Source organism: Camelus bactrianus, chromosome 3 (genome assembly GCF_048773025.1).
Source record: "Camelus bactrianus isolate YW-2024 breed Bactrian camel chromosome 3, ASM4877302v1, whole genome shotgun sequence".
NCBI lineage: Eukaryota > Metazoa > Chordata > Mammalia > Artiodactyla > Camelidae > Camelus > Camelus bactrianus.
Window position 1 is genome coordinate 104,468,811 of NC_133541.1, and position 1,072,148 is coordinate 105,540,958.

The 1,072,148-nt window shown below is 41.4% G+C and overlaps 6 protein-coding genes, 5 long non-coding RNA genes and 1 other non-coding gene across 23 annotated transcripts; 8 read left to right on the forward strand and 4 right to left on the reverse strand.

Annotated features, from left to right (window-relative positions):
- Positions 1-33,853: 33,853 nt before the first annotated feature.
- POU4F3 (POU class 4 homeobox 3) lies at positions 33,854-36,315 on the forward strand. The gene is made up of 2 exons (XM_010959608.3): positions 33,854-33,980; positions 34,300-36,315. Exons 1-2 carry the CDS (start codon positions 33,861-33,863, stop codon positions 35,194-35,196), a joined length of 1,017 nt encoding a protein of 338 aa, XP_010957910.1. The 5' UTR covers positions 33,854-33,860; the 3' UTR covers positions 35,197-36,315.
- Positions 36,316-52,286: 15,971 nt separating this feature from the next.
- On the forward strand, positions 52,287-57,046 carry LOC123618222 (uncharacterized). The gene is made up of 3 exons (XR_006726627.2): positions 52,287-52,397; positions 53,357-53,648; positions 54,150-57,046. It is a non-coding gene; the product is annotated as an uncharacterized LOC123618222 (long non-coding RNA).
- Positions 57,047-85,034: 27,988 nt separating this feature from the next.
- On the forward strand, positions 85,035-91,610 carry LOC123618223 (uncharacterized). The gene is made up of 3 exons (XR_006726629.2): positions 85,035-85,217; positions 86,478-86,587; positions 88,747-91,610. It is a non-coding gene; the product is annotated as an uncharacterized LOC123618223 (long non-coding RNA).
- Positions 91,611-95,182: 3,572 nt separating this feature from the next.
- Positions 95,183-95,290, forward strand: LOC123618228 (U6 spliceosomal RNA). The gene has a single exon (XR_006726635.1). It is a non-coding gene; the product is annotated as a U6 spliceosomal RNA (small nuclear RNA).
- Positions 95,291-105,051: 9,761 nt separating this feature from the next.
- On the forward strand, positions 105,052-162,828 carry TCERG1 (transcription elongation regulator 1). Of its 9 annotated transcripts, XR_012505678.1 has the most exons (25): positions 105,052-105,209; positions 110,916-111,141; positions 113,382-113,534; positions 114,578-114,971; positions 115,268-115,387; positions 119,282-119,524; positions 123,755-123,817; positions 124,979-125,179; positions 125,891-126,003; positions 126,703-126,791; positions 136,735-136,895; positions 137,913-137,969; positions 138,117-138,183; positions 139,273-139,323; positions 140,692-140,827; positions 141,647-141,736; positions 147,091-147,209; positions 151,213-151,363; positions 155,543-155,707; positions 155,970-156,152; positions 158,091-158,270; positions 158,960-159,043; positions 160,479-160,579; positions 161,401-161,494; positions 161,762-161,897. XR_012505678.1 is itself a non-coding variant. In XM_074360878.1 (24 exons), the coding sequence occupies exons 1-24, from the start codon at positions 105,151-105,153 to the stop codon at positions 161,961-161,963; spliced, it is 3,408 nt and encodes a 1,135-aa protein (XP_074216979.1). In that variant the 5' UTR covers positions 105,052-105,150; the 3' UTR covers positions 161,964-162,828. The 9 variants fall into 9 exon arrangements, 8 of the variants coding, with proteins under 8 accessions (XP_074216979.1, XP_074216980.1, XP_074216981.1 ...); XM_074360878.1 differs by lacking the exon at positions 161,401-161,494 and having other exon boundaries at positions 161,762-162,828; XM_074360879.1 differs by lacking the exons at positions 139,273-139,323; positions 161,401-161,494 and having other exon boundaries at positions 161,762-162,828.
- Positions 162,829-165,896: 3,068 nt separating this feature from the next.
- Positions 165,897-167,239, reverse strand: GPR151 (G protein-coupled receptor 151). The gene has a single exon (XM_010959610.2). It carries the CDS (start codon positions 167,157-167,159, stop codon positions 165,897-165,899), a length of 1,263 nt encoding a protein of 420 aa, XP_010957912.2. The 5' UTR covers positions 167,160-167,239.
- A 4,048-nt stretch (positions 167,240-171,287) lies between these two features.
- LOC105072611 (uncharacterized) lies at positions 171,288-256,226 on the forward strand. The gene is made up of 5 exons (XR_835631.3): positions 171,288-171,636; positions 171,725-171,847; positions 239,993-240,114; positions 251,960-252,029; positions 253,105-256,226. It is a non-coding gene; the product is annotated as an uncharacterized LOC105072611 (long non-coding RNA).
- Positions 232,821-634,357, reverse strand: PPP2R2B (protein phosphatase 2 regulatory subunit Bbeta). 3 transcript variants are annotated; one of them, XM_045520069.2, is made up of 10 exons: positions 633,929-634,357; positions 493,171-493,364; positions 330,674-330,771; positions 327,639-327,804; positions 321,768-321,880; positions 283,776-283,953; positions 270,834-270,998; positions 242,634-242,803; positions 235,638-235,729; positions 232,821-233,540 (listed from the first exon to the last, which is right to left on the reverse strand). In XM_045520069.2, exons 1-10 carry the CDS (start codon positions 634,000-634,002, stop codon positions 233,261-233,263), a joined length of 1,530 nt encoding a protein of 509 aa, XP_045376025.1. In that variant the 5' UTR covers positions 634,003-634,357; the 3' UTR covers positions 232,821-233,260. The 3 variants fall into 3 exon arrangements, with proteins under 3 accessions (XP_045376025.1, XP_074216987.1, XP_010957916.1); XM_074360886.1 differs by lacking the exon at positions 633,929-634,357 and adding an exon at positions 493,868-494,099; XM_010959614.3 differs by lacking the exon at positions 633,929-634,357 and adding an exon at positions 471,483-471,567 and having other exon boundaries at positions 493,171-493,298.
- Positions 634,358-761,467: 127,110 nt separating this feature from the next.
- STK32A (serine/threonine kinase 32A) lies at positions 761,468-873,837 on the forward strand. Its single transcript, XM_074360888.1, has 13 exons — positions 761,468-761,843; positions 765,526-765,676; positions 794,005-794,060; positions 795,126-795,277; positions 819,802-819,975; positions 839,991-840,028; positions 848,879-848,968; positions 857,367-857,464; positions 863,425-863,541; positions 865,855-865,980; positions 867,318-867,446; positions 873,162-873,226; positions 873,599-873,837. Exons 2-13 carry the CDS (start codon positions 765,625-765,627, stop codon positions 873,690-873,692), a joined length of 1,191 nt encoding a protein of 396 aa, XP_074216989.1. The 5' UTR covers positions 761,468-761,843; positions 765,526-765,624; the 3' UTR covers positions 873,693-873,837.
- Positions 818,202-848,864, reverse strand: LOC123618224 (uncharacterized). Its single transcript, XR_006726631.1, has 3 exons — positions 848,668-848,864; positions 841,511-841,580; positions 818,202-818,376 (listed from the first exon to the last, which is right to left on the reverse strand). It is a non-coding gene; the product is annotated as an uncharacterized LOC123618224 (long non-coding RNA).
- A 5,875-nt stretch (positions 873,838-879,712) lies between the features above and the next one.
- Positions 879,713-986,962, reverse strand: DPYSL3 (dihydropyrimidinase like 3). Of its 2 annotated transcripts, none has more exons than XM_010959616.2 (14): positions 986,292-986,962; positions 913,750-913,838; positions 908,828-909,012; positions 906,230-906,394; positions 904,031-904,092; positions 903,042-903,122; positions 899,237-899,305; positions 895,669-895,789; positions 891,649-891,805; positions 890,821-890,962; positions 889,437-889,607; positions 888,021-888,200; positions 884,514-884,676; positions 879,713-883,001 (listed from the first exon to the last, which is right to left on the reverse strand). In XM_010959616.2, the coding sequence occupies exons 1-14, from the start codon at positions 986,670-986,672 to the stop codon at positions 882,913-882,915; spliced, it is 2,055 nt and encodes a 684-aa protein (XP_010957918.2). In that variant the 5' UTR covers positions 986,673-986,962; the 3' UTR covers positions 879,713-882,912. The 2 variants fall into 2 exon arrangements, with proteins under 2 accessions (XP_010957918.2, XP_074216988.1); XM_074360887.1 differs by lacking the exon at positions 986,292-986,962 and adding an exon at positions 940,330-940,564.
- Positions 986,963-1,057,027: 70,065 nt separating this feature from the next.
- On the forward strand, positions 1,057,028-1,063,697 carry LOC141577105 (uncharacterized). Its single transcript, XR_012505679.1, has 2 exons — positions 1,057,028-1,057,320; positions 1,060,370-1,063,697. It is a non-coding gene; the product is annotated as an uncharacterized LOC141577105 (long non-coding RNA).
- The last annotated feature ends 8,451 nt before the right edge of the window (positions 1,063,698-1,072,148 follow it).

Sequence of the window (1,072,148 nt, forward strand, 5' to 3'; positions counted from 1 at the left end):
GGGGATGGTAGGTGTGAAATTTTTGCCAAAGACTTTATCTGGACTAGATCTGGAACACTGGGTGAAGAGGCCTTTTTCACTTGGTAAGGAATATCACCTGTGAATTCCATTCTACCCACACACTGTAACCCCCAAGAGTACGCACCTGCAGAAGAAACGTGAGCATCTCTTATAAGCAGCACAGTGCTCTTTTAGGCTACAAACCTAAGAATTATGAAATCATTCAAACCTTTACAACATTATAGTACTTGTCATCCTGGAATAACAGATTACCTGAGCATTTGAGGCTTTCATGGAGGAAAAGATCATTGGCCATCGACACTCTAGGCGTTGGTAGTAATGCTGAAAAGCAACTTACAGAATTTTTGAAGGACTTACCATCTACTGCACTGCGCCTAGAACAAATGAGTGTCATCTGCCCATTTGTTTAAGGAGTATATTAACTTATATGATAAACACAGAGGGAACATTGTTTTCCCATACGAGCTGATTTTGCATAACCTTATTAGCTCAGATTTTCATAAGAATTACCTCCTCCTTTCAAGCAGTAAGAGGCTGGCAACACTGGGAGGGAGAGAAATTCTGGACTAGCTCATTAGTTTTCTTCTTACCTCTCACCAGCTGGTGTAATAGTTATTGCAATACAATCTGCAGATATTTTAGTAACGGGAACAATTCTGGACATTGCTTTTTGAATGTGATAGTATTTGTCCTAAAGTAAAAATACCTGAGCAGAAGTTTGTGCAGATGAGTTAAATGGAAGTGTGGTCTGAAAACTGTCTTTTGGAATACCTTCATAGGCAAATCAGAAAGCATGAGTATGCCCGGTTTTGGTAATCAGCAAAATATTTCATCTCTTCACTCCTACCCCCCCACCCCCCTTTTTTCCCCCTGGTTTATAAAGTGTTTGTGATTCTCCTTCAGGTTAATTCCATTTCCCTCTGTGAGAGTGTATGTGTTTTTACAGAACACATGGCGAGTAAGCATGTCCCTTGGGTGAGAAATGTGTGGAGAGGGAAATGGAATCGTGACCAGTGTGGGTAGAAAGACCTAAATATACTGTTGCCATACACCTGAGCAGCTTTTTCTTTCAATTGAAGTATAGTCAGTTTACAATGTTGTGTTAATTTCTGGTGTACAACATAGTGATTCAGTTTTATATATATATAAAACACACACACACACACATATATTCCTTTTCATATTCTTTTTCATTGTAGGTCATTACAAGGTATTGAATATAGTTCCCTGTGCTATACAGTAGGGCCTTGCTGTTTATTTTGTATATAGTAGTTAGTATCTGCAAACCCTGGACTCCCAGTTTATCACTCCACCCCCTCTTTTCCCCACTGGTAAACACAAGTTTGTTTTCTATGAGTGGCTCTTTGAATTCAGTTGGTCTGTGTACAGAAAGCAGTGCCAGTTACATGGCCTGACAGGTTGTGTTGTTTAGTAAAACACAGAAGTGACACAGAAAGCTTTGGCTGCATGTGGGTTTGATCTCGTTAGTACAGCTAATGGCAAGCACGCTTTGCCAAGCTCCTGCATAGTTTCCCCATATTTGGACAAAGGAGCCAAAGTGCTGCTTCCAGAGAGTTTGGTTTAAGGTCATAGGCTCTCTTCTCTTTGTGGTATTTATTTCTCTTTTTATTCCACAACATAATGACTGGTCCATTGATGCTAAAAGAGTACATGCAAGGGGTGTTGGAAAGCGGTGGGGGATGGATACCAAAACTGTTCTTGTGTTGTTCTTGTTGTTGTTCTTGTTGTGTTTCACATCTGTCTCCTTTACAGTCTCGTGTGGTCCTCAGCTGAAGCCATCTCAGCTGAGTAGGCGCAGAGGAGAAAACCAGCAGAGGCATTAGAGAGAGGTGGATTGTGTAGTGAGGGCGGACGCACGCCAGTGAGAAGTTCTTCCGTGAAAGGTGAGACAGTCATCCTGGCCCATCGGAGAGCACGCTCTTGGGCCACTGTAGACCAGGGCAGCGTCTGCCCAGACCCACTAGGTGGGCAACGCATCATCGCCTGAGCAACACGCTCTTGTGAGTGCACTGTGAGAGCTACTGAGAATCCCCACCACCCCCACGTCGGATTTCTTTCTGGTAAGTTAAGTGATATTTCAACCGCATTCACTAACGGCCCATCGGTAGCACTCACTCTCCAGACTCCCGCAGAATGCGGGCTTATGCACCCGCCATGTAGCTCCGTCCTCTCTCTGTGCAAGAAAGCATTAGAGATAGTGAGTAGGGGGAGAGTGGCTTCGTTAGAGGGGATGACCTCAAAGCCACCCTAACTGATGACAGTGGATCTTTCATAAACACTGACCCTCTTTAAATCACAGCAAAGGATGCGAGGCACACAAATGTGCTGTGACACAGGGTGTTGAGAATCCCCGCCTTTGAGTAGTAACTCCAAAACCTGACTGCCTACCAGAAGGTCCCGGGGGAACTTTAAAAATTACAGGTTACTGGGCCCCAGCTGTGAGGATTCTGATCCTGGCATGCAGCATGAGAAATCCTCCTTAGGACCCCTCCAGATTCTGATGGCACCTAACTCAGCAGGCAGGACGTGGGGTGACCTTCCTAAAGAGGGGTCAGCCCTGTGACTCTTGGGATACAAGGTCTGAGCACCACAAGTGCCTGTGAAAGGATCTAATCCTCGGGCTCCCATGTGGGTCGGGAGAGGAGCACTGGAAAAGGGACAGGGTCAGCAGTCTCCTACCGGCTCCCATTTTGGTCACCGTGTGGATACAACCAGGGGCAAACCTTCCGTAGAACGTGAAGGGAACTGTGTTCTACTCAAAGGGTCATGAGGAACATGATCATGACTGAAACTCTGAGTGAGGCAGTGAGGTAGACCCCATTGCTGTCAATCCGTCACAAAAGCTGTGGCGGGACAGGATGTGAATTCTATGTAATCCACCCAGTCCTGTCATACCATGAGTTGGGTTGTCCTGAGAGCTCATGTCGTAACCTTTTGAGGTGGGTCTTCTTATTGTCTCATTTTGCCAGTGAGGCAGTTGAGGTACTGAGAAGTTAACTGGCCCAAGTTACAGAGCTGTTAGGTGGAAGGGCCAGGGTTTAACTCCAGAGGACCCAGCTCTCGGAAGTGGCCCCACTTTAACTGCTGCTTCGGGCGCTGCAACTCGTACACCTGCAGGGGCTGTTTGAACACCACCTTTGGGAACTCAGAAAAGGACCCAGTAGGTTTCGCGCGAAGGCAAAAATGAAGGTTTGAATCATCTCAGAATTAGGCAAGATGATTTCAGAATGTACAAACCTTCCAACTAACTTCAAATCCATGAAAGAAGCTGCTTTGAGAACGTTTGTGGAAATTGGGCAGCTTTTTAAATGCTATTTTCAAGAGCAACAGTTTCATTCTTTTCATTTTCCAGTATTAGTTTTAGCCCCCTACATTCAACTCCTATTATTACCGCTTAAGATACTAAAGTGTTGGAAAATGTGAACAGAACTTGCTCTGATAATTTTATAGTGCCTCGCAGTTCAAACAAGTATTAGCTTCGGGGCAGTGATGCGGCCACTATTCCTGCTTCCTGTCATCGCTGTACATGTACGTGTTTCCCCTGGTTATGCCTCTTCTATACTCACTCTATTCAGGATTGTCTTTATGAAGATACATCTGTTTGGCTTTGGTGATTAGCAGAAACATTAGCAGACCTACTGTTTCAGGACATAAATAATTAATGGCTGTTCCTCATTAATTTCTTCTGAAACCGATGCTTGTTAGACTACATACAGTTAGATATATTTCTTGAATTAAGAGCAGATCTAAGGAACGGGGGCTTTCTGCCTATTCTGAAAACAGGCCATTTACTTTAGAGGGAAAATTATGACATGCGAGTCCATTGATGGAAGTAAAAAAAAAAAACAAAACCTCTTTTAATGAGACGCGACACATGTCTTTTGTTTGCTAAGGGCCTTCCGTCATAAGGGGTCTGTTCTGTGACCTGTTTCCCTCATTTTCCATAAAACCTGCCTTTTTTTTTTTCAGTTGGTTGCAAATAGTAACTATTTATCACATTGACACATTTACAAACTCTTACAACAGACCTGCCTTTTCATCCAACTCCAAAGCCCAAAGTCCCCTCTGTCTCTGCGTTGATCCTCTTCCTCCATTTGCTATAAAACAGCTCGGCGACGTTACCTGCCGGGGGCTTCCTCTAGGATGATCAACGGGCGGAGCCCTTGCCCCAGTTTAGTCTCTGGTTCCCTCCCTTGCTATTTATTAATGCACATCCCCTTTAAATAATCTGTTCAAACTAATGGGCAGACAATAAAAATACAGGTTCTGAGGGAAATAGCTCAGTGAATACTTCCCTAAGTGCTTTAGCCTAATTAATAGTTAGATTTCCTTTTATGAAAAAAAAAAATCAAATGCACATCAGTGTTTGCCTGGTTCTGATGTCCAGAATAGGCGAAGCTTCTCTCCACCAAATATCAACAAAGCACCCTCTTGGGCTTCCCAAGGTTCTCAAGAAATTATTCAGACTAGCTCTAAACTGAGCTACCCTTCACCTAACCAGAGGTAAGTTGTGGTTGAGTTACACGCAAAATAACAAAACTGGTAGGATAAGTTTATAATACAGAAGTAAGTGCCTCTCTAAAGTAGCGATCAGGTATATCCCCTGTACGGTTGTGCTAAAGTTCTAAGGAATGGCAGCTATTACAGGAAAGAAAAGCTGTACTTCTTGGATGTTTTCTTAGCTGTGATGGCCCTTGAAGATTTATCCCAAGGCAACAGGGACAGGTATTAATGAGAAATGTTGGTGTCAAGCTGAAATATGAGCATTATTAGTAAACTGATTAAATAAATTATAGTTTGGCAACACAGCTGAACAGACCCCACTCATGATAAATAATGTTGTAATAGAAATAACTAATTTTGAGCACATTAGGTATATTGCTGAGTGTTAAGTAATAATTTTAAAGGATGTAAAAAAAGTCTTATTTAATTTTACAATAATCCTTAAGGTGCATTCTATTATCCCCACCTGATGGATGAAGAACTAAAGCACAGAGAGATTAAGTAATTTGCCCAGGGTCACACAGTGAAGAGACGGCAGGACCGGGCTATGAATCCAGGTAAGATGAAATATAAAAATTGTCCAAATGGATTGTTAAAAGAGTAAAAGACATTATGAAACTGATTATCTAATGAGCTTCCATTATAATTAAGAAAAGGAAATTTTCATTTTCTTCTTTTACTAGGGATCATATATTACTTTTGCATTTTTGTAATTGGAAAAAATTACTTTAACATTGAGATAAAAATATGTTGGGTTATATTTGATATAAAAGGTATTGGCTCTTGTTTTTAATGAAGTACAGTCAGTTTACAATGTTGTGTCAATTTCTGGTGTACAGCATCATATTTCAGTCATACCTATACATACATACATTCCATGTCAGCTCTTTATAGGACTCCACTACCCTGTCTATTTAGTGCCTACTTAATGACATGAGGACAGCACTCCTTTTTTCGCACTTGCTGTCTACATTCAGAAAACAGCAGGCAACTCGTTAAAAAAAGCTCTGGAGACAAGTATAAAGCCCTAGTTTGCTGTGAAATTTGTTTCCGCCGTAATTTAGAATTGGTTCATAAAGGAAACACTAGGCAATAACTCTCGCTTGTCTGAGCAACTGCCGTGTAGCCAGCAGGCTGTGGCTGAGCGCCGGCGTGGCGAGATGAGGGGAAGGCGCACGGCAGGAGGAGCGCACACCAGCCCACCAACAACTCCATCGCAATATTGGTTTCTTTAATAAATGGCGCCATAAAGTTGTATTGAAGTGAATATACATTATTAGCATCGCTTAGCATGTTTATGATCCACTCCACATCAAAGTGACAATAAAAAGCAGAGTTAGGACCAATTAATATCCAATTGCTCATCAAACTTTAATTTGTATTTGCTTTCCCCTGATTGATACATCTTTTATAACTGAAGGGCTCCATCTTCTTATAACATATGCTATCATTCAAGGCCACTTGTTTTAATCACTCTGCAAACCAGCATGAAATTGTCTAATAATTCACCTAGGTTTTGTCACAAGGGCCCGAAGTTACAGCTGTCTTTTAGAAGAAGTAGCGGCCCTCAGAACATTTGAAATTATTAAAACAGCGGGTCAGATCCTTGTCTGGGAAGCAACTTTGTCCAACTGACTGATGAACGAAATGCTGATTTCTTCCCAAGGCATAAATGTTTATTTCCTGTTTTCATCCAGTAGTTTGGAGTTTGGTAACTCAGCGACAGAATAGAGTGAATAGCTGCGGGGCTGTTGGAATAAGTTTGCTGGGAAGGTTATGGTTGAGAGGTGTCACCTGTCAGCTAGGTCCTGCAACAGCTATTTTCTATAGCTGCTCATCCACAGCCAGTGCTAATTTGGACTGAACATAAAATAAGAACAAAAAAGAAACAAACAAAATCGGATGTCTTTTATATTACCTTTTATCAGGCCTTCTACAGAAAGTGACTACAGAACCATGCAACAGACTTCTTTTTGTCTGGCCGTTGCAACAACTTGAGAGTTTTCTAGGGCACCAGAGGGAACTCCCTGCACACTGGGGAGGGACCTACAAGACCCTGGCCCTTCTCCTTCCCCCAGAGCCCAAGTCAGGCTTCTTAGTGCCCAGGCCACTGCCATATTTTAAAGGCTCCTGCTGTAATAAAAAGTAAAAGAAATACCAACAGGAGAATATGAAATCAGCATATTTTAAGTCCTTGCATTAAATAATACAAACGCTTTAGCATGTAAAGAAGGAAGGAGAGGAAGAGGGAAAAGAAAAATGTCAATGACTCTCGGTATAACCTTACTTGAGAAAAATCTTTTTTTTTTAACATTTTTTTAAATTGAATTATAGTCAGTTTACAATGTTGTGTCAATTTCCAGTGTAGAGCACAAATTTTCAGTTATATATGAACATACATATATTCATTGTCACATTCTTTTTTGCTGTGAGCAACCACAAGATCTTGTATATATTTCCCAGTGCTATACAGTATAATCTTGTTTATGTATTCTACATATACCTGTCGGTATCTACAAATTTCGAACTCCCAGTCTATCCCTTCCCACCTCCCTCCCCCTTGGCAACCACAAGTTTGTATTCTATTATTCTATATCTATGAGTCAGCTTCTGTTTTATATTTAAGTTCTTTTTTTTTTTTTTTAAGATTCCACATATGAGCGATCTCATATGATATTTTTCTTTCTCTTTCTGGCTTACTTCACTTAGAATGACATTCTCCAGGGACAACCAAGTTGCTGCAAATGGAGTTATGTTGTTGTTTTTTTATGGCTGAATAGTATTCCATTGTATAAATATACCACATCTTCTTTATCCAGTCATCTGTCGATGGACATTTAGGTTGTTTCCATGTCTTGGCTATTGTAAATAGTGCTGCTATGAACATTGGGGTGCATGTATCATTTTGAAGTAGGGTTCCTTCTGGCTATATGCCCAGGAGCGGGATTCCTGGGTCATATGGTAAGTCTATTCCTAGTCTTTTGAGGAATCTCCATACTGTTTTCCACAGTGGCTGCACCAAACTGCATTCCCACCAGCAATGTAGGAGGGTTCCCTTTCTTGAAGAAAAATCTTGAAGGTCTCAAGGGCCCCCCAAAAGGGTCTCTTGGCTGACCACAGGGTAGATCCCAAGCCATAGTGTGGGAGGACAGACACTGGGCAAAGGGCTGTGTTCAGTGGCGGGGAGGTGGGTATGGGGTAGTGTCTAGTACTTTGAACCTTTTCCTAATGTTGCTCAAACCAGCTTAGAGTAAGAGTGGAGAAGGGGCTGAGCAGAGTTAAAATCCTGAGGCTGCTTTCCTTCCATCCTCCCACTGGGTGAGAGTGTCTTGAGGAGGGAACAAACGGAGAGTGTCCAGTCAAGCCTATGGAATCCTCTCTTCTCCCAACTATGGAAAAATAGAGGACGCTGGCGAGAGCATGAGCCCTGAGGTCAGACAGGCTTGCTTTCGAATCCTGGCTCCACACCTTCCTGCCGTGAGATGTCAGCCCTGTTACCAAACTTCTGAACCTTGGTTTTCTCAGCCATAAAGACAGGATAATAGTGATGCCCCCCAATCCCGGTAGTGTTGTTATGAGGACTGGATGAGCTCAGCCTCTCAAAGCACTTGGCACAGTGCCTGGAGCAGCATACCTATTCAGGAAACATGACTAGGTGTCAGAATAAAACTCTGAGTTTTATGGCCCCTACAGGACCAAGGGTGTGGGTGAGCGGGAAGCTGCCCCCTGCTCCCTACTGGTTCAGCCTTACCCGGAAGCCTTACCCGGAAGCCTTACCCATCCAGGAGAACCCAAAAGACAGCACTCACTTTATTTTTTTAAATCATGAAGTATTTCCGACCTCCTATAAAGTTGAGAAAAGACTACGGCAAACACCGGAGGTACCCATCACTCAGCTTAAGGAATAAAACATGATGAACAATAAAATGCTCTCCAGCTATTAAAATGAACGAACTCAAGCCGTGGGGATCAATCTCAGAAACATTACACTGATTCAGAAGAGCAACTGGCGTTAGGATGCCTATAACGTGATGCCATTTATAGCACATTTATAAACTGGCCCAATGATGTTGCGGGTAGCTGCTCAGCGCAGCAGACAGAGGCAGTAAAAGCGTCAAGAGATGCAGGGGAATGAGGAGCAGTGCCGGCTTAGGAAAGCTTTGAAGGATGGGAGCCCTTTCATTTTCAGGTGTCCTGGCTTTGTTCTCAGCAGGGCCTAGGCCAGGAGCTCCCCTCCCTGCTGTCTTACACAGATGTTAGCCCCCGTGGAGGCAGAACTCTAGGCAAACAATGTTAAATACACTGAAAGCAAAATTATCCCTTTGAATGTACTCGGCTCCCATTAAAGTCCAGGGGCGCTCTCTCTGCAGGCCTCCTGCGAGCCGTGGCATGACATATTCAACCTGAATTCTGAAGGTTGGATGTAACATAAAAGCAGCCAACCAACAGCATAAATGTATATGAAATGAAATCAATAAAAAGTGTATTTTTTTCCGCTATTGAAGAGAGCCGTGGGAGGGTACATCACAGGAGCCGGGACAATGCTGGGAGGAAGGATGAAGTGGGGAGGGTGTGGGTGCAGCGGCGGGGGGAGACGAGGGGAAGGAGTTGCTTAGTGTTAATATTCACTGTCTGAACCAAGGTTTAGAGAGAAATGTGCTTCCTTTTCCTGGATCACCTTAAAAAAAAATCAATTATCAGTGGTTATATGATGAAATTGGGATTTCTGTCTTGTTCATTCCACTTTATCCAAAGAGGTCAACATAATAAAGAATTATTTCTGAGATCAGTTATACAGCAAAAGGTTGATAATCAGACTATGAGTGGCTGGTGGATTAAAAACTGAAATCAGGCAGAGAGAGAAAAATGCTTTTTATTCATACTTTTTTTCTTCTATAATAACAGTAGAATTTTTATATATCGTAAAAATAAATTGCCAGGCTTTGCATTGGTTATTTCATGTGTCCCTTATAATAAGTATGCAAGGCAGCATCAGAGAGCTTCTGTGAAACTGGAGGTACACTGGAGAGCCAGGATTGAAACAGGGCATCCGACTCCAAAATCTACGCTGTATCACCACACGATACACGCCTACCCCCATGGAAACACAGGCTGCGGATAAACATTCGACGTTCACTAATGAAGTAATCCTCAAACTGTACTTAAACTTTGCCACGGTGCTCTGTAGCTGGCAGGGCTTTGGAAAGTATCTAACGTGACCCTCTCTGTCAGAAAGCTCGTATCCTAAGTGATAATACAGTCTGGTAGTTGAAACCTTAGTCTGGGAACTGGGGACCTGGTTCTCACCCCTTCTTGTTCTAAAATTACCCTGCTGCACCAGACACCCCTTTCCCAGCTCTCGTCCCTGCCTTTTGTAACTGTTCTCTCCTCCCACAGGCCTGGGCTTCTTCGTCCTTTTTCATACGACTTGAACTTGTCCTTATGTGACCACAGGTGATTGAACCATTGGTGGACACCTGGCCTGGGGGAAAGCAGTCATTGGTGGGCAGAATCTGTCTTCTGGGAATTCAGACAAAGACACAGATGGTTGAGGAATTATGCTGTCTCCTTTCTAGACCTTAGGGATGTCACGTAGAAGTGCCTGGGGTCATCAGCTTCATAATTCCATCCTAGGTACCAGCTCCTTGGAGTCTCAGCCTAGAGTGGTTTGTATGTTATGTCATCCCATCTTTGCTTCTTTTACTCCCCTTTCTCTTTTCAGAGCTCTTTACTTGGTGGGAGGTCACAAAACTTTTGCTGTTTCATCATCATTGCTTTGGGTTCTGTTTTCCAGGATCTCAGTTTATTCTGCATTAGTTGTATATCAGAATGTTTTCCTTCTTATAGCAGATGGTGGTGGTGGATTCAGTCTCAAAAGGGTGCTATTTTGGGGGCACTATAATAGAATAACATACATTATATTAATAGATAATATATATTAATTATCCAGTATCATCTTGTGACTTGGCGAAGACTCAGAGGACTGGGTGTGAAAGTGGTCCATGAAAAGGGAACTTTGTGTCTCTTTGAGTTCCTTGGTCTTGAGCAACAGAAACTAAATCTGGCTAAGTGAAACAAGAAAGGAATCTCCTGGAAATACAGGGTAGCATACAGAGGTGAAGAAAAGACTGGAAATCTCGAGGAATGGCAGAAACCAGGCAGTTCTGAGGCAATAGGAACGAAGGGACCCTACTTTTGGGTGTTGCAATGGTCATGAGCAAGATCCCTTATCAGTCCACTCAGGACAGTGTCCGTGGAGAGAACATGTGCCTGGTCTACCTTGAGACCTGTACCAAACCATCAGCCAGAAGAGGGCAGGACTCTTGACTGAAAGTTCCACCAAGACTGTGTCCACTCAGGAAGGGCTAGTTCCCCAAAGCAAAGTTCAAGTGTGTAACAGCAGAAGGGGGAATAGATGATGGTCAGGTTACAAATAGTTGTTCATTCTATTCTTTCAACGTTTCATTGGGTCCCTTTACAGTCTACAAGAAGAGCTGCCATATATAGGCTTGTTTTCATCATAGCCATGGATCAACCCCGCTTAGCTCTGTTACTTGGTGCCACAGGCTTGTACTTGGTGTACATGATGTGTGTGATGGGCCATGAGAGGCCTCAGACTTACATGAGACTGAGTGGTGCTAGGTGTTGGGTTGACAACTGCTGGTATAATATGAAGAGGCGATCGGCTCTGTGACTGAAACTAAATTCTACTTCATCTGCAGAGGAGAATCCAATCCATAAAGCTATCTAGAGACAGAGTTTTCTGAGTGGTGATACAAAACTCTGTAACTATTCCTAATCAGGTCCTTGAATATGTCTCCTTCAAGTCAGGAAATGCCTTCTCCCCTTGATTTACTTACTTCTTTCCAATGAAAACAAATATTTCATATTACTCAGTTTTGGATTGTATCCATCTACATAATATGAAGACTTCCCGGTTTATTCTCTATTTAGGTTCACAAAGATCATTGTCCTCTAAAATATTCATCACTTACTTTAAAGTAATTTTTAGCACTCAAGTAATTCATGTTCATTGTAGAAAAATCAGAAAGTAGAGATTGGTCAAGAGGAGGAAAATGAAAATCTACAGACAACCACTTGATAATTGTGTGTGTGTGTGTGTGTGTGCCTCTAGAGTTTTTGCTCTGTGTTTAATGTATTTACATACGTATGTGCTCAAAATTTTAAAAAATGTAATCATGCTGATCATGTTGCTTTCATGATCTTTTTCATTCAACAGTAAGTTGCTATCTTTCCCTAACTATAAGAAGTATTTCTTCTACATTGTTTTCATACACCTAACGAGCTTCATATTTTAATAGCACTTTGCTTACTGGTTTATTGTGAAACAAAGAAAAGACAATTTTCCAGGTATCTTATTTCTCATCAGTGCCTTCATTTTGATTTGCCCTCTTTAAGTGACCATGAAACCCAGATGTTTGTAAAATGACACAACAAAATCTCTGATGCAATGGTGGTCTTTAAAAATAATGAATTGCCCTGGGCAACAAGGTTTCCCTTCTGGATGCCCAGGTGTGTTAAAAGTCTGTAAGCATTTGGATGTATTCTTTCTGTGGAAGCGGCTAGCATTGCTGCCTCTCTTTCACCACTAAGAAAAGGGAGACAGACAGTATCGAGGCCATGGGAGAAGCCACTGGCAGAGCCCAAAAGAGGACCTGAAGTCCTAATGGCCCAGGCCTCTAATCAAACCACAAAGCCACACTGCTTCCCCTTCCGCCGCCTCAGGGCTGGGAGGGAAAAGTAAGTGCCGCCTCCTGCCCTGGGCTGAATGGTGATTTACCATTCACCATCCAGGTCGCTCTGTCAAGAGAAGCACAGACTCCCCAGCTCTCAATTGCGGGTGGAAGCTTGTTATCATATGCTGGACCCATTGATCTGTTTCGACAATGACTCCTGAATTATATGGCCCCTGAATGTTTGCTGCCAGAGAGATCTATACTGTGGATGCAGTGATGGGTACTTACTGGAAACTGTTGTCTGATAGATGAGTTTTGCTGCTTTGTCTCAATGAAGTATCCCTGTGCACTTGGAGGTCTCTCTCCTCCAAACTCTTTGCCTCGACTCTAGCATAACATGTTGTGCTACAAAATAGTGAAATACAATAACATCCAAAAGTCTTAATGTTTAGGGGGGTCGGTCAGTATAGCTCAGTGGTAGAGTGCAAGCTTAGCATATATGAGGTCCTGAGTTCAATCCCCAGTACCTCCATCAAAAAAAAAAAATGTTACCTAACCCTACAGTGGTAATCATATTGCAGTATATAAACATATCAAATCAATACATGGTATACCTTAAACTTACAGAATGTTGTATGTCAATTATATCTCAATTTTTTAAAAATGTCTCAATCAAGTATTTGACCTGAACAAATGGAAGAAGAACCACGGTGTTTACTAATATTTAAATAAAATAATGCATGAAAAGCAAAAACAATTTAAAAATAAATAAATAAACTAAAAAATAAAAGATTCTTAACATTTAAAGTAAAGCCATATTTGTTGTGTGAGTTCAGAGTGACAGAAGATTTTCAGAAGATGACTTGTCAATTCACTTAAAGAAAAAAAAGGTTAAAAGATGTGTACATGCATTTAGCTAGCGATTGTACTGTGAGTGATTTATCCAAAGTGAATAATGGTGGAAGAGTGCAAAGACTAAATTACAAGGGTCTTTTCTGTAGTGTCATTTATGGTCATGAAAAAATTGAAGTTCCAAAGCTGAACAGTAGGAGATGGGTTAAATGAATTATGATTTGATTATATAATGGTATTCTTTGCTGTCATTAAAAATAAGTTGTGTCAGTGTTGGTAATGACAAGGAAAGTTGTTTATGATATAATGGTAAGTTTAAAAAAACAAGCTGTGAAACAATTTGAGTTTGATAACTCACTGTAAAAATAATACATGCATACTCCACCCCCCAATACACACACACACACACACACACACACACAAATACACATGGCACAGAGCCCTGGTCCTGCCTGCCTCTCTTGCTGTATCTCCTACCATTCTCCTGGCACCCCAGACCCAAAGCCCAAGAACTCTTTCTTCTCCTTTTAGCTACACATCCTTCAGATCTCGGCTCAAGTATCATTGCCCACAAATAGGAGTCAGATCCCTATTCTGTGTCCTCAGAGTCACCATAGATGAAAAGGGCATTTTCTGCATAGCATAGTGAGGGTCATTAGTGCTACTGACAAAATGCAGGGTATCCAGGTGTCTGGAAACCAGAAAATATAATTCTATCACTAACTAGTATAGTATCAACAAACTGTTCATTATGATTCTTCTATGTTTTGAGACTTTGCCGACACCCTGTACTTCCGATTCCCCTCAGTCTAGGGACAAGATTAAATCGTGCACCCCTTGCCTCCATGGAGTTAACTGTGGCCATGTGACTTGCTTTGGCCCATGAAGTGAGAGCAGAAACGTGTATCAATTCCCTGTAAAAGACTTTAAGAAACAGTCCAATTTGCTCTTATCTCTCTTCCCTGCCATGGACTTGGAACTGTCCAGTGATCGGGACTCAGTCAGCCTTTATTGCTGTGTGAGTGTGACCTGGGCAGAGACCATCTTCCATCCCCACTGGAGTATGATGGTCATATATTGTGAGAGAAAAACAAACAATTCTTTGTTATTTGAGATAAACTGAGATATGGGGGTTCTTTGTTATTGCAGTGTAACCTGGCTTATCCTGACTAGTACATGCACTTATCACAGGTGCAGCTTTACGTTTGCTAGTGTGATTTTCAGTCTCGGCCAACGCGCATATCTCTTCTGCAATGGACACTGTACTAGAACATGGAGCCTCAGCAGTGAACGAGGTAAACTAAACAAAGTTCCCTGCTCTGCTGGAGTTTCATTCTGATGGGAGAGACAGACCATGAGAAAGCAGAGATCTGCATGAAAACAAGTCATGTGCACAGTTTGCAAGCAGAGTTCCAGACAGAGGGGGGGTCCCGCTATTCCTGCGGCTGGGGTGCAGAAAGCAGGGTGGAGAGTGGGAAACAATGGCGGAAAAGGTTGTAGGGGCAGTGGGGGCGAGGAGTAGATCACAGGGGATTTTCTAGTCCCTGGGTTAGTCCTGGGATCTTATTCTGAGTGTGACGGGAAGCTATTGGGAGGTTCTCAGCAGGGGTGAGATATGACGAAACTCTTTCAAAAAGGATCAGTCTAGTTGTTGTTTAGAGAATCCTCTAGAGAGACAGAGAACTAAGGACAGAAGCAAGGAGGTCAGTTTGAAAGCAAGAGCAGGTAGTGGTCTAGATGTGGGTGATGACCTTGGAATTAGATTTATTTGGCAGGTGGGAGAGAGAGAGATGAGATTGGTCAATGAATTGGATGTGGGGCGTTCAAAAGAGGAATCAAACATCATTGCTAGGTATTGTCCTGAGCAACTAGGCAAATGGTAGTACTATTTTTGGGGACAGGCAACATGGAGGGAGGAGAGAGCTTAAGGGAAAGGTGGTAGAAATCAATGGTTGCATGAATGAATATGGGTGTCCAGAAGATAGAAAAGAGTAAGGTGATACATACTAAAATGTTGAGAGTATTTGTGGATTGTGAATTGCCTTTATTGCCTTTGCGCTTTTCTCTACGGCTAATGTTTCTATAATGAGCACGCTGCAAGAAAAAATATATTTTAGATAAGCTGTGTTTTTCCAGTTATAACTTGGGCATTGTGGGAGTCCAGCAAAGTTCTCTGAGAGCCCTCCCGAATCCTATAACCTTTTAAAATTTGTACTTTTCTTTCTCCTTCAACAGTCCCCACTCTCTCTGAAATACCCCCAGGTGAGTGATCAGTATGGCCTGAAAGGGAGGAATTGAAGGGAGAAAGTATTATTTAGCAAAATAATATTTTTTCAGGGTAAAAATGAATTTTTAATTACAGAACTGCATAAGCATAGCACATGCTTGAGCCCATCAGTTAGGTACAAAGTTATTTCAGCCTAGTCTAGTGGTTTCTGCACTGCTGGAGGCGGCATCTTCAGGAGGGCAGCCCCTGAAGTTACTCAGCCCTGGGTTCAAATCCAAGTTCTGACATTTGTCTCTATTACCATGATTATTTGACAGTCCGTGCCTCTGTTTTCACACTGATAAATGGGGAGGCAAATACCAGCTTCCTGGGCTTGCTGGCCCCTAAGCTTGAGCTGAATTTGGGGCTGAACAGCTGAGCTCCATCTGGCCACACTGTCCACCTGTAAGTCCCTGTAATCACTTTGTGGGCAAACTAGACACAAGTTAAGATGTGACATTTCAACAAGATATTTTGAACTCACTGAATATAAGGGGGCTGTCGATTCAACAAACTTTTACCCAATGTTCTATGGCAGAGTAGTTCCTCTTGGTGGTCTAGACAGCCCAGGCATTTGCACTATATATAGATTTTAGCTAGTTCGTAAGAAGCATATGATGGGAACTTCTTAAAATTAATGTTATTTACCTGCTAGGATGTAAATGCTAAAAGGATGTGGTCTACATTATGGACAAGGCCTCTGTAAAACGTGATATTAGAAAATGGAAATTTTACGAGTTCTGGGAACAGAAACAGGTGATGTGAGTGAAATAGGGGAAAATTCTCATTTTTTGCTGCAATGCTAGAACTGAACCCAAAGTACTTTATTTTTTAAAAAAATCATGAATAATAGAAGTACAAGATTCCTGGGTTAATTGTGCTTGCTTCGGCTCCCTCAAGTTGCCTGTTCCAGAAAGATAATAAAAATAACCCTTAAGACAATGGTCCTTTCCACTGGTGTTCATGGAGTTAGAATCACAGAACTCCTAGCTACTGGGGCAGTCGGGGCTGTCAACTCAACTCCTGGCCTAGGGCTTGAATTACTCTTTGTTGGGTGGTTATATCATCTGGCGTGGAGACTCCCAGTAGAGTGCAGTGGGCAAGACCTCGACAGATTTTGCTTTCAGATGGTCCTCCCTAGCTCTGTGAACTTGGAAGACCTCTGAAGACTTTGTTCAACTCATCTCTAAAATGAGAATACCTCATGGGATGGCTGGAAGGATTAAATGAAGTCGTCTCAGTAAATCTGTGGTCAAGCACCTGACAGGGCATCAATAGCTCTTTATCCGCATCACCACTGTCGTCACCAGCACCACGTGGGGGAGTAACCGTGAGAGGTGTCATGCTGTGGGGACTCCAACTCCCACTGCTGAGAGAGGGATAAGGCCCTCGGGTGACATTTGATGATAAACCACCCCCTTGAACTGGCGACCAGTCTCCACGAGCCTGGTCCTTGTGAGAGCTCTGTCCCCTCATTTTAGGGGAATTCTTAATGATACTCTTCCCGTGCTATGAACGTTACTTGACATCAAAAGGACCCTACCTTGTGCAAGTGCTTTCTGTAGTGTGAAGAACAGAAAACCAAAATTAAATCTATAAAAAAGGGAAACAAGCTGATCAGTCCTCCCCACGGCCCTCTCCTCCCCATTAAAGTCTAATTCTTTCAGAATAATATTAACCCACAATATAATCATAAGTATCTGGTGATAAATACTTTCTCATATTTCATTTGATTCTCACTAGCAAACTTGGGAGGAAGACAGAGCAGAGAGTACATTATCATTCTTGTCCTATAGATTCAGGAAACTGAGAAAGAGAAAGCAACTAACTTGCCTAGGATACACAGTTACTGATAGAAGTAAAAGCAGAGTCTCTGCGTCTAGGCTTCTAGCCCAGTGTCTTTTCATTGCACCGGAGAACGTGAATACGTTCCACCTCTCTCTCACTCTTCACTTGTACCAGACATCACTAATCAACCAACAGATTCTCTCCCACCACCTGAACTGTCACTCAAACTCATTCTTATCACAATGCTCCAGACAGCCGTCACCAGTTGAGTATAAGTGACACAGGAATACAATAAATCTATTGGCTGTTCCTGGGCAAGACTCTCTAGCCTTTATCACTGATCTCATCAGCTCATTTACTTGGCATATCAAAGCTGAAGGGACGATCTTTCCTTAGAAATCTTGTGCCAAGTCCTGTTTCCAGTGGGTATGTGGTCAACATTGATTGTGTGCTCCTCCAGGCCAGAATCCTGGGCATTTTCATATCCCATAACCTGGAATGGAACCTGACACAGATAGACACTGAAACATGTTTTGATGGATGGATGGATGGATAGATGGATGGACAGATGGATTTAGCAATTGACTAGGCCCATGGACACCGGTCTGGGGTGGGAAAGAGTTTTATAGACTTTCACTTCGGATGATGGCTTGACGCCTCTAGGTCTCCTAGGATTGGGCTGTCAATCTAGAAAGCATTGTCCATCTTCCAAACGGTATTTATCTCCATTTATCAGAGGATATTATTAGACCTTGTGCTGCTGAGGTAGCAAATTAGGTAGGGCTTTTAGTTCTGGGTCTGTGATAAGGTTTTGGGGAAATGTGTTCTGCTAGGGGCAGGCAGGTTCATGGTCTCTCTATTACTCTGGGCTGACGACAGCTGCTAGCACTCTGCTGAAGGATCAATAACTGGCCGCCAGTCCAGTTACTCCTCACTGGCTATTTTAAGGACTGCCCCCCAGAGACCCGCCATGGCTGCATGAGAAAATATTCTGCAACAAGGAAGCCCACTGTTGCTCCTCTGGACCAGTTTTGACCTCAGTCACAGAGCCCAGGGATGCATGCAAGTCCAGGAGTCCCTTCTGAGGGGTACCACTCAAAGCCATTTATGCTGGGGCAGAGGATCAGCAATTCCAATGCACTTAGCCATCCATCAGGGCACTGTCCCCCTGGTGCCTAGACTTCGAATTGTTGGTGAGAATTTGAGTTTCTAGTTATTTCTGCCTTCCCTGGATTGCTTTTCATTTTAGTTGCTTCTTTCCCAAATAAAGAGAATTTACAAACAGTCCAGCCAGTCACCAAAGAGTCCTCATTTACAAGAAGAGTTGCTTTTTAGATTTTTAGAAAAGAGCATTTCTTTCTATTACTTACTTCGTATTTTATACACAGAATCTCGGAGAAGAACTTACAGGACTGGGGAAAGTTTTTGACCTAATAAACATTTTTATGGGCTTGGACTTTACTTACCCTGCAATATGTGATAGAATTGGTACCACCTACATATTTCCATTTCCTTTTTTAAAAATATATATATTTTCATTGAAGTACAGTCAGTTTACAATGTTGTGTCAATTTCTGGTGTACAGCACAGTGCTTCAGTCATACATGAACATACATATATTCATTTTCATATTCTTTTTCACCGTAAGTTACTACAAGATATTGAATATAGTTCCCTGTGCTATACAGTATGAATTTATTGCTTATTGGATTTTGTGAGAATCCTCCTATATTTCGAAGTGAGAGACACTGCCAGAGTTCAGTAGGTGTTCTGTGCGATTCAGTGGGCTCGTAGATGTAATTCTTGGTGTATTTGTGGGAGAGGGCGAGCTGGGGGTCACTCTACTCTGCCATCTTGGCTCTCTTCTTGTATTTCCGTTCCCTGTACTCTCTTGGAGAACAGATGTTACAATTTCTTTTGCGGTAATGATGACTAACAAAAAATACTTAGTATAGAATTCAGTTCTCTTTATTTTTTTAATGAAATAGTTCAAAAATATGAAAAGGTATAGAGAATAAAATTGACCTGTGTATCTATCCCCAGCCTAGAAATAAAACGTTACAAATACAATTCAACGCAGCCTCCCCAGTGAGAGTCCTACCCCAACTTCACCCCTACCTCCAAGGGAGCCGCCATATGGATGCTGGTGTCTTTCATTCCCATACATGCCTTTACACTATATGTTGGTATAAATAGACACTAAGAATATTTTGCATGCTTTAAAATATTATATAAATGGCATCAAGCCAAATGTTTCTTTCTAGGGATGAATTTACTGAACTCATCAGCATATATGTGAGACTTTCCCCCCCCCCAGTGGTACATACAGTTAAAGGTAATTTTAGACATCAGGCAATGGATTTTTCCAGGACTTATTTAAGAGTCAAAGTGGGGAAGATTCTTTAATCCCTAGACCAGGTTAGCTTTCCCTGTTATGGGCTCACATCACACCCTGCTCTTCTCCATGATGCTTAATTACAATGTTTTAAATTATTTTTGTTTAATGATTAAATATAAATCATTATGGATTGATGTCACATCTGTCTCTGCTGCCAGAAGGTAAGTTCCCTGAGGTCAGGGACTGCATACCTCTCGCTCACTGTCTTGTCCGTCACACTTAGTTAGTGCCTGGCACAGAGCAGGCAGCTGAGTGCAGGGGGCTTTACTGCCTCCACTACAAACCTCGGCTCCATATGGCATCTTTAGTGATCTGGTTCCCACTTCAATTTCTGGGCCTGATTCCTGCCCTCCTGTGACCTGGCCCCCATTTGTCCGGCTAAAACGTTTGGAGTTCCTGAACTCTCTGGGGCCTCTTGCTTTTGCAGACGCTTTCCCCTCAGACTGGAACAGCTACCCACCTTTGTCTGCCTGTCAAACTCCCTCTCATCCTTCAAGGCTCATCTGAAATGGCACCTCCTCTGGGAAGCCCTCAGCGACAATTTCAGGCAGAAGGCAGTGCTCCTCCTCTGTGCTCCCCCAGCACCATCAAGTTCCTCCAGTACTTTATTCATTCATTTATGCAAAGATACTGACTGCGCTCCCACTGTGAGCCAGCCCTCTCTCTGTGTTCGAGAGATACGGAGATGAAGAAGGTAGGGCCCCTGCTGTTTGTAAGAAAGTCAGCAAGCTCTATGAAGGCCTTCAATGGGCTGATGGGACAGAGTCCTTGGCAGCCTTGTTTAGGGAGGGGAAAGGAGGAAGGCCTGTCTGAGGACCTGGCATTTGAGCTGAGACCTAAACTGATGCCCACAAGTCAGCCCTGTGAAAGGCTGTGGCTGTGTTTTCTAGAACGCATGTCCTCATGCCCACTCCCCCACTCTGAGAACAGGAACTGCTTATAATTTATCTGCCGCTCCAGCGCCAACAAATAACCATTAAAGTATCATGCATGAATGAATGAATGAAAGGGCCAAATTAGGTTGGCTCGGAATGAACCTCAGTTATCAAAATTGCAAAAGCTTCACCTCACATGAGGTGTTCACATCAAGCCAAAATATGGCTCTTGGCAGGTGCTGATAGCTGTGGTAAGACATGAATTCCACTGAAGCCTGCGATCAGGTGGCGCCCAAGTGCAGAGAGAACGGGGTTTGCCTAGCTGTGGAGTTTGGATGCTTGAGTAGAGCTACCCCGAACAGACACTTTGCACCAGGCCTGGGGGAGCCTGCTCCACTGTCACTAGCTTGTCGTTAACACTTCCACAGCACTAAAGACAATTACCCTGACGGAGTGGTTGGCACGTGCCAGGCCTAGTCTCACTTAAGCCTCGTTTTGCTTCCATTACCGTCTCTGAGAAAATGGAGACTCATCGAGGCCTCACAGCTCGTAAAGGTGAAGCCTGGGATCCCATCACAGTCTGTCTCACTGGGAAGCCTGCAGCCCGGGGGCCACTTCAAGGGCATGTAACCTGCACAGGTGTACAAGGCCCCGTGCTGGGAGGGCCCCGCCCAGGCCTGGATTAATGCTCTGCTATAGCCATCTTGAAATTCTTAATAATTTTGGAGCAAGGCAGTGCATACTTTTATTTTGCACTGGGTCCTGCGAATTATGGAACTGGTCCTGCTTCTACCACAGGGGGTCCCCTAACAGTACGTTTCGGGTGGGGAGCATCCTAACTCTTGTTTTTAATTGAACTATATTGATTTATAATATTGTGTTGGTCTCTGATGTACAACATAGAATTCAGTCATACATGTATTTATTCTTTTCCATTATAAGTTATTGCAAGCTAATGAATGTAGTTCCCTGTGCTCTACAGTAGGACCTTGTTGTATATAAGTAGTTTGTATCTGCTAATCCCAAACTCCTAATTTATCCCACTCCCCCCTCTCCCTTTTGGTAACCATAAGTTTGTTTTCTATGTCTGTGAGTCTGCTTCTGTTTTGTAAACAAGTTTATTTTTGTCATCTTTTTTAGATTCCACATGTAAGTGGTATCATATGATATTTGCCTTTCTCTGTCTGACTTACTTCATTTAGTATGAAATCTTTTCTTTTCATTTTAAGGAGCTTTACTGAAGTATGATTGATAGACCATAAATTACATACAATTTAATGTCTACAATCTGATGAGTTTGGAAGTAAAATAACCCTTTGATAATACTGCATCAACCCCTGTGTGAGCAGAAGCCCAAATCACAAACTCCTTTCCTCATGATCTGTATGTTCAAATCAGGAAATATGTAGATCTTTTTATTCTGATTATAAAAGTAATACAGACAAGCACTGAAAGTAGGAGTCAAGGGGACCATATTTTTATCTATGGTGGAACATGTTCTTATAAGGAGAAAGTTATGTTGGGTATATAAAGCTCTGTGTCCTCTCTATAAAGTTATGTATCCTGTTTATAAATTTCTGTCTTCTTACAAGGATTTTTAGACTCGGTCTCAGATGGATTCCTGAATAGAAAATCCAAGAATTTGTAGCACCCAGGGGATTTCTTTTGTTATACTTGTAGTCTACTTTTGCTAAATTATATACTTGGTAGGCATCTTTGACTTTTCACAAAATACGAATATGTGTTGTGCAATATTCTTATTCCTCCCACGAAATATGGCTCTCGTTTGGAAAAGGTGATTTCACTAAAGTCTCAAACATTCCTTCTGACGTCTCTAAATCCAGCCCATCTGCCCTCGACCCCCTTCCCTTTGCCGAAGCGGAAACTGGCCCCCGTGGGCTCTACCACTTGATCTCTCGTGCTGGTGATCCCTGGACCCTCTCTTGCCATGAAAAGACTCATATTGTCGGAGGTTGCAGTGTTGTGGGCTCGTCAGGTAACCTCTGTTACTTAGCAACTTTCTCCTGCTTTGTTAAATTGGGTGGTTCAATCTCCTTAATGAATAAGAGCATCAAGCCAGGTAATTGATGCCTGGACGTTTAGCTCATGAATAATTGACTGTCTGGGTAATCCTAGATACATTTCCTCGATCAGATTGTACAATGGAACAGTCATGTCATAGCCAGTGTTGAATCTTTTTGTTTTTTTGTCCTAATCGGTTTTATGATGTCAGAAATCTGCTTTCTTGACCCAAAGGCTCCGGTGAACAAAGGAAGCAGTGGCCCTCCCAAGGCTGGGACAGGCTTCCTCTTCCCTGTGCTAGAGCTCAGCATTTCCTCTCGAGTTTGCACTTAGAAAAGTTTCAGCTCCTCTTGTCTATCTTTTTGGGTATCTTTTCCCACATACATCGGGAAGGCGATGTGGTCTAAAGGGGAGGAGGGAACTGGGAATTGGATTTCCCGGGCAATGCCAATCACTTACTCTGCATCTCTAGGCCAGGCTTAGCTTGTCTGACTTATTTATTCATGTATGTGTTCATTCAGCACACATTTGGAGCATTTCCTGTGTGCCAGGCGCTGGAGAGTCTGTGAAAAACAAGGTTGACCTTGTCTGCCTTCATGGAGTTTATATTCTTGGGAAAGCACTTGAGTGGTAAACAAGCAAACAAATAAAAGAAAACTCATTTTCAGATAGTGGGAGAGCAAGGCTGAAAAACAAAAAAGGAATTATGGAATAGACAGAGACCAATGGGCAGATGGGGTGGATGGAAATCATTTTGATTGGTGGTCAGGGAAGGTCAGGGAAGTCCCCTCTGAGGAGGTGACATCTGAGCTAAGAACTGAACAACAAGGAGGAGCTAGTCAAGTAAAGACATGGGGGAAGAGACTTCTAGACAGAGGAACATGAAGCTAAAGAGATGGGAATGGGTTTCACATGATGACACAAAGAGAGCCACGGGGCTAGAGCAGAATGATGGGGAGCACAGTGTGAGGTCAGGGTGATGCCCACACTGGCCCTGCCCCTTTCATATGTTTCTAGCTCGCAAAAAGCCATGTGCCCTCCCCTTAGGCAAGAGGGCCTGAATGAGGGATACGGATGGAGCTAACATTTTCAAAATACATACCTCACCAATGGTACAGGCAGTGTCATTCTTCATCTACAAAAATCAGGTGCTGTCAAAACTCAGCTCATGTTAATTCATTGATTCTACACATATTTACTGAGCTTGAGGCAGTGTTTGTGACATTTGGTATATACAAGTGACTAAAGCTATCTTGACTGTGGTGATGGTTTCATGAGTGTGTACATCTATCAGAATTCATCACACTGTACATCTGAAATATGTGTAGTTTACAGCACAGGAATCATACCACAATAAAAGTGTTTTTAAAAAAAGGAAGTGACTAAAGCCACGTTCCTGCCTTCACCACTTACATTCTCTTTGAAAATAGGCAATAAATTAATTAAAAATTAAAATACAAATCTCTTATATAAACTATGTAAGATCATGAGTTCTATGTAGACAAAGCAGAGAGGGGCATAGGGAGTGGGGGAGGGGTGAGATGGTTGAAATTTTAAGCGGAGTGCTCAGGGAAGGCTTCACTGAGACGATGACAGGTGAGCTGGCACCTGAAGGACATGTGAAAGTGAGCCGTGCGACTGTCCAGGGAGGAGTGCCCCAGGCAGAGGGAGCAGCAGAGGTTTTCCCTTTTCTCTGGAAAACCTCCCTGCTACCAGCTGCCTCTAGCCAGGGTGTGTCCCCTTTTACAAGATTTTTATCAAAATACTTATCACTCTCCTGCTTCAAACTTTCTGCTGCACTTGGCATAAACCATAGGTTTCTAACCATGGCTTATAAGGTCCTATATAATCCCCTCACCTCGCCAAACTCATCTACCCTCCCTCTCCCTCATCTCATTGGCTCCAGCCGCAGTAGCCGCCTTCCTGGTCTTTGAACACACAGACTCATTCCCAGCTTACTTACTATTCCCTCTGCCTAGAAACTCTCCCCCAGAGATTGTCTGATGGCTGGCTCTTCTTCTCATTAGGGTCTTAGCAACTCAGAAAAGGCTTCCCTGGCTCCCGTAGTCCTCTGCTCGTTCCCTACCCCATTGCCACCTCCCACTCAGAGCAGTTATCAGAGGCCTGACCATCAGGAAGACTTACCACTTATTCACAAAGGATGTAGTCATTTCCTATAGCCCTGAGTCTGGCCATTATATGTAATCAGCTCTTTGGAGAGTAAGTAGGTTATAAATGTGAGATGAAATGTAACAAGGTACCCACCTACAATTTCGTGAGGCTTACAGCCCTTTAGAATCTGACGTTCACTTCCAGATCCTTCCATTTACCACCAGACCTGATTTTGAATTTTAAAAGACTCTGTTGCGAGTGCATGCAGAAGTCTCTACACTGCTCAGGAAGTAGGACTCAAGAGCAGAAGAAATGGATGAACTGACATTTTCACAGAAAAAAAAAATGTCTGGAAAAAGCAGTCAGGAAGAGCGTCTAGGCGCTCTGTATTTCTAATCTACTAGAACTTAGATGCTGACCCCACTGATAAGGTGAGACCTTCATTGTCCTATTTGTTATACTAAAAAAAAATTGTTTGAAAAATAGAATAACTTATGGATAAATATGCATGGGAAGAAATGGAATGGTGTAGTGTTTATTTACTGCATTTTGTTTTACTTGCAAAGTGATAAATTTTAGTAAAGAGAAAACAGCTATCTGTAAAACCCTTCTGGACTAATGTATTAACATATGTCAACGGCAAGGTCAAACTATGTCAAAAGCTGAAATAATCTCTTACTCCAGTGCCCCCCAATGGGTTAGACCAGACAGAAGACGAGGGTCTTGGAAGATGAGGTCTCCGCCACTGCCACCAGCACCACCACCATCACTCCCCGTCTAAGTCATGTAAATTCCACTGGGTGAAAATGCCACAGTGCCCCAGGGTGGCGGCTCTTTCAGTGGTGCTGTGTTTAGGGCCACAGGACAAGCCAAAAAAAAAAAAAAAAAGAAAAGAAAAGAAAAGAAAAAGAAAAAGAAAAAAAAAACATAGATGCACATTTATCCTCCAGCTCAAATTGAATGGTGGAGTAACTAGGTGACTGTATAAGTTTGTTTTAAACCCACTTGGGGGTGGTGCATTATCAGACCATGAGAAATTAAAGAGCTTTCAAAAGTGAGCTGGACGGTTTCTCCTCAGTAAAGAATGCCTGCCCTTGATCCCCCAAGGAAAAGAAAGGAGTGTGTATAGATGGGGAAGGGTCTACATGCCCTACCTCCAGGCAGAAAGCTGCTCATCATGGCTCTATTGGAAGGAACCCAAGTGAAAGAAGAGGGCCAAGGTGGTTACTCCTTGTCCCCCAGCCTCTCCACCCTCAGCTCACCAGGTAAGCACATCCTCTCCCCACTTCCGAAGATTCAGCCCTGAATGAGTCATCACTGTTGTTTCCAGTTTGGTAGGTTTCTTCCTTTCCCAATTCAGAAGACCCATCAATTATTTAGCGCTCCGTGATGATCTCAGGCTGTGACACCTCTGGAGGTTTGTATGGCGTTTCTGAAGGGAAACCATCTGGCCTCCCTTAACTTGTTCATCCTTGGGCTTCTCTCCCGGCTGGTAAGGTGTGGCGGCCACAGAGCGAGCCAAAACCATCAATATTTCACAGCCTTAATTAAAGTAAACCGAGAGAGGTGGCCTCTCACAACTGGCTTCCTTTTCCAAAACAAGTACCTGGCATCTTGAGTGAGGGGCACATGGAGAGCAATGGGGGTCCATCTAAAGTTGGAGTGGAGGAGTGAGGGAGCCTAGGGTTTAATTCACCAGGACCTCTCAGAGTTATAGACCCACCAGAGTGGAGCTGGCACTGGCTGCAGGGCAGAAAAGAGAGAAGGGGGCTGCCTTTGAGCTGTTTTTGGACAACTGTTGAAGGGACCAGAAGTTGGACAGCTGGGAACTGCAGCCTGACTTGGGGCTGCACCCACTAGTTCAGTGTGAATCAGCTCCAGGGGGCCCAGCAGAGGCTTCACGGGGCGGTGCAGGGTTGGAGGGTGGTGGCTTTGGTGCAGGTGTCTTTGCCCCTGCCGCCCCTTCCCGCGCTGTCCCCGAGTACCAAGGCCCGCGCCGCCATCCAGCCCTGCGGGCAGGAGAGCCAGGAGCCCTGCGATTTATACGTCTATTAATTACCTCCAGCATGGAAGAACTGCCTATAAATACAGTGGCACTTTAGATAAAACTTTCATGCAGCTATTTAGATCCTTTAAAATATAAATGATTTCCTCTAAATTTTTTATCATAAATCAGGGCATGGAGCTAGGCGACAAGACGCCGATTTCCCCCCTGATGGGAGCAAAGCCTTCACTTGCTTTCCTTTTTTCTGTTTCTTTTCTTCCTTTCTTTTTCTCCTTCTTCTTTTTTTAAATTTACAGTGGCTGGTTAATGGTTCTGCTCTTTGCTGCATCCAGGGCTTAAGTGGAAGCGAACAAGCGGCAGGAAGTTTCACCCCCTTTTCCTGGAGGCTGCCTCATGTGTGCGGGAAAGTTGGTCTCTGGGCAGCAGAGCTGAATTCAAATCCTATTCTTGCCACTGATTCCTGTGTGACCTCAAGAAACACACTTAGCTTCTCTGACTGAGCCTCAGGGCTCCCCTCTGTGAAATAGAGGTGATAAGAGTACTGACTTCAGAGACAGGGTGGCTGGGAGGATTAACATAATGCGCAGAGCCAGGCAGGGGGATGGGAGAGCTCAAGAAACAGTGAGCTGTGTGCTGAGAGGCAAGTGACTTCACCTCTCTGAACCTGTTTCCTTAGCTATAAAGAAAAGGAGGAGGGATAACGCTCACTTCCAGGGAGTATGGTGAAAACTGAGTTAAACAGAGGCAAACTCTAAGCTTCTTGAAGCAGGGACATGTGGCCCTTGCTTATCACTGGATCTCCAGACCTAGCATGTGCCCAGCATAAAGGAGGTGCTCAGCAAGCATTTGATGGATACACGAAGCAACAGAGGCCCTTGCTTTGTTTGCAGAGCACATGGCAAAACCACCAGAACGTGGTTTCCATTTATGACGATGGATTTGGTCTCTGCTCTTTTCCCAGGATCTACACTTAGAATCTTGACATATCCACACTGAAAGGGCCTGTGGAGCCTGTCTCCCTGGCCCTCTTGTGATGGAAACTGAGGCCCAGAGCCCACAAGTGACTTGTCCAGCGTCCAGAGCAGGTTATTTACATATCCATGTTTGAAGCCACACCTCCCATGCTCCGTCCACCACCACCCCTTGCTGCCTCCTCACATTGGCCATGGAACAGATGACAACCCACGAGGCCACAGAGGGACTGACTTTATGACTGAACTCTGAGACACATCTGAACTGGAGAAGAGGAAGGCAAAACCAGCCCTCAGGTGCCAGGAATAGTACCATGTGTTTATTGGTTCTTGAGGACAAGCTGGCCATGCTGCTGACAGCAATACATCTTCTAATGTCCAGAGCTCAGAGGTGAAGAACCTACACTGGGCGTGGAGAGGGGAGTATGAATAAGCCAAGCACTGATGGCAGGAAGTTATTAGAAAGAGTCTTCTGGACAGTGGCACCTTGAATTCAAACCATTGACCCAAATTCTCCACAGAGCCATGGACTAAATCCAGATAACTTGGGCTATCTCTTCACTCTGGACCATGGAACACAATTCCTGCACAACCACCAGAAGTAGACCTCACATCCTGGTCCTGCTTAAATGCTCCGGTGGTCACCCCGCCCTCCTTGGAGCAAAATTTAACCCCTTTGCAAAATCCAGCACCTTCCTTTTGACCACCATTTTTCATATTCACACCTTTTCCACCACACACCCTACTCTAGCCTTCCTGCTCTTCCCTGACCTCCCTGATCTTGCTCCCACCTCAGGACCTTTGCACTTGCCACCCCCCTTTATCTTCAATTTTCTCCTTCAAGCCTTGGCTCAAAGGTCGCTCCTCCCATTTCTGTCCCTGCATTCTCGGTTCCATCACTCTGGTTTATTTTCTCTGTAGCAGCTATCATTACTGGAGGCTGTCTTTTCATTGCTCCCCTTCTGCTGAAGCATCAGGTGAGGGGGAGGGGTGGTAAGTGGGAGTGAGGGGCTGACGTCTGTGTTTACAGTTGGATTCCTATCTCCTGATGTAGTGGCTACCACAGAGTAGGCACTTAGTAAATGTTTTCAATGAAGGAATGCATGCTGGAGAAGAGCTTTTGGGAATCTCTTGGCTTGGCCCTCTCATTTTTCATTCAAGGAAACTGAGGCCGTGAGGAGGCAGGGACGTGCGTGGAGCCCAAACGCCTGAGGGCCAGCGCTTGGTCCGCGGGGCGAGGGACCCCAGGGAAATGGGAGTGCTCCTGGCGCATGCCGGTCCCTCACGGATGCTCGGCCTCAGGCTCCGGAGTCCCTCTGGGCATCTCGGATCGTCGGAGCCCGCGCAGACAATGCGAGGCGAGCGGCCGACAGGCGAGTCCGCAGCAGCTGCGCAGGCGGCGGGTACATGTGAGAAGTTTGTGAAAGGAGACGAGAGAAAGGGAGAGAGAGGAAGGCGAGGCAGGCGGCTTCGAACACCTGGCCACGCAGCCCCGCCAGCTGCCTCCCCGCGATGGCATCTTGAGTTCGGGCGGTCTATCGGGGCCATCTCCCATTCCACCCCTCGCCTCTCTCCCCTGCTCTGGGAGGTGGAGCTTGGCCAGGGATGGAGGTGGGAGGGGTCGCTGCTGGCTTCCCCTGTGGCCTCAGCCGGAAGCAGGCTTGGAGCGGGGCCAGACTCCAAGCCTCTGGAAGCAAGGCCTTCTGAGAAAGAAGTGAAAGCCGGCTCACCCCACTCCATCAGCCCCTGGGCCTGGGTGATGGGGAAGCCGGTGCCAGCCTAGAATGTTCATTAACTTTATCATGGCCTTGCGAGTCAGACACCTGCGTTCCAATCGTCACTCTACTACACTTAACTGCGTGGCCTTGGGCAACTCAGTCTGTGCCTCAGTTTTCTCATCTATCAAATGGAGCTAATAATATCAACTTCACAGTCTTGATGTGGGGATTCAGTGTACAATACTTCTAAAGCACATAGCCCAGAGCCTGCCTGGCACACAGGAACCACGCCACCAATGGCTCCTCTTGGTGTCACCATCATCACAGGCCAGAGTCCTGGGGAGGATATTATTCATGCACTCATTCATTCTACATAAATTACTATGTTAAGCTCCTACATGTTGCCTATACCTGTAGACACAGGTACTGGAGACACAGGGACAGGTAAGACTTATCGTCAAAGAAATCCCAGGGTCCTTCAAGAATCAGAGACCATAAAACATCATTTTCTTACCAAGACATGATAGAGAAAGATGGAAAAGACTCAAAGGAGGAAAAGTCTCTCTTTGTGTCTTGGTGAAACTTACACAATTAGGTCAGGATTTTAAAATCATCACTACCACCACCACCATCAGCATCCACAGACAACAAGTACTCAGAGCAAGCTTTTCAATTTGAGGGTCCCAGATCACCTGAATGCAAATCAAGTCTGTCTATTAAAAACGACCTTCATCCTTGTGGCCAAATCTCTGTATGTGGTCCTAGGATGCTGTATTTTAAGAGGTTGCAGATGATTCCTACTCATAGTAAAGCTGGAAACCGCTGGCCCACAGCGAAAAGGCCTCTGCCTCCCCACCCCAGCATTTGTTTAGGGCTAGCTCTTCTGGAAAACATCGTGCTTGGTGTCCTGACTTAAGGTTGTATGTAGTGGTTCTATGTCCCCACTAGACTCTCAGCTCCTGAAGCAATGTGCTCTCTCCTTGCAGAACCCATCACAAGGCCCAGCTGTCAGTAGGTATCCTGAAATGAATGTACAATGAAGAAAATAGCCTCTTTCGTGTCACTGGCATGAGTGCCCACGTGTCCTTCCTTGGACCCTCAGACATATTTTGTTTGGCTCATACGTGATGTGTGTGTGTGTGTGTGTGTGTGTGTGTGTGTGTTAGCTGTAACTTAATATCTTGGGGATGAGGGAGGGGACATGAGCTCTCTAGTTTACAATAGTCACAACAGTACTCTCTTTTATACACCCAGCTCATTAATTTTACCAGACTTGCCCCTGACAGAATTTAAGTTTGTGAATCCTGGAAAGCGTAGAGGATGCTGTCAACTGTGTTCTGGGGCTCCCCTTCCACTTGCTTTCCGAGTGGTCTTTGCCTTCATTCTTTTCCAGTCTGTCCTCTCCAGGGCTTTCTCAGAAAGACTGGTTCCTAAGGATGGGTGTCATCTTACTGCTGGATTCCCAGAGCTGCTAGTAAATCCTCTTGAAGGAAAGGGTGGGAGAACCCCAGGGAACACAGGTTGCCTGATGCAAGCATGGTTTTTGATTTGTGATCCTAATGCCTCAGGACGCTGGAGTGGGGGCTGGTGAGCTAAAGGTCGCACTAGAGGCCTAAGGGGCTACTTGGTTTGGCTCTGTCTCTGACCCCTGTCTGACCTCACCCCTGCCTAGTATCTCCCAGGCTCTTGAGGGGACAAAGCAGGGAAGAATGGATGTGGGTGGATCTTCCCCTCCATTTCTGGAGGTTCAGCTTCACAGACAACAAGGGTGTTATGGAGTGAGTGTGGGTCTCAGGGCACCGGGAAGGCAGGCAAGTTACAGATTCTTCTCCTTGGAGGACCCAGGCTCCCTAGCTTTCCCCACCCTTTCCCCTTTGGCTTCTAGCACTGGGCGGGAAACAAGAATGAGTGCTCCTAAATACTGGTGAGTGATAAAATAATGCTGCATTTAGCTTCTGGGGAGTTGAGGGCTCCTGGGGAGAAGTGCCTGACTTGCGCAAAATGTGCTTCATTTACATGAACCAGAATGCTAGTCTTTTGCTAGACCTGGAAGCATTTAGCAATTGTCTAGTCCAACACTCTCTTTTGGGTAAATTGAGGCCCAGCCAAGGTCACATAGACCCAGTGTTTCCATACTGTCCCGAACTCAGCCCTCCTGAGGCTCACGGTTCTGATGCGAACTCCATGTTTCAAGAATCACACCAGCCTTGCTCGGTGTCTTTGTGTATGGATCTGCTCCCCCTCACTGCCGTGTAAGTTTACAGCCAATCTCCTGCAGTAGATTTTTAGACTGGTGATTCTGTGAGGGCAGGGATGCAGTCTGATTCACATCTGCATGGTGATTCACATCACCATGGAGTCTGGCGCAAAGCAGGTGTTCACGAATGAAGGAGAGCAAAGAACAAGTTTGCACCTGCAGACAAACCACTGCTCTCCAGGGGGAGGACCCAGGCCACTCCTGCTTCCAACAGCTTTCTCTTTAAGTCAAGGGAGGAAGAAGAGAGGAAGACACATTTATTCCATGATTTCAAGGTGCCAGGCACTGTGCCAAACGCTTCTCAGTGCATTCCTCACAACAATCAGTGGAGGAGAAACTGTGATGTCTGTTTAACAGATGAGGAAACTGCAGGACACAGACGCTGAGGTGGCTGCTGGCCTCTCCACCAGCAAGAGGCAGAGATGAGTTTTGAATCTGAGGGCAGGGCCTGCACCCCCAAGCGTCAGGTTGTGAGGAGGTTGACTCAATGCTTTCCGTTCTACTCCAGCTGGAAACATCTTCCCCAGAACCCGAGAAGGCAAACAGCAATGCCGTTCCCACTTTCGAGCTCAGGAGACAGCCCCAGAAAGGGTTAGTGAAAGGGCCGCCCTTGTCTTCCCGCACCTGGGTGATCCTCTCCCCGGGTTGGAGGACAGGTCCCGGGCAAGAGGGCTGGCTCTGAAGCGGAGAAGTAGGACTGGCAGGACCTGGCACTGCTTTCTCTTAGGCCGGGGGGGGGGGGGGGGGGGGGGCGGGGGGGCCTTCCTCCCCTCCTCCACCCCTTTAACATTCTGATTAATCCTGACTCACACCCCCTGGCGCGGGGGCCATCTCTCCGACTACACGGATCCCTGAAACCCGAAGGCAGCTCGGCGAGTGGTGGCGGCGTCCGGGGCGAGGTGGGCTCAGCTGGGCGCGCGGCTTCACTCCCAACCCGGAGGGCGGCGCGGCCGCGGTCCCAGGATTCCCCATGCATTATTCACGATGTTTACTAGCTCGGAGAAAGGAGAGGAGAGAAGAGGGGAGGAGAGGGGAGCAGAGGGGAGGCGGGGGCGGGGCACTACTAAACCCGGGGCACGCAGGTCCCGAAACTTCAAGAAGGAAGACAAAGTAGCCAAGTGGTTAAGAGCCTGGGAAGTCAGACGCGGTGCCTGGCACACAGTAGGCCAGCAGTAAATATTTGTGTGATGGATAATAGAACGAGTGAGTGAATGGCTCTGACCCCAACTAGTTGTGTTGTCTTGAGCTGAACCCCTGACCCTCGTTTTCTTCGTCGGTGAAACAGCATAACAGTACCTATTCCGTAGGGTGTGAGGATACCATGAGCTAACTCTTTATCTGGCCTAGCACATATTAGGAGCTCAAAAATAGTGGCTATCGTTATGGGGAATGGGGCCTGTAGGTGTCTGCGGCCCAGCAGAAGTGAACTGACTCCTAAGGCCGGTGTGCAGTCCTGAACATGTATTATTCTAAAATATATTCAGGAATCTTCCTTAGACTGGCGGGTAGGGCGGAGGGCGGGGGGCAAGTTGTCTTTCTCAAGCGAAGGCAAGAAGGACCACCGCGGGGAGGAAACCCCAGGCCTCCTGGACTGGGCAGGCAGTTACTTCCCCCATCTCCACCCCAGCCGCCAGTTGGGAGGTGGGGGTCACCTGGGGCCCATTCTGGCATTTTCTCACCCTCCCTGGAGCCCGTCTGGGCTCTTGGAGGCGCCTCTTCGCTGCGCCGCGCGGCCGGACTCTGGTGGACCGTTCGGGCGTGGGGCCAGGAGTGCCCTGGAAATGGGCAATTTGGCGGCAGCCAGGCCGACAGAGTGTGTGTGTGTGTGTGTGTGTGTGTGTGTGTGTGTGTGTGTGTGAGTGTTGGGTTGGAGTAAGGTCAGCTTCCTGGCCCAGAGCTGCCCTTCTATCTGGGCAGTACGAGCTGGGACAGGATGGAGAGATTTGGGACTTTGGGGGAAAAAAGTCCTCGAAGAAGAAAGAATCCGGAAGGTCTGCGGGCTGGAGCCGGGCGGGGCGGGGCGGACGAGGAGAGGCCAGGCCCGGCCGGGGTATAAATGATGCGGAGGGGGCGGCAGGGGCCGGTGCAGAGAGACAAGCGGAGAGCTGCTGCCTGGCCTCGCCTCCCGGGCCGCCCCAGCGAGTCTTGGGCGCGTGAACACGCCTGCGCGCGCCCGGGCCCTTCCTGGCAGGCTGCTTGTAAGATGAGTGAAGAAGCAGGTGGGGGAGAGGGGAGGCAGCTAGCGAGAAAGCGAGGGGAGCGCGGGCGCTGAGCGGCGCTCACTTGGAGAGCGGCGAGCGAGCGAGACGAGCCTGATCCATGTCCCTCGCTGCCTCCCTGCCAGGCGCGCGAAGATGATGGCCATGAACGCCAAGCAGCCTTTCGGCATGCACCCGGTGCTTCAAGAACCCAAATTCTCCAGCCTGCACTCCGGCTCCGAGGCCATGCGCCGAGTATGTCTCCCAGCCCCGCAGGTACGTAGTGGAGCATAATTACCGCTCTAAGGCACATTTTTTGACAGGCACTTGCTTCATGTTTTTTTTATGTCGCCCAGAACAATCGCCGCTGTCTGAACCCCTCTCCTTGTCTCCCCCGCGCTCTCTCCCGGCGCGCGCTCTCTCTCTCTCATTCATGTCTCTGATCCACACGTCTGTTCCAGCAGAGCCTCTGTCTCCGTATTAATTTTTATGACCTGGGCTTTGAGGAGAGGCATCTCGGTTGCTTGAAAATGTGTTTTAATCCTGAGTTGACAGTATTCCCCACTGACCGTGCTGTGCGCCTTCTCGCTTGCAGCTGCAGGGTAATATATTTGGAAGCTTTGATGAGAGCCTGCTGGCACGCGCCGAAGCTCTGGCGGCGGTGGATATCGTCTCCCACGGCAAGAACCATCCGTTCAAGCCCGACGCCACCTACCATACCATGAGCAGCGTGCCCTGCACGTCCACTTCGTCCACCGTGCCCATCTCCCACCCGGCCGCGCTCACCTCGCACCCGCACCACGCCGTGCACCAGGGCCTCGAGGGCGACCTGCTAGAGCACATCTCGCCCACGCTGAGCGTGAGCGGCTTGGGTGCCCCCGAGCACTCGGTGATGCCGGCGCAGATCCACCCGCACCACCTGGGCGCCATGGGCCATCTGCACCAGGCCATGGGCATGAGCCACCCACATGCCGTGGCTCCTCACAGCGCCATGCCTGCATGCCTCAGCGACGTGGAGTCGGACCCGCGAGAGCTTGAGGCCTTTGCCGAGCGCTTCAAGCAGCGGCGCATCAAGTTGGGGGTGACCCAGGCGGACGTGGGCGCGGCTCTAGCCAACCTCAAGATCCCCGGCGTCGGCTCGCTCAGCCAGAGCACCATCTGCAGGTTCGAGTCTCTCACTCTATCTCACAACAACATGATTGCACTCAAGCCAGTGCTCCAAGCTTGGCTGGAAGAAGCCGAGGCCGCCTACCGAGAGAAAAACAGCAAGCCGGAGCTCTTCAACGGCAGTGAACGGAAACGCAAACGCACGTCCATCGCGGCACCAGAGAAGCGCTCGCTAGAGGCCTACTTCGCTATCCAGCCGCGGCCCTCATCTGAGAAGATCGCAGCCATTGCTGAGAAACTGGACCTTAAAAAGAACGTGGTGAGGGTCTGGTTCTGCAACCAGAGACAGAAACAGAAACGAATGAAATACTCGGCTGTCCACTGACTGCTGCGGGGCACAGTATTCGGGGCCGGGAGAGCTGAGTGTACGTCCCTCCAGAGTGGGGGGAACAGTTCTGGGGGCTCCAAGACATTTCCTAGCAGGTCAGGTTCTCTCCCCTGAAGCCACAAACTTTCCCCTTTTATCCCACCTGGTTGCCTCCCGGCCTTCTCTTTCCCTTCTTTCCGTTGTATTTTTTCCACCAGAAAAGTTTGGGCGCTAAGAAAAAAATTCATAAAGGGCAGGCCTGGAGGGATTCGTGCTGTCCGTGGTGCTGAAAATTGCCCTCGCGCGCTGGACTGCGCGACCTCAGGGCGGGAGCCCAAACACACGGGATAGTCAACTGGCCTGACCGCCAGACTCTGGGGTAAAGGCGTCACTTTGCTAAGCACGATCAGATGAGGCAGTGAAGGGATGGGAAGGAAGAGATAAGTAGTAATACAAAGTCTAACTGGGGCACAAACATGCACTGGAGATTTATTTAGAGTATATAAAATACATACAAAGTGTATGTTTCCAAAGGATAGCCTTATTCTCCCCCACCTAAATTTTACCCATCTCATCCTTTGGTTTTCTGTAAGTTTTCTAAGGTAGCATGGATTAGGTTCAGGGAAAATATGCAGGGAGTTTCGGGCTCCAAACTGTTCTCCGCCGTAAGCTGGGCTCCAGAAAAGATGTGCCCAATTCAGTGACTGAAAATGCTGGGATCGCGTAGCTGTTTGCAAGCAGCAGCCGGTCCCTCCTCTGGCCCATCCGCCACGTTCTGTTGGCGTTTGAGAGGTAATGACCGCCTGAAGGAGAGCGGGGGACTGGTAGTGTTCCGGCCGGACTGAGGACTCTCTCACCCCAGCTCGCTCTTCCAACCAGACTTCAGAGCAGCTCAGAGGCGGCTGCTCGAAAGTAATTGTAACTTCTGCGAATCATATGCAAGTCCTTCCAACACGTCTCACCTCGTAGCGCTCTTATTATTATTGTTCTTAGCATCGTTATTTACTATTATTTATTTAACTCCTTTCCATCCCACTTATTTGGGTGCCTCTCGGTGGAGGTTCGCTCAGTTTTGGGTGGAAAGAAGGGCCAAATCGCTGACTTGGTTCCTTCTTACCCTAATCTCTCTGGCCCCATCACATTTTATCTTTCGTTGCTTCATGTAATTTGTGTGTTGCTGTGTGATCTTTGGTTTCGTTCTCCAAATAGATGCAAATAAAATATTGTTTCCTTCTCTCTTTACCCCTTGAATTAACTTCTAAAATAAATGCTTTATTTTTCAACCCGAACCGCAATACTTTTCTTTCTTGGAGGCTAAGGAATACTAGCCTTGTAAAGGATTTAAAAGTGAGAACCCAGAAGGGCTGGGCTGTCACTTCTGGCAGGTCAGTCTCCAGGCCATCTTCTCTCTTTGCTTGTCTTCCCCGACTGCCTCACCTTCTTACCCAGCTCTCCCTGGACCTCAGGGTTTCCAGGCACTTCCTCCACGCTTCCCCGCATTCAAATCTATCAGCGTCTGTTTGCTTAACTTGACTCACATCACAAATTTTGAAGCCTGACTGATGGAATAGCCCCCAATACCTCCACCCATTGGCTGAAAGATCCTGATGCCAGTTTCTTAACTTCTTTGAATCTCCGTTGCTTGTCTGCAGGATGAAGATGCTAATGCTTACAACAAGGGTATTGTCAGGACTACGTAAGATTGTTTATTTAAAGCAACTGGTAGTACTTGTCTCTTAGTAAGAAACATTCTTATTTTAAAAGATTCAAACGGCTAGATAGGAGGTGAGAAGAGAGATACAAAGAGAGAAGAAAGTGTTCTTTACTGGGATAGAGTCCGTTGGGGCTTCTTCAGAGTTACTTCAGAAATTCATTTGGAACTATCACCCAAGAGGTTTCTCACTCCACGGTGTATCTCGGCTTCTGTGTGTGTGTGTGTGTGTGTGTGTGTGTGTGCACTCGCGCGCCCGCGCGTGTGTTGGGGTGGGGATGGGGAGTTGCTAATAAGATACCTGCCGCAAAGATCCTAGCCTAATGCCTGTACACAGTAGGTGCTCAACAGATGCCGGTTTCTTTCTGTCTCTTTCACACAGTCTAAAAGGGGTGGAAAATCTTATTTGTGAGCCACAGAAACACCTTCACGATTTAAAAATTAATGTTCCAAGTCCAGGAGTCGTCTGTACATTTCCCCACTGCGTCTTCAAAGAACTCTGGGTCATCACCTCCGGCCTAAAATTCGGAGCAGAGTGGGTCTCCCCTTCGCGCGATGCGCCCCCCTACTGCAAAAGCAAACCTGAGGATCGCCCCCAGCCCTTGAGTCTCAGCCCCTCGCCCCCGCCTTGCGCAACAGCCCCAGCGATTCCTCTACCTCCCTCTCCATTGGGTGTCCTTTAATAATAAATGCCCTTATGCCATTACATTATATTGTGGGTTTTGAAAATTTAAAATACGGCTGATGCAATATTAATTGCCTATAGTGGTATAAAACACAGGGCCGGAGCCCAGCCGAGCTGCAGAGGAGGCGGCCGTGAGCGCCCCGCGCCGAAACGAAGCGCTCCAGACAGACGTGCCTTTGCGGCCTGAGAGGCTTCCTGCAGGTAAGAGCCTTTGGCTTTTCTGGCCCGGGAAAGAACCTGATATCCGCCTCTATCTCCTTTTCGAAAAGTTCCCTGCTGTTATATATTTGTTTATTTATTTGTTTGTCTTATTAATAACCTCAAAAGTTTGGGAGACTTTTTTTTTTTTTTTTTGGAGAGGTTAAGATGAGTCGCCTGAATGCAAGGTCTGCGTCAGAACCGGTCCCTCCGGGTTGTAAGTGGGCCCCGCGCCTCTGCGCCTCATCCGCTTCAGGCGCCCAGAACCTTCAGGGCTCACGAGTATTTTGACCAGTTTCTACCTGCGGGCGGGAGCTGCGCCCAGTCCATGACGCGCCCCACCCTCTCCCACCCCCTGAGTGCGCCGGGCCGGCGCCGCTGCCTCTCTCCTTGTGCTACCTCAGGAAGCAACGGGAGCTGTGGTTTCTCCGGAATTGTGCAGTCGTCTCGGCTACTAGTCGGTAGAGGCACAGACCTCTGGAGGTTGAGGAACGGGGCGGGGGCTGGGTACTGGCCGGTTTGGGGTTCACACAGGCCTGGTTTGCATCCTCGTGGGTCATTTCCCAACCACATGACCTTGGGCACGTCACATCATTGCTCTAAGCATCCTCTGTTGGCTGTAAAACCTCACAAAAATTATTTTGAAGAGTAATTGACAAGCACTCTGGAGCAACTTTTCTTTTCCCAAGTCCCACCTACTTAAAACATTTACTGTCTGAGGCCCAGCTGGGAGTTTCTTTGAACTGTGCTAAGAGACTGCTAGGCCAATGTTTAGGGCTGTTTGTGTGGAAAGCTGATTGGGCCTCTCATGGTGGGACTTTGAGAGTCATCTGTGGACCAGGGGTAAGACTTCTAGGCACTTGTTTGGCTGCAGCCATGGGCCTGACAGGGAATGAGCCAGGCATTCACAAGCCAACATGACTGAAGCCCTGGCAGGCTGAACTTAGAGGCAGGAATCCTGGGCTTCTGGGCCCAGGCTGTGTGATCTCTGGCCCAGAGCTTCCTCTATCTGTGCCTAAGGTAGTGTGAGTTTTGTCTGTTTCATGCCCAATGCCAGCTCAGGGTCTGGCCCAAAATGACAGACAATAGATATCTGTTCAATGAATGAATGAATGAATGAGGTTTTGTTTTGTAAGATGAAAGAACCCCTTCTAACCCAATCCTCTCTGGATTCTGGGGACTGTAGGGAAAAACAGAGACCATCAAGAATAGAAAAGTCTCCCTGGGAATAGGGTCAGGGCCAAGGTTGTCTGCATTTCAAGCTTCCATTCAAAGGCAGCCAGTTTCCTTAGTGTTTAAGTTAGAAGAGGCCTTGCCTCACTTTGTGGTGATTGTGGGTACAGAGGGAGGACTCTGTGACATGGGCCCTTGGAGCTTGAAGAGGAATCCAAGGATTGGGGGTGACCTCTGGCCTGCTGAATGTACCTGACCCTCTCTTGGCCCGAATTTGATCCTGGATTATTTTATTTTCCTGCTGAGATGGAAACAACTCCAGCTCTGGAGTGAACAAACCTGGGGGTGGAATGCCTACTCTACCTCTTACTTGAGTAAATTTACCAAACTGAGCCTCCATGCCTTCATCTGTAAAACTGGGGGAAAAAGACTCTCTTTCAGGATTGCTTTCATAAATAAGTGAAATCACATAAACGTAGGGCCTGACACATAGTAGGCATTCATGGATACTTACTCTCTTTAAAACAGTATTTATACTCAGAAAAGTGAGAGAATATGTTGCAAGGGCAAATTTCAGAGTTTGGAGTCAGGCAGGATCAACATTTTCCCTCTGTAAGCTTCAGTCTATTCATGTATAAAATGAGAGTAGTGAGAGATGTGGTTGTCAGAGGCAAGCTAGAAAGCTTAAAAGAAACCCTTCTGCACACTGTGAACTCCAGCTATGGAGTTCTTTCCGGGAGTCCATGGTGCAAATAAATAGTTTCCTCTAAGAGGCTTGACCCTCATGGGCAGTTTCTTGGACTTAAGCCTTCCTCCTCTGTAGAATCCTGGCAAGCATCAACTGTCAGTGAGGATTCAAGACTCAGCGCAACGCTCCCTCCGGACGGGCAGGGCTCCAGTGGGCAGAGGAGGAGCAGGGGATAGGGTCACTGGCCCTATCTCCCCAGCCCTGCTCCCACCTTTGGGCCCTGGCGCTTGGATGCGTAAGCCTGGACACAGAGCTTCTGTTTTCACTGAAGGAGAGACTGAGGCCCAGAGAAGGGCGGAGGGACTTAGCTGACTCCTACCTTAAATTGTTTTTTCCCCAGTCACGCTATCAAACTACTCTGTTAAATTTCTTTCTTCGTCCCGTATTACTGCTTGATAGCACCCTGTTTATTTATTCAGCAGTGAAATCACTTGGGGCGAGCAAGCACCACGTCTGCCCAGTTCCCACTGCCTCCCTGGATCGAGCTCAGGGCGGCGCACAGACTGAGCGCTCCACAAATGTTTGTCGGATAAATGAGTAATTATATCTGATACGTACTCAAGGCTTCCTGTATGTCAGGTACTCTTCCAAGCACTTTATGGGCAATAATTCATTAATCCTTAAACAACATCATGAATAGGTTCCATTTTTAACCCCATTTTACGGATGAGAACTTGGAGGCAAAACGTGTTTACGTAACTTGCCCAGAGCAAGTCGTCAACATAGCAGTTTGGTAGAGACAGCTGGCAAACCTCCCCCCCACCCCGGCTTCTTCGCCTCACTCATGCCCAAGTGAGACCTGACTTTGGCAGGTGGCAGCGAAGGGGGCCGCCAGGGATGGAGGTGGAGCAGACGCGTCAGATTTGGCTGGAGACGGAGGCGGGCAGAGAAGGTGGTGAAAGCTGAGCAGGCGCGCTGGCCTCGCGGAGATGCTGGGCGCTCCGCCTCTGCCGGTCTTCCCCTCGCCTTTCCACGCTGCCTCTCAATTCCCTGTCCCTTTCAGTGTTCGTCCGTTTACTTGTTTCCCAAACAACCCACTCTCAGCTTCCCTCCAGCCTTCAGGTGCGAAAGTCTGACCCCAAAGTGCAGGAAAGGGGGTGAGCCGAGTACCCGGGGCGCGCAGAGAGCCCTCTTCCCCTCTTTCCTCTCTTCCGTCCAGCGGCGGGAGCCCCCGGCGGTAACCCCGCCTGGCCGGCAGACGGAGCCGGTGAAGACCCCGGCGGAAGAATTAGTCTCCCCTTCGATCGCTCTTTTCCGATCAGGTCAGGTTTCCCTCCGCCCCGCGACGGCGCTTCCGCCCCCGCCCGGCTCCTTGGGCTCCCCCATCGGGTCAGGGTTCGCTCGGCTCCGCCTGTCGCCTCCGGAGGGGGCTTCCCCTCTGCTGTGTTCCGGCCCGGGAGCCGCCTGGACTTCGGGAGGAGCCTCTGGGAGAGAGGGATGGGCGGCTGGTCCCAGGCTCCTCCTGCGGAGTGCCCCCCCTTCTCCGTTGCCTCCGATCTTCAGCGCTTGGAGTACCTGTCCCCATAAAAGAGCAGTTCACTGCTCCGTCCTTCGACCCAGTCCTGCCCAGTCCGTCACTGGAGGAAAACAGGTACCGAAATAGCACTGTCTCTTTTGAGTTTTAGAATTTCACGCACACACAAATCCTACTGTTCATCCTGGGACAATCAGAATTTCACTGGACTTCTTAATACATATTTAGGATTTAGTATTGATTTTATTTTGAATTACATAGAGAGGGGTAACCACCATAATCTCAAGAGCACTCTGCCCAAATCCCACTCCCAACGCTAGTATCTCTTTCCTCTATTCACAAACCCCCTTCGTCGTCCGTCCGTGACCCCTCCCCCCATCAGCCCAGCTCCCAGACCCAACATCCCTGCCCGCAGCAGAGCCCCCTACCCCCACCCCCGTGCCTGGGGCTTTGCCAGGCGGCTCACCTCTTGGCAGATACGGTTCATGTCCAGCCCTCATAAATCAAGACCATAAAAAGCTTACTTTCATATGCACTCAATTTCTACCAAACCTAAACTAATTGCATAAATTCCTTTAGGCCACTCAGAGCTGCTCTCTGGGTTGGGATCTGATCAATTAGTCATTAGGCACTCCATTAGCTGGGGTTTAAGCTGCCTCGTATAAATGTCTCCTGTCAATTTGCTTGTAATTGAATGAATAAAAAAGGGTACGATTATCAGCACAGAGGATCAGAATGAGGAGAGGTCAATTTTATTCAAATATTCTAAAAATGTCTTAATCTAATAACAATAATAATAAAACAATGATTGGAAGGCATTTAGACACCAGCTACTCCAAGAGTCTCTGTCCATGTTGAGGAAAGCTCTAGCCTGAGACACAGCATCCTGGGTGGGTATCCCTGCCCTGCCACCTTCGGAAATTAGTCTCTCCCACCCCCATGGCTTCAATTTCTTTACATGTAAAAGGAATTGGTTAGACGTGATTTTCTTTTTTAAAAAATTAGTTTTATATTTTGTCAAAGCAATTTAGGCACATAGTTACAAAATTGACTACAGAAGGGCAATATGACCAACCCCTTCCGCCAGCCATTTTGAGCTCTTTCTTCTAGCAGTTAATTATGTCTAAATAATATGTTTTGGGTACTATTTCTCTCTATTTAAAATTCAAGGTTTAAAATTCAAGGTTTATTTGAATATTAAGGTTATTAGAAATATTAAGATTTTGATTAAATAATACATGATTCAAATTCAAAAGAATTAGAAGATTTGCAGTGAAAAGGCTTTCTCCCACCCTTGACTCAAGGTACCTGGTTCCATTTGTTGAAGGCAAATAACCTCAATTTCTTATGTATGTTCTGGAGATGTTATATTGGGTGCCATTTCATGATTTGTCATTATTAGTCATTGTGCATTAATTTCTTGCTGTGATGTCAGAGAACTAGAGGTAAAATAATCTTGAATAATCTCCCACACTGAATGTGCCAGGAAGTTTTATATAAAATCAATAATTTAAAAATGTGAACTGATGGCAGTTGAAAATTCTGATTCTTTTTTTTTTAACCAAAAATTATTTTGGAGGTATTAATACCATAAATGTATAAAAACTGCCTACTCACAAAGATAAGGAGTGTTTATAGGTTGATATGAGTTCTATCCTGCATCCTTCCAAACAGCATTTCAAGCAGCCTATCTGGGAAAGATGTTGATGACATCATTTAATAATCCACTTAAGACTGGGGATTGTGCACCAGACTGCAGAAACTCCAGCTGAGCTCCCACATGTGAGGGAGCCAACAGCCTCTGGGACATAAATTCTATCTTGACAGAAGTTCAAGATGGTGGTCTTGATCAGCTGCTGGGGCAATGTACAGGGAGCCATTGTTCTCGGGGAAGGATTGATTTGTATTGAGCCCTGCATATTCTCTCAGTGAATTCCTCTTGTGAAAAGTGTGGACTGGAAGAGAGTTAACTGGGTGATTGGAATTATCTGGTTAGTATACAGAGCATGGGCCACATGGTACCTGGAAGGCCCACAAAGATATCTGGATTCCAGGCCTTACTCTGTTCTATGTGATCTTGGCAACTCTATACTTTTCTCAGTTTCCACTTGAGGAAATTGACCTAGATAGTAGCTCAGTTTTGGTGAGGGTTCATGGACTTTCTTGAGAATCTGAGGAAAAATGGTTTCCCTAGCCCAGGAAAAAAAAAAAAAAAAAAAAAGCACACATCTGTGCACTCAAAAGTTTTACTGACTTCTTGACGTTCAACTGTGGATCCCCTGGGTTCAACTCATGAGTTTATAGGTCCAAGGTTAAGACCACCTGGACTAGGTGATCTAAAGGATTTTCTTTATGTGACCATCTGAATTTATGGTCAAATACCCGTAAATACTGAAACCAGTTTAGCAAATTGGGAGGGACTTTACTGAAGGCAAAAATAAAGTGTCAATTAGACTATGAGCCAACCATCAGTAAAGACTCCAAATGGCTTTGACAAAATTATTTTTCAGATCAACAGCTAGTCTCCCAAGAGGTAGTTTGGTGGGATGAAAAAAGTACTACATTAGGCATCAAGATCTAGGTGTTTGTTTGTTTTTTTTAACCAACCTTCCAACAACAGAATTTGAGTTGGGAACTTCCCTGTTCTGGCCCACTCTTTTCTTATCACTAACATGAGAAGAGCAGACCACCTGACTTCTGAAGCTGCTAGCTGTAACTTATTTGAGCTTATAGTCAAATAAGTTACATGGGCTTGACTTATATTTGCTAATTATTCTGGCTTATTTTATTTCTCTGTTTTGTTTTCAGAAGGATAAGTGTACAAAGTGGAGCTGGAAGAAAGGTTAGTTCCCAATTCCTGGGTTCCCAGCACTGAAGCTTCTAAATCCATGTGGCAGAAATATCACACTCACCTCCCAATGGAAAAATAAAAACACCAATGGTCTGTACATTTACAATTTAAAGGTAGGGTGGGAGTAGGAGGCAGGATGAAATTAAAACATTTTGTTAGATGAAATAGTTCTGACTCAGCCAAGCCAATTCATCAGCAGGTCTGGGGAGACTCAGCCCAGTGGGGAGCAGAAGGCGGTTGTTGTGTGCTGGGCAGGGCACCTAAGCCTATCCCATCCCTGGCTGGAATCCACAGATAAGAGAATGCTGACCAGGGCTCCTGTTCTCTGCTCTCAGATCTTCATTATTCTATCCTTCTGACTTGAGATAATGCTTGCAGCTGTGAGCTCATTCAGCTTTTGAGGGTCTGTGTTACTGTTCACATTGCTCAGGTGAAATGATGAGAATGTGGACCACCTTCAACTCTTCTGCTTCCAACTTACCAGAATTTTGCCTGTCTATTTTATAGTTTCCCCCTGCCCTGGTTGTATTGAACAATAATTGGCATATAACATTGTGTAAGTTTAAGGTGTGCTCCATAATGGTGTGATATTTGTATATATTGTAAAATGATTACCACAGTAAGATTAGTTAATATGCATCACCTTACATAGTTGCAACATTTTTTCTTTGCGGTAAGAACTTTTAAGATCTATGGTCTTAGCAACTTTTAAATATTCAATATAGTATCATTAACTATAGTCATCAAGTTGTACATTACATCCCAGAACTTAATCTTATAACTGCAAGTTTTCACCCTTTGACTGTCCCCTAATTCCCCTGTTCTATAGCTTTTACTTTTTGAGTTTTTCACTGATAATATTTTACTGTTGCTTATGGCTTTGTGTAGTATGGTTCTATGCTTCTACTAATGCTATTAGGTCATTGAGGGGAAGGTTTGTATTTCTTGTCTGTTGCAGTGGGGATTTTCCATCACCAAAAAGTTTTAATAATATTTACTCAGATGCTTTGTATTGTCACTGTTAGACACGTGGAATCCTAGAATGTGAGCCGTGATGAGTCTTGGAGAGCCACTGGCTGCAGAATATGATGTAGTTCTAGGGGCCCAGGAATCTATATTTTTTACCATCTCTACATGTGTCTCTGACTATTTGCCCAAATTTAGGAAGATGTTTCTTCTGTTTTTTTTCCCTCACCAAAGTGCCCCCGACTCTGGAGTTTGGATATATAGCTTGAAACACAAAATTTCCTTCAATTCTTATTTCATTATAGGTTGTATGGATTTTGCATTCCGTTCACAACACATCTGTCTGTTTTGCCCTCCCCACCATTGCTATGTTAGTTTACTTATCATGAAGTAAATTGTTGCAACACCCAGAACCTTTGGTTACAACCACACCCTGCACACTGATATGCAGCCTAATTTGACAGTAAATTCTAGTACAACCTCTTTATTGTAGGGCAAAAATGAGACTTAATAGCAATTTAAGAAATACATAGTGTAAAACATATTTAGTACATAATAGTTTAAAAAAAGCAGCATCACTACTGATCACTTTAGAATAATAGGTGTTTAACAGATATTTGACGCTAAATCTATGAATGAGCACTTTTTAAAATATATTTTTGTTGAAGTATAGTCAGTTTACAATGTTGTGTCAATTTCTGGTGTACAGCACAGTGCTTCAGTCACAATATCTCAGTTATATAGGAACATACATATATTCGTTTTCATATTCTTTTTCACCATAAGTTACGACAAGATATTGAATGTAGCTCCCTGTGCTACACAGTATGAACTTTTTGTTTATCTATTTTATATACAGTAGTTAGTATCCACAAATCTTGAACTCCCAATTTATTCCTTCCTACCCCCAGCAATTGTTACTTATCCTTCTGACCACGCTTCTAACCCCCAAAGGAGACAGAAGGAAAGGATGAAATTTTAAGGTGTGGAGTGTTCCTGTATTCATGGTTCTGCTCCTTCTAAGATGTATTACAAACCTAGGTAAATCCGTATTTTATAAGTGTCCAAGATCACACAGCTAATAAATGATGGAACCATTTATTAGTAAAGCCCAGGATTGTCTGCCTCTAGAGCTGTGCTCTTTGCGCTGTGCTGTGCTTGCTCCGGTAGGAGATGATGGACTTGTGTTTTTAAGGTCAAATCTGAAGGACTTCTACATGAAAGAAGTCTTACTCTTGTTCTCTGGGGCCACAAGAGTTACTAAATAGGAAGTGAATATCACAGAGAGAAAAAAATGTCAGTTTCATACAAAGAAGACGACTCTAGCAGTCAACATGGTCTAAGGAGTTGGCTGTACCATGAGTGTCTGTCTTGAAGGATCCAAACGGGGATTTTAGTGAGTGACACCGGGGACAGGTTTGCAGTATCAGATGTATGATTGGAAGAGATGAAATCTCATTCCAACCACTGGTGATGATTCATCCCTAGATACCTCCAGTGAAAAAGATAAAGGAACTATCTCATTTTTAAAAAATGTACAACTCTCCTAGAGGAGCATGAGAAACAAATTATTATTTTAAAATATTTATTTTTTGCATTTACCTTTTGGAATACCAGGATATACTTGAAACTAATAAAAATTAAAACATCGGGCTCTGCTCGCTCATCAATTTCGTGTATTAGAAAAACTCAGCAACACTTTGCCGTCTGAGTGTGAGTGTAGGCAGTCACTAGAGACTTAAGGGGAGGATGGGAAAAGTTATATGTGTCCATAGTTCCAAGACTCAGGGAGTTTAGTAAGGCTCGGTTTGGCGAAGAACTTTCCTCCAGGCATCCTCCCCTCATGCCCTGATTCCCCGGAGCAATCACGTTCATCCCTCTGAGCTGGTTCTTTTGCTGTTGACCTCACTCTTTTTCAATATCATGTCTGTGTTGCTAACCCTTGATTGTTTGGTTCCTTGTAGTGAGAGGAGGATTTAGCTCTGTCTCATTCCCTACCCTAAGTCCCACCCCTGTCACCTTTCCAGTATAGTTACAGCTTAATTCTGAGTAGATCAGTATTCAGTGTTCATTTGTTTTATTTCTCAAACAACATTTACTGCTGAGCCACGTCAGACACTATAGTTACTTTCCATTCTTGCACAATATTTAATTTTTTCGGCATTCATAACGATTGCTTTTAACTCTCTTTTGTTTTCTGTGTTTATTATTAATGAACCTCAGACTCTTCCCATTTATGCAAATCTCCTCTCAAAACTTCCCAACACATAAAGTGTTCTGTCAGTTTAATCTGCTTGAAGAAGACTCTGCTGGGGTCTCTGGCCCGCTACAGGATGAGCTAGTTGCCCTCTCCAGGTCTGCTGACAGCTGTCAGCCTAGGATCCCCCTTCACCATCATCCTAGAGATTCCTTTTTGGGTTGAATCCTCTGTTTCCCAGAATCTATATCGTCTCTTTAGGTTTATGCCCCATTTAGGTGGTAGGCATGCTCGCTGAGAAACGGTACAGTGGAGACAGGTTTCTTTTTTCCCCAAAACCACTAGGTCTAAAAATGTCTTTATTTTCTTCTCACACTGAAATGATTATTTCACAAGATATAGACTTCTAGGTTAAAATTAATTTTCCTGAAGCATTTTAAAGAGATTTCTCTGTCGCCTTCTAGCATTTGGTGTTACTATTAAAGGGTTCAAGACCATTTACGTTTTTGATTTTTGTAGGAAACCTGTTTTATCTCTGGAAGGTTAGAGAGCATTTTTTTTTGTGTGTGTATTCTGCTGAGTAATTTCCAATCTTAACACTCACTACTTTTATTCTGGGAAATGTTCTTGCACTGTTTCTTTGAAGTTTTCTGTTTTTTTTTTTTTCTTCATGTTTCCATCCCTCTGAAATGCCTCTTATTTTGTTATTGGACCATCTGATTCCCTTATTTATTTATCATTTCTCTACAATTTTTCTCTTTGTTTTTGTTCTCTTGTGTGATGTTTTCCTAAATTTTATATTTCAGCCCTTCTGAGTTTTTCATTTCTCCTTTCACTAAAAACATCTAACTGATCTTTTTGTTCTTTAAAGAAAAAGCATATTTTTCTTCATGGATGCTGTCTTTTTAATTATAGCGCTGAGTTATACTCAGTTATATTGCTAGTATTACTGGTAGGTTCTCTTTAATTTCTTCTTCCCTCAGAGTCTGTCTCCTCCAAAGTGCTTTTATTTAAAAAAATTATTTTTTATTTTTAAATTTTTTGCAGGGGGAGGTAATTAGGTTCACTTGTTTGTTTTTTTTCCTAGAGGTACTGGGAATTGAACCCAGGACCTCAGGCATGCTAGGCATGTGCTCTGCCACTTAAACTATACCCTCCCCAACAAAGTGCTTTTATTTTTTGTTATGTCTGTTCTGGTCTCTGTGCCTTGTGTTAGATATTGTTTAGTTAGCTGGGTAAAAACCTGGGAGCTCTGCACACCTGAGTTGGCCTTGTTTACTTTGGTTTTCTATCTAGAGTGACCCGGCTGGGCCATTTCCTTGGGATCTTGGGGTTGTCTAATGGCAGATTTTTTTTTTTTTTTTCTCTTTTTTGGGCTGGCTTGTCCTCTTGATTTCCTGTTTAGAGGATATGTGTCTGGCCGCTGATATCAAGGTGCTGAGGAGGGGGAAAGGAATGGAATTTTCAACATTCAGAATGTAAAATTTTACTGAATTTTGCTCTTTTCAATATGGCTTTCCACCCTTAGCTATAATTGGTGTCTCAGATACAATGACTTAAAAAACACATTTTTTTTCTAGTAAATAAACTACTGGTGTTCTGTCAGGTTTGGGTGAGGCAGCTGCCCGCCTGTGCCACTTGGGTGAGGTAATCCGAGGGTCTAACCACTTCTTTAAACAAACCTTCTTAAACAAACCAGCCCATCCATTCGCAGCTTCATCTTAATTCCCACTTCCAGAGATTTGTGGTCCTGTCACTTCCAAAGACTTGTAGAACTTTCCCAAGTCTTTTAGGATTGCTATGCATTTCAGGTTGCTTTTCAGCTTTTCAGCTTTTCTCATTGCTGACTTAGGATTCAGCTTCTTCCAGTCTATTAGGTCAGTTAACCTCTGATCTATTTGCTTTCCTGTGTCTATTTTTTTGCCATTGTCTCCTTTCTCATCTCTTCATCCCTGTAGGTGTATGCTTTAAATATCATTTACTTATCATTTTAAGGTGAGGTTTTGGGAGAGAGTGCAACTGATGTATGTGTCCAATATCCTACCTGAACTGGAAGTCTCCAGAACAGGGATTCCGAACCAAGGTCTCAGGACTCCTGGAAGAGTCAGAGATGGGCTTAGGTGCAGGGAGCATTCATACTCCCTGAAGCTGTATGAAAAATTATGTGTTTTATGTGTATATTCCCACCCTTGCTAAGTCTATAGCTTTTATCAAGTTCTCAAAGTGATCTGTGACCTCAAAATCTAAGTACCATTTCTCTAGAGGGCAAGAATATGTTACATTGGGAAGAAGATGGCATAGGCTTGAAGATACTCAAATTTAAGAAAATATCAGACCAGACCAAAACTTTTCAGTGCTGCTAATAGATGAAGTTTCCAATCACAGGGACTGAACATTCCTTGAAAACCAGTTCATTCTTGTTCATTGCACTGTATAGTCCTAGGTGCAAAGAACCCTTGCACTATCCCTGAGGAGAGAGCCCCCACGCGTTTGAAATCATAGGTGGAAAGTAACTGATGAAAACTTTGAGACTCTCCTTTCAGAGTAGCAGACTCAAATGCCAGAAGGTCATGGCGACGAGCACAATGACCCACACCATGCAGCAGAGAGTGGTGAGGACCGTGGTAAACCCCGGGGCAGGTGCCTGGCCTACAGGGGGCAGAAGTTACCCAGCATCAGCCACAGTGACTGCCATGTGGAAAGAGGAACCCAATGAGTGATCAGTAAATTTGAATTTCTAAGAGAAGCTGAATATCTAATTTCTAAAAGTTGGTATCTCCTTATCTCTCCTTCCTCAAAGTAAAGGCAAAAAAAAAAAAATCAGGTAGGTCAAACAAAACACACATGCAAACTAGATTTAGCTCGCAGACCATCTGCTGGAGATATCTGATCTACTCCTGTCTTCTTTTGCATATTGAGATCTTGCTGCCCAGAATGAGGATGCTTCCGTGTCAGTGTTACCCAAGAGAAGGTTCTAGACTGGTCTTTGGATCCCCAAGGGCAACTCTAGGTCCTTTGGATGGAAATGAACTACATGGATTTCTATCAAATTGTGCTCTCTATGCCACCGATAATTCATAAAAACTATTTCACTATAAAAAGCGTCCCATCAACAAGTAAAATAAGCATGGGACATTTTCAGAGAGGCTTGTTGTTGTTATTTCTGTTTAACTGCTAAACTCTTCATGGGATGAATGAGAATGTCCAGGACAGGAATCTTGCCTGGAGCATTTCTCAAACATATTTGACCAAGGAATGACCCCGCTCTCTTTTCTTCCTTAATGGTCACCATTGTTCTGAGAGATGCTAGAATTCCTTAGAACCCAGTTTGGGAAACAATGTGGCAACCTTTTCCCTATATGGGCCAAGTAGTAAATATTTTAGTCTTTGTGGCCATTCCATCTTTGTTGCAACTACTCAGCACTGTCACTGTAGTGCAGGGGCACTTTTTGTTTGTCTTTTGGAGGGGAGGTAATTAGGTGTTTATTTATTTATTTTTTAAACTAAGGTACCGGGGATTGAACCCAGGACCTTGTGCATGCTAAGCATGTACTTACCACTGAGCTATACTGCCCCCAGGGAGACATTAATCCTTACCTAGACTTCCAGGTGAGTTCCACAGAGTGTGTTGTTCCAGGGACCAAAAGCCCCTGATGGGTTTCAGAACCCTGCCCCGTCCCTGCCCCACCCTTTCCCATTCTGGAGCGCTTGCTCCCTAACGTCCTGCTCTCCATCTCCCAAGAACTGGTGCCTCGGAGATGAAAGCCAAGAAAACGCAATGAGCCATCGGCGGCGCTCACTCAATTGATTTTTACACAAAATTTGCCTTCATGCACGAAGGATGGAAAAATGATCCCATAAATAATAGATAACAAAAACAAATGCAGGGAGGAAATCAATAGTCACACACTTGGTACCGCAGGGAGACGGGAGAGGAAAATATGGAGCCCAGTCCGGCTAAACGGCCCCCCAGGGAACCCCTTCCTAGCACTTCCTGCTGGGGAGGGAGAGGCACATGTTGCCCTAGTGGGCCCCAGCTGACACTGAGCTGAGTCCCCGGGGAGGAGACTGGGAGGATTTGTCTGGGCTTCTCCCAATCTTTCAGAGTCAGTCTCAGGACACGGGAACCACATGCCCTTCAAGGATCCCCCTGAGCACCAGCCCACAGACCAGGGTACCTGCCCTGGTTTTTTTTTTTCCTGAGCCATCCATGGCCTCAGGAGCTCTATTTTTTAGAGATGCCAAAGGCTTTCGTGTTCTCTCTGAGGTTTCTCCCTTTTTCTATTCACTGCCAGTTGCCTCCAGGTCTGGTTATTTGCTCTGGTGCTACAGGTGCCCCCAGAGTGGCGTGGGGTTCGGGGTTCGAGTCCTGGTTCCACCACTTACTCTCTCTGGGTGACTCTTGGTAAGTCATGTAACCTCTTTGAACTCTAGTTCCTTCATTTGTAAAACGGGGCGAGTAAAATCTTTTATGCTGGCGTAAAATGACTCCATGGAGGGATTAAATGACTCGATGTGTATAAAGTGCCCAGCATATAGTAAATGCTCAAAACAGGGTAGGTAAAATCCCCTCACCTGATATCTGAGCTCCATTCCCTTCCTCCATGCTCACCTCCACCTACCCCAGGGCTTTGCCGCATCAGGATTGGACAGGTTCGTAGCCTCTTAATTAGTCTCCCTGCCTCTGACCTCTTTCGTCTTGGGTTATTGCTTCTCACAGTTCTCATCTTCCTGAAAAATATGTCTGATCACGGCATACCTTTTTTTCTTCTGTTTTAATTGTATTCAGTTTGTTTGACTGGTGGTACATTCACATGGTTCAAAATCAAAAAGGTGCAAAATTCCTTCTTCTTCTTGTCTTCCCATCGACCCAGCACTATTATCAATTTCTCGTGTATCCTTCCAGAGAAGCTGTATTAATTACAAGCATATATATTTCCTTACATATATGTGTATAAATGTGTATAAATACATAATTATGTGTATGCATTTTCATGTGTCCTTTTTTCTCAAGATGGTAACAAACTATGCATGCTGTTCTACACTTTTCTTTTTGTAATTCATATATCTTGGAGCTTATTTCCTCTCTCTTTTTCTTTTACAGCTTCCCATTGTGTTCCATCCTAGGGATGTACCAGAATTTATTCAACCAATCCCCATCAATGGAGTCGAAGCTTTCTTCTAGCCTTTTGCATTTACAGGGAATGCTGTGACAGGTAACCTTGTACATACGTAATTTCACAATTGATCTCTAGGGTTGGTTACTAGCTGTGTCATTGCTGGGTCTAAGGGAACGTGCATTTTTACTTTGAGATAGTACTAATTTGCCTTGAATGCACCCAACAGCAATGTGAGCAAGTACGTCTTCCTCCCCGCTCCGGCCAGCGCCCCAGGATGTCTTCAGCATGTCATGCAAGTTCCTTTACCTGTCCTTGCAGCCTCCACCCAGGGTGCTCAGACTCTGCATGGAGTCCCTACTGCAAACATTCAGAAGTATCACTGTTTCCCCACTGTGTCATATTCTTTCCCACTGCCATGACTTTCACATGCTGTTCCCTCTCTCTCCCTGGCAAAATTCCATTCATCTTTCAAGTCCTTACTCCAGCGCCATCTCCTCTGTGACGCTTCCCTGTCTCCCCTAGGCTGAGTCAGTCGGGAGCTCCTTCCTCTGTTCTCCCACGCTACACGCCATTTTTATAGCCCTCATCACACATGTCCTGTTGGTTTATGTCCTCATTCTCCGGGTCTTACCCATCTGTGTATCCTCAGTAAGGACTGTAAGCACTGAGTTAATATTTACTGGAGGGACGTGCCAGGTACTTTACTAAACTCTGCTGGGAAACAATGAGAAAAAAGGCAGGATCCTTGCTTCTGAGGAACTTGCAGAGCTTCTTAGAACTCTCTGACCTTAGATGAGTGGATGCCTCTTCATTTTAATAATTTCGGTAGCTGTTGTAGAATTCACGTGAATCCTGCAATGAACGGTACACAGAGGTGAGGGAAGGTGTGTGCACTCAGAGAGAAAGGAAAACGCATGTCAACCATCTTCATCTTAAATAGTTTTTTTTCCCCCTTCTTTTCTTCCTTTTTATTTCCTTCCTCCCTCCTTCCTTCTCTCTCTCTCCCCCTCTTTCCTCTCACCCTCTCTCTTCCTGTCGCTCCTTTTCTGGAACAGGTGAGGAAAATTGACTTGGCCAAAGTATATGGGAAACTCTCAAATGTCAGGTGCATGACAAAAACACATTGTCCTGCTTTCAGCTTCTAAGAGAACATATTTCACTTTAAGACCAAATCAGATCATTCCCAAGAAGAAGTTCTAGCAAATACAGTTTACAGTTCCAGAAACCACTCTAAGGTAAAGGAAAAGTTAGAAGAAGGAGAAAATATCAACCTGAGAAAGAAGTGAATCCTGAAAAGTGAAGTCGAGCCTGCCGGCACCCACACCATAACTGACCCGGGAGAGAGCGGTGAGTGCCTCGTTCTCCTGACTACCCGATCTGAAACCCCAAACCCAGCAGAGGAGCTTCTCCCTTAATGTGGATTATTATTTTATAAATTATTAAGAAGAGCAATATCTCTCCATTTACTGAATGTCATAACAAAAGAGATAGGAGGGAAACCAAGACATTGTCTACCCAAAGAGCCCAGCATTTGGACAGTGTAAAGTCACTAAATAATTCAGCAGCTATTTGAAAGTATAGTGTTTTGTAATTTCGACAGAACCATCTTAGTCTGGCTCTCCGTAGCGCAGAATTTTAAAAAGATGCTCGCCTTGGTGAAGATCTATTTCGAGGAGAAATGGGAGTCTGGTGGAAATGCTAGGCAGGAGAAAGAGGGCTGTCTAATTAGAGAGCCTCATGTTTACTCTGATTTTAAACTTTCATGAGCCTACCAAGGGTCTAACCATTTTCTAGTAACATCTCTGATTTTTTTTTCTGTGCCCACACATGTGTTCTCTAACTATACAGATCCGCACTCTGTATGCTCTTGGAAAGGGAAACCACGGTGTCTGAGGTGATTGTAGCATACTGAGAGAAAGAAGGACGGAGAAACCAAATGTAGCCCCACGAACTGCGGCAGTGAGGTTGACCGCGTCTGGTTTGTCTTGTTCAGAGCAAGAGGAAAACACACAGCAGCTCGATGATGCCTGGGAGAGGCTGCATCCTGAGAGGCCTGGGGTGAGAAGGGGCAAGGTGCAGGAGGGCTGATCCCAGAGGAAGCCACTGCTCTAATTTGTTTGTTTGCTTAGTTATTTCTGACCTTAACTACAGAGAGGATTTCGTACAGTTTACCATGATGCGCAAAATTAAAACAAAGCATTCTCAGAGTGTCTGGGAGGCAAAATAGCATTATAAATAAGAGAGCCCTGGGGTTGGTATCTAGGCTCTGCCATTCCCAGGCTCCATGACCTTGGGCAAGTGAATTCATCTCTGTGTGCCTCAGGGTCCCGATCTTTAAGATGCAGGTCATAATCGCGCCTACCTCCCAGGGCTGTTGTGAGGATGACACCGGAAAATAATGTAAAGTAACAGAACAACGCCTGGCACATGGTGAGTGCTCACTGTGTGTTGGTTACTATTGTTCTTTTGCCCTGAACCCCAAGAATGAGGGTAAGCAAGTAGCTACTTGCAGTTCCCCTGAACCCCAAGAATGAGGGTAAGCAAGTAGCTACTTGCAGAGAGCAGAGCTCTGTGTTTTATGTGGCTATTGAGTGAAGGCCTCTGTGCGTACTTATTGGCAAGACAGACTCTGGATGAGTTATGTAAGTGGCATCCCAGAGGTCCCGGCATGGATGCAAACCAATTAAGTTAAGCACTTACCGCAATCACAAGTGCAACTCATAGGTTTAGAAGTGGGAAGAGAGGATATGTGAACTCGGCTCTGCAGTACTTTGCTCTGTCAAGTCTGCTAGAAATATAGCTCATGAATTCTTCCCTCTTGCTCTGGAACACGTTTTGCCTAATGAAGAATAGAATTCTGGATCTGGTTTTTTTTTTTTTTTTTTTTTTATCTAGCTCTGCAATCTTGGACATCTGTTTATACTCTCTGAAGACTCAATTTCTTTATCCATTAAAAAAAAAAAAAGATTCAGCACAGGAAACTGAAATCACCTTAAGAATTTTGAAGCACAGAGATTTATTACTGGGAATGAAGCACTTATAAAATTATTTGAAGGGCTGAAGGCATGGGCTACATTGGGCATGTGGGAATGACTCTCAGAATATCATGGGAACTATGACCTTTGTCACAATTGGGACAGTGAGTAACTGGCAGCTTGCCACGGAAACAACTGAGGTCCAGAAAATACCATCTTGGCTGCTGTCCAGAGATCGGGAAAGCCTCCACTGGCAGCATGACATCCAATCTGGACACTGGACCATGAAAGCCAGCTGCCACTACCACTACCACTGCCTCTGGAAACTGGAGATGAGACGTTAGTATCTCCATACACTTTCTGCCAGCTGAAAACAACAAATAGAGCAGGAAATTGCCCTTGACTTTTTTTTGCTGCCTTCTCAATCTTGCCTGAGTGCATCTACTTCCTGAAATCTCTCTCACATCTAGAACCCTAGCTGCAAGGGCATCTGGAAATGAATCATTAGCTTTGTAGCCTCTCCAAAACAGGAAGCTACCTGAAAGAATATGGAAATTGATGCCGAGTACCAACTGCCCATATCCAGCCCAGAAGCTAATAATAGTAACTAGCCATATAGAGTTATTGTGGGGATTAAAGAAGTTGATGGAATAGTTTGAACACTAGCAAAAAGTAGGCAATTGATACAATAATTATTTCTAACACCACTCTTGCAGTGGGATAAAATGCTTCACCTTCTAAAGATACCTGAAGAGAATTATTCTTTATTCAAATGCTGGGCTGAATTTCCTGCAAGGATGGGAGAATCCTCTACCAGCTCGTTGTCCTCAGTGGCATCATGGTTCCCTCCCTACCTGAGGTCATAGCACAGGTGCCTAGAAGAGCCCTCCTTATCTATATGCCAGTGCTTCAGGGAACCTTTCCCGGCCATTCCTTTTGTTCTCCATGCCCCCTCTATTCTGGACCCTACATTTCCCATCCTCTTGCTTCAGGGCAAATTCTCTGCTTGCCCCTCTCATAGTGAGACCTGAATAGAAGGAATTATTTGCTTCACCTTGGTTTTATCTCCAGCCAGTACTGTTCCTACTTCATACCCAGCCCAGGCCTTCGAACCCTGCACTAAGCATGGAGCCTAAGACCCCTGCTTGTCATCGAAGAAACCGTAAATAATTAGGTAAAAGATGGATGAAAGTACTGAGAATTTCACAACAAAGCTCTAACAAAACAGATTGGTCTAAGGCAGACACATAAGATAAATCATCTTCAATGTCTTCCAATCCCCATTTTTTGTTAAGTATATTCCATGTATAGACTGAACTTGAGAGTTGCCTTTTTACTTGGGATCATAATAGACATTCTCAACAAACCCTACTTGTTGTACATCTCATTTTATTTGGGGATTTATAAAGTGGCCAGTTGGCTCAGGGATTCTCTAGACTGCCTACACCTCAGCTCCGCTCGACTGAATTAGAATCTCAGGGGGAACAGCGATATATCTCAAAGCTCTCCAGAAATTAATTATAATGTGCATAGAGATCTATATTCAATTTCTTGTAATGAGCTGTAATGGAAAAGAATTTTTAAAATATATATGTATGTATATCTATAACTGAATTGCTTTGCTGTACAACTGAAACTAACATTGTGAATCGACTACAATAAAAAATAAGAATTTAAGAAAATAAAAATAAATAATAAATAATAATAGGATAATAATAGCTACCTCAGAGAGTTGTACTGTGACAGTTGATTGATGGCATATATAAAGTATCTGGCATATTAGAGATGAAAAATAAATTTGGTCTACTCTTACTATTATTGAATTATTATTTATTCATTGGCATAGTGTTTATAAAACAAGGTGATGTCAGCAGGTACATAAATTGGACTTTCTCAGGTCTGTGATCAATGGAAGAAATTAAAATGTGTCCTTTCCAGGAAACTGTGGAATACTACTTGGCATGGAATAACCCTAATGGAAATTTCCAATCAGGATGGCAAGGTTAGGGTTACCTGCTGGGTTTGTTTATCTAAGTGGAACTGCTCCTGCTTGTGAGCTGCAGAACCGACGGAACAGGTAACAGGTTCTCAGTTGTTCGCTCCATCACTTTTCGCAGGCACTGAATTGCCGAAGTTCATTATACGAATGAGGCCAGTATAGACACAGGGAGAGAAGGGGTGATGGAAAATCCAAGATGTTTTAAATGCCATATGTTCACAGCAGCGTGAGTGAAGAGCTTGAAAATTTGGAAACAACTCATGTGTAGCCATACAAAAATGCCAAAGTAAACCATGGTGTCTTCACTCTAATTCAATGAGCTTTAATGAATACTTAAATGTGTGCCTGGCGCTGAGCTAGTGCTATGAAGAAAAAGATAAATAAGACATAGGCACAGCCCTCAAAATGTCGAGGACCCCTGGGGAGACCGATAACTAAAGAGATGATTATTAAACAGTGCTATTAAAACTAATGGCTTTTGGCAGGGGGAGGCTACAGCTTAAGTGATGGAGCGCATACTTAGCATGCATGAGGTCCTGGGTTCAATCCCCAGCACCTCCTTTAAATAGAAATAAATAAATAAACCTAATTATCTCCCCCTCATAAAAAAAAAAAAAGAACAACAACAAAGTAAAATAAAGCGGCAACATTTACTTATTAAAAGAAGTAATGGCTTTTGGACTATTTGACAACATTGAAAGAATAAGGAGACACTAAGTTAAAAAAGATACGAAGTGGCATAGAGAGCGTAATTCTCTTGATATTAAAATATACCTAGAGAAAGATGGAAAAGAAATACAATATATTAAATCATTGTGCTGTACACCTTAAACTTATACAGTGCTGTAGGTCAATTATTTCTCAACAAAACTGGAAGAAAAATACAAAGGGCATGGGACCAGAAAAAAAAGAAAGAAAAGAAAAAAAAATGAATGGATTAAGATTCCTGCAATCCACAAATTAGAGAAAACTTACCCTTATACTATCAATGTAAGAAGTTCTAACTAATAAAATGAATGTGTTTTAAAAATTAATTAATTAGTAATACAGCATATAAAAATGCTGGCTGGTAATTTTGTTAAGTTGGTGGTCTTGTGGTTAGATTTTCCCCTGCAGTTCTCTAGTTCCAAAGTTTCTCTATTTTTGATATGTATTTTCTTAATGAAGAATTTACACATAAAATATTCTGTAAAGTCTTGAAATCACACAGAAATGATCCACCTTCTCTGTCCTCACTGGCCCCAGCTTCTTATTTGCCTGTTTATATTTCCTGAGAGCCAAGACACAAACTTGGGAGGAGATATCTTCTATGGGAGGCAATCCCAGGGAGACTGACTCAAAGAATGAAGAGTCCATCGACAGATAACTGGATGAAGAAGTTGTGGTATTATATATATAATGGAATACCACTCAGCCATAAAAAATAATAAAATAATGCCATTTGCAGCGACATGAGTGGACCTGGAGATTGTCATACTAAGTGAAGTAAGCCAAAAAGAGAAAGAAAAATACCATATGATATATCTTATACGTGGAATCAAAAAAAAAAAAGAAGAAGAAAAGGACACAAATGAACTTATTTACAAGTTCAGGGCTCCTCATTTCTGTTTGTTTATCAACAACTTAGAAACCTGGAAGGCAGGCTTATCACATTCAGGGATAGCACAGAGTTGAGAGCTATGAAAAAATTCAATGAGTATCAAGTTCTTAAATATCTCAAGATGTTGGCAGCGTGGACCAGATTTAAGGACGGCATTTAAATAGTGAGAAGTGCAAATTCAAAACGTATATTTAGTTCCAAATAAACAAGTATAAAGGCAAAGGACTGGAAAACATGGTTTAGCAGAAGAAAATTTTGTGCAATGAAATACATATGGGTTTGAGTTAAGCCTAAACATAAAATGGGAACCAACAGAAATTTCATTTCCTCTCACACTGCAATGTCTGCATTAAATGTGAGGAATATAAGGCCCAGGGTATTCTGAATGAACTAGCCGCAGGACTGCTGGGCTGGGATGCGGGCACCACCCCCTTGAAGTGGGGCACAGACCACGTGGAGTGTGGGTACAGGAGAATCACCAGTGTTGGCCCCCAATGATGGGGAGGCAGAAACCATTCACTTTGGGCTAAAAGGACTGCAGATTTTAGCCTAGAAAGAGAAGCCCTAGGGAGTCGGAAGGGGAGGGGAAACACGAGTCTTGACTTCAAATTCTCAAGGGCTCTGGAGGAGAAACAGTGAGAGGCTGTGGCATTATGGTAGAAAGCATGGGGTAGAGACACCTGGATTTGTTGGAATCCCATTCCGATATTTACTAATGGCGCTGGTCAGGTCATGTGTGAAATGAGAACATTAATGACACCTGTGTCACATGGTTGTGTGTGGATTCAGTGAGATGTGTATATAAATTGCTTAGCATAGTACCTACCCACGTACATGCTCAAATAATGATGATAGTTAGAAACCTACGTGAAAGAGGAGTTGGGCTTGGTCTATGTGGCCACAGATTGGTGAATTAAGAGCTAGAAGCTAGTAATTTGATCTTAATCTACAGAAGGCGTCGGCACCATCAGGATGGTTTAAAAATTGGACAGGCTGCCTTTGGAATAGTGAGGTCCCTGACCCTGGACGTGTGCGGTTAGCCAGATGCTGAACCCTTAAAGGAGATTCAGGAGCCCTGTAAGTCTCCCACATCTGAGGTCCTCACTGGGCCTTTGCTGCCCCATGCCCGGCATGGAGTCACCGGTGGGCAGAGTTTCCATGGGAACCACGAAGGGCTTAGAATTGTGTCTGAACACTGCATCCCAGAGGAAAGAGATAAGCACTGAAGCCGTTTTCCCCATAATAGTATTCATTTTTAAAAACTGTCTAATTAAATATTAACCCCAGAGATGGAGCATTACGGGTCTCTTATGTAAACTTCGTATATCTCATAACCATCCGGGAAAGGACGTAGGTAGAACATCCCGAGGAAATTAAATCTGTCTCCTTCATGCCATCACTAACGGCACAGTGGGCCGTCCTGGGCTCACGGCCCTCTCTGTTTCCTTTATTGACCACAGGTGCTTGGGAGGCAGGTGGGGGTGGGAAGTGTCAGGAGGGAGGGCCCTGGGCCAAAGCTGACATCCTCTTTGGCCTATCTTGCTTCTCCTTCTAACCTCCCACTTTTTCTTTCGTCTCTGGAATCCCAACATACTGGATTCTCGGGAAGCGATGCAGGCAGGAGAGGTAGTGCGGGTGGCTAAAAACTTAGAGGAGAGAGGTAAGTGGAAGACAGGAGCCTTCCATGGAGTAGTTGGGAATCAGGAGATGTGGATTTTTGCCTTAGCCTTGTGATCTTGGACAAATTCATTGATCTTTCTGGGCTCCTTGGGGGGTAAAACAAGAGGATTTGAACTACAGCTCATGGATTCCTTGAGCAAACATTTTTTGAGCATCTCTGATGTGCCTGGGATACAGTTAGGAAAAAGGCCCAGTTCCTGTCTTGGAGGACCTCACGGTATAGCTCACAGGGTCTCAATCTGGGATCCACATACCCCTTGTGGTCAAGGAATGCCCTTCAGGGGATCTGCAAAACCGTTACCTTTGCACTCTAAGTTTGTGAGTATGTGTATATTTTGGGGGCTGGGTGCAGGGAAGTCCTCTACTTTCATCAGATTCTTAAAAAAAAAAAAATTTCCCCATTAAGTTCTTACAGGGACCCATGACTCTCCAAACAATTGAGAATCCCTGGTTCTCTTGCAGTTCTCTGTGATTTGCGTGTCCTTTATCATCTTTGCATGTCACCTGTGTGTAAGTTAATTTTTCTTTCAACTAAAATTGAACGTAAGAATGTATCTGCTTTTACAACAATGTCCATGAAATTGTAAGCATGGGTTTGGTGCGTGAGATACATTTCTGTCTCTGTCTCTGTCTCTGTTTTCATTTCTATCTCGAGCTCTATCAACTTTAAAATAAATACAAATCCGTTAAAATATAAGGTGCTCCTCAGCGTACCACCCCTCAGGCTCCGGGAACCACCCGCAGGGCGTATCCCGCCAGCCAGCGGCCTTTCCCCAAATCCGTTTCAGCTGCGGGCTCCTCGGGCGTTTCCCACCCACCTTCCACCCTCTCCCTCCTCCCACCCTCTCCCTCCTCCAAGCCTTCTTTGGGGCCAGTCAAGGGGCAGATACTAATGTCCCTCCTCTCCACATTGTCTGAGGCAGCTGCCAAACTCCAGAGTTGCCCCCAGACCCCAGGCTCGCAGCCGGGGACCCCGCGGCTCCACCGTGAGGGGCCCCTCCCCGCTGCCGCCGGGGCTGCGCCGCCGGCCCGGCCGCCGACCGCCCGGCTGCCTTCCGCGTGAGTGACAGGGGCTGGCGGAGGGCTGGCAGTGAGGGGAAGCGGTCCTGACACCCGGGCTGTGTGCGGCGCGCTAATTACACCGATGTGGGGTCTGGGCCGCTCGGTCCTTTGCTCAGAGGAAGGATGCGATGCAGGCGCGGGGAGCGAGCGGCACTACAGAGGAAGCAGGGGAACAGCAGCACCTAGGCGCATCCATAATTTATAAAACGCCAGCAGCAACAGAGGCAAAGAGGGACCAGAACCAGGAGAACAGAATAGCATAAAGCTTTTTAATGGTCTTTTTCTATTAATGTCAGCTGGGCGACCGTTTTTCAAGTGGGTGGAAGGGTTCCAACGCCCCCACAGTTCAGTCACAAAAGCTAAATGTTCCCATTTACCCCTCCTCTCCCAGCTTTATGGAAGCGCTGAGCTGTCCCCTAAGCCAAATGGGATATTTGAGGTTCAAGTGGGCTCTGATCCTCCTAGAGAAAGAAGCTGCCTGCTCTCTTAAAGGTGTTTCTAGCAGAAGACTCGAAACGGCTCTCTTCTTTTGTAATAACAATATCCCCAGCAATTCAGTATTTTGACCATTTGTAGAAGGCCCTAGAGCATAGACTTTAAGAGCACTGGCTCTGGAGTTGAAGCTCACCAGTCGTGAGACCTTGAAAGCGTCCTTACTCTCTGTGCCTCGATTTCTTCACTTACAAAATGGAGATGAGAAAATTATTTACCTCTTGAGACTATTGGGAGGATTGGATGATGATGTACATTAACTTAACCCAACAGTAAATGCTTGTTATTTTAACTCTTTCCAAGTGCTTCCAAATTCAGTCTTCTGTTTTTCTTCTATGCACATTCCCCCAGGAGTAACTGCTTGGCTGAAGCGGGATATGTTTTACCCATGCATGTTGAAAAATTGTTTTTGCTATATTAGTATCTTTAAACAACTTCCTATTTTGGAGATTTGTCCATGTTGCTACATGTAGCTCTGGCTCATTTATGAGTTCCATTGTATGATATCCCATAATTGATTTTTCTGTTCTTCTATTGCTATTTAAAATGTATAATAATTAGGTCATTCCAATTGTTTGCTTTACTCATAGCCCCCATTCTGTCTGAATCTCACCGCCCCCACCGCCAATTCTTTGTTTCATGGATTTTTCACTTGGTTTTCTGGTAAGGTGCTCACACCAGGCCCCCAGAATTATTTTCCAACTGAATCAGCATTTCTTAAGCATCAGACATAGAAAAAAAAATCCCTGACTAATATTTTCTTCCCACACGCTTTCTGGAGGCAAGTTTTCTCTAAGAGTCTTTTCTTATCCAGGAACACCTTGGAATCCAGGACATCTCTTATGCCCAGTGTATACTCATAAGTAGCCTGAGTCGCTGAACACCAAAACTGGAAAAATTATCTCATATCTTAAGTAGGGAAAAGGTAAATGCTCTCACTTATACTGAACAACAGCTAAAAATCCCCAAAAGTGCTGTGCAGATGTTTTAAGATCAAAGAAAATTTAAGGGCTCAGTAGATGGAATTAGGCCTACAGAACCAAGAGCAGAGCAGAACAGTAAAGAGCTAGAAAAAGGGGGGGGGGGGGAGCCAAAACCTAGAAACATCCCTGGTGACAAAGGGAAGAGAAATTGATCCCCAAGCAGATATCCACTAACCCCAAACCTTTGATCTTTGGTTTGGATGCCAAGAAGATTCATTCCAGTGTGTATGACTTTCCCAGGGCTGCTGTAACAAAGCACCGCAGGCTGGGTGGTTTAAACAACAGAAATTGATTGTTTCCCAGGTCTGGAGGCTAGAAGTCCTAGATCAAGGTGTTGGCAGGGTTGCTTCCTTCTGAGGGCTGTGATGGATAATCTATTCCTGGCCTCTGAGCTTCTGGTGCTTTTCTGTCAGTCTTTGCTATTCCTTTGTTTGGAGATGCTTCATTCACCCCAATCTCTGCCTTTATCTCCGCCTTCTCCTTGTGTGCGTATCTGTCCAAATTTCCCCTTTTAATATGGACACAGCAGTCTTAACCTGATCATCTGCCAAGACCCTACTTCCAGATAAGGTGACATTTACCGGTACTCATGGTTAGGACTTCAACTTTTCTTATTGGTGGACACAGTTCAATTCATAACACAATTTATGGAGAGCATTTTAGAGTTCCACTAGATTTTTTTAGACGTTCTTGCTTTTCAGAAGGATTCACCTCATTTGTCCACACAAAAACTTGTACATGAATGTTCATAACAGCATTGTTCATAATAATCAAAAAGTGAAATAAATCCAAATTTCCATCAACTAATAGATGGATAAACAAACTGTTTTATAGCCATACATGGAATATTATTCATCCAGGAAAAGGGAGGAAACACTGATACATGTTGTAACATGGGTAAACCTTGGAAAATTACATTAAGTGAAAGAAGCCAGACACGAAAGGCCATGTAGCCTATGATTCCATTTACAGGAAATGTCTCAAACAGACAAATCCTTACAAACAGAAGGTAGATGAGTGGTTGCCTAGAGCCTGGGGTGCAAGGAATAGGGAATGACTACTAATAGGTATGGGGTTTTTTGGGAGGAATGATAAAAATGTTCTGAAATTGGATAGTGGTGATTGTCTCATAACTTGCAAACATACTAAAAACTACCAAATACTATACTTTAAAAAGGTGAATTTTATGGTATATTAATACCTCAACAAGAATAAAAATTTTTTTAAGAGAATTCACCTAAATGAGCCAGATTCCTTTAATAAACAGTTCTTGTAATTCTTGGAAAAACTGAGCAAAAATAGGGCATCTGTATGCATAGATAAAATCAGAGTGTTAGGGATGGTTACCTCTCAGAGGTGAGATTAAGGGTCATTTTTTGTGTGTTTTTCTTTATTCTTTTTCTCTATCTTCCAAAATTTCTACAATAAACATTTTCTAATTTTACAATTAAAACATTTTTTTAAAGAATTATTTTCAAGTGGTGTTTCACATAGCTAGGGAGCCCAGAAATTTAAAGAAGTAAAACTAATAATAACTGCTCAAATTCACTGGATTTTTTACTTTGTGCTCAGTAGTGTGGGTTCTTATTTATTGCTCACTAAGAAAAGAATCAACTCTGTTTTACACACATAGAAAACAGGATTCAAAAACACTAAGTATATGCTTAAGGGGATGTAACCAGTAAAAAGTGGAATTGAATTCAAACTCAGGCTGGCTGCTTTAAAAGCCAGAACATTTCACTGCCACATTATCATGCTGCTAAAGACTGAAGCTTAGGCAACAATGAAGCCATTCTGAACTCATTAACCAATGGCGAAATGAGTATGAGTTAACTGAACAACAGCAAAATGAATGGGAAAAAAAAATCCCCAAATCATTTACATGTGTCTTTCCAGAAACACATCTTTTTGCAAAATAAAACTCCTGTTTAAGGAGTCTTATTTGCCTATAACCCTTTTGCTCAGCAGCTACTTCCCCATGATGAGTTAAGAAGAGAATGATCTTGACATTTCTTTTTGCACACAATTAAGTGATAACTGGGGTGCATAGAGGACAATTGTAGTCTGGGAGAAAGAGGAATTGTGTGAACTTATTTACTACAAAGACATTAGGACTCTCAGCCAGCTGCACGTGCCCAGCACAAAGGAAAGTGGGTATTTGATAGCTCTCCAGTTCTGCCGTCTGGGGATTCAGCCAAATGGAATCATCCCGACTCAAAACATACTTTGGGGTCTGAATTTTCTATTTCGGCTGTCTCCACTAATCAAATGAGCCAGGTAAGAGAGGTGGGGAGCTCAGGTGCTCCAACCATCACTGTCCCAGGTTGAATTTTGGGATTTGAAACTCTCATTTGGAAGAAGGAGAAAGATTGGCCAGAGAGATGACAACAGCATGGTCTGCTATAGTGTCCGAGGATTTGTCTGTATGTTTAAGCCCAGGAAGGAGATAGAGAAGGAAGAGGGAGGTAGAAATCATCGCCAAAGAAGGAGTGTTGCTGGTGACACTGCAGGGAGTCTTGGTTTGAATGAGTATCGTTCAGGGATTGACTGTATCCGGTCTTAGAGGCAGCTGGGTACTCCAGGACTTGACTCTCCTAGGGGCTGTGGTGGATGTCCAGCCTCTATTCTCTGTTCCAGCACCTCACTTTTCCTTGGGGGAACATCCAGCCCCCGTGTTGATGAAACTATCAATCAAGATGTCTTTGGCTCTCTTGCACAAAGTAGGTTTGTGACCCAAGTTGGCCACACTGTTCCCTGAGAGTGCTACCTTCAAGAGATGGTTCTTATCAGTTCCTGCCACGTAGATGCCCCAGGCTGCTTTGCTTGGTGCCTTTTCTGGTGTTTCAAGCTTTGTGTGTCTGTTTGTGTGAGCTCTTCCATGGCCATGTGATAAGTGTCTTCCCCTTTTTTGGCCTAAGTTAACTAGTTAGGTTTTTGGGGGTTTTTTTTACCTAGCGGATGAGTCCCTACTATGTAAGCTTTCCATTTCGTGATGCTTCAGTGGTTGAAGAGAAACTTGACGTATTTGGAAAGCATTTCTAAAGGCAGTCACAAAAATGTTGAGTAGCTGATGGATTTGTGGGGCCTACTTAAACATAATTTTGTTTCCCAGGAAAGGAAATTTGAGCTGACTTAGAATAACCGTCTTTGGCTGAGTCTGTGTTCTCAAACAAGCTGGAGAATTGACGAAATTATCTTGGAAACTCATGTGAAAATGCTTCCCCTGAGGTATTTTAACACCTAAGATGAAGGTACCTTTTAAAAGAATTTGCATGAAGATTGGCACCCAATTCTCCATTTCATTTATTTCTTTTTGCATGTAGGTATAGCAAACTTCTGTCAAATAATTGTTTACATTTATTGTCTACAATTTTTCATCTCCATGTCATTTATTTATTTATCTATTGACGTATAGTTGATTTACAATATTGTGTTAGTTTCTGGTGTGCAGCATAGTGATTGAGATACATATATATGTATATATATTCTTTTTCATTATAGATTTTTACAAGATACTGAATTTAGTTCCCTGTTATAGTGTAGGACCTTGTTGTTTTTCTATTCTGTATCTCCCAAGTTATCCTTCCCCCTCTTTCCCCTTTGGTAACCATAAGTTTATTTTCTATGTCTGTGAGTCTATTTCTGTTCTGTAAATAAGTTCATTTGTGTCAAATTTTTTAGATTCCACATATAAGTAATATCATAGGATATTTGTCTTTGTCTGTCTGATATACTTCACTCAGTATGATAATCTCTAGATCCATCCATGTTGTTGCAAATGGTGTTATTCTTTTTTATGACTGGATAATATTCCACTGTATATATATACTACATCCTCTTTATCCAGTCGTCTGTTGATGGACATTTAGGTGGCTTCCATGTCTTCGCTGTTGTAAATAGTGCTGCTATGGGCATTGGGGTGCCTCTATCTTTTCAAATTAGGGTTTCCTCCAGATATTTGCCCACGAGTGGGATTGCTGAATCCTATGGTAACTCTATTTTTAGTTTTTAAAGTCCATGTCACTCTTTAATTTGGTGCAGTCTGACTTCTGCCCTCACAGCTGCCATCGTCAGATCTGATGGTCCTGTCCTAGGCGTCATTTATTTGGCCTTTGGCAGTATTGGACGCAGGACAACTCCTTCCTTCTTAAAGCACCTCTTCCTTTGGCTCCCGTGACTTCATATTCTTCTGATTTTCCCTTCTTACTTCTCCAGTGGACTTTCCTCAGCATCTTTTGGAAGCTCCATTCTCTGCCCAACCCTAAAATATTGATGTTCTTCAGTGTTTTGACTGAGATCTTCCTTTCTTCACACTCCACACAGGTGATGGGTTGTTTCATCCACTCCCATAGCTTCTGTTACCATCTATTTGCATATAATTCTTAAATGTACATCTCTTTCAGACCTCCCTGAGTACCAGACCCTGTGTATAACAGCCCCCAAGAATATTCTTTTGGATATGTCGTGGACACTTAAACCCAATATTTTCCAAACTGATTTATTCCTTTGTATGCCATATTTCAGCAAATGGCATCACCCACCCACCCCGTTTTCAAAGTCAGAAACTGGAGCATCTTCTGTGACTCTTCCTTTTCCTTGACTTTCCAAAGACAGTAAATCACCGAGACCTATCAATTCAACCAACTGAAACAATTCTTAAGTCTTTTCATTTCTCTCCAGCTCCATCACCACGTTCCTACTCCAGGCCACCATCAACTCTCACTCCACGGGCACAACAGCCATCTAGCTAGTTCTGCTATCCCCAGAGATGTTTTTCTCCAACTCTTTACTCACAGCAGGCAGCCAGAACGAACCTTTCAAAGCACAAAGTGATGATGTCACTTCTCTATTTAAAACCCATCAGTGCTTCCACTGCCCTTAGGATAAAGCCCAGACTCTTGGTATAAATGGCTAGCACTTCCTAACATGCTCTTGCCAGCCTCACCAGCCTCATCTCTGTTGGTTTTCTCCCGCCTCCTTGTGCTCCAGGCACACTCTGATACACTTTTCACTTTGCTTTCAGGATGACACAATCTCTTGGTTTTCTCCTACCTTGTTGGTTAATTCTTGACAACATCCTTTGCAGGCTCCTCCTCTTCTCTCCCAGCTTGAATTGCAGTGCCTCGGGCTTAGTCCTTGGACCTCTTTTCTCTCTACATGCCCTCTTCTGGCTGTCTCATCAAATCCCATCTCAAGCCTGTTGACTCACATATGAACATTTCCAGCATTCATCTCTCTTCCGAATTTAAGACTTGTATATCCTTCTGCTGATTTGACATCTCTATTCAGATGTCTGATAGACGCCTGAAACTATGTGTCCAAGGATGAACTCCTGATCTTCCTGAACACACCTGCTGTAGCCCCAGCCTTCTCCATCTCAATGTATTGTAATTCCATCCTTCCAGTTGCTCAGGCCAAAAAGCTTAAGAGTCATTCTTCATGTCATTCCATCTGTTGGTTCTTCCTTCGAAATAGATCTGCCCACTTCTCAGTGCCTCCATGGCTGCCCCCCTAACCCAGGTTGTCATCATCTCATACAACAGCCTACTAACAAATGGGGTCCCCTGCTTCCACCCTGCCCTGCTTTGGGCCATTCTCAACAAAGCAGCCAATGTAAGTCAGATCATGTCACGTCTATGCTCAAATCATTCCCTTGGGGTAAATATCAACATCTTTACAATGGCCCACAAGCCCTGCATGATCTAGCTTCCTGCTCCCTCTCTGACCTCATCCCCTATCAGTCTCCCCTGGCTCACTCTGTTCTACACTCTGGCCTCCTTGCTGTTGCATGAACACGAAGGCCACTCTGTTGTAGGGTTTTGCTGCTGCTGTTCCCTCTGCTTGGAATGCTGTTCCCACACATATCTATTTGCCAGTCTTCCTCATTTCCTGGAAATACTGGCTCAAATCTCACCTCCTTACCTTCTGACCTTCCCATGTAATACTCCCCTGTCCCATACTCTTGATTCTCTTTCCCTTGCTCAACTTTGTCTTTTTTGTTATAGTACATATCACCTTCTAATCTACTTATTATTTTAACATTCTGTTTTCTGACTCCTTGTAGAAGTTATATATCTCTGTCTGTTTTGGGATTTTACTTCCCCAAGCTTCTAGGACAAGGATTCTCTTCTTCAGCACTACTGACCTTCAGGCTTGTGATGGGCTGCTGTTCTGTGTACTGTACGATCGTGAGCAGCATCCGTGACCTTGAACCTCTAGCTGCCATCAGCCCCCTAGATGTGACAATCAAAAACCTCTCCAGACACTGCCAAGTGTCCCCTGGGGAACAAAATAGTTCCAGTTGAGAACTACGGTTCTAGAAGAATGCCTGCCACTAACTGACATTCAATGATTATTTGTTCAAAGAAAGAAAAAAAGGACAAGCAATTCTAGGTACATGTATTCCTCGTGGATTCTCGCAGCATTCATAATTTACCATAGTCATCACAGGAGCAGTGTTCACCCTAGAGCAATAAAAGCGAAATCTCGGGCACTCATAGAACATGATGGCTGGCCCTGTGCTTGTTTTTGTGCAAGATGACTTGTGGGAGAGAAAGGTGTAAAGTTAAGGGTAGTAAAAGAAAATTGGGCATCGAATAAAGACACACTGAGGGGCACACTGCCTAGGAAGGTACTGCTTTTGAGAGTTACATGGATTTGCTCAGTAGGATTTATAGACCTTGGGACACTGAGTGTTTTTCCATACTGCTACCATTCCTTTTTACAGCCATCTTTCCTCCTCAGTATACCTACAAATCAGTTTGAGGTTTCAACAGCTGGTTCTATCCAAGGTAGTAGTAATAAAAAACTGAATAATAGGAATAATGTTTGTTGAGCCCTTATGAGCACCATCATTTAATTCATAACAGCCTTGTGATACAGGTCCTGCTATGAGCCACCATTCTACACATGAAGAAGCAGGCTCAGAAAAGTGAAGTCATTTATCCAAGGCAGCACAGCTGGAAGTGAGAACAAGCTGGAACGATACAGTAAGCCCATTAATTTCAGTATACGAGAAGTATATTATATATAACATTACTTCTAAAAAATAGGTTTTAGTAAGTAACACAGAGCAATCACAAGACCCTTGCAAAAGTCAGTCTCACTAATCGACAGCTATAAATGCCATCTGAGGCTGTGATTTCCACAATCAGAAAATATACGGTACATGAAATCATAAAGAAAATAATAACTTGGAACTTTTGGATGGTTCTTTGATTTGAGTATTCTTTTTTATTTTCAAAGGAAGAATACTCTATAGGAAAGAAAGAGGCCAGCAGTTCTGTTCAGTGAAGGACTCAATGGGTTTAACAAGATTTGAGGGGTGGGGAAAGGCTGCCTTTACCAAAGAGTATTTCTCCTAAAGGATGTGTCCTCGGAGCCAAGATTCCTTTGAGCTCATTTATTTAGTTAGTTAGTTAGTTAAAAGGTAAATGGTGCACATAGTACAAAAATTAAAAAAAAAAAAAAAAAAAGACCTAGAGTGAAAAGTAAATCTCTCTCCCTCTCCTGTCTCCCAGTCACTGAGTTTCTTTTTTTAGAGACAACTCCTGTCTCCAGTTCTATGTGAGCCCTTCCAGCCCTCTGCAGAAACAAGCATGTAGGTGAATTCAGGGCTTCATCTGTAGAGGCTTTTCTGGTTTCCAGAGCACATCCACATGCATCTTCTCCTCTGATCCTCTCAGCCAGTGGTCCAAGTGCGTCAAAGAAATTTGCTGATTAGCTCCACGCATGTCCCCTTCACAGCACTCATCCAGGGTCCTGGGACGTTTAATGGGGGCTGGCGTTTCTCCCACAAGTCACTGCTCTCTCTCTCCATCCTCTTGGAAAAATCTGAACACAAATATCCCATAGGTATTTGATCGTAAAACCCAAATAAAATGGGTAAGCATTTGCAAGGTTTTTTGTTTGTTTGTTTGTTTTTAAAGTAGTGAACCTTGAATTTCCCTGCACATGCACGTTTCTCTCCTTCTTGCTGGGCTCAGATGCCAGCTGTATGTTGCCATGGTCCGAAGAAGGACCTGTGGGTCTCCCCTGGCAGATGCTGCCACTGTTTTAGCCTGAGGGCCCTGCAGGCAGCCCCTGGCAACATTTTTAATTCAACATCAAACTTCAACTTGAAATTTGAAAAAGAGGGGGGAAATGACAAGATGTCAAAGTCTCGAAACTCAGCAAATGGGGCTTGCAAATGTTCCCAGTCTCAATTGCTTTGAGCTGGGGGAAGTTCCTCGTTCTTTGTGGCCATTTAAAGTGACTGTCTGCCATCAAAGGGACCCTAAAGGATGCTGAAACAGCAAAAAGGGGCTGCAATGTCTCAAGAAGAGATCTCCAGTTCTGGTCAGAGAGCCTTTTAAGTGAAGGCAGGTGGAAAACTTTCCTGGATATATTTTTTAGTCCAAAGGGCAGATTGCAAAACAATGCATATAAGAGGCCCCATCCTTGGAAAAAATTATCTGTGTGAATACCTAGCAAAACGTTTGGAAAGCTAGCCCCTAAAATTCACAGTTCTAAGATTGTATAATATTTTACATTTCTTCCTTATATGTTTATCTATTATCTGAAATATTTTTTGCAAAGACCAATGTATTACATTTATAACTACAAAAATGTTGTGTGTATAAAACTTGAAAATAAGAAAGAATCAAAGCTGAGTGCCTTTCCTCCCAGTGCCCACAGATTCCTGGAACATAAACTACCAAGTTCTCAACCGTCCCTGGGCTTAGCGCTCAGATCACCAGGTCTATAAGGCTCAGGCGGTAAATTCACTCAGCACAGCATTTGGTCCAGGGTGAACAAGAGGTCAGTAATAATAGCCTCCATCTGAACAGAACTTCACAGCACACCACTGCTTTTCATCATCTCCTTCCACCCCACAGCAACTCGGGGACATATATACGGTGCAGCCTTTTTTTTTTTTTAATTGAGGTATCGTTGACTTACAATACTGTGTTAATTTCTGGTGTACAGCATAGTGATTCAATTATCTATATATACGTATATTCCTTTTCATATTCTTTTTCATTATACAAGGTATTGAATATAGTTCCCTGCACTATATACAGTAGGGTCTTGTTTATCTATTTTATATATAGTAGTTAGTGTCTGCAAATCCCCAACTCCCAGTTTATCCCTCCCCACCCTCTTTCCCTCCTGGTAACCATAAGTTTCTTTTCTATGCCTGTGCGTCTGTGTCTGTTTTGTAAATAAGTTCACTTGTGTCTTTTTCTTTTTTTTTTTTTAGCTTCCACATATCAGTGATATCATATGGTATTTTTCTTTCTCTTTCTGGCTTACTTCACTTAGTATGACGATCTCCAAGTCCATCCATGCTGCTGCAAATGGCATTATTTTATTCCTTCTTATGACTGATTAGTATTCCACTGTATAAATATACCACATCTTCTTTATCTAGTCATCTGTCTATGGACATTTAGGTTACTTCCACATCTTGGCTATTGTGAATAGTGCTGCTATGAACAGTGGGGTGCATGTATCTTTTCGAATTAGAGTTCCCTCCAGATATATGCCCGGGAGTGGGATTGCTGGATTACATTGGAACAGACATTTTTATTCTTAGTTTGCATATAAAGAAACTGAAGCGGGAGAAATTTAGGAGGTAAGTAGTAGACTTGAACTGAAAACTGTCTTCAGACTTGAAGTCCGTAGTATTTACCACCACCTATTTTAAGATGTGTGTGCATTCAGGAATAATCTTGTGAATTCCTGACCATTCACTGCTCATTTGAGGTGGTGATGAGGAAAATCTCCTCTAGAACAGGAAGTGCGAAGTTGGGAATCATTTGGGGCAAAGGCTTCTGAAGGTAATACATTACAAACCCCAGTTAGTTGCATGACTGGATAAAGATCTGATGCTCACTGAATCGTGCTGTCTTTCCTGGCCTCCACTGAAGATTTTGCAGGATTTTATGGACCTGAAAACGGGCAGGGGCTGTCTCTTGTTCTCGGCTTAACGCTCGCACCTAATATGTGCATGATGTAAGATGACACTCTTTTCTTCATGAACAAAAGGATGAATGAATTCGGGTCAAAGCTTTAGAGGTGGGAGACCTTTCCTTCTCTGCCCCAAGCTCTGAGGCTGGTTCCCTGTGCGACTCACCTCTGGTCCTCTCTCCTCACCTCCTAGCAGAAGGTGACTAGATTAGAACTTCCACTCAGGTTTGAGTGGCATGGAGGGTTGAGGTGAGGAGAATATGGGAAATTACAAAAAAGACATGCTAAGAAGATGGGTGGGAAGTAAAATTCAAGATGTTAAAAAAAATGTAATCCCTTTGCTCCCCCCATCTCCCAGAAAGGGAATGCGATTTCCCCTCAGTGCTAGATGCTCTGAGCACTAACTATAAAAATACTAAATGAGACGTGGAGTCGGTTGCTGTCATTTCAAATACACATGGGCATGAGCGTTCAGCCTTTATGGCTAGATAACTTCCACTTCCAGCGCTCTCTATTTATTGGCTTTGACTTATCGATAGAGCATCCTGGGGCCTGAAGTCCTCCTTCCCACAGAGCAAAGACACCATCAGCAACCGCTTTCTCCTCTCAACCCATGAATAATAATGTGGATGATGATGACGGTGTTATTATTATCATTTGGTATTTAGCCAGCGTCTTTCCCCGAAGTACTTAAAGCACTTTATAGGCATTGCCTGATTATGCCTCACAATACCTCCCCTGAGAGAAGGCCAGAACAGAGATCTGATTTCCATTTCGCTGAGAGGAGAAGCTCAAGACCCAGAGCGATGAAAGGGCTGCTCCAAGGTCACCTGGAGAAACTGGGCTGAGGTTAGGAGGAGAACCAAGGGCTCGTAATGGCTGTTTAAGGGTGCCTTCCCACCCCCCTCAGGGGAGAATGAGTCATTAGCTCATTCACTGAGTTGTAAGTGTAATAGGACATTAAAAGGGAAATTTTGGCTGAGGCGCTGTCTAAAGTGAGGTGCTGGAACAAGATACAAACATTTGCCAAGGGGGTGGCTGAGAAACCCCTCACTCACCTCAAGGGTATTAAAGGGCCATTAGTTGGAGATGAGAGGAGTTTTGAAGAGGATTTCTTCACCCCAAGGGGAGGGATGGAAGCTGCACTTCACCTTAAGCCCAAGGAAAAAGACTTCAAGAAAACCACTCAAGGATCTTAAAATGAGTCCTTTGCCATTTCTGATGTACAGTTGACAGGTGTGAACCATGTCTGAGAAATCTAAGGTTGGCTGGAGTGGCACTGAATGGACGGCTGAAACTTCGGAAATAATTGTTCTCCTCAAGTTTAACAGAGCAAAGAATACATGAGTATTTCCCAGGATCAGATGTGGACCACGTGCAAGAGAAAGTCAGTGTGGGGCCATCTTAGATTCTGCCCAAGAAGACCAGTGGAAGAGGAAGGGGGTCTTGGTAGAAAGAACCAGGAAGTGCAGTCTAAGATGCCCAGGGGTGATGGGTGGAGCCATGAGCGATGACCAGAATAGGAGTGCATTCATTCACAACAAGGGACCTGAAGCAAGCAATCTACATTGATGGGGGTCTCCAAAGAACCCAAGAAAGCCCTCAAGAGAAAGAGTGAGCTTTGTGTGTCTGCCAAGTCCAATATTAGCATTGTCCCATGAAAACTTTGCTGCTCCTGTTATGTCTTCTTCCTCAGCCCACCTGGCCCAGCAAGAGTTAGGGATGGGGGTGGAGGATTGGCAGTACGTACAGAAGCCTATCCCATCCCGTTCCCCAACTGCAGGTCTAAGGCGGGGGAGCTGATCTTTTCACTGTGTCATATTAGATATATTTATCATTATACAGTGACTGGGCATCGTAATTACCAAACTGAGACAGTGTTTTAGGAATTAAAGGGAATAGAAAAGCTAAGAGCAAACAGAGAAGTCATAGGACCTGCCTACATTTTTATCCTGTGGCAGAAGAACTCTTGCCACAGGGCAGATTTAAATGGACACAGGGGTCAAAAATTAGATTATTATTACTCTCCACGAGATGTGCTTTTTAACAAAAATGGTTATGTAAGCTTTCACGGGGTTAGAAGTGGTGCCAAAAAACACTGCCATGCTGCCACTTACACCCAGTTTTATCCAGTCTCCTTCAATAGCAGCTGCCATTTTAAAGCACTGATTCTGGATAAGACCCTGACAAAGCAGTTCGCATTCATGAACTCATTTCATGCTCTCTGTTACCCTAAGAAGTAGATTTTTTACCCCCATTTTCTAAATGAGGAAACTGAGGCATAAAGAGGTAAAATAAACTTGCCCATAGGCGCACAGCTAGTTAAGTGGCTGAGCTAGAATTCACCCCAGGTTTGTCTGATTCCAAAGCCTTGCTTCTAAGCCATGCTCTCTGCCTCCTTCAGGGTCATACAAGCTGTTCGGGACCCCTTTAGTGTCCAATGCTCCTCCCAGCCATGGTGGCACACATTTAACTTTTCTGTCCTCTGCGATTCTGTATCAGCCTGAAAGTTTGTCCAAACTGAATGTTCTGAGCTCAGCAGTGTCTTGGTCCATCGTTGGAACTTAAAAGTAGCTACTGACTGGCCAATAACATCTACATACAAGTGTGGGCTTTGGAATCAAGTCAACATCTACCATTCACTACTTGTGTGATCCAAGGTAAATTACTTATTCTGTTTCGTCATCTGTGAAATGGATTGTGTGTGTGTGTGTTTGTGTGTATGTGTGTTGGGAGGAAGGTAATTAGGTTTGTTTGTTTGTTTGTTTGTTTATTTAATAGAGGTGATGGAGATTGAACCCAAGACCTCATGCAAGCTAGGCATGCACTCTACCACTGAACTGAACTCTCCCCACGTGAAATGGATTTATAATGCCTTCCTGGGAGAGCAGCTGGGAGGATTGAATAAGCCTGTTATCACTCTAGATGCCTTCAGTATTATTTGTTGAATGAATCACTAAGCCTTGTGCTGTTCCTTATTCACGTATTTAGAGCCTAATCTTTCCAATCAGATCAGAGGCTCCATAACGGGCCAGCCCTCATCCTCCGTGTAAGAGTTAGTCAGGCAGACCATGCCAGGTGGATACTAGAGGCCAATTGACATTGCCTTTGCCTTGGAAGACTGAATGGTCTGGAAGCCCTCCTATCGATGTAGAGAGGTATACAGCCAGGGGAAGTGCATTTCAGGGAAGTGAAGAAGGGTACATGGCTAATAAAGGTGCTCAATTAAGTTGTTGGCTAAAAAAATATATGTTATGAGCCAGTGCATATCCTAAGTGCCTTATGTATAATCTCACTGAGTCCTCACACAGCCCTGTGAAGTGGACTTTATTATTGCATCCTTTTTTGTGTGTGTGCATGAGGTTTTTCTTAAACTTAAAAAAATTTTAAACACAATTTTTAAAGGTTACTTTCCATTAGTTATTACAAAATATTGGCTATATTCCTGGTGTTGTATAATACATCCCTGAGCCTCTCTTATACCCAATAGTTTATACTTCCTACACCCCCTTTTTCTATTTCCCCCTCCCCCTCCTTTTTTTTTTTTTTTTTTTCCTTTGGCTTGAGGAAATTGAGACTTAAAGAGGTTAGGTCATGTACCCAAGGTCACATGACTATTATGGGGATGATGGTATTGAAACCCATTAGCCATTTACTGGACCTAGGAAGTCTACCCTTAGTAATTCGAACTTCTAATCTTCCTTATGCACAACTCTAGTGCTCACCTAGCATGAGATAAATTGTTATGTGTCTTTTCTTACCCATTGTTTTATAAGCATTTTGGACTCAGGGACCATGTCCTCCTTATCTTTGTGTCTTTCCTAGACCTTGCTCAGAGCATGTGCTCAGTAAAGGCTTGTTAAATAGACTGTCGGCCAGATCCCACCCAAAATATATATCAGATCTGTCCACTTCTCACCAACACCACTGCAACTCCAGTTCAAGCTGCGAAGCTCTTCCCTGGAGAACAATCAACTGGCTTCCAACTGTCCCTGCATCTATCCTTGGTCACTTCAAATTCCACACTGCAACTGCAGTGATCTTTTAATACCACTTGTAATGGGAATAATCATTTGAAAATAGTAAACGAATATGCCATTCTTTTCCCATAAAGAAGAGTCTCAAACAGCTGATCTACCCCTGCAGATTCTGGTAAGAGTGAACGGTGATGACACTTCTGGAGGAGGGAAAAAGTGACACAGGGGGTCCACACCTAAGGAAGAAGCGGGAAGCCAAGTCCTTTTACCCCAGGGGTCTGGGAGTAAGCTGAGAGGCCAGAGATGGTGAAGCACATGTGCCCAGTCTCCCGTTAGGTGGACGGATGTGGTGGAGCTGTTTGTAAAGCTCACCGACCATGGTAAAGCTGAGGACTGCCAGTCTGACCCCCAAGCCCAGGGCTGATTGGGAGTGAAGGGGAGGCTGCAAGTCTGCAGCACCAGCAAGAACAAAACTGGGGGCAGTCGACTGGGCTGGGGTGTTGGGAGGTTGAGAACACCACTAGGGCTGAAGCAGGCACGCTCCACCAGTCACAGGGTGTCTGCAGCAGGGAGGTCACAAGAGGAGAGGAGGCTGGAAAGGACCCCCAGACTCTTGCAAGGACCCACATTAGCCAAGGCCCTCCCCTGGAGTAAGCTTCCCTACTCCAGAGGCCATCCTGGGGAGGGAAAGGGCCAGATCCTCCTGGCATTTTCTGAGACCGAGATACAATGAATATTAAAAAGCCAAATTTCTGCTGGAGTTAGGAAATGTTTAAAATTGGGTCCACGCGAGGAAATAGAGACTACATTTCCTTTGCACGTCTGAATGCAGGTGAGTTAAATCTAAGCCCCTTCCCTACAAGGTTCGGCATCATCTGGGCCAAGTCAAACTCCCCCAGCTCCCGTCTGGCCTGGCATCAGGGCTGAGAGCACATGCACCTCGCCCTGCTCAGGGGGCCTTGTGTCTGCTGTCTGCCCTCCCTGGAACCGCCTTGCCCTGCATTCTTACAGCGGGCTCCTTCCCTCTCTTCAGGTCTCAGCTTCCAAGTGGCTCACTCAGAGAAGCCTTCTGTGACTCCCTAACCCCACAGAGGTGCCTCTCCCCTTTGTCTGTTATCCTCTTTCCCTGGTGCTCTGTTTCCTTTGGAGCAGTGGTCACAATTTGGCATTATTTTTTGTGTGTATTCATTTATCTGTTCACTGCCTGACTCCTTACTTAGACTCTAAGCTCCCTGAGGACTAGTTTACTAATAAGTGTCTGTTGAAGGGGGCGAGGGAAGAAGGGAGGCAGGGAGATATCACCGACATGAACAGAACTGCTTAGTCATTCTCATGGTCTCAAAAACCGTTCCCTGAGCAGTGTAGCAGATGCAGTTGGTACCCAGCTTGGTAAAGGCATCCTGCACACCCATCCCCAGCTACGCAGATGTTGGATGCTACCGGCTCACATACTTGAATTCTTCTAGAAAGGGCTATCCGTGCTTGCAGAGAGCCTTTTTGTGGGAGATGCCTGGAAGGTTACATCCCACTCTAAGGATGGGAATGGCATGGTATTTGGCTGACTGAGGCGCGGAGCGTAACAGTCCAGTCCCTTTACCTACGTGGGACAACCTCAGAGACGCGGTTTCTCCTGCTGAATTCCCAGTGGGATTGGTACAAGGCCAGTCTTTTCCTAAATCCCGTCTTTGCCCAGGTCCTTCCCCTGCCCTCTCCTCCTTCTTGCCCTTTCTCTGCTCTCTCTCCCCCAACCCAATAAGGGTTTCTTCTGAGGGTGGTTCTTTAATACATCACTTACAGGAATCACTATCTTGACCTCTTCATCTAGAGAACCTGACCTAAGACAAGCCTCTTTCATGGACATTGTGCTGAGCATGGAAGATGGAAGAGGAGGGATGGATTAAAAAGGACACAGGCTACCGCTGAGACTGGGCCCACAGCAGTGTCACCTTCCTCTTCTCTGTCCTTCCCACCCTAATTCAACCCTGCAGATGCCACAGACGTGCCACTCAGAATGCCATCAATTATTGAAGAAGCTCTGAAAGGAGGGATTGTAAATGAAGATGAAAGATTCCAATGGAAGACAGACAGGTCCCACTGCTTGGGGAGGACCTCAGCTATCATGTCTGGGAAAAAAGCATTTTAGTTTCCTGCCACGAGAACGCTCCAAATGCTTTGGAGGCTGAAGATGCCATTCTGACAAAGACAGGAGCACACGGGCGGGGCTGATTGGCCTTTTTCATCTCCCCCTTCTTTTGCTGATCAAGAGGCAGGCACTGTAAATCTGATGGCAAGGGCTGAGACGTCGCAATCCTCTTTTCATCTCCCCTCTTGATTTTTGGAGACACGAAGGAGTGGGAAGCCAGCCAGGTCCTGACTGTCAGGATGGTGGCAGTCTTGGAAGGGGAGGGACTGGACCTGGGGAGTCTCACCCCGTCCTCCTTGGAAAAATAGAAATGCTTGTGTAAGGTGTGACATAGCTGTTCCTTCCCAACTGTCCTCAGAGTTATGTCAGGTACTTGTAAACCAAGGGAGAAGGTGAGCGAATTAAGGTCAAGAGTAAAATCAAAGCAGAAACACTTTAAAAGGGGTATTTGAATGAAGTGTTTTCATCTGAAGTAATCCCCTCACCCATCTCTTTTGGAGACCTAAATGTCAAACAACAACTACAAATGTTTATGAAGAATTTAACAAGGATGCCGACATTGAACTAGGCATTGAAATAAATCTCAGCCCTACCAAACCGAGAAGTGCTCAGCGTTTGCTTCAAACCAGCCGGGGGGACCCAGTCATGCCCAAGATGTGCCCCTTCCACCCGCTGTATGGGCAGGAGTCCGGATATATGACTCAGGCTTGACTGGGAAGCTGGGGAGACCGCAAGCTCTTTGAGAACAGGGGGCTTTGGCTGTCTCGCTCCCCTGTGTATCCCCAGTGTTCAGAACGGTGGCTGGGACCTAGAAGGTGCTCATCAGATGTCTGGGGAATGAAAGAAGAAACAGGCAAGATAAACCTTTGGATTCCTTGACCACCCAGTTCTTTTCCTCACGAGAAATTTTCTTGGGCAAGATATCTTGAACTTTGTGAGCTTTGGTTTCTTCTATTATAAAGTGAGAGAAAATAATGTCTGCCTCCTAGGCTCGAGGTGAGGTTTTAACAAGCTGTGCCGCCCATAGCACAGAGGATGACACAGGGTGGATGATGGCGAAGGACAGTTACTGCCGTTATCAAGCCTTGTACATTTCACGTGATGACTGGACAATCACAGGATGTGATGGAGTAAACACTGAATGCAGAGGAGATCTGTGAATGAGCCAAGTAAGACAGGGCAGTGACATCCCATTTTCCCTAACCAACTACTGAGAAAAGTGCCAGGGGAGGAAAAAAAAAAAAGGTCATTCTTAGTTGTCAAGAAGCCTAAAATAGCAATTTTGAAATAAAGGAGGCAGTAATGGGTTACAAAATCCAACGTGTCTGTTCACATCTATTTCAATAGACTCAAAATTAAATGATCATAAAAAGGTCTTTGAGAAATACCATTAAGGGAAGAAAGCTAGTTATCTAATTATGTACTGTGTGAATTATATCAAATTCACATCCAAATTTAATATAAATGCATTCATTTATAATAAAATCCTAATGATGATTTGAAAGCATCCTATTCAGCTTTGATTTTAAAGTGAAATACTTACTCCCTCACACGGATTTGATGTGATATGTCCAAGAGAGCCTATGAATATTCATAGCCAGTATATGAACTGCATGTCCATATTCATATAATACACTTCTTACCCAAGCTGAAGGATGCACCCTTTTTCCTCTGGAAAGAAAATCATTAAAGTGGAGTTGAAAATGGAAAAGCCAACAGTCCCTTAAAGGATAGTTGCGGCATCCGGAGGGGCTGCCAGCCTAGTAAATTGTTTGTTTAACTGGTTTGGGATGATGAGGTTGACAAGCCAACACGAAGCTTAAAAAGGAAATCTGCCAAGGTGGCCAATATGCCTGGGGCTCAGGCTGCCTCCGGTGCCTCCATCAGGCACGCTGAAATCCTCAGAAGCCCCACGTGCTCTGCTGGAAGCAAAGGCACAATTCACTGACCGTGTCAGTCGGAGATCTCGCCTGCCGCCTTCCAACCGCAGGCAATCCCGATCTCGGGGCCCGGGAGGTTCTTTGCTACTTTGTGCTGCACCTGGATACTCCATCTCTCAGAGGACTGCCAGGTGGAGACATCTCACAGGAGAGGTTGGGGTCCTGAGCCAGGAGGGGCACATACATAGGGGGACTTCATCTTACTCACTAGATGTGGTCCTTGGAATAACTGGTGTGGTAAAAAGATCTTTCTAAGGGGACTACCGTGGTCCATGTGCCATACGGGAAGAGACCCCTACAGCAAATTCTACTGTAGAATGAGGAATGCTTTTGGAAAGCTGCTTTCTCTTCTACGATTACGGGGTGGAGTCTGGCGCACAGTAGCTCTCCTCAGGTACCAGGGAGTGGCTTAGCCACGAAGGGCCTGCTCTCTAGAGCCACCCATTCTGTGTTTGAGTTCGTGTTCTATCACTGAGTTGAGAAGGGCTATTTACTCTAGTTAAGCCTCTGAAACAGAGGAATCTTCATCTCTCAAATGGAGGTAATAATATCTGTCCTGTAAAGGAACAGAGAGAATGAAATAAACATGGGCATAGGGCCTCAGGATGTCCTCACCAAGTGTCAGCACTCATTACAGCTGATGCTCCTTGAAGTGGGAGGCTCACCCACAGGGTCCAGCTGAGTCGAGGCTGTGACCAGTACAGGACTAAAGAGGGAGGACCTCCCAGCAGATTTGACTGCTCTTTCCCTGTACCGTGACCTTTGCTTGAACCTCCGCGAAAGCTGCGATTCCACTCTCTCCTTGTTGTGTGCATGTCTGAATTCCCCTCTAAAGTGACGCTCTTAGAAGGTCATCTGAGACGTTGCATCCCAAGGGCCAGCACAGCGCTGGGCACAAACTAAGTGTGGAACTGGTTGAATTCAAGTTACGGTTTTAAATATCTCCAAATGTGGCTTTGGGTGGCAAGAAAAGGGGAAAGAAAACCTTGAAGGTTAGGATTCTTTTATATGTAAGTGCAGAAAACCCAATCTCAATGGGCTTAAACACAGGTAACTGCAAAGTCCAGGAGTTGAGTTGGCTCAAATGATGACACCAGGAACTGACTTCTTTTCCTCTGTTTCTTGGCACTGCTTTCTCTAACTGTCTCTATTTTTTTTTTCAGTTGAAGTGTAGTTGATTTAGTTTCTGGTGTACAGCATAGTGATTCAGTTATATATATATATATATATATATATATATATATATATATATATATATATATATATATATGTATATATATATATATATTCTTTTTCACATTCTTTTCCATTACAGGCTATTACAAGATATTAAGTTCAGTTCTCTGTGCTATATAGTAGGACCTTATTGTTTATCTATTTTATATATAGTAGTTTGCAACTGCTAATCCCAAACTCCTAATTTATCTCTCCCCTCCTTTCTCCTTTGGCAACCATAAGTTTGTTTGCTGTCTGTGAGTCTGTTTCTATTCTGTAAATAAGTTCATTTGTGTCATTTTTTAAGATTCCACATATCAGTGATATCATGTGATATTGGTCTTTCTCTGTCTGACTTGTCTTAGTATGATAATCTCTAGGTCCTTCCATATTGCTGCAAATGCATTATTTTATTATTTTTTATGACTGAGTAGTATTCCATTGTATAGATACACCACATTTTCTTTATCCAATCATCTGTTGATGGGCATTTAGGTTGCTTCCATGTCTTGACTATTATATATAGTGCTGCTTTGAAAATTTGGGTGCCTGTATCCTTTTGCATTAGAGTTTCCTCCAGATATATGCCCAGGAATGGGATTGATGAATTACATGGTAACTCTATTTTTAGTTTTTTAAGGAATCTCCATCTGTTTTCCACAGTGGCTGCACCAAACTACATTCCCACCAACAATGTAGGAGGGTTCCCTTTTCTCCACATCCTCTCCAGCATTTATCGTTTATGGCTTCTTAAATGGCAGCCATTCTGACTGGTGTGAGGTGAGGTGACCTAAATGTACTTTTGATTTGCATTTCTTTAATAATCAGCAGTATGGAGCATCTTTTCATGTACGTATTGGCCATCTGTATGTTTTCACTGGAGAACTGTCTGTTTAGGTCTTCTGCCCATTTTTTGATTGGGTTGCTTGTTTTTTGGTTATTGGATTATATGAGCTGTATGTATGTTCTGGAAGTTAAGCCCTTGTCAGTTGCATTATTTGCAAATATTTTTTTCCCAGTTTGTGGGTTATCTTTTTGTTTTGTTTCTGGTTTCCTTTGCTGTGCAAAAGCTTATAAATTTAATTAGGTCCCATTTGTTTATTTTTGCTGTCTCCATGTCGAACAGGTGCTTTTCCTCTAGCTAGCAAAATGGCTGCAGAATTCCAGGTCTAAAACTCCCAGTTTCTAATCCAGTAGGGAAAAAAATTAAAAGTTTTTGTCCTAGCAAAAGAATTGCTGCAACTTTGATGTGGTCCTATGTCCACCTCTGAGACAGTCGTGATGTGACAGGTTGACTGGCTTAGACAGGAGCTGTATATTCCTCCCTGAGCCGACAATGAGATCAACTCCTCTTTAATCATGAATTGAGACTGGAGTTGGGCTGGGCTCTCAGGGTTGACACTTGTTTTAAAATGTACCTGGGATTTTGTTTTTATTCAGATATGGACAGGCCTATGCTTCAGGAGACAATTACCATAGAAAAAGTAGTTTGTGACCCAAAGTTCCCAAGAGGAGGGGGCATGCCATGCCCAGCAGCGCATGTGGGGCGGGGATGCAGGCTGGGGGTGGTGGGAAGCACCAGGAGACAGAAGGATCAAGGGGAAAGCTGGGGGGAAAAGCTTTATTGTGGTTTTCACAGGAAGGAATGGGCTGGGAAGGTTACACAGTTGAGCAGATTTAGGATTGGCTAGTTTGAGTAATCTGAATAATTTGGGTGGGCTCTGGACTACAGGGGTGGTCCCTAGTTTTTGGTACATAGCCCTGGGTGATTTAGGGAAGAGGATGGTGTCCCGGAAAGCAGGAGCCTAATAAAAGAAGGTAGATGGTGGACTCAGGATTGATTGGCTTGCATATTAAATATGCACTCACTGGCAAATTGTTTGCTATTTCTAGGAATTAGCTACCCCTGGGAGAGGCAGTTCCTCCTTGGGTCCACAAGCCCTCAAGATGTCAAAGCATCATAAAATATAGAAAATTAAAGGCATGATTAATACAGAACTGGAGGATAAAAACCCACAGATACATACTACAAAGACCAAGGTCTAACAGAGCCATTGATTCAGAAATTAGAATTTTTAAAATTCGTCACAATATCCCCATCAGATAGATTATCATCTCATTTTGCAGCTGGGGAAGCTGAGGTTTTAAGAAGAGGTGGAGTGATTTGCCTGAGGATTTAGAATCAGCAGGTGGCCAGGCCAGGGCTCGAAACCAAGTTCAATTCTCTTTGCACTTCACTGGTACTTTCCAAACTGTGGGACCACTGCCAGTGGCACACAGACAGAGCATCAGTGTACATGACCTCACGTGGTGAGAAGTTTATTTCCATTCCAGTTCTCCTTCAATCCCTCTGCTTCTGCCAAGGGCAGCGTCTTCTGTGCTGATATACCTTCCCCACCTTTCGCTTGCTAATCTCTCTCTTTTGAAACCAAGAAAGTATAGGACTCCATCTTAGAACCTTTGGCAGGTAAATTCAATCTAGGATCTAATAACGTTGGCTTGCCCTTTGAAATACATTTATTTTTGAAGTTAAGAAAGTGTTGACTTAAAACAAATGCTAAATAAATAATATGTGGGTGGTTTGTGGAGGTGTGCAAGTCATGAAAACAATACCCAAATTACTGCAATCTGGGAACACCGCAGAGACCAAGCAGTTAGGAAGAGACACCTGGAAGGAATTAGAGGGTTTCTGTCACTTTTTTCTTTTCTAGGGAGGAAGAGGGCTGCGTCAGATCCTGCTCCCTGTAGAACACATGGTCGTGAGCTTGTAAGACAGTGGTTCTCAAGTCCGGGTCCACAGACTGATGCCAACCCGAGATGCTGTTTTCAAATCCTTCGTGAGAAGACAACAGAGGACAATGTGTTTGTCAGTGCCAGAAGGCCAGTTGTTCTTTCTTAGGTAAGCCGGCACTTTATTCTGGATTTATGTTCTTCTTGTTTTAGTATGAGTGCATGTGTGTTAAAATGTTCATTCTTCAGGGATTGCTTGATGAGAGCAGCTGACCATTGTTTCTTGTGATTGTTCCAATATCTTTACTTGGCAAAATAAAAAGCTGGCAATCTTATCTTAACCATCCCCTCCTCTATGTTTTCCTAAATGTCACTGAAGCTCTGTTCTAGGAGACTTCAATTGCAGGAAACAGCTTGCCTTCTATTGTTAGAGAAAAAAGGTATTGATAGACCCAGCACTAAAATTGTGGTTACTAGCAATGCAGAACAGCAAGCCATAAATCCTTTTTGAACCCAGGCACTGCTGTTTATCATTGAAGAGATCCTTCTTTCTTTCCAGTGTAACTAAATAAAGGTGGGAGATGAGTGAAATAAGATAGCTGTTAAAGAGGGAAAAAGTTCAAGTTTCAAGAACGCTGTTAAGAAAACAGACAAATATACAGATAAACCAACCCCCAAACTCCTAGACCAATTGGTAGCTCTCAGTGACCTTACAGACCGTCTCACTTGAGATGGGCCAGCCGGTAGCCTGTTAAAAATGACAGCTCCACCCCTCTGTCATACTCCGATCATGGAAACACAAACTGGTGTATCAGGCCAACTCCTTGACCTAGCCATTCCTTTCCCACTCATTTGTCAGAAAATATCATAATTGGGCACAAATAACTATGAGGATGCTTATCAAAAACATCACTTATAATAGTGAAAACTAGATGGGACTTAAATACACAATCCCAAAAGATTGGTTGGGTAAACCATGGCACACTGACTAGAAAAGTGTGTAAATATATAAACATATGCTGTAGAAAAATATGAAATGTTGTCTAAAGGTGTTAAGAATGTACTGTTAAATGAGTAAAGCAAAAGAGTGAAATAGGCACATAGCATTGGATACGGGATGATTTAATTATTATTTAAAAGACTGGTATGATACATCTCGATTGGCAGTATTATAGGCGAGTTCTCATTTCTTCTTTTATATAAAGATATTTTCTAAAAATGTCCGCAGTGAAAATGTACTACTTTTACTTTAAGGGGAAAAAAAAAAGGTAATTTCTTTAAATCAGGTCCCATTTAACCTGTTTAAATGGGTCAACAATCATACGCCTAAGCTGAGAGGTGTGTGTTTGTGGACCTGCCTTTTGTAGGGCTGACGTGCTTCCCCTAGAACCAAAGGGAGACACTAAACCTCTCTGCAAACTCTTTGTAGATTCCCATCTGTGACTTGATAAATATTTGATGCAGTGGCCAGTCAACATCCCTACATTAGTGAAACTTCTGCCCAGGAGCAACTGCACAGCTCTCAGCGATGAGATCGGAGTAAGTTAAAAAGAGTGTATTCATTAGCTACTTCAAAGGGTTTGGTTTTTTTCGCTGGCAATTTCGCAGACTGAATTATTGGCTCTGCTGTCTACTGTGCAACGACCAAAACACATACTACTGCAAGGAGGAGCCTGCTTCTTCCCTTAGCAATATTTTCTTTCCTTTGTGTTCACAGCCCAGGAGGCAAATTCAGTATGACTCACACCCCTCCCTTCCTCTTGGTTAAACAGCTGTGAGTATCTCAAATGAGTTTAGGATCTGCCCAGTAACTTTGATGCCCCAAACCTGGAATCCAGTCCCCCATCTGATGTAGTTTGTAAAAATGGGATGGACCACTTACTTATTCTCTAAACACCTTCATGGTTACAATTGGTAATGAAAAAGTCAGCACCTTTGTCCCTAAACAGCCTGAGTTGACAAGCAGAATGGGTGAACAAAACGTAGCAGGGCAGAGGAGGGACTTGAAACTAGCTGAAATTAATTGCAACTACACGGGCTTCCAGAAGGACCTGGGCAAACCCCTACTTATTCCTCAAACCTCAGTTTAGATGTCACCTCTTCCTGGAAGCCTACCAGGATCCACCTCTACTGTTTCAGTCTTGATGTCTCTCCCCTGAGCTTCCATAATTACGGTGCTACTCCTGCAAGAGCCCCTGGGCTGTATTATAGTTTCCTTCTGATTAATAGTTCTCCATAGCCCACTGAGTTTCAAGAAGACTGTCCCGTCCACTACTGCCTAGCATACTATCTGGCACTTTAAAAAGTGCTGAATAAATAGTTACTGAATTAAATACATTTGTCGGGAAATTACTGCTGCAGAGAACATAGAAATTTGCAGGATCATAGGGCATCACATTTGAAAGTTTCTCCCATTCGTTGCTGTATGACCTGCCTGCCATAGCTCTCCAAGCAAGCAATTGTCTAATCTAATCTCCTTGCATACTTCTAATGACAGGGAGCTCACCTCCTTCAAAATAGTTGGAGGTAAAATTTGAGTAACTTAAGAAGGTGAATAAAATAGAAGAGGAACATGGTGGGTCCTCAGCTAAACTGGGGAGTAGTTAATCCAGCTAGGGTCAGGTAAACCCTATCCAAGTGCCCACAAATAGCAGTTTAAGGCTCTGCTTTTCAAGCCAAAGGAGTAGATGGTATGCCAAGGAGTTCTTGAACTCAGAGGAACATAGAATGTTTTCTGAAGCATCATTTTTACTTGAAGATCTGGAGGGAAATGTTTTTATATTACTATATATATGTATATGTATATGGTATGGAGAAAAATACATACATGATTTTAAAGAGCTAGCACAAGACTTGAAAGAAATTGATCATAATCTCTTGGGCTGAGCCTTCAGACTCCTGGGGGTTAAGAATTCAGTTTTGGTCTGATGGGTTACTTTGGTGGAAAAAATATGAGAATTACTACCTGCTTCACACGTTACCATCTTTTACCCTCTTGGAGTATTTGCATTTCCACTGTTTTCTTTTAGAGACTGGAAAGGTTTTAAAACTAAAATGAATCGATATGTAATGGTGGCATTTCAGGCAGCATGAACTGGGACAGAGCAACAGATATTTCTCAGAAGAGGCCTTGCATCTTTAAAGCCCATTCCCGGTGCTCTGTCAGCCCTTAACAGTCAGTCCCAGGTCGGGACGGGTACAGTCAGTGTCTGATTCAGCTTTGACAGTGTTTGGGCAGTGACTTTAAACCCCCTAAAGCCTCAGTTTCTCTAGCTGTAATATGAAAGAGACTATTTACCTCATAGAGGTGTTGTGAAAAAACAAGTGCCCAGCTCAGTTCTCAGCACATAATAAGCCCTTAATAAATAATAATTCTTGTTGGCGTTGCTTATAAAATTAGCATCGGCTGAATCAGACCTACCCCTACATTTGTGGACCTGGGCAAAAATATAAATGGAGAGCCAGATGTCTAAATATTTAAAAGTTATAAACAAACTAACAACTGTTAAATACAGTAAAATATGTCCTATCCTTCTCCCTTTGAAACAAAATCAAATATAGGTCTTTTTTTAATCCTTAAAAACTTTTTTCTTTAATTTTGTTGTGGTAAGTATACCTAACATGAGATCTAGAGAATAAGTTCTGTATGACAGTATCACTGAACTTTAAAGTTGACTGAATTTTAATTTTGTGCACAGATCTGGGAGTTCTGCTGTTTGGCTGATGTTCAGACAAGTCATAACAAAGGCATACGTAATTCATACGTGATGATATATTTACTGCATAACATTTATTTTTTTCTTATTCTCATTTTAGCAAAATTGCTCACTATGTTGTTGTAATAGGATTTTATATAATTTTTGTTCTTATGACACTAGAGTCAAATTAGTCAACCTTTCTTAAGTCATTGTGTTTTTATTTTTAAATTAATTTTAGAAAACTTGCTGTTTAGCCAATAGCAACGGCAATTGCCAACAAAGTTATTGTATTAACATTACATTTGGAAATCAACAATGGATTTTACATATAAAGTTCAAACAGTATGATGGGGTCTATGATAAACTATTATCATAGAAATATTATAAGATATTCTAATTTCATCATTTAAATCACTCTCACTTATATTGTTATTTTCACCTTCTCTAAGTGATTGATCTTTTGATTGAAATTCAAAGCTATCTTTGCAGTTCAACTTTTTACAATTGGCATAACACCAGTAAAAGCTTCATTAATTTTGACTTCCTCCATTTTTATCTTCTGATAGTCTGACAGTATGTATGATGAATGTTTGTTGTTCAATATCATTTGTCCCAATATAATCTAGTTAAATTAGTTATTATTACTTTAAAAACTTGTACATGTAAATTCTTTTCTCACTTTTAATACTATTGTGAATTCTCTTTTTTTTAATATGATTTTTAAAATTAGTTTTTATCTATCTTATAGGTGTGGCCATTCTGGCATCAAATTTGAAAGTTATTTCTTCTGCTAAACTAGAAAATGTCCATTGTTTTCTGTGAATGTTATTCTACTGTTGTCACACAAAGCTTGGTGAAATATGGAACACCAATGACTATTATTTAAGAATGGCACAGCAGTTTTTTATATCAGTACTTACTCGTTAACTGGTTTCTTTGTTGACTCCTGTGTGCTATTGTTTCAAGCTTTTTTTTTTTCAGTTCTTGTGTTTGCATACGCTGGGTTTTTTGTTTGTTTGTTTGTTTTTAGTGCAAGTAACATTTTGTGTTCTTTTAATTGATAACCTATTTCCGGTCATAAATAGCTTCCTTGGCCAACACTGTGTAAAACTGACTGTGAGATATGTAACAATAGTAACAAAATACTTGGCTTTCTACTGAAAATATATAAAAGTTTCTATAGTTTCTTTCTCCATTTGAAGAACATTTTATTTTGATATGAAATATTCCATTTTCTGCCGTGTTTACCCAATGGAAAATTCACAGCCAATAATTTGAATCAACTTATGTTTTTCCTGAAGCAGTTTTATGATTTCAGAAGGATGTGACAGACTTTTCCCAGGATTCCTTTCCAACAAACAGTAAAGATCCAAAGTTTGCATATTTCTCATCCAGTTTGCCAGCTTTCTTGCAATTTCTTTATCTTCTGATGGGCAGGCCAGAATTGCATCTGTTTCTTCTGAATTGTGAATTTTATATGAAAAATTATATTTTTCAATTTTTCTTTTGATCAAGAAAAAAACCTTCATTAGTAAAGAACACAAAGTAAACAGGTGTTTCATCTGAACTACTTGAGTCGTGGATGCTAAGAATACTTTTGTTGTGTATTTTCATTGTTTTTGCTCACTAAACTAAAATACAGTAAATAAAGAATTTGTAGTTCCTGTTTGTGAACAGCACATGGGTCATACTTAGCAGAAGTCTGTCTACTTTTATTGTCTGCAATTTTGAAAAATTGAAGCAGACCACGTTTGACTATATTTTACTTGTATCTTTTTAGCCCTTAATTTTCTGAGCTCCACTTTCAATTTTGGGGGTTCTACCCAGTATCAACTTGTTCTCATAATCAATTATCTATAGAATTAAAAGATAAAATGCAATCTTATTCAAAAATTTTCAAGTTTGAATATACTTCATCAAGAATATAATTAAAGTGTTAAAATACTGACAAATTAAAATTATTTTTCCTATTTGTTGTGTCTCAAGGAATAGGGAGCCCTTAGGAGAGAGACCTCCTCTCCCCAAATAGTTATTTTTCTTCTAAAATACCCAAAATAAGAAAAGGGAACTCTCCTACACTGTTTATGGGAATGTAGTTTGGTGCAGCCACTATGGAAAACAGTATGGAGATTCCTTAAAAAACTAAAAATAGACATACCATATGATCCAGCAATCCCACTTCTGGGTATATACCTGGAGGGAACTCTAATTCAAAAAGATACAGGCCCCAGTGCTCGCAGCAGCACTATTTACAATAGCCAAGAAATGGTAGCAACCTAAATGTCCATCAACAGATGACTGGATGAAGAAGATATGGTGTATTTATACAATGGAATACTAATAAAATAATGCCATTCTAAAGTAATAGAATAAAATAACGCCATTTGCAGCAACATGGGTGGACCTGGAGATCGTTGTACTAAGTGAAGTAAGCCAGAAAGAGAAAGAAAAATACCATATGATATCACTTACATGTGGAATCTAAAAAAATAAGACAAATGAATTTATTTACAAAACAGAACCGACTCACAGACATAGAAAACAAACTTGTGGTTGTGGGGCAGGGGGAGGAGGGGAGATGGAGAGATAAATTGGGAGTTTAGGATTTGCAGATACTAACAACTATATATAAAATAGATAAACAGCAAGGTCCCACTGAATAGCACAGGGAACTATATCCAATACCTTGTAATAGCCTATAATGAAAAAGAATATGAAAAAATATATATACATATATATACGTAACTGAATCACTATGCTGTACACCAGAAATTGACATGACGTTGTAAACTGACTATACTTCAATTAAAAAAAATTTTTTAACCAAAATAAAATAAAATATCCAAAATAATCTATTAAAACTAAACAACAAAATAAAAATAATAATGAGCATTAAAAATTTAAGCAAAAGTTATTCAAATAAAGCTTAGCTTTTATTTTAGTTTTAAAATGTAATTATATCTTATAAAATCTTTTATAGACATAAAATTATTTGTAATTCTTACATTTAATATCCATCAGTTGCTAATGCAAAAAAACTGGTATTATGCTTCATGTCTCAAATATGTTATGTCTAGAGTACGTACAAAAATAATTTAAGGAGAATATTGTTTACTACTGCAAAATATTCTCTGGCTGCCATGTGTAACTATTGCACAGACTGCAGTCATCTGTGAGTACTTATAGGTCTACAAACGAACTCAAAGAACTCAAAGAAAGCAAGAAAATAGATGCTCAGCACTCCTGGGAAGCAGTACTTTATTATGCAAGAATCTATAGCATTCACAACATCTAAGAGGAAGGATTTGACAAATGAATTAATTTGTCTTTTCTCTTACCTAAATGCTTCCACAGCTCAAATTCTTCTCGTATTGCTAAGTAATCCTTCCATGATGCTGGCAGCAGGAAAACCCAAGATTCTTCATGGCGTTTGAATAAAGTCACTTTTGTTTCCAGGACAAAGGGCAAGAGATGTGGAGAAGCATGTCCTGTGGCCTGAATGGTGTCAGTCACCAGTGTGGGTGTTTAGCGTGATGGCTGCTCTGTGTCAGGAATGGGTACACAATCTCATACGCTCTTTGATGAATTGACCTTTCATTGTGTGTTTGTGATTTTCAGACTCTCTAACACATAGGGTCCAAGGCAGGAGCCCCTTATGACCAGATCTAAAAGCTATCCTGAGCTCAGTAAAAAAATTTATCACTACTTATCTGTACAACCCCTATGTGTAAAGTGGAAATAGCTTCTCCCTCACTAGTACCTGAATAAACTATCATATAAACAGTGGGGTGTTTTTTTTTTCTAGGCATCTTTTACAGTAACATACACACACATGCATTTTTTATATTTTAAAAAAATGTATAAATGACACCATAATATAAAAACTTTTTAAGCTGCTTCTCCTACTTAACAATATATTATGGACTATTTTCCATTGTTATAGAAAATTCATCATTGGCATCATCTTATTAATAACTACATGATATTACATTAATTGTTAAAGCCAATTCCTTCTTGATTGACATTTATTTTTTCAAATTTTTGTTCTGGATGAACAGGATATTCTCATGAACCTCAAAATATGAGCAGGTGGAGGAAAACTACCAATAGCTAAAGAGCACATTGTATCAGTGCCTTTGCAGGGGAGCAATGAGGTCCATGGATGGAGCTGGAGATCATAATTCTAAGTGAAGTCAGTCAGAAAGAGAAAGAAAAATACTATATGATCTCACTTATATGTATAATCTAAAAAAAGACAGATGTGATCTTATTTATAAAACAGAAACAGACTCACAGAAACAAACTTATGGTTACTAGGAGATAAGGGGGTGGGAAGGGATAAATTGGGAGTTCGAGACTTGCAGATACTATTATATATAAAATAGACAAATGAGTCTCTTCTGTATAGCACAGAGAACTATATTCACTATCTTATAGTAACCTATAATGAAAAAGAATATGAACGTGAGTATATGAATGTACATGTATGACTGAAACATGCTGTACACCGGAAATTGATACAGCATTGTAAACTGACTATACTTCAATTTAAAAATTTAAAAAAACAGAAGAAGGAAATCCAGAGTAATGAAGCTAGAAAAGTTATCCTGAGTCATCCTTCCTTCGTAAAAGAAAAACTAAATTCATATAAAAATGAACAATAGAGTAAGATTGTGTTCAAATCCAACAGTAAGTCAGGTGTGTCAACTAATCTTATTGTGATGATAATTTTACAATATGTAAGTGTATCAGATCATTACATTGTACACCTTAAACTTACACAATGTTATATGTCAATTATATCTCGATAAAGCTGGAAAAAATCCAACCCTAAATCATTATAAGAAAACAAGAAAAGAAAGGGCAGAATAATATTCTAACAATGAAAACATATCAGAAAGACATGCTTATAAAACAGATGAAAATTTTAACTTATTTGAAAATTAAGCTTTAAAAAATTAATAAAATAGTATCAGCTAAGAAAGGACTATATAAATCAGAATTAGAGAAGCTCAGAAATGAAGTAGGAGAATACAGGATTAGAATTAATGTTAATCATTTGAGAGATGGAGACTAAAATAAAAGAAGCAGAAGAGGGAATAAACGCATCAAATTACACCTTTGCATAAACAGTAGGTGAGAAGGAGGGAATTCGAACAAATCAAGGAGATTTGAGAGAAAGTGGTAGATATAGAAGATAAATAAACAAACAAAAAAACCAACATATATGTAACAGAAGACTTACAAAGAAGAAAATAAAAAGCAGTGGAAATTTAAAAGTAATTTAAAATTAATTTAAATTTCCAAAGCAAACATTTAAGAAACTTTTTCCTGAGACAAAAAGAGATTTCAAGGGGAAAAAAAAAAAAAAAAGAGAGAGAGAGATTTGGTACTAGTATCTAGGAAAATCAATCCAGAATGACCAATGTCAAGATATTGTCTCAAAAAACTTCTGGACTTTACAAAAAAAGAAAAAAAAAATCATTTGGGCATCTAGGCAAAATATCAAATCATCTAAATGGAAAAGAAATAATTATCTTCAGACTGTATTCCAGAAGAAATAGAGTAACGTACTGAAGATATTCAAAGAAAGAAAACATGAGCCAAAGATTTTGTATCTAGCCAACATGTCACAAATGATAAATGTGAAAGAACTAAAGAATATTGCTCCTCTGAGTTTACTGAAGCAAGGCTTGTTGGACAACCAAAATGGAAAGACATTGGCCTTAGGACTGATGGTGACTGGACCAAGGATTGACTGGCATTACGTATTTACCCATAAAACTATGATGGTTGTAAGAAGAGTACGTGCCCAGGCAATGTAGAGCTTATACAACAATTAAAAGAGAAGAATGGCAAGAGAGATGAAATAGAGAACATACTTGTTGAATACATTTGCTGCTGATGGGGGTGAAACTGATATTTATTTACCTGAGATGCTGGCAAATAGGAGTGAGAAAGGAAAGAAGAAATTATGAACTAATTTCAATATTGTTGGGGAACCAACAGAAAATAACAAAAAATAAGATGAAGGGGACTGAGGTTGTTTCAGCTTCAGTATAAAAGTAACCATTAAAATGCAAATAAAACCTTCCTAAATACCAATTACATTTGAGGCTGCAAATAAGTGAAACACTAGTGCTATGAAACAGTTGCATATGTAAAATATATAAAACAATATGACATGAAAAGTAAGGTGCAAAGGAGTATACATAGTATACTGCCACTGAAATAAAATCGATGGCAAAATGAGGATATATGTGTATATATGGACAAATGTATATTTGCTTATATTTGCCATTAAGAAAGGCTAAACCAGAAACTAATAAAATTGGCTATATACAGGAGTTGAAGAAAACTTCTCTGAGTTACATTTTTATGTAGTTTTGACCTTTGAACTATGCTACCGTGTTACATATTCAAAAAAATCAAACTAATGCTCACTTGGGCAGCACATATACTGAAATTGAAATGATACAGAGAAGATTAGCACACCCCCTGTACAGGGAAGACATGTATTTTTTGAGGAATATTTCAGTGTTTACTGCATTATTTCCTCAACCTTTCTGTAGGTTTAAAAATTTTCATCATAAAAGTTTGGGACAGGGGAATGAACACCTGGATTGGAGGTAGGTGTGTGACTCCAGGACAGTCATCTATCTACAGGATAGCCAGCTAGTGACCTGGGACCTGAGTGACCTGGCCTGAAAAGATGAGCTATACTGTATCGGTCAGGATCCTTTTGGCTTCACGTAACAGGATACCGGAGTCAAAGTAGCTTAAACTGTAAGGATACCTAATTATCTCATGTAACAAGAAGTCTAAAGGTAAATGGCTCCAGGGTTGGTTAATTCGTCAGCTCGAGGATGTTGTAGCCTGCTTCTGTCAGTTCCTCGCTAGTTCTCTTGGCTTTACTTCATGGTTGCAAAATGGCTGCCACGGTTTCATATATCATGTCCTCACATGACATATCCAAAGGAGGTAGGAAGGGGATGGGCTAGCTCCCCTCGGGCTTTGCCTCCTTGCATTAAGGGTAAAATTCTTTGCCATAAGCCCCCACTTCCCCCAGAAAATTCCTCTTACATCTCATTACCCTTAACAAACCAATTCTGATTCACCACCTGGGGTTGTTCACCTGAAAAAAACTGGGAGGGATGGATGATTGTGGGGTGGGCAGCCAATCGTGTTTTGCCACACGAGCCAATCAGACTCAGGAATTTGAGCCAAGAAACCCGGCCTGGGTTTGCTGTTAGCGGTCGGTCAAGCTGATGGTGAGTGGACAACGAGAAGTTGAGCTGAGGCCCTGGCCCACCGGGCAGGGTACAAGCCAAGGTGAAGACAAGGAAAACTATAGAGAAGGTGAGGAAGCCATTTGGTAGAGAAAGGAGAATGGAGCACTTGTGGAGGTGGGTGGAGCTGCCCTGAAGGATGGAAAACCTCCCCACAACTGCCTGATGTCTTCTGGTTCTGATTTCACTTCCCGGCCACAGGGCATGTACCCGTGAGGGCTCATTTGCTAGTCACAGAAAAAACAACAATAGCAACGACAAAACTGGCTTAGCACAAAAGAGGAATTAGTTATCAATGTTATTAAACGTTATCAAGGCAGGAAGTGGAGCCTGTCCTTAGGAAGTACTAAAACCAGAACGTGCCAGCAGGAGGTGACTCCTCTTTGCCTCTTCCTGTGTGTTTCTACGTGTCTAATTCATTCCCTCTACAGGAGGATGTCTCTGCTTCACGTCCCCGACATTGTCATACATCTGCCCACACTTTCTAAATCTGCGTTAAAGTTTTGTCCCCTTGAAGGTCCCAAGTGATACTCAGTCCCTCAGTTGCAATTTCCCCAAAGGAGAGAAGCCAAGAGGCGTTCAGCTGGGTCAGATGCTCAATGTACTTGGTCCATAGGCTTAAGGTCACAACAGACAAGCGAGGGAGAGTGAGGAGCAGAACCAGGGGAGACGGGTCATTGACTCAGCCTGTAAAGATACCCTAGAAGATTTCCACCATGATCCTTAAAATAGTAGATTTCAAGGTTGGGGGTGAGAACCTGCCCCCCTTCCCATCCTCACCCACCCAGGGGACATTCTGCGATGTCTGAAAACATTTTTGGTCATCACAGTTCAGGGGGTAGGTGCTCCCTGCATCTCATGGGGAGAGTCCGGGGATGTTGCTAAAATCCTAGAATGCTCTTACAACCAAGAATTACCTGGTCCAGAATGTACGCAGCACCAAGATTGAGAAGCTCTACCTCAGCTGGTTCTTTCTAGTAACTGTTCTTCTAATCAAATGAAGCATCTGTACCCACAGAGCACACACCCAGGCCTGGTAAGTCAGAGGACTCAGTCAACATTTGTTGGGTAGAGACTGAATGGAAGCACCCTTCTAGGACTGTGTGGATGCTGATTCAAGTGCTGATTTCTTGGATTCAGGGTGCATTTTCAGTGAAGCAGCCCACAAAGGCAGGAGACATTGAGGCTCTTGCCCTGGGTTGGGGAACGGTTACAGGAATGAGCAGAAACAGACTGAAGCAGAAGACAGAACCGTGAACACACACACACAACCTGCTCTTGCAAGTGCTCAAAACACAGACAGCAGCTGCCTAGCTGGTATCTGCTCCTCCCCACACACCGTAAGGGAGAGTCGTAAATCCTTAAGTCCCAAACAGCTGTGGGCTATGACAGGAGCATCTTTTTTTCCACTCTAACTCGTCAGGCAGGAAGGTACAGGCTCTAGGCCATAGCGTTTCCTTTGGGCTTAGTCAACACAACATCTGCTTTCATCTCCTGAGGAGCATTGTCCCTGAAATTGCCCCCCCCCAAAAAATCTGTAAATGACTCAGAGAGAAGGCTTCAGGAACAAATTGAAGAAGGAAATTTTAAGGCAAGACTTCTCCCTGAAATTTCTGATAAACCTGAGGCTGCTATTTGGCAAAGGAGAAAAAGTTCTCTTGTTTCTGGCGTAAACCCAGAAGTCAGCTAACTCAGGGTCTTTGCTGCCCTCTACTGATTATCACGAAGACTTGCAGGAGGCTTGAGAGGGTGAGTGGCTTTTTGGCAGACTGCTTCATTCATTCCTTCATTTAATTTTTTGACGCATATTTACCGGGTGTAAATATACTTTGCCTATGCTCTGTGCTAGGCAGTAGTGCAACCGGGAAAAATACACGACGTATATTCCAACAAAGGAGACAAACTATGTGTAAGTCAACAAATAAGAAACATTTTAAGTTTGTTCCAAGTGCCCTGAAAACAATGAACCGGGTGATGTGGGCGAGGAGGCAGTTTAAGACTGGGCAGGCTGGGAGGTGACAGGTGAGCTGAGCCTGGGAGGTTGAGACAGTCAGCTGTGCTGACAGCAGAGCTTAGGGCTCCCCGGCAGGCCGCGAAGTGAATGTAAGCCTACTTGTGTGCCTCTGAAACCAGCGTGGGAGCAGGGGCCAGTGTGGAGGGGAGGTCAGCGAGGCGGGTAGGGAAGGGGTCACAGAGGGACCCCGCAGTCTGTAAAGGTACTTGAATTTTTCTTCAGAATAAATCTTACCCAGTAGAGGAAGGTACTGTTTTTTTAAAAGATCCCTCTTTTCATCGGATACATTCTCTCTAGGAGATCCATAAAGATTTTTCAGAAAGTTTACAAGGTGCATCCATGAAAGAGAGAAATAACCATCTAGAGGACTGCGCTGTCTCCTGTGTGGATCACGGAAGGTAGGGCTGGGGCAGGACCAGGAGGCAGAGCCAAGTGAGGGCTGTGCGGGAGGCAGGCTGGGCCAGAGTGGTGCCGCGGAGATGGGCAGAAATGGACCAGAGGCACCCTTGGGAGTTGCACCTTCAGGACCCATTGATGAGTTGGATGTGGAAGATGATGATGGACAGCTGCCAAGGGTACGAGGGCAAGCCAATCAGCTCTGACACGTGGTTGAAGAAAAAGGGCACCTGCAGGCTCCGTTGCGGGCTCATTGCGGGCTCTTTGCGGGCGGGGCAGGGTGGGTGATAGCACGCGAGTGCCTTTGCTCTCTTTCCTTCTGCTCAGTCTGGGTGATTATCCCTGACAGGTCTCAGGGAGGTAGCCCTCATAAAAATGGCTGTAAAACCTTTTGCTAATATGCAGCCACCCATAAATGTCAGGCGATGAGAATTACAGCCCCGCAGGCTCATCAAGGAGAGCGCGGGCCGAGGCTTGAGGAAGCCACAGCGACGGGCGAGGGCACCTAGCTGTCTTTCCAAGCTGTGTTCTAGTTTCAGGGAGGATGGGGCCGGAGTGCTAGCTGAGGCCAAAGCAGCTCAGAGCCTTTCTTGGAAGTCTTAGTTATCCAATCTGTCAGCAAAGCTCCTCTTCACCTGGCCCAAGGCGTCTTCAAGGTTAAGCAGGGCATATTCTTAACTTGTACTCAGCCAGGAGGAGTGGGGAGGTTAGGGAACCTGGCCTCAGGCAGCCTCTGATTATGGGGAATAAACAACATACTGTTTCCTGCCTTTTCCACCCCTGACCCACCTGTCAGCTAATTAGTACCTAGCACCCAGGTGTGTTCCCCTGCTCACCATCTGTCTGGCGGTCCTTCGATGCACCCCATATGTCTAACAGCCCCAACCCCCAGTTCCCTTTCATTTTCCCCTTATATTTATTTTTCTTCAGCATGCACTCAACATACAGCTAAAAAATCACTGGGATCATATGCTAAGCATGGCATTGTGCTCGGATCCTGGAAACTGGGCTGGGAGGGGTCAAAGAAATAGGATCAGAGGACCCTATTCAGAAGAAGCTATTCATCTAGCTGGCTGTCAGCTGGATGAGGTTCTGGGAGCACAGACACACTGACAAAGTAGAACAATAACAGATAAGGGTGGCTAACATCTAGAGTGCGGGCTGACCACGTGCCAGGTACCTGGCAAGGGCTCTGTCTCAGGCCGTCCTCATGACGTCCTCATGACAACCTCATGAGGTGAGCACTGCTGCCATGTTCCTTTTCAGATGAGGCGGGTGGCTGAGGCTTGGGGAGGTGGTAACTTTTGTAGGGTGACAGCTAGTGAGGGATGGAACCCTTTTTCAACCCAAGTCTGCCTGATCTTGAAGTTCTGTATCCTGCGCTGTCTCTGGCCCATCAGTTAAGACAGCATGAAGGGATGTTCTGCATGGTGCTCCAGTTCTCAGGCCATGCTGCCCTTTGACTTCCCCTAAGTTCTCTTCTACATACCTGTGTGCACAAATACACACCAAACACACACACACACACACACACACACATCTTCATCCACATCCCTAGCCTGACCCTAATCCTTTGGGCCCTAATGGCATTTTGACACTATCAAAATTATACCAACATTGTTGCATGTTCACTGAGAAAGCATTTTTAGAAGCAAACTTCAGTGGTGATAAACCCACATAAGTAATCCCCCAACCAAATACCAATAAATTTCAGGATCTGTTTTCTACATTAGATGATATTTTTTGCTATTAGTTTTTTTTTTCACTAAAGTTATTTCTGACCGAATTAACTCTTCATTGAAATTTCAGGGTGAAGATCTGTGTTCCCTAAAGCATTTCTATTGGCATCAGATCTTACCAATTGTCTAGTTCGAGAGAAGTTTCTTCAACGACTGTTATTTCTGCCAGACCCAACTTTCTTGGGTCAGATTTTAGAGATTTGCATTTAAGATCTGATCTTCAGTCAGTTTCACATTTTATCACATGCAGTGTTAGCCATTTTCAGTTTCAATTTGTACTGTTTTTTTTTAACAAGAAATATCCATTATCAATCAGATATCAGGCTAATAGTTCGTATTTATTACTTAGCTAACCAAGGAGAAAACTGAGCAGTTTATGTAACAGAGAGAGCAAGGTAAAACAGAGGCAAAGAGGCAAAGATTCAGACATGGGGAGATAAAGAAAGCAAGAGGAGATCAAATAATAAGAATAGAAATTATATTTATAGAAATGGTAATAGCTAATGTTTATTGAGCACATACTAGGATCCCTGTTCTAAATACTTTACATGGGCTTACATTCATTCAACACTCACAGAAACTCTTTGGGGGAGATATAATTATTATTTCCATTTTAAGATAGGGAAACTTCAGCAAAAAGACTGGAAAGAAATTGTCCCCAACTACACAGCTGGTAAGAGGCAAATCCAGGATTCAAACCCAGGCAGCCTGTGACAGAGAAGCTACAGTGGTCCTTTATGTTGATTGCTTACTTCTTGGTCTCGCAGCATTGAAATGTCCTCTCAAACAAAATGGTGAGGTGAGTTAAAATGTCCTTACTCCATCCCATGCCTTACTGCCACCTGAAATGCCCTCCCATCTGGTACGCCTAACACAATCACATGCTTCCTACCGGTGAGCCGGCCTGACCTCGGGGAGAGGGGGCACTGCCTGCAGGGCTGGGTCTCCTGGCCCTCTGCAGGGCTTTCCAGCATCTGAGCTAACCACTGTTGGGAATCTTACCTGTGCTGCACTTTTTGCTTCTTAGTCTTCCTCATTAGACCATAAGCTCCTTGAGGGCAGGAGTTAGGTCTCATTATACTGTTCGCATTTACCAGTATAGAAATGAACCAATTAGAAAGGCAATGAATGAATGTGCCATTTCAGTAACAGTGAGTTCCACTAATAGTGATTTGTTTTCTTATTTATTTTTTAGTAAGATTGCTTTGGCCTAACAAGTTCTTCTGCATAAAGGGACCTGTGACCATGGCAGTTCTGGAAACTTCCTAATTCAAAGGTGGGGGGAGTAACTGCTCACGGGTATGGGGTTTCCTTTTGGCTGATGAAAATCTCCACATTCCTCCATTTCTGTTCTGTTCTAAAAATCCTACAGTATCTAGTTAACAAAGGCATCTGAATATGATACAGAGTAAACCAAAGTCCAAAACAAGAACAAGTCAACTTAGAATTTATGCCTGTGATTGTAACTACATACTTGATCTGTAAGGTTGAAGATGTTATCCCTGTGTCTTAACCCAGGCTGCCCAAGTTAGATATCTTAATGTGGCCTAAAATTCCCCTCCTGTTCTTAGTTTTGATCAATGTACCAATGGTTATGTAATATGTTAACCCTAAGGGAAGCTGGGTTCAGAGAATCTCCATACTAACTTTGCAACTCTTCTGTAAATCCAAGATTTCTTCAAAATGAAAAGTTTAAAAAATACGTTTTAAGCTTCCAGATAACTGACTGTCAGTGACACCAAGTGCAGAGGGTAGAAACCACAGCCATATTGTGATGTGTACCTTAGTTTTTGTAGCTCCATCTACAGAGTAAGAGGATTGGACAAGATGCTCATCCAATAAGGGCAAGTAGTGCCCAGAGATGGCCCTACAAAAAGCTCAGCTATGTGAGTGACAGAGAGAGTGCCCAAGGTACCCCTGACTTTGGGGAGTATGTGTGGTTAAGGATTGTACTCCTAGCTTTACAGCCCCCCAGAGAGATTTTATTGGCAAAATAAGACTGGAATCAAAGTCAAGAACACTCATTTTAACTGAGCACGTAAAGATCCATCTCTATAAACCAGAATGCCAAAGCCAATTTATTTACAGAGAATTATACCTGTCAGGTGGCCCAGACATCCCTGTCCTCTCTCTATGGGTAGACTTACAGAGCAAATAAAGTTATCACAAAGCAGCTCAATGTGATTATAAGCAGCATAAGGGCAGTAAGTTATTTGATTTGAGATTTTATTGAAATTGAGTCACGATGGTCTGAAAATTCACTATTCCAAATAGAGACATATCCAATTTAGCTTGTGTTGGGCTAGCTTGTATCATTAGCTCTTCTTATCTGCTATCTGACTATAAACTAAAAATGTAAGCAGATACATTTTGTTGTGTATCAGTTTAAATACTCAGTTCCCTATAGTTTAATGTTTCAAGAACTTAGAATATTTTCTCTATTAATGGAAATTTTCAATATTTGAAAAGTAGAGATGATAGTATCATAAACCCTCATCTACCCATCACCCAGCTTCAACAGTTATCAAGGTAGAGTCAACCTTGTTTCATCTCTAACCCACTCCTCTCCCCTCCCACTCTCTCCCCACCCTTGCTGTTCCCTTTATTTTGAAGCTAATCTCAGATGTTATATTAGTTCATCTCAAAGTCTTCAGTAGATATTAGAATGTTTTTGATATCAACCAGAAATGAAAATCATTTTAATTAATTTGCTCATTGACTTCTTTATGGACTAGCACCGAGCTATATTCAAGAGAAACTGATTAAAAACCACGAATGCATTCCTATTCTCCTGGAGTCTGTATTCAACTGGACACTGAAGTTACTATCTGAGCCACCTTGGTTACTTAACCTCTTAGCTACTCAACTGCCCTTTGTCCTGTTTCTTGATATGAATATGGATTTGGTATTACTGTTAATTTTGTTAGGTGTGAAAATGTTATATTTGACATGTAGAAAACTGTGGGATTTTTTAAAAAAGAGATACATACTGATGTATTTAGGGATGGAATGATATGACGTTTATAATTTAAAGAACTGCAGAATTAAAAACAACAAAGTGAGTCGACAGGTGGTGTTCCACCTCCTGATCATTATCTCCAGCAGTGGGGGTTAGTTTGTTACGAGCCATCTTTACTAGTATTATGTTTGGATATTTGGCCAGGACTTGGGGAGGCATGCTGATGTTGAAAAAGGGATCTAGCTAGCCTCCAGCTCTTAAACTTGTTTGTTCAAACTTTACATATTGAGTGAAATTTTACCCCCACTTTCCTTCTCCAAACAATCATGCTCAGAACTGTGTTTGGCCTTTATCACATTTTATCATACTTAATTGATTTTGAGTATTTAACTGGGAATCAGTATAGCATGGTGTTTATTGAAATACAATAATTCACATACAATAAAATCCACTCTCTAAAGTGTTCACAATGGATTTTAGTATATTTACCAAATTGTGCAATCATCTCCACTATCTAATGCTGCAACATTTTCATCAGCCAAAAGGAAACCCCATACCCATGAGCAGTTACTCCCCCCACCTCTTAGAAATCCATTTTCTGTGTCTATAAATTTGTCTAATCTGGATATTTCACATAAATAGACTCATACAATATGTAGCTTTTGGTGTCTGACTTCTTCCACTTAGCATGTTTTCAAGGTTTATCCATGTTTTAGCATGTATCAGTACTTAATCCTTTTTAATGGCTGAAAAATATTCCTTTGTATAGATGGACCATATTTCTTAATTCTTTCAGCAGTTGATGGAACATTTTTGCTGTTATGAATAATGCTGCTATGAACATTTGTGTACAAGTTTTTGTGTAGATTTATGGTTTCAAATTTTTTGGATCATGATGTTTAACAATGGGGCTTTACTGCCACATGGTCTTGGGTTTAAGGCCAGACTTTGCCATATACTAGCTGTGTGAACTTGGACCAGTAACTCAACTTCTCCGTGCCTCAGTCTCACCTATAAACTGTGGCTATTCATAGTACCCACGTCTTATGAAGCCTTTTAATGAGACCAAAACCAAATAACATATGGAAAGTACTTAGGACAGTGGTTGGTTTATATGGTTAGGTCTGGGTCAAATATGCCTATTATTAGTTTAATATTTTGAGCTCCTTAATGTTAGAGTTCATCTTCACCAGTGCCTTTGAAACCCCAGTGCCTAACAGGGTTTTGTTTGTTTATTTTGTTTTTTCTTTAAGAGTGAAATAAATACTCAGAATTTCTTCTGGGTATCAGGGTATATGAATTTCAGAAAGGTGTATTTTGAAATTAAAGGACAAATCCTTTAACCTGTACATTGTGAAGAGGCTTGCCTCCCCCAACTTTCTTAATAACAGCAACTTGTAATACTCATCAGTCTGCAGGTAATTATTTAATACAATTTGAGAGATATTCTTGTAGTTAGTAATACATTATTTTATAACATGGGTATAATCGGATGGTGCCTTAAGACTCCTGATTTTCTGAAAAGCTGGGAAACAGCTCACTTTCACAGCAACTCTGTGATTGGTTTGAGGGAGACCCAGGTCGATTGCTGATTGGCTCACGCAGTGGAAACGGTCCCGGCCTGAGCCAGTATGAAGCCAATATGGCTCCACAGTTGGCTTTCCTGGAAGCCGGCAGACACGTGGCTACCGCAGGCCGAGCGGTACGTGGGAGGACCTAGTTTTGCTTACCGCAAGAGGGCGCCGGCGGTTTCTCGTTGCTAAAGTCCGGTTTCCCATAAAGCCTTGGACCGACCAATCAACTGGCTGTCTCCATACCGCTTTTAAAGTCGGCGGGCCCTTTCACCAATAATAAAACAGATACCACCCTCATCTCGAGGATTGATGGAAAGTTTGACCAATCATTTCACAGGTCTCTGCTATCTCCGCCTCTCTTGCGCGGGATTGACGATCCGTCCGGCCAATAGAGGACGCTCAGTCGGCGGGTGGATGAACGCGGCCCTCTGTAATGGCGGAGCGTGGCGGGGACGGGGGGGACGGTGAGCGGTTCAACCCGGGGGAGCTCAGGTAAGAGGCGCTGCTCTTCCTTATATCTCGGCGCTCCGGCGTCCCAGGGCTAGGCCTGCCGCGCGGAGAGCCGGGGTGGCGGGTGGGGCGAGGAGCCGTGGAGGCTGAGGGGCTAGGACCGCATGGGGTTGGAGAAGGGGGAAGGGGAAGGTGGCTTGAATGAGGGAGCCCGGTCGGGGCTGGGCCGCGGCCTCCTGCGCCTTCTCGGGGCTCTCCCTGCGGTTTTGTCGGGGCCCGGCGCCCCTTGCGGCTTGCGGCCCACGGGCTGGGCCTGGCGTTGCCGCTTTGGGGCCCCGCCTCAGGCGCGGGCCGCCTCCGCCTCGGCCCGCCGACCTCAGCCTTCCGCCGGGTCCGCGCCCCCGCGGGCCAGCTTTACCCCCCGAAGCCCTGCACGCCGCACGGAAGTCCCCAGCGCCCGGCACACCTGGCCCGGCCTTCTCCACGCGCTCCGCGGTCCTTGGGGTCCCCTGTTTGTCCCGGTCTTTCCCCCCCATCTCTTGCTTTTCTTCAACTTCGTGCGGCTTTCCTTTCTCTTACCCTTTGATTCCTTATCCCGTATTTGAGATTATCAACAATAGCGGCAGCCGTTTGCTCCGTGCTTCCGTGGGCCAGGCAGCCCTCTACTTATGAGTTGTCTCCTCCGATCCTCACACCCACCGTTTGGAGTAGTTGCTGTTTGCATTTTGCAGGCCCCAGTCTACATCCATCTTCATTTATGTGACTTGCCCAACTTACAGGTGAGGAAACTGAGCCTGTTAGAGGTTGGGGTAGTAGAACGCGGTCACTTTGGTGGGTATTGTGGCTCCAGGAAGTGACTTGAACCCAGGCAGCCAGGCTCGGGAGCCTATTCGACTGCTCACGCCATTGCCCCAAAGAGGGCAGTGACCTTTCTTGCCCTGGTTTCTCACTGCCTGTGGGATTTTTAATTAAGATTTGGGAAAAATTGAAGTGTCTTTAAAATGTTTTAGTCACTAGTTTTCAGGCAAACGAAGTACTGAGATTTATGTATATCTGATACATATTTTTCCCCCTGGACGGGAACATGTCATTTCCAATGTTCAGCTCCCATTCTGAGTTGTGCCATTGTCAGCCTTTGAGAGTGAAAAAGGAGCAGTGGAAGTTATGAGGACTCTAGTATTGTCTAGAGCTCAAGATGAAATTGTAGATGGAAAATGGGCATTGTCATTCAAGTTTTCAGGGGAAAAAAAAATCACGTCTTTTAGATTCTGAGTGGTCATACACACAAATTCTTACTTTGGCAGGAATAAAGTCTTATTGCAGGGTTAGATCTCATATCCTTTAAACCCTGTATGTCCACTTTAGCCATGAGTGATGAAAGTGAATTGTCAGGGTCGTTCAGTATTAGCGATGGAAGGTTTATTTCTGATTCTGTTCTCTAGAGAAGGTTACTTAGCTAGTCTTAGGGATTTATTTGGGAACTGTTCCTTTCTTTTTCAGACATCTTTCTTCAGTTTTACAATGAGTAGCCTTTTAAACTTTATTAATAGTAGTCTAGGCATTGTTGCAAAACTAATTTGAATAGGGCTTTAAATTAGGTGTTCTTTTGCAAATATTTTGTACCTCAGCTTGTTGAGTTGGAAGTGACCTTCAGAGCATATTGTACAGACCTTTATTTTAGCATTTCTCATGGTTTCAGAGAAATTAGTTATTTATGTGGCCTATCATGGCAGAAATTGGGGCCTAGTTTTTGTATTTGTATCCTGAATGTATTTCACAGCGTGTTGCTATCTTAGTACTTGGCAGTAAGGTGTTCAGTGGATATATGATAAATAAATAAATATAGGAGATTGAGAGATGGTTCACTTATTGGACCTACATTTATTAAGTGTACGTTGTGATAGCCACTGACCTAGGTGCTGGCAGTAGAGTCTTGAACCAGACCAGAAACCTTTGTCCTCAAGGAGCTTCCATGCTGATTAAGACTGATTTAAATTCTGAACTAACCACGTCAAGTGAGGAAGCACTTGCAAGTGTGGAGACTTACCCAAGGTCACTGAGTTGGTAGGGTCTGGATTAAAACCAAGGTCTTCTCACTTATGGTCTACCTTATTATAATTTGCTTCCTGTATATAAGCATTAAAAATTTTTGCTCCTCCTGTTGTATTAAAGTATTTTCAGCCTTGTCTTCACAATATTACAGTGTTTTCAGTCTTGTCTTCACCCTTGGGAAGACTGCATATCTGGATAGGGTACTTTGAGGGAAACACATTTGTTCCTATAAAAAAATTTTGTGTGTTTCTGTTCATGCAAGTAGGCATCTGTTTTCCTAAAGATTTAAAGTGGTAGGAATGCAAAATAACTATGGTACATAGAATTTATTTGGAAATCCAAATGCCATCCATCCATTTCTGGTTGTGGGCCATTAAAATTACTTTCAGAGTCGTTGTGTATAGATCCTTTACCTGTGGCCTTTGTTTGCTTATTAATGCTTTATGACTTATGACAAGGTATTTGGAGTCTAAATTTCCTCGACTGTACAATGGGAGTAAGAATATGCTGGTGTCACTACTCACTTGCTGCCTTAAGCAAGTGCTTTTTCTGTGCCATGGTTTCTTCTGCAAAAATGGTGCCAAACTTAAATCTCATTGGGTTGTTGTGAGGATTGAAAGAATTAGTGCAAATGTCCGTATAACTGTGCCTGGTATACAGGAAGTACACAGGATTTACTTATTGTAATTGAGGCAATAATTGAACACCTACCATCCTGGGCACTAGGATGCAGCACTATCCTAAGGGGAAACTATACTTGTGGGTAGAGATAATACATAAGTAAACACAAGTCAGATTTCTTCATAGCATTTCTTATAATTGTAAACTTAAATCGGGTAATGACCTAGGGAGGGGTTGGGAGAGACTAGTGTGGGAAAGGAGTTTGAGGTGACACTTGAGCTCAGGCTGAGTTCTGTAAAGATCTGGGGAAAAGCTTGCCATGCAGAGGGAACAGTGAGTGCAAAGGCTTCAAGGTAATGAAGTCGTTGATCAAGACTAGTCTATAAAGAGGTCAACAAGGGCCAGGTTATATAGAGGCTGCTAATAACAATATAGTAATAATAATAGACAATACTACTTCTAGTGCTAATACTATTTAACACTTACTAATACTGTTACTGTACTAATGTTATAGCAACAGCAATAATAGCTAATACTTAGCACTTATGTGCTGGGTGCCGTTCCAAGTACTTTATTAGCTCATTTAATCCTCACTGTAGGTTCTGGTAAGGTCGTTGTGATGCAGCAGTGTATGTAAAGAGCTCAGCACCTGTGCTATACACCTCTGACATCAGAAATAGCAACTTGAGGCTGTTGACAGGAAGTTATGTGAATTTTGTCACCATTTTAGTGGCAGGCTTTTGAAAGCCATCTAGGCAAATTGGCAACGAAGTGCCTTTTCAGGTAGAGCACTGTGCTAGGATTTGAGGGAGAATGAAAGTAATTAATTATAGTTTAAATAGTTTACTGTGTACTAGGTAGTATCCTAAATGATTCATGGGGATTATGTCACTGAACAGAGAGGAGGGTGGGATGTTTTACTTCTGTCCCCCTGCCCCCAGCTCATTTACATCTGAGTATATATTCAGGCTCAGAAAACATATAAATAGCCTGATAACAAAAGGCAGAGCCCTGGTTTGGCTTTTCTTTATTCTAGAGCCTAAAATGCTTAACTTCAGGTTATAACTAGGGAGTGTGAAATTGTTAAGAAAGAAATAGTGTAGATTTTTTGAAACGGAAGAGTCAGACTCAAGGGAAATCTAAGATAAAGGTTCATTATTAACTGAAGGCTGAAACAGAATATCTTTCCTTGGTGATTAAGTTTTTTCCTGCCCTAAAAGTCAAGACATTCCTTCAGTAACAGGGGCCAGCTCTTTTGGGAGTGCATATAATTTGAAAAAGACTGGTTATTTTGATCCAATCCTTACTCCTTTTTGCAGTCACTGTGTTAACTCATACTTTCTAACATTTAAGTGTGGGATCATTTACAAGCTTGGCTAAATATGCTTGGTATAGTAGTTTTGGATGTGTTTACAATCCTAGTGCTCTTCTAGAGGCAAACTCGTTCTTTTTTAGGATTTTTTTGATCAGAATGACCTATGAATTGAAAATTTTAGAGAAGGTTGAAAGAGTAGTCTTAAGCACAGGGTTGAAAACGTAGGAAAGTTGAAAGAGCCTGATGAGGAGAGTGTAAGAATGATTATCATCAGTCGTACATAAGGAATATACTTGTTAATCTCTCTTGAGCACTGGAATGTAAATTTCATGTATAATGGAGAGATTTATATTAGCTCCTGGGGAGACTGTGATAGGTACTCAGTAACTGACTATGGCAAGTTAACAGTAAACCTTTTTATAAGGTTCTGCATACCCTATTCATAAGGTAGCTTGGGTGCGGTATCACCTAGATACTCATTGTTCATTCAACAAATACTTATTGAGCCCTGTTAATGTGCAGGCATAACTAGGCGCTGGGCATAAAGGTGAACAGGACAGACAACTGCTCTAAAGGGGCTTAGAGAGACAGCATGGTGTAGTGTTTAAGAGCCATTTGAATTCTGGCTTTAGCACTGGACCAGCTGTGTGGCCTTGGGCAAGTTATTTTACACATGTGTGTTTTAATCTGTAAAATGAGGCTGAGAAAATCTTGTAGGGGTGTTATGGTTAAATGACTTAAAAAGAGCACCACCACCTAGCACATGGTAGGCACTATGTAAGAGTTAATTTTTTTAAGAAGCGCTTATGAGAAGAGCTAGATAATACCGTCTTAATGTGATATTGCTTATCTGCTTACATGCCATGAGGAAAATTAAGTAGTGTGTGTAGCTGGAGATTGAAAGTGGGGTAGGGTGCAGTGTAGAGAAAGCCTTTCCCTTTAGTGGGATCTCTTAAGAGTAATCTGTTAAGCTGCTACCCTTCCTTGCTAGAAAAACCTTCTATTTGGAAATAATTTCAATCTTCTAAAAAGTTGCAAAAATAAAGATAGTATGGTTAATGTTAAAATTTTACCTGTTCTGCTTAATACAGTACTTTAATCTATAGTCGATGTTTCAGTGCTATTAATCGAAATGTTCTTTATAGCATTTCTTCCCTCTTCCTGGATCCTGTCTAGAGTTGGTATTGTGTTGTCATGTCTCTTTGGCCTGCTTTAATCTAGAACATTACCGTAGCCTCTTTCTTTGTTTTTTATGTGTAACATTGACTTTTCTGAATAAAACACCCCCTTCCCCCACTTTCTAATAGTACATTCCTCATTTTGTGTTTGTCTACTAGTTCCTCATTATCAGATTGAGTTTATACAGTCTTGCCTGGAATAGGTGATACTGTGTCCCTCTCAGTCACATAATGTCATTTGTCCTTTTTGGATAATAATAATTTGATCACCTGATCAAGGTGTTGAAATAGATCAGTTTCCCTATTGCATAGTGTTTTCTTCATCCTTGTTTGCAGCTGTAAGCAGCAGGTGGGGAGATATTTCGAGACCATCCAGATATCTCCCTCATCTAACTTTCCTCCTAGATTTGGTGTCCATTGATTATTCTTACCAATACAGTCTTTACCACGATGGTACAAAATGATGACTTTCCAACTCTACTTGCTATTAAGGAGCTTTTTAACTTTGATATAACTAGAGATTAGTGGCTACATTTTAGTTATTTTGAGAGAGAAAAATATATATATTGCTTTCCCACCCAGGATGGCTCAACAGCAGGCCTTGAGGTTCCGAGGCCCGGCTCCCCCACCAAATGCAGTGATGCGAGGCCCACCACCTCTCATGCGACCTCCTCCACCTTTTGGTATGATGCGAGGCCCTCCTCCACCACCTCGGCCTCCATTTGGACGTCCTCCTTTTGATCCTAATATGCCACCGATGCCTCCTCCAGGAGGGATTCCTCCACCTATGGGCCCTCCGCACCTCCAGGTAAAAAATGTAGAGATTGCTGTTTCTTTGCTGGTTTAGTGTCAATATCATACATGACTTTTGCCTTAAAAATCTGTATTCTTCATTTTCAGTTTAAAGGAAAATGGGAACTAAAGAGAACATCCTCATATTAACGTGTTGCTCCAGAAGCAATGGTAACAGTCATTAGTGTGGAAATTCAGAAGGGGAATTTAGATGGTGATATGAAAATATATGCATAAAATCAGCACTGAATTAGGGGAGTTCCAACTTGCCTTCATTGCTGAGAATTTTCTATAGTAATCCTTCTTTATCTGAAGTTTGAAATCCAAATATATAGAATGGGAGGAATTTATTCTCAGTGATGCATGTTGCCAGTAAGTTTAAATACATACGTGTGTATGTATATCCTGAGCAGTTCTCCCTAGAAATGATGCCTACGATAGCGTCTAGAAAGTGGCAACACTTGCATTTTGTAAGCACAATATTTGGATTTTTCTCCCCCCACTGAAAAAAATATGGTAACTTACAATTTTAGAAATAGAATTATTGTAGGATTTCTTTAAATAAAAACTTCTGGTATTTTCACCTTAGGTTTGTATCCCTTTTTAGTGTATATAGACTCAGTTATTGTCTGAAATGAGGTTGTGAAGGTATCAACTCTCAAATATCTACTTTTGAGATTGTGTTCTTTTTGATTGAGTATGTACATATGTTGTCTTAGTTTAACAAACCAATTTTTATAATTCTGAAACCAAATAAATACAATGGTATCACCTGCCTTCTCTTAGCTTAGATAATCAAGAGTGAACTTACTAAAAATAGAGATACTATTTAAGTGGTATTCTGTTTAGATAGGGTTATGTTTTTTGGAAGAAACACAAAATTTTAATACTTTGCTTAGAATTGTGTTGCCTTCCTGGTAACATAGTCCCCCACCTTCCTCCAGCTCCCTTAAACAAACTGTTAAATGGTTTTATATTTTCTTCAAGATTAAAGAAAGAAGTAACTTTCTGACCTACTGACTAGTATAACTTGTTACATGTGAATTTATTCTAATTTTTGCCTTTAAGAGTTAAACCTCCTTATCGAATATTATAAAATATAATGGATTAGTGTATCTCTAATTGAGATATATCAGATGTTGTAATGGGATAGTTTCTAACATGATTTTTTTCTTGGTTTTGATGGATAATTGTGTGGTTTTTACATTAAATCCAAGTGATTTCCAGCTTCTGGTGAATGAGCTATGTTTTAGGTGGGTGTGCTAATAGAACATGGGCCTGTGTGCTGGTGCTTGAAAGATGCTAAACTGCATCCAGGAAAACTGAAGTGTAGGAAAGAAAACATTTAGGAAAATGAAATACAGTTTCATATTATCAGCATAGTGTCAATCCTATTATCCAGATTAAGATGCTTTGGATAATTGAATTTTAATGTTACCTTGTAGCTTATAGAGGAAGTCTTTTTAATCCCTGTTCAAAATCTGTTTTAAAAATGGCAGACCTCTTTTCTGCATTAGTAAGAAAGACAGCAATTATATTTAAATTGTTTGGTTCAGGATCTTGGGTTGTGTCAGCAATCATTGAAGGAATCATCAGAGATAACATTGAATCAATAGTGGCTCTAGGAGATTTTAATTTTAATTGTAATATATGCCATTTATTTTCCCTAAAGGTGGATAATTATTTTACTGTATCTTTTAAACTTACTGATGTTCATGTCTTTGATGAGCTACATTATTATTATTATTTGAAAAATAGGAAATGATGAATATTTTCCTAGCTAACATTTTTTCTTGTAGAAAGAGAGAATAAAGGGTTATGTATACCTGATTTTTCTTTTTTAGTTATTCCTGTGATATTTGTAAAGTACTGTTTCTCTTATGGTTGGTTCCTATTACAGGTGAGCTGTGGAGGCATTAGTGTGGTGGGTGTTAAAAATAGAAGAATTCAGTTTTTTCCTTTTGAAAGTAATCCAGTGCCTAACATGTGGAATAGGCAGTATAAAGAATAAAGCAGAATTCACCCGTGACGCTATAACCCAGAGATGACTACTGCTAATATTTTGATGTATTTCTCTCCAGTCTTTTTAGTAATCATTTTCGTTATGGAGAAACATTGCTTATGCAACCTAGATGAATGTTTTTGAATGGACTGTAAAACTAGTAGTTTCTCCCAGTGCTTTACGTTTGGGTAGAATTTAGTAATTTAAGGGGAAAAGATAAACACAAGTGACCATTACTTCTTGTGAATTAACAGAGACCACCTTTCATGCCTCCACCCATGGGAACCATGCCTCCTCCTCCCGGTATGATGTTTCCACCAGGAATGCCTCCTGTGACTGCTCCTGGTACTCCAGCACTGCCTCCTACTGAGGAGATATGGGTTGAAAATAAAACTCCAGATGGGAAGGTAAATTATGAGATATATTTAGGTTGATATCTTCTTGATGATAGAAGAGTAAAACAAGAGTTTTGACAGATTGAGATCAGTGACTTGTATTCTTGCCAATTTGAAGAATGAGCTTTTGGTGAGCCGGGAGGGGGCAGGACTCCAGGAAATGCTCCCTGGATTGAACTTCTGCACAGACATAAAGTTGCCTCGAGTGCTTACGTAGGTTAGCCTGTGATTCTGGAAGCCTGTATTTTAAATATGTGCTGCAAGCCCCCAAAACAGCTCTCAGATTTAGTGTTTGCTAGGAGGACTCGCAGGACTCAGCATGCAGTTGTACTCACAGCTAATACTAATCGCAGCAAAAGGAAACAAAGCCATACCAGCAAAGAGAAAAAGGTGCTTGGGGTACAGTCTGGAGGAAGCCGAGCATAAGCTTTCAGGAGTCCTGTCAGTAGAATCACGGAGAATGTGTGTAATCCCTGTGGCCTGCAATTGTGGAAACACGGGTGAAGTGTTGTCTGCCAGGGAAGCTCTCATGAGTTAAGGGGCTGCGGGTTTTCATTGGAGACTGGTCACATCTCTGGCACCATCTGCCTAGCACTTACTAAAATTCCAGACTCCCAGAAGGAAGGCAGATATTTAGCATAAACTGCATTGTTTGCCTCAACAGTTTAGGCATAATGAGCCATTCATATCAGTTACGGAATGGTGGGAACCCTCCTGAAATCTAAGTTCCCAGGGGCCAGCCAAGGGCCATTTTAAGTAGGGCTTTCAAAGGATAGCAGTCTCTGGCCTGCTCTATTAACTTTCTGCACAAAATTCACCCAATGTTTTCCTTGTTTTGGTGTGTTAAAAATATAGTGTGCTCATTGGAGAAAATTGGGGGAAAGGGAGAAAGGAGTGAAAAATTACCATAGTTCCATAATAAAACAAACAGCCAATTTTTACATACTTTCTCCTTGGTTTTTTTAATACCCTTGAAGATGAAATATAGTTGCATTATCATTTTCAAATGATACCAGGCAGATTCTTTAACACTGATGATTTTGATTCCTCTGCAGGTTTATTACTACAATGCTCGAACACGTGAATCTGCGTGGACCAAGCCAGATGGAGTTAAGGTTATTCAGCAGTCAGAACTGACACCTATGCTTGCAGCCCAGGCACAGGTTCAGGCCCAGGCCCAGGCCCAGGCGCAGGCGCAGGCACAAGCTCAAGCTCAGGCCCAGGCCCAGGCCCAGGCTCAGGCCCAGGCCCAGGCTCAGGCACAAGCACAGGCCCAGGCCCAGGCGCAAGCGCAGGTGCAGGCGCAAGTGCAAGCACAAGCAGTAGGAGCTTCCACCCCTACGACCAGTAGCCCAGCACCTGCAGTGTCCACTTCAACATCATCATCCACCCCATCCTCTACCACTTCTACCACAACAACTGCCTCTTCGGTCTCGCAGACAGTATCAAGTGAGTACTAGTCAGCCTGTTTCCATGTAGGGGCTAGAGAAATGGACGAGTAGGAACTGCATTCAAAAATGATCCTAGTGTTTCAGCTCTTATCCTTGATGAATACATTTTTGACAGTAAAGATTTTGGGGTTAAAAGAACAGAAATTTACATCAGTACAAGAAATTATTTGCCTTGTTGGAATTCATGAAGCTAAACTGGGGAAGTGCAGAGTTAGCTGTTCAACTTGGCCAACAGTAATGCTGGGTGCTGTGGGGTTTGCAAAGTAAGTGTAAGTCTTGGCCCCTATTTTGCAGAGTTTCCAGTTTTTCTAATTGAGGAAGCAAGAATAATGCATGTGAAACAATTAGAGAATAGCGTGCAAAATTATGCAGCGAAAATAGAAGATATAAGAATTCACGAAAACGGAGAGACAAGTGAGTGGACTACACGGGTATTGAGGTTGATCCCGAAGGATGCGTGGTAGGATTTGAGTAGGTTCAAAAGTAAGGAGAGTTGTTTCAGGTGGGGGGAACAGCATAAATGCAGGCCAGGAAATGAGGACAAGTGTAGTTTATGAGATTATCAGGTGGGAGGGTTTACATTGGTTAATAGATTGAAGAGGAATGAGACCAGGTTTTGAAGAGTTTTAAGAACCAGGCATGGGGGGCGGGCAGACAGGCACCAGGCAGTCTGTATAAATGCAGTATACTAGAAGATTTTTCTGGTAGTATTTTTGGGTAGTATTAAAATCAGTGAAACTCAGGAATTTTTCAGTAATCTTGTTTAGAGGTGGATAGGTCTTAAAATGGGATGCAGGCAGATGAAATGAGTTGTGTTAGAAGTAGTCTGAAAGGTAAGAGGATTTTCAAGTATGAAGTCATAGAGGCCCAAGGGGTACATCGTTTCTAAAAAGATGAGAGGTGATTAATAGATTTCAGGGATGAGGGAAGAAAAATCTATTAATTTGCTTAAAAGATTGTCATTAATATGTGTGCTACTTCTGGGTTTTGGTTTTTTTTTGGGGGGGGGTTTATGGTGTGGGTGTGTTGCTGCTTCATAGGCTGAGAATGAGCCCCAAAATACTTAAATAATGATTTTATTTATTTGATTATTTATTATGATACTGATAGGAAGATACATAGTTATTCCTACAGGGTGATTATAATTTGGATGATTTTGCTACTTGGATAATAGATTAGAATAAGAAAAAAAAAAGGTGTTCATTTCCCCTTGGCTTCAAGGACTTGAGAATCATTAGTGTGTCTTACCTTCTAAGAATAATGTATTTGAGAGAAATTTAGTCATAGAACTAAATCCAAATTTTATTTTATTGACACAAGAAGTAACTGAAGAAGTAAATACGATACATTTGATATGGAGAGTTTTTTTTTAAAGGCCCTATCTGATATTTTTTAGTGAGCTTAGGAGAAAATGTACTTAATAGAAGATGTAAATAATGCTTTACAAGTCTATTTTCTAGCTAAGATGAAGTCTGACATGGAAGTTTAACAGTGATACTAGCTAGTTGGTTGAGGATCTTTGCCTTTTTATAAGCAAGGATTTGTAAAACCTGTGTAGCAAGGCAGAAAACTGCCCATTTTTATGCAGTACTTAGAGTGGTCCTGGGAGAAGGGGATTAATGAAAAGCAGTGTGGTTCCATATGGAGGCTTTGTGTTGCTTCTATTTTGTTTCCTGCCTTAGGAAGGAGAAATAGTAGTAGTTTGTTTTAAGGAAGGTGGAGTGCTCAAACTTTTAACTGTCCTCTGTATATTCCATTTCTGTATCAGAGTGGTCTTCAGTAGGACCATAGCTATCTTGTGATTATCAACCATTCTATTCAGAATTCCTGTTTGTCATTCTTTGCACTACCCTTCAGTGATTGGGAGGCTTTAGTCTAAGAACAGAGTAGCAAAATCATGTTCCTTTTACTACTTTAAACATCAGTTTTGGTGTTGTCTTTCTGAGCATTCCTGACACCTGTTTTTCTTTCACTTGATTCAATGTCATGAAATGTTGTCATACTACAGTCTTACTGTTTCTCCATCTGTTAGATAGTCACTTGTCTTTTTTAGTTAAGATCTGAGCTGGATTAGTAGTATATATTGAGGTTCAGTGTTATGCCAGTTATTTTAGCAAATGGAATTAGTAGGAATTTACCTACTATAAAGTCCCAACTACCATTCCCCCAGCTTCCCATTTTATTCTTTTATTGCCTTTATCCCTTTCCTCTCATGACTCATAGCCACTAATCAAATTTGGAAAATCCTGTGTCATCAAGAGGAATGAGTTGAGCGAATGCTTTTTGCCCTATTCATTGGTGTTCCTTTCCACTTCAAATTTGATGCCTTTTATAGCTCACTTTATTTTCCTGACTATAGTGCTTTTTATCATTTTAGCAAGTATTACTAAATACTATTACCATAATAGGTTGTAAAAAATGTAATTCTATGAAGTGCAGTATAAACCTGTGGGTAAATGCAACTATAAATTAGCAAATTTATATTTTAACCCCAGTTGAACGTTAAGTCATCCTGTGCAAGTATGTGAAAAATGCTGATTAAATCCTGCTTCTCAGGGAAGTTGGTAAGAATAATTAGATATATTTTCAGCCATTGCAGTAGACTACAAATGCTAAATGGTGTATGTATGGGACTGGGCAAATGTTGCATGTAATTTGTATTTTTCACACTGTTATAAAATTATATTAATATGATACTGTACCCTAAGGCTAGGTCTATGCTAGACCAACAATTCATTCCTGGGCCCCTGAAGATACTTGTTTGGCCCTGCTGTCTATTTAGCCAAGGTGAGTCCCTCATTAACAAGTATGAAATTGCTCACATCTTCCCAGCCTAAGTGAGTTTTTCATTGTTAGGAGCTGAAAAAAAGATACTGAGAAATTTTGTCAGTTGAATTATTGGGTGGTGTGCTTTCCTTTAGAAAATTGGCATGAAGATTGGGAAAGCACTGTTTTATTTAATTTGTTAAATTCATTCTTAGTCCAATACAGGTAGAGTTTGGCTTTTTTCTTTACATCAAGGTAAAGATGAAGTATTTATTACCAGTGAATTACCAAAATGAATTTTCTTTTGGAACTAGGTGGATTATGAATAAATAACAAAAAAATGGTTTTGTAGTATTTGAGAACTGAAACTTAAAAAAAAGAAATAAGAATTTTATTTATTTTGGGGGTCACAGTTTGATTTTCAATGTGATTGCTAGGGATGAAATGTTTTACTTTTGATATTAAAAATAATATATTAGCAGAACCAAATTATCCTAAATTTCATACTCTCCTGGTCTCTCACACTGAAAACCTGAGGGGTTTTTTTCTTCTTTTTTTTACCTTTGTATTTTGAAATAATTATAGAGAAACCCAAATTGTTTTCGACTCCATTTGTTCATATGCAATCAGTCATTAGTTATTGTATATCTTTTCCTCTCTGTTCTTCCTTGCTTGGACAATTCTGATATGTCAAAATTGATTTTCCCACCTCTGTTCTTCCTTTTCTTCCTATGCATCTGCCAGGTTAATTCATCAAATGAACAGTGGTTATTACTGTTCCGTACAGAAGCTTTCATCTGCCTCCCCCGTATTCCTTTTACATCACAAAGTCATACAAATAACGTGTGAATGCATTATTATAAAAAAAAATTTCAAACTCTCACAAAGCATGTACAGTAAAAAGTAAAAAGTGTACACGGATATAAGTTAATACATTTTAGTGTTCATTCTTTTAAATCATTTTTCTACATTTACATAAGTCCTTCCCTTTCCCTACCCGGTAAAGTGCAGACTCATTAGACTTCTGTTCAAGGCCTTCTGCTTTATGCCTCTGGCCTGCCTTTCCAGCTATAACTCACCGGTTCTGTTGGTTGGGTTTTGTTTTTTGTTTTTTTTTCACTGGATGACTGCTTGCCTTCTGTTTTCTAAACAATTCCTTGTTGTTTCCTACTCTTTGCTTTTACTCACTTTTCTCACCACTTATTTTCTCCTTTCACTTTGTCGTTTTCCTTGTTGAAATCCTAATCTGTCCTATCAACTCAGTATAAAATTTTCTGTACCTTCTCACAATAAGAAATGGTCTTTGGGTCTTGATATACACTCCTACACATTTATTCCATTTCACTTTGTATTTTAGTTATTTTTTATGTTTCATTTAACTACTTTCAAGCCTCTTGAAGACAGAGACCTTGTTAAAAATTTCTTGCAGTGCATGGAATGGGCCCTTTGCATTACTTAGTTACTGAATGAGTGAATGATGAATAAATATAGTAAAATGGTTTATGAAGGAGTGATACATATTTTTGTTTTATCTTTTATCAGCGCCTACAACACAAGATCAGACCCCAAGTTCTGCTGTTTCAGTTGCCACGCCTACAGTTAGTGTTTCAACTCCTGCTCCTACAGCCACACCTGTGCAAACCGTTCCGCAGCCGCACCCCCAGACGTTACCTCCTGCCGTTCCTCACTCAGTACCTCAGCCAGCAGCAGCAATACCTGCTTTTCCACCAGTAATGGTACCTCCGTTTCGTGTTCCCCTTCCTGGCATGCCAATTCCACTTCCAGGTAAACACATAGATTGTAATAGTCTTTCCAGCTATGTTTTCATATTGTCAGTTAGTTTGTTCTCATGTGTCTGTTGCATTTGAAATTTGCCTTGAATCTCACCTGTTTGAAACGTTTTTGAAAGATTCATGGCTAACTGCAGTATTTTTCTCTTCAGTTTTGGTAAATGTCCTTTTTTGTTGTTGTTTACATGTCTTAAAATTAGAGCCACATTTAAAGCTACACTCATTTTGGATAATGGCCTCAGTGAATTACAAATGATCATCTTTTTGTGTAAATATGTTCTTAAATGCAATATTTTTAAGAGTTTGAGTGTATGAAGTTAAAAAATTACCAGTCATAATAGCTAACACAAGTTGAGTGATTTATATATTGTGCATTGTTCTAAGCACTTTATATGTAATAATGCATTTAATTTTTACAGCCATCATATGAGATAGATACACAGACAAGTTAAATTACTTGCCCATGGTCACATAGTAAGTGATGGTGTTGAGATTTGAGCTTGGGTACTCCAGATCCAAATACTGTGCCCTTCATAATTACGTTGTATTGGGAAGAAATCACTTAACTTAAAAAAAATACATCTAAAACAGAGACCATAAGTTTCCCTTGCAACAATTGTGAAGTATAACATGCACCATTTAAATGCTTATGTACTTATGGTGAATTCATGTGTTTTATTATCTTAGAGGGAAGTCATTACAGCTAGAGAAGGAATTTAAAAGATTGTGGAGTAGAATTCTTCCTGTAAGGATTAAACAGTGATTGTGTTTGGCATCCTAATTTGAATGCATTTGCTGTTATCAAACACATTTAATCCTTAATCCATGGTCGCTTCTCCTAGAATTGTAGTTGAAAATATTGATACCTTAGATCAAGTTCATATGGCTAGTTTGTATCAAAGATGAATAGAACCTAGGCCTCTTGTCTCCTAATTTCAGTTACCTCCACTATGATTGCCACTTTGTTGTGCTAGTTTCTGTGCAAGGATAGGGTTGTAATAAAGCTATATCTTAGATTTGCACACATTTTAATTATCACTGTTGCTCTTGTTGTTTATTTCCTTGTAACCACTTTGAAAAGAATGCTTTTCAGATACTACACCTTAGCAAGAAAGAAATCAAAAATTTCAAGAATTAGTGGGTTTTAGGGAGAATCTTTTACACGTTGTTGTAGTGTTAGATAATTAAATGTCCAAAATGTGGTATTTAAGAAACTGAAATCATTTAAAAGTAAGAAGAAAACCAAAAATGTTTTCTCTAGTAGGGATTACCCTTTTTCTAAACTAAATTTAAATTTAAGCTAAGGCTTAATGTAAATTTAAGCTAAGCAGCTGGACACTTTCTTCTTCAGAAATACTTTATGTGGGAAATTAAGTGGTACATGGATAAAAGCTTAACATTTATCATCACCTCTTGTAGTCTTGGTCTGCTTTAAGGGTCAGTGACAGTATTAAGACCAGATCATGGATTCTGAGTGATCTTAAGGAGCTGGGATAGTTATTTCTGTAAAGAGAACAGAAGATTGAGAGATAGCATAGTAACATGCCTGAGGTATTTGAAATGCTATCACCTAAAAGGACTTTGGTTTTGCTTTAGAGGTTCTTAATAGGACTAGTAAGTGAAAGGGTCAGAGTAGCAAAACTTATTCATATAGAAAGTGGAATTTTGTCACAATAAATAATTCCTTCAGTTACAGCTGTCTTTAGATATCAAGGTCTTCTCTGGCTCTCAGCTCATCATTAAATTTGAGAACAGATGGTGGTGACTTTTTGGGTGACCAAATGAGGTACCTATGAAGTTTGGCAGTAAAAGGCATTTAATAAATGGCAGCCACTAATGACATTTTGTAGGTCAATTGGAAGAGAACTTGAGTTAGATACTATATAAAATTTTGTCTAAGATTCCAAAGATTCTTTGGAGATGAAGCTAATGTTTTATAGAAAGTAATATTAAAATTTGTTTATATAGTAAAACATCTTTGATATTAAAGGTCATTCATTTTCTCATTTCCCCTTTTAATCCAGTCTTCTAAGTTGCTTTAGTAAAAAAAGACTTGTCTTTCTCCTCCCCAAACCTTTGGCTTTATGTACAATGTTTATATCAATTTGGGAGTAAGGTGAATAGGAGGGATTTGGATGTAATTTACCTTGGAGCCTTAAATTCCATTTGAAATAGCAATGTATGGTTCTGATGAGGATAATTAAAGAAGGAATAGTCAAACAAGATGAAAGAAAGGAATGGAAGAGTTAGGTAAAATACAGGAATAAGAGACGGAATTGGAGATAGTAAATCAGATTAGGATTATATAGGATTTCTGCTTTTTAGTCTGTAAAATCTTATTTGGGATTTTAAGAAACTTATGGTCAGTAACATCAGAATTACCCAAAGTAGTACTAAGTGGAATTTTCTAATTTCCTGATAGAACATGATTTGAGGATAGAGTTGTAGGAAAATTGAACAAATGCTTCTTTTGAAAAGAAGGTTAAAAATGTAAATGTTTGGTTATTTTGTGACTCTTCACAATATGCATATAATCACCCTCAGAGAGTACCTTAAATTTATCTTTTTAGCATGAGAAGAAACACACATAACCTTTCATTATGGTCTATAATGTATGACCATACAATCAAATACAGGACCTCTGTGTTGGCACAAATGATATTTAACAATGGCAGGCCTAAATATGAAAAGATTTGATTTTCTTCTATTTAAGTTAAAATACATATTAGGGAATGGTTTTGGAGAACAGTCTTTGAGAATAAAGTTCATACATTCTAAGAACTGAATTTCTAGTGCTGCCTTAGTAGGTTCAGCAGTCCTGCAGATGGCAGTATTTACACTAACTTAATCCTAATGCATGCTGTAACTCCCTTAACCAAAGGGATTTTTCCATTGCTATCTGTAAATATCATGGAAAGTAAATCTATACATACACCTTTACTCAACATGCCTTTATGATCCAGTGCTTTTGTTTTAGTTTCAGAGTTAATGGAAAGTTTAGCTTTAATAGTATTTTTTTGAAACGATAATTAAGAGATTAAGGCATTTTTCAAAAATTGGCAGTATTTTTGTGTGTGTGTGTGTGAACATAGGTACATTCTTTACAAACTCAGGGGTTTAATTTTCATTTTCGTCTCTGAATTAGGAGAACTTTCTTTTCATGTACCTCGGGAAAATAGTTCATGATTAAAAATTTCATCAGTGCCAAAATAGGTTTAGTTTTATTTTAGCTGAAACAAATAGAAAATAAAATTTAATTTCCCAACCCTTTGCCTTTAGCCTTCTGCGTTTTTCTTTACATTTTTTAAAAAATTCACTCTTAATTTTTATTTTTTTCAATTAATCAGTCTTAGTTTTCCAGCTCTTCCTTTCATTCCCTTTTTATCACCATTGTAATGAATCATGATGAGTCTTCATTCTTCTAAGAACTGTACGTAATTTCCATTCTTTAATACTAGTGCTACTTCTTTAACTGGCTTAAATAATGAGGTTTTTAAAGCAGTCAGCCCATGTAGTCATTACTGATGTTAAAGGGGCTGTATTTTTCTTAATGTGATAGCCTGCCTCCACAGTGCCCCAAGCCCATGGCGTTCCATGGAGCAGGCACTACACGTGGATATTTTGTCATTAGTTGAATTCTGCCCTCCTCTTCATCTTTGCCTTTCTTTTATTTGAAGTCTTATTTGCAGTAGAATATTTGGATCCATCTTGTACTTTCTTTTCTTCCTTTGCCTCCTAGCCCTCTTTGTCTATCTTACTCTTTTTCTACTTCTTCTTGGTTATGCTCCATGCCTCAGCTTCTGCATGTAGTTCCCCATGAGCAGCAACACAGAGAAAGTGTCTGGTCAGTGTCATGCTGCATCTTCCTTTCACTGGTGTCTAGAGCAGCATGGGTTTGATGTCCTGTGGGAAAATGTCCCACTTAAGAACTTGTTATGTATATATATTGAAGGGGCTTTCTTTTGTTGAATTTTAAAGCTCCTTCAAATACTGTCAGAGCTGGTTTATAAAAAGGTAATTGATGATATAATTTAGAATCAGTTATCATTGGATTTGGCACCACTTCCCACAAAATGTCAAACAGAAAGAAGTTTTGCTCCATTCTTGGTCTTTTTCATTGGAAATAGCATTCTAAATTGTAGTGGTAAATTATTTCCCTGAATCCCAGTGGTAGCCGACATACAATGGCAGCTTTCCAACGTATGCTTGCTTATCCATTTTACAGGTGTAGCAATGATGCAAATAGTCAGCTGCCCGTATGTAAAGACAGTCGCTACCACCAAGACCGGTAATTTTTAAAACCATCTTAGTTTGTTTTGTCTGTAAGTTGGCATGGTAGTGAATGTTGTTGTTTATCTTTTTATTTATTTTGCCCAAGTAAGTGGATTTTTTTATATTTTTCTTTTTAATGAGCAGTATAAATGCAGTTGTCATATTTGGCCAACACGTAATTTTCCCAATTGCCTGTAGTATTAGCTTGTTGGTTCACAAAAGCAAATAAGGTCAGATCACTTTATATCTTAATTTTTGTAATAAGTGTAAACAACTTCATTCTCATATTCATAACATTTAATTTTATTTTTGATGTGTGCTTTTAAGTTAAATATAAAAAAATCATTTCCATGTGTAAAGTGATGTGATTATGCTTGCATGCTAGTGAGTATATGTGTGTGAATATTTGTGTGTATAGTATAAATTAACATTTTAAAGCTATCAAAGTTAACTACCTGAAACTTAAATTCTAGTATGGGATTCGAGGTTTTTAAAAAATTTTTTGATTCACTTATTTTTGGCTACTTTATTTATGTAGTATTGGCTAATCTGTAATATTAGCTACCTGGTAAAAATTATTAATCTTGGCTTATCTTTTAAAAAATACAAGAAGCTTTTGTTTCCTTTAGGAAAAGATTAAACTGACTGACAATTTACAGGGCTATCAGACTTAATTACTTAGTATATTAAAGTAAATTCGATAATAAACTCAGTCATTTTTTTCAGTCATTTACTTTAAAATGGAATTCATATCCTCTAGGTATGTGAGAGCAAGAAAATAATTTTGCCTCAGGAAATATGCTTAGCAAATACAGTTGTTCCCTTGATTTCATTAGAATTTGAGAAATTCTTTATAAAAATATATTTCTATTAGTAAGCAGAAAATGTACCATTTTTATAATTTATGATGTTAAGATTTCATCATAGGAGTGACCCAAATTTCTGACTGTTTTTAAGGTCCTTCTTGGGTTGAATTTCTGAATCTAATAGAATTTAGGCATTAGAACTAAACCAGGGATGTAGATTTAAATAATTAAATCATATTTTATGATTTTCTTTGTTTCACCTGGCTCATTCATTTATTAATATTTAATAGAAAGATTTAGTTCATATTTTAAAATTTAACATTGTATTGCAATCTGATGCTTGGATCTAACTTTTTATCATTGTTTTTTAGGTGTATTGCCAGGAATGGCCCCTCCTATCGTACCCATGATACATCCCCAGGTTGCTATTGCAGCTTCACCTGCTACCTTAGCTGGAGCAACAGCAGTTTCTGAGTGGACTGAATATAAAACAGCAGATGGGAAGACATATTATTATAATAATAGAACATTAGAATCAACCTGGGAAAAACCCCAAGAGCTAAAGGAAAAAGGTATAGTTTTATTAACTTGGTGGGACATAGCATAAATAGAACACTGTTTGAAATTCTGAGTTAATTCTTCTTTGAGGGGCTTTCTAAGTACGGTGTTGGATTATTTATTTCCACTGACTTGGAAAATATGTATTCATTTAAAAAGCCAGGGCTGCTTATATGATTGCCTATCGTTTTATCATCTGAAGTTAAATTATACATACATACTAATATATATTTTTTAGTGTTGTCAGTAACTGCATGAATTTTCTAGTGAATAATTGTTGTCCTTATTGAGATTCATAGCAATGATAGGGAAGGAATCTGTGTATTCTGAAGAAAAAAATTTAGGCCACTGGAGTCTTAGATGAAGAGGACTCGTAATTTTTATAGTATGTAAGTCCCTGTTTCTGTTCCTCAGTACTTTAGACTAACCTTATCCCTTTCAGCAAAATGAATGATTGCCACAAATGATACATGAAATGACTGAAAGACTTTATTTTATGTCTCTCTGAAATCAGTAGTTCTTTTCTGCTGACAAATTTACTGATTGGGATAGCAAGGTACTTGAAGTTGAGCGTTACATTAGATTCAAATCAATGATATTAAAATGAAAAACATTTTATCTTTGTGATCAATAACTAAAAATAGAATATTTTAACTGCTTAGTCTCTGAAAGTTCTGTAAGTTATATCAGAACCATTGAATGGCATTATTTCAACTTTTTAATAGAAAAATTAGAGGAGAAGATTAAAGAGCCAATTAAAGAACCTTCTGAAGAACCTTTGCCAATGGAGACAGAGGAGGAGGACCCTAAAGAAGAGCCAATAAAAGAGATAAAGGAGGTAAAGGGTCATGACCCTTTGATGAAGCCATCATTGGTTATAACTGAAAATCCATTTGCTGTAGTTTTAAGTAATTGCTATACATCTGATCTCTGAAATTTTAGCATTCTTTAAAGTTTCTAATTCAGTTTTTCCTTTGGAAGTATAAAAGAAAGGGCCTTGGACTAGAGCTTGGACCTGATGTCCAGCCTCCTGACTTACAGACCTGGTACATGTTATAAGTACAACTTTATGTTTGGGGAATGTTTGTTATAATTTATCTCCAGGTGTGAAATAATCCCTAAACAGCACTAAAAGAGCTCTGCTTTTTGGAAGCTTCCTTTCTTCAATGAGGAACCAGTGGTAGTCATGTCTTATAAGTAAGGAATTTAGCAGAAAAAAGAAATTACCTTAAGTGAAGAGGTCTCCTGATCTTCTGTACCCTTTTACTCATTTCTGCTCTTAATGAATGGTTAATGAGTCTGTAAGATAGGACCATCTGCTGCTCATGGGTCTACTGTTAAGGAATTGGGCTCTCTCTGCGGGGCAAGGATTTAGAACTTTCTTAGAGGTTCCTATTCATAGTCTCCCCTCCCTATGCTAGCAGTAGACGTCATGTTGATTGCACTTTAAGGTACTTGCAATTATTCTTATATTTGTAGGATATTCAGGTGTAGTTTTATAATAATAATTTAATGAGAGTAACATCATTTCCCATAGGAGCCCAAAGAAGAGGAGATGACTGAAGAAGAAAAGGCTGCCCAGAAGGCAAAGCCAGTAGCTACTACACCTATTCCTGGTACTCCATGGTATGTACTTGGCTTAATTAGTAACTTATTTTATTTACCTATTTCTTTCTTTCTTTCTTGTCATACTTGATTATTACACGATTATCCAATAGGAAAAAAAAAAGTACTTTTAAAAAGTGTATGCCAAAAAAAAACGTATATGTCAAATTCATGTTTTTATCTACTGAATATTTTTGGGTTCTTGTTCATGGTATTTTGCTTACTTGCTGTGGTGTCTTTTTCCCCTGATGGTGCTCTCTATTAATGTTTTATTATTCATGATTATAGATTTGAGCCCCTGTAAGATCCTGAATATACTTTTTATTGTTTAAAGTGTTTTAAAATTGCTTTTGTATATACATCCACATTGTGATTATGTTTATAGAACTATGTAAAATTATGTGTTTTTGCCTTAGCATTGGATAGTCTGTTTTTCCTTTCCTTCTTCTGTTTGGGTCTCCCTTTCCCTTCTTTCCCCACATTATTGCTTTCTGTCCTTTTCCTGCTGTAATTTATTTAAGCCATATACAATCAACCCATGGCAGTGAGTTGACTTTTTACATCTTAGAATCTGTAGGTTTCCCCTCCAACTTGTTGTCCTTGCTTTTTCCTCCTTGTTTTTTTAATTAAAAAAAAAAATGTGTGTGTTTTTCTGTAGAATCCCACTGTCTGGATTTTGCTGTTGCATCCCCATGGTACTGTTTAATAGAATTCTCCATTTCTGAGTTTCCTGCAAATTAGGGAGCAGTTACAGAGATGTGATCAGATTCAAGTTTTATCTTCTTGGCAAGACTAGTTCATAGATGTCCCTTTCCCTCAGGATCTAGTTGTCTCTTTTTTGTGATGTTAGCAGCCATTGCTGATTATTGCCTAGATCAGTGATTTTCAACCAGAAGTAATTTTGTCTACCTTCCCTTAGTGTCCCCCTCCCTGCAGTGGATGTTGAACAATGTCTAGAGGCATTTTTGATTGTCTTAAGTTGGAGGGTGTTAATAGCATGTATAGGCCTGGGATGCTCCTAACATCTCTCCATGCACAGGACAGCTCCCTACATGAATTAATTATTTGGCCCAAAGTGTTAATAGTGCTGAGGTTGCAAAACCTGGCCTAGATCTATCATCACTAAGGGTTGAAAGTGGTAGTAATTTATTTCTGTCACTATTTTCATTTGTTAACTGGAATACTTAAGAGATACTTCCCCTTACTAACACTGGTTATTTGGAAATACAAATTGTACAGGAAAGGACTTAACATGTTTTCAGAATAATGTGTTGGTTTGAGAATTAGAAATTCATAGACGTAAATATATTTTATATGTTTTTATCCATGGCAGTTATTATTCTTACTGATGTTTATATGTTTCACCTTTGGCTAGGTGAAGACTTCAGGTTAACTCCTGACGGCTTATTTTGGTTGTTGTTACAACCCTATCTTTGATACCTTCCTTGTTTTCTTCTCTGACAAGACATTCCTGGCTTATCTCATGTATTTCTTATTTCAGACCTGGATTCAGCCATTTCTCCAAGGAGCCCTGGTTTCTTTTTGTGGGAAGTGGTATTAGTGTGGGATCTAGGGATAGTCATTACTACTGAATTAGTCATTATTTGTAGATCTTTTTGGTAGACACAGATGGAAGATACATTCGAAGATGCATCTTGAGTTCACACCATTACTTTTTTTTCCCCCCACACCATCACTTGTAATTCAAATCTACTATAAAATTTTTGCTGACTCTCATCATCTATCTTAATTCAGTATCTCCTTCCTTTCTGAAAATCCTGTTTCTGAGTGATAGGAACATAATTACTCATTTGCTTTTCTCATACACAAGACACAGAATAACAGTACCAATGCAATCACTAACAGTGTGATTACTGAAGACTATTTAAGTTTTTATTTCTAGTCATTTTTGTTTTTAGGGTGTATTCCTCTAGGGATGTATGATCAAATTACTGTGTTTTTAAAGCATTTTTGAATAGTTGTTTTCTATATAGTTATTCCACCAACTTGACACAGGTTCATTTTTTAAAAAATTGTCCAGAATATTTACCCAGTTCTAAAATCAAAATTATGAAAACAATCTTTTTTAGAAGAATATATTCATAGATTGTGTTTTCTCTGTTTGAGTATTTATTGTACATGGAAAGCCAGTAACCATGTCCAGACCCCACCAGTCTGGATTTTTGTGGGCCTCAGCAGTTTTCAGACTTGAGTCTGTCCTCATATTAATGAAATTTTCCTTTGGAATTTGTTTAATTAATGCTTCTCTTCATCTGTTTCTTTCTCCTTTTCTGGGACATTTGTTACTTGCTTGTCGGGTATCTTGTAGAAATCTTTTACTTTTTCTTTTATGATTTATATCTATAGTTCCTGTGCTCCACTTTGAGTTATTTTCTCATTGCTCTGATATATTATTAGATGGATGTATACAGAAAGCATACAATATAAAATAACCATATGAAGTAAAAAAATGATAGAATTCCACTTTCACCAAGCCTCCTCATTAATAAAAGTTGAGTACATGTGCTTTCTATGCTATATTGCGTTTATGTAAATGTGTATAGAGGTGTGTGTGGTTAATATACATATTATAATGACTTTAAAAAGTATTATTCCTCAGTTTTCTACTAAATGTGTCGCAGAAATTTTGCAGTTTTAGGACATTTATATCTATGATAGCGTAGTTTTCTGTTGTATGAAAATGCATAATTTTCCTGCACATAAATGATTAGGTTGTCTTTCGTGTGTGTGTGTGTGGGTGTGTGTGTGTTTGTTTTGTTTTGTTTTGTTTTTTTCTGTTCCTGGCATTTCAAAAGTTGCTGTTTAGGACATCCTTACATGTAACTATTTCCTTGTGAACACATGCACGTATTTCTGTTTTATTGATTTCTAGAAGTGAAATTGCTGAATCAAGCAATATAGCAACTTCATAAGAAATAAATGTTTCCATAATATTGGTGTAGTTGAATCTATTTCTTGTTTATTGGCTGTGCATTGCTTCTTTACAGTTTTTGCTCATCTTTTTAAGGACTTGTATTTTCTTGATGATCTGTGGGAGCTTTTTACATATGCTGTCATTCACTCTTTGACGTAAAGAATTCTTACACCTCAATAAGATGAAAAACAATCCAACAAAAAATAATCAAAAGATGTGAACATGTACTTTACAAACAATGCATGAATGGCAAATAAGCCATGAAAAGAAGCTCCCTGTTATTAGTAATAATCAGAGAAATGTAAATTAAAACCACACCTGTTAGAATAGCTAAGAATTTCAAAAACTGAGCATGCTGAATGTTTTAGAGGATGGTGACTAACTAAAATTCTTATACACTGCTGATGGGAATTTCAAAATGGTGGGACTGCTTTGGAGAATATATAATAAATAATCCAGCCATTCCACTCCTGTTTACTTGAGAAAAACAAAAACATAGGTCTGCGTGAAGACTTTTACAAGAATATTCATAGCAGTTTTATTTGTAATTTATTTGGGCTGTTTCCAGTTTTTGATTGTTACAAATAAGCAAATATCTAGGAATGGAAAAGTTGAAAACTAGAAACAATCCAAATGTCCACCAACAAGTGAATGGATAAATTGTGGCATATTCAAACAAAGGCATGCTACTCAGCAATAAAAAGGAACAAACTGTTGGGAGGTGGAAGTATAGCTCAGTGGTGAAGTACATGCTTAGCTTGCACGAGGTCCTGGGTTCGATTCCTAGTGCCTCCATTTAAACAAATAAATTTAAATTTTAAAAAAGGGAACAAACTATTGATACATTCAACAACATAGATGTATCTCAAAATCATTATTGCTAAGTGAAGTCTTTTGTGGAAATCTTTTTTTTGTCATGGAATCCAAATAAAAACTAAGGGTTGTTGATCCTAGGAAATACAAAATATTTCTAGTTTTGATCTCTCTTTACAATCAGTTTTAAAAGTAAGGGTTGAGGAAGTGAGTGTTAAATATTTTCATCCAACTATTCAGTGCCGAATTCGCTTCAAGAATTTCCATTAGAACCATCCTGAGACACTTAAACCATTTTGTTAGATGTTTCACTTTATTAGGGGAAAACTAAGGTTAAATTTCTGTACAAGTTTCTGAAACACTGATCCACATTAACAGCAATACCTACGTTAAAATGGAGAGCTAGTCTCCTAAAACATGTTGACTGCAGAATACCTAGGTATTAATGGTAAATGTGGAGTGAAAAGCTGTTAGGACGCTTTATGAACAAAGAATTCTTATGTCACAAAACTATCCTGTGCTAAAGGTAATATACATAATAAGCTGCTTAGGGGTGGAGTGTACTGATAATCTGCAATATCTAATGTATCAAAAAAAAATAAGACTGGCAGATGGATTGAGGGAAGGATAGGTAAGTGATAAAGCATATATGATAACTGTAAAATCTAGGTGCTCAATAGTGTTCACTGTTTTAAAAACATTCTTTCAAGTTCTATATGTTTCAATTTTTTCATAATGAAATATTAGAAGTGAAAAAAATGGAAACTATAGAAGCCCAGCAGCAATCAGTCTACATGTATGTGTGTGTGTATATATGTATGTGTGTATATAGATTGATTGATTTTATATATATATAAAATATATATATGTTAATTCCCTGTACCACTCTAGGTAAAAGCCCAAATACTGTAATATGTAAGTTCAAAGATAAATTCTTCATAACTTAAAACCTAGCACAGGTTACAGACAAAGCATGGCAAATACAGGCAGCCCTCACTGCACTTTGTACGAGACTGTAAAAATTAACTGCAGGCTAAATCTTCGGGGTTTTTTTTTTTTTTAACATTTTTTATTGATTTATAATCATTTTACAATGTTGTGTCAGATTCCAGTGTAGAGCACAATTTTTCAGTTATACATGAACATATATATACAGGCTAAATCTTTGTAATGCAATCATAGTAAGCAAAGGAAAAAATTACAATTGGTCCATGTCCTTTAAAAACTTGTCAAAACATTAAAAACTTTCTTAGAACCAGACTACTAAAGTTTAGTGATCTTAGGAAATACAAAATGCTTCTAATTTGGGCCTATTAATCTAAAAAAAAAAAGACTAATGCTGTGAAATACCAGGGGAAAAAAATCCCAGTATAGTTAACGGAAACATGAAACTTTGTATTTTACATTTAGCTTCTTAGAGATAGCAATTTGAAGAGCAGCATGTAAAGATATCAAGAGGTAAGCTAATAAAGTTAGATTATTCAAATGAAGTGGAATATCCTGCTTAGCTGAACAAGTTGTTTAGCTTAAAGTTAGCAGTCACCCATCTTATAAGAAATGGAAAATAGTAAATTAGGGAATGAAAGTTATAATACATTCCTTCATTGATAGATCTTGGAAGGTAGTTTGAAGAGGTGATTATCTTTCATATATTCAGGTGGACTGTAAGAACAATAGGGACATAATAGTTGAATTTTTGGAGAGGGAATGAGGATGCTTTCTAAGAAAGACACAACCTAGAAGCAATAAATAAAAAGATGAATAAATTTGACCTCATAGAAATAAAAGATTCATGAATGACAAGGTTTTTGTATATTTATTTTGTAGACTAGAATCTTGCTAAGTTCTTTTATTACAGTGTTGCAGATTCTCTAGGATTTTCTCTGTAAATAATCATATCATCTGCAAAGAGGAGTCTTTATTTCTTAGTCTCTGATCTTTGATGCCTTTTATTTTTCTGTTATTGCTAGGTCTATCAGTGCAATGCTAAATAGGAGAGGTAAAAGTGAGCATCTTTGCCTTGTTCTCCATATTGCAGGGAGGTAGTTCAGTCTTTTACCTCAGTTATAATATTAGCTATAGGTTTTTAAAAATTTCCTGGTGTTTTAATCATAAATCTGCATCTTTTGAAATGAATTAGTTTTTCTTCTTTGTTCTTTTAATATAGTGGATCACATTGATTTTTGAATGTTTAACTAGCTTTGCATTTCTAGGATAAACCATGTCATAAATTTTGACATGTTGTATTTTCATTGACATTCAGTTCTTACTATTTTAAAATTTTCATTTTATCATGGTAAATTATTTTTTTTTTTAATTGAAGTGTAGTCAGTTACAATGTGTCAGTTTCTGGTGTACAGCATAATGTCCCAGTCATGCATATATATACATATATTCATTTTCATATTCTTTTTCATTAAAGGTTAGTACAGGATATTGAATATAATTCCCTGTGCTATACAGAAGAAACTTGGTTTTTTTAATCTATTTCTATATATGGTGGTTAACATTTGCAAATCTCAAACTCTCAAATTTATACCTTTCTATCCCCTTTCCCCCGATAACCATAAAATTGTTTACTAGGTCTGCAAGTCTGTTTCTGTTTTGTAGATGAGTTCACTAGTGTCCTCTTTCTTCCCCCCACCCCTTTTTTTTTAGACTTCATGTATGAGTGATAGCATATGTAGTTTTCTTTCTCTTTCTGGCTTACTTCACTTACAATGATCTGCAGTTCCATCCATGTTGCTGCAAATGGCATTATTTTATTCTTTTTTTAATCAGTGAGTAGTATTCCACTGTACAAATATACCACAATTTCTTTATCCATTCATCTTTCAATGGACAGATTAATCTTTTTAATATATTGTTGGATTTGATTTACTAATGTTTTATTAAGGATTTTTAAATCTGCACTCATGGCACATGGATCTTTAAGTTTCTTTTGCAATGTTTTCATTAGGTTTTGGTGTTAAGGTTATTATGCTTGTTTCATAAAATGAGTTGGATGGTGATTGGTGATTTCTACTCTAGTTATTGAATAAGTGTATGAGGTGATATTACTTTTTCCTTAAGGTTTTATAGAGTTAAACCATCTGGGATCAGAGTTTGGGAGCAGGGGGAGGTTTTTGATAATTAAACTTCTTTGATAGCTATAGGACTATGCAATTCTTTGTCTCTTCTGTCAGCTTTGGTAAGTTGTATATTTCAAGAGATTTGCTTATTTTATCTAAGTTGAATTTGTTCCTGTTCTTTTAATGTTCTTTAAATGTCCGTGATTTGTAGTGATAACCCATTTTTCTTTCCTCTAGTGGTGATGTGTTCCCTTTTCTGGATTAGACTAGCTGGAAGTTTGTCAGTTTTGTTGGTCTTTACAAAAAAACCCAGCTTTTGGAGTGGTTATCTTTTTTTTTTTTTCACCACTCATTTCTTTTTTCTACTTACTTTGGGTTTTCTTTGTGCTTTTTCTAGCTTATTGTGATGGACTCTTGGGTCATTAATATTAGTATATAATCATTTAAAACTTTACTGGATCTTCTTTAAGTACTGCTTTACCAGCAGCCTACACATTTTGACATGTTGTATTTTCATTGCCATTCAGTTCTTACTGTTTTAAAATTTTCTTTTTGATTTTGTCTTTGACTTATGTATTATTTAGAAATCTGTCATTTCATTTCCATAATTTGGGGAGTTTCTAGATATCTCACTTACTGATTTAATTGACCAGTGGTAAGAGAATGCACTTTATTTGATTTTTATACTTTGAGATTCATTAAGACTTTTATTGTTCTTCAGATGATCTTTCTTAGTACCACTTGGGTTAGGTTAGTCTATCAGTTGCTTACAGTTTTACTAATCTTTTATAATTGTGAGATTGCCTGTTTCTCTCTTTAATTTGATCCTTTCTTAATTTATTTTGAAACTCTGTAAATGGGCTTTTATATATTTCACAACTGATACGTGTTCCTGATTGTCTTTTTTATCATTATGAATTGACCCTCTTTATCTCTCTTAATAACCTTTTGTCTTCAAGTCGGTTTCATCTGTTATGAAAATAGCCATTCCTGCCTTAATGTTGTGTGCATAGTATTTCTTTTTCCATCCATTTACTTTCACCCTTTCTATGGCTTTATATGTGAAATTGTCTCCTAAGACAGCTTATAGTTGTGTCTTGCATTTTTATCCACTTTGTCAATTCTTGCTTTTTAATTGGAGTGTTTAGACTGTTAACATGAATCTTTTCGTATGGTTGGATTTCAGTTAGATCTATTGTTTGATTTCTGTCTTCTCTATTTTTGTTTTTCTGTTCCCCCTTTACTAACTTCATTTAAATTACTTGAACATTTTTTAGCATTCCATTTGATAATTATCTGTTGGCTTTCTGGTGATAACTCTTTGCATTAAAGTTTAGTTGTTCTAGGGATACATTCGTAACCATCATAGCCTACTTAGAGTTATTATTGTACCACTTCACAGAAAATATGGAAACCTTGCTACCATACAGGTTCTTTTTAACCCTAATGACCTATATGTTGTAGTTTTCATATGTATTACTACTGTGTACACTGAACACGCCACTAGCATTGTTAATAATTTCTTATATAAATTTTAAAGAACTTAAGAGGAAAAAAATATATTATCTTTGGTGTTTACCATTTCTGTTGTTTTCCTTTCATTGCTAAAGATCCAGGTTTGTGTTGGGGGTTTTGTTTTGTTTTTTTAAGTTATCATTTTCTTTCAGCTTGAAAAGCTTTCTTGTAGGATAGTTCCAATGGAGATGAAATCTCTTCATTTTCCTTCCTCTGAGAATAACTTTTTTTGCCCTGGTTCCTGAAGGATATTTTCAGTGTATGTGGAGTTCTGGTTTGGCATTTCTTTTTTTCTAAAACTTCAAAGATGTTGTTTTACTGTGTTTTTGCCTCTGTGGGTTTCTGGTAGGAAATCCAGGGTCATTGGACTTATTCCCCTGTTTGTTCTGTTTCATATTTTTCCTTAGCTGCTACGAAGGATTTTTCTTTATATTTCGTTTTCATCTTATTGATTATTTTTTGTCTAAAAATGTGTTTTTTGGGTTTTTTTTGAAGTTTATCCTGTTTGGGGTTCACTGAGCTGCTTTAATATTTGTTTCTTATCAACGTTGGAGATTTGGAGAGCCACTTTTTCTTCATAGTTTTTCTGCCTCCAGTATTCTGTTTTCCTTCTGGGGTCTCAATGACATGTATGTTAAACACTTTGATATAGTCCCATAGGTTCCTGTAACTTATTCTTTCTTTTATTAATGGTTTCTCTACTGAGAACTGTCTTTTCATTCATTTCAAGGTTTTTTTTTTCAATCTAATGAAGCCTAGTTATAATTACTGCTTTAAAGTCTTTGATTATTTCAACAATAGAGGCTTTGCCTGATAATATCAACATCTAGGTCACCTTGGGCTTGGCAGCTATTGATTAACTTTTGATTAGCTGGCCAGAAAGACCTGATTTCTATCGGAGATTTAGCTGCCTGTGCTACTATCACTGTGCAACTAAGAGCCTCTTCAGGACAGAGGTTTGAGGGAGGAGAAATGGAAAATTTACACTCTTGCAGTTGCTTCTCTAATTTTGACATCATGCTTCTATTTTTTAAAAAACTTTACAGAGTCCTTACATACTTGTTTTTTTTTTCTGTCTGTGTATTGATGCAGAGTTGCTCGTTGTAATTAACAGGAACAGTGGACTGTAGTGGGCTCCAGTATAATCAGTACCTCTCTTTATTTTCAAATATTTGATGTAATCAGTTGTTAAAGGCTCCACTGAAGAATGTGTTTGTAATTCTGATTTGGTAGGAAATACTGAGAAGTATCCTGAAATAGATAGGATACTGTGGTCTTATTCTTTAGCTTTAGAACTGCTTAGTAGCATTATTAATTTATTACTATTAAACTTGTCTTTTGTGGTAGTTTAAAATTGAGTGTGCCAGACTGAGTTCCTGAGCACTCTAAACTGATCACAAATTCCTTTGTTTTCCTGGCTTTCTCAATTAATTTGTTGAGTTAGTATTTTACCCTTAGCTAGTTAGCTCTCTTCTGTTCTAAAAATCATCTTTGTCTCTCTATAAATAACTCATAATAATAAGGTGTCCTTCCCCACCACCACCTCCACTTTGGATAGGATGACAGTAAAAGATCTAGCTATGACATATGTCCCATAACATAAGAAAATTATATTTGAATTAATTCATAGGTGTGTTGTTTGGACTGGTGATGAGAGGGTCTTCTTTTATAATCCTACCACCCGTCTTTCTATGTGGGACCGACCCGATGATCTGATTGGAAGGGCAGATGTTGATAAAATTATTCAGGAGCCCCCTCACAAAAAAGGAATGGAAGAAGTGAAGAAACTAAGTAAGTTTTAAATTAGGAATTTATCCTCTAATTTTAACATTCTTTTAGTACTTTTGCAGAAAATGTGAGAACATTTAGAGATACTTTATATTTTCAAGGAATATAAGAAAAAGAATATTTGAGAAATGGAGAATAGACTGCTTTACTAGTTTGAGTTCAGTAATAGGAGAGGTGTTTTAAAAATAGAGAATTTGGATAAAATTATGTTTAGTAAAATATTTATTACATATATGTTTAACTTCTTGTTCTCTTCAAGATTGTCAGTTAGTCCAAGATATGTTGGTACTGCTGATGCTTGCTGCATGCTTATTGGTAATACTAACATGCTCCTCAGTGAGCTTTTTAGCACTCTTGCGATGAGTAATGTATTTTTAGAAATAATCAAACTGTACAGAGTATTTTTAAAATACTGTTTATTAAAATTTGTAAAATACAGAATGCAAAGGCTTAGTTAGTCTTTTAAACTTGATGAAATTTAGGGAAGGTAAGCCTTATTCCTGAGAATGGAGACTTAACTTTATTAAGAGATAATCTTTTAATGTACCACATATTCAGACATCATTGCAATATATAGAATGAACACAAATATTTGTGCATGATTCTTATTGCTTATTTTTATTGGTAATTTGTCCTTGTTTTATGATGATTATATTTTTATATAACCCCCTTGTGTAGTATAGAAGCATGATAAATGAACTATTTAAAACTTCAAATGAAACAAATCCTAATACATGTTATTTATAATAATTGAGAAATCTCCATAGTTTATGTATACGTGGTACTAACATTTTCTGCTTACAAGTGATTTCTTAATTAGTGAAACTTGGTCTTTCTGGTTCTAAAGGTATAAGAGTTTGATCCATTTATTTGATAAATACATTCATTATAAATAAAAATTTCAAAATGAATTGAAGATTTAATGGAAAGGGAAGGTAATAGAGTAGGTATTATAAAGGAAAAGATTGTTTAATTAGTGCATATAAGTATTCATAATAATATTTGAAATGTTTTTGCCAGGGCACCCGACCCCGACAATGCTGTCCATCCAAAAGTGGCAATTCTCTATGAGTGCAAGTGAGTGAACTGTAAATTGCAGCTTTAAAAAATTGCAGCAGTTAATGCAGTTGTTAATAGTGCTTAGCAGAAGGAGTCATACCTAAATACTTAAATTGTTGCTTGCTTATTTTTATCCTGATGGTTTAATTAAATGTTATCTTACAGTTAAAGAAGAACAAGAATTAATGGAAGAAATGAATGAAGATGAACCTGTTAAAGCCAAAAAACGGAAGTAAGTAATACTTATAGGTTGTGTAATTTAGATAGTTTTTTTTTACCTTTTAAAAGTTGATTAGATTGCAGTCAGTTCATGATTGGGACAGGTGATAATGTATGCTGTTAGGAGGCAGAAGTCATGATTGCTCTCTTAGGCCTGATACTGAAAAGCTTTGCTTCAGACTGTAGAAGTGGTGTCTCTTCTGTTGCTAGATTTGCAAAAGATTTGATTATTTAAATATGTATTATGAAGCCAAATGGTATTTTAGGAGTTAGTTGATAAATTACTTTCAGACATTCGTTAGGGCTGAATTTTATATTAAAAAAAAAAAGAAACTCCCTATGTAGACCCCAACGGATACCATGCCAGAAATCTTATAAACGTATATACAGCCTTCTCTCTCTTCTTACATATTTGTCACTTGGCTAGTCCTTGAGTCCATGGTCATTACTTGGTGAAGAGGGAACCCATGAGCTTTTTCTGAGAGAGAGAGTGCTGTGAGTGAAGGGATTGGCATGACCAGTGCTCTAGAGTTGGTAAAATATGAATGTTGCTAATTATGGGTGGTGAAAGGGTTGGGGTAGAGGGTGTTTGTGTGGGGATGGGGGAGGAATGGGACCATTATTTAGTAGCAAAAAGGAAAGTTTGAAGACATTAGGGACTGGTCTATCATAGTCCTTATCTGAGAAGGACAGATTGAATGCAGCCAAATTATGGCAAAGAAATCAGTAAGACAACCCCTGTCAAGGGTGGTTCTTTTTTAAAAAAAATTTCCTTATTGACAACAATGTGAAAAAAATTAAGATATTAAAAGAGTCACCCATAATTTACCATAGTAACAACAGCTATTTTCATGTTTATAGTTGACTTTTTAGTTCTTGACCAAATGTATAATTATTTTTACTAGTTGTAATCAACTGATTTTGTGTTTTTTTAAAAAAAGTCTAGAATAAGACATTTGTTTTCTTAATTACTATAAATGACTGTATTCATTCTGTTTATGTACCATAATTTTGGATATTCCTACAATGTTAAACTTTTAGGTTGTTTTTAATTGTTTGTTCTTATAGACAACTTTGTAAGGTTTTTAACTGCTTTTATCAGGAGAATGTCAAAGAAGTCCTTTATGTGGATTGCCCGAGCTTCTCTATTTAGGTACAAAGCTAAAAGCCTATTTTTCCTGGCTTAGTTTTTCTTTATTTCTTTTATTGAGATAGATAGTGATAGTTTGTATTGTGACACTTTCATTTAGTGTAATTCTTTATATAAAGGTTATTTGTTTTCATTAGTTATATTTCTTGGATGCCTTTTAACTATTTAAATAGTTCTTAAATAAATTATTATAAGAGGGTATATTGTTTGGCAAATTGCTTTTACCTGTTTGTTTTGTGCATATCTTAGGTCACAGAGTATCTCGCTAAGTTCCTGCAGGTCATGGACTATGTCTTCTCTGTTTGATTCATTCCCTAAATTGCTAATTACCTCTCACTATATTTGTGGGTTAGCCTTAGTTCCATTTAAATCTTCTGGGCTACCTTCATTTCCCTTTATAGCATGCTTTTGAATTTCCTGATGTTCTGTTTTCCTGATTTCCTTAAGTTTATGTAGGAAATACAAATCAATTTGATTTTTATATTTAGCAGATCGTATTTAAGAAGGTAGATCTGCTTAAACACACCTGAATATTACTGAATTACTTTTTTGATTATTCACACGACTGGGCCTTCTTCATAGTGCAGACATTGAGAGGTGACTCAGTTTCGTGTTTACTGTCTCACTTGAGTACGACACAGAAGCAGGGTTGCCCTTAGCCCTGAGGTGCATGTTGGAGGAACAAGAAGTAGTTTAGTCACTGATGAACAGTTCTAGTTCCACCTAACTACTCCGGGGCCTATGTTGCTCTCTGGGACCTGTCCTTCAACTTAAATCTCAACTTACCACCCAGAAAGTGAGTAAAAACATGTCAGGTAGGTAAGGTATATATCTCACATATCCACTTGGCCAAGTTTGCAGAGATTTTAATTTTATTTTCAAAATAAGTATTTGAGGTTACTAAGACTTATACCAATCTTTATTAAACAATTTATGCATTTATAATGTAGAATATTTTGGAAAATGCTGTTTTTCCTGTATCATTTCAGGAACTAAAATTTATTTTGTGCTGTTTGAGTCTAACACATAGAGTTTTACTGCAATATTAGATAAGTTTTTTTGTTTGTTTTTTAAGTAAGGTAGTTTATTTTGTATATCAACTAGTGTCAGGGACAGACAGCACATTAAAGCTATTCTTTTTTCCTAACATTGTAGCCACTGTAACATCATTAGAAGCTCATTGTAACTTTATTATTACTATTATTTTAGTGAAAGTTGCTTATCCCTTAGAGTTTATTTGAAACCCTCATAATTTTTGCCAAAAATATGCTGCTCACTAGTGAGTCTTGAATATTCTAATGATGTTAAGATATTAGTAAAATTATTTATTAATATTTTGTCAGTTGATGCCTTATATTTAATTTTTTATAGGAGAGACGATAATAAAGACATTGATTCAGAGAAAGAAGCTGCCATGGAAGCTGAAATTAAAGCTGCCCGAGAAAGGGCCATTGTCCCTCTGGAGGCCCGAATGAAGCAGTTCAAGGACATGCTGCTAGAGAGAGGGGTCAGAAAACAATCTTTGGGGGAGATATTTCTGTTTTGTATAAGTAATATAAATATGTCTTGCTAAAAGGTCAAATCTAAGGTTAGTGCTCATGTTGTGGGGGGGGATAAGGGAAGCCTATCAAATTATTGTACTCTTTTCAAACAGCCTTTTTCTTGGCTAATCATACCGTGTTTAACAAAATGCCATTTTACTGTCCTTTTAAGTACAAATAACATTTAACATTTATTGGGTCATTAAATTATGGTGAGTAATATAAGACGAGTATTAACATTACAGAACGGCGGACTACTCGAGATAGGTAAGGTATATGCGATTCTTTTAATATCTTCAGAATGGCTTTTGGTTAAAGGAGAACTGGTGCTTTATGACATTACTATTAATGAAGCTTAATTGAAAAGGGCTTTCAACCTTTTGGTTATATTCACATATTCATTTGAGTAAGTAAAACTGTTCAATTTTAAATTACAGCCTTGTTCACAAGATTGGAGCAAGCATGGGAAATCAAAATGCAAATCTTCAAGGCTTTTTCTGATGTACTGATTTTTAAAATGTCACACAGTAGTGGTTATTTTAATGAGTAATTAAGTGTGTGTTATTTCTATATAATAGAGAAATGTTCAGAGCCAATTAGTGTGGGACTTAACTGTTGCTAGCCTCCCACTGCTTGTCATTCATTAGTGATGGAAACTTCAGTATGGTTTTTTATTATGTCTCCTTTTTTAAGGAGATGTCCTGTAGATTTCAAGCAAAAATTATATGACCTTTCTGTTTTTAAAGCCAACTTAATTATGAGGCAATACATTTTTTATTTTAAAGGTGTCTGCTTTTTCAACATGGGAGAAGGAGTTGCACAAGATAGTTTTTGATCCCCGGTACTTACTGCTCAATCCTAAAGAGAGAAAACAGGTAATAGGAAAATAACAATATTTAAGAAATGTATATCCCTTCCCAACGTAAGTTTTAAATTACAAGAGATAAAGTACCGTCCTTTTTCTCATAACACAGTACTTTAAGAACAGTTTCATACCTTAGAACATAGTCATTCTTGATGTGGACATTTCTGCCTCAGAAATACTTGGATGTTTTTGCCATTATGGACATGGCTTTTGCCTCATGGACATTTTGTCCTTATGCCTCATACATACTGAGGTTGTATCCAGGTTTCAAAATTCATTTCACATGCATTTACTGATTTATTTTTTATTGAGCAAATAATGCAAACAGAATTGAAAAATAGCAAAATAACAGGTGAGTAAAAAGTAGGAAAATCTACCTATAATCCTACCCAACTGAGAGGCCCATTGTTGAATGCTTTAGCTTTCCTGGCTGTTATGTGCCAGCATAGATGTACATAAATAGACAGCTCTCAGAGTGTTTATATCTCACACCACACACACCAAGGCCACATCTTCTAAGTGCCATCTGTTAAAATGTCTTTTCACTGTAAACTTAGAGAAATGATGGATGCTTCAGGGTCTCTGCTGAACTGAAGTTACTAGAACTAGAGTTGCCTTGTTACTGAGTTGCCATTTATTCCCATGGTGATTCCATGACACACATCGTCTCATAGTGATTGCTGCTCCTAAAGCATGCACACTTCCAACTTAGATAATTTCTGAATTGCTTGGACCACCCTGACACTGCTCTCTGAAAAATGGTGAGTACGTTGAACCACTTGCTCTAGTGCTGTTGAGCTACACGGCCTCATGGGTTGCAATAGTGTCCATCTTCCATATTTGTAATTTAATAGCTGGAGTAATTCTCCACACAGTTTGTGTCATTATGCATATAGGTCTCATCACAGACTTTTTATGTAGAGAAAAAATTTACAATGTGTCAGACATGTGTCAAATAGGAAGATACGACTTTCCAGATATATTTGCATATGTATTTCAAGCACAGTGGTCCTTTTTTTTTTCCCCAACTATTTGTGATGGTCTCATCCTTACCTCAGTTGATGGCCCTATCAAAACCTATAAATTAGCTTCTATTCGTTTCTTTTCACCACTGCGCATTTCCAGTCTGTCAGCAAAATCTACCCTAAAACTGTTCTAAAACCAACCTCTTATTCACCATTTCCCCCCTAACACTCTAATTTAACGTCCCATAATCAACCCATCATCTTTGTGGCCCCTAATTGTTCTCCTTGCCTTCCTTCTTCCATTCTTGCTCCTCTGTAGTCAAGTTCTTTTTTCACATAGCAGCCAGACTAATTTTAAAGTTTAAGTGACAAACTAAGGCAGTGTTCCGTTGCCTTAAAAACGTGCATTGCTTTCCATTTCTTTCAGGATAAAAGTGAAACTCTTTCATGGCCTGTAAGATTCTCCACTCATGGCTGCATACTTGTTGAGCTGTTTTCTTACATTGTCCTAGTAACACTGGCCTTGATACATCTTGGCCAGTACAGGCACATTCTGGTACTTACTAGTCCCTCTGCCTGGAGCACTCTTCCCCCAGGTGTTTGCATAGCTGACTGCATCACTGCATTCAGATACTTATCTCAGTGCCTTCTGATTAACCTATCTCTTTGCCTTCTTTACTTTTTTTGTAGCATTCAGAACTCCAGTTATCTAAAATTATCTTGTCTGTCTTTTCCTGCCTTTGTGTGGTGCCTGGAACAGTGCTTTAGTCTGAATATCCCTGAAGACTTACTTTAAAACTTTTATGACTTACTCTCCATGGCACTTGAGTGTTAGAGTTTCTAAGTGAAATTCCATGTACATACTGAGAACTAAAATTTTCTTTTAATTTTGGAGGCATTTCTTAAGCTGCTGATGTTATTAGTTTCTTAATAGAGTTATACTTAAAAAGAGAAAAAGTATCAAGCAGTGCTCTGCTTTAAATAAAATCTGAACGGTTCTCATGCCTTTTGAGTAGAAGTCTTAAAGCTGGAGTGCGAGGAATGAGTGAACATAAAACCAAGTGTATTGGGAAGCATGGCACAGATAATTAGGAGAAACTTGGCAGCATAATAGAATTCCTCATTTTCTGTGAGATGTTCATCTCTTAGAGTGATCCTAACTTCGGTGTGGGATATCCCAGAGGAGGAGATAGGACATGTTCTCCAGCTTCTGAAAAGAAAGTTAATATTAATTCACTTGGATTTTATTTATAATTTAATACTTTTACAAGTAAAGTGTATACTGAGAAAGGAGAGAGGGGTTGGAAACAAATCTCTTCCCCACTTCCATCAGCAAGTACTTTCATGATACACTCCAATGCCACATTTAGAGGGTATTGAAAAATGACCTACATGCCTAGCAGGGGACTGGTGAGATAATTATATATATGTTTATACAGCTTTTAAAGATTGGCGTATATATATAGACTGACCTGGAAAGAGGTCTAAGTATTTTTTTTAAACTTCTTTTATTTGACTTTTTTCAGAGATGTGGATACATATATTTAAAGAGCCACATAATTCTATTAGATGTGTTAGGAAAAAATATTAGAGTGTTTTATCTTCCTGAAGATGTTTCTTTCAGAGCCTTCCAGCTTTGTTTAGTCTGGACTGGTTGCCCTCCAAACCTGATGTACAGCTGACATTTTTGAGGGTGACACCTTTCTACCATCATCCTAGGGATTTTCATTGCTTTTTTTTTGTGGTGCGGGGAGTTCACCTGTCTCCTACATTATATGTCTTTTCTTTCTTGGTTTACTGCTTTTTGATGCATTCCATCTCTTTGGTAGCATGCTGAGAGAATGTGCATGAGAAATTTTTGAGGCCTTAGATATCTGAAAACACCTTACTGTACCCTTATTTGGAATTGTTTGGCTAGCTAAGGAATTTGAAGTTGGAAATCTTGTTCCTTCAGGATTTTGAAGGTATTGTTCTGCTTCTAGTTTTCAAGTTTTTTTTTTTAAATTTTATTATTTTGTGGAGGAGGAAGTAATTAGGTTCATTTATTTATTTTATTATTATGATTATTATCTTTTAATGGAGGTACTGGGGATTGAACCTAGGACCTTGTGCATGCTAAGCATGCACTTTACCACTAAGCTATACCCTCCCCCCTCATGTAGTTTTTGAAACCATACCTATTCCTTTGTATGTGGACGTGTTACTTTTTTCTCCTCTGTAACATGTAGGATCTTCCCTTAAGTCTTTAGGGTTCTAAAATTATACAGTGATTGTACCCTGGTGGAAGGTCCCATCATGCTGGGCAGTTGGTGGCCCTTTCAGTGTGAAAACTCCTATCTTTCAATTCTGGTAGAGTGTTGTTTTTTTGATTGCTTCCAACTACTTTATTTTTTCATTCTGAGACAGAGAATTTGCACTCTGGGCTGGTCCTCAGAGTTTCTTATCTTTTTTCTCTTGCTTTCTACCTCTGTTTTTTGTTGTTGTTGTTTTGTTTTTTTTAACTTTCTGCATAATATTCTCAACTTTATTGTGTAACCCTTCAATTAGATTTTTTATTTCTTTTGTCATGTTTTAGGAGTTCCTTTTTCGTCCTTGAAATTTTTCTTGTTTTATGGTTGCAGTATCTTTTAGTTAGTTCTATGAAATTGTTTAGGAATTTTTTCTGCTTTTAACTTTTCATTTTCTTGCCTAGTTTTTAGTTTTGCTGTCTTGGTCTCTCTTTTTCACATTGGGGAGTGTCTGTAGTTTTCTTTGTAGACCCTGAGTGCTCATAATTAAGAATGAGGCACTAAAACGCTGTTTGAGTACTCTTAACATCTGGATGGGCTCTCATGATTGTTGGCTTTTCTGTAGTACAGTACAGTAGTTCTCGACCAGAACTTTTTTTTGCCCTACAGGACATTTTTGTTTGTCACAATTGAGAGAGTGCTGCTGGTATCTCGTGGACAGAGATGCTGCTAAACATGATCTGGTCCAAAATGTCAAAAGCGCTGAGGTTGAAAACCCCTGTTGTAGGGTGACTTAGGCTGGTTTGTTGAGATCCTGTAGGGTAAGGTAAGTAATTTTAGACTGGTCAGATTCTGGATAAGAACTTCTAGTCTCGCAGGGAAAAGGCCTAGTTCTGAGAGAGAATTGTGTCTTGATATTTGGTGTGTAGCTGTTTGCTTAACTCCTTGTTTTCTCAGCTTGGTACATTGGATTCCTCATTTTTGTTCCCCTACTCCAAAGACACCATTTTACCTTTTAGAGCAGGGGTCAGCAAATTTTTTTGCATAAGGGGTCAGGTAATAAATACTTCATGTTTTGTGGGCCATGTGACCATGATTGTGTAATTCTGCTGTTGTAGTGCAGTAACACCCATAGACTTACGTACAGTTATGAGCATCACTGTTCAAGTAAAGCTTTATAGACACTGACATCTGGATTTCATTTAGTTTTCATGTGTCCTCAGATTTTCTACTTTTTTTCCGAACTGTTTAAAAATATCAAAACTATTCCTGGGCTGTACACTAACAGGCAGCAAGCCAGATTTGGCCAACAGATCATGATTTGCCCACCTTTGCTCTGGAGAATAACCACTCGCCTCTTAACTGAAGTTCAGGAGTGGCAGTGCCCCAGATACATAAAGTTGGTGAGGGGGACCTAGTGATTAAATTGCTTCTAGAAAGCTTTATTGTAGTTGTACCCTTTCCTCACTTCATGGGAACCTGGTGCTGTCAGTTGTGGAGCTGTTAGAGGATTCTCTAATTTTAAAAATTGGATTTTTTCTTTATTTTTATTGACTGCTGGTTTAGGGTTGGCTTTCTCATGTCTGCCAAATCTTTTATCACTTGTCCATGTGCTTTTCAACTTACAGAGTTGCTGTTTCTCTTTTTCCCATTTCCTTGTTCTTATAAAAAAGAAAATCCTTTTGGCATTTGAAGAAAGCAGGAAATAGATGTGCATGTTCAGTTTGTCATCTTGACTATACATTACTAAGTGGGGGAAAATATTCTAGAATGTGAAATATAGGTTCCTATTGTTAATATTTTTTTCTAGAAGGGATTTGGAAAGACTCATTTCTCTTATGTGTTTTATATTGCTCGAAAATGTAAAAATAAACCAGTCCAATTTGTAATCAGAGAAAATGAAAATTAAAGGGGCTTTTGACTTTTTTCTAATTTGGGAACCTAAACAGAGGGCTTGTATGCTTGTGTTAGTCTGTCAGCTGAAGCTTTAAAATGTGAGACTTGTTAGAGATGACCTGCATATAGTTGAGTTATCTATAATTAATACACCTTTCCAATTATTGTTCAGACAAAGATGTTACTTAATATTTTTTTTTGCAGATTCCACAGTTTGATGTTTAGATTACCTATATGAAAGACTTAACTTGTCAAATTGTTTTTTTTTGTGATAGGTATTTGATCAGTATGTAAAGACCAGGGCAGAGGAAGAACGCAGGGAAAAGAAAAACAAAATAATGCAAGCCAAGGAAGATTTCAAAAAAATGATGGAAGAAGCAAAATTTAATCCAAGGTATATGGCTCATTACTGTCAAATATCAAAATATGAATGTATTTTCTTCTAGATCAGTTAATCTATCTTTTGGATTTTGGGACATAAAAAATGTCTAACTTAATTATTGGTTTCTCCCTTTCTAAGAATCTTTAGTCTTAATTTATTTCCTTTAGAGGAATCCCTGTTACTCTATGAGGCGTTGGTTTTCAAGAAGGGTACCTTTACTTTGAAAACTTCTTTGAGAATAAGTTCCTTTTCTAGAAACTGGTAAATGATTTAAAAAAAAATCCCTTTCTTTAAGTTTTATGCATGATAAATTGCAGAGCAGGAACATTATTTTTTTTTTTTTTTTTTTTTTGGGCGGAGGAGAGAGGTAACTAGGTTTATTTATTTATTTTAGAGGAGGTACTGGGGATTGAACCCAGGACCTCATGCATGCTAAGCATGAGCTCTACCACTTGAGCTATACCCTCCCCCCAAGCAGAGCAGGAACATTTTGATTGAATTGAAGTGGTGAAGGACTTTCATTTCAAAAATGTCTAAGTGTCTAATTATTGTTTTGTCTGACAATTTCAGTTGACTATTAATATATAGCAAATATATGTAATGGACCGAACAAAATGAGACATTTTAAACTTATGTGCCTAGCATTATAACAATGAGAGCATCAGTTATTGTATATTTTGGCTACACTTAGAGATAAATGTATGAACTTACATATATATGCATACATGCATGCAATTAAAGTGCATGTATGTGTGTGTGTGTTTTGTCTCATTCAGTCTTCAAAACAGTATGACTTGGTACTCATATCCTAGCTATTTTACAGATAAGGAAAGTAAAATATAAGCAATTGCTTGAGTGAATGTGAAATTTTAACTACAGTCCAGTGTTACACAGAATAGTCTGGACAGGGAGAATTACCTTCCTATTTATAACTTAGTTTTGGCAGTAAAGGTATTAAGTTGTTTTAAATATCTCAGACCATGGAGAATTTCTGAAACTGTAGGGTAGAATCATGGAGTCTCTGGGTTAAATGGCACTTTTTATAAAAAAAATTTATCTTGTTTAAACATTTATTTTTGTCAGTGAAGATGGGAAAGAGTATTGTTGTTTGAGGAAGTGTATTTGGTATTACAATTTTATATTTGGAATATGAAGAGAAACCTACTGTGGCATTAATACAGATTTCAGAAAATAAAGCTCAGAGTATTTGTGACTGAAAAATGTAGTATTCTTCATATGGCAGAGGTTCAGACTCTGGGGGGTCTTAGTCTTTTTCTTGATCAAAAGGGTGAGGTTATGAGTCAGCATAGTTGTAACTGGCTTATAAAAGACTTAGAAGGCAGTTGAGGAAATTTGAACATAAATTGGTATTACATGATATTAGAGAATTAGTTATTTTCTTGGATTTTATGGTTATGGAGGAAAAAGGATTTACTCTCAGGAGATGCATGTTGAAAGATTTGTAGATGAAGTCTCATCATATATCTATTTATTAAAGCCTTTATGTGTCTGGGAGTAATTGATTCCAACGAGATTTCTCTTTTGTGGATTTGACACATTAAAAATTAAATCTTACTGTGCTGTACACCAATAATTAACACATTGTAATTGACTCTACTTCAGTTAAAAAAAAATTACATCTTGCTGTTTCACAGTACACTACAGATGTTCTTTTGGGGAAGATAGAATTCTTGGAGTGATCTGCACTATTAACTGGAGCCTTAACGCTTGGGGCATTGTGCCATATTGCTAAACTGAATCACATTTAACACTAACACAGAGGTTAGGACCAGTTTTAGTAAGTACCAGAAAACAAAGGGGAAGAACTTGAAGTTGAAAAAATATTGTCTACTGAGATACTTCAGTGGAGTTTATAAAAGCACTGGAGTTTATTCCAAGGAAAAGAATGACCCAGGAGAATTACTTAACTTTAGTGCCTGTTTCTTCTTTTTTCTTTTTTAATGGAAATTTTAGGTATACCTCTTATGTTCAACACCTAGACACTATGCTCTTCCCCATCCCCTACCATCAACTGTTATCCACCTCCCAATCTTCCCCTTTTAAAAAAGATTCTTATACCATGCCTGTTATAATGTTTTTAAATGGTGAGTCACATGAAAACATCTTTATGGGAATCTAATGCTAAAACTTTATTTTAGTCTGTTCTGGTTAAGAAAAATTATTTTATATCTTTTAAGTAATATAAATATGTAAAATAATTGAATTCTCACTTTATACATTAATATTACATTTTTTAAAAGTTTATTCTTTAATCACTGTAATAATTGCTTTTTCTGTCTTAAAATTATAATTTATCATGAAAAGAAAATGGGTTTAATGGACAACATTTAATCCCTTTTCTGGGGTATGCATTTTTAATTTACCTTAAAATTTTATTATGGTTACGTAATCATTGTTCAAACCAGGTTTGCAGTATATCCTATTGCTAATAATGTTGAATTAATGAAGTTAGGTATTGTGAGTAATATCAGTTGCATATAAAAGATTATTAGAATCTGGCTTTGGTTAGCAATTCTTAAAATAAGCAAATGTTAGCAGTGAGTGGGACTCCTGATCTTCAGTACAGCCAGTTTTTTTGTTATAATTAAAGTTGTAATTTAATCTTGTTTAACACCTAAGAGAAGGTGTTTTATTTTTGTATTGAAATAACTCTTTTTAAAGAGGAAAATAAGCTTTATTTTTCACCTCTAACAACATTAAATATGAGTGTTTATTATAAGAGTGAATTCTTATTATATGCAAGATGAAAGCTTCAAATTTTGAAATACATCTAAATATATGAAAGCTCTATAAATAATCTTTTGTTCATGAGGAAACTTCTTTTTTTATAGTCTCTTTAGCCCTCACAGACATTAATTTTTCACATTTCTGCTGAAACTCCTTATTTGTTCAACTGTTAAGACCATGTTTTAAATTCTTTGAACCTATTTTTATTTAATTCTTCTAATACAGTTTAAAAGAACTTGTGTACCTTAAACAACATCTGCCATCTTGGGTCAGTTCTATTTTAATTTTTTTTCTATGGGTCGCATGTTTTTTTTGTTTAGTGATTTTTAATTGAATATTGTAAATTGTAGATAACAGGTAGAGACACTGAAATCTGTTATTTTCCTCTGAAGAGTAGATTCTTGTTTTAGCAGGCAGTTCAATTATAGGCTGATCACTTTAATTTTAGGTTTGATTTTATGCGTTGTTAGTGTGGATCTCAGAAAGTGGAAGGTTTTTGTCAACCTTCCAACTTTGTCTCCCATATGGGTCTTTTGTGGGCCTTACAGTCCTAATAATGTTCTTTTTCCATCACTACTCAGTGTTTAGTTTCTCTTTTTTGGTCCTAACCATGTAGCAGTTTGGTACAGGGAGTGGCCTTTCTCTGGTGTTTTATGGCTTGGCTTTGGCTGTCTCCTTACTCATGGGGAATTCTTATATGGTATTCTTCTTAGGGTCCCTCTATAGCTTCTCCCTCTGCCATTTTAGTACCCATGCTCTGATCTTTGATGCTTCTAGCTCATCAGGACCACAGTACTCGGACTCTGGCTCTTTGCATTTTGGGAAATTATCCTGAGGCATAGGGACATGGGGTTCATTTTCTCAGTCTTACTCTACCTGTTGTCCACTGTATATTTTGTTCTGTTTTATAATAGCTTACAGAGAGAGAGCTAATTCAGTAAGTTATTCTGCCATGGCTGGAAGCAAAACTCAGCCTCATCTTAGGGTGGAAACAGATGAGCTCTTAAGTCTCTTGAAGCACACAAATTCTTTGCTCTCTGATGTTTATCCCCCTAACACCATGCTGTTAGTATACAAATCTCTAAGCCCATTTTCACTCTTTAGCCCTTTTTACTCCTTTCAGTAGTTCGTTCACTATTTAGGCAGATGTTGGGACTCGTTGTCTCATTGGCACATATTCTTACTGGGAAAGGGGTATCTTCTGCTATACATTTCTACAAGTAGAAATAGCTCTACCAAAGTTAGCACACTTGCCATTTTGTTACAGAGCTACTTTTAGTGAATTTGCAGCCAAGCATGCTAAAGATTCAAGATTCAAAGCAATTGAAAAGATGAAAGATCGAGAAGCCTTGTTTAATGAATTTGTGGCAGCTGCAAGGAAGAAAGAGAAAGAAGATTCGAAGACCAGAGGTGAGAAGGTAAGATGGTTTTAGTTCTGGTATGTGACTGATGGAAGTGCAAATGGGAAGGGACTAAGCTGGTACTGTGTTTCCAATCTCATTCATGGACATAAATAATCACAACTGTTTATATATTATTCTATCACTTTTCTTCCATAGTGCTTATTTTAGTAACATCACTAAACTACATAGGTTTCCTTTAAACTTTATTAATAGTGAGATGCCCAGTTAACCCAGACTGGTTGTGGTTGGGCCTGACTGTTCACCGGTGCCTGCCTGCTAAGATTTCAAGATTCTTTATAGGTAGTAACGTTTAACTTTCAAAAAGCTTCTTTATCTTTTTTGCCCTCTAAAAGATAGCATTTTAGTGACTTTCTAATCTTTTAGTAAACATATCTTACATATGAATTACTGTGTATCAGAATTAAAGGTCAGCTATTAAAGATTAATGAATTCCAAATGTCATTCGGTTGCCGTGTCAGGACTGGAGAGGAGCTCACCACCGGGGAGACAGACTGGTAGGGAGATGGCACCAGTGGTGCGTGAACCATCAAAACATGCAGCCATTCTCCTTAGTGTCCCTGTATGCTTTGTGAATGGAGAACAAGACCTTCTGAAGCCTAATCATTCTTGACATTTCAGGTTGCCTCTTATTCCAGACAGTTAGGATATTACAGACTCTATAAGAAATGTTGTTAGGAAAGTAACAGTACTCTGATTGGGAGGAAGCCTCTCTTACTGAAAATAGCAACAGTGTTAGGTGAAATAACTTTTGTCAAAACTAACTGAAATGTCCTGATTATCTGACTTATTGTGCTTCAAGGTGGATTTTTCCAGGATTATTTCAGTTTATTGTTTTTGGGTAAATTATTATGCTTCTCAGAGGAAATGGGCAGGATTGAGTTCCACGTAAACATTTTTTCTGTTGAGTTAGAATGGTGTTAATGAATTGTTTGCTGCTTTTTAGTAAGAACCTATTTGATTAAAGAAAGCCAAGTAAATAAATGATTGATATTGTACGATTACTTTTAAACAAATTGAATGTTTTTCTCTTTGCATTTCTAATGTGTTTTTTTTTTCCTGAACACTTTTTGGTAACTGTTTTATGTATTCTGTTTTATAACAAGTGGATAGACTTCACAGTTTTGTGCTTTGCGGCTAGCAAATCAGTTCAGTCTGACAGCTGTCAGTCACTGACATGCAAAGTATTTATGGGATTCCCTAGTGAGGAAAGAACTGGTATCTCTCTTTGTGGTGACTTTAGCTTCCCACAGTTCTGGTACATTATATTTTTTTTAGTGTTTTTCCTTTTGAAGTGAAGAGAGTTGTGCCCAGAATGTTAATTAAAATAAGAAATTAAATAGACATTATGTCTAAATAAACCTAGTATGTTCAGCTTTATTTTCTTTTGATTGTAAAATTTTAATTCTCTTAATTACAGGTTTAGCTTTGTACCATTCATTATGTTAAAAAAAAAAGAGGGAATTACTAAAATGAAACTTTCTCATTTTAAAGAATGCAAAATCAGTTACTAACTAGGCTATGAAAGCAGAAATTTTTAAAGTAAGGGTTTAAATATAGTATATTTTCTGTTCACATTTTGACAAGTATCTGGTTAATGAAGTTTTATCACTTCATGACTTTCACCGTATATATATATTCTTATTGAAGTGTATTGTCAATACATTTTGTAAAAATGACATTTTAGCTGTATTTGAATAATTTACGCTAGTGTTTGTGTGGTTTTTTTGTTTTGCTTTTTGTTGTTGTTTTGAGGGGAAGTAATTAGGTTTATTTATTTACGTATTTATTTTAATGGAAGTACTGGAGATTGAACCCAGGACCTCAGGCATGCTAAGCATGCACCCTGCCGCTGAGCTGTACGCTCCCCGCAGTAAGCTGGTGTTTTGGAGTTTCTCTATTCTTAAGATGGTTCCTCAGCTGGTCTTTGAAACATTGAGATAATGGAATCAGTGGCTGGATAGCAAAAGCTTAAAGGCTGAGTTAAAAACCTGTGAAAGCTACTGACTTTTGGTAAAATCCTTTTTTCCCCCCTATAGTAGCCATTTTTAAGCTAAAGGGTACAGCCATCATTTCTATGTAGCTTTGGTAATTTTCCATTTTATAAAAAAAGCCTCTTTTTACTGGACTGTTTAACAAACCAGCTGCTCTCAAGTTTTTATTTTATGATAACATTATTATTATTATAACTGTATTATACTTTTTGTTACTAAATTGTGGCTCAAATATTTTATTATTTGGAACAATAGATTTGAAGTTGTATATATGGGACTTAACCTTACAAAATTTTCTCTTTTCCCTTTCTTTTGAATTAGCTGCTGAACAGTTTTTCTTGGTAGTGTATTTGGCTAAGGAAACTATTTCTCCCTTTTTAACTAAACAGCTTAGATGGTAAGATACTTTCATTTTTGGAGAGAGGAAAATAGGGACAGTAGGGCCTTGAATTGCTGCTAATGGTAATTGACATTTTTTGACATTTATGCAGTTGTTAAATAATTCTTCTCATACAAATAGAAGCTTCAGTAAGCCATTTATAGCCTGTCATGATAATAGCTTAGTGAAAGGAAGTTAAAGTTTAATTTTATTTAAAGTTCACTTTGTTTACACATCATACATTTTTAAAGGCTTCATGTCTAATGTTTGAAAAAATTTTGAGTTAATATAAATTCCTATGGCCTAGAAAGATTCCTATTTCATACAGCTTACATGTTTTATTTAAGATAAATGTAAATTTTGCCTTCCAGTTATCCCATGCATCTAGGAATTTGGTGTTCATCATCCCAGGTACAAAGCAGACAGATGAACAGAAAAATTACATCACTACATCAAGTAGTTTATCGCTGTCTAGAAAACTGGATTTATGAGTTATTTCTCATTAATCCAGCAGTCAAGAGCCAGGCTCAGTGAGTGGAGAAATCCACAGCTGATTAGCTCTTGCTTTTTAAAAAATTCTCTAGTGCAGAAGCTCTGTCTCTTACAACCTTATGAGTGTTTTCCAGAAAGGACATCAACTTCCCTTTTAATCTTCTATTAGGAGAAATGAGGTTACAGGGAGAAGTGAGAGGGTTGGAACAGACAGAAGGAATGATTAATTTATTTGTGCCCACACAGAAATTCTGTTTTCATTCCCTTGGTCAGGTGAGAAGGCTGCATGTCTAATCCCTGTGGAGGAGAGGTTCTTGACGTGGTAGAATCCTTTGTTGAAATGACTTCAGCTACCTTGGTTGTCTTCCTTGGTAGGAGCACACAAAAATTTAAATGAGACTAATTTTTGAAACTGGTCCTCAAGGTGCATAAAAACAAAGGCCTCATTTATCCTTTTCTTCCCCTATTAAAAAAAAAATACAGTTTGGAAGAGAGTTTCTAAGTGTTGTAAATGTTGACACTGAAGGATTAATATTACTTAATAACTTTAATATAATGTTACTAACTTATTACTTGATTTGTTAAGAATGTTATTTCATTGACACCTCCTGGTAAAGGCATACTTGTTCAATGACTAAAAAGTACAGAAAATTTGAATGTAGTGTTTTTTTTTTAAATAATGATTATGACCATAGAAATTCTAATTTCCTTATATATTAAGGTACAAACACTGCTCTTTAAGCCAAAATGTAAGTTTACTGCATTTTTTGTTTGTTTTTACACATTTGGCAGTATAGTTTCAACTTTGTAATGAATAAGCTGTTTTTACTCAACTATTTCTAAATTCTCTATTTAACAAACAAAAATTTTATTTATTTACTTCTTAAAATAAATTATTCTTGCCATCTTGATGTTAAAGTATTTTACCATCAGTTTATAAGCCTGAATCTTAGCTAAAAATAAATGCAAATTCATATTCCTTATAAAAACATGGCAGTTCTGAAATCAAAAGTTGTAATCAACCTAAAAATGTTTTTTCCTATATTTGAATAATTTCATTGGAGAAAATGATTTATGTTGAATTTGGTAGATTTTAAATGAGAGCCTTTATGTGTAGTAATTTTTACATTTCTCATAAAAGAGAAATTCAGATATTCCCTTACTAAAATTTATTCTGCTCTGAGTGCATTCAAAAAGTTATTCTCATTTTTAAGGTAGGTGAACTTTTTTCCTAATTGTAAATATCTAGATATGATTAATTTCTCATGGCATATTGTTTTCTTCCCACCTCACACCTGTTTGGAAATATAGATTAAGTCGGATTTCTTTGAACTATTATCTAATCATCACTTGGACAGTCAGTCTCGATGGAGCAAAGTAAAAGACAAAGTAGAGAGTGATCCTCGTTACAAAGCAGTGGACAGTTCATCAATGAGAGAAGACCTCTTCAAACAGTACATTGAAAAAATAGCCAAGGTAACCATTGTGTTTACGGTACCATAACCATGGAATAACAAAATTCTTAATTGTGTTATAAGATTGTTTGAGACTGTTTGGGGTTTGGAATTTTTCTTGTTGGTATTTTTAATAGAATCTCTAGTAATTGAATTTGAAATGAGTGTTTAGGTACATTCTTTGTAAAAACTAGGTTTGAAATTTGGTATTTGGCAAACTGGTTGTCATGTGGAGGCATTTTGGTGGAGTTGGTAAGAAGGTTAATGTTATTTCACTTTTACAGAATTTAGACTCAGAAAAAGAAAAGGAGCTTGAAAGGCAAGCCCGCATTGAGGCAAGCCTTCGAGAACGAGAAAGAGAGGTTCAAAAGGCTCGTTCAGAACAAACAAAAGAAATAGATCGAGAGAGAGAGCAACACAAACGAGAAGAAGCTATCCAGAATTTCAAGGCTCTTCTGTCTGATATGGTATACATTATTCTCTTGCCTTTTTCCTCTGAAGTACTGGGTATTGGAAATCTGTTATATTACCTCATTAGTGGGCATTTTAATATTCTTTAAATTGCCTCTGAGAGATACAATTTAGTGTCTATAAAATATTCTAAAATTGAGTACCTAGTATTAGCACCATTAATATTTTTAGAAGTTTGATGTTTTGTATATATAAAAACGCATAATCTTTCACTTTCGAAGCTTTATTTTTATTCTTGATGGAGGTCATCATAAATTATCACACACTAACATGCCATTGTAATAAATAAATGTGCTGAACATAATTTAACCTTTTTCTTGATGATTTAGTGTCCTCATTGTGATGATCAATTATTACACATGTAGATGGTATGAGATATAGGACTGGAAGTGTACTGACCACAGGAGATACCTGGAATTTTCTTTAAAATCCTTCTGTATTACCCAGAGTTGATTGAGGTATGTAGGGTTTTTTGTCCCTGCAGTGAATGCCCCAGACCAGTCTACTGTTCTTGCATTTTCCCCTTCTCTTTGTCCCTGTTCTCCCACTCTTCTCATCACTTGTTTTGCTTCTTCTGATTTCTTCCCTTGCTTCTGCTGATCTGTTTTCAGTGACCTCTTGTTCTCTGGACAAATACTGTAGTTCCCTGTTTTCTCCTCCTGCCTCTACTTGCCCCAGATTCATCCTCTTTGTTGCAGTCACAGAAGTCTTTGTAAAAGGCATATCTGATGATTTTGTAACTCTCCCTGCTGCTTGCAGAGGGGGAAGGTTTTCCCTACTCCTGGCACTTCCCTCTGTTCAGTCTCCTTAGCATAGTATGGAAGACTGTTCATTCCTTGACCCCTCCTGCCTTCATATGACTTTACTCTCTTAGGTTTCCTCTCTTGCCCCCTAGGCACTAGTCTTGCTGAGCTTAACCCTTAATGATCGATGCTTACATTTAATGAATCGTGCCATTACACATGCCAGTCCCTCCACCTCTAATGCTTTAAACTTCCCGTTGCAGTGGCAGACTTTGTCATTCTTCAAGAGCACACTCAAATACCTCTTCTTTGAGGCTGATCCCAACCCATCTAGGCAGATTTGACCTCACTGTTCCATTTACCACCCTGTGCTCAGCATATACCCCTACAGCACTTACTGCCTGTTACTGTAGTTATTTGCTTACATGCCTGTCTTCTCTAAAAACAGCAAGCCCTTTGAAGGAAGGGATAGTGTCTTAACTTACTTTGTATTTCCAGGGCCAAGCTCAGTGTTTACCTGACATGTTTTTAGATGCTTGATAAATGCTGGTTAAATAAATGTTTTTTATATTTATCTTCTTTCTTACTTTTCTGTCTTTGCAGTATGCCATGTTTCTTAGTGTTCGCAGGAGTGTGACTTAACTTGTAATGCCATTATCCTCCATGAAACATACCTTTCTGTTGGTTGGTGAACCAGCCAGACCTGTCATGTGGTCTGTTATCTTGTCTTCTTAGTGATGTTAATCCCTGCTTATGTGTGGAAGCGTCACTGCCAGTATGTAGTTGATAAGCCCCAATTTGAGCTCAGGAATTTTTTAATTTTTTTGGTGAGCTGCTTGTGCTACAATAAGACATTGTATTTTCTCTTACTCGTACCCATTTCTCCTAGCAGAAGTTGGTAAGATGCTCCTAGAGTACCCAAGTAGTTGACGTTCTTAGGGACCACAGATGATGGGAGGTTATCTTCTCTGCATCCTTCCCACCTCTAACCCAGACTGCATTGCTTGGGTGAGCTCTGGGAGCTCTGGGAGGTCAGATTTCTGGCTTCAAGAGGCAAATTTTCAGTGACTTCTTGACTAAGGTGGAGTTACCAGAAGCTTCTTTATTAAATGTATGACTCCTGAACCAAATAAATGAGTCTTCTGTTGAAATATGAAAAGTCTGGTGATAGATATAGTTCTCTATTTTTAGGTACGTTCTTCTGATGTGTCATGGTCTGATACGCGGAGGACTCTTCGGAAAGATCACCGCTGGGAATCTGGATCCTTGTTGGAAAGAGAGGAGAAAGAGAAGCTTTTTAATGAACACATTGAAGCACTTACCAAAAAGAAGAGGGAGCACTTTAGGCAACTTCTGGATGAAACTTCTGCGGTAAGTGTTTCTTAATTTTCTGTTTTAATCTAGATGAATCTTCATTAATAATTCCCAAATGTAAAATATTGATACAACTTTTAACGTCATGGTCTTTAGAGCTATTAGTGGAATCCATGGGGTTTATGACACTCTGTTCTCTGATTTTTTTTTTTTATGCAAAATGTTGATGGTACTTTTACTCTTTAGAAATTATTTCCTTTTGCAGTTTTGGAATTCCTATATGCTCCGATAGTAATTCAAGTTGTCCTTGGCTATGTGTGATCATTGATGCCTCCTAATGCTAGATTTAATAGATTCCTTCTTTTCCTCCATCTTTAATTTGGTACCATGGCCTCCTTATTTGGCAGTTTTTACACTCTGTTGTTCAGGTTTTGCTCCTGTTTATCTGATCTCTTTTTGGTGATGGTTTCTTCAGAAGTTATGATGTTGCCCATGGAGATACAGGGTTTGCAGGTGATTGTCTTAGGCCACCTTGAAAGTATGGCCATGAAAATAAGTCTTGTGGCAAGCCAACAAAAAGAAATGGCATTAAAGCTGCTTCCCTGTCCCTAACTAGTCCAGTTACGCTTGGGCATTACAAGAGATTGCAGGTCAGTGTGTAATATTATGTACCATATGTGCTGCGGTTTGACTCCCTCAATAAAAGCAAGTTGTATTTATGTGTTTTATTCACTTGTCTTTCAAAGATTACCTTAACGTCCACATGGAAGGAAGTAAAAAAAATCATTAAGGAAGATCCTCGGTGCATTAAGTTCTCCTCCAGTGACAGGGTAAGAAGATTTTTGTCTGAGATTTAGTGTCAGTTTGTAAATATTATTTGGATGCTTAATCAGCAGCACTAGTATCTTGACTTAAATGAAGTTGATGGTTTTATGTGAATAACCTTTAAGCACGTAAGAAATAAATCTGAATTGTAAGTTCGTATTTTCTTCCAGGCATGATATATTAACAAGACAGCACAATAGAAGCTTTAAAAATGTAATCCTTGGCGGGGTAGGGTATAGCTCAGTGATAGAGAGTGTGCTTAGCATGCATGAGGTCCTGGGTTCTAGCCGCAGTACCTCCATTTTAAAAAAAATTTTTTTTTTTTTTTAAATTTAATCCTTGGAGTTAAGCCTGTGTTTGGGGATCTTCTAGATTTGGTGAAGCTGTCATTTTTATTGTATACTCAGGTCCCACCAGATAGCTATCTTGAGGCTGGCAGTTGATGGCATGCTACCGAAGTGCTTGATTTTTAAAGCCATGCTAGCAGAACAACATAACGTGATCTCTAGTTCTTGTATGCTCCAGAGACTTTGGGGTGGGGCGACCTCAGAGGTGTGAGGTTTGTAGACCCTGAGCCCTCTTCTGACTCCTTTGTAGGAAAAGAATTCACCACGGGTCTGAAATAGCGATTGATGTCAAGGAAAGTGTAGCTTACTCCAGTCCATTTTATTCCTCAGCCTTCCATATGTTCCTTCTTCCCATCGTTCTCCTGTCCTGGTTTTTACCTCTAGGTTTAGAGTCTAAAAATCCATAGATCTATCATTCTTTCCTCTCATACTCCATTAGTTTGAATTTTAGATGCACAGACCACAGAATATACATGGTTGGGAAAGACTGGTAGACTGATAGCTGAGAGACCCAGTTTCAGTCTCTTACAGACTTTTCTGATTGTTCAGAACTGATAATAAGGTCTTTTTAAAAAAACAAAAAACTCAGAGTTTGTACCTGTCGTTGCTATTCCACTATCACTAAGCTCCCTTACTGAGCACAAAGCTCAATATAACTAGCTTATTAAAATTCTGAGAGTTATAAATTATATATACCACATTATTATCTTTGTGTTTGAAGATATAATCTGTAAGAATGCACGTTTAACCGTAAATATCCTTATTTTTAAGAATGTCTACCACTTGAGGTTGTTACGAAGATTAAAGGAGATATCCTTATAAAAGCTTCTGCAGTGTAGCACGTAGCAAGACTCAAGTTTTAGCTACTACTAATGTATTATATGGTTTCTCATTCTTGCTTCTTGTCTTAAAAACATATATTGCAGATTTTGCATTTTAATGAATGTTATATGAACAAAACATACCTTACTACTTTTTTCTTTTGAATTATTTTATGTTGTGACTTATAAATTACTGGTTTAATAAATAATTGATACAAACTTTGAAATTAGTGGAATTTTTTTTTTCCCCTAACCTTATTGTCTTTTTGCAGAAAAAACAAAGAGAATTCGAAGAATACATCAGAGACAAATACATCACAGCCAAAGCTGACTTCAGGACGCTTTTGAAAGAGACCAAATTTATAACATATAGGTGTGTGCAATGAAATGTTTCATATCGGCAGTCATTGTCTTTACTAGTCTTTACTCTGATGGCCAAAGCATACCTTGCATTCACACACATGTTGACATTATTAATTTTTAGGAATAAGAAGAAGCCAACTTTTATCAAAGGCTGAAAATAACCCATATCTACCTTACCTTTTTTTCTTTTCTTTTTTTTTTTTTTTAAAGAAAGGGCCCAGATGTTAATTCTTATTTTGTGTTACCCACCCATCCAGTTTTTTAAACATACTTTTATTTTTACTTCACTGCTTTTTTAGAAGTATTCTCAAATATGAGTTATATTTCATGAAGAGACTTTTTAAAATAATCCTTCACTTTCATTTTTCTTTGCCTCCTCTGAAGACTATTCAGTGTTCCTTCTCAAGCTTGAAATCATCTTACTTAAATTAAGCTCAGCAAAAACATTTTTTCCTCAGAGGAAAGCGGTTTGCTGGATACTTTTAAATTAAAATTTTAAATGATAAAATCAGAGCTTTAAAACAAGGTTTCTCTGTAACATACCCAGGAGTTCCCTCCCCCCAGCAAGCTGTCATCAGGAAAACAGTTTCACATTGCTTAGCGGTCAGTGGCAGGAAATCATTTTTGTTTCATGCTCCAGCTTTTCTTCCTTTAAGAGAAAAATTGGAAACATCTTAATGAAGGGTATGTGCACGGGAGGATAGATAGTGCTGAGGGTGTGGTTTTTAGGTATTTTGTCATTGGATTTTTTGGTCAGGATCCTTAATGTTTTGCATCAGCTTGGGCTTTTAAATTAGATGTGAAGTAAGACTTCTTTCTACATTTTTATAGTTAATTTAGTGAAAGATGTGAAAGTGAAAGCTTGTGAAAGATGCTGGGATTGGCAGCCCCGCAGACTGAAGTCCTCTGTTCATCCACAGAACAGGTACAGCACGGGCAAGATTTACCCACCCACCCTCAGCCCTGATCTGGAGGGACCGCCAGTAGGGGTGGGAGGGTAATTCAGCTTCTGAGGCCCTTTCACTCCTTGGAGTCTTTGCTGAGGCGACTTACAAAGGTGACCACTGCAGTGAAATTTTTCTTTAAAAAAAAAATGAAAACACAATTAGGAACTAGATGGACATTTCCAGCTCATTTCTGAAAGACCTAGGAACAGCAGTCAGTAATTCTTGGCTGTCTTTTCTTATTTCAGATCCAAAAAGCTAATCCAGGAATCGGATCAGCACCTGAAAGATGTAGAAAAAATTTTGCAGAACGACAAACGGTATCTAGTACTAGACTGTGTGCCCGAGGAGAGGCGTAAACTGATTGTGGCCTACGTGGATGACCTGGATCGCCGGGGTCCACCCCCGCCTCCCACAGCGTCAGAGCCTACAAGACGGTCAACAAAATAATTCTGAATACTCTGCCACAGGGGTATCTGTTAATTCAAAACGCTTGCATGAGCCAATTTTCAGGTTTTTACATTTATGTGCATTAGTCAAACTATTGCAGAACCATCTGATGAACAGACGGAGAAGCATTCTTGAACAGTTTCTGAACAGAGAACACTTTGGAAATATTTATGCTTTTCTTTGTGTGGCATGACTGACATACATACTCAAACATAGGCTGTCTAGTAAATCTAAAATCTTGAAGCTAAAAATCATCCTTTTATGAGGTGTGGAAATCAGTGACCTTTGGTGACGTTCTTTCTAGCAGTGTTACACATGCAAGACGTAAGAGCGTTTGTGGTTTGAACTTGCAAGATGCAAGTACCACAGACTCCAGAAAAACCTAAGTTGGAGTTTGTTTTGTTTTGATTTTGTTTCTTAAAGCGGGTAAAAGAAAAAACACTGAAAATTGAATTCTTATCTTCCAGAGGCTAAGATTATTATAATGGACATACTTTTACCTTTGTCTCTAAAGAACACTTTTGTTTTATTTGTTCACTTATGTGCTTTGATTATCCCTTTGGATTATAGGCCACGTCTTGTTTAGCCTAAGAGAAGATTTGTTTAGTAATTCTTCTCAGGTATGGAAGCACGGTCATAACTAACATGTTGGTCAGACTAGGACTGCTGGTTAAATACACTTTATTCACCATTAAGTGATCTTTACCAATATTCTGGATTAGACAACAAATTACCTTTCTTGGGTGTTCCCTGTAAACTATACTCTTGTTTGAATGTTAAATTTTTGTTTCTAAAGTTTAATTTTAAGATGTTTGAATGTTCAGTTTATGTATTTGAACTACAATAAACCAACCCTTTTTATATATGTGGATTGTATCTGATTATTGTTATGTAATTTATAAATACTAATTTTAACCTGTTCTTCAAAGCAGCGGCAAATGTAATTTAGCACAAAGAAAGCTTACTTTAAATCTTGACTAGCACATCGTTTTTAAAGGTGTGAATATAATAATAAATAATTTGCAGCTTAAAAGGGAAGGAATATGTAAAGAACCATTTTGGTGCTCAGACTCTTAGTATTTTATGGCTTCATAGCAAGAAGATGCTGATTTTTTTTTTTTGTTTTCTTGTTTTTGTCTTTTTATATTAGCGTATTGATGATGGATACCTTTTTGGACTCCTTTCAGTGTGTCATACACATGATCCCATGTAACTTACCTTTGATTCCCAATTGCTCTTTCTAGCCTTACCTCACCAGTTTAGAAAGATCCTTCTATTTCGTTCCTTTGTAGATTTCTAGTTTCAGAGTTACTGCATAAATAAAATGTTAAAGAAAGATGCATGTTAATAGGATAATTTATTTTCCCTGCTATGATTGCAGCAGAACGCAGGAGGGAGCATAGTAGATCTGTGTGTGTCACGTCCACACAGACAGCCATATATCACACACATAAAACAGTCACATCCGTGTGACTTAGTGCTTAGCTTAAGTATAGTAAGTGCCACAGAAATTACGTGGACTCTGTAGAAGCCTGGACTGGATTATCTGCTAGGGTCTTAATGTACAAAATTGGTAGTTAACAGGACATGGGTTTTTGTTGTTTTTCCCCTTTTTTGAAGTTCATTTTTATTGTAAGTCCACTGAGTGATTTTGAAGCTCTATCAGGACTGAAACTGAAGTGTTTGCCAAGAGGAACACAACTACTTAAGAAATACAGCTGTCCTACAATGGTGCAGTTTCTCGAACGCTTAATTTTGTTTTCTGAATTCCACAGAGTATTGTGTGCCCACTGACTACGTTCTGTTTCTCACTGTAGGACAGTGTGAAGAAAATGGTTTGGTGATATCTATTCTAATTTCCTACATTTGTGTTTGGGATTAGTTTTTTCACATAAGGTGCGAATCAAAATTTCTAGGCAGACTTCTGGAAGGGATCAAGTCAGGACTTTGTATCTATTAGGTTCTTAATGAGAGAGGTATTGTAATTATACTATGTTTCAGTATCTGCATCTTGATTTGGTGCCTGTCAGCAGACTCTTTAGAAATCCGTGGGTCAGTGAGTCCTGAGCCCTGTGCCAACATTAAGGTCGCAGCTGCCTGTGAAGCCCTGTTGTGCTCAGTGATGATTTCAAAAGCAGCATTCAAGACAAAAACAGCTCAAGTCTCCAGAATATCTGAAGTAAAACATAATTGTTTTTATTTGTTTATAAGTAAAAATGTCAAACACTGGAAGCTTTACATCCTACATTTACTGTAGATAATGAACACAGAAATCTTTAATTCAAATAGTTTGTCACAGTTTTAAAGGTAATCCCATTATATAACTGCTGTCTAACAAAATGTATGTGATCTGAGCCTTAAAATAGAATCTGTAATGGACCAAGGCAAAAGAAAACAGCCCTTACCTTCCGAGTTAGAAAAACAAACCACGACCATTGGTAAAGAATGAACAAACCAAAAAACCTACAGACTGAACTTGTTTTTTTAAGAAAAATTCCACCCACAATGTTTTCATATTTTTTCCATTGCTTGTACTAAATACAGATTTCTTTTTTCAGAGAGAAAAATTAGTGAAAGTATCCCAGAATTCCATTACAGAGTAACCAAGAATCATGCATAAATGTCCTTATTATATATTTAATAGGGGAGGAAGTGTATCATCATCATATTTCGTTGGGTATGCTTTAACTTGCTGTAAATTGAATGGTTATTGCCTTTTATTCAAATTCTCTGGTAATATGTTTGGGGACACAAAATTAATTTTACTGCTTTTCTTTTGGCATTGCCTTGTTTTCTATTCTTAGCCAAATTCTCTGTCTTGTGCCCCTTGAATTTTCTCTTTTCCCTACTTCTCTCTCTGCCTCTCTTTCTCTCATTACTCTTGATTATCTTTATAACTTAAAAGCTCTGAGGTATTTTAAAAGTTGAGCAGGGTTCCCGTTCAATGTTATGGGTGAGTTTAATACTCATTTAACAAGAAAGATGACCATCTTTATATTTGAGGGTTACCTTCACGAATTAATACATAGGTTTTAAATCATAGCTTCTGGTTTATCTTGAGAGGAGATGTTGGGAGGAACAGACTGATTTCAGCTTGTCAAAGAGTAACTGCCTCCTGCTGTTTTAGAAGAGGAGTTAATTGGGAAGAGAAAGAAGGATAGTTTTTAAGTTCTTTTTCCAAATTAGAATATAGAATGTCGTGCTAAGCTACTAAAATCCCCAAAGTTAGAAACTGAAGGCTCACTGCCGTGCTTTAAAAAGAGGCAGGTTTTAGTATAAGATGAAGTCTGAATTTACTTAAAACTTAGCCAAAATAAGCCATGGTTCGAAATTAGCCCAGAATTGGAATAAGGTGATGTTCCTTATTCTGCAAAATTCAGCATGGAAATTCTGTATGGATTTTCATTAAGTAACACTTTTTAAGCACATGAAGGTAACTCATTAAAATGTATATGTTCAAGAAAAGTCTCTTTATAGTGGAAATAGATTTTGAGCTTTGGTTGTGTGAAATAGTTTGATGGGTGAAGCTAGGGTTAGCAGGTTCAGGAAGAAACTAAAGGTAAAGAGGTTAGCCTTTGACAGATAAGCCCTTCTCCAGCTCGTATCAGACTGATGCTAAGGGGTACCTAATAAAACAGCCACTGTGGACGAATGACAGAAGAGCTGGCCTTTCGAATCTCTTGTGACAGAAACAACTTCATACAACACAGTTAAATCTTAGGACAGCCAGGTTATAATTCTGAAACATAATTATTACTCCTAATAGGATATTCTACTTACCAAATTGCACATTTTGAAAATGCAGGCTGCGAAGCATTTTTGTAACTCAATGGTAATAATTTTATCATGTATCATATGGCAAAGTCAACAATATTGATAAGCAACATTACAAATAAATACACTAATCGCAATTTGTTTTGCTATGAAAGTCATCTATTTATCACAATCTCCTGTCTCTTGATCTTCATGTTCCCAGGGGATAGGGTCATTGTCCTGTACACAAGGGACAGTGTCCCTCTCGTGCCAAAACTGCTCTACATCAGGGAGGATGGGATTCTCAATCTTCTCTTTGCCGGAGGAGGGAGAGCCAGTTTTCTCTTTCTCTGGTTTGAATGTTGGGGATTCTGGAGATGGAACACTGTCAGGAAGGACCTGTGAGTTACCCGCTGGTGTTTCCTGAGGCTCTGAGGCAGTCGGATGTTTTCTGGTTATCATCCATTTCCATAAGCTTTTCAAGACTTCCTTGAACTCCTCTGACATCACTAGGAAAATGAGAGGATTTGCTGAAGAGATGGAAAACATGAAGACTTGAGACAGGGCTATAAAACCTTGTGGTGGGGCCGGGCCTCCAGCCTTTAGATGCCACATCCACAGCCAAGTTACCCATTCAGGGAGCCACAGAATAGCAGAGGTGACGGCAATGCTCAGCAGCATCACTGTGAGTTGCTTTGAGCGCATCTGGTTTCTGAGATTTTGAGTCTTAGTTCCTCGTTTCTGACATTGGCCATATGCTCTCCAGAAGTAAAAGCTGGCAAAGAGTAATGGCAGGCAGAATACCAGGAGAGGGTAGAGCTTACCAAATATTGACATGAACTCTTCGGCCACAGCAGGTACATCCATGAGGCACATTTCCACACCTGCGTGATGCCTGGTGGTGCTAAAAAGCCATTCTGGCAGGGGTAGCAGGCTAGCCACAGCCCAGATGGCCGCCAACACCGACCAGATGCTGCAGTTGTGGATACTTACGTGCTTGGCTGGGTCACTTGCATACATGAAACATACTTTGGCCACTGCAACGATTGTCAGGCTCTTTGCTGCCATGCATGTGTGGATGAACCAGTCAGAGGACTTGCAGACAAACCAGCCGAGGTCCCAAACACCTTTGGAGTATGCTGTAGCTCGGACAGGTGCAGAAAACAGCAGGAGAGAGAGATCAGCCAGGCTGAGATTCAGCATCAGGGAGTGGATCATGGATGGCTTTCCCCTCCAAGCACTGTGAACGAGGATACCAATCACACACAGGTTCCCCACGAAGCCCACCAGGCAGACAGCCACCAAGAGAGCTGGGACTATAGTCCTCCAGTCCTTGGAGTCCGAGGGCAGGTACCCACCGGCAAAGTGGAGGTGAGCAAAGGACACGTTCATGGTGCTGGAGTTGGAGTCTGCCGAGGCAGCTGTCAGCATCCCCTTTTCCATCCAGCTCCTTGCAGAGGTTAGCTTCTCTTTGTCTTTCTGCCTGGGCTCTTTTGTGTAGGAAATAAATACGTCAGTGTCAAATGACACCTCTGGACCCTCCCCTTGCTTATTTCCTGAGAGCAGACTGTGGAAGAAGGTTGGTTGCTAAGCTCTTCTCGCCGTGTGTGGTATACCTTGGCTGCTCTGACAGGCAGCAGGAATGCATGGTTGCTGCTCATTAGCAAGTCTAATAAACTGTCAGCCCTGTGGAATAAAAATAACCACCCCAATATACCCATCAATGATAAATGAGGAGAGCACACATGTAAGTGGGATATGTTCCTGGGGGCTCAATACTCAAGCCAGTAAAGGCAATTCTTTTCAAATAGTTGTTTCTTAATCTTGACCGTGTTCTGTATCTCTACAGTGAACACATCTTAAACAACCCAGTTCTTTTAACATAAGCATGCACCAGAATCACCTGCATAGCTTGATCCAGGAGGTCTGGACAAGGGCTCAAGAATTTGCATGTCTAACAAGTTCCCAGGGGGTGTTTATACTGTGGGTTGGGGGACCACACTGTTCTAAGAACTGAGGGTGCTCTTCCTCCCTGCGTTCCCTCTCCCCGCCCTGCAGAGATGAGCTTCCTCTTCTTTTACTCAACACTCGCCACCACTTCATCCCCATCAACACCTGGCTGAGATCAAACAAACAGAGCTGGATAATGAAAAAAAGGTGCTAGAAAGAAGTGCTATTAAAAAAAAAAAAAACAAATTCTAATTAGGGATTACTGTAAGTTTAGTCTACTATCGTGAATTTTTTATAGATTTTTGCACACTGCATTTGAATGGGTTAACATACTAATAAGACTTTTAGACAAGTGATAGTGATGAAAGCCACCAAATGATGAATTAGTTTTCTTTTCAGAGAATTCCTGAAGGATTTACTGAGATGAGAAATAAAAGAAAAATAAACAATTTCTGTGCAGAAGGCATTTAAGAGATTTTAAAGAAAATGACATTTTAAAGTTGGGAAAAGAAAAAATTATTGGATAAAATGATTCTAGAACTTTGAAATTTTATAATGGGAAGTGGAAAGATACACTGAAGGGGATCAGAGGAGCCAGAAGGGTCCAGGGAAAAGGGTTTGTGGAATTGAAATGATTTTGTGTTCTACTCTGTGGCTGAATCAGAATTGCTTAGTGTCATTTAGTGGAGATTGTGCTGGGCTGGGGGTCTGACCTCTGAGTTCTGGTACTTGACTCTGCTTTCCTCAGTTATTCTCTGGAAACTAAGAATAACATTAAAAAATTCCCCAAAGACCCAGAACTCAGCCAATAAGTACTGACTCAATAAATAAGTACTCACTACCGAAAGCCATCAGTGGTGCTGGATTTCCTTTTCTGTTTTCTTTCCCTTTCTCTGGGAAGTGGTTGTAGTTATGAAAGAGTAAACTGGGGTGATGTCTTATCTCAGCAATTAACAGTAACCCCCAGTTAGTGCTGCGGACAATGAAATATCCTAAAATCTCACTAGAACAACTTCTGGTGGTAAAGAGGCCCCACACCACCTCACCTTACAGGGAGTGGGGATATATGCAAAGAAATACCTTGAGTGTGTCGACTGAAATAAATGCACAACCTAGGGTTTTATTCGGTGGACAACTCTGAGGACTCAGCCCGGGTTGACAGCCTCTCAGACCTCTCAGATCGCTCTGAGGGACTGCTCCGAAGAGGTAGAAGAGGAGCCAGGATATATAAGAGATTTACAACAAAGACCAGGAAGTTGGAACATTAAAAGATTACTTGTTAACTGAAGAAAACCAGGTATCTCAAGTTAAAGAATGTAGTGCTTTTCTATGTATGGGAGGGAGCAATTTGGGCTCAGTGAATTCACTCCTTTGACAGGCACCTAGCTATCTAGGGCCAGTATCCTGTCCTTTCTTATTCTGAGTCCCCTCAGGGTGCACCATTGTGAACGGCTGCAGAGGCCAGGCTGCAGGCTTGTCTTCACTGTGGGGTGGCAGCAGCCACTGATGACTTGATGGTTTCAGCATTTTTTGTTCACTAGTGTTACTTAGAGCAAATGAACGTTTTGGGAATTACAGGCTACGATCAGCTAGTTCTACCTGATGTACATGGAAGAGATCAGTTCAGAATCTGAAAAAAAAATACTACTTTACATGATGGCTTATAAATGTGGGATGCTCGAGGTTCCTAAAGATATAGAAGACAAAAAGCTAAAGAAGTTTAAGAAGGCTTTAATAGCATAGGAATTTGATATTTAATACACTCGAGAGAAACTAAAGACTGCCATGTGGTTCTCCCCAAACCTATTGAAAGTGACTCAGGGAAGAAAGCCCCAGTGCTCCATTTGGAGACAAAGCATTTGGCCTGAAGGGCTGGAAGATGGAGTTTCCTATGTTCTTACGGAGAATATTTATTTTAACTTTTTATTTTGAAATAATTACAAACTTATAGAAAAAAAATGCAAGGATAGTACAAAGAATTACCTTATATACTTAGTTCAGATTTTCCAATTATTAACATTTTGCCACAATTGTTTCTATACACACACACATACACATGAACACACTTACATATATGCATATACACATATGTATTATTTTCTGAACCATTTGAGAATTGGAAATTAATTGTTGAGTTTTCTTCCTGGGAGAAAATTCCAAGTTCCAGCATCCTGAGTCTCCCTTCTCCCCACTGTCCTTTCTCACAATCTCTCCCTGGCTCTCTCTCTATATATGTGTATGTTGCCTCTGACCCCTGGTTTCCTCAGCTTGGAAATGAGCTTTAAGCATGGTTCCTCTACTTCCACGCGTGCTTAAGATACTAGCAACAGTGTAGCCACCAGTGCCAAACGCCCCAGCTGGGTCTCAGACTACGTTTCCTGACAGGGACATCCACCACCCATTGTGATGTTGTCAAGAAGTAACCCCCCCCCCCCCAGGAATCTGAGAAAGAGTGTTACAATAATGGAAAATCAGAGCCACAGGCTTTAAAAAAAAAAAAAATTATGTTACCAGGGACCTCAGGCAGCTTAATACTCAAAAAAACCCAGGCAAAGTAAATTAGTAGCCAAGCTTTTAATTGGCTTCTGATAAAAGCAGAGCTAAGTGTGAGCTCTTCCTAAGACTAGGGAAAGTTTATCTTATAGCTCAGTTCCAGGGAAGAGTGATTAACAACAATAATCATTTACTGAGTGAGTCCTAACTTCTGTGCTAAGTGTTCTATGCCCTGAATCCTCATGACAGCTCCTTGAGTACTATTACTACCCTCTTCTTACAGATGGTGACATGAGGCATAGACATGAGTAACTTGCCCAGGGAGAGCATGTAGGTCACACAGCTAGTAGATGAAAGGGTTAGGATAGAGATCCCCATGGGTCTGACCCTGGAGCTGGGGTTCCAGACCTGGTGCTCATAAGCAGTAGGCTATCCTGCCCCGCAAAGGAAGTTCCGGGATGCCCACTGTTCTCCAAGGATTGCACTTGTGAAGCTGGTATAAGTCACTTCAGCAAACACTGGGACTATAAAGCTCAAATATTTTTCTTTTTGTTTTCTTTTTTCGTTTCTTCTTTTTGGGGGACCTGGAATCCTAAGTCTAGAACGGGAGCTGGGGACCTGATATACCTGGGTCTAGGAGGTTAAGTGGGAACCTGGAATACTCTGGGTCTAAGAGAGAGCTGGATGCTTCTGATATCTGGGTCCAAGAGAGGAGCTGGGCATATGGGATCCCTGGGCCTAGAGTGGGAGCTGGGTATCTGGGATCCCTCGGTCCTGGAGAGGAAGTGGGCACCTTGGGCCCCTCGGTCCTGAATGGGAGTCGGGAGACTGAATGATGCTTATCTCCAGGGGGGAAACGGAGCGCCTAGGATCAGAGCTTGGAGTTCAGCTCCAAGGATTTTACGTGAAGCAGGTGTGGGGTGTGGAATTAGAGTCTGGGAACAATTGGTCCTAGAGCTTTGAGTTCGTGAGGGGAGCTGGTTTCATGAGTTCTGGAAAAGAAATGGGGTCTCTAGATCCCTGGGTGGACAGAGAAGCGGGTACAGGGGTACAGAGCCCCTGGGAACCGCGGGTGGGAGAAGAGTCCCATTTCTCTAGGAGCTACCATCAAGGTGGAGAGGCGAACCAACAAGGAGAGCAGCGATAACAGAGCCACGGGAATACCGGCTGAGGATGCCTTAAGAAGAAGCACCTGGAGCCAAGACATGGGAACAGCTGCTTCCAATCAGAGACCGGAAGCAGTATGGCTTACTTCCGGTCTCAGGGAGTAAGTGCTCCTGTTCGGGCTCTCGGGCTCTGATGCTGCGAGCGGAGCTCCGGGGAGGGCGAGTGGGGCCGGCGCGGCTCCGGCGCCGTCGGCGGTCTCCTGTGGAGCCTGCGCGGCTCTGTCTCCAGGGGCGGCGGCGAAGTCAGCGCTCGCTTTGGCGCCGTCTTCACCAGCCCAGCGGGCGCGGTTCTAAGACGGCCCTAAGACGCGGTTGGTCCTGCCCTCTGTGCTGAAGGCCTTGCGCTCCTGAAGCTTCCTTTCTCTAGTCCTCTGACGGGGCTCGTTTTTTTGTCCACAGTTCCTCGTTTCTGAGGAGCATCTTTGCTGAGGGGCCTCCCTGAGTGGCGTGTTCCATTATCCGGTGTCTTGGAGGGTCGTTCCAGGCAGCAGGCGCCAAGCTGAATGCCCGTCCGTCTCTAAGGTCAGTGTTGCGAAGGTCTGGCTGAGTCTGAGGGGCCGCTGCTGCAAAACAGCCCCTTCCTCGGCGTCCTGCTTCTGCGGTTGGTTCGGTAGCTGCTAAATCCACGGTAGGGAAGGTGATGGAGGAAGACGGGTTGTGCTGTTCGTTACAAAGTGGGCGTCAGGTGTGGAAACATAAATGATTATCTTGTGTTATTTAACATCAATAACCGTCTATTACGCATTTACATACGTCTCCAGACTTGGCGGCCATCTTGTGTGTTTCAAATTCCACAAACCGGTAGCCGGGAGACTGAACTTTGTCCTTAAAAATGAGACTGTTAGATCTGAAAGTGGCCCTTTTGGATAGTCTGTGTCACAACTTTCCCAATGTGGAGGTAGATGCCCAGAAGATGTAAATGACCTCTTGTAGATCGTTTTTTCCTTGGTATCTGGGCACTAACTAGCTGGAATCCAGGAATCCCAGCTGCGAGGTGAATGCTTTTTGCTCTTCACAATGTCTCGGCGTTTTTTGCCTTTGTTAACAACTTGTGTGTGTGTGTTTAATTTTTTGTTAGTGGTTTTTTTTTTTTCTTTTAATGGGGGGAGGTAATTAAGTTTATTCATTTATTTATGTAATGGAGGTACTGGGAATTGAACCTCGGACCTCATGCACCCTAGGCATGCACTCTACCACTGAGCTATACCCTACCTCTTCCCCCAACCCCCCGAACTTGTGTTTTGACCTTACAGAAGATGAAATTTGGAAAGCAAGAGTATGGTAAGAAGAAAAGGAGGTAGCTGCATTGTGCCCGCTTATGTAGAATTTAAAACTTTCTTTTCTTGGAAAAAAAAAAAAAAAACCCAAAACACTTCTAGTCCTATTAAAACACAGCTGTGGTTGATTTGATGATGTATTTTCTTTTATCTCATTTCTTTGTGAGAGTTTGTTTGCTTTTTACGTTGTTATAATGCAAATTATAATTGTGGCTCTGATTTTTTGTTACAACGTAATGAGAGGCCTTGATCATCCAAAACAGCTCCAGAGAGAACTGTCTGAGGGATTGATTTCCCCACAGTGAAGGCAATTTGCTTGTTGTAGAAGCCACAGTCCTAGGAGAACCGCAAGTAAAGGGCTAATATATATATTATATATGAGCCCCAAATAGTTACAATCATGCTTTAGATGTAATCAGCGCAGCTCTGACTACGGCTGTTTTGTTTTTGTGGGATACAGTTTGCTCTGGGTTCTTATTGAATGACATGTCCTGTCCTCTAGAGGAAAAGCACGTTGTTAGGAAGATTTTATTGCTTTGTCCACCTTGTACAGTGAATTCTTCTGCGTTTTGTTTTTTAAAGAGCTTTATTCACATACCACACACTTCACCCATTGAAAGTACAATTTGGTGTTTTTGTTTGTTTGTCTGTGTTTTACTCTCGGTACATTCTTGCCCATACCTGAGTGGCTAGTGTAGATGTGATGATGGATGCTCTCCTCAGCACCGACTAGAGCTGTTTCCATGACTTGACTACCGGATCCAGCAGGTGGCATGGCAATGTCACACATGATTCAGACGTCTCAGGACTGGATGGGCTGGGGAGGGATTGTGCAGGGTTCAGAGATCCCCTGCGAACCTGGTCTCCTGGGGGAACACTGGGAAGGAGAAGACATCACCCTGGAGCCTTGACTCTGCCCTCCTTTTTAACATGGGAGAGGCAGCACTTCTGTTTGTAGGTTTTGCCCTTCATGTTTACTCTTGGGAGGGAAAAAAGTTAAAAAGATTTTTAAAAAATCCCCAATAATGAAATATCATACTGCAGATCTTGGAAAGATGTTTGGATGGAGGGAAAGGTAGGCTGGAATTTGATTTCAAATATTTCAAATTGGGTACAAAATATTTGTCAATTGACTTTTCTGCTGAGTGCACCAAAACCAAAACCTTTACCACTCTTCAGTCCCTTGTTGCAAATCCTTGTTGTAAGTTCTGGAAATTCTTCTGAAAGTTTAAAACTTTTCTACTTTAGGTGTTAGTTTGCCTTTTGCTCAGTAGTTATAATTGAGATATGAAAGTTTTTAGTTATTCTTGTGAGGCCAATGATCTTTATCTTCACAAAAAAATTTTTAAATGAGGTAAAAGAGAGAAAGTGCCCCAGAGGTTTTGACTTGTTTGTCATTGCAAAACTGGTTAGTAGCTGAGCTGAGAGAGACCCTGGATTCCTGATTCTGGTTTCAGCATTTCCCACCAGATCAGCCTCCCACTGGGACATCAGTCTCTTGAGAGATGTTTTCAGGTATTCTGTATTAGTTTCTTGTTGTCAGAAAGAATGCAGCCCAGCTGTGGAGGCTTTAGGTGAGAAAGCATTTCCTTGCTTTTTCCAGCTTCTAGATGCCACCCACATTCCTTGGCTTGTGCCCTTTCCTCTATCTGCAAAGGCAGCAACACAGCATCCTCCCCTCCGCCTCCTCCCCTCCGCTTCCATCATCACCTCTCTTCTGACTCCACCCCTAATGCCTCCTCCTTATAATAGATTCTTGTGATTACATTGGGCCCAATGGATAACTTCCTCATTTCAAAATCCTTACATTAGTTTTTTGTATCTCGTGTTCGGGTTTAGCCCAGGCTCATAGTTACATTTCTTTTGAGCATACTGCTACATTTGACAATTGTTTGATATCAAATGTTATTTGAATAATGGTTGTTTAATGCTTTAGAAAACACTTCTGAAAAGGATGTGCGTTTGTGGTGGGAGATAATAGTAAAACAGTTTCAGGTGTAATGGGTGAAGCCGTGGAAATTTGTAGACCACTGAGTCCTCATCTTTGAAACTATCTTGGGTGTTGGTTAGCTGACAAGCTGCCCTAGAGAAGGGTGTCCTTGTGAAAGAACTCTTCAATCATTCAGTAAAACAATGAGGATATTCTAGACATTCTGGGGAAATGAAGTAGGACTAAGGTTCTGTCAAGTCTTTGGAGCTATTCTGGGAAAACATCATGCACTTTGGCAAAAAGATCATCTGTAGTGTTGCATAAGACTGCACACCATTGGAAGTGTTGTAAAGAAGGTACCAAGTTAATGTTATGGCCAGTGATGTTCACACTTAGTTTAGCTGTGGAAAACATTCTTTCAGATGAAATCATAGGCAGAAGCTTGATAACTGACAGATAAAAGGGGAGCTGTTCTGTTTGAAGCAAGTGTTGGATGGAATCACGGTACCATTTTCCAAGGACCCCCTTCATTTAACGCTGTGGCCCGTGAGGTACCTCCCTGAAACTCTAGGGGATATAAGTCACTGACAGAATCTGGAAAAGGGTTTAAAAGCTGAGAGGCAGGAGAGTTCCCGGGTTTCTGAGGGAAGGCTGCATGGGAAATGTGAGGTGTGTTAACTTCCCAGATACCTCCATATGCATATTTCAAGTACATTTTATACACATAGATAATTTTTTGGTATATATATATTTATTGAAGTAATCAGTTTACAATGTGTCAATTTCTGGTGTACAGCATAATGCTTCAGTCATACATGAACATACATAGATTTGTTTTCATATTCTTTTTCACCGTAAGTTACTACAAGATACTGAATATAGTTCCTTGTGCTATACAGTATGAACTTGTTTATCTACTTTACATATAGTAGTTAGTATATGAAAATCTTGAACTCCCAATTTATCCCTCCCCACCCTGGTAACCATAAGTTTGTTTTCTATATCTGAGTCTGTTTCTGTCTTGTAAATAAGTATCTTTTTTTTTTTTAGATTTCACATGAGTGATACCATATGGTATTTTTCTCTTTCTGGCTTATTTCACTTAGAATGACAATCTCTAGATCCATTCATGTTGCTGCAAATGGCATTATTTTGTTATTTTTTTTGACTGAGTAGTATTCCATTGTATAAATATACCACAGCTTCTTTAATCCAGTCATCTGTTGATGGACATTTAGGTTGTTTCCATGTCTTGGTTATTGTATATTGTGCTACTGTGAACATTGGGGTGCATATATCTCTTCAAATTTAGAGTTCCCTCTGCATATATGCCCATGAGTGGGATTGCTGGACCACATGGTAAGTCTATTTTTAGATTTTTGAGGAATCTCTGTACTGTTCTCCATAATGGCTGCACCAAACTACATTCCCACCAGCAGTGTAGGAGGGTTCCCTTTTTTCCACACCCTCTCCAGCATTTATTGTTTGTGGACTTTTGCATGATGGCCATTCTGGCTGATGTAAGGTCAGTCACCTCATTGTAGTTTTGATTTGTGTTTCTCTGAGCATTTTTTTCATTGTGCCTATTGGCCATTTGTATGTCTTCATTGGAGAATTGCTTGTTTAGCTCTTCTGCCCATTTTTGGATTTGATTGTTTTTGTTATTAAGTTGCATGAGCTGTTTATATATTCTGGAAATTAAGCCATTGTCAGTCTCATTTGCAGATATTTTCCCCCATTCTGTAGGTGGTCTTTTTGTTTTGCTTATTGTTTCCTTTGCTGTGCAGAAGCTTGTAAGTTTAATTAGGTCCCGTTTGTTTATTTTTGCTTTTATTTCTGTTGCCTGGGTAGACTGCCCTAGGAGAACATTGATAAGACTTATGTCAGATAATGTTTTGCCCATGTTTTCTTCTAAGAGGTTTATAGTGTTGTCTTATGTTGAAGTCTTTAAGCCATTTTGAGTTTATTTTTGTGTATGATGTGAAAGAGTACATGTAGATAATTTTGAAAGGATACTATGGGATGCCATTGTAAATTGGCTTTTTCTTTGTATATTATGTCATAAGTAACTCTCTGTGTTATCACCTGATCTGCATCTTTAAAATGGTGGAAGAGCATTCTCTTTTAAGACAGGGAGAAGGGGGCACCCTTAGGATATCCTGTCACTGATCTCAGCCAGACCATTCCCAACAACGCTGGGTATATTTTTTACTCAGAACCAGCCAATTATTTTTAAGAAAGAGACTTCCTTGTTCATAAATGCCAAATGACACTGGAGATCATTGAATTGGCTTTAAATTTTACTCCTGTCATTTGCATTCCCTATGTTGTGTTGACACAGAGATTACATGGGTAATTGAATCATGTTGAGTCTTTGAGTTCTTCATATCATCTGATATTTCAAGGTCTTTTCACACTCAGTCTTGAGCATTCCGCTGCATGAAGTAACAGATTCAAGGTTACATGACTAGTAATGATAGGCCTAGAATTTCAGCCCAGGTAGTCTGGCATTTGAGCTCCAAAGCATTAATCTGTCTCCAGAATAGACTTTCTTTCCAATAACTGTAGTGCTAGGTAATGAGTTATCAAAAGGAGGTATGGGATCATGAGTGGTACAAAATGTGTATAATAAACACTGTCTCTCTTTCTCATATGAAGTGGTTATTCTTCCCATGATGACCAGAACCTAGGCATCTCCCCATTGCAGTCCCCTCTCAGCAGCAACACTGATTTACTGTAAAAATAAATTAATGACCTGGTGAAAACCCTTCCACATACGTCTTTATGCATATTTATAAATAAATTAGACTCATGTGATTTTGGTTTAAAAATTTTTTTAGATTTATTTTTTATTTTTATTTTTAATAGATTTTATTCTTTTAGAGCAGTTTCAGGTTCACAACAGAATTGAGCAGAAAATACACAGAGTTTGAACATAGCCCTCACCACCCACACATACATACTCCCCTACCCTCAACATCCCTCATCAGTGTGGTGTATCTGGTACAATCAGTGAACCAACATGGGCACATTATCAACCAAAGTCCGTAGTTTACATTACGGTTCACTGTTGATGTTGTACATTCTATGGGTTTTGACAAATGCATGGTGACATGTAGCCACCACTACAGTATCCAGAGAATAACTTCATTGCCTTAAAAATCCCTTGTGCTCCATCTGTTCATTCCTCCCTCCCTCCCTCCCCCCAAACCCCTGGAAACCACGATCTTTTTATTGTTTCTGTAGCTGTGCCTTTTCCAGAATGTCATTTGGTTGGAATCGTACAGATTGTAGCCTTTTCAGACTGGCTTCTTTCATTTAGTAATATGTCTTTTAAGTTTCTCCCATATCTTTCATAACTTGATAGATCTTTTTTTTTTTTTTACTGCACATATATTTTAAAATTTACATATATGTACTGTTCATTATTTCTAAGAACATTTAGAGCTTTAGCTTTTTAAACTTAAATAGTTATCAAAGGAATAAAGCGAACCACAAAATAAGAATTAACTCAAAAAGGTACATACACCCAGCTATTAACAGCAACATTATTTATAATTGTCAAGATATAGAGGCATCCTAAGTGAACATCAACAGTTGAATAGATAATGAAGATGGAGCATATATATACACATATATATGTAATGGAATACAACTCACTCATAAAAAAGGATATTTTGCCATTTGTGGCCCTTCATTCACTTTTTTCTCTAAAAGATTTTTTTTAAGAATTAAAAAATTTTTACTTATTGAAATGTAGTTGATTTACAATGTTAATTTCAGGTTTACAGCAAAGTGATTCAATTTTATATATATACATACACATGTATTTTCAGATTATTTTCCGTTATAGGTTATTAGAAGAAATTGAATATAGTTCCCTGTACTATACAGTAGGTCCTTGTTTATCTGTTTTATATATAGTAATGTGTATCTGTTAATCACCAACTCCTAATTTATACCTCCCTTACCTTTTCCCTTTTGATAACCATAATTTGTTTTCTCTGTGAGTCTACTTCTGGTTTGTAAATAACATTTTTTTTTTTTGATTCCACATGTAAGTGATACCATGTGTCTTTCTCTGACTTACTATGTAAGAAAATTTAATGATATGGAAACTGTTCACACATTCTGTTAAGTAGCAAAATTGTATGGGTAGGATAATTGCATTAAAAAATTCAACGAAATAGCTACTATTATTCCTATTTGACAGAGAGGCATAGACCTCCTGACCAAATTCGCCCAAAGTCACGTGGCTAGTGAGTCAAAGAGGCAGGATTGAAACCTAGGAGTTAGATTCCAGAATTAGGCACTTAGCCACTTCATTGCATGCTCTCTGACCAAGACAGACTCTAATTGAAAACAGTAGTAGGGGTTAGCTTTTCTTACTTGTTTTTCAGATTTATTTTTTAAAATTTATTTTTAATGAAGTATAGTCAGTTTACAGTTGCATCCAAAAAAAAAAAAAAAAAAAAAGCCTAGGAATAAATCTGACCAAGGAAGTAGAAGACTTACATGTGGAGAACTACAAAACATTGACTGAGGAAATTAGAGATGACTTAAAGAAATGGAAAGATATCCCCTGATCTTGCATGTATGTGATTTTGAATGAGATCCTACTAGATTCCATCACAAACGAATCCATTTTCTTTCTTTTGGGTAATAGGTGTGATACCGTTGCTTAAGAGACTTTATGTCCAAGATGTGTGTGGAGGTGACCTATGGGTTAAAGAGTCCAATAATAATGTATCTTTAGAGTTAATATTGTGTTTCTTAGAATCAGACAAATTCTTAATTTTCTTGTCGTCCATAAACAGGCACAGCTGATTGTCATAAAGCCTCTGCTGAGGCCGAATAGTTCTCACTTTCATGTCACTTTGGCACACTGAATCATGACTGTTGCTGTTGGAATTGTTATGTTTGAGACTTAGGCTTCTGGTCACCACCTGCAATTTAATTTTGCCATTTCCCATCCATTTTTAATAATACGTTCCTGTAGTCACACAGTGCCACAAGGCCACCAAGACTGCTGCCTCACCTCGGCTACTGATGGGCAGGCAGCGCCCCCTTGTGACAGCTCCAAGCACTAGTTCAGCTGATGGAGAAAAGAGTGAATGTGGTGTCTGCGGGGCATCAGTGACTCAGACAAAATGTAAGTTGAATGAAGCCTAGGGACTAGTGTTAAATGGGACATGGGTGAAAAATACTTTTAATTAGGATAAGCATCTTTGGATGGAGACAGAGGAAAATGAACACAGAAATTAAAAAATGGTTAAAGATCCCCGTGAAGGGAGGTGTACAATCTCCCTCTAAGCTGTGGATTGAGGACTAGCAGCCTGGGTACTGCTTGGGAGCTGGTTAGAAATGCAGAGTGTCAGTTCCCACTCCAGGCCCTGGAATCGGAATCTGCATTTAGCGAGGGCCTCAGATGATTCATCTGCAGGGTTCAGTGTGAGAAGTGCTGGTGTACAGTGCGGTGGAAGTGTTTGGCCCGTGGACTTAAGACAAACAGAAGTGGGTTGGAATTCCAGCTCTGCCACTTAACTACTTGTGTGAACTTGAGCAGGTAACATTTCTGTGTCTCAGTTTCCTCATTTGTACATCCATCACAGGATTATAGTTGTGCAGCCATCACCACCAGAATCACCACCATCATTGCTAACCATTAATGAGGGCTCACCACCCTCTAGGCACTGTTCTGAGTGCTTTCTATTAATTCATGAATGCGATAGCGCAGGCTACATGCCTGGCCAATGGTGAACCTCATTGAATTAAAAAAAAAGAGGGACTAGGATTATTATAATCACTATAAAACATGGTCTTTAGCAAAGTGAGATGGTAGAATTCCTCAGTTAAAGCGAAGACTGTAGGTTTGGGGAGTGGGGGTGGGATGTTAGGTCTGCTGGAGCTTTGAGGGTTGAACTCTGGACCCCAGACCTGTGCTTTTTAGTGATGCAAAGAGGATTCTTTAAGATAAAACCAGTTTTCAGAGAGCTTGCTTAATCTAGGAAGCAGAAACAAAACTGTTTAAAACAATGGTTCTCAAACTTTTTGGTCTGGGAGGACCCCTTACCCTTCTAGAAATTGAGGACCCCACAGCGCTTTTGTTCATGTGATTGTATCTATCAGTGTTTACCTTATTATAAACTAAAGCTGAGAAAAATTTAAAATATTCACTTAAATGAGGCAATAATCACTCCACTACATGTTAACATAAGTCATTTTTATAAGAAATAACCATACTTCCTAAAACAAAAAAATTTAGTGAAAAAGTGGTATTTTCCCCACATTTTTGCAAATCTCCTTAATGCCTGGCTCAATGGAATAGAGCTGGACTCTTGTTTGCTTCTGCCTTCAGTCTGTGGAGGTATCACTCATCATGTAGCCTCTAGAGAACTCCACTGTACACTCAGGAGAGATTGAGAGTGAAAAAGGCATGTGATTTTTTAGTATTGTTGGAAAAGAGTTTTGATCTTGTGAACCCCCTGAAAGGGTTTCAAGGGACTCCCAGGAAACTGGGAGTTTCAAGTACATTTATTGCAAGCAGATATATGTAGTTGAAGACAAACTGTTTTTCTACATTAATTAATTGCTTAAAGGGGCAGAGCTCTGCTGGGGTCCCACGCTGTACTTGAAATGCATGAAACAGAATTTCAGCAAGAATGATGAATCTCAGTCTTTGCTAGTTCCAGTTGGTCTTACATGCCTGTGGGTTTTATCATATTCCCACAGGAGTCTTTGATTAGGTGCACTTGGCAATTACCTCTAGACTTCTTGTTCAGCTGCAAAAATTTTGACATTTGTATTCCTTAGCTATTCCTGCTGCTGGTTGGGAATGTGATGAATTTGCAGGGTGTGATCAAAGCCTTGCTTTCTTGTCATATTTTATCTATTAGAAGAGAATGGTGGTTAAAAAAATAGAGCAGAAATCTCTAATTGAATATATATATATATAGTTTTTCAAGATAGAGCTGTTAAAAGTATGTAACGTTGGAGTGGGCTAGGATAGCTTTGCATGCAGACTGGGAATGTCCTGTGAGGCAGTGATTTCCCCTGCATGGAGGGTTGCACTTGGCGGCAGCTCAGTGACAAAGGGCCTCTTGTTTTGGTTCCTCTGGTGGGGACTGTGAGCACCCTGTTGTGACACAAGTTTGGCCTCTCCATCTTGGGATGGCTAAGCGTAGTGTAGCTCACGGAAACTTGAGGACCAAATCAGTGTGCTCTCATCATATTCAGGACTGTAGTGGAAAATTAGTTCAAACACTATATTGGGGAAAAAATTAATGCTTTGTTATGTAAATAAAGTAATTCTGAATTCTCTTCACAAACTGTACTAAGAGAAATTTGTATTTGTTTAAAATGGTGGTCTGTTAAAATCAAATTCAGTTTGCATTTCTTGAGTACATATCATCTGATGCTGGGAGAAGGTCAGGAATTTTTGTTCTTTTTGTCTGCAAATAGGTCAGCCACACAAAAAACATTTTCTACAATCAATAGGCCGGAATAATTTGTTGACTTCATGCAGTTGCATAGAATTGCCAGCAGAGGGCGAGAGACTAACGTACCTTGCTGATAATACCGATGAGTTGTAACTTGTGTGAATTCAGATACCTAAGTTGTGTGGGTAGGGGAGGAGGCGTTTGGGAGCTGGAGAAGGGTTCTGGGTTGGACAGGACCCGCTTGTACTCGGTTCTGGCTGATGGTAGCCTTGTGAAAGAAAGCCCTAGTGTTGCCAGGTTGGATTTCTCAGAAGAAGAAAATATTCTAGATTTTCCTGTGAAACTTTACGATTTAAACTGATTGCTTAATTTTTTTTTGAAGCATCATTCTGGTAAAACAAACAAACAAACAGCCAGTGTTCTAAGTGTTCACTGGTGGGCTGAACTTGACCTGTGGTCTGCTAAGACCTATAGAATCCCGGGATTATAAATGGCCCAGACTTAATTTGTCTTTTTCTGAAAGGACATTTCTATACTACTTCTTTACCGGGGAGGAGAGTGGAGTATGTAACAAAGGTAGGGTGGCTTTAACGTTTCAGGGGAAAGTCATGCCAGTCTGCATTGGTGTAAAAATTTCAAGGTGATAAGACATTTTTCTTTTGGAATCCTGAGAGAGGAGTTGGCCTTTCCTGTTAGATAAGAATTCTCCAAGTAACAAATTACTCTATTTATAATAAAAATATTTTAAATAAGTACTTATAACAAATATTTACAATAAGCTTACTGCTGAAGGAATGACCATACATTCCAGGTTTTGAGGATTATTTGACTGCTAAATATCCCACCTCATTGCCCTGTAACTACTTCCACGCTTATCAGGAGGGTGTCTTACTTGTAATTTGGGAGATGTCGTGACCCTCCAGCTGGTGACCCAGAGTCCAACCCTCAGGCTCTCCTGTGATCTCCTCCTAAGAGGTCTATGTGCATTTTCCTCTGGCTTCCCTCCAGACCCTTCTTTGTAATTTTTCTCCACATGACAACCAGAGTCATCTTTTGAAAACTCAAATTTGATTGAGTTTTTCCTGTTCCGTGTTCTTCCTTGTATCCTTGAAATCCTCCAGTGACCTCTTACTGCTCCTTAGGTTAAAGATAGAACGTCCCATGCCCATTTCTCCTGATTTATCTTAACCATCTCCTCCTCCTTGCGTCCAGCCACCGTAGCCTTGTAATTACCATGTTTTCTTCACCTCACAGCTTTGGAACAAAACTATTTTAAACCTCTCAGAGAGCTTTAAATTTGTTGTTGAAACCACAGGCAGCAAGTTCTATGGAACCTGAAGCACTGAGGAAAGGTGGTGCAGACACAAGACTGTTGAGTTAGGGTTATTCTTTATCTTTTATTTCAGGATATAAGGGAAAAGGACAGAATATTGACAAACTAGGAACCATAAAATTGGAGTTAAATATGTACTGATAATTTAAAAAAAATCAACTTTCTATTGATAAAATAATCTTTTGGGGAGGGTAATTAGGTTTATTTTATTTAATGGAGGTACTGGGGATTGAACCCAGGACCTCATGCATGCTAAGCATGCACTCTACCACTGAGCTATACCCTCTCCCTAAAGTTGAATTTCTAAGTGTTCACTTAAAAAGGACAAAGAACTTGCCAATAATATTCAGTGGTTGGCTTGAATAAGTATCTTCCAAGGATTGGAGACTTGTAATTTGGAAGCTACTTGTAAGGAAATCAGCATTTTGTCAAAGTGTTTGTTGAAGAATATTGTTTACCAAATTTGTGATATTAGGCACAGGCCATTAATTTACTGATGTTCCTATAATTCACATAATATATTTACAGATAAAAATCAAACAGATTTATTTTTATAAGTTTTACAAAAATATATATTTAGTCTTCTGTCCACCTCCCTGCTTCCAGTGGTTTAGATCAGCAAGGTCCAACAGCACTTTCTGTGATGATGGAAATGTTTTCTGTTTGTACTGTCCAATATGAAATGTGGATGGTGCAACTAAGGAACTGGATAGTTCATTTTATTTTAGTAAAAATAACCACATGTGGATATTGGCTCTTGCTATAGTCTCAATGTCTGTGTCCCTCCAAAACTGATAATGTTGAAATCCTAGCTCCCCAGGTGATGGTGCTAGGAGGTGGAGGTGGAGTCTTTGGGAGGTGATGAGGTCATGAGGGTGGAGCCCTCATGAATGGCATTAGTGTTCTTACCAAGGAGACCCCCACACAGCTCTCTAGCCCCTTCTGCCATGTGAGGATAGATTGAGAAATTTGTGATCAGAAAGACGGCTCTCACCTAACCATGCTGGCACCTTGATCTTGGACTTTGAGCCTACAGAACTGTGAGACATACATTTCTGTTGGGTTTAATCTACCTGGTCTGTGGTATTGTTATAGCAGCTTAAATGGACCAAGACAGCGAACAGATACAGATTACTTGGTTGTTATGTATCTGAAAGACTGTCCTCCTTCAGTATTAATTTTTGCAAGTAAAAATACACAGGTAATTCTGATAGATTAATTTCAAAGTACCATATGACCTCTATTTTTCATAGGGTTGGAATGTTAACCCTATGAACAAGCAGGGTCCCACTGCCTGGGATTTTTTTTTTTTTAATATGTCATCAACGTTTAATATTCTGAGGATTAAGTAAGAAAATCAACGAAGTTTTTTTATGTGACTAGGTTAATTTCCTCTGAATTTTTTCTTTAATTAAAGTACAGTTACAATGTGTCAGTTTCTGGTGTACACCACAATACCATTTCCTCTGAATTCTTATGCCTGGGATATTCTTTTCCTTTATTCCCAGCCCACTTCTTCTCATCCTTCAGATCTTGTTGGAGCATTGCTTCCTCTGGGAATCCTCCCTGATATTTCTTTTGTGATCGAGTCTCCCACGAACAGCACTGGTCCCTCTCCTTTACTAGAGCTCACGAGTGTGTTGGAGGGAGTGATGCAGAGACAAAGGAGAGGATGATCACTCCAGAGACGACAAAACAGCCTTAGGAGCAGCACTTGCTTTGGGAAGCGGGGAGGGGCTGGGGGATCTGACCCCATGGTGGGGACTGGCCTTAGGGAGGAGGGCAGTTCCCTGCTGTGGAAGAGGGCAGAAGCGGCAGATGGTGCAGACACAGGATTTGCTATTTGGAGGGGGCAGATCCTGTTCTCTTGATTGCGGCTAGTAAGTAGCAGGGGACAGAGTGTGGAAGATTTGAGAATTAGGACAAATGAAGACCTGTTTACTCTGAAACAGCAGAATTCCTGGGTCTGGCCGATTGCTAATTTGAAATTACGGATGCTGATTTACAGTGACACCCGCCTGCCCAGTCCAGGCTTCACAGATGTGGGCAGAGAGGAAGCTGATGGTTGCGCTATTTAAGTTTGGGATTTGGCCAAATCTGAGAGTAAATGAGGACAGAGCTGTTGAAATCTGGGAGGGTCACTTTCCAATTTTGCCCTGCTGTGATCCATCTGGGATTTCTTGCTGATCTTGCTAAAAACCTGAAGTTGGTGAATGTGAATTGAATAGGAACTTAAAGTCTTAGTGACATACCCCAGGTGCTCCTACACCTGGCTAATTAGCTCCCCATCTCTCTGGTATTTGGGGGCCAGCAGAGTTTGTAAGCCAAGCTTTTCCCCAGACTCTTTGCTGACACAGGATGGAGGTGTATGGTGTCACTCAGCACACGAGGAAATGCCAAAACAGTATCACCTCTGTCACATCTGCATGTCTCCCCTCTGACTGAGAGATACTGCTCGCCAAAGAAAAAACAATTCTCTGACAGGGAAAGTAATTGAACCTAACTCGTGCCTCTAGAGTCTGATTCCGTTTCTCCATCTAACAACGACAGAGCCCCACAAATATCTCAGCTGGGATTTGTTTTTCCTGGGGGGGAACGAGGCGTATTGCCTGCTGGATGGTTTCTGGCGGTCAGTCCACAGGCGGTGCATCTGTGCTGGGGGTGCCCAGCTGACAGCCCAGGTAGGAGCTCTCCGGGGAGGTGGTTGCTGTAATGGTCCAGCTGTTCTCTGGCTGCAGCGGGCGAGCATGGTACAAAGCAGCTCTGGCTCACCTGAGGCCCTGAGCCCTGCCAGCTGCTGCTTCATCAAACTCTTTCTCTTTTTAATTTAACATGTTTCCCCTTATTTTGAAATCAATTTTTAGATGTACAAACACATGAATGAATTCCAGAAAGTTAAATATGAAAGAGCTCTGTTTTCCTTGGACTTTGCTCTGTAACAGAACCCCTCCCCTCTCTTCCCCAGAGATGATCACTGAAATCAGCTCAGTGTGTATCTTCGCAGACTGTTGGATTGGTCTGCTGTGCTACTTAGGACTAGATTTGGCTGTGTGTGATAGGGAAACCTCAAACAGAGCTTACATGAATTACAAGTTTCTTTTTTGCATGAGGAAAGCTGGGATGCAGGCAGTCCAGGGCCAGCATGGTGGCTCCATCATGTCACCAGGGATCCAGGTACCAGTTTGCCATCCTCTGTCCATTGTCTCCATCTTTAAGGTCACCTCCTGGTCCAGGATGGCAACAAGGGCACCAACCATTCTATCCACATCCCAGGCCAGACACAGAAGGAAGGAGGGAGGTCTTATCTGCATTCACTTCTGAGTTCATCTCATTTACCAGAATTTAGTCATAATGCTATGCTTAGCTGCAAAAGATTTTGAGAACTGTAGTCTTATAGTTGAATCCATTGCTGCAAACCAATAAAATCATGATTCTGTTATCAAATGGTAGGGGGGCTAGGCAACAAGTAGTCTGTCATGCAAACGTGTGTATAAAAGCATCATTTTTACACATTTCAGCCCACATACAGTATTTCAACTTGTTTTTTTCCAGTACAATATGTTTTAGAGATTTTAGCATGTTAGTACATATAATTCTACAGCATTTCACTCACTGTTCCGTAAGTATTCCATATTGTGAAAATATTATAATTTGTTTAGCTGTTTCTCCGTGGGTGATCATTAAAGTTATTTCTAGTTTTCCCTGTTACAGACAATACTGTGATGAATACACTTGGGCAGTGTTTCTTGTGCATATTGGGGTGTTATCTTAGTCCGTTCAGGCTGGTATAACAAAATACCACAGACTGGGTGGCTTATAAACAACAGAAGTGTATTTCTCAAGAGTTCTGTGGGCTGGAAGTCTAAGTCTGGGTGCCATCAGTGGCTGGTGAGGTTGCAGACTGCTGACTCCTTGCTGTGTCCTCAGAGGCTGGGCGGGACTAGGGAGCTCAGTGGGTCTCTTACAAGAGCGCTAATCCCATTCAGGAGGGCTCTACCCTCATGATGTAATCACCCGCAAGTTATCCATCACCGAATACCATCACAATGGATGTTAGGATTCCATCGTGTAAATTTTGGGGAGGACTTTTGTTCAGAAACATTCAGAAACATAGCAGGCATCATGTTCCAGAAGACTACTGAGAAGTGAAATTGGTGGGTTGAAGTTGATGCTCATACAAAATGTATCGGATGTGGCCAGATTTGCCTCTAAACTGGCTGTCTGGTTTTACACCCTTCACATCTGTGGATGAGGGTTTTGACTTAACTTTGCCCATAGGTGATGTTCTGTTGTTGTAAGGTTTTGACCTTATATTAGATTCAAAGAAATGCCTGCTGAGACAAATGAGTTCGTCACTAATTTGACACTCGGGGAGGTGCTCCCTCCTTGTTCATGTGGTCCCAGTGAGACTCACCTGACCCCTCTCCCACTGTCCCTGAGTCCCTCAGGGCACTCCCTGCGAAGTTCTCGTGCATCACAAGGAACCAGGGTGGGAGCTCTACCGGGCACAGCTCTTGTCACGTCGGTAATCGTGCCTGGAACAGCGTCTGGCACAGTAAGTGGCCGTTTCGTGAAAGGTCAGTGCTGGGGCTCCAACGGATCGATGTTTAGTTTGCTAGTAAGTTGGTTCCTTGGAATTTGCTTTTCCCTTTATGGTGTAGAGGAAAATGAATATGTAATAAGCTATGGTTATATGGCAAACATCGCGCTAACTACTTGACATACATGATCTCATGCGAAGCTTCTCATCACCCTATGAGAATACTGTTGTTCCCATTACGCAGATGGGCAAACTGAGGTAATTGAGCCTAGTTTCGTCCCTGCAAAGCTCATGTCCTTCCCACTGCCCAAGAACTCAGTGCTTCTAGCAGTTTTTTTTACTTCTGGGACACTACCAAGTTGGGTTGTTTAAAGATCCACAAGCAATTAAGTCTATTAGCTGTTTTTAAAGTAAAAGCAAGTGAAGCTGTCACACATTTTCTTGGTATCATCAGCTTGGGGGGCACAGTGCCCTGCTTGGCTCCGAGTTTGCCCCATTTCACCACTAAATAAATTTTCTTAGGTTGGCCAGGCTTGACGGTTGATTACACATGTGATGTTGGTGTATTTAAAAAGTGGGTAATTCATTTGTTAAATGATTACGGCAATTATTAATTTCAATTTATCCTGTTTATTGGGAACAGCTGTTCATTAACATTTATTTAACTGCAAATTTTTGAGCCAAACTAATTACCTCAAACACACAGCGCAGTGGCATCCTGTATAGAGAAGTGCTCTCATGCCGGCGTATGAAAGTAGCGCGCTGCCCAGGGTGTTGTCTTACAGGTGGCCAGGTGGGGGCTCTCCTCAGTTGGAGTTCAGACCTTAGGCTGCAGTCCTGTCCTAAGAACCTAAATGCTACCAGACACTCTAAGGCCAGAGTGGCAAGTTGGAGCAGATTGGTAATAAAAATGAATGAAACAGGAAGGTCTCAACTCACACAGCCTCACTGGTCTATATTTGCTTCTGTGCTTTTGATTAACATAGAGTTATGAGAAGTCTTTCTTTATGGTAAGAAATACTATTTTAAGCATGGGGATAATGGCCATTGACCCTCAGCCTGAAATTCCAGGGGACAGTAGGGAGTGGTGGGGATTGTAGCACAGTACAGAGTTTACCTTTGGAGGTGGGGCGGGGTAGGAATGGATGGCAGCTGCTTCCTAGAGGAGTCAATTGGGAACGTGGGCCCCCAGTGGTTAGTTCTCATTTTTCAAGAGAAACTAGATGTGTAGATTTTTTAATATGAAATCTCCTAAATTTTAGATGTTAGCTCAAATGTTGAAATAATAGAGTGTATAATAGAAGAATACAGCTGTGGCTTGAGGGCTGTCCATCTGTAACTTGTGGATTAAGTCTTTCCCGAGATCTGTGGGTAAGAGACAGGTGTCTGGTGGACAGACCTGTCTTTTGAGGTTAAATCTAATTTATCTGGTTTTCAGTCATTTCTTTGGTTCACAAAATTCTCTCACTAAAAGTAGTTCATCTTACAGAAAATTCTTAACCTTAAGCTTCCTTTTCCTTGTTTTTAAAATGAAAGGTTTGGGTCTTGTTTTCTGTGAGGTCTAAATCTGACTTTTCTCAGTTGCAACTTTAATATGATTTAAAACTAGGCAAGAGACATGAACCTTTAAACTAAATAAAAAATATAAAATATTAAAAAAAAACCATGAACCTTAGAGGGGGCGTTAAAATATCAAAACAATTTTCATGTAGGAGCCATTTTGCTTTGAACCTTGCCCCGCCCCCTCTCACATTTATAGGTAAATCCCTTTGCCGTGGTCCAGAGGATCTGTCTTTAGTGCGTATTGAAGGATTCCTGAGGCCCTGGTCGAAAGGCAGATGCCCAGACCCCCTGAGGTTCTGACCATAAGTGCTGAGCATCCAATGGTAGGTGTTCCCGGTGGTTCTGCTGCAGAGGGTCCCCGGAGCACACTTTGAGAATCTGTGCCAGATGTTGTGTTTTGGCATTCTGTGTCTGTTTCAATCACCTTCTGTGTCCCCATCCTCCTCCATCACAGGGGCTAGAAGGCTAAAAGCCTCATTCTCCTGACTCTTTGGCCACTAGGATGCTGGAGGCAGTTTAGGTCTTGGTAAGGAGGTGTCCTTGAGATTCTGAAGATAGAAGGGAGGCAAAGACCATTCTTTTATCTGCCCCCCCGCCCCCTTGAGGTTTCATGCTGCTGACGTCTGTGAGTGTTGGCAGCAGGTGGACTTGATGGTTACTGTTTATTCTTTAATGTCACCGTTTGGGGAAGCTGTGGCTTTAGCAGTGGTGGTCGCTGTGGAAACAGCAGTAGCCTGACATTTCGTTGGCAGTAATCGTTCCTGCCCTCTGGACTGTGGCTGTGGGAGTTCATGGTCTTGCAGTCAGAACCTGCTTCCATCAGCATAGGTGAGGTTCTGCTGGGGTAACAACCAACCTCAAAATCCTAAGTGTTTTTGTTTTTTAACAGTAAAGCTTTATTTCTTTTTCCCCCATAATGGAGGCACTAGGGATTGAACCCAGGACCTTGTGCGTACCAAGCAAGTGCTCTACCACTGAGCTGTAACTCCCACCCCCAAAGCTTTATTTCTTGTTTCTGCTACATGCCAGCTGTGGATTGCTGAGGAGCTGCAATTTGTGTCTCCTCACTCTAAGATCTAGACTGACAAAGCAGCCATCAGCTTAGTCTTTGCTGGCTACCATGGCAGAGAGGTAAAGGGGCCTGGTGCTGGCAATTCAGTGCTCAGACCTACATGCCATACATGTCACTTTCAAAGCACCAATGGTCCTAACTAGTCCCAAGTCCCACCTAACCACAGAGGGGCTGGGAAGTGTTCCAAGAAGGTGGAGAGCTGGGAAGACTTGGTGAACAGTCCTTATGACCCCCACAGGAACCTACGGGCAGCATTTTAAATTGCATTCAGCTAACTCTTACATGGACTTTGCAAGCGTCTCATCCCTGAATTAAATCATGTTCTTCTGAAGATACCTACAGTGTTTTTTGTTTCCTGGACTAAACTCTGAGCAGTGAATATTACCTTAGACCTTCTTTCTCTATCACTTTATATATATATATATATATAATGTATACACACACATACATACATGCACACACAAACATATATACACACACATACATACACACATATAAATTCACATAATCTTGAATTTCTATTTAATATACTATATTAAATTATGTTCTTAGGAAATGCTTAATCATATAGTGTTCTCACCCATGGAGGGCCCACCTTAACTTTCTTAGCTCAGTGCCATTCTCTATGTTCTTGTAACTGTGGGGGATATACCATCCATCAAAACTCTGGATTTCCAGAGATGCTCCTCTCTGTCTATGACACCTTCAGCAACCCATCAGGTCACCCTTCCCATGACATCACCCTATAGAGATGCTTCACTCTCTGACCAACCTGTATCGTATTATAGTCAGAGGATGGCCTCTGGAGCTAAGTTGACTAGGTTTGAATCTCAGCTCTGCCATTTTCTGGTGGGATGACCTAGGGAGATTTCTTAACCTCATGCCCCTTTTTTTCCTCATGTGTAAACTAGAGGTAGTAATTTCTAATAGATGTGTTTGGAGCAGAAAGCTTTTAAAATGCTGACTGTACAGGCTCAGTAAGTTTTAACCAATTATGCAGTGTCCAGTGTTTCAGAAATGTTGAGCCTTAAATGGTCTGACAGATGCGTTTTTGGTGGCACACAGACCTGATACAGGTAGCATTTAACTCACACAGGTGTATATACCCTCTTGCAGTTCTCTTTTCATCTTTAAAGGACAAAGTCTTTGTTAGTTGCTAGTATGTCTGTTACCACCTCTTTCACACTCTTAACAGGAATGATACAAATGACTGAAGTTTGAAAACCCCCAATCCAGTCCATTAGCAGACTCCTGCTTTCACTCAGTTTGCTACATCGTCCCCACAATTATGTAGCCTCTTAAATGAAGACCTTATTCATAATCATCCAGAGTAGCCTGGGTTTGTGATTTTCTCTAGCAAACAGGGCTCAAGAGTGAATGTTGATCTAGAATCACCTTTCTGGGGCAGATTCCCAGGTTAATAGGTCTTGTTGAATTTTACCAGTTTGCTCCTAGACACATCCTTACCAACCAGTTAAATTAACCTTTTTCCTTTCCCTCCAAGCTCAGTTCTCCTACCTCTCTGATTTGTTTCTGTCGGTAGTGCCACTATTTTGCTGGATAATTTCATATTTCAGCGTATCAGGAGTGGCTGCCTGGAAAGAAAGTTTCCTGCAATCTAAGAGTAGAATGGAGATTGGTTATTTTCTGCCTTGGGTACATAGCAGGTGGGAGTTGGCCAACTTGAGCAACTCCTCACCTACAACTGAACTGGACATCTTGTCCCTTTTCTCTGGCTTTATTTCCTTCATTATGTCTCCATGGGCTATATATGTCTTCACTTTCCCATCAATCCAGCTTCTGTTCCCCTTGAAGAGCCAATGAAAACCCTATCTTTCTTTTTTTAAAAAGACTTTTTTTTTTTCTAGAGCTATTTTAGATTTACAACAACATTTAGAGGAAGGTACAGAGATTTCCTGCATCCCCTCTGCTCCCACACATGCATAACCTCCCCTGTTATTAACATCACTTACCAGAATGGTACATTTTTCACCTAGGATGAACCTGCATTGACACATCATAATCACTTGAAGTCCATAGTTTACTTCAGGTTTCACTCTTGGTGTACATGCTATGAGTTTGGACAAATGTATAATGGCACGTGTCTGTCATTGTATCATACGCGGTATTTTCACTGCCCTGAAAATCCTCTATGCTCTGCCTATTCACACGCTCCAACTTCCTCATAACCACTGATCGTTGTTTCTCCATAGTTTTGCCTTTTTTCAGAACCTTGCCTTTTTTATAATATCTAATCGGAATTATATAGTATGATTTTCAAAGAAGTAGCTCTTTAAGATGGGCTTATTTCACTTAGTAACATGCATTTAAGATTTCTTCACGTCTTTCGATGGCTTTAGAGCTCAATCTTTTGTCTGGATATATCACAGTTCATTTATCCATTTACCAACTGAAGGATATCTTAGTTGCTTCCAAGTGTTGGCAATTATGAATAAAGCTGCTGTAAATCCATGTACAGACTTTGTGTAGATATAAGGTTTTAAGTTCTTTGGGTAAATACCAAGGTACATGATTGCTGGATCATGTGGTAGGAGTATGTTTAGTTTTGTAAGGAACTGTCTTCTTTGAAATTTTGGAAAGTGTCTTCCACAGTGGCTGTACCATTTTGCATTCCCTCCAGCAGTGTACGAGAGTCCTTGTTGCTTCACATACTCATCAGCATTTGGCGTTGTCCGTGTTCTGGATTTGGGGCGTTCTAATAGGAATGTAGTGAACCCTACCTTTCGTGACCCAGTCTTAGTCATTTTTGTTTCCCACACAATGCTGAGTGTATAATAATTGCTAAACATTTGTTAAATGAATAAAAGACTATGCCTTCTGTTGTTGCCTTGAACAGCCTACATACTTTTTCTAACTATTTATGAATTTGTATTGTCTTCAAAACTAGGTGGGTATTACGGAGGGCAGGGATGAACCAGATCGCATTCTCATTTGTATACTCTTCATGGTCTTGTTCATAGAGGTTTGATCAATAGTATTTGACTTGGAAATTGTTGTTCTTCTGGTTTTTGGCATGCCAGGGGTGGGTCTAGGGGCATGTATACTTCCCAGCCTGTTGCTAATAATGGTGTTCAGGGACCTTTGAAGTTCTGAGGCAGGAGTGAGCATAAGGCAAGTTGGATGACTGCCAGACAAAATATCCTTCCTCTCCAGCTACCCCCATCCACTCTTCACCTTGGTACCAAGTTGCAATCTTTGGGTCTCAGCCTGTTGGCCACACTTCCTCCAAGAAGCCTTGGTCTTACCTGAGTTGTCCTCCCCTCTGATAGTACTAGTAACGTTTTCTACTGTGCATTTCTGTTATACAAGCATTAGCTTTTTCTTCTACTAGCCTGGAAATTCCCAGAGGTCCCTGATTGTCTTTGCTCTTTGTTGTGGCCCCAGAACTCGGTATTGTTCCTGGCAGATAGTGGGCATTGAGTCGGGATTGTTTGGATGAAGGAATAACAACCCAGCACATTAACCTGTGAATTTTGATGAATTTCTATCGTTTAGCGTTACCACTATCACAACTTGGATATCGGCTTTATTTTATTTTATTAAAAAAAATTTGGGGGGACGTAATTAGATATTTATTCATTTATTTATTTTAATAGAAATAGTGGGGATTGAACCCCAGACCTTGTGCATGAGCCATACTCCCACCCCCTACAACTTTAATATATTAGGACAGGTGGATGATTTGGCATGGTGGGGAGGTGAAGTATGGCATCTCTAAATAAGTATGTATTCTAGATTCCAGTAACTTTCAACTCACTGCTAAATTTTCTATTAGCATCACTAAAATTTTACCGAATATAGAATTTGGTTGGTTTCTTCCTTCCTTCCTCTTTCTTTTTCTCTCTCCCCTCCCCTCCCCTTTCCTTTTTTAAAACTGCAGTGGCCCTTCTGAGCCTTTCAAGGCCTCAGATTCATCATTTACAGACCATCATGTCCCTTGGCTGTGAGGAGGGACCAAGCAATACAGGGTCAGCTTAGGACTGCCAAAGGCAACTCAAACCACACATTTTTAAGAGAACGCTTCTCTTCCTCTGCAACATCAGAATGACTTCAGAACCATGGTTTCCAAGGTAGTATTTCACTTTTAATTTTAGCACTAAGCCACTAATAGGACTTGAACCTATCGAGAGAACTCTGCCCTTAAAAAAAAAAATCTCCATGTTACACAGCAGAGAGATGCAAAGAATTAATTGCCACATCAGGCTTCATTTTCTGCATAGTTACGCTGGGCTAATATTTAGCCTTCAGCCATGTTTTTGACGCAAACAGTATGCAAAGTACCCGTATCCATTTTTTAAAACATTTTTTTCATTGAGTTATAGTCATTGTACAATATATGAAATTCCAGTGTAGAGCACAATTTTTCAGTTATACGTGAACATACATACATTCATTGTCACATTCTCTTTCGCTGTGAGCCACCACAAGATCCTGTATATATTTCCCTGTGCTACACGGTACAATCTTGTTTGTTCTACATTTTGAAATCCCAGTCTGTCCCTTTACCTGTATCCATTTTAGATGATGGGGTTTGAGACTGCACGGGAACCTCAGGAGGGCCTCCGATCTCTTTCCTACACATGGGACCTGAGGCAAGTCATTAAAGCAGAAGAACTGTTACATGCAGAGCCGAGGAGCCCGCTCGTGGAGCGGTGGAATCTGGGAGCTGCGGTATCTGGGAGCTGCGAGGGAGGCCCTGGCATCACAGTGCCAGTTTCGCTGCAGAGCAGATGATGGTTCCTGGTGTCCAGGCTGCCGGTGATCTCAAGGCCTGTTCACAAGTGCCCTTGATAGTCTCAGCGCTTCCTCAGAGGCGCTGCCTTGTACGTTGTACGTTGAATGTCTGTAGTTCCGCCCTCTCCCCATGACCCTCATCACGAATTCATCTAAAATGAGTATCTTTATCATCTGCCTGGATCACCCCCGGTGTCCAGAGCGATAGTTGCTGAAAATAATGCTAATTATAGCAATAATAATAGCTGCCATTTATTGGCCATCTGCTAGGTTCTAGCAAGTGGCTAAGGGGTTTCTGTGCATTTTGTTCATTTTCCATAACCATCCTGTTGCGGGCATTTCTCATGGGGGAGAGATGCCCTGGTGCATATCTTCCCGTTACCCTCCCTTGTGTGGGGAAATCCAGACAGAGCCCTACTCCAGGGTGCCTCACCTTCCCTTTCCCTGCCTCTGGCAGGCAGTTTAGTCATCAGGCACTAGGTTGGAGTCTTTGAATGTGAGCCTGAGCCAAGAGACGAGAGGGTGGAGACAGGATAGCAGAGTATGTCTGTGCTGCCGGTAGCTACATTCTGGACAGATGTACTGCCCCGTCTTCAGGGCACTCGGGGCTCCTGCTGCTCCTCCATGTGTGCACATCTTTACATCTGTAGATTCTAAAACAGTCTTCTTGCTTGCAGCCAAGTACCCTGTCACATCTATGAATTGAGTGCTGTTATTCTGCCTATTTGACAGGAGAGGAGATTGAAACTTACATAAGGCAACTAACTAGACCAAGGTCACGTACAAGTGTGTTGCAGGGCTGGGGCTCAAATCTCAGACATTGGATACCAGAATCTGTTCCTTCCACTGGCCAACTAAAGGGACTCTCACCTCTGCTTGCCTGGCCCCTTAGCCGGGTCACAACATCTGAGAAAGACAACAGAATGGCCTGTTCTTCAGAAAGGACGCAGGAATAGGTGTTGCCTCCCTTTAATGAGATAAGAGCTGCCTTGATTTTCTTTACTGGGCTTGATCTATTCGATTTCCCGCCCGTTTTGTTCATCCCTCTTTCCCCCACTTTAACGCAACAAGGGATTGCCAACCCATGAGTGATTTTAAATTAAAAACTATTTTTTTGTCTCTTAAAATGCAAAGCTACAATTGAAAGAAAAAAAAAACACAACTGCATAAAACTTTATCACTGGAGCCCCAAGACAGGAAGCAGCCATAAAACAGTGACATGCCGGAAACAAATTACATGCATTTATCAGTAAATGGGGCTGTGTATGCTAATGGGATTCGGCTTGGGAACAGGGGGCCTGGCTGCATCAGGCTGGTTAAAAGCACAATTCATTACCAGGAGCCAGTGAAGGATAGAGTTGCCATGTTTAGTGCTTGCTGTGGGTCCCACAAGAGCAGCTGGGCGTGTGCATTTACTTTTGGAATGAATTCTTCAGAACTATGGTTGGGAAGGGCTGGCATCGAGACTTCTGGGAAAATAGGGCCATGGTGACCGGCCAAGGCAGGGGAGACTCAGACCAGCGCTTACCGAGACCCTGGGATTGGCAAGGACTGTACTAGGAGGTTTTCTTGCTTTTTTTTTTTTTTTTTTTTTTTTTTGCTTTGTTATTTAAACATCAAGGCAACTTTTTTTCAGTTTTTTAATTTTTTATTGAAGTGTAGTCAGTGTACAATGTTAGTTTCATGTGTATAGCAAAGCGATTCAGTTATACATATACATATAAATATATATTTCAGATTGTTTCCTTTACAGCTCACTACAAGATATTGAACATAGTTCCCTGTGCTGTACAATAGGTCTTGAGGCACTTTTTTTGATGCGTGCAGTATGAACCCCATTGTATAGGGGAAGAAGTTGCAGATTTAGGAAGGTCAATTGCTGAAAGTCACATAAGGACGAATAAGTAGGTCTTGAACCCAGGTTTTACTCTAGAGCTTGTAAATGAAAAATGTTGCCTGCTATATCAGCAAACAAAGGATGCTACAGCCATCAAGTGAGCTACTATAACCACCCCCGCCCCTGGGGGTGAGCTGGAGGGAACTCAGGATGGAGACAAGTATGCTGCCCACAGCCAAGTTCTCAGCCTCTGCAGCAACCCACACAGTGCCCCTTGAGGGGACACAGGATGGGAAAGAACAGCACACTGACCCTAGACAGCTAAGGTGCAGATCGAAGAAATGATTTCAGTGAGCCCAGACTCTTGAATTCTCCCATGCATAGAAAAGCACTAAATTCCTTAACTTTGAGATACCTGGTTTTCTTTAATTAATGGTGAAGTTTTGATGTTCCGACTACCTGGTCTTTGCTGCAAAAATTCCTATATATCCTGGCTTCTCCCCTACCTCTTTGGAGCAGTCCCTTAGAGAGATCTGAGAGGCTACCTCCAGGGCTTGAAGTCCTCAGAAAGTCTGCCAAATAAAACGTATTTTTCAACTTTCAGCTTATGCATCTTTTTTAGTTGACAAGCTGTATCTTATGACCTTGGCAATTACTTTATCTCACAGGACCTGCTTCTGAGGTAGAGGACCTCCAGGAGTCAAAGGATGCATGGGCATGGGCTTGAAATTGGGTAGACCTGGTTTCAGGTCTCTTCCTCTAACTATCTGTATGACATCTGACAAGTAACCTCTCTGAACGTCCATTTCTTTGTTTGTTACATGGAGTTTTAATGATTTGTCAAAACATGTAATACAATGGCACCAATAAATGACACAGTGTAGGACACATGCTGACAGTTGATGGTCGTTGACCTTGCTGTTATTATTTAACTTACTTTGCCTTTGAGGGTTATACATTCTTGGTGTTTATCTCCCTCTGTTCATCTAAAATACTGCTGGGCGTGCTTTTCCTAGCTCGACATTCTTCAAACTGTCGTCCCGATTCACGGGCATGCTGAGAGTCCTCACGTTAATGCTGTGAGGCTGGGAGCTGCCAGGAAAGCAAGTGAGAATGGGACCGTGTCTCCTCCTCCTTTTCTTTCTTCTCCCACCTCCTTCTCTTCCTGCATGTGATAGAAAATATAATTTAAACAACTTTGAGCAAAAATATCCCTGTGCTCAAGTGAATTTGGCTTCAGACTGTGTGATCCAGGCTCAGACAAACTGCACCTGGTGCTGTCTGTCCCTCTGTACCTTAGCTCAGTTCACAGATGAGCGCTCGCTCTCAGGGTGGGAAGGTAGCAGCCATTCCAAGGCTGCAGCCCATCAGGTTCATGTCCTGGGGAAAAGAGAGAGAACTCTTCAGTCCCAGGATTCATTCTGGATCGTCTGAGTCAAGTGCCCCAGCCCCACTGCTAAGCCCAAGGGGACAGATAGATTGATGGGCTCCACCCAAAGCACTGCACAGAGAGTGAAGGAGGGGCTCCCTCTGGAAGGAACCAGGGTGGGCCTTCAAAAGGAAGGGTGCAAAAGTAACAGCACACTGACAGTAAGAGCAGAAACTTAGAGTCTGGAGCAGGGGGGTCAAAAAAGCAAAAACAAATTCCAAAATAATGTGGGTCTCCATTTTGGGGGTAGGTGGGTAAATTTAATGAAACTTGAAGGTCTAAAATACAAGAGGAGATGCCATGTTTTTTAGGTCATATATCTCTATATAAAAATTTGAACAAGAAATCTTAGTTTATATATATTTATTTATAAATCACATGTCTATTACTGATTCCATACTGGGTAAATATTAGTAAAGTATAAATGCTAATTTTTTTTTACTGAAACAATAAATATTGTCATACCTCAGTGGACCAATCGGCATTTTAGTGACCGTTGGTTTGGTTTAGAAAATAGGGAACCTCTGAGCATTCAATAAAAAGTCTGAGAAAACATTTCTCCAGGGCTGCCTACCCTGGCTTCAATACACGGCCTTCAGGTCACTTTTTACCCCTCTGGGATCCAGTGCAAAATAGTCATTTTTCTGGAGTTTGAATTTGTTGCTTGAATCTGATCCTCAAAGATTAAGATCTAGGGACAAACCCACTAATCTAGTCTAGCTGCTTCACAAGACAGAACAGAGAGCAAACTGCCAGAGTGAAGGCAGTAAATTCAGAACTGAGATGGAATTTGCATTTACTGAGTTCCTATTTCATTGCTTTTGGGATTGCACAGATTTGTTTCCGTCTCATTTTTCAGAATTAGGTATTCACAAAGAAAACCATATGAATTCCCTCTACTTTATGAAGGAATAGTTTACATAGAGTAAAATGCACAGATCTTAAATGTACAACTTGATGGTTTTGACAAATACATACATCTGTGTAGTCACCTGGATTAAGATGCAGACGTTGTCCATCACTTCTCAGTCTTCCCTTGTTCCCTGTTGCAGGCAACCCCTCCTTCACACCAGAGGCAATCACTATTAGAATTTCTGTCACTGGAGATTGTTTAGTCTAGTTCTGAATTTTATGTAAATAAAGTCATACAGTGTTCATTTTTTTTTTTGTGACTGATTTCTTTCTTTCAGCATAATGTTTTTGACTTTCATCCAAGTTGTTGCTTGTAGTAGTCCATTTTAACTGCTGAGAAGTATTCTATTGCATGGATAGACCACGGTACATCCATTCTCCTGATAATGGATATTTAGATCATTTCCATCTTGTACTGTTATACGTAATGCTATGGACATTCACTTAGATGTATTTTGGTGGACATATGCACTCATTTCTCTTTGGAATATGGAGTGAAATTTATGGGTCATAGGGTAGGAAATTGCCAAACTGTTTTCAAAAGTAAGTGTACCATTTTACATTTCTATCAGAAGTATGTGGAGTCCAACTGCTCTGTATCCTTGTCCACAGTTGGTATTGTCTTTTAAAATTTAGCCATGCTAGTGAGTATTTGTGTTCTCCTCCTACCTGCCTTCCATTTTAATACTTTTGAAGTTGAGATACCTTTTGAATTAGTATCAAAAAGTTTACCAGGCAGAGGAATGAATAGTGATAGACCATAGGTTGTCTTTGACTGTTGAAATTTAAACTTAGAGTTCATAGAAGGAATCTGTTCCTTGATCATTGCCTTGCCTGAGAGATTTTTTTTTGGTAGCACCATTTAAGGTAAATCTAAAATTAAGTGTGGCTATCTCACTGTTGGTTAGTCTTCAAAAAGATCATGCTGTCGTGCAATATTGAAACAAAAGTTACCGTCAGTATAGATTGCCACACTTGGAACTAAAAGCAGTAATATTTTCTGAATGTCTAGGAATAGTCGATAGAGTTTTCTAAGCTCTAAGAGGCTGGTATGACAATTCATGTGCTTGAACTTCCTCCAGTTGACTTTAGAAAGAAGCTACTTAACTTCCAGTGGCATGTATTTCAGTTAAGGACAATAGAAATGATGTTTAATCAAATAGGAAGTGAATGTGAAAACTTGTACTTTGAGTTGCCTTGAAAGTATTTTTTAAAAGCTATATACATTTACATGATTTCAAATTCAGGAATTATAAAAGCGAAGAATTAAGTGTCTCCTTCTTACCCTCCCCCCCCAACCCATGAAGCAGCCAGTGTTAGTTTCTTACGTGAAATTTATATGAAAATAAGCAAATGTATTTATCTTTTCTTGCTGCCACCTCATCTTCTTCCTCTTCTCTAGAACAAAACAAAACAAAAGAAAAAAACCACAAAGCAAAATAAACACAACAAATAGAAGTATATGAAGCATGCTGTTCAATACTCAGTTTTTTAAAATTTAACAATATGCTTCGATTTACTGATATTTTACTCCTGTCCCTGAAGTAGTGTCATAGAGATCACGATTACAGATGTGCCTTAGGGAAAGCTAGGTGTTGCTGCAGTGCCAGCAAGACTGCCCAAGGCCAAAAGTCATTCAGAAGACTCCTTTCTTTCTAAATTAGGCTGTCCCAAATAAAGCTTGAGAGGACTCAAGAAGGCAGAGTTACATTGTTATATGATTACAGGTATACAGTTCTTAGTAAAGGTAAAAAATCTTGTACCTTTAACAAACTTTAATTCCTTGAAATGTTGATATTTTGTGGGTGTCTCCACCATCATTTTGAGGAAGATGCAGTTTCTAGGAGTTTTTCTCTTGGTGCAGTATCCAAATACTGTCTGTCTCCAGTCTAGTGGTGCTGTAGGCCTTTGAGAAACTGATCAAAGCTGTAAACTTTCATGCCAGAAAAATTCATGTAGATACAAATAAATTTGACTGTAACTTCAGGGGTTTAGAGACTATCTGAAGCTCACTCACGGCAAATATCCTGAAGCAGTCAGTTCAGATCTGCCTGGGGAATAAAGGTAGTTGATGTTCTGTTGGTTGATCCCTTGGGACTGTTAGCATGGAACCTATCCTTTTTGTGACTTCAGAAACTGTAGTAAATAAAGTTGACTGCAGCTTTTTGAGGGCATATATTAGAATGTATAGGCTTACAAGGGATTTCCCTCCACCATCTCCCCTTAAAATAATAGGGTTGAGTTTGGCCACTTAGAAATGATATACAATGATGTAGTTGTTAAGACGTGGGCTTTATATCGGAACTTCAGAGGACAGGGAGGAAGATCCAGACTTTGTTCTGCCACTTACCTACAGGACAGTTGAGTCTTTCTTAGCCTCAATTTTTTCATCTGAAAGTAGGGTTAAGAGTGCATCTCATGGCATGGTGTGGGGATTACATGAGATAATGAAAATCTATACATGTGGTGTCTGGCCTAAATAAGAGTTCGGTTGATAATATCTGTCAATAGGGAACATAATATTTTCCCTAATGACTCAGATTCTTAATATTTTGTAATTGTATCAGATGACTCTGTATCATATTCATCATTAGTTTAAGTTATCTAATCACCTTGAGACTAACTGAGAAGTTCAAGACCGTGGATTGCCACGTGGCAGCATTGCAGTTAGAAGCATGTGGTTAGAGTTCTTGGTCCCTTGGGGACATGGGTTTTATAGGGATGCTAGAAATTTTAGTTAATGGAACAGAATAAATACTGTAACAGTGACCTTAACATCTTGTATTCATATGTATTGGTCTTCTCACTGCTCAGAAGACTTTTATTATCATCACTGTTAAATAGGTTAAATGGGAGCCCGTTCACAAAAGGAAGCTGAGAAACTTCTTAAAATTACAGCATACGCTTGTCCTTGAATTGGTCCCATGATTCTTGAGAAGAAAAGGAGCCTTAGGAATATTTCTCAAAACCTAGTTTTAAGGAATTTATTGTCATGCAAGACATTGAAAATACTACATTTACCCCAATTGGGGAGATTCTCCCTATCTTTTTAATTCTAAAGATGAAACTTGCCCTGCAGTCATTTAGTATTTTTTAAACCTAAACAGGGAGCAGCCTAGCAGGCCATCTGAAAACTAAGCAGGCTTCTGCCAAACTCAGGTGTGTGTCTGTCCATGTGTGTATGTATCCTGTGTGTGCATGGATCTGTGTGTATATGTGTGTGTCTCTCTCTCCGTATGTATGTATCTGTGTGTGTGTCTCTGCATCTAGATTCTTTACAGTCATATAACTAAAAAAAGACATTAAGAAATAAAGGCATGAGAGTGCTATTCATCACTGGAGTCTGCCTCTGTGCCTGACTAGTGGCTCCCCAGGGAGTCTTAACAAGGTGCCGCTGAGTCCAAGTTCTCCTCCCCACCCCCACGCAATCCTGGGGACATTGTAATTTGAAGCTGTTCTGTCACCTTCACCATCAGGCTCTGCAGGACCTCTCCTCCCCCATTCATCTCTGGGCCCATCAGGGATGTGGGCAAAGGGAGCATTAAAATGGATAGATTGATAGCCTTGGGATCACATCGATCTTCATACGTGTTGAATATTATGTCAATTATTCATCACTCAGAGATATCATTGCAGGGAAAAATCACATTAGGAGGAGCCAGGAAAACTAAAGGTTATAAATTCCAACCCCGGCATAGTCACTGTCAGCTCTGGAATTCAGTGCCAGTTCCTCTGTGGTGGTCTCTTTGGAACTCCCGAGTCTCCGACCTTCTTCTAGAGATGTTTCTTCTCCAGTCTTGCCCTCCACCAGACAGAGGATCAGCCTCGCAGAGGTGACAAAGAGCTGATAAATCTGTAAACACAGTACTGCTAAGTTCCCTCTGAGACCTTGAATTTGCTGTCTGAAAAATGCAGTTTTCTTTCAGTTGACTCAAGGAAGCATTTGATACCAAAAATGGGCATCTGGGAAGATGGCAAATGCCACAAAGTAAATATAACTCAACCTAGCATACAGAGTTGTTGACAGAGAGTGTGGGAGTGTGAGGACTCTGCCACCAGGCAGTGACTCAACCTTTCCAAACCTGCATTTCCTCATTTTGTGAGTTTAGGGCTCCTGCCAATTCCAGTGGGTGTTTGTGAAGATTAAATTAGATAACCTAAATCATGCAGTTCCGAGTCCCCCAACCTTATGGAGCTGCCATTTCTTTGCACCACATTTTGTGGCAGGGCCTCCAAGCCATTCTTCAGAGACTCTGAAGGTTCCTTGGGTGAAGCTTCTGTGTCTTCTGTGCTGTGACATCTTCTCCTGGAGGGTTGGTCCAACAGGCACTGCTCTTCGTCCCCAGCCTTCTTGCCACCACTAGATGTGACTCCCTTATTACATTCCCTCAAAGAATCACCGATACAGGGACTATCTACTCATTCACACAGTAACTACTCTGTGAGCTCCTAATAATGTGCCATGGAGGGGAAGTTTTGAACAAGAAGAGAGGCCCTGCTCTCTTGGAGCCTACATTCCAGTCTGAACGACAGACCAAAAATGAGTCCACAGCAGGTGCACCAGCAAATTTCAGGTAGTAATGTGTCTTGTAATGGTGACAAAATGGGGTGGTGCTGTTACTAAACTCAAGATCAACTGTTGGCCACTTGAAAGCCAACATTTGAGAGGCAGGTGTTGGCTGGGAAGGAAAGGTTGCTTTATTCAGGAGGCTGGCAACCTGAGGAGAAGGCAGACTCATGTCCAAAAATGAACTCCAAAGATTCTGCTCAACCATAAAAGTTTTTAAAAGGAGAAAGGGAAGTTAATCATAAGGGGAGGGGGTCAGAGTCTTAATTATCTCCCTCCATGTGCAGATGTTTTTCTGACTGGTGGTCCAGGAACCTTGTGCTCAGCCTGAAGTTACCCTCCTCCCCCTGGGGTGGGGGCCTTAGTTCCTGCAGAAGATCTCAGAGGTGTTGTTGTGTATATTCCCTGAGGAGGAGCTAGGCCCCTGCTTGGTGCTGCACTATTGTTTCTTGACTGCGCCTCCTCTTGTTTCTGTATTCCCTCCCTTCCCTGATTAGCAACTGTTTGAATCTACCCTTTGCAATTTAGGCAAAGTCAGAGAGGCTGAATGAAGCCTGTTTTCTACAAACTAGAAACAGAGGGCATGGAAAGCATCTGTACTCAGGAGGGCCCCACAAGGTCCTGCTTGATTTCAGCCCCCCCCCTTTTCTTTGATACTCCCCAGTCTTGAGACCAGGTGCTGGGCAAGAAGAGGAATAACGTTTTGGATAGAGAGGTTAATCATACACTCAGTAGGGAAACTCAGTGTTAGGGGGACTTGGTTTCAATGCCATGCAGAGTGAAGTGGGGTGTGAGGTGAGGGAAAGCCTTTTTGTGGAGGTGACAATGAAGCCATCCCCTGAAGGACAGGAGGGAGCCAGGTATGTGAAGATCTCAGGGGAGAGTGTTCTGTGAAAGGGAGCTGCAAATTGAATCTGATATGGGAAGGAGATTAGGTCATTTTAGAAGCAGAAAGGAGGGCAATGTGACAGGAAAGTGTGATCTGAAATGATCAGAGGGGTAGGCAGAATTTGGAAGGCCATAATCGGGAATTTGGACTGTATTCTTGCACATCTGGACCGCTTTTGGCAGCTGTATGACGTAAATTGACTTGTGTTGGAGGTGGGGAGGTCCCTGTTTGGAGCACAGGTAGTGGGGGGAGGAATGGGAGCGGGAAGAGCAGGTGGAGGATCTGCGGCTGTCAAGGTGAGAGGTGGTGCTTGGGCCAGGGTAGGGCCTGTGGGAAGATGGCAGTCAGTGGCCGGGCTGAGGAGCCATTCTGGAAGCTCTGGAATTCGGTACTAGCTCCTCTGTACTGAGAGAATCTATTGATAGATTGAATGTGGGTGAGGGTAGAGTGAATGAGAGAGAGGATGGCTTCTAGGAGTTTTGTCAGTTTTGGCTCCCCCCAAATCTAGGGAAAGATGGCAAATTTGGTTCATAAAATGAACCAGCTGTTTTCCTGCCTTGGGGACTGTCTCACTGGCTGTGTACCTCCACGGGCTCTGCACTCCTGTCTCCTCTGTCTCCTTTCTTGGCTTTCTCCTCTTGTGCATGTGCTCTGTTCTGCCGGCTGAATATTTTTGAGCAGAGGGTGACTTATTCAGAGCTTTTCACTGCTAGCCTACTGAGTGCCCAGACCTATGCTAGTCCCTGTTTGGAACGTGGAAAGTCTTCTGGAAGCCACTTTGATGCTAATGTTTGTGGTGTTGCTTCTAGGAAGAGCATCGCCTCCCCTCTGCCCCCAGGACTATCTTGAGGGACTTGGGTTTCATTGCACACATGATTGTTCTGCATAACGTGCCATTTAGGAGTTCTAGGCTCTGCCACTCTTGGGTCGTGTGAGCTGGAGCAAGCTGCTTAACATCTATAGGGTCGCCTTTCCATATCTGTGAAATGGGAAACCCACCTTCTAGGATACTAGGAAGATTTTAGGAAACATTGTAGGGGACCTGGCAGATACAGCTCAGGAAAAAGTAAACTACTAGTTGTTGCTGCTTTTGTTCTTACTCGTGTTGTGATTTAATTGAATAAAGAAGTTTGCACCAGAAACAAGAAATAGTGGGTCCTGGTATTTTGCCACCTTCAGCTGGTCATGAAATCGGAGGTGGTGAGGACATTGGAGAACATTTCTGCCAACTCCTTGATGTAACTGGACAGAAACATTTGTAAAGAAGATCCCTAGAGGCATTTCTTGTGGCTGCACATTCCTGAGGGTGTTTGAGGACTGGTAGCCATGCAGTGACTTGCTCAAGGACGTACTTTGTCCAATAACGACGAGATACTGCGTGTTAGATGTCCTCCTTGTAGATGCACAAGCTGCCCAATAAAGGCTCTGATGAGTCCTGTAACAAATAAGTCTGCCAGTCCCAGTGGACTTGCCTGGAGAATCTTTTGTCTGTGTTTTACTTACATCCTGTACAATGTGTGTTCTTTGGAGCATCCTTGGGAAATCCTACTATAGCTAAAGGAGCCCACGTATAAAACTGAGGTTTTGGTTTCTGGAGACATTTCTTTTACTGAGCTAAACTTGGGTCTCCTTGCCCACCATGCAGCAAAACCAGTCTGCTGACAGCTGGTTGTGGTGAAGGAGCATACGGCATTTGGAGGGCATCAAGCAAGGAGAACAGGCAGCTTGTGCTCAAAAAACCTGAACTCCTGTATGGCTTTTGGGGAAGGGTTTTTAAAGGCAACAGTTAGGATGAGGGCTGTGGCTCCTGGATTTTCTTCTGACTGGTTGGTGATGAGGTAACAGGGTCGTGTTTCTGGAGTCTTAATCGCCAACTTTCTTTTTTTTTTTTTTTTTTTTAACATTTTTTATTGATTTATAATCATTTTACAATGTTGCGTCAAATTCCAGTGTTCAGCACAATTTTTCAGTTATTCATGGACATATACACACTCATTGTCACATTTTTTTCTCTGAGTTATCATAACATTTTGTGTATATTTCCAATCACCAACTTTCTGGTTCCAGCCAGTCCGGGGTCAGCGTACTTGTGGTCAGCATGTAGTCTCCACTCTCCACCTGGGGGACGGGGGTTTTAGGTTCTGCAGAACAGCTCAGAGGTACAGCAGGTTGTTACGTACACCCCTTGAGAGGGATCTAAGATTCTGTTCTACTGCTGAACTGTTGTTCCCTGTCTTGCTGGACTGCCTTTCCTTTGTTTCTGCATCCCATCACTCCTCTGATTAGTAACCGTTGAAGTCTGCTCTTTGGAACTTGCCTAAGAGACTAAAGCCTTTTTCCTATAAACAAGAGGGGAGGCCACCCTTGTCACCAGGAAGGCCCCTTGGGGTCCTTCTTGGTTTCAGCCCCCCGTTTTCTTTGATATTCCTCAGTCCCGAGGGAAACAGGATTGTGGGGACAAAGAAAGGGAATAAAGTTTTGGAGAGAGAGATGAATCGTAAACTTGTGAGGGGAGCTCGGTTTTTGGGGACTTGGTTTTACTTCCCAGAAGCAGAGATCACAGTGATCTCTTCTGACTGAGGGCCTGAGCTGAGAGACAGGAGTCTTACTCCGCAGCCCCTGCCCCTCACAGTCTCTGCATTCCCCTCTCCTCTAGCAGCACCTGGGGTCCCTTTACTAACCAGAGACATGAAGATTCTCATCAAGCTCTGAACAGCAGGGGCTTTTTGGGAAAAAGAACCCCATGGGACCCCGGGAATTTTACAGACGAGGAGGCACCATCTGCCCATGTAGGTTGATTGGTGAATATTAGCCAAGAGGACCAAAATGTAGTGGGCTCCATCCTTCACTTTTCGTGTACTCCCCACACCTGGGCCAGGAGAACTTGGTCACCTGAATCAGCCAGAGTGTGCAGCTGGGAGGTGGGGGAAAGTTTGGATGGAATTGAAAACTAAGACAAAAAGCTATGAAAATGGGGTAATGAAATCTTCTCCTTTAAAAAATAAAGAAAACTCACAGAATAGTTTGAGAGAGAAGCAGACAAGCTCTTTAGGTAAAAATAATCTGGCCGGTTGGGTGTCACTTTCTTATGGTCCAGGAAAACCTCCCTTGGAGGTTGTCTCACGGTGGCGGCAGGAAGGAGGTTGGTAATCCTGGAAAAGGATTCTTACTCATTCTGATCCCACCTAGAGAGGTCTTGTCACTTGAAGTTTTTTCTTTTTCAGATTTCCGGCTTGAACTCTTGGGCATTTTACTGTTGTAAAACTTTGTAACTGTCTCCTCACTCCAGGGGTGCCTTCTGAGCAGGGGAGACGGTCACCTTGGTGCCCTTGATGTTAGCGGACCGCAAAGGAAGGTAGAGGGACTGGATATCTCAAAGCACTATTTATTTTGTGCTTCATAAGGTCTTAGAACATCTGTCAAATATTTGAGCTTGGGGCTCAACAATTTAAATCCAGAGTGTCTTCAGCCTGCCAGAAACAACATTTCAGAATTCACAGACCTCTGTTACAGTACTTTCCATATTGTAATTTTGTGCTGTGCTTTTATGAGCTATAATCTAGCAAGCGTGACTGGGTGATCCACAGGTAGTCAGTCAAGGCAGCAGGGGAGGAGAACAGGGAGCATTCAGGGCTCTGGAAGCTTGGACGAGAGACCACCAGGGGCTGCAGCCTGGGACTGCCTCCTCCAGGAGGAGAAGCTGGAGCTCAACCATTAATTCTAATGACCTTAAACCATTAAAAAAATTGGCACATACACATGAAACATTTAAAAAATCAGTACATACATATGGTAAAAATGTAAATACTACAAATAGGTATTCAGTGAAGAATAAATTTCTTTCCTCTCTCGGACCACAGCACCCCAGTTTTCTTTCCCAGAGGTAACTATTTAAAAGCCCTTCTAAAGATACTCTGTTTATTCAAGCATATGTATGTAGGATTTCTTCTTGCTCTTTTTGAAACACAAATGTTACTGTACTACATCTAGTGTTCATTTCCCCCCACTTAATGTTTGACTGCTGGTTACATTTCCATAGAGGTAGCGTTGCCCACTCAGTTTAACATCCGCAGGATAATCACTGCGTGCAAGTACCATAAATGACCACGCAGTTCCCTCTTGATGGACATTTAGGTTGTTTCCAGTTTGCAGCTGCTGAAGGTGTTGCTATAAATATCCTTGAGCACGTATAGCTTTATGTACATATACTCATACATCTGTATGGAATATAATCATAAAAGTAAAATTTATGGGTCAAAGCGAATGTAGATTTTAGGTTTTGATAGAAGCAAGTACTATATTAGAGTTACATTTCCTTCCCTGAGTCTACAGTCATGATCCCTGTCTGCCCTGGGCCTTGTAGAATGGATGAAATAATGGGGGTTGTGGATATGATTTTCAGGAGGGAACATTTTGACTAAAGACTTAGATTTAGAAATGAATATGCTATGGGGTGTATGTATCTTTTTGAATTCTTATTTTGTGGTTGGTTTTATTCCTTTGATAACTATGTAAGTTTAAAAAGCTGATGCTCTAAACATTTTTAGAAACAGTAAATAGTACGTATATGTAAAATAAAAAATATGTGCAACATATTGTGTATATGTACTTTCATGCGATACATTATATATGTGCAGTCAAGTTGTAACAATTCTACCTTATGAATCTGAAAAATGAAAAAAATGAATATGCTATGTTTGGGGACTACAAAGAGACCAGTCATATTAATAACTATGATTTATTGACTTCTTACCATGTTCTAAGTTCTTTATACTATTTCACTTAATCCTCACAACGGCTCTGGATTCAGGTTTCATTATTACTGCCAGGACGGATGAGGGTAGTGAGTCTCAGAGGTTGAGTAACCTGCTCCAGGTCACATGGCCTGGAAAGTGGTGGAAGTGGGTCTAACTGCAAAGCTCAGGCTCTTAGACACTACGTGACGGGCTTGGTGTGTGCGTTGACGTGCGTGTATGAATTTAAGGATGTATCAAATATCAAACTGTTTCTAGAGTTCTACTAAATATTGAGACTTTCTTGAAAGAACCTTTAAAATCTCACTCACTGCTCCACTCGACAAAGCACCCTTTTCTACTACATCCATGTCTGGTTCTCCAGTTTCCTGAACTCTGCTCGATGCTTCTAGTGATTCAGATTTGACACTGACCTGTGGTCAATACCATGACCAATGATAAAACCCTTTCAAATCTGCCTTTGTTCAACCTCCACTGATTTATTATTAGTTCTGGCTCTGAGTCATGCAGAATAAGGGCAGATTCCCATTTAAATTCTCTCTCTCATTCTCCCTCTGGCAGGGAGAAGGGAGCTAGACTATAATTCAATGGAAAAAGAGAGGGTTTACACAGGCTTTGGTTTCAGCTGTTTGTTCAACTTCTGGGTTTTGGTCCAATAAGTGACTTCTTGGTACTAGCAGAGCCTCTGATCGGTGTCATTCTTCCCAAGGCCCAAGGTTTGACTTTACTTAGACGGACTAGAGACCCTGTCTCTCCTGTTAGATGAAACCTGGAATTCGTTTCCTGGAAGGGCTGGCACACCTTACTCACAGAATTTTCTTTGAAACATGGGGCCGTGCAGAGCCTGTGCACCCCAGGGCAAGGGATGCTTGTGGAGAGAGCATAACGGCTCAGATGATGAGGTGCGCGGGAACTTTACAGCCCCAGGGAAGCTGGGGCCAGCCTGGTGCAAAGCTGGTGTTAAACAGGGGACTAGCCTGGGCTGGGGCCCTTGAGGGGAGTCGCCAGCAGTCGTTACTTTGGACGGTGGCTCTCCTAGGACTTGAGGCGTGTTCTGCCACGAACTTCCAATATCCCACCCTCTCCATGGACGTGCTCATCAGATTGGGTGAGGGAACAATTAGCAAAGGAGGGGATCAACTGTTGAGCAGAGCTTCAGGGCTCTGAAAGTGAATTATGAAATACAGATTAGAACATCCTATGTCTGGTAAAGCCTTGTAACCACAAGAAAAACTTGCTTCTGTTTCTGGCTTAGAGAATACAGGTCTGCTGTGGATTTCAGAGTGATCTTGACAAATACTTTATTTCTGCCAAGTGGCTGTTGATAACAATTTTGTAAAACATGTAAAAAGACGTCTGGACAGTGTAGTGGAATTGTTGAGGTTGAAGGGTCTGGATTCAGATTTTTTTTTAGTTAAAATGTTTAACCCAATATACTCAGATTATTATTTCAGCATTTCAGTATAAAAATTATTGAGATATTTTATTGTTTTTCATACTAAGTGTTTAAATTTTCAGTGCGAATTTTATGCTTAATAGCATGTCCCAAGTATTCAATAGCCAACCATGATTATAGCAGTTCTAAAAGATTATTGTTTACCCTTTTACTTTTAGATCTATGTTCTACTTAAAATAGATGTTTGACTGTAGTATGAGGGAGGAATCTAGCTTAATTTTTTTCCATATGAGAATCAAGTTGCCCCAGAATTTGTTTACTGAGAAAGATAGTCCTATTCCCATGGAACTTGCATCTGTCATCGAGCCTCCACATATATGTGAATCTGTTTCTGGACTCTGTTCTGTGCCATTTGTCTCTTTGCCTCTGCTTGTACCAGTATCACACTATCTTAATTACTGTTATTTTTGTAGTAAGTCCTGATATCTGGTAGGGAAATTGTTCCTGTCATTTCTTAAGAGAGTCCTGGCTATTGCCAGCTCTTTGCCTTTCCATATAAATGGCTTGTCAACTTTTCCCAAAATGTCTCTTAGGATTTGGATTGAGATTGCATTGAATCTCTATATCATTTTGAAGAGAGCACTTAAAAAATACCTGTTCATCTGATGCTATCATCTGGGTAGGATCTGGACTTCTCCTTGCCTTCCAGACTTGGCTACCTTCCACATTCTGGGATATAAGCAGCAGACAGAGGCTCAACCTTCAGAGCTGTGATAAGAACACAATGGAGGAATAAAAAATGTTAAAAAAAAAAAAAAAAAAACCACAATGGAGGATTCCATCCTTTTCCTGCAGGAGGCGTTTCTCAAGGGCAGAAAGTCCCTAGCAAGGTTCCATCATCCTAGGATGCTGAAAAAATTGGAGTCTTGGACCCTGTGCCCCATGTGTGAGTTCTCAGGGGTCACCTATTCTTGAGCTCACTTTAATCCAGTGTAAACCAATAGTACTTACCCACCAGAGATCAGATAAGATGCATTCTATTCCCACCTCTTCTCTGCCTTCTATCACTGGTCTTGCTATTTGTTCTGTAGCCACAGACCAAGTTCTATGGAGAAGCTGATTATAAATGTAGAGAATCATGCAGGCTGGCTGATCAGGCAGGAGAGGAAAGGAACAGAAAGGAACTTGTCAAGGGTGTCTCTGGCATCTGAAGAGGATTGAATACGAAGATGAAGGCAAAATGCAGAAAGTAAGATAACCAGGATCTGATCAGAGCTGGAAACACCATCAGGGAAAAAGGGTTCTGTAGGGAACCAAGCTTACCATGCACGCTGAATGCTGTCTGGCCGTCATCTTGAATTCCGTGTGTCCACCAGGTCAGGCTTCTGGGAACCTGCAGTCCTGGCAATTGTGAGCTGAGCTTCACCAGATCCGTCCCACTAGTAAGGAACCTCTTTCCAGGATGAGATTTGGGAATTATCAGGTTGGGGTAGCTGGAGTGTTGGTGAGAACCAGAGTCCAAGGGAAGGGCTAGGAGGAGGAGTAGGGGCAAAGACAAAGGAGTAACTAGCAAGGAGGGCAAGATGAACTGGGTGGCAAGTGGATGGTCTGGAGGGAAAAAGGGAAGACCTAGGCATGGAAATCCTTAATTAGGGTGGCAAGAAGGGGTGACACAAGGCAGAGGAGGGAGATTCAGGCCAGGTCCAAAGCTGAAAGAAGTGGATGGTGCTGGGGAGCAGGCTGAGGCGTAAAATATTGAGGAGACAGGGGAGGAAGGCAAGTTGGATAATGGGAGCAAGAAGGAACAGAAAGAGGACGTGGAGGTTGGGGTTGAGATGGGGAAATTGCAGGTAGTGTCATTTTTCCAAGTGGCATCCTGTGCTGACTCATCTTGTGAAGATGAGTAACTGGCAGAAGCTCAGCCCTGCTGCAGTGGTTATCTCACACCACTGCCCGCATCTCCCCACTCATGATGGGAATGCCCTTTATGAAGAGGACATACCACTCCCTTTGGGGCCAGTCAGTAGGCTCCACCAACCATGGAAATGGTCCAGCCTCTAGGTTGCAGAGTGGTCAGGGGAAATGGCACAGAGTAGTGGAGCACTAGTAGTAGTCCCGATTCCTTGGGACAAAGTTTGATCAAACGAGCAGTTGGGGGATGGGACATAGGAGAACGGATCTGAAGCAGGAATGGCAGAAATGGGGAGAAGTTAGTGCTCCCATCTGTGTAGCTTACTACACTTTCCAAAGCCCTTTTGCATCACTTATATCACTCCATCAGTATGAGGTCATCAGAAGAGATAGTACGTTCATATTACCAATAAGGATACTGAAGGCCAGAGAGGAACCATATAGGCAGGCAGCGACTGACAAAGCAGGTGTGACTAGAATTGAGGCCAAAGGTCAGGGAGGAGGGGCATGTAGGAGGGAGCACAATGGCCCATGGCAGCATGACCCCGTCCCATGTTTCTGGAAAGGATCTTGTAGAGGCGCTTCAGAGCAGAACTTGACGGTGTGGCTTTCCTCTTGGTCCCTTTGATCCCCTGGTGTTTTGCCTGGCCCTTAGCTAGAAACACAGGCCCAAGCTCATAGGACTGCTGGCCACTCCTGAGTGCCTAATGGCTACATTGGGGCTTTCTTGCTCACTACCCAGGATGCCGAGCTCCACGTCAGCTGATTCAGGAGGCTGCTACACACTCTCCCGTTCTTCTGTCTGATGTAGCGGTTCTGTCTGCTTATCATTCCTGGTTTCTTTTCTTTTTTTTTAATTGAAGTATAGTTGACTTACAATATTATATTAGTTTCAGATGTACAAGATAGTGAATTGATATTTTCATAGTCTATACCCCATACAAGGTTATTATAAAATATTGGCTACATTCCCTGTGCTTTACATGACATCCTTGTAACTTTTTTTTTTATACCTAATAGTTTGTACCTCTTAATCCCCTTCCCCTGTCTTGACCCTTCCTTCACTCATCTCCCCACTGGTAACCACTAGTTTGTTCTCTGTATGTGAGTCTGTTTCTGTTTTGTTATGTTTGATTGTTTTCACTTGTATGTGGAATCTAAGAAATACAAAGTATTTTTCTTTCTCTGTCTGACTTACTTCACTAAGCCTAGTACGCACTAGGTCCAACCATGTTGTTGCAAATGGCAAAGTTTCATTCTTTTTTTTATGGCTGGTTAATATTCCATTGTGTGTGTATATATGTATGTATCGTACCTTCTTTATTTATTCGTCTTTTCATAGACAGGTTGCGTCTATATCTTGGCAATTGTAAATAATGCTATCAACACTGGGGTGTGTGTGTCTTTTTGAATTAGTAGTTTTGTTTTCTTTGGATAAATAGGGATGGAATTACTGGATCATATGATAGTTCTATTTTTAATTTTTTGAGGAATCTTCATACTATTTTCCATAGTGGCTGTACCTATTTACATTCCTACCAACAGTGCACAAGGATTCCCTTTTCTCTACATCCTCAAAAACACTTTGATAAATAGCACATGGTGTGTTTGCACAGAGCTAATATTACTGAACTGCTTGAAAATATTAATTTCTTTAGTGTACTTTTATTTCAGAGGCAGCATACAGGTAAATCCAATAAAAGTTATCTTAGATTGCGGCAAATTCTACAATAGTGAAGTAGAAATGGATTTTTTTAATTGCAGTAGAGCTATCATTTCATAAATCTTTTCCACACCTGAAGGCACACAGTTTTGTGTTCATCTTTGCTCATTGCCTGCATGTCAGGCAGTCTGCCTCAAGCTGGTTATGGCGGTCTAAATTCAGAACCTGTCTACCAATAAGGTCAAGAAAGATGGATGACCTCAGATACCTGAAGCTGTTATTAGAAAACACATGCACTAAGTTATCAAGAGAATGAGGGGGAGGGGAGGACATGGCTTAAATGGCAGGGGGAGGTGGCGGTGGTTGTGATGGATTGGTTAGCATCTATAAAGAAAGAGCTGAGCCTCAGGCTCTTCTGGCTGTTGGAAATCCAGTCCAGATATTCACGGACGGACTCAATCGCTGTTCAGCTGAGGTCCGTGCCATTTGTACATCTGACGGGTTTTAGTAGTCATTTTACAGCCATTCCCTGCCACTGCTTAGAGAACTAACATCATAAGATCCAACTTTCTTTCTTGTTCCACTTGGTGAGATCCTTCCTGCAAAAACAGCTTTTATGTGGCCCAAAGCACTTGGCTGCTGTTGGCGCCTGCTACCTGATGCTGACTAGCCTCACTGAGCGGGAGCCTTCGCATTGGCTTTCAGAAGCAAATGTGAGTGTGTGGAGGGATTTCAGGGGCTTTTTTGCCAAGAAGCAAGAATGGCTGAGCTTGACTGTTCTGGGTGATGCCCCCCCCCACCAAATAGTGATTCTGTTGAGGCTCACCTTTGTGTTCCGTTACTCTCCAGCGGAGGTTAAGAATATGGGCTTTGGCCTAAGCTATATTTAGCTTACTATCTTAATCTTCCCAGCTGTTATCCTGGGCAAGTTAGGGAATCTCTCTGAACTTTCTCCCATCTGTAAAATGGGGACAGCAATGAAATCGCATCTCCTACACTTGTTGTGAGGGTACTTCAGATATTTAGCAGGCCTGGCACAGTTGGTTTTTAGTAAATGAAATTTATTAATATTCATCACCATTACCAGTTTTTCCTCTCTCCTGCCTTCCTCCTTGCCTTAGCTGGTAGTTTTGAGGGGGTGGTCTGTTTTCGTCATCACATATAATTTCCTTTGCAGGTGTCACTCTCTGGAACGATCTTGTGTATTGACTTACTTGTCGAGTCGTTGGCTGTGTCTCTCCTCCCACTGTGGCATGAGCTCCACACGGCAAGCCTGCGCGTACCTGCTCATGCCTGTTCACTCTAGTGAGAGCGCGTAGTGGGCTCTCTCTACATATTTATTAACGCTTCTCTGTTTCAGCCATTTCTCTTCTCTTCTCCATGATTCCAACATAAGGAAACCTGTTACTTTAGAATGAATGGCCTAAGTAAGGATGAGAATGAAAAGGTAATTGTTGGTTTGCTTTGACGGAGTCTCAGGTTAGGAGAGCTTCTTAGAAACAAGGATAAATAGCAGTAGGGCTTTTTTTTCTCTCTCTCATCAGAGACTAGTTTGAATATATTCAACAGGACTTGAGTTTGAGGGCCCATAAAATCACCTGAGCAAGCGGCAGCAGAAAAGGAACAGCCATCACAAGGACGCAGGAAGGTTTCTTGAAATGGAAGGGCATGGGTGTCATCAGGCCTCGGGAATGGACTAGAACCCAGGACCCTTTCCCAAATGTCTGCCTCTGCCTCTATCTCTGCGGATCTCTGTTTTCCACTCTGAAAGTGTTTTTCAAATTGTCTGTGCCAAAGCACTGTAAAAATTAGACTAAAAGAAAATACACCCCAATTTTTAAAATTAGATTCCATAGTCGTAAAATTACTGTCAAAGTTCTGTAAGAGTTTCTAAGTGCTTATTTTGAATTCCTCAGGGACTCTTAACACATAGCCTGTGGGCAGGCACGTGTGTGCTTCACAGAGCAACTGTACAGCACCTCCCAGTCAGCCTTCAAGTTTGCACCCCTACAGGAAACCAGGCCAAACTGCACCATGATCTCAGCCTCCACGTGTGGGTCAGGGTTTGTTTTGAGAATCTTGCACAAGACTATGGTCTGTGCGGCTGTGGTCACTAGGTGGGGGCAAAGGGTGAAAACATGGCAACCAGGGATGTGGCCACTGGGGTGGGAACGCAGTTAAGGGGTGAGTCCACCAGTACCCAAGAATGTGTCCACAAGGGAGGTCTCCAGCCCTACTCATTTCTATTTCTCTTGAAAAAGTGTCATAATGAGTGTTTGGTTGCCTCGTTTCCAGGGACTCTGGAAGGTGACTCTGAATAAGCACAGAGGAGAAAAGTCACAATCTTGTCTCATGATCCTTCTCACCAGGGTCTTATGGGGGAGTCACCATCATGCTTATACCTCCTGCCAGCCTACTACTATTTATATACCCCCAAATCTCTGGAGCATACAACCTCCCAGATGGCACTATCTCTTAAGGCCATTGTATACTTCCCATACATATGTTTTGTGGATTTATTTTCTATTTGATGGAAAGGATTTGAAATGTCCACTTGGAGTTTGATCTGGACCTTTGCCTGATTTTTCCAGGATGGTGACAATTTCAAGAACCATTGGCATCTAGAGTAGACGGTTAAAGTAAATCCTAAATGAATTTGTCCTGAGTGACTTGATCTAAGAGAAGGGTTTTGAGGTCTAGACTTACATGAGTGTAGGTCTGGGTTATAATTGATGGTCCACTTTCCCATCTCCCTCTCTTGAGAGAGGCTTGCTTAGAAGGCTAAAACTCTTAGAAATAGAATCTGTACACATAAAGACAGACTTTGGTTTAAGAGACTTAGGCCAACTTAAGTCCAGTTTTTAAACTGCCAAAACTTCCTAAGATAGGGTAATTCCACGGGTGAGAAGTGAAGTATTGCAGATGAGAAGTTAAGGGTGTGGACTTCGGAGTGAAGCAGTTGGGCTTGAACGAATCCTGTCTCCCTGTGTGTCCTTAGGCAACATACTTAATTTCTCTGAGCATCAGTTTCCCCACATTTGAAATGGGCATAATACCTTCTTCCAAGGGTTTTTGGTAACTCATTTAACAGCTGTTTCATTGAGAGCCCACTAGTGACCAGACAGTGAGTTAACACTGGTACAGCAGTGAACAGAGAGAAGTAATCTCTACCCGTCATGGGACATTAGAGGACAGTGTTTACTTACAACCATCCAGCACAATGCCTGACAAATAGTGCTCAAATGATAAATATGAATATTAATAATAATGACAGCTGTAAATTGAAGTAGTCTGGTCAAGCACAAGACGAGGCGTCAAAGCCTGTATGTCAAATCTTTTAGCAATCCCAATTTTAACCTAACGACTGAATATTTATTGCATGAAATTCATAATCCTCTGAAACCAGCATTGTCCACGTGTTATTAGAATTTTGCTTAGGGATATTATTGCTCTTACTCAGTTTTTCTGTCTGATGACATTACATGTAATCAGATCTGTCATTTACTTCTTCAACTTGATGTTGAAATGAGTAGGGAAGAAAAGGTCTCCACTAGGAGATAACAGTATAGAATTCATTAGTTTGTCCATTTGGTGTTGATGGACTGTCTTTTGGCACTCTGTTTGGTGTTGGGGGCATAGATGTAAAATGGGCACTTTTCAGTAGGGAGGCAGATATACAAATTGGTAATTCAATATTGTGGGCTTAGGTACTATGATAGAGGTTATGGTAGCCAGAATTCTGGGACAACCCCCAGGAGTCTTTGTACACTCTTCGGTGTACACTCCCTTCCTCCCTATATAATCCTCTCATTACAAGTGTAGGCAAAGCCTGTGACAATGATGGGATAGCACTCCTGTGGTTGGGCTACTAATAGGTTAACTTTGAGTTAATCAAAAGAGAAATCATCCTGGGTGGGGTCTTACCTAATCAGGTGAGCTCTTCAAAGGGACCGGGTCTTCTTGATGTCAGAAAAGAATCAAGTGTGAGAGAAATCCTACTGCTGGCCTTGAAGATACAGCTTCCATGAATTCCCTAGCTGTGAGGAAAGGAGTTCTGCCAACAGTCACGGTATTTTGGAAGAGGCCCCCAGCTCTGGCACCTTGGAGGTCCTGAGCATAAGGCCCAGCTAACTCATGCCCAGACTCCTAATTCAGAGAAACTGAGATAATACACTTGTGTTTTTCTAAAGACACTAAGTTTGTGGTAAGTTGTATGTGGCATAGAAAAGTAATACAAAGGTATCAATCATGTGCAAGCACTAGCATCACCTGGGAGTGAGTTAGAGGGCCAGATTCCCAGCCCCACCCCAGAGCTACTGAATCAGACCTCTGAGGGTGGGTCCAGCAGAGTGTGCTTTAATGCGCTCTCAGGGTGGTTCTGATGCACGTTCATATGGGAGAGTCGCTGCTCGGCACAGTTCATAGGTAGCTGTAGACCCACTAGGGAATCCTTTGTTAACAGATGGTATCTCCTTTGATTTGAAATGAAATGCATCTAAGTTTTCAGGGAGGTGGAAATGGTATTCCCACCGTGTAAGTTAGGAATTTGGGAAGTATGGAATATTGCTCGCCATAGCTAATTAAATTTTAAAGAAAAAACAGAAAGTATCCAGATTCTTGGCTCATTTCCATACTGAATTCAAAAGCCCCTCTTCCTATGAATGTAAAACAAGTCAAGTTAATTATGCGATTGTTTTTTTCTGCTGTGGGTTAAGGACGTTCCATTCATCAGTGACACTCTACATTTTAAAGTCTATTAATTTTATCACTTCCTGTATTACAGGAGAAACTTGTTCTTTAGAAGCCTTTGCTGATCTCATTCATGCAGATAGCATTTACTGAATCTTCTAATAGAAGAGGTAATTGGTAAAGAAAAAAGAAATGGAGGATGATTTTAAGTTTAACGGAATAAAGACTCATAAATGAGAAGTTAAAAATGGAACCACACCTAAAATTTTAAAGCTCTTACGGCAAATTTCTTTCTTTGTTCTAAGCATACAGTAAGAGAACATTTACAAAGCTCATTAATATTACTAGGGATCAGCTCCAGGAATTCATGACCTAAAGCAAGGATAAGGAGGTTTCATTTCACATACTGACTTTGATTGATGGAAAGAGACTGCTTGGGTCTTGTTCTGAGAGGGGAAACATGTCTGTCTTAATCAACCAGGGCTGCCGTAACAAAATACCATAGACTGGGTGGCTTAAACAACAGGAATTTATTTCTCATAGTTTTGGAAACTGGAAGCCTGAGATCAAGGTGCCGGTGGGGTTGGTGTCTGGTGAGAATGCTCTCCTTGGTTGGCAGATGGCAAGCCTCATTGTCATTACACGGCCTTTCTTTGGTTTGTGCAGGTGGAGAGAAAGAGAGGAAGAAGGCTCTGTGATGTGTCTTCTTAGAAAGACACTGATCTCATGAGGACCCCACACTCATAACCTCAACTAAACCTGATTACTTCCCAAAGGCCCCATCTCCAAATACCATTACTTTGGCAGGTTAGGGCTTCAACATGAGTTTGAGGATGTGGGGGGACACAGTTCAGTCCATAGTAATGTCTGAGTCCCTATCTGGCCTAGAGAGAATGCTGTGTTCCATTGGTGATGTCTGTGATGGGTGAAGACATGCGGGAGGTTACATCATGGCTGTTAGGTAACTGTCATCCCTAGCCGGCTTCCATTCATTTATTCAGATGGAGTAATTTCAGTTATAAGACAGAAAACTAGCTCACTGTTTCAAGCAAACGGGTACCTCATGTACCTGAAGCTCATAGCCTGGGCTAAGAACTTTTGGCCCATTTCGATCTTGGGCTCAAATGATAAAAGACTGGGTTTCTTTCTCTTGGCACCATTGACGGTAGTCATGATGATAAAGGTAGAAGCAGCTAACACACACAGCACTTCAGTGTTCCAGGCCCTGGTTTAGGTACATTATACGTCATCATTTAATCCTCATAAAGAGCCTATGAGGTAGTTGGTATTGTTACTTCCATTTATACATGAGGCAAGTGAGGGGTAGAGAGATTAAGTACCTTGTTCAGGAATGTGCAAGTAACAGAGCCAGGATTTGAGTATGTAATATTTCCAGAGACCGTATATTAAACCAGGGGTTGGCAAACTATGGCCTGCAGGCCAGGTCCTGCCTCCACCCATTCTTGTAAATGAAGTTTTATTAGAACACAACCATACTCAATTACTTACATATTAGCAATAGATGTTTTTATGCTATAGTGACAGAGTTGAGACGTTACAACAGACTGTACCACTTGTGAAGCCTAAAATATTTCTAGCTGACCCTTGACAGGAAGAGTTGACTGAATCCTGCTCAAACCCCTGTGCTAGTTGGCAATCTGCCATTCTCAAGCTGCATGTGGCGGCAAGGTGGCTGCTGCTGTTCCTGTTCCTAATCCCTTTCTAGTCACTCATCAAGAAAGAACACGTCTGCCTCCCTGATTGCTCAAACAAAGCCCTAGAATTGAGCCTTGCCGGCCATGACCGGCCTGACTTAGGTCACTTACTGTGAACGGTGGCGGGCTCGTTGGATGGACTCCATCCTTCGATGAGGAGTGAGGTCAGCTTCATTCAAGGTACATGGCTGGGTGTTGGGAGAGAGCAGTCCACCCGAAGCCAATGTCTAGAGATTTTGTGGTAAGAAAGAGGGCAGAATGCTGGGTAGTGAAGACAAATGTTGGCTGCATTAATAATGCCCTATTTATCACATTTTTCTATTTAGCGAGGTAAATGGAAATAGTGAATGGAAATACTTCACTAAGGTACCCAGATACTTTGGAAAGGGGGTGTCTCCACCCCTTGTTTCTTGGTCATATGCTTATTCCCTGCTAGAAGCTGGATGCTCACAGTGGTTATTCTTCCTGGGGACTGTTACGAAGAAGATTGTTGAAGATGGGAGGATGAGGACGAATTCTGAAGGGAAAGGTGAGAATTTGAATTTACACCCAACTCCTAGGTTGAGCACAGTGGTTGCCTTTTAGCTATAGCTGCTGCAGCCTCTGTAACTTTCCTTTATTCTGTTACATATTTCCTGTTTCCATGCCTTGTCCAACAGCAGATACAGAATTAACATGATTTTTTTTTCCTGATGGCTCACAGTCATCATTACAAACATGCTGTCCTGTGTTAGGATTCAGTGATGCCCTCCAGCACTCTTGATGGGCAGTCAGGGCTGCTTTCCCCAACACAGAACAGCCTCCTGTTGTCAGGGTGTTTGAGTCCCTCTCTTAGCTTTTAGAAACATCAAAAGGTGAAATATATAAGACAGAAAATTGAATAGAACAAATGTAGAACTTAGTGAATTATTATAAAGGGAAATCTTTTAAAATGGTAGATGGATTTTGTGCCAGCTTCCCAGACGTCCCCTGAATGCCTCCTCCCAGTGACTCCTTTTGCCCAGAGATAACCATGGTCCTTAATTTTATAATGACCATTTCCTTGTTTTTCTGTACGGTTTGACCGCTAAGTATGTATCCTCAACATTATACTTCAGTTCTGCTTGTTCGTGTATTTTAACAAATTCCTTGTGTATTTTATGTAATTGGAATCATGAAGCAGTTACTTTCTGTGTGGCTTTTTTCACTCAACCTCAGGTTTATAAAATTCACCCATGTTGTTGTTCAGAGTTTTAGTTCATTCACTTTTGTTAATAGAATTCCGTTTTTCGAGAGGAGCACACTGGTTCTGCTGGTGGCCATTTGTGTTGTCTAATTTTAGCACAAGAAGAGTGTTTGCTGTGAACTTGTCCCTCGGTGTGCACATGCACCAGCTTGCTGAGTGTATGCTTAGGAGTGGAATGTGTTGCTGGGTCATAGGGTATGAATATCTCCAACATTAGTAGATAGTGCTGCATTGGTTTTCAAAGTGATGGATTTGTAATCTCACTGGCAGTGTATGAGAGGTCTGGTTGTACCATCTTTGCCAACACTTGTTAGTGTTAGTCCTTCTCATGGCATTCCTTTTGAGGCTGTACAGTACTATTTACGTTTCCCTGATGACTAAGTAAAGCATTTTTTTGTTTTTTTTTAAATAGAAGTATAGTTAGTTACAATGTGTCCATTTCTGGTGTATAGCACAATGTCCTTGTCATGCGTATGTATACATATGTTCATTTCCATATTCTTACTCATTAAAGGTTATTACAAGATATTGAATATAGTTCCCTAGAGCATGTTTCTTATGTTTGTTGATTATCTGGAGATCATCTTTGGTGAATTGCCCTCAAGTCCATTATTTTTCTGTTTTGTTTTTTTTTTTAAATACAGATTTATAGGAGCTGGATTTTTCAATGGGGGAGCTCTACTCCTTTATCTCCATGGTATCCTTTGCCCATGATTCTTGTCGTGACTCTGATGCTTCCTTCTCTAGCTTTGGGTGGCCACCACTGTCTGTTCCTTAACATGTTGTTCCCCAGGGCCCTCTGCTCAGCTAACATAGTCTCACTCTATGTCCTCCCATGTAACCCTCTCCATAAAGGCCAGAACACACTAGTAATTAACTCTCCAGCATATCAGTGGCATCTCGGTCATAAGTCTTTTTATCTCGATGTCTGTCGGGATTCTCTCTCCACCTGGCTGCCTCACGAGCTCCTCAAACTCCCGATGTCCCCAGTTAGACTCCTTTATCTTTTCCTCCGGCTAAACCCTACTGTCCCATGCCTTTAATCTCCAACTCTGTTCATGCCATTGCTTGTCATCTTAGCTATCCACCTGGGCATCTTTATTAACTTCTGTCTTTGCTTTCATCAAGTCATTCTCTAAGTTATATCGATCCCCAGTTTAGGCACTCGTCTCTTTCCTGGACCACTTCAACAGCTTCCTGTTTTCAATCTCGTCTACTTCAAATGTGTCATTTACACAGTTGCCAAGATGGTCTTCGGAAATACAATTCTATGTCAGTTCTCCTCTTTAGCATCTTCCAGTCTTGCTCCCTTGGCTGCTGAGTGATGTCTAAGCTCTCTGGATGGCCCTGTGCAGTGTGGGCCCTGCTCCCTCACCAGCACTTGAGCCAGTGCTAACCAAGAGTCTTTCCTTTCACTGAAATCAACCTGCTGGCAGTGCTCAGAGACAGGTGGGGCTTCTCAGCCACGTGCCTTTGCTCATGTTCGTGGTCATGTGGCTGCCTCATCCTCCTTTAGGATTGATCTCCATTTCTATCTCCCCCAGGAGATCGGATTCTGTAACTCTGCACACCCTCCATAACTCACGCATATCTCTGCCATTACATTAACCGGGTTATATTGAAGTCACTTTTTGGAATTTCATTTCCTGTTGGACTATGTTCTTTGAGGACAGGAATTATGCCATGATTATGTAGCTTACTCTGTGTGGCCAGGTGTCAATAATTGGTGAAGAGCTCTGAAGGAAGGCAAAAAATGCACAGCACTTAATCTTGTAGGTAAATAATATGTAATGTAGTGAATAAATGCCGTGGGTCCACCTGTGTGACTCTGTGCCGGCACGCACCCCAGTGAACCTTGGTGTGAGGGCGTTCTCCCAGCGTCACTTGCGGAACTCTCCGGTACCGCTGACAGAAGTGCTGAGTGCTCCTTGAATAGGAGTTAAAGCAGCTCATCAAGACCGTCACTCTAGGTGGGAGTAGACCCACTGATTTTAGGCACACAGAAAAATGTCAAAGCAGCAATGAAATGAGGCTCATCTTAGAGATTCAAAAGACCTGGTCTCGGGCTTGGGCTGGGAGCAACCCTGTGTACCCTTGGGCAGTTCACTCCACTCCTCTGGCTGTGAAGGTGCCAGGGCAAATTGAAGTGTGTCCACAAACAGGAATGTTCAATTATTGCTCATCTCTAGGACAGTTATTTCACCCAAGTGTCGTTGTGACTGAGCAATATAACCAGCAGGTGAAAAGAGAAGTTGTTACAATCTTATGTAGAGTCATAAAAGTTTATTATCAACCAAGCCAGTCAGATTTTAATTTGTAAATGGATCTCCAGTCCTGATATAAAATACAATAAAACATTTTTACAGCATTTGTTTCCAGGTTATGTCCTTAAGCAGCTGGGAAGCAGCCACCATTCCAAAAGGAAGGATCACAAATTCAGGGAGGGTTCTCAGAGAGGGGAGTCAGTCAGTGGGATGTTGGGGCCGTGTGTGTGTGACGTTGTGTTAAGAAGAATCCATCATGTGTTTAATGCTGGAGAAGACGGGAAAGCTATAATGACTGCCCTCACGGGAGCCTCCCTATGTCCCTCTCGGGGCATCATCTGAGACTGATAGTTACTTAACCTTTGCTGTGCTGGTCAAATTGAAGGACAGCTTTGAACCACGTTCCATTTCTTTCTGTACTTTGGAAGCTGTTAGCTTTTGAACTGAGCTTTCTTGTTCCGTGATGGACACTTCATAAGCCTCTATGATGTTTGTCACATCTTCCACGAATATACCCAGCTTTGAGTTTCAGCTGATTCTTTCCAGAACCATCCCAGATATAACTAACTCACCTTTCTGCCTCTTTCCCCAAAGAATATGACAAATAAGAGCGACAGCCTTCATCTAGTCAGAGAGGAAATGAGGGGCTGAAAAATGGAGCCTGCCATTAAAGAAATTTCTCAACCTCGGAGTTAAGAAATAAGACCATCCTAGTGTCCTAGCCCTGGCTGTCTTCCTGTTAGTGTCCCATCGGAGATGAATGAGCCATGCTTCCGTGGACATGGCAGCAGTACTGGGTTGTGGCTCCAATGGAACGTGACCGGTCCACTTCCCCTGCTAGGAAATAGGTGCTGTTTAACATGCAGTTGTTGGCTGATCTCTTTGATAAATTCGGGCTGACTGTTCATAAGCCACCTGCACCTAGAGTTGGAAATCATTAGCCCAGATGAAATATGACTTTCAATTACGCCACAGTCAGAGAAGCTGAAATAAGAAAGCCAAACTGGGAGGGGGGAGTCAGGTTTTTTTTTTTTTTTAATTTTTTTATTAGAGTGACTTGGGCATGTAGAATGAAATCCAGCATTCACACCTCACATGTCCCCCGCCAACCTCACCATCCATCCCCTTCTAATTCACTGTCGTGCCTCTCAGCTGCCCACAGAGCCTCCCCTATGTTGTGGACACCCAGGCAAATGAAAATGCTAATCTTCTCCCATCCCTGTCCTGCTGTATCAGGTCTGGGCTCAGCGCTGAGCGCTTTCTTTGGGGAACTGGCTTGCCTTCCCCTAAGAACATCTGGGGAAGGTCTGCCTCACCTCTTGCTTCCAAGTGGGAAGGCTGAAAATAATAGCTCTTGTCACTTCCCTTAGCCTTGTTATGGGGAATATTTAGTGCCGGAGCCGGGAGGTGGGGGTAATATCTTGGATGTGATAATGCTGCTCGCTGCATCGGTGAACATGGTATTGATTGTAAGCTGTCAGCCTTTTTGCATGCTCTGCGAGGTCCCAGAAGGCTGACTGCTGCTGGGAGGGCAATGCATCAGGCAGGGATACATATGCTCTGGTAACTGGCGCTGCAGTCTGAGCTCGGTCGCTCGCTCTGAATGCGTCTTGGCTCACTGGCTCTCCGTTTTTTTCTTTTTCATTTCTTGACTCCTCTGAGCAGTCCTGTGATGCTGTAGACCAAACCTCCCTTAACTCACACTCCCAGGGGCACACTGCTCATCGTGTAAGCTCCCTAAGGGTTTCACGCCTGTGCCTGTCTTCCTCACTCATTTATTTGTTCATTCAACATACATTTATTAAGCACTTACTATGAGCCAGACTGTTCTCTATGCTTTGGGGAATAGAGAATGCCTTGGTCCTCGTGCAGGTTGGGGAGTTAGGAAAGGCCAATCTGAGGACCTGACAGTTGACCTGAGTTTCTCAGGATATCCCCCGTGCCTGGACCATTCATATTTGCTATGTTACGGAAACTGTAATTATTCTGTCGAGTGGCTCATAGCCTCGCTATTGGAGAATCCGTGATGTGTGAACCTCACTGAGGCCATTCAATGGTATTTTTCATATCACGCGTTACTGTCCCTTGACCTTATGTCCCCTGGCTTCTGTTGGTCGCATTCCTGTTTTTTACCCATCCATCATAACAGAATATTGTAATTTTCTTAAGTACACCACGTGCCCCTTTGCCTTCACACATCTTGATGCCTGGAACACTCTTGGCCTCTTATCCTCTGGACAGCGCATTTCCTACTTAACTTTCTGGTTTTACCTTAGGAATCCCATCCTCTGGGGAGCTTGCAGTCTGGATGAGGTGGGGTTGCTCTGTATTCTCCTGGCACCTGAGATACCCATGAGGGCACACATCATGCTGTTTCTCAGCACTAGGAAAACAGGAGCAAGGAACCTTCATGGACTGCTTATTGTCAGGAATCTGCACAGAAATTTTAGGAGATAGGTATCATTTTTACCCTTATTTCATCAGTAAGGAAACTGAGACACAGGTTAATCTGTCAAGGGTCCAACACCTTACAAGTAGTGGAGCTTAGCCTTCAATCCAGGCAAGCATCAGGGCTCTTAACCAAGATACTCTGTTACATTGCCTGGGAGTTTGCCATATCTCCCATGACCTGGAAGCCCAGTGAAGACAGGGACTGTCACCACGGCTTCCCCAGACCCCCTGGCACAGGGCTTGGCAGGTAGTGCATGGTCAGTTGTTCAGTGTGTATTGAGTGAATGAATAAATGAGTGAATGAATGAATGGATAATGGCCAGCTGAGAGAATAGAATAGAATGCCAAAATACTGCTTTCCTTTGGCCAGTGAGACAGCCTCCTTCCCTCACTTCTACTCCAGCCTCCCTGGGGTTCTCTTTGATCTCCACAAAAATTTAGTGCTCTGGCTGGGAGGGACTGTAGCACAAGCCAGCCAGAGCAAGAATCACAGTGCTCGGGGCTCATCCCACTTCTCTGTGGTCTCTAGGTGTCTGCACACAGATGAGTTCAGGAGAAAGGCTCTGTCCACAGTCATTCAGACCCAGTGCAGCAAACCAAGTGACTGGGGTTGCAACTGGGAGTTCTGAGATGGGTGGACAGGAGGGGCTCTGCTGGGAGCCTTCCATCCAAGAGACATAGGTGGACTTTTCAAGGAAGTGGGGGTAGGGGGTGGACTGGGAGTCTGGCAGTCACTATACCCCTGTTCCTGGCCCTGCAGGAATCATTATTTTGACAGCATCCGAGGCAGGAATCAGCAGAGATAGCATATCACCTTGGTTCTGCCACCAGCAGTTTAACCAATGGGGCGTGGAAGATCTAAATTGGGGAACAGTTAAACAGTAATAATAAGGTCAGAATCAGCGGTTGGAGACCTCTGTGAGCCACGTGACTTTACTCTCTGCTTTGGTGACAGACCAAATTTGTTTTCCTGGTCAGCTGTCAGGCAATATTTGGTCGCAGACAGATGGTCTGTGAGTGTTCTCACTCATGAAGAAAAAAAGGACAAGGTAGCTGTGCATTACCTTGAAAGAGGTGCCAGCTCTAGATCAGGGCAGATGTAGATAAAACCTCTGGCTGTGTCTCGGTGACTGTGTCACTTAACCCTTTGAGCCTGTTGATCACCTGTAACAATGGAATAATGTATTTAGCCACCAGGCGATGGTAATGATATAAAAAAGTGCCTAGCCCAATGTCTGCTGCAAAATGTGTCCTTAACTATTGGTTTCCTTTTCTTCCTTCTATCTGTTATACATTTAAATACAGTACTTGGATATGGGGCTTAATAAATATTTAGTATTGGATGAATGAAAGAAAGAAGGGGTAGGCTGGTTCTGGCAAGTGGGAAACGTATTTTAAACACAGGCTTCTTGCTCTCCTGCCATCTCCATCCTTCCTGCAGTGCATCATTCATGTTCTTCTCTACGTGAATGCATATCATGCTTTGTTCATTGTGTGAACTGCAATAAAACCCTTAAATGTCACTTATCCTGAAAACCTTTTTCTTAGCAGTCCTCATTCATGAGCTGCTTCCTTCTCTGTACTAGTTCTGCATTTGGTACACACCTCGTTGTACTGTGAATGCTCGTTTACAGCATCCACGCTGCTCCTGTACGGCTGCCATCTCCTAGGGGGCGGGGGCGGGGGCGGGGGCCGGGGGCTCACACACCTCGGGCACTCTACCCCCTGCCTGGGGCCTGGCTGCCCGGCACGTACCAGGCACTCAGTAGGTGTTTAATGTCGATGAGCTTACGGGTCATCACCGGAACCTGTTTGTTTTCTAGTGGGTGACTTCCATCTATATCTATAATATGAGATGGGGAGAGAGGGTAAGAACTTTGACCAAAATGTCTGGCTCTGTCCCTTCTGAGCTATATAAAGTTAGTCAGGTTATATCCTGTGTTTCCTTATGTGTAAAATGGGAACAGTAACAGCATGTGCCTCTAGAGTTTTTGTTTTGGGGGGGAGAATGGTAAATGAATTTAATGCATGTGAGATTTGTAGCACAAAACCTGGCCCATAGTAAGCACTCAGGAAATGTGACGTACTGTCATATATTAGAACCAGTATTTTAAGAACTCTGGCTGTAGTGTCTGATTCCATGAGTTGGAGTCCCGGCTCCGTCATTTACTGGCTGTCTGCCTTTGGCTACGTTGAAAACTTGAGTCGATTTCTTCATTTGCAAAGTGGGAATAACACTGGCATTGATCTCATGGGGTCAAGGGAAGACGCTGAGACATCGCTCACACGTCCTCAGTGATGGTTGCTGCTGTTGTCTGCGGTCCTTTAGACTTACCAGTGTGGTTGTAAGTAAATGAATGTCTTGTGTCTCTCCTGATCACCCCTAAGTGAGGACAGATGGCTCTCTAGCCATTTTCTCGGCAACATGGCTGAGCAGGCGCTGAGTGGCGGGCCGAAGTTCCCCGGTTACTTAGCAGCAGAGCCAGGAGCAGGACCGGGATTTCCAGTCTCCTGGTTCTGTGTTTCCATTGACGGGGCAAATCATCCCCAGGGAAACCAAGACTTGACTTAGAAGTCCAGAGGGAAGGGGTGGTTAAGGTCTGGCAGAGGCACAGAGTCAGGCTGCAGTGTGGATGTGTCTCAGGGGTGCCTCGGGGGAATTGCTGTGTCTTGGGGGGTATTTTTTAAAACACGCCAGCCTTATCTATACATACCCCTAATGGAAGGGGACAAATTGGGAAGGGTTCTTTCATTCAGACTGTGGACTCTAGTGTACCCCCAAAGCACTGGTGGTGAGCCTCCTAGGGCCTGCTTGAGCCCTGCGGGCAGGCAGCAGAGGGGCTGAAAAAAGAATGGGGCCCAGGGTGGGGGGCAGGTAGGAAGGAAGCTTTCGGTAGTTACTCTGCAGGTTTGAAGGAAGAGAAATGGTCTCCATGTTGTCGGCGATTGAGCATTTGAGGGTCTAGATTTTATTGCAACTGGCCCTGGAGTGTTGAAAGGAAACGCACTGGACACAGCTCACTTAGTTCATCGGGTCGGTGAGCTAGAAGACCTTTAGCCGCATCTTTGTGCCGCCTGACAGTTGCTCCGCCTCACACATGCTGGTTGCCTGATGCCTGTTGGTACGGTTGAGTTAATTCCAAGGCCAATGAGAGGTTTAGAGACTTTTTTCCACCAGTAGAAGAGTTAAGGCAGGAGCCAGACACTAAGGAATTATGAAGCCAGTTGGCTCCTACTGCCCATTCATCTCTGTACATCCCAGTGCTTCGTGCTGCCTTGTGTCTTCCTTCTATGTTTCCAACTCATCTTCCTCCTCTGGATGAGAAAGCATGGATGTCTGCCAAAGTCCAGCTTTCAAACTGCTTGTTAAAATGTCAGGAACGGACTCTTGCATTGGGATGAGCTTAACCACAGCTCAAGAAGCTGCGAGTCCTGTTTCCAGGAAGTCACCTGACATCCTTCAGTGTAACCTGATGGCTCCGACCATGCTGCAGGCCTTGCGGGTAAAGTTAAGGTAGAGCAGGGTTCTGAGAGCCCAGCAAAGTGTTGAAAACGTGGCAAGTCAGCTTTCAAGTAGCTTTGAGTGTCAGCTGGAGAAGGGACTGGCTTCTAGGTGCCACCCGCTGAGAAAATCACCAGCCCTGGGGCGGAAGGAGAGCGCAGCTGTAAACACCTACTTACATGTCTGGCGCAGAGCAGGGCATGGTTGAAGCATGGTGGGAGGGGTTGGTGCCTGGTGTTTCCGTTTAAGTTTGGATGTTTGCTCTCAGGCATCCTTTGGGGTGAAGGGGAGGATGGCAGCCCTCTGCTCTTAGCGCCAAAAGCTTTTGCAAATTCTTCCCACTGTCTGGATCTCAGACTGCACATCTACGTGCTGAGGCTGTTGGATTTGTGTAAGGGCCTTGAAATGGAGGCCGTGGATAGGCTGTAGGGGCCTGTGAGCCCTTGAAAGCCATACCCGAAACCGTTTACGTCTGTGCCCTGGGAACACCCTGGACTCCAGTGTGTGCAGAACCATTGTCCATGGAGAGTCTCCAGTGCCTCCAAAGGCTAAAATGTTCTGTGGGATCAGTGACTCAGTGTCCCGAAGTTTGGTAAGCATGCGCCCTGGGCACCACAAAATGACTGTAGGTGGGGCATGAGTGCATGTTTGTTACATTAATGGCTATGTGATTATCTTAATGTTACAACAAAACATTAAAAGTGACATTTCAAGAATATTCTTTCTTTGGAGGATGCTCAGCCTTGCTTTTAAGAAAGGTGAGTTAAATGTGAAATTAGTAGCAGTACAGAGGTGGGTTGATGCTTAAGTTCAGGCAACAGTGATGTGTCCCAACGGTCACCTGGTACAGTCACAGGAGTGGAATCTCAAAGAAGAGACAAGGCCGTGAGGAAGGTGATAGGAAACTCAGGACAGTAACCCACTGGTCCTTCTGCCTATCCTGAGCTCCCCATTCTCTGAGTTGGAGAAGCTTCTGATGCTCTCAGGTCTCCTCCAAGAACATGGTTCCCCATAGGCCAGGAATCCTGCCCGAAGAGTTTTCACCAGGGCTTCCATCGCAGGGAAGATGAACACGGAGAAGAAAGGCATATCTTCACCCAGGTGAGCCTTCAATTTTGAGATGTGCTTTTTCATGTTTTGAAAATTGAGCCACATCTTACAAAATTGTGCTCACTTAAGTGGATAGTTATTTCCTTGCCCAAGAGCTTTTATGAAATGGATAGTAGCTTAGAATTGAAATATGGTTCTTACACTATATTTTTTCTCTTCCAAAACAAACTACACTTGAAAGTTGGGACTTATAATAAATATACAACGCCAAGGAAAATCTCTCTTTAAAAGGAAAGCTCTCATCTCAAGCCATTTCCTATTCACAAATGGAAGTCAGAGAAAATGAGTCACCAGGACAGAAATGGAGACACAGGCCCAGGCCCGGCTTTGAGTATCTCCTCCCCGAGCCTCTGCTTCACATTTCTACGTCCTCCGAGTTCATTTAGTCTCCTTCCCAGAGGTGTGCTGCAGAGAACCTGCTGGAGGTTACATGTCCGAACCCTTATCTCGGGGGAAGGATGGTCCGGCCCCTACAGGTGGAAGCAGCCGTCACTTCAACATCAGTGGCTGGGTCCCCCCATACTCTGTTTCTGTAGGAGGAGAGCCCACTGGCCTGTTTTTCCAGAGGGTGAGCTTAGGGGGAGTTAGAAGCATTCGGTGAGACTGTACAAAGCAGCATTTTTTTAATTGGCCATTTTTGTTCTTGCTACAGTGGAGACGGATGGATTGTTACTTTTGGTTACGAAACCCAAGAAGAGGTTGTGGGGGATGGGGGGACACCGCTTCGGAGGCACACCCAGAAAGAACAGACCTGCCTTTCTTGGGGACTCAAGGGTGCTGCCTCGGCCTCCCACTTTACTGCTGCATTTAGAATGCCAGGTGATAAACAACCAGGACTCGGCCTTTAGCAGTCACTGGAATAAATAGGCTGGAAAAGGTTGACGGGAAAAAGCCAAGGAATGTGTAAGAGGAGCCATTTAAAATGATAAAAAGCAAGAGCTGATGGAATCTGGCCTCACGTGGCCTTGCCAAGCCGACTCTGAGAAGCCCTGTGCAGAAAGTGTTCTCTTTACATCCCCTGAAGCATTCATGGTGTTTCTCAGCCAAATTCTCAGGCTGTTTCTATGGCGCTTAGAAAAAAAAATGGCTGGGTTGGTGTGGCCTGTCCCTTCCCACATGGCATACTCGTTACAGCCTTGTGAATCAATCTCTGGCTCAAAGAAAATTGTTCAAAAGAAAATGGAAAACAGGAAGGAAAAAAAAAGACTGTAGGGGCAGGAGATGCTGACTGGTTCTGACTTTTCACAAAACAAGAATTTCTCTAAGAGTAGATAGAGTAAACAGTGTTTATTTTTTGTTGAATTTTTTTCAATCAAATGGAATTGCTTAATTAAAAAAAAACTTACCTCTTTTCTCTTTAAATACTACAGACAACCTCATTTTATCTCAGCAGACATCTAGAAACAAAACACTGGACCCACCAGAGGAAAACGGGGCAATAAAAGCATCAGAAATTCAAGTCAACTATGGAGGAATTACTGTTAGCTGGCAGCTGTCAAATCTAAACAGAAGTGTCCCAGAACCTATCAGGTTTGGCAGAAGTGTTTCAGTACCGGGGATCTGGGAAAGTTGGACTCCACTGAATTCTATTCCAATTGCTTCCTGCTTAGGGAAATTAAAGTCGATGCATCAAATGAACACCCAAAGAAACATTTAAAAACGTGTTTGACTAGTATTCAGTATGTGAGATGATTAAGTAATAACTTGTCCTCCTAGTTAACCTTGTCCTGGAATATATATAGATTATTTGTAGCCGCCACTGCTATAATGTTTTCTGAAGGATGCCAGGCTGTGTGCAAGATCTTTTTGCTAAAGTCCAGACTGTCAACACTGATCTCGTCTTTTCTCCGCTTGCCTCCCACGCACACTTTGCGCGGCTTCAGGATAGCCCGGGGTTTGCTGTTTTCCCTCGAGGCCTCGAGAGTAACATCACGCTTGGTGTTTCGGTCAAACATCCTGAAGAAGTTGTTGTAGGAGCCCGTCATGATGACACTGCAGGCAGAGAGGAAACAGGGAGTGAGTGAGTGAGTGCTGTAGACAAAGGCAGGAGCACATCTCTGTCGTGACTTTGTATAGCAAATCACAGCACGCTGTGGCCAGCTTAGGGCACTGTACGTTCTGTTGAAAACAAACAAATCAAAAACTGCAGTAGGCGTTGCAGTGTGACTGCTGAGTGTCTTTGGAGTCACTAAGAGCAACAAGCTGTTTGGTTTGGAAATGAAGGACAGTGATAACCCTGGTTATTTATCAGTAGATTTCTTTGGTTCTTTGGCTCCATAAATAAGTCAGATGGTTTTAAGGATCTCAGCCTACCTGCCTCACCTCAGGATTCTGAGACTGGAGGGAAGTTAGGAGAGTAGGAACATTGAAGACAGCCATCAGTGTATCGTGCATATTCACAGCAGGATTCTGTGCCAAGGTTCTCTCACATCAGCACCGCGGGAGGGGTGTCGACAGTACAGCACGTGCACCTGCCTGTGTTCTCCCCCTGCTAAGAACTAGCTCAAAATTTGGCTTTCTCTGAAAACTTAGCTGAAAAAAATGGAGGCCGTCATGGTCTCACTCGGGAAGAGAGTAAACAAAAATTTTACCCCGGATCTCATTTCCTCTTCTATCATCCCATAGAAGGGGAAAGTGAGTGACTTGTCCAGTGTCACACGGCTAGCAAGTGGTTAAAACGGGTCTCCAGCTCACATCTGCCAGAGTCCAGGGCACAAATATTCAGCCACTTGGCCTCACTGCGTCCCCCGCACTGAACTGTTTCCCTCAACACGACCCGAGTTGTTTTTAAAAAGTAAGGGAGTCTTTTTTGGGGAAAAAAAAATCTCAACTTCATCTAGACCAAGAATAACATTTTCTTGGTTATTGGTTATGGAAAGAAATTGTAATGTTGTGGAAAGAATGGTGATTTTGGGATTCAGACTCAAACTTCTTCTTGTCGCTACTACTTACTAGTTTCTGAGCTTGGGCAGGTTACTTGACTGGGCTGAGTCTCAGTTTCCTCAACTGTAAAATGGGGTTGATGAAACCAACCTTCTCAGATTGTGGTCAGGATTGAAAAACATGTGATGTGTGTGGAGTGCCTGGTAAGTAGTTTTTGAATCTTAGTTAAGATAGAAGGGAAACCGGAACAGTAAGAATCACAAATACAAAGAAAACCTATTAATTATAAATCATGAATAAATGAATACATTATATATAAGTAAAAATAAGTGAAGTAGTAGGGCTGGGGTAGCTTCTTCTCTCCTCCGGGGCTTTTGTTCACATGGCACAGTGGCTTTGCTGTCTGCCCTGTGCCCTCTCCCCGCTGGGTGGTATGACGCGGTGACCCCTTCCAGGCCTGCGAAGCTCATTTTGGATCATTAGCAGAGACAGCGCAACAAGGGTCAGAGAGGGCCGGCTTGCTCTCAGTAGAAGTGCCGGTCTCCAAGTGCGTCGTCATGGTGGCATTTCTGGGCTTCCAGGCCCTCTCGCTGGTGCCGCTTTGGTCAAGGACCAGCCCGTGGTGGTCGGTGCTTAGTTCTCCCAGAAGTCAAGAATCAGCTGTATGTGTTACATGAGGCAAAACTAGGGCGGTCATATGAAGTCCTGTTGAAATTAACATCCTTAAAACAGTGATACATCACGTGGAGGGCATGTGATACGTGAGGTTGCTAGAATGCAGCTAGTGAGCCACCAGGGCCTTTGGCCAGCAGGTCTGTCCTGCCAGCTTCAAGGGGTAATTCTCCATCTAGAACACAAGCTTTGCAGTAATCTGAACGCTTCACGCTGGAAAGCGGCCCGTGGAGCTTCACTTCGACCTGTTGACCTAGCGCTGGGAATGTCCTGTGTGTAAAAGGTAGGATTTTTTGAGGGTAAATGGTCACCTGTGCTGGTCTTGAAAGAGGAGTCAAGGGTCTCAGAGATCCTTCCCTTCTTTCCAGGACTGACCTCAAGGGTCCTCCAGCGGCCCACGCCAGCCTTCCTGCTGGCCCTGGAGGCCCGATTTTGATTTCTGTTTAGTTGCAGCCGGCTTAGGGTACACGGCCCAGGGCCAGCAAGGAGAGAGTGCACCTTTGGAAGGTTCCCAGCCACACAGACCTTTCTTACCTGTCTGACCCATTCCACACACACTCAAATTTATCAAAAATGCAGTCATTTTCGTAGAGCGAGCACAGCTTGCTGCGGAGGTAGTCGTGCACCTGGTGGGGGTGGAAACACAGGAGGAGATCAGTTGTTGTTAAAAGTGGTTCCCCTGTGAGTAGCTTCTCTTTGGATGTGAACTGTTACTTATCTCAGTGCCAGTGTGCCTTGAATCAGATGGCCCTGGGTCTGAACCCAGGCATGGATGGCCCCTTCCAGCCGCAGCACAGAAAGATGGGGTAGTGAGCTGCACACCTGGCTAGTGTGGATTAAACAGGCTTGCTGACGTAGATGGTGGCACAGAGGAGGGTCCGCTAAGTGCGAGATGCCTGTTCTCTACGCTGACCTGCGCACAGGCGCCAGAGGACACCATTTGTGCACTTTTATTCGACCAACAGGTATTAAAGGCATGCTGTGTACTTGAGATAGAGCAGTGAGCAGAAAACCCTTGGGGTGCTCTTCTCCTTGGGGTGTGGGGGAGGAGACTGTATAACCAAGTAAATATGTGAGATATTTCAGATGGCGATAAAATCAGAGGGAAAAAAACATGGAAAAAAGGATTGGGAGACCTGGGGGTATAGTTTATACCAGAGGGAGTAGTCAAGGGTTCACCTGATAAAGGAGCATTGGAGCAGAAGCCTGAAGGAAATGAAGGCACCTCAGTGGCCTTGGGGGGAGGCTTTCCCAGCACAGGGAATGGCACGTGTCCTGGGGGTAGGGGGGTGGAGCCGCTGCAGTGAGCGGGGTGTGGGGGCCTCAGCGTGTGCTGACCAGTTCACATTGGTCCCTCATTCTGTGTAACGTCCTGAGATCGCTGAGCCTGCTATGCTGTGACAGAGGGTGCGAGTGCAGGGCCGCAGGCAGGGAGGGCAGTCGTAACCAGGGAGACAGCAGAGGTGGGGAGGTGGTCAGATTCTCGACGTATTTGAAAGAAGAGCCGAGTGGGCTTGTGGGTGGAGCAACTGTGAAGCGTGGAGAGGAAACAGTAGTCAAGATGGCTCCTGGGTCTCTCTTGAGCAAGTGGGAGGATGGAGTCTGCATGTTCCTTTTGGGGTTTGATAACTTGGACATGTCTCCGCGGGGGGCGCTTGTCCCATAGACGTGGGTGTGGCTGGCACGGCCCTGGGGTTTGCGGGTCTCCCCTGTCTCTGTTTCCGTGAAATAGGAAGCAAGGTAATCAGCTGAGAGTGAGGAGTGGGGGGAATGGCTGGGGAACAGTGCAGGATTTTTGGAAGGCACCAACGGCTGCTTGACATTGTTGGATGTGAATTGTATTTTTTATTAAAAATTTTTTTAAGTTGAAGTATAGTTGTTTTATAATGTTAGTTTCTGGTGTACAGCAGTGTGATTCAGTCATAAGTACATATATACACACATGTTTTTTATTATAGGTTATTACAAAACATTGAATACAGTTCCCTGTGCTGTACAGTAGGACCTTGTTACCTCTTTTATATAAAGTAGTTTGTATCTGCTAATCCCAAACTCCTAATTTATCCCTCCTTCCCTTTGCTTTCCTTTTTGGTAACCATAAGTTTGTTCTCTGTCTGTGAATCTGTTTTGTAAATAAGTTCATTAGTCACTTTTTTTTTCTAGAAATGAGACAAAAGGATGTGAATTTTAAATGAAATTGGTCAGCATATTTGGGTAACTTTCTAGCTACATTCAGCAACTCAGGTGCAGATGGCAAATAGGCAGATGGTTAAGGCTCAGAGAGTAGGAATAGGGTTCAGTTTCCAGTTCCTCCTGGACTTGCCGGTAGGCACTGGTAATTATACTAGGTAGAAATAGTGATTAGCCATGTGCTTTATGCATAAAGTCTCATTTCTCGTCTAAACTCATCTCACTGTGTCGCTATTGCCCTTCTCTTCACTTTAGCGGAGCGTGAAGTACAGGGTGACATCACATAGGAAAGAGAGCAGAGGGGCCACGAGCCTTGGGATCTGGGGCACGGCCTCTTGCCGTCTCTGGTCATCTGCCTCCCACTTGCTCCGCCTTATCGGCCTCACCTTATGTGGAGTCTCAGTCCTAGACAGGAGCTGTGATAATGAACTGAAGTGAGGCCCAGAGGGAGCTGGAATTGCGTGAAGGCAGAGGGACGTTATGAAAAGCACTGTTTGACTTTGGGTGGAGAGCAGGGGTTCAGTGGCCGCTGTCCTGCAGCCCAGGCCCCTCTCCTCCCTGAGCCCCAGGGTTCTTTTGGATGCTGAGCTCAGAGGCTCAGCTGTGGGCTTAGGACTGCATGAAGAAAGGAGGTCAGATTCATTCCATGTTGCATTAGATGTTTGGGGTATTTGAAAAGCTCTCTGAGTTATTTGGACAGTGTAAGTATTTCTAACTCTGCAAATTAATTACTTCCACGTTTATTCTCATTTTCCCAAACAGCGCTGGGCCCCATCAGGGTACCTGCTCAGTGCTACGGCGGCAGGGAAGCCCAGCGGCAGCGGGCTCCTGGCACTGGAGGCGGGAAGCGCGGAGCAAGGGTGAGGCATGTGCCCTGAGCGCGGGAACGAGGCTGTAGACTGTTTCTGTACGTTTCTGTACTTGTGTTCCTCTCCTGCCACAGTCTGGGCGTATTGGAAGTGGCTCGGATCTGCCTTGGAAGGAGACTTTTGTTTACAGGGCTACCTCCGCTTGTTGAAGATCTCCAATCAGCATTAAGAATTCTTGAACAAAGCGGAACAGAGGTAGTCCTAGCACAGAGAGAGGACTGAGTCTGTGCTGACAAATTCCTGTCAGGAGCCAGATAGTAAATACTTACACCTCGTGGACCACACAGCCTCAGTGTAACTGCCCCACTCTGCCCTTGGAGGGGGAAAGCAGCCACACTATGTGTACAGCTGAGTGGGAGCTGTGTGCCCGTAAAAATAAAAAAATGGGGACTGGGGTGTCAGGGTGTTTGAGTGCCTCTCTTAGCTTTTAAGAAAATCTTTCAAAAGGTGAAATACATAAGACAGAAAATTGAACCGAACTAATGTAGAAGTTAGTGAATTATTATAAAGGGAAATCCTTTAAAATGGTAAATGGGTTCTGTGCCAGCTTCCCAGAAGTCCCCTGAATGCCTGCTCTGAGTGAGTCCTTTTGCCCAAAGATAACCATGGTCCTTAATTTTATAATAACCATTTCCCTGTTTTTCTTAGTGGTGTGACCACTAAGTATGTATCTGAAACATTATAGTTCTGCTTGTTTGTGTATTTTAGAAAATTCCTTGTGTATTTTATGTAATTGGAATCATGAAGCAGATAGTTTTTGTGTGGTTTCTTTCAGTCAATCTCAGGTTGGGGAGAGAGAGAGTGCCCACCATCCCCCTGTCCTGCCCTGTCCGGGCTGGCTCTCCCCTGCCAGCCCTGGGCACTCACCTTTGGCATTTTTATCTTAAAGGAATATCACAGGTTAGTGATACATGTGAAAATGTGTGCTTTGGAAGTGTGGGTCAGTTATTACAGGAGCTGCAGCACCAATAACTCATTTTATTAATAAACCTTAAGAGAGAAAAGTCTAGGAGACTCCTGGGCATATAGCCAGAAGGAAGCCTACTTCAAAAAGACACCTGCACCCCCGTGTTCACAGCAGCACTATTTACACTAGCCAAGACATGGAAACAGCCTCAACGTCCATCAACAAATGACTGGGTAAAGATGTGGTATGTTATACAATGGAATATGACTCAGCCATAAAAACCGACAACATAACACCATTTGCAGCTACACTGGAGAATGTCATTCTAAGTGAAGTAAGCCAGAAAGTGAAAGAAAAATACCATATGAAATCGCTCATAGGGAGTTCAAAATTTGTAGATACTGACAGGCATATGCAGAGTGGATAAACAAGATTATACTGTATAGCACAGGGAAATATATACAAGATCTTGTGGTAGCTCATGGTGAAAAAGAATGTGACAACGAATATATGTATGTTCATGTCTAACTGAAAAATTGTGCTGTACACTGGAAATTGACACATTGTAAACTGACCATAATTCAATAAAAGAAAATAGGAGATAAAAGTGAAAATAAGAGAGAAAAGTCTAGGTGGATTCAAAGGGAAAACCTAGTCTGAGCCATTATTCTCTTCTCTGTAGCATCGAAGTCCTGAGAGGCTCCTAACCACTTCCAGTTAAAGGGCATCTGCAGGAAAAGATCCTCCTTGGTGGAGGCGTGTCACATACACGCTCTGTTATAAAGCACATGGAGTTTTCTGCGTCAGAGGAGAGAATAAGGCGAGATACACGCGAACATCTAAAGAGCAGAGTAAGAGAGACCTTAAAACTCATCCTATGTGAGGCTTCTCTCTTCATGTTTCAAATACTCTTTCTCTTCTAGGTTCCTACTAGCTGGAGCACGGCCGTCCTGACACCGACTCTCCCTACGCAGTGGTCATCAAATCACGCGCTTGTGGAGGCCGAGTGCTGCGGAGTTACTAGACTACTCTGAGGCCTAGCGAGGTGACGATTTTTTGTTCTTCTAGTAAATCTCTTAAGCTTTGTGGGCCAGATGATCTCTGTCATGATGACTCAGCCACTGTAGCATGAAGGCGGCCACAGACAATCTGTAAATGATCGGGTGGGGCTGGGTTTCAGTAAAACTTCTTTTACCAAGACAGATAGGGGTGCTGGATGTGGCCTACAGGTTGCCATTTGCCAACCCCTGGTTTATAGGTAGACTTGAAAATAGCTGATCATAAAATAGCTCAAGTCTACAGCCTCCTGCTTACGATCAGTTAGGGATACATGAAAATCTGCAGGAATACCACTTGGCTCCCTGCCCAGGGAAGGCACTAGTCTTTCTACTGGACCAGTCCTCACAATCTTTTCCCACACTGTTCCAGGTGCAGTTTTTTTTTTAAACCAACTTTTGTATGGTATATTACGCTTATATATCATATCAAAGATGGTAAGTAAAATGCTTGATATATGCCATCTAAAACAGGTTAAATTTTTGTAACATTTCACTTCAGTACATGGGCTATGATACCTATTAGTGTTCCACAAAAAGGATTTCCAAGTCTACCACTAGCTAAACAGTTTGAGAACCAAGATCTTAAATGCTGATGATCCCACGTCACACCTAGCTAGCTTTGTTCTAAAAGCTCTTCCCTAACGTAAAAGTACTGATTGCTAACCAAGGCTCTCCAGCCGGCACACTTCTGTCAGCGCCACGCCCATTCAGGTTCTAGTTCTAAGTGCTGCGACACCAGATGGATTGTCTTGTGCAGCTAGAGCAGGACACTCATGTTGGCTCTAGCCAACTGGGATGAAGATGAAGGGCTGTGAGTAGGAGCTTGGGGACAGTAAGACCCTAAATATACATGGGATGCAGCTTGAACCCCAGGGGTAGCCAAAGTACCTCACCCACATACCTGGGTCTTGAATCCTGGGCCCCAGACCCTGTTCTAGCACCCCTGGATCTCATTCAGTCATCTAAGTCCTCAACCTCCTCTTTGAAAATGAAGAGGCCAGGTAACAGACACCAGAATATTAGACTCACTAAGAATTGCTTCCAGGAATGAGGGAGTCAGAACCATTGATGACTGTAAGAAGGATGGGTAGCAGAAAGTCATGTTTGATGGCATAACGTCCGAGGAACTGAGGACCTCAGACAGGAGCAGCACTGCACTAACCCCACCTCGCCACACGAGGGCAGAAGTCCAGCCGCCCCAGGAGTAGCCTCTGGAGCAGCAGATTTTTCAATCAGGAAGAGGACAAGTTCAATCAAGTTCAATCAGTTCTGTCCTTTGCTTCCTGGGTCCTTTTACGAGCCTTGTCATTACTCTGACTGCAGTTGTTTAACAAAGGATCACTCCATTGCTGCTTCGATCACTCCTCCATTTCCCTCCTTACCCACCTTTGATTCAGCAAAGATTCAGCAAACCATCATTCCAACCACTCCCTTACTACAGACCTTCAACAGACTTGCCTTTCTCCCTCCTTCCATTGTACTTATTTGGCAAAAACCCCATCACTGGTTATATCTAACTTTCTGAGACCAAGCAGGTGAATGTGGCTGGGGAAAAAAACACACATACAGCTTAGTCTCACTTCAGATCAATAAAATAAACCTCAAGAGGACACCCAAGCAACCCGACAACACTGCCCTGGTCAGTTCCCTCTCAGATGCGTAGTTTACACTTCTGCTTCTCATGCAGCTGATGACCTTGCTTCTGATCTTACTGGTAAATAGAAGCACTAAGACGAAACCTTCCCTATGTTCCTATCACAAAATTCACAAACTTACTGCATCTGTTTACTCTTCTCTCTTTCCTTTGATGGATGAACTTCCCGTCTCATCTAAGGCCATTTCTGCAATGGAATCTACTCCCTCAAAGAGCTGACTGCTTCCGTGAGCTCTCTCTCCTGGCTTGCTCCTATTAGCATAAAATGAGCTGTGATAACTTCCCGAATCCTGTATCCCATTCCAGAGACTGCCCATTGCTCTGTTCCCCCTCAGAACAGCATTCTTTGAGTTACCTGTACTCCTTATGCCGACATCCTCAATTTACAGTCTCTCTTGAACCCACTCCAATCAGACTCCTCCCACTTCACCTACATGTGGCCGTTAATTTCAGACGTCACTAACTCCAGTGGCCATGTCTCAGTCCTTTCTTACTAGACTTGGCAGTTGGTGGCTTCCTCTTTCCTTGAGACAGTTTCTCCACTTGCCTTCCAGGACACTCTTCTCTGTTTCCCTTCTACCTCATTGGCACTTTGCTTCCATCTCTCTTGCCAAATCCACTTCCTCTCCCTCCCCAGCCTGTAAACACTGGGCCTCAGGGCACGGTTCCTGCTCTTTTCTCTAGGCTGGATCTAGCCAGACTTGCACTGGGTGCCTACCTGCTATTTCTGCATGTTCCATTGGCTCAAGATGTCTTTTACTCGCCTGCATTGTAAGCCTTTGCAGGCAGACGTTGACCTGGAACCCACAAAGGAAGGGCTCACTCTACCTCTGGGTGGAAGGTGCTTTGTACCTGGTAAGTCTCGATGGGGCGATTTTCCATATTGAGATCCCAAACTTTGACGGTCAGATAGTCTCTGGTCATGATATACCTCCCACTGTGGCTGAACTTCACGTCCGAAATTGAAGAGATAATTTCAGAGAAAAACGACCTGTTGCTTGGATCTTCCGGCTCTTCAAAAACTGCAGAACAAAAGCAAAGCAAAACACATTTAGCGCATCCTCACCAACTGGTGCTAGCATGTCTGGGCCAGCAAGAAAGCCGGCAGTCTACCTTGGAGTCGGGCTGGAATCTACAGCATGCAAGTTGCCAACAGGACTGTCAGCTCCTGGCAGGAGAAAAAGCGGTCACTGGCTTCTGTATTTTGTTTCTCAGAGAAGGACCGGCTCGGGACTTGGCCCGTCCGCAGACCCTTGACAGACTCCACGTCTCCGTACCTAACTCACTCCATGTCACGTTTCCCCTGAGTCCCTGGGTATCGCTGTCCATACATACCCAAACCCCTCAGTCACCTTAGATGCTTTACAAATGTTTTTACACCTTTTTTTTGAAGTATAATTCACATACTATAAAATGTACTCACCTAAATTTTATACTTGTGTTTTTTTTGTTTTTGTCTTTTTAAGTATAATCACATAATCATGTAGCCACTAACAAAGTCTAATTTAGGGCACTTTCATCACCTCTCGTCCCAAAAAGCCCCTGACAACTCCATGTCTATTAGCAATCACTCCCTATTCTCTATTCCTGCAGCCATAGGCACCCAGTAATCTATTATTTTATGGAACTGCCCATTCTAGAAATTTCACACAAATAGAATCATACAATATGTGGGGTTTGTTTGTTTGTTTGTTTTGGTGACTGGCTTCTTCCCCTTAGTGTAATGTTTACAAGGTTCATTCGTGTTGTGACATGATCAATTCCTTTTTGTGGCTGAATAATATTCCATGGTATGGATATACGACATTCTGTTTATCTATTCATCAGTTGGTGGACATTTGTTTCTACTTTTTGGCTATTATGAATAATGATGCTATGAATATTGATGTACACATTTTTATTTCTTGGACTGTGCTGTTCAGTAGTGGGGCTTTGCTACCAGACTGCCTTGGGCCTAAGGTAAGTCCACCGTTGACTAGCTGTGTGACTTTGGGCAAGTTACTTAGCTTTCCTGTGCCTCAGTCTCAGGGGGGTAAACTGTGGCTACAGTGTCTTTTGTTTATATTTGTCATTTGCTCTGATATCCAGGTTCTTAACTCTTTCAGTACATTCAACTGATTTCCACTTACAGGAATAAAAGACATTGAAGTTTATCGTAAGCTGCCTTAATTCATTTCTCTGACCTTGCTTCTGATCTTCTCTGGTTCAAACTGGATACCCAGAATACCTCTTGCTGTGTCCCATCTTTATGCTCTGCCTCATCCTTCCTCCTTCATTGTCTCAAATTCTGCTTGATTCTGCTGCCTCATCTCTTACCTCCTGTTTTAGCCTCTAATGCTCTTTCCTTTTCTTTGAAGCCCCATCACACTCAGTCTGATCCATTCCTTGCACAGTTGCTCGGGTACCCGCACAATGAAACTGTAATGTCTCACACTGTTATTTAACAATCCATGCCTCAGTTTTATCTCACCTAGGATGGGAGCTTCCTGAGGGCAGGAGTGTTTTTTCTCATCTTTGTACTGAAACTAGTGCACATAAATGTTCAATAAATACTGCTTGATTAAAACCAAAGCAAGATGTTAAAATCTTTGCCTTCTGGGTGCTTGGCATCTATGACGTCGAGTTATATACACATTTATTTGCCTACATTTTAATTATTTTTGACCAATGGAGTATGCTTCCACTTGTGTTTCTACCACAATTTAGGCTGAACCAGCTACCAGCCTGCAGGTTCTTGAGTAACTCATCCCCCAAGGCTTCCTCTTCCCTGCCTGCTCAATGCACTCACCGAGTCCCTATCAAACCCTATGCTGAAAACCTAATATGATTTGTCTTTCAAACCTTGCTCAATTAAGCCACAAGCCAAACCAAAGTACTAATTTTCCCAGAATCATTTAAAAGAACAACAAAACCTGATCAGAATTGAATTTGAAAATTAAACCCCTTGAAATCGCAAAATATGAGCTCATTAGTCTCTGAGCCAGTGTCTCAGTCTGTGCCCTTACCTCTTGGTCTGGGGTCCAGCACTAATGAAGACCCCTGGACTCTGGTGTCTGCAGAGTTAACTAGATTTTCACCTTAGTCTCTATTTGAGGTAATCTCATTAGGACTGGGGACTTAGAAACTCCAGGCATGCCCCATATAGATGTCCCCACAGAGAGTGAAATGGGGACCCTGAGGCTTGGTCCCCCCCTACCCAGTGCATCTGCAAGTACAGCTGGAGGTGGGAAGGGCTCTGCAAACTGCGCTTTGGAGGCAGTCATTTACCAGCTGCTCACGTTTTACTTACTGCTGCAGAAAGGGCACGTATACTGCTCAGCACACAGTAGGTCCTCAATAAATGTTAGTCCTTTTTTATCAAAAGAATGCATTGATTCTGTATCAGCCAATCCTATTTCTTTCATTAAGACTCTTAACAATTTGGGACTGAGGACTACAGAACCCCGGAGGCTCTTTAAGTGACATAAAAAGAATGTTTACAAGCTTCCACCTAGGAATCTGTTTTCGAGCTGTTCGGCATACTAGGAGGTCAGTGTAGCAACACTGTAAAGCCTTAAAATGACAGCCCCGCAGAGGACCTGAACAGACATTTCTCCAAAGATGACATACACACGGCCAATAGGGACATGAAAAGATGCTCACGATGGCTAATTATCAGAGAAAGGCAAACCAAAACTACAATGAAGTATCATCTCACACCACTCAGAATAGCCATCATTCAGAAGTCCACAAATGACAAATGCTGGAGAGGGTGTGGAGAAAAGGGAACCCTCCTACACTGCTGGTGGGAATGTAATTTAGTGCAGCCACTGTGGAAGACAAATGGAGATTCCTTAAAAAACCAGAAATAGACTTATGATCCAACAAACCTACTCCTGGCCATAAATCTGGAGAAAACTCTTAATTCCAAAGGATACATGCACCCCAATATTCATAGCAGCACTATATACAATAGCCAAGACTTGGAAGCAACCTGAATGTCCACGGACAGATGACTGGATAAAGCAGTTGTGGTATATTTCTACAACGGAATAACACTCAGCCATAAAAAAGAATAAAATAATGCCATTTGCAGCAACATGGGTGGACCTAGAGATTATCATACTAAGGGAAGTAAGTCAGACAGAGAACAACAAATATTTGATGTCACTTATACGTGGAATCTAAAAAATGACAGATGAGCTTATTGACAAAACAAACAGAAAACAAATTTATGGTTACCAAAGGGGAAAGGAGGGGGGGATTAATTACGAGTTTGGGATCTGCAGATACTAACTACTACATATAAAATAGATAAACAACAAGATCCTACTGTATAGAACAGGGAACTACATTCAGTATCTTGTAATAACCTGTAATGAAAAAAAGAATACGAAAAAGAACATATGTGCGTAACTGAATCACTGCTGTACACCAGAAACTAACACAACACTGTAAATCAACTATGCTTCAATTTAGAAAAAACTATCTTGTATTTGATGTTCTCCTTCATGGTCCCTCGGCGCACAGCTGTTCACATGAGACAGTTTAGATGACTGGCTAAATGAATAAGGCCCCAGAATCCTGGGTAAGAGTTGACATCACAAATAGGAGAGAGGAGGAGTTAAGAAAACTAGTAGACTTTAGAGAAACCTAAAGCTAACAAACCACATTCCTTACAAATGGGACAAAAGCAGAAAGGAGGCGTGCAGTGTGCTGGCTGCGGAGTCTGTGGACAAGAGAAGAAAGAAAGGAGGGAAACCACAGGTAAAGGCTGATGCTGGGTGGGGAGCTCCTTCCTCTGGGCCTCACCCTGGACACCGCACAGGAACTCGTGTCCACAGTGGAGGGTCAGGGGGCGCCCGAGGCCTCTGCAGCAGATCCTGCCGGCCTCCTCTCACTCCACAGTATGGGGACTAAGTGCACATGTGGTTCCAAACTCAGCAGGCCTGGGTGGAAACCCAGCTCTGTGGCTTGTAAATTATGAATCCTTAGACAAGTGGTTTAACCCCTTCCGAGCTTCACCGTCCTTATCCATCCAATGGAGACGAGGCGTAGCTACCTACTTCTAGGGTGATGAGACCTTTCACGTCGAGCACGCAGCATAAGGCTTGTACCCAGAATAACGGGGGCAATGGCAATGCGGCAGTGGGCGCTGCTTAAGGCAAGCTTGGTATGAAATGAGTCCGAAGGCCTGATGTTTTTCTCCATTGAGGCCAGATCTTAAGAGCTACCAGTTGTTAAATCAATTTCTAGGTCTCCTGACTGGGCCATTAGACACACAGTAGCTTGTCTCTGGACTATCAGCTGAAATACACCTTCCTCGGTACAAACGCCTCTCATTTGGTGCTGAACAACGTGACCACCGCTCTGGCTCTGATGACTCAGGCGGATGAGAGGGAGAGTGAAGGCAACTGGGAAGGGGGAGGAAAAAGGAAGAGGCTCACATACACGCACCAGGCTTTAAATCGCTGACTTCTGCTGACATTTCTTCTCGCAGAAGCACACCTGGCATGCTTTCCTGTTTGGAGACATGGTTGACAATTTCCCTGTAATGGGGACACAACTGGCAGTATTCCTACAGAGTAAGGCAGATGGCAATTTTCCTTCAGAGACAGGCAGGCAACAGCTTTGCCCCTGGAGAGGAAAGGCTCGCGGATTGAGATGCAGCCAGTAACTGTTACTAAACGGAAGACACAGCCAATCATTTTGCCCGGTGAGAGAAAGGGCCAGCAACTTTCCCACGGAGGCTAAGCATGCTCGTGGACCAAGAACACTGGCCTTCACCCAGCTGGGGACCAGGAGAGAAGAAGTTTAAGATTTAATTAGTGCCTGCTGTACTTCCATGGGCCTAATAACACAGTCCCCAGGCACAGGCTGGAGACTGGAACTTAGACTGTATGAAGACTCAGAGCACTCTGAACTGGGACATAATGAAGCCCAGTGGCTTAACCTTTGCAACTTATTTTTCATACAGCCCGTCATGAATGCTACAAATAATTGTTCCACAGTGAACACTGTAGCGATGCAACACATAGCATGCTAGAGTAGGAGCAATTAATCTAGAAGACACTGCACTGGTCCCTGACTTTTAAAACTTTTTTCACACTCTTCTGCATGTATTATACTTCATAAATATCATGTCTTTTAATATATAATCATCAAAGTTAACATATAACATGTCAAAGAAATTTCTTAATCAAGACAAGAATTGTTTCCATTTTTGGACCAGAAATTCATGGGGGGGGGCAAAAATGATGAGACAGTCTGGTGTGTTGTGATCTGGGCTGGTCTAATCATGGAAGGCTTAATAACAAGCTGAACCCTGAATGGTCAGTAAGCTCCAGAAAGATCAGAGGCTGGCAAACTTCTCCAGTAAAGAGCCAGATAGGAAATATTTTTGGCTTTGGGGGCCGTTTGGTCCCGTTTGCAAGTCCTCAGTTCTGCCTGCGTAGCATGAAAGCAGCACAGACGACACGGAAACAGATGAGCACGTGCTCCAGTCCAGCTCTGCTTACGGACGCTGAAACGTCAGTGTCAGCTCGTTTTTATGTGTCACGGAACAGCATGCTTTTTAAAATTTTTGTTCAACCATTAGAAAATGTAAAAACCTCATTCTTTGCTAGAGTTGTGCAAAACAGGCGGTAGGCCAGATTTGGCCTATAGGCTGTAGTCCGCTGACCCCTGATGGTGACGTCTGGGGGGCCTGGGGGGTGCTTCCTATGCTAGACAGGGGAATCAGCACGAATACAAGGCCTGAGGTCATAAATACATTTTCGGGGTGGGGGAGGATACAGCTTAAGTGGCAGAGCTGCATGCTTAGCATGCAGGCGGTTCCAGGTTCAATCCCCAGTACCTCCTCCAAAAATAAATAATTACCTACTCCTCCCAGACATTTAAAATAAATAAAGTTAAAAAAATAAAAAATATATATATTTTCGGGGGACAGTGGGGCCCCAGGACTGCAGCACAGAGAGCACATGTGGAAAGGCTGGAGGATGAGATGATCGCTTAGGGAGCCACAGAATCACTAAGGTGTGTCTCTAGGGCTGGTGCCGGAGATGTTCACAGACTGCAGAGTCAGACACATTTGGGCTAGAGCCCATGCCCCACCATTTACAGGCTGAACTGTCCGTCATTTTTTCACACTTTCTAAGACCCAGCTTCATTATCTGAAAAACGCAGATATCCAGTCCCCTTTTGCATGGTTGCAAGAATCCACCTAGTGCAGTGCCCAGCACACGACCAGAGGTCCACAAGCACCCGTGTCACACACTCTTCAGCCAGCGTGTGCTGGCTGCCCAGTAGGGCGAGGCGCTCTGCTAGGTGCTGGGTTTACAAGACTGAGCTGTACCGACAAGGCCCCACGCTCTTGGGCACTTCCTTCAATAAGGAGCGGGCCCACTTACTTACTTACCCATAGCTGGGGTTTTTTTTTTTTCCCCTTAAAGGAAGAAAAGTTGAGAAAAGTTGCTCATTTCCACCCCTACCCCCCAAAGATGCCCACACTGTAATCCCCAGAACCTGTGAATATGTCACGTGGCGGAGGAGAACTGAGGTTACTGACTACCTGGCCTTAAAACGGGGAGATTCTGCTGGATTATCTGGTTGAGCCCAGCGTAATGACAAGGGTCCTTACAAGTGAAAGGAGGCAGGAGAGTCAGGGTCAGAGGGATGAGCTGTGAGAAGGATTCGACGGCCATTGCTGGCTTTGAAGACGGAGGAAAGGGGCCAGCAGCCAAGGAAGGTGGGCTGCCTCCAGAATCTGGAAAAGGTAATAAACAGACTGTCCCCGCCCCTGAGCTGCCACAAAAGAACCCAGCCCTGCAGACCCAGTGAGATGCATTTTAGACTTCTGACCTCCACAATTTTAAGATGCTAACTTCCCAGTGTTTTAGGCCATCAGGTTCACTCAGTGTGCTGTCACCTGTTACAGTAACAACGGGAAGTGAACACTCCTCCCTCCCCGTACTGTCCACAGAGGAGCGGACAGGGCTTAGGAGCTCTCCCTCGGGCCGCAGGGAAGCTGCTCTTATGTCTCTGGCGCTGGCGGTAGCTTGCTCTCCCTGGAGGTCCCTGAAAAGCCTGCTCCCCTCAGCAGCTGCTCCTCTCCAGCTAGCCCGGGAGGCCGCCCTGAGCAGGCTGGGACAGGTTTGCCCCTTCCCAGGGAGCTGGTGACACAACACAGCTCGGCCGCCCTCTCTCTCCTGGCATCCCACTGCTGCTGCTGCACCCATGGGCTGACACGGTCCAGAAAAACTGTAACACAGCAAATGCAGAGACAGAGCAAGCAGGCGGCTCACAGACCATCAAGATTTAGCAAGAGAACAGGAGACTGCACGTGGTCCTACTGTGTGCCGGATAACTCTCCCCAAAGCAACGCCACTTCCCTGCTCAGACACCCGTGGTGACTCCCAACTACCAATAGCCACCCATCCCACCCACTGAGCCCGGCATTCAAGGCCCTTCACATTCAGCCTTAGATCAGCACTCCGATGTCACTCCCCACTTCTCTCCTGCTCAGATTCTTCACTGCAACCTGACTGGCCCACTTATCGTTCGCACCAGGGTCTGAGAATTCCTGCCTCCAGGGGCCAGTCAGGTAGTGAAACAAAAATAGCACACATGGGTACACAACAGGGAGGGGTAGCGAGTGTGGCAAACTAGAGTGTCCACACCCCGTTTCCGCTCAGCAGCAGGAATGTGCGTCCAGCACAGCCAGAGCGTCTCAAAGTCTAAATTTTTTTCTGAGGAGCACTGATGTTTCACTGTTAGCAACCAAGTATAGATTTTTAGTATGTAGTCAAACATAAGTCACCTGTGAGCCACAAGGACTGTAGCACGTGACCTCTGGTTTACATGCTGTATGAATGGTGGCAGATGTTTCTGGAGCACTTTGCATGTGCTGGGGCCTGATCCCTGCTCCCTCCCCTCTATCGAGTTGCTATCACAGAACACCACAGACCAGGCAGCATCTAAACAACAGAGAGTGCTCAGAGTTCCAGAGGCTGGAAGTCTGAGAGCAGGGTGCCAGCATGGTCATAGACCCTTCTGGTGAGGATCCTGTGCTGGGTCTTGTGTCCCCGTGGACACACAAGTTGCATTCATGACAGCTCTACCCTCGTGACCTAATCACTTGCTAAAGGCCCCCACCTCCTAATACCATCACATAGGTTAGGATATCAACATATACTTTGGTGACTACCAACAATCAATCCAGAATACCATCTATCTCTGCTCCCCTGTTTCTCTGACTCCTATCCAGCTATCAGGGTTCACTGCCTCTTCCAGGGAGCCTTCCTGGATCACCTCAGCCCACAATATCCTTTCCTTCCTCTTACTGATCAATTTGGCCATCTTCCACATTATTAAAATATATATATTTGCTTAGAATTTACAAACAATTCTACTTCAGGGAATGGGATCCACAGGAAGGCGGCACCAGTGAGAACAAGAGCACGTGGACCCTGCCAGGGTGAGAATGAGTGCCATCTCACTGGTGATGTAAGGGAGGCGTGGAGAGACTGGGACCCCAAGGACCATGTGCTCCCAGGGTGAGGTCAGCATCCTAAGGGCTCAGTAGCTCTGGGGGTTAGACCTTTCTCATGAAGGACCTTCAGCTAGAACCTGTGATCTTAAGAGCGAAGAGGCTAGAACCTGTTTGGCTGAGGGCTTACCTGTCAATCTAAAGGTTGAATTGGGGCTAATAGCCACAGGTAAGTTTATTCACTGGGGACCGGATTGTTCTTCCTATGTGAGAATTAATCATTCATTAGACCAGTAGGGCAGATGTCTTCTTGAGAACTGTCATGCTGGAAAGATACACAAGGGCTCTGAGCACCCTGCTCCCAGCAGGCAGCTAGAAAGGGCGGCTCCAGTCCAGACAAGATGAGTGACTGTGGGTGTCTCGCCAGGAGCCTAATGAAGAAATCTGGTAGCAGCGAAGCCCAGCTTCATAAACTGGCCCTTGTATGTGCTTTCACTCTGTGATGTCCCTCTCTCTGTGGGGCAGGTGAGCAGCAAAGATGTCCACGGGGCTGTGTGACTCCTGCTGTGGGGTTGTATGTTGCTACAGCAGTGAGCTCCAGGAACAGGACGGCAGTGTCCCCAGGTCCCTGGGAGCACTCCGTACATCACAGGGTAGACTGCTCATCTTCCCGCTTGCTCACTCTCTCTCTCTCATAATGTGTTTCCAACAGGAAGCTGTGTGCAGCTGCTCCAGGAGAAGCTCAAACCCCCTGGGGAGCCTCTGCCCAGGTGGAGGAGACTGTGAGTGTGGGGCCGTTATTAGGGGTGATTGCTGGGAAGCTGGTTGTCATGGCACCGCGAGGCCAGGGCTGCACTCCCAAGATGCAGGCTGTCCGTTTTCTAGGCTGTCTATATAATCACCACAGTGAGAGGCATAAACATGGCAAGCGAGAGGGGAGCAGCTCCCTGCTGACAGTAATCTCCTGGCAGAGCAGGGCGAGGAGGGTCCACCTTAGCACGGGCCCAGCACCACACAGAGGGATGCTGGTGCAGGCTGGCCACTGCTTCATTGTCCTTTCATGCCTCTGGTGCTGTGCCTCTGTGTCCCCAGTGCCAGCTTTCTACAGGGAAACATTGCTTCTAACTCACTGATAGTCAGCGCTGTGTCTGAATTCTCCTAGAACTTGCCTACATGGACTGGTAGTAGCTACCCTGTTGTGGGAGATGGAGTAATAGCCTCCCATCCACCAGGCACTGAGCTGGACCATGGATGTGATACTCCATTCCACTCTCGCAATGTGCCTGCTTTACAGATGCAGAAAGGAGGCTCAGAGAGTCATCGGTCTTTGTCACGGGCCAGGGAGAGACAGAGCCAGGATGTATATCCAGCTCTGGTTCTGCAGCCCACTTCTGCGGCCCCCTCCCCATTCAACCTGGTGCTGACAGACAGAGCCCCTACCTCTGAGGGCATGGTCCCAGTGAAATGAATTGAACTGGGTCTAAGGATTAAACCTCTGATTTGGACTTCATTAGCTGTATGCTCTCCCCAGTCACACAGAATTAACCAGGGCAGAGATGTCTCTTTATGGATCTAGCACAACGCACTAGGGGCAACGTGGAGAACAGTCATCAAATTTACTGAGCACCTTATTTCCTGCTAAGCCCTCCCCCTGGCTCCAGACATACGAGCCCCACTTCGAGGCCTCTGGGACCTTGAAGCCTCCGTGTTCGGATACAGAGAGGGGACACACGTCGTAATCACTGAAGAAAATACAGGCTTTATCCCTCTGCAAGCACTTCTGCTTAATGGCTTGGTCATGGGGAAGGAGGGACTCTCTGTACCTTGTTCTCATTGTGATCCCTCCATCTCCACCAGGGCTCATGCCATGTGCTTTGGGTCACCCCCAGGAGGTGCTCAGGAAACCAGGGGACCACCACATGTTGACTTCCTGAAAGCAAGACTCCACCAGAGAGATGCCAGTGCTGTTCTCTGCTCGCCTAGCACCTGGTCTACCAGCTGCCTCCCCCATCGGGCCCAGCGTGGCGGAGACGGAAAGCCTTTCTTGGTGTTATCTAATTATCCATCAACAGCTTCAACCATGGGCTTTCTATCTGGGTTTCAGTCTAGGCTCTCCCCATGATTCCGTCCTTGACTTCCTGTAAATTACTTGCTTTTCTGAGTCTCCATTTCCACATCTGTAACTCTGCACTCATGCATTGCTGTGATAAGAATAAAACACTCCTGTTGAATCCTTACAACAATCCAATTAGGCAGGCTCTGTTCTTGTCCCCATTTTATAGAGTGAGACACTGAGACTTAGAGAGAGAGGTTAAGTGCAAGTGCCAGAGGTTCAGTTCAAGTTACCCACACTGGGTGTGTCTGTCCTTAGAACCAACACAGTCGGCCGCTACAATGTGCAGGGCATCCCCTGCTTTTTGAATATTCGCTTTGTGCCATTCCGCTTTTACCTGAGACCTACACTAGTCCCTGTTTCTGCTAACCTAACTAAAAAAAAATCCAAAGAGGATTTTCACTTATATGAAAAAAGCTAACACTGATGCCTTCATTTACACACCTGGTTTAAGAATCATAGCACTAGTGTACTGTGAGACACATATCACATCTGATCTGATCTTGGATCTTTTATAAATATGTCCCATTCATTCATTCGTTCGTTCGTTCATTCAGTATGATTTAGTAGCCCCCACCATACCTCAGGTGCACCCCCAGGAATGCTTCTGCTACCTAACAACCTTCCTAGGGGCAGGCAACCACGTGTTGTAGTAATACACATTTGTACTTTTCTGCCCTGACAATGACATGAATACAGAAGATTCTCAGTAAACAGGGACTGAAAAATGCTATGTGTCAAAACTTTGGGGAACACCTAGGATACACTGACAACGTTTGACATCACAGTTCATTTTAACAGCTAACACGATACTCAGCATAAACACCATGAGGTTGGCATTTTCTCTCTGATGCTGGGGATCTAAATTTCACTTTCAATTTAAAATGAACTTTCTATCAGAAATCTTCCATAATTTCATATCCTCTTGTTCCACCATGACAACTGCACTGAACCAGTAACTGCGTCTTTGTAAGTCTGTCCGTCCCATCGTGTTCAGCCCAACACTGGGCTCACATTCATGGTCCCATTCCTTGCTTTGTCTTATCTAACCATCTTTTTCCAAAGTGTGATGATCTCATGTTTCTCAGATGTAACTCTTCAAGTGACAATTTCACTACATTACAGGGGTTTTCCCACGACACCAGAATTTCAAGATGAACTAGTCGAACCCCAGGATTAAGGATGACCATCCATGAGATAAATCCTATTTAAAAATCTTATGTTCAGGCTAAAGATAAAAGAGAGGATAAAAGCAAGTATCATTGTAAGCCTCCTGGGGGCGGGCATTCCCCTGCCCTCTGCTGCCGCTGGGCTGAGCTTGCTGATACAGGACGCCAGCAGGTGCTTGGAGTAATTCAGCAGAAAAAGAGACCCACACGGATGGCGCTGGAAGCTGCCTGAGTGGACAGCAGATCTCACAACTCAGTTATCGATGCCACCTACAGAGCTGTCAAAATACAATTATGTGAACCGCAAAGGGGGTTTGAATTAGCCAGCAGACTTAAGCGTGTGTCAATTACACACGAGAGCGAGTCCCCCTTCCCTGCTTTATCCCGCAGTGCTGGGCAAGCACTGAAGGTGGCTGACTTCATGAAAGAAAGTAAGAAATAAAACCATGAGAAACCTGTGATCTTTGTCAGTGTATTAGATTTATCATTTCTGGGCCTTGATTTCCAACAGCTATAAAAAGGAAAGAATACTCTGAACTCCAGGGGTTTTATACAGATCAATTAAGATAATAGAGGAGAAGGGTTCTGTGGATGGTTAAGTGCTAAACAGCACAAGGTACCAATTTAATCATTTTATGCTTTGTGTTTTAACATAAATCTTCCAGTCCATGGAATCTGTGAGCTTCCTCCCCACACTGTCCCTCCCCTTCTCTTTGCCAGCTTGTTCACTGCCCTTCATCGAGGCGTGTGTTCAGGCCAAAAAGCTGGGAGTCATCCTGTATTCTTCCCTTAACCTCACCTTCCACATCTATATATTTTTTTTTTTTTTTTAAGTCCTGTTAACTTCACAAAGTGTAACCCAGATTGGCCCATTGTAGGCTAAGCCGCTACCATCCCTTGCCTGGACCATTCTGATGGCTTTCTAACTCTCCTCCCAGCACCCTCTTCCTCCTGATGTTTGATTCTTTACACAGCCACCGAGTGACGTATTTACAGGTATAATCATGTCACTTCTTTACACAAAACCCTTTAGATTTTCTTTCCTAAATAAGAGCCAAATTCCTTACCTCGGCCTACAGGGCTGCCATGTTACCTAGCTCCCAAGTCCTCTGCATAGAGTCCAACAGGCGTGAGGCCCCGGGGTGGTTCGAGGTGACCACCCTCAGTGTACAGTCGTCGAGTGATCTGGGCCACCAGCCTCCTCCTCCCACTTCCCCTCATGCTGCTCCTTCTCACGACCCTACAGGCGGCCAAAGTGCTTTTCCTTCTGCCACTCGACCTGCCCAGCACAGGCCTAGGTTCACAGCCTCTGCACTGGCTGCCACTGCTTCTCCAGAAACACTTGTCACCAATTATTTACCTCTGTGTTTGCTGTCTGTCTCCATCTACCTGGAGGAAGGAGGTACCATTTTCCCAGTGTCTGGAATGGCACCTGGCTCATAGTAGCAAGAATAAATATTTGTGAAATAAGTGAATAGTAGGTTGGTTACTGTCATTTCATAGATTCTTTGTCCCTTTACTTTGCCTACAAATGCCAAAGCATTCCCAAAGCTAGGACTGAGTACATATGCATGGGGTCAGCCACTCTTTAGTGAGAGCCTCTTCGTGTCAAGAGAAGTACCAGGTGCAGATTTATCAAAATACACAACTAGAGCCGTTCTGCAAGCATTTATTTAGCACCTTCACCATACTAAGTGTAGAAGGCAAAAGTAAAGAGCTTTAGCCATAACAGTGGGACCACTTAGTGAGACAGACAGAAATGGAAGCAGATTGCTTCCACCTGGTGTATCAGGTGCTCTGATGGAGGGCACTTAGTCCTACTTGGTGAAACTTGAACAGGATTGTGAGCAGAATAATGACTCCTCAAGGATGTCCCCCGTCCACCTCCAGAACCCACAAATAGGTTACCTTTCTTGGCAAAGGAGAATTCGATGGGATTAAAGTTGCTCGTCAGCTGACCTCAAACTAAGGAGATTAGTCTGGATTACCTGTCTGGGCCCAATGTAATCACAATGGTCCTTAAAAGGGGAAAAAGGAGGCAGAAGAGGAGAGTCTGGATGGTAGGATGTGAGAAGGACCTGTCCCGTGGTTGCTGGCTTTCAGATGGAGAGAGGGACCACAAGCCGAGGAATGTGGACAGCCCCAAGAAGGTGGAAAAGGCAAAGAAACAGATTCTCCCCAAGAGCTTCCAGAAGGGAACGCAGCTCTGCCAACACCTGGATTTTAGCCACCGAGGCCCACGTCAGACTTCTGAACTGTAAGATGATACATTTATGTTGTTTTTCATCACTAAGTTTGTGGTAATTTGTTCAAGCAGCCAGGAAATGAAAACAAAGAAGAAGTGAACTGCAACGTTCCCTTGGGTGGGAAGGGACAGACTACTGTGAGACCCATCTTGCCCTGGCCAGAGCCCTCCCTAGGCTGTCAGGTCAGTGCTCCTCCCTGGGGAAACTTCCTCCCAGCTACTCCCTTGACCGAGGTTCTCTTGAACCTGAAATTCCGAATGCTTATCCAGTGTGTGTGACTGCTTTGCCAGTGATGGCTTGTCACGGACAACGATGACAGGCAAGTGGCCCTGAGACATCCCAAGCCCAGAGCAGCCAGAGCCACCTACAACCTCATGGCCAACCTTTCCCCTTGTGTGTGCCTCTGGGGCTGCAGCCCCAGGTCTGAGCCAGTTTCAGCCTCCGTTGCCTTCTTATCCAAGACCCCTGGCGGGGGAGGGCAGGACCTGGGAAGGTGTCAACTGCTAATGAATGACACTCGCCTCCAAAATTAATCAGCTTTCCCGTTCTTAGGAAAATCCACTCAACTGGAGTCTCCAGGATGACTAATTGACAGGACTGGTTAAATTAATCAAAAATGGAAATGAGGCAGAGGGGGAAGGGATTCTATTTTTGCTCTGTGGTTTGGGCCTCGCCGGCTCTGCTGCTCGCTGCTGCTAAGCCTGAATGGGGTCGACGTTGGATGGGCGGGGGGAGGTGGGTTTCCAGGAGTTCTGCTCTTTGTATCAAGTGTCTGGCTTTTCTCCAGGAGCAGGGGGTGTGTGTCTGGTTATGTTTGTAATCCTGTCATCCGGCAAAAGCATTTTAATAAAGGGCCTTGTCTTTTTAACCTAACCAAGCTCCCCTGAAATAAACACTGTTAATTATGCCCCTACTCAACACTGAACCCCTTTTGGAAACTGTGTCAAACCTCAGAGGCTTTAAGATGCATTGCAGCTGCAGCCTCAGCTGATGCCTTTGGACACGTTCTATCAGAGGTCTGGGGAATGAGCCGTAGGTTTCGTAAAGGATCTAGTGGCCTATAGAACCAGGACCTAGCAATTAAGTTTGTAGATGAAGGTGACGAATGAGACAGTGGATTTCCTGTTCTGTGCAAGGGCAGACTCAATTCTGCCATTGGAAACTGCTGGGCGCGGAATCCAGCCCATGGAGATTATATAAAAGGGTCCCATGCAATTATCCTCCTGGATGTCAGAAAAAGATCATGCTCTTTCTCCTATTGCCAAATACCCAGGAGAAGAATGAGAAGAATGGATTCTTCTCTTGGAAGCGGACAGACTTGGGTTCAAACTTTGGCTCCTTCACTATGAGCTGGGGCAAGTTCCTTCACCTCTCTGTGCCTCATCTGTAAACTGGAGTAACTGAAACCAATCTTCTTTGGCTGCTGTGAGACTTAACTGACATCCAGAATGGCCTCAAAACTAACATCCACTCCCCTCTACTCTATACACCTTTGGAGGAAAATGGAATTTCTGACTTAGATTGTTAGATCAGGCATCAAACTTTGCCCCATTTGCATTGGAAATCAAGCTGTTTCTCCCATGACTACACTGTTCACTAAAACATCTCAGACTTTAAGGCTTCAAGTGCTTGTATCTTTTCTCTAGAGCATGGAAAAGTCAGATTGTCTTCACACCGGGTCCACGACAGGCAGGTTTAAGTGCACTGCAGGGTTGTTGCCGAACATCCCCCAGACAGCAGGCCTGCCTGGGTTTCACCCGAGGGAGGGAATTCCTGTGGTCAAGTCTCCAGCTGCAGATCTGTCAGTTCGGAAGGGCTTTGCTGCTGGAATACAGTGAGTCTGGTCTGAGACTCACTGGTGGAGCCAGTGCAAGGTGATGGGTACCGCAGAGTTGCCCATCACCGCTGCTAAAAGGAAGCCTGGCTCCTCACCCTGGACTTCAAGACCCGCCGTGGCCAGCTTCGTCTCCCGCAAGTCCCCAGCCCGGGCCACGCCCTCTCCATAGGATGGGACCTCCAGGGTTGGAGAGGAGTGAGGCAGGTTTGTCCAAACTATGACAGAATAAAGATGCAAATAAGGAACCTACTCTGTGTCATGACACAGCATGGTGTTCACATGCGTGATTGATTTCATCCAGGAAATGTGCAATGGGAACCTCCTATGTGCCAGGCACTCTGCTAACTGCTTCCACTTAAATTAACTAATTAATAGCCAGAGATGTCCAGGAGACCAAATCTCATGATCACTTCTCTGCCCTCATCTTTCTTGACCTCCCGTAAGCATAAGTGATCCCATCATCTTTCTACATCACTCTCCTCTCTTGGCTTATCTGCCTACCACCCCCGCCCACAGCCCTGCTCCTCGCTCACCCTCTTCCCTTCTTGGCAGCTCATACTCTCTCCTATAAAAGGCTACCTGCCTTCCTCCCACCCCCCTGGTAAATGCTGGCCTCCATCCTGGGCTCTCCTCTCCTCCTCACCTAAGTGACTTCACACCATCCCATGACTTTACAGACCATAATATGATCCTGACTTTTAAATTTATGTCTCCAGTCCTGACCTCTCCCTTGACTTGCAGGCTCAGGTATCCATTTGTTACCAGACTTCTCTAATGGGCTGTGTCATAGGCATCTCAGTCCAGATGCATCCCAAAGGGAGCCCTTGGTCTTTCCACACCACACCTGTTCCGTCCTCAGTCTCGTCAGCAGTATGTGCTACCACTGTACCCTCAGATGCTCCAGATCAAAACCTACGTTTTCTCAGATTCCTCCCTGTCTCTCCCCTCTCCACTTTCAGCCTCTCATTATGTCCTCTGAGCCTTGCCCCCTCAGTACCTTCTGTGTCTGTCCGCTTATCACCCCATCACTACCCTCACCCTGATCGGAGCCAGTGTCATTTCTCCCCAAATTGTAGCAAAAGCCTCTGAACTGCTTGGTGCTTCCAGGCTTTTCAACACCACCCCCCCCCTTTTAAAAAAAAGTATAGTTAATTTACAATGTTGTGTTAGTTTCTGGTGTACAACATAGCAATTCATTTATACATCTCAATTCTTTTCTTTTCTTTATTTTTTCATCTCAATTCTTTTCTGAGAATTTGTTTAAGACCATAAACAGAGCATTCGTGTCCCTGCTTAGAACTGTCTACTAGCTTCCATCACACTTAGAGTGAAATCCAAGCATGCTGCCCCGGTCGGCAAGGCTCTGCATCATCTGGCCCCAGCCTCCCTTTTCAGCCCCACCCCCTACACTCTTCCCTGGCCACTTGTCTCCACCTGCTGCTCTTTCTTCTGTTCCTGGAGCTCACACGGTTGTTCCTGTGTTAGGGTCTTCATACTTGGATGTTATTTCTCTGTTTGGCTCCTTCTGACAATTCAGGTCCCAATTCAAAGGCTTTCGCTCAACACCCCAGGGAAATAGCACCACCCCGGCTACTCTTCAGTCCTTTACGTTTTCTTACAGCTTTGATCACTGTCAGAAATGATCTCAATTCATTTGTGCACTTGTCTGTCTCTTCTTTCCTCCCTTCCTGCTAGAATGTAAGATCCCTGAAGGCAGGAAGGAGTAGGTGTTGAGTAAATCTTGGTTGAGTAAGGGATTTCTGGTGTCCTGATTAAGAGGCATGAGTCTGGATCAAACCCCAGTTGTCACTTGTTCTTTGGTGGCCATAGGGGTATCATTCCCCCGCTTAGCTGGTTGCCTCATCTGTAAAGTGTGACTAAGAACAGAATGACCCTCATAGGATTGTCAGGAGGATGGGATGAACTTGGCTTACATTCTGGCCACAGTGAATGTCACGGAGTTAGCTGTGCTCACAGCCACTGACATTACTGCATCACGACGACCGCTCCTTCTCCCCCGCTCCTGCTCGTAGTAGACACGTGGGAGCAGAGCCAGACGGCATCATCATCCCAACCATAACTACCACGGAGCGCTCACCATGGGCCAGGCACTGCGCTGGGGCTCCACAGGGTCCTGCCATTCAGTGCTCACCAGTCCCCCAGTAAGGCAGGTGCTGCCACTAGTGATGAGCAGACTGAGACACGGAGAGGTTAAGTAACCTGATTAAGATCACCCGGTTAGGCCAAGGACAGGGACTGACAGTGGACACCACGTTGCTTTTCCTCCCCTACCTTGGCCCTGTCTCTGAATTCACTCACTGCTGTCGGTTGAGCTGGACAGAAGGGAAGAAACAAAGCATAAATATGCCAGGCTGTGCCTCCAGGGACTGCTATTGACGGATGACCGTGTCCCCTCAACCCATACACTGAAACCTAGGCCAGTGTGGTGGTGTTTGGAGGTGAGGGGTTTGGGAGGGCATTGGGTCATGAGGGTGGAGCTGTCATAATGTGATCAGTGACCTTATAAACAAGAGACTCCAGAGAGCTCCCTCACACCCTTGTGCTGCGCGAGAACACAGCCAGAAGACGGCCACCTATGGACCAAAAAGCAGGTCCTTACCACACACCGAATCTGCTGGTGCCTTATAGGCGGCTTAGCCTCCAGAACCGAGAAGTAAGTGTTTGTGGTTTATGCCATCCGGTCTGTGGCACTGGATTCCAGCAGCCTGAACGGACCAAGACAGGGAACATCGCCCTGGCTCTGCGCTGCTCTGCCCTATAGAAGTAAAACTACACCCTCAGGGGGAACACTAGCACCCCCAGTCTTTGTCCACACGTACTCCTCTTCACTCTGTAGAATTCCAGGTGGGTGTGCAACCCTGGGTACTACTTTAACCTCTATCATAAGCATTCCCCACATGCTCCATCTTTCACTGTGTCTGCAGGTAACGACCGATGGTTAAATCTCTATGCCCCTTCCTGGGAACCCCTATCTCAATTCTCACTTCCACGTGGGCATTCCACCTTCTGCTTTTCTTTCTTTTTAAAATTTTTTTTCCTTTTGAAACATTTTATTTATTTTAAAAAAAACTGAAGTATAGTTGATTTACAAAATTGTGTTAATTTCAGGTATACAGTGAAGTGATTCAGATATGTATTTTTTTCAGATTCTTTTCCATGATAGGTTACAACAAGGTATTGAATACAGTTCCCTCTACTCTATAGTAAATTCTTGTTGTTCATCTACTTTATATATAGTGGTGTGTACCTGTCAATCCCAGACTCCCAACCTGCTGCTTTTCTTTTGTGCTGTTCAAACAAACTCTCCTTATTCAGGACCCTCTCCCCTTAAGAGTGGTTTTTGAATAGGAAACAGGCTTCTTAGCACCTCACTGCCTCTAAAATCAATTCCTGTCCCCTTTGTTTAGAGAGCATTTTTACTTCCACACAACAGGAAAGTATCCAGACATCGTCACACAAAACACACAGACCACCACGGGGGAGGCGTAGAGGCTCCACGTACAGATGTCACTCACCCCTGTCCTCCGGTTCCCACCACCATCACTAAGGGCCACGTGCACTACGTGCTCACGATGGTCAGGGCTGTTCCGAGAGCCCTGTGTCCACGATCACCTCGCACCCTTACCCACTGCAGGACAGTGTCAGCCCTGGCAGCCGCTGCCCATGGCCAGCGAGCCTGGGACCCAGCCCTGGAACAGTCAGCTCCAGGGACTCTGCTCTGGATGACCTGCAGGTCTTCTGCGATGGGCTGAGTTGTGTCCCCACCTCCCCGAATTCTGAAACTGAGGTCATTGTCCTCAGTACCTCAGAATGTAACTATGTGGAGGTGGGGTCTTTAAAGAGGTAGTTAAGTTAAAAATGAGGTCAGGAGGTGGACCCTAATCCAGTACGACCAGTGTCCTTATACAGAGGGGAATTGTGGACATAGACACGTGCAGAGAGATGATGACGTGAAGACACAGGGAGAAGACGGTCCCCCGCAGGCTGAGGAGGGAGGCCTAGAATAGATCCCTTCTTCACGGCCTTCCGATGGAGCCAGCCCTGGTGATACCTTGGTCTAGGACTTTTGGCCTCCAGAACTGGGAGACAATTAGAGCTTGTGTTTTGAAGTCACTGTGTCCCCGGTGGTTTTACAGTAACTCTAGTCAAAGAAAACAACTCCTTTCATCTGTCTTTTCATCTGCCTGCCCTTCTACCACAGCTGTTCAGTGAAGCCCTCTTCATGGCTGGGCACTACACTAAGTAGTGGTGATGCACTGGTTGGTAAGATAAATGAAGTCCCTGGACTTACAGAGGTTACATTCTAGTCAGGGAGACAGAGGAAGAAAAACCAACATCGATAGCTGAGCACAATGAGATACGTAAATAAAATGAGGTGATGCAATGGGAACCGGGTACAGGTCGAGTGAACAGAGAAGTCCTCTTTGAGGACGTGATATTTACCCAGAGACCTAAAAAGTAAGAACAGCCCAGTCAAGTGAGGGCATGTGGGAGGGCATTCCAGGTCGGAGAAGAGCCTGTGCAAAGGCCCTGGGGCAGGAAAGGGCTGGGTGTGTTTGGAAGCACAGGAAGTTGGCCAGTGCACTGGCCAGACTATGAGGAGCTGAGGCCGGAGAGATGGGTGGGGACCCGATTCCTGGGGGGATCTAGAAAGGAATTCAGATTTCATTTCCTTCTCATTTCCTTGGCTGTCATTCATCACACCTGGCCAGTTTCTTCACTCAACTCCCAATACACTTGCATTCAAAGGGAAAAGCACAATTCAGCCCAGGCATTGCTGCTGCCATCAGCACCCTATTGTTTCAGGCATTAGAATCTCAAACGGCAAGCACAACCCTTGTCACTACCGCCAGAAGCGATATAAAAAAAAATTGAGAGATGAGGAAGAGAATCATCCTTTCCAACCCCTGCTGAGTATGCAGAGTGAGGGACATATGGAAATTAATATATGCGGCTCTGATAACACGGATCTCCTCGGCATTTTGATTAAACACCGACGGTATTAAATACCCTCCTTCTCAGCGCTCATCTCCGAAAGCCAATGTTGCTTTTCATTTTGAACTCTGATGAACTGTCTCAATTTCGTTCGCACACCTCAGTTGCACTGTGGTCGGCAGAAGGCTGGCGTTTGAGGAGGATGGAGAAAATCAATATCAAGTGTCAGGCGCGAGGTCAGACTGAACTTGTTTTCCTAGCTGGTGGGAACTAGGGGCCGCTGCTGCAGCAAACAAAGGGAGATGTGCCTTGAAGAAGGTCGGCACTTTGGACGAGTCAGGAAAATGAATTTTGTTCGCTTCTTAATTAGATTAGGAGGCTGGCGGCTGGCGGTTCAGAGCAGGGCTGGGGTCGGTATGGGGCGTGAGGAGGCAGGGCTGCGGCAGAGGTCTGCAGGCTGCCAGCTAGCTCCTGGCCTCCTGAGGGACTGTCCTCTGGGCTCTGCTTCTCCAGGGCTGTGTGGGACCCAGGCAGGAGGGAGGAGCAGCCCCCGGGGGCCCTGGGTGTGGGTGTGCCCAATGACTCTTCCCTCTATTTTCCCCAGGGAATTTCTTAGCTTTTAGGTAGGAGCTTTCTGGTCACTGCCTTGGGGTGGAGGGTCCTTGTCACATCTCCTCCCAGCACCATGTGCCTATATTTCACTCTACTTCTCACAGTCACAACGTGCACCTGTGATTCTCTGATCAATGCATCCTTCCTCCTCAGACAGTGCAGCGGTTCATCTTATGTATCAACCTGACTGGGCCATGGGGTGCCCAGGGATTTGGTCAGACATCATCCTAGGTTATTTCTGGGAGGGGGGTTTTGAATAAATTTAACATTTAAATTAAGAGTCGGAGTAAAGCAGATTGTCCTCCCTAGTGTGGGTGGGCCTTATCCAATCAGTTGAAGGCCTGAAGAGAACAAAAAGGCTGACCTGAATTCTCCTTCCTGACTCCTTTGAGAGGAGGCACCAATTTTTTTCCTGCCTTCACACTTCAGTGGAAACACTGGCTCTTCCTGGGTCACAAGTCTGCTGGCCTTTGGACTAAAACTACTTACAGTCCTTCTGCAGATCTTGGGACCTGTCAGCTTCCATAACTACATGGCACAAATACTTAAAACACAGCTTTCATATATATACATATGTATGGATATACACACACACGTGCACAAACGTATGTACAAGATGTATCTATATAACAGGGATATATACCTCCTACTGGTTTCTCACAGACAGCACGTCCCAAAGTGACCCCCAGCCCCTCACTCCCCTTCAGGATGGTGTCTTACAGTTCGCATTCCACATGCCATTTATGTCAACCCTCAGGCATAAATGTATACACTGAATAAATATTTACTTAGCACCTACTTACATGTCAGGCCTTCATAGTATGATGTGAGCAAAAGACACTAAGTTCTTGTCCTCACAGAGTTTACAGTCTGGAGGGGAAGGATACTGAACAACACATATCTATGTGTGATGAATGCCAGTCTCTACTACCGCTTTACATCCCCACAGTTATTTTAAAAGAAAATGTTCCCAATCTAAGAACATGGTATATCTTTCCATTTGTTTATGTCATCTTCAGTTTCTTTCATCAGTATCTTACAGTTTTCAGAGTATAGGTCTTTTGTCTCCTTGGGTAGGTTTATCCCTAGGTATTTTATTCTTAAAATGGCCATACCACCCAAAGCAATATACAGATTCAATGCAATCTTGATCAGAGTCCAATGACATTTTTCAGAGTTGGAACAAAAAATGTTAAAATTTGTATGGAAACACACAAGACCTCGAATAGCCAAAAGAATCTTGAAAAAGAAGAATGGAGCTAGAGGAATCATACTCCCTGACTTCACACTATACTACAAAGGTACAGTGATCAAAACAGTATGGCACTGGCACAAAAACAGACACGTAGATCAATGGAACAGGAAAGGAAGTCCAGAAATAAACCTACACACTTATGGTCAATTAATTTATGACAAAGGAGGCAAAAATATACAACGGAGAAAAGACAGTCTCTTCAATAAGCGGTGCTGGGAAGATTGGACAGCTACCTGTAAAAGATTGAAACTAGAACATTCTCTAATGTTATATATAATCTCAAAATGGATTAAAGACCTAAATGTATGACCAGATACTATAAAACTCCTAGAGGAAAACATAGGCAGAACACTCTTGGACATAAATCACAGCAATATATTTTTTGAACCAGCTCCTGGAGTAATGGAAATAAAAACAAAAATAAATGGGATCTAATTAAACTTAAAAGCTTTTGCACAGCTAAGGATACCATCAACAAAAGAAAAAGACATTCTACAGAATGAGAAAAAATATTTGCAAATGATGTGATTGACAAGGGACTAACTTCAAAAATATACAAATGGCGCATACACCTTAATATCAAAAAAACAAGCAACCCAATCAAAAAATGGGCAGAAGACCTAAATAGACACCTCTCCAAGGAAGACATCCAGATGGCCAACAAGCACATGAAAAGACGCTCAACATCACTAATTGTTAGAGAAATGCAAATCAAAACTACAATGAACTATCACCTCACACCAGTCAGAATGGCCATCATTAAAAAGTCTTCAAATGATAAATGCTGGAGAGGGTGTAGAGAAAAAGGAACCCTCCTATACTGTTGGTGAATGTAAATTGGTGCAGCCACTATGGAGGGCAGTATGGAAGTTCCTTAAAAAACTAATAATAGACTTACCATATGATCCAGCAACCCCACTCCTGGGCATTTATCCAGAGAAAAATATAATTCAAAAAGACACATGCACCCCAATGTTCATAGCAGCACTATTTACAATAGCCAAGACGTGGAAACAACCCACATATCCATCAACAGATGACTCAATAAAGGAGATAGAGTATATATGTGCAATGGAATACTACATAGCCACAAAAAAGCATAAAATAATGCCATTTGCTGCAACATGGATGGACCTAGAGATCGTCATTCTAAGTGAAGTAAGCCAGAAGGAGAAAGAAAAATGTCATATGATATCACTTATATGTGGAATCTAAAAAAAAAGGACATGGGGGGAGGGTATAGCTCAAGTGGTAGAGCGCATGCTTAGCATGCACAAGGTCCTGGGTTTGATACCCAGTACCTCCTCCAAAAATAAATAAACCTAATTTACCTCCCCCTCTGCCAAAATAAAATAATCAAATAAAAAAAAGGACACAAATGAACTTATCTATAAAATAGAAACAGACTCACAGACATAGAGCACAAACTTACGGTTATCAGGGGGCAAAAAGGGAGTGGGAAGGGATAAACTGGGAATCGGAAAATTGCACCTCTTGAGGAGTGATGGAAATGTTAGCTATCCTGATTGTGGTGGTGGTTTCATGGGTGTATACATCTATCAAAATTCATCAAATTTTACATCTGAAATATATGTAGTTTACCATACAGGAACAATACTACAATAAAAGTGTTTAAATAAAAGAAAAAAGAAAATGTTCCCTTTTCCCTTCCCTTCCTTTAGATTTCAATAGCTACCATCCTTATCTAGGTTATGAATTTCCATCATATTGAGACTAAAGCAAAATATTCTAATTCTCCTTTGTTTCTTCCCACCACCACTGTGTTAATCTTCCCTAAAATATAAATTCTATAACTCTGTTCTCCAGACAGATGATCTCCAATTGCTCTCCACATACTAGGACCTTTGCTTCTCAGACTGGGGAACATGCCCGTATCCTTGGAGACCAGGGAAGAGGAGGATATGGAGGTGCACCAGGTGGTACAGGATGCCACAAAGGCTGCATCTTTTGGAAACACCAATTTGGCTTGAAATTGGGGGATGGGTAGAAATGTAAATAGAACGTAATTATTAAACTGAAAGGAGTCATTTTATGGGAATAAAATACCAAATTCAGGTGAAATATTAAGATGGAAAAATAAGACTTGAAAGAAAATCCGCTGAGGTCAGCACCTCCCTCCCCTCAGGTCCCGGACCTCTGCCAGGTATGTGTTGCTTAGCTTTTGAGAGGCTGGGCCGTCCAGAGCACATCAGAGAGGCTGGAATGCCCCCTCGTGCCCTTCCTCCACCACAGCTAGGCTCACAGCTTGGCTCTAGGAGTGCTGTACTTGGTGGAAAATTTCAAGAAAGTCTGGTGACCATAGGAGCCAGACTCTGGGTATAGAGCAGGTACTGAATGAATGAATGAATGAACACATGAAGGGGTCAACTTTTGCCTCGGACCTTCAGGACTGACTTGATATGACCCATCATCCCTATTTGACCTCATTTCTTCCATTTCCCCTTTTACCCACGCCCAACACTTCTTGCTAAGACTCTTTAAAGGTTTCATATCGATGGCTCATTAACTTTAGGCTCTTGCCCTTTCTGGTGTGCACTGTCCGAAACACCCTTCCATTCCCCACCTAGCCAAATCCTTTTGTGCTTCAACGCTACCACTCAGCCTCAGCCTTCCCTGTGAGGTCTACCTCAAAAGCCCTACCTTCCCCCGAGTGTTCCAACTCCCAATCGTCTCCATCACTCATTTGGGTGTCCTGGGTATACCTTGCTGCATCTGCCAAATTTGAAATTCCTTGAGTGTAAGAGATGCTTTACCTCTCCATGGTACCCCTCAGAGTTCTTAATAGTAATGGACAAATCACAGATACAAGAAATTCAGGCCGATGGACTGGCCATGAAGTTTAGTCTACATCTGTGGTTCTTCTCAGCTGGGAGCAGCTTTCACCCCGGGATATTTCATAATGTCTGGAGACATTTTTGGTTGTCACGACCGGCCTTTGCTGCTTGCATCTGGTGTGTAGAGGCAGGGATACTGCTACACATCCTACAGTGCAAAGGACAGCCACCTCCCCCAAGCAAAGAATTGCGTGCCCCAAATTCATAGTGCTGCTGTTAAGAAATCCTTCTGTACGTGATAGGCTCTTCCCAACCTGTTTCATGTCTCTTTGTTCTCCCAGCAAGAACCCAACTCGCATCCTTCTGCCTTAAGTCTACTCAACTTCTCCAGAACATAATTCAAATAATATTAGTCCTCTGATTACTTGAGTGGCTGTTCACTGACTTTGAGAGAAAATTCAAGTCCATTTTCACGACCATTATAACAGGCTCCTGCATTCCTCCTGAACTTCAACTCTTCCTTCTTTGAGTCATTTCCTACATACCAGCCATTATCAGTCACCCTGCAGTTCCAAAAGCGTTATGGCCTTTCATGCCCCAGCACCTTTGCACATGCTGATCCCTCTGCCTTGACCATTTCCCCTTGTTGGCGTATAAGTAAGCACTGCTCAGAGGTCAATACCAGCACACACATCAGCAAATATTGATTACGCATTTATCATGGGCCAGGTACTGTTTTAGGTACTGGGGAAACAACAGTGAACAAAACAGTAAGTCCGTGCCCTCAAGGAGCTGTCAGTCTAGATCAGCACTCTTCAACAGGACCTTCTGGAGGGAAGGAATTTCTTACATCAGTCCTGTCCAACATGGTAACTACGGCTACCCATGGTGACTTAGCACTGGAAATGTGGGTCATCTGAATTGAAATCTGGACATGAAAGACACACTTAGTGTGAAAAAACACTAAAACATCTCATTAACAATTCTTGATAGTTATCTCACCTAAGCCCCATGACACACCCATGAGGTAGACGTCAGCATCTTCCCCATCTGACATGAGAGAACTGAGGTGCAGAGAAGTGAAGGCAAGTTGGACGAAGTCACACAGCTAATAAGGGGTGAAGCCTGGCTTTGACCTGGGTCTGTGGGACTCTAGAATCCACACAGATTACATACATACCAGCACCTCTATGCAGTCCTTCTCACAGCAAACGAGCAAATGGCAATGGTCGCAGTGGCCCAGATATTCACTCCTCTCCTGACCTCACGCCCATGCAGGGAGTCATCGTATCGTGTCACATAGGAATTAACACTGAAACAGGGCCCGTGGGAGAGAGAGGGCTTCACCTCCGGTGCCCCACCGCCAGCTGTCGTGGCAAAATAGTGCCCAGCAGAAGGGAGTGCCGGACAAACACAGCTCTTGGCCCTCCTGAACGTCTTGGCGGCTGCACATCATTCAGCCTGACATGACACGACGTAGATTACCCCTGCCTTCCAGGCCCCGTTACTCTGGGGAGCATTTTGTTTCCAGAAAACCTCCCTGCCAGCTCCAGGCCCATCCTGCCTGCCGCAGCCCTTGCTGCTGTTGCCAGGTGACTCTCGCTTCACCCGTTTCCATTCGTCTTAGCCTTTGGCCTCCAAGCCCTGACTCCTTTGGAGCTTCTTTGCTCCATCAGTGCCCTGAAAACTCCAGTGAGACCCCAGGGCCTGTGAATCTGGTGGACTTTATCCCATCCGCTCTCACTGAAGCCCTTCCCTGGTGCCCACTAGAACCACTGGGACCTTGAGGGTGCTGGTTCCCCCAAAGCCTCACCCTCTCCAAGAAGCCACGGACCCCTTCCCCCACTGCTCTTTCTAAAAATTGAGGATAGTTGACATATAACATGGTATTAGTTTCTGGGGTACAACATCATGATTTGCTGTATGTATATATTGCAAACTAATCACAAGTTTAATGAGCACCCAGCACCACACAGAGTTACAATTTCCTTTTCCCTTGGGCTGAGAACTTTTAAGGGGAACAGCTTTCTTTTTAACAACTTTCACGTACACACCACAGTATTAACTGAACCCCCCCCCCCCAGCTGCTCTTGAGTCCTCGTAAATTCTCAGCCTCCCACAGCCCAGCAAGTCCGGTTAACTCCACTGCCAAGGTCTGTCCCGAACCCATCCACTCCTCTCCATTTCCATGCCCTGCCCTTGACCTGCCCACCCTCACCCCCTGCCCGCATGGCACAGCCATCCCCTAACTGCTCCCCCTTCCTCTCCGCAGGTCCATTCTGCCCACAGCAGCACGCGGAACCTCAAAACATAATTCAGATCATGTCACAAGGTTAAGTGACCGGGCTCGTGCCTTATTCATCTCTGAACTGCACAGCCTGAAGCAAACGTTTGTGGACTTAGACATGAGGTTACACTCTTACTGAAATGCCAAATAGAGCGCTGACTCCCGAGTCAGCCCCACACGTGTAGTGTCTTTACTGCCAGCATGTCGGGCGCGGGAACGGAGATCACCCCCCAGCCCTGGCTCTCCCCCTTCTCCTCCCACACGTTGGGGCCGAGACCCAGCCACCCCCGGCAGCCCTGGGCTGCTGGCTACTCACATTTGGTGTGCCTGTCACACAGGGCCGATGCCCGCATGTCGCACAGCCGGATTGTCCCTTTGCTGCTGCTGTACACGAAGGTGTTGCAGTGATGGGGGTGGAACTCAGCCGCCGTGATCACCTCTGTGAGCTCCTCCATGTTGGCCGGCTTGATGTCAACGATATCTGGCACAGAAGAGTCAAGGAGGGGACCAGGAGAAGGGGACCTCGGGGTGATGTACCATTGCCACCTTATTTTAGTGCACACTTATAATAACTCTATGAATGAACCGGCAGGTATTACAGGTCCCAGGCAGAGGAGGTCCAGGGTTACCAAAGGCCACACTAGAGCTCAGGTCTCCCTTGCCCCTCATCAGGATTTCATCCCCCATAACCCTTATGTCCCATTCATATCAAAGTTACCCACTTATGTCATCATGCTAAAATGGGCCAAGTTGCAAAGACTTTCATTTCTCATTTTCTAATAATGATTAAGAAACTAGTTCCATGCCAACTGAATAATTCAATATATTTGAATCTTCACCCAGACTCCTGGGCTGAGAAGTGATATCTGTGACAGACTGTAAATCCTCTTCCACGAAATCCCTTAGAGCTTTTGAAATAATATGTTGATGATAATGATAATAACAGCTGCTATCATTTACTGACTACAGGTCAACACTGTGCAAAGCACATCATGTAATCCTTGTAACAGCTCTATAATCAGCACCTTCCTCACCCTTATTTTTTCAAGGGTGGAAACAGAGGCTCAGAGTATGTAAGTTGCCTCAAGTCACATGGCTAAAGATAGGCAGTCTTAGGGTTTTATCCTAGTTGCAAGATTTGTACTCTTTAGTAATTATGCAAAATTTCTCTTATTGAAGATATACAGGACCTCAAGTCTCCATAAGTTGTGATTTGCTTTAGAGCTTGTGTGGGAGTTTAAGTATCAGAAAGAAGCGTCCAGTTGTGTGGTGTGACAGTTTTAGCCTCCCATGGAATATACTGTTAGTTTTATCATTTTTTTCTCTCCTCAGTATTTTCTTTTCTGATCAAGAATAATTATAAATTTGTAGATACTGACAGGCATATGCAGAATACATAAACAAGTTCATACTGTATAGCACAGGGAAATATATACACTATCTTGTGGTAGCTCACAGCGAAAAAAAAATGTGACAATGAATATATGAATGTTCATGTATAACTGAAAAATTGTGCTCTACACTGGAATTTGACACAACATTGTAAACTGACTATAACTCAACAAAAAATGTTAAAAAATAAAAATAAAACATATTGCAGTAAAAAAACTCATACTTAAAAAAAAATGAATGATTATACCGCTGTTTTTAAAGACCACATCCTTGTGTGTTAACATGAAACATTTGCCCTTTCACTTATGGAGGTGACTCAGTGGAAACAAACGTGTTCAGTCAGGTGTCTGCAGGCCTGAGGGACTGAGCTTGTGCTGGTCACTTTACATCCCTACTGAGGGCTCGGGAGACCTGGGTGCAGGTTGGGAGGTATCTGGCTAAGGCTGAGGACCCAGTGCCTTCCTGCAAAGGAACAGGCCTTGCGATGTGGATGCTGTGGACCAAAATTATGCTCACTTTTGAGCCACATTTGTGATTTTGCCCCACCTGTGTATCACCAGATAGCATTTTTCACTTAATATTTTTTCCTACAGATCAACTTAAACCTTTTTTTTCTCAACTTAGCCTTGTCTAAGCAGTAATCCAATACTCATAAAATCATGGGTTTAATGAGCTAGTTACATTTTAAATAATATACATGAAATCAATGCATTTAACAATTAAAAGGAACCCTGTGGCAGGAGTTTATGTATCACATTTTGGAAAGCACTGCGCCGAATCAACAAGCAGTAACCTGACACAGACTATGCTATTAGACTGGGATGGATAAAAGTCTTTAATGCTTTCCATGAAGCTGGTTGCCTAGTCCCCTCCTAGAGTTTAGATGAGGTATGAGTAAATGCACTGATATTTTTAGTTACACTGGCACTAACAAAGTAGTCATCTATTATTAAACATCACCCATGCTCCAGCACACAATTTGATGCAATAATGACTTTGTATTTGGTTGTGCCTCTCTCCCTTTCAATTATCTCTTATAAATCCTGTTGGGTTTTTTCTAACATTAGCTCGAGACTGAACTACATTACAGTTTACTACAGTTCCCCTCACCAAACCCAGATGCAAACATTACTTGGGTCTCCAGAGCACGCAGGTCCCCTAGATTCACAAAATACTACCTTTCAAGTCAACTGCTACCAGAGTTAGAAATATTACTGCAGTCAGCACCACACTCTGTGGAGCAGGAGCCCGTGCCCCACAGGCGGCGGCCCCAAGCTGCAGCTCTGACATCCTCCCCACCCCCCTGACCCACGCCCTGGGCTCTGCGGCCACGACACAGTGTGGGAGAAGCTGAGGTTAGTGTTCTGCTGCTGTCAGATTTCATCACCCTCCAGAAACAGCCTTCATACCCTGCCGTGCCAGGGAGCATGTTTCTCTTCTCCCAAAATAGGGAAAGAAAATCTGGTGTCGGCTTTCTCAACCTCCACCAGTACAGCTCTGAAAACAGGCTTAACTGGAAGGGATCGGGGCTGTGTGGGAGGGGGAGGTGCCACATCTATGGCTATTTTTTTCTTACCTAAAAATAAAGCCCAAAAGTTAGGCTATGTGAAAATAAAGTGTTTAAACATACAGAGGAAACCAGGAACAGTCCCCACCATCAAGAACTCCATCCAGAACTGGGTCTGCTTAGGGCTGCTGCCCCTGGTTCCGACCTCCCTGCCTCCCTCCCTCCTGCCCACCCTGGACCTTGAAGCCTGCCCATCATCCCTCGCCCTCAAGCATCACCCTGTTTAGTTTAGTCTGTTTGTTTGTTTTTGAATGGCCCTCACTGAGCCAGCCTTATCCTAGAGGGAGTTCTTCAGCTTTGGGCCTGTGCTCTCTCTCTCAATTCACCCAGCACTGTGGGGGCTACATTTTTCAAAACCAGAACTTGGACACAGCATCTGACCTAGGATTTTTGTGTCCTCTGATGTGATGATTTTTTTTTTTGAACCACATGTTGGGACAAAAACATGATAAGGGATTTTTTGAATTGTTAACTGATGGCAGATCTTCTGAATTCCAGAAACATGTGGGAGAAGGAGTCTAGTGTCCAAAAATGCAATGGCTATGGGGAATGGCAGGAGAGCATATCTCACATCTGCACCATCTAGAAACTCAGCCTTCCTCCTCACGCTGTTCTAAAGGGAGTTACAGCCTCCAGGGTATTGGTTTTGCCCTTCACATTGGGAGGGAAGGAGAAAGGAGCTGAGCGATTCCTGGCTCCCTGTATTATCTTGAAAATGGAATGATGCATTTTGACAGTCAATTTTCTCTTCCCTATCCTTTAGAGCTCTCTAGCCAAATGATTTCCCCGTTGTCCCAAAGAACTAAATGGCAAAAGCAAAACAGAGCACAGCATTCACGGCTAATATACAAGGCAGACAGCCAACAGATTGCTATTAAATTAACCCTGGGGCTTGACAGATCTGTTCATCCTGACCTCAATGGCTTACGGCATTCCTTATTAATGCTGAACCCAGGCAAATTACCTCTGCTAACAAAAGGGGTTAATCTGCCTCTCTGCTGGGACTCTGGAGGCAGAGCTGAGGACAGGAGGGGGCACAGCCAGTTTGGCAGCTGAGCTCCATGCTTGGAAAGCAGAAGGCAGGAAGGTGAGGGCACCGCTGTGCCAGGCAGCAGCCTAAGGCATCATTTAAAATAATAATTGAAGACACTGGGAGGTCACCCCTTCAGGGATCAGCTTCAAACAAATAAGAAGCCAGAGCCATAAATTACATCAGCAGTGGGGTGAGGGAACAGAGAGGGTGATGGCAGGATGCTAAGGGGTAGCATGGGGACCATTCAAAAGTCATTTCCTTCATCCCAGTTTGGAAAAAACTTTCTACAAAAAAGATGTCTATTGCAACGTTATCAAAGAAAACGACTGACAACAACCTACAAATACAAAAATAGGGAAACAACTAAGTTCCGATCTATTTCATTAAACTGTTTATGCAATAAAATTCTAAGTCTGTTTAAAAAAAAAACTTGTAAGAAAAATTGTATCTATAGTGTGATCAAAATGTCATTTAGAACTTACATTCTGAAACTGATGACCTAAAAAGCAAAAGTACCAAATGTTAGCGAGAGTTCCATCTGGGTGAGCTTATGAGTTTCTTTTTCTTTTCAATTATCCATTTGATTTCCACATTTCCTTTTAATGAAGTTGTAGTGTTTTCAGTGGAAAAAGTAAAGATATTTTCTATGTTTATTATATACATGTATAATTTTAGGTGAGGTAAGTTAGCTATAAAATATATACGGTTTCATCGTAGCCATGTAAAAAGAATCAGAGAAAGAGAGAGAGAGGACAGGGTGGGAGGAAATATGGTTGTATCTTAAAGGGGCATTGGATTCTAAGGTTGGCATCTAAGTTATCTTTCAGTGAACCTTGCTTGGGTCCATTCATTCATGTATCCTTTCATGTATTTCATAAACATTCACAATCTGCCAGGACTCTTCTAGGTACAAGGGGTATAGCAGTGACCAAAGCAGACCAAAAATTCCCGACACGTGGAGACTCTATTCTCGTAGGGGACATGGTCAGTAAACAAGATATGTAAATAGTTTTAAATATTGATAACAAATTTATGTATACTGGATAGTAACACTGTTATGCAGAAAAATAAAGCAGGGAGGGGAGAGAGGTGTGTATGTGTGAGTGAGGAGGGGTGTGTATGTGTGTGTGTGACTCTTGGATTGAACAGGAGAAGGCTTCCTGGATAAATTAAGAATTAAATTTTCTTCCCTTTTATTTCCTTATTTATTTTTCTGAGACCTTACTGTTGAGTCAGCTAGCATTAAGTTAAAATTGTGATGTAAATTCACTGCATGTACCCCAAAATTAGATGGTGAGATTATAGGTCATTATAATCTCTACAATGAATATGTCTCATTAGATCAAGAAAACAAACAGTTAAAAAAGTCATTTCCTTGGCCTAGAACCATCTATGAAAGAGCTGAGAGGCCAGGAGCCTCCTCTTTGGGTAAAGTTGAGGATAATATTGTGGTAAATATTGTGATTTAACAATATACAGTCAAAAGATTGGAATTCAGCTTTGAATCCAACTCCATTTTGCTCAGAGAACATGGGAAGGTCATTCTCTCTCTGAGTTTCAGTTTCTTTGCCTTAGAATGGGTATTATCCTATTAATTCTGTTAGCCTCTGAGAATTCTGATGATCAAATAAGACAATGGAAAGAAGGTTACTTATTAAATGGCTTTACAGTAGACTCAATAATCCCAAATTTCAAAGAAAACACGGATTTCTCCAAAAGACAGCTTTCACATGCATTAGTTTAGTGGGCTTTTGAGGGTGACTATCCTCATGTTTCCGTCATCACTGCTGATTTTGCACATACTGACAAGTTTTCCCCCAACTTTCCTTCTAAGCCAACCAGTTACAGGAGAGCCCCACCACAGGCCAAGCTGGAGAGTGGAATCTAACTTTACCTGGGCAAGGTACCCATGTTCAAAAGCAGCTGAAGCTTTTAAGATAGCACTTAAAGTCTGCCAGTCTACTGAGTGGAGAACAGCCTTACCAAGGTCTTGAAAACTGAGCATATTAGACTTGGATTCCATTTTAGGGACCATGAGTTTCTTTGAAGTCCTTATTTCCAAAGCCTGAATTTAATCTTTGGATATAAAGCAATGATTACAAAGCATCCAGATCTTGTGAGCTGAACGGACATGTTGCCTGATGATAACACACTGGAAATCTCCAAAGAGGACTCCGAGGGACAGTCCTCTCTTAAGAGCTTAAAAAAAGCCAATGTGCAAATATTCACAGAAGTTTTTGCCAACGGCTAGGCTCAATATGAGAGGACTGACAGAGACACAGGGTGCCTATTGGTAACTGCCTTTAAGTGTGTGAGCTGCAAAAGACACTGGAATAAGATGTCCTTTATGATTATGGCGTGTGTATATGTGAGAAAGTCCTGTAACAACAGCCTCTTTCCTATTCATGTGACACAGAGCTTGAAATTTTAGAAAAACATCCCCAAAACCCAGTACTTCCTTCAAAGGCCAACACGAGTGTTGTTTTCTTTACGAAGTGTTCTAGCCCTTCTTTCATGATCCTTCCCACCTGCCTCTCCACAGCACCTTGAATGCACCTCTGTGAGAACGCCTAACCCATATTATTATTATCTGAGTAATTTAAGACAGCATGATAGATTACATTTTACTGGAATACAGAGTGAGATAGACCTAGATTTTAATCCCAAATCCTGTGACAAGTTACATGATCTCAAATGCCTTTGAACTTGTTAACTTACCAACAAAGAGAGGAAGAAAACTACAGAAGATGATGTGCACATAACATACCTGCTACTTCACACAGGCTCAAAAGGCTGTTAGTCTCATCCACCCCAGTACGGTTACATGTCTGCCTCCCTCTGTCCACATACTCATTTGGTAGCTTTGTGATATGTTGACTTGGTTAGGCTAAACATTTCTAAAATGTTTCTGGTTGCGGTAGGCTAAAAAAGTATATTCTCTCAGGCAAGCTGGAGGCCAGAAGGGAGGAAGCAGCCACTTTGCACATATGCACAAGTTCTCCCAGTTATTTAGTGAAACAGCAATCTAAGTGCTGCTGTAAGGGATTCTGCAGACGTGGTTAAAGGCACTAATCAGTCGACTTAAGTTAATCAAAGGGGGAGATCGCACTGGGTGGTCCTGAATTAATCAGTCAGAAGGCATTTAAACGAAGGCTTAGGTCTTCCTTGGGGAAGAGACTCCAAATGGATGCTAAGACTACAACTCCTCTCCCTTCTCTCTAAATCTTCCTTCTTGATGGCCACGTGTGGACATGGCCTGTGATGCTTACGCCTGTGGTGTTCTAGCTTGCTTGTCATTTTTCTGTTCCCACCACTGGCCTTACAGAACTTGGACTTGCTTGGCCAGGCACACAACTGCAAGGCTAATTCACTGTAACAAGTCAATCTCCTCTCTCTCTCTCTCTTACCTCCTGTCCCACCACCCCCTGCAAATGCAAACACACACTCTTCTGCTGCTTTTGTCACTCTAGTTGAACTCTGATTGATACATCCACCCTCTAGATTACGTGGGCCATGATATCAGGGAGGGAGTTTTATTCATCTTGGCATCTCCAGTGCACACAGTAAGTGCTCAATAAATATTTATGGGTTTTACTTTAATTCATTCTTGTGGCCCAGCAGCCTTTTCCTTAGGCAAAGTTTTTTAAGATGCAGAAACTCATAGTAGATCCACAGACCGGGATGCCAGGGCTTGTACGGTATGGATCATTTAGCCTGTGGTTTTCTTAGGCGAGAATGGGATCCAAGCAACAAGGTAAGAACAGGGGGCTGGGGATATGAGCAAAGAACAACAGCTACTATTTATAGAGCCTTCTCTTGGTGCCAGTCATTTGAGTGGCACCAAGTGCCAAGTGCTTTACATGATCACCTCCTTACAACAACCTTGTAAGAAAGGTGGCATTACTATCCCCATTAACTGATGAGGAAATTGGTGGCAGAGAAATGTTAAGCAACTTGTCAAGGTCACACAGATTTTAGGAGATGAATCTGGACTCAAACCCTGTGAATCTGACTCCAGAGTCTGCCTTCCCAATTACTAAGTGGTACTGCTCTGAGGCAGTTCATGAAGCCCAAAAGAAGCCTGCAGAGTGGTACTCTTGCCCTTTCCCCTGACAACACGAGCCTCTAAGGGCTTGCCCTGTGGGAGGAGAAATCTCCAGTCCCATAAAGTCCTGGGTCTGGCCTCCAATACACAGGGTCAGCATCTAAACAAGCAAGGCACCAGGCCTGGGGCAACCTGCCAAGGCTGCATTTAATATGGGAAGATGGGGGCTGCTTGGGCACACACAGGCCAATGTGCTGGACGTGTCATTGGAAGGGATGCTCTCCTTTTACACTAAATGCCAGACTGAGATTGATATGTACAGTTGTAGATGAAAGTCACAGCAGCAACAGGGGAGAGGAATTTGTACTAGCTCCACAGCTTCCCTCAGAGCCTGCCTGGCAGAATCCTATTGGATTAAAAGGAAGGTTGCTGTCCATGGTACTATGGAGTGACAGACGCTAGAAGCCAAGAGTTGCAGCTACATGGTCCCCTGATCAGGAAACCAACTCCAAGAGGGCCTCTTCAGTTGAGAAGTGAGTCTGATGCACAGGGCTGCTAAGACCAAGGTCAGAGATGATGTACCCTTGGAATCTAGAAGGCCTCTCCCAGAGATAACTTTTGTCTTATGCCTAGAGACTGGACTTATGCAAGGTGTGTCTTCTGCTTATCTTGTCAGCCTTGCTTACACCATGCACTACTTCACTCTCGGGGCCTTCTTGAGTTTCTTCCAACATGCTCCCTTCTGCCACAGGACCTTTGTACATGATGGCCCAATCTCTCCACACCTCTTTGCCAAGTTAGCTCATACTCTTTCTCTTACAAATCCCAACTCAATAATCAGTTCTTCAGTAAAGTCTTCTTTTATTCCCACCAGGTTTTAAAAAAAATGCTTTCACAGGACTTTTTGCACTTTGTAATTAGATACTCATGAGTGTGATTATTTGATGAATGTCATTCTGAAAGCAAAAAAATTGTTTCTTCCCACTCTTGTATCCCCATGGCTTAGTGCAGTACCTGGCACAAACTAGGTGCTCTGTATACAGTTGCTGAGAGCTGTAACTTTACTCTTACTTGATATGGATGTATTTAACAGGTCCCCTAATGGACTAGCTAAGAGCCTAGGTCAACTCATTCTCAGTTCTGAGAACAGAGTTCAAAGGATCCTAGGTATACCATAGTTTTCAGAAATAAGAAACATCCTTTTATAGCAATTTTCCTCTTATTGAAAAGTTAGGGCTGCCTCTTGTCCTAGAAATTCACTAATATAGAAGTGAGTTATTATTGTCCTAATATAGTTAACCCATTAAGGGCAAAGCCTGATCACTTTAAGCCAGAACCTGTTACACTAAACAGGGACAGACTGGCTACAGATGGAAGGAAGAGGATTTAAGACCAAGTGCCATGAGGCTAGGAATGCCTCCCTCTGTTACGGTGCTGAACACAAGGCCTGGCCCTCAGAGATGCCATGTGAGTAGGGTAACTAAGGTAAAATGAGAAACATCCTGCAGAGAACACCAGACTGCAGAACCAGAGGAGTCCAAAACTGAGAGGATGACCCAGATGATGAATTCAGCAGACTAGAATCTACCCGTCTAACATTCTACTTTTCTAATTTCCTTTTCCTTTCAATAATACTTGTGATTATGTTTGCCCCTGTTTATTGATCATTTACTTAGCAAGGTGCTGCCCTAAGCATATATGTATGTGTATGCATGTATGTACATATATACACATATACACACACAAATATATGCATGTGTATGTGTATATATGTGTGTGTGTATAAAGACCTTTAAAAATTCTAATAATCCTCTTTGACACAGCTGCTCTCTACAGATCATAAAGTAGAGACTTGGCTAAGTTAAAAAATCATGCTAAAGCTCACACAGCCAACAAGTAGTAGAGCAGGGTGAGAACTTTCTGTTTGTCGGACTCCAAAGACTGTGTTCTCAACCATAATGCCAATGTCACACCAAATGCTAGTCATTGGAAGTTATGACTTTTTTAAAAGCCATATTGCAAGACCACTTGTCTTAATATTTACTAGTACTTTTCTTTCCATAGCCATATATTGTAATTTAGGTGGATTTTTCAGTATCTGTGAAATCATAGGATTGATATGATAGTTGTATTTTGTAATATTCATTATCACGGACATAATTATGAAAACAAAGCCCATGTAGTATTTAGAAGCACCTTGCCTACCACCTCAGTGGTACTCATACCACACTTCGGGAACCCCACATTTCTCTATCTTAAATCACATTCCTTCTGTCTCCTTAGTGCGTAAGAGGCATTATAGGAATGGTACTAAATAAACACCATATGATTTAATAAGACCTATCTGAAAGTTGGTGCTTTCTGAGCTTGTTTTGAAAGAAAGCCGCTTCCTACCCCAGAGGTGGCTGCATTTCAGAGATGATACGCAAAAGGGTCGCAGTTTCTACATTCTGCTCAGTGCTTAGGGCGCTCTGGTTGAAAACAGCTATATAGATATCAGTTATCATCATTCTCATGATGGCAATGATTATTTTACATATGGCTGCTTTAAGGGTGAATGGCACGGTCTCATTTGTATTCCAGCATCTGGCAGGCTGTCACACATCTGCAGGATATAACCTAAATTGTGCTATTAATATTTCCCCTTTGCATTCTCCCCAAGGCATCTGTCTCCTAACATGCCTAAAGAAACTTCCCTCCCCCTTGAAAGCCTAGAGGCAAAATTCAGAAAACATGTCACCTAGGCTGGGGACAGCAGAAACTCAGAGTGATAGCAGCCGAGCCTGAGCAGATTTCTGGCTCTTGGAATAGATGTCAAGGGAGAAAGGGAACCACCACCCACATTCGTTCTATTAGCAGCTACACTTCCAGGCAAAATCTGTAGGCAGATTCTCCTGGGCTCAGACAGTATGTTGAGTCTGCTCTGTGATCAACACAAGATACCAGTCATGGTATTAGTGGTCAGTGCTCAGTGTTTCCATAATCACCACTACCAACTTACAGCTGCCTTCCCTGAAAAGCCTCGGGGAACTACTGAGCACTCTTCTGTGGTGGAGACTAGCTGATTGTGTACGTGAACCAGGGCTTTTTACTTATGCCCAACAGCTATGCTACATTTCCCAGCCTGCCTTGTGGTTAGAGGAGGTCATGTGACTGAGCTCTAGCCAATGGAAGGCTTACTGCTTTAGACCCCAGCTCATAAGGGTCTCCCATGTGTGGTCCTATGCAATCATCCTCTTTTGCTGTACTGACGCAGATAAGCATGGTGACAATGCGGAGCCACAAGATGGAAAGGGCTTGAATCTCTGAATCACTGACTGGAAGAGGCTGCCTGCTGATGGAGACTATCAATACTGGACTTTGGAAGAGAAATAATCTTTTATGTGTTTGAGCCATTATAGAGTCTATTTTACATCAGAACATTCAGAGCTTCACCATGACTAATATACTCTTAAGGTGAAACTGCCAGGTTAGATTTCATGATCAATTATCTACTGGATAGCTCTACTTTGATGACCTACCAGTATTTCAAACTTGATCTGTCCAACCAAAATGGTACTTTCTGTGTGTCAGAATATTCTAGGTACCGGGATACAGGAATGGATCACACAAAGTTCCTTTGCTCACAAAATTTACATTCTAATATGGCGAAACCCAAAATATACAAATACAAAAAACAATTTCAAATAGTGATAAGTGCTATGAAGCTAACAAGGATAGAGGGTTAATGGGAGCTACTTGAGAGTTAAGGGAGGAAATGCCTCTGAGGAGACATAAGACAGAAGTCTATATGCTGACAGCTGGTTAGCCATGTGCGCTGCAGGGAAAGAGTGTTCCAGAAACAGGGAAGGGCAAATGCGAAGCATGGAAGTATGAACAAGGTTTATCCAGGTACAGAAAAGAGGTTAGTTGGTTGAAGCAGAGTGAATTAGGAGAGAGCAGTGTGATAGGATATCAAAGAGGGAGGCAGGGCTACAATCGTAGAATCTCATAGTCCAAGGTCAAGAACTTGGATTTTATTCTAAGTCCAATGGGAAGAGACTGGAGTGTTTTAGTGCAGGGAGGAATGATATCTGAATTACATGTTGGAAGGTCCACTCTATTATGTGGAACATGTGCCATGTAGGAGAACAAGAGAGAATGGAGACCAGACAGGATGTATTGCAGTCACACAGGTGAGAGAAGAGTGGCCTATTCCAGCAAGGGCTGGCAGGAGTGGAGTTGGAGAGAAATGAGTTGATCTGATATATATTTTAGAGGAAGCCAAGGCTGGGCTCACAGATGGATGGAGTTGGGGGTAGGGAGGCTGGTGAGTGAGAGGGAAGATCAATATTGTTTCCTAGGTCAGTTGCTCAGCTGCCTGGGTAGTGAAACCATTAACCGGTCAGGTTTGGGGTGGGATGGACCACGTGGTAGGTGCTGAATAAATGACCAATTTTTAATATTCAGTGAAGGGTCCACACAGTAGGGTGAGAATGCTGGCTCAGACACTCATTCAGCAGTATTCTTGACTTCTCTACATTTTACCTAACAGAAGATAATAATACTAACATCATGAGGTTGTTATGTCAGATGCAGTCTTGGCAGGCAGAGACTGGGAGAAGTGTGATGGGGATGTAGGCACTGCTAATAAAGTTTGGTTTTCCAATCTGGATACTAGTTACACAGGAGTGGCCTGTCTGTGCAAATTCATCAAGCTGGACAATTATGTGCCCTTTTCAAACTGAGATTCTATGTGTGAAGTTCCCAGAGCAGTGCCTGGCATTCAATAAATGACAGCTATGATTATTTTCATTACTATGATACAATGAAAACCATCTCTTGTGTACCTGTGGTCTATAACTGTCCATACAGGCCAATTGTGAATCCATTAACAAGAGGAAGGAACCCTAAGCTGAACTCTAGGGTCTGGTCTTACAATTGATGAAGTCAAGTCTAGTTCTAATTCACACCACACAAATGCCTCTGTGTGAAGGAACTGATTCAGAGGTCCAAATCAGAGGCAGTCCTGGCCTACCACTTGTAATTCAGTGCTTCCCTAACTTTGTCTGGATGAAAGGGTGTCACAGATGCCAGTGTAATTTCAAAGAGAACAGCTCTCCACAAGTGCTAGGTCTTCAGTCATGATTTGCCCCTCCCTATTCCACTTCCCCCCAAGCGTGCTCATACCTGAATACTCTTGATTCAAGCCAACTGGTTATTGGCCCCAAGGAAAGGATACTAAAACTTTGATTGGTTATTTCAAAATTCCATAGGTTAATCCTCAGGTCATCAGCTGACATGTAGGTTTCATAGTCGCTGTTGACTGATATGGAGTTGATGTGATATGTATGCGCGTTGGCAAATACTCTTCGTGGGGTGGCCTCCACCATCAGGTCCATGGGTCTCAGGACAGGCACCTGGGATACAAGAGAAACAAATCACTTCAGGACAAAAGCTCTTCACTAGGAAAAGAGCTTGCATGTTTATGTCCTTTATTATGATACACAAAAGAGCTGCAAGGTAGAGAAAGTGACTGATAAATCACATGGTTCCTATTTCCTTTGGTTCCTTTTAGTTTTTCTCCTTCCTTAAAAAAAGTCATCATCACTTAGCTCTGATGGGCAATTTCATCCTTTACATTCTAAGCTTTTTTCCAGGACCCTCCAGGTGGACTCATCTCAGGGGAACTTAGAACCCACCCTAGGGTCATCAGCTATCAGACTTGTTGTTCCAGATTGTTTGAAACATGTTTTTAAAAGGAAGTTGTGAGAAAATTTTAGAAAAGTCTATTTCAACTGAGATTTAAATTTATCCTTCATGGCTTTGATGGTCTAGACCCCATCCTGGCTTTGTCCTCGATCCTTACGGGAATTTTGGAAAAGCATATAATTGCCCAAGATTCTAGTAGCCCCAAGTCAGCCATTAGTATATAGGTCATCCCTTGACATCCTGTTTAACCTGGGAGTCTTGTTTAACCTGTTGTGTTGGTGTACCACCTTCACATCAACGATCCTTGCTGGGACAATAACTTACATGGTCATCTTACTGGTATACAAAGGATACTCAGTAAGTATGTGTTTAAGGAGCAAGTAAGGATATGTGAGTAAATGTTTTCTTCCCCACAGGTCAGAGAATCAGGCAGATAAATAGTTTCCATACAAGAAGCTCTTCCTGGCAAATATGAACAAGGACCCATCACTGTTCTGACTCTCTCTTTGATTCAAGGGCACTTCTGACTCCATCTAGGCAAACTGGCTCTGGAGGAAGTAGTGAGAACACTAATGCCTGAAAGGGGACAGGTGAAAACCAAACCAAACAAACACAAAACGCAGGTGTGGTCCTTTAAAAGAAACAAGAAAATCAAAGGACCAAAAGCTATTTTCTTTTCAAGGAAGTCATCTCTTGCAACCGAGCCCTGACTGATCTGATACCAGGTGGTCGACTAAGATTTCAACTTGTGGACTTGTTTCAATCCAGGGGATAAGGGGAAGAAGATGAAAACCAAGTTTAAACTGTGGGAAGTACAGTCACCTCAACAATATAACCTGTTACACATCAGAGTTCTCCCAGCTCGGTCTTGAAGGATTTTGAGAGAGTTTTAAAATCAAATGAACAACTCAGAAGAATCACAGAATCCTGTGCAGATGTGGTGCTGGAAACCAGAGGTGGCTTGAGATGTGGCTGCAGGAAAAGCCAGGGGTCCCCTGAAAACCAGGAATGGGAGGGGAGGGCAAGTCTTTGTGAGCCCTCCACCCAGTTCTGGACAATGGTTCTAGAGCATAAGCCCAGGGGTGGCAAGAGCTGGGAGGACTGGGTTCTGATCACAGATTCACCTCTCATTGACAGGTTGTGTGACCACGGGCCACTATCTTGCCCGTCCTGGGCTCTGGTTATACTATGTGAAGTATTCACTGTGTTCTAATTATCATGAAGGTTCACGGGGTCTGTTGAGATGACGTGCCCTCCAGTTCAGCCTTGCACTCACCCTTTTAGCAACATTTGCTTGAGTTCTGGACGAGCTCCTGGGGGGCTCAACTAGTAAGCAAAACCAGATCCAGGTCTTGCCTTCATACGGCTGGTCCAGATCATAGTGGTATATACAAACTCATCTCATAATAAAATGTAGTAAGTACCCAAAAGAATAAATAGTGCAAATGGTCAGAGAGGTCTGGAGAGGTTTTGCTGAGGATGTATGAATTATATGACTCAAAGTACGAAGTTTACAAGGCCAGGAGGGGAAGGAGGAATATTCCAGTTGGCAGAAAGAGCACATGCAAAGGTCCTGTGGTAGGTGTGAGTAAGGAAAGAATGAAAGATTGAATGGTCAGCACAGTCAAGACAGAGAGTGATGGGAATCTTGGTGAGAGGTGAAGTACAGGGTAGTAAGAGGCAGGCCCCAAGAAAGACTTTTGCCATCACCTTAAGAGAAATTGGAAGAAATCAAAAGATTTCTAATGATTTTGATATGATCAGGTCTAAAATTTTGATTAGATCATTCCTGATTTGCAGTGGAGAACAAGTTGGAGGATGAATGAAGTAGAACTTTGAAAAGGAAAGTGACGCAGTATTGAACATCCAGGGTGCATCTGAGTTAAGGCTTTGTAATGGATTTTAAAAGTGACTTTATCCTTAGACACTCTCCCACAAGTATGTATTGGGCATTTACCCTTCATACACCATCTCAGGTAATTCTTTCAACAACTCTATGAAATAGATACTAGTAATACAAAGTGCTATTACAAAGAGAAAACTCAGGCTCAGAGAAGCTATGTCACCAGCCCAGGGTGGCACAGCTATAGGAGCCATAGCTAGAATCTGATCCCAGAGTCTACCTGACTGCAAGGCTGGTGCTTTCCCACTGTACCCCACCACACTTGAGTATCACACGTGGTAGGAAGTGATAAATGCTCTCTGAAATCTCATTTTGGTGTTGCATGTGTTCACGGCTTTTGAGTGGGGCACCTCTTCCATGTGCTTGCAGAGATACATTCCAAGCTCTTGCGGTTTGTCATCTAGAAGTTCCCCACCTGGAGTTTATTTTTTCCCCAGAAAGTTTTAAAAATTTTGATTAAAAATTTTTTTCATTTTATTTTTTTAAATGGAAATCCTGGGGATTGAACCCTGGACCTTGTGAGTGCTAAATATGCGTTCTTCTACTGAGCCATACCCACCCTCCACCCCTAAGGGAGCGCCGGCTGCTCCCTCTGCCCACAGAGGCAGCGGAGCTCAAAGCAGGCTCCCCAGGGCCACGGGAGACACGCACTCTGTGACGACCTCCTGTGGCTCCTCCTAAACTCTTCCCTGGGCCTCCTTCATTACCAGGCGCTGTCTGCAGAGGCTTCCCGTGGCTGTGGTGACAGGGAAGGGGGCATGACAGCTAAGATCAAGAGGCATTACAAAGTGGGAACTGCCAGTGCAGAGCTTCAGCTTAATGTGACGGGCCTGCCTGCTAATTCAGGCTGACATATTCCATGATGTACCACTTAATGGGGAAGCGCCATGCAGGTATCTGGGTTGGGGGGGAGTGCTCATGCTTTGCCCAGAGAAGGCAGGGGATAAATGTCACTCATGGTACTCCAGCACCATTCCTGTGTCCAGGTCCAGGCTGTCCACTGCCCAGGGACATCCCTCACAAGAAGGGACAAGGAACTAAGGCAGTTTAAGCCAGATAGGAGACTGGTTAGGATGCCCTGCTGGGATTGTGTTTTCCATCTGCTCCGGCCACACACTCTTTTTAGGGCCAGGTAGGGAGAAGAGTGGGACACTGTTCCCCGAGGTCAGCTCACCAGCCACCCTGAGCGCTTTCTCTGTCAGAACCTGGAGGGTTTCCTGTAGGATGAGGCACAGTGTCAGAGCACCCGTGCCCTTCAGCCCTCTCAGTAGCCAACCTCACAAGGAAGATTCCTCAGTTTGCCCTTTTTACAGGGGAGGTGCAGGGAGGTGCAGTGTCCTGGCCAATGTCCTACAGAGAGGAAGTCAAGGGCCTGAAAGTGGGCCCTTTGGTCCCTGAGGGAACACACTTAGCCACTGCTGCAAATGCAAGTCTGATGTTGCAATATGAAAATGCCACTTATGCAAGTCAAAAATGGTCACATCTAAGTAATTTCACAGGGTTCAGCCTAACATTTTGGAAGGACTCTGTGCCATATGGATGTGACACTGAACCATGGAACAGTGACCCCTGGAAGGGCCCTTAGAGCCTCTCTCAAGGCCGTGGTGTGTGGATGTGTGCCATGCGGCAGAGTGGGAGGCCGAGGTATCTAGGCCTTACCCTCTTCCTCATCCTTGGTCATCTGTTTGGATTCTCAATCCTATCTGGCTTAAATAAATACTTCTGTGGATAAAGAAAGTTTGAGACCAACTGGCCCAGGCAGTCCTAGACATCTGCATGTTTGGAAATCAGGGCCCTGAGAGACGATGTGCCACGTCCATGGTCACCCGGGGGTGCTGACAGCCCAGCCCAGGTTTCTGCTGCTCATCAGAGCTCCCTCTGCCCTGCCACCAGGTGCTGGAGCCAGTCTCCAAAGACCAGACAAAATCCAGGAGCAAGCCAGGACCTTTACCTGGGAGCTCAACTCTTTTCTGAGCCACCCTGGCAGTGGCTGTGGGCTAGAAACATCCCTGAGACAACGCTGGTGCTGCCTTGCGCTTGTGAATGAGAACGGGGCCCGGAGGGGGCAGGTGGTTCCAGACTGCACTGCAGCAATTCAGTCCTGCCCCTCCCTCAGGTGCCTCATTGGTCTCCCCGACCTGGATTCAGTGTCAGCTCATCACCCTGAGCCTGATTCCAAAGGATGAGCACCCTGGCCGGCTACCAAGGCAACCAGGATCAAGAACGTCCCAGGGCCCAAGAGAGCAGCCTTGGAGTCTCACCTGCCGTGAGGCTCACAGAGATCTATCCCAGCTGTAATATCAGCAGGATGCAAGGTGCCCAGGGAGCCCCCGGGCCCCTCCCTCACATCACTCAGGTCTCTGTTCAACAATCATCGCCTGAGAGGCCTCCCGTGCCCACCCCACCTCAAGCAAGCACACCCTCCACTCATACCCTCTTACTCAGCTGACGGCTTAGAATGCTTTAAACACTTAAGGGATTCATCAGGGAGTCCTCGTCAGTATCCTATGACTTAGCTTGGTGGATATTATGATCTCTGCTGCCCAGATGAGCAAACAGAGGCTGGAAAGGTTAAGTGACTTGCAGCAAGTCACACAGTGCGTGCTCATGCCTGGCACTGCTTGGCCACTCTGTATGCTGGGACCAGAAGAGCAGTCTGGTGTGTGGCAGAGACAAGCCGCGCGTGGACATCTCAGTGCAGGTGGTCTGGGCCGTAATGGAGGAGTCCGCAAAAGGAGGGGACGACTAAATCAGCAGGGCAGGGAAGGGCTTATAGGAATCCATCAGACAGAAGAGGAGGGTAGGGAGGGGAGGACCAGCAAGTGCCGAAGCTCAAAGGGGAAGGAGCAAAGCACACATGTGCAGGTGTGTGATTCCGTGTGTTCTGGGCGTAGGGGTCCGCGGTTTAGTTCTTCACTCCAAATACTGATTAAACCCCTTGAAGACAACCTGAGTTGGGGAAGGAGGCGGACAATGGACAGTGTACTATGTGTAGGGGTGGGGGTGGGGGGGTGATGGAAGGCGTCCCTGGGGGGTGCCATTTGAGTAGAGAGCTGAGTAAAAGGAGGGAGGGGGCCGTGTGGCTCCCTGTGGCAGAGCATTTCAGGCAGAGGGAATAGCAAGTGCAAAGGTCCTGAGGTCGGAGAGCGCTTAGAGGGTAGGAGGAAGAGTGAGGCACCTTTGTGGCTGGAGAGGAGTGAACAGGGAAGGACAGTGGTGGGAGATGTAGGAACAGCAGTTAGGGCTAGATCACAGGTATGACTGTGGGGATAACGAGGACTCAGGGAGGTGCAGGCAACTGCCCAAGACTGACCCCCCTTCCCTGGTAAGAAAGTCCCTCATTCTTGCTCTCTTTCCCTCCCCTTCCCCCTCCTTCTGCCTCCCCCAACTCCTCTTTCAGTCTTCCTCCCTTCATGTCTTTCTCATTATCTTTCCTGGCTCTCCTCTTGGGAAAGACAAGATCATCTTTCACTTCCAAGAACCCATTTACTAACAAAATGAATGTCGCTGTCATGTGGCTTATTTGGTGACCATGGTGGCGATACGTCACAGTCTTCCTGGCACCTAAGCGGGTGGCGGCGGGTCACAAAAACCCCCTTCAGAGACACACGATGAAAGCAGAGCTGAATCCTGGAAGCCCCCGAGGCCCCCACTTTAAACAACATCTGTGAAAATACACAGCAGGGGGAGAGGCTAGAGGTGAGGCCTCTTCACAGAGAGAAAACAACAGCTGTGCTCACCATGGCAACCTCCAGCGCCCCAGGAAGCCGACAGATTCAACGCAAGACTCTGAGAGAGAAGCGATGGCCAGACGGGAGCTCAAGAACAGAAAGAATGTGGCGTCACACAGAAGGAAGAGAGGACAAGAATCCTTGTCCGCTTGTACAAGGATGCGAATGGATTTCAGCTGTCTGGGAACTCAGGGTCACATCTGACTGAGTTCAGCAGACAAGCATGTGAATATGCTTGGTCGTTCAGTCCAGTCCTCATCATCAGCATCATGGGGACTTTTGAGAAAACTGCTGTCAATTTAAACCCACCTTGTCGGTGTTCAACAGATGTCCCCAATGCTCTTCCAAATACAGAGATGACTTTGTACTGAGACTGACAGGATATATAAAGGCTACGGGGTTAGGTGGGCTCCATGTCATCAATTAGGAAGTTCATATAGGAATGTTATGCCCACACACACACATACCCCAGATAAACCTTCGATGAACATTTACTGAGCACTTTGCGCTGGGCAGTCACCACACAGAGTACCCTTACATAGCTTAGTGGGGACAGGCAATGCACTACTCCCTACTCTGGCTTGTTCATAACCAGCCCTTTTGGGAAGCTGAAACCATGTCTGTTTGATCTAAAACAGAAACAGACGGGAGCTGTCCACCTTTTCTTGGTGCGAGGAAACCCTGCCTCTGGTGCTCTGGGACCACAGGTTCGAGGCCTGGTGGAGAATTGGGTGTGGCGGGGTGCTCACACTATCCCAGCTAGAGGCACTAAATGGTAAAGCTGGAGGAGAGGATAGAAAGTTCCAGATTTCAGTCTCACTTCAAGTTTGCCACCTTGCCTTTCCCTGGGCTTCCTTCAAGAGACATCTTTTGTGACTCTCCAACGACAATTACTGCAGGTTTGGGATAAAGCCAATAGCTGAAAGCACCCAGACTTCACTGTCAAGGAAGAGCGAGTGAGTCATCTTGAAGATGGGAGAGCCACTGGGTCCTGCTATAAATATCTCTGTTCCAAAGCAACACAGCTTAGTGGTGCAGAGCAGCTGTCCGCAAACAGAAGAATGTGGCGCCTTCCCCAGAACTATCTGGGACAGTTTTAAAGGAAAACGTTTCCCCATTTCTAACTTAATGTATTTTCCTTCCCCAAATCAAATCATGTCAGGACATAACCCACAGCCTAGGTTCTCCTTCCCACCTTTGGAAAAGAAAGACACACCTTCCCCATCCTCAGTCCTAATGTGGCGCACTAACCAAGGCTCAAACACTTCGGGTAGGGACAGTCAGAAACCTTTAATCAAAGTCCCCCAAATACCCCCGCCCCCAGCTCATTATAATATAAATTTCTAATAAAATTTTACTTTTTATGTTTGATCATTATTTGTCAGAATTACATGTTTATATTGTTTTGGTCAGTGGTGTTCTATTAATAACTTTAGAGATAATTAAATCCAAATAATTTAAAAATTTACCTTTATTTATTTTTATTTAAGGGAGGTACTGGGAATTGAACCCAGGACCTCATGCATGCCAAGATGCACTCTAACACTGAGCTATTTCCCTCTCCCACCAGAAAAATGTAAACTCTGATAGTCCTACACTCATAGGGAAGGAAAAACCTATCTATTTTTGTTGTAGAAATAATCCCCAAAAAGCTTTTAACATTTATTTGGGGGAAGTGCAGTGAAAGTACACACTTGACGAAAAAGGGACAATATAAAGCTCTGACTTTTAAAGAATGTGTTCGTTATTCTTTTAGTGGAAATCAATGGGTATCCAGTTACAAGGGTATTTAAATTCCATGGGATGCATTAAAAAGGTGATGTAAGAGTTTAATTTTAAACTGCCTGTGTTCGAAATACTCCTGAAATCACATTCTCTGAAATGACTTAACACTACAACGGAAGTGCTTAGTTGTCTAACCTAAAAATGCCCAGGAAGCTACGTGGCTTTTCCGAATCCTTCTGGGGGCACACAAGCACAACATGTGAAGTTGTATGGTGTGAAAGAGTTTTTGAAGTCACGCAGGCCTGGGCTTGAATCCTGGCTGGACCACTGATCAGCCATGAGACCCTGGGCTTGCCACATGACCTTCCTCCCTGTCAAGGCTCCCTGTGTCGTGTTCAGAGAGCAACTCACAGTAGGTTTGTTGAGGAGACTTAGCACAGGGCCTGAAACATACTGTCTACCCAAGAAACATTTATGGGAGCTTACTTGGTGCCCGGGTTGTGCTAAGTACTTCTGTGCACGATGTTACTGAAGCTTCACGATGACCTAGGTACTAAGACTGTTTGCATTTTGCAGATGCAGATCCTGAAGCAAAAGAGGTGGTGAAATTTGCTCAAGGTCATACAGGTAGTAGGTGTAAGGACATCTCAGGTAACTTCCAGCTTGACGGTCTGACTCCAGCCCCTATGGTAGTTATCACTGGGATTCTTTCCATTAACTTCCAACTGTAGAAAAATGGTCCATTCTGAGAGATTGCCTAGGGAAGATTTTTGGACTTTTTCTATTGGCTGGGTGTTTCAGGCATCCCTTCCATCCTCCCAGGGAATTCAGTCATGATTACAGCATTTAGCATTGCTCAGGAGAAGTGGCTAGCGGAATGATTGGTCACTGGGTAGCAATTAACTTTGTTGGAAAAAAAAAAGAAAAAAAAAGCTGAAGGCTTTTCTGGTTCTGAGTTTTCCAAATAGCTTCTGTTCACATTGTCATGAAAACCTTGAACAATCTGGTCGTTCATCCAATTATCAAACCAACCTGGGGGGCAGAGTCTGGCATTCTGTGTCCCCATTATCGAAGGGTAATTCAGTGTAACAAACCAAATCGAGAATGTACAAAGACTGTCAAAGAAAATAAACCACTAGCAAATTAAATTACTTCCCATTTTCGGTGGGAAGAATGCCAGTCATTTTTCATTTTAAAAAATATGCATCTTAATTCCATTTTTTAAGAACCTGAAAAGAGGCATTTAAAGGCCTCTTGTGCTGTCTGTGTAGAGGTTTATTTTCCCAAGGCTCGTCTCTCCTGGTCTTGGGGCATTTTTTTCTCAGAGAATTAACGAAGCGTGACGCCTCACCCTGGTCAAAAAACTTGTTTCCTCCAGGGGTCAATGGTGGATGGAGTTCAGAAAGCAGGAGTGATGCGTTGGCTCCGGTTTCCAGTGACATATCAGAGCTGTTGTTTCCAGAATGAAGCTGCCACTCAACACCACCCCGCCAAGAACCCCAGGGAATCCTATCCAAATAATCTAATTTTTAGATTTCCCTGATCACACCCTTCAACAGCCTCAATATGCCCCTGATTTTTTCTCTTCCTGGCTTTGTCACATAGATTGAAATAAGCCTGAGAGGAAAACCCCCTTTGGACCAGATCAGGCTTTGTGCTTCAGGGTCTTAAATATCTTCGAATTATATTCTTTCATGTGACAAACATTTATTAAATGCCAATCACTGCTCTAGGCAGGACGTGCACAGAGTGAACAAAGCAGATTAGTTGCGGCACTTAGTCTAATAGGGAAGAAGGACACTAATGCCTCAAGGTAGATGCATTGTCATAAAGCGTCGCGATGCTATGAAGAGATGTGTGTTGTTAAAGAGAGCAAAAGAATACCGTTTCATGAAAAAGAAACAGGGGATCTAATTTAGACTGGGGAATTAGGTGAATTGTTTTTTTGAAAAAGTGATAACCCACTTCCCCAAACCAGGGCCATAAGCCTCCTCCGTATCAGTGGTTCTTCACTGGGGACAAAAATGCCATATGACAATGTCTGGAGATATTGTTGGTTTTCCACAATGGGGTGTATGCTTTTGGCATCTAGAGGGTAGAGGCCCAGGGTGATGCTAAGAGCCCTAGGATGGCCAGGACAGCCTCCAGCAGCAAGGAATTACCCGGTCCAAAATGTCAATAGTTCTGAGACTGAGAAATCTAGTACCTAAGGAAAACTTTCTGGAGAGTCTAAATCTAGGGTGGATAAAAGAAACCCAGCATTAACTTCCACTACAGACAGCAAGAAGGTCCAGTTCACAAAGATGTTCTGGTTTAGGGGGAGGGTTATAGCTCAGTGGTAGAGTGTGTGTTTAGCATGCATAAGGTCCTGGGTTCAATCCCTAGTACCTCCATTAAAAAAATTTAAAAAAGATGTTCTGGTTTTAAAAGTCTTTATATATATTATATATAAAAATCAATCAATCAATATGTCTGTCTGTCTATCTATCTATCTCTTTTGAAGACTTATTCCCTATTTTCAGCTACAAGAACAACACACAACCCATAAAAAATGCCTAGGGAATTTATATATATATATATATATATATATATGTATTTTAAACCCAATGCCTCAAAGATGGTTTTTATGGCAGACTAACAATTTCATGCTCTCAGTGTGTTTGACTTCTTTTGGCCTCTCTACAGAAAAGAGAGGAAAAATATCTTTCCCTCAGAAGATAAACTCACTATCTAATTACCAGCCCATGCAGCAGGCTGTAATTCTGCCAGTTTTGTCTTATTTTTTTTCTCCAGACACTTCAGTTTTCTGCCAACATTGCTATTTCTCAAAGCGTGTTTCCCTGTTCACTGCCTTTGCTGTTACTTCCCTTGATGTTTCACATTGTGTAATTCCACAGGAAAAAAGGAGACATCTTAAAATACCACAGTAGAGGGAAATTTCAATTAACGTTTATAGGTAGGGAAGGGGATGGGATGGGAAGAGGCAGTGGTTTAATTCTGGGTTAGTCTGGTTAGGATTAATCACGAAAATTGTTTTTGTTTTGTTTTTCAACTGCTACTGATGAAAGCATTTCTCAAATCTGTCCACACACTTTATCCTATTAACAATCAGGATAAATATTGAATCTCTGATGATTAAAGATCGACAAGACCTCAGGAGTACCATGCTATATTCTGCCATTTATTACTGTGACTTATACAGGACCAAGAAGATAAATATAAATTCGATCTAAACTTCAAGAATCTTAGAGTTGGAAGTTACCTGAGATGTCCTTACACTAAAAAGGTGTGGATGTATACAAAGATGCATCTCTAAGAACTTTAAAACATGGTCTTTCATAGGAGCAAAGCTGTATGCACAGCTAAACTGTCTGTTCTGCCTCCAGCCAACAGATGGCGGTAGTGATTACTAGTGACATTATGATTTAGGAACAAATTGACAAACAGTGACCTTTCAGGATTGCAACATCTGGTTCTCATCCCAATGTGCACATTAGAATCAAATGGGGTCTCTTATTAAAAACTGATGCCTGGGCCTCACCGATGGGTGGTGTTACATCAGAATGCCTGGGAGGTGGAATTCTAGCATTTTGAAAGCCCCGTAGGTGAATTGTAGAGCCAAGGGTGAAAGCCAATGAACTGGAGAGGGTAAATGGAAGAGTTTCCATACAACAAACTCTTAACAATGGTTATCTTCTGGAGTATGAGATTATATGTGTTTAAAATTATTTTTATAGTTCTGTACTGACTGAGGTTTTTATGTTAACTTTAAAAATAACTTTGATTTGAATAAACAGATAAAAATCAAATAATCTATGGAAGATAAAAAATGACAGGAAAGGGTTACTATTTATAATATATAGAATTCCCCCAAATTGACAAAAGGAGAACTCAGTAAACATCTGGCCAAAGGATATGAACAGAAAATTTAGAGAAAGCAAAATGCAAATGACCAAGAAATATATAGAAATTTACTTAATCTTATTAATAGTCAAGGAGATGGAAGTTAAGATATTTTTATCTTTAATCTTCCAGAAGATTGATCTTGTTCATCTTTAATCTTTACTTATAAGAATTTTACTATCTGCCAGTTACTGTTCTAAGTCTTTTGTCGCAATTCATTTAATACTCAAAACAATTTTATGGCTGGTATTCATATCATACCTCTTTTCACAAATAAGGGTAACTGAGATACAAAGCAGTTATGTGTCTTAGCTTAAAGTCAGAAAGTTAGTGCTCACTGGAGCTGAGATAGGGAGTTGGGTGTTTTGGCCAAGAGCATCCTTACCCTCAATCACTATCCTACACTCTCAGTAGTATCTCTACTCGGATGGGCAGAAATTACAATCACTGATAACATTCTATGCTGGAGGCTGTATGAGGAAATGGGCACTTGCTGGTGGCAGTATGAACTGCAACAAGATTTTCAGAAGGTGATCTCAAAGTAGCCATTAAAACAATAACGTGCACATCTTTCAGCTCAAAAAAGCCTAACTGAATGGAAACCATCCTACAAAAGCAAAACATCAGTTTATAGACAATATATGTTTGAGATCACTTATTGTAGCATTGTTACGTACCATTGCATTGTAGCAAAATCTGGAAACAACTGGACTGTCTATCAACAGGGGACTATCTTAATAAGTTACAATCTGCAAACTACAGAGTATCTGCAGCTACTTCAAAGGTGAACCGACCCAGAGGGCTGCTTACATTACTGAGCAGGGTAGTGTGTATAGGATGACCTCAATTTTGTAAAAATAAAACAAAATCACATCCATCCATTGATGTTAATATGTTTGTGCAGGCATAGAGAAAGGTATGGAAAGATACACACCAAACCAGTAACACGAGTTACCTTCACATGTGGGGCCACCATATAGTATTACTTAACTTGTTGCTATAACCCTGCGTTAGTTTCATAATGTAAAAGAAAAAGAAGGTTAAGTCCTCACATCTAATGCCCAGCCAGGGCAGGATTCTCGGGATGCTTCAGCCTGCACTGGACTCTTCCTGGGGAAGTGTCAGCAGCTCTAATGAGCATGGCTTCCTCACTCCTTTGAGTTTAGATCTGCTTTCCTCAACAGTCCACCTGCGAGTTCCCTGGGTGGACAGAAAGCCAGTCTACCCACTTCCTCCATGCAAAAGCCCTCCAGATGTTTGAGGACAGATCTCAACTCATCCCATTCCCCATTCAATAAATTACACCGAGATTTGACTCCAATCTTTATAACCTACCAAATGTTAGGGCTCCTTCACCTCTCCCGATGGAACACAATCTACCAGAGCTCAGAACACAGAGGGACCTGTACTCTTCCACACAAGACATGTGCTTTCTACTTACGTGGCTTAAAACTGACTTTGTAACAGTCCGTATCGAATTGTCAACCAAAATTCCCAGGTCTTCTTTCACATTAAGTTCATGTCAAGTCAGATCTCTTCCATCCTACTAACTGTTCTGAACTTGAATGTGATTTCCTAAATTCTCTTCCTAGGATTTATCCTTTTCTCTTAGAAGTGAAATATAGGATTGGGAGACAGTGCATATGTGAATGTGGGAGACGGTGGTAGGAATCTAATGAGTCATGGGTTCTGGGTGATTGGATTTTTCTGCGTAATGATGACGACAGATCAGGAGATGGGTGGAGGAATGGGTCGACAGAGAGAATCTAAGAGAAGCAGCTGCAATCCCGGACTATAAAGAGGAGGGGATGGCAAGCCTTTGAAGGCAGGACTCGGGAGAGAGAAGAAAGGCTGAGGGTGGGGGAAGTTCTATTCTAGTCTGGATTCTTTAGATGCAAGTAACAGAAACCTTCTCAAATTCACTTAAAAAACAAAACAAAACAAAAAAACCCCCCAAAACTAAGACACCAAACCCAAAAGGATTATTGTAGGACAGAAAAATCTCACAGCCTTTCAGGACTGAAAATGGAGCATGTGAAATGGAACAGGGCTCAGCACGGTTTTAGGGACCTGGGGAACTACCCTTTGTCTTTCTGCCTCCTGTCTGCCTCTCTTAAGGGCCAGCGGTTTCTTAAACTGCTTCTCTCTACATGTCAGGCTCTTTCTTCTCTCTTTGCCAACAGAGGTTACCTTTGTCTGTTTACCAGTCTGAACATGGCCTCCAATGAATCACTCCAGCCCTGACTCCATTATGCTTCCCAACCAAACACGCAGCACGGTTAGGAAGGAGAGGAGGGAAACCAGACAGGAAGACTGGAAGAGTCAGACCCTGCTGGTGAAGTCTCAGCCCTGCCCTTGAACCTACTGCATCCATCCTCCCCTCCATACATACCCTTTCCTCCAATGCTTCCCTTATTACCCGACTTCCATCTACCCTGTCCCCATCCCAAAGGAAGATCTCCACCCCCATCGCCCTAGAACCCTCTCCGTTCCTTGTGCCCTATATGCACACAATCCAGTGAAGAACAATCTGCTATTTTTAAGAGTTCTAAAGAAAAGATAAATTCTAGCTCCCTTCTTCAAATGGGCTCCAATTTGCCAGCCTTCTTGGAATTATTTCCTAACTTGAGTCTGAGTGTTAATAATTTAGCCTTCTCACAGTCTCTTCTTCAAGGAGGGTGAGCACAGTCAGTCACTATTCCTTGAAAAGAAATTTTATTTCATCTGGAATGCTGTTTTAATTGCCTTTTAATCTTCTTCAACCAATAAACCCATTTCTTTAACTCTCTCTTTTAATTTCCCCCCACTTCCCTGTCAGTCTTACAAGTTCTATGAGATCTTTCTGTGGCAATCGTATGTTTTTTTCAGACTAGATCCTTAAATTGTTTTAGAATAAGAGTTTATCCTGAACTGAGTAAGATTTGGTAATTACTTCTGGAGAAACATGCTATTTTGGGTGACTTCACGCCTGGTCTAGTTTGAACTGACATTTTTACACTGTTATTCACTATGACCCTGGAATCTTTTCTGCACATTCACTTTGTCTTCCCACAGGCTACACACGGATGGTTGAATGTTCTCTCCACGTGCGTTAGCACCGTGTTCTGTCCTTTTAGAACTCTCTAGCCAGTCTGTTCCCCTCAGGTTTTCAAGGTTGCCATCTAGCCCCTGACTCATCCCCGAACTTTTCTTTGCCCTCTGGTTTCCTGAAATGTGAGCCTACACGGTGGTGGGGAGCAGGAGGGAGGGAGCAGGGGTGGAGCTTCAAGTCTTTGAGGTTGACTCATAGGATTATAAACTCCAATAACTGTTTTCTTCTTCCGGAAGGGAGAAATATAAATTATTTTCTTAAACAGGCAAAGCAGAGGACCTCTTTCAAAACCATAAAGCTCTGAGGCTAACCATGAAAAGGAAGGGAAAACTAATCACACAGAGGAAAGAGGACAAATAACCATCTCATTTAAAATCACTGTAGTTGAATATCAAATCACCCCACCCAACTTCCACCTAATTCACATTCTGTTGAGAACTTATTTTGCCTCTACTCTAGGAATAATTATTTACTGAATCACAACACATAGGCATTAACCTGTGTATTCAACTATATACGCTCAGCTTAAGTCAGAAAAAAAAAAAAAAAAGGAAACACATTAAAATAGTGCTGACTATTGCAACCACATTCCACTCAATGGTTCCAGGCACCCAAGTAAGTATGAGATGTGGGCAGTGGACCTGCTCTTTCTTCAGACAGGTCACCTGTGCAGATCTTACCTCCTAGCACCTTGATGTGTTAAATGAGCTACTAAGGCTCAAAGAAGCCTATTTTTCATGAATGGCCTTTCAAGTTTTTGGCACAGCATTATATTGTACGCTATTCCTTATATTATGCATATTTATACATACATATTATTTTGCACAGAGTTTATAAAAACTATGTACACTAGATCATATGGGTGATTTAAGAGATTTTTCTAAGATATTTTTACAAATGACATTGGAATCTAGCCTCTGTAAAATCGCCCACCTTACTAACTCTTTTTCAAATACCTCCTGTTTCCCATATGCCACTGACTCCTTTAAGCGTCACAAAGAATCCCACATGGTTTTATCGATCTTCTACAGGTAATTAAAGAACTGAGGCTCAAAGGTTAAATGCCATAGTGAGTCATGAGGTCATTCAGTTAGGGTCAGCAGAGGCAGGATTCAAACACAATTGAATTAACGGACCATACTTTTTCTACCACATCAGAGAATCTAAAATCTTGATACTTTTAAGACTCTTTATTGGATTATCCTCCTGGGATCTTCTATCTTCCTTTGCCAAGATCTACTTACAGTAAGACGGTCTAATACTTGAAAGAGTTAATATAACTATTTCCAACAGTACTTCCTGAGCACTTACTAGATTCAAGGTGCTATACTGGTATGGAATCATCTTTTCCCAAAAGCATCTCACTAATCAGGAAGACAAAGCAAAGAGCCAAATAATATAAGAAACTCATCAAATAATTTGTAGGCAGGGATCAATAGTAGGGCCTTGTAAGTCACGATAAGGACTTTGGAATTCACTCTAAATGGTAAGGGGAAACCATCTGAGGCTCTTAACAGGGTAGTGAATAATCTAATTTACAATTTTAAAGTATTATACTAAGTGCTATGTGGTTATCAGATTGTTGAAGGTGGTGGGGAGAGTGAGCGAATGTAGGAAGAACAGCTGGGAGGCTTTTTATGTGGAAGTGATGACAAGCTAGCAGAACTTAGGAGGGAAATGAAAGAGAAAATAAAACAACTATAGTGACACTAGCTGCTTTGAAGTAACAACAGTAAAACGTAAAGAAAATCTTGAAAACATACCTTTCAACATGTTTGTAAGCTTGAGGAAGTGACACAAAACAAAATGAAAAAGTATTAAGATATAAAAATCAACAGAAATAAGATTATAGATACAAGAAAAAGAAAGAGGAGCCGATGTATGTGTCGGTCATGAAGAGACCAAAAGAAGTGACTGGGAAAAAAATACTTAAACTGTATTTTTAAAAATTGCCTGAAACAAAGACTTAAATCCAAGATTGAAAAGCTTGAAGGGTACACTATTTCTACAAAAACTGATGGAGAATGGTTAATACCAAGGCATTCTCTGGTGAAGTTATCCCACTTCAAGTATAAAGGTTTATGGGTTATGCAGATCTTTAAAAATGAGTCAAAAATAAGATGTAAAGACATACAGACAGCCAATAGGCACACAAAAAGATGCTCAATATTGCTAAGTATCAGAGAAATGCACATCAAAACCACAGTGAGGTATCATCTCACACCAGTCAGAATGGTCATCATTTCAAAAGTCCACAAACAATAAATGCTGGCGAGGCTGTGAAGAAAAAGGAACCCTCCTACACTGTTAGTAGGAATGTAATTTGGTGCAGCCACTGTGGAAAACAGTATGGAGATTCCTTAAAAAACTAAAAATAGAGTTACCATATGATCCAGCAATCCCACTCCTGGGTATATATCTGGAGAAAACTCTAACTGGAAAAGATACATGCACCCCAGAGTTCATGGCAGCACTGTTTACAATAGTCAAGACATGGAAGCAACCTAAACGTCCACTGAAAATGACTGGATAAAGAAGTTGCAGTGTGTACACACACACACACACTTACACACACACACACACACACAGTGGAATATCATTCAGCCATAAAAAAGAATAAACTAATGCCATTTGCTGCAACATGAATGGACCTGGAGATTATCATACTTAGTGAAGTAAGTCAGACAGAGAAAAACAAATATCATATATCACTTAATATATGGAATATAAAAAAATGACATAAATGAACTTATTTTCAAAAGAGAAAGAAACTCATAGACATAGAAAACTTATAGTTACCAAAGGAGAAAGTAGGGGTGGAAATTAGGAGTTTGGGATTTGCAGATACATACTACTATGTACAAAATAGATAAACAACAAGGTTCCTACTGTAGAGCATAAGGAACTACACTTATTAGCTTATAATAGCCTATAATGAAAAAGAATATGAAAAAAATGTATAACTGAATCACTGTGGTATGCACCAGAAACTAATACAACATTGTAAATCAACTATACTTCAATTAAAAAAAAGATGTAAAATTAAGGCTGGTTTCAGACTTCTCTCTATAGTAAACTCCATGCCAGGAACATAACCGAACAGTGCCACAAAGTTATGACGATTCTGTGTTCTTTCAGGCTGTGATTCAGCACGGAAGCAGCATTTTTAGGCGGGCAAAAACACAGGGAACATAGTATTATGAGCTTCTTCTAGAATGTAAGCTCCATGGTGGCAGGGGCTGCCTCCATATTGTTTCCCATTTTATCGCCAGCACGCAGGGCACAGAGCATTACCCACAGCAGATGCTCAACAAATGTTTGCTGATTGAATTAAAAATATTTTTTACATAAAGAAAATTGGTGACTTTCTCATTCAGAGATTCCTAAACTGGTTTTTCATTGGAACCACCTGAGATCTCTTAAGGAGGAACAGAAAATACAATTGTCCAAATCTACACTTTGAGACTCAAACTCAGTTGGGCTTGGGCACCTTGATTTTTAAAAAGCTTCCCAGATAAGTGCAGGGAAATTAGACTAGTGCTTCTTCAATGTGTTTTACCTTATCTGTTTACCTATACTACTATTTACTTAATATTTCCTTTAAGTAAATCAGCTTTTTAGTTAACCACATTAATTTTGATAGGGAACTTTATGTCATGGCGATTCATGGAAAACCAGAAGAACGTTACAAAAGTAAATACAATGAAAAAATAGTTCTTAAATTCTAGCTATATATGGTCGCCTGGAAAGACTTAGAGCTTAAGGCCAGCTCTCAGTTTTAAAAAAAATCAAGACTTGTAAGTGTTATTTTATTAGAGGTGTTAAAACATGTTAATATCAAAGTGAGACCTCAGGCTTTATATAATCAGAATAATTTTTGAAAGAGATGAAAAGAGAAAAACTTCAGTTATACGATTCAGTATTACTTAAAGCTTTGTCTTGTACCAAGAGACACAGAGCCCGGACTTTGGGGAATGCAGTCATCTTTGAAGGTGACCACTGCAGTGCCTGGGACGTGTTAGGTGATTAATAGATGTTGATCTCACGTATTTATAGGTAGCCTACTTTGTGTCAAGCACAATCCTGGGTCTTGGGAACAGGACAACAAACAAGAGTCTCTGTCCTTAGGTCACTCAATGTTATTTCGTGTGCCTTTTCAGTGTTATTTGTATAAACAAATAGCAGTAGTTCCCCCTTATCCATGGTTTCCCTTTCTGTGGTTTCAGTTACCTGCGGTCAACTACAGTCCAAACATACTAAATGGAAAATTCCAGAAATAAACAATCCGTAAGTTTTAAATTGCACATTGTCCTGAGTAGCGTGATGAAATCTAGCTGGATGTGAATCATCCCTTGGTCTAGCAAATCCTGCCCATTAGTCACTTAGTAGCCCTCCTGGTGATCAGATTAACTGTCGAGGTAGCACAGTGCTTGTATTCAAGTAACCCTTGTTTTACTTAATAAAAGCCCCAAAGCACAAAAGTAGTGATACTGGCAATTCAGATATCTCTTACTGTGCCTAATTCATAAATTAAACTTCATTGTAGGTACGTATGTATAGGAAAAAACAGTATATTTAGGGCTCAGTACTATGTGCGGTTTCAGCCATCCACTAGGGGTTCTTGGAATGCATCCTCTGCACATAACGGGTGATCACTCTAGAGAGCTGGGGTCCCTGACTGGTCACTGACTACATCCCTCTCACCCACGTACAGCTGCAGCTTCCAAACCCCCAAAGTGCGGGACTGCGTCTTTTACATCTGTTTACTGTAATCGTAACAGTACCTAATGCTTCCTGAGGGCTTGCTATATGCCTCCCATCAAGCATATGGCATGATTTATCTCATCTAATCCTCACAAGCACCCCATGAAACAGACAGTAAGTGATGGTTAACCTCAATCCTGAGATGAGAAAATCGAGGCACAGTTCTGACAGGAAGCCCTATGCATCCCGGCGAGCATAAAACTACCTACCTGAGTAGCTGAGATCCCTACTATGGCTTATCTTCTATTGTATTATCTGCTACTGCTATTTAAATGCCATTTCCTTATCCTGGTGTGATCAGAAAAGGAGCACGTGACTCTAATGGTAGTCTCATTACCTTCTGGTTATGAGAGGGGAAAATGCAGAGAATCGAGGCAGGTGCAGATGGGTGCCATTTGAGAATTAAGTTAAACGATAAGCAAAACAAAGGGAGGGAATAAAGGGAAGATATCACTGGAGGTTAAGAGAAAAATAATGAGCTCTTTTTTAAACACAAAAGGAGAATGTAAGTGGTAAAGAAGGAAGCCAGGCTGCTGGAGCTTGGCAGGGCGTAATTTATTGATTGACAAGTAAGAATGTGCCAAAAAAAAGACATCAAGGAGGAAAATTATTTGCTGCAGTTTTCACAATGGGAGACGTCTACGGAGGCAAGACATGCAAATTTCCCAGGGGAAGAAGATTACGAAGAAAGTTCTTGTCTTTAAGTCCTCAAAAGGCAAAACACAGATTTTTGTTTGTTTTTAAGGCACTGGATTTGATGCCGAACAAGGATCAAATGATATAACTGGCCCTTGATACTGACAGATGTCTTAAACTGTCTGGAGTACAGGAAACTGGGACTAAATATTGCTGACTCTCATAATGACAAAGTCAGAGAAGACCAAGATTTGTTCACGGAATGGGCTCACTGGGTTTCTGTGAAAGGAGGAGAGTCTAGATCTGGAAGCAAAGGAATAGCTTCTCAACAAGGATACTCCTGGGGGGAGAGGAGGCCTTGAAAGGCACAGAAAGGGGAAGCAGAGTTTGTCCAGACATCACAGACGAAAGTTACATTACCCATCTCGACACGGGAAACCACTCGTAGAAACGGAGATGATTAAGGACAGCTAGGGAAAATGGAAACCATACTATGGTTCACCATATAAACAAACAAAGGTGGAGAAAAAATGTCTCTTTCTGTAGAAGCAGTACATGCAGCTTCTCAGTTGCAAGTGTTCATTTAACTTTGTAACTTTCCAAGTCTTTGAAGGAGTCTGACTCAAGACTCTGCCCAACTATTTATTCTTCCTTCATGAGAACTCTTTCGTTTAAAATGACATTCTATTCTAGACATATTTTTAGGTATGCAAATTTTTTTTTGTCTTGAATTATAGAAAATGAGACAAACTCAGCTCTTGAGTTATGACACCAAATATAGGGATGCATTTTCATCTTTGAGGGTTGCAGATTTAGGCAAACTAAGTTTACAGACTGTTTGGAATTTCAATCTCTCAACATATATGGCCCTTGCAAAGGCTTCTGCTCATACATTTTTGTTTTCTTCCCCAGAAGGGACCAAGGCCAATAAAACTCATCTGCCTGAGTGATGGCTTTTTCCCTTCTGATAATCAGTAAAAATTATGCACCGGCACAGTGCTGTTATCAAACAGAAGTAGACAGCAATCTAATTCTACCTGATAATTTGGCCTGGCCCATTGTTTTTCCAGAATCTATCTCACCACAGATGCTGGCAGAATGATTTCTATAAAAAAACCAGACCAATTAAGGGGAAAATTTCTGGAAAGCCAATTTTTGTGCTCAATGTTGTATTTGAATTTGCAAATGTTAAACTGGTTGATGATGGGCTTATGCGAGAAGAGAAAAATAGAATTTTTTTTCTTAGTGATCAGGACGAAGGAGAAAATACGAAGAGAACTTTTTTGGCTGTTGTTATTTAAGGAAAAGTGACCTACTTGGAAAGTTTTTCTTCATGGTAATGGAAAATAAAGACAAAAGATGTAACATCTGACAGTAGAGCCTCTGACCTAGGCAGAAAATTCTGCATTTGTGATGACTGACAGATAGAGGCTGAGGGAGAGAATCTAAATGAAGATTCACAACCGAAGTCCTGAGTCAACTCTTAACAACTTTCCAGGAAGCTTTTTTTTCCCCCTATTGAAGGATATTTGATTTACAATGTTGTGTTAGTTTCACAGACACAGAAAACAAACTTATGGTTACCAAAGGGAAAGAGGAGGGGGAGGGATAAATCAGACATCTTTTTCATGCCACCACCCCCGAGGCCACTCCCATTTGACCTGACTGTGGCTTCTTCCCAGTGAAGGAGTTACTACTAAAGCACATAGCATTTCTTAGCTCAGTGAGAATTTGTAAGTTCCCTGGCCTTTCAGAAACGGGCATGGTAAGGTGGGAACATACTTTACCCACAGAAATTCAAACAATGTTTTATTATCCATTATCTCCTCATCTTTGTTTACACAGTGTCATTAGGAATCTTGAATGGGATTTTCCTTTAGGCCAGAGATGTGAACATTCACTAGAGAATCTTAAATATGAGGGTTGCTATGTCTTAGGCAAATAAACTCTGGCCATATGATCAATTTAGAAGTCTCCTCCCTCTCACCTGCCCTCCTTGAACTGTATGCCTCTGTCCAAAAGCAGCAACTGGGGTCTACCTGTTATCTCCCTGCTCTGAGACTCCTGATACCCAACCATGATCTAGTCACCTACTAATTAACGGTCAGTACCAGAAGCCAGATACTGCACTAGTATTATTTTTCTGATAACAAGTCCTATGATGTAGGTACTTTATGCACGATAAAACTGATACTTGGAGAGCTTAAATAAAAGACCCAAAGCCTTACAAGCACAGAGCTGGGATTTGAATCCAGAGCTGTTATTCTAAAGTCTTTTAACCACTGCATTAGGCTCTCTCCCAAAATGGTTCCAACAGTGGGCTTTCCTCCCTTACCAGAGAGCAAGTGGAGATAAGTCAGCCTCACATCTCTCCTGGCAAAGAGAACATTTTGCTCACACATTCTGAAGACACTGGCAATTATTTTGTTTTATTTTAAGGGATCCATGTGACGTGTTCCTTGAGCTCCCATATCTCTCCATGTACTGGCTTGACTCATACTTTAGGTTTGCTCACATAAAAGACACTGCATTTCTCTTCTAGGTCCTAGAGACTTTAACTGGCAGGCGACACATGATGGGCTGTGTCATAATTTTGAAGATATGCTTCTCTTTAAAATACATGATGGTGGAAAAGAAGAAAGGCTCTTCCATTATTGGCAGCTGGAATATGTGGCCTGGACAAACCCATGGTCCCCTTTCCACATCCATGCCACTGACCAGAGCCCCTTTCAAAAGCTCTGAGAATGGACTTAACTCTATCTGTCCTGGAGAATGAACCAGCTCCCCCACAGTTTTGCTCACTCCATCTAGAGCAGCCCAGAGGAAGCACAGGACAGTGTTTCTTGAGGTTTGTGGCCCAAGTTAGTAGTCTGAGTTTACTCTGTGCTGGGGCTTCTCCACATGGAATCTTCCAGGTGTGCATGTTTTGCTAGTTACTTGGTATTTTATTGAACGTAAAATGCAGGGAAGATTTGAGCACCATCCAGTCAATTTAAACTTTTGAATCTTCATTGAGTATCTTCTGTCTTGCTGTTCTTCATTCTGTCTTTTTTTGGTTTTTATGCTGGGTTTTTTGCTGGTTGGTTGGTTTTTGCCTATAGAAATGCCCTGATATCTTGGACCACGGGACAGCAGGTTAGCCACAGTTGGCCCCTGGCTCTCAGAGATTTCTTCTTAGTGAATGGGAGAAAGGAAAATGGCAACCAAAACAATAAAATCGTCATGTAAATCTAATCAGATGTTTTTAAGAATTTGACTAAAAGTGCTAGCTACACAGAAAACAACAAACAGAATCAACAAAAACAAGATAAACTGGACTTTCCTGAATAAAATACCTGTTCATCAAAAAACACCATTGGAAACCACAGTGAGAGAGCAGTACACAAACACACACTTACTAGAATGGCAACAAATAAAAATAATACCGCCGTGCTGATGAGAATGTGGAACCAGGCAGAGCCCATGCACTGCGCGGTGGGAATGCAAAGTGGTCCAGTCACTTTGGAACATCACTGGGTACTTGCTTGTAAAAGTTGGGCACTTTAGAAAAATTGTGCTCTACACCGGAATTTGACACAACATTGTAAAATGACTATAACTCAATAAAAAATGTTCAAAAATAAAAAAGTAATGTTGGGGGCTGGATACAGCTCTGGGGTAGAGTGCATGCTTAGCATGCACGAGGTCCTGGGTTCAATCTGCAGCACCTCCATCAAAAAATATAATAATAATAATAATTAAAAATCAAAAAAAAAAGAAAAAAAAAAGGTGGCCACTTTAATACCAATGATTACCATGGTGATGACACACATAGGGAAATCTAGGACCATATGTAGAGCCAGCGAGGCACCAAACACGTCCCCCTCTGGAGTCTGGGAAAGCTTTGGTGCCTGCTATCGCTAAATCAGCGATAGGAGTCATTAGGAAACGCCACAGAAACAAATCGCCCCTTCCTGGAGCCAGTGGGCATTTGTCTCTGTCGCTCCTCTGGGCATGGGGCTCTGTTCTCTCTGCATGCATAGCAGAGCAAATCCTGATTTGGAGCCAAGTGAGAGTTCTTTAATACGGTTCTGCACTGCTACGCAACCTCGGTCCCTTCTTTCTCTCTCTCTGGCCCAATTCTTGCATGGAAAATTGAGGTAATGATTTATATGTCGTAAGCAGTTCTGACAGGTGCACTCCATCTTGGCTTCCTGCAGCCCCCGGACTAATCGGAAGCTTATCTTTTCCTTTGTGTAATAGGGAGCTGTCAGCTTCTATGACCCTCCAAACAATTCAATCACTCGTGGGAGGATTCACCTTGGAGGGAGGACGCCTCGATACTGGAGGAGCTCCAGGGAGGCCATGCCCTGACATGTATCAAAACAGTGGCGGTCCAGGCCATGAGGGCAACACGGCCACACTAACAAAATGTCATTGGCTTCTGAAATTTAAACTCATTATATCTGCCAGGAACTTCTGAGGTTATGCTAGCAGCTTTTTTACCTTGGTGTCTCTCCTGTCTTAGGTGCAGAACATTTACCTATTTGAACGAAGAAGAGCAGTTTCAAAAAATGACCAGCGCAATGAAGAAAGGGTTTGCATTACTCTTGGGAGAAGGAGCAAATCCCCCAGTGAGGCCATAACCTGGCTGCCTTGTCACCTGCATCTTGCTGATACTATACATCCCCCTGTGCCCTGCATTCCAGCCATCCTGGCCTTCACTGCATCCCCTGTTCTCCTGTGCAACTTCCACCTCAGGGCCTTTGTCCATGGCATTGCCTCTGCCTGGAAGGTTCGTCCCTCTCCTTGCCTTCCCTACCTCCTGCTTCAGCTCCATTATTAAGCACTCAGGAAATTACTCTCTGCTCTTCCCGAATGTATCCAATTCCTTCATTATCCGCTCTCCTGTGCACCTTACACCTCTCCGGTGCAGCCCCCATCCCACTGTCAGTTTCACGCTAGGGGCATTCGATTCATGGCCTTTCCACCAAAAGAGACTGAGGGCAGGGGGTCATGGGCAGGGACTGTGCCATGCAGATTCACTGCTGTCATTCTGGGGCCTATCACAGTGCCTGGTGTACAGTAGGTACTCAATCAATACTTGTGCAATTAGTGAAAAAATGAATAAGCAGGAGACCTAGGTGGTGCCTCTGTTCTTAATTGATTTCACCATCCAGTACAGCAAAGGCACCTTTAATCAGGACTGGTGTGATGGTCACCCTGAGCTCATCTGCGGAGATGACCTTCCTACGGGAAGGAATAAGGGGAACCAAGCATGGCTTTGCTGCATCATGTCCATGTCACTATCTAACCTCACAACTCCTGAACTCCCACACCCTGGTCTGCAACAATCATCTTAGATTGCCCCACCTCGCCCCAGGATGCTTTTCTCAGATGCTCTCTGAATTTAGAAAGTGAATTAAAAAAAAATCAAACCTTCAGAAGTTTCTAAACATCTGCATGTTTGGAATTGAAAGAGCAGGATAACTGGATGAAGTTTTCACCTTGTGTCTGGATGTTTTGGCATTAAACAGAAGATGTCCCTATTTAGCTCCAAGTTGCAGACCTCTCAGCTCCTGCAGATAATTAGAGGAAGTGAGATCACAGGGCAGAAAAGAAAATGTTGAGAGGGAGCTCAGGCAGTGTTCAATACACAACAGGAGTGACTGTGCTGTCGTCAGGTCTGGGTCCACATGGTTGGTGCCGTTAATACTTTCAAATAAAAGCTCAGAGCCATCTGGTTCCTCCCTGGATTATAAGCCCCATGTAAGGGCAGCGATCACACATAACTATATACGCGGAACCTTCTTCTTATAAATGCAGATCACACAGATGATAGGTTACACACAATGAAACATGTGCGAGCAATGATGGTTTTTAGATTGGCTAATGTGTTTCTGCTTCAAGAAGTCTCTGGAAGAAGGATAAAGCCCACGCTGGCTAAGACAGTGGAGAACCATTACCACTGGGAGGCCAGAGTGGTAAAGAGGGGGGATCTACAGCCAGGCAGCCGGGGTTGAACTCCGATTCTGTCACTTGCTAGCAAACGACCTTGCACAAGCTGCTTCCTCCACATGGAGCACAGTTTCCTCACCTGTGAAATGGCTATAATAGATTTTTAGGTCGTGGAGTTAAGGTGAAGATTAATCAAGGAAGTATGCAAAGTGCCTGGAACAGAATTAGGGACTAGGAAGCTCTGGTTAATGTGAATGAACTTGAATGTCAAGAGGGAGGCTTTCTTAAGGCTCCTTCCCCCTCACGGGATTCTGCCCCTGGAAGACAGGAAGAGGGCAGTGACCCTGTGGTCGGTCAGGCTAACCCTTGTCCCCCCGCCTAGCTCCTTCACTGCCTTTTCCAAAGTGAGGCCTCTAGCTGCACTACTCAAAATAACAGGTCCATGAACTGTTTGCTAATGGTCCGTGACAACATAAGGAGCTCAAGCCAGAGTCAACGCATTGCTTCATTCATTGAGGAAGTCTTGCTACGGAAAATAAAAGTGTAAGTTGAACCATCCGGTGGATTAGTGATGTGAACGATTCATACTCGGATACAAGCTCTTTATCTTGTTGTGGACCAGCACTGGGCCAAACACCATGTTTTGAGTAGAACGTTAAAAAGAACAGTAATCCCATGAGTTGAGGAAAGGGTTTTTCATGGTCAAATAGGGTTGGTGGAAAATACTGCATGCCCTGCAACTTTCTTGGAGTTTGATATCATATATTAGTACACGAAATGTCCTGAGAAACCCCAAAGTAAATATATCTGTTGACATGTTATTAAGCTATGATTTCTCATATATTCTTGAGCAGGAAACACTTGAGAGCATGTATGTGTGTGTGTTTGTTTTTTACAACTGCTTTTAACATTTTTCTTCTGGTGAAGAACAGGAGCTCAACCAATCATTTCACTGCAGCAACAAATTACAAGAATGTGATCCACTCCCATCCACTCAAAACTATACAAATCTAAACCTTTCACGTAGAAATGCCTTTCCTTGTGGCTCAGTCGTTCTAAGGAAACCAGAGAATTAAGTATTTTTCCAGTTGATAACAATCTTCTTTAACATAAAACTACCCTTATAAAATATTTTCCTCCAACCAATTTCTTATTTTTATGCACCAAAGAAAAGAAAGTACATTCCTCTATACACTAACCTCTAAGAAAATATTTTAAAATCTTTTTCTCTGGTAAGGACAGGTATTTAAAAATCAATGCATAAGTTGAAGCCTGGTTTGCAACGTCCTAAGATCAAAGTGATTGTGTTTTCTCCTGAACTTGATTCTAAATCCATTTGCGTTAATAATTTTCTACAAAAATCTTATGGATAGTGAGCAGAGGCCCTGGAATTCCTCTTGTGATTTCAAACGAGTTCTTTTCATAACTTGGTAGCAGTAGAGACCCAGGCCCACAGTTCTGACCTCTAGTTAAGTAAGTCTAATTTAAAAACAAATACCATAGATCAGCTGCAGGCTGTGCTAACATTCTCAGGTTTTCTGAGCAAAGCACTTCTTGGTACTTCATGCCCCATGCGTGCCTGCACACGCGTACACATGCACAAGTAATTTCAAGGGCTGGAACTCACGCCCATAACTCCTGCAACAGTAGCTCCGCTACCAGAGCCAGGACCTGGTCTGGGGACAACGTCTTTCCCACGACATTCACAGCTCAGAAAGATTCTGAAAATAGAGATAATTTTCCCCCTTGAATCACCCAATTATGCCTTGATTTTCCATCTACTAAAAGTACACAGAGAGCCCTTTAAAGGAGATGATGGAGAAAATCATGCCAATAATATCTCTTTTGAGAAAAACCTGCCTGGGTTAGTGTGATTTAGGTTTCACACAATGACAAGATCCTTGCTCGCCAAGCCCGGAGAAGGGTAGCAGCCTGCCCTGGCCGGGACGACCTTCTCACATCTCTGAAATTCAGACCATTTACTGACCAAGGTTAGGAAAAGAGGGTGGGTCATAGTCTAGAATACTGTGCCTCCTGACTGTGGACTCTTAAGACAAACTGCCCCAGGGGCCATGGAAACATCAAGATTTCCTTCACTAACGTGACCCTTTTCTTCTTCTGATGCTAGTGGACTTCTCAGCTTCCCACTGTCACCGAGTGTCATTTACTAGTTCCTATCACATTTGAGAAGCCATGGATGCCTTCCAAAGGGGTTGGGAGCAAGAGACAAAGAGAACTTGATCTCAAGCCAGATATAGGATTCTGCTTATATTTATATTTATCTTGGATCTAATTACTACATGGTAAGTGCAGCATAACAAAGGTAGCTTTGAGATGAAAGAAAATATTTTATTGCCAGTGAATGTGCTCTGAATCCAAGGCAGCTCCGGAGAGCCAGGGCAAACACACATTCAGAGTAAAGCAGGATGGATTGCTAGTCCCCAAACATACTACTGCTTTGAATTTTTTCAATATATTTATCTGATTTTCCTGAAAGTCCTGGTGTCTAGGTGAAAGACAAGATGGCAAGGAACATCCACTGATCGCAAGGCATAAGGCTGCTCTATTTTATTCGCACAGCCTTTGTGGGAAGAATGTGCCATGATTTCCATTTTACAGACGATAGGTAAGATGTGGTCGGTGCTCGAGCCCTTGCCTGGAGACTCTGGGGCACGGTATTAAGATCACAGACTCTGGAGTCAGACTGAAATTGGTTAAAAATATGACTCTGTCCCTTAGTAGCTGTAGCCCTTGGGCAAGTAACTTCAGTTTCCTGAATCGAATGTACTCATCTGCAAAAAGGGAATAAAAACAGTACTCACCCCACAGGACTGCCGTCAGGCTGCAATAAGACGGCACTTAAATGTGCTGAGCAGAAGGCTGGGCACACAGTGCGTATTTCACTGACGCCTGCACTACTGTCGCTGCCCCAGCACGCTGGCCGTTAGGTGGGCTGCCCCTTGATGTGACCAGGAGTAAGAGGGGGTAAGAACCTGAGTTATAAAGGGCAGAGGTTTAGTCACACAGTCTGAACCTGCTTGGCTTGCAGAGGCGCACTCTAAATCCACTCATTCACTCAAATGTAAAACGTTGTGATAATAACGTTGCCCTCAGATTATTCCATTTAGAACCTTGAGGTAGGAGGAAGGAAACAGGCAGAGGAGGATCTTACAAAATCAAATCAGAGAAGCTCATGTTCAGAGGGGACTTTAAAGGTCATTATGCCAATGTCCTCAAGCCCAGTCGATCTTCAGAACCACCTGGGATACAGCTGAGAAACACGGGTAGATCCCTTGGCCCTTCTCTTGGACACTCTGAATCAGTTAGCTGGGAACAATTAAGATACTTTCGATTATACACAAAAGAGATAAACACGGTCCTACTGCATAGCACTGGGAACTATATTCAGTACCTTGTAATAGCCTATAATGAAAAAAATATGGAAAAGGATGTACATATATGTATAAATGAATCACTATGCTGTACACCAGGAATTAATACAACATTGTAAACTGACTATATTTCAATAAAAAAAAAAATTCCCAGATTCTGATGATCGTCCAGGAGGTCTGGTAAACCACAATCTAATTCTACACACCCTTTCAGCTCCATCTTCCTCCAGAACAAAACAGAAACCCCACCTGTGCCCAAGATTCCAGAAGTGTCTATTATCTCCTTCACAGTTTTCTTTCTAGTCCCTGTTTACTTATCTTTTGGTTTATACTGAATATTCAGACAAATATATCAGGCATTCTATTTAGTACAAGAGTCAGAATAGCAGTATGGATTTTGGAATCCTAAAGACGTGAATTTAAGTCCAAGCACGACCGTGTACTAGTGTCTGACCCTCAGGCAGGTTGTTTGACCTCTCTGGCTTTGGAAAATGAGGTTTATTTCAGTCCCTACAAGATAGGTTTATCTTGAAGATTAAATCAGCCCACATTTGCAGCATCCCTGGAACACAGCAAATGCTCAGTAAATGTTTGCTGTTTTTACTCTTATTCCAGCTGAAGCCTCACCCTGAACACAACTAACACTGTCTCGCCAAAGATCAGCCAAGGAACAGGCCAGGGACATCCACAACTGTCACCCCCAAAAGGCAAAACATGTCAAAACACAGAGGCTTTTTGGTGAGGGTAGTGCCCGCAGTTCCTGTGGAGTGTGTTCTGATCCCATCACTGAAACCCCATGACACAGACAGACAGAATCGGATAATGATGGCAATCAATAACAATAACAGAAATTATTATTTATTTTCATAAACACAGAGTGTGTGCGTCCTGCTGAGTTACACACATCACAAGCCAGTGTTCACTTGCGGGGAAGTCAATCAACGGGGGATCGCAATGTCTCCCCCACCGGGACTGGAGGGGGAGGGATGGAGCGGAGGTGGAGAAATTACCCACACCAGAGTGACATGTGCGCAAAGTTAATCTCATCCAGGGGCCATCCGGGTGCCACTGTGAGCCTGTGAATATGGAACAGCCTTGATTGATTTTGCACTGCAGTAGCTAAACACTTCATTGTTATTTGCAACAAAAATAAGGAAAGGAAAGATGAAACTGTAAAAGGATTGGCTATTAAGCCCCCAGAGCAGCAATAAATCATAAAATGAAGTCTAGAAAAATTTAAAAAGGGTAGGGGAAGACTGGATCTGTGTCCTAAGAGCCCTCTGTTGTCAAAGCATAAGCCCAAAATGAAAACCTAAGGCGGTGATGGCTGATCCTGACGCAACCTGTAATCTGCCCTGAGACTGGCCTGGGGTTACCCATCCTCCCGGAGTGAGCATCACCACACAGTCACCAGAGAGGCAGCGAGAGAGCATAGATGGAAAGTCTTTGATTTTAAGTTCTGCCTCTCAGAGCCTCAGTTCCCCCCTTTTATAATGGGGATAATCACATCCAGACCATGAGAAAGAGGGAAAGCACAATTCATGTCCCACTTGTCTCCCAAGATCCTTGGGAGCATCAAATGAGACCCCTCAGCATAAAAGACCATCCATCATGTATCTTGAAAACTCCTTCCTGGTCCTCCATTTCATTCTTTTTGCTCTTCCTCTGAACTGCCATGACAATCTCCTGTGCTCTTCTCAGTACACTAACCTGACCTAGTGTTTCTCAAAATGTGTCCCAGGGATCACCTGTAACAGAATCACCTGAGGGTTTTCTACGAGGGGTCTTGTCAATGATGTCATTTCACTGGGTACAACTCAGACCTTCTGAACCAGATCCCTAGTGAAGAGGCGAGTGATTGTTCTAAAACATATCCCCAGTAACCATGAGAGGCATTGTGGTTCGAAAACACTGCTTTAATGAACTTCATGGCGCAGCCGTTGGCAATGTGTCCCTTCCTTGGCCCTGGAGGACAGAGTGTGTTTCACTCATCTTTGTAAGACTCACCGTGTACTATATACTTAGCACAGTGCCTGGCACATAGAAGGGACTCAATAAATAGGATTTAAAATACATTGAAAAGTTCTACGTGTCAGATGCTATCATCCTCATTGTTGTCTAGATCACAGACCATGCAATAACAAACAGTCCTGTGTACTGGTGATGGGCAGGAGTCCTGGGATCAGACAGACCTGCGCTCCTTCTTGGCTTTGCCACTTATTACCAGTGAGGCCTTAAGCCAGTGCTCGCCTCCCTGAGCCTCCGTTTACACACCGGTAAAATGGGCATGATGCATAAGTCACAGGATTGTGATAAAGAATGAATTGTACAATGTGCATAAACCTGCTCAGTGCAGAGTTAGTCCCTAGGAAGGGCTGAATAAACGTGGTTGCTATTATTAGTAAACATAAACCAGTGGTCTGTTTCATCATTTCTCTAGAAAACAGAACAGGCAGCTAAACTAGTTGTTCCACCAAAATGATCACTTTGGGAAAAGTTTGTTTAGTCAATCCCACGACCTGTTAGCAATAATTGTCAAGAAGTTCCCTTCAGGGGAAAATATTTGCAAATGATATGACAGGTAAGGGGTTAATATCCAAAATTTATGATCAGCTCAACAACTCAACATTAAAAAAAAAAAAACCTGATTAAAAAATGGGCAGAAGGCCTGAATAGACATTTTTGCAAAGAAGAAATCCAGGTGGCCAACAGGCATGTGAAAAGATGCTCAACTTTGCTAACAATCAGGGAAATGCAAGTCAAAACCACAATGAGATACCACCTCACACCTGTCAGAATGGCTATCATCAAAAACAAAAACAAAAACAAAAACACTCCACAAATAACAGATGATGGCCAGGATGTGGAGAAAAGGGAACCCTTGTACACTGTTGGTGGGAATGTAAATCGGTACAACCACTGTGGAAACCAGTAAGGAGGTTTCTCAAAAAGCTAAAAATAGAATTACCATATGACCCAGCAATTCCATTCCTGGGTATATCCCCTCCCAAAAAAAACCCAAACTAGTAATTTGAAAAGACACCTGAACCCCAATGTCATAGCAGCACTATTTACAATAGCCAAGGCATGGAAACTACCATATGATCCAGCAATTCCACTCCTGGGCATATATCCAGAGGGAACTTTAATTCAAAAGATATATGCACCCCAATGTTCACAGCAGCACTATATACAATAGTCAAGACACGGAAACAACCTAAATGTCCACTGACAGATGACTGGATAAAGAAGCTGTGGTATATTTATACAATGGAATACTACTTAGTCATAAAAAATAATAAAATAATGCCATTTGCAGCAACATGGACGAAACTGGAGAATGTCATTCTAAGTGAAGTAAGCCAGAAAGAGAAAGAAAAATACCATATGATACCACTTATATATGGAGTCTAAAAAAAAAAGACAAATGAACTTATTTACAAAAAAGAAATAGACTCACAGACATAAAAAACAAACTTATGATTACCAGAGGGGGAAGAGGGTGGGAAAGGATAAATTGAGGAAAAATGTATATATTCATATGTAGACTAGAATAAATTAGAAACAAAAAAGCAAAAAAAAAAAAAAAAAAGAATGAATATCTTCTTAGAAAGCAGCTATGGGGAATCATAATGGAAAGCATCAGATCTGGGGTCAGATGGGCTAGACTCGAATCCCAGCCCCACCATTTTCTAGCCGTGAGATCTTGGGCAGACGACCCCTTGCCTACTCTAAAACTCCATTTCCACTTCTGTAAAATCTCTTCGCTTGACCCACACCTACTGAGTGCTACCATGTGTCCTGCACTGTTCTCAGTGCCGGATCTGCAGGAGAGAAGATGCGTGGTTCCTGTTTTCATGGAGCTTACATTTTAGTGGAGGGAGAGGGGAAGCAGACAAATGATACATCAGGCCAGGAAAAGAGCTAAGACCAAAGGGGCAGGGTACGCACGCCGAGAGCGAGCGGGAAGATGTGAGTGTGCTATTTTCCCTAGAGAATTCCAGGAGAGCAGCTCTGAGACTTCAGTGGAATGAGGGAGGAAGGCTTTGGATGATCCAGAGAGAATAACAGAATCTGCCCGGGACAGTTACTGTTCAGATGAAATGATACAAGGATACATAGTCCTGCATATAGTAAGCACTCAATAAATGTGGTATTATTATTATTATTATTATTTATATAAACTGCAAGGAATATTTGGATAAAAATCCATTAGAAAACTTAAGCTCATTATACTTCCTTCATTTTGGGGGAGGTTATGGCAAGTCAGTGTGGGACTCACACCTTCTAGACTCTGTAACTGGTTGAAAAGCACATTTCAACCTGGCCTCGGTTCCCAGGGCACCAGCAGCCAACCATAATGAGGGAAATAATGACTCCAGGCCCATTCTGCACAGAGAGGTCGGCTCAGTGTGATTTGTCACCACCCAGCTCCCCTCCTGGGCTGATTAAGTCACTTGAACTATGAGTTTCTTTCTATTGCCGAGAAAGGGCTCTGAGGGCCTCTTACCCCTGGGTATTGGGAGGTTGGCAAGAAAGGCACAGAGAATCTTGCTAAGTGGAAATATGTAAGACCTCAACGGCTTGGTTTCTCCATGTGGAGGTCAGAGTTCTGGGAACTCACTGTGTGAATGTGCAGGTGAGAGAGAAAGACAGAGAAGGGGAGAGAGGGAGGAGAGACATGTCCACACATCCTGACCTGGAATAATAACAGCACTGATTATTAACAAAACCTTTAAAAATGTCCCAAAATGTATGTGTCCAAGTTTAAGAGCCATAGCTCTTGATTTTGAGTGACAGCTCTGGAATAACTGGCTGACAGACATTGGGCAAGTCATTATCCCTCTCAGCCTGCATCAGCTTTAAGGGCTCAGGTTCCAGAGCAAAGGAGATCAAGGTTTGATTGTTAGCCCTGCATGACCTTGGGCACATAACTTAACCTCTGTGAGGCACATCTGTTCAATGGGTATTTTAACAGTGACCTGTCGCCCACGAGGTAGCTAATGCAGTGAGTGGGTGGCATGAGATATAGTAAATACACCATCAATACCACACACTAGCATTTTCACCTGCCAAATACCTGTCCTGCCTGCCTCACTGGCTGGTCGAAGATGAATCAGGGGGTGACGTAAGAAAACAGCTTCACAGCTGGTATAAATGGTATTTTACAACTATAAGCTACTATTACTATTAAACTATCATCATGCTTATTGCCTTCAATGTTATAATACCGAGCAGGAGATGTGGTGTTCTCAGAAGTGCTTCTCATGGTCTCTCTGGGTAACGAGTGATTGGATTTGAAAGGCTATCTTGCATAAAAAAGGGGAAAAAAATAACTACATTCATACTTTGAAAAGCTGAGCCTCCCAGCGCTGAAATAGAACAGGTTCATTACTCAGTGAGGATTAATTAGCTGTCGGGTATTATTAAACTTCCCTGCTCTTAAGATCCACGTAGAACTGGAAACTATAAAAGTGAATGAGAGGTAACCATAGCACAGGGAAGGAAAAAAAAAAAAAAAAAAAGCCACAACTGCTGGCAATGCAAATTTCAAGAGCAGAGCATGTTAGTAAATTAGGGTCTGATTAATATCTCATCAGCTCATTCTCTGTTTGGAGTCATTGTTCTGAATCTGTTGTCTTCAAGGTTGCCTGGTTTTCCTTCTTCTACCACTGGGATCAGAAAGAAAGGAGGCTGGCCTTTTCAGTATTTACATTGAAAGAATGCCGATGTGTGGATGTTTACAGTGAAATGAGGATGCTTGAAAGCCTAGGAAGGTAGATGAGGTGAAATCAGGTATGAGTTTTACTGTATGATAGCAAATGTCTGGCGAGTTGGTACAATGACTGTCGAAATGATTGAAAAATAGCAGAGGCTCATGAAAAATGAGTGTGGAGGAGACTTAGAGATGATAAAAGTCCAGGGATAACAGATCCTTTATCTCAGCCACCAGGGGCTCATGATAAAAATGCAGATTCCTAGGGACCACCCAGCTTGTAGAAGAGTCAGTGCGGCTTGGTCCTGGGCATCTGCATTTGTAACCGGAACCCAAGGAGGCAAACCACTGACTTTGTGTAGTCCTCTGCTCGGCAGCTCAGAAACCAAGCTCAGAGAGAAGAAATGTGATTCACCGGCCCGGGGTCACATGGATTGTTCCTAAGAATGCAAGAACCAGCACTAGGGTTTTCTGATTCCTAGCCACACCTCAGGGCATCCTTCCCTGTTTGAGATGCACCAGTCCAGTTCACAACATCACTGTGGCATCTTGGGGACAATCTCTGCTTTAATGGAAACTTACATAGAGTCCTCCTTGCCCCTTCATCACGGGGATGGCATTCTCCCAGGGGCTAAACACAGATATATGAAATTCATAGGGTGCCTGGACAACAGAAACTCATCGTGGGGACCACAGACAGCATCCGAGAAATTCCATCCACACAGCAAATGAGGGCAAGGTAACATCTGGGCAGAACCTCACGTTATCAACTCCCCAGTGGCACCCGATCTATCTGTCTTCTCCATGGGACTGCGAAGTCCTAGGGGTGAAAGACTGTCTCCTCCCCTTTGCATCGCCAGCACAGTGCTTGCCTCCTTCCTAGGCACCAGACACAAGCTTGAGGAGTGAAAACAACAGTATAAAAAGCATATGAAGAGAAAAATAGGAATTTCTTCATATACCCAGGCCTACTATCATAACATGGGTGTCATGACAGCCATGAAACTGGTGACGATGACAGTAATACTAAACCAACAGCAGGGAATTAATATTATTGAGTGCTTTCTGTGAGTGAGACCACACAGGATAAGCTCTTTACCACACACAATATCGTACTAAGTCCTCGCCACGATCCTGTGAAGTAATGACCATCGCTCAGCCCTGTTGCGCAGGTGTGAAAAGTTGGAGGCACAGGAGTTTAAGTCACGCGTCCAAAGCCACCAGCCAGAAAGGAATGGAGCCAGAACTCTGACCCAGGACAGACTGACTCAGCATTACACTCTTCACTGCTCTGTCCTTCAGTTTCCAAAACCTCTGCACATTTAGTGCATCGAACCGGTCTGATAAGGCGGACCTGCTTGGCTATTCTCCAGGTTAAAGGCACAGCGGACGAGAGACAACAGAGCAGCCAATGCTTGTCGGCTCAAAGGACGCTCAGTAGAAGAGCAGGCACCCATTAGTACTGGGTGCACACAGCCTACAACTATGACCAGCATAGAGTCTGTACTCAAAAAGCATTTGTGGAATAAATGGGTGAACAAACGACTGAATGAATGAATGAATGAATGAATGAATGAACAAACCAACAAGCGAGGTAATCAGGCAGCCACGGATCATTCAATTCCCACATCTGCCTCTGAACCTCAGGCGACAACCTCTTTTCCCCACGGGTACGTCTCTGTCTCCGGTCCCAGTTTCTGGTCTTCAGTAGAACAGCTGGCATCTGAAAGCACGTGTTTTACACAGATCTGTGGGTCCCTGGGGTCCGGGACTGGTCCCATCATGTGCCTGCTTCACCGTTCGCGTTGAGCACTTCCAAAACTAAACTCATTGCCCAGTCCTGAACCATCTTAACCTATATCTAGAGAGCCTTCCCTTTAAAAGAGTCTGCTTTCAGAAATCCATTTCTAACACCATTTCCCTACGAGACTTTTCCTGGCCTCCCAGAACCAAATAAAATTTCTCAGGCCTTTGATAAAACTGGAACTCCCTGACTCTCACTGCATTTATCTTATTCTATTTAGCATCGTGTCATTTGCATATTAGTCCTACACATCCTCTTTCCTTACCAGACTGTGCATTTCTGGAGGGCAGGAAGGAAGTTAGGGAGACTAACATAACAGTAGAGACCATTTCTTAAGTACCAGCCATGGAGTAAGAGCTTGCCATCCTCACTGCATTTTATCCTCATAAGTCCACAGACAGTAAGGTATTAAGTTCCCTGTTTTGCAGATGGAAAAACTAAAAATAACTTGCACGACTCGAGTTCAAAAAGGTTAAGCGACTACATGAGATTCTGGTATGTGGCAGAATTTGAACCCAGGCGTGCTAGATTCAGAAGTTCATGTTTTGAATCACAAGACCCCAGCTTCCCCTCTGGGTGGTCCCATCCCCTGGATCTTGATTACAGAAGATGCTCAAGACATTTTCAATGATGTGAACAGAGGCCGAGAAGACAGTAACGTATGGCAGCGGCCATGTGGGCAAGTCCTCGGGGACAGAAGGAGATGTGTGGATTTGGCGCTGTCAGAGCTCAGTGCCTGTCCTGCCCCTCCAGCTGCTGCCAGAGATGCAGGTAGGTTGGGTCTCTGCTTGAACTCCCCTGTTCACACCTGAGAGTTGCAACCCATGGCAACAGCCAGTATGTGGCCAAACTTGTCCCCCCAACCTCCCCTGGTGGCCAAGGAAGCTGAAAGACGGTGGAAAACCAGCCGTCAGGCTCACCCGCAAGGTTGTGATGGTGGCAGGATCCCGCAGCCGGCCCTCCTCATCTTTCAGATTGTAGCCTTCTGGCCTCTTGTCACGCTCGCTGACTTTCCACAGCTTCACAGTTTTATCTGTGGAGGGCAACCAGAAGAAATCAAAATGCCGGCGGAAGTCAGCTGGTAAAGGAGTCTTTTGGAGGGGCGGGGAAGCAGGGAGAGGTGGAGGTCATGATGGAAGGAACTGCTACAGAAACTGGCTTCTGTCAAGGGCATCAGTGCATCAATCTCAGCACATCTGACACCAGAGCTCATGTTTCCAAATGAAAACATGTATTGTGCTGAGACAAACGTTTGCTCTGACAATGGGCTGTTAAATAGATAGCGTCTACATTAATTTGGTTCATTCAATAAAAACATTTACTGAACATTGAATAAGAATAGCGACATATATAGAATTAACTGTGTAACCATGTTAGCACTTTACATGGGGAATTTAATATTCACAAGACCTAAGAGATAGGTCCTATTATTTCATTTCATTTCACTGTCGCTCCTTACCAATCACAGGCCCCAGCGTGACCTGACAGGCCCTCCGTGACCTGCACCTCTGCTTCCTCACTCTGTCTGATCTCACTGTCCACCCCACTCCCTGCTGCTTCCTGTGCTCCTGCCACCCTGCTTCCTTACAGCTCCTTGTACATGTTAATCCTGTCCCTGCCTCAGGGCATTTGCACTAACTGCGCCTCCTGCCAGGAAAGCCCTTCACCCTCTTTTTCACAAGACCTGTCCTTTGACTTTGCTCTCCCTGTTTATGTCCCAACCTCAGAGGGGTCTTTCCCAACCAAACAACAAGAAGACATTTTCCTTACCACTCTAGCCCCGCTTCCTGTTTTATTTTTCCTCACAGTCTTTTCCACTACCTGACAACCTCTTTATTGGTCTCCCTCACTAGAAGGTAAAATCACTGGATGCAGGGATTCTGTCCGTCATGTTCATCCTACACCTACAGCACCTACAACAGTGCCTGGGGCATAGCAGGTGTTCAAGGAACATTAGTTGGCTGAATGAATCAATCTCACCTCTGCAGCGCATCTTGTTAGCAATATTCAGGGAAGTAAAATGAGAAGGAGCATTCAAAATGCTCATTTCCCTCTTCCAGTCTCTTCTGAGTCCCCAGCTGGAAACTCCCTTTCTTATCTTTGTACTGTCCCAGGACTTGAACTACTTGCTGACCCCTGTCAGTCTCGGTAATAAAACAGGGGTGAGGGCTCACCACCCACAGGAGGCAGGCAGTGCCAGGGGAATGAGTGAAAGGTGCTGGGGGCTCTGGGGAGCTGGAGATAGCACACCCCACCTGCAAGCTTTTGATTTCATTTTTTTAAGGCAACATGTTCAGGCTAAACAGATCATGTCTGCGGCTGCATGCCTTTGTAGGCCTTCCTTATCAGATCTTGCATTCATTATTTGTACTTGTTCTAACTTCTCTTCTGGATGGCAGGGACTCGAGTGCCCCCCCAGTATCTGGCTCTGTGCCTGCAAAGGTTTGGGAAGCAGACAACCGAGGGCCCTGTCCCCACTCCAGGTCCGGCCAGTCACGTGGCCCCGGACTGGGATTCCCACACAGCAGGCACTTAACTAGTCTTTCCTGAGTGACAGCCAAATGGGAAAAAGGTACAGAATGCCAATGAAATGTGAATTTCAGATAAATGAATGATTTTTAGTATAAGGACATCCCAAATATTCTGATCTTTTACATAAAGCTACTTAAGTTCTCTCTGCCTCAGTTTCTTTATTTGTCAGCTGGGGAAAACAGTGTCTTCCTCATGGGGCTCTTTGAGGATTAAATGAAATGCTGTGTGTAGAGTGTTTAACACAGCACTGGGCTTCTAATAAGGGTTCATAAATGGCAGGTGATATGAGAATTAGCAAATTGGGCAACTATTCTGCAAAAATGACATGCTGCTCTGACAGTGTGCACTTCATCCTGTGATGATGTCACATGTCCTAGTTCCTCTCTGTAATACTGCCGGGAGGAAAGCCGCCCCTCCTTCCTGCCTTTATTAGGATTCCCCTGCTCTTCTGCCCCCAGTCTCACTCCCCCATCTCCCCTCACCAAACGCCTTGTCCTTAAGAGGCCTGAAATGCAACAGCCACATTATGAAGTGGGCTTTCAGCAATGATTTGGCTGCTCTAACAGAAAAGGGCCTCTGGCTCCTGATATGTGGACGTCACTTGGGTTGGTCATGTCTGCTGGCGGTCCTTGCAAGTCTGCTAAGTGTAAGATGAGTGTATTCAGCCCAGCTTGTACTGGGACAGGAGGGAGGAAGGCTTTCCTAGATGCTGGGTTGAATTTAGAACTTTCTATCTATACCCTTCTGGCCCTACTCTCTGGATATTGGCTGCATAATGAGCTGCTTTTTAGGGTGAGAAAATTAAACATAGGCCATATTTATACAGTCTCTTGATTAGCTACTGATCAGAGATCAGAGTAAATTTGCTACAGTGGCTTAGAAGAACCCAAATCAGTGAATTTTAATACCACATATTTTCTATTGCTTGGCTTTAGAATGTATCCCATGCCAACTGGAAGAGAATTCTTATGTTTTTCATATTATATTATATTATACTATACTATACTATACTATGTTTTTTTATTATGAATGATAAATTACTATATGGACAAATAAGAGATATTACAGGTAAAACATAAAGAATAAAAACCTAAAATCCTTCCAGTCAAGGACAATCACTGTTAACATTTTGCACAGATCCTTGTAGTAGTTTTTCTATGCGTTTTCTGAAGAGGGGTATAAACCTATAATACTATTGCATTTTATTTCTCACTTTATTTTCTCCTTTTCATTACACAAGTAGTACAAATAATTGAAGAAAATGAAAAAGAACATAAAAGTAAAAAAATCAAAATCTCCCTCAGTTCTACTAGACAAAGATAACTATCATGAAAATTTTGTGTATCTTCTTTTATTATATTTGTGTGTGGAATTATATAACTGCTTTTAATAGATATTACATGCTATACATAGTTCATAATACGCTTTTTCCCCCTAATCATTTATCTATCTATACCAACACCTATTTCTACAAATATGTAATTTGTAATAGTGAGAATTAGTTAATAATTAAGGTCTAATAATAGGAGATTTATTAATTAATTATAGGGAAAAAAAAATCACACAAGGGACTACTATGCAGCCATCAAAAACGTTATGGTACTTTAGAAGAAATATTTAACCATTAGGAAGATATTCCTCTTTTTAAGTGTTATTATTAAATCAAAAATGTGGTTGCAGAACAGCTTTTGGAATTTGTCTTATTTTTGTTAAGAAACAGATTAATTCATGCCTCTTTGCTTTTTTCTTTAAAGGACATTAACAGGGGGTCTCCTTGGAGAGGAATATTTTTCTTATCTTCATTTTGCTTCTATGTATTTTCTAATTTTTTTTGCAAGGAACACGTATTACTTTCATAGCCTGAAAAACAAATTAAGTATATTGTCTCCTTTCATCAAGGGTATTAAGACAGAAGGAGACATCTAGCTAAAGCAATATGTCTTCATCTGGCAAATTATTTCAAGGTCTAGATTCACAATTGAACGTTGGTTTTATTTTTCATTCAAAATTGTAAAGCTGGAAATGTGTTCTAGCAGAAGGTAAAAACTGTACCCAACTGTAATGAGATAAGCACAATATAAAAAAAGATAATTGATGGTGAATTCAATTCAATTCCCCATGGTTGGGATGCCTGGAGTCATTCTTGACTTTATTGTTACACAATTTTTCTTGACTCAATGTCTCGAAGCTTTGTGGATAAAAAAGTCTAAGGACCATGTGGCTGTTACTATGAGTAATGACTCCTCCTTTCTTCTAGCTGGCTCTCTGAGTAGTTTATCATTACATGTGGCAGCTTTTAAACACAATCTTATCATCTATCTTCATTTTCTCTTTCGTACAGTAATTCCAATTGTCTTCCATTAATTTTTGCATGTTAACCTATTTGGCTTAAGGGGAATTCTCAACCTCAATATTAGTATAAAAAAGAAAACCACGTATAAGCATGGGAATTTTTCTTGTAAGAATCATTTTGAGATGCTGTTGGCATATGAAAGAGCATCCCAAATGGGAAGATAATATCCTTGTTAATCAAAAAACTATTTAAAAACTCAATTAACAGAACATTATGCTATATAATTAATCTTCATTGCATTTCACTGATTTCTTTCCCATCCCCCCCACAAAGTAGCTAATATGTCTTTGAATTTTATTGTAACAATCAATAGGCTAAATTTCACAATATGAAGTAAGCTAACTATAGAAGATAATCTGATGCTTTTTCTCTGCCTGAAGTAATTAAGTCAAAATCATCAGAAGTTTCTTCCATTCTAAGGAGTGTTGAATCCGTAGAGTCTTTGAGTGAAACTTGAACAGCAAAACTAAAGGCGAAGAAACTGAAACAAATTCATATGGACGGGAAATAAAGGTGAAAAAAAAAAACAGTAAACAAAATAATAAATACAGTTATGAGAAAGAATTAAGTTACTTGGAATCTAGAAAAACAGATGAGTGGAGATCTGGTCATGTTGAGATAAATTTTGCTCAAATAACCCTACGCTGGCTTTTCAGAACTGTCATTTTGTAGTTTATACCCTGGCTTTTTACACTTGAGGGACTTTTTTTTTTTTTTTTTGGTTCATATGCATTAAAAACTTTCCTCTCTTTTTTCATAAGATTTAAATAAAACTCAGTGTAAAAACTGAGAAAATAAAGACAATAAAAGGGACAAATGTACAAGTCACCCATAATGCACAATCAAAATTAATCATGAGAAACCTTTCAGTGTGTTTCCTTTGTCTTTAAAAAATGTTAATATATGTTTGATCAGAGTATATACATAGTCTGCATTTTTTTTAAACTTGACACATGAACATTCCCCTTTCTTGATGTATACTGGGGATAGGCAAAAAGCAAATCCCCTGTTTCTTGATTTATATTCAAATGGATACTTCTCAAAGACTCACACACAGGGTGAAATGAATCAGTCCCCCGCATATTTGCTTGGGAGAGGGTGTTTAATTTGTATATACTAATCCTCTTAGTTGTTAGGCTATTCAATTAGCACCCTTTCATATATGATTTTATTCTGAATTGTTTTGAGTATAGACGGCTTCTTTCAGTAAGGGTATTCAGAACCCTTAGGGCTGGTAATTCCACTGTATAAAGGCTTACAGAATTAATACGGAATCTGGCTCCCTATTCAATCCCTAACATCCTCTCTCTCTGACCTATTTACATCAACTCCCCTTAAACTAACACATGGCGTATAAAGAGCATGGGGGGAGAAAGAGAAACCATTACTTGATCAGCTCTTTGATAGGGTCCTCTCTCTTTCTGACCTATGTTCCTAGGAGAAAGCTGACTGTATTACAGAGACACAGACATCTGCTTTCCACCCCTCCCCCCAGTATATTCAGGGATTAATAACTTCTATTGAGTGTGCCAAACACACAAGGACAGCATGTTGAGTTTCCTGAAATGTGTTCCCAGAATAACATTCAGGGAATCTTAAGACAGGAAGTCACATTCCAAAAACACCTGGAAATAATCTATATTAGTCAAATACTGCAGATAACAAGTCTCACATAATTCAGTCATAAATTTGTTATTCTTTTTTTTTTTTTAAAAAAAGAATAACTGCTATTTACTGAGGGCCTATTCTGTGCCAGGCATTCTGCTAGGCATCTTGCAAATATTATTTCTAAGTTTTCAACAGCCTGCAAGGTAAAAAGGAAAATGGAGTCTAAGAGAGATTGAAATATAGGGTTTTCTGAGTCTGTCTCTGCAAATACCAAACAAGACAAGTCACCTGCACATACCATTAGTAGACAGGAGGAAGTAGGCTGCATTCTGCTGAGGAAGCCATCTTATTTTATTGATTTTTTCTTCTATTTCTAAACTCTTCAGGTAATCGAACTCGGGTTCATGGCTCTGGAATGTGCTGTAAACATTGTATTCACCCCTACGATGAACCTGGTTTTTACTCTGTAGGAAGGAAAAGAAATACACAAAAAAACACACAAAAGATTAAATCACACAAGCCAGCTGCAAACTCACCAGTTCCTTCTATTTTTTTTTTTTTTTTTTTTTTTGAGCAGAGTCATGAGGGATGGGATGGGCAGTTTAATGCTGTTTCTTTTCTTTTCTTTTTTTTTCAACCCATGGAAATCCTCCTTAGCTCAGTGTCCCCAAGGCATTTGGCATGCACCACTGGTGGCCAATAGTGGCACGTCCAATATTTATATATTTTTATTTATAAATTATATACATAAACTGCAGCACAAAGGGATGGTGTACATCATAATACATGTGTAAGAAACAGAAGTTGAAATAGGACATGATTTTAAAATCAATATAAATAGAAGTTCTAATATTTTCTTTCTGTGTCCTAATGGACATCTTGGACACCCTTAGGAGTAACCTATCCCATGCAGATGCCCACACAGACATGTATCAATTCCCCACCAAGAACACAAAGCTATAGCATCTGACCTTTCTTTAGCCTTTTCAGATCTCATCAAATCCTCACAACTTCTCTGAGTGGTGGGCAGGAAAGGGAAATGGACAAAAGGGTCTCAGAGATATTAAAATTACTTCTTTAAGGTCACACAGCTTCTAAGCAGCAAACCTGGATAGCAGATCTCGCCCTCTACCCCCCCATCTTCTTTCCCCCAACATGAGTAACAAAACAGACATGAGCACAGAGATGACATGTGAGTCACTGGGAGAACAATGAGACATTCTGGCTGGCACTCATCAGGAACTAAATAAATGATGAGAGAACGAAACTTAAAAGAAGGGTGTACATAGAGGGGCAAGAGGAAGAAGAAAGGTGGATGGGAGGAAAAGACGGTGTTGAAAGAGACAAACGGAAGGAGGGGAAAGAGGGAGGGGAGGTTTTCATTTCAGGTATTAAAATATCAGGCTTTGGAAAAATGTTCAAAAATTCAAATTTGAGTCTTATCAGACATTTGTTGTAAAAGCTTAACTCTTAGGAAAAGGCTCAATTAAAAAATTTATATTTCTAGGTGGATACTGAACATTCAAACTAAAATCTCAACTTACTAACAATGGGTGACAGTGCTGATGCCCAGGGTTTAAAGGTACTTGTGAGGGCACCGAGGTTCCTTGAGCAAATTCTCCAGGACTATGCCTCTTGAGGATGCGCTCACAGAGGACACCCATGAAAGTCGAAAGGAGGTCTGACTTAGATGTGGTCATGTGGTTGTGTTTCCCAAGCTCAGTGTTCAGTTCAATCTCCAGCCTCGCCATAAAGCTCAACATTTAACTGCATGTTATTGTCCTCAACATTTATTCATGATTGAACAAAACCACCCTCCTTTGGAAAATGTGTCCCCCTTCATTCTACTAATGAATCAGGCTTCCCAAATATTTCAGTAAATTAAAATAGGTGAAACCTATAAATAGCTAATGGGAAACGTGGAGTGGAATATTACTGGCGACATGCTGTCTTGGGTAATTTATGCTAAATAGCTCCTCTGGTTTCTCTTTATCATCATCCTGAACCTAATTGGATTTTTTTTTTAAATTGAAGAAGAAGGTTTGAAAATCAATTTTTAAAGGACTCTAAAGACTGCCATACTTGCTCCTATCCTGTTTACTGCAGAGAGAGAGAGTCCACCTTAACAATAAATTTTTCAGATTGTTGATTTGGTACCATCCAAATCAGACTGTCAAGTGTGTGCAGGATGTGCCAGACCAATTAGCACCAGGCAGCTCTGGAAAAGCAGGAAAAATTCCAGGTCACGAAGAGCTATTAGTTCCTACTTGCCAACCACATTTTCGTGTTTCCAGGGCCAACGGAATAGGCTGTGTGCCTGATTTAATGCTGAACACTTGAATTTACACAGAACCCTGAGGGATTACGATGCCCTTATAGAAATTAATTGCAAATAATGTGCAATTATCAAATATATCACCTCTAAATGAGGCTTTCCTTTTTTGAGGGGAGGTGTAACACAAATGGCTTTGAGGCACAAAGCAGGCTTTAAATTGCTAGGGAAGTCTCTGGTGAAACCCTCCTCCTGCCCTGGGCCTCCTGCTATGCTGGGCCGGGTGAATCTCCAAGGCAGGCGGTAGCAGATGGGAGAGTGACAAGAACACAGACTGGCCTGCTGGAAGCTCCGGGACCATGCCAGGGAAGGCCAAGGAAATCAAACTGGGCCATAATTCCAGTCTGACAAAACAGAAGCAGTCACCAAAAAATCTCAATTGATATAAAAAAGAGAAACAGTTCCCAGTGGAACCCAAGTATCAGGAAGAAACGGGCTTTTCGAGATTCAGTGGAAGTTAGAACTCCTGCTCAGAATACATAGAGCATTCACCTGCAGGGAACTTCGTGTCACCTGTAGTCAAGTGGGGGCCAGATGCCTTGCTCAGATGTTGTTTTGTGGGACTGCACTCCCTTTGGTAGGGGGAGCCACCATTTTCTTCTCTTCGGACCCAAGTTATCCTTTTCACATCTGTTAGCGGAAAGGCTGTATTTTTGATCCTAGATTCTGTCAGGAGCCCCTGAATTTCAACAGCTGGAGGATAAAGCTCGCTCAAAGGGAGCATTATGCTCCCCAAGCACCCCTGGAATTTTGCAGGTCGGATAAGAAGTGAGGTCGTTTTGAATGTGCAATACCCCGGCTTGGAAAACCAAGACCTTGCCCAGAAAAGGCTCTATTTTGTGAGCCTGAGTGTGAAACTGTTGATGTTAATGACTTTTTGGCAGTTTTAAGTTTGCAAGCCAAGCAGCAAGGTTAAGGGCGACACATGAGGATTAAGGAACAGTAGGAGGCTTCCTTTAAAAAGAGAAGAAAATGGGCATTTTGCATTCACTGCCACTTACCTCCTGCTCTCGTTGAAATATTACAACCCGACCCCCCTTGTCCCCTGTCGCTAGTAATTCTCCCGTGTGGTTGAATTCTACCGTAGAGATAATGTCAGCTGAAAAGAAGAAGACAAAGGCAATTTAAGTAACTGCACACTTACTTTCAAACGACAGATAATAGACGTACTTTTCGGTGCATTTAAGGGCTTAGGGCTTTGTCTCTGCAGTGGAATTTACAAGGATTTTCTGTTCTGTATTTTAAGTGCCACTAGAAGGAAAATAAATTTCTAGATGCCCACACGGCCCTGTGGGCTCTTGGAACCACTGGAGAGAACAAAAGCAAAAAAGCCCATTGAGAGCCTTTTGTTTTGGGCAAGAGAAAATGAATTTCTTTATGGCTCAGGGAAGTGGCAATTTTCTTTGATAATTTCGACCAACCCCAGACTCTTGACCCGCCCGCGGCCTTCCTGCATGTCCTTTTTCTCTCCACTGAGAAACTTCCCCAAATAGGTTTCAACCGTGATATTCAAACGAGGGCAGAAGGCTGTGATAAATCAGGGCTGAGATGCTTGAAGCTCAGAGCCCAAAAACGCAATTCAGAGGGATCATCAGGGAAACTCCAGGAGATGGAAGTTCAAGGAAGGACCCCAAAATGCTCCCTCTTTTCTGGTGAGCCTTAACACTCCCTGCTGGAAAAGCAGGACCTCACTGCAACCCCAGGAGAGAGGTGATGAGAAAACAGGGTCATGAGGTCAGAGGGGAGAGGGAAATCTGTCCTCTGTATTTCTAGGCAGAGAAAATACAGAGGCGCCAGGAACTCGGATCACAGATAATTGCTGAAGGAATGCCAGCCTGCCAAGTCTTTCTTCAGTGCCGGTTACCCTCAGAGGAACATGGACAGGTAAATTACCTATGATTGGATTTATTAGGGCTATTTTTAGAAAAATGTCAGAGGTTAATTCCTCTGCAATTATTCCCCTGCAGGGCTCCAACAATTGCTACCAAGAGTGCAAATGAGTTAAAAAAAAAAAAAAAAAAAAGGAGGCAGGGGAAATATGACTGTGGCCTTTGACAGAGGAACATTCTGAAGATTATGTCCATGTGAAGAAGGCAAAGGGGAAACAGTGAGGTGGAAAACTAAGGCAATTACCCCTGAATAATTCAAATCTCAAATCTTACTTTAATATCATCATTTCAAGATTCTCTTTGTCTGCCTGACTTATTGAGTTCAGTAGTGTGAAATTCTCTACTTTGCTTCTGTCTTTTTCCTTACATGAGAACGCTTCTAATGGTCATTCTTTGTGCTGAAGGAAAAGAAAAAGGCATAAACTGTAGTCGCTTTCAACTCGGCACATTTAAAAGGATCATTCATGATTTCTGCTTTGGCGTCTTAGATGACTGACCCCAGTGGGAGCAGATTCAAACCCTACCGGGCCACGAGGGAACACGGACTGAGGGAAACCAGGTGAAGCAGGAAGCTTGTGTCCCCTCTTAAGGGACAAGTAGCTACTCGGCTTAAGTCAACCGTGACCATGAACTATTCTGTTTTTGTTTTTTTTTTTAAAAGAAGCTGGAAACCAGAGTATTATGGATGACCTCTTCAGTTTCATATGTTGGCAACCAATTGCTTTTTTTCAGTGCCACAACATTAAAAAAACGTATAATCTTGTCTATGTGCTGAAAGTGGTTTGTGGGTGACCAGTTTCTGACGTCTGGTCTCTAGAGTCTTCCTTCAGAAAAGGCCACCCATTTCTTATTGATAACCTCAACTGGAAATCTCGCCCATTCACTCAAGAAGGCCCCTTCAGATGAATACTCCTTTAAGGATACACAAAATAAGCAGCCAGGCTCCTCAGCCCCTGACATAAGCTTAGAAAAGGCCCTTTTCTAGAACAAATGCCCAATGAGAAGCAGGAAAGCTCAGCCAGGCTGGGAAGCCAGCCACTCAAGTGAATTACCGGCCACTTTCCTTTGTTATAGCTTGCCCATCTTAGCAAAGCACTCTCGTGTACAGGGGAGAGAAGAAGTCTGTTTAATGTTTGCAGTGGCCTCAGAATGCCCTGGTTGAAAAGCACTCAAGTGCTACGATACACTTCGAACACTAGTTACTGTTTCTGGCTTTTCAGTGAGTAGCTAGCAATGGGGTTCTTCACGAAGCTTCCTGACTTTGGGTAGAACTGAAAGCAGACATGGCTGTTTCTTTTCACTTTCAGGCTTCTGTCAGGGGCTAAAGAATGAGTCAAACACCTCCAGAGCAGAAAAGCAGCAGGGAGCAAAGAGAGGGGGATGGTGAGACCAGGCCTGATGGGTTAACAATACCAGGCTTGAGTCTTGAGGGCTAATATTCTGCTTAAGGGCTGTTTACATCCTTCTTCTCAGCAGCAGTGTTAACACAGATGCTGGAGTCCTAAGTGGGTTCCAGGGCCAGGATATTGACAACTAAAAGATGGCCCTTCCCTTTCGGTGAGGTTGGGTATCAGAAGGAAGACTTAAGTAGCTTTTTCCAAGGTTAACCACTGGCTCAGTTTCCAAGAAAATGTCATTCCAAGAAAAACAAAACTCAAATCTCCCAGGGATGACATTCACACTGTCTTTTTGCCTGGATTCTGTGAAAACGTCTTCACTTTCTTTAAGATCCACTCAGGTCAAATCAATGTAGGAGTCAAGCTCCAGTCGAAGCCACATGTTATGAGAACTCTGCACTATGGGATATCAGGCTTGGTCCCAGCTATAAAAATGCCTCCTTTGTTTTCCAAGTGTTATCATTATTTGTGCTATGTCTCCATTGAGAACCTTGTCAGAGAAAGAAAGGGTGACTGGCGTGGCAGGATTCCAAAATTCCTTGGTCCTCTTGCCAAGCCCTTACCTTTATTTCAACCCTGCCAGGCAGTTGGTCTGTATATTCAGTTGTTTATATCCAGCTATTGTCTGCCTCCCATTAGAGCATACGTCATTGCAGCTCAAGTTAATACCTGTTTTGAACTTTCATGTTTCCTGACTCATTTATCAGTGCTAAGCCAGTAGGTGTAACCAGAATATTTTACTGCCCCATCCATCTTTGCCTATCTTCATCTATGACTATTTCATAATTGATCCAAAACTCATGAATCATCCCACATTCCAATTTCAAGATACGGAAACCTCTGATACGATACTCTCGCATTTGCAACATGCTCTTGGTAGAGCAGTTTACCTTCAAAGACATACCCTGCTCAAAACAAAAGAAGTTTTGTTGACTATAGAGAGAGGACAGGGCAATAATATTAAACTACCAAACTTCAAGACGATAACGTCATTTGAAATCATGGTCAAGAGAAATCATTTCATCAAGTTCAACTAAAGTTCAATTCATCAAGTTCAGTGAGAGGACTTTTACCTTTAAAGATAAGTGTGACAGTCATTTTGTGATAACACAAAATGACAACTCGTTTTCTTAAATGCCCAGCTGAATCACTCTGTTACGCAAAAAGCTATACACTTGGACATTTTCTCTCTGTCCTATTAAGATGTGGATGAAATGCATGTTTTTGACTAGAAACAAAAAGTGGAAGCCAAGAACAGTTATAGAAGTCAAATGTAGTTAACACGATTTTTTAAGGAAACCCTGAGAGGTATGACGTTTGCCCCGCTCCACATCTATTTGTGCTGATTTAATTTCCGCAAGATGGTGGCCTGGTAACCCCATTTCTAGTTCCATAGGCACTGCTAAGAGCAAGTTTTTCATTTTGAAAATCCATCTCAGCATCCTTCAAAGATTCCAGACTAGCAAGCACATATATAATGTTTCCATTTACCTGAATGGTAGAAATTGACTTGGCAATTATATGCATGTGGTTTTGAGGCTAAGGAAAAGGAAGGAACCCCTTGTTCAAGCCCTGGTCTCCCATGGTTACCATGCTAGGCTGGAGTCTGCAATGCCAGCACACTGGGCTGAGGACAGTTACTAGGTGATGCACGCTTCAAATAGCAGGGTGACTTTCGACAAAATGATGGCTCAGTTTAGACTTAGGACTTAAACGCCAGTCCCCTGATGGGACAAGATCTTACTGACCAGGTCACTAGCACTGGCCTTTCAGCATCAATCACAGGGACTGAAATGAGAGGGAAATGCAATTTATTCTTCAGAGCCCATTGGAAGTTCTATTGTTCATCTCAGAAATGTCTGGGAGCTAATACTACAAAGTCACTGACCCTGTTTGTACCAGCTCTCTAGTTCTGCCCACTCAGCGTTTGGCCTTCTTCCTGTTGATGAGGTCAGTTATAGCAGAATGTCTGCCATTAGGACAAGGATAGCAGCAAGAATGGAAATAGGTTTCACAGCAAATGACAATGGTGAACCAGTGGTAGTTGCCAGGAAGTTGTGCTGAAAAGGATTTGGGAGGCCACTTCCAGGCTGAAGTGCTGTGATTCACCGGCAGGGGGTCCTGCAGTCAGTGGGGGGAGGTGGTGTGTGGATCCTTCGTCATTGCTACAGAGGGCCTTCCAGCTAGATTGGCCATGACTTTGTGGATCATTAAACAAACAGGGGATTCTTGGGCTTCCCAGTGGGAATTAAAATTACTCCTTGCATCTACATAACCCTGTGGACTTCTCCTTGGGTTCCGGTTCACGGCCCAAAGTCAGCATCCATTTTCTTGGATAAGGTTTTCTTTGGTAAGTTTTGATATACGAAATAGTGTGTTGGAGTGTATTTTCCATCAAAATAGTGGGGCAGGGGAGAAAGTCTGGTTATGGCCAAAGAAGCTATGCCCAAGTACTGCTACTGGAATTGTGCCAAAGTGGTCTTGTTAAAAATATTAGTATACTGTAAATTTTTTTTAAAAAGAATCAGGTAATGAAACAGTATATGTCAAATGATTGTAATTTTGTTCAAGTATCTTCATTTTCAAATTTATCTTTTTAAACTGGTAAAGCAACATATGCTTATTAAAACTTCCATTAACACCAAGATGATGATTAGAATATAGAATGAAATAGCCCCAAAGATAATAGTTAACTCCTATAAACACATACACACAAATATTCATAGGAAAAAGTCTGCCAGGGTGAGTACAAAATAATATTGTGGGGGATGTGGATGATTAAATTATTTTCTTACTGTGTTGTAATTTTTCAGTATTTCCAATTTTTTTTTACCTTGACCATAAATACTTGAACAGTTTTTAAATTATAAGCAATTTTAATTGACTTTCAAAGTAAATATAAGATTATACATTTACCTCAGTAACTTTTAGATTTTTTAAAAAATTTATTTTTTAATCCCCATATGGTAAAATTTACTTTCTGTGGCATACAGTTTTATGGGTTTGGATAAACGCATATAAATGTGTATCTACATTGCCACCATCATGAGATAGAACAGTTTAATCATTATACCCTCTGCCCCCAAAGTTCCTTCATTATTGCTCCTTTCTAGTGAACAGTTTTTCAAAGATGAATAAAATTATGGTAATAAAACGAGCTGATATGTATCTAAGAGCTTCCAAAGGTTAAAAATGCCGTGCAAATACAGAGGCTTAATACTATTGGTCTCTATGCATATGGCATAACTCAATTTGCAGCCAATAATCATCTTCTCACTAGTCAGATCCAAAGATTTTATTTTTTACTCTTACTGTCTAGATATTATCACTATTTAGAATTCTATTTTTAGAGTGCTGGGAAGCTCACTTCATCAATATACCTCTGTTAATCTGAATCACAAACGAGGTTTACACGTGAGGTTTTCTGCCCTTTGATCCAAAGTTCCCTTTGCTTGTAACTGGGACTAGATTTGAGTTCTTGGTTCAGTAGCCTTAACTCGACTTGACACTATTTCTCATATTCCTTCAGCTTGGTCCCAGTGACAGAAGTAATAAATATAAAGTTCTGAGAAGTGATAACAATGGATCTAATCTTATTTACCCATTTTGATCTATTGGCAGAAGCTGCATACTGAGACAGACTGAGAGGCCATAGCTGGGCTTGGTGGGAGAGTGCTGTGATCAATTAGTTATGTCTGCCAAGGGCAGGGGAAAAAGCTACACCCATGCTGCACGCTTGCTATGCTGACCTACTGTGTATAATATACACATTCTGTCGGATCCAGAGTTGATTCCTTTGTCACCTGACTAGTGTCTGGTATTGAGATACTGAATCCTTTTCCTTTCATTTGTATGTAACTAATTCTGTGCATACTGCTTTAAACTTCAACCTGGTGCTGGAAATCCTCTTAATTGAAAGAATGCAGGTAGGAGTGTCCAGCAGCCCCAGTTCCCAAGATTTTATCTTAACTGCTACTTCATATATAACTGCAAGCACAGTGCTGGAAAATGGGCACAGTTTAAGTATCAGCCTGCCCATGTAGACCAAGCTCACTACGGACAGGTACTGTGCTGACACTCTTGGTTGGCTGCTCCTCCCGAGTGCCTTTCTGCCTTGCCTGCCTCCCAGTGCAGAGGCTGAAAAACCCAGATACTTGCTTCCCAGCCTTCCATATGGCTAGGAGATAACCATGTGACCCAAATCTGGCCAGTGAGGCATATAGCAAAGTCTGCTGGGGGGCAGGGGGGCAGGGAGGCAGAGATTCTGGGAAAAATTTTTCTTCTCTGAATAAAAGGGAGGAAGCAAGTGTAGGGAGGTCTCCTGGCTGCACCAACACACTCTTTGCATCCTACTGCTGCCTTTGTCTCTGGTTATATGTGGCCATATGTGGAGCTATAGCAGCCATCATATGACCATGAGGTGACAAGTCTAAGGCCCAGCTGAGAGGCTGAGTATGACAGATGGAAGAAAGGCACAATGTCCCTGGTGACATCACTGAACTACAAAAACCTACCTTAGGGACAGCCTATATCTGAACTTGTTAAACAGTAAGATACCCAGTGGTTTAAGCCACTGCTATATAGATTTTCTGTTACGTGCTTCTGAATGCATAATAAAAGACATCTTTCCATCTTTGTTTTCCTCATGGTGTTTTGCATAAGGCCAGATTATTAACCCATGTTGAACTGGAAAAAAATAGTCCCTTGTCCTGAATCCCCATTCACAAACTCACCCACACACTTTTTGATTTCCCTCTACCACACAAGCAATTTTCCTTTGCACTTGCTTAGTTTCCAGTATTGAGGTGTTTGTTTTCCCCTCTTCCCCTGTGTGGCAATGATGCATTATTTTTTGACCATTTAAATATGAAAGTAGCTTACTGGGATAGAATGCCTCCTCCACCACAATTTATCATGCTGTCCATCAAAAAATTATGACTTCAAAGGGATCTAGCCATGCCCTCCTTTGGAGCCAAGTTCCTCCCCGCTAATGCGTAGTAAGCCCACCATGCTTGCTGAGCTGTGAAAATCCAGATGGTAGGAAGCAGGTGAGTAATGAATGCCATGCTGTTCCCATTAAAATGCACACACAGCCTCCCCATACTGACCAAATACCCAGAACTAACCAGGTTTGAGACAACTGCCTTTCATTCAAAACAAGTTCCTGCAACATCGACGCTGAGAAGAGAGAATTTTCCAGTAGTGGAACAAAACTAGCCTAAAGGGCAAAGGAATTTTAAAAATCCTAAGTCCTCTAAGTATAGAAATAGCCAATGGGAAATTGATAGCAGTCCAGACTTACCTCCAAACTTGTGTGGTTTATAGTGGAATCTGCTGTCAAGGTGTCTACCATCTGTTATCCACTCTTTCAAAAAGCCAAAGAATAATTAACTGCTCAGGTGATACAAACTCTGTCAATCATTCAGATCTATTATCTACACAATATGGGATCACCTAGGATGGACCCCAAAGTCAGTGGGACCCCAGGTCCAAAATGAGAAAGCTCAGCACATCTGCGGTGGGGGTGGTGGTGGTGGTGTCTTGAGCAGACACTGGAGTCCATTTGGCGTGTCTTTGGTCAAAAATTTGGCTGAGCCAGAAAGACTCTAGCACCTGTCTTGTGGGAGCTAAAGATCTCCATGTTTGTGCGCTGACGGTAATATCACTTCTTCCGGAAAGCCCTGCATGACTTCTCTCCAAAGCCAGACATCCCACTTTGGGATGTGGCCTCATCACTCCTATACTTCTCCTCCATCACAGTTATCACCACTTACCATTAGCACTTATCACAAAGGTAACAGAACCATTTAAATGCCTTTGTTAGTCTCTCAGTTGTAAGCTCCACAAGGAACTTGTTCGCCGTTGAACCCTCAGCGCCTAGCTGAGTGTCTTAATATAGAATAGGTGCTTCTTACTTTTTTAAAAATTGATTACTGAATGAGAGTCAAAAAGAGCCAACACCAACCTGGACCAACACATAAAGAATGGATACCCTATGCAAAGTATCAATGAACAAAATACTTATGCTGGATGACAGTAAGAAACATTTTTAAGGGGTCTGAGGCAAAAGGAAGACAGAGTATTGTATGACTTTAGAACCAGATAGATTGATCAGTAAAGAAGAGGTTTTCTCCTAAAAAGCCTCTGTAGCATTGGTAGGGTCCTATGAATCACAGGAAGAGAAAAGAGCAGATGGATTGGTGAAGAGAAGGTACTGAAATAGGGTGCTGGTTGAGAGAGGGCACACAGGTAGCAAAGAGAAAACCCAAGGTGGATTTTGAGCAAATATGTCTGAAGTGCAAGGAATCTATTTAATGAATACCTATTATGCGCACGTCACTGGGCTGGGTGCCAGGGGTATGCTAATAAACATCACATACCTGGTCTTTGCCTTCAAGGAGCTTTCTATAGAGGACTGGGAGGTAGTGGTAGACTGGGATAGAGCAAAAAAAAAAAAAAAAAAAAAAAAAAAAAAGTTGGAGAAGAGATTGGAAGTCTTTGAGCCACAGAGTAAGAATCCTAGTTTTGACCTAGAGGGCCATAGAAAGTCACTACTGGAACTTAAGTTATTGCACATCTCAGCTGTATCCCTGCATTCAAGAAATCTCTTGTATTTCTCCAAAGGATAAATTGAACACTAAATGCAATATGCCCCTTTGCTAAACTCTAGGTGAGCCTAAAGAAAAGGGTGTAGTAGGAAAGGATTCAGATTTTTCCTCCTAAAACATGAGGTTTCTATGTCAAACAAAATAAAGATGTTGCTAACAGTTCATAAGATAGTATGCTATGATGGGTTTTCAATGGTCTTAGCAAAGAAATGGAATGCATTAGAATCAAATGTGTTATTTACAGTTCTATGAATCAATATTTCTGTATCTCTCTCTTTCCTCTCTCTCTGGCTAGGAATTGTGGTGCTCTGAATATTAGAATAAAATGTTACTCTCTTTTGGATAATGACCCTAGTTTAAAGCACTGGAAACAGAACTTTCCACATAGTAGGTAAACAATAAAAGACAGAATGAATAAATGTATTGATTTTTATCTTTAGCATGACCCAACCTTTAATAAACGTTCATCAGGCAAAGACCTTATAGTATATCCTTACTGAACTTTTCTATCCACTGAAAATTGGATGTTTAGAAAGTCCATTATACTCGAGTTCATGTTCATGAAGCAGTTTAGATACCAATGAATAACGCAAATCATAGAAAAACCAGGAAAGACTAAATGAGACAGAATCGTTCATCATTCCATTTATCCACTCAGCAAGTATTCACTGAACATAACTACTAGGTGTCAAATGCTATTGCAGGTATTGGATATACATCAATTAATAAAATAGATAAAATATGTGTCCTTGTGGGACTTATGTTCCACTGGTAGAGAAAATGTAAGACTCAATGAACATAATAATAAAACATAAGTTACGTACTGGGGGAAAAACAGAGCTGAGCAAGGTGAATTAAGAGTGCTGGAGGTGGGAGGGAGGCTAGATTTTAAATAGGGTGGTTCGATAGGTTTCATTAGAAGAAGGTGAAGAGACCGTATGTAGGTACCTGTAGAGGAGTGCTCAAGACAGAAGGAACAGACAGTGAGACGATCCTAAGAAACATGCACACGTCAGTGGACCAGTGTAGCTGAAGCCGTGCAAACAACGGGAAAACATGGTACCAGACATGAGAGGTTTAGATAACGTAGAGTCTTGTAGATCACAGCAAGCACTTTGGCTTTTACTGAAAGTGAAATGGGTACAACAGTGTGGACGTACTTCATACCGCTGAACTGGACACTTAAAAATATAGTTGACCCTTGAACCACATGGGTTTGAACTATGCAAGTCCACTTATACATGTATTTTTTATAAGAGTACATACTACAGTCCTACATGGTCCATGACTGGTTGAATCCTCAAATATGCAGGAAGCACAGATATGGTGAGTTGACTTAAATTACATCCAGATTTTCAACTGTACACAGAGTCAGAGCCCCTAATTCCCATGCTGTTCAAAGGTCAATTACAGTTAAAATGGTAAACTTTGTGTTATGTATACTTGACCATAATAAAAAAAAAGGTGAGAAAACATGAAATGGAAGACTGTTGGAGGGTTGGAATTGAAGAGTGATATAGTTTGGTTTTATAAGCATCAATCTGGCCATAGTGTTGAGAAGAGACCATAGAGGGCTGAGGTGGAGTCAGGGAGTGTATTGAGACAATACAAGTGAAATGATGGTGGCTCAGACCAAGGTGCTGGCAGTGAAGGTAGTGAGAAATGGTCAGATTGTGGATTCATATTGAGAATTGACTTGCGAAGATTCGCTGATGGATTGGTTATGGGGTATGAAGGAGAAGAATCAAGGATGATTCCAAGGTTTTTGTCCTCAGCAGCTGGAAGGATGGACTGCCATCACAGATTAAAAGTTTGTAGGGGAAGCAGGTATTTGGGGGAAGATCAGACATTCATTTTCAGTCATGCGAAGTATGAGAGGTTTATATATGAAGATATTGAGTAGATGATTGGAAATAAGTGTTTAAAATTCAGGAGAGGAATCTGAACTGATGATATCAATTTAGGAGTTATTAGCATTTCAGATGATGTTTAAACTCATGAGACTGGATGAGATCTCCAGGAGTGAGCGTCTTAAAAGAAGTGAGGAGGACCAAGAGCTGAACCTTGGGGCACTCCAATGGATAAAGCATTGGGAGAAGAGGAAGAATCAGGAAAGGAACAAAGAAGGAGCTGTCAGTGATACAAGAGGAAGATCCAGAAAGCTTAGCATCCTGGATGCCAAGTGAACTGCAGAGGAAAGAGTATCAATCACATCAAACACAGCTGATGGGCAAAGAGAAAGGTTTTGGCTGAACTTTGGACTTGAATCATGGTGGTCTCTTGAATGATGAAGTATGGTGTCCGTGGCACAGTGGGAGTGAAACAACTGGACTAAGTTTCAGAGTGAACAGAGGAGAGGGATTAGAGATTGTGACTGCGAACAACTCTTTCAAGTTGTGCTGCAAAAGGTAGCAAAGAAATGAGGTGGAAGATGTAAGGGAAGTCAGTTCTGCAAAGCGTTCCTGTAATATCCTAGGAACAATGGCACGTGCATATGTCAAAGAAAAGGTTTCAACAGCCAGGGGAAATGAATGGTGAAGAAGAAAGAAGGTTGGATTGCTCAGTGGATGAATAAACAAATGTATGAGGAAACACACCAGTAACCAGGACTGGTCCACCACTGACAGCTGAAATAAAATCTGTACAAGATCAATTCCTACCCAGAGCCAAAACATGGACAGGAAGCAAAGGTCTATTGAAACTCTATCTTCATGTAAGGTTTAACAGGATTCTCAAAACACTTAGTATTGTCAGAGTTCCCCCATGAATCAACATCTCAGAGTTCTACATGATCACAATGAAAGAAAATCAACTTCTTGGTTTTTAAAAATTTCTTCCTCCCTTCCCTCTTCTCCTTCGAATCTCCTCTATTCCCTTCCCTTCCTTTTCCTCTTCCCACCCTTTCCTCCTTCCTGCCTTCCTTTTTCTTTTAAACAGAAGAAAGAAAACAGAGAGTGGAAAGGACTCTGTTTCTTCTGCTACAAACATCCTTCTTCTTCTTCTTCTGCTACAAAGATCAAGGTCCAATAACTTGTATTTGCTTCCCAGGCAGAAGGCTGCTCACCTGTCCACTTTAAAATGATGTGTCAACTACAAGATCACTTCCACATGGGTAGGAAGCCTGACCTCCTTATGGCCTTTCTTGGGTAACTTTACCCATTACTCCTAATATTTTACAGAAAGAAACAAGTCTGATAGAGTGGGAATAAGAAACACCCACACTCTCCTCCTGCCCTTTGGAAGATTTATGGACACTTTGCAAATGGCCAGGCCCAGGTGATGATGCCAGGAACTTTCCAAGTGATTTGTAGATCTCCCTTCCAGGAAGTCCATCTTTAATGGCAACCTCTTCTCACTGCACATTCCTTTATTACAGTGACTTTAGGGAGTGGAATGCAGCTGTCAGGCAGAAAACCCACTGAAATTAACTAGCTGTTCACCTGGCCTCAAAATATTTCAGTCTCAGAAAAATACCAGTACCTCACCATTTAGACAAGTACAGTTTTTCTTTAAAACTATCATTTATTGAGTTGGCCTCCCACATGCCAGGCATAGCACAAGACCTATAGCCTCTTCCTGAATCTGTATTATCAACCTCATTTATTAAACACCTACTTTGACTAGGATCTGTGCTTTGTGTTTTATGTTACATCATTTAATTGTCACTCACAGTCCATGACTTCAGCATCTTCCTTCATTTTTCAGGTCCAGAAATGGTAGAGAAGTTAAATCACTCCCCCAAGTTTGGAAGGCTAATGATTCGTGGAGCTGTGATTAGAACTTGAATCTAGTTCCAAGTTCTTAACCTACCTCTTCGATTCTGCTTTCCTGGTTCTTTTTCCTACGCCTTCTGTTTTTTTTTTGGTCCCCATTCCCTTTTGTCTATTATTTCTTTTTTTCTAATCCTTTCTTAATCTTTCACATACAGTCACAGGCTGTATTTCTTAGCATGGAGAGTAGCTCTTCTGGGATCAACCTAACTTTTCCATCCTAACTTCTGAACTCCTTGTAGTACAAGAGCACCCTTGAGCAAAGTTTAACTCTTTGGGTTGCTTTGCTGACTAACTGTCATGTCACTTCATTTCCCTGTGACATCCTCTCCATCACTTGTGCCTGCCGGACATCTTTCTCTCTTCGACAGTACGCCCCTTGAGGGCAGGAACTTACTCACTCTTCTAGTCTGGAGGGCTTTTCTAGGCACCAGCACTTAGAAGGTTCCCAAAAAATTCCTGGTAAGTGGCTGAAGGAAAAATGAATACCTCAATCCTTCGAGGCCAGTTCCAATGCCACCCACTCCTTGAAGCTTTCTGTGAGCTCCCTGATTAGGAAAACCCCCCTTCCTCCTCACAACCTCTGCAACTCTTTGCACTTTTCACATGCTACCTCTGACTGTCTCACTTATGTGTGTACTCGCTCTATTTTCCTTAAATCATTACATTAAGGCAGAGTTCCTCTTGTACACATCTTTGCCTCTACCAATAAATTCCTCTTAGAACTCATCCTCTTTCCCCTCCCTTCCAAGACCCAGTTGAAAACTAGTCTCTTTAGAAACCAAGGAAGAAGAGTTTTCATTTAAAACTTCACTAACCTGGTTGGCATCTTCTTACAGGGCATGACTCATTTTACACTGGATTATAGTACAAATGTGATAGACTGCTCGAATATACTGCGTGTGTGTGTCTCCTTAACTAGATTATAAGTTCCCTGAAGACAGAATTATGTTTATTTCCTCAATAGAGAGCATCTTTTTCAGTATCTAAGATCTCATTCTGTGCATAGCAAACATGACATAAATGGTCCACACTTAGAGATTTAGAATTCTCATGGGGACAAGTGATTGTTGGCCCGTGTAATGCATATGACAGTTCTGCCCTAAACTTAAAGTCACAAACGCTCTATTTTTGCCTACAGCTTATTATTATTTTTTAATGGTTCATTACTATAGGCACATAGCCTGGGATATCTGTGAAATAAAACCAGCATTTGAGAAGTCAAGTACAAAGGCCATTTTCAGAAGCACTCCCTCCAAGCACAGCAGATGGGAAGGGAATGGAAACAGGATCATATTTCCCTGTCTCTAAGGACTTTACTTTTGGGGACATTTCAAGTACTGATTCCAATAACGTATGTTACTGCCTTTGAGGGTATGAAAAACCTTAGGGCATGAAAAAGCCAATAACGATTAACTGCAGTAGCAAAATTCCTTTCTCTCCAACACACACCACAGCAGGTTCTTAGCCTTGATTTTGATGTATTGATTATCTCCTCCAAAGTCCACAGGAAGATATTAAATGTTAATACTTTATCAGGAAATAATAGAAGGAATAAAACCATTGAACACTAAAGGTGCAGACTCAACACTGGCCAGTCTCAAATACACCACTTCTTTCTTCACCTGAAATTAAATCAATAGTAAAATTTACCAGCAGCCATTTTGAGGAAGCTTTGGGATCATGCACACCTTTTGCTAATTTATTAGTAAGGAAACATTGTTAACTGGCCTTTTCCTACCTGCACACTTCAACTTAAATCATCTCCCTGACTCAATGCCTCACTGTGTTCTAGCCCCACCAGTTTGCTGTCAGGATCTCATAAATGTCATGCTCTTTCCCACTTTGGGGTCTGTAAACATGCTCCTCTCTTTTCTTCCTAAACTACTGTCCCTCCCGCCTTTTCCTTGGCTAACATCTATTCATTTTTAAAATTTCAGCTTAAATAGCACATCCTAAGAGAGGCCTTTTCTGACTGTCCACATTCACTCTACAGCCTAGTCACTCTCTGTTGCCCTTTGCTGGACCCTACTCTTTCCCTTTAAAGCATCTCTCAGAATCCACCATTATATAGTTGGGTGTTTATTGTTAATGTCTGTCTCCCCTGTAAGATCATAAAGTTCACCAGGGCAGGGATCATAGCTGATTTTTTCACTTTGGTATTCCTGGCCCACAGCCCAATGGTTGACACATGGTGGACTCAGTCAATGTTCAATGAAAGTATAGTCTTCTAGAATTGTTAATAGTTATTGCCTGATCACTTGGGTTCATATCCTCTTTCTGATACTGCACTCTCCCTCCCTCCTTGTTTTTGTCTCTCTCTCACATACACACACACTTTTGGTTTTCAGTTGAAATGGATGTAGCAGGCCTATGCGATTCTGAAAATTTAAAAACCAGTTATATCTGCCTCATTCTTAAAATCCATTTTGCCTCATCTTCCTCATTTCCCTGAGCTAATCACATCCATGAAAACATATGCATTGTAAAATGTAGACACACCCTTCTGATTCTTAAATTCTAGTCCTTCCAATTTTCAGGAAGAAGGGCAACAGAGCACCAGAGACAGGGTGGGAAGATCTTTCTCTGCCAAGAAGCCTGACCCAGTGAACTAGTTCAGACAAACATGCAGTTGGAATTGGATCGCCCCATCTCTGGGAAGGGATTTCTGGATTAGACAGTTCATTCATTAGTGGCTGAGCCAGCTTTGAGGGCCTTTGCTCTGCATGCCTGGAGTTAGCAATGTGACACGGTGAAGGCTGCTTCAGTGACAGGTGCCAGTAAGTCACATGGAAAAACTGCTAAAATAGCAGCTATCCTGAGGCACCAACCACACCCTCAGGCTCAGGATCGCAGAAGTATACGCAGCTGAAAATGAGGTTCAGTGCCAACTCTTTGCTGGGCACCTTCTCTATGGCTCACCTAAGGCGTTGTTTACAGAAATAATTCTAGGAGGTGGTCAATAGTAGTCTTTCAATGCCATTTTCAATTTCAGCTTCACCTCTTACTAGCTGGCTAATCTTGGGTATATTTCTTAACCTTTTCCTCCCCATCATCTAATCTGTATAATGGGAAAGATATTATATTGAGGTTTAACTGAGTAAATTTATCCAAACACTTAGAATGGTGCTGGATACATGTAAGCGCTAAATAAAGGATAGAATAATACTTTACCTAAAAATAATACAGCAAACAGTTAGCAACATCACTTTAAGTGTCAGAGAGATACCAGTCAGCTCTGCCATTTATAACTGAAGTGCCTTTGAACAAGTTATGTAAATTTTATGAACCTTAGTTTCCTTATCTTTAAAATAAGAATAGAACCGGAATACTACTCAGACATAAAAAATAATAAAATGCCATTTGCAGCAACATGGATGGATCTGGAGATCATCATTCTAAGTGAAGTAAGCCAGAAAGAGAAAGAAAAATGCCATATGATATCACTTAAGTGTGGAATCTAAAAAAAATATATATATATTATATATATATATATAAAACAGAAATAGACTCACAGACAGAAAACAAACTTATGTTTACTGGGGGGTGGGGGAAAGGGGGTGGGAAGGGATAAATTGGGAGTTCGAGATTTGCAGATACTAATATATATATAATAGATAAACAACAAGTTTATACTGTACAGCACAGGAAACTATATTCAATATCTTGTAGTAACTTTTATGGTGAAACAGAGCATGAAAACAAATATATGTATGTTCCTGTATGACAAAAGCATTGTTCTGTACACCAGAAATTGACACAGCATTGTAAACTGACTATACTTCAATAAAAAAATATATATATCTATATATATAAACAAGAATAATATTGGTACCACTCTGGAGGTGACTTATAAGGATTAAATGAAATAAGGAAGGTCAGGAGCTTATAAGCATAATGTCTAGCATATCATAGACACTCAAGCAATATGATAATCTGTTCTTTCTCTAAATGGATCGCCCCTTTGGATCCCAGAGAAGGCAGAGGAAGGCTCCACAACTCCACACCAAGGGACAGATAGCACAGAGGATGCCAATTGTAATGGATGGACCAACAGAGTTGTTTTATTTGGCACTGCAACGTTAGCCCACACAGCTTTTCATTTTTGCGGGATGAGTTGTCAACACTTAAAAATCATGAGGTTCATATTAAAAAGGCCAGATTCTCAGTTTCTTTGGGCAAAAAGAAACACTGGCACCATGAGGCTGGTGTCCTCCCACTCCTGGCTTGAGCTGGGAAGTGGCTGCCTCCTTTAGACGGCACAGGGTCTTGAATTTATCTCATCCTCCACCACCCCCTAGTGCATCCCTCACCTTAAGGCCAAACGTCGGCTCCCATTTCTCTTCCTGAGGCTTTCCTTTACCTCTCTGCTTTCACCTTGGATGCTGCTTGGCCTCTGCAGGCAGGTGATTAGAGGCTGCTGGGCTTGACTGTTCATTGGTATCCTCTGGAACCGGATACTGCTGCAAGGCTACATGTAAGGAGGCAACCTCTCTGTCCTCACAGCCTCAGCCATTTGTCTACACTGGGAAACCAAAGGGTAGGATGAGTCAATTCCCCAGCTAAAGGCTGGCCTCACCACTGAGCTGAGCACATCCTTCGAGAAAAGCCTCCCCCACAAAAGCTGACCCCGCAACTTCACAGTTTACTCATCCTGAATCTTCTCTAGCTCCACTTTGACTAAGGGGAGAGGCTAAGGGACAAAAGACAGAGGTGCCTTACAACAGTGCTTTAGAGCCAAGTTCTCTAAATTATATCCAATGGTTACCAGTCCCTTGAGAGTCTGCTCCTTGGGTGAGAAAAAAAATCAAACACTTTCGGGAAATAGCTCAGACATCCTCTCCCATCTTGGGGGCTCATCTGGGCAAATTAAAGATTCAGAAATCCTGTGAGAAAGAAGCTCATCCACAACTCAGTCACTTAACAGATGTTTACAGAGCATCTCCTATGTGCCAGGTAATGTTCTAAGTGTGGGGGTCTCAGCACTGATATACAAGAACCCTGAACTCAGGTAACGTACTTTCGTGTGGACTGAGGAGGATGCTTCACTCTGTTTCCAAATTCACTTGAGTACATAATGCTACTGGGAAGCATTGCTTTATGCCTTGTGAGCAGCGCCTTGTGGAATCTTATCTCCAGGGCCCTTTGTGATAAGGGAATGGTGGAGATTTTCGCCCCATTAGTGCGTTACTAAATAATGCCACTTCAGAACTCTTCTAAGTCAGAGAAACACACAATTTATTTCTTGAAAAGTCAATGATCCCACTAGGGCTGCCTTATTTGGGAAGAACCATAGCCTCATCTGGGACTTCAGATTTAGTCAGGGTTTTTTTGTTTTGTTTTGTTTTGTTTTTTATTAAGAGTATCACACAAAGGGTTAACTTGACTTTCAACTCCAAAGTGGAGTGTTTTTCTCTGCATCTGATATGACCCAGTTGGAAATGTATTTGTTTTTCACTGTTTAATCTTCTGCATCACCCACTGTTGATTAGATTTAATTAATTTATGTTTTTAATGAATTTAGAAACTCACAGTGCTGAAGCCGGGAAATTCTCAGACAGCATCTGGCCACCAAATGGATTGATTACCTTGTCTGCAAAAGTCTTTCAAACATCTGGGGCCTGATTGTGCGAAACATCCAGAAGTGCTTTCAGAGGTAAGAAACACCCATGGCAGGGGGAGGGAGAGAGGGGGTGCTGGAAATAGGCAGGGTTCGCTTTGATTGTAAGTCTGGATCCTGGCACTCCCCCAACATGAAATCACATTTTTGCTGCTCATTGGCACAGTTTCAGTGGCACCAAATAGAAAGTGATCCGAATCTATTTTGTTCAACGTAATCAGAATCCACTAGGCCTGGGCCCAGGCTGCCATCCCGTGAACCTCTCTGGCACTTCCTTCCATGTGGAAGCTCCCACTGATCGTTAAGATGCAACACTGAGAGAAAATATTTATTGAGAAGCACTTTGCTCTCAGTCATTTGACAAACATTACCGGGGGCCCACTGTGTGCCTGGCACAGAGCCACGTGCCCCTCTTCACCAGCTGCTCTTGGCAACCACCCTACAAGGTAGGCACTGCTCTCCCATTCTCACGGATGTGGCTGAGTACTACGCAAAAATGGTAATGATCAATGTCAGTATGAACTCTACTCATAAAGGATACAGATACACATACACACCGCAGATTCCATATGAAGCCTCATTTAACTCCCACAATAAAACCATGAGACAGATGTCACTCTTATCACCCCATTTTACAGATGAAAATACGGAGGCACCAGGAGCCTACATGACTTGTCCAGCAGAACCCAGCTAGCCTTTGGCAGAGCCTTATAACATAGGCAGTCTACCCTGAGAGCCTTTGCTCTTAAGCACTCTGCCTGACTACCTTTGGGTAACGTCCTGGAAGGCCTTCTCTGCGTTAGGCACTCTCCTAGGGGACTTGCAGCCTTATACTGTGGATTCATCATTCACAGCTTACACAGTGGGCATTGTTATTCCTGGATAAGGAAGGTGAAGCCCAGAAACATTGACTTAGGAAGGTTGCAAGGAAAATTCATAGCAGGGATAAGGCTTCACTCAGGTCTGCAGGGCTACCAAGCCCACTTTCTGCTCACTGAGGTACCTGCTGATGGATGAGGGAAAAAGGGGTGGTGTGAACCCAAGAACTTTCTCAAAGCTGTCCCAAGAAACCTGTTGGACAGGTCAAGAGAGAGGGGTGGCCTGGCTGCTTGCACAGCCCAAACCGCTCCAGAAAGAGAAGAGATAAAGAATGTACAAACAATAAGAAAACAGCTTCATTTAAAAGAGGTAGGTGAAAGATGGTGGCAATCTCATTGTCTGACTGGTTTTTCTGCTTCAAGTTCAAAAAGAAATGGCTGACAACCAGATGGACTACTTACAATAAAAACAACAATGAAAAAGCCAGCCACACTGAACATCTGAGATTTCCTGAACAATGGATGCAGACTGTTGCACAACTAGGTTGCCATAATTATATGTCGGTGTTAGAAAAAACCCAGTTTGACATGGTTCCTCTGATATAAAATCATTCACTAAGTCTGGCTATTTTTCCAATTTCCAATTTCAAAACCCGGTCATTTCCTTTCATTCTTCTCTTGCTCAAGACTGTACTCCAATAAGGCCATACAGGCAGTGGGGGTGCATATAGCTCAGTGGTAGAGTGCATGCTTAGCATCCACAAGGTCCTGGCTTCAATCCCCAGTACCACCACTGACAAAATAATATAAAGCCATGCCATATGTCTTCTCTGGGTCTTTGTACATGCTCCTTTCCTGCTCGGAGCCATTTCCATCGCAATCTCTCCTGTGGTCTGGCTAACCCCTGTTTGGTCCTTTAGCCTCAGTCAGGTTGGGTATGTCTTATTCCAGGATGCCTTCCTTGACTTCCCTATTCTGGGCTAAGCGCACATTTTAAGGGCAACCCGTGTTTCCTCCTATTTTACTTACCACAATGTAAAGTAACTGCTTGAATATTGGCTGGTCTCCTCATCAGGAGAGCATATGCTGGTTACTTTTGTATCTTCACTGCATGAGACTGGTACATAATAGGTGCCCAATACAAATTTAACTGAATGGATGGATGGAGGGGTTGTGAACTTATAACATTCTCTTGGTTTCCCTGTTTGAAATCTCTCCCCTCCATACTTCATGCTACATCCTAGAGGTCATTAAACTTCCCTTTAAACTTTCATCATGTCATTTGTCTTAAGTCAGAACAGTGATAATCTTGGGTGATGGTAAGCATTTACGTGACAGGGGGCAGGGAATCCTAAAAATGTCCTCTACTTTGATCTGGGTAACAGTGACATGGGTGAATACATATGTAAAAATCATCAAGATGAACATAGAAATAATATACTTTACTCTAAGTAATTAATACACTAGTATAAATAAATAGGACCTTTGAAAGCTCACTCATATTGATAGGATCAAATCTGGACCTCCTTACTCCAGAGTTCAAGGTTCCTCACTCATTGGCCCTCTTGTCAACTTACTTGTCCAAACTCACTTTACTCAATCACACGCTCTCACCTTCTCACAAGTCCTCACACTGCTCACTCGTCCCCCTCTCTGCTTATTGTGCTGTCCAACCCAGTGTTCACTTCTCTTCTCTTACCTTTTGGAAGCCCCTCCCATTCCTGAAGGACCAGGAGGAATCGATCCTCCACAACTCTCATTAACCTCTCTTTTCCCTGAACCCTTGACTCTTCTGTCTGGCTCATTTATTTGTGCCAACACTTCCAGAAGACTAAGCTTACTGAAGGCAAAAACTTCTCTTTTTTTTAATTTTCTATTTTCAAAATAGTATTTTTATTATACATAGACTCATTCATACAGACATACCTCCATACATTTTTCTTAAAACAAAATTATACATATTTTTCGTTTTAAGATCCCAATTGTTTATTTTGGAGCACTTCTTTCTTATTTTCAATTTTTATATTGGCCTGGTACAATAATAGATTCTAAATATATATGTGTTATAAGTACAATGAGGGCTTACCTATGTGCCCAGACCCTTGTCAGCTACGCATCTGTATAGAGATTAAAAAGACAGGCTGCGTCCTCCAGGGTGAAAACTTAGCGTTGCTCTTAAGACCCTGGACTTAGGAGTTATTCATGGTTCCAGATGAAGGTTTTGTAACTAACTGGTTCTGTGATCCAGGGTTATCCACTGTCATCACCAAAACTCAGTTTTTTCATCTGTAAAATGGGGACTTTCACATGGGGCTGTCATGAGGATTACACAGAAACATAATTATTTTGTTAGTGAACATCTACTGAATTAGCCAGTTTGCTAAATGAAACACAATTATATCCAAAGAAAAGTCCATGCTCTTAATGTTATTATCCGAAGAATTCAGCCCAGTGACTGACTCACAGAAACATTTAACATATGGTAGTTATTATTATCAGAGCATTAAATATATGTATAGATTGAGTGAGGAAAACCTGTATCTTGGTTAAAACGTAGAAAGCAAGAAGAATTGGCGCAGTGTGAGATATAAACACATGCCCATAAACACAGGGTGAATTTAATCCATAGGAAATTCCTTAGGGAAATTAATCACACCCCATTAACACAGTCCCAAAGGCAAGAAGAGCTGGCCTCTGATCTTTACATATTTAACATCTTTGAAAAAACTCTGAAACCATAACCATCTTGAAATGCTATACAAAGGCAAGTGGATCTGGCAGTGATATGCAAAAACATCCTACTTTTGTTCTAGCTCACATAATTCTTTAATCATCCTAATTCCTGGTGCTTCTCTGCAAACTTTTGACCTCAGGAGAGCTCTTTGATTGCTCAGTAGGATTTTGAGAGCAAGGAGAAGAGAACACCGAGGAACAAGTTCTCAGTGTGTTCTTACATGCTCATTTAAAAGACAACATTTTAATAATTCTAATTCATATATACTTCTATTCATGCAATCAATAATTCATGGCCATTCCTCTGCACATTTTAGCGACAACAGAAAGGGCAGGATATTTCTTCTCTTCCCTTCGCCCTCCTTTCTTCACTTGGTCATGCCTGGAGCCTGTAGAGTACAGAATCTCAAGAAAACAGTTGCCATGGTGATCCGTCCTTTGAGTACTCGACTGTATTTCGCTCTTTCTGGAGTGAATTCATGCTTTTTATTGCTTTCATGCTAAATATATTGAAGATTAGATTTGATTTCCTCTGCAGCGATAGAGTTTTATCAGAAAAATGGGAAGTAAAAACACAGCATGAAGAAACTATATTTTTCTGCCACTACACTACCAGAAAGGAAAAAAAAACAAACATTTCAGAAGAAGAAAGAACCAGCCATAGGGAGATGGATGCGGGTGTCTGGAAGCCATGCTATGCACACGTGCACCTAAATGTTAGAAAATCTGCCTTGGGAGGAAATGATCTTAATTCCTCCATATGTGGAAGGTGGCATAAGGTAACTGTAAAACACTGAGTTATAAGAAATAACCCGATTTTTAGTGTATTGTGCTCTTCTCGGCACAAAAATATCATAGAGAACAAGGAAATCCTGAAACCCACAATACTGTCCCTACTCTGTATTTTATTAAGGACAGTCCTGCTTTCTACTAAAGCTAAGGAACTGGCTTTCCTTACTTCTCAAAGCAGTTAGGTGACTCTCCTAAGACAACCACGGCACTCTGCATTTCCTGACATGGAACTTATCTCACAAATAGTTACCACCCACTTATCCATCTTCCTCACAAGACCCTGCAAGGGCAGGGCCTGTGACTTTACTGTTGTACCCTTGAGCCTCAATCAGCACAAGAGGAAAGGAAGATTGTATCAAGAAAAGTATGACAGAGTAACTGTGAGGTTCTGAGGTCTCCCTTGTGAAACAGCAGTGGGCTGATATGTTGGATGGAGAGGAAATTGTATGTAAGTAAAAAACAAAACAGCCACTGGTTTTCATGGTCACTCCTGTCAAGAGTCTGGCTTGGTTCCCATCTTGAGGCAATCAGGGGTTAAAGGGAAGAATCTGTGTGGCAGCAGAGGGACGATGAATCGGACCATCCAGTGATGCCTCCTTCTGCACCATTACATCCCCACCCAACACAGCCCAGAGTCAAGTTGTCATTAGGTCCTACGTAACCAGAAGAAAACTATGGTTTTAGCCAATTAAAGCCAAGAAGTAAGTACTGAGCATCTACGTCAAACTAGGTGCTGTGTCCTCTCGCACAAGAATTTTTGCCGCCAGGAAGTTGAGAGTCCAGGAGGGCTTCTCCGGGGAGCCCGCGGAAGGGGGCATGGCTGAGGATGAGCACAGACATCCCGGGTTATGAACAACAGCGCCGACAACTAACATTTATTGAACATGTAGGCACTCCTTTAAGCACTATATATGCATGAACTCATTTGATCCTCACAACAAATCTACGAACTGGTGCTATTTTTTTCATTTAACATAGAAAGAAACTGAGGCTTTGAAAGGTGAGGTAGCTTGTCTAACATCCTAAAGCCACTTAGTAGTGGGGCCAAGATTCACACCCACAGTCTGGTCCTTGACTCAGTACCTTAACCACTATGGAGGTTCGAGTCTCAGGCTTACAGGATCTCACTGGAGAGAACTACCCTACAGCGCATGTCCCCATAGTCTCCTCTGCTGTGTAAATTGCCCAAAGTCCAAAGTGTTCCTAAATGCCTCTGGGCAATCCTTTGGATGCCCAGAGGACCATATAAAATTCCAGATTCCAAAAGGAAAACCAGTTCTATGGCTAAGTAGATGTTGGAACAGAGGGATTTACACATCCCTCTAGGACGTACAGTATGCCAGGACCGGCGGTAGCTTCATAAAGAAGTTTCCATAAGGGACCAACGGTCCGATTTCTGAGTGTGACCATCCTACAGTACCAGCACCTCTGCAAAGGGGGTCTTGTGGAACTCATTTCTAAACCACCTTGCAGGAAATTAAAAACTGATCAGCTGTATCTTGAATTCCAGTCCACAGAAAACAGTGGCAAAGAACAAGTTCTGAGTATATTAGCTCACAGAGACTTCCCTTTATTTCAAAGAGTATTAACATATACATTAAGCCATGTTAAACACATGCATTAAAAAAACAGAACAAAGGACAGGGTTGGAGGGTATAGCTCAGTGGTAGAGGGCGTGCTTAGCATACATAAGGTCCTGGGTTCAATCCGCAGTACCTCCATTAAAAAAATTAAAAATAAATAAATAAAAATAAAAATTAAAAAAACCTAATTACCCCCCCCCCCCCATAAAACAGGAAGGCAGCATATTAAGGCTTAAAGGGCAGGATTATGCGGTTTTAACTTCTACTTTTGCTTTATCTGAGGTAATTCTATTCTTTGTTTCCTGAAATGCACATGTATAATTTTAAATATCACAGAATAACTCACTTTTTTGATGCAATGACTCCCCAAGAAAAGGAGCAAAGAAAGGGATGGCAGCGATGTCAATTTAGTGAGTATTACCAGGTAGAGCTCAGAATTAGGAAGGAAAAAAAAAGGTTTAATTGCCAGCATTACCCAACCCAGTGGTGTGACTCCTATGAATGGAACATTTGAAAATGGGACCCTTCTCATTGTAACTTATTAATAACTTACAACTTGTCAAGCAGTGAAAACCTGGAGTGTGTGTGTGTGTGTGTGTGTGTGTGTGTGTGTGTGTGTTTTCTCCTAGAGGAGAGAAGGGGGGTTGAAGATCGTGTTCCTTACACACCCAGGGTCACAGAGTTCACCCCTCTCTAGGGGTCTGTTGGGCTCTGGATCCTGCTGGTCGACACTCTGCTCTCCTGCCCTTTCCATCTGGACAAAATAACACTCCAACATTTGGGTTAGACTATACTTTAATCATCAGAAAGAGCAGTCTGAATAGCCACAGAAAGTCTGGCCAGGAAATGGAGACAGAGATACCCTCTGCATTTTCAGAAGACACTGATGAGGTCCTCCAGGTACTCTGGGGAAAGAGGGAGGGGGAAGCTCCAGGCGCCTACAAGGTGTGAGTTCAGAGAGAAAAACACTGATTAGATGTGTCTTCCTGCCAGAGCTACATGTGGCATGCCAGCTGGCTCTGTTTCCCATCTCCTCTTTATTAGTGAATCCAACAATCATATTTTGCTAATCTTCTCATAAATAAAATATTATACATATCACAAAGCCATCCCTGATGGCAGGCTGCGCTTCAAGTAAGCTAGCATTGCAAAAGCTGCAGTGCTGCTGGGTCCCTGGTATTCGATGCATCCTCAGGAACAGTCTGCTGCTGGCACTTTTTAGGGTCTTATAGTATCTGCTTAATGGCTCTCTGTTTATAGTAATGAATTGAAAATTAAAGTTATCTGACCCAGACTTTAACTATGCCATACTATATCTGTTGTTAGATCATGAGCATCTTATGTAGCAGAGAGACAGTCAGTTTCACTTCTATATTTTCTTTTCTCCCTCTTCTGTCTCCCTGGCTTCCCAGAGGGAATAAGTGAGTAATTAAGAGCTCAGCCTTTGAAGTCTGATGGATCTGAGGTCCAAGCACAATAATGCCACTTATTAGCTTATTATCTAGGGAGAGTTGGTCACTCTCATCCCTAAATTTCTTCTTCAATAAACAGTGAAGAAAATCTTTCCTCTTATAGGATAGTTGTGAAAATGCAGTAAGATCATATGAATAAAGGAGCTAGCACCAGGCCTGGCATCTGTTAAGTCTTTAATAAACGTTAGAAAGATAGGGGGAAAAAAGTGACATGATCAACAGGAATTTGGGGGCAGAGAGGGTATATTCACTGAAATTTTTTTGTTTTTTGTCTATTAGAAATTTATCATCTCACAATGGGTTCAAACAAATTTATCTATATTGTTGGTTGTAGCTTTTCTCTTCGACCCCAAAGTTAGATCCATAAATATCTCCTATTGCCTTGATGATTAAGATAAGGGCCAAGGACTCTTTCCTCATTTACAGTTTAAAAACAGCCTTTGGTGGAGAGTTTTGATGGACTGCAGGGATATTTATGACTCAGGCCTCCTGGCAAAGGCCCTGATGCTAACTCATTTGTTACCCTGGGAGGGAAGGAGGCAGCTGAAGTCATCATTCATTATTCTGTGTCTCAGTTATGGGGAAAGGTCAGAGGTAAGCCATTCAGCACTGGGGTGAGTGTGAGAATCAGAAAAAAGAATTTCTGACAAGTGTACGCTCATAAAAATGTTTGCAAAGTACTCCTTCCTACAAACGCTACCGCGCTGCTAAATTATAATATTCTATCCAATGCCTCAGGCTTTCAGCTCCAAACACAGCAACTCCTATTCCTCCGCAGAGCAAGTCAAAACCAACTGACAGTTGATGGAAAGGGGGGACGGACAGAAATAGAAAGGAGGGCATGATTCGAAATTTCCACAGTGACTGTGGCTTTGAAATTAGGAGGAAAGGACAACCTTGAAGAACTATAAGGAGTAATGTACAAGGTTTCATAAACCAATGAAGGTCAAGTTTATGATTGTTACCATGAACAATAACAGCATTAACAAGACCATCACCATCACAGTATAATCACCAATAAAGACAGCGTTAGTAAAATTTATGGAATTTAGAAGATTAGGAATATGCAATCTAATAAAAGACAAAATACTCATAGCTAACATTTCTTTGAGTGCTTTGTGTCAGGGAAGGGGCTACACGGTCGAAATACATTTCTTTCATTTAATCCTCAAACAGTCCTATGAGACTGGTTTTACTTCTATACACATTACAGGGGAACTCGAGGCTTAGGGCTCAAGACCACACCGTTGGCTAAGAACACTGACTCTAAAGCCCACTTTCTGCTATCACTGCTTCAGCAAAGGAGAGTTGTGTTCAAAACAATGCTGTCCGTTGCCTGTAAATTACTGACATCCACACACTGCAGAAATAGTTTTGATGCACTCAGCATTACTTTTGGCTCCAGGTGTCGGGTATGGGAGAAAATCTGGGCCAAATTTGGACTTCCAGACCACTGTGAGTTCTTGGCATCACTTCCTTTACAAATGGACACCCGCAGGGGTGCTGTTTTGCAATCCAGAGACTCTTACATCCAACTATAAAACGTTCAAGTAGCACATTCAGTGCAAGTTATATGGGACGGGATAAAATTCATTGTATGTCCAAAGCACAGGGCTGGATGGTTAAAAAAATAAAAAAGGCATTTATGGGTTTGTGAAAGGTTACTTGAGCTCAATGTCAAGAGAAATAGTTTTGCAAGATATGAAATTGGAGGAGGGGGGACTTCCATCCCGTTTCAATGCAGCAGATGCTCCCAACAGAGGTACCCTTGCCCCACATTTTAAATAAATGAGATCTCTAGAGCCTACCCATCAACATTTGGTTTTCAGCAAGAAACATATGGCTTAATAAAAGTATACTTACTAAGGCCTGAGACTGGAGAGATAAGGCAACAGGACACCGAATTCCTGAATGAAGGCTGTCCTTTCTAAGCTTGGGCTGAAGCTTTAGATCAAACCTCCTTCTGGCAAGCCTACAGTTGGCATCTAGCCTGAGCAGGGCACGGTTAGATCTGGGGCAGGGGAAATAAAACATGCACACGCACACACACGTCATTTTTCTCACAGTGGTGTAAGCCGTGATCTCCATCGTGGGTGGGTGAATTCTGCTTACCAGGACCCTACCTCAAGGTCTTTGCAGATATCAGTTGGACAGCACCCATCTTCCATACTGAATCTGAGTTTGAATCATGACAATAATGATCCCAGTGAGAGCAGTGGGGATGGTAGTGGTGGCAGCAGCAGTCGTAGCAACAACTACTAAGCTTAATGAGCATCTCCAGGCATTGCTTTAAGTGCTTTATGCATATTGTCTCAAGGGGTCATTGTGAAGGTAAAACGAATTAGGTAATATTATACATACCCTTTTTACAGACGGAGAAGTGTTGTTAGGTGCCCTCTATGTGACATCTCGTTCAGTCCTTACGATTACCTATGTAGGTACTTTATCATTCTCACTTAACAGAACAGACAACTGAGGCACAGAATGGGTACATGCTCACAGCCCCACAGCTTAGAGGTGAAAGAGCTGGTTGGTTTGATGTCAAAGCACACGTTAACCGGCACGTTACACGTTTGGTACCAGTATCCCCTGAAAGTACCGTAGCAGTATCCCCAGCCCCCAGCCCCGCCCACAAGCCTTCTTCCTCCCACTCTGCCTGTCCCAGTGAGACGGACATGCAACATGTCTCAGTTTCCTCAGCTGTCAAATGGGATGAAATCAATGCCTACCTCAAAGAGCTGGTGTGACAATGAAATCCTACGATGCCTGGAAAGGGTTTGTATGCTGCCCTGTATAAAGACCTGATACACGTTACTGGAATTAGATCACAGCTCTCATCACTCTGCCCTCTCCCTGCCAATGGCACTTCTCTCTTGGGCCCAGAAGGAAGCTGACGATGGATTTCCTGGGAGCAGAAGCAGGGGGCCAAGGGTTAATGCGAAGGAGATGAACTGAGCCAGATGAGAGGAAGAGGAGAGTGAGAATCGCTTTGGATCTCATTGCTGGGAACCCTCACCTTTTTAATTATTTGTATAAATCATTCGACTGTGAAGGCACCACAGGCCCCGCCTCCAACTATGCCAACGATAATGAATCGGGTAGCACAATAAATAACGGGTGAAACCAGACTGCCAAAAGAAGGATTTAGGTCATTTAAATCCTAGGCTATGAGTTGTCAAATCCAGTTTAATACCAATAAGTGTGGGATAATAACTCATAGCAAACACTCCCCCTACCCCAAAGCCCCCGACCACAGCCCTTCAAATCCCTTCTATCACCCCTTGCAAACAGAAAAGGAGTCCTGAGGGGATTCGCAGAATGAAAAGGGATGGTATAGACTGACCAGAAATGAGCCCAAGTTATTACATAATAATCCCAGATGCGTCAGTTTGGGCTTAGTGCAAATACAGAGAGCTAATAGAATGCTTCAAGGTTCGATTAGCTGCCAAAGAGATTCTAAATCAGAGGAGGTTTCATATTATTAAATTGGATGGAGGAAAAAGAGTCTCATGGTTGGGTGTAACGGAAAAGTGACAGGATTCAGGAAACAAAACCATAGGCATTGCTGGGTGGCTAAAGAGTGGCCAGAGGGTGGAGTCAACTTTGAGGGACACTATGGCAAAGCAAGAGACAATTAATTGTCAGGAAGGCCCATTCTCAGCAGCTGAGGCTGTCCTCACATCCACATTCAGAGACAAAGCCCAGACCTGGTAACACTGGTGTTTGGGAATTGGAACAATCAGTCATTGCTTGATTTGATGATGATGAATTATTTCACTCATTCAACAAATATTTATTGAACACCAAATAGGAAATATGTGCAAGGCATTGTTCTGGAACTGAGGACATGTAGAGACACTAAATAGAGGCGATGGTGACAACCTAACATGTGAGCATTTACACCGTGCCATATTCTTAGAATGCTCGAGCTCCTTCAATCCCCACAGCAATCTCATGATACAGTTACTGCTATGGACTGAATGCTCACTTTGGTATGTTGAAGACTCAGCCTGCGATGAGATGGCATTTGGAGACGAGGCCTCTGAGAGGCAATGAGGGTTGATGAGGTCATGCGATGGTGGGGCCCTCATGATGGGATTAGCGCTCTTTTAAGAAGAAACACCTGAGAGCTTGTTTTTTCTCTTTCTCTCTGCCATGAAAGGACACAGTGAGAAGGTACCTGTCTGCCAGCCAGGAAGAGAGTCCTCACTGTGGAAGTCAATTAGTTGGCACTTTAATCTTGGCCTTCTAACCTGCAGAACTGTAAGCCACACAGTCTAAGATATTTGTTATGGCAGCCTGAGCCGACTAATACAGTTACTACTATCACCATCATTTATAAATGAGTAAACTGAGGTTTGGAGAGATTAAGTAACACGCCCAAGATCATGCAGGAAGGAATGATGCTGACATCCAACCCTGTCTGTCTAAAGCCCAGCTGCTTTTTACACTGCTTTCAAATGACGAAGTCAATACTAATAGTCACTGTGAGAAGTGAGGACATCTCTGCCAACATTACCCCACCCCCTGGCATCATCCACTATCCTAGGTATACAGAAAGGCACCTTCCACAAGTGGGATATGAACTGAAGTGTATTAGAGTGTTCTGGTAGCTACTATCGATAACACCAGGAGAACATGAAATCAGAGTATCTCCTATACGCCAAGATGGTACTGAGCATTTTCATACAGACGACACTTAATCCTCCCAGGAGCTCTCCAAGAAAACCTTGCTGGCCCCACTCTCCAGGTCAAGAAACTGAGGAAAGTGATTGAAGGCTCCAGGTTTGCAGGGAACATTTAATGCTATCTCTGCAACACCTGTCATGTTGCCTTGCCTAGAACCTGATTTAACAAAGCTATGGGATGAACGGCAGGTTACTGAGGAAGCCTGCAGAAGAGCTGGGATTTGAATCAGGTATGCCTGATTCTGAGGCTTGTACTCTCTCATTGATGCCTCCTCAATTTGAGTGTGTCTGTCACAGCCTCTAGTGCAATGCTCAGGGATTCCCCAGTGCTTGTTAAATACACAGGCCTTTCATCGCAACCTGATAACTTATAGATGGGAAACTCTTTACCCATATGTCATATTTATTGCTGTCTTCCTCTCCTTTGACTGTAACTGGTTTGACAAATAGTTGTTGGGTACCTACTAGACCAGGGGACTAGGCTTGGCCTTAGAGGTGCTAAGACCACTCACACATGATCCCCACTCTCACACTACAAGAGTGTTTAATTTCAGTGGAGTGCAATTAAAAAATCTTAGAGTCACAGAAAGACGAGCTAGAAGCAACTATAAATGTCATTTTATAGTCTCTACTACACTATTTGGCAGTAAATTATATACTATCTAGATGCCACATGGGAAACTTGTGTGTGCCCAACAATAGATTCTTGAAGGAGGAAACTCACACATCTTTAACTCCCCAAAGCATTTTGCAGAGTGCTAAGCAAATGACAGGTGGACATATCTTAATTAGCTGGCCTCAGCTCTGTCCCTGCTTCTGTGTGTACTGAGTAACCAAGAGTCAGATTCCTTATGGGTAAAGAACAGCTTGATTAGACGTGAAAGTTCTAATTATAGACCACACTTCTCAGAGAATATAAAGGTAGGGAGCCTCTCCATTCTGACTTATACTAGAAAGCCTTAAAATTAATTCTGCTGAGGTTTTTAAAAATTAATTTGTAATTTAATTAATTCAAATATTTATTAACTATTATACAGTAGCCAGTAACACTAGAACTATGAACACGATAGTTCCCACCCTTGTGGATATCACTGTCTGGTGAAAGACACAGACAATTTGAAGAAAGTGACTGTAATACAGAGTGGCAAGAATGAAGGTAAGTACAGTGTGCTATAGTAACGTTTAAGGGGAGCATCGAACTTGAACTTGGGGAAATCATGGGACGCTTCTTGCAGAGAGCATCCGAAGTCCAGTGTTAAAGGACGTACAAAAGTCAGCCTGACCAAGGGGCAAAAGGATGGGGAAGAAAAGGATGCCAGGCAGAGGGGACAGCATCTCACAGAGAAGACCCACAGAGCATGGCATATTTGAGCCTTTAATATGAGAGGAGCCATGACACTATGAAGTGCCAGGGCTGGGCAGAAGAAAGAGGTATGTCCAGATGATACTGGAGAAGCAAGCTTGAGATTCATGATGAAGGTCTTCGTTGATAATAGGAAGAGGAGACATCAAGGGTTTTATAGAGAAAAGTGAGAATTACGCTTAAAGAACATGTTATTGTAGCCCTTGCTGTGTTTCATTAAAGTGCTTCTCACATTCCACGGTCATGGTTTTTCCACCTACCTCCACCACTATTCCGAGCATCTTAAGCCAGAGCTCCTGTCTTATTTCTCTTTGTACCTCCAGCACCCAAATGCAGAATCTGCTGGATGATTGACGCTGAATACTTATTTTCATGAGTGACGTCTGTGGGACTCCTTGGTAGATTTGAGGTAACTCGGCCTGCTGAGGATGTATGAACAGAGGGGTCCTTAACTTAGATTCCTTGGACCTCCTGAAATCACATGCAAAAATTTGGGTGTAAATGTGTATAATTTTTCAGGAACGAGGGTTCATCACTTTCATCGGATTCTCAAAGTCCTCTCTAGCTAGGGAAGACCTCTCAGAGGTGAAACAGCAAAGGATAGTTCCCACAAAAGGTAGCAAAATGAATTGGCAGATGGAGATTTCCAAGTGAAGACGGAGAGGTGGTAAAAGAGGACCGTTCTATGGTAGGAAGACAATATTTACAAGAAAAAGGAAAAGATGCATGGGAATAGCACAGCAATCTCCCTCATGTCTTCTGAGTTAGCAATTCATCTAGTCCTTAAAGAAGAGTGTTCTGGCGAGAGCTCCAAGGAATTGTGAAATCATCATTGAGAGAGGCCCCTTAGAGTCACAGAACCCAAGGAATAAAAAGTTACTGGTTATTCTCCCTGAAAGAAAAAGACTTTGTGGAAGCTACCTCCTTTCCTTTCTCTTTCATGAATTTGGGTCAGCAATCAACATTCTCTAATGATAGCGATGACACACACGCACGCACACACACATACACATACACAGAAAAGAGTCCTGATGGATATCCTTTGAAATTTTTAAGATAATTCTATCTGGATGGTGGCAAATTGCCAAGATTTGGTTATATTGTCTGATTTAAAAAAAATAATAAGCATGTTTTGCTTTTACAGGCATTACTCATGGGAAAAAAATTTCCATTTTGAAGAAATAATGATCGGGTAAAAATACAAAAATTGATGCTCGAAAAGAAAGAGGACCATAGGAGAGCACAGCACTTTTCAAATGACATTTCACTGGCCACGGAGCTCACAATCCCCAGAAGAATACAATAAAAAATGTAGATTCCTGGGCCTGGCCCTAGGCTGTGCTGAATCAGACTGCAGGGGTGGGACCAGGGAATCTGCAACTTAACAAACTCCTCAGGTAACTCCTATGTTCACCACAGGGCTTTTGGAAACAGCTGGTTGATAAGGATGAGGCACACTCAGTAAAGAAAGTTCACAACCAGCAGGTGACCTTTCTTCTCCATACACATATGTACCCCAGACACTCAGAGGGCTTGGGATACGGAGGAGCGTAATATATCCTCTTAACTCTCGTTGAGTGATTTAGTGGGAGTGATTGCTTCCCCTTCCAAAACATGATCATATATATTTTAAAAATGAACTTATAATCTGAAGTTGGAGGTGGTGGCGGCAGGGGAAGGGAGCCCATGTAAATTGCGAGCTGACAGTCTTGTACTATATCTACACAAATCCCAGCATCTGGGGAGTGGAGGGTGGAACCACACGTGGCATCCCGGAGGACACCATGCTCCCTTTTAGACGCCCATGTGTTTTCCACTGTATTGCCTGTCTCAAGGCCAGTTTGGAGTCGACTGATAGCAAAACGCCAGGGACTGCCTCTCTTAGGAGGCAGTGAGCTATCCTCAGGGTGCTGAGGATCACGTGAGATCAGGAAGGGCTGGGTGGCCACCTGTCTGGTTTTCTAGAGCTGGCAGTACTGCCTGTGCTGGAAAGTTAGCTTCCAACACTGAGAGACCACGATTTTAGGTCACCAAATTTTAAATTTATTCTATCATGTCATATTTGATCCACCCTTGTATGTCATCCTAAATTCTTTCGAAACACAGTGAAGTAAAAAATATTCTTGTTCCACAATCCTGTTTTGACAGATCGATATCAGCCTAGTTTCCAAATATAAACATGTGGACCAAATGCTGTTTCTATGCTTCTTGGTAAGAAATTTCTTTCTTTCTTTTTTTGCAGCGAAGAGGAAAAAAAAACTTTTCTTTTACTTGGTCTGGGGTCGCACCTGACTGGTGATTCTTCATGGAGGTAATGGGATTTCCTTAATCGAGCCAATTAGACTATCTTCTTGTACTGATCTCAGTGGCCAATCTGTCTATGTAATGGGCTCTAAAGGAACCAAACCTTCACGTTCTTACAAAGGAAAATGTTGTGCATGTGTCAGAAGAAAAACATTCTGAAGAGTTACTGTCACTCATCTCAACAACAGCCGGGGGGTGGAGGCAACTTTGCTGTGATACAGCAGGAAATTGCTAGATTTGGGACTTTATTGCTCCAAAGGGTATTTCTTTTTTCATGGGTGTTTTAATAAATCTCAAATAAGCATGACGCCAGTAGCACGAGGGACTCCACACCACCTGGTGAAGATGGGCAGGCTGCTGCCTGCCTGCCTGCTGTGGGAGGAGCCCAGAGCCTCAACGTTAGAGAGATTGCCAAAACTCTGGATGGCTTTGGGTGTAACTAATGGCTAGCTCCGCTGTCTTGCTGGATTGGGGTGGCCAATTGTCCTGGATCCCTCTACCAGGACCAAGAATGCCCTGACGTTGTGGACATATCTTACAGTTTTTTAGCCAGTGCTACTTGAAGATACTCACACAATGTAACAATATTCTAACATCTTCATTCCCTTTTTTTGTGTGTGTGCCAATTTTAATGTGCAGTATAGAGAGGGTAGATCATAACGAAGAGGAAATCATGCAAAGCTAAGAAACCATGATCAAAACACAGTAATAAATAATAGTAATTGTTATGAGTTGAACTGTGTCCCCCTGAAATTCATATGCTGAAGTCCTGACCTGCAGTACCCAAGAATGTGACTTCATTTGGAAATACGGTCATCGCTGAGCTAATTGGTTAAGATGAGGTCATAGGGTGGGCCCTAATCCAATATGACTGGTGTCCTGATAAAAAAGGAGAGACTGGGACACAGAGACACACCCACAGGGAGAACATCATGTGAACGCGATGGCAGAGATCAGGGTGACACATCTACAAGTCAAAGAACAGCAAAGATTGCCAGCGAACCACCAGAATGTACAAGGAGGCATGGAACAGTTTCTCTGCCACAGCCCTCAGAGGGAACCATCCCTGCCGACACCCTGATCTCAGACTTCTAGCCTCCAGACTGGGAGACAATGCCTTTCTGTTGTTTCTGCCACTCAATTCAAGGTACATTGTTTAAGCAGTCCTAGGAACCTAGTACAGTCATACACAAACCAGGTTCTATGCTCAGCATTTTGTTTATATTATCTTTTAATCCTCTTTAACAACAGTCTTATGATCTGAAGATGGTGTGAATTATTAATTGGTAGGAAATAAGTGGCTGGGTGGGTGGGGGAAGAATCATTTTTCTTCTTTTTTTAACCACCAACAGTCCACTCTGATAGGGTTTTCAGTGTCTGCTGGACTAAAAGGACTCAGGAAATGATGTAGGATTTACACACTGTACATATGTGACTTTGTTGAAAATTTATAAACCATCATATGAGGCTACTGCTACTAGAAGGCATCACATTTAGGATGCACTCCAATTGTGATACGCGTGAGATACCCTTGTCAGAATGTGAGCTAGCTCCTCTATGCCTAATGAGAGGGACCTGGGGTTAATTTTAGCTCAGTGACCCTGACAGCATTTTCACTTCTGGACTCAATGCTTCCTTTCCCAAGTCTAATCCAATTCAAATCTCTCAGGCATTAAGGCTCTATAGTGCTTTTTAAAATTTCACTTTTCTGATTCTGTTTAAATTTTATTTCAATTCTCCTCCCTGTCAAACTGATTTTTCCCAAGCATCCTTCCAATAGGCTCTTTGTAGTACAAGGGAGAAAACAGGCACCAAACTACAAAGCCCAAAGGAGAGGGAACTATAACCTGAGTCATGAACTAAAAACGCACCCCAAATATGGTCACAAAATCATCGAGCAAATATCGCTACCAGTCAATCTGCCTTCGCATTTAATAGTCTGTAGCCAAGATTACCAAGATTAAAACCAGGACCGATGATGTGCCAAAGTGGGCTCAACTGATCTTATTGATTCTTCTCCATTGAGAGGGAATCACAGGTTAGCAGGCAGAAATCAATTCAACTGCATTAAGCTAAGCCAAGCCAAGTGTAGATTTATTCATACCATGCTTGGAAATGCCTTTATAAAAATGGCAAAAAAAATTCTGTTTTATCTATATACAGTTATACATACTCATTTATAAATAAATACATATTTACATAAATAGATACCTGCTCCTTTTTATAATATTTTAAAATATGAGACAAAATAGTACAGAACATAAGGCTTTCCCGACATTTTCTCCCACCTCCAACTTAGATTCTTTCTTTTAAATCAAAGGAGTTATTTGTGTTGAGATGTCGTTAACTTGGCTACTGGAGCCGCACCCCAGATTTCAGGATGGAATGGCAGAGCAGACGCAGCTATATTGCAGCCAAAGAGGCAATGGAAACCATTTGCTCTTGAGGAAATCATCATTTTTGGCTCTGCAGATGAAAGGAATCTGGCCTCTAGGCTTCAATGCAGCACAGGGAACACAGAATTCATTCTCCTCCCTCCTCCAGTGAGAACACACAGGTTGGGACTGGAGAGAGCTTTCAGAATGAACAATGGGTGGAAAACACTGCCCTTGCCCAGCAGTGAGAAATGTGAAATTCCACTCTTACCCTCACACGTGTCACCGGGGAACTGTCCTGTGTGCTCCATCAGTCCTGGGACACTAGCCAGGCAATCATTTGTACTCAGGGGCTGAGCCTAACCTAAGAAATCATCAGGAGGGCCAGAGAGGGCTTCCTCCTCACTCCCCATCTCTCAGAAACAAAGAATAATACATTTTACTGCGGGAGAGTGCTTGGGGTTCTGATTGAGAACAGCTTAGAGCTCGTTTTCCCCTTAAGCAGGCTGCCTACCGACTTCTGAGCCTGCCTTGCCTGCAAAGACATTTATCCTCAGCCTTCGTGGTCACTCACAGCCACTCAGACCCTGTAAATGCATCACTGGGCCTCTGGTGGATGGCCAGCAAACCATCAAAAGTACCTTCATCAAACACACATGGTCAGCACCACAGAGATCAGGCAGTTAAGAGACCAGGGGTCAAGTTTATCTTCAGTTTGCAGTATAAACTGTCCATTCCCAAGGCAGTAGGAAAAGAAATCATTGTCCCCAAACCCTTCACTTGTTAAAAAATCTGGGCGCTGTGGCAAGGGGGCACATCTGTGTCTTTACAGCAGCATTGCTGGCACTTCCTTGTTTGCCCATAACTCTAAAATGCACCTGAGAGAGACAGAGAGACAGAGAGACAGAGAGAGACAGAGACAGAGACAGAGAGAGAGAGAGAGAGAGAGAGAGAGAGAGAGAGAGAGAGAGAGAGAGAGAGAGGGAACACGCAGGGAATGACAGCAGAGAACACTGGATAAGAGTCAGCAGGTCAGGGTTCTAATTCCAATCCTACCACTTGGTGACTGTCTGCCTTTGAACAAGTGAGATAACCTCACCAAACCCACAGCTTCCTCAACTCTAGAAAGAGATGCAGGATTTCAATGAATATTCCAAGGTTTTGAGGGGTTTTTTTTGCGCATAAAAATGGGCTAATGAAGTCCTGATTCACAGAGTTATTATGGCAGCCCTAATAAAAAAATAAATATAGTAGCATTTTGTAAACTGTTGAGCGATCTATAAATGTTAGTTACTGCCATATGGACAGGAAATCCTTTAAGGACTTTCTATCAAGAGCAACTTGGCCTAATTCCTGAGGTCCTGTAATTTGGTAAATCACTAGATACCTCTCAGCTTTGGTTTCCCCACCTAAACTGCTTGCCTTCTGCACGAGGAGAAAATGAGATCAAGGAAGTGTAAATGGGCTGAAAACCATAAATCATCCCTGAAATGTAAGCAGTTCTTATTTTAGAGAACTCATTTTGACTTTTGGCAGTACGATGTACACACTGTTAGTTCTTGGCTCCATGACAGATTTTAATTGGCCTGGCGATGAAAACCTTATAGAGCTATTATGTGCTACACCTGTGATAGCCGGGCCGCGTGTTAATCAAGGCGATTAGGCTGGGGACCCGGAGAACGGCTTTCCACCACTGCGCATAATCCTCCTCACTTGGAGAGGGAAATTAACAGCTGCTTTATGGTCTCTCACATTACCTCACTCTCTTGCAGAGAGACCCCCAATCAGATTCACCCTGACGAAGCAACATCTATCACTGGTGCCAAGAATGACATGACATCTGTGTAGAAATATTAACTTTGACTTTGAAAAGGCTTTTGGGCTGGGAGTAAAAAAAAAAAAAAAAAAAAAAAAAAGTCACATGTGGCACTCGTTGGATAAAACAGCCCTTGGGTGACAGCCAGAATCTGGGGGGAAAAAGTTGATTTCTTTCAAGAGATGTATTTGAGAGAGGAAAACAAAAGAAAACAAAAAACAAAAACAGGGGGATGAGCAGATCAGTTTAACTCCCGAGCATTCATTCTCTCGTCTGTGAAAGGGAAAGGATGTGTGCTTCCAACGCTGCTCCTAAGCTTCTCACTGACATTGAATGACCTTTTGGAATTTTCTTCCTTCCCTCCACCTCCTGACATGCCCGTCTCTTCTGAGAAGCATAAGAAACACACTGCGTTGTTTGGATTTCTTTTCCACCCTTGGATAAAACAGCCTGGGCTGATAACCAGTGATTAAAAAGGTGGCAAATATAAATGTCTGCTGTGTGCTGGCCGTTCAGAGCTTTCATGCATTCATCTCACTCCATCCTGTGAGGCACAGCGGCTGTGCAGACATTCTGACTCCCAGTCTGCAGGCAGGGAGACTGAGGTTCAGGAAGGCCAACCTAGCAAGTCTGCGCATTAGGGTCTGGACTCAGACCCAGGTCTCTTGACTTTGAGGCTCTTCCATAACACCACACTGTCTGTCATCTGTGGAAGAACCAACTTTTCAAGGGCTGGGGACAAGGCCCAACTTATTTCTGGGACCCCACTGCCTAGGACTGTGCTTGTCACCTTCTAGGTGCTTACTGTGGGATTTAATTTTGAGAGAATAGGAGCTTCCTGAATTGCTTACTATCTCTGGAACAAGCCTTGCTTCCAAGAGTATCTGAAAGCCGCAGCATCCGTCTCCATCATCTCCTCTGCCTTGGCTGAGTCAGAGGGGGTGACGCTCGTCCCCTTGAGGTGGGTAGTTTAGCCGTGAGACCATGCTGGGGACATGGGTATGTCCAGGAGCAGGTTGATTACCCCAAATGGAAGGTCCCAGGAGGAAAGCAACTGGCTTGGATCTACTCTGCTCTGCTTTAGAAGAGGCTGAAGTGAACCATTAGACTGGCAGCAACCAACCTGCATCAAAGTGCCCCCTGGTATTTCAGCAACCTCACAGGTATGCTGCAGGGTGTTTCAAGTTTTGAGGAAAAAACAGCAAAACAGCAGTCAGAGAGAACTGTTGCCATAACTTTGGTCCTTTATACCAACACACAATAAAAACATTTTTGATAACTTGTTAAAGAAAAACAAAAAAACAAGCACTGCATTAAAATCAAGGTAAAATGACAGTAAGGGTGGTGGTAGCCAATCTGATTCCAAGGTTCGAGAAGCTGTGGGGAGTCCAACAGGAGTTCAGTTCCTGGGGCACATGGTGGTTGCACGTTTACTTTTTAAAAAATTACCAAACTGTTTAGCAGAGTGGGTGTACCATTTTACACCCCCACCGCTAATATGTGAGAGATCAAGTTTCTCTGCATGCTTGTCAGCATTTGGTGCTGTCACCGGGGCTTGCTGGAGAAAGCCCGCCCCTCAGGAGCAGGGTACCTGCTACTCAGTTTCTCTACTCGTGGAGATCGCGGACATCACATTATTGCCTTACAAAATTCCAAAGATGCCAGAAATCTATTTGTAAAAAAAATCTAAACTGTTGGTACTTCCTCTGAATTAACATAAAACAGGTAAAACACACACCTTGGTGGGCTGGATCCAGATGACTGGCAGTCTCTCTGTGGTTTCTGGGTTTGAGGAGGCGACAAGAGAAGCCCCCAAGCCTCAAGGAGCTTACTTACCCTCCAGCAGAAGTAACAGACAGATAGCACAAAGCAGGACTGCATGCCACAGTGCCAGTGGGAGCTGGAGCAGCAGGTGGGAGGACCCTGATCTCTGCTGTGAGACGTCAGGGATGGCTTCCCAGGAAAGCGAATTTACATAGTAACTCAGAGTAGCTAATTCAATATGTGCTATTTAATCCATGGCATGTTAAGCAAACTCCAATAGGATCAAAGAGCAAGGCAAAGCTCTACTTCTGGGCATCACAGAATGTAATACAGAAGAGGTCCTATAGTTCAATGTTTCTCCAAATGCCATGTCACTTGTTAGGAGTAATCACAAAGCAAAAGCTTTCCAGAGGTCAACCGCTTCTCCGTCCTCTTAGAGTAATTCTGAGCTTCTTAAAATCACTTAAGGGCCTGGATAAGTCTGACTCCAGCCTCCCTCTACCGCCTCTTCTTCTGTCTTCCCAGTTCCTTCCTTCTTTCCATTTCTCCAACAAATCAAGACTCAAATTCTTTGCATTTTGTCATCCATCTATCCATCTGTCCGTCCGTCCGTCCATGCATCCATCCATCTAATTGGTTGAGGACCACTCTCCCGGGTATTGGTAATACAACAGTGAGTAAAGCTGAGTCAGCTCCTGGCCTTATGGGATTTACATTCCAATAGAAGAGAGACAGACACACAGAATATATATAACACATACGGTTGGAGTGAGGAGTTCTAAGAAGAAAAGTTAGATGAGGTTAAGGTATAGAAAATAATAATGACTGCCATTTTCAGTAGCTGGTAGGGGAGGCTTCTGGTGAATATATGAATAGAACTTAAATGAAGTGATGGAGCAAACAACAGAAGTATAGGGGAAAGAGCTTTCTAGTAAGAGGCAACCACAAGTACCAAGAGCCCAAGGTGGGAACGCCCTTGGCCTGTGCGTGGAGCAGCATGGAGGGCAGCGTGCGTGGAGCAGGGCAGTGGTAGAAACTGAGGCTGGAGAGGAGGCCAGACCATGTGAGACTCTGTGGGCCCGGTTCCCTTGGGGATTTGACTCTCAACAGAAGGAGCAGCAGTTGAAGGATTTGAGCAGGGTGGTGACAGGGTTTGACTTAGAGAGAGCAGACAGTGGGCGGAGATGTGGAGGCTAAGAAACTCGGTAGAAGGTTATCACAACAGTCCAGGGGGCATATGGCAGGGGCTTGGACTGGTGTAGTAGCCATGAGGGTAGAGAGAAACTGACCAATCTGCAACACTCTGAAAATAGAGGCGACAGTAGGACGAGAGGAAGGAGTTGAGGATGATGTAAGGGTTTTGCCCTGAGCAACTGATTCATTTACTGACATCGATAAAATTCTGTGCCTATAGCTTCACAAGGCTGGCTCCCATCATGATTTCTGCTGCAGGCCAATGTCCCCTCTTTGGAGGGTCTTCCCTGACCACCCCTCACCGTGTTAGGGGCTCTCAGTTTAATTTTTTCTCAGGACTTACAAATCCCTGAAATTATTATTCTTTTTTAATGGAGGTACTGGGGATTGAACCCAGGACCTCGTGCATGCTAAGCATGTGCTCTACCACTATTCTGTTTCCCTTCTCCCCCTGAAATTATCTTATTCCTTTTACTCGACTAATTGATCATTGGATGCCTCACCGGAACACAAGCCCCAAGAGAAAAGGACCATATCGATTTACTTTATTGCTATGTCCTCAGTACCTAATTCAGTGCCTGGATCATAGGACATGGTCATAAATATTTGTTGAATGAGACTTGGATGGTGTGAGACAAATTAAAACAAATCTCCAGGTTCCTTAGTGTGGTTCTTTTCAGAACCTTTAATAAAGCAATTAGTTAATGGACTGAAGAATATCGATTATCTAGTCCAAGCTCTGTGCCAGGGTCTGAGGAGACAGAAGTGAGCACAAAAAGCACCGTCCACATCCCCAGGGAGCTTACAGAACGCTGGTGGAGGTGCAATAAACAATCTCACAAACGTGAACTTTCACTGTGCTAAGCATTCAGAAGGGAAGGTGCCCGGAGGCATGAAAGGGTGGAATTTGGGGATCCATCCTCATCAGGTAAGCACAGGAAAGTGGGTCCGAGCTGAGACTCACAAGAGAAATCACTGCGGTCCTCAGGGATCTCTGAGCAGGGCATATGCTGTGACTAGAGGTCCCAGTTTTCATAGAGCTTCTTGTGAGAAGAAACACCTTTTGGCAAGAGCTGAGCAAGTCCAGCCTTCTCAGGCACTGGGGCTCAGCTGGGTTAGAAACTCGGACGAGGATGAGCAGCTGGTTCATAACAAAACCAGGGTTCTGCCCATATCATGACACACCTGCAAAATAGTAATGCTACCTACTTAAACAGGACCGCTGTGAGAATGAAAGGTACTGATGTTTATAAAGTGCTTAGCACAGTGCCTGGTGCACAAGAAATGATCAACACTTGGTAATGATTATCATTCGATTTCAAACTCTTGAGGGGATTAATCATGTTAATACTCTTTCCACACAAACACACCAAACAGCACAGTATCTTATACACAGTAGGGGCTCAATAAATCTATGTGGAATGAATGAATTACAGTTACTTCAATGACACACTGTTTTGGATCTGGCCAACCATTCTCATGGGAGATGGGCACAGTAAATGAATAGAAATAACACAGGCCAAATCCTTTTGTGTGGTTCAGGTGTCACGGGGTTGGTAACTCCTGTTAATTATTTATATTATTAATTATTGATCAGGGTTGGTAGCTACTATTAATGCTTCTTGCCAGCCAAGGACACTGAGCTGCTTGAATGGAAGGAAGTGAGTCTGGTCGTTGGTTTTGAAGGAAGGATAAATTATATCGTGGGAGGCCCAGAGGATTCAGTGATTTTATGCATCAATAATTTGCAACAGGAAGGCACAGCTAGAGTTCAGGAAAAGTTGCTACTAAAATGGCATTTCCTTTGCACCGAAATCCACAAGCTGGATTGGTACATGTGATTTCTCGGCTACTACCAGAATACAGGAAGCGGTTAGGAATGAACACTAGCCAGCCCAGCTCTCCAGGGGCACCTTGTACCTGAGAACCTCTGAGTACTTTGTAAACAACAGGTAAGCCTTCCTGTCTCCTGAGGTAAGAGCTCCTGGATTTTTGCTTAAATCAAGCAGAGCTGAAGCAGAGACACCACAATCATGAGCAGAGTGGGTGTCAAAAGGGGTGATTGTCAAACTTCTCGCAAACCTAGATTTGAAAAGGGCCAAAATAATCTGTGAGTCCACTAAGGTATTTTACCTACTGAAGTTCCCCAAGTGTCAGGTGAGGGATGAATGAATGGTGGAAAATGTGAACAGCCATTGTTGAGAGCAATTTGACAGTAACTGTCATGATAAAATCCTTCAACTCAGCAATTCCACTCAATGCATCTTTACTAGAAAAATTCTGGTCCGTGTGCTAAAGAGGTATAAGCAAGCACCCTCGTTGCTGTGTTATCTGTAGGAGTGAAAATCTGAAATCAATCTCAGGGTGTATCTAGCAAGAGGAGAATGATTAATAAATAAAGGGTGGAATAGTATGCAGCAGTTAAAAGAATAAGCCAGTACACCTAAGATAGCACATATAACAATTTGTCCATTGTAAGACTGACTGAATGATGAATGCAAATTACAGAATCATGTGTGCCTTTGCCTTATGTGGTGGTTTTAAAATGTGTCCAAAAATTCTTTGATTCTCCTCCTTTAGCAAGTGGAGTTAATTAGCCTCTCCTCAAATGTGGGCCAGACTGAGTGGCTCACTTCTAATGAAAAGAATATGGCAGAAATGACAATGTGTCACTTCTATGAGTAGCTCATAAAAAGGCATTGTGGCTTCCTCCTTGGTCTCTTGGGCCCTCTCACTCTCTTATCAAGTGCTCTAGAGGAGGCCAGCTGCCATGTTGTCAGAACACTCAAGGAGCCCAGTGGAATGGTCCAAGTGGCAGCCTCTGGCCAGCAACCAGTGAGGGACTGAGTCTTCCAGTCAACAGCCATGAGTGAGCCATCAGGGAAACAGATCCTCCAGCTCCAGTCCAGCCTTCAAAGGACCCCAGTCCTGGCTTACATCCTAACTACAACTTCCTGAGAGACCACGAGCCACAACCTCCCCAGTATAGTCATCCATGGATTCCTCCCTCTTGGAATATTAAAGGTTTTAGATACTAAAAGTAGGTTATTTCAAATCACCAAGTTTTGTGACAGCAATCAATAACTAGTATGCCGTTTATAGAAACATAAATTTTAAAAGTTTAATACATATGCAGAGAGACAAATGTGTAGAGAAAGCTCTGGAAGGAGACGCACCAGAGTGACTGTGGTTACTGCTCAAGAGTAGGGTTGGGAGGTGAAACTAGCTTCACCTGTTTTCTGTGTGTGTGTGTGGTTTTTTTTTTTTTTTTTTGTACAAGACTTTGTAAATGTAATACTGGCATAATTTTTAAAAAATAGAAAAAGGAAGGAAATGTAATTTAAAACCCACTACTTTGGAATTTCATGGTAAGTCAGACAAGGCTGAAGCTTACCTTTGATCATCACCAAGAAAGCAAGTTGCTTAGCAAACTTGTTTAATAATAAACAAGGTGATTAGTGGACCTCTCCGACCTATGCAGGAAAGCCAACTCCTGTCAGTTACTCTTAGAAATCACCTCAGCATAATAGGTTGTATACAATAAGTGAGTATTTTTAGCCATGTTTCTTATCTATTGGTGAAGCAGGTCAAAGAGACCTTTAATTGGACAACCCTGATTGGCAATATTCTTACTCCCACAGAGTAGCCAGATTCTTCTGAAAGGGACAAAGGTACCTCCATTGAGAAAACCAAGTTACATATTAATGCACACTGCTCTTATCAAGTAGTTTAAAATCAAAGAGGTTAAGTTGTCAGGCTAAGGTTATGGAAAAAGTATTTCTAAAGTAACTTTTTATTGGATTTCTTTTAGGCTTGTGCTAATTTGTTTTTCAACTCTGAGCCTGGGGGTCTGCATTGTTTAATGGAAGTTCTGTGGCCAGGACCCTGATCCCTGTCAGTAGCTACACTGGCTGCAGGCACCAAAGCTTCATGCATTTTCAGTGGAATTGGGTCCAGAGCTTAGTGCAAAATGCCTTCTGGGTGACTGACCAGAAAGTCAATCACAGCACATTCATTTCAAAAATCCCTTTCATGTATTATTTAGAAGCAGGCTGCATATTAAAATTTGCATATCTCTGACCCTGGATTTTGGACACATGGGAGAAGAATTATTTTCTGTTCAGTTTTCAGGATGATGGGAGGGAATAAACCAGAGGGATTTCCTTTCCTTGACTACTGGGTAGATTTAGTGCTTCTGAAAGATTCTAAACCAGCAGTTGTGTAACATAAGCCACTGTCCCACGGAACTCAGGAGTAAGAATAACTAACATTTATAGAGCGTTTTACACTCTACAAAGTGCGTTAGCATTCACTGCCTCATTTAATGGGCAGAGAGGCTCTTAATTACGCTTTCTGATGAGGGGACAATGATTCTTTCAATCCCAGCATCTGCAGAGATTACTCTGGTTTTCCTTTCATATGGACACACTAAAGAAACAACGATGCCTGGCTGTAGCCTCCCCAGGCTGGGAAAGAGTACACTGTAGCAGGTGTGAGATTGTTCATTTCCCCCTGCTGCTGCAGGTTTCCAGTTTCTTTCCAGGAACTCAAATGTGTATGTGACCTTGGCTACAGGAAGACAGGAAGGTTAGAAGGTTAGAAGGTAACTGCAGGGGCTCCAGACCCTGGATGCCTGGGCTTGAATCCTGGCTCTGTCATCCTCTAGCTGCATCGTCTTGAGCAAATTATTTACCTGTTAAATATTTAAGATGATCTAATTGCTCAGTTTTCTCATCTGAAAAATGGGGCTGGTAATAATCACACAAACCTCATAGGGATTTCATGAGAAATAAATGAGTGAATTCACGCAGAGGCCTCAAGGGAGTGTCTGGTGCATCGTGAACACTTGGTAACCGCTGCTACCGTTAGGTACAATGAGCTGCATTTTAGGTTGGAAAGGTCACATTCATCATTCGTTCATTCAAGGTATTGTTGAGCGGCTGTCTGCTGGGCACACTACCAAGCCCTGAGGATGTACCAGATGGGTCCCTCTCCTCAGGAGGCTTGCATTCAGGTGGAAGAATTAAATTAAAAGTAATGAATTTGCAGCAACATGGATAGACCAGGAGAAGTAAGTCAGATAAAGTCAAATATCCTATGATATAGCTTACATGTGGAATCTAAAAAGTGATACAAATGAATATGTATTCTATATAAATATCTATTACACACATACGCATATATTTAAAGATAGTACTGGCTGTCGTGTGGGCGAGGATTGTGGAACAGGGGGACTAGGGCTGGAGTATAATAACTGAAGAGACATGCGCCAACAGAGAAGTACAAAGTGCCAACAGTGTTCAAGGGAGGACGTGCAGAACCAGAGAAGGGAGCACCATGTGAGGTGACCTTGAAGAGGGCAGTGCTTCTAGACATGCAGGGGCGTCTAGAAAACACAGATGGCTTCACTCATTGTTGTATGTCTTGCAAAGAGGCCATATAGATCTTCCCTTGTGGTATCCCAAATTTACCATATGGACCTTGGAAATCTGAAAACAGGTGCAATAGCAGGAGGGAATGCTGGTGTATCTCTCGTATCCCAAATTACAGTGGCACTTGGATTACCCCGTGGCACCCAATGGCAAGAAAGTTCCTGAAATAACCACGACTTGATCTGCACCCAAGGAGAACTGATTGCCTTGACCTCGCCTTGGCTTCTGAAGGCGAAGGAAACCCATAGAGCCTGATTTCCATTCTCCACACAGCTCTGAGGTTAAAGGGAACCCTTCCACACCCTGAGCTGAAGCTGGGTAAACACTGGCAGACTGATGTCTGAATGAAAATGACCCAGGTAGGACACGGTGCTCCCAGTGAAAGCTGCAAAGACATGTCCAATCAAAGAGCTCGCACAGGGACACTATTCCTTGGGTGGTTTTGCTCACATCATGGTTCTGTTTATGCCGTATTTCTGCCAGGGAGGCCACCCCCCACGTCAATATGCACATCAGTGATGTTGGCATTCTCGGGAGTTGCTCCTATGAGCATGCTCCTCAGATTAGAGGTTTACAGTGGTCATATGACTGGCATTCCAAATGACTGCCCCAAATTTCAACCTGCAGCAGCAGAAGAACATGCGAACTCGCCTCTGGGGAGCTGGGTTCAAATCTCGACTTTGCCATCCACCAGCTTTGTGATTCTGGGCCAGAAACCCTTACCCTTTGAAGTTCAGTTTCCTCTGGGCTAAAAGCGCCATCCTCTACCTCAACGGTTTGTCATGAGGATGCACTATGATGCATGTCAAGGTATTTTACCAAATTGTTAAAATACAAATACAGCACTGTCATCAGTATCACCCAGTAACATCAAGTGTCTACACGGTATTTAACAATGTTTAACTTTTTTCATTGGCTGAATTTAATTAGCCAATTAATGAGATCTGCCCTAAATCGACTCCACGAGAGGCAAAACCCCTTGTCTGATTTTTGCTCCCCCAGCAGAGCACCAGTACTTGGTAGGTGCCTGGTATCCACGTGCTGAATGAGAGAAGGAAGAATAAACAAAACCACTCAGGAAAGGGCGAGCATCCCTTTGTGGGAGATGGAATATCACTCCCGTGTCACAAGTATAGATTCTGGCAACAGAAGGGTTTAGTTGTGCTACAAACTCAAACTTCACAGTTAAATCTGTGGGGGAACAGGTCCTGCCCCTGCCTCTCCAGCATCCGAAGTTTGTCCACTTCCGACCCCTGCTTTCTCACACTTGCGATGTTTTTCCCAATGGAGTGAAAGCCTGCTGCTTTCTTCTTGCAGTCTTTCAGTTCGCTTCCTTAAGCCATCTGCTCCTTTCTGTCAAAACTATTGATTTTATTTGAAAACTTTTAATTAGAAGCTTCCAGGCAGTGGCAGAGTTAAGTTTAGAAGCTTCCAGCTTGTCTCATCCACAGCAGCTGCAGTAAAGGCAATAAGGCTTAGGATTTAAATTTGTTATTATCTCCACGTTGATGCCATTTTCTTTCCCCCTGCTATTGCATTGTTGCAGGAAGTTACATCAGGCTCAAGAGCCACCAGATTAATACCGCTTCTTAGAACTGACCTTTTAGGGATTTTTCCTTATGTGATCAGATGCTGGCAAAGCTACGATAGTAAGTAATATAGTTCTTCCTCTTACCTCACCTTTTACCCCGAGATGACTGAAAGCTTTACACACAATAATTAAGCCAATCTCATTACACTCCAGGAGAAAGGAATTATCCACTGCAGAAAACTAAAACTGACTTTAACGGCACCTTAGCATCACATTTAGTGTCAGCCAATAAGCAGTAGAATGACATCTGTTCTAGTCTATCCAAGAACTGTCTCTACCTCCTCCCTCCCTTCCCTGTGGGCTTGGAAAATTCCTACTCAGCCTGTAAGACTCTGCTCCAGTATCACCTACTCCAGGAAGCCTCCCTTCCTTCACCTTCCAGGTTCAGTTAGGTGCATCCCACCCCCTTTCTCTTCCCAACATCCTCTGTCTGTATCTTCATACAACCCTTAGTGGAAGTTTTGCAGTTTGTATTCTTGTTAATCTCTCCTCCTGGACTTCAGCTTACTGAAGACATGCACTTGTTTTTCTCACCAAGGACATGCACACATGAATTATTTTGGTGCCCCCACCCCACCATTTATCCCATAGTCTGGCACATAGCAGATGTTCGATTCATGTTTGCTTAACTGGACAGATTTCTGTTTTTGTATTTGCTTTTAAGAGACTTAATTATTTGAGCAGTTTTGTAACAATTTGAAGGTCACATACACACACACACAAACTGAGCAGAAGGTACAGAGATTTCTCAATTTTTTCCTGCCCCTACATACACATAGCCTCCTGCGTTATCAACATCCCCCTTCGTTACAATGGATGAACCTGCACTGACACTCGTCATCACCCCAAGTTCGTAGTTTACATCAGGGTTTACTTGGTGCTGTGCACTCTATGGGTCTGGACAAATGTATAATGACATGTCTTCACCATGGTATTCAGAGTAGTTTTACTGCCCTAAAAATCCTGCTCTGCAGGATTCTTTTATCAATCACCAAAGCACTTTCTATAGTACAGCCAGAAAACTCATAGCCTATAATTTAGCACCAAATTGATAAAATGAAACAAAACAAAACAAAGCCAACCTGTTCTCATTTCTTGGTAAGGTACACAGACTGGTACGTTGAAGGACTCACTGTTCATACTGATCTAGATCTCGGTGAATGAAGCAGCTTCTACTGTTTGCCTGACAAGGTTTCAGGGTCCTAACAGGTTTAATGCTGCACATCGTGCCCAGACTAGCAGCTCTCATCCTATTTTGCACAGCAACACATACAAATGACGTGCCCGTGTGGGATGCTCTGATGAACGACCCACTTCTCTCTTTTCTCCTTCACTTGAGAGAGGGCACATGGACAGAAGTGAGAAGGAGGGAGAGCACCATTATTGTCTGGAATCCACTCTAATTGATATAAAAAAGCAAAACATTTGTCAGCGCCAGTGCTTTAGCTGTAGTTAGTAGTTAATTATTGAGAGATGTCTAACAATTACCTTGACACAGTGACAGTGTGTTATGAGAGCATACTTGTGCCTGGCTGACCTGCAACGTGACTCTGAGGACAGTGGGAGCAGCCAGTGTTCTTAAGTGACTTTTGGGTAAGAGGAAAGGTATGTTTTTATTGAAGCGGATAAATCTTTTCTATATTGTGTATAGAAAAAAACTTAAATGAGATAATTGCACACAAAGCATTCAGCACAGCATGGAACACGCAGCAAACACCCAATGAATTCAGCTGTTCCGTAATAACAATGACATTAATAATTACTATTTACTGAGTGCTCATTATGTGCCAGGAACTATGCCAAGTGCTGTATATGTACCCTCTTAATATTCCCAACACCCATACAAGGTATTGTTTTAATCCTATTTTGCTAATGAAGTATTTGGAATTTATGTAATTTTCCACTGGGCCTCATAGCTACTCATAGCTACTAAGTGGAAAACTGAGTCTAGCTGTCTCCAGAATCCAATAAGGTATCCTGCCTCTTTTAGAGCAAACAAGTGGTGTTTATTAAATGCCTGTGTGCCCCCACAATGTGTTAGGCAGCTGCCCGTGTGGGATGCTCTGATGAACGACCCACGGTATAGATGAAATAAACTCTCTGCCCTCTAGCAACTTCTATTCTAGCTGGAAAGGGCAGGCAGGATACTGGAGTGGAAGGTTAGAGGCTATTTTAAGACAGTACATGGTGAACCACCACTTAAGTTTTCAATCTAAATATGGTCCAAGTTTAAAGAAGGAAGAGATCAAGGGTCTGGGTGGGACAGGAGAGACTTCAGAACTTGGGCTGCATCTGGATCTATCTATATGGTCTGCATACTCTGCTGGGATTCTGTGGGTGGGGAACAGACTGAAACTACCTCGGGGTGTTTAGAAGCTTTCTAAACTTCACTTTCCCCACCCTTAACACACATACTTGAAGAATTACTAATGAAGTCCACCACGGGTATTGACAGAAATAATTAGAGGGTAGTAATGTGAATCTGGATTCTGCAGTCAGATTGTCTAAGTTCAAATTTGGGCCATGTCCAGTCTCTCTTTGAGCCTCAGTGTTTCCATCCATAAAATGAGAAATAATAATTACAGTAATGAGAAAAGGTATGGGAAGTCCCTAGCACAATGTCTGGTGTGTACTGAATATGCAATGCGTGACTGTTAATATTAGTACTTCCCTGGCTTGATGAGGGAGAAAGAGGTGGGAATCACTGATCTCAGATATCTGTCAGACAGCGAACCACTCCGTAAGCTCTCTGCAGGACCTGTGGCAGGGAAGGGGCGGAGGCGGAGCTGACTACACTACACTTTGTATTAATCGTGAGATTTAAAGCTTCTAATCTTAAGACATCTTAGGCTGATGGCTCTTCTTAAAGAGCTCTGACTCCAAATGGCCACTTAAACATATTGGAATGGTATGATTTCATAGGACATGCTCTTGGGACTGGTAGAATTTCTGGAGTGGATAAAACGTTGAAGAGAAAAAGTTAACGGTGTTGGCTAAAACACAAGAAGCGTTTACTGCAGGATATCGACTAATCTTTCACATGAGAACAGACAATAAGACTGAACACTGTGGGCTCAACGCTATGACTATTCCTGAATTCACTCACTCAAATGTTTCCTGGATATTCCACTTGCCCTGTCTATTAAGTGAGGACAGTAACAGTACTGACAGCTCCATACAAGGAGTTGTGAGGATTAAACACGGTCATGAAAATGAAGCACTTAGCCCAGTGCCAGGGTCATAGTCAGCACACAACAGACACTTAGCGCACTTGTTATTCGAAGTGCAAGGTTAAGACTTTGGGCTACAGAGATAAATAAAATACCTAAGAGCTCTCGTAACAGTATTCAGTTGCTATTTCTCACACATGTTTGCAAACTCTTTTCGGACAGAGTTCTGGCTGAATACATTCTATTCATCCCTACCTACCCAGAATCAGGCAGAATTTGAAGCACAGTACATGCTTAATAGCTGTGACTCGAATGAATGAACAGATGCATGAGATCCAATCCTTGTGTTTAACAGACTCAGAAGTGAGGAGAGACACGTAGATGAGAAATTACAATGCAGTGCAATTGTTGTGGTCAAGGGGCTCTGGGTTCACAGGGGCCTGGGTGACTAACATCACTGTCCTGGAGGCAAACCAGACCAAGCTCAGGTCTGCCCTGCCTCAGGCTGGCAGGTACTAAGTCACGTGTGTAGAATACACCAGCCTCTGACCACAGTCACTTTGAGTCCTCTAGCTGAGCCTCTGTCATGTGGCTAATGTTCCCACACATTCCACACATCACTGCAGAGACCTGTGACCCCTCCTGACCCGAGGAACAGTTCTGGGAGCCTGTTCTGTTAGATTTCTGCCCGGAGCGCTTGGCCATAACAAAGTGGAGAGGGGAGAAATCAATACAACTTGAACTGAACACACGCTTAAAACATCAGCCTTCAACTCTGGAATCACACCCTTGTCACTAACATCCAAAGTGCTTTTTCTCCATGATCTGCTCAGCATTTAGTAAGCAAACACGAAGAAGGAAAGAGAAATGGCTCCAGGGCACGGCAGGGAAATGTGTTGTTATAAACGGGGACACACACAGTGACAGGTTCCCAGAGTGGAGGAGTGGAAAGAACACAGCCTGTTGAAATGCCAGTTGCGGATCCTTCGAAATTTTCTCAGCCTCTGTGAGCCTCAGTTATCTCATTTGGAAAGCCTACAAACTAAGAGTGGTAAGACTGTTTTGGCAATTCAGGGAGCAGCAATGTCTGCAAAGCATCCTATATATGACCTGGCTCTTGGATGACGCTCAATAAATGGTAGCTTATTGGACCAGCTTTTCTGTTGCTCGTAAGGAAGGGAGCAAGGCCAAATGCACTGAACATGACTGACTAACCACCCAAGTAAATGCTGTTGCAATGTAGGTTTCCATTGTTCTGTGTAAAGAATACTTACTAAACATCCACCATGTGCCACATACTTTGTTAAGGACTGGGGAACTCAAAGGTGAATAAGACAAGAGCCCTTCTCTATAACAGAAATCATTTTAAAATAACTCTTAGGAGAGACTTCTTACAAGAGAGAATGTACAAAGTGACAGAAGGCACAGGGATGGGCAAGTAGCTCATCATGGAGAAGATGGAAGCACAAAGTCAGCCTTATGAGGCTGGTAGGTAGACAGGGCCTTCCAGGTTAATGCAATAGCACTAACCATGGGGTATGTGGGATGCAGGGACCTGAGGCTGAGACCAACAGGTCTGAAGCAGGGGACAAAAGGCTTGTGGGTCCAGTTTCAAGGGAATGTTTCCTGAAAAGATGTATCTTTAAGAAGGGAAGGATTTGCATCGGGAAACATCCCTGGATTCAGGGTGGAATAGGAAGAGCCACTATTTCACAAGTGTTTTGGATGTATTTCTTCATTCCTTTCCAACCCAAGCAAATACACAAGTCCATTCTTGCAGATGGCCCAGACTGGTTATTATACCCTTGGTTGACCTCTGCACACTTAATCATTCCCTAATGGACCAACTGTTTCACGCAGGCCTCTCTCGGCTCTCATGTTCCCTGTTCCCCCCGAGTCCCTGTTCCCTGATTACATACTTGTCCACCTGAGCTACGTCTGTAAGACTGAGTTCATCACCCTCCATTATGCATCTCCACTCAGTCTTAAGTTACCTCAGTGTGGAGGTCACAGGTTCCACCCCTTCTGCTTAAGAAAACTTAAGTCCCTCTACTCTCAAGAGGTGATCAGTTGTGCCAGCCGAAAGGTATCTGTATTGTTGAAAAAGAGACAACAGGCCCCCAGTGGAGTCACTTATGCTAAGCCTACATCACCAAATTAAGACTTAAAACCTAACTAAATTGCAGTTTCAACTTTCTTCAGGAATGTAATCTTAAGTAGTCAGCCTGCAATTTCCTGGTCAGAGCACTAGTGAGGTGCTCTGTTTGACAGACCCCTTCTGTCCCCCAGAGAAAGATGAGGTAACCCACTTTCCTCGTCCCTGCCCTCCTTCTAACAGCCTTCCATTTTGTACAGCTCCTCAGGGCCCCTTTCTGTCTGCTGCATGGGATGCTGCCAGGTTCATGAATCATTAAATAAAGCCAATAAGCTCTTTAAAATTTATTCAGTTAAATTTTTTTTTAAAAACAGTTTTGGTGGTAGCAATGAGATCTGGAGCAAATTTCTGATGGTTTTGGGAACAAGGAGAACCACAGGCATGGTACCCTTTGCCCTTTGAGTTCCCTGTCTTTCTCGCTTATTCTGAATTCTGTTCTCTTTGCATCGAGCTCCCAATTTAATGGGCTTTTAAGTCCAGGGCAGGTCAGCTCGAGTAAGCAGATGGTTCCATTTGGAGCCCAAGCCCCTAGGCCTTGGTTCAGTCCACAATTCCCCATCTGACTGTAAACTCCAGTCCTTGGTTCTGTCCCCAGATTCCATGTTAAAAACTGCTGCAGTTCCCCATTTGTCTGCAATCAGTTCACAGTCCCCGTTCTTTGGGGTTTGCTGATTTATTCCTCTCCCCAACCCCCAGTTCCACATTGGGCGTTGCTGACCACTGGGAACTGCTACCTAACTCTAAGACTCCCATGTTAGCGTGAGTTGGTCGTGGAATGGGTTAGACTGACACTAGGTCACCTGCCAACATCAAGAAAACTTCTGTGCAATGAGATATACTGTAAAACATCACACAATTCCCAGCTCAGTGGCACATCTCTTTCAGGTGTTAGTTTAGCTATGACAGAGCCAAAGTCTTAGCTTAAAAAAAAAAAAAGGAAAAAGGAAAATAATAATAATTGGATCCTTAAATTCTAAAGAGTTCAATGTGCCACCTTCCAGTATACCTGTTTATTTTATGTCTAAGAACTGTAGTCCCAGCACTGTAGTTAACTACAAAAATGGCAAAATCTTACTAAAAACAACCTAAAATGACAATAGCCATTATGGGGAATGTTCTAATGAGGCAAGAGCATTCATTTAAGAAGTGTTCTTGAAAGAAAGGGTTCCAAATTACAAACAGAATGGGCTATCTATTTTAATTGGCACGCAGAAACTTCCAAAGGCTTCAAGATTCCAAAATAGCTTCACTGAAAGATTCACTGCAAAAGGCTAATGAAAAATTAAAGACACGAGAGACACCTGAAACAAAAGAGTAAGGATGACGTGGCTCCCCCTGCTCCTCTCTCTCTCCTTTACCCGAGCACTCATGTTCTACTAATTCTCTATCTAAACTGCGTTTCCATACTGTAGAGACCATTAAAATAAATCCATTTAATCTTATCCAGCTTGACCTCACATAAAATTCTTTTCCCAAGATTCCTTTTCCACAAACCATCTACAGTTTTATCCTTTTTTCCCTCTTTCCCATTGTGAAATAACCAGTCTTTCTTTGGGACAAAATTACTTTCCTTTTCTCAGTAAAAATGCATCTCCATCCCTTATACCCTCTTTTCCTCAAAACACATACTCTACTTTCCTTATATACAGAGATGTTCTCCTTTATTATTAAAATAAGACCACCCCAGGTTGCAGGTAATGCTCCTCAGGTATTTTTCACTCTTTGGTCAAAGACCAATCTAAGGGCCATAGTCCAAGAATTTCCTAAATGTCAGGAGGATTCCCCCAAGTTTTAGGAATAATTAAAATTGTTATAGGGGCCTATAGCAGCAGGCTGCCAGATCTTTGTCAGGTGCTAGTAGGTAGGACCTAGTGATGTTCAAGAATGGATGAAGGAAACAAAATGGCAAAACCCCAAGGGTGATACTGGAGATCCTAACATGGTCCCCTCATGGAGCAAAAAAGCTCAAAATATAGCAACTGCTCTTCTAAGAGCCATTCCTAATCTTCCCTGCCACGCTAATTGGTCTATTATTCAAACACGCAAACAAGAGAAGGATGAATCTGACTTTAAAGTCCATCTGGAAGCTCTCTCCCTGTGGCATTCTGGGTTTCATACAATAGAAGAGGTCCCCCAGCCTGCTCTAGCTGCCCTATCTGTCAATGGATTATATCCTGAGATTAGGGGACTGATAAAAAGACAAAAAAAAAAAAATAGGTTGGAAGTTACCAGATTGACTGAATTTGTGACCATAGCTGAGCACTTGGATAGGACTTTGGAATGAGATTGTAGATGAAATCTGCCCAGATAGTGTTCTTACAGCTCCACGATTCCAAGGTTAGGCATCTAAAACAACGCCTAGAACGCACTCATTACAGACTCCTAGGGGTTCATCATCAGAAAGCTAGCCCAGGGGTCAATGTCACATTTGTAATCAACCAGGGCGTTGGAAAAAAACTGTCCTCAAAGATTTTATGTGAATTCTTCAACATTAACTCGAATACATTCATATACACCTCCAAAGGAGGTCCCAGAGCCCCTTCCAGAACTGACGGTACTCCCAAGAAATTTTCTAGTGAACTGCTACAGTATTTTGTTAAACAACTAAGGGAAACGAAAATGAATGAAAAAACCTTGCCAAACCACTATATATAAAAATAGATTAAAAAATCAAATTTTTTCTGTATAGCACAGAGAACTTTATTCAATATCTTGTAATGACCTTTAATGAAAAAGAATATGAAAATGAATATATGTACGTATTTGCATGATTGGGACATTATGTACACCAGAAACTGACACATTGTAACTGACTGTACTTCAATAAAAAACAGAACAAAACAAAAAACAAATTCAGTCTTAGGAAAAAAAAAAAAACCTTGCCAAATTCTGGTATATACTGGAGTTACACTCTCTAAACCCCACTTGGAGCCTGCAGATGGGATCCTGGAAAAACTGGCAGAAAGCCAGCACAGGGTGAAAATTCTTACCAGAATCAACCTTCCTGGAGCTCTGTGTATAGTATCCAATAAAGAGAGAAAAATAAAATAGCTTTTGCACTCTCTTTGGAGATGCCTCTCAAGTCCAAGAGGTTGTTCAAACTTCCAGAAATATTTACTGCTTATACCTGCTAAAAGCTGACAAGATATTTAAAAAGATTTTTAAGTAGCTTTGTACTCAGAAACTGGCCAGATTGGAAGCTGATATTCAGAGCCCGATAGAAATTTATTTTTAGGCATCTTCCCCTAAGCTAAAATAAAACTATGTACCCAGGAGGAAGGAAAAAAATAAAAAAACCTTCTAAAGCCCCTGCAAAAGGATTTATGGGTAGATCAACCTATGATGTCATTTAAGTTGCAAGCCAATTCCTTGAGGAATTAAAAGTAACTGTCCTTATCTTACAAATCTTTTGCAAAACCAGAAATGCTCAAGGATCTCTTATATAGGTCATTTCTTTATCAACTTCAGGAAGGTAATTCTCATCAGAAACAAACAAACAAACAAACAAACAAAAGGGGAAAGGTCTTCAAAAACTTAGATGAATGACAAATTTTAAATGTCTTTTCCACTAATATTAGTAAAAAGCTTTACCCATCTGGGCAGGTAACTTAAACTTATTTCATCTACAAAAAACAACTTAGACACAACTTCTTTTATAAGGAATGAGTCTTGTATTATTACATCTGACTCATGGTGATAATTTTAAAACAGAAGCTATAAGGTCTTTGTTTGCATCTGTTCAGATGTTTATGTGTGTCTATATGTATGTTATATTTTCTACCTCTGGATGGTTATTATCAAAATTAACTTGTGAAAGACTCCTATTTAACTGGCTTGAAGAGACTTAAGCACTCTGTGAATTAAGAATCCCTAAAACTCTCAGAAATATAAAAGAAACTAACTCAAATGCTTTTCAGGTTCATGTGATCTGAGATAATCTCTGGTGAACAAAAGCTGGTTTAGGTTTGCTGGATTAGTTAAAAGAGGTATATCTTTAGAATCATCAGCATTAAACATAATGTAGAAGTACAGCTTTATTCTGCCTGAGTTTGTTGGTCAAATAAGTACACATTATCTGTTGCGGAATTTGTGGGCAAGAAAACTAGCCTGGAATGATGGTTGACTTTGTCTAATATCTCAGGGAGTTTTTGTGGGTAATCTAAACATAATTTTTTTTAACATTTTTAAATTGAGTTATAGTCATTTTACAATGTTGTGTCAAATTCCAGTATAGAGCACAATTTTTTAGTTATACATGAACATACATATATTCATTGTCACATATTTTTTTCACTGTGAGCTACCATAAGATTTTGTATATATTTTCTTGTGCTATACAGTATAATCTTGTTTATCTATTCTACATTTTGAAATCCCAGTCTGTCCCTTCCAATCTAAACATAATTATTGAGAATAAGTAAATTAAACAGTGGGAAACAGGATAAAAGTTCTTAGGTGAACTTTGAAATAGTTTCTTCAGATCTTTTTGGTAACCTGAAACCTTAAAGTTTTGCTAAGTTAAATTAAATAATGACTAGTCATTAAATATCTAGATCATTTCTAAATAAAATAACATTGTAGTATTAATTATTGAACACAAGTTTATCCTTTTTTTTTTTTTTTTTTTGGCCTTCTTTTAGAGAAACACTAAAGCTATTTGGGTTTCTTAGTAAATATGTTTTGGGCCACATCAAAATGTAGAATAGATAAACAAGGTTGTACTGTGTAGCACAGGGAAATATATACAGGATCTCTTGGTGCCTCACAGTGAGAGAATGTGACAATGAATGTATGTATGTTCATGTGTAACTGAAAAATTGTGCTCTACACTGGAATTTGACACAACATTGTAAAATGACTATAACTCAATAAAAAAAAATGTAAAAAAAAAATTTACCAGGAGAAAACATGTTTCTAGAAATTATAAAAATGTTTATAAATGTGTTCAGCAACAGAATGCTAATATCAAAGTCAACAACTTATTACTTCTTTATTTTCACTAAAAATTAAAAATTTTACGGTGAAAAATTCTAATATATATTATATATAGTATTTATAATTAAAGCTTATAAAGTTGATTATTTTATTTATAACATAAAATATTTTATTTATTTAAATATTAGATATGTACATATATATGTGTATGATATATAATTAAAGCCACTAGAAATATAAGGGGGAACATCTCTGTAAGTAAGGAAAGTAGAAAGTGTGTTTTTGGTAAAAGAGGGTGTAAGGGATGGAGATGCATTTTTAGTGAGAAAAAAGAAAGTAATTTTGTCCTAAAGAGAGACTGGTTATTTCATAATGGGAAAGAGAAAAAAACAAAGCACAAAACTGTAGATGGATTGTGGAAAAAGAACCTTGGGAAAAAAATTTTATGTGAGATCAAGCTGGATAAGATTAAATGAATTTGTTTTAAAGGTTTTAAAAGTTAGCTTTAATGTTAATAATATACTTATGTAAAACCCTAATTTTCTTTAATTTGCTGAAAGGACAATTTTGTTATATTATTGGGCTCATCTTAATAAGAAATTGTTCAATTTTTGAACTTTCTGTATTTGCCTGTGAAGTCTTCAGTTGTCACTAAGTGGATAAGTATTATTTCACAGTAACTTAAGATCCTATTGGACCAAGTGTTTTAAAGTCTTTTAAAATTCTTAACTTCCCCAAATCAAATTGTGAACAGTCTTTTTTGACTTAGAACTAATTTTGGAATTTTTCCAGAGGGTCCCCTGAAAATTGCAAAAGATTTGTTTTCCCTCCTTAAAAAAAGGGAGATGTTAAACAAATTAGGTTTACTCTATACGTTAAATTACATGAGAAGTATTGTTAAATAAAAAGTAATATTAAGCCTTCCTTATGATCTATTTGTTTAGGTATGTTGTAAGTGTTCCACAAACTATGTCAAATTCCTGGAAATCTAGTATGTCTTGGTATAATGTTATCAGTCACAATTTTACTTATCTATCTGAAAATATGTGTGTCAAAGAAATCACCAAATTTCCTTGACAACTGCAATGTAATGAATTCTTATCACCTATTTAACCATGGCCATTTTTAAAGTCTTTTTGTCATTTATAGTTACTGTTTTATTCTGTTGCTTTTGCAAAAGTGTTCCTGCAGAAGTGCTTTGTCTTCAAGGAGATTCATGGAAAGGGCTTTGACAGATACAGGTTTCTAATAACTTTAAGATCATAAAACTGAACTGGGCAGGAATTTCCAGAACTAATAAAAACTAGATTCAAATAAAACAAGTATTAATTGGGACTGAATGTGCTGAGAAGGATGATGCTAATTTCTTATGTCTTTTTTGCTGTTGTTGGAAACATTAAAACATTCCTTAATTTTTGTTTTTCCAGATTTAAGGAAACCTTTTCTCTTAAGCTATCTATGTTGTGTAGCAATTTGATAAAGTATACCTTAGTAAACAAAGATGAAATATTTACTTTATCTCCTTACCTGATTCCTCCAGAATTTAAAAACTCTTGAGTATTCTGTCATGACAATGTAGCTAATTATTTGCGTTAAGTTCAAACAGAATCTGTTCTCCTTGTAACAGAACACAACTGGAAGCACTGCCTGCATTACCAAGGTGTTGACTGGTATGTCGTATATGAGAGAGATATGCACAGACTGAGATACGGCCAAAGCTTAAATGGTCAGTCACTATTCTTGCTGCTCTTGCATAAATAATCAGGGCAAGTTTAATGTAAACAAATTAGTTTTACTGTCATTATCTTTTTAAGAAAATGGGGGCAATTGTAGAGAGAAAAATTATGTCTGTACTTTAGTCAATACTAGATTCTGGTCCAATTAATTGTCTTTAAGGTTTTGCTATATATACCTGTAAAATGGACTGGATCCTGATTCTTATTTTCTTAAATATCTAACTAAGACACTCCAAACTAACATTTCCAATTTCCTTCCACCGTTCTGATTTGGGATCACTAAGAACAAAGACTGCCCTTGAATTTCCTTGGAAAGGACTGTAACTGATCCTCCTAACTACCCAGATGGCAGTTTGACTGCCAAACTTTAGGGACTTGAACTTTGGGGCCACATCTCACAGCTGAAGAAGGTGCCACCTGACACTGGGTCCTATGCAAACAACGGAGATCCCTGAATCATACTGACTAGGAAGTAGCCAACATCGAGGCAGACTGCTTCCTCCCAAGATGATGGCTTGAGACTTCATACTTTAGACCCTTTTTTCTTACCTTCCTCTCCATTGCTCTGGCATTGGTCTGGAAAGATAATGCCATCATGCATATCCCCAGGCCACTGATAAGGAGGGTGATCTTTCAGATAGTTAAGAGTTGTCATCAAAAAGTCTGACCTGCCCATTAACAATGCCACCTTAGTGGGAGTGGTTTGTGCTCCACACGATTTAACATTTGTCTGTGTTGGTTACCATTCCCCTTGGGCTTCTGAATGCCTAAATGGCTGGCACATAACCAAGCAATGCCTCTTCAGTTACCTAACTGTGCCCCTAAGTCTTCACAAACAAACTGAGATCACTAACTGGTCAACTTCCCTGAATTTGCATCACTGAATTAGAACCTACCAGGAAGCTTTCATGACTCAGGATTTGCTTCCTTTGGCAGGTCCCCACTTCCCTTATGTAAATGTACTTGAGGCTATGATCAGGAATCTCTCCTTAACCCTTAAAGATGCTGCAGAATCTGCTGCTAAAGCAGTAGTTGCCCAGTGAAAATCCTTACATGCTCTGCCCAAAGTTGATCCTGATAATAGGATAGCCCTTGATTATTTCTGAGCTGAGCAAGGAGGCATCTGTGTTGCACCCAACACCACCTGCTGCACCTGGGGATTAACACTTCTGGGGAAGTTGAAACTCAGTTATATAAGATCACTGAGCAAGCCAATTGGCTTGAAAAGGTGACTCCTTCAATGAAGTCTTTCTTTGACACATTTGATTTAGATTGAGTCTTGGAGACCATGGCTGTGACGTATACCCCAAACATTGGGAACTATCCTACTGATAATAGTCAGAGTCATCTCCCTGGCATGCTGTACTCTCTCAAAAACTTTAAATGCATCTTTGCAACCACTAACCACCAAGCAAATGATCTTCCCAAGACTGGAATGCCAGAAAAGGAATGAAGAGAATGACCTACTAAAAAATTGTGAGCCTGAAGTCATTACCTGTGAATATCACAGATTCAGGAAACACACAAACACACACACACACACACACACACACAGGATCAGTAAAAGCTGTGAGAAGTACAGAGGTGTGGCTGAGAGGGGCACTACTGCCTGAATTTTTGATCACACCTCTTAGTTAAGCTAAGAGTCTGGTCAAAAGCGGCAACTTGTTTAAAAAGAAACAACAGGTCCTCAATGGAATCACTTATGCTAATTCCACGTCACCAAACCAAGACTTAGTACTTAACCTAACTGCGCTCCCACCTCTCCCAGGAAAATAATCTTAACTGGTCAGTCTTGAATTTCCTGGTCAGCATTAGTGAGGGAATCTGCTTGACAGACCCTTTCTGTCCCCCAAAGAAAGACGAGATAATCTACTCTTTCCTCCCCCTGCCCCATTCTGCCTATAACAGCCTTCCATTTTGCACAGTTGCTTAGAGTTCTATTCTATCTGCTAGATGGGATGCTGCCCAATTCTTGAGTCATTAAATAAAACCAGTAAGATCTTTAAAATGTACTCAGTTGGGTTTCGTTTTTTTAACAGGTTAGATCATTCCCATCCTTCTAAAGAAAGAAAGGAAAAAAACCACAAACATTTATATGTCTCTCTGTGTGTGTTTGTTTGTACTCTGCCTTAGTTTAAACCATCTTCGTAGTTATTAGTAAAGTATTAATAAATGATCTAATCCCACATTTCATTGCAACACAATGAAGAATTCCATGTTTCCCAGAGGTAAGAAGAGCTAGCGAGGCTAATGATTAAATTCTTGGTAGAAAATGCATAGTTGTAAATAGAGGTTTCAGAGGCAGTAAGAAGATTTTATCAAAAGTGTGTCATACAGACTATTTTATAGCAAATTTATATCCTTTTAAAGTTCCAGATAGATGAGAATTTTTCTATGTAGTAGAAAACTTAATACTAATTTTAAAAAGGTCAGAGTTGTAAATAATAACCTCAGTTCACCTGCCAATATTCACATGTGTAAATTAGAAGACATAGTGTTTATATGATATCTGAATGGTTTTACATTCCTTAGCTAGAGTAAACATGGGATATCCATGTCTAGGCAGTGTGTGTGTTTCCACATAGTACTGGGATAATTTTCAGAATTTTTACCATCCTGGTAAGAAAAGCTTCATAAGGAGGTTTAACAGCATAAGAGAAATAAGGTCAATTTACTCTCTGTTCTTTATTCCTCTGAGCTTTACGGTCAGATCTGTATCCAAAGAGCTGAACATGGAGGGAACAACATAAGCTTTCCACAATGGGAAGTGACCCCAACCCTTTATGTTGACACCTGACTTATTACTGATGACATCTGTACTACTCTAAAATGCAAAAAATATTTATATTGTGCCCAACTTGAAAACATCGAGACCATTCATTCCTTCTTCACATCCAGTAGGCTGGCTTCTATGCTTTCATCTGATTCTTCCAGCACTGCATACATTATTTTTAGAACTTGGTTTCCTCATCAGATTTATAAAGAAGATAGTTAATTCAGATTTTGCATCTCAGGAAGTGCTTGGAATAAACTTGATAAAAGAAACTCATTAGTTCTCCCAAAGAGACATCAGAAGGACTTTAATTAAGTCACATAATTAAGTCACCCTGACACATACGATTTCTTATGTTGTAACTTGCAAGTGCAGCAGAGGGTCACCTTGGGAAAGTATTTAGACCAGCTGTTTGGGATAGGTCTTTTCAGATTCTCCATTTGTCATAACCTGGTGATTAAAGAATTAGTTTAAGATGGTGGTACCTAAACATGTTCTCTTAAAAAAAAAGATTATTAGTAAGTCACTAAGAATGAGGGGAAAAAAAAGGAGTGAACCAATGGAGTCTCCTGAAAAGCCCTCATTCTACTTTCTGAATATGTGCCTCACTTAGATGCAGAAGGATGTCTTTGCTAACTCTTATCAGCTCACAAGTTGCTCTAACACATATATAGTCGTCTTTGATATATTTTGCTGATGATGAAATAATCGAGTTCCATCTCAAAAAAGAAAATTCATTCCAGTTCTTTTAAATAAGATGCCTGGAAAAAATACAAGAGAAAAGTTCTCTAAATTAACACGTGTTTAGAGGAACAACCATGTTCCAGAGATATCACACGATGTAAAAGACCACCCCATGTAGGAAGAACTGTGAGAACCAGTGGCCTGGGACTTCAGGCAGCTGAAAAGAGCCAATTTAACATCAGACCAAAACTGAGTTGGATAAATTGGAGGTTCGAGATTTGCAGATACTAACTGCTATGTATAAAATAAACAACAAGTTTCTACTGTATAGCACAGGGAAGTATATTCAATATCTTATAGTTATCCATAAGGAAAAAGAATACGAAAAGGAATATATGGATGTATACGTGTGACTGAAACATCATGCTGTACACCAGAAATTGACACAACATTGTAAACTGACTAGACTTCAATAAAAAGGAAAACAAAGTAAAAACAAAACTGAGTCGGAAAACACAGGGTTCCTTCAAATAATACTAGTAACTATTATTCTAGCTAATGTGTTTTCTTTATCTGAATGTCTTCATTGACCCTCATAAGCACTTCATGAGGTGAGATCTGTTATTTCCAGTTTTGAAAGACAAAACTGAGGCTCAGAGAGGTTAAATCCTCAGTCACATAGCAACTCTCACCTGACCAAAGCTCCCATACCTCTCCTCTGTGCAGTGGGTCCCATGAAGAGCTTAGCAGAAATGGTAACAGCACAAAATATCTCAGGGAGCATTCTTGAGCTCCTCTTTGCACATGTCGAGACTTCACTAAAGGTCGAGGTTGAAGAGGAAACCACAAAACAGTTATATGTGAGATTGTGTGCAAGTGTCTCATAGTCTCAAAATTTGAACGCTCACACGCACCCCTATTACCTGTTCAAGGAATTGAAAGAGCTTGCAAGACTCTTCAATCATCTCAACTATAACCACATTTCATTCAACTCCTATTTTGCCTGAGGCCAGTAGTCCATATCAGAAATGCCCCTGCCATCATGCTCCCAAGACCATCTCCTACTACAGCTAGGAGGGTGATGACTGCCCTGCTCTGGGACTCTTACGTGGGCTGTGAACGAGCAACTTCCTCCTGGACAGGATGACTCTGCTGCTGAGGCCAGTAGCTGGCCAGAGCCTTTGACACGGCAGAGATGTCAACTATTCACTCCCACTGACATTTTAATTCCCTGAGGTGCTTTGGGGAAAAATATCTTATTAGAGATTCACAGTGAACACTTCCATGTTAAAGACTCTGTAAAGTCCAGCAGTTAAAAATTGGTTCAAAATCTGTGGTAGCCAATGCCCTCAAAGATTTTTGGGGGTGAAACAGAGCTTCTTTCCCTCTTCCTTAACCATCTCCACTGTCTCTCCCCAGGTCATGCCGACCTCATCTCTCAGCCAAGTTCATGGTCATGGCCTCCCAACCTGGTCTCTTCACACCATTCCCACTAACTTTCCATTGTTTCTCTCAACAGTGATCTCCTTAAAATATGAACCGTCTCCTTCCTTCACTGCTTAGAATCCTAGATTTTCCACTGCATTAAGGTAAAACCCAAACTCATTTCTAAGGACTCTAAGGCCTGACATTGTCCGATGCTGAGACCACCCCTCTGACGTGGACTTTCATCACTCTCTTCCTCAGTACCTTCCAGCCCCAATGACCCCCTCTCAGCTCCTAAGTGAGCCAAGACTTTCCTGTTTCTGGACATCTGCTACTGCCTCTGCCTGAAATACTGTCTCTGAGACTTTTTCTCACCCCCCCCCCCCCTTCAGGTCTCAGGATAGCTATCTTCTCTTCAGACAAAGCCTTTGTTCTTTATAAAATTTTATTTTGTCAGACAAAGGTTTTGTAACCACCTAAAGAGCTATCCTTTCCAGCCCCCTCCTCAATCTGCTCCTGCCCTTCAAAGCAGTTCAAAAAGTGTGGTGTTTGGACCAACAGCATCAGCAACACTTCAGAACTGGTCAGAAATGCATGTTCTTGGGCCCTGCCGCAGACCTGCTGAGTCAGAAACTCGAATGGGGGGTGGAGGTGGCCATCTGTGTACTAACAAGCCCTCCAGGGGAATTCTCCTACATGCTAAAGTTTGCACTATTCAGTGACAGTGTCCTGCATATTTCCTGTGTGTTTATCATGAATTATTGTGATTTCTTCTTATTTAACCAGTTTTGTCCAACTCCCTCACTAGACCCATAAGGACTGTATGGATAGGACTTTAGTCCAGGACCATAGCTGAGGTTAAGTGCTATTTCCTGACAAGGAATACACCTCGGGAAATACTGCTTTAAACAGATCTGGATTAGCCAGCGGATAAACTTCAAGTGCCATCAGCCACATGCCACCAATTTTTCTGTCTGTTCATTTATCATAATTTATTTATGTCTATCATAGGCCAGGCACTACTTCAGATAATACAAATACAAACATGAGCAAGTCTTTGTTCTGAAAGAATTTATAGACAAGTGGGATTAAAAAATAGATAAACACATAATTATGTCATTTTGATAAGCGTTATAGTAAAGTCTAGCAAAGCTCATCAGAAGCATTAGAAATATGCATGCTCTTGTCTTTGAACTAGTTATTCCAGTTCTAAAAGTTAATTCAAAGAAAATAATCAGGGGTGTATATACTGATTTATCTAAGGGATGTTTACCACAGCCTTATTTACACTAGCCAAAAAAAAAAAAAAAAAAAAAAAAATCAGAAGCAACCTAGATGTAAAAGCATGAAGAATACTTTTTTTCTTTTAAACCCTGCTTACACAGTTCTTTAAAAAATTGTTGTAAAGAATACTTTTTAAATTATCCTACATGTAAGATAGTATACTGAAAAATTCATAATTTCAAAAAATTCTTAATAGCATATGAAATTGTTCACAATATATTGTTAAGGGAAAAACTATAAAATACATTTTTATACAGTATATGTGCTATATATATTTATATACAAATATATAAAACATATATACACACATTTGTATAACATACTTAATACATTGAACATAGGAATATACTTAAACATGTTGGAAATGTGCACACCAAAATATAAATAGAAGTCACCAGGTGGTGTGCTAATGGGTAATTTAAGTTTTCTCCTTTTATGTTTCTTTGTATTTCCAAATTTCCTACAATGCACTATTAGAGAGGAAAATGTCAAGGGCAGTGGGTCAGAGTAGAGGGGACAAGTAAACCTGCTATGTGGACTAAAGGGTGTCAACACAGAGGAGGTGTCATTGGAGCTGGGACCTGAGAACACATGGGACCTGGTGTCAGGAAGAGGTGTCAGCAAAAGCAGGAGTCAGGAAAGTAGAGCGTGCTTCGGGGACAGGAAGTAGCTAAGAGAGGCAGAAGCAGTTACACAGGGGATTTGCAGCTCTCTACCAAATTTAGCCTACAGAGAGCAATCTGTTTACCTTCACAAAAGAAAACAAAGCCCCATATGGACAGTGGCATTCTTTATTAATCAAAATCAGAGTTTACTTATGCATGATGGGCCACCGTGCTCCACAGGGCTCTCTTCTCAACATTTTTGAAAAGCCCCAGACGGACTTCTGGTTGTGTAAAGGATAATACAAATAAACAGAAATCATACCAAGATTTCACTCTGGCTGGATTATTAGCAGATAACATCAGATGAAAGAGGAAGGAGGAGGACATTCAAAAACATCCTTGTATCTTAGACCCAAAGCTCCCAGTGCCAGAAATCTAAAGGCAGGCATAATCCTGGGGTCTGGCCATTGTCACTGGCCAAGAGGACTGAATGAGCAGTAACACACCTCTTTGATGTTCATTCATCGCTCAGCACCAATACAGAAATTTCAAAGGCCATGATAAGTGGCTTGACAACCTGGAGACAGATGATAAGGTCTCAGCTTCTGATCACTAAACACAGTAACTCCCTTATGAACAGGTGCTACTAATTTTTGTTTTTAAAAGACCTATCTTGTGCTGTCAATCATTTTCAGGTCAATTACATGAGAAACTTTTGACCTGAAGCATACTTAGATCTTGCTAAAATTCAGTTAAGTGTAAATTTGGGGAAAGGTCCATGTGGTTTAAATAGAGGGGATTGCCCTGGGGATGATTTATATCAAAGGTTACAAACTTAAATGTCAACAGAGCAGTGGCAAATGATGAGTTGTCTACCAAAATCAGGACTTGGCTTCTTCTGCAGGAATCAACTTTTAGCCGGGCACGTGATTATGCAGAAACAGTTCCCCAGCCTCCTTCGCTTTGGCAGACAGGCTCAAAGCTCACCAAGCTATTTCTCCTGGGCACATAGCTAACACTATTTCCCAGTCTCCTTCGCAGTTAGAAGAGGCCATGTGACTGGGTTCTAGCCAATGGATTGTGGGTGGAGATGATATACTCCACGTGCTGGCCCATAAAAAACTCCCCAACTAAATTCTACCTCTGTTTCCACTTAATAGGAGATGAGAAAGAAATCTAGGGACCAACCTACAGGAAGCCAGACTGTGTGCACCCTCTGAGTCAGAAACCCTACTTCCAAGAAGCTATGCTACAGAAGCTCTTCATGTGTACATGACAAATGACAAAGAGTCATTTATAGGGCCAGTCACTGTCGCAATGCTTATCATAGTAGAAAATCAGAAACAACTAGAATTACATCCATAGGAAAGGAGTTAAGTATATTCTGGAACATCCATACTATAAAATACAATGCAGTCTTTAAAAAGGTTAAGATGGCTCCATAGGTACTGATGAGGAAAGAACTCTAAGACCTATTGCTGAATACAAAAAGCAAGTTGCAGGATAATCCAGTCCCTGATCCAGCAGATATTTACTGATGGCTTATAGGTCAGGCACTTTTCTAGACATGAGATGAATGAGCAAGAAAGACAAAAACTCTTGCCCTTAAAAGCACAAAGAATGTATATTTTAAAGTCCTAAAACTATATATTAATTAGCAATATACATATATCTGTTTCTCAATGGAAAAAAGATCCTTAATGATACCCACAAAATTGTTTGTGGCAGTGACCTCTGGAGAGGGAAGCGGAGGTTAAAGGAGGGGATAGTAACTTTCTGGTCTATAATCTTCTATGTTGTTTGAATTCTTTTTTATGGGAATACATATGTACATTTGAATTCCTTTCAATGGAATGCATTTCAGTAATGGAACCAAAAACCTGTTTTGTAAAGGCCTCCCTGGAATCCCTTAAGGGCCTCTATGAAGAAGAGTGAGACATTTTTTCTCCTCCTTCAACCAGCACCTTAATCTACTTTATTTACATCCATAAGGAAGATTTTTTTTTTTTTTGATCAAAGGCTTGTGTGGCAAAAAAGTTTAAGAATAGCCAACCTTGCTCATTAGTAGAAAATTAAAATACACAAAGGAATAAGGAATAAGGATGAAAACGTCGTTTGGGCCTAACACCAGACTGATCTCAGATCATGTAAGGATTCTGATTGTCCAATTCTTTTATTGCTAAGGCTTCTCTGCCTGTAAAGGACAAGATTTCAGCTTTTCAGACGTCAAATAACACTCAAATAAACATCACAAATGAGTTCAGATGTGAAAAGCACATTTTCAAACAGAAGAGTTTTTGTTTTATTTTAAAATTGTGCTAGCACCTAAAAGATCCCTGTAGTAGTGAAGATAAAGTTAATCTAGTAATGCATTTATCATAGTAAACCTCCAGAACAGAAATACATTACTTCCCTCTGATGGAATTTTAAATCAGCATGAGGGATTAAACAGTATTATCCAGCTGATGGAGAGGGCCTTGGAAAACACAATGGATTATGGGAAGTGACCAACATGTGCGCTACTGTTTGTGTTCCAGGAACTCTTTTTGGATTTCTGTGATTAATATGTCTGATATAATTCTGGGAAGGTGGTATCTTTTCTCCCTTAACTTCTCATTTCATATTTTCAAAAGGTCTGCACAAAGCAGAACCAGGCTTCATGCTCTTCTTTTAGACCATGGTTTACACGATCAGGATTTGAATTGAAGCAGTGGAAGTGGCCTCCCACATCTGCATTTCCTCTTTGAGTGTCTGGCTGACTAGGGGAAAGAGAGCACATTCTCCCTGATGTTAGCACATCCACCGAAATCATGAATTCTGGCCTACCAGAATAATATATAAAATAAAATAATATATCAATGTTGTCTGAAAGAGTACAGAGTAAGTGGACTGAATGGCACACAGAACCCAAAGTCAATCAAAGTCTATTCTTCCTTTCTTTTACATCCCTTCAGTTTGCTCTACATTTGAGTGGTCTCTTCTAAGTTTTATTCTGTCTATATAAAATAAAGCAACTACACAGCTATTTCAGAAAAAAATTGTCTCCCCATCAATTCAGCTTTGCCTGAAATATCTTAACCGTAGAGGCCAGTTTTAACTGCTGTGAGATTTTTTTTTTGTTCGTTTTTGTGTGTGTGTGTGTGTGAATTATCCAGATTGTCTGTTCTCTAGCACTCAGTGATAGGCTATCCCCATAGATCTGTCTTCCCCCAAATACTTCATCCTTCCAACTTCCCCCTTCCCCCACTCCAAGACAGTCCCAGCCTGTGCTAATTGGTAATGTCAGCCACAAGAAAAATCTTAATATTTATAGGCAAAACATGAGATAAAACATACATTTTGAAGGCTTCGTGACTTTTGTGGACTCCTAAGCACTGGACGAACCCAAGCAAGATGAAATCTCTCTCTCTCTTTTTTTTCTTTCTTTCTCTGAGATACTCGAATACTCTTACTTGGTGAATGACTTGATTGCACTGTTTTAGTTTTCCTAAAAATAGACAGTGTAGATGATCATCACTACCCCATGGGTTGTTATAAGCATTAAGTGAGATGATGTTTGTAAACTGTTTCACTCACAGTGCCTGGCACATGGAAAGCTTTACTAAACAGTAGCTATTACTGATGCTGTTATTAGTACTACCAGCAGTACATTTTTATTTTAAACTGAATTAAAAATATAGTAAGATCCAAGACCAAAGAGCAGAAAGCTTCTTGGATCCAGATTTTAGTAAAAATCAGGAATAAACTCCCTAATGAGGCAAATATTTTAAAAAAATGAATGCACTAAGATTACTACCAACCTTACAGAAATACAAGAGATTATCAGAGTATACTGTGAACAACTGTACATCGAAAGCTGGATAACCTAGATAACAAATTCCTTTTACTGACTCAAGAAGAAATAGAAAATCTGAATAAACCCATAACAAAGAGACTGAATCTGTAATGAAACAAAGAAAAGCCCAGAACAAGATGTAATCACTGAATTCTACCAAACATTTAAAGAATTAATACCAATCCTTCTCAAACTCTTCCAAAAACACTAGAGAGGAGGATATACTTCCTTACTCATTCTATGACACCAGCATTACTGTGATACCAAAGCCAGACAAAGGCTTTACAAGAAAAAAATCAAAACCCAACTACAGGCCAATATTCCTTATGAATATTGATGTAAAAATCCTCAACAATATAATAGGAAAAAGAATTCAACAGCATATTACAAACATTATATACCCTGACCAAGTGGATTTATTCTAGGACTTTAAGGGTGGTTCAGTGCCTGAAAATCAATCAATATACTATATACATTAATATAAAGGAATATATGAAGGAAATGAAGGGAAAAAACACATGATCATCTCAACTAGTGCAAGGCATTTGACAAAATCTAATACCCTTTCATGATAAAAATACTCAATAAATTAGGAACAGAAGATATAAAATTTCCTGAACCTAGTAAAAGTCACATATGAAAAACCCATTAACTTAGTATCAATTCACTGGTGAAAGATTGAAGACTTTTCCCCTTAGATCAGGAACAAGACAAAGATATCTGTTTTATCACTTCTATTTAACATGATATTGAAAGTTCTAGCCAGAGCAATTAGGTAAGAAAAAGAAATAAAAGGCATCCAATTTGGAAAGTAAACTGAAAGTAAAAGTTTCTCCATCCATAGATGACATGGACCTAAAAAACTCTAAATGCTAAGGAATTCAGAAAAAAAAAAACAACCCTGTTTTTTCTAATAAATTCAGAAAAGCTGCAGGATACAAAATCAATACATAAAAATCAGTTTTTTTTCTATACATTAGCAATGAGCAATCCAAAAAGGAAATTAAGAAAATAAGTCCATTTATATTAGCATAAAAAGAATAAAATTCTTAGCAATTAATTTAGCCATGGAGATGCAAGACATCACACACTGAAAACACAGCTGAAAGAAATTAAAGACCAAAATAAATGAGAAGACATTTGATGTTCATGGACAGAAAGAAACAGTATTTTATAGATGATAGCACTACTCAAATGTGGTACACATACTCAGAGTAATATACAAATTCAGTGCAACTGCTATAAAATTCTAATGGCATTTTTTGGTAGAAATCTAGAAAATGGCTCTAAAATTCCTCTGGACTGTTTAAGTTTTATGAAGAGCCCACAGCTAACATCACACTCGATGGTGACAGTTGGAAAGCTTTTCCTCCAAGATCAGGAACAAGACAAGAATGCCCACTCATCACTTCTACTCAACATAGTACTGGAAATCCTAGCGGGAGCAAATAGGTGAAAAATAAATAAGCGGCATGTAAATCAAAAAGGAAGAAGCAAAACTATGACAATCTTATACTTAAAAAGACCTAAAGAATCCACAAAAAGCTTGTTACAACGAATAAACAAATTCAACAAAGTTGTAAGATACAAAATCAACACATTAAAATCAACTGTATTTCTACAGCCTAGCAGTGTATCCAAAAAAGAAATTAAGAAAACAATTCCTTTTACAATAGCATAAAAAGGCATACTTAGGAATAAACTTTACCAAGGAGGTAAAAGACTATTACACCAAAAACTACAAAATATTGATGAAAGAAATTAAAGAAAGCACAAACAAGTAGACAGACATTTCACATTCATGGATTAGCAGACAATGTTGTCAAAATGTCTGCACTACCCAAAGAGATCTATAGATTCGATATGATCCTCATCAAAATCCCAGTGGCATTTTTTACAGAAATAGAAAACAATCCCCAAATTCGTATGGAACCACAAAAGACCCAGAATAAGCCAAAGACCTCTTAAGGAAGAAGAACAAAGCTGTAGGCATCACAATTCCTGATTTCAAAATATTATACAACACTATAGTAATTCAACAGTGTGATACTGATGTAGTGATAGACACATAGACCAATGGAACAGAACAGAGAGCCCAGAGTTAAACCCACACACACATAAAGACGCCAAGAATACACAATGGAGAAAAAATAGTCTCTTCAACAAATGCTGTTGGGGAAACAGGATATTCACAGAAATATATGACTTGGCAATGTACCCCAAGGAATTGAAAGTGAAAGCTGAAAGTGAAAGCAGGGACTCAGCTGCTTGTACACCAATGTCCATGGAGCATTATTCACAATAGTCAAGAGGTAGGAACAACCTAAGTTTCATGTAGTATACATATACAATGGAATATTATTCAGCTATAAAAAGAATAAAGTTCTGATACATGCTACAACACGGATAAACCATGAAAACATTATGCTAAGTGAATGAAGTCAGACACAAATGGACAATTATTTTATGATTCCACTTACATGAAATACCTAGAATAGGCAAATTCATAGAGACAGAAAAAAGATTAGAGGTTACTAGGGATAAGGAGGAGGAAGAAATGAGAAACCACTTCTCAATGGGTATAAAGTTTCTGTCTGGGCTAATGAAAATTTTTGGAAATAGTAGGGGTAGACGCATAACACTGTGACTGTAATTAATGCCAGTGAATTGTACACTTCAAATGGTTAAAATGGTAAATCTTATGTTATATATATTTTATCACAATAAAGAAGCAATTTCATTGTTGAGATTAGTAATACCATCATACTATTACATATACAAAACCATTCAAAAATTTTGTATGCATTATTTAGAAAAGAAAAAGTATTCTGAGTGTTGGAATTTAGATAGATTTTTGGCTAAGACAGCTACAACAGCTAAAATTTAATTGATTAAATTGCCTTCATCAATATTTTAGTTAATATTAATTAATATATACTAATTCTGCCTAATCTATTAATAAAAAGATATAAACATTTGTTAAAAATGAGTGCACTGCTATGAGGCATTAAATTTTCCAGCACTGAGGCTATTCATAAAAAAATTGGATAATCACTCAGCAGGGAGATCCTAGAAGGAATTACACAATGGCAGGATGTTGGGCAAGATGTGAGTCCAAACTGCCTTCCACTTTTAAAAGTCTAAGCTTCTATGAGAACCGGACACAAACAGCACATTCCCAAGGTTAAACCATTTCTTTCTTCCTGAAGCTGTGGCAACCCTTTGGGTTCCATCCAGAACTACTGGTAACAATTCCAGTTCCTGATCTGATGATAACTTCACTGAAAATACTCTGTTATCCACCTCCTGCCTGAAATGTTCAGAGAGCTTTTCAGGTTGCATAAAGTGATTACCTTAAAACAGTTTTTTTTTTAAACTGACATACAGTCAGTTTACAATGTTGTGTCAGTTTCTGGTGTACAGCATAATAGTTCAGTCATACATATATATACATACATTTGTTTTCATGTTCTTTTTCATTATAGGTGACTACAAGAAATTGAAATGGTTTTTAAATGGACCAGAAATGGACCTTAAATGGCCAGATGCCTCTATGAAACTACGTAGAAAAATAAAGTTCTCCTGACTCTGTCTGCCCCCAAATGTCCCTGAAGAGAGCATCCAGGCACGTGACACGATTAGGAAAGGCACGATAAAGGTGCGAACATAATTTCCCCACATGCTGCCAACCTCAAGCACACAGCCTACTTGGAGGCAATTTGAGTAAAAATTGTCATGACTATTGTCAGCATTGTCACTTCTTGGTTTTTTTCCTCCTTGGGACTGTGTCTGATTCATTCTTGATATCACTGACGGCACAAAAATATCACCCCTTTCTGGCATTCAGTCAAAACCTCTCAAGTTAAATTTTCACTCCTCCTAGACTTTCTCCATCCTGAGTTTTCTGTAACAAAGAGAACTGTGAGGAAAGGAGGTGAGTGAGTGGCTCAGATTTAAAACACAGGGGCAAATGGCCCAAAATACAGAGCTGGGCCACAGGAGGCATGTTTAAGTAACAATTCGGAAAACTCAGAATCTAAGCATACACATCTGTGCCTTTCACTCTCTACCTGCTGTCTTGTCTGAAATGAAGATGCTTAAATCCCCATTAGTGGGGCAGGGCCACCCGTCGATGGACATACAGAGCTGGACTCCAATCTGCTTTGTGGGTCCTTAGAAGAGCTGCCAGCTGATGAGAAAACATTCCGGGTGGGGGAATCCAGCATGGGGCAGCAGGAACACAGCTGGCTGACACTGCAGGCACTTACGAACGGCAACGAAAATGCCATTTGATTCGGGGGCTGAGCCAAGCCATCTGGGAAATCTCTCAAAGAAAGTAGTTGGAAATGACATTTCAGCTCTGATTCTCCTAGTCAAGCTTGCACTTTAAGCCAGAGACTCAAAAATAGCACTCCAACTAGATGGTGTCAACCCAGTGACACTTGAATCCCTTTCGCTTTGGTCTTTTGAGAGTGATTTGAGCTCCTCTGGTGATAATAACTCTAGGAACTGAAGGGCACTGGAAACAGGACTCTGTCCACATCTTGTTTCTAGAAAATGGATTACTCTCCTTGCTCTTGACTCTTGGACTTCCTATCACGAGATCTGAACCCGGGGCCTGATGGACAGCAAGGCATGCGATTGGCATCTGCAGAAACCTTGACATCCCACAATGCAGTTCATGATTGGTGTCAGACAAAGGAGTGTAATTAAATGACTGCCAGCCCGATGATAAGGCCAGTTATTACCGAGGTGCAGTTTCCCCGGGCCTAAAAGACTCATAGTGGTGGCACTGAAGCATGCCGGGGAGAAGATAAAATTTAATTAATAATTTCCTTAGAGGCCCACAGTCTATTACAACTATGTTCCTTGCTGTTTTCAGCAATGACCTTATAGCTCATAAATGTTACAGATGCACGCTTGGTCATAGTCTCATCCCCAGGTTCAATTTATGGCTCAGGTTGTCCTGCATAATTAGCTAGACTGAAATGAAGATTTTGAGATGCGACTGCTGGAAAGTCAGAGGCCTTGCAAAAGGCAGGAGTGTGCCTCCCTCCCTCTGCTCAGTCTAATGTCTGAACAGACAGTAGAATTTCCTGCATTAATACTACGCATTGTGGACAAAGCTGAGGATGAAGGCGGAGCCTGCTTCTGAGTTCTAGGGGATACATTTTAGTTTCTGTTAGAACTGGAGAGTCTGGACACTAAATTAAGTAGCTTTTTAGGTATTTCATAGAGTGGCCCAGTCTAATCATTTTAGAAACAAAATCACAAAGAATGATACAATAGGGGAGTAGATTTTTTTTCTCCCACAGTAAAATGCTTGTTCCTTTAGTGCAAAACTACAGTTTTATTTTGGACCTGTTATGTGCCAAACACTTTGTAGACCTATGGGGAAAACAAACAAAAGTCTTAATTATCTCTGGGATCGGTGCCTAACATAAAATCTGGGAAATTGTACTTGTTTAAAAAATATCTGTTGCAGGAATAAATCAATGAATTGACTGTGGGATATTTTATCTTTTGAATCATTGAAATCATGTACAAAATTTCTAGAGTCAGGAAAATAACAATAAAACCAATGAACAATGATCATCTCTCCTTTCCTAAACCCGAGAACCAGCGTTAGTTGACTGCCGATGGTGCCAGGGGTACAAAGGATGCTGTGCTGGTTCAGACATTAAAGGCTGACTGTCCAGTAACAAACGTGACTCCTTCAACTTGCCAGAATAAAACCCAAACTCTATGTAGGACATTTTTGGCCTTTATCTTTGGCATCCTCCCCTCCCCATCCTATGCTAGAGCCAAACGAGATTGCTCCTCATTTCCTCCAAACATCCTATGCTCTGTTCTAGCACCTGATCAGAAGAGAACCTCAAATGCCTGTCGATGTATGAAAAGGAAAGAATTAACCACCATGCTTCCTGCTGCAGACATTTGCTCTGGTTAGATGTTCTTCCCCAGTTGCTGATCCTTTAAAAAAAAAACAAAAAACGCTCTCTTTCTATTCTTCAGAGTCTACCCCCAATACCATCTAGAACACAGTACATTATTGGTATCCACTTTGTTCGTTCATTCACTCAGTCACATATATCTCATCTCATTTAAAACAGTGAAGACGTCACACATGTTGATTGAATTGCACAGAAGGATAGGAATATCTATGGCCCTGGGAGGGTATAGTCTTCGGTGTCAAAATGAATCACCTCCTTCTAATTCTCATCCACATCCCAGACGGTGATGGTGAGACCCGTTAACGCTACTGACAGAACACTTCCTATCTGCTCTGGACTCTGCTGACCTCCTTATATATACAACTACCTCCTCTCACGGCCAGCATCATCATGATGTTTATGTGTTATTTATTATCCCCATGTTACAAGTAAGGAAACAAAAACTGACACACCAGGTAAACGTGCCCCCAAGTTGCACAGCTAGCATTGGCAGTGTCAAGTCAGTCCAGGTGTAAGTCTAAAATTTTGCTCTTCGCCACTGTGTTATGCTATCTCTCTCTTAATTCTCAAACTCATCACGAGCAGATGTGAAAGTGTGTCTACTGAATTACATGCTTAAAGAGGATAACTTGGGCATTACAGTTGCCTGTCTGATGCCAACTATCCAAATGCGTGCAGTCACTTGACCACCTGGATATTTAGTCTGCATGAACACAAACATCTGGATATTTGGAAAATGGATGCATTTCAAATTTTGTCTGAGTGCCTGGCTCCATATAACCCCCAGGCAAGGCATTTTCCCTGAAAGCAGAACATAGTGATTTGAACTGAAAAACAAGACAAAAATGTAAGAAAAAAAGTATATACTGCTTAATTATTACCAATGGAAAAATAAAATTTCCTTTCAATCTATCACATCACAATGTCTCACAGAATCGGTATTGCCCTAATGTGACACTTTATGAAAAGAGTTCCTTTGAACCAGATCAAATTGAAATGAGATTCAAATAAAGTGAGAAGGAAGATGCTATGAACGAAGTGAACTTTGGACCAACCCAGATTCTTCCCATCCACTGCCACAGTGAATCAGAATGTGGATACTGAGGGTCTTAACACTGTTGCTTCAAATCCAGATAAAGATACCATTCTGAACCCTCTTTACATTCAGAGAATCTCAGTTTCAGGATTAATCTAGCATGCTCAGGATGCAGAAGTTCCCCCTAAGGCAGCTGCCTCTGGCATACCCATGATCTTGCCGTGACTTACAAAGTGACAGTCCAACGAGACGGCTCACGGTCCTAGATACTTCAGCCTGACTTATCAATGACTACCTGACTCTTCCAATTCTTAGCTGAATTTTGGTTTGCTCTCACCTTACCTTGATTTTTCACTCATTGCACAAAACACACTGCAACGAAGGGCATGGGAATCCTCCAAATCTAACACTGCAAGAGTTGTTTTATATCTTGCCCACTTTGTTTTATAGAGTTGATTCGTAGTTTTCCAATCTGTGCTTCATGTATGGTGACCACCTTGGTTTCTGAACTCCCTTGGTTATTTCTCTAAATCAAATGCTTGATACAACTGAGGAGACTTGGGGTGTGTGTGTGTGTGAGAGAGAGAGAGAGACAGAAAAGGAAGGGAGGAAGAAAGAAAGAGATAAAGAGAGACGGAAGAGGAGGCAGTGTGGATAGGAACATGGATATAGGATAATTTATCAATATAGAAAAAATTCCTTAAAACTGTTGCCACAGATTCTGACTCAAATGCAGCTTTTAGGAAATTTCCCCCAAAGATGCAAAAAGTATGCAGGTATAGTAAGTATTATGACGATACTGACTAACTGGAAACAACCAAATGTCTAAGAACAGAAGCTCTGTTAAATAAATCAAGGTACATTTACAGAGTAGATTATTATACAGAAAAGTCTTGTGATAGAGGAATACTTAAGACATGTTTGTAATCTGTTTCTGTGACAGCTGGACACATGGCCACGGTCCCGTCCCCAACTTTAATTTATAACCCAGGTACAGTGAATCATCAACCAGGCTGAAATTAGGATTTTCAGATGTTATTGCTGGAAATGTTACGGGCTCTGTATAAGGTGTCGTGTAGGACAGTATAAACCCTCGCTTTGTTAAAAATATATATGCATGTGGAATAAGGAAACAGACATTTCCAAGAAAATGTTCACAGAACTTATCTCTGAGTGCTTTAAGGATCCCTTGTTTCTGACCTATCATTTTCTCTTCAATTGTTGATTAAATAGCATAGATTATTTAAACTTTTTTCCACATATGCTTTCCTGCATTTTTTTTCTTGTTTTTCACAGGCCACAGTTTTTATAGTCAGTGAGAACCATGCTATTTTAGAAATAATGAATGTCAGAGTCTGTAGTTTTAAAAAACACTCATTGAACACAAAAGAAACTTCTCAAAGGTGGGTGCCTTTCTTTGCAACTGTCAACAGACATAGGATTGCAGACAACACACATGCTCATCCCTGCAATGATTTCCAATGAATAGGAGACGAAGCCTCCGAGGGGCTTTAATCACGAAGCATCACTTCCACCCCAGGGCTCTCCAGGAATTTTGTCTTTATCTGGCTGGGGGATAGGAAGAGTAAGAAGCTGCGCTTCTGCTTTAGTGATCACATTAGTAACATCGCGAGAGCACCAGGGAGAAATAAGACAGGAGTGTGCAGATGCATCTTCCTGAGTGTGCCCTTTTGTGTCTGTGTTTAGCAGGTAATTCCTGGATCTGCACAACTTGTCCCACAAGGGAAGATGATGTCCTGCAGTGGTGAAGGGTTGATGAGGATACCTCAAAACCTCCGAAGTCGAGAACAGGCTGGTTAAAAATGCATCCTTTCACTCTTTAAATGGAAATAAGAAAACAGAATGTTTCAATCTAATTTTCCCCTGACACTGCATCCAACTTCCAATTTTGTCTGTATTATGAAACTACATGCAAAGAAGTTTTTCTCAATGACAAGCTATCTATCTATCTATCCATTTATTTACCCACCTACCTAAAATTCCACATGGAATCTCTTAACTACAACGAAGAAGGTGAGAAGTTTAGTCTTTTGTCTCCTAATAGAACGAATTTTGATGCATTTGTATAAGAAAAGTAGTCATTATTTTCTGTCAAAGATGTTTCCATATCACCCTGAAAAACTGCTATAAATGAAAACTCTTCGAGACCTATTTTAATCAAGTAAGAAACATACTAGTACTAGTAACACCAATAGAAAGTTAATTCAAGACATGCCCCCTTGGAAGTAGTGAACATTTCTTCCACTACAATCTTATTTATCCTCTTTACATCTTCAGTAAGTATCACAACTTCAGGAGAAGGCAAACCAGAATTAACATCAATTCAGAGTTAGAATTCTAAACACATACAATGTAACTATATATCAGTTTTAAATTTACTATTAAAGTGCTAGATCAGATTGACAAACATAGCAACACAATTTATTTTCTCCTAGATTTCAGTTCTTAAGAAGAATGAGTGCCAAATAGACATTAAGACGCTGTCTGTGTTTAGATTAAGGTAAGTATCTCCACCTCATGAAAGAAGGTTCCATTACTTTAACTTTATAGAATACCAATTTCCTGTTGAGTTCAGCCTTAAGAATAGTGACAAGTTAGAATCATGAAATTTAAGGACTGGATGCACGTAAGTTAGAAATACATTCAGAAATGAATAAAAGAGGATGAAGAATCAACTTGTGGAACCCAGGACTGCAAAGAGAGAAGCACACAGAAACTGAAAAACACCCACCTGTGCACAGAATACTTTTGAGAACTTCCTCCTATTGGCCATTTCTGACCTTTCGGATGACCCTACAACAGCTCCCAACCCCACTCCCTTTCTCTCCACTTTTCTGTGGCACAGGCTTCCGTAAACACTACTTTGAATGCATCATTGTGGTTCACCCAGGTTGTCAAGTTAAGTGCTCCCTGAGATAGTCAGTCAGGTATCAGTTAGGAAGTTGGCATCTTCCTGTTTATCCCACATCCTGATAAGGAAGATGTTGCCATTTCCTGAAACCCCTGGTTGGCACAGTGCTTAGTCTACCCAAGGAGCCGCTGATAACCACTGCCAATTTGCTGCTCTCTGGGGCCCGGTCACTTACAGGCAACTGAAGATATCTATGTTACCCTCTGCTTTCTCCCAGCTCTTAGTTAATAACTCTTGACTTTTTTTCTTTTTTACAACTTGTTTTATCCTTCATCCATGGTAATGCTTCTCAATGTCATTCAGAGAGGGGTGATTGGGTTTGATGCTTCCTCTCTCTCCCCACAGCCCCCCAAGCTAGCAGAGCAAAAAATGAAGACACAATTGAGTATGATGTAACCTAGCAAGTTCCTTCTTATTACAGATCAGTCTTTAGAGAAAGAGAAAAGATTCCTGAGAGCAATGTAAGAATAGGACCTCTACAATTCTCTTTAATTCAACCATCTCAGGGAACTTTTATGATCAAACTAACAATGACTCGTGTTATTTACTTAATGATTATTCCAACCCCAGCCCCATGCAAAATACTTTCTAGGGTTTATCTTAACAAATCCCCATTTATCTTAACAAATCCCCATTTTGCAGATGAAGAAACTAAAGCATCAGGAGGTTAGGGATTTGCCCCAAGGTCACTGGGCTCTTTAGTAGTGGATCTAGGATTGAACTTTAGGTTTGTCCAAAATCAAACAAATGAAAATAGTGCTTGTAATCACTCAGTTATTTTCTTTCCCACGGCCTGTGTTGAGGGTTGCAAACTCAAATGCCAGGCAGGTAACTTCCATGAGCAGAGCAGGCTGGGAGGGGACTGGGGTAGCCTGGAGTTCTCAGACATGATCTACGGGAGGGTAGCCGCTGCCCGACTCCAGCTACCTGTGGCCAAGAAGGATCTATGTGTTCACTGTGGCCAGAGGATCAGAGTTTTCAAGGGAAGATGGAAATATGGATAGTTTAAAATTCATCTGATTTTTAAATGGTGGCAACTTATGAAAAAATATGTAAATAGTGGGCCAACTCTACACTGGCCAAACAAAAGCCATCCCTGGGCGGAGTTCAGCTCATGGGTCCCCAGTTTCCAATCCCTATATTTTCCTTTCTTAAAGCTCAAACCTTGACTGGTAAGATAATAAGGTCCTATTTCAACAACACAAAACACCTCTGACCTAACCATTAAATCGTTTTCTTCCTCTAGCCCCCGTGGTTAAGGAGCAGAGCAGCCGACTCTTTTTCCCACCTCTGCTCTAGGAGGCAGCGTTACAACGGAACAGGCTTCATGGAAGCCTGCTTTCCCAGCTGGTGTGGGAATTTGTCTCTCTCTTGCCTCCAGGCTGTTGTGTCAGCATTTCTGGAGTTGTCTCTGACTTTCTCGCGTGGTTCGGCTCCATGCTGGCTTCCTCTGAGTCCAGCTCTATTTTGTGTTTTGGAAGAGAAAGAAAAATAAAGGTCCTCTGAGCATCTATAAAGTACAGTTCAGCTTCAACTTTGAGAGGCGACGGTAAATTTCACACTTACCAACCACTTCTTCTCTTTAGCACACCCTGGTTAAAAACAATCACTGTTTTTCAAAGTCAGGAGGTTGAGTTTGGGCAGATAAACCTACAATCTTTACCTTACGTAATTTGGAAAGGCCCTTTAAAATCTGGTGAAGGGTATTCTTGAAACACAGCCCGTTGGTTTACCATTAGATCCCCTGCAACCACAGAAGCAAATCTCTCTGCTCTGGGGTTTAGACTCAACAAACCACCGTATTCATTCATCCTCCTGAGTTTCTCCCAGAGACCCTAGCATCAGGAAATCAGTCTCACTGACTGTTGTGTCCCTGGCACCTGGCACAAACATTAATAAGTATTTGTGGAATAAATGAATAAAATGAAAGAAGGGCTCGGATCAGTTGGGACCGAGATAACATCTATGCTGTGATTTATTCATTCAAATATGTTGGAATGAGCTCAGGTCCCCAAGGAGCATGCTTGAGGAACAAAAGGTAACTGCTGTTCAGATCACTGTGAGACTTCTGTTTTGCTGTGTAGGGTGGAATCTGAGGGCATCAGCTGATTTTCTCAGGACAAAGGAGGGGGAAAGAGGATTTCAGAGTGGATGTGTAGGTGAAGAGGAGGAAGAAAATACCTGAGACTCGGGGGGTAAATGGGCAAGACATGGGAGAGAGAAAAGAGAAGGTGGTTCGTGTGATGTAACCCTGCCCACAGTCTCCCCATAAAACTATCAGTGAAACAGTCACTAGCATCAATGATTTTGGAGTCAAGTAACAGTCTATATTATATTAAGAGCATAACTAGCATGCGTGCTCAACATGGAAAACAAATACTAACACAACAAAGTCCCTTCCTTGGAGGAGCAGTCTGGGGTGAAGCAGCCAGAAAAAGCAAATCTTACACTACAATATTAGAAACTGCTCAAAGACACTTGCAAAACACCACGGATTTCTGCAAAAAGATTTACTGCGCATTTACCGTGTGCCAGGCATGTGCTGGGGCCTGGCGATGTTGTGGCAGAGGAGACAGTCAAGTCCCCCTGCCCTCAAGGAGAAAGAGGCAATAAATCCAAGGAATGGGACAGTATCAGCGATGGGGGCTTTGAAGGGAATAAAGATGGGGTGACGTATGACAATGATAGATAGGATTCAACATTAGAGCAGTGGTTAGGATGTGCCTCTCTGAAGAGTGACAACCCAGCTGAGACTGGAAGGACAGGAAGAGGTCACTAGATGGAGATCTGTGAATAAAGCTTTCCAGGAGGGAAGAGCTGCATGCAAATGGACCAAGGTGGTACTAGGCAAGTGATGGGGAGGAGAGTGTAGAAGGCGGTCAGAGAGGCAGGCAGGCAGGGGCCACATCAGGGAGCCAGAGTACATTACAAGATCTGCAAGGGTAATGGACGGACTCGCCAAGACTCAGAGACTTGACTGAAAGACGCAAAGGTAAAATGTAATCACAACACAAGGGCCTTGGCACACATCGTCCCTGGGGGGGATGTTCCCAAACACTGACCCTCCAGGGGGTAGGAAGTAATGTAGTCTAGTTAATTGCCCTTTGGGACTGCTCTGTGTTTGAATGTAAAACTAGGGATTATCCAGCCCCAGATGCAAATGAAAAGGGCACCATGGGTCACTGGTTTTCCAGAAGACTCTTCTCACTCGAGGTAGAAGTGAGAATGCCAATTACCCTCATTTCTGTGGAAGGGGACTGGGAGAGGAGAAACACCCAGAGAATTGTGCTTCCGATTGGCTTGCAAATCATAACAACCACCCCAAAATTAAGAGAACAGAAAAAAAAAAAGCCTCTTTGCTCTTGGGACCTTAAGTGATTAGAAAGAGTTGTTATTTGGCTGATTTTCACACTTCATTAGCATATGCATAATTTAACAAGGGAACATGCTGGGGGCTGGCACGGTGAGGGCAGCTCTCCATACCCACGGACTAGAAACTGGGGCAGCAGCATTGGGACTGCTTAATTACGCCAGCAAGGCAACAGAGAGCAGCGTGCAAAGGGGGATGAGCCCAAGATAGCCTCAGAATGAGCACAGAAAGATACCTGATGTCTCCTTTCACCCAAGTGCACACCTGCACTGAGCCTTGCCTGAATATTCCTCCCAAGGATAAAGTCACCTGTGGTAATCCTCACACTCCCCACACCTTTGATAAGCCAGCCACATTTTCTTCTCCAAAGATATGGCAATGCCAATAAGAATAAAGTACTATACCATGACTGTCCACATTGCATTGTACTTGGCATTGAAGAGAAGGATGTGGAATAGTGTTTTAGACTGAATAAAATGGACACAAGGAGAAGGGTCAGCCCTTCAAATTTTAATTCTGAATTTCCTGATTAGAGCCACAAGCCAAGTAGCAAATGACATAGTTCACACTCAAAGCTTTAAATTTAGTTAACTTTTAGGTTCTCTTTTCCTCCACTCAAAAAAGTATTCTTTACACCCAAAGGAAGATGAAATAGAAGAGAAGGCTGCCTGCAATGGGAGGACTCAACTATGCCTGCTCACCTGTCTTTTCGGACTTGTTTTGAGACAGAGGGGAAGGAGGCAGGGTATAATCATTAAAAGCATGACACAGCTGTTGAGGATTGGACATAAACTGGTTAGAACCAACTAGCCCCAAGACGGCGGAAGCTAGGACTTCCAGTAGACCTTGAGCCTCATTATCCGCTCATTGTAATACATTAGCATGCTAAATGACGCTCCCCCAGGTTCCATGACTGTTCCAAGGCTGGCCGTAAAAGGCCAAAAAGTGGGCAGTGGCTCAATTCCTGGAAATCCCTGCCCCTTCCTTAAAATAGTTGGAATAATCCTCCCACTTGTTAGCATATGAAATGAGCAAAACCATAAAAACTAACCACCCTTGCACCCTAGGGCCACTCACCTTTTGAGATGGCCAGCATTCTGTCTGTGAAATGTGTACCTCCCAGGCTGTTCTCACTTTCCAATTATGACCCATCTCCTCTCTTGCCTTCTGAGACTGACAGCCTACACTCTTGTCTATGGAGTGTGAATCTCCCTGAATAAATCTACTTTCACTCTACTTTGGCTCACTCTTGAATTCTTTCCTGTGTGAAGCCAAGGACCCTCACTTGGCAGGGTGTGTCCCAGGGACTCGCCCAAGACCTGGGACACAATCACGTCTCAGGCCCCATTTTCCCACAACAGTTTCTCTGCTTATGCCCTTTGGAGGGACACATGCATAACTCAAAAACTGATGAGTGGAATCATATGGGTGTTTATAAAAAGAAGTGGCAAGGAATTTTACAATTTTCATACCATAACTCACCTTGTCACCACATTTAATGTCATATAAAGTTGTGTCAATATCATATTGATGCATTTTGGTCCATTGGTCTATTCTGAGATGACTTTCAGGTCTTTTTCTGCTTCTGGTACCTCCTCAGCATCATTTCCCCTTTCTTCTGTTAAGAAAATTCTAATTTTCTTTTCTCTCAGTCTAATCTGCTGTGTCTGTTGGTGCATGTACCTTTAAGGCCTGAGCTAACTGGCATACTCCCCCTTGTGATAGTGACTGGTTCAGGCATAAAAAAAATAATCCAACTTGGACCAATGAGAGTTAAGTCCAGACCTTTGTTGCTACACTGAGAAGATTCCAACATATTACTTTCACTTCCCTTCACAACAACTCCTCAGAGCTCTCCAAACATGTCACACATTTTCATACCTCTGTGCTTCTGCAGACGCTGTTCCCCTTCTTGAATGAACGAGGAAATCCATCAGTTCTCCCGTATGTTATTTTGGCTTGAATTCCCCCAAACCTTATGCTATCATATTTAACTTAATAAGCATGTCTCATTACTATTATACCAGACCATTGGCTGTTTCCACAACAAGCATCCTTCCCTTCTTATGACAACAATCAATCCGCTGACTTTTTCCTCTCTCATCTTCAAGTAAAATCCAGGAAGTGCTGATTCCTCCCCAACATCAGAGTTAGGCTCTACTTGGCTTATGTCCATTAGGTATTCCATCTTACCGAGTACAGGGAATAGATTTAGGGATGGGCACAGAATCCAAATAGACCTAATGAGATATTAGGGAATATTTCCTTAAAATTTAAGGAGATGTGAAGCCCTGAACTATGGCAGCCAATTTTCTGCCACACGGAGTCTTGAACAGCTGCTGGGCCTACAAAGAAAGCAGAGCAGAGAGATTTTCAACAGGGAGACACAGCTAAGCTCTGGATCAAGCTTTACCTGAAGCTAGTATGTTTTGAACTTTTAATTTGTGTGTGCCAAAATTTTGATTGAGTAAAATTTTAGTAGAATTTTTTCAGCCCTTCAGTCAAAAGACTCCTGATCAATACAGTGACCAAAAATGTCAAACAGTTCAAATGCCAAGACAAAAACCTGCGCAAAATTATAAACTACATTTTAAGTCAACACCAATGCATTGTTCATGCATTCATCCACTCAAGGAATACTGAATACTCACTATATGCCAGGTACTATTCTAGGACATTTGGGAGCACAGCAATGAACAAAACACACACATTTTTTTGGAGCATAGATTTTAGTGGAGGGAGATATATAAGAAACAATTAAATGATAAAGTATATAGTATATTAGAAAGTGGCTATGAGAAAATAATAGAATAAATTAAGGCAGGTGAGAAAAGCCAAAGGTACAAGGGGACTTCAACTTCAAACAGGTAGTCAATATAGGCTTCATTAAAAAAAACACTTTAACAGAGACCTGAAGGAAGTGAGGAAATTGGCTATGCAGGTATCTGGGAGAAAAGCAGTGCAGGTAGAAGAAACAGCAAGTGCTGGGGCCCTAAGGACTGGTGAGTTCAAGCGGCAGGAGTGAAGTCAGAGAGGAAACTGAAAGGCCACCATAAGGACCTGTTTTCACTGAGTGAGACAGGGAGTCATTGGAAGATTTTGAACAGAGGGGTGACATGACCTGACCTGAATTCTTACAGCAATCAGTCTGGCTACCATATGGAGAATAGATTTGGGGGTCAGAGGCAAGAATGGAAGCGAGGGGCTGTTGCAACAAGGCTGGCTGGATAGTGGCTTGGATCAGTAGGGGAGCAGTGGAAGGGGTGAAAAGAGATCGGATTCTGGGTAGATTTGAAAAATTAAGCCAGTAGGGTTTCCTGATATATTATATGTAGAGTGTGAGTTAAGGAGGTCTCCAAGGCTTTTGGCCTGAGGAACCAGAAGGATGAAGTGACCATCAACTGAGAAAGCTGCAGGTAGAAGACGGTCTGTTTAGGAGACAACCAGGAGTTCCCACTTTGAAAATATGAAGCCTGAGATGCTTTACTGAACATCCAAGTGGAGGTCTGAAGAAGAAACTGGACATACAAATCCAGAGTTCCATACAAATCCAGGAGAGAAGACTAGACTGAAGATATGAATTTGGGAATTGTCAGTATACAGATAGTGTTTCAAACCACAAAATGGGACGAAATAATGAAGACCATTATAGACAAGAAGAGTGGATCCAAGGACTTAATTCATTTAATCAACTCATTTAGTCCCCACAGTGACCTTATGATCTCTCAATATTATTGCTATCCTCATTTTACAGTTGAGGAAATCAAAGCTTAGTGAAGTCAAGAGCACACAGCAACCTGGACAGGAACACTCACGTCAATTGTGTATAAACATATCCCTTTGCCGAGCTGAGACTGAAACCAGGCAGTCTGTGCTCCTAACTAATATTCAATATTGCCACTTGTTTCCAAGTGGAATTATCTGACTGACTGATAGATGTTTAGGATTAGTGATGAAGAGACTGTGCAGGATCTAAGAATGGCCATGTGAGTAAAGGAACTCAGTTTCCTGCTTCCAGAGCTAGACTGGGCTGCAAACACAATGCCAAGACAAAGGTAAGAGCTGAAGTTACTGTATCCAAACACAGGAAGATCAGTTTGCTCAGGGGTCCCCATACTTAGTTAGTATGAGTCAACTTCACTTGGGGATCCTGCTAAGAGATGCAGGTTTCAGATGAACAATCTAGACATGGATTCAGTAGATACTGAATGGAGCTTGGGAATTTCATTTTGACACGTATCTCAGGAAATTCTCAAAACCTTTTTGAGAAGCACTATTATAGGAAATCTACCAATAGGTCTCCACCCCAAAAGACCAAAAGAATTGGACTTTAATTCATCTGAGCTTCACAAATAGAACTAGAGCAGAAGGAAGACACTTATACACAGGTAATGACTACAGCTTAGCTTGGAAAAATAGTCGGATACTCTTCCTAAAGATTGTTAGTCTTCTTTTGTTAACTGGCAATCAACTTCTCATTTGAGGTAAGATTGATCTTATTCTTTATTTATTCATATTAGTAATAAAATTAGTGCTTGAACTTTGCACAGAAGAAAATGGTGGGTCTTGACTACTCATTCATTGAAAAGACAAGATAACTCGAGAAGTCTGTCTTGCATTTGTCAATAGAGACCCAAGCTTAGTTGGATATCTTCACCTAATGACAGTTGCAATCAAAGTGTAATAGCAGTTAACTTAAGCAAGTAAGTAACTCTCCTTTAGCTAAAAACTGCCAAAGCAGAGCTACAAGTAGGTTGGTGTGAATGCCCACTTCCTTTTTGGTTCTGATCAAATAAGCAAGTACAGAGCTTCTCAGAAATGCAGAAAACTCCAGCAATTCAGCAGTTGAGTAACCCTAGAAAACCATGAGGAAAATAGCTAATATTTATTCCCAATCTGGTTAGAATCTAAAGGTAATTGCACAAATGATCTCCAACACCAAACGCCATTGCCAAATGTTTGCACATTGTATTGCTTTCTGTTTCTATTTAGGGTTTTGAAAACAGTCCTTACAAATTACCTCTATTTTAGGGATGTGAATAATCACCATATTAATATAGTGGAGTTTAATTCTCATTTCAGAATTTTTTCAGAACCACTGACTCATCCAATTTATTGGTTTCATTGGGAGGCTACCAAATGGATTTGGACTAATTTCTAAAGCAGGAAAATCAAGACAACAAACAGTGATTTCTGCCTCTATCTCTCCCACATTTTTGTAGAAGTGAAAATATGGGGGCAAGAAAGAATCATTTCTCATTCCTACACAAACAACCATCAATCAATAATCCATTCTTTTAACCATGTTGTAGTAAACATTTAGATAGCAGTGTAGTGGCATGATGAAGATCACGGACTCTTAGTTCTCTGGTCATGAGTATTACCGGTTTCTTCATCTATAAATAGGGCTAGGGAAAGTATCTACTTCACAAGGACTGCTAGGAAGATGAGATGGGATGACACACGTACAATTACTAACATAGTGTCTGGCATACAGTAGATGCACTGCCACTGTTAGTGATTATCATTTTTATCTATGCACACACTCATCTAGGTACAAACACGCACACAGGCGATCGCTGCTTTTTACCACTGTGCATTTCACTATTGCACTCAGCTGCCCAGTTACTGCCTAATAAGCATCTCTGCTTCACTTCTTCCACTGTAGCCATTCATCCAGTGGTTTTTACTGCTGACTCAAATGGTGGTACACCAATGGATGCTAACACCCACATAAGAATGGCACTGCAATGATCTGCCATCTGAAGAGAATTTCAGCAATGCAGTGGCATCATCTTATTAAATTGAGAAATGAAAAAAACAAAACAAAAACAAAGGGCATCTTCTTGACGGGTCCACATGTGCTGGTGAAGTGGGTGCATTTCGCGATCTGCTTCCATACTTCCAAGTCCATATATGTAAGTGTCCCACAGCCAAGTCACTATAGAAGAGTCATCATAAAGGATGGAGTGAGCAGAACTTGAAATTACCCATTCGCTTTCACCATGGGCAATGAAATTTTTTGTAGGAATAGGGTTAGATGATTAAGAGACAAAAAGCCACTTCCCTGGCATCTGACTGCTCTGGTAGCTGCAAATGGCAGACCACTCTTTCTTCTCATTTACATTCATGGAGTGCCTACCATGTGCCATACACTGTGTCAAGTACCTTGGGGGAAACAGGAAAAGAAGACAAGTTTCCTGAAGTCAAGGCAATGATAACCCATGAAAGACACTATTTCTCCCATAAATGCCTAGCACAGGACCTGGCCCATAACTGATGCTTAATAAAGACTTGCCAAGTGAATGAACAAATAGACAATGTGGGTGGTCTCATCTATGAGCATAGGGTAGAAAATGAAACTAATCAGGCCAAATTTTAGGAAGGCCCTCTTGGCGGCTACCATTGCCAAAAGGCATTCTTGGACTAAACCTGGCCAGAAAGCCCAAGCTTTTATTCAGACCCTGGGATGTTGGTGAGTACCTACACCTGGTGCTTACTGCCACTGCTCAGGGTCCACTCTGGTCTTCTGTAGTGGAGATAGTGACTTGATCCAGTACCAATGGCAATGGGAAGCATCAGTTTGAATTCACCAGTTGGTGTCCCCATCCCACGGGAATGCTACCTTTCAAGGTAGAAGTGGAAAATGAGCTCAATTCTTCTGAAAATTTGGGGAGTTAATGCTTTGTTAGCTCTTGACATCCCTGCTGTGTTCTGACAGCATGCGGATGAGCCACCATGATCCACGCAGTAACAAGCACTGTTCCAATGCAATCAATAGAATACACGGTGCTCATGTACATCCCACAGGCTGTTATTTGTAACGTGAATACAATCATGCTTTAAAAGGCTTTCAAGGCGCTCAAGAACCTGAAGATGCACCATCTGTGGACTCTCATCATCACGTAAAGCAAATAATTGCTTTTTAAAAAATCCATGCCACTATTGCTAATTTCTTCATTTCTACAGGCTCCCCATTAACGACCTCTGGGTGTTTACACAGTTTATTTAATTATGCAGTGGTTTTGTGTGTACTGAGCATCATACAGGGGTTCCGTGCATACTGAACTCACCATCCTGATTTTCAAAACCAGCTCTCTGGCTTTGTTTCATTTCTCTATTTTTAGCAGTAGGACAATAACACTTGTCTTTCTGGCCTCTGGAGGGATTAATGTTCCTAAGAGCTGTAAAGCTGAAAGACGCTGCCTCCATGCTGAGTATGATATAACAAGATATATTTTGACCGCGTGCTTCAAGAGACCTATCTGCTGGGCATCTCTTGTTTCCAGGCGTGCCTGTTGTCAAAAGGTATTTATTGAACAAGCAGTAACTGTCTTGGAAGCTCCAAATTAACGGGGATACCCGAGAACCTAATTTTAACACATTATCCCCCTCTTTGTTATCCGTATTTGTTTGTTTCAAAGCCTGACACTTTAATTGGTGCTCAGGACGCCAAAGCACAACTGCAATTTTCCTTTTGAAAGCACAGAAAGCTGCTGCCTGCAGATGCCAGGTTTAGCTCCCAGAGTTCACAGGCTGGCAGGGAGCTATGCAGCCACAAGTGCCAGTAAATGCCATGAATATGGAAGAAAACTGGGGCTGGTCCCGGGGCAGGCTGGGAGATGGACAAACAAGCCATTAATCTTCTTTCCGAGTCACCCTTAGTCACCACTCTATCCTAGACAGGCATTTGTCTTATTTTTAGCCTCCTTCTCAGGAGCCTTCTGTTTTATCCCCCAGTTTCTTCAGGGGCTTGGTGAGTCTGGTTTTGATCCTCTAATTGGCTTTTACCCTCCAATCCTCTTTGATTCCCCCAGAACGCAAATTGGCCCATTCCTTGCCTATGTTATTCCAACTTTTTCCACCCTGCTGCCTCATTTGGCTACTGTTTTTGATCTTCCCATGAAACTTAGCCTTCCCTCTCCCCAACATGTCACTAGAGAGATTTGTTGAGACTCTTGGACCCTGGCTTCCATGATGAAGCCTTCTCCAGGGCTAATTTATTTCTCTTATCCCCAACCTCCACATCCTTGGCTTGGATCTTCCCTATAACCCACTCTGTGCTGACTGGTACCCATGAGCCCCTGACTGACTGATCAAGATACACTAGAGGATGAGTGTTCACACGCCGCACAACACTGAACAGAGTACTGAGCCAAGGGGTGGTTGCTTAGAAGATATTCTCAGACAAATGAATGCTTTAAATTATTTCACTATTTTAAAAACAAAGTTCCCATTGATGTTAAAATCAACACCAAACTTAACTAACCATGTGTTGGGCCAAAGAACAAAAACAATAAAAAAGTAACAACGGTGAGTAAGATTTACTTAATACTTATCAAGGTGCCAGCCTAGGTGCTTTGCTGGGGTTTCCTCTTTGAATCTTCTCAACAACTTTTTGACAGAGGCATTAAAAATCTAGATGGGGAATTGCAGCTTTGAGATGCAACTTTCTCTAGGGCAGGCAAGAGTCAGGTCTGTGTCTATCTGACCCCAGAGTCTGCTTTTAGCAACTTTATTGCATTGTCTTCTTTTCCCTTGTGGGCCCATTTAGAAAGATCTATTAGGGCTAAAATCAGAGTGATGTTGAGACTTTATAAAACCTTTGATTGATAAGGATAGGTGATGGACACACTGAACCCTCAGAGGTGACTTTTTAATTTCTGTAGGGAATGTCTGCTGATTCCCATTCCATGGCAGGCAGAACAAAGCCAAGGCTAAAGGAAGTTTACCTACTCCCGTTCTTAAGCGGAATGATAATCTCTTTATTCAACAAGGAGGGGACCAAGCTAGGGTGTCATATTGATATCGTTATAACGGTCATTGCCATTACCTGGCAATGACCATATTTCTCCTGGTCTTCATCCTGGAGGTGGACTGCACCGGGCTAATTTAAATATGAACACAGTAAAAATTTCAATCGAGAGAGAGAGAATATGAGAGTATGAGAGATTTGGAGTGGTGTTGGTGGGGAGCTCTACTTACTTTGGGTTAAATGCCAGGACTGCAAGCGTCCAAGGTCAATAAAAGAAGTGTGAAGCCAGTTAGGGTTTTTCACCTTCTGGCTGCTCGAGTCCATGCATACTGCATACCCGAAATACACGGTTTCGCAAGAGAATATGTCTGGGCTGCACTCACTTTGTTACACTGTGGAATGGCACAGTGCCAACCTTGCTTGGGAAAACACATGTCCACTTTTCAGTCTTGGGTTAAAAGTGCTGTAACCCAAAAGAACAGAGGGGAACAAAAGAGATTTAGCAAGAATGGGAATGAAGCATGAATCACAGACAGAGGAGATTATCATCAAAAGCTTAAAAAAAAAATCTGCCACAGCTATATTGCTCTCTGCTAATGACTGTGACTGTCATTTCTGCATATTTTAACAGATGCTCTGTTTATAAAACTGCAAACGGATTTAGGGGTTACGAATAAAGCCAGGAGGCCCTGGAGATGTTTCCTTGTATGATTAACTGACCACAGGCCATTTGTTTTACAACAAAGATGCTCAATGATCCATAGTCCATGATTTATACCAGCCCATGTATACTAATGGCTGATGTCTCCATGGTACTTCTCATTAGCATCTGAAGGGGGATCGGAGGAAAACAGATTATGGCAATAGCTCCCCATTGCTCGACATGATAGTTCATTAGTGGATGTGGAATCGATCCGAAAGAAAACTAAGATAATCGGAAGATGAAATCTGAATTATAAATTGTAACAGTTAAGGAATCCAGTTCAAGGATGAAAGGAAGACTATGGCTTTTCATAACCCTAGCTGTATGCACCTTGGTAAGCTGGGAATGAGAGGAGGTTTTGCATCTTTCAAATAAAAGACAAATCCCATGAAAATTCCAATAATAATAATAACAGACATAATAATAGTGCTGACTTGTCTTGACGACTTCACTATGCATCAGGCATTCTGCTGGATGACTGACATAAATCATCCCACTTCACTCTCACAACTATATATTGTAAGGATTCTCATGGACTGAAACCAGAAAGGCATCAAGGTTAGGGGCATTCCTGGCTCTTGGCTCCTTTTTTCCTTTCTCAAGATTTTCCTCTATTTCTCTGTGTTCTCTCTGAGGCTCTCTCCACCAAATGCATTCCGCTGCTCACTGCTGCCTTATGACTTCACAGCCCCGACTTGACCTCATGTTTTATTCCCTCTTAAGCTCTCCAAGCTAAATACCTTGGTGGTATTTTTTAGTCTGAATTCCTAGTGGAAGGGATCGGATAATTGTTTTGTTTTGTTTCATTTTGTCTTGTTTTTGGTACTAGGCCGCATCAGAGGTCACAAGTCAGCCTAGTGGTTTGGCTGCCTTTTGGTCAGTCCTTCTCTTCCTGTCCAACCATCTGTGCTTGGACAAGGTGAGGATGACACAGGGCACAAAACAGTGTCCCTATATTAACTCTTTGAGTAGAGACTGGAGCAGGGCAGATCCTTAGATGGGGAAGTCGCCAGTAAGCCAAGTTCAGTCCTAGGGATGGTGGGGAGAGGCATGGGCCGTGGAGCCAGGCCATCGGCCTCTGCCTCTTACTAACTGTAGGATCATCAGCAGTTATGTTCTAAGACTGAGATTTACTCACTCATCCATAAAATGGGATATTATCATTAGCTATTTCATAAGGTTGTTATGAGAATAAAAGGGATGTACAGGTGCTTAGCACAGTGCCTGGTACACAGTCAACACTTTATCAATCCTAACTACTATCATCATATTATTAATATATTTTATTAATGACAAAGTATAATTGCAATACTAACTTCCCCATAGATAAGCCCACATTTGAAGATGAGTTAGTGCTCCAAGTGGCCCCACTTAACCCCCTCAATGAGAGAGAGGAGCAGCTGTGTCCGTCATTCAAATCCACTGGGTAATTTTGTTTTTATTGTGAACAGACAAAAGCTGGTCCTCAACTGGTTCTAAACTATGAGATTCTTTGTCTAACAGAGTCCAGGGGTTGGGGGTTTCTCCCAGACCTTCCTGAATAATCCTCACAAATGCCCAAAAGTTCTTGGGGATTGAGGAGTAACATCTGGCTCTGAGGAACTCATCACAAATTTCCTGTCCCCAGTTTCATGCCCCGTTTCGAGTCCCATTTCCCCAAACTGCTTTCCTGCTCTCTCTGGAATGCACCAGATCCTTCCATTTGAAATGTCTGGGTCAGCATACCCAACATCTGGCATAGCTATCCCCAAATTTGTTGGATAATTAAATTCTACCCAAGAACTCAACAGGGGGTGGCAAATCAATACCTGAGGGCACTGCCTGACTCTGGAAGTTTCACTGAAGTGCAAATTATCACTATCTGTCTGTATTCCTGAGCACAAAAGAATTAGTAAGTGCTCCTGGACCATCATCTCTCTCGTTCCATCTGCTGCCAAAGTTCACATTAGGTACCAAATCCAAGGAAGATAATGAGATATCTGAAAATGAACTTGTGCTTGGAATTTCAATATCCCCAAGGTGATTCAAATAAACACATTTGAACTTGCTCGAAAAGCCCCAAGCTTTGGGACCTGAACATATGGTCTAAGTTATTTAGCCAGATGAGACATGGGATTTCCTACAAGTAAGGTTTTGTAGGGAGATAGGTAAACAACTGCCCCTCAGCTTGGGAGCTCCAAGTCATGGTTGGGGTGGGAAGTGATGTACCAAGGTGTTTCTGCAAAGGACACACTCTTACACACAAACACTAGAGACCAAACCTTCATGTTATGCCCCAAAGGCTCAGAACCATCATGAGTTATGCAAATGCTTTGAACCCAAAGGACTTTTGGGGAACTGGAAAGAGTCCAATATGGCTCTTAGAATTAAACTTCAGATAAATTTACTCCTGTCTTCACTGTCAACATTAATAAGATGCGCAGAGCTAAAACCAGACCCATAGGAATGTTCATGCCACAGAAGGGAGGATAAACAGAGAGAGTATGAATGAACTTAGTTTACGGGTCGCTCCCTTTGTCTGATCCAAATGTTACTCCATAGAACACATGCCCAACACTGTCAATTCCTCTAAATGCTTTACAGCTATTATTACTCAGTTTGGATTACAGCACTTTTAAAGTATTTATTAGGAGACCAAATCTCCAGGCAATTTGTGATGCAAAATTTTCCTCCACTGGGTATTTGTCAGTGCTGTGTAAAATCCACCATTAGAATGATGCAAACCCAAGCAAATGTCTTGTGTAGGAGCATGTTCCAAGACAGTGCTGGGTATTATCAGCCCCATTTGTTAACGTTAGTACAACTGAGACACTTTTAAAGATAAAGGTCATTAATATTTCAACACATCATTAAATTTAAATTCAGAACTGAGAACTGTTATAAGTGAGAATCCAACCAGTTTTAATTAGGCATTTAATAAAAAATTCTCTATGTGAAGAGAAATATTCACTGGATATTGGGAGAAAAAAACAACAGAATAAATGTTTGAAAAATGTTATACTCTGGGTAATTCATGTGGCTTAATTTGAGTCATCATTAACAGATCTAGAAAATTAAGCTTCTCAAAACCCTGTGATCTATGCAGCTCCTAAAACTCTAAGGCTTAGCCCAGTCAGCCTGGGGTCACAGTAAGGAATATGAATGACAGTGTCAGGCATCCGTGTTTAAGCCTGCTGCGTATAAACTGTGTGATTTTGGATTCAATCCATATTTGTCAAGTCAGTGAATGAATCTTCCAAGGTTGCTTAGAAAGGCAAGATCAGGTTCTTTTTAGAAGCAACAAGAAGTCCCTTAGAAAGATGGAGCTGAAGATAGGGCAGAGATGGTGGACTTTTTGAAATTGATGGGTTTATGGACCAGACACTAATCTCTTTGAGCTCGAACCAAACAAGGGCCCAACAGAATAAGTGAAAAGCATGTGCTAATGGCCTTGACAATAAGCAAAAGCAGCTTGCTTGAGGAAAAGCATAATGTTCAGTGGAGCAGAGTCCGTGCTGGGCTCTAGAGAAGAAATGAGGCCGAGTAGGAATGAGGCAGCCTAGTGGGGACTTGGCATCTAGAAGTGAAAAGTGTTCTCACTTTAATTTGAGGAGGTTGCAATTTCTCAAGCTCTAAGAGTGGCTTTGGCCTTCTGAACAAAGCTATTGGGGTCCCAAGATGGTAGAGTAAACAATAGCAATTGTCCTCGCTTAAAGCTGTGGGGATCAAATTTTATGTGCTGGGAAGATTAACTTTATTGCAAGGAGTAGGATTTAATCGCAGAGAGTGATTAGCCAAATGACTAGATCAATAGAACTCAGGTCAAACTGTGCTTGGAAACATCCACGGCTCTCATTACATGGAAAGTTGAAGACTGGGAAACCATTTGGGGACCCCGAGTTATTTGAGCCCCAAGTCATCTGCAGACCTTCCTGCAGACCTCAGATGTACTATTTTCTTTGCCAAGCGGTGATGGCATGTTGACTCAAGGAATATTTGCCCCCTACCCTTGGAACTGGAGAAAGCCATTAGAACAGCTTGGATCCTCAAATGCAGTTTTTAAAAGAGGGAAAAGAATTTTGCCTGGTTTCGCACTTCATTCTCTAATTATTACAAAAATCGATGGTTTTGAAAATGAAAAGCAGATAGATCGTTCCCATTTGTCTATGAAGATATTTGGGCAGAAGATGGAGAGGTGACATTATCTAATATACTTCAGTTTTTGCACTAGCCAAACCCCACCTATTCAGCTGGTTCTGTAGTGGTATTAACCTTTAGAAGGAATTCGTTAATAGCAATGGAACATGGTAAGTCAGATACGCCTGGAGTACAAACTATGCCTTAGGAGAAAAATGAATTGTTTTGAAAGTGCTATTTTATTTAAAGGATACCTTACAGTCTCACAAAGCATCCCAACAAATTGATATTATGCACAGAGGACGTGTCTCAGGGGAAAGCTGTGTTTTCCAGCTCATTCAAGCTGGGACCTCAAAATACTTGGTTTTATCTGTGACCCAGACCTAAAAGGCAGAGGCCACAAGTCCATTTAATCATCAGCAGCTCAACGAGTCTGAATTCCTAGTTCTTGACATTTATCTTGTAGAATCCAAATCATATGATAGCAAAGACCTAGAAAACTGTCTGACCCTATCATGGCCCCTGAAGCAGATAAAGAGATAACACTGAGATAAAGGCCAAATCTTTCAGAATTCTCTGGGAGACCTGCAGGGAACATTTCACTCATCTTAACAACTCATACATGAAATTAGGTGGATAATATGAAGTGCGTGTGCCACAGAACACATGAGAAAGCAGGGAGGTAAGCCTGGGCTGCACACGCACACACATCCACCCACCCACCACCACACACCTTTATCCAACGTCACTTAGAGTTATTAATAAGGATCATTGTTCCAAGTTCCAACCTCTCTCACTGAGTTGTTTTAAGGAGCAGTGCGGTTCATGCTGATCAAGGAAACATCTTCTATTCCCTGACACTGGCGCTTCATTTCCATCTCTCCCACTTGGAGCTGACATTCATTTTAGGCTCCCTAGGAATAAAACATATGACTTCAGGAACTGGCTTGTGCACAAACTCTAAGCACACTGCTACTGCTCCCCTGGTGAGAACTGCTCTAGAATCCTGTGTTTTCAACATAGAAGAGACACTTGACTCTTTCCACTCCTTTGTTGATCTTTGTTTGTTTGTTTGCTTTTTGCTGTGTGATATCTTAAACGCAGACTGACCACTAAGTCCCTGCCAAGGCTTAAGTTGTCAGCCATCCTCACATCCAGTCTGGAGCCCCTCATGATGGAGAACAGAGTGACAGAGGTGCACCCCTGTAATTGCAGCAGCCCTGGGGTAAGAGCTGGCACATCTGCAACTTGGCTCCAGTTTCACTAGCAGTCCCTAGCTGGACTAGTGAGGGCAAGCAGCAGAATCTTCACCCTTCATTATCCTTGGCTGACAAATGGAACAGGAAGTACAGGACCAAAGGACACCTGCAGACCACTGAGTGCCCTGTAATGCAAGAGACCGCAGCTGCCAGGGGAAGTGCCAAGGCGCGCTTGACACTGGAGCAGGTTACACGGGTGGTTAATTTTAGCCTTGGCTCCTCTTCTCATTGTCTTACGTCTTTCAAGTCTTCCCTTCTGGGTCTCCATTTCCTCATCAGGAATATAGGGTATTGGTCTTACACCCTGGAATTTAGGGCTCAATCATCTTGCTACTCTACATGTGGACCCCTGGGCCAGCAGAACCTCTGTCCTCACCCAGACCCACTGAATCAGACCTCCATCTGACAAGACCCAGGTGATCTATATGCACATGAAAGCTTGAGAATCACTGCTCCTTAAGATGCCTTCCTGCTTGATCATCCTATAATTCTACTATAAATGGTCTAGTACTTTGCCCTTCCACAGAACACCCACCATGAGCTACTGGGGAGCTTGCTATCCATGGCCAAAGAGGCACGGCAGTATTTTGCTGTTTCTAGGTATACTTTTGCATAGTCAGATAAATCCAGTCAATTCTCTGGTCCTCCTCTGTCTCTCAGATCAAAAAGCTTACCAACGCTGTTGTCTAGATATGAGTTTAAACAAGAGGAGTATATTTCACAGAAAAGAAACTACACCAAATTTGCAAAGACATAAATTGTGCCAAACACAGTATTAAGTACTTAGTATAATTCATAGTACCTTATTGAAGATGTACTACTCTGGAGAGTAGGATCTATTTTTATCCTCATTTTACAGATGACAAATGTCAACCTTGGAGAAACTGACTTGCTCAAGATCACAGAGCCGGAACTTGGGAGAACTGTGATTTGAGCCCAGATCTGTCTCACACCAGAGTGCATGTGTTTAATCACTATGGGACATGCCATTTAGTTAAAACTCCTCAGCCACCTTTCCTTACATGCTCCCACTCAATCTCTGTGTCCCGAACATCATTCTTGCTACTCTTCTTCCAATCATGTAACACTTTAGATTTGTGCTGTCCAATGTGGTAATCAGTAGCCCCATGGGGCTACTCAAATATGAATTAAAATTCAGTTCCTCACTGCATAGCAACATTTCAAGCATGCAGTTGTCACATGTGACTAGTGGCTGCCATACTGGACAGCACAGAATTAGAGTATTTCCATCATCAGAGCAAGTTTTATTGGATAGTGTTTTAGACAATCCAATTGCTGAACGTTATTACTCCGTCACTTTACTTCGTTTATTCGCCTTGTCCTTTATTCCCTATTTCTGAGTCCTGAATGCTCTACTCTTAAATGCACACTCTTGGAAAAATCATCTTAGCACCCCTCCACTAAGTGGTAAGAGACCTCCTTGAAAGAACTGAGAGATCCTGTATATCCAACAAGATGCAAGCCCTAAGACCTGGCGCTGATTTCAAGTCCAGGGACCACATCTAGAGAGGGGAAGTCAGACTTCGGTGTGCATTGCCAGCCCTGTAGCCTTGGCCTCCATGATTCATCGTGACAACTACTCATTTCTGTCAGGGGGAGAAAAGTCCAATCAGGCAGAGTTTTATTTCCTCCCTGAAATAAAACAGAACTGACTGGCCAAGGTATCTCCAGGGACACACGCTATGGGGCCTTAAATTACCTTGTAACACTTCTAGTCAGTCCCACTTCCACGTTGGAGTTTGCAATCAACATTTATCTCTATCGGACAGACCATCCGTAGGTTCTAATACCACTTTTATTATTACCTTGTAAATGTAAAATCCTCGAGGCAGAAATGCCAGCTGCTAACCCAGGAGTGTGTGTGAGCACCCACTTCTCCGGTGATGAATGTCCCTGGGTCCCTGAGTCGTAGCAAAAAACGTATCACAGATTTGCCCGGAAATTGTATATGGATTCAATGTCAAGGGGCTTTGGGGCAGTTCTTTCCCATGATCCCAGTGACAATGACCTTCCCCCTCTCTGTCAGGTATAAAGCCTTCCCCAGGGCTGCCAGCCTTTCTACTCTGGAAATTGAGGCAAATAATGGGGACAGAAGAAAATCCTTACCAAATGCTCATAACCAGACACATTGTAACAGTCTCCCTGAAAGGTATTCGTGAACAATAATTACTATTGTTTATTGAGAACCTACTTTCATTTCTTTAATTCAGCAAATGTCTACCAAGTGCTTATCTTGTGCTAGCCACGTGCTACGATTTGTTGGGCCCCTAACAGAATAGTTCAGTGTCACAGCTTAGCAGGGGAACTAGACAGTTACTCTAGTAAGCACCCAAATAAATGTCTAATGATGAATTTCAATAATGGCCGAGGAGGAGAGAAATAAGGCAGTCTGGTAGAAATTAACATGGGAGGCTTTGTTTAGACACAGTGGTCGGAGAAGACCCTCTCTGCGGAGGTGGCCTGTCCCTCTTGGGTGAAGCAGCTAGCCAGTGTGGGCGGAGCTCTGTGAGTGAGGGTGCCAGATGAGGCCACGTTGCAGGAGATGGCCATGTAGCAGGCATGCCTTAATAAGGAGTTTAGATTTTCTACTAAGAACAAGGGGAGGTGACTGAGGGTTTGAAGCAGCTTGATGACATGTGCTTTATGTTTTTTAAACATCACTCCAGCTGAGGGGTGAAGAATGGATACGGAGGTCGGCGGGGAGGGGAGACAGGGAGACTGAGTGGGGCTGTGTTCTTAGTCCAGGTGGGAGCTGAAGGCCGCTTGGACTCACACTGTCATGTGGGAATAGGGATAAATGGAGGAACTGGCAGGATATTTGTGGGGAGTACAGAAAAGACTTGCCAGTCTATCTGTTGTGTTGGGGTAAGGTGAGGAAAAAATCAGGAAGGTGATTCCCCCTCAAGCTGCAGGTGGGTAGTGGTACCTTTTTCCAGGACTGGGTTGGGTGCTTTGCATTTATTATTTGCAAACCTGATGCTTAACCTTACAAAAGCTTGTATTAACATCTCCCTTTACAAACTGGGAAACTCAGAGATCAGGAATTTGCCCCCAAGTCATACAGCTGGTGCCTGTTGAAGCCAGTATTAGAACTTTCGCTTCTCGGCAAAGTTTGTGTGTTCTCTTTACTTCAACTTGACTATCACATCACCACAATCTCTCAGTTGCTGGTTTCAGATCTTTATGATTCTCTCTCTATATTGGTCCATATTGGCTTCCCTTGGCTTGTCTCTGCTCAAATCATCGTTTTGCCTCAAAAACTACATCCCCTACCTCCACCTTAGGCATGGTTTTCATCCTCTTGCCATATGCTCCCTTCATGTACATCAAACTTTATAGAAATTATTTGTCTAATCATCTGACTTCCCTGCTAGACTTTAAGCTCTAGGAATGCAGGACCTATCTGCAATGTCTGTCACTGCCTCGCTAAGGCTTGGCACAACTCCCGAAACTACACAGTAATAATTCAGTGAATATTTGCTAAATGAATTTCTAGTCATTGGAGAGGCTGAGACGTCTTGTCCAATTTAACCCAGGGGATCAGGAGCCCAGATTAGTGTTCTCATCAGCATACTGCAAGAAAACTGGGATTTAGGAGATCTGGGTTAACATGGTGATTTTATTTTGAAATAGTTACTTCCATGATGTTTGGAAGGCCTCACTACCTCTCTGGACCTTTGTTTCCTTTTAGCTCAAAACAAAGGAAATTAAAACCTGGCTCTCTGACCTCAAGGGGTGAGCATAAAATCCAAATATATGTGAAAGGGCTTGAAAAGGTATACAATTACATGGTGTCCCAGTTGTTAGAGCATCGAAATAACATAATTCGCCTTCAGGATGGCCCAGAGGTGAAGATTCTGGATACGAGAAGCCCTGAGGAGCCTTAGTTCTAATACTTAGCTGTTCACGGTGGGGTGAGCCATCTTCTCTGAACTGAACTAATGAGAACAGCATCAATTTCACAGGGCTCTTCTGAGGATTAAATAAACTCTAGTATATTGCACTGTTGCATGCGTATATGTATATATGTATAACAGACAGTACGGGTATGTCACACTCACTCACTCACTCACTCACACACACACACACACACACAGCCCATATACCAACTCAAATGCTACACTAAGAATTTGAGGCTTAAATCATTTGTAAATATTTTTGAAAATATCAGTAAGGGTGAGTGTTATGTCACACCCAACCTCAGGAGAAGCTTCTTTAAGCACAATTTCCTGTAACTTTGTACCAAGTAGCATGTGGCTCCCAGAACAAGATGCTTTCTTTATAGAAGTCGAGGGGCAGACACATTTAGAGGCAAGGAAATGTCTGTAGCTCTCATCAGCAGGGACAAATCCAGCTGAGTGCTAGCAGCTGCTGGAGTCCTCCGTGAGTTGAAATAAGCCATATGGGAAGACGATTTTTTAAACTTCTTTGCATCAATAAAGCATTTCCTTTTTAAGACTCCACCTCCTAATACAAAATCAAAACCTCCCATTTTCCACTGCTCTGCTCTGCTGGTGATGAGAAAAATCTGCGGCCAGAATGTCTCTGGTTTCCTAATAGTGGACTAATCAAAAGATAAAGGGACTAGTTTCAGCAGCATGAAGGGTAAATGGTGGGACAAAGGGCACCTTGACAGACGGCAAGAGCAGAACTCAGGAGTAAGTGGGGACAGAACAGAGGGAGCTAGAGGAAGAACCCTGGCAAGATGGCTAGAATTTAGATGGGACAGGAGTGGAAAGGATAGAGTAGACAGACACCACAATCAGGACAAGGCAGGAAGAGAAGGCAGCAGATGGTGCTGAATGAAGCCCTGCTGAGGCTCACATGGCAGTGACAGAAGCAGGGCTCATGTATGTGCTAAGTGTGGACTCTCTGAACCTCAGTTTCCTCATCTACAAAACACAGGGCTCACTCTCATGAGGATAAACGGACTACTGTACATAGAACACTTACCACACAGTCTAGTACTAATGTTGCAGGAAAATGGGGCACGAGAGGATGGTCATGTCCCAGGTCTTGGGCGAGTCCCTGGGATGCCCCCCAGCAACTGAGGGTTCTCAGCTTTGCGCAGGAAGGAATTCAAGAGCAAGCCATAAGAAAGTGAAGGTAGACGTGTTCAGGGAGATACACATTCCTTAGAGTGGGGTCCCTCTCAGAAGGGAGAGCGGCCCCAGGGTGGAGGGTATTTTGTTTTTATGGCCTGGATAATTTCATAGGCTAAAAAGTGGGGGATTACTCCAACTATTTTGGGGAAGGGGTGGGGATTCCCAGGATTGGCCACCACCTACTTTTTGGCCTTTTATGGTCAGCCTCAGAATAGTCATGGAGCCTGTGGGTGTGTCATTTAACATGCCAATATATTACAATGAGTGTATAATGGGGCTCAAGTTCTACGGGAAGTCAAGTCTTCCACCACCTTTGGTCTAGTGGCTCTAATCAGTTTACGTCCTAACCTCAAGGCTATGCCATTCTTTTAATGGTTGTCCATTGCCCACTTCCCTCCTGTCTCACTAAATACACACTCAATAGATGCTGCTTTCAAATAGTTATGGGCAACAGAATGCGGGTAAAACCATCCCCTTGTGAAATAAACACTGAAGGAAAGGGAGACAGCTAAAAAGAACTCCACATTCCTGTTCCTTTTTACTTTTTTTTTTTGACAATGTTACTTTTCTAATTTACCAATTTTTTAAAATGCTGCTTGCTTCCTTTGTAGCTCCTCTACATGGAATCCGAGGGTGATTCATTCTTAAGAGGTAGAAAGGGGATACAGAAGCCATTTATACTACTTCTGCTGCAAGCCCAGAATCTCCTCTACAGCAGCCCCGAGGGATGAGCCAGCTGGCTCTGCTTGCACCAGTCTGCTCGAGGGCAGGGGAAAGGTGGTGCCTCTAAGAAGGTCCCTTTTCTTCCTTGAGAACTTGGTAATAAAAGCTTCTCTTTGGGGCAAGTCAAAACACACCTCACTGTTAGTAGAAACCAGTGGTCCTGATTATAGACCTGGAGTGGAGTTCCCATTTCTTCTAATCCACATTCAACACTACCCTCCTCCTTCACCCTGTCACTGCAGGCTTCCAGAGGGCAGAGAAGCTTTCAAGGTCATTGTTCTGTCTAGCATCTAGCACAAAAGCCAGCACACAATAGGTGCTCAACAGGCATCTGAATGAATGCTATTCACAGCATCTACTAGGGGTGGTAAACTCAATGCCTTCAGGAGCCCAGGCAGGTAAATAAATGAGGAGGGGCCAACCTATGGCCAATTGAGGAGTGAATGTTCTGCTCAGAGGTTTCTGAAATTCAAATTGTTTTAGAGGAGTCCATTAGCTCAACAAACCTATTTACTGTTGGGTTAGTGCTTGGGCCAGTGGAGTTTGTCACTCTGTTTTACCTTCCCTTCCCATTAGAAATTTGAGTCTCCTCAATTACTTCCTTTACAAATACTAACTCACCCTCCAGCATCCCCAAGGATGGGGCAGGCAAGACTTTCAAAGCTTAATTATTTGAAAATTCATTACCTTCCCCTGAAAGCTGTTTCCTTGCAATTTTTACCCAATTGTCCCTTTGAGGCTGGCAAAACAAATTGAATTCTTTTTCTGTTTGATTTCCCTGCAAATATTGGAAGATATTTACCACCTTCTCCAAGCCTGCTAAATCTTCTCCAGATTAAAGTTTTTTCACCTGTTCCTTATGTCCAGATTATGAAACTCCCACCATCCTGTTCCCGGCACTGTGTCAACATTCCTCTTCCAAGGGTTGTATCACACAAGCATGTAGTGTTATTAATAGTAGTGAAAAAGTATGTGCTTGTGTATACACAACATACAATAATAGGACACTGGTAAAGTCTGCACATCTCCTATTAAAAATCATGGTGAAGAACATAGGAAAAACTTCATATGAGAATATTAAATGAAGAAGTCATATTATAAAACATTGCATACAACCTTGACCCTTCTTTTATTTAAAACCAATTTGAGTAAGATTTCAAATTAGAATGAAAACTGATACTGTCCAGAAATTACTTTTCTAATTGGCAAACAGGTTACTATTTTTTTAAATGTGTTCCCCAGAAATTCATTAAAAATTTCAGATTATAGATCCTTTAACAATGAAGAGTCTGAGGTGACTCCTGTCTTGATCTACGTGAATTTTTAAAAATCAGAGGCTTATGTGGAGGCAGCATTCCTGAAATCCATGTGCTTAGTCCCCCACTTCTCCCTCTAGATTGGAATACAGTCAGAGTGAAGGGTGGGGACTGAGCATATTTGGAAAAATACTTGGACAAAGACTCTCAGGTGATTTTGATCCATATCACTGGTTAAAAATCAATCTAGACACTAGATTTCCACCAAATATCATATCCTTTTTTCTTGGCAGCCCACAGAATTCTTCTGATTCACCCTGAGAGTTAACTAAGATCCTGCAGGCTTGTTCTGATGAGCTGCTTTTAAGGGCTACTCCCCTCCCTGCATGCAGGTGGCTTTATAAGACTTCAGGGAAGATACTGGCATCGATCTCCATACAATTCATGTTATTATTAGATTTGGCCCATCAAACTACACTGTCAAGATCTTGCTCTGCTGGCTCCTCCTCCCAGCTGTGAGTCATCCCAAATCTCAGTCAGAATGACATTTAAGATACTTATCCTGCAAAGGTCCTCTTTCCCAAGGTAAACATTCACAGTATCATTAACCAGGAAGCCTAAGACATTTTTTCCTCACCACCTGACCTGGACAGTCTCTGACACAGGTGGTCACAGTGTATGTAGCCTGGTCACCACTGAAGACAGAGGATTATCTTTCCCCTTTTTATGTACATACTGAAATATGATTTCTGTTGCTTGAAAGTCTTGAGCTAGGGTTTTTAATTACTCAAGTAATATTTGCTTGTTATAAAATATGTTTTCAATACTATATGGAAACATGTAATTAAAAATTTGCCTCCATCCCCAAGCTCACTTTCATGAAGTGATCACTATTAACAACGTGGTGTATATATACAGAAAGCTCTGTGTGCACCTCTCTACAAGGGTTGGTTTTATCTCTGACCAATAGTCAAATGTTTCTGCCACCCATTTCATAATAATAATTTATTTTGGTATCAATATTAAAGGATTAGTTGAGTTCAGGGCTTTTGCTTCCAAAAGCATCATCTAAAGTGGCCCAGTTCATAAACATGAGAGGAAGAGCCAGTTATAACTTTGCTGGTCCTTCAGCAATTTGACTGGATTGGATGGTATCTGTAAGTTCTGCATGTAGGGTGGAAGGGAAGAGTGGTTCTCAAATGCTGGGCTGCATTAGGATCATGTAGGGGGCTTTAAAAAAATGAGCTGTTCCCCAATGCTCAGATATGCTCCCCAATGACTTTCACACAGTGGGATTGCAGGGGGACTCGGGACCAATTCTCTAGGCTGTACTAATGCTTGCCAAGGTCTGGACCCAATGGATTCATTCAGACATCAGGCCAACGTGCCTGATGCCATGCGCTTGAGGTACCAGGAGCTCTGGTGCCATCTCTCCACCTCCACACCCTGGTAGATTCCTCACCTTTCAGTCATATCACTTCTCAGCTGAAAAATTTCCATAGCTTCCCATTGGTGACCTCTACCAGCTCTCTTTAGAAGCCTTTGAGGTTTTTCCCATCTGACCCTCATTTATCTTTCAAGAACTTTCCTTCACATAGGTTTAAACTCAGCTGGACTTTTTATTCCATCCTCTACTTTCTCTGCATCTTCATTCACTGTTCTCTTTCTTTGCAAATGCTGTCTCTTTCTTACTTGCACTCCCTGTATCTACCTATTTATTCCTGCATCCCTCAAGGTTCATATCAAATGTTGCCTCATCTATAAACCTCTCCTGATCCAAACCCACCTCTTGCCTCCTTCTAACAAACTAGAAGGGATCCTCTCTTCCTCTGAAATCTCTGCTCCGTTAAACAAATATTTTATGGTTCTTGCCTCTGTCGATCTTGTATTGCAATTTATTGACTATCTTATGTCTCCAACTAGATTATAAGTCAATTTATAAATGTATGTTGAATGAATGAAGAAATGAATCCACAAGTAAGCATCCATCGACAAACGGGGAAAGAGTGTGGGACAAGAAGAATCAGTAGGATCTCACCTGTACTCTACTGCCTCCAAGGAAATATTAAAAGCGTATAAATCTACCAGCAACCAGCCTCTCACATGCACAGACCCAGCTTGGTTGGTAACTTCCTATCAGTATATGTGACTTCAAAGGAATTGGTTCATTTCCTTTGCTAGTAACTCAGATTTATTATGACTTAAATCTTTCCCCGTCACTCTGGAGTTAGGAGCCAATAACTCGAAGGACAGATGAGATACAGGAAAATTGTGGGGCTCTCAGACTGAGCAACAGGAATGTATATATGCCCTTTTGGTTGACTCTGTCATCATCATCTCACCAGTGGACACTGCTTAAAACTCCACAAAAGCTTTTCCTTGATCTTAGGTTGGTCCTGCCTGATCTGGTCCCTACTTCATTCCTGGCTCCATCTGATGCCTTCTTTCCATTTGATCATGCTTCTCAGCCCTACTCCCTTTTCTCCAAAGTGATGCATGCCTCTCTCCCTCATGGCTTTGCTTTATGATGTTTGTTCCCTCTACCTGACATGGCTGTTTCACCCCAAGCCTTAGCTTAAAGGTCACTTTCTCTGGGAGGCCTGCCCTGATCCCACAAGACTAGGTCAAGTTATTCCAGCATAGTTTATGATGACTTGGTTACAAATTAGCCTTCAGACCTGGAGCTTGTGTGTTCCTTCTGTGATTATCTTATCCAGGTTTGTCTTTCCCACTAGATTTTAAACTCCACGAGGGCAGGGAACAAAGCTGTCTTGTTAGCTGTTATATCTTCGCACCCAGGACCAGATCTGGCACGTAGGATGTCCAATTAATTTTTTGAGAGAATGTATGAATTGAATTGAATTCCAAGAATATTTATCTGTGCAAAAAAAAAAATTAGACACAGAAAAATCATGGGAGATTTTTGCCACACCTCCAGCTCAGTCTCTGCTCCCTCCACTTGGTTGATGGATGATTTTCTCCTCACCCTCATTGCACATAGTGAGACAGCTGTGACTGATAAACCTCAGCTTTTACCGAAAATGTCTTGAAGAAGCATCGCCAATATGAGCCCCACTGTTTCAAGGGAACTCACATATTCTGAGCACCAACTACATGCAGATACTATTCTCGAGCATCTTAGGTTATTTAATTTTCTCAGAGGCCCAATGAAATATCATTATTTCTACTTTATAAATGAGAAATCTGAGATTCAGAGAGACTCACTGACTTGAGCAAGATCACAGAGCCAGAAATGGCAGGTTTAACAAGTAGTCAAGGGAAAGGACTCTGGCCTGGAGATGCGAGTTTTAGTTCATTTCACGCCACAAACTCCTTGGGTGACCTTGAGCCAACACGTGACCACTGAGTTTTTGACTTCCTTGTAAGTAGATAATATCTGAAGATGAATTGAGACCAGACCTTCAAAAGTTTCTGAGCAGGAATAAAGCACAGCAGGCTGCAAGGAGTGATTATCCCGCCTCACTCCCCCTACCCTCAAGAACCAACAGATGGCCTTCTCTTCATTTGAAAATCAAATGCTCCTACCAAGGTCAGTTATGCCTACAAATCAATGTGGGCTTTCTTCCCCTGCACAAAATCTCCAGCTGGAAATCAGCTCTAATTCTTTCTCATGCTCAGGCCCGGCTCTGAATAATATATTTTGAAAATGAACTATTTTGGGGCCAAGAAATCTGTAAATCTCAGCTGATTCATCACTTTCACCACCAGGCTCTTGCTCTCCTGCTTCTTCTGCTTCATCAGATAAAGACGTTTTATCTCCACAGACAATTTCTCAGTGGGCTATGAGGAGAGCTCCCCTTTTGTCTCCATAAGATTTTTCGCAAAAGAGGAAAAAACATAAGGATGGGCGGAGTCTCAAGAAATAAATCAGAAGTAAGTAAGACACTGTGGTGGGAATGGAGGCATGCAGATAAAGACACAATCACTGGACAGCCGAAACAAAACAGTTTGCAACATGGTACTTGTCTTTGAAAGTGGAGGTTCCAGAAGTGTCAACTGATCATTGTCTCAACTAACAGAACAGGGAGACAAAAAAAGATAATTTCAGGAAATGTACTAGTTGAAAACCAGTTCTAGTTGGCTGTGGAATGCTTGTAACTCTCTCCCATAAGATCTACCTTTCTAACTATGTTTTTCTCGGATCAGTGAACATGACTTGACTTTGAGGAAATAAGCAACGTATCCTTAAAACTATGCTAGGTAGAAGGCAACAGCCAGGCTCAGAATAAAAATCTGCCATGGACGCTCATTTGTGGGTAACTGAGAACTGAATGTTTTCTTAAGGGCAGAAAAACCCCTTCAGAAAATCTCCAATGCTCAGTGGGAGTTTTAAATGCTATATAAGAGAGTGATGTGACCACAAAAGTACACTGCTATACTAGATGAGAAAGGCCATGATGTGTGGGGACCTTTCCTCCCATCACTTTTCCTCTAGGCTACACCTCTTCTGAGCTCTGGACCATATTTCCAAATTCACCCCTGCACTGGTGTCTCCATGTGGATGTCAGGCTATTCAAAGTCATTAAGTCCTAAATTTACTCCCACCTTATTCTCTCTCCAAATCTGCTCCTGTTCCCTCTTCTTTCATTTAAGTTCCTAGGACTCGATCTACACCACTGCCCAACTAGGGAGCTGAATCCCTTTTTCAACTTTACCTTGACATAGATAGAAGCCCTACTGATTCTATCTCTAAAATACTGCTCTAATAAGTCTACTCCTCTACACTGTCTTAATTCTGGCCCACATCCTTCCTCACCTGGATTAGTGCACTAGCCTTCAAACAAGCCTCCCTACGTCTGTCATTCCAGCCACATCCTGCCTTCCCACCATGTCATACAACACACCATCTCTCCACACACCAAAACAAACAAACAAAAAGCCCAACAAAACAAAACAAAACAAAACACACAACCCAAACCCAAAACCGTCACTCTCTAACACCAAAAATTATCCCCAGATAACACACACACACACATATCCCCGGATCCAATAGAACAAATCATCAAGTCACACACACCTGCCTGCCACTCCCCATCCCATGCCCCTCTCTCCCATTTCCAGATCTCTGTTTGGGCTATTTTTCCTCCTGAGATGTCCTTCCTTCACCATCACACCACCCATTAACATTTCTTGACGTTCTTACTTCTCCTTCCAGATCAAGTTCAAAGTACCCCTCCTCTATGAAGTCAGGTGAACTTGTTGGCTCCCTTTTCTAGGCTGTCAAATCCCAATGTACCAAGACTTGTTAGCCTTGTCTCCCTACCTGGCACTGGAATCCCAAAAGGCAGTAGAACTTAACAGCACAGTGTGAGATAAAGCAGACTGCGAATAAAATCCCAATCATCTCTTACCAGCTTGGGAGAGTAAGTTTTCTGAGTCCCACTTTTCTCACTTCAGAAATAGAGATATATCAGAAGTAAACGAAAAAGTGCATAGTACCTAGCACCTAGGAAAGGCTTCATAAAATGACAACCATTATTATTAAAACTATTTAGACTCCTTGCGCCCGGTATTCAACAAATGTTTTAACTGCATGAGTGGATTTAGCTTTCAGCTCCTTCATTTTTATAAATAAGCATATTCAAGTGTAATTTCATACCACAGCCTTTCAGGATTTATGCAAGGGAAACAAGGGAGGTACTAATCTCACCATTTCACTAGTGGGGAAATGCAAATTGAGAACATATGTAACTCTGCTCAGAAGATAGTATATTAGTGGCCCAGGTGAGACTAGAACTTAGCTTCCCAATGTTATACTACATGTAAAATATTGTTTCATATTTTAGAAAATGAATCCAAATGAAAATAGCTTGATTGTCCAGTCATTTGCACTATGCTGGGTACTTGTAAAGATATGCTTATTTTATAAGAAAAGAAATTTGTAAAATAACAAATCAGGAAGATGTCAAGAAAAGGATTGGCTCCCCAATTTAGAGAATGCAGATATTTAAAAAGAGCTCTTTGGGAAGTATAAATCTGATTATGTCATTCCCTTGCTTTTAAGCCCTCCACTAACTTCACACTGCCATCAGAATAAAATCACCCTCTCTGTCATGGCCTCTAAGCTTCTACTTGGTCTGCATCTGCCTACCTCTCCTATCACTCCACCTTTCCTTTATTCATCATGCTCAAGTCCCACTGGTTCCTCATATTCTCCAAGCTCATTACTACCTCCAGGCCTTTGCATTTGCTGTTTTCTCTCTGAGAGTCCTCATTCCCCAGATTTTTCCCATCTTGGTACCTTTTTGTTATTTAGGTCTTAGTGTCAAGAACTTCCCACTCTATTCTGTTTAATAGTGGCTCCTTACTACCCATTCTCTCTATTGTACCATTAACTTGTTCTCATCTCTTCATACCATTTATCATCCTACAAATTATTTGCTTTTTGGACCTTTCCTCCCATGAGAATATAATGTCCATGAGAACAGAGAAAGACCCTGTTGATCTTGCTCACTACGGTATCTCTAGCACCTAGAACAGTGCCAGGTACATACTAGGTATTTAGTCAACATTTGCTGAATAGATGAATGAATAAGCTTCTTTTATTACCAGTAAAACATAAAAATCAATCCTTCTATGCATTAGCAATCTAGACTGTAGAACATCCTTGAACCTAAAAGCAATACAGTCCCCAAAATCAGAACTCATGGGAAGAAGTGAGCTAACACCAAACATCATTCTTACATCTTTGAGAACAAAGGACTGTTGTTTTTATATCCAAAGAAAGCTGAGCTTTTTGGCAAAGGGGACTGTTTAGAGACACTCCCCTCATTTGAACCAAGAGGTCACACATGTTTCTTCTCCAATTTGGAGCTCAGCCTCCTGCTCTGGTTTCAATCTGAAGATTTTATCTGACAGTCTGCATGTCTTGTTTTTGGTGAACTTGCTCTGTTGCCAGAGAGTTAACTTAGAGGATATACCACATAAAGAGTAAAACGTGCATTAAGGGGGGGAGAAGGGATCTGTAATGCAGTTTGATTTCCAGGATTAACTTAAAAATGATCTGGAATTTTTACTTGCAATGTCATAATGCCCAATCAACTTTAAAGTTAAAAATCCTGGAAGCTGATTCAATTAGCCATGACAGATACACAGTCTTCTCAAGCAGAAGGGTAAGATGGTTCTTCTCCCTATCTTTCTGAATTTTTCTCCCAATACCATGAAACAGTAATAGTACTTGTAATCTAGCAGAGTGACTCTGTAAAACCCAGCAAAACAGGAGTCCCTATTGTTTCATTTCAGGTTAATTTAGAAAGCAGAGTTGGAAAAGACTCAAACTTACGCAAGTAAGCAAGCACCATCTGAAAGATTAGGGCTGGGAATCCATTTCCTTCCTAGGTCTTCAGTGATTGATGTACATGTAAAGCAAACCCAGGCACAAACTCCAGGTTCTCTCCCAACAAGTTATATTTTCCTCTTTCTCCTTTTTAAACAGCTGAGCCACAAGTTCCTCTTTATAAGATGCCACAGGAAGTTACAGAAAGCAAGATTTTGATTGGATATACGTAATTATGTCAAATCTGATAACAGCCTCATTTACTGAAAATCAAAAAGCATATTGAATGTGAGGTTATTTCTATTACAAAAGCTTAGAACATAGAGTCAGTCTCATGCTCCCACTCCAGCCTTAAAAATCAGATAGAGATTCATGACACAAAAATGATAGACATGGTGTCCAGAACTCACGATGCTACACTTCATGTTCCTCACAACCATCTCTTTGGTCTTATGGCCAATGAGGACAGATATTGCGTGTATAGCAGCCCTGTTCCACTCTTCCTAATTTATGAGTCAGCTCTTTGACTCCCCAAGGCCCCTTCTTCAATAGCTACATGATTAGCATCTATGGATTTCTATTTGGTCTTTATCGTCAGAGGATGGTTAGCCATACAGTGAATAGTTGAGTTTGGGAGAAAGCATTGGGTAAAGGGAGGAGGAAAGGTGTACACTAAAAAAGTAGATTTATTAAAATCAACTGTGACAGACTGGTAATTATTGAAATAGGCTTTAACATAGATAGAAAGAAACCTGTATAAAGGCACTTCACAGTAATTAATTGAGCCTCTCCTAGTTTTAAATTGAGAAAAATACAAAAATCAATAATTTCAAATGTGTCATGCTTATTGACACTAATGAAACCTCCTGAATAAGCATTTAATGCAACTCCACTGTTATTTTAAATTTACGCTCCTCACTGAGTGAACATTACAAGGTCAGGTCAGCTCCCCTGGGCTTCACAGAGCTGATGCTATCAAATAGACAGGACTTTGTTCATGCTGTTTATGGAACAACCCTTTAGAGAGTTGCTGAGCTGTCCGTGGTGCTGAAAAAGCAGCTCTTTCCCCTTTGGTTCAGCAGAAGACACATTTTAAAATGACATGGTATCTCATAGTCCAGTGACCCACACTTCCATGTTTACTTGGAAAAAACCCCACAGAATCTCCTAATACTCAGATTTCCTAGAAAGCTTTGATTATGCTATCTCACTAAAATCTCTCAATTTTACTCTTCATACATTTAGATATTAATTCACAATGAGGTATATTAAGTTGCATTTGCTTCCATTATTTTTTGTAATATGTGTTCTATCTCTCCCAACAGACCATAAGCTCAAGAGTTCTGGAAATACTAACGGATATGTTGGAAGATCTGGATTCGAATTTAGGCTCCACCACTTATTAGTTGGATAACTTGGTTGAGTCAAGTTATTCTCTCTGCCTGTTTCCTGATGCATAAAAAGAAATGATTACTACCCAGTAACTACCTTTTTTGGGGAGGGTCAAGTACAATGGTATATTTCAAAATGCTTTGAAAACTGTAACAAGCTATACAATTATAAGCATGTATCACGTCAAATTTTTTTTTTTTTTGGGTATCACAGGTAGTAAAATATTCTTGACCTAGCAGTCACAGTTTAAGTTTTTGTTGTCTTTCCAATTCTGAACAGGCCTATGGAATTAAGAATAATGAAGATAACTATTTTTAAATCTCCTTGCCTGAGGAATCTGAGGTTATAAATGTAATGAGAGACTGACTTAGAAGAAGGCAAAGAAAGTTGGAAACTGAAATTCAGATCCCAGTAAAATATTCAAAAATTAAGATACAAATGCTCCAATCAGCTCCAGGTCATTGTCATCTTTATCTTTCCAGTATTTGTCATTCATTAAAACAATGCCCCAATCAGTATGCTAATATACGGACAAGATATTCCTTTGCAATTTTAAATATAATGTTTTGATTACTACTACAGATCCTCACAACATCATAAAGGAAAAACTAAGTATCAAGGACCAAATCAACAACCAAATACACAAAATCTCATCCTGTAAATAAAGTGATTTAGGAGTGATCGAATAACCTGCCCAAGACAACAAAGAGTGGTTTTAGCCAAAGTATGAAACTGGATTACTTTGAATCCAAAGTTTACTCTCTTAACCACCATGTCCACAGCCCCATATATTGAACTGTTACTTTGGGTGTGGGTTATCTTAAAAGCTGGCCAGACATTCTTGGGTCCCTTACACTGGAATAGAACTCTTGAGATCAAATTATCTGGCACATTAGAGGTCATAATAAAAACAAGTTCTTTGGGGAATAGAGAGATAAAAGGAAATTTACTGTAATCTTTGCCTTATAACTTCTAACCCAACGTAAATTCCCCAGATTACATGACACAACAAATCAGAAAGGGAATGAATTCCTGGAACCTCGAGTGTGCTGACTTACAAATGACCAATTCAGCATCTCTAAACCAATTAGAATTTATTTTGCTGTATCATAAAAGGGTTCAAATACGATGTATTTGATATGGTTTTTGTTTTTCCATTAGAACTCAAAACTCAGCAACGCTAACAGTTACATTATTGTGCAATCCTATCTCCATATATTTAAACCATTTCCATTCTTAAAGACCCAGCTGACATTCTCCTTCTTCTGTGAGTATTCACAGATGGTTCCACTTCATAGAAATGCAGAGAAATTAAATTACTATCACTTCTAAATACACTACACGTTTCTCAACACATCATCTATTGTCCTGGGCTATCTCTCCATTTTCTCAGATAGCAATTTAACATATATTAATTAATAGAATATAATTATTGACACATTTATATCTTATTTCTTTAATGTAACTGGAGACTGATTCATATTAGATGCTAACAATTTTAACTCACGTTGGCAGTTTCTACACTTCAGTGAAACTGCTTGTTCAAGTCCTGCTTTCTCCCTCCCCTCTCATGGATCCTCATTAGATCCATGAAGTCAGGGCTACTTTTTTTTTTTTTTTTCTTTTTTGGTCGCACTATTTTATTCTCTGTACCAAGCACATCATAGGGATTATGTGATAGTTGGGGAAAATGAAGGAATGAATAAATGAGCCAGTTGAAGACAGGGATTATTATCCTACACTGAATGTACACATCCTCACCCCTAACCTAACAGCTATTGGTAGAAAATTTCAAATCTAGTTCAATTGGATTAGCTGTGTTCCTAAATGAATTTATATTATTTGGCATGAGAAATCATTTTCAAAGTACCATAGGAGATTTATGCTTGGGAATTGTGTTTGGGAATTCTGTTTCTTACATATTAAAAAAAGGCAGCATGGATCATAAAAACTGACATGGAAATAAAAGGGAAAAGGGCACTGAGAATACATTATTTTCTAATTGTTTTATATCAATAAAATTTTGAGGAATTGTGTTTCAGCACAGAGCTGAGAAGGAATTTCTATCCACTCTTTTCAAGAGCACATAAGCTATCTTAACTTGATATATTTATGTATTTATTCAATAATATTTACTGTAGTAGATGTTAGAGATAGAGAAGTGAACAAAACCAATATGGCCCCTCCCTCAAAAAACCTACATTCTAACCTAATGAGAAAATAGAAAATTTCTCCCTTTCATTTATAGTAAGTACTGATAAAGAATCAATTCCATGCACAGCATTGGGTTTTCATTTTCCTAGCCTCGCTGCGTCTCTGCTATTACTGAGTGTGGAACAGATGACACAAGTAGTTAATCTGATTTAATAAATCCCTTAATTCTCTTGGTAAATACTGGAGAAGCAAGGGGATCAGAGAGAAAGAGGGTCCAGAAATAGATTTTAATCCTTTTTTCCATCTTCTTCCTACACTCTTCACTAGAGATACTAAGACAGTTCCTTTAGAGGGAGCAATCTCTGCCAGTCTCTGATATGTGTAGGGGGAAAAGAACTGGGAGTTTCCATGGATATGTTTGGAGAGAGACAGAAAGTGTGTGTGTGTGCGTGTGTGTGCACGTGCGTGCGCGCGCGCGCGTTTTCTTTCATGGTGGGTGTCTTGGCCCCTGCAATGGTCACAGTTCAAGGGGTTAAGTAGCAACCTCTCCTGGAGGGACATGCATATCCCTGTGGATTCTATGATCCATGATGTATATTCTTTAGTTCAAAGTTTTTTCCCCCTTTTATTTGTTGAGATGAATTTTCTATTATACCCTCAAGTTAAACATCACCTTTTTCTGAAACAAGATATTCTCTTGCAATTTTACATGTAGTGTTTCGGTTACTACCACAGGTCTTCACAACATCATAAAAGAAAAACTTACGTATCAAGGACCAAATCAATAACCAAATACACAAACCAGAATCAGTATATTCCTTTAAAAATGTTCCTTATTTATAGATAGCTTAATTGCATTAAGTGCCAAAGAATGTACTGCTTTCTTTGTAATGAGTTTTTATGGTCTTAGTCTTCAGAAGCTCAGATTCCATCCGTGACAGCAGACTGTTGTAGGATTCTGCTATTAATAGCTGCTGGTACATACTTACTCAGAGCTAAGAGGCCCAGGGCTGTAGAGACAGCCAGATGGAGATAATACCAGAGGGTGACTGTATGGACAAAAAAGATGATCTATTTTTTTTTTTCCAACACAAAACAGACAACACTAAAAACACGACAATCCTGTTTTATTGCAAGCCAAACTCTCTGGGGAAATTTTTTTTTTTCCTTTGGAATTCTCAGCTCTGGTTCTAAATTACATGTGATTTATCATTCTTTCTGTTGTTCAAATAACTCCTTAGACAGGTTACAAAGACAAAAACATCCAGATGGGTTAACAACCCTGATTTGGCAAAATGAAGTCCCAATAAAGAAAATCAGGAATAAGACAATTTGGCAATTATTCAAGGGAAAAATAAACTTTGACACTGGGCAGTCTTCTGAATCAGAAATATTTTCTCTAACACAGAAAAAAAGGGACAAAAAATGGACTGAGTAGCACAAGAGATATTTCTTTATAGAAAGAAAAGACCAAAAGAAAAAAAAAAGCCTGTTTAATGTGATTTAACATGATTATGGTCTAATTCATCTTTATTCTAATGGGAGGAAGAAAAATACACTCAAGAGTGACACAGCTACCATGCTTAATGTCATGTCATGGTTCTTTGGGGCCAAAGCTTTATAAACACCGATTCTTTCTTTGTTTTAAAAAAAAAAATCTATAATAACCTGTCAAGTGATAAGAATAAAACTATTTTTAACATGTGATTCATCAGAAAACTGAATGGCTTAATTATTTTGGTCGGGGTACCTTGTAAGTTGCAAAAAAGTGATTTTTATTCTTTAAAGCATAGAAATGTTAATGTGAATGCTTGTATGCAATAGAAAACAATATCATTAAAAAATGGGCAAGGGATTAGCATATCTTCTTATCTGGTCTGCAGCATCAGTAGAATCACATTGTTCCTGTCAAGCCAACCACAGCTAAAACCAAGAGTCTCAGCTAAGACTTTGGGGGCTGTGATAAGACCTCTCTTTGCTTGCCTACTTTAAGGAAATTCCAGGCAAAGTGGGGGATGGTGTGTTAAGTACCTGTAACCTATTTCATTGAGATACCATATCAAGAGTTCTGAAAATAAAACAAATAAAATCAACCTATACAAAAGAGGCACAGGTGACAGGTTCAAACAGAAGGATGTCTCAAACAATCCAAAGAGTTCTAGCCCATGAACCCCCATTTATTCATGTAACTGTCCATTATAGGGAAGCATTATCTTTTCTTAAAATAAAAAAGTCCTAAAATTATGATTATCCATTTTTATTATAGGCAAATAGGGTAATAGTTTAGGTTCCAGAGTCATGCTGCATTGAGTTCACAATCTCTGTCTGCATCTTACTAGTTGTGTAAAACTGGGCAAGTTCTTAAGTCTCTATTTTCTCATCAATAAAATAGATACAGTAGGATTATGAGGGTTACATGAGATATGCTATGCGAAACATATAGCCCAGTGCCTGGTACACAGTCAACACTCAATAGCTGTTTCTTCTTCTTCTTCCTTTTCTTTTTCTTTTTGTTTATTATTTCTTTATATTTTATTTTCATTACTCCTATACGCACAGTGCTTCTAAAAGTGAGAAAGATCTGGGTTTGAATCCTGGCTGAGAGACTTTGATCAATATTCCTCAGTTCACTCATCTATAAAACGGAGCTAATTGTCATTAATCTCACACACCTTAGACAAATGTAAGAACTAAATTAGATAATTTATGTCATACACTGGACACACATCTGACACAGGTTAACTCCTGCATGGAAATTAGCTATTATGATTCCATCATCATAATCATATCCACTCAATAAGGTTGATGTGACACTTAAATACAACAATGTCTATAAAGTACCAGGACAGTGCCTGAATCTTAAACTTTGGTTTACTCTTCTTCTAGCTTGTTTAGCCAGGCTGCATGTATCACATGTTATAATTAACCAGTGGTATCTTCTGGTTACTTATAATTATTATAGTGATAGCTTTAATACTCATTGTCTCCAAGGTCATTAGGTGACTTGCTACCATACTATCACTTCACAAAGCTATTGAGCTGTATGCATAAATATTCTCTGCCAACTAGATAGGGGAGATCCATTCATCCTCATTGTCATACTTTCAATAATACCAGAGAGCCAAGTACTTAAAACATTTCCAGATACTTCCAGCCGATACTTTACAGGCTGCTTTTGCTTCTTACTTCATGTCTAGTAACATTGTTTCTGAAATTTCCGCACTGGCTCATTGCTTTCAAATGCTTTCAACAGCAATGTATCAAGCTCATCATCCGACAGAACACCTTACACACGTACCTGGCCTGCAGCACTTCGAGGGAAGACATGCTACGAAGGGATTTTTTTAACCTACATTCCTAAGTAGCAGGGAGATCTTGCTGTACTGCTTTCCCTTTCATGGAATGTTTGCTAATGAGCTAATAATTTCATTGTCATCTTTAAGCCTTTCACTACTCACAGCAAGAGTACATGCAAGGATCTAAGTAAGCCAAGTTCTTAGGCTGCCTTGAAACAAAACCTGTGTGTACCATCACACCAAATTCCCCCAGTCTGTTTGGATGCTAGCAATGGAAACATAGCATTTTCCACCTAGGTTTTACCTTCAATGTGACAAAGCGGTGTGTAACTTCAGGGCATTCAATGGGTATGAAATCTTGCACCTGACCTACTGTGGGGATGACATGTTGAAAGAGTGTCTCCATCCTCTGAGGCATTTTCATAGGAAGCTCTGTTGAATGGCAAGTAAAGAGATGGACCCCGGAGTGCTGTCAGGCAAGCCGTGTGTCTGTCTCTGTGTCTTTCTGTCTCTCTCTGTCTCTCCCTCTCCCCGACCCTCTCTTCCCATCCTCCCCACAGCAGCACAGATGACAACTTCAAACATTTATTATTATTGACCCCCTCGTCTCCTACGAATCAATAGTCGACATCCAAAGAACCAAATAATATTCAATGTGCAGAAGTGAAATTATTTTCACATAATGCTGTAGGGAAATCAGAGATGAATCATTATATGAATCAGTTTATCTCTAAGATTAAGAAATGACTGCCATTTCTATATCTACGCTAGGGTTTTAGCTAATGTGGCTCTAAAATGGCCCTGGTGAAATGCTCTTACTACCTCTCTGCTGACATTCATCTATTGTCTAATGATCTCCATGGTAAAAGATTATTTTATGATATCTAGAATTCAAAAAAGGATACTTGTTACACATGGTAGATTATCTGTCTTCTAATAATAGAAGGAGCTAACATTAATTGAGGCCATGCGATGTGCAGGGCAAGGTCTTAGGTGTTTTACATGCACAAGCCATTTCATTCTCATAATAACTTGATGGGGATAAGCCCCATTATTATCATTCGTGTTTTATAAAGATGACGACAATGACATTTTGATAGAATGGGTGGCTTGACTAAGGCTACAACTAATTCGTGGCAGAACTAGAATTAAGAATGATTCTATCTGAATGAAGAGCCAAAAGTCTTAACCCCTGCTTTCCATGCCTTTCTAGATGAACTGAATGACTGTTTTGGTTTTGGTTTGGCTATAAATATTTCACTATGTCTACACACCTAACATCCTTGTTATCAAGTTTCATTCTCCAGGCCCAGAGCTGTAAGTAATACTGGCTGCATTCCCCACAGGAAAAGTCATAAACCTTTATGATTCTTCAGAAAGGTCAAACTCTGCTTTGTGTTCCAAAACCGGATTTCAGAAATCAGAATAAAAGATGATCTCAAAAAATTTTAAGGCCCTACTGGCCCATTTGTAGTCACACTTTAGTAGAAAAAAAATTTAATGACTAACAATAACCACATTTAGTATTATATTTATTTTTTTCATGTATTATATTTCGAAAGAAAATAATTCAAAATGTTCCTTCAGGAAGATATTAAGAGATACCCTGTAGATTGCAAAAAGTAGCCAAGTCACAGAGAAATGGCAGAGACTGCTCTGAGCTCCTAGTCTACAACTTTACGAGGCAGCACCAAGCTCACAATAGCAGCATTGCAAGGCAGGTTTAGCTCTAGAAAAGATGTTCACCTTCAGCTTGTCAAGTGCCCACAGTGAACCTGGGGTGGAATGACCACTGCTTCACATCTCTCCTTTCCCTCAAGTTTCCAAGACTTGGAGACGCAAAACAACACATGAAACCAGCAGACTCAGTATATCCTAGCCCTCGCAGTCTACAGACGAAGAAATAGAGACCCAGAAAAGTGGCAAGCTGGCAGAGCCTGGCCTAGACCCAGGTTTCCAGGCTGGCCCTAAGCATCTCCCACCATACCATGCTTCCCTCTACTATAGCCTGCACAGTGCAGATAACCAGTAAAGGATTCATCATTTGCACTTGAGGCTAACAGAATGTCCTCCTCTCTTCATGGCATTAACCAGAAACTGCATTATGGTAAGGAAAACAGAAGCTAAATCTGCAAAGATATCCTGTATATCATGTGAATTAGAGCCTTAAGACCTGCGTTAGCATCCCAGCTCTACCAGTTGTAAGCTGTGTGACCTTTGGTTAAGTAACAAAACTTCCTCAGCCGTGGTTAAGAAGGTGATCATCACACCACCCACCTCACTGGGTTCTCTGTGATGTATAAATGCAACAGTTCAGATTTAATACTGAACAACATGTCTAGCACATAATAAACACTCAATAACTATTATTTTCATTTTCATTATTATTTTCCAATCTGTGACAGAAAAGTCACTCTTAGGTCTCCAAGTAATTCTGCCCACTACTCCCTGCCCATTCAGCTCCCAACAAACCCACTGCAGTCAACATACCAATTGCTAAATTCTCAAATGGATGAAAACATTCTAACTCACTCCCCACCCCACCTACTTGGGAGTATGAACTCCTGTGAAATCTCTTACAATATCTACTTTGGCTGCAGCCCACCATGAAGTCCTTAAGGCTCTTCACTGGGAAATATCTCTGGATAATGTGATAAGAAAGTCCCAGCCACAGCCATATGGTAGCAATGCATTGGCAAGTCTCCTATAAGGGGTATTTTGTCAAGATTGTAGTATTGGATCCATGGCAAGAGTTGCCTTTATTTTCTCATTTCCTTTGTTTAAGGTGCTGAGTCAGACCGAGATGACCCTGTTCGAAAATCCAACTCACTGGACTCCATTCATATTTTGTTAAGGTTGAGCTGATTCTGTGCAGCTCCTGGAGGAGTGCTGTTTGCCAGCTGTCCTGAGATGAATCCTTAGAGACTGATGCTCTCCCCACTTCTAGACTCTTACCTTTCAGGGACGACAGTGTCTTAGAGGTTCTGTGGCTTTGCCTAATGAGCGGCAGCCAGATACCTGTCATTTGCGAAACTCAGACAACTATGCAACTCTGAGAACTGTCCCTGGTAGACACTAGTCATCACCAAAGGTCACAGGGCTAGATGCAGAGGCAGAAGCATCATAGGACACATTGTTTAGCCTAGTACTTAGATCTTTTTTTTTTTTTTATGTAATTGGTACAATACTATCTTGGTGAGATAAGTTGACTTTTCAACAGTTTGCAGCCGCTGAACTTGCCTTCTGCATCAAAGACATTGGGAGATTAAGTTCCTATGATGTTCACAGGCCTCAGAATATTGCTCCTGTCCATCTATCTGTCCATGCATCCATTCATCCACCCATTCATTCAACAAATATGTATTGAAGACATGATGTTAGGCGCTATGACAACAAACAGCAACATCAACAGTAACGGTAAAGAGTGTCCTGGAGGAGTTTAAACTTTAGAAGCGAAAATAATCCCTGTGACAAATATGTTCGAGTGTCACATGGGGGATGGGAGAAGAAAATGGTGTGGCCGTGAAGTGGCACTGTGAAGCACTGGGACAGCACGTCCAAGAGAAATAAAATGCGGGCCACACATGCAATTCCAAATTTTCCAGTAAGTACATTAAAAAGCATAAAAATAGATAAACAAGATTATACTGTATAGCACAGGGAAATATACACAAGATCTTATGGTAGCTCACAGTGAAAAAGAATGTGACAAAGAATATATGTACGTTCATGTATAACTGAAAAATTGTGCTGTACACTGGAAATTGATACAACATTGTAAACTGACTATAACTCAATTAAAAAAAGCATAAAAAGATTACTATTGCTTTTCATTATTTTAGTAATTAAATCATTTCATATTTCATTTAACCCAATATAACCAAAATATCATTTTTATGTGTAGCCAATATTAAAACGTTACTGATGAGCTATGTGTACATTTTGTGTGCTAAGTGTTCGAAGTCTGGTGTGTGCTTTACACTTACAGCACATCTCAAATGAAATAACCACACCTCACAGCAGCCACACATGTGGTGACATCACTGGATAGCACACCTCCAGCAAGTTCAAAAGAAGGAACAACTGCTTCCCGAATAGAGGAAAATGGAATCAGAGAAATTGATTCATGAGGAATCTGGATATCTGAGTTGAGTTCTGGGATAAGTTTGCTCCTGAGCACCATGTCCCACCCTGCAGGAAAAGAATGCCTTTCTCAGTATTTTGTGAGCTTCTGATGAGCTTCTATGTTTGTATTCCTAAAAGTGAGCCTAGCATATATCCAACCTAGTGTTACAGTCTTTACCTACTGAATAAACATAAGAAAGAAAAATAAAAACAGCTGCCTTCCACTTGCTAGACCCCACGTTGGTATTTTACATACATTCTCTCTAACACTTAAAATGTATTCGCAAGGAGCCACTAATATCTCTATTTTATAGGATAGGAAGCTAAAGCACATGATCAAGCACATGTAGTTAAATGAGTCCCCAAGATCCAGAGCTAGGAAGAAGGGAGGGGGAAGGGAAGGTGCAGACAATAGGAGAGAGAAAATACAGAGGGAGGGATGAGGGCAGACTACAGCATAGGGTTAAGGTAGGGCTGGAAACAGGACCCAGGGTATGTGAAATGTCTGCTCTCTGCCCCATCCTCATAGTGTGTTTGTGTGTGCGTGTGTGTTGTATTAACATATTTATGACTAACATGTACTAGCTTGTCTAACAAATCTTAAACAATTCCTTATATATTATCCTTTGGACCTCCATTCTGTCTCTCCTGATAAGATTTCCTTGAAACAAGAAACAAAAGCAAAATGCTAGTTCCCAAAGGCAAAGGACATTTTGGGAAGTGAGGATTAAAGAAATTCTAGTCAGAGGGTGCATTAGAGATTTAGCCAATCTTCCCCACTCCACCCTCTTAGCATTTCCGGTAACTGGCTATCCATCCTCCCAAGCCCGTCCCTTGCACTCTTTGATAGGCTGAACACCAGAAGATTGCTGCACGTACTGATCTCCAGTCTCCCTCTGTATAACTTCTAATTAGTTAGGAGCTGGTTCTACCAGTGCCCTATACAATACTCTTCTTCAGACAGATATCGCTCACCTCATCTCTTCCATGCTAGTGGGGGTGGCAGAAAAGCAATTTTATTGTTTTTTATGCAGCTCTTGAATTTAAAAAGCATAGATTCAAATTGAGTCCTAAAAAAATGTAGATTCAATTTCTAAAAAATTAAAAATCACATATTTGTGTCAGCTGGGAGTTAGTGTAAGAACTAGAGTTTGCCCCCGTAAAACTTAGTATCTTCTCCTTTTTACTATAGCTTAGGAAAAGGCTTTTAAATCTGCTGACCATGCGATACAGTCATCGGCAACCCGGAGAGCCAGGATTCTATTAAAAACAAGACTGCAAACTGGAACAATGAAACATGATAAAATTCTAACTTGCTGACCTCTTGGCAATGTTTGGACAGCCACTAACCCCTTACCCTGCGAAGAGGAGGAGACAGAGACTAAGATGCCAATGGTGTCGCCGTTTCGGCAATTTTATTCACCCTTCTTTCCAAGTGTTTATTTTTGCTTCCTTAGGGTATCAGGAAGACTGTGTTCTAACAGCTCTCAGTTCCTGGCGGAGTTGTTGCCAGGAAATCAAGTTTATCTTTAGCATCATCTCTGGGCAAAAAGCACAGAGGAAAATGATATTTGGGGCCAAATGCTGAATACTTGAGTCTTATGGAGCCTGAGTTGAAAGAGAAAAGAGCTCAAATGAAAAGCTGATTATGTTGATTCTGTTTTTTCTCTACAAGAATTTCTAATTTCTATTTAGAGAAGAGTCAGCAGTGGAAAGAGTATGGGCTTCAAGTACCAACAACTTTGGGTTCAAACTCAGACTGGGTCCATGGCTGCCCGATTGAGAACTCTTGGATAAATTTTATTCAACAAACATTTAGTTGAACGATTCCTCTGGACCAGACACTCAGATCTCACACAACTTACTTAATGTCTAAGTAAATTATTTACCTCTCTGAAATGCTTTCTTCATCTAAAAGAAGAAAATGCATTACTATTTGCAGGGTTCTTTTGACAGTTACCTGAGATAACAGATGTAAAATTATTCAGCTCAGTGCTTAGGTAAAGTTGTTGCTTGACAAATCTTAGTTTCTTTTCTTTGTTTTTAGAATAACCAAATTAATCTCTCCTTTGAGTCAACTTGTGATTTAAAAGTACAGCTCCAGGACATAACCAAAAATTAAAACCAACAGAAAGTTTCATGAAACCTAGACACTACCCAAATACCCCACGTATTTTGGGAGGTTCATCAACCATGACAGTCACACTTCAAAAATTAGTCTCAGATTCTACCACTTCAAATAGTCCTTCAGACTTGTTTTATGCAAACGAAAAACAAATTGCCTTTCTCTTCAATTACCAGTAAATATGGTATATGTAGCATAAAAATCAGAGCTACAAATGAGGCTGGAATATTAGAACTGCTCATTCAAAATTATCTTTTGATGGCCTATAATATGGGAGACATTGCAATGGAATTACAGTCATAAAAGAACCACATGTGTCCCTGACCTGATGAAGCTTACTCTCTAGTGGGAGAGATACAATATATCCGCCCTCTGGGAGACTACAAGCAGGAAAAGAAGACAAACATGCATTAAATAATAGCAGCCAATATTCTGTTTCATAAGCACTAAATTATGAATTAGAATCTCTAATACAGGAGTTCAGAAGAGAGGACTTAGTGAAGGAGGACTTTGGGGAAAAAAGTGGGATTTGAACTGAGATTTTCGAAGACTAGGGAGGATTAGTCAAGGTCTTCTATCCTCCCTGTACATAAAAATTGAATGCACCGAAACTCAAAGCAGAAGCTAGATGCAACAACACCTTTTTCTGAACACACGGAGTTCTCTTTCCTCCTTAATTACTCACTAGTACAAATTCTACCTGGTTCCATCTCATCCAAAGGGCAGCAGCATTAGCTACTCTTGGGTAAGACGTTAGGTATCATTGCAGAATTTTCAGAAGTATATTCTGTGCAACTGGCTCTGTTTCTGCTCACCTGCCTTCCCCTACCCCCACTCCCCCACCCCCCCCAAAAAAAGGAAAAAGAAAAGCCCAGGTTAAATGCACTATTTGTATTTTCAAATTGTGAGAAATCCCCACTCCTACCTCCCAAACTTTCCTGTGGGCGAGAGGTAGTCACAACCCGGGCAGCTAGGGCTGCCCCTCCTACTGGCCAGAAACGGAATCAGATCAGGGAAGGAAGGAAGGGGTTTGATGTTAGAAAGCTCTTAGAATTCTAAATCCTATTTGGACTGGACGGACACCAAGGTGAGCCCTCTGAGATGATGGGGCTTCATCCATGTTTCTGGGCCACGTCATTTTGAAGCCAGAACCACCACGCTCATTTCTCACATGGGAAACATTATTGGCCCCTTGAACACCTCACATCCATGCCTCAGTTATGCTCTGCATATGTATTCACCTCAAATTTCTTTAATCTTGTAGATTAGAAATGCTTGATCAGCCACTGAGGGATGAACTTCATGGGAATCTATGATCTCTCTGAAACTATATGGCCTATAGTAAGTTTACGGCTTTTTTAAAAGCATTTTTGTCCCTGTGGATAACCTTAGATTTCATCAAATTTTCATCAGATTTTCAAAGGGCTTCATAAGGCCTCCTGACTCCACTCCTCCCAGAAAGTTTAAGAACCTGTACTTTAAATATACTAGGGTCAAATTTCTATTTATATCATTTCCAAATGGCTACGTTCCAACCATAAGTCAAAGAGAAGGAAAAAAACATGTCAGTGTTTCTTATCTGCTAATAACAATCAAGTACTAACTGTTGGCAAGTTTGGCTCCTAGATTCTCAATCAGAAAATTAGATCAAAATAATTTTTAAGTGCAAATTTTTTTTTCTGTCCTTAATGTTTAAAAGTTACCCAGGTGTCAGACTCCGTGAATAATGACCAAGATGGGTCTTGAATCCATCATTTTTATTAGCTATTTAATGACACTTGGTAGTGTACTGAGGACTGTTCCCAGAGAAGTACATAAACCCAGTTACTTTGAGGCTTGTAATCAAACTGCTTTATCATAAGAGAGATTATGAAACTGCCCCCCTTCCCTGAGCAGGGCTGGAGTACAGCGGATGAGGTTTTAAACAGTCCCAAGGGAAATGGAGTCCCAATGACCCTAGATCCTATTTCACGCATTCCTGAAAAGGGGGCATTATATTGGATTGGAAGGTCAGAGAAGTCACTGGAGTTGTCTCATAAGAGAAAAAAGCACAAGTTAGAAGATAAAATCTCATTGTCCATTTTAACCACGACTGACCATGTAACACTCCACTTCTCAAAGCCTCTGCTTACTCTTTTATGATTTGGAGATAGTTCTGCTTGTTTCATTTATTTTACAGAATCATCATGACCATGAGATAAGGATTTCAAAAATAATATTAAAATATTCCCAAATGCCAGACAAATAAAAGGCCATATTCTTCCCTGGCGTCTTTGGATTCTTGCGCCTCCTTCATCCACACTAACAAACTTTTGGCAGGACCCCCACCAAGATGTCACTATGCGTCTGCAAGCATTCATTTTAGGAACAGCCAACCATGTATATCTATAAATCCAGAAAGCACAGAAAGGAAGACTTACCTGCCTAGCTCCACTCTGTGCAACTTAATTTTTGGTACAACAAATTGAGATGCCATTCACAAAGTACCCTGGACACTGAAAAACGTAATTTCATTGCAAAGAAAAGCCCAACAAAGCCAGCTGGATTTAGCTCCTATATGTCTTTCTTTTCATCACTTTGCATCTATAAACCATCATATAGCCTCCATAAAACTTCTACATACCTAATTCCATCTTTCTCTCATTAGTAACATTGTGAGGCATAGAGAACAAATTTTCTTCCATCTTTCACTTAACTGAAATTTTACCGTTTGCCTCCACAGTGATCTGAGGTTAGGTCAGTCTTTATATTCAGCAAGTCCTTTCACCTAAGATCCTTTCGATTTCAGAGCACTTATAATAATATTCAAGCTCCTCACTATGATTTATTAAGTCCCAGAAGACCTGGCCTCTGACCACCTCTGCAGAGTCATTTCATGCCCCTCTCTCCTCCCTTCAACAACCTTCAGCCATACCCATTTTCTCAGGATTCCTTCAAGAGCCTCAGTGCTCTTGCACATGCTATTTCCTCTACTTAATCTACTCTACCCAATTTTTTTGTGTGGCTGATTCATTTTCATCCTTTATTTCTCAGCTTAGGTCAACTCAATTGAGATTATTTAAAGCCATTCCACCATGGGTACCCAGTATCTCAGTCTCTCTCATTTGTTTTCCTTTTTTTCTTCTTCTTCTTTTTCTATTTACTTATTTATTTTCACTGAAGTAAAGTTGATTTACAATATTATATTAGTCCCCATATGTACTACATAGTGATTTAGCATTTTTAGAGATTATACTTCATTTAAAACTATTACAAAATAATGGCTATATTTCTCTGTGGGGTACAACATCTTCTTGTTGCTTATTTATTTTACACCTAGTAGTTTTTACCTCTTAATCCCAGACTGCTATCTTGCCTCCCCCAACTTTCCTCCTCTCCCCATTGGTAACCATTAAACTTCTCCTTATCTGTGAGTCTGTTTCTGTTTTGTTACATACATTTGTTTTATTTTTTAGATTCCACATATAAGTGATATCACAGTATTTGTCTATCTGACTTAATTCACTAAGCATAGTAGTACTCTCTAGGTCCATCCACATTGTTGCAAATGATAGAATTTCATTATTATTTATGGCTGAGTCATATTCCATTGTGTATGTGTATACACATACACCCCCCCATACACACACACACACACACTCCATCTTTATCCATTCATCTATTGATGGGCACTTAGGTTGCTTATCGGGGTACATGCATCAATTGAAATAATTGTTTTCAAGTTCTTTGGAAATTCCTGGAGTGGAATTGTTGGGTCATATGGCAGTTCTATTTTTAATTTTTTGAGGAATCTCCATACTGTTTACTACAGTGGCTGCACTAATTTACATTCCCACCACAGTGTACAGGAGTTCCCTTTACATCCTCAACAGTTTTTGTTATTTATGGTCTTTTGGAGGATAGCCATTCTGACAGGTGTGAGGTGATACATCATTGTGGTTTTGATTTGCATTTCTCTGATGGTTAGCAACAATGAGCATCTTTACATGTGCCTGTTGGCCATGTGTATGTCTTCTTTAGAAAAACGTGTAGTCAGGTCTTCTGCCCATTTTTTAATTGGGTTGTTTTTCTGATATTGATTTGTATAAGCTGTTTATATATCTTGGATATTAACCTCTTATTGGTCATATAATCTGCAGTATCTTCTCCCATTCAGTAGTTTGTCTTTTCATTTTGTTGATGGTTTCCTTTACTGTGCAAAAGCTTTTAAGTTAAAATGTCCATACTACCTGAAGCAATCAACAGATTTAATGAAATCTCTGTCAAAATACCCATGACATTTTTCACAGAGCTAGAGCAAATAATCCTAAAATTCATGTGGAACCACGAAAGACCCTGAATTGCCAAAGTAATATTGAGAGGAAAACAAAACAAAACAAAACAAAACAAAACAAAACAAAAAACAAAGCTGGAGGAATCATACTCCCTGACTTCAGACCATACTGCATAGCTATGGTAATCAAAACAGCAAGGCACTGGCACAAAAACAGACATATGGATCAACAGAACAAAATAGAGAGCCCAGAAATAAACTCACACACCTATGGCAAATTAATCTACAACAAAAGAGGAAAGAATATATAATGGAGAAGAGACAATCTCTTCAATAAGTGGTGATGGGAAAACTGGACAGCTACACATAAAATAATGAGGTTATAACATTTCTTCACACTATACACAAAAATAAACTCAAAACGAATTAAAGACGTAAATGTATGACCTGAAACCTTTAAACTCCCAGAAGAGAACATGTGCAGAACACTCTTTGACATAAATCAAAGAGTGCTTTTTGGATCTGTCCCCTAAGGCAAAAGAAGTAAAAGCAAAAGTCATTTGTTTTCATCACAGCATAATTTATGATTACTTCACTTACTGGATTTTGTTTTGTTTTTGCCTTTCTCCCTGACAACATGGTAAACTTCATGATGGATAGGAACCATGTGGGGTCAGCTCAAAACGAGAACTGCAGTGTGTAAACCAGCACTCAGAGAGGAGATGTTGCAATACCATACAGTGGGCATTAGGTAACTACTTACTGAGTGAAAGAAAGGGGCAATTTGGATACATGTGGTCAAGTCTGTACCCCATGTGCACATATTAAGGCAGAAATATTAACTAACTTGCCTGCAGAAATTTTGCCAGTAAGCATAAAGCTAAAAAGATTTTCTGACTAGGAGTTGGAAGTTCTAGATCTGAGCTATCCAATATGGTTAGCCACTAGCCACATGTGACTACTGCACACTTGAAATGAGGCCAGTCTGAACTGTGCATGCCAAACATGCTTTGAAGACAAGATAAGAAAAAGAACATAAAATATCTAATTCATAATTTTTATCTTGATCATATCATGTGGCAATGACAATTTTTCAGTTGGCAAATAAAACATTGGTAATACTGGTAAATAAAATGGTTTATTAAAATTAATTTCACCTGTTTTATTTTTTAAATGTGGCTATTAGAAAATGAAAATTACATATGTGGTTTGTATTATATTTCTATTGGATGATGCTAGTCTAGGGCACTTCAGAGTTAATCTGATTGGCTATGCTTGTGACTTTTTAAAAAATTATCTACCATGGTATATATTAGGGATGAAAAATATGTAGATGTTTCAAAGTCACTGCCTAAAATTCTTAATGTTATCCTACTTAAAAAAAAAAAAATCGTATGTAGGCATTAGGAAATTTTCCAGGCATCATACTCTGTAATACATCTGACTCAAAGGCAGAAAAACTTTCACTAAATTGTTCAAATAGTTCTTGCCCTATTGTTGGCCTTCAAACTCTTTCACTCTCCTTTGATAGTCACTACCATGATCTCTCACCTGTACAACTGAAATAGCTTCCTAACTGGTTTTCCAACTGATTTTTTTTCACATAATCGTGATCATAAGAGTACAAATTTTATATTGACCCCAGGATAAAGTCCAAATCCTTAATCCAGTCTTCAATTCCTGACATAATGCTGGGAAATATTTACCTCTCCTCTTCCTCCCTCCTTGACTATTTACCTCTCCTCTTCCTATTTACCTCTCCTCTTCCTCCCTCCTATTTACCTCTCCTCTTCCTCCCTCCTATTTACCTCTCCTCTTCCTCCCTCCTTGACTCCACCCTCCAACCCTTCCCAACACTATAAAGTTCTGTAAAGATGCCATGCTTCCTTCAACTTTTGGATCTTTGCTCCTTCTGCTAGAGCCTACATCCATCAACCTCCTTTCATCTCGTCAACTCTAATCCTGTGCTCAGTTTAGAGTTAGAGAAGACCTCTGTGTCTGGTGTGTAAGATTCAAGGCAAGGGCATCTCCTGGCCTCCAGGAACTTTTTCTTGCCGCCACCGCCACCACCGCCGCCGCCACCACCAGTGATGGAGGGTTTGACATGGCAGGCACATGCAGGCACTCTCATGATTACCCCACTGCATCTTCACCATAGACCTGTGAGCTACAGCAGCAGTAGAAGCTGACATGTATCTACTGTAGCCTGCCAGAGCTTGTTCTAAGCACTTCACAGTATTACCCCAGACTGAGGACAACTCTCTGAGATAGGTACTATTATTATTCTATTTACTGATGAGCAAATAAAGCCCAGCTAGGTTTTCTGTATCACCCAGCTCTGTTGCTGGGGATTTGCGCTCCTGTAGTTTGACTTCATAGTCTCTGTTGACTCAGGCCAGGTTTCATCACCATTTTAGAGATGAGGAAACATATGAGAAGGGTCAAGTAAACTGCCCAAAGTGGTCAAATCAGGATCCCAAGGACCCGTTAGATGCCCCGTTATTTCTCTCAATCTATACACCCTCCTTCATTATACTTGTATTACAATTGCCTACTAGCTTACTGGCTTCCCTTATTACACTACAAGCTTCTGATTCTTTAATTTTTATACGCAGCTTTAGATTTACAGAAAAATTAAATAGCACAGTGAACTCCCAAATACATCTTGCAGAGTTTTCCCTACTATAAAAAGCTTATGTTACTGTAGTACATTTGTTATCATTAATGAGCCAATATTGATAAATTATTATTACCAAAAGTCTATACTTTAATTCGTATTTCCTCAGTTTTTACCTAATGTCCTTCTTCTGCTTGAGGATCCCTGTGGGATACTATGTCACACTTAATTGTCCCATTTCCTTAGGCTCCTTTCATTGGGGCAGTTTTTCACAGTTTTGAGGAGTGCGATCAGGTAGACTGTAGGACACTCCTCTATTTGAACTTGTCTGATGTTTTTCTCCTGATCGAAGACCACAGAGGTGGAGTGCCATTTCCATCACATCCTCTCAAGGGTGCCCACTATCAGCATGACTTAGACTGTTCACAGGGACCTTATCACTAGCTGAGGTAATGTTTGTCAGGTTTCTCCCCTGCAAAGTTACTCTTCCTGCCCCTCCCCTGCCCTTTTCCCTCATCTTTACTCTTTAGGAAGAAGCCTTTATGAGCAGCTCACACTGAAGGAGTGGGAAACTATGCCCACTTGCTATGCCCCTTGAGGCTGGGTCATCTTCATCATTTATCTGGCATTCTATGTGGGAGAGTCTTCTCTTCCCTCCCATTTACTAATTTGTTCTGTCATTTATTTATATCAGTACGGATTCATGGGTATTTATTTAATGCCTTGAGATATAATCCAATACCACTTAATTTTTTTGCTCAAATTATTCCACCTGAGCCACTGAGAACTCTTTCAGTTGGCTCCTGTGTCCCTATGACATACTCCCATCAATGTAGGTCTTTTTCTTTCTTTTTCTTTTTTGAGCACTTCCTTACGTTTTGGCACTGTAAGAGCCTCTGGCCTCATAACACATACTGCCTTCCACAGTCCCCAAATCAGATATTTCTCCAAGGATTTCTGATTCCTTTTATTGGAGAATGGTTTTAGAAATCAAGATCTGGGTGCTAGGTGTGCCTGTTGCTACTGGGGTGTCGTTTCTTCCAGGTTCTCTCAGCTGACACAGAAAGAAATACATGTAAGTATACAAACGCACACACACGTATATATAAACACACAATTATCAATACTTCTCTGTGTAATCATGCGTGTCTATATAGTTAAACGAGAGTTCTTTCTGATGTCTCCAACTCGAACTCATTACCAGATGGACCACTCTGACCTGCCCTTGCTTATCTGTAAATTCCCACTCCAACAGTGGGCAATGATTCTAAGCTTCTTAAAGGCATCACTAGTCCTTATTCATGGCTGTACCTCAAGTATAAAGTATAGTGCGTGGCATGTATAATGCACATGTTGACTTACTGCTGAGTTTACCCAATAGTTTCAATTCTGGAAAGGACCACAGATGATTTTGCAAATGTTACTAAATGTGGACTGCAAAGACTAAAATCACAACAATCTATTAGGGCAACAGTACAAGAGGGTGCACCAACAGAGGTCTGATTTAAGTGTGTTTATTCAACTCTGTAAAGGGAAAATGACAGTAATACATCTAAGCTATGAAAAAAGGATTCAGGCTTCCCTGAAAGGGATTCAAGTGGCATAAAATGGTTTGTTTCTCCACAGCAATTTACATTTATTAAAATAGATAATAGGCATAATCATTGTCAAAATACAGCTTCCACCCTGTATAATGTCTTAATATATTCTCGAAGTTCCTGACAAATAGGCACAAAGCCATGGAGGATTAGACTCTAAGTGGGGGATCACTCTAATAGCACAGCAGAAAAACCAATCTCACAATTCTGGGAAGGAAAATAAGACCTGCGAACAGCCTTTGAAGGCGAAGGGTAAAGTACAAAGGGAAAGATGCTAAAGTGATACATCAGCTGGAAGGGGACTGGGCGCTAATGTGACACTCTGCATTAACAATGCTAATTTATGTCTGGGTGAGTGTGTGTGCATGACACAGAGGAGATTTGAAGAGGTCTATATTATACCATGGAGGGGTTCATCTTGAATCTCTCAGAAGAGCATGTGCTTTACATGGGGACTGCCTCACATGGACATATATTATGTAGATTCTATGTCAGTTTCATATAACCAAATCACTTGTTTCTGTAAATCTATTCTGGATCATTTCCATTCTGTCCTTTACATGGCAGCCAGAATGATCTTTTTGAAAAAACAAATTTGGTTGTTGCTCCCCATCTTCCCTACATTTAAACATTTTAACATTTCCCTTGACTCCAAGGATAAAAAGCAGTAAAGTGCTCCTGAACCCTCAAGGCTGTGTCAGGTCTGGCTTCTGTCTAATGCCCACCTTGTGGGAACTCAAGCTGCACGAGTCATCTTTCACCACTCTGAACACATGCTCTCTCTACTGACCCTACGAGGGCCCTCATACCTGCCTGGGTCATCCTGGCATCCCCTCTTCAACACAGCTAACTCCTACTATGGCTTCCAGATTTAGCCCAATCACCTCTTCACCAGGGATGCTCTCCCTGTCCGGGTCACTCTCATAGCACCACAAACTCTTTCTTTCCAGCATGTGTCCCATTTACAACTGTACATTATCTTTCATTAATGTCCTTCCCCAGAGGGCCCTGTTACTCCATATCCCTGGCACCTAATCCCATGCTTGGCACACAGGAAGTGCTCCATAAATATCTGTTGAATAAATGAATGAAAATGATCATATGATCCACCTAAACTATTGCCAAGGATTTCCTGAACATGAAAGCTCTTCTTTGGATTCTAAAGAATATGACAATTCACACTAGGAATTTGATGGGTCACCCTTGTGATGAGTATAAGAAATGTCACTGGTAGGCTCTAGCAGTTTCTAAAGAAATAGGAGATCCCTTTTATCATATGGGTTATGAATGCATTGAAATGGACATTATGTGGAAGTGGACATAAGGGGATGTGGAAAAACAATCCTCTCCAGAAAAGGTCAACCATGGTGCTGATCATCTACTAGTCCTAATTCTTAAGGTCACGTTATCAAGCAATTGTGCTTTGTTTCACAAAATCCCAAATGCTACCATTCAGGCTCTCATCACTGTGCCTGGATTTCATGCAACAAATATTTCCTACGCACATCTATTATGTATCAGGCACTGTGTTAGACCCTGAGATAAATGCCTAGCAAGAGACACAAGGTTGTTAACTTCAAGGGGAGGAGACAGACAATACAGATTGATAGTCCTCTCAGATTAGTGAATTTCAGATATGTGTGTGATTAGTGCTGATGGGGAAAGATGTCACATTCTACATGAGTGAGATCATTCCTACTGTCTCAACATGATCCCAAGTGATCCAAAATCCTCACCGGGACAACCGGCACCATTATTACTCTGTGGCATCATGTAGACCACAGCGTTTGCACTTGATGAAGGATTAAAGGATTCTGTGTTTTAAGGTCATGGTCTCCCATAAGGATTTATATGTATTTACTTCCTCGGGTTAAATAGAAGACTAGGCAAGACACAAGGTGTATCTTTTCTAAAGAGTCATTATAATCCTTCCAAATCTCCAGTGCCGGTTTTGATGTAACCCGAAGGATCAAAGTGCCTTGTTCTCAAAGATGCATATCTCAACAGCACATCTGTTTCATGCCAAGAGAGTCTTCCCTGGGTTTTAGTGATAAGCACTGCAAAGGGCAGTTAACATCACAGAGAATCTGAAAGACACCTATGGAGAGATTGTAAATTTTGCCCCTTAAGTCAAGACTCTCTTGAAAACTATTACAAACCTTAAGGCCTGGGATAGTGTTTGGCACATAACTGGCCCTCAATAATTATGTGTTAAATGTTTGCTGCATGGAATGGAAATACTTGGAGGAAATCAGCTAGTGGAAGCATGGGACCAGAAATTGGAAACAGAAGTTAACTCTAGACCTCACATTTTCCGTCATAACTATGCTGTTCATAATCTAACTTTTTTCATAGGGTTGATACAGAGATGAGCAGGATAATTCACTTGAGAGAGATTTTTAAACTGCATGGAACTCCATGCTGTCATTGTACCTGTCGAGCTGAGGCAAGAGTACTGTGCTGGGTAGCTAGCCTAGAATAAAGGGGAAAAATGGTTTCAGCGATATACGGGCTGCCTTTATTGCCTTGTTAGTAACCCCTCTAATGCCATGGCCGCAGCATGCTGGGAGTCCAAACTGGCATTCCCTGGGGGACATTTTTTGAAGCAACAGAACATGAGATGAGATGGACGGTAGATTTTCTCCCAAATGACACTCATTGTGTTGGAAAGTCCTTAAACGCTTCTGAGATTGTTCATCTCTGTTAATCATGCCACACCCCTCTATGACTGGTCAGCACAAAATGAAATGAAGGTTTGCCAATTATCCAATTCTTTTCAAGGTCTTGGCTTCCAATATGGATAATCCAAAGCTCCAAATGGACTCTAAAAAATTCTGGACTACTCAGTTGACCTGTGAATGTATGTGTGTGTGTGTGTGTGTGTATATATTATCTTTCCTGCCATCACTTTTTTGCCAAGTAGACTGTGATCCTGTCACCGTGATGTTTGACAGTCCCAACACGCTCCTTGGATTTCTCTTCACTCTAATCAGCCATCACATTGTGAACTTAGGACTGTCTGCACTCGTATCACCCAAACAAGCAGGTCCGTGTTGCTGGCCAATGCATTAGCTGTCATTAGGAATAATTGAGAATGTTCGGAGAGAGGCAGTTGCAAACTCTTTGGGCACAAAGAGCATGTCTCCACTACAAAGGGGATGGCTGGCCCCACAATAGGGAGATCGACAATGAACTAAAATAATGAATTCTTCTGCATCGCAGTCCAATTCCAGAGGCTAATTGTTAGTTTGTTTAAGTCCTGCCTGAGGCCCCGATAAGGGGGGAGCTTCCCTTTGGAAGCTTCATGGAGCTAATGTGAAAGGCAAGAATGTGTAATTCAGATATACCCGTGAAATGCAAACAGTTCCATGTATTAATGGTCACTAATGACCTGTAATCAAGCTATGATTTGTTAGGTTAAAAACAAAGATGCAATTAGTTTATTTGTTCAGGAGTGTAAGCAGAAGAATTTATCAATCTGCTGATTGTTCTTCTCCATGGGAGACGCTGGGCTGGAGTAACGTTAGTCTTGAGCTGTGGGACCCCGGCGCTGCCACTGTCTGTTCCTAAGATTCTCCCAGCTTCCTGACCAACCCCTCTTAAGTCTCCTGTCTTCATCAAAAGGGGATGAAGAGGATACTGTTCTGGTGTCCTTTCTCTGTGGCTTTCCCTCTGGCTAAGCAAGCTGCTTCACACTAGTTTTTCTCTTTTTGCTCTCATACTACAGGATAACCGCCCATGGTCTTGTCTGTGTCCCCCACTGGGCCATGAGTTCCTTAACAGAAGAGTCCAGGTTTGTGTACCATATTTTTACATCTCTCGTACAAAGCATGGCACCAGGCACATAGTAAGTGCTCAGTAAATACTTAATAAACCAAGGGATGGATGGCAGACTCCGTTCATACCAACCTGCTGCCACATACCCCAGTATTATTTCTCCTGGGAGCACAATTTGGGCAATCAGAGCTCATCATCCATAATTTCATGTCACATACTGCTATTACACAATCTTAGCCTCACATTAAGAACTCAGTGCAATCTTAACCAAATCTAATGGACCCCATTTCTGAAGAAAGCAGCTTTACTTGTGAAAATAATGCCTTGAATGGCACTTTCATTTTGTTAACACACACACTCATTCATGTCATACCTCACGCTTATTCACAAAGCTACGCACCAAGCTTACAGGTTATAGTCACCAACCCTTTAGCACTTTGAAAAGGGCACCATCTCTTTACTTTCAAAGTGTTTTGCAGAAACATTTGGACCTGATGAGACATGCAAAAAGCCAGTATTCATCCTTGCTATTCTTCCTCAAAACCAGCTCTTAAAATTCTCACTCTGAACTCTTTCCCACTTGTAGCTTTAATGCATCTGGAAATTTTGAGTCTGATGTGATGCAGGCTCGAAAAACATGATCAAATAACCGAATAGTTTAATCCTTCCCTCTCCCTCCCTCTCGGAGGAGGGACAGAGGACATAAAAGTTGGAAGCTCCAGGGAAATCCATTCAAAATCCATCTAGTCTTACCTCACTGAAGTACCACCGCTGAGGACAAACCAAATATAACTCAGCCCTCCAATCAATACCATATTAGAATGCGTTGAAAATGTGACTTGGTTGGTAGGAATGAAAGAAGGGTACATTGAAATTACAACAGGCGTAAGTAAGCTCTTTATCCAAATAGGTCAGACAGAAAAAAATGTAAATTCTTCTATAGCAAGAAAAGAGCTCAACTCCACCTCACACCACAAACACCCCAAGGTATTATTTAAACACAAACCCTGTCTCTTAAGGTCTTATTATGAAACAGCACATTAAGAAATACAACCTTTATAAACATGTAAAGCTAAGGCTGCATAATTCCCTTGGGACACCACCCCTGCTACACCCTTGTCCACTGGCTGATGGAGACCATGCATAAACATGTACACATCATGTAAGTATACACATCTGCTTTGTGTTCTTCCCCCTTCAAGTCTTTGTCCATCTCTTTCATTTCATTTCCTTATGATAAGTATTTATTTGGAAACTCTTCTTTCCCCATTCCTTTTCTTACAAGGAGCTCTCCCCTTCTGAATGTCTTATTCTTCACTCTGTCTCCGAATTCTTCCCTACCTCTGTTACAAACTCCACCTCAAGGGAGAATCTCAGCTGATTCTTTTCCTTAAATAAAGATACATAGTTCTCTTGTACTAAATGTTATTCTCCAGGGCCCCAAAACACAGCCAAATGTGGAGGCTGAAAAGCTGAAGAGCCTCCCTGCACAGTTTCAAGCAATCAGTAAAAACAAGCTAGCAGAAGTCTTCACGCTCCCTCATCCCAGCCAGGTGGGACCATTTAGAGGTTATACTGAGAGGGATTCCAAATATTTAACACAGGTTAGAAGTTACTGTTTTTCCTACACAGGGATTTCTAGATCTGCTTCCTAATTCAAAATTACCCTTGTAGTAAGACCTTTCATTCTTCATGAAACACAAAGAAAGAAGTTCATATTGTCTTTCTTCGCCTGCTGATCCCAACCCTTTTCTTTGTTAGAGCAGTCAGTACCTCTGTCTGGTTCACCAGCTTGTTCTACATACTTCTCTGGTATCTATAAAGCAGGGTCTATTCTTATCTGGCCTAATCCCTCTCTCCTGGTAATTTTTGGCTAATTATTACTTGTCTTGGCTGTGTACCGATACATTTCCTCAAAACACGTTCTGAGTTCTCTTAGCTCTTAAAACAGTAAGTTCAACAATGCTTCTTATCTACAATATTTTTTTTTCTCCAAATGTGAATGAGTGAATTTGGGTCTCACAGAACAACTTTTAAGCAACAGGAACTACTCAACACTTCCATCTTGCTATTTTATGAAGAATAGTAGGTATAAATAATTTATACTAATACCTTTGTTTCCATAGGTGCTTTCATCTGGATAATTCATGCTTCATTATTGTGCCACTATTCTCTGTCTTGGGTTCTCCCTTGGGTCCTGTGACAAACACGGGGTTCAGATCCAGACTCCAGGAAGCAATGACGCTTCAACTTTTGTTACCACACACGGGTGCATTACACACTCCCCACGTCCCCCTCTAGAACCTGTGTGTGAGGTGGCTCCTGGCCTGTCAAAGTCCAGGCTAGTGAGGTGACGCCACCAACACTACACGATCTCTCCGTGCTTCAGCCTCCTCAACAGGAAGTGGGCTGCCTTCCGGTTTTGGAGAGGAGTGGTTTTCAAAGGCTTGCTCTGGGCCAGTGGCAGCAGTATCACCTGGGAAACCATTAGAATGCAAACTTTCAGGCCCCATCCCAGGTCTATTAAATTAGAAACTCTGGGGGGAGCCCAGCAATTGGTAGTTAACAAACACTCCAGGTGATTCGAATAACATTAGAGTTGAAAACAACTGACATAGGGCATCTGGGGAGTTTTTGTTTGTTTGTTTGTTTTGGGGAAGGGTTTTGAAGGGGAGGTAATTAGGCTTTTACTTATTCATGTATTTATTTTTTGACAGAGGTGCTGGGGATTGAACCCAGGACCTTGTGCACGCCAAGCATGTGCTCTACCACTGAGCTACACCCTCCCCCCATCTAGGGAGTTTTGAGGAAGCTTTTGGTGAAGAGAGCTATCTTCATTCAGTTAAAGATGGTCATATACCTAGAACTAAGCTTTTGAGGGAAGGCTTCATAGTGGAAGGCTAGGAGAAATGGGCAAAAAAAAAAAAAAAAAAAAAAAAATAGAGACTGCTCTGATACACAGAACAACTTTTAAGCAATTGGAACTATTCAGAAACAGGAGCAAGTCATTTGACTGATTACAAGAGGCTCCCTTTCTCTCAAAGTGTTCAGAGGGATGAGATTATACTCCAGCAGAATCCATGAATAAGGTAGTATAAGAACTACTAAAAATAAAGCAAGGTTTTAAAAAAAACAACTAAATTAAACCTTAATAGGAAGATTCAACATACCACTAATACAGAGAGGTCTATAATTAACCTATTATCATTAATTTTTTAATATCTCAAAGCTATTACCTTTAAAAACTATCCTACTGATGGTGCATAGAGTAGATAATGGGGCTTTGTTTCCTGATGCTTTATCTAATATTCAGAAAAGGCCAGCAGTTGCTTAGACTCTCACAAGATTCCATTTATTATTATACGAGATGACATTTATTATTTAAAAGGGATCAATCACCACCAGCGAGAACTGATACCAGATCAAAGATTAAGGTTGGGTGTTAACTTATGTCTCCTTTGTTCTGTAATCCAAATAACCATCTTCTATCAATAACGATCTTGCTATAGGACATTTAGATAACAGAACTAACATTAATGAAAATACAGCCTAACATTATTTAGCTTTTATTACCAACTATGTACCTGGCACTGTCTTGAGCACATCATATACAGTGTAGTATTTAACACTCACAAAAACCTTAGGTAGTTAAGCATTGTTATTTTCATTCTGTAGAGGAGGCACCTGGGCTCAGAGAGATTCAATAACTTACCCAAGGTCAAGGAACTAGCAATTGGTAAAGGCAGGACACAGACCCTGTGGTTTCGAGTCAGGGTTCTTAATCATATGAGTATTTTTTTTAATGTAACCCTAAACTATCTGGAGTTGGGATTGGAGGGCAGAAAGGACTGGTGTACCTGTGTAAATAACACTTATGATCATTTAAGGCTTCTAGCAATACTAAAGACAACCAAACAACCATTCAATTAATGGTCAATCTATGCAGGTACCGAACTAACCACTGTACAACTACTTTCTCACTTAATCCTTACAACAACCATAGAAGGTAGTTACTGTTATTGCCCTGGTTTTATATGTGGGTAATTATCATTAGATGATTTAAGTAATAAGCCCATCTTTTTAATAAAAAATGCTGCTCATATAGTTAAGTATAAATGAAGCAAAATATGTACAGAGAATGTAAAAGCCACTCAGTAAATGTAACTTCTCTGCCCTTATATTATGTTTCCAGGGATAAGAACCATGTTGATCATCCATAAGAATGGATGATCCATCCATTGTCTTTCTTACCTATTTTCCTACTTGTTCCACAACACAGCATACTAACCACTGTATGATCACAGCTTCTTACTTGTTCTAAAGGCAGATATTTGTGAGTTAGATATTTGGGTACAGTATGCAGTCTTGAAACAACTAAGTCCACTGGCTTCTCTACATCTTTATAATCACCAAACTCTACCTCTTTGAAGCCTGCACTATTGGTCAGGAGTATGGTCCCCAAATCAGCCCATTTGGCAACAGTAACAATGAATGACCTCAGGAATGAGACGTATTACACACCCAAGCCCATCAATCTAAGGGCTATGGTGTGCCAAGTTGCTCTACCCAAAGAACCTTGTGCCAAGGATGTAGGTAGCTGACATTTTGCAGAGATACTGAAGAAAAATGAACACTCTTCTGCCAAACTGCAAGATTTCATCTAGTTGAGAGTTCAGTGAAAGTTAATTTACTGAGCATTCTAATATCATGGAAAGAGCTCTGTTTCAGGAATCAGAATCTCTGGACCTCAGTCTTGTGTCCACCACAAACCAGCTATGTGTTCATGGGCAAGTTGAGTAACCTCACAGGATTTGCTTTTTCATTGGGGAAATGAGACTTGTTCTCCAAATTCTTTGTACATAGTAGATAAGAGTTGTGAAAATATTTTGCAGAAATACAAAACCCCATCAGAAGTGTAAGATGAGATTATTATTTTATGTAATTCCTTCCTTGCCTAAAATTTGGCTGCTAACATACCAAGCTGGTTAGCCAAGTTGGTTTACTGACAGACTAATCTGAAAGGCAAGAGGAAGGGGGATTGTCTAAAATGGAAAATTATCAGCTGTATCAAGGATATCCATGGAACTATGTGCTCAGTTGTTTTGATGGGATTCATTTCTAATGGCCTTACTTCTCTGTAAGCTTGGAAAATCCCTAGACCAGTGAATGTTCATATAAAATAGGCTGAGAAACCTTTTCATGCAAGCAAAAAGGATTATCAACAAACCACTACATCACTAAATGAGACATAAGACATTCATGGTAGCTCAACAACAGCAAATGGAGTCTCAATCTATTTTACCAAAGACACCTTTAGATGCCTATTCAGATTTTCTTTCTTTTTTCGTGGGGGGAGGTAATTAGGTTTATTTTATTCATTTTTGGAGGAGGTACTGGGGATTAAACACAGGACCTCATGCGTGTAAAGCATGTACTCTACCACTTGAGCTGTACCCTCCCCCCCATTCAGATTTCAAGGTGCCAAGTTATTTACCCTTGCAAGTCTACATTAGAGAGTAAAATTTAGCCTATATGTAGATTGACTGGAACAGCAGTAAAAGGAGACAGTGAGAAGGGCATATTTATGTAGGAAGAAAAAAAGAAATTCCATCTGGAGTTAAACTTGGAGAGATGAATAAAAGATAGCATTTAGTACTACTGACTGTTTTTACATCTTATTGAGAGGATTCAACCAAGAGACTCAAGAGCAAAGAGATAAAAATCAAGGAAACAATTTCTTTGATGCCTTTGCATTTACCTTGGACTACGGTTTCCCCTCAAGTTATTTGACATATTGGAATGGCTTTGAGATGTGACCTAATCATTCTGCTTTTCATATTATAGCTCTTTTAAAAAAATATTTTGAGGTCAACACAAATAAGTAAAAGTAAAGACCATAAGTATAAATTTTTCTTGGGCCTGTATTTGGAAAGGTAAAAAAATTTTCAAGTCATTGTTTGTAATGCTATAAAGCTGATTGCTTGATAAGTCACTCAAACTCCTGGTCTAGATCGTCTTACTAAAGTTTTCCCTCAGTATAGCAAAAACAGAGGTTAGGGAGGTTGCTGAGACCATGGTCAATGACTGAGAAGGAAACTGAGGTGTCTCAGTCATAAAACACACCATACCTTCCAAAGCCAAGATCATCTCATGAGTGGATGGTGGTGTTTTCCTATCTCCATTTCCCTCATAAAACATACCTATGATCTGTCACTAACAGCCACTCTGCAATATACTACAGTTGACCTGCTGCCCCCATGAGCAGACCTCTCCAGTGGGCCTGGTTGTCACTAATACACTGATTGAAGATTTTAAGACTGGCTTTGGCAAAACATGCCAGAAATTCCTTCAGGGTAATTAAAACCACCTTCTGTGTCAATAAACAGACTGTGAGATCCTTCATGTACAAAGGGGCTGGCTCTGACCTAGAGGCTCTAGGACATTTTTTCTTAGATGGCTTTTCCATCACTGCAATTGATTTTCACTGACTTATTCAGATCCTTTCTCAGCCCCCTTGTGGAATGACTGGTTGAGCTCAGAGATATCACCTTACCTTTCCTGTTTAAGCAAAGACACAGGACCAAAGGGGCTCTGAACCTAAGGGCCAAGCTCATTGCCAAAACCCTTTCATCCAGACCTACAGTTAAGAGAGCTTGAATGGAATTCTTGTTACAGAACTTCACAGCTACTAGCGTCCACTGATCACCACTCTTCCAGGGTTCAATCTGATTTTCATCTGAAGAATTATTAATGTGACTTCAAAGTAAAAGGAAGAACTCAGATGAATACAGATATTCAGAAACTTGTTCTTTGCACATAACAGACACTCTATGAATTATTTTCTCCCATAATTCCAGCTTTATAATTTTTATTATGTAAACAATGCATATACTTATTGGAAACTATTATACATTAGAGAACATAAAGATAAATAGTAAAAATTACTAAAAATCCCATCAGCCTGAGGTAAGTCTCATTAATATTTTGGCAGCTTTTCTTTTCATTGAATTATTTCTTTTTAAAATTTTTATTATTTGGGGGGGATTGGGTTTATTTATTTTTATTTTTTAATGGAGGTTTGAGGGATTGAACCCAGGACCTCGTGCATGCTAAGCATGTGCTCTACCACTGAGCTATACCTCCCCACTCTGTTCATTGAATTATTTATGTACATATACAGAAATTTAAGCAGGAGGAATCAATTATACTCTTCTTGTCACAGGTGTGGTGAACGATAAATTTTTGGTTTTTTTTTTTTTTTTTACTTCTTCCCTCCTCCTTGTAACCAATGTTAATAACCTTTTTATATATTTTATTCATACTGATATCATCATAGACCAATTCATATGGCATGAATGAGGCTTCGGTTGCTCAGTAATAGTTGTTGAATGTTTAAAGAGTAAAACAATAGAACAAGAACAAATGAATGGATGAAAAAATAAATAATCGGCTATGATCTTAATTAGCCAGTACAATTTCCAAGTGATTGCAAAAATCATATGGCACATCTTGCGACCCCTCTCCTGTACCTTTAAACCCTAGTGAGGATAAGACAACCTGGCTTCAACATGTTAGAGGGAGCTCCAAGTTTAAACTCCCATAAAGAATATGTAACTGGCTGCTGCCCTAACTACAGAGACATAATCAGTTTACTCTCAAACTCAAAACCGTTTCAAAAACCATTTACTAAGTACCTGTATGCCAAGTACTACACTGTCCTCTGTAGGATAAACTAAAGGATTAAAGATATGATTGTATCCCAGGAATTTCTTTCCAGTTGAGGAGACAACATTTAGGTCTGCCTCCTTCTGGCAGGCTGTCTGAACTTGGACCTCAGTTTCAGCATTCATGAAATGGGGATGAAACCTAGACATCACAGGATTGTTGTTATGATTTAAAAAAAGAGTAAAACAATGCCACTTTCAGCAACATGAGTGGACCTTGAGATTGTCAATCTAAGTGAAGTAAGCCAGAAAGAGAAAGAAAAATATCATATCACTTATATGTGTAATCTAAAAAAATGAGACAAATGAACTTATTTACAAAACAGAAACAGACTCACAGACATAGAAAACAAACTTATGGTTACCAGGGGGGAAAGTGGTGGGAAGGGATAAATCAGGAGTTCGGGATCTGCAGATACTAACTACTATATATAAAATAAACAACAAGGTCCTACTGTATAGCACAGGGAACTATATTCAATATCTTGTAATGACCTATAATGAAAAAGAATATGAAAGGGAATATATATATATCTGAATCACTATGTTGTACACCAGAAATCAACACATCATAAACTGACTATGCTTCAACTGAAAAGAAGAAAATAATTCAAGGAATTCAGGAAAAGCATCATGGGAAAATGTGGATGAGAGGCAGGCCCTGTAGATATCAAGGACGGGGAAACGGTGTTTATAGGAGCGGGGAAACGGTGTTTATAGGAGCGGGAAAACAGTGTTTATAGAGCGGGGAAACGGTGTTTATAGGAGCAGGGAAGCAGGAATGGCCTGGGTTAGTGAGGACCCCGCACCAGCCAGCCTGCTTGGTTTGAAGATGAGTGAGGAGAGACTCAGGTGGATGAGGGGACAGGCAGGAAACAGTAAGGTTTATAAGCACAGGAGAAAATTGTGCAAAGGCTAATCTTCTTAAAGGGTCAAACAAAAGAAGGAAAATATTTTTTTTGCCTTTTTAGCACGTGCCAATTTCTAGATCAAGGCCAACCATATGAGTGACTCAAAGGCAACCTGCTTGTCACATAACTGGAAAAAGAAAAAAAAAAAAACCTGGCCTGCACAATGGGCTCAAATCCAAGCTTCTTAGACTTATAGGAAAAATTCTGATCGGAAAATTTCCATCTCAAATTGTGCTGAGGAAGCTGAGGGACTGAGTAAGCATGTTGGCAGCAGAAGCACAATATGATAATCAGTCTGCTTTTGCATTTTTCACCACAGCGCACAGAGTTCTTCAGGTCCTGGGGAGACCTTAGTAAGTTTTGATCTCTGACCCAGCAAGGGGTCAGAGAACCGATAAGGAAATACACTTTGTTCACAAATGGAACTGCACCAAGAACTTTCCCCCTACATCCTATGAAGTGACCAGAGGGGTTCAGACTTCCAAAGCAGAGTATGTTAGTTTCACCCAGGCTAATCCTACAAAACGGGAATGGGATTAGATATTAACTTTGTAAGAGACATGAGTCAGAAGCACTGAACTGTCTCAGTCTCTTCTGGTAGCTCAGGGTTCCAGGGCAGCTATTCTCCCCCCTCTGGTGTATCTTCTCTTTTTAAATGAGCAGCACTGATGAATTCCTGGAATTATGTCCCCATGGATCTGCCTTGCTCTAATCAATACTCTTCCCACTCCATCCCACTTGCCCTGGCTTCCCAGACAGCAGAGAAAGGAGATGAGAGAAAGATTTTAATATTACCATCTCAAATCATCATTGAAACTTGATGTTCCTAAAAGCTGTTTTTAATACTTTTAGTCCCCAGTGGAAGCAACTGTATCTCCTACTAACCATCACAAATCTTTATCCATTCATCCATCCATCCATGCATCCATCCATGCATCTTTTAAATTTTATCTACTGAACACTTAGGTTATAAACTGTGTATAGTTTTTAAATACTTTATAGAATTTTAAATAAAAAATATTTTAAAGAACTTAGTATTCTCACTGTAATACCTCAAAATACTTCAGAGAAAGAAAAATGCCCCAAATACTCAAGCAAGATGAACTGAGACTTCAAATAGACTCCCAACTATAATTCCCGAAGACTAATGAAATGCAGTTGACCCTTGAACAACATGGGATTGAACTGTGCAGGTCTACTTGTACACGGTTATTTTTAATAGTAAATACTGGAGTATCACACAGTCCATGATTTGTTGAATCCGTGAGGAACCAGGAGTACAGAGCACTGCCTATAAATTATAAATTATACCTAATCAACTTTCACGTTGTTCAAGGGTCAACTATACTTTAGAAAGGGACTAAAAATCATTCACTCAAAATGTAATCCCAATGGTAGTTTATAAAATTTCTATGTTTCATTTTCATCAAATCATGCTCCCAATATCTGAAGGAAAACAAGAGGAGTCGGTTAATCTTGAGCCAATGATAGAGTCTAGTTTTCACAGATTTATCTGGGTTCAAATTGCATTCAGCCACATATATAGTATTAACAAGAAAAAGTTAACACAGCTTTCAAAAATGTCAGATTGGAACCCCACAAGAGGCTAACTCATTAAACAACCATACTGGTTGTCATATTGGGTCAATCATTCTTTGAAATTACCTACTCACCAGTTTGAGGAAAATTAACATTTCTAGGTCAGCAGGGTTCATATACTTATCTACAACTGGTGCCCTGGAACCAGGAGAGTCATTTTATTTAATATAGGTGGGCCAACTAGATCCCAGAGAACAAGCTACTCACCCATGTATTTAATAGCAGAGGTGGAGCACTGAGCTCGCTTCCCTACTAGGAAGGGGAAAAGCACCAGGGCTTTGGGGGAGGACAAGGGCAATGTGACCAAATTAAAGCTCAGTGGTTATGTCTTTATGATTTTTTTTCTGATTTGCACCCCACATACGTTCCCTGGGATGAACTTAAACACTCTAAAAATGTGTGACAATGTAAAGTAAAATAGAGACCCAACAAACCTGGGACAGAGCCATAGCAATTACAAAGGCACTCATGGTACCACTTTTGAAGAAGACAATTTATTAATATTGTCTAGAAACTTAATTGTTCCTACCACTTAACCCAGCAATTCTGACTTTAGGCACTTGTTCTAAGAAAATCGCTAGAGAGATGACTTAGATTCATACAATCATTTATCACACAAATATGATAGCAAGATATTGGAAATAATCTAAACTTCCAGCATTGGGTGATTGGTAAAATTATGGTTTAATTATAGGATGTTGCAAAAGAATGCTCACAGTATTGTGTTTGGGACCAAAACAAAACAAAACAAAAATAGATATGACACTATTTTACATATAATTCCTATACTCCTCCATCTCTCTCTCACACACACATGTGCGCGCGCGCACACACACACACACACACACACACCCCTACATACCCCCAGAAGAAAATGCATCAAATATGTTTATAATGATTATGTTTGGGGCTAGAGGTAAATTTGATCTTCTTTTTTACACTTTTCTTTATAATCCAAGTTTTCATCAGGGAGCATATATTTTTTTCTCTCATAGCCCCTATTCTTTTCTTACATAGCATTTAACTAAATTTATATTCATGTTCTTTTATCTGTGTTTATTTAATGTGTGTTTTCCCAATAAAATGAGAGGAGGGTATATATATATTTTTAAATTGCATACCTGGGTTTTTGGGGGGGCATAGTACCTGCTATATAATAAGAATTTTAAAAATGACTACTGAGTGAGCAATTGCAGGTACATTATGTAGAAGATGTATGGGGATGTAGGGGGTTCTAAGGCACTATCAACAGTCTGTCACATCTCTAGTCTCCAGTTCATTTGCTCAAACAATACATCATTTTCCTTGCTTAGTTTTGCCTCCTAAGGTCACACAAGACTCCATTCTCCATTAGGAATGCCTTTGCTTTTCCTCTCAACCTGTCAGAACCCCACCAAGACCCCACTTTTCCCACGAGGCTGTTCCTGTTCAGGGAAGCATCCCTTTCGCCCTCACCACACTCACTCACTGGGAAGATCAACTTTTTTGAACTTTATTGGGTTCCAAACACGTTTTTGAACAGGGTTCAGCAAACTAAGGTCCATGGGCTGCCACTTGGTTTTGTAAACAGTTTTGCTACAACACAGCCATGCCCACATACTACAACGGCAGAGGGACACAGACTGTATGGTCAGGAAGGACTAAAATATTTATTATCTGGCGCTTTACAGGACAATTTACCAACCCTGTTCTAAAGCACCTACATACTTGTGCAAAGTGCAGATAATACCAAATTTTTATCCTATTAGGTTATTCTTAGGGCAAAATAGGATCCAAAGTATATTGCAAGAGCTTAGTAAAAAAGAAATTATTTATATATAATGCCTAATAATTAATAAATAATATACCTAGTTTTTTTTCTTAAGAACATACATTTTTGTGTCAGACAGACCTGCTTTCAAGTCCTGAATCTGCTAATTGATACTGGTCAGATTACACAACTTGTCTAAACCTCCGTTTTGTCATATATTCTCCCATTTCCTTATTAAACATGTCATGAGTGCTATTTACCAGGCACTGTACTAGGAGATGGATAATAGACAATGGCGAATAAGACCTAAAAGTCTCACCAATTCAGCCTTAATTGTACATACAGCTGAGGGTTGTTGTGACAATTAAATGATACACACACATACACAGCTATTATCATACATACATGCATACACACCAATGTAATATACAATATATACACACATACATAATATATAGATATATCATATATGGTATATATAGAGTTCTTAACTCAGTTCTTGGTACACTGTAGGTACTCAGATGATGGCTCTTCCTCCTTTTGATAATTACAACAGAAGCTCTTTTAACAGAACTCTAAGAAGCTGACTTACTGGATGAAAAAAATGCCTTCAATTCCCTCTGTAAAATGGGTCTCTAGACTGCCCTGTACTCAAAGGTAACTTAGTAGGCGAATCTCTGGCTCACCGGCACACCTCTGCTTCTGGTTGAGTTGCATGTCTACTGAGAGTCAGCTGTATTTGCTCCCTAATCTCCTGATGCTGCGTATACTTGCTATTTAATGAAGTATCATGGAAGGTGATGAAAAGAATGGTGTAAAAAGGAAGAGAATGATTGTTTCCTATGAAAATGAAGTTGAATGCTTTCAAAAGATGACCAAGAACTGTCAATTCAATGTGGAAGAGAGAAAAGACTGGGGACAATCAAAAAAATTTAGAAGGATCTGTAGAAAGATTACTTCTCAGGTGTCTAGACTCACTCAACTGTAAGGAAACCAAACCCAGGCAAGATCTTTATCATTTTGGGTGTGGTTTGTGCAAGAAAAATCAGCAGACCCATATTCCAAGATGAAGCCTTGATTCTTCAACAGGCTCTTGATCAAAATTAGGCAATGCTGTTTAAAATAGGTGTATTATTTTTATGATTCTCTGCCTTAGCTTTTCCAATTTACCATCAACTACTGGTCCCAAATGGATGGAGTGAGAGAGGGATACTTTTGTATTCATTTAATACTCACATACAAACCATAACATGTTAGGCAGGGGGCAAGTTGCCTCATCCCCTGTCATACTTTATAGGCAAAAAGAATAATCAGAGAGATGGAGTGACTTGTCCAAGGCCTCAGAACTCGTACTGCTCGAGTTGGGTCTAGAGCCAGGCAGGCTTGGATTCCACCATCTCGGCCACGGGTGATAACAGAGAGGCAAACACAGCGCAGACTCACCCAGCCTGGCTTGTATGATTAAGTACATTTTGAGAAGAACAGAGTGTCATCTGCCCAAATAGATGGAAAGATACATGAGAACAAGAACTTATATATCCCCACTCTTTTCAGCATCACTAGTATAGCAGCTGGCAAGAAATAAAATAATTTTGTGGGATTTGATGAATTTTCTTCCCTACTTTATAATGAGGTGGGAAGCCCCGTGAAAAAGATGGCAGGACCCCCAGGCAGGGCCACTACTCTCCTGCCAGCACCATTCACTTCCCTGGCCCAGCGGCATTATCTGGCTTTTTAACTGGGAAATGGCTTACTTTAGGAAAGCGGAACTTATCCCTAAGATTCTATTGGTTCCCTGAGCTAACTCCTGATTGGTCCATTTGTAGTGCCTCATTTGCATAGAGCTCACTCCTGATTGGTTCATTTCTGTTGCTCCTGATTGGTTCATTTCTATCACTCGTGATTGGTCCATTTCTACAAAGCGTGTTCCTAATTAGTCACCTTTGTTACATCTTATTTGCATATGATGTTGTGAAGTATAGACTGGCAGCCTATAAAAGCCTGTGTAAACCTACAGATGGGGTCCAGAGCTTGGAGTGTTAACTCCTCTGGGCCCACTGGCATAATAGACCTGAGTTCTCCAACTCTCCAATTGCTGCTTGGTCTCTCACCTGGATCCAGGTTGCTGTCACAACTGAGCTGTGACACACTTTGCTGCAATAGTAACAGTGGCAGAAATAGGGGCTTCCGGTTTCTCAAGGAATCAGGTTCACATGGGGTTTACAGCCCCCTCCATGGAGCACACAATAGCAGGGGAGACGTTCCCTTGTGCCTGTCAGACTGTGTCACTCAGAACTCAGCTTCACTGATTGGCACCTACTCTCCCCTGTCAGTGTGGTGAGATGAGCAGCGCCCTGCTCACCAGATGGTTATTTGTTCCACCAGCCACCTTTGCTGCATCCCTGATTCATTCCAGCCCAGGACAGTCTCCAGCATTCATGCTGCAAGGCAGCTCCTGCCAACAACTTTGCCAAATGGCTCCTCTCAAAGTCATGGGCCGCCCAGACAGACTGGCTCCTCCATCTGCAGCACCTTTTGGCAAAGAGACGACTCCCTTTCTGGCTCCACTTCTTGGCTGCACCAGAGCCTTCTTGCCAGAAGGATGATCTGACCCATCAGTACATACAGCCAGACTTGGCATTGTCAGGCCATTTAAAGCCTCTGTCTGTGTCCCCCAGACTCACCCCGGAGCACAATGTCAGAACACACAGAACAGACTTAGATGATCACAAATACAGATGTAGTGCATCATGGAAACTTAGAGCCTGGAAAATCTATAGAGAGCATACCTCCCCTCTCCCATCTTCAGCCTCATTTTAATAGATTAGGAGACTGAAGCCCAGAGAGTAAAAGTGACTAATTATGGTGGCAGGACTGGGAATAACACCCAGGTCTGCTCATGTGCATTCCAAACTACTGCTTACCATAAAGACTGCATGGCCTTCCAATTTCCCCCTCTGCTCATTTTCAAACTCTAGATAAAAATTAGACCCTTTGAATCGGGATTGATTCAATGGAGAATTTCTTTAGAAAAAAATGAATAATAATTTTTCTGCGTCAGCATCATGACTTAAAAAAAACCACCACCCCCCCAAAAAAAAACCAGGCACGTCCATATACTACAGTTCCCTTGTGGATGGATGGAAATGTGTTTTCTAGCTTTTTATGTTACATAAAACATATGGACAGATCTGGACATGACTCCTATTCTGCCACCTACTGTTGGGGGGCCTTGGACAAGTAATCTCATTTGGTTTCACCTTGTCACTTCAGGGATATAAGGAGAGTAGCAACTAGAAAATACTTTAAAGCCCGAAGTTTGCTCCTGGCACACAGCAAGCCCTCTGCACGTGCTAGTAATCAACATGATTCTGTACTAACACTCAAATCCACAGAGGGTTAATACACCATATTATGTACCTATACATAGGTATGCCAGGTATTTCCATTTCTTATAGTAGGAAATTCAAGTTCATGAGGCTATCCAAGGTTATTCAGAGATTAAAAAAAAAAAAAAAAGAAGGACTAGAGATTCCTTCTTGTCCTTTGCTAAGAAACAAGGACAAGCATCATGGCTTTAAAGATGCTACAATCAGGAAGGAGCATGTTTAAACAAAAACACATACACATGAACAATCACTGCAGCATCTTATGTAATACAAAAAACCGGAAAGCACTTTTCCATCCATCCAACTGTGGTACAGTCACACCAAGGGGCACTATGCAGCCGTTAAAAAGAACAAGACCAATGTACGTGTCCTGACATGGAAAGGTCTTTCAGATCTATCACTGAGTGGGAGAGAAAACAAAGTGCAAATAAAATGAGCAGTATGCATTCGGCTACACAAACAGTCCCTCCCCCAGTGTGTATCTCTTCACGTATATTTAAAGGTATGAAAGTGTACACAAAGGTGGCTTGAGGAAGCAGAGCAACACTGACAATGGTAACTCTGGGCAGGGAGGTGGGGTGGCGTCAGGGTGGAGGGTGATTCATGCTTTGCTTTATCTACTTCTATGATGCCTGAATCCTTTCAAGTAAAAAGGCATTTATGCATTATTTGCCTTATAAATAAAGACATAAAGGCAGAGAGCAACATGAAAGACAATACAGCTGTAGTGAACCAACAGACCTCCTAACTTGGGTGTCCCTGGCCCCGACCTGACTTCTGCAAAGTCACATGAGCAATGCTACTCTCCTCAAGTTTCCTGTACAGCTCTCCTCTTAGGTAAAATACTTCCTGGTGGTATTCTGTACTTAGGGACCCAAGTTTTGCCTTCCAGACCACCTGGGAGTGCTCAGCATCCTGCTGCAATGCTCCACATGAGAGCCCTTGACAGCTTTTCCATGCTTCACATCCTTGTGCATCTGGTGACGGCCACAGAGCTGAGACCCTTGCATAAGAGGAGGAAGTGGCCTGCCATTCTGCAACTACTTGAGGTTCATGACTTCATGGATTCAAGGCAGTGAAATCAGCCATGATGATGGAGGGGGCTGCCAGGCCCCCAGCATGAAGCCCAGTACACCTGGAAGGCATCCTCTCACAGGTAAGGCACTCTTTGGCACACTCTTCCAGCAGACCTTATCTTTCTCAGGTGAAAATCCTGCTCGTAGAGGCCCCTCTAGACCCTTAGACTCCATGCATCGTTTTGCCTCTTACCCACAAAATCCTCTTCATTTCTTTACGTTTCCTAGAAGCAATCAGGTCTCTGTCTTCTAAAGCATAGAAATGGGAGTCTGACACACCCATCCTTTTCCAGGACCCATGATGATCTTTGCTCCAAAGAAACCATTTGTACCAATTAGTTGTCCATGGATTTCACACATCACTCCCACTATTTCCATAGTGAACTCGCAGCATAACAATTAAAGGGTTCCTGGATTATTTACGACAAACTCCTAGTGGTCTCGTAATAAGAATCTGTGCTTCCACTGGGAGAGTTATGTCAGAATTGGTTTGTTAGGTCAGAGCTGATTTTCAGCCTCATTCTAGAGTTCTATTGGAAAGGCAACAGAAGGAAATTTGGTGGTAAAAATGACAAGCATAGTGAAAGCAAACTCATCTTTTTTAATGGGAGATGGGTGGAGCACCACCAGAGAGTTGCTCTGGCCAAAATGAGGCTTCAGATACCCCCACATTTATGTGCAAAAGGACATCTGCCACCACCCAGCTGCCCCTGTCCCACTTCTTTTTGCTCTGCTCCAGGAAACTCTATGAGCTGCCACCAGCTTTGGAGAATGCATGACTGCATGGCTCAGTGGGACCATCTCAGCCCAGGCTGGGAACTGCAATGTGAACGTCCCAGACAGCAGGTGAGGGACATGGAGAAGGCTCTAAAAATCCAGCTAATTTTCATACTTTCAATGCTCAATTCCATAAGTATTTTTCTTCTTTTCTTATTAGAGAGTAGAATAAATCTACAGGAGTAAGTCAGCCAAGGATTCTGGCACCGGGTAGGGAAATTCAGCTTCCTCTCTGCAGGTCAAAGAGGAAGGCCCAGGCATGCGCAGCGCTGCACTGGGAAGAGATGGACCTGGTAACTGAGTAGCACTGAATAAGTACCACGGGCATGTATGCAGACGGCAGAACATAACCTGCATTTTTTCCCCCTAAAACCCAGCCAAGCGACAACAGGGGTGGGCAAAGAACACTTGCCTAGAATCAGGCACTGGTTTCAATCTGGTTCTGCCATGTATAAGTATGTGACCTTATCCAAGTTTTCTTGCTTCTCTAAACTTTACAATTTCTTATTCTGATAAATGGGGCTAACACACCCATTCTTTCAGAGTCACTGAAGGAGATTCAGTGAGTAAACACATGAGAAACACCTAGGAAAATGCATGGAATACAAACGGTACTCAAGGAGACAGTACTTAGTTATCATCCCTTGTCTAAGTATCCAAATTGGACCCTTAGTTTCTTCGCAAATGCAAATGCCAGAGTCTAGGAATGTCAGTCTACAGCTGTGCTCTTTTCATTGAGCATCACCAATATTTTGACAGGACTGGCCTAATATTATTCACCCCAGGTTCACTGGTACATTTCTGACCAGCTCTCATAAAGGGCTCAGGATCGCCCCTAGGGACATGGATGCTAATAATGAATACTTGCTAGTGATTTTCAATGCACTCTGGTTATTATGTTCAGTAGCAGAACAGTTCCTATCCCCGGAAAGGTCATTTATAATAGTATAAGGCAGCTTCTTCCCACCTTCCATTTCAAATTTTTCTGAGAACAGCAGAGAACTCAAACATTCATCCATATGCATTGGAAATACTATTCTGATCTGGCATTTGCATAAAAATACCAAAGCAACTTAAGGAACTGCAAGGCAGCTCTCCATCATGACACCACCTTCTTTTATTTTTCCGAGGCCTTCCCAGCACCGTCATATCAAAAGCCATTTTCATGTACCTTCCCAGTTTTATTCATCATAGCTTCCCTCTTTCTTGAGTGTGTGTGGGAAGGATGGGGAGGGCGGGGAGGAAGCAGCGACTTTCACTTTCTCACTTTGATTCTTTTGCTTCTAAGAAGTTGTCACATTTCACAGACTACACAGATCTCAAGTTTGGAGACCTTCTCAACTCACCTCACCCAAGACTGGTCTCTTCTTATTCTTAAACATTACTGAGAAATGGCCATATAGTGTTATTTGAATACTTCAAGTGTGTGGTTAACTATGCTTACACCAAGGCATTCCACTGTGAGGTACTTTTTGTTACAATTTCCTTAAACTGAGCCAAGATCAGTTTCCTTGTCATTTTTCACACATTGGCTGAAATTCTGCCCTGGAGTGCTCTTCTCCCAAGCATTTCATCTCTTCACATGCTTTTAAGTACCTTTAATATGCCGATAACATCCCAAATTACACATCTAGTCCAGATCTTTTTTCTGAGCTTCAGACCCAGATATCCACCTGCTCACTTAAGAATCTTACTGTGAGACCAGATGACTCACATGCCTGATCAATTTCCAAAGTCTTTTTCCAGTCTCAGTGGGAAGCCCCATTAACGCAACCATTCTCATGGCAAGGTTCTGGGAGGCCATCCTCGATACCACCTCCATTGACTTCTCCATCTCCACCTATCTATCACACCATGTAAGCCCTAACCATTCTTCTTCTACAGTACATCTCAGATCCACTGAATTATCTCCATCTCTACTGCTGCCACCATCCTAGAGTATGGCCTCCTAATTATCTCCCTGCTTTCACTCCTATTCACCTTCCACCCAGCCTTGTGACCCTATTCTGTACAGCCGCCAGCCTGAGCTCTGAAAAAACAAACCTGGTCACATTTTCCCCCTGATCAAAATCCTTTAATGGTTTTCGATCCATCTTTGGATAAGGTCCAAGCTCCTTATGGCCAACAAAGGCTCAACATGACCTGGTCCCTAAATAACTCTTCAGTTTCTTTTCTTCTTCTTCTTTTTTTTTTCTGCAATATTTTATTATGAACATTTACAACCAAATAGCAAGGTTGAAAAAAAATTACAGTGAACATCCATTGACTGACCACCTCAATTCTACCATTAACATTTGATACTTGCTTTATCATCTATCTGTTTATCCATCCCTCCATCCCAGCATTAATCATTCTTGGTTTTGGTCCATTTCAAAGTAAACTGTAGGCTCCAGTCTCATTCCCATCACTCCTCCTCTTGTACCCTACATTCAGCGCTAGGCATCTTCTCATTCTCTGAATCTGTCAGACTATTTTATATCTCTGGGCTTTGTACCTCTCGTCCGTTCTACCAGAAATGTCTTCAGCTCTTGCTACTTCCTGACTCATCCTTTGCTTCTCAGCTTCAATTCTGACTGAGAGGTGGTCTCTGAAACCCTAATCTAAATTAGATCCACCTTTCTGCCTTATATATGATCTCCAAGCATCGTGTGCTTTTCCTGAATATCACTTATTACAGTTGGCAGCCATACTTTTGTGTGTGTGTGAAAGAATTTGTTTAATGTCTACCTCCTCCACGAGACTGAAAGATCTGTGAGAACAGAGCCCATGTCTGTACTGGAACAAATGGGATCACCTCTGCAGGAAGTCAACTCATGTTTGCTGAAGGAATTAAAGGCAGAAGGAATCAACAGTTCTACAATTATAATATATTAATATAACAACAATACATGGACTAAGTGAATTTGTTCTTCCTTTAATATGTACAAGCAGTAGAGGTCTTTTAAGGCCTCGGAGAGATGATGAAACTTACTGGCTGCAGCACATAACCAGCAAGTACATTAAGGCAAATTGCTAAATAGCAAAACCATGGCTGGTGGCTGAGCCAGGAAGAGAGTGTGGTGGGTTTTAGTGACTTCTCTGCCATTTCCACTAGCCCTTCCCCTCGAGACCACCCTTAATCAACAGCAATCCAAGGAGAAAGTGTGCTTGCAGTGCAAGAGCAGCTTAAGTAACAATCTCAGCAGCTATAACGTATCGAGGGCGTTTATCTGGGTCTGGCTCTGTATCAGACACCGTCTTGAATGCTTTCCCTGTGTTAGACATTTTTTTTTTTCCTGTGGCAGAGGTCCTGCTGTTATTCCCATTTTACAGCTAAGGAAACTGAGAACAGAATAGTTATTTTAAAACATGTTCCCTGACTTCCCCTTCTAACCAGACTGCCATTCCTAGAAACACCACTTACAGAGAATACTTATTCTGTCTGTGGCCCCAGAGGAGGAGTAGAAAGATTAATCTAGAAAACTCTCAGACTGCTCTAATGGAGACAGCATTTCAGTTGCTTCTAGCAAGTCTGATGCTTTTCGTAATGTATAATCCCATACACACACTTACAAACTATCCCTGCAAAGAATTTTACCCTTGATGGGAACAGAGTTTTATACACAAAGATAAAACCATTGTGGTCTTCCCCATAACGGGAGCTAATGGTTAAAGGAAAATGAGGCAGAGCAGAATTTCTTAGTAGAAGTGCATGGCCTTTAGACAGTCTTGAGTTGGAAGACAAGTTTTTCCCCTGACTGTGTGACCTTGACAAATGAGTATCACCTCTGGACCTTAGTTGCTCAGTTCTCTTATTCAACAATGGAAATAACAACACCCACTTAGCAAGGTCTGGCTATACTGAAATGCTACTTAGAGAAAGCTCAGTAGAGTGCTTGGAAAAGAGAAAATACTCAAAGATACTGACTTTAAAAAAGGGACGAAAACATAGGAAAAGGTAGAGGAGGGCAGTAACTTAATACTCAGAAGAAAAGAAAAGTCATAGGAAATATCTAATAAATGCACATCATGCATTCTTTTCCCAACAGAGAGAGAGAGAGAGAGAGGAGCTTGGGTAAAAGTGTCCTTTAGCATTTGCATTGCTCTTAGCTGGATGAACTTGCCTGCAGCTACCACTTACAATGCAAATTGAGCTTAGAGTCCTTCACACTAACTACACAGCAAAAACCTTTCAGCTTTAAATAGAATACTGCAGTGTGGCATGATCCAAGCAAAGGAAAGAAAAATTCAGAGATAAATGTGAAGGAGATTTTGGAGGAAAAAAAATGTCTGACATATCTGGGCAAGATAGGCAAATGCAGAAATATCAAAGGAGACAAAAAGAAAAGAAAGTCTATAGAAGGACCTAGAAACAAATTCCCCAGAAAGTGGGTTTAAGTTAATAAAGGGGAAGAGAACTTTGGGGCAAGCCCCCAGTGGAGGGGATTTTAACAAAGAATATTCTGATCTGGTGTTCCTTCAAGGTGTACTAGCACTTTTAAGGTATTCATCAGAAGAGGAAACACCCTTCCCACGCTGGCCAGCACTTAAAATGCAATTAGGGGTTGCATGTAAAAAGGCAATTTATATTGTCTCAGTTCTATTTTTTTCTTCTTTCCAGACCTTCCGTAAGATCAGGTAAAAGAAATCGGAAGCCTACTGCGAAATAAAGGTCTGTTTAGTTTTGAATGTGGGGTGAGCGTGCATGCATGCATGCATGCCATAGAGGTGCGAGGGAAGGGAGGGATCTGAGAAGCTAATTTGGAAAGATTTTAGAAAGTTCTTCGCTATACACTCATGCCTCATTTTGGACTATATGAATTTTACCCAGAATCAGTTTACAAAAATGTCATAAAATAGGAACAAAGACTAGGTAGTATCTAGGGTCCTGAAGGCAATATGGAACACCGTGTTTAACTCACTTCTTCATTCTACAGATGACACTGCTACACACGTTGCCTCAGTTTCCCCGTCTTCCCAGCTAAGTTCCTTTGCCTGCACTTGCAGGCACAATGCAGTACAGAAGAAAACACAAAGGCAGTCCCCTGTCTTTGTTGCCTCAAACGCAAAAAAAGGTGTGCCCCCCAAAGACAAAAGACCCAAAGGCAACTTCTCTTTTGGATGATACGCTCAGACACGGAGCTCACTGTATCCTACCTGGTAAGCGAGTCAGTGACAAAGCACTAGGACTGGGGAAGGACATCTTATAACCACGCTATCACCAGGCAAGTAAAAAGAATCAGCAAGTATGGTGCTTGGTATGGGGCAGAGACAAGCTGAACATCTTAAAAGCTACTTCCAAGCCCCTGAAGGCCAGAGCTCATACAGTTCTGCTTAATCTGTCTAGTGCCATGGACCTATGTATAGATGTGACGCTCACCAATAAAGACGATGAATGAATCATATATTTTCAACAGTGCTGGGCATTCTTTCTATCTAAAACTTCCAGGGACGTTTATAGAAGACGTTATATTATGTGTCTTTTTATTTCAGAGCCTGAATTCTTCTACATTTCTCTAGTAGTATTGATTTAATACTATAGAAATTTTATCATCCAAGAATAAGAAGGATAAATTAACATGCCTTATTACATTTCCCTGAAGCACATTCACACATTTTCCTCCCTTGGATATTACACTGTGACTATGCAACACTTTACAGGAGTAGTTAAAGATAAAGGCCTACAGGTAGAAAATGAAAGCAAAAATGCAAAAGTTTGGGTATCTGGGAAAAAAATGCTTCCTCTCTATTCCCACACAAAAGGTGAATGATTCCACCTGCTGACTTCCCCTGCCTCCCTGAACCTCACTCAAGCTAATATCAGAACAAGCTGGGGAGGGGGGGGAGGGAGAGAGAGGCACGACAATTTCACCTCTTGGCAAAGCTCGGCTTACTGAACCCTCTTGCTTTCTGCTGGCTGTTGATTCAGCAGAAACTACTGCTGCAGAATTCATAATGGTGATTTTTAAAGGCCCCACTGATCGCATTGCTCGCCCCACGTGTCAGACTCATTCGATCGCCGCCAGAATACTGTTCCCCCAGCCACCTTTTTATATCTTGCTAATGCACTTCCAAGGAGGAAGGCTTCGCCCTTTTTCAACGAGCCTTCGGGGCTTTTGATTGTCTGAGCAGGTAACCCGGCTGGAGAGATGAACCGGCAGGAAATGAAACCATGCCCTCCCTGCAGCCACCGAGACACGTCATTCGGTTCCAGGAGGGGAGAACCCAGGGTCCTCTTGGGCTCCCTTCCTTCCAATACCCCCCACCCCAAGACTCCATACATTTTGCGCGAGGGGTCATCTGCCTTTTGGGGGTCATTTTTCTAGCCGGAGCCCCACCCTGAAAAACCTAATCCCCGAGGGCCATTTTAACTCCCGGGGGCGCCGGGTCCACCTGCTGCTATACTCCCGGATCGCCTCGCGGAGCCCGGGATGGATGTGGCGCGCACCGGCGGCCGCCCCTGCGAGCCGAGCCCCCGCCCCAGCCCCAGGGCCTGGATAAGTCTCCGCCGCCACACGCCCCGCTGCCCACGGAGCACAGCGATCCGCAACTTGCGCCCGGCCCCAGCGGCGGAATGCGGCGGGGCTGGCGTTACCTTCGGTCGCATAGCTGTGGTCGCGCAGGAAACTGTTGTTGATTTTGCGGGTATCAATGTCCTCCTCCATTGACAGCAGGCTTACTTGCGTGGGAACCAGAAGCCGGCAGACAAGTATCCATGATCCCTCCCCGCAGCCAGTCTCACAGGAGAGGGGGGCAGGGGAGCCAGTGGGACTGCACCATGGTCCGAGCCTGAGGAGGAGACGGGGAGGCGAAGAGAGACAAAAATAAAAACCCGGCAATGGAGCTGTCACCTCCTCCACTCGGGATCTCCGAGGCTGCGGCGGCTCCTCCCGCGGTGCGCTCACTCCAGCTCCAAATCCCAGCGAGGATGCTGCGCCTGCCTCCGCCGCCTCCGGGTGCCAAGATGCGCCGTGCCCCGAGGGGTCTGGTCCCGCCCGCCGCCCCGGAGGCGCTCACAAGCAGGGCTGGGGAGATGCCCAACAGGTTCCCCTCGTTGGCAGCCGCTCCAAAATGCAAAATAGGGCCCTCCTCCCCCTGGGAGAGCGGGCAGCCGCGACAAAATGGTGCCTTTCTGGACCCGAGCTGCAGTGGCGAGATGGCAGGGGCAGGATTCAGGCTGGCCCGGCCCGGATGAGGGTGCTGGTCCCGCGGGAGGCTGGCTCTGGCTGGCGGGGGCTCGGCAGCCGGCGGGGAGCTGGGCAGGGCGCTGCGGCCGGCGCCAGCGCACTCACCCTCACACCCACACGCGCGCACTCGCAGCAGCTGCTGCTGCTTGCTGCAGGAGGCGGCTGGAGGCGGCTGGTGCATTAAAGGCGAGGCTCCTCCCAACCGCGTCAGCAGCCCCAGGACTCTTCCCTAGCAGCAGTGGTGGCCGAGGCAGAGGCTGCGGCTGCTCTCTGCTGCAGTGGGGCGCACGCAGCCGCGAAGCGGCACCTGGGCGGCAAGCAGCTAGCTTGCAGGTTCACGGCAAAAGCACAGACGAGCGCTTCCAACCTCCCTCCTCCCGTGCCGCACAGCTGAGGGCGGCGTTTACTCCAGCACCCAGAGTACCTAGCTCGCTGCCTTTCTCGGGACACCTGTGCTACAGAACAGCAGAGAGAAGTAGGTTCCCTTGGGTAGGTAAGAAGTCTACATCCCGGTCCCTGTTGCCCTTCTTCTATGATGCATGCGATCCCTTGATGAAGTTAAAGGGCGAGGCCTGGGGTTCGAAGCCCCATAGAGAGAGGTGAGTTTCATAGCCTAGCTGAAGCCCTCTCTGCGCTAGGAATAGAAGGGGGAGGAGGGGCCAGAACTTTCCTGCCATCACACCCCACGTCTCCCTTTCCAGAGTCACAAAGATGTTGTAACTGTGATTAGTCAGTCCGAAAAAGCCCACCGTCTCAGCCGTAGGAACAGCTGATGTTTGCTCTCCACCTGAAAGGTTCGTGGGAGCCCGGCGTTGGAGCCCTGTGCCCACAGAGAACCACTCCTTTCCGGAGGGAATTTCAAAGATCCAATGAATACAAAAAAAAAAAAAAAAAAAAAAAGTCCTGTCTTCCTACTTCAACTAGGAAGAAAACACAGAATCCCTACCTCCCCGCCACGTTTCCCCAAATTGCAAATCACTAATTCCATATTTGAATGAAAGTGAGATCATTATTGTTATGAAACAACTAAGGTCATTTATGAAGCAACCCAGCTCACATTTTGGAAAAGAAATGTCCCGGGTTTCCTCCTGTAGAAGGTACTCATTTCCATGGGTGAAACTGCAGGGAGAGACATCAGCGACTGCTTTGCTCAGTTAAGCTCCACAGGTTTAGCTGGATGAGCCCACAGAGACCTGTGAGTTAATTATATACATACAATGCTTCGGCTAACACAATTAAGAAAGTATTTGAAGTTCAAAATAAATGGAAAACAAGTCCTTAACTCAGGTTGGGAATTGCCATTAGATTTCCATGAAGAATAGAGGCTTCTGGCAGGTGGAAAATGGCATTGTCCGCACCTCCAGAAAGCAACCTCCTATCGCTGGAAGAAGAGAGTAGAAATAGTCTTTGATATAATTTGGTGTGTGTGTTGGTGGGGGGTGGGGGGTTCAGCTTAGAATAGATTCCATTTTATTCTCATCTTGTGATTAAGTCCTACGTACTTGTTTGACTGTTTCTGCCAAATTCACATATAAAATTCCAGGAACAGAGGCAGACTGGTGCAAGTTGATTTAATCCACTTCAGCTCCACTTGCCATGGCTGGTTCTTCCACATCATGAGCTGTATCCATCACCAAGGCTCCAGGGGTCAGCTCATCTGTAGTTACACAGTCCAGCTTCTGTTGCAAATTATCATAATTGCGGGTGTGGGGTGGGAAGAGGGGAAAAAAGCTAAATTCATCTCCAAGTGGTGAGAAGACATCTTGCTTTGAGTTGAAATGAACTTTCATTGCCACCTTGGCATGGTATTTGAGATATTCTCCTCCATATCTTTGTACAACGTGGGCCAGATTGGAACAGATTTGCAAGATAAATCAGGTGGGCCTCGGCTCATTGGCCAGGATGCACTTGAGCAATTTTCCACTGTAACCAATGGGAGAAATGTCCCCTCCATCAATCAGGTCCCCTGGTTTACTAAAACTTCCCTTTCCTGTTTCCTGCAAAATTCATCCTACATTTATTTTATTCGACAGTATGGGCACTTCTTCCCCAAGACATGAGTTCTGAAAAGGCAAATTAGATGGCTCTCCATTAAGTAGATTAAGTAGATTCAGAGGGTTCTATTTTGTGAACGAGTCTTTACTATGGGCAATGGGGAACTAGCCCTTCCAACCAAAACCAAGAAAAGTACAGCCCTTGGCTTTGTGTGTTAGCACAATGATGTGCAGTAAAGGAAGTCAGTGAGTGAAGGCAGCCCTGTGCAATCCTGTGGTTCTAAGAGGACTACACAGACCACTTCCCAGAAGACTCGCTGACCTTCTTTCTCCTCCTCCAACAAGTCAAGTTCTTTCCAAAAGCTTTTGGCATTTGCACATGCCATTCATTCCCTGTGCCCCTTCCTTGTGTTCTTGGCACTCTTCAGCATCTCAGCTGAACTGTCCCGACTTCACTGAGGCATTTCCTGACCACATCATAGTCCGTTCCTCCAGTATTTTCTATCGCTATACCATTTTCCCCACTTTTCTTCTTCGTGGAATCTTGCATTTTGTAACAGTTTACTTACTATTGTCAACCAACCTTTGTAACTCTGCTATTAAGTGTCTATTAGTAGATGCTCAATTATATTTATTGAATGGAGATAAATATTTCTTAAGTGAAGGAGTAAATTACTGAATGTGTTCAGTGATATTTAGGTTTTAGAGTTCTACATTTATTAAAATTCTTACCCCCCCCAAACCCCAACAAGAAAACGTGTTGTGAGCCAGTATTTTTCTAGCTTGTAACTCCTATTCCTATTGAAGTAATTGTCCTGCCCATTCCTGTATGCATATGCACCAAAAATATTTACTGAGCACTTAATATATACCAAGAATTGTTTTAGGTACTGGGATATTTAAAACAGAAGAGTCCCTTTCTTCACAGAACTGAAATTCTATCATCTGATTGTGGTAATACGAGTTTTCTTAGAAATAGAACAAATGTATTATAAATCAAGAGACTATAGCAAAATGTTAAGTGCCAAGGCTCTGCTATCAAGCAAAGCTGATTTTCTGCCACTTACTATTATGTCCTTGAGCAAGTTACAAGATCTCCCTAAGTCATCTTTTTTTTTTTTTAATGTATTAACTAGGAAGAAAAATAGTACTACTTAATGGAGTTACTGTGGGGACTACATGAGATAATACTTGGAAAGAATATACTGCTGTCACATAGCAGTTATTACTAACTACTCACTATTATCAATAGTGAACAAATATTTACACACCTACCACAGGAGGTCCTGGGATAGGACGAGAGATTCAGCAGCAGCAGTGCTTAAGATGTACCGTCAGTCTCTGTCGTCATGGAACTTATGATCTTGTTTACAGTTTATGTAAAGGGGGCCACAGGCTACAAGAGGGGCAGCGGAGGTCACTCTGAAAGGATGACCTCATTCAGGATTGTGCTTTACACAGAAAAGGCCAATTACAAATACACAGCCTTCTTAAGTTACACAATCCAGCATGACAGCCTGTGAACACATTCTTTTTTCCATCACCTTTGTTACGTTCCCCCTCCCCCAATACTCTCATATACCCTCACCCTAGTCAGGCTCGTGCTGCCTACACTGGAACCTTGTAGGTCATCCTGTCCAATTAGCACATTAAATATCTAAAATTTAATTAAAACCTTTGACCTAAGCCAGCCTGGAGATTCTTAATACAGGCTTTAGGTGTCAGAGAGTCTTGGGTTTTTTGTCCCACCTCAGACATTTATGAATTTCATGACCTTTGTCAAGTAATTTAACATCTCTGAGCCTCTGTATTTGCAAAATGGAAGAAAATAATAGGAACTACTTCATCAGGTTGTTGAGCGGCTTCAGAGACAATGTAAGGAAAATGCTTAGTACAGGCTTGGCCAGTAGCCAGGACTCACTAAAAGGTCACTTCTTTCTCCTAGGAGTGGCTCATCGGGGTTTCTATCTGCAGAGAGTTGGGGAGAGGCACTACAAGGCAGTCACTCACGTGAACACAAGTGACCTAGAAACCTGAGTGTTACAGCTATCAATCTGCCTTAAACGAGCACTAGAAACTGGACATACGAGATTTTACCACCTTGCAAAAAGCCCTTTATAAGCCACAAAGTTCTGTGCCAATGGGAGGAATCAGGATTATCCTTTCTTGATTTTCACATTACAGAGGTTCAGGCCTGACCACATTTGTCTATCATGGAATCACACGAAATCTCTCTCTAGGATCACTCAGCCCTGAATGCACAACTGTCTCTCTGAGGTGGTTTATGTTGCATGCCCAGAGGATGACCTGGTTTGCAAGGTTTGCAATTCCTTTTTGTGTATGTTACAACACGTAATAAATACCACACGAGTGAGCCTTTAACCTAGGAGAAGAAAACAAAACATCTTGCCCTCAAAATGTTATTAATTCTAGATTCTGGATACTTAATGGATTTCACTGAGTACGTTTCCTCAAGTATCCCAGTACAGCAAGTTATGGGAGTAAATAGTGTTATACTGGAGCTGGTGTGTACTGGCTGTAGAAAGCTGACTGTACCAATTACATCTTTTTCCAGCTCTGCTTTGAGTGACATCACATTGGTTGCTTAAAATCTGAAATCTGCCATGGTGGGATATTTATATCATATAAATTTTTAAAAACCTATATAAATCAGGGCTTTGGCTTTTTTGCGGGGGCTGGGGTGGGGTCGGGGTGGTGTGTGGAGGAGAGCTGATCATCAAACATTTACCAGTATGCCAGTAGAAACACATTAATTGCTGATATATCTTTCTACTGATACCTGTTATCTGTTCAAATTTCCTCTCAATTCCTCAACACTGCCTCCCAAGCTGTGTCAATTTCCAGTATACTGCACCATCCAATCAAACTTCATAATTTAAATAACTTAAATAATTTAATTTAAATAACTCTTAAAATCCTACCTTTGCCATAAAGATTTCCCATATCCATCAGAGGAAACCTAATGCCTTTGTTTCACCCCCTACAGGCTGGTTATGAAATTGCCATGGTGGATCTCTGACTGATGGCCCCTAAATTCTCCTACAGCTGACGCCATGAGGAAAGCTGCATGCCCACTCTTTTCTACTGCTTAAGCTCCACTGTCACCTGACTTTTGCCCTGAATTTGACTAAATGCAAACCAAAACCATCCACTGTGCCTAATTTCATTGATAGCTCTTCTGCTTGCCTAGTTAGGATATTGATGCAATGATAGTAAAGGTACAAAAATCCAAGAGTTCAGACTGGAGAGCCTTTTCTCATTCACAGGTTTGAGTTAAACTTAGGCTGTCTTATTCAAGACAGTTTTATTTTGCATTACATTTGTCAGGTATACAGTGAGGAGTTACAAAACCAGGTTAGTTAGCCAAAGCTCAAAGGGTGCTGTCTAGTACCTGATTACATGTTTCAAAGTAAAATTTCAGTATAATTTAAACAAAAAAAAAATACAGATTAGGAAATGTCCTTAAATTTCTTTAAAGTGCACCAAGCAATAATACTTTACAGAATTCATCCTAAGAAAATAATCATGATGTGGGCAAAAATTTCACCCTGAGGGTATTTTTCAGAGCACTGTTTATAACCATAAAAAACTGGATACAAGACAAATGTCCAACAATAGAATTGTCTAGGCAAATTATAGTGTGTACATCTTGTGGAAAATTCTGAGCCATTGATATAATATTCACAGCTAACACTTGCTGGGCATCTATTATGTACTGGGCACTATACAAAGGATTTCACTAGCATTATCTCATTTAATTCTAACAACAGCCCCTATAAGGTAAGTATTATTATTATCTCCATTTTACTGAGGCTAATAGGGATAAATAATATACCCAGAGTCAAACAAATAGGAGCCTGGCACTGTATGTGTGTATCTGTGTGTTGGGTGGGTGGAGATCCCAACAGAATCTTGGAGGTCTTTTTCCAAACCACCCACCACTAGATTCTGATCCGTCCCTCTTAGGAATGAATAGCCTCTCAGTTGAAAATCACTACTATTGTGTTGGTGAGGAGGTGGCGAAATTGGAACCACCACACCCTGCTTGTGGGATTGTATAACGCAGCCACAAATAGTTGGGCAATTCCTCAAAATGTGAAACAAGAGTTCCCATTTGACTCCGCAATTCCACTTCTAGGTGTAAATCCAAGACAGCAGAAAACACATATTCACGTTAAAACTTGTAGATGAATATTCATAGCAGCATTATTCATAGCATCCCCAAAGTGGAGACAACCCAAATATTCATTAGCTGCTAAATGGATGAATAAAATGTGATATAACTACACAAAGGATTATTATGCAGCTATGAAAAGGAATGAAGTACTGATACAAGCTACAATATGGGTAGACCTTCAAAATATTACCCTAAGTAAAAGAAGCCAGTCAGAAATGACCATGTGTTGCATGATTCCATTTATGTGAAATGTTCAGAATGGACAAATCCATAGAGACAAAGTAGGCTAGTTGCCAGGGGCGGAGGTTGGGGGAATGAGAGTGACTGCTTATAGTTTGGCGATTTCTTTTTGGAATAATGAAAATGTTCTAAAATTACATAAGGGCAATCAATAGCTGCACAACTCTGAATATACTAAAACCCGCTGAACGGTACACTTTAAAAGGATGTTTCAAAAGGTACAAACTTCGTTATAAGATAAGTAAGTACCAGAGATGTAATGTACAACATGACAAATACAATTAGCACTTAACTTGTTAAGAGAGTAAATACTAAGAGCTCTCATTACAAGGAAAATTTGTTTCCTATTTAATTTCCTGTCTATATGAGATGACGCACGTTCACTGAACTTACTGTGATAATCATTTCATGATATATGTAAATCAAATCATTATGCTGCACACCTTAAATTTATACAGTGCTGTATGTCAATTATATACCAATAAAACGAAGAGAAAAAAAGGAGTATTTCAATAAAGCTGTTATTAAAGATTAAAAAATTAAAGAATATCTCAATAAGGCTGTTATTAAATACTTAAAAATTTCTGCTATCATAAACCACTATTACTTCTAGGAGTATGATATATCCTTCAGGTTAATATTAGTGCAGAAAAATGTAAAGGTGTGTAATGACAAGGATAGATGTTCATGCTATGTTGTTTAAAAAAGTCAAAACACAATGTACACTAACTAGTTATAAAAATATGTGTATGCCAAAAGGAATACATGAAAATATTTAGCAGTGGTTATGTGTGGTTCTTTGTTTTTCATATTTTCATCAAAGAAAATTTAGAACACGTATCATTTTTGTAGTAAGATGAAATTTTAAAGTTTTTTTTTAGTGTTATGAAACACTTTCTAGGGTGAAACTTTGTATTGAAAAGATCGAAAATCATTTTCTGCACATCAGAAAACTGAGAGACCCCGATATAAATGTATATGCTATCAAATGCACAAAACAGCTCTCTCCAACAGGAATATAATGCAAGCCACATTCATAAGTGTAGATTTTTCAAGCTGCCACATTAACAAGGGAAAAGAAACAGCTGAAATTAATTTTAATAGTATTTTTAAATATTAAAAAATTTGAAAATGAAATGAAAATATTTTATTTAATGCAATATATCAAAACATTGTGATTTCAACATATAATCAATAAAAAATAATGATATACTTATAGTCTTTTTAATGCCAAGTCTTTGAAATCTGGTGTGCATTTTATACTTAACAGCACTTCTAAGAACAGGCACATTTCTAGGGCTCAATAATCACACAGGCTTAGTGACTACAGCACAGGTAGAGAGGAACTAAAAACATGCTATTTCATTCACAAAATGAGCTTTATCATATTCTTCTAAAGAAAAATTTTCATCGACCAAGGGCTTGAACTAGACTGTAATGCCAAAACCACACTAAGAAACTAATCTGATAAACCTGACAACTATTTAAAGTAATACAAACTGAATATGAAAAAATATACAGACACACCTACACATATATTAATATAATAGTAAATTTGAACCCAATCTGCATTTCCCCTAAAATTAGTAAGATGAATTAATAGAATGATATAAGATAAAGACTCTAAGATGTGCTAAGATGCCACTACATAACAATATATAATAGATAGCAAGAAAGGTGTAATTCAGTCCTTGAAATAGTCACCACCCTAATAGGCCAACTATTTAGCTCAACAACTTTGGCTTCAATTCCAGCCAGTAGAAGAAGCCAAATAACTAGATGTTACTATTAAAAAAAAAAAAGAATTTTCACGGCTGGGCATCTGGACTCTATTACGACTACTAAAGGTGGATAAATTTAAAGGTACAGTTATAGGAATCTGGCTGAGAACTATTAGTCTTTCAGATTGGATCAGCGAGTAGAATTGTGTGGTCACATGATGAGTGGATTAATTTCCAAGGACTTAACTGAATTAGAGGCACCATTGCCTTTAACATTTGCATGCAAACAGTTTGGTGCATACAGCTGAGCACTCCCTCCTTTCTAAGTATCTGAGGTGACCTTATTCAGTCATGGCTTGCCACTCACTTGACGATAAAATCCCGAAACTGAATGTTGAGCACAAACCTCTCCCCTGACCTCCAGACTGATATCACTGACAGCTGACCTGATATTGCCCTGAGTATCCACCAGGCATCTCAACCCCTAACGCCACCCCCACCATACCTACTCCACCTCCTGTTCCTTGATGCCTCTCTCATTCCCCACATCCTTCCAGTTCATCAGCAAATCCTGCCAGCTCTAACTTCAAAATGCATCCAGAATCCAGTCATTTCTCACCACCTCCACGGCCACTACCAGCCTCCAACTACCATCGCATCTCATCATGATAGTTTCAATAGACTCTAACAAGTGTGTGATCCCTCCTTCACCCCTCTACAGAATGGCTTCTGTGCAGCAGGTGGAATGGTCCTTTTAAATGCAAATCGCTTCATGTCACTTTTCTACTCAAAGCCCTTTATTGGCTTCCTACACATTCAGAGTAACACTTCTTAAAATGCTGGAAAGATTTGGCTCCAGCTATAACTCTGTCCTTTTCTTTCTTTCTTTTCACTTTTCACCTGCAGCATCACCAACTCTTCTCTCAATCCCCTTCCCTTCACCCACACATAGACATAATGGCATCCTTATTGTTTGCCAAACATACCAGGAAGAGCACCCCCACCCAGAACCTTTGCACCTGCCGTTCCCTGAGAACCTTCCTTCAGACAGCAGCATAGCTCAGAGCTTCACTTAATTCAGCTGTCAATCCAGAATTGACTTTTCTGAGATGCCTTTCTTGACCACTTCATATAAAAAAAAATCGCACCCCTTCCTCCCAGTACTCCCTATCCCTGTGTTGATACCTGACAGTATACATTGATTTGGCTTTGGTTAATACACTAGTAGAACATAATTTCCAGGGAGACAGGGATATTTTTGTTCTCTGTACTGTATCCGGCACTAGAACAGTGCCTGGCACACATTGGTTACTTTAATGTACCTTTGGAAAGAATGAAACAGTCAATGTGTGTTCCCTTAAAAAGAAGATCAAACAAGGGGGGGGGGGTCTTAATAAACAATAAGCCTAGGATTCTTGCATAGTAAAGAATTTGTCCTTGACCAAAGAGAGGTCTGGTTTTTGCCCTAGGCTTCTAGGAGGTAATCTATGTCAAACCTAATAGCAGTGTCTTTGTCTGGGGTGGGAGCTGCTACCTCTAACAGTTATGGTGGGGGACTGGCCACACCAGAAAGACCATGTGATGTAGGGTGGAGGATTTGGGTTGACCTGGAAACAAAGTTCAACCATGTGGGCAATTAATCAATGAGTCATGCCCCTATAATGCTCCAAAAAATCCTCTGAACACCAGGCTTAGGTGAGCTTACCTGGTTAGAAATACTCCATGCATATTGTCATACATCAATGCCAGGAGGGTAATGTGTCCTGAGAACAATGGAAACTTCAAGTCTGGGATGTCTCTGACTCTGCCCTGTACATCCCCCTTCCTTTGGCTGATTTTAATGTGTCCTTTCCCTGTAATAAACTGCAACCATGAATATAATACCTTTATACTAATAGTTCTGGGAGTCCTACTGAATTATTAAAATTGAAGGGAGTTTTGGAAACCCCCAAACTTGCAGTTGATGTCACAAGTGAGGACAGTCTCGAGAACTCTGCCCTTAAACTTTGTGACTTCACTAACTCCAGGTAGTATCAAACACATACCCAACAAGGTTCATGGTAAGATGTGGCTTAGCAATCATTCATTTTGGCCCATTATTTTCTAATGAAGAAAGTGAGGCCTCCAGAAAAGAACTGACTTGCCCAGATCACCCAGTGGTTGACAGACCCAGGGCATGGACCCTGGTGTCCTGGCTCCCACGCTCACTCCTCCACAATGACTCTCACTTTTGTTTTGGGAGACACACTACTTTTTCTTAAGAGGGAAAATAGCAAGTTATTGGACAATTAAATTGGGTTAACTTCCCAATACTTTAATCAATGAATTATGCCTGTATAATGGAGCTCCAAGGGGAGAAATTACTAGTCTCTTTTAAAAGTCATGAGGATGTGGAGAAAAGGGAACCCACGTGTACTGTTGGTGGGAATGTAAATTGGTGCAGCCACTATGGAAAATAGTGCGGAGAGTCCTCAAAAAAATTAAAAACAAAACTACCATATGATCCAGCAATTCCACTCCTGGGTATTTATCCAAAGAAAACAAAAACAGGAATTAGAAAAGATCTATGCACCTCTATGGTCATGGCAGCATTATTTACAATGGCCAAGATATGCAAACAATCCAAGTGCCTACAGATGAATGGATAAAGATAAAGATGTATATATACACACAATGGAATATTACTCAACCGTTAAAAAGAACGAAATCTTGCCATTTGTGACAACATCAATAGAACTAGAGGGTATTATGTTTAGTGATACTTTAGACAGTGAAAGGCAAATCCTATATGATTTCACTTATATGTGGAATCTAAAAAAATGAACAACCATAACAAAATAGAAACAGAGTCATAGATACATTTAAAAAAGGTAGTTATAAGGAGAGAGGAGAGTGAGGGGTAAAAAAGAAATAAGTGAGGGAGATTAAAGAGGTATAAATTTCTAGTTGCACAATAAACGAGTCATGGGTATAAAATGTACAGTGTGGGAAATACAGTCAATAACTAAGAAATGTCTTCAGTTGGTGACAGATTGTAACTAGACTTAGGGTGGTGATCATTTTGAAATGCATAGAAAAAAATCACTATGTTGTATAATAGGAACTAATATACTGTTGTAGGTCAATTATATTTCAAAAACAAATAAGCAAACATGCAAACTTATAGAAAAAAAATCAGATTTGTGGTTACCATAGGTGAGGGGTTGGGGCAATTGGATGAAGGTAGTCAAGAGGTATAAACTCCCAGTTATAAGATAAATACTAGAGATATAATGTACAAAATGTTAAATATAATTAACCCTGCTGTACATTTTATACAAAAGTCATTAAGAGAGTAATTCTTAAGAGTTCTCATCATATAAAATTTTTTTTTCTATTTCTTTAATATGGTATCTGTTTGAGATGATGGATGTTCATTAAACTTACTGGGATATTCATTCCATGATGTATGTAAGTCAAATCACTATGCTGTACGCCTTAAACTTATCCAGGTCTGTATGTCAACCATATCTCAATAAAAATAAAAGGGAAAAAGAGACCCAGGGGCCAGCGCTGGATAAAACTGAAGTAAGCAAGCTCCTTGCTCCTCTTCATCTCCCTCATCTCCATTTTTCTACCCTGATGTGGGCCAGGGTCGAGTTGCAGGAAGGCCCCTGACCCAGGGCTGCAGAGGTCTGGGAAAGAAGCCCTGATGCTCACTGAGAATCAGCATTAATCACGCTCTCCCAACACCAACACATTCTGCCTCCTTCTCCTGCTTTGGAAGAAAACTTCTAAGTATAGGCACCTTTGGAAGCCACAGGACATATCACACAGTAAACTCAGCTCATCCCGTGGGAAAACATTTTGATAACTGCAGAGTGCTATGCAAGCAAGGATAACACCCTGGCAGTTACCAAACTAGAGAGAGCAATTATAGAAGCTGAATATAGGAGCTAGATGGATCTTGAACTTGTAAGCAAGTTTGAGTATATTTTAAAACTCAATAAATATTTATGGAATAAATATCAAGTGAAAATAATTATATTAAACACCCCTCAAATAGAGACCTCGCTCATTTCCATTTGGCATCCGCAGCACTACAAGAGTGAGAACAACGTATGACAACCAGAGTCTATGAATTTACATTCAAAAAGTAGCATCGGCCCTGAGCAGTGACTTTAGCTTGTTGGGGTGACAGATCCTTTTGAGAACTGAAAGAAGATTTTGGACTCTCTCCCCAGAAGCAAACATAGTTTAGAGCACTTCCTGCTTCCAAACGCTGACTCATTATGTCTGTTTCATGGACAGAAAAAGAAAGGGAAAGACCTAGGACCCAAAAAACGTCTGAAATTGAATGCAGGTTGAGAATTACAGTGCTGCCAGCTCCCGTGTGTATTTCTATCTGAAGAGTCGTAAGAGTTATCACATGCATAGCACTTAATAGTAATGGTTTAAGGCCAGATGTGAGACTTCTTTGTAAGATGGGTCAGTAAAGTGTAGGAGGAAAACAGGCGAAGGCGGGACTTCTGGGAACCAGACAGCTTGAGTTCAGATCTTGGCTCTGATATTTCCCAGCAGTATGATGTTGGACAATTTACTTTATCTCACTGTACTTCAGTTTCATTTGCAAAATACTGATTATAGTATCTACCCCACAGGGTTGTTGTAAACATCAAATGAGTTAATAAACAGGAAACATTTCATGACCATCCATGGCATACAACACACACCTGAACGGTGGCACCTGACGTCATGAAGCACCGCATACTGTCATTATCACATGCTCTGATGTCATCCACGTGGACGCCAGATTTACTCACTTTTCTGGTTCTCATTCTTGAATCGTTTTGGCAGACGTGCTTCTTCTACCCCATACCTTTTTTTTTTTCAGCTAACCCAAAGACATGGTTCCCTTACAAATGAGGATGAACCTGTTCTTGTCAGTGGGCTCATCACGGAGGCACATAATCACTTAGCATCAATCGTGTACTGCGTGCCTGCTGTGGGCTTAGCCCTAGCCCTTTACAGTGCTGGTAAGGAACTCACACCTCTATGGCAGAAATAAATGCTAAAACGTATGTGCAAATAAGAGACCAATCAAGCGTAGATTAACAATGTAAGAATTTAGAGGCATTTAGCCAAGTGAGAATTGCCTCAAAATGTAAAATGGACAAGAGAAACACTTGATTGAGATCTGAAGCAGGACTAGCTACATAATTTGCAGGGCTCAATCCAAAATAAAAATGTGGGGCCCTTTGTTCAAAAATAATACTTTCAAGACTGACAGTAATCATCTCAAGACTGACAGCAGAGCGTCAATCCAAGCACAGGTATATAAGGGACATGTACTAGACAAGTCACTGCACCGTGGCTCTGGTCCCGCCTGGAAGACTGGGAAGACTCCTGGAGAGATGCCAGCCTTTAGCAGAGGGGCACTTCCTAGACCATTGGCCATGTCATGCATACACCTACCCCTGTGTCCTTTCTCCTACTTTTTCCTCCTAGCTAAAAAAGATTTTGCTTACTTTTTCAACCGAGGCAAATCCTAAGTCTCCTCCAAACTCCAGCTTAAGTCTTAGCTCAGAGGTAACATGATCAAATGCAAAGAGCCCTAAACTTGGAGTTAGAGGAGATAAGGTCAAGCCTGCCTTTCATCAGCTCTGGAGCTACAGGAAGGCCTCTTAACTTCTCTGACACTTGGTTGGGGAAACTGATTTTAAACGTCTCTGACAGGATGACAGAAAGATCAAAAGACATCACAGATACACATACACACACTAGTATACATAAAATAGATAAAAAACAAGGACCAACTTTATAGCACAGGGAACTGCATTCAATATCTACAATGGAAAAGAATCTGAAACAGAATATATATGTATATATATGTATATGTATGGCTGAATCACTATGCTGTACACCCGAAACTAACACAACATTGTAAATCAAATATACTTCAATTTAAAAAACATGAAAGATCCTTGAAATCATAAGCTCTTATATTGATAAAGAGCTACATATTTCTTGGATACAGCCTTTCTTAAGAATCTATAAGCTGCAAGCATCTCTTGTACAAAATGTCTAATACATTATTAAAACAGGCACACACACACATGATACTACCACATGTATGTGTCCCTTCCATCACTGTCCCCTATTTGGCATGTATGAATTTGCAGTCTTATTCTCTCCTTTAACTTCTTAAAGCCATCAGGCTTTTAGTCTTTACCCCTCCCAATACACGCTCCTCTCTAAGTGAGCAAGATCTTTATAACCAATAGGTCTGCTCCATTCATTCTTGCTTTAAATCCCCGCAGGGTTCCCCATTGCCTAGAGAAGAGTTTCCTAAACCCAATGGCACAGAACCATTAATGTCTTTTGAGATGTTAATCAGTGTTCTGGGAAAAGAGGTATGCAATTTGAGAAAAAAAAATAGATCCCTCTGTGGGAGACTGGCAGTGCCCATTTAAAAGCCCTGAGAAGTCCTGCACAAAATTTAATTTTGTTTAAATCAAAGTTTTCTGAATTCATTTGACCATATTAACATTCCACAGGAAACTAATATTCTGCAGAAAAAACTTTGGCAAGTGCTGGCCTGGAGGGCGACAGGCTCTTCAGCTGGCTTTATAGAGCTTCCAAAATCCTTAGCTTTCTTTCTAGCTCATTATCCGCCATCTTCTTCACAAGCCCTACGCTCCAGGAACAGCAGGCCATTTCCAGTTCCTTGAAGAACTTTGAGCTCTGTGCCCGTTGTGCTCTCTGCCAAGAATCTTTCCTATCACCCATTTCTCCATTTCTGCCCTGGTGATTTGTTACTCATCATTCAAGGCCCAGCTCAATAGCCCCGCAATGTCTTCTCTGACATTCTCAGTAACCACTTCGTCTCCTACTGCCAATGGCTAACGGCTTCTAAGCAACTTTGTACACAGTAATAATTGCTGTTCTTTACTGAACATCTCTTTGCCAGGGATTTAGTTCTTCGTGTAGTGCAGGCAACCCTACCAGACGATTAAAGTAATGCCTACTTTACAGGTAAGGAAACACACAGATTAAGAAACTCACTCCTTTTACTGTGTTTTCTATCTTTTGAATGGTACCCACTGTCCATGTAGTTGCCCAAACCAGAAAACCTAAAGACATTTTGAACATCTTTCTCTCTCCTCTACGTCCAGTCAGATGCCAAGTCCTATAAATTCCAGCTCCCTAGCAGCCATAAAATCTGTCCCCATCTACCCATTCACACTGCCACCAGTTTAACTTGGGTCATTATCATCTCTCAGCAACGTCCCTGCAGTAGCTTCTTAGCAAATCCTCCATGCTCCACGTTGACATGGATATGATCATCCTAAAGTCCTCGAGTGGGTCCCCACGACTCTTTGGGGAAACACATCCAAGACCCTTAGCACGGCCTAAAGGACCCTTTAAGGACTGCCTGCTTCTTCACCTTCATTTCATCCAATCAAGACCTCACAGTCCACACTGGAAACCTCAGTGAGCTTCTCAAGTTTTCCTACCTTGTCAAGTGTTTCTTTGCCTCTGGACCTTTGTACACACTTTTTCTTCTTGAAATTCTCTTCCTTCTCATCCCCATCTTTTTAAAAAAAATTTCTTATTTTTTATTGACGTGTAGTCAATTTACAATGTTAGTTTCAGGTATACAGCAAAGCCATTCAGTTATACATACACATACACATGTATGTATGTATGTATGTATGTGTATATATATATATATATATATATATTCAATTTATTTTCCATTATGGCTCATTACAAGAAATTGAGTATCACTCACTCCCTGTGCTATACAGTGGGCCCTTGTTGTTTATCTATTTTATACATAGTAACGTGTATGTGTTAATCCCAAAACTCCTTATCTATCCCTCCCCTCCCCTTTCTCCCCTGGTAACGACACTTTGTTTTCTATGTCCCTGAGTCTATTTCTGGTTTGTAAATAAAATTTGTATTTTTTTTTGATTCCACATATAAATGACATCATATGGTATTGGTCTTTCTCTGTCTGACTTACATCACTTAATATGATAATCTCTAGGTCTACCCATGTTGCTGCAAATGGCATTCTTTCTTTCTTTTTTTATGGCTGAGTAGTATCTTGATAATCCATAGCCAAGGTGAATACTCTGCCTCTGTGACCCCACAGCACCTGGGTATGCTTTTCTCTTTTCCTGGGAAATCTCTGGGACCAGGGACTGTGGTCTCACTCCCTGCTATAACTATACCTAACAGTGCTTGCCACAGAATAATGACACAGAACAATCATTTGTTGAATGCCTGAATGAATCAAAGAAGGAATAAATGGATGAATGAAAGCAAAACTAAAAAGGCAGCTTGGAGTATTATAATAGAAGGAATTTAGAGCTTTACCACCCGAATCCACTTGCCTTTGTCCTCTGTGTCAAAATGCATTGTCCTTTCAACTCCCTGAAAGCACCATGCTCACTCCAACTGCAGGGCCTTTGCATCTGCCTGGAATGCTTTTTCCCCTTCTGCCCAGACTTAATACCTCTGTATCCTTCACATTTCAAATTACTCATCCTTCCACCAGGAGGGATTCTTGCCAGTGCAAAGTCAGCCCCTCTACTATGTTACCCTTCTAGTACTAGGCATCTTTCTGGCATCACTCTCACTAGATGTAGCTCTACGTCTATGACTGCTCATACAGTAACTGTTTCCTCCTGTAGACAATAATCTCCAAAGGACAGAATCACGCTTGCTTTTTATTCACCATTGGAGTCCTAGTGCCTCAGTACCATCCATGCCTGACGCGCAAAATAAAAGTTTGTTAAATGGATGCATGAATTAAAAACTCTGTCTTATCAGCAGTTTGTTGGTTCAATTCAGCACTGTGTATACAGTACGGCTCAATAAGTAATAGTTGTTTGTTAAACAAAAGTTAGAACTAATTTTCTTTCCCATGTTTGTAAACAGTAGTCAACTAGAATGCTTCAAGTAAATAAATTCATTCCTACAAATTTAGCGACATTAGCGTATTTCCACACCACCTAGTAATATGTTTACAGCTTCCCTCAAAATGAATGTGAATGTTGTCAAAAGAACCCCACCTTCCTGGCTCTTGGACTTGATCTTACTAGGCAAATAAAGAGTTACAAAGTCTATCTCCAACAGGAAAGGACACTGGCTCTAACTCATAGATTCTATAATGTGCACGTAATTGGGAGACATCAAAACCTGTCATGTCATAGATTAGCCAGTGATTCTTCAATAAATAGTTATTAAAATGGCAAAGCAAACAGTCCGGAGGAGTCATTGCTGTTTGTCAATTCACTGGGGCTAAACAATATTGACTAGACAGTGGCTTGACTCGGTTTTATAATGCTCTGAAGGCTGAGTTGGATAGAACAGGCGGAGGCAAAAGCAGATGGCCTGAGAGAGACACTGAGGAGAGTTCAGCCTGGGGCTTGTGGAGTTATACACCCTTTTTGAAGAAGATGGTAAGCAATGAAATTATAAAAGCTGTTTACCTCAAAATCAAATCTGGTACCATTTGATGGGTGTTTATCAAAGCCAGGCATTGTCTTCATTTCTTTATGTACACGTGATTCCTCTCTCTCACGACCGCCCCATGCAGGAGGTGCTACTAGTAGCACTTACCAATGAGGCAACTGAGGCTCAGAGGTACTATTTTAGAGCAAGAAGAATGGGGCGTATCTGGGCTCCAAACCCAGTTTTACTCGACTTTTAACAACTCTATCGTAGTTCCACTGGCATTTTCCCCTGGAAATTTCTGTTTGAGTAAGTTCATACTAAATATTTGTCAGAAAAACCACAAAGAGCTGTAATCTCCATAATTCTTTGAAAAGAACATCTAAAGAGTCATCGGAATAATTTTCATCAAAAATGTTTGTTGAGTTTGAAGTATCTTGTGAGAACTTTTGAAACTATAAAGAAATCTTTGGACTTTTTGTTTTTGAAAATTTTTAAGTCCATTTCTGTGTTTTCTGGTGATTCACTTCTCTATTACTCAGAACATTATACACCTACACATTAAATAAAACTGAATATTCCAAGATTTAAAGGCGTAAGAGGGAGTCGTCAATACCTGAAGGCAGGGAAACAGTATAATTGGGGAAAAGCAGAGGCTCTACCTGTCAAAGAAGATAGTTTTTCTACTTTAAAACCAAGTTTCAAGATATAGAAGGAGACCAACTAAGAGAGGGTGGCTTAGCTTCTTAAGAAGGTAATGGTCTTCCTTGATTTAGGACAGACAGGAAAGGAAAAATTAAGGGGAATAGTGAACTGAACTGAACATACATCTAGCATCTCTTTTCCCCCAGATCTCTGTAAAAGGAGAATAAAGAGCAAAGCAGATATAACCCCAAAATGATGAAGAGACTATAAAGAGGGTCATTAAGTGGACTATGGACTTCATGTGTTTCTGGGAGAGGAAAAGCAGAGGGAAAGATGGTGACAGATGAAGGGGGGGGTGGCACAGCCAACCAGGGCACCCATCTACCTCACAGAAACCTGGAGTGGCTTAGTACTTCGAAACACCCACGTGATGGGAGATGAAGGTGAAAAAATGGCGGTGCTAAAATAAGATCCATAGAGAGAAAAAGAGACTCGCCTGCCCTTCAGACCCACTGCTTAACTCTTCTCCCTACCCTACTCTAGATGGATGTAATAGAAGGTTCTTCCCTTTGGAAAATGAATTTAGTTCATCTGGAGTGGATAAGAGGGCAAGTACTGGGTCTTCAAAGTGAAGTGCTCTGCATTCTGGCTTTCAGGGATTCCAAACTACAAGTCCATCTTCCTGCCTGCTCACTACCATGGAACCAGCCAGTGGGTCAGTCCTATTCATGTTCATTCAGCTATTCCATTGATTCATTCTCACATATGACTGGGAGATGTAAGATCATCTAGACAATTCAGTAAAACATACAAAGTTGAAAAAAAAAAAGATCAAGATAAACACTAGAAAGAAATACTGGGGGAAACATACTTTAGGAATAGAATAAATCCTAATTAGCAATGCAGAAATATTATACAAAAAGGAGAATAAATCTACACATCAAGAACAAGAAGCTATAAAAAAGGAAAAAACAGAGTAAAGAAAAACTCATAGAATTTAAAAAATTTTGGTAATTTATTTTTAAATCATTAAAAGGTTAAAAGAGAGTCAAGGAAATGAACCAGTGTAATAGAATAGAGAACCTAGAAATAAACCCATGCATACCTGGTCAACTAGTTTTTGAAAAAGATGCCAAGAATACACACTGAGGAAAAGATGGTCTCATCAATAAACGGTACTCAGAAAACGGGATATCCACATGCAAAAGAATGAAGTTGGATCCTCATCTTACATCATATACAAAAATCAATTCAATATATTAAGACCTGAGTTGGTAAAACTCCTGGAAGAAAGCACAGGGGAAATCTCCTTAATACTGACTTTGACAATGATTTTTTTAAGTAGGGCACAAAAACACAGGTAACAAAAGCAAAATAAACAAGTGAGACTATGTTAAACTAAGAGTTTCTGCACAGCCAAGGAAGCAGTCAAAATGAAAAGGCAACCTATGGAACAGAGGATGATATTGCAAATGGTATAATCTGACAAGGGCTTAATATCCAAAATATATAAGAAACTCATACAACACAGTAGTAAAATAACAACCTGATTTAAAAATAAGCAAAGGACCTGAATAAACACTTTTCCAAGAAGACATACAAATGGCCAGGAAAATGTGCTATACGTCACTAATTGTCAGGTAAATGCAAATCAAAACCACACTGAGACATCTCCTCATACGTGATACAATGACCATTAGCAAAAAGTCAAGAGATAACAAGCGTTGGTGAGGATGTGGAGAAAAGGGAACATATATTGTTCAGGGAAATGTAAATTGGTACAGCCATTATGGAAAACAGTATAGAAGTTTCTCAAAAAGTTAAAAATAGAACTACAACATGATCCAGCAATTTTACGTCTGATTTCCAAAGGAAATAAAATTTATGACCTCCAAGACACATCTGCACTCTCACGTTCACTGCAGCATTATTCACAGTAGCCAAGATATGGAAACAACCTAGTGCCTATTGATGAATGAATGGATAAAGAGAATATGATATGCAGCAGACCCTCCATTTCTGTGGGTTTCACAGCAGCGGATTTAACCAAGGATCAAAAATACTCGGAAAAAAATTGTGCATAAAGATCTAAAAAGCAAAACTTGAATTTATCATGTGCTAGTACTATTTATATAGCATTTACATTGTATTTATATAGCATTTACATTGTATTAGGTATTTTGAGTAATCTGGAGATGATTTAAAGTATATAGGAACATGGGTATAGGTTATATGCAAACACTATGCCATTTTATATAAGGGACTTTAACATCCATAGATTTTTTGTTATCTGTTGTGGGGCAGTGGAGGGTGGTCATGGAACCAATTTCCCCTGGATACTGAGGGACAGCTGTATATATTGGTCCCTAAAAACAATATATATAATGGAGTATTATTCAGCCTTTAAAAAAAGGAACTCCTGCCATTTGCACCAACACAGATGAAACTGGAAGACATTATTTTATGTGCAATAATCCAGACACAAAAAGATAAATAATGCATGATCTCACTTATATGTGGAATATGAAAAAAGAGTTGAACTCATAGTAACAGAAAGAAGTGTGGTCACAAGAGCTGGGGGATGGGAGAAAAGAAGAGATACTGGTCACAGGGGAAAAACTTTCAGTTAAAAAACGAATTCACCATGGAGACCTAATGGACAGCATGGTGGCTACAATTAATAATAATGTATTACATACTTGAAATTTGCTGAGAGTAGATCTTAAATGTTCTTAACACACACACACAAAGGAACTATGTGAGGTGACAGATATGCTAATTAGTTTGATTGTGGTAATCATTTCACAACATATAGGTACATAAAAACATCACATTGTATAACTTAAACATACACATTTTTTATCTGTCAATCATACTTCAGTAAAGCTAAAGAAAAAAAAGTAGAGCAAAAAGATAAAGACAGAAAATATTAGAGATAATAGAATTAGGAAATATTCTATGAAGCCCAACATCTAACTAATAGAAGTACCAGAAAGGGAGAATTAAGAACTCGAAAAGAAAGACATTATCACAGAAATACTGTGGAAGAGAATTTCCCCCAATTGAAGAACGTAAGTCTTCAAGATCGAAAGGATCAATTGGGTATCTGTATTAATTATTTTAGAAAGACCAACAACTACATAATTACTGTGGGTTTATGGACCACTAAGGATAAAGAAAGGTTCCTAAAAGTTTCCTGGAATTAAAAACAGACCATTTATATGGCAGTAACTTTTAGATTGTCATTGGATCTCTTCAGCAACATTGGTCACTAAAAAAAAAATAGTGTAGCAACAACTTTCAAATTTCAAGAGAGAGTGGTTTTCAAACAAAAATTCTGTACTCTCAGTTAAGTGACTGAATGGCTGAGGAACCTAAAATTTATTGTGGTATGCCATTCTTTCGCTAGCTGCTTTACTGGAAATTTCAACATTCCTTCAAGAGAAGAATTATTTTCACAATTCACAGATGAGATCTGAGCATAGGTCAACCCAATGAATAAGTGGCAGAGTCAGAAAAGGTACTTAAGTCAATCTGACATTCTTCTTCCAGAACACATCATGGGACCTCTTGGAGGGGTGCATATAGCTCAGTGGTAGAGTTCATGTTTAGCATGCATGAGGTCCTGGGTTCAATCCCCAGAACCTCCACTGAAAAAAAAAAAAGAGCATATCATGAGACCTCTGAAGACACAAAGCCTGACTAGCTTACAGGGTGAAGGAGCTGAGGTGTGGGACGGGAGACAGTCATCCATTATTGGAATTCGGGGTACGGGGTAGGCTGTTGCCATTTGCAAAGGAGCATTATGTTCTTGTTACCTTGGCAACTTTCAAACCTTAGTGTTGCAGTTGACGACCTGGGTAAATAGAACTGAAGAGATTTCATAAATTAAGGCACACCCAATTTTGAAGTCAAACTTGCTCAAGAAGCTCCCATTCAGGATCACCAGCTTATGGGTCTTAACTCTAAATATCAGTACAAATAAATCCAAACCAAAGCAAAGACTCTTCTACACTTTAATGCTCTTTCTACTTCAACCTATCTCCAGGACCCCATTTATTTACTCACAAAACAGATACACATTTTATCTGAAGACCTTCTCTAGGCCTTAGGTCAACAATGATGAATGGAATACAAAAGTCTGTGTCCTCATGAAACATTCAGTCTCTGAAGACAACAGCTGGATTTGGTGAGAGAAAAGAATGCAAGAGGGGAAGGAGACTTAGGTAGAATCCTCAAGGAAGGGCTCTCAAGGAGGTGAATATTTCAGTTAATTCAAAGGCTCCAGCTACGTGAAGGGTTGGGGTGATGGCTGGTGCATTACAAGAAAGAGAAAGCAGTTCAAATACCCCGAGGCGGTGAAAGAGCCTGGAGGGTTCAAGGAACTGAAATACTGGCCAAATTCATGCAAAGGGAGGAGAGCCCAAGAAGCCACTGGAAAGGCAAGTAGAGCCACTACATATCAGGCCTCTAGGCTGTTGTAAAAAATCAGAATAAAATCCAACGTGTGATGAAAAACCTCTGAAGACCTGAAAGCACCAGAGGGACATGAATTGATACAGGGCCCTGTGTTTCATCCACTTTAAGGAACTCATCACTTGCATGTTTCTCAGGTCTCTCCAAATTGATAAGCTCAGAAACCACCTTTCTCGCCACAAAAGGCTCTATATCTTTCCATTCCTCTCTCCTCCCTCCTGTCCTTTCAAACATTTATTGAGAATCAACTCTTGGTCAAAATACTTCCTATATTATTCAAACTGCAAAATATTACCATCTTAATGTTTTCAGTTTTCTCACCCCCACATCCAACCAGCAATGACCTCCTATGAACATTACTGCAAAAATCTCTCTCCAGTTTGGCCCAGTTCAGGCTTTTATTACTGCTCATTTACTACTAGTAATAATAGCAACAGCACAGCAACAACGACAACAACTATTACTACAAGTACTCACAGGCGGTGCTTACCATGGAGCAAGCTTTGCTCTATGCATTTAATATAAATTAATACATTGATTTTTTCACAAAAGTCCTAAGCAGTCTGGCTCCAGATATACTGCGGTACACTGCCTCCTTATAGTGTTCCTACTGGTTGCCTTTTCTCTGTCCTCTTTCCAATCCACCCTACCCACTGGGTTGACAGACTAATTTCCCCCACACAAAGCTCTGACCAAGCTAAAAGCCATGCGTGGTTTCTCAGCACTTTCAGGACAACATCCACATTCCTTAGCAACGTCCACATGACCTGGTTTGACTCTACACTCCCCAGTTCTCGGCCCACGTCTTCACTATACATAATAAATGTTCGCTACCCTGGAATCAATAGATTTGTCTAAGTATCCTAATGTAGCAATTTTCAAGTTGTTTTCAGGGATCCCTAGGGATCCCTGAAGCCCCTTTAGGGGATCCACAGATCAAAACTACTTTCCTAATACTAACATGTTGTTTGCCTTTTTACTCTCATTCTGTCACGAGTGTACTTGGAGTTTTCCAGGGGCTACAGGATGTGTGATATCACAACAGACTGAATGCAGAAGCATCTATGAGAATCAGCTGTTTTCTCTTGAGCCAGACATTAAAGAGATTTACAAGAAATATAAAGCAAAGCTACTCTTCTTACTAATTGAAAAAAATTATAGCCATTTTTCATAAAAGTATATTATTGATGTTAATATGTAATGGATTTATTATCATTTTAAAATAAATTAATAAGTATTTCTAAAATCTCCATTTTAACTTCTAGTAGAGTACATATAAACAAATATTACTCACATAAATTAAAGCTCTTTGGGTTCCCCAGTAATATTTAAGGTTGTAAAGCCGTCCTCAAATAGTTTGAGAACCACTGTTCTAATGGTTAGGAATATACGCTTTAAAGGCAGATTGACCTGGAACTTAAACTGTGGAGATACTGATAACTTTTTGACCTCAGGAAAGTTGAAGTTGCCTCAGAATTCTGGTTCCTCAATAGCAAAATGGAGATAATAATGATCAACTTTATAGAGTAATAGAAAGAAAATGCTCGAGCCAGAGTTGGCACCTCATACACTCACAATAGGTGGTGGGTTCTCCCAATATCATGATCAATACAATAATTATTTCTATTGTTATTTTCTAAATATGCTCTGGCTTTCCTGTCTCTGAGCTATTAGTGATATTCTTGTCTATACAGGGACTGTTCTCTTAGAGGCTTCTCTACCCCCTTGAAAGCCAACTGCAGTAGAATAATATTTTGAAGAATTAAGAGGTAACTCTCACTCCTTCTCAGCCTATCATTCAAGGAGGAGAGGTAGCCCTCTCTGTACACACAATTCAGGAAGAACCAGAAAGACCAAAGTGTTATATTATTTATTAATTTCTAACTAGATTTTCATAACTTATAGCAGGAATATTAATCTTAAGAGTCTGGTGCTTGAGAGGGGAATAAATATGCCAGGAAGACTGAAAACTTGGCATTTATTCTACAAGGAAGAAAAAGAGGGAAGAATGCAGGTTGATTGCATCAGAGCATTATTATGAAAGGAGACCAAAGTCTATCCACGGGGCAGGAAGCAGGAAGAGGGGAAGAGCAAGTCCACCAGATGGACGTCCCTGACAAGGTTCCTCATGCCCAGGCCTGTGATGAGCAGATGAGTGAGAGAAGTTACAGACGGACTGTGGGAAATCTCACAGGCAGCAGTAGGAACTTATGCCTCAAGTTCTAAACTATGGCCCAGGGAGGCTGTAAGCTGCTTGGAGATGGAGGAGTTTCATGTCTAACCAATATGGTGGCTGAGTGACAGATGTAACAACTGTTCATGCAGACTGACTATGGACATCTGCTTGGAATCTTGCAAGTTCAGCACAGGGTAAAGCGACTGCTAGAATTTCCTCCAGCTCCTTGAGAGACAAGCAGAGACAGTTAAGAGCACACTGGTGGACCCAAGGTGCCGGGAATCAAAATGAATGCATGGACATTGAACTGGAGGTCACTGAAAGATCACATTCAGCAGCAGCAGATAATACCGTTAACATCAGGAACCAGATTTGTTTTTAAAGTCATACCCAAGCCATGACTGGAAGATATTTGATAAAGAACTTGTATCCACCCTATTTAAAACAACCCTTGCAACTCAATAATATAAAAACAACTTGATAAAAATGGGGACAAAATGGTTGAAGATGCTTCACCAAAGAAAGTATATGAATGGCAAGTAAGCACATGAAAATATGTTCATTATGATTAGTCATTAGGGAAACACAAATTAAAACCACAGTGAAAGCATTGCCTACCTGCTAAATCTGCTTAAAGTAACTATATCAAGTGTTGGTGAGGATGTGGAGCAACTGCAACTCTCATACACAGCTGGTGGGAATGCAAAATGGCACTCTGAAAAATATTTGACAGTTTCCTGTAAAGTTAAATGCACACCATTCAATCTACTTCTAGATATTTTTTTGGGAGACATAAAAGCATATGTCCACACAAATATTTGAATTTTAATGTTTATAACAGCTTTATTTACAACAGCCAAAAACTGGAACAACCCAAATGTCCACCAAATGGTGAATACTATAGTACATTTACACAAAGTTAACACTGCTCAGCAATGCAAAGGGACTAACTACTGATAAGTGCAACACAGATACATCTCAAAATCAATATTGTTAGTGGGGGAATGGTGTAGCTCAGTGGTAGACTGTGTGCTTAGCATGCACGAGATCCTGCGTTCAACCTCCAGGACCTCTATTAAAAAAAAATTAATAAATGGACCTAAGTACCTCCCCCTACCCCACTAAAAATACAAAAAAACCTCCACAATGTGGTAAGCAAAAGAAGCCAGAAACAAAATGCTGTATGATTCCATTTGTGTGACATTCTAGAAAAGGCAAAACAATAGGTGACAACTGGCAGGTCACTGGTTACCACTGCTAGAGGGTGGCAGGAGGGGACTTGCTTCACATTAGCAGAAGGTAAGTTTTTGGGGTGATGGAAACGCTCTCTGTGCTGTCCAATATGGCACACCCTATCCACAGACAGCTGCAGACTACCTGACATATGACTCTTATGACTCAGAGACTAGATTTTTAACTATATATAATTTAAATTCAGCCTAACATGAATGCAATGAAAAGTTGCAATGGACAACTAAGTATGCTTAGAACAACATGGACATTTTAATTTATCTTCCAACTGTGAATTTTATAAAATCTAAATCTAAATCAAGTGTTTCTGGTGAAAATTTAGTCTGAATTGGGATATCTTATATGTGTAAAATACACAATGGATTTCGAAGAATTAACCTAAAAAAGATATAAAATACCTCACTCATATATTTTCATATGGATTGGATGTCAAAATGATATTTGTATCTGCTAAGTTAAATAAACTACATTATTAAAATTGATTTTCCCTGTTTCTCATGTTTTTTCATGCAGTTACTGGAAAATTTTTAATCATGTTATGAGCTTTAATGAGCTTTACATTACATTTCTATTGGACAGCATAATGTTATATAATGATCGTGGCGACTATTATAAGATACCCGTTGTCAAATCTTACTGAATTGTACACTTAAAATTAGCAAAATTTCAGGGAGGATATAGCTCAGTGGTAGACTGAATGCTTAGCATGCATGAGATCCTGGGTTCAATCCCCAGTACCTCTATTAAAAAAATCAATCAATCATCAAACAATTTTTTAAAAACTAGCAAAGTTTCATAGGTTAACTACACCTCATAGGATGGATTAAAATAAACAAAAAAAACCCCAATTCATATCAAAGAAGAGCCATCAGGTTAGACTAACAAGATGAATTATACCTGAAGCAGAGGAAGGATAAAGTGAGTGACACCTGGGAAGGACAAATATGTGTTACTTCCCATGCGGAAAAGGTAAGTGACATCTTGAGCAGGAGCAAACCGAGTTATACCTGGGAGGGGGCGCTGCAGGAATCCTGGTCAGTACAGAAGACCTCAGCTGATTCCCATGAAGACAGAGTCTGGAACAGGGATGCTATTCTGGCAGGAAGGCAGAAAGTCAAGGAGGGTTGGATGTGTGTTAAGTTGAATGTTTACAACCAAAATTATCGGTATAAATCTGAAAGCCACTGGATTACCATGAATTGGCAAAACTGCACCTTCTACCATCCGCTAAAGTGGAAGTTAAAATCAAGAAAGAAAGTTGCATTTTTGGTACCAGTGAGTTGCTGGACCCTTTGTGACATATAAACCATCTACCTGCCCTTTCCTGAAGGCCTGGCTCATGCAGCACTTTCTCCCAGAGTTTCTCCTGGACCCTGGTCAAAATTTGAATATTTCCTCTATTAGTGTTCTCCAAGGTTGGTTCACATTCCTATCAGGAATTTTCATGTAGTGGACAGTCCATGAACATTTGTGGAGTTGATGTCATTACAGCTGGGGCTAACTGACAACAGCATTTATGTGTTGTCTGGTCTTCACAAAGTTGGAAAAGAGGCTGAAGCCAAGTGGGTAAACACGCTCTCAGACGCCGACCCACTGGCTGCGGTGTGTTAAGCACCAGCCCTGTGATTGCCAAGTTCCCTTACTTGGAAGGGCCCTTCTCCCTGGCCCTGTCTAACTGCTCCTTTGTCAAGGCCCACCTCTCTCCTTCCTTCTTCCATGCACTTTTATTTTCTGCTCCTTTGAAATCCTGTGCTACTTTATTATTGAGCAGTTGTTAAGTTATTTCCTGTTGTTTCATATGTGTTTATCCTGCCTCTCCAACCACACTGTGAAGTTCTTGGGGGGCCTATTTCACTCCCACAGTAGGTAGCACTTGGTGAGGCATTCAAGCTGGCTGATCAGGGGTTGGCTGCACTGAATTCCCTAGGAGAAAAAAACTCACACTTTTTTCCTTCCTTATAAATAATAACCACTGTAGAGGTGATCTGGTGAACAGAATAGCAGCAGGGACCATTTTATGAACATGCCCAAAGTCAAGTTCTTGATATACCATTCCCACATTTTGTCTTCTAAAATCAATCAATGTGATTCCTAAAACCACGTACCCAGAATAACATGAGGCACCTCAGGGTACCACAGCAAACTCATGGGGTGCTGTGGCAGATTTTAGAGGCAAACACACCTGTCAGATACCAGGAAAACTATTAGCTTGAGGTAGATATCACAGTGCCAACATTAAATTGCGCTGCATGTTGTATCTTTGCCAAGTACGGTTTTCAGTGGCTGCGTGATGGAAACCAAGTATGATGCAAAAATCAACGTAAGAGCAAATCTGATTCCAAGGTTCAAGAAATTGTTGCAGTGCTCAACAGATGCACATGCCCCCATTAGCAAGTACTCAAGAAAAATTAAATTAAAAATATGTTTTCCCATCCTCTGACATAAGTCTTGGCAATGTTCTCCTAGGGCAATCTACTCAGGCAATAGAAATAAGAGCAAAAATAAACAAATTGGACCTAATTAAACTTATAAGCTTTTGCACAGCAAAAGAAACTTGAAGCAGAACAAAACAACAACTTATGGAATGGGAGAAAATATTTGCAAATGATGTGACTAACAAGGGCCTAATTTCCAAAATATATAAACAACTCATACCACTTAACAAAATACAAACAACTCAAATGACAAAAAGCCCAACCCCAAAATGGGCAGAAGACCTAAAAAAGCAATTCTCCAGTGAAGGCACAAAAATAGCCAATAGGCACATGAAAAAAATGCTCAATATCACTAATTATTAGAAAAACGCAAATCAAAACTATAATGAGGTATCACCTCACACCAGTCAGAATGGCCATCATTCAAAAGTCCATGAATAATAAATGCTGGAGGGGTGGGAAGGGGTAGACTGGGATTTCAAAATTGTAGAATAGATAAACAAGATTACACTGTATAGCACAGGGAAATATACACAAAATGTTATGATAACTCACAGAGAAAAAAATGTGACAATGAGTGTGTATATGTCCATGAATGACTGAAAAATTGTGCTGAACACTGGAATTTGACACAACATTGTAAAATGATTATAAATCAATAAAAAATGTTAAAAAAAAATGCTGGAGAAGGTGTGGAGAAAAGGTAACCTTCCTACACTGCTGGTAGGAATGTAGTTTGGTGCAGCCATTATGGAAAACAGTATAGAGATTCCTCAAAAGACTGAAAACAGACTTACTACATAATCCAGCAATCCTACTTCTGGGTATATAACTGGGAGGAACTCAAATATGAAAAGATACATGCACCCCAATGTTCACAGCAGCACTATATACAATAGCCAAGACGTGGAAGCAACCTAAATGTCTATCGACAGATGACTGGATAAAGAAGTTGTGGTATATTTGTATAATGGAATACTACTCAGCCATAAAAAAGAATTAAATAATGTCATTTCTAGCAACATGGATGGACTTAGAGATTGTCATTCTAAGTGAAGTAAGCCAGAAAGACGAAGAAAAATACCATATCATACCACTCATATGTGGAATCTAAAAGAAAAAAAGAGAACGTTATGAACTCATCTACAAAACAGAAACAGATTTGCAGACATAGTCAATAATCTTACGGTTCCCGGGGAAAGGGGGTGGGAAGAGATAAAGTTGGGAGTTTGAAATTTAAAAATGTTAGCCACTATATATAAAAATAGATTTTAAAAGTTTCTGCTGTGTAGCACAGGGAACTATGTTCAATTATCTTGTAATAGCCTTTAACAAAAAAAAAACCATGAAAACAAATATATGTATATATATGCATAACTAAGACATTGTCCTGTACATAAGAAATTGACACATTGTAACTGATGGTACTTCAATTAAAAAATAAATAATTAAAAATAAAAACCATGTTCTTCTAGTTTTTCAAAATGTTACTGAATTGTTTGGACATAAATACATGTTAAGTTGTTCCAACCTAACTACTTAAAAAAGGAATTGTTAGACATTTATTTTGCTATAGGAGCTCTGAGAACCCGTTACTGTGACCATCAGAGCTCTGCAGACTGAGAGAATTTAGAGGTCTCTGCCCTGTAAGGTTCATATTATTGTTCTCTCGTTCTAGAGAAGAGACTGATGACCTGGAGTGTGGAACAATTTGTCCAGGGACACACACTAGTGAGTGCCAGACCTGAGATTCAATTCCAGGTTCCCCTTAATAGAAAACTCATACTCCTAATCTCCTGCATTTACTTTAAGATCCTGGGGATCAGCTCTTGGAGACCATCACCAAAGAAAAAGCAGGTGGTCCATGGAGAAGTAACAGCGGGGGAGGAGTTCCCTTGGGGGGAAGAGAGGGCAGTGGAGGTCACAAAAAGAAGCAGGGTCAGTGACCCCAGCTGTTTCTAACCTCTAACTATTCCCACAATAGAAATTTACACTGAGAGATTAAGTGACTTACTGGAGGTCCCTTGAGGACCTCATCCATCCTCCTAGACGATGATACCCTTCCTACATTAAAACCAGGAGGAAGAGGAAGTTACTCAGTATTAGCAACAGCAGTTCTTGAATTCAGTTCATTAGCTTCTGGGGTGTTCCTGGATTTCAATTCTAACCTGAATACACTTCAAGGAATAACAATGTGACCCTTTTCTTATCCTGATGATATGGGAGCATTTTCCTCACAATTACGCATGCATTACTATCCTCTTAAGAGGTCAGTAAAACCTTTCATTCTAAAATCTGATTTATTTGCATCCATAATCTTCCTGTTAGTTAGACAATCTGCATAATACCTTGGCATGAAATACTTTAACTAGGCTTTCCAAAATAGAGAAGGAAGACTCCTTAATGATGGAAGGCATTAATTATCTTAAACAGGAACCCATTTGCAGATTAAATCTGCCAAGAGGTCAGCTTGCAGCTGCCACTGTGTGGCAAACCCCACGTGTCCTCCGCATCACGTACTGTGACATATCTTGAGAAGAGTCAGGGTCTTTTCCAGTCTGCTGATTCTCTGTTTCAATTAGAATAGATTTAAGAGTCCCCAAGCTCTGGTTTCTAGGTGGCCTTGTACAATGTTATTAATAATTCAATCATACCTGTGCTGATAACAGATTACATTTCTACCAACCCACAAAAAAGGCCCAAATAGATTAAGGACTACCTCATGGCTAATTTCTTAAGCAGTTTTCTATTTGATTGACATCCATTTACCTAATTGCAGCTAGAAGATTTAATTTTCATTCTGTTGGCTTAAAATTAATGGGAAAAACCTGTTTACTTTTTAAATATTTGACTCATTCTTTCTCATCTCCTGCATAATGCCGAGATAGTTCACTCCATGGGCTGAATCCTGTATTTTATCAGTTTTCACTCTCTGAATTCATTGCAGCTGTGTCTAGCTATTTACAGTTTGAATCCTCATATGAAATTTAATTTTTCATTGCAAATAATTCATTTGTATGAGAGCCCAACAGTGAGGAGGGCAGTAGAGTGTTCATTTGGAAATTCTTTTTTATTTTTTAAATGAACTTGTTTCCTTCTTTTCCGCTTTCTTTTACTTGGATCTCCATGAGAAGATGGCTGTTAGCCGAACCTACTGTGGTAACCATATCCCGATACGTGTAAATCAAACCATCATGCTGTCCATCTTAAACTTATACACTGATATGTGTCAATTATATCTCAATAAAACTGGGAAAAATACACAAAATTTTAAAGATAGAAACAATTTTTAGGGGCTCTATAGCCCTGGTTTGATCATTTATGAACTGTGAAGTCACCCGGGACAGGTTACTCAACCCAGATTTGAGAGAAAGTAAGACAAATAAGGCGCCTTGTATGCAAAATTGAAGGAGGTGTTCACTGCTGAGGTTGGGGCGTGACCCTGCCAGTGAGCACCTCCGTCCTTAACTTTTGTGTTCCAGGCTTGTAGCTTGCTTCACTCTAGTCCTGGCCCAGATTTCTGAACATCAGTTGCCTTATGGGCAAAAGGGTGCTAATAACAGCCATCTTCCCCATGGTGGGGTAGTGAGGATGAAACGAAATAATCCACAGAAAGCCCTTAGCACACTGCCTGGCACATGGCAAGCACTCAATGGTGTTCCTATTAATAGCATATTATTGTTATGAACTGAATGTTGTGTGTGCCAACTCCCACCCATCATTCATATGTTAAAACCCTAATCCCCAGTGTGATGGTATTTGGAGATGGGGCCTTTGGAAGTGAAAGGGGTTACGAGAGTAGGGTCCCCCAAGATAGGATAAGAGGAAGAGATTGGTACTTGTTCTTTCTCTACCATGTGAGGACACAGTAAGAAGGCGGCTGTCTGTAAGCCAGGAAGAGGGCTCTCTCCAGAACCCAATCATGCCAGCACCCCGGTGTTAGACTTTCAGCCTCCAGAACTATGAGAAATAAATTTGTCTAAGCCACCCAGTCCATGGTATTTTATTATGGCAACACAAGCTGATTAAAACAATTATGTTGTATCATGAAATTTGATTGTGTTACCTCCAGCCTTTTAGTGGTTTCTTATGTTCCTTTTAGAATAAAGTATAAAATCATTAACATCTCCCCAAAGCCAAACATGGTCTGGTCTCTGCATACCTTTCCAGCAATATCTTCTAATACTCTTTTCGGAGAGCTCTGCTGTAAACACACTGGTCTTCCTTTGGGTTCTTGGATGTACTATGCTCCATATCCCTCTGCCTGCCACAGGGCCTTTGCATAGGCTGTTCCCAGTCAAAAGGGCTTTACCATACCTTCTGACAGAGTTAACTCTACTTCATTCTTCATATCACACTTCAACCATTATTTCCTCAAGGCTTAGATCAGATCTGTCAGATACTTTCTTGGTTTTTAAAATCAGTTATAATTGGTACATATGCACTTATTTGTCTGATTATTTGATTACTGTCTCTCTCTCCCACTAGATGTTAAACTCCAAGAAAGCAGGGACCTTTTCTGCTTTGATTAACAATTTATGCTTAGAACAGGAATGTGTCAGTGGGTGTGCCTTAAATAATTGTTTAATGAATGATATAAAAATAATATTGCCACTGCTCTATCTTTAAGAGGGCTATTATCAGCCAGGCACAGAGCATGCACTACCTCATGTGGGAGAACACTGCCTTTTATATTAACGTTCTTACTGCCTGTTTTTCCTCCTAGTGAGCCCAAATGAGTCCTCTCTCTACATGGCCACACTTCAGCCCTATTTTCTTCCACATGCAGTCACCTTCTTTGCATATTTCTTAGTTCATTAGTGATTGTTGAGCACCTCCAATGGGCAGCACATCAAGCTTGGCTGGGTAAACACAGAGAATAAAGGTACACTCTTTGCACTTAGGGTTCTCTCCGCATTGTGGGGGACAACCTACACACACAGAGCCCAGATTTAAGACAGTGTATGTTAAATTTCTTAGAGAGGTGACAGGATAGTCTAAGGAGAGGAATCTTCTCATTTAAGGAATCAACGGCCACTTCCTGAAGATGGTGACTTTTTGAGCTAATACCTGAAGAATAGTAGGAGTTATATACTCAGAGAGTAGAGGGAAGAAAACCAATATTCTCAGTGCCAGACAGCAAAGATGAACGAAGGATGTTGAGGCATTCTGTGCTTTTGCAGAGATGTGACATTGGCTCCAATTTCTTATTCTTTCAACTATTCGTTCATTTATTTGTTTATTCATTTGTTCGTTCATTCATTCATTCATTCATATAAAACCACCAATGTGCAAGCACTACCTTGGTATGGAAATATATTAGGAAAGAAGACAAATCTCATGCTCTTTGGGGGATTATATACTGAATTCCACATGTTTAAATCCTATCTGTATGCAAGAAACTCTCACATAACAGGCAGGAAATGTTGCTAAAAACACCACTTGCTCAGCCCTGTAGTCAGATACCTGCCTAACGCTTCATTTCAGGCCATTCTTGAAATGCAGTTGTCCTGTGGAGACTGCCTGCTCAGAGGGCAAAATGTTTTAGAAGCAAGACTGAGTTTATATTTGACTGAAAGCATCTGTTTACTATGAGTTCAGAAGCACAGTGAGAGCCAAGCACTTAAAACAAAGATAATGCTAAATAAATGTTCTTGGTATCATTATTTGGGAGGTGGAGAAGGCAAAGGGAAAGGAGGATTGGTGGTTTGGAAAAGACATCTTCACATGCAACTGGCTTGGAGGAGGGGGACTTATGTTCAAGGAAGAGAGGGAAAAATCCTTGGGGCTTATTGTCTCCCATTTGAGTGACTGGTCATTTCAGTCTAAGTTTCAAACTAGCCCTAAAGCCAAGGCAGAAACACTTAAGGAAGTTCTCTGCTTAGTTAGAATGGAAAGAAATAGAGGCCAGTATGTGTTTCTAGGAAGAAAAATCTCTTTGCACCCTAGACCTCTCTACTTTCTGATTTCTGGTTTTTAAGGATCTGTCTAAACTTGTCACATTAAAACAACTCCTGCATCCTCCCACTCTCTTAGAGCCCTGAACCCAAAGACCCCACAGCGTACGGTTCGTGATTTAGACAATTGTCTCTATCCTGAAAAGATGAAATTGAATTGAGACATGGAGAATTTGAGGAACTTGGCCATAATCTCAAATAAATGCAATAAATATATTTCCGTTACCACTCAGTAATTCAAGTTCAAGAACTAAAGCTGAGCTCTTAAAAAAGAATATGAAAAGGAGTATGTATAACAATCACTATGCCATGCACCAGAAACTAACACAGCACTGTAAATCAGCTATACTTCAATAAAAAAGGAAAATAAACAAATAGATTAAACTCTTAAATCTTTTGATGAATTAAACTGCAAGAAGACATCCTTTCAAGCAATGAGACCGTCTATGTCCCATTTACCTCTTATGTTCTACTGACGTGGGACTAGCTCAGAGCTTCCTGTTCCCCACGTACGAGGTCTCTGGCAGGATTGTCAGCGGGGGCTCACCTAGCTCCAAATCTATTTGTTATGAAGAATCAGCAGAGAGAGTGACATATGGTGGCGAGCAGGTGGATTTGAGAGGCAATATTAACTATGTATATATGAAATCACAACAAGTATAAATATTTAATTTCCAATGTTTGAAAGAGAAAAGAGGGTTTCTTTGAAAGTGGACTTAAATGCATATGTAAATTAATTATAATTCTTGACATCCCTCGCACAAACCATTATTTCGGAAAATGATGCAATCATTTCAAACTAATATTGACATTTTGAATGTTACAATACTTTTAAAGATTTATTGCAGTATATGTTCTCCTTCCCCTAAAGAGGGCCTTCTAGCATGAGTGACATGAAATGCAAAAGAAGCCACGTGGTTTGTATTCATCAAGCCCGTGTAACCTAGGCTGGAGGAAACCATCCACAGGGTCCTCTGGGAAGCAGGGGTTAGGGAGGCTGTAGTTGACACAACTGTCCCACTGGACTGCATCCTCGCCCCTTATTACCACCTGTATAAAGGTCACGCCCAAAGTTAATGATCTGTATGTTTTCCTGGGCACCATCTCTCATCTCTGGCAATCTCTACCTTTAGGATGTGTTCACAATTATCTCCAAACTTGATCTGGTACATCCCACTAAAGAAAATACTCCAAATCTGGGAACCAAATAGATACCAAATGGGGTAATGAAGCTGTTGTCACACACAAAAATGTTGTCGGCCAGGTTGGCCCTAACTTAAGTATGAAACATCTGTGGATAGGGACACTGGCAAAGAATAAAGGTCATATGCTGGTGAATAAATATTATAGGGTTGGGTTTTATGAACAAAGTCATCTTCTTTGACTACTTGGAGATGCACAAAGCAGATCTAGTATCCCAAAATGAGCTCCAAAGAGACCTAGGAGGAGTTGGTGTCTCTGATGTGGCACAGTTTGAGCCCCAGGCACCTAAAGTCCCTCTCTATCTCAAAAGCATCTTTCCAAGTAGTCCACTCCTCTAGGCATTAGAACCACCAGTGGCTTCCACAAAGGCTATTTTCAGTCTCAGTTAAAAGAGATACATTCCAGAACTAAAATCCAAGATGTCACTTTTTTCTTCCCTCTTCTCCTTTTCTTCATATCTAATTTATCAGCAAATTCTGTGGTTCTACTTCCTACATAGCTCTCAAACATGGCCTTATCCATCTTCACTGCCACTGCTCTGGTCCGAGCCACTATCATCACCACCTCCATGAGGAAGCAACAGCCTTCTCACTGGTCTTCCTGCTCCCATGTTTGCCCTGGGCCTGCTCTGCCAAGCAGCAAGAGAAACACATTTAGAAAAAAAAAGTGAATTGGATCACACCGTTGTACTGAAAAATCCTCCATTGTCTTCCCCTGGTGCTCAGGATAAAATCCATATTGCTTACTCTGGCATTCAACTGAAAACATTCTTCCCACAGCCCTTTGCATGCCTAATTCTCCCTCATTCATTCATCTTCTCCCTCTCCCACCTCATCAGCACAAAGTCATCCTCCCTACAGGCGCGTGCGCATGTGCGCGCGCGCGCGCACACACACACACACACAATACATACCCCTTCCCCCATCGCCATTTCTTCATAACAATTTCCACTATGTGACATTTCAGTCCCCTAGGCTTTAAGGCAATGTCACGAAGCTGCTGTTCCTTTACCCTGAATTTGGCTGCCACGTCCAGGTGCAGACTTAGAGGAAGATCTGCTCTGATCACTACACCTCCTTCATGACCTACTCATTGATTAACTGCCCTTTGTTCCCTGACAGTATGTGGTTTGGTTCATATATTGTGCTATATTCTGGGCCAGTATAGAAAAAAAATCAACGGCCGCTGGCTCCTTCCCTTCTGCCCCAATTCTTGTGCTTGTCTCCTCCTTGTAAATTATTTAAAAATTAATAACAAAAACAAAAACAAAGAAAATCTCCATCTCAACACTGTTAATGCCTCCTTCTCTCCTCATCCCTTTTGGCAATGAAAGTCTTTTAAGAAAAGGGACACCTCCTTACCCCGAATGCCTCTCACCCTTCCAAGGATGGTGAAGAAGTCCTGCTTTTACAAACTGGGCTTGTCAGACACGTGGCTTTCACTTTGGGGCCAGCTATGCTTCCCACAGAAAGCTCTTTGAAGACAGTGCTCTAGTATAATGTCCCTAAAGGAAAACAACTGTACTCACTTTGAAGTGGTTCATACAACATCTGGCCCATAGTTGGTACTCGAATATCTGTTATCAACACCACAATATTCACAACCAAAAGATGCAATGGGTTAATATTTTTAAAAGGTATCTGAGTTATTTCAGTTCTTTCCAACTCAGAAGAATAAAAAAGGAAATTCTAAGCAGATGTTACCTATTTTTTTTTTAGAATGTTCTATCTTTCTGAAGGTATAGTACGGTCTCATCATAGATGTAGTTAATCAAATGATTACAAGTATGCAGAGTTGGCAGAGAAGGACAGAGAAATAAAGCAAGTCATCTCCCTTTGTCCTTCTTTCTTTGTCCTGGTCCCTGTACCCCTAGAGCCAAACCCAATTATCTGGTATGTGATTGGCACTCAAGATATATGAATAAATGAATGAATGCTCCCAGCTAGTATGGGACAGAGCCAGTATCCTAAGCCAGATTCATCTGATTACAAGTCATGTGTCACAGCTAAACTGACTTCCTTCATTCACCTGAGTAACCGTGATGTTGTTTTCTGTCGCCCCTCTTTGATTCTTGCTGTATGCTCTCCTGGACTCTCATGATCTGTATTTGTGTTTTTCTCACCAAGTGCCTGTAGGTGCCTCAGGGCAGGGTCATTCCTCATACCACATTCTTCACAGCAAAAAAACAAAACAAAACAAAACTGTCCTATGCATTGGTGTCTATCAATTATCCTGTGTGCAATTAAGAAATTCATTTTACAGGTAAGGATCCTGATTGATAGAGAGGTTCAAAATTATTGCCAAGGACATACCATTCACGGCAGAGTTGGTTTCAGAACCTCATCCATGTGGTCCCTTCACATTCTTTATTGAGCAAGGAGGATGACAAATAAATAAATCATTGGTCTCCTGGCACCCAGTCCATATTCTAATACCACAGTGACTGCCAACTTCATCCATCTCAATCCTTTGGTTCAATCACATTTCGTCTCCTAGATGTAGCAAGATCCGAGGACAAGGAAAGTGAACAGTCTAATGAACTTAGAACTATTAAGTTCTTCTTTCCTCACCTTTGACCAAGCCCTGTCAAGATATTTGCTCTCCAAAGATGCAAGGTATTTGTTTAATAGTAAAATGCCAAGCAATGTGACATCTCCCTTCAGTCAAAACAAAGGTTATTCATCTAAAACACATATGGATCTGTGTTATTGTGCAACCGACCTGAGCTTTCCACAGGTGTGCTCTCAAACTTTGTGCGTTAGAATGTACCCCTCTTCTCATCCCCACCCTCTGGCCCTTTGCCTTTTCTGGAAAACAGATAATCTGGCCCACCTGCATTTTTGTATTCAGGCTCCAGCAAGGAAGCCATATGAAAATGACAGAACTGTCAGAAAGAATGACGACTTCACTGCCTAAGAAGCATGTGAATTCACGGAGGAGGGAGCCAGGCAGAGATGCAAAGAATCAGGAGGAAAAATAGACAGGAGGAGAATTCCACTTTTGGGCTTCCCACCTCTTCTGCACGCTGAGAATGGTTTTACCCGCCTTTTGAAATTACCATGTTCAATGGGGAGGGTACAGCTCAGTGGAAGAGTGTATGCATGACATGCATGAAATCTTGGGTTCAATCCCCAGTGCCTCCACTAAAAAAAAAAAGATGGGCCATATAAAAATATTTTAAAAATCATGTGATATCACTTATATGTGGAATCTAAAAAAATGATACAAATTCTATTTACAAACCGAAAACAGACTCAGGGACATAGAAAACAAGCTATGGTTACTAAAGGGGAAAGGGTGGGGAAGGATAAACTAGAAGTTGGGGATTAACAGACACATGTTACTACATATAAAATAATAAACAAGGACCTTCTGTATAGCACAGGGAACTATATTCAATTTCTTATATAGTGGAAAAGAATCTGAAAAGAAAAAAAATACATGTATGTATATGCATACCTGAATCACTTTGTTGTACACTTGAAACAAACATTGTAAATCAACCATACTTCAATAAAAAATTTTTTAAAAAACCAGAATTACCATGTTTGCCCCATAACAAATGACTTTTAAGTCTCTTTCCGTAGTACCTGGGAGGATTTTTTTTTTCCTTTTAACTGAAAGCAGATGATGATAATGATAGTACCCATCATTTATTAAAAGGTGGCTAGATAGTAACACTAGGCTAAGAATTTGAGTGTATTATTTTACTCAGTCCTCATAATTCCTTTACACGTCACTCCCATTTAAACCCCTTAAGGACTTCCCATCACCTTTCAGGCAAAGTCTCCATGTCTTAACATAGTTTATGAGACACAATACTCCATCAAGAGTCTCTCCATCAAGGATGGAAAGACTCCACCCTTCGCCTCTCTCTCAACAACCTCATCTTAAACCACTCTGCACCTCACTTGAATGGTCTGGTCTCATCTATACTCAAACACTTATGGTTCTTTCTATGTTTAGTGTTCCCTCTTGCCGATAGGACTTTAAATACATTCCCTGGCAACCATATTTCTTCCACCCTTAACCTGGCTAACTCAAACTTTCTCTCAGACCTTGCATATCTTTTTCTTGAGGAAGCCTGTTTCCCATTCCACACAAACTAGGTTGGGTTCTTTGTTGTCTGTTCCATGATTCATTCTGCTTCCTCTTTTATAATGCCATAGCTGCAGTGATTAGTTACATACAACCTTTCCTGCCAGATTTAACCTTTGTGAAGGCTAGCAGGTACCATACCTTCTTCTCCACAGTTGTTTCCCTACCATCTAGCTGAATGCCTACCACATGAGCAGACCCTGAATACACACATGGAAATCAATTAGTATGTGCAAAATCTGTATATGAGCATTTCCATTTCACAGATGAGGAAACAGGTTAAGAGTGGTTCAGTAACTTGCCAAAAGACACACAGTTCTCAAATAGTGATGACAAGGCTGGAAACCAAGACTGACTCTCATACCCATGTTCACAGTCATTCCATGGCAATGCCTTCTCAGAACTTCCTCCAGCTCTAACAGAAAAAATAAAGACAATTACTATAAAATATTTATCTTAGCGAAAAAAATTGGTAGAAAAAGCTGCTGGGAATCAGGGGGATGATCTTTCTCCCGTCTGGTTTCAGAGCTACCTGAGAGAAGCTGGGAGACTTTGAATCTTTTTGCACCCTGGGTACCATGGTGTGCTTTCTCCAAATATTGCTACTGTCTCTCAACTAGGTGGTAGTGGATAACAGGCAACTGATAGCTCTTTTAGTCCTCCTCACAGATCTAGATGGAAAAAGAGAAAGTGAGTTTTTCACCTTCTGAGAGAGGTTGCCTAGGCAACAGAGCAAGAGCAACAGACCACCCAGCTGAGACATGCGAAAGCATCTCCACCATCTCCCACAATGATGTCCACTGCTGTGAGGCAGCAGCCAACTGTGTTCACACATACTTTTAACAGGGTGTGGATGAACGATTCTCCTGTCCCAGCTGGACACACTTTGTAAAGGCATCCCCACGGACAGCCAACCAGTATCTCCAGATCCTTGCTATGTGGTCAGGTGAACAGCCCAATGTTTGATTTGTAGATTTTGCCAGAAGAGCAACTCAAAAGATGAAAATAGCTGAGGAGTTCCAATTTTGTGGCTGGTAATAAGAAAAAATATGGCCACTGGATTGAACACTGGCTTTCAAGATTGTTAGACCAGTTTGTACATGATGGCAGTCCCTTTACAGCTCTGCTGCTTCATACCTCAACAAGTCATTTAATATCTCAATCCTGAATTTGCTCATCTATAAAATGGGCTTATAAATATAATTACTAAAGGTTTTTTTGGCAAGGAGTAAGTGAGAAAATGCGTGGAAAGTGCTTAGCATAATGTGTGGCATTTAATCAGCACTTAATAAATGAAAGTTACAGTAATTATTGTAATTGGGTTTATTTGAGTTCCTGAAAAGGTAATTGAACAGAGAGTTGAGCAGTCTCCTCCTCTGAGTCTATTTGCTGATATAAGTTTAGTGCAAAAGCAGGTGGGTGTCCCATCGGTCCCTAAACAGTGACCAGTGGCGGGGACTGTAACTGCCCGTAGCACAGGCTGCCTTCCCCATGCACTAGAAAGCCTACCCCAGCCCTGCCTGCTAAGTGTGAAGCACACAGTGGGGGCAGGAAGGGCTTGGTGAAGCTGTCAACAATAGGATGGGCAGGCAGTTAAAAGCACCATAGGCATCTGGATCTTTAAAGGAAGTGGACCCTCCTAGGAGTCATTAAAAGAGTTCCTCTGGGAGGGCAGTAACAACCCACCACCTGATTGCTTTCTTTGGATGTACTTCCAACTGAGTCACCCCAGAAGAGATGCTGTTCTTTGCTGCATCACGGCATGACTGCCAGTTGCTACTAGAAAATGGCTTTTTACAATGGCTTGCTGGGGTGTGTGTGTATGAAGGGAAGAGGCTGGCCACAGGGGAGGGAGCCACAGAGCAGGATGAAACTTCTAGCAATCTATTCCCAGCCTCTGGCACACTGTTGTGTTCTATTATGCTGTGTGTGTGTGTGTGTGTGTGTGTGCGCGCGCGCGCACGCATACATCAGCAGTATTCATCTACTTCTGAAAAACAGGTCCAAATCTCATTTATTTCTATTAGAAAATTATTCTTCAGGCGTAACTTAGATTCTCTGAAAGCATTTTACCTTTCAAACACCAAAACCTCTTTGGAGAGAATTAAAATGGAAAATGTGTAAATGAGCACTTCTCCAAATTAAACAGTTTGTGGCTGAGAAGACCAAATTAGCCTTTTCTAGGGTGCACAGTACAATACAATGGCCCTGGTCTTTGTTCTTGAGTAAAAAATTTGAGAGAGGAAAACCATTCTAGAATGAATAACCTCCAAGTGCTAATCTTGCAAAATGAATGCTTGTGACTCATTAATATTTGTAAGTCATCTAGTTGTTGTTTTTTTTTTTTTTTGCTATTTTGAAAAACAAACTACAGGAAGTACTAATTAATAAAAGATATCATGTCTTATTAACGTTCATAGAGTAATTACCAAAATCACAAATCCATCTGCTAAGTAGTCAGCAAACAAGACAAATGACCATGCTCAGTTAAACAGATTAGCAAATGCCTTTGGGAGTATAATCTAATAGCCCCAACTAAGCCATGAATCAAGCAGCTACTCCTTTTGCCACGAGGACAGGCCACCATAATCCTGTCCTCCGTGTGAGGCAACACAGAGCAGTGGAGGCAGCTGGCAAGTGGCCGTCTCTGGAGAGAAGGCAACTCATGCAAGTGTCAATGCTATTCATGTAACTTTCTCTTACAGCCTTTGTACTGACACAGCAGATTTGGTTCCTTTAAAAGATGTAAGAGAAAAGACCCAAAAGATGTCACCTAAAGTTAAGCACAATCCCAGTAGCTTCCACATGTCAAATGCCTACCAGCGAGTCTTCTCAGCTCCCCACACAGAGAAGAAATTTCACCTTCCTGCCAACCTCCACGTCGTCTCATTCCTATATTTCTTCCCCAACATCAGTTACCTGCACACAGTTTACACCTTCTCTCCTAGACAGGCATCTAAAGAACAGAAACCAAGTCTTCCTAATCTTTCAATGACAACAACAATAGATAATAATGATGATGACGATGGTTGTGATGAATATGTCACTAGAATGAGTGCTTTAATTTATTTAACTTTTAGTTCTTTAATTTTTGTCATTTAACATTCACAATAGCTGCACAATAACATTCACAATTGAGGTACCTCCTCACTTCACACACATGAGGCAACTGAGGCTGAGAGAGGCCAAGCAACAGAGCTGGGATTCATTTCTAGGCCTGAAAGATTCCAGAGCCTTGTTCTGAAGCACTGTGCTAGACTGTACCCATCCTGTACAGCACCTAGGTCAGAGCCAAGTACACAGCAGACACGGATCTACGTCAGTGGAATAAGTGAACATCTTAATATCTACTCACCCCTGGATCCCCTTGGTAGTTAAGGTAGAATCTTTGCAGTTTTCACTTTCCTGTGTATTTTTCCTAGGTGTGCATGATGTTAAGGGTTATTATGAGTACCAGATATCTCAAAATGTCAATAAAAGCTCCCCTTACCTTTTTTACATCAGAAAATAAACACCTCTCCCGGACTCTACCTCCTAGTTCAGTGTCTGCCAGGATGATATTCACAATGGGGCACATTTGATGGCTTTGCATTTGTACTGATGTTACTCACATGTTGGACTGCAAGCTAGATGGCAGGAGGCAGCCCAGTGTTCTCGGCACCTCCACCCAGCTCTCTTCATCATCCTGGGGTCTACAGTCACATGTCATCATGTCACCAGCTCAGGACCTGGTGGCTGCTGACTTCACAATAGTCAATGTTTCCTATTGGTGCGGAGGAGTGGGCTCTGCCTGGTTTAACCATCTCAGCCCACCATCTTCTCCCTCCATCCAGTCACAGTATCTCTACCATGCAGCTCCTGTGCTTGGAAGACATACACCCACTGAGCCCCAGAGTAGAACTCAGATTGGCTTAAGCCAATCAGCACACTCCACTGGTCTTGCTATAGCGAATAGTTCAAGACAGAAGACTTGGTTCAAGCCAGTGAGAAATACGGAGACGTTTGCAGGGCCTACTGGAAAAATGCTTCCAAGCTCAAAGAGCACTCCCAGGAAAGAAACTCTTTCTCCTTGCTGGACATTTATGTAAAACAAGAAAGATCCAGAAGGTAGGGGAAATCATTCTGAAACTGTGAATTCAACCTTAGGACAAAGCAAGATACTACAGAAGACCAAGAAGAAAAATGGAAACAAATTCTTTTTGATGACATAGCTGAGCTCTTTAATCAAACCCTGCTCCAAAGCTTGCACTATTTCCATTTTTCAGCTACATGAGAGTCTGAATTCTTTTTTTCTTTTTTGATGAAGCCTGTTTTGAGCCAGTTTTTTTTTTCTGACTGGAAACTGAAAGATTCATATTATATCTGGGTGACAACTTGATTCATGCTCATCATAATATTAACTTACTTTTTTTCAGAATAGCAAGTATGACAGTGGTCTGAAGGACCATAGGGACCACAGCTTATCACAAGCTGTAAGCACATAGATTTTACCTGTCAAAGCCTGAGTAGAATGGCATGCGTGATTTAGGGCTATGATCTCATACAGTAGGTGTGTTTGACACTGGTGAACCACATTCCAGTCAAGACTTTCTATGGTAGTCATAAAGCCTCATTATGAAGATGTGGTGAGATCACTGCACAACTGGACCAAGAAGTAATGGCTGCCCTAACAAGCAGATCAGCTCATGCTAGCCCAATCCCACAAAGACCCTTCTTGGGTTTCATATGTATAAAACATTTTCAAATGAATTAATAAATATTAGTTACTTAGAGAATGATTTCTTCTCTGAGACCTCCATGCTGCCTTTACTTACAACAACAATTGCCCTAGAAAACCATGATGCCAGGACAAATAAGGGAAGTTCAGGTTTTCATGCAAAACAACCTGCAAAGTGGAATCACAGCTGCCTTCTTATGTTGATGTGACAGTTTGGATATGATCTCTTGGACTTCTAGTTGCAAAGGATGGGTCCTTCCCAAATGCTGAAGATTTTGGATCTAAGGACAGGAAAGGAGAAGACAACAGGGGAGACTAGAGCAGAAGGAATTGAATCTCCAAAGGAGGTTTATCAAAAGAGTGAGCAAATGGGACATGGTAATCTCTTGCTACGAGGGTCAGCTTCACGGATGACCAACTTGTGGACTCATACAGGGCCCTTTACTCAGAAGGGCCTCTTGATTATCTTACTGATCTGCAGTCATCATCTTGAGATTCTCAGTATTTTTTGAACAAGGGACCCTGGATCTTCATTTTGACTTTAGTCCACATATTGAGTAGACCGTCCTATTACAGATCTTTAGTTCTCTCTTTACTAAAATCACCCAAGAGCAATAGACATTTTGCCAATGACCTGCCTTTGATTTTCTGTATGTCTCCTATCTTTTTTGATTATCTATTCCTCTTTGCCTTTGTGTTGAACGAATATTTTTAGTTTGACATTATAATTCTTTTGGAGACTTAACTACATTTGGGTGGTTATTTTCTTAGTGGGATTGCAATATGCATTTTAATTTATCACAGCCTTCTTTACATTAATACTAACTTGATTCTGGAAAATACAGTAAATTTTCTCCAGTGTAATTCCATTCCCCCCTTACCTTCCTTGTGCTATCATTATATTTATTAAATCTACATGTGTTATAAGCTCAACAATAGTGTTAATACTATTGTTTCATTCAATCTTATGTCTTTTAAAGAAGTTGGGGAAAGATGTGAAAAAATATATCATGGACTCTTTTATGCTATCCCATATATTTATTATTTGGGGTGCTCTTTATTTCTTCCTGTGGATCAGTGTTAACTTTCTGGTGTCTCTTCCTGAAGGACCTTCATCCTTCAGTATATCTTACAAGACAGATCTGCTAGCAACAAAATTTACTCAGTCATTGTGTATTGGGGAATGTCTGTATTTTCCCTTCATTTTTGAAGAATAGTGTTGTCAGTGCTAGCATACTTGTTTGACAGCATGTTTCTCTGTGCACTCTGAATACGTCATTCTGCTGCCTTCTGGCCTCCATGGATTTAGATGAGAAGCCAGCTGTTAACTGTATTAATGCTTGCCTTCAAGATTCTCTCTTCATTTTAGGCATAGAACAATTTGACTGTGATATGTCAAGGTGTGGATCTATTTGTATTTATCACTTTTGAGTTTCTTTGAACTTCTTAGATGTGTGGAGTAACACTTTTAAAAATCAAGTTTGGGAAGTTTGGGGCTATTACTTTTTTTCAAATAATTTTTCTGTCCCCTTCTCTTCTCTCCCTGTGGGATTCCCTATCCATTGGTGTTGCTATGCCTGATCTTTAAAGATACAGGGTTCTGAGGCTCCATGCATTTTACTTCAGCCATTTGTCTGTCTATTCTTCAGGTTGGATAACTTCTATTGATTTATATAGCTCAGTGATTCTTCTGTTCTCTCAAACCTGCTGTTGAGCCCTTTAGCAAATTTTTCTTTACAGTCATTGTACTCTTCAGCTACAGAATTTGCACTTGGTACTTTAAAAATAATTTCTATATCCTTATTAAGAATCTCTATTTGTTGATCTATTATTGCCACACTTTCCTTTAATTCTTTAAATATGGTTTCCTTTGGTTCTTTAAAAATATTTGTGATGGTTGCTTTGAAGTCTTTGTCTACTAATATCTGGACATTGAGAGACAATTTCTATGAACTGATTTTTTTCTCGAGTATAGGCCACACTTTCTTGGTTCTTGGCATGTCTCATATTTTCTTTTCTTAAAAGCAGAACATTCTAGATAATATATTGCAGCTACTCTGAAGTCTGGTATATTTTCCCTTGGAGGTTGTTTTTGCTGGCTTTTTGTTTAGTAACTTGCCTGGGCTAAATCTGTGAAATATGCTTCCCCTGTAATCACTTATGCCTCTGCTACTTTGTGGTTGTAGTGGTTGTTTAAAATACATATTCTTCATCTTATTTTTAAATCTAGCTTGCCATAGGATGCTCCTGTGTCTGTACAGCTTGATGGTCAGCTAAGGGCTACACGCCCGCTGTGCTCAAACACCTCAAACCAGTAAGGTTTCCATCCTCTACTGCTGGGCTTGTTTATGAGTGGTGGAGCACACTTCAGGTTCAGGCTGTTTTCAAGCCTCCCTGGGTTTTAACTTCTGCTGAGCTCTTTCAAGTCATCTATGCTCATGCATTCAGACCTAGGATTAACCAGAAGAGTGTGAAAGGCTTGTGCCATCTTCAGTCTCCACTGTACATGTCCATAGCCTCAGCCAGGAATATGCTGTCCCAGCTGGAAATGCAACTTCAGGCTGATGGAGCCTGTGTTCCTCCCCACTCACCCACCCTCAGGGTAATGATCTCTATTGCCAGCTTCGGTGAGTGTGCACATTGTCCACCTTTCCAAACGGGGTGAGTCTCCTTAACATTGGCAGAGAAGCAGCTGCTCATCATGGCTTTCCCTAGCTTGGCAGAACCTACAAGCTGAGGTGAAGTTGATGAGAAGCCCTAGGATAGAGCTTCATGGATTTCCACTCTTCTGATGTGAAGTTCAGTGATTTTTAAAGCAGGAACACTTCTCAGATTGTTGTATGTTCTTGGTTGATTTCCAAAGCACTGAATGAGCGTATTTGTCCATTTTCCTAGCATTATGGTTGCATTTGGGGGAGGACTTGCCCAATTTCCTCAAAGAACCATAACTAAAAGTTCAACCCTGCCTTGGGCTTTGACTTTGCCCATCTGCGTCTCAAGTCCACAAATTTTGTAGATCCTCCTGCTTGGTACAGATCATATTTTGCTCTATTCTTCTCTTGTGGATACCCTTTCACGCACTTAAGTCCAATATATGCTAATGGCTCAAGAGCAATACAATCTTTCTTACACATGTAAGATCATTTCAGCAACAAGAGATATCCTGCTATTGCTATAAACCAGACAAACTGGCTCGCAACTAGTTGAAAACATTCAGTACACTCTCCAGATACCACTTGCTCTGTTCTTAGTCCCGTGGGCTTCCCTTTAGGCAAAGAATGGCAACTACCTGATGCTGCCCTGCTTGCTGTCATTCAGGGCTCCACAACGGCAGCAGACATCGCTAATCAGTTGCAACTTTCTTTCCCACTAAGCCCAGATTTATGGCCCCAGAACCCTCCTCAAGCAGAATGCCAGGCATCCATCATGTGGTTCAGGAGATGGGATGGTTTCGCTGTAACTTCAGGTCCCCAAAGCTGAAGGTTATAATTCTTCAACTACCTGCACTGCCTCCACCCAGCAGTCAAGGCTTTGGGTTTGGTGTCCTTTCTTATTTGGGCTCTGCTGGTTTGGCTCCGTTTACCTTCTAGACTTCTGCACTTACTCCCTGGGTAATTTCTTATATTCTCATGACTTTAAATTCTATCCACTCATTGGCCCTTCTTAAATGTATCTTTTTAGACTAGGTCTCTTTCCCAAATCCCAACTAACTACATATCTTCTCCACTTGGAAGTCTTAAGGACATCTCCAAGTGACCATGCCCCAAATGGAACTCCTGATTCCCCCACCTGAAATCACCCTGCTAGGGTTTCTCTATCTTGATGGATATTAAATGTATTCTCTCGCATGCTCATACCAAAAAACTCAAGAGTCATCCTTGGTTCTGCTCATTCTCTCTCACACCATCAGGAAATCCTATTGGCTCTACCTTCAAAATAAATCAGAACCCTCTCCTCCTCACCACTGGCACTGCTACCAATCTGGTCTGAGCCACAACAGCTATCAAAGGATTATCACAACCGACTTGACTACTAACTTTGCTTTTTTTTTTATTCTGTACTCAACATAGTATCCAGAGTGGTCCTTGATCCTGGTATTCCATATTCAACATACTAGCCAGGAGGATCCTCTTCGAAAGTAAGGCTAATTGTGTCACTCTTCTGCTCAAACCATTCCAGCGGCTTCCCACTTCACTTAGGATAAAAGGATTTTCAATGACTTACAACACCTTACATGGCCCTGTACCCCCTTTCATTGACTAATCTCATCTTTCACTATATTGCCTCTTCTTTCCAGGTATGCTGGCCTCCTTGATACTGCTTGAAAATACTATACTGGCCTTTTGAATACTTTGCATTGGCAGTTTCCACTTTCTGAAATGCTTGTACCTCGGATGTCCATGTGGCTAATTCTCTCACCTCCAAGATTTTGCTTAAATACCACCTTCTCAATGAAGCCCACCCTGATCACCCTATTTCAAACTTCTGACCTGTCCTCTCCATCTGCCTCTCCCACGCTGCCATTTTTTCTTATTCCTATTCCACATACCTCTCACCCTTTTCTACACTCTTTTTCCTTCCATAGAATATCACTTTCTACTGGATGGTAGAATTTAATGTATTACCCTTATTTATTTTCTGTTTCCCTCCTCTCTAGAATGTAACTCAAAAAGGGCAGGAATTTTTGTTTTGGTCATTGACATTATCTCACAGTTTCTAAGTAAGTACCTGGTACATCAAAAAAAATCAAAAACAAAAAAACACAGGTATTCAAAAAAATTGTTGAATGAATGAAGCCGGGGTGGATCTATGGTTCTGATATAGGTAGGTATTTTTGACAACAAAGACAGAACATGAGAACAGTTCCCCCCAAAATTTCATGGGTAAAAGAGTTCGAAGAAATGTCAAGAGAACCTTCTTAAAAAAGAGAAGTCACTGGTTAAGAAAAATTAAATGGGATATTATAACCTCATCTTGGCAAGTCCTGGGATATATTAGTATATTAAAGGTTCTGAGAAGTCCTGCAGGCAATAAAGGCAAAAAATAGGATTAACTTTATCTTTCTCTGGATTCTTTCGGGATTACTTTATTTTTGATTTTCTAGAGTGTGAACATGATATGCTTAGGTGAAGGATTTGGGGCATTTATCCTGCCTGTTATTCTCCAGGCTTCTAGGATCTGTAGTTTCATGTCTGACAATAATTGGGGGAAATTCTTAGTCATTATTGTTTCAAATATTTCTTCTGTTTTTTTCTTTCTTCTTCTTATTCCCATTATGTGTATGTTATACCTTCTGTAGTTATCTCACAGTCCTTGAATATTCTGTTCTTTGTTTTATTTACTTTTCAGTTTTCAAGGATCCTATTAACATATCCTTTAGCACAGAGATACTTCCTCAGCTGTGTCCAGGCTTCTAAAAAGCCCATCAAAAGCATTCTTCATTTCTGTTATAGTGTTTTTCACGTCTAGCATTTTTTTTGTTCAGTTCTTTCTTAGGATTTTCACCTCTCTGCTTACATTGCCCATCTATTCTTACATACTGTTTACTTTATCCATTAAAGCTCTTAGCATATTAATTACAGTTGTTTTAAATTCCTAGTCGGATCATTTCAACATCTCTGCCATATCTGGCCCTGATGCTTTCTTTGTCTCTTCAAGTTGTGTTTTTTGCCTTTTAGGACACCTTGTAATCTTTTCTTAATAGCTGGGTATAAAGTACTGGGTAAAAGGAACTGTTAGAAATAGGCCTTCAGTAATGTAACGGGGAGACGAGAGGAGAGGGGAAGCATTGTATCGTCCTATGATTAGATCTCTGTCTTTTGATGAGCCATTGGCTCTGGGCTATGAACTTCATTAATGTTTACCAGTTTGTCTTTCCTCTTCAGTGGGACAAGATGGCTAAAGTGGCCTGGAGTTGGGTGTTTCCCTTCCTCCAGGTCAGTGAGGCTCTGATAAAACCCCAGGATGTTAGGCTGTGGTTAACCAGTTCCTCCTGAGGGTAGCCCTTGTTAAGAAGAACAGAATATGCTCTGGCATATTTCAGAATGGTTCCTTTTCCCCTTCTCCTGCTGGAAGGACATGGAATTTTTCTCTGCTTTTTATGGTGAGAACTTTGGTGACCTCCTGGAGGTAAATTTCACAAAATCGTGGACCCCCTATGACTAGGCTCCCTTGGAGTTTTTAACTCTGAGACTTGTCCACACAGAGCCTCTAGCAATTCATCAATTACAGTTTAGACTTTCCCACCCTGGCACTGGTTCTCAGAGTAGTTTCCACTTGTGAGTCTCTGCTCTGCTAAGTCAAGACTCCCTGTATTCATCTGCCTGTCTCTCCATAAGGGCAGCAATTTACACCGTGTCCTCCCCTCTCCCACAGATCTAAGAAGAGTCATTGATTTTTTTCAGTTTGTTCAGTTTTGTATTTACTGTTATGGTGGAATGGCAACTTCCAAGCTCCTTACTGTGGGACTGGAAACTGGAAGTCTTAACTTTTGTTGGACACAACATCAAACTTAGGAAAAAAGGTTTATGTATTATCATGTATAAGGGAAATGAGGAGCAGTTGTCAGTGTGGGTGGGCTCCGGAGACAGAAAGCTGTGTTTGTAGTTTGGCTTTGCCATTCATGAGAATTATATTTGTGTCTCTAAGCCTTAGTTCTCGTATTTGTAAAATGGAGGCGGTAACTATATCACAGTTTGGAATACCTAGAATAACAAACACTCCCACCATTTTTTAAACTAGACAGCAGTCTGAATGCCTATGATCTACCAGGTGTTATCCTAGATGCTGGAGACGCCAAAGCAGAAACTGGCCCCTGGCCTCGTGGAGCTGATGTTCTATAGGCAAGAGACAGACTAGAAACATGTAAACTAGTAAGTGATCATTTTATCATTTTCTAATGGTGATAGTAGTATGAAGAAAGTAAATCAGGATGATGTGATAGAGAGGGATAGAGGGCTGCCTTAGATTGGATAGCCTAGAACAGGGGACACCTGCACTGAGAGCTGAACAGCGAGCACCCAGCCAAGCCACAATCCTTCTGGAATAAAACAGCACCACAGCAGAGGGAAGAACAAGGACAGAGGTGTAAAGGCAGAAGTAAGTTTGGCTCAGTCAGGATTGGATGAAAAGTCCACGTGGCTGATCATGAGAAGTACAGGAGAGAAACGGCACCTATATAGCTTTCAATGACAGTAACATCTCTGGACCCTTTGTTGAGGGGTGACCTCTCAATTTATCATCCTTTTTTGGGAGGAACGGGAAGGAGAGTGGTCCTAGAGAGATTCTAACAGTAACCCAGTGGTCTGGGGAGGAAGGGGGATGCAATTATCAGAGCCCTGGTATTCAGGGGGATGGGACCAGCCTGTTTTGAGCAGGTTTCCAGGTTGGGGTGGTGACCATTGCTCTCCACCACCCACCAAAAAGGGCAGTGGAGTTAGGTGGATATGAATAATCAACCTAGAGGATAAAAGAATATGAATTAAAAACTCAGAAGAAAAGGTCCATACCTGGGTGTTAATGACATTGTGGTTCCCCTGATCTCTAGTGCTCTCATTTCTGTCAAAGCCTACACTCATTTCTCTTAGTCAACACATTTGTCTAAAAATTCTCTCTTGTGTATTCTTTCTCCACCTCCCTCTTTTTGGAGGATGGAGACATGTCTCTTGGGTCTAAACTAAATATCCAAGAAAATGCTCAGCAAACACCACATGCTATTACTTTTGACTCATAAAAGCCCAATTACTCATCATACCATAATTAAGTCCTTCTCCAGACACAAAACCCTCCGCACATGCCCAGTGAATATAAATTTTCACTGGTGTTCATTTGACCTTGTCAAAATAGCCTGAAAATTCTGTCCCTCTGGTGCCAAGGATAATTTTTTTTAGCGCTCTTTTCCATAACAATAGTTGAAAGCAGGAGAAAGTGATATCTCTGTAACTCAAACCAGATCCTTGTGCAATAACACACGGGCAAGCGGCAACGTGATGAAGTTGTTTCACGTGGGCGTGCTCTTGTTCCTCAACTTCATGTTTCTGAAGGCAGAGCCGACCTGTTTGTTATTCTTCAGCTCCACAATGGGAAAGGGAGGTGAGAGGATAGCTGACCTCCCTGCAGCTTCGGACAAGATTTCTTAAGAAGAATGCTTCCTCGCAACAGGCCTCCTTTGGAAATGTTCAGAAATACTCTCGCTCATCTCTCCTTTATAAATAGGCAGCATTTCTTAACTCATCTCAGTCCAGTCAAGGGTACCTAATGGCATCAACTCAAAGATTCAGGGCTTGTTGGCCTTATAGGGATTTGACCCAGATGTCATCTTCCTTCTTTCTCAAGTTCTTGGCTTCTGAGGCATTTCATTATTCTTAGCAACTCTATCAGAGGGTTGGCATAGAAGAGAAAGTTCAGGCCACTTCTAGCTCTACATTAGCAAGCATGAGGAAAGTCTGGCTGGGTGGTAAAAAAGTTTGAAATTGTCCAAAGTGAGGTCTGAGGATTCTCTGTAGGTTTTCATTCTACTCATCTTGTCTTGTTTTATCAGGAATAATTGAACACTGACTACAGATTATCTTAATTGCTGACTAATAAAGAAGTTACTTGCTCAGATCTTCAGTGTAGACCATCATGGAAGTTGACTTGTGTATGTGATTGCACATGTGGGCACACCCGTGTGTATGCATTTGTTCATGGGTGTGCACACACATGTGTGAGTTTTGTTTTTTTTTAATGTGGGTATAAATGGATTAATCTAAACTCTTTTCTACAACCTCCAGCAGCTAATCCAGCTCTGGTTGTTAGCAACAATCTTGTATATATCCCGCCATTCTCCCCAAGGCATCAGGAGAGGTCCAAACTCTTTGGACCTTCCTTAGTATGTCTGTGCTTAATTATTTAGACTGGCTCAACCCACTGACTCTGGAACTATTCACACCATGTCACTCCATTTCTTTTTTTATTTATTTCACAATCATTTCCAGGGAATCAGGATTCTTAAATTCAAATCCTTTTGTGTTTTAGAGCTTGTCAAGCGATCAGCCCACCCATCAATGTTCTATCCTAGTTTTAAGGGATCGGTAAATTACCTAAGATCAAACCTTTGGACAACAGAAGCCACAAAGAGAGTGAAGAGTCCAGCGGTCCAGGTGGCTACATCCTTTCCTCCAGTTGAGGTCTTCTATATGAGCATCACATTTGTGATAGTGATACACGAGGTCACAGAGCAGTGAGAAAAGGAAAACTAACCACCCAGGAGATGCCAAGAGATGCCTCCTGATGAGGTGTGACAAGAGAAAAGCCTTGAGGAGGAGGGAAGGGAGAGAAAGTGAAATCCATCAGAGATATTATAGCTGTGCAGGTACGAAAGCAGCCCTGAGCATCTGAAGGACAGTCTACGAAATGATGTTTCTTTACCTGTAACAGCATTAAGCATGCTAAAATGTCCATGTGGGAATTAGAGTGTATGCTATTTTAATTAAAGCTAATTGTATTCTATGTTGGAGTTGTTAACTAATTCTGTTGCTCTCTGAAAAACTCCAGTATTAAAAAAAAAAAATAGCCTTTGCTTCAGCAGCTGAGATTTCAAGTAAAAGGGATTGGAAAATAATCCCATGTGTTTCCAGTTGGTTGAATTGTTTGCTTGTAAAGTTATTTCCTAAGATTTTTTTTTCAATTAACATATTAGATCCTTGAGGAGTACGCTGGATAAATGCCCAAGTTGCTCTTTGGTTAAGTAGAAAAGCACAAAGACTCTGTTCTGGGAACCCAATCCTCTGATTAGTGAGCAGGTCAGACCTCACCTTAATTATTTCTTTTAAAAATCAAAAGACTTTTCATGATTATTTGAGAGAGTATTTTTTTTCCCATTCTCTATCAGATAAGCATTTTGGCTATGGTTACTGATTCTTGGGTAAAAATGAAAGAAAAAGCCAAACCTATTATCAACCATACTTGTGATGGTATTAGTGATTGCTTTGTTTTGTTCTGAAATTTCTACTTCAGGCAGAGTTCCAAGCATCTAGATAGAAGCAAAATGAAACATGTAAACTAGGAGCATGTGGCTTATTGTGACAAATAGACCCTATGAAGAGTTAGAAGAGGTAACGTTTTACAAGTGAGGGGGGAAAAATGTGTGTACGTGTGTGGGGGTGACTAGGGGTAATTTTGGCCTCAAAGAATGTGTGTATGTACAACTCTACTAGGTTTTGCCGCAGCTCAAATTTTAAAGCCAAATATTTGAAACTTAGATCTTATTTCATCAAAGCTGAAAGAGAAATCAGAGAAGAGAACACACATTTTTTTGAGTCAGAGGTGTTGTTAAGGTGCACCAGGTCTCTAAGTGGTAATGTCTGTCAACAGGCAGGGCTGGCCTGGATTCAGAATGATGGAGATGGAGAGACTTGCCTTTGGTTTTGAAAAAATAGATGAGAAGTCATCACTCTCTCACTGCCACGCATTCCTACTTTACCAGTTACTGTTGATTCGTTTATGCATTTATTCTTTCATTCCACTATTATGTGTTGAATGTCTACCAGATACAGGGCACTAAAGACACGACAGTAAGCCAGACAGACTTACACTCAGTCCTTACAGTCTAATGAAGGATGCAGACAATTACACCAGACTTAACTACGCTGCATGATTCATGCTAACATGGGGGAGGGCTGTACCTCTGGGAGCACTTAGTAGGTCCACGAACAATATTTGGGGATGGTGTTGAGCTGTCAGGAAATAAATTCCCTGAGGAAGTGGCATTTCAGCTGAGGCCCCGGAAGTGTGCGCCAGGTAAGGGAGAAGAGGGGAAAAAATGTTCTAATGGTGTTTTGCTGGAACTAAAAGAAGTTTGGTACAGCTTAGGTATAAAGTTTGCAAGAGGATGGAAGAAAATATGGCTGGAGGAGTGAGAAAATCTTAAGAGTCATGCAGAGTTGAGACCTGACTTCTGAGGTCCACATAGGCTTAGAATCAGACAGAGCTAGGCTTGACTCAGAGTTCTGATCTTTCCCATCAGCTTGGACAAGTGACTTCACTTCACAGCCTCATTTTTCTTATCTATATAATAGGGATATATCAACTTCATAGGACTGCTTGGAAAATTAAATGATGGAACATGTCTCTACCTGGCAGATCAGAGCAGTCAATAAATGGGAGCTATCACTGTTATGGCCATGAATGGCATTCTTAAGAGGAATAACATCTCAGAGAAAGTAAACTCTCTTGTCATCATTTTGGGCATCAGCAAAGCTAGATGTGTTGACATTTTGGGGTGGGGTAACTTCCCGATAAGACTTAGTTACTTGTTCTTTATGAGAGATTAATTTTACCTTTAGTTCCAAGAGAGCAAAGATTTCCCAATATAAGCAGTGAAGTCACTCGACAGAATATCACTGTAGGCATTATGTCCATCCACCATCATACTCATCGTCCTGGTCATTCACGCTGCTTAATAAGACCCTCAATCTACCATCACATCCCCCTTTGAGTGGACATGGGAAGTTAAGTGAAATAAACCAATGACCCTATACAAGCATTCCCAATATGTGATAGTTTCTTTTTGTTATCAGCCTTAAGACTCCTGGTAAGTAGGAAAAAATAGCCAAGACATGGAAGCAGCCTAAATGTCCATCAAAGATGAATGGATAAAGAAATTGTGGTGTGTCTATATATATATACACAATGGAATGCTACTCAGCCATAAAAAGAATGAAACAATTCTATCTGCAGCAACATGGATGGACCTAGAGATTATCATACTAAGTGAAGTAAGTCAAAAAGAGAAAGACAAATACCATAGGATATCACTTATATGTGGAATCTAAAACATGAAACAAATGAACTTGTTTACAAAACAGAAACAGAGTCCACAGACATAGAAAACAAACTTATGGTTACCAAAGGGCAAAGGTGGGGAGGGATAAATTCAGAGTTTGGAATTAGCAGATATAAACTACCACATATAAAATGGATAAACAACAAAGTCCTACTGTATACCACAGGGAATTATATTCAATAGCTTGTCATAACCCATAATGATAAAGAATCTAAAAAAGAATATATACATGTATAACTGAATCACTTTGCAGTACACCAGAAACTAAAACAATGTTGTAAATCAACTATACTTCAATTAAAAAACCCAGCCCTAGACAGTTATTACAATGAATGGTTTCGAAAAGAAAGATGGGTCTATTGAGATTCTCACAGTCATTTCCATTGCTTTTCACATCACTAGGCTCAACAAAACCTCTCTCTATAGATAGGAGGGCACTCACAGAGGGAACAAGCCAAAAGAAGTCTGTTGTCTCATTTGTTTAGCCCCAAAGACCATGGGCTTGGTTTTTCTGTAGGAGCGCCGTGAACCTGCAGTACTGAGCATTTATTCCATGCCAGGTACCCAGGATCACAGAGATAAAGGACACACTTCATGCCCTCCTAAAGGCCATTGGTTGCCGTGGGAGACAGATAGCCAGTAAGTTAGCATTTTTTTTCAGTGTTTTCCAATGGCCAGTGCCTGGGCTAAGTGATTTACATATTTTATTAGAGTTGATAGTCTAAACAACTTTTTGTACTAGGCAATGTTAATTTCAATTTGCAGGTAAGAAAACTGAGATTTAAGAGTTGTACCTAGCAACCTGCCCAAGGATAGACAGGTAAGATGTGGCAGAGCTGGAACTGAGCAGAGGCTATCTTATCTCAGAGCCCTGTGTTTGAGTGCTAGGCCACCCCACTCCCCAGTTCCTGACGGCGTGTAAGGAGCTTACTATGATGTGTGGTGTCCAGTGTACTAACTACGATGGAACCAATGTTGACAGAAGGCAGAGAGAGAGGAGGGGAGCGATGGAGCAATTTCCCAAGGTGGGTGCCCTCTGCATGGAGTTTTGAGGGCCGAGCAGGAGTTGGCCAGGTGAGAAGTGTGAGGAAAGGAGCCACTCTCTGAGTGAGAGTGAACACCATTTCAACCTCCTTCAAGAAGAGGATGACTTTAAGGAGACACTCAGAAGAGCTCTCAGTTATCTGTATCAAATAAAGGCCACGCATGGAACAGAATCTCTAAAATTCATGTCTCTTTGGCTTCTGTATAGATAATGTTTTTATTTATTTCCATCCGGCCTTGTTCCACCAAGGTTTTGAGATAAAATTCATTTCATGGTTTTTATGCAGTGACCTTCCTAATTAAGCTTTTCTCAACACTGTCATGTTCGTCTTTGTATTCCCTGAGCCATATGCACAGCGACTTGAATAAAAGTTGAATTGAATTTACATACTTTGAGCACACTGAAAGTAGTTAGCAAGGGCAACTGGTCCCAGAAGCTTGGTGGGTGGCAAGGAAAGCTGGCCCAAAAACCTAAAAAAAAAAAAATCTCTTAGGTTGAGTACCGTATTTCACTGAATCTAAGATGCCCCTGATTAGAGGGCATACTGTTACTTTATGGGCTACTAAGACAGAAAAACAAAAACAAAAACAAAAACAAAAACAAAAACACCCCAGCAAATTAATACAATGTTAAGTCACTATCTATTGTAAGATGCAATCTGATTTCAGATATGTTAAATACGAAAGATGTGTGTCTTTAATGAGAGGATTTACGGTGATGATACCCAGCTCTCCACAAGCCCAAATAGAAATTCTAAAAATTCATGATACTTTGATTGAAAGTGAGAGGAAATGAAAATTTTTTGCCTTTCTAGGTTGTGATTTGTCTAACAGTCCAAACCTTAAAGATTCTGGAAATACTTTGATTCAGCAATTGTACCTCTAAGAATTGAACTTAAGGAAATAAACGTAACAGTTCATATGGAAGTCATCAAAGAATTATTTATAGTCACAAAAACTAAAGAAGAAATAACCTAACATCAAATATATATATATATATATATATATATATATATATATATGAAATATGCTAGAGTTATATAATAGATTAAAATGACAGAAATATTTAAATGGTGAAACACTTTATATATCAGGTAATAAAGTTTTGAAAATCAGGTAATATATGTTGTAAGACAAAGTTACTGCTGTGAAAGAAAAACCCACTTACATTTCATATTTACATAGGAATAAAGTCTTAAATGACACGTACCAAAATGTTTACAGGAGCTGTCTGGCTAAGGGATTTTAGTTAATCTTTTTCTTTCCTCTATGTTCTAATTTTTCAAAAATTGGGAAACCAAATACTATTTAGACTTTTAAGTAAACAATATGGAAGTAGATAATGAAAAATTAACCATCTTGACTTAGAAACTTCATTTTCTATGGTACAGACTCTGGAATCTTTCTCATTTCCTAAATGAGCCTGGCTGGGCTGGTTCCAAACGAAGCCCTGTTTGAAAGGTGTCGGAAAGGCTGTTTGATTCCTAATCTGAAATACAACTTCATCCCCTGGGGTTTTCCCTCAAAAGCTGATACCAAACATGAGAAAATAAATACTGCAGAACCACAAGTAGGCAACGGGTCTGGGAACTCCAACTCTGTGATGTCACCTTAGTCTGAGGCAAAGTGTAAGACCCTGAGCTCAGGCAAGGCACATTCCAGGTCCTACAATGGGGAGGGAGGGCGGTGATTAGAAGCCAGGGTTAAGCCTCAAGTTTTACCATGGCTAAAAAGGAAAATCCTCTGGATCTGTCTCTAAGCACCACACCTGCTACAAATTCACAGTTTTTGGCAAGTTGCTTATAATTCTTCATAAATGAGGTCATTTCTTGAGAGATAAAGCCTTGGTGGCCTAGACCCCACCTAAGGATAAAGTGCTATACTAGATTGTACCTCTTTATATAGTGAACTGGTCTTCCCAGAGTTAACAGGAGATACTTTTTTTCTTAAATGGCCAATCACAGACTTCCTGCTTGAATAGGCAAGCCCCAAAACATGCATTCTACTTGTATATTTTATCCTCTACCTCACAAGTTGCCTTTTGATATATTGTTTCAATATAGCTTTATATTGATTTATAGCTTGTTCTAAAAAAAAACAAGCTGTTCTTTATACTTTCAAACATTATATATCTAACTCTTCCTTAATTCAAAGCTCAGTTTATATAAAAATTTTATTTTGCAATCAATTTTTATTTACTTGTTTATAAGACTTGGGTTTGTCATTTCGTTTGTCAGCTCTGCAAGTTTTGATCCATTTGTAACCTATGTATCAATCATCTATCTTTCTTTTGCATACTAAATTTCTTTTGGACAGTTGTAACCAAAAGAATAAAATATTTCAAATGACATGGAAACCTAGGTCAAGGGGAGGGGGGTTGGACTGGAGGAATGTTTGGGTGTTTTAGTAGGCATTTGCTATTTATCTTTCTTGCGTTGCTTTATTCTTCTTCTGAATAATAGCACCTTCACTTCTTTGGAGAAACTTAAACTTTTCACCCTGCATTGTCTTAATAGGGTTGCCAATCCTAGTGTCTTGGCCTCCTGGCTGCAGATCTAGCCCTGGCTAATCAGAATATTTCATCTACCTGGCCAGGATAAATGACCCAGGTATGGGGACCTAATTCAAACCCAACAATCAGAGAACTTCTCTGGAATTACATATGGATACTGAGAAAGGAGAATTTTTCTCTTCATGTTCATCTTGGATTTTAAGCCATGGGAACACAAATCTGGAGCCAAATCCTACTTGTTCTGGCCACGTTGGAGAAGCCCATTAGCAGGAGGGAAAATAAGGCTACTACCCAAAGAGAACCAGCACTGAAAGGGAACAGAGTGATGTACAGGCACATTTAATGACACATCTAGAGACAGGATGCCACCTCCACCCCTTAATTTTCCAACAAAATCCCTTTCCTGTTTTTGGTATGAGCTTGTTGGAGTTTCTACCATTGGAAACTGCCCACGTTCTTAACAAATACTTGATCTTCTGACTACCTTCCAAATCACACAAGGTACATAACATATGCTCTTTATGCATGTAGAATTGGCTGCACTCTGCTGAATTCTTTATCATAAGAGCACACCAATAGTTATAGTTTTATTAAAATAGCATTAGAGTGCAGTTACCCTAAAAAGGCTATGAGTGACTTCAGTGTTATATTTTCCATAAGCTGCAGGCTGACCACAGAATTGTGCCTCATCTGTTGGGTCCTCTGCCCTTGTGTTCAGACTTTAGTCCTAAACTGGGCACATTTATCCACTCCTGATGCAACTAGAGCCTCAATTTTACCTTCCCTGAGATCCAGCAGAGTCAGAGGCATGGGGTGGGTTTCCTAGCACTGTGTCTTCTTGGTTCTTAAGATGATCAAAGAACACTTAGAAAGAAAATGATTATGCAGCTATATAAGATACAGTAAGATTTTACAGAAATCCAGGCTGACTTTAGAAGGCAGCTGGAAAACAGGACACTCGCCCTCCCACCCTCTCCTCTCCCAAACAAATGCCATATGTCTGTTCACAATGCATTCTGGCTCACTGCTACATGGTTGACCTTCGATACTGAAAAGATGCCAGAACTCTTGGGACCTAGTTTTCCCTTCAGCTCATTGTTCCAGTCACATGTAATATGGTTGAGGAAAAAATGGCAATTATGATAAGCAGGCCTGCAATTCTTTAAAGCAGTCCATCAATTTTATACTGCTTTCCTAGGGGTGCTACCGCAAGGTACCACAAACCAGGTGACTTAAAACAAAAGAAATCTACTGTCTCATAGTTCTGGGGGTTAGACATCTCAAATCAAGTTGTAGGTAAGGCTCCCTCTGAAACCTACAAGGGAAGATCTTCCCCTGCTTCTCCTAACTTCTAGTGTTTGCCAACAATCCTTGGGCTTCCTTGGCTTACAGATACACCTGCCTCCATTGTCACATAGCTGTGTTCTTCCTGCCTCTCTCTCCTCTTCTTATAAGGACACCAGTCACACTGGATTAGGATCCACTCTAATTCAGTATGACCTCATTTTAACATGATTATAGCTGCAAAGATCCTACTTCCAAATAAGATCACATTCATCATGGGTTAGGACTTCATCACCTCTCCTGGCAGGACACAATTCAATCCATAATAGCTTTAGTGTTGCCCCTGATGAGAATATGTGCTTGTTATAAAAATAGTAAAATTATTAACAGACATATAAAGAAAAAAGTAAAAATCATCCAGATTCCTATCACCAAAAATAACCATGTTGGCAATCTGGTAAACATCTTTCCAAATGTTTCTCATACAGACCAAATGGTTTCTTTCTTGTTTCTTGAGGAAGGCCTATATTGCCATAAACTTCCCTCTTAGAACTGCTTTTGCTGCATCCCATAGACTTTGGAAAGTAATGTTTCCATTTTTGTTTGTCTCAAGGTTCTACCTGATTTCCCTTTGATTCCCTCATTGACTCAATGGTTTTTTAGTGGCACGTTGTTTAGTGTGGGACTCCTATAATGTGAATGTTGGCGTGCTTGATGTTATCCCAGAGAGCTCTTAAAATGTTCGCATTTTTTAGTTTGTTTTCCTTTTTGCTGTTCTTATTGGGTGATTTCCATTAGTCTATCTTCCAGATCACTTATGTATTCTTCTGTCTCACTTAGTCTCCTATCCCTCCTTCCAGTGTGTTTTTCATTTCAGTTATTGTATTCTTCTGCCTGAACTGGATCTTATACTTTATAGCTCCTTGTTAAAATTCTCACTCTGTTCATCTATTCTTTTCCCCAGTTTAATTAGCATTCTTATTACTAATACTCTGAATTCTTTATCAGGTAAATTGTTTATTTCTGTTTTATTATTTACTTTTTCTGGGGTTTTCTTTTGCTTTTTTAACTGAGACCAGTTCCTCTGTTCTTTCATTTTGCTTAACTTTCTCTGTCTTTATGAATTTAGGTGAAACAGTTATCTATTGCAGCCTAGAAGTGGTGTCTTTATGTGGGGGTGTCCATATACAGTCTGTGTGTGCCCAGTGCCTTTAGTGGAGGAGCTGGATTCTATGTGAACACAACACATCTTTCCTCAGGGTGTGCTGATAGCTATCACCTTGGTAGGAGATGGGCCTGGAGATGGAGGGGCTTGGACCAGATCCCTAGGCTAGGGAAGGCATGAGGTGAGGCTTGCCCCTCCGCTCAGTAGTCATCACTGCCCTCTTAGGGGCAGGGACAGACCCCAAGTTGATGGAGCAGAAACTCTGAGGACCAAGTCTGAGCTGTCACTTTAAGTACGTTCTTCCCTCTCCCAGCATCAGTACCCTTGCCCCAGAGGGGAGCAGTGCTGGAACAAGAGGGTCTGTGTGGGCTCTCAGCTCATGATAGGGCATGGGCTGCAACCAGCCAGCTATGGACATAGGTCCAGATTGCCTCTGATGCAACGCCTGTGCTAGGGCCATCAGTGGCAGCTACCACCTAGTCTAAGTCAAATTGGTCCATCATAGCTGATTACTTCCCCCAGCATCCACAGCTCCTGCCCTGCTGTGAAGCCACACGGCAGTGCAGGTAGAGCCTGCGTGGGCTCTCAGCATGTATCAGGGCAGGGGATGTGGTGGTCCAGCTGCTGTCAGGGATCAGGACCACCTCTGATGCACTGCCTGTGTAACTGCCAGTAATGGCTGCTCTGCTGCGCTCAGATGCCACCCCGGGCCCAAGTCACCTCTGTGGCCCACAGCCAAGCTCTCTCCTGGGTTGTGGCTGCCCTACCTCCGGTGCAGAGCTGTGAGGTGACTTAAGCGGGGCTGGAGAATTTGCTCAGCTCAGGCTGGGGCATGCACTGAAGTGGTTGTGGGAAACTGGGCAGCCACTGGAGCAGCCCTCAGTTCGACCTCTCTGCCCTGCCTCTGGAGCAAGCCAGCACTCGCACACTCCTCACAAGCAGAGTCCAGACTTCCCCAGCCCTCCTATTGGTCCCAGCAACCCTCCAGCCTGCCAAGGGAACTCATCTGCCCTGTGCCGGAACCCAGGACTGGGGCGGCCAATATGTGGCTCGAACTGCTCACTCCCCAGCTTGGATGTCTGCCTGTGTGATCTCCCTTTTTCTCTGAGTCCCCTCCCAGGGGCACAGGTCCTGACCTGACTGCTTCTCTTCTCTTCCTACCTGATTTCATGTGGCTCTTTCTTACAGTCTTGGTTGTATAAGAGCCTTTCCACCAGTTTCCAGTTAGTTTTCAATGAGAATTATTCCACATGTAGATGTTTTCTGGGGATGTGAGATCCATAGCCTCCTACTCTACTTACTTGATCGACCCCCGCCCAAATGGTTTCTTTCTTTACCATCAGAAATAAGTCAAACTGAAGGACAAAGGTGGTTAAAGTTGTCTGCTGTTTCATGCAAATTACAATAAATGATGCTATGATACACCTTTTTTTCTTTTTCCTTCTCTTTCTCTTTTTCTGTCCCACTTGTACAATTGCCTCTTTAGGATAAATGCCTATAAATAAAATGTCCACATAGAATGAAAATACATACTTAATTCATTTTACCAAATTATCCTCCAGAAAGGATACATGAACTTTTACTTCCACCAATAGTGCATTAAAGTTCTAATTTCTCCCACCTGCTTTGCCATATTGATTACAAGTATTAATGAGATACATAAACTAAACTTTAAATTTATGAATATTTATAAATATGTTCTCCTGTGTAGAATTCTAAACTATAGTTCCTCTTTATTCTTAGGTAACAAACATGAATCCATAATTTTGTCCATAATTTTGTGTTTTCTTAATTTGATTTTTTAATCTTTAAACCTTTGAAACATCTACACATCCAGATTCTTTCTTTCTTTCTTTTTCTTTTCTTTTTTTCTGATATATGGTATGGAGTTACAATCCAGAGATTCCAATTGAGTTTCTTTTCTTCATTTTGATTTTTAATTCACTCTAAAGATGTTACGGTTTGGGAATGTGAATGGGGAATTCAGTGTGTTTCTTGTTCCCCTTTCCAAGTGATCAGGTTTATTCAATATAAGGCCTTATACTAATTCACAGAAAAATGTATCTTCAAAAAGCAATCAGGGACCTAACATTAAGCACACAGTAACAAGCAGCACTTTCACTCTATGAGCCTTGATAATCATAGTTAATTGAATTTCTTGGCAATCTTGCTATAACTACCCCCTTTCTCTCCCACTCAAAATAGCCTATGAGATTGTGAGACTATATAAAATTAGAGGGTTAATCTTTAATTGATTCTACTTTGTTTTCTTTAAATTGCAATATTGGTGAACTTAGGTCTAATTATCACTACTTCAAATTACTTGCAAATCATTTTCCAACTCATTTTATAACAGATTTGAGGTTCAGACCCCTGGTTCCAAGACGCATTGGAAAATTTTGATGGCAATAAGGCTAAAGCTGGGGGGAAATATGTTTTCCCCCAGAGAAAATCTGTAGGGAGCCATGTGAGAGGTTGCAAATCAAGCTTACCAAGACAATGGTTTCAGATAAAATGAAGACAACATTCCTGAGCCTCTCTTTCTCTGGACCCTCATGTGGACTCACAACTGAAGAAACATTGCTCTCAAAATACACCATTTTCCATACTGGCCTTTTCCTATTATATTTCCATTAGGTTGGTAGGAGATTCTGCCTATTCTTTTGGCCTTGTCAACGTGTGTTCAGGGAGCGGCTGCCCCAATGCCTCACCTCGGGTGGATGGTATTTCATGTCAGTGACTTGCCATTTAACTGCAGACATCAGCCTCCTCATCCCTATCTCTTTAAATGAGTAAATGAATATAAATTAAAGTTTTAATTTCAGACTGTAACATCAATGGTATTCTCACTACAAGTCGTTTCATAATGGTCTTATTATTGTTCCTAAGTGCGACACATTGAGATGTTTCAATTGCTGAATTGCTGGTACATATATTCTTTGAGGAGAGGTATCCAGGTAACCATGGCAATGGTGTCTCCAGGCAGGATGGGAGTGGGGTGGGAAACTATTTCATTAATTGGAGGGAAGGGATTGAAAAGAGATTTTCAAGCTGTAGATCAGACAGAAGAGAAATCAGAGAGAAAGAAAAGGTAGACTTCACAATCTTATTTTCCTTTCATTATTAAATTATGCAACCCAGGGAAACTCTAAATTACTTGAAAGGTTTAAAGAAATCATAAGATTAAATAAAGCAGCCTTCTTAGCCTTTCCACACGATTACAGTGATGGTCCTGCATTTTATTTTATTTGGTTGGGTTTTTATATAGTTTGATTGAAATTCAATGTATCTCCTGAGAGAGCAGAATTGTGTCCTGTGATTTAAGGCGAAAAAAGGAAGAATATTCACGTAAGTGAGAAGGCTGTGTAGGTGGTACAGAGCTCGATTTATTCCAAGTTAATAGCACCTGAAAAAGCTGATTTTATCAGTAAAACTTATTTTCAATCTTACTTGCCTCCCCTCCCCCTCCCCCTTGGTAGGCAACACATTTTTTTTTTTAATGTATTTAAAGGTTAAAGAAATACTGTGAAGAGAAGTGGACATTTGGATGAGGAGGAGAAAAAAACCCAAATGACTGATATGGTTTCTCAGAGGAATCTAATATTCTGTTTTCATTGAAAAGGTACTGCAAATTGGTGATCAGATGAGCATCTGCTATTTAACTATATGTGCCCCTGCTATTTAACTATATATGTACCTTGCTGCTTCAACTAACAGAAATGTTATAACAGGCAACTTAGGATTTGTAAAAACCCAATTACCCAGACACACAACCTGACTTCTAATACATGTAAGCCATAGTTTGTAGAATTTCTTTTTAAATTAGGCCAACATACGGCACCTTAGTGATCTGTGGTGAATCTCTCCACCTCCTGATGAATGCCCACTTCCATGTTCCCTGCACATTGTATCATCCGATTAACTCAGGAGGAAAAATAGCCAGAAAACATTACATGCAACTAATACCAACGGAAATGAGGACTCAGCTGGATTCTGAGGATTCATTTCTCAAAGGGTCAGTCTACTTTTTAGCTATCACTGGGGAAGGCAACACAGCACATTTTATTTACAGAATTGTGGAAAGCAACCTAAAACTGGGTGGTTAATTATTAACCAAATGGATTTCATTTAAAAACAAACATTTCTTTTCTGCCAAACAGATTGCTATCTTGGAAAGCAGCTAATTCCCCAGAACGAGGCCAGAATTCATGGCATGAATTAGAACAGCTGTTTAGGTACATCTAAGTCCAAAGTACTGATTACCTTGCTCCCCACTGCAACCCAGAGGCTTTCAGTGACAAGGAGCTGAAGTTGTGCTGCTGCAGCTGCTTTTTTAAGGGCTGGGTTTCCAGGGTGTGCCCACTAGGAGAGTCAATGGGAAATACAAGTAGCAATTTATTTTCCTGAAAGTTTACAGGACAGTGGGGCCAGGCATTTTCAGCCTTGTCATCATGGATAACATGGTATTATATAATGCACACATGAGTCTAATTTTTGAAGGCAGAAAATCATCATGTGAGGCAATCAAATTTGAAAAAGAACATTGCTGATAATATGGAGGAAGAACTACTGTTTGCAACAAAGAGCTGAGGGCTAGAAAGGGCGGTAACCCATACCCGTGTCAGGTCTTTTGAATAACAAGGTGTTACTATGGTCCCCTGCTTTGTGGCCAGTGTGTTATCAGCTGTTGGCAACTCCTACCATCCAAAGAGAAGTAGGACTGTGCAGTGAATGAAGGGTGACCAGAAGGCTGAATGGCATTTCTTACACTTGGGTGGTTAATTCTAATCTATCACTTATTTTCTGAACCAATCCACTCACTGGTCACGTGGGTTCTATAAAGCAATTCATCTAAACCCTCTTTATCCTTGTGTTCCCTCCTAAACTGTAGCCATGTGAGCAGCAGCCTTACACAAAAGGACACACAACTAGCCAGTAGCTAGTAGAGCACAACTCCCCAAGTGCCAGCTTCAGCATTCCACTTGTAGGGGGTAGCAGATGCAGAGAGACAAGCCCCTTTTTAATTCCTTCCAAACTGGAGCTGAATTTTTCCTCAGAGTCTATTAGAACACCAGGAAGAACTCATATGCCACATGATGCTTGAATTCATGGTAATCGGTTCCTCCTTTCTGAGTTCTGGGGTGTAAATTAGGATATCCCATTGAAAGCTGCCCCTTCAAAAGACAGTGTCATCAGTGGTGCGCCTTTTCCGAGCCCCGAGTCTGCAGCCTAGTGTCAGCATCTCACATGACTGTGAGTCTATTAGCGTGAGCTAGCGTTGTACGGGGTATTTTTATTATCTGAAATCACAATGTAACTCCTAGGCCAAGAGATTACAATTTGTCACCAAATGTGGATGTAGGGAGAACAGTTCTTAGAATTTATGAAACCTTTTCTATGTCTGATTTGCATTGCAAATGGAGAAGTTAACCAGAGGTCTTGAGGAAATAACATAAATAAAACATGCCTTCACTACTGTAAACGCTCAATTCGTGCCAGAGGAGGCCGGGCCATTACAGAAGGATTGTTTCCATCTAAACAATTCCCATCTCCGGCATTTCCCCTCTGAAGCAGCTGCCAATAGAATGGGGGCTGGGTAGGGGGTTGTGGGGTGGGGAGGTCTGTTTGGGCAGCTTTGGCAAACACCCAGCAGAGGGAGCCTGAGGGGCTTTCTCTCGAAATCCAAAGCACAGTCTGTGATCCTGTTCTGTGTTGAATATTCTCACAGCTGAAGGAGAGACAGAAACCTGCTTTTCAACTCAGTTTGAGCCCCAAAGAACAAACTAGAGATCTCCGCATGGCCAGTGACCAAACAAGGCTCATTGCTTAAGGGTGAGAAAAACATCCCATGATATGATGCAAAACAGCCTTGGCAGGTTTACAGACACCATTCAAGGCCTCTTGAAATCTGAACTTCCACCCCACTGGACATTTGTTGTATTTCCACCCAGCACTTACTCCCTCTTCTTGTGACCATGATACCCAGTTCTGCTTCGGGTACATCTCTTCTCTATTCTCTGGCCCTGTGTGCTGTGATTTCTTCATGACTTCCACAGGCAAAGCATGTCACTAAGGTTAAACCAGTCTGTGAATTCCACCTCTGGTGACTGGGTCAAGGACAGCAGGGACCAGCATGTGACTCAAATATGGTCAACCAGGGTCAATGAAATTGATTTCTGTGGGTTTTCTGGAACTGTTGGAAAAGCGGACTCTCTCAGCTGCTGAGCTTCGAGCTTCGAGCATGAGATGATTGAGTCTTTGAGCGGCAGCCAGAGAATGGAGCCAGCAGACAGAGCCAAGATGAGATCAGGAGAAAGACAATAGATGCCTAGCACCAGGTCTGAAGTTTTATTCCCTTATGCCCAAGGCCAGCCCTATCCTCTGACTCTATTCAATGAGGCAATACAATCTCTTGTTGCTTAACTCAGTTTGTATCATACTTTTTAATTAAAAACATTTTTATTGAAGTATTATCAGTTTACAATGTTGCGTCAATTTCTGGTGTACAGCATAATGTTTCAGTCATATATATATGTACATATATTCCTTTTCTTTTTCATTATAAGTAACTACAAGATATTGAATATAGTTCCTTGTGCTATACAATATAAACTTGTTGTCTTTCTGTTTTATATATAGTAGTTAGTATCTGCAAATCTCAGCTTCCCAATTTATCCCTCCCCACCCCTTTTCCCCCCTGGTAACCGTAAGTTTGTTTTCTATGTCTGTGAATCTGCTTCTTTTTTGTAGATAAGTTCACTTGTGTCTTTTTTTAGATTCCACATATAAATGATATCACATGGTATTTGTCTTTCTCTTTCTGGCTTACTTTACTTAGAATGACTATCTCCAGGTCCTCAAGAGGTCAATGGCTATGCACACCTTTCCTGTTTTATCTCCCCCCACTGCCCTTTTGCAGGTCACCATCTACCATTTTCTTCTTTGGAACCACCGTAAGTGCACATACAGCATGTGCCCTCATGAGTCCACACCTTTGGCCAAATTCCACTAATCACCTTTCATGGTTCAACCCAAACTCACCTTCTCAATGAGGTCTTTAATACTTTTCCCCCGATACTTTCAAAGGCAAAATTGAAAACTTCCTGAGCTGTATTCTCACAAACATTTTCCCTAACTCTATAAAACTTTAAACACTTCATTAGAATATTTTTTTGAGACTGTCCATCTCTCCTACAAAGCTGGGAGCTCCTTAAGGTCAGGCACTGAGCTTTACTCATCATTCAGAGGCAGGAAGCATCATCAGGCTCAGTCGCTGTCTTTGGACCCAGACTGCTTGCACTCAGACACTGGCTCCATTCCTTCCTGTGCTGTGTGGCTTAAGTACATTATCTATTCTCTCTGTGCCTCAGTTTCCTCATCTGTAAAATTAGGGATATGATTAATACCTATCATAGTTTGCTATGGGGATGAAATGAGGTAATCTATGTTAAGTGTTTAGTAATATATCTGGAACACGATAAATTTTCAATAAACATTATCTATTATTATTATATTTCTAGTGTCTAATACTACCTGGCATAAAAGAGGTACTCAGAAAATATAAATGCAACTATGAGAAGAAGGATTATACTAAGTGGAAAAGAAAGGGCAAGAAGAAGTAACTTGATCCTTATAACTTTATTTTCTTAAATTTGTTATGTTCCTGTGAGAAACCATGAGACATTGAAGAATATTTGGCAGTTTTGAGGATTTGTTCATGTTCATTTATTTGGTGCAAAAACATCTTTTGAGAGAAAATTATGCTAGGCCCTAAGAATCAAAATTAAGACACCATTGCCTTCAAGGAACTCGTGGCTTAGTGGATGAATTCTGAAAGGTAAATAAATAATTATTATTAGGTGAATGTGTAATAAGAGAAGTACGAATACCTACTGTGGGAATGAGTGATGCTTCCTGAAACAGCTGCACATAAGAATTATCTAGGGAGTTTGCTAAAAACACAACATCTCAGACCTTATCCCTGAAACTTCTGAAACACCAAGTCTGGGGTCATGTATCTGCATTTGTAACAGATCTCCATGGGTGATTTTTGGAATAGAAGGCAGGATGGTAATATCTGCCTGTATAGGTCAAGGAAGTCTGCACGGCAGAGGTGACGCATGTGCTGGGTTCTTACAGACGGTTAGGAGTCTGCTAGCCTTTGACATGAGCAGGACAAATGTACTCCTGGTGCCGTGTCAAAGACCACAGAGCCTGACCCTGATCCCAAAGTATGTGACAATTATTTATTTTTTACTTTGAGTCTAGTGGTCTCAAGTCGGGTACACAGTGAATTACCTGGAAAGCCCTTGAGAAACAGAGATATTTGAGGCTCATCTCCCAAAGTTCAGATTCAACTGATCTGTGATAAGGCCAAATATCAGTACTTTCTAAAAGCTCACAGGCGATAATAAACATGCAGCTGAAGAATCGCCGTGTAGGTAGTCCACACTATCCTTAAGAGGACTCCAAATACTGGGTCCAGCATCAGGGATGTGTGTACCCCTATGGTGGGGGGCAGGCCTGTGCCTCACAGACGCCAAGAGAGGCCAGGTTTCTTGCTTAAAGATATGTCAAAACATCACTGGGCTGTACACCAGAAATTGACACATTGTAACTGATGGTACTTCAATTAAAAAAAAAAAGATATGTCAAAACAAGGTGACCAAAATTATTACACATTTCAAAAGTTTGCTTTTAACAAATTGATGCTTTTAGTGCAAAAAAGAGATACTACGTGGGTGTGTCATGCACCAGGTCAACAGATGTAGAACAAATATTGAATTCCCAGTGCCCAAATATTTAGGCAGTATGAATGCAACATTAAAGGGCCTGACTGTTGTCATTTTTCAATCCTGGCACTGTTGTCCTGTGACAGTATACAACCTCATGTAGAGAGAAGGTTGACCATCTAAATCTGATATTTCTCATGATTGTGAGGCCCAGGTGAATGGCCCTTCTATCTGATGTCTCCACTCACTAGAATGACAGTCCTTCAAATTTACTTCTGGACATAAACTCCAGATTTAAATACTACACTGTTTTTGAGAGTGGGACTCAAGTGTCTATTTTTATAAAACTCCGTGGTGACTTATTAATACAGCTGGTTCACCCCAGTGTTTGAGAATCATGAAATTTACTCTCTTCAGTACTTTTCTAATTCTAAAGTTCCGTAGATAAAACTCTGCCTCCCTGAATACACCAAAAAGATTATCATCATGATCTTCATTATTTTCCCATAGGAGGAAGAGAATAACTCTCCCTTCCTTTACTGCCTTTTGATTTTATTTTTTATTTTTCTTTTGGGTGGCTACATTTTCTGTAATGATCATTTAATGACTATAAACCAGGTAATCAGCACAAAAAGTGTTTTCCCTCCATTCATTCACTCGTTCATTCGACTGGTAACAACATCCTGATGAGGTATCTCTTCTCCACCACTGTCTATGGTCTGAGGGAGGCTGTCAGTCAAAATGTCTCGCTTGTAATCCACGCTAAGATAATTAGGTTTTCTCTCTTAAGACTTTAGATCTTGAACTGAGCAATGCAAGGACAGGAAAAATTAAGGCTGGGGCCGATACATTCTGAGATGCTTGCAGATGAGACAGTCAATAAGATGCCTAGACCCCCAGCTGCCCTGATTCCTGCCCTTTCTCAGCTGGACTTTCCATTTGCTGAACTGCCCGTGTTCTGCCAACAATTTCTTGTTTTGCTAAAGCTAGCGAGAGTTGGTTTCTGTTGCTTGCGGCTAAAGAACTCTGTAAGGTATGACATTGCAAGCAGTCTCTGTTGTCTAGACTGGTGGTGGATGACGACCAAGGTCGGGGGAGAGTGTGAGCGAATGAGAGTAAGTGACTAACCTTCATTGTTAGGTGTGTGAATCACGATCTTTAGAAAATGGCCCACCTGGATGGTTTTCTACTTCAGATGCAATGTTACCAAATGAATAGTAACCAGCAGATGGTAAGTGAGAGGGTGGAGGACAATAATCACAGTAAGTCCGAGGGTACAGCTACAAAGACTTTTTTTAAAGCCCCTATTTGAAGTTAATAGATGAAATCTATAAAAAAAACAATAAACACTATTTAGAAGCTCTGGCTTCACAAGACAAAAGCAAATAACTGGTCTATAGTTACATGCCTTCCAACTAATCCTTGAGTTATAATTTACAAAATCTAGTAAGAAATGCTCAAGGATCCACATCTGAATAAAACTACTGACTAGGAATAAATCTGCCATACGGCTTCTGATAAAGTCTTTCGTCCTTCATTTACTTGACCTAGAGCTCTTGCATTAAAAATACATTCACATACTCTTACACAGGTGTATTTGTATTTGCGATTTATAATAGGTTTGAAATACAACACTCCAGGTCATTTGCAAAACTGCTAACAAGGCATTCTGGGTATAGTGTTATCCAGGGAATAGTGGAAGCAGCCAGCTGCAAGCATGGTGCTCAACTGAGTTTCCACCTATTACCATGAAACAAGCATTTTAATTTGAACTTAGGGGGAGCATAACATAATTTCAATGAAGAGAGTCAAAAATGAATTCAGAGGTGTTAATTGAGCTGGTCAAATACTTGTCATTTAAACAACAAAATGTTGTAAAATGATACAAAACCGAATATGAGGAATTGCCAGAAGGGAATGGTATAAGGAATAAATATGGTATAAGGGCCACCCTTTATGGGTCTGAGTCTATGTTAAACGTTGCACTGAGCCCTTCAGTAAGCACTGTCTTTATTAATTTCACAACAATCCTATGAAGTAGTTATTACTCCCATTTAACTCTTAAAAATAGGTTTAAATGACAACAGTTACTGAGGGTGTGTCCAATGACAAACTCCTATGTAATAATCTACACAACTAAAAACAAACGTGGATATTTTAACAAGATTTGCAAGGTCAGGAGATAGAGGAGTGCTACCAAAGAACTGCAGAAGCTCTGCTCAACAGTGTCTAGTTTGGTCAGGGGCTAAGGAAGAGTGGAGATCTCTAGGATTTCTAATTTGGGGTCTGATTGCTCCACTAATTGGTATCTCTGAGATTGATGGTGTGTGTGTGTGCGCGCACTCAGTTTTCTTTTCCTTAAAAATACCATGTTGCATTAGTGTGTCCTGAAGGTGAGAAGATAACACAGTTCGGTTTTACCAATAGAAAATTGTTTTTCAACTTGGGGAGCTCAATGTGGACAATTTCATTCCCCACTCTGAATACTTCACTCTTTCTGGAAGATATTTCCTGGTATCAATTCTCCAGGACCCCCAAGTGTTTAAGGACACTTTATCAAAAATATTGCCCTGCTGATGTAGAATAGTCAAGGTTGATAAGACGCCTGGGCCAGTTTTTAACAGAGAAGATCCACTGGGCCTCTGGAAAACTAACTGAAAAAGAGAGTTCAGATCTACAGAGAAACACGCTCCCCAAGTGCATACATGTATACACGTGTTGAGGGTGTGGTGGTGATGGAGATACTCAGTGTTTCCATCACTCAGCTCTGACCAAAGGAGACCTATTACACAATCAGTAAAATAAACCAAGTACATTACCACAAGGTAGTGGTTCCCAAACTTCACAGACCATCAGAATAAAAAATAGCCAGCCTTTCATCACTTGCTTACTATATACCAAGAACCATGATAAATATCTTTTCCTCCCAATAGTCCTGTCAAATAGGTATCGTTTCCATCTTTTGTTGAAGAGGTTAACAGATCCAACGGTTGAATCCTCTGGCTGTTAACATGTCTAGTGAGAGGCAAATGCACACTTTAATCCTAAGCAGGCTTCACTAAGAGCTCACACCCTTACTCATCATGCTTAAATATAACCTACTAAGGTTGGAGCCCAGGAATAGGGATAATTAAAAGCCCCCAGGTGATTCTTACACATCCATCTTGCTGCTGGTTCAAGAATCCACTGGTAAGTCTTTAACTGCATATAAATCATCTAGGAATCTTGTTAAAGAGCAGATACTGATTCAGTAGGTTTGGGCCTGAGTGTCTGCATTCCTGACAAGTACCAGGTAATGTCGATACTGCTGGTCCTCGGACCACAGTTTGAGTAGCAAGTCAGCAGAGCACAGCACTCAGTTACATAAGGTTTTAAATTATTCTCTAATAAAGGCGTGAATTCCTGTGTCCTCAGATAAACTGTAAGCATCTTAAGTATCTTCTATCTCCCTCCCCTGGCAACCTGTAGAAATAAAGTTCTTCAATGAATGCATAAGTAATTCTTGAGAGAAATAATCTTTTTCAAAACTCAGCACAAGAAGAATGGAAACAAAGGAGCTTGCTCTCAGAGTACAGGTGCCCTGATTTACTTCTACCTGAAAGAGGTTATGGATTCTGTCCCCAAATCTGGTTTTGTGACAGGTTATCATTGACAGTAGTCATCCTAGGAAGTCCTGGAAAATGGCTTCTAAAGAGACACTGACAAAGTCATTAGAACCCAGAACAAAGGCAAATGACATGTCTTCTTTGGGATTTACAAAAGATTTAATTAACTCAAAGCCAAATCTCTGGCATTGAAGTTCCATGTATTTGTTGTTCAAACTTTTGATACTTGTTCCTGTAAGGTCCTTGCAAAATCTCACCTCCTATACACGCTCATCACATGCATGGAGAACGTCTGCCTGAATTCCTGACTGGCACTTCATCTCTTCATTTTCCTATCTGATCCACAACTATGTGGAGCTATCATCGCAGAAAACTAATTGCCTGGTCACTCCCCAAAGAGCATACTCATGATTTTATCAACCTTTATTTGACCAAAGATTAGTCTTTTGATCTTGGAAAGAAAAATATGTCCAACTCAATCAGTCAGCTTTTAAAACAACCCAGGATATGGTCATCATGCTTATTTTTTAATAACCACTTCAAACTCAGACTGCTCTCCATCCCTCTCATTAACTCCCCCAATCCCCAATGCCAGTCTCTCTCTCTCACCAGTTCATAGACGTGAGAGTTAACCTATTTCCAGAAGACAATATAGATGTGTATGTATACATCCTAGAGTTTCTAATACATTTGGGACTCAAAAACATTTACTGGGAAATTGTGAACAGTCACTGCTTTCTCCAAGTGGAGCACAATGCCTGGTGTCTCATTGTCTGTAGCGAATATGTGCCTTGCTATCTAGAGAAGTGAGTTTTGAAACTGACAGGATATAAGCTGCCCCAGGTAAGTTTTATTCAGAAATGCAGCTTTCTAGATCCTGTGTCCAGGAATTCTGACTAAGGAGATGAGGAGTCAGGCTTGAGAATCTGCATTTCCATGAGAATCTCAGGGGTCCTTGTTCTAGAAGCTCACAGTTTGGAATGGGAGCCAGTCATGTAAACAGTAAGTGCAATGCAGGATGATAAATGCAACAGCAGGAGTGTGCACCATGCACCACGCGAGCCGTGAGGAGAGGCAGACTAAGAACTTCACTTCGTGCAGTCGGGAAGGCTATGAGGGACTGCTTCCTCAAAGAGTGTGTTTAAGCTGAGTCTTGAGAGAGAAGCACAAATTCAGCAGGTGCTACTGATGGTATATAATCAAACACAGCTTCTGAGTTACGACAGTGGAAGATAAGGTTGGGGGCAATGGGAGAAGGTAGAAGCAGCTAGCACACAGCTTTATGTAGCTTTTATGCTGCTCAACCTTGGGGACACCAATCACATTCTGGTCATCACAATTTTGTGTACTTATTGCAATAATTTTCTGATATATGGCAACAAAGTATCTTGATGAAAGAGTTCCTATTTATAATTTGTGCAAAGACCAGGGGGCTAGTAGTGGGGCTAGAGAAGGAGAAATACAAGAACCATATTCCCTGTTCACTGATTTTCAGTCTCACAGATGTAACGTCTCTTGATAAGGAACCCAAGGAATCCTGGAGGGAAGACTGCAGGTACAGCCTGTAGTGTTGACTGCTGGGGGAAAGGGTCAGATCCCTGGAGAAGTTGACATTGAGCTGGGGGATGATCACCAAATATCTTATTTATTATTTTTCTTTCTCCAAATGTTGGTGCCAAAACATTAATCAAATAACCAATTCTGAGTGCCTCAGATATGACACCAAGCAGCCATTAGCCACAGATCTGCTGAGGGCCTCATCCTTTCAAACTCCAGACACCATCTATGGAGAGCACACCTTCCTTTTCCCATGAGAACCCTCTATTTTCACCATCTCTAGCCCTTATCCTTGTCTTTATCGGTCCTTCACTCTGTTGAATTGAGTCTTCATGTTCATTCCAAAGACCTTAATCCCAGAGAGATGTTTTCATTTCATTTTTGAAGAGAACATCACCTATTTGATCTGCCTACATGAGTACTTTCCAGGTGGGACATATCTTTAATCTAAGGCACGATAAAGATCTACAGGATCTTACTTCTGTAGCCATCCTTATGACTTCACTATCATAACTATTTAAAATAACATTTAATCATCACTTGCCATGTGCCCAATCAATTGTCCTAAATCTTTATATTCAGGATTTTCATCTAATCTCGCAAGAATTCTGTGATGGAGCTACTGTTAGACCCCACTTAGAAAAGAGAACACTATGTTTCAGAGAGGTTAAGTAATTTATCCTGAGTCACACAGTTAATAAAAAACAGAGCCAGAAAACATTCTCTGATATAAATCTTAGCAATGTTCTCCTAGGGCAGTCTACCCAGGCAATAGAAACAAAAGCAAAAATAAACAAATGGGACCTAATTAAACTTACAAGCTTTTGCACAGCAAAGGAAACTATAAGCAAAACAAAACAACAACATACAGAATGGGGGAAAATATTTGCAAAAGATGCAAAAATTGACAAAGCTTTAATTTCCAGAACATATAAACAGCTCATACAATTTAATAATAAAAAAACAAACAACCCAATCCAAAAATGTGCAGAAGACCTAAACAAGCAATTCTTCAGTGAAGACATACAAACGGCCAACAGGCACATGAAAAAATGCTCAATATCACTAATTATCAGAGAAATGCAAATCAAAACTACAATGAGGTATCACCTCAGACCAGTCAGAATGGCCATCATTCAAAAATCTATGAACGATAAATGCTGGAGAGGCTGTGGAGAAAAGGGAACCCTCCTACACTGCTGGTGGGAATGCAGTTTGGTGCAGCCACTGTGGAAAACAGTATGGAGATTCCTCAAAAGACTAGGAATAGACTTACCATATGACCCAGGAATCCCGCTCCTAGGCATATATCCAGAAGGAACCCTACTCCAAAATGACACCTGCACCCCAATGTTCATAGCAACACTATTTACAATAGCCAAGACATGGAAACAGCCTAAATGTCCATCAACAGATGACTGGATAAAGAAGAAGTGGTATATTTATACAATGGAATACTATTCAGCCATAAAAACCGACAACATAACGCCATTTGCAGCAACATGGATGCACCTGGAGAATGTCACTCTAAGTGAAGTAAGCCAGAAAGAGAAAGAAAAATACCATATGAGATCGCTCATATGTGGAATCTAAAAAAAACCAAAAAACCAAAACAACAAAAACAAAGCATAAATACAAAACAGAAATAGACTCATAGACATAGAATACAAACTTGTGGTTGCCAAGGGGGCAAAGGGTGGGAAGGGATAGACGGGATTTCAAAATTGTAGAACAGATAAACAAGATTGTACTGTATAGCACAGCGAAATATATACAAGATCTTACAGTAGCTCACAGAGAAAAAAATGTCTCAATGAATATATGTATGCTCATGTATGAAAAATTGTGCTCTACACTGGAATTTGACACAACATTGTAAAATGATTATAAATCAATAAAAATTTAAAAAAAATAAAAAATGTTAAAAAAATAAACAGGATTGTAAACTGACTAGATGTCAATAAAACTGTCTAACTCCCAATTTATCCTTTCCCACCCCTCTACCCCCAGTAACCGTGTTTGTTTTCTGTGTCTGCAAGTCTATCCCTGTTTTCTAAATAAGTTCATTTGTGTCTTTTTTTTAGATTCCGTATATAACTGATATCATATGGTATTTTTCTTTCTTTCTAGCTAACTTCACTTAGAATGGTGATCTCCAGGTCCATCCATGTTGCTGCAAATGGCATTGTTTTATTCTTTTTTATGGCTGAGTAGTATTCCACTATATATATATATCACATCTTCTTTATTCAGTCATCTGATTAACTTACTTTTTTGAATTATTATTATTTTTAATGGAGGTACTGGGGATTGAACCCAGGACCTCGTGCATGCTGCTCACATGCTCCACCACTGAGCTGTTTCCCTCCCCTAGACCTGACTGTCCATAAATCCCCCTCTGGGTCCTTGTTGGCTTTCCTCAGCCCTACTGACAGGAGCCAGGAGAGTCCCTGTACTGCTCCAAAGGGCATTCCATCCATCAGATCTATTACATCATTCCTCTCCTATAGAAGCTCCTGGGAGAAAAGACAAGTACATGCTCTTTTGAATGAAAATCACCCAGAATCTGTACAGAGCAAAAGAGAGAGGCATAGCAATTAAAATAAAAGCCACCAGACCTCAGAGGAAATGGACCAGGTAGTACAGACAAATCTAAACAAATCAGACTCAGAGTTCAGTTCAATGTCTTTCAAGCAGAGCATCAGCCCTAAATCCCAGGTGACAGGTTTTCACAGGTTTGAGGAAGATAAGTAGTAGCTTTCCTAAGCTAGTGAAACGACAGGTTTTATTTCTAGCAGGTTGAAGCCACAAGCCTTTTCTCATTGTGTGTGGTGCCCCACACACCTCTTCCTACCCCACCGCCATGCTTTATTCTATTTTCTGCATTATTCGCTATTTCTGATCGTAAAAGCAATTTATGCTTATTGTAAAAATTCCAATAATACAGGAAAATAACTTTAAAAATTACTCTTCATTCTACCAAGCAAGTCAACCAGGCATAACATTTGGGAATAACTCTTGCCCCAGTTTTTGTCCTCATCTATGCATAATATTATTGTAGTTTTATTTTTATTGTTGTCTTTTAAAGGAATACCAGCTGTATAATTTGCATTTTTTTAAACTTAATATGCTGTGGGTATGTATTTACATCGTGATTTCTAAAGCCAGCAGAGTATTCCATTATGTGGCTATACCATAATTTTATCCATCTCCTCTTCATAGACAGTAGGATTATTCATAATAACAGAAAAAACTCAGGGAGAGGGAAGGCTGTGTGAAGCACATAGCTAAATCTTCTTACATTTCTATGATTGTTTAGTCAACATTCAAGAAGTAGAATTGCAGAACCAAATGGTATGCATGTTTAAAACTTACTACATATGCTAAGTATTGCCGAACTGTCCTCCAAAAGGGTGGTATCAATGTACAGTCTCATCAAAAGTATCGATTTTATTCCATTTTTAACAGCTTTAAGTATTATCATTGGTTCTAACCTTCGCTTACCTGTCAGGTGAAAATTAGCATCACATTATTTTAATTCTTTGACTAGTAGTAGTAAGCTTGAACACCCTTCCACGTGATTATTAGGCATTTATTCTTTTTATGAATTGCATTTTCATGTCCTTTGCTTGTATTTCTGTTTGCACTTCTTGTATATTCAGAGTTTTAACCCACTGAAAACTCATCAAACAGACAGAAAATTATAGTTTGCTTGAGTCACCTACAGAGAGCATCCATCCTAGCCTCTGCCTGGTATCAGCGCTAGATGTTTAAACCTTAGCAATCCACAGCCAGGAAGACATCGGTCCCCCAGGGAGGAGCTCTTTGCAAAAGAAATGAATCACGAACCTAAAGCGATTTCCGGTGGTGGCGCAGTTAGAAAAATGATCTGGTCTGTGACCCACTTCAGCTTTGGCAATTTCTGGTCATCACCTGTGCGTGTCCCTAGAGAACTGAGTGAATTATGGAGTCACCAGTTAAGGTGTTTTCAAGAAAAATTGTCTGACAAAGCTTATTCAGCTAGTATGAGATTCATGTGCTTAAAATGCCAGCTATGAGCTTCAATGAGAAAGGAAAGATTCAATTACCTCACCATTCCCCTCAACCCCAACTCCCATTTCAGGTCTTTTTTAACCTAGTCTTATGTATCTGCTCATGGTCAGGGCTTTTCTTTACACCTATGTGTTCTGAACCCTAGAAACACCAGAGGTGTGAAGAAAGTTATGCTTGTTTTTTTATTTGGGTCCATCCAGAGTTCCGCATATACCAACCCTTCTCCAAACTCTTCACTTTGATTGCAATACTTCCTTTGTTTTTTAGGAAAGGAAAGAAGGATCCAGCAGAGAGAGAGTATGTATGTGTGTATTAAAATTAGATAAGGAATTTTAAGAATTAAAAAAACTTAAGTGTAAAAATCTTAGAAAAAAATACCAATTGGAGGCCAAATCGGATATACCATTTCAAAATCATATGGATAATCTTACTTGATTCTGATCACACCCGTTTCACAGATAGTAAGACACTTGCCGGAAGCCACACAACTAAATAGTGGCAGAACTGGGATTGGAACTTGGGTCTCTATGACGCCAAACTCATTTTTTGTGAAGCCACAATGTCTCAGAAGTCACCACGCCTGCTCACTCTGGTTTGACATGTGTGTGAACCAAGGCCCAGGGGACTAAGCCACTGGCCTGAGGGATTCAGACTCTCTTGGCAGAGCTGAGTGGAGAATGCAGGCCTCTGACCAGCAGGCCACGGCTGGTCGCCTTCACTGTGCTGACTCATCTTCGAGAAGATGATGCAATTTAAGAAGACACTCAGTGTGTACAAATCGGAGTGGGGCAGTTATTCCAGAACACATTCTATCCAGTGAGGTAAACCCCACCCATGCTCTGTGCATAGGTCCCTGCTGAAGAGTTCTTCCTTTGAGTCTTTGTAACATCCCTGTGTGGTAGTCACCTTCAAATAAAAACCAACGCAAACAAGCAATTTTTGCATGAGAGTTGCTGTCTCCACTGAGGTTTTGTGGGGTTAAACTTTGGGCGGCTCTCACAGAGAATGTCATGTGCAAATGCCTCTCAGTTTTCCCATAGTCTCTCCTCTGAGTGAGGTCCTCCCTCTCTCCCCTGCTCCTGCCTGCTTGCTGCCTCACCTCTCCCTGGCTCCTGCCTCCTCTGCCACGTAGTTCTCCACCCACACTTGGATTTTCTTATCCTTTATGCAGAGCAGTCAACTGAGCAAATTTTGTTAATTGAGCCATTTCTTGGGGTCCCATTTTTCTCCTTAAGTCATTCAACAGCAATTGTTCTGCACAAATTTGGCACCCTCCAATTTTTTTCTCCATCTTTCCCCAAGGGTAATGTTATTATCCCAATTTTCATGTAATGTAATTATCCCCATTGTAAGAAATCTGAAGATCAATGAGGGAAATTTGCCCAAAGTCACACGGCTAACACATTACACAGCCTGAGCGCAAACCCATGTATCTGATTCCCCAAATTCTGGCTCTAATAACCCTAGCTCATAACTCACTGTACTGGAATATTACCATCTTTGCTGACTTTTGGAATATTGTATAAAGGGTTGTCCTTTAAAAAAGAAAACTCATTCATAATGTTTCACAAAGATAGAGAATTCACTAAGACACAGAATTTCCTTTCATGAGGCTGCCTTTCCTCTGATGAGCCCTGATCCCCTCCACATGCAGCCTCTGCACTAGCTGGGCTCTGGGACTCAAAGATGGTTTTGTCTTGTCCGTGACTTAGTGAAGCAGTTCCTGAGGGCGCTCCCAAAACATGTATTCTAGGAGCTACTCTTAAACACGGAGTCCCATGACCAAACACTTGGGAAACTGAGATATAAATTAAGTCCCAGTTGTGTTGAACACTGTTGTGTGAACTGTGAATAGATGTGGTAGTTTAAAAAAGTTTGAGATTAAATAATGTGGGCAAACTGTGAGTATTTTGATTCCCTCTTGGAGATTTCAGGTAAATATTTTTAGTACATTAAAGGTTCTGACAAGTCCTGTTAAAATTTAACTTTGTTTGATTTGATGCTTCCCAGATTTATTTGATCTCAGGGCCTCTTTAGATCTTGCAGCTACAGCCCACAAAGGCCCACTCAGGACAGGCCTCCAGTCTGAATTGTACTTTGAAGGCAGGGAGTAGACGGGCCTCTTTTGGGAACTAGGCCTGATCCTGCTGCCAACTATTTGGATGATCATGAGCAAGTCAGCCCTCTCTGGGCCTCAGTTTCTCCATCTGTGAAATCAAAGCATTACACCAGATTGCCTGTCACTCCCCTTCCAGTTCCAACACATCATCACCTCAACATATGGAACTGGTGGGGCCACAGACCAAAATATCAGATGAACTGTGTATTTTATATCTCCTTATCTCACTCAGCCACCCAGAGACAAAATGATAATAGTCCTTTTCAAGCTGTAGACACCTTAAACAAATCAATATTAATTTGCCTCCATCTAAAGTATACCAGAGAAAGTAATGTATTTTCTGGAATCCACTGATCAATTACTTTTTTTAGAGCTTTGAGGTTTTCTTTGATCAGTTTCCAGGATGATGAGAAAGTCCCTGGAAGCTCCAGAGTGGTTCTAGTGCACTCGGGGGGATCTCGGGCAGCAACCTTACCTCTCTGACTTACATTCTTTACCCATAGAAGGAAAATAATGATGGTTTGCCCTTCACTCCTTTAGGATAGCTTATGACGACCATCAGTCATAGTGAAAAAATTAATAAAAAATAAAAAATAACCTGTGTCCTCGGGCTATTTGCCTGCCACTTCTCTAAGTCCTGAGAAATGTTTCTGACCCAACTCCCTGCCTTTCAGTTTCCAGGCATTCCTGGAGCTAGCTGAGTGCTACACAAATCCTCACTTTGAACAGAATCAGACTCACAGTCATAAAACACAAACTATGGTCACCAGGGGGGAAAGGGGGTGGGAAGGGATAAATCGGGAATTTGAGATTTGCAGATATTAACTATTATTTATAAAATAGAAAAACAACAAGGTCCTATTGTATAGCACAGGGAACTATATACAATATCTTGTAGTAACTTATGGTGAAAATGAATATGAAAACGAATATATGTATGTACATGTATGACTGAAGCATTGTGCTGTGCACCAGAAATTGACACAACATTGTAAACTGACTGTACTTCAATAAAATATGTATATATATATATATATATAAATTTTTTAAAAAGATAAAACAAAAACCCCACAAATGTTCCCTTTGATAGTATTAATGCCAGTATTGTATGTATGAGAATATGATACCTTAACCTGGAGACAATCTGCTCTGTTTCAATGATACTTACATTATTATTCAAATAATAATGATACAAAGAATTATTCTTCTTAAAATACAAAGCAAGGCAGAGTGATGGGTCAGCGCTGAACTACAGCATCAGACAAACCTAGGTTTGAACCCACTGCTGTCATGGACCAGCTGTGCATCCCTAGGCTAGCCGCCAGTCTCTGATCCCTGGAGTCTTCATCGCTAAAGTGGGAATTCATTTGACTCACTGCAAAGCTGGTGCAACAATGCAGCATCATAATTTTTGTAAAGCTGTTTGTGCAATGCCTGGGCATGTGTGTGCTCAGTTATATCACTTTAAAACACTGTCTATTTCAGACGTAAGAGGGAAGAAGGGAGCAGAGTATAGCTCAGTGGTAGAGCGCGTGCTTAGTATGAGCGAGGTCCTGAGTTCAGTCCTGACTACCTCCATTAAAAAAAAAAGGGCAAACACACACACACACACACACACACACACACACACCCACACACACCCACAAAACAAAAGGAAAGAAGATCCAGAAGAAAACCGTCACAGTACCAAGGCCAGGAGTCCCACACAGCCATCAGAAAGGGTAACTGTAACTAGTGCTCGTAGCAAATGTTCATTATGTGGCCTGCAATAGGAATGCTGGCCACAGGCCCTCTTTAATTAATGATGTCATCGTTCATTATTGAACACTGCCACCTGGTGGATGGACAGGCCACCTGCAGGCAAGGAAACCGTAGGGGTTACGTCAGGTCACCTGCTCACACAAGGAAGAGGCTACTCTGTCTACTTGGTCCACTCTGCCTTCAGCTTCTTGATTTAAAGCCCTGGCCACGGAGAGATCTGGGGATTCCTGATTACTGAGACTCCCCTCCATCTCCATGCAGTTTTCAAACTGACACAAAGACAGGAGAACTGTGTTCTTTTACTGAGGCTGGTGTCTGCCATGCCACCTGAGCCAAAGAGCAGCCTCCTCTGACAATAGGAATGAAAGTGAATGTGCCCCCACCTCCACCCCAGCCCTAGTCACTCTTACCCAGCCTACCCCTGTGTTTTTTACATGAATCCTACCATTTTCTTAAATTATTTCTTTCTGTTTTCTACCCCTTTCTCTCACCCATCTTTGGAATGAAGGAAGTCCCTTGGGGGCAAGGCTGTGTGGGCTGTATCCCTTGACGTACACCTTACACCAAACACAGGGCTGCACACAGTACGTGCTCAAAATTCTGTTGCCTTTAGAATAAAAAACAGCAGTAATAAACCTAATAGTCACAACATTTCTGTTTATGGATTTGTCTCTATTTGCCAGGCATAGAGCTAATCTCTGTACATAAATCACCTCGTTTCATCCTTATAGTCGTCTTGCTGGGGAATGGGGTATCATCATCACTCACATGCAATCAGAAATTTCTAGGTCCTAGAGATGATTTTCCCAGTTCAATAATCACAGCAGCTCTTTGCTCAGCTATAATGCCGTATCTTATTTAATCCTCTCTCTTCTGTAATCCATATTATAGTTTTACCCATTTTACAGATTCAAAAACAGAGTCTAAGAAATGAAGCAGTTTTCCCAGAGTTACTCAGCTCATATTTAAAACCCTGATTTTGTCTAATTCTAAAGGTCCTGCTCTTTTCACTACAACACACTGCCTTCTGTTAGCTACATGGATAAACATGGCTTTCTTAATTCTGTCCTGAAAACTGAGACTTGAGTTTTGGTTAAGCACTGGGAACAAGCCTTGCTCCCAAGCTGTATCTTAAGCTGGACTTTCCTATATCCTGGTTTTTACTGGTCCATAGACGTCTCCTGCATCTTCACTTCAAAGGTAATAACTAGCTAAGATTTATCAAGATTTTATTACTTGGCAGGCAGGGTTCGAAAGATCTAACTCTTACAACAACCCCGTAAAATAGGTTATACAGATATTAGTCCCATTTTTGCAAGTGAGGAAACTGAGGCACAGAGAGGTTCAGTAACTTCTGCATTGTTACCCAGGTTCTAAGCCAAAGCCCTGATCTGAACTCAGCACTTTGCCTCTAGGATACACTCCTTAGCACACGGCCTCTCTGGGAGCCATCCTGATGCATCTGCTCTGCGGCTGAAAACCTCAGGGCACCTCTGTCAGTACAGCACTTCCTGGAATGTCTCAGCTCAGGAACTGCTGAAGTCCTAACAGATGAGGGTGGGTGTGGGGAGGGCAAGTGGTGGGGAGGAGGGGGGTGGGTATGCTCAGGACAGGGACACACGCCAGGGCACCCTGTGTCTCCCTTCCCCTTCCTGTTTGCAGACCTAGCCTTCGGCTACTCTTCAATTAATTTCCATCTGTAGGAGCAGCAATTCCCTAGGGGTACACAGGCCAAAAAGAGAGACCGATTCAGCCAAAATCCAAAAATACCTTCACTGCGGCAAGCAAACTAGGGATGGAGAGAAGGAAAATTTCCCCTACAAGCCCTGGATATTTCTCAAAGACAGCCCACTCAGCTTATGTAAGCGGCATTCACCACTAAGGAATGCAACCAAGGCCCCGAATCTAGGACAGTCCTGCCAATTATGTGCAAATGAAAAGGTATTTAGGGGCCACCTACAGGCATTTTGGGAAACCTGACACGGTGCTTATTGAATTGTCTGTCCTGGTTCACCAGACCTGGGTGAAGAGGCTCAGGCAGCATCCCAAGGCCAGGGGTCAGTCAGTCCATGGGCGTCAAGTCAGGCAGCTTGAACCTTTCCTCCAAAGCAACAGGCTGTCATAAAGTTCAGGGGAATTCTAGGCCTCCTCATGTTTGTTCATTCATCTTTTTATATATTTATACATTTTCAATAAATGTCTGTTAAGCACCACCTCTGTGCCCGGTGCTAGGAACATCAAAGGGAGGTAGACAGTGGTGAGTCTAGGCAACCAACAAAACTATTAAACCAAGCCCTGGTTTGTAGCACTTGGCACTTTCATGTGTAAATATGCCCATCGTGACCAATGTCAAGCTGCCAATGTTTTGTCACTGAGTGTGGAATTAGGAAGAAATGCACAGAATAAAGGTATACAGTCCCAAGAGCGTGGATTATAGTAAAATGCAGTAATTAGAGAGGGATGAAGTTTTATTTACGATTTTCATTGGAAGTATAATATACTTAAGTGTAAGCTCATATAATTGGACTTTAATAATAGCAGTGTTCACCAACCAGCTCTCACCAATCCTGAACCTTTGACAGCGGACGCTTGCAAGCTACTACTTGTCTGCTCCAGCATGCAATAGCCTGGGCATAGCCTCATCACTTAGGAAGAGGGCAGTTGAGTGAGTCGGACCGAGAAAGACAAATATCATATGATATCACTTACATGTGGAATCTTAAATGATACAAATTAACTTACTTACAAAACAGAAATAGACCCGCAGACACAGAAAACAAATTTACGGTTACCAAAGGGGAAAGTGTGTGGGGAGGGATAAATTAGGAGTTTGGGATTAGAAGATACACACGACTATATATAAAAGAGATAAACAAGGACCTACTGTGTAGCACAGGGAATTAGATAATAGTTATAATACTATACTAAACTATATAATACTAAACTATATAATAGCTATAATGTAATAATCTATAATGGAAAAGAATGTGAAAAATGAATATATATATATATATAACTGAAAAACTTTGCTGTACCTGAAACTAACACCACTTTGTAAATCAACTACTGAATTGAAAAATAATTAATAAATTTTTAAAAAGAAGCTTACAGTTGAGTTGGGGAAAAACTAGTAAAGAGTGTGAAATCCTTTGTGAGAAGAAGTACAAGATGCTGTGGGAGCACTTGGGAGGCAGATACAGCCAAGAGCTGGGTTCGGGGGATACTTTCTGAGGCAAAGTCATCTAACCTGAGACCTGAAGGAAAGTAAGTATTAGCTACGTGAAGGATGGAGAGTGGGTTCCACATGGAGGAAGCAACTTACGCAAAGGTCTTGAGTGAAACCAGACAACAGAACCCTTTAGAAACTTACAATATTTTATTATGGCTGGAATCAAGTGTTCGTAGTAAGAAAGTGACATGAAGTAAGGCTGGAGAAAGAAGGAATTCAGAGCCAGCACACAGACCATAGGAAAAGGGCTTGTTCCAAGGTGAGTGGGAACTCACTGACAGCTTGTATAGATGAGGACACCCTGATTAGGATCCTCATTAGAAAGCTCATTCTGCCTATAGGAAGGGAAAGAGGTAGAATGGGAAGACTAGAGGCTGCTGCCACAAGCTAGGAGAGAGAAGGTCGTCTGCACGGTGGTAATGGCAATGGGGATGGAGAAGAACAGATGGGAATCAAGAGTCATTTTGGAGGCTGTATCTGCTGGACAAGGTGATTGATTATTTGAGGGGGTGGCATAGTGGGAGGGGTGAGTATTGATAAAAATGAAGTCAAGAATGACAGTGAGGTTTCTGACAAAAGCAACCCAGGAGATGGCTGGAAGTAGGAGACAGGGAAGGAAGAATAAACAGGTCATTGGCTTGAGGGGTGAAGAGTTTTAGACAGGTTAAATCTGTGGAACGTCCAAGGGGTGACATCCAGGGAGTAGTCAACTATAGAGGCCTGGAGCTCAGGACACAGATCTGGGCTGGAAAATAAATGTGGGAGGCATTGGCAAACAGATAATAACCAAAGCCATGTGTGTGCATGAGATCATCCAGGGACGAGTCAGAATAAGTAGTTTATAGGCTACTTACTCTGCCAGCACTGTCCACCCTCCTTAAATACACCCACTGAATCATTACAACCATGCTCTCATGTATTATCGCATTTTGTGGATGAGGAAACTGAGGCCTGGAGAGGCTGCAAAGTAGGACGCAGGGGCCAAATCTGAAATGGGTCCATCTGGCACCAGAGACTACACTCTGAACTATGATACTGGGCTACTTCTGTGTCAAAATATACAGACTAAGAAGAGCAGACCAGAAGGATAGAACCCAAGGGAATGAACACTTTAGTCACAGGAGGAAGAATCTACAATGAAGACTGTTAAGCAGGGGGTGGAGATGGGGAACTTGTGGCTGATCACTGTTAAGGTCACTTCTTAAAAACATCCTCACCATCAACACGGTAACTAGAGGTGACTTTAAGGTGCCTCCTTAAAACTTACGGTCACACTGCATTTACTAACATTCTTTTCTGACCATAAAAGCAATGCTTTATCCTTATAGAGGATTTAGAAAAGACAGAAAATACAGAGAAGAAAATAAAAATCACCCCCATTCGACTACCTAGAAATACTTGCTGTAGCTGTTTAGGACACATTCCCTCAGACTTTTTCTACACATATAAAAACAGATGGCTACTTCTTGAAAACACTTTTTAATGTCTTATTTTGAAGGCACATTTTATTGTGTCTAAAGTGCACATTTAAAAATTTATTGCTTCTAAAGATGTACGTCTTAAAATCAGGATTTAGCTCATCATCAGTGGTGTTTTTACAGGTAAAGAGCAGTTTTTTGTTCTTAGCTGTACATGGAAGAATGCTGCATCTTACAATCCACAGCATCTTAGATTGGGGATATATGGTAGGTCATATACCCACATTGTTCAAAATTCAAAATATATTAAAAGTGTGCAGAGAAAAATCTCTTTCACTCCTGCTTACTGCAGTGCTCTTGCCTGGAGGCAAATGATATCTTCTAGTTGCTTGTCTACCCTTCCTGATGTATTTTAATGTACATATGATAAAACATTACCCATGTCTTTCTCTTTTTAAGAACATGGTAACATATCCACACTAGGACATCTTGAATTTTTCTTTAACTTAACAATGTATGTTGGAAATTTCCTTTTATTCTCAATTGTAAATTTTCCGTTGAAAGGATTACTACAATTCCTTAAGAAGTCCCTTAGTTATAAGTCCCCAAAGTTATTTCTGACTTTTGCTAAAATAAACAGTGCCATGGTGAATGATCTTGTACATTTCACACAATACCAGTATACCTATCAAATAAATCCCTAGAAATAAAACTGCCGAGTCAAAGGAGAAGTTCAGCTGTTTTGACAGATACTGTCAAACTGACCTCCATAAATGCTGTTTCAATTTATGCTTCTTCCAGGAATGTATGAAATACTGTTTTCCTACCCAATTTCCAGTATGATATCAACCTTTTTTATCTTTGCCAAATTGACAGATAAAGAAATGTATCTTTAATAAATTTTTTTATTCGGGAATAACTTTAGAGAAAAGTTGCAAAGATAGCACAGAAAGTTCCTGGATACTCCTCACCCAGCTTCCCCTCACAGTAACATCTTATATTAATATGATACATTCATCAAAACTAAGAAACCAACACTGGTGTATTGCTCTTAATGAAACTCCAGGTTCTACTTGGATTTCACCAGTTTTTCTATTAATATCCCTTTTCTGTTCCAGAATTCTATCCAGGAGAACATACGGCATTTAGTCATCTTGTCTTTCTATTCTAGTTTCTGACGTTTTCTCAATTTTCCCTTGTTCTTTATGACAGACAATTTTGAGGAGTTGGTATTTTGTAGAATATCCCTTACTTTGGGTTTGTCTGATATTTTTTTCATGATTAGACTAGAGAGAATAACCTTATTCATCTGGTTTAAGGTAGCATCTGCTGGGTTTCTCCAGTGTAACATTGCTCTTTTTCCATTTTCCATACTCCATTCTTTGGATATGAGTCACTGAGTGAAGTCTAAACTCAAGAGGGAACTCTTAGTGAAATTATAATTACCTTATGAGAGTGAGCACCTTTTCATGTGTAAGAACAAATCTGATTTTTTCTGAACTTTGTTACTATTTTGCCCATTTTTCTGTTGAACTCTTCTTAATATCAACTTATATGAGAAGTAAGGTCCTTTCCTATAATGCAAATTAAGCCTTTTCACCCAGTTCACCATTTCTGGTATGTTTTTGGTGTGCTTATTGCAATGTTGACTGTAAATTTTTAATGGAATAAAATGGATCAGCTTTTTCCTTTAAGATACATGCGTTTTCTATCACACTTGTAAATATATTACCTGTTCTATGACGGTTTTTAGGATGTCCTATAGTTTCCTTTTTTGAGGGTAAGTCTTTGATCTACGTGGAGTTGATTTTGGTGTAAAAGGGAGCAGAATCTGATTTTATTTCTTTCATATATGGCTACCCAGTTACCCAAACAGCAATTTGTTGAAGAGTCTATTATTCCACTACTTTAAAGTGCAATAGATAATGTTGTAGGGAAAAAAGCAGAAGAGGCTCAACCCTGCACAAATTCAAACCCCCACTTTCTTTCCAAAGAGGCAGAAAAACCATGCAAACAAAGCAACATATGAAGAAACAAACAAAACCCTCATGTTTTACACTATGGAGTATATAGGCTGATCTCAGTATTTCTGGGCAGTTTTTGTTTTGAGCTACCCTTGGCACACTGAGCAACCTTCACCTTGATCCTATCTCAGCAGCCTGGCTCCAGTCTGTAGCCTGGAGACAGGTAAGGACAGAGATGATCAGAGTCACACAGGGTTACGAGCATTGTTTTAAATCTCCAGTTAGAGCTACAGAAACAGGGTTGTGAGAAGGATTCTGTTGCTGGCAATTCCCCACTTAAAAGTCATCCCCAACGTGGAGAGAAATGCCTCTTGACTGTACGGGGGTGGGAATAGTGTTTGATGTTAAAATTCTTCAAGAAGACTCGGGCACACCGACAGTAGGGATAAGTGGTACAATCTACTTATAATTTAAAAACATCTTTGGCAACGTTCTACCCAAAATCCAGATGAGAAAGACAAGTGATCATGTCCTTGGAGAGGATAGCTGTGTCAGGGATTGCCACTGCTTTAAAGAGGACGATCGGTAAGGTAAGGATGTCTGAATAAACCAGCTGTGCAAAGACTTCAGGGCAAGGGATCCTTGTTCCCTAGAGGTGTGTTCTAGGCTCATCCTCAGCTCAGTCTGCACAAATAACCCAGAGGAAGAAGAGCAAAATGATGACTGTAAGTTTTTGAGTGACACTGATATTTTTCAGATTGATTTTTTTTTTTTGCTTGCTTGCTTGCTTGCAGAACAGAGCCAAAGAAGTGAAAAACAGTAAACTCTGATAAATCTATTTGGAATTTGGGCAGGAAAGTATCATAGGAGCTGAAAGGTGAATAAAGGTAACAATGCATTAAAGAAAGAACAAAAAAGTCAAAGCAGACAGAAAATAAAGGGCTCTGTTTTGCAATAGGTTTAGTTCACACAGTTAATGAAACACTAACATAGTACTTAGCTACGTGCTTTACACCGTTTTAAGCCCTTTTACATACACTAACTCTTACAATTCTCACATAATTGTGAGAGGGAGGGTCCATCATTCTCCTCATTTTCACACAGTAGAAAATGAATGCCTGGCAAGAATGAGTTACAAGTTGCAGGTCACGCAGCTGGGAAGTGGCACTGCCCCGGGCAGCTGGGCCCAGGGAGGGTCCAGAGATTGGTTAGAATAGACAGTGGCTCCCATCTTGGTCACTTCCTCTCCATTGGATCTTGCCACTGAGGGAAGCCAGACACCACACAGTGCCCCACAGAGAGGCCTATGTGAGTTAGCTTGGAAGCACATCTTCTAAGGCTTGCCAACAACGTATGAATAAACTTGGAAAAGGATCCTCCAGTCCCAAGTGAAGCCTTGAAATGATGCAACTCTGGCTGACAGCTTAACTGCACCATCATGAGAGACCTTGAGCCAGATGCACCCAGCTCAGACATGGCCAGCTTCCCGACCCACAGAAACTGAGATAATAAAAGCTTGTTGTTTTTAAGCTGCTAAGTCATTGGGTAGTTTGTGAGGCAGTAGTAGATAAATAATGCAGATCCTTGAGGTAAAAAAATACTCCGTAGAGAAAGACACTTAACAATTTTTTTTTTTTTAAAGAAAAAGCCTATAGTTTTTTACATTTAGGTCTTTTACTCCTTTGGGTTTTTTTATTTGGTTTTTTCTTTATCTGTTTGTTTAAGAAAATGTGTGTGTGAAGTAAAAGGATCTCAGGTTATTCTATTTAAAATCTTCACAAATTTTTTTTAATTGTGATAAAATGCACATAACATAAAATTTACCATCTCCATCATTTTCTACTAAGTGTGCAGTTAGGTAGTGTTAAGTATATTGTGATTGTCAGGCAAACACTCTCCAGGTTTTTCATCTTATAAAACTGAAATTCTCCACCCAGGAAATGACGACTTCTGTTTACCCCTCTCCCAGCCTCTGGCCATCATCACCATTCTACTTTTATTTCTATCAGTTTGACTACTCTTGCTTCCTCATGTAAGTGAAATCATATAATACTAGTCTTTTTGTAGCTGGCTTGTTTTATTCAGTATAATGTCTTTAAGGTCATTCTATGTTGTAGCATGTATCCAAATTTCCTTCTTTATAAGGTTGAATTTCATTGTGTGTATAGACCATGTTTTGTTTATCCATTCATCTGCAATGGACATTTGGGTTACTTCTACCTTTTGGCTACTGTGAATAATGTTGCTGTAAATATAAATGTATAAATATCTGAGATCCTGCTTTCAATTCTTTTGGATATATATTTAGAAATGGTCCTACTGGATCACATGGAAATTCTATTTTTAATTTTTTGAGGAACCACCATACTGTTTTCCACAGTGGCTGCGCCATTTCACATTCCTACCAACAGTGCTAAAGTGTTCTAATTTCTCCACAAATTCAAAACTTGTTATTTTTTGCATTTTGGATTCTGTTTTTTGATAGGAACCATTCTGATGGGTGTGAGGTGACATCTCATTGCAGCGTTGATTGGCATTTCCCTAATGATGAATGATGCTGAGCATCTTTTCACGAGCTGGTAGGCCATTTGCATATCTTCTCTGCAGAAATGTCTATTCAAATCCTTGGCTTATGTTTTTCATTGGGTTGTTGGTTTTGTGTTGTTGAGTCGTGTAGGTGTTTTTGCATATATTCTGAATTACCCCCTTATCAAATACATGATTTTCAAATATTTCTTCCCATTCTACAGGTTGTCTTTTCACTCCTATTGACTGTGCCCTTTGATGAGCAGATGTTTTCAATTTTAAAGTAGTTTAATTTATTACTTTTGTTTTTGTCGCCCATGCTTCTGGTATCATATTCCAGAAATCATTGCCAGACCCAATGTCATGAAGCTTTTCCCCTAGATTTACCTTCTAAAAGTTTTATAGTTTTAGGTTTTTCATTTAGATCTTTGATCCATTTTGAGTTAATTTCTGTATATGGTGTAAGGTAAGGATCCAACACTGAATTTAATTTTTTTGCCCAGTTGATTAGTTAACTGCCTCAGCACAATTTACTGAGTAATTTATTCCTTTCCTATCAACTTGAAATATTATTTTGATCATATACCAAGTAACAATGCATATGAAAATATTTCTGTCCACTGAGCTATTTGTCTATTCTGGTGCCATTGCCATCTGGACTTATTTAATGTGGGCTAATTTTGTACTCTGATTAGGTAGGCAAAATTCTCTCTCATTATATTCTTTTTTGAAATCTTCTTGGTGATTTTTGCATATTCATTCGTCCTAAAGAATTTCACTGTGGGTTTTTAGAATCCTCCTCTGCCAGCCCATCAATACCACTTCACCTCCCCATCCCTACAAAAAAAAAATTAGAGAATAAGAGAGAAGAGGTTTGGACAGGATTTATATTTTGTAATATTCTGATATTTCTGAACATGTGTGCTCCTCCAATAGTATGTCCCATCTCAGATCAAACACACACATATCACATATATATATATTACATGTATACACAAATACTACATATATATCACATATGTAAATTTTGTTTGTGTTCAATATAGCTTTGTGATTTTCTTGTCTTTGAGGCATCCAAAAATAGAATTTTATACTTTCACTTAAAAAAGTGAGGTAGACTTGTATCTACTGTTACGGAGAGATACCTACAACATATTTCAACAACAAAAAAATTAAGAATAGTCTGTTGTATGACTTTTTCTGAGAAAAATAAAATTGTGTGCATGTATCTATGCTTTCTCACCCTCAACTCCCTTACTAGAGTTGAATGCACACTGAACACAGGGTAAGAAAAGGATACCTTGGTAATATAATGAATTGGAAATCCTTTGAGCAAAATGAAACAGATGTGCACAAAGAACGTCAGTTTTGGCAGGATAAATGGGCTAATGGTCTCATGAGTACTCTAATCTTCGCCTTCTTCGTACCTTCCCTCCCCTCCCCGATAGCCTCATCCAGAAGGGAACCCTGATGATTGACAAGCAATCACAAAGATTAAAGTTAGGAACAGGAGTAGGAGAAAAAGAGACAAGTGAAAAGGCAGGTGGGGTGGGGGGAGGGTTCAAGGGAGAGAATGGAGGCTCTCATGGACCTGAGTGGGTGAGGGAGACTTGCATATGAAACAAAAGAATATTATCTCTTGTTTATTCATTGACTCTAACTTTATGTTACTGTGGTCTCGATGATGCTGATTATTGTAGTATTTTTTCACATTAGAGGCTAGTATGTAGTCAGTTTTTGTAAAGTTTTATACGTGCTTGAGAAGAACTGATTTCTCTAATTTGTAGAGACAAGATCTCATACACGTACATGTTTGTTACCTGGAACTAGCTAACTGTGTTATTCAAACATTCTATATCCTTAGCAATTATGGTGTTTGTTAGTTCTGTCAATATTTGAGAGGGATGGATTGATAAATTTTTTTTACACGGGTACTCAAACTCAAGAAAGCATGAATCCTGGAAAGATTAAATGAAAAGCCATTCACATCTAGAAAGATCCCAGTGCAAGCTCAGAACATTTAAAATATGGTATTTCTTACGCACGCTCCTTGTTTTTTGTATGTTTTCTTCCACTAGAACTTTAAGTCCCACAAGGACAGGCAGGACATTGTGCTTGTATTGTTCCCTATATCATGTCTAGCCTCGGGCAGAGTACCCCATGCATAGTAAGCACTCTATAAGCACTTGTTGAGGTAAGTAATTGCATCATTCCCTTTATTCAGAGTTCAGTTTTTTTCTTACTGCAGTTCATACTTCAATCCTTCTTTTAGGGAGGGTCTTAAGTGGTAAATTCTGAGTCCTTTTAATCAGAAGTTCCTATTTGGTCTTTACTCCTGAATGAGAGTTTAGCTGAATAAAGTCCTCTATGCTGACAGTTATTTATTGTCTTCTTCAGAAGTTTGACTCAATTACTCCAGCAATTGTTTTCTGGCCCACAATGTTGTTGATAATTTAGCTTCCAGACTGTCATTCTTTGGAAAGTAACCATTCTCTTCTCTCTGGGAATTTTTTGTTTAATATGCTCCTTTATTTTGAGATAATTATAAATTCACAAGCAGTTGTAAGAAATAATACAGAGAGAGCCCTTTTGCCCTTTACTCAGTTTATCCCAGTGGTAACATCTTGTAAAACTACAGTATAGATAAACAACAAGTTTATACTGTGTAGCACAGGAAACTATATTCAATATCTTATAGTTACTTATGGTGAAAAAGAATATGAAAACAAATATATGTGTGTTCTTGTACAACTGAAGCATTGTGCTGTACACCAGAAACTGATGCAACATTGTAAACTGACTACACTTCAATTAAAAAAAATTACAGAAGTATAGTATAAAATCACAGGATATTGATTCTGACACAATAAAGATACAGAACTTTCCCATCTCTCATGTTCCCCTTTTAAAGCCATACCTACTTCCCTCTGCCTTGAACACCACCCTTAACTGCTGTCATCCACAAATCTGCTCTTCAATTCTGTAATTGTGTCATTTCAAGAATGTTAAACAAATTGAGAGACTGAATATATAAACTGAGACAATGAATATTCAGGCTGACAGTGAAAACAGAACTCTGACCCCCAACTTCTGCAGCAATCAGCCCGGAAAGTCAAACTACAAACTCTGCATCCTATGGCCCAGAATGGTCAGGACTTGGTCAGTGACTCCGTCAGTGACTCCTAGTGTCTCTGTTTCTTGTCCTTACTGCCAGCATAGGACCAACCAGAGAAAACCAAATACACTCCCCAAACCAACCACACAAGATGCTTTGCTTCTACTTAACTCTTATCATCACTATTTTTTTTCCTTCTGCTTGATTTGGGCTTATTTTGCTCCTCTTTTTCTGGGTTATTGGGATAGGAGCTTAGATTATTGGTTTGAGATTTTTTTCTTTTTTCTAATGTATGAATTTAGTACTATAAATTTTCTTCTCAGTTTCAGCCATGTCTCGCAAATTTTGATATGTTGTATTTTCATTTTCACTCAATTTAATATATATTTATTTCCCTTGAGACTTCCTCTTTGACTCTGGATTATTTAACTTCCAAGTGTTTGGAAAATTTCCTATTATCTTTCTGTTACCGATTTCTAGTTTGATTCCATTGTGGTCAGAGAACCCATTGTGGTCAGAGAACACACTCCTCCACATGACTTTAATTCTTTTAAATTTGATGAGGGTTGATTTATGGTGTAAAGTATGGTCTGTATCCCATGGGTACTTGAAGAGTGTGTGTCCTGATGTTGGTGGTGTCCTATAAATGTTAATTAGACCCCAACGGTTGATGGTGTTGTTTTGTTCTTCCACATCCTTATTATTTTCAGTCTAGTTGTTCTATCAATTGTTTAAAAAGGGGTGTTGAAGCCTCTAACTGTAATTTTGTATTTGTCTATTTCTGCTTTTAATTATATCATTTTTGCTTAACATGTTTTGCAGCTGTGTTGTTTGGTGTGTACATATTTAGGATTGCTATGTCCCTTAGCGAATTAATCCTTTTATCACTAGATCACGTCCCCTTCTGTCTCTTGTAAGTTTCTTTGCTCTAAAGTCTACTTTCTCTGATGTAGACTATAGCCACTCCTTTTTCTGATTGTTTGAGTGATTCATCTTTTTCCATCCTTTTACCTTCAGCCTGCCTATGCTATTATAGCTGAAGTGAGTTTCTTATAGACATCATAGTTGTGTCATGTTTTTTAATCCATTCTGACAATTTCTATCTTTTAATTTGTCTATTTAGGCTATTTATATTTAACATAACTTTAATATATTAGGCCTAAGTCTGTCAGAAGGGAAAGTGGGAGGAGGGCAGCCTTGCAACTGTCATTTGGGGGTTAAAGTCCAGGTTTCTCACTTGCCTCCATTGATACCTGAGAGGAAAGATTCTTTACTACTACTGGACAGGAGCAGGGGTTGGAAGAGGAAGTTCTGACTTTCTATAGGCCTCCACTGATACCTCTCTGGGTGAGAGGGGAAGGAATTCTGCCTTCTGCTTTCTTTCGGTGACATCATGTTGGGGATGTAGGGAGGAGCTGGCCTTGTTTCTGTTGGGTGGTGGTGAACATCCTGACTCTTCATTGGGCATCCTGTGACACACTCCTGGTTGGGAGGGGGAGGGGTGCTTCATCACTGCCAGATGAAGGTGGAATCCCAGATACCTCGTGTGGTCCTTACCAGCCCTGCAGTGCTGGGGCACTCATTACCACCTGGCTGGATAAAAGTCCTGGGTTCCTGCTTGGCCTTCTCTGACCTCACCCGAGTCGGGATGTTGAGACACTTCATTACAGACTCTTGAGGGTAGAAGCCTAGGCTTCCCATTCAGCCTTGTGTACTATGACAGATACTGTTACCTTGGGGTAAGACCAAGAAAAAGTGTGGTAGCTCTGCCTCCAACAAACTCTTTAATTCTGTATTCTTATGATGGGGCATCTGATGAGGATCACACAGAACATGGGATTTAGAACCCGAGTTTAACTCTGTAAGTTGTTACTGTTCGATCTTGGGTAGTTTAGTTTCTCTAAGCCTCAGCATTCTCATGTGCAAAATGGGCATAAGAGTAATGACGGTATAGGACTCTTTGGAGGCTGTAAATTTGTAGTAGATGTGAAGCCCTTAGTCCATAGCAGGGTTCAATAAAGGACCCTTGCTATCATCATTGTCCCTCCTCGTTATTAATGTCTTCATTGTCACTGTCACAGTAACTAGAAATATCCAACACTGGTTTCCATGAAGGAGTCATATACAAACAAAATTCTGGCTCCCTCTGTTTGAATGCTGGAATGGTTAGCAGCCATTTTCTATGGATTAAGTAGAGCTGCTATTTAAGCCAGGAAGCAGGAATGGATCTCAGAGCTATGTGTGACCTGCAGGAAACTACGTCTCATTAAAAGCACTGTGTTTTCCCTCTGGGTATGGACCCGTTTCAGGAATAACAGAGCAGATTTGGGGTTCCTGAGGTCAAGACAGGCAATCAGAAAATTTCTTCCAGCCATTTAACTCTTACTCTGCTGTGACCCAGCTGGGTTAGATGGACATGTAACAAGGCACAATATAATAATATATAATTATATTTATATAGTGATATAAATATAATACTTAATATATAATATAATAACTCAAGCAGGTTTTCTTGTACCTTATGTCGCTGGTGCCAAGCAACAATCTGGCGAGGTAGGAGGAAGTGGGACAGGGTAAAGGCTCAGAGAGGTAATAACTTGCCTAATAATGCAAACAAGCAGCTGAGTCACAAGTCACATTACCTGGTGGGTACCATCTTAGTTGGTTTCCTCTGGAAACTGACCCTGAGCCAAGGACCTGATTGTAAGTGGTTTGTTTGGGAGGTGGTCCCAGGAAACACTGGTAAGGGAGTGGAGAAGTAAGAAGGGAAGGAAAGGCAGTGAATAAAGAATGCATTTTCAGGTGATTTAGTGCTGGGAGCCAAGGGAGCTTAAGCCTGCTGTAGGACACACACCTAAGAGCTATCCCACCTGAGGGGCAAGAGAGCGGCTGTCGTATTTACCCATCAACCCCTACAGTCCTCCCTACAGTCCTTAGCGGGGGCTGTTCCTGGGGGTGTTAATTCCCTGGTGTTGTGACTCTTTGTCTGCAGGGCCTGCTTTGCCCACAATTCAGGCATGGATGGTTGGCAGGCAGGCCCAGCAATGGTGGGTGGTAGGGCTACATGCAGGGTATTTCCTTCAAGACGTTGCATACCCAGCACTGTGCCAACTGCAAGACATGCAGGAATGGTCAAGACAGACATAACACTTGTCCTGTGGATTTTACTACTTAGTGGGAAAGACCAACAAGTAAATAGGTAATTATAATGCAAAGTGATAAGGGCAGTGATAATGGAAGAATTCTGCTTGGGAACATACAGGACGGGCCTCCACTTCAAGACTGGGAGGACCAGGGGAGGCTTCCTAGAGGCAATGATATCTCAGGGATTTAAGTCACCAATCTCTTATCTCTGAGGTTTTCACAATCTGGTGCCCTTCGCACAGAATACTCTATCTGCCATCTTCAGCTGTCTCCTACACACTCGTCACATCTCCACTTAGATGTCACTTCTTCAGAGAGGCTTTTCTGAATCACCACACCGGGTTCTACTTCCCAGCAATATGCTTCCATAGTAATCAGTATCTGTATTAACATTAAACAAGAAGAGTGCATGCCTTTTTCATCATCGTATCTCCAGTACTTGCCCCAGTTTCTAATACATAGTCATACTCGACCCTTAACTGTTGAACGAAGGAAAAGATGATCTGTCTACAGAAAAAGCCACACTCACTGCTGCGAACAGGATACCAAGGATGTAGATACTGTCACGGGATGTAACCTGTGATGGGTTCGGCAATCTGAGACTGAATTCCCTAAGGCTGAATGTGGTAGGTTTGAATTCAGACATGACCTGGGCACTTCCCAGTTCATGAGGCATATAGTGATACTCTATCAAGAAGAGGAAAGGAAATAAAGGTTGTCTTTGGTATCTACCTACCTGCCTTCCCATAAGTTCAACTCTACATTTCCTGAGGAGCCTACTGCATATCAGGGATCATCTTCTGGGGACTCAGAGGAAAATGCTAATGCAGTGTCTATTCTGGTGAGTAAAACTGAGCCGCAGAAGATAGGAGAGAGAAAATATACCCAAGATGATAGAACCAAGGCCAGACTAAGGGAGATGTTAGGATCATGACCATAATACAAGATGGGTAGGGGCACAGGAGGGCAAAATTTCCTCTTCTGGAGTTTTGAGAGGTGGCAGGAAAAATTTGTTCCTGGTGGATGGATAGAACTGTCCTACACTCCTAAAAGCAGCAACATAAATTGTGAAATATGTCAAGTTTTGATTTGTTCTGAGACAAGGTTCAAATCTCAACTCTTCCATCATGGTAAAAAACGAAAACACTCAGTGACAATTTTGGTAAGCGTTTGGCAGCAGTCAGCAAAATCCCGGGAGCAGGATCAACAACCACTTTCAGTTATTTTTCAGGACCGAGGAGAGCAGCACGTGTGTGTGGGTGCTCGTAAGTATGTCCTCATTAAGGATATAGTTAAGCCAGGTCGGTGACAGAGCTTAACAAAATGCTACCAGATCATCAGAGAGGGAGAAATCAACTCTAACTGGCAGACTGAGAAGCCTTCATGGAGGAAAGCTCGACTGTGGCCTCACATGATGGGGAGGACTGTGGCTATGGGAAGTCACTGTCACAGGGATTAGGTTAAGCAAAAACAGAGTGCAGAAGTATAGGCTATATTCAGGGACCCCTAAGCCATGTGGTATGGCTGGGACAGAGTCTGCATGGAAGAGTACGTAAAGACACAAATGTGAACATGCAAGTCGAGTTCAGAGGATGCAACAATTTGCTGACTTCAGGAGGAGCATAAGGATGAATTAGGAAGCTATAGGGACACAGAGGGCCTGCACTTCAGTGGGAAAGGAGGCAATAGAAAGGAAGAGAGTACTGATAAGATATGGCAACTCATGAGGACAATGAGAAACTAGATGAAGTGGACCCTAATGTTTCCAGTTTGGGGTCAAGTTGGTGGTGTCATTAATAGAGAGGAAACTCAGGAGAGATCCACTCTCCACCCCATCCTACTCTCTCCTCCCCCCTCACTCTACTTCTCCACGAGCCCCTGTGCTCCTCGACTCTTCCAGATTCCCCAACCTCCAGGACCCTTCTGAATTAAAATGAAGTCCACATGTAGAACCTGGACCAGCAGCACCAACATCACCTAGAAACTCATTAGAAATGCAAATTTTCGGGTCTTCCCAACCTATTGAATCAGAAACTCTGGGTTGGCTCTGGCTCTCTCCTTGCTTTAACAAGCCTGCAGGAGATGCTGGTGCATGTGGACACTGGAGAACCAATGAACTGAAAAGACAGAGAGAAAAATGAAAAAGGCATTATCCTCCTTGTTTCATTATTTTGAGCTGAAGGCAGACCCAGTAATACAATGTGGTAAAATTTTTAGAATGGATGGAATTTAATTTCTATGATTAAGCAGACACTTTAGTGAAACCTAGCAACATCTCTGTGGACGAAGAAAGAAATTACTCCGGAGCCTTAGGTCTGAAACAGGTAATTAAGGCAAATAAGTGCGGGATTTTTATTTGCATCATCTAGATGGGTGGGTTCCAAGACCTACTCTTTTTCTTTTTTAAAGCCCCATAACCTTTAATTGAAATGCAATCTAAAAGGAAATTCCCAATGTAAACAGATAATTGGCTTGGACTCCAGGGAAACGGGGAGGGAGTCAGAGCTCCATCTCCTGCTGCAGCCTCCTCCCTCCCTCCCTTCCTCCCTCCCTCCTCTCTCCTCCTCCCCCACCCACACTGCTGGAGGCAAGGCCCATTACTGCAGAAAATAGCTTTAATTCCCCCTTCACGTTGCCTCCCTGATTCAAAGGCCTCGGGGAAATACTACGTATTCCTGGGACAGGCATTTTAATTAATACAAAAAGAAAATTTGCTTTTGTTGTTGATTGTGTTTTTCCCTAAAGACCTAAGATGAGGAGGAGGGAGGGGAACTTCACCAAGGAGAGGCCCTCCTGGGATCAAGGTGAGCGCAGTGAAGAAGCAGGTGTTTCAATCTTTGCAGCTGGGACACTGAGCCACCTACCCAGGAATGTGCTCTCAGTAAACACCCTTAATTGAGCCCACAATCTGGGAAGCCTGTGAAATTGCCAGCCCCCGAAGTGGGGGGTGACTCAATCTTTATGCCTGTCACCGTATTTTGCTTGGGCAGATGCAATGGAGGCTGCTGGCTGGTGTCATTTTCCCAAGGTTTTTTTTCCTGAAAAGAAAAGCCACCTGAATGGGCACGCCCACTTGCAGCCTTCTAGAAAACCAGAAATCTGACTGCAGCAGCTGTTCTGTCTCCTCAGAACTTTGTGTGAGTCGAGCCTCCTTGTCAGCCAGATGTGCTTTTAGATTCCCTCTAACACAGTGGTTTTTGAACTATTTTTCTTTTAGGCATGAAACTCTTTCTTCAAAATAAATGTTACCCAGAAATAGACAAAGAGAGAGTGCGCTGCTCTGGCTCCTTTGGTCTTCCCCATTTCCTCCCCTATCACCCACTGACCCTGAGGGATGCCTCCAAGCCTAGTTTGATCCTCCTCCCCTCCTCCACAACACTGTTCTGAGAAAGACTGATGCCAAGAAGCCAAATGCCTTTCACAGGGAATGGGGCTTGAAAAGAACGAGAGCCTAGATCAAAAATGAATCTCTGCTTCTGAGATCTTTCCTATGCCTCAGGCCCATAAAATGACTCAATCGGGGCTGCCACAGTTTCTAGGCACTCATCCATTCATTCTTTGAGTGAATGTTTTCTGAACACCTGCTGTGTTCCCAGCACCAGCTAGCTGCTGTGGACTCAATGGAACAACGAAGAAGATATGGCCCCTGTCTTCACCAATTCTATCACAGGATAAATATGTGAACTTAATGGCCACAGGGATAAATGTAAAATTGCCACTGCTATTTATGTTATGGAGAAGCAGGGGATGCTATAAGAATTTACGAGAGGGCTTATCCCAGGTCAATTTCAACCCCCCTCTGCCTGTTCTTTGAGGAAAATCACAATTACAAAGATTATGACAGGAGGATTTTTCCTCTTCAGAGAGGTCACAGAAGGTTTCCCTGAGACATCAAATCACAGCTGAGATCTAAGTGTCTCACGGTTAACAAGGCAGAGAGGAAAGAGCATCCCTGGCAGAGGGAACAGCATATGTTAGGCCATGTAGCAAGAGTATGGCAGACTGATAGGCTGGCTAAGACCACCCAGAACCATGGTGGGCACATTAAGAAGGCTGTCTTAGCCTAAGAGCAATGGAAGGCCATGAGATATTTTAAAGTGGGGGAGGGAGCAACTTATGTAGTCAGATTATTGGTTTAAAATGATTTCTCTGCTTCCAGTGTGGGGCAGAGATTGAAGAAGTGCCCAAGGGCAGACAGGAAGTATGGTACAGAGGCCAGAGACAATGGTGGGTTGATTCTGAGCTATGGCCATTGGGATGGAGAAGCAGATGGATTAGGAGCCGAGTATAGTTCATATGGATAGGATTCCGAAGTGGAGCGACCTAGAGGATGAGGACAAGGAACGTGGTAAGGATGATGTCGAGTTTATGATTAGTGAAGAGTGACACTGAGCATCTCCTTGGACCAGGCTTGGCTCCTCCCACTTTTGCCAACCCAGTGGTTCTCAACCTTGGACATACATTACAATCACAAAAGTTAAAAAAAATACTAGTACTCAAGTCCTATCCCTGGAGATTCTGGTTTACTTGGTTGGGGTGAGGTCTGGGCATTGGCACTTTCCCCAAGCTCCTAGGCTGATTCTAACATCCTTCCATGGTTGACAACCACTGCTCTAAACAATTTCCCAGGGGACCTTATGTGGTTCCTTCTCTATCTGATTATACATCACCATCAACAGAGAACACCATGATCTTCGGTTGGAAATTGATCTGCCTCCTAGGAAGAAACAGAATGAAATCCTGGCAATCCTGTAAATCCTGCTTGGCCATTTACAAGAACAGATTAGGAAGTGGGCAACCACACCTGGTTAAGGGGCGGGGCAGCAATACAGTAGAACAGGAAGGACCTCAAACTCACAGAGAAGTCACAAGCTCTGGCACTAACAAGTAACCTCCTCACATCCGTCAAGTGAAGGCACTGGACGGGACCAGTGGTTCTCAAACTTGAACTGATATCAGCATCATCTGTGGGTCTGGTTAAAACACAGATGGTGGGATCCTGCACTCAAAGCATTTGACTGAATAAACCTCGGGTGGCACCTGAAAATCAGAATTGCAGAGAACCTCCCAGATGCTGCTGAGGCTGCTCCAGGTGCCAGGCTGGAATGAAGGTACCATTCACAGAGAGAGGGAACCCAACAGGGATCCATTCTTGACTTCAGACAGAGATCCTGTTTTTATTCACATTTTGGTATTTTGTTTCATCATAAGTTTTTGATTTTTAAAAAGTACTGCATTAAATATGATTTCTTGGATTACTGATTTCTATTTTGGTGGCCCTTGACATTTTGCATCTAAGGTGAATTCACTTGATTCTAATTCCAATGACCACAGGCAGAGAACCATTGAGCTCTATGACTTCAAGGATCCTTCAAGCTCTAACACTTCACAAAATGGAGAGGCAGTAGGGGTGGCAGTAAAGAGAAGTTGTTCTGGAGCCAAGACGCCACTGTTCATGCCTGTGTTCTTGTGCTCTGCCATTTACAAGCTGTGTGACCTTGGGAAAATTGCTAAACCTCTCTGGGCCTCTGTTTTTCCTTAGACACAAAGTCAAGATAGTAATACCAATCACATAAGTTTACAGTAACTGACTGAGGTAACACACATAAAGCACATAATGTGGGCTGAATGCTGTTAGCAGTTGGTATCATCAAAAAATGCCTCTTGGTCTAATCACCTCTGAAGATTCCCTTCTGATTAGGTTTACTCTGACTTGTTTGACACTTGAGAAGAAACTTCCTTTTCTTCCCCCAAAGCTTCACATTATTTATCAAGTCACATAACTTGTTCCTTGCAATTTTCCAATTTGTCCCTTGTGGGTTTACGTTTCCTTTACTCTAAACGGACAGCCCGTAAGGTTAGCATAATGAAATGCAGCCTCTTAAATGCAAGTCTGTAGAAAAAGCAAGAGAAACCTTTTGGATCAATATTTATTATTTATTGAACACCAATGAAATAAATGGCTGGTGCTTCTAGAGCGTCCAAGAGCCCTCCCAACTGTGTTATGGGACACAATTATTTGTAGAAAGGAGAGACTGACAGTCATTGGCTCTCGATAGGGAAGTCATTATTTCTGTAAATGTTGTGAATACTTGTCAAATTTGGTAATAAATTAGGGCTCCCAATTTACAGATTTAGGGCCAGGGCTCTGGTTTCCTTAGAGAGCCAGGGAAGTGAAGGGAGAGGGTTACAGAGGAGGAAACTCAGGCCCCTCGGTGTCCATTCAGAGAGCTTCCTGCTGGAGCCTCTACCATTTCTCCTGCCTCCCACCTGCTATGGCTCCCCATCTGTCCTCACCAAACAGGACTTTCTGCTGATTATCAACATACGATGTAAACCCACTCCCTTCCAGTACCGATCAAGTGGTTTATCCACCTGGAATGGCCTTCCCTGCTTCTCCATACCCAAATCATATCCATCCTTTGAGATCTAGCTCCAGTGTCACCTAAGGGCCCTTCCTCAGTCCCCCATGCCACGTCCCCATGATGTTCCTGGCAGGCTCTCAGAGCACACCTCCCAAGTCTCCAGTTCTCCATGCCCTCACACCACCCTTTGTAAGTTGTTGATCCTCCATAGGAGACACTCGACTCCAGCTTCTGTTGGTGGGCTGTCAGAGCAACTCTGGTTGATTGTCAAACTTCAACCAACCACCAAAAGAACAGAACCCTAGGTTCTACTCAGAGAATTGAACTTGATTTTTTGCGGCTCAATTCTCACAGAAAGCAAGGGAAGAAATATTCATGAGTCAGATTACAAAGGGATGTATCCTTAGATCACGCTGTTTGGGCCTCTTTACTGTCCTGTGCTTCAATATGCAATCTCCCTGAACCAATAAACAGTACAAGAATGATCCTTATAAACCCACTGCAATAGTGCTGTCAGAAAGCTTTTGACAGAAAATCTACAGTGTACCTTTATTACCCACTGGAGAAAATGTCCCCATGACTGAGGACCAGGAGAAAATGTATTTCTTCTAAGCAACTGGTGAGCTTCAATCTTGTTGACAGCAGTGATTCCTGTTCTGTTTTCTCTCTTGTCCTGCTTAGGAGAAAACTCCAAGGGAACATTTTATGGAATGTTTTGAGATGCATTTTTTTATATTGATCTTCTTCCTGGCTTCACATTACTTTTCTAACTTTATTTTTCAGTCTTATCTCTGTTTATTTAATTCTAAACTTTTTGATTGTGTATGCCTGTAAGACACTTTATTTAAATCCTTTTATAAAAGAGGTAAGAGACAGATCCTTAGATAATTAATATTTCATTGAAGGTAGATAATATATCTTATTTGCTGTGAATTTCCAGTACTTAGAATTCAACATGCTTGTGTGTGATTTTAAAGGAAAACAGAGGAAGAATGACAATGGAGGAGGAAAAATCAAAGTTGGTGGTAGAAGTTTCTACATCCCACTCACACATTTAGATGAATAGCGGGGGAAAAAAAACTGAAGAAATATTTTAAGACATGCAAGCCACATCAAATATTTCAGAATACCTGAAAACCTGAAGGGACTGCTCTGCATGTTTCCAACAGATTTTAATCTTGTACAGATAATTTTTTTAGGTTATATCCAGATATCTGGCATATGTAGACACAACCACCAGTTTAACAACTATCCCAAGTATGAAATTATTTTAAAGAAATTATTCTCTAACTTTCTGAAGCCTGTTTATATACTTTTTTGGTTCAAGATATTGAACTTGGAGGTAATTTAATGCATTTTTAATACTTATTATAGCCATCCTAATAGAGAATTGTTGTGAGCATAAAATGAGATGAGAAAGCACTTTGTAAAGTCAAGTCTTAATCAAAAGCTATGTGATATGTATTCATTCATAAGCACACACTTTGCAGGGGTATTCACTTATCTGTCAAAAAAAAAAGTAGTGAAAACTCAAATTGAAAAGTTCGTAGGTGGTCATGCCTTTCGTACTGAGCAATGTGAACTTCCTTGTAGAGCCACAGGAAGCCAGTGAGAATGTTTGAAGAGGGCAATGATATAAGAAGATTAATCCTACCAAAGCTGATAAAATTGATGGGAGAAAGGAGGATCTGGAGATGAATGTTTGTTCATTCATTTGACAAACATGCCTTAAGCACCTTTTATATATCAGACACTGTGTTCTGTACTGGGGCAACATCAGTGAACCAAACAAAAATCTCTGCTCTCATGGAAGTCTTCTAGCTGGAGAGGACAGATAATAGCAAATAAACAATGTATATATATAATCACATGAACTCATATATGTATACCTAAGAATTGTTAATTATATATTATACATAGTACTACTATATACAGTATACATATGTACATAATATATGTGTGTATATAGTATGTACACATATGTGGTATATATAGTATGTGTGTGTATATGTATCTATATATTATATATATGGTATATTGTGTTATATAGGATATACATATATAGTATTATATATAGTATATACAGTGTGTTACAAAGTGATAAACTTGATCTTATATATTATATATAATGTGTGTATATATATGTACATATATATATATATAAAATGTGTGTGTCTGTTAGAAGGTGATAAATGTTATGGACAAAAACTAACCTGAAGAAGAAAGAAATTCCCTGGGTAGGAATAGGAGGGCATTTTCAGTTTCAAATGGGTTGGTGGTTAAAGGCCTTACTGAGAAAGTAACTTATGGACGAAAACATAAAGGAGGTGAGAAAATGAGCCATGTGGAAATTTGCGTAGGAGCATTCGAGGCACAAGGAAGAAGAAAATCAAAGGCCATGAGCATGGCTATCATACTTCACATCCAGTAAAGAGGCCAAGTGGCTGGAATGGGCTGGGGAAGGGGCGGGGGTAGAAGCAGCGTCCCAGGAGGTCGTAGGAGCATTGCAAGGACTTGGGCTTTTTCTCTGAGTGAGATGGGAGCCACTGTAGGGCGCTGAGCAGAGGGATGTTGTGGTCTGACCTATATTTCTAGAGAACTCTGGCTTCTGTGTGGAGAACATCTTAATGGGACAGTGGCAATAGCAGGGAGTCTGGACGGGAGGCTGTTGCAGTAAGGAGAGTGGTAGCTTTGTCCCGGGTGCCAGCTATGGAGCTGGTTGGTGGTGCTCAGATGTGCTGACCACTGGATGTGGTGTGACTCTGAGAGAAAGGGAGGCACCCAGGATGACTCCCAATAGTCCACGTTCTCATTAGTGACTGCTGTTTGTGTTTATGGTTTGCTGGGTTTATGTTGGTATGTGTATGCTTTTCCTGCCTGGAATGTCCTTTCCTTGACTTTCTGAACGTCTAAATTTTAATTGTGTTTCAATATGAGTGGCCTTGATCAAATATCACCTTCTCCATGAAGCCTTCTCTGATCCCTCCAGCAGGAAGCCATCTGTCTCACTTTTCTCTGAGTCTTACCGTTGTCTGACCCTCCTTCTCAACACACCACAGTATTGCAGAGAGTAAAGCACAGGGCTAAGAGTTTTGAATCTACGAGTGTGGGCTTGAGCAAGTTCCCTAACTCTCTAGGTTTTGATTCTCTCATCGTAAAATGCAGCTTACTTACAATATAACTATGAGGTTAAACAAGACAGTACAAATAAGTCTGATCTCAATAAATGTTATTTATTGTCACTATCATCACCAACATCGCCATTTCTTCCTTGAAATGTGTCATTTTTCTGCCCAACTATAAGCTTTTTGAAATCAAATTAAATGTCTAATTCACCCTTATGCACACCTAGGAATTCAGTAAAAATTTACGGAATAAATTTGAGAATCAAGATTATGACTTTGTCCTCTAAGTTAAAGCAGAGATACTCACTAAAAAGCAAGTAAGTCCAGTCCTATCTGACTGTTTTAGTTCTTAGATATTGTTAGCATAGAATTTGAAAATCACTAGCATTAGGTTTTTTTTTTATCATATTTCCCAGTGTACAAGAATAATTCACTAGCTAAGAAAATATCAACCCTAAATCACCCTAAAACAGGCCCAAGGAAATGTAAGGTTGAGGAAGCTAGTTAAAGAACAAAAATCAAGTTTAACAAGATGTGGTCCCTGCCACAGAGGAGACAGTAACATATACAGATGCATGTGGAGTCAACATACATAGTAAGTGAAAGAACAGAGGCAAGCCCAGGGTGTTATAGGACCACTGGAGCACATTCAGTCCTTATGTGTTGTTTGGGGAAAATTTCCTAGCAGAGATGATATCTGAGCTAAACTATTAGCAATCAGTCAAAATTAGTCAAAAGAAGAAAAGTAGAATAGGCATTCTGTCCAGGCAAAAAAACGCAGCATAAACAGAGGTAAGAAGACCTGACATAGCAGGACATATGCTGGATTTTACAAGCATTTCAGCATGATTACAGCTTCTGTTCCAGAGCAAAGACTAGAAAAATACAAAGCTGGAGAGAGAATTGTGGTCCAGTCATGGAACTAAGTGCCATGCTCTAGACCTTCATTTTGCAGGGAAAGGGGAGACCTGAAGGGTTTTAGATGGGGTAGGGATATGAACAGGCTTATGTTTTAGACAGATTTTTCCAGCTACAGGTAGAGGCTAGAACTGAGGAACACCAGAATCAAAGCAAAACAGACAAACAGCAACAAACAAACAAATAACAACAGTACAAAACCAGACCAGGAGGCTCTTGAAAAGGTCCAAGCTATAAAGATGAAATGCCTAACCAGGGAAGTAGGGCTATAGAAATAGAGGGATGAAATCAAGAACCGTAGGCAATACAATCAAAAGGATTTGGTGACTGGCACACGAACTGGATAAGAGGAAGGAGGAACCTAGGTTTCTATTTGGATAAATGTTCAGAAGGTGATGCCAATCACCAGAGAAAGGCCATTGATGAGAAGGAGCAGAGTAGGGGCTGTGCATGTGGGAAGAAGAGAATAAGTTCGCTTTTAGTCACCCCAGAGCTTCAGTGCTCAAGAGTCTTAAACAGGGAAGGAATCTGAGCCGGAGATGATGTTTCAGTGTCATCAGGATACAGAGAGGTTAAACCCTGGGAGTGCACAGACTCATTCAAGGAGAGAGTTTTTGTACAGGCCAGAATCCTGGTGAACACAGCATACAAAGCAGAGGAAGAAGAGCCCACAGAGGAAAAATGCACAGATAAAGGGAAGAGAAGCAAATGAAAGTAAATTGCTGAAGCTAAAGGAGTGGAGAATTTCATGAAGCAGGGACAGATCAACAGCGTCCAACACAACTGCAACATAAAATAAGATACAGAACAAAGGGTGTCTTAGATTCGGCAAAGGCATTTTAAATTAGATTTGGAGCCGGGAGAAAAACACACAAGAAAAGGTTAAGCCTGCTGCTTGGAAAAGATGATGTAATGTTAGCAGATGACAGTGAGAGAGGAGAAGCATCTAGCATTTCCACGGCTCATCTGTCCTATCAAGGGGAAGGATCTTCAAACTGGAAAGGCAGCACCAATGCCTTCAAGAGGCAATTAAAGCCCAAGATGAATTAGAATACGGTCAAGACAGGACAGTGCTGCTTTTCATATAAGGAAGCCTTCCAGGCCGGAATTAATTATAATCTAGGACACACACACACACACGCACACTTTGCTGTTACTATTTCAGAACTTTCAGCATCATAAATAAGAATGTCAAAGATGCTGAAAGACTGGAGGCTAACAAAAAGAAAAAGTACAGAAAAATTGTGTTCAGATATATGAAGCTCTATCATATAGAATGAGAAAGAGTAGATTTATTTTGTGTGACTCCAAAAGGCAGAACTCGAATCAAAGTGCAGAAGTTGTAGAAGTGAAGATTTTGGCTGATTATACAGGACTTTCCATTATTCAGTCATGACATGAACTTCTTTGAAGGCAGCATTTTCCTGGCTTAGACGTGCTGAGCTGAAATTGATGGCTGCGTGTCAGGATGGATAGCTGGACTCAATATCCTCATGCCCTCTGTTCCCTTTAAGACATGTCATTTATTGAAAACAATACTTTCCCTGCTGAGCTTAAAAAATAAAATAAATTACATTTTTCATCCCAGGATTATATTATCTCTAAAGTGCCTTCTAAACAAAAAATCCCATGTGTCTCTAGATTCTAGAAACTACAGTAAATGTAGTCCCTACAGTAAATGTTGAAATGATGATGAAAAAGAAACAGCTTAGTTAACTAAATTATTTGAGACCAGCAATGTGGTAACTGTTGTTGTATTAGGCTGCATTTCTCATGGGACCCTTTGAAGAGAACCAAGATAGGTTGAATTAGGCAGCATTCAATGCTGGCTTCAGACTATCAGATTTATAAACACATATTTAGTGATGTCCTCCTGGTGTCAGACACAATGCTAGGTATAGCTACTGTGGAGAAAATGTGTCAAGACAGACACTGGGCACGCTTAGAACAGAAGGTGATGACGTTATAAAAGGCTTTTTGCCATCTCCCTCTTGGCCAGTTAAAATGAATTAGAATGATCAAAGGCATTAGCATTGAGTTCTTGCTTTGTATAGTTCAGCCTACAAATCAAATACTGCTCTGTGTTTATTATTGCAAGGCCATAATTCACAGAGAAAGGTTTCAGGAGGTCAGTATTTATAACTATCCGAAGTGTTTCATTTGCAAGAACTATAAATGGAAAATCTGGCACGTGGTTAGAAATGTAGATCTTCTGATACATAAATTTACCCCATTGATTTTCATGTATTTCTTAAACTGTGCACTGCTACTTTCAATATTGTTTTGGAACAGATTGACCATAAACATTTAAATAACTGCTGTTCAACAATCAAAGCTATTCACAACAGTAGCTGTTTGCACATACAAATGTGATCTGTTGAGGTCAAGAAAGGCAAGTTAAATAGAAAAGATTCAAAGGACATTATTATGGCCAAAACAAGAGAAAGTTCCTAAGATAATGCTTGCAATATATTAAGTGCTCAGTAAATATTTTTTGGAATGAGATGTATGCATAAGTTTCTACCACCAACATGGGGACGTGAGAGATGGAAGATTTTTAGCTTTCACGATGACTAAAATGATGTAACTATGGAAATGTGGAGGAGTGAGAGCTAATGCTAACTAAATATTTTTACTTTGTTTTTTAATCTATTCATTAGTTTCAAGGATATGTGCTAAAATCACACAGTGCTTTAAATCCAATGTCTACCATCAAAATAAAGCAAGTGACCCTTGCCTTAATGACTAGTCTAAGAGATATTCTCATTATGTGACTTGAATACCTAGTCTTTCCATTGTAGCATGTGAAAGATGTTAGTCAGTTAATGACTGTTTTAAGTATGTCCTCAGGAAGCCTTCTTCAGCCTCCTAGGCTAAGTTCAATTATCCTGTGTGACAGCTGTGGGAGGGCTCTGCTCATTTCTCCCTTCAGGGAACATGAGCTGTGAGGAGTGTAGTCGGCTGCATCTTCCAGCTGCCACACCTTCAGGATTCACCACAGCATCACCACTGAGGCCCTGCTCCCCCTGGGATGCTCCAAACCAATGACTGAGTGAGGCATGGGTACTAGATTTGTCTGTTTCTGACAGCCTTTGCTCTGGGGCTCCCACTAATCTGGCCAAGGCTTTCTCAGAGTTACATAACTATAAAAGACTTCTCTCCCATTTTATACTTTTAAAAAATTTAACTTACTAGACCAAACATTTGACATATTAAACAAAAAAGAATAACAACGAATTTTGTTATAAATACATATATTGTACATATGTACACATTTGTATACATATATTCTATGTAGAAATATTTGCATAAAGGTCAGAAATGGAAAGGAATAATACTGTATATATTACACATAAGTGGTATAACACTCAGACTGTGATAAACTGGATTCGTATGATAAATTCTAGAGCAACCACAAAAGAAACCAGAAAGGTATAGCTAATGTCAACAGAGGAGATACTACGCTAAAAATAGTCAATATGAATGAAGAAAGAAAAAGGGGAAACCCAAAGGCTATGAGAAAATATTTGCAAATCATGTATCTGATAAGGGATTGTATATAGAATAAAGAACTCAGAACTCAATTGTAAGAAAGCAAACAACCTGATGAAAAATGGGCAAAAAGTCTGAACACTTAACCAAAGAAGACAACAGATGACAAGAGCATGAAAAGAAGCCCAGCTTCATGAGTCATTAGCGAAATGCAAATAATTAAATCCACAATAAGATACCACTACACACCTACTAGAATGACTAAAATTAAAAGACCGATTTTACCAAATGTCAGAAAGAATGTGGAGGAAGTGGATCACTCAAACATTGCTGGTGGAACTATAAAATGTACAACCATTTTAGAGAACAATTTGCAACTTCCGAAAATATTCCCCTGTCATTTTATCCAGCCATCCCATTCCTAGGTATTTACTACAGAGAAAAGAAATCTCCATAGAAAGATTGTTCATAAATAATTCCAGCTGCTTTATTTGTCATAGTCCCAAACTTGAAATAATCCAAATGCCCATGAACAGGTAGATAGATAAATAAAAGTGTTCATACAATGAAACACTTCTCAGCAGTAAGAAGACTGAACTGTTGATACAGACAGCAACATGGACAGTTCTTAAAATGATCATGCTGAGTGACAAAAGCCAGGAAAAACCCATACTGTCTGATTCTACATTCATAAAATTCTAAAAAATGAAAACTAATCTAAGTCAGGGAAAGGGAAGGAAAGGGCACAAGGAAACATTGAGGGTGAGAGATATTTTCATTCTCTTAATTGGTGACAGTTTCATAGGCATATATATATATCAAAACTTATCTAATTGTATCTTTTAATATGTACAATTTACTATATATCAACTATACCCCAATAAAGCTGTTGACATTGGCAAACTATTTGAGTAAATATTTCTCAAATATGTGCAAATGGCCAGTAGGCACATGAATAAATGCTGAACATCTTTAGCCACTAAGAAAATGAAAATCAAATGAAAACGAAAATTAAAACCACCATAAGACACTACTAACACACCCACAAGAATGTGTAAAATTAAAAAGTGGCAATTCCAAATGTCGGCCAATATGTGAAGCAACAAGAACTCTTACATACTACTGGTGGGAGTGTACAACGACACCACCACTTTGTATTCACTTTGGGAAAAAAAGGTTTACAATTTCTTATAATATCAAGCATACCCTTACCACATGACCCAACAGCTATCGTGAATAGCACAGCTGTGCACATTCTTGTGCATGTATTTGATGAACATCTGCATGCATTTTTATCAAGTATATTCTTAGCAGTGGAATAGCTTGGTCATGGTGTATGTGTATCTTCAGGATTAGTGGATTTGCCAAAGAGTTTTCCAAAGCAGGTGTAACAATTTACACTCCCACCAGTATATGAGATTTCCAGTACCACTGCATTCACAATCACCCTGGGTATTTCATTTTAGCCATTCTGGTCAGCGTGTAGTAATAGTTTTCTGTGGTTTTAATGTGCATTTCTCTGATAATTAATAGAATTGAGGACATTTTCATGTGCTTGTTGGCCATTTCACATTTCACGTGCTGTTTGGTCATTTGTATATTCTATTTTTTGAAGTGCATGTTCAAGTCTCTTGCCCATGTTTCCCCCGAGTTGTGAAGGTTTTTGTATTTATTTGTAGTTCTTTATAATCTGGGTTTGAGTCTGTTGTTAGTTACATGTTTTGTTAACCTATTTTCCCACACTGTGATTTGCCTTTTCCATCTCTTAACCTTTCTTTTGATGAATAGAAAACTGTAGTTTTAGTAGTCCAAAATTTTAGTAGTCCAATTTGTTAATATTTCCTTTATGGTTATAACTTTTTATGTCCTGTTTAAAAAGTTTTTACTTATCCATGGTCATGAATGTTATCTTCCAAAAATTTACTATTTTATTTTAAACATTTAGACCAACAATTCCTGTGGAATTGTTTTAAGTACATGTAGTAGGGGCCAGACTTTTTTTCACAAAAGAGACACCATATTTTTCCAATATTACTTATTAAAAAGGCTACATTTTCTCTACTGACCTGCAGTGTCACCTTTTCATAAATTGGAAGTCCACATAAATGTGCATGTGTTTCTGGGCTTCATATCCTATTATTTGTGTGTGTGTGTGTTATGTCTAATGCCCAATATCTTAATTATTGTAACTTTATAAGAAATCTTGACTAATTCCTGGCTTAAATCCTGGTTAATTCCTCCAATCTCCTTTAAAATGTACTGGCCATTTTTCTGTCCTTTGCAATTACATATAAATTTTGAATCAACTTTTTAATTTCCACAAAAACAATTCTGGAATTTTGATTAGGACTGGAATTCTCTGTAGATCAATTTGGGGAAGAATTGGTAATTTTATAATGCTGAATATTCTAACCTATGAACATGACACCTCTAATTATTTGTCACTTTTTTCTTTCTATTGAAAAAATTGTTTTAGTGTTTTTGTTGATGTTTTGAATGTATTTCTTTAGATTTAATCCTAAATATTTGATGTTTCTATTGTTATTATAAATCATACCATCTAAAAAAAGTCATCCTAAATGTTTGTTTCTATTATGTAGAGATACAACTTAATTTTTGTAAGTTAACTAGGTATCTAAAAACATTGTGAAATAATCTATTCTAATAGTCTATAAATTCATATTTCCTATCTATACAATTATGTCATTGGCAAATTATGATACTTTATGCCTTCTTTCCAATCCTTACATTTTTATTTCTTTCTCTTGCCTTACTGTCCTGACTAGAAACTCTAACACAATGTCAAGTGGAAGTTGTGACAGAAGATGTCTTTGTATTATTTCCAAACTCCAGAAAAACTTTCACCATTTCACCAATGAGTATGACATTTGGTATAGGGTTTTTGGGATACCCCTCACTAGGATAAAATGTTCCCTTTTATGTGTATTTGCTAAGAGATTTTATTATATTTACAATACAGTTTTTAAAAATTCAGTCTCAGAACCTTTGCTTTTAGTCCATTTACTGTAACTAACTGACCTCATTATTTGTATTTTACTTGTCCCACTTGCTCTATATTTTTCATTCTATCCTTTTTTGCCCTCTTTTGGATTAACTGTGTATTTTTTAACTTTAAAATTTTCTCCTCTCTCAGCTTATTACTTATACATTATTTTACCCTTTTAAAGTAATGGTTATACTACAGATTATAGTATACACCTAGTAATTATTAGAGTATAATTTATGTTAAGAGCTTTACTCTTTCCCCTCCAAAGCTCAGCCCTTAACCATTTTAATTTCCTTACTCTGTGCATCTCTCCCTTCTGCATTTTATGTTACCTTTGCCTGTATTTTAAACTGCTCATGTTTAAAATGTTTAAAACTAGTTATTATTTAAATTTTTTTCAATAGCTGGTATTTCTCATTGTTCTTCATTCACTTCTGAATTTTAAAATGCATGTCTACTTAACAATAAATCATCCCATATTTTATTTATTTGAAAATATCTTTATTTTACCTTTGCATTTGAAGGACATTTTTAGAGAATATAGAATTCTATAGTGGTGGTATTTTCTTTCAGTATTTTTAAAGTTGTCATGCCATTGTCCTCTGGATTCCATATCGTCTGTTGAAAACTCAGCTGTACAACTGCTTTTCTCTTAATAGTAGTATGGCTTTGTCTCTGTTTTTAAGATTTGCTTTGTCTTTAATTTTCAGCAGTAAAATACTATGACAGACCTAACCATGATTTTCTTTTTATTTATCTTCCTTGGCATTAATAGCACTTCTTTAATCTGTAGCCCAACGACTTTCATCAATTTTAGAAAAATTTCAAGCAGAATCTTCTCAAATATTGATTTTGCCCATTATCTCACTTTCTTCTACTTCTTGGACTTTTGTTACAAATGTTAGACCTATTTATTATGTTCCATGTAACTTTTAGTCTCTTTTCTTATTCTTCATACTTTTTCACTTTATTGTTTCAGTCTGGATATATTTTACTGACCTACTTTCCTGGTCAGTAATCTTCTCTATTGCTCCAGTATCACAGCTCTTAAATCTATTGATTGAGTTCTTAATTGGAGTTACTGAACTTTTTATAATCTCTTAGCCCAAGATTTTTATCTGTTGCTATGACATGGCCCCAGAATTTACCTTGCTTCTCCCTGCTCCCTCTTAACCCCCACCAAACTATCTTCCTTATTCGTTATCCTTGTGACATCTGCCTGCTGTTTCAAGAAATGTGACATTGGCTAGAGCTGTAGTGTCCCCAGAAGCCTTCTCTTGTTGTTTGTGTTCCTCTAGTAAAGAGCCCATTATGTTGCCTGCTTGGAGTAATTAAATATTGTTTGTATATCAGAGCGCACCTCTCTGCCAGTGCTGGAGAGCATCACTGACATAGTGCCTGCTGGCTTAAAAGAAGGAAGATCAGAATTGATGTGAGAGTTTCCACAATGCAAGGCTTTGACTTTTCTCCAACAGCAAAGCAATTACTCATCTAGATGACTTGGGCCAGATGAATCCTGACTGAAAGGGTACCACCCTACATTAATGAGAAGCAGGGTCTTAATGCTGGACTCTAGCCAAATCCCATTACATATGTTAAAGAAGTTGTAATTATCTGAAATTCTTTGAGGATGAAGGGCTAGTGGAAGAGAAAGGGGGAGAGGGTTCAGCGTATCTGCTTCAAATGCTACAGTTCCCTGTTTTTACCCTCAAGTGTGGATGCCCCAGTCTCCTTTGCTGGTTCTTCATCTGTACAACCTATAAATACTGGAAACTTCCCAGGGCTTGATCTTGGGCCTTTTTCTATTCTCAAGCTTTAATTTTTCTCTAATGATCACCCAGGCTCATGGCTTTAAATACCTCCTCTTCTTCTAACTCTGTTTTCTTGCTAATATTCCAGACTCAGATGTCCAATGACCTATTTGATGTCCCCTGATCAATACGTAATACGTAACTCACAGTTAATCCCTTTAAATAGAAGTCTGTATACAGGCCCTCCTGAAACAACTATTGTACTGTAGCAACCCAACAAGTACTAACACATCATTCTGCTCTTATTTTTATCAGTAGAGGCTTTAGGTGTTCGATATATCATTCTGTGTACTTATGATTTATAGTCTGCTTCCTCTTGTTGGAATATAAGTTCTGTTAGAACAGAGGTGTGTCTGTTTTGCTTGCTACTGTTCGGCCAGTACCCGTATTTTGTTCTAGAGCGTAGTAAAAGGAACTGAGTGACTGTGACTATTTGTGGAGTGAAGGTGAGAAGACTGTGCCTCTGTTTCTTGAGATGACATTTGGCTGGAGTGGAGTTGGGAGGGATGGGGGTGTTTTGAGGTTTCACCCTCATTCTCTGTTACATGTAAGCCTACACAGCAAGTCAGCCTGCATTAGGGGGATATCACTTATATCCCTGATTCACACCACACTTGCTTATCCAATCCACTGGCAACCCTATCAACTCTCTCTCCAAAATCATTCACCCCAAACCATTCTTTGCTTTTCATTACCTCTGCTGCCTCCTAATCCAGGCCTCCTACCTCCCATTCCTGTCAGCTGTGAGAGCCTCCCTGGATTCTCCACACAGTAGCCAAAGTGGTATTTAGAAAAAACATAGAATATTATATACCCCTGTGCTCTTTTATTTTTTTTAATTTTTCAAATATTTTTATTTATTATTTTTATTTATATATTGTCATATTATTTTAGAGGGTTTTTTGGGGGGGTAATTAGGTTTATTTTTAATGAAGGTACTGAGGATTGCACCCAGGACCTAAGTGCATGGTAAGCATGTGCTCAACCACTTGAGCTATACCTTCCCCCCATCCCTGTCCTCTTTTAAATCACCCAAGGCTTCCTATTACACCTGAAAAAAAAAACCAAGCTCTTCATCATAGCTTCTGAGGCCATACATGGTCTGGCCCCTGCCCTCCTCTATAATGACTGTGGGTCTCTCCACTCTCTGCCTTACTAACTAAGCTCTGGCCACACTGCCCTGCTTCCTTTATGATAACATAGCAAGCTTAAGGCCACTCTGAATTACTGTTCCCTCTGTCTGGAAGTTCCCCTTCCCCGGTTTTTCTGTGGTTGAAGACCTTATAACTTTCAAGCCTCCAGTTTCCCTAACCATCCTATCCATGGCCACTTCATTTTCCATTATCTCATTGTCCTGTATTATATCCTTAACAGTTCTGATAGCCAAATGAATTTCTCTTATTTACTGAATTTTTTTCTTTTGATTATCTTGTTCCCTACCATTCTGCCAGCATCAAAAACAATATAGAACACACAACAGATGCTCATTACTTATTTGTGGAACATGTAAGTGAATGAATGAACTGAAAGGAGAAACTCAGTCTCTCATACCACTGCTGCTCAAAATGTCTCCTATCTGGGAAGTCTCTGTTCATTCTTTCTTTACTTAAAAAAGAAATGGAGTAAGCTTAAAATCCATAATTTTCCCCCTGGCCTATCCTCCCTCCTTACAGAACTATTACCAACTTCTTGTAATTAAAATGATTTAGTATCTATTGATCTCTTATTGCTGCCAGACAATGTGCTGGATTATTTCATTTATTACATCAACTGTCTGCAATAGATCCTATTATATAATCCATACTTCATAAATCTGAAGTTTGGCATGTTTCCATTACTTTCTCAAGGCCACAAAACAAACCAATATTCTATTTTACTTTCTCAAGTAAATTTAAGGAACCAAGAAACCAGTAGGTAGGATAAGGAGAAATTTGGGATCACTGTTATTTCCCTCAACTCCCTCTACAGTCCTTGTGGTCATCAGTGATGGTGGGGTGGGCAGGGCGTGGGGTGGAGAGAGAGAGAGAGATAGATTCATATCAACATGATCAGATAAAACTTTGATAGCAAACTCTGAACTCAGCTAATTTAGCATCACCCCCCAAATGAAGAGAAAACCAAAGTCATCCTCTTCTGCTAGAACAACTCTAATTAGTGGACTCTCAAGGCTTTGAGTTCAGGAAAATCAGAAAGGCTGACTCTGTTTGCTCAATTAATCTTGGGGCTTAGCTTGACCAGTTCATTCTGTTATCCAAGAAACAAAATTATATGCGAAGCAGAAACTCATTGACATACCACCAAGAAGTGTACAGTCTGAAGTGGAAGAGACCAGGAAGAGAGAAAGAGTTCAGGAAACTCTTAGGAAGATAAAAGACCACACAACCTCAACTGTCTTGGTGAAGACTGAAGGAAAAGGAGAGTTCAGATGTCTAAGCAATTGGCTAAAATTTTAATTTTCTATCTGGTTGTTCGGCATCATGAAGTTAGAACCATGTTGACACACTTAGCAAAGCATTTTTTTTAATTGTTGCTTTTGTTCAACACATTTTTACTTAGAATTTTAATTTTTTTAATGATTGTACCATAACTTTCTTTTTTTAAATTGAAATACAGTCAGTTTACAGTGTTGTGTCAATTTCTGGTGGAAGAATTTTTATTTTCTAATTTAATACCTTAGGGTATAAAATGTGGGGTTTTTTTTTAATATAATAAAAAAGGATAATCAGCCTTGGCCTCAAATCCATTAAATGCAGTCATACAATCATATCATTAGGAAGGCTGTTTTTTGAATCAATAACAATTTACTGATGGATTAATTTGTGTCTAGATCAGCCAGTAGTGGGTGCAAAATATTAAAGAGATCACTGGCAAACAGTATCACGTGATTTAAATGTGTCAGGAATTTTGCTAAGCACTTTCTGTGAATTAGCTCACCTAATTTCACACCAACCCTTTGAGGAAGGGATTATTATAAGCCCAGTTTTACAAATGAGCAGACTAGATGTCAGAGAGGTTAAGTAATTGTTCAGGTCAGTGGGCAGTAGTGTCAGGTGACCCCAGACAGTCTAACGTGAGAGTCCAAACATGGCAAAATACAACTCTTCAAGGAACCTACAGTTTCTTTGGGGAAAAAAACATACACGTAGGTAAGAAACAGTTACATCACAACACAAGAGTCTGGGAGATCAATGTTCCGTACATGAGGCTATTCCACAGGCTCACTTAGATAGCACCCCAGTGTTGAGAGCAGACCAGGCTCAAGACAGAGTGACTCTCAACACCACTATCTAAGGGAAACTGAACTCCAAGAGAGTAACTTGCGGACAAAAAGCAAGTCGGGTGGGAAGCCATGCTTGAATCTGGGAGATCATACATACAGACTAGATTCCCTGCCCCCACACACTCTGAAACTTCCTTGTACCGTAGTTGCCTTCGCCTCCTTTCTAAAAGCGACTTTTCCTCAACACAATCTAGTCTGTCCCACAAACAAGCAGCTGGCAAATCGAGGGTGTGATATTACGTGGAGAAAGAGGTATTGGGACGGGCAAATCCTCATTCTCACCTACCTTATGCTCTTTCTGCCACCTAGGATTTTATTTCTAGTTCCTCAGGACAGGTTTATGGTGCAGTTGAGAGTTTGACACTGAGTGGTGCACGTGTGTGTACAGGCTGAGAGAGACACCGCTGTGTGCCACCGGGGGAATGTACGTGCATGACATCTGGACAACAGCACTGCAAACCACCAGGCCCCCAGGAGTGGGGTGAGGAGAGACGACTCAGGCCAGGAATAGCATTTCCCGACTGCCTACTCACTGGCACACTGCCAGGAGGTTTTATTTTATTCTCTAAGTTCTAATCTTCAGATTCATAGGAAAATACGATATTGCTGAAACTGGTGGTGAGATGCTTTTTATCAAAATTAGCATGATTAATTACACGGCTCTAATCTCCTGAGGGCAGGGACCATGTCTGTTTCATTTACCATTGCGTACCAGTATCCTGGCATGAAGTCAGGACCTAATAAGTGTTTGTCGAATGAATATATGAATAATAAATGAATGTAATATTTTGTATTATTTGGATCAGATCCTCCCAGTGCATCATTGCTCTCCTAGGTCACTGAGAAGCTGGCAACTCTGATTGCATTCAAAATATGGGCTGTTTTTGGAAGCAAGGCTCTTTGACTCATTAGCAACCCACTCCATCGTATTTTCCTAGGGGTGTGTAGATATGTAATTCAATCATCAAGCAGTTACTGAGTGCTACTGTCTGAACACTGTGAGAGGGAACTGGGGATGATGCTTTGAACAAGGCAAACAAGTCTTTGTTCCCTTAGAGCTTCCTTTCTCGTAGGTTGCGTGTCATAATAAACACATGTATATTATGACTGGTGGGAATACATGCTAAGAAAAAGTAGGGCAAGGAGAAAAGGAATGATGGGAGAGCACTATTGATGCAGTTTGGCCCCAACTATCTTCCCTGAGGAAAGCATCATCCAGGGTCTAGAATTAATTTAAGGAGGATTTCATGAGGCCAGCCCTCACCACTGAAAAGTAGTCAAGGGTTTCAATGGTGCTAAGTCATCAAAATTTGGGGAAATTTTCTTCCACTGGATTGTTCAGGAATCTATTCAATGAGTGGCTGGTGGAATAAAAAGAGGGCAAAAGTGATCAAGAAAGTGAACTTCTAGAGGAAATGATGGTGGGATTATAATAGCCAACATGCTGTGAGCAATTGCCATGGGCTGGTAAGCACTTTATGGTCACTACCTTCATTTATTATCAGAAGACTGCCATGCAACAGGCACTATTCTCATCCCCCTTTTACGGCAAATAAGGCACAGAAAGATTAAGTAAGCTGCCGAAAGTCACTCAGCTAGCGGATGCAAATTTCAGTACGGGACACAGGCCATCTGACTCCAAGGAGAAATGATTAAGTTATTCCCTTGTAGAGTTAAGGACACTGTCTCTGGGATCCAAAGTTTTTAAACTACCAGTATAATAACTGGTATATGCTTCTTTGAGACATATAATGAATGATAGGACTTACATATTTGAGATGATTATTTTTAAAGAAAGCTACAAAGTCTTCGACTTGCATTTCTCTAATAATTAGCGATATTGAGCATTTTTTCATGTGCCTGTTGGCCATTTGTATGTCTTCAGTGGAGAACTGCAAATAAAACTACAATGAGGTATCACCTCACACCAGTCATCATTAAAAGGTCTACAAATGACAAATGCTGGAGAGGCTGTGGAGAGAAGGGAACCCTCCTACACTGCTGGTGGGAATGTAGTTTGGTGCAGCCATTATAGAAAACAGTATGGAGATTCCTTAAAAAACTAAAAATAGATATATCATATGATCCAGCAATCCCACTCCTGGGCATATATCCAGAGGGAACTTTAATTCAAAAAGATATATGCTCCCCAATGTTCACAGCAGCACTATATACAATAGCCAAGACATGGAAACAAAATGTCCATCGACAGATGATTGGATAAAGAAGCTGTGGTATATTTATACAATAGAATACTACTCAGTCATAAAAAAGAATAAAATAATGCCATTTACAGCATCATGGATGGACTTGGAGATTGTCATTCTAAGTGAAGCAAGCCAGAAAGAAAGAAAAACACCGTATGATATCACCTATATACGGAATCTAAAAAAAAAAATGAACTTATTTACGAAACAGAAACAGACTCACAGATATAGAAAACAAACATGGTTATGGGGTGGGTGGAGGGGTAGGGTGTAGGATGGGATAGACTGGGAGTTCTAGATTTGCAGATGCTAATATATATATAATTGATAAACAATAAGTTCATACTGTATAGCACAGGGAACTATATTCAGTATCTTGTAGTAACTTATAGTGAAAAAGAATATATGTATGTTCACGTATGACTGAAGCATTGTGCTGTACACCAGAAATTGACACATTTCAAACTGACTATACTTCAATTATATATATATAATATATATATTTCAATTATATATATATAATATATATATTTTAAATATATATATATATATTTAAAAAAGAAAGCTACGAAGTCTACCACAAAAGGGTATGATATTCCACCAAGACCCCCAAGTTATTCCTGCCTCCAGGTCTTCGCAGTTGCAAGTCCCTCTGCCTGGAAGACTCTTCCCTGGGCTGTTTGCATGGCTGGCAAAGAGCCATCAGTCATGCCTCAGCTCAATGTCTTTCTTCCATAAAACCCTCTGTCCACCCTATTCCTATCAGGCCAGTGTTCCCAGGTTACTCACTATGCTATTTATCCTATTTGTATTTTCTTCCCAGCCCTGGTCACTATTTGAAAGTTCCTGGTTACTGATGTCTACTTGTGTTTATCTGTTTTCCCTGCTAGAATGGAAGCACCATGAGGCCAGGAGCAGCAGCTGCTTTGTTTCCTTCTTGAAATTTCTCCAGAGCCTGATCCCTGCCTGGTCCCACACAGAGGCTTTAAAAACATCTGAAGGAATTAATGCTCTCCCAGAGGGCTTTACTGCTAGGTAAGAGCGTGCCACTGGCCACATGTGTCCACTATTCTATGCAGAATTAGAGAACCAGCTGGCAAAGGAGAGATTGCACTGGAGACCTGAGAAATCCTTGCCAATAAGCACCCAGCATGAGCTATGAATGCTCTGAGGGCTGCCAAGGAGACCAGGTATGAAGCTTACTTTCCAGAAGACTGATTTGGAGGGTATTCTATAGTTAGGTCTCTGCAAAGTCATCATTTAAATTTTATCTGCATCTCCTTGTTTGATCTTGTTTAGTTTGGGTTCCCATCTTACTTTGGGTCTAATGCTCATAAAGGTTTATCACTTGTCTTACCCCACCAGAATTTAAGGTCCATAAGAGCAGGGATCCATCTGTCTTTACACCCCTGGATACTCAGGATTTGGAACCACAACAAATGTGTATTAGGTACAGAAGAAATATTTAATGAATGGACCAGAAAATGAGCCAACACTCAGTTGTCTCTGCAGACAAAGCAGGTGAAAGACCAGGATGGAACAAATGTTTAAGTCCCTGCTGAGTCTCAGGTACTGACTGTTCCAGCCGCTGAGAACATATCTTATTTCAGTTATTCACCCAGTTAAGTTGCCAGCTGTGGGAGCCCACCTTTAAGAAGCTAAAAGACACAGAGGAAGATATCTTTCTTCTTCCACATTGTAAAATCAGGTCCTGCTGGGGACATGGTTCTTTAAATGAAGGCTGAGCATTCTCGGGAGGCTCACACTTTAATCAGTTCACTGAGGTCTGTGCTGATATAGTGCAGTACCAAAAAATAAATAATTTTGTTTGATGCCCAGAGCATGTCTGAGGATCAGTAGAAAATTGTAACTAAAGCCTTGGCCACTGCTTCACCTAGAGGATCATTTCCATTTATCATCTCAATTTGTATATATCTGAAGTGGAGCCAAAAATACCATTTCTAAAGAGAAGACTGGAAATGAGTGCAAATGAAGTGAATTTGGAGGAGGTTGTTCCCAGCATGTACAGTAAGCTTCGCTAGGGTCAGTTAGACAGGGAAGAGAAAAATGCAAGTTAGCGCAGTAGCGTGTCTGAGACTGGAGTAGGAGGAACTGGAGGAGAATTGGTTTGGGCATTGCCCCCACTCCCCTAGTCCTGAGCTCTATATGGTCAAGTTTGGCTCATCGCTTAGTGGCATTAAAGAGGCACAATTTGGGGAAACACGTATTACACGGTTCTGAGCTATCTTATTAGGTACACAATGGGGGTAAGACAGCACTTATGAGAATATTCTTGAAAGCTTAATACCAGATAATAGTCTTTTCAGCTGATTCTGTGTGTAAATAGGGCCAATTTCAAAGGAAAATGAGCTTCCTTTTAAAAACTGGAAAATAATAGGGCCATTACACATACTTTGCTCAGCCATTTAAAAGTACCTTGAAGCTGGTTCTCTCCTGAGGGCTTATCAAGACACACGCCTGCGGTGCCAAAGGAAGTAGGCTGTTTACAGTGCAGCCTGCAGGGCTTTTTTCCCCTCTTCCATAAAGAATCTCTACTCGGGTCAGCCCATCATTCTAACATATTCATAGGATTGTTAGGAAGGGTCAAGTCAGTTTCAAAGGGGTACTGAGGTCAAGACACCACAGCGAAGCCACAGACTGGGTTTCAGTCCCAGCTCTAACACTAATTAGCACTGTGTTCTTGGGCAGTTCACTTCATATCTCTGCAAGATGGAAGGCAGGGCTGTGAAAAGGTCTTCCCTGTCTCTGCCAGCTCTGGTTCTCCATCTGGTTTGACTCAAATTACCAGGACCAAGGTGGTGCCCTGTCCCACTCACAGGCTCCAGCAACCATTCAGAAAACCACCCTGTGCACAGACACGGGAAGACATGAGTGTTGCCCCTTTGCTTCTGAGCTCACCTCTAAGACCCATCTCCTGCAGGCCTGTAGTCCTGCAGTCTCCTACTGGGATGTGGAGTCAGGGAGTTTACAAACAGTGCACCTAACCCCCCTTTTCTCTCTCTTTCTTGAACTGAAGTGTAGTTGAATTACAATGTTGCATTAGTTTCTGGTGTGCAGCTTAGTTATACATACTTACATATATTCTTTTTCATTATAGGTTATTACAAGAACCCTTAAATAAACCTAAAAAGAGAGTTACCATATGACCCAGCAATCCTACTCCTGGGCATATACCTAATTTGAAAAGATACACACACCCCAGTGTTTTTAGCAGCACTATTTACAATAGCTAAGACATGGAAGCAACCTACATGTCCATCGACAGATGACTGGATGAAGAAGTTGTGAGATATATACATAAAATACATATATTATATATAATGGAATACTACTTAGTCATAAAAAAGAATGAAATAATGCCCTTTGTTACCCCTTCCTCTTGACCAGCATTGCTCCCTGACTTGAAATCTAGTTTCCGCATCTTGGGCTGATATGGAGAGAGGAAGGAAACCACGCAGCCTTCAGCAGTGTTGCTCATATCTTCTTTACTTTCTGTTATCCTAGGGCAGTGTTTCTTGAAGGACTGCCCTTGAGGTTCCTTCCTCAACAGGTGCTAGAGCGCTTCTTCAAAATGGAGGTTCTTGGGCTCCACTCTGGATGTACTGAGTCAGAATTTTAGCAGAGTCTGTGAGCCCCCACAAAATACATTTGAAACCAAGCACTCTATTTCATCTTATGTGTGCTAGCATTTGAGAGCCACTGTCCTAGAGAAAGGAAGGCACACATCTTGCGGGTCACTCCACTTGCCTGCTCTTGCTGCCAACCATGATGATTCATCATTTGTTTTCATTTACTTATTATTTTTATCATCACTGACTACATGCCAGTTACAATGGGGAGCAAAGGCTCAAAGCACCTGCTCTCACGGAACTGATAGTCTAGCGAGGGTAAATAATGATAAACAAATGCAAGCAGGTGACAAGTGAAGCAGCGAGGAAATCTACCAATTAAAAGGAAGGTTAAGTGCTGGGGAGGCATGCCTTATCAGGTGAGGTAGGCAGGAAGGCCTACCTTTTGTGCAAAGCCTTAAAAGAAGAAAGGATGACTTTTGTGCAAAGCCTTAAAAGAAGAAAGGGAAAGGATTGTGTGGTTGGGGGAAGAACATATTCCAGTAAGAGGGAATGACAAGTACAAAGACCCTGGTCCTTGAGGACCAGCAAGGAGGCCAGTGTAGCTGGTGTGGAGTCAAGAGCAAAGTGACAAGAGAGACCAGGGACGCTGATGCCCCAGGCCTTGTAGGTCATGGAAGGGCTTAAGATTTTCCTGCATAAAATGGGAAACCATTCATTGGTGGGGTTTGAACAGAGACATGACGCAATTCGAACGGCCACCATCTTGTAGCTCGATTGCTTTATTTCTAGGCTCGTCTGGATTGGTGGAAGGGGAGCAATGATGTGTGGGGATAATATATTATACCTCTATTTTCATTCCAGGCTACTGTGCTTTGTTTATGCTGTGACTCCCTGCTCCTGGCTGACCTCCCAAAGGCAACATAAGATAGATATTTTGCTTGAGAACTGGGGCCAAATAAAAAGGCTTTGCTTGGAAAGGCAGGCCCAGAAGGCCTTCATTTATTTATTCATATCTTTATTTATCCAATTAGCCTTTAATGAGTGCCCAGGACATACAAGGCATGGTGCTGCTTTGCATACATCATCTTATAATGCTCTCACTGCAGTACTGAGGCAGGGTTTAACTTATGGGTGAACAAACAGAGACTTAAGAGCAGTCAGCTAGCCATGGGAAATGCTGGGACTTACAGTTAGAGGCAAGATTATAACAGCAAACTGTGCTTTTCCCTCCATACTGGAGGGAGGAGAACAAAGCTCTGGGTTCCAGAGCTTCCCTGGGTCCAAATCCTACCTCTGCTGCTTATAAACTGTGTGACTTTGGGCACTTTATTTACTTTTCTGGGCCTCAGAGTCTATGTCTGTAAAGTGGAGAGAATGAACATTTCCTTGTCACCGGATTGTTACTGGAACTAAATGAGCTAATACATTAAAAGGGCCTAGCACCTAAATGTTCTTTATTGTCCCCTTGACTGTAGGTGAAGTCACAGGAGGCTACTTGAAGCAACTTGAAATCTTTAGCCTGGACAGGGCGTGCAAACCATCCTTGTGCACTTCTGGAACTGTATTGATGGTTCTAAACAAATAGATTTCCATTCAACTTGAAGATGGAAGCATAGTCAGCATTGTCCTGAAGTTAAATGGCCAGCTTGGGCAGAAAGCAAGCTCGTTGGGAGTACTGCGATAAGATTCAAGGACACTGCAAAGGGCCAGACTGATCAGAGGTCTTCTCCCAAACAGAAACCCTATGACTCTTTTCAGTGAGATGGAAACAGGTAAAGGCCTGGGTTGGAGACTGGCTTTGTTTTCCTTGCTCAGTATGCATGTATGTATTTATGTATTATTTATTTATGTCTGTATTTATTTATGTCTGAGTTGTGTAGCCTTTAGGCAGGACTGGAACACACCATTTCATGATAGACAATATCATGCCTCTTTGATTAATGCTACCTGCTTGGCTCTGGCAGGATGTCACATTTGGGGTTCCCACCCACATGCCTAGACATTCGATCATCTGGGTTATAAGCCCATGAAAGGATGGATTAATAACTAAGGTCAGTCAAGGCTTCTTAACGTTTGCTCATAAGACTGACTTTTGGCCAACTGTCCCCTGCGAGGGCCACCCTGCTGTTTATACATGAACAGGCACAGCTGAGCCTGTAAACCATTCTGTCCAGAGGCTTGGATGTAGCCACTATTTCTTGCTGAATAAACATGATATGAAAACATTCTCAGTGGTTTTGTCCTAAGACAGCCTATCTCTTCCTTCTAAACAACATGCTTTGCCAGTGCTGCATCTGGAACAGCAAACACACTCTATTTTTCAATGCCTGGAATGTTTACTGCCCCCTCAAAACCCAGCGGAGTATGCTGCTGCCATCACTCACGGAGAATAACAATTTCTTTGGATGTCAAGACAATGGCCAGCTTTCCGTGTTCATGAGGCTGTTTTAATAAGACACAAATACACCTGGAGGAATTTAGGGGGTGGACACAGAACCATCTACAGGTCTACTGCACTGCAACAGTAAGGGCTGCTTTGAGAGACCACAGAGCTCTGTTTTGAGTGGCCAACTCCTTAAAATACATCCACGTCCTCTTAACAGCTCTCATCTATTCTCCTCACAGCAATCAGAACAATCTTCTCATGCTGAAAATAGGGTCATGTTTCTTCCCTCAAGTTCATACCCTTCGATCATTTCCAATTGCTCTTTGGATCAAGACCAAACTCCATCATTCACATCACAGAGATATGCACGGTCACACGTCTCTATAACCTCAATCTCCGCCCTATTCCTTCTTGGTCTCTGTGCTCCGGCTGCACTGGGCTTCCTTCAGGACCTCATATTCACTGTGACCCTCTGGTGATAAGGCCTTGAAAACACGCTCTCCCCTTTGCCTGGAAAATTCTCTCTCATTCTGCCTAGTTAAGTTTTCCTCATTCTTTAGATCTCAGCTCAAGTGACACTTCTTCTGGGAGAGTGTCCTGATCTTTCTGTGCCTTACAAATCCCTATTAGATCTTGTCCTTATCCCATGTCCCCACCACTGCAGCACTGGCCACAGGTGACATTCATTTGATTAATTTGTCTTTCATCAGGGCATGAACCATAGCTCTTTTTACCACCAGTACACCCACTGCCTAGCCAATACCTGACATACAGTACAGATAGTCTTTAAGTGTGTGTTTGGATTTTTAAATAAATCAGTGAATAAATGAATAATGTCTCTTGCAAGGAGGTTCACTGCCTAATGAATCTGATCCTAAAATTTTCAGGTTAAGTGACATGCCCACCCGTCAACAGGAGGATTCAGATTGGGCTTTCATGCACATCTCTGAATTTATTTGCCTCCTGTTTGCCTTTCTACTAACTGCTACTGCAGACCTTTGTGAAGACAAAGGCCTTGGCCGTCTCAGCCCATCTTCTCTCTTAGCCCCATCTGCCAGCGAAGAAACAATGACTCAGAAAACTAATGGGCCAGACGCTCTAACGATGGTGATGATTTCACCGCCGGTGATTTTTCTATTAGATTTATAAAACTGAGTCAAAATGAAGGCATTGCCTTGGAGCACACGTCCACAAGACAAACAATGGATTCAGAAATACAAATCAGAACAACACTGACCAGAGTAAGTCACAGGCAAGCACCAGTAAAGGTGACGCAGGTTCAAAGAATCAAAGAATGAGAAATGGAAGCTTTCTCTGATGGGAGCGTGATGAAGTGGAAGGAGCCCAGGGTTTGCAATCAGACCAGCTTAGCGTTCCCACTAGTGAGAACCGGACAAACATACAGTCACAGTCAATACAAGTACCGTCTATTAAATGGCTACCAGGCATGTGCCACTCAGTGCCTTTAACCCCTACACCAAACACAAAAAGCAAGTGTTATTTACTTCCATTCTCCAGTCAAGAAAACAGATACTAAGAAGACAAATCACTTTAAGCCATGTTTGGAACTCTGGCTGACCAGATTCCAAAGCCAAAGCCTTTTCCAACTAAATACTTCATCTCACCAGTCCTCCAGCACCACCCGTAAGATGCAGCTACTACCGTGCAGAATTGTTTTGATAATTATCTCCAGCTGATAACAATACATGGGCAGTGCCTGGAGCCCGTTGGCTTTTATTTAAACATTATTTTCTGTCCTTCCTATTTCTCATCCATTGTTGAATTCCTTATGGATTTTATTAGGAACTCTTGAAAATGTGGTTACCACTGCCAGTGAAATGATTCGATATGAGAAGATTAAAGAGGGGGACCTACTTCACAAAGCACCTATCACTTAATCTGACACCACCACCAAGCATACTTTGTTATAATGCCGTCTGACTCCAAGGCACATTGGGCTTATTAGCCATTTTCCCCAGGACACCAATATCAGAAAGGACCAGAACCTAGTCCAGACTGCTGGCCCAGGATTTTTGCCATCACCACATCGTATCAAAGCACACAGTTGCTTTGTTGTTTTCAGAGACCTCCACTAATATGAAGCATATTAATAACAACAACAGTTAATTCTTGCCAAGCTGTTAAATTGTACTGGTTACCACACTCACACTTTGGATAAATTATCATATTTAGTCACCAAAGCAACTCCTTGGTATGTGAGTAATTTTTATTCCCCTTTTTATAAATGACAAAACTGAAGCCCAAGAAACTGAATGACTTTTTCTGTATTAGATAGATGTGTTAGCTGGTACTTGAATAAAAAAATCTGGAAGCAAATTCATAGCTACCTTGGAGCAGACAAACGCACAGTAGAGGCCCACTGCAAATATAAAAGGATGAATGACACTGACCTTGAATCTTCCCAGGACAGCCACTCAACTGCCAGACATCTTGACCAAAAGGAAAATCTTCTTAGCTGCAGGATTTGAGTCTGTCCTTTCAAAGGGACCTACAACGGATCAATCTCTTCTCCGAGAGCTCTGCTCTGGAGCTCTGACTACATTCCTCAGCCATGACCGTGGTTGATCACAGACTCAGCTTCCTGCCTCTGATTGCTCATAAGATTCATCTGGGAGAACCTTAAAACCCAGGATTCCTAGGGCCAACTTCCAAGGAGTCCGTGATGGAGAAACCCCCATGCTTCTGCCACAGCTGATTCTCATGCCCAGCCAGGGTTAAAACCTACCATTAGAATTGTGAGCCTCTGCCTTTCTCTCCCCTGCCAGACCACAGTGTCTTAAAATAGGGATGAATCTTTGCTATCTTTTGAGTTTCCATGTGCTGAGAACAATGCCTGAAATACTACAGGCAATAGTATGGGGCAGCTAAGAGCCCAGACCCAAGGCAGGCAGTCTGGGTGCAAACCCTGATCTGCCACATATTAGCCATGTGGTTTTGGGTAAATTACTGTACAGTTCGGTGCCTTGTTTCCTCATCTGTCAAACTGGGACACTTAACAATACTTACGATGCTTTTGTGAGATTTATGTGAGGCAGTAACTAGAAAACATTTAGCTCAAGGTCTGGCATATAAAAACCCACAATCAATGCTAGCTATGTAGGCAGGCAAAAAACTCAATCAGCATGGAACTATTAATCTCTATGGGTGACTGTTGTGTTAACTGCAGTGGGGGATGCAAACAATAATAGTATGAAGCCCAATTCACTGAATATTCACAGGCATCATGCTCGGTGTTTTACCAACATTATTTTTTCACCTTCATAATAATATGTTGATACATTACTATTAGAGAAGGAAATATACCAGGTAAGTAACTGAAGGTCACCCAGCAGGTAATTATCAGGGCTGAGATTGGAACTCAGGTGCATCTGGTGTCAGAGCTTCTTCTTCCCACTTAATCACTGAGACTTCATATAAATGTTAACTCACATCCATTCGTTCAGTCAACACGTATTGATGCCAGGCTTACTATGTGCTAGAAACTGTTCTAGGTACAGGAGACAGGAATGAACAAAACAGAGAAAGCCTCTGCTTTCGTATAGCTCACTTTCTGTAGCATGAAAAGACAGGTGACACGTGAATGGATATATGACATGTCAGGAAAAGCTAAGTGCTATGGAGTAAAAATAAAGCAGGGTAACAGTAACGGGGAACGTGTGTGAGTGATTTGTTTCTCATTTGTCTATATGGTAATTTTTTCTTTTTTATTGAGGTTTAGTTGATGTACAAGTGAGGTGTCACAATACAGTGAGTCACAATTTTTAAAGGTTATGCTCCATTTATAGTTATTATAAAATACTGACTATATCTCGTGTGTTGTACAATATATCCGTGTAGCTTATTTCATACAAAATAGTTTGTTCCTCTCAATCCGCTACCTCCATGCTACCCCTCCCCCCTGCCCTCTCTCCACTGCTAGTTATTGTCTGTTCTCTATGAGTCTGTTTCTTTTTTGTTATATTCACTAGTTGGTTGTATTTTTTAGGTTCCACATATAAGTGAACATATAGTATTTGTCTTTCTCTGTCTGATTTATTTCGCTTAGCATAATACCCTCCAAGTCCATCCATGTTGCTGCGAATGGCAAAATTTCACTCTCTTTTATGGCTGCATAGTATTTTATCGTATATAAACACCACATATTCTTTATCCACTCATCTATTGATGGACACTTATGTTGCTTCCATACCTTGGCAATTATAAACAATGCTGCTATGAACATTGGGGTAAGAGAGATGTATTTTAGAGAGGATGGCCAGGAAAGGCCTCTGACAAAGAAACAGCTGAGTGATGGGTGTGATAAGGTGTGATTGGATTCTGGATAATTTTTAGGCATTTAAGGTCAGAGGATTTATTAGAGAATTAGAAGAAAGATATGAGAGACAGAAGGAAATACAAGATGACCCCAAGGCTTTTGGCTCGAGTTACTAGGAGAAGGATGTTCTCATTAACTGAGCTGGAGAAGAATGCTGGACAAACAGGTTTTTCTTGAGAGGCAATCAGGAGTTCTGTTTCAAGATCTCTATTATGCATCCAAGTGGAAATATCATGAATGCAGTTAGATGTGCAAGTCTGCATTTTAGGGAGAGTTGGGAGATAGAGATAGAAATTGAATAGATGATATTTAAGACTGTGAGGTTACCTAATTAAGGTGAAGACTGAGTCCTGGACTCCAATATTTCTGGTTTGGGAAAATGATAAGGAGCTAGCACGGGAGTCTGAGAAGGACTAGCCAGTGAGGGAGAAGGAAACAGAAAGGGTGGACCTTGAAGCCAAGACAAGAAACTCTCTCAGGAAGGTAGTGGCGACCTGTGGCGACACTGCTGAGAGCTGTAGGAAGAGGCCCTGGAGAGGGTGAATGGGTTCACCAGTGAGGGGGTCACTGGTGATTCTCACAAGAGCCATTTTGGTGGAGGGATGGAAAGCGCAAATTGGAGTAAAAGACATGGCAACTGAGTGTAGAGAACTCTTTCAGGGCATTTTTCTGCGAGGAATGAGGCAGTAGCTAGAGGGGGATGAGGGATCATGAGATAAGTATTTAAAGTGAGATGATTTACAACATGTTGTGGACGGCCACAAATGATCCTGCAGAGATGAAAGACATGGTGATAATGGAGGGAGAGGGGCCAAGGGCAGGAGTGGGGGAGCCTGGGCAGGGGTCAGGGCTGGGATCCAGCTCACAGTGGGTGGGCAGGTCGGCCTCAGATGACAGCAGGGACAGTGCATCTATTGCACATGAAAATGTAAAACAAATTTTACATGTTAAGTAGTGTCAAACCATGTAACATGTTGTCTCACTTAATCCTTAAAGTAACTCCTTCAGGTGGTGTAGTTATTTCTATATTACAGAGAATCACAATGTTCCTTTGGGGAAGACTTTAAATGTAGGTGTGTATTTGTGACAATGAGAAAATGAGTAGTCAGGGAAAGCTGTGGGTGGAAGTGCATTTGATGTGGACCCAAAGAGTGGGTTGGTTCTAAATATGTGAAAGGGGCTGAGAAGAGAATTCCTAAAACACAGAAATATAAGAATTCCATAGATATGTAAAAAGGTAACATATAGCAATAAATCCTTTCTTAGCATGCACCTTGGAACCAAACTGCATGGATTCTAATCCTAGCCCTTGCACTTAACTGCTGTGTGACCTTGGAGAAGTTACCTAACTTCTCTGTGTGCTAGTTTTCTCATGTTGATACATGAGGATAGTAACAGTACTTACCTCATAGGATTGTGAGGAATACACATATGCACCTGTACCTACATCCCTACACACACACACACACACACACACAGAAAACACAGAAAACATGGCATGTTTTACTTCTGAAAGTAAAGAGCTAGAAAAATGTGTACTCTTTTCCTCTGTGTGTGGGTGTAGACTTCCAGCAGTCCTGCTTTTGGATGTCCTTGGAAGACATTCTGCTTTGAGGAGTTTCTTCCTCTTGAAGAAGCGTTGTTGAAAGAAGATAAGCAAGTTTGTTTGTTCAGTCTCCCATTCACTGAAGAAGAATTTCTTGAGCATCTACCTAGTCAAGCTCTTCCCTAACCAGGGTGCAGAGACTGAAGACGAACAGGGCAGAATCCCCATGCCCAAGGTGCTCCTGGCCACCAGGAGACGGACACGGACATAGGCTGTTTCAATATAACCTGAAGGCTATTCTCACACTGACCTTCAGAAGGAAATGTACAAGGTAAAGGGCAGGAGCCCTGAATTTTGACTCAGACAGTTTGGACTTGGTCTCTGCTCTGTCCCTTGACGAACCTTGGCTCTGGGCGAAGTAGGCGTGCATCGGTTTCCTAATCTGCAACATGGAGATGATGGCAGCCAATACAAGAGACTGCGTGATGGGCAAATGGGGTTGCAGAGCCACAGCCAGTGACCCACAGGCTTTGTGGTGCGTCCCCTTCTCCTGTCTTCTTCCCACTATAACTGCGGTTTAGGTGACTCAGAACAACACCTCCACCTTTGGAGTTGTGGAGCAAGTCTTCCCAGAAAGACTTGACTCAAACTGAGTTATAAAGGATGAATAGGGTTTGCAGCACGGAAACATGACAAGACAATCAGGGACAGGACACGTTACCCTTTAGGGAAAGGATGTGTCTCCACTAGTTTGTTAGATAACACAAACACAGCCCTCCTGTGTCAGGGGCCAGACCAGGCCCATCCGGAAACATCAGGCAAGGTGCCTCATACCTCACTGCCTCTCTCATCCCTATCTGGAATCGCTTCTTTTTGTCTGGGATTGGGATTTTTGTTCCTCTAGTCCTGAAGCCATTTTGCTGGATGAATCCTTTTCTATGGGGGCATGGGTTATGGGGGGAGGGTCCTTAATGAGGTTTGCAGAGGAAGGGAGACAGTCCAACTGTCTTCTCAAAACCCTGTTTGTGCATCACCATTATTTACTTGTTCTTTTTTTTTTTTTTTTTCCTGTTGGTGACCTCTTATTTCAAGTTAGACCATGGTAATAAAAGCAGATCCCTCAAGCATGACCACCAAAAGCTCCCCAACTCACAACAGTTAAAACAACCAGCATTCACATAAGAGTTAATGCTTTGCAGAATGTTTTTTGCATGTTTTTAAGATGTATCTATACAACAGCCTTGGTATTTGTCATCTTTTCATTCAATAAAAATTTATCGAGTACCCATTACACACTTGGTCTTGTTCTAGTGCAAAAACCACATGGGAGTCTTGCTCTCATGAAGCTTTCAGTCCAACAGGGAGCCAGATACTAACAAAACAGTTTCACCCAGTCTGCTCATAACGGCAAACTAGGATGGGAGCTCTGAAGGGAAGAAACCCAGTTCTTCAAGAGCTACCATCAGCTGAGGGTCAAGGATGACTTCTCAGCTTTAGCTAAGAGGTGAAGGCTAGAATGAACAAAGAACGGGGCAGAGGGGAGAGAGAGAGCCCCATCCCCAAAATTTGCGGTCAGAGAAAAAATAATGCGGAACCCAAGGCCTGTAGCTGGAGATCAGGCAGGATCAAGTGTGTCTGGGGTCACTCGGGAGAGTCAGGCAGGGGTCAGAATAGGCAGGACCTTACAGGCCATGGGAAGCCGTTGAGAGGTTAAATGCCAGTGTGTTTGTGTTGGAGGCGGTGTGGTGGTGTCCTATTTCAAACAAGCATTTTGGCTGCAGTATGGAGGACCCAATCTCTATGTGATGGATGAAGAAACAGGCTTGGAGGCTGAGAACAAGAGAGCAAAGGGAAAAAGAACTAATATTTGTTGACTACATGTTGATTTACCCTGTGTGCAATGTGTTGCTCTATACAGTGCGCTTAGATAATGCCTCGGACGTAGTAAACACAAGTGAAGGCTGGTTAGCAGCCTCATCCTCATCCTCGTCACCACCCTGTGTATGGCGTTCTGCATGTATTTATTCGCATGTTTTGCAAATAAGGAAACTGAGGCTCAGAGAGGTGAAGGAACTACCCAACATCACCTCGTTGGCATGTGGTGGAGATGGGATTCAAGGATCCTGCTGTGTTGAGAAAACAACGTCAAGGCAAAGCTGGGAGGACAACGCTTGTCTTCTCAGTAGGATCGTTCCATCCCCGAAGCAGCCCAGGCACTGTGAAAGCCCTTAAAGCTGTCCTAGAATCCCTCTTAAGGGGATTGTTTGAATCATTTGGATTTATCTGACACTCACGGGGATGTACACAAGTTATTCATTCTCGACTTTTTCAATTAAATAAAATAGGAAGTTCCCAGCCATAACGTTTCCAGGACAGAGACTATTGGGTGACATGACTGCTAACCATATAAAAAGGAAAACAAACTCAGATTCATTCTGACCTCTTTTTCTCCTCAAACTCTAAGTGTAACAAGTTTCTGGTGACACTGAGATGTGTTTGAGGAAACCACTCATTGCTTAAGATGGTATAACAAATAAAGAAGACTTGAGTATCTAAGAAAGCGCATGGGGATTGGGACTTAAAAATGGACAGACTTTATCAGGTAGCAAGCTTTGTGAACAACTTTAATTATCACTTTTAAGTCTCAACATCCTGGGAGTAGGTCTTTTTGTTTCCATTTTAGAGATGAAATTGAGCATAGAGCAATTAAGGGACCTGGCCCTGGTTGCTAGAAATTTAACTCCTGCCTTTTCTACTGTTCCCTAGTGCCCCGTCCATGACGTTAATGTTGGACACATGCTCTTATCCTCGCCCACTGTCTTTAACAGGTTTACAACAAATTTACAGGCATGCCTCCCTACCCCTCCCCTAAATCAGATGATAATTGGTGATTCAGAGATTGTCTGTTTTGACACGATTAAAATGGGGGTTCCACTTTGATGGAATAAATCACTTAAATTTGATTTAAAAAGAGTTCAAGAAAGTCCCTGTTATGGTGGTGTTTTGTCTATATGAGGTAGGATCTTTAGTTGATTCATAGGCAAAACAGCAACTGAACAGACCACATGTTTGGGTTCTCAAAGTTTAAGATGGGAGGAGAGGACAGAGGACCAATCAGAAAACATTCAGGCGGCTTTCCATGTAAGTTTAAGTCTTTTGTATTTGGAAAGTTCACCCAGAGATATCTACCCCTGCTACCCCTTACCTCTCCGCAGTATATATAGGAACATGCTAGTTTCTCTCTCTGAGGGAAGAGATTTTTCAATGAGCCATCTCCTTTAGCAACCAATGAAATTTTAAAGAAAATATCCAGTTGAAAAAAAATCGATGAAATATCAATGTCTATGGAAAATATATCATCATTCTCAATGCAAAGGTGATCCCAAATTTCTACTCCCTTTTCCTGGGGGTACTGATTAAAAATCACCTTATGTGTGAAATACAGTTTCTCTCATTTGATAGACACAGCCCCCAACCCCAGGTTCCTCCTGTGAGGACTAGACACAGGGGTGGGTTTTCAGAACAAACTGCTGACCAGCTCAGTCTGGACCTGAGGTGGAGTTGCCGTTCCTCACCATCCCCTGCCCTCTTCCCTCAAGGACCGCTTGTAGGACAACCCCTGAGGCTGACAAACAGCCAGCCAGTTGCTTTGCTTGAAATTGATCTTTTCCAAGGATGTGTCAGATCAAAAGAAACAGGCATATCACACATAGAAGATGCACAACCAGCTACTGATGGTAGAAATGCTGAAACCTGCAGTCCTTAGTTGAAGAATGTTTACAAGGCACACACACGTGCACACAGAAAGTCCCCGCACACGGATGCACATCACGCTAGGTTAGAAGGCAGCAGAGGAGGTCCCCGAAAGGACCAGAAACTGGGGAGCTGTTGGTACAAGATTCAGTTCATCCTCGCCTTAAGGCATCAACTTAGGACCCCCTACAAACCACATTTCCAGCAAGCACTGACTGTCAGCTGTTGTCTTCCAGCCCTGCACCCCAAGTACAGACTCTGAGCAGACCAATTCAACACCCGACACTCCACAGTCATGTAGGAAGCTCATTCTATTTTGCTAATTGCTTTCTTGGGCATGCACCAAGTTATTAAAAGGACAATGACAAAACAGAGAGCTTGGCTAAATGTACGTAATGGCACCTACAGAAATGTTTTTGTCCTTAACATTAGTTCCAATTACTTGTTTGCATGTGAAGGAGAACAGGGGAAACTAGCAAAATATTTCCCAATTATTTTCTAATCAGCTGTATTAGCTGTGAGATCACCTTTGCAACATTATCTGGCTCTTGGGAAAGTACTTTCCTTGTAGCAGACAGACTGATTTTAGAAGCAGATCTAAGTCTGTTAGATACAAGCTTTTGCCAGGCACGACAGTCAGCTAGTAGCTACAGAAGGCAGTATCAGCAGAGCCTGTGGGAAGTCATACACCAGCCCACTTTTTCCCACCCACCCAGACACTCTCCCTCTCTGATCTGTACCTTCCGTGTGGCAGCTGGAAGAGAGGATGGTATTCGGAGGTCTGAAGATGTAAGGCAGGTAACGAGAGAAGCATTTCATCTTCCAAAAAAAATGAAAAAAGAAAAAAAAAATCTAAATAAAAAACCAGTCTCCTGAATCCATGAGGATTCTCTCGGCCTTTAAAGCTGGCTACATCACCAGTATGTGAAGGGAGGCTCTCTCACAGATCTGCAAAGCTAGGGAGCCCGAGGAATAACTGGAGATGGGTCCCATTTTGCCATCAGCGCCAGGAAGCAGTGCCTTACATTTCTGCATGCAGCTCAAACTCAGAAGCCCCCAAGCAAGCCGGGATATAGCCTCTTCATTGGCTGCAGCTCCTCCGAGCAGGATTTGCTGAGTAAGTCAGTCTTGCCTGTAAACACATGCTGAAATGCCCTGCCTGATGAAACCTCTACCTTTCCCCGTGTGGTCAGTTTCTCTTTTAGCAACAGAAATCCAGCAGGATATGGGAGTCGTGAGGATAAGTGACCATTTCTTATTTAGCTGAAAGATCAGATGAAACAAAGACAGCATAGTGTTCCGCCCTGGAGAGAGATGGCTGTTAAAAGAAGCCACCCGTAATGCCATGGGTCTCAGGAATATTAAAGTACAGTGCAATGAAATGGGTCTCTGTCCTTGCTTCATCTCGATTTAGTCCCGTTTTTTCTCTTAATACGAAACCCAAACAATAGGACCATTTATCATTTAGGTGAAGCCGAAAGCTGGATCGAGTCGTTGGTGACAGAGGGCTAACACAGACAGATTCTGTGCACTACCACGGCTGTGTTTCCCTGCCAGCACTCACACTCAGGCAATAACTTGGTTCTGAGTTATTTGCTGTACAAATTTAAAGCCACAACACGAGAACAGAGGATAAACCCAGGGGAACTGGCCCTTCACCGACCTGTGTACCCTGATGGCATATGAAAACATGGTACAAGGAAGTTGATCCAAGGATTATACAACTTTACCAAAACTCTCACTGAGATTGCAAGTGAGACAGGGAGAAAGAGACGGAGAGGGAGAGAATATTAAAGGATACAGCCAATCACCAAATACAAGTGAAAGTACTTTGGACTGGGGAGCTGGTTTGGTTTTGACCCATGAAATAGTAATGACTTTGGAAACCTTACCACTGGAAGGTAAGCACGAGACATTAGTTCAGGATTTATCATTTCTGTCAAAAACACGACTATATCCTATTGTACATGATAAAGAGAAAGAGGTGAATGTTTTTTGTGATATATTCAGAGGCACAAGGAAATGATTTAAATGGTAAAGGAAAACCAATATTCCCCTGAGTGAGATTTTTAAAAATAAGATTTAATATAAAAGTGTGGCCTTGAAATCTGATAGGATAATTTCTGAGCCTTGATGGGCTCTCCTCTTTTTGAAAATACTTAACTTAGCATGGGAACGATGTGTCAGCCTGCCCAGGAGAGCAAAGACTTAAGAGTCATAAAGTGACTGTAGTGTCAGTCCAGGCCGTGACGTAAACCCGCTCTTCCACCAACATGCTGTCTCTCTGACTTGAGGACCACTGCAACATGATGAAAATTTACTGGTGGGGACAGAACATTTTTCCTTCAATAATCATATATCCCATCACTTCCTTAAACCCAGAGACCCAGCAAGGTTGGACCATCCCAAGTATGATGCTGTTTAAACAATGTCTAAGTGGTCTAGATGGGTTGTGTGGATAATCTCAAACTCACAACAGAAGAGCAAATCCAGAAGTAACTTCCTGAGAGACAAAGAACATCTAACCCCAATCAGTATGAGTAAAAATGGAAGGAGTATGGGCTTTGGGGTCAATCTGACCCAAGTTGGAAGCCCAGGGCATTCACTTATTGGTTGGGGAGATGTGAACGCAACTTTAACACCTATGGGCCTTAGTTTGTATATCTATAAAATGGGAACAAGGTTTTCTTCGTGTATTCTTGAATGAAGGGAGGTAATAAGCACTTGATGTACCTGGCACATTATAGACACTTGATAAACTGTCACCGCGAAGGCTGTTCTTACTGTTGCTGTTAGACTTCTCTGAGCTTCTGTGGCCATATGCCAACTTCAGAGCAGCAAAAGGGCAGGTGTGGTTAAGAGGGTGGTACTACAATTAAACAGTCAGGGTTTAAGCCTGCCTTTGATATTGACTTACTGTGTGACCTTGGGCAACTTAGCATCTCTAAGCCTCATTACAGATATAGTAAGGATAATAATAGGGTAATGATAGAACCTTACACGATATTGGGAGGGCAAAATAGGACGGCTTGTATGAAGGGTTTAGCACAGTGCCTAGAATGAGTGCCTTATAAGTTGAATTGCTACTGTCTCTAACAGTAATATCAGCCCTTATAATTACAGTATCTTCTATCTACTTACTTATCTTGTCTGAGCAATGAAACTGTAAACTTCCTGATGGAGACATCAATGTCTAATTCATCTTTGTACCCCTAGTGCCTCGCCCAGTACCTGGCACAAAGTAGGTACTCAATCAATATGAGTTCAGTGGGTAAGCAAATGAATGAGTGAATGAATCAACATATATGAGAGAAAGCTTCTGAAAGATGTTTTATAATTTTTTTTTGTGGAGGCCCTTCAACAGCACAAATGAAGTGACCTGGAGTTCATCATAAAGCTGGAATGCACTATTCAAGCAAAGATATTATGGAATTCATCTATAGACGGGCTTCAACTTTGCGTATTTTAGTATTAGATAAATAGTAGGTACTTAGGAAATATCTTCTGAGTTAATGGTAGGCACTTAGCAATTTCTTCCTAGGTTAAAAAATACTCACAGATAATACTGCCCATAATTACCCTCAAAGAACTAAATAAACAACAAAAACCTGCCTCCTCCATTAGAAACAAAAGAACAATGTAACTAGCACCCACGTTCCAAACAAGCCACTGCAAACCAGCCAGTACCTCTTTGCCATGATTGAAAATGTCTTCTCCAATCCCAATTAAAAATGACTGATGGAGTGCCAGATGTATGGACCCTATCTACCCATGCAGGATGAGCGAAAGAACAAATCTGAAATCTCCTTGGACAGGTGATTCCAATGCAGGTGGTTTGCACTGCACTATATGAATGGTTCAATTGCTTTCACATTTATTTTTCTCTTTGATTCTCTGAACAACCCCATTTTACAGAAAACAGGCTGAGAGGATATAACAGTTTATCTGAAGACAAACAGCTCCCCCAGAGGAGATGTAGTGTTTTTGCCCCAGAATCACCAAGTGGAGAATGCAGACTCCACAGCCCTCAAGCCTATGGATTCAGACTTCCTGGGGATAGACAAGGAAATCTGCACAGTTAACAATCCAAGTGATTCTTACTTCACATGTGGAGAAGCTTTGGAGTCAGGTACTTCATTTCATGCTTTGGCTTGAAGGGTCAGGATAACAAAGTTTTTCTAACACTCTTGTCTTAAATCACTTGTCTTACTATTTTTGTCCAATAATTTGTTGCTACCTCGCATTGTTACATCAAGTGTTAGGCTGAGTGATGGGAATTCAGACTATAAGATACCATCCCTAATCTAATGGAGCGCATTTTTCAGAAAAAAAAAGGACTAATAAACTGTTATAATACAGTGTTATACGAGTGACAGCAGGAAGAGGTTCTGAAAAGATTCTTTGGGATTATAGAGCCCCCAAAGGTCAATGTATTTGCAGATACTATTATATATAAAATAAACAGCAAGGACCTACTGTATAGGTCAGGGAACGATATTCAATTTCTTGTAATGAGCCGTAGGGAAAAGAAACTGAAAATATATACATGTATGTATGTATAACTGAATCACTTAGCTATATACCTGAAACTAACATTGTAAATTGACTACACTTCAACAAAGAATAAGAATTAAAAAAAAAAAATCCATGCTTTCACATTAGGTGTTGTTTACAAAAAATCCCTGTAAAAAGGCAATTACCTTACTGAAGGCATAGCAAGTGAACAGTTAGCAGTCATTAAGTCCATAAGTGGAACTAGACTCTGATACACCTAATGTCATCACAGATAAGAACAGGGCTACCAGGAGAGGATGAGATCTGTATGAGGATGGGGGAGGCTCTAAGGCAATGGCCCAGGTGCCTGGAGGGAGGGCCCGAGGGCAGAAAGAGGTCTCTGAAAGGGGAACTAGAAGCCTAGGAGGAGGGAAAGATAAAGGTGACCCATTTTAGGTGCCATGTGAGAGGGGCCTGGGGTCTGTCCCAGAGACAAGAAAGGCCCAGATGACTTCCACCTGCCAGGTTCTGACATCCAATGGCAAAAAAACTAATTCACTGGGAGACTGTTGAGTGCTGCACTCTGGACCAGCTGCCCCAAGCTTTTCTTTAGACTGACCTCTTGGGAGATCAGAAGCCATCACTTTCATCCTGCCAAGTCCCAGCTGGAGCCCTTGCCTTGGGGCCAATGGACTCGGGCCTCCCAGCAGCCTGTTCCCACTGGTGCCATTTCTGCTGCTGTCTCTCGTGGAAGCCCGACTCTCGTGGGAAGCCCACCCTGACCATTCTCTTTCAGCATGTTTTTACAGCCTCCTTTGGGGAAATTTCATCACTGCACTCTATCATTTTGCTAAAAAGAAAACTAAATCCTGGGGTGTGGCGGGGGGAAATTCGTTTATTTAAGATCAGTCAGACTGAGCCTGCCTAGGCTTTTACCCTCAAGTCAAAGCAGAGCAAATTCTTACGCATTTTTCAAGTCTTAAATAAAACGTCACATCAGCAAAGAAAGGTTTCTTAAAGCCTCAGACAGGATCAAATCCCCCTGCTACAGACTCTCCAATAACATCCTCCTCTTTTAAAACACTCATTCATTATTTTTTTTTAATGGAGGTACTGGGGATTGAACCTAGGACCTTGTGCATCCTAAGCATGTGCTCTACCACTGAGCTAGACCCACCTCTCCATTCATTCATTTTTCAACATATTTGTTGAGCATCTACTTCTGCCAAGCACTGTACATGATGCTAAGGAATCAATAGTAAACAAGAGAAATAAGATATTTGCCTTTTTCTTCAAGGTATAATCATCACTCCTAACACGTAAGTCTGTGCTGAGGATTAAATGAGGTAACTCATGAAAGTGCTTAGAATTCTACGTGGCACAAAGTAAGTGCTATTCAATTACTTTGATAACTGCTGTTAAGTGTCTAACTCTCTTGCCAGGCACTAAGTGGCAGGAGGGCAGGACTCTTACTTTTCTCTGCTGAATCCTGAGGGTGAATTTCATGCGTAATAGGAATTTAGTAAATATGTGCCGAATTGAATGGAGTCAAACCAAAAAAGAGAATTCTGACCTAATTTCCATCAATCACCCTCCCCACACTCTCCAGTCTGTGTGTGAAACTGACAACTTGGTATAATCTGATCTGGAAGGAAGAGGAACCTCTTTTTGGTTAGTTCATTCACGCATTCACACAATGTAATATTTTTAGCAGCTATTAAATACTAGGCATGCGTCTAGATGTTACTGGAGATACTGCAGTAAATAATATATTGAGGTTTAGCTCATTGAGTTTATATTTTAGAAGGAGAGAGACAATAAACAAGTAAACATTATATCAACAAGGTTATTTCAGATGGTGAAAAGTAGAATAATGATCCAGCAATTCTACTTCTAGGTATTTATCCAAAGAAAGTGAAACCACTAATTCAAAAAGACATCCGTACCCCCATGTTTACTGCAGCATTATTTATACTAGCCAACCTATGGAAACAACCGAAGTGTCCATCAATGGATGAATGGGTAAATAAAAGGGGTGTGTGTGTGTGTGTGTGTACACAGGGGAATATTATTCATCTATAAAAACAAGGCAATCTTGCCATTTGTGACTACGTGGATGGAATTTGAGGGCATTATGCCAAGTGAAATAAGTCAGAGAAAGTCAAATACCATAGGATCTCACTCACAGGTGAAATCTAAAACAAAGTGATGAAAAAAACACACCCCAAGCTCACAGACACAGAGAACAGATTGGTGGGTGTCAGAGGCAGAGGGTGGGGAGTAGGCAAATTGGCTGAAGCGGGTTAAAGGGTACAAATTTCCAGTTATAAAATACATAAGTCATGAAGATGTAATGTAATATGACTGAAATATTATGCTGTACACCAGAAATTGACACAACATTGTAAGCTGACTATACTTCAATTTAAAAAAAAATGTAATGTAAAGCATGGTGAATATAGTTAATAAGACTGTACTGTATATTTTAAAGTTGCTCAGAGAGTAGATCTCAACAGTTCTGATCATAAGAAAAAATACTGTCACTAGGTATGGTGACAGATGTTAACTGGATTTACTGAGGTGATCATTTTGCAATATATAAAAACAGAATTATTATATTGTACACTTGAAACTAATATAATGTTTTATGTCAATTACACTTCATTTTTTTAAAAGGAGACTGAAGAAAATAAAATGGAGGATGTGGTAGAAAGTGGCTGCTTTGCTTGGATGGTCAGGGAAGGCTTCTCTGAGGAGGTGACATTTCAGCTAAGGCCTGAAAGACAAGTTGCTGGCCAAGAAATGGTATTGCTCCTCTCATCTACCCACTGTAGCCTGCAATTTACCTTCAGAGCAATTTCCTTTTCTAATTTAATGATGTAACTATCTGATTATTTTAAAGTGGTAATTTATTTAGTGTTTGATTCACTGCATTACTATCACTTCGGTGGGGGCACAGGTTGGTATTCCCAGACCCAGCTGAGAAGTCAGGGGAGACCTGATCCATATTTGTGATTGGCAGTCTGGACCAGTTGCTCAGCCAGCTCTCTTGGCATATGACTAAAGCAAGTGGGACGCCAGCAGACACAGATAAGACTAAAGAGGACTTTGAAGATGGAGGACAGGCTCAATTCAGAGCAGATGCTACCGTGTAGCAAAGAAAGAAACAAAAATCCAGTCAGTTACAACAGAAGATTTTGGCTCTCACTGAAAAGACCACAGAATGAAAAGCATAACACAGCCAAGTACGATTCCCACCAAATGTTATATACTAATCCTCAGTACCTACAAAAAGGAGACAAATAACTCTCCTGATTTATTACAAGATATCAGAGCAAGTAGCTTATATATATATATAATTCTAAGCCACAGAAATATGACTTGATTTTAATAGATGATGTTAAGAATCGTAATCACCACCACCATCAAATCTGAGTTCTCACTAGGTCCAGCCACTCTGCTAACCACATTACCTAGATCTTATTTAATCCTCTTTAAAAACTTGTAATAAAGTAAATGTTATTATTTTACCTGTTTATACATGAGGAAATTTGCACAGAGATGTTAAGTAACTTGCTAAAAGGAAGCAGGGGGAGGAGCTAAGATTCCAGTGCTAATTTTTCACTCCTACCCCCTCGCCGTCTAGATGCTATGCTGCTTCCTGGGCTGTGTGATCTTGACACTCTCTCCCATGTAGTGTAATGTAGAACAGCTCCCCTAGGATGAGACTAAACTTCTGTGTCTACTTATTCTGAATTTGTGATCAGGGTCAGTCAGGTTTACTTCTGACCCATTTGAAAGGAAGAATTTGCTAATGGTCATGTGGGGGAAATCTAACGAAATCCACACACCTACCCATCAATGCCCCCAGAGAGTCAATACGTGTTGAAGGTTTGCTTTTTCTAAGGCACGGTGCCAAAGACAGTGGGAGTAGGAGGCACAGAGGGTAAAGGTGAGTATGGAGGTAAGAAATAAAGAAATGAAAAATATAAATATATTAAAAATTACAGGAAGGCCATAAGAGAGTAACAGATACAGTGCAGAGTAGGAATCTCTCACACCTAACCAGGACATGGGATCAGCTTCCAAGAAGACTTCTTGGAGGTGGTGGCATTTTAGATAGACTTTGAAGGACAGGGAGAATTTAAATCTGTGGAGGTGTGAGTGAGAAAACATTCTGATAGGAAGTAATAATTGGAGCAATAGTATGAAAGTAAGGAAACTCTAGAATTATTTTGGGGGATGAATAGTGAGTACTTCTATTTATTTGTCAGTCTGTTATAAGACATTTCTTAATGCTACTTTATAAACATGAAAATAACATTACATTAAACATTTTTAAAGATATAGTGACTCATAACTCAAATTCACTCTTTCCCCTATTTACTCCAAATTAATGGAATTATAAAATAAGTTTTAAATATATAAAACTGATTCCATTCTATGTTAAGGCTATGCACTAATTAGCTCCATTTGGAAACAGTGGACTTCAACCTCCTTTGTTCAATCTGGACAAAGAACAACCCAATTATTCTGTCCATAAAATGTCTCAAAGCCTTTTAAGGAGGAACATTCCAAAGTAAATCCAGAATGCATTTCCAGTTCCTCAAAAGGAACTGCTCATTTGCTTTCCACCTGCGCAGCTCTGGGTTTTAATTAAACCATGAACAGTATGAAAAGAAATCCATATGCAAAAATAAGAATGTATTTCTGAAGGATTTCTCTAACCCCGATATCCATTCTGGTCTTATTTCCCAGGGCTAGGCAGCATTATTTCCTGTTGGACGGATGAGAATGTTAGACAACTTTAAGGCAACCCAGCACATGAATCCAGGTAGTGAGATCTTAGTTTTCCAACCCTGCGGCCACCCTTTATAGATACAAGAAAAGACATTCGAGTGATCAGGTTTAATGCCTTCTCTGGAAAACACATTTAACCCAAGCTTTCCTTTGACTCTGAGAGGCCATAACAGTAAATCTTTCAGGAGGCGGCAGGGGAGGGGTTCTACCTGTGGCGTTTGAGGTTCAGAGCAAGACAGGATCATTCAGCGAAGACGTCCCCCTGGGAGTCCGCCCTGCGCGCACAATGCACAGCCTGCAGAAGCGTTCTGTTTGGCCGGCAGAGTATTTTATGTTTTCATTCAAACTTCATGCCTTTAAACGGGCGGTGCACTCACCGATCTCTCTACACTTGGAGAGATTTCCACGCTTCTGTTCATCTCTGTTTCTGTCTATGAGCTTTGCTACACAGCAGGGTTTCTCAACATCAGCACTGTTGACATTTGGGGCTGGATAACTCTTTGGTGGTGGTGGGAGTGGGGCTGGGGTGGTGGGGCCGAATGACTGGGGGTGGGGGCTGTTCTGTCCTGTGCATTGTAGGATGTTAAGCAGCATCCCTGGCCTCCACACACTAGATGCCAGTAGCAAGCCCTCCCCACCTCAGTGGTGATAATAAAATGTCTCCAGACATTGCTGAATATCCCCTTGAGGGCAACCCCCCCGCCCAACAGGGAGAATCACTGCTTCACAGTAATACGCCTCGACCAGGGCTGGGGTAATGATCACATTAATCATACATAAGGCAAGATCACGTGGGCAAGCAATACTCTGACTAGAAGAGAGGAGAACTGTGTTCTGACTACATCTTCATGTCTCAGTGTCCTCACCTCATTCTCCCATAGATCTGGTGTGTAAATCCCATGAAACAATATATGTAAAAGTGTTTTGACAATTTAACAATATAATGCTGTCGCCATTTGGTCTAACCTGGGTCTTTAGGCAGCCACTGATACTGACACATTGAAAAACGGCAGCTCTATTCTGCAGTAAATTATTTAAGTTTGAAGGAATTCTGGCCACCAATTTTACTGACAGGGAGTAGGACTGGTAGTAAGAAACATCACTCTTGTCACTAGAATGAATTTTCTGAGAGTTTTGTCTTACTGGTCTTTACTGATTGGAAAGCTGGTGTTCATTCATTCATGTGTGCGTGTGTTCGATAATATGTTTATTCATTCACGTGCGCATGTATTCAACATGTGCCAGCATGTGCCAGGCACTGTGCTGGGCATTGGGGTTGCTTATACACCTTACAGTTGTAGCAGACACATTAGATATGGCCCTGCCTTCATGTAGACTATGATCTAGCAAGGCAATGATAATGCAAGTGTTATGATCGATAACATCCAGGACCTCTTAGAAGGGCAGTGAGGCTGAGAGTTCAGGCTAAGGGAAGGCTTACTAGGAAAAGTGAAACCAAAGCTGAGATGTGAGTGATGAGTAGGAGTTTGCCAGGGACAGAGAGGGTGAACAATATTTTTGGCAAAGAAAATAACATGTGTGTCATGCTGGAGGCGAGGGAATCAGGTATACAGGGGACATGAAGGAAAACAGGGAGTGACGCTAGAAGTATCCTAAGAACAATGGAGCCCAGGGAAGGTTTTAGGAGGGAAGTGACATGCGTGGACACGAGAAGCACTACAGGAGGTATTACCCCAAAAGGTAAAGACCCCAGTTCCTGTCATACCCAAAAGATAAGTTTGCAGTTGGGAGACGGTACATTGTGTAGTGGAAGATTTTTAAAGATTTATTTAGAAAAGAAAAAGTACACCTCTAAGAACAGGAGGCAGGCTGATCCGAGGGAGGAAAAGTGGTGGTTTCTATCTCCCCTTTCTCTTACATCCTCCCTTAGAGGTGGTCTCTTGATTGATTGACGGCTCTTGTCCCTGAAATGCTTAGTCATGTTTAATCCCTTTGCGCATGTCCTCACCCATGGTGTGTACAGAAAAACCTATGGGGGTGGTGCTAAACTTCAGTGTTAATTACAATACAATGAGCATTGGGTGGTGCCTGGTTAAGTCCTTTCGGGTACTGGGAAGTCGTGGCTGTCGGGTTCTAACCAGTTTCTTGCTGGCACTCATTTAGAAGTAAAGCCCCTTTATGCTGGAGGTGGGCACTACGCCACCTTCTGGACCACCCTCCCTCCCCTCCACCCGTTTGCCCAGTGCCCCCACTTATCTAACTACCTAACAGAGGCATAGGGTGAAAAACAGACTGGAGGTGGCTAAGAAGGAGGCTACTTCCATATCTAGAGAAGAGAAGATGGTAGCCAAAGGAGGAGAGTGACAATGGGGTTGGAAAGAGGTCAAAGGATCCCAGAGATTATATTTGAGATATTTAGGGGGAAGAGTGATGTAGGGCTGAGAACAGATGAGCATGTGCGTTGAGGGAAGCAAAGAAGCCAGAGTCAAGGATGACTCTAAGGTGTGTGGGTGGGCTTTGGAGGAAGTAAGTGGAGTTGACTGAGCCCAGTGTGTTTTATAACAAAAAATGAAAAAGAGTTAATGGGGCTCCTGCTGAATGTGGGTTCCGGGGCTCACAACTAACATGCATTATCTCATTTAAGTCTTGCAGCATCCCCATGATACAGGATCTATTCTTTTTAGTACCTGCTCAAGGGCACACAACTGGTAACGGCAAATTCAACATCTTGCTCTCTGAACCACCACATATATAAGCATTATTAACTCACTTGAGTGTTCACTTCTAGGTTTAAATCAAAGGCACCAACTAAAACTAAAATTTTACTAGTTCCTATTGTGGTCCTGGGCAAAGATACCACAGTGAGCTCTAGACCACAGGCAGCGTTTTACTATGCGAGGTGGGTATGAAGACCTCCGGGTTGAAAGCAAAAACAAAACAAACAAGTGTGCAACAACAACAAAAAAGTCTGAGTTTAAAGATGAGGTTTAATTTTCACACTACAACTCTGTGGAAGGTTATGTTACTGAAGTTCTCCATTGGGGTGAAATGCCCTAGGTGTTGGTTTGAGTATCAAATCACCAGTCCTCCATTTTATTAGTTCTTAAATCGTCAAGGTACTCCCATGCTTAAAATCCTCTAATGGCTTCCCAGCGCATCCAGAATAAAACAAATTATTTGCCAGGGGTTGCAAGGCATCACCTGAACTTGATGCTGCTCCTCTCTGCCAACTCATCCTTCCCCCACTCACCACTCCAGTCATCCTGGTCTCCCTTCTGGTCATGTCAAGATTGCTACTGCCTCAGGACCTTTGCACTGACTCCTGGGTCTAAACAGTATTCCACTAAGTCTTTTGAACCTGGCTTCTACTCATTATTTAGATTTCAATGCAAATGCCACCTCTTTAGAAAAGCCATCACAGAGCAACCATCTCATATAGCATCCCCCATCACCTCACGCAGCCATGACCATATTACATTTTCTGTTCTTTAGACTTTGTCACCATCTGAAATTATCTTGTGTCTGTGAAAGCTGGCTTTTTAAATTACCTGCTGCACCCACTACAATGAGAGCTCTGTAACACCAGAGACCTTGGCTATTTTAAGAATTGCTGTTTTCAACACCTAGTGCCCAATATTTACCAAATAAGTGGAGGAATGAAATTCAATATTCTTACCCCTAAACATACGATTATAAAGGTAGCTACACTCTTAAAAAAAAAAAGTTCAACCTAATAAATTAAAAATAAACACACTGGGAAAAAAAAGCATTCAAGTACAAAACCAGGTACCACCCCACAGTGTCCATGTGCTTAATTATTTATTCTCAGCTTTTAAATTCTATTAACCAATAACATAGGCAGTAAGTGGGTTGATGCTGAGTTTGCTTAATGAGTAACATAAGAAGACAACAAAAGGCAGATTATCTTCTCACACGCCCAGACCCCAGCTTTAAGGCAGTCAGCCTAGGGAAGTGGGCATTTGGCATTCCCTGAGTCAGATGTTCTCCAAAGACCTAGCCAATGAACCTTCACCCTTTGCCCAGTGGTAGCGACAGAACTGGGTAAGCCATATCTGCCTCTGCTTCCTGTAGTTAGCGCTGTTGTTGGACTACCTGGAATTGCGCCCCTATTCCTCGCTGGAAAGCCCAGATTTTATTATGGCATCCTCTACTCAAAGAGGACCATCTCTACCGAGCTCAGATGCAAGCCTGATCTGTGCAAGGTAGCTGGGCTAATCCCATCCTCCTTCTCAGTGTTAGTTTAGAACTGGGCCTGTGACTCAGACTGAGGCCAAGGGGACATCATTAGAAATTGCTTGGGAATATCTGGAAAAAATTGTTTTAAAAAATGTCTTTTCACTGGATATTGTTGTGTTTGAGTATAATGCCCTGAATGCCTACAGTTGTCTTGGGATGAAGCTGACATTCCAAGGACAGCAAGCCAGAAGGATGGAGTGGGTCTCAGTCCTCCATGCTATACTTCAGCCAGGGAATTAGTCGGCTCTGGGGGCTCCCTGCCTCGGGACTTATTAAGTGAAAAACTGGGTTACCGCTTAACTGGGCTCTTTACTTTTGACCTTGGTCCCTTACCATTTATTATTGACCTGCTATCAAAAAGAACATTCATATTATTTTTCATTATAAGTTACTACAAGATATTGAATAGAGTTCCCTGTGCTATATAGTAGGTCCTTGCTGTTTATCTACTTTATAGACAGTAGTTTGTATCTGCTAATCCTGAACTCTCAATTTATCCCTCCCCCGCTTTCTGAAAAATATGAAAAAGAATATATACATCTGTGTGTGTGTGTTTGTATAATTGAATCACTATGCTGTACACCAGTGACTAATACAATACTATAAAACAATTACACTTCAATTTTTAAAAAAGAGCATTTAATGACTATTCAGGCAGCAGGACAGGTCTTTATAACGGTCTCTAAGGCTCCTGTTCGTATCTGCCTGTCATCATCCTTCTGTCTCCATTTCTCACACCTTCTCCCTTTGGTCACTCAACTTTGGCCACATCAGCTTCACGTCTAGGCCTTGAACATACCAGGTAAGCTCCTGCCTCAGGGCATTTGCACCCACCGTTACCTCCATCTGGACCTTTCCTCCTCAGATAACCACATCTTTTGATCTCTCGCCTTCTTCATATCATTGCTAAAATGTTATCTTTTGCCTGACATCTTGACCATCTTATTTGAAAGAGGAAACCCACACCCCGAGACCCTCTGTTGCTTTACTTTTCTCAGTTACACTTATAATCTTGTATTTTATAGTCCACTTAATTATTTCATCTATTGTCTCTCTCCTTCACAGTAGGTACTTAGTAGCTATTTGCAGAACTAAGAAAGAGATAATAATTCCTTTACTGTTCCAGATATTTGGGGATGAATTTTCCTGTTGCAGCTGGAAGCGTCCTGAGTGAAGGATTTCCCTTGAGCAGCCACATGACCACTGCTGTGCATTTTCATGACAGTCAGCTGTGTTTAAATTCATAGTCAGTGCTTCTAGAACAGAGGCCTCCCCACCCCTAGAGACATCAATCTACACTGTGTAGTGGAAGAGGAGCAGTAGAAAAATCTCTGGTGTAGGATTCAAAAGTTCACCTTCTGGTCTCTCTGAGACCTTGGAAAGTTCAAATTTATCTCTGTCTGTCTTAATTTCTTCATCTCTATGAGGAATAACCTACTATCTGCAGTATCTATGCTATCTCTTTTATACCTGCAATGTGGGTTCATAATACCTACTCTATTCCGATGGGTGTTATAAAAAAAAATGACGCATATATGTTAAACGCAAAAAGTGCTATTTATCTATAATGGATTTTTTTTATTGTGGTTTATAATGTTGTGCTAATTTCTGGTGTACAGCATAGTGTGATTCAGTTATATATACATATATATATATTCTTTTCATATTTTTTTCATTATAGGCTATTACAAGGTATTGAATACATTTCCCTGTGATGTACAGTAGGACTTTGTTGTTTACCTATTTTATATATAGTAGTTAGTATCTGCAAATCCAAAAATCCCAATTTGTCTCTCCACCCCACCTCTTCCTTTCCCCACTGGTAACCATAAGTTTGTTTACTATGTCTGTGAGTCTGTTTCTGCTTTGTAAATAAGTCATTTGTGTCATTTTTTTAGATTCCACATCTAAGTGATATCATATGATATTAGTCTTTCTCTTTCTGACTTATTTCATTTAGTATGATCATCTCCAGGTCCACCCAGGTTGCTGCAAATGGCATTATTTCACTCTCTTTCTGGCTGAGTAGTATTTATATTTATATATATATATAAATAAGATTGTGGTATATATAATATATACAACTATATATATATATATATATATATATATGCCACAGCTTCTTTATCCAGTCATCTGTCAATGGACATGTAGGTTGCTTCCATGTCTTGGATATTGTAAATAGTGCTGCTATGAACACTGGGGTGCAGGTGCATATGTCTTTTTGAATTAGATATAATTGATTATCTTAAATGAGCTATTTTATTCTCCTTAAAATATTTGTTATTGTTGTATTAGTGGCAATAGTGATTTTTTTCTTTTGGTTTGTTGACATTTACTACTTCCTGAAGGCTTTATTCATTCAATAAGCATTCACTGAGCCCCTAGTAGGTGTCAGGTGACTTTCCAGGAGTGCTCGCTCTACCACCCTGGTTAAGAACACAAACTCTGAGGTCATACAGGTGTATTACTGAGATAGGTTGTTAAACTTTCTGACCCTCAATTTCCTCCACTGTAAAATGAGGTTAAGTTGCCCCACATCTTATTGTTCTGGCAAAAATTAATATATCAAACATTATTATTACAGAATCTTGCCCAGTGAGGTCTGATTAAATAGAATTATTATTACTACTCTCCCATGGCCAGGTATCATGTAGTACTTTTAAAGATCTGATTAAGTAAGCCCTTCAGCATGATCTCAAGATAGTCCAGGGACAATGCATAATTTGCCTAAAGGAAGAGCTGAACCCTAAATAAAACTTGTGTCTATGTGTCTCAAAAGCCTGTCTAACTCCAATTCTGCCCTCGAGTCTCAGACTGGCTGCCAGTTACTCCAGCGATCCTTCCTGGCTCCCTCTGCCACCCTACTGGAGGTTAAGTTGGGTGGCTTATGCTTTTTTCTAGCACTTTTCACACTCATCCTGGATTGCAATGGACAACCCCTTGCTGATAGCTCTTGGAAGAGTGTAAACTGCTTAAGAGAGGGGAGCAATGGTGCCTTGCTCACCCAGCCAGGCACACAGTAGGTGTGCCATAAATGCTTGCTGATTAAACACATTTAAAGTGACGGGCATTAGGGCAGGGGTGAAGTGGACAGCTGTGGAGCTTCTTTTCTCTTGTTGGCTTGGCAATGTTTAATTACCTAATGCTTCAGAGGGAACAGGATGTTTGACCTCAGTGCTGTGCGGAGAACCCGCTTTTCTTCCCCCCACCAGAGCCCTGCAAGCTTCCAGCAAGTCCACTTCTCACCAAGCTGCCTTCAGAGCACGGCAAGCCCACAGCTCTCCTGCGTCAACACATCCTCCATCACAGCTGCGAAAAATGCTTTCATCTCCTGGCGACTTGTTCATAATCAGACCAATTTTGCTCCTAGCAGATTGGAGCCCAGTACAAAGTACAGTCACTTAGGAAATCCCTTTGTAGATGACTGGATGCAGAGAGGAGATTCAGGCTTCCTTTTGACACACAGAGGAGAGGTTTTTACTCCCTTCGGTGCCTGGGGCAGAGAACTAGGACTGCACAGCAACCTCGTATTTATTGGCATTCTGATTTCCTTTCAAAAGCTCAAAGTACGCTCTGATATTCTCTGCTCTCACAATAGCCCTCTGATATCAGGAAAGAACAAACAGAATCTCTCAGTGTGTCTCTTGGATCAACTGAGGTTAGAATTATTTGGGATGCCTGTGAAATTTGCAAGCTGTTTGACTCCACCCCAGACTTTCTGAACCAGAATCTCTAAGGGTCGGACCTGGGAAAGTGCATTTTAACACCCTCCTCAGATGATTCACATGCACAATAAGGTTTGAAAATCATTCAGTGATTCATTTAAGGTCACTAACTTGGGTAGCTGAGCCCAGCCTAAAATTAGAGACAATCTGACTCCAGATTAGTGCCTAATTAATGGCCCCGTGTTGGTGGCTTGAGGTTGTTGGTTCAGAAAGCTCTGTCCAAAAATGAGAGCTCTTTTTCCCGAAAGGGGAGTTTTTATCACGGCTACCACTGCACCCTATATCCAGAAGTGGGAAGAGCCAGGCAAGCGGGGCTCCATTTTATACCTTTTAGGCTCAGATATGTGAGGTGATGTAACAATCGCCCTGTGCCGTTTATATGGCATAAGCATCTGAGAAAGGTTATTTGTCATTCCATAAAATGAGAAGGTCATAGTCTTTACACTGCTCTGAGATAGTGCAATCAGTATTGTTCTTTTTGGGTGATAGCAAAGATTCATAATGACTGAAAAGAAGCTGAAAAGTCCTTTCTACGAGTCCCACATTTCTCAAATATCAGTGCAAAGATCTGATATTCCTGCAAATGCTGTAGGTAGAGGACTGCTCTTTGCTAGGAAGGTATTCACAGTCATCAGTTCTTAGTTTAGGGTGAATTGAATGCATCTCACATCAGCAGCCAAACTAATATTTTTCTCTCATTAGGAAACTGAATCAATAGACTCAGCCTCCTCCTTCCCTCCATGTGAGTCATCTTTTCAGAGGCAGGGGCAGGCAAGAAGGTTATGCCCATGGAGCAACACAGAATAAACATCACATTTATTTCCCATGAATAAGATGAAGTGACCTACACTGACAGATATTGAAGAACTGCAGGATGAGAAACAAAAATAGCCTAGAATTATAGTTTCAGAAAGAAAATGGTTATATGCTATCTCTTAGGGGAAAAAAAAAGTCAGATAATTCTGACTTCTTCTCATGCACAGACTCACACACAAAATCTCAGGAAATTGTCTCCTGTCTAGCGTGGGCAATTTCTAGTATGTTCTATGATGACATGGTGTAAAACTTCATGAGATGAAATCACGCATTCTAGGAAATGCCATGCTAGGTGAGTCAAACACAAGAATCACACATGGGACAAGAAAAAATGCTCCATATCACTAATTATCAGAGAAATGCAAATCAAAACTACAATAAGGTATCACCTCACACCAGTCAGAATGGCCATCATTCAAGAGTCCACAAATGACAAATGCTGGAGAGGCTGTGGAGAAAAGGCAAGCCTCCTACACTGCTGGTGGGAACCCTCCTACACTGGCTGGTGCAGCCACTGTGGAAAACAGTATGGAGATTCCTCAAAAGACTAGGAATAGACTTACCATATGACCCAGTCATGCTGCTCATGGGCATACAGCCAGAAGGAACCCTACTTCAAAAAGACACCTGTACCTCAATGTTCATAGCAGCAGTATTTACAATAGCCAAGACACAGAAACAGCCTAAATGTCCATCAATAGATGACTGGATAAAGAAGCTGTGGTATATTTATACAATGGAATACTATTCAGCCATAAAAATGACAACATAACACCATTTGCGGCAACATGGATGTCCCTGGAGAATGTCATTCTAAGTGAAGTAAGCCAGAAAGAGAAAGAAAAATACCATATGAGATCACTCGTATGTGGAATCTGAAAAAAAAAGAACATAAATACAAAATAGAAACAGACTCATAGACAGAATACAAACTTGTGGTTGCCAAGGGGGTGGGAAGGGACAGACTGGGAGTTCAAAATTTGTAGATACTGACAGGCATATGTAGCATAGATAAACAAGATTATACTGTATAGCACAGGGAAATATATACAAGATTTTGTGGTAGCTCACAGTGAAAAAAAATGTGACAATGACTATATATATGTTCATGTGTAACTGAAAAATTGTGCTCTACACTGGAATTTGACACAGCATTTTAAAATGACTGTAACTCAATTAAAAAAGTTAAAAAAAAAAAAAAAGAATTGCACATGGGGCATCTTTGAAAGTGCACACATCTTCCCAGAACCAGACTAAATGAACAATGCTTAGATGGCATCCTGACCACCAGCAGAAAAGAGAAAACTTCTGTCCATCGATGAGTTGTCTGTCAACACAGTCTGCAAGACGTGTATGATTCCATCCAGCCCAATGATTCCAAATGCCATCTATGCACGAATGCTGCCTTAGTTCCTATTTCTATCTCCCATTCTCTCTCTGAAAAGCCACATTCGTAGGCACAACTTCCTTCTTGGTAACTACACCTGAGTGTCTTATAACCATTTCACACACAGGCTCAAAATGAAGTTCATGAGTTTTGTCCCTGAAGGAGTTCAGGACATACTATCCCAAAATATCCTGCCTTGGTATATATTGTTTTGAACTGAAGACAGTTGAAAAAATAGGAAATGCAGGGAGCAGTTTTCTCTGAATCCCCCTTATCTGCCTAAAGATGGATCCTCCAAAAGGAACTCAGTGGCCATGAATCCCTTCTCTGGGAATTTCATCCACCAGGGAAGATTAACTCTCATCTCAGGAGAGAAGACTAGAAGGAGACACCCCACCCAGACAAACCTGGTCACAAACTATCATCTCTTCCAGCTTTTCTTCTAAGGGCCTATTCATCTTTCCTAAACATGAGAGGCTTGTATCCTTCCTCCCCTTCCCCTATTAAGCTGTACACAAGCTCTCAAATCTCACTGTTTTTGAGTATTCACTTTTTTCCTGCATGGCCTCCATGCCCATAATATTAAAAATTAATGCATCTATATACATTTTCTTCCATTAATCTGCCAGATGTCAGTTTATTTCATAGACCCAGCTACTGAACCCAGGAGGGGAGACAGAATCCTCAAATCTGCCTCTTTGCCAGGTTTCCCAGTCTCTGTAACTCAGCCCACAAACTACCCAATCGCTCAAGGCCAAATCTAGAAGCTGTCTTAATTCTCCACTTTACCTCTTCCCTAAAATCCAATCCCTTTCCTTCCAAATATATCCTGAGTCTCTTCTTTTCTCCTCATCTGCAACTCCTCCCCTCTAATTAAGCCACGTTGCCTCTCATCAGAATTCTGATAAGAATTATTTTAACAGTGTAAATTTCATCTTTAAACTCCTGCAATGGTAAGGTGTCCCATTATTCTCAAAATAAAGCCCAGCCTCTGTGACGTGACTCAAAGGTTCTACCTGACCCAGCCCCTACCTGCCTCTCTGCCTCTTTTCAGACACAGCTTGCTGCCACCAACTCTAGCTACACTGGGCTCTTGTATGTGCTTTGAAAATATCACCTTTTGTCCTGGCACTGGGCCTGTACATGCACTTGTTTTATTAGTACCTATAATGACCAAGGCATGGTTCTTTGAACGCTGGCACATGTCCATCTTTCAGGCCTTAGCTCAGGTGCCACCTCCTCAGAAAGGCCTTCCCTAATGCCCCACAGTGAAGTGACCTCCTCCAGGAACTCCCTCATGCCATCCTGCTTGTATCTTTCTTACTGTTCATCAAAACCACAAGTGACCTTCTATTTTTCTACCTTTTTTAATTGGCCAAGTCTTTCATTATAAAATGATTTTTTTTACATCATGCAGCTCATTCACCTGGCCCACAACAGCCATGCGATAATTACCTATTAAATATTTGAATGAATGAGTGAATAAATGAATTTGAGTGCTATTACTACCTTACCAAAAATTCAGTTTCATCACCACTGTCTGAAAAGAGCTGACTTCAGTTAGGTCTTTGCAGCACAGCAATAATTTTCCAAGCCTCAGCAATACCAGGTGGCACCATGTGGCACAGGATATAGAGCATCATTTACTGTCCCTCCAGCATCCCACAGCCTGGATCTCACCTACCTTTCCAGTTTAATCTTTCACTTTGATTCTGCAGGTTCTCTATGCCCCAGTAAAATAGAATCCTTCCTCTTTCTAAGCTTATAAACCTCAGGACCTTCGCACACACTGTTCCCACCACTTCAACTTCCTTCCTCTTAGTGTCTCATAATTTCTGTTTCCTGAAATCCTCTGAGCACTTGAGAAGTATCACTATATAAATGTATCAAATCAACAGGTTGGACAGGTTAAACTTACAAATCTATGTCAGTTATATCTCAATTTTTAAAAAGAAGAAAGTGTCAATGAAATGGATACGGTAAATCAAATTTTTAAATGCTTTCATTTGGAGAGCTTGGAAAATGGGCACTGGTATGTGTTGATAGTGGATTGGTAAGTCATTAGTTCCTCTAAAGGCCTACTGATACTTAACAGTTTTAAAAATCTTAAAATACAGCTCTATAAACCTTAACGAAGGAATTCTATTTTTGAGAATGTAGCTTAATGATATAATCATAGTAATTTATCATAATTATTGAACATTTCCTATGTGCTGTGTTGTTTAAAATGTCTAATTATACTCCTACAGTAGTTCCTCAGGGTAAATTTTGTTATCCCATTTTTACATATCGGGAAATGAAATCATGAAAAATTTGAGGTAACTTGCTTTGTGACAATGAGAAGTGAGGCCAAATTCTGAACCAGGTATTTTATTGTAAAACATACGCTCTTAATCACTCTACCACATAGCTTTTCCTAGATAAACACAGAGCAGCTCTTAGGGATGTCCATAACAGTGGTATTATAAATCTTGAAAATTTGGGTAAATTAGGGCATCCCTACTGTTCATAATACGAAAGATGATCACTCTATGTGGTTGGGTGAAAACATCTATTTACAAAATAGTATTTCCATCATGACTCCACTTTAGTAAAAACAAAAATTGTGTTGATTTTGTTCATTATATACTAACCCGTCCCCTTCACAATATCTTGTTTGTTAATTGAATCAATTGATGAGTATATACATAGTCAAGAGGTTAGAAAAATATACCACAAACACTTAGTGGCACTGATCTGTGGAATTATGAATAATATTTATTTTCTGATTTTTTTGTTATATTTAAAGTTATCTACACTGAGAACAAAGTTTTAGTAATCAGAGAGGAAAAAGAATGTTATATTTTAATTATATTGAGTTTCTAAAAATGAATTATAGCAAGGTTGTAGATAAAATATCTCTTCGAAAGTACTCAAAATAATTTTTACTTAAATAATTTTTCACTCTGAATTAAACTGCTATAGAATGACCCAAAAGTTCACATGCATTCATGGATGTTAGTTTCCACATTCAAGTTCACTCTGTCAACATTTCACTTCCTTATTCACGGATATGAGTTTTAGACCTTACACCACATTTGGTATCTATCCCTACTACCAATTGAGTACCTCTGTTTCTGGCAACCCTGACTGCATTCTACTAAGACAGCTAAATCTTGATTTCAAACGCCCAGAAGTGCTATTCCAGTTCCTTCTAATTGCCTATCATTCAGCTATTTTGAAATGCAGACATCCTTTGGGATGTTTCCCCACTCAGGCTTGTAAGGAAAGAAATGAAGAGAATTAAAAACAGGTTCTTCAGGAGGAGGTAGAGGGCCTGGAATAGCACACTCTCCCGAGAGCCAGAAAGACAATTACACGCTGGCATTGGGACTCAGTGTACCCACAGTTAATATTCAAGTCAGACTTGAATGCTTCCTTTTCCTCATGTGCTTCATGATAGTGGCAAGTCATCTTCCACACAGAACAGAAGGATGAGACTAATGTCTGACCATCTTGAAGTGTTTGCTTTCAGAAATCTGCAGAGCTGATAGCCCCCCCAACCCCCCAAGAAATGAGACTTGCCTAGTTTCGCCCCTCTCTCTGCAAATCTGTTTCACTGAAAAGTTCATTTCAGTGCTGCCTCATTGGTGGGAATAAAAAAAGCTTCAACAACAACCACAAAAAGCCTTAAAAGAAATGATTAAATCCATTTCTAGCTCAGAATGCTATTCTGGGATATGTGGGGACTTACATGAACGCAAAGATGAACATTTCTGATCTGGAAGCAGCACAAACCCCAGGAAGGCAAGGAAAAGGGTAGGGGTGGGTAGCAGAGCTTTCTCCTACCTTCCGTGGCTCCAATCTCGATAGTGCCCTTCACTTGGCTGAAGCACCATAGTGTGTCCTGGGTGAGAGCCCCCAATCCTGCAAGCGACACAAGGAGACACTTCCGGTTAGGTAAGGCTCCCAGTTGTCCTTAAAAGGCCAACACGGAAAGAAATACAGCGTGTTATCTAGGCATTTCTAAAAGGAGACTTGCACACTGGGTATCATTCTGTCAGAGAGAAGAGCTTAGGGAGTCCGGGGGGATGGTTGGTCTGCAAGGAAAGCGTTCTGCTGCAAATCACTGGTCTGTCTCCTCCATCTGACCATGCCAGGACCAGCCCGAGCTGGAGCAATCGGAGTTGTCACTTGTCGGCCCCTGTCAGCGTCCTCCAGCAGTTACAGCACCCACCCTGTGTGACTGCCCCTTTTCATGGGAACACTAATGCTTTCCATTGTTTTCCTTCTGTGATGGTGTGGGGAGAAAGAGGCAGTTTGTTAAGAGGGCAGAGAGGAAAAGAAAGGCAACTTTTTTTTTTTTTTTTAACCAGTTTCAAAGTTTTCATGGCTGAACAGCCAGTAAGGGGTCAGATGCTCAGAGAACTTCCATCTCTCTTGTTCCCTTCTTGACTGCTTGCCAAAGTCAGAGCTGAATGGAGAGGAGTGGAAAGCAAAAAAGGTTGGAGAAGAGGGGCTGGGGGTGGTGGCTGCGGATGGAGGTGGGGGTGGTGGCTGGAGAAGGAAGGTGGGGGGTGGGTGGCTAACCCAGGGTTGAAGAGTCAGTTCTGACAAACATGGCCTATTTTGTTCTATGGGGATTTCTGTTCAAATTCAAATTGGACCTTTGACAGGGTTAAATTTTCTGGCTTATTATGACTTCTGGTTCCTACAAACATATGTATCTGATACTCATGCGTATACTATAATATATAGAATACATTTGTTGAGATATATATTCAAGTCAAAGAGGCTCTTTCCAGAACATTTCCAGGTGGCAGGTGGCATTTCCAGAATGGCTTACTTCTCAACAGCATGGATGTTCCCTTCAATTCTACTAGGTTCTACAATTAAGGGGAATACTGCATAGTCAAATTATGGGAGAGGCTATCAATTTAAGAATAATTGTATCAGCAGAAAAAGTCAAATATCAAAACTAAATGACCTTTAAAAAAATACACACAAGGTTGGGGGCCAAGATGGCAGAGTAGAAGGATGCTCGCAGCTCACCCTCTCCCATGAATACACCCAGAGTGAGATCCACAGACCCACCCACCCACTCAGAACACCTACTGAACTTTGACAGAACATCGCCTTCCTCAAAAGACAAAATTCGCCACAAATCTGGTCGGAGAAGAGGAAAAAAGAAAGAAGAAAAAGGAAATTAGTGCGGGATAGGTCCCACGGGGAGGGAGAGGCAAAGGAGGAATGGCGCTTCTGTGCTGGGTCTCCTCGTCTCTAACAGAGAGGCCAGCAGGACAGAGGGGGAGCCTCAGGTTCATATCTGTACGGAAGAGCCCTTGACTGACAGAACTAAGTTAAATGGGCACAAACCGTCCCTGCAACCCCCAGCCCTGGACGCAAACGGGCAGGGGTGGGACAGGACAGGCTGCCTGAAGGGGCAGAGGACTGGGCAGCTGCACTGAGACAGCCTCGGGGGACTGAGGTGGACTGTGCGCAGTGGCTGGGAGGGGATATAAAGCAGAACAGCCTCCATAAAATACAAAAGAAAAAGCAAAGCAACATGGCTGGTGTGCCCTGGGCGGAAGGACCCCATAGCCTTTGTCTCCTCAGACCCCTGGCGCCATTACTGGCAGGGCTCAGCACAGCCACCATGTTCTCCGGTGCGCGGCTCCCAGGCGGAGGTGGGGTGGAAACCTGAATGCGTACCTGGGGCTCCGCAACCTCACAGGCGGGACTGAGGTTTGTTGACAGCCCCAGGGAGAGGGGAATGTTCTGCCACGGTGCCTCTGCAAACCCTAGCCTCTAAGACAAACGAACCAGGAGCGGAGTTCTGCCACAGAGCACGGGCGAGGGCTGGTGCGGCCATTTTCTCCGAGCCCGCCTGTGGAGCGCAGAGCAGCACTGAACACGGGAGGGGCGGAGGGACCTGCCCACCTATCGTGCACGAGCACAGCGCAGGGACGCAGCATAGGGAGGGGGCCCAACCTGCCTGCCTAGCAGCACTGGGAGCAGCACAGATGGGGGCATGACCCAAGGGCCTCTGGAACCAGCGAGCGGAGTTCACGCAGCAGGACAAGAGCAGGAACAGCAACAACCACAGAACAAAAAGGAGGCCCCCGCTCAATGGCCAGGGCAGGCTCTGGCCACCATGACACTGGCCACACCCCCAACCAAAGGGGTAACAGACAAAAGACACGGAAGGAAAACTTGGCAACCACCCATACTTAAAAAGACCTTTGGACAAAATTATTAAGAGCACACAGTCTCCATGGGAACACATCCACATTTTTTTTCTTTTCTAATTTTTAATTTTTTTAAATGCTTTTAATCTTTTTAAAAAATGTTTAATTTTTTAAAAATTTGTCTCAATTTGATTTTTCTTTGTTTCATTCTTCTGTTATTGATTATACTCTGTTTTCAAATCTTTTTTCTTTAAAATATTTTTTTTTTAGTTTTATTTCCACATACGTGTTAGATAAACAAACAAACAAACGCCTTCAGGACCACAGGAGATACTGATACTCCACAATCCATAGTGCCAGAGAGATATAAGTAAAATGAAGAAGCAGAGGAAAAACAAAAGGGAAAAAAATGACAGCATGGAGACTAAACAACATGCTACTAAAAAAAAAAAAAAAAAAAAAAAAAAAAAAAATGGGTCAATGATGAAATCAAAAAAGAAGTTAAAAAATACTTTGAGACAAATGACAATGAAAACACAACCACACAGAATCTATGGGATGCAGCAAAATAAGTCCTAAGAGGGAGTTCATAGTGATACAGGCTTTGTTCAAAAAAGAACAATCTCAAATAAACAATCTAATCTGTCAGCTAAAAGAATTAGAAAAAGAAGAGCAAACAAAACCAAAAGTCAGCAGAAGGAAGGAAATAATAAAGATCAGGAAGGAAATAAAATAGAGATTTAAAAAAACAACAAAAAATCAACCATCCTTGTGTTCCTGGGATGAACCCAACCTGATCACGGTGTATTATCTTTTTTATGTGCTGTTGGATTCTGTTTGTTTATATTTTGTTGAGGATTTTTGCATCTATGTTCATCAGTGATATTGACCTATAATTTTCTTTATTGATAGTGTCTGCCTAGTTTTGATATCAGGGTGATGGTGGCTTCATTGAATGAGTTTGGGAGTACTCCCGCCATTTCAATCTTCTGGAAGAGTTTGAGAAGGACTGGTATGAAATCTTCTTTGTATATTTGGCAGAATTCCCCTGTGAAGCCATCCGGTCCTGGACTTTTGTTTGTAGGGAGATTTTTTTATTGCTAATTCTATTCCACTTCTAGTGATTGGTTTGTTCAAGTGATCATTTTCTTCTTGATTCAGTCTTGGTGGACTGTATGTTTCCAGAAACTTGTCCATTTCTTCTAGGTTATCCATTTTGTTTCCATATAGTTGTTCATGGTATTCATATGATATTTTGTATTTCTGTGGTATTGGTGTAATTTCTCCATTTTCCTTTCGTATTTTGTTTATTTGTGCTCTCTCTTTTCTCTTCTTCATGAGCTTGGCCAGAGGTTTGTCAATTTTGTTTATTCTTTCAAAAAAACAGCTCTTGGTTTGATTGTTCAACACACGCAAATCAATCAATGCGATACACCACATCCACAAAAGGGAGGACAAAAACCACATGATCATCTCAATAGATGCAGAAAAAGCATCTGATAAAATTCAGCACCCACTTATGATTTAAAAAACCCTTACCAAAGTGGGTATAGAGGGAACATATCTCCACATAATAAAAGCTATTTATGACAAACCTACAGCCAGCATAGTACTCAATGGTGAAAAACTGAAACTCTTCCCACTGAAATCTGGGACAAGACAAAGTTGTCCACTCTGACCATTTCTATTCAACATAGTCTTGGAAGTCCTAGCCACAGCAATCAGGCAAGAAAAAGAAATAAAAGGGATCCAAATTGGAAAAGAGGTAAAATTGTCACTATATGCAGACGACATGATACTATATATAGAAAATTCTAAAATCTCCACATGAAAACTACTAGAGCTAATAAAAGAATTCAGCAAGGTAGCAGGATACAAGATTAATGTACAAAAATCAGTTGCATTTCTTTACACTAATGATGAATCAACAGGGAAAGAAAGTAAAGAAACAATCCCTTTTAAAATAGCACCCAAAGTAATAAAATACCTAGGAATAAATCTAACCAAGCAGGTGAAAGACTCATACATGGAGAACTACAAAACACTGATTAAGGAAATTAAAGAAGACTTAAAGAAATGAAAAGATATCCCATGCTCTTGGATTGGAAGAATCAATATTGTTAAAATAGTCATAACTGCCCAAGGCAATCTACAGATTTAATGCAATCCCTATCAAATTACCAGGACATTTTTCACAGAATAAGAACAAGTCATATCAAAATTTATATGGAATCACAAAAGACCCAGAATTGCAAAAGCAATACTGAAGAAAAAGAATGAAGCTGGAGGAGTAACCCTCCCAGACTTCACACAATACTACAGAGCTACACACAGAGAAAAAAATGTGACAATGAATATGTATATGTTCATGTATAACTGAAAAATTGTGCTCTACACTGGAATTTGGCACAACATTGTAAAATGATTATAAATCAATAAAAAATGTTTAAAAATACTACAGAGCTACAATAATCAAAACAGCATGGTATTGGTACAAAAATAGACATATGGATCAATGGAACAAAATAGAGAGCCCAAAAATGAACCCACAAACTTTTGGTCAATTAATCTTTGACAAAGGAGGCAAGAACATGCAATGGAATAAAGACAGTCTCTTCAGCAAATGGTACTGGGAAAACTAGACAGCTGCATGTAAATCAATGAAGTTAGAACACTCCCTCACATCATACACAAAAATAAACTTAAAATGGCTTAAAGACTTAAACATAAGACAAGATACAATAAACCTCCTAGAAGAAAATATAGGCAAAACATTATCTCATATACATCTCAGCAATGTTCTCCTAGGGCAGTCTACCCAAGCAATAGAAATAAAAGCAAAAATAAACAAATGGGACCTAATTAAACTTACAAGCTTTTGCACAGCAAAGGAAACCATAAGCAAAATGAAACAACAACCTACAGAACAGGAGAAAATATTTGCAGAAAATGAGACTGAGAAGGGCTTGATTTCCAGAATATATAAACAGCTTATACAACTTAAAAAAAAAAATACCCAACCCAAAAATGGACAGAAGACCTAAACAAGCAATTATCCAATGAAGACATACAAATGGTCAATAGAAACATGAAAAAATGCTCAATATCACTAAATATCAGAGAAATGCAAATAAAAACTACAATGAGGTATCACCTCACACCAGTCAGAATGGCCATCATTCAAAAGTCCACAAATGATAAATGCTGGAGAGGCTGTGGAGAAAAGGGAACCCTCCTACACTGTTGGTGGGAATGCAGTTTGGTGGGAAACAGGATGAAGATTCCTCAAAAGACTAAAAACAGACTTACCACATGATCCAGCAATCCCACTTTGGGGCATATATCCAGAGGAAACCTTAGTTCAGAAAGACACCTGTACCCCAATGTTCATAGCAGCACTATTTACAATAGCCAAGACAAGGAAACAACCTAAATGTCCATTGATAGACGACTGGATAAAGAAGCTGTGGTATATTTATACAACGGAATACTACTCAGCAATAAAAATGATAAAATAATGCCATTTGCAGCAACATGCATGGCCCTGGAGAATGGCATTCTAAGTGAAGTAAACGAAAAAGAGAAAGACAAATACTATATGATATCACTTATATATGGAATTGAAAAACAGAAAAATGAACTTATTTACAAAACAGAAATAGACTCACAAACATAGAAAACAAACTTATGGTTACCAGTGAGGAAGGGGGTAGGAAGGGATAAATTGGGAGTTCAAGATTTGCAGATACTGACTAATATATATAAAATAGATAAACAAGTTTATACTGTATAACACAGGGAACTGTATTCAATATCTTGTAATAGCTTACAGTGAAAAAGAACATGAAAATGAATATATGTATGTTTCTGTATGACTGACGCATTGTGCTGTACACCAGAAATTAACACAGCATTGTAAACTATTCCTACACACACACACACACACACACACACAGAACTAAGTAGCATTGTCAGCAACAGACTTCTCCTGAGCCCCTACATGAAATCCCTCATTCACTCAGCCACTTGAGAGGAGAGCTGTCACCCATCTGTTTTTCTCACTGTTGTGGACAGCATGTTTGATGGAAGTAGCTTAGGGTCATCATTAGAAGCATTCACTTTGCAGTCAGATGGGGTTTGGAGTTGGGTTCGGACCTGAGACAAGTTCCCAAACATGAGGAGTCTGTTTTCCCATTTAAAAATGGCAATAATAATTATAGTACCCATCTCTGAGAGTTGTGGATATTGAAAATGCTAAGCACAGTCAAGCAACTTGAACATGATGATCAGCAAAGAATCTAAAATGTTCAATAATATTAAAAAAGAAAGTTAGCTGAGAAATTTTCAGTTACTTGCTATGAAGTAGGCACTGTACTAAGCATTCCTCTTAGACTATTCCATTCTCACACAAGTCTATGAGGAGGGTACCATCATACCCCCATTGTACAGGCAAAGAAACCGAGACTCAGGAAGTTTTGATTCCTTATCCAAGGTCACACCTAGGACACGTGGCAGAGCTGGGATTTCCACCCAGGATGTCTGAAATCCAAGATTCCCAGTGTGCCCAAGTCAGCTCGCCCATGAAATCGCAACACTCCCAGTGTTCCAATGTCAGCCTGTCTATTTAATAGTTAGGGCCATTCATCCCAGAGAGGCTACACCACTTGAACTAGTGCCTCATTTGGAAGGCTGAGCTGAAGTACAGTTTTAGATGTCAATTATTAAAGTAACTGTGTCTCCTCTAAGACTACACAGGGTGAAAACTTCCCAATAAAACTAACATCTGGGAGGCAGCATTTACTGGTGCATCAAGGCCACATGCACAGACTGGTCGCTAATTCTTTCTGGTGCTTCTAGCTCTGGCCTTGGGTTTCAGCATCAGACATTCTTTGATGAATTCTTACTGTTCCTTGTGAGTTGTCACGGACCCTCCCTAAACTGCCAATTCTGCTGTTGAATCTGGGACTGCATCTGTCTCTTAGGGAACTTCAGCTACAGGGTTTTATCAGCATGTTTATCATCATGTTTCCTAGAGCCAGTTTACAGGTAGAGGAAGTTTGCGCCGTAAAACGAGCTGGAGGGAATGCCTCCCCTTATATCTATAGTTAGGCCTGTCTTCCTGATTTTTGTCCTAGTGTTGTTCCTATATCACTACTTAGGACTCCAGGTGTCGACACTGCACCAATGACCACAAAATATGTACTTTAAAATAAGCAGACACTTACAACCCTGAAATACACACACACACACACACACATACACACACACACTCACTCAGGAAGTAAATATGGGTCTTTGCATAGGGATTCATATTGCTTCAGGAAATTTTAGCTGTAGAGGGAAGCTTGCTAATTGTAAATCAACTTCTTTCACACTTTCAAAGACCAAATCAAAGAGAATTACTAACTTGCTGAGAGTCACAGATCAGGGGAGCATGTGACCAATTCAATGTCAGTGACATTTCCAATCATCACCCACAGATGTGGTTGCCCAGGCCCATGAGATCGGTTGATGAGTATGAGAGGTCAAGGTAGCCAATGTTACTGTCAGTTTTCTCATTCAGGGCAGTCTTTGATTGGACCCAGTTTCTGTCTTCCACCAAGATCATTGCCAAATGATGACATTAGTGATGTAAAGAGAGTTTGGATCATGCCATCTCTATCCTAAAAGAGCTAAACAGCAGCTGAAAACACTAATGCCTTGATGAGTTAGGCTGAGAAGCCTGGCTTGGTTGTAAGATACTCAGTGGAATTCATACATGACGTGAGTCGGTGATTACTCAGAAATGATGGGGATGGTGAAGCCTGGAGGACTCAATCCTTGTGTGAAGGGGGCTCCAGCTGAGAGCTGTCATGGAGGTTTTCAGCCCAATGTTATTGGATTGGCTGGGTTTTTGTTTGTTTTTCAGAAGGAGCCAGAGATCTGGACTATTATGTGAAAACTGTCAACCAATCCAAAGTGTGGTTGACCCAACACGGGGAAAACACATCACATCTGCATGCTGAACATGATCTTTGTGCCACCAATTTGCAAATCTCTGGCTAGAATATTTGAAATGAACAATGCCTTAGATAATATTTGGTCCATTCTTTCCATTTGATAGATTAGGAAGCAAGGCCCCAAGAAGGGAGAGAACTCACAACACAGTAAAGTTATTTTAGTTGCAGACCTAGGACTCCGAGATGACCATTTTATTTCTGATACTAGATTTTCTTTTACCACCAGGCTACCTCTCATGGTGATGGTTTGGTGAGATATCTGTCTGAATTTAATGAATGATCTTTACGGAAGTGGATTTAACTGCTAAAGTGGATGACCGAGAGAATTAAGTTGGCATGGGTGAGAAAGGAAAATGTATTTCTCTTAAATTGCATGCCTTAACCACTTTCCTAAACCCTGGTGCCAAATGATGCTCCAGTTGCTATGGTAACTTTGTCAATAAGCAACATCCTCTAAGAGGAAGCTGGTGCAGATCCAGTATCTAAACATCCCCAAAGATGCTCATTCCTCTCTCCTCACAACTGTGGCTCAGGAAGGTCATGGGTCTCACTCATTGGAAGGCCAAGAGGTCAGCCCACTGCTGGTACAACTTGACTTCCTTCTAGGGTCATATAATAGCTGACTTCTGAATTTGGACAGCCCTTGGAGAGCATTTGGTCTAACTGCCTCACTTAAAAGCAGCGGACACTGAGGCCCAGAGTGGGCACAGCCACACAGTGAGTTCACAGCAGAATCGGAGCCAGATCCCAGAGCTCTGATGTCCAGAGCAAGCCACCCCTTCTTCCTGCGCCGCCCCAGCAGGGCCCTTCAGAGCCGAGGCCAGCCTTTGTGCTGTCTCTTCTGTGCCAGCTCGGCTGCGTGACTACAATGAACAGAGGGTGTGACATGCAGCAAATAAAGCTCCTTATTGATTGAGAGGCCACTGTAAAGAGTTGTTTTCATGGACTTGGCATCAGTGGCCTGCTTCTTTCTGCGGAGAGAGACAGACAGAGACAAGAGAGGGAGATGATCCTTGCCCAGAATTTCCCTCAGAGAGGAATCTATTTTGAAACTGGCCAGGACCCAGGCCCTAGATGTGTATTCAACTACACGGACAGAGCCTACAGCTGTGCAGTCCTCTCTGACTGTGTTGTCAGGAGGCTACCAGGGTGACTTAAGAAAGGCACTCAGTGTGAGTGGGTATCTTCCTCACACACCAACCACAACTTGGTGGAAAAACCTTTCTACCTAGAGTACAGATCTCAAGGATATACTCAGTTGCTTTAGAGACAGTTAACAACAAGGGGACTCCAAACTTAAATAGCAGAGAGGCTTTTATTTCTCACTTGCTACCTCCACACCTTACGTATAGCTCCGTGTCCGCCCACTGCTGCTGTGTTTAGTAAAGCTAGGTCACTTCTATGTCCCCAACCTGCCAGTGAGCCCATGAAGAACAGGAACAGTGAAGGTAAATACGTCCGATGTTTGACTTCAACTTTTCCCTTCCTGCAGCAACCAGTAGAGATATCACAGTGAAACCATCATTGCATTGATTTTGCCAGGTGTAATTCATTGAATGATTTCAATTGACAATCAAGCAAATGTATACTTGGCAAAACTGACTGTCAAAATAGTCCATCTGGTGGGAGAGAAGGAAAGGAGGTGGAAGAGAGTGGCTACACTGGACTGATTATTAAGAAGGCAGAATCTACAGGGACTTGAGGTGATTTGAAGTGCGAAAGAGGAAGGGAAGAGGGGGAGAAATCCTGGTCTATGGGTGACAGCCTGGAGGTACTCATTCTTTATTGTTCATTGGATCCTACATCCTAAGAATTTATTTGCTGAACAAAGGAAAGACATTTTTACACTCCCCAAGAAGGAAAGTGCCTGAATGGAAATCCCACTCCCTTCTACTATCAAAGGAAACGGAGATGCCTAACATCCTTAAAAAGATAGATGTAAATATTTGTGTTAGGTACTGAGAAAATGAGAAGACAGTTCTTTCTTCCCGATTGCATCCTAGCATGCCATTCGGGAATAGGATTAAAAAATAGCATAGATCAAAGCATTAGATTTTGCTCATCTTCGCTCTATATACAATTATTATTTTGTAATAGTTTTATAGTATTTAATAGGCTTTAATAGATGGTTACTGTAGCCCTTTCTACTCTCTTTTTAAAAAGCTTTTGGAGGTATACTTGACTCAATAAACAGGACATATTTAGAGTATAGAATTTGATAAGTTGTGACATGTATACACCTTAAAATATCACTGTAATCAATATAATAATCTCAGCCAACACCCCTCAAACATTTCTCCTGCTTCCCTGTAACCATTTTTTCCAGCTCTTGCTTCCCACGCCCCCCATCTCAGGCACCTCTGATCGGCTCACTGTCACTATTCATTAGTTTGTATTTTCTATAATCTTATATAAATGCAACCCTATGGTACATACTCTTTTTTTTTCTGGCTTCCTTCACTCAACATAATTATTTTGAGATTAATCCATGTCTTTGTGTGTATCAATAGTCCATTCCTTTTTATTGCTGACTAGCATTCCATTACATGGATATACTACAGTTTGTTTTCCATTACTGGAATTTGTGTTGTTTCCAATTTTTTGTTATTACAAATAAAGCTGCTAGAAACAATCGTGTGCACGTATTTGCATATGCTTTTATTTCTCTTGGGTAAATGCCTAGGAATGGAATAGTTCATTATTATGGTAAGTGTATTGGTAATATTGTAAGAAATGCCAATCTAAAGCGATTTTTTCCTAAAGTGATTGCCATCACCCACATGTCCCAGAGTTCTAGCTCTTCCACATCCTTATCAGCCCACTGTAGAGGCAGATGTTTTAAGTTTCGGCACTCTACTGGGAATACAGTGGCATACTGTGTTTTAAATATGCATTTTCCTAAATAAGTATCTTTTCCTGTGCTTATTTGTAATCTATATCTTATTTTTCTCACCTTGTTCCACTGGCTAAAACCTCTTATAAAAATTTTAACAGAAGCAGTGAAATTAGAAACGCTTGTCTTGTTCCTAAACTTAGGGGGAAACCTTTCAGTTTTTCACCATTCAGTATGATGTTAACTATAGATTTTTCATTAATGGGTTTATCTGTTAAGGTTAAGGAAGTTTCATTCTATTTCTAGTTTGCTGAGAGGTTGTATCAGGAATGTTTGTTAAATGTTGTCAAGTGTATTTTTTTCTGCATCTACTAGGTGATCCATTTTTTCTTTCAATATTTTATTTATGTGGTGAATTACACTAATTGATTTGCTTAATGTTAAAGTAATCTTGCATTTGGTTGTGGTGCATAATCTTTCCTTATATTTTTAGATGTTAATTGCAAAAATTGTGTTTATAATTTTTGTATTTATACTCATGAGAGAAATTTGTATCAGGGACTACTGACCTCATAGAAGGAGTTGGGAATTAATTATTCACTCCTCTTCAATTTTCTGGAAAAGTGTTGCAGAACTTACCAGTAAGCCATCTGGGCTTGATGTTTTCTGTGGTTTTTAATTACAAATTCAATTTCTTTAGTAGATATAGTGTTAACCAGGTTATCTATTTTTTCCTTGAGTGGCTTTGGTGTCCTTTCACGGAATTTTTCTATTTCATCTCAGTTGTCAAATTTATTGGCATAATGTTGTTCATAATATTCTCTTATTATCCTTTTAATATCTGAAGAATCTGTAGAGGTGTACCTCTTTTCTTCCTGATGGTATTTTGCATCTTCTGGTTGTTGGGGTTTTTTTCCCCCTGATCAATCTGGGTAGATCTTCCCCCAAAACAAGATTTTGGTGTTACTGACCTTCTGTATTATTTTTCTGTTCTATTTCATTGAGTTTTATCTTTGATCTTCATTATTTCCTTTTTTTCTGCTTACTTTGGATTTCATTTTGTTCTTTGTCTGGTTTTTTGAAGTGAAAGCTGAAGTCATTGATTTGAGACCCTTTTTCTTAATATAGCTGTCTAGTGCTATAGATTTTCTTGTAAGTACTGCTTTTGTGGCATCCCACAAATTTTGATATGTTGTGTTTTCATTTCAAAATAATTTGATTTCCTTTTTAATTTTTTGACCTTTGACTTGTTTAGGTTTGTACTATTCAGCTTTGAAATATTGAAGGAATTTTCCAGAGATCTTTTCATACTGATTTCTAATTTAATTCCATTGTTGTCAAACATAACATTCTTTTTTTGACTTAAATACTTTTAATTTTATTGAGATTGATTTTACGGCCAAGATTATAGCCTAACTTGCTAAATGTTCTAGGTGCACTTAAAAAGAAGGTATTTTTTGCTGCTGTTGAGTGGAATGTTCTATAAATGTCAATTAAGTCAAGTTGGCTTATTGTGCTGCTTAAGTCTTCTGTATCATTACTGATTTTCTGCTCTATCAGTTACTGAGAGAAATTGAAATTTCCACATATAATTGTGGGTTTGTCTTTTGCTCCTTTTTTTTTTTTTAATTTTTGCAGACCTGTTGTCATGCGCATTAACATGTAAGACTGTTATTTCTTTCTGATAAATTGATTCCTTTATCATTAAAGATGACCTTCTTTATCCTTGGTATATACTTTGCTTTGAAATTGATTTTGATATTAACAGTCACTCCAGCTTTCTTTTGATTAGCGTTAGTGTGGTATACATTTTCCTACCCTTTAACTTTAAACCTATTTGTGTCTTTATAGCTAAAGTTGTGTTTCTTGCAGGGAGCATCTAGTTAGATTTGGATTTGTTTTGTTTTGTTTTTTTAATCCTACCAGTCTGAAAAATCTCTACTTTTCAGTTGGAGTGCTTATAACATTTATATTTATTATGCTTATTGATATAGTTAGGGTGAAATCTATAACATTATTGTTTTCTATATGTCTCTTCTGTTTTTTCATTCCCCTTTTCCACTTCTGCCTTCTTTTGGTTTATTGGGTATTTTATGACTTCATTCCATCTAATTTTTGAGTATTGAGCCATATTTCTTAGTTTTTTTTTTAACATTTTTTATTGATTTATAATCATTTTACAATGTTGTGTCAAATTCCAGCATAGAGCACAATTTTTATACATGAACATGTATATATAATCATTGTCACATTTTTTTCTCTGTGAGCTACCATAAGATCTTGTATATATTTCCCTGTGCTATACAGTATAATCTTGTTGATCTATTCTACAATTTTGAAATCTCAGTCTATCTCTTCCTGTATTTCTTAGTTTTGTTGTTTTAATGATTGCTATTGGACTTATGATACACATCTTTAAATTACCAGTCTGACTTTTGGTGATTTTATACTACTTCATACATAGCATAAAAACCTTACAACACAGGCATATCCTGGAGATACTGCAGGTTCATTTTTAGACCAATGCAATAAAGAGAATATCACAATAAAGCAAGTCACATAAATGTCTGGTTTCCCAGTGCATGCAAAAGTTATGTTTACACTATACTGTGGTCTCTTAAGTGTGCAATAGCATTATGTCTGAAAAAATGTACATGCCTTAATGAAAAAATACTTTATTGCTAAAAAATGCTAACCATCATCTGAGCCTTCAGCAAGTCATAGTAGTAACATCAAAGATCACTGATCACAGATCATTATAACAAATATAATGAAAAGATTTAACTATTGTGAGAGATATTAAAATGTGACACAGAGACAGGAGGTGAGCTAATGCTGTTAAACATTATGGAAACATGGTGCTGATAGACTAGACTTGCTTGACAGAAAATTGCCATAAACCTTCCATTTGTAAAAGAATGCAGTATCTGTGAAGTGCAATAAAGCCAGCCACAATAAAATGAGGTACACCTGTGTTATATTTCCATTTCTCCCCCCAGTCTCTGTGATATTGTTCTTGTACACTTGACTTTTACATGCTACAAATCTCATACTGTATTGTTATTATTTTATTTAGTCAATTCTCTTTTAAAGTAACTTAACTAATAATTAAAAAGCTTTCAGTTTTGCCATACGGTTACTGTTTCTGGTTCCCTAAATTCCTTCCTATACACCTGGTATCATTTTCCTTCTGCCTAAAGAACTTCCTTTAACATTTCTTATAGCACAGTTCTGCTGGATAGGAATTATTGTAGCTTTTGTATGTTTGAAAAGTTTTTAAACATATTGTTTTTCCACTGGGTATAGAACTCTAGGTTGACACAGATTCATCTTTTCTGGACTTTAAAAATGATGCTGCATCATTTTCTACAAAATATCTCCTGTCATCTCTATTTTTGTTCTTCTGTATGTAATGCCTCCTTTTTCTTCTGGCTGCTTTAAAAATTTTTCTTTAATAGTTTTTTCTTTGTTATAGTTTAAACAGTTTATATTGTGTGTTGGTATGAGATTTTTTGGCTCAGTGTATTTATAATTTTCACCAAATTTGGAAACATTTCAGCCATTAATTTTTCAAAGAAATTTTTCTGCCCCCATTCCTTCCCCTTTGGAGACTCCAGCTAAATATAGATTAATCCACTGGAAGCTGTCCAACAGTGCTTTGTTCATCCTTTAAAAGTCTTTATTTTCCCTCCATTTTATTTTGAATATTTTCTATTGCTGGGTCTTTAAACTTACTCATTTTTTCTTCTGCAGTGTCTAATCTGCCATTTAGTTCAATTTGAGTCTATTTTTATTTCTTTTGTATCTCAACTTAATATTTGAATGCATGTAATAGAGTTGTAACTGTTTTAATGTCCTTCTCTGCTAATCATCACATCTGTGTTAGTTCTGGGTTAGTTACAAATGATTAATTTTTCTCCTCGTTATGAGTTGTATTCTCCTTGCTCATTGCATGCCTAGTAATTTTTTACTGGATGACAGACACTGTGAATTTTACCTTGTTGAGTGCTGTGTGTTTTTGTTTCCCTATGAATACTTTCAGATTTTTTTCTGGGAGGCAGTTAAGTTACTTGGAAATAGTATGATCTCTTCAGATATATTAAGTGGAACCACAGCTCAGTTTAGTCTAGGGCTAATTATTCTCACTCCTGAAGCTATAACCTTCTGAGTACTTTACACACTGTTCCATGAATGATGAGGTTTTTCAGTTCATTGGATGAGCCCTGTGTGAGCACTGGGTGCTGTTCATCCCAACCTTCTTGGGTGGCTCCCAGTAGTTTCTTCATGTATATACTGATCACTACTCTGCTAAATAACTGATGTGGAGCCTCTAAAATTTCTGGAGTTCTCTTTCTATACAGATCTCTTATCTCTAGTTCCTTGTCCTACAAACTTCAGCTTCCTCGGTCTGACTCTCAGCTCCATCTCCTCGACTCAGAGAATCTTCTAGGATCTGCCTGAGTTCCCCTTCTTTGTGCCATGGTCTGGAAACTCTCTCATGGTTGTAAGCTGGGGCAATTGTGGGGCTGACATCATTTTGCCCTGTCTCTCAGAGATGATTGTCCTTCGTTGTCTTAAAAATCATTGCTTCACGTATTGTGCCTTTTTGCTTACTGGTTGCAGAAATGAGGGTGAACCCAGTCTCTATTATTCCATCTTGGTCAGAAGCAGAAGTCTAATAAACTAAACAACTTTTTTTAAAGTGCTTCTCCTAGTTTGAGCATCTCACTTCAGTAGATTTGCAGAGAGCACTGAACTGATATCTGGACTGAGTTTGTCTGTTCTCTCCACTATTTTTAAAGGATTAGATATTTTATTGAATAGGGTCAGTCCTTGATGAAAGAAAAAGAAAGAAAGAGAGGAAGGAAGGAGAGGAAGGAAGGAAGGAAGGAAGGAAGGAAGGAAGGAAGGAAGGAAGGAAGGAAGGAAGGAAAAGAAACCCACTAGGCTATGTTTACATTCTACATCCCTTTGCCCTCAAGTACTACCAGAATTATTTTCCTTGCTTCTGTTTCCATCCAGTGAAAATACTGACTTGCTCTAAGAAGTTCCTGGCTTCCCACTGTGACACCCCATCACCCCTGTGGCCTCTCTAATGTATCTATCCTTCAAACCACTCTCTCAGACCAAGTTTTCTGCAAAAGGCAGTGTTAACCGGTGAAATCAATCATTCTAGGCCATGAGTTACTATTTATTGCTTATAACCAATTGCACTACAAGAGATTCTTTAAAAAGTTCTTACAGGATTCCGGCAAGTAGAAACGTAAGTCACCATAGAAGACCATCTCTAGACACAATGAATATTTTCTCACTATATCATACCAGTCAGGTGACCAGAATATTTACTCATATAAAACTAACTTTGAAATTATATACATAATCAAAACAATTTCTGATAACAGTTCTGGCTTCTAATAAGATTATTGTTTCTACATCAAAACCCAGCTCCTACAGCAGCCACTGTCTCCTCAGATAGTTCATTTTCTCTTTATTTTGTACTTATGGAAAATGATGTGTCAGAAACTCCTGGTTGCCTAGGAATATCCCTCCTTTCCTTCTACCTCACTAACAGATTCTTGATTTTGTCCATTGCTACACACTGCCCTGTTAAACAAACAAACAAACAAAACCACTTGGAATCATAGACTACTCCCTTGCAGCGAGGCATGGCCATGTGACTCATACATGCTTCTCCTTGGAGTATCTGGAAATATTTCTCATCTCATGATATAGATGCCACCTTTCCCCCATTTACCACTGCTCCCTTTTTCTTTTCTGAAATAATATGTGACGACCGGAGCTACTGCAGCCTTCTGGCATTCCAAGGAAAAAGGACCGCTGAACCCTTGGCCCTGATACCTTTAAGCCACTGAACCAACACAACTGCCTGCCTCTGGCTTTTCAGGGCAGGAAAAAAAAAACACCCAACTTTAATTTGTGGAAGCCACTCTTTACTCAGTGACACCTGAATCCCATCCCACACACACAAATGGAAAAAGAAGATGTTATCTCTGCATAATTACACAAACATTTTTACTTCTTCCATGAGAAAAACCAGTCATTTTTAGATTTTAAGAGGTAATTCAGTTCAGAACAATACATTTTACTTATCTTTTGGCTGACTGCTTTTAAACTTTAGCCAAAATGCCAAGTATCAAAGCACACACAGCACTACATTATAACTCTTTATGTCTCTGTTTGTAGACTCTGAATTCTTTAAGGGCAGGACCTGTATCTTATTTACCCTTTCACCTTTAGAACCTAGAGCACCTCTTGGCACTTATTAAAAGATCAGGAAGTGATCAGGAATTAGACTAGAAGGAGAAGTTCTTTAATCCCAGGGCAGAAGCTGTTTCCACTGGATAAAAATCAGGGCTCAGATACACGATATGACAGGCAAGCTGAAGGGAGCCAGGGCCACTTGCTCTTTGTCACAGTGTCTCACTCCCTGTAACACAGAGAACATTGTGGGGCTCTATGAGGAAGAAAGTGCCTTCCAGTATCCTGAAGAATAAATAACAACTTGCCACAAAGAAGCCCTGAGAGATGCTTTAGCAAATACTCCACCATTTTCAGTATTTTTCTGCCTGTAATTACTTTTCACCAAAGATAGCAATCATAGTGGGGGGAAGAAAAAAGCTCTCATACTGGCTTCACTTAAAACGGATGGTGAATTATAAAGCACTAGAGGCAAGAAGCCAAACCATGACCTGCTTATTTAATTTTGTTTTCTCCTGGACAGATGATTCACTCATCAATTGCCTCAGATCTGAGAGGGGTGGTTTTCTCTGGCTGATGGGCTCCGAGACCAACAGGAACCAGCACCGGCTCCAGTTCAATTTCTTCTCAGTACATGAAGGTTAGACAAGTTATGGAGGCATGAAACACCCAACTCCAGAGTTACTGACATCTGAAATTGACTAAGTGTGAGGTCACGCTTCTGCCCAAAGACCTGCAAGAGCATCTTTGGGCCCCATCTTTGGAAAGGACAGCTAAGATGCAGCTCAATGGGAAAGGGCAATGGTGACATTTAAATTACTTGGTATTTTGTAATTTTATATATTGGAAGCCATTCTCTTCAAATCCACAGGCCTATAACCCGAAGAAAGGTCACTCATAGCATGGCAGCTAGAGGATTTTGAATAAATTAGGAAAGGCAGGGTTGAAAAGCCCATTTGTCCTGCAAGCTGGGGAATGGATTTACAATGAGGATTTTTAAATGAAGGTGGAATTTGCAACCATTCATTTGAACAGGCATGCCTAGGCTACTTGATAAATAATACATTTGTATTATGCTTATGAAATATGCAAATGGAGTCCTATTTGCAAATAAATACCTTGAAGAATTTTTTAAAACTTCAGATGTGACCTAATCCTAGGATTCACTGGATTCATATTTGTGAGGTTTTTATTTTATTTTGTGACAGCTGCCATAAATTCAGTTAAACTGTATGACAAATGAAGTTTTGGTGGTGCTTGTTTTTTTCTTGCTGAAGGAAGAAAATGATCAAAAGGTTGGCAGGATGGGAAGAAGAAGCAAACAGGGAAATCAAACAGCGCCGCATCAAAACAAGAAGGAAGGAAATCCAGCCAGCTAAGCAGGTACAGCCTAATTTGTTATCCTCGTCCTTCACCCTCTTTGTCCACATTCCCTTTTTTTTTCCTTGCTATGGAAAAAAAGCAGAAGCAATTAGAATTTGCCAAGTTAGAAGCTAAAACAATGCTCTGACAGCAAACGGAAATAGAAAGCAAAACCTCCGAGTCTGTAGGCATGAAAAATATGGAAAGGGATGGTCATTTTAAATGTGTTCCAGGATTACAAAGCAAGCTCCCAACAGCCACCAAAGCATGCCCGACTTGACGGGCTTCTTGTCAGCTGAAGCTCCAAATTGCCACATGTGTGTACCCACAGACGTACCACCTAGTAGGGACATGCATACGGAAATGCACGAACATGATGCCAAATTCCCTTTGCACACTAGACGTGTTCTTTAGCCCTAGAGCTACTGTCTGTTGCAGCTTTGCTGTACGCTGGCCACCAAGAGAAGCAGGACTCAGAGTCCTCACCACAGCCCCATTGGTTCAGTGATTATAAGCAAAGAAATGAAAGCAGAGAGGTGAAGGGGCTCATAACTAGCAAAGCTGGAGTCAGAAGTCAAGCCTCCCTGCTTATCACATCTCCATTGGGTGCCTCTGTTGTAAAAGGCAGATGGAATTTCTGTGACCTAAATTCGATCCTACATGTATGAGGGAAGCTTGCAGGTTAACAGGAACCTCAGGGTTCCCTGGTAAATGAAGTATCCATTAGTAATAGTCAATTAGTAAAATCAGACTTCTTTTTCAAACTCTACACACACATCAAGTACAAAAGGTGGCAGTCAAGAGGGGCATTAAAGAGGAAATGCTTTGGTTCGCTTTTTAAAATTTTTTAACTTTTATTTTTTCTTATCTTTTTTTTTTTGTTTTGGGTTTTTTGGGGGGGGGTAATTGAGTTTATTTACCTATTTATTTTTTAAGTAGAGGTACTGAGGTTGAACCCAGGACTTCTTGCGTGTTGAGCACACACTCTACCCACTGAGCTAAACCCTCCACCCCAGCTTGCTTTTTGATTTTCTGAATTTTCCCCCTCTCAGGCTTCTTTTCGGTCACACAGTTCCCCCGCCCAGGAAGACCTCTTCTCTAGCGGGAGCCCAGGATGCTGGACAGAGTGTCTCCCTAAACAGCCAGGTGTGGGAAGAGCCCCAGAATGACCAGACACACATGGCTCACCTGTGGAACTAACCCCACTGAACCAGACTCAGATTCATCCTCCTCAGGGAGAGGAGTTGCCAAGGGAAATGCCACTTTGCAGGGCATACGCAACTCAGCCTCTTGTAGTTTTGTGCACACACATACACGAAGTTGTGTGATAAACAAACAGCAGGAAGGGCGATTACAGAGACAGGAGAGACCAAGTGAGGTGAATGTCGTTGGAATTGGGCCCCTTCCCCAAGTTTCAGGGCTGGTGGAATGCTGTTCTTATTATATCATTTATTCTTTCAATAAATTGTTCAACAAATGTTTCTTGAGGGCCAACCCTGTCCAAAGCATATATGGGGATTTGGAAAATAAGGCTGCAGGTCTTATGAAACTTGCATTCTAGGAGATGCGAAGAGAGACAACCATGAAATAAATAAATACATGACACGGTAAGTAATGATAAGTTCTGTGAAGCACAAAGAAGCTGGTTAAGGGGCATAGGAAGATAAAGGGGACACAAGTTTACCTAAGAAGGTCAGATTAGTCTCCTCTAACAAAGTGACATTTGAACAAAGATCTAAAAGAACTGAATGTGTGAGTGAGACACTGGGAGAAGGTATTCCAGGGAGAGGGAACAGCCTCTGCAAAATCCCTAAGTCTGGCAAGTGCTCTGTGTTTGGGGACCACTGCAGAAATGAGTGCGGTCACAGAGGGGGACGGAGGGGAGCGGCAGGTAACAAGGATAGAGAGGCGGTGGTGGTGGGCAGATCACCAGGGCTTAACACTTAGGACATGGTAGGGACTTTTACCTTATACTCTGAATGAAATGAGAAGTCACCAGAGAACCCGGCTGCTGCACAGAAAAGAAACAAGAATGAAAGCAGAGACTACAATAGTCAAGTGAGAAACAGAGGAGAATGGTAGCAGTGCAGTGAATGAGGAGTGTTGGATGTCAGGTATGCAAGAAAGCCAGTCGTGAAGGGTGATGCCAAGATGGGGAAATGGAGCTATCATGAACTTGAGATGGGGAGGAGCGGGTTGAGGTGTTTTGTCTACGTGATGCTCCGAAGCCCATTAGATATTAAATGTGCATTATAGACCGTCACCTGCCTTCACTATGACCCTTTCCTCTGTGCCAAAACTATCATATTAATAGGATGTGTGAATTTCATTGACATCCATCTTCTGCCCTGGAGTATGGTCCCCTGAGCACAGTGACTATGCCTAACTCTTTCCACTCTATACTTAGCACCAAGCATGACACCTGACTTGTTGTTGGCACTTGGTAACTAGCAAACTGGTGAATGGACAAAGTATGGAGTTGGGGTTCCTCCCAACAACTCCCTGTGGTAGGAACTGGGCTAACTGCATCTCTGCTTCCACAGTCTGCCTGGACCAGATCAGAGAGCCAAACTGCACCCACGGAACGACCTGCATGGGTGCCACAGGGGTCCGTGTCTTCTCTTTCCCTTTGGCTGAGGTCACAGCTTCACTGCAATTCCAGGTTCTTGAATGCAGATGTTATTTCATTATTATAAAATTAAGGAGAATTCCCAGAAAATACATTTACAAAAGAAATCCTGTAGATGTATTTCCTTGATTTTAAATGGCACTATGGCTACCTTATTTTAAGTTTCCCACCCATGTTAATTTGAAAATTTATTCTGAGATCCCTCTGAGGTCTCACCCAACCCACCAGAACATCCTACTCATACAACCTGTACCTCCAGCATCACACCCTGAAACTGTCACGCTCGTGCTGGTTTCACCTCTAGTCAGAGCAGGTTGCAGGCTGCCTTACAGGAAGCCCCACTCCCCAAGGTACAAGCTGATCTTCCTGCTTAAAATTCCACCACTAAGAGGCAATTCTCTGCGTTGACTTTTCCTTTCAGGAACCCTTCAACAGATGGGTCAAAAAATGAAGTCATAATTTTCTATTAATATTTTATCAGAGTAGAACGATCTCTGTGCAACTCACTGCACCCAGAAGGGGATGGGTTGCATTTAAGATAGGGATTTGGAGAGATCTCACCAGCTCCCCTTCGGCAGCTCAGCCGACATAAGATTCGGGTATTAGGCAACATAGTGTGAGTGCTGGTGTTTTAAGAAAACTCCACCCTGTTATACAGAGGCAAAGGCATAGAAGCAAAGCCATATTTATGGCAGACACACTGGCCAACTACTGTCCAACATTTATCTGAGAAAAAAAAGACAGTTCCATAGTCAAATAAGTCGGGGACATTCTGCTTATGATTTCCCTGTCTTGGATATTTACAATGGGCATTAGCAGGTTGGATTCTGGGAGAAGTCTAAGATTTCAGCAATCTGTTTAACCTTCTCTAATACAGCATTTTTGCAAATATACTTTAATTCGTGGCTAAACATCTTTAGAAATATGGTACAGTTTATAAGAGAAAGAGCTCATGTCTTTTACCTGGAAGTTAATAGTCTGAAAGAAGGGAGTCTGCCTAACATACTGAAGAGCACAGTCCCTGATTGGGTTCAGAAGCCCAGGTTCAAATCCTTCACTAACCTACTTACTTTGTGGCCTCAGTGAGTTACTTAACCTCTCTGTGCCTTTTGTAAAATGAAAATTGAATCTGTTTTTACTTCTAAGCATTTTATTTCTAATGCATGTATAATATCGATGCAGAAGAAACAGGAGCCAGGCTTTTATAATTTAGGCTTATTTTTGTACTCTCCAGGACTCTATTTCTACCTCTGATAGCACCCCTGGTTTAGAGTAGCCAAGAGCAGTGGCTAAGAGCAAGGGATTTTGGATTAAAACTCACTTAGCTCAAATCCTGGCTTGCTATTTACTAGCTGTGTGGTCTTGGGTAAGTTAGTTGACCTCTTTGGGCCTCAGTTTCTTTACCTGTGAAATAGACCTGTTTGGAGGATCAAAATAATCAAGTACATAGAAGGTCCAGTCAAGGGCCTAGCTCAGAGTAAATGGCACAGGAAAAAGCTGTCACATGGGTTCTGGCCGTTATTTTCTGTCTCCCAACTTTTCATCTCTGGCTTGACTTTCATGGCTCTCGTTAACCTTATCACTGAGCACTTTCGATCCTGGTAGCCAACACTCCGGACAATGGGGTCTTCCAAATCGCTCTCCCATCCCCCTTCCCAAACTGTAGCTGCCACCCTGGGGCAACTGGTGTTTACAATTGACTTCTAGATCCCTGGTCCAGCTGCAGGGAAGGAGAACAGACAATGATTTCTCTTCCCATAGCCTCTCACACTTTAGTTTTCCCAGCATGTCTGACATTTGACTTCTACCTCCCCCCGGGCTGTGATTACTCAGACAAAGTGAAGTGGACAGATGGAACAATTATTTGGAAAGCTCAGCCAATGGGAAACAAAACAAAAAGACAAGCCAAGAAAACCCTACCCTGAGCATTGCAGTTGAGGGAAAGAGTTTATTGGTTTAAATGATTCTTATTGTCTGCTGGCATTGATTGCATTTTCCAGGTAATTGCTCAGCGCTCCCATTAGTTTGCCCAAGCAGAGAAATGATACCTTCTTAGATACTGGCACCACAGGTAGCCTTCTCCAGCAGGAATAGATGTGTTTGGGCAAAGCTTGCCTATACAGCAAATTTTTATTGGGTGACTCCAGTCCATTCACTGGCTTTCAGAAGAAACATGAGAGGTGTTGCAGGAGTTAGGGGAAAAGGATGTGGTAAGAAATATCATGATAAAACAAAGCATACTTTTAAAATCATGTGTTTGAAAATCTTCTGAGGAATTTCTAATTATAATGTTTCACAGGTATGGAACCAAACAGCCCGGGTTCAGTTTTGGGCTTCGCCATACTTTTGTGGTGCGTGTGACTTAGTAGAAATTATTTAGTCTCTGAGTCTCGGTTTCCTGGTCTCCCCACTGGGAGATAATGACAGCAACTCATTCATAGAGTGGTGAGAACAGGAAAGAATGATGTGGATCCAGAACTGAGCCTGGTGCCTGCCACCCAGTAAAGTCCCCAGAAATGGTGATTTACTGCATTACAATAAATGGCTGTTATGAATGAATCACTAGCAAATAGACCTGTTTCCAGTTATAAAAGCTAAAGATGGAAAGCCTTGAACTCCAGGTGATGGTGGCTCAGGGCCTCACGTTCTACAGGTTTGAGCTCTTTTCTGGTTCAATCCATAGACTTCTGCAATTTCAAAATCTCTGGTGCACACTTTTATTCATCAACAGGCACCCCTGTGCCTATATATCCCCATATGTCGACATACAGGATATTTTCCCATGGAGTTTGGAGTCCACTCTTCACAAATCCAGTTAGAATCTGGTTGCGTCCCAGCCCAATAGGGAGTGTAGGTTGGCTGGGGAGGCTGCAGGCCCTTCTCAGACTTTTAAGGTGGAAACAGCTCTCTGGGCGGAAGAGCAGGGAGCCTGTGCTGCCCTCTCCTGGATGCCACCCTGCCTCAGTTCAGGGGAACAATGCATAACCCGAGGTCATGCAAATTGTGTCTCAGTTTTCATGACCTTGGGTTCTAGAACAGAAATCAAAGGCAACCTTGGAAGGTGCCGAGCTGAAATATTTCTCATCTGTGTAATGGGTCAGCCAAAGGGGTCAAAGACCTTTCTAGAACAATAATAAACACTGTTAATAATAACTACCAAGTATTGAGTCCTCGGTATACCAGGCACCATTCTGGCTGTTTTACAGGAATTCCCTTATTTAATTCCTACAACCACCTCCAAGAGGGGACTCATTTTTAAGCTGCCAGGGTTCTCCAGAGAAACAGAACCAATAGGATATATTGAGATACAGGTAAGTGGAGATTTATTAGACAGATCAGCTCACATGATTATAGAGGCTGAGAAGTCCCACAACCTGCTGTTTGCAGGGTGGGGACCCAGGAGAGCGGGTGGTGTAATTCAGGTGAGAATCAGGGCACCCACTGGGTAAGTTATCAGTATGAAGCTGAAAGCCCCAGAACCAGGGGCAATGATGTCTGAGGGTATGTTAGGAGAAGATAGATGTCTCAGCTCAAGCAGAGAAAGCAAACTGGTCCTTCCTCTGCCTTTTCATTCTGTTCAGGCTCTCAGCCTAACAGACTGGACAATGCCTGCCCCACTGGGAAGTGTGGTCTCCTTTTCTTACTTCGCTGGTTCCAGTGCTACTCTCTTCCACAGCCGCCCTCATAGACACACTCAGAAACCATGTTTACCAGCAGCCTGAGCTTCCTCTTAGCCCAGTCAAGGTGTTATAAAATGAACCATCACATAAGCCTACTTTGCAATGAGGAAGCAGGCACCGAGGGGTGAAGTGACTTGACCAGATCACACAACAAGTAGCTGCTAGTCTTGATTCTAAGACCAGGAGGCTTAACTGACTGCTCTAGTATCTCTTGCAAGAGTTTGTTTCAACCCTGGAGAAAGCAGAAGCATCTATTTTCCTGGGAAATACTTTGGTCTTGATTGGTGCCCCACATCCACCCATGACAGCTTGTAATGAGACCCAGACTGGAATCCCAGGTCTGCCCTAAGGAACAGTGACAAAGATCACTGCAACTGATTCAACAGAGATAATAGTAGCCACTATAATTTAGTGGACAAACACTGTATGTCAGCAACTAATCTCAGCCCTTGAAAATGAACACAATTCCCCACAGAAACCGCTGCTCTAACGTCTGAGGAGCCTGCCCTTGTGTCTAACCCTGCATTTACCACCTGAGGGATTTTCATTAAAGAAGGCATTAAGGCTCTTTTCCTCCCTCTTCCCCTCATTTTCCTCACTTTAAAAATAAAATCTTCCATGAGAAATGAAAAGGGCACAGTGAACATTTATACAGTACATAGAAGGTGGCAGGCCTCATTTAATATTAGCCTATTATTATAATATATAGACTATTAGCCTATATAGTCGCCTAACCCTTCTCTACAGTATTAAGAAACTGAGTCTCGGAGAGACGTGGATACACTACCCGTGGCTCCAAGACCGACAGTCAGAGTGTGCACTTCAGGTCAGTTTCCCTTCAAAGCCAGAGCTCCCTCCACCTGACCAGTGACTCTCAGAACCTGGGCAACTTGTTTGCACTCCAGGGTCTTTGCCCCCATCCTCCGACTGTCACAGGGCCAGCTCGTGTGCCACCTCATGCCCCAGGTCCCCTCTCCTCTGTCCCACAAAAGGGAGCACGTCTGTCATCAGTGACTGCAGAGAACCCTCCTATCCTGGTTGGCTTGGGCTGCCGTTACAAATTACCAGAGACTGAGCAGCTTGGCAACAGAAATGTATTCTTTGTAGTTCTGGAGGCTAGAAGTCCACGATACAGATGCCAGCATGGGTAGACTCTGGTGAGGGCTCTCTTTGTGGCTTGTAGACAGCCGCCTCCTCGCTGTGTCCTCACATGGAGGGGAGAGAGAGGGTGTGCAGGCTTACTGGTGTCTCTTCTTATATAAGGACACTAATTCTACCACAAGGGTCTCATCTTCATGGCTGACTCTAAATCTAATTACCTCCCAAAGGCCCCACCTCCAAATCCATCACACTGGGGGTTAGGGCTTCAACTTCTGCAATTTGGGGGGAGGGGAGGACATAATTCAGTCCACGGCACCTTCCTGATTAATAGCAAGAGTTCTTTAAAAAAAAAAAAACTTGAAGATACTGGCTGAGGACTTGTCTGCTGGGCACTGTACCCAGAGGACTGTTTATTCACTTATTCATTATTTATAGTTGGTCTGCTTTCAAAAAAAAAAAAAAGATGATGCCTCCTGGAAGTTTAAGGCTGTCAGAGGAAACACCACCAAGGACACATGGGTTCACAGGCTGCAGAAAACAGGGCCATTCTCCTGGTGGTGGTTTTTGTTGCCTCCATTGTTACCATTATCCACACAATTGTGGGCACCTGTCCCCGGAGTCCTAGCTCACCCCTCAGTCACTCTCTGGTCTCTGCCCCTCCCAGGTTTTCGCTGCTGGGTACAGCGACTGAGTCATCAGTTGGCTCTGGCCTTCAAGTGCCTGAGCAGAAGGAAAAGGCAGCGTCTTTTCAGCTCAAGTGATGAGCTGAAAAGTTCACAGCTCCATGTTCTTGAAATTTAAAAAAAAAATGTTGATGATAGCAACTAATTTTCACTAATTACTGTGCGCTAAGCATGATTTCATTTAGTCCTCACAGAAATCCGAAGATATAGGTACTGTTATACCCATTTCTGAAGAAGTGGAAACTGAAGCTTAGAGAGGATAAGTATGTGGCTCAAGGTTATCCAAAGCCAATAAATTGCAGGGCCAGACAGTCATGCACTTCCCAGCCTTGCCCTCTGCTCAGATTGTTTTAACTTCCTGAAATGTTCCCTGCTATTGTATTCCTCAGACACCTTGGCTTAGAAATAGTGTATCTCTTTGGCTAAATCTTCCATATCACTGAGGTGGGGTAGAGATCCAGGGGGTAAAGAGGGTGTGTCAGTCACATGAAAAACCTCACCATCACCAATCTAGAGAAATAATAGAAAAAAGAGATTTCCAGACCCAAGTCTCATTACTGACAGTATTAAGGCTGATTTCAAGAGATAACCACCGAGATTGCTGGGCAATTACAAATCCAATTTAATAAACTCTCCTTGAGTTTACTTGTCACATGCTGGCACTGGCTTCAGAACCTAAAAATAACCAAGCAATTGGTAAAGTAGGATAAGCAGGCGACCTAAAATAAAGTCCAAAGGATGGAATTCAATCATATTTTCTAAACATGGTTTGGTAAGAGATGTTTTCAAAACACCACTTCCCTGTTCCATGTGTATTTGCCAAGTAAAACGTAAAATGGCACTCCAGCAAGCAATCACGTTTAGAGGGGGGAAAAAAAGTGATGAGCCATTTCTCTGGCATTTGTACCCAAACTTCTTTTGTATAAACAATTCTCACCAAGTAGTCAATGCACACATTAAGATGAAGGAATTAAGGCGGAAGCTCTGTCCTCTAAAAAAGACTGATCTGCTTGTCACTAGCAGATACTCATCCACAGGATCTACTCCCGGTATCCCCAACGCCCGGACTGGTCCAACAGGTGCCTCCAGTGGGGCGTTTAGAAGACATCTCAGCTGGTTCCAAGCTGAGGTTTGAAATATTCTACGCACCTTTACTGGTATCAAGCCACATACTTCACTCCTTAGGATTAGAAACGGGGCGAAATGATTAGTCGTTAAATGCACACGTTCTGAGGTTAGATGGGCGGGGATGTAAATCTGGGCTCTGTGACCCTGATTCCAGCACCTCACCTCTCTACATCTTGGCCCCATTTATAGAATGAAGATGATGAATGATAACCACTTCCTAGAGCTGTTGTGAGGATTCTGTAAGGAAATGCATTTATATATCAATCGGCAATGCAACCAGACAGATAGTACAAACTAAATAAATAAAAACCAACACTATTATTGCTACCGCCACTATCACCATATTACTACTACCATTACTAGTACTATTATTAACTACTACCATTACTCTTCCTCCTCCTCCTCCACCTACCCCTACCTCCACTACTGCTGTCACAACTATGCTGTCACTGCAACTACCACATTTTAATAAATTAAAAAATGTCTTTTCCATCCTCCCTTTCTCTTGTGTTCTTTTGCTCCTTCCATTTATAACAGGGAATGAAATTGTTCCTTCTGCCAAATGAGTAGCTTGAGAATTGGAACATTAATTTGTTAAAACAGATGCATGTCAACGAGGCCCAGTATGGTCTGCCGACACATTTCATGAAAAATGAAGCATGGGTGACACATAATTCACATTTCAGCTCAGGTCCCAACTCCTTCCAAAAGCCTCTGGCTCACACTGAGGTCTCCCTTCTCTGAAATAGCCATCATCATATGCTCGAATTCTTTCATACTTGTGAGACTTATCTCCCCAATTAGTAAGCTCCCTGCGGTCAGAGTTCAGTACAGTAAACATAGCAGGCACCCCCCAAATACTGATATATTAAGGTGATACTAGATAAACTAAGATTCTGAACTAAAGGTATTTGATTGCTCAGGTAGCCTAGCATCCACGGTTAGGTCAAGTACAGCTGGATCCATGGGCTGGAGTCCAGTCTCTGCATCTCTCAGGTCTGCTTCCATCTCTGCTGTTTCCTTGGAGGCTCATCCCTCATGCTGAAAGCACCATGCTCACACCCTCACAGCACCAAGTCCAGAGGAACAGAGGCTGCCTTTCTCCAGACACTCCCACGGATATCCCAGGAGATAGGGCTCTGCACTGGCCTGGCTTCCATCATATGACCTCCCTGGAGCTGCAGATGTGTGGTCAGCCCCATCCAACCACCTGAGCCAAGTGAAGAGGAGAAAAGGTTTCCCCAGAGAAATTCTGGAATAAGAGGAATGGGCTTTGGATAGGGAAAAGCTTTTATAAAGATCTCACTTGTCTTTTGTAACTGCCTTGGCTCTAAACACAATTAAAATCCATTGTAGATATTCAATGTAAATTTTGAGATTGATGTATTTTTATGCATTAGGCCTCCAAACTAGATCCTAATCTGTTCTTCCTTCTGCCTGATGGATACTTTGTGGCCAGATCCTAAAAGTGTGAAAATGATTCTCTTGAAATCAACATCCTTACAAAGTGGAGATTAATTCAGGGATGACAGGTGCACAAAGGACTGGTGTCACCCTCTCTCCAGAGAACACTGTCCCCTTTCCACATGACCTGGGCTGAAGTAAGCGTCGGTCTCCTGAACTCTGGCTTTACTTAGTCCATGTATCTGCCATGGCACTTGCCACATGGTCTCTTTGTTCTTATGTGTATTGGTCAAGACTCGGTTTACATGATAGCAATCCTCTCAAAAAAGGCTTCAGAAAGAGGAAAGAAAAAGGATTATCAGCTCATAAAACTGAAGAGTCTAGGAGTAGTTCTCCTTTAGAAATGGTTTGATTCAAGGCTCATATGATGCCAACAGGATAGGGTTTTACTTTGTTTCTTGACCTCATTCTTAATATTTACTCCATTCTCAGTCCCACTGCTCCAAAATGGCTGTCACAGCTCCAGCCTTTGTGTCTTGTTCCCTTCTAATGGAAAGCGAAAGATGTTCTTCTCTCAAGAGTCTCATGACAATGTCATTGCTTCTCGTGAGCATTAATTAGGGCTTATGCTCATTACTGAATCAGTCACTACCCGAAGCAATGGGGCACACGGACCGATGTGGATCTAGGTCACATGCTCCATGCCTTGGCTAGGTGTGGAATAAACACCAAGTCTAAAAATGGGGGAAGGATCATTCTCAAAGGAAATTTCAATTTGGGATCAGAAGAAAGCTGTATTCAGGAGCCATAGAAACAACACATGTGACACCTGGCTCTTCTTTTAGATTATGTATTCATTCTCTTGGCCACAAAGTCAGGGATAGTGAATGACACATACACTGATGGGGGAAGAAAAAAGTGCTGGCTACACCACATTAACATTTTCACAGTTCTTCGGACAATGCCGCCTTCCCCGGGAATGCGTATTTGAAATGGGATTTGAAACGTGGGAATACAAAGTTACTCACCAGTTTGATTAGCTCTAGCCTGTGCCAACTCAGTTTTCCACAAGCATTAGCTGTTTACTCCCTTCCTTGAAATGTTTCTTGGTAAAAGCACCAGGGACAAAAATATTGCATGTCTTAATGAGGCTGAATTCTTACCTTTTGGCCCCTGGAATTACAAATTGGGCCCTGGAGTCATACTACGAAAGAACGATGACCCGTTTTGGAAAGAATTTTGAATTGCTGATGACGGAATCAGTTGGAAAACTGGTTGAGCAAAGTCTGCCTTGTTGAAGTAGTTTATCTTACCATCAGAGCAACTCTACACCATTGGCCCAGTGAGGGTTCAGTGATATTCTGATGGTCTCTCTCTGCCCAGGGGTTAATTACATGAGGAAAATAGAAACAAAACCAGTTTCAGTGTTGCTTTTTCTAAGCAGATGTCATTGGTACAATGCGGGGGCTCATTCTTTTCTCACTTTCCCTCGAGGACCAGGCTATCCGAGCACAAACATGGGAACTGGAAAGGACAGATTCAGAGTCACTGACTTTCTTGTGCCCCTGTCGAAGCCACTTAACTCTCTTGGCCTTCACCACCCTTCCATTAACTACAAAGGAGAGATGGCTCAGGGTCCTCTGATGAGGAAGAATAAATCAGTACCTGTAAATTCCTTCCAAGACAATTCTCATGAGCTCCACTTTTTTTTCCCCTAAAGAGAAAACAGCCCATGTTCAGTATACTGTATACTGTTCAGCACACAAATCACTGTGAACTATCTTGAATGAATTCTATCTCATGAAGTTGGAAGCCAGGAGAAAGCACGTTATTGAAGATTCAACAAAGGTGTGTTTCAAAATTTAACATTTCTGGTGGATAAAATTATTTATATGATAAAAAACTCAACTCTAGAAACTCAGCCACAGGAACATCAAACTTTGATGAATTTTTACTTTAAGGTGACTAGTAAATTATTATTAGTCACTAGATGGCTTGGTGATAGATAGGGTCCTAAGTAGAGAAAATATCTGTTTATATGATCACAGAAGAGAAACAGGTGGGGAGTGGGGAGGGTGAAATAACGCAGAAAAAGACCCAAAGGAAGTTACCGGCTGTTAATTTATTCCTTTTTTTTCCTGTTGTTTATTTATTTACTTGTTTATTTTTGGATTTTTCCTTTTTTAAATTTTTAAAAATCTTTTTGTTGTTGGGGGGAAGTAATTAGGTGTGTGTATGTATGTATATATGTACGTATGTATGTATGTATGTATTTATTTATTTAATATATATATTTTTAAAGGTAGGTACTAGGGATTGAACCTAGGACCTTGTGCATGCTAGGTATGCACTCTGCCACTGAGCTATACCCTTCCCCTAATTTATTCTTTAGATTAATTACATTAGACGCAGGACATCACTCTGTGCTAAAATACTGTGCCACTATAGCTTTTGGGAAGATTCAAACTTTGTAATCAAAGTTAAGGGGCAGAAGCTTGGACCAAACAACTGTAATTAATTTTTCAAGAGATCTGAAGTTGATTTTTGACTTGATGTGGAGAATTTAGGAAAAGTAACAGGTATCACGAGATGTCCACCGAAAGAGAAATTTCAAGATGCAATAGGAAATAAAATAAGCATTTAAAAAAGTATCAGGTACTGAAAGTCGCTATACACAAATATACATCTATAGAAAAACAGAGACTAAAATCTGAATATAGTACACAAGAATAATTTCACCATTTAAAACAGCGTATATCCTAATTTTAAGAGTAATACATGCTCAAACGAATTTTAGAAAATTCTTTAACATTTTAAAGATGAAAATTGCCTAGTCTCATTATTTAGAAAGTTACTTTAAGTATTTTAGCACATTTCCTTCCATTCTTAACTGCATTTCTTATCTTAAAAAAAAACTTTTTTAAGTCTAAAAATAATTTATATTCATTAGGAAAAATTTGGAAATTAGAGAAATATAAAAAAGCTTTGAAAATATTTGTAAATCTGTCACCAATTAGTAACCATTGTTAATATTTTAGAGATTTGTTTCCAGTTTTTTGATATATATTTTAATATACATTTCACATACAATTCTGCTGGGGTTTTTTTGTACTTAAAATTATAGCCATACAACCTAAAACTCCACTCTTGAGTATTTGTCCTAGAGAAATGAAACTTTATATTTATACAAAAACCTGTACCAAAGTCATCACAGCAGCTTTATTTGTAATAGCCAAAAGCTGGATACAACCCCAATGTTCTTCACTGACTGAATGGGTAAACAAACTGTGGTATATTACATCACAGAATATTAATCAGCACTGAAAAGGAAGAACTATTTATATATGTAAAACTTGGATGAATTACAATAAAATTATGCTAAGTAAAATAAATTCAAATTCCACATGATGAAATACTACTTGGCCATAAAAAAGAATGAATTAATGTTATGTGCAGCAATATGGATGGACTTAGAGACTGTTATTCTAAGTGAAGTAAGTCAGGCAGAGAAAGACAAATGCAGTATGGAATCACTTATATGTGGAATTAAAAAAAATGATATAAATGAACTTATTTACAAAACAGAAACAGACTCACAGACATAGAAAACAAAATTATGGTTACCAAAGGGGAAAGGGGGGAGGGATAATTAGGCGTCTGGGATTAGCAGAAACAAACTACTATATGTAAAATGGATAAACAACAAGGTCCTACTGTATAACACAGGAAACTATACTCATTGTCTTACAATAACCTATAATGAAAAAGAATATAGAAGAGATTATATATATAACTGACTCACTATGCTGTACACCAGAAATTAACACATTGCAAATCAACTGTCTCAATAAAAAAATTGAAGTAAAAATATTAAAGCCAATCTTAAAAGGTTACATATTGTATGTATTCATATAACATTCTTGAAATGACAAAATGATAGTGATGGAAAACACATCAGTGATTATCAGGAGAAGTGGGCAAGCAGGTGCCTGTGCCTGTGCCTGCAAAAGGGTGGCATGAGGGATTCTTGTGATGGAAATACTCTGAACATGGACTGCGGTGGTGGTTACATGAAGTACATATTACAACACTGCTTAGAACTGAACACACACATACACATGTGCGTGTAAAACTGGTAAAATCTGAGTAAGGTCAGTGGATTGTGTCAATATCAGTTTCTTGGTTGTGATATTGGACTGCAGCTGTGCAGAACAGTGCCCTTGAGGGAACTGAGGAAAGGATGCACAGGATCTTGCTGTACTATTTCTTACAACTACATGTGAGCCTACGATGATCTTAAAATGAAGAGCTAAGACAAAACAAAACCAAACAAAATAGGGCATAAGCATTTTACCATGTAAACATAATTTTAGATAGGCAGACTCTGTAAACATAATTTTAATGCCTATAAAATATCCTATTATAGAAACATTATTTATCTAACCAGTTCTCTAATACCGGATATTTAACATCGAGCTGTGTAAACATTAACATATCACAAATAATAGTGCAAAGAAGATCTTTGTGCATAAGACTATCCCATTTCAGAGTCTTTCCTTAGAAAAATATTTCATAAAGTGAGTGCAGTAGGATATTAACAGTTGTAGTGCAAAAATAATATTCTATGGTTGAGTGTGTGTGGGAAGTAGCTTGGTTCAATCCAGGAATTCTCACAGTCTTTAATAAACAAAAGTACATCGGAAATCACCCTGAGGTGGTAATATAATTGATGTTTCCAAAATGTATTTTCTCTGGAAAAATCTGTGACAGATTAAGGATGATTGCCAATTCTTTGACTCTACTCTCCCCAACTCCCTGAATCTGGGCGGGCTCTACGACTGCTTTGATTAGTAGAGTACAGTGGAAATGAATCTGCACCAGTTTCTGGGCACAAACTGTAAGAAACTGGCAGAATCCACTTCCATTCTCTTGGAACACTCGCTTTGGGGGAACCCAGCAGTCATGTAAAAGATCTCAATACCCTGAAACTGCCCTGCTAGCCCAAGCTAGCCATATGGAGAGGCCGTGTGAAAACAGGGAGATGTTTAGCCAGCCCCAGATGTCCCAGCAGTACCAGCTCAGGCACTGAGCATAAGAATAATGCCTCTTGAAAATTTTAGCCCCAGTAGAAGCAAGTGGAATAAAACCAAGGAAGCAAGCTAACAGCGAGAAACAAGACACTGAGGACTTCTGAGACATCTTCAGACATTTGAGAAACCAAGCTTTGAAGCCATTATAGAGCAGAGATGAGCCATTCCCACTGTACTCTGCCCACATTCCCAAACCATAAAGTTATTATTAGCACAATAAAATGGTTATTTATACCACTGAATATAGGCTTGTTACACAGCAATAATCATTAAACCTCTTCTTTTTTACCCATAGACAGTGACAAACAGTGTTTAAGATCAATTGGCTTTACACTATGCAGAACAGTATGATAATTCTTTTAAAAACTAAAAATAGTTACTATATGATTCAGCAATCCCACTCCTGGGCATATATCTGGAGAAAACTCTAATTTGACAAGATAAATGCACCCCAATGTTAATAGTAGCACTATTTACAATAGCCAAGACATGCAAGCAACCTAAATGTCCATCAACAGATGATTAGATAAAGAAGTTGTGATACATACACAATGGAATACTACTCAAGCATAAAAAGGAATGAAATAATGCTATTTGCAGCAACATGGATGGACCTAGAGATTATCATAGTAAGTAAGCCAGAAAGAGGAAGACAAATACCATATATCACTTATATGTGGAATCTAAAAAGTGATACAAATGAACTTATTGACAAAACAAAAACAGACTCACAGACATAGAAAACAAACTGTCAGTTACCAGGAGGGAAGGGAGGGGGGAATAAATTGGGAATTTGGGATTTGCATACACACACTACTATATATAAAATAGATAAACAAGAAGGTCCTACTGTATAGCACAGGAAACTATATTCAATATCTTATAGTAGCCTATAATGAAAAAGAATATATGCGTGTGTGTGTGTGAGACTAAATCACCATGCTGTACACCAGGAACTAACAAAACATTGTCAATCGACTACTCTTCAATTAAAAAAAAAAGATCAATCGGCTTTGGAATCAGGGTGCCAAAATACTCTAATTTACTAATGATGTGACCCTGGGAAACTAAACTCTTTAAAACTGAGTTTTCTCATTGGTATACTAAAATGGGAGACTAAAATGAAATTGCACCAGTAAAGAGCTTAGTACCATGCCTAGCATGCAGGAAGTACTAAGTGATAATTACATCACCTATCACCGGTCAACCAGGGCGTTGTGGAACAGAAGTTATTGCATTAAAGACCACATACATTTTTATTTTCTTAATAAAGATGATCAAATCACTTTCTAGAAAGTATGCACCAGTTTACACTCATCTGTACAGTGTGAACGTGGAAAAAACTTTTTATTCTAGAGCAGGGCTTAACAAAGTTTTTCTGTATTGGGCCAGATGGTAAGTATTTCCGGCTTTGCGGGCTATGTGACTTCTATCACAATTACTCAGCTCTGCTGTTTAAGCATGAAAGCAGCCATCGGCAATTTATAGACAAATGGATATGGCTGTTTGCAATAAAGCTTTGTTTATAGAAGTTGAGGTGGGCGGGATTTGGTCTGAAGGATTTCGCTTGCCAACCTCGGATCTAAAGGTTGAACCCAGAAGGTTTCTACCCTGGGGATGTACTCATAAGAGTGTTGAGTACATAAGAAATCCTGTGGAATCTTCTCTTTCAAGACAAACTGGCTACGTTTCTAGGCATATATGTGAACACGCAGAGCAGGGAAGCTTTAATTTTTGCCACATTACTTCCTGCAAGATTAGCTACATCAGCTGCTTCTACAAATTTTAATTGGTAATGATCTATGCACAAGGCATGTATACTCTAGTACTTGGTTAAGTTTGCAATTAGGAAAGTCAGCTTTTTTCTTGAAGCAGAAGTGATTTGGCTTCCTTTTTAAGCACAAAGTAGATATTCAAAGTTAACTAAAGCAATAAGCATAATCACTAAATATAGACAGCAGGCTTTGACAGAAAAAGGCCTGGGTTAGCAAAGAAAAGGCCTGAGTTTTGATTCCAGTTTTAGCTTAACTAGCTGTGTGACTTTGGGGAAGTCATAACTGCAGCCTCAGGGTGTTATAAATTTACAAAATGAGACGAAATTGCTTTCTTGGCTGCCTTATAACATATTTTATTTTGTTTATTTTTAATTCTTTCTTCTTCTTTTTTTTAATGGAGGTATTGGAGATTGAATCCAGGACCTTGTATACACTAAGCATGTTCTCTACCACTGAGCTATACCCTCCTCTCCCCACATAACATTTTAAAATGTATAAAATGCCACATGAAATTTACAAGTCTCGTATTTTATTATAATGAACTATTTATGTGTCATCTCCCCAATTGGAATATAAGCTCCTTGGGGATAGGAGTGATGTTTTATGCATTTTAAAATCCCCATTTCTTGGCACAGTGCTTAGTGTATGCAGCAATCAATAAATGTTTGCAAAATAAATAACTAAATGAATAGATGAATGCTAGAGTTTGCAAACATCCCAATTATTAAGAGCAGATATTAAAACGAAGTTTATTATCATGAAGAAAAATCAATAAATTTTGAAAAAATATTTGAGAGTGGAGTGTTATTTACACTAGAACTTTCACTGGGCCATCTTCTCTGAATCCCTGGGATATGAAAAGTCTTGGTGTCTCAGGTAAACTCACTCTATGTCTAGCCATCAGTCAGCTTCTGTTCTGAGAGTACATGTTAGGTATAGATGTTGGCCCTGTTTTTAAACTAAAAATGACTGCTTTGTCCAAAAGCCATATACATAATTGTGATTTGCAGCCTTTCTAGCGGGAAGAAGAGAAAAAATATCACTGTTACTTTTTAATCTGTTATGGTCAAAAGTAACATTATTCCTTTAAGAAACCTATAGTGAAATTAAAACGGATGGATATAAGCACATGTAAAGTTAATTTAGTACAATTGATGCTTTAAGGCAGTATCATTTACAGGAACAGAATTGGCTAGCTTTGTATACACAATGATACATTTCTTCTCCTTCACTGGTCAAGTTGGCCATCCTTGAATGAAACTCTTGAAAGCTTTCATAGCCTTAGAAAGCTTTGTTAATTCTCCACTTGGTAAATCCATGGGACTCAGGTACCTGCTGCCATGTCTTATATCCAATCTGATGAACTGATCAACAGCTTGCAAATAAGTGGCCCACCCACAAGATTTTTTACAAGAAAAAATCTTTATGGATGTGACTGTTGGAAAATGGATGTTAAAGGACTGGATGCTAAATTGCATAAACAGGTAACTTCCTTGGTGATAATGTGGATTTTAGTGCCTTTAAGTGAGAAGGAGATTACATTTCCCTCCTCATCAGGGCTGCCTATGGCCACGCTGACCTTACCGCAGGAGAAGTAGATAACCAGGATCTCAAAGGAAAGATGGTTAGAGATTGCTGTTCCTCAGAATGACTGTTTCTCGCTGGAAATGCAGGAGAGGAAACTTATCCCTTTCTCAGCAAGTCCCTGCTGTGACACTAACCTCCTAAAGAAAAGAGGACTTAGGTAGAACCTTGCTTTCCTGATCAGCATACTTTTGCATAATCTTTTCCTCCTCTGGAAGAGAGGGTAGTGCCCTTCTGGTGTGCGCATATACATCAATGTCTCCCGGACAGAGTTAAGGAAACTTGGTTTCTCCCATCTCTCATTCATTGGAATTTACATAGCTGCATTTTTTAAAAAACCCAGGCACATTTGACTTTTACAAAGCCTAAAATGTAGATACAGGCAGGGCGGAGATCAAGATGGGGGCCCAGGATGACGTGGAGCTCACCTCCTCCCACAGACACAGAATATACGCTGTTATCCCCAACTGAGAGATCAAACAAAAGAGGTGAGGTGCCTTGAAGGATCTATGATAATTATTCTACCACAACCTATAATTCTCTTAAGTAAAAACGTACTGAGTGGCTTTAAGACATTTATTGTCAGTGTATAGCAGATCCTGGAGTGTCACATGTAGTCGCAGAGTTTATACTCCTGGCTCAGACGGTAGTTAATATTCTGCAGTTCTACACTGTGAAACTGAGGCACAGAACGGTAAGTCAACAATGACAGTGACAGAGACTGGAATGCTGTTACTACATTTAAACACTAATTGAAATCAGGTTTTGTTTCCCAATATGGTAACAATTTTCAAAGCACAGAAGTTGAAAGAACTTTACAGTAAACATCCATCTACCCCCTCCCCAGGCCATTAACCTTACATTATACTTGCTTTCACTCATTTAACCCCTACCTATCATCAAACCACCTCACTTTTGACACATTTTAAAGTAAATTCCTGACCTCAGAACACTTCAGCTCACTCTTAATGTCTTCTACAGTTAATGTAGCTTTATTCAAATATAGCCCATACATTTACTAGGATTATTCCTCATTATTTTTTGTTGTTCTTATCATTATAAACGGGATTTTTTAAGTTATTTTTTTTTTTTTGGTTACTTCTAACATGAAAGTTATTGGGTTTTGTATATTTATTTATCTGGCTACTGATTATTTTTATGACAACCGTACCTTGTACCATGCCAGGAAATTTTTCTCAACATTTAGAGCCATTGTTTCTGTGTTATTCTATCTGCACTGGAAAACACATTCAAAGTGATGCTAAATAAATAATAGTGAGCATTTTCATTTTGTTCCCAATTTTACTTAAAATGATTAAGCCCAATGATTTTAATTTTTTCTTCTTTTGGTTAATTTTAGGCACTTATCTACTGAGGGGTGATCTAACCAATTTCAGAAGGTTTCTACAGATAAAAGGATAAAGGAAAAATACCTCATTTACTTTACTCCCTAATCAGTGCAAAGGAAAAATTCCACAGATAGCTTTCTTTGGTTTCCTCTGTCAACTTTGGATAGGCCTCTAGTGGAGAAGAGAGAGGTGATCTGGTTTGGGTTTCCATGTGTGCTTGTTTCCTGCAGTTTGGGATGTTGACGGGCAGTTGGTTGGGTCAGTCGGTAGATGTCTTACTAGCTGTGTTACCACGGACAAGTTACCAACCTCTCTGTGTCTCATTTTCTCAAGTATGCATGAGGATGACTGTAAAGTCTACCTCACAGGAATGTGGAAAGGATGCAGTGAGTTCATTGCATGACACATTTCCCAGATCAGACACTGCCTGACATGGAATAAATGCTCAGCACACATAGGCTTTGTTACTCAGGCTGTAGCTGTGTGGCTCTGGGTGGTGAAATGTAGAGAGAATGCCTCTCTCAGTTCTCTGCCTCATTCTGTGGAAGGCCAGAGTACAGAATTACTGTCTCTGTGTCCTTGGCAGTTAGAGGACCTTCAGTGGCACGCTGTGGGGACAGTGGCAAGGTCTTAGGAGGCCAGGCCATTCCTGCAGCTGAATAACAATCTGATGACTCTTCCTGTCAGCTCTGGGGCCTTCACACACAGACAGCTTCCCTTCCTCAGGGCACTGGGAGCTGAGCATCTGGAGAGCTGCAAACTTAATTAACTTTAAGCAAGGAGAGCTCAGCGGAAGAAATAATGGTCGTAAGTTCCCAACTTCCTAATTAAAATGCAGAAGGCACTGTGGGTCACACATAGAAATCAACAACCTCATTCATGGACCATGCCTTCCATGTGAGTTTCCACAATGTGTCTGTGCAAAGCTGATCCTTGACCCATAAAGCAAGACAAAGGAAAGGGAGCTAGACTTGGCTCCATGTGCATTTAATGCATCTTCAAACCCACCAGGGAACTCCCTCTTTCTTTGATCTCATGTACCAAGGCCTGGACTTGCAAATTAAATACCTTTCCATTCAGCATGTACCAAGGCCTGGACTTGCAAATTAAATACCTTTCCATTCAGATCTATGAGGAGCTTTTCAAAGATCAAATATGTCTGCATGCTTGACTGTTTCAGGGGACTGATGGGGGTTTAATGATATTTTCTGGCACTCATTGCTAGCTGAGACCCCTGAAGGCAGTCCCCAGGCAGGTCAAAGAGTAGAACAGTTGGGTATTTTTAGCCTTTCTGCATTCCTAGAGATTTTCAGTTCTGAATGCAACAACGGGGCAGAAAATGTCCAGCCAACAGAGGCAGAAAAGCTGTGACATTCCCAGAAAGAACATGGTTTCAAAGTCAGGCAGACCTGGTTTAGAACACCAGTCCTATCCCTGACCATTTCTGCAATCATAGAAGCCACTTCTCTTTGAGCCTTAGTTTTCTCAGCTGTAAAATGGATACAGTAATAACAATCTCATAGAGTGTGGGTGGGGAGTAAATAAGATAATGTATATAACACTTCTAGCACACACTGGGCACATAGTAGGGGCTCCGACACGTACCTATTATTTTTTGTTTGTTGCTAACAATGACGATAAACCAGCCTGCTCCTGCACTGTCCAGCTCCTGCAAAGAATCACAGTAAGCCTGGAATTTTTAGAGCTCTGCCTAACTAGGTGCTAAGATCTCATTATTGAGTATGGAGATGAGTTCCTTTATTTATTCAGTTATTCAGCTAAAAATCTGCATTTAAACATTTATCAAGCCTCGTCTGAATGCAGAAAACTGTACCAGCCTCCAGACAAAGGGAAGAGAGGTTTTTCCAGGACTTTCCTTATGGAACTTAAAATCCTGGAGCTGCTGACATACTACCAGTATTTCATACAGATTCTGAGCCATTAAAGCTTTTATAGTTGAGGCATAAAATTCCCATTCTGTTTGCTTAATTTTGAAATGCACAAAGTGAAAAGTTAAAAAAAAAAAAAAACAAAAAACAACCCAGCCCTCACTCTTTAAAAATGTCACGTTATATAACTAATAAGGAAACTAGAGATGAGAGAATTTTCAACATGTCATTTAATTCTATTCACAGTGGAAACAAATTTAGTCTGAGTGAGCCTAAACATGAATACAGAAGTACTGCAGCCAAAAAGGATTTAACTGCAGAAAAGAGGGAAGAACATGATGTATTTGGGGTGTTTAATGCTACCCAAACAATGACATTTGCCGAGTTTTAATGGTTTTCATTTTACTTTTATTTCTTTTTTTTTTTTTAAGTTATATCTACAGAGACAAAGAGGGAGTGCGAACAGGTATAATTCAATCATTTGACCTTCCACTTCACGTAACATTTTTTCATAATTATAGTAACAAAATGATGCTGATAATAATATTTAAAACATTATGCTTTTATTCCTATGAGGCAAGCTCTTTCTATACATTCTCTCTCTGAATCCCCACAACAAGCTTAATGGCTAAATAACTGTCAAAACCAAGTGGTTAAAAAGTGCTGGAGGCAGGAGATGGTAGGATTTTATTCTGTTGCATAGAATGCACATGCTTTGCTTCCTGAAAGTACCTACCATGGGTATCAAAAAGAGAGACAAATAAAAAATAGACCTATTTTTTCAGATTCCTAAATACGTAGAGGCTTAGTAAATGTTAGTTGTTATGATAGTTATCTTATACTTTAGAGTCAACAATTTATCTCCTAGAATTATACACTGAATTCAGAGACTGGATTTTAGCAAATGTTCAAAATGACATTGATTATTTTTATTGTTGTTGTTATTTGAAGACACAGAACTAGTAACTTTATATTATTATTACTATTATTATTATTACTATTATTATTTAGTAGGGTTATACCAAATACTGGGGATGACAGAAGTTGCCTAGCCAAAAGGTATTATTATGTCCATTCTATAAAGAAACTGAAGCTTGGGAAGTTAAGTAACTCACTCAAGGTCTATACTGGGATGTGGGAAAGCTGTAATTTGCATTTGTTCTCACCTGCCTGCAAAACACATCCCTAAGCTAGTGACCCAAAGAGAAGCCACAAAGAGCTTCCCTTTGTCAACCTCTGTGGGTTCTTAGGAAGATACAGGAAGATTACATGCGCACATGCCATGGCCCTCTAGAAACTGGAAGAAATAAAGAAGTTTGAGATAGTGTCATTATTCCCTGTATGACAGTCTCATATTTAGGCTGTATTTCACTAGTACAGCCTGGGCTTCTCATGAAAGAAGAATTAATGCAGGTTCACTGCAGAACACATTCATTCCATTAGAAAAACTGAACTCCAGAAACAGAATGGAACAAGAACTCAGAGAATGAGCTGAGTCACGACGCACAAGCTGCACGCAGGGGCCTTGCCCTCGCTAATGTGTCACACTGTTGTTGTTGTGGGCCTCCCCCCGCCTGCAGTGAGAAATCTGTCGGGTGGTCCCTCACTTAGTGATTAAGAACCCTGGCTCTGGAGTTGGCAGATCTGTATTCCAGCCTCTGGCCTGATATGTACTGAGCTGCAGACTTGGACAAGGGTTTAATCTCTCTGGGCCTCCATCTCCCTATCTGTAAAATGGGGGTAATAGTGTTTATCTCCTAGGAGCTTGTGAGTATTAAATGAGCTCATGCAGGTAAATCACTGACCACCACCCTGGTCCGAAGAAAGCATTCAATGATAGTGGCTGTTACAAAGAGAAATGGCTTTCCCAGAGCAATGGTTTCAAATGAGATATCCAAACATAAACAAATGCCTTGTAAATAAACACTTCAAAATTAAGAATGAAAATTGAAGAAGTAAAATGTCCCGCGTGGATTTATTTTTTTCTGTTTGTTCTGTGCTTTGCTGAAGACCTTCGAAGATGCCCAAGGAGAAGTGAGAGGAAGAGTTGGTGCCTGTCCTGGGGAATCTCATTTCCCTTAGTGGCAAGAGCGTGTCCAGGCCGAGAACCACCCCTCCCATGGAAAGCAGCACAGGCAGCCTCTCAAAGCTTCCGAATGTCTAGCAATTTTCAAAAACATGACAACAAGCCAGAGGAAGAGACGCAACTGAAAAATAGCAAAAGAGGAGGCCCGACAGGCTGTGGCATCACCCCCAATGCCGAGTAAGTTTCCAGTCATTTTATCTGCTGTGCCCCTGGCATCTTTTCTCTTGTTAATAATGTGGCAAAAACAATGCTGTCAGTAAAATGCAGACAGAAGCAAGCTCAGTGTAAAATAATGATTCCATTTTCATTTTAAAGGCATCTGGTCCTCTACCATCACTGTATACCATATTCTTTTGAGGCTGGGAGTTGACAGGTAACTTCAGAGGGAAAAATAAAAAAGAGTAATTTGCTCAGTCTGTGAGACTGTAACACAGTCCACTGACTTAGGGAAGCAAGCCTGGAGCGGAAGTGAGATGCTGGGCTGCAGACCGAGCTCAGCTGCAAAATCAAAACATGATGTTCCCAGGTCCCTGCACCTCTGAGCCGCTGGCCTCACTTTCTTCTGCTTTGAGGTGAAGGGTTTCCAAAGAGAAGCTGAGCCCCATGAAGTCAGGGGCTGCTGAATCCTCAGTACCCAGAGGGGTGCCTGACCCACAGTTATGTGTAGATCAATCAGATATTGTTATTGTTGTTCAAGTGTAAGAGTTAATATGATCTTTTGCTTTGCTAAGGAGACTCCATTTCTACAAGCCCATCCAAGAAGCTCTGATTGCGAGACCAGCCAAGTGATCTTTTTTAAAGGAAATGATACTCCCTCTCCAAAGCCTGGTTAATACTGCCTGCTGCCTCCACACGGGGGACAAAGACACCAGCCCAGAGCTGAGTAAATCCTCAGCATCACAGTTCTGTGAGGGACGGCTGAGGTGATCCTTCTCTGAATCACCAGCTCAGCATCCCCCCGAATAGGCAGGCTGCGGTACTGGGAAGAGGCCCCACTCTCTGGGGCACAGCAAGACCACTGGCCTCGCCCTCCACAGTTTGGAAAGCACCTCTCATCCACTGTCTTATTTGGTACTCACAGGATCCCTGTGGGGAAGGGAAGCAGGTAGCTTAGTCAACGTAGGATGGTGACACTCAAACTCATACAAGGTATCCGCGTGATCAGAGTTATTTCACTGGTAAGTAGAAGAGCCGGGGACTGAATCTGGGGCTTTCACTCCAAGGTCCGAGCTATTAAAACCACTCTGCAGTAAGAGATAATGCAATCCCCATTTGTTCCCAAATGATGCCCAAAGATCTTATGTCCCGAGCAGAAGAGTACTCGTGATAACCAGTATTACTGCTACAGTTTCCGGGCTCCGTTCTCAGCATGTGACAGGTATGAACACATTTCATCATCACAGCAATGCTGCGAGGCAGGTACTATCTTTACTTCCAGTTTCAAGGTGAGTGAGGCACACAGATTTGAAAGTAACTTGCCCAAGTTTATACCACTAATGAGGGAGCCTGTAGGTGATCAGGGTATCATAAATTCCTTCCCTCGCCCCCGGCCCAAGAGGTAGAGAATCAGGGGGAGGTCTTGGTTGAGAAAGACCTCCTCTGCCGACAGCTCGCAGAACCAGCCCGAGAAGCCACAACACGTCTTCCTGGGGTTGGGGGTGGACTTCTGCCAGCGCCCGTCATCACCGGTTTGTGGCTGCCGACACCGCAGAGATATTTTCTCTTTCCCTTTGGGACCATGTATCAAGTTCCTCTTCTCCCTTTCCAGCAGCTCTGCCCAGCAGTTGTGCCAAAAGCTTTCTCACTGATGATGGCAAGGCTGAGAGCAGAGCTGCCCTGGTAGTTTTCAGGAGGCCTTCTGTCCCCGGTTCCTCTGAGGGAGGATTAACCAGCAAAGGGTGGTTCTAAGCACATTACACTTAGGAGCTCATTTGATCTTCACAGGTACCTACGAGATTGGTACCACGACAATTCCTATTTTACAGATCATGAAAGTGATGCCCAGGGAGGCTCAAAAAATCAGCCAAACTCACACAAATAGTAACTGGTAGAGCCTGCTTATCAAGGTAACTAAAACTTGGCCCTGGCCTGGGGAAAGACTCAGACACTATCACTTACTCACCGCCTTGCAGCAATCCCGTGTGAGACAAGCAGGAGTATCACTTCTATAGCGAAGCATAAATGCTTAATTTCTAAGCATTCATAAATTGCAATTCTAAGTGCTTAGGGGGCAAACCACGATGAAACATACATTTTTCACAGAGCGTGGCTTTTAGGAGCAAAGCCATTTTTCAACAGGTATTCAATGAAACAAGGATCTTTTCCAGTGCCTGGGTTTGCATAAAACCATACCTAATCTACTTTAAAGGTGATTCAATTTTATTTAACAAATGAGACACTGAGAGCTTAAGTGATTGACTCAGGTCCCACCACTAACTAGCAAGTGGAAGGCCTAGTCTGTGCTCTTTCTGCCAAACCACACTTGCAAATAGACCTGTAGGAAAGCTGCTTATCTTTTAAGGTCTTTCTAACACTAATGGAAAACCTACTACTGATGACTCTTTGGGAAAGACAATTCTCAATTCTCAACAGCCTCAATATGTGTTTCAGAGTTGTCTGACCAACTAGGAGAAATTGCCAAAGCTAAATCTTTCTTCTGATTCCCCATGCAAATATTGACAAAAGAGGTGTGTGTCTGCTTGCGGAGAGATTTAGGATCTCTGCAGGGTGCAGGCTTGGAGGTCTGGAGTAGAATACTCCAAGTACAGTAGAGAAAACCTGCATCTGTGCAGTCATGTCCTTGCAAAGAAGGAAATTACATTTCACATGAATAGGTTTCAGGATGGTAAGTTACTGAGGAAGCTTGGGAAACTTCAGAGATGTTCTCATTTGTTGAGAGAGAAATCACGATTAGAAATACTCAGAACCCACTCTGTGGGTATAACTAAAGGCGGGATTTTTGATGGATAAACCTGTGCTCTGGCACTCAAAATGCAAACGTGCATGTGAAATTGTGATATTGGGCAAATCATTTTAACTCTTTGGCTCTCAGTTTCTCCAGTTTTTTCAAAAAGTGGAAAATTAAGGAAAAAAATCTTTCTATAATCTTTTTTGAGGTCACAAGCCCTTTTGAGAAGGTAATGACATTTCCCAATCCCCTCCTCAGAAATATGCAAAATTTTATGATACGTAAGTTCAGAGACCCCCTGAAATCCAGTAATGGGCCTCCAAATGTTGACGGATCCCAAATTTAAAGATGGGGTAGTCTAATTCATTTTTAAATTCAATTTCAGGAAAAAAGTATTTTTTTAACAACCTAAAGTTTCAGATTTCTTATATACCTAGGCAGCCACCCACTCCTGTCCTTCTACAGTCACGTGACTTAGCAGCTTATTTCCAAGTTCTAAAGGAAGTTTTTAGGATTAAAAGATGTGTACCCATGGCCAACAAGGAGACTAGATCCTTCAGAACTCCCTTAAATATTTAACTCTGTGAAAGGTTAACCCTTTTAACAAGAAGAGCTGCTCCACCATGCTCAGGGAAGGGATAGGATTACTAACCTGGTAACTCCTAGCGGTAAGGTACTCCTTGATGCCAACTGATTGTTGCCAGGAGAATGTAATTGACTACTGTCTTCCAACACTCCTTAAACCTTTAATTTTGAGGATCTCTATTACAGAAGCAGTTATCTGGTTTTTTTCATTCAGTCAACTAATACTGCTGAAGTAATTATTATGCAAGTAATAGGGAAATACAGAGATGATTCATGTAAGCATTTTTCCTTTAAACAAACTGTCAATGGAAATAAAATGCACAACCTAAAAGCTGAGAGTTATGTTTCATTCGGCAGACATTTCTGAGAACTTGAACCCCTCGAGCCAGGGATGACAGCCTCAGTTTGCTCTGAGGGACTGACTGCTGTGAGGGGGTAGGGGAGGAGCCAGGATGTACAGGAGTTTTTACAACAAAGACCAGGCAGTTGGAACATCAAAAGACTACTGTTAATTAAAGAAAGCCATATATCTCAAGTTAAAGAATTTTGCACTTTTCTATGCATGGGAAGGTGCAAAGGTCTGGGCTCACTGAAATCATTCTTTTGATAGGCAGCTAGCTGTCTAGTGTCAGTTTCCAGTTCTTTCACATCCCTCAGGTGCACCATTGCAGGTGGCTGCAGAGGACAGGCTGCCTGCTTGTCTGCATCCTGAGTTCCCTCTGCTCACCGTCAGGGGTGGGGGTAGCGACTGATGACTTGATGGCCACAGTGTTCTTTGTTTACTGATATGGCTTGCAATATTTTTTGTTCACAGTATTAAAAAGAGTTCTTTATTACTCTGCCTGATCGATAATTCCAAAATCATATAGGCCTTTCTGAGTATTATTTTCCTGCCTGTTGTTTCTTCTGGTTCTTTTCCATGTTGTCTATTTCCATGTGTATTGCATGTGTGTATGTGTGTGCATGTGCATGGTTGACTGTGAATTCACGTTCCTTGCAAATTTGGTTGTAGCAGTTTTCAGAGAGCTTGGTTCAAGGTCTCATTCCTTCAGAAACTGAAGTTCTTGAAATCACCAGGGGATACTAACAACTTGGGACTTCTTTGTTTATTGGGGGGGTAATTACAATTTATTTATTTATTTGTTTGTTTTAATGGATGTTCTGGGGACTGAACCCAGGACCTTATGCATGCTACGCATGCACTCCACCACTGAGCTATACTCTGCTCCCCCTCCCCACCATGGAACTTCTTTAATCACATTCTCCTTTGGAAGTATTTTGTGCCCAGCAGGCAATGTGAATTTGGCTGCAAACCTACATGAGGACCAACTTAAAGAGTTATGAAATCTTGAAGAAATGTTGGTATATTCTATTCTTTCCTTTCATTCAGTGCTGTTTCATCACTAGCAGTGGGTTTATTTCTCATTTCCTCTTAGTCTGAAGCTGTAGCGCTTTGGAGATCACAGGAGTGGAGATGTCATATTAAACCCCCACCTTGGAAGACTTGTAGGCTTTGGCATCTGCCCCTTATGCAACCTTCAAAATGGAAACTCAATGTCACCATTTTTCTGGAGATGCCTTCTGGGATTACTCCTTTTTAATTTCATTTTCCCTTATGTTGTATGGTCCATAATTCACTTGCAATTACTGCAGAAGAGGAAGTGATATAGTGAATATTTGCCTGCGTGCATAAAGTTTTCATTTGCACCTCAAGAATGGTTTCAGCTCATTCATAATATCCTCATCTTATAAATACTGGGGAGGATGTGGAGAAGAGGGAACCCTCCTATACTGCTGGTGGGAATGTAGTTTGGTGCAGCCATTACAGAAAACAGTATGGAGATTCCTTAAAAAACTAAAAATAGAGTTACCATATGATCCAGCAATCCCAATCCTGGGCATGTATCTGGAGGAAACTGTAATTCTCAAAGATACAATGCACCCCAATGTTCATAGCAGCACTATTTACAATAGCCAAGACACAAAAGCAACCTACATGTCCACTGACTGATGACTGGATAAAGAAGTGATATATAATGGAATAGTACTCAGTCATAAAAAGAATAAAACAATGCCATTTGCAACAACATGGATGGACCTGGAGATTGTCATACTAAAGTAAAGTAAGCCAGAAAGAGAAACAAAAATATCATATGATATCATTTCTATGTGGAATCTAAAAAAATGACACAAATGAATTTACTTACAAAACAGAAACAGACTTGCAGACATAGAATACAAACTTACGGTTATTAAGGAGGGATGAGCGGTTGGAGAAATAAATTGGGAGTTTGGGAATTGCAGATACTAACTACTATATGTAAAATAAGTCCTACTGTATAACACAATACTTTATAATGGTCTATAACGAAAAAGAATATGAAAAGGAATATATGTATGTGTATGTATGACTGAATCACTATGCTGTACACCAGCAATTAACTCAACACTGTAAACCGACTATACTTCAGTTAAAAAATATAGTAAAATAAAATCCCCATCTTAAAATCAGAATCCAGACTTGCCTTCCACAGGTACTTTAATTACACTTATCATAAACTATGCAAGAACAAGACTACTCAAATTTATGACCTGCCAGCAGCAGCAGCACCACCAGGCGGCTGGTCAGTGATGCAAATTCTTCAGCCCTGCCCCAGACCTACCGTATCAGAATGTCTCAGGTTCAGGAATCTGTTTTTTAACAAAGTCTCCAGTGAAAAGGGGGAAAATCATGACAGGCAAAGACCAAGGCTGAATGGGGTATATGGGAACAAGAAGTCATTCAGGTTGGCAGGAGCTTCCCTTTAGCGGGGCCAGTTCACTGAGCCAACATCACTGGCGAGTCTAGCATTCAATTCCATTCTTTTTCAGTCTCTTCATGTTCTATGAGAAAGTGGAAAGTAATGGACAGGGCAGCCTTGGCGCAGAACAGTGAGCTGTCTAAGACCCATGGAAACAGCACAGAACACTACCCTTGTGATCTATAAAAAGAGTAAGGAAGATCCAAAGAGGCTGATATCAGCCGAGGCTTGGAATCCGGATGCATCTGACAGCCCTGTATTGGCAAGGAGCACATGGAAGTGTATTTTCCCAACTCAAATCAGAAGGCAGTGGGAGAGGGCTGCCAGGCCCACAAATACAGATGTTAATCGCTCTCCTGGACAAAGCACCTGAGAACTACATGTGATTTATGAAAATGTTGTGCTAACTTACTGCATTTGAATGTCAATTAAGTGGATTTCAGTATTAATAGAGCTTTACTTCGGGACGACATCGTAAAATGTCTAGTTATCCCCTGCCTCAGGGAGCTGCTATTATTGTGGTCTTTATTGAATGACATGGTATGGAAATTGGAACGGTAATATGTCTGTACAAATACTGACACGGAGGGCTTTTAGAAATAGGTGCAGGACAAAGAGACATTAGAGTTGGTGTCAGTGACTTTATTCCTTGAGGAAATAATGCCATCAATTCTCCCAAGAAATGCTACCCTGATGTTCTAAGTGTACAACACCAAAGAAAAGCACTTTTAAAAGAGGACTTTCCTGGGGAGAAGGGTGGGGGCGTGGGAAGCAGTGGCCTGTTCAGAGCTGCCAAGAAATGACTTGCTGATTAATGCCTCATAGACATATGCATGTAAATTAACCTCATTTGCTCCTCTGAAGAATGTGGACAGCAGACACCTAATTTGTGAAGATTAAAGAAAAATGGGCTCAGTGTATCCCACAAAATCTCTAGCACATAGTAGATATTCAGTCAATGGAAGATTTTGCTCTTATTGATGAACCAAAGGTGCCTATCCAGGAGCCAGACTCAGACCACATGGCCGATCATCTATTACATTCATCTGCCCAGTGCCTAGTCCTCCTTCTTCTGCTAATTTCACATAATAAATGAACAGATCCACACTCGACCTTTGTCCGTGCTCCAAAACACTGATAGAACAGGAGAGCTGGAAGCATCTTGACTATCATCTATCCTAATTCCATTATTTTGTCGATGAAGAAACTCAAGCCCAGACAATGAGTCTTTTCCTATGTTTCTGTTTTCATTTTAAGTCACAGTGACAGAGCTGGGACTCAAGTCCCAACAGACTTGCTCCAGTGTTCTTTTCATTATTCATTATTCATTATTCATTATTCATTATTCATTATTATTCCTGACCCTGGCTAGAGTCCTATCTTTCAGACAATCTATGGGTAGTGACAAGAGTTCTATCAAAGTAGCCCCAAGTTAGCAGCCAGTGTCAGCAGCCTGGTGCTATTCTAACCATGGATGTAACTGGGCTGGGAGGTGAGATGCCCTGACCGCTTAGCTGATGCCTCATGCCAGTCTCTGGGTGAAAAAAGAGCATAAGGCTGAAGAAATGTGCCTCACCACTCCTTTTTCAAAAAAAAAAAAAAAAAAAGGAGAACCTGAAATTCATGGCTTTTTGGCTTGCAAATTACCCTGGACAAGCAGAAGTTTTCCTTCACTGATTCATCTCCCTTAGGTCTTGTCCCCCTCCCTTTCCCTTCTTCCCTCTTTCCTTTTTCCCATCCTCCCTCAATAATCTTTCATTACGATTCATTTCTCTCACCATCTCTACATCTCTATTTCACGAATTTTAAGCTAATTAGTGAAGGATGGACAGTAGAGGGGAACATTGATCAGCCAATCAAGTATGTAATTTTTTCTTAAGGATCTGCCTTTACAATGGAAATGACTACACAATGAACTTACATTAAAGTTTTATGACATTTAAAATTTGCATAAATGCTAATCACTGGCGAGATTATATAGCGTCCACACTGCAGTAATGACCAGCTTAGGCTCAGGAGGCAGAACACACCAGCAGGTGTGGCTCGGCCATGGCTGCAGGTGTGGCTCGGCCATGGCTGCATGTGTGACTGCAGACAAGCAACACGTGCTAAGTACTCCATTTCTTCATCTGCAACATGCAGATTATAAAAATAGTATTCACCATGATGGCCAAGTTGGTTGTCTCATATCATTTCTATTTCAAACCTCTTTGTGCCTTGCTCATATCTATTTGAGGCAGAAAGGTTAAATAGTTACTCTTGCAGCTTCTCTTGCAGCTAGGGTTAGCCATGGGAGATAAAATTTGATTTTTGGCCATGGAGGTAAGTGTAGACATCTGCTGCAGAATTCTGGGTAAACTCCACCTTGAAAAAAAAATGTATAACTGCCCTCCTCCCTTCTGTCTTCTGGCTTTAGATGATGATGTGATCCACCTACTGTGAAGGAAAATTGCAGGATAAGGTGTAGAGAGATGGGGCTCAGGGCTGCTGATGTAGGTGTGATGTCTGTACACAGCAATGGCTGATGCAGGTCAAGGAAGGGGGTCTCTGAAAAGCAAACATTTGAGTAGATCCCTGAAAGAATTGAGAGAGTGAGTTGTTCAGATATGGAGGGCAAGGTGTTCCAGGCAAGGAGCAGCAAGTGCAAAGGTCCTGAGGCAGAGGCAATGTGGGATTTCTTCTGTTTCTGTTTCTGAACAGCAGGGTGTCTGAAGTGGAGGAAGTGAAACAGGCTTGGAGATGAAGTCATAAAGATCACCAAGGCCCAGGTCACGTACACCTTGTGTTCTATGGAAAGGAATGTAGCTTTACCATGTGCAATGAGGAGCCTTCAGAAGGCTGCCCCAACCCAATGGAGAAGAAAAACCACTAGAGACTCCTCTCTTTCTGAGACACCATGGATCGTAACAGATCCCTCATGTGCTCTTCATTACCTCTCCTTTGTAGCATAAGCTTATCCACATCTAGGCTGTCAATTCATTAAATGGAAGTAAGGTTTGTGTATAAGAGTGTGACTATGGAGATAGACAGGTGTAGAAGCAGATACTGATTTATCTCCACTACTGTATCTAACACAGTGCCAGGCACATGATAAACTTGATAAATATTTGATTTATCATTTATCAAAATTTCTTAAAAAGAGAATCACAGAATTTCTACAGTTCCTAAATAGTTCTTGACTCAGGACCACACATATGGACCACACATATAACATGATAGTAGTATTGGCTAACATCTCCCGACTGGCTGCTCTGTATCAGGGTCAGAGCACATATTATACACGCAGCAAATGGACAGACTTCCTGTGGGCTGACTCCTCTCGCCTCATGCCTGCCTGGCATGAAAAAGAATATGAAACCTTTAATGAAAAAGAATATGAAAATGAATATCTGTATATATATGCATGACTGGGACATTATGCTGTGCAACCAGAAATTGATACATTGTAACTAACTATACTTCAATTAAAAAAAAAAAGAATTAGGCTGTTCAGAAAAACAAAATCAAAGTCTGTGTTTTAAAACCCTCAGGGGGTTGATTCAAAACCTGGCCTATCTCAGAACAGTGCTTCCCTAACTAACACACACACATGTTCAATTTCAAAAGCATTAGTACTTAATAGGTTTCTTAACGAAGGTTTCATAGAGAACAGAGGAGAGTGCCATGCCCTATTCCATACAACAAAATTTAAACTAAGCCTACCATTAAGCACTTCAGTTCTTTCTCCAAATTTTCTCTAGGTGCCTGCGCTGCTGCTGAGTCTCTCTCTTCTGTCCATCTCCCTGTAGCTTTGAAAATGTCCATTCTGCTTTGCCCCAGAGATCCTGGCCTTCCCCTTTGATTTCATACTCCATTCACTGAAGTGGAAGCCCAAAAGTTCATCCACATGATTTTCCTTGTAAGTCACACTTGACTGTGACCCACTTACAGTGCCTATAGAAAGTTAACCTTGTTATCTAATAGAAGTTCAGAGAGCTTTGGCAACATTTCAGGATTGCTGTTAGAAAGTGGCCAAGCTAGGGTCTGAATGTCTGTCGTCCTCAAGACCAGGCCCACACTCCAGGCACCAGGCATGTCTCTATAGATGGCATCCTTGTCACAGGTGGGCAAGATGGTTTCATTCACTGATGTAGCCCTACAGCTTCAGGGGAGCAGTGGCTCACTCAGCCCCAGTTCCTCTGGAAACCATGGTTTTGTGTTCTGGGATGTGATGACTTGTCAGACCCTGTGCAAGTCATTCCTCCTCCAAATATTCCATCAATCACAAGTAGACTTTCCATAAACATTTGAGATTAACCAGTATATGATTAAGAAGAAGGCTGTTCAAATTTGAAAAGATACACGCACCCCAATGTTCACAGCAGCACTATTTACAGTAGCCAAGACATGGAAGCAACCTAAATGTCCATTGACAGATGACTGGATAAAGAAGCTGTGGTATATGTATACAATGGAATACTACTCAGTGATTTAAAAAAAAGGAATAAAATAATGCCATTTGCAGCAGCATGGATGGACCAGGAGATCGTCATTCTAAGTGAAGTAACCCAGAAAGAGAAAGAAAAATACTGTATGATATCACTTATATGTGGAATCTAAAAAAAAAGAAAAGAAAAAAGAGGACATTAATGAACTCATCTACAAAACAGAAACAGACTCGCAGACATAGTAAACAATCTTATGGTTACTGGGGAGAAGGCAGTGGAAAGGGATAAATTTGGGAGTTTGAGATTTGCAAATGTTAACCATTATATATAAAAATAGATTTAAAAAACAAATTTCTTCTGTATAGCACAGGGAACTATATTCAATATCTTACAATATGATATTGAAAAAGAATATGAAAATGAATATATGTATGTATATGCATGACTGGGACATTAGGCTGTACACCAGAGATTGACATATTGTAACTGAATATATTTCCGTTTTTTAAAAAAAGAAGAAGTAGGCTGTTCAGAAAAACAAAACCAAAGTCTGTTTTTAAACCCTCAGGGGGTTGATTCAAAACATGATCTCTAGATTGCAAAGCAATTTTTCCTCTTTCTTTCCATTTCCCTCCTAACTTCCACAGCTCAGCTTTCCTTAATCCGTACATTTTCTCTGGAGGCATTTGGGACACCATACAATCGTCATTAAGGTGTGTAAAGTGAGTGAGTGGTCCAAGTGTGAAGTCATCAGTGCACGACACAGTTATCATTGTAAGTGAGTAGTCTACAGAAGCAGATCGACGCACACAAATTATGAGATCTGGTCAAGACTGAAATCATAGCAGCATAACCAACAGAAAGTATCTAAATCAGAACCTCTCACTCAACCAATGACTGCAAAGTCCAGAGATGAAAGATGCCTCAGGGGGAAAAAGCAAACAAACAGTTCATCTGGCTTCGTGCTGAAATAGAAGCAAAAAAATGCAGTGGGGGCAGGGGCATAAAACGTGCCTCCAAGGAGTATTATTGCATCCTGAATTCTTTCGAGCACTTTACTTATCATTAAACATTCATTTCCCTAGAAACTGGAGCTTTCACTTCTTGTAGCTGGAGCAATTAAGGGCAGCTTGGGCTGGGCAGCTCCGACTTCCCAGCAAGAATCTGTGAGCCCCGTGGCCTTTGCTCAACAGAGAGCTTCACTCGTTTTACAAGACTTCTTAGTCTTCCGGGAAATGCAAGATAAATCCTGCCCCAATGCAATAACCCGGGTCAGACCTCCAAACATAATTCTAGTAATAAATGAACCGTAATTGTCAAAAGGAAGCGACTGTCATTGATTAAGCCCTCTTTTACCCCAAAGTAGGGTATCTTATTACCTTCGGAAGCATGCTTTCTGCTTTTTAACCATCTGAACTGTCACTGAACGTGTGGAGCACAGCAACAACTGCTAGCTCCACCTCTGTAGTGTTAACACTCCAAAGGGCCACATATGGCCTTGAAAAGCTGGTTCCATTCATAGCTGTCCTCTCTCTCCCAGGAAGGGGTCAGGTGCCACACCTGACAGGCACAGGAAGAGAGGTAACTTCACAGAAGGCATAGGGTGAGTTTCACCGCACTGAGGATAGGGGTCTCATCTCAGGGCCCAGGCTATTTTTGTTACTCTCTCTGTGCCTGGCCATCTCCAGCATCATCGCCAATTCAGATTTTATAATAAAAACACACGGTGAGTTTGTGGAGAGGATGTGTTCTTTGGGGCGCTGAAAGATTCCAAACTTGAAACAGGGAGAATCATTATTCTTCAGTGAGCAATTGTCTTGGCCTTAGTTAAGGCTGCTAGTTGACTCTCAATGACCCATGTTAAATTTAGGGGAGCAGATAATAAAAACACAAGATAATCAGAAAGTCATGAATCGCGCACAAAGATTTGTCTCCAAGGATGGAGCATTCACGGCAGCATTCTCACAGGAAAAACTTATCTTTTTACTCTCAAGGGATTTTAGAACTAGATAGAATAAAGCATTCTAGATGAAAGGGAGTCAGCCTTTTTTTTTTTTTTAAAGTAAAGCTGCCAAATATTCCTTACTGCAAAAGGACACCAGAGATATAAGAAAGATAAAAGCTGACAAAAGACGATGCTGTTGCAATGTGTACACTTAAGGAAGGATGAGCCTTTGTGAAGAGCCTGGCTGAAAGGCAAGGCCACGCTAAATTGTGAGCCATGTGGATGGGTCCGGGGACAGCAGAAGCAAGGCTCACCCTCGAATATCTGAGAGGCCTCGGCATGGGCACCACAGGCCAGGAACGTGGACAAGGATGTTTGCCAAACACTCACAGGAACCTAGAAAGAGTGAGTAAATGGCTAGGTGTGAGACTCTTTGATTTATCGGGTAGAAAACATAAATATCAGACTGCACAGATCATAGCGAAGCACTTAAATGCCCTCCTAATGGGCAGCAAGGAACTGATCAAAGACATCTGCTGTTGAGACTAAGCCCTTGCAATGACCAGCAGAGTCACATTCGGTAGGTCCCACTCGGATCCTTGGTTTCTCCTCCCTCATCGCTGTTGTGAGGATGAAAGGAGTTAATACATAAGAAAGATGAACACAGTTATAAACAAGTCCGTAATACATGTTCATAAATGTTATTGTTGTTGTTACTATTACCAGCTAATCACAAAAGGTGTTTTTCCCATTCCCTAAGGGTAGGCTATGCTTAGTGACTCCCTTCCAAAGAGTAGGGTATGAAAAGGGGAGAAAAGAGTGACCTTACTATGGAGAACTTGATAAGCAGTATCTCAGCCAGTGATCAAGGGTGACATCCGCAGTGCTATGTCATGTGTTTATGTGTGTGTGTGTGTGTGTGTGTATTCAACTGAATCACTATGCTGTCTGTACGCCAGAAATTAACACAACATTGTAAACCAACTACATTTTAATAATTAAAAAAAAAAAAAAAGAAGAAGGGAGAAGGTGCAGAGAGCAGATTTTACAGCCTCTGAGGTCTAACACTGATCTCACGTGAGATCAACTTCCCACTGAGAAGCCCCCGGGCCCACTTCGCTGACCTAAGTCTATTTTCTCAAGGGTTGCCATCCTCCGCGTCCTGCTGTGGAGTCTTGCCCACTAAAGGCCATGCCTCTACACCGGCTTTTCCTTGCCTAGTTGCTGTGGACAGCAGCTGTCTTCATAGCTCACATCTTTTCATTTTAAATGTTTGGCAGGGAAGCAGAAAGCAGATAATCAATACAGTCAACGGGGGACTTTACGCAGGCTTACACTAAAGTGTGATTCTGAGACAGTAACTTTTAAAAGTGACCTAATATTTTCTAAGCGCGTATTCAATGTCGAACATCAGCCCAAGCGCTTTACAAAGCAATTTCATGTAATCCTCACAAACAGGCTACAAACACATGACTGTTTTAGTATCCCCATTTCACAGACGAGGAAATTGAAACACAGAGTATTTAAGTGGCTTCTGCAAGGTCACAACTGGACTGGTATCCAGCTGGTTGTATCCAGAACCCAGTAAGAATGAAATTTAGCAAATGTCCCCTACTCCTTACTCAGAAAGATGGACATAATGTTCAGTGAGAATAGAAGTAAGGGTCTCCCAATCAATTGTCCCCTTACCTCCAATGTAAGATGCATAATTTAGAACCTTCCAGACAAACCAGAATGCAGCTGCTTCAAAAGGTAAAAACACATCTTCAATCTGATCATTTTTTACCAATTTATTTATAACAGATTTTTCTGACCTCTACCCTGTCTCTGAAGCTCAGTCACCAACTGCCCTATTTCTGTCTCTCATTTTAAACCTCGGCCTTGGTTCCAGACTGAAATAGGACTGGGGATGGACTGCAATTACCTGCTTCATTCAAAACAGCAGAAAATGTAATGGACTGATGTTCAGACTTGGTCAAACTATCCCTAGTTTTGTAACGCTGCCTAATTTTTGGCAATGTTATAAACCCATCCAGATGGGGTAATGCCCAGTCTAGCATCTTTTCCACAGGTGAAATGTTTACCTGAGACTTGCTTCAAAATAAAAACAAGAGTAATTAACCATAACTAGGTTTACTGAGCATCTCCTATGGAAGCGGACTAGGTGGGTGCTTTACAAAACATGTCACAGTTTCTACTAACAATGATGTTTAAGTAAGGTCTTATTCTTCTATTTTAGAACAACCACCACCAAAAAAAAAAAAAAAAAAAAAACCAGGCTGAGAGAGATTAAGCTACTTCCATGGAGTTAAACAGGTAATAGTAGGTAAAGGAGTGACTATTAGAGCACAAATTCACCTGATTCAGGCTGAGGACTTTCCATTAGTCCACAAGCACCCTTCCCACTTCTGATCTTTCCCTGTGACTCATGACCTCACTGTCACAGAGTCCTCCCAGTCTCATACAGGGCCTCTTTCTTCCTGCCTTGAAATGTACAGCCTTCTCTCAAGTCAAGGGTGTCAGTATTCTCATCTGATAAAAATCATCAGGTCAAGTGACAGCCAGAGGGCACTGCTGGGGGCGCTGTTGGGGCCGCTGCAGCCACTGCCCACTGGTAACACCTGTGCTTCTGTCCAGGGGTCCTCTGAGAAAACTCCACCTCAGGTCCTTTGAAGGCTGAACAAGCCATCAAATCTCTGTAAGCCTCAGTTACTGCTTCTCCAAATGAATATCATGTTGGCTGTCCTGTCTGCCAAACATCTATGAAACACACACTGATCATTTTAGCAGCAGTTTCCCATTCATAATTACATTTTTAAGTAAAAGCTTATGGAGGAGGAGGGGGAGTTCTAGAGTCAATAAGCATCCACTGTACAGAGTCCATGTAACAAGCACACAGCTAAGCACATTCATGTCATTATTTTATTTAACACACCCAGCAATCTTCCCATGCAAAGCATTAACTGATGAGATCATTGCAGCTCCAGGATAGCAAAGGACTTAAAAAACATAACGTAACTAAAGAAGCAGACCTTCTTCCAATGCATACGAAGTCTGTTAAGAGTGTTTAAAATTGTGAAGACTGACTCCCAGAAATGTAAATGGAGTGCATGAATGGGTTTCAGCAGTTGTATCCAACTGGATCTCCCTCAGATTCATAAATTCCTCCCAAAAATTAAGAACCAAACATTACACTCAACACGGACCCAAAACAGCAAGCTGTTCTGGGTTGCATAAATCACGTTTGACCGAGCATTAGAGCATGAGATCAGCTCTCTGTTACTTAAAGATCTGGAATCATGTTGCACTGTGAGCTCCTACAGGATAAAACACAGTTTGTTCCTTGTCCTCGCCCTGGCATCTAACATTGTGCCTGAATTGAACTGGAGTCATTGAATCCAAAAGAAATAAACTGAATCAAATGGAATCTTCTTGCGCAAAGGGAATAGATAATACAGTCATGAACGTTTTAGCCCCTCTATGATGCAGACAAAGTAGATGGATCCAAAGTAGAGGATCCATTGTCCAGACCTCTGGGGAGGATGACGCTAATATTACTGGTGCTTATTATTACTATCTGAATCCATGAAATAAAAACAAAATTACATTCTTAGAAGCCATGAGTGTATTTATTAAGATCATTCAAAAGAGTAAAGATGCTGATTGCAACCCTAATAGCTAACATTTATTAGCCAAAGAATCAGGCAAAGTATTTTTTGTGCCTTTTTTATCTTTTCCTCCCTACTCTGGGTCCTCAGGGGATAATGTCTCCTGGGCAGGTCACTTGAGAATTATACTGTTATTATCCACATATTATAGATGAGGAAAATGAGCCTTAGAGACATGAAGCCACTTGCCTAAGTTCATACACCCAATGAAGTGCAGACTGGAAGGTGAATTCATGTCAAGTTCAAGTGTAGGGTCTGAACTGTAACCAGCATGCTACCCAGCCTCCCCTTTAGGTGTGAAGCCCAGCTCAAGGAAGGGGTCCTGCACTCCTCGCACCACCCCACCACCCTCTACCCAGTAGCAAAGCAAACTGCAAGAACCAGCATCCAGCACTCAGCTTGCTTCCTTTTCTTCTCTGCTGCCCTTTCGATAAAGCTCAAGACATCTTTATACCTGCCTTTAAACCAAACGCATTAAGCTTTTCTTCCAAATTTTCTTCTCAACGAGGTCTTTACTCCGATTCAATCTCCCCCTTACCACTTGCCTTTCTCCTTCTCTGGGGTACATATTGAAAAATCACACCCTTTTGGTCTTTAGTACAAATCTAGAGTCCATCTCGGGGAATGTATGTCCTCTCCCTTCAGGCTTCTGTGTCTGTAATCTGCTCCAGAACTTGGAATACAGAGGGGCTGGGACCAGAGTCAGCTGTATGTTTCGTGAACATGGATAAATCAGCCATGGAAACCGGGCGGGTGCAAATGCCCTGCTGCACAGATTTTGTTTGGTAGCGAGACAGACGCTGCAAGAGGCCCCAGATAAGTCATTAAGGAAATCGCCTTCCTCCTGATGGGCTGAAAAACAGGCAGCTCCAGGTACTCTGCTTATTTCCTAAGAATGCAATGGCCACGGTACCCTGAGCACAGGAACTGGCCTGTACAAGTGAAGGGGCAGCAATCTTGAAGCCTGGAAGCTTGATTGGCTTCATCTCTTGAGGGGCACAACTCGTCTAACTTCTCTGGGTCTCAGTGTCAGACATAAAATGGAGCTAATATTCTTTCTTATCGATACACAATCTACCTGTGTATGTGCCCCAAATCTACAGTTCATCCTTTTTTCTTCTCTTTCTTAACTCTAAGACTCAATCTGTTTGTGAATTCTATTGACTTCACATGTTAAGTATCTCTCAAATCTCCTTGTCTCCATTCCCACCGGCTATGTTAGTTCAGGCATCAAAATGTCCTCACCAGACTGACAGAAAGTCCTTCTAATCCGTCTCCCTGTTCCTAGCCTAGCACCACCATCCATCCTTTCTTTGCATGGCAGCTGGTTATCTTGTTAAAGTGTACACCTCATCTTATTGATCCTTACTAAAAGCATTGTAAGACTCTCCATCACTTAGAGAATAAAATACAAATTTGCCAGCGTAGGGTACAAAGTTCCCGCCTGACCGTGATCTCACCTACCTATAATAGTTAGGAGCCTTTTAGATCCAAGTAGCAGAAGTACCTCTCCAATAGGCTTAATCACAAAGGATAACTTATTGGCTTACGAAACTAAAAAGACTAGGTATGACTGGGTCCAAAGGCTCCAACAGTCTCACTAGGAAGCTGTTTCTTCTCCTCCTGTGCTTTGCTTTTCTCCATCGTGATTTTATTGACGATCAGGCTCTTCCCACTCCATAGCAAATCTGCCCGACCCCGAAGGTTTAGGCTTAACTAGTTCTGATTTAGCAAACCCCTGGAAAGGGAGCATCTTCTTCTCATTAATTCTAACAGAAGTCACAAGGCAAAGTCACGGTGGTCTGCCTTGGATCGTGTGCCCAACCCTTCACTAGACACTGTGACTAGGATGGAAATGCTGATGAGGCTGGGGCTGTAGCTGGTCCCACCCAAAATGCACAACTTAACAATAGGGTTATCCATAAAAAATCAGCCCACCATCACTGAAATAATGGGAGGCTGGCGTAAATAACACCTATTTTATTGCCCTCACCCATAAGAACTTCTCTCCTACTTCAGGTTCCAAAATTGAGTGGCTTAAAACTGCCACTTTATTGTATTCATGATTTTTTAGAGGTCAGGAAATCAGAAAGGGCTTAGCTGGGCCATTCTTGCTGGGGTCTCTCATGTGGGTGTAGTGAGATGCTGGATGGGGCTGTGGACCTCTGAAGGTTCACCTGGGCTGACTGTTCAAGATGGCTCCCTCACAAGACGCCTGTTGATGCTGCCTGATGGGAACTTGGCTCGGCTGTCAACTGAATGCCCAGACATGGCTTCTTTGGCATGAGAAACCCCAAGGGGATGGACTTATATGGGAGCTCAGGGTTCCATGCACCTGCATCCCAGCACAAAGGGGGAAGCTGCATCATCTTTCCAACTGAGCCTCAGAAGTCATGCAATGTCACTTTTTTGCATTCTGTTGATTACAGGGCTTCCCAGATTCAAGGGGAGGGGACAAAGACTGCACCTCTGGATAAGAGGAGTATCAAATGGTTTGCAGCCACAATCATTTTCTATTGGTTTCTGAACACAGTCCCATCATTTTGACAATTCTGGCCTTCCTGGGTGTGTCCTTCTCTGTCTAGAATATCCTTCACCTCTTTTTTGTCTCCCAAGCTCCACTCTCCCTGGAAGACACACCTCCAGTGCGAATCTCCTGCTTTCCTCTGCACACAGTAGTGTTCTCACCTCCTTTGGGCCACATGCTGAGTGCATAACCCCTTTAATAATGCTTTGTTCCCGATGTATTGTAACTCTGTGCCTTGGTCTCTGTCACTAGGCTTTGCTCCTTGAAGGCAGGGGCAAAGTCTTGTTTGCCTCTCTATGTCACCTAATGTCTCTCCTAGGTCCTCGGGACATGGTTGCCCAATGACAGAATTAGATTATATAGCCAGAGAGCTTTTCAAATGTTAGAGTGCTATTCAAACAAAGGCTGTCATTATTTACAAGATAAGTGAGGCTTTTACTGTGGAAAATGCAATAGCTTCTGGTGATAGCTTTCTGCCTGACAAATTCTAAATGGATAAGCCATTCGACTGTCAAAAAAAAAAAAAAAAAACTTATTTAGAATTTTTTCTTTCTTTCTCCACTTAAATACTAGTGACACCTAGTTGTTTGTCCTTTACCTATTATTTGGATCACTGTTCCTAGATTTTATCAACAAGTCACCTTTCCGTGAACCTGTTTCACCAGGCCAATCCTCTCTACATCCTTTATAGTTTTCTACCTAATTTTTTTATCATCTAACCTTCCCGGCCCTCAATAAAGACTTGTTATCTTTAATTAGTCTTTTATTTATTCAATATATATTTTCTAAGGATCTGAGGGCCTGTTCTGTAACAGGCATTGTGACGGACCTTGGGAATTCACTGAATAAGAAGTTACAACCCCTATCACAAGAAACTCAGTGCCTGATGGAAAAAGGAAATGTCAACAGCTCATGGTAGATGTTAAGCCAGAAGCCTGCAGAGAGGCCTTTGGAGGTGGGTACTTAATCCTGTCTGGGGTGGCTATTCTTATACCCTAGAGGTTCTGCAGGAGGAAACAGCAATGCATCTACAAAAATGGGTAGCAGTTAGACTAATAAAGAAGGAGACGTCCCAGTGAGAAGGCGCATCCTGGGCCAAGGCACGGACACAGGAAGGAGCAGATGTGTGGAAGACCAACAAGCAGCTTCATGCTCTTGCTCAACCAAGCATGAGACAGAGAACGGCAGATTTCTGAAGCTCCAAGCTAATGCTGTTGTGAAGACTGTGTCAGTTTTCAAGCATGGGAGTCTGGAAATCTCTGACTAACTGGGAATCTAGTTAATTACCAAAAGCGTTCAGGGACCAGTTGTAGAAAATCAGACTCGAGGGAATTTTAAAAATTATTATGCAGCCATTTATCCAAGCCAAGTGGAATTTGCTGCTAAAAAAAAAATCTAGTCTAAGCTCTACATTTTCTCACTTGGGAGGCTCTAAGAACAATTTCTTCAAAGATCCTCAGGACCATGGTATCATACAAGACAACATGATAATTCTGTCTATCCCAGAAAGTTGCTGGAAAGATCACAAATGATGCATAAGCAGAAGTTCCTTTTGTGGACACTGGTTACTTTTGTCTAGCTAGAGTTTTTTGGCCATTTTTAACGATAAGACAACACTTCTTTTTCCTTCTTTCTTGGAGATCTGACCTTCCTTACTTTACTCTGTGTGTGAGCATGTGACACTGGTCCAACCAATGAGAGCACTGTTTAGCCATGTCCACATTAAACAAGGCAATGACCAGGGAGTTCTGCCTGGTTCAATCAGAATAAATCCTATGATTTGTAGAAAATCTGAAAACGACAAGCTTTCTTTCCAATCAAGCTGCTGAGTCAGTACAGTTCAAATCAAAAACCACTCAAGGGCCACAACACGCAAAGAAATGATCAAGAAGGAAGCCAGAGAGGAAAACAGAGCAGAGCCGAGAGACAGGTAACTGATGATAAGACGTGAATGCCTGGCTACAGCTGTCTTTAAAATAGAAATACATCTTGTGGATGTTATTTAAGTTCCATTTTTTAAGTGAGTTTTACACTTGTTTCCATATTTTGCAACTAAGAGAGTCCTACTTTATAAAGTCCCATGTGTAATTTATAGTAATACAATAGCTATTGACCCTATATCTGAATATATTCTTTACTTTTAATACTACATTCTCAGATTTTCATTTTCAAAACAACTTCTGAGAGCTACAATTCAGGGAAACTTTACTGGAAACAAGTTAACTGGATATACTACATAGCTGGCAAAATTAACTTAGAATCATTATCACCAAGATGTATTCTTTCTTTTTTAACAGCTTTATTGAAATAAAATTTATATATCATCCATTTATCCATTTAAAGTGTACAGTTCAGTGTGCTTCCAGTGTCATAGCCAAAAAATCATTACCAAACCCAATGTCATGAAGATTTTCCTCTGTATTTTCTTTCAAGATTTACCTATTTTCAGTGCTTAAATTTATTTCTGGGATCCATTTAGAGTTTACGTATGTGTGTGGTATGTGGCAAGGGTCCATTTTCATTCTTTTGCATGTGGCTATCAACTTGTCCCAGTATCATTTGTTGGCAAGACTATCCTTTTCCCCATTGAATTGTCTGGTCACTCTTGTTGAAAGTCAACCGATTACAAATGTAAGAATTTATTTCTGGATTCTCAATTCAATCCCATTGATTTATATCTATCCTTAATCCAGGATCACACAGCTTTGATTACTGTCCCTTTGTAGCAAGTTTTGAAATTGGAAAGTGTAAATCCTCCAACTTTATTCTTCTTTTTCAACATTATTTTATCTATTTCTGAATCTCTTCTATTTTTATATGAATTTTAGGATAACTTTGTTAAATTCTGGGGGAAAAGGCAGCTAGGATTTTTATAGGGATCACAGTGAGTCTCTAGATTAATTGGGAGAGTAGTAACATCTTTTTTTTTTTTATTGAGTTATAGTCAGTTTACGATGTTGTCGATTTCCAGTGTAGAGCACAATTTTTCAGTTATACATGAACATGCATATATTCATTGTCACATTTTTTTTCGCTGTGAGCTACCACAAGATCCTGTATGTATTTCCCTGTGCTATACAGTATAATCTTGTTTACCTATTCTACATATACCTTTCAGTATCTACAAATTTCGAACTCCAGACTGGGAGTTCAAGAGTGGTAACATCTTAATACTATTGTATCTCCTGATCCATGAACATAGGATGTTTTTCTGTTTATTTAGATCTTTAATCTCCTTCAACAGCGTTTTACAGTTTTCAGTGTACAACTCTTGCACTACTTTTGTTGACATTATACTTAAATATTTTATTAATTTTGATGCTATTGTAAATGATACTGTTTTCTTAATTTCACTTATGGAATATGCATTGAAATTATAGAAATACAATCAATTTCTGTATATTGATCTTGTAGCCTACAACTTTGCTGAGCTTGTTAATGTTTCTAATAACTTTTTAGCAGATTCTTCAGAATTTTCTATACAGTAGTCCCCCCTTTTCTGCAGTTTCATTTCCATAGTTTTAGTTCCCTGCAGTCAACCGCAGTCTGAAAACATTAAATGGAAAATTCCAAAAATAATTTATAAGTTTTAAATTGCACACTGTTCTGAGTAGCGTGATGAAATCTTGCACCATCCCACTTCATCCCACCTGGGACATGAATCATGCCTTTGTCCAGCATATCTCACTGGTTAGTCACTTAGTGACTATCTAGGTTATCAGATTGTGGTGTCGCATTGCTTCTGTTCAAGTAACCCTTATTTCACCTAATAATGACCCTAAAGCACAGGAGTGATAATGCTGGCAATTCGGATATACCAAAGGGAAGCCATAAAGTGCTTTTTTTAAGTGAAAAGATGAAAGTTGTTGACTTAGTAAAAAAAAAAATGATATGCTGAAGTTGCTAACATGTATGGTAAGAACACTTCTACACAGGAAATAGTAAAGAAGGAAAAAGAAATCCATGCTAGTTTTGCTTTCACACCTCAGACTGAAAAAGTAACAATCCCAGTGCATGATAAGCATTAAGATGGAAAATACATTAAATTCGTACGATAAGATAGTTTGAGAGAGGTCACAATCATGTAACTTTTATTACAGTATATTGTTAGGATTGTTCTGTTTTATTATTGATTATTATTGTTTATCCCTTACTGTGCCTAATTTATAAATTAAACTTTATCATAGTTACATATGTATAGGAAAAAACGTACGTATAGGGTTTGGTAGTATCTGCAGTATTATTTGCACTGGGGGTCTTGGAATGTATCCCCCTGCATGAGGGGGGACTACTGTCCACAAGTTTGTGTCATCTGAGATAGACATAGTTTTACTTCTTCCTTTCCGATCTGAATGTCTCTATTTCTTTTCCTTGCCTAATTGCTTTGAGTAGAATCTCCAAGACAATGATGAACAGAAATTGTGAGAATAGTCATTTTTAACTAGTTTCTGGTCTTGTGAAGGAAAAGCCCAGCTGGGCTAACAAGCTAAGTCACAAATCTAAGTGTAACAAGTGTCGGATTACTGATCTGAGTTCTGCTGGGCTAACTCGTAAATCTAAATTAATAAGTGTCGGTTTGCTGATTCCCTGTTCATGTTTTTGCTAGCCAGCTGGATTTTCAAAGAGACTTATCTGGCCTTGAAATGTTGGTTTGCTGCCTCACTGCCTCTACTTTTGTGATAATGATGTTGCTAAAGCTATTGCGTGCCTATTGGCCAAATACCCCAAGCTTGTACTTAACCCTATAAAACCTCATGTGCACATCTTGGAGGTGCTCAGGGCTTAGGAGCAGAAGCCCCTCTGAGCCCACTGGTGTAATAAATCTGAGTACTCCAACCCTCCGAGTGGTGCTTGTTTCTTGGCTGGCCTGTCATTTCCGTAACAGTCTTAGGAGGAAAGAATTGTCTTCCACCATTAAGCATGATGTTAGCTCTGGGGTTTTTGTAGATGTCTTTTATCAGAGTGAGGAAGTTCTATTTTATTCCCAGTTTGTTGAGCTTTCTAATCATGAAAGGATATTGGATTTTGCTAAATGCTCTTTCTGTGTTTAGTGAGTAAGATATATTTTTGCCAGAATTATTGACTTTAAAAAAAAAGAAAAAAATATTTGGGCATACAGACAATAGACATAGTCACTATAAAGGAAATAAAATCAAATCACCATCAGAAGTCTCCACATCAAGGTTTTATGACAAGAAAATGGAGTAACATATTTAAGATACTCAAGGAGTAAATGTGAACCAAATACTTTATATACAGCCAAACAAACTTTCAAATATAAAGGCAGAGGACAGAAAGGCACATGACCATCAAAATATAAGAATTCAGAAAATAATGTTAGCATCAGCCCACACAACTATGACTACAATTAAAGCATAAACTTTAAAAATCATAACAAGTCCATTTTAAATAAATTTTAGAAATCATATTTCCAGGGGAAAAAAGCTTACCAAAACTAATTCTAAAGAAAACAGAAAATGTGAAGAGATTTTACTCATTAAAGAAATTACACTAGTAACTAAAAATTTATCCCTACACACAGAGAAAATGTCAGACTTCCAGAAAATAGGAAAAACAGAACAAAATAAAACACTTCCAAACTCATTCCACGAAGCTAAGATAAACTTGAGATGAGGACAGTGAGGACAAGGAAAATTAACAACTAAGTGAACTTATGAATATAAACGTAAATATCCTAAGAATATATTAGCACTATATAACCACAGCACTGCAAAAAATTACTGCCTTATTGTGACCAAGCATGTTTTTCCCAGTAATGTAGGAATAGTTTAATACTAGAAAACTGATATATTTCCTAATATTAAGAGATTAAAAGAGAACATAGTTCATCTCAATAGATGCACCAAACCAGGTATTAAACAAAATTTTATTCAACACCCACTCATGATAAAGCAATTAGCACAGAAAGAATAGAAGCGAACTTCCTTAATTCGTTTAAGGACATGCCTCTAAATCTATTTTTATAATGCTTAACATTAAAGAGAAGAAACAAAATCCTCATTATTTAGATATGACATGATTATCTACATTAAAAACAAAAGATAATATACAAAATATTTTGTTAATGAAGAGTGTTCAGTTGCATTTCTATTATTTATTATTATTTTATTCCCATTATTTAACTAGAAATAAAAAATCAGCTAATGTAATTTTTAGTAGTACAATGTACTATTTTAAAAATAGGTTTAACAAAAAATATGTAAGATTCCTAAAGAGAAATCATGAAACTTTATTAAAAGATTAAATAAGATTTAAATAAATGGAGAAATAATTAAGAATCAACATAGGAAAGATGCCAATTCTTCTAAAATTAATTTATAAATTCATGCCACTCAAATTACTAATAGGTTTTTCACAGAATGTTAACAAGTCAGTTTTAAACTTAATGTGTAATGCAAAGGCCCAGGAAGAGCACAGAGAGCTTTAGAGAAAGCCAAGGTTGAAGATTTTTACCACAAGATATCAAAATTTATTATAAAGCTATCATAATTAAGATAACATGGCATTGTTAGATGTAGATAAATTGACCAATGGAACAAAATAGAGAGAGAGCTCAGAACTAGATCCATGCACATGCAGAAACCATCTAAGTCAGAGAAGGGTTGAAGATCAGAGGGAAAATGACAAGCTATCTACAAATGGTACTGGGACGTATATGGGGAAAAAAACTTACTTCATACTGAACCAAAAATCACTTCTTGGTATGGCAGGGATCTAAACGTGAAAAGCAAAAACCTCAAAATGTTGAAAAGAATACTCAAACCCTCAAACCAACTTTCTGACACTGGAGTAAGTGTTAATTAAGTAAAACGCAAAAAGCATAAATAAAAAGTAATACACTCAACTATATTAAAATTAACAGCTTCTGTTAATCAAAAGACACCAAAAACAGACACAATACATATCAGAAACCAAAGATTCTGTGAATAATATCACAAATGATTAGCATACATGTATACAGATATGTGTGTATACACCCCCACAGATATATATTTTCTACCTACCTATAAAATAAGTAATAATTAATTTAAAACACTGATTAAACATACAAAGCCAATGCAACAGAGGAAACTCAAATAGACAAAAAAAAGATGAGATCTGTTCCCTCTCACCCATAATCATAAAAGTGATCATTAAAACCACAATGGAAAACCATTCCACACCTGGATGACAGGCAAAAACATTTAAAGAGCTGGGGAAGATTTGAAGAACTAGGATATTTTACATGCTGATGGGTACAAACTGATACACCCACTTCGGGAACAATTTGACATCTAATTAATTTGAGGCTATTCATACCCTATACCCCTCCAATTCCATTTCTAGCTATACAGGGTTACTTTCCCACCTATGAACATGCATAACCATCTCTATCACCTGATGAATGAACAAATAATTTGAGGCATATTTATAAAAATGGAATGTGATACAGGAGTAAAAATGACCAGAGCTACAAGTATCAACATAGATGAATCTGAAAAAAATTACATTGAGGAAGTATATAAGGCAAGTTACAGAAAAACCACCATCTAACACCACTACGGCAACAATTTAAACTAAGTGAAACAGTACTAAAAGTACTAACTACACAAATGTTCCGTAAAAGAACAAAGAGCTCAAGAAGATGATAAATCCCAAAGTTTGATTTGAAGTTACCTTTGCAGGTACGAAAAGAGATTCAACTGAATTGGTCATGACTTTTTTTTAAGTGGTAGTCAATCCTTAGTGTTTGTTATAATATTCTCTATACCTTTATGTATGTCCAAAATGTTTCATAATAATTTATAACTTTTAAGAGAGAAAAAATCTCATACTATCATGGAGAGATGTTTAGAATATATTACAGGTAAACAGAGTGAAATACATATAAATACTCACAATACGCAACAACCGTTTAAAATAAAAACTTAATGTTCATGAAAACATAAATGCAAAGTAAAAGAGTGGAAAGATATATGCTGTAATGTCAAGAGTCCACAGCACTTGTTGGCTTACCGTTGTTTTTAATTTATTTATTTTTGTTTTCTGCTTCATTTTTTTCTAGTGGGCATAATTGGCCCTTAAAGAATCTGTTGGATTAACTGATCGACATTTTTAACGTCACAGTAACAGTAAATCATAATAATCCATGCACTTGTGCTGAAATGTCTTTAAACTGCAAATATAATCAGAAAAACGCTTCAGAAAAACACGTCTTCATACAATATTTTATTTGACTTCGTGGAGAAAATAACTCTCAAACAGGACAATGCCCCAATCGTCCATGAACTTACTGACTAAAAACAAATGACCAAAAAAGTGAAAGAGGCCTATAAATTAGGCATACAAATCCTGCATTTGACTTTCAGTGCTCTCTGACATTTTAAACATATAGATGATTTCCACTCTGCCTTCCCGGTTCTGGGGAAGAGCTAGGGCTTTTCCCAACAGTGTGGAATAGCTGTCAAACACGCCTTTTTTTGCACTGCCTGTTTCACACCAAATATCCTACTTTCTTTTTCAAACAAGGACAAAGATGGCACCACAGCCTCCCCCCCCCCCGACCATGGGAAATGGATATAATGGAAGCACAGTTTGTGTTGGGAGTTTTAACTCACCTCCTTAGTGAAGATGCCTCCTCTCCTCCAAGCAGCCGGTAAGATGTGGGTGTGCAGCGACACCATAACTTGCTCTCCAGCCCAGCCTGTGACAAAACAGAAATAATGAAAATGTTATATGTTTCCCTGCACCATGTGACTCCTACGAGAAAAAGGGAGGAGCATCCCGGGTTATGACGCACGTGGAGGAAGGGTCCTGGAGATACAGGCACAGTTGTTGGTCTGGTTGGGCATTTTTCAGACATTAGGGGGCACTGATCATCAGATCATCCACACCTCTGGTATCGAGGGTCCTTGTTAACACATGTTCAAAACATCACAGCCTCATCTTAGTTGGCACTCACCTGTACTGGATATTGTGTTACATGCCTTAACATTTACCATCTCAATTAATCCTCCTGGAAACTCTAGTCGATTCTATCTTATGAACCTCATGCTGTAGACGAAGAAACTGAAGCTCAGAGAGAAGTTAAGCAGCTTGCCGAGGCCTTGACAACTAGTGGATAGTGGAGCTGGGATGGGAACCTAGGTAACCTACCTCGTGCCTGAAATCAGCCCCTCTACACACCTGTCCTCAGAACCATTCTGTGAATCCATGCTTTCGCCAATATCATCCCTTTTAATTCTTCTCCTGTAGTCTTTAGTGGTGGATATTTTAATCCCTGTTTACTGATGAAGTCATGGAGTCTCAGAGATCAAATAACTTGCCCAAACAGCCAAAGCTGTCTGACTTCAAAATCTATGCACTGAGCACTAGGTCACAGTCGTTTTCATAGATTCACAACCAAAATACAGTCTTTCTTCTAAGTCCTTCCTCTTCATTTTCTCCATCTACAAAAGGAAGGGAATCACACTGTCTCCCTTCAAAATCTCAGTGGGTTCAAATGACATTCAAAGAATGTTGAAAAGGATAAAGCATATATAGCTTTTATTATGTTGAGATATGTTCCCTCTATACCCACTTTGGCGAGAGTTTTTATCATAAATAGGTGTTGAATTTTATCAAATGCTTTTTCTGCATCGATTGAGATGATCATGTGGTTTTTGTCCTTTCTCTTGTTGATGTGATGTATTACATTGATTGATTTGCGTATGTTGAACCAGCCTTGTGTCCCTGGGATGAACCCCACTTGGTCATGATGTATAATCTTTTGTATGTGTTGTTGGATTCTATTTGCTAAAATTTTGGTGAGGATTTTGGCGTCTATGTTCCTACAGCCAGCATAGTACTCAACAGTGAAAAACTCAAAGGCTTCCCACTAAAATCTGGGACAAGACAAGGACGCCCACTATCACCACTCCTATTCAACACAGTCCTGGAAGTCCTAGCCACAGCAATCAGGCAAGAGAAAGAAATAGAAGGGATCCAAATTGGAAAAGAAGAGGTAAAAGTGTCACTATATGCTGACAACATGTTAATATATATAGAAAACCCTAAAAGGTCCACACAAAAGCTACTAGAGCTGATTGAAGGATTCAGCAAGGTAGCAGGTTACAAAATTAACGTTCAAAAATCAGTTGCATTTCTTTACACTAACGATGAATCAACAGAAAAAGAAAGTAAAGAAACAATCCTCTTTAAAATAGCACCCAAAGTAATAAAATATCTGGGAATAAATCTAACCAAGGAGGTGAAAGAATTATACACAGAAAACTATAAACCATTGATGAAGGAAGTTAAAGAAGACTTTAAAAAATGGAAAGATATTCCATGCTCTTGGATTGGAAGAATCAATATTGTTAAAATGGTCACACTGCCCAAGGCAATCTACAGATTTAATGCAATCTCTATCCAATTACCCAGGACATATTTCACAGAACTAGAAAAAATCATAATAAAATTCATATGGAACCATCAAAGACCTAGAATTGCCAAAACATTACTGAAGAGAAAGAAAGAGGCTGGAGGAATAACTCTCCCAGACTTCAGACAATACTATAGAGCTACAGTCATCAAGATAACATGGTATTGGTACAAAAACAGACATATAGACCAATGGAACAGAGTAGAGAGCCCAGAAATGAACCCACAAACTTTGGGTCAACTCATCTTCGACAAAGGAGGCAAGAATATACAATGGAATAAAGACAGTCTCTTCAGCAAATGGTGTTGGGAAAACTGGACAGCAGCATGTAAAACAATGAAGCTAGAACACTCCCTTACACCATATACAAAAATCAACTCAAAATGGATTAAAGACTTAAACATAAGACAAGATACAATAAACCTCCTAGAGGAAAACAGAGGCAAAACATTATTTGACATACATTTCAAAAATTTTCTCCTAGAAGAAATAAAAGCAAGAATAAACAAATGGGACCTAATGAAACTTACAAGCTTCTGCACAGCAAAGGAAACCAGAAGTAAAACAAGAAGACAACCTATGGAATGGGAGAAAACTTTTGCAAATGAAACCGACAAAGGCTTGATCTCCAGAATATATAAGCAGCTCATACGACTCAATAAGAAAAAAAATAAACATCCCAATCCAAAAATGGGCAGAAGACCTAAACAAGCAATTCTCCAAGGAAGACATACAAATGATCAAAAGGCACATGAAAAAATGCTCAGTATCACTAATTATCAGAGAAATGCAAATCAAAACTACAATGAGGTATCACCTCACACCAGTCAGAATGGCCGTCATTCAAAAATCCACAAATGACAAATGCTGGAGAGGCTGTGGAGAAAGGGGAACCCTCCTACACTGCTGGTGGGAATGCAGTTTGGTGCAGCCACTATGGAAAACAGTGTGGAGAGTCCTCAAAAGACTAGGAATAGACTTACCATATGACCCAGGAATCCCACTCCGGGGCTTGTATCCAGAAGGAACCCTACTTCAGGATGACACCCTCACCCCAATGTTCATAGCAGCACTATTTACAATAGCCAAGACATGGAGACAGCCTAAATGTCCATCAACGGATGACTGGATAAAGAAGAGGTGGTATATTTATAAAATGGAATACTACTCAGCCATAAAAACCGACAACATAATGCCATTTGCAGCAACATGGATGCTCCTGGAGAATGTCATTCTAAGTGAAGTAAGCCAGAAAGAGAAAGAAAAATACCATATGAGATCGCTCGTATGTGGAATCTAAAAAACAAAAACAAAAACAAACAAAAACAAAGTGTAAATAAGGGACAGAAATAGACTCATAGACAGAGAATACAGACTTGTGGTTGCCAGAGGGGTGGAGGGTGGGAAGGGATAGACTGGGATTTCAAAATTGTAGAATAGATAAACAAGATTACACTGTATAGCACAGGGAAATATACACAAAATGTTATGATAACTCACAAAGAAAAAAATGTGACAATGAGTGTGTATATGTCTATGAATGACTGAAAAATTGTGCTGAACACTGGAATTTGACACAACATTGTAAAATGATTATAAATCAATAAAAAATGTTAAAAAAAAGAAAAGGATAAAGCAAAGGGGATTCAAATTTGCACTTATATTTCAGCTAAGTCATCCTTATCGCAACTTTTAGAAAATGCCAAACCTCTCCCTGTTGTGTTTATAATGCGATGAGTAATAACATACTCTCTATTCTCTGCTCACAGCGGAACTCAGATGATGATTCCATTACAACCCTTCCCCAGGTAGTCCTGTATTTGGAAGCTAAGCTGACTTTATCTCCAGGTTCCAGAGTGGACTCTGACGGCCAAAATCAAAGTAATCTCTGTTGCCACGGGCACAGTGATTCCTTCAGTTAACTTTAGCTTAAAGCAAGCAGTACATGCATTCCCCTGACTAGAGAATTTAACTAAATTTAGTTCAATGAGGTATATACTGATGACATGGTATGTGGACATGAAGCTAGAAACCACAGTAGCCATAGGGGAGTTTGGTCAATGAGCAATATAGACACCATCGAAAGTGCTGAGAACTTCGTAAGTATTATTTATGTTATTCCCCTAAAGTTTCTGATAGTTTCTGTGAAAAGTTTGACAGCCCTGTACCCTTCCCATGGGTAAGTATTTCTAGGACATCGTCATTCAAATTAGCACATACAGTTCGCAATTCATCCATGCTACAGAAGTCACTGATGTTATTTCATCGAACTAATGTGCATGAAAACACAACCTCCTCTCGTGCTCCTGACCCTGTCACTGTTACCTTTCCTGAAGCACTAACCTTTCATGCCTTTTGTGGGCAGTGCAAGGATAGGGAGGTATTTCCTAGCACAGATAATGAGCACTCGGTTCTGTTTCCACTCAGGAAAGTCACGAACTGCAGGTGAACAGCTAAAGTGCGTTTCACAGTTTAACATTTGTTAAGCATAATTCCTTCAACTTGGTTTGTTCTAAGTTTCATCTTGCTTTGTTGAATTTGAAGTATTTTTCCCTTCACTGGGAAATGCCCCCGTAGAAGCCTCCATTTCTTGTCCTTGGAATAAGAAATATTACAAAAGCGAATAACTTGCTTTTTAGTACTAGAAAGCTGTTGTCAAAGAAGTGTGCACCCACAAAAGAAAGGCATTTCTTCCATCTCCTTAAAAGGGTAGGAAATGAATGGGTTTTCTTCACCCCAGGACTGGCCCTCATATCTGGTCTTGGGTTTCTCCATATGTGGCCTGCCCCCACCCCCAGCAATTTTGTATTTCCAGGTGGCCAATTCCTCGTAGTCAGGAAAAAGCTAGTTTATAGGAATGAACTCCCAACAAATACATCTACTTAAATACTCTTAAATCCACCCTTTATTTTACCTACACAGCAGCTGTTGCCCCATTTTAAGGCCCCATCGTTCTCACCTAGATTACAGCCTTCTCACCATTTCCCCTTCATCCTCTTTCTCCCTCTTCCAGTTTCTACACCTTTTTCCTGCCAGACCTGTCTTTCTAAATGGCAAATCTGATGAACACTTGACTCTCCTCTGTAAAAACCTCTCAACAGCTGTCTGTTATCTTCCGGGTAAAATCCAACTTCATGGTCTAGTGTCAAGACCTTTTGTCATCTGGCCCTGATGCACAGACAGCCACGTGTCTGCCAACTCCCGCCACCTGTCTCGGCCGCACTACATCTTGCTTACTGCAGGTGCAATCTTGGGGGCTGCATTTTGAAAGAAACACTTTTTAAGAAGTTCTTTTTCCTATATATTTTTCCAAATGTTTTTCTTTCAACATATGGTGTTTTTAAGTCCCTAGCATTGATATTTGTGGATAATGTAAGGTAGGAATCTGTCATTATTGTCTTTCATATGAGCAACTAGTCAATGTCACTGGCTTTTAACCAACTGATATCCTTAAGTTGGACACTGCCAATTTTTGAAATTTTAAAAGCGATCTTAGACATTTGGGGGGGGGGGGTAGGTAAGCAAGAGCTCTTTAAAATTTGACCCCACCCTGTTTTTCAGCTTAGAAAGGATTTCTTGAATGAGATACAAAAAGCACAACACAAAAAGAAAAAAAATTGACAGATTCAACACCTTAAACTTTATCAACAGGTCCTATAAACAAAATGAAAAGTTTAGCTGCAGACTAGAAATACACGTTTGTCACATGTATATTTGACATAGGGCTAATATCTAGGATATATAACGAGACCTTACAAATTAATAAAAAGAGGAAAAAAAACAAATGTGGGCAAAAGTTTTTCAAAAGGCCACTCACAGAAGAGGCAACCGAATCAACCTGTTTTAAAATGCTAAAGTCAGGATATACACAATAAAAACACAAGAAAATGTTCTATACGTTTAAAATTTGCTGAGGGTAGACTTCACATCATGAATTTTTATCAAAATTAACATATGACACAATAAACAATGAAAAACAGCAGAAAAGAAGGGCAAGTAAGAGAAATCTGTAGAGACAGAATGCTGATGCCGATGGGGCAGCAGTAACCCTGTGCCCTGCTGATGGAAGGCATGTGGTCCAGCTACTTGGGTACCAGAGAACTTTGTTACACTTAATGGACCATGTCTGGGGTCTAGGGCTGTGAATCTGGCTTAGGGTTTTGAACCTGGAACAAGATCTCAGTTTATAGAGTGAGCAACATGTGAGATGAAAAAGACTACAGAAAAGAGAGATTTCAGGAAGAAGAGTGTGCAGTAGAGTATCAATCCACAGGGCCCTATAGCAAGCTGAGGACCAGATAATAGGCCAAGACATCTGAACAGGTAGACAGAGGGACAGAACTGAAGTTTCCCAAGCAAGGAGGATAGAATTCCCGGGTCTTTCTCCAGTGTGGCTACAGGACCCCATGAAAGGATCTGCAGACACTCCCAAGGGCAGGGGTATTAAGCCAGTTTCAAGCAATCAACCAATTCCTTTAAATTGGGTGCAAAATTTGTACACCTCTGTGTTGGAGGAGGAGTCTGCATTCTTCAAGGTCCCACAGCCAGGGAGCCGTGGATCCAGGATTCACAGCCATGCCTTGCTACTGGTTTAAATACCTGCCATTTTGGTTCAAAACCTAATCCTGCCCATTCTTCCTTTACTCTTTCCAACTGAAGAAAATTAACCGCCCAATATTTATTGAGAAGCTTAGTTCTGGCACTGTTGAGAATACAATCTAGCCCAAGACACTACCCCTCCTACCCTCAAGGCTCTGGTCCTATGGGTAGAAGAATAGTATTTAGTGAAACATTCACATGTTTTGTTCTAGGGTTTCTCTCTTCCTCTCCATAAAGATAGTAGAGCCCTTTGCACTTCTGTTTCCTAGGATTTTTGCAGGGATCCAGCAGAGATGGTCACAGGACAGCTCCCCTTTTCTCCGTCCCTCCTCACTCTCTCTTCCTCTTTCTCTCTCCTGGGATTGAAAATGTGAGCTCACAAAAGCAATGATGATCAGGAGAAAGGAGCAAGGAAGTACCTTTGTGGGCAGCCAAAGAAAGGCTTCAACGTCTAACACATCTTTTCCACTGGGGGTCAGAGCCTTCCTGACTCTGAGACTACCCAGAGAAGTGGGGCACTAGGCTGCCAGCCTAGACCAGGGTCCTGCAAGCAAGAAACACAAGCAGCAGTTGCTGGACCCCAGGAGACCAGTGTAAACAGAAGCCCCAAGAGCAGGGTCCCCCCGACCCTTGGACGCTCTGTAACACTCATGGACTGTTAGACAGTTGGGGTTGGTAAGAGTTGTGGGGAGCCCTAGTAATGACAGATTGCATTTTTCATCAGTCTAGTAAGGTGGAGACTCAACATATTACATTCTATTTATTAATAACAATGACAACAACAAATGTGACATTTCTTACATACCCTTGTTTGCACAAGTTAAGATTCGTAGCACCTTCATTAAAAATTGTAGAATGTGAGAGTTGGAGTGATCCTTAAAATTCATCCAACTTCATCATCTCATTATGTAAATGAACCTGATCCAGGAAGCCAAGTGATTTCCAAAGATCGGAGAACCACAAAAGCAGGACCACAAGTAAAGAACACTGGGGTATTTTATGCAGCACTGTTTCCACAGCCCCATGCTACCTAGTTGAAAAAAGGAGTGCTCTGAACACCTAGGGCATCTCTAAGCATTTTACAATGAAAAAACAAAAAAACAAAAAAAACAGCCAACAATACAAAAACCAAACAGAAATGAAGGTGGAGAACAGAATCCCAGGCCCCCAGGTAAGGTGGCTAGGGTTCTCAAAAGACAAACTTGTCTTCAGAAGCAAACTCTGCCTCATACTGCCCTCTGGTGGATTGTAGTAAAAATGTCTCTGCTCGGCTCTCATGCTGATAAATGTAAAGCGAACTTGAAACCATTAGATTAAATTTAAGAAATGAGAGGGAAAAAAAAGCCTAAGTGTCCATCAACAGATGAACAGATGAAGAAGATGTGTTGTATATGTAAAATAGAATTCTACTCAGCCATAAAAACGAACAAAATTTTGCCACTTGCAGCACCATGGATGAACTAGGAAGGCATTATGCTAAGTGAAATAAGTCAGAGAAAGATAAATACTACATATGACAGCACTTGCATGTGGAATCTAAAAAAAAATACAACAAACCAGAGAATATAACAAAAAGAAACAAACTCACAGATGTAAAGAACAAACTAGTGGTTACCTGTCAGGAGAGGGAAGAGGAAAGGGGCTCTCTAGGGGTGGGGGAAAAAGGGTTCTTACGGGATTATATGAAATCGTGTGTGCAAAACTTGAAAATTGAAAAGCACTATAGATTTTAAAGAATCTTTCATTCAATAGAAAAAAAAAACTTAAAATGTATGCTATACAAAGTGGGAGGAACCCCAGAGCAACAGATGTATTTGCCGGGGAGAAGGGGGAAGTGCCCCCAAGGCTGAATGGACCTTTTTAAAGTTCGGCCTTTTGTGGCATTTGCTACAGGAGGCAGGAGATCACAGGGTTAAGTGTGGGGATTTTAGAGTCAGATGGACTGGCTCTGCTGATGGCCAGTGTTCCTCTCTCTTTAACTTGTTCATTTTAATTCTCTCAAGAACTCAAAAGCACAGCCCACGGAGCCAGACTATCCAGGTTGGAATCCCAGCCTAGTCACTTACCAACTGTGTGAATTTGCTAGGGTCACTGCCTTATCTATGCTAAGAGAGTATTTTTTTTTGTACTCTTTAATCTCTGTGCTTTTTGTACTCTTTGTATCTTATAAAGACACAAAGCAATTTTTCTCTGGGTCATGTTACTTGTATACATACCTGCTTTCCTCAATATACCAGGATCACCTAATCATATTAGCAACACTAGGAAATGTGTACAGAGCTTTGATCTTATCCTTTATCTTATGAGTTGAGAAATCTATGTGCATTGTACTCATTAACACTCATGAGACCTGCAGAACAGCACCACACTTTCTATTCCCATGATCTAGATAGAGAAACTGAGCTCGACTATCATGTAACGTGTACCTGGTTTACACAGCTAGTGAGTTGGCACTGTCATCATTTGAACTCAAACAGATGAAATGCAAACATGATTACTCAAACTGGGATCTGCGGACCCTTGGGGGTGTTCAGGGACATAATTTTAGGTTTTCACATTCAACTCAATTTTTTTTTAACTTTGCGTTTATTTTGATATTCTAAAACATGGACTACCAGCACTTCTTGAATATCCAGTTGGCCACTTTCTAAGCAAGCACTGCTGCGTGATTTCCGTGCCTGCATTCATCCCTGTGCTTATGTTCACATTGGTACTTGGTGGCACTACTGTGACTGTCACAGGCTAATCAGGAAAGAACTGAGGAAGAGCCAATATGTCAACGTCCAGCTCAAGCCACGTGCCAGCCAAATGCTCATCACAAACAAAGGTGTCTTGGTATTTTTCGTGGAGAAAAGTGGTGGCAGAATTGAACCATCTCGGCCCACAGCACTGGAGGCAAGCCACATCAAAAAAAATTCCCTCCATGGAATCACTACCATCTCCCCGCTGGGACTGGCAGCTTAGTTTCAGTAAAGCAAGATTCACATCCCCTATAAAAGTGCGTTAACTTGAGTAGTGTTAGCTTCATTCCTTTTTTTATGTTTAACTTCCAAATATATTTTGGTTTTATAGTTTAATATGAGCTCTAAGCATAAGAAACATATACCCCAATTTATGTTTTCACTTACAGTAACATTATAATGAAAAACAAATTAAGTAAAACAGCTGACTGTAAGATTTTTTTTCTCATTTAAAAAGAGTTAGCATATTTTTCAATTGTGAGAACATGGCATCATAATCCAGTGCTCCTTAAAAGTAGGGAGTATAAAGGAATGGTTCAGAGTTTGAGTTCTAAAGTCACACCACATGGGACTGAGTCTCAGCTCTAACACCTGTTAGCTATGGGATCTTGGGCAAGTCACTTCTCTCTAAGATTCAGTTTCATAATTGATTAGATAGGAGAAATAAGGTTGGAGACATGGAGCAAGGAGAAATGAAATTCATTTCATAAAATGATATAAGAAGTAGTTGTATTTGGCACGACAGAACCGTCTACAGCTCATAACATGAACAATAAAACACATGGAGACATTCCTTGCCCACAGAATAAGTGGATTCACTTGCAGGCTTTGATACATGGCTTGCCTGACTGTGATGGTGAGTGGAGAACTTACTAGATGGAGGGAGAGAATTTACCTCTTATAAAACACAGCCTGTCGTTCCTGAGATGAGCAGTGAAATCACATGGTTCAAATGCAGCCACTTAATTTCTTAGAGCATCTTCCTCTTATTTTAAAGAGTAACTTTCAAAAGTCTGGGACTGTTTCCAATGAGGCAATTAGATGGGTTTCCCAGAATTCGTTTCTTATTTCCAACCAACATTTTTTTTAAACCCATCTTCTCTTTGCATGTCTTTGAGGTCCAGAAGAGAGGAAATTTACTGCAGGTATAACTTTATTTCATTAGGGAGTCAGCATCCTGCTGACCCACGGTCTGGCAAGTCACTTGGAATCATTTCAGAGAAAGAAAAGTAATATTTATAAGAAAGAATGTGATTCTCAAACACCAAGAATAGTCAGTTGAGACTTGATGACTTTTTTTTTTAATTACATAATACTAACCATTATGCCATTGGAGAATGTCTTAAGTGAAAGAAACCTGGCCAGTTACAGCCAGTGCTGTGCAGTAAAATGGCCATGCATTTTAGACTCAGGCAGTTTTAGATCTGAATCCTAGCTTGACTCTTAGTAAAGGAAACCTGAAAATGTTTCTTTACCTCCTTTTCTCTTGATAGCCTAAATTTTAGCAATTTCTACTCCTTTACTTTCTACCTTCCCAGCAGGATCTTCTGACCCAGTAACCTGTTGTGACCATTTCAGAGGGCTTGACATAGTCCATTGCATTCATTCACGTATTCCTTCATTCAGCAAACACTTACTGATTGACTACTCTTTGCCATGTATTCTAATACCTACCGGGATTCGGTGGCAGGAAAAGGAGACAAGTTGCCTGTTCTGAAGGAGTTCATCTTTCATTGGAAAAGTCAGAAAATACATACAGAAACAAATAATTAAGCAAGATAGTTTCAAACCTGAACAAATGCTAAACATGGTGCTATGACGGCAATAAAGCCAGTCCATAGATACTGATGGGGTCTTTGCTGGAGGCTCCTTTAATCACGATGGCCATGGACGTTCTTTCAAACCAGGGGAGTCGAGGGCTGAGGAGTGAGAAGCAGCTGGCTATGTGAAGATCTGAGGAAAGAGATCCTAGGCAGAAGAAACCACAAATACAGAAGCTGGGATAGAGGAGCTTGGGCAGACCCAGGGATCAGTAAGAGGGTGGCTGAAGCACAGTAAGCCCAGAGGAGCAGGCAGGAGATGACATCAGTGAGCCAGATCACATCAGACCCAGTAAGCCATGGTTAGGAGTTTGGATTCCAATCCAAGTGAGATAGGAAATTATTGACGAACTCTAATCAGGGAAGTGATAGGATCAGGCTGCTAGGTGGGAAATACATTGTAATGAATCAAGAGAGGGAGACTAGTTAGGTAACTGCTTCATAGTCCAGGTGACAGATGATGATGGCTTAGACAGAGGTTACACAAGAGAGGATGGAGAGAATGAAATCAGAGGGAAGTGGATGGATTTAGTACACATTTTAGAAGTAGAATGGACAGAACCATTATGAAATGTTGTCTCTTCAGTGTCTTTAATGCCCATATTTTGAATGGAAATCAGGATTATGATGCCCTGCTGTCCTTGCCTACTTTGTCAAGACCCAGAAGAGCTATAGTAAATTGTCTGACTCTGTTGGGGTGGAGTGCTAAAATCTACATCGTCCAACAAGTGCACACATCTGTCCAGGGTTCTGAAACATGCTTCCTCTCTCCAGGATCTTATATGCTAAAACAAAGCATGGTCACAGGAAGAAAAAATTCAATGAGTAAGTTGGCCACATAAAGTTTTAAAAGGGCTATTAACCAATGGAGCAGTTGTATTCGTTCAGGATTTGGGACTGGAATTTGGGGACTGTGTCTTTTGGTGCAGGGGATAGAAACCGCCTTCTGTTTACTTAATTCTGAAATATTCCAGCTTCCTTGGTATCTTGAATAAGAAGTGTGTGTGTGTGAGAGAGAGAGAGAGAGAGAGAGAGAGAGAGAGAGAAATCAATACGGCAAAATATCGATGAAGTATCTGGAGCCTGAACTAGCCTGTTGGAAAGGGAAAGAACTCCTTGGAATGTAACACAAGAGGAGATAATACACCCTAGGTGTACCAAGAAAATGTGATTCACAAAGCATATTCTTACAAATTTTCTCCAAAAAGTCTCAAATCCACCCTATAAGGCAGAACACAGAAAAGGAAGATTTTTTTCTCCTTAAGTATAGTTGATTCACACTGTTGTGTTAGTACAGCACAGTTATCCAGTCATATATATATATGGATATATATATCCATCCACACACACACACATACAGATTCTTTTTCATATTCTTTTCCATTATAGGCTATTACAAGGTATTGAATGTAGTTCCCTGTGCTATGCTGTAGGACCTTGTTGTTTATCTACTTTATATATAGCAGTTTGCATCTGCTAATCCAAGACATTTATACAGAATGTAGAAGTTAACTGAAAGATGTAAGAGATTATGTGCTTGGGAAATTTTATTACACATTATGTATATCATTATAAAAATAAAATACAAAGTATTAGAGATTATTGTAAATATTCAATTTGTAGACTTCCAAACAACAGCCTGACCCAATTCTTGATCAAGACTTTTTGATGATGTCTAATCTGAATTTTCAAAATAAAATAAAATACCTATTTGCTCAAGTATGTGATAAAAATATAATTTTCATTGTTCCAATATTTGTAAAAATTGATTTTGTATAAAGGTGCTAATAGTTTCTCTTTCTTTTGTTGACAAACGTGATAATGAAAATAAGGTTTTTAACCTTATCACTTTTTTCTTATTAAATGTTTCAAAAGAGTGATGGAATTTTCATTTGTAGAACTCACAGGCTTGGTCAGAGAGACTGTGAAGCCAGTCTGGGTAACTTTACTAAGGGCCACATTCTACTGCAGAAGGATTGACATACTCCATATATGGGACAAAGAGATGTGGGTATCCAATTGTGACTGCATCTCCCAGGTCCCCTATCCAGCTTTCCATTCCCCCAATCCCTAATGGCTACATTTTGGGCTTTGTGATATGCTCTTTAAACAACTGGACTGCAAACACCTCTGGTAGCTCCATTTGCTCTTGGTCCACAATGGGAAGTTGTGCCTAAAAAGACAGAGCTAACAGAGCCTAGAAATCAGCCAGAGATTAAAAAATGGTGAATTTTTTCCACTCCAGAGCTGACTCAGATGATTTGAGGAGTGGGAGCGGGGATGGGAATACATTTTGATGTGCCCCTAACCCCTTCATCGCTATGTTCAAGAGTGTCACAGTACATGAGGCTACACAGTATACAAGGAAGATCTTGACACAGAGGAAGGAGCAGATGGTCTCAGAATGGTGACTCTGCTTTTCTGACTTTGCCACAGTCCAGAGACAAAATCAGCTCTTAAAACTGCACATTCTTTCCACTTTGTCTCATTCTCTCACGAGGCAGTAAGCTTTTAAAAATACAGCAGCACAGATCCCAAGTAGTCTTTGGGGATTCACATTTATAAGGTCACATTTCCAACTTTTACTTGTTGAATGAGAACCTGTAAGGTTATGTTATGCAAAAAGATCATGTAAAACAGTTTGCCTTTTTTCTTTTCAAAAGCATCCATTTATCCCACAGTGATGGAGTGGGAATTAATTATACTTTAACCATTTGGTTTTATAAACTGAGGCAGTGGATAAAAGTTCTCCGCTCTTCAGAAACCAGGCAGCTACAAGCTTTCCATTGTAGTCATTGTTTTGAATAATCAAAAGAAACATTTCCTATTTTTATGCCTAAAATATACCGAGAGGGTTTTTATAACAGCATATTTATCATTTTGAATTTAAGAAATACATTATTCTCATGCAGTGGCCTCTTTAACAAGATAATTCTCATTACTGCTTCATTTTTGAAATAATGTTTGCTATAGGCACATTTCCATATATCAGCTATACCACAATAAACTATAACATCTTCCAAATAGTTTAAAAAAAAAAAAAGAAAGAAACTTTTCCTCTTCAGCTGACAGCCATGCAAAGGCAGACTGATGGCAGGAGTTTGACAGCTTGGTGCTATAAGACTTGGCGCTTACACAACCGGGATGTGGAAGGTCCTGTGCTTGCTGGGGCCCCACAGTTAGCTGAGAGGAGAGTAGAATCCAGGTGGCTTTGGTGATGGGTGTGGGCAAAGAGATGCAGGTTATCTCAACAGCAGAGCACACCCAATTCTCTAAAACCACAGGAAGAATGTCAAAGAGTGGCATGGGGGCCCCTCCTCACCATAGTCATACTATTGCCCAGAAGCAACTACCCCTCACCTGTTACTAACCTCTCAGCAGCCTACCTCCCATCTGCATCTGCCTGAACAGAGTTGCATGCAATCCTGGACCACCCTAGGATGCAGGAGACTAGCAGATGGGGATTGGACTCAGGAGAGTACCAAAGGAGTGCTCTATTTTGGGAGGGTTCTGAGGGAGCTTCATGCTTCTGTTCAGCCTGTACCTACCAGTAGGGCCATAATGATGGTTAATGACCAGTGACACTCTGGTCAATGCCCATGCCAGACAATTGTTAAAAGACTTTCAACATTGTTCCTGATAATGTTTACTGAGATGATGCCAGGAGCTGTGAGATTCACAGAAGATATTTCCCTTGCCCAAATAGTGCTTTTATTTGTAGATATTATCAACAAAATGCCTCATTTGCAGAGGTGATACCTATTTATAAAATAGGTTACATGGTTTATCACCTATAATTCTCCCAACAGTCCTGTGAGGCAGGTATTAGAATTATTGTCATTTTATAGGTGTAGAATCAGAGGAACAGAGAGGTTAAGCAACTTGACCAAAGCCACACAGAGAATATTAGCTATATATATAGATATATCAAACCCAGGCAGTCTAATTCTAGAGCAAACTCTGTGTGTGTGTGTGTGTGTGTGTGTGTGTGTGTGTGTGTGTGTGTGTGTGTGTGTGTTTGAGGCAAACAAGGAACTGTAGACAATGATACATATTCACAGATTTTAAAAAGTATGAAAGACATTGAAACTTCCATACCACCAGCGGTAACCTTGGTCAGGAAGTAAAGAATAAGCTGGACACTTTTTTTGGAGACACAGGTTAATGCTATGGTCTGAATGTTTGTGTCCCCTACAAAATCAGTATGTTGAAATTCCAGTGTCCAGCATGATGGTATTAGAAGGAAAGGCCTTTTAGGGGTCTTTAAGTCATGAGGGTGGAACTTCATGAATGGGATTAATCCCTTATAAAAGAGGTTCCAGAGAGCTCTCGATCCCCTCCCACCATATGAGGACACAGGGAGAAGACACTGGCTGTGAACAACAAAGAGGACCCTCACCAGAAGGTGAGCGTGCTGGCACCTTGATCTTGGACTTCTCAGCCCCCAGGACTATGAACAATAAATTTCTATTGTTTGTAAGCCACCCAGTTTGTGGTATTTTATTTTAGCAATCTAAATGGACTCAGAGAATTGGTAGCCATAGTTTTTGCTCAAGGAAAAGTCTCAGCGTACACAGCAGATTTCAGTAGCTCCCTTCGCTGCTCAGAATAACTACTGAGGAGAGCACATTCACTGATGAATTCAAGAAGTATTTAGTAACAGCCTCTATGTTCAAAGCACTGAGGTAGACATTGGGGATGTAAAAAATAAAAAGGACTCTACTCTTAATGAATGATCTTAAGGGGAGTTTAAATTACTAGGGATTATAATATCTTGAAGCAACATGTAACAGTAAATACTTTTCTCCTCTGTCCATGAGTAAACTATCTAAGGAATATTCTATAGGTTCCCGAGAGGGTTCCTACAAGGTCCAACCTCAGTTGGCTACAGTAAGACCAATTTAATAATTCCCTCTTCTGTTATCTTTTCTTTTTTCCCTGCTTTAGTCTTCAAAGTGTTCCTCTCCCCTTTTCCTATCCCCTGAGATCACTTCCCAAAATAAACTGCCTGCAAGCAAGCCTTTGTCTTGTGTTCCGATTTTGGGGGGAATCTAGGCTAAGCTGTTGGTCTTGGAACTGGCCCAAGAAATCAGATTCTCAGGTGAGATTCTAGAGCTGGATCACACACCTGTCAGAAAACAATCAGGATCCCTTTCCTAATGTGAGAGGGTAAAGAGAACCCCTGTCAGTGGTTGTCTCCCAGTGAAATCAACAGAGAAACTAGAAGATATCTTAAGCAAATGAAAATAAAAACTCAATATGCCAAACTTAAGGGATGCTGCAAAAACAGAACCAAGAGTGAATTTTATAACAATAAATGCCTAAATTAAAAAAAGGAGAAAGATCTCAAATAAATTATCCAACTTTATGCCTCAAGGAATGAGAAAAAGAAGAAAACAGTAGCCCAAAGCTAGCAGAAGAAAGAAAATATTACAGATTAAAGGAGAAACAGAGAATGGGAAAACAACAAAAGAAGTCGGCAAAACTAAGAGTTTTTTTTTTTTTTTTAATATCAACAAAATTGACAAATCCTTAGCTGGACTAAGAAAAAAAGGAACAAGACTCAAAAAATAATATCAGAAATAAGAAAGGAGACATTACAACAGATGCCACAGAAATTAAAAGACAACTGTGAACAATTATATACCAACAAATTGGAAAGCCTAGAAGAAATGGATAAATTTCTAAAAACATACAACCTATGAAGACTGAATCACAAAGAGAAAATGTGAACACACCTATAACTAGTAAGGATACTGAATCAGTAATCAAAACTCTCCCAACAAAGAAAAGTCCAGGACCAAATGACTTCACTGGGGAAATTCTATCAAACATTTAAAGAATTAACAATCCTCAACTCTTTCAAAAACTGAAAAAGAACTAATGACAATCCTTCTCAGCACTTCCAAATTCGTTTCATGAGGTCAACATTACCTTGATGCCAAACCAGAAAAGAATATACTATAAGAAAAGAAAGTTACAGGTCAATATTCCTGAGGAATATAGATGCAAAAATCCTCAACAAAATCCTAGCAAACAGAATACAACAGTACATTAAAAGAATCCTACACCATGACCAAATGAAATTTATCCTTGGGATGAAACAATGGTTCAACATATGCAAGGCAATCAACAGGAAACACCACATTAATAGAAGGAAGGACAAAAATCACATGATCATCTCAGTGGATACAGAAAAAGCATTCCACAGAATTCAACACCCTTTCATAATTTAAAAAAATTTCAGGACACTAGAAATAGAATTAAATTACCTCAACATAATAAAGTCCACACATGAAAAGTCCACAGCTATCACATTCAATGATGAAAAACTGGAAGTTTTCCTTTAAGATCAGGAAGAAGACAAGGATGCCCACTCTTGCCTCTATTCAACATAGTACTGGAAGTACTAACCAGAGCAATTAGTCAAGAAAAACAAAAGGCATGCAAATCATAAATGAAGAAGTAAAATTATCTCTGTTCACAGATGATATGATCTTATATGCAGAAAACCCTAAAATTCTATATATACTAAAAAAAAGTTGTTAGAATTTAAAAAAAAGAAGAGTTGTAGGATACAAAAACAATATACAAAAATCAGCTGCACTTCTATACAACACCACCAAACAATCTGAAAAGGACGTTAAGGAAAATAATCCTATTTATAATAACATCAGAAAGAATAAAATACTTGGGAATAAACTAACCACAGTGGCAAAACTTTACACTGAAAACTACAACGCATTGCTGAAAGAAATGAAAGACTACACAAATGGAAAGATATCTCATGTTGACATGGACTGGAAAACTTAATATTGCTAAAATGGACATACTATCCAAAGTTACCTACAGATTCAATGCAATCTCTATCAAAATTCCAATGCTATTTTTTACAAAAATATAAAAAACAATCCTAAAAGTCACCCCAAAGTTCCTGAGTAGCCAAAACAATGAGAAAAAACAAAGCTGGAGGCCTCACACGTCCTCATTTCAAAACATATTACAACGCTACAGTAATCCAAAGAGTGTGGTACTAGCATAAAGGCAGATACATAGATTGATGGTACAGAATAGACAATCTAGAAACAAATCCATGCATATACAGTCAAACTATTTTCAACAATGGTGCCAAGACTATGTAATGGGGGAAATACGGTCTCTTCAACAAATGGTACTGAGTAAAGTGGATATTTGCATGCAAAAAAATAAAACTGTACCACTACCCTACATCACATACAAAAATCAACTCAAAATAGATTAATAACTTAAATGTAAGATTTTAAACTATAAAACTCCTAGAAAAAAACATAGTATAAAAGCTTAATGAAATTGGTTTTGGAAATGATTTCTCACTGATGACACCAAAAGCACAAGCTACAAAAGCAAAATACAGGCAAGTGGGACTACATCAAACTATAAAGCTTCTGTATACAGAAGGAAACAATTAATAGAGTGAAAGGCAACCTATGGAATGGGAGAAAATATTTACAGGCCATATGTTTGATAAGCGGTTAATACACAAAGTATAGAAGGAACTCTTCCAATTTAATAGCAAAAAAGCAAATAACCTGATTTTTTAAATGGTCAAAGGACTTGAATAGATATTTCTCAAAAGAAGACATACAAATAGCCAGCAGGTGTATGAAAAGACTCTCAACATCACTAACCATCAGGAAAATGCAAATTAAAACCACAATGAGGTATCACTTCATACCTGCTGGGATGGCCATTATCAAAAGAATCCAGGAAACAACATGTTTTGGCAAGGATGTGGAAAAATTGGAATTCCATTATTGGTAGGAATGTGAAATAGCGCATCCACTGAGGAAAACGGTATGGTGTTTCCTCAAAAAATTAAAAAAAGAACTACCATATAGTTCAACAATTCCGATTCTGGGTATTTATGCAAAAGAGTTAAAATCAGGATCTTGAAGAGATATTTGCACTCTCATGTTCATGGCAGTGTTATTCACAATAGGCAAGACACACATGGAACCTAATGTCCACTGACAGATGAATGGATTTTTTAAAAAGCAGTTTATGCATACAATGGCATATTATTCAGCCATAAAAAGGAAACCCTGTTATATACTAAAAAAAAATAGGTGAACTTCGAGAACATTATGATAAGTGAAATAAAGACAGGACAAATAGTGCATGATTTCACTAATATAAGGTACAGAAGCTAAACTCATAGAAACAGGCAGTAAAATGATGGTTGTCAAATGCTGAGAGGGGAAAATGGGGAGCTGCTGTACAATGTGTACAGTTTCAGTCATGCAAGATGAGAGTTCCAGAGATCCACTGTATGACATATGCTTACAGCTATTAATACTGTACCATACACTTAAAACTTGTTAAGAGGGTGGATCTCATGTTATGTATTATTTACCACAATAAAAATGAGAACTAACTTAAAACTAAGATTTAAAACTTGTTGTTTATCTATTTTATATATAGTAGTTAGTATCTGCAAATCTCAAACTCCCAATTTATCCCTTCCCACTCCCTTTCCCCCGGTAACAAAAAGTTTGTTTTCTATGTCTGTGAGTCTGTTTCTGTTTTGTAAGTAAGTTCGTTTGTGTAGATTTTTTTAGATTCCATATATGAGTGATAGTATATGGTATTTGTATTTCTCTTCCTGGCTTACTTCACTTAGAATGATGAACTCCATGTCCATCCATGTTGCTGAAACTGGCATTATTTTATTCTTTTTTATGGCTGAGTAGTGTTCTATTGCATAAATATAGCACAACTTTTTTATTCAGTCTGTTGATGGACATTAAGGTTGTTTCTATGTCTTATTAGCTGTTACAGGTAGTGCTGTTATGAACATTGGGGTACATGTATCTTTTTGAATAAAGGTTCCTTCCAGATATATGCCCAGGAGTAGGACTGCTAGATCATATGGTAACTCCTTTATTTTTAGTTTTTTGAAGAATCTCCATACTGTTTTCCACAATGGCTACACCAAACTACATTCCCACCAACAGTATGTATAGCATAGGGAACTGTATTCAATATCTGTAGTAACCTATAATGAAAAAGAATATGAAAAGGAATATGTGTGTGTGTGTTTGTATGTGTATGACTGAAACATTACGCTGTATGCCAGAAAATGACACAACATTGTAAACTGACTATAATTCAACAAAAAATAAAAGACAGACAGACAAAAGAAACAAAGACAGACAGACAGACAGACAAGCCCCAAGATTTTAGAAAGACATTTGCCTGGACTTATATAGCATTAACTTTCCAGAAAACAAAATTAGAAATAATTTAATTTTTAGGTTGGTAACAGAGAGCTGTCATGTCTCTTTATCACCAGAAAATATGATCCTTCACATGTTAGCAAGCCTTCTTGGAAAATGATCAGGGCTGCACAATTAGGCAGTGTCAGTGGAAATCATGAAAGGAGAAAAAATGAACATTGGGAGCACTGTGTTCACTCCAGAAAATGGAAAGAATGCTTCTCTTCATCTATAACATTATTTTCTTTGACTTTCTAGTTGCATCTGGGATGAAAGGGAAGTATTTATAACACAAAGATTATTTGTGCCAATTATCTAGTTAATATACAGCAAGGGCAATGGATGTTTTGTTCTTGCCCAACCAGTAATTTGGAAGAGTATACTTAGCAAACAGTTATAGGCTGTAAGAAAAAAACGGTATCTGCTGGAAAATTAGAACTAATTGGGGGAAAATAAGCCTATCTGTCATAAACCACAAATAATGGTCTGAGCGATAATGTTTATTATCATAATTTTTACATAGCAATGCAATTAACTAAGGAATTACACCGAAGCACAGTGTATCATTTATCCTCACAGCTCCCTTGTGCCAAAAGAGGCAGATACAGTACTCTCTTTATGGCACAGACAAGAGATGTTGGATGTAACCAGCATACAGGGCAGAGCCTGAATAGAAACGAGGTAGCTTTAATCCCTGATTAATACTCCAGTTTGCACTTAGAATATGCCACTTCCCTACTTTTCAAAGGATTTACAGAAATACCTATAAATTGGGAACCAAGAAAGAAATGATATTTAGAATTCTTATTTGCCTTTGTGTACATACATCCCCTTTCTGCCTGGTAACCAACTTCCCCATAACAGAAGCAGTGCTGAGCAAGGGAAAACAGCAGATGTAACTCATGATTATGTAAATTGTGGTCAGTATGCTCATGGGCGGCCGACCAGGCATAGACCAAGGGTGACCCTGGGCAAGGACCTGAGCTTTTATTGCTGGAGGTCAGGATCACTGCACGAACTTCTGTTTCTCTGAGCCCATTTCTCCTGTAGGGTGGCAGCAAGGGTAAACAGTCAGAACAGACACTTGAAAGACTAAGGTAAACTCATAGTTTGATCTCCCACTAAAGTTATGAGAAAGGTAAAGAAAAAACTCTGACCCTGCTATTTCTTTACTCCAGATATAAAAGCCTGAGAAGAAGGAATGAGTAAAGACACCATTCTAGAAAGTCATTCTTAACTTCAAAAGAATAGGATACATTGATTCAGTTTTTCCTATATGTGACAATGCAGCATCCTTCCTTAAGCATTTGAAATCATCTCCAATCACTTGTACCTCTGTGGGTGAGAGCACTAAGTAAAGTTGAGTTTTTAATGCCCAGTGTTATGTTGGGCTTGGTAGGGAAATTCAAATTTGTGACCTACGGTAGAGACACATCTTTCTACAGGGATGAGTTCTAAAGTACATCACATAAGGCAAAAAAATGCATCACGTCAAAATTGCATTAGGGAAAACTCCATGTTGGAACTCAACGTAACATGCTGCAAAACATCCACCACGGCCAAAATTTTCTCTCTTATTGAAACATATTGCTTCTTTTTTCTTCTAACTGAACACCAGATTAGGTAGGTGGCTTGCATCTGGAACATGTTGCAATTTTTAAAGAAAGTATTTTACAGCCTGGAATCTCTGTATGGAGTAATGTTCCTGACTGAGGGAACAAGGAATTCCTATCCACCTACTACCACATCAAGGAATATACTCACTGAGTGGAAGGTAATCAGAAGAGTCTGCGGTATGTCAAGTGTTCATTCATTTGTTCTCATCCTCATTCTCAAGTTACCATTCATTCACACAATCTTGACTTCTGTCCCTTTGGCCCACCCTCTTCTCCTCCCTCTTCTTTAGCAGAGCACAAATAGGCGAATTTGCATACATTAAATATTCCTTTGATGTGATTCCACTGTAGCACTCAAGGCAGACATCACCCATCAATCACAACATGATTTTCCTCCCATGAGGCACAGACTGGACCTGAGTCCTTCCCAACACAAGACTCCAGGCAGCCACTACCCACTGACCAATGCAGATCACTAATATTCCACACAATTTTTTTAACCACTTAGTTTCCTTTACTATTTTTGAGCTTCATTTCTGTATATGATTAAAATAACTAAATAAAGCATTAGATGAGCTGCTTTCTAGACCTTACACTGAATTCTATGATTTTATGTTCCTTTAGATGGTAGTAGAGGTCAGCCAATTAAGGCCCACGGATCAAACCCACCGCATTACGTTTTTGTATGGCCTATGAGCTAAAAATAGATCATACATTTTTTTAATCATTGGAAAGAAATAAAATAATAATAATATTCTATAATATGTAAAAATCATGTAATTAAAATTTGTGTCCATAAATAAAGTTTCACTGGAAAATAGCCTATTGTCTATGGCTGTTATCACACTATACAGAGTTGTGTCAGAAAATGTACTCCTCACAAAGTCTAAAATATTTACTAATTGATCCTTTACAGAGAAAGCACAAACTAAAGTGGGATGAGGAAATTGTGGATCGAACGCCAAGTCAAGAGAATTGGTATCTATGTAATAAGGGCAAGTAGCATAACATGAATATATGTATTTGTTGAAAACTCATCTTCTGACACTTTTAAAAGGTGAATTTTATTATGAACTTTATATTCCTTTCATTATTTGTCATTTAAAATTCGTTATAAGAAAGGAATGCCAAACATAAAAGTAAAAAAGAACCAGGAATTTAGGGGGGACTACAGAGAGGAATTTGACCTGAAATTAGGGGCTCTGTGACAGAGATCACTGAAATGTAAATTTAATACAAAATTTGTCAGAATTTCATAGTCCAGCTAAGAAGTAAGCTCAGTGAATGCTCTGGGCAACCTGGTAAAATGCATTCTATTGTATTTTTCAAATTGTTCACTATTTACTAATTACATGGTTCAAGTTATAAAAAACAAGTAACAACTTCTCTAACCTTTTATTTCAGAAACTAAAATAAGTCCCTTCTTCCCTTATAGGACAGGAGGAAGGAATCATTAGGAAAACTACTCTAAATAAAAGTATGATTTCTGATACTTATATTTCATGTTAGTATGATAATCCTTTTAAATCGGTTAATTATATGCTTACACATGCTTTTATAGGTTTTCGAGTCTGCAATAAATTATGCAAATTTAACTAGAATTTTGCTTCTGATTAAATTTTGGCTTAGGCCAAATGAAAACTGTTTAATATTGACTATCGATATAAGTTAACATTTGATTAGTTTGGAACCTAATTGCTTTCCGTAATCTTTACAAATGATGTTTTTCTTGTTTTAAAGGATTTTGGAGCTGTTAATTACTCCATATATGTGAAAAGAAACATTTCATTAGCTCAAATTTAATTTTCAGTCTCTTCAACTCTCATTGGTATTTGGATAAGATTCAGTTCCTATTACTGGAAAAGAACAACTAACAAAGATGAAGAAAGAAAATAACTGGGCAGTAGAGGAAACACACTAAGTGTCTAGTGAGAGTAAAATGTTGAAGTTACCTAATTAATTAAGAAGAAAACTGTCCTTTGCAGGAAAGTTCAACCTAACTCATCATGGTTGGAAGAAAGATGGCTTTTCAATAAAGGCAAGAAGTTGGGAAAAGAAATCATATTTACCATAATCATCAAATAAAGGTAGGAAAATTAAATTAATAATTGACACTTTTTCAAACTCTTAATTAGTTGCCTAAGAGGAGAGTGGGTGTTTGCAATTACTACACACGTATATTATGGACTCTAGATTAACAATGGATGCATTAAAATGTGTTGAATAATTTAAATATGGCCATAAATAGTAACTTGTCTTTGTTAATTAGGCTTATTATGATGTATAATATAACATCCCAGAGAAATAACTCAAAAATAAAGAAATTTCTAGAATAATTCTGGGATAATATATCTGAGTGATATCAGATTGATTCAGGTTCCAATATGGCCTTAATACTTTCTCTCATATTTCCTGGTCACAGAATTTAATCTGGCTAAACTTGAGATTCTGCATTAGTATAATAGGAGAAATTATTCATTCATAGATTTTCTTTTGAGCACTACGCTCACATAGTAAGCATAGAATGATTGTGATAATCCCATAATTTTGGAGTTTTATTTACGTAGACACTGCAAAAAGAGTGTTAATGCTAATTAACGATTAAATTTCAAGAAGTAGATTTTCCTCTATTTTTTATACTTACAGAGCTAAGGATTTTCTAGACTCATACACTGGATTTAAACAGACACATTTTGTAGTTCATATTATTGTAGTTTAATATGTACATTCTGCTTAATGCTGGGATTCATTAAAACGTTTTTTCTTGTTGCCTAAACTACCTACATCCATGGAAATAGGGTTTTTTTGTTTTTACTTTTTACTTTTTACTGTTGTCTGTTTATTCTAATGATAAAAATACATCTTTGTTTACTCTCACAAGAATTGGAAATACAACTCGGTTCTAATAAAGCCGGGAACTCACAAAGCAGTGCATAAGACATTTACTTCTAATCTGTTGGAGAAATGATCCCACGATTCTGCATGGGAAGAAAGTCAGGATTTGAAAGCAAGAAGCAAGAAGAACACGTAAATGTATTTCACTGGGAAATCTTGAAGAACATAATGGCATTCATATTCAAATAAACTAGAAATAACTGCTCTGAACAGCAAAGTCACCATTTGTATGGGAAAAATAGAGACTCTGAATTTGCGTGTGCCAGGGTTCAAATCTCAGTTTAGATTTCATGGTTTATTTTAATTAGTCGCTCAACTTCTCAAGTTCTTTGTCCTTAAACTGTGGATAATAACAGCTACCGGGGATCACTGTTGTCAAAATTCATTTAGTGCACACAAAGTGCCTTTGGAGGAGTAGGTGTTTAATAAAACAAAGTTAACATTATTATAAAACCATTCCCTTTCATCAGTGGCTATCATTTCAAATGGAATGCTACTGCTGTAATCTTGTCAACACGCATTCCTCAAGTAACTGTGCAAAGGCTAATCTGCAAAATAAACCAGCCCACTATTTTGAAGTAAAAGGAAAGGAAGCTGAATCTATCCCAACAACTCAAGCGTAGCATGCATGGGAGGAAAAATCAGGCCCAAGTCCCTTCAAGTAATCTACTCTATGCTCCAGTTTTTCAAAGGTTTAATCTACGAAACAGGAAGTCCCAGTAAAAGGAGTTCAAAGAACTCTCCAATAAACGGCTGTGCCCAGAATACTGAGGTAAAAGTAGCAGGCATTGCAGTAGGTGACCCACAGCCCAGGACTGCCCCCAGACTGTCCTGACGGCAGCACTGGATGTCACACATCTCAGTGGCCCTTTCAATCCCTTTCTACCCGGCGAATAGAGTTAGTACGTTGCTCTAACCATAGGTCACAGGACATGCTCCCTGGTCGCAGCATAGCAGCACTAGAACAGACCATAAAAACCACCCAGTCCAACCACTTTGTTTAACAGATGGAAAGTCCAATCCCAGGTTGGGGTCAGTGATGTCTCCACAGGTGCAGAGCTAACCCCAAGGGGTGTTTCAGATGACAGGGGACCTCCAGTATGCTAACTGCAGATTTGCGAGTGTCATACAGAAGGAAAAATCTATTGCGGTGAAAGGCCCGGACCTTGAAGTCAGACTACCTGGGCTTCTATCCTGTGACTCTGGGCAAACTCCCTGACCCTTTTAAGCCCCAGTCCTCTTGACTGAAAATCGGTATTTTTAGCACTGAATGACAGGGTGCAAATAAAGTGTTGGCCTCAGTGCCTGATATATTAAAAATGCTAATAAATATTTATCAGTAGTGGTAGTTTTAATCTATTTCTCTTTTCCTTCATTATTATTATTATTATTATTATTATTATTATTTATTATTATTAATTATTATTATTATTTGCTACTTAGAACAGGGGAAACACAACAAAGGACAGTAAGACCCTTTCTTGGACTTTTGCTAAAGTACACCAAAGGACAGTGTTTCACACTTAGAATTTTCTTGAAATAAGTCATTGTGAACTTGTGTCATGCTGATCTGAACAATTTACAGACACGTTTGGAAAGGATGCATTTTTGACTATGAGAAATACACTGAAATTGCTTTAGTAATTTACCTTCAAGGTACTCCATGTAGTTCTCTTAACAGCCTCCTTTCAAAATGCTGAATCTTTACCACCGTTCCCTAGGTCCTGAGCCATTCTCTATAGAAACCAAACTATTAACAGCACGCACCAAAGGATGGCTATCCATCCTAAGATGAAGATGAAGTATCTTTGAAATGATTACATAGACCAGTGATACAGCACAATTTTGACTCAGAAGTAATGTGCTTCATGAATACAACTTGTATTCAGAAGTCTGGCCTACTTTGGGATACAAAAAAAGCAAAATGCACAATTTCTCTTTCTTCTATCCCTCTTTTGTAGTTTAGTATCGCAACTTGTTCAAATGTAAATCACTTCCATATCTAAAAATGTACAAAATGATGAATTAAACAGAATTACAGAAAACCAAGACAGTGCCTCTGAGGACCACAGCATGTTTTTGTGGATGTGCACTGAATGGGGCTGTGCTTTGGGAAAATAAAGGACTGCATTTTAGCTCTAATTTCAGAGACACCTGAAGATATTTCATTATTTCCTGGTCTGAATGAAACCCTGGATTTTTTCCTTTTTCTCTTTTCTAAACTTTTTATAGAAATAGTCTCCAAAAATCAAGAAATTCCCAACAACTCTGGGTCAAAATATCTCTAATTACAGGACAGGTAGGTTAGACTGAGAAACACTGGTGTTTAAAGAGGGCAATTTTGGGGGGAGGGGAAACACTATCCCCAGAACTCTACAAATTTCGGGAAAAGATCCCAAGATAATACACATACATTATTCCAGTGAAACGTAACATTCATCCTAAACATGAAAAATACATATTTATACACTTGTAGATTTTTAAAAATCTCCCTAGGCCATTAAAAAGAGATATATAATTTCATCAGATGTATTTTCCACGGTCAGAGCACAGCTCCATGGTATTTCTGTGACTTCTGTGTCAAATGTAAGGACAGCTCATTGCAAAGACACTCTTAATAGGAAAACACCAAGAGAAAGGGAGGAGAGGGGAGACGGGAGGTGACCACTTACTAGTTTGCTGTTATCAAGGCAAACACCAAGTCTACTGCCTGTTCCCCACATGCTCCTGGATATTCTAATATGTGACTCTGTAGGGTGTGTGTGTGTGTGTGTGTGTCGTGTGTGTGTTGAGTAAAAGACTGAGGAGGGAACTGGTCCTAAAGAGTCAAATGAAACTATTTGTAGGTGAATAAGTTCCCTCCATTCCCTCATGTTCACAACTTTTCCAATCTCTCATAGGAAAGGTATAAACTACCAAAGTAGAAAACAAAGTCAAGATGTGAATTCCTGATTTCTTTCCTTGTAATATACAGAAATGGTTGAAGAAATTAAATCCTTTTTATACTATGAGCTGTCATTCACAGATCATTTCGTTAAATAATTTGAGGGGCTGACATCAGATAAACCAGGTTGAAATCTTCTGGCTTTAAAATAACTTTATGGGAAAGCTGACTCTTTAAGTGATTGTTATATTTTTGCTATGGAAGGAGGGATCAAAATTGTATCACACACACACACACACTTATCCACCCAGGCACACATACCATTCAGAGAGGAAGCCTGTAATACAGTGAGAAGGATATTGACTTTGCAGTAAACCAGAGCCGGGAGTTTAGGAAACTTACTGAAAACACTTGAGTTTCTATTTTCTGTTCTGAAAACAGAAAAGAGCAACCTAGAGTTTATGGGTTTGCCATGCAGATGAGACAAAGGGATGGGCGTACACATCGCCTCTGTCACATCCAGGATACTGCACTTGCTGTTTCCTCTGTGGACAATGTTTTCCTCCATCATACGTGGCCACACTGAACCTCCTTGGTTTCCTTGAACACAACCTGCTCTCTCTTGTCTACACGGCTTTGCCCGTGCTGTTCCCTTGGGCTGGAGCACTCTCTGCCCTTTCCCTTTGCACATCTAACCCAGGACTGAGCTTGGATGCTATTCTCCTGTGACACCTTTGCTGACACCTCTAGACTAGTTTATGCATTTCATTTATGTGCTCACAGAGCACCCTAACTTCTGTTATCACAGCCCTATTACACTGGACTGAAATTGCCAGCTAGTTTGCCTGAATTTTCAGTAGATGATGAACTCCTTAACATACGTACTTATTTCATTCAGTGTTGTAACCATGCCTCCCAACAATGGTTTCTCTTAAGCTTAGGTCAGTACTGACAATGGTACAGTGAGATGGGCATTCTTTCATACCTTTTGTACGAAAGAGAGACATTCAGTATAATAATAAAATAATAATGACAATAATAATAATAATGCAATTATTAGGTATCTCTCTGCATCAAGCATTGTGATAAGTGTTTTCATGTATTATCTCATTTAATCATCGCAATACTGGTTGGGAATACGTACCACAAGCATCTGTACTGTACAGAACAAGAAACAAGACTCTGAGTCTAAACGACTTCACAAGGGCATGAAGCTTTAGGTGGTGAAATCAGGAAACAAACCCAGGTCTGCGTGATCCTAAGAAAATTTTTCCTCACCAATGATGCTCTACTGGGCAAGTTTTCTGGAGAACAATTAAATTACTCACGCCTCAGTGAATGCTCTGGAATAAATAAGCACATGGATGTATATATATATACAGTCGGCACCACGACTGCTCATTTCTTATGTGCTTCCACTTAACCCATTTTTCCTCTATTTCTCTTTCTCAGTTAATTATTTTCCAGTAAGCATAGATGAGGGAACAATTTGATACTATGTCTATCTTTTTATTTTGGACACAAGATATCAAATGTTCCCATTACGTCTTGTTTCCTTCCCTCGCAATTAAATTATGTCACATCACAGGGCTGAGTGGTGAAGACAGAGTGATACGCATTGTGCACTCACTAGAATGCTTGCTTCTTCGAGAACAGGGGTTGGTTTATTAATCTTCGTGTCTCCAGCTCCTGGCTGGTGCTGCCCCTACTATAGACAAGTGATAAACCCTGCAGGAATGGGTTGTTAAAAAAATCGTGAACTTGAAGTTACAGTATTTGTAACGGCAGTTTAGAAATTGCAAATGTCAGTCATTTAATGAAAGTAAGAACAAAATGGGGTGTTTTTGTCAAGATAATAGCTAAAAGAAAACTTCAGGTTTTCATACACAGTTCCAAACTGATTAAATTGATCGAAGTGGACAAACCAGGTAAACCTGAACATGAAACTGAATTTCAACACATACTTGAGAACTTACGGAATCTGAGACATTGTGCTGGGTTCTAACAATTTATTTTATAAGTGAGGAGAATTTTCTTACTGCTGTAAGAGAGAATGCGTCTTCCTAGTAAGTGAGAATAATTTGCATACCAGGCCAACAGAAAATAAAGCTTTGTCTTATGTGGAGAGGGCAGAGGAATGTTACTGAAACTTGACTCTAAGGAGGTCCATTTCCTGCTTAATGCATCTGAGGGCCTCCCACTGCCATTATGTCTAAACTTCAAGCTCTTTTCCATAGTATATTTGGTTCTTCAGCTCTTTCTTCCATCCTCTCTCACTCCCACTGTACTCCTTATTCTCAAGTCACAGTAAATATTTTATACTTCTCCCCAAATATTGTGTTTTTGTATGACTCCAGTCTCCAGATCTGGGAGGCCTTGCTCTCTGTTTAGTGACCCCCTCATTCATCCTTCAAGACAATGAATACACATTACTGAAACTTCTGGCATCTTTAGGCAGAGGAAACTGATTCAGCCAGTGCTCCCAGGGGGCTTCCACTGGGCATCTATCAATCTTAGGCTGTAGTCCCACCTCCATCAAACCATAAAACCCTCATGTCCAGCGAGCATATCTTATTTGTCTTTGTATGTTTTGAATTTCGCCCACTAAATGTCCACTTACATCATGGGAATGGTTACTGCTTTGAAGTATAATATGTCTTTTTGTATTTTCCTCCTGAAATAAGAAAGAAAAGAATGATGGAAATATACAATCATTTACTTATTTGACGAAACACTTTCTATTTACCAAACACTGGTTCAGCACTGGATATATTAATGGTGGACAAGACAGAGATTATTCCTTCCCCCATGGAGCCTGCATTCAGTGGGGGAAAGCAAAGAACCTACATAAGCCAATTAATTACAGCTCATGATGAATAATAAGAGAAGAAATTAATGTGTGTAGTGGAGAATGGAGGAAGTAGCAGGGAAACATCTTCAGCTAAGGAACTGAGGAAAGCTCTTTCTGAACTAGAGGAATATGAGCTGATAGCTGAATGATGAGAAGTCTAGAACCATGTCCATGCATAAACAAGAGCTGTTCAAATATCCTGGGGTGGGGACAAGTTCGGCATGATCTTTAGAAAGCTATGGTGGCTGGAGTGGAGTGGGCAGAGGAACACTGGTCCTGGATGCAGTTGGACCATCTGGCAGGGAATGGACAGTATAAGGCTTTGTCTACTGCAGAAAAGAGCGTCACTTTATTCTCAACGTGGTGGAACCCAGTATACAGCATCAAGCAAAGAATGGCATGGTTGGATTGGTGTGGTATTAATGTTTCTGCTGCAAGCCATTACTTATAAAAACAAAATGTTTTAAAACTCTAGATATCTATCTGGGCAAAACTTCCTCGCTGGTTTACCGGTCACTTCATTCTCCTCGCCGCTGGGGGGCTCCAGAGATTGTCATTAAGTATCCAGCCTGGTTAGTCTCCCAAGTGACTGCTTTATGGCGGTCTCCTTAAACAGCTGTGTTTAAGACATAAATACTAGCAGGACAGTATAAACAACAGTATGAATAAATAGGAGGTTAAAACAAACAGCTCTTTGAAATAGGTCTGCATTTGATAGACTACACATGATACTGGAATTAGAATCACTATTTGTTCTATAAAACCCATGGTATGCCAAATCTTTACATTAGGACAGATTAGTTTCATTTTAAGCAAAAGTGACTGTACTGACAGAAGATTTGTAGAAGATATCTGAGAAGCACTGGGACAGAACCTGGCAGCCTGCTAATTAAAATGACTATCTTAACGATTGCCAGTTTCTGAGCACTTACTCTGTGCTGCCTAGCACCGTGCCAAATGCATTATTATATACGTTATTTCATTTAATCCTCCATTCATCAGAGCTGATAGGAATGACCACTATCCCCTTTACTAAACTGGAAAGTTGAGGCTCAGGACCTTTAAGTGACTTGGCCAACATCTCAGAGATATTAAGTGGTGGAGCTGGCATTTGGGTGAAAGGCTGCCTGATTCCAAAGCCCTTTATGCAAACCGGGACCAAAAGGAGGCTTCTGGAGACTTTAATTCTAGTCACAGCCCACTTACTTGCAATTTCAGTTTTCTTAGTGTTAAATGGATATCATTATCTCCTAGGGGAGAGGAGATAATAATACAAGCCCAGTGATTTTGTAGTGCATCTCCAGTGCCATGAAGACAAAGAGTTTTATAAACTACCAGATGTTCTATAAAAATAATGTATTTTCAGCCAGCTGCCTGATTTGTACCTTAAAAATAACATCCTCTCCCCCAAAAGGAATGCCTTAAAAATTCTCTTGCTCTTTTTTTTTAATTTGGTTGCCTTCTTTCGGAACTTGACCCAAATTCCTCTTTGAATGTTCGTTTATATCATCTGATCCTCTCTCAGACAGTTCTTCATAAGGAGCTGCAACATAAGGTAAGTTTCTACAGAGTTCTGCCTCCAGCTCACTCTGTGGCTTTCAGTAAATCCCTTCCTCAGGACCCCAAGTGCCAAAGGAAAGAGAGAATTAGTTGAAATTCAAGGTTACTCCAAGTTTCACACCACTAGCCCATAGCTAGTGATAGCCCATGGCTGAAGTAATAGAAAGAAGAGGAAAGGGGCTAGGTCATAATAAAAGAAGATAAGTTCTCTGAAATAATTGTTTAATTAGCAAATTACGGGGTTCTTGCCTATCAGGTGACCACTGACACCTTCAATAATAACAGTAGATATTTAAGATGCATCAGACACCATCCTATAAGCTGATACTAAAACTGGTGACCAAAGCCAAAATGGTTCCAGCATTCTGTGCAACTTCTTATCTAGAGAGATCAAAAAGTGGAAGTTCGACAAGCTATGGATTGGGAGAAAATATCTGCAAATGATGCAACTGACAAAGTTAATTTCCAGAATATATAAACAGCTCATACAACTTAACAAAAAAACACAAACAACCCAGTCCAAAAATGGGCAGAAGACCTAAATAAGCAATTCTCCAATGAAGACATACAAATGAACAATAGGCACATGAAAAAAAGCTCAATATCGCTAATTATCAGAGAAATGCAAATCAAAACTACAGTGGGGTATCACCTCACACCAGTCAGAATTGCCATCATTCAGAAGTTCACAAACGATAAAATACCGGAGAGGGTGTGGAGAAAAGGGAACCCTCCTACACTGTTGGTGGGAATGTAGTTTGGTGCAGCCACTATGGAAAACAGTGTGGAGATTCCGCAAAAGACTAAAAATACTTATCATATGATCCAGCAATCCCACTCCTGGGCATATATCCAGAGGGAACCTTAATTCAAAAAGATACATGCACCCAAATGTTCATCGCAGCACTATTTACAATAGCCAAGACATGGAAGCAACCTACATGTCCCTTGATGGATGACTGGATAAAGAAGTTGTTTTATATTTATACAATGTAATACTATTCAGGGATTTAAAAAAAGAATAAAATAATGCCATTTGCAGCAACATGGATGTATCTGGAGATTGTCATTCTATGTGAAGTAAGCCAGAAAGAGAAAGAAAAAATACCATATATCACCCACATGTGGAATCTTAAAAAAAAAGGGGGGGGGGACGAGAACACTACTAATGAACTCATTTACAAAACAGAAGTAGACTCAAATATACAATAAACAATCTTATGGTTACTAGGGCAAAGGGGGTGGGAAAGGATAAATTTGTAAGTTTGAGATTTGCAAATGTTAACCACTATATATATAAATAGATTAAAACAAATTTCTTCTTAATAGCATAGGGAACTATATTCAATATTTTGTAATATCCCTTTATGAAAACAAATATATGTATATACACGCATGACTGGGACATTATGCTGCGCACGAGAAATTGACATATTGTAACTGACTATACTTCAATTAAAAAAAAAGTGGGAATCTGAAAAAGACGTGTCTGCCACAGACGCATTTTGTTGGATCAATACAGTTTTTAACATTTTAAAAACTTGCCAGTGTTTCTAAATAATGGGAGATTTCACGCAGAAGTTCTCATTTCTAGCTTCTCTTAAAATCTGAATATTTGGAACGCGGAGCTGGCATTTCCACGCCGCAGGGGAATGCTGGAGTTGAGTAGAAGCTGTCCCTACCCCACTCCCAAACTAGACATACACCCTTCAGTTCCCCTGCCTCACAACTGCCCAAGATTACACACCTTCACCATTTCAGTAAGCAGCCTATGTACCTACTCTCCGATGGCTTAGGTGTGTGTGACTCTTAAGTTAGAAGGAAAGCATAATAAGTTATTTCAATCGTACGGAGTATTATTACAAAGGGAAGTACAAGGGAGCTGCCGTGGGAGAGAACAAAGAAACTTCCAGTGGGATTGATGTTAAAGATGGGGCTGGGAGCCAGGAGACCCGGGTCGAGAAATCGTTCTCTTCATTAATGATGTTATGCTGGGCAGATATACTTCTTCTCTGTCTCAATTTCCCCAGCCGTAAAACGAGGGAATCTATAAAATCATAACCGTTAAATGATTCTTCATGTCGGGACCTATAAAATTCTCAGCCCTGTACTGGATCTCCGCCAACACCCTCAGAAAAGTCTTCAAGGAAATTGCGCCTTTCCCTATCTAAGATCCGCAGGCTCGTATCCGCCACCTTCAAAGCCACCATCCTCCGCAGCAGTGTCGCCTGGGTATCTTGAGGGGGTGGGGGGAGGGGGTCACTTAAGGGGAACCAGGCCTCGGCCCGGGAAGTTGGGGCGCGCACTGCGTCCTGGCGGCCCCGACTCGTGCCAAACCGTCGCGGGATCCCACTGCAAGCTCGCAGAGCAGTCCTCCGGCTTCGCCCTCCCCTGGCTGAGTGCGGAGCCCAGGCGGCTGCCTGGCCGATTGTGCGAAGCCGGGCGCCCGAGAACGCCGGCAAGCGACCTGCTCCCCGCCCCGGCCCGGGATCCGCCCCTCCCGGAGTAGCTGCGCGCGCTCGGCCGGCGCTAGGAACCCACGGCAGCCGCAGGTGCCCGCCCGCCCCCGCCCCGCCCCGCCGAGCCCAGCCCAGGGCTCGCGATCGCAGTGCGCCCTGCCAGGCAGGTGCCTTTCCCTGCTCGCTCCTCCTTTCTCGGAGTTTCTCAGTTAGCCCCTGCTCCCCGGGTGGAAGCATTCTCGGAAGGCGTGGAGGGACCGCCAAGATCTAGGTGAGTGATGGTCTAGATTCTCTTCCTTTTAAGTAACCGTGCATTCTAAGGGCACCGTTGGGAAGCTAGGAAGTTAAAAGGGAAGAGAAATAAACGAAGGCAAGCGATCAGGATAACCCACCACGACCTGATAGGGCTGGGCCACTCCGAGCTTCTTCGCTATTTTGTACCTCACTTTGTCACCCTAGCCTCTGACTCAGGTCCACACGCAGACTTCAACAAATATTTGCTGGGGGGAGATGAGCGCGGGAGGTGTTTCTGCTTGTTTCTCTTATCCAGCTTCTAAACAAGTCCAGGCTGCCTTTGATGGCTGGCTTCATCTCCACCAGGATTCCCTTCCCCCCAGCAAAGCTGAAGGATTTGAACATGTTTACACAAATAAAGTTGCCGTGGGTTCACACAATGGACTGCTATGCAGCACTTAAAAAGCAGTAAGAGATCAGCGTGCCTAGACCACATAAGTATAATGAGAAACGTTCACAGTAGTATGAAAAATATGGTATCATTTAGGTGGCTTATCTTAAAACACATGTTGTATATGTAAAACTGTCCAAAGTGGAATGTAAAATGTATACCAGATTCATGATTGTGGCTGTTTGGGGTAAGTATGAAAGGGGAGTTAACTTGGCATGAGGACTGAGGTGGAAATTATATTTACCTACAGTTTTTAGTATATAAAAATGATGAAGCAAAAGCTGAAGAAATATAAACAATAGTTAACTGCAAGGGGTGTTGACTTGGGTGCTTTTCAGGATCTTTGTTTTTTTTCCCCCCGGGTTTCTAAATTTGTCTCAGCTTGAGTAGTTATGGTTTTCAAATATAAACAAAACAAGTTATGTCTGTGCATATGCTGTGGCAATACAACTAGACAGCTCTGTCAGAAGTCACAGCTTTCTTTCATCACAGCATAGATTCTTCAGTTCCTGCAGAAGACACCTCTTTACCTAGGGCACCTCAGCAGCCTGGAGAATCTCAAGTACTGACAGCCCCGAAAAGTATAGGCCAAAGGTCAACTGTTGTCTGCAGTGAATAATCCAGTGTGTGGCCAGATCAGGGTAGAATCTAAAAAGCCCTATGTTCCTATAAGACACACTGCTGTTTCTCTTCTATTTTCTGTTTAGGATGTCCATTTCCATGGGTGGTGACTGTCCTCTTGACATCTCAAAATGATGCACTGCAGACTTAACATCAGGAGGTCAGGAAAGGATATGGCCCCTCTGGGGTCCTATAGCCCTTCTGGGCCCTATTCAGTGGCATGGAAAAGGTGTGTCTCCATTTTGCTGCCAGAAAAAGGTTGATTTCTTTCTGGATATGAGTTACCATTTAGTTACCCATAAGGGGAGGGGAAAAAAAAGACAATTCTACACTGTTTTGGGTTTATTAGGTGCATTGGAAAAGCCACCACCCAATGGCCCACTCCTCCTGCTCCTCCTCTAAACGCACAAAAGTGGTTCCCTATTTACACATTTTCTTTGCGCCAAAAAAAATCACTGGATGTTTGGTGAACAAAACTATCTGCATCAGAAGGGAACTCGGAAATATGGCAAATTGTGACAATATTCTTCTTTCTCTTTCTGACTTGACAACTTGCAAGGTCAGTGCTTGGTACATCTTGTGTTGCAGGAAGATGGGCTACTTGAGAAAAGCCTGAGGTGTGAAGAAAAATGTAAGAATGACAGCATTGGGGTGTGGTGTGAAAAATACATGTACTGAGGCTTTAGGCGCAAAATTTAGAGAATGCAGTATTAACAATGACAGCTCCTTAAAACTGATATTCTCTTTAGGACCAAGCCTATCCGATGTCATCCACGGTTCAGCCCTTACGCTAGTCCCTGCTTATTCTGGACTCTAAATGCAGTAAGGAAACACACAGGGCACCTCCATTTGCTTCTCCCTCGCCCACAATGGAACACTGAGGGCATCCCACCTGCTTCTTCCTCACTCCTCTGAGGAGTGGGAATTAAAAGCCCTTCGTTTTTTAGCTCAGAGATACAATTGAGTTCTTTCTGTCATGATCTCCATCATCATCCCCTCCAGCTTCCTCCAGCCACCTGTTACCACCTGCCCCTCCCCGCTCCCTCCCTTCTCCCATACCGTTTAATCTCTTGCTTCCTAATTGCTGACTCTGTCTTTGTTCTCCATTTAATGATTCTTTTTTGCAAGTCCAGAAGGCACTTTGCCAGCAGTTGGCTTTCATTAGGAAAAGTCGCATTTCCTTAATGAGTCTGCCTCCCAAATGAAGGCTTCACTTACGTTTTCCCTAATAAGGAAGAGGAGGTTTTCTTCTAGATTTGCTCAGGGGCTCGTCAAATTCCTTTTCAGTAACTCATCCTTAATCCAGATTCGCTTGGGAATTTTTTTCAATTCTGACTCTAATCTGTATTTCTTTCATGTGCAAAGAGTCCAAGAGAAAATCAACAGGTATCAAATTAAAATAATAATAACAATACATGCTAAGGAAATGCTGTCACTATTAAAAACAGCAGTAACTAATACTTACTCTTTGCAAATTATGTGCCAGGCATTGTGCTAGTTGCCTCATGCAGACTGTCTCATTAACTATATGCCATGAGCTGTATTTCTCTCATGCATATGACTTGCTCAAGCCTTATAGCTAAAACGAATTTTGAAACACTGTTTTGTATAAAACCTGAATCTTTACTCTTTTTGAGGTAGATCTGAAGATCTAGCCCCTGGAACCATGTTTCCACTTAGCAACTATCTTTTAGATCCCAGAGCGGTGATGTCTTTTAGGTGGAGGCTGGATCCACCAGGTCACCAGTGTCCCCACCAGGCAGTAATGGCTTCCCCCGATCCAGCTCACTGATTTGCATTTTTGTCTGGCTCTTGCAGGCATCTGAGTTGTTTCTCCCATTTAAGAGACAAGAGGTGGAGTAATTGGCCCAAAGCCATTATCACTGTCAGTTTTAGAACTAGAACTCTGGATACTACTGCTCTTTATCAATTTCTGGGAAAGTGAAATTCTTTATAATTATGTTGAAAAATGGACAAAGCCATCAATGTACATTTTCAGGGCTTTTTAGCTCTCACATACATCATTTAATTTGAGCTTCCGAGTGGCCAACAAGTACTGAGCACTTATGCTGTGAATATATCTTACATTTTGTCTCATGAAATCACATTTAATTGCCTTGGAGGTAACAACCATTATGATCTTCGAGTTCAGGGGAAGGAAAAAAAGAAACATGTTCTGTGAAATTCAGTAGCCTGCTGGTGCGGTGAAGCCCAAACATCATACCTTGTTCCCGGGCAGGAGGGAAGAGATGTCTTTTTATGATTGAAAAAAATTAAGTTATTGATATCACATTAAAAAGATGTTTAAAATTTACATATTATCTCAAAAATATGGAGCATCACAATAAAATATTATTTTTATTTTATAGTTAAATAAGGCATTGCTGACCTCATTTTAAACTTGTCTTCATACTTAGAAAGATATTTTGCTTTCCCCCTTCTTTGTAAGTCCAGGTCCACATCTGATGAGGCCATGCAGTGCGTTCTCCCAGATGCTTGATGTTCTGTTATTTCTGAAATTACCGTTTTCAAGAAAAAGGAATTCCACTGCAGTGGTATATATTAGGTTAATTTTTGGCCACCGTCTGTAATCAGGGTATGTAGAATACAGTGTATCATAAGGATACCATTTCTTTTTCTCTCCTAGATATCCAGCTAAGGTTTCTGGACCTTTTTTGAGTGAAGATGACTGTTTCTGCCTAGAAAATGTAACTGGAGGATCCAAGAGGTCTAGGCAGACTTGACCATGGGAGCAAACACTTCAAGCAAACCACCGGTGTTTGACGAAAACGAGGATGGTGAGAAACGTGATAATTGTGTATAAATGTAGAATTTCCAGAATTCAAATAGAAGCTCCTAGCTTCGTAAGTAAATTGCAAAGTAAGATCTTTAAAAAGGTAGAACTCCAGGGGTCAGCCTGAGGACCTTGTATGCTAAGAGCTGGATTTATCTTACACTTTAACAGGACCCTGGACAGCTTTCATAATCACAACTGTACCAGTGCCCTTTGTCCAAAGGGAACTGTGGTTGGACACCTGGTGGATACAACACCTTGAAATTACATGATTTGTTTGTTCTTTGAGCTGTTTTCTTGACAGGTGAAGTTACCCCTACTGCTAGTTGTTACAAAAATTTTTCTTATATTATCAACTTGCACGTGAACAGTAATCGATAGTCTCAGTATTATCGAGTGGAGTCATGCAAGTTGGTGCCTTCTGAGCTTCTGACTGGCATGCTTCAGGGTCCTAGACAAATTCCACAATGCTAAGTTCACAGGAAAGGGAATCAGGTTTACCGGAGGAAAGGGAAACTTTCCAGACCGGGTTCAGCAAGAAAAGAAGTGCAGGCCTGGGTCCTCCTGACCCACCTGTCATCCCAGAGCGAGGCCTGCCAGAACCGGGCATGGGCCTCCCCGTGACCCTTTTCCTTCCTAGAGCAGAAGTGTGAGCAGCCTTGTATGTATATGCTGTTTATGGGCTTTCTTGGAAAACAACCTGCCTCCCAGCTAATAAGTTGTTCAGGCCCCCCAGAGGGAGCCCGTTGAGTCATTTCCAGGGAGTTCTGCTAATTGACCACAAAAGAGAAGAACAACAAGCTGAAATTCAGGAGATCTGGGCACCAGCCCTACTACCAGCTACCTGTGAGGCTTAAAAAGCTGATTGACTCTGTTTTCAATTTCCTCATCAGTAAAGTGGGAGGATAGGGTACTAACCTTGAAGGTCTTGTTCAACTCAAAAGTTTTATCATTGTGAGCTCCTAAAGCCACTTTGCAAAAATTCTAAAGCACCATCTGAAACATCAAAGGAAAGCTGGGTGAAACAGAAACTACAAATAACAGTGGCTTTAGGAAGATGGTCATGTTTTCCTTTCTTACGTAACAATTTCGGTATAAGTAATGCAGGTGATATGTGGCTTTGAAGGGCTGGGGACTCTGGCTCTGACAAGTGAGCTTCTTTCCTTCTCTTCCCATCCTCGAGTGCTGCTGTCACCCTTGCCTCTGGATGGCTCCCCACCACATCCAAATTCCAGCCAGTGGGAGGGGGAAGAAAGGGGAGACTGAGCCCCCTCCTTTTAAGCACATGATCTGCCTGTTGCTTGTCACCTTCGTTCACATGCAGTATCAAGTTACAAAGGAGACTAGGAAATTTACTTAGTTACCTTGTGTGGCCATGAACCTTCTAAATAAGGAGTTCTGTTTTCTTACAAAAGAAGGAGAGAATTAGCTATTTGCTGTGGCTTGGGGGGCAAATAGAAGTCTGCTATGATCTTAGTTTTTGAGTCTTTGGTTGGACTCTTTAAAAAAAAATATCTGATCGATCAAGATCCCTTTTTCCCAGCTACTCACTATCAATTTAAAGGTGCCTCATTATTGCCTATACAAAATATTGCATAGAAATTATAGAGTTTGAAAACGATCTTAAGAAAACTTTTCCCCACTCTTATATCTGTTGCCTTGCTTTGCTTTATCAAGTTGTAAAGTCAAGGATCTAGAGACCAGTGATGTTCCTTGAATTTTCCATCTCTATAATGGGAAGACAAGAAGGCTTAGATTTCATTTGCTTGGTTCACTTTGTTGCCTATGGATTCAGAACTAATGTTGTGCATGAAGCTGGTCCTCAGAGAACAGAGTAGGAAAGAGAGGCCAGCCTCTTGCTTGTCACTTGCTAGGGACATGTGTCATTTTACAGTCTTCGAATAGCATGATGATGAGAAAACAGAGAGATGTCCAAATCTTCATTAATCCAGCCAACCCTGGTTCTCATGGAGTCCCTGAGGAAGCTGCCCCAAGGGATTATGGCAAATGGGAAATAAGTTACCACTTCATAAGTACCTTTAAGGGACCTGGGAAAGCCAGAGGTGGAGTTAGGCTTAAGAAGCAAGCGGGTCTTTCCTAACACTCTAGGTGTCCACTTTTTGCTGTCCAGCCTCCCAGCCCAGTGAGATGAGCCCACAGCAGCGCCCTCAGAGAGACGAGCTGGGCACAGCAGTGTGCCTGCACTTCCCAGGGGCGGGGCTCTGAGTCCATTTACACACACCGCTGCGAGGCAGAAGTAGGAAGGGAGCACCACCTGCTCTGAGCCTGTCACTCTGCTAGGCTGAGGGACAGAAGAAGAAACAAGATGGCCCTTCCTCTGCCCTTGAGGAACTTGTGTTCTAATGGTAGAAGGCAAACAGTAAACAAATTAACAGATATAGAAACCAGACAACTTCAGATAGTGTGAAAGTGCCACCAAGGCCATGGCTCTGAGCAATCTGATGCAGACAGACAGGGTGACTACTGGTGGGGAGACCACTTCTGATAGGGTGTGGCCGGGATTGGCCTTTCGGAGGAGGTGACCTCTGGGGTGGAGCCTGAAAAATGTGAGGAAGCCACTCATGGAATAACACAGGCAGAGTAGTCCAAGCACAGGAAAAAGTCCAAATAGTGACAAAATCAGAAATGGCCAGTTGCCTGTATCTTCACATTCTGATGAGTATGCGTTTGTGTATTATGAAAAGGGAGCATATTTAATTGCCATGTTAACTTACTTGTTTACAAGATCATTGAGTTTTGGGAAGGAAAAGTATGACACCCTGGGCATTTATTTATTTATTTTTTAACCAGGAAATCCTACAAAGTTGATTTGACTCCTTTCATAGCTCTGGATTGAGCACAAGGTAAAATTTTGATTATTGTGAAACTTCTAACCAAGAAACAAAAAGCACTGACTAATCCAAGAACATTAATGCCTATATCATTTTTCATCTATTTTTATATAAATAATTAAATTGGGTCAGAATCTAGGGCACTTAAATGAACCAATTTAATTATTTTAAAAATATTGCTGAAAAGAATCCCACAATGTAATGAAACAGTGTTTACAATTTCCTTCCAAGTGTTTTCTATTCCCAATATACAGATTTGAGAGAAAATTCTTCCTGTTCCCAAGTAATATTTCAAGATTTCTTTCTCATGGGGAAAAAAAAAGTTTTGGTTCACTTTGAAGGTAATTAAGCAATAAGATGTTACCAGATGTCCCTTGAGATAAACTGTTCTTGCTGGAACTCATCCTGACACTTTGTCTTTCATGTTGTTCCATCTGATACTGATCTTGAAAGAATCATTTTATTAGTTACTTATGTTGACCTTTATTTAGTGAAAACCAAGTTTAAGATTCACAAGCACTGTTGATCAGAATAAGGCTTATTTACTGTAGAGTCATTTTTTACAAAGTAGATCTCAAATTATACTATTGTTCGGGGCTCTAGCTTTCATATTTTAGTGCAAATCTCAGTCCTAATTACTTTTTTATTTTGGTATAATGTACATAATATCATTTTAACAATTTTTAAGTGTACAGTTTGGTGGCATTGAGTATATTCACCTGTGGGGAAAACTATCACCACCATCCATCTCTAGAACTTTTAAATCTTCCCAGACGGAAATTTTGTACCCATTAAACAGTAACTCCCCAATTACCTTTTCCCCCCAGCCCCTGGCAACCACCATTCAACTTGTTGCCTCTACGAATTTGACTATGTTAGGTACCTTACATAAATGGAGTCATATAATTTTTGTCCTTTTATGTCTGACTTATTTCACTTATCAAGCTTCACATATTGTAGCATGTATCAAAATGTCATTCCTTTTTCAGGTTGAATAATATTCCGCAGTATGCATATACCACATTTTATTATTTCATTCATCAGTGAATATTAGGTTGTTTCTACCTTTTGACTACCATAAACATTGCTGCTATGAACATGGATGTAATAGTATATGTTCCCAGTCCCTATTTTCAAACTATTTCAAGTACATCCTTAGAAGTAGAGTTGCTGGATCATTTGATAATTAATTTTTTGAGGAATCACCCACCATACTGTCTTCTACCTAATTATGTTTTGTGTTTTAGTAGTGGGAGACCACCTCGAATAACAGGCCTGGGCTCTGGTAGTGGAAGACATACACATCTGTGTCACAGACTGGCAGTCTGTGTATTTCTATGAGAAAAATCAGAGGATGTAGCCTGATCAACCCACCAACAAACACAAAGTCGATCTGACTAATTATAAAGTGTTCTAAAGGGATTCGAAATACCATGGGAAAAAGTCTCCAAAGCTAAATAATTACTAGTGAATTAATTTGGAAAAAAAAACAACCTTCTGTTTACAAGTAATTAAACCTCTGTAAGCCTGTTTCTTCATATGTAAAATGCAAGTTAATTGGGAATAATTCATTGGTTCATTGTAAGGATAAAATAAAATAATGCAAGTAAAGCACTTAGCAAGGTGTCTGATATAAAGTAACCACCCAATTAATGCTAGTTATAGTATTATTTACTAGCATCAGAATCTGAGCATGAATTCTTTGAAGTACTTCAACTTCTGGAAGAAACAAAATTGATTAAATGCAACTGTGTAGACACCATAGTTAAAATGATCCATTCATAATTCTATCAATAGAGTTGGACTGACAGATGGAAGATTTTATGGATTCTGTGAAAACCTATATAAACACTCTGAAAAGAAGCCAAATTTTGACTTCTGAAAAACATAATCTCACCTGTTTTTTTTCTTTTATCCTCCCCTGGGGTGACTGTACTTTTTAAAGCAAAATCAATAACTCATTGGGTTGAAAATCAATAAACTTAATTTTTTCTGATGAAGCCAAAGCCCTAATGATTATGTAAGTAATCCCATTTGATCAACAGACACAGTTGCCCCCTAGACCTAACTACCATGTGGATACTCTGAGAAATAATTAATGATACAGAAAGACATTGTAAGTTTTCTGAAAGCAAAGGAGTGAAGGTGATACTTGTTTTTAATGTTTATAATTCTTTTTCATTCTCTCTGCTTTATTTCCTCTATCTGAATGCAGTACTTCAGGTTTCATTCTTTTTTTTTTTTTTTTTTGCTTGCTTTATTAAAAAATCAACATTTTCAAAGTCCAGTCATTGAATTTTTCAGGCTGATTTAGAAAAAGAAATTCTTTAATATAGGGGAAAGTAGATTTGTTTATAATGCAGGGTCTGGGCAACAGAAGATCTTGCCATCATTCTAAGTAGTGTGTATTTCCAAGAATATACAAAGACTGCAGAGGTGATAGAGCTGGTTTAGTTAAACCAAGAGACGGCTTTCGGGCGTACTGTCACTAAGAAAAGTTGGCCTTAGGGTAAAAAGCCTCTACAAAGAGTGCATCCATGCCCTGAGTTTGCAGAGAGAGCTCAATTATTACATTGTCCTTTGGACTTGCTGAAAACTCAATGTTCTACTTTCATTTGGCAACACTTGTCTCCTAGGATATGTGATTGCTTCCAGCTTTCCTACATCTTCTTTGGTGACAGAGGCAATGGGTCCTTCAAAATGTTGGGCCAAAAACTTTGGCCACAGATTTGCAACCCAAATGAAAGGAGGTGATTGAATTGATTCCAGCAATGAAGGACTTTGAGATTCTTCTTTGTTATTTTAATGTCTATCGAGCACTGTATATTGGTACCCAGCGGGTACCAATGAATTTCAGACTTTCCCCTGTCAAACCTGAGTAAAGTTGTTTTCTATTATTTACTATTTTTGTGTTAAAATGACTCGGGAAAATAAAATGAAAATTTCCCTAGTGAGAACTGGCTTCTTAAAAAAGTTGTTATCTTGAATGGTTCTAACATTTAGTTAAGGTATTTGTCATAAATAACCTCAGATCCACCAGTTTCTAGCAACAAACACTTAAAACTTGTGATGGCTTTATTTCCCCCATCCCAAGGGATTGGAAGAGTCAGGTAGAAACAAACTAGACAACCAAGAAAAAGACTGTCATACTAAGTGAAGTAAGCCAGAAAGAGAAAGAAAAATACCATATAATATCACTTATATGTGGAATCTAAAAAAATGACACAAATGAACTCATTCACAAAACAGAAACAGACTCACAGACATGGAGAACAAACTTATGGTTACCAGTGGGGAAAAGGAGGGGGTGGAAAGATAAATTGGGAGTTGGGGTTTTATGATTAACTACTATATATAAAACAGATAAACAACAAGGTCCTACTGTGTAGCACAGGGAACTATATTCTATACCTTATAATAGCCTATAATGAAAAAGAATATGAAAAGGAATATATACATATGTGTATGTATAACTGAACCACTATGCTGTATACTAGAAATTAACACAACGTTGTAAACCAACTACACTTCAATAAGAAAAAGAAAAAAAGTGAAGCAGAGAGTTCAACAAATATTAAGTGAATTTGAACAGTGTGAAAAAAATAAAAGAAAAAAGACATCACAGACTAAGCTAGTGCTTCCAATTTGCATGTTTCTTGAGCAGTGAGTTATGAATACACATTTAGGAGCATCTACTCAAACAAATTCAGCAAGGTTCCATCCTGCCTTTGGAGACTCACAGTGCTTATTAGCATGGTAAAGCTGAAATGTTCTACAATCTTGAAATCTCAATATTCTGATATTTTTCACTTATTTCAAAATTACATCAGTTTTGTGGAAAACCTTTTAATCCCTTGAAGCACACAATACTCTGTGGATCTCAATTAGGGAAACAAAAGGTCATGAACACATCCGCTTTTTTTTTTGTTGGAAACATTGTTTCTCCCATGGATCCCACTGCCCCTCCCCGGTTTGATGGCTGCAGATTATGACATGCAGACTCTCTACAGCTAAAGAATGATGTTCTTCTGTAAGGTCTCCTCAGCACAAGTTCCCCATGCAGCACTGTTCATGTTTACCCAGGTGAATGAGTAAAACAGAAGGTAGCTCTGTTTAATTGTGGGATGTATTGGAGACTTCTAGTCCAAGTAGGATTAGATTTGGAGGTAATTCGTTTCTTATTTTTTTTAAATAAAGAACATTTAGTTCAAAGAGCATCTTATGAACAAATTATGGTGAAGGAGTTGCTGATTATTAAATAACACTCCTGCTGTACTTTTTGTCCTATCCAAAGCTATTGACGTATTCGTTCATAACCCTCTAGCCTTAAGGGAGTGAGGGACTGGCAAGGACACTGCGATCTGTTCTCTTGTAGATGCTTTTTTAAAAAAATATTTTTATTGAAGAATAGTCAGTTTACAATGTGTCAATTTCTGGTGTACAGCACAGTGCTTCAGTCATACAGGAACATACGTATATTCGTTTTCATATTCCTTTTCACCATAAGTTGGATATTGAATACAGTTCCCTGTGCTATACAGTATGAACTTGTTGTCTATTTTATATATAGTAGTTAGTATCTGCAAATGTTCTCTGTAGATGCTTAATGAAGTCAGTCTTCACCTGCTATCTTGGTTCATCATAATGAGTCAGTCAAGGTACTTGGATTGATAAATCTACTATTTTAGAGAATAAAATACATTATTTTTGTAATATGTGTTACTAGCTAGCCATACAGACTGGGTTTCATTAAACGGGTACAGCCAGTAATTCTTTTGAAATGTCATTAAGTAGAATTTTTTCCCTCCTGGGGGCATTAAGTCAACTGAGAGGCTGGGGGTATTGATCGCCCCATCCTGCCCCACTGTTCTACTTCACGATTTGTTCTAAAGAAATAGCTAGTGTATTTCTGACTTCTGAGCAAATTCATGAATTGGGGTCCAGGCAGCAGTAAAAGAAGCTGTTGATGCCCATTGCTTGGTCTTGGCACCAATAATGAGTGTCAGTAAATCCCAGACTCCCTGGGGCACCGTGTTTCATAAAAGGGAAGTGCTGACCATGCAGGCAGATGCCATCAATTGGCCTTGGAGGCCTTCTCTGGAGAAGTTTCAAATATATCCTTAAAGGCCCTGCCAAGCTCCACATGTATTAGTGGCAACCGTTGGCTGTCACCCATTTGGGATGATAAAGGGCTAGTGAGCCAGCTAAGTAATTCTGCATCAGTGGATCACCATGTTCTAGAGTGGACCTTCAACCTTAACTAACATCATGGTGTCAGAGGTACACGTTCAGTCAGTGGCTTCTAGACACCCTGTGCGGACAGATGCAATGTTTTTCTTAGTCTATGGTGAAAAGAGGAAAATGAGGGCAATGTCCTAAGTTTCTTTTTTTTTTTTTTTTAACATTTTTTTCCTAACATTTTTTATTGATTTATAATCATTTTACAATGTTGTGTCAAATTCCATCTTTTAACATTTTTTTATTGAGTTAGTCATTTCACAGTGTCGTGACATAAGTTTCTTATAGCGCTAACGCCAGTAAAATTTCTAATTCTAAGATCACCTTCTTTCTTGTTGTGTGTCTAGTATTAAGGACTGTGTAAACAGAATCTTTTTTTCCACAGTGAGAACTTCAAGAAGTAATTTGTCTCTCTGATCCCCAGTTTTCTTATATATAAATGATGGCTAATAATAGTACCTACCTCAACTATTTTTGTGGGAATAAAAAGAAATTATCCATAACAAGTATTTAGCATAGTGCCTGGCACATACTAATTGCTCAACGAGTATTATTACTACTGTGTACCATCGCCACCATAGTGTTAATGCTCTTACTTGGCATGTAAAAGCTTCCCAGTGTTGGTTTTCCTTTTCTCCCCTAGTTTTTGTTTGCTTTTTGTTTTTTAGGTGGATGGGATTTTCTGAACTGTAAAATCCCAAAATATAATGGTAATTTTAATAAGTCTGATGTAGATGACATTTATGTAGCTGAGATAGGAAAAAAAGAGGTGGCCTGTTTTAATCAGGACAGTCATATTCATTTGAGGTGAAAGATGGTGGTACCTGAGCTAAGAGAGTGAATAGAGATGGAGAACTGAGAGTTTATTCAACATGTATTTTCAATATAAAATAATTGGGGGTTGGGACCATGTTTAAGCCTAGTCAAGAGTTCCTGTTTGGATGCATCCAATGACTTTGCGTAAAATGGTGACGTCAAGTAGGAGGCTGAGATTGTGAGTCCAGAGATGAGTGGAAAAGTCTATGTTAGAGATCTAAAGATGGGGTTTTTAATTTTATGGGGGTTGATGAGTCAGCCTTGGGAGAGTCTGTAAAAACAGAGGAGGAGACGAACTCTAATATTTAGAAGTCAGGCAGAGGAAAGCAATCAGCGAAGGAAATCAAGACAGAACAGCCAGTGAGGAGGAATGGAAAACATTCGCCCTGAAATTTTAGAGAGAAGACAATTTCAAGGAGGAGGAAGTAGTCATTTATGTTGAATGCTCCTGTACGGTTAAGTAAAGTGAGAAATTTCTGTGGGATCAGGCAACCAGAAGGATAGAGGTGAGACTGACAAAGACAGCTCAAGCCGGGATGTGGAGGCAAGAGCCAGACTCTGGGGAGTTAGGAGAGTAAAGGCGGGGAGGACGTAGACACAGTAAGTCCACACAACTCTTTCAAGAAGTCTGGTCTAAAGGGAAGCAGAGAAATGAGCCAAGAGCTGAAGCTGAGTACGATATGAAGGGAGGAATTTTTTTTTTAGAAGAGGAGATAGTAGAGCAAGTCTAAGCTGATAGGAATTAACCAACATAAAGGGAAGAAATTATGAAATCATGTGACCAGGAACCAGCACTGGCTTTACCTACATGAGACCAGTGCAGGCAGCCTCCCTTCCCCTCCAGCCCCTCCCTTTCATTGACAACAGAGATCTGGGTGCTGATGTGGGGGATGGTTGGAGGTGAGCACCCCCATGACATACTCAGATGCAGCATGGTGGTGGCTCTCATTGTCCCAGGTGGCAGTTTGGTAGGTGGCCAGCAGGCACTGTCTCCTGGGATCTCACTCACCCCAACCTTCCCATCCAGATACTGAGTATGTTGTGGAGTTCAATTTGGAAGCAAGTGATGTGAAGATGTAAGGTTCTTACTAGGTGTGGCGGCAGAGATCAACAACCATAATGGACTTTATCATCAGATCAGTCTGCAGTTTAAGTCCTGCCATGACTGAGGCACAGGAAAATTAAACCACTGACCTGAAATCAGATAGCCACATGGCTAGAAACTAAATCTTGATATAAACTGAGCCTCATTTAATTCAGTTACAGAAGTCCTCCCAGGATGGCCAACCAGAATGAATTCATAAAATTAAACAAACCTAGGGGAACTGCTTTTCAATAGGAATACATCAGACACTCATTCTGTGCCTATCACTGAATCCTGCTCTCAGAGAGCTGAGTCATTTCACTTCAGTGACATTCATCTTCACGTCTGCTGTAACTCGCACGTTCCCTTAGGCCTCGTTATTGCTGAAGTGTTAGGGGTTCAGGATATAACACCTCTTCTCTGGAGTTAATTTCGCAGTACATCACACTACTCTTGAGCTTTGCTTGTCTTCCTCTATTCATTTTGATTCCAAGGCCAACAATTCCAACGACCTGCATCCATGTCTTTCCCGATCCATTTCACCATCATGGTCATCTCTTCAACATTTTTTAGATCAACTTAATTGTATGGTATCTTGTAAGATCATTTTGATTTACTTTTATAAAATATTAAAGTCATTGCCTCTTTGACGACTTCATTTTCTGTCCAGGATATAACATACTAAGGACATAGGAAAAAATGTCTTAAACTAAGGCTTGACTGAAGCATTAAAAAGAATTTCTCTTGTAGTCTGATGTTCCTAACTGGGAATTAGAATTGGCTTGCTTTCTCTCTTCAGTGGATTTCCACTGAAAATTATGGTCCCATATTCCTATGGTGAACATTTTGTGGGGGTTTCTAATATAAAGGTAGGTGAACTATATTGCAGCTCTTTTTAGGAAATGTATATTTAAATGCAAGTTTTGTAATGGTAAAAGTAGTACACCTGAGTTATGGAAAGCTTGGAAAATAAAATCAGGAAGAAAAAATTACCCACAATGCCTCAACCCCCAGCTAACTCCTGCTAATATTTAGAGGCGTTTCTATGGGCAACCCTCATCTTCATTCTGGAATCTCTCCTCTCTCTTACCCACTGTATTTTTCTTTGTATTTCTGGTTTTAATTGACTTAATTGCTTTGTTAATTGTGTCTTCCCCTAACTAGAAAGTAAATTCCATGAGGACAGGAATTTTTGTCTGTTTGTTCACTTTTATATCCTTTGTGCATAAAAGGCATTTGATATATTTGAGATGATGCATTATATACTTCTGCAGACTCACTTTCACTTGTATCATGTTAATTTGTTCCGATTTCTTAAAAATCTGTTGATTTCTTGAAAGTATAATTAAGTGGCTGTGCAACCAGAACATACTACACAACCTGAACATACTGTAATTTATTTAAATACACATACAGTTCCAGACATACCTAAGTGCTAAAAATATACTGAAGTTCTCTTAGATTGCAGTTGCATTTTTGTGATGTTTAAAAACTTTTTAATCCTGAAAAATATTTGGGTGCAAAAAAAAGAGAAAATGTTCCTTATTTTGGAGCATTAAATCATCACCATAGTAACAAAATATTCAAAGCAGTTAGGATTAATCCCATCTAAATAAACCAAAGTATGACTGTTAATTAAAAATAAAGTCACTTGAATGAGTTGTAGAGTTTTGTACCATTTGCTCAAAAGTGACTTTCTTTTTTTTAGTATTTTCTTTAGAAAAATATGTTATATAAAAGTCATCATTTTAAACATTTTTAAGTGTACAAGTGGCAATAAGTGCATGGACATGTGCCACTATCACCACTATTCATTTCCAGAACTTATAAATCGTCCCAAATAGTAGCACAGTAATTAAACAATAACTCCTCAGTTCCCCCTCCCACGAGCCCCTGGTATCTGTTTTCTACTTTCTTGGTGAATTTGACTCTTTCAGGCACCTCATATAAGTGTAATCATGTAGTGTTTTTTGTTTCAAGTCTGGATTACTTCACTTAGCAGTGTCTTCAAGATTCATCTGTGCTATGTGTCAGAAGTTCATTCTTTTTATAGATGTATAATATTCCATTGTACACATATACCACATTTTTATCCATTTATTGATGGACACAGCTTGTTTCCACCCTGGGGCTGTGGTGGATAATGCTGCATGAACACTGGTGTACAAGCACCTGTTTGGGTTCTTGCTGTCAGTTCTTTGGTATATAGACCTAGGAGTGGACTTGCTCAGAGATGACTTGTAGAGCACAACCTTTATAGGCATTTGCCACATGGGGCTGCATTTACCCTTACATGATGGTGGAGGATAAAGTTTCTATTCCCTTCAAAGAGGAACCCTGTAGTCAGCTAACAGCTCAAGTCAGGACCACTCCTGGGTCCTTAGCCCAGACATCACTGCTGGACATACTAGAGCTTTTGCCCTATCCTTACTGGAGTGGATGCTTAGGCGGCCAGGCTCTATCATTTTATTTTTGTTCAAAATGTGCAGACAGCAAGCAATGTCAACCATCTGCAGATTGAATTAAGGACAGAAAAAACACACAGCAAAAGTACGTCTTATTAATCTCCCTCCTCTGAATGCTGAGCTTGGTACAGTGGAGATCCCAAGGAATCAGAGGACCCTCTCTTTGAGGATTTTAAAAACTGCTTTTTTGCCTGCCTTGACAATCTTCTCAAACATCCTTCTTGAACAGTAGGAGGACACTTCCATCTACTCGTTAAGTTCTTGGAATATGTAGTTGGATTTAGAATTAGCCCATCTTTCTCCTGTCTTTTAACATTTCATCACATTTTTAAAAAATGCCACTCACTCAAACCATTCTTGGGTTTTGACGTGTGGAAAGCACGTGTCTAGCAGTAAGTTTAGTTTTTGGCATCAGACACTCCAAATTAGTTTCCTAGGGCTGTGGTAACAAGTACCACAAACTGGATAGTTTAAAACAAGAGATATCTTCCCAGTTATGGAGGTTAGGAATCTGAAGTCAAGGCGTTGGCAGGGCCATGCTCCCTCTGGGTCCTCTAGGGGAGGATCTCCCTCCCCGCTTCCAGCTCCTGGTACCCCAGGTATTCCTTGGCTTGTGGCAGCATCACTCCAATCTCTGTCTCCACGTGGTCTTCTGTGTCTGTGCAAACTTCTCTCTTGATACAAGGGCACCAGTCTTACTGGTTTAGAGGCCTAGCTTACCTTACTCCAGTAATTGCATCTTAAATAATTACAACTGCAACAGCATCATTCCCAAATAAAGTAACATAATGTACTAGGGCTTATGACTTCTATGTATCTTTTGGGAGTGACACTCAATTCCTAACCAATACCCTTGGTTTGATTGCCAACTCCATCCTTTAGTAGCTTTATGACATTGAGCAAGTTACCTACTCTCTTCAGGTCTCAGTGTTTTACTCGTGTTTTGGGGCTAATAAGAATTATATGAAATAATTCAAGTGAAACACCTAGCACATTGCTTCATATACTGAGTGTTCAAAAGTGCTATCAGATTATCATTTGATTTGTGAAGGGGCTTATACTTAGGGTTCTATGTTAGGATTCTGGTTTAGAGCATCTTTCACTTAGAAGACATCAAATTGTTTCCTCTTTTTTTGTTTTTGTTTTTGTTTTTGTTTTTGCGGGGGAGGGTTACTAAGTTTATTTATTTTAATGGAGGTACTGGAGATTGAACCCAGAACCTCATGAATACTAAGCACACACTCTACCACTGAGTTTCATCTTGAACCCCGAATTGTTAACATGGAGTCTATGAATAGAATTCTAAGGAACCTTGTTATTTATACCAAGATTAGTTTGTAGAAAAGGAGTTTTCCTTAGAAAAAGAGTTCATGTATTCAGCCAGGGAGATCATGTCGTCCCCTCAAATTTAAGAACGTGCTTGTACTCTTATTTAGTGACTCATGGCACCCTTGAGGTAGGTTTATAAGCAACTGTCAACACAGAAAAGTTAAAACTGAATCAGAGAGACAGGTGGATGCCAGGTGGAAGAAGAGAGCAGTGCTTCCAGGAGGGCTTCTTAGAATGGGGCACTTTTCTTGACCCTCATCACAAATTGTGAGGAAGGTATTGGCCACACTGATTTCCAGAGCAGAGAGTGGAGACTCCGGGAGGTTAGAAAGCCTGCCCGGCTCACCCCATAGGAAGAGGCCGAGCTCGAGTCCTCAGCCATCTCTGTCTGCTCCAGCCCGAGGCGGCTTTGTCTGCCATGGTATTTACTCATCCTCTTCTAGTTAGACTCTTAAAGTAATCCTCAGATAGAAATAAGAAAGCTGCTACCATCCCTTATTTGGGTGAAAATACGAGTCTAAAAATGGTTTAAACAAATACTAGCCAAGATCACAAAGCAAATAAATGATAAATTGATGGCTCTCTCTGACTCCTACTGGTACATTTCCCAAAAAAACCCAAAAATAGATCTTGTTTATTGAACACCTACTACACTCTCAATCTACTACTGCTATACTTTTATCTCACAGAGCTACCTGTGGGGTAGGTATCAGGTCTCTTCTATGGAAGAGAAAAAACAGAAGCAAGGCTTCCAGGGAAAGATGGTGAATGAATTGCATTCCTCTCCTTCCAGCCCCCTGGGAAGTGGCAGTGTCGCGTGTCTCTAGAATTTGGTGGGGGGGGGGCAGTGTTAAATAAAGAGGCTTGTTTGGACATCTGTTTAAAAGCTGGTCATGACCTTCTACAGCTTTGTCAAGGAGAGGAGGGTCCCTTAACGGGAAAGACCTGGCCCACTGAGGGCGGCGGTGCCTTGTGGAGAAGGAAGGGATGGGATAAGTGAATGCACGCTGGGTGCTCGGACCCTCCACCTGTTTTTTCATTAAGCTCCGCTAACACTGCCAGCTGAGGCCTCGCTCTCCAGACAAGACTCCAGATGGAATTTTTTCTAGAGACTATGAACAACCCAGGAAGAAAGATCTTATTGGAGGTTTTCTAACTCAATATCCCAGCCATTGGTCGCTAGAGTGAAGCCTACTGTTGACAAAATTTGCCCTCCTGTTCAGAGCTTCCCAACAGGGGTTTGGGTCTCCCCACTTAAGGATGAACAGATAACCGACATGTGGGAAAGGCTTCTAATAGGACTGACAGATCCTAAAGCAAATGAACAGGGAAAAAACAACTTCAGGAAAACTAATCAGAGAGATCTATTATATAGCAGCCAAATTTTTATGAATGGAAAAAAAGGACACCAAGAAAGCAACATTCAGAGACCAAAAATTGGTGTAAGGAAAAGAAAATTAAAGCACGGGTGGAAAAACCCCAAAGATGGTTTAGAGATAAATTTAAGGAAATTTCCCAGAATAATGAGCAAATAAACCGAGACAGAAAATAGAAGGTAAATATATGAAAATTTAAAGGTCAGTCTCTAAGAGTTCTGGTTCTAAATAGTAGGAGGTTTGGAAAGAGGAAGAGAAAATAAAATAAAAGGGAGGAAACCGTCACTACTTAGTTTAATGGAAAAAGACAAGTCCAGAACTTTTCCAGACTGAATGAGCCTGTCAAGGACTTAGCACAGCAAATAAAATAAGCCCTTCTAATTATGAAGTTTCAAAACACTTAATGTAAGTACACAATCCTGCAAGGTTCCAGAGAAGAGAACTGTTACATCTGAGGGTCTAGCATCTAAATAGCTTTAGATTTCTTAATAGTAACACAAAATGCTAGAAATTAAGGAGAGCCAGGCCTCAAAATTTTGAGGGAAAATAATTTCTAACCTAGAATTCAACACTCAGCCAAAGTTTCACTTAAGTGACAGTAGAATGGGATAGCATGCTATCTTTCTTACAAAGTAGAATAAAATAGCATGCAGTCTTTCTTAAAAAGCTGTTGTAGGATGCATGCCACAAAAAACAAGGGAGTAGAACAAAAAAGAGGGAGACAGTACGTGCAGTAAACAGGGACTCCATCATTGAAGAGGAGTGAAGGAAATCCCCAGGACCGTGGGGAGGGGGAACCCCAGGGAGACAGCCATGAAGCAGAAAGGATCGACAGTCCAGATTGGATGAGGTCAGAGGGCTCTGGTAAAGACATTTTCAGGAAGATGGCAATATGACTGATGCACTTGAAGGTGGAAAGGGAACTTAGGCAACTAGAAAAAAGTTTTTGGGATTGAATTAGGAAAATGGATACAGAAAAGTAGGCACATGTCAACAAGACAATTATGAACCCCAGAGAAAAGCAAAAATAAAAAGTGCAAGGAAGGAAAACTAATTATAGTCCACTACACAAGTCAGGTGTGCATACCATTTCCATACTCATAGTAATAAAATATTGAAAATTGACCTAACTGAAATTATTATATCCAACACAGCTACGTTAGAAATATGGGACCATGTTGGGGTTAAGACCAAAAGACCAAGACAGTGAACTAAATGCCCACCTGCCATCTTGGAAATTTAGTAAGGAATGCCTAAAACTGACAAGAAAAAACAAGATTATACTATTTAGACAATATGGTGGAAACTACCAAATTTATTAATTCAAAGAGGTAAAAGTGTTCATTTCTTGGCCAGGAGAGATTGAAGAGTGAGATCAGTGGATTATAGGACTAACGTCAGTGTTTGATAAAAAGCCTCTTAGAACTCTGATAAACTGTATATCAATGTAGATAGATGCAGACACCTAACTCTGATAAAAATAAAAATGTCTAAGAGACAGAAAACTAATCAAAATATTAATTCATGGTGATCTTTAGCTAGTTTTGTTTTTCTTTCTTTTATTTTTCATGAGAAAAGCATATTAATTTTTTTTTTAGCAAAAAACAATCTTCACTATGAACAAGAGACTGAAGCTCAGAAAAGTCCGGTAAACTTCCTAATTCTACTTATCTTGTAAGTGGGACAGCTAGGATTCCAGTGCAGTTCTGTCTGATTCAAATCATCTTTTTTATCTTTCATCAAAGCATTCAATCCTCACTAAAAACCAAGATGCAAAATTGTCATGCTGCAATATTTGCTCTCCTCCCTGAGACCCCACAGAGCCTCTTGCTCTACCAAATGTAACACTTAATTACTAACATTTGTCTCCTTATTTGCCTATTTATTTATTTATACCCATCTCATTCCGGAAAGATTGAAGGCTGGAGTCCAAAGATACCTACACTAGAACAAAATAAAATAAGAACAAGGCCAGGGCATCTGACAGTCCTGGTTTTGTGTTCTCACGAATACAGCTGCATGAGTCATACTCAGTTTCCTGAGGCTGTGACTTAGTCCCAAGCTCCGTTTATCTATCCATCAGTGCCTAGCCCAGTCCTGAGCATGCAGATGCTCAACAAATATTTGTTGATTTGACTTGCTATGGCTTCTGGAGCTTCTTTACCTTTTTTCCGTGACTTTCTTAAAAAGGTGTAAGTGAGCTTTTCTTGGTAACTGCCTCCACTTGGGAAAATAGCATGATGACTAAACCTTCACCTCATCAATGAAAATCTGCTAAATCCACCAGAAGAACCGTATTTTTAACCAGAGTTTCCATTTTTTTTCTGTCCTTCTATTCTTTTCTTAGCAAATCATGCAATGTCCATTCTTAAAAATAAATGGGCAAAGGGACAGTGGGAGGTATATGGAAGGAATGATGAGGTTCGTGGAAGACTAATTTAATGTGGGTACCTTCCTGTTGCCATAGTGAGACACATTTACTTCTGTTTGAAGATCACCCAGTGCTAACAAAGCAAATATCCTCTGACTCCTGCTGTTGATTACCGTTCAGTTCCTGTGGTGGGGGGAGGTTTTCATCCATGTCCTTGCCTTGGACAGTCGTTGGTTGTGAGGTTGATGCGTGGAAAGGGGGCAGTTCTCAACACTTCTGATCTCAAAGAATAAGAAAGTCAATCCTTGAGGGCTTTAGATGTAAATCCAAGGTCTTTAGTGAGACCTCAAGTTGTCAATATTCAAATGGAGTCTTTTGTATTGATTAGCTCATTAAGAAGCCTTTTGATAATAGGTTGTTGGTAACGTATTTCTTAGGAGGTACCTATTACAAATGATGACTTGCTAGGAAATCAACACGGAGAAGAAAAATCTTTGAAATCTTTCCTCCAAAGCCATACATATTCTGTAAAACTTTGGTGATGGTACTTCCTCCACTTAAAAAGTATTTTTTATGCATGTGCTACACGCCCAGCATGACTGCAGGCGATGTAGGTACAATAACGAAGAGGATGTACCCAGTGTCTGCCTTCATAAAGGATGTATTCTTGGTACTCTTTGTCCTGTGTGATGTCCCAACATCATTTTGCCTAATGTTTTGGCAACAAAAGCATTGTTCTTGGCTGATACCAAAGTGACTCATCTAGTAACAATAGAAAAAACAGTTCTAATGGTACTTTCACTGGGCTCTTACTCTGCTTAAAACACCTGATATGCACTTTTGATATGCCTTATATCACCTAGTCCTCATAATAACCTTAGAAGAGGTGCTAAATGTAGTCAGTGTTACAAAGGAAGAGATTTAAACTCAGAGAGCTTCCCCAGTTTAAAGTCCAGAGCTAGTAAGTAGTGCAACCAAAACCCAAACCCAGAGCTTCATGCCCCTAACTACAATATTGTACTGCCGACTTCCAGCACTCTTCTGTAATATTAAAATCAAGCAACTTGGAGCCACATAAAGTCAGTTTCAAGTCCAAGCTCCACCCCTGAGAGATGTAACTTTTTTGGAGGGTCTCTATAACTCATCCACAACATAGCCCTAATATTACCACCTCATGGCATTTTGGTGACAGTTAAATAAGATAATGTATATACTATATACCTGGACAGTGCCTCTACATGCATGTACATAATAGACAACTAGTTTAATGATCAACTTTGACCTAAGATGTGGGATACAGGCAACAGAGGGCTATTAATTATTTATAGACAGCATTACGAATTTGCTTCAAACTCATGGGGATGGAGGCTAAGGTGGAAAGGGAGGTTTAAGGCTACTGAAATCAAATTAAATAATCGACATACATTTATTAAGAGCCTCTTCACCCTAGGGTTTGATTCACTCAGTAAATACATCCTCCCTGTTCTCCTCTGCTTGGTTACCTGTTGAACTCCTACCCTTCCTGCAAGGCCCAGATAAAATAGCTGTTCTTCCTTGAAGCTCTTTTATCTTCTACAGTAAGAAGGGATTTCTCCCACCTTAGAACTCCTGTGGCTTTTAGGGTACAAAGCAGTGGTTCATAAATAAAGACTTCCAGACTGGTACCGGGCAGTTTCCATCAAAATTCCCCAGGGGGCTGATTAAAATACAGATTATTAGGTCCAGCCTCCAGAGTCTGATTCAGATGAGGCTCATGAATCTGCATTTTAAAACCAGTGCTTTGTGTGATTTTGATGGGCGGACCCATTTGGGAATCACATGAAGGCTCTTAGGACATATATTCCTTTCTATTGCAGATATTTATGTGTGCATTTCATGTCTTTTCCTGGGAGATTATCTTTCTGACACCCTGATTCAATACAGGGATAAAAATAAGAAAGACTAGAAAAAGCAAGTCCCTTGCAACATTTTTCTCAGGTTTTCATCATCTCTAGGATGTTGTGCTGCTTTTCCCGGACTAAGTGGGCTGTTCCTGCTCTCCATCCCCATGACTCTCTGATGGTCTCCCTCCAGCAGTGGTGCCTGTGTCATCTGGAACTTGAATCAGTTTTGCTAAGAAAGTAAAAAAAAATGTTTAAGTGTATTGGAAGAACATCAGGGTGCCTGCAGAATAATCAACACAGGACCTATGTGGATACAAAGCCACACACTTTAATGTCATCAGGGCTCTTTTTCAATCTTGTGAGTCTACTTTATTCCATTTGTTGGCTTTATTTCCTGGGATCTACTGACTTGCTTTTTTTTTTTCCACGTTCGCCAGTTCTAGTCTCGTGTTTGGGAAGCTTTGTGATAGGAGGAAGCATGCATTTCCAGGTCAGAAAATCCGGCATGCAGAGTGTGTAAATTGGAATGGCTAGGGTCACAGTCCCATTCTCAGATCAAGGATTCTGGCAAGAGGCAGGGGATATTCGGAGTAACAGATAGCAGTGATCGCATGTGGTTGGTGAGACCAGTGTTGTAAGACAGGATCCATGAATAAGAAGCTCCTATGAAACAGAATGGAAACAGACATGTGGACGTGGCTGTGAGGCAGGTCTTTACCTGAGTCCTGCTTTCTGGGCACAATTATCTGCCTTTAATGGGCTGCAGAGGAGAACAGCATTTGAGGGCAGCCCTGGACTCCACCACACTGCCACTTGCTTACTCTGTGGCCTTGGAAAAATTACTTAATTACTCTGGGCTGCAGTTCACTTAGCTTGAAAAAATGGCAATAATAGTCGTACTACTTCATAGGCTTAATGAAAAACTGAGGTAATATATATAATGTGCTTACAATAATCCCTGCGATTCCTTACAAAAAGGTTAGATATTAGCTATTATTAATTATTCTGTTGTCCTACTAGACTGTAAGCCCCATGAAGGCAGGCAACCTAGGCTTTCTTTCTCCCCAGTACTGAGCCCAATGCCTTCCTGTTAGTGCAGGAGAAATTAGTAGAAATTTGTTGTCAGTTCACACAGACCGAGTTCAGTGAGCAATGTCTGGTTGCACGTTTACTCCACTGGAGTGTCTACTCTACTGTACAGGTGGTGGGGAATTACATACACATACACACACACACGCACACAAAACACACTCTTCCTGGACTAGAGGGATAAAGGGAGACACGTGGCCAGCTAAGCACTTCTGTTTCCATGTTGAATTGACTTTGCCTTTAAAGAATCATAGCTCCGAGGAGTGTCCTATTTAAGCAGCAAACGTGTTTAAGGTGTCAGTTGGGACCAAATCGCATTGGAATTTAACGTCGTGCTATGTAAGTGAAGCGTTTACTAAATAAATAGTCAGCAACAGCAAGATATGGAGGTCCTGCTTCAAGGGGATACTCTCCCAAAGCACTTAAAAGTATCCACTTATTGACTAGAACATAAAAGAGACATTCACAGATATAGAGAACAAACTAGTGGTTACCAATGACGGAGAGGGAGGAGGGGCAATGCAGGGATGGGGGAGTGGGAAGTACAAACTACTGGGTGTAAGAGGGGCTCAAGGATGGATCGTACACTATAGAGAATAGAGCCAATATTTTGTAATAACCATAAATGCAGTGAACTTTAAAATTGTGTAAAAATCTAAAAAAAGTTTTAAAGTATCCTCTTATTAACAATCACATTGGCATGACTGCATACAAGGAAATGATTGATTGTTTTACCTTTTAATTTAAGCAGTAGCAGGACTTTTTAGAATTTATGGAACCTGTAAACTCTTTTGTTCTGTGTATCTTGAATAGATACAACATAATTTATTCTAAGATTATATTTTAAAAGATGTCAGAAGCTATCAATTTAAAATCCAAGTACATGCTTTCAACCAAAAACAAAAAGCCTTTTTAAAAAAGACATAAACCCAGAGACAAAATAGAAAAGATTTATACATTTGACTATATATAATTTGACTCTATAAAATATGAATTTAATACTTAAGTTTTCTATGTTGTTAAAAATGTTTTAAAGTCAAAAGCCAAATGGACAGCCTAGAAAAATATTCCTGAGATGTACTAAAGGTTTAATTGACTTAACATTTTAGGTGCACTTGGGAATCAATAAGACTAATAACTCATTAAAAACAGGCAAAATGTATGAATAGGCAGCTCTTTGAAAAAATAAATGTACAAAGATATAAGACTTTACTTATTAAAGAAACACAGTTGACCTTTGAACAACAATTATATGGTCCACAAATACGCAGATTTTTTTTCCCCAATGAATACGTACTACAGTAGTATACTGTCTGCCGTTGGATGAATCCATAGATGAGGAACCTCAGGTATGGAAGGCAGACTACATATTACATGTGGACTTTTGACTGAGAGGAGGGTTGGCACCTCTAACCCCTCACATTGTTCAAGAGTCAACTATATAAAGTAAATCAGGAATTCAGAATTTTTTTTCACTTGTCAGATCAAGGACAGCTGATGTCACAGTGTTGGCAGGGCGATGGACAAATGTCATTCTTACACATCACTGGATAAAGGAGATTTGGTGCAACATCTTTGGAGGGCTCTTTGCCATATCTGTTAAATTGGAAAATTCACGTAATCTTTGTCCCAGCAGTTCTGCTTTTATAAAGTTAGCCTACAACACATGCACTTAAGCTGACCAAGGATGTTTGTGGTGGTCTCGGGGTAATAGCAGATAATTAAATCATCTTTGAAAGTCCATCAGTAGGCTAGATATTTTATGGTATATTTACACAATGAAATACAAAGGAACTATTTAAAGTAGATATAGAGCTATATGTACTGGCAATGAAAGGACAGAAGCAATATTATGCAGAAAGGGCTTAAAATCTACATCCCTACAGGAAGGCTAGTATGTTGTTATTGCTGTCAAAACGGACTATATACATGCAGAAAAAAAATCTCTTAAAGGATACACAAGAATTGGTTAATAGTGGTTCCAGGAATAGTTCTAGGAATAGAACTAAATATTCGGAATGGGAAGAAGACTTACTTTTCTCTGAATAATCATACTTTTTCTCATGTGTAATTTTTAGTTTTTAGTGGGCCAGACATTATACTTCTGGTTTACAGCATCTCATCTGCAAAACCACCTGTGAGTCAAATTTAATTAGCTCCATTTACAGATGAGGACCTTGTGATTTGAAAAGAGGGAGTAACTTATCTAAGGTCGCACTGCTGGTGTCCTTGTTCACTCATCAGCAGAAGGGTTACAGAAATATCAACAAGTGCAGTTCTCAATAATCTCACATATGTTCATGATTTGGTACTAAGACTGGAATCCTTTTTTTTTTTAAAGGAAAAAATAAAATATTTTCCAAATATTTTACCTCAAAAATGGGAAAAAGAATGGATTTTCTGTTTTACTTTCTAGAATGCTCTTCTCCCAAATTTCAAGTGTCAGGGTGATATACCCAAGTCTAAAAAGTGTTTCCCCCTTTTCCTTCCCTTCAACATTGTTCATTGACTAGAATGTGGAGACTGGGGAGAAGGTAAGAGAAACAGAACAGAAGAAATACAAAGCACTGGATTCCACTATCAGCATTCTTGTGTTTAGGGAAAGACTTGGGAAAGCCTGACTTGACTCATGTGATTCTAAAGGAGAGACCAAGAAGTCCCACCTTGCTTCCCCTGACTCTCCCACTGGGATTGGTGGATACACAATGAGAATAACCTTAAAACAACTTAAAAGATAGCGATTTAGGGTGTGGGTCCATGATCAGGAAGGTGTAGATGAACTTACATCAAGGTGGATTGATTCTATCCACTCCTCCACACAAGAGCTGGGCATAGCTTTGCCACAACAACCACTGTCCCTGCAGCTGGTCTGACTTTCCACGTGACTAATAAACCTGAGCCCGCCAATGAGCTGAGGGTGACTTTAGTGCTTAAGCTTTTGTTTTTCATATGACAGCCTCTAAATTCAATTTATGAGTTTCACTGGGTACTCACATGAGGGAAACAAAAGTGTGTTGAACTTTTTGACAGACTGTCTTTGTTTTCAAATGAGGTGCCTTCTTAGAGGATTTACATGTATAGTTTTGACTGTACAAGGTTTGGCCCTACTTCCTGATTTACGAACCTAACCCCAAGGTAAGATAGTCATTATGCTAGTTACAATCATGGAAAATTATTTAATCTCTGAAGCTAATCATTTCAATCTATAAAGGCTATTAAAGGGTATTGTGAGGATAAAATGAGACATAAAAAGGAAACAGACATAAACAGACTCCTCATGCAGATAGAATTTCTGTGGCTGACGAGGGGAGAATGGGCACCCATCCAAAAGAAAACCTCTAAAGTCCTTTTAAGTCATTTAGTTTTAAAAATATTCCATGTGATATAACATTAGGATTCATTCAACTTAGTCTATTTATCTGATACATCTCTCAGCAACCTTTTGGGTACCATACTGACATGATGGTGGCTAAGACTGGGATGAGAAGGACTGTGTGAAGGGAGACTCGGAGGCAGATGAGGAAGGTGTGGGAGGATGAGCGGTTTTTGCCCGTTGGCTTTCCCACAGGCCACGTCCCCTGGCCAGCCCCATCAGTGAACATGAGAACCAGGTTCTGTCTTTCCCGACACTCAACCACTACCTTCAAAACCTCACAAAAACTCAAGGTCTAACAGTGTCCCCAGATGACCTTTCTATGTTTGACACCAGAGAGCTTCTCCATGAACCAGAAGGAGAGTTTTAGAACATGAGACAATGACAAAGACACCAGAAAACAACACAGCAGAAGTTAACTTTGCACCACGCTAGACTCTGAAGCCCCAGGCGTGTAGGAGGGACACTGGTGGCTGCCCTTTCCCTCCGTGTTGCCTGTTAATATCCACGTGTGATGACAGCGGCTCATGGTGGTGCTTGCTGGGAGCTCTGAATTACTCTATTCCCTAAGAAGTAGTTGTAGCAGTAGTGCTGGTCAAAGAAGTTAGTTCCAGTTCAGATCCTAAATACTTTACATATGTTAACTCATTTCATCTTCCTACAAACCCTATGTAGTATATACTATTTTCATCCCTATTTTATAGATGAAGAAACAGCATAGAAGTAAAAGTTGCCAGGATTACACGACATGAATTGTAGGAGCTGGGCTTGGAACTCTGCAGTCTGCCTCCAGAGATTGTGCTCTCAAATTTCAGGGCTTGGCAAACTTTTTGTAAAGGGCCAGCCGGTAAATATTATAGGTTTTCATAGAGTCTCTGTTGCTTATTTTTTAAATTTGTTTATTTTTTAATTTACTTTTATTTTGGTGGGGTAATTAAGTTTTTTATTTAGTTATTTATTTCAGTGGAGGGACTGGGGATTGAACTCAGGATCTTGTGCATGCTATGCACACATTCTACCACTGAGCTATACCCTCCCCCTCTGTTGCACATTCTTTATTGTCTTTTTCGATCCTTTAAAAATGTATAGCCAGTCTTAGCTCCTAGGAGGTACAAAAACAGATGGCAGGCCCATTTTGGCTTGTGGGCCATATGTAATCTGCTGGTTAATACCGCATATGTTGATCAAAGGTTTAAAGCTATTCCATACTCCCCTTAGGCAAATCCTATATGCTGATAATGTAATCGCATTTCTGTTGACAAAATATTCCACAGTTCTGACTTCATCGCTCTCTCTCTCATTTTGTATGAATTTATGAGGTTTGGTTGCCTTTTCAATCAGCCTTTCTCCAGATTAGTGATGCTGTTGTTGGACATTTAAGAAAGGACCATTAGGATGGATTAAGAGCTTATTTTCCAGTCACTTTCAATCTGTCATTGGCTTTCTCTCCAGGTTGTATGATCATACAGAGAAGTGACTTTAGCCACCATGGCATTGGACTAGAGTCTTTCTTTGACTGACTAGAAATAAAGGCACAAATAAAATGCGGTATCTCTCAAACTTGAGGCTTGTCACTTTTCTGGGACCTTACCTGACATTAATAAAGGCAGTTCTGCTAGTAGAAATTTATCAGCAACCTGGCATCTAATCCTTTATCATTTTCATTAAAGCTTAAAATGGCTTATAAAGGGACATGGTTCATGAAATGGATTAATATCACAACGGAACGTCATGCCTTCTAGGTTACCTGTTATATGCTGGGAGATTCAAAATGTCATCACAGCATTCTAGGCTAGGCTGCTAGTGAAGAAATCACTGTGAGTTACTGGATTTGCTGAAGATAAAATCTTGGGCTCACAAATAAATCTTGGTCTTTTTTTATTTTAAATCAACTGTACTTCAATTAAAAATTAAACAAACAACCCATTCAAAATACGGGCAGAAGAACTGAACAGACATTTTTCCAAACGAGGAAATGCAGATGACCAACAGGCACATGAAAAGCTGTTCAACATCACCAGTATCAGGGACATGCAAATCAAAACCACAATGAGACACCATCTCACACCTGTCAGAATGGCCATCATCAGAAAGAACACAAATAACCAATGTTGGCAAGGATGTGGAGAAAAGGGAACCCCCGTACACTCTTGGTGGGAATGCAAATTGGTGCAGCCACCATGGAAAACAATATGGAGGTTTCTCAAAACCCCCAAAACAGAACCACATGGCCCAGCAATTCCACTCCTGGGCAAATACCTGAGAAAAACAAAAACATTAATTCAAAAAGACACATACACTCCACCATTACCAACAGCACTATTTACAATTGTCTTGGTCATTTTTCTGTAACACTTGCACAGTACATAATGCAAAACTCAGCCTTGTGTAATGAGTGTGAGGAAATCATTGCTTTGGTTCTGTCAGTCTGAAACTTAAGAGAAAATTTATAAAAGTTTTTAAGGTATTTTGACCACAATTCACAGTAAAATATACACTAACAAAATTATCTCGTACTATAGTACATATCTATCTACACATAAAACCGAAACAAAAGTGTCAGACGCAATGCTGCTGTTACTACAGTTGAGGCATTTTCTAGTCCATTCTATTCCGTTTAATTTTGTAATGATTTTTATTACCACTCAATGTATTTTATTAACTTATTGATGGGTCTTGACTCAGTTTGAAAAACACTTCCTTACAAGACCCAAATTCTCACGCTGCTCATGTTTACAAGCAGTGGTTATTTGGAGATTCTTTTGTATCTTTACAGTTTACTTTAATTTGCTGAGGCTCAGTCATGTGTAAATCCCTGTAGTCGGCTCTCTCGGAAGTGCAGAGATGCTGTCCACTACTTCAAGCCAGGGATTTTGAATTGCCAGGAAAACCAGGTGAACAAAACAGTATGTAATCTCTCCCCTCAGAAAGCTTATGATCTAGTGGTCAAAGAAACTCCCAACTCAAGGAGTCTGGGAAGATAACATATTTAGTCAAGTGAATGACTTAAGTAAGTAGATTGTTTGATCAGCATTTTCCTGGATAAAAAGGTGTTTTCTTAGCTAGCAGAGTCAGTCCCATTTTTATAGAGGAGAAAACAGAGACTCAGAGAATCTGTCATTTGTCAGAGTCCTGCCATTGTTTTCAGGCTGAGTCCAGGATTATTTGTAACAGACATGCTGCCTCACATGATTAAATGGTTTTTTTGCTGAAATAAAGTGACTTGCAAGTTCAGAAGTGATGATTAAGTCATATTATAAAAACATTTCAACCTTGAGAGAGCTTGGAAGATGAGAGGTGCCTCTGACTCACCTCTTTCCTTCAAGAGGAGCTAATTATTCTTGAAATTGACAAAATATGTCTTTTAAAGAGAAGACTGGTACCTTCTTGTATTTTGTAATCTTTTCTGATTAAATTCTTCAAACCCCTCATTTGGAATTTTGCTCATCTCAGAACTGATTTCAAAAGCCAAGAAAGAAAGTGGGACATTTTCTGCAGATCATCAGGGCAGGAAACCAAAGACTGCCACCTGTCTGGAAGAATCTACACTTTGTTGTTCTCTTCCAAAAGCATTTCATCAGCACTGACCCAGGACACCCTGCTATCTATAAACTAAACATCTCTTCCTTCTGACTCCTAAGAGTGGCAATGTAATTTTTTTTTTTTTTACTGATTTACAACCTTGTATTACTTTCAGGTGTACAACACAGTGATTCAATATTTTTGTAGATTATTCTCCACTTAACATTTAGGAGGGGAAATTTTTAAATGGCAGATGTAAAAGATCATCTCATTTTAAATGCAGCTTATACAGTAGACTTTTATACTCATGTTCATCCTCATCTGTTAGATGTCTGTGCCTTGGGGATCTGCTCATTCTAGGAACTTAGGTGTAATAGCTTCCTTCTTGGAAAAACTGAAATCACATAGATATGAAAGAATGGTTGCAGTGAGAACACAGGCAAGGAGAAGATTTTTAATGTGTGGATCCTTAGTGGAACTGAATGCACAGAGGACTAGTTTTCTTCATAATCCTTTGTGTTCAGAGACACTCCTCCTGACCTTAGCACCTATGCGAAGCTCCCCCGTTACACTGACTTAATAGTCCCACAACTTGTCTCCTTCTTAACATTCAGCAAGAGGTTTAACTGTCCACTCCTTCTGTGACTATTGAATCCATGAGCATCTCTCTACGAAGCCCTCACTAGACTGCAGGCTCCATAAAGGCAGAGATTTGAATTCTGCTCTGTTACCACTGTATCTCCCAGGACTAAGCAATGTGATTAAGACATAATAAATGTTCAAGAAATATCTATTGGAGGAACGAATGGGCATTTTAAGGTAGCCTGGAATGTTGTTTTCAACAAGGTGCTTCAGTTTAGCCCAGTCTTTATTACTTATGAGCTACTGAAGAGCAGTCGAATCACTCACAGTGCTCTTTTTGTTTGTTTTACAGTCAACTTCGACCACTTTGAAATTTTGCGAGCCATTGGAAAAGGCAGTTTTGGGAAGGTGAGACCTCAAATGATTAACGACTAGCAGGGTATAATAGCTCAGGGAACAGAAAGTCCAAGAGTGTTCAGATAATTTTATTACTGGGACCACACAAAATGATAATTCAGAGATGTTTTCATCATGGATTTTTAGAAAATAATTACCACAGTTTCACGAAAATATGTGACAGGCACCTACATGGTGAACATATCCTGTTCTCAGAACTATCTCAAAGTCACATCAGTTTACTCACTAGACTTTCAGACTTTCTCTACACTAATGAGAAGAGCAAGATTTCATCATTTTCAAATTGTACCAGTACCTTCAGTAACAGTTATCTTGTCAGCATAAATTACATCATTTCATGTGGCAAAGAGGCCACCTGATTTCTGTGTTTTCCCCACTTGTACTATATTTTTATTTTAAAAAAAAAACCTACCATGAAACATATACATATCCAGTCTAATTTTTATGAGAATCTCCTCGATTCATAGCCTGATGGTTAGTTTCTTGGTGGAGATATGCTTTAACAGACTATTTCACATTTCACATGGAACTTGCATTTTAGAATCATCTGCTGTTGACTTTATCAGACACTGTGTGAACCTCTAAAAGCATTTCAGAAATATGGACATCCTGCTTAGAGTTTCCCCAATGCTTCAAGTTCTTTTTGGTTGTATCACCCATGGTTGTCAACAGAATTTCTCTGAACAGTAATGTTCAGCTTGGCAGTTGAGCTATGCCCATTTCAGTCACTGAAAGCAGAATAAGGATGTCTTTTGTCATTAGAAGACCACTGACATTGAGGCAGCTGTCTTCCCCAAAATGCTGTCTCTCAAAAATCCCCAAAAGCAAAAACAGGCAAACTTGTTTGAGAAAGCAGAAATTTAGAAATTGACCCAGTGCAGGGGAAGAAAACGGAATTTTTTTCCTCTGAAATCAAAGCTAAGTGGCAACTTGAACATGAGGGAATTTGCAAGTGATAAGGCCTCCAAACTATGCTGAGGAACGAGTCTAGCTCTATCTTATCTCCACCATCCGTCATCTCCCTAATCAACTTCTCACTCTGGTTGGCTCCATCAGGTCTGCATCGTGCAGAAGAATGATACCAAGAAGATGTATGCGATGAAATACATGAACAAACAAAAGTGCGTGGAACGCAACGAAGTGAGGAATGTCTTCAAGGAGCTCCAGATCATGCAGGGCCTGGAGCATCCCTTCCTGGTTAATTTGTGGTGAGTGGTTTTACTGCACCCTGAATGGGACACTCCTACCTTCAGCCCCAAATCCTGTTACACCAACACATCCTGATTTCTACCTGTGTACCTGCAAAGCTCTCATTACATTCTTCGTCAGGACTTTGTTCTCCTTGATTTCTTTGACTTTATAACAAAACAAAATTATTTTATTGTCGCCAATACACACTGCTCAGTTCAGCCACCGTTATTTCTCCCTTGTTCTTGAGGTCAGTATTTAAAGCACTGTCATTACATAGGCTGACGAGGAGTGAGTTCAGATGTCTTTTCATCACTAGACATTTTTCCTCACTAACTGTGGGGCAGAGACTTTGAGAGCCAAGTATGGCACTGCTGGCAGACATGAGGTTGTTCATTCTCCTTGAAATGACTGGCAGCAAACCTGGTTTCCAGGCAGCGTATTTCTTAAGGAACCAAATGTACACCTGTGAGTTGGAAAAGGCACGTTGCTGCCTTTCTCACCAACGAAGTTTTAACACAACTGGAGCTAATTTATGTCAGTAGCTAGACGTGAAATGACTGGGATCTGCTCTCAAAGCCATTATCATAATCCAAGGCTTGGAAGATAGGGGAGAAGCTTGCATTATCTATTACTTTCAGCTCTTTTCTTAGGTCTTTATGCACTCACTTATTTTGCTTTACATTTTAATGCATCTATTATGTTAAGAGCCAGTTCTTAAAGCTAATTCACTGTGACTTATTTAAATATGCATACCAAACAGTTCTTACTTACTAGCACAGGGGGGAAAAAAGTCTTTATTCAGAGAATACTAATGGAAAAAAAAATCACTGAAATGTCACTGTGTGTTTAGGCAGATTCCACTGGAGGAATCAGTGCATAAAACCTGTCTCCCTCCCTCTTTAATTAATACAGTTCACTTAATACACAATTTACTCAAAGACTCTGTGCCGCCGTTGAGAAGAAGATGGTTCTGTGTGACTTGGAAATAGATCTATTAGAGTTTATGCACTACTCAGACATGGGAGGCTAATTTCGGCTCAGCCTCAGTGTATTTAATCAGTATTTCAGAGTGGCTTATTCAAAATGCTGCCTTGTAAAGAGTTAAATGGATGCAGCACTTTCTTTCCCATCCTTAGCAATCATCAAATTGCTGTTTTTCCCCCTCTCTTCACCCTGAGAATGATAATCTTCCCTTTGTTCAGAGTCACATTTTCCTTCTTCAAAAGTTCAACTAAAAAAAAAAGTTCAACTAATTTTCTTTTTTTAAGACTTTGAACCCTTCAGAAGGACATACTTTGCATCTTGCCCTTTCATGCTTGTCTCTCATCGCTGATTAGGCAAAGTTGGTTTCATTCCATTCCCCTCCCACTCCCCTCCTTAAAAAAAATAACGTTAGTGTTATGAGACTTTAAGCTGGCCAGAGTATAGAGGTTTTGCTATTTGTGGTGTCATTCCAGACAGCATTCCTTCCCCCATGCATGCTGACTTGGTGATAATGCAACATACATCCTCTTCTGCCCTTCTCATTTCTGACACTGAATCTTACAGTAGAACCCTGGTGCCACTGACAGAGGAGAGAGAACAGACAAGTCCACCCCCAAGATTCTAGCATCACATTCAGAACACGAAACTGGGAAGGGAGCATTCCAGAAGTACAGCAGAAACCCCTTTTGTCTTTCAAACCTTGAGATACAAGAATTCAGAAAGCATTTTTATTCCTTCTAATTAATGCCTTAGTACATACAGCATAGTAAATGTAAGTGACTCTCCACAACTATTAAGCACCTTGCAGCACTTTGAGAGGTGAGGCTATGAGTAATTTTATCATTTTTAAGTCACATTGATTAAAAAATGGTAAGGTAGGGTTACTGTGTGTAAATTGAGTGGTTTCGGTGAATCAAATGAGATTAAGTGCTCTGCCTGGTGACCAGCCCATCATCAGCATCTCACAAACGGTAGTTCTTTGCTTCCTTGCTCCATTAAGGTGTAGCATTCTGAACATGCCCATCACTGATGGCCCGTGTGGACACCCAAAGACAAGTTTGTATGGTGCTTGGTCCCAAGGCATCTTGGAACGTGGTGTGTGTGGTGAGGGAAGGGGGTGAGTCTTTAACTCAATCTCCGTAAGAGCTTTTCTTTTTTTTTTTTTTTCCCCACCCTCTGACTATACAAATCAAAGGGAAAAAAAGACTCCCCAATATATTACATTCATTTTAATCACGATTTGTGTGTCCTGGGTTTAACTAGACTTATCTTTACATCCCCAAAGTTTCAGGAGCTGATTTTCTTAAGCACTGATTAACATAAGAGCAATACTATTTTTTTTTTCAACTTCTCTGTAACCCCACTGTGTGCTTCATTTTATTGATATGCTACGTAGGTCTCTCAATTTTGCTTTCAATCATTTTCTAATGGATGCTCAAAAAGCTCCTAACCCCTGGGGATGTGTTCAGAAAATTCTGGTTGAAGGAAAACAAATTTTCTCTTTCAAACAGGTTTTACACTCATGTTGAGAATTGGTATATGTACATGTTGATATAAATACATATACACATGATCTTTGAAAACTGTCCTGCTCATTGCAACTTGGAGAACAAAATCATACAGAAAAATGAAAATTCTCCAATAATCCTATCACCTCAAAACAACCACTCCTAACAGTGTGTATTTCCTGGTAAAATGTCTGCACTTAGTTTCTGATTTTGATTATGGGTAAGCACCATTCATTCCTTTATTTGCATATACATATCCTGAGCATCATCAACAAATTGTAATTAGGGTCGCCAGATAAAATACAGGATGCACAATAAGATGTGAATTTCAGAAAAATAACCAGTGATTTTTAGTATATGTCAAGTATCACACGGGACATATTTTAACTGAAAATTACTCATTAGCCAAATTTCTCATTTAACTGGGCATCTTATATTCTTATTTGCTCAATCTGGGGACCCTAATTGTACCAGAGACCTGTACCAGGGGGTTGCAGTGATGAGCAGGAACAAAGCTCCTGATCTGTCCCACATTATCATGAACTCTGAGAGGCTGATTTTAGTCCAATGGCACATAAATATATAAACTGAGAAGGGACCAAGTACAAAGAGGGGTGTGGGGTGTGTATGTTGAGGGGTTTCAGGGAAGGAAGGTTGCTAGTCTGGGAGCAGCAGTGTTAAGGCTAAAGAGCATTCTGAATTATGTCAACCTCCCCAGTCTCCATGGACCTGGGCTTACTGAGAACAGAGTCATCAGATAAAGGCCATGTTATAAAGTGAAGGCTGCCTGACAGGGCTGGCATCCAGGAAAAGCAAATAAAATCTTCCTGCGAGCCCCTCCCTGAGGGCCTCGAACAAAGCCCTGGCAACCCTCAGCCTGCAAACCAATCACCCCGGTCCTGCCCAGCCCAGCTGGGTCCCCAGGTGGCTTTTGTTAATTGAGATTAAGCCTGCAGCTGCACACAGCTCCTCCTCTGAGCTCAGAGCTCTCCTCACCCCCGTTCTCTTGTTCCTGTCAACCTCAAGGGTCTGCATGTGGTTTCAAGAAATGAGAAGACAAGATAGTCTGTTTCAAGTGGAAAGGACCACTTGTACTGGGAGTGTGAAAAGGGAGTCCTGTCAGATGGCTGAACAAAGCCCCATAAATGGATTCCCTGGAAGCAACTCCATCATCTGTGACTCAGAGCGCCAGCGTCTCTTCACAGAATCAGACACTGTGAGAACTAGGGTAGCCTTCAGACCCCAGCATCAACCCTAATAGCTTCCTGGTTTTATTACTTTGGGTTTTACATATATGACCTCATATTTGTCCCAAAGACCTAGGTGGATGAGGATTATTCTTCCCATTTTACACCTGAAGAAACTGAGGCTGAGAGAGGTTAAGCCATTTCCCCAGAGTCTCACAGCCAAGAACTGGCAGAGCCAGCATGCAAACCCAGGAATCTGGACTTCAAATCCCCTGCTCTCCCTGCAACACTTTACCTCCCCCCAACCCCCACCATGGACATCTTCTGAGACTCCCTTACAAAATATCTAAAGAAGTGGAGTTTATTTTGTTTGTCATCCACATCCCACAAGAATACAAACTCCACGAGGCAGATTTGTTTCTACCTTGTGTTCAGCGCCTCATTCTCCAGTTCCTACAACAGTGCCCAGCACACAGTAAGTGCAAGATCAATATACACTGAATGAACAAATGAATGAATGAATGAATCGAGTGAATTAGCAGGGGGATTAGGCTCTGGCTCCTGGTTTTTAGCTCTTGTCCCTTCAGACCTCTGCCACCTCTGGCACACTCAATTAATCACACCTGTTCCAGGTTCTGTGCAGGTCCCCAGATCAAAGGGACCAGAGTTTGAATCCCTGTGTCACCACTGAGTAACTGCAAATTAAGTACGTGACATTGTGAATTTTCTTGGTTTCTTCATCTGTAATTGGGAATAACAATATCTGTAGCAGAAGAAACCACTATGAATAAGAATACGTATATAAGGCACCTCACACACAGCAGCTGTTTAATAAATGACGGCTTGAAACAACTCAGTGGGGCCCTGCCCAGAAATGGAATGTCCCCTCTGCCCCCATAGGCAGAGGCAATTCTCAAATTCCAAAGTGGACAAGTGCACCTGGACTTGAGCTGGCTGGGGCATTAGAAAGTCTTTTCTTCTAAATTTTTTTTAACTTAAACAAACTCTTTGAATATAACATACCTATTTTGTATAAAATATGGAAATACAGGAAGTTCTAATGAAGATAATAAATACCATATTCCATCACTCAGAAATAACTGCTCTTACTAGTTTCGTGTTGCTGTTGTAACAAATCACCGCAAACTTACTGGCTTAAAACAACATGAAGTCCTTGAGGGTAAAGCTACTTTCATAATGAAATGAAGACATTTTCCTTTTGCCCCGCATGATCAGCCTGTGGTGAAGTTCACAGGCAAAACTAATCAGAGCAATGATTATCTAGAAGGTCACACGTGGAGAACGTTTGGAGCAGTCGATTCTTTTATCTTGATTGTGCTTCTTATATGAGAGTATGTATTTGTACAAAAATTTTTAAATGATAGACTTAATATCTGTGCGTTTCACTGCAAATGAATTTTCCCTCATTAAAAGAGCATGAAAAATGTTTTAAAAGCACGAATGTAATATCTTACATTTCTGGAGGTCAGAAGTGCACGATCAGTCTCAGTGACTGTCAGCTGTCAGCAAGGCTGTGTCCCTCCTGGAGTTCTAGAGAAGAAATGGTTTCCTGACCTCCGGCTTCTTGGCCACCCACATGCCATGGTTTCCAGCCCTGTCCTCTGTCTTCAAAACCCGCAACCTCGCGTCTTCAAACCTCTCTGACTCTGACTCGCTGCCTTCCTTGTCCATCTTTTAAGGCCTCCTGTGATTGCATTGGGCTCACCTGGTGATGACGATTCTCTTTGGATCAAACTCCAGCCAGGATCAAACTCCCTCTTATCCACTAGGCCTCTACTTTGACCTATGAAGACTTGAACAAAACACCAACTCTGTTCCTAACAGCTCAAGACCCATCCTTAGGATGACCCTAACCCCCTTAAAGTGCTTGCCTGAGAAAACTCAAGGCTGCCATAAAAATTTACTGTTTGTTCCACCAACACCTAAGGAGAGGGCCCCATCTCCTGGCCCCAGTGGGAAGGGAGGAGCCTAACTTCTGTCGAGTTTGTTAACAAACCAACCCTTCCTTCCTGGTTTTTGTAATTTTCCACTTCCCTGGCTCTCCTGAGCCTCCACCGGGCTCGCTGTCCTCCCTACTCCCTGATTCTCCCTTTAGAGTACCCAGTCACTTCTGTCCAAATCAAAATTGAGTTCAGTTCACACTTGGCTCTTTTCCTATTTTTTTTAATTTTATTTTTTATTGACGTCTAGCTGATTCACAGTATTAGTTTCAAGTGTTCAGAAAGTGATTGAGTTATACATTACATACATACATACATACATACATACATACATACATCTACTTTCAGACTCTTTCCATTCTATGTAGTCTTTATTTTTATTTTATTTTTTTACTCTATCTGCTTTAGACAATGTTATACTTAGTTTAAAAAAAGAATTTTGGAAGATCTATTTTTTTCTTTTCAATGCACTGGAATAATTTCTAGAGCATTAGCTAATCTAATCTTTAACGATTTACTGTCATTCATCTGTGAACATTCCTTGCCATGGTGCTTCTATTGGGGGTAGTTATTTAATAAATTCCTCTATTTACCCAACAGAAATTGGTCTGCTTGAGCTTTTTAAACAAATAGGATAACTTCTGGTAATTCTTATTTCCCTAAGAAAGTATCCATTTCATCTAGGTTTTAAAAATATTTGCAAATTACTCTCTTCTGGTTTAAAAATTTTTTTCTCTATTTCAATTGTTATGGACTCCTTTCCTACTGTAATAGGATATTACTGACTAAAATCTGTCCTTACCACTTTAACTAGTATCCAGTTCTGTTATCTTAGAAATAGATGATTAAATTAGGGATCTTGAGGTTAGCCTGAATTAACCAGTGTTGTCCTAGGAAGAAGTTGTCCTTGGGTATGGCCCTGATGAACTTGGATATGTGGGGAAGAAGGGAGCAGTCCCCAAAGAAGACCTGAGCAGAGAACAGTGTGATTGTGTGGCCAATGCCTAGTAATTGTTCCATATAGTTGTTGACTGACTGACTGATGGACTAATGGCCAGGAAACTGGGTCTGTATAATGTAGACATTCACTTAGTCATTTACTCATCAGTATTACAAAGGATTCCTTGATTGCAAACAATACAAGTTGCTATTAGAAAATTTAAGCTAAAAAAAAAAACTTATTAGAAGGATATAGGGTAGTTTACAGAGTAACACAAGTAAAGCGGAATAAGTAGGTGTCAGGAAGGTGAGCGACGAAGGCAGTTCTGGGACTCTAGGTAGCAGGAACTAATGGACAGGCTCTCAAGGCTGTCTCGGCTGGGATGCATCAGCTCCAAACAATTATTTAACCTCCATTACCCACTCAAGGTTCAAAGTCCTGGGAGAGAATCCAATTGGCCTTGCTCAGAAAACATGCCTGCCCCTTGGTTAGAAGAAAGACTGAAATAAATAATGACTCTGAGATTGTTGGCCAGAGCAACCTGGTGAATAGTTGTGGCATTCACTGAGGTAGGAAGATCTGAAGAGGAGCAGAGTCATGAAAATCAAGAACTCTCTTTTAGCTATATGAATTGTGAGTTACGTCTTAGTCATCCAAATAGAGCTGCTGAATTGGGGCTAAGTCTGAAGATCAGAAGTTCCAGAGTCCAGTGGGAAGTCCAAAACACCACGAATATGGGAATCACTGTCGTATGGATGCTGTTTAAACCAGAGACTTGGAGGGAGCATCTTTGGAAAGAGGTTAGAGAGATCAACAGGCTGGTGACTAAAGACAGAGCATTTAATTGTTCTGACAAAGGAGGAAAACTTAGGAAATTATACAAAGAAGGAACTGCCAGGAAGCTGGCCATCAAGCTAGGGGTAAATCAGGAGAGGGAGGCATCCTGGAATCTAGAACAGAAAGTGTTTCAGAAAGAAAGGCATGTGAACCATTTCCAGCACTGCGGAGAAGACGGGAGTAAGGACACAAAGAACTGACCATTCACTTGGGAGGATACAGATGTTGTGACCTTGATAAGAGCCAACTCCAAACAGTTGTACCAAACACCAACGGAGTGGCTTCATGAGAATACAGGAATTGAGTCATTTTATTTTGGGACAGTGGAATGCAAAATGTTTTTGTTTGAGATTAATTCACGGTGTCACAAGTAGCAATAGTATATTGCCACTTGTCTATCACATTTCATTGTATGAATATCCCATGATTTACTTATATATCTCACTATCAATGGGATATCTGGGTTGTTTCCAGTTTGAGACTTTTACAGATAGTCTGGCTATTAACATTCTGGTTTGTATCTTTTGGTAAACAAAAGTACACATATTTGGGGGCATAACACTAGAAATTAAATCACAGGATCCTAGGATTTATGTAGGTTTAGCTGACAGTTTTCCAAAGAAGCTGTACCAATTTATATTCACATCAGCAAAGTTTAAGAATTAAAGTTACTCTAAATCCTCACTAACATTTGATATTGTCAGTTTCTTTACATGTAGGTGTTCTAGTAAATGTGTAATGGTATCTCCTGTGGTTTTAGTTTGGATTTCCTGGGTCACTTTGAGTTTGGGCACATTTTCACATGCTTATTGGCCATTTGGAATCCTCTTTTGAGAAGTGCTTTAGTTTTTTGTCCATCTTTCTATTGTATGCCTTTCCTCAATGATCCATAGAAGTTCTTTACATATTCTGTATACAAGTCTTTTTATGGATATAAATTATTTGCCCAACCTGTGGCTTAACTTTTTAACTCCATTATCAAAAAGCTCGAAATTAAATATGATAGAACTTACCAATCTTTTCCTTTATGGGTAGTGCTTTCTGTGGCCTCTTTAGGAAATCTTTGCCTATACCAAGGTCAAAATATCTATCCTGTTTCTTAGCAGCTTTGTGGTTTCAGCTTTTACATTTAGATCTATAATCCCGGGTCAAGATTCATTTTCCCCCCATATGGATACCTAATTAACCCAACACCATTACTGGATCTTTAATGCTTTCCTTACTGAATCACAGTAACACATTCGTTATTAGTCACGCCACCATATATATGTGGGTTTCTAGACTTTGTTCTATTGATCTACTGTGTACCTTTATACATTTATCACACTACTTTAAGTTCTATAGCTTTAGACTGGTAAAAGAATTCAGAAACATAATTATTCTTGATTATCTTAATTATAGTTGGCCCTTTTCAATTCCATATAAATTTCATAATCAGCTTGTCCATTTGCATTTTAAAGCTACTGGTATTTATATTGGGTGACATTGAATTTATAGATTAATTCAAGGAGAATTAATATATTTTTTAACTATTCAACTTTCCAATTTATCATACACATATGTATAATTAAAGTATCCATTAATTTCTCTCTTTGGTATCAGTTTTTAGTGTACAGCTCTAGCATGTCCGTCTTTAGATTTATTTCTAGGTATTTAATGTTTTTGACATGATTACAGATAGTAATTGTTTATCAGATTTAATTTTCCAGTAGTTTATTGCTTGTTTACCAAAATACAATTGATTTTTAATACTTTGTGTCCAGTGACCTTGCTAAATTATCTTATTCATTCTACCAGGTGGCCTGTAGATTCTTTTGGATCTTCGATATTAACAATCATGTCATTAACTAATAATGACAGTTTTAGTGCTTCCTACCTTTTATTTTCCTGCCTATTGTATTTGCATTGAGAACGATGTTGCATATAGTGGACATCCTTGTGTGTCTGTCCTGATTTCATGGAGCAGGTTTTCAGGATTTCAAGATTTCATATGATGCTCGCTGAAAACTCTTTGTAGATATCCGTTAGGACAGTAAGAAAGTTTTCTTTCAGTCTGAGTTTGCTAGAAGTTTTTATCACGAATGGTTATTAAATTTTGTCAAATGTGTTCTTTTTAATTGAGATCATTTCTGTTATGTAGTGAAGTAAATTAATTCATTTGCCAATCTTAAAACAACCTTGATCCTAAAATAAACCCTAGTTGGTCATGTTCTATTATTTTGTAGATACCACTAAATACTATAATATATATTTTTAAATTATAACTTAATATATTTTTATTTATAAACATTTATTTTATTATGTGTATGTTTACATTTTTAATGTGCATAAACGAGTTTGCATGCAGAGTATGAGCAAACAGGAAGGAACTGGTACTGTAGGCTAGAAAGGGGAAGGTAGGGGAACGAGCTACTGGAGGTGGTGAGATGGATGTGATTCAGGGCCCATGCAAATGGGCTGCCCTTAGGTAGGAGCCAGAACACTTCTCTCACTGAACCAGGAGGGAAGGCGGAGTGTGTAAGTGTATATATCCCTAAGGTGGTGGATTTGTAGGTAGGCAGATGAAGTAGGTCTCGTACCACTGCTTCTGTGACATGAGTCATCATTCTCTATTTTTAATAGAGAATGAGAATTGGACTTGCTAAATATCTATTTGAGACTTGCGGTCCTAAATTTAAAGTGAATCCAATCACCATTGTTTGTGTTTTTCTCCTTAGCATGTACTTAATAGATATTGGTTAGTTTTTGTTTCTGTTTTAAAGTATATAGGTGTGTTTAATCAGGATTGATGTTTCATTGGGAGAGATACCCTCACTCTGACAAAATCTGATGAATTGAAAAGTGTATTTTGAGGAAGTAGACTCAAGAAGTAGATTCCTAGGGGAATCCTAAGAAAATCTAACATCCGTGAGGTCACTGTAAGCTAGTATTTTTGAGGGTTTATTTTTTAGCTGTTGTGCTAAAATATTACGTGCATAATCTCATATATCTTCAAATGCTACCTCCTATAAAATAGGAATAGTATTGGTCCCTTTATAAAGATAAGTAGGCTAAAAGATGAGAGGTTTGATTCCTTGCCAAACCCACAGAACCAGAAAGTCATGGCAAATCTAGATTCTAAATCCCACCTCCACACCCCCCCCAATTATTTAAGATGCTCAATGTTAACTTTTATTTTACTGTTACTTATATATGTGTCATTACTTCTAAAAATCTGAAACCAAACTTTACAATTTATACACAACAACTGCAAAATCAGTTTTAAAAATTTCAAGGAGCCACTTAACTTCATGAGTTATAATGTTTTAGTGAAACAAAATCACCACTTTTAACTTAATATATTCCAGTTTGACAGTATGACATGATGCCTATTCCTGCTTTCCTAGGAGAGTTCCAGGTACTGGGTATCAGAATTAGAGATGGATGGAAAGCCTCAGGAGATGGGAGCAGAGGTGGGAAAGATCAAAACATTTCTGAAGATTCAGCTGGTCTAGTTTGATGCTTAAACACTAGTCAGGGGAAGGGAAGTCAGATGCATTAAAAAGGGCCAAACTGGGAGAAGAGCACAGAGGGCAAAGTAAGAATCTCTGTATTTGGTAGCAGTGCTGGAAGTCCTCCCACTGCCCTGGAATTCTGAGACGGGGCAGCTAGATCAGTAAGGAAAGAAACTGCCTTTCTGGCTAGAGTTGCAGAGGGGCAGACAGTGCCATGTGCCGCGGGAACTTTTCCTCTAGCCAATCAAAATGTGTAACTGAGCACATCCTGGAACCCTCTCGGCCCCGTAAGGGCCTGCCTAGCCACTCTCTGAATCACTAGTGGCAATTTGTAACCCCATCAATGACCCAAAGTCATCTCACTTAGACTGTCTCTCTGCAGGCGGTCTATGATCCCCACAAAGTGCAAAAATTGTTCATTTTTCCTCTGGACCCCTGATAAATTCTATGGGTAAGATTCTGATTTAATTGCTCCTTTTCCCCATTGCCTGTTTACTGGCTGTCTAATTCTCTGAGGTAACTATCTCAAGAGACTCTGGAGAAAATCGTAATAGTCGTCTCTTCCCCAGAGAAGCTTCATACATAACATCTCCAGAGACAGATGAGCTGACAGATCACAAAAGCATCCAAAGCTCAGTCCAGAGAAAGGTCAGAAGAAAATCAGCTACGCCATCAGCAGGTGGGGAAAATAACCTGTAGCCTGTTACGGGTGGTGCGTAAAAGTCATCCCCAGTCTTTTTCATTGTGTAAATTGTGTATTCTTGTTCAGTTTATGTGAAGTTACAGTTTATGGTTTGAATCAGACAAGTGTATTACTGTCTTTGAGGCTTGTATGACCCCCTGCGATCAAATTAGGTCCCTCTGATATTCTCCTGCACCTTTCTTATACAGCCCTTACGGCATTTTATAACTACATGTTTGTTTGTGATGATTAGATTTAAGAAGGAAGCCATATTCCTTAGTTTACTCTTTTAGCCTCAGCACCCTGTACAAGTAAATAAATATACAATAAATAGCTGTGAAATGGCCACTGAATAAACAAGTGTCCATTATGTACCAAGCTGTATAATAGGGTTACTGATGGGTAGGAATGCACAAGTTCCCCAAAGTGTCCAGTCAAATGAGGAATTCAGGCCAAAAATGTTACTGGTATGAATATAATACAATGCAACTCTCTCTAGTGAGGTTTCTATAATGTTCTATAACAGAGGACTGGCTGGGTGCTGTGGAAGGGCACAGAGGGACAGCATCTAAGTTATGTTCGGCAAGAAGAGGTCAGGAAAGATTACAGTAGAGGAGAAATGAACACAGACACTTCATGTCTCCTGAGATGTACATACAAGTTTCTTCTGGCTAAAAAGGAAGCTTTAATGAACATGTTTCATAACTATTATATGGGAGGTCCCTCAAATCCATTCTTTTCACTGCCAAAAAGATCTATGTAACTCTAGATTTTCCACATTTATGAATTTTAGATGTATGAATATTGAACCTGGATGCACTGTACACACAAGATACACAAGCGTGGACGAGGTCATTTATGTGTGTTTTGCTGGGGGCGTTTAAGGTGTGTTTTTTCTCTTGGAGAATATTATAAGGCTACTTATGAGACAGAGAAAAAGCACGTTATAAGTTTCAAATCTTCTTACTCAACTGTTGGGTTTTTCTGAAGATGAAAACGCCTGGAAATTTGACAACACATTCTAGAGAGAGAACGTGGGGAAATGGGTGCTCTCATGTATTCCTGGTGGGAATTCAAAATGATAACACCCTCTATGGAGATAAACTTGGCAATATAGAGTCTCAAATTACATATGCCTGTACCCTTTGTTTTAACAAATCTTTATCTTAGCAAATCCACTTCTAGGAATCTACCCCAAAGTAATTCTGGCCGAAATACAAAAAAGACAACCAGGATTTTCAGTAAGGAGTAAGAGGCACTGGTATAATACTGATGAGATTAAGAGTTGCTATAGTCTTGAATATAAACTGAAAATATCATTAAGAATTTATGGTGCATTTATCTTCTGTGTCATTTGTGTATGTATGTGTACACTGTGCCTACACTTACGTCAAATATCTATGTCTATTCCCAGCTCTGTCCATTGAAAAAACCTAGTAACAATGATAAGCCAGTTGCAACAAACACTTCTGTCACTCAGATAGTCTGGGGGAGGAAATATACAAGATAACCGGGAATATCTTTTCATATCAGAAAGTCATAAAGCTATCAAAACCTACTAGAGTCATGTCAAAATAACGTATGATCCAAACTGGCTATATTCCTACTGACCAAAGAATGGACATTATGAACATCATTAAGGGTGATAACATGAAACCCATGAGTTCATTATGATTTTTTTTTAAAGAACTTATTGATTGCTTTGGGAAGATTCTAGGAAACTAACAAACTATTTTGAGAAGTTGTAAGTAAAAGAAATACTTCAAAGTATTTGTTTTACCTAACCTATATGAACTGTATCTCAAAGTAACCAAATAATTGGTGAAAGCCAATTTCTCTTTATGAAAAGTACTTGAGGTAAAATATAAAGGAGAAATGGTAGGATTCAAATATTACAGCGCCGAAGGAATTTTTAGATTTAGACATTCAGATGATTAGTGGCTGAAATATCATGAAAAGATAGACTTAATTACATATCTCCTGATCAAAGTACACACCACCACCTGTAAAGCAGTCTTCCCTCCCTCCCCCAAATCAAACCTGAATCTGAGTAAAACTTAAAATCTAACCACCAATTTTCACAAAATTCAGAGTGTTGTGGAACATAGAGAAAGCCACGCCAGGCATGCAAACAACGGCATGCAAACAACAAAATTCAGACTGTGGAAGTGCCACAGGAAAAATGCTTTTGTTTCTTCAACAAAAAATTACTAAGAATAAAAGAAAAGTTGGTCAGGGAAACTATAGAATAAAAAAGATTTTAAAGGCACATACACCATGGACAAAATATGGACCTTCTTTAAATCCATTTAGAGGACCCAAATATTCTATAAAAGTTCCTTTTTTAAGAGCAAACATTTTTAGGGGGAGGGTACAGCTCAAGTGGTAGAGCGCATGCTTAGCATGCACAAGGTCCTGGGTTCAATCCCCAGTACCTCCTCTAAAAATAAATAAATCTAATTACCTCCCCCTCAAAATAAAATTAAATAAATAAATAGGTAAATAAAAGCAAACAGTTTTAGAGAACAGTAAGGGAATTGTAAACATTGAGTTTTGGATGAAAACTACTAGTCTAGATGATTTAAATAGTTTATAGATGCTGACTCATCTGTGTTAGTTCCTTTCCTTATGGGAAAACATGGATCATTTTTCTTTTTTAAATTGAAATATATCTGACATATAACATTGTGTAAATTTAAGGTGCAAGCATGTTAATTTGACACAAATGTATTATAATAGGGTTGTCATCGCGATAATTAGCACCTCTGTCACATTACATAACGATCCTTTTTTTAGTGGTTGGATTCATTAAATTCTAACCAAGAGGCAAGCGTATTGATTATAATACAGTATTGTTGTATCTGTTCACTACACTGTGTTTTAGAGCTCTAGGCTTATTTACTACTTGTTGGAAGGAGACAGAATATATTAAGTCTATCAGAGTAGAAAGAAATATTCTTGTTGTATTTACTAGGCCTTTTAAATACAAAAATATAAATAAAAATAAAATGACTTATAATCCTACCATTTAGAGAACTGGTTATCTTATTTTTAGAAAAATGTTATGCACATAGCACCCTGTGTGTGTAATGTTTCTTTTCCTTTTGTGCTTGTATGTGTATATGTTTAATATATCCTTTTATGTATACTGTGTACTATAATGAATATTGCAGTATAAACATTGTCCTTTCCCTCATTTTGTCTCATAATGTAACACCTTGGAAAGCTTTCCATATCCGAATATACACCTGCTTTATTTTTTGAAAATTCCTGTATAATCAGGAACATGAATTTACCATAATTTATTCACATGCTCGCCTGTTGATAGGCATGCAAATTGTTTTGATTTTTGTATGATGCAATGAGTATCCTTATAAGTACATCTTGATACAATTTTCCAAGTATATCCATGGTGAAAGTTTCTAGGGGTGAAATTATAGGGTCACATGCCATATGTTTTTTAAAGAGGCATTTCCAAATTGTCCTCAAAGGCACTTTCACCAAACTGCCTTCCACCCAGAGCGTATGAGAGTGCCGGGTTCTCCTTGTTCACACCACCAGTGGCTCTCGCCAAGCCTTGATGGACATGTTCTCCCTCTGACACGCTAGTGAATAGGAGTCAGACATGCTTGTTTAGACTGTAAATTCCCTCCCTCCAAATTTATAGCACAGAGAATTTAGATTCTTGTCTCAACTTGTTTCCAATGTTATCCAAGCCATTAACCTTTTTTTTTAACCTCAGTTTGTCATGCATGCTGTGGCATTTCAGTTAAAACACACACACACCAACAACTGGGAATGGTTTTTATAAACTACTGAAATCGACTTTTGCAAACCTTGGGTTTTCTGGGTTGTCATGGTAAATTCATCAGGTAAAATAATACTAGTTTGGTTTTATTTTTTTATGAATTTCACACTAGGTACACTTTGGAAACTTACTGCAGAACCACAAGAGGAGCAATTTGGGCCACTGCTCCAAAGAAAGGTTTTAAAGTTCAAATTGGTATGTATCAAACGGGACAGTGTAGCCTAACCCACTCTGCCCATTCCTCTTCTCACAAGGGTTAATGCTTTTCTTAACCTGTGAAAACCCTGCGGCACTCACTCCCTGGTCAGAGTCTGGAAAACACAGGTTAACTGTTCCATCAGCTCAGTGCACAGGACAACATTGGTTCTTAACACTTCCATGGAGATCCCTGGCAGAAGATCGGAAATGTCCCACCATTGGAATGAGACTACCTAAAATGCATACAAATTGAATTTTGAGAGTTGAACTGAAGGGCATTTAAATAATTATTCTAGTCCCTGACGGGATTTTATTATAAGCTTTAGATTTTTTTTTTTTTTAGAGAATATTAAAAGCAGCAAGGTCAAAGCAAAAAATAACATACACAGGGACTCCCGTTGTATCAGCCGATTTTTCACTGGATGCTTTTTGTCTCATGAACTTTACTGGTAACTGCGGATAGCACGTGTATTAACTGCGTGGGTTTAGATGCAATCCTGCCTCCACAATTTCCTAACGTGATTCTAGAGCAAACATTTAACCTTTCTACACCATAACCCCTTTTTTCCCTAATCAATATGCTCTTTTTTCGGCAATAATTTTATTGAGGTGTATTTTACACATCATAAAATTCACCCATTTCATGGGTACAATTTAGTGATCCTAAGTAGTTTTACTAAGTGGTGCATCATCACTATAAATCAATTTTAGAAACTTTTATCCTCCCTGTTAAGATTCCTTGTGCCATTTTAGTTAATCTCCATTCCCATCCTGAGCCCCAGGCAATTGATAATCTATTTACAGTAGATTTATATATATATAATATATTATATATATAAAATATAGTTTTATATAATATATATTATACAATACTTATAAATATATAATATAAATAGAAAAATAAATAATATAATAAAATACATATATATATGTGTGTGTGTATATATATATAAAGTATAAATTTGCCTTTTCTGACAGTTTTGTAAGTATGTAATCTCGTGCTTCCGGCTTCTCTCATGTAGCATGTTTATGGAGTTCCTCCATGTTGTAGCATGTGCTATTAATTCCTTCCTTTTTAGTGCTGAATAGTATGTCACTGTATGGATATACCACATTTTGTCCATCCGTTTACCAGTTGATGGACATTTAGCTTGTCTCCAGTTTTTGGTGATTACGAATAATGCTGCAAGGAATATCTGTGTACCAGTCTTTGCATGGAAATATGATTTTATTTCTCTTGAGTAGATACCTAAGAGCGGCACTGCTGGGTGATACGGTAATTTTATGTTTAACTTTTTGAGAGACTCACGAACTGTTTTCCACAGTGACTGCACCATGTTCACTCCCACCAGCAATTTATGAGGGTTCCCGTTTGTCCACATCCCAGAGCCAACATTTGTTATTGTCTGTTTCATGTATTATAGCCATTCAGGGGAGTGTGACATTTGTGGTTTTCATTTCCATTTCTCTAACGCCTAATGATATGGGCATCTTTTCCCGTGTATCTTCTTTAGTGAAATGTCTTTTCGTATCTTTGTCCACTTTTTTCTTGGGTTATTTTATTGTTAAGTTGTAGTAGTCCTTTGTAAATTCTGGGTATAATCCTGTATCTGTTACATATTTTGCAAATAGTTTCTCCTCGTCTGTTGCCTGCCTTTTCACTTTCTTTTTCTTTCTCAGTTTGATTAGGTAGAATTATTACAGTTCAACTGCACATACACATGATATCGCATGTAAATACATATATACAGTTGCTGCACATTTTTTTTTAGTTTGCATATATGAACTGATTATTGTTTCTAAGAACAGATTAGAGCTTTGGCCTTTTCATTTTCTTATGATGTATTTTGAAGTGGAAAGGTTTTGAATTTGGATAAAGTCTAATTTTTCAATTTTTTAATGGACCTTGCATTTGGTATTGTTTCTAGGGAAATTTTGCCTAATCCAAGGTCTTAAAAATTTTATCCTATGTTTTATTCTAAAAGTTTTGTTGTTACATCTGTGATCCATTTGCATTCATTGTTCTGTATGGTGTGGAGGTCGAAGTTCATCATTTTTGGAAGGAATATCTAATCATCCCAGCACCATTTGTTAAACCAACTGTCTTTTCCTGGCACCTTAGTCAAAAATCAATGGACCATAAACATAAAGATATATTTCTGAATTCTTAATTCCGTTCCATTGACCTATACATCTTTCCTTATGCCAGGACCATACTGTGTTGGTAACTATAGCTTTATAGTACATTTAGAAGTTGGGAAGTGAAAGTCCTCTGATTTTTTCTTCTTCAAAATTATTTTGACTATTCTAGGTGTTCTGCATTTCTCTATCAGTTTAAGTGATGCATGTCAATTCATTCAAAAACAAGAAACTGCTAGAAATTTAATACGAATTGCACTGACTATTGATAAATTTGGGCATAATTGATATCTTGACAATATTTGAGTCTTTCAATCTATGAACATGGAATGTTTATCCAGTTATTTAGATCTTTTTTAATCTCCCTAAGCTTTGTAATTTTCTGTGGCTTGCTTTTCTTTGCTAAATTGATTCCTAAGTATTTATAATTTTTGAAACTTTTGTGAATGCAATTGTATTATTAATTTTATTTCCATATTATTTATTGCTTGTATTAGAAAAATACAACTGATTTTTGTATATCAACCTTATATCCCACAACCTTGCTATCTTGTTTATTAGTTCTAATAGTTTTTTGTAGATCCTTTTTGATTTTCTATATGCAGAATCAGGTTGTCTGTGATTAAAGGAGGTTCTACTTCTTCCTTTCCAGTGTGCCTGCCACACCTTCCTGCCTTCTTTCCTTCCACTCGTCCTTTCTTTCTTCCACTGGCTAGGCTCTCCAGCACTATATTAAATAGAAGTGAGAGCAGATGTTCTGGTTTCTGACCCTAGAGGGAAAGTATTCATCTTTCCCTATAAAGTATGATATTCACTGCAGATTTTGTTGCAGATACCCTTTATCAGACTGAGGAAGCTCCCTTCTATTCCAAGTTTAAGAGTTTTTATCATGAGTAAGTGTTGTATTTTGTCAAAAGTTTTTCCTTTTTCTACTGAGAAAATCATGTTTTGTACTTTATTCTATCAATATGATGTACTAGATTAATTGATTTTTCAGATATTAACCCCACTTGGTCATGGTGTATAATTTTTTAAATACGTATGGATTTGGTTTGCTATTTTTTTTTTGAGGATTAACCCTAAATTCCCATCATCAGTAAAAATGAGGATAATGATATTACTTACCTCACAGGTTTTTAGTAAAAATTAAATGCAATAATACACATAAAGGACCTAGCATGGTATCTGATACATAGTAAGAGCTCAATTAATGGGAACCATGTTGATTATACCATGGACAATAAATATCTTCATATAATTACTTCATATAAAATAATAGGAAAGAACTACATAAGTTAATCTGCTTACTACCAGGACTATATTACATTCACGGATGGAAGAAGAAAGGTAATTATAATAGCTAACACCCAATACTTGCTGTCTTCCACGTACTGTTTTAAGCACTTTATGTATGGTAACTTCATTTAATCTTCTCAACAGCCCTAGGAGGTATGTACCATTATAGGTGGGTATGCTGAGGGCATATATAATTTGCTCCAGTTATAAAGACATTAATGGGCAGAGTTGGGATTTGAACACAAGTAGTCAGGCTCCTGACCACTATGCTGTAGCGCCATGCCTTGTGTTAATTACTTTGCAAACATGATATTTAATTTACCCTTTGCCTCATGGTGCATAAAGCTATTTCCAATATACAAATATCCTCTCTGAGTTTCAGTTTCCTTTAAGGGACTTGCTCAAAATTCACATGTGATAATTTAAACCCAGGTTTGTCTGAAGCCTATGCATTTTCCATTTGTATTTTACTTAAGTATGTTTTTAAAGTGATGCCACCTTTAATGAATCAGTGTCTTTTTCTCCAAATTCTGAGAGCTTTTAAAAGTGATAAATAATCTCACCATGCACTTCCTGTGCTTTGCTAGATGGAGACATTAGAACTGACCCTTGTTGAGGTCAAGTCTGAATGAGGATTTGACACAGTAGTTCTGGAATAGGCAGCAGGTTCCCCTAATGTCATGTCACCCACAGGAAGAAATGTACTTCTAATCACAACCCAGTAGATATATTCACAGAAACACACTTCATACTCACAAAAACAATGTTTAACTTTCCATGTTAATAGTATTTATTCTGTTATTCAGTCTATCTGATTTCTTCAAAAATAGTGCTTGTCAGAACCAAGCAAGGTGATTTCACAACCCGTTGGTGGGTTATGAGCCACACTTTGGAAAACACCCATGGGAAATTATGTTAGATCTCTTCTGCTCAGATTTAGATTTATCTCAGGGTGGCCTCCATGAGACAGTTTTAAGCTGGTGAGTGACTTCTCGGAACTGATTTGGTAATCATGCTAATTTCTAAAAATAGAACGTAAGGAATGGCTACCAGACCACCCAAACTTGAGTTTTCATCTTGCTCTTTCTCTTTCCTTTCTTTAGTTCATTCAGGAATTTGTCACTTTTTCTATGACTATTTGTAGAGTCTACAGCATCCAGGTAGTCAAGAATGAGTAAATGCAGCCATGCATCCTGATGGCAGAGTGGGAAGGAAAGCAGTTAATCCACAGGAAAATATTATCCAAAAGGAAAATACTTTCAAATTCTGTTAAGCTGTGTGGACAGGAATATGGCGTGGTGTGTAACAGAGAGGCCTAATTCACTATGGGGTGTTAGAAATGTCTCTGTGAGAAGTGCCGCTTGGGCTGCGACTGAAAGCTGAATAGAAAATAAGCAGACAGCATTGTGAGTGCAGGCCCAGGTCACACCATACACATCACAATCTTCTAGGGCTGGAGGAGGCATGAACTACTAGTTGATAAATGGAAAGAAAAGATCTTCAAGCTAAGTCTGGAAAAATAAACCGGGCCAGACCACACAGGGTCCTGCAGACCATGGAAAAAGGTGTAGGGTTTTTATGAGGCTGGAAAACATAAAAATCACATTGTAGATGCCTGGTGTGTAGAACGGACTGGAGGGGTCCAAGATTACACAGAGAGGGCTATAAATAGTCTGTGGCAATAGTCTGGGTCAAACAGGATGGAATGGGGGGTGGGCAGGGTGGTGGTTGTCTGTTACTTTTCTCTTCTCTTACTGAGCAGACTTTACAATGCATTTCACATGCACTGGGACCAGACTTAATAATTTTGGAGCTGTCAATGAAGAAATAAATAAGCCATGATAGAGCATCACACACACAAAAAAGCAATGGAAATGCAAAATGGCCAAGGTTTAGGGAAGCTCTTACTTTTTTATTTTTAAAAAATCAGATTATGAACCTTCATATCCTAGTTATCACCAAACGGTATGATGCCCACATATTTTACTGGATATAGGTCTGGAAATAAAATACTTATCTTCTCTCCCTCCAAGAAGATAGGATCTGTAATAGAGGGCTTCTGATCTGATGTGCTGAAAGAGAAGGATGATTTGTAACAGCCAAACCTGGCTCCAGGGTGAAATAAATGTCTAATCATACTGGACAAGGGAAGCATGCTGCCTCTTGCCTGGGCTTCTTCTTTCTTTGATTAATAATCCCCCATGTGGTCGAACACTGTCATTGTCATTAACTTGGCAGACTTTACCAGTCTGTTCTTGGAATAAAAATAGCTTAGCCCAATGGCCAAAAGGTACATGAAAAAATGCTCAATATCGCTAACGATCAAAGAAATGCAAATCAAAACTACAATGAGGGATCGCCTCACACCAGTCAGAATTGCCATCATTAAAAAGTCCATAAATGATAAATGCTGGAGAGGGTGTGTAGAAAAGGGAACCCTTCTACACTGCTGGTGGGAATGTAGTTTGGTGCAGCCATTATGGAAAACAGTATGGAGATTCCTCAAAAGACTAAACATAGCCTTACCATATGATCCAGCAATTCCACTCCTGGGCATATACCCAGAGGGAACACCCCAATGTTCATAGAAGCACAATTTACCATAGCCAAGACATGGAAGCAACCTAAATGTCCATCAACAGATGACTGGATAAAGAAGCTGTGATATGTTTATACAATGGAATACTACCATTCCCATAAAAAAGAATAAAATAATGCCATTTGTAGCAACATGGATGGACCTGGAGATAGTCATTCTAAGAAAGAGAAAAAAAAAATGCCATATGATATCACTCATATGTGGGAATCTTAAAAAAAGAAAAGAAGAGGACACTAATGAACTCATCTACAAAACAGAAACAGACTCGCAGACATAGTAAACAATTTTATGGTTACCGGGGGAAAAGAGGTGGGAAGGGATAAATTTGGGAGTTTGAGATTTACATGTTAGCCACTATGTATCAAAATAGATTAAAAAAAGAAACAAGTTTCTTCTGTATAGCACAGGGAATTATATTCAATATCTTGTAATAAGCTTTAATGTAAAAGAATATGAAAACAAATATATGTATGTATATGCACGACTGGGACATTGTGCTGTACACCAGGAATTGACACACTGTAACTGACTATACTTCAATTAAAAAAAAAAAAACAGCTTAGCCCAAGCCACAAAAAAAATGTCTGTCCGTTCAGGATGAATTTAATAAGAACACTGTCCCCTACTTAGAGTTCAAAGTAATGGAAGAGGAGTCCTCTGGTCTTTCGCCACGTTCCTGACCTCCACCCTGCCTCCAGTGGGGAGCTGAATGCAGCCGATCGCTGCTCTGTATGCTACCCTAGTCTGCCTACACTGTTTCCACTGGCATGGAATTATGTTTATGGTTAGTACTCTATTCTCTCGTCTTTGGGTACCCAGTCCTCACCCATCTCATTTGCCAGCTATCTCAACGAGACCCATTTCACATTCCATGAGTCATCATTGTTTCTATTAGCTAAGGGCAGCCTGTGGTGCAATAGATCCCAGGCAGCATTACATATTAATTAGCACATTGTTGCTTCCTGAAAGACCTGTAAAACCCAACAGGTATAACGTGTAGTGGTGCAGCTGGGAGGACTGTGAACCAAAGAGCCCAGGTCCAGGCATCTATCCTGGTACCCCTTAAACCTATGACAGAGATGATCAGCCAGTCCCAGAATCTAAGTTCCTAAAAGACAATACAGTATGTACATATATGACTGAAACATTGTGCTGTACACCAGAAACTGACACATTGTAACTAACTATACTTCAATTAAAAAAAAAAAAAAAGACAGTACCAAGGATGTTCTTCTCACATTTTTACAAAGCACTTCCCATGTATTCTGTAATTCTGGAATTCTGTAAATTCCCACCAGGGACGTAATTTCTGATATCTTATGTATGAATCAGTCTTCACTGGTAAACAAAACTTCATTTATTGAACAAGCAGACAGCAAGGACTTAGTCTTCCTTAGAATGTTACTGCCTCAGATTAATGCTTCATTGACTTTCTCTTCTTTTGTTTCCAAGTCCTCTCCTCCTCTACCCAGCACAGCGATCGCTATAAAGAAGAAAATGTACTAAGTACAGTTCTCCCATCGATAGTCTACATTTGTTTTCTAAGCAAAGAACTGGTCCCTAGGAATTGGTTTGCATACCTGGCCACTGCTTTGCAGGCTCTTAATTTTTTGATTCAAATAAAACTTCAATGTGTGACCTCAGTGACGTGATGTCGAAAGAAATACGTCAAAAACAGTGTTGATACAGAGAGCCTTATTGTGACTAGAAATCATGCTGGTGCTTTGAGGAAAACAAATCATTGTAAGAGGAACACATTTTTAAAGGAGGCTCTTTGCAAACAACAGAGACCAGTTCTGCCCACCTGGGTCTCATTTCCTCCTCCCACCCCTCCAGCCCATGCTCCTTCAAGTGTGAAGCCCAAATCTGAGCATATGTCCTGCTGAAAGCTCTGCCATGTCTCTCCAACACCTGCAGACTCGTGAACAAGTTCCTGTCATGGGATCTTCCCTCAGTCTTCCTCTCCAGCCTCAAGCTTTCCCATCACACCTGTGATTCCAGTGAACCCAGACTATGTTCTTTCTCACATCTGTGCAAAATCCATGCTGTTTCCCTCTTTCGGATCTTGCTTTTGGACCTGGAGAACCCTTCACCTCTACCGTTGGTGAGGTGTCTGATCTTGTACAAATGACTTAAACTTCACTGGGCTTTGATTTCCTCATTTGTAAAAATGGGAGCATAAGAGCAGTATTGTGGGGTGGGCTGTGGTCCCCTTGGACAGTGTAAAGCCTGTCCGGGAGGAGTCACTCAAGGGAAAAGTCAGCAATATCACCTTCATTTTGTAGTTACTATTGTCACCATCTTTCAAAATTTAACTCAGGTTTCTCCTCTGCTAAAAAGCTTTCCCTCACATCCTCATCCCAAAGACTGGGTGCAATCCTTCCTTTTACTGTCCATCTACTTCTTCATTGCCCTTTTCACATCCTGTTCTTATCATTAATGTGGGTCATGGTCTGTTATAATCTTGCTCCACAGTGAAGTTGTTAGTATGGGGAAATATGCATGAGATGGTTCAGGGAGGCCTCATAATTCATAGTTTACGGACCTCCTGCAACAGTACAGTTAGGATAGGCTCATGAATGATAAGTGAGTAAATGGGGTTTTATCTCCTGGGCTTTACAGCTTTGCAAACTCTGTTAATGAGTGCTTGCTCTGTGCCAGGAATAACATTAAATATAATACTCATCATGTTTCATCTTTACTGTGATCCAGTGTGGAAGATATTGTTATCATTCCCATTTTACACACGTGGAAACTGAGAGTCTACACCTCCTGATGGACAGTACTCCCAAAGCCTGACCTCTTAGCTCAGGGATGCTCTGCCCTGATCTGTAAGGTGTCATTTGCCTCTAGGACTCTTTAGTGTGTAAATGTACTTAACCCACTTTCATTTCTAATTCCATTCCAGGTACTCCTTCCAAGACGAGGAAGATATGTTCATGGTGGTGGACCTGCTGCTGGGCGGGGACCTGCGTTATCACCTGCAGCAGAATGTCCGCTTCCAGGAAGACACCGTGAAGCTGTTCATCTGTGAGCTGGCCATGGCCCTGGACTACCTGCAGGGCCAGCGCATCATTCACAGGTCAGTCAAGTCCAAGGGGACAGCCTTGGACCGCATGCAAGGGATGGAACTCACAACCTGCAGCATCCAACAAGTCCTTGTTGAGCAGGACATCTAATCTTCACTTAATTCTTACAGTAGTTCCTTACGGTAGGTTTACTATCCCCACTTTGCATATTTGAAAAAAAAAAACAATTGAGTATATTGAGTTTAATTTGCCCAAGATCACAGCTGCAAAACAACAAGACCAGAATCAATGAGTGTTGGTACTGTCTTATAACTAAGCCTTGACAAAGAGAAGAAAGGGGGCCATATAGGAACTTAATAAATATTAAATGAATTAATTTTAAAAGAAATGGAGGAAGTACTTGGAGGGAAAGAAATAGAATGGGAAGGAACAAAATTCTTAGGGGAGAAAATGTGAGTCCTGACATCTGCCTGTTACCCACTCTACATCAAGTCCCTGTAGTGTGTGCGCTGCAGACAGAAGTCAGCAGAAGCAGCGTGTCTCCTTCACTAGGGGCCTTTGGGTAAAAGACAAACAAACAACAATAGTAGCTCTAAACCTAGAAAGACATTAGAGAGAAAAGGCTAATACTTTACATTTATGAAGACATTGGTAGTTTTGATGGCGATTTCCTATATAATATCTCACTTGACCTCTATAGTAAGTGGTCAGTGATCAGAGCAGGTATAGTTAGACTAGTATTAAATATGTGGTAACTGTGATTTGGAGACATGAAATTATCATCTAGGTTATTTATAAGAATTTCAAACCTAATCACCATCAAAGAAGCTATCCTTTACCTGGTTTTCTATATATATATACACCAGGCACTGCTAGGTACTCTCATATATTATCTTATTAAATTCTCAAAACTCAAGGAAGACTCCACATTTCATTATAATATCCCCATTATACAGATGAGAAAACTGAGGCTCAAAGATTTGCCAAGGATTTAAACCCAGGTCTCTCCAATCCTAAAGTCAGAGCTCTGTCTACTAGACTACCCTGTACACGAGATATGTACACGAATTAATGATACACTAGATGAACAATCAGCACGTGTGACTCTGCCACTGTCATTTCTAATCCTTGAAGAATTTGCTGAGTTTTTAAGTTTGATTATGTCTCCTTTCGTAAAAATTTAGCTAGATAAAATATTTACCCACCACTAGTGACATTTTTCTGGAATTTATCAGGACTAGTACAGAGCCGGTGGTTGAAGATTTAGCACCATACTTTATAGATTCTCTGTGCAGGTTTTATGGACCCATTCTTCCCCCCCCCACACACACACTTTTGGCCTTGGCGCTATGCACTTCCGTAATTATTATTTAATTTCCTACCTTTGGAAGGGCTTACTTGTATTGGAAATGTCATCTTCAGGCAGTGGATAAATGGAAAGCAGACCAGTTCATCACATATGATCTTGGAAGTAAATTTACACACCTAGTGTTTTGTCAATAACTGGGAATCCCGTTGATAAGAGATTTTTCTCCCATCTTGTCTTTCTGGTCCCCCGAGTTCTTTCGGGGGAGAAACTTTTCATATTTGTAGCCTACGCAGTCCCCTCAAAGTCTTCATGCTCACCCCCATCCTCCCCGACATTGTCAAACCAGTCTGTTTGGGTTGCTGGTGTTGAGCCTGTCAGGAAGAAGGAGTCAGGGACTAGGAGAAGCCAGAATGGCCTGAGGGCACCTTTAAATTTTCCCCTGTTTCTGTTTGAATCTGAGTTCTGAGCTTCATTTTCTCTGTTATCACAAGTCAAGATGCTCTTAGCATTTCTGCCGTGTCTTAGAACCATGCTCCAAGAAGAAGGCAGAAAAACAACAACAACAACAACAAAAAAAACAAAATAGAAAACTGGATACAGTTTTCACCCTCCAGGAACTTAATAATACCAAATGCCATTGTTCCGTTCTTCTCCCCCTTGCTCTTTTTTGCTCCCATCCTGGTTTTGCCACTTCAGTGAGAAACCAAGGATTAAGTGTCTGCTCCTCGCCTTGTACCCACTCACAGTATTCCATAGTGCCCATCTTCAGAGGGCCTCCTCATACTGAAATGTCTCCTCACCATGGCAGGTGAGTGGGAGGCAAATAAACGGTGATGTTACAAATGCTGTGTTAAAATGAGATGGCATCCTCTTAGGATCACAGAACAATCCAGATGTATTTTTACTGCCTGTATGTCCCACCTTGCCTCCCCAAGGGCTATATTTAACAGGCAATCATAGCATCTTGTACCTCTCCTGAGGAGTTGTGATGTTTTGGAGTGTAATTACCTAATGTCTGTGTGCTCTCCTAAGCTGTAAACTCCGTGAATTAGGGCCACGTATGTTTGACTTCTGACTGTATAACCAGTATGAGGCAAAAATCTGAGGGAGTGAACACTGCCTGAATCACATGGATGACTAATTGACTAAAAGCCCAGGTTTACAAACAGCAAAGACAAACTAAAATATAGGGCATTAAAGCCATACATTTTAGACCTACCTTGGTCTTCACATTGGGTAATCATATCATTTATCATCCCAACCAGGGTACTCCTAAGAATGAAAGGAGTTGCTGTTGATAATTATGCTGGGACAAGAAGGCAAAGCTCATAAATGTTTTGGGGAAATCAGGACATACATCAATCTTATTAGGGCTTTTGAAGACAGTAGTGACCAAGCAGGTGCCTTAATTGTGAAAGAGCTCTAATAAGCAGGACTTCCCGCCTTTGGAGTATCAGATATCAGTATGAAGTGATTTCAAACTGAAATGATATCAAATAGCTTAGAAAAACAAGTACAAGGTGAAACAAGCAGTGTCCCTCTGTCTGCAGCGCCTAAAGGATCATCATGGTGGTGGTTTGAGGCTGGGTCTCCTGGGGCAGAGTTAAAGGCACAGAAGAAGAGGTGGAGGCTTCTGAATCTTGTCATGCTCTTCCTAAATCTCTTTCTTCAAAAGAATCTGCAAAATTCACGCTGTATTTGATGGAATCTAAGATAACAAACATTTTTCAGCTACTTAGAAGACTGGCCTGTCAGACACATCCTGAGTTCCAAGGTATTAAAGTATGATTGAAAACAAAAAAGAATCAACTAAGTAGAGTAGATTCCTCAGGCAAGGAAAGACCATCTTCCTAAAAGTGCAGATATAAAATATGTGACTTCCTAATTTCAGTCTGAAAATAACATTTTTGTCTCTGGACACGGTAGAAGGCTCCACATTATCCATGGAGCAGGAGCAGTGATGGTCGGTCATTCCTGAGGGCCTCCTGGGCACCAGGCACTCTGCTCATGAGCACTTGTGGTGAATTATTTCACTTGGTCTGTGCACAACTCCAGGAGGTTGATGGTATGATTGTCCCCTTTTCACATCGGATGAAACTTCGGTTCATCCAAGTAACTCGGCTAACACGCAGGTGAGGCATCACATGAAGGAAATGCAGAGCTCTGGCCAGTCTCCACACTGCTGATGTTCAGCAAGGCTGTGGCCCTGAGGAGGGTGTGGTACCCACTGTCAGGCTGCACAAGGGATAACAACGTACACGGAACCAAGAGACGACAGAAGAGCCTAAAACTAGAAGCTGAATTGAGTGAGAAAGACTAAAGTACTTCAGAAGAGAAGACGGGTCTGGGGTAACAAAACAAAGTGTTTTGAGAGCTCAGAGTGTTTAAAAGGGATTTTAATAACCAAAGCAGGAAGGAGCGTTTAGTCCATGTAAGAGGAACTGTACTCTGAATGAAAGTATTCATTTGTCTCCCTGTGGTTACAAAGAATGGGCTTTGATTTTTAATTTTTTGTTCACATTGACTTTCGTGCCATCAAGGTCTAGCTTAGTTATTTTTTAAACACCGTAAATCCTATTTCTGCCATAAATTTTAAGTGAGACATAAAGGGGGCTTTGTTTTATTTTGTTTGTGAAATTTTTTAATCCACAGACCTGAATTTTTTTGGTAATTTCCTAAATATGTCGACTATTTAGGTTATTTCCCTCAATTTTAGAATCTTTCTTTTCTATAGTTGTGAAAAGACACAGGATTGCACAGTAACCATTCATTCTGCATTGTGTAATTAGACATTTTTCTTATTAGACAAGAAGTCAAACATTTTTCTGTGCGTACAGCTTGAAAATCATCTTTATTTTCTAAATTATGGCCAGTTTCTAGTTCAATGTTCCCCTTTGCTTACATTAAATCAGTGAATGAAGATTTTAAAATAGGGATACAGTGATTATTTGCTTTTATTTTTAAAAAAATAAGGAAAATTAAACACATTACAATTCTTCCTGTGGGACAAGTACTCTGTGCTGATTGCAAGTCTCTCCAGTGAATAATGTGGTGGAAAGTTAATTACTACAGTCCAAAGACAAATTTGTACTCATTCCTCGTCAGATGTTAAAGACTCACTGATGAATTTAAGCTAATGAGATGAATTGTTTGGGACGCTTAAATACTAGAGTCATCTTGGGTCAAAATACCATTTGAGTGGATGTTTGATTGCTTTTCTCTCCTTCTAAGAATTACCCTACTCTAATTTAGCCTTAACTCACTGCTTTCTAAATTCCTACAGGAATAAGAAAAAAATCTAATTAGGCAACTGGTGTAAATAATTGCAGCACAGCAGAGCGAGTTGCAAAAGTTAACCTCCAGCTGATTACAGATATATTGAATTAGGAATAAAAGAAAATGTATGATTGTCAAAAAAAAAAAAAAAACCAGTAGGACGATATTTTTATTCATCACCTTTGTCTTCTTTGCTATAATCGTAGAAACCAGTAACTGACACCCGGGTCCATCTCAGAGCCTCTGTAAAATACACAAAGGAATTAGTTTTCACACATCCCCTCTTGGACCGAAGTAGCTACTTGCCAGGAGTTTTTATCATTCTTCTAGAAATCAGCATCTTGATGGTGAAGAAAAAAGTAGGGATAATGCTTCTATCATAAGAATCCATTCAAACGCTGTTTCTCATGTACCTGTTTGCCAGACAGTGTCCTCAGTGTTGACCTTCAGTGGTGAAAGGACAGACCACTTCCTTGTCATCCAGAGTTGGTCCTATGATCAGTGGTCCTGATCATACTTCTAATTGTAGCTCCTGGATCACAATATCCTTTATAAAAGGTTGTCTCTCCCTCCTACATTGAAGCCTTGATGGATGAAAAATACTTCTCACTCGTGTTCCAATTCCCAGCACATAGTCTAATCCAGAGTGGTTGCTGAATAAATCAGTGACTGAACCAATGAATGAAGACAGAATATACACATGATCCTTGGGTGGGTGTGGAAGGTACAGAATGCTGTGGATTATGTCTTCAGCATCTTTTGAATTTGTTCCACCCCATTCCTATTGTGTGTCCATGGTGTGGGGCCATGTGCTGCCTTTCCTCCATGCCATATTAATTTTTATGCCATGTAACAAAGCACCAGAGATGGAATGATTTAAAATAACACCTGGTGATTACCTCACAGTTTCTTTAGGTCAGGAGTCTGAGCACATCTTAGCTGGGTTCTCAGAAAGGCTGTAATCAAGGTGCTGGCCATAACTTGGGTTCTGGTGGCTGGACTGGGCAGGGGTCCACTTCCAAGCTGAGTCAGGATGTTGGCAGAATTCATTGCCTTGTGGCTGTAAGACTCACGGCAGCTTCATTCATCAATTTCCTCTATGACTTTAAACATAGGGACCTGAATGTCCCTGTCAAGGAAGAGGTGAGGAGGGTTAACCAAGTGCACAGGGATGGCTCTTTCATACCTGACAGTCTAGGGTGATTCCTGTCAGCGCTGCTAGGATGATGTTCTTCAAAGTATAACGTCTTTCTCTGCTCTTGACCACACACCCACTTCTCCCCAGGAAGGCTGTATGACTGAAATGAACTGTCTAAAGGGCATGTGGCAGTGGGGAGGGATAAACAGCCTTTAGCACATTTACTAATCAAGGCCTTTTTGCAACTCAGTTGTGAACCAGAATTCTTCGTTTCAACCAAAGTCTTCAGTTTGTTACAGGCAGGGACCTCCGAGGCTAAGATGTCACCTTTTCGTCTGATTCATACACACTGCAGCACCTTGGAAGTCCCATCTTATTTTCCTGGGATGATAATTCATAGGAAAAAAATAAGATCTTTCTGCAGCTAATCATTTTAGTCAATGATCATTGCATGACAGAAGAGCTTCTGATGAATGAACTTGCCAACATAGTGACAGCCCAGCGTTCTGAAGTTGTGGGCATGAGCCATCTGGAGAGATGCTTTTCTAGCTGCTGAAGGTGTTTCATTCCTCTCTGTTCACTGGGTAGTTTATACCACGGGTACATACCTATCTCATTTTCTTAATGACTTAAGACTAGGTATCACTTCTTATATATATGCCAAGAACTAGGCACTGTGCTAGTAAACGTTACCCACACGCTGCCTAACCTGACAGTCTGTGATACTATGACAGGCTTAACTAACTTTCCCAGTACCACACAGTTGAGTATAAAGGCCAGATGCAAAAGTAGGATTCAAAGATCTTCCTCTTAATATAGGCAGTCTGAGTTTCATTCTTCTGAAAATAATAGACTTCTTCAAGTTCAGATGAGCTATTCAGTGCTGTTTACCCAAGAGCAACAAACATTAGTTTAGATATATATTTTTAGTTGGTATGTGTTATGGGTTCAATTTTATGTCCCCTTCAAAAAATATGTTGAAGTTCTAATCGCCAGTATCTCAGAATGTGACCTTATTAGGAAATGGGGTCTTTACAGAGGTACTCAAGTAAAAATGAGTTCATTAGAGTGGGTCCTAATCCAATGTAGCTGACGTTCTTACCAAAAGAGGACATGTGGACACAGAGAGAGACATTCACAGTAGGATGATGATGTGAAGAGACACAGAGATAACTCCGTGTGAAGACAGAGGACTGCAGTGATGTGTCTATAAGCCAAGGAAGGCTGAATATTGCCAGGAAACCAACACTAGCAAGGAAGAAGAGAGGAAGGAGCCTCACCTACAGGTTTCTAAAGGAGCAAGGCTCTGATAACACCTTGATTTCGGACCTGTAGCCTCCAGAAACGTGAAACAATACATTTCTGGTTTTTAATTATTAATTACTTTTAAATTATTTATTTATTTATCAGGGGGAGATAATTAGGTTTATTTAGTCATTTATTTTTAGTGGAAATACTGGGGATTGAACCTAGGACCTCATGCATGATAAACATGTGCTCTACCACTGAGCTCTACCCTCCCCCACCGATTTCTGTTTTGTTTTTTTTTTTTAAGTCACTTGGTTTGTGGTACTTTGTTGTAGCAGCCCTAGCAAACTAATACAGTGTGCTTTTACAATTTTCTTCAGTGCTAAAATTTCATTCTTTGCCATCTCTAACACGTGCTCCTCAGAGCAGCTCTGCCTTCACTCCTGACACGCTGCTTCAAACACATTATGGGATGGGAGACCAGATAACAAACTTGTTAGAATTGTTTATTAAATTATGCTGAAAAAGTCAAATCTGTTAGCCTTAGTATATGGTAACCTATTCTCCATTGCCTAGAGTGTCTCTGCTTACTTTCATATTTCAGATTTGGTGAGACAGTTCAGATAGCTGTGGCTTTTTAATAACGTGTCATTGGTCCAAAGTGTTTTGTTTTGCCCTTGAATATCTCTAACAGAAGTTAAACCTTTTCCAGTTTATCAAAGCAGCATGTCCATTATGAGAAACTTAACAGTCCAAACATAATTGTAGATTGATTATCTGATTACTTGCATTGTCCCTGCTCCACGTGCTGCTGGCTTTGTTCCTTTCAGTGTATTGATAATATTTTCTGTTTATTGCAGTGGGGTAATAGATTTTGGCTTCAGGCTGCCATTTTCTGTGGCATGGATACAAAACGCCCTTTCCTTTTGTTTTGGTAAATCTTCCCTTCAGTAGATCACAAGCCCTTGCAAATATTCTCCAACTCCCACGGCAGAAGGGCCACTTGAGCCTCCAAAACAAAACGGCAGCGTAGTAATGAGGGTATTAGGTTGATGTGTTCTATTCAGCACCTGCTCCCAAGCTACAGAATAATGAATGAGCATGAATTACACATTGTGAAAACAGGAGACTCTGCCTTCTCTGTATTGTGCGTCAGGCAGTCTCGAAAGGGGCTTTGAAATTGTGCTGCTCACACGAGGGCACCCATTTGTGAAAAGCCAGGTGAAAAAGGCAAAGAGCTGCTCATCTGCAGGTTAACATTTAACTAGTCTGTGCTGAGCTTTTAATAATTTCTATATGGTAAAGAGTTTCGTTAATATGCAACTGGTGACTTAGTCCAAATTCAGTTTTGCTTTGCCTAACATACATCTTAGTACAAAGCTGAAGGGTCATTCTTTCAGGTTTAGTCATTGAACATAGTATTATTTATATGTATACATACTTATCATCTAATACAACCATTCAGAAAAAAACAATATTCTCATTAGAAAGCAGAGTGCCACACAGTAGAGAGGATGCGGGGCTTTGGACTAGTCAGCTCAGGGCTCAGTGTGGGGCTTTGTCCACTTGCTAGCTGCAGGACTTTAGGCAAATTAGACTCTGAGATTTCTTTCTTTAACGTTAAAATCAATTTAATAGTGTCCTATATAATCAAGCAGGAAAAATACGAAAAGCGCCTATTATAGTGCTTGGGAAATCAGAGATGGCTAAGAAAAAGCAGCCATACTGTTGTCTTCCTGACAGTTGCAGAACAACTATGGGCTGTTATAAGACCATGGGATGTTTGGAGTGAAGGTTCACTCAGCGGTCAAGTCCTACCTCCACCCAAAGGCAGAATTTCTTCCACAACCTCCCCAATAAGGAATTGTCTTCCTAGCTTTTAAATAGTTCAGGGATGGGACACTCACTACCATGCAAGGTAGACGATTTCATTTTCAGACATGCCGAATTATTAGAAAGTTCTTCCTTCCGCTGACTCCTGATTAGCTTTGTGGTTCCACTGCTGCCCACTGATGGGTGCTGGACTAAGCAAGACCTCAGGTCAGATGGGGCTTCTGTTAGTCATCACCCACTGGTAGTCTGACTGGTAATTTATCAGTAGCCTCCAGGGTTCTTACTGGTCAGTGCCCTGTTCTGATTAATCAGTGTTTGTGCCCTGTTAAATATTTTGAATATCACTCTGGTGTCAGGTAAACAAGAATTGGAGACCAGACTCTTCTCATGATAATGGGTGACAGTGGGATACCTATCTTAGCTCTCTGTGCCTCAGTGATCTCATCTGTGAAACAGGGATAATCACTGTACCTACTTCATTGGGTTTTTGAGGATAATATGGAATAAAGTATGTAAAGCACTAATCCTGGTTTCTCACACGTTCCATTAAATGAAATCTATCATCGTTAATACCTCGCAAAGGTTCAGTGGTAGTTGAAAACAACTGTTCATCATTTACTCTTCTCAGTTTAACATCAGTTTCTCACCAACTAGCCCTTCCTGCACTGGACACTTCCTAATGATTTGTTCAGTATTTTCTGAAAGTTAGTTGAACAAATATTATGTGCCAGATACTAAAGTTTTTATATGCAACACCTTACTAAATCTTCACAACAGCTCTAAAAAGGTGTTACTTTTATGGTCCTCAATTTATAGATTCAGGGGGTCGAGTCACTGGACTGAGTCAGAGGGGGCCTCAAAAGAAAACCTAACTCACATGTGATGACAAAATAAAGGGCATTTATTATTTTATGACACTTGAAAGTCCAGATGTATGCCAGACCTGCAGGCTGTCTTGATTCAACACCTCAGCCCACGAATCTATGCTAACTCCTTTAAATCCAGTATATCACGATACTCCTGGAGAGCAAGGAAGCTTCTTCCCCAGTCCATAACATAACTCTTCTTCCTATTAAATTGGATTATCAGCCCATCCTAGAACCAGTAACTGGGACAGTGGAGTGGCATAACTCTTAGTAAGTTAGGCGTGAGTCACAGAACCCTCCCTTTAAGTCAAGGGTGGGATAGATTTTCCAAAAACAAAGGGATTACAGTGGAGGGGTGTGTGTGGGTGTGTGTGAGTGTGTGTGTGTGGCAGAGAGGTTAAACACCCAAATAAAAATTGAAATAATCAAAGAATAAAGAATGCATGTTCAGAGGCAACCACAATGTACATTATACAAGGTTATAATTTGCCTGATGTCCCAGAACTAGTAAATTCTCTGCTGAGATTTAAAACTGGGCCATCTGACTCCAAAGCCCACTCTCTTTACATCTAGGACCTACTGCTTTTCAACTAAACCTAGTAACGCCTGGGGTTAGATAGGACCATTTGTGGTTGAGACTATTAGCAACTTTGTTCTATACAAACATGTGCGCGCGCACACACACACTCACACACTACATGATACAATACATTTTAGCATACACAAGGTCCATATACTGGTATAGCCATCTAGTATCTAGCCAATACTAGAATTTCCTGTGTTTCAGCATATTGGTTGATGAAGGGTTGCTGCCAGAGCCTTCTTGCTACCCAATCCCTTTCCTGTCCCCCTACCCCCTCCTCCTGTCCTCTACTCTCCCACCCACCCACTAAGTCCCTCGATCCAGAGCTAAAGTGCTAACTCCCTGGCCCAAAAGAGGTCTCTCAAGGTCCTGTTCCTGTGTCTCCACCAGCGTCCATTCTAATTAGCTGATGACTGTGCTGTTCTGGTTATTAAATATTTTGAATATCACTTCTGCCTGCCCATAAGTATATACATATACTTGTAGAGGATATTGTATATGCCCGTAATGCTTAAATAAAATACAGTAAACCATACCATATGTATAGCTAACTCTTACTAGTAAGCGCTATCATTGATTGACTGGTTAGGTACACCAGGCACCATTCTAAGTACTTTACAAGTATTACTATATTTACTCTTCACAGCAACTCTAGGAGGTAAGTACTACTACAATCATCCCCACCTGACAAATGAGAAAAATGGGGCACAGGGAGATTTAGTAAGGGTCAAAAAAGACCAGCCTGGAGTACAGTCATGTTGGTGTCAGCGTCTCTACCCTTTACTGAGTTCTCATACTGCCTAACCATAGGAGATGCTGAAATTCGCCTTGCCTTCTTCCTTGGTATTAGAACCTCAATTTGATAGCAGTGTGCTCAGTCCAGGTTAGGGGATGACTGGCCTACATTGGTCATGATGTTCCCTCTTCACACATTCTTTAAAGTGGGGCATGAGCCAGTATGGCCAATGAGAACTAAAGGGGATTCTACTGTATGGGCCTTCAGAAAAGCTTTTGATCTCCTAATAAGACTATAAACCCATTTGTTGCTGCCCTTCTCAGCTTCTTCTTGCCCTAAAGGGACATGTGATGTCTGGAGCTGAAGCAACCATTCTGAGACCATGAGACAACAAGTCAAATTACTAAGTTGGCAGAGTGGAAAGACAGAATGAGGCTGGGTCTCTGATGATAGTGTGGAACTAATTCATGGACCCTGGACTTCCCTCAGGCTATTTATGAGAAAGACATAACATTTGCTAATACCCAGCTGCCAAAGACCATCAAGATCACACTTGCTGTTCAACAAAGTTGGGTTTGTTGGCATTTGTTCCAAAAGGAAGACTGCATACATGGGGAACTGTGGGGCACCTCAGAAGAGAGTATTAGGAATGACTTGAATAGGATTGAGGCTGTAATAGGTGATTTGGAGAAGGTTTGAGGAAGCAGCATTTTCCCCATATTTAGGTGCAATCACAAAGAGGGGCAGTTCTATGACTGGTCATCTTAGTAGTTTTTTATCTAGGAGGCAGGAGGAATGGAGTAGGCAAAGCTGTCACCAGCAGAGACACAAAAGTCACTCCTGGTGGCCAGGGTAGGGGATGTATGGTCGGTATGGGGTATGCACAGTGCTCTTGCTTTTGGGCTCAAACATGGTTCCATGATCCATGGCTGTTTTTCCCTTCAATCACAGTCACAGGGTGACCTTGTCCAATGCCAATGTTCAACAAAGCCTGGCTCTTTGCAGCAGCTGACAGCTGTCTGGGGCTCCCCTGTGTGTTCTCACACTCTTCACTTAAGCCAGTGGAAGTCAGGGTTTCTGTCACCTCTAACTAATACACTAATTAACACAAGCCTGAACTAACCATCCCACACTGCAGTGTTGCTCATCTGAGCCATTTACATTCCTTCTCAAGCCCTCTTTGGCTGCAGCATCTGCCAAGGGTTTTCCTACAGGGTTCTGGTCCCTGACATCTGGTCTCCCCTGTTTGGCCCCCTTCCTCTGTTTACCCTTATGACCACATACTCATCTACCCGCAGCCCATCACTATGTCTCCCTTGCTGGCTCAAGAACCAGGGTCTGGATTCACATAGCCCATGCTCAAAAGCCAGGGACCACTGTCCAGGAGCTACATGACTTAGAAAGCTGCCCAGTCTCTCTAGAGCTCAGTTCCATTGTTTGGAAATCTGGTAGTACTAGTACATATTTCCAAGGGTTTTTTTTTGGGGGGGGGGCAGTGAGAAGGGAGAAATTATATGAAATAATACTTGTAAAACATTTAGCATGGTTTCTGACACATGAAACAGAATCAGTGTTGCCACTTTATTTTATGTTTTTACCACTTATAAGATAGTAAAGCAAACCACCTTAGGGAATGCACTAGTTAGTTTTATTTTGTGACTTTTTGTGGGGCGGGGCCAGGCACAGTGCCTGAATACATTCTCCCACTTTCCAAAAGCTAATGAGTTCACAGTTGGTTCTGGAAAGATCAGAAGTTCTTTCAGATTTATTTTTTATTCTCTTGGTGCCTTAGACTGTTCATTTGTTTCAAGTGGCAAGTTTATTATTCCTACTGCTAGAGAGGATACCTTCAGGTCTGGGGGTCTTGGGATGAAATCAAACCAATTACTTTCCACCTCTAACTGGCGACCACCCCTTTCCTTAAGTTTCATCAACGAAAACAAAACAGAACAAACAAGACCCTTTCCTGACTTTATCTGTTACCATCAACAGATCACAACTGGTCTTGTTCTAGTTCCTCTTACTCTGTGGACTCTTTTCCCTCCTCTAACTAGTACATCTCCTTACTTAAAACTTTCAAGGGGTTGAGTGGAAGGCCCAGGAGACCCGAGTTCAGGCTCGTCTCTGAGTGATTTGGTTCGGGTCTGGAATGCTCTGTGTTCCTGCCTCCCTGGGTGCAGAATGCATTAATGTGACCTAGGATTCCAGCTGGGTGAATCCAAATTAAAGAAAACAGTGGTAATGAATGAGCATGGATAAACTATGAGACAGGAAGCCTTTTTATCCAAATATTCTGCCTCCAAAAGACTACAAAATGGCTAAAAATCCCAAGTTTCTAGGATGGTGGTATATAGCCATACTTCTCAAACTGGAGTGTCTGCTGGGGATTCACCTTCCTAGAACAACAGATTTATCCACAACAGATTTATCCACAGGAAGAAAGGTGGAATTTTACTTTTCTATGAAAAGAGACATGGATATATTATAGAGTAGGGCGTAAGATCTACACAATTTTCAAATATACAATAGAAACTATGAAAAAATTAAACTTGCTGCAGATCAATTTCAACCATACCCGAGGCCCCTGGGTATATGAGGACATACTCTCTCCTTAGAGGAAGTAAGAGATGAGCATTAGAGATATTAACTAAGATTGCACCTCGCAGTCTTTGCTTGTAATCCTGGCTCTGTCTGTTACTTGTCATCTTGGACCATCTCTGAGCTCCCCCTTCTTCCTCTGTAAAAATGGGTGTAATATCTAAGTTACAGAGCTGCTGTGAGCGATAAGAGAGATGCTGTCTCTGTAGTGCCTGTCACGTGCCTGCCACAGCATGGACAAAAAATGGCAGTTATAACCATTCTCATGACTCATGGGAAGGACAGCAGTTTGAAAGCATTTTTACAGACTCTCCTCAACCAACTCTTCCTGTGGCTTTGAAAGCACTGCTGATCAGTCTTTTCCCCCGAACATGGAGGTCTTCCTTATCCACACAAGCTAAAAGCCCTTGGTCCCTTTACTTCATTTCCTTGTAATGGCTTCTGTAACTAAGACTCCCTCGAACACACTGTGGGAAATGCAGGAGTTGAACAAAGACAACAAAAAAGAAGTGGCCAGAAAGTTGCTAAGAGTAGATCTTAAACGTTCTCATCACAAGAAAAAAAAATCTGTAACTACGTGCAGTGATGGACACTAACGAGAGTTACTCTGGTGATCACATCACAATATACACACACATAACAATACACAATCCTGAATCATGGTGTTATACACCTGAAACTAGGTCAGTTACAGCTCAGGTTTAAAACAAAACAAAGAAAAAGCAGCAGCATCCAGTTGGCAGAAAAGTTGGAGGATGTTACCTGCTCCTCAGCCCTGGCAGCTTTTTACTTCTGCCTCCTGTATTTTTACTTAGAATTTCCCATCACGCTCGCACACTGCTGTCCCACTCTTTTCTTAATGCAGGTCTGTTTGTGTGACCAACAGCTTTGTGTGACACCCTAATTAATATATTATACAGATAATAAATACAATATTATGGAATATTCTATAAATACATATATATAAATAAAACATTATACATATAATATTTTTCCCCTCTCAAGAACTTGGAGAGGACCCAATCTAGGAGAACATTATGTAGCAAAGAACCAAACCCAAACTATGGACGTGTCAGAAAGCTGTGGGACTCCGAAGGAGTTGAGCTGGTTTTGGATACACTCATTTTCTTGTCCCCTCTTCTCAATACCCCATATCGGACAGCAGGGTGAGCAACCTGATTCCAGGGCAGGCACACGGAGGGATGTAATTAGCCTATTAAGTTCTGCTAATGTCTTGTTAAAGTCATTCAAGTGAGAACAGATATATCAGTTCTGCTTTGGACCCTGCCACAGGGAGCATTGTATTTCCATGCTGCTGTTTATAGTTCCACAGTAGGAATCAGCTGATCCAGCAGGACCTGTCCTTTCCTATTTCATCAAATCAAGATGCAGTGAAAGATTCCTACAGAATGTGTGTGTTCTTGGAGCACTTTACCACTCCCCAAAATGATCCAGTTTTTGTAGTTGCCCACCATGAATACAGTGCATCTGGCACAGATGGAGGGTGTGTTACGGTTGTTGTTCTTTTGTTTTTATTTTTTCTTCTTTGGGAGAAAAAAAAAGGAATTCTTGGCTTATTATTCCCGAAGTTTAAGAAGCCAATGGGCCAGATTCATTCATTTTTCTGACAATTTTTTTATTTATTTAAGGACTGACTTTGTTCTGGGCACTTGGATGAACCTGGGATCTCCAGCACTGAACAGTACGGACAAGTACAGTCCTTCCTCTGAGAATTTACATGGGGTGGGGGTGGGAGTGAGGGAGACAAATAATGAACAAATGCAGAAGAAAACAGGTAATGACAGTGCTGTACTGAAAATAAGATGGAGGTGACGAGATGAGGGTGGAGAGGGATGCCGCTCCAGATGGGGTGGTCAGGAAAGAACCTGGAGGACGTGGCATGTTAGCTGAGATCAGAAGGACAAGAAGCAGCAAGCCACGTGACGGTCTAGGGGGACAGGACTGCAGGCAGCGGGGACAGCATGTAAAGGAGATGAAGAAGACCAGTGTGGCTGGAGCATGGTGGGTGGCAGGGAGAGGATGCTATGAGGTGTGGCTCAGGGCTCTGCAGGACCAGAGCACATGCGGGTCATATGAAGCCAGAGGTAAAGGGTTTGGAGTTTATTCCATATGGGTTGGGAGCCAATGGAGGACGTTAGGCAGGGAAGATGTGTGTAATGAAAAACACCACTCTGAGTGCTGTGGATAATGGGTTGTCAGGAGAAGCAAGAACAAGGTTACTGTTTCAACTTTCAACTGAAAGATGATGGTGGTAGCATTGGAGGTGGTCATTCTAGTGTGTGTATATGTGTGTGTATATATATATATATATATATATATTTTTTTTTTTTACTGTAGTAAAATAATCCATCACATAAAATTGATCATTTTAACCATTTTTAAGTGACAAAGTACATTAAGTACATTTACACTGTTGTGCAACCAACACCACTGTCCATCTCCAGAACTTTCTCATTATCCCAAACTGAAACTCTGTATCCATTAAACAATGAATCATCAATCCTTCCCCTCTTCCCAACCCTTGGTAACCACTATTCTATTTTCTGCCTCTGTGAATTTGACCACTCTAAGAACCTCATAAGTAGAATCATGCAGTAAGTGCCCTTTTGTGCCTGGCATATTTCATTTAGCATAATGTCTTCAAGGTTAATCCATGTTGTAGAATGTATCAGAACTTTATTCTTTTTTAAAGCTGAATAATATTCCATTGTATGTATAGACCACATTCATCCATCAATGGTTTACCTGAGTGGTTTCCACCTCTGAGCTGTTGTAAATAGTAGTGTCGTGTGTGTACAAATACCTGCTTTCAAATCTTTTGGGTACATAACCAGAGGTGGAATTGCTGGATCAAGTGTTAATTTCATGTTTAATTTTTTTGAGGAACCACCATACTGTTTTCAATCATTATATTTCAAAGTTATCAAGAGTTGCTGTGGGACTGGTGTTATGAGTTAAGAGAAAGAAAAGAAATAAGAATTATCTCAAGATTTTCACTTTTACAGTAGAATATTGGCACCACACACGGGGCTTTTGAGATAAGAGGGTTTTGGTATATGCGTGATGTGATGGATATAGTAAAGGTTCTCTTTAGGACATATTATATTTATATTTATCATGACTGTTAGACATACAGATGGGAACATCAGGCAGGAAGTGTTATATATTGTTAGTCTAGAGTTTCAGGGTCAGTGCTGGTGACCAAAGGTGTATGACAGAAGGTCGTGTTGGCCAGCGGGTAGGCTGGAGTGATGACAAAGGAATGATTAAGGAAACAGCTGGGGTGCATGTGGTTCTAAGCTCCCTCAGGTGATTATCTAAACATACCCAGATTCGGTGACTACCAAGTGGTACCATCTTAGAGACTGCCTTAAATGAGGGAAACAATTTAGGATTATTGGAGAAGACAGAAAAGATGAGAAAGTGATGCTCAATTTCTGAGCTAGAAAAATCTCAACTTGTTCTAGCAGGAATTTTAATATAGCCCCTGGGTTTATTTTCATTTCCTTTATCCTGCTACATGAATAAACAATCTTACTATATTACTGTTCACCCTGTAGTGACTTAAAGTTTATCTCATTACATTTTGGAGAAACTATGTACTTACAATCTATGCTTATACACTTTATTTTTCTGTTAAAAGTCCACTTTTTCTTTTACATTTTCTGAGATTTTCCTCATATCCTTTTCTCTGAATTTAGTAATAAACATGCTCCTTTACCATTTCAAACCCTTTTGGCATGGTTCCTTATGAACCTTTCTTATCCTCTGCATCCCGGAGGGAACTATATCTCATCCATCTTTATATTTCCTATATCGTAACACAGTGACTTATTAAAGTAGATAAATATTTGAAGAATAAATGAACAGAAGAGTGAAAAGTAGAACATACCACCTGTTGAAGTGTTACCTCCCTGACCTCTGTATTGTTTTTTAAGCTTTGAGGGAGTTTCTGAGTAAAGTAGTGGATATAATGATACATCATGGCTTTAATAAATTTTTTTAAATGATGTCTAGGAATTTAATAGAAAGCTGGTAAAGTGCCAAGCTCACAGCAATTCATTTTTCCCAAAAAGCCTTCATACATTCAAGCCAGGAAATCATTCTGCTCAACTTGCCACACCCAAGTCCCTTCCCACCTGGCAGGGCTCCTTGGAGGCTCCCCCTCACCTGGCAAACACTCTCTGATGCTCACTGGATGCAGGTCTGAAAGAGGCGGCAAGAGCCTAATGCCTGGTTTGCCTCGAGCTTTAAATCGCAGAAAGTGTTTGATGGTGCACTGGAGTGCTCTGCTGTATACCGGTTTAGAAATTAATCAAAAAACCAACAAACTTATGGTTACCAAGGGGGACGGGGGTGGGAAGGGATAAATTGGGAGTTCGAGATTTACAAATACTAACTACTATATATAAAGTAAATATACAACCAGTTTCTTCTGTATAGCACAGGGAACTATATTCAATATCTTGCAGTGACTTACAATGAAAAAGAATATGAAAATTAATATACATACGTATATGTATGACTGAAACACTATGCTGTACATCAAAAATTGCCACACTGCAAACTGACTATACTTCAATTTTTTTAAATTGCAAAAAAAAAAGAAAGAAAGAAAGAAAGAAAGAAACCATCCCTGCCATCAAGGAGTTTATGATCCAGTTGGAGAAAAAATGAATGTAAGTGTGATAAATATTATGGTGAGAGAAGTCTACCGTGCAAAGCACATAGGAGGGGCCATTGACTCAGAAGTGGAAGATCACAGAAGGCTCCCTGCAGGAAGTGGCATCTGAGCTAATTGGTGAGGGATGAATCTGCATTTTCTGGGAGCAGTAGTGGAAGGGCTCTGATTCAGGCAAAGGAACAGCAGAAGTTGAGGGGATGCAGGGAGCATTCAGGGGACTCCATGCACTTCCATGTGGCTGAAGCACAGGAGCCTGATTAGGAAAGGACCTTTATCCCGTATGAGTGAGTTTGGGCTTGATCATCTTTGAAATAATGAAATTCATCAATGGGGTCGAGGTGGAGTCTGCAGTATTAAGTGGTTAGCCATGGAAACATGCAATTCAAAATCCCCTTGCACTCTATATTTTTAAGCAAATTGTACACTGAATCAGAGAAACATTTGCCACAGCTACAGATGACCACTTACGAGTCCAGAACTAATTTTTAGAACCTAATAAACCAACAGAGAAGATATTCAAAGTCTATGGAACCACCCATACACCTGCCTGTTGGGTGTGACATATACTTGATTCTCTTTGTAGGTAACAAGCTGGTTATTCATTAATACTTTCAAGAAAAGAGGATTGTGATGGCCTCGGTATGTCAAAGACTAAGGTCACCTTATTCTAGCAACATAAAAGCCACCTGACTAGGCTGAAAATGTGTTCCCAAACCTATTTCAGAATTTCTTCCCTGATGGTTTCTGTGGATTTGGGTTGAAGGGTTTTAACGGTCCATTAGGGAAAGGCAATAAAAACCGGAGAGTGGGAGAGTGAGGGCTGTTACAAACTGCAGTGCTGTGCTTGGATCGCGGAGCACTGCTTACAGTAAAATCTGTTTCACGAGAACTTTTAAAACTCTACAGGTCATTCCTCCAAGTATTTACCATCAAACCACTCCCCTCATTGGAAGAGGGTAGACTGTGTTCCCGCCTATGGATTTAAGGATCTCACCAATGCATGGAAGACTGGTCCAAGTTCTTCAATTAACATCCCCAGGAATAATATTTATTAAGTAACTAGAGACATTATAGCATATCCTAGAAAAGATTCTAATCTCTGCAAGTTTAAAATACAATCACATTTTCTTTCTCATTTTATAGTCTTTTAAAATTTTTTTTATTTATTTTCATTATTTGGGGGGGTGTAATTAGGTTTTATTTATTTATTTATTTATGTTTAGAGGAGGTACCGGGGATTGAACCCAGGACCTGGTGCATGCTAAGCATGGGCTCTACCACTTGAGCTGTACCCTCCCCCCCCGCCTCGTGTTATAGTCTTTAAGTTCACTTCGTCAGTGTAGCTCTAGAGTTCCATAGGTGAAAATGTGATTAGTACTACTACCTTACGACAATTTAAATGCCATATGATCTATGGGGTAATATTTACATTCTTGGGTGTAATATGTTAAAGACATTAAGATACTAAGCTTTGGAACCCAGAGAGACCCAGGTTCAGAGCCCAGCTCTTCCATGTGCGAGCTCTGTGACCTTGAATTAAATTACTTAAACCTCTTTAAGCTTTGGTTTTCTGATCTAGAAATTGAGGGTATCAGCGGTAAGCATCTGGTCGATTCATTGTGAGAAGTGAATGAGACTGTGAGTAATGTGGGGCTAGTACAGTCTCAACCCGAGCTACCATTTCTGAGCATGTTCACCTTTCTCCTTTAGTTCTGTTTGTTTCTTTCTTGTTTGTCTTATTATAAGCAACTTTCTCCTTTCTTTTTACTCCCCTAGGGATATGAAGCCTGACAACATTTTGCTTGATGAACATGGTAAGTAAATGATTTGTTTGCAATCAGCTACATGACATGCATGCGGAACAAGCTGATTCTCCCCAGTAAAGGAGTATTACGTGTGGGAAAGTGTCTTGCTCGATTCAGTTGAATTATATGTGCAAACTCAATTTTATGGTGGGAGGGACAATCACTTACTGCAGTGGCATACTAAACCAGTATACCCTTAAAAAAAAACTTGAATTTACATTCTCTTTTCAATTTTCTTCCACTCCTACTGAATTTTTCAAGAAAACCACCCCAGTTTTGTTTGTTTGTTTTTTGATGCTAATTTGACTTAATACCTCTCTAACAATCATCTCCCTTTTTTTCATAAAGACGAAACAAACCTTAAGATTAGAGCATTTGGCAGGCAATAGTATTTACCTAGAGATTTGTGACACTGTTTTGTTCTCACTGCATCTACTTTCATGCTTTCCATCTCGTGAGGACAAATTGGTTTTTCACGTACAGAAGAGAGATCAAGTTCTCTGTTCAAAGATTTTTTCCGTTTAAAAAAAATCAGCTTATTCAGAGACACATATAAAGCAGATCAGAGTATCTGTGGTACCCAGCTATGAAAGTGACAGACGGATATGGCAGTGACCATGAAGGTGATAAATGTATGTTCAAGAAACACTGATGGGAGATGTCCTATAGAACAAGTTTTGACCAACAATGATTAAATATGTATAATCTTTTCCTAATATTAATGTACATTTGGGATGTACTGGTCCCTCAGAGCAGACCTGTAGGACACACAGCCCGCATGGCATAAATGGTACAGAGGCAGTAGGATCCTTGTTAAGATTTTTAGAAAGCCACTAGGTGAGGGAGTCCCAGATCTGCAAAGCTCTGTATTCATTTTGCTTTTACAAAAGGGATTTGCAAGTGGGACTGAAACTCCATGGACCATCCATCACTCATTATTTATTTACCTAGTTGCATTTTAAACCTGACTTGTCAGACTGCCACATGTGCTTAGAGGGTTAAGAAACACGTCTGCGTGTGACCTCCGATTTCAGAGCTCAGGGTCATCATTTATTTATGAGCTGTCTAAAAAGATTTTTTCCACTTTCCTCCAGTGCCTTATTTCTTCCTTCCCTTTACGGCTTCTGACACTGGGGAACAGATTCTCTGAATCTCAGAAATGTGGGCAGTGGTGAGACTTATCATGAAGGTGACTTTCATCAAAACACCAAGAATCTCTGCCTCAAATAAGAAGCAGGATCCCCTCTCCCGCTGATGCAAAGAAACCCCACATAACCTTGTGAAGGCACAGGCTGGTCAGGCAGACCTGGTTCGAGCTTGTCCCTGCTTCCCCCTCAACCACTCACTTCTGTGCCCAATATATTTCTCCATCATTTGTTGGGGCCCTGAATGGAGACATATAGGTCTTGTCAATCGAAACCTTTTTAAGATTTACCTTCCATCCAGAGAACAGTGTTTCCATTTCAGGTCTCAAACTTGGTTTCATCTTACCTTGACCATGAGGTCGTCCTGTTCAGCTTCTTTCTCCTTGTCATTTTCTTGTCAACTTGGTGACGGTAAACTAGGAGAAAGGTTCAGAAATGAATTAATCTTCAAGTTTAACCACCCTCAGACTACCCTTGGGAAAGAGTAATTAGGGGATATTGTCAGTAAGAGCGTGGGTTCTGGAGACAGACTGCCTGAGCTCGAAACCTAGTTTGCTCACTCAGCAACTCTGAGAGTCTTAGCAGGTTGCCTAAAATTTCTCTGCTCCTTAGATTCTTCAGGGATCAAAAGTTCTTCTTTCTCAGGGTTGTTGTAAACGCTGAAATACTATTCATAAAGTGCTTAATTGCCATGTGCACAGGGAACTCACTCAATAAAAGTTAACTACTGCTGTGACCCCATGAGGTAGTAGGGGCTTTCTGCCCCAGGGAGGGAAGCTTAGACGACTTCACCTTGCTTTATGTGACTCTGTCTGTATCAGATAGATAGAATCAGTGAAAGCTGGGGACCTTCCTGTCTTTACTGAAGAATTCTTTTGATTCCAGAAGGGATATACCAAAGATGATATGTCTACTTGTTAGGTCTTGTGTTTAAAAAATTTTGTGTGACCCTTTACTGTCTGGCAGCTACACTTTCAGCAGCCCATTCTGCCTTTCCTTCATGCGTGCAGGGGGCTAAGTCCACTTGTCCGGGCCTTTTATTCTTGGTTGGACTGGGACTCTGTTGCTTAGGGACAATGAGCTGTTCTCCCGTCTGCCTATGGGGCCAGTCCCAGTCTACACCTGTTATCTGGTGTACCATTTACAAAGACCTTTTTCACTCTTAAATTTGGGGGGCTGGACAATGACTTAGGGGTGGGTTTTTCTGTATTTTATTCCCATCCTAAACTCAACTGAAGAATCACTCCAGCCAAGAAGAGAAACACTGCTTTGGGAAGGACTGGATATGTGAATGAGATAGAATCAAACAAAGAAGACTGAGAGCCACACTCTAAGCATTGTCCTGGGAACCCTTTCTGGAGATGATCATTTCTTGAGGTTATTTGTTTTCTGTTTATTCAGATTCTGAAAAGCTAAGACTTTCAGGCATTGCTCAGGGACAATAATTAACTACTTTTAAATGAAGAAATTCCTGGTGGCCCCCACTCCCCAGCTCATTGTGTAGAGCTGCTCCTGCAAAAGCCAACAGACCAGAAACCAGTGCCTGCCTCTTGGAGTATTTTCCGGTGTGATTTTCCCTGTCTCATATTTGAAACCCTCATTTGTCTCCTCTGTCCACATTTATAACATTTCAACCCTTACGGACCATTACATGTGCCTCTTGCACAGGGAGTTCGCAACTGCGAAGGATAATCGCTTATCTCTGATACGCCTCCTATAATCATTTCTCCAGCTGAGCTGTGTATGACACCATGTGACTTATATTTTAACTCACCACCATGAGTAACAGGCAGAAACTTTATTTTATTCTTACTGATTCATATTGGTTCGTGTTCATCAGAAAAGATGGAAATTTAAAGGAGCTAAATTCTTCTGTAAATGGAGACTCCTTCCACTGGTGTGAATGAATATTTCTTACACATCAGAATTGGACTTAAAAAATGTTTTTAATTTAAAGCATACCTGTTACTGTTCTGCCCAAATGTCTCACGCACTAGTTCAGAGCCTAAGATGGCATTAGATCTTGGATGGCTCATAACCAACCACCCTGATACATATTTTTCATATCCTACCAACTTAAGTACCCTATCCAATTCTATTAGTGCTACAGTATCTAAAATTCTTGTGTTTTCCCTACAGTGTTCAGGAAATAAATGCTGCAGACAAAGGAACAATAATGTCTCTCTGGTATATCTGAGAGAATGACAATTACTGCATAATCCATAAGTTAGGTTTCTTAATATCATCCCTAGTCATAGGGAACAAGAGAAAGGCAAAAACTCAGTTTGGGGGGTGTGAGGAAGAACTAAGCCTGCTACCTTAACAGCTTCTCCCCCTGCAGAGTCCCAAAATATACCTAAAAATCAAGTGGGTAGCACCTTAAAAACCATACACACATTCTCTCTCACACACACACACACACACACACACAAACAGTAGAACACTGTACCCTATCCACAGATAATTAGATTTATAAGCCTCAGTGCCTAAGGAGATGCGTTTTTAATAGGAATCCTAAAAAAATGTGGCACACACAATCTAAACATTTTTGAGTTGGGCAAATTCTGAAAAGTTAGGGGCAACACCAACCAATTGGTTGGTGTCTGTGAGTGCTGTGTTGAGAAGGATCCTCAGGCTGAATACAGGCACAGTGAGAAAGAGGATAAATAACGACCATGATGATGACTAAATTCAGTGACTCAATACTATGAACTCCGATTTTTAATGCGATTCTGCACCACAGGGTACCGAGGTGAAAGAACAGGCAAATCATCCCCTTGCGTGCTCAGTCAGGACGTTCTGAGCCTGGTACCTGAAAAACTTCACAGTAAGGCAGTGGTTCTAACTGGGGATGCTTTTGCTCTACTGCCTCTCCCCGCAGGCATGGAGAGATATCTGGAGAGACTTTTGATTGTCAGGGTCCCAGCCAGGAGCGGGAAGTGCCTTTGGCATCTAGTGGGTAGAGGCCAGGGAGGCAACTAAGCATCCACGATGCACAGGACAGCCTTCACAGCAAAGTGCAACTGGGTCCCAGAATTCAGTGGTGCCAGGCTGAGAGACTCCATTCTAAGGGTCCCGCAGGACCTGGGCTTCTGGAAGAGGCCAGAGTGGTCCCTCAATCAGCAGGTCTAAGACTAAGTCAGGTCTTCTTTTAAAATCACGGGACCTTCCATTATATGCAGATGGCATGATACTACTATATATAGAAAACCCTAAAGGCTCCACGCAAAAACTTCTAGAGCTGAGAAAAGAATTTGGCAAGGTAGCACGATACGTGATGAACATACAGAAATCAGTGGCATTTCTTTACATTAACAATGAAATATCAGAGAAGGAGAGTAAAGAAACAATCCCTTTTAAAATTGCATCCAAAAAAAATTAAATTCTTAGGAACAAATCTGACCAAGGAAGTGAAAGATTTATACGTGGAGAATGACAAAACACTGAGTAAGGAAATTAAAGATGACTTAAAGAAACAGAAAAGAAAAAAATAAAGATAGAAATGGAAAGATATCCCATGTTCTTGAATTGGAAGAATTAATATTGTTTAAATGGCCATACTACCCAAAGCAATCTACAGATTTAATGCCATCCCTATCAAATTACCTGGGACATTTTTCACAGAACTAGAATAAATAATCCAAAAATTTATATGGAATCACAAAAGACCCAGAATTGCCAAAGCATTACTGAAGAAAAAGAATGAAGCTGGAGGAATAACCCTCCCAGACTTCACACAATACTACAGAGCTACTGTAAACAAAACAGCATGGCATTGATACAAAAGAAGACATATGGATCAATGAAACAGAATAGAGATCCCAGAAATAAATCCACAAACTTTTGGTCAACTAATCTTCAACAAAGGAGACAAGAACATACAATGGAGTAAAATACAGTCTCTTCAGAAAATGGTGTTGGGAAAACTGGACAGCTGCATGTAAATCAATGAAGTTAGAACAGTCTCTCACACCATATACAAAAATAAACTCAAAATGGCTTAAAGACTTAAACATAAGACAAGGCACTATAAACCTCTTAGAAGAAAACATAGGCAAAACATTATCTGACATACATCTCAGCAATGTTCTCCTAGGGCAGTCTACCCAAACGATAGGAAAAAAAGCAAAAATAAACAAATGGGACCTAATTAAACTTAAAAAGCTTTTGCACAGCAAAGGAAACCATAAGCAAAACAAAAAAAAACCACCTATGGAATGGGAGAAAACATTTGCAAGTATATGACTGATAAAGGTTTAACTTCCGAAATATATAAACAGCTCATACAACTTAATAACAAAAAACAAACAACCCAATCCAAAAATGGGCAGAGGACCTACAACAAGCAATTCTCCAATGAAGACATACAAATGGACAATAGGCACATGAAAAAATGCTCAATATCACTAGTTATCAGAGAAATGCAAATCAAAACTACAATGAAGTATCACCTCACACCAATCAGAATGGCCATCATTCTAAAGTCCACAAACCATAAATGCTGGAGAGGGTGTGGAGAAAAGGGGACCCTCCTACACTGTTGGTGGGAATGTAGTTTCGGGCAGCCAGTATGGAAAACAGTATGGAGATTCCTCAAAAAACTAAAAACAGACTTACCATATGATCCAGCAATCCCACTCCTGAGTATATATCCAGAGGGAACCTTAATTCAAAAAGATACGTGCACCCCAATGTTCATAGCAGCACTATTTACAATAGCCAAGACATGGAAGCAACCTACATGTCCATCGACAGTTGACTGGATAAAGAAGTTGTTTTATATTTATACAATGGAATACTACTCAGCCATAAAAAGAATAATGCCATTTGCAGCAACATGGATGGACCTGGAGATTGTCATTCTAAGTGAAATAAGCCAGAAAGAGAAAGGAAAATACCATATGATATCACTTACATGTGGAATCTAAAAAAAAAAAGACAAACAAACTTATTTGCAAAACAGAAATAGACTCTCAGACACAGAGAACAAACTTGTGGTTACCAGTGGGGGAGGGAGGTGGGAGGGGATAAATTGGGAGTTAGAGATTTGCAGATACTAACATACATATGTGTGTGTGTATATATATGTACATATATATATATATATGTATATACATGATAAACAACAAGTTCATGCTGTATAGCGCAGGGAAATATATTTGATTATCTTGTAATAACTTATGGTAAAAAAATATTAAAATGAATACATGTATGTTCATGTATGACTGAAGCATTATGCTGTACACCAAAAATTGACAAAACATTGTAAACTGACTGTACCTCAATAAAATATATATACATATATATATATAAAATCACCAGACCTTCCTTTGGGGGCCGGCTCTCAGATTCATTCCCACCTGGCACAGAAGGGAACCTGGCAGAAAGAGCCTCAAGGTGAGCAGAGGGAAGCAGGGCAGCATCCTGGACTTGGAATTGAGACTTTGGGCTGGTGGCTACCGGCTCCGTGAAGCTCTGCTTTACTTGTTCACCTTGAGGGCTCAAGGCTAGAGGTTCTGGTAGATCCTGACCCTTAAATAATTCTTCCCCATCATTTCCTATGCATTCTGTGGGGAGAACTAAACCCTGAGTCAACCAGAAGGTAGTTCTTTTAGTTTGCTCAGCTCTTTGGTCTCTTCATATAGCACAAAAAGTTTTGGGGAGATTGATCACTCACCAAAGGAGTCCTGGACCAAATTCTACATCTTAATCCTAGCTCTGCTACTGCTGAGCCCTGAAAACTTAGCCACAAACAGTTCTTCTATAAAACAGGGACTACTCTGCTAGCCTAAAGTGAGAAAACCAAATGGCTCTACAACATCCTCGTCCTTCTACTGCTACACGAGCATAGACAATCTCAGGACTGAGCCGGCTTAGAACACCTGCCAGGCTCAAGGAGAGGGTCCCATGCCTGGCTGCCCATCTGAATTACTGGTGGAGTTTCCTGTTACTGTTTTTAACGTGGATGCCTGGCTCTCCTATCAGTCCCACTGCACTGGCGTCTCAGGAGAGTCAAGTCGGGCAGGTGTGTTCTGCAAAATGACACTGGAGTTTCTGATCATGACAAATACCAAACAATTGGATACTTACTTCCTGCCAAATGCTAAGTCTTCCACAGCCTTATTTCACCTGATCCTCCCAACAACCTCATGAGAAGACTATTCCTATATTCCAGCTTTACAGAGAAGGCAAGTCACCTGAAGGTAGCACAGCTAGTTAGGGGTAGAACCTGGGCTAGAAGCCACATAGTCTGACTCCAGAAAACAGGCTCTTCTCAATCACTAAGCCTCCAGGCTGACTTATTTTGTATCAAACCTTGTGAATCACTGATTCAGTGCTTTGGGTGTGACCCGGGGTGAAGAAACAGAGAAAGAAAAAACTGAGACGACCAATATTACAATAGGGTGAGTTCTTGAAATCCTCTCTTTTGGTACCATTTATGCAAGAATACCTACCTCATCTTTCAGCTCAGTGAGTGCTGCTTTTGCTTTATTAGAATGTCATCTGATAAAAACAAAACACCTTTTGCACAAAACAAAACCCTGGTGATAAAGAGCAGGGTTAGAGCAAGCTGGGTGCTCTCATGGAGTAGGTAGTGAAGTTGGCAGAGGGGGTGGTGGACTGTGGGAGTGGAAAAAGAATCCGGTGACATCCTCTCCAGTTATCACCATAGCTCATCAGAACCACAGAAGCACGCAAATGGAAATGCCAGCACTTCAAGATCCTCTCAAAACAGGTGACTTTCGGGCCAGCAGCTAACAGGACGGGCCGGTCTGCCTGAGCTTCTGGCGCCGCCCTTTTCCCACTCCCTGATACACCTTGTAGGGTGCGCGCCCTGCTGAACTCAAGTGTGAGACCCGGTCTATGTCGCCATGAATATTAAAACAGGCGAGATCCTAGAGGACAGCTAGTCCACCTATTCTTTTTTTTCTTTTTTTTTTTTTTTTTTAGGGAAATGCAGGTTCAGCACAGGAAAGAGACTTGAAATCTACAGTGTATTAGGCGCAGAATTCCGGGCACGACCCAGGTGTCCTCGCTCCCAGTCTAGGGCTCTTTATTTATACAGCCTCTTTAAAAATAAAACTTGACTTCCCCCTGCCCCCGCCCCCTCTGCTTTCCCTTGATGCGTTATTTTGTTGGGCATCACTGGGGGACAACCTGAACTCTCAGACCAAAAAAAAAAAAAAAAAAAAAAAAAAAACTACTAATGATATTTAGGAAAAACAAGGAGAGAAAAGAACTCTTTCTTGGCAAAGAAATAAATATACGTATCCGCATTCGGGTCCGCTTTGTATTAACAATGTCTGTCTCTTTAAAAAAGAAAAAGGATCCCGTCAGAAGTGCCTGGAAAGTTGGCACTTCGGCTAGCTCTAGGCTGCAGCAACTTAAAATGCTGCCGACAGACAAAGATTGCCCACGTAGAATTTACCAGAGCGTAAGCTCTTCACCACCGAGGTTAAAACTTTCTGAGGCTTAACTACAAATTTACAACCAGACACTAACCTTTTCCTGTCAGGTTCTGGCCGCTGGAGGGTTGCTGGTTTAAGACTATTCGAGGATAGAATAATTGATTTCAACTCCGTGTGCCCGGTTGCCGGGGGCGCACAAGAACTGACGGACGAAGCTTCCAGAAGCTTGGGGTGAGGGGTGAGGCGCGCGGCGCGCGGCGTGGCTGGGCGGGGCTTGACTTCTCTGTGGCCCTCCTCTCTCGCAGGGCACGCGCACGTCACGGACTTCAACGTCGCCACCACGCTGCCCGCGGACGTGCGCATCACCGCCGTGGCCGGCACCAAGCCGTACATGGGTAGGCGCCCCTCCCCCCAGCCCCCACCCCCCCACCCCCCAGCCCCCACCCCGAGCCGCCGTTGTGACCGAGCGCAGGGGTTTGCTTTTCATTGCTGTGGACACTGTGATAACGGGTCCGGTCATCTGCAGGGACCTGCTGCTAGAAATAAGGCCCTCTCTGACTTTACCTGCACAGCTTCTGGTTTCCCAGGTCTCACGTGAGCCTCGGGAATCGCCTTTTAGCCAAGCACCCAATCTGATCTTGACTCGGGAGGGCCCTGGGTTACATGTGAAAACACTATTCTATGAGTTATTTAGGACTCATCAGGAAGACTCCCTCCTTCCTGATGAAGAATATTAGTAATTAATTCAGTAAATACCTACTGCTTGCTTCTGTGTGCTCAGCACTGTTTCAGGTGCTGGTGATCTTACAGGGAGCAAAACAGACTGGGGCTCCAGCCTAAGGAGCTGACTTTCTAAATAAAACGAGTTTAACAAAACGGAATCAAACAGAGAGGATGCAGCAATAAGTAAGATGGTAATAAGTGACATTAGTATTATCATAACCGTGATTTACATAATACTGCATAATATGCACAGGGCTATATAAAGTTCGCAAAGTGCCTTCCAGTTACAATGTTGGTTTTAGATTTATCACAACAATCCTATGAATTCTCCTTTTTAAAGAAGAGGACCTGGACTTTGCTTGAAGATTTGAAACTTATCCAAAGGGTGACTGAAAGGTAGCATTAGGTGCCCAAATTCTCAAGTAGGTCTCACAATTAATTGTGTTAACAGTCACAAAGTAATACAAATCCTAAGTTCTGTTGTTGAAGGCGGCCAACTCTGAGTAGACATCATTGTAGCAGAACTAGCCCTACCTCCCATCCACCCCAGGGATATAAAGGGAGAAGCCTTGCCCTTTGGGGGCACCGGGTACCTCCCCCCCCACCCCCCCGCGGCTGTTCCTAAGGCAGGTAAGTCAGAGCTCAAGAGAATTCTCTGTCGAGTCTGGGCGTGGCTGTGAGGAGAGGCACCTGGGGTTCCATTCTTTCGTCACTTGGCTTGCTGACTGCTCCCTGGGCTCACAGAGCCGGAGTTGGCCACAGTGGGTTGGTAGTTCGGAGTCAGGTCTTGCTGGGGACCATGGCAGTAGCGGGCAGAGATCTGCAGCAGTGCGTGAGAGTGTGGGGGAGCTGGAGGGAGGCGGATTAGCCAGAGGGTGTGGTCCAGCTTCATAGCGGGCCCTCCACTGCCTCGGGGTGTGCAGCCTGGAAGGGAGGGAGGGAGGCTCCCGTCAGCGTGACTTAATGGCGACACCACCAGTTCCAAGAGAATCCAGCTGTATCAGACTCTCTGGAGGTGACACCCGAACATAGGGTGGTTTGAAAGCTCTATACATATGCAGGCAGGGGTGAGAGCCTCGTCCACAGACCATGAACTTTGAGCTATCAGAAGCCACTAGAGAGAGATCATCCCGGGGACCAAGCAAGTTACCTGTGTTAGGATCCCTCTGCCTCTGCTATTCCCCTTCCACAATCTAAATCAAACAGTGCTCTCCCCGAGATGGAGGAGGAGGTGTGAGAGCCACTTCAGCTGTCCATCCCGACACCAAGGTGGCTGAATCCAGCCTGGCGGGGTGGGTAAGTTTTGACTCAGATATGAGACTCATTTTAATATTCACAGGGCTGAATTTTAAAATATGTAAATGTTTTAATAAGCAAAAGGGATTCAACTGTATTAGGCAACAGAATGAGTTATTATTAAAGGACCCCTGTCCGTACCCATCAAAAACGGGCAGCTTAACACTGCATAGTTGTTAGCGGATGACAGAAAAGTCAAAACTGTTCAGGCTTCTTACCCTAATTAGTTGAGATGCTTTAAAGCAGGAGATGTTGCTGGTTAAACTGGTGGAATTAACTCTGGGGTGGAACAAATTGCTAGCTATGGCGTGCCATTTGCAGCCAAAGTATTTGAACTTGAAGTTAAGGATAAGAGCAATGCCGCTTCCTTTTAATATGTGGCTCTCTTCCTCATGGAACTAAAGAGAGAAAGGAAAAGAGAACCCCACCATGCCGGGCCACCTCACTTCCCCAGAGAAGATTTCTTTCTTATGAGCCTTATTTTATATGGTATTTGAACAACTGCAAATGTCCTGGCTTCCAATTATCAGTGGGAGGGAAAAGTCTCTTTTTTTACTTCAGAAATAATGGGCACATATAATTCAGCCCATTTTTCTGCCTAAAACCCACGGTGCTCAGCTGATAAAAAGGAATCTCTGAGCCTGCTGGTCTGATGAGTTGATTCCCCAGGTTTCCTGGGTCTCCACATTAAGGGCTATTTTCTTGGAGCCAAATCAGAAAATGTGCATCTGGGCTTTCTAGGCCTGGTTTCCATGGTGAGAGGAGTAAAGGAAGACCATCTTTCTTTTCTCTCCCCAGTGATTTTAAATACAATATCTGTATAATTTAATTCTCCTCAAAATTGTCATTTCCAGCCTTTTCACAACATAGAGCTGGGAAATTGGAATCCAGTCAAGGTTCCCTGCACCTCTCCACCTTCACCCTTATAATTAACAATGACTAATATTTATTGAAAGCCTTCTAGGGACCAGACAACATGTTAAGTGTTTTATTTTCATTCACTCATTTATTTTTTCTCAATAAGCCTGCGAGGCACACTATAATTATCACCATTTTAGAACGAGGAAATAAGAAGCTAAGCAATTTGCCCAAGATTACATGGCTAATAATGGAAAAAGCCTAGATTTAAAGCAAGCTCTTTCTGGGTGGTGAGGGGGGGTATAGCTTAGTGGTAGAGCATGAGAGGTCCTGGGTTCAATCCCTAGTACCTCTATTAAAAAACTTAAATTAAAAAAAAAAAAAGCAAGCTCTTTCTGACTTTAGAACTCCCTGACAGAGAGAGAGAGATTTAAAAAAAAAAAATTATTTGTGGTTCTTAAATGGTTGTAAGCTAATGTAGGCAGGCCAAGCTATTAGAAATGTTTCTTCTTTAATTAAACAAACATATAGCTGAGTGTCAACACTTATCTCTTTATCCAGAAGTTGTCCTTGCCTTTGATTTTTGGATGGGAGGCTCTCTAAGAGAGATCATGGATGGAAAGTCTGCTTTCTCTTCTTAAAGATTATGGACCCAATAACTTGGTAAAATCTAACAGACATTCCCAGCACCCATTTTATCGTGTTCCCGTAGAATATAATTAGCAATTAACCAGAAAGGAATAGAGATTCTAAAAAGAAAGAAAACTAGGATGAAGTATGGAACGAAGATCACAGGAACATCAACATCTTCTAATGTAAGATGCTGAGCACTTTATGCTGCAGTCCCTAGGCCCTGGCCAGAAGATGAACTGTCCACCAGCTCTTAAGCACCTGCCACCCAACAAGGAAGTTTTGCTTTTTTTAATTCATAATCTTCTACCTCCATGCTCTTTCCAAACACTCCAGTCCTTCCTTCTCCCTACCCCTGGTCTGTCTGAATATCATCCACATTGCTCAGAGCATAACCAATGAAAACATTCTTCTCCAAATTAGAAACCAAACCTAACAAATACATATACTAGGACAAATGTGTAAAATGCTCACTAAGTGAGGGAGAAAGTCATCTCTCTACTTGTAGATATTTATGGTTTCCTGGAAGAGCTTTATTCTATACACACAAAAACACATTTAAGTTTTTTAAAAGTCAGATTATACTGGATTTTGTTGTTGTTGTTGTTGTTTGGGGGGAGGTAATTAGGTTTATTTATTTATTTATTCTTAGAGGAGGTACTGGGGATTGAACCCAGGACCTCATGCATGCTAAGCACGCGCTCTACCACTTGAGCTATACCCTGCCTCCCACCTGTACTATATTTTGGCAACCTAAATGTTCACTTTATAATGTAATAACAATAATAAGAATAGGCATTGGGGGGAGGGGATAGCTCAGTGGTAGAGTGTGTGCTTAGCATGCACGAGGTCCTGGGTTTAATCCCCAGTGTCTCCATTAAATAAATAAATAAGCCTAATTACCCCCCCCAAAAAAGCCAAAAATAAAAATAATAATAGGCATCATATAGTAAGCATCTGCTGTCCCAAGCACTTTGCTAAGTTTTTAATAAATTTAATAAATTCAATAAATTCTCAGAGCAACCCTATGAAATAGGTTTTACTATTATTCTATTATTCATAGATTAAAAAACAAGCAGGCCTACAGGGAAAGTGACACGGTCACAATCACACAGCAAGCGACTGGTAGAGCACAAAGTTAAATCCAAATGTAAAACGTCTCAAGTCTGGAACATTGATGGTGAGGGTGATGACGATGGCTCGGCGCATAATGGCAACATTCACTGAGCTCTTCCTGTGGGCCAAGCACTGCTCTGAGTGCACGTGTTACATCGTTTAAGCTAAAGGCCGTTCTGCGAGGCACGTCAGAGTCTAATTCTCATCACTCTGCTGTACTGCCTCTCTGCCTCCTGTCAATTAGCGTGTCTTAGCCAGAACCCAAACCGCTTGTCTCTGACACCAGAGCCTGGGTCTTGACAATGGACACTACTTATTTTTCCAGGCCCACATATTTAACTATCATTTTGAATGATCACATGCTCCCAAGTTAGAGGGCTGCATCAAAATCTATTGAACCAATTCTTGATTGTTGAATGTCAGGTTGCTTCTTACTTTGAAATATAAATTTGGAATAAAAAATCCTGTTAGCAGAAATGTGCACTGCAACTTGTTTCCTGTGATAAATCCTCAGTGGTCAAAGGGAATGTATACATTGATGCATTTCCCTCCTGAAAGTTTGCAAGGATTTCTACTCATTTGGTCTGGAAGTGTCTGAGGATGTCCACTTCCTTGCATTCTCACCAGGGCTGCACTGTCAATATCTTAATCTTCCCAAAAAGACAAGTGAAGATGGTACCTCATTATGACATGAAATTGCTTTTTTTCAGTTCTTTTGTAAATTGCCTGTTCCTGTTCTTTCCCCATTTTTCTATTGGGGTCTTCATACATTTTTCCTGTTTCTTATTGATTACATAAATAATTCTTGACCCTTAGATATAAAGGATATTAAATTCTAATGTAGCATATATGTTGTGCAAATATGATTTCCTACTTTTCAGTTGATGTTGTTCTTTTTTGGCATTTTTGACATGAAGAACTATGTTCCTAACATCAAACCATTAGCCTTTTTACTTTACAGTTTCTATCTTTAATGCTACTCTTAGCAAGACCTTCTTACCTCCAGATTTTAGATATGTGACCTATATTCTTATTATTGTTACAGTTTAATTTTTCTTGATCCAACTATTAATATTATCTTGACTGAAGATATGTGGTAAGGATCTGATTTCATTTTTGTTACAGTATCAAACAATTATTTTGCAACCATGTGTCAAATAAGGTCCTTTACATGCTGATTTGAAATATGTTCTTCATAAACCAAGAATTTTTATGAACTAGTATCTATATTATGTGGCTTTCCAATCTTAATTTATTATAGCTTTGTAATAGTTTAAAGCATGGAATGCAAGTCCTTTAATACTTTTGAAGAAATCCTTTCTCATTCACACATTTTTATGGATGAAATTTAGAATCACTTTTGCAAATTCCAGGAATTATTTCCATTGTATTACATTTCTCTATTAGTTTTTGGACCCTTTTTTTTTTATGTCCTGACCAGAATCTACCGTCCAGTTGTTTTAAAATCTGAAAACCAAATGTTGGAAATCTAAATAGCTAAGAAACATATTAAAATGTGGGCAAGCTTATCAGCAATCAGGAGAATGCTAATTTAAACACAAGAGATCATTATGTCACTAGACTAGCAAGTCAAAAGGTTGGTTAATGCCAAGTAGGGATAAGGAGGTGGAGCAAAGCCAAATCCCACGCATTGCTGGTCACAGTGTTAATTGGTACAACCACCTCAGTAAATCACTGGGCATTATCTAGTATGTATGGACATGCACAGCCCATCCCCTGTGTTCCCCCTCCCAGAAATGTACCCTACAGAGGTGTGGGCTAGAGAGGTCTTACATGTGCAGAAATGTTCATGAGAGCGTGGTTCAAAATTCTCCAAACTGAAAATAACCTAAGTGGCTATTAACAATAGGGAAAGTAGGTAAATTACAGTGTATTCCTGTAACTTTGAATGTGAACCAACTATGTACAGTGAATTGGATAAATTTTATACACATGATGCTGAGCAAGAAAAGCAAGACACTAAAGAAAACAAGGAGTGAGATTTCACACACACACGCCCATGTTATATACATAAATACATGTACATATATGTTACATACACATCTGTTATATATACAGACATACATAGATGTTATATACACATACATACATAATATATATGTAACCTAGTTACTAAAACAGGCAAAACTAAAGTATTGCTTAGAAATGTATACATAGATAGTAAATCTATGTAGAAAGGCAAGGAGAAAATTACTAACATAAATTCAGGGTAGTGATTACTTCTGTGGTTGTCAGTAGGACAGGTCACTCACTGGTGGGGTCAAGATTCTATGTCGTGACCTATGTAAGGTTACGTGGCCAATTGCTTATAACTGCTTGCGAAATTCTTCTTTTATGTTTTATTTACTTTTCTGAATGTAGGTATAGAAATGCTTTCAAAACCAAACAAAATACTCAATGGTTTTTTTGAAGGCAACTCAGACCCTCTCCACTTCTATTTGTACCATCTCAGGAGCAAAGGGTCCTCCTGCAGGGTTGATGGAAGCCCTCAGCATCCCCCTGCTCTGGCTTTTCTGTTCTTTGGGAGCTCAAAGAATTGCCCATCTGTTACGCTTTTGTATGTTGCCACCATATTTTTTTCTTAATGTTCTTCAAAAATGTGCCTCACACACCATGAATATTTGTTGAGTGAATGAATACATATTCAAGCATCTTCATGCTGGAATACAGAGTAAGTAGAAGAGGATTATACTCATATAAACTCCAAGGATGGTCCAAGACGAGAATACACAGCTTTTATAGGGTAATGTTGATTCTGTTAGGTATCCTTTTAGCACTGTGTCTATTTATCTCTCAAAGTTCTCTGCAGCTTCTCTGAGCTATCTGTCATCTGTCCCCTGGGGAGACGATGTAAGATGACTTACTGTGAGATCCTGATAAGGGAAAGCAGAAGTAGAGTCCACTCCGTCCAGCCTGTGGGCGTACCATGGGGTCAGGGCCGTAACCTCCCAAATTGCATGGGGAGCTGTGACTTGCAGGAAGAGTGCAGTGATGCATGAAAGGTGAATTCACCAGGGAACGAAGCCTACTCAGTTCTGCTACAGCGGGCTTTGACAGCCAGGGTCAGTCCTAGGCATTGGGATGTCAACATTCTACCTCTCTAATTGGAAGTTGCCCACAGGATTTTGCTTAGAAATTGAGCGCTCTGGGCAGGGCAAACCTGTAGACAGGTGCCACAACACACCAATTTCCTTTGTCCAGAACCAGCACCTTACTGTCAGGGTCTTGGGTCAAGTGTGCAGCTTTTGGCTAGGTCAAATTCTCATTATTAAGGATGTTCGCCTTTCTAGAAGAATGCCTCATTTTTTGAGTTCTTTCTGGGGGCCAGGCAGCGTGTTGAGACGTTGGCATGCGTTTTCTCATTGAATTTCTCACCTCGGTAAAGATCACTTTCTTCTTATTCTGATTTTGCTGATGGAGATTCTCCAGCTCAGCCCACTGACTTATTTAAGGTCACAATAAGTGGTGAAGGCAGGTTTCAAACCCAGACAGCCTGGTGTCAGAGCTAAGGTTTGCAACCAGTGCTTGATTAATTGATTCAGTATTGTTCGTTCATTCGAGTCAGTTCAAAGACTAGGGTACAAGGTGTACAAGCGCCACTGCTCATGTGACACCTTCTCCCTGTGGGAGCTCCCGCTCCTCCGCTCCCCTCCCGCACCCCTCCTTGCAGGCTGCAAATGCTGCCCTCACTTCTTACTGATGACTCTGAGTTGGAAAGCCAGTGCCGTGTAGTTTGAGACAAATTCTGCACACTGTTCGCAGCAGTAACACAACTTAATATCCTTACCACAACCCTTCCCAATCAAGACAACCAATAACTCTTCTCAGCTTTCTTGCTTTCAGTGTCAGCCACCCCTTTGAGGCCTGATGGGATCCAGCTTTTTAACAGGGGCATGGTCTGAGTAAGAGAAGAATTTGCCCACGAAGGCCTGCGCCTGCCTGCGCCTGTGTGCTGGTCGATGAATGAGAGAGATTAAAAAACTGAGGAATTTGGGACTGCAGTGAGCAATCTAGCAATGGATGACAAACACTCATGAAAGTGTTTATACCCTTTACCTGGGTAGTTCGCCTTTGGAGGAACATGTTGGGAAGATAGATTTGTTAATGTCTCCGGGAGTAAAAGTGACCTAACCTTTCGGTGTTTTTCAGCACCTGAGATGTTCAGCTCCAGCAGAGAAGCGGGCTATTCCTTTGCTGTTGACTGGTGGTCACTGGGAGTGACGGCGTACGAGCTGCTCAGAGGCCGGGTACGGTAGTTACACTTCTCTTTGGTTACTTTTCCTGCAAGTTCCATTTTTAGAATGAAAGAATTGATTTTTTTTTTTTTTTTTTTTTTTTTTTTTTTTTTTTGGCTAAAAATCAAGTAGTTTGCGAGGGGAAAACAACAATGCCCAGTGATGCTAGTAACCACCTTTGGGATTTCTGCACATATGAATTCACTCTCCTACATGTGGGACCAAACATGTGAGTTGATATTAAACTATGCAGATAAAATTAAATGAACAATAGGGATATTATTAACTCCCAGAGAGGGGAAATCGATACACCTCACTCCCCCATATCCTGTATAAATATATTTGTTTGTTTAAAGAAAATCATTTTGCAGTCACAGTACAGGACTCTACCTCGGACACACTTCCCCAAGGTGAGTGTGAATTATTAACACAACACAATTCATGCCCTGTCTTGTTGGATTCCTGTCTTTCATTTGGCTCTTGGGTTCTGGGTTCAGCGGCAAATAAGAGTAGTTTCCTTTTAAAAGAAACACTTCTTAAACTAAGAATTTTGGAAGGAAAGAAGAAGAAATTTGGGGGAAGAATTTTGGAAGGAAAAGATTTTTTTTTTCTCCCTCCCATATTATTGGACCTCATGGTGGTTCCCTGGGATTTGATGTAACTGACAATGTGTTAACTTTGTCAGATTCATTTTTCTTTTCTTCTTTTGCTTAGGAAAGGTAAAGAAAAGTTACTCTTAGGTTGCTGAACTTATACATGCATTCATCAATTCAGCATTATCAACTACCATGACTATGTTCTACTTAGATTCTCAGACCTTCTTCATCTCAGACCTGAAAGTTCGTGCCCTGTTACCAACCTCTTTGCATTTCCCCCACCTCCAACCCCCGGCAACCACTTTTCTATTCTCTGCTTCTTTGAGTTTGACTTTTTTTAAGGTTCCATATAGAAGTGATACCATGCAGTATTCGTCTTCTCTGTCTGACTTATTTCACTTCACATATTGGCCTCAGGGTCCTTCATCTTGTTGCAAATGGCAGGATTTCCTTTTATGGCTGAATAATATTCTATTGTTCATATAAATTATATGTTACATGTTATATATAATATTCCATTATTCACTTACAATATATCCATATAATATTATGCATAAATGTACATGTCATATATAATATGTAAGCATGTACTATATAAGTATGTATGTATATATGTGTGTCTTCTTTACCCAGTCATCTGTTGATGGACATTTAGGTCGTTTCTGTGTCTTAGTTTCTGTAAATAGTGCTGCAGTGAACATGGAAGGGCACATTCTTTTTTGTAGACCACAGATCTAACTTTTCATGTTTAAAAAATGCTTTGCTCCCCAGTGCCTCACATATTCTCACACACACTCCTCAGATACCTTAGCTTGGCGTTCTTTGACTTTTAGAACCGGGTTCACTTTTCAGATTTTGCTTCAGTCTGAATGACCTTGACTCCTGAAAAGCTCATTTCAGCCTCTCTGCACTTGCTTCTCTCTCAAGGCATCCCAAGGGGCTTCTCTCCTCTTATTCCTCTGCCCATAAAGATATTTCCAGATAAACCCTGGTCTTTTATTTTTTTTAAATCATTCTTTGAATAAGTTTGGAAATTGCTCCATTGAGTTTGAATAAAGTTAAGGATGTGTCTTAATTGTAGAGCTTTGCAGAAGCCTTCTGTCTAATGGATACTGATCATTTCTAAGGAAGAAACAGACTTTTAGATGCCCCCAAGTTTCTTTTGCAGGAAGGGCCTTTCTCAGACTCAAACCCTCCCTGTTCTTTATGGCTCTGGACAACACAGCACCTTCTCTAAAGAGACTTTCTCTGCTCTCTCTTGCTAAAGTGACCTGTATCCCTTCCAAATATTTATGTACTTTCACTCTCTTAAGACCTTTCCTTATTTAACATTATTGGGAAATATAGAAAAGCATGGAAATGAAGGTCAACATCAACCATATCCTCTAAAGCAAAGAAAATTTTCAATTAAGAAATTAAACCCCAGGGGAGGATATAGTTCAAGTGGTAGAGTGCATGCTTAGCATGTGTGAGGTCCTGGGTTCAATCCCCAGTACCTCCATTAAAAAAAAAATGATTAATAAGTAGACCTAGTTACCTCCCCCTGCAAATAAAAACAAACAAACCTGTGTTTAAAAAAAAAAAAGAAATTAAACCCTCCTTTGATCTTCCAGTCTCATCATTCCAGAATGAACAGCTTGCTGTATTCACTTCTGAACCTTTTCTGTTTTATGAGAATAATCTATTTTCACATACACGCACATATATAGTATTATTGTTGTTGTTTCAGAAAAAAATAGACGTGTGCTCTACCTTTCTGTTGTGATTTTTTTTTCACTTAAGATAAAATGTAGAACTTTCTACATCGAATACCTAAATCTATTTTATTTTTTAGGATTAAATCCATTTCGCAAATTTATTACCCTTGTAAATTCTTCCAGGTATATCAATTTTTAAGTTTTTCTCTCCTTTGTATTACTAGACTGTGCATTTATTAAAGGTGAAGCAAGTGTTTTATACAGTTGAGTATCAGCCACAGTATTTAACTTTAAATGGGTACCTAACAGATGCAGGTTGAAAGTATGGAGGAGCAAGTCACTGCAAATCAATTCTGACACATTCCAGCAACGACTCACCAGCGAGGCTGCACATAATTATGTTTCAAAATATAGCCAATCAGAAGAAATGAAATGCAGGTATTTAGTTACAACCATCAACACAACTAAACTACAGAAGAAGGGTGCTAAACAGTAATTGCCTCCAAATTTACAAATTGTTAATTTACAGAAAAATACATGCTTTCAAGGGAAATGTGCCTGGAACATCCCTGTGGTCTCTGAGCTTGGCTGTGGTCTTGATGAATGGGTCCCTTAGCCCTGACACTGCTGTCATCCCTCTTGTCCCAGCACTCATCGCCACTGTAAAGGCAAGGTCCACATCGTCTCTAGTTCTGTATTATCCATATTAGCTTCTGATAGGTACATGTTGTTTTGCACTAATTGTACACCTTTAGGTGCAACTCTTTTGCTTCTGTACCCCTGAAATAAGGCTGTTACCACAACACCTCACTTTGTCCTGGCTAACATTTTACTTTTTCCACCTTGTTTATTCTTTATATTCTCATTCTTCATGTATACACTGCCCTAGAATTATTTGATATATCCTGTCATTGCACACTATGGTTTTTCTTTATAGCATGTATTCCATGCGTGTTTGTGTCCGTGTGTCCATGTCCAGTCTCTGTAACTATTCACGGTCTCACTGAGTGAACTATAGGTGCTACCAGTGTAGAAGCCCCATCTCTCTTGTCTTCATTGCATCCTCAATGCCAAGCAGAGGTACTGGACCGTCGCAGGCATTCCATAAATATTCAGTAAATGAACAAATATACAGTGGTGGTTGTGGATGACTTAACATAGATTTTAAATTTTAGAACTAGAAAAATAAGTTATTGCACAGGACAAAGGCAAGTTGACAGATGATGAGCATTTAAAATGTATATTAAATTCAGTCATATGGCCTTCTAAAGTAAATGAAAAAAAAAACACAACATGCTGAAGCCATTTGCTTGTGGCATTCATTAGTTCATTTAGTGGTTTATCGAAGCATTTTGCGTTTTTAGATGTCTCAGAGGCAGGTTTAGAAACATCAGGGAATTAAAGAAGTAAATTTGAAAAAAAGAAAAAAAAATGTGTGCCCTCACCTGTAACCTCAGAAGCTTGAGTGTGCCAAACCGGCCCAAGCTCTTAATGGTAAACACGCAGTGAACCACACATGGTGACCCACGGCGCCCTTCAGCCAGCTAACAGTCAGTAACACTGCGGATGCTGACAGTGCACCTAGGACGCTGAGTTACGAGGGTTACTTCTCCTGTATCGTTACTGAGACAAATGAATTAACTATGGTCCTTCGTTCGGTCTTGAAGGAAGTAAATATATGGTGAGTGATTTTAGACCTTGCATAAAATAATGAAATTTGGCCAGTCTCCTTTTCGGGAGTCAGCCTCTCGCACTTCCTGGTTCCCTGAGCAGCTGCTGCTGCCATACTATGTGCAGAGTTAAGCCTTCCTTCACATCAGCCTGACTCATGACTCATCTTGCTGTTCGCTATTTACATTTATATCCACCATCATTTTTACCCTTCTGTCAATAATGATAAAAATCTCTCCAGTATATTAGCCACTCTACTGAGAACTGTACATGTATGTGTCATTTAATTTTCCCAACAATCTCCTAAGGCAGTTTATTTTTACAGATGAAGTAGCTTCATCTTACAGATGGAGGAACTGAAACTCAAACTGAGTGATCCAGCATTCTAAGTGAAGAAATACCAGAAAGAAAAACATCATATGATATCACTCATATGTGGAATCTAAAAAGTGAAGACACTAATGAACTCATCTACAAAACAGAAACAGACCCACAGACATAGCAAACTTATGGTTACCTGGGGGAAAGGGAGTGGGAAGAGATAAATTGGGAGTTCAAGATTTTCAGATACTAACCACTATATATAAATTAGATAAACACCAAGTTTCTACTGTATAGCACAGGGAACTATATTCAATATCTTGTTAGTAACTTATAAAGAAAAATAATATATGTACATATATGTATGACTGAAACATTATGCTGTACATCAGAAACTGACACAACATTGTAAACTGACTATATTTCAATGAAAAAAGAAAAGAAAATGATAACAAACAAAAAACCAAATGGAGTGGCCCAGGTTAGCACTCAAAAGTCTTTTGCCTCCAGAGCTCAAACACTTAATTACATTATATCACCTTTTAATACTGATCTACAACAAGGGAAAAAATGTAACTCCTCCATTTCTTCCAATTTAGTTCATTGGTCCACAATCATTTATTAAGTATCTTGAAAGATCCAGGCTCTTGATAAATGCTCATATCCATGTTAACTGTCTTATTGTTGGTTAATCTAATATTAAAATTTTTTTCATTCAACAAACACGTAATGAGAGCTTACTAGGTGCTAGGTCCCGCAGGCATGTATGGAATAATCTGTGGCATTAAGTAGTTCACAGTTCACATACAGAGAGACAATTCCAACGCGAGTACTTAGAAAAACAGAAATTAACACAGGTAAAGGCTGCCCTCTAGTGGATGTCTGTGAAAACTATAACAAAGCCACCAGTTGTTTGTTTTTGCTTTCTTTTCTCCAAAATTAAAAGAAGAACCTGGTTCTTTCAGAAATAAAAATACTTTTGCCTCATCATAAAAGTCTCCACCCTACTCCATAGAACTGGGAATTTATGGATTAGGTTTGAAGTTTTCTGGGTACCCTTCAATCCCGAACTTGGTAAAAAAAAAGTGTATATGGTAAAACTCTGGATCTCTTTATAAACAACACTTAAATAACATTTTTAAAAACTTCCATTTACTGAGCATTAGTCCAATATTTTATGTGAATACTTATATAAGCTACCCTACAAAACAGTTCCAAATTGGCATCTCAGGGTGGATTTAGCCCATAGGAATGCTTCCTTTGACACAGAGGAATTACCAACTTTTAAAATTCTGAGATTTCACAAGAAACTATAGATCTCTGGTACCCTATTTATAAAGTAGGAAGTCTGGAAACAGTGGACTGCATTTGCATATGGCAACACAAACACCACAATCAACTGAAAGGAATTTGAAAATATTGACAATCCATCAATACAAGCGCATAGATACTGAGAACAGATTGGTGGTTGCCAGAAACGGGGTGAGGGGTGGGATGGGAGGTGGTATGAATGGTTGAACTGTTTTTGTTTAAATAAATTGAATTGTTCTTTGAGAAAAAAATGAAAATGACATTGAGATTTTACTGGTTGAAAACCAGCTTGGAAACATTTGCAAAGCACAATTTTTTTCTTTTCCCCTATGAAAATGAAGCCTCCTATTTCGTTTCACTTCTTTTCCCCCTTAAGAGACCGTATCATATTCGCTCCAGCACTTCCAGCAAGGAAATTGCACACCTGTTTGAGACGGCTCTTGTGACTTACCCTTCTGCCTGGTCACAGGAAATGGTGTCACTTCTTAAAAAGGTAAGAAGGAAGATTGCAGGACAAAAGGAAGTGATTAAAATACAGACACGTGTGCTCTGGTTTGAGGTTAGAAGTTAAGGTGCAATATTGGAAGCCGTCATGATAATATACGTGTCCAGAGTGGGCTGTGCCGCTAACAGCTTTCAAACGCATGACTTCATTAAGGCAAGGCCCGTGTCCTCCTGTAAGTCCCAAAGACATCTCAAACTCCACTTGCCCAAAATGGAGTTCTTGAACTGTCTGTATTTCCTGGACTTTCTCCACTGTTCCCTCTTTCGGTGACTGACCTTTCCATCCACTCACTTACACGAGCCAGAGCCAGAAACCATTCCTCACCACCACGTTCATAGCTGACCTTTTAAATATCTTTTGACATTGTCACTTCTCTCCACCTCCACTGCTACTGTCCCAGTCCTCCTGCATTCAAGTCTTGCCTTATAACTGGTTTGCCCCTGCACACTTTTACACACTCCATAAACACAGGGATCTGTTCAAAGCAAAGTTCATTGTCTTTGTGTTGTTCTTAGAATACAGATCAAAATAATTTATATAGTATAAAAGTTCTAACTACCTGTCAAGTCTTATTTTGGACTTTTGTCCCCCCTTTGACTATAAATAAACTGTTTTGCCCTATCTTTCCTCTTCTCTTTCCCCTCCCCAACCCCAACTTCATTCATCAGTCTCTCACCACAGGGCCTTTGCACATGCTAGTCTCTCTGCCTCAAACAGTGCTCCCATTCCCCAGCTCTTCCAGCTCTTCCAACTCCCTCCCTTAGATCAGTACTATTCAGTGTGATTTACTGACTGGTCAGGTCCACAAACTACTTCCCAGAGCTCCATGGCCAGAAGAGGAATTGAGAGAAGCACAGAAAACTTCTGTAGAATTTGATGCTGCTGAGACCTCAAAGCACGTCTCCTTGAACAGTGTACAAGCCTATATAGGTTGATGTCAAACCCCAAAAACAAGTTGCACACAGTGTGGAGTTCCAGACTAGCTATGCACAGTAAGACCATGTATTATTTTCAGTGGGTTGGAAATCAAAACAAACAAAGAGAAATACCTAGCCCTTCTGCATAGTTTGAGAAACACAGTTTTAGATCTCAGCTCAAATATCACATCCCCGGAGAGCCTCCCTCTCTCGTTAGCCCATGTAGCGCAATCTTCATCGTATTTTTCAGTTTGAACTTCTGTATTGCACATGTGTGCTTCTTGGGCTAATGACCGTTGTTCTCTAAGCTGCGCAGGGGAGGGCCCACGTCTGACTTGTTCACCAAGGTATCCTCAGCATCCAGCCCAGAGCCTGACAGGTGGTAGCATTTGATATTTGAATTAACGAGGTCCAGCGTTTCCATCAAATTTTCAAGGTTCAACAGAATGATTAAGGACAATGGTAGCAAGAGCTCAGTCATGTGTATTGAATGATTATGTGAAAGAAAGAATAAGGAGCCCAAGAGGATGGGCGTGGCTTTTTTCTGAAGAGAGAAAATCTGCACAGGTTGTTGTCAGTCAAAGAAAAACACTTTGGGGGCTAAGGATTCAAAGCCTGTGTCCCTTGTCTGTGGGTCAAGTGTCCTGTTTTGGAATAGAGGTATTGCTGTTGGTGATATCAAGGCTAAAGAATAGGGGGTCATTTTCCATAAGCAAATTTTCCTTAGTTTCAACACAGCCCTCTTCCCCCAAGAGTATATACCCTGATGACCCACAGCTGTCACCCCCAAGCCCATTCTCAAGTGGAACTAGTATTTCCCATTTGAGTGATATATTCTATTGGTCTTGGCTCTGGGGTGGTTAAGGGAGAAAAAAAAATCTAATCCTAGTTCCTAAAACCCAGAACTAGAGCAATAACCTTAGTTACATCTTATCTGTGTCAACCCCAGTATATTTTGATTAGCTGTAAAAACAGCTACAATTTTTAGTGTGAAATGAATTTCATTTGTAAAAACCAATGCACATTTTCCACCTAATAACAACAGACCTCTTCATCACTTTATGGACATGGCCTCATTTAATCCTAGCCAAGCCTTATGAAATAGAGAACAGACCTGCCCATCATTAGTAAGTAGAGGAATCAGGAAACAAAGGCAGGTTTGACTCAGTAGAACAAGCTGTTTTCACTCGCCACGTTGCAAAACCCAACTTACGGTTCATTCTGACCATTTGTCATCTGTGTAACTTGTTTATGCAGCTGGGGAAGGAGAATGCTGCCTTATATCCTCCAATCCTACACTTGAAAATATGTGTAGGGAGTCTAAGATTTTTTTGTCCTCTAACTTTTGACCTTCCTCATGACCTTGTTGGTATTCCATCGGCAGCTTCTGGAACTGAATCCAGACCAACGGTTTTCTCACTTGTCTGACATTCAGAATTTCCCGTACATGAGTGATGTGAAGTGGGACGCAGTTTTGCAGAAGAGGCTCATTCCAGGATTTACTCCTAACGTAAGTCAACCCTAACAAATCCATAGTAGCTCGCATCCAACTCATATTACTCTGTGTGCAGATATACACGTGGTCTCGTTAGATAAGGACGCAGGTGTTGTAAGACAGCCCAGATTCCCATTTTACAGGTGAGAAAACTGAGGCACACACAGGGCAAACTGGCCACCAAACGTCACCCAGCTATCAAGCGGCCGAGCTGGGACGCTAGTGCAGGGCTGTGTCGGGAGTGCTGGCTCCTTAGACCTTTTGCGGCTTACTTTCACTGGACAGAAGCCCTAATTCTACAAATAGTCATTTCCAGAAATCTGCTAATTACAGAAAAAAAGTTTTCTCTGATTCCCAAGATGTAGAAATTGGTATCCGTGGAGTTCTGGGAGTATCCAAGGACTGGAAGCTGTTGGGATTGGGGTGAGGTATTTATTTCTACCATTCACCCCTCTACCTCTGGTAGGTCTATGCCAGGAACTATATTCACTATGACTAATAGCCAAAGGGAAGTAATTCCCACTGGAGGTACTTGGCCAAGAAACATTTGTGGCTTCCCGCAGCCCACTGGTAAAACCAGATCCAGAAGTTCCCTCCAACGGGCCAAGTGAGACCTCTAGCTCCTCTCTCCCTACAGCCTGATTCCACGCGTTCCGTTGTAGGAAGACTGGCAGAATGATGAGCTCTTAGACAATTCAGTTTTCTGTTCTTAAGCCCAAGCCAGGAGTCTGCTGTGGGTGTGATCCTTCACGTGCCAAGAGCAGAGGGAGATGCTGTGACAGGTGGAGAGAAAGCAGCGGGGAGGAATTAGGGGTGAGCATGTGGCACAGCGGGGGGGGGTCTCACCTGGCCACTCTGCCATGAGCCATCCATCAGTACGGCCTCGAGAGACCTTTTCCGTGTGATTCTGACTGACTTGTGAATCTGAATTATCTGGGGAGCTTATTAAACATGCAGTCTCCTGGCCCTGGCGTTCGGAAGCACTGATTCTGGAGGTCTGGTTGGGGAACTGGGAATTTGAGCAAACAACTCGGGAGATTCTGATCCACCGTTGAAGCCACTTGGAGAAACATGGCCCCAAAGTTCAAACTTTAGAAAAGTAATTATAACTTGATCTTCTTTCTAACTCACGAAGGGCTTCTTGAGAGTTCAGAAAAATAAACAGATTACAAAATCAAAGAACATGAAAAACAATGCTGGCAGTAAATTATCAAAAACTTCGAGTGGGAATCCCAGCTTGTTATTCTTGGACTGCCCCCGCAGGACTCAGGGTTAGTCTCCATACTCGGTCGAGCTTTATTTTTAGAAAGATGCAGGAATCTAAAGAGCGAGCCAACCTGTCTTCCTTGCAGAAAGGCAGGCTGAACTGCGACCCCACCTTTGAACTCGAAGAAATGATTTTGGAGTCCAAGCCTCTGCACAAGAAGAAGAAGCGCCTGGCCAAGAAGGAGAAGGAGATGCGGAAATGTGACTCCTCCCAGGTAAGCAGACCTCTCGGACTCAGGGTCCTGGGGCTCTTCATGGCCGCTGCATTTCATTGGGGGAGCTTCTGGTGGGAGGTCATCCCAGCACCTTGATTTTGCTGCTTTGGGAATCTGAGGAGGGGTTGGACACCCCCGCTTCTGAAAGGGCAGCTCTGTGGGCCTCCAGCAATATTGCAAGCCTGAACCTTCCCCCCCAGATCTCTGCCATTAACTTGATTCACTTGTTGTCCTCTCCTTTAAAATTTGCCGTCTCCTAGGAGAGATTCTAATTGGCCAAGCCTGGGCCAGGTGACCACCCCTAGAAGGGCGGGCAGTGGGCGGGTCCCAGAGTACAGGCAGGGCTGTTTTAGGCCCCCGCCCATCAAGGAGTCACCGGGAGCAGCCAGCCCTAGAGGGAGTGTCTGGTCTTTGCCAGAAGCAAAATCTTGTGCTATCTATTCACCAAAATACGGAATTCTCAACGTGGTTGAGCACTACTGCTGGATCTCAGGCTGATTCAAATTAATTTTGTAACTGGTGATATTATTCTCTATCAGTTAAAGATCTCAGATTTTAGTATAGTAACTCGCAGGGACTCAGCAGGATTTTATACATGTGGTTCTATGTATTATAATGATGGTGAAGGAATAAATATCCACTTGGCTGCTAACGGTCATCCATTAATCCACATTGTCATCCACCCACCTCCGTACCCACTCAGCGAACGATCATCTATCCCTCCCTCCCTCCATACATTTATTTAGGCTACTTTTATTGAATCCCTGTTATCTGCCGCATTGTGTGCTCAACGCTGAAAATAGATAAAGGTGCGATGTAATTCCTGCATTCAGTGACATCTCTGTTCTGGAAGAACGCATACTCTTGTGATGAAAATAGCTGTGCAAACAAATGTGAATCTTCACTGTCCCCAGTTTCTCTAGTCCTCAGGGGCCACTGTGCCCTTTAATGGTCAAGTAACCAACGTCCACATCCTGCTTGTCCACAGAACTGGCCTCTTGACAGATTCCCACCCATAAGTGTTTCCTAGGGCCCTCCGAGGAATGCTTAGCTGCGCCACAAACCCCTCTTGCCTGTTGTTTTTTACTTCAACCCTCTTCCTGCTAATGATCTGTTCTTCATACCATAACCAGCTGGCTTCTCCAGGCCCACGCCTCCGGAGAGCTTGCCTGTCCTCACTCCTCTACTAACAGGCCCCCACATGTAGAGACAGACACTGTCTGTATTGTAAGTTTTCTGAAGTGTTAGAGATGAGAGCAATTTGTAACTTTTTGCCATGCCTACCGTGTTCCGCGTGGTCTGTCTGCCTCTCCCGGCACCATCCTTGTACTCGACCATTCTTGACTCACTCAGATCTCTCCAGCCACACTGGCCCTGCAGGTGTCCGACCCTCAAGCACTGCAAGTCTTGTCCTTCTTCAGGGCACTTGTTCTACTCTTTTCCTGAAAGGTTCTCCTCTTGGATTTTCAGTTAGGGGTTTCCTCCCTTCCTTAAATGCCACCGTAGCGAAGATGAGGTCCCCTCACCATCTTTCTCCTTCTCAGCCCTTATTTTTTATTCCTTTGCAACATTAACACGGTTTATAAATGTTTTATTTATATGTTTGTTTATGTTTCTTTTTCTGGCCCACTGAAGTGAACGCTTCTTGTGGATGAGGACCAGGTCCGTCTTACCCACATTGCCTTCATGGTACCCCAAGAGTGCCTCTAATACAGTAGAGGCTCAACAAGTCTTTGATCAATTCATTAAAAGAAGAAAAGTTTAAAACTAAACAGTGTCGACTGGTCAACTGGTCATTGCTGATCTTAGAATTACAAAATCAAGTTCCACCCATGGGACGTCTCCCTTTGGTCCTCCACCGTCCTAGTTCCAACCTGCATCCAGCCACCCGGTTTTGGGGCAAACTCCCTCCCCTGCTGGAAAAGGCCATGAGCCACTGACCCACAGTACAGAACCCCCAGAATTTTCTAATACTAAGCAAAAGAAAAAAAGCAGTTTCCTCTTCCTCCCAGGTCTCATATCAACTTCAGAATCACTCACCAAGCAGCAGCTCTGCCCATGACATAGAGGTCTTTACATACTTAATCAGAGTTTACATCCTCTTAATCTTTTTGCTTGTTTCATCTTGTTTGTAACTTTTTTTATCATGGTAAAATATGCATAACCATTTTTAAGTTGTTTCTTTCTTGATTCAGTGTTTGTTTGGTTGCTATAAACCTTTGATTGCTTTCCAGAGTTCTGACGATGTTGGCTGTGACAGTTTCTGCTTGAATTTGTCTGTTTCAGTTGAGGGGTGGGAGCCCAGAGCTGCCTATGCCACCATTTTACTCCAATTTCTCCTAATCTTAGAGCCTCAGTTTAAAAATAAAAGATTTTGCTTCAAAACAAAGAGTTAGTCTTCCCCCAAAGAAGCATCAGAAAGATGGTGAATCTCAAAACAGCACTTTCTCTCTACTCAAGGATTTTAAAATGTGAGGGTCAGTCTTAGCAAGTGATTATATTATTATCATGTTTATTCATTCATTTGAGTCTGGGGGTGTGGCCTGGGCAGCAGGATTTTTAAGCATTCTTCAGGTGTGCCACTCAGGTTACCACCCAAAGCTGTAGAATCCAGCATGTGATTAAATTGAGTAAAAGCTAAGGTTCTCCTTTCCCCTGTGTCTCGGTTTCCTCAGTTATAAAACGGAGTTAGTATTAGTACCTACTTCATAGACTGATCTGAGTCAATTAGAACATGTAACGTGTCTGCCAAAACTTAGCTGCTTTATGTTTTACTTTTCCACTCTACTTCCTCCTTTTCTTTAATGGCATGATTTCTGTACGGCAAACTACACGTATTTCAGATGTGCAACGGGATGCATTTTGATAGAGGTACACACCCACGGAGCCACCACCACAATCAAGATAGCTAACGTTTCCACCTCCGCCCTGACCTCTAACTTCATTCTTCTCTGTGGCTTTTGTTCATGCTCACCGTAGATGTCTCTGTTGTTTTTTTGCTTCCAGAATATTCTCCACTTTAATCCCTCTCGGCTTGTCAACCCCTTTAAAGAACCAAAAAGACTGGCACACCACCCAGTCTGCCTGCTGTAGGAGCAAATGCTCTAAGTCCTCTGTTTCTGCCTCCCGAGATCTCCCCCTGCTCTCAACCCGTCAGACATTTCTGAAGCCATCTCCACTGATACCAGTCTGATCACTGTTTTCTCTCTCATCCCTGAAACACACATTCTAAGATTTTTAACCAACACTTCCCTTCTTAGTCACAGAAGAACCACTAGTTCCCCCATCCTGTTTGCTCTCACTCCTGCCCTCACACCCTGTTTCTGGCCACTCCTGTTGACTAGTCCGTGGAGCTGGGCTTCTTACACTTTTCCACCCAAAGGAGAGGAAACAGAACGTGTTGCCTGTGAGCCCTTCGGGGCCCGGGGCGGGGCTCGTGGGGTCTGCAGTTCCGTGTCACAGCCTCGTCTCTGAGTGTGCCTTTCACGTCTTTGTTTAAATAAAACAGAGTTCTGTGACACAGGAAAAACACATGTGGGCATCTGCATTTTATTTGACTATCATCGTGATTTTTAATGTTAAAATATTTTAAATGTTAATATTTTAAATATTTTTCATGTTATAGTTTATATAACATTTTATGTTTATATATGTATATACTTATATATGTTTATATTATATACATATTTTATGTATTTCTAAAATGTATAGAAATACATATATAATGTGTACATAAACACAGGTATATAAAATATATAAACACAAAATATTATATAAGTATGTTAAAAAATTGTATATTTTCTTTTTGTGCAATATTTTAATGTTAAACATTTTTTTCTAAATACAAAAAAAAATAGAAACAAAAGAAGAAAATAATATTTTTTTCTAAAATCTTGGTGTAAAGTTGCTGCTCCAAGAAGCTCTATCAGATCGTGTCTACCCTGTAGCTTCGTGTCCCCGTGGCTAATCCTGGAAACGCTCAGGGTTCCGAGTACCCCAGCTGGGGGTAAGAGTGAGGTGTAGAATCTTCCTTCTTTTGTTTTGCTCCCCTCCCCTCTTCTCTGAAATTCCTTCTCTTTTTTTTTAGTTTATTCTCCTGTCCCTTAAATGTTTGTTCAGGAAAAGAAAAAAAACTCTCCAGTACTTGAGGACTTAGGATTTTCAAATTCCTGGATTTAAAACCCAAATGAATGAATGATTTTCCCCCCCTAGAGAAGAGTGGCATTCATCAGAAGTAATTTGGGAGTATTCTGTTGTGGACTTTTCAAACACTTGGTCTGGGCTGACATTGTCCTGGGCCTGATGATTGTCATCCTTTTTCTTTGAGGTTAAACTTTCTCATTATGACAGAAAAGTCATCAAAAGATATTGACAGCCAGGCAGCGAAGTGTCAAAGCTAATGCTTTGCAAATCAATGAGAAAGTCACCAATGAAGAAGGCTGCTCTCTGCAACTGAAGTGTAGTTAATCGACCCCAGTGCAGCTGTTGAGGGGAACGTTCCAGCAGAATTCAGTGTGAAGACACATTTGTAGGATATTCATTAAATCCAAGTTTGTTGTTGTTGTTGAACCCAAGTTTGTGTGCTGGATGCAGAGTGAAGCCAAACCAACCTAAGCATCAGAGTTGGGAGCAGAGAAAGTTTAATACACGGGCCAAGCAAGGAGAACGGGCCACTTGTACTCAAAAGACCCAAGCTCCCTGATGGCATTCAGGCAAGAGTTGAATGGTTGAAGACAGGGTTAGGGGAGAGGGTCATAGGACACATGATCAGCTCCTGGACTTCCTTCTCATTGGTTGGTGGTGAGATAACAGAGTGATGTTTCAGGGATCTCAACTTTCTGGTTCCAACCAGTCTGGGGTCTAGTGCTTGTGGTCAGCACGCAGTCACCATCCTCCACTGGTGTGGGGGGGGGGGGGGAGGTGTCTTAGTTTCTGCAGAACAACTCAAAGGTATGCATCAGGTTGTTATCTGTATCCTTGCAGAAGGACCTAGGAGTCCTGTGACTCTGTCACCCTAACTGTTAACAGCTTAAGCCTGCCCTTTGGAATTTGAGGAAGGCCTAGGAGACTAAAGCCTTTTTTTTTTTTTTTTTTTTTTTCCTACAAACAAGAAACTGGGGACAGAGGGACTTTTGGACCTGGGAAAGCCCCACAGGGTCCTGCTCAGATTCAGTCCCTCTTTCTCTTTGATACCCTCAATCCTGAGGGGAACAGGGGCAGGACAAGAAAAGGGACTAAAGTTTGGATAGAGAGGTTAACCATACATTTGGCAGGGGAACTCGGTTTTAGGGGACTTGGTTTCAGAACGCCCAAACCTTTCACATGAGGGCCTGGAGATGAGAAGCAAGTAGGTGGCCAACTCCGTAAACCCTGGTCCCCACCTGCCTTGAAGCTGTGGTTTCTTCTCGGGCTCAACAGCTAAAAGACATTAAGTTGAGAAGCCCTGACCCTGGTCTTCCTTGCTGCCTCACTGTGGGGAGCAGAGAGCTGACATATCTTCTCCTCGGTTTCTTTCCTGTTATTTGCCCCTCTGTTAATCTGGTTGGGGTCTCCCTCCTGCAGTAAACTTTCAGATACCATCCACGCACAAGATACATTGGTCTTCATCGGTTGGGCCACTCAGTTAACAGACATTCAATAGGTGATTGGCTGTTTGGCGGTCTTTATGGTCTGCTAGCTATACCTCTTTCCTTCTTTCCAATGTTCACCTGGAAGACGTGCGCTCTTCAAAAGCACCTCGAATCTGTCCAGAAGGAGTTCATCATTTTCAACAGAGAAAAGTAAGTGACTCACAGAAGAAGAGCTGCTCAGCCGATGATGGAGTGTTTCAGCCAGATTTTACTTGCAAAGCTTTAATGTATTTTTTATTCTTTCTCATCACAAAAATGATGCAGAAAATCTGGAAAATTCAGAAACCTTTTCTTGTAAGAGATTTCAAAAATTGTAACAGATAAAATAGCTTGGCTTCAGGTTTCTGTTGATGGGAAGGGCAGAAGAATGGGGAATTACAAATATTTAAAATCAGTGTTTTTTAAGGTTACCCTGGCTCATGCCTCTTAATAAATTGCTGGGCTTAATGCTGTCATTTCAAAAGCTTGTATCTTTTTTACTTCAGTGAATAAACCCACCTTATTTTTTTTTTTCCTTTTAAGAGTAAAAAGGGATTTTAATAAAAGACAAGCAAATGTAGCCTTGGAACAAACCAAAGACCCCCAGGAAGAGGATGGCTGGAATAACCACCTGTGAAGTCAACATCTTCTTCTTGGGACATTTCCTGGCACCTTGGGCCAGGAGCTTCTGATTTCCACGTCAGGAGGAGCTGACAGTAATTCTCACCTCTCCACACCTCACACACCTGAGACACTGAATGAATACCTTTGGAAGGGGGCAGCGGGATACAGTGACGAGTCCCTGGGCTCCTGGGAACTCGTGTCTCCACTGTGTGACCTTGAGCAAGTCACTGAACTGCTTTCTCTGCTTCAGTTTATTCCTCTGACATGAGAGGTTAAAACTAGAGCTCGACTCTGACTTCTACTCCCATCATCCTGTTCTTCTAAACAGCCTTTGTTTTTATTTTGAAAGGAAGATTTGGATGTAGATTTATTTTTCCACTCCTTTGAATTACACTGTGACAAATGGACAGAGGTGGGTGATGGGGCAAGGCTCTTCAGAGCTAGAAAACTTCACAGAGATCAGAATCCCCAAACCCAACTGAACAGGAGTAAGGAATCCATTCAAGGAGAAATGAGTAGGACGAGATTAGCAGTGACACAGATTTTTGAGGACCTTCCAGTCGTGTGCTGGGGTCAGGACACCACAGCAGCTTGTATCAGCTCATAAAGAGCCGGCCATGCACATCTGTTCCAGTTCCCTGCACAGGGATATGAAGTGGGGAGGCTGAAATTGGTGACGGCGGAAGTATTTATACCACGGAAACTGACATGCTACCAATCAGGGCTTTTTTCTTTCCCCTTCTGAGCAAGCCAGTTGTGGAATATTTATTAGCACACCATTTGCCTTCTTCTAGAAGCATGTTTCTTGAGAGCTAGTTGTCCCCTTAAGACTGTCAGAGACCTGTGTCTGGAGAGGATCAGAAAAGAATATCACCACGCTGAAAGCATGGCCGCCCTGTAGTACACCGAGGGTGTACCTTACCCAGGAGTTACAGTCTAAGTTAGAGCATGAGGGGAATTTGGGACCATAGTAAAATTTACCCTTGAAAAATCCTTTTAATTATACATAACATAGAGTGAGTATCTTTTCTGAAAGAAGCCCAGTATCACGAGACCCTTGGCTAATGAAATGGGTCATTTTGGGGGGTTCGTTATGTCTTTAATGTATGGTCTCATTTTTGGCTGACTCCAGGTGAACTAAAATGATGAAGAGATTGTACACACTTACAGAGACTGGACCCATACCTGGAACCACGGATTCCGCACACCTCTGAGAGGTCCAAGGTCATGGAGGCTGACTAAGGGAGCAGCAGTACTGACTTGCACTTACGACGAGGGTGGCGGGCAGGATTGCTTATTTAAAATCGGCTTGATATTCACTCTTTTTCTTTCTGTTTTATTTATGTATTTGCTGAACACAAAGTTTAATTCACCCAAGTGAGGCATGTTCACTCCACTCCCCTGATGCCCAGATCTTTGCAGAGAAACTCTTCTTGGCAACCTGCAGGTGCTGCTGAGTGGTCCAGAATGAACGGGGACAAGGAGGGGCTGACTCTTGGCCACTCAGATCACCTCACCTCATCCTTACTTATGCAGAGGACGGGCCTCACCGAGATGGCAGTCAGCTGGCAACACAGGAGACCAGACTGGCACCCAGTTGAGAAACCAGCCAGGTGGAAATGGGCAGAAGTAACAGAAGCGGCCGCCAGCTACAAAGGACTTTCCCAGAAGGGAGGTTGCAGTGGGGCAACCAAAAAGGGGGAGAAAACCAGTGCGGAACTTTAACTCAGCATTTATGGTTTTCTCCTCGCTCAACTCATAGGCCCAGAGCTTCTGGCCTTGAAGAGCTGTGAAACAGTGCCTCTTTAAGAGTAACCATATTTTTGTTAAGAAGTAAACACCAGCTCTTGTGTTGTTTAATTCCTTTTCTCTACATTTCTCTTGCATTATTTGTCTGTGCTGATTTTCCTCCAAACAGTATATACTCTGACTCAATTTCCCAAAGTGGAGGGATGGGTTGAGAAGAGCTATAAGGAGGTGACCAGATCCTGCTCCGGGCTGGTAACCAGGAGTGTCAGTGGCCACTTGTGTGTTAACCAACTTCCGTCTTTCATTTGTTTCAATTCAAGCTCTGATGTGCTGTTGACTCATCGCTCCAGACAGACATCTGGCTCCTCCTCTTGCTATGACCTTGTATGTATCATCCCAAAGGAGAGACTTTAGGAAACACCCAAGTGCAGTGGGATTGGTAGGATCTCCACTGGGATGGGAGTTAATCCTCTGCTCTGTTTCACATCTCCAGTTTATAATGGGATAGGAACCCAATACAGCCTCTGTAGGTTGAATCCCTAGTTTCTACTTCCAATGACCTGCTTCTATGTCTAAGGCACCTTTACGGGTTTTCAGGAACCATGGGTGCACTGACAGAGCACAGCCTCAGAGAGAAGAGTGATTTCCAGTCCTAATCAGACCACAGACCCACAATGTGTTTGTTTCAAGTTAGAAAAGCTGCATCATTACAGCTGTCGGTGGAGAACAGCTGATTCTAAGCACCTCCCACCACTGGACATTTTGGGCAGCAGGACAAAAATTTTTCTAAAAAATAAAAGGATCCCTAAATCCTTACTGTGATTGCTAGTTGTCGAAATCAGATCCTTTGGTTAATGCTGCAACTTGGGCTAAAATTTACTACCCCGCTGGGTGGAACATAACTCACCAAGGCTTACGACAACCAAGGCTCGGGGCTAAGAATTTTAGAAAACAGGGTGGTTCTTACATCCTTTTGTCTGGTATTTCTGGAAACTCTCTCTCCTAACAGCTCCCTCCTTTACCTGTGTGGAGCATCTGAAAAGTCTGAGCAGGTTTTGAAGACCAGGAGCTTCCTGGTTCAAATGCTCTGGCGCTGCAGTGGGGCCGCCCACCCCCGCGCATTCACAGGGACTGCAAATGGGTGGTGGGGTGGCCCTGGGACCCTGACCATGACCCAAACTCCATGGAAGGTAATACTCTGCGAATGGCCTCCAGCCCAGATGGCAGCACTGGTTTTAGCCGAGGGCATTGCTGGGGCAGGAATCAATGTCAAACTGCACACAGCATTGCTCAATTAATTAGAGTAATTTAACTACTGAGTGGTTAGGCTGCTTCTGATGGGACAGAAACAACTAGACTATCGTCATGGTTTTTCTAGACTGTACGGATGAATAATTAACACGGGGAGAAAGAGTGGGTCACAGAGCTCACAGGGACTAGTGTTGCTGCTTTTGGCTGATGCAGTAATGCGACGGCTTTAATGCTTCAAAAGCTGAATGAAAAGCACGAAGAACACAGCTGAGTTGTTTTGGTGTTTGCATTCTGTCGACACAAATCCCTGTTCCCTAGAAACTCTGTCTGCCTGTGATTCCTGTTTCTTACAATCTCAATGTGTCATACAAACAAAACAGTGATGTGAAAAATCCAAACTCCAGTTATGTGTGCTGTTGCGAACGGGCAGCCCTTGGATGGGAAATACGTGCTTCTGCTGAGCTGTCATTGCGCCTGCGTGTATTAAAGCGTCTTCTGTACACAGTGAGCCACTGACCCTTCTTTGTCAGCGTGTGTGTGTGTGTGTGTGTGTGTGTGTGTGTGTGTGTGTGTGTGTGTAAAATCATGTCCCCTAGGGGTAGGGTTATGGGTTCCCAAAGTCACCACTTCTTGCTGTGAAGAAGACAAGAGACAAGCTGGTGTCAACTGTTCAAGAACGCAATGCATCACAGTCCAGCTGAAACAACGTAAGAAAACTGAAATCCTGACCCCTCTAGTATTCACACCTAAGGAAGCACAGCCCAGAATCCTGGATCTGCCCTCTCACCGTGACCTGAAGGCCACGGCAGTCCACGCACCTGTTTTGCAGCACTCCGCTTTCCTAGCCCTCAACGTCTTGGTCCTGTCCTGTTTCGCGCACACAAGCAGCAGGTGGGTATTCCAAGGCCCATAACCTGGGACAGGAGGGTAACGACAGCTCTGTACTCTTGCAGCCAGAACAACTTCTTTAGGAGAGAATCAAGGGAACTTCCAACCACCTCACCGCCTCTTGGACCCACAATAGCTTAGCAGCCAGCAGGCCAGCTGAGTCTGGTGATAGGTACTTGTGGGTCTCGGGGGCTCTGAAGTCCTGCACGCTGAGTGTTTTGTTGTCCAGGTCACGTTAAGTTTCCTGTCATGTTCTCAGCGCCCTCTAGACCTCTTTCCGTTCTGAGGAATGTCAGCCCTAAGGATGTGATCTCGTTTCTGCAGGTTGCTCTGGCCCTGTCATTCCATTTCCTGCTCACGGTTGGTGTTCCCCGAGTGATAGCTTGATGGTAGCAACATTGATCCGAAAAGCTCTTTGAAACCAGACAGACCTTGTTGTTCCTATTCCATGTTCTCACTCCCCACCGGCTGCCGTGACTCAGCCCTGAATACCTCCAGACCGCAGAAGTGTGGAAGTCAACGTGTGAGATTCACCAGCTTAAAAACTGCTTCATCTCCTTGAGAGCCCTGCAGGCTGAGCTCTTTTCAAGCACTGACCACGCCCTTAACACCACGCTAACCCTAAGCAGGGCTCGGCTGCCACCCTGGTCCCGAGCAGAGAGGTGTTTCGTCCATTCTAAGTTTGAGTCACAAAAGGAGACCACGGGCCAAAGCTTATTAATCACCAAAACTGGGGTCAAACTGAAATAATTCTTCATATGCTCAGAGCAGCATCTGAGGCGGTTTCTGTGCTCCTGTACTGACAGCATTGTGCTGCCAAACCAAGGGGGGTTCACGCAGAAAAACAATTTGTCAGAAATGACCACCCCTGATCCCCTTCTCTGCCTGCCCCAAACTACATGCAGATACTTTGCTGAGCAAAGCACTCGTGCTCTGCAGGCTTGCGACTGGAGCCGTGGCCACCTGCTCTTTTTGCCTGCCCACCATCCACGTCCTCTTCTGCTGGGATCAGATTGACTTAATTTGCATTAAGAGTCCACGTGGTTCAGTGGCTCAGGGGTGGGGCATGTGCCCAGGTGTGGCCAATTAGCCCCATCTCCAGGGCCACAGCGACTAGGACAGTGGTGAGCATGTGACCAAGCTGGACCAATCAGAATCAGCCTCCTTGGCTGGCACTGCTGAGGGAGCCTCTCTCCCCCTGAAGTTGCTAAGTAGGTAAAATGCAAGCCTGGAGATGCTGATGGCCAGTTTTGCTCCTACCTGGAAAGAGCTTTCCCAAGAGCGAGGCACTTACTAAAGGCAAGCAGGGCTCAGAGATGGAAAGAAACAATGTTCTCCATCCAGCTATGCTTAAGTCTACCCAAATCTATCCCTCAAGTTCTCAGTTACACCAGACTTTAAAACACCAGACTTTAAAAAACCCTTTCCAAAAAACTGTCTTTGCCTACACGAGTCTAACATTTGCAAAGAAAAATGTCCCACATCAATTGTAACTGGATCCAGGAGTGTTAACCCCAAAAGGGTTTAGTCTTAACAGGTCTAGTGGAAAGTTTAAAAGATGATACAGAACGGTTCAGTAGTCAAAAAAAGCTTGATAACTGTGAGCTAGACAAATATTGAAAGACTTACAAAACAGATCCTTTAACTTGAGAAAATGTACTTTAAATCTCTCAGAGGAGCAGACATAGTAAATCATCCTTTTCCACACTCATTAGACTGCTTAGAAACAGTCTGCTAAAGAATATACTTTGGAACATGCTTAGTTTGAATTTTCCCAAAGTCCAGGCTTTTAGGAAGAAGCAGAAAGCACTTTAAGGAGATGACCAAAAACAAACAAAGACTTCAGGATCTGTTCTGTACTCAACTAGATTTATCCCAAATGGCAATGATTTTTTACATCAATACTAAATTTGACGACTCATTAAAAATAATTCTAGTTATTTCCCACAGTTTCAATAATGGTCATCTAACTCTGAGGCCAAAACTCAAGCTGAACTGAAAAGACAGAAAGTCCCCAGATTTTCTCAGCGTAACTGTTTGCATCAGAGCCGCCCCTCTTACTAACCCTGTCAGTTCTGTCGTGCAACTGTCACAGTTTAGGAAGAAGGGCACGTCACACACGGAAGGAGGCTTGAGGACGACAGCTGCAGTTTCATAGTTATTTTAATAACCAGGTTTACAGTAACAGTCACTTGATGAATTTTTTTTTCTTCTTAATCTCAGCTAAACTCAAGACACAGGTTTTTTTTCACGGTTCAAACCAAAGAGCTCTTCACGCTTCAGAGCCGCCTCACAGCTACCACAGATCACGGGGAGATTACCGTCTGTCCATATTCACCAGACACAGGACTGAACACCCACACACCATCTCCAAGAAGGGAACTTACAAGGAATGCTGGCTGCCCGGGACAGCCCAGGTGGACGTGGGGACTCGAGCTGGAGTTCTCCAGGGGAACGGCCTGGGAAGCTTGTGGCAGGAAGCTGTTGGGAAGGGCTTCCTCAGGGTGAACCAAGTCCAGGCTTGGGATCGAGGCCTTGGAGCAGAGCATGACTCTGTGGGTGGAATCATGAAGAAAAAGGCCATAGGCTGACTGGACTTTGAGGAAACCCATTTTGGGGATAACTACAACCCCGCCATCTCTAGAAAACTTAGAAAGATCTCAAGAGGGGTGGCTGATGGAACAGTTCAACTATTACCTTCTCAGCTACCCAAGACGGTGGCCCTCCCAGGTGACTGCCAGCTGGGGTTGGAACAACGTGAGAAGGTTTAGGGGGAAGGCAGGGCATTCAGAGTGGGGCCAGGCCAAGAGATGAGACAGCAGAAGGAAGCTCGGGGCTGACGGAAGATGCATGCCCCCCCACCGCCGGGTGAGATGCCAGGGAATTCCAAGAGGGCTGTGACTCGCCGCCACGGTCTCTTCCTAAACCCTTTGTCTAGGGCTCTCTGATGGGTCTCACAGAATAGGGCACATTGGAATATAAACTTTAACTTAAGTAACAAGGAACCAGAAATCACAGTCAAGAAAATAGGGGGAGTTTTCTTGAAATTCTCAGGAACTTCCATGCTTAGAAAGTGCCTGACAGTAAGTGAAGAAAGGGAGACTTCCTGGGTAACGTTGCCCATCATGAAGGCATGTAGGGGTTGTCCCTACAGCATGGAGAATATGTAGAATATAAAGTTCTGGCTGAACGTGCCATTCAGAAGTCCCAAGGGCAACCAATGTGGTCGTGAAACGCGGCCCATTTATTTTCATGGCGCAGAGAGGTCATGGGAAGATGAGCTGGACTCGGAGGCTGGGTAAGAGCAGCAGACGACACGCGATGATGGGTGCTCGGACAAGAGTACTTTACGTGCCTTTTCCTCCCTCTGGTGGTTGTGGCTGGTACTGCAACATATTCTGAAGCACAGCCCAGCCAGTGAGGTATATACACAGGTGCTTTGGATCTGAGTAGCTCCCTCTGCCTGCAAAACTGTAATTCATAGGCCCCCAAATCTTTCATTTATAAATGAAGAGTAACATCCTCTCCTTCACTTAAGTTCCCTTTAAAATAAAGGCACCATGAAAAAGCCTTAAAAACAGCCAAGACTCCTTTTATGAGGGGAAATCATCATTTTCATGATTAGAACAGAAATTAGCTTCCTAGGGAAATTCTGGCTATTCCCAAATTCCTTTCTAGCTACGTGTTCCCTTTTCTCTGATCCTCAACTTACTAAAACCTGCAGAGGTAGCAGCTTCTCCTCAGCACTTGAAAGGTGTTTCAGAGCTGTTTTTTTCTTGAAAGTACTTAGTACACAGGGTTACAGGATCCACCAGCCGGATCCCCTGAGCTCAGAAGTCTGATCCCAGGTTGAATATATTTTTCCTGCATATGGGCGTCTGGCTCTACAGATCCTCACCAGGCTCACAGAACTTGCTCCAAAACTGCCTTTTCGGAAGTGGTAGTACAGGGAATTGGACATTCAGGCCTGACAGACAATATGGATGCTAACGCTTTAAGCTGAAGTCCTTTACGCATCATGTCGGGAAGGCTGCCCGTCCCTTCCACTCACCTGGAGGTTTGGGGAGATTCTGGGACTGAAACAAAAAGTTCTCCCAAAGGATATGCTAAGGGAAGGGGAAACAGATGTTCAGAATTGAGAAACAGAACCAAGGCCACAGAATGTACTCCCTCTGCTCCAGACTGGCTTTCCCACATCCCTGCTGGACTCCCGTATAAACTGAGGTTCCCTATTAGTAATAAAAGTTAGGGAACACGCAAGAAAACAAATTTTCAACAGTAAGAACAACAAATCCTATTTCATCATGGAGGCGCCTGGGTCTTGGGAAATCAAGAGAATCACTCACCACTGGCCAGAGAAGCCCATCTCAGCTCCAGCCCCAACTCGGTGACGCCAAGTGCGCCTGCCTGTCTCGGTTTGCAGGGAGAGGTGAGGGCGGCCTCCAGCACCAGCACGTGTTTGGTGGGAGGCGTCATTTAAGCGCGGCTGCCCTTCCCCCTCCCCCTGGGCCCGTGCTGTGCTCCCAGCTGCTGCCTTTTAAGAGCACCAAAGAGGCAGGGAGGGCAGGCGCAAGAGAAAGTTCTTTCTCTCTCTCCTCTTCCTTCCCAGCCCAAGAAAAGAGAAGTATTTGAAAGCAACACTGAAAAAGAGGCCCGACCAAACACCACCGGCAGACCAAGCAGGTGGAAGCAACGATTGGGTTTTGGTGTTTTAATAAAATGTTCCACGGAATAAAACCTGCTAGGAGGGGACGTGATGAATTCTGGAACCCGAGGGTCTCCCGTCTTCTCCGCAGACCGTGATGGCGTGACGGCTGCCCCGAGGGGCCATCTTCCGCGGAAATACACGCACTTCATCAACACAATACACGAGACCCCTATGCTCACCCACCCGCCTCCCCCGTACACACCCTACCCTAGCCCCTCCGAGCTCCGCCTGGTTCTCGGCTCCCACCACCCGCGCACCCCAAATGACCGGCATCCCCTTTGTTCATTTTCCTGACGTCCCAGCTTCGTCGGTCCCCTTGTCGTAAGATGCAGCACTACACACGCTCTCAACACTATATAGCAGACTCTTTTACCTTAGTGGCCTGTCTGATTGCATGCATTGTAAATGGGAGGAGGGGCGGCAAACAAATCAAGGCTATGCATAAACAGAAAACAAAGCAATATTCGTAAAGCTAGGCAAGCGAGCTTAACATTGGAGAAACATAAGGCTTGAGGCTTGTTGATTCTTTAGATCGAAACTGTTTGGATTCGCTTTCCTTCTTAAATATTGGTGTACCATTTTGGCTTCAAAAGAATCTCTTCTTGCTTCTGCCCCTCTCTTTGGGGAGGGGGGTCGCTTAACTCAGGGATGTGATGTTAGAACGGCCTCCGGGGGGCGCCACGATGCGCTTGCTGGCCGAGCGGACCCCCTCATCCACTTGGGTGCCTGGGAGAAAAAAAAGGAGGGGGGTGGGGTGGACAAGAGAGAAACTGGATTAATTTGAAGAGTGTGAGATATTAAGTGTCTTGCTCATCTCCCAAGAAACTCCCATTCCAGTCTGCCCAGTATTCCAGACTTTCCATACCCACCTTCCTGAAAACAACACTTTGCCAGTAAAAGTCAGGTTCTTGCTGGATTTCACTGGACTCTCGGCATCATCACAATGATAGTAAGAAAAAGAGTAACGCTATGAAAAACAGCAGCTCACATTCACGGTGACGAGCAATGTTTTAAGTGCTTCTCAGATCACCTCATTCAGTCCTCATCAGCCTGCTTTGCGGGAGGTACTGGTGTTACCCCATTTTGCAGAGCAGGTGACTGAGGCTGTGGGAGGTCTGGCAACTTGCCCAGGGTCTCACAAATTGGAGTGATGACCATCATCCTGGGGCCACAGCTAAAAGGAAACACTGCTATATGCTCATGTCCTTTCAGAAAGGAGCCAAAAAAAAAAAAAAAAGTTTAGGGTAGCCAGGGAGCAATGACAAAAGGCAACAGCACTGAAAAATTTCTGGCAACTGGCTTACGTGATCTCTGATGTCACCTCAACTTCTAGCACTTTTCCTTTATCTCACTCCACTGTGTCCCCCATAACGTCTTTTCCTCCCCACTTCCCTATTTCTCCCATTTCTTACTTCTCTTCTCTCCCCCAAACACCGTTTTTGCCCCTTTACATAGCTCTTCCTCTTCTTGTCAACTGGTTTCCCTCACTTTGAAATTTTCATCATAGAAATGCAAACCTACACTTTTTCCCCCCGTTTTAAGATGACTGGTTGTGAAGCAACTGAATATTTTCTATTCACATCAGATAGTTCTTAAAGACAACATTAATGATATAGTGAACCCGCAGTAAATGTTCATCAATGGGAGATACTGCTAGCATTATTATTACAAGGAAGGGGAGAATATAATTAAAACCCTAGGTTAGAAGAAACTATTGCAATTTGAGCATAAAAATAACCTGAGCTATTAACCTGGGCAAACAAAGGAAACACAACATACTGCACAGCTCTCAGTCTAATGCAGAAAATCATGCTAGATTTATAGGGACACCATCCCATCCTGCCCAGCCCCGCCCTGCCCCGCCCCGCCCCGCCCTCCACCCTCCACCCTCCACCTCCACCCCCACCCCGCCCTCCACCTCCACCCCGCCCTCCACCTCCACCCCGCCCTCCACCTCCACCCCGCCCTCCACCTCTACCCCGCCCTCCACCTCCACCCCACCTCCGCCAGGTTTGGTTTGATCTCTAAGCAGAACTGACCAGCATTTAAACCTGATCTTTAACCTACCTGAACCTTGGCTTACTTTCTCACCAGGGCTCCTCCTTGGTTCAGTAAACCTTCCTGCTTGTGGCCCCAGTTATCTCCCGGGATCCCCACCAGCCTGCAGCGTCTGATCTTCACCGTCCTTCCTTGTCCCCTCCTTCTCACTAAGGGTCACCATCAGCTTGTCCGACTCACCTGACAGGCTAAAGCCCGACTGATGGAGGTTCCTCACGGGCGGGGTGGGCCGCGTGGGAGAGCCCCGGGTGGAGCCGGCGGGGGTGCCCCCCTTGGGCGTGGTGGTCAGGTCGAACACCGGCCCGTCATACATGCCCCTGGGCACCGCGTGCAGGTCCGCCATCTGCGCAGAGAAAGGCGGCGCTGTTTACTCCTTACACAGTCAAGGGTCTGCTCTAGGCAGCACAGATGTGTCACGGAATTAAGTGTGTGTGGTGAGAAACAGAAAACAACCACCATGTTCCTTTTCCTAGGGACGTAAGTTACAACATGATAAAGATAATTAACACTCCTGTGCCTTACATATGAAAGTTGTTAAGCGTGTAAATCCTCAGTTCTCATTACAAGGAAGAAAATATTTTTTCTACTTAATGTATCTATGTGAGATGACAGACGTTCCCTGAACTCATGCAGTAATCATTCCATGAAGTTAAGTCAAATTATCATGCTGCACACCTCCAACTTCCACACTGCTGTATGTCAGTTATATCTCAATAAAACTGGAAAAAAGGTATTTTAAGGAAAGAAGTGGTATAAAATAAATGAAGTGTGGTGTTGATAGAGTGATAATGGAGGTGGCAGGTAAAGGCTTCTCTAAACAGATGAGCTTCTACCTTAAGGATCAAGGGAGATTGTTGAGGGGCCGGGGTGGAGGGAGGGAAGAGGCTGAGGGATGCAGAGGAGTGGCGTGGATGGCAGCGTTCCCAGCAGAGGAAATTAACACAACCAACTAAACATAACCAAATGGAAGAACCACCTGAGTGGCTGGAGCATAGCGGGTGGGAGGCGTAGCAGTCTGAGATGAGGTTCTAAGTGCCGGCAAGGATACCCTCCCATGGGAGCTACATCCTCGGGCTCCTCAGCACAGATCGGAATTGGCAGCCTCAAAACGAGTGTCCTCAGTCAGTGGGTCTGACCCACCGGCTCCAGCTGTGGCTGTGCACTTGCCCTGGGACAGAGGAGCCTGCCAGCAACATCACCCAAGCGCATGCTCTGTGCCAGGCCTGGTGTGACCAGAGCTTAGGGTCACACGGAATAGGGTGCTTCCCCTAAAGGGGCTCACAGGCTATTACACAAATGCTGCAAGATCACCCAAGGAAGTGGTATGTTCAGTACATAACGTCCACCAGGGGTGGGGCCAGGAGCACACACCACCAGAGGAGCCTGACAGCACAGGACGGCTCACTGTAAGGCTCCAGGGAAGTCGGCCACTGAGCCTTCCTTCTCCTCTTAGTGACTCAGGTACAGGCACAGAGGCAAAGCTCAGATGCTTTGCAGATGCTAATGATTCAGGTGGGATGATGACTCTACCTGTATCTCCCCCACAACCGTGACCAGTAACTGTATTTCATCAGCATTTCTTGGGGTCCAGAAGCTAAGCCACATGAATGGAAATGAAGAGCTGAAAAATGGGATGTCTGAGTTTCATTCTCTTCTCTTAGACCAAAACGGGAGTGTGGAATTTGAATCCACACGGCCTGCCTTTAAAATGATCATGCACACAGGGTCAAGGATGGTGCAGGGACTGAGAGCACTGTCATGAACGAACAGCGGAAGGCCGCAGGGATATGTAGACTAAAGGACTGCTGACTTTGGGAACATGCAGCTGCTCAGAGAGGGGTTGAGCACATGCTGTGCAGGTGCCCAGAGCACAAGGGAGCGACTTGAGTGGCTTCACAGAGGCAGACCAGTAGAACGAAGTTCGCTCTCCTCTGGGGGTTATGGACATGGCCGCTATCCCCCACTGAACTCTGGGGGATATGGGTTCTCTGGTTTCTACTCAACTACTGCCTCTGTAACCCCACATCTGGAATTATAAGGGACTCCCAAGATCTGAGCTCAATCACTGGACAACCACAATCACATCATGCTGGGGCTATGTGCACCACAGTATCTAGCGTCTCAGAATTCTGAATAACTTATTTCAATGTATGCTTATATCGCCATCATCATTCTTGAATCCTCCACTTTGGCTTTTATAACTGATTGGATTATCTGTTCACTTTCCATCAGACTTGAAAACAAAAAGAGACAAAAATAAAGAAGTTGGTTCTCATGGGTAGGGCTGGGCACCTGCTTCATGAGATGGGGAGGCCCTCCCATGTTGCAAAGGTCCACACAGAGGCTAGACGACCACTTAGTGGGCTCACTGGGGTCTGGGAGTCAGGAGGGGCACTTATGCATTGAGTGCCTGTGAGCCTCTCTCTAAGGGACAGTGTAGTGTGCACCCACTTCCTGTCTCCAACCCCGAACCCCATCACCACCATCTAAAGACCCCTTCTCCCAGCTGCTAAAGGGCTGACAGTTGGAAAGTCTCAATGGAGTCCCACCCAAGAACTGCCTTGGGATGAAGAGAGCCGCCTGGCCCAAAACCCTACCCTCTGCCAGGGGGTTAGCCCATATCCAAAGACTAGTGTAGAGGTTGGGGTCTGGGAGGAAAGAGTGAAGATAAAGCCCAGACTCTTTTCAAGGGCCAGCCAGCTAAGGACTAGCTGGGACCTTCGTTACAACTGCATCCCAGCCCAACTTCTCCCTCTGCCCTGTCTTGCCTCCTTCATTTTGCCACAAGGGGTGAGCCTGAGCAATCCCCAGGGACCCTCCTGCGTGAAAATCTCCCTCTCAGAGACCAATTCCCAGGGAAAGCGCGCTGCAGGGGGACTAGGGTGGGTCCACGCACACAGGTGGGCATGAGCTGTTTCCTCTGGCCTGGCCCACAGGGACTTACCAAGTGAGCCCCTTCCTCCTCCTCTCCCCACCCTCTCCTCCATCCCATGTGCATGGATGACTGTATCTCCTCTAACTGAAGAGGTCAGGACCAGGACTCAAATTCCACAGTCCCAGGGCTGGTCAAATCCTGCTCTGAGGAGCCCCAAGGCTTCCCTACAGGAAGGTGACCTGGAGATTGGTTGTGGGGACGGGAGAGGGAGCTGAAAAGACAGAGTACTGGTTCTTACCCCTCTATCAAACTAGAGCTACTCTGTCTGTAATGTGGAGGGAGGCAGGGAGGTAGACATGTACATATACATATACACCTGTGTGTGTGCAGCTACTTACTTATCTGTAAAATCAGGGACATAAGTAAGATTTCATCTGAACCACAGAATCAGCTAAAAGAGCTGTAAACATTTGCCCTGATGGAGCAACACCAGACAGACATGGGATGGGACAGGTGTGCTAATTCTCACTATAAGCCTTAAAAGAGTAATGTAGTTTTTTAAAAAATCTATACAGACATTATTTGAATTATTAAAATGTTCAATTATTTTAAAGAAAAGCACTCTAAAAATGAGGGGAAATCATTTGAAAAACATCCTTCTTTAGCCAAAAAGGGTTTTGAAACCCCTTTTTATATATAGTCCATTAAATCCGTGTGATTATCCATCTGGGAGAGATGGCGGCTGTGAAATTCTTTGGGAGGATAGGACACAAAGCCCCTCCCCCGACCTCTGGGCGCCGCCTCCTCCTCACCTTCCTCCGGGCTTTAATGCGCTTGTAGACATAGTCCGAGAACGGGCTGCAGGGGATGAAGCGGCCAGCCCCCTGGGTCACGTGCAGGTTGCCGTCCTCCAGCATGATCTTGCCCTGGCAGATGACCACCAGCGGAGCCCCGCGCAGCTCCATCCCTTCAAAGATGTTATACTCTGCAGCCTAGAGACAGGCAAGGGGAAAGCGTCTGTGATGGCATAGTAGGGAGAGAAAGAGGAGGGCAGTTCCCTGTGCTTGGGATCCTGCCTTCAGCGTCACTGGGAACTGATTCACCAGGTAAACCGAGCAAAAGCTTGCAGAGCATCTGCGATCTTTCAGTGGGTCGAGGCCCAGGAGACAGGCGCTCGCTAAGAGCGGACTTCCTAGCCAAGGGAATCAGCCAGTCTTTAGTAAGGTCCTCACGTGGAAGTGAATTTTTGTCACTGGCGGTGTTCAAAGAGAAGCTGGATAACTCTCAGGGATGGTGTATTTGCGTCTTGTACTGGGTGGATGGGTCACATGACACAAGTCCTCACTAGCTCAAAGCTAAATGGTGGGATATGACACAATGTTTAAGCAAAGGTCACTGCCACCCCAAATGGGCTCTCTCCCAACCTCCTTCTTTTATTCAGTAAGTGCAAGGCATTACTGCAAAGTGGTTAAGGACATCACTTTGGAGTCAAGTTGTCTGGCTTTGAATCCTAGCTTTACCACTTGCTGGCTGCATAAACTACTTCATCTCTCTGCATCTCCATTTCCTTATCTATAAAATGGACAATAATTGTGTCTATCTGGTGAAAGCTGTTACAAAGATTCAATGAATTAAAAGCACAGTGCCCGAAACGTAACTGTCTGAAAAACACTATTTTTACTAACAGGTATTATTAAGCCCTTTCTGGACTTTAACTATCATCTTCCACATAAAACTCCTCATGGGGAGGTCATCAGAAATGCTTAGCAATTTTCCCCCATTCTTTCCCTTTCTAGGCATGAGGTATCCGTGTGCTTCCTGCCCCCCTGGAGTCAGGTATGGTGACAGGGCTGGCTCTGGCCAAGGCAGTGTGAGAGGAAGTGACGTCTCGGGAGACTTTCGGAGCCAGTGCACTACTGGCCACGTCCTGAAACCTTGGCCTCAGCAGTCACAGAAGCCCGTGTAGAGATGATGCTTTTATCAGCCCCAGTCCCTGAGTGACTGTGATGGGCCCCTCTCCTCTGCTCACCCCTTTGGGAAAGAGAAATGAACTGCTGAGGTTTTAAGTCACTGGGAATTTGGGATGGTTCGTTATCACAACACATCCTTGCCTGACTATTCAACACCATCTTGCTTGACTGTTGTTCACCAGCAACACACATCTCTCCTGACCACGTTCCCTGCCCACATTCTCCACTCGGCTCCACGCCCGCCCGCTCAGGTCTTACCGACTGGTGGTTCTTGGCAGAGACAATCTTGACAGCATCTGGATCCCAGATCACCAGGTCACTATCAGAACCCACAGATATTCTTCCCTTGCGGGGATACAGGTTGAAGATCTTGGCAGCATTTGTGCTTGTCACGGCCACAAACTGGTTTTCATCCATCTTCCCCGTGGCCTGTTGAAACACACACACACACACACACACACACACACACACACACACACACACACACACACAATCATCAGTCTAGGGCTTCTGGGCTCAGAGCCGGATGAACACAAAGGCCCAGAACTACAAAGAGTCACCTCTGGTGGTGAGCACAGAAGCCACCCAGCAAGCTACAGAATCGGCAAGCTGATGTGATCACCCAGGCAAAATGGTTAAACGCATGGCTTAAGATGGAAGTTACTGCTCTGGAAATATGCCTTTTTTTCCCAGGAAATGTAAGTACATTTACTTACTTATTTATCTCTTCTAATTTCAGAAAGGATTATAGAAAGATCATAGTAAAATATGATCATGAGTCCATATTTTAGAAACTGTGTTTGTATTTGCATGGGCACAGGATAAATATGGAAGAACCTCACCCAAATGGTAACAGTGGTTATAGCTGGGTTTGGGATTATGCGTGACATTTTTTCTTTTGTGTGTATACTTTTCTGTGGTTTCCAGATGTTCTTTATTGAGCATGTGTCACGTTGGTAATTTTAAAATACGTATTATTTTTTAACAGTTCCAGATAGTGCCAAGGTAAACACATACATACATTCATAAATATGTAACAGTGTAAAAAATGGCAAAATCTAAGTATGTAAGAAAAGAGACAAAAGCAGTTATACTTTCCCTCTTCTCAAAACAGAAAGCTTGGGTAAGATCTAGTTTTCAGTTTCCTGGGAGCCAAGGAGAAAAGGGGAACTTGGTGGATTACACTGTGTAGATGAAGAAAAGAAAACCAGGCCACTTTACTAGAAGACGCTGATAGATAATCACTTGTACAGCCTGGATGATCACACACTCCAGTGCAAAGCATCCTTGGTGAGCAATCTTACATCTCTTCTCCTTTCAAAGGCTTATAGCCATCCTTTTCAAAAGAGATGATAAAACCCTCCAAACAGAAAGATTTAATACACTGTTATTCTAAGTACAGATCATTCTTGCCATCAGATGAAGGCTCTGTGTGTCTAGTTCCTAGTCCTTAACAATCTAGAGGAGGCCTCCTCAGAATCCCAGACCTCCAAGTTCATCACTGGACAAGGTATACTCCCAAACCACCCAAGCCACCGGGGTCTAGAGACACCTCGGCAGGGATGAAGCCTCATCTGCACGCCCAGCACCCCCACTGGCTCTGATCTGGCCTTGGCTGCCCTCCCATGACCTCCATCCTTACCACCGCCTTGTCCCAGATGACAGACATTCGCTCCTCCACACCGTTGGTGCCCTCGGGGATGGCTGTGAAGTTGTCCTTCCCGATGGCTTTCTGGGCAGTGCTGAAGGTGCAGTGGGCGCTCCCAGAGAGCTGCAGGTCCCCACTGACAAAGGAGAAAAGCTCTATGTGATCAGGGAGGCTAGAGGTCGCCCCGGGGGTGCAGGACCGAGGGTCTAGTGTGAGCATGTGAAGTGCCGCGACTTGAGCTGGGAACCTTTCCTCTCCCTCTCGCCCACTGTGTGAACTTGGGTGCACCTCCTCCCCTCTCCGGGCCTCAGTGACCCCATCTGGAAAAGGAGGGGGTGGGAGTAGATCATCTCGTGTAACAAAATAAAAAGGACCCAAATGAGGGACGGGACTTATCCACAGAGGGCAGCAGCGAACGCGTCTCCCTCGAATTCTGGTTGGGCGTCATCATGACCAGCTGGTCAAAATTCGGCAAATGATTTCATCTCCCTGACCCTCAGCTGCTCAATCTGTAAAATGGTGATAGTCCCTCACTCACAGTTGTTACAAGGAACAATGAGGTCACATGTGGAATGTCACTCTAGTGCTTGGCACACAGTATGCCTTAACTGCTATTGCCATTAATAATATGATTACTGTAGTATCTTTTATAATGTGACGGGGAAGAGCCTGTTATCCGTGCTCAGCACTGCAGGGGAACTGGCGATGCGTCTCCCTCACTGCAGACACTGAGCTAGCTGATGGATGACTGGCTCCAGTCCTCGTCTCATCGGCCCTAAGGTATCTCCATGCAATGCCTGCTGTTTGTCATTCTGCACCAACCTGGCCAGCAAGGAATTGATGTAGTCAGGAGTAGTCGGGTCAGGACTCAGAGGTGGGGACGTCACAAATGCAGCCGCCTTGGCCCAGTTCTTGCTCCAGTAATGGGTTCCATCCGTGCCAAGGCTGGCGGTGATGGGCTCACCAAAGACCACATTTCCTGGAAGGGGTGGGAGACAGCCAGTGAGTCTGTATCATGTATGTGCTGCCCTGGGCTTGGCTTAGATATTCATGGCCCGAGCCTACTCAAGGCTGTGGCTCTGGCGTCAGGGAGGCCTGGGTTCAAGTCCATGTTCCCACCTTTTCTAAGCCTCTGCTTTTCTATCTGCGAAATGGGAACAATTTTATATTCTGCAGAAGCCACTGGTTGTAAGATGCAGAATCACTGTCAAATTTGGAGGCAAATTAAAATTTGAGGCAAAAGAAAAATATATATACTTTGATTTAAGATTGATCCTCATTTCAAAAATGTTAAAATGTGGAATAAATTGGTCCTGGAACTGATGAAATAAGATGACTTCTACTTCTCAGCTTTGTGAAAATGAAAGGATATGGCATATACAAAGTGTCTGGCCCAAAAGAGATGCTAAATAAATGTGATTTCCTTTCATTTCCCACTCCTTCCCATTATAGGAGCCCACGTCACTGGGAACTGTTAAATCCTGCTTCTGCAAGGAGATGCTTTGGTTCCACAAAGTAAAACCTGTTCCTGCCGATGACAGGCCTCATGACCTCTTCCATCATGTTTGTTACTCCTTAACTTAAGGCCACGAATAATTTGCTCGTGGACACCCAACAACCTGGGACACAGCAAAGATGAGGCTAGCTTCCTGGACTCTGTCTGGAATGAGGGGCTTAAATGCCCAAGGAGAGGGGAGGAAGGATACTAGGAAATACACTGATCTAAGCTGAGCTTCTTAAAGAATAGAGATACAGAAGGAAAATGCTATCGTATAGAAGGTGGGTTGGTACCAAGCTTCTCTGGGCCAGAATTGGGCTAAAGATTCCGGGGCAGTCCTGGGCTTCTTCAGGTTGGCCCGCTGTCTTCCCCATTCAAGTCTCCCATGAAGACAAAGTTTAAGGCTTTCTGGCCAGGATTTCAGGATTTGGCTTGTTTCAACTTCAATCAGTTGGTTTTGGTTGCCTGGATTTCTGTGTCAGGGAGAATTCTACACGTGCTTCTGATCACCCTATTAGACTCACAATTGATTTATAATGCCTGCCTTGGGCAAAAGAAGAAAGCAACGGCAATGATTCACATAGGACAGTCCTGCTCTTTGGAGCAACAGTGAAAAGGTTATACACATGGCTAATGAGAATTTCAAGGGCTGTCCAAAAATACTGACCAAACCAAAGCATACGAGAGCACAAAGAAATGAAGACATAAAAGTTAAGACATTTGTATGTCTTCACTGGAGAAATGCTTATTTACGTCTTCTGCCCATTTTTGGATTGGGTTGTTTGCTTTTTTGTTATTTACTTGTATGAGTTGTTTGTACATTCTGGAAACTAAGCCCTTGTCAGTCCCATCATTTGCAAATATTTTCTCTCGTTCCACAGGTTATCTTTTTGTTCTGTTCATAGTTTCCTTTGCTGTGCAAAAGCTTACAAGTTTAATTAGGCCCTATTAACTACTATATATAAAACAGATAAACAAGTTTCAACTGTACAGCACAGGGAACTATATTCAATATCTTGTAGTAACCTATAATGAAAAAGAATATAGAAAGGAATACATGTATATGTGTGACTGAAACATTACGCTGTACACCTGAAACTGACACAACATTGTAAACTGACTAGACTTCAATTTAAAAAGAAGAATGAAAGTTAAAACAAGCACTCAGGTACTAGTAAGAGAAATACAACCTTAAAAGTGGAAGAACTCTCCCTTCGGACTATCTTTAGATCGAGGACTAGAATAGGCAAGGATTGTAATTACACAGTTGGGTTTGAATACAAGCTCTCCCGGCCAGGAGATTCCTGGACAGGACGGACTTCGGTTTCTTCATCTGAAAAATGGTGACAATAAATGCCAACCTCTCAGGGTTCTTGGTGAATTCTACACAAGAACAAATTATCTCTCAGTGCAGGACATCCAGTTGGTCCTCAGTAAATTGTAATTCCTGAGATTGGTTCTGAGCAGCCATGCAGAGGTGCCAATGAACACCTGGGGATTAAACACCTGGGGCTGAAATGGTACCCTCGTCAGGAGGGAAGAGTAAACCCCGCCAGACTCTGTCTTCCCGCTCTGAATGCTACTGACTCTTTGCCTGAGAATGACAGTTCTCAAGATGTTTACTGGCTTCGATCTCAGCAGCCCTTGTTTTGGCTTATTTTTGTAAATCACTAAAACAATGCCTCCCTTCCACCCTGGGGACACAGCTGCACCAGTTCTCTGTGCCAGAGTCATGAGCCAGGAGGCTCGGGGTGAGGAATCTTTCTACACGAAGTTTAAACCCCAGCATATAATGGAAGCACTCTATCTTTGAGCCCCAGTCATTGGAGAAAGGGTCCCAGGCAGGATGCAGCCATCAGCAGAAGGCACCAGAGGGTGAATCTGGTCGGTGGTCATGGGGACACCTTTTCCTTTTCCGTTTTTCTTTCTTTTTTCCCTTCTCCAAGAATGGATAAGGAGCACTGGGCTGCTTTCCTGCTTCTTTCGGGATGACTCACACCCAGTGGAGCAACCACACCATGTCTTTTGGAGACATTTAAAAGCTGAGAGAAGACAGCAGGCTTACTGGGAGCAGGGTGAGGCAGGAGGTGCCCCAGAATCAGCCAGCTAGCAAGCCTGTTGGGATAATTAGGAAGACTCCCCTCCCATAAGAAAAGGGTCCCCTTTGCCAGGAGGCCAGGCAGCCGAACACTCAGGGTCAGTCAGCTGGAACTATTTTTAGGCACCCCAGTCAGTCACACGTGGACTTCTACAGACCAGTTCTGAATGTGGTAAATGAATCACTCCTCCTGGGCCTCTGCCCCTGCACACAGTGGTAACAATCGGACAGCTGAGCCCACTCACTCCTCTCTTCCAACCAAACACAGAGCCCTGCACCTCTGGGTCTCCACCACACTCTGTTCACGATGGAGCCCATGAGTGTGCCATGGAGGACAAGAATGGAAAGCAGAAAAGAAAGCTTTGAAATGAGGGTGAACTTTCGCCGAGCAGGAGGTGAGCAAAGGACGCCGGAGTTAACAGCAATGGAGGAAAGACGCAGAAGTCAGAAGACTGTGAGGACAGACCCTCGGTCATGAAGGCCATGCCAATGGTTGTCCTCGGGAGACTCATTCAACACCTTTTCTAAAATAACCTGTGCTAACCTGTGTGGCTCAGGGGTGGGACCCCATCCCTGCACTCTGCCCTCAACCCCAGCCAATCAATTCCACCATTCCCAGAGCAGATACTAGTTCAGGGAGGCGCCCATGACCCAAGCCAAGGCAATCAGAGTCCTCCTGGGGACTTCTGCTTGAGCTGTTGGAAAAGATGCCCCTACCAAGTGTGGGGGACAACAGGAGCTCTAGGCATTTATTCTTGTCACCAAACTGACAATAAAGCCAACAGAGAGGAAAGCAGAGTCCAGAAAGGAGTAAGAGTGATGGAGCCCTAATATTATTGTTTAGACCCCTTGATCCAGCCATGCCTGAAACACCTTCAACCAATAATTTACATGTTCGTTAAAGTCAGTTTGAGTTGGATCTTTGATTGCTGCAGCCAATAAAATCCTGACTAACATGCCCATTTAGAAAGCTCAGATAATGTGAACTGACAATGTAAGATGAAACAAAGGGAAAAAAAGACGTGCCAAGTCGCCAAAGAACTGCTTCAAGCCATGTCATCTCAGGAAGACCACTAGAGGAAATCCCAGGGCCCCACAAGATGCAGAAAGGATCCAATGGGCTAACACAGATGAAGGGCTTCCCAGAGAGCAAGCCATTGAGCAAAATAGGCACCATTTACAGAGGACAGCCAAGGAGAGGAACCAAAAAAAATGAGGGCTCCAAAGTCTTGGGTGCACGAATCACCTTTTTTCCTGGCTTGCGAGATGAGGTCGGCCGCGCTCTTGCTCATGACCTTCGTGACGTAGAGAGGACAGTTGGTTTGGCTGGCGATGGTGATGGCACGGAACACAGCCTCAGCTTCCAGCTGCAAAAACAAGCCCCTGGGAGTCAAGGGGAGCATGAGCCTCCCAGAATGCCACCCTGCTGCCTCCACAAACTGAGAACACAGTGCCGCACAGAGGATCTGGAGTTAGACGCCAGGGATCCAGAGCTCAGATCTGCAGCTTTCCAGCTGTGATGCTTTGCTTGGCTTCCCAGTGCCTCTGCCCCTCACCTGGGAAGTGGAGATCAGGAGAGGGCAGCAGGGGGCTGCTGTGGGGGAGCAGCGCCTGGCCAGAGTGGGCACTGCATCAACGTAGCTAGTTTTCCCTTGGTCTATTCGCTCCTCTCCCTGTGATCATCACAAAAGCTACAGGTGATGGAAGCCTTTGCCCCCCAAGTCTGTCCAGGGCAGAATCTCTGGCAAAACACAATCCCAATGCCAATATGTATAAAATAACTGGTAAAAGCAATTAGGCATTCAGTCCTTTCCCGCAGCAATGGGTGGTCAGCGGTTGGTTAGTCCCAGCAGGCATTTCTGACACTAATAATTCCCAGACTTCTCAGCACAAAGACTTCTTCCGTTATCCATATCCCTCAGCCCCCCTAGTGTGGAATGCCTGTTTTTTAATATGTTAACCAACCCCACTGAATTTAATAAGTAAGAAATAATGAATGTGGAATCTTAAAAAAAAATGACACAAGTGAACTTTTTAAAAAACAGAAACATACTCACAGACATAGAGAACAAACTTATGGTTACCAAAGGTGAAAGGGCAGAGGGGACGGATAAATTAGGAGTTCGGGACCAGCAGATACAAACTACTATATACAAAATAAACTACAAGGTCCTACTGTATAGCACAGGGAACTATATTCAATACCTTGTAATGGCCTTTAATGAAAAGGAATATGAAAAATAATATATGTGTATAACTGAATCACTATGCTGTATACCAGAAACCAACACAACATTGTAAATAAACTACATTGCAATAAAAAAATCTTTTTAAAGAAATAATGAGTTTTCATTTACTTCATTAACAAAGCAAGATCTTAAAGCTCAGCTTTGCTCATGACCTGGGTCTGAGTTCTGGCTCTGCCACTTAAAAGCTGGGTGATCTCAGAGATGTTCCACAACCTCCCAAAGGCTTAGTTTCCTTGTCTGTAAAGTGAGGGTAATAACAAGACCGGACACATAGGGCCACTGAGAGGATTAAGTGACTTAATCCTTGCAAGGCAATTAGCCCATCCCGGGACAAGGCGAGTGTTCCTTGAAGGCTAGCTACTAGTCTTATTGCTGATGACAGCTTCTGACCAGAGGGAAACAGCCTGCATTTCTACCTAAAGCCTCAATTAGTCAGCGCAAAGCAGACACGCTGGCATTTTTCCTTTCAATCAGCAACAGTTCCTTTTTGGACGGGTGTGACACTCTGGGTTAGCTATGCAGCCCAACCCTTTTAAAAATACCAAAAACAGCTTGCAGAGAGATGCCCAATGTTTGTATAACGCAAACCAGTCGCTGCCCTTGATGGGTGTGGCTCTGAAGAACTGGGCTGGTCCAGCAGACGTCCCTCAGGTTGTGCTACGTTCCACGTGGCGAGACCCTGGACCGAGCACAGGTGAATGCAGGCCACCTTCCTGAGGCACCCAGATGCTCAGTGGCCGTCTCCATGCCTCTGCTTCAGCTCTCTGCACAGCATCACTCAGGATGCTATCTGGGTGTGCTTTAACCAAAGAGGGGCTACCCATCCTGTGCCCACTCCTCCCTCTTTCTACCTATGCTGATCACTCCAGCTGCCCCGTGACCACAGTCCTGTCCCATCTGATCTCATTCTGCCCACCCCCCGCAGGGTTTTAAGCACCTTGACAACATGACTATCTTTGGAAGGTTACATCACCCTCCAACTTCACCCAAAAGGGCTTCCAGGGTTGTCGAGATCTGTAGCTGAGAGGCTTTTTACTAAAAAGGAGACGGGAACAGGGAGGAGTGGGGTGGGGGGGTTGGAAAAACAAACCAAGGGACAAAAATAGACTTTGCTCAGAAATCCCCTGGCTGCCGACGAAGAAATCTATCTTGCCAGCACATCTCTACAGTGACCGGCATTTCAGAGAAGTTTCACAAACAGTGCTGATCACCCTGGCCGACTCACACCGGGTAAACAGCTTTCCAGTCCTTCGAACTGAGGGCCAGTGTCTTCATCCCTCTGAGCTCCAGCTGCTCCACATAATAACACCCACTACTCAGACTGGGGCAAGGAGAATGTTTCTCTCTGCTAAATGCAACGAGCGCAGTACTAGGTAGAAGCAAGTATTCCACGGAAGGCATTAAGGAGACAGACTTTGCAGGACTGCTGTGACTGTACCCTTGGGGACAAAATGATACATCATTTCAACCAGCAACAAAAATATCATTTAACACAATGGAGTCTGGGGTGCTGGGGTGCTGACGATGTCCTGTTTCTCCATCTGGGAGCTAGTTACACAGTGTGCTTACTTTGGGAAAGTCACTGTGCCTTTATGGTAGGACGACTTTTCTCTATGCACATTACATTTTCATTTTTAAAAAGATCCTAACATGGAGGGGGCAACGGGAAGACTGTCATTTCTGGTTCTGGCTGCTGCTTCTACCTGCTGCAGAGTGTGGTGCTTGGGATGAGAACAGGAAAGGGTTTGCTTTGCTGGCACGGAGGGTCTGGAATTTGCTCCAGGTGCCAGACCCAGGCTGGTCTCCCAAAGCCACTGTGCTCCCAGCCATGCGGGCAGCCGGCCCCCAGCTCTGTGCCTGTGCCAGCCGCCGAGGCTGCTGACATCCCAGACACATGGCATCAGCCACTAGTGACCGTTCATTCGTACCTAAGTTGCTCAGCACAGATACTCACCAGCGTTCATCTCACACGTGGGCAAAACTTCCATACCTGGGTGTCACTGTCACCTCACACCAATCAGTGGATGGCGTGCCTATGACAAACCTATTCAGCCTCCCAGAGATACAGCTGATATTTTGCAGGGCTTCAAATATCATATGGATTAAGGGAACAGACAGGAATGTCTCTGAGATTCCTGGTGACTAAAGAAGGACTTAGATATTTACCGCTCCTACTAAGCATGCAGTGCCCTCCAACTTGGATTCTCTTTAAAGAGACTGGGGGTCAGAAGTAAGCGTTTCCCTTCCATTTCTTTCTAATTTTTTCAGAGGCCTTGAGTTGGGTCCATCAGATGTGACTTCTGGAAGAAACATTCCAATGCCTGCCTGGTATTCAAAGGGTCCCACCACCTTGCAGCAAGGTGTGTTAAGCTGTGCATGTGTGTGCCAAGAAATGGGATGCTGAACCCAAACACTGCGATGTAAAATGAGCAGTGGGCTGGAAGCCAGGCTGCTGAGGACTGAGATAACGGAGGTCTCCCGGAAGATGCTGCGAACCAAGAACGCCCCCATCGTGACAGCTTCTTGCCCTGCACCCCTCCCCCACCCCAGCCCCCTGCAAATTACCTCCTCTGGTCTGCTCAGCACGTGGCCTTCTGGGCCAGTTATCCCCATTTCCAACATCCGGGTTTGCTCCTAGAATAAGAAAAGAAGACAGAGAGCTTTTAGATGAACTCAACTGAGGTTTGGAAAAGTCACACTGGTATATTCTCATCTAAAGATGCATTCAAGGGGAAAAAAATGAATGAAATGTGAATGTCAAACATTTGTTAATCCTGTAACTGGAATTGCAAAACAGGGGAGAATCTTAACTGAAAGAGGAAAGGAGCATTTAAGGGTGGCTTTTTATTAAAAGGATGACATTCTGTCAGAATATCAATTTTTTTCCTACATTCCACATCAGAAGTCACACCAGTTCACTCATTTTTCATTTCCTTCAGAGGCAGATACTTCTGAAAGTACACTTGCTTAACTCATCTGTTTATTCATTCACACATTTTAAAACCCATTCATCCCACAAAACGTACCGAGTACCTGCTTCGTGCTGGGCCCTAAGTTAAGTACTTGAACTAGGGCAATGAGGCCCCTGACTTCACAGAGCTTACAGTTTCCCACTCTGTTTCCCAAAGTCTGATCCACTGGCTGCATCTGAATTCCCAGGGCTGCTTTTCTAACAGTGGCGATGTCTGGCCCTATCCAGGCCTATCAAATTAGAATATTTAAGGCAAAACTCTAGGATTCTGCATTTTAATAAGGCCCTCAAGGCTTTTTCATGCCGTAAATGCCTGGCTTTAGTAAGTAGATTCAGAATTTAACCAGACTAAATAAGGCCTCTAAGCAGCATCACCTGAATTAGCCCTTTGGTCAAATTCTGTGTAACTAGGTTGCAGATGTGGTGATCTGTCTAATTCCTCGTGGCTGATGGCTCAATTCCTCAGATCGGGCCAGCTTTCTGGAAGAAGCAGGTGGTTGGGCTGGGAACGCCCACGGGGGCTAATGGGACTTGGCACACATCCTCAGTCCCAGATCTACAGTTCTGCAGGCTTCACGCTCAAGCAGCGAGGCCAGTTCCTAGGAACCTCGTGCCGGGGTTTCTGGAGATGAAGGCGGGTGAGCTGAACCAGGCCTTGTCTCACTTGGAAACTATGAGATGTTTCAAAAGGAAGGGATTCTCTGGAAAAGAGGAACTCTTTTGTTGTTGTTGGTTTGTTTTTAATTATGTAAATTTTTAAAGGAGGGGGAGGAAGACGTCTGTACTGCAACCACAAGAAGCTGAATGGTCACTGCCTCAGCTCCACAGAGCTTGACAAAAGGCTGATACTTCCAGCAAAGCGCCTCCACTTTTCATTCCTCCTGCTCCACGTATCGAAGCTTGGATTAAATATAATTTCTTCCAAACTCGGGTAAGCTTCCACTCTGAACTGCCAGCTGAAGTCACACAAGGGTTGGTGTTCAGTTAAAGTGCCTTCTGTCTGACATGACACTCTCTTGTTGAAAAGCGCGGGGACCACACACAGGATGACACTCACTCGAGCAGTGGGTCTCCGAGCACATTCAAATCACCAGGGCAACTTTTCCAAAGTACACTTGACCAAGCTCGACTCTGACCTCCCGAATCAGGATTTCCGGAACTTGTAGAAGCTTAGGGATTGTTCATTAAGCTCCATGGGTGATTCTAGCGCAAGGCTCATGTTGGGAAGGTCTGTTCTTAAGGCTATGATGTCCCTACAGCTGGAAGATTAAGAATGGGGCAGTAAAGACCCACAGATGCCCCGTGACATGGGTAAGGGAGGTGTGAGCACTGATCACCACAGTAATTCCATCAATTTGGGTCACGGCACAATTCCGTTTGCTCCATGAGGAAAAGAACTCCATCTTTTTCACCTCCCCTCTCCAAGGCTTAGCACAGCGTAGGCACTCAGTAGCTATCTGTTAGATGAATGGCTAAAGATGCTGTGCTATCAGACTGCCCTGCCAGCTTGAAATTTTTGAAAATGTCCCTTGTCACTCTTTAGTCACTCTGCATAAAGCACATCAAGAAACTCCGAGTTACAGCACCTGCCTTCATTTAAACAAGGTGACAAAATCTTTCAGCTTGAGCTGAATTTAATACACACACACAAGAAACTCATCCAAATGGAAAAACGCTCTTACTCTTTTCCTGAGAACAGAGCTTTCCAAGGTAGGGAGAGGTTGGGGGTGGGGAAAACCAGATACACTTCCGTCCTAAGGGGCCAGGAGAGGAAGCTGGAAAAGGGCTGTGAGCTTGAGCCCGCTGGCCTCCATAGAGTCTAGGGTGAGGATGCAGGCAGTGTGGCTGTTAGGGCATCTGGAGGGAGGGCAAGGGCGTCTGACTGCTACACTGAAACCTTGCAGAAAGCGGAGGAGTGACAGCTCCACCGCACCGGGACGCCTCCCGTGGGAGGAAGGCATTTGGACCCTCTTTGGGAAATGATTTCATTATCCGGACGTGGGAGAAGGCTGTCAGGGGCCTAACTAATTAACCTCCTTGGTCATAAGCGCACGAAAACTGCACATTCAGCCACTCAGCTCACCTCCTCCACTAGGGAGACAACATTTAGAGTCTGAAAACCTGTAACAGCTGGAGCTGCACAGCTGGAGCGCCGCCTCTCCGGGAGCCTGCAGCTGAACCGGCGGGGCCCAGGGTCTTTGACGCACCATCTCTGGGTAAAGATGCCCACGGAAACATATCACCTTAGACGCTAAGGTTCTGTTCTCCCAGGTCCTGGCTGTGATCCCTGGGCCAGTGACCTTATCCTTCAGAGCCTCGATGTTCTCATGGATCAACCGAGGAGGATGGGAGGCATCTCGAAAGGGCGGGGTGAAGAAGAGATGGGAACACACGAGAGCCTGGACCAGGGCCTGGCTCACCGCAGTCAGGGCTCACCACGTGAGACCTGGGGTTCGAAGCCGACGGGTTTGAGATGAGGGTCAGCCTCATCATGTACCCACAACCCTGCCAACCACATTGGCCAAGCCCCGGACAACTTCTACAATGAAGGTACATCCTGAGTATTGGAGAGCCATGGAAAGCACTTGTTTTGGGGTACCTCTGTAGACTCATGTCTGGCACAAGGCGCTCAGGAAATACTCATTGAAAGAATGAATAATGGGTTCTTGCTATGAATGTCATCAAATGGACTAAGAGAGCCGACATTCTGCTGGCTGCCTCCTCCTAGCAGAGGCCAATCCTGCGTGCTTCTGCGATAAACCAAATCCTGGAGAAGACACATCTGCGCACCTAGTCCATTAAGCAACCCAGGAGATGGAGAGAGAAGAGCTTTCTGCTTCCTTACAAATAGTCAATTTGGGCCTCGGGGCCCTCGCTGTCACCACTCTTTCCTCAGGTTTCTCAATATGATTTCAAGGAAGCCAGCAGGACGTCTGATCCCCACAAGACCTGAATTCTTTATTACCTAAGGCCAGGAGTTTCGCAGTCCTGGGTCACATTTCCGGCTTCTAAGAAATGCCGCTTTAGGGTTTTTCTTTAAGACGGAGAATGTCATGTAGCTTAGATTCATTTTCAAAACTGAATCAGCGATGCTCTCCCACTAAATGTCCCAGTTTGAAAACCTCCTTTTGCAAGATGCCTCTTCTAACTCCCCAGAATGCCAGACTGCTCCATTTAAAGCATCTTCCCTCTCTCCCTCGCTTGTCTCTGTTTGCCATCATTTTGCATCCTCCTAGACCATGAGGTCCTTGAGGGCAGGTTCTGTTTTTAACAGAGTACTTATAACGGGGCCTCGCACATCCAGAGAACCCGGGCAACACTGAAGAAATGAGAAAATAAATGGGATGCAGACCCTCGCGCGAGCACAGAGTGCACTCCAGGGAGCTGCGCCGTTATTACCTGGGCAATGATATCCCCATTCTCAGCGTGCACCTGAGCGATGGCTCCCAGCTCTCCCAGACAGGTGAAGATCTCATAGAGCTGAAACAGAAATGAGTCTGTCACCTTCACAAAACGCGGTGCTTTTAGCAATCTCATGCAAGGGCCAATGACTAGAGCCAGAACTAAAACAAATGGGATGGACCAGAGGAAATAAGTGACCAGGGCAGAAATATAGACTAAAACATGTAGGACCAGAGTGGAGTGCTAGTCTGAAGGAACCCTAGGAAAGTGTCTATATCAGGACCCTCTCGTGTCTCCTAGGCAGACAGGGCACACAGCTAACAAAGTACTACTGAGCCCTCTACTCTGCCTCCTGCACACATTTGAAATGGAATTATTGCCCTGTGAGCTCAGATAGAACTTCAGAATCCTTCTTAACACACACTTCTGAAAGCCACTGCAGCCTGGCCATGAGCTCACTCAAAAGCTGAAACCTCCATCTCTTAGCCTCTCAAGGCAGATGTCCCTTTATCTCCTAGCCAGGAGTTATGGGAATTAATTTTTTCTATTTCTTCTGAAAAGATGAGATTTGTCTAAAATAAACACACCCCATGAATTCTGTAGGGTAAGTCGGAGCCAAGCTGGTACGATTCCCCCAAAAGGCAGAAGACCCACCTCAATCCCATAAGGCTGAGCACTCACACTCCGACTGAGTGCACGAGGGGTGTGGAGCGTGCACGGTAGATGGAGATTTAGATAAGCCCTTCCTCTTGTCCTTTTGAGAAAGCTGCTCCAGTGGAAATTCTAGCTCCCTGTCTGCCTTGCCACGGGCACCCTGCCCGTTCCCTTATTTAAAATGTAGTGTGGACCACGAGGACTTCAAGAAACACTCTTGCCCATCATCCTCCCACACTCACCACCGTGACTCAGGTTCAAAGAGCCAAGGTCACCAGAAACAAGAGGAAAGCCAACCTGATACCCCACACCACACAGCGAAGGGCCGTTACCTCTGTGTTGGACACTTGATACAAATCCTTGTAGGCCATGTAAACCATGAAGGAGTTCACCCCTGCGAGAGAGACGGGAAGGAAGACAACATTATCACCACCCTGCTGCGTCCGATCCTATTGCATCGCCCCCCGGGGCCCCGAGTGTATCGCAGGCTGCCGCCCAGTGCAATGCGGATGCTTCCCACTCTCCAAGAGAGGTTTTCTGTTTCGTCCTTCACCCCGTAAAATCGACAAATCCCACAACGTCAGAGCAGAATGGTCTCTTCTTCTGCCTCTCTTTCCTGCCTCCCATCTCCACCATCCCCCATTCCAGAGGGCCAACCAGCTTCAATACTGCTTAAGGGTAAGACCCAGCACCGAGAATCACCCCAGCACATGTGTCGCGTACCCACAGGGTGCAGGCTAGTGGGGGGCACCCCATGCCGGGGTAGTAAGCTTAGACCACATAACTTCATGAGCCTCAGTTCCCCCACCTGTAAAATGGAAAAATAACACTAGCCTGCTTCGTCAGGTGGTTGGACACCTTCAGTGAGATAACACATGCAGAGCTCTCAGCACTGGGCCTGGCACACGGCTGACCTCCGGGGGTCACAGTTTGTGAGCATCTGCTCTACACTGGGCCTGGGTGGGGGGTTGGGGCTGAGGGAGAACTGAGACCGAGCTTCTGTCCTCGGGGAAGCGACAGAGCTGCTGGGCAGAAGTCAAGGTTCACCTTGTGCTCAAATATCTAAGTCAGCAGGGTTATAAGGAACAAGCCATTTACTTTCTCCCCCCACATATACTATTAACAGAGTAATTTACAGAAATCGGTGAGACAGGGGAACAGACGATCATTTTGAGGAAAGGAGGGTAATTTTGGTCTCCAACCATTAGGGCCATCTCAGCCCACAGGCTTCCACGCCAAAAGTGGATGGTAATTTGAGAACTTCCTTACCCAGAAAGGCTCAACTTGGGGCAGCTGTTCCCAACACCGCCCTTCCCCCGAGCCTCTGTGTCATCCGGGGAATGACCCAGGCCGTTCAGAAGGGCAGGGGTGTTAGAGCCATTCAATTTTCTACCCCAGTTGAGGTGCCCAGTGTGAGAGGGGACACAAGAAAGAAGGGAGAGGTTAATCTCACACTGAATCAGGGAGGACGGGGCAGAGCCTGTGGGGTGTAGAGAGGCGTGGGAAGGAGAATTCATCGTCTGGGAGGTCATCCTTCCCCCCCGAACCCTGAGCACCCTGCCTCCACTGCACTCCTGGTGTTTGAACGAGACTGCTCTCTGATAATCGTATTATAAAATTAGTGTTATAATAAGGAGTATTATAATTATTATTATAGTATTAGTACTTGTATCATAGTACTAGAACTTGCATTACAGCATAATTAGTCTTAAAATATTCCTATTGTAATAATACTCTGCGTCTTGTGGCATTGATCCTGTTGCTCTTCACTGGCCTGATTCCTTCTTCCATGGACACTTGGCAGGAGCCATTCCTTATACTTCCCTGAGTCCTCCAGGCTGCCCTGGGATGCAGAGCATGTCGCATGTCTGGGTGCACATATGGGTGGGTGTGTGTGTGTGTGTGTGTGTGTGTGTGTCTGAGAGAGAGAAACAGCGATCAGAACATAGAAAGGAGAGCAGAGAAGAATCTAAAAAGACAGTGGTTGGAACCTAAGTTGTGTACTCAGGAAGAGGACACACACACACTCTTTTCATGCCCTAAGCTCCTAGCTGGAGTACGACACACCTTTGCTCCCACTGTCTTCTGCTTTTCCGAGGATGCTGTTGTTACATTAATAGCAACGGTTGGATCTTTGGAATGAAAATGATAGAGGTTAGAAATTTCTAATCTCACATATACTGGCTGTGAGACCTCGTGTGACATGTCAGCCTCTACTGAGCTCAGGGCCGCCCCTGGACACTGGGCAGCATGGCAGGGACTCTGGGTAGACTTGCTGCTTCCTAGCTGCACGATCCCGGGTTACTTACTCTGAGCCCCAGGTTCTCCATCTGGAAGGAGAATAGCCCCATCTCATGGGGACCCCGTAGGAATGTGCAGGATGGCATAAACAGAGATAAAGCACCTGGACCCCAGGGGCACCCTACACTCACACGCAAGGTCCCGGGCTCCCAGCAAGGAGCAGTGACCGGATGAGTGCGTGGTGTAGGAAGGACGGGCGAGGGGGAAGGGACGACGGCAGCCCGGCTCACCTCTGTCCTTGATGAGGCTCTGCACCTCCTGCTTGACGCGGTCGTTCCAGTGGGTGATGTCCACATGCAAGGAGTAGTCACAGCAGCTCTTGCCGTCGGCCCACTCCCGCCACTTCTCGTAGGCCTCCGTCAGGCTGGACTCGGGCTCGGGCACCACGTGGTCAACTGCACAACAGAGGCCCCGCACGGGTGACTCACTGACACGGCCCTTGGTGTGCTTTGCGCAGGTCTGCTCCTGCTTGCTCGGCTACGAGGGCAAAGGATCTTTTTCCTGAGCACAGGATTAACCTTAGGAAGGGTTCCCAGGCAGTTTCAAGGTTGCTGATGATTCAACTGCCACTCGGCTATGTGTTCTTGGGCAAATTACTAGCTTCTCAAAGCCTCGGTTTTCTCATCCTTAAAATGGGCATCAAGTGGGGTGGGGGGTGGGGAGAAATAGTGTCTTCCCTCTAAGTGTGTTAAGAGGTTACGTGAGAAAATGCATGGAAAGTGCTTCACCTGATGCCTAACACACAGTAAGCGCTCAATAAACGTCGGCTATCAATAGATGAGCATCTACGTGTGCCGTTAATACCAGTACTACGGGCGTCGCTGCTGGTGACTGAAGTCGGACTCCCTTTTACGGGCAGAAGGGGGGGCTTTAAAGTTACATCAGGGGCACAAGAGAGTGACATCCTCGTGGTTACTGCCCAAGGAGAGAGCTGGTATCAGTTAACTGACTCTGACCCTGGGCCCATAGATCTTATTTCCACGTGAATGCTTTATCAAGAATACAGTTCCTTTGCGGCCCCACCTTACTCTTGCAGCACCTGCAATGGTGCAGAATATTTTTAAAAATAGTAACATTTACACCAACAGCGTTGGGGAGGATAAGGCAAAAGTTACACTTTCATTGTTCCCATGGCCGCTGTGGAGAGAAAGTGTGAACTGGTCAACTTTCCTGGACGGTTTTGAAATGTGTATCAAATAGCTTGACATTTTCATGCCTACAAATTCTTCCTAAAAGCATAAACAGGACTGGATACAAAATATGGATTTTCAAGATGTTGGCCACGATTTATACACTGACATCAGTGAAAAACCGGAACACAGTCTTTTACAACAGGGAAGTTTGGTTACATACACACGCTGTGGTAATTCCATTAAATGGATGTTAGGGGTCTATTGTGAATTTGGTAGAATAAAAATAAACGACAGAAAGACATCCATGACGTGTTATTTGGTGAAAATGGTAGTATGTTCATCATGTTAAATAGAAAAAAAATTGATAGCCAAACTGTAAGATTGAGGTGGGATTTCTGAATTTTCTTTGCTTTTTCTGTAGCTAGGGTTTTTTTTTAAATTATCTTTGAAGGACATGTCACTTCTGTGGCTCACTGAATGCCTTCCTTATCTTGCCACGTGGAATCCCGACTTCCCTCCTGCTCCCTCCCTAGCGCAGAAGCCCAAGCCTAATGCACATGCCCGGGATCCGGAACAGGTCCAGCTCCTCGGCCAGACGGCAGAAAGCCGGGCCAAGACCACTCATTTCCTCAGCCTTTGAGCACCAGCAGCCCCAGTGCACTTATCGGAAAGCAGAGGCATGGCTCTGTGTTACTGATGCCTGGAACCACACCAGGGCTGTCGTGGGCAGGCGGCTGCTGAGAAGTCAGCTGGCTCCCTCCCTCCCTCTGGCTAGAGAAAAGCTCTGGTCTCCCAGAATTGCACCTTTTATGGCCCTGATGCAATTGTCCTGGTTTCTACATCCAGTGAGCTTAGCCCTACTCTGCCAGTGCTCCCGTCAAAAGGAAGCAAAAGACAGCAAATAAGTCCACAGCTCAGGCTGTTCTGAGTCCTCGCGTGGATATATATGGTGGTCAGCAGGAGCACTGGGGGCCAGGGCTGGGATGGGAGCCAATTCATCCAGATTCCTCTGGGACAGGAAGGACCACCCTGGAATGCTATCTGTCAGTAATCCAATGGCATGCAACTCCCTAGGGTTCTTAGGAATTGCAAAAGTCACCAAAAAACAAAACAAAATAAGGGAAAGAACCTCACAGCTTGCCTAATCTTAAAGCTATGAATTGGTCAAAATACCAGCCTAGATCAGACACCACTAACCACCATTGAAGCCTCCTAAGAGTTCTCAAGAATCACAAGTGTCCATCCTCATGTTCTCCCGGATGCTTCTAGCCCCAGTCGCAGCGCTCTGCCTGCGCTCGCTGCCCCCTCCTGCCTCAGGCCCGAGCTGGAAGTTCTGAAACAACTTTTTGCCCACGATCCACAACTTTTTAGGGCCACTTTCCCCAGGGACTGGCCCAGAGATGATAAATGCTGATTCCCTGCCCACAGCACACCCAGCCGCTGCTCCAAGGCAGACGAGAGGGCAGCTGACTTCTTGATCATAAGCCTCATGAACCTCTCTGTGCAGTTACAGGAGCCACCAATGCCCTCACTTTAACCTGCTTGTCCCGGGTCCCGTCAGCCAGAAAGTCTCTAAAGGAAACTGAGGGAAGTGTACCAGTTATCAACAGAGAGCACTGTGGTCAACTCGTTGGTTACTCTCTTCGTGGGACCGCAAGCACACTTCACACGAGTGTGCAACGTCGGGGGACTTACTGATCATGGTGGTGCCCCCGGCTAAGGCAGCCTTAGTCCCCTGGAAGAAGTCATCCACTGTGGTCATTCCCTTGTATGGCATCTGGAAGTGGGTGTGGACGTCCATGCCTCCGGGAATCACCATCTTCCCATTGGCCTCTATGGTCTTCACTCCTCCAGGGACAATCAGATTGTCTCCAATTTGTCTGGTGAGACAATGAAATGACTGGCAATTTAAAGGAACGAAAGACTTCCAAGACAAACATAGTAATACAAGGATTTTAAATGTGTTTATCAAAGCAATCCTTGCCAGTGATTCGCAGCCTAGCAATCTAGAACCAAATAAAGACAGGTACACATACAATCACAGAAAACAGGTTTTTTTAATCTTTAGACTTTTTTATTTCCTGTATTAAAAGATGAGCATTTAGCCTATTAACACTTTCTTCCACTTGCTACCCGGCTTTCCATACTGATGTCAGTATTTTCAACCCTTTCACTGAGTATTATTAACATTTTATTTTTTATTGACGTATAGTCAGTTTACAATGCTGTGTCAATTTCTGGTGCACAGCATAGTGTTTCAGTCACACATATACATACACATATTTGTTTTCATTTTCTTTTCACTACAGGTTACTACAAAGTAACAATTTTTTAATTGCAAGATATTGAATATAATACCCTATGCTATATATACAGTGGGTCCTTATTGTTTATCTGTTCTGCATATAGTAGTGTGCATCTGCTAATCCCAAACTCCTACTTTATCCCTCTCTGCCTTTCCCCTTTGGTAACCATAAGTTTGTTTTCTATGTCTGTGAGTCTCTTTCTGTTTTGCAAATAAGCTCATTTGTCTTTTTTTTTTTTCTTTTTTTAGATTCCACATTTAAGTGATATCATATGTTTGTCTTTCTCTGACTGACTCACTTCACTTAGGCTGATAATCGCCAGGTCCACCCAGAAATCAACTTTTACAGACACAAAACAATCTGGTATCTGGTATCAAATGTCCTGGCTGAGTGCTGTAACCCCAGTGGTGTGACAGTGTCTAGAACACAGGGTATGTAATTAATATTTTTAATAAGTATTTTTATTATCTTTTGCATTTTGTTCTTTATTCTAGAGTGAGGAAGAACATCTGCAATAGAACTGAAAGAGAGTAAAATAATGATCTGCTAGGAGAGACTGAAGGAGGTAATGAATTTTACAAGAACAGGTGTGTGAACCTGGCTCACCTCTAGGTGGGTTCATCTTGCTCCTAACAACAAAAGGAATCTGTCCGGGGGATTTCGCACCTCAGTCTTCACTCCCAATTCCATCCTTCCCTGATAGTTTGTCCATCAGTCACAGCCGAAGGCAGATTTTTAAACAGGATGTCAAAGATGCAGATGCCCACACCAGCTGCTTTTGTCTGGTCAGTATCTTGGTGGAAGCTTAAAGCCAAGGAAGGTAATTATGACAAAGTCCACCAGACACAGCTTCACCCAGGAAGCTTCAGAGCATCACAGGGAGGAAGAGAGGAGGAGACTGGGGTGGGGAGGAAGCTGATGACCATGCCAAGGGCACACTACATGGGGCAAAGGATAAATATACCTACCCCTAGTACAGTGTCACCTCACAGACCATCCAGTGCTGCTTGTTTGATATGCAATTTCACAACCTTGATTTAAACATCCAGTGAATTCCACGTAGACTTACGATTCATAAGGATCTATGTTCTCATGAAACATCTCCTGCCTTGGGGATACCTGTACCCCACTGCCAGGGGCATGAACAACCCCTTTTGTTCATACCCAGCTGAGAAAGACACTCTCATGGGGCAGTAAGAAGTCTACCCCAGCCTGACAAATCCAAGTCCCACAACTAACAGTAAGCTTCCCTGACGTCTCTAAGAGCTCTACCTTACCACACCACACCTGGGCCATTCCAAAACCACCACAGTTCAAAACACACTGTGGGAAGAAACACAGCCTTGACTGTAACTCCACCTAGCCCAGCTCCTGGCCGGTGTGTTCCACTTTCCTCCCTCACTGATTCACCCCTGAGGGAAACTGAGAACCAAGGCTTGAGGAGTTGCCTGGCTTGCGTATGTCTGTGTATGTGCCTTTCCACCCAGTCACAACTAGTATAATACCCCGTCTGAAATAGAAATGCCTTCCCCCTTTTCCCCACTGACCCAATCAACGTCACATTAATCCTTGAAGGCTTAGCTTCCAGCTCCCCTCCTTGGTCAAGTTTCTACTGACAGCCAGGTCTAATAATTGAGAGTGTGGCTCTGCCCTGGATGTGGGCTGTCTGGATTCAAAATCTTGGCTCTGCTAATGACTAGCTCTGTGACTTCAGCCGAGTTACTTAACCTCACCATGTCTCAATTCCTTCATCTGTAAAATGTAATAAAAATGCCTCCTGCATACTTCTATTGTGTAGATTAAATGTTACTATGTGTTAAGCCTATAGAACATTATTAGGCACATAAAAAGTCAATAAACACCAGCTATTATAATTAATAACCATCCTAATCTCAAATAGCCCTCTCCCTCCTCTGGACCTCACCTATTCTACTAATTCAATATTTGATGCTGATACTATCTGGTAACGCCACGTGCTTTGCATGGACAGATCTCTCAGTTCGCCTAAAAGACTGCAAAGTCCTGGGGGGGAGAGAGCACAGTGATTTGGGTCCCAGTGATATCCACCACAGCATGTGACGCAGTGTGCGTCCAATGCCTGAGGACAAATGCGGTGCACACAGCAGGCGTCCCATAAACACTCACAGGCAAACGACTCTGTAAAAACTGGAGGAAATTATTTCTATGTTTATGCTCCGTGAGTTAAGAATGTTGCTGGAGACATATAAAATTATAGGATTAGACGAAGTTCGTGTAAATTTATATACCCTTCTCTCCACTACCGACACACACATCTGATGGTTAAATTCCTTCTGTAACATCCTAGGCAAGTGGCCTTCCAGTCTGTTTTAACAGAGATGGCAAAGAAGATTCAGTGTACATATTCAACTGTGGTGGTAGGTGCCCGAATCACTGCATGAAGACAGACTCTGAGCCTGTATTTAAGGCTCAGCTGTGAAAAGTGCTAGGATCAGTTGGTGATGCCTGACGTGAACTCTGGAATGAGGAAGAAGCTTTAGGTATTAATTTTTTTCCTAACTCTGAAGATGTCTAAATGAAGGAATGTCCTGCCTCCAAAGAGAGCAGACTGTATACAATTACTTTTTCATAAAAGAAAAAAAATAAAATTAATTGTGGCTTCTATTTTGAAGAAAGTATTGTTTTGTATTAGTTGGCTTGTGTGATATTTTCATTTTTCCTACTTCTTGGTTTTTTTTTAATGGAGGCACTGGGGATTGAACCCTAGACTTTGTGCATGCACTCTTATCACTGAGCTATACCCTCCCCTTCATTTTTCTTACTTCTAATATGAAAAAAGTATTTATGCAAATCGGCAAGGGAACTAAACATGAATATCTTCATTCTTGCATTTGTTTGTTCATTCACTCACTCACTCATTCATTCAATGTATTTGATTAAAATGTTGACCTTTAGCAAGTTATTTACTTTCTGTTCCTCTTTCCCTCTACCCTCCTCTGAAAAGAGGGTAATCAGAGTGCTTACTTCCTAGGACGGCTGGCAGATTAAATGAGACAGCGCATGTAAAACATTTACCAGTACCCAGCACGTACTATAAACTCAATAAAACGCAGCTCTGACACAAGTCTCTCGATGCTCAGTACTGGGTTAAACACTGCAGATGTGGGGAAGAACAAGAGACGGTCCTTGCTCCCAAGGGCACCAAATAGTGTCCGAATTGCTATGATTGACAAAAGCACGGGGTGTTTTGAAAGCTCACCGAAGGGGAAGCTAGCCTAGATTTGCACCCGCAGAAAAGTTACATCTAAGCCAAGTTTTCAAAGACAAGTAAGCAATCGCCTATCACCAGAATTTTAAGCTAGCCAATGAAGTGGATTAATATCAAAACAAAATGGAACGAGGCTGGGGATGGCGATTAGGGTGGGTTGGGATATACCAGTCTTATACACTATCTTATCAGGATGAGGAAGGCCCCTGCTTTATGTGATGAAGGGCTATGTGTAAATCAAACCTTTTCTTACAGTTCACGATGTAAGGAAGCTGCACATAAAGCCTACCTGGCTATGCTGCTTACAGGCATCCAATAGCAAACCATTTTGTAAAGTAATTATATATCCCTATATACATCCAATATAATTATACTCCAATAATTATAATTGTATAATTATAATTAAATAATTATATAAATGTAATTAATACAATATATAAATATATGTAAATATAGTTTATATATGATTATAATATAATTACATTGGAATATAATTCCAATAATATTTCCTAATTGGAAATCTTGCCTGGAAGGTATGTCCTAGCTGTGCTCTGCCCATCTAGGTCCTCCCCAAGTCAAAGTTCGGCTGAAATACCCTCTCCACCCGAAAACCTTCCTCCAAAGGGATTTCTCCTTTCTGCATACTCCTAAATCACTTATCCTAATTAGAACTCTTAGAACTCCTCTGGTACCTACCACGCTAGACCTTCTATTTTTAGGCTACGGTAATCTGTGGACATTTTTCAGTAGCCTTAAGGTCACATCTCCCACTTTTCCAGGATGCACAGAGTGTCCATCAACGCCGCTGGTCCTTAGCCTCGTTTGGGGGACTGATTTGAGATTTTTTTCACTCCATTCAGGCAACCCAAGTGAACTAAGTCTAGCTCCCACTTTAAGGGATGCTGTGCATCTAGACTGAAGGGCTAAGATAAAGACTCATTTTTAAGGAGAAGGAGAAATAAGATATATAGAAACAATGGTCTTGTCAGCAAAAGAGAAGCAAGTTTCTTTCTGAGCCTCTAAGGAAGATCCAAAATATAAAATCAAGGGTTCTATATACGTACTTTATTAAGCCATCTTCCATGTAAATATCAGCATAGAAGGACTGATCATCGTTGACGATTCTGCCTCCCTTGATCAGAAGACGGTCACTCTAGAAAAGAAGGAAAACAGGAGTCATTCTCACAGCCAGAAGAGTGGTCACCGAGGTTCTCCCAAGTCATTGCTTTATTTATTTTATTTTTTAACATTTTATTTATTTACTATCATATCATTTTATTTATTTTTTTATTTTATCTTCACGGGTAGGGGGTAATTAGGTTTATTTAATTTTTGGAGGAGGTATTGGGGATTGAACCCAGGACCTCATGCATGCTAAGCATGCGCTCTACCACTTGAGCTATACCCTACCCCCCAGGTCACTGTTTTAGAAGTTTAGCAGGAACCATTTTCTTAAGACGTCTGTGTGCTCCGGGCACTCAGTTTTTGAGCTGAGTGTATCTGTTGGGGACCCAGTTTTTCTTGTTTGCCCCTAATTCAAATTATCCTGGAATTTCACCTCTTGCTTCTGCAAAGGCCCTGAGGTAGGAAGAAGATTTGTTTCTTCGTAAGCCTGAGAAAGATCAGTGCAGAGGGAGCTTAGAGGCCAAGGAGGGAAGAGGCATGAGATGACATTGGTGAGGTAGGGCTTTGAAAAGGAACCTAGGTTTTATGGGGAAGGAAGCCCCACATACAGGCTGACTTCTGGCTTCAGAAATCAAAGAGCATGAACAGGGCACGAAAAATGAGAATTGAAGCTAAGACTCCACTGGGGATATAGCCAATTACCACTTAGTCTCGCTTGCTTCCAAGGTATTGCGTAAGAATAAGAAATTTCATCATGCCGTATTGTCAGGGGGTAGGATTTTAAAAAAAAATACAGCTCCGTGAGGTGTTTAGAAAAAAAACGCCACATATGTGGCAAAGAAGATGTGCTAATGAGATCAGATACAAACTCCCACCTCACGTGGTCTCCCAGCCCCTCATGAGGTGGCCTCCATCAGTATGTCCACCCCGGCTTCTGTCACTTACTGCCTCGGATTTTATACGGTGCCAAAACTAAGAAACATAGTTCTGGCCACATATCAGGTGCTCCACTAACCTCTACAAAGCTGTTCTCTCTGCCTTCTCCTAGGTTCCCCTGGCATCTGACAACCATCCCCTCCTCTGGCAAGCTTCAGGCGAAGGGTTTCCCCCTGGGAGGCACTACCTGACTTTCCAGCAAATTCCACCTGCTCCCACTGCAGGGTAGCTCATTACACTGTTCTACAGTAGCTAGCTTACTGTTCAGCTGTCTCCTGGCTAGACCAGAGAATACTTTAGCCTTAGAGCCATGTGTCTTTAGATCTTTTTTCCCCATTTAAAAAAATTTTTATTGAAGTGAAGTTCACTTACAATGTTGTGTTAGTTCAGGTGTACAGTAAAGTGCTTCAGTAATACATATACATATTCTTTTTCAGATTCTTTCCCATTACAGGTTATTACAAGGTATTGAATATAGTTCCCTGTGCTGTACAGTAGGTCCTTGTTTTCTATCTATTTTATATACAGTCATGTGTATCTGTTAATCCCAAACTCCTACTTTATCCCTCCCCTGCCCTTTTCTCTTTGGTAACCATAGTTTGTTTTCTCTGTCTGTGAGTCTATTTCCAATTTGTACCTAAGTTCATTTGTATCTTTTTTTATTTTTTTAGATTCCACATATAAGTGATACCATATTTGTCTTTGTCTGATTTACTTCACTTAATATGATAATCTCTAGATCCATCCGTGTTGCTGCAAATGGCATTATTTCATTCTTTTTTATGTCTTTGGATCTTTTTTTACCTTAGTTCCTGTGGTCTGTCTTAGATAGCTGTTAAACATTGGCCAAATGCATGGGTGAAGGGAGGGACATAGGAGGTTGTATTATAACAATGTGATGGAAAGGCCACCTAAGTCAGAATATCATGTGTCAGAAAATTGGACTTCTAAGAAAAAAAACAATTTTTAATTGAAGGCTACTGTAATCTACCATTTTTAAAGTAATTGCAAAATTATATGAGGCGTCCTACGACTATGCTTCCCAAGCTAGGGGGCATATGAGAAAAATGCAGATTCCCAGGCCCTGCTGTAGGCCAACAAATGTGTATTTTCTAAGCTCTTTAAATGGCTCTTATGCAGCCATCAGCCAGCCCAGCACCAAGTCAGACCAGCACCAGGGACCACTGCCCCAGACACAGTTTGTGAAGGCGACAGAAGCTTCTCCAGCAGGAGCTTGATAATCTTAACAATCTTGGTCACTGGAAGAGTTCCCTCTCAAAGTTCAGTGCTCTCCTGAAGTTCTTTACCTTTCTAGCGAAGAGCTGACGTAAGCTGGGTGGGTTCTGGAAACGGGCCAGTTACTGCCTGAACTGAGCCCAGCTCTGAAATACGACCAGCCTCTTACCCAGGGACATCCAAGCCTGAGCCACAGTGGGGCATCACTTCCCTCAAGAAGCACCAAATGTCAGCAAAGGGGCAAAAGCTACCTCAGGCCCCAGGTACATTGGGGGGATAGTAAGAGGTGACTGAGTGGAATGAACATCATTGAGGTGGCGTCATTCAAAATTGTTCAGATGCGAATTCAATAAAGTTCTCTGGCTCCATTGTCAGAAATCTGAACAAATGGAGCACACAGATGAAGTAGAGGCTTGGAGGAGATTTCAGAGTTGGGAATAAGACCCCTACTCTATGGACTACGGTATTAATATTACTATTTGCTTTCATCAGGCAGAGCAGAGATTTCAAAACCACGACTCACAGAGCTCAAGCAAATGCTGCTCCTAAGAGCCCTCAGCCTGTCCCCCTTACTTTCGTTAAAGTGGTTAATAAAAGTGCTTCTTATTCATTTTAGCTCCTTCCAGGCACGTGGTTTCCACTACACAGGGCAGTTTAGGCAAACTGTCATCAGACACAGAAGCATCTGAAAGGCAAGTCTTGGACTGGGTGCTGAAGAATGACTCAATGGCTGACCAGTCCCAGGCCACATAAAACCGGACCTCCCTGGTTACAGGACGTGCCTGTCTGTGAAGTCATGGACCAGCCTGAGCGAGTAACACGTGCTATGTACAGTCAAACACCAACGAGAGGAACAAATCTGACAGCTCTGGTTACGAGTCACCCTCGACAAAGTTAGGAAGGTCAGAGACTGCGGCTGTGTGGGGCTCTTTGCTTTCTGTTCTCGGCAGCTGAGGACCCCAGGTACCCGTGAGAGGATGCTGGAAGAGGAGAAGTGATCTAGACCGGAGCCTACCATGTCTGTCATGCAACGATGTATGTAAAGAACAACGATACTTCCAGAGCACACAGGGGTAATCTGGAGGGCATGTGGAGCCCAAGATGAAGCTATCCAGAGCCTGAAGCCACAGGTCAAGGACTCTGGCTGCCTGAGGTCCTGCACAGCCACCACGGCTGGGTACAACCCCGTCTTGCAGCCTTGGCGGGGTACCGGGAGTACCAGCTGGCAAGCTTGGGTCCAGCTGGGTCCTCCCACTACTGGGAGAATCAGGCAGAACCCTTAACCAGGTGTGTGATCTTGACTTAGGACTTAACCTCTCAGAACTTCACTTTTTTTTTATTAGCTCTGAGTAGATAATAATACCGAGCTCACCTCACAGGGTGGCTGCCAGGAATAAATGCAAGGGATGAAGAGAGGAAAATGAGCATGCAGACACGTGTCTATACAATAGCTAACACACTAACGTGTAGTAAACACCTTTAAATATTAGTTATATTTATTCTACTCATTTACAGCACTTTAAATTTTTGTAAAAAGCCTTAAATTAAGAAACATACTAGACAGGGACTACTGCTCCCATTTTCCAAAGGGGGAGATGTACACAGAGACAGATGACTTCCTCCAAGTGACAGAGGACATCAGTTCCAGTTGGAAGTAAATCCAGGTCTTGGCAGTCTGGTGGCATCTACCTCTTGGCACCAGACTGATTTCCACCTGAGGCCACAGTAGCAACAGACCCTGAGCCTTATGCCAAGTGGCTCTTTCTGACAGGACTCTCCTCTCTGTTGGACACTGAATCTGACAGTCCCAGTGCTAAAACTGCTGACCAGTTCTCTGCGGTAGATAACTTAAGGAATCCAATAACTTGTAAGCCACTATTAACAAAACTGGTGCATCGCACCCGCCCCTTATGGCCTGAACGTGTTAACGCCACTCACAAAGGGACCAGATCTGCAGTCCAGGGTAGCAGGGGTCCTTGAAGTTTGCTGAAGACCAACCTTTTTTCCTTCACTAGAGTATGGTAAATAATCAGAAAAATCAACTATAAAAAATTAGCAGTTTGGGAGAAAAAAAAGAGAGAAGAGAGACAGACAGAAACAAAGGAAAGATGGAAGGAAGAGAGGGAGAAAAGATAGAGACAGAGATGGGGGAAGAAGAGGGAGGAAGAAATAAACTTATAACAAGGGATGCTGTTAAGAACGGCTGTGATTCAAACTAGAATAGAGAATGAAAGGACAGAATCTGGAACCCAAGCCTGTTGGAGATGCTGGTTCCCAGATTAGTCTTCCTCACCTAGTCTTCACCTTCCAGAATTCAAATTACTCCCTCCGTCTACCTGAGCTAATAAGACTATGGCTCCCAGAGAAACCAGAGTCCTCCAAGGGTTTCTTCCCAGCCAATAAACTCAGCCCCAGAACAGTACTTAAGGCACATCTGTTTATACTCTGCAGACATCCCAGCAGCTCAGAATAAGAACTCTAATCCTAGGAAGAGAAAAAAGAGGATGCACACTGGAGAAGGAGTCTTCCAAAACCATATCTTTTATTACCTGTGTTCAAATCACAAAGAAGAGACTCTGACCCTCAGTGGGGACTCCACACCCTTTTAAAAATCCAGATGAAGGCACAGGTGGTTATTTAAAAGACATCCCATCTGGGTAATTAGATTTGACTCCCTAAAAACACTCCCACTCTTAAGAATACATCAGGATGGACAGACTACATGGATGGAATTTTGTTGTTTTCTTCCCCAAAGCAGCATCACTGAAAGAGAGAGAGCAGGCTCTCTAAGAGAGTACCAGTGGACGCAGCATGGTGTTTGGGAAAAGGTACTGAGTAGGTTCTGAGGAGACCAGTGTTCTCACGCCACTGCTGCTGTTAAGTATGCAACCTTGGGTGAGACACACAGACACGAGCTTGAATTCTGGCATTAACACTACCTGTGTTTGGACAAATGACTTCAGCCACCCTATCTGTGACATGGGGGACAATGACATCTTTCTCTCAGGGTGCTGGTTAGGATTACGGGGAACCTGTATGTAAAGGGCTGAATTCTTCAGGGCAAACTAGACATGCTTAGTTCCCATGAGCCAGCATCGTGATTATTCTCTGGACCATCATGACTGAACTTAAATTCTGGAAGTTGAACACTTATGTTAATCAAAATTGAACAGACCTTGTCATAAAGGGAATTCCAGAGACACCAGTCCCCAGCCAACCCTCGGCAACTGCTCTCAGCTCCAGCAACCAGCAGCCGAGAGTTCAGCCAAGACTTCTTCTTTTAAACCCACTCCCACTGGGCAAGTTCCCAGGGCCCCCCAGGTCATCCTTCCTCTAGAAATAACCCTCTGAGAGGAGATAACCATCTACTCGGTCTTTTCCTGCAGAAATGGGGAATGGGTGGCGAGGGCTTAAACCTGCCCCCAAACTCACTCTCCCTGCCCAATGCATGGATGTTTTTAGGCTCCTCAGTGACAAATGGGCCACTGAGACAGAGAGAAAGAGTTCAGGTCAGGGAGACAATAAGACTTCTCCAAGAGCAATGCAGCATCTTGGCTCTGAGTCTTTACTGAAACCAGGCATTGTTGTACAGGGTGGCTGTTCCCAAGCCCCTGAACGGCTACAGATGAGTCTCAAAGACATTTCTCCTTCCTCTCATCACCCAGGCTGACGATCTAGGGTGCACCACGCAGGTTAACCTGGGGCATCCCCTTCAAAACACAGCCCCCTAAGCAGAATTCACCTCAAATGGCAAGCACTGTGTTCCTTTTCGTTGGTGAGTTTGGTTTGGCTCTGGAAGGACAGAACACGAGGTGGGAGAAGCAGTAATGCAGAGAAAGCAGGAGCCAAGGAGAGTATTAAGCAGGGCAGGGCGGCTGCTCAGTCTTCTGCACGGGAACATCAAAGCCCGTGTGCATCCCCCTCCACCGCAGAACCTCACGTTAACCGTTCTGAAGATGTAATTATCAAAGGGCCAGACAAGCCATGTGGCCTGCCCAGGGTCAGACTGGAGTAGGGGCATGAAGTGTGGATGGCATCTTAATCCCAGGGCCTGATAACCGGCTCCCAATCTTCTACAGGGTTCCAGACACAGATAAGCATAAATGGATACCCAGGCCAGGAACCAGACGGTGGGGATGGGATGGGTGGGCCAGTCAGAAGGAGCCACAGAGCCACACCCCACCCTCAAGCAGGAAGGTCAGCTGGGACGGGGAAGCCCAGGCCTCAGTCACTATTACCCTATTTCCATGATCTCAGACATATCCTGATACAACCTGTACTGCTATTTATTTAATATTATCCTTACATAAATGTATTTTAAGGGCAAACGCTGTCTCACTCCCATAAATTCTAAGCCAGTATCACTTACCAAAACCAGACAGCAAGCCTACGAATGAATACAGTAAAAACATCATGAAATTCTGGCTACATCCTGCTGCCCTCCGAAGGATGGGTTCTGAAAGATGAGCCCAGATCTGCTACCTCTGTTAGAAAGAAGATTACCAAGCGTCAGGCGGTGTTCAAGACAGACCAGCACCACCCTGAGACTTCTTCCTGGATCTCTTCAGAAGGTTAGAAAAAGAATTACAAAGGGGACCAAAGTCTTCACACTGTGGTTCAGTGTCATTTAGTGCCCTCTTCCAGAACCACCTAGAATGATCTAACGTAGCAGCAGGAAGAGCAACCCTGCACTTGAAACATGGGCTGACCCGGGCCAACAGGGGCTGACCCGGGCCAACAGGGGCTGACCCAGGCTTGTCAGAAATAAGAACAGGGCCCCAAGCAGAGGCACAGGGACCTCCCAGGTACTGGGCAACACAGTGAGGGAGGAAGTCACTGGGGATCATGGAGGATCACTGGGTCAGAAGGCTGGGGATGTGGGGGAGGGAGGCAGGCCGTGGTAAGTCTAGTGTGAGAGCACAGACGCCTGATCAGAAAACAGGACATGGAAACAACATAAATGTCCATCAATACATGACTGGATAAAGAAGATAGATGGGTGTGTGCATGTGTATATATGTGTATATGTGTGCGTGCGTGCGTGTATAATGGAATACTACTCAGCCATTAAAAAGAATAAAATGATACCATTTGCAGCAACATGGATGGACCTGAAGATTGTCATTCTAAGTAAAGTAAGCCAGAAAGAGAAAGAAAAATACCATATGACATCACTTACATGTGTAATCAAAAAAAAAAAGACACAAATGAACTTATTTACAAAACAGAAATAGACTTACAGTCATAGAGAACAAATTTATGGTTACCAGAGGGTAAAGGAGATGGGAAGGGATAAATTGGAAATTTGAAATTTGTACCACTTGGGCAGTGATGGAAATGTTAGCTATGTTGATTGTGTGGTGGTTTCATGGGTGTCTACATCTATCAAAATTCATCAAATTGTACATCTGAAATATGTGTAGTCTACTGTACATAAAATACACCACAATAAAGTTGTTAAAAAAAATTTTTTTAAATAGGAAGTGCCAAATCTGGATAACAGAAAAACACTGGCTACATCTTTAACTGGGCTCTTAGGAGGGAAAAATGGAAAAGTGGCTGCCTGGATGGAAACCAGCCATAAATTTTTTTTTTTTTTGATGGGGACAGTGAGTCAAGAAAAATAGGGCAAGTTTTCAACCTAAGTTGGCAAAGCAGAACCAAGCAAGGTGAGGCATGATTGAGAGTTCAAGGTTCAAAGCAGGCTGGGGCCCACAACCATTCCAGAAAACACTGGGAGGGGCTGTGGATTTCCACCACCTCAGGATGGGACATGGATGTGAACTATGCTTCACAGGACAAGGGGACAGGCCTCTGCCTCTGCTATTTGGGCTACATTTATTTTAAGTTTCCATACTGATTGAAAGAATATGATGTTTATAGTCCTGGAAAAAGTAAGAGAACTATGTCTTTCGTATCACAGCTTAAAAATTTAGTTGCATTTACTACCATGTTTCCACATTCAGCCATTCAGAATTTAGGTACCACCCAAGGGAGTCTGGAAGTCAGAGCTGCATCAGCATCTCTGCTGCTCACATATGGTGTGATTTTGGGCAAGTGACTTGATCCATCTCTGGGCCTCAGCTTCCTCAGCTGAGTGAAGGTATAGCTCTCCAGAAAGACCCATTCATGTGTCTGTAAAGTACAGAAAATAACGCCTACCTCTCAGGGCTACTGTGAGAATTAAACAGCAGGATGCAGGCTTGGGCACTTAGAAAAAGATCCCTAAGTGGCAGGCATGACAAATATCACTACCACTGCTAATTCCACTATCGTGCTCCCACCTCCACTTTATCGCTCTGATTACATAGATGTCCCATTAAAGGCGAATCCAAATTGCAGTACCAATGTAAGGGAGCTATTACTGTTATATATAGGGCGCCTGAGAAGTGTGTTGCTCAGAGCCAGAGTGTGAATCAGAACATAGACTGAAGAAAAGTCAGTGCTTCAGCGATCTGATTCATGGCCATCTTTGGTCTGGATTTATATATCAGGTTTGTGTTTTATTATTTGGGGGTTTGTTTTGCATTGTTCCTTTTAGGCCCCAGTTTCATGTGCTGTGGGTAAAAGCTCTCTGTCCACACACAGACTAGGAAACTGGGTCCAGCCACGTTCTACAGGGATCCTGTGTCCCATTAGCCCAACAGCCTGTGCAAAAGCCCAGCGCCCATTTCATTAAAAGGAGTGCCTGAAATTACAACCAGGCTTTGAGTCCAGGGATGAAGAGGTTTAATAATTCATTGCTGAAATGTACACTTGTGTGACTGCTGGCTATGGAGATGTTCGGTGTACGCGAAGACAAAGACAAAACAGTAGGAAAAATAAGCCATGAACACAAAGAGTAAGGTGAAGTAGAAAGAAAGGGTAAAATTATTGACGTAAAGTGATCAGTGGTCTGGGGCGGTGGGGAGTTGGGGGTGAACAAGCCAACAGTCAGAGCACTGAGGGTTTTCAGGGCAGTGAAATGATTTTATAAGATACTCTAATGGTGGATACAAGGCATTATGCACTAGTCAAAACTCAAAGAAGTGACCAAAAGAAAAGCGAATCTTAATGTAAAACTGTGGACTTCTTGTTAATAACCTATCGATGTGGGTACATCAGTTGTAACAAATGTCTATCACACCAACATGTTAATAAAAGAGGAAAGTTTAGGGTGAAGGGAGTGAGCATATGGGGGCTCTCAGTGCTTTCTGCTCAATTTTTCTATAAATCTAAAAGTGCTCTGAAAAGCAAAGTTTATTAATTAAGAGAGAGAGAAATGGGAGGAAAATTCTCTGGTAGAAATCAAAGGGTCTACAGAGATTTGTCGAGGTGGGTCTTGAGAAAATGGCTGACCTGGACAGACAGGTATGGCCAAAGGCAATTCTGATGAGAGTGGGGAGCCATGCTTTCATAACTGGCATTTACTGAAAGTTTCTTACATGCCAGAAACTCCTTAGAAGCTTTACGTACATTCTGTTCTACTAACCCTCAATGAAATGAATTATCTGCTATTATCCCCCATAAGTTGAAGAAGACATGGAAGCTTAAGGGGGTTGGCACAGGGTCTGGCATCACATAAGCAGTCATTGGGAAAACTAAATATACCAATTCAAGAAATGCATTTCAGGGGGAAACTTTGGAAATGGGTGGGGTCCCTGATGCTTAAGATCCTGGAACAGGGGATGCAAACAATGGCTAGTTATCAGGTTTGCCCTTTACCCCATGGGTCCTGGGGAGCTCTGGAAGGATTTTAAGGAAATGAGTGAAATACAATCTCAGGGTTTAAAAAAAAAAAAGCTGACAGAATGGCCATGCCGGAGATAAAGGACAGAAGGAGTCAGAACGTAGTAACAAGTGGCAGGGGAAAAAAAAAGAAACAACCTTTACAGCTGAAGATGCCGGGAGACAGATGGAATCCTCAGACTGGATTATTAAAGAGAGTTTAACAAAGGGATTATTTAACAAAGAGTGGGCAGGATTTAGGGAGATTAAATGGATGTACAGCATCCAGGGCCCACTAAACAGCAGGGAGCCATCTCACCTCTGCGCTCAAGGAGGCTGAAGAGGGCAGCCGAGTGGAGAGGGCGCCTTGCCAGGACCTGGGACCTCCAGCAGAGGCACGCAGCCACTCCACTGTAACCCAGCAGAAAGGAATCGGGGGTGGGGGGAGATCCTGGCTTCACTGCCCGCCCTCCCTCCAATCTCCTAGTGGTGCCACGTGAACTAAATCCAGCCAGGAGCCCAAGGGCAAAGGATGTATCAGTGCAGCACAGACAGGTCCAGGTTATGGAGGGGGGCAGAAAAACGTGGAGAGGGTGGCTGGAGAGGCAAACAGGAAACATCTAGCCCAGTCCCTGAATATCCAAACACAGGGCAGGATTTAATTAACTGCAACACAGCCACACTGTGGATTGCTGGGCAGCTACCTTTGACACAGGTTAAAGCTGTATCTTGAACATGTAAAACTGAAATACATAAAATGAGTAAAGTGCAGACCAATGTGCAAAACACGACACTATTCTCGGAAAAGCAAACGAAAAATACTATATGCAAATACGTCTATTCTGTTTTTGTGTGCGCAGGAGAAAGGTCCGGAAGAATGTGCACCAAATTATCAACATGCGGTGAGGCAGGAAGGAGGGAGGCAGAGGGAAGAGGGAAGAGGACTTGACCTCTGTCTCTCTCTCCTGTATTTCTTATTTCCTTAATTAATTTATGTCTCTATTATTTTGCTAGTTGCACAATGCATATGCCATTTCATAACTTTTAAAAGGGATTTAATAAAGAATTTTTTTTGAAAAAAGGAAAAGAACAATAAGGAGACTGCTCTGGGCCAGGTGACAGCAAGAGTGTGGATCAGAATGTGTATGGCGCACAGCCGAGGGAAACTGCGGGGAAACAGAAAGGGACATGCCAAAGGTGAACGCAGCTTCCAGGCAGGATGGCCAGGAAGGACCCATTAACAAAAATAGAGAACAGATGGATGGACCCAGAGATTATCACACAAAGTGAAGCAAGCCAGACAAAGGCAAATATCATATGATATCACCTATATACGGAATCTTAAAAAAAAAAAAAAAAGACACAAATGAACTTATTTACAAAACAGAAAGACGCATAGACATAAAAAACTAACTTATGGTTACCAAAGGGGAAGGAGGGGAGGGATAATTTAGGAGTTTGGGATTAACAGATAAACAGTACTATATATAAAACAGATAAACAACAAGGACCTACTTACAGCACAGGGAACTATATTCAATACCTTGTAATAACCTACAGTAAAAAAGAATCTGAAAAAGAATAGTTATATATGTGTGTGTACATCTGAAACTAACAAGACATTGTAAATCAATTATACTTCAATTTTTAAAAATAAAAAAAGAAAGAAGGGGAAGGTATAGCTCAGTGGTAGAGTGTGTGCCTAGCACGCACGAGGTCCTGGGTTCAATTCCAAGTACCTCCATCAAATAAATATGTAAGTAAATAAACCTAATTATCGCCCCCACCCCCCCCAAAATAGTAATAAATAAAATTAAAATACAGTGATATTATAAAAAAAGAAATAGAAGCACTAAAAAAAAAAAAGGAAGACAGAAAGGAGAGTCACAAAGTTGGGGTGTGAGTATGAATAAGAATTTTGAGATGCTGGTTAGCCACACAGCACATAGATAGAAATGGGGGCCTGTGATTGAGAGAATGGTCAGATGCTGATGGATGGCGCTGAATTAAGGCCACACTGAGATGGATATACCAAATGAAAGGCAACGAAGAATAGGAGGGACCTGGATTCTGGTCATAGCTCTGTGACCACGGGCAAGACACTTCACCCCTCTGGGCTGCTGTCCACTGAGTGGGACCCATGCCCCTCTTTCAGAAGTAGCTCTCTTCTTTGCTCACTTGTGCCTGGCAGCTGGCTTGGCTGGGCCTTTCGAATAACAGGGAAGCCTAGTGAATTCCCACCCTCTTGCTTCTCAGAAACAAGAAACTCTTTCACTAAATCTGAAAGCCAGCCAGAATGCAATTCCCAGAGGAGGAATGAGGGCTTGGGTCTTGGAATGTGTGAGCGGCACCTTCAAATGACAGGCAATTGCTCCCCATCTATTTGTGGAGGCCACAGGGATTCTGCTCCAAGTCTGACCTTGTACTTTGAAAACTGGCAGGGGCCGCCCAGGGTTTGCGGTTCTCAGCACACAACCACTGGTTTCTGCAGCTTCCTAAAACTGGCCCGTGGTGGATGTGTTGAGAACATGCAGCTGCCATGTTCCAGCTCACACCACAAGGCTGCGGAAAGGGCTCTTGGAGAGACAGCATGGGAGGAAGGGACCATTTCAAAGAGCAGAGATGGCCCCAGTTTGCTCTTCCATGGAGTCCAGACATCAGAGGTTGGGTCTGTCCAGGACAACGAGCAAAAGGGCCTCATCAGTCTCTTTGCAGCTAAAGGATCCAAGTGGTGAATCAGTGCCAGAGCAGCCAGCTGGGATGGTGAAAAAGAGAAGGGCTTTGGCATCACACACTTAGCTATAAAATGAGGAAAACAGTACCGGCCCCAAAGGACCGTGGTCAGGAGAAAGCCCAAACTCTGGTGCATAGGAGGTGCTCAAGAAATGCACGTCTTTAAAATCGGACTCACATCTTCTCAGCGCCTTTCACTAGGACACCTACCAACTCTCTCCTCTATTTTGAAAAGTAGCTTGATTTTTCATTTCTTTTCAGTTTATATATGTGCCTTAACTCCCTTCCTAGAAGAACCCAGACATAATTCTTAAAAAGGAATATGGGGAATTCTCTTTCTTCTGGCTCTTTCTTGACACAAGAAGCAGGTAACGGTGACGACGGATTCTCTGGGTCCCAGTCTTCTGTCAGCCTAGGAACCTGCATATCCATACCTCTGCTTCCATTTGATAGACAGGTGGTTACTAAAGCAGTGACGATTTTTGACTCTTGGGCCCCAAACTTCTCCAAGTTTACTGACAGAGAAAACTGTAGGTGCTCTGAGAACAAGGACTTCAGATTAGGGAGACTTTGAGTGAAGTGAACCCTTGAAATCCAACTGAGACACCTCTTGAAAATTATAGAACTCAGAAATGAGACTAGTGGAGGCGGGGGCATTAATCCTATAACAAAAGGTTTCTTCACCTTCAACAAAGATCAAAGGCTTCACCCAATAGGCACCTCCTGGAATATATTCAAGACTGCTTTCTATTCACAAATGCCACGCCCACACCACAGGGATCGATTCCCTGTGCCTGAAGGCCCACGGACTTCATCCCTACCTACAAAGTCATGAGTTACACTCTTCCCTTCCCAAGGATCACTATTTCCCATTCTATGATTCTAACACCAGGAGAATAATCTTTTGGAATAGTTCCGAAGTAGCCCATTCTTTTACGACATGTCTCTGCTTAGAAACGTTTCCAAAAGTGCCGGGGCTACTAAAGTTGACAATTGCAGGGGTTTGCTGCATACCAGACTAAGATGTGCACGGTGACATGTGTTAAATTGTGTCTAAAAAAAGAGCAAACAAGTTAGAAGTCACCTCAGACGCAGCAGGTGTTCATCTATGTGCTATCGCTTGTGTCTGTTACCCGAAGTCTTTTCATCTTTCATTGATCATTTCATTCACTTGAAGTTAGACTGAGCTAGGCCGCGGTGACAGAGGGGAGAAGGAGACAGACAGTCCCTATCACCATAGGGCAGAGAGTTTAGTAGCCTTCTGATAACACAGTTTCCTTGACACCTGTTCTCTCCAGACCACTTAGCCCAGGGCAAGCACATTAGTTTAAAGTAAACGGGGGAGGTATAGCTCAAGGGGTAGAGTTTGTGCTTAGCACGCAGGAGGTCCTGGGTTCAATCCCCAGTGCCTCAATTAAAATAAATAAGTAAACCTAATTACCCCCCCCAAAGCAAAAACAAACAAAAAATAAATCAAAAATGAAATAAAGGGACAGCATGCCTTTTCATTTGTTTATTTATCCATTCATTCCTTCATTTAACATTTGTAAATGCCCCCATTCACAGTCCTAGGGATACAAGAATAAACAAAACAGATTCCCTGCCACTGCAACTGTAGGAGTTGAAACAGCAAAGAATAAGTCAGACACTAAATCGGTAGTGTAGTTCCAACAATGATGAGTGACATTTAGAAAGAGGGTGAGGGGATGGTGGAGGCTTAGAAGAGGGTCAGGGACTGCTTCCGATTAGGTTTTCAAAGAAGGCACGTCTAGGAAGCTGTCAGCTGAACTGAGCTCCGCAGGTAAAGAAACGACCGCTCCCCATTCCGAGGCGCCCCAAGTACAGAAGCTCTGAGCTGGAGATGAACATGTCAGGTTCAAGGGAGGGCAAGAAGGGAGGCCGACTGATGCCAAGTCACTGGGCGGCAGTGGCAGGAGTCCAGAGAGACAGTCAGGGCCAGGCCATGGGGACCCTTGAGCACCGTGGTCTGGGTTTTATCCCAAGTGCAACAGATTTTTGAGCCGGGGAGTGACTTGACCTAATTTACATTGTTAAAGGATCACTCAGCTTATGCATGGAGAAATGACCTTATGGTTGGCAAAGTGGAAGCACTGAGACCGTTGCTGGGTTCATGCAGTTAGGTGACAGAGGCTTGAGCTCAGGTGGTGGTGGCAGGGGTGAAAAGTGGTGACAAGTGGCTGGATTAAGAGTCTGTTCTAAAGGCAGAGCCCACACAGTTGCACAGCTAGCACACGCTGAGCTGGGCCTTAACCCCACCATCTGCTGAGAACAAAGCCCAGCCACCTCTCAATCTGCTTGTGTCTTCTTACTAATGAAGTCCAAGTAGGTTGAACTCATACATTTAAGCGATGACAGACCACACGATCCTCAAACACGGAGGACGCAGGCGCAACGGAGCCCCCCACAGTCAACATCTACAGCACCTCCTATTTCCTCTGTCACAACAAGAGGTTTTACCAGCAGCTCAAGCTCATTTGATTTTTTTTTTTTTGGCTGTTGCATATTTATCAGGTCTTATTGTTAAAAATACTTCTAAAATAGGTATTTGTAAAACTCTGGCACAGAGAGCTTCCACATCCACTCATGTTGCAGAGGCACGGGTCTGGTTTCCTGCTTCAGCAAGTGTGACCTGCTGTGGGTAACTGACTCTCCTCCGACAGCTCAGATTTCCTGAGGGCCTGGGGTCCATCACTATGACTGTTAATTCTTCATTATGTGAAGTTGTCCATTTTGACGTGTGAAGGTATAAGCCACCGGGAAACCTTTGTAGTGAAACTCGAATACCTTCACTATCTTTTCAAACTTCCCAGATCTCTATTTTTATCCTAAAATCAGGGGCCAAATAGTTCCTGTTCAATCATTTAAGTGGATTCCAGGCCACTGAGACTTCAGAGGACATTTTTTTCTCTTCCTAACTTTAAGCAACTTGGTAACAATGGTTACTAAACAGTGTGGGTTGACTTCAGTGTAGTAAGTGACAGTTTTAAAGTCAGACAAAGAGGTGAATTTGGACCTAACTCAATCACTTAGCCCATAAATACGTAACTTTCGATGAGTTAACTTTCTGAGCCTGCTTCCTCATCTGCAAAGTGGAGCTAATAATAACTATACTTCAGGCATGTTACAAGCATGAAATGAGATGCCACATACAAAACTATGATTCCAAATCAAGTTAGTATGGGCTTTGGCACAGCATTATTTCTTAGAAGTAGTAATAATTATCTGGGTTTCCCATTTCAGTTCATGGAGAACTTCCCAAGTTTGAAGTTCTGAATTTCGAATGCCTTTGTTCTTCCCTTCCTCTGGTGTTAGTTTGCTAAGGCTGCCATACCAAAGTGTCAGAGATTGGGTGGCTTAAACAACAGAAATCTATTTTTTCACAGTTCCAGAGGCTGAAACTGGATCAGGGCCCACTTTAATGGCTTCATTTAACTTAACCACCTCTTTAAAAACCCTACCCCTAAATATAGTCACCTGCTGAGATCCTGGGGGGACCTCGAAACATGCATTTTGAGTGGACAAATCTGCCCATAACACACTCCCCCTCACATTCTCCCCTTCAAAAAAAAAAAAAAAAATATGAGACTAGCACTGAACCAGAGCAAGGGAAATGAGTCCTTTGCCTCATTTTTTAAAAAAAGAATTTGCTGTGTGACCTTGGGCAAATTATCTGCCCTTTCTGGCCCACATTTTCTTAATCATTAAAATGAGAGGCTTGGAATAATGGATCCCTTATTTCTCATCCTGCCCTTAACCAAGCAAAGCTAAGTTTTCCCCATGATTTCTCACATCAAAGAATCTGAGACCGAGTGTGCAATGAAGTAACCGAAATCAAAACAAAACACAGCATAACAAAATCATACCTTCTCTGTATGAATAAACCTAGGATGAATTTTCTAGACGCAGAGGCTTATGGTCAATTGCTTGAAAACTATTCAAGTTGTTTAAAGCCCTCTCTCTCTGTAAGGCCATAATTTAAACCAATTTATTTGGCTAAACCAGAAACCTCGCTATGAATTTATCAATATCCCCAAACAAAGTAATCTCATCAAGATTTGGGGCAGGGATTGGCTTGGAGGGAAAGAGGGTACAATTTCAAATAAAGGTCTCCTTGAAAGAATTAAGTGGGAAAAACTTTTTTTAAAAGAAACACGTATACACACAGAAAATGTAAAATTAAAACCAGCTCCCAAGCTTATAGGTTAAGTCATTAAGGACATGGGGAGGGTGGAGGGAGGAGCAGGCATACTTCCTCTCCAGCTGTGTAGCTTTCAGTCCTAAGACACTGTGCACCTCACAGATGGCAACAGCCTCAGCAAGACAGGGAGGCAGGCAAGGGTGGCGGGGAGAAAACAAAGGTGCTCACTTAAGAGCAGAAGAAAACAAAGAGCGAAAGCAGAATTTCCCAAGGAAAACAGCAAAACTGCTGGAGCTCGTGGAGTGATGACAAGAATACAGAAGTAAGATTAAAGACACTAGGACTCTAAGGTGAGGGTACAGCTTGGTGGTAGAGTGCCTGCCTAGTATGCACAAGGTCCTGGTTCAACCCCCAGTGCCTCCATTAAAATAAATAAACCCAATTACCACCCTCCCCCCCAAATAAATAAAAGTAACTTTTTAAAAAAGACACTAGGACTCAAATCAGAGTCCAAGACTCAAAAACTGAGCAGTTTTGGGGCAAGTTACTCAACTCCTCACCCTGGGGTAGCTAAATTTAATTTAATGTAATTTAACTTCAGTTAAAAAAAACCCAGCCAAACTGAAAACAAACCTACCATCTCATTTGTACTGTTAATATCATGAACAACCAAAAAATTCAAGCAAAATGGGATTTTTTTGAAGCACTGGGGTAATACGTAGGTATTTCAAATTATGTTCTGAAAGAAAATTTAAAGCGGGGAAAGATGTCATAATACATTATGGAGTATGAAACAGCAAATATGGGGGACCATTTTAATAAACAACATACACAGTAGTAAGAAAAAACTCTAGATAGATGTAGTCAAACTTTCCAATGCCTATCAGCTGAAAAAATTTCATGGGCGCTTATTTTTAATGTCCTTGTTTTGTTGGCTTTTTGGTAAATTTTTCTACACGCATCACTTTTTTTTTTTTTTTTTGTAACTGGAAAATACATACACACAAGCATAAAAACATTCCATTCAAAAATGGCCAACCCAGCCTGAGGAATGACAAAGAACTACAGGCTGCTCCTTGGCCAAACCTTCTGAAAGGTGGGGTTTGCTGGACGAACGCAGACCAACCTGTCTACTGGCTGCTGACACCTGGAATGACCTGTGGGTTCCCGCAAAGGCAGAAAGAGGCTTCAGTGAAGATCTAGGTTAGTTCCTGGTTCAAACTGTCATGTAATTTTCCCTCTTTAAAAGAAGACACAAAGGTCTATATTAATTCTTTTAAATCATTTTCAGTAAGAGAAACGACAGATCTGTCTGCAAGTAAGAAGTACCCAGGTAGCCCCCGAAACAGGCTGAGAATGAGGCCAGATGCGGAATTGGAAGGAGAGGAAGGGGGGCCTGAGAAGAAAGAAGTACAAGGGATGGATGGACTCCCTAGTACATCGACCCCACTCAGGTCCTGGACCACAGTTAACGCTCCTGGTTTTGCTCAAGTGCTGTTGTATTTCTCTCGGCCCGGAGAGCCTGTGCTGGGTTCTTAGAGACACACCTTATCTCTTCAAAGCTAATATTCTAGAAAGTTGTCAGCGAAAGGGAAGATGATGTACAAGCAAAAATACATGTGCATTCTGATCATCTTCTCGCTTGAAATTATCTCTGCAAAGTAAGTGTTAAATCAATGCATCCATCCATTCAACAAACATTTACAGAGAGCTTCGTGTGCCTGCCAAAGATGCCAAAGACACAGTGCTGGAGATCAGTGATAATGACAGAAAAAAAACCCCATCCCTACCTCATGGAGTGTCCGTGGCATTATTTGGCCTTTGAGGGGAGGTTATTCCCATTGGATGGGAGCCATTGCATTTCGGATATTGGCAAGAGCAAGTGACAAGAGCTTGGGGGCCATATGTAGACTCGGAGCTGCTCCCTGGTGCTTCGCGTGTTGGTCTGACCAGTCTAGACTCAGGGCAATTGTCGCCTTTGTGCCCTTCTCAATGGTAGCTTTATCCAGAAGAGACAATGTATGTGCCAGCAAATGAATCACAGTACCAGTTTAATAATACTCTTTTGAATTAATACTCAAGCTCTGCTAAGAAAAAGACCTATCAATCATCATTATCCTGCTGCTCCCTGGGACAGAGTCTACTCTCTGAATGAGTCTTAATCAAGTATACTCTCTGAATGAGAAAAAGCCTGGGATTTTAAGGGTGAAAAAACAACCAAAGACCGTTCTATCCAACACAGATGTGGGCCAGTCCCGCTGCGTTTAAGCCAACAACTACTGCCCTCATCCATGTCCTCACTGTGCTCTCTTCCGTCCCAGGGAGGGATTAGAACTCCTCTCTGTGGATCTGGAACCAAGTGTAGAGGGCTGACAATGATCTCAGGAGAAAACAGAAGGCAAAATAAAGGCTCACAGGGTCATTTGCACTGGCAGGGACTTGGGGATCATCCAGTTCAATGCCCTCATCTGATGCAGAATTGGAGAAGGATATTAAGGGTTTGCCCAGAGTCACACATAAATTAGAAGCAAGGGCAGGCCTGGACCACAATGTGCCGACACTCCATCCAGGGCTCTCTTCCTTTCCCTGCATCACAAAACAAGGGGGCGCCTTTGCTCTACTAGGCAGAGGAACCCCTCTCTTTAAAAATAAAATCTCACTTTATCCTCCATATCCTCCATAGCTCAGTGTCCAGCACTTCCATAGGAAAAAAGAAATAGACTAATTTAGCCAAGAGAAACGTGCCCTTGAATTCTGGATGTCCCCACAGGCTCCTGGACCATTCTAGAGTGGAGCTCCCCCATCTGGCTTAGAGTGCTGGGTGTGTCCTGGGTTTCTCTGCTTGGCTGAATGAGAACAGAGAGCCTGGCTCCTTCTACATCTGGGCAGAGGACAGGGATGGAGAGTGAGAAGGGGCTCCGGGCCAGATCCACACTTATGCAAGGCAAAAAAACAGCATCTGAGCTTCCACCCTGCACTCACACATGCTCCTGGGTAAGAGCCAGGAGCCAGTTAGGACAGCTGGCAAGGCAAGGCACGAACCGCGATGTGGAGGACATGCACTCAGTTGTTCCACTGGTGATGGGACAGGTTTGGCCTGACTGTTCCCACCCCTTCCAGCCTATGAACACTGGCCCCATGTGTGAGGTGTGGCTAGCTGGAGGTGAGGGGGTGGGGACAGTCACCTGTTGATAAGGAATTACTGCTTTCCTACCTGTGTAATTAACTCACGTCTGGAGGGATCAATCCCAGGATCTTGCTTTTGCAGCTGTGTGATTTTGGTCAAGTTACTTAATCTCTCTGAACCTCTAGCCAGGATGCAAAATGACAGTTAGTCACTGTAGCTCTCGGAGTTGTTGTCAGTCAAATGAGAGAACCTATGTCATTTGTGCCAAGGCTCTCAATAAATGGTAGCAATAAATAATAGCTGCACTATGCTTAGTCCCATCTCTCTAAGCATGGGGTCCCCTATAATTTAGTGAACAGAAGAAATGTTCCTCAAGAGAACTGGATTCCACACACAGACTAGGGCCAAAGAAGAGGCAAAGCTGAGGAGCTCATCCTATTTCATCACATTTTTTAGTCTATTTCATATATTGAAATAGATACATACTGAATTTGATGAAAAGGATTTCACAGCAGAAGAGTCTGAAAACAGAGGAGCCTATTTCTCTGGGTTGCCCAGGGTCTTTCTCACTGGTTTCCTTCTGGCTGCAGAAAATGGGGGGTAAAAAGAGGACTGACTTGAAGAGAGAGTGGCCAGGGGGCAGTCCAGTCCTCCCATTAGCATCCATCCCGGGAGGTGATGGCATATTCACATTTCCAGTCCCCTTGAGATTAGAAGCATTGATTTAGTCAAAGAGAAGCGCACTTATCTACTTACTGTTGTAAACATTTTGTAAATTTTCAAATGTAATAAGCAGATATCAGTATTTCTACAAAATATGTCAATGGGTAAAGAACAGAGAGCCCTTTAGGATCCAAAGAGTTTTTTGGTTCTTTTTCAAGTTTAATTTTATTTTTTTCCAACTGAGCAGAAAGGACAGAGAAAAAGCCATTCAACAGGGAGTTGTGAAAAAATTGCCAGAAAGGGTATCCAAAACCCACATCAGTCTAGGCCAGAAGCTGAACAGGACTGAAAGCAATATAGTTGAACTAAATAAGGAAATTGTCCTTTATTTAGGTTGGAAGAGTCTCTGTATCAAAGTCCAAAGGTAGTCTATGGCCTCTGTGGGCCCGTCAGACATGAATGACAGGCATGATTCTGAGCAACACAGTAACATAACTAAAGCAGGAAACAAAGAAGGGTTTTTAATGTAACACTGTGTTCATTTTTGTTGGCTTTTAAAATATGCATTAAAAAATTGATTCCCAAGTAGTCTCTTTCTACTCCAGACCTTCATCAAGTCCTCCTTTATTCATTTCCACACTCCAAAGTAGCGAAGATTTTATAAATAAATCACTGTTTCCTATCTTGAATACATCTGGAGTTCAGAGACCACTGTCCGCAGTCCTACCTCATTTGAGCCTTTCAGTAGCCCGGTGAGATAAGGAGGGAGAATTTTTATTTATAAACTGACAATTCTATTACATCGACTTGAATTCTCTCAGGAAATCTATTTCTCCGGAATTCCCTCACGTGCCCAGCTGGCTCCGTCTTAGCTACTGCTAGTCAGAGTTCTTTCTCCACTTGAGGCAGTTTGCTAGTGTTTGAGAAAGGGGAATCACCTGGCTGGGAATCACCACATCCCTGTTCAAAATATAATGAATGAACACCCCAGGCAGGGCTTGAGCTGAGATTTTCCATGATCAGGTATCTAAGATGCTTCCCATTCCTTTGATATTTTTTCCTTTGTCTTTTCTCTGAAATTTCCCTTCCACGATGCCTTACATGGAGAGAGGGGGCTTTGGGTGACATCTCTTCTTTTGGTCTCCCCAGCTCTAGTCCTCCATCTCCTAATATTTGTCCCCAGTCCATAGTGACGCCTATTGAAGCAAAAGGAAGGCACAGATCCAGGGATGGAGTTGCACTCATCCCTTCCCCAGGACCTAGTCTAGTTCAAGGCCCTGTGCTCAACTGCGCAGAGATCTGAGTGTTCTTCCAGTTCATGTGGCTCCTGCATGTCCCCTCTCCAATAAAAAATTCCCAGGGCATCCACAAAGCCCACAATCACATCCTTCAAATGAGATCACAGCATCCTGACTATGTCCCCTGGACCCAACTCTCCAGGTTATGTTCCAGACCGAGGATGTATCTTCCAGCAATTCTCAAACATCACACACATACACCACAACCTCCAATGCAGCAAAAATGCATTAGCTGCAAGACAGTATTTACAGCAATCCAGTCAGTATTTGCAAAAAGTCAGTTCTCCATGATTTGTCTCCTAGAGGGAATTCTGGAGGTCTTTATCCACACCTTTCAAACTCTCCACTGCAGGTGCCTCTGGGAGGCAGCTGAGGCTGTGAAGGCAGACAAGACATGGGTGTGATTTGCAGCTCTGCCCGAGATTCTCGCTGTGTAACTCTGGCTAACTGACTTCAACTGTCTCTGTCTCAATGTCCTTAACTCTAAAGTAGGTTTTTGCAGAGACCCTCATAAAAGAATACATGCCCAGCACTAGAACCTGAGTGTGAGATCTCTACCCTCCCTTGCAGGTCTAAGTTGTAGCTTACTTCAGATGAAAACAATGAGGGTAACTACCCAAACTTCCCACCTGCAGAGCTGGGATGATGAACTACCATCCCCCAAATTGTTGCTTAGTTTATTCAGCATAAAAAGTAAGGCAGACCATGTTATGGAATCTCTTGGCCCGGAGATCTGGAAACAATGAATGATTCCAACAGAAACCCAAAGAGAGAAGGATTTCCTGAGGCTAGATCAGACCAAACCATCCACATATCAAATCCCTGATGCCCACAAAAGTCCAGTCTCAAAGAATCACTGACTCCTGAGGTCTGTGCACCACTTGGGGGGTGGGGGGATGCCGGAGATGATTTTAGAAGGTGTAAAGATGAACAATTTCATTTTACCATTAATGTCTTTAAATTGATGTATGCTAGAGTAAAGCTATCCTCCACAATCAAACCATGATTTCTTCAATAATATTACCTAGAATGAAATAAAAGTTTAAATTATCAGGGAGGCAGTCAAAAGATATTACGCACAGTTGACCATCATTCAAACAACAAAAAACAAAAAGAAAAAGTGGCAGGAAGAACAAGTTTCACAGGTCCTACAAAAAATAGAGACAGTGTGAGTCTTTCCTCTAAACCATTTGCCCGGCTAACATCACGATGGTAGGAGCAGAGCCACCAAGAGGGGGGTGGCAATGAGGGACGTGCGTTTGGATTTCAGTCAGGTGCGTGGATTTGAGTCTTGCTTCTGACAATAATTATATCTCTGACCCCAGGCAGAGAAAAACAAAATCTATACAATTGGGATAACTATAGTGCCTCTCAGATAGTGTTGATCTGAGGATTAAATGAGACAACGCTTGTAAGGCACATAGCACAATACCCGACACAAAATAAAACACTCAGCAGGTGTGAGCTGTTCTCTTTAGGAACAATTTTTCATTCCTTTATTGATTTAACATCCTCATTAGGCATCTATGTACCAGGCACTGTGCTGGACAGCGGAGACGGAGGAGGGTGACCACACCAGGTCCCTGCTCTGATTGGCTGGACCACCCCAGCTGCCGTCTCTTGACATTTAGAAGCATAAGCTGGTGCTGGGCTCGGACAGGCAGCTCATATAGGTAAATGACCTGAGAAGCAACAATGAGATCTGAGACTTGAACTAATCCCAGGGAAAGCCCCAGCCAATTCTACCAGCAACAGAGAAATACTCCCTTCCAGGAAACCAAGAAACATGGGGTATGAGGGGGTAGGAGGGGGTAGTAGGAAGGTTTCACTCTCAGGAGAGCAGCAAAAAGAGGTGGAAGGAAAAGCAAAAAAAGACAGCAAACAAACAAAATCCTACTGTGTCCCCCAAATTGTGGGAGAGGACGGTGCCTGCAAAGGCAAAGGTATTCAGCAAGAAAGACTGCCCCCATCAGTCCTCAGATTACAGTGACATTTTAGCTACTGGGTGGGGCAGCCTTCACAGAAAAGAATATAGAGAAGAAACAACTCCAATTCTATAATCTTACCATTTTTAACAAGGCACTAGAATTGACAGTAGGGGATATATGTTATATTTAAATCATTAACCATATTTTCTATATATGGAGATCTGTGTCCACATTTTTGTTTTTACCTATATCGAGGAAAGGTATCTCACCCCTTGTAATCTGTAGATAACCGTAATCATCTATAGACATGCAAATGTTCAAAAATTACGATAGTTTGTTCTAAACTAGAATCCTTGTTCATGGAAATACAAACACAAAGCGTGAGAAAAATCTACAAATGGATTCCTTGCCCCCAAAGACCAACACCCGCCTCCTACCGTACTCCTCTGCCTCCACTATCCCACATCCCTCTCAACAATGAATGCAAGGCAGGCTGGCTTGAAGAAATTCACAGCCACTATCCATTTCCATCACAGCTGCAGGAGACACAGCCTCCCTCAAGGCAGAGGCTGCTATGCAGCACCACGCCCCACACACAGAGAAAGGATGGAAGCCACACTGAAAATGAAGGACGCACCCCAGGGAAGAGCATCCAGGCAGGAACAAAAGGGAACCCCCTGCAAACCTGGCCCTGGGATTAGGGCACAGCCACATTTACTGGGGCTTCTGAGACAGTTACCATAAAGGCTAAATTTCTGTATCTTTCCTTAAAGGTGGCTTAAGTGATACCTAGAAGAATGGGTGTGGCCCTCAATACTGTATCAGAGGCTGAATCCATAAGAAAAACCATTGTAGTCTCCAGAACGGGAAGAGAAAAATAATCTATTCTCTGCTTATCCCAAACAGAACTGGCAAATGTACACTGGATGTAAAGCAAACACATATATGCAGCATACCTTCCACAAGAAACAGCATGAGAGCTGAGGTTCATCCCTCCTCAGTTAGGGAAATAAGTACAAAAGCTGAGGTTTGTCCCAATCAGCCTTAAAAAAAAAAAAAAGATACCATCCACAGCTCTTTGCAAAGACAACTGGCACTAAGAAAATACTGTGAATTATAAAAGACCCACTATGTCTTCATAATAATGTAAAGTCAACGATATCAGGTAGTGATAAAGGAGGATAGGTTTAAACCCAATGCCTCTACCTGGCAAAAGGATCCCTACTCATTCCAATTCTATTCCCCTGGGGAGTGTTCTTTCCCTGGGACCAGGTGGGCTGCAGGTGGGGTGGGGCACATTTGTGTCAGGAGAAGCTCAGGTGCATGAAAAAGGCAAGATGCTGCAGTAAAAATTAACCAATTGACACAATAAAGTGCACTAGAGGCAAGAATTGCTTCCTCCTGCCTACAGAGGAGAAGGTCCTGCAGAGCAACTGCAAATGTACACAGGTTGTTTCAAGCCTAACAGAACAAGTGCCAACAGACTCACACCCACAGCAAAACCTAGTGGATTCGGGCAAATGGACTACAGTTGCAGGTACAGCGCTGCTCTAGGGCAGCTGCGGAGCCTCCCAGGGGCCAGCTGATCACTTTCTTTGTTCGTCTTGCAAAGATGGAGTAGCCACCCATTCCCCCACTACACACACACACCATTCACTACAAAGCACAACAGCACTGCTTCGTGCTCAGCCAACAAATGTCAGTGGTTTTGTTGTGTTGCTTTGCCCTTTAAAAAAAAAAAAAAAAAAAAAAAGCCCATTTCAGCCTGTCGTCTGTCCATTCGGGGCATCATTTCAGCACATCCGGGAGGAATCCCGGACCCGGGCGCAGTATTTTGCCACGAGAGCTGCTTGCTGGATGCCCGCGAAGATGCGGCTTCTGTACCTGATAATGGCTTGTCCCCTCTCCGCCCCGCCCTAGGCGCCCGCTCAGCGCATCTGACACCCGCAGGGGGCTCGGTTTTGCACACAATGGCAGTTGGACACGGCATGCACACAGCGTGCGCCGGGCACGGCCACGAAAATCTGCTCTAAAAACCCAGGCTTTTCTTGGGATGAGGGGGAGAAATGACAACAGAAATGTGAAACGCATCGAGAGCAAAAAAAGTTGGTCATTCTCACTACAGCCACGTTAGCTGCCCAGTCCCGAGTATGACGCACAGAAATATGAACTGGGGTAAATGCAAGCAAGAGGGGACCAAGGTGAGGACGGATGGTCCTGGCACCCATCACCCTCGTGGCGCCGGGACAGATCCACGGGACTGGAGCTCGCAGAGGGGCGCGGTCGGGCTACCAAGTACCCCTAGGAAAAGGTGTCACCTCTGTATACCCTGCCAGGCAAAAAGGAATCTTCTACAAAAAGCACACCTCGCCTGGGGCAGCACACACGCACACCCCAGGTGGCGCGGGGGTCCAGGGAGGGCCAAGAGCCCTGTGTTATTTGTGAACTACGGGGAGGTGGAAAAGGAAGATAAATAATCCAAAGTTCTCCGCGCCACTGTTTGGGTTTCCTCTTTGTTTTGTTTTCCCCAAACGCCAGGGTCGATCGGTCTGGGTGGCGCCCCGCCGCGCCGGCTGGACTGACCGCCGCTCTCCACCCCCCTGGACCCGGGGTCCTCGTCCATCTCCGGGGACCCGCCTGGGGAAGCGGGCGGGATCCAAGCCGCCCCCGCCCGCGGCACAGCCCGCAGCAAGCAAGCTATCGAGACCCAGAGGCAGCGACGCCCGACTCACCGTGATCCGCGGGATGTTCTTCTTGCCTTGGTAGGACATGGTGGCGGCGGTGGCTGCAGCAGCTGCCTCCCTCCCTCCTTCTTCTGCTCCCTCTCGCCCGCGCCTTCCTCAGCGCACAGCGCCCCGAGATCAGGTGGAGCGAATGGTGCGCTGGCCGCGACCGCCGCCTCCTCTCGCCTCCGCCCCCCTCCCGGGCTCCGGCGGCGGCTGCCAGAGACAATAGTAAATCTCCCTGGTCCCCCTTTCACCCCCGACCCCCCCGTCGCACACACCCTCCTCCACTCGCGTTCACGCCCGAGCTTTTTTTTTCTCTTGCGCTGCCAGCTGGGACCCCGTAAGACAAGAATGGCTGATCCGCGACTCCTCCCTCTTCTCTCTTATCCCTATTGATTTTCCTCTTTGCATCTGCCTCACCCACTTTTTTTTCCTTTTTTTTTTTTTTTTTTTTTGATGACTTGCGAGTGCGGCGGAGCCAGGTCGTTCCACCGCCACCAGGGGGCGCGAGGGACTGTTCGGGGCGGGGATGCTGCAGTCCCCGGTGTCCGGAGAGAAGCACCAGCGTCGCCCTCCTGGCCCCGGGGGCCAAGCCCAGGAAAGCGCCCACGCCTCCGAGAAGCCCTAGGTCGGATTTGCCACCTTCCCTCCCCTGATTTCGGGAAGGAGTCCGCTCCGGATTTCCCTCCCGGAACCCGCTCTCCTGGGCCACCGCGCGGGCTGGATGCGGCGGCCGCCGCCTTTGTTAAGAGGAGCCTGGGCGCCGCCTCGGCTGGTCGCTGGGTGTATAAACAGCCGGCGCGATCCCTCAGAAAGCCGAGGACGGGTCAGACTTTGGGCAGCCTGGCCGGCCGCTGCGAGCCTGAGACCATGAAAATGCGGATCAGAAAACGTGAAACAACCCACTCACTCTCGGAGGACTGCGAGGGGGCACGGTGTCCGCTAATATCAACCGTTCTCTGTACTGTAAAAATAATTCTCAAAATAATGTGTTTTAAAGGAACTTCACTGCCTGGCTCTCAGAATCGAAGAACGAGCGGTAACACTGCTCGGTAAGTAAAGAGTAGAAAACACCTGTAGTGAAAAAGCAAAAGCCCTGGCCGGCTACTGCGCAGCCGTCGATGTTGTGAGTGGTCCGATGTGCGCTGTTCACAGCCCCCAGTCTACTTCAGGTAGGGCTGATAGACAAAGGTCAGTATGCTATTAGGAGCAAAAAACGTGACCTTTCGGCGCTGGAACATACTAGCTTTTTGCTACCAGCTTCAATTAAACGGCCAAGAGTCACTGTGGCTGGGGGCTGAGGGATGTCGGATAGGGGACCTTCCTCAACTCTCCTGGAAAAAAAAAAACCCCAAATACACCAATTGAATAACAACAATGACAACGAAAATGGCTTGCCATGCAAAATTATACAAACCTCTCAGGACAAGTCTCCAGTGACCACACCACCCCCTGTGGAGCGAATCCTCCCCTAAGATAAATTCTGTAGATGTCACTGAGCATGACTAGGTCTGTGCTAGAGATCTTGAATTCACGTTTCTGTAAGGCAGGCCACTAATCACACTTCAGGACATCTTTTCATTAACTTGAAGGCTTCCTTTGCAATAGAGAAGCTATATAAAGCAGCCACAGAAAGAGGGTTCAGAACACTCCAGCTTGGGCATTCCTTAAACCTGAAATGAACCAGCCTGGTCACATAAGCAAAGGGCAGGCTAGGCCCTCCTAAACACTCCTGCTCGAGTGAGTTAATCCAAGCAGCCGGTTATTCATGGGTAACTGGACTGAAATGCAGTCTTCACAGAAAAAGCACACAGCATTCTCCACTTCATTTCTGTGATACTGTCGCTTGGAGGATGAATGCCAAGCAGAGGTCACCTCCCTGTACGTTAGCAAAAAGCACAGGGGGAAAAAAGACTAAATCAAAGGCACGCCCTAAGCATTTCGCTTTGTTCTTAAAAGCATAAGTGCTTTAAGAGCACTGGCCAAGAGTTGTGAAATTACAAAGCATTCTAGGGACTGGCATGCAAATGAGCAGGATTATATTTAGAATTGAGTAAAAAGAGAATTAACTACATACTATGCAACACTGCAGAGGTCTCTCTGAATCCTTCCCATAGATTTTACTTCCCCAAACTTGTTTGAAGGAATCTTACAAGTTCTCCTTAAGAAAAGCAAAAATATGTAGGGGACATTTACATCCTAAAGAAATACTACTGCCTTCTTTTTTTGCATTTCATGGGTTTGTCCTTTGGTTTTTGTCTTTCTTGCATCCTAATGATCTCCTCTATTCCTGTCATTATAATCCAGAACACTGCCTACTAAATAGATTTATACCACATTTTTGATCACTTGATGATTTTGTGTGTCTATTGTTTCAAATTACAAGACTTGGTTAATCTCTTTGAGGTCAGTTTTGCATGCAAGAAGCCATGCAGAATAGGACTTGTGATGTGTTTCTCTGGATCAGACTGCTGAGAAGCCCTGCACAGGAATGCATAATAACCAGCTAATCGGTTCAAGCTGTTGCCATCAGCAGAAATGTCCAGCAAACACCATTCTCCCCTCTTTCATCCCCTTCAATTATCTTTCTCTTTCTTAAATCAAAATCAAGTGTCTAAGAAGAGTCTGAAGGAAAAAAGCCTTCCTTGGCTGTGCCTTTCTTATTCAAGGAATAAGAAGAAAGGCAGCGTTCGACACAGGATGCCTCTGTGTCTGGCCAAGAGAGTGAGGAGTGAAACCAGCATGGCTGTTTTCCACAGTAGAATGACTCTGAATGGTTTTCCTTGGATACACGGCAGTACTTGGCTTTGGGTATCTCAGGAAACTATGAGAGAGGGACAGGGAGACACAGAGAGATTTAATTTATGGTCCCAAAGAAAATTAATTTTGGCTACCAAATCTACCACATCCATAGACCTCCACACCTTGGTCAAGGCTACTGTATTCTAGTTGCTCAGGCCACAGGTTTGGCAGCATCCAAACCTGGCCTTACCTCCTTCAATCTAATCCAGTTTGCACTCCATATCCCTTCTGTCAGGAACTACTACTGGTTCTGTCTTTTAAATACAACCACACTGTGACCCCTTGTCTTCATCTGCAAAGCTTCTCTCTGTGTCTAGACACCAACCGCTACTCCCCGGACCACTGCAGTAGCCTCCTAATCGGGCTCTCTTCTTTGCCATCAGTCATTCGTTCATTCATTCATTCTCACAATATTCACACGGTATTTAGCCTGTGTGTACTTCTTATTTTTCTAAGTACTAGTGCTACAGAGGTGAACAATAATAACAACAATAATAATATCCCAGATCTTAAGGAGTTTCCTTTATACACTTATTCAGAAGAGTACCATCTCGGGGAAAGTGTATAGCTCAGTAGGAGAGCACATGCCTAGCATGCATGAGGTCCTGGGTTCAATCCCCAGTGCCTCCACTGAACAAACAAATAAACATAATCCCCCCAAAACAAACAAAAAACAGAAGAGCACCATCTATCACTTGTTAGGCCCCCTTCTTTGTTTTATTTATCTTCATAGTCCTTTTCACCACGTGGCACATTAATTTATTACTATTATCCTCCTCATCACTAGAATCTAAGCTCCTTGAGGGCAGGGAATGTGTCTGTTTTATCTACTCCCATGTCCTGAGTGTGTGAAACAGGGTTTTGCCCATAGGAGTTGGTCAATAATTATTAGGTGAGTGAATGGAAGAGCATTTTAAACTGTCTGAAGAAAGAGTAAATAGAGGGAATAAGAACTTTCCTGTAATTAAAGGGCATGTGATTAGAATCCAGAATCAAGAATATCTAACTCATCTATAAAACAGAAACAGACTCGCAGACATAGTAAACAATCTTATGGTTACTGGGGGAAAGGGGGTGGGAAGGGATAAATTTGGGGGTTCAAGATTTGCAAATATTAACTACTATATAAAAAATATATTAAAAAATTTCTTCTGTATAGCACAGGAAACTATATTCAGTATCTTCTAATAACCTTAATGAAAGAGAATATGAAAACAAATATATGTATGTACATGCATGACTGGGACATTATGCTGTACACCAGAAATTGACATATTGTAACTGACTGTACTTCAATTAAAAATAAATAAATAATCATTATCATTATTTTTTTAAAAAAATCTATATTTGATTCTCTAAGGCTTCTTAGAGTTTCGTGATTCTAGGTTTCAGAGCAAGTGAATTCAAGATGGTGAGGAATCACTTTACTAATATGATCCAGTCACAATTCCAAGGCAACAAATGGACTCAAGAATGGCTCAGGAGAATAGATTTGGTACCTGAGCAGTGATTAGAGAGCTGTGACTTTGAAAGGAGCTGCCGTCCAAGCGTAAGAGAAGATAAGAGCCTTGTTAAAGAATTTCTTTAAAAAAAAAAAAAAAGATAATTATGTTCAGAAGAAAAACTGTGGACTAGAACCCAGAACGGTGTTCTGTTTAAAGATGTGGACCTTGGAGTAGAGGGACCTCAGTCCACATTCCCATTATCCATTTCCTACTTCCATGAACTTCAGCAGATTATTTCAGCTTTCTGAGCCTTGGTTATTTCATCTCTAAAATGAACATCTTACTACCTACCTTACAGTGTTTTTGTGATGATTTATTAATTCATTCAACTCATATTTATTGAGTGCCTATTATGGGTATCTAGGCACTAGGGATACAAATATTTGAATAAAACAGATGAAACCCCTGCCCTTTTGAAGCTTTCATTCTAAGGAAGGCAGAAATCAAGAGTGAAAAATTAAAGTATATAATGGCAAGTGCACTGGGGATAAATAAAGCAGGGATGGGGCAGTGAAAGTCAGAGTCCTTCCAGTGTCTTGAGGAATGGGCTGGAATTTTCCATATCGGGGTCACAGAAGGCCAGGTGAGATGGTGGTCACTGGGACCAAACGGTAACCGTGGAAGCAGTAAGAAATGGTCAGATGTTGTCTATCATTCAAGGTAAAGCCAACAATCTTTGCTGATGGATTTGACTGGGCTATCAGAAAAAAGAGGAATCAGAGATTACACTAAGCAACTCAATAGACGAAGGTGAGATAAGGAAAACTGTGGGAGAAATGGAATTTGGGGGGGAAGTCAGGAATATGTTTGTGGACATTTCCTATTAAACATCCAAGTGAAGTGCTGCACAAGGAGGTAGATATGCAAGGTTAGGCAGCTAAGGGGGGAGGCTGGCCAGAGACACAAATTTGGAGGTTGTCAGCCTGCTGGTATGGTTTAAAGTAGCCATGCTGGTTGACTGACCAAGGAAGTGAGTGGAGATGGAGCTGCGAGGTGACTCTCAGTATCCTGAGGGGAAAGAAGCCACCGGACAAAGCCGCAGAGACAGTGGTCAGTGAGAGTGTGGGGACCCTATGAAAGCATAGTGTTGTGAAGGGCAAGAAATGGAATGATTTCCAGGAAGAGAAAGGGTTCACTTTGTTACATGCTGTTCAAAGGTTCAGGACGGTGGGAACTGAGAATTCATCAGGGCATGAAATCACTGAGGACCTTGAACAGAGCACCTATAAAATGACTATCTTCATGCCCACCGCACAGTGGCTGTTTTTTTCTGAACAAGTATTAAATTATTCCAGTAATATTTCCTGAGTAGCTACTAAATGGGTATGAGCACTAGAGCCGTCTTAATGAAGCTGTGGGGGGTGAAATCTGATTGGAGTGTTTCCAAGAGAAAATCGTAGTGGAATTTGGAAACACCTAGTACAGCAACTCTTTCAGGGGATTTTATGGTAGACAGGGAAGGGGATACACAGCAAGAACTAGCAGAGAAAGTGGAATCTATGAGAGAAATGGCATGGTTTATGACAACGGGCTGATTCAGTAAGAAGAGGAAACTTCACGCTGCAGGAGAGAAATGGGACAATTGGGGTATGGTTCTTGAACAGACAACACAGGTGACACCTAGTGTTCAAACAGAGGGCTTGCCCTTAGCAAGGAGCAAGGACCGTTCCTCCCCAAGGAACTCAGGGGAAGAGTATGTTGGCACGGAGACTGGGAAATTTCATGGAGGAAGTTTACCAAAGCTCTCTTCTGACTATGTCTGTTTTCTCTGCCATTAGCTACGACAGTGTGGGAGAGAAGGTGTCAGAAGTTAGAGGAGGGAGGAGTTGGTATGAAATCATTTTTTAAGAGAGCAAAGAGACTAGAGAAATACGGTGTGATTACCTGGCAACCCCAAAGATTCCCTGTAGGTCGTGGTCATGAATTTAAAGAGCGTCCCGTAAGCCTGGCTGTGGCTGTTCTTCTACGCATACATGCAGCAGGGAGGAGGCAGCGTGTGGAATTTAACAAGGGTTTCGCTAGGTGAGTGCTGAGAAGGGAGAAAGAAACCCAAGGGAGTTGAGGCTAAAGCATGGGATCTAAGCTGACTAAGAGAGAAGGGAGGGCAGAGACGTATAGGGGAGGAAAGGATAGTGAATATATGGAAGATTAAGTAAGATTATTCATATAAAGCTCTTAGCACAAAGTTAACTAGATGGCAGCTACTCCTACCATTATTTTTAATGTTCTGATAATTATTTGCTGAACTCATGTGTGTCAGGGACCATGTCTTATTCATCTCAGTCGTCTCCAGCTCTTTCATGAGGCTTGGAATAGAGTAGCATCAATGGGGGAAAAAATTGAATAGAGGGAAAAGCCAAGAATATTGTCTTCCTTGTAACCTCCGAAACATCTAAAATAAGTGCTTAGCCATTTACATAGTTTTGACTATTAAAAATATGTTCTACTTTTTAAAAAACAAATTTATATTTTGCTAAATTAATATGGGAAAGCATTTCCCCCTGATCCAGATTTGAAGGATGAAGAAAAACACAGACCCCAAAGAAATACAGAAGCATTTTGCAAGGGCAAAAGCCACATACCGGGCCTTTGTGAAATATATAGGCTGTTCTAATGTGAATGAATGAACATTTAATCTCAGAACTGCCCATTAAGTCATTTGGGTCCATTCATTTTACCTACCTTTCAAACAAAGGAAATCTTAGTCATATACTTCCAGTATCACAGAACGAAAATCAAAGCGGTGATTCACCTGCTATTATTAGATGTTTACATATTAGATACACAGAAATAACCTGACAAACAATCCTACCCTCGAAACACATAAGCCAAAAAGAAAAAAAAAAAATTGAGAGCCACAGCAAAGTATTCCCACAGCCTATTCCCAAATCAAACTTATATCAGCATGAGCAAGGTATGCAAACCTGCTTCTTGCTGCATGGAGTTTCTCATGCATTTCCTCAGTGGAGGACGATTCTGAAGGCCTCTGACCTTCTCCAAAAGCTCTGATGGCAGCTCATTCCAAAGCCCCTGGAATGGCCACGCTGGCTGGGGTTAGGCAGTAAGGATGGGAGGCAGGGATGGATTACTATGTGTTTATCTCCGTCTCCCAGCACATGTTAGACACACAGGTGAGGTTACATTCACACTAACATAAAAAGAAATCGTGACCATTTTGCCTTGAAGATCACAGAGATATTACAATCTGATTCATTTACTTGAACTTCAGAAATTTTGAGAGGGCTTTGCCTTCCCAAAGTTCTTGCTGCGTGCCGCTTTCCAGCAACAAATCCCAGGTTCCCACAGCTATGAGTGTGCATGAAATTGGGAAAGAAGGCATTCCAGGGTAAAACATTTTGATTTGCAGTATTTAGGGTCAGCTGTGGGTAGAGCCTTATGTCCATTCAATTCCCTATAGGACTAGCTCCCTTTCTGACTAAAACCATTTTTGTACGTGCCATTCAGTTGAAATACCCATTAAAGAAAACCAGGGAGCTGAAATTGGATGCTTTTTGAGGAGTGATGAGGGCTGAACTCGGGACTTGGTATAAATTCACAAATGATGAAATTTTATTTCATTCCTTTATTCGATGATGCATGCATAAATTTAGCAACTATTACGTAACCTTTTTTTTAGGTCAAGATTAATGATAGAAAGTAAGCCATAGAACAAGGCTCACCGAGGACTCTGAAACAAAAGGCAGGTGGCAGAAATCAGGTGGGGGCAATTACTATCCTTCCATCACAATACTGTCTCAAAAGATCTAGACTGTCCGGACATCTTGAAGAACATCCCATTAGGACATTCTTTTGGTGACATCACACAAATCTGACAAAATGAGCATGCAGTGACAAGCATATTGAAGGCTTTGGTTGGATCCATGAACCCTAGAGCATTCATGAAGGATACATGAACTTTTTAAGAGTAGAAAATAAAGTCTACAAAGATGCAGGGGCCTGACACCTGTAAAATTTTAAAAGTCCAGTGGATATGGGCAGGTCACAACACTGCCTCTCAAGTAAAGGACAGACTATTGCATGGGGCAAATCCCTTGCAAAGAAGGAAGCATAAAGCCTGGGAGGTCCATCAGACTTTAGAGACAACTTATCCATATCTGGAAATACTTTTACAGCATTTATACATGAAAGGCTGTCAGTTCTGAGTGGTGACTGGAGCAGAAAAGGGCTTTGCAGCAGATCCAGGATGCAGCATAAACAGCCCTGCCCCTTTAGCCAAAAGACCCAATAGATGCTACAGCAATGGAAGTATCTGTGGTGGGAAAAGTCACCACGGGAAGGTCGTGAAGTCCCACCAGGAGTATCACAGTTTACACTCCTGGGGCTCCAGAGCCAAAGAATTGGGCACTATTTGAAAAATAGGTCCTTGAGTGCTGCTGGACCCTGGGAGAGATGGAAGGCCTGACCAGCGTCATGAAGCGTCCAAGCAGCCAGACACGTCCATCATCAGCTGGGTTCTGGCAGACCCACCGAGTCATAAGATCAGTTGGGCCAAGCACCAACTAACCATGAGAAGGGCTGCAAGGCACAAGTAAACTACCCGAAGGGGCGCTCCGACCTCCCACGTCATGCACTACTGCTGCTCCAGTTCCCTTCTGTGAGCACACACCTGTGATCAGCTGACGGAGGAGGAAAACACCCGAGCCTAACTTCCGGTTGGGTTGGCTTGGTCCATAGATCAACCTGAAAATAGGCCGTGACCACTTGACAGTCCCACTCAGGGGCGGCACTGAAAGACAACGGTCAACAGATCTCTTCCCAACTGGCCAGAGCTTCAAACAATGCACTTAAGCATCCACTTTGAAAGAAAAGTGGCTCAAGATTATATATAGTGTTGAAGTGTTCTTGGCAGTAAGGAGAAAGATGAAAGACTAAGGGAAAGGAGGGCTTAGCTAGAAGAATACGGTAGACCTACAGGAGTGGGCATAAAGAATGAAGATATTATAGCTTGATGCCCTCCAGAGAGCAACCATCGTAGGAGAGGCACTTAACAAAGAGGTAGACAAAATGACTCAGGCAGCTGACTTCAGTCACCCTCCATCATCACCCACCCCAATGCTGGCACAGTAGGCATCTGGATGGAGTCGACACGACATGGTGACAGGGATAGAGGCTATGCAAGGAACCAACACCCCACTCACCAGTACAGATCCAGCTACTGGTGCTGTCAAACATCCATCCTGCCGACAACAGAGACCAATACTTCCTCCCCAATATGGCACCATCCCTCAAAGATACACACAGCCACTGGGTGGACAAGTGGACTACCTGAGACCCCTTTCACACTGGAAGGCACAATGACTCATTTTTACGGAAATGAACACATATTCTAGGTATGGATTTGCATCTTCCGCTGCTATGGCCTCACAGTCAACACTATTTGAGTGTTTGATGCACTGGCATGGGATCCCACATAGCATCACATCAGACCAAGGGACTTGTTTAAACAGCAAGTGAGATACAGGAAAGGCCAGAGGACCACGGGATCCACTAGTTACATCAGATACCACATCACCCTGAAGCTGCCATCCTGAGTGGTGGAAGAGCCTACTGAAGGCACAACTGAAGCACCAATTAGTGACGATTCCTTGCAAAGATACAACATCCTCCAGAATGCGCTGTACATTGTCAATCAGTGCCCTTTACATGGTGCTGTGTTTCAAGGGGAAGAACACAGGGATCCGAGAACCAAGGGGAAGAAGCAGGAGTGACCCCTTTTACCTTCACGCCCAGAGACCCAGCTGGGAAACGTGTGTTTCCTGCAACTCTGGGTGGGTTCGTATCTTGTCCCTAAAGGGCAAAGGCTTCTACCAGGGGACACAGCAGGAGCCCTACTGAACGGTATGCTACGTTGCTACAGGGCACCTTGGTCTCTGAGCCCAGGGACCAAAGAGGCAAGGAGAGTTGGTGTCCTTCTTGGTAGGACCCTGTTTATCAGGAGAAGATGGGGCTGCTGTTGCAGAGCGGGGGGCAGGGAGGAGTACGGAGGACATGCGAATGATTCACCTGGGTTCTTTCAGGTACAGTCTTGCCTGATCTTGATGGTAAATGAACAAGTACACCAGCCATATCCTGAGATGGACGTGGTGACCAGGATCTCCCACCCGAGAGATGCAGAGCCACATCTCAACACCAAGGAAAGCACCCGGACCAGCAAAGGTGTGGTCTAGAATGGCTAGTAGAGGACAACAATGGGTATTATTGTGGCCCTAAGACCCGCTTTGGGAAAAGAAGCCCTAAGACCCCCAAGAGAAGAGGCTCAGATGGATCCTGGAGGTTTTGCTCCCAGAAATTACACAAAGCAGTGACTCTGAGCGGGGCAAGGAGGGGTCTGCACAGACACATAAAGCTCCACCCAGCTCCCAGCTCAGGACGGAAGGGCTCAGCCCCCAGGCGCTCTCAACGCCTTCCTTTTCGAAGGTACACACCCGTCGGGACACGCCGTTCCAGTCGTCATCAATGTGACTTCATAAAGGCCTGGCCTCCGAGGCACAAAAGGGTCACAGCTGTAGTGGGTTACCCCAGTCTCAGGGCTGCTGGGTCAGCTGAAGGCTTTGTTACGACCACATTACAGATCAACACCCTCCTCTGCCCAGTCCTTCCCTTTCTTTCCTTTCCCCCGATGTCGATCCTAAGAACACCCCCTAATAAATTTCTTGCATCTTATTCTTCTCGGCATCTGCTTTCCAGGAACCCCAACCTGCAACAGTGAGGCTGCTTTATATCTATATGGGGAGACTTTTTTTTATTTAGGCAAGATTTTTAAATGTATACATTTCATACTCAAATTTAGATTTCTTTAAAATTGGAAAACTTGGGAAGTCTAGGCTCATAGATACACCTTGGTGCCCACCAGCTAGAGTTACTGGACAGAACACATATTTCCCAATGAACCATAATGTCTGCTGCCCCCTCTTCCTTCATATAGCGTCGGCTTCCATGTTTTTAGGCCACCTGCGTGGCTTACAGTCACCTGAATTTCTTTTATCAGACCACTTGGAGACTGAATTATTCAGGCATTAGAAATTCTGTATCTCGAAGCCGACTTTGGTGCCTATTCGGAACTGAGAGAGCAGTGAGTTATCTCCAGGAAACTATTACCTCCTCCCCAGCCCACCCCAACTGGGCCCTAAAGCACAGGGCTGAATCTCAGAACAGCCTGACCCTGTATTGAAAGCCAGTTTGAGAGCGTGGGCTGGAGCTGCTGGATCTCTGGTTAAGTGCAGTCAGCTTCACCTTTGGGCTGAATGGAAACACATGTGATTGGATTCAGACCTCTCTGGGTCCAGAGCAGCAGTTCACCCCCCAGAGGGGGGATGTGAGACTCACTCTTGGATGGAGGCTCAAAATAACAAGCCAACCCCCAAGTGCAAGGCTGCAACCTCAGTTTATATTTTCCAGGTTTCCCATCCGTCTCCAGGAAGGGACTCTGGCTGCACGTCTTTTGTGTTTTTTCCCTCCCGTTTCCTGTACTCGGCTGTAGCAAATGCTCTGGGGCCGTAGGGCCCCATCAGCCTCTGGCTGGCTCGCTGTTGTTTCAGAGGAGGAATGGCAGAGACATATGCCTGAGGGTCTAGTCCCAGGTGTCCCTGAGCAAACTCCCTCAAGAGTGGGGAGTGGAAACAGGCTTCTCTCACATCACTGGTATGTCAACAAAGGAGCACTTCTTTGTAGGATGAGTCACCTGTGTGCACTGATCCCAAGAGAAATGCTGGATTTCAGACCTTGAGATGCCCAGCATCACTGACCCGGCCCCAGGCAGAACACTTGGTTACTATTGAAGGTCCAGGTACTCATGGTTTTGTTTTGTTTTGTTTTGTTTTGTTTTGTTTTGTTTTGTTGGAGACAGTGAACATAAGAGGCAGGAAACTGAGACTGAAATAGAGGAAAACTTAGATTTTCCAAATTCATTTCAAATAAGTTGACTTTGGAATGAGCCTGAAAACCTGAGCTTGCCTCATCTGTAAAATGGGTCAGCAAAATATATGGATATGCTGACACAAACATGAAAGAACGGGTCAGAGGACAAAGAGGAACTGATTCATTTAAAAGGAGTTGCTGACGTGTGTCATTACGGCATAGCATGATTAGAAGAATAGGTCCTGTAACAGTGAGGATAAAACATAGAGAACCCCTGACCAACCAAGGACTCAGTCAAATCCTAATCCTGCCTCCCTGCTGTGATCATCTACCAAAGCAGATAAGGACTTTCTGGACTTAACAGTATGGGATACTGAGCATCTTCCAAAAAGACACCCAGAATTAATTAATGCATAGTTTAAAGACTAACCAACTGCTGTTTTCATCACTTTATAGCCACAAATAATTGGCAGTGACCTCCAAAAACTCCAAGTATTGCTCAGGACAGAGATAACACATTTTGTTATTGACACCTGCTGGGTTTGTACATTTCATGGGGAATCTCTGCTGCATGACGAAAAATAACATATAACAACATGGTTAATAGAACAGTGGTTCCCTTATAGTGAGAGTTTAAAGCTAATGCCACTATGGAAAATAATTATTATAAACACCCACACATCTCTGATTCAGCTTTAATTAAAACTAGTTAAAATGTGGACCACTTTCTTTTTCCGTACAGGAGCCCTGGAAATCACCTATAGGAGTAGATTTAAGGGACAAGGACACAAAGTTTGCCTTAAAAGATCCTACTCAGATAAGGGTAGAAACTATGTTTGCCACAGAAGGCTGATTTGACTCGTTAACTCTCATGACAAATTTACTATGGTCTTGCTAACTGACATCTCATTCACTAGTATAAAAAGGTGGTAAAGACTCTTGGAAGGACAGAGCTAATAACACTCATATGACTTTTTTTTTTCAAGTAAGATAGAAACTAAGTAGCCAATGAACTTGAGAACACAGGGAGGCTCTCTATTCTCCATAACAACATCCACACAAGAGAAAAATATCTGAGGCAGCCAACTGCCCATCACCAGGGACAGAGCGAGGGACTGGCAGTGCTCCCCCCACCGCCCCCGCCAAAACTCCTCTGACCATTGGGCTGCCCTCAAGCTAACTCGACCCTGGAAGCCTTGGCCAGCGGCCCCCCAGCCTGCACTCTGGAGCCGTCTGCCTGATGCCAGCAGTGTATTCTCCTTCCCCAACAGTCAGTCTCTGTACCTTGATGGCTGCTGGAGGTTGGTATCCAGAAACCTGCTTGACTGGTCCCTGGGGCCGCTGGTTTTTCTCCCCACTTGGCAAGAATCACTGTTACCCTGAGTGTGCCCAAGTGGGCACACAGAGAGCCCTCTACAGAGCTCAGAAATGGAATCCAACTCCGCTCGTCACACAGACTGCAGTTCTAAGCCATGTGGTGCCCACTAACAATAGTGCCCTGGACAAGTTCATCTAAACTCAGTCTCCTCCTCTGTAAAATGGGGTGATATGGTTAACTTAATGGAAAGAGGATTAGGTGAAGTAAGGGACAGTATCTAATAGCCTGTGAATGCTCCAAGACACTGGACTGATTAATCTGATCAATTAAAACATTGCATGATGTTGCCCAGGATACAGAGTGTTAGGGAGTGAACCCAGACCAAAGAAAGCCGAACAAATTCTGTGGGTATATAATTATTTGGGCATATTTTTTCCTGGGGAGGGTGAATCTCTAGTTTTCTTCAGATTCTCAAAAGGGTGCATGACTCCATACAGGTCAAGCATTCTCATCATTGATGTGATACTGCGTCCCAACCCTTATCTCAGGCCAGACGTCTTGTCTCAGCTGCAAGCTCATTCATCCAACAGCATAGAGGGCGTCTCCACCTGAGTGAGCCACAGGCACCCCCACCCCACTGCAGTGGACCCTGTGGTGACCACCCAGATCCCCCTTCGGGAGTAAAGGGCTTATGATCCCAGCTACTCGAGGGCCACCAGCAGAATCTCTCATTTGTCAGCCCCCTTTGCACGTGGCTTCAGCTGAGGTGGTCCACCTTGCCCAAGATGGCATTGCTTTGCAGGGTGGCCCACATCCAATGAAACCAATGAAGAGTTGAGGCCTGGCCCTCTTAGTCCCACTCGGGTCAGAGCTGAAGGTTCATCCTCTCTGCAGACCTCCCAGCAGGGTCAGTGGTTGGGGCTGCGTTCTCCCTCCACCCAATTCTGCTTCTTCTCCTTCCTTTCCCTTCCCGTCCACTGGTGCTGATCTCAAGAGCAACCCACAGAAAACCTTCTGCACGTTACTCCGTCTTACAATCTAATTCCTAGAGAGACAGGAACACTCAACATAGATTCCAGAACCTTCTGCACTGTCTCCCACGTTTAGTAGCTCGGCTGGTGATACCTCGCTTCACCTGGTCTTTAACCAGAAACTACAGCCTTATAGACCTTGTGCTTTTGCACTGTCTGCTCCCTCTGCCTGGATCAACCTCAGCCAGTCTGGGCCCTTCTTATCATTCTGGTCTCATCTGAAATATCACCTCCTCATTTACCTGTGTGGGAGTCTCCAACCACTCCCCAGCACTCTCAGGTTAAGCCTAAGATTCCTCATATGATGAACAAAACTCCCCACACGTGGCCCCTATGCTCATCTCTGTGGCTTCATCTCCCCTCACTCCAGATGTACTTTATGTTCCCGTGACCCTAGGAACCAGGAGTTCCTCTCACATCATGTTGTTTCTTGCCTCCAAGTGCTTGTCCGTGTTGTACCTTCCCCCTGAAATCATCGTCCCTCTTCTTAACCTGGGAATCTCCAAACACTCCTCGAAGACTCAGTTCAGGCACTCTCTCTTCCAGGAAGCTTTCCCTGACACCTATCCAGGGACCCCTGGTGCTTCCCTGAGCCTCTGCCAACTTCCAGCACTGCGCTGACAGTCTACGTAACGACTACCTGTTTTCTTGGCCATCTTCATCTTCAGATTCTCAAAAGGATGAGGGTAGGGCTCCTTGAGGGCAGGGCTCTGACTATTCACTACAGTATCCCCACTGCCAGCACAGGACCCAGCACACAGGTAAAGGCACTCATGAGATGTGTCTTAAGATAATTGCCTCAGATGAATACATACCAACCTACCTATATACATGCATGCACACACACATACATGCACAAACTCAAACCAAATGTAAACCCTACTTGGAGCAGAATCCTGAAGGGCCAACGGGTTGGCTGCGGTGGAGGATGTTTTGGATAGGCTCATTTGCATGTTAACAGGGTATCAATTCAGTTAACCCTTGGTGAAAACATCTTGTCTAGAAGTTAAAGACAATCTTAGCAAAACAATTTTTAAAAGCTGGTGGGCAGAGGTTGGGGGTGGGTACTGTATTAAAAAGACTCATGTGTAAGCATCCAGCCAGGCTGGAATCGAGATATGTCAGCTTCTGTCTCTTTCACCTTCTGGGGCGTCATGGTCATTCACTAGCCTCTATTTACATTATCTACATATTTTTTCTAAACATTTGTCACTCTGTATTTCTTTGTTCTCATCACATTGAGAGAATAAAAGGAGTATCTCTTGGTTCCAACTCCCAATTGGAAAAAGCTGGCTCTGTTTGAGTCCACTGTTACCCTACAATCCAATTACCCTTGAAGAAGGGATGGAGGAATCAGGACATAAACATGGCTGCAAGGAGCCCACGCATGTGGATACAGAGGCACTGCTCAGAGAAAAGGGGGCCGTTGTGACCTTGGCAGAACCACAAAAGACATCTAGTGATTCCTGCCTGAAGCCCACATAAAAGGGCAGATGAGGATGCCCTGAAACTCACACAGCTCTACCAAGGGAAAGAAAAAAATGATAGTCATTAAGATAGGCACTCAAAGAGACGAAATGGAGGTAAGTTTTGCAAAGGTGATCCTTGACAACATAAATCAGCCTGCTCGCCATATGCTAATAAGTGTTCACAGTCCGGGTGTCACACGTAATTGTGCCGAGATGTCTCCCCTTCCCCTGCCAGCTCTCAGGCTTCTGGGTCTCTGTCTTTGATTGTCTATTTGCACTAGCTTCATTCTTTTTTTTTCTTTCTTTTTTTTTTTTTTTTGATCTTCAAAGAGAGCAGTTCCATGAGACCATAAGCAATCAACCCACACAGTCCTACAGCTGAAACACATACTAGAGAAGTCATCTGGTTTGCCCACCCCTAACCCTCAAGTTGTGACACCCTTAGAGATCCTAATCCAGAGATCCACCATCCATTACAGACTGCCTCCTTCATCCCAGAAATATAGGGGTGGGGGGGAAGGTGGGGTTCATGCCCTTATCAAAGCTCAGTCTCAGGTGAAATAAAATTGTGCACAATATCAGAGAGAGATGAGTAGACTACTGAACCAGACGCAGTTACTATTCTGAGATCCAAAATATAATGACAAGGTGTAATAGTGAAAAGAGAAAAAAAATAAGGGAGTGAAGAGACCCAAGTCTTAGCAGAGTTTATCTTATGAACCAATTGTTTGACCTTAAGCAATTCACCTAATCTCTCCTTATCTCTTTAATGGAGAATAAATTATTTGCTTTCAACCTCTCTGGGCCAAGATCAAATGAGATAATGGAAATGCCCTTGTCTGAAAAGAATACACTCCAAAAGGCCATCTAAACACCAGACCTTAGTATTATTTTTCCATCATGTCACAAACACCCAAGACTGATATCTGCTCAAAAGCCTATTTACCATTGTTGCTTTCCAAGCATGACCCTTCCCTTAAGTACCTCTCTCTTTTTCAAATTATTTATTTCTCCAGATGCATGTTTCTACTTTCCCAGGCTGATCTCATTTGTTCATTTCCTGTCCAAATTTCTAATCTCTCTAGGTTGCTCTGTACTATGTCTCTTCCTCACTAGTGTCTATAATGCCATTCCATTTACCCTCATCTGCAGATATAATTGCCATAATGGGTTTACAGCCTCTTTCCAAGCCATTAATAACAATGCAAAACGAAATGCGTCTGAGGCCGATCTCGCCAGCATCCTTCTGGAAATCACAACATGCTATTTTTCATTCTTGTTGGGTTTTTCAGCCAGTTTTGAGGTCATCTTTCATGGTTCAGAGAACTTCCTAACCCAACCCAAGACTGTTCGGTTTTGTTTTTTCAATCATACGGAAACCAGATTTTGTTTCTCCTGCTCATACAAAAATAAATAAAATAAAGGAAAATAAAATAAGTTGTAATATGCCAGCACATGAAGCTGGACACTTAAAGCCCTGGGAATCAATCAGTGGGTTCTTATCCAAAGATTTGTCTCACATTAACGCAAGAGCGCTCACTGGGATTCCACTCCTGTGTTGATCCAGAAATCAAGAAGACCTAAGTTTTCCAAGTGAAATTCCAAATCCTTGTTTCTTTCCAGTAGAAACCTGCAGCCAAGTTCCTCCACAAACCTAAGGCACAGTCTCTGAGGCTCACTACAAAGCAGCAACTTCTCTCTGTTGTTTTTCCTCCATAAACTGGCTGACATGACAGTCCCTGTCTTTGCTTCCATTACAACACTTGGCAGTTTCTAAAGAGAAAGGAGTTTGGAGAAGAAAGAGAAAGGACACAAATACTAATCCATGGGTGAATAACCCTGAGAAAAGGTTTCGCTGCCATATTATTGCAAACAATTTTCTTCCCTTCTTAGCTTGGAATTCCTTTTTTTGTTTTTTACTTAAGTTGGGTAGGGGGTGCTTTGCCATTTTGGAATCTCACTTCTTCTTGAGCGTTTCTGACCATGAGCTTTCCCACCAGCAGTTCTGCTTTTTTACATTCTCACTTTGATTCAAGCTCCAAAAAAAAAAGTTGGAAATTCAGGTTAAATGAAACCTTGGGGCTCTTTCTGAACTCTCATAAGGATCTTCATATTTCTTCCAAAAATGTATTTTAAATATTTTAAAGACCAACAACCTCAGACATGCTAAATATTAGTTTCTGGATAAAGAGGAGAGAAAAAGCTACAAGGACTTCAATACCCTCAGTTAATCGCAGTGTTGGAAGAAAAGTCTAATTTATATCAATTCCTTTTATCTGGAAAAGTAGAAAAACATGAACTTGGGACACAGACCAGGTTTTCGAACCTGGTTACATCAAATACTTGCTTTTATGAGACTGGTAAATCTATAAAACTGGAAATTTTTCTTAAGCTTCTTGCATTGTTTCCTCTTCTATTATGTGGGGACAGTACTACTGCTGTCACAGAGCAATGTTTGGATTAAATGTGCAGAACAGTGACTAGTAAACATAGTGCCTGCTGCAGAGTGGGTGCTCAGTAAGTGTCAGCTGTCTCCCTTGTCCTCCTGGACATTCAATGGGAAAATATGTCATCTTTTATTCATATACATGGTTCACTTTCTCGTAACACTGTTACCGGGCAGTCATGAACTGCTAAGAGGAAAATGTCTTTTCATGAATGTAATAATGAGGATGATGATAGTAGACAGGCAGCATTCTAAATCCTTTTATATGCATTATTTCATTTAAACCTCACAAAGGGAGGTAATTTTACTACAGAAAAGGATGCAGATGTTGGCAATGGTTAAATGACATAGTAGACGGGTCAGGAGTTGATGTATATACTGTAAAGCATTACATGTAATGCCTGACATTTGGTAAATTCTTATTAAGTGCTAGAAATTTAGTGAAGGGGTAAGATTTTTTTGTAATATAATTAGAACTCTTTTTGTAATACCCTTTTATTTTTTTATCATCTTCATTGAGATATAACTCATACACCATGAAGTTCACCATTTAAAGTACCCAATTCAAACAAGCTTATACTGTATAGCACAGGGAACTATATTCAGTATCCTGTAGTAACCTCTAATGAAAAAGAATAGGAAAAGCAATACATGTATGCATAAGTATGAGTGAATCATGCTTGACACCAGAAACTGACACAACATTGTAAACTGACTATACTTGAATAAAAAAAATTAGGTATCCAATTCAGTGGGTTTTTTAGTATATTTTAGTATACTGAGTTGAACATCCATTACCCCAATCTAAGTGGAGAACGTTTTCACCACCAGAAAAGTCTTTTATTTTTTAAAATCTGGATTTTCAGAGGTTTCTTAAAGGAGTAAATATCATTGTATCAAAAGTGGGAGTCCTCTCATACACTGTTACTGGAATGTACAGTCCCTCCAGGAACTAATATGGCAGTTTCCTAAAAGACTACATACGTATTAACATCACATTGTATGTCAACTATATTTCAATTAAAAAAAAAAAAAAAACTAAGCATGCATTAACTATTCAACTTGGCAACTGTCCTCTTGGGCATTTATCCTAAAAAAATGAAAACAATGTTCCTACAAAAACTTGTATGGGAATGTTCATAGCAGTTCTAGTCCTCATAGCCAAAACGTAGAAACAACCCAAATGTCCTTCAATAGGTGAAGGGATAAATAAAGCCTGGTACATCCACATGATTCAATACTACACATCAATAAAAAGGGTCAAATTATTGATAGATGAAAAACTAGCATGGATCTTAAGGGCATTATAACTAATGAACAAAAATAATTTCATAAAATGACATACTATGCAATACATCCTCAAAATGACAAAACTATAGAGTTAGAAAATAGATTGGTGGTTGCCAGGGGACAGGAATGAGTTAGGTAGACAATACAGTGGTAGCCAGAGGGAGTTCCTTTGTAGTGACGGAACAATTCTGTATTTTGCATCATGATAATTATATGAATATGCATGGAGTAAAAACTGCATAGAACCACACACACACACACAGAGTGAAATGTGAATGAGTCCCTACCACCTAGTGAACATTACTGTACCAACGTTAGTTTTCTGGTTTTGGTATTGTACTTCTGTTATATAAGATGTGACCACTGATGAAAGCTGAGCAAAAGAACTTCATTCAAAGAACTCTACGTACCATTTTTTGCAACTTCCAGTGAACCTATAATCATTTCAAGAGATAAAGTTAAAATAATGGCATTTCAAAAGGAAAGTCAAAATGAGTTCTGAAGAAGATACTCTTACCTGAAAGCCTGCATGTATATTTTTGAGATAATTCTTAGGATTGATGCAACTTGATCATTATTGTTAAAGACTAGCCAGAAAGACCTAACTCACAAGATAAATGGCTCAAAATGGAAAAAATTATTAAACGGAATGGAAAGAACACCTGGAACAAAGCAGAGCCTCAAAGCTAGTTCAGAAATACAAGCTAAATTAAAGAATAAGTAAAAAATTCCTTAGGAAGGGTGGAAAGATCTAAGTAATTAGAAATTACAGAAGAAATCCCACATCAAGGATTGCCTTAACATGTTACCATAATGAGAACGATGACTCAAACTCTTGAAAACACTCCTAAAGGTTTTAGACAGGAAAATCAGAGTGAAAAAAAAATCTGAAGTTAATTTACTTGGATTAAAGCCATGAACACAAAGTAGCGTGAACACAAAGTAGCACCAATGAACACATCCTCAGAAATGACTATATGATTATTATACCACTTCTACAGATAGTAACAGTAAGAACAATGACCAGTGTAATTACTAAGTGCTACGTCCCAAGACTTTTTCTAAATGTTTTACATCCATTACGTAATTCTCATAACAAGCTGCTGAGATTAATACTATTATTATGGCCCTTTTTACAAAGACAAAAAGGAGACACAATGAATCTCTGTTACTTGACCAAGCTCATAGAGCCAAGTGAGTGGTGGGATACAGCTGGAACTGATACAGCTACACGTGGTCATAAATCCCATCTTGAAATTCAAAATTAAATTAAGGATTTGAATTAATCTATAATTTTGGCACAGAAAATTAATTCCTAACACCAATGAGTCCCTCAATCGCATAACAAAGGAAGAAACAAGTTGATCTTATCAGAATTAATACAAACTTTCAGTTATCCAGGGTCAAGTCAAAGGACAGTTTTTTAAAACCATAAAATAATTGGTGTTCATAATGATGAGGACAGAAATACAGTAGATGTGATAACCTAACCTTTCCAATATAAAATATATAAATGCACAGTTAGGGGTAAAAACATAGGAACTGCAAACAGAAGTAAGCAGAAGAGCTGACATGTTGGCTGCCTTATGGGAATTTGCCCATCTTCGTAACCAAGGGGTTGGATTTTAAAGCTCTGGGACAATAAGAAAGGAGTCTGTTTGGTCCTCACCAAAGAGGGAGAGATTGGAACAGAGGCCCCACATAAATTTTGGTTCTGTCATGAAAAAGGTAAACTAGGAAAATCTTTTTATTAATAAAGGATGATGACAGGGCGCTTTTTTGCCTTGGTCCATTCTCTCTATGGGGTATTGAGGGGCAAACCTCATTAGAATTTGAAACAATGAGAGGATCTTCACACAGGTTTAGATTTTATTTTAAATCAGAGGAATTCTTAAAGTGGGGTATTAACATTAAAAATGATCATGGCAAAGAAAGCACTGAGGCATCTGGCAAAAGCAAATCCACTCAAAAGAGATACCCTGGACCCAGGTTCAGTAGGCTCTTCCAGAAAAAGCATCACCTAACATGAGCTCACAATTAGAAATTACAAAACACATTAAGAACATAATCTATCATGAGCAAGACTGAGAAGACACAATAAGTATAGTAAGTCCCCTGAAAACTTCATACAATAGAATAATCAGATACAATAAAAATCAGTATGTTTAAGATGATGAAATTCTCAGTAAAAAATAACAGTTAACTACAGGAACAGAATCAGACATTATCCAAACAGAAAATGCAGATTTTAAGAAGGGGGAAGGGAATATACCTTTTGGAAATGAAAAAAACAGCCAGTGAAATTAAACACTTAATGGACAGTTAGACACACATTAAATACATCTGAAGAGGAAGCTTGTGAGAATGTAAATGTGATCAAATAACTCTAACTGTGAAGAAAGAAAAGAAACGGAAAATAAAATAGACAGGTTAAGAGACCTAGACATGAGTGAGATGGCTCCCGATAATTAACAGCCATTCCAGATATAAAAGGGGAGGGAATGGAGAGAGGCTATACTCCAAAAATAATGGCTAAGACATTTCTGGAATTGTCGGAACATGTGAATTCTCAGATTCAAAAAATACGTTGTGTTCAAAGAAACACTTTTACTAAAATTGCAGAACTCAAAGTCAAAGATGTTAAAGGCAAGCAGAGGGAAAGAAAGATGGTCTACGAGACAACTTTGATTCTGAAAATATGTCAGATTTTGAAAGACCCCTGGCATCTTTAAAGAAATATCGAGCACCACCCAGTACAAGATGAGTTTTAGCATATTTTATCTATTCTGAGCCTCAGTGATCCATGCAAGTCACTTGTGGAAGTGATAACAATCTTCCTTTTGTATGTAGTATACAGCTTTTCAAAATCTCTACCACATGATGAGATTAGTCTTAAGAATGTGATCTCTCTCGGGCTCTGGAGTCAGATGGCAGAGATTCTAACCCTGACCCCTCCCACTAGAAGCTCTCTGACTTTGGGCAAGTGATTCAGTCTCTCTGCCTCATTTCATGTATCTATAAAATGGCAGCATTCATAGATTATTATAATGTTCTGTTTTAAGTGAAATGATACATTAATATGCTTAGAACACTGCCTGAAATACAGGAAACACTCAATGAATATTAGCTAGTGGTGTTATTATTACCATGTTTCTTTTGATCTTCACCATAATACTGCAGGAGAGACTTTATTTCCATCTTCCTAGGGAGTTGTATTATTTGACAGTTAATGGCTCATTCAGAATCACAATTAGACTTTTTAGAGCTGGAACCAGAATTCATGTCTCTTGTGTCCTACCATTTTGAGCTCCCGTTTTAATTACTGCTCTTATAAAAATGTTTTTCATAAAGGATTTATCCTGGGTTATGCACTCTGTAAGATAGGGCATCTCTCAAAGTTTCAAATGTTTCTTCTTTAATTACTGGTCTGTTAGAAGAGGGTCACAGATCTTTTCAATACACACTCTGACTTTTTATTTTCATTGTATCTCCAGGTTGTACACAGCAGTGTTAGTGAGGACTAACATTCAGCTATGTGTATCTCCATCTGTAAGGGAGGCTGGAAAATGGAGGTTTTCCAAGCTGGGCACACTGTCCCCCTCAACAACATTAGGACTGTCTTAGCAAGAAAGAAGATAACTGATTGTTGGTTAGACAAAGGTCATAAGATTTAAGTGTGGTCTGAGACACAGATGGCAATTTTGGAAAGGAGGCAGAAAAGAGAATGCAAGAAGGCTCCCAGGATCTGTGGTCCAGCACATGCTCTGTAAGGTTCTGTGTAATTTGGCCCTGGCAGACCTCTCTGACATTGACTTTTGCCAAATTGATTCCCCTACTATCTACAGGATTTCCAGTTCTTATGCATGCTATGCTTTCTCTTTTACAGATCAGTGGCCTGGAAACACCCCCAGTCACCCCAACGCCCAGTCCTTCCACCAACACACACACACACCCCCCCCATAAATTTCCCATCACTGTACCATACATGCATATTTGGCCAGGATAACACAAGTGTGCCCTGGGACCATGGGAAGCCTTCCCTATCCCCCAAGCCCAGGTTCAGTCTCCCATCTGTCCCTTAGCCCCTGTGGCCCCATGTGCATATCCCTATTGTAACGCTGATCACCCTGTACTGCAAGTGTGTTGTGAACATGACCAGCCCCTTCCCAAAATGTTTGCACCTTAAAGGCAGAACTCTATTCTATTTTCACCAAGTCAGGTTTGCATCTTGCTCATTTCTGGATCGCCAAATTATCTGCACAGTATCTGGCACCTCACAGGAGACCAACAAACCTTTGTGGATTAAATAAATTCATCTCTGAGTATTTCAGGAATTTATAAAAGGAAAAAAAAGTGCAGATAGGCAGTCATAATAGTTACCGTATACTAAGGATTTGTGAAACGTGAGGCATGCTGGGTTTAGGGCTTTACACGAACTACCTTCTTTGATTTTTCCAACGACCCCAAGACATATACATACAATTCCCACGCTCATCTCAGATGAGGAAACTGAGGCTCAGAGAGGTGATCTGCCCACGGTCAGAGAGTTAATAAAACATGGTGCAGGGATTTGCACACTGGTTGTTTCTACACAATCGAAATCCCTAATTAGCAGGCTATGTTGCTGAAACTTGAGCAGGCGGCGCACTGTGAGAGGCTGCTCCAGCAGGAAGCTCAAGCAGAGGAGGAGCTGGGTGGCGTGCAAATCTTGCTGCCTCAGCCAAGGACATTTTATCTTGTCTGAAGCAAGGGTTGAAAGAGAGAGAAGTGAAAGGCGAGGGGGCCTTTATGTTGAGAAAGAGAGGAAGCAGGATGACAAATGAAGGAAACTGAGAAACCCACATCAGAGCAACCACAGATCCAATCTCAGACAGCCACTGCATCTCTCAACACCATTCTGACAAGCAGCTAATTAAATGCCTCTGGGGGGAGGGTTCCCATCTTGACTCTCAAGGGCAACTGCTGAGTTCTGAAGCCTGTTCTCTACATGGGGTTTAGGAAAGTCAGCTTCCCAGCTGGCCTGATAATCCCTGAAGCAAGCACAACACCCAAGCCCCCCTGGAACACAGGCAAAGGTGGCAGATTATTCCTCAAGCAAGCTTAGCATAATCAGAGCAGTAAAAGCTTACACTTATTGGGCACTTACAATCAGTCTCAAGCAACTGAGTGGTTATTTCCTTTAATCCGCCAAAGGAATACAGTGAGATAGACATCATCCCCATTTTACAGACAGGGGACCCAGGGACGGCAATTGTGTCTGCTACTTGCCTACTGTTCCTCGGCCCCAAGTCCATCCTTTCACAGTCTGTACCCTCTAATCTCTACACAGCCAGACCTCTGCAAACTGCATCACCCAGGACCCGTAACCAGCTAGTTTCCTATTAAGTTAAAAAAACAGAAGGCAGAAAATGGAAAAGCGAAAGTAAAGAAGAGGGAAACAGAACTTCTTTCCTGCTTCTCTTTCCCTGCAGCATCCCTCCCGTAGCTGCAGTCTGCAACCTCCGGCTTCTCTCACTTTACTTTGTTTGCTTAGAATTTTTGTATTGAAGTACAGTTGACTTATGTTTCAGGGGTACAGCAAAGTAATTCAGTTATACATATACATTTTTTTCCAGATTCTTTTCCATATAGGTTATTATAAGATATTGAATATAGTTCTCTGTGCTATACAGTAGGACTTCCTGTTTGTCTATTTTATACACAGTAGTGTGTGCTGCTACACCCTCTCAAGGGCATCGGGAGCAGCCAAGGGGAGATCCCTCCTCGGAACTCTGAGCGCCAGCCCTGCAGGGGAGCAGCTGTGAGCACCACCATCTGGGCAGCCCTACCTCTCTGTTCCCTCAGCCTTGGGTGGCTGGTACTTCCACTAACTATCTCTAAATTAACTGCTATGTAACTTTTTGCTCTGGCAGCTTCCAACACGTGTATTCTCAATTCTCTGTATTAAATCCCTTCTTTCTGAACTAGCTATGATGGTGTCTATCTTTATGACTGAAAAAAAAGATGTGGACTATCTGTCCAATGTCACACAGCTAGTAAGCAGCACGGTGATTACTAACCCCAGGTTCTCCACAGCAATTTATAGGTGGCTTATTGGGGGAGGGTGTAGCTCAGTGGTAGAGTGCATGCTTAGCACGCACAATGTCCTGGGTTCAATCCCCAGTACCTCCATTTAAGTAAACAAATAAACAAACCTAATTACCTTACCCTCACCCCCCAAAAAACCCCCAAAAGTTAAATAGGCGGCTTTATCTGATACAGGAAACTGGGGCCATAGGAGATAATCAATACAAATGTGTTGAAATGAATCAATTTCTTAGTGCTCACATCATCATTATATTTTCATTAATAATAATAACATATGTATATAATCCTTGAGCATTTGGGAGGGATTTCATAGCCATTACTTCAAATGATTCATATCATATGATTCAGAAAGGAAGTACATTACAGTTAATGTAATGGAACTGCCTTTGGAGTAAGGCAGACATTAGTTTAATCTTGGTCCTGCCATGAAATAGCTGTATGATCTCTGGAGAGTTACTGAACTTTGTTGTGAAACTTCGTTTTGTTATCTATGAACTGTGATTACTCAGACTACCCACTGCATATGGTTATGGTGATCATTTAATGAATGTCATATAATACATATATAACATGTCAAGAACTGTGTAGGGTCTGAGAGTTTGTCCTGCTCACAACTAACAAGTTGGCTTGTTACTGTTTCATGCATGCTGGCAGAAGACAGGAGACTCCTGGGTCAGAGACAAAGACGCTATTACTCATAACAAAAGCATTAGCCAGTTTCATGTTGGTTTTCATTGATGGCTCACGCCTCCCAAGCCTCACAGGGATGATGCAGACAGCCCATCATGGATGCCTGCACACACAGTGGGCTGTGCTGTGGAGAACACTGTGCTTGGGGGATTCACCACTTTAACAAGAAGCTGAAGTCAGACTACTCTTTGTCTGGGGGAAACGTTACCTCATGTCCCAAGCTCGCGCTCTGAAAACATAAACCATGAGAAATGATCCCAGTAAAGAGCCCTCAGAGCCTTGCATTTGGGGGATAACTAGCAAGAACACGCAGGGATACCCAAAGCCCACGGTGCGTCGCCTCTCCCAACAAAATTTGCTAAGAACTTCGTCATTTACACAGTAAATGGTAGTTGTCACTGTAAGTCTCATAAAACCCAACCATGAAGGAATACCTGCCCCAATGTGTAGTGAAGGAAACTGGCTCAGAGACATGAACTGACTTGCTCAATGGTAATACCCTTTGGGGCAGTGGCAGTTATGAGTCCAAAAATCAGAAGACCCCCAAGTCTCCAACACAAGGCGTATTGGTAAGGACAGGTGGGACATACCATCGGCCCAGGACTGACTACATAGATTGTGGGGCTCAGTGCCCGTGTTTCTAGAATTCTTGAACTTCAGAAGGAGAGGAGCCCTGAACATAATCTATTCTTATGGGTCCCTACCTGTGTTGACCAGAGACTTCATTGCCCAGTGACCTTCCTCAGAGGCTGCCCAGAGGGGAGGTGGGACAGACCTCCCACTGAAGCTGGGGAAGGCCTCTATCCATGTGGCTCCACTTTCATTGGGTTTATGGATAAGATTACTTTTTTTTTCCCTAAAAGAAGAGGTATGCTACTAGAAAATCTCAAATTTAACTCAAACTAACATTTTATTTTAAAAATAGAGGAACTAAGGCCCAGAACGTCCAAGGGATTTGGCCAAATTTATACAGTAAGTAATGGAGAACCATGTCTCACCCTTAGTCTCTTGGCGGTCAGACAAATGTTCTTTCCACCAGGCTGAGGGTGGCTTCAGATAAGTGTAAGAGCTGTTATATAATAAGATGAGCTTCTAAAAGCAGACAGGACCAGGATGCTGGCAGGAAGTCAAGCACTTTGAATTGCCTGGCCTAACACGACAATGACCTCTTCTATCAGCTAATGCAACACAGCACCTGAAGTCAGAAAAGCTTGGTGTGACTCCTGGAGACACTGTGTAAAGAGTTAGCTGATGTTCATTTATTCACCATTTCATTCAAATATTTAATGAGGTTTTATTACAAATGAGAGACTGTGCTAATTGCCAGGTATACAAATGTAAAAAAGACAAATTTTGATTAAGTTACTGAAACTATCTCATTCATTCATTCAAAAATACGTATTGAGCACCAATTATGAGATAATCACTGTGGAAGGGCCCTGCCCTCAGGGATTCCAGGCTAGTGGGAAAGGAGTAAATAAGAATTTATAACACAAACTGATAAGGATCAAATAGAGGTGCATTAGGGAGCATACAGGTGTACCTCATCTGGTTTCAAGGGCTCATGAAAGGTCCCTAGAAACCCTCAAGATGAAGCTGAGATCTGAAGGAGAGGGAGTGAGAGAAGCCCAATTACCCCACCTGTAAAATGGGAATAATAATATCATCCCCTTCGTGATGCCGTGAAGGTCCAAAGAGAGATCCCTATGAAGGGTCCAGCCTGGCACACCGGGATGGCATTACACACCACAGAAGTACAGAATCCCTATCTTCACACACACAGGAGCTGACCAGGGCCTTCTGTCTGTCTGTCTGTCTGTCTGCAGCTGTCGACCAGGGAAGTCAGCAGCCCACACAGGAAGAAATCTCTGTCTCCAGCTTCCTCAGCGTCTGGTTACAAGCAAATAACCAGGCCCAGACACCAGCCCTGGAAAGAAGCCCGCACGGCTGGCCACTTCATTTGGGAATTTCACCCGGTGGCAAAGACTGCACCCAACACAGTCTTCCTCCTAACGTGGTTTCCTCCCCCCCCACCCCCTCCCCCTTTGTCAAACCCCACCCATCCCCCCACCTTCCCCCTCACAACCCCTGCATCAAGTGATTTATGTCCCATCGAGGGCCTTTTCCCCTTCACAGACCATCTGGCCTTCCTGCCTCTGCCTGCAGGGAGGGGGTAATCCAGTGTTTGCAGCTTTATGGACGGTTTCTATGGAAATGATGACAATATTGTAGCTATTGTAGAGACACATCACTGCTGACTGACTGAGAGACGGACTTGAAAGGGGAAATTTGGAATTAAGTATCAACAACCTAAGTCCTTAGCAACAATAACTAGTTTTTCCTAACTACCCACAGTAACAAACAGTAACAAACTAATATTGTTCTTGTATTAACAATGTGAAGAAAGGTTATTTCTCAAATCCTGTGTGGAGATGACATAGAGAAGATAAAAATCAGGCCCCAAGCAAGTGCTCACTGGCAGGAACTAGAAATGAGGATCTCATTTATACATGGAATCTAAAAAAAAGGGGGGGAAAAAGCTCATAGATTCAGAAACTGGTGGTTATGGGGGTGGGAGGAGTGGGTGAAGGGGGTCAAAAGGTACAAACTTCTCCCACTTATAAAATAAACAGGTCCTGAGGATGTAATGTACAGCATGGTGACTACAGTTAATAATACTACACTGTAGATTTCAAAGTTGCTAAGACAATAGATCTTAAAAAGTTCTCACAAGAAAAATAATTCCGAAAAAAAATTTTTTTTTAATTTTAGATCGAGGTTAGAGAACTGAGGGTCATAACTTAAGAAACCGAATGCTTCCAATTTCCACCATGGCAACCAAGACCAGGTGACAACAGTGGATGATTTGGTGTGGTTTATTAACGGCTTCTCAAATCATCAGAAGAGCTTTGCAAGGAATGGGGACATAGAAATGCTTATTTAGGAAAAAGGGGTGGTCAACATTCACTAATAGTTCCCAAATGTGGAGAAGATAAAGCAACCATACAACAGGACCTCCACTGAGGGTTTCTCGCCAGCACCGAGATCCCTCGCTTTTGTTGGTGCCCCTTATTTTCTTCCATGAGAGGTTCTATCTTTTACTTAGTAAAAGAGGTTGATTTGAGGTTGACTTGAACAAGATGCTCTCATTCAATTTCAAAAGCAATGTGGGGTCCCAGGAGGCAATGCGGAAAGTGTTCTGAAAAAATAGACTAAAATACAAGTATAATCCACTCTCCCATGGCTAAGATTTTGTTAAATTTCTGTTTAATTTTTTTGTTGTGGCTGAGAGGGTGGGTTTGAGGATTCAGACAGAATTCTGGCTTTGCAAGCTGTTTGAGCTCCTGCAGGTTATGGAACCTCTGTGAGCCTGTCTTCCTACCCAAGGAGTGGATAGTGCCTTCCTTCAGAGGGCTGAGGAACCAGGAACACTTTCTCATGCCAGCAGGCTTCCACAGTATTGTTCTTAATGGTGCTATGTATTCTGCCCTTTGAATAGGCCATAAATTATTTATGTCCTGCTATTGAATCAGTTGTCCTATATATTTAATATTAAAGTAAAGAATGACTTCTTATAAATGATCTCTAGTCCTTCCTTCGTTTTCTGTGTATTCTTCAGCAGAGGAGTCTAATGCACCTCATTTATAGCAAATACACTGAGCCCACGTGACTGTGACGGCCAGGGAGGCAGCGTCCTCAGGAGCACGTGGCGGGTCCTGCCCTTGCAGCTGAGCTCGTGGGCAGCGTGGGAAGAGCGCTGGCCAGGGAAACAGGAAATCTGGGTTTTACTTCCACCCTCCCAACCCCCTTCTTCTAAGTGTGTGACTCGGGCACACGACCTGATCTCTCTTTCCTCACTTGTAAAATAGCTGTCATTAGAAAACCTGCCTCTGAGGTTTCTGTGAAAAGAATTAAATTACTAAGTGCAAAGTGTTTTACAAAGCGCCTGGCACAGCACTGGTCACAACAGCCAAAAAGTCGAAACAACCCAAATGTCCATCAGCTGGTGGATGAAAAAACAAAGTGCAGTATATCCATACAAGGGAACAGGATCCAGCCACAGAAAGAACAGAGTACTGATGGAGGCTCCAACACAAATGAGTCCTGAAAACACACTCAGTGAAAGAAGCCAGACCCAAAGAGCCTCCATTTCTATGAAACGTCCAGAATAGGCAAATCTACACAGACAGAAAGCAGATCAGTGGTTGCCAAGGTCTGGAGGGAGTGGGGGTTGGGGAGGTGGTGACTGCTTAAGGGGACAGAGTTTCCCTTTAGGGGGATGAAATGATTTAGACCTCGATAGTGGTGATGATTGTACAACATTGTAAATGTACTTACTACCACAGAAATGCACTTTAAAATGGTTAAAAATGGTGAACTTTATGTTTTGTATATCTTACTACTGTATTAAAAAAACAGTGCCTGGCATAAAATAAGCACTCAATAAATTTTATTTTTCATCCTTAATCCCCTCTTGAGGTCTCAATTTTCCTATTTATAAAGCGAAAGAGACAAAATGATCGTTGAAACTGCTTCTGCCTCTGAGACTCTACCCTCTAGTTGGATGGACCTGTCTTGGGATGGAGAAATCTTTCCATGAAAAGCCATCTCCTGCCCTCTCCCTCCTCTGGTCTAATGCACAACCAGTGCCTTCTTCTGAGCACTCACTTTTGAAGCTGCCATCCCTTCGTCCACAACGATATCCCTTCACATACCCAACAGATCTCCCTGATTGCTGGTGACCCTGAAGAGGCTCATGGTGGACTCTCAGGAAATATCTGTTGGACCCGTGAAAGGATGAAAGAATCAATGAAGGAAAGAGTGAGTAGAGAGCCACCGACTCTCCCTCCAGTGGAACCAGCCACAGCTGAGCTCCCCACCCAGAAGTCAGATTTCCTGAACAGTGAGCACGCATCTTCCAAAAGGTAATAAACACCCACCCAATCACACCCTTCCTCTGAAAATTCCTAATCGCACTTTTATTGGACAAGCCAATATGTTAGCCCTCAAAGCTCCTCATTTTTAATCTGTTGACATGTCTTAAGAGTGAGTGAGCTTTGCCTTCTCCCTGTTCACTTAATAGTGTCATGTTCTGGTAACATCTCCAAGAAGTCTTGTCCACTGTCCCCTCTCCTCTTTGTAGCTCCAAGCTCTTTGCTGTCTTGGCACCTCTCCTTTATCTTAGCACCCCAGCAGAGCTTGACCTCCTCCTTTCTAATAGCTTGGACTGCCTTTCTTTCTTTCTTTCCCATTGTCACATCCAGGTTACCCTCGGCAACCTCCCCCTTTCCCCAGTCTCTGTTCTTGACAAAGCCTTGCCTCCACTTCTTATTTCATTCTCTAAAATATCTTGCATTGTTCACCCCTTCATTGCCATATATGAATTTACTTTTAATATCCTCCTCCAACCTCAGACATCCTGAAAAGGGGAGGGGAGTTTCTGAGCCTTTTAGATTATCTTGCATAGTTCCCATATCTACATCAAATTCTAAATCTTTTCATATTGACAAGTGGCCATGACTCACTCTGCCATTCCATCACACATGCAAACACACACACGCGCGCACACACACACACACCTGCCCCTTCTTGTATTCAAGATCAGGGATCAGCAAACTCTTGCTCTTGGATCAAATCCAGGGCACCACCTGATTTTGCAAATAAGGTTTTATTGGTACACAGCCACACCCATTCATTTACATATGGTCTGTGGATGGCTTTGTTGCATGGCATTTAGTACTTGGGACAGATACCTTATAGCCTGAAAAGCCTAAGATATTAACTATCTGGACTTTTACAGACTCCTGCTGTAGACAACTGAGGGATGCCTCAGCCTTTATTTGCAAACTCTTAGCCAAAAGCAAGCATTGCCAGATACTGCCTTCATTTCAAATCACCTCCACTTGAAACTCCCCACTCCTCACCTGTAATCTCACTGGCTTCCTATCTCTCTGGGAAGGTTTTCCCTTCTTACCAACTGTGTGAAATACCATCATCCATCAACTGTATTTTTTTTCCGTCTCACTCAGTATCCATTTATCACACAACTTTCCATTTCATTGGCTTTATTTATTTCTACGTGACAGGATGGAGTCAGAGGAAAACAGCCCCTCCCCCGCCCACTTTCAATTCCATGTAAGCACTGTATCTTTTCTCTATGGACATAGTCTAGCTTCTTGGAAATAAACCAAGTGATTCTGCCCTCCAAAGAGACTGTCTTTAATGGTGGTGTGTGGGCTCTGGGGTCCTGCAGGCCTGGATCTGAGCTCCATTTCAGCCACCATCTTTCGAAAACCATCTGCCCTTAGCAGATGCCTTTAAATCAGGTCAACCAACTAGCAAGCCACAGCACCCAATACAAATAATTATCAAGCATTTGAGGTATTTCATGACAACTACCAGCGTCCCTTTCTATTTTTTCCTTCCCTTGCTCTATTTCCTGTCCCTTTCCAGGGCCTCCTATTTTCCAATATTTTCTGTTTTAGCCACTGAGTTCACTTTTGGACTTGACCAAACTCTGCTTTCCTATTTTAATTCTGGAAGCCCCATCCCTTCACCTCCCAGAAGACCTTTTCTTTTAGATAATCCTCTCAACCAAGCCAGTTCTAGGCTCTGGACACTCAATTCCAAAGTTTACCTGCCACTGGATGTAAGGAGAACAGCAAAATAGTATAGAAAAAGCAATCAGACCATCCTACTCCTAGAGCTTAAATCCTGACTGTCCATTTTCAGTTGCCTGACTATAGGAAGTCAAGTACCTGCTCTGAGATCCAGTCTCTCTTCCAGACTCTGCAGATTTCATACCTATTATGTAGAGTTATTGTGAGGAATAGAGACAGCAGTGCCTTGCATAAAGTGGTACTCCACAAATGGGGCTTTTCATTAGAACACATCTTGAAATTGGTATTTGTGCACCTAAACCCAAGGAAAAGTAAAATTCCCAGAGATTATTATGGTGGGAATTACTTTGGTAGAGAAAAAAAAATCTGTTCTTTTAGCGGATTTCCTTTTACAAATTTATCTTTCTTCCTATGTTTTTCTCTCCAGTTAAGGCTTAAAATCTTCTTCCCTTGTCTTTTTCCTTGTCCCCATTTACCGGACTCTTGCAGCCCCTTAATCTCATCTGCTGTTGAGCAATATGGTCCAGGCTGTGCCCATCTTTCTTATAAAATTTACACAAAACACTTCCCTGGCTTTACACACTGTAGGGCCCTGCCTGTGAAGTTTCACATAGGAAACAACCATCCCACGCTCAATGTTCCTGCAGCTTGAAAATGACCAATCACAGGTGGCCATTGCTGGGAATTTTCCACTGAGAAATGGTAACGAAATGAATACACAAAAAGATTTGGCTAGAAGGAGGTCTACCCCTTCCTTATTTACAACAGCAGAAGAAGAGGAAGTAAAAGTAAAATAAATGCCCAATTAAAGGGAGTACATTATTAAATGGGTGGTGTCTCACAACAGAGTACTAGACAGCTATTGTAAATTATATTTTGGAAAACTGTTGGTGCTCTAAAGATGCCATAGTAACTTAAGTTTAATAGAATAGTTTAGGGTTCCTGGTCCATCACGTAAGGAGCTAAGAAGTCTCCACGCCATCCTAACCACAAGTAAAAAGCTGAGCAAACCAACAAACCAACAACTCTGAGACCCAGGAGAACGGGGAGGACACAGGGAAAACCACTGCCCCCCAAAGTGGAGAAACAGACAAGTGAATACAGAGAAGAATCACAACCAACCTGAACAGAAAATCAGAAGCAAACGTTTGTTCCCACAGGAACCAGTGCTGAGGCAGGAAAACCTGAACTGGGACTGACAGTAGCTGGAGGCGCAGCGTGGACAACAGAGAAGTAAACGCCCCAGGGGAGCCCACTTACCCAGTTATCAGAGGGCCCTCATAGTTCTGCACCTTTTAGCTCCAAGAGCCCTACCTGGACCTCACAGGGAACATCAGAGAAAAATCCTCTGCTGCTTCTGGCAGCGAGAGGGGAAGAGGAACCATTGTGAAACACATCAGGGCCTCTGTTCTTCTTAAAGAGTCCAGCCTTCAGAAGAAACCATTTTACCAGAGCCCAACCTGCTGGGGTTTCATCAGAGCCTAACCTACCTGGGGGGGGGGGGGTGGAGAGGAGGCAATACCCTGCACTAGCCACCTCTAGAAGGAAAATATACAACTCCAGCCCCCTCCAAACATCCTACTGGGTGTCAAGGAAGGATTAAGATGTTGGTGAAGTTCACAGTTTAGAGGCACAGATTTACCCAAAGACTGGGACCTAATCATAGCACTACAGAATGCTTCCCCTCTGTCCACATCTTACCCCCAAGTTAATAAAGGTCTGTTTACTGGAGCTCCTTTTGCTCAGTACATTGTGTCTAGCTTTCAACAAAAAATAACAAGGCATACTGAAAGGCAAAAAAAAAACACAGTGTGAAGAGATTTGAATGAGCATCAGAAACAGAGTCAGATATGGCAGGAATGTTGGAATTACCAGACCAGGGGTTTAGAAAAACTATGATTAATACGTTAAGGGTTTCAATGGAAAAAGCAGAAGCATGCAAGAACAGATAGACAATGTAAGCAGAGAGACGGAAATCCTAACAAATAAATCAGAAAAATGCTAGCGATCAAAAACATTGTAACAGAAATGAAGAATGCCTTTGATGGGCTCCTTAGAAGACTAGATGCAACCGAGGAAAGCTGCTCTGAATTTGCACTTACAATAAAAGAAACTTCCAAAAGTGAGAAAAGAGAAAGAAAGACTGGAAAAAAACCAGAATATCCAAGAACTTTGGGACAACTACAAAAAGTGTAATGTGCACACATGGGACTATCAGGAGGAAAAGAAACAGAAGCAATATTTAAAGAAATAACGACTGATAAATTGTGAGTTCGAGATTTGCCGATACTATTTTATTTATGTAAAACAGATAAACAAGTTTCTACTGCATAGCACAGGGAACTCTATTCAGTATCTTGTAATAACCTATAATGAAAAAGAATAAGAAAATGAATATACTTGTGTATATATATGACTGAACTATTATGCTGTATACAAGAAATTGACACAACATTGTAAGCTGCCTATACCTCAATTTTAAAAAAAAAGAATGACTGAGAATTTCCCCCAAATTAAGGTTAGACACCAAACCACAAATCCAGGAAGCTCACAGAATGCTAAGCCAAAAACAAACAACAGCAAAACCCCTACAGCTAAGCATATCATATTCAAAGTTGAGATAAAGGAAAAAAATCTTGAAAGAAGCTGAAGAGAGGGGAAACACCTTACCTATAGAGGTACAAAGGTAAGAGTTACATCAGACTTCTCAGAAACAAAGGAAGCAAGAAGAGAATGGAGTACAATATTTAAAGTGTTGAGAGGGGAAAAAAACAAACAGCCTACAACTCTGACCTTGTGAAATATCCTTCAAAAGTGAAGGAGAAAATAAAAACTTCCTCAGACAAAGGAAAATTGAGGGAATTTGTTGGCAGCAGATCTGCCTTCTGAGAAATGTTAAAAGTTCTTCAGAGAGAAGGAAAATGATATATGTCAGAAATTTGGATCTACATAAAGAAGGGAAGAACACTAGATAAGGATCAAGTGAAGATAAAATAAACTTAATTTTCTTATTTTTAATTGACCTAATATGTTCACAGTTTGTTCAAAATAATAATAGGAAAAATGCAGTCAATTATTTATTGACTTATTTAGGCTTACACATAAGTGAAGTGAATAATAGCAATGATACAAGGGACAGGAGGGAGGAATTGGGACTATTTTGTTATTAACGAGACTTGCACTACCTGTGAAGCAGTACAGTGTTATTTGAAAAGTAGACTTGGATTCGTTGTAAATGTATATCACAAAATCAGGGGCAAACAATAAAAAAGTACCAAAGACGTATAATTGATAATGCTAAGAAAGGAGAGACAATGGAATCGTATAAAATCCTCAATTAAAATCAAAAAAGGCAGGAAAAGAAAGGAAGACAAAAATAAGAACAAGAACAACAAGTAGAAAACATTTACAAATTGAGTAAATATTAACCCAATACATCAATAATCACTTTGAATATCAATGGTCTAAATAAATGTACCAATTAAAAGACAAAGACTGTCAGAGTTGATAAAAAAAATATAACCCAGCTATACGCTGTCTACAAGAAACCAACTTTAGATATAAGGGTACATACAAACTAAAAGTGGATGGAGAAAAACATACCATGTTAACACTAATTAAAAGAAAGCAGGAGTAGCTGTATTAATTTCAGATAGAGCAGACTTCAAAGTAGAAAAGTTATCAGTAATTAAGAAGGGCATTACATAGTGATAAAAGGGTCAATTCTCCAGGAAGGCACAATAATTCTTAATGTATATGTGCCTAAAAATAGAATATTTAAGGCAAAATGTGATAGAATTGGAGAAATAGATAAATCCTCTATTATACTTGGAGATTTTAATATCCTTCTATCAAAAATGGACAAATCCAGCAGGCAGAAAATAAGGACACAGTTAAATTCAACAGCACTATCAATAAAGTAGACATAACTGGTATCTACAGATTGTTTCATCCAACAAAAGACTATACATTCTTCTCAAGCTCACATAGAACATTCACCAAGATAGATCATATTCTGGGCTACAAAACATGCTTTAACAAATTTAAAAGAAAAGAAATCACATTAATATCTGTTCTCAGACCACAAAACAATTAAACTAGAAATCAAAAAGAGGAAGATAGCTGGAAAATCTCCAGAATACTTGGAGGTTAAACAACATCCTTCTAAATAACACATGGGTCAAAAAAGAAATCTCCAAAGAAATTTTAAAATATTTTGATCTAAATAAAAGTGAAAAGACAACATATCAAAATCTGTGGGATGCAATTAAAGCAATGCTTAGAGGAAAACTTGTAACATTGAATGTATATATTAGAAAAGAAGAAAGATTTAAAATCAACAGTCTAAGCTTCCATCTTAGGAAACTAGAAAAGGAAGACAAACTAGATCCAAAGTAAGTGAAAGAAAAGATAAAATAAAAATTAGAACCTAAATCAATTAAATTGATAAGAAAAAAGCAATAAAGAAAATTAAACCAAAAGCTGGTTTTTCAAAAAGATCAGTAAAATTGATAAGCATCTAGGCAGGATAACTAAGAAAAAAAGAGAAGACATGAATTATTTATATCAGAAATAAGAGAAGGGACATCTCTAGAGATTCCCATGCACATTAAAAGGATAATAAAGAAATATTACAAAAAAACTCTATTCCCATAAATTTGATAACCCAAATGAAATGGACTAATTCCTTGAAAGACACAATCTGTTAAAACCCACACAAGAAGCAATGGACAATCTGAAGACCTAATGGTGAGAAACTCTAAGGAACGAACACGATCCAAGTTCAAGATTTAATATAAAGCTTCAGTTATCAAGACAGTATGGTTTTGGTAAATGGATAAACAAATAGATTAATGGATCAGAATAGAGAGCCTAGAAAAAGATCCATATAAATATAGTCAACTGATCTTCAACAAAGGAGCAAAGGCAATACAATGGAGCAAAGACAGTTTTTTTTTTTGAACAAATGGTGCTGGAACAACCAGATATTCACATGCAACAAAATGAATCCAGATCTTACATCTGTCACAAAATTTAACTCAAAATGGATCACAAACTTAAATGTAAAATGCAAAACTATATACCCTTAGAAGATAAGATAGAAGAAAACCTAGATGACCTTGGGTATGGCAATGACTTTTTGGGTACAACATCAAAGGTACAATTCATGACAGAAATAATGGGTAAGCTGGACTTGATTAAAATTAAAGACTTCTCCACAAAAAAGAAAAAAAAATGTCAAGAGAATCAAAGGACAAGGCACAGACTGGGAGAAAATACTTGCAAGAGACACACGTGATAAAGGATTGTTATTCAAAATATACAAAGGAAGAATTCTTAAAACAACAAACAATAAAAAAATGAACAACCCAATCTAAAAGTGGGCAAAAGACCTGAACAGACACCTCACAAGAAGACATACAGATGACAAGTAAGCATATGAAAACATGTCCAACACTGTATGTCATTAGGGAATTGCAAATTAAACAACAATGAAATACCACTACACACTATTAGAACAGCCAAAATCTGAAACAATGACAACACCAAATGCTGGTGAGGATGTAGAGCAACAGAAACTCTCACTCACTGAGGCTGGGAATGCAAAATGTTACAGCCACTTTGGAAGACAGTATGGAGATTTCTTACAAAACTAAACATACTCTTACCATATGATCCAGCAATCACACTCAACTTATCCAAACAAATTGCAAATTTATGGCCACAAAAAAAAAAAAAAAAGCTGTAAATGAATGTTTACAACAGCTTTAGTCGTAATTGCCAAAACTTGGACGCAATCAAAATGTCCTTTAGTAAGTGAATGGACAAAAAAACTGTAGTCAATCTAGACGCTGGAATATACAGTGCTAAAAAGAAATGAGTTATTAAACTATGAAAAGATGTATTTGGTTTACCAAATGCATATTACTGAGTAAAAGAAGGCCCTCTGAAAAGGTTAGATATTATATGATTCCTGGAAAAGGTTAGATATTATACGATTCCTGGAAAAGGTTAGATGTTATACGATTCCTGGAAAAGGTTAGATGTTATACGATTCCTGGAAAAGGCAAAACTGTAGAGCAGTACTAAGATGTGTAGATGCCGGGGGTCAGAAGAAAGGGAGGGATGAATACGCAAAGCACAAAGGATTTTCAGGGCAGTGAAAATACTCTGTATGATACTATAATGGTGGATACGTGTCATTATACATTTGTCAAAGTCCACAGCATGTACAACACCAAGACTGAACCCTAGTGTAAACTCTGGACTTTGGGTAACAATGTGCCAACGCAGGTTCACCAATTGTGACAAAGCACCACTCTGGTGGAGGATGCTGATAATGGAGGAGGCTATGCAAGCGTGGAGGTGGGAAATACATGGGAAATCTCTATACTTTCCACTCAGTTATGCTACGAACCTAAAACTGCTCTCAAAAATACAGTTTATTAAATGTTTTTAAAAGTGGTGGGAAAAAACAGTTTAAAAACAGAGAATACTGCATATTCCCACTTCTGTTTTGGAGTAAAAAAATACACTATTGTGTTAATGGCCGTTTTCTCTGAAAGATTATAAAGAAAGGCAGTTTATGTTTCCCTAATGCTTATCTATTGGGTTCACCTTTGTTCCTTCAATATGAGTCTTTGATTGTGTGCCTACATAGCTGGTGATTAGTAAATATTTTTGAATAAAAGGGAAAAGAGAAAATTAGTGCATGAAGGGAGATTTGGGGACTCCTCGTTATCTTTATGGGGACCCTTGTTGTCCACACTTCACTGGCCCAAACCCACATATACATCTGGAAGGAAAACACTGAGCACTAACTAGCATCCAGTCTGCAGCCTCCTCACAAGCCTTCAACAGTTCTGAACTTTTCTCTTAGACACCAGTCCACAAAGGTGGGTATGTCCATGAGGAACTCAGACTGACAATGAACTCTTTAGTGGCTATATTAGAACCACTGACTGGTGTGGCTTTGTTCCAAAGATCCTAGAAATACAAGCACTCACCAACTGGGTCGGCGGGATGTGCCACCAGGATACAAGAAAAAAAAAGTAGGATTTATATTTGTATTCATGATGATATTGCTTCTTTTCTAATTTGTACTTTTTCTTTGTATTTTATGTCATAGGATATTACACCATTTATATATGTAATTTTTATATATGTGCATGTGTATACATATGAATGTATATACATATATATACACAGAGATGTATGTATATATACGCACATATTATGTAATATATACATATATGTAATTATACATGTGCTGTGTACATATATGTATATATACACATATATAGAAAGGGAGCATGCTCAAAAAATTTTTGCATGAAGGTGTACCATCAGAAAAGCTTACAGACCACCACAGCAGTGACCATCTGGTCCAGCCCCTTCATTTTAGAAAAGAGGAAACTAAAACTCAGAAAGGAGGTAACTTGCCTACAATTTAGATCTAGCTGGTTAAAGGAAGCTAATGCTTTATCCACTTGTCTTTTTTTCTGCCTCATCTCTGTGTTTTGACAGAGTAGAACTGTGTTTTGAATGCTATGTGAGTCCATGTAAAGAGTGCAGATACATTTTAACATTACATTTCCCTAAAAGTTTAATTTTTAAAAAGTGCTTCCCCACCCAAATGGACCTTCGACCTCCTCTTGCAAAAGGAGGGCTGAACTTCCAGTTACGGATTGCATTCTCCTCGGCCAGATCTCCTCTTCCTAGGAAGCGTTATCCACTGTCTCACAGGAACATTATTTGTAGGGATAATGCCCAGTGGACCCTAATCATACAGAGAATCAGCTACAGAAATCACTCAGGAAAGCATCACAGACCGTCCTCCAGCCTTCTAAAACATTACTTACAAGAGCTGTCAGCAAAAACCCTGTCTCCAGGAACCATTACTTGGAGGGAACTCTGCCAATCACAGCATTACTTAGAAGGCACATTTTTTTTTTTATGTTCCTCAAATGCCTCCTGTCAAACTAAACTAAAGTTCTGAATGGTTTCAAACACTTCCAAGTTTGGCTAAGTAAATATACTCCCAGATTCAAGTGTGGCCCAAGGGCCAGGTAAGTAAGAGTTGTTTTCTCCTAGCCTGAGTGCACACTTTAGTTTGTCAGAGCAGCCTTGTAAAATTCACTGACACTGTGGGGTTTGGATTCTGATGACTAGAGAGGCTTTTACAAGCCTAGAATCTATCGCCAGCTGTCTTCTCTTGTCTAGGGTAAGGAGGAAAACTTTGATTTCTCTGAATCATTTTGAAAATCATCGCCTAGGACAAAAAAAAAAGAAAAGAAAAAAGACTAATGGCAAACGGTAAAAAAGTAAGAGCCACATCTCATCTGTTTCAAATTCTCTCCTCCGAGACCCAGAAGCCCTGCTGATTTCACACACAAACATCTTGCACAGAAGTGGCCCATGTGAGAAACAGGGAACTAGAGATGATCTCCAGCTCCCAAAAGGCAGTTATCAATGGACCCATGTAACCATGATGTCATTACTTTGTTTTCACTGGATGATAGAGTCTTTGCAGAATTATTTGCTCTTGGCAGACCACATATCATAATTCTCTTCCCTTTAGTAATTTCCTCTCTGCTGGAAAAATTCTGCATGCATAGAAACCAGCTCGACAAATGGTGAAAAAATATTTACTTTTCACTTACAATTGCTTTTTTATGTACTGACTGTCAAAACATTATAAACAAAAAGTTGTGTGGAGAACTTTGGCAATATGAGTGCCTATCATGAGAAAAAAAAATGTAAATACGTCATTTAACAAGGTGTTTACAAATAGGTCCAGAACCACAATAGATACCTCAACCACACCCAGTGACACCTCAAACTTGGCACTTGGCATTTGGAAGATAATTCAGTGACATTTTTTTACATTTTTATTGTGCCAACACTTTTGTTATTTAACCCCTTCACAATTTATTCGTTTATTAACTAAATTCATTTTCTTAAGGTGGGAATTAATAACTAGGCATGCTAGAGACAAAGCATGTTTTAATTGTATCATGATATTTAACACAACTCTTTTGATAGCTTTGGAATCAAATTGGAAGAATAAAGATTTTGTAGCAACTGTTTCTTAAAGACTGAGCAAAACTGATCACCAAGCATCCTGAATAAAGGGCTGGCAGGGAGAGGAGGAAGTTCTCTTAGGTGTGGAGGGAAGATCTGTCCTTGCTCTATATTATAGTAATATGTCAGGAACAGACAATGGTCAGGCTCACTGAATTAAAATAATGAAGCAACCTCCCAGTTTAGAAAAAGGATGGCCTCTGGAATCACAAAAATCAGTTTGAATTCTGCCTCCCCACTTACTATCCATGTGATTTGGGGCTAAACACTTAGATTCTCTGGGTTTCAATTTCCTTAAAATCATTTTCTGTGAGAGAAAAAAGGAAAAAAAAATATATATATATATATATTTATGTCAGGAACAAGGAAAGTGCTCAAAAAGAGATACTTATTATCAAATCTGCAGACAGTCCAAAGCTGGGGTAAGGGACATTGTATCACAGAATTAAGCTTCAACATTATCATGATAATAGAAAGATGAGCTAAGATGGTAAGGAATATTATAGAAGGACAAAAAATAGAATCTTACAGTTAAAGTATTTTTTTTTTCCTTTTGGTTTTGTTTTAAGTTCAATGGTACCAGCATAGTATGTAGATATCCTGACTTATGTGGAAAAGTTTCTAAAGGCTTGAATGACATGAAGTTTACTACGGAGACAATAGCAGGACATGGATTGCTGAATTATTATCTGTAATCTTTACTACAGAAGCATATGTTGTGTAAAAATCACGGAAAGTAACTAGCCTAATGCACTCTGCCACAGCTGTATCTCATCTCTAACACTGTTTTCAGTTCTGGGCACCACAGTTTCAGAAGGATATTTACAAAATATAGTATAACCTAAAAAGCAAACCCAAATGGCTAAAGGCTCATACAAGGCAGAGCTGAAGAAGCTAGGAATAAGGCTAAAAAAGAGAATTTTAGGGAGAATGTGATAATTGCCCTGAAAACATATGAAGGGCAGTAAAAATCAAAGAGTAATAATAACTAACATGTATTGAGTACCCTGTACAAAGTAGTCACTGTTATCTGCATTTTGCAAAAGAGAAAACTGAGGTGCAGAGAATCAGTTACACATTTATGGTCATATAATTTGTAAGAGTTGAGCCAGTTTTCATCCCAGTAATCCATCCCCAGATCTGGGAGAGATATTAAAGCTATTTCTCAAATATTTCTAACCACTGTCTTACACGATCACAGTAAGATTGCACTCTCTCAATTTTTCTAAAGTTGGACATGGTCTAATGATTGGCTCTGGCCCATGAAATATGAGCATAAATCATACTCATGACTAGTGTGGGAGTTTAGGAGTCTGTGTGCAATTCGCCACATGCTGTTCCCACCATGGATGTGAGGACATGGAATCTCCATCAATCTAAGTCTCTGAGGGACAATGATGAGCAGAGCTGCCCTGCAGATCCATGATGGACAAGAAGCAGGAGCAAAAAATAAACTGTTATTGTTTGATTAAGCCATTGAGATTTGGGGACTGTTTGTTACTGTGGCATTACCTCACCTTTTCTGACAGATTCACGAGCCCACGTGCTGAAACTCATTAAAATAACTCAGAGTAAGGAAACATAATTATTCATATATTTCCAGTGGTCAGAACTAAGAACAGTTTGTATAAATTATAGGCAAACAGATTTGGGCTTTATTTAATTTTTTTTTTAACGGAAAGTCATCCAAAATTGCTTCCTGAAGTAGTGAGCTCCCTGAAAATGGCAGTGTTTAAACAGAGGCCAAATGATGATTTTGCATCTATGTAGCAAAAAAGATGGGCTTCATTAAGGAGGTTTAATGTATCAAACTTTCATCCAGCACCTCCAACACACCAGGCATTTCAGCCACAAAGATAAATCTGAACACACATCCTTATTCTCAAGGATAATCAAGTTCAGAAGTAGATAACCTCGGCTGTCTCTTCTAACAGCATGAGTCAACCAAATTAGAGAAAATAACATGGCCTGAATGAAGCCAACAGCAAGCCCGAACTTAGAAATAACCATGTAGCACCAGAAATCCTGCTGATGCTTACGTTATATTATTATTTTTCAATTAGGAGCCCAAAGTATAGGGTTTGCAAAAGGAAGGAAAACGAGAGAATTGTTGGGTTTAAAGGAGGAACATTTTCCCTTTCTCTAGTTACCATTCTTAAATCTTGCAAAGCAGGCATATTATCTGGCTTACATCAGGGGTGTTCCAGCAAAGGGAATAGCACTGACTCACAGCAATTGTTACCGACCTCTTCCATCACTTCTCCCACCCCTGAGAGTCAGGAAGGGAACATTTCAATACTTACCAAAGTCAGACCTAAAGAGAACCAATAACCTTTCCCTAAGGCCATTCTTCAGTTGGGAAACCCTTTCCAAAATATCAGCAGTATTCCCTAAAAGGGTATTTGAGCAGGGCCTAGAGGAATCCCATACTCTAAGGATGATGTGAAAATCACAAACTAAATCAGTGACTCTAGGGCACACTGACCAAGTTCCCCAAGGCACCTTTAAACAGTACTAATTTCAGTCCTTTCCCTGTTGTTATCAATAGTTAAAGAAAGCTTTGTTTAAAAAAAAAAAACTTCCAAAAATCAAATAGTGCAGAGATGTGCTGTCCTTTGATTGGCTCATTGCATTTTAATGGAAAAACATCTGAAGGGAAGCTTTAACTGTAATTGCTCTGAGGCAAACATTTCCATTTCAGGTTATCATTCATAATATTATTAGCAGTAGTATTCATAATATATTAGTATAATATATGCAGATAGATTTTGCAGTCATTATCTAGACAAGGGTGAGGTATCTAATTACTACTGTTCCCCAACTCAAAAGCGACCGTTTGAACTCTTAATACTCCAACCCTGCCCAGGCCCTAAATCTTCTGAACTATGGTCTCCATGTTCTATGAAATAAACAAATAAATGAGGGCAGGCTGGATTTCAGTGCCACATCTTAAGTCAGCTCAATATGACATGAGTTTCTCAAAAACATACATACAGAAGAAATTGGCTTTGGCACATGGAAGAGCAGCAGGGAACTTGTAGCTCGTGCGAGTGTAATGTGCACGCTTAACACGCTCCCCTGTTTTCAAAAATACAACAATACTCTTCCAGAGATGGCAGGATCCCCGTGGTACCCAGTATGGGGCCGAACTACCTACACAAATATACATTTTACAAACACAGATGTGAAATGTTGACCTAGGACAGAAGAGAGGCATGGAGATTCGGGTGTTTAGTCTACTGGCTCCACACCCAAAAGTTTCAGGGGCAGACCTGATGTTTGAAGAGTGAGACGGCCCAGCCTGCACTTTCATCCGGGTACTGTGGAAATGACCCCATTTTCCAGCACCAGTTAGCCCTCTGCCCCCTTGACCCAAGTTGAGATTTAATCTGGGGTCAGAGGGGAGACCAAGAAAATCGTGCTGGTAGATACTCAGACTGAGAGAAGGGCTGGAAATCACTCTTCTTCCTGGGCTAACGGCTTTGACACACCCACTCAGAATCGATGGCCCGGGGGTGCGGCAGGGAGGCGGGGGGGCCCAGGCACCCTGGCCCCGCACGCACGAAGATGCTGCAGGCATGCAGCTCTGGGCTGGGAGGTCTCAGTGCACTCAGCGGAGGGTTCCCTTTTCCTCCCCCTAGTCCTCCATCCCAGTGCAAAGTGAGCGGGAGAAAGTTGTGCCCGGGCCACAGGGCCCCGGGCTGGGAAGGGACCGAGGGCAGCGGAGAAGGGACCGGAGCCCCCTTACCTTGTCCTTGGGCCCGAGGTTCTGCAAAACCTCCTTGCCGGTGGCGCTCCGGATCTCCACGCCGGCGGGCGCGGGCGATGCGGGCGCGGGCTCCCGGCTCTCCTCCCGGCCTGGGCCCCGGCGTGGGGTGTCCCCCTCCGCCCCGGGGCGGCCCCCCGAGCCGCGGCCGCTGCCCTGGCTGCTCCGGGGAGTCTTCGCGCCCCGCTGCCCCACGCTCAGGGCATCGAAATCCAGCGTCTTGCTCTCGAAGGCGCCCTCCACGTTGCAGAACATGCCGCCGTACTTCTGCCGCGGGACCTGGTCGGTGGTGCCCGGCCGGGCCAGGTACACGGGCAGATCATCTTCGTGGGAGCTGTCCCAGCCTCTGCGGCCCGAGGCCATGCTTGGATGGCGACCGCGGCCCGCGGGTCCTCTTCCCGAGAGGCGGAAAGGGCAGCTGCCGGCAGCGCGCGCCGAGCCACAGTGACTGGGGCGGGAGGAGGCGCCTGAGCCTTCGCGCCAGAGGCGGCAGTGCTGCTCCGGTTCCTGCCAGTCCCGGCGAGCCCCCAGCCAGCGAGCGCGGCGCAGGGGCCGGAGCGGCGGCGAGTTCCGCCCGCCCCGCGGGCCGCACCACCCAGCGCGCCCGGACCCTAAGGTGTCCTGCCGCGATCACGCATCCCTGTTGCCCATCAAAGGAGAAATCCAACTTGGCGCCGTCGCGCGCGCGTGCGCGCGCGCACACAAACACACACACACACACACACACACACACACACGCGCGCGCGCGCGCGCGCGCGCGCGCGCACACACTCTTCCCGCTCGCCCAACAACCCCCAATTCACACTCAGAGAACTTGCCTCACTCACACGTGCGCACAAAGCCTGCTTTCCCCACACCAACTCCCGAGTTGGCCTCACGAACACAAATCTCTCTGCCCTGCTCAGGCATGGAAACCTTGTTCGCTCAGGTGGGTTGATTTCAAAGCCAAGTCCTTCCTGATTTATAACAACACACACACACACACACAAACTCAGATTTACCAGACTCACAGTCCTAGACTTTGTTTACCCATAATCCCAGACTTGTCTCATCCTAATCTTAGACTTGTCTCACAGTTGCTCCCCGTTCTAGAATCTGCCTCGCAAACCTGCACCCTCACATAATGAACTATAATGGATTATTGGTTTACACACACACACACACACACACACAGACCCTCTTACTTCACTGACCATCACAAAAGCCTATAATTGACTCACACACTTAAACCCACTCTTACTTCCTGTATACCACCCTAGACTTTGCTTTTTACCCACCCTTCATACGTATACACAGTTGCCTCATACACAATTACATTGCAGATCACAGACAGGCCTTGCAAAGTACTCTTAATACCCTGTCCTCATACAACAACCCCCTGGCTGATGCCTGACATACTGAGGTCAGAACCCTACACATGGCCACACACACAAGTCCAGATTTACCTCCAAAATGTACAACCAAAGACTTTGCCTTTCCTGTTGCCTGACACACACACAGGTTTTCCACATGCATAGGCATGCTCTCACTACCTCATCCTCTTCCCCACATCCAGCCACATACACTCGAAGCCGGACTTTGCCTCGTAAACAGAGTCCGCAAAGTGCAGGGCCTGTGTCGCATTTGCACACACAGCCTAAACCCAGAACCTGTGATGCCCACCTTAAACCCACCCCTCTCGGAAATTCACTCATGCATTTATTTAGACATCCAACATGAACTGGGTGCCTACTGTGCTCTTCAGGAGATACTGGAGTGGTAACCAAGGCAGTTGGGGACATGTCCCCACCACGGAAAGTATAGTCTACAATCACCCATTGAGGTAGTCCAGTCATTAACTGGTCTGCCCAACAGACATACTCAACTTCATTTTCTGAATTCCCTACTACATAAGCTCCATGAAGGCAGGTACCTGGTCTGCTGAGTTTACCCTTGAATATCTTGAGTCTAGAACATCTAGAGACATATAAGTTAACGTCCAAAAATCCTTTTTGAATGAAGGGATAACAATCATAGTAATAACAGTGACAACAGGGAACATTTATAGTGAGGTTGCTGTGTGCCACTCATTAGTGTAACTGTTTAACACATACGTATGAATTCCTTTAATGCCCCGGAGCTGGCTTCTCTGTGTACAGAGACACATTCTCTGAAGGCATCTGCACCGAAGTTGATGAACTGAAACTCTGAACTCCAGTCTCGGGGGGAATTGCTATTGGAAAATGGGATCTCAGTGACAGGTCTGTGACAGCCTTGGAGGTTTGAGGGATGGAAGTTGACCTGACAAAGACAAGAATATTGACACAAGTTATACTTAACCCCAGTGAGGAGAAAGGCACTTGCAAAACTGCCTCTGCTTTAACAAAATTACTCGTGATTTCTTAAGCTGACTTCCTCTGGGCAGCTGCTCCTTTTAAACCAATGCTGGTTGGGGATGGACCCAGAAATTCATGTGAGAAGACAGTAAAACAGGCCATTCCCTCTCTGTTTGCTCCTCTAGGTTCTTCCCTCCTCTTTCCCATTGCTCTTAACCTCTCCTCCAGTCATTAATCATTTACAGACTGTTAGGGAGACATTTACTATATATGGCCATTGATGTCGTGGGTTCCCTCCTCTGCAGAACATAATTCTAGGTGGGATGGGAACGGACAGTAAATAAGATGGGTCAAGTCAGATAGTCACAAGAGCTATGAAGAAAATAAGATAGCCCACTTTTTAATTGACTGGTCAGGAAAGACTTCAAGTCTTTCCCCCTTTGACTTTCTGTAAATACCACTGGCCCCGGCACCACCAGCAAGGGCAACAATAAAGATATTCGCTGAGACTTAGGATTTTATTCTGTGCCAGGCTCAGTGCTAAGGACTTCCATACAGTGTCTTGATTAATCTTAAAAAAACACTACAAGTCAGGTACCATTATTTTCCTAGCAAAGAAGCTAAGGCTCTGAGTAAACGCCCAACTTATGACAGAATCATAACTAGAAGCAAGATACATGCAAAGAGTCCAAGGGTTGGAGCACATTCTGACCGAAGATGCAGGCTTGTATGTGCTCCCGCGTGTGGGCGCACAAGTGTAGAGGAGCCCTGCTGGTACAGCCACATTGCGTCACCACTCTGTTACACTGTAGATGCTTCGTAATTATATTTGTTAACAAAACATCATGTTTAAGAGTCAACAGCTGCATAGACACACATGTGTTTGATGAAGAAAGCATAGCAGCCTTTCAACAAAGACTGAAATAGGAATGGCTAATCTGACTCCAGCTCTACAACCATGTTTACTTGGGCCAGGCAACTTACTTAACTTCTGGATGTCTTTCTCCTTCGTATTTGTCTGACCCACCTAACAGGATTATTAAGGACTTCATTCCTTGAGTAAGACTTTGTCCTGCGAATTCCATCTGCACTGCCTTAGCCTTCATGACAACCCCATAAATTGGGTGTGATTATTTGTCTCATTTTACCAGTGGAGAAAACGAGGCCTAGGCAAGTTAAGTTCCTTGCCCAAAGTATCACAGCTGGCACTCCAAGTTAGAATTTAAATCCTCTACTAGCTAATTCAGAGCCACTGATCTTAAAAACTGCCCCTTGACAGAGTTCTGCTCTAAGGCTCCAAAGAGATAACATAAGGGGAGACCAAAAGTAAGATGTTAACAAAGGAGATTATTCTAAGTGCCTCCAGCTGTTCTTGGGCAGAGGTTAACTTTAAGGTAAATACAAACATAAAGAAATATCCTACCAAGCAACTTAGATGTCCATAGACAGATGATTGGATAAAGAAGTTGTTTTATATATGTGTGTATGTATATATATACACACACACACAATGGAATACCATAATAAAGAAAATAATGCCATTTGCAGCAACATGGATGGACCTGGATATTGTCATACGAGGTGAAGTAAGCCAGAAAGAGAAAGAAAAATAGCATATGATATTACTTATATGTGGAATCTAAAAAATGACATAATCTAAAAAAATGACATAAATGAACTTATTTATTCATAAAACATAGAAAACAAATTTATGGTTACCTGTGAGGAAAAGGGTGGGTGAAGGGATAAACTGGGAGTTTGGGATTTTCAGATACTAACTACTATGTATAAAATAGATAAACAAAGTCCTACTGTATAGTATAGGGAGCTCTATTCAATGCCCTGTAATGGTTTATAATGGAAAAGAATATGAAAAGGAATATATATATATGAATCACTATACAGTACTCCAGAAATTAACACGTTGTAAAATGACAATAATTCAATTTTTAAAATTTAATTAATTTAAAAAGGAAATTTCTTACCAGTGTCCTCCTAGCAAAGGCATTACTTCCATCAACACATGCCGATTTTCTCACCTCTCTCCCCACTAAGGCAGAGGATATCTTACTTAGGACAGTCACAAACGTAAGAGCAGCATGATGTCTATGGCCATCTTAGGTCACCTCCCAGTGAAAAAGTTATCCAAAACCGTGTGCTGTTTCTATAACATGAGCAACAAAATAGAGCTTTCAACTTGTCACACACCAGGTCAAATTTGCATTTCCTGTAACTCTGTAGCAAATGACTTGCCACTTTGCATTGAGATGGCTTGTGTTGTGAGCCCAGTGCATATCCGATCATAACTTTAGGGAAATGTACTCCAGAGGCATCTTCTATTACCTACTGATAAGAAAGAGGAAGGCAGAGACTCCTCAGCAGTAAGCATGCGCAGAGCAATCCCAATACAGCAGGCGCCCAGGCTCTCTCTTATGCAAAGTACATTGCACTGCATTCTTGTAAGGCAAAAATCTACCCAACAGAAGATAAAGTTTGAATACACACTAAGGCTGTGCCTCCATGCTCAAAACAAGGAGGAAATAGAGGAGTTATGCAGTTTATCTTGACTCAGGTGAATTTAAGTATTTCTGATCAAAACCCACCCTCTGTCTTTTCCTTCTTTGAAGTGCAGGGTTTTGAGCTTACATTATCTCTTTCCTACTTTGTAAGTACACACGTTAGACATCTCATTTTTCACCCAATAAATGCAGTATATGAATGGGACAATCTTTGCAAAATATTCAGCACTCTGCCTGACACACAGTAGGTGCTCAATAACCATCAGTCTACCATTTTCTCAGAGTATATTTATTTTATTTTATTTTTAACTGAAGTATGGTCAGTTTCCAATGTTGTGTCAATTTCTGGTGTACAGCATAATAGTTCAGTCATACAAATACATACATATATTTGTATTTATATTCTTTTTCATTATAGGTTACTACAAGAGATTGAATATAGTTTCCTGTGCTATACAGTATAAACTCATTGTTTATCTATTTTATATATAGTAGTTAGTATCTGCAAATCTTGAACTCCCAATTTATCCCTTCCCATCCCCTTCCCCCACAGGTAACCATAAGTTTGTTGCCTTAAACATTAGACAAGACACTGTAAACCTCTTAGAAGAAAACATAGGCAAAACATTATCTGACATAAATCTTAGCAGTGTTCTCCTAGGGCAGCCTACCCAGGCAATGGAAATAAAAGCAAAAACAAACAAATGGGACCTAATTAAACTTATAAGCTTTTGCACAATAAAGGAAACCATAAGCAAAACAAAACCTACAGAATGACAGAAAATATTTGCAAAAGATGAGACTGACAAGGCTTAATTTCTAGAATATATAAACAGTTTATACAACTTAATAACAAACAAACAAACTAAAAAAACCCAATCCAAAAATGGGCAGAAGACCTACAACAAGCAGTTCTCCCGTAAAGACATACAAATGGCCAACAGGCACATGAAAAAATGATCAATATCATTAATTATCAGAGAAATGCAAATCAAAACTACAATGAGGTATCATCTCACGCCAGTCAGAATGGCCATCATTCAAAAGTCCGCAAATGATAAATGCTGGAGAGGGTGTAGAGAAAAGGGAACCCTCCCACACTGTTGGTGGGAATGTAGTTTGGTGCAGCCAGTATGGAAAACAGCATGGAGATTCCTCAAAAAACTAAAAATAGATTTACTCTATGATCCAGCAATCCCACTCCTGAGCATATATACAGAGAAAACTTTAATTTGAAAAGGCACATGCACCCCAATGTTCATAGCAGCACCACTTACAATAGCCAAGACATGGAACAACCTAAATGTTCATCAACAGATAGCTGGATAAAGCTGTGGTATATTTATACAATGGAATACTACTCAGCCATAAAAAAGAATAAAATAATGCCATTTGCGGCAACATAGGTGGACCTGGAGATTGTCATTCTAAGTGATGTAAGTCAGAAAGAGAAATAATAATACCATATGACATTACTTACATGTGGAATATTAAAAAAGACAAATGAACTTATTTACAAAACAGAAACAGACTCCTCAGAGTATATTTACATATATCAGTTATATCACAGAGGGTTTGTAATAATGAGCTTGACCATGCCCTGTAACTTTAGCTTTGCAGGGTTTTAAGGAACAAATTGACACTGTAATAATGTCTGTATATATGTCTAAAAATGACTGCAATTTCCAATATACCTCCATCACACTCTAAAAATTTTCCTGACAGATCACAACTCGGTTTCACCTCAATATTTGATGACCAAAGTATTCATATTAAAGCCAGCTTATAAAGTATTTTTAGTAATCCCAACTGTATCCAAAAAAAAAAAAATTCCTGCTATTTCATGAATCTATACGTTTAGGGGGAAACGATAAGGATATATGTAAAAATATTAATAAAGGATAAGTTGCAGGATCAAGTACCTTTTAGTTTCTTCTTTCAAACATTCCTCTATTTTCCAAAATCTCAAAATCTCTATAATAAGTGTGAGTTAACTTTTTATAACTATAGTTTGTTATTTTTAAATGTGTGTCCAGGATGTTATTTCAGATGAAAATGCACATATTGAGCATGTTGACAATTGCTGATGGAGAATTTTCAAAGCTGTTAGCGCTCTGTTATGAAGACCTATTATCTAAGATGAAAACCAAAAATAAAGGAAAATTAGGTTCCTCATCAGAGTCAAGTTGTCACCTCATGCAAAGCCTCCCAGCAGTTGGATAGCTAAGTGAGAAAATGATGAGAAAATGATGAGGGTGTGAAATGAGGGCTTTATAAAATGTCCTCCAGGCAAATCCTTTCCACCAAAGGATTAGTTAATAAGACAAGACATAATCACCTCACTTGTGGGGAGTTGTTGGGGTTGCCTTCCCCATTTTAGACATAAAGCATCTCTCTGTAATGTTACTGCTCTCAAAATTACTGTTCTCAAACACTTGAAAGGCATTTTCAATCGCAGACTTTTCTTCTGCCTTGAGTGTGAAGGAGACATATGGAAGTAGCTGCTGACTAAAATGAAACAGAGCTCACTTCAAATGCTCTAATTCTCTGGCTTCCTTGATGAGGGCCCACAGGTACAACTTAATCCTCTCAATGAAAATCTCGAAGTCTGGGCCAGACATAAAATCCAGTTAAAGGATGAGACAGAAAAAAACAAACAGACAAAACTTAGAACCTGTCCAGCCTGGGTAAAACCAGCCACAATGCTTCATCATGTGTTTCCAAGGTTTTAAAAAATGTACTTATTTTATTTTTTTCCCAGTTACTCTTTGTTTTTTTGCTCATTTACGAAAGGAATCTCACTGGTTTTACATTATTGTTGTAACAATCTTATTCTGATTACTTAGAATGAAAATAATCCTCCCTTACCTTTTGCCATGCAGAGAAAAATGTAACAGGAATGAATCCTTTGTTTCTCTCTCCCTCCCTCCCTTCCTTTTCAATGAATATTTCAAAACTACAGAAAAGCAGAAGGTAATTTAACAAGTGCCTATGTACTCACTGTCTAGAATCTGTAAATGCTTACTTTTCATCATATTTTAATTACATTTTTTAAGCAATAAACCATAGTGGAGTCGCAGTGCCCTAGGTGTCTCTTCCTCCAACAGAAAAAGAACCACTGATCTCTAGTAATCTCTCTTACTCTTCTAGGGTCTGCTATCTGTTGGAACCTGATCCTTTAATTAAGGCTTATGTGGGGGAGGGTATACCTCTGTGGTAGAGCACGTGCTTAGCATGCACGAGGTCCCAGGTTCAATCCCCAGTACTGCCATTAAAAAACAACAAAAAAACTCATTACTTTCCCCAACAAAAAATAAAAAAAATTTTTAAACTCTTTTTCTTATCAAAGAAACTACTGTCTTATACTGTCTTAGTTTAATTACTTTCTTTTAAAAGTACCCATTGGTCAGGGATAGTAGACAGAAGCCCCTCACTCCTAGAAAACCAAGGTTTGCAGAATAACATTAGGGTATCTTCTGCTAAAATAAAGGCAATCAGAATTCATGTATGAGGGCAGAAAATACCCAGCTCAAACTCTAACAGAAGGTGGGTGTCTTCAGATGGCTGGGTTTCTGAAACAATCAATACTAACTCTGTTAGAAAAAGGCTCAAAAAACAACCATTTTGCTCTTATTGGAAATATTATCATACCTTGAGTGGCTCAAGGACCCCAGACATGAAATGTACGTTTAGCACATAAAAAGATGACTTTATTTCAGCTTTCCCTTGAGCCTAAACTAAGTAATGTACAAAGAAAGACAGTCAAATAAAATGACAGTCTAAAAAGAGAAGCTCCTTTTAGTCCAGACAGAAATTTGCTGGCTCCACAAGACTAGGGAACATCCTGGCTCCAACATAAATAGCTGACAGGCAAGAGTATGAATGACAGATACACTCAGAGATACGGGAGAGAAAAATTGGAAACACGGTGAATAGTTCTTTCATTGAGAATTTTACTGCTACATATAGATTCAGAAAACACAAATGCATCAGAGATGCCTTCTTATCCCACGGCTGTTGTCTGATTTCATTTTTCAGTTAATAAATATCTCCTTGTTTAGGCAGCTCCCTGGAACGCCTTATTCTTCCAGATCTTTCATAATTAAGATGAATGGATAGGAAACAGGATCCCTTCAATGCTTCAAGTTCTTAGAGTGATTTATATTGGAAACATGAAGGAAAACATTGTAGAGAGATAATTAGTTTAATTGTGTAGCTCCAGTTTCCATTTCTGATGAAGAAATAACAGAGTATTCACGTTGGGTGTGGTATGTTTGACAAAGGCTTGGGATTTGTAGTCAACAAAACCAGACCACAATCATGGGTCCACCATGGGCTCAGAGAATTTGGGGGAATTGCATAAATGCTCTATTTCTGTTCCCTCATCAACAAAATGGGAATAAAAGGCTGTGGTGTTTAAAAAAAAAAAAAAAAAAGGGAGGTGTGACATACAAAGCTGTAACTGTTCTCTACAAATGTTGTTGTTTTCTTTTCTTCAATGCCTGGTGCCAGTTTCTGCAATTCAATCGATAAACAAATAAACAAGTGTTGAGCTAAGGGTATCTAATTTTTGTTTTTTAATTATAGATGGAACTGTATGTAAAATCTAGCTAATAATTACTAATCACTCTGAGTCATAACTGAAGTGCAAATATATTTTGGGAAACTAAGTCAGATTACTTCCTATTCTAATCCTAAAACCTCTCAGACATTGGTTTCCAAAGCTATCTCAGACCAAAGATATAGTCAGATGTGTATGTGAAACTTTTTGTATAAAAATATGCTAAAAATAATGATACAGAAGTTTTTAAAGACGGTTATTTTAAAGCAGAGTTCCTATTAAAATTTACTTAGTTATGACTATATGATGTCTAACAACTTTTTAAATACTTCTTAATGTGGGCTGGTCACTAGGAATTATAACATTTAAAATACAATGTTAACTTGCTAAAGTGTTTATTTCTTTTCAAAAACTATTGAATATGACTTTACACTCAAATAATATACTACAAAATCATTAGTTGTATCAGAAAGAATTTTTTGGCTATAAAATTTACACCTACAAAAATATATATTGCAGTCTTTTGCAATAAGATTGACTGATTTTCCAGGAATAATTGGAGTATATCAAGATGGACTAACCTAAATTCTTAAAAACATATATTTTTTGAGTACATAAATTAGAAGGGTTTTCAAAAGAAAGTTGGAGGTCAAATACTACACAAAAATTATAGCAGTAGATTAATTACCTAGTGAAGTGTTTTATCTTTAATGTAATAATTTATTTTATGGCTTAATTTTTACTTAAAATTCATTATTGAACTAAAAAACTTGAGTGACTCAAGATTTGGATAGGATTTATAAAACATCTACAGTATTGTGATAAGTCCAGTGGATGTAGACCTTGGGAATTACTCTTGAAACAAAATACAGTGAGGATGCAATACTGTTAGCTGGATTATTCTGTTACGGATATAATTTTTGACATTGGCTGGCAAGCACATAATTACTTCTGAAAAATTCAATAATCAGTAATTAAAATACAAGCTTAAATCATATAATGATGATTAATTTCACCATTTGGATTTTTACCAGTGCTTTTTACATCTGGATCCTGAGAAGTCTTTAATTCAGGACAAGGCATAAATGAAAACTCCCCATGCGGAAGGCAGATTCAATTTTATTAGATATATAACTATTTCTGTAGACCTTTGTGTACTCTTTCCCAAATTCTAGTATACCTGATGGTACAGAAATTAAGCTTGCTTGTTGTTTTTTTACCTTTGAAGACATTGGATAATATCTAAGAAACCACTTTGAAATCTGTTCTTGTAAAACACTGTGAATTCTTGAATTAGCCTATTCATTCTTTTTTTTTTTTTAATCCAAAGATCTGCTCTGTTTGTTGTCCTAAAATATGCAGGGGAGACAATATCTGAGTCGAGTCCACTCTCCCTCAGCTAAGGGACGAGGAGAACCCTCTGGAGTGACAAAAGGGAAACAGTCTCTTTAATTAATTCAATTCATTACATATTTATTGAGTACTTATTTTGTGCCAGGGAATATTCAAGGTGTTGCGGGTGTTTATAATACAGGAGATAAGACAAGTATTCAAATATAATGCTGCTTAGATTGTAATAAGTGTCGTAAGAGGAAAAGAGAATGACAGATCAGCAAAATCCTTCTGAAAAGCAAACCGCAAGTCACAAAGAGTGAGTGGGATTTTGACGATGGGTGAGGTCATTCCTGGCCGACTGAGAAATGGGGGAGAGCAGTGAGCAGTCCTGCTTGGCTGGAGAGCACAGGGCCTGCAGGCTAGTAATGGGTAAGTCCAGGAAGATTGGACAGGGCTTGAATGTGGGGGACCCTGAATAAAAGGGGAGAAACTTTTTGATTAGGAAAATAAGTGTGCACTGCGCCCTACCTGCTTTGCAATATTAACCTTACTGATAGCCATGAGTTCCTAGGAATGATTTCAGATGTCACCATCACTTCTGCATGTGCCCTTTACCAAAATTTCTCCTGTCTTCATATTGCTGTCTGAAAGCCTTTTTAGCACTTCTGTTCTACTACTGAAGACTTCAATGCTTTTGCAGGAAAGCACTGAAATTCTCCTGACAGGGATAACTCCTCCAGCTCCCACTATATGGATTTCCCATCCCTTGCTGAGTGGTTTGGGAGGTGAAGAGAAGGCTGGAGCAGTAAATCTCAATGTGGAGTGTAAGGAGGGTTTGGAGAAAGATTTAGAATTGAGAGACAAATTTCCACCACGGAAAGGGAGAGTTTTTAAATGAGTCTGCAGTGTGCTTAAGATGAGAGTTGAACTCTTGTTGTCAAGGGAGAACAGTTGTGGGAAAACCAGTGATTCAATAGCAAAGCTTAGATCTGTGGCTGATGAGATAAGCAGAATTCTGTCTAACTGGGGAGCAGGGCAGGGGGTGAAATAACAGAGTAAATAATACATATGGGCACCTGAAGAAACATTTCATTCCCTCTGTATGAAAGTGTATTTGTTTTCCATTGCTCTGTAACAAATTACCACAAATTTAGCAGCTTAAACAACACTTTTTTTTTAATCTCAGAGTTTTCAAGGGTCAGGAATCTGGGGAGAGGTTAGCTGGGACCTCTGGTCAGGTCTCACCAAGTTGAACTCAATGTGTCAGATAAGGCTGAGATCGCATCTCAGTCTTGGGGTCCCCTTCCAAGCTCATTGACTGGTGGCAGAGTTCAGTTCTTTGCAGTTACATGTCCACCAGCCAGGCTGACTATCACCCAGGGACCACTCCAAGCCCCTAGAGGCCACCCTAATGTCCTTACCATGTGATCCCCTTCCCAGGCAGTTCACAACATGGCTATGTGCAATTTCAAGATCAGCAGGAGAATCTCTGTTGCTTTCAGTTTCTGACTGATTTTTTTTCCTCCCCCAAGTGTCACCTGATTAGGCAAGGCCCACCCAGGATAATTTCCCTAATTTAAAATCAGCTGATTAATGGTCTTAATTGCATCTGAAAAAGCTTTTCAGAGCAGCACCTAGATTAATGTTTGATTAAATAACTGAGAGAAGTGTATACAACCAGGGTAGCAGGACAGTTGGGGGCCACCTTAGAATTCTACTTGCCACAAAGAGACATAGGCCAGAATCTTTAATAGGTGAGGATTTCATAATAATACTCTTATTCCATTGGGAAAGTTGTTGAAAAGTGGGCCAGCCTAGCCATTTCTTACATGTCTATACAACTTCTTTCCCTACTTAGCACTTACTGCTTGAGACTACACTAAGCACCAAAATATCAAAGAATCAAAATAAGTTCAAAGTATCAAATATCTATATGTATAATATTTGAGGATGGTTATAGGGACATGGATATGACCACATAATTCAAAATTATATTTTAACAAAAGAATGTTGCCCTATAGTATTCAAGGCATCAGCACAAATGCACAAAATGATAGTACAGTGCCTAGTAACAGACAACAAACCATATACTGAATTAAATAAAATGTCTGTGTTGAGCAGGATTTTTTGAGAGTCCTTGTGAAGCGGTGGGAAGAGCGCATTAGGGAATCGGGATTCTACTTCAGGCGGCGTCAGTTACTAATAGAGGGCTCTTAGGCAGAGAGCCTGAATCTTTACAATTTGAACAATAGGACAGTAAACCTAACAGATTTATCTATTTTGCAAAGTTGCTATAAGGTTCCAGCAAGATTGCTGTAAGGATGAAATGGTATAGTTGTAGAAGTGTATGTGAAATGGAAATTTTTATTAAATTTAGGGAGAAAGTCTTAGGGAATATCTCCATGAGTTATTAGTTGAATAAGAACCTCCACGAATATTTGAGCTGGAGAAGCCAAATCCTGTGAGGTAGATCAGTGGCAGACTCTTGCCTATGTGGTCACAGTAAGATGATTCTCCCAGCTAGGCAGCCTCCATCAGCTGCTCCTACTGCAGAATCAGCAGCCCCCTTCGACTCTAGGTGGCCTCAGAAGTTCTCATGATGAGGCTCAGAAGTGGTCTGAAGTTGGAGACTTGAGAACTTCATTTATGTGCACGTGGCTAAGTCTCCCAGCTCCTCTGCAGGTGATAACCCTTGCAGGGCTTTTTCCATTAAGTTGAAATAAAAATTTCTTCTCTTCTTTTAGAAGGGAATGGTGGAAGTGCATAGGGGAAGATTCAGGAGTTTTATCTTTTATCCATGTTGTGAAAGTTAAGTGCAATCCAAAAGTAATTTCTGTGATTATTACTATGGCCAACTTAATGACACCCATCTTAGTGGTCAGCAAATTGCAGACCGTGGGCCAAATCCAACTCAATTTCTATTTTTCTGTGGCATGCAAGTTAAGAATGTTTTCTCCATTTTTAAATACTTGGGGTAAAAAAACTAAGACAGTAAATCTTACAAGTTCTCAACACAAGAAAAAAAAGAAAAAATGGTAACTACATACAGTGATGGATATTCATAACTAGAATTGTGGTGATTGTTTCACAATGTATACAAATGCCAAATCATTTTGTTGTGCACCTGAAACTAATATAATGTTATATGCCAATTGTACCTCAATTAAAAAAAAAAAAACTCCATCATGGTCATGGTTGCACACCATTGTGAATACATATACTAAAAAGTACTGAATTATACACTTTAAAATGGGTAAATGGTGAATTTTATGTTTTGTGATTTTTTTATCTCAATAAAAAAATAAAAATAAGCTGGAAAAAAAACCCAGAAAATATTTTATGACATGTGAAAATCATATGTTTCAATTTTTAAAGTCCATAAATTAAGTATTATTGGAAAACAGTCATGCTCATCTGTTTACGTATTGCCTATGGCTGCTTTCCCACTGCAGCTGCAGGGGTGAATCATTGCAACAGGGACTGCTCAGTTCACAAAACTGAAAGTATTTATCTGGCCCTTTACAGCAAAAGTCTGTCAACCTTTGATTTATAGTGAGTTCAGGCTGATAAATACATAGTAAAATATGTTTTCATCACCTCTGGGGATATTTGTAGGTGCAGCTTTTTTAAACAGCAGTTTGACAACAGATAAGCAAAAGTCTGAATATATTCAAGAAATCTGCATGCATCTCCCAGGTATTTCTGCGGCAGGTGGCTCTCAGTCAGGGCACATTCTAAGAAACAGTATCCTTTGTTATCTCTAATCAGAAACCATCTCAACTGAAGCTCTTTCTCTGTTTCATGTTGCTGGTGCTTCCTAACTTGGAGAAGATCGCCAGGTCACACTTCCCTGTCTGTGCTGGTGTAGGTGAAAAGGCTTCCCTGGGAACTGTTCTTTCAGCACCACACCTCATAGGTCCTTTCAAGGGCAGTTCACACACCTGAATACAGTTTGGCGACTGATGGAATTTTCCAAAGAGCAAATCCCCAGAACGCTCAGGATTCTCTGTTCTAAATGGTGATAGGTCATACTGATTGTAAGTCATGCAACCTGGGACTTTTCTAACCTACACTAGAACGCTCTGACTGGTTCTAGATTGTTTTTTTACTTTATAAAGGGTGCTTAAAAAGATCTTGTACACTATGGTACAGCATCCTGTTTTGACTTTGCTATTTTTTATAAGCCAAAATACTCTGCTTTAAATTTTAACATTAACTCCAAAGAACTGAACTTGTGTTCCATGTATCAAGAAGGACCAAAAGAAGTCTGGATGAGGCTAGTAATTTAATTACTCCAATGGCTCCCTAGTCCTATTTCTAAATCTGCAACAAACTGATTTTAGCTAATGTGTCTATGTCTGTCAAATGCGAAGTTTGAGGGGAGAAGGTATAGCTTAGTGGTAGAGTGTATGTTTAGCATGCATGATGTCCTGGCTTCCATCCCCAGGACCTCCATTAAATAAATAAATAAATAAACCTAATTACCTCCCCACCAAAACAAAAAACAAAAATAAATAAATAAAAGTGAAAGTAAAATAAAAATTAAAAAAAAAATTTTAAATGCAAAGTTTGAGAATGGCTCAGGAAAAGCTAATTGAAAAAGAAAAGAGAAAGTCATTGATCAAGTAAAATAGGTCTACATGTTCCTGCTGTGCTGTACCAAATAGCTTTTAGTTACACCTCACGAAGGCTGGCAATGCAAGGTTCTGAAATGTGGCATGTGGTGCCGCCCAGATTACAGAAATTGGAGTGAATTCCCTAATTTAAAAAAAAAAATCCCAAGTTTCTACAATACGCAGGCATTTTGCTAAGAACAGCTGGTGAATCAATCATTGTGGTATAGGAGCTCCCAACATCACAGAGAAGACATAAATTTTGAGTAAAGGATATGAAAATATGACGCTAGTGCTACCGAAAAGATCAGCTCAGACATGGGGCACATAAAGCCATCTCTGGAGGGTGTGGGAAACCAAGATCTAAAGAATGAGGCCCTCTCTCTTTGGAGATGGCCCACATTCTGTCTATGGAATGTATACCTACTTTTAATCTGAGCACCCAACCCCCACACCTCGTGGACTTTCTCTTGCCTTTCAATGTATCTCTCTGAATAAATCTACCTTTGCTCAAAAAAAAAAAAAAAAAAAAAAAAAAGAATGAGTAAGGAGCAGGAAAGTGAACTTGAAGGAGCATGCTGCAGAAGACTGTATGCAAAACCCCACAGGCAGGAGATAGCGTGGCTGGTTCTTGGAAGTGCAGATAGTTTCCTATGAGCAGAAGAAGGTATCAAAGAGGGTGAGAAATAAAGTGAATAGACATGATAATGATATACATATGTAAGTACATATACATAATTTTCAATGTGTAAAAAAATTCATTAGTTTACAAATTTAAGAATTTGTGTAGAAAGTCTAGAAGAGGTGGCTGAACGGAAAGCTGAAGGCATTGAAAGTACCTGATGCCTGGTAAGCCTTCAAAAATGCTAGTTATTATAGTAACAAAAACACTAAGTATGGGTTTTCTGAGATGGATACGTTACTTGTTCTCTGATTTGAGCTAGAACAAAAGGCAGAATCTGGCTGGGCCAAGAAGAAATTTAGGGTAATGGTTAAGAGCCAGATAGAATTGAATTCAAATCTGTGTGTTCAATATTAGCTCTGTGCCCACGGGCATGTTTTTAACCTTTCTAAGCTTATTTCCTCGTCTGTAAAGTGGAGATAATAGACTTCATTCACAAAGCTGTTCTGAGGGTTAAATGCAATACTGTACGTAAAATCATTAGCACAAATTGACTGGCAGGGAGAAAGCTCTCCAAAATGGTTGCTCGTGTTATTAGAAAGGAGACAAAGGACATGTGGCGGGGATCGGGGAACATCCCCAGAAGATGCATGGTGATTAGGACAACTGTCTCAGCTGGGCATACACTTCATCTTAATAATAATCCCATGGAAGGACAGGCAGCCAGCCAAGATGGCTTGATCTTCCCCACTGGCTCTGGCCAGGAAATCTCTTGTGTGTGAGTAGACTGTGAATCACCTGCTTACTGTAAATTAATGATTATTGTTCTCTCAGCCAAGAGGAAAAAGTGCTTGGTCAGAATTAATCACCTTAAAAAGCCCAGTCATTTAAAATTCATTACATTTGAATATGGTAATGAGACATTTGTCACTTTTATAACTCTTTGTGGAGGAGAGTGTCTATTGTGGGATGGGAAAGGATTAACATATCATTTTAAGAGTGTGCCCTTCTTTTTTCCCCCTTTTCCATATTTATTGTAGTCTAACATATTATTTGTTGCCTGTCCCCACTTTAGAGATAAGGAAGCAGGCTTTGAGTCTGAAGTGATTTATAGTGAAACGGTGTGAAAAACCAGATTTTTCTGACTCTAACCAATGACTCTCAATTCTGGCTTTACATTAGAATCACTTGGAGAACTTTTTAAAGCTAATGATGGTCCAGGTCTACTTCTAAAGATGCTGTTCAGAGGTAAATGATTCCTAAATATGAAATTCCTTCATCAAAAGCAACTTCCTTTTTTGAGTCTTGCTAAATACATGATTAAAAACTTTTTCAATATGGCTGTGCTGTCTACTGAGGAACTAAACTGAGCAATAAATAAGCTCCCCCATCCCCCGTTCCCCTCTGCTTTCTCTAGTCCAGGACATTTCAGAAGCAGGTTGGAAACTGGGAGAATGAATTCAACCATTTATGCTGTGCTAGGGGCAGAGAATAGTCTCTCCCCACTGACCTTTGCAATGAGTCATTGATAGCCTTAATGTGGTGACTTTTCACTCTCGTCAGAGAACAAATCCCTCCAAACATTCTAAAAAGTCAGAACATTATCTGGCACTGGAATGAACTTGGTCCACTTCACTAAACTAGTTGACCTTGAAGGCTTACTTCTCCAAATGAAAGATGAACCCAATTCTCTTTATTTTTTGATGGCACGGAATAAATGAGAATTTTGAAAAGTGGTCTCCTGCTAGTCTGTGAAATTGCAATGATCACATACTCTGTGGCTTTCTGCAATCCCTCTCTCCATCCCTGAATTACATTCACTCAAAGCCAAGCGCTGGCCTTGGAGGAGAGGCAGAACAAAGGCTGAGTCAAAATCCCTTCTTCACTTGCCTGTCCGTTTTGCCTACTGACTGGAAGAAAGGATAACATTACTCCATCTTTTAAAAAATCCGCTAAATCAGTGAGTCATAAATTTGGGTTAATCTTTAGCCCTTTCAAATAGCTAACAAAAGTAAAGCCCCCAGAAGAATTTATTAAAATATATATGTTTCAAATGTTCAGCTATTTTGACCTCTTAAGGGTCTATGAATTCATAATTAAGAATCTTGACACTTGAAGAAAAAAAATCGATGTGGTTCTCATCTTTTACTTAAGGAGATGATCACATAGTGGAAAAGCAGACACTTCAAACTAAAACTATGCATCAAAATCTTCAAAAGTTTGTTCTGATACAGATAAAACAAAAGCAGCTAAAAAAAAAAAAACTTTCCTCCTAAAACAAACAAACAAACAAACAAACAAGAAACTGAACCAAACAGCACTCTGATTGTTTACCTGAGATAAAATTTCTTCCTCCTGAGTGTAGTTCACAAATTGCCATGTGTGTGAAGATAAAGGCTGCTTTCCAGTTCAGTCTAACTTACCATTTCTGGGTTCTTTATCTTCTTTTTTATCTCTGTCCTTCTGACAGCCAATCAGAGATACTTACAAAGAAGCTTTGTTATCATCTGGCCAGAAACGGAGATGGTAAAATGTAAGGTCACAGAGGACCCCAAAATGTCTCAGACAATACATTAGCAGGAATTGGCTAGAAAGGGTTTCTAAATTGGTACCTTGAAAATGGGTCTCCTGAGACAGAAATAACCCTGATCGTCGTGCCCCAGCCCATTTCCTATTTTGAGTCAGAGGGGAGATGGGTAAGAAATCCTGGGAGGGTGTCAGAGGTGGTGTCTAAAAGTGAGAGAGAGAAACAGGAAGGGCCTATTGTCTGTCAACCAAGAGGCTTTGTTTTGAAAATCCCAGGGCTAACATTTTAATGCCTTATTTGCATTTGTAAAGTGGGACTAGGTGGCAGATGATAGCTCAAGTGTGTTTGATTTTACCTCTTTCTGACACCTCAACTTGTCCTGCTACACGTGGAACTGTGACTGTGATACCTAAGACATGTGATTGGAAAATTTTTGCTGTTTTTAACCTGATAAGATTTACTGGGGCCCAGAATCTACTTACATGTCTCCTTATTAAATCATAGTATTAAAAGCTGGTATTTACTGAGTCCTTACTATATGCCACACATTGAGGAGCTCATGTAATCCTTACAACCTTATACAAGTACTGTTATGTTTGCTGAGGCACAGAGAAGTTAAGCAGCATACCTAAGGTCACAGAGCTTAGGAGAAAAAAAAAGTTGTAGATCTGGGTACACCTTGAATCCAGGGAGTCTAACTGCAAATCCTATATTCTTAACTACTACACTCTGTTTCCCCTGAACTCGTTTCCTCAATGAACCTGGATGATCTGAGCAATTTACTGCACTCAATCTTGGTAAAATATAATTTTCAAAAAAAGGTAAAATTATGATTCTCATATAGATCTAAATATGAACACATGTCAAAAATTATATTAATTCATTCAAGAGGAAACCTGAGATGTGTTAAAAGCACCACTAAAAAAAAAAAGCACACTTATAGATCAGAAATATTCAAATGAATGTAAAGTGGAGGCTAAACAGAACTCTTCCACATTGGGGGCAGAGAGTCAGTTGGACCTCCTCCACCGGACATAATTTGCATGTCTATAGACAAGAATTCTTTTACCTTGCTATCAGTTATTCACAGCTTTCAGAACAGTAACTCCCATAGAACCAGAGTAAGACAACACTGGAAGTATGCACTGTAGACAAGGTATTGTTTTCCACTGAGGCGCAGTTTTTCCCTGTAATAAGTACAGTTCACTTTTGCTCCTCAAACCCAGGAAGACTTACACCCAATAGGTGTGAAAGGCATTCTGGGAGAAAGACACATGATACATACTACCGGAGCTGATATTTACAAATGATTTCAGTAAGGCAGATTATTAAAGAATATAAATAAAAGAGGGAGAGAGTCATTCAGCTCCGGGAACCTGTTAGAATTTCTGTGTGAGGCATTTAGGAGAGGCAGTTCAGTGGGAAGAGGGGACTGGAGGTTATCCTGAAGCTACTTTTAGATACCACCTTACATAAAACTAAGAAAAAGTAGATCTCTCTGTAAGAAATGCCATGGGGCTTGGTAGAAGGTAGAAACCATCAAAGCCAACTCATATACTTCATTTGAAATCTAGAAAAATTCCTGGGTGGAAAAGGCATTTAGACTGACCTGAGAGGTAGTAGGGAAATGTGGATGTGCTATCCAGACAGAATGGCATCTTGATCCAAGGCATAGAAACCAAGAGGGGGAGGTGACATGGGAAGGCAAATGATGAGAATGAGGCAGTGGGAGGAAGAGAATCTGCCTCAAAACCAAGTGCTTCCTCAGCCTATGCAGGTCAAGACACCTACTAAGCTCTGTTTCCTTTCACAGGAACCTAAGAGCGGGATCCTCTGTCTTAAGCCCAGAGCCCTAGTCCCAGCATAAAGGAAGATACTTTTCCTGAGTGAACAAAAATACAGAAAGAAGAAAAAAGAAATGAAGGAAGGAAAGAAGGAAGGAAGGAAGGAAGGAAGGAAGGAAGGAAGGAAGGAAGGAAGGAAGGAAGGAACTACACTGAATTTCACCTAAGTGTTCCTTAGCTTTACTGTATCAGGAAAATCTAAACTCAAAGGACAACCCTTCCCATATGACTCAGTTATCACCCATCTCCACTCTGCCGCATGATGCCTTATCTACTTCCCTCTATAAACCACAGGTCCCTGTCTTTTCCTTTGAGATGCTCTTCATTAATGAACATTTTCCTTATTGCAATAGCAGGGACAAAATCATCTCTTTAATTACCCATGCATTTTATCTTTCACAGTTGGAAAGAAGAGTTCAGGACCTATTCTCTGGATTTGAAGAACCCTTCTGTGGGCCTGTGGTTTAATTCAGGATGAAGGTATGCAAAACCTTTAACTTGTCTTAACTGCATCCTCCTTACATACATGAAAGAGTAGGGACCAGACTGCTGTGAAAGCCTGAGATTATAACTTGACCAAGAAAGAAGAAACCACTGCTGGTAGCTCTGGTATAAGCATTTTTGTCTTTGAAACACAGGGCGAATTCAAGGACTTGTTTGAATTCCACATTTTGGGGATCAGGGCATATAATGGAGAGTGTTTTTCCTTTCCCTCTTGGATGATGGACTTGGGTAGGGGGAAAGATTTGAGTTAGTCAACTGAGTCCAGTGTAGCATCAAAAGAAAGACTAGTTTGGGGTAAGAAATAGGTATGTATTTTTATTTATCCAAAGAAAGTATTCAAAATGTGGCTAAAGGTAGATGCAAGCAACAAAGCTGCCTTTGACCTGCTTAAGAGGAAAAAAAAAAATCAAGGAATTTTTTTGGAAGGATTTGGTATAACATGATACTTGAAGAAAAAGTTGAAACATAAGTACAGCCCTGAGATATAGATGGTAGAAAGTGATGTAGAAGGTGAATGGACAGTGATGAATGAGTTCCTCCCTTTCTCAGCCTCACTGTCCTTCTGCCAAAGAACCAAATTTCAGGGAGAGGGCATCTGATTGACAGGACTTGGATCACATGCTCCCCCCTTGGCCAGGGCAGGTTCTGATGAACTGATTAACAGTTCCACCAAGACTGTAGCTGAAGTAGGAGAAATTACACAGCAAAATGGAAAGTGGGAAAGACTGTTACTAGAGGGAAGAGTCAAGGATTTGGGGCAGGCAGAACAATAGCTTTACGTAGAACTGCCACATGACCCAGTAATTCCACACCCAAGAGAAATGAAAACATACATCCACACAAAAACTTGTACGTGGCTATTTATAGCAGCGTTATTCATAGATACCATAAAGTGGAAAACCCAAATGTCCAACAACTGATGAATGGATATTCATACATCGGACCATTAATTGGCTATAAAAATAAGTGGCGTGCTGATATATGCAAAAGCATGACTAACCTTGAAAACATTATGCTAAGTGAAAGAAGTCAGTCACAGAAGACCATGTATTACATGAGACCACTTATATGAAAAGTCCAGGCAAATCCATGGAGACAGGAAGTAGATTAAGCAGATTAGTGATGACTTAGTGTTCAGGGGACTGGGGAGTGGGAAGGTGGGGCGATGGAGATTGTCTAGTAATGGATGCTGGTTTCTTTCAGGGGGAAAAACTTTTAAGATTATATCGTGGTGATGGTTGCACAACCCTGGGAACACACTAAAAACACTGAATAGTGTAATTCAATTGTATGAAATGTGAGTTAATCTCAATAAAGCTTTTTATAAAGAAGAAACAGCTTTTCCATTACAATACCTTTACTGCAATGATGAAGTTTGTTCGAATTAACTTTATTGTTTTTACTTGTTGGTAAAGTAGGGAGAAGCTACTGGAGCGGATCTCAAGAGCTAGGAAGGAAGTCACCAGTCAGTCATGGTTTCTGAAACATAAATGACTCCATTGGGTTAGGGCGTTATTTTATACCAGAAACAGCTACCACCAGTGTGGTTCCTTAGTTAGCTTTATAAATGAGCAAAAGTAAGTATGGATTATTCTGCAATCCCTTCCAAATGTGTCAGGCACACAAAAACAGGACTTGTCTAGAATGAAACTCCCACGAGGCAGCGGGGAGTACTGTAAAGGATGCGGGTGAAAAAGTGGGAAATCTGAATTCTCTCCGTTGATATGCCATTGAGACATACTTGGCAAAAGACTGGCGGAAAGTTCCTTCCCTTCTCCAGGCCTCAGTCTCCTGATGTGGAAAAGGAGAGAGATGAAATACGTAGGTGGTTCCCAAAGACTGGTTTCTCATTAAGGGTTGTGATTTAATATTTCTTCAAAACAGACCGACCTAAACAACAACAAAATGAACCAATATAAAGAAAATTCTGGGCAGAGTATGAATATTGCAGATATGGTAGACATCCTGATGTTAGCATAAGAATGACTGAAGTTTGGCAAATGCTGCGTGATACCTTCTGCTGTAACCTGGTTACCTGCCACAAGAGGTGGGAGAATCCATTACTTTTGTAAAGCTGTTTTCCCTCCCCCTGCCATTTATTTGATTTCTGACAGTAAGTTTCTCAACAAGAATGGTGTTAGTAAATAATTATCATTTGTTAAGTGCTTATTATGGGACAGCTCTGACAAACAAAGGGAGAGTTCAGGAAAATGTTATGACCAGCCTGTGGTTTAGGTGAGTGGGGAAGGCTTCCCCTAGTAACTGAGCAGGAAGGATGATGAGATTTACTAAGGTGAGGGGCTGGGGAGCTTCTGCAGGTGCAAGGAGATCTGTGAAGGCCTACAGGCGAGACTGAATATGTTCATTGTAGGAACTAATCTACCACACGTGGCTGGAGCACAGAGCATGAGAGAGACAGAATTACATCAGCCACCAGCACTCACCCAGCACACACCTCACATCCCACTCTGTGTTTGCTGCCTTGCTTATTTCATTCAAGCTGCAAAAAAGCTCTCTGGGGCTAGAATTTTTGCTCCATTTTATAGGTGGGGACGGAGGCTTAAAGGTAAAACATCTTTCCTGCGGTTGCAGAGTTAGTAAGAGGGAGAGCCTGGATTTGAACACGATCACTGGTATGCAAAGCCACTACACAGCACTGCCTGCTGACTGCGCGCTGGCCACCAAAGCATTGCCATCCCTCAGATTTTCCTCGGCCCCAGCTCGATGACAGACTGATTCAGCAACAGATTCCTTGCTCTGGGATCATGGTTAGGAAGCCTGTTGTTAAAGTAAATAAGACACTTGAAAGCACAGCCAAAGCTATTAAAATTTTATAAGCCCACTTTCCCCAAGATTCTGCACTGGGGATGAATGTCAATAGGGCTTGTTAGGAAATCATATCTTTTAGAACATCCATATAATTTCCTTCTCTTTGACACAGAGTTGAGAAAGGTAAGAATAACAGGGTTTTGCTTTTCCTAGGAAAATAGTGTCTCTTTATTTGGGACAATGATTGAACAATAACTGGTCTTTTTGCCTCCACACTGTGATTTGATGTGGAAAGGGCAAAAGTCACTCTTTACTACATTTGTAAGCGGCTTGCTTAAAGTCGTGTGATTTCTCATGGTTCAGTGTGTGCTTCTCATAATAGAATGAATCTCTAATGATAACACACATCACCCCTCCCATTGTTGATGCTCAAGAGGTCTTACTCGACACCTCCAACTAGATTGTTATTGAACAAAGGCTGAAGAGGGTAACACAGTGCAAGAATTTATACACCAACCCAGTCCAACTTCAGCAGATGAAACAAGTGACCCAGACGCTGTAATTCCAGCTCAAACTTTGAAAGAAAGCCCTTCAGTTAATGTTTGAGCTCATTATCTTACCATTGGAACTCCAAAAAGGAAAAAAAAAGAAAGAAACAAAAATAAAGGCAATGTTTATCCATGATGGTTGAGGACTGGACCTACATTTTGGATAAAACTGTCATTCTTTTGGCTTTTTCCTAAGAGGCATTTTAAAATAGAGTCATAACAGCTAAGAACCCCCATCATGGTCTCTTAAGTAAAATGTTCATTGGGAAAGAGAAACATCCAAGAAGCTGGAAGATTTAAAAACTAAGTGGTTTTACTTTTTTCCAATGTGACCATTTTGATGGCTTCACGTCTGAGAAAGATGAGTTGTACATTTCAAAGATTTCACTCCATTCTTTCTGTCCTTCATTTCTCTGTGTTTGCACAATGACTAGAAGTGATCCAAGGGTATGTCCTGGTTAGGAGTCTGCAAAGATGATTTAGGGTGACCAACTGGCTCTGTTTCCTCAGCACTGAGGAACTTCCTGGGATGCGGGATGTTCAGGGCTAAAATCAGAACATCCCAGAGAAAATGAGAATGTGGCTGGTCACACGAAGATAATATATTTTAGCTTAGTCACAGGTCTTTGCGTAAACAAACCAGAGAGGACCCGCATCCCTTGTCTACTGAGTCGCAGTCTCCTGCGAGCCCCATCACCTGCTATTAGGTTTAAAGCTTCGCAGGTGGTTCTGGTAACCAGCCAGGTTTGAGAGTTTCTGAGATGGTGCAGATGTTTCCTAAACAGAAGTGTTTCTGTTGGTCTCAAATGGAAAATGCAATCAATATAATATTTTCTTTTTCTAATTTTTGTAATATCTTTGAAGTTGAGCTGTATTTAAAAGGAAAAACAAATGGCTTCTTGGAGAAGAGGCTCTTTCCTAAAATTTCACAAGGTGCATAAGCTTTTGAAACCTGACTTTTGTCTAAGACCCTAGAGAGCAAAATACGAGCTATCTATGCGGTTTTGAGAAATCTGAGGGCTACATTTAGACCGAATGATCTTCCAGTTTCTTCGGTCTCTCATCCCTCATGGATGGGTAGATGGGAAATGAACTGTGAACAATTTCTGCTACTCTCAGAATCCTCAAATAAGATGCTGAGTCTCTTGCTTTTTACTTAGAGTTCTTAATTCTTCTTAAAACTTCAGTTTATACTTTTACATTATAATAATAGTTTGTGTTTATTATAAAACATTTGGAAAATACAGAAAAATAAAAAGAAAGGGGGAAAATGATCCAACTGCTTTCTCTCCAACTCAGTCTTAATATTTTGGTGTATTTCTTTTCTAAATTATTCCTTATTATAATTGTCATCACACTGTACACACAATATTATATTTTGCTTTCCTTTTAAACATTATATTGCTTTTTATTTAACCTGAACATGCTTCTATGCCATAACATACTCACTGTGAATAATAATTTTAATTGCTACATTCTATTTAAAGAGGATGGGCGCAATTCAATTTGTCAGTCTCTTGACTAACTTTCCAGAGCAACACCCTTAACATAATCTACCAAATGCTAGTAAGCATTATGAGACAGATATCCCAAAAACATAATCTGGAGAAAAGTGGCTATCCTGATAGTTCATCTACAACTAAGTCTTTCCTTTAGGTTAAAGGATACGTCCTTTCTCAGGAATATTTCTTTGTTTTGGTATGTTGCTGGGGTCATTTTTCATTTAGGTGGTAGAATAGCTTCAGATGAAATTTGAACAAGAAAAACATCACCCATAACCCCACTACTCTAACACAGCCCCTCAAAGGCGTACAGACACGTGGATTTTTATACAGCTGTGACCACATAATGCCTGCAGCTCTGTGTTCCTTTGCTCCATTCAATATTGCAGTATAGCCACCTGGCCATGTTATTACTTAGCCCTTATGAAGATCACTTTTTAAATGGTTGCAACATCACCCGCAAGTTATTGCTTGTGGCAACACGATTCTTTTGGGTTGAGAACAGATAATAATTATGCGAAATAACTGAGGAAGAAAAAATGACTTACAGTCTAAAGCAGTGGTTTTCAGATTCTGATCCTTGGTATACCCCAAAGATGACTTATGGGATGAGAGTTGAGGGGAAATCTGGGCCAACCCAATCTTCCTTCTATCAGAACATTTCTACTTAAAATTTTCTTTTGAGAATACGCTCTTGAAAAAAAAAAGAAAGAAAATAAGAGAAAAAAGTATAACATTAAATGATGCAAATTTATGGTCCAATCTGTCTTTTACTAGCTGTGTGACCTTGGGCAAGTTACACACATGCCTGAGTTTCCTTGCCTATAAAATGAAGATACTAATTTTACCAAACTCCCTTGGTTGCAGTAAAGATGAAATAAATATATATGTGATATATATATAGCTTAGAACAACGCCAGGCACCTATTATCTAAGCTCTTGTTAGATAAGTAAGATACTGGAAAAAACAGCATTAAGCCAACAAATCTAGAGCACACGCATACGAACCTAAAGCAAGAAATAGAACAATCAGACAGTGATAGATGTGTGGATGGCAGCGATAGTCCCAAAACAGAAAAAAAAACTTACCTACAAGCTTGAGGGGTAAGATTATCAAAGTGGATAGACTCTGATACTTTACACCCGGGAGACTTTATGCGACTGACTTAACTTTGCTAAGTCTCAATCTTCTCATCTGTCAACGAGTGTTAATAATATTAACTACATCATAAGGTTCTTGTGAGAAGTCAACCAAGTCGTCCCTATGAAGCATTCAGCCCAGGACCCAATCTATTTTGTGTCTTCAATAATAGATCATTAGAATCATCCCAGGTACAATGTATGTTGATCACTTACTGGAATTTTTTTTTGGCACACCCGCAACTTGAAGTGCCAAAATGCTACATATGGTGTGCAGGTGGTCAGGATGGAAAAGAACTTTGGCTGCAACTTGCAAAAAACACAATAGAAGGAGGAAACCTACACTGATATCTCTCCGGAAGTGAAGGTGCCCAGACCCTCTCATTCATAATCGCAGGCAGTGGAGTTTGGGGAAGCATGGGAAAGGTGTGAAAGGTTCTACTTTAGGAGTTAGGTGATCTAGTCCTAGTTCCAGATTTGTGCTAAATTTGCCACACGGCCTTAAATAAGTCAGTTTTCTGCTTCACTCTTAAATTATCAGTCTTAACTGTGGTGGTTGAACAAAAGACAACCTCAAAGATCTCTGCATCTCTCTTATTCTTACGGAGTAAAGAGGTCTTTGCTATTTTTAGAATCCTTGGGGCACAAAGGTTTTGTGGACAAAGTATTACATTTTACAAAGCAGCGGGCAACTTTGATGAAGATTGCTGTTTGTTAATCAGTTATATTGGCTCCTTCTTTTCTCTCTGTAAGAGGGAAATTATTACACAAAATAACCAGGATTTGGTGGTTACATTCCCAGAGAATAAGAATGGTGTTGTAATTGTCTGCTCTTAAAAAATATTTTACCCAGATATTTGTAGTTGGATTCCATGTATTTAGCTTAACCACTCCCTTGTCTGTAAAATGAAATGAATTACCACCGTGTCTCAACATTGTCTCTGGCTCTAAGCAGAGGGGGAAAAACATTTCTGGTCAGCAATACAGTAGAATTAGAGAATGTTTGCCTTATTTAGTCATGGTCTGGCCGAGTCATTCCAAATGATACTGTTTGGAATGAAAACTTTACCAGATGTTCACTTAAATGAGCTAGAGAGATTAATTATCAGTCCTACCACATTATCTTGAAGGGTGGGTATAATCATCTCCAAAGAATTTCCTGGAGCCGGACACAAAGGTTGCTGATTATAATTACAGCTAATGCTTTATTAAGTACATACAATGCACCAAGGGCCACTCTAAATGTATTCATTCATTTAGTCTCACAATATTCCTTGGAGAAAGATACTCATGTTATCCTTATTTCAGGAATGAACCCATGATTCTCAAAGAGGTTAGGTCCTTGCCTAAGGCCACTCAACTAGTAAGTGGTAAAGGCTGGATCTGAATCCAGGAAATTTGACCCATAGGTCTATGCTTTTAAAGCTATGCTATATCCATTGTCCTATACAATTCCCTGTTTTTGACTGAAGATGCTGTTAAAACTCAAATGGATTAGGCTGGTCATTAACCTATTAGTGGGTGAGGAGGAATCTGAACAATTTTGAGTGGGAAAAAACATAGTGTCTGACCTGAGGGAAAGAAAAACACTAAATTTTGGAGAAAAAAGTTCATATACCTGATTAGAATCTCTTGGGTTATCAAAACAACATATCCACTGTTTATTCATGTTTTAAAATAATTTGAGGAATGTAAGGGGAACTGAAGTTTAGACCTCTACTCCTTGTCTGCATAAGATATCTGGAATGTTTTGCTGTTATGATCAAAGCCAAGCAGATAATGTTGCTTAATGCTTCTTGGTTAACATTAAGAAGAAGCAAAAAGAACTGTCTGATTCTCTTCATTTCCAATGGAATCCCAAATATTTCTTTGTTCCTGGGGTTTGCTGGAAGTACTATACTGGTTGACATTGACATTCTTCTGAGCTTAATGTCTGAGAGCTCCCTTATCTTTTGTTGGCATACACTCTCCAACAATACAAAGAAAGCATAACTCGTAAGCTATCCATTTAGGTTTTGAAATAACAGAGTGGTTTGAAAAGGGTGTTGGTTCTGGATGGGGAGATTTGTGGACAGAAACTTTCAAATTTGAGACCGAGAGCTTGTAATATATTTGAAAGACATAATTTCATCTCGGATTCAATCCCCCATTTTTTTCTCCTAAAGATTGTGTTAAAGATATTTTTATTACAGCTTATTTTTTTCTTATTCCTCTCTCTGTGAAGGTTTTCAATCCATTTGCATGCAACACAAGCTTTCATCTATGTAATTAGGATCCCAGAAACTTGCAGCAGTTGGCCAAGACATTTGCATATAAGCAATTTTGTCAGTTCAAGTATTATGATATGACAAGTGAATTAAACACTTCAGTAATGGGATATAAAAGGCTGAAAGGGAGGCAGCTTTGACACAAGTTAAATATTGTTCTGATCACCAGTAACCAAAGAAAATGGAACTCAGATTAAGGCTCTGATAAACTAAAATATGGTCTATCCTAAGAATAAAAGAAACCATCTCTATTGTGTCTCCTTAATACAGAATTTCTTCAAAGAAAATAATCTGTCTCATATCACTTGAATTTTTTTTATTTTTAAAGAGTTTTTTTCCCACTATTAAAAAATTATACATGGTCAATGAATAAAGCATAAGAGAGTAGAAAGCTGACCAAGGGTCTCACCATCCTCACATTGCTACGTGTTGGCATATTTTCACTTAGTTATAATTATGCTCTGCATATAAATGCTGCATCCTTCATCCTAAAAGCTGAGCATTAAATTATTTGTATTTTTTATGTATAGAATCATAACTTTCAACGGTTTTCATATGAGTCTTCTGAGTGGATGCTCTATAGTTTAACTACATATTCCCAGATTCCTAAACAATTATGCTTCCAACTTTTCTATTCCAATAAATATTAGTTCAGTATTCATCTTCACGCCTAAACATTTTCCTTTTTTTGGATTATTTCTTCAGATAAGCTTCACTCAAGTGAAATCCCTACTCAAAAATGTTGTATTCTGAAGTTTATTGCAGATAAACATATTTTATCAACTTACACAACCTCCTGCAATAAATTCACCCACAATATACTGTTAATTGGTTTGTCCAATTCCAAAAATGAAGTTTGGAAAGCAGAAAGTCACTGTTCCCCAAAGGGATTCTGAATTTTTCTGGTGCTTTAACCAGAATTTCTGGATTTTCCTTAAGTAACTTTATCTTCCTGCTTTGGCATGTATTTTTGTCATGCACCTGAGTCCTTGAGTTTATTTGCTGGAAGGTCCTGACTTTGGTCGCTGGCTGTTTCCACAGAGATGAATTCCCTCTTGTGGTCTCAGCCTTCTGCCTCTCCCTTGGTGAGAGTAGATACTGTAGTTATTTCCCCCCATCCATTCTCTGTCTTCCCTACGATGGTCCTGCGGGGGACTGGCCCTACCACAGCTGCAGAGGTGGTCTCTGATTTAACCTAAGTGATCTTTTTCTTGCCGACCACGCTATTGAAACTCCCCTGGTCATGTCACCAGTGATCTCCGTTTTGTGAAATCTAATCATCCGTTCTCAGCCCTCAGCTTCCTTGACCTCTCGGCAGCATATTGCAGAGTTAATTACTCCTTCCTTTCTGACATACTTTCTTCACTTGGCTTTCAGGACCAAATCAAATCAGGATCTAATCAAGAATATGCAAATTATTCTTAGTATTTGACAAGAGGAATTTAATTCAGGGCTTGATAACAGAGGTGACAAAAGAGTTAAAAAGTCAAACAGGAGAAAGTGAGAAAACCAGAGACTGGCAACGGCAGAAACACAGTATCAAGCTAGGCTGGAGGAACAAAGAGGAGGGACAAGTCCATGGGCTGGAGGGATCCAGCAGAAGCTAGAAGCATGGAGGATTTGTCTGGTGGAAGCTGGGGCCAGGAAAGAGATACAGCCACAACCAGGGAAAGAAAGAAAATCCCTGGTTTCCCTTTTCTCCCTACCTCCAATTTCCCATCAGTGCCCTTCACAAACTAGTCCCAGCTGGAAAACAACTAGCATGAGAATCTTGGAAAACCAGCTTGCAGCGATCAGTGCCACTGCCATACAGATCCAAGAGGAAGAGGCTGAGGGGTGGAATGAGGGTCTACGGGGCCAAGTCTGCCACAACAGATTGCTTTATCCCCTACTTTGCTGGTAACTCCTCTGACTTTCTGCTGGCTCCCCCTCCTCTCTCCGGACTCCTAACGTCGTGGTGCTCCAAAGCTCAGGCCTTGTTCCACCTTCCCTTCTGGTTATCCACGACTGCTTAACCAGCTCTCATCCCCAGACCCTGACTTGTTTAACACAACAATTTATTGTCACCTCCCATGATTCTGTGGTTGACTGGGCTCAGCTGGGCAGCTCTCCCTTGGGATCTATCAAGAAGTTTGTCATGATCCCTGCGATGTCAATCAGATCTGGCTTCAGAAATGAAGGACTCATTACAGCAGTTGCTGGGAGTGTGGCTGACAGCCCTCAGCTGTTGGTCTTTTTCAGGGAAAGCCTCAGTTCATGAGAATCACCTCACCCAGGGTCTCACACCCTTCCCAGGATAGCCCGTATCCAAGGACCGATTAATACAGGGCATATAAAGCACAACTCTTTTATCCCTACTTGGAACAGATACAAGGAACCATCCCATCCTCAGAACTCCCTAAAAGCGTCAGTTGAAGTTCTGATGGGATTGCTTAGGAACTTCACTGCTCCGTCAATCTGCTTCCCACTTTTGCCTTCCATATATTCTATAGGTATTCATTCCCAGAGCACTCCCTAAGGAAACGTCTCTATCTCAGAATCTACTTTCTGGGGAACCCAACCCACAGCATGGTTGTACTCAGATAGTGGCTGAGGCAGGAGTCACCTAACAGACGGACTGGGTTGAACATCTATGATGCCTCATTTGCAGAGCTGACCATTGTCTGACTATCAACAGGGACCATCAGCTGGAATGTTGAGATATAGCCTCTCCATGTGGCTTGGGTTCCTCTCACTATGGTCACTGGGTTCCAAGCAGGAACATTCCAAACAGAAGTGTTGAAGAAGCCTGGGTACATTGTAATTTCCCAGGACATTACATCTATTGGTCAAAGTCACAAAAATTCAAAGAGAGGAGTATTAGACTTCCTTCTTGACGTGAGAACAACTTTCCCATACAAGGAGGAAGGAAGTGGTAGAGGCTTTCTTTGTAAACTTTCTATCACATCTTTTCCTCTCTATCACTCCATTAAAACTCCTCTTCTCATGGTCACCAATAATCTCCATATTGCTAAACCCAATGCTCCATACTCAGTTGTAATCTTACTTGACCTCCAGCTGGATCTCTCACTTCTCTGATGATCTCATAATACCCACAGGCTGAGGACTCCCTAGTTTTTATTCCAATTCAGTACCCTCTTATAATCTATAGGCTTCTATATTCAGCTACCCTCTTATCATCTTAAACTGAGGTGTCAAAACTGAATTCCTGTTCTTCCACTGAAATCTTGCTCCTCCAGAGCCTTCTCTTCCTCATTCATTGCTAACACTATTTTTCCAGTTGCTGAGACCCAAAAGCTTAGAATCATCTCTCACTCCTGCCTGTCTTTCATACCCTATATCCAACCCAGCAGAAACTCTTGTTAGCTCAACTGTCAGGACATATTCTGAATCTGACTCCTTTTCACAACTTCCTGCTACCACCCTCATCTGAGCAGCACCTGCATTACTTCAGTAGGCTCCTAAGTGGACCCTCTATTTCAGCTCTTGTCCCTCTGGAGTCCATTCATAATTCATCAAACAGATGGCTCCTTTTAAAACAAGTCAGGTCATGTAATTTTCTGCTGAAAAGATCTACAGTGACCCTCCCTTTCATTCCAAATAATAGTCACGCCAGTCAAGACTTTACAAGGGCTCACAAGACTTGCAGGATCAGATTCCATGGTCTCTGACCTCATCTTGCCTCTGATCCTTCCCTCACACCACTGTGGCCTCACTGCCGTTCTTTGAACGTGCTATGCGAGCTCTTGTCTTAGGGTCTTTGCATTGGCTATTGATTCTACCTGGAATGCTTTTCCGGAAGGTAATCTGATAGTTAACTTCCTCCTCTCCTTGAAGGCTTTGTTCAGATGCCATCTTCCTAAAGAATCCTGTGCTAACCACCTCATTTTAAAATTGAAACCATCTCTTTCAACTTCTAATATTCCAATTCTTTTTTCCCCTGCCTTCCCCCCATTTATTCCATAGTATTTATCACCATCAGAACTTTTATATAATTCACTCAATTATGTTAATGTCTGTCTCCCCTACATGATAATATGAATCTTTATTTTGATTATCACCATATTCGAAATGCTTAGAGCAATGCCTGGCACACAACAGAATATATATATATAATGGAATACTACTCAGCCATAAAAAGAATGAAGTAATACCATTTGCAGCAACATGAATGGATCTAGAGATTATCATACTAAGTGAAATAAGTCAGAAAGAGAAAGACAAGTATCATATGATATCACTTATATGTGAAACTAAAAAAAAATGATACAAATGAACTTATTTACAAAACAGAAACAGACTCATAAACATAGAAAAGAAACTTATGGTTACCAAGAGAAAAGGAGGAAGGGATAAATTACAAGTTTGGAATTAGCAGATACAAACTACTATATATAAAACTTACACACTACTATACATAAAATAGGTAAGTGACAAGGTCCTACTGTATAACACAGGAAACTACACTCAGTATCTTGTAATAACTTATAATGAAAAAGAATATATACATATATATGACTGAATCACTATGCTGTACACTAGAAAGTGACACAACATTGTAAATCAACTAAACTTCAATTAAATAAATTTTTGCTGAATGAGTGAATGAATGAACCATCACAACCCAGTTCTTTGACATCGGTGCATGCAATTCATCTAGCTGAAGGTTTAGATGAGGAATGTACTTTTGACCCAGTTTAGGTCAATGAAACAGAAGGAAAACCTTTGCTGAGTAATTTTGGAACTCCCTCATTCTTCTAAGAGAGCGTCTAAAAAGCATCTCTTCCCACCTTCTGACGGTATGGTATGAGGATATGAAATCTGGCACTGCTGCGGCCTTTTTTTTCTTGAGGATGGCCGTTCTCAGGATAATATTGTCAATATGGAAGGCCAAGTACACTGATGGAAACATGAGTCCTTGGTGACATTGTGGAGTTGCTGAATTAAATCAATCCTGAGGCCATTGCTAACTTTGAACATTCTAGTTATACAAGGCAAGACACCTCCTTTGTTAGTTAAACCAATTTTGAATTGCATTTTGATTACTAATGGTAGAGAAATCCTTTCTCAGATATCCCTTCAACAAGATGTTGGTTCTGCAATATAGAGACACATCTATGAGTATCTCAGATGGTGTAATCAAAAGTCCTACATTTGTTTTCTGAATTCTCCCTGACTTTCTATGTTGTCATAAACTAATTCAAATATACTCCCTCCATCAAGTTTTCTGGGCTCATAAATATTTTTGTGAGGAGTGGTTATCTTTAATTTTTAAAAATTACTGTTTACTTACTAATCAAATAGTATCTATTCCTATGTCTTGATAACTGACCTAAGCAAATAGCTTTGGATACGTGCACCGCTGATTTATGATATTTTGAATTTATTTCTGCTCAAACTGGGACAAATGTCAGCAAATTGTGTGGCTTCTTACTACTTTCTAGTCTACTTCCTACAACTTTCCCCTTCTGGCTTTGTTCTAGCCACAGTGGTCTTGTCCCTTCCAAAACAACAAGCATAACTCTATCTCAGGGCTTTGAACTTGACTTTGGCTCAGCCTTGAACTTTGACTGTGCACTCTTTTTCTAGCTGTCTTTATGGTTTCTTCACTCAACTTCAAGCCTTTCAAATGTCACTGTGATGGTTAATTTTATGTCAAACTGATAGATCTCAGGGATGCTCAGATAGCTGGCAAAACACTATTTTTGGGTGTGTGTCAGGATGTTTCTGGAAGATATTAGCATTTGAATCAGTAGACTGAGTAAAAAAGATCATCTTTACCAATGTCCGTAGGCATCCTCCAATCTGTTGAGGGCTTGAATAGCATACAAAGGAGAAAGAAGGATAAATTTCCTCTCCACTTGAGATCAGACATCCACCTTCTCCTGTTCTAGGACTCTGGTGCTCCTGGTTCTCAGTCCTTTGAGTTTGGACTGGAACTATGCCACCGGTCTTCCCCAACCTGCCGCTGACAGATGGCAGATATTGGGACTTCTCAGCCTCCATAAATGTGTGAGCCAATCTCTCATAATAAATCTCTTTCTATGTATCTATATCCTATGGTTATGTTTCCCCAGAGAACCTTGACTAATACAGTCAATCTTCTTAATAAGGCTTTCTTTGACCTCCCTATTTAAAATTATATCATTCCCACTTCACTCCCTAACCCCATTCCTGTCTTTATTTTACTTTATTGTGATTAATACCTTCTCTCATGTAATTTAATATACTTATTAATTTTATTTGTCTTCCCCAGGAAGGTAAAGGTTTTGTCCTGTTTAAAAATTATTATTATAAGCCCAATGCCTTAAACAGTGCTGGGCACATGTCTAGAGACCCAATAAATATTTGTTGAATTTATTGAATGAATGAATGAATGAATGAATTCATATAGGAGAGCATTGATTTTACAGTGACGTTATTTTGCCTGCTTTTCATATTGATTTTCTACATAGTATATTATCACTTCTAGTAATTCTGAGTAAATATCTCATAGTATTAAGTTCATTAGCTTCTTCCTATGAAGAATCACATGCAAAAAAGCAGAAAATGCATGCATTATAAATCGGACACTATACAAACCACAAGAAGGAGCAGTCATATACAACCATTGAGGTCCTTGTGTGGACTCAGAAGTTTACTGAGAACTAATGTGAGTCTCTCACCTCATCTCAGCTCTTAGACATCACCCTTGAGATTAGAGCTACATTTCCTGGAGAAGCCAATCTCCCTATCCAAGTCACTATTCTGACATTTTCTTTAGAAGCCTTGAAATGATCTCTCTGGGCTAATTTTACCCCACTACACAGTGTATGTCCCAAACCCAAATCCCAGTCAATTCTATGTATATCTGTGAATTCTCTAAGTCAAAAAACAAAATAACAGAAACATCATACTTCCTAATTAACTAACCACATGGCCCAATAAGGAAAAAAAGCCTGGTTTGGAGGAGGATTCTAAATAGGATTCTTGTAGAGTTGGATGATATAATCTCTTCATTTTATATTGTCTTGTTTTTTCCATCTGATTCTGGGGAAAAAGCCTTGGAGATTTTCAAATAAAAATGGTTCTCTGAATAGGAATGTAAGTACAATCTAAGTTCAGAAAAAGGAACATCTGGACTATAAGCTGATGAGAGGCTCACGTGGAATGTAGATGGTAAGATGGAAAAGATTCTTTATATTTCTCCCTGAATCACTTTTTGTTTTCCATAGAGTTAACCACAGACAGATGCCTGGGAGTCTACTGTGTTTAATTTCTCTTTTATCATTCTGTTCATTGTCCAATCTCTACTCCATTAAGCTGCATGTTCAAGGCCATGGTCAAGGTGATCATCATTCCTGCTCTTTCCTGGGAGAATGGGGCTAACTCCTTATAGACCTTCTGAGGAGCAGAATTAGGATGCCTAGCACACAAGGCAAACATACCTTCCTTTCACTGATATTGACTGTCATTCAGAGTAATATTAATGATAATTTTTTTTTTAAATAGTAAGCTAAAAGACTTCTCACTCGTGGTAAAAAAGAAAATGAATACATGGATTTGGGGAAAATGTGGGGCATCTTGCAACAATAGGCATTTAGCTGGTGGTGGTATATGGAAGTTGTTTAGGGATAAATACGAATTAGATCTAACAAAGCAGACACTCAAATACATATATTTGCTGAATCAATGAGTGAACCAATAATTTGATTCAAATCCCAATTTAGCAGATATTTGATTTGTGTCCAGTTTTTAAATGTGTTCTAGACTCAACTTCTTTCAGCTACAAAATGGTAGTAATAAGTAGGATTACCTAACATCATGCTTGTCAAGCGCTTAGCACAGCACAAGCACAGAGTAATTGTTCAGGAAATAAAGATCTATTTTCACTATTCTACTTGACATCTTCACATGGGTGAACAAATTGCTGAATGATGGAAAGGGAGAGTCCACACGAAATAATAGGCTTGGGTTGACTGATGAGGTTGATGATAATGGCTTCACAGTGGTCTAGTGTCTCTTTGCTTTGCTCTTGTGTATTGCAGATCTGCTAGATGCATCCAGAAAATTTCCTGCTAGCCGAATACATGAATTGTTCTACCCAGCACAGAAAACAATACAGTTATTTATCTAGGTCCTCAGATTGTCTTCATACTCTGCTGTAAGGATCCTTAGGACTGTATAGAGATACCTGAAGACAATCTGGCACCTTAACTTTTATATACTTGATGTATCGGGATCTGCAGATTTGTGGCTGCTCCCTTAAAAATGTTTGGAAACATATTGACATTGGTAACTCATACAAATATTTAGTCATTTATTTTATTCCTATATCTTCTAGATCCTGAATATATTTAAAAAAAAAAGAGCCAAAAAAGATTTAATCTCTGTCCCAATGAAGTGGATGATCTCGTATGTGAGACAGAAATTTAAGCAAACACACACTAAATACATAACTACAAGTGTAAGTAGTGATGAAAATGAGGGGTCTTTTTGATTGGGAGTTCTGAATATTAAATTTATGATGAAATATTTTGAGGGACAAAATGGTATCCCCAAATGTAGGAATGACTGGGTGACTGAACTTGAAACTTTTTTTAATAGAAAAATTCACAAATCACTTTTTTTGGTTAGAATCTATTCAAATGCATTCCAAATTGGTTCTAAAATAGCCAATTCAAAAACAGAAAGAAAAAAGAAAATTCCCACTGTGCAGAGCAAGGGAAATGGTAAGACAAATAGGTTTGTGGAAATGGAAGAACTTTTTTTCGCTTCTTTAAACTTTATATGGAATTATTGGCTTGTGGGGGAACTGAGCGTAATATGTGGTTTACTGCTTAGTGCCTTTAAGAAACGTCATTGTTTTTAGATTATTTTGTGGTAAGGCCATAGTCTTTTCTATGGTTTCGTCTCCAACAATAATGGAGACTGAAAGTTTGCGATCCTGGGAACAGAGAGCAAATCCCACCTTGGATCTTGTTGGGGACTGACCCTGAATCCAACCTTACCAAGGGTCCTCTTTTTAAAAAATTCTCACTGAAGTATAACAGAGCACAAATCATAAGTGTGTAGTTTGCAGAATTATGGCAAAGTGAACATGCCTGAATAGCCACTTCCCGTGGAAAAAACTAGAATGTTGCTAAAAAATCTTGCTTGTGTCCTTTCTCAATCATTACCCCTGCCTCTTCAGGGTCATTACTACCTGGACATCTAACACTATATATTCATCTCAGTATACAGTATTCAACACTATGTGTTCATTATATAGTTATAACACTGTATATGCTTAACTCTGTATATTCATTGCATATAAATGAACCATTCATTTCAAACCATTCATTCATTCATCCATTCAAATTATCTAATCCTGCCTTTTTTCTCTTAACTTTATTTTGGGAAGATTGCCCATGTTTTTGTATGTAGCAGGAGCTCATTTATTACTATTATTTCTTTGTAGGATTACATGGTATTAATTTATTTATCCATTCTACTCTTGATGGACATTGGGGTTGTTTCCAGTTTGAGGCTACCAAGAATGATGCTGAGATAAACCTCCTTCTATGGAGTTTTTAGTGACCAGACACATAGATTTCTACTGGGAATACATCTAGTAGTGAATTGCTGGGCCACAGGTTTGTGTCTGCTCAATATTAATGGATGATACTAAGCCATTTCAATGTGGTTGTATCCATTTTTACTCCTTCTGGCACTAGATAAGAATTTCAGTTTGAATTAAAAAATGGTAAATTCTTAGAAGTTTGGGATTAACAGATACACATTATTATTTATAAAACAGATAAACAACAAGGACCAACTGTATAGCACAGGGAACTATATTCAATTTCTTGTAATGAGCCATAATGGAAAAAAATGGAAAATACATATATGTATGTATGTATATGTATAACTGAATCACTTTGCTATACACTTGAAACTAACATTGTAAATTGACTACACTTCACTAAAAAAATAAGAGCAAAAAAAAGGTCAATCTTTTTAATGTTAGCCATTTTGGCAGGAAATAACCTTATTTTAATAATGTTTCTTTAGGCAATCATTTCTTTCTTTGCCAACTAATTTCATACTCATAACAGTTGGACATAAATGTCACTTGCTATAAATCACTTCTTAAAAATACATACTCTAAAAGCTTTGATCATCCCCAATTCCTGACTCCCCAATATTATCTTCCAGATGTAATAGTAAAAATAATGACAATAATAATAGTTTAAATATGCTGAAGGCTTACTATATGCCAGGTTCTATTGATTTATTCCTCTGAACATCAATTTATTGATTTATCCCTCATAACACCACTATGAGACAGGGTCTAGTATTAGCCTCTTTTTATAGGGCCCAGAGAAATAAATTAACTTGTCCAAAGAGGCACAGTTAGTAACTGTTGAGACTTGGGTTAAATCACAGGGAGCCCAACTTCAGAGCCAGTGTTAAAGTATAATTTGCATTACTACATATCCACAAATAGTAGGAAATCCAGCATTCTCCCATTAACCTTAAAAGTTCTTGGAGGCTTACATATTTTCCTATTCATTGCTTTCTCATATTGCTGGCTTTTGATGAATTGTTACTGTCACTCTTACCTTTCTATCTACTCTATTCTCCGGTAGGCTAGGTTTGACCCAGATGTACCTACAGCATATTTTCCTTGATTTTTAAAAAATATGCCAATATAAGGAAATATACCATATTAGTTAAAGAGAATTATGTCATGTAACAAAGCTGATGATATAAAATGTAATGCTAGGTTCTCATGTTCCTAAAATCCTATTGCCAGTCAGACTGCTAGCAATGGTCACTGGCCAACTTCTCTGCAGGTCCTCACACTGCTGCCATTTTATTTTTTCCATTTCATCCTCTCTTTAGCATTTACCTTTCATCCCTCCAGTCTATATATTCAAGCCCTGTATGTGCATTTCTGAGCCTTTTTGCCACTCTTGGATTACTCCAGAAAACTTTAAAAAGTCTTCTTCTGGATATAGAACTATTTAGTTCTTTTGATTTGATTTCTTGGTCTTTCAGTCTGTCTCTTGATCTTGAGGTCTTTATTTTCCCAACCACAATGGATGATTGTGGGGTCCTGCTGACATCATAGTCTTCTGTTAACCTGATCAGAGTCTTAGCCATGGCCTCTTCATATCAGTCTTTCTTTCAGTGGAAGAAAACTTGTATTAGTTAGGCAAAAATAGATGCTGTAACAAACTCACTGCAAAGTGCATAATGGCTCAAATACAAGAGAAGTTGATTTCTTGTCCACATAAAACCCACAGTAAGTGTTTCTGACTGGACAGTAACTCTCCTGCACAGGGTGATGCAGGTTCCTTCCATTCCATGCTTCTGCTACCTTCAACATCTAGCTTCTCTGATTGCTGTCATTTTTTAGCATCAAGTCAGAGGAAGCATGAGAGCTGGGAGCTTTTTATGAACCAATGACACTAACCACAAGGTAGCCTGGAAGACATTTTCTAGCTCTAGCCCCAGAAAGAAGAGTAGATGTTTCTGGAGACTGGCTCACAGTCTCTGCCCCTGGGCAGGATGGAATTCTGTTCTCTTCTGCTATGAAATGGGCCACACCTCTCCCACCCCCTCCTACATCAAAATGATGGAAACAAAAAATAGTTTAAATGGTGGAAACAAAAGTAGTTTCTGTCATTTTCAGATGCTAGGAAACCTGTCTGATTAAACACAGAACAGGGAATGTGCCTGTGAAACAGGTGGCTTCCAAAGCAATGAGACCAGGGAACCAGGAGAGGCAGGGGGTCAAGGTTCATATGGAGCAGAAAGAGGAAAAGGAAAAAGAAGAGAAGTCTACCTGCATCACTGGCCCCAGGGTATTACTTTGCCTTTATCGTGTCTTCTACTTATAAATCCTTCATGTTCAAAGCACTCAACAAAGAATTGATGCTTTGCAATTGTTTCCTGTGAGAGATGAAGTAGGAAGGATGTGATTTCACAAAAGGGGGATGTGAGAATTTCAAACTGGTTGATGTCATGCAATAAAGGATTGCGGACAAGCGGCTGAGTGAGCTTCCTTGTTCATTTTATGTGATGACTATATACCATGTCTGTGTGTGTCTGTGTGTGTGTTGGGGGCAGGGGTGGAGAGTTATGTTTGAGTCCCCATTCCCGCTTTCCTTTCTATGGCTAACTCCACGCTCTTTGCTGAGAAAGTGGAGTGGATTGGCCCAAAGAGAGCTGACATTTTCCTGTCATCTTTCAGAACGATTTCTATTCGGTGCATGCTGGATAACCAAGAAATTGTATTCTAATTAAATTACTCTTTTTGTCTTCAAGCAGTTGAAAAAATTTTCAGTCTTTTTCATTTTTACTCTCAAACAATGAGTTTTCTGGCTTATGGATTTATCTACAGACATTTGCTCTTCCTCAGATTAGAGGCAGGGGCAATATGCAGAAGCAAGTAGGGAGCAACACTTTTCCGAATTTCAGATACTGGGATTTCCCCCTCACTCAGTTTGTTGACTATTTATACAAAGGCATGGAAATCAAATGGATAATTTGAAGATTTTAAACTATGTGTTAGTAAGAACAAATATTAGTGATGGGTATTAAAGTAATACAAGAGGCCTATGCACATTCCTATATTGGAAATATTTCCCCATATTAAATGGAGAATGGAGAAATCTGTAAATGGTGGCCTTTTGATGAGGGCACAAGAACCATTTTCAAATTAGAGATTGCTCTTCTGATAAGCATTTATTTTATATTTTTATGTCAATTAGCTAGGAAGTAAAATACTGATTAAAGAGGAAAAACTCTGAAGTCAGTGCCACAGGCAGAATCTTGACTTTGGCACTTTACAATAGTGTGATACTGAGCAAGTTTCTTAACCTCTCTGTGCCTCATTTTCCTAATCTTTAAAATGGGAATAAATAAAATAAATAAATAAATAAATAAATAAATAAATAAATAAATAAATAAATAAATAAATAAATAAATAAAATGGGAATAATAATAATTGTATTAATAATAATCACCTTTCAGGTTGTTTGGATGATTAAATGAGTTACTAAATATAAAATACTTAGCACAGTTGTCTGGCAAAAATTAACTAAATTATGAAAGGAAAAGTGGTGTCCTCACTGATGGATTCTAATCTTAAATTTAATTTGTCATGTACTCCCCAAGACACACATTCACTCATATAACACACACACAGTAGTCTACAGTCCAGGTATATTAGTGTTTGGTGTGATGAATTCTACCAAGCTTTTACTTCTATACACACAAACATGTCTGTGTACATATTCACATATTACCTATTTATATGTTTTGTATTTAATAAAAATTGAAACGAGATCTAATTAATAATTCTGTTCTATGACTTGATTTTCTCCCCTACTTTGTGTTTCTCGGCCTTTGTTCTAAGTCTATTATAAAGATCTATGTTTAAATTTTTGCTTAGGATGCCAAGGTTTGAGTGTGTGGTTTACTTAACCAGTCCTCAACTGAAGAACGTTTGAGGACTTAAAATTTTTTCACTTTACCTCACAAAATAGTAAAAGTCCCAAGTAACATTATACACACCTTTGGAATATTCAAGGAAATGTAGTGAAGCAGGAGTCAGAGATTTTAGTCTTTGTAAAGGTCATTGGTCGTCATTTAAGGTCATTTGTGAACACTGTGGCTGCATGACTTGTTCAAGATGGAAAGCTAAGAAGTACTGAAATGAGACTCAAATCCAAGTCCGCTCCCTTCCAGGACAAGAGGAGTCTATGGTAGGGGTGTGGTATTGGTACCGGTACTGGGCCTAGAAGAATTTGATTTTGGTCTTAACAACTAGGGGTCAGAGACAATATGTGACTCACCCAGGATCACACAGCTCCTAAGTGACAGATGACAGATTGCCTCCTTGACCAAACTCCAGCCAGGTCCTCTGACGTCTCTTCACTAGGTCTCAACCTTGGCCTATAAAAACATGGACAAAATGCTGACATCTCCCAGCTCAAGGCCTCACCCTTAGGATGACCCTAACCCCCTTTAAGTGCCCACCTGAGAAAAATTAGGCTGCCGAAAGAATTCACTGTTTGTTCCACCAACACCCGAGGAGAGGACCCCGTCTCCCAGCCTCGGTGGGAGGCGAGGAGCCCAACTTTGGTAGCAGCCGTTAGTCAACAAACCAGGTGGCTTCACATGGACCGCCCCTCCCTTCCCAGCTTTGTAATTTTTCACTTCCCTGGCTCTCCTGAGCCTCTGCTCACCACACTCCCTAAGCCCTCATTCTCCCTTTAAAACACCCAGTCACTTCTGTCCGAATCAAGTTGAGGTCAGTTCACACGGGCCTCTTCCCATTTGCAGTAGGACAGTAGGACTAAAATCTGTCCTTACCGCTTTAACTAGTGTCTGGCTTTATCTTTGACATAGAGCAGGGCTGCCCTAGAGCCCAGATTGCCCCTTCTAATCTCGAGCTCTTCAGTGACTCCTAGGATTTTATCTTTGGGGGACCCACGGTGATCTGGAACACCACTGTAATGCCGAGTCCGGTGACTCAGGCTGCTGGGAAGCTCTGTTCCATTTTCTCTTTTTCCTTTCTGGAACCTGAAGGCTTAGCCCTGTGACTGATAGTTTCTATTCCTCCTGGCAACAAAAAGAGAAGCGATCATGGGCAGCCTTAGTGTGTTTGCTGTGACACCTAACTAAATATATTCTCCTCGCTCTGCCAGGTTTCCTGGACTTTCCACATTAGTTCAAACTTTTCAGTCTCAGAGGCTCTTTATCAAGTGTGTTTATTCATAGGAACTCATTAGGGCTTTTAAAAAACATAAACCTGTATCATATTATTTTTAGACAGCAGGATGAAAAGGAAAGGCGGCATAGTTAATTTTGATGGAGAAGAAAGACATTTGAATTTTTGGATGTGAAGAGGAGGCATGTGATAGATGACCAAGATTGTTATGAGATACCTAAGTAGAAGGGCTGTCAAATGGCAAGGGAGGTTTCTTTTTTTAACATACAACAACCTTACTGAGATATAATTCTCATATCACATCATTCCCCCATTTCAAGCATACATTCCAATAGCTTTTAGTGTTTCACAGAGTTGTGCAACCATCACCACTGTCAATTTTAGAACATTTTCATCACCGCAAAAGAAACCTTTCACCCATTATTAGTATTTACTCCCTATTTCCCCCAACCCTCCCTGCAGGTGTAGGCAACCAATAACCTACTTTCTGTCTCTATAATTTGCAGCAAAGGAGTCTGGGCTTTTGGGGGTTTTGTTTGTTTGTTTTGTTTGTTTTTACCAGTTTAATCATTTTTAAGTGTACACTTCAGGAGCATTAAACACACTCACGTTGTTGTGCAATCATGATCATCCATCTCCAGAATTTTTCATCCTCCCAAACTGACATTCTGTCCCCATTAAACAGCAGCTCCCACACCTACTCCAGCCCCTGGCAACCACCGTTGTACTTTTTGTCTCTGTGATTTTGGCTACTCTCAGTCCACAGTGTAAGTGGAACCATATAGTATTTGTTCGTGACTGGTTTATTTTACTTAGCAATGTCATTGAAATTCTTCCATGTTGTACCATGTGCCAGAACTGCTCTCCTTTTTAAGGCTGGATAATATTCCATTACGTGTATACACTACATTTTGTTTATTCAATCATCTGTCAGTAGACACTTGGGTGGATTTTTCCTTTGGGCTATTGTGAATAATGCTGCTGTGCATGCAAATATCTGTCTGAGACCCTGCTTTTGGTTCTTTGTAGTAGATACCCATAAGTGGAATGGCTGGATTATATGGTAATTCTACGTTCAGTTTTTTGAGGAACTGCTGTACTGATTTCCATAAAGGCCGAACCATTTTACATTCCTACCAGCAATGCACAAGGGTTCCAATTTCTCTACATCCTTGCTAACACTTGTTATAATCTGGGTTTTTGATAGCCATCCCAGTGGACGTGAAGTGGTATCTCATTATGGCTTTGATTTGCATCTCCCTAATGATTAGCGATGTTGCATCATCTTTTTGCATGCTTGTTGGCCATCTGTGTATCTTCTATAGAGAAATGGCTATCAGATCCTTTGCTCATTTTTGAATTGCATTGTTTGGTTTTTGTTGTTGCTGAGTTGCAGGAGTTCTTTATATATTCCAGATATTAACACCTTATCAGATACCTGATTTGCAAATATTTTCTCCTACTCCCTGGGATGTATTTTTACTCTGTTAATAGAGTCCTTTGATGCATGAAAGTTTAAAATTTTGTGCAGTCCATTTTATCTATTTTTTCTTTCATTGCCTGTTCTTTTGGTGTTATATCCAAGAAATCATTTCCAGAGCCAATGTCATGATGCCTTCCCCTGTGTTTTCTTCTAAGAGTGCTATAGTTTTAGCTCTTATGTTTAGGTTTTTGATCCATTTTGAGTTCATCTTTGTATGATGTAAGGGTCCAACTTCATCATTTTCCATGCGGCTATTCAGTTTTTTCCACACCACTGTTGAAAGCAAAGGAAATTCTTAGAGGAAAAGTTAATGTTTCATTTTGAGTTTCTTTGAAGCAGAGCCTGTGGCAAGAAATTATTTACAGAGAATTTATTTGGAAGGTGGTCTCAGGAAGCAGGAATGAGGGGAGAGGGAGATTGACACAAGAAAGGATAAAAATCCAGTCTAAAAGTGTATCATGGAGGGTACTGCAAACATGACAGAGGCTTGGTTCTGCCAGGACATCTGGAAACTGTTTAGAATGTCTCCCCAAATGGCCCACATGAAGAAAAGGAGAGTGAGGCGCTTACTCCCAGTTTCTGTCTCCATTGGTTGGTGGGGGTGACAGCTCTCCCGCGACAGCTCTCCAACAGCCTGCTGGACTTCGAAGAAGGCTCGTGTGTGGTACCCACCTGGGGACACCGGCCATTACGCTTCAGCTTGCGAAGACCTGTCCTCACCAGCTCACACGGCTGCTGTGGGCCGAGGTCACTGAAAGTGTCTGCTATAATTAGTGGCCAAGAAATCAACATTATCTGCTTCAACATGTAGCCGGGGGCCAGCACAGAACCAGGCCTGTGCCTGTGGGGTGATGGCCGGGTTAAGAAGCAAAACACTTACGTTCATTTACTGAGCACCTCTGATGTAAAAGGACAGGTGTGGTAAGTTATAGAAAACAAGTGAGATGGTCTTTAAGAAGCTACAGTTTAATAGAGAAGAAATAGCTGCTGTACAAATCACTCCCCTAAAAGAAAGGAGGTGATGGATGCCACGTAGGGGGTACTTGTGGGCGGGAGAGGAGGTTGCTAGTAGTGGGTAAGAAAGGCTTCCCAAGGAAGGTCACATACAAACTGGGTCTTGAGAAACGAGGCTTATTTCTTGATTCACTCAAAAAAGAGTTATTGCCGGTCTTTTGGGTGCCAGGCAATTTACTAGGGGCTGGGGATTCTGTGGTGAGCAAAGAGTCCCCGCCCTACTTCCACTCTAACAGAAAGACACAACGATTCATTAATTAATGTATCAAGTTAATAAGCAAGATAACACAAGATAGGGCTACGTGCTATCAAGGAAACAAAATACAACAATTTAATAGTGTTGAGGAGGGATGGAGGGTGACTGTGAATAGGGTGATCAAGACATTTTCTAAGGAGAAAACATTTAAACTGAGAACTGGACGGCGATAAGAAGGTGTCAACCCCATAATGATCAGAGGAAAGGGTTCTAGACTCAGAGAAAACGCAAAGGCTGAAAGCAAGGAGGTGCTTGCATGTTTGACTAACGGAAATTAGGCCAGTGATTCTGGAGGGTAAGCGCCGGGGATGGAGGCAGGCTGTCCCATGAACAGGGACAGGCCAGGTCACACAGGGCCCAGGGGGCATCGTAAGGCCTTTGGACTTAATCTTTGGGCCAGGGAAGTCACTGAAGGGCTTTGAGCAGGAGAGTGAATTAGTACATTTTATGTGTTAAAAGATCATTCTGACGGCTGGGTCAAAAACAGATGGTGCAGGACCGGAGAAGGAGGGATGAGGCCAGTCCTGCACAGGTCACCCAGGTTGGACCTGGGATGGCTTGGTCCGGGCTGGTGGCAGGAGAAACAGAGAGGAGGGGGAGTTTCAGATTCAGTGTTGGAGGTGGACGTGAAGGTTGCCTTGATGATACTGAGATGGTCGCCGGAGGCTTGGGTGGAAGTGCCAAGCCAGGCAAGAGTCTTACAAGAAAAGCAGACCTTTTTCTCCTTGAATGGTTTAGGGGGGCCATTGACAAATCATTGCAGACATGTGGCTCTGAAAGAGATCGAGAACTTTGAACACCGTGCAAAGGAATCAGACTTAATTCTGCAGGCAACAGGAAGGAACTGAAAGTTTTTTAAACAGAAGGCTGACAGGAACCAAGCTGGATCTTGGTCTTGTCACCATTGGGTCCAACGGCACATGAATTTAACCAGAAAAACAACAATTACACGACAGTGTGTGTGAGTGTGTGTGTGTGTGTGTGTGTGTGTGTGTGTGTGCATTGAAGAAGGGAAAGTAAGAGCAATCTGGACGGTCAAGCTGGCAGACTTCTTCAGAGGTTAATTTACTTCTCTGTTTATTGATGTTGCCATGGTGATGCTAAACCACTAGCCAGGAGGACAGAGAACAGTTGACTGTCTCTGCACTTAATAATCTGATTTTATGTAAGACATCGAGAAAGAATGCAATAACGCAGGCCCTTTGCTGCGAGCATTAAAAGAAACCAGATGAGGCTGAGCTCACATCCTTCCCCGCCACACCAGTGCCCCTCCCCGGGTGCGGGTTTTCGGGCCCAGCTGTCTTGGCACCACCCAGACTGACATTTGGAGGAACTCACCCTGCATTTTGCCCCCTCTCTCCCTTTTGCTCCCTCCAACTGGAATATTGCAAGCAGCCCACAAAGTGGAATAAAACCACAAGGAAATCGAAAAGGAATTCTGCCTATAAAAGGGGATTTACAAAGGGAAGCTAGTTTCATTGGCAGATGGAAATTACTCCCTCCCGGAGCATTAGCTGATATGGCCCTGAGCATGGGTCTTGGAGAAGCTGAAGATTTTTATTTAGATTTGGAGTTTTCTACTTTCTTTCCAGAAGTCAGCATTTGGAAGCTAGTGGTCAAGGTTTCTTTTTTCTTTTTCTTTTTTTCCCCTTAATTAGAAACACATTCTTTCTGTTGTTGTTTAGGATAAAACCACTGCATTTTTCACTTTTCTCAGGGTCGTGGTGAGGTCATGTTCCCTAACTGGGTTTCTTGATGTAAGCAGTAAAAAACCAATAGGGACATTTCCGAATTCTAAACTCTGGGCATCCTAGATCTTTAATTATATCTTTGCTCATTCCACAAATTATGAGCATCTTCTGGATGCCCGACACTGTCGTGGATGCTAAGAGTGTGATGGTGAGGACACCGCCCCCTCTCCAACTAGCACAGTAGCAGTGCTAATCATGACAGCCAGCACTTTTTCACTGTTGCTGTGTGCAAGCTATTGCGGTAAGTCTGTTACTGGCATTGCCTCACTTAAACCTCCCAGCAAGCATAGAAGGTAAGTATTAGTATTATCTTAATTTCATAAATGAGGACACTTCCCTGGTGTGGAGGCCCACTGATGATTGTGGTGTTATGTGTGCTATGATTTGAGCGGTAACAAGAAAGGCCACTGGCCTTCGGAAATAGCAGGGACTAGACAGTTTTCTATGTGTCACTTTCTTTTTCTCAAACATTAGAGGACTTCAAGAATTATTTAAAGTCCAGTGCAAAATTAAGTTCAAATCTCAGAGCTTTGACAACCCTGTCTTTAACAGAGTGAGAGCTCTCTTTCTCCCAGTCATCAGACTGGGAGAAAATGACTTTGTAAAAATCATCATCTCCACAGCACATGCCAGAACCAGATTCTGAATCAACTTCATGTATCTGCACTGAAAACTCTGAGGAAACTATTCTGAGATTCAAAGGCTAATATATTATTCAACATAACCCAGAACTATTTTTAAAATAAACAAATATATGCACACTTGCCAACTGCTCCAAGTTAATTTTTTAATAGGAAAGAAAAATGCTATCAAATCACAATGATAAGACTTCTGCTTAACCATCCTCTTTTGCAATCTCCCATGAGGGGTCTTAAAAATGAGCATCTTCAAATATATGCATGGCAAGAAGCAGAATGCCCCTCTGTAACAGGAGTGCAAACGAATATGATAATTTAAAAGTGCTTATTTTTTGAACAGATGAATGAATAAGGAAGATGTGGTGTACACACACACACACACACACATACACACACAGTGGAGTACTACTCAGTCATAATAAAAAATAAAATTTTGGCATCTGAAACAACATGAATGAACTTGGAGGGTAATATGCTTAACAAAATAAGTCAGACAGAGAAAGACAAACACTGTATGATATCACTTAAATGTGGAAACTAAAAAATAAAACTAGTGAATATAACAAAAAAGAAAGAGACTTACCAATACAGAGAACAAACTAGTGGTTACCAGCAGGGGGTGGGGGCAAAATGGGGGTAGGGAATTAAAAGGTACAAACTCCTATGTATAAAATAAGTCATTTACAAGGATATATCATTTGTACAACACAGGGAATATAGCCAATATTTTATAATGACTATAAATGGAGTATAACCTTCAAAAATCGTGAATCACTATGTCACATACCTGAAACTTATATCACATTGTACACCAATCGTACTTTAATAACATTTTTTAAGTGCTCATTTTAAAGTTCTTTCCAGCCCAAGTGCAAGAACAAGTCACTGGGGAGTTGCTGCACAGTGTACACAGTGCCAGATAGGTCCCATGGGCTGGTCACAGACTTAACGAAGGGCAAAGTGGGGCAAAGTGGTTTCCTTCAAGAGTATTAACAAGTCTCAGCTTAAATAGCTCTTCCTTAGGGAAGGTTTCCCTGACATTTTAGACTGGGCAATGTCCCTTGATATGTCTACACTCTCACCCCATAACTCTCACTATAAGCACATGCCACAAATGTAATTTAAAGAAATATTTGGAGAATAATTTGCTAATGAGTGTCCCTACACTAGAACATAGGGTCCATGAGACGATGTTTGTCCTTTCACTTTTTGAAAGAATCCAAATGTTTATTTCAATGCTGAACATATATGAAGAGTTCAGGTAGGTTTTGTGGAATAAATCAATGGAAGGAAAAATAACTTACCTAAAATGATAAATCAAAATGACAAAAAGAGTGAATTCCTTGCAAGTGAGCTTAGATGAAGTTATTTCCAAAATTTTGATATTAAAAAAGGTCCTCCATGATGGTAACTATACTTTTAATCACACTGAGAATGTGTGATCATTTCCAAGCCCCTGTGAATTCAGTCCTGCCTTTACAAGGTTTGGTATTTTGACATGATTCTATCCACCCTCATTTGGAAAATAACAGAGTTTTTGTATTGTGACACTGATGACAACGCCAGAGATAAGCGCACATGTTGGGTGTTCTCTTCCAGAGCTCCTTGGATACCAGGGGACTGTCACTCGTAGTCTGGGAACTACTTGGCTTAATTATGCCCCATACTGCTCCCTGTCCTAAGGTTCTGAGGCTTATCTGCTCAGCGTTTGGCAGCAATGTGAATAAGAGACTAACTACTCAATGATTAGCACAAAACCCCTTCAAAATCTGGAGAATGCCTTCCAGCCTGCAGCACTGCACAGTAGAGATGATGGCTCGATGCTCCTGAGGATTCTTTAAGATGACATAGGTATCTGACAAGAAGGGAGCAGGAGGGAGGGAGTAAATACCCTCACCTCTGCCTCCTCCTCTCTTTAATCTCTTCTTGCTCCTTCCCATGGGCCAAATCCAACAGAAGCCAGTGGGCAAGGGAGTCTGGACAACACAGCCCAGAGACACCAGCCTCTCAAGGCACAGACTAGCTCAGAGAAGGGCAAAGAATGGATTTAGTGGAGAAAATGTTGACTAACCAGCTGTGGTATAATAAGACATATATTGAATCTTTGTGCTGAGTTCTTGGCACCACGCTCCTAAAACCCTTGTAATTTCCTAAGAGTATCTTTTGTTATTTATGACAAGCCCTTTCATTAGCTTTATGCTAATGGGGTGATTTAGTGTGGGTCCCAGCAGAATCTCCTGATGGGGGTGGTCACCAGAAAAACCAAGTGATAGAGGGTTGGAAATTTGAGTCCCACTCATTGATCTCTGGGAAGGGGAGAGGGCTGGAGACTGAAGCTCTCTAAAAATTCTAGAACAGCAAGATCTGATGAGCTTTTTGGAGGTGGTAGGAGAGGGGAGGGGATGCACAGAAGCTCCACAACCCTTTCCATGCAACCTGCCTTGTGCATCTCTTCTATCTGGCTGTTCCTGAGACATACTCCTCCATAATAAGCTGGTAGTCTAGTAAGTAAACAATTTCCTGTGTTCTGTGAGCTGCTCTGGCAAATAAATTGAGCCCAGGGAGGGGTCATGGGAACCTCAGATTCATAGACCCTAGGTCAGAAGTAGAGGCGGAAAAACAGACACATGGATCAATGGAACAGGATAGAGGGCCCAGAAAAAAACCCACAAACGTTTGGTCAATTAATCTTCTACAAAGGAGGCAAGAACATACAATTGAGAAAAGACAATCTCTTCAGCAAATGGTGTTGGGAAAATTGGACAACTGCATGTAAATCAGTGAAGTTAGAACACTCCCTCACACCATACACAAAAATAAACTCAAAATGGCTTAAAGGCTTATGTATAAGACAAGACACAATAAAGCTCCTTGAAGAAAATATAGGCAAAATATTCTCTGACATAAGTCTTAGCAATGTTCTCCTAGGGCAGTCTACCCAGGCAACAGAAATAAGAGCAAAAATAAACAAAGGGGACCTAATTAAACTTATAAGCTTTTGCACAGCAAAGGAAAACCATAAGCAAAACAAAACAACAACTTATGGAATGAGAGAAAAGTATTTGTAAATGATGCAACTGACAAAGGCTTAATTTCCAGAATATATGAACAGCTCATACAACTTAATAACAACAACAAAAACAACAACAAAAAAACCCAATCAAAAAATGGGCAAAGACCTAAACAAGCAATTTTCCAATGAAGACATACAAATGGCCAATAGGCATATGAAAAAATGCTCGATATTGCTAATTATCAGAGAAATGCAAATCAAAACTACAATGAGGTATCACCTCACACCAGTCAGAATGGTCATCATTCAAATGTCCACAAATAAATGCTGGAGAGGATGTGGAGAATAGGGAACCCTCCTACACTGCTGGTGAGAATGTAGTTTGGTGGAGCCATTATGGAATACAGTATGGAGATTCCGCAAAAAAGTAAAAATAGACTTACCATATGATCCAGCAATCCCACTTCTGGGAACTCTAATCCAGAGAGAACTCTAATTCAAGTTACATGCACCCCAATGTTTGTAGCTATATAACAACAGCCAAGAAATGGAAACAACCTAAATGTTCATAAACAGATGACTGGATAAAGAAGTTGTGGTATATTTTTACAATGGAATACTACTCAGCCATAAAAAAGAATAAAATAATGCCACTTGCAGCAACATGGATGGACCTAGAGATCGTCATGCTAAGTGAAGCAAGTCAGAAAGAGAAAGAAAATACCATATGATATCACTTACATGTGGAATCTAAAAAAAAGAAAGAAAGAAAAAAAGGACACTATGAACTCATTTACAAAACAGACTCACAGACACAGTAAACAATCTTATGGTTACTGGGGAAAGAGGGTGGGAAGGGATAAATTTGGGAGTTTGAAATTTACAAATGTTAGCCACTATATATAAAAATAGATTTAAAATAAGTTTCTGCTATATAGCACAGGGAACTATATTCAGTATCTTGTAATAACCTTTAATAAAAAAGAATATGAAAATGAATATCTGTATGTATACACATGACTGGGACACTGGACTGTACACCAGAAATCGACACATTGTAACTGACTGTACTTCAATAAAAAAAAAAAAAAAAGTACAGGTGGAAACCTGGGACCCGAGATTCACATCCGAAGTGAGGGGAGGTGGAGGGCTGTCTTGTGGGACTGAGCCCTTCACTTGGGGGATCTGACACTCTCCCCGCTAGACAGTCAGAACTGAATTACATTGTAGGACAGCCAGCTGGGGTTACAGAATTGCTTGGTGTATGGAAAACTCACATGTCTGGTGTTGAAAGTGAAACAGCGTTGCAGAAGGGAAGTGAGAGTGGAGGAGACACACAGGTGTGTGGTTTTCCTTAGACCGGCACGACAGGGCAAGTCTCACATTTGTACACTTGACAGCTATCGAAGCTCTCAGTAAATCCTCTACGTGGAGGATCGGGAAGCTGACCACGGTATGAAAAGAGAGGACCTGGAATTAAGGGACTTGCCCCAGGTTAAGCAGCTAGAAGGAAGCCGAACTCGACATTTCCTTCAGCAATCTGACCTGGGTCCAGTGTCTTTCACGTGTTGATGCTTCCCACCTTCCCCACCCTCCACAGACAAGATCCCATTGTAGTTAAGAATTCTTTGGCTGAACAATGTGGGTGGTTGGTGTTCTGTTCCTTTTCTGTTTATTTGGGGATTTTGCCTCTATTTATAAAATATTATCTCTTTATGTTAATAGTATTTGTTGTTGTTAACATGCCCAGAATTTTTCATACTCTGGGTTTTGGATGAGTTATGGCTAACGTGATGCCTGATTATTCACACTGTGTGGGAGAAGAACAGACTCTAGAAAACCTACGCAGGGCTGCCCCTTCCGGGGCAGAAGCACGAGCCCCTCCCTGGCGGGGAGTGGATTGGCTGCAGGAGGTTGATACATCAGAATGCTTGTGAGCCCCTGTGCTTGGTGGGTTTAATCCTAGAAAACTTCACTGGTGTGAAATAAAACTCTTATTTTATGGCAAGACAAGTAAATACAAAAAAATTTCTCTGCAATTTGGTGTCCTCTCTCCCCCCGCACTGTGCATCGTGTATCTGCATTATGCACCAAACCTCTCCCACTGGCAGAAATACCAGCTCAACCATAAAGAGCAACATTCTCCTAGCATCAACAAGACAACTCCTTAAGACAGAGCACTCCTTCTTGACCTTGTAAAGAATCACATGACCCACTAGGATGAGGCTTAGATCTGGATTATGTAAACTGTCAATAACATCTCATTTGATGGACAGCCCTCTGTCTCAAAAAACTTATGTAACTTTGCCTTTACTTCTAACTGGCAGAACAGTTCTTAGAGCTTTCTGAGAGGCTCCTCCTGGGTTAAAACCCTCAAATTTGACTTGAATAAAATCTTCCATTTCTTTCTTCGATTGACTGATCAATTTTTCATCAATAGTAGTGGCAGTCCATTGGACTCTTTTATGCTCATTTGTGATTTTTCTGTGCCTTACTTTTCTCTTCCCTTAGCTGACTGGATTCAGTGAAAATTACCAAAAACTAACTTTTAAAAATTAGTAGGTATTTCTCAAAGTAACCTTAAAAAAAAAGAAAAGAAAAGAAAAAATTGCCCATATTTCCATCACCAGAGAGAACATTTTCACCTAAATTTTTCCAGTCTTTAGTCTCTGCATAGATATACATGCCTATTTATATAAAATTTATTTTAAAATTAAATTATTCTGTACACCCTGCTTTGTAGCTTACATTTTAATCCCATATGGTGTCTTAACGGCATAGAATTTTCAAACTGTGTACAGAAGTTTTCTCAGCTATCTTATATCCAGAATAATGCCATAGCTAGACACGAATGCCCTCTACTTGGAGGAGTGGGTATGGTGGAATGTCAGCTTCTCAGACTTCAAGTGTGCATGTAGATCACCTGCAGATCCTGGTAAAACAGTTTCTGATCCCGGAGGCCTGGTGTAGGACTTGAGATTCTGCATTTCTAACGTGCTCCCCGCTGATGCTGAAGTTGGTGGTCTGTGGTCCACACTATGAGAACCACATAGGTGCAACGGAAAAGATTTCAATCTAGGAGTCAAAAACATGTCTTCAAATCTTGGCCGTGGCTTGTGGGTATGTTTCTATATATAAAGAAGTTTCTATATATAAAGAAGTTCTTTTATATAAAGAAGAGATCGTACAAATCTGAAAATGCTTAGCACAAAATTCGTATTTACAGTTGTGTGGAATAGCGATATGTGTGTATAGTCATACAGAAGTATAGCTGAATTGGTATCAGATCATCAAGGAAAAGCTCGTTAAGAGGAGAAACAACCGCTCTTATTTCATGTCCCCTAGTCCCCTTCCCACTGCTATCAAAATAGCACAGAATGTTCATGACATGGCTTCTTGTGCTTCAAGAAGTCCTAGGAAATGAAATTAGAAAGATGAATGGATTCATTTTTGCCTTTTCAAAGTCTTCAACAAAAAAGGATCTATAACTCAAATGAGATCGGATCCCCCAGCAGTCTTGCTCACTCATCAGCAGTGGGAAGGTTGATTCATTTCTTTTACACTAGCATCTCAAATACCTGTCCAAACTTCATAAAATCCACTTTTCCCATGTCTGTTCTTTTTCTATGTTGTCTGCCCAGGTGCTAGACATGTTCTTTCTCTTTCCCAAGGCCTCCCCCTCCTGCTGGCTTCAATTTCTTTTCCCTCCAGTATCTTCCCCTCTGGACCCCCTCACATCCCTTTCCCCAGGAATTCTTGGCTCTCTAGTTTGTATCTTCATATGCATTTCTAGGAGTCTGGTAGGACCTTATATTTTTCTTACATAATCATTATTATATTATTTTTTTAATTGGCATTCAAAAACAGGCTGTAGAATTAGATTTTTGTATCTCTTTTCAGCTGAGGTACTTGCCAGCTATATCATCTTGTAATCCTTTATAATAACTTTTTAAACAAGGACAGACCCTTAATCACTCATTGTGGCTTCCCTTGCAAAGCTAGGAGCAGAGGAACAATGACTGTCCCACCCTCACTGGGAGCCCCTTGAAGGGTTGTTGGTCTAGTTCCTTGGGGGGGGGGGTTGTGGGGGTAGATAACAGGCTGAGTCAGTTGGGTACCTGCCTGTGTCCCAGGAAGTTCTTTGTACGAAAACTGACAGAGCAGATTCTGAAGTGCTGTTTGATTCTGGACTCCAGTGATTAAGCCCTGAAGGCCTCATACTGAGATAAAAAATTGGGGGATTACATTATCTTGAAGTACCACCCTGGGTGGGCTTAGCCTGGGGATAGTTGTAAGTTAGGCACAGAAAAACATAAACTAAAATTGCTTAATTAATTGACCAAATCAGGCCAAGATAAAATTTCCTAGCCTTACATGTCCAGATATTTTAGGAGCAAATGGTGCCCTCTATTTGAGTTTTTCAGGTTGTTATGTCTAATTCACTCCATTGCTATTTTCTTGTTTATTCCCATGGAGCCTAACACACTCCCCAGCTTTTTAGTGTAAGGGTTGCAAATCATTCTCTGCAAACACACAGCAGTGGGGGAGGGGCAGAGGATGGCTGGTTTCTTTGTTGTGATCTTGTGGTTTTTTTTCCCCTCTGATTCCTGATTTTACATAATTTTTTGTATGTGCATGTGTGTGTGTTGGGGGTGAGGGTGCAGGGTTCACTTAAATACACATGAGATCCCTAAAATCCTTTTTTTTTTTTTAAATAATTTGTGTATGTTTCTGATAGAAATAGAGTCCACTAACACAGAAAGGAGGTAGTGCACCAGTGAAAAGAAGGGAGTGAAGAATGGGAGAAAAACACAGCCACCTCAAAATACATCTCTTTGGCATATTGATTATTTGGGGTTGATCATTTTTGAAAAGCTGCAGATGCAGGAGAATCTCTGAAAACCAAGTAGATGTTACCCTTTTTAAGAGAAATTCATAGGGAAATCTCCACTGGTAAGGGTCTCTCTCTCTGTATCAGGAAGAGGAGAAAGATTAAATCTCTAGAAACTCTTATCAGTGGAAAAAGCCTGGACTTAAATCTGCATGACTACCATTCCCTTGCTTACTGTGCTTCGCCTGGATACCTTCCCTAAATGCCCCCCACCCGTCCCCGACAGCATCTTTCTTTTGTCTTTAGCTGAAGGTATTTAAGGTGGTGTCATAGGCCATTAGGGGAGTTCCTCTGTTTTCCTGGGTATCTGCCATATGTACAGGAGGTCTACATATTATTAAACTTCTATTTGTTTTTCTCTTGTTAATTTGTCTCAGCTAAGAACCTAGAAGGGAAGAGGGAAAATTCTCTTTCCTCCCCGCAGAACAGTAGAGGAGAAGCTGACCAAAAAAAAAAAAAAAAAAAAAAAAATTTGGAGAATAACAAGTTAATTAGCAACCAGATTGAGACTGAGTTTAAAGAAAATGAAAATCTGTGTAAAATGGATGAAGATTACATTGAAGATTACATGAGGTTTCTGGGAATTGTGAGGATAATGTTCTGGACTCACTTTAGCTCAAAACATAAAGGCTTCACCAGCATCTCTATTTTATTTATTATCTACTATACTGGATTTTAAGCCCTGCACGCTCCTTTTTAAAATTTTTATGTGGCATGTGACTCAAACAGGGATGCGAGTATTGGGCTGTTGGGTGACAATAGAGATGGAAAGAGTGCAATACAGCATCCATGGTTCCGATGGTGGGTGCTTTGCTCCCAGAAAGAAGCAAAATTGTTCCATCCCCACCAACTGGAGGCAGAATAAATCATTGAATTTTCATAAAACTTGGTAGCTATATTTTCTCCACTATTTTCAACAAAGGAAACCAAGTCTCAGAGAATAGGAACTTGATCAAATCACATGATCTGAGCAAGAGCGAGCTAGCCTTCCAACTTGAATCTAACAGCACCAAAGGTTGCGTTCCTTACCCGTCTACCTCTGCCATACAAAACGCATCACCCATTACCCACCCTCCCCCAGCATGGGGGTTATCAGGAAGGAAGCATCACTGAGGTCTGCTGCTCTGACAATTAAAACTAAGTTAGCTAGTAGCCCTCTCCCCCAACTTTTGCTTTGAGGTAGGAGTGAGGTCCTGTTTGTTCGCCAATTTCTTTGTTCCTTAGAACTGATAGATCTTGGGATTCCAGCTTCAATTCCAGTTTGGAGAAATCTGAGCCCAGTGAACCATGTCATAGCCACATTAGGGAGGATTTTTTTTTCTTTCTGTCTCTTTTTTTCTTCCCCCTTTAGCCAAGTAGAGGCTGAATAGATGGGCTCTTGGCAACCTCATCGTATCTATTATGTTCTCATCATTATTTAAACAAATGGCATTCACTGGGGTCCGAGTCAGGGGGACAGGACACAGAGGAGGCTTTTTATCAGTCAGCTGGACTGCTCTTCCCTTTTCCCAAGTCTTTTGTGTTCCCTGAGGATCCCTCAAGTGTGGAGCAGCTCACAAAGGAACGAGAGGGACACAGCCTTTGTCTGGGAAGGGACAGCCAGTCAGTCCCCTTTGCCCCTCGGCAGATGTCTTGATCCTTTTAGCTGCTTTCTGCCTCTATTCAAATACAAAAGTGATGATGAAACACCCAACATGTTCCTAAGGCACTGGGTGGGGGAGGTGCGCAGGAGTGGTAAGAGTGATGTGCAGGTTTTTTGTTCTTGTTTTTAACAAGGTCAAGTATGACAAAGAATCAGTGCAGGCACTAGGATGCACATAGCCGAGAAGGTGTTGCGGAAAAATGTGTTACAGCTCAGCTGTGATAGCAACCTGGATCCAGGTGAGAGGCCAAGCAGCACTCAGAGAGTTGGAGAACTCAGGTTTATTATGCCAGCGGGCCCAGAGGAGTTAACACTTCAAGCTCTGGACCCCGTCTATAGGTTTACACAGGCCTTTTATAGGCTGCCAGTTTTACACTTTGCAATATCATATGCAAATAAAATATAACAGAAGTTGATCAACCAAGAACAAGCTTTGTAGAAATAGACCAATCAGGAGTGAGCTCCATGCAAATGAAGTACTACAAATGGACCAATCAGAAGTTAGGGAAGTGGAACAATCAGAAGTGAGAGTATTAACCAATCAGGAGTGAAGGAAATAACCAATCAGAAGTGAGCTCAGGGAACCAATAGAATTCTAGGTGTAAGTTAGCCACTTTAGAGGCAAAAAAGTGAGATAAAGCCTCTGGGCCAGGGAACCAGACGGTGCTGGGAAGAGAGCAGCGGCCCTGACTAGGGGTCCTGCCAGTCTTTTTATGGGGCTTCCTGCCTCATTCCCCCCTTTTGATGCTCTCTTTAACTAATCTGTAGTGAGCACCAAACTTAGAGTGGTGTCCCTTATTCATCATTGGGTTCTTCCTGGTCCAGGGGCCTGTACTGAGTAACTAGTAGCTGTAGTCTCAATGACTCTATTCGTGAGCTAATGAAACGGGTAATGAGGTTAGGGATGCAGGGACCAAACAGCAGTGCTAGAATGATCATAAAGAGGGGGCCTGCTGGGGGAGGAGCCAGGAGGCCCAACTCCAGGGATTATTCCACTGTGCCCAGGAGTTTGCTAATTCCTGGTTTCTGTGTTTAGCTCGATCTCGTAGTTTTTGGACCATATTTCTGACAATTCCTGATTGATTTACATAGAAACAGCACTCCTCATTTAGGAAGAGACAGAGTCCCCCCTTTTCGGCGGTGAGCAAGTCTAAACCCCTCTTGTTCTGTAGGACGACTGCTGCTAGGGAGTCCAAACTGGTTTTGTAGTCATTAAGGACTCAGCCACTTGTTTTAAACCTTCAATGACCTCAGCAGATAACTGCTGGTAATAGGAGGATGATGAGGCTATTCCTGCTATTCCTGTGCCTACTCCAGTTGCTATTCCTAGCCCAATGAGTAGTGGTATTAACTGGATGGCCGTTTTTGATCGAGTATGGGCCATCGGGGGTACAGGAAGGCTCTGGTTATTAGGTATTATGTCCATCTGAGGGGTAAGGAAGGCCAATGTGCAAGTACCTATCCAACTGGCTGGCAGCACCGGTAGGCATGTGCCCCGCATACAAAAAAGTTTTCTGGGCTCAGTGTGCACCAGAGTTTGGCAGGCATGCAACCATAAACAGCTGTGCAGTTATGGGTTTGGGCACACTGGGCAGTGGCCAGATTTCCTACAGAATGTTTTGTCCCCGAGTTGTAGATGCAGTCAGGAGCCACATGGGCCAACTGTACATTAACTGACTTGGGGCTTACATCTGCAGAGGCTATTAAACTTGGTTAGATCTGAGAGACCTATCGGGCTGGCTACATGCTAGAGGGGGCCGGGATGCAGGCAGAGCCAGCAATCACTTGCTAGTTTAGGGTTAGTAGCATTAAGGTGATGGACCTTGTTTATTAAGGGACTTAATTGGGGGTCCTGGTTATAGAGCATGGACCTAGGTCTAGGTCTATTTTTCTTTTCCCAATCCTTGCTAGGTCTATAGAAGGGCCCTGAGCGTGTGGGCCAGGGATTTTTTCTGGGGAGTAGGTCCCTGTCAAATGCAATTTGGCGAATGGGTCTCATTGGAACCCCCATCATGGAAAGAGATACGTCAGCAACTACTTTTATAAGCAGACGAAAGATTTGGGGTTTCATCATTTTTAACAGGGAGGTATGGTTCCTATTAGCAGACACTGACCATTAGGCTTTCTATTGTAGAGAGAGAGAGTACAGCTGGTATTAGTTTCTGGCCTATGTTCCAATCCTGGGGTGCAGTGGCTATCAGTCCTACAACTAGTAATAAAGTAACAATACTCAATAATAAAGTAAGGGCAGCAGTTCTTTCTACGTCTTGACTGGTGGTTCCTCAGGCTTCTGCCGTGCGTTGACTAGCCAGCTTCCGGGTGTGGCTAAAGCAAAGCTTGGTGCTCTCTGGCAGGTGAGGCAGGCGTCTCTGGCTCCGATTCCAAGTGGCTCCTTGAGGTCCTGGTTGATTCACCAGACGTCCTCGTCTTGTGGTGGTGCTTCTCTTTACTCTGGTGTGATGAATCCACGGGGCGATACCTGCAACTTTAAGAGCTGTTGGGATGGTTAGTTTAATTGTGTAGGGGTCCCTCCAAGTGGGTTCGAGGGGCTCCTTTCTCCAATCTTTTATCCAGACTTGATCTTCCGGCTCATATGGGTGTAACATTGTTCCTAGTGAGACTGGGATCCTGTCCGTTACCCAGCTATGGACTCTCCAGTTTTTTCGAAACCATGCATTTGTTTATGAAGTTCTTATCTTCCCACCTCTCTAACTTTTTCTCCTAGTAATATCAAGGGAGAGGGTGTCCCATATAAGATTTCAAAAGGGGAGAATCCATTCTCTGACCAAGGGGCATAGAGTATCCACAGGAGAGCCATGGGCAGAGTGTCAGTCCAAGGTAATTGAGTTTCTCGACCGAGCCTTATCATCTCATTTTTTAGGGTCTGGCACATGCGGTCTACTCTTCCTGAATGCCGGGGCCTGTAGGCTTCATGTAGATTCCAGCAGATGTTTACTGTTTTTGTCACTTTTTGTATTATTTTTGCTATGAATGCGGGTCCATTGTCTGACCCTATGGTTAATGGCATCCCAAATCTGGGAGTAATGTCTCTGAGTAAGGCCTTTGTTACTTCTCTTGTTTCCTCAGTCCGTGTTGGGTATGTATGCTTCTACCCAACCTGAAAAGGTGCAGATAAAAACCAGCAAGTAGTTGTATCCTCTGCTGGACCCCATTTCCATATCTTTAAAAGGAGCCTGGCCATAGTACTGGATTTCTCTTGGTCCAGTTGACCCCCATTGTGCATTATGCTGAGCACACATGAGGCAGTGCTGAGACAGAAGCACAGAGGGATGGAAGTTGAGGGATCAGACAGTACCATTCCAGCAGGGCCTCTAATGCAGTCCTTCCCAGGTGGGTGAGCTCATGTTGCTGAAGGACCACCTGGTGGGCTAATCGTTCAGGTATATATATCTGTTTGTCAGGCATCACCCACCATCCTTCCTTTCCGCTGGATCCTCCTTTAGTTTTTGCCCATGAGTTTTCCTCATAGCTGAATGCTGGAGATGGCAGCAGTTTGGGTTTGGGTGCTGGTTGAACCTTTGGGATGGCCCCAAGATCTCTGGCATGGGCCGATTCACTTGCCGCTTTGTGTGTAGCTTGATCTGCTGGTTGGCTTTTTGTTTATAGGGTCATTTCCCTTTATGGTGTCCTTTATAGTGGTTGATTAACATGTCTGTGGGCTCTGAAATTGCCTCTCACAATAGTACATGGGGGACCTGTCTGGCTTTTGCATCACGGTGGTCGTAGACACGTTGGTTAGTTTCTTTGCTGTGGCTTGCAACCCATGTAGGAGAGCTCTCTGATACGTCCGCAGAGCCTCCCGTTCGGCTTGGGAATTAGAGTTCCATTCTGGTCTTGTGTCTGGGGCTGCATTCCAGGCCCATTCCTCCACATCGATGGTTTCCTCTGAGGCCTCCTCTTGTAGCCATTTTCTAGTTTCTGTTATGATCTGCTTTCTTTCTTTAGAATTGAAGAGTGTCAGGAGCAGCTGTTGAATGTCACCCCAAGTCAGCCTGTGGGTCTGGAAGATGGACTCTAGGAGGTCAATCATTGCCTGGGGTTTTTCCGAATACGGTGGAGTGTGGTGTCGCCAGTTTAGGAGATCTGTTGTACTGAAAGGCTGGTAGTACAGGATGGAGTGGCCAGGCTGTATGGGGCCACCATTGTTAACTTGTTGGGGCTCTTGGGTCTCCTGGAAAGGCATCCGGAGGGTGGCCGCTGGCTGGGCGACCTGCAGGACCGAATGGAGTTTCCTCCCCTTGGGCTCTAGGCTAAGAGTCCGGGCCACCATGGCGGCACAGGCGGTGATGGCCCGTCCGGTAGAGGCAGCTGTGGTGGAGCCGCAGAAGCAGAAGGAACATTTGGCAGGGGCAGCATTGGCAGGACTTCATGGTTGCCCTGAAGGACTGGCCTCGTTCTTTTTTCATCTTTAATGTCGGGACCATGAGGATCTTATATTGTCCCTGTCCATTCGTGTAAACCTGGACCCATGGAGGCAAGTTTTGGGCGATTGTTAGCCAAGAATCAATATATGGGAATTGGTCGCGGTGCCCTGGGGGTGTGGTGATTATCCAGTGTATAGCCCAGACAGCTGATAGGTCTAGTGTACCTTCTGGGGGCCATTCCACTCCAAAGGTGGGCTACTCTGACTCGCACAACGTGCGCAATTTTTGTGGTGTCAATTTAATTCCATAGTTTCCTGAGAAACCCTTTTTAAAATTTTTAATCATGCAGTCCAGAACTGTCGGCTTTGATTTTGAGGATCCCATTACTATTAGTTGACAGATTTTATGGCCTAAAGATGTGGGTCTGCTTCTGGCACTGAGAACTGACTGTGACCCCAGTATCTTCGTCCCACTCCTCAAAACAGTGGAGTTCTCAAAAAGCTGGCTGCCTCACTGGGCCTAACATCTGCTTGGCTGCAAGTGTTGCCAATGAGTTGGGGTTTCCACATTAGGCAGGCAATGCTGAGACTCCCTCAGGCCTGGATGAGCTCCAGGGGTCCCTGTATAAAGTCTTTTTATAGACTGAATTGACAAAATATGAAGCCAGGATGGCTGGCTGGTGGCAGAATAAATTAACCAAAATAAGGGGGGCCTCAAAAGAGAGCTCCAGCCAGTCCTGGGTTGGTTCCCTCTGGTTCAGGTCTTGTGGTCTTAATTTTAGATAGAGAAGTATATTGATGCTGATTAATCACGACAGGATATCCTGGGGGACTGGTGACAAGGTTGTGTCAACCTCTTTAATGTAGTCTCATCTTAGTCCCTAAGGGCACAGGGGTCATTTACTCACAGGCTGTTCTATGTCCCTTTCCCTCCCTGTATAGCCACCCTGTGCTGGTGTCGCAAACGAGACAAAGGGAGGGTTTTTGCTGCGTCTGCCTGGCCACTCCCCTCGCGGGGACGAAGGTGCCTCTTAGCTTTGGCGGGTCAGTATAAACCACTGACTCCGATCAATACCCCGAGGGGCCGAAACCGCCATGAGCCGTATGAGGTCACCACGGAACCGCAGGTTGGGACTCACTCAAACTCTGTAGCAGAATGCCGTGGAGCTACAAACTCGAGCCTGATTGCATGCTTTTCAGGCCGCACATACACACGCACGCACACACACACACACACAAACACACAAGAGGTTATTTGCACATTCCCTCCCTATCACTGGGGCGTCCCTTATCTAACCTAATCTAACCAGATCTCCCTGTCGAACTACCGTCGGGTGGGGAGCATAACCAGATCTCCCCGTCAGACTACCATCAGGCAGGGAGCCTGGAAAATGTGATCAGACTCCTCTTCTGTCCACTTGGACAGAACCTGATTACCCTAACCTAACTATGGACGCTTCCCGGGGCTCCTACCTTATTCCTCCATGTTGCTTGGTGAGTTGGTCTGTCCCTCCACTGAGTCCGGTTGGGGCACAGCCGCCCGGAGAACTGAATCACCTCCACGAAGGAGGACACAGAATATTGTTGGGTAGCGCACCTCCTCGTTCACTCTCGGCGCTTCTGACCTCCAGGCAGTTTGCTCTGCTATCCCAGCAGCTCAAGGGGCCAGCGTGGTTGGAACCTCACTGGGACCTCCAAAAATGTTGTGGAAAAATGTGTTACTGCTCAGTTGTAACGGCAATCTGGAACCTGGTGAGAAACCAAGCAGCACTCAAGAGTTGGAGAACTCGGGTTTATTACAGCAGCAAGCCTAAAAGAGTTAACACTACAAGCGCTGAACCCCATCTGTAGATTTACACAGGCCTTTTATAGGCTGCCAGTTTTACACTTTGCAATATCATATGCAAATAAAGTATAACAGAAGTTGACCAACCAGGAACAAGCTTTGTAGAAATAGACCAATCAGGAGTGAGCTCCATGCAAATGAAGTACTACAAATGGACCAATCAGAAGTTAGGGAAGTGGACCAATCAGAAGTGAGAGTAATAGCCAATCAGGAGTGAAGGAAATAACCAATCAGAAGTGAGCTCAGGGAACCAATAGAATTCTAGGTGTAAGTTAGCCGCTTTAGAGTCAAAAAAGTGAGATAAAGCCTCTGGGCCAGGGAACTGGACGGTGCTGGGAGGAGAGCAGCGGCCCTGCCTAGGGATCCTGCAGGTCTTTTTATGGGGCTTCCCGCCTCATTGGAACATGTGTAGACGATCCCGGCTCTACAATGTGCCTCGGTTCAAAAAACTGATCTGAAAATGCCTTCACCTATCAGACTTAGAGCCCTCATCTGTAAATGGGAACAATAATTATAGTTATTTCACAGCGCTGACCAGCCAGAAAAGTAAATGAAGTATTGCATGCAGCAGGCTGATTGGAACATTTTGTGCTTTTTATGAAACTCTCACTTTTATAATTATAGCTGAGGATAGATTTATGGAGGGAGGTGGCCTTGGGTCCTGGAAAGGAGAAAAATTATAGAATGTTTCAGGCCCAAGTCCAGGGATTCAGGGGTTTTGGAGAATAAAGGCATCTGCAATTTATCTTCTCACTCTAGGGTACAAAGTTAGCGAAACATTTTACACATCTGTAAAGTTTCAAGTAAGCTACACTGGTTTAACACATTGACACTTGAACATAATTTCCCAAACCACATTTCCACAGACAGTAGTCCAAAAAAAATTTTTTTTTTTAAAGTTACCTCCTTGAATCCTATAAAGAGAGGTACTTGGGTCAAATATATTTGAAAAAAATCAGCATATTTGGAAATTCATGATGTATATTAGGATAAAGGCTCTGAGCAGGCCGATGTGAAATTCACATCTTTCAGCGTTAACCAGATATATTTGAATATGAAGCATTGGTTGTTGTTTCCATCGCTGCTGCTGGCTGTTGTTTGGAGTGAGGCAACAGAAGGGTGCACGCATGCATATCCTGAAGGATGGAGGCCCAAGGGACTTGACTTGGGAGCTCTGCTCTCAGATTATTCCCGAGAGTGCAGCTGGCTGTGAGCTGGCTCACTCAGATGTGTGCCGCCAGCTCAAGTGTTTGCCAGCAGGATGTCTAGTCCATCCAAAAAAGTTTCTTTGCAACAATTATGGTGACAGCAGGCATTGCTCTAAAGTAGTGGCTTGAAAGGGCAGGAATTCTGAAGACTCAGGAGCTGAGTAGTCTTAGCAGGTTGAACGAGGCAGCCATCTCTCTGGGGGAAATATCTTTGCAGCAAAGTGTAAGTGGCTTTTAATTAGCTGAGCTTCTGGGGGGTGGGAATTGGGAGGGCATAGCTCAATGGTAGAGTGCATGCTTAATGTGCACAAGGTCCTGGGCTCAATTCCCAGTATCATTAAAAAAATAAATAAAACTAATAATCTCCTCCTCCCCCCAAAAAAGTGGGGGTCTTAAAAAATTAGCTGAGTTTTGAAGATGTTTTATTATCCACTTGTTTCTAAAAACTTATAAAACTTAATTTACGACAATTCTTTCGTACTGTAGTTAACAGAGTGCATTAAAGGTCAGGGTGTTGGGTAAGGACTGAGAATGTAGGGAGTATGTGTTAGATGCTGGAAAAGAGGAAAGGAGGGGAGGAAAACAGAGAAAGAGAATGGTGAAGCTATGGTCTCTCAATTTGAGAGAATATATATATGTACATGCAATATATAGATTAATATCCTTATGATAAATCAGTAACTGCAGTTTTAGATTTATGTAGATGTGTAATTTGCTTTTGAAGGGAGTGGAAAAACCCAAAAGATAGCTGATGGAAATTTCCATTTTTTTTTAATGTATTTACAGCGATCTAACCTGTAGCCTAAAGTTCGCTGTGACTAAACTTTTGTGAATTACTTAGTATCTCAGGTTGCTGGCACTGCTTCATGACAACTTCCTGAGTCCCCCCCACCCCCCCACTCAGTCTAATGCACTGTGTCTTTGGAAAATCTCTTTACCTTAAGTGTTCCTTACTTTATTCCTCTGTAAACGGAGAATAACAAGGATGTTTCTGGGTTTTCATGAAGCAAACGATATACTGAAGTTATTCCTAAATATCTGCCTGCATACTGAGGGTTAGTTCCATGACAAAGTCATCAGGGGTACACAGTAGAAAAAGAAAAACAAGGTAAGTGTTGTGAGTGTTACATCTTATACAATTAAAAAATGGAGATAAATTCTTTCTACTCTGTGGTTTAAAATCTTCTTTATTTTACCAAATACCTTTCTGAGGTTTCTCCCTATTCCCCCCCCCCCCATTTTATTAGTAGGAAGAATCTCAAAGTCCCAGAACTGATGTGCTGATGATACAGAAACACTGGACTCAATACAGATGTGAGTCAGTGTTCCCATAAATTTTGCTTTCATATGCATTTTCCTCTTTGTCTAGCAGTAGGGAGAGAGAGATAGATCTTCAGATAGAACATTTTTGGCTAAGACCGTCTCAAAAACAGTGTTTTTGAATAGCTGCCTTACACATGTCACTGGTGCCTATAGAAGCAAAGTGAATGGCTCCCAAGGGTCTGGCCCTCGTGGGTGCGGCCTCATTAGCACTGAACCTCTACAGACAGCAACAGCCCAGAGACCTGGGAGAAAGCCAGGGGAATTCCTCATCCAAGTGTCTCTGGCCACTGTCACAAAGCCAAATATGACTGATCTCCTGTGCGTCACTGGCATCCTCTGTCTCTTTTCTCCCCTGTTCACGCCAGTTGCTACAGGCTCATTCCTTAATTCACTTGAGAGAACGTCCACTGGGGTCCACTGCTTGTCAGGTACCACGCTGAGCTCTTTCATCCATTACTATCTCATTTAATTCACACAACAGTTGAGTGAGGCACATCTTCTTTTCCTCCTCCATTTTCACAAATGAGGACGTGGGGTCAGACGGCTCCGTGCTGTACAAGGGCCACTGATCAAGAGTCACCGGGTGGCATTCAAGCCCAGGTGTCTCATACTCTGAAGGTCACAGCGTGGACCATGGAAAGACACGTCCTTCAGTACTGCAGGGAGACCTAGCGGGGCAACAGTAAAAGCGAGGACTTTGGAAATATTCAGACCTCCGTTGTGGCCAATGTTGTTTTAAGTTTTTTGGCAAGTTGAGAAACTAATTGTGTCTAACATTTATGGTTGTTGTCATGACTAAATTAAATACTGTATATAAAGCCCTGGAATTCATAGTAAGCTTTTGTGAAACAGTGACGGTCAGTAATAATGTTAACAATAGTAATTGGGTGGTGATGTGAGTTGTATGAGACTTTGTGGGAGATGAGAAATAGATATAACAACATAGCAGGAAGCTTGGTGGTGGGTTCAGAGTTGGGTGGAACGCTTGAAGGATTGTAATCAGAGGTGAGAAAATCATCAGAGGTGGGTTCCAGGGTGGGGAGGGCATCCTTGTTGAGTCCATCCTGGTCTGGTAGGACCCTGGCACCCTTAGGGATGGAGTAGGGGTTTGGGTCTGGCCACCTAGTTCACAGAGCTTTGCTTCACCCCTGCTGGGTAGGGGCATGACCAGTGAGGGATGAGGGTCATGCAGCTGAGACCTCGGGAAAGGAGTTTGCATGGAAGGGCAGCAGAGCCAGGCTCCCGAGGGGAAGCCCTCCACCCAGGCTGTCTGGTGTGTGCTGAGAAGTGGAGTCAGTCTCTGGTTACCTTGGCCAAAAACTCTTTCTCACAACAGTCCAGGAACTGAAAGATTAGAATCGTTCTGGCAGCTTCTGGCATGTTCTGAACCACGACACTTGAATTTACTCCAAGGCTGGGAACCAGCTGCCCCGTGGAGTTAAAGATGAGGGAATTTCACATGTGCGAAAACCTGCAAGGGGAAATCTTGCTCTGGAAGGAAATGAAGTCATGACTTCTTGCAACACGGCATTTCCTCCAGATTGAGGGATCAGAGCCATGACTTCGACAGCTTCAGAAACGAAAATCTGCTGGTAGAGTGGATATTTAGAAGCTGGCAAAATTTTGTGAGTGGGTCATGTTTATCACTGATTTGCACACATTTCCAGTGTAGACAAGGCGTGGAAAGTGTTATAACTTCTCCAGAAGACTCATTTCTCTTGGTTTTTATCTTAGGTGTTGTTGTCTGAGCGGAGTGAGGAGTAATGTGCCTAATTTTAATAAATTTTCTTGCATTTCCTGTACATTTATACATATCCCCTCAAGAAATGATTTAGTTAAAAGTTATTGAGTGTCTGCTAGCTGCACTGTCATAGATAAATATGTATATTTATGGCCATGTGTTTATACTGTCATAGATAGATACAAATGTACATCTATTCATCCATCCATCCATCCATATATTTAACCTATTTTGGAATAATTATAGATCTACAGGAAGTTACAAAGATAGTACTGAGAGCTTCCTGTGTATACTTCACCCAGTCTTCTCCAATGATTACATCCAACGTAAGATCTTACATTCTTATACTGAAGTATAATGCTATATCAAAACCAGGAAACTGATGCTGGTACACAGTATGTCCAGTTCTATGTCATTTTGTTACATGCATAAGTTACTGTAACCACTCCCAGACCCAAGATACAGAGCTATTCTATCACCGCAAAGATTTTCCTCATGTTACCCCTTTATAGCCACACCTATTTTTCTCTTCCACCATCCCTGACCCCTGCCAACCACTAATTTGTTCTCCATCTCTGAAACTTTGACATTCTGAGAATGTTGCAGACATGGAATCACATAGAAGGTGACCTCTTAAGACTGGCTCTTTTCACTCAACATAATCCCTTAAGATCCACCCAAGTCACATGGATCAGTAGTTCATTACTTTTTATCGCTGAGTAATACTCTATGGTATGGTTGTACCACAATTTTTTTTAAGCAATTGTCCTTTTGAAAAGACATTTCGATTATTTCAGTTTTTTGAAATTACAAATAAAGCTGCTGTGAACAATAATGTATGGAATTCATTTGGACATAGGTTTTCATTTCTAAGAGGTTAATGCCCAGGAGTGTGGTAGGTTGCATGGTAAGTGCATGCACAGTTTTCTTTTAAGAAAGCACCAAAGTATTTTCCCGAGTGGCTGCACTATTTTACATTTCTACCCGCAATTGATGAGAGATCCAGTTTCTCCACATCCTTGACAGCATTTGGTATTGTCACTGTTTTTTATTTTAACTGTTCTGTTAGGTTTTTAGTAACATCTTATCATAGTCTTAATTTGTATTCCTATCAGCTGCATTGCCATATTTAAATAGCCTTATTGGGGTGTAACTCACTTACCACATAATTCCCTTTTAAAGTGTGCAATTCAGTAGTTCTTAGTTTGCTCACAGAGTACTACATCCATCACAACAATTTTAGAATATTTTTAATACCCCTGAAAAAATTCCTTATCCCTTAGCTATAACATTCCTCTTCTACCCCATCCCAGCTCCAGGCTACCACTGATCTATTTACTATCTCAGTAGATTTGCCTATTCTGGATTTTTTTTTTCTTACTTTTTTTGGAGGGGAGGTCATTAGGCCTATTTATTTATTATTAGGGTTTTAACTTTTTTTTTTTTTTGGCAGAGGTGCTGGGTATCGAACCCAGGACCTCATGCATGCTAAGCATGTGCTCTACCATTTGAGCTATACCCTCCCCTATTCTGGACTTTTTATATAAGTGGCATCAGACAATAGGTAGCCCTTTGTGACCTGTGTCTTTCCCTAGGCATAAAGTTTTCAAGTTCCATCCACGTTGTAACACCTATTGTTACTTTATTATTGCCAAATAAGGCTCCAACGTATGGCTAAACCACACTTTATTTATCCATTCATCAGGTGATGGATATTTGGGTGGTTCCACTTTTGGGCTATGATTAATCATGCTGCTATGAACATTTGTGCGTAAGTTTTTGTGTGGACATGTTATCAGTTCTCCCTGGCGTGCACCAAGGGGGCTAATCGCTAGGTCACATGGTAACTGTGTGTTTAACCATTCGAGGGACTGTGGACTGTCTTTCAGAACGGCAGCACCACTTCCCATTCCCACCAGCAGCGTATGAGGGGTCCGATTTCTCTATATCCTTGCCGGCAGTTATTGGTACCTTTCTTTTTGATTAGTGTCATCCTATGGATGTGAAGTGGTATCTTAACTGTGATTGCAATTCCCTGATGTCTAATGATGGTGAGCATCTTTGCATGTCTTTGTTGGCCATTTGTTTATCTCCTTTAGTGACCTATTTTGATACTTTGCTTACTGCTTAACTGGTTATTTGTTTTTTACTATTGAGCTTGAAAGATCTGTTTTTATATTTTAGACACAGATCTCTTATCAAATATCTGATTTTCCAAATTTTCTCTTATTCTGTGGGTTGTCTTTTTACTTTCTTGAGACTGCCTTTTTTTTTAATTGAAGTATAGTCGATGTACAATATTGTGTTAATTTCTGGTGTACAGCACAGTGAGTCATTTATACATATATATACATTCCTTTTCATATTCTTTTTTATTATAGGGCATTACAAGGTATTGAATATAGTCCCCTGTGTTATACAGTAGGACCTTGTTGTTTATCTATTTTATATATAGTTTAGTATGTACAAGTCCCGAACTCCCAATTTATCCCTCCTCACCCTCTCTTTCTCCCTGGTAACCGTAAACTTGTTTTCTATGCTGAGACAATCTTTAGAAGTACAAAAGTTTTTAATTTTGATCATGTCCCGTTTAATTATTTTTTCTTTTGTTGCTTGTGCTTTTGTTGTCGTATCTAAGAAACCATTGCCTAATTCAAGAGCATGAAGAGTTACAGCTTTTTTCTAAGAGCTTTATACTTACATTTAGGCCTACAATACATTTAAATTTTTGTATCTGGTGTGAAGTAGGAGTCCAGATTCTTTCTCTTACATGTAGATATCCAGTTGTACCAGCACCATTTGTTAGAAAGACTATTTCTCCTCTATTTAAACTGTCTTGGCACTCTTATCAAAACCAATTGACTGTATGCCATATTTTTTTAGAATTTTTTTTTTTTCTATTCCCAAACTCCAGTTCCTGAGAACTAAGCTATTTAAGCTTCCAAAGGATTAGCTAATGTTGATCTAAAGCTTCAGGAGCAAGGACTTCTAAAGCTAAGGAGAGTCACTTGTCCTTGATCTTAAATGAGATCCAGACACTTTTCAGAGAGCAACTTGAGACCTGGACAAGAGGAGATAACCCAGTGGCTTTGGGTAACTGTAGGGAGAAGGGGAATCAGGGAAAGGGGCTAGAGCACGTGACAATCCCAAGGGTCAACTTTACTGTTTCAGGTCCCTCCATACCCCCCTCCCCCCAGTTTTTCAGCTGTACTTTTGATTAGTCCTGGATTTTGTTTGTCTGGTCTCCCTCTATCCTCCAGGGTAGAGAATAGCCTCACTCTGGTTAAACATGCAAGATTGTGCATCAGATGAACACGGGATCCAATCCCGGGTCCTTTGTTACTTCTTCCCTGCTTGATGTCTTCAAACTTCAGTTTCTTCTTTTGCAAAATTGAGATAACAATTATGTCTACCTCAATGGAGGTTATGAGTATTGGATTGTACAAACAGCTACATAGCGCAGCACCATGGCATATTTAAAGCATCATCTATTATTATTTTCTCTATCCAAAATAAAATCTTATCTGCCCTGTGTCCTATTCCCTTGGATCCTGCACTGTAAGATGGGATAATCATTAGATATTAATGTCATATTAATGACTTTAAAAAATCCTACTAACCTCTTAGTAGGTTTGACATATTTTGGGGAGATGGGGGATAGTGGAGAAGATTTCAATTTCTTTTACTCTTCAATTTCCTGAGTGTATTACAAACTATTAATTTACATTTACTACTTGGGGGCTTTAAGTGTCCTAAAGTGATACTAGGCTTCCATTCACGTGTGATAGAAAGGGAAAAAGTCCGGGAATCTGTAAAACCCCACGGTCCTTCCACTTACTCCCAAGGACTGTAGGCAAGTTGTTCACCTTCTGTGAGCCTCCCTGTTACCACTTATAAAATGGGGGTAAAATACTAGCCTGGACTGTTGTATACAGTTGATGTGACATTCAAAGGAGGTAAAAACTGGGCTGAGCTTTAAAAATTGTAAAATTTGCTATATCTGTAGGATGATTGTGTTATTTCATTGAAATACACAGCAAGGTGAACTCCTGGCAACATATCAATATTAATTTTTTTTGTTACTTTTCCTTAGTGTTGTGCTACTGTATCAGGGTCCATAGGGAAGAGACTGAAGCAAAGCAGGGAGCTGAGTACAGAAAGCAGAGTTGTTGATCAAGGCTCTAAGATGTCCTGAAGGGTTAATGCTCAGGGTTTCTGCATTCTTTCCTGAAACCGTAGTGGGCTGGCTTTCTCCACGCCTCCTTTCTTAGTGGTATGATCTTTGGGAACAGGAAATAGATGAACTCAACTTATAATTTTAAGGGCCTTAATTTTAGGGCCAAAGAAATGGTCCCACAGGCTCTGGTCTGGTCATTTAAGAAATGTGATATTTCATTTTGTGTGTGCGCACGTGCGCACGTGCGCACGTGTGCACGCGTGGTAACAACAAACCTATTTGAAGTTCACCAATTCTCATAGTTGAACATCAGTTTCTTTTGTTACATTCAAGTATAATGGAATTATTTAAATAGGATCTCCTATAGAACGCCATCTCCCTAAAAGTAACCTCAGCCTCTCTCCTTCCATCTGTACAAAGAAAGATGTCGAAGATGACGGCCGCCTAATGATACTGATAATTCATTCTGTGTGGTATGATCTGGGGGGAAATTTTTACTGTGGTCTCTACATTTTCCTATATTTTTGAGGGTTCCCCACAATTTTTACTTTTAAAATAATTATAACCACAGTTGGGAAAATAGTACAGAGTCCCATGTAGTTTCTCCCTATGGCAACAACTTATGACTGCAGCACGATGACAAGGCCAGGACAGTGACATCGGTACAACACAAACTGCAGAATTGATTCAGATTTCACCAGTGTTCACGTGTGCTAATTTGTGGTGATGGAAGAGGGAAGAAAAACCTGGCTCCATATTAGATCCGTTCCTTTAGCTCTAACCCTGCGCTCTGTTTCCTGTGCTTAGTCATGCTGGTTCTGCACCTTTTGTAAAAGAATGTTGCCCAGAGCTTGAAATAAACAAGACAGCCCATTCTCAAGGCCCTGATCTTTAAGGGTATTAACACTTTTCCATTCACACAGAGATAAAGAGTTGCAGAACAGAGGACAACCTTTGTCTTGTTGGAGGTTTATAGGCACATCCTGACCTGACCTAGGTGGAGAGCTGCGAGAACAAAGGATTCTGAAGCCAAGAAGTCTGCAACAACCAACCACCCCGTCTCCACTTTTAAAATAAAAGGAACCTGAAATCTGACTTGGGGAAGACGGTTCTCCAGGATATTATTCTGCCACCTTTTCAGTCTGCTGGCTTTTTGGTCTGCTGGCTTTCCAAACAAAGTCGTTATTCCTTGCCCCAATACCTCGTCTCCTGATTTATTGGCCTATTGTGCAAGCCAGCCGTTTGAACTTGGTAACACTAACACTCCGTCTTTACTTAGTCCTCAGTGAGCACTGCTGTTAGAGTGGTGGGGGTGGGGCACGGAGCACATTGCACTTTATACGGATAAACACATACCTATTTCGAAAAGTCACATTATCTGTCACTCAGAGGGTAACCAATTGGCAGAAAGTTACCTCATCCTTCCAAAATTACTGGTAAGGATGCACTTGAGCTGGCTTGTACCAGCCCTGAAGGCCAACTGTTAAACATTCAGGAATTTTGTCATTGGTAGCTTGAAATCAACCACAGTGGAAGCATTTGCCCCAGAGAAATCTGCAAAGAGTGTAAACCAAGGCTCTCTCTCTTCCCAGAGCCTGCTTACGAGCATACCCCTGTGTGCCTGGCACTGACAGTCAGCTTGTCTTCACTGGTCCTCGTTCCCCATACGCCTTCTTCTCAACTGGGTCTCAGTAAAACCTTATTCCCCGGTAGGACATTTCCTTATCACTCATGATGCTTTTTCCCTAAGGGCTGTAGACCAGGGCAGCTAGTCTACGCAAAATGAATTTTCAGTTAATGGATTCTAATTCCTTAATAAATGGCCTTTCTCGGTAACTCCCTTTCATTTTGCCCAGGGACTTTTTGGAATATATTTTTTTAACTCCAAGGGGACGTCTGGGGCATGAGAGAGACAGGCAGTGGGAGTGTCGGGAGGTCGAAGGAGCCACGGCATCTCGAGTGCCCTCTCTCTTCCCACTAAGCAGGCAGCGCCAACTGTCCAGCGTCAGCACTGCCTTGACTCCCCCAGTCCCATCTTTTTCTCTGTAGGTCCTGGGAAGTCAGTGGTCCCTTCTGTTGAGGTAGATCATGGGAACTGGGAAGAGAACCTTGCTTTCAACTTGAAAGGGGGTCAAAAGGCCAAGGGAATCTCTGCAGATCACAGTGGATTCACCAGCTTTTACACAGTGAAGCACTCTATCCTTTCATCCTTAGGCAACAAAGTGTGTTTCCTGTTGCCCTTAGTTCATCACTTACAGACGGAAAAAAAGCCAAAACAAAACCCAAACTTTGCTATTCTGTCTCTCCCCTTGTCTAAGTACATTGCTCATTTAGCAGACAGTGTGGACTGTCGCATGGACAGCCTAATCCAGGTGCTGTGGGGGAGTATTAAATGTCCTCTCAAGGACTCACTCCCTGGAGACAAAGAGCACTGTGGCCGCTCAGTATAGTGGAAAGTGCACAAGCTTTCAAGTGACATTGGAGTTTAAATTCTAGCTTGGCCCCTTACTGGCCGAACCGACCCTGGACAAGTTACTAAACTTGTATGTGTAGGTTTCCTTCTTTGTAAATGAAAAGTTGTTAAAAGCACAAATGAATTACTGGGCCCCCACCCTATACCATGAATTTTAGGTATATTTTTACACTGTTTCATTTTGCTTTATTTAAATTTAATCCTTACCACAACCCTGCCAGACAAGCCGTATTATTTCCATTTTATGGATGGGAGAACTGAGCCTCAGAGACATTCATTAACTTGATTAAAGTCATAGAACAAATGGGGAACAGAACTAGGATTCAAAAGACTGCTCTGAAAAATTCTGACACTTGGTAGGGGTTCAGCCCCTGTTATGTTGTTCTTCATTTAATATATAATTAATTCTGTGTTAGCTATACTGGTAATTATACTAATATAATTATATATCATAATATATAGGATTATATACTGTACTATACAATGCATTAATTACGTAAATCAATTATATATATATATATTTTAAGTAATGGAGCAGCAAAATGTAATGGAGCAGGATCCTGTGGTGCCTTCCAGGGTCAGACCTCTCCACCATATCCTCTGCAGGAGCTCCTCTCTGAAGTACCCAGATAATAGTATCTTATGATAACAGTATCTTATGTATATTTCCTGAGTTTTTCAGATACTAAAAGCCACCACCAAAGGGAAGAAATTAACTACTTGATGATCCAGAGTGTGTGGCCCCCAGACCTTCTGGCACCTAGGAGCTGATAGCGTTGACTGCTCTGTTACCGCTACATCAACCAATCAGAGAATTGCGCACAGCTGATCACAGACTGTGACACCCCCCCCACCCCGTTTCTTACCTGACCTTTGAATATGCTTTAATGAAACCCTTCGGGAAGTTTGGGATTTTCCTGGGCAAAAGCCCCTCTGTCCTCCTTGCTCTGCCCTGCAACAGAAAGAGAAAACCTGTCTCTGCTCCAAACTTCGATGTTTCAGTTTGTTTGGCCTCACGGTGCACTGGGCACATGAACTTGCAACCAGCAACAAAAACTTGGAGTCAGATGATCTAACCCACATTTTGGCTCTGCTATTTATTAATTCTGCCAACAGGCCAGTCATTTACACAAATAATTCTCTTTCATATACAGGTATGAGTGAGGCATGGTAGCTGTTCAATAAATATTTGCTGAAGAATGAAGAAGTAAATGAATAAACAAATGAGCGAGTAATGTTTACAGTCTCTTCTGGGTCTTAAAAAGCGACTCTCCTTATGATGTACACAAATGCAGAATTCAATAGTTAATGCTCAAATGGCAAGTTAATTCTCAGTAGTCAGAGTCAGAGGTATCTGACCACAGTGGTTCCTTATACTGACCCCCTGTGGTGGCAAGGGGGTACTGCAAGGGCTATTGCACTGGCTTCCCAGCTGTCCTGATGTTGGCATTTTATTTGCCCAGGATTTGCCCTGCCATTTGTTTGCCCTTCCTCTGCCGCCTATTAACCCTAGCCTGAGCAGCAAGACTTTTGCTCGGTCCTCTATGTAAATTACTGCTTATTCATGTACACTTCAGTGCTCTGGCTGAATACATTTTGCTTGGTTTTGTCTGAGAGTGCCAGGAGTCCAGAAGGATTGTGAAGGCTGGGATGTCTGGGGTAAGACGCATATTCTGTTCTTTCATAATTTATGGTCTTATATTCACCTTTTGTACTATATCCCTTGTGCTTATAAATGAACTGAAAGCATTACAAATAATAAAAATGTGATTTATGAAGCCCGCTGTTGATTAAGCCCTTGTTTATCAGCCACACATTAAAACTTTGGGTAGCAATCCTGCTACAGATCTTCATTTAAGTCTCACGACAGCCCAACAAAGAAAAGTATCTTATTTATCCCACTTTACAAAAAGGAAAGAGTCTTCAAATGATTCAATTACTCAGTGACACACACCTAGTGACAGAGAGAGGACTGGGACCCAGTCTGTCTGTCTGCTATACACATATTACCTCTCAAAAGAGTAGAAAGAACAGGATGTCAGAAAGAGAAAAGACCAGCTTAGTTGGAATTCGGCTTTACTTCCATCAGTAATTAAGATAAAATTGAAGCCCCTGACTTGTTCTGAACTGTGCTTTCTCACAGAAGCCCCGATAGAACTGAGGAGACACCAGCACTAAGAAGCAGGGGCCCTTTGTTAATTACAGAGTGACGTATAAAATGCTGTTTATGGTTAGGAGTGACAGACTAATGGAATAAAATCTTATCAAGCCAATGTTTCGTACAAACAACAAGAAATTATTGCTGTTTCTCATTCTTGCACTTCTTGGGAGGTAAATGTTTTTTAAGAACAGATTTTTTTTTCTTTAAAAATTCCTTTAGGAAACATAATATGTTTTGGCAAAGATATTTAAAACATAACACTGTTATTTAAAAAAAAAATTTTAAGTACATTCACACAGAGAAACTCTAACACAGTAACAGACCTTCCCTTGTCTGTGCTGTGGGGAGGACTTGTTTGGAGGTGGAGAATTAGGGCGTCAGTGTGACGAACTGCCTTGACGCCTTTTGTCTGGCATCTTAGCGAGTCTGGAACATGTGGAGGCTCTGTAATTGGTCACTAAGTTTCCCTGAGCCTTTGTGTTTGCAAATGAATTTGCTGCTGGGGTAAAAACAACCCAACTTCCTTGCAGTGAGGAGAGACTGAAAAAAACCAAGATGGTGAAAAACCGCACCTGAAAAGTGGACAAGGCAGTGTCTCTGTTTAGATTATTGCTTTCATATGGAAGAGAAACACAAAACCAAGGGACACAAAACACCAAATAAAATCAACTTCAGATTTCTTTGAGCCGACCCTTGTTCCTGGACTGATAGACAAATGCTCCCCTCCTGTGGTCAGAGGGTAGAATACAGGGGAAGGGAGCGCTTCACCAGCAGGATAAGGTGAAGCCAGAGGGGAATGTGTTCGGTTTTTTTTTCCCCCCGCATGTTTTCTGAAAAGCTTTTGGTTTATGGACCAAAGTTATTGTTCTTAAAATAAGATAACGAAAGGACGAAATTAAAAAACCTTATATAATAATGAAACCGACCAACAAAAATCCAGAAACAACAACAAAATTAATTTCCAAAAAAAAAAAAACAGCCCAGTTTACCTGTTTCCTGGAGCCTTCTTTTATCATCCAAAGAGAGGTGATGCTTCTCTCAAAAGTAAAACAAACAAATACAACAAAACAGAAATAGCCTCACAGATACGTAGAACAAGCTCCTGGTTACCCATGGGGAGAGGGGTGGGGCGAGGGGAACGATGGGGAAGGGGATTGAGGTCCGATCACTAGATATAAAATAAGTAAGATACCAGGAGGTAATGTACAGCACAGAGAATATAGCCAATATTTTACAATAACTTTAAATGGTGTATAATCTATAAAAACATTGTCACTATGTTGTACACCTGAAACTAACATAATATTGTAAATCAACTGTACTTCAATTAAAAAAATGGAAAAAGGACTACCTCCACAGTCCAATATATAAACAATAGAATTAGAATGATTTACTGAGACTCTGCTAGGTATTAGGAAATATGTTAGATGCTGAAGACGTGAAAGCTGAAAAATGCATATTCTCTGCTCTCAAATAACTCAGATTTAATTGGAGGTATACTTGGGGCTGAAGGTAAGTAATCTTAATTACCTGGTAAATGCAAGATGGATACACAGAGTGTGTTGGGAGAACAAAGGATATTCTGCCCAGCTCTTGAGGAAGACAATGGTTAAGCTGAATCTTCCGGTGTGACATTTATTGAGGACATAAATGGCCATGCTAAGGAGAGAGTCTGATCCTTATTTCCTAGAGCTGGGTTAGATAAAACTGCAGCTTTGTGTTGGTGGCAGTGTCTTATTCCAGTCCCAAATCCCACGTTATGTGCTTAGTTCCATCAGCATTTAAGAGTTGATCCCAGGTAGTCATGGGAAAGCAGGAAGGAATTTTAAAGATGGGAAAAAGCTGATTTGCACATTCAGTTAGGCTGGCAACAACAAATGGGGTGTATTTAAAGAGCGTACACCTGAAAGCAGTTAATTTAAGTAGGAGGCTGCTTCGAAAGTTCAGGTGAGATGCTCTTAGTAGAAGTGATGGAGAATTGAAGACAGGTGGGAGACCTAAAACTTGTCAAGGATTGGACGTGGAGGGTGAGGAAAAAGCAGGAAAGAATTAAGCCCACGAATCTATCTTAATTCCATGCAGCATCGCTCACCACGCTGGGGGAGCAGATCTGGAGTGAAAGGTTAACTCAGGATACTTGGTGCTTTGTGGTGTCCCTGAGGCTTTTAACCATAGAATTCTGATTTCTGTTTCATTGTTTCTGGTACTTCACTGCCTTATTTTACTAGAAGTTCATTGAGTGCAAGGAACATACCTTGCCTTGGTACTGCTTAGAATGACTTTTGAAAAAGCACTCTTTTGAAATTGTTAAAAATGGCATTCTCATAAAAATTAATGAGCACGTGCCCAAGTTTTATGTACTTCATTAATTAAAGGAACCAGTAGAATGAGGTGATTTCAGGAAGGATTTGAAGAATGGGACCAAGTACGCTGAAATGAAGGCAGTAGGTTAGAAATCAAAGTGGTTAGTTTGTATCTAGAACAAAACCCTCATCTTTGAGTTTTTCTTTTTCTATCAAGAACGGGAAAAAAAAAGTCATACCTTATCAATTTTCTGCAAGCTAGCCTCTAACTTCACAGAGCTGCAAAACATCTAGGCTCTCATCAATTGTTCCATTTTTCTCAGAGTCAAAAGCCTTTTCAATTGTCATATTGGAAACCACTCTGCAATGAAATTAGAAAAATACATACTCATCATTTTGCTTTATTTCCAAGTTTTTAAATATTTTTACATACTTTCTCATAGTAGCTCTAAGAATATTTAATGTGTATTTTAAAAATATTTTATTTATAAACTGGCTGTACAAAAGTAGATTTGGGTGATATAAATTAAAGGCAAAATTAAAGGCAAAACAGTAACATCAATAAAGAAAAAAGAAAATAGAAATAATTCATAAGATGTCATAATTAAATTTTAGGTTTGTTCATACATTTCTAGGCAGTCAGGGCAAAAAATTTACATGGTAGATTATATATCTCTTAATATAAAGGAAGAAAAATCCAGTTGCTGACGTGGCTGTTGTTTTATGTTTCCTCTTCTTCTAAATTCTAAAAAAGGGTGTCACATAGAGCATCATGTAGGTGGTATAGATGTAGTGGCCCTTGTTCTCAGTGTTTTTACAGTAATTATAGGCACAGATTACCAATGCCTTTTTGTTATAGAGCCTGTTGATCAATTCCAGTGACTTCATGTTTATATTTTGCATCTGTATGCAAAAATGTATCTGTTAAAAACATTTTTTACTGAAGTATCTTTGATTTATAATGTTGTGTTAGTTTCAGCTTGGTGTTCAGCATAAGGTGCTGCTATGAACAATGGAGTGGGTGCATGTATCTTTTCAAATTAGAGTTTTCTCCAGATATATGCCCAGGAGTGGGATTGCTGGATCATATGGCGACTCTATTTTTAGTTTTTGAAGAAATCTCCATAGTATTTTCCATAGTGGCTGCACCAATTTACATTCCTACCAATAATGTAGGAGGGTTTCCTTTTTCTCCACATCTTCTCCAGCATTTATTATATGTAGACTTTTTGATGATGGTCATCCTGACCAATGTAAGGTGACAACTCATTGTAGTTTTGATTTGCATTTCTGTAATAATTAGAGATATTGAGCATCTTTTCATGTGCCTGTTGGCCACCTGTATGTCTTCTTTGGAGAAATGTCTTTTTAAGTCTTCTGCCCACCTTTTGATTGGGTTGTTTGTGGTTTTTTTTTGTTATTGAGCTCTATGTGCTCTTTGTATATTCTGGAAATTAGGTCCTTGTCGGTGGCATCATTTGCAAGTATTTCCTCCCAGTCCATAGGTTGTCTTGTCACTTTTTTTATGGTTTCCTTTCATGTATACATGGTTTGTTTCCCACATTAACTGTAAACTCTTTGAGGGTAGACCCACACATGCCAGGCCACAAGGATGAGCACACAATGGGTGCTCATGTAGCACATACTTGTTAACTTGTTACATCTAGTGGGTCTGCGAGGTAGAGAAAAAAGGCAGGCAGATAAAGGAAAAGAAGCAATATCTAGAATAAGAATGGCAAATAGCTGGCAAGATTCTTTCCCAAACTCTTCTCAGAGCAGGCATGCTTATGACCATGGAGTGGATACCACCACCATTCAGAGTGGACAGATGAGAAGAAACCTATTTAGTGTCCTTGTGGTGGAGCGTGTTCCCCACATCATGCAGATAGCCCTGATTTCCCTCACCTTGCTTTTCAAATGTAGGCTTAGAGTTGAGTTAAAACCAAACCCAACAAAAACCTATGGACAATGCAAGTAAAGTTTTAAAAAATGCAATTTGTTTTATTTTTATATAAACTAAAACACCAGTGCTCATTGATTCCTATATTAAATACATAAATTATAAAATAACCATTCATAAAACTTTACATACAATAAGTTGATTCCAATCTCTACGGTAATACATACAGAACATGTACATACTCGGTGTACTTCAGAGGATCATTCTGGCGAAACTCAGTCCATTTGTATTGTTCTTCCACTAATAAACAAGTGCTGAAGCAATATATGGAGTCATGCTGAGATGGAGAGAAAGAACCCCAACTGAGGCAGCTGATTGGATGAAAGCTCTGAGACATTGACCCTCTGGCTGCGTTAATACAGTAGACACCTGGGGAATTATGTATTCCCGAACACTGGCTCTGTACTTGAGCCCCTGCAGAATTGGATCTTGAAGGTTGGAACATGCATGGACCCTTGTGGAATGGGATCTTTAGCTGGTAAAAATATGGGACTTTGGGCTAATATTAATACTGTAGGCTGTATGAATGCTTTTGCTCTTTCCAGAAAACTACTGGCATCACTTGAAGTCTAGTTTATGAGCATGGGTAACTGGAAAACCAGTGGGTAATTCTTTACCTCAGTCAACGACAGGAAATAGTAGTAATGGACAGAAGGTGGAGGAAAGGAAGAAGAGGCTGGCAAGAAGGAGACGAGCTCAGACACCAGATGCTAAACAAAAACATGAGGTGCCCAGCAGGATCAGAAAAACCCCTTCCTAAGTCCTGAATCCTAGGACCAGAGCGCAGATTTAGGAAGAACTTGCACCATCATGTTATGTACAGAATAAATATGTGTCTACACCTACGTCACATATTTGTAAAAGTGTTTGGATTTCGATCTGCCTCATTGTGGGAAGTCCTTATGGTTAAGGGGGGTGAATAGGCACATTTTGTGAGTTATCAGTCAAATAGGAGTGATGCTGTTATTAATGGATGCTGAGGAACTGCTCTTGGGAAATTGCATCACCCACACTTCAGTAAGTTTGTGGAGGCTTGACTGTAGGCAAAGCCGGACTCAAAGTTGCTTGTCTATGCCACTCCCACCCTTCAGAACTTTGATATCCCAGGATGGAAATGTAAGCATGAGTCCAAAGACCTCAGTGCAAAAACACAAAGATAAAAAACAGGGAACTTCACCCAATCAACCACCTGTACCTCTAAACTTGACACATTAGGTTGAATATAGCAAATTTAAATCCTCCTGTTTTTGCCACACTGTCCCTGGAAGTAGATCTCTAGTAATTCTGATTAAACATTGGACTTGGGACTCTCAACAATAGAAGATTTATTCAGGAAGAACTAAATGGCCAAACTAAAGGCAGCAAAAGAATATGAATCCACCTGGTACTGAAATGGGATTATAGAGGATCAACTCCAGCTTCTACTATGTCTGAATCTTCCTGCCAATATACCTGAGAGTCAGCCTCAAGACAATATATTATATTAAAATGACAAGGCAGCTAAACAGAATGGAATCTTTTCCCCTCAAGACCTTGTGACCTACTTTTTTCTCTTTAGAAAGTAGAAGTCCACTTACAGAGACGCTTGGGCCCATCCTGGAAGCATTAACTCATGACATAAGTAGTCACCTAAGATTTGCCTTGATTACTGATCTCTCAAGTTATACTGAACTTTTTCAAAATAGTAGATAAATATATACATATGCACACACATGTATATATATTCTGTGCCACTCTTTGACAGATCAAAAAATGCAGTTAAATATTTAAAAAATAAAATGTTTATGCTGCCCATATATTTGGGTGTAACACACATGATCCAATTATTTAAACATCAACACAAAACTGATGCGTATTATTTTTACAGTTTCTGTGAAAACCTAGGCAGGTTCAAAAGACATGCTTCATTTTAAAACAATGAACTTGGAATCACATTGAAGACACTGAACGTACAAATTACACAATGGGTTTACAGAAAAAGCTGACAATCAGTAGATAAAAAGGAACACGTTTGCCAGAGATTTATTTGAAATTGAAAACCACCAGAGTAAGTTGAAATAAGATACTGTAGCAAAAATCATTTGGCAAAACTTCACTTCTTCTAGCACTAGTGGAGAACATATGTCCTCTTTCTACTCCACTGATGACCCATGAACCCTCTATATCATCTCTCCCCTCCTGGAGAACCATGCCACCTATGGGAGCAGTTTTCTGTGAATGGAAGAAAACTCAAAGCAGAATTTATTCTTCCACCCCTAAAACCTTCACTATTGGCAATAATTTCACTTATGTGACAGAAGTTAAAAGGGATATATTTTCAGCAAATTCTAGTATTTCCTAAAACAAAACGTGGGTGGCATTAAAAAAAAAAAAGTCAGATGGTTTAAATTAGTAATAGATGCTTCCTAGTTTTATAGCCAAATATAGTCTTCTATTTCTTTCTCTTTTCTCATGAAAATTTTCCCATCCTGAATAGCTGTGCTATATTGGAGCTTTCATTTTATCTCAAACTATTTTTTTAAATATATTCAGTTATATTTATTTTTCAAGAGATGGAAATAACTCATTGGACAAATATGTCAGGATAGTTAAGATGCAGAAATTAAAGATCAGAGTGGGGATTACCTGCTCTCTGTAACAAGTGAAGCCACAATAAAGCTCTCCATTATTAAGGAGACATTCATTTTACTCTTGCCGAATAGGCAAGGGAAGCATTCATTTAGATATGGTGCATTTCTGTGGATCCATGAGTGACTAGTACATACAAGCACAGTTTTGCTAATGTTTTTATAATCATGGAAATGGATAAGAGTGACATACTTATCAAAATATTTAGCCACATCCAATGATGTGTTGGGTATTATGAGTAAGACATGGTAAAAATAATCCCCTTTTAGCATAAACTCTTAAAGAAATTTGCTAGATATTAAGTAAAAATAGAGAATTCTGAATACCTTCCCCCATTCTTCCGCATCTTTCCCTAAACACATCTAAAGTTGCTTGAGATGTCATCCTCACTGACTGGCATTGCTCTTGTATGATTTTGTGTATATGATACAATCAAATTTATAGCAGATAAGGTACATGATTAAGCCACATGATTTTTAGAAATGTTTCTGATCATTCAAACCATAGTCAGTGCTTGGATATAAAATTTAACCTACAGTTTCTTAGTGGGGAAAGCAAGATGAAGAGAAGAAAAGTAGGTTTGGTGGAGCAGATGGAGTATGAATTTGTTCGGATGCACCCAGCAATGGCTAATGGAAGACGAGTAGTCTCAGGTATGGAAGAGTAATTGATCCTCTTCCAGATGTCCTAAGATTTGAAAGGGCTGGGTCAGACTGTAGTGGCACCCACGTTGAGACTGCCTGTCCAATGAATGTACTAGTCATACTTAATAGGGAACCTACCCAGCTGAAGAAAGAATCCCGCACAAGGATAGTTTTTTGGTGCAGTCCCAGTAGGTCACATCACCAGACCTTTCCCTAAAATTAAAGGGCTAATCAGATTAATTATGTGATACTCTCAGTTCACGCCAAGTCAACTTCAGGGCTAGCTCTCTTATGACATCTCTCTTGTGTGATGGCATGCATGTGCAGTAAGGAGAGCTGGGAGATGCTTATCATTGAAATGACACATTCTTGTATTTTGTTCACTGGCATGAGATGATCTATTCACTATAGATTAGTAGAGATCTTGATTCTGGATTGCTCCATCTTTATTGCTAGTAACGTTCCAGGTAGCTTGATGGCAAACCTTCAGTGCCGCAGTGCTTAGATTGAATCAAACTGAAGCACTGTTTTCT

Coding starts and splice junctions, on each gene's coding strand:
- TCERG1 (XM_074360878.1), top strand. CDS start 105,151: ATGGCGGAGCGTGGCGGGGACGGGGGGGACGGTGAGCGGTTCAACCCG. Junction 115,388..119,281: donor TCACGAAAACGGAGAGACAA/GTGAGTGGACTA, acceptor ATCTTTTATCAG/CGCCTACAACACAAGATCAG. Junction 126,004..126,702: donor CAATAAAAGAGATAAAGGAG/GTAAAGGGTCAT, acceptor CATTTCCCATAG/GAGCCCAAAGAAGAGGAGAT.
- PPP2R2B (XM_045520069.2), bottom strand. CDS start 634,002: ATGCTTCTCTCGTTACCTGCCTTACATCTTCAGACCTCCGAATACCAT. Junction 321,881..327,638: donor CTTCCTCCTGTCTACTAATG/GTATGTGCAGGT, acceptor TGCCCTCCACAG/ATAAAACTGTGAAGCTGTGG. Junction 283,954..321,767: donor CCACCATCACAACCTTGCGG/GTGAGCCTGACG, acceptor CTTGTATCCCAG/GTGCCTGTCCTGAGACCCAT.
- DPYSL3 (XM_010959616.2), bottom strand. CDS start 986,672: ATGGCCTCGGGCCGCAGAGGCTGGGACAGCTCCCACGAAGATGATCTG. Junction 890,963..891,648: donor ATCAATTCCTTGCTGGCCAG/GTTGGTGCAGAA, acceptor CTCCTTTGTCAG/TGGGGACCTGCAGCTCTCTG. Junction 884,677..888,020: donor GCATTAAAGCCCGGAGGAAG/GTGAGGAGGAGG, acceptor TTCTCTGCGCAG/ATGGCGGACCTGCACGCGGT.
- STK32A (XM_074360888.1), top strand. CDS start 765,625: ATGGGAGCAAACACTTCAAGCAAACCACCGGTGTTTGACGAAAACGAG. Junction 794,061..795,125: donor GAAAAGGCAGTTTTGGGAAG/GTGAGACCTCAA, acceptor TGGCTCCATCAG/GTCTGCATCGTGCAGAAGAA. Junction 865,981..867,317: donor TTCCAGGATTTACTCCTAAC/GTAAGTCAACCC, acceptor TCTTCCTTGCAG/AAAGGCAGGCTGAACTGCGA.
- POU4F3 (XM_010959608.3), top strand. CDS start 33,861: ATGATGGCCATGAACGCCAAGCAGCCTTTCGGCATGCACCCGGTGCTT. Junction 33,981..34,299: donor TATGTCTCCCAGCCCCGCAG/GTACGTAGTGGA, acceptor TCTCGCTTGCAG/CTGCAGGGTAATATATTTGG.
- GPR151 (XM_010959610.2), bottom strand. CDS start 167,159: ATGGAAAAGGGGATGCTGACAGCTGCCTCGGCAGACTCCAACTCCAGC.